Source organism: Cavia porcellus, unplaced genomic scaffold, assembly GCF_034190915.1.
Source record: "Cavia porcellus strain 051 isolate PalLab524CR breed Dunkin Hartley unplaced genomic scaffold, mCavPor4.1 scaffold_16, whole genome shotgun sequence".
Taxonomy (NCBI): Eukaryota; Metazoa; Chordata; class Mammalia; order Rodentia; family Caviidae; genus Cavia; species Cavia porcellus.
The window spans coordinates 14019609-15158934 of record NW_026947499.1 but is presented as its reverse complement, the minus strand read 5'-3'; the positions used below and the strand labels follow the sequence as shown (position 1 = coordinate 15158934).

Genomic DNA, 1139326 nt, shown 5'->3' with positions numbered 1-1139326 from the left:
AACAATCCAAAGAATCAACAAATCAAAGAGTTGGTTCTTTGAAAGAATAAATAAAATCGATAAGCCCCTAGCCAACCTTATTTTAAAAAGGGAAGAAAAAGCTCAAATTCATGCAATAAGAAATGAAAAAGGAGAAATCACTACAGACCCAATAGAAATACAGAAGATCATCAACACCTATTTCGAAAACCTCTACTCTCAAAAGTTTGATAACACAGAAGAAATAGACAGATTCTTAGAAGCATATGAAGTGCCAAAGCTAGATCAAGAGGATATAAAACTGTTGAATAACCCAATCTCTGCTAATGAAATTGAGAATGTAATTGGGTCCTTGCCCACCAAGAAGAGCCCAGGCCCAGATGGATTCACTGCAGAATTCTACAAGAAATACAAAGAAGACCTAATGCCGACACTCCTCAAACTATTCAATGAAATTGAAAGGGAAGCAATCCTTCCTAAGTCATTCCTGGAAGCAAATATTACTCTAGTACCAAAACCTGAGAAAGACCCAACTAAAAAAGAGAACTATAGACCGATCTCCCTAATGAACACAGATGCAAAAATCCTCAATAAAATATTGGCAAATAGGATCCAGCAAATCATCAAGAAGATTATACACCATGACCAAGTGGGATTCATCCCAGGAATGCAAGGATGGTTCAACATACGCAAATCAATAAATGTAATCCACCATATCAATAAAGCCAAAAATAAGAATCACATGATCATTTCTATAGATGCAGAAAAAGCCTTCAATAAGGTCCAACATTTATTCATGATAAAAACTCTACAGAAAATTGGAATAGATGGTCTTTACCTCAATATAATAAAGGCCATTTATGACAAACCAACAGCCAGCATCATACTAAATGGCCAAAAATTGAAAGCCTTTACTTTAAAATCAGGCACAAGACAAGGATGTCCTTTATCACCACTCCTATTTAATATAGTACTGGAAGTACTAGCCAGAGCAATTAGGCAAGAAAGAGAAATAAAAGGGGTAAAGATAGGAAAAGAAGAAGTTAAGTTGTCATTGTTTGCAGACGACATGATACTCTACATAGAAGACCCCCTAAGCTCCATTGAAAGACTCTTAGATACAATAAATAAATTCAGTAATGTGGCTGGATATAAAATCAATACTCAGAAATCAATAGCATTCCTATACTCAAACAACAAAATCACAGAGAGGGAAATAAGAGAAACTGGACTATTCACATTAGCAAGCAAAAAAATGAAATATTTAGGAATTACTCTTACGAAAGAAGTGAAAGACTTATACAGTGAAAACTATAATACACTGAAAAAGGAAATTGAAGATAATCTCAGAAAATGGAAAGACATCCCTTGCTCATGGATAGGAAGAACAAACATTGTGAGGATGGCCATTCTCCCAAAACTCTTATACAGATTCAATGCAATCCCAATAGAAATACCATCAACATACCTTATAGATCTAGAGAAATCACTCCTAAATTTCATCTGGAACCAGAAGAGACCTAGAATCGCAAAGGCAATTCTAAGCAGCAAAGGCAAAGCAGGAGGCATCACAATCCCTGACTTGAAATTATACTACAAAGCAACAGTAGTAAAATCAACATGGTATTGGAATCAAAACAGAGCTGAAGATCAATGGAATAGATTAGAAGATACAACCACAACTACAAACACACTCAACCACCTTATCTTTGATAAAGGAGCCAAGCAGGTTCACTGGAAGAACGACAGTCTCTTTAATAAATGGTGCTGGAAAAACTGGCTCTCCATTTGCCGAAAACTAAAGCTAGACCCATGTCTATCACCATGTACTAAATTAAAATCTAAATGGGTCAAAGATCTGAATATTAAAACAGAAACACTAAATCTATTGGAAGACAAATTGGGTAGAAACCTTGGAGACATAGGAGTAGGTAGAGAATTCATGAACAGGACTCAAACCGCACGGGAAATACTTCCCAGAATCAATAACTGGGACCACTTCTTATTAAAGTTTCTGCATGTCAAAAGAAATCTCCAGCATAGTGAAAAGAAAACACACAAACTGGGAAAAGATTTTAGTGAACTCTCTCTCAGACAAGGGACTCTTGTCTAAAACATATAAAGAATTAAAAAAACTCAGACCTCCAAAATTCAAAGATCCAATCCAAAAATGGGCATCTGAGATGAATACGCAATTCTCAGATGAAGAAATGCAAATGGCAAATAAATACATGAAAAAATGCTCATCATCATTGGTCATTAGAGAAATGCAAATTAAAACCACACTGAGATACCATCTCACTCCTGAAAGAATGGCCAGGATCAAGAAAACCAACAACAACAAATGCTGGAGAGGCTGTGGGGAAAAAGGAACTCTCCTGCACTGTTGGTGGGAGTGTAGACTGGTACAGCCTTTGTGGAGGTCTGTCTGGAGGTTTCTCAAAAAGTTGGGATTGGAAATCCCATTTATTCCAGCTATTCCACACTTCTAGGCATATTCCCAGAAGAACTGAAAGCATCATACCACAATGATTTATGTGCACCTATGTTTATAGCAGCACAATTTGTAATCGCCAGATCTTGGAAACAACCCAAGTGTCCATCAACTGAGGAATGGATAAAAAAGTTGTGGTATTTCTATACAATGGAGTATTATTCAGCTATAAAGAAGGATCACATTGAGATATTTATCAATAAATGGGCACAGCTTGAGACCATACTCATAAGTGAAATAAATCAATCTCGCATGTATGAATACCGAATAGTTTCCCTAATGTAAGTAATGATTCAAATATATGAAAATATGTGGCAATCATGATTCCCCATTATGTGGCCTTGAAGCCTTATAAAATTTTCACTTATTAATTAGAAAGGCTTTATTCTGGGCTTCTTGATATGGAAATATTTGAAGCTATAGTATATGAAGTTTTATCCAAATATTTCAAGGAAAAAGACAGACACTATGGTAACTATTATTCTTTAAAAAAATTATTTAGTTATTTCTTATGTTTATTTTAATTAAGGGAAAAATTAAAAAAATTAGGATATATAATAGTAACTCTTTTCGATTTCCTATTAACTTGTTTTGAAGTCCTGTAATACTCCCACGATCTTGTTTTGACTGATTAGACTCTGTTCCATTTTGTGTGATAGTATCAAGTCTGAGGGTATAGGCAACTACTTTGAAGGCAATAAGATTCACTAAGATGCCCATTCTGGTTTGACTATTGTCTCCTTTGGAAGTCCTGTAATGTTTACAATGTCTAAGTTTTATTGGTCTTGTTCTCTACTGTTTTGTCCAACTTTATAATATCTAATGAGATAGACAAATCTTTTTAAGGAAACAAGAGACAACGTTGATAACCATTGTTAATAACCGTGTACTCTGTTCTACATCATGTGCTATGTCTATCCTTGGTTTTGACTGACAGCTTTGTTCTGCCATATTTGACTTTATTCTCCCCCCCCAAAAAAAAAGTAATAAGAACTAAAGAGTAATAAAATCCAAAATGTGTAAATTTTGTTGTAAAAAGAGAGGAAGGGGAAAAAAAAAGAGCTCTAACGGATATAACAGCAAGTGTGTATAGGGGTGTTGAATAGCTGACTATATTAATGTTTTTGGATCATTGAACACAGCTGTTTGCAGTCTCTCTGTTTGAATGTCTACTTTGTATTCTTTGATACTGTGATTTGAGCAACTATTTCCAAGATGATAATATGTAATCTATTAACAGGTGATTTCTTACTGTTATGTTTTTTTTTGTAGTTTTGTATTATATGTAACCTTACACTGCTTTGTTTTGTTTTGTGTTTTTCTCTTTTTCCTCTTAAATAAAAAAAAAAGAAGAAGAAGAAAAAAAAGAAATTCTAGCTTGGATTAATTTAGATTGGATTAGCAAATTACAACCTATTGGCTAACCCAAATTTAGCCAGCAGACTTTTTTTATAACTAGAATCCTATATTGCTGAATTACAAGGACATACTCTAAAATGTATTGTTAGGACACAAATTGTATGAATGTCACAGAGTTCACACATGACCATAAAGCCTTACTGGAACACAGTCACATTCACTCACTCATTACATATTATCTGTCACTGTTTGCACACTATTAAGGCAGTAATCACAGTATGCATTTATGAGAGCTATAAGCTGCCTATGTCCACCCAAAGTTTGATACATGTTCTCTCTGAAAAAGTTCCTGAAAAGGTCTGCTGATTTCTCATCCAGATCTAGCCTTAGGCATGGGATGAAGACGATAGGTAAATAAACTTCAAATTGTGTTAGGAAAGAGAAGAAAAATTGATGATGAGGAAAAATAAACAATAAACATTTCCAAAACAAAGTCTACTTCTGGAGATCACACCTATCTTTCATAGTTCTTTCAGGGGTGTTCCTGATGAAAATGTACTTCCACATAAAAGACTGTGACCAAGGCTAGGAACTTAGACCCTACACCGTTAAATTGGTGGGAGGTGTGAAATCCCAACCTCCCACCCAAGAATTGAGGTATTTTTCCTCCCCAGTTATCAAATGATCATCAGAGAGTGATGACTGCTGATCCCACAGAGTCTCAGAAGCAGGCAAGGTATTGGATTTACAATATCCAGTCAGGAGGAAATCAAAGAAGTAAATACAGGAGAAATAGAGGCAATTACTCAACAGAGAGGATCATGGGAGGAGTGAGAAGAGGCATCCCCAAAGGGACCAAGAAAAATGGCTGCCAATCCTGTGATGCCCTGGGGTCTTGTAGGATTTTAAAATGTCTGTTCAACAAATCCTTTTCCATAAACAAGTCCAAGTGGGCAACTATTCTTTGGAAAGAAAAATTCCTGAGGAAGATGTGACCCACTAAACCACTGGACACCTTTTTCAAGGGCACTGTAAATATTTGTTGAATGGTTTGACTGGCTCCTTCTCTTTCCTTCAGTCCTAGTCATCCAGGCATTTCTATCCCACTTGGCAATAAACTAGGCAGACTCGATGCCCTGATAGAACATTTCAGATTTAAAACTAAGAAACCTACAGAGCAAAATAGTATCTGACTTCGTATAGTTATTTTAAAAGTTCTTTTTAAAAGCAACTATAAATGGTTACTGAACTTGTCAAAAATTAAGTCAATATCAATGCTTAAAAAGGACTAAGAAAGAAAAAGACTTTTTTAAGTGGAAGAAAATTCATGGCCATTTCTTTTCCACCTGTGATAATGTTACTTTGATCTTCTTGCTCACTCAGTCTGGTTTAAGTTATCAGAAGCCCACTACTAAATGTCTTGCCCCTATTACTTCCCTGTTTGATATTATAATTGAATGAGAATGATTATATCCTGGCCAATATTCCCCATCTTCTGCTTCTTTTTTTTCTTAGAATGCCTGGGGCAATACTCCTCTTCCTGGGACAAAATCTACTTTCTCTGGCTTCTCCTGGATTAGATTCTCTTTCCTGAAGCCAGAGCTATTCACCTCCTAGAGGCAAATCTGTCCTGGAGGTGTCCCTCTGGAGGCCACCATCTGGGCCTCTGAGCTGTCCTTATGGAGGGGAAGATGATTGATGGTGCTGAGTTTGTTTCCAGCCCAGCCTCCTCAGGCTATGGTCTTTGGAAAAGGGGCTCTCTCTATTTGAGCCAGAGCCAAGGCAGGATTGAGCAAATGATGATTCTAAGTTAAATAACTGACTTCTTCCCAGCCCCATTTTGCAGAGTGAAAGCCACTTAAAAAAGCAAGATTACAGAAAAGCCACATACTTCATGTGAATGTATGCGGCAAATATGCTCCTACTGTGTGCCAGGGTCTACAGATAAAGACAGGAAAGGCACAGTCCATAACTCAAAAGAAGCCAGAGTTTTAACACATTTCTACTAACTTGAATCATCAGCAGTACATGTATGTCTGTTCCATTTAACAGCTTGTACACTAGTGGTACAAATGGGCCTAGCTATTTACATAGATGTTTCACTAATAAAATTAATAAAAATCTGCCTCATAGGACAGTCATGCAGAAGTTCAAGAGAGCTGGCAGTGAGACAAACAAATTAGGGCCACATCAGGAACATGTTAAGAAAGGCTGTCCAACAGAAACATTACACAAATATGTACTGTGGCAATTTGAAAGTTTCTAGTAACCACATCAAAATGAGTAAAAGGAAACAGGTCAAAATTATTTTAGTATTTTATCTAACCTAGTAAGGATTGAATGAAGGCTTAGAGCAGTGTCTGGCACATGGTTAGCACCTATGACAAATATGCATTGATGGATTTGTTCTTCCACTCAACATGCACTTCTGGGACACCCCTTCTGTCCCAGGCATCATGCTTACCAGGTACAGAGTAGGCAGAATCCTCAACCAAGAGGTAAGATTCATTTAAAACTGAGCAATGGAGGAAATTTAAAGCAGTGGGCATATCATTGCTCCCCTTTAAAGAGAAAATGATACTAGAAACAATCCAAATATTGATCAACTAATGAGTGAATAAAAATGTGCTACATGAGTATAATAGAGTATTATTAAGCTATAAGAAAGAATGGAAAAGCCAGGTATAATGGCATTTGGGAAGCTAAGTTAGAGGATAACAGAGAGTTTGAGACCAGCCTCACATAGTGAGTTCAATACCAACATGAACTACATTGTTCTCAAAAACAAATTAGGCTACCATTTTGATGAGCATTGAAAACATTATGATAAGTGAAAGAAGCCAATGACAAGAGGTTAATTACTATATAATTCCATTCATATAAAATGTTGATAACAGGAAAATCTATGGCTAAAAAATGTAGATTGGGGATAATATGACTGCTAATAGGTATAGGGTCTCTTTTGGGAGTGATAAAAATGTTCTTGAGTAGATAGATATTGGTGATTGTTGCACAACTTTGTGAATATATAATTTAAAGGGATAAATTTTATGATATGTGAAATATATCTCAATTTTAAAAGAAAAAAGGATAGTGTTCTAGTAAGATAATTTAGTTGTCCCCCAAAATTCAAGGATTTCTAGGACCACTCTGCATAGACATTCATCAGAAGTGATACTACCCTGTTCTGTCTTGATGACAGGAATAAGAGAAACATAGAAGATATGGTTGAAATTTACTGATCCTAGAGAGAGTTTGGGACTTGAAAGTTGAGTACCAGATGAAATTGAGTATTTGAAGTTTTCTTGCCAACTCTGTGATTGAACTGATATAATTTTGCTAGTTAATCAGCAAAGAATGTCTAGTCACTACGTACCCAGCATGGGGTGGGGGCTGGATAAGCTATTTCAGTTAAAATTCCTTTCAAATAATTGGAGAGTCAGCCCAGCCCCTGCACACATTTCAGCCACCATTGGGACTCTCCCATAGGTATCCAGTCAAAGTGGGGAGAACCAGCCAGCCATGCCTTGGACAAGCTGTGAATGTCTGGAGAATCTTACCCTATATACTTCTCCACCTTCTGGGGAACTTGGATTAGGAGAAACCCAGGTGCCTGACCCATCCCTCTACAATGTGTGAGTACCCAGTGAGGGAAATGCCTGGGATCCCACAACCCACTCATCCAGAGGAACCCAGAAAAATGTCAGGAAAAAGGAGCAAAAGGAATTCTCTGGCTTCTAGCCCAAACAGAACAAGTCCAGGAGACAGAGACATGGAAGAAAGTGGAAGTCTCACACCTGAAATTTCTGGGATGATGGCAACTGAAGTAAAGAAACTACTGCATGATGCAGTAAAAGAAATCAGATCAGAAGTAATATCTCAGGTAAAAGAAAAAATGACAGACATAATAAAAGGGTTGCTAAGCATATCTAAAGAAGACATAGATTTAAAAAAAAGAGGAGCATAGAAAAATGATGGAAACCTCTAATGAACAATGTGGAGAAGAATTGGAAAGCATGAAACAGACTCAAAGAGCTATCCAGGAAATTAAAACCTCCATTGAAAGCTGACAAAACTGCTTGAAGGAAATTAAAGATAGAGTTTCAGACTTTGAGGACAAGATGGCAGCTAGCAATCACAAAAGGAAAGATCCCTTAAAATAACAAGGAGCCAAGAAATAACAACTCAATGGCTATAAGACAACACAAAGAAAAATAATATAAGACTGATAGGTGTCAGTGAAAAAGCAAGAATCAACACAAATCACATGAAGAGATTATTTACAGAAGTAATAGTAGAAAAATTTCCAAGCATTGGAAAAGGACCTGACAGACAGATAAGTGAGGACTATGAAACTCCAACTAACCATAATCAAAATAAATCTACACCCAGACATATAATAATCAATATCCCAGGAATTCGCAGAAGAACAGAGTATTAAAGGGTGTTAGAGAAAAGAAACAGATCATCTATAAGGAAAACCCATCAGAATCATGACAGACTTCTCAATACACACCATCAGGTTGAGTTTAGAATGAAATATTTCAAGTCCTGAAAGAAAACAACTTCCAACCCAGATTGATGTACCCTGCAAAACTATCTTTCAAAATTACTGCAGAACGGGGCTGGGGACTTAGCTCAGCGGCATAAGCGCCTGTCTTGTAAGCAGGCAGTCATGAGTTCGATCCCTGGTACCAATAAAAAGGAAAAAGACAAAAAAATTACTGCAGAAATAAGATACTTCTATGACAAAGGACAACTGAAGGAATTCATGACAATCAAATCAACCCTACAAAGAGTACTAAAGGACATTTTAGAATAGAGAGAATAAAATGACCATGGGCCCAGGAATAGCAGCAGAGTGGGATCACCTAGTGGGGCAGACAATTGAATGAAAGGGAAAAGTAGGGAGGCAATAATAGGAAAAAAGCATGACAGACACAAACCAGTGCATGCTGGCTGTAACCATTAATATAGATGGCCTCAATTCACCAATAAAAAGCATGGATCAAGAAACAAGGTCTACTAATATGCTGTATACAAGAAACACATTAATTCAAAAGGAAATTAATAGAATGAAAGTCAAAAGAGAGAAAACAATGCTCTACACAACAGGAGACCAGAAAAAGGGAGGGATAACTTGCCCATCAACTGCAGAATGAATAACAAAGATATGGCATTTTTATACAATGGAAAGCTACTCAGCAATAATGACAGAGAATCATGAGGCTCTTGTAGGTAAATGGATGCAACTTGTGATCATGCTCTTGGGTGAAATGGTTTGGACTCACATAGATGAACATCATGTTGTTTCCCCAATATAAAAAACTGAAGGAGCAAATGTGATCCAAAATGTACAATAGATATTGTGAAGTGAAAGAGGAAAAAATGTCTAAAAAGGGAAGGTAGCTCTTGTCAGTTCCCTATTATTTTGTTCTAAAGTCTTTGTCTTAGTTACTTTTTACTCGTTGCTGAGACAAAATACCTGAAGCCCAAAGTTGGGAAAGGAAAGGTTTATTTCTTACAGTTTTTGGAGGTTTCAGTCCACACTCAGTTGGCTCCAAGGCAGGTGGGCATGGCTGGGCCGCAGTTCATGGTGGCTGCAAACAGCAAACAGGAACCAGCAAAAAGCAAGACACACCTTCTTCCTGCCATTACATCACATCCTGGCTCCACCCCTTTGTGGGTGGAGCACTGACACAATCAATCCAAGCACTAGACAATGAACCAATCACAAATGCACAATGCAAACTCATGAGGCCTGGGCGCCTCAGACATAAACCATGACAGTCCTGTATTATTTTCATTGTTTTGTTTTGATTGGTTTTATTCTGCTCTGTTTGGTTTGATTTTATTATATCTGATGTCATGGGCAGCTATTTCAAAGATAACATGATACATTATGGTAGCCATTGTTGATTTCCTATTATCTTGTTTTGAAGTCCTGTATCACTTTCACTGTTTTGTTTTGATTGGTTTTATTTTGTTTGGTTTTATTCTCTTAAAAATAAAAAATAAAAAAAATTGGATTGGAGGATTATGTTTTGCTCATTTTTGTATTCTATTCTATTGTTAATAGTATGTGATGCCAGGTGCTGTCCCAGGTTCTGAAGATCCCCTACTCACAGGGGCTCATGAACTAGAAGGACAGCGGATACTTAGACAAGTGCTAACAGTGAAGCGTGATATGAATTGCTGTGCAGGAGGAAAAGCAGTGAGAACCTAGTCTACTGAGACTGATGCCTCTCTGACACTGATCTTAAAGAAGTTTGAGTTAACCAGAAAAGGAGAGGGAAAAAAAAGTGATAGGGATAGTATTCCAAGCAGAGGTAAGAGTATGTGCACAGGAAGAACAGTGTATATTAGGAAATGAAAGGACTCCATGTCCATAGGATGGGAATAGAAGGAAGACAAGTGAAGAAACTGCTGATTTGGGCCTTCTAGCCCTAGAAAACAGCAGTAAATTGGGTCAATGGATGACTCATCACAGCTAAACTTGGACAAGGGAGTTCAGAGAGATTACAGACTTTTCCATTCCATTCATACCAGGAATTAGGTTAGGCTCTGTGAACTTCATAGCAATCAAAAATAGCCCTGACACTTGGAGGGTCCTAAGGGTAGAAATATAGTTACAGACTGAATTGTACACCCCCTCCAAAAAAATTCATATAAAGAAACCCAAATCTTCAGTGTGACAGTTATTTGGAAATAGGATCTTTAGGCAGGTAATTGAGGTTGCATTGTGTCATAAGAGTAGGACCCTATAAGGGGTGCCCTAATAGAAGTAGGACCCAATAAGATTGGTGTCCTTATAGAAGATGAAGAAACCCCAGGGACAAGTAGGCATAGAAGAAAGGCTATGTGTGGCCATCTATACACAAAAGGCAGGGTTTCTGAGGAAACCAATTCCATAAGCAACTTTACCTTGGACTGCCAGCCTCCTGAATTGTGAGAATATTAATTTCTGATGCTTGTGCCATTTAGACTGCAGTATTTTGCTTTAGTGACCCAAAAAGATGGTGAAAATATAAGCAGAAGCTCCAGACCCTTCCTAGCCTCCTCCCAGATCCATCAGAAGCTTTGAACATATGTATGGACACCTTTGCTCAAATATCTAAGCTCTCCCTAGCTCAAATACCTAAGCTCCCATACAGCTATCTCTTGGCCTCCAGAAGACCTAGGAAATACAAGTGGTTTTATTCATGGTGGAGACAGGCAAGACAGGAGGTCTGGGCAGGCTTTGGAAATGGACTCTCAACTATTTGTGCCATCTAGTAGTGGTATAATTAGACCGAATATCCAGATATGGTTCCCACAGCTCAGAATTAGAACCTCTTTCTAACATTCCTTGCCCATACTAGGTCCCAAGGAACCCCTCCTCAATCTATACACCTGCCCCATGAGGAGTCTTGCTCCTAGGCAGACAAAAGATTCAAACATATAATATGAAGGCATTCAATTATGGAGCACCTACCAGGTGCCTAGCATTGAGCTAGATCCTGAGGTTTGAGAGAAAGAGACAAGAGTCACATATCCTCAGAGGAGTCACATTTTCCACAAAGCAGCAGGTGGATGCTGGCAGGTGTACTGAAGGTGACTACAGCACTGTGGATGAGACCCACAACAGGGAAGTTGTAGCAACGGAGGCAAAGCCCATGACCCTGGCAGGGTTTGCAGAGAACAGGAAGAGGAGTAGTAAGAACAAACTCTCTGCAGAAAATGGTGCCTGAATTGATTCTTGGAAAATGAGTTAAAAGGCAATAAGTAAAGAGTTCAGTAAGGTATAAGGCCAGAAATAGGCACAGCCAGATCTGCCTCCTGCCCCTCAAAAATACTTGGATACCCAATTATGGAGTTTGACCATTCTCTTAAAGATAATGAAAAAGTGTGCCCCAGATTCCACATCTGAAATGAAGGAAATGCTCACATTTATTTCAAAATATCACTGGGAGATTAAAATGCTCAGCATAATCGTTGATTCATATTAAGTGCTCAATAACTGCTCAATAATTACAACTATTATTGAAAGACTTTTGGTAGGTTAATTCCATGATAATAATAACTGAAAACATGACAACTACCATTAGCTAAACACTTATATATGCCAGCCCTGGTGCTGAGCACTTCATGCCTATCACTGGTTTTCTTCTGAACATTTATCACTACTTGGTATTGCAGCATACATTTATGTGACTGTGTAGTTACCTCCTGCCTATCCCACTGAATGGAAGTCCCCCAAGGGCAAGATGCTATTTGTCTTGTTTGCTGCTGAATCCTACAGCAGAACTGACAGCTGAACTAAAAGTTCAGTGAACAGCTGAGTTGAGTAAATAAGTAATGATCCTATATGCAATAAACCAGAGAAGTAAATTTTATTACCATGATTATTTCAAATGAGGAAGCTGCAGTATGCAAAGATTATTCAGTGTGGGCAAAACATGTGAAATGAGAGGCAAGGAGATCAGTGAGGAGACTGTTACAGACATGAATGAAGGAAACCAGAATGGAGAAAGGTTACTAAATTGGAGAGATTTTAAAAAGTGGATGGACACATGGAGGTATGGATGTGTGGATGTGTGGGTGGGTGGGTGGATGGATGGATACATAGCTGCATATTGAGTGGGTAAGTGAGTGAGTGGATGAGTGAATACATGGGAGGACAGATGGGTGGATGCATGAGTAGATGAGTATATCTTCAGAGGTACCTGGTACCCCTCTACGAAGCATTTTATACAGAGAGTAAATTTTTTATTAACATTAACGAGAACAAACATAAAAATACTGTCCAACTTATAAGAGCAGAGCCTGTAATATCATGAGATTCAGGGAAAATAACAATCCTCTCCAAGATGCTGTTATACCAATTTTTTCCAAAACCCACATGCTCAATTATTCTTCCTTTTACCCTTCCAAGTCAAATAAAGCATAAATCAGCCTTTAGCCTGTCATTCCTTCAGCTGATTTCCAAATCCACAGTGCTGAGGCTTTAAATTATTCTGTGCCTAACTTGGTTAGGCAATACCTGAGTCTAGCTAGAGTAATCTTATTGTCAGGGAAACAGAGTTGGCCTGACCTGCAAAGCTCCTGCTGATGTTGCTGCTATTCTGGAGAGAGTGTTAAAGGCAACTCAGGATGGCTTTGAAAGATGATTCCTGTCTAGTTGAGTTCAGACAGCCACCCAGTCATAAAATTCCCGCTCGGGCCCTTCTTCCTTATTAAAGACAGAACATAGACAGGTCTGGTCTGCTTCCTTTTTCGTCAGTCCCTCTTCCCCCAGTTTTTCTTGAAAACTCTCTCTCTCTCTCTCTCTCTCTCTCTCACATGCACACACACACACACACACACACACACACACACATTCGCTGTCATGTTTAGAGATAGAGTGGGTAAAATATATAAATATAACTTATAGAACCCCCCTTCAAAAAAAGTATCTTCACAATCTTTCCTTGAAATCCCTCCACTGGCAATACATTCCTTTGTGTTAAGCATTGCCCTCTTGTGGCCTGATCATCTCTTCAAATAATAGTCAAGAATTCTACCTGATGGATTAGTAGGAGACAATACATCTCTATAGGAAATTCTCCTAACCTCTAAATTATTCAGATTACCCTGAGGCATTGAGTAGTCCATCAGAGCATCTTATCCAACCTCCACATCCCAGTGGGGTAGCTGCTGGCTGATTCTGATGCTTGACATTCCAGAGAAAGTAGTGTTAACATAGTAGGCCTGGTAAAATAGGCTACTCCACAGTGGCCAGTTTTGGAGCTGACTTCTAGACAAAACCATTGACCCTATTCTAAATAATACTTAGCCCCCTTCCCACATGCTAATCAGGCTGATCACACTACCTGTGTACTCCTTCAATTATTGAATCTCAGACCAGTATTTTCTAGGGCACAATGTGTGGGTGGGTCTAAAGATAACTTTTTATTGCTATAAATAAACATAATGCAAGTTTACCATTTTTAGCATTTTTAGGTACTCACTTCTATGGCACCACCATTCATATAGTTTTTAGCATACCAAACAGAAAGTCTGTACCATTAAGCATAACTCCTTGTCCCACACCATAGTCCTTGGCAACCACCATTCTACCTTCTGTTTCTATGGAGTTTCCTATGCTAGATACCTCCTATAAGCAGGATAACACTGTTATCCTTTGTGGCTGACTTTTCTGCATTCACAATATTTGCTGAGTTCATTGACGGTTCATTATAGCATGTGTCAGAATTTCCTTTTAAAAACTGGACAGTATCTCATTGCATAAATAGACCAGTTCCACTCGTGTGTTGATAGACACTCCACTTGCTTCTACCTTTCAGCTTTGCTGAATGCTGCCATGAATGTTGGTGTACAAGTATCAATTTGAGTCTCTGCTCTCAATTCCAGAAGAAATTTTTACAACTTCTGGTTAAACTTAGGTCATCAAAATTCAGTGCCCTCTTCTCCAATTTGATTATATTTCATGATTTCCAAAGCTCTTCTCGCTACCACTGAGTTTTAGACAGGCTCTCCACACATCCTTCCACTGGGCTCTCTATTTATGTAGAAGACTAGAAATTTGTACACTGATTCTTGTTCTCTGAGGAAGCCTCAAGGAGCCTCAGGTGAATGGTCTCTCTTTCCTTTTACAGGGCTTTGCGCATGAATGCAATTGGGGAGATGACCTTGGTTAAGTCATCTAATTCCAGGAAAATATCCAGACTGCACCCTACATTTGCCCCCAAAAAGAACAAACAAGATTAGCTTCTCTCAGTTAAAAACAAAACTAAAATCCTATACAAGAGAGCTACCAAACAAATATTTATCGAATGGCTAAAGAACAGGACTTTAGTTAATTTTTTTCTTGGAATTAAGCCAACAGCCTAAGTTATAACATCACCTGTACAAAAAAAAGTCTTAAACTGGACCAGTAGAAACTGAATCAGTAGGCATTTGCCTACCTCATAACTCTGGACATCAAAAACAAGGTTCAGGTTTGAGCGGGGTGCAATGAAGATTTTGTGATGAGTATTTGTTGGAGGGCTGTGTTCTCCTACATCCGATCTCAAGGTGAAAGGAGTTTGCCTCCTCACTTCAAATCAAGAGACTCTGAGAGTTCAAAATGTGTCCTGGAGTTTAGTGACCTCAAGAGAAGTCCAACAGAATGAGAAGCATGTAGCTTCCATGCCTGGGAGCAGAGTGAAGAAAGACTTGGTTGGGAACAAGTAGTCTTCATACTGACGGAGGGAATGCGTAAAGGAATGCGTTTTCTGGATCCTAACATGACTCCCACAAAAAGGAGCTGGTTTGTGTCATCTTTAAGGGATTTTCTGCCCATTAACATCTCATGAAAGGACCAAGGTGCAGCCAGGAGGCTAAAAATAGAAGGAACTCAGAGACCCAAGTGAGAGGCTCCCAGGACACCCCCAGAGATGCCCTGTGAGGGTGAGCCAGGAGCCCCCTCCTGCTCAGGGGACAGCAACCCAGGAGGTGACTGCATTTGTTGCACAATAGCTTCCCCACTGCTGTCCCACTGTCTCCCTGCTATCTCCTTCCACCCCGCCTCCTCCCACCCGAAGGGACCAAACTGCTACAAAGGCAGAAGCAAGCTGTAGAACTGGTGAGAGCTCTACCCATGCCCAGCTCTTCTTCTTCAAAGGAAAGAAGAAAATATTTAAGTTAGATAATAGACCAGGTGTTGTAGTTACCAAAAGGGCTTTTCCTTGTATCTGAATTGTTCTCAACACTTTGTGACCTGGCAGAGATTTTTCCAAGAATAAGTAACAGATTCCTTTCCCCTTTGTACCATCAAGGCAAGCCTCTCTGACCAGTTAGTTATGTCGACCACAGGCACTGTGTGAAGCACTGAAGACTCCACACCAAAAAAGACATAAAGTCTCACCTCAAGGAAATCCTTGCGTAATTCTTTATTTATTATTGTAGGATTCTATTTCTCTCAGGAAGGCTCTGTGAAAAAGGAGAGATAATGGTGTTTTCTGCAAGAAGAAAGACCACACACACACAAGGATAACTGAGATTCTAGAAAAGTGAGATAGCCTTGCCGTCCCCGCTGCAGTGCGAAGGGCTCGAAGATGGCCGGTTGGCAGAGCTACGTGGATAACCTGATGTGCGATGGCTGCTGCCAGGAGGCCGCCATTGTCGGCTACTGCGACGCCAAATACGTCTGGGCAGCCACGGCCGGGGGCGTCTTCCAGAGCATTACGCCAATAGAAATAGACATGATTGTAGGAAAAGACCGGGAAGGTTTCTTTACCAACGGTTTGACTCTTGGTGCAAAGAAGTGTTCAGTGATCAGAGATAGTCTATATGTCGATGGTGACTGCACAATGGACATCCGGACAAAGAGTCAAGGTGGGGAGCCAACGTACAATGTTGCTGTCGGGAGAGCTGGTAGAGCATTGGTTATAGTCATGGGAAAGGAAGGTGTCCACGGAGGCACACTTAACAAGAAAGCATATGAACTCGCTTTATACCTGAGGAGGTCTGATGTGTAAGCAGCCTCTCCCCATCTTCCTAGCAACTGTCTTCACCACCATCCTAATTATGGTCACAGTGCTACCAGACTATAGATGGTAGCTAGTTTTCTTTACCTATTTTCTAATGTCACCATTCCTGTTTGCCCAATGGATCATTTGTATGTTAACCATTGTATGTAACCAACCTTTATCTGGCAACATAATTGCAGCACAATAATGATTTGCATGATACCTTGAAATTGGGGGGAGGGGGCATGCCAAGTTGGGCATCACTTTGTCTTAGCAATTAATGGGATATTGATTACTAAATAAGTTAATATTAAGCAAGGTGCCGGTTGTACAATCTCTAATTTGATCAATGTCTTTTCAGCACTTTGAGCATTTACTTGGCTCATTTAGTCTTCCTTTTGTAGCGCATGGTTGGGAGGAAAAAGTGCATGCATCTTCACTCTTTTCTCAACACTTTCTTTGCACATACGGTATTTGGTTTGCTTCTATCCTTTTTTCTTTTTAATGCAGTGCCTGGTTTATTTAACCAATTAATACCCCCTTTGTTGATGAACTATTGAGAGCTGCATAGTTTGCTTTTAGTATTGTGGTTGCACTTAACATTTTTTCATAGTGTCTGTGGGACATAATGAAAAGTGCATCTGCAAAACAAGAGCAAAAGGCACTTCCTCCCATGATCTTATAGTAATGATACTGATTGAATCCCCAAGGACATTCCATCATTGCAATAGCTCAGATTTTTGTTCCTTTTTCTTTGCATACCAGTTCTATTCTTTAGTAAAGTTATAAAGGCTGCCATTATGGACATTAGGTATCCCAACATAACCATCTGGAGTGTGTCCAGTTTGTTCTTCATAGGACCAATTTTTATTTGCAGCTTGAGTTTTTATATGAAGTTGCATTATTGTGGACTTGGCTGTCTTGTGATGAGTTTTTTCATATGTATTCTGTGCCATACTATTGTTAAAATGAACTGTTGCTATTGTGAGATGGATTTTAACTGACCTATTAAGGGTTTCTTTTGAATGGCACTACTTTAGGGACACTGTAGTATTTGCTTCTATTGTTTGGGCCTTGTGGATAATGTACAGATTTAAACAAATCTTGTTGCTGATTTGTCCATTTCTTTCCCTGCACTTTGTTACATCTGGGATACAGTCTAACTCATCTGATTTAATATGCATTTAAAAAAATGCCATAACTATTAAACACCTTGTTTACAGACAGATGAAATAAATTTATTCCAACCAAAAAAAAAAAAAAAAAAAGAAAAGTGAGATAGACAGTAATATGTTTCTAGAATCACCCAAGTCTCCCCATTACATTAGAATAACTACAAGAGTGTCCCAGATGGTATTAGATGCTGTTGGTGTCCTCAGGCTCCCTTTATTAAGCCGATGCATGTATTTCCCACTCTAATGGCTCATTGCTTCTCTTTTGCTGAAGAAATTCTCTCAATTAAATGGGAACTCCTTGTCCAGGACATGACACCTCCAGGGAGCAGTTCATGGCCAATGACATGAAGCCAAAAGGTTGCCCCATTACCAAAGATGGGACAATTCCCCAGCCCATACTGAGACCACCTCTTTGCTCTTCCTCTTTTCCTGCTGTTTCCTGTATCCTTTCTTCATTTTCTTCTGGGAACACTCCCCTACTTGATCACCAGCACAAGAGTCCCCATTGCCAAGAAATCTACTCAAAACAGAGAGAAAAACCAGAAAATCATGGAAGACACCTACAATAAAATTAGGTATCAGGAAACCCCAGGACATAGAACCCATAGGGGTGGAAGTAGGCAGGGGCAAAAAAGCATGGTTTTTAGATTTTTTATTCCCTAAACTTTATGCTAGAAGGCAATGAAGTATCATACTTAGGATTCTCAAAGAAACACAATGAGCTCAAGATTTTTATCCTAAACTGATCTTCAAGCAAAATGAAAACTAAGCCCTAAACTCTCAAAGAAAATAAAATAAGTGAATCTAAATACATATTCAGCTAATTTTGTATTATAACCACATGGGAATGTTTTAACTCTCCTTGAAACATACAATTTAGCTCGGACCTCAAGAATAAAAAAAAAACTGCAAAAAATAATAGCATACTCATAGAGTTGAAAACAAGTATTCAAACAAAATTTGTACGTGAATGTTCATAGTAGCATTATTCACAATTGTCAAAATGTAGAAACAACTTTAAAACTCATACAAGAAAATATGATTCAGTCTTAAAAAGGAATGAGGCACTGATACACACTACAGTATAAAGTTAAAAAACATTATGTTAAGTGAAAGAAGGCAGACATAAAAGACTACATTTAATATGATTGCATTTATATAAAATGTCCAGAATAGGCACATATGTAGAAACAGAAAGAAGTTAATCTGGTTTTCAGAGGTTTAGGAGGAAGACAGAATGGGCAGTAAATGCTTACTGGGCACAGAGTTTGTATTTGGAGGGATGAAAATGTTTTAGAACCAGATAGTGGTGATGGGGGCACAACATTATGGCTGTACTTTAACCACTGAATTGTACACTGTAAATTCATAAAAAGGTGAATTTTATTATAATAATTTTCTCAACAAAAAACTTAAATTGTTTCCATGAATCATATTGATAGTATACACAAAGATGTTATTATTCCTAGGCTGTTGTATATGTATTGCGGTATATTGCAGAATAAATCTATGTGTTTTGGGGTTTTTTTTTAGGGGGGTACTGGAATCAAACCCATTACCTTGCATTTGCCAGGCAGGTGCTGTGCCACTGAGCGATATCCCTGAACAAGAATAAATCTAAAGAATAATCATGTTCATGTATTTAGGAACCAAGATTCTCAGCAAAGGGAAAAGGAAATACAGATGTAAGTGTTCAGCCATGATTTAATTGGAAGTCAGTATGAATTTATTGTATATTCTGTTTCTTTAAGCAAATACTAACTCTGTCTATTGAAAATCCTCAGATATGATCAGTGACTGTGTTCTAGCATTGTATCCAGCATAACTGGGACGTGAAGAAGATTTGTGGAAGAAAAGAGAAAAGGAAGAGTTGGGATTCAGGTTAAGGTTAGGTTTAGAGAAGAGTGGCAAAGTCACCAAACTGATATGAATGCTTGGGTGCATACGTCATGTGTGCTAACACAGAAAATGTTCTGAAAGAATATGTTAAGAGTGCTAACAGAAATTATCTTTAAGAAAAGTGGCTGGATGCCTTTGCTATTTACTTAATACCCTCTAATAAATTTAAAGTATTTTAAGAATATGTAAGGACTTTATAATGAAAACACATTTTAAAATAAAAGACTGCCAGCAAATTAGCAATAAGTATTACAATATGTATTAAAACTATGCTTGAGACAAATTAATAGAGCTGGGTTTATGCATATGGATGTTTATTTCAAATTTATTTATAATATAGGAAACTTCCAAACATCCAGGACACCAAATAATAGGGCATTATTTAAGTTAAATATGCTACATACATATAGTAGAACACTATGAAATCATTAAAACTCGTATTTTCTAAAACCACTTAATGAACAGGAAAATGTCTATGATATATTGTTAAGTGGAAAAAATTCTAGAGGGTATTGTATATAAGATCTAGAATTTTGTTTTAAAAATATGTGTATGTGGGTACATAATATACAACCAATGTACCCCCTGCATTAAAAAAAAAGCCAGGATGGATTTAAACCAAAATATTAAAGGGAGTTACATCTAAGTTATAAAAGTATAAGTAATTTTAATGTTCATTCCTCTGGTAACCTCATAATTATTGTGTATCTATGAAGAATTTTCTGCATATACCTTTTTATAGACACACTTTATTTTTTAATTTTAAAAGAGTAATAAATGTTCATTTTAAAGGAATAAAACAGGATCTAAGAATGGAATGGAATGCCAGCTTCCATCTACTTCCAAGTCAAACTGCTGTTTGCACCTGACCTTAGTACATGGGCATGAGACCTCACCAGTACAAGAGCCTTAAAGGAAACAGGAACAAATAGGGAGCTGAGCATTGCATCTGCCCAGGACTGGAACCATCATCATCAAGCGGGCACTCGCCGTCACTCCACAGGCTACCCTTCACATGCACAAAACCCATTCATTTCTCTCCTGCCTAGTTCTTCTCTTCCCTGAATAACTCTTCAAATTTTCCAAAAATTGTCAGAGTCATGTCCCTTACTAGGCTCTAAATGTTGGACATACACAGTTTTTGCCAGCCTGAATCTATGCACTCTTCAGGCAAAAATATTCTGAACTACCTATTTGCAGCCCATGTGCTTCAGATGGGGCTCCATCTGCAGCCTAGAGTAAGAACATGGGGCACAAGCTGGAGCCAATCAGAACATTCAACTCTTCCGGTCAAAATGATTGGTTCAGAGGTAACTGCATGACCCAATGAGAGTCTATGAGGTGCAAATGTGCGATGAGACTTTTACTGGGAATTCTGAGACAAAAAATATTTTGCTTTTTCTGTTGGATGTAGATCTAAAATAATGTATATTGGGTTCTTCTGGAAGTCATCAAAACCACAAAAACTTGTCTGTGAATGGAATCAACTCATAAAAAAGAACCAAGAAAAAGGGAGAGGGATAGTGGGGAGAGGGAAAGAGGGAGAAAGGGAGGGAGGCAGTAAGGCAGAGATATCTCAATATCTTAGTATCATTTAGGCTCCTAAATCTAGCTATACCAAAAGTCCATCCTGCCTCTGGGACTTTTTAGTTACCAGAGTTCCTCCTTTGGTTAAACCAGTCTGAGTTATGTTTTCCCTGACTTCCAACCTGTGTGCTTCTATCTAGATGTCCCACCAAAGCCTCACACACACATAGCTGGGGCTTTTGGGAGTGACTAGATCGCGGGTGTGCATTACTGGATTAGTCCACTAATTAGTTTAGCAGGTTCTGAGTGTAGGTGTTGGATTCACTGAGGGAAGTCTCACCCTGGGTGTGAGTGGCACCAACCAACAGGCTTCTAACCTGGATGATACAAAAGAGAAAGCAGAAGGAAGGTGGCTGCTCCTGCCTGTCATGCCATGGACTGTTTCTCCTCTGCTACGTCCCTCTATCGTGCCTTGAAACCTTCCAACTGTGGACCAAAATCTCTACAAACCATGAGCTAAAATAAACCTTACCTACTTTAACTTGTGGGTGTTTGGTATTTTGTCTCAACAACGAGAAAGTAACCAATATACAACCAAATGCCAACATTGACACACCTGATTTCTTCTAATTGCCTGAAGTCAAACAGAGGGATGAATTTGGAGAATGTCTTGGATATGAAAACAAAAACCTTGGAAAACCTAGGTTTAAATCTTTGCTCTGCTAAATATTAGCTCTGTGATCTTGAACCATGTGTTTATCTTCCTGATCTTCAGTTTCTTGACCTGTAAAATAAGCATATCAACGCCTGCATAACAGCCTTGTTGTTGGAATTAAATATCAAGAATTTTGATTTGGGGGTAGCAATGTAGCTCAGTGTCAGAGCACTTAACCTAGCATGCCCACAGTTTGGGGCTTGAGTTCTAGAACTGCCAGAAAAATTTTTAAATCTCTATCTTCAAAACAATGGGAAGCCCTGGACAGTGGGTGTGACTGGTGAGAGTTCTTCAGTTTATGACTTTAAAATCATCACTGCTGTGTGGAGAAGAGGTTGTGAGAGACAAAAAGTAAGGCAGAGAGATCTGGAAGGGACGTTAGAGATCCAGGTGATAATGGTGACTTGAATGAGGACGTTTCCCCAATATCAATTATCAAATGACAGTTGCAAAATGACAATTACCAGATTTATCAAACACCACATTCCTATACCATCTCCTACTTTTTTCATTCAGCGAATTTTGTGCTTAAATTCTACTGCATCCTAAGCATCAATTCCATGAAATCTCAGTTTTAATTTATAAGATATATACATATAGATATTGCCAATCCACATTAAAATAAATATATAACTACTAATTTTTATGATTATACACAAATCACTTGTATTCATCTCAGATATTACAAGTAGGAGCCATTTAGCCTGACCACGGGTGGCAGAAGGGACAGACAAATGTATTTCTATTTGTTATCCAGAGAAAAAGTACTAGTTGGCATCAAGGAAGGTGGTTTAAGAAGTCTGGTAGGGAATTTTTTTCACCTGTAGATGGACTTTAAGCAAGAACTCAGTTTTGGAGGGGAAAAAAAAAGACCTCAGCCTAGCAGAAAAATTAGAGGGTGGTTATTTGAATGACATTCTTCCCTTTTACAAAATGGCTCACCACAGAGACCCTTTAAACTGAGAGCTCCCCTACTGAATAAGTGCCTGGTACAATCATTAACTACTTGACAGAGAGCTTGGGGGTAACCAGAGGAAGGAGGAGGAGGTGGAGAGGAATCTTAAAGCCAAGGCTTGGCCTATTTAAGACCAATTTGAAATGAGGATTTCAGAAAGTCTGAAAGTATAATTTAAGTGAATGGGCTAAGTAGGCTTCTATGAATAACTCTTCCACTTAGATAGTGTTCCTGAAGAATATTCCACACTGCAGCCATTTAAAAAGTGTGTTTTAGGAGAATATTTAATGACATTGGAAACATCTCAAAAGCAGGTGGCAAATCAGCATGTACAGCATGATTCCAATTTCAGATTCAAAAAAGAAATTCTATACACAGGTTTAAAAACAGACTAGGAGTCTACATAAAAATGTTAACGACATTTATATTTAGATGGTAGTATTAGGTGGGTGATTTTTAGTTTTGCCCTTATTCTTGCCTGAACCTACCCTTTTCTGGTTCTTTTTAAGCAGAAAATGACAATGAGTACTTCTGCAAAATTAATTAATTAATTAATTGATGGCCTATTACATAGTGCACCAATTACTTAGTGAGTGAAAATATAAAGGGAATCTCATATTAAATGGGTCAAACCTCTTATTTCCTATATGAGGATATAATGATAGTTAACATTTTGCAAGCACTTATTATGTGTCAGATACCATGCTCAGTGGCATATATATAATCATGTCACAACCACTCCATGAGATGAGTATTTTATTACTCTCACCTCTAATTTTCCAAATGAAGAAAATGGAGCTCAGAGCAATGATGCAATCTGTTCAAGGTCACTAGCTGGCAGGTGCCAGAGAATCCAGGTCTCCTGATTTCTAATTCAGGGCTCTTTTTCCTTCATAGCATTGAGTTTCTACAGATGCCCTAGTTTATGGGCTGAAAATATTGCATAATTACCCCATAAATAAACCATCGAACTTATTTATTCCTTGCATTTAACTTATTATTTAGCATTTAAAGGACACATTACACTGAGCAAGAACCATCAATCTTTCACATAACACTCTGGTTAATAACTTGGTAATTACAGTCCACCATCACAAAGATGAACATGCTTGTGTTCCCATGGTCCCGGGTCCCGTTTTAAGGAATAGTACTCATCAATTATCTCTGACCTGCATGCTCTGTGAATTTATACCCTCCCAGACCACTAGCACTTACCCTGGTGGTAGGAAGGTTCAACAGAAATTGCAGAGACCCTAAACCTAAGGATGTGAAAATTGGGTACCTATGCTCCTCTTTAACATTGCATCAGGGTATCACTTAGTCGTTACTACTAAAACAGCTGTTTATAAAGTATTCACTCTTATGTGCTAACACATTAATTGATTGATTTTTTTATAACAGAAACAGTACAATACAGTGCTTATAAGTCCCATCAGATACAGTCTCCCCTTACACCAGCCAGTTTCTGATGTATAACAATCCCCAAATCTAAAAGATTCATGAGCATAAATATTTTAATTATTTTACATATGCACCTGTGCTTGGCTATAGTACTGCTGAGTTTATCTAGGATCCCATATGCTTGACACTCATGGTAGGTCCAGGTTTGTTCCAGGGGTGTCCCCAGACCAGCAGCCCCATAGGCATGTTTTTCTCATACTAAATGGCAAGAGCACAATAGAACTAAAGGAAATGCATAATGTCTCCTGAGAGTAAGTTTGTGGACCCCAAATGTCCATTCTGTGCACATTTCATTGGCTAGGAAAACCTCAATGGCCAAGATCAACATCACCGAGGCAAGGAAATAGTCTGCTCCAGTGGGAGGTACTGCCAAGTCACATGGAAAAGGCTACAGGTGTGTAATTCCATCAAGGAAGGAATGAAGTAGTGGGGAGCGATGGTCCATTTTACCCACTCATTTATAACAAATACACCATCACATGCCTGAATATGCTGCAATGAAATCCAGAGATAATATAACCTACATGCATATAAAATTTCACAAATCAATTTCACATTGAAATGCTGAAAGACACAGTGAGGTGTCTGATGTTACCACCTCAGTGAAAATAGTATTTGTATAACAGCCACAAATGCAAGCTGACAGATACAAGGTGCTGACCCTTCAACTACCATGAACAGCACTATCTCTGGTGACATGAATTTTCGGAAATGATGCAAAACTATGGGTAAAGTCTTTCTTTTAAAGATCTATAATCATTCTTGATGCACATTATAAATTGCAATCCTAGAAAGAGCAAAGTATACTAAAAACACTAAGATCATATGATTATAAATGATTTTCTATCTACATAAATGTTAAGTAGGACATGAAAAAGTTAAGTAAGACACAGGGCATTCATACACAACTGAATGTCTGGCTCACCTGGTCCTTGTCACACCTGTCCTATCATTCTAACTACCAAAATAACCCCCACAAATCTTTGGAAGAACCCCTAAGGGGCATTATTGCCTCTATGAAAACCACAGTGTTGTATTAGAGTGAAGTGTTTGACATTTTGTCTACAGCCTGACTTTGGATACAGGCTCTGCCTCCTATTTACTAGCTGTGTGACTGCAGACAAGTTACCAAACTGCTCTACACTTGCCTTACTCAAATGTTGCTTTAAGAATAATTAGAAGTGGCCAGCACAAGCAAAGAGAACCAGCCAGATCTGCCCCTGCCTGCCAGCTACCACTCTTAGAAGGCTCGCTTCCCAGGGGCAGCCAGCATGAGCAGGGACATGCAGGCAAGTAAGCCCCATGCTCCCACAGGCCACCGTTGGAGACTCTTGCTTTCCTTGGACAGCCATAACTCACAGGGAGAACCAGCACATCCTTGTGTGCCTGCCACCATCAGAGGATGCCCAATGTAGACACACAGGCTGAGGGAAGCACCCACACCAACATGCACCCCTGGCCATCAGAGAAGCCCCAGTGTAGCTGCAGGGGTCTGGAGAAGCCCAACCCATACTCTGCTAGCTCCCTGTGAACCTCGGGTCAAAGGAATCCAGGTGCCTGTCCCATTTCCCTACATATCGGAGGGGCAGCGAACTTGGAAAGTGCCTGGGATCCCACAGTCAGTTTGTTGGGAAGAACCCCTGACAATGTCAAGATGGAGGAGTAAATAGCAATCTCAGACGTGCAGCCCATACAGAACAAGTATGGGAGATCTGGAAGAAAATAGAAGTCACACACTGGAAATATCCAAGAGTGTAGAAACTGAAGTAAAGAAACAACTTCATGAGACTGTAAAAGTAATCAGAAATAATGTCTCAGGTAAAAGAAGAAATCACAAACATGATTAAAGAACTGCTGAGCATATCTAAAGAAGACAGATAAAAAAAGGAGCATAGGAAAATGATAGAAACCTTCAGCAAACCATATAGAAAGGAATTACAATGCACGAAACAGATTCAAAGAGAGATCTAGGAAATTAAAAAGTCAATCAAAAGCTTGCAAGACAGCTTGAAAGACACTGAAGACAGACTTTCAGACCTTGAAGACGGGATTGCAGCAAGCAATTGCGAAAGGCAAGGTTTCTTAAAAGTAACAGGGAACCAGGAAATAACAATTCAGTGGTTGCAAGAGTATGCAAAGAAACATAAGAATTATAGGTATCAGTAAAGAAGCAAGGGTCAACACAAATGAAATAAAAAGGCTATTTACAGATGTAATAGTGGAAAACTTTCCAAACATGGGAAAAGGATCTTCTAGCATGCAGATAAGTGAGGCATATAGAATTCAAACTAGCCATAACTAAAGTAAATCTATACTCAGACATGTAATAATCAAGATCCCAGAAATTCAACACAAGGATGGAATATTAAAAGCTGTTAGAGAAAAGAGACAGATTATAAAGGAAAACCAATCAGAATCACAATAGACTTGTCAAACCATCAAGTCAAGAAGAGTTTGAAGTGTTTCAAGTCCTGAAAGAAAACAACTTCTAACCCAGAATGATGTACCCTACAAAGCTATCTTTCAAAATTCATGGAAAAATAAGATACTTCCACGATAAAGAACAACTGAAGGAATTCATGCCCACCAAACAAACCCCACAGACAGTGCTGAAGGATATTCTAGAGAGAGATAAAAATGACCATGGTTCCAGGAACAGCAGCAGAGGAGGACTGTCAAACAGGACAGGCACCTGCACGAAGGGGAAAAGTGGAGGCTAATAGCAGGAGGATAGCTTGGCAGGGACAGACCAGTATATATTGGTTGTAACTATTAATATACATGGCCTCAATTCACTAATAAAAAGAAACACAGGACAAATGGATCAAGAAACAAGATCCATCAATATACTGCATACAACAAACACACTTAACTCAAAAGGAAATTCATAGACTGAAAATCAAAGGAGAGAAAACAATTGTTCCACATGACTGGAGACCAGATAAAAGCAAGGGTAACTTGCTCATCAACCACAGAATGGATAAGAAAGGTACGATATTTTCATACAACAGAAAGCTACCCAGCTACAAAGTAGGATAATTTCGAGGCTCTTGTAGGTAAATGGATGCCTGGAGATCATGTTCATGGGTGAAACTGTTTGAATTCATATGGATAAACTCTAGCATAAAAAACAGGAGTTAGTGGGATCCAAAAAACATAACAGATATTATGAAAGTGATAGGGGAGGAAATACCTAGCAGGTAAAGGTCATAATCACTGTTAATCCTTATTTTCTTGTCTTGAACTCTTGCATCATTTTCATAATCTTGTTAGATTTGGTTTTGTTCTGTCTTTTTGTTTTTTAGACTTTACTGTGTCTCTGATAGTATGGGCAGCAGTTTTGAAGATAATGGGATGCATTATGGTAATCATTGTTGGTTTCCTATTGTTTTGAAGTCCTATAATGCTTTCATTTTTTGTGTTCAATTGGTTTTATTGTTTTGTTTTGTTTGATTTTATTATGTATGATGGCATGAACAACTATTTTAAAGAAAACAAGACATTATGGTAGCCATTGTTGATTTACTATCATCATGTTTTGAAGTTCTATAATACTTTTATTCTTTTGTTTTTATTAGTTTTAGTCTATTGTTTTATTTGATTTTATATGTGTGAAGGTATAGATAGCTATTTTAAAGAAAACTAGAGACATTATGTTGGTCATTGTTGATTTCCTATTGTCTTGTTTTGAAGTCCTATAATGCTTTCATTGGTTTGTTTTTATTGGCTTTATACTATTTTATTGTTTGAGTTTATTGTGTTTGAAGATATGGACAACTATGTCAAAGAAAACAAGAGACATTATGTATTGGGGACCTGCCCAAGATCCTCAGTCTTCCAAATGAGTGTTCGCCGAAGGCTTAAATAAATTAGACAAATGGTATGATTTTTAGGGCTCTAGGAGGATCAAACCCTCTGCAGAGTTTGAGAGTCTGTGGGCTAAGACAGGGAAGTCTTTGGATGGTCTGTATTTATTTAATATTCAAACAAGGAAGGAGTTGGAATAGAAAACACAGGAAACCTGAGAAGGTCCTTGGGAGGGGTTCAAAGACCCCTCCAAGCAACAAACTATGCTAATTAAGGAGAACTATCCTAAGAGAAAGCCTCCAGGTGAATCCTGCTACAGGCGTGAAATGCCTGCAGCCACAATCTCCACCCTATTAACTGGTGTTGGAGCCAGGTGTCCTCAGCTGTGGCCTTTCTTGCCACAAGCATCTCCATGTTCTCAGTTTAGCCACACGCCCGCCAAGCCACACCCCTGCATGTATGTTTAGTTTTAACCGATCCCAACAATTATGGTAGCCACTGTTGATTTCCTGTCGTTTTGTTTTGAAGTCCTGTTTTGCTTGCATTGTTCCGTTCTGATTTGACTTGTTTTGTTTTGTTTGTTTTATTGTTTTTAAAATAAAAAAAAATTTAAAGAGATAAAAAGAAAATTTAAAAAAGAATAATTAAAAGCATAAGGGTGGCAAAGCATTTAGCAGAGGTGACCCAGGAAAAGTGTACAATGAAAGTCAGAACTTTGTTACACTATTTATTTCACTTGTTTCCATGTCATAGATGGAAACTGAGGCTTGAATGAAATGTCTGAAAGTCTTTCCTCCTTCTCTCTCTACTGATTTATCCAAAGATGAGCAATGATTTGTGCTCTGCGATGGGTTAGCTTCAGAAGAAAGATGAAATTGTAAAGATTATATAATTTGCAAATAAGCCCAGGAACAGAGGAGGGTCTGTATTCAAATTCCAGGATGGGCTATGTAGTGGTTTTATCACAAAGATAGCACCTCTTTTCCCTCCCCATTAGTGTCATCACCTGGCACACTCCAGAGACAGTGCAGACTCACCCAACAGTCACTCAGAGAGTGAGGCTTCCGGAAGTGATGCCAAAAGAGAGTCTGGAAAGGCAGCATGGAAGACAGACCCTGGATCCGGATGCCAGTATTCAAACTCTAGTTCTGTCACTCACATATATATATATGCATATGCACTATATATATGCACTATATATATATATATATATGCACAAGACCTGCACATATCTCAGTTTCCTCCTCTGTTAAAGGAAGTAACAGTATATACCTCACAGAATTGTCATTAAAAGTAAGTGAATTAGTATTTGTAAAACATTTGAAGTTGTATTGGCATATAATAAGCACTACATCATTGTGTGTTACCATCTTTGTAAATGAGGCCAGAACAGGTGGCTTCTGTCCATGTATTCATACAGAGCCTGATGCATAACAGATGATACAAAGAAACCAAATGAAACGGATGAATGAACAGACAATGGCTGGAAATAACTTTGGACTTCGGGAATATGCAATATTTAGCTTCTGAACTGAGCACCTGGCAAATTGTGGTGGGATTAGACCTATCAGCATGCTCTCAACCACTGTACTTACTACATGACCTTTCAAAAACACAAAGCAGTACAACAGTTACCATTTTACATGTATAACACTATCAGCATACCCTTGCACAGATTTAGCATGGCTTGTGAGGGATTTTAGCTCTCCTTAATACTTCAGAGGGGAATTAAAGAGGAATCAGGGTGGGGCCAGGGATTTAGCTCAGCGGTATAAGCACCTGTCTGGCAAGCACGAGGTCCTGAGTTCAATCCCCAGTACAAAAAAAAAAAAAAAAAAAAAAGAGGAATCAGGGTTGAGAAAAAAGTATGGGAACACAAGAGAAACAAAGCAAACAGAATTATAAATAAAAGAGTGTCTAGCACACTACCTACTGCACAGTAGGTCCTTAATCAGTATTTGTTGGATGGATGGATGCCCAATTTCCTATTTTTCCCCTTTTCAAACTACAAATCAGAAGAAAGATGCCAGAGATGAGGTAATCATCTTGGTTCATTCACTTTTTAAAAATGTCAATAGCTTCCTGAGGGAGAAATATGAAAATATCATGTTTTCTGTATTAGGCAAACTATGAATATGTCATATTCTGGTAAAGTCTTTGCCACTTATAACCTCTCCGACCTGAAAATAGTCACTATGATTCTCTGAGTTTCATTTTTCTCATAAGTGGTTCTTAAGAATCTGCACAGAGCAGATGTTACATAATATTATAAATGCTTATTGTACATGAGGGTAGGTTTTTATTTATGCATAATGGCCAGCACCCAATTTGTTACTTGTATCAGTTCCAACCCTTTTATTACCATTATTACACAGCACATTATATGTACGAGTGGCTCCTTACTTTCACACAGAACACAAGAGTTTGTGAAATACCGTAATACCATGACAATAATTCATTGAAGGATTATTAAAAGTGCTGTGCTTTCTCTCATGGGTCTTTGAGTGAGTATTACTAATCTTGTATCAGTGATATCTTCTTCCAAAACTGCTGCATAACAAGCAGCCACAAAAAACTTAGGGCACAGAGTAAGAGAAAATTACATGGATTCTGCTGACTTGGGCTGCGTTCATCTGGTCTTGCTGTCTCACTCTGTTGTCTGTGGTTAACTGTGGGTTACTCAGGCAGCTCTGTTGATCCTGGCTGCACTCACCTACAGTTCAGGGTTGGCTGGCTGTTAGCTGATCTAGGCTGATTTCTGACAAGATGCACCTTGGCTCCAGCACACAGGCCTCCTGCCCTCTGAGTATTTTCACTGGGGAATTGCAGGGGAACAAGAGCAAAAATAGAAATACACAAGAAGATGTTCAAGCTCAGCTTGGGTCATCTCTGTCTTCATAATATCACAGTGGACAAACATAAGGCCAATGAAATTGCAAAAGACAGGGAGTACACTGCACCTTTTATGAGAGAAATTACAGAGACCGCAGAGATTTTATGGGCTGAACTGTGTCCCTCTCAATATTTACATGATGAAATCCTAATCCTTAGAGCCTCAGAACGTGACATTATTTGAGATAAGGTTTTCACAGAGATAACCAAATTGAGTTGAAGTCATCAGAGTGACCCCCCAGTAAGCCAGAATTGCCAGTAAGCCAATCCACTACGACTTGGTGTCCTTATAAGTAAGAGAAAGAGGGACACAGACACATAGAAGAAAGAGGATATGAAAACCCAAAATCAGGATGACCATCTACACTCCCAGAGGAGAACTGATCCTTCTTTTGGGAACCACAGAAAAAAATCAACTTTGTTCTCAGAACTGTAGTCTACGGAATTGGGACACAAACAAGTTCTGGTGTTAAGTTACTGCAGTCTGTGGGTAACAAAAGATAAAGAATCAAATAATGGGGCTGGAGATTTAGCTCAGCGGCATAAGCGCCTGCCTTGCAAGCAGGCAGTCCTGAGTTCGATCTCTGGTACCGATTAAAAAAAAAAAAGAATCAAGTAATGAATGCAATAAGTCCTCAGTGCCCTGGTTTACAGGTGAGGATGCTGAAGCCCAAAGAGTTCAAATTAACATATGGCACAAGAAGACAACTGGAATTGTAAGTGGAACCTGTGTCTCTCTAGAGGACTGCCAGTAAGCCATTTCAATTCACAATCCTTTGTCTTTTCCTAGGTGGCTTCCAGCAGGGAAGCGCTGGCATGTGCAGGACCCTGTTCGTGCTCAACGAGGCAATTCTGCGCATGTTGCCTCAAAGCTTCTGTTTTACAGTCCTTAATGATCTAGTAATTGCATTTATGGCTTTCCAATGAAGTGTGCCGGGCTCTGACGGCCTTCACTGGTTTCTTGAGAACTTTTATTTGATCTGAGACTGTGCAGAGCTTCTGATAAGATAAAAAGGTACGTAAAGTAAAAATTCAGACCAAATCTTGTATTTTCAATGGTTTTCAGCTTATTTCACATGCCTAAACCTTTACCGCCAATTATATACGCAGTGAACACCTTTGATTATTTGGGATGACTGAAGCCATTGGAATGATTTCTTGGACAGAATGAAATGAATGGAAAAGAATGGAGTTAATGGGGCTGGGGTTTAGCTCAGCAGCATAAGTACCTGCCTTGCAAGCAGGCGGTCGTGAGTTCGATCCCCGGTACTGATAAAAATGAAAAAGACAAAAAAAAAAAGAATGGGATTACTAGCTCATGTATTAGATTCCCCAGGGAAACAAAACTACTACCACACATATATGTCTGTATTTCTACAGACAGACAGACAGACAGATAGACAGAAATATATGTAAGTAGGAAGAGATTACAGGCAATGGCTTTTGTGACTATGGAAGCTAAGTAGTCTATAGCCTGTCATGTGCTGGATGGAGATGCACATGGTAATTTAGTTTAAAAGCAGGAGAGCTGAAGAGGTAACAGTGCAGATTCCAGTCTGGGCTGGAAGGCCTAAGAATCAGGAGGACCACAGGCAAGAAAAGATCTATTGTTCCAGGCCAAGCCACCAAGCATAGTTGATTCAATCTTTACTTGTTTGGTCTAAATGGATTTAGACTTCTCCACTCACACTGGAGAGGGCAATGTGCTTTTCTGGCCCCACCAATTCAAAACATCTCACCAGACACACCCAGAAATAATGTCTAAACAGTTTTCTGGATATTCTGTGGCCATCAAGGTAATACATAAAATTAGCCAGTAGAATCCATTATGCAATAATTTATTGAGCACTTCTGTATGCCAAGCACTGTTTTTTGTTCACGTGTTTGTTTTTGTGTCTGTACTGCTGGGAACTGAACCTAGGGTCTTGCACATGCTAGGCAAATGCTCTGCCACTGAGCTACATCCCCAGCCCTGCCAAGGCCTGTTAAAAGCCCTAAGATATAGATATAAGTGAAGCACAAAAAAATGAAAAAAAGATGATCACCCTCTTGGATTCATTCAATGTTCACTCATAAGATAACAACTTTTACATCTACCGAGTGATAGCTGTGGTGCAAGGCTTCTCCTGGCCCCTGTCCTCCTTTGCTACAATGAGTGATCTAACTTGTTCAATTGTCAGCGTGATCCTATGGGGCATTAGCTGAAAGACACTGACATGTAAATGTTTTAACGAGATCTGGAGAATCTAAGTCATTCTCCAGAAGCATTTCTAAATTTCAGGAGGTAAGAAAAAACTGTTTAATGTGTAGTTAATATTTATTATAGCTAATGTATTAGTTTTATGGTAAACTTAAGATGGAACTACATTTTTATGTGGTGTATTTGCACTCTCACAGGACATTGAAAACCTTATTAATGTGTCTAATATTTTTATTTGTAGTTACAGTATTATTTATTTATTTATTTTATAATTTATTATAATTTATTTTCTTAAAACATGATGAGGCTTAGGGTTTTCATACCTCTGATTCTAGCACATCACCAGGTGTTGCTTCTATTCAGAATCCCAAACTGTGTTACTAATTGATCTGGGGGCATCGATAGTGACCACAGGCCTTCAGCACCTTGATCTCATTTGACCAAAATCAGAACTCATTACCCTTTCCTAACAAATCTGGCCACTTGGCAATTTAGAAGAACTTATCAAAATTTTAAATGTGCTTAACCTTTGACCCAGCAATGCTACTCTGAAAACTTTACCGTATAAATTCACTAGCACAAAAATCCAAAAATATTCAAAGTCATTCCTTGCTTTGCCAGAAAAAAAGTAGAGATGTCACAAATTTCTATCAATAGCTGACTGAATAAATCTTAATATATTCAGTATGGAATACTATGTTGCTATTAATACAAAGGCTGTAATATACATGAATTGGTTTGAAAGATGTGTGTAGCATACTGTGAGGGAAAAAAGTGAACAAGAATTAGGGTGTAGCTTAGTGTTAGCGTACTTGCCTGGTATGTACAAGGCCGTGAGTTCAATAACCGCCACTGAGAGAGAAGGGTAAGGAAGGGAAGGGAAAAAGGAATGAAGGGAAGAAAAAAGAAAGAAAGGAATAGAGAATGAGAACAGGAAAGGTGCATGATAATATGATCCAAGGTTAATAAACACTTTTGTGACACAAATAAAGTTTGCTCACTTCTAGAGACCAAGAACTAGAGAACTTTTCTCCAAAATACTAGAACTTTTCAAAAGGCATACTGCATTGTGTACAGTTTTCAAATTACATTTTTAATTTTGCTATATGACTTTCCAGAGTCACCAACCTCTGAATCCCCACCAGAGATCTCATCTTTATTCTTGCTTGCTCTTTTCCCTATCCTTAAGTCCAGTCTCAGTCAAATCTTTCCACTTCTGAAAAGTTTCTCAGACCCTCACCATGTTCTTCCTCCTGGCCAATGTCAGTGTTATCTTGCAGGTCATCCTGTCTCCACTGCATTTCTGTCGCAATGTACATTTTGCACTGTCTCTGAGAACTTTGTTTAACAGACATAATCATAATCTGTCCACTCCTCTCATTGTTCACTATTATTCATGTGAGCTAGACAATTCTTTGTTGTAGGAACTGTTCTGTACATGGTAGGATGTTTGTTGTGGTTTATGTTTGTGTCCCCCAGGCCTCAAGAGTTTGCATTGTTCATTTGTGATGGTTCATTGTATAGTGCTTGGATTGATGGTGTCAGTGCTCCACCCACATAGGGGTGGAGTCAGGATGTGATGTAATGGCAGGAAGAAGGTGTGTCTTTCTCTTTGCTGGTTCGAGCTTGCTGTCGGCGGCTGCCATGAACTGCGATCCAGCCATGCCTACCTTTCTTGGAGCCAACTGAGTGTGGACTGAAACCTCCAAAAACTGTAAGAAATAAACCTTTCCTTTCCCAACTTGGGCATCAGGTACTTTGTCTCAGCGATGCACATAAAGTAACCAAGACAGATGTTTAAGAGCATTCCTGCTAGATGATAGTAGCATCCCCCTTACCCACTTGTAACAGGAAGAGCTCAGCAAATTCCCCACTGGGGACAAAATCATCTCCTTTTGAAAACCCTTAAAAAGTCATTGGTCTCTACCACTCTCCTCTCCACATTTTTCTCCTCCTAAATTGCTCTATAAATCCCCTCCACTGCAAACTTTACCCTTTCTGCTTCCCCATCTATTAAATCTACTTGAGCCTTTGCCTGACATGATACCAACCCTGGCCCTCGTGCACGTTTGTCCTTAAATCTCCAGCATTTAATGTGGTTGGCTTCTATTTCTCCTTATGCATACTTTCAAGAAACAAATATTCTGATTGGCCAAGCTATGATCACGTGTTAACCTCCAACCCAGTGGACTGTGAATAGGAGAGAAGTGGCACCTTCTGGAAGCAATGGGAGCCTCAGCCCCACCCTCTCATCAGAGTCCCTGGGCTGCTTCCAAGGAAGCCATGTAGCCAGGTCGGGCGATCCTAACCTGTTCCTACAGCATCTTTCTCCTCTCTTTTCTTCAGGTAGTCCATAGACATCTCCACTACTATCTCCACCATTGCAGTCAACTTTTGGCTTCAGGCTTGTCACTGGCTTTTTAAATACTGCTTTCAAAGAATAAACAGGCTCCAAATATAGGTCCCCAAAAGTTCCAGACGCTTAATTTACTTCTTCAGAAGTACTTTTTTTAACCCCAGTTGGCTTCTCAAGATTGACTTAAATACCTAACATTGCAAGAATAGCAACGCATTCCTTTGTATATTAATAGGGATCAGAATATACCACTCAAAATAAGGCATTATGGCATGAGGATTTTTTTGGAGCTAGCAGCAATAAGAAGCAACACATTCAGAAATGGCAGTGGCTCTCTCCCTGTCTAAAAGTGGGACACAGATTTCCCTTTGTAAATGTCTTCCCTCGTCCCTCTTCATGCAAGGAGAAAACTGAACATTATTGTTGGAGACATTAAGCAGACAATGCACAGACAAACCTTATGAAAACAACCCCTGTCTCCCATTAGCTTCCCTTACATTTGCCTTCCCTCTGCTTACCAACCCCAAGAGCCCAAACCTCTTCCCTTCATCCCCTCACTGCCCCACACACTTATCACCTCTTGTCACACTGGTACACAATTTCCTAGTCCAGCCATCTCTAAACCTAAGACAGCAGAGGAGAGGTTTTTCCTTCCTGGTCATATTATAAATGCACAATATCAATTACTTTTAGTGTTAGCTTGAAACAAGACCTTTTCAAAGACAACAAGCAACATTTTTACATGGTATACAAGGTCAAGGTGGTGCATGGCCTTCATCCCAAGGCTGTCTCATAAATCTTGGAAGGTTTTTACGCATATATTAATAAAATACATATACAATATAAATTAAACATTCTATAGCCAGTGTTTTAGCAACACACACATTAACTTATTTGAATTTATGAGAAAGAAAAAAATCTACCCTATCATTCTTAATACCAATCATACTAGAATTTGGCCCCAAAGCCTTAGGGAAAGCAAGGTTATAATCAAAATGCAAAGAAAAACAAAATAAGTTATTCATGCCTTTTTGACCTTGTAAAGGGCCAGTGGAATTTAAGGTAATTTTTAAGATTTTTGCTCTAAGCATTAACTTTTCAAACTACCCATTTAATACATTAGCGATATAACCTCACAAAGTTCTCCACAACAATGGTTTTTGATCTCTAGGCCTCCACCCTGCACGGTCATTAAATCAACTTAATGAACCAAAACCTGCATTTTTTTTTCAAATAAAACAGAACTGAATAGACAGTATCAGAGTACTTGATTCATAACATGATTGACTGTAGGCATTGCTCATTTAACAACTGAGTTATGTTCCTGGGACTAGGTTGTTAACTGCATTAATCACTAAATGAGGAATTGTATACAGCATGTACATTACAAGATCTCACAACAATGAATTTCCACTTTACAAACTTTAATTTTGTGACTCGAACAATTATTTCTAAGATGACAATATGTAATCCATTAACTAGTGATTTCCTACTGTTTATTTTTTTTCTGTAAATCTGTATAACTTGTACCCTTTCTCTGCTTTTTTTTTCTCCTTAAATAAAATTTAAAAAAAAAGAAAAAAAAAGATTTCACAACAATGAAATGGCCAAAGGAAACTCCAACTTGATGAGTTTACTTTTATCTTCATAATTTTATGTGCGGTATTGTAATGTGTAACAGAACACAAATCTACAGTGCTATACAGTATAATCAGCAAAAATTATAGTATTGTATAAACATGCATGGTTCCAAAAGAACGGTATTGAGGTGCTGTAAGCAAGATGTACAGAACTGTACCAAAAAAAAAAAAAAAAAAGACAGGTTGTGAGTCTGAGCCACAGGTCATAAATCTGAACAGTTCTTAAACAGGTAGGTTATCAAACAAGGAGTATATGTATTGCTTCATGAAACTTGTGCTTTATAATTATGTGTGTCCATGTGCATGTATGCTGAGCTGTGATTAAATATACATTTCTTACACAAGTCAAAAATATTTGGAAGTCATTGTTCTATATTTTATACTGTCCAATGTAGTACCCAGTAGTTAAAACTGGCCATTGAACACTTGAAATATGGTTGTTGAGATTAAGTATAAAATACATACTGGGTTTCAGTGACAATTCCTGAGGGGAAAAGAATGTAAACTATTGCATTAATACTTTTATATTTGTAACATGTCAAAATACTTCATTTTGGATATACTGAGCTAAGAAGAACATTATTAGAATTAATTTGACTTTTTAATATTTATATTATAACTACTATAAAACTCAAAATTACATATACAGTTGTCATTATGTATCTACTGTATAGTGCTGTTCTGTGTGTTTTAGAAGTATGGCACGGGTACATATGTGTACGTACAATACACTTATAATCTGACTAATATGATGGCATCTTTACATAACTTCTATCACCCTATTATTCCCAAACACTAAGAAAAATTTATTCAACATCAAATGGCTGCCAACATCAATGCCAGCTAAAATGGCTGCCCTTGTGACCTGAAGCCCTTAATTCCAATACAGAATGTTTCTTTGACTCAGCTGGTTGTACTTTGCTGTTTGATCAACTTAGCTTAATGTTGCAGAGCCTGGGTAGAAATTATAAGCCCTTGGGAATGTCATTACCCTTTTTGCCTCATTAGCACAGAAAAGGTTGTGGCTATCTTGCCAATGATTATGCATACCAAATGACTAGACATCTTGAGTTAAGCAGGAAATGGTTCCATATCCACTTCCTGTGTTCCCTATAACGCTTTCCATGTATCAGCTTTACCATTCAGTTTCATTTCCCATATTCTCTCCTTTCTTCTCTTATGTCAGAGAAAGTAGTATTATTTATCAATCACAACCTTGATATTTCTACTGTCCAAGTTATACTACAATGACTTCCCCCATACACATACCTACACCTGCCACTCTTGAGTAGTTGTAGCCTCTTTCAATCCACTCACATTTTCCTCTGGCTTGACTACTTTTGTAACCAACATCTTTAGTCATATTGATGTTGGGAATTATTCCCGTCTTTGTGGTAAGTAAATAAATAAATAATATCTCTTAAACAGCATTTATCTTCTTGACATTATGCTAAGCATTTTGTGTCTCGTGTGAATATTGTAACAGTTTTGTGACAGCGAATGTTTTTCCCATTTTAGATATAGAGACTCTTGGGCTGATGAGGTGACCTACACTGTAAGACTCACAATGTCTTATCCATCATATAAATAACATACACAAAAATAAATATTTGTCAAATAAGTAACTGACACAGAATATACCACTTCCTACTTTTAGATGCATGTATGTGTGATTAAACTTTTTAAGTCAAGATATGAGTTTTCTGAGGTCAGGATTTATCTTTGCATTTCCTTTGCTTGCACAATACTTGTCATAGAGTGGACATTCAAAGACATAGTGAATAAATCAATAAAAAAATAAATGATCCCTAAGCTCGAAAGAATGAATGTCACTTTCCAAAATTCAGAATACAACATTCTGTTGCTAAGAATAGGACAAAAGCCCAAACTATTCTCCATAGTCCACCAGGACCATCTGCCACATGAGCCTCATGTCTTGCATTTGGAGTTCTCACTACACTAAACTTTCAGCTCCTCAAATTTATGGTTAGAGAAAGGGTGGGAATCCCTAGGCACTCCTTAGGTCCTATTATCTGACTTATTTTCAACTGGCCACTGCCCACTGCTACTCCTTTCATTTGGCTAAGTCCTCCTCATCTCCTAGCGAAGCCTTTTCTGGGCCTCTTCTAGGTTAATATTCTTCAAATAGCTCTCTTTGTACTTCTGTAAGTGGTGCTTATAGTAGGGATAAGTCAATAATTGTTTTGTGTTTTTGTGGTATTTATTTCTTCTACCTAACTATAAACTGCATGAGGTGAAAAACAGGACTATCTGTTTTTTCACAATATACCTAGTACCTAGATCATGTGTAAGAAGGAAATCTATGCTCTTCTATCCTACAATGAAATACATATTCCACAAAATTCTGCATTTCTAGCTTATTGTGTTGGGATCTAAAATGTTTCCCAAAGGCTCATGTGTTCAGAGGTGGAGGGTGACTAGCTTATGAGGGCTCTAACTTCATCAGTGGATTAACCCACTGATGGATTCATCATGTGGTGCCATTAGGGGAAGAGGTGAGAACCCCAAGAGGGGAAACCTAGTGGAAGAGAGTGGGTCATGGGGCATACCCTTGGGAATTCTGTCTAACCCCCTGTCCCTTCCCCTCTTCTTCTCTCCTTCCAGGCTGCCAGTAGGTGAGCAGCTTTCTTGTTCTATGCTCTTCTGCATGTTTCTGTTTTGCACGAACAACAGAGCCAAGTGACCATGGACTGAAACCTCTGAAAACCTCTGAAACCACAAGCCAAAACAAATGTTTCCTCCTTTACGTTGATTTTCTCAGGTATTGTATCATAGGCCAGAAAATCAACAACACATGACTTGTCTTGGTGAAAAAAATGAATTAAAATAATACACCTATCCATCAGGGTAGGTGAGCAATGGTAATATCACCATCACAGACCAGAGTCTCACTCCCACCAATATCCCCTTTGGGAAGTTAAGGCCCTGCATCTCATCTCCCTTAGTTCTGTCTGGGACATCAATAGTCTTTGTGACCGAAGGGGATACAATTCAACCAAACCACGCACCATCTCTTAAAGCTCTCACCCAGAAATGACACATAGCCCTTCCATACACATTCTATTGCCCAAAGCAGTCAACAGGATGGGAATCTGTACTCCTACTGTAAAAAGGCCACTGCAGGTGGGAACTGGCATATCTAAAAGCAGGAATACAAATCAAGTCCTGAGAAACAGTTGGCTGGAAGTAAAAAGCAGCTGCTTCCAGCAGTGGAAGTGTTCACTTTCTAATTTGACACACGCCTCTTTTCATATGCATTATTCTTCACATATTACATCAATGCTCTGTAGAAATTTAAGTGTATAATCCCTGCAGTCGAGATTATAGGAACAATGAACAAGAGAGAAAATGAACAAACCCTTCTGTATATTAGGGCACAAATAAAAAGTAGCTCTATGAGACGTATCCATGCTCTGACTGCTCAGTCACTGCCTCACCTGGAAGCCCCTGCCTGGACTCTCTCCACCTTAATGGGCCACTGCATTAGCTGACCAGGGTTAGACGGCACCTCCCAGTAGACTGCAACAATTACAGCCCACATGGAACATACTCTCTCCACCCACCCCACTGTCTGAGCAGCTGCTGCTCATGACAGGGTGGCCAGCATCTATGAAACAGCCAGGAAGCCAGGCGTGATGGCAACTCCAGGCACAGGGACAACTTGAGAAGAACCAAAACCTAAAAAGAGTTTAAACTCTTTAACAAACAAATGAGCCCAGGGCTAGAGATTTAGCTCTGTGGCATAAAAGCACCTGCCTGGCAAGCACAAAGTCATGAGTTCAATCCTCGATACAAAAAAAAGAAAGAAAAAGAAACAAGTAAGTCCCATCTGGTTAGCAGGACATAGGCAGCAGGAGACAGAGTACAAAGCAAGTGAGAAAATAAAGAGGAAAGCAAGGACCTGAGGATGTTGTTTAACCTACCAGTTAGAATTTAGCTCTGGATGAAACAGGAAGCCAACGAAGTTAGATTTTTTGTTTTATTTTGTTTTGGGGGGTTTTTTTGTACTTGGAATCAAATGCAGGACCTCATGCTGGTCCCTTAGAACGGTTTTGACCAAGAAGCCTTTGCATTGTCCCAGCAAAACAGATCAAAACAAGAGGCTGGGGATTTAGCTCAGTGGCATAAGTGCCTGCCTGGCAAGCGCAAGGTCCTGAGTTTGATCTCTGGTATCACAAAAAAAAAAAGATCAAAACAGGTTCCTGAAGGCACCCTGCCCTTCTAAACATTTACTCCTTGTTTATAGGAGGTCTGAGGTATCCAAAGAGAGAGGTAGAGATGCCTGGCAAACAGAAGGATTAGAATAGTAGCTTTTTTATCACTGTATGGTAATAATTTGCCAACATTATATCTAAAAACATATGCATGAAAAATAAAGAAATTACCCATAGCAAAAGTTTTGTAGAATTCAGGATGATAGGATTACTGGATTAGTTCAAAAGAACTTTAATGTTTTAACAACCAGTAGGGCCATCCCCGAGCACAGCAGTTAAATACATGCCCTAATACCTGCACAGAATGAATAAGCCAGGATAATATTTTGAAAGATTAACTAATATTCTTTTCTCTCACCACAAGTATGTCATGTTATCCAGTGACCTTCCTCTGTTTGAATGGTCAGAACACAAGTAACTGAGCATAGAAAAAAGACTCTTTCTAAAGTTTTCCTAAATTGATAAATTCTAGAGCAATTCCATACTCTCCCTCCACTCCGATTCAGTATAGTACTAAAAGTCCAGGCTGCAACAAGTAGACAAGAGAAAAAAACAAAGGTCACCCATAGAGAACAAGAGGAAGTGAGTGACATAGTCCCTGTCTGTTGATGACATGGTCTTAGGAAAAGAAATGCTGGTTGGCCTTGGGAGTGGAGGGGCCAGAGTTCTGTAATCCCAGAACTCTGGGAGGCTGAGGCAGGAGGATTGAAAGTTCAAGCCCAGCTTAGGGAACTTAACAAGAGAAAGAGAGAAAACTTGTCTCAAAAGAAAAATAAAAAGGGGACTGAAAATGTAGCTCAGTGTGAAGGCCCAATATGAAAAAGAAAAGAAAGGAAAGAAAAGAGGAGGGGAGGGGAAAGGAGGGGAGGGAAGGGGAGACAACAAATTCATTCAATCTGAGGAATCGGTGCATACACATGTCACATCTTAATCCTTTTTATTTCACTTCTCTCCCCCCTCCCTCCTCTCTGCCCGATCAAGCTGTTATGTGAAGGGAGTTCCACCTCTCCAAGGCTCATATGATGGGAAACTTTTTAATAATAGGACAAGTGCTCAACACCCAGCAGACCAAAAAAAAAAAAAAAGATAAATGTTACTATATGGTTGTTCCTGTCACAACTATTGGGCCAGGCAGAAGAGAAACATAAGAAGACTAAGATTTGGTCTCTACTCTCAAAAAGCAATTTTGAAAGTACAGTCTATATCATATTCTTCTTTGCTAACCTGTGCTATTTGGCAGAAAGTGAACCCTCAATAAATATTTGCTAAATAAAAATAAATGAACACTCTTCCCTGAACAAATCAAACAAGCCTTTTGCAGGCAGAGGACTGCACAAAATAACTCTCTGGGAACTTCTATCAAAAGGACTCTTGGAATTTATCACCTAGCCTGAGATTGAGGCTGAGACTCACTGAGCTTCCAGAGACTATGAACCAGAAGCTTGAATAAAATTGCACTGATGCACTAACCCTTAACACAACCCAAATATTAAGTTTTGAAAATTGATCCACGTAGAAAGTCAATTCAAATCTAATCTAAATCTAAACACCTTCTAAAACAATGGAACAAGAATGAAATTTGTTCTGAGTCCCCGCTTAAGGTTAAATTTTATCTTTTAAACAGAAAGCCTAATACTATTAGTTTTGGTCACGCGCTGGTCGGTGGTGCCACACTGGGCTACCGTGTCACAGCCGACACAGCAATGATTTTTATAAATGTATTCTCCTCGTCTACCTACCTTTGAGCTCGAATCGATTTCCGGTTACAGTTTACACATTTCATGCCAAAAGGCTGCAGAGGGGGTCCTGAGGGTGAGTGTGAAATCACTTGTTCTGCAGATCTTTAAACATAAGTAAGAATCACCTCTCTTTTCAATGGTTTTGGTGTCAGCTTGAGTAGATGCAAAGTTACCAGATTCTGCTCTGTCTCTGAACTTATCATCCATCCATTCACTCATCAAATTTACATTGGCTGCCTACTCTGAGACAGGACCTGTGCTAAATGCTGGAGATAAACCATTGACCAGAAAAGAAATAGTCCCAGAAATCCATGGTGCTTAAATTAGATGGTTGGACACCTATAAGCAAATATGAAACTACAAAGTGAAATAGATATTGGGAGGATAACACAGGGCGCTCAATTTGAGAATGATAAGAAAAAGTCATTTGGACTGGCTGGGCTGGAGTAAAAGGAAGCCTTCCTGAGGACACTTACCCTGTAATCTAGATGATAAGAAGCATTGGGAACTGAATCGTGAACCTACAAAGTTCACACATTAAAGACCTAATCCTCATAATGTGACTGTATTTGCAGATGGAGTCTTTGAAGAATTGATTAAAATAAGATCATTAAGGTTGGCTCAATACGACCAGTGTCCTCATCAGAGGAAGAAATTTAGACAATGCACAGAGGGAACGATCACGTAAAGCCACAGAGAAAACAGCCACTTGCAAGCCAAGTGGTGAGGCCTCGAAAGAAATAACCCTACTGACACCCCGATCTCACACTTCCATCTTCTGGAACTGTGATAAAATTAATTACTGTTACTTAAGCTCCCTCAGTCTGCGACACTGTGTTAAAACAGCCCTACAAATCTAATATAGGGGTTAACAAAGCGAAGAATCATGTTCAGGAAGAAAGGGCTGGGCAGAGGAAAGAGCAGGCACAGAGACCCAGAGCAGGAAAGCTGACACCCACAGTGTAAGGGAGTAAAGGTTTCATTTTGGCTCATGATTTCAGAGATTTCAATGCAAGGTCGACTGCCTCTAAAGCAGGAACAAGGCAGAAGAGTGTGGTGGATCAAAGTGGCCTACTGCACGCTCCTTTTCACACAGGAAGTTTTCCTGACCGAATCAGACCGTGAAAGGGTCACATGGTCTGGCATGGAAACAGCAAGCTTTTGGATCCTGACTCTGTGTGAGTACGCGCGTGTGTGTGTGTGTGTGTGTGTGTGTGTGTGTGTGTGTGTAGTACTGGGGATACCTAGTGCCTTTGCACTGAGGTACAGTCCCAGCTCTTTATTTTTTATTTTGAGACAGGGTCTCATTGAGTTACTAAATTGCCCAGGATGATCTCAAAAATTCAATCCTCCTGCCTCAGCCTCCCAGAGTACTGGAGTTACAAGCATGCACCATCATGTCAGCTTCAAATCCTGATCCTTAAGGTTTGCTATCTATTTGACCTTAAGCAAACTGCTTCATCTCTGTAAGCTTCCATTTCCTTATCTGCAAAATGGGTTTCACAGAAATTTCTCCAAGTTTCTGTGATGACTGGTACAGGTAATGCAATTCACAGGTCATAAATGGTGCCTGAGGTGGTGTGGTAAACACTTGGCAAATTATACATTTTTGTGTATTTTTTTGAGATAGTGTTTTGGTAAGTTGACAGGTAAGCTTGAACTTGTGATCTTCTTGCCTCGGCCTCCTGAGTAGCTGGGATTAGTAAGTATGAACCGCCATACCCAGCATATTTGTTTGAGAAACTCACATTCAAATAGTTTCCTACTGGCTGTGAAGGTATAATCTGAGTTTATCTATTTTTTCTCCTTAGATGAGGTTATAGGAGGAGAACAGCAATCTCTGTTTGTTCTGTGTCTGGAGTAAATTATCCTTTCTCGGAATCTAATCGCTGTGCTCTTCTAAGCCACCGTCACTGAGTCCCCACTATGTGCCAGACACAGGATGAAAGAAGTCCGGTCTTCACATCATTGCACATGCTGGTTGCAAGCCTGCAGAGGATACGTGGAGGGGCTCACACGGCAGAGCAGAAGGACGGGAAGGAAGGGGAGATGGGTAAAAAAGAGGAGGAGCACATTCAGGCTCATTTTGCCAAAACTGAGTCCACTGAGGCTCGGCATTTTTAAAGATTCAGATTTAACAAGTTGAGATAATAACAAATCCCATTGCTGCTTTCTCTCCTCGCCCCTTGCCCAAATAAAGGTGCTCCTTAAATATCAAGGGCCTCTTACACCTAAAATGACTGTGACTCTTCAAAGAGAAAGACAGGTCAGGTAACAGGCACCACAAAATTAGACTGACATTCTCTAAAACCGCTTCAGGTCCTAATGGACACTATGTTACGCAGCCCCCAGAAAAACAACCATGCCATAGACTCGCTTTGCATACAATTTAAGGGAGACTGTACTTTGTTGAAAGAGATGCATGAACATTCTACTTCAAATCTCTTGCATTCAGGCTTGTTTGCTTTTCTTCACATGGACCCTTGTATGCCAACACACACATCAGTGCACACACACACACACACACACAGAGCATCTTCAATCACTTCATTTACCTCTGTAGCTCCGGAAGCAGAATAAATTAACATTTTCCTGGCAGCAAAGTCAAGACATGTTTTGTCTAGAGATTACACAGATTAAATCATCAAATGCCATAATCCACCCCCCCCATAAGGCAGAAAATAGACAAGAAAATTTGGAGATAACTCTCTCAGTTCCAGCAGGGAACTGGAAAGTCACCTCTTAGGAGCATCCTGGCCACAGAAAAGCCCCTGGGCTCCAGCTTTTCTCCTTGAAAAAGAGCTTCTATGATCTAATTGACAGTGAGATTCCAGGCCTTCAGTTGCTATTGGGTTCTCTGACTCTTCAGCACATAGGTGGCCTCTGTGGATTCTTTTTCTCTTCTGAATCTGTACGTCTACCTAATATACCCCTTTGCATAATTATATATACATAATTTCTATTGATTCTGTGCCACTAGAGAACACTAACTAAAACAGTACATATTCCCAAAATTGAAAGCATGGGCTCAGGCTGGGGAGTTAGCTCAGTGGCATAAGTGCCTGCCCGGCAAGTGCAAGATCATGAGTTCAAGCCCCAGTACAAAAAAAAAAAAATTGAAAGCATGGACTCAGATATTTATACATTAATTCTTACAGAATTATTATTCAGGTGTCTATTGGCGGATGAACGAGTGTTAAAAATGTGGTATATACATTTTTTGTGGAGTATTACTCGTCCTTAAAAAGGAATGAAGTTCTGATATATGCTGCAATAAATGCTAAGTGAAACAAAACAGTCCAAAACAGGACAGCTATTATGATCTTACTGTAGACAGATCCAGAGACAAAGGACAGTAGAAGCTATTGTACTAAGAGAGGGGAGAATTGAGAAATTACTACTTAACTGGGGGATGATAAAACATTTTGGAACTAGATACTGTGATAGTTATACTGCATTGTCAGCATAATTGATGAAACTAAATTATACACTTTAAATAAATAAAATAGCAAACATTTTTGACCACAATACAAAAATTAATGAAAAACCTCCTGTAAATAAAGTAACTTTTGCCTAGTCCTATAGTGTTGGGTGTAACATGTTACCAAGGTGCTACAAAACATGATATTCAGTTAAGAGGAAGGAATAGGCAGGATTTAGGAGCTCTGTTTTCTGGCCATTAAGGTAGGAGTCTGTTACATTCTAAGACTTCAGTGGATTTCAATGGCAGTCAGAGGCCTGAAATCCCACCATAGAGTCACTATGCAAGACTTCACTGCAAGGTCAAAAAACTGGAGACCCATGTTAAAGGCAAGGGCGCTCTTCCAAAGTGAAAACACTTCCTTCTTCTTTCCCTCCTTATTCCATTCAGACTACAAGCCTCGTGGTTGGTGCCACCCACATCCAGGGTGGGTCTTCTCCCTTTGATTTGCTGGCCTCCATGTCAATCACCCACAGACACACCCAGAACTTTACTAACCTGCTAGGCAGTTCTTACCCAAATCAGGCTGATATATCACCATTGCTGATCACATATACCTGGGCACAGAAGAGCCAGATCACATACTAATTCTATGTTCAGCTTTTTGCAGAATATTGCAATGTCTTCCACGGCAGCTGTGCCATTATTACTTTCCCATTAGCAATGCACAAGGGTCTCAGTTCTTGTGCATTTTATATACATATTAGTCAATGTCCTCCAAAGAAACAAAATAGGGTGTCTCTGTCTGTATGTGTGTGTGCATGCCAATGTACAAGGGTAGGAAAAGACTCATGTCCCAGCTCCAACTGAACAGCAGATTTGCCTTTCATGCACCTTTTTGTTCTACCCTGAAATGACAGAATGCTGTCCACTCACACTATGGTGAGTCATCTTCAGAACTCAGTTGTTGACATGAATGTTAATTTTTTCCAGAAATACCCTCATGATAAATCCTCAAAAGAATGCTTTACCAGTTATCTGGGCATCCTGTGGCCCAACAAATATAAAATTAACCATTTTATCTGTTGATAGGCCACTTTCATGATTTAACTGTGTGTCACAAACATGTAAAAAAAAATTAACCTTTACAATAAGATAATTTTGCTAACATAATTGGGTAGAAAGTAATTTTAGCTTAGTGATTCTAACTAGGGACAATTTTGCCCCTCAGAGGACATTTGCAAGTCTGAAGACAGCTTCTGTGTTCAAAGCTGGGAGCAAGGTGCCATGGGCATCTAGTGGGAGGGACCAAGCAGGCTTTGAGTTCCTACCTGCACACAGCAGTCCCTTATAACAATGAACTACAGCCCCAAATATCAATAGAGCCAAGGTTAAAAAACCTTGTTCTAATTAAAAAGTCAGCCAGTATCAGGGATGGCAGACCTTTTAGAACTTCCAATGATAACAAACAGTTCACTGCCACACAAGTAGCACAGGTTTGCCACCAATGACCTAAGGGCTAGTTTTCAAACAAGTTTCTACAGAACCACAGGATCCAGAAGAAAAATGCAAGTAACAGAACCCAAGATGAAGAGGGGACTTAAAAGTTATCTCAAAATTTTTAAAATAGAGCACAGGCTTAGCCAGGTATCATGGTGCACACCTTTAATCCCAGCACTTAGGAGGCTGAGGCAGAAGGATCACTGTGAGTTTAAGGCAAGCCTGTGATACATAGGGAGATACTGTTTCAAAAACAAACAAAAAAAAATCGGCTTAGCCCACCATGGTGGTACATGCCTGTAAGCCTAGTATTCTGGGAGACTGAGGCAGGAGGACCACAAAATTGAGCTTAGCTTGCATAACTTAACAAGCCTCTGTCTCAAAATTTAAAAGGAATGTGGGGCTGGAGACGTAGCTCAGTATGAAGGACCTGGGCTCAAGTTTCCATACAGGGTGGAAACAGCAGGGAGAAGGAGAGAGGAAGGGAGACAGAGGAGACAGAAGAGAAAGAGAGAGACAGAGAGAGAGAAAGAGAGAGAGAGAGAGAGAGAGAGAGAGAGAGAGAGAACACAGATTTTCCATCTAACTTAATGACACATACTTGCACATACTGACTCAATACTCACATTTGTTTCTCATGGTCCCCAGTGATTGCTAAAGATCCAGTCATCACATCCTCACACATCCATGAAGGAAAAAGCAGTTCTCATCTTTATATAAGAGGAAAACCTATCCCAGTATCTAGCGCAGCAAACTTCCTTTTAGATTTTGTCCTTCAGGTTTGCATCACATGCTCATGCCTAAAGAAATCATTGGTAAAGAAAATAAAATCACCACGCTAAGGTGATCAAAACTAATCAACTTTGCTAATCGAAGTTTATTTATCCTGTAAGACTAAAGCAGGACCATCATCTCTGAGCTCGAGAGAATGAACATTCAAACAATACCAAAGGAACTAAAATAATCTGAGATTGTTTCATTCATTGGTGCTCTAAAACTAGTTCGTATGTCACTTGGTTTCAGGTGCACATGATAAAAATCTAGTTGATATTAAAAAGGATATTATCAGCTCGCATAATAGAGAAGCCGAGGTATAGGCACTGGCACACCTGCATGAGGTGGTCAGATGCCATCACTAAACTGTGACCCTGCTTTCTCCAGCTCTCATTTCTTTTCTCTGAATCGGCTTTAATCTCAGGATAGTTTTCCCCTGTTGGTGACAACATGTCCAAAATAAAGTTCCTGAACTAAGTCTCTGACTTTGATCCCTCTGGCTTTATTCACATGTCAGTTCCTGGACAAATCACTATGGCTAGGGGAACAGAGTACCCCGAATTGCTGTAACTGTATCACATTCTTCTTCCCAGCTTAGGGGAGGGATGTACTATAGGCAGGAAAGGTGCTGGATTTGCAAAAACAACACATACTACATAAATACTTGAAAAATTTTGCATGTGTTTGTCTCTAGGTAATCTGGATATTATAAAAGCGCGTCAGTTCATTTCACAAACATTTGCTGAATATTAACTGTGTGCAGACACAGTGGATTGGGGGAGTAAATAAGACACAGTCTCTTCCACAGAGGATGCTAATTCTCTGCCACTGGCATGCTGTGAGACCCTGAATGGGCTCCTTGCCTTCTCAGATTCTTCAACTCAGCATCAGTAACAGGAAATGACCAGCATGCTTGATTCCTGAGCGGCTTATGCTATATTCAATTAATTTTGACTTCTTTCCTGCTAATTGCTTTAAATATTATTTTTCTAGATGTTACCAATCAAATTGGATTCTTGCACGGCTCGTCCCTTACCATGTAGGAACAAATGAGACAGGAGTGAAGTCAACTAGAGGGCCTCCACGATGTCCTGACTGAATATGGGCATCCAGAGTACCTGGTGGGTGACCACTGTCAACAAGCCCAGAGGGAGAAGGGGTCTGTAGCAGGAGCAGGTGGGGAAGGCTGCACTGGGGAGGAAGCTCTGAACTACATGCTTCCTAGCCTCTGGGAGAGCCACTTTCAAGCCAAAATCTTCGGATACCTTTTGCAGATTGCAAGCTAAAATTAGCAGCAGGTATGAAGCTGACTCCTTCAGTCTGATTGCAGAGCCCTAAAGATGCTGCCTTCTCCTGATTACTCATGATGCTGGCTTGGAAGGAAAGAGTGTCAGGTGCTTAAAATGTTTAGTGACCCTTAAAAGACAGAATACTGTAACCAAGTAATAATCCTTTACCTTTTCTCCTAAGTGACAAGCACAGTCAGAGGAAAGAGGCTAATGGTTTCCCACAGGGAGTTGGGCAGCTTGGGCACTGCACATTAGTAGATGGCAGGTGGGTTGCAGTCTAGGTAAGTGGCGCCCTCTAGAGTTAGATGGTGTTCAACCTGTACAACCACGTGCAGCAGAACTTAAGACCAAAACCCTAGGTGACAAGGCAGCTAACGCCAGGAATCCAGAGAACGTTAATCAACCAACACATAATCACTTTGGACAATAGCAGAGACTTCAGGTCCCCTGCTCATATCCCAAAAGGTCAGCTATAGCTTTGAATTTTGAAGATGTTCTCTAATTACAGGGTGGGCCAGAGATACCCAAGACAGAATGCTCCCGAGAATGATTCTCAGTAAATACACTCTTTTTTGTTTTCTCATGAAAACTAGTTTATTTGGGGACATCACATGTGATTTTTTACATTTTATTTTAAAGAGAAAAAACCGTAAAAATCAAAAAGCAAACAAATCAAAACCACCACAAAAGCAAAATAACAACAACAACAAAAGCAATAGCGATATGTTTCAAAACAAGATGACAGCAACAGAAAAAAAAAAAAAAAAAAAAGATGACAGCAATTTAACAATGGTTGTTATATTCTATATTGTTATCTTCAAAATAGTTGCTCAGGTTATTAGATACAGGAATAAAACAATAAAATGGAACAAAACATTGGATTTCAAAAATAAGAGAGAAGGAAATCCCCACAGTTGCTATAATGCATACTGTTCCTCCAAATAGACGCTCAGACTACCAGCTTTAGGCCTGCAAAGTTAAACAAGCAATACAAGTGCTGAGTTTGTTTGTTTTTAATACTTCAGTTGCTGTCATCTCAGCCTGAGTTCCTCCAAATCCGCCAGCTGCTTACTGTGGGTGCTGGGGATTGTTGCTTTTCTCGTCTCTGAGCCTGTGCACCAGCTGGCTCACAGGAAGGCATGGTTTGGCTTCTTGATTCTCTTCCTGTGCCACATGACTGCCTCTGGCTCACAGGAAGGTGTGGTTTGGCTTGTTGATTCCTTCCATTCCCCATGACTGCCACTGGCTCCCTGAGTTATTTCCTACTGTGTCTGTGAGAGCTGTTCAGTCCTACTAGCCACATGGGACTGCTGAGCATTTAAAATGTGGTTAGTCCAAAAGAGGAAGTATGAAATAAAAACCTAACAGAAGACTTGGTATGAAAAGAAAAGAAAAAAAGAATGTAACACTCATGATCACCAGAATTTAAATATGATTCATCACATAACATCATTATTCACTTTGAATACTGCAATATAATGCTTCACCCTAGAATAAACTTTTGGTTATAAAATTTTTTAAAAGAATACATCTCATTTATAATTTTTATACTGATTACACACTGAACGGATACATTTTAGATACCCTGGGGTAAATAAAAGGTATTACTAAAATCAATATTATCTGTTTCTTTTTACCTTTATAATGGGGTTCAAAGAAGGTTTAGATGGCACGCATTGTGCTCTATTGGAGAGGGCAGTCTCTGAGGGTCCCCGGCAGGACTGTGCCCAGTGGCACAGTGCCAGCTCACTCTCCTGCCAGCCCTTTCTGTCCTCCTTCCTTTTGTCTCACTTTCTTCCTCCTTATGTGCAGGTTGTTTCTGAAATAAATTAATTGCCCCCAAACTTTGTCTTAAGGCAATCTTCTGGGGTAACCGAAGCTAAGAAACAGACCTGTGATATACAGGGACTCATCTTAATACCTACTTTTCCTCATACTCAGTTTGGATATGGCTACGTGGGGGCAACACAGACACCAACACTTGCGAGGCACCAGGCACTGTCGGTAAAACCCTGATTTTAATAATGGAACAAGAGATGTGCACAATTAAATTACTTGGCAAGTACGTAGCACAGAGAGTCAAAAAAAATTACATTAATATAAAGCAGTGCGAACCAGGAAGGCGATTTTGGCTCAGACCCACAAGATCTAACTGCTGCCACAGTTTGCAACCAGGGACCAATTGGGAGGTGTGAAGCCCGAGTGAAGCCCTAGACTCAAGGACTGATTTTCATGCATGATGTCAACTGTGCATTTTATTTTGTGGGGAATATGTTTTGAATCACTCTGTGTGTGTGTGTGTGTGTGTGTGTGTGTGTGTGTGTGTGTGTTGAGAGTGAGGGAGGTCACTGCCTTGCAAGCAGGCAGTCGTGAGTTCGATCCCTGGTACCGACAAAAAAAAAAAAAAAAAAAGAAAGAGAGTGAGGGAGATCATCATCAGACTTGATTCTCTTGTTTGATTCATTTTCCTGTGAACAAAGCTAGCGGGGAGAAGCGGGTGCAGGCTATTTCAGAGAACCCAAACAAAATGTGATTTCTACAAAGGGATCAGATGCTCTACCCCTTGCCATTAGTACTGCCCTGTCTGTGGCTGAGATGAGAAACTGTGCCATTGCCACGGGCGCGGTACCCTGGAGCAGCACTGCTGATGCTTGCGAGGTACCAGGCACTGAGGAGACTGCAGTGCAGGAAGCAAAGGAAATGACCCGCAGCGCTCAAGAAAAAGACACAAACCCCGCCACCATCCAGTCCTGGAAAACAAGCAGATAAATCAACCAAGAAAGGCCATAAGAAATAATTTAAAGGTCCTGAAGAATCAACATTTTAGCAGAATTACTCATTCTTCCATTTCCTAGTCTTCTATATATAAGAATGACAATCATTTTTAACATGACTTTTTAAACAAAGGTTAGCTGGATTTAAGAGTACGCCAAATAAAGCACAGTCACGTATCACATCATAATGTTCTGGTCAACAATGGTCCACATACCAACAACAGAAAGGCACATAATACTCACAACTATGTACAGCACACACTATTTAATAATAACAAGCTGTTATGGTACTGGCTTATGTATTTATTATACTATATTTTGTATCATTACTTTACAATGTACTCCTTATCAAAAAATAAGTGAAACATTATGCTGTGTTATGATGGCAATGGCTTCATATATTTCATGTTTACTGTGTCTCTTGACTGCATCAAGAAGCCACGGTGAACGATTGCCCTGCACCATGTAGGTTTATGTTAGTACACACTGTGATATTCACACACAGCAAAATCACCTAACAACACATCTCTCAGAATGTAACTCCACTGTTAAGTGACACATGACTCGAGGTATTTTCCCTGCAGAAAAGCATCATTAAAAAAAAAAAGTGAGTGCTGTCCAAGGTACCAATGGGCTTCTCTTTGGTGCCCAGCTGGGATTTGTACAGAACTCCTCCATAAACATAGAGGTTGCCCCCAATTAATAGGTGGTAATCACTGTCTGTACTGATGTATGTGCATGTTATACACAGCATTTCTTTCATTTATCCTCATTTCAAATGTCCTGTTCTTATTTAAAGGCAAGTCCCTTTACAATGCATAGAATCAGGGAATTAAGGCTTTTTCCTTAATTCAGTTGAAAAGACTGGAAAGTACATTTTATCTCATTGATGCTATTCTTATGCCCAGTTAAAATCTCCCCTGCTTGAATATAGAAGTTCAAATTCAAATGTCTACAAGGACCACAGGGTAAATTAAATGACTAAAATGGGACCCTTTAAGTAGCAGCTGATACCTCCAGTTGAGGCGGGACAGTAGACAGGAGCAGACGAGCTAAAGAGTACTGGAGAGTACTGCTCTAACCAAAGGGAAAGGCTTCCACTGACTCCTGCCAAGGTGCTCAGCAGGTTATTTACTTTCTCAAGAGAAGTCCCAGTCCTGCAAGGTTATCTACTTACCTGAGAGAAACACAAAAATTTCTCAATTTTAAACTTTTCAATTTCTTAAAATTCACAGAATAAGCCAAAGAAAACATCTCTGGGTTGGAATCTACCCACATACTGTCACTTAGAAAACTGTTTGATGCAAATACTCTTCTTTGAGATCTTGCACATCTTGAGGATCATAATATATGAAAGTGGGTATTTCCTTCCCATTATACAGATGGGGAAATGAAGGTGTAAAACAAAAACTAAGATTTCAAATTCACTGGAAAAATTGATGAGAACACAAGTCCAAACATCTGTTACAAAGTACACTACATTAAAGACAAACATTAAATAATTGATGCATGAGCACTTGAAAAGGAAGTTCACTATAGGGAAAAAAAAGTATGAATGATTACATGTAGTTCCTGGTATGTGCTGAGTGTTCTACAAATGAATATTATAGATGCTGCTGAGCAAATGTCAGCTCAGGGATATATAATGGTTGTTCATCATAGAGTGCTTCAGAAAGCACCTTTAATCACATTAACTGTGAACTACATTAACAAGCAGATTACCAGCTGTATGACATTGTCTCCACCTCAGGTTCTTCATCTGCAAAACAGGAATATCTCACCTGACAATTTGTGAGGAAGATATGAGATAATATACTATACCACACACATACATTAAGTATAGGTGCACACACAAACATACACATTATATAAATATATATACATGATACATAGACACAGATATGGATATATGGATATAGAGAAATAATACAGTCCACCCTGCATAGCTCTGCTAGTTTCATGATCAACCAGCTACAAGTTACATATTACGTAGTTAGGGCTCCAGTAGTTGAGGCTACACTGAACATGTACAGACTTCTATTTCTTGTCACTATTCCCTAAGCAATACATTATGAAAACTATTTATATCACTTTTATATTGCATTAGGTATTACCAGGGATGATTTAAAGTACGTCAGAAAAAGCGAACAGGTTATATGCAAATGCTGTGTGTCATTTTATATAAGAGATTTGAGAATTTAGACTTTGCGATCTGAAGGGGGGGTCCTAAAAAAATACCTTGCAAATACTAGAGAACAACCCATACTTATATTTATATAAGGCCTTTTTGATGATTATTTGACAGAATACTATGCTGGTAAGTCAGGAGAATGTAGAAAAAATAAGACAGTTTAAAGAAAAGGACCCAAGTTTGGAATCTATCCAAACTGAGCTGGAACCTAGTTCTGCCATTTACCAGCTCAACTGTCCTGGTAAACTGTTTAATAATAACTGCCCCTTAAGAGAGCTGTTATAAAAATTAAAAATAATTGAGTATTTACCCTATGCCAAGCAACAGGGACTCGCTTATGTGTGCTCACTTAACTTGCTTAATAGTACAATGCTTAACTTGCTTAACAGTACAATGCTTAATACTGTCTGGACTATACATAGCAAGGGCTCAGCAGGTAGCAGAGGGTATGGCAGCAACATCAGAATGGCAGCAGGACACCTACCATGGCTCAGGGGACTCTGAGTATAACATGGAAAAGTAGGCGGGGCAAAAGTTAATTAATTGGGTCAGTAAAACACTTCCGTGTCCAAGGAGGAAATACTAAATAACAGCTGAGACCAAAAGAGGCTTGAATGAGAATGCAGAGCGGAATTGACGAGCTTCTTCTTTAAAAAGCAGGACTGGAAATACTTTCAGCTTTGTGGGCCAGACGTTCTCAGTCACAACTACTCAACTCTTTCAGTGCAAAAGCTGTCACAGTTTAATGCAGCGTTCTATGGGTACAGATTCATTTCAATAAAACTTTAGTTACAAAAACAGGGGACAGGCTCGGTTTGGTCCATATGCTTTGACTGACTTGATTCCCTAGTTTAGAATAAAAAGGTTATAGCATGCAGTAGAATAAACATAAAGTATGCAATTTAGGTCAAGAAAGCAACTGTGCAGGAATTTAAATTCCTGGAATTTAAATCAAAGCTCAGGACAAGCATACCAAAACAGAAACAAAATTACTTAAAGTGATTTTAGGCCACAAAAAACAAAACTCTACCTTAGTCTTTTCTGGATGGACAGGCCTTGGTCAGTTTGGGTTACAGCTGCAACATGTTCAGCTGAGCCTGGTTACAGAAAACCCAATCAACTGCTAGTAGCTGCCAGGAACACAGTGGGAAAGGACCTCATCTGAGCTTAGAGAGAATGAGAGCCATGATTGATTAGCAATGTCTGCCACCGCTGTAGCAAGGAAAACAGTGATGAGTGTGCCACATAATTGCCATCCTTGAAACCATACCCCACCTCCAAAAAAAAAAAAAAATCACATAAAGGTTAGGTGGTAAACAAATGATATTTATTACCCTCAATAAGTTGTATGGCACAAATACAATTATCTTCAAGATAGTAGGACCCACCTACATTTCTTAAATACTAATTTAATCTAAAAACAGACCTGAAATGGTTTTTACTCACAGCACAGCAGGGGGCTGGACTAGGTCACCTCTGGGTAGTCTTCATAGACCTGCATAGGACTCCGATTTTTCAGGATGCTTCATTGTACTCTCACAGCTGTGTTCCAGGTGGCTTAGCCTTTTCAACAGCTTTGCTTTGAAGATGTCATGAATATTTAAATATACTTTCGGCTAAACATTTTTCATGCTTCTCAATTTACCTACAGTCCAGAGCTGGATTTTGTTTGCAAGAAGCCCATTTTTGTGATGTTGTGTACTGAACACATATGCATCTAAACCCACAGGCACTGCATTAGATACACACATTTCGACCTTCAAGGTATGTGTATGTAAATTCCTTCTCATAAATCCTGACACTGGGCTCTGAAGTCAAAGCCTGCAGTTAAAGACCACTGACGTGACTTCAGGTCCAAATCAGCAGCTTTGCGATAAGTAAGGATGACTGATTTATTTGGGAGGACCTACAATGTTCCCACTATAATTAATCATAGGCTATGACCTCAGAATCACCACTGGCTATGAGAAAGCTAATGTCCCCTTCACTGTCCTGATAAGCAAGGAGATGAATGAATCACAAAAGGTCCCAGAGGGGCGGGGGGAGGCATAGCATTAGTATTGAAGTAGTGTTAAATACACATATCTGCTTTCTCTTTTCCATGAAATTCCACTAAAACAAGCATAAAGGTATTTAAAAGGAAAAAAAAGACAAAGTCAACAGAGTGAAGAGAATTGGAAAACAAAGAAATCAAAGAGAAGTCGAGTGTAAATTTCAGTGGAGAAAGCTGAAAATGGTGGATTAGAAGGATCAGGTCCTCTAGTAAAGCCATGCACGGATGGACTAGGGGGGAGAGAACAAGGCCACACCAGCAAACAAGCCACACGCCAGGCCACTGCCAATCTGGGAACAGCCCTTCTGGTGCGGGGGGGAGGGGGGTACGGACTAGCAAGCAAAAAGTACCAATCCGCCCCACCCCACCCCTGCTGTAAGCAACCAGCTTATCCAGAGCACAGGTATGATGATAGCTATAGAGGTGAAAAGCAGCTGGATACCTGTGGCGCTCTGGTGTTTCACTAACATTGCAGGTCTGGGGCCAGTGGTCTGATCATAGCTTTAGAGGACAGTGGTACACAGTGTGGCATCTAGGGGGGGATCACCCTCTGAGGGTTGTAGCCATTGTTGATTCCCTATGGTCTTGTTTTGAGGCCCTATATGGTTTTCACTGTTTTGTTGGGTTAGGTTTTATTCTTTTGTTTTGTTAGATTATGTTAAAACTGATGGCAGGAGCAGCTATTTCAAAGATAGTAATATATATTATAGTAGCAATTTTGGATTTACTATTGGTTTGTTTTGAAATCCTTTATTGCATTCATTGTTTTTTTTATTGTTTCTATTCTATTCTGTTCTGTTTGATTTAAACTATGTTTAAAGTTATCTGAAGCTATTCTGAAGACATCAAAAGGCATTAGGGTAACTATTGTTGATGTCCTAAAGTTTTGAAATCCTCTATCTCTTACACTGATTTATTTTGATTGGCTTTATTCTGTTTTATCCTCTTTAAAATAATTTTTAAAAATTAAAAAAAAAATGCAGGTAAAGGGGACTGGGACTGTACCTCAGTGGTAGGCAATGCACCTAGCATGGACAAGGGTCTGGGTTGGATCCTCAGCAGGGAAGGAAGGAGGCAGGAGACTAAATCATCCATTTCATTAGCTATCTATTTTTACATAACAAATTACTCCACTTACTAGTTCCTAGTAACAAATGCTTATTATCTATCCCATTTCTGAGGGTTGGAAACTTGGAAGCACACAGTTTAGTGGTAATGGCTCAGGGTCTCAATGAGGCTGCACTCAAGCTGTTGGCAGGGGCTCTGTTGTCATCTGAAGGCTTCAGTAAGGCTCAGGATCCACTTCCAAAGTGACTCACTAACACAGCTATTGACAAGAAGCCTCCACTACTAGCTAGAGATTGGCAGGAGGCCTTAGTTCATTGTCATGGAGTCTCTGGTGGGGCTATTTAACACAGTTGTTGACATCCTCCAAAATAAGTGATACAAGAATGAGAGACAGCCAGACAGAACTATAGTATCTCTTACATACTGATATAATAAGAACTATCACTTTTCCTCCACTGGTGGGAATCAAAACCAAGGCCTTGTGTATACTATGCAAGTGCCCTACCACTGTCTATATCCCCAGCCCCACACTATCACATCTACTGAAGATGACCAATCACAAAAACTAAACCTGGTCTAATATGAAAGCAAACTGCACACGGGCTTGACTATTAGGAAGCAGGGGTCATTGGAGACCATCTTGGAGGTTGTCTACTCCATCCCTGAAATACACATCCAGTTTTCTCTCACTATCTTCTGGGGATTGGATCCAGGACATCCCCCCTACACACATACCAGATACCAAAATCTACAGATGCTCAAGACCCTTCTATAGTATTTGTACATTACCTACCCAGACTCTACATTTTAAATCATTTCTTCATTTCTTATAATATCTAACATTATGTAAATAGTTGTTACACTGTGTTGTCTGAGGGAAACCGACATACATTTTTCAATACAAATGCAACCATCATAGGCTTACATTTCAATCTGTGATTGGTTGAATCTATGGTGGCAGAATCTGCAGATACTCTGGGTCAGCAATGGCAAACCTACAGCCATTGCAGCACACATGCCACGGCAGAATGTTAGCTATATTTGCGAACTCTAAAAGATTCACCATCACTGCCCGGGACTGACTGCATCCCCAGAAAGTAAAGGTGCAAGCTTCCAGAAATAAAAAACCTCTACCTGCTTACCACCATAAGCCCACACCAAGGCCCATCATTATGAAATTTCAAATACTGAAGAGCTCGAGTTCCCAGATAAGTTAACAAGTCAGATAATCAGAATAGCTTCAAACTTCTCAAAAGCAGCATTTGAAGCTACGAAGCAATAAACAATGACTTCAACTCTTGAAAGAAAATGATTTGCAAGTTAGAATTAAGCTAACCAGAATAGAAAGCACTGGAGGAGAAACAAGCGGATTTTTGAAGCTGTAAAGTAGATCACACACACGTGCGCACACACACACACCTGATAAGGCTGACAGTGGAGAAAGTAAGGAATAGTGAATTAGCAGCATAAGAAACTTCCAGAAACGGAGGTGAAGGAAGGGAGGTGCTCAGTGAAATATACTTCAAGTACCAAGCCCTTAAAGGGCCCTTTCAGTTCTGGAAATGTACGGTCCTAAACGTACAGCTATAGCAGCCAAACCTTCCGTAAAGTAAGAGAGCTAACCAGGGAGATTTTCAGACATACTTGAGAAGTTAGTAAAAGATGTGCTCTATCAGAATAGGCGGGCAAAGACATATGAAGATAGACAAACAAGAAATGGATGCTTCAAACCAAAATACAGATAAAAGGGAGCTGTGGCATGATGGTAGGACAGGACTCCAGAGGGGGTGGCAGGCCAAAGGGACAACCAGCCCAGAGCAGAACAGACTTGGGTCCCCAAGGAGAAAGCTTTATTGGGGGAGACAAAATTGAAGGAACATTTCAAGCATCACAATGTCTTAGGGGAAATTTAGACACTTGATGATGAGTTTGAGGGTGATCTAGTCTATGTGCATAGAAAACTAAAGTACAAACCATGATTAACTCCTACGGTGAACACTGTCAAGGAAAGCAAAAGCAATCACAGTTTACAATATGGCTCAGCTGTGGCCAGAATTTACATAGTCATAATAATGTAAACACTATTGACCTAATTGAAATTATGCAATAACCATGCTGATAAAGTGGGTTGAGAAACTGAATAGGTAACACTGAGAACAGAAATGTCTAGCTTTAAGTATTTACTTAGCCTTTATTATTAAAGTAGATATTTCTGTTCTGAAGTTATCCGGATTTACTTAAACACTCTTTATTATTAAAGCTAGATATTTCTAAGTGTTACCTATTCAATTTCTCCACCCACTTTCTCGACATAGTTATTTCATAATTTTGACTAAGCCAATAGTCAGTGTTTACATTACTATAACTATGGAAACCCTAGTCACAGCTGAGCCACAATGAAAGGTAAAGAAAGTGCTCAAAAGGAAAGAACAATTGAGAGAGGGGAAAGGAGAAAAGGAAGACGGGAAGAGATTAGATATATATAGGTATACACACATATGTGTGCATGTATAAACATACAAGATAGATAACTATACTACTCATCTCTGTCAGGTCACCAAGAAGTTTGTGCTTTCACTGTTTGATCTTTTTAACGCCTAAATCTTGTCATGTGAACAACTACTTCTAAGATAACAATATGCAATATATTAACTAGTGTTAATTTGCTATTTTTTTAAAATTCTGCACCATTTGTATCCTTTTGTTTTGCTTTTAAAATAAAATAAAGACTACAAATGGATACTAAACACCAAAGTGGTCAACTAAAAGAGGTGAAATGATGTCCTGGAGAAGAAATATGGGATTATAATACCTTGTAGTCAATTTCACGTACCCTTTTGTCTTGCCACTTGTACGTGCATAGGTTGAATTTTAGAAAGGTTAGCACGCAGCTATGAGAAGTGGCAGTATCCAACGTTCATTCATCCAGGAGTGTCTAATGGGCGTCTATACCAGAGTCCCTGGCGACTGGAGAATGAAGAAAAAGGATCCAGGCCCTGCCCTTGCTGGCTCAGAGTCAGGGGTTTCTCAGCCACACAGAGGGCAGCAGTCCAAAGTCTTCCCAACTGAGCGGGTTACAGTCAGACCCCCGGGACACCTGCTGCTCTCCAGGGTTTTAGAAGATGGTGACTGCTGGCTTCTGGTTGCTCTTCCTGGGTGTAGAACCCTCAAGCCTCAAAGCATGATGGGACCTGAGCAGGTGCTGCAAGTCAGCACAGCCCCCGGGATAATAAGGACCACTCCGCATCAGCAATCTGCAGGGTGGGTTCTTTCTTTTTGTGTTCGTTTTTGGTGATACAGGGATCAACTCAAGCGTTTTCACACTGAGCTACACGTTCAGCCCTCTAATACTATTATTATTACTATTATCACTATGTGCAGGACTGGGGCTTGGTCCCAGGGCCTCCCCAGGGAGCTACATTCCTAGCCCTTTCTTTTTCTCATTATCATCACTGTTAAATTGCAGCACTAGAGGACTGAACCTTAGGCCTTCACACTGGGCTACATCCCCAGGGATTTTTATTGCTTTTTGAGACAGGGTCTGGCTAAATCACTAAATTGTCCCCATTGGGTTTAAACTTGCAGTTGCCTTCCAGAGTACTGGGGTTACAATATGCACCACCACACTCAGCTCTAGGTTATATTTTCTAAAACATCTAAATGACCAAAGTCTTGTTTCAAGTATGGCAGAGACTGTGCTGCTTTGCTTGAAAGAACTCATTTAATCCTCACAATGAACCAACACAGCTATTATTCTTCCCACTAAAAGAGAAAAATGGAGCCCAGAGAGGTTTTGTGACTTGCCTAAAATCACCCAGCATCTAAGCAGAACTGAACTTCAAGTCCCCACCCTTGAGTATTCTGTCAAGACTGAGATTTTCCTCCATTTTAATTATTGGCTTGAGAATTACAAGACCAGAGTTCTAACTCCTGCTCAGCAATCAACCAGCTGTGTAAATCAGGCAGGTTCTTTCCTTTGTGGTGTCTATTTCCATGGGTGAAAAATGGAGTTGGCTTCAATGACAACTCAGTGTCCTTTGTGCTTTGGCAGAATATATCAGGATGTGGAGGGAGCCAACAGGAAAAGGCAATGGGTGACATGGTACACAGGGGAACCCTGTTTCCCCCTCCATGCTTCAGTATTAACTGGGAAAAAGGAATCATTAAGACACCCATCACATAGTAACTGATTAACACTAATTACATAAATAGCCCTTGTCTAGGCACACAATGTTCAGTAAATGAAAGGCCTTGTTCACTCCCATTACCAGGGTTTCCAGCATTCCACCGCGCTTAGATTTTCAACCTCTGGTAAGGTCAAAGCACCACGTTTGAGCGAAGAGAAGTGATCAAAGTGGAAGAAAGGAAGTCAAACAAAATGACTGTCTAACAGGGATGTGTGCTGTTGCCCTTTATTGGTTTTACATACAAGTTAGTTTGCGAATACTTTCAGGAGCATGTAAGTGTGAAATTGGAAAGCGTCACTGCGGGACTGCCACGAGCCACTGCACTGGCGATATAAAAGGGGAGGAGGGGCAAGTAGGCAGGGCAGGGACAAAGAGAAGAAAGCAGAGAGGCAGAAAGGAAAAAGAAGGTGAGTCCTGAGGAAGGGCACAAAGGTACTGGCTGGGGAGCTACTGATTCTGAAGTTCAAAGCTCTTCAGCCAGCTGTATTTGGGATACACTATCATCTGACTTCCCCTACGTCACACAGTCACTCGCGCACCTCTGCTTTGGCTCAAACCATTTCGTCTGTGTGGGATCCTACTTCTGGCCACGGACACCATCACATGGCCTAACTTTCTCTAAGTCTCACCCAAGAACCCAGAACATAGCCTAACATGTAGTAGTACTCACTCAGTGTCATTGCAATGTTACACAATGACTAGTGTGCTCTTCAAAGCCATAATTCATTAGTTCAAGTAGAAGGAAAAAAATTCCAAACAATTAATTAGCTCACCTTTCTCTCCCACACTCAAACTTGCCTTTAGAACCTTCTCACATCTGCATTTCAAGCATTCATGATCCATCCATCTGCAGGTGCTGAGGTACAGCATGATCCCTAACGTCTTCATAGCCTGTTGGTGTCAGACTTGCTCCCTGAAACTTCTGCTCTACCCAAAGATAGGAAGTAGCAAATGCCAACACCAAACCGCAATGGCAGGAACGGTCTCCACAGACTCATCAGCCACTGGCTCAATCCTGTGCTACAAACATATCACAGGTATGGAACATGGGGGCATTGGACTCACCATCCTGGTTTGCCATTTACTAGCTGTGTGACTTTGGACAGTTCTTTAACCTGTTTTCCTATTTCCTCAAGTAGAAACTGAGGATAATAGTACCTACCCCCTAGAGTTGTGAGTTAATATGTATAAAATACTTAGCACATAGCAAGTGCTATATTTTTTACTATTATGAGTCCTCAACATCTCTGAGGTAGCTACTAATAGATGAGAAAAACTAAGGCTCAGAGAAATTAAGGTCAAAACAGAAATCCAGATTCAAATCTTGGTTGCAAAGCCTTTCCTCTTAAACACAATGCCACACTGCATTGCAATAAGCAGATATTTGCTAGAAAAACAACGATAAAAATGACTGCAGCCATTAATCCTGATTAATACTAGATTAAGAAATACCAAGGACATTAGTAAAGCACATACCTGGGTGTACCTGGGTGGGTCATGGAGGCATGACCTTGAGAACTATACATGGTCCCTCTCCAATTCCTCTCTAGCTCTGCTCCACTCTTTTGCTTCCCAAGCACCATGAATCGAGTAGCTCTGGCCCCCACACCCTTCCACTGTATGTTCCTACCTTGTAGCCTTCTGACCATGGACTGAATCCCCTGAAACCCTGATCCAACCTCTCCTCCTTTTATTCTAGGTGAAGGGTTTTATATCCAGCAGTGGAAAAGGTAGTACAATGATAGTTGTATTATCTGCAAGGGTTTGCTAACCTGGGGCCACTGCACTTTTCAATTTCCTGTCAGTGTCAGATGCCCAGGACCTGGGGACACTGCTTTGCACTGGCTCTGGAATATGCCTGCATTAACCCATTGGTCCTCGACCTCATTAGCATTTAGAGGGTATATCAACTGATCTGAGCACCACCCCACACAAAAGGAAAAAAAAGCACTGCTGAGTCTCCAGCTTCTGAGAAATGGAAGAGACTCATTAAGATTCTAGTGATTGGTCTTCCCATATCAGTAAAGTGAATTTTGTTATTTTATAGATCTGTATCTTTCAGGTAATCAAGCAAACACAGCTTTGAGAAAATGGGTAAAGGGATTAAGCATCTCACTACCTATGCTATATCTTATCTACTTCTCCCTCCTAGTGAACCTCCTAAAAATACCTATCTTTTTATCTTAAGAACCATTTATTTGGAAAAATACCTATTCTGGTAAACACCAAAGTTCCTAAAGTTGAGGTATTCTTCACCACTATCCAAAGCAGTGAAATGGTGTCCTTATTTCTAGTTTGTTCCATGTAACAGCGGGAAAAGTGCCTGGCCTTACCAAGCACACACTGTGGAGGGATACAGACCAGAAACGGGTTTTGGACCTGCAAACTCTGAGTTTCACTATTAGGCAGGTCACTGACTAGAGCTGAGCAGACATTTTGAAGCAGATGACAGGGAAGTGGTGCATTCTTCCATGTCAGTGCCTCCGCAGGATGATAGGGTGTGAAAAGGTCCTGACATCAAATAGCATCAAGATGTAGGGTTCCAGTTGTCCACCCACATTTTCAGAAACTAGTTCAGGGACTCCTACCTTCTTCCTTTCTTCACAGATCGCTAAGAATGGCAGGGAGGAAGAAAGCAATCTGGAAAACTCTGGATACATGTCCTCCTAAGGCTCTACGTTGATTACTACATAACAAAACTCCCATGAAGACCAGTAACTGCTAGAATTCTAACGGGCTCCCTCCTTATTAGAACTGTCACACTGAATGCTGGAAGCATAAGAAAAGCAACCTCTTAGCTGGTAACTTATCCTGCACGGCCAAAGGAGAAATCCAGAGCTGTCCAGCAGGGCAAAAAATCCTCAGAAAATACTATGTGCCAGGCCTTGGATTTGATCCCCAGCACCACACACCTGTGGAAATGCTAAATTTTATTTATTTACTGGTATCTTTGGATGAGGTCACAGTCACCCAGGCTGACCTCCTAACTCTCAGTCTCAAATTATTCTCCCACGTTGGTGCACTAAGTAGGTCAAAGTACAGGTAGGTATGCACCACCATGGCAAAGCTAATTTGAGTATTTAAACAGAGGTGGAGGAAATAACTATAAAACATGGTACTTATGGGAAACCTGATTTGGAATCTGAAAGTTTCAGGCTCTGGCACCTACTATGTAACCTTGGAGAAGTCACTGAACTTTCTCCTAGGACTAAAGGAGTCAGTCTTTAACATCTCTGAACACTAGGGAACACAGACTGAACACAATCTGTCCTTGCGCTGTTTGGAAGCTGAGGTGAGAGAAGGCAAGCGAAGGGCACAGCACCAGGTCATAAGCTTTCGATACCAGCTTGCCTTTGCACCTCACTTTACCCTAACATTATTTGACAAGTTATAGGGACTTTATCGTATATGAGGCACAGTGCTGAGCTCTGGGTTACAGCCCCAAAGCTTGGCTTAATTATATTAATACGTCAACCTTCAGTTTAAAAGCAACTGTACTCATTCACTGATTAAGTTCAAATGAGAAAATGCCTCCCATGAAGGGCTCAGTACAGTGTCCAGCGTATCAGAGCAGCTCCCTTAGATGTGGTGGATTGTCAACTTGTCACATCCACTGAACTGAGTCAGCGTGGTGCTAGTGTAAAGGCCCACCTGAAGACTGCATAAAGAGAACTCGCGAGGAAGAGGTGGTGCTATTGATTCTCCAGGAAAAGCATGTTGCATTGGTTTTCCCAATATGAACTCAGCTGTTCTCATACTGGAGGAAGTCAGGACCTCTTTGTCGCTGAGGATGGCTGAGGTTCACTTTGGGGGAGCTCTGTCCTTAACTGTGAGCACCACTTCCTGGCTCTGGAGGGGACAATGGCATGCTGCTGATTCTCCTGGAGAAGCTTGTCATGCTGGCTTTCCTAACATGAACTCAACTATTCTTATCATCTGAGGAGCTCATGACCTTGCTGTCACTGATGGATATTATGAAATAATTCTATAAATTACGTGTCCTGTTCCCTTGCAAACCCTGACTCCAACAGAAGGTAAGCTGTTGGGAGCCACAGCCCCGAGCCCAGTCGCCTCACTTGGCGGACGTGAGGCCTGTAGTAAAGAGTAAAGCCTGAGGTAGATTACCCCTCCCATCGAGCACGTTAGTTTCCTGCTTACCGCGTAAGCAACCCGCTCAACAATATAGTCTGCCTGGCAACTGATGATGTTAGCCAATCAGCTTGCCTTGCTCACTTTAACATGATTGGACACTGTATCCGTATATATACTGGTGCCACCCCTGGGGGGGAAGAAGAAGCCCGAAAGTAGAAGCCCAGAAGGAGCCGCGGGGAGCGGACCAAAGGAGGCTTCGGCTGGGAGCGATCCCAGGGCAGGCTGTACGGAGAAGGAAAATAAAAGAAAAGGTTGTCCACTGCCAGACTTTGTCGTGTGTCCTTCCTGCCGGCCGGGAGCGGACATCGACATTTGGAGGCCCGCACGGGGACTGATCACCCCCGAGACGTGACAGCGGACAACGCTCCAGTACAGAGCTGCGAGACAGGTGAGTTGGGGATAAGCCTGGGCTCTGGGTGGCGCGCACCTACAGGGCTTTTAGACTCCCCTCAGGCTCATGCGTAAGTGGCGGATTCCTTGGGCCTCACGCGGTGAGTAACATATTAAAAGATGGGAAACATGCTAGGTAGCAACACTAAGAGCGAGGGTGGTTGTGGAGAAAGCTCTCAAGAGCTTACAAAAGTACGCAGGGTATTTGAGCAGGCCCAGTCGGGGAGCTCCCGAGAGGGGCCCGTCAAGGGGAACAAAGATGCTAAGGAGAAGGACGGGGCTCTAGCCTCGGAGTCGTCTGACTCCGAGGACGAGGGAAAGTTGAATGGCAAGGAGGCCAAAGAGACCAGCTGTCAGGAGCCTAAGTCGCTCGATAAGGAGTCGCAGGGTTCTTTACCTTGGGGGCTGTTCCCGGAAGCGATCCCTCGCCACGAGGCGGCCGCCCGGGAGCTCCCTTCCTCTTCGCCAGAACAGGAAGTGATGCACGGGCCCCCATTTTCCGCCCAATCATGGCCGCCGTCTTATGCTCCGCCGCCGGCGGGTCGGTATTTTTACAGGCGGCTTTGGCAGGGGGGACATTTGTCTCATGAGGTACATCCACCACCTGGGATAGATAGTGGCCCCTACGGGATATTTCCTGTACAAGTAGCTATGGGCCAGGGACGCAATGCATGGGAGCCTTTTGAGATAAAGCAGATTAGAGAACTTAAAAATGCAGTTACAACCTTTGGGCCGACTGCGCCTTACACCATTGCCATGCTGGAGAACCTGTCTTCTGGGCCCCTCATCCCCGCGGACTGGATTCAGCTGGCAAAGGCGTGTCTGCCCTCGGGTAGTTACCTGAATTGGCGAGCCTGGTACACAGAGTTCTCTGCCGAGCAGGCTGAGAAAAACGCCGGTCGAGGAAATGGGGGCTGGGGATTTAGCTCAGCGGCATAAGCACCTGCCTTGCAAGCAGGCAATCGCCAGTTCGATCCCTGGTACCAATAAAAAAAAAAAAAAAAAAAAAAAAAAACGAAAAAGATAAAAATAAAAAATAAAAAATAAAAAACAAAAAGGGGGAGTAAGCCAAGGCCTGCCTCCAAAGGCGCGGTTATCTATGACAGGACAATGGATGGGCCCGGATCCAGTGGTCAGCTGGAACCGAGGCGCGGTTTGTGTTTTCCCACAGGAATCGGGACGAGAACCACTGTGGGTACCGGAGAGACTGACACGGGCGACAAAGCCCTCGACTGAAGATCAGACCTGCCCTACCGGAGATCCATCACAGACCAACCAACAAGATGAATAGAAATAGCGGTAGCCCGAAATGGACAAGAAGATCCTCAGGCATATGCATGGCTCGCTCGCCTAGCCTACGACCGAGTCTAGGGGCGGTGAGCTTCCCACACTCCTCCTCTAAAAAATTATGACATAGCTGGGTAAGAGAGTCAATGACGGGTAAGAGCGTACTCCCCCGGTGCGACTCAACCTAAGCCAGGCCCTACCCCATCCTGCACGTAAGCCGCTGGACTGTTAGATGCTGCCCAGGTCTAAATTTCTCTCCGAGGGGATTTCTTTACGGAGAGGAAATGAGTGCAAGCTTGTGTGCATCCAGGTTCCGTCCAGTTTGTGCCTGGCCCTAGAAAAAGGACGAGGGCCTCAGGGCCTTGGCAGACCATGGGACGGCCGACCAGGGTCTAAGCCAAGGACCTACGGTGGGCCTACGCATAGGGCATAAGCCTCTGCACCCAGTCCAGGAAGGGCTACGATGCGCACATTCATAAAAAATAAAAAAGGGGGAGATGTTGGGAGCCACAGCCCCGAGCCCGGTCGCCTCACTTGGCGGACGTGAGGCCTGTAGTAAAGAGTAAAGCCTGAGGTAGATTACCCCTCCCATCGAGCACGTTAGTTTCCTGCTTACCGCGTAAGCAACCCGCTCAACAATATAGTCTGCCTGGCAACTGATGATGTTAGCCAATCAGCTTGCCTTGCTCACTTTAACATGATTGGACACTGTATCCGTATATATACTGGTGCCACCCCTGGGGGGGAAGAAGAAGCCCGAAAGTAGAAGCCCAGAAGGAGCCGCGGGGAGCGGACCAAAGGAGGCTTCGGCTGGGAGCGATCCCAGGGCAGGCTGTACGGAGAAGGAAAATAAAAGAAAAGGTTGTCCACTGCCAGACTTTGTCGTGTGTCCTTCCTGCCGGCCGGGAGCGGACATCGACAGTAAGCCTCAATTTCTTGGTAAAACAGGAGGCTGAGAGGATTGACCGAAGTCTTTTCCTCTCTCCATTCAGCCATGTCCTTTGCTGCCAGCTCTCTCACCTCTAGGCAGTCCCTGAGTGACATCAAGTACCTGGCTCCACTAAAATTTTGGAAAGCCCCTGTGTTCGTCAGATTTCCCTTACTGTACCAAAACATCTGCGACAATTAACTTCAAAGGAGAAAGGTTCATTTGGGCTAACGGCATTAAATGCAGCTTCAGCACACAATCTGTTCCTGCTGGGCCTGTGGTATAGCAGTAGGTCACAGCAGGAGTTAGGGTAGAGCAAGTTGTTCATCTGGCAGCAACCAGAAAGCAAAGAAAACGAGAAACCAATATCCCACAATCCCCTCCAAAGACATGCCCACAGAAACCTAAGGCTCCATCCCTTGAAATCAACCACTTCCTAGCAAGAGTAAGCCTCTAAAACATGAGGCTCCAGGGGATATTTCACATCCAAACTATGGCAATTATAGAAGCCAAAGAGCGTGAAGGTTGAAGTAACTAGAACAAGAAACTAGTCAGGAAGAAGAGTAACCAGATGGAAGCCTAAGGGGTTCCTGGTACTGTCACCTTTTGATGTGGATGCTAGCAACATGGATATATTCACTCTTGAGGCACTCACATTTCAACACTGCTACAATTAGGTTTGTGTGTTTTTCCATATGAATTACAGCAAAATACAAAAAGCAGGAACGGCCTCTCCACATTACCTAATGCAGAAAGCCGTCCTTCCCAGTATGTGTGCACACAACATCATGAACAGTGGGTCAGTCCCCTGTGGCAGCAAGGGCAGTCTTGAGGGTACATCACAGGGAGCAGTCCAAATACCATCATTGGGTAGCATGGGCAGGCACTGGTCTCGAATACCAAAATAATGATCTCAATCATGTATCTCACGCACAACATCATCCAGGATAAATAAGGATCATCTCCAAAAGGAAAGAGTACATCACAGTTGCAGGTAAATACCCCTCAACTCCTCTCTATACAACTGAGGATTAGCCTTTCTAACATCATCCTCTACCTCACTCTTTCCTGATAGTGCGCAAGTACCTAGTATATCCCTCCCTTTCTCCCAACTTCCTTACCTAGTATCAATGGCAGAAAAACCTAGAACAACATTTCCATCACTTATCAAGCCAGTGGATATAACAACAGGATACAAATTGCTTTTGTTTCTTAAAGTTTATTATTTTTAAAAAAAAAAAAAACCCTATCTTTTTACATTTGTACATTCAGCTCTCAGAATATTTAATGGTAACAATTAATGATGTTTTATAAAAAGTCCACCCTTGCCTGAAACGGCTGCAGATTTGCTATGTTCTGGTATTAAAATGTGTTGCTCTCTGAAAAAATTCAGTATAATACTAAGTACCAAGATTCCAAATTCCCACACAAGAAACAAAAAATTTTAAGTAAGGGGTAAATTATTAGTAAAAATTCAAGACAAAGGAAACGTTAAAAGAAAAACAAAGACAGAAAATACTGTAAAAAAGATTCCCACCCACAGCAGCATTAGGTTATAAATATGCAATCAACCCCACCCCATCCCTGTTTCTGTAAGAAAAGCCACCCAGTCCTGAACACAGGGTCTCCTATACAAATATGTATAGCTTGATTTGCAGATCAGATTCTGGGACCTTAAGCTTGTTATAGTTAGAAGTTTAAAGTAAAAATTAGGCTAGATAATTAGTAGACAACCACAAATACTGAAATTCAAATGAATGGGAACACCTGGGCTTCAGTACGGCTATAGACGTCTACCTAGAAAGTATACAATAGGACGTCAGCTTGGGGAGAAAGGACACAGAGGGGAGGCACAAATGCCCCCATAAGGAGGCAAAATAAATATTGAGATACATTCTAAGAAAATGTTGGATATAACACTTGAGGCAGATGTCTCTAACAAACCACGCACACACAGGTTCTCAGTCAGAACTACCCGGACCAGCACTTGCCAACATGAACATGTGTGCTAGGCCTACGGTGAGCCCAATACCTCGTAAAGTAAGAAGGCCAGTGAGGCTGAAAACCAGCCCCTTTCACTCCAGCGATCTAAGAGTGTGCGTCCCTTCCTGGTTAAGCATCCGTCTACCACAGACGGAGCTCCCTTCATTAACGGAGGACGCCTGTCCCTGGTCACCACAGAGGTCTGTCAGAATAGTTCACTATCACTTTTTCTTCTCTGGGGTGACTAAATAAAAACTAAAGCTGCTATTAGGACTGTAACCTGTTATGCTGTGTTAGTACTGGTATTAGTGTCGGGACTGCTTACATTCCCCCCACTGTGACAAGGTCATGATTGAGTTGTGAAGATGCTGAGAAGGCAGTGGTAGGGTCAAAATCATGTCTAAATAAGGTCTCAGATATCCTCAATCATTACAGAAAATGGAAAGATGCCTGCACCCTGGTCTTCAAATAAATAGTTACTTAACAAAAGTGACACCAAGAAAAAAGGCCACTTGTTTCTGCTTCAGTGCAGAGTTCCCAGTGGCTAGCAACACAATCCTTTCCAATAAAAAGACACTTTGGCATACTTTTGAAGAGGTCAAGGAAGACAATCAGGTTGTTCTTTAGTTTCTTAGATTTTTGATGGCAAATGCATTTTGAATGTATCTAAATAAACTTCTATCATGCACTTGATGATAAACAAGTTATATGCTATGACACACATCAGTAACAATTCAAGCAAGAGAAGTTTCCCTTCAAAGCATAAACCCAGGACAAAGCCAAGGGGAGGCCTCTGCTATTGTGGCCTTGCTTCACTGTGGTGAACCTGTTAACAATGAGGGGATGAAGACTGAAAAAGAAACAGGACACCCAGGGAGCCTGTGATAACCATTATCATTTATCCTGTTTTCTAAGTAAGACGAACACAAATTTCAATAAAGGAAAATGGATATAAATTAAAACAAAAATATACCTGTACAAGTCTTTCCTCTGGGAACCCTTTGGTCTCCATGGAAGTCAGAACTTGGGAGGTGATTTATCATCACAGACTCCCAACTTGCTGTGCGGACGTGTATCAAGAGAAAAGGAATAGGAAAAGATTCCACTGGGCTATGAGCAAGGAACCAGTGGACTTACAAAGATTTCCTAAAACGTGTAAGCTCTACTGACTGTCCAGGGAGATGCTAATAAGTTAGTGCCAAATGCCTGGCGCCTCAAGATGGCAGCCAGAATACAAAAGCCCACCATCCAGTGAGCCAATCACTTCTCCAATCAAGGGGCAGAGAGAAGAAGCAGGGAGTGCAGGCAAGGTTGTTTCATCAGAGCTCATCAGGAAGAGGCAGGTTTGGGGGCAGCCTCGGCACAGCTTTCCTAGTCTCCAACCGGGCCAGATCTCCTATGAGTGCGCAGGGCCTGGTGACAAGCTCTGTGGTGCGGAATAGCCAATGTGCGATAATGGTACCAGCACCGAAAGTGACACTTGCATTATGCAGTGAGTCTACAGATCGCTGATTATTACACTATCAATCTCCCCACCCTGCCTATGAGAGAACCTAGATGATCAGCCTGTGACAGGTGCTTACTTCTATCTATTTAGGAACTAGGGAGGAAAAGGAATTACAAATGAAAACTTCTGCAATTACCACTTCTTGTTCCAGCCTGAGCTAGAATAAGTGTGTCTGACTAAATCACCTGCATTAGATAACATTTAAAATATGGTAACTTCAACACATTATGAATGTGAAATGTCCCCTATCCCAGCTCCATTTACTATAGTGCAGTCTTCTGTCGTTCAGCCAGGGGAATGGGTGGCATGTGCCAGATGTTACACAGGCATTTATTTCTCTGAGATGGCTGCGAGCCAGGAGAATTAATCTCCTTTTGCTGGAACCTCTGCCCCAAGCTGCTGGGAAAACAGTGAATTGGGCTTGACAAGGGAAGCAGCTACGTGATCCACTAATCAGATTCAAAACATGAAATGCACTGCAGCGTATATTCCTTCCTGCTCTTTTTCACAGGAGAAAGACCTAAAGATAATTAATTAAAAGGCCTATCCTTTCAAACTCAAAGGAGGGTTTTTAAAAAGGTGTTAGCAAAAAATAAAGAAATCAAATAAAACAAACTCCCAATACTCCTGAAAGTTAAGAGTCCAGCGCTGACAGGTGTCTAGAAGAAGTCGAGGCGGGAAAGAATGACAGAAAGATGCAAGTGGCCAGCCACAAAGTGCCTTGCAGAATCCACAACAGGGTTCTCCATTTCCAAGGCCAAGTAGTTATTCCCGGTAAGTTAAAAATTTTCTAGTAAGAAGAAAACAAAACAAAAATAAAAACCACTCCAGAAAAAGGGTGAAGGGAAGAGGGACACTGTAGAAAGTCAAGCCGCTGACCGCCGGCGGATCACAAAGAGCCCACGCTGAAGCTGGCCCAGATAGATCCTCATCTTGGTGCTGTCGCTTGTCTTCCTCACCCAGATCTGCGGGGACAGGAGAGGAAGCAAGAGGAGAAGCTGAGAAGCACTCAGGGGCAAATCTCCCAGAGCATTACAGCGTTTGCATGAGATAGGCTGGGGAGAAAACTGACCACCTCCACCTCAGGACGAATGGGCTATCTCAACGCCTGAGGCTTCACAAGCACGCTGTGACCATGGCCACTGTGAAGGTCCACCTACGTCAGCCCTGCACACACTCCTCCCCCAACAGGCCCCATGCCACTGACTAAGAAACCAGCACAGCAAACTTGGGCTCCACTTTCTCCCTGGGTCACAAGGGTACCCCACACACACATACACACACTGGGCCACCCCACTGAGCTATGCCCAATCCCCAACAGCTTTACGTATATACACATGTGTGTGTATACCTATTTAATTTTGAGACAAGCTCTCACTAAATTGCCCAATCTAGGCTCAAATTTGTGATTACGTTGCCTCAGCCTCCCAGAGTGCCAGGACTATAGATGTGTGCTGTCATGTCTGGCTTTGTCATAAGGACTCCGGATTCGGTTTACAATAGGCTTAGCAATATGCAACGAATGTACATTCATGAACATAAACTTCCTGTCAAATTTAAAAATGCTTTCCTTGCCGCGAGGGACTTCTATATCATCTAGCCTTCAATACCGTTTCTTCTGATTAGGGTTAGTTAAGGCTAATAGCTGTGATGGAAACAGGAAAAAGTAACACCATCAATAAAAAGCTGCCCTGAGGGAGCTGGGGCCCAGTAAGGATTCAAAAAAGCTAAAGAGGTTAAGACAGTCTTCCCTCCTCACCACCTCCTTCCCCCACAGAAGGCATCAGACTTGGTTCACTTTGCAGGGCACACATGTGGTGCTGCATCAACTCCTGCCACAGGGGACTGCCAGAGCCAACAACTGCACTCAGCGAGTGGCACCCTGCAGCCAGGGGAGGAGGAAGAGGCACCTGAGCAAGTGAGCAAGGCCTCCTGCCCTCCACACCATGCCCAGACACCGTGCCTATCACACTAAGCTGCTTCAGCCCAGAACAAGCCTGTGGAGTAAGTGGGCCCCATTTTACAGACGAGACAAAGCCTGGAAAGGCTAAGTGACTTGTCCCGACTGACCCCAGAGCCTGACATCAAAGCCTTTTGGCTCTTCTCCGGTAAACCAGCCCAACTCTTCTTTTTACCTAGCTCTCAGTTGACGTGCAATTGAATGGAAGGAACTCAAGTCTGAGTTTTTGAAAGGTCTGCATTTCATCTACACAACTCTAAGTTTGCAGATGTATCCTCCTTCCCCCACTGTTTTCAGGTTTTAAAAAAGCTTGTTCTGGGGCTGGAGGTTTAGCTCAGCGGCATAAGCACCTGCCTTGCAAGCAGGTGGTCGTGAGTTCGATCCCCGGTACCGATAAAAATGAAAAAGACAAAAAAAAAAAAAAAAAAAGCTTGTTCTAAATAAGTAAATACTTTAAAAAAAAAAAAAAAAGCTTGTTCTCAGTTTCACCTAAGTTTCTTTGATGTGATTATTCAGCAACAGACAGACTTTAAAATCAAACACACTGATTTAAAAATGAAACAAGCTAAAGCTCTTACATAAAGCTGAGTCTCTAAAGGAACATGCAGAACCATTTCAAACTGAAAACTGAACCCAAGAGGCTTGAATCAGGGAATCACTAACACACTCAGAGCTGCCCACCAAACCTGCCCAGAGCCGAGTTACATCACAACCAAGCAGCTCCCACATCACTCAGGAGCTGAGCTGAAAGACTTCTAAGAAATAAGAGCTGCTCTCCCCTCACCACAGCTGCAAGCCTGCAAAGCCCAAGGTTTCTTCCTTACCCTCCCAAGCTGCCATGGACCCGCTGCCATGGCATCATTCCCTCATCACATCTCACAAACACTCTTTCATGGCAAGAAGTGTCAACCTCAATGGGAGGGCTGGGTATGAAGCAATCGAACATCCATTTCAATTTTTCCTGAGGTGCCACAGAGGAGTACAAGGCAGCAGTTCTGAAGCTGGGTTTAGGTACCAGGAAGTCACATGTGTTTTTGCCGAGCAGCCCAGGAGGGCAGGAACAATTGCTCCATCATCCAAGTGAGGCACCTCCTCTTCAGCCCCTGGTCCTGGCTCTGGCTGGGCCTGAGGTGACCCAGATCCTAAGCCCAGAGAAGGGTGACATTCACTTATCTAGAAGACTCTTTTGAACTTTTAAGTAAACAAATCATTTTGCAAACTAGTCACATTTGAGGGCATTTTCAGTTCAGGAAGCTGGGAGAATACAAGAGGCTTAAGTTATTTCATAATCCAGTTTCATTAGATTTACTGTGCACTGGCATGAATAAGTTACAGAGGGTAGACACGTAAAAATCAATTTCTTTGCAGACATTTGCAGACTGATAAAAGATCAAGCCAATCCAGGTATTAAAGTTTTAAACCTTCTTTAACAATGCAAGTTAGATATTGCTGGACACCCACCCTCCTAATGAAGGGCCAGGTGGAGAGCTCATAGGGTAGTCACATGATGTTTGGGTACAACTCTTAAAAACAGACCCTGTCAGCAGGAGACCAATGTCCAAGCACATGAGCCTGGCAGCCTGCTATTCAGAAGCACAACAGGACATATCAGGTGGCACAGAGCACAGTCTAGCAGTTATATGCTGACTGAAAGTGCACTCACTCAATGAGCACTTACTGGGTGCTGGACCTTGTGCCAGGTGCCTCATTAAATCCTCATAGCAAGATACAAATCTAAAAACTCTAGGGCAATAACACAACAAAGCTGGAGCATGCTCCACCGACTAACGCCATTCTTAGTAGATAAGCTGCAGCATCAAGGGTGGGAATGTACAGGCCTCACACAGACTTGCCTTCTGCTCTCCCCTACATTGTACCTCATGGCTCCCAGATCAATTACTGCAGAGAGGGCTCACCAATACCACCAGGAATACACAGAGCTGCAAATACTGGACGCAAACCAATATATGGGGTAGATTTTCAAGGGTGACTCCAACTATGCCACAAAGCATTAACGTCTGAATTCAACCCACATATTAGACATGACTCCACTGGAGTTGTTGGTGGAACTTTCATTTCAGGTTTGTCATATTTTCCACTCTTCACAGAGCACATTCTGTTTTCCTCGGGGTGAAGAAATTCAGTCCCTACCTCATTGGCTCCAACTGAGCTGATGACGCAGCTCAGTTTCTGGTTATCCTTTGACTCCAGATAGATGGCTTGGCTCTTATGGTACCTGCAAAAACAGGGCACAAATGTAAAAAATATATATAAAGTGGTCTTAATAACTGGTATTTGAGCAAGAGTTGGAACTTCAGAGGACTTCTGGGTTTTCACCCTCAGAAGAGATTAAACTTCTGAATCCGACAATCCTTGGCCCCTTTGCAAAAGGAAAGTAGCAACTGAAGAAAGAGCTGGAAAACTATGATTTACTCTTTCACTATATCACCTAGTTCAAAAACTAAATTAAACATTTATCAGTAAAATCTGTTTCCACTTTCTGGCCATTCCCCTCAAACACTGAAGATAGCTATGTGAACAAAACACATGGTTAGGCTTGAAGAATTGTTCTGTTACTTATTTTCGGTGCAAGTAAGGTATCCACAGAAAGAAGGCTGAATTCAGTCCTTTATTCATTCACTCAAAAATGACCACCAAGCACTTACTATATACAACTGACTACCCTGGAGGTTGGTATAAAGACCGAACAAGGCCACAGAGCTTCAAGCAGAATGCGGGAACATTTCATAATCACATCTGCAAACGCTAATGAGGTGAGGCTTTGAACGTCATGTCAAGTACCAAAAGGTATCGGACTTGGCATGCGCTGGCCTAGAGAAGCGGGAAAACTGCTTTAAAGGACACAAGACAGATGCTCCTTTGCAGCCCTACTCTTTTGGCCTGCAGTACAGAATCACTTCCAACCTACAGAACTTCATCCTACCAAGGATGAAGGCCAAAGCTCAAATGAGACAACGGGATGAAAGAGCAGCTGCTGGCTTACAAGAGTTAGAAATGTAAGCTAAACTGCTGCTGACAGCGCTGGCCTGAGCCGGCCCCAGTTCAACTGACAACATTACCTTAGGTCAACTCTGGCTATAAAAACCTAGCTACACCCATCTATACACCCATGTAAAGCCTACCGAAACACATCTCCCAGGAAGAATTGCATCTTCTCCTTGGCAGATTATGATCTGCTGATATAATGAAATAATCTAATGCCCAGATACCACCTTTCAGGATACTCTTCTCACCCACAGTGAGCTTTCTCTAATCTAGGTGCCACGCACGCTTTAACCTGCTATTCAGGCACTGAAAACACAGATTTCCAAGTCAGTTTAGCTGATGAAAACATTGTTTTAAAAAAGGGAATTATAAATGCAACAAGAACAGAGAGATTGGTTTAGATCCAACTTTTAAAGCTGTTTTGGCCATGTATTGGCTGGCAAACTGGGTCAGAGGACCTTCACTATTCTAAACAGGTTGCATCACAAGGTCCAAATTGTACAATGCGTACAGCCACACCATTAATATGAACTAATATGAACTAATGTTCACAGCAATAGTCTAACATTTCCCTTGGTTTCCCTCCCACATCTAAGCCAACTACACTATGTAAACCGCAATGTCTTGAGTAATGTTTAGAATTAAAATGGAAAGGAAAACGAATACTCACAGTTAATGTATGGAAACTGTGAGTTACTAAAGAGATACACATAAGCACCTGCCTGGCAAGTGTAAGGTTCCAAGTTCTATTGCCTGTACCAAACAAAAAAAAAAAACACAGACAGAAACACAAAACAAATTGTAGCTAACCTAAAGTCACTGATTCTACTTTCTAAATAATAAAGAAAGGTTATGGGCGTGGTGTGAACATATATTACCTCATGGAAACAAGATCAATATAGAGCCAAGTAGAGCAAACACTGTCTGCTCTACTCCTGGACTTCTAATAAAGCACAACATTTGACTGGTTTCACAGAGGACACCAGGAGTAAAGACTGATCCAGTTCGTCACCTCTAGTCTCTCATTACCAGGTGTGGCCTGATGTCCACCATGGTCCCCAAGTGCTTCACAGGACAGCTGGCCCGCATGCTTCCCAACAGCAAACTTCCAAACCACTGATCCCCAGTTCCCAAGATGGTCAGGGGATTCTCAGGCACCAAATAATGATCTTAGGGAAACACTATCTGGACATCACATCTATTAAATTATCTGAATTCTCTGAAAAGTCCTCAGAATCTACAGTGTTCAGATGGGTTTTTTTTTTTTTAAGATACAGACAAAAAGTATACAATAACCTTTATAACCTCACTTTTCAAATTTTAAAGAAAAATAAAAGGGGAAAGAATTCAAAACATATTTAGAAATAATATGTTTAAAAGCAACATCAATAGAACCAATTTAGTAAAAGTGTCATCTTTTTGCCAATTAAATCCATTTTACAAGCTACAACTCAGCTGCTAAAAAAATTTATTTTTTTAAATGGCCTCAGAGAATAAGTCCTAAATGTCAAATTGACTTTATTGCTAATGGAAATTCTGACCTGGGAATCCCTACAATTAAGCTCTTAAAGCTCTGTGCCTCACTATTAAACCCAATGAACTAGAATTACTCTACTATTTTGGAAGAAAGCAATTTTTTCAAAAGGTAGCTCCAAAAGTAGGGCAAGGGGGTGGGAGGGGAGAAGTGATTGAATTTTCTATCCCGCTGGGAACCCTAATATTAACATTCCGTTTTCCCAAAACTGAGTCCACATTGTAACTGTAGAATCTCAAGGGTCCGGATTCTAGTTGGAAATACTGTTTTAAGAGTCTTTGTATCAACAGAGGGCTGGAGAGTTAATATTACTTGAGTTAAGTGGTGACTTCATTTCTGATTTGTATTAGTAGCTCCAGATTTTGTTTGTTTGGAGATTTTCTGTTTGTTGTTTTTGTCTTTTTTTAAGACAGGGTCTCACTAAGCAGGCCTTTAATTCACTTTGTAGCTCAGGCTGGTCTTGAACTCAAAGCCATTCTCCTGCCACAGCCTCCCAAGTGCTGGGATTATAGGCGTTTGCTACCATGCCAGGCCAGCAGCCCCAGATTTGGGGGGCGGGGCAGGAATCAGTTATTTTAAAATATCAGCTACTTTTACAGTGTTTTCTGAGAGGGTTCATTAGTTCAAATCAAAATGTGAGGGGAAGGGGCTGGGGATTTAGCTCAGCGGCATAAGCGCCTGCCTTGCAAGCAGGCAGTCGTGAGTTCGATCCCTGGTACCGATAAAAACGAAAAAGACAAAAAAAAAAAAAAAATGTGAGGGAAACTTAAGAGTATGACATAAAATGTTTTAAAAGCAGTAAAAGACCAAGGCAAAGGGAAGACACTTATCTTCCAAAATGATATGTAGCTTGATAAATGTTCACACCAACATGGGAGGCCTGGATCACACTTATTTTACTAAAGGCATTGAAAACTCAATGAAACATGTTTCACCACAAACACTGCTGTAAGAAAAAATTCCACGCCATGGAAGGAACACACAGGGATTTGGCTGAACCCTTGACCACAGGCCATGCCTGCTGAAGAAGAAAAATGAGGCCTCCAAAGGGACAGAGATAGAAAAGTCAGGTGAAGGGCCGGGAGAGGAGTGAGCGGCTCACTCTGCTCCAGTGAAAGCTGCCAGCAGGACACCCAGGGAGCCATGAACAGCTACCGGGAAGAGAGGACTCACCTTGCAACTATTCATTACGAGCCCTGACTGCTAGAGCTAGCAAAGAAAACCACACAGAATATAAAGGAAAAACAGCATCCTCAAAATATATTTAGCAACAGAATAAGCAACTCCTAATTCATTGGAAAAGTACAACGCTTCCTGAGGCATTCCTCAGCAAATGCCTTCTGCTGACATGAGAAACACAGCAAGCTCCCTCCTGCCTGCCTCATACATCACTCTGACCACTTGGTTTCCTTTACGAATGTCCATCTTTTGGATCTTTAATAAAGAAAAACAAGAATTTTATTTTACTGCATTTTTTCCAGACACGTCTCATAAAGCCTAGGGACTAAGTCTAGAAAGGGGAAGATCTGAAGCGATGCAATTACAAAATGAGCATCGTTTGAAATATCACAGGGCTGGAAGACTCACAGATCCGTAAAAATGGTAGCGATAAAGCTCATCATTTTAAAGACAGTTGTTATATGTGGGCCTCATCTTTAAAGGTTATTTGGTTTTCGTTATTAGAGACATTTTTCATCTTACTTTGTCCCATAGTGCTGAGCAGCTAGCACCTGCCACCTAGTGGCAATATGTCCAGACTAGGAGCAAAGCTAAGAAAAACACTGACAAGAATGCCGAAGAGCCAGATCTGAGGGGCGGAATTCTCCAAGATCAGGCCTATGGTCAAGGCAAGCCTCCTTCATCCACTTGGATAACTAACGCAGTGGAAATTGTTTAATTCAGGCAAAACTAGCTCCCTAAGTCTTTCTTTATGTTTCGTTTTTTGAGGGGTTGTTTTTCTGTTTTTGTTTTTTTTGTTTTTGAGGCAGGATCTCGGGATGTAGTTCAGGCCGCCCTTGCACTCACTGTGTCATTCAGGCTGCTCGAATCCTCCCGCCTCAGCCTCGAAAATGCTCAGATTACAGCACCACCCCTGGCCTCTCTAAACTTTTTTTGCTTGTTTTGTTTTTTTGAGACAGGGTCTCACTGTAGTTCAGGCTTACTTTGAACTCACAATGTGGCCCAGGCTTGGCCTTGAGTTCATGGCAATCCTCCTGTCTCAGTGTAATAGGCATGTACCACCACATCCAGTTTCTATAAACATTTGTTACAAGAACAGTTAGTCCTCTATAGGTTCACATCAATGGATTCAGCCAACTGTGGGTAAAAAATATTTGGGAAAAAGTTTTCTCTGCACTGAAGATGAACATTTTTTACAATAGCAATTATCAATATTATATTCAATATTTTAAGTAAACTAGGTGTGATTTTAAATATATAGGAGAAAGTAAGGCGTGGTGGTGCACAACTATAATCCCAGCACTTGGGAGGCTGAGGCAAGAGGATTACTGCAAGTTCAAGGCCAGCCTAAGTTACATAGTGAGTTCAGGGCAGCCCAAACTATACAAGACCCTGTCTCAAAAAACCAAAAAAGAAAACAAACAAACAAAAACTCAGAGTCTACCAAAACAACACATACATCAGGAAAAAAAAAAAAAGTGTAGATATTTTAATACTAAATTTGTTGAGACATGAAATTAATACAGGTCACCTTTGGCCTGTACAATTATAAGAGGTGTTCAAAGTGGTGGCCACTAGCATATGGATATTTGTCACTGCAGCGAAGTGTACAGTGTGCATACACTTGATAGTCTGTACGTTTGGAGGCTGCCTTAGGTTACACACAAACATGATGCCATTTATAGAGGGGACATGAGCACCTTCAGATTTGGGTGTCTATGTGGTCCCAGAATCAGTTCCATCTGCACATAGTGGGATGACTGTACTATCTTGTAAGGACTAACATAATGCTCAAAAAAGGCCATGATCACTTACTTTTGGAACCTTTGGCTAAGTAAAGGGTTATTACATAGCCATTAATAATGGTAGTGACCATACAATGACCCAGAGAAAAATGTTCTCAATTTAACTCAGTAAAAAGGTAGCCCATAACCACGTGTCCACCTATGACTCGAAGTAAGAATGTGTCCATATAGAACAACAGAAGGACAGAAATACTGTGTCAGAATGAAGAGCTGTGAAAAGATGGCAGGATCCAGGGTGATTTAATACCTAGCAGAATACCTAATACAAAGGACAATAAATATTTGTTGAAAATAAATAAATGCATTAGCTAGGCTCATGCATGGTGGCTCAGGCCTGTAACCCCAGCACTCTGGAGGCTGAGGTGAGAGGATCCTTGTGAATTCAAGACCAGCCTGGGCTACAAAGTGAGCTCAAGGCCAGCCTAAACTGCATAGTGAGACCCTATCTCAAAAAAGACAAAAATAAATAAATAAATAAATGCCCTTTAAAGTTTTTTCCTATTGTTTTGTTACTTTTCAATAAAAAAACATTTGGCAATCTAAAAATTTCTAGTAGTATTCAATTTAAATGAATCATGTTTTAAGATATAATTCTCCAAGTAGGTTTTCTGGAACACTTTTGCAAGATAAAAGAATAGAGATGTCAAATAAAAAAACACCTAATACCATCTTAGGAATTCACAGGTACGTTATCATATCACAAGACCTAAAGACTGCTATAAGAAGAGAATCCATTTATCTTAATTAACAGGATCATCCCCTAAACTGGTGTGACCACAAAATCCTTTTATCTGTAGAACACCTATTAATTTTAGCATACAGGAACAGAGTTAAGAAGTGGTGCAGGAAATATACCCTGGCACTACTGGGCAGAGGTACCACAAGACATTAGCCTGCAAATTCTAATACAGTACAGTGTCAGTAGGAGGGAGGGCAGTGGAGGCCACCATCCACAGAACCCATCCTGGGAAACAGATTTCAGAAGCCAATTAAAAGTATCTATCAAATGAGGGCTGATGCACAGTACTATATCCACTTTAAAACCTAAGTTAAGCAGCCATACTCTGAAATAACAACTCTAGGAGCCCCAGTCCTCTCCTTCCACTAGTTCTTTTCAGACTCCTAAAAGCAGTCCATCTTTTCTCATAACTTACCATCTTTTATCATAGTACAACTTGCCATCTTCTATCCGAGCCTCTAATCTCTGGGCTGGAGATTCTGCAGGTGTGGCAGGCAAGTGTTCGGGAGAGGACGGGGTTGCTGAAGAAGATAACAGATGTTTCAGTCCAGTAGCCAGCATGCTTTAACTGAGACCCCAGGTGCTAATAATCGTGACTGCTGAGTCCTTACAGTGGGAATGCATGGGAACCTAACAAAACTGCAGGCCAGAATGCGAGTGCAGTGGCTGCTCATACGCAAGATCCCACTACCGAGCAGAGCAGCATGTGCACAATGGGTCTCTTGCTCCTGGGAGGTCGCTACATTGTGCTAAACTTAGTGTCAGACCCCAAATCGGCATAGCATACTATTAAATTCTTGTACATTACTTCTAACTGTACCTTCAAACAATCCTCTGAGGCAGGCAAGGCACAGATTAACGTCACAAACCAGGAGAAACCTGAAGCTCAGGGAGGTTACGGTCAAATGTACAAATGCACAAGGTCACTTAGAATAGGATTAATACCTTAATACCTAGAATAGGATAATACCTTGAAGCTCAAAAGCTCTAAAAAATGAAATCATTCTTAGAACTAAGGTAGGTTCAATGATTTAAATGTACACCCTTATACCCTATCATGCCTCAGCAGCTCAGGACATCTCTGCAGACTATGGCAGCCCACAGGATATTAGCTGGAGAAAGAACAATCTTGTTTTTCTTCCACAAAACTCAGTAAGCACAGGGATACCTGAGTAATTCCAATGCTCAGGACAACAAAAGACATTACCTGTTTGGAATTTTAGCTTGCAAAGAGCACTGCTGCCGAGTGCTACTGGGTGAGGGACCCACTGTGAATACTGAGGCGGCCTTGCTCTCTTCTACAGACTGGAACTCAGAGCAGCCTGTGAAGCCTCACAGGTAGGCCATGAAAAGCCACTAGAACAGTCATGCCTAGCACTTAATTCCAGAAAGTGAGGAAGACTGAAAAATCCTGTGGTTTAATTTTCAAAACTAGATATGTACTTGAACCTTATGCCTGCACAAAAGAAAACCTTCAATAACCAATCAAGTGTTTGTTTCACAATAAATTCTAAGAACAAGACAAAAATAACACAGTGGGGCTTTAAAAAAAAAAAAAAAAGAATAACATACTTAAGGTTCCTTTCAGTTTCCATGACTACTCTTAAGTAAGTGAACATTTTACTTTTAAAAATTTCAGTGATTCCTTGACAGATTTTCACAGGCTTTTCCAACAACATGATAAAAAGATTTCACAAATATCAATAACATTATGTACTTACCTGGTCTCTTGGGTGACTTAAGCTGTAGAAAAAATAACAAAAAAAATCTTAGAGAAAATCATTTCAGATGCAACTTCAGGTGTCAGAAATGCCACAATGACTTAACAAAGTAATGTGGATAAGGTAAAGCAGAAAACCATGACAAGCCTAAGCTGTCAAGTATTTTTTTTAAAATCAAACTGCAAATTCCCATGATGAATCTTATCACTATGTATATCTAAAGTGTACCAATAAAATAAAAAGGAAAAAGAAAAGAAAAAGAATCAAACTGTACCTTATTTAATGTTCTCAGATCCTCCATAATCTGCTCATCAGTTAACAAATAGTTTAGCTGAGGTGTTAAGAGTTAAAGGAATATGTCTGAAAATATGGTTCCCACAGAAACAGAAATCAACAAAATGGTACCAGTATTTTAGAACTGACAAAGCATGACCATGTTAAATGACATTTTTGTATCTCTTAATTCTTAGAAAGTATAACTTGATTCTTAGAAAGTTGAATCTCCTACTAAGTGTCATGGTGACCAGTATATACATTCTCCATCCCACAAACTGCAATGAAGTTCAGAAGGTAGCTACAATACCGTAACAGTGAAAGCACAGAAAACAGTAAAATGACAATTTCACCCCACATTTATAAAGTACGCTTGTTCCAAAATCTGAAGACTTTGGCTGGGGATTTAATAGCTCAGCGGCATAAGCACCTGCCTTGCAAGCACACGGTTGTGAGTTCGATCTCCGGTACTGATTAAAACAAAAAAAAATCTGAAGACTTAATATACACACACACCCACACACATACACACAATGTAAAAGTTAGTCTTCCAAGGCAACTTAAATCCTTAATTTCAAAGTTGAAGGGAAGTGAAGTTACATCTTTTTCTAGTGGTAAACGAACAAATGAACTATTCAAGACAAACAGCTTTCATTACCCTCTAGAGGGCCACTTCTCTCCATGTGTCCCATTCCCATGGCCTGTTTTTATGATTAAAGAGCTTTTTTGTATTAAATAAAATCTCACTTGCTATAAGAACAATTCGCTGTGTTAGAAAAGGAGTGTGTGAAGTATAAAGGCAGACATAATTATCTTTGTCTTACTGTGGAAAGATTAAGGCACCTCAACTTTTCAGCTTTTCCTGAAATTTGTCAAATTTCTGACACAAAGTACTTTCCAAATAACCACTTTCTGTAAGTTTTTCCAGCTAAAAGCAGTGGCAATTGAGGATTCCAAATGGCCAACCTCTGTCCCATGGATAAATATTGACATGTTTTCCCATCCAGTATTACTCTTTTGTAGGACATTCACCGTGAACACTCATCACAGTGGTGGTGAACCACGGCACGCGCGCTGCAGCAGGCTTCTGTCATCATTGAAAGCGCTAAAGGTTCACCACCACCGCCCCATCAGATGTACAATAAAGGACTCAATTCTCTTAAGGGAAAAAAAGTGATGAAAGCATGACATAAATGGATATCAGGAGCAGGTTTTCTCCTCTTGTCTGGGATGGGGACAGGATCATTTGGTCGCCTCCTCAACTTTCTGGTCATGATGGGTTTCACTTCCATAGAATCTGTGGCAAGAATGGAATGGGTAAATCTATCCAGCTCCCACTTGCAGTAAGAATTCCTACAGAGCCTCACAGCCACCCAACCCAAACTGTTTTATTGTGGATGTCTGGTCTATGCAAGTCCAAGTCAGATGCCAAGAACAGACTTGAGCAAGGGTATATGCTTACAGCATTCAAATTATCTACTCTAGTAGGTACACACCCTCCTTGGAAATGCAGCCTTCTACGACTACAGCCGTGGGAGGTGACTAACACTAGTGGCTATTCTATCTTCCCTTCAAATTAAGAAGCCAGGCTTTTGGAACTGAAAAGAACAGCAGGTCATTTCACCGACTAACTTCCACTGTTCCCACGGAGGGCGGGGGCCTAAAGCCCACTGGCACAAAAGGCTCTTTGACAGGCCACTGGCCTCAATGCCAACATTTTTATACTGAGTTTTCATTTACAAACTTGACTCTTTTCTAACCATGAGCAGCTACTTGACTTCACAAATGATAGAATGAAAGCACACAATAAAGCTTCTTGTCACCCTTCCTGCCTTCTCTCTGTAGTCTGACCCTGCCACTGACTCCCCCACAGCTCTCCTCCAACAGTCACCCAAATCTCTGCTGATTTGCCCTTTGGGGTCCTTTTTGGCTGGCCTGCTTCTTCATCCTGGTAATCTCTGGGATCTACTCAGTCCTCAGCCTATACACCACTGAATGTTCATTCCTACTCTCTGCTCTAACAGCCCTCTGGATGGCAATCCACACTCCCTGGGCTCCTGGCAAACTTTTCAGTGACATCACTCCATGCCCATCAAGAGTCTCTCCCTTAACAAACCCATCCCCTCACCACCATTCCCTCAAAGTGATGTCAATTGCTAGGATCCCTAAGACAGATATCAGGTCACCTTTGCATACTGTTCACTTTTCAATAGGTATTTCAAAGGCTTACTAGAATCCACAGAACAAAAGCCAAGCCTCTCTTCTATTCTTCTTCACTTCTTCATTCACACTCAACACTTTTGGCTCTTGTTATCCAAAGACACCACACTTTCAGGTCATCAAGTCTTTGTATACTATTCTCTCTGCCTTGCCTCCTCTCTATTCCCCAGCAAATGCCTACATTACACCCTTTGAAACAATGCTCAATATTCTCTTCCATGGGCAGAGGTTCATCCCACTTCCCCAGGAACGAGGGTATTTGTGCCAACCTTTCCACTAGGCGTTGGATGTGCAATTCCACCACAGTATGAAATGTGTCCTTACCCCAGCACAAGTTTCAAGAACCAGATGAACTCAAGCTGATCACAAGATAAACTTCATTGACAAATATGCACAAGTATCAGCAAAGCACAACTCTACCACAGGAATGTGTAGGATCTTAAGAGCATGTAACAAGTGCATTACACAAACTTAGAAGATGTTTCTGCATGTTGCTCTTAAAACAGACATGAATATTCCTGATTTTTTTCCTATGAGAGGAACAGGGGTAAAATAAGAACCATATACCTAATAAGTATTTATAAAAGTAGACTTGGAAGTGGGGTTAGGAGGATACACATACCCTTGGGAAGAGGGGGAAGCTTTCTCCCTACAAGAAATCTCTTACCCTCTGCTGAGATGCTACCTTGGTCTAGTCACTCGCTGGTGGCACAGCACTATGGTTGAAAATATGAATGTCACACCTACAGGCCTGACTCCCTGCAGCAGCTGCGTGACCAGGCAAGCTATGGAAATGCCCTGTGTCTCAGGCTTCCTCATGTAACACAGGGTGCTCACAGCTGTGAGGGCTACAAAGACAGGACACATGAAGTCTTAGCACAGTCACTAGTCTAGCAAAGCACAACTGAGGCTGGCTTTTATTATCATGATTTCAAGGAGGAAAACATTTTACAAAGATCTTTTTAAAAGGATAAGGTGAAAACAGCTGTGCAGAAGCTGAATATCACCAGGCAGCTGACAGCAACTGTGATACAATGCAGTATGCAGAATTTAGCAACCGAAGTGTGAAAGGAACACACCCACTCCAAGTCAGCACCAGACAAAAGCAGTGTCCTGTGAACCCTGCAGAATGTTCTATTCCGCAAAGAGCAGCTGAGTGTGCCCGCTCCGCAAGCTGCCAACACAGGGACAGGAGAGGTAGGCAGCATGCCACAACCCAACAGAACCAAAACCAGCCAGGCCACTAAACTGAAAAGTCATAACCACATACTTATAAATTAGAATATGTAGTCAAATTCTTCTTAAAAGTAGTGAAAAGTCAATCCATTTTATTAGCCTGGTCACATGAATAACCTGGTGAATTTTATCCAAATGACTGCTTCTGCAGGAGGAAGTGCTCTGAGGAAGCCCCTAAAATGTATCAGCATGTCTCTACTGCCACCTAGGAGACAGCAGGCACCAGGAGCAGGCCTGGCCAGCAGCACACACGGGAGAGGTGATTAAGTGAGAGATCAGCTTAAGTATACAGCCGCAGCACCACCCAGTATGTAGATTACACACTGATCTCACCTTGCTTCAGTTGCAGGCTTGGCTGGCTGGTTTGACAGTAGATTTTTCAGAGAGGGATGGCCTAGTCCAACCATCTGCGTGAGAATCTGCCTGACAGTTCTATGTTCTATTACTCACTGTACTCAACAGCTGGCATGCTGACTTTGTAACATCACTCTCCCATGCATTCAGGCAGTAAGAGTCCCACAGAACTCAATTTGGACATACTCACAAAATCAAACTCCCAGGCTAGGCATGGTGGCACATGCCTGTAATCCCAGCACTCAGGAGGCTGAGGCAGGAGGATCAATGTGAGTCCAAGACCAGCCTGGGCTACAAAGCGAGTTCCAGGACAGTGTGAACTTTTTAAGCAAAACTCTATCTCAAAAAGACTAAAAAACAAACAAAAAAATCAAACTCCCAGAACTGAATCTGAAGCTCAAATCTTAGTGTGACAACCCTAGAGAACGGATCTGAGCAAGGCAGTAAGCCAGGATTCCCCTCGAAATTGTGCACCAACCCTAAACTCCCCTAAAGGGTTTAAATGAAAAAGCATCTCTGACTCTGAGGACTCTTCAAAGATGTTTCAGTGGGGACATTATCTGTAGGATAGCACTGAACATCAAACAGCTATGACAGACTCGGAAGGGTTTATGTGAGAGAACAAACAATGGACAATGTCTAGAACTCGCCTCTCAACCACCTCACATATGAACTTTAGTAGTGCAGCCCCAGGAAACCTGAGACACAGCCTGTCCTCTCAGAAGTAAGAGCATCTAAGTCCAGGAAATGGGAATGCAGCCGAGACAGTGCTAGGCAGTGATTAGAGTCATCCTTCTGGAGAGGGAACCCTGACAATATCAACTGCCTGCAATCAACATGCAATTACCAGTTTACTGACACGCCTTTGCTCTGTACTTTCCGGGGCTTAGTCCTTAACTTAAAACAGCTCACCTGCTTAACAGTGTTCAGCTGCAGTAAAAGTTTCCTTTTTAACATACTTTAAAACAAACTCAGGCATAACCTCAACTCTTAGGTGGGATCTAGAGAAGCTGACCTCACAGACACACAGGATAGGACAGGAGTTCCCAGAGGCTGGAAAGGATAGGGGAGAAGCAAGATACGGAGAGATTAGCCATCACAAAATTCCAGTTAAAACTAAAATGTAAGTCCTGGGATTCTGTTATAGAGCAAGGTGACTATGGCTAACGATATTGTGTTCAGTATTTCAGACAGTTACCAAAATGTAAGATTTTGAATGTAATCACCACAAAGAAATGATAAATACAGAAGTAGATAAATATGCTAATAGTCCAGCCTAATGACTACAAAATGCAGATATGTATCAAAATATCCCTGTACTCTATTAGTATGTGCAATTATGTGTCAATTAAAAACTAAATTTAAAAACAACCTCATAGTTGTTTACCCACTGAGAAAAAGTGAACTGCAGTGATTCCGAGAAACATTCTTTATCATATTTTCCTTTTTCTGACGATACATCCCCAGTCATTTTTTTTGTTTTTTCATTTTGAGGCAGGGCCTAGGCCACTAAACTGCCCAGCAGACTGGCAACTACCCTAAAGCAGAGTCAGTGCAAGACGGACCTGGACCAGAGAACCACAGCAGTGCCCAACACATCCCAGACAAATTCTGGATGTAAGTACTATTTAGCTTATTGGAGTACCTAGGGCAAATGGCTCCACTTCTCTGAATGTGCTTTACCATCTTTAAACTTAGGGTAGCAATATCTAAAACCAGGGGGAGCTGAAGAAGTAACAGGGCTACACTTTCCAAGTCCAGAGTGTTTCCTCCAGGTGCCACTTCCAAGGCACAGTACAGGCACCATATTGTCTCATCTTCAACCAACCCCTACTAGCAGGTTCCATCATCCCCTTGCCAAATAAGGAAATCCCACCCCAGCTGGCTTACGATTGAGCCAAGGTTCTCCTCCAGTCTGTCAGCTTGCAAAGGGGCACTAATATTTCTGAACAAAGTTAGGTGCTCTGGAAACAGACTCCTATTTTGACATTATAATGACTCATGGTGCCAACTCTGAATCTAGTTCTCGAAAGGAAACTCACACGCTTCCACAGGGGCTCTAAGTAAGAAAGAACTTACAACAGAAAACAGAGCAGCCGTTAGTGAGCTGCTGTTATAGGAGAGAAAGGCTGCTCTAGCAACAAGAAAAATGAATGATAAAGCTCCCTACAGCTGAAAGCTCAGTGGACCCTCGCTGATTATTGAGGTTATTCATAATGTTGGCTACAACATCAAAGAAAAATCACACTCAGATAATTCTATCTACAGCCCCACTATGCCAAGTATGATGTGACCAGCAGCCGGCAGGAGGAGATTAGAAACGCCTTCACCCAAAGCCTCTGAAACAGTCTGCCTTTCATCCAGACCCCAGGGGACCCATGTGTGTGTTACAGCTGAAGCAGCTCTGGCCTCACACTCATGCCAGCCTCTTCATACACCGTGCCGCCTGTGCAGCCCAGTTTCCCCAAGTTCTCCGTGAGAGGCGTGACACTGAAGAGTACACCCAGCTAACTCCCAAAGATGCGGTAACTCTGTGTTCAGACAAAGCAGGTCGTTGCTGAGACACTTATTCTAAAGGGTCCTCTGAAGTAAGCTTTTCATCAGCCTCTTATTCTACTTTGATTTTAAAGAGGTCTGCATGTTGAATCAGCAAAGGGCATTTTAAGGAATATCTTTTCTGGGCAGAGCTGGGCAACATCAATATTGGGCATCAATCTGCAAAGGTGAAGTAAGTCACTCAATTAGAGGCATGAAATCAGGCCTTTAATCCAACACCATAGCAGCACCATCTGCAGGAATGCTAATTATCCTTCTAGCTCCAGTGCCTTTTCTTTCCACACTCTATCATTACTTTGGCAGTGCTTTCCATACCAAGGGTGCCAAATGGCTTGAGGAAGGACATCAGAATCGTTAATGCCCATGGCTAACTTCAACACTTTTACAATCTAATTTTTTTCATTATAAATGATTTTGTTGCATTTATTTGTCTTTTCTACCCTGGTAGGCTGTCTGTCTCAAGTCACTGAGGACGTTGCCTGTCCCACTTAGGATTCTGGCTGTAAAATCTACTGACCAAATGTCTACAGCTTGTCAATGATTAAGATGCCAAATCACAGGTAAGGTGATCATATCCTTCCCCACAGATGGAAAGGCAGCAGCTATAAACTGACAGTATTTCCCACTAGCCTAATGAAGGCTCTCAAACATCTGGTGGAACTAGCAGAGAGCGATGAGGCATATGCCAGTCAGAACCAGCATCAAGGTGGCGTGTGGGTCTGAAAATAGGCAGGCACACTAGCACCAGGCACGGTCCCAGTGTTAGCAGTCTAGAAAGCATTTCAACAAGAACAAGACAGTGCTGTCTGGAGATGCCATCTGAGCATCCATTCTCACTAAAATTAAATAATTCCAAGGACATGTCCATGCTGCTTTCAAGGAATTCACTCTTTTTTTGCCAAGTTTTTCAATAAAAAAGTATCAGAGATTTCTTTTTAGGAGTCAGATTCCTCCCCACCAACATGGCTTGCCAGACACAATTACATTCTCCTCTGGATATCCCTGGTCTGGAACTAGATGTTGTGTCGACAAGAGTGCCAAGCTGGTTGTTAGCACAGGCACTGCATAGGCATGTGGGGGCGGAGACTGCAGACCTTGGGTTTTGTTTTGTTTTTTGAGATAGGGTCTTGCTATAGATCAAGCTGGCCTTGAGCTCACCATGTGGCCCAGGCTGGCCTCAAACTCATGACAATCCTCCTGCCTCAGCCTCTCCAGTACTGGATTCCAGGAGTGCCCCACCACACCTGGCTAACATGTAGCTCTTAATTGGTTACTTTTGGTTTCAAAATTAGCTCCAAAGTCTTCCATAAAAACACTACATTTCCTATGGAACTCTCTTAAAATCAGACATGCCAGAGCCCTAGTATCTTCTAAATATTATAATAAAAGTTAATTTTTAGAAATGGTACAGAAGGCATGCCACCTACATATCCAAGTAACAAACTCACTGCTGACTTGCTTTGCAGTATTTGGCAGGCTCTAAAGTTTGCTGTATCCTTCTAGGATTCATCAGTCTATATATGGCAGCAGCAGAGTCAGCCTATGATGCTTCTCCCTGAAACTTGCCTAGAACCTGCTGAGCTCCCATATGCCGAGTACCAAACTCGAGAAGGCTAGGGAGGAATTAGCTGAGTCTCACAGAACTTCACTACCTTTATAGCAGAATATTTAAGGTTAGCTACTGTGCTGGAATCACATCAGCTCTTTTTGAAATGTTCACAGCAACACCTGAGAGAAGAGATCTACTAGCAGATGATCTAGCCAAAGCCACTGTGCTCACAGCTAAGTCAAAAACAATCAAGCATTTTCTGTACTGAAGGCAGACTGACAAAAACAAAGCAGAGAGATTCTCATCACCACAAATGGATCTCAGTATTTCAGGAATGTGACCAAGCAACAAATGGGAACAGACCCAGAATTACATAAAGCATAAGCCCAAGCTCATGATTGCCACATTTACTGAATACCTGTTATGTATAGGCCAGGTTTCTAGGCATTTACATGCCTATGCTCCTGTGAGAATAGGATACGATCAGCCCTACTATACAGAGAAGTTAATAGGGTGACACAGCCAACGTAAAGAGGAACTGGAACTCTGATCTGTGATGTCACCGCCCACTCTATGTTACCATGCTCTGCTCCAGTGCTGAGGACAGCAGCAACAACAGGAGCAGCAGGCCAGAAGCCCGGACTCCCAGGCCCCTGCCCTCCAGGGCCTTCTTACCTCCCGTCAGTTCCATGGTTAGCTTTTCATTTTCAATCATTTTCTTCTTTTCTTCTAGCTCAGCAATCAGATTCTCTTTCAGTTCAACCTTCTTGTCTTCAAATTCTTTCACTGCTGCTTTCTTTTCTTTAATATAATTTCTTTCCACTTGTTCAGTCTGAGCAAAAAAGAAACATAGGCTAGGGGTGTATGACCCGGGCAGCCAGAACTGCAACTCAAAGTCCAGCTCTGTCCTCAAAAGCAGAGAAATATTTTTACTAGAGACAGAAAAGCACCTTTGCTCACACACTTCAGTAAGTGGGCATCTGGGAACAGGTTTCCCAATGAATGTGCCATGTCTGCCACTCAGGTACTCCACTCCCCAGCATCTTAACCCTTTGGCTTTAACAGAACACAGATCTCTCAAAGACAGTAAATAGTACCTTTTAAGGCATAATTTCAAGAGAAAAATAGCATATTCCAGATCAAATATCTATATTCAAAATTAATTACGTGACACTGAGGCCAGACCTCATGGGTTATTACTTTTGATATTTACAATAAGATGAAAAACAACTACAGAAGATCATTTATTAGGTGCCTGAACCCTGGCGTTTTCAACAGCGAAATGAAATTACAAATTATTTTAAATTTCGCAGTGTACTAAGTTATGAACAAGGAGGCTTCAGTTGGGCTGTGGCTGTGGATCACATCCTTTAGGCAGACACTACATGCACTGGACTTCAGTACTTAAATGGTTCCCAGTAGCAGGGCTCTAGACCTGCTATGGTCTAGACTACAGTCTAAACTATGACCTTCTCAAAAAGACCCCACAAATACACACCACCCCAGGAGAAGTACTGGATTTAAGACCCTGGCCCTAATCTCTACACCGCAGAACTGAGCCTGACATGGAAGCAGCATGGAGATATCTATGGAATGGAAAAAAAAAACATTAAAACCTGTCCTTCCACCAGCCCAGAGAGTTTCAGGTATAAAATGGATCTGTTGAGCCAATTCAGAAATTGGACTGCTTCAAGGGCGACTATCAAATTAATAAGTCACTACAAGACAGAATCTTCCAAATGAGAGGCTTAAGGAGTGAGTAACCCCAACCCCTGAGGTAAACAGAAGCTGCTCAACAAGAAGTGAATAGCTCAGTGGTGGCAAACGTATGGCATGCATGCCGGAGTGGACTGTCTGTGTCACTGAAAATTCTGAAAGGTTTAGACTCTGAAAGGAACAGATGGACTGTCTGAAGTAAGACCAACTGTCCTGTAATGAAACAAAAGGGCAATAAAAACTTCCAAAATATTTTGTCAAAGACAGAAAGGCTGTCAGTTTCAGAAAGCCGGATCCTAGTTTCACAAAGAGCCTCCAAACCCAGAAGGTCTGTAGTACTTACTTCCAGTTGGAGGAAGAGTTCTGAAAGAGATAAAAAGTACAATTAGATTCGCTAGGCATGTCGCCTTTCTAAACAGGCATGTTAGCATTTATTTAGAAGCTGTAATTGCTTTCTGAAAGCACATTACACAAAGCAGTAAAGTGCTGACACTCATGCAAGGTAAAGATGCAAGGAGTACTCCTGTCTAGTTACAATTTGCCCCTGAACAGAATCAGCACTGGCAGTTCTGCCTGAGGGGAGAAAAACAAGCAGTAAAACCAAACTATGTTGGCAAAATAAGTCAACTCCTCTTTCACTGAGTCTTCACTCTGCCACAGTTGCAAGGACTGCAGGACAGATCAGGAAGACACACGGCAACTTCCTAAGAGAGTCTGCCTTGATGTTTTGAAAGTACTGCATGGAGGATCCCATGTGATACGGATGGATGCTCCCAGGGAATCCAGGACAGAGGTTCCAGGGTTTCCTTGCAGTTTACTACGACACCAAGCTCAGCCCACACTGAAGCTCCTGCCAACCACACGCTGCCAACCATATACTCGCACTCCAAGCTCCTGGTCTAAGGCAGCCCCCAGCCTGCGATCTTTCTGGGCAGGCCTCTCCCTCATCAAGCTCCTCCTGGACATCCTAAAGTACCCTCCCCGAAGTATTTGGCACCTACCCACTGAGCAACTTTTCCTAGAAGTTCCCTTCCACTACACTGTAAGGCCCTCTACATATCCAATATATCAAACCAAATAAATCTGGGCTCCTAATCTGTTCTGAGTTAGAGGACCTGCTGCAAACGGTCCGCGAAGACTACTGGTAAGCCAGGAACTGTGCGGGTACCCACTACAGTCTACCTTGGTTTTCTTTAGCAATCTAATAAACCCTACAGACTCATTTCCCAAAAAAATGCACATTTACACATGCTCTATCAACTTCTTTGGAATTTTAAGAAGCCCAGATGTCAATGAACAAATTGTTAGATAAGAAAAATTAACTTGAGGAAAGAAACAAAGCACTCATCATTTTCTAGCCTGGGAATCTTTTTCAGTCCTGGAAATCATGCGGCACAGGAGTCCAAATACACCCAGCCCGATATGCTCACTCCCATGCCTACTTCAGAATGTACCATCCAAGAACAAGCTAGACACCTGAAGTCCTATACTGTAGAGAAATCACACCTGCACCAATGAGACAAAATGACAATTAGCACTTAGAGCTGGCAGTTGTTTCAGTTAAAGCAGGCAGACACCAGACACAACCAAAGCAGGTGGGTTATTTCTGCACAGAATGGGCTTTTTAAAGCTCAAGTCATGACTGATTTAGGAGCTCTTCCTCATTTTCACCTGGAGGGAAGAAATGTTTATGAAATAACACACAAGGACAGGATCTGTGTCTGTGAGAAGAATTAAGAAAAACAACAATACTCATCCTACTGCTCTAGTGTAAGAAAAGATGGCACGCATCAATTTCCTTATTTACATCTTAAGCTGATTCCTTGAGAGATCAGCATTCCCCTTACAGATGGGAAACTGAGGATCCACAAATAAATACCCTTATTTAAAGGGACAGATCCAAAGAAATGGAAGTGGGATCTGAACCTCAGGCCATGCCCTTCCACAATGTCCTGACCTTATTGAGGGGAACACCAGCAAGAGGAGTGATGATTTTAATGACATCCCAAGGAGGTACCTTGGAGCTCAGAATGCAGTGAGGGTAGCACCAGGGACAGGGAATGAGGAGGCAGAAGACTAACGGCTGCAGCGCCACTGTCCCAGTGCCCCATACTGCTCAACTGCTTTTCTGTCTGCTGGTGCACACTGGATACACTGGACTTGCTAGGGTTAAAGACGAAAGCTTCCAAGGAGAGGGAGCTAGAGCTGCTGCCTCAGAAGTCAAGACAGGAACATGGCAGTGACACCCACACCTTGTTTTAAAATGTTATTTCTACTATGAGAACAAAACGCAAAGGCACCCCACTGACTGGCACAGTGAACTTTAAAATTTAACACACACAGTTTCCTGTAAGCTCAGGAATTTGTGTTTACAAACTTTAAATAGGTGCCACACCTTCCTTTCCACATGATTCTTCACTCAATTCACAATGTTCCTTAACTTTAGACACACTGGTATCTTTTGTCAATAAAACATGAGTTTCCTACAGTCAAGGACAAACATTATACTGCACACAGTGCTTACATGTAACAGATGCCCAACAAATACGTTGAACAAAAACAGTTACTAGGTATAACACAATAAAAACATGCTCCTTTATTTCTCTCAATGTTTATTATACCACACTTAAGTAAAATAGAGGATACCTCCTCCCTAGAGCACAGAATTTGAGAAGCAATAAATTTAAAAAGTATGAAACAATCTACAGTCTTTTCCCACAGCAGCATTCCTGACTGACCACCAAGCCAGCCATGCAGATGTGACCAATCACAGACAAGACACCTCTTGGACACCAGGAAGGACAACTTGAGGACAAGCAGCCACCACTACCATCACTGGCTGCAGGGACAAAGATCAACCAATTGTATTAACTGCGCCTTTGGACCCTTTCTCCCCCAAAAACCTCCCCTCAACAAAGTATCTGCGATAGACTTTGGGCGACAGCTCTTAGAGGCACGCTGCATGGGCGATATGGTGGGACATTTGAAGATGGTTCTCTTCCACATCACAGAGCCTCACCTGCGTTTCGGATCCTCTCTTTGTACTGCTGATCCAGCTTTTTCATTCTCTTCTGGTATTCCTGCAATGTACCTGATTTTGAGCATTTACAAAATAGAAAGTTATTCTAAAGATCGGTCTGCTCTACACTTTATTTTCTAAAGTCATTTTCAATTGATAGTGACTATTTTATTAGTGCCAGAATAACATAAACTTAGGAAGGCCACATTTGATAGTTACCTGGATTTGGGGTCTCAGCCAGAGCACACAGCAGGTCCCACTTGAGGCCCATGTGAACTCCACCCCACCTCAACACATCAAAACTCTCCACGTATGAGGGAACTAAAGGGGTATAGACACCCCCAAGTGGTCCAGCTGCTTACTACAATGGGCCTCCCTTTCCCAGAAAACTAGCATTCTCTGACAGTAAGGTCTGGTCAAAGCTGGCTGGCACAGCTTTCTACAATGGTAGAAATTTTTTCCACTTGCACTGTCCAGTGGGGTAACCTCTAGCCACAGGTGGGGGCTTCAGTACTTAAACACAACTACTGCAACTCAAGAACTGAGTTACGCATTTTATTCACAAGTGGTCAAACAGCCACATGTGGTCAGTGACAGTACCAGACAGCTCAGGTATAGATTCTGAAATCTCCTTTCACAGTTCTTCTTCGAAGGGTCCGGCTTGTGTGGAAATGCTTCATGTTCACAGAGCTTGCCCACAGGTCACTCCAAGAAAGCAGATCACTCACTAGCTATACAAAGTGTCTCGCACAAAAGCAGTTCCACTGACAAGGCACTCCATACATGGCACTAAAGCGCTAAGGGCAGCAGCTGACCCTCTGCAGGGTCTCATGCTGTGCCCAACCCTGCACTAGATGGCGCTCTGTTTCCTTCCATTTTGAAGATTAAAAAACCAATTAGGTAGGGGTTGGAGAGTTAGCTCAGTGGTTCAAACACTCACTTGGTAAGTGCAAATTCAACCCCCGGTACAAAAAAAAAAAAAAAAAATTAAGCAAGAGAAATTGATATGCTCAGGTCATATACAAAGTGAAAACGAGAGCCCCAGCTCTATCATGGAACTAGAGGGCCTGCATTTTTAAAACTCCGTGCTGTACGCCTTTAGGGACCAATAGCACTTGATAAAAACCATCCATTTATAATCTGCCAAACACAAAATAGCAAACACTGGATAAGCCACAGTCTATTAACATTTGTTTTGGAAAGAAAAATAAGCCAGATGTGCTAGCACACAATCTCAGCATTCTAGGAAGCTGAGGCAGGAGGATCCCAAATTCAAGGCCAGTCTGGGCAACTCAGGGACTTAGCAAAATCCTGTCTCAAAAGAAATTAAGGGGCCAGGTGTGGTGGCACACTCCTGTAATCCCAGCATTCAGGAGGCTGAGTTAGTAGGATTATTGCAAATTCAAGATCAGCCTGGGCTACAAAGTGAGCCCAACACCAGCCTGAACCGCATAGAAAGATCATCTCAAAAAGACAAAAAAAGAAAGAAAGAAATTAAGAAATTAAGGGGTCAGGGATGTAGTTCAGTGATGCAACACCTGCTGGCAAGCATGAAGCCCTGAGTTCAATTCCTCACAAAAAGAACCTAGAAATTTAAGAGGGGCTGGAGATGCAGCTTAGCACAAGACCTTCAATTCAGTCCTCAGTCCATACACAATTTAAAAAGTAAGGTTTTCTTTTTTACTAGTAACATCCCTCCTAAAAATACTTAGCTCCAGAAGGCCTCAAACATGGTTCCACTTAAAGAACTTACTACCTATTGAAAATAAGAGTTTGAAAGTTACCACCTCATTGATCAGACAGTAAAATATGTACTGGATAAAATCAGCTACACTAAATTTTCAGTTGCTCCCACCAAGAAGTAAAATACAAAGCTTCAGGGGGGTTTAGATTAAGAAATACTTAGAAACAAAGGAGTCCATCACAACCAACCTTCCTGCAGTTGTTGCAGCTGCCTCTTGAGAGAAGCCAGTTTGTCCTGATACATCCTATAAAAGAAAAACCACACTGAAGATGAACGCACCAGTCCTCAACTCTAAAATACCCTCATCACAGGGATTACTGGGTCTGCTGCAGGAAGCTCATCCATGTTCTTCAGGAAAGAGAGGTTTACAATGTAGCTAAACAAGGTCAGAAAGGCACAAGGAACCAGGTCCATCCGTGCATGCCTGCAAGTCCAAGCTGGGAGGCCGAGGCACTTAGAATCACTCAGACCTACCAGTTTGAGACTAGCATAGTGAAATCTCATCTCAAAAAAGAGAAAAGAACAAGGGTTGCATAATCTTTAATTATATCCTAATTTCCTAGATTCTTCTGTTACCTCACCTTTAGAGAATCACTCTAAGACATACAAATATGAAGACAACAGATTTTAATAAAAACCAGTAATAAACAAGGTTAAGCAAGAACACACAAAGAAAAATTTAAAGCATGATGTCATTTTCTTCCGGGTTTAAAAGTAAAAGTAACATATTGAACACAACTGTTATTTCAACTCAATTATATTATAAATTCCAAAGGAGCAAGATTATGCCCCCGGCATGTCTTTACACAAAGAGCACAGCTGAATAAGCATTAAGTCAATAAATCTTCATGTCACTCTTAAAAGCATTATTCTTCCAGGATCAGAAAAACAGTAATTCGGAAACAAAAATTAAAATGGAACATTCATTTGCAGCCCTGGCTATATAAAAACATACAAAATAAAAGAACACGGCACATTATTTTTTATTAGGACACATCTGCAGTACATGTTTACATTCATCTTGTGGAGCAAATACAAGTACTTATTATTCCTTAACATATCTTAATGTTATTCCCCTTCCTTCTCCTCCTTTTCCCTTTCTTGCTTTTAGATTCCCTTCCCATTTGCAAAAGATCTCTCCATTTTCTTTTTAATTATTGACACTTTGGTTTTCTCATATAAGAGAAGTTAATGCGATATTTAAGCTTGTGCATCTGATTTATTTCACTGAACATTATGGCCTCAAGATGTACTCATTTTCTTACAGATGACTCAAATATAGCCCTCCTATAACAGGCTAGTACTCCATAAAACCGAAATACCACATTGTGTTTATCTGCTCATCTGTTGATGGATGCACAAATTAGCAGCAATTACACAATGGCAAACCCATTTGAACAGTAGACTCTGTAAGTAGATCACATTTCCACAATACTTTGGGTTCTATCTAAAAACACCCACAATTTCTCAGTGACAAAACGGCCTGTGATCTCAGCACTCTGAGAGACTGAGGCAAAAGGAATACAAGTTTGAGCCCAGCTTGGACAACTTAGCCAGACCTTGTCTCAAAAAACAAACAAAAACAAAGGGCTAGAGATATAGCTCAGTGTGAACACTCTGGGTTCAGTCACCAGTGCCAAAAAGATAGCAGGATTTGCAACCTGAAAGAACACTGTCCAATGTGTGCTAGGTGCAGAGTAATCTAATTGTTCAAATATGGCTGAAGTAGACAGCTGAGCACTCTGCAGCCAGGGGAAGCGCAGCAGAATCTGAAAAGCCCCGGCAGGGCTGCTGCTTTAGGGGAAATCTTGAGCAACCCTCCATGCTCACCTGGAATCACAAAAGGCATTCAATAAAATCCAAATTATTTTCTCATTCAGGGAGTACATTCAATCAAAAGATGATCTCTGAAAATGATGCTGAAATGTATCAAGTACAGGAAACAGTGCAAATGCATGAACGCACATGTCAATATTTGGAACCCCGGATGCTAACTTTCCCACATGGATTTCCAGCCAATTCCTGTGGCTGAGTGTGTCTTTGAAAGGGTGTAAAGACAAACTGAAGAAAGAAACTTCTCAGACTCACTGAGGTCATGCATGGGGAAAAGAACAGGTGTGTGAAAATATATCTTAAATGGATCAAGGTGAATCAATAAAACACTTGCAAAGATAAAAATGAAGCACAGTTTCAGGATAAAACTGAGAAAGATCACATGAATTATTGTAAGCAATCCTTCATCCACCACTAGTCCGACTCACTTGAGTTATCCACTTTGGGTTCCCAAGCTTGAAAAGGATGACAGAATCCACATGCTGGTTACAAATATTTGTAAATAGGACCTCAAAGGGAGAGAATGTAGGTCATCCAGTTTACAAGAATTTAAAAAGTCAAATCAAGATTCTCAAAATGCACTCAATAAATACTTATTAAATATATCTTCTACTGCCTTCTATCTGGGTGTGGGATTAAAAATGCATGGGGGTGGGGCTGGGGATTTAGCTCAGCGGCATGAGCACCTGCCTTGCAAGCAGACAGCCGTGAGTTCGATCCCTGGTACCGATAAAAAGGAAAAAAGGAAAAAAGACAAAAAAAAAAAAAAAAAAAAAAAATCTAAAAATGCATGGGGGCAGCGGTTCGAACTTGCTGTCCCAGCTACAGTAGAGGGGAGGTGGAGGCTGGAGGACAGCTGGAGTTTAATGTCAACCTGAGCAACATAGGAAGATCTAAGTTCAAAAAAAAGAGGGGGGGCTGGGGATTTAGCTCTGCGGCATAAGTGCCTGCCTTGCAAGCAGGCAGTCATGAGTTCGATTTCCGGTACCGGTAAAAAAGGAAAAAGACAAAAAAAAAAAGAGGGGAGGGAAGGGGAGGAGACAGAGACCACAGAGCGGGGGGAAAGAGAAAAGAATGGGGTTGTGTTTCTTTGGTTAGGCTGGCTGTAGCTGTCTGCAGGCCTGTGAGTGTGGACCGCCTGCTCCCCAAGCCTGGAGCTCTCTGAGCCTCTGGCACATAGCGTTCGAAGGAGTCAGCACTCAGTGCATTCACACCTATCTGAGCCTAATCGCTTTAAGGGACTATGTATCCTCTCATACTGGTTTTCACTTCCCAAAATAAAAACCTGGTGAAAGGTTCTCTCCTGCTATATACTCTCTCCTCTGGGATCTTTTTCATCAAAGTTCTTCCTAGCCTACATTCAAGAGATTAAATGAGACTAAAGTTTAGGAAACAGTTAGCCAGGAGTGAAGAGGCCGGCTTGGGCAAATTAGCAGGACCTTGTCTCAAAAACAAAACAAAAACCTAAAAGACTGAGGCTGTAGCTCAGGGCTCCCTAGGTTCAATTCCCCAGCAGCATTTAAAAAAAACAAAAACACACGGTAGAAAGGTGTGAGGTTTGCTCATAGGCACTGGAAGCATTATGATCAAAACACAGTCATTACACACAGTCATTACAAAGACTTTCTTATCAATTCTAAATACCAGAAAATAAAATACAGAAACCATACTCACTGTTCCTTCATTTCTACATAATCTTCATCATGCTTTGCCAGGTCAGTTTCACTAGCATCCTCAGTGTCTGAGTAAAATTAGGGAGAATGGGTAATTAAAATCAAAATTCCTAGACTGGGTATCATCTCACACAGGGTAAATACTTAATAAACTTCTATTCAGTGCAAACCTACATGAAAGTACCAGTGAAAAATATTAAATATAGTTAATAAAGAAAAGAAAACATCATTTCCAACTCATACAGAGTTGGGAATACATATGGGTGGCTAGTCAAGGTATCTAATTATGCAGTAGTCACATTTGCCATTGGGGACACAAGCTTAGTGTGCACTAACATTGGACAGAGCAGGCAATCAAGCTTACTCTGACACACCCCGTGTCTGATACATACAGTGAAAATGAAAAATCTCGCAACAGATTGAATTGTAACACCTGAAATATTTTCAAAGTTACAACAAAAAGCAAGAGAGAAGCAAGATGATGATTAAACAAAAACTCGTTTCAAAACATTTGAAACACTGTTCTTACAAACAGCAAATGGCTGGAGCGAACCAATTTCAACAGTCCTACAGTACAGCAGAAGAAAAAAAATCAATTGTGATTTCAACACGCCTCCATGTGGCCATCAAAGGCAAAGCAAGTGCCTTGTCTTCAAATGCAGTTAAACCAAGCGCAATTAGTTTCAACTTTAAATCCCACATACGCAGCTGCCTTCTGAAAAGCTGCTGCTGATCCAATTCTCCACAAACTCTTCTCCTTCCTGCAAAGGAAGAGAACGTCACTGAAGTCTTACCATGTGTTAGCGAGCCACATTACCTAGAACCTGGGAAACTGGGATAAATAAAACACTAATCATGCCAGACAGCTGGACTAGCTCCAGCTTTATGGCCCTACTCTATGCTACATTACTCTACTCAAAATAATGGACTCTATATCATTTATTCCCCTTTTTACCTTCCTCTTCCTCCGGCCGGCTCCTTGGCCAGAGGAGCTCCAAAATGATGGTCCTCACACTTACCAAAGGGTCCTCACACTTACCAAAGGGTAAAACGCAAGGCTCTGAATTTCAAAAGCAAGAATCTGAGAGACAGTACTGATAATGTAAAGAGCATGAGAGGGGAAAACACATCTGGGCATGAAAACGCTGGTGATGAAAACGCTGAGCACCAGGCCAAATAATTGATGCACATCTCATTCAATCTTCATCCTACCCCAGGAAGTAGGCGCCGCTGCGAGCTCTACTACAGCTGAGTAAATCAACGTCAGAAAGCTTACGTTCTCTAACGCTACAAGGCTAAATGTCATAGCCAAAAACCTATCTTCTTCTTTTAACCAACCTGCTCTATTCTCACAGCATGCACTGTACCACGCGAAGTACAGCAGCCTTACGCCTTTCAGAGAAAGAGACTGGGGAACCAGAAAGCCAAGTTGAGCTTTGCTTTGATTCTCTCAAGGAAAAAAATCAAAACGGGAATATGACCCAATGCACTCAACGACTTTCCCATTCCCACTAAGGAAATCCACAGATGGACGGGGACGCGATGAAGCCTTAAGAGACCTCCGGCTGACTACGGCTAGCCCCCTCGCTCTCCCCATAGAGACGCACCCCAGAGCTTCTGCCCTTTCCGGACCCTGGCCGAGATGCCCCGCTCCTCCAGGCTGCCTCCAAACCCGGAGGCCGCCCCGCCCCCTCCAGCGCGGCCCCACCTCCTCCCTAGGCGTCCCGCTCCCGCCAGGACAGCCCGGCTAGCCGAAGGACTCACCCTCATCGGACTCCCGGCCTCGACAGCTGCGCTCGTCATCCTCGGCGCTCTCCAGCTCCTCGTCCTCCTCCGGGTAGTACTCCGGGGCCGGCGGCGCTCCAGCCGGGGCCGGAGCTGGAGCCAGCAGCCCCGCAGCACTCATGTCGCCTCCGACTGCAGCTGATTCTGTCCCCGGGAAACCGCGGCCACACGCACTGGGGACGTGGCCTCCCCTGAGCTGGGACCCAAGAAGCCCCCGACTCCAGCACCTGGAGCCACGGCGACCCCTTCCCTGTCTGCGCCGAGCTCCGCCCCCCGCGCCCGCGCTCGGCAACGGGGGCCTCACGATGCGGGCGACTTCCGGGTTGCAAGCTGCCCGATGACGGCCTGACCCCGCCATCCTTGAGAAAAGGAGAGAACTCCAGGCTCTCCGTTATCCAGATTTCTAGATCCTTCATCAGCGTCTTAATGTCCTCAGTGGGTTCGGATGGGAAGGTGCGGGGGGGGTGGGGTAGGCGTCCTGGACTCAGGCAAAGCTCTGGATAGCCCAAACCACAGTTAGGACCTCAGACCTCAGAGGACAGTTCTGGAAATGGCCGCCAGGCGGCGCCCAGGGTCAGAACTAAACCAAGGACTTAGGGGGCGAGGCGGGGGGCGGGGCGGATTGGCAGCGCCCTTGACAGGTGGGACTGATCGCTAAGCAAGTGAACGACTTGAACTGTCCGTACAAAAGGTCAGGAAAACCAGACAACCTGAGAGTGCGTGAAGCAGCAGAAAAAAAGGAAGCTTAGCTCCTCCCCTGATTTAACTGGACCTTTGTTAGGAAATAAAAGACTATGATAGACACTGATATTCCATCCTAAAATCAGCAAAACCGTATTTCCCACTCCTTGGGAATCCCTTTGTGTGGGTTTACTGGGTAAGGTGTGCTCAGGATTTTACCGATGACAAAAGACCCTGCCTTTTAAAAAATGGTATGGTACAGTCTCCATGGTTTAGACTTCCAGACGCGGGGTCGTCCACAGCACAATTGCCCCATATTTCTTTGAACATTAATTTTTTTTAAATTTTGCCTAATCCCAAAGCTTGCTAACCAACTCTCAACAAATGAAGCTTCTGCCTATAGTAAGTAATTAGGCATAAACTCAGAAAACAAGAAAGCTGAGCATCTCCATGAATTTGTAATTCCTCCTGAATTACAAATGGGGGGATCACAATGTTGTAAACGTTGCTTAACAAAGAAATTAGGGATACCCCTTTCTATAAAAACAGTGCTGTCGAGTTGCGTGTAGAAAAAAAAATTAAGGAAAAGGGCCCAGAGATGTGTTGCGCTCAAGTTCCCATAGAAGCAGTAAAACAGAACACAGCTGTGGAAGCAAAGGTGAAACCAAGCGTACTGATTCTCAGACCCTTTGTGATCCGATTTATCTTGAAATTGGCCCCTGAGGAGTCTTCTAAAAATGAAAAACCTTACTCTCATCCAACTTGTTTTGACATTTCTTATTTATTACCTTGTTTTAATTAAATTATTGGCTCTCCTTCTAAAAGTACTTTCTTCCCAACAAAACTGCAAGAATTTGCAAAACAGAATGCTACAATGTCTTTCCAGGAGATCCGAGACCTTCTGAAACTCCTTGTAAATAAAAACTCTCAAGGCTCACTGTACATCTGCCATCTGTGTTTAAACTAGGATTTCACAAATGTCTCCTGCCCAAAGTATGAAGTCATTTTCTATTTTTGTGCAGTTGAATCACATCTAAATTATTTGTAATCAACTGAATTGAGCAACTTGAGTTTATCAGTAGCAATGTTCATAAAGCAGAGAAAGAACCAATAAAATTTTAGAAATCAAAGTTCGTTAATAAAATAAATCCAAAAAAGTTTTCATCATTAAGTGGTTTCAAGACATTAAGGTCTTATCTTGCTTATGTTACTTTTTATTGGAAACAGCATCTCTTAATAGTCGTGTATTTTTTATATGTAATACAGACAAAAATAAATTTTACACTTAGGTAGTGAAAATTTACTTCATCTTTTCTATCCAGAGAACTGACAGGATAATCTCTTAGCTAATAAACTGAAAAACCTTTTTAAAAAAATTCACGGCTTTAGTCTTACTTACCTTATAGGTTTTTTTTTTTTTTTTTTTTTTTGGTTTTGTTTTTTGTTTGTTTGTTTTCCTTTTTATTGGTACCGGGGATCAAACTCACAACTGCTTGCTTCCATGGCAGGTGCTTATGCCGCTGAGCTAAATCCCCAGCCCCACCTTATAGTTATTTAACATGATTTGAAACAGCCTTTCTGTGTAACAATCAAATTCCCTAAGTTTTACCAGCTGAAATCTTTCTTCCCAAAACAGTTCTCAGCCACACTGCTAAAGAGACATTTTCAGAAATCAACCTAAACCCAAGTCCTGACCACTCTGTTTTAACGACTTTTTATACCTTCCAGGCATTTCTACATCCCACAGACACTTAAAAATGTTCTTAACTGGAATGGGGAACAGTATTTTTTCTTGATTTATGACTTATACAATTTTTAAGTAGGAGAAATACATACTGTTTAGAACACAAGTTTCATCATCAAGTCTTTTTTAAAAGGGAATGATGTTCGTGAAATGTAATTTCTTCATAAAATGTTTTCAAAGTCCATAAACTTAAGGGTTTAGAGAACAGCAAAGCAGTTTTCAGTTTGCACTGTTGATTTAATAACATAGGCTGTTCACAGATATTCAATAATGGTCCTTAGTAACGTCACATACTTCAATCCTAGCAGAAACCACCTTTCAGTTTGGGTGAAAATGGGTCTCTGGTTATCAGGTTGCACTTGGGTGAAAGCTCAGTGACCTTTGGCCATTAGTTCACACTGAACCATTGAAACCTGTGAGCCAGTTACCGGTTATATTCAAAGTACTTCCTCCAACCTTGTTAAGGCTAACATGGATTCTAGCACAGTTCTTATTTCGCTCTCCTAAAACCCACAAACCGAACACTTAAATTTTGTCCTTGGGCCTGTTAAAATATGCCCTCTCCTTGTTGAACATGTAGTTGTAGAAGATGCACCTACTACGTAATTTTTTTCCCTAAAGTATTAAATTGACGTTTGTTGAACAATTCAAGAAAAGGCACTCCCCTACCAGATCAGGAAATATTTCCAATGCGTAAGCAAATAAATGTTCTATTAATTTATGGCAGGATTACTTTGAAGGTTCAAAATTACTAACGTCAAGCACGAGAGCGGGATCCTTCCCCAAAATCTCTTTCATGGTGGTCTCTAGGAGTCCCCCCAAAAAGGCAGAGGGAGAAGTTCCCTGAACTTTGACCCCAGAGCCACACAAACAAGAAGGACCGCACCCCTAGCTGGGCCGTGAGTAACTAAAGTCTTGAGGTCTTCCGCATCTGAGGAATCCCCGCCCTCAAATCCCGCCCACCATCAACTCCACCAATCCTCGGGCAGCATCGACCTCTCGGCTTCCCAGGTAAGTCCAATCAAATGCCTATATCCGGCTTCGGCCCAGTGCTCAGACATCAGGGAAAATCAGTAGAGAGCCTATTGGAGCAGGGCTGGGGGCGTGGTCATGGGCAGGGGGCGGGCGGATTGAGACGATGGGGCGGAGCACGCTCGGCGCAGTCCGGTGCGATTGGCCACCCCTGGCAGGAGCCGCACCTCGGACAGCAGCGGCGGTGGCCGCGGGAGGGTCGGTGTGGCGCGGGACGCGGGGTCCTGTGTGGAGAGTGAAGCGCGACGAGGAGTCCGCGGGCGGAGGCTGCGTGCAGCCGGATTCGGCACCCGGCGACCCGACGGTCCGTCAGGGAACACCTCACAGGAGCGCGACTCGGGAACAAGTGTGGGAGAGAGGAAGCGGCGGTGCTGGCGGCGGCGGCGGCGCCGGCCCCGCGGTGGTGACAGCGGGTCTGAGGTGAGAGCTGAGGGCGCAGGGTGCTGACAGCGTGCGCCCCGGCGTGGGGACCCTGGGCGTAATGAGGTCGCGGAGGACACGAGGGAGCGGAGTTCCGGGAACGGCTCTGACAGTGTTGGCCGTGGCGGCGAGACCCCGAGAGGGACCAGGACGGCGGGAGGGACGGAGGGGACCTCAAGAGCCGCCGGGACGGCTGGGGGGCGGGGAAGGGACCCCGAGAGGAACCCGGACAGCAGGGTGAGAGCTGGGCCCCCGAGCGAAGAGGACAGCAGAGTGAGAGAGCAGATAGGAGAGGGACTGAGTCCGAGTCAGAGGAACGGGGCCCCAGCGGGTGTAGGGCAGAGGATCGGAGAGCAGGGCACCCCGCGAAGAGCCAGTCAGAAAATGGGAAGAGAATCCCAGGAAGGCTGAGGAAAGCGGGGTGAGAGGAGGGCACTCGGAGGGGAGCCACGACCGCGGGATAAGGGCACAGGACCCCACGAGGGACCAGGGCAGTGGAGTACGGGGAGGGGTCCCTGAGAGGAACGGGCACAGCGGCATAAGGGAGAGGGTTCCCCTAAAGCAAGGCGAGCGGAGGAGACCCGAGAGGGACCCGGACGTCCACGAGACGGCGAGCGACGGGACCTCAGATGGAGCGAGCGGGGTCCCCAGGAGGGGCAGGGACCCCAGGAGGGCAGACTCTATGAGTGCAGGAGGGGGTCCTTTGGAAAAGCGGGGGTAACGCAGGGAACTCTAAGTAGGCTTAAGACCGCTGGAGCCCGTAGCGGGGCTGCGAGAGGGCGGGTCCCCCTCCCTTGTGTAGTGCGGGGCTGGCTGAGAGAGTGGCGAGAGGGAGGCGCCCGCTGAGTTGTGGGACCCGCCCCCCGACCTCCCCCAAGACCCCCGGTACTGCCGCGGCGGGAAAAAGCCAGCAGCACAGGCGAGGGGACACGGGCGCTGCCCCAAGGGCTGGGAATCCGCGATATTCTTGAGAGTAGAGCCCGGGGGTACCCTGCGGAGACGGAATTATGTAAGAAAGCATCTCCGGAGTGGGACGCTGGGGTTGGGGGCTGGTGGAAAGAGCTGGGAAAATCAAGAGTTGTGCTGCCTGACCTCTTCTCCCTCACCCGCTGGTTTCCGATTCAGTTCTTGGAGTTTGATGTGGATGCCTTGAAAGTAGGGGATTCCTGACCTTAATTGAAAAGACTGAGTAAAAAGTTGGAGTTTCTTTAAGCCCACTCCAAGAAGTTGAAAGGGAAATGGATCCTTCCTTCTGGAGACCCACATTTTGGTTTAATTAAGATGTTTATTTCATCTTTGTATTTTCCTAGACTGTTTTGGTTTTCTTTTCTTTTCTTTTTTTTCATTTTAACTCAACAAAGAGTTAAAAAGAAACTTTTTCAGATTTGGCAGCACAACACTATCAGTGTTTGCAAAGCAGATTTGAAGGGACTGTGCTGTATACCAGATCTGAAATTGAGGTTACCTTTGGTGAACTGGCTCTTAGTTGGAAGGTCAAACTAAGTTTTAAAAAAAGAGATATTATTGGAGTCATTAAACTATTAGCACTTTCTGATGAGATCCCCAAAGCTACTAGGACTGAGCTGTAAGCAAACTTCCAGAACAAAATGGGGGCAGGTAAGCCTGCTTATCCCAAACTTTGTATGTCTTGGTGGGAGGCAAGTGTGTGACTATTAAAATGCTGAAATAGCTGGGGAGGGGGAACGACAGTAGGAGGGGCAATTGGGAAATAGCTTCTTCGATCAGTGTGAAAGTTAAACTAATGACTAAGCTATTTGTTCATATTACCTAGAATATGTTAATACCGCCCCAATTAGCCTTCACAGGCTCTCTCAAATGCACACGCTTAGGTATGGTTATAACCAGTTTTATATTTGAATTTTTTAAAGAATTTCTTCTCTATGTGTCTGTTGCTTCTCATTTCTTTTTCACTAGCTGCTTTTTAGAAGCAAACTCAGAAGAGGATGGTTTTAGAAAAAGAATGGAGAATGTAATTACTGTATCATTTCACAGTTATTTAAGTATCTCTTTTGTTTCAGTTTAGAATGTGTCTTATTGGGATTCTTTTGCCTGTGTTTAGTAATGGTAAAAGAGAAAAGAATGCTGTATTGTTTCCCAAAAATGTAATATACAGGCTTAGGTAGATCTAGCCACTTCTTTGGGTGCTGAGAATCGAACCCAGGGCCTCATTATGCTACACAAATGCTCTCCTATGGGCTCTGCCCTCACCCTGTGGATCTGCTAAATTAAATCCAACACAAAAATCACTGAAGTCGTTTTCCATCAGGGTGATAATAAGTAGAGGACGTGCTCTGCTTAGGGACTTGGACTTGACTTGATGTAGAACGGTTCTTATATGTCTTCAAAGAATGAATAACAATGTGATTATGAAAATACCATTAATAGAAGTCTTCCCTGTGAAATAGAAGTTATGCAGGTGAGAGGTGTTCCTCTCTCTAAGTCACTGTAAGAAGTACTGAGTGCAGTTGCTCACATTAAATGTTTTCAGAAGTCTGGGTACAATTCAAGTAAAGTAAGACCAATTAACAAATGAGGTTATTTAGAAGAAGGGTTTACATATTAATGGTGTAGTGCATTGGATGTATGAAATGGTCTATGGAAGAATTACTAGAATTATTGGTACTAGGACCAATAATTCTATAAAGCAGTAGAAATATTTGTAGAAATATTTGAAGGGGTAAAGTCTTTCACTGTCTTGTTAGCTCATGTCTGATGGGAGGAAATGATCATTTTCAAAAAAAAAAAAAAAACACTAAACTTATTTCCTTGTAAGAAAGTGCTCTGATTCTCCCATGAGTGATTACTAAAGCAGTCATTTCAACCACATTGCATTATGATATTGAGCCAAAGATGATGAACAGAGATTCATTAGGATAAGGTTTTTGGTAATGGGAAGGGCCTATATTGTTTGTATTCTTTGGGGCAGAGGGTAGCTAGGAGGGTAGGAATTTTTTTCATTTATTTAAAAAATAAATAAAAATAAAGCTATACTACAACAAAGTATCTGAAATCATTATTTTGTACCTTTGTTCATTAAACTGTTTATTTTCTATTTTAAAGTAATCAAAAGAAAAGATTAAGATGGAATCTTACACTTCTATATGAATGGTTATGGCAGCCACAGAATGAGAGTCCAATTTCTCTTGGACCCTTAAATATTCTCAGTCTTAGTTTAGAAGGTTACAAGGGCTGTCCAATAAATACAATAACCCATTTTACACTTTCTTTGTCAGTTAAATGCTATACAGTCAAGCCATTGTAATGTCAGAGGCTACCTTGGCATCTAAATTGGCTTAATGTTTAAACCAACCTGAAAGCAGTCTTACTGTTTGTCCCTCTTCATATTAACTGGTTTCAGTACAGTAGGGGAATGAATGAAGCAAAAATTATTGAAACTTTTTCTATACAATTGTACCTAAAAAGCCTCTGTTTTGTGCCATAATATTTCCACAATCTTTATTTCCATCTTCCCCTTGAAAAAGAAGACAGAGATAAAAGGAACAGAGAAGGAGAGGAAAAGCAGGAAAGAGTCCCATTAAAGCATTTGGTGACTTTAGGAGATGTCCATGATTTCTTTCAGTTTCTCTTGAATGAGAAATTTCTGTCCATCAGAATAGAGTTCTTGATTTTTTTTTTTTTTTTGAGTCGTGACATACAAAATTACATTTCAGTGTAGGGAATTTAATTTGTTTTTAGTTAGCCTGAACACAATTTAATAGACTGCATTACTATTTGTGAGTTTACTCTTCTTAGACTGAGTTTACTATAAGAAACAACTATAATTATAGATTAGTTATAGTGAAATTATGGCCCAAAATGTGGTCTAACTCAATTCTAAGCTACAGGCACCAAATTTTAAAAAGTTTTTTTTTTAATTTTAAAAAACAAGATTATTTTAAAATTGTATAATAGCTAGAAAGAACTGATATATTTTATTGTTTCAGGTATCTACAAAGCATTATTACCCAAATGCTTTTTTTCTTGATGAGTTTGTATAGGTTAAAGGGCTAATTTCTTGGTAGCAGAATGATTTAGGGGCTAATTTCCTCTTTTAGTGCTGCAGATCAGTCTCCTAACCATTGTCTCACAAATAACACATATTTCATCAAGAGAGACACAGAGAGAGAGAGAGAGAGAGAGAAAGAGAGAGCCAAGTGTGATAGGGCACATCTGAGGCTGAGGCAGGAGCATCTCTGAGTTTGAGGGCAACCTGAATTACATAGCAAGACCCTGTCTCAATAAAATTCAAAAAGAAAAGAGACTTTGGAATAAATGTTATAGCAAAACCTACTTCCATTAAGAAAAAAAATGTGGTCCATGTAGCATTAGCTTATCATAATGGGAATTAACATGTTGGAGTCACACATTTTGGGTCCTTTGATATACCCTCTGGCCTCTGAAATGAAGGGTAGTAAATCAGTCCCCCATTATAGGTTTTATTTTAATATTGAGATCAGTTATCCAAGAACTTAGAAAACCCCAGTTATACTTTCTTACACCCTTTTTGAAGGACATTGCAAGAACCTTTTATTTCCTTTTAGACTTACATAAGCCAGTGTCGGACAGAAAATAAGAAAATAATATATACACAGGTAGTCCCAGTTTGATCTACCTGTGTATATATTATTTTCTTATTTTCTGTCTGACACTGGCTTATGTCCATACCAGTGAAGGATTAGGACAATTCAAATACATCTTATTTGCCCATTACAGTAGTTAGCACTAATCAAATGGATGCTTTCTTAAACTAATAACCTAATTGGTCTTGCCTGAAGCTTTACTAAACCGAATGGTAGTTCATGGCCAGCATGTCAGTTGGTGTTTTACTAGAGAAACAGATATAATATAAGATACACAAATGTATAAGAAATTACAAGATCAGCTTACAATAGTCAGCCCTAGAGCTAGATGAGGAGGCGAGGGGAAGATGTCTGCACACTGGAGCCCGAAGGTTTCAGTCCAAGGTCTGGAGTTACTGGATGTCCATGCAGGTCCCTATCAGGGGGCCTATGGGTCTATGCTGGAAGAATCCAAAGCAGAAGAGTCTGTGCTGGAAGCCAAGAGATGATGTCCAAACTGAAGGTGAAGACAAACCCCTCTAAAGAGCAAAAGCCAGTCTGTCCTTTCTCTTTTTTTCCTTTATACCATTAGACCAATGAGCCACCCTAGGATGTAGAAAAACTACCCCAGGGTGGGTCCTCTACACCCTAGGGTGTGGAATTGCTGAACTGTTTCAGTTAAGGACTTCTCAAGTTGACAGAATCAATCAACCATTACATTCTGCTGTGAATTTAGCCCTTTTTTTTTTTTTTTGAAGAATTTGTACATAAATACACAGATTTTTTTAGAAACACATAAATAAGGTTTTTAGGTGATCTAAACCATGATTTAATAAATATACAGTATCACAGGCTTAACAAAACTTGATGCCTTCGTTGCTGCTTGTTCAAAGTTCTCTTCACTGTCCATCGAATGCCAGCATGCTCACAGTTGTGTCATTTAGTTGTGCTCACTTAGCACATATACATGTTTGTCATTTACTGGCACGTGAATATGCTAACAGACATGGATCTTACCACCCTTTGCATTCCCTGTGTCAGTTACTATACCAAGCACAATGTATGAAGGATGCTCCATAAATGTGAATTGAATGAGTAAATGTATTAATGATTAGCCAATTAATAGACTATATTTCTATGTACACATTTCTCATCCCTATTGAAGACATGTAATTATAACCAGAGATATGTTAAGAGTTTCCTTTGCAATGCCAGAATAAATGTTAATTCATCTGCTAAATAAAAACAGCATGATTTGGTGAAAGGAAAAAGAGCCTTAGACTCAGGAAGACCTCTGCATCCTTTTTTAGTCTTTATTACTCTGTCAGCTGCCTGACCCTGAGTAAGTTACTTAAGGCTTAAACCTCTCAATTCAGTCATCTATAAAATAAGAATACATACCTCTTAGGATTCTTGGAAAGCATGAAATGATTTATATTAAATGCCAGGCACAATGACAAGCACACAGTAATTGCTTGATAAATGGTAGCTACTTATTTTAATCACTGGAAACAATCTTTTATTGCTGTTTTTGCTCTACTCTCAGTATCTAATCATATGCTGAAGCCCATGGCTCATGATTCAAAAATGTAAGTGTTAGACACATAGGTTTTTTGAGAATCAGAGAGGGTAAAAGACTTTCCAGAGTCACATAGAAATGGCAGTGGTAAACTGACCACCATGACCTAGATCTGGGTGTTAGATTGGTGGTACCGGTGATGGAACCCAGGCGCTAGTGCATCTTAGGCAAGTGCTCTACCGCTAACTACATACCAGCCCAAGATCTGGTTTTTCAGCACTGTACATTTTCCATCCTTCATTGTTCAGGGAGGATATAAAGATGATCAGGAAGGACTGTGTCTCCATCTCGCAGTCCCCTTCTTTAGCTTCCTTCTTATTCTTCCTAAACATCTCTGATTCTGTTATTGCCTTTTTCTTTTGCCTAGATGTCTTCTTTACCTCATTTTCCAGAATTGCTTCTAATGCTATCTTTATGAGACTTTCTCTGATCATCTCGTGGCTGTCTCCTTTGACTTACCTAATACATGATTTGCAGTTTTCTTTTTTCTTCTCTTGCAATACTGGAGATCAAACCCAGGACCTTGTCCATGGTAGGCAAGCACACTGCCACTGAACTATACCTGTAGCCCTCTGATTTGTACTTTTCCCAACTGTATAATCTCTTATAATACATTTTAGGATTTGTTTTTGTCTTATCCTTCTAGATGTCCCTGTCCTTGATTTTTTAAAAAATTTTATTTAAGGAGAAAAAAGAAAAAAAAACAGAAAAAGGGTACAAGTTATACAGAATTTCAGAAAAAATAAACAGTAGGAAATCACTAGTTAATTACATATTGTCATCTTAGAAATAGTTGTTGAAGTTCCTGTCCTTGATTTTAAAAGTACCACATCTTACACATGTAACTAAGTAACTTGTAACTAATATCTTAATTGTTGAATTGTATTCAGTTTAAATATTTATTTTAGGTTCAAGGCAATATCAAAAGATATTTGTATAAAATTTAAGTTTTGCTGTCAGCAAAGATAGCAGGCTTAATTCTTAAGGGAAGAATTCACTTCTGACCCGTACAGTAAATTTGTAGCCAGTAGTAGTAACTATATGGAAACTCATATGTTCATTTTTAGCATTCATAATCATCCCTAAAGTGCACTTTGATGCTTTATATTTGAGATATGTTATTTTATTTTCTTAGGCTTTTTTTTTTTTTATTAGATTGGCCTTTGAAACTTTGTATTCTCTTTTCCAGGTATTAGCAACAAATGAAATAAGATTCTCTGTTATTTGCAACAGAATGTGATTGTTCACTTGAATTAGTCTGGGAAAGCTTAATACTTTGGTCTTGAGAAAACAAAATGCCTTACCTTGTGATAGAAGCAATTTACAACTGTGCACAAATAAACTTTTTGTTGTCTCCACATTTTATATTGAATTAATTCTCTGTAGTATATGCCATCTTCTGGCATCCCAAATATTTTGTCCTTTATTTGTCTTAAATACCTATACTAGAAGTGAAGGTCCATGAAGACAGAAGTGGTTGGTTTGTTGTTTTTGCAGCCATATAAATGTAGACTCTGATCTCACATGCTAGGCAAGCAGTCTGGGACTGAGCTACCTCATTACCCCAAGAAGATTTTAGTTTCACTGTTTGTTATAGCCTCAACTCACAAAATAGTAATTCCTTTTATTTGGTGCCCAAAATGATATTGTTATTTTAAACATAAGGAAGTATAACTTAAGGCAGTGTAGTTTAGCTTAGAAGAGTAGAGTCTGCACTTTGGTTTTTAAATTTTTGTTTGAGCCGTCTTAAATTTACCATATTTTTGTTTTGTTGAATACAGATAAAAGCCATTTCCTACCACTATACTATACATCCAACATGTTTGTGTCTCAGTCTAAAACGTTCGAAGACTGTTCATTGTAATAGTTTAACAGAAGCTTGCTAACATTGCCTTAGACATTAGAGACTAAAACCAAAATCATAGTAAAATTCAGTATAGAACTATCCCCTTAAAAACAATTATTTAGTTTTTCTTAAATGCTAATATGGACCCTGAAAATTGACCAAATCAAGCTTCTGATGTTAATTTGGGGTTGTTATCAGTTTTCAACAAGTACAAGTAATTGGGTTTGAAATGTGTTTTAAGCCTGAATTAAAAGGACTTAGTCACTGGTGACTCATGGTGAGAAGCTTTCCTTTTTACTGCTGAAGTGAATGCCATTGCCTCCAAATGTGCTTTTGAAACACTAAAAACATAAAAATCCTTATTTTTGTGCACTAGATTTTGGAAAAGCTCTTTGAGGTTTAGTGACCTTAATTACAGAGCTTTTTAGTAGTGAGCACTGATTACAATTGACTTTGCAGATTTCCACGCAAATTTTTTATTCTCTGCCTCTATGTGAGTTTTCTCATTATATATAAAATCCTCAAAAGTCCACTGGATAGCATATGAATGACACCAGGACTTTGTTTTGTTCAGTATTACATTCTAGTGTCTGTAACAGCGCTTTGCATTGAGAAAGCAATTAATAAGTATTTGTTGAGTGAAGTCACATTCTTAATAATAGTGCATCTCAGGAAAATCATGAAAGCCTGTTGAAATAAATTTTCCCTAGCCCTTTCAAATTAGGTAATCATCACTTCATAATTACCCTGGTTTGGGAGGTTCCCAGCATTAGCCCAAAGTAGTTCTATCCTAAATGTTCCTAACATTGGTTGTGACGGGCTTAATCCTCCTCTCGTGAATCACTTACAAAAAGAATGGTAGGTTGGCACCACCCAGAAGCACTTGCACGTGTGAGAACCAATGGGAGTTGTAACAGGAAATACTTCAGCCTGCAGTACTGATAGTAATGTGCGGCACCCAGATCACTCTTTTTATCTGCAGTTCCTTATTAAGATCATACAAGGTTCCTGAAAACAAATATAAATTATGTGCATATGCATATATATATGAGTGTAAGCTTAAAAGAAAATAAGCTTTAGATTTGAAAATTAAAATGTGAATGGATATTTGCCTTTTCTTCATTGTCAAGGAATTGGTGAGTTGTTTTTCAATTATTTTCCTTTTAGTGCTTTGTCTTCTAGTGCTTGTGAAACTTACTCTAGCATGTGGGGAGGAATGTAGAGGGTGCATAAATGTAAAATGATTAAAACTTAAGCTGATAGCACTACTAGTAATGATACTTTGTTCTAATATTTACAGGCTACCGTCACGGCAATTACTGAAAGACGATCATAGATTTTTATGTAATATTTGTTTAGCTTGAGCAAGTTTTCCTCTTTTGTAAGGACTGGAGGGAAACCTTGGAAAATTTCATAGAAAATCCTTTCCAAAATGTCGAAATGTAAAGCTGTTTAACATGCTGTTGACGTTAACTGTCTGACCAGGAAGTACTCCGCTCAAGCCTCACTTATAAAACTAAGTGTCTGCAATAACTTCCTTTCTTGGGATGAAAGTACTTGATAAGCTGGGTGGTGTTCTTACAACTTGAGTTCAGTTTTATCTTTCCTGTGAGTAAGAGACAGCTTTTTAAAGAAAGCCATCTCTGGAGCAAATTTATTGATTGCTGTCACTAAATAAAAAATTTTTAAAGTCTTTAACATATTTGAATGGAAATATAGGACATGTGTTTGAGGTGATCTACCGCGAGTAAGCTTACTCAGCATTTATTTTATTATAAATATGGCTTCATATTTTATTATAAATACAGTTTATATCTAAACATTGCTAATGAATGGGAGTAATTTAAACTTTGTTGAATTTTGTGTGAATGTTTATGCTTTTGCTCAAAGTCTAGCTGAGAGTATTCAACCTCAAAAGTTGTTGGATTCATATGCTCTATTTATTTTAATTTGTAGTTTGATATTCTACAAATAAGTATTAGGGTTGATTTTTCAAAGCTTAGGCTTGTTTATTTTCCTTTATTCTGGATAAGTAAAGTAAATGTTCAACTGCCAATAAAATATCCAATCTTTGCAGTAGAGTCTCTTAACAACAATATAAAACTTAAATATACTAAAGATCATCTTTATTAGATGCTGTAGCCTATGGTAATGGATGATATTATTACTATAAAACAATATCCCAAAGTTAAGCTGTCCAAAACGGCACACTATTCATCCTGCAGTGCTTTAAAACTATGACACTTCTTCCCACACACAGAAAGAAAACAGGATAGAAAGCAGAAAAATATCTTGAATATAATTTAGAAACAGAAAGATCAGACTATCTGGTCACATTTACTGTGTTTTGTAATTTTTTTGAGTACATGGGATTGGTTACTTATTAAACTATGAAAATAAGACAAATAAGATAACTTACGAGACTGCTCAGTTCATAAAATGAGACTTGAGCTAATAGGCAGGTAGATACTTTTAAATTTGATGTCCCATAGTTTATACATTATAGCTAGTGCAAAACATTTTATTAATTGGAAAAGCTACTTTAATAGTTTTTTTTTAAACCAAGTTCCTTAGGCTGATAGAACATGACTGAAATGAAATATATAGGCTAATATAGAACCTGATATTCAAAACATGTTTTTTGTACAAATTAGTTCTTACATATAGGATGCATTTTTCATTTAAGAAACATTTCTGTGGCTATTATTTATTGCAGGGGAGGATTGTATCCACTACATAAGAAAGAGAAATTTAAACTTTCAAATAATCTTGGAAATGTGATGCCTTGTAGTTTGTGCTTTTGTCCTTAAGATTCATAAATATTAAAGATTTAAATGTACAAATTGTGTGAATTTCAACTTTTGTAAATAAAGAGGATTTTTGTGATGCTCTGAATGTTATACTGGCTGCCCACAAGTATGCAGTCATGGTTTGAATGGGGTAGGACAGAGGAAGTGGGAGGGGCTTCACAGTGACAGATTATTGCAGATTATATGGCTGCTTGCCGAAACACCCCTAGTCAAAGGGAAAAGTGGAAGTTGATAACTACATCCTATTAATTCGTGCATGTTTTTTAACCAGTTCTAACAGTTAGCTGGTTTCATACACAGATGACAAATTTTACCCTCCCAAATGACCAGACTTGTGCCAAACCTTCTATTTTCTGGTTTCTGGGATCATATTCCTTATCTCTAGTCTGCAAAGATCACACTGACCTTTTTGTGGAAAGCCATGCATTAGCAAGAAAAAAGAAGGAAAGGGAGGCAGAATTTAAACCTATGACATAGTATTTCCAGGTTAAAACGTATTACAGAATGCAGATATATGGATGCTGTCCCATCAAATTTAGGCTGTGTAGTAACCTATTAAAATAATTTTAAAAGATCATCTATTGTGAACAAGTGTATACTTATAGATTGTTCTGGTTCAGCTCACAAATTGAGATTCTGTTGCAACATAAAAGGAAGCCTTTGTGGAAGAAATATGACATCTGTGCCCAGATACATAAGGAGGGAATTACAGTGGAGGTTTATTTTTAGAAGTGTCTTATGAATATATGTTTTGTACTAAGAAGTATCATTGAAAGATTAATTTCACTGCTAGAAATTACACAAGTTGTTCAGGTCACTGAATAGTCTAAGAAAATACTTTTTAAAACATTTCATTGTCACCAGTCAGCCTAGTGAAGCCTTAAACTGGCCCATCTAAATAGTAGCACTTTGGTTTTGTTTGTTTGTTTGTTTTCCTGTGACCAAATTCATAAAGATGCTGAGACCCTGTCACTGCCTTCAGACAGTATTGTTATGTCATCCTGAAAGAAAAGATAATAAAAGTCCAATTCATAGCTGTGTCTTCCTGTGCTTTAGGAACAGAATACAATGTTTTCAGTGCAAGGAGTCAAGGAATGTGTCATTTGTGGCACTGACCAGTTCTTAGAACTGATGTTCCTCTCTTGCACAGTGAGTGACATGTGCAGCTTCCTTATATTTACTTTTGGTTTTGGTCACAAATATTTGGGGGTGGCAGTTGAATCTAATGATATTATACGAGGATGCCAGATGAACATGTCTGCCATGTACTAGTTTTACAGCCTTGCACAAATCTCTTTAGTCTCCCTGAAACTAGTTTCTTCAACTGTGAAATAGGAATTAATTATAATCCTTACCTTATATTATTGTTGTGAGGATTAAGTGAGATAATGGATGAAAATCAAAAGGTTGGCCACAGATTGTAAAAGATGAGCTTGGAGGCTAATAATTACGCTCATTTTTGCTATTTTGAGCTAGACTAATTTTCATTAAGAGCGCCGTCAAAAAAATGGTCACAGGAAGAGATATAATAAAACATGAAACCATGTACAGATAATAGAATCCGTTTTATAACAGAATTTTTTTTTAAAAAAACATGAGCACATGAATGAAATCTGTTGACCTTATTTATTATGCTGTGTTTTGTTTTGTTTTTGTTTTTTTGGTGGTACTGGGGATTGAAACCTTGAGCCTTCACATTGAACAACATCTGCAGACACTTTTTTTTTTTTTATTTCTATTTTGAGACAGGGTCTCACTGAGTTTCTAAAGTGCCCAGGCTGAGGTTGAACTTGTGAACCTTGTGTTTCAGCCTTCCAGTTTGGGGATTACAGGCATGGGCTACCATGCCCAAGTTCCTCATACCATATCATATGCTAAGCACTCTAAGGGGATCAGAGGAAATAGGGTGTTGGAGCTGACTAAATTTAATAAGTATTAGTCAAATTGATTATACAGTTGGATAAATTTAGCTTTGGTAACATTTTTTTCTTTGTTTCACTTCAGAGAATTTCCTCCCAATTTGTCAGAACAATTCAGGAAAGCAGCATGGCACAGTGTTGATTTCTAAAATTTGTTTTCTCAATAAGAGCGTGTTTTCAGGAGTGGACTGCTAGCAAGGAGTTAGGACTGTGATTTAAGATTTTAGATTGCCTAAAACACAAGGGTTTTTTGTCTTTTTTGTTTTTTGTTTGTTTGTTGTGCTTTGTTGTTTTCTTTGTAGAACCAGCCAACAGACAACGTATATTTGAGTATAAAAAAATGTCTCTCTGCTCCCACTTCTCGAGATTTCCTTCCTATATTGGATCAGTTAATTTTGTTCTTGAACTGAAAACGTTACAGCTAATTCTTACATAAGCTGTTTTTAGGGGAGATGTTCACAAAGCACTTGTGAAATTTGGGGAGCACCTGCAGTAAACTGAAAAAACAAATTTCAACACTATGTTTGAAAAATACTTAGCATTTGTGAACATGTTTTTAGAATTTAAAATATCTAGGTGTTGATCTGTAGTATTAAATCCTTTGCCTCATAGCCACTCTTAAACCAGTCTATGTCTCTTGCTTGTTTCTGGTAATCCCTAATTTTACATTCTCAACATTGCTGCCAGAGTACATTGTACATCTCTCTGTGCCCCTCTGGCCTCCTTCCTGGATTGCCATATATGCTCCTTCTAGCATGTCACTCCTTGTGGCAGAGAGCATCAGTAGTTCTGTTTTCTACTACATTACTTCTTCCTGACTTTCAACACCCTTTCTAATCTGCCCTCCATTTATCCAGTTTCATTTCCTGTGCTCTTGGGCCCCTTTCAGTTCTTTTGAAGTTTGTCTGTGAAACACCATACTCAATCCAGTCTGTGCCTTTGGAACTTACTATTTTTAGCCAAAAAGCCCCCTTCCAGAGCTTCTCTCTGCTGACCCAAGTCTTACCTTTCCTTCAAAGTGCTGGATCAAGTTTACCTGTGTGTGAAATTTTTCCTTTTTCTTCAAACTTCCAGGTGACTTTTCCCCACCCTAATCCTGGTAATGGAACCCAGGGCCAAGGGCATGCTAGGAAGGGCTCCACCACTGAGCTACATCCCAGCTTTTCAAAAGCAGGATCTCACTAATTTACCAGGCTGGCCTCAAACTCTGGCTCCTCTTGCATCATTCTCCCAAGTGGATGGGATTATAGGAATGTACCACCATATGATTTTTAATTTAGCAAAACAGCAAACAAAAATATCTGTAATGTTGTATATCATTCTTGTCTGTCTTCATCAAACATTTTGCATACAAGGATCCTGTCATTACAGTTAAATCCTTCACAGTTCCTATTGCTGTGATACCTAACTTCAATTTGAAGGAAAAGAAAGTAGCTCTGTTGCATCATGTTTACCTGAAGTCAAAGTCAGTAATTCTAGTAATATTAAAGGGGAGTTTTAGAATATCTATTTACAGTTTTAGAATATTTGCCTAATGCTTTAGGTCTCTATTGATGGTTAAGTATAGATGCAGCCAATTATGCCATATTCTTCGTTCATTTAGTCAGTAAATACTTAGCTTCTACTTATGTCAAGGTTGGTGCTAGTTCTGAGTAGAACCTTAGTTACTTGGCTAAAGCAGTGCTGTAAGGATCTATACAGTGCTAGGAAAATATGTAGAAAAGTCACTGAATTTTTTTGTATTCTAATTCTTTATCCTAATAATACAAACCACCTATTGTTTATTCCTGAGTATTCCTCAGCCAGTAAACTAGGACTAGACATTTAAGCTCATTACCGCAAAGACAGTAATAATAATTGCTGATTATGGAATGCTTGCTATGGAGTGCCATGTATTACAGTATATTCTTTGTGAGTATTTCAACCACTGTGGCTTTTATGTGCCCTTTATGTGGCTCTTCCCTGATGTTCAGAGTTAAGTGTTTGCCCAAGGTCAGTAGCAGAACCTAGACCTAAACTCAGCTCTGTGCCTGTCATGCTGTTCTACCTCTCGTAGTGAACATTAGAATTCAGTAACCCTGGGAAGTTCTGCTCTGTGAGTGCTAAGGTTAAGTCCAAGATCCTATTCACATACGACAAGAAAAGTTGATTAGATAACACACAATGATAAAAAGTTATGGAGTACTCATGAAATTATGAATTAGTCAATGCAGTTTAAGATTTTTTTTATTTTTTTTTTTTTTGTCTTTTTGAGGCAAGGTTTCACTACACCGTGCAGGCTGGCCTTGAACTCACTTTGTAGCCCAGGCTGCTGTCATTTGTGGCAATCATCCGGCCTTAGCCTGCCAAGTTCTGGAGTTACAGGCATACGCCACCACGCTTGGCTTTAGGATTTTAAAAAAATCACTTTAAGTGTACAAAACATAAGTAGTTTTCTCCGCTGAAATAATCATTGCACATTATTCTATATTCCACAGTGACTTTGTGGGATGTAACTGTTCTCACTTTATAGATAAGACTATTTTATGTTGAAATTTGAAATAAAATCCACTACTTTAAAGTATGTAGTTCAGGTTTTTAGTGTATGCATAATGTTGTAGCAATCATGACCATGATCCTAATTTTGCAACATTTCCATTGCTCCTAAAAGTAGCTCCATACTTATTTACAGGCACTCCCAGTTACTCTAGCCCCTTGCAACTAGTCATTTACTATCTCTGTGGATTTTCCTGTTCTGAGCATTTTGAATCAGTGGAATGAAACAATGTGGAGCTTTTGATGTCTGACGTCTCCATTTAGCATATTATTTTCAGGATTCCACCATGTTGTAGTATGTGTCAGTACTTCATTTCTTTTTGTAGCTAAGTAGTATTCCCTGTGTAAGTATACTACTTTTTGTTTATTCTCCAGCTTATGGACATTTGAGTTGTTTCTCCCTTTTGGTGATTATGAATAATACTGTTGTGGATACACATGACAAGTTTTTGTATAGACATGTCTTCAATTCCCTTAGGCACCTGTTTTGGAGTGAAATTACTCACAGTTACTTTTGTAAAATAATTCAGTTGAAAACACTTTTGAATGATTTTTTGAGTCATTTCGTCATCACTTCCTATACACACATATACATAAAATATATACATAAGATATTGTTTAGTTAGCTAGTGTGTTTCCCAGATCTTTTCTTCAGAAATAAAACAAAGGCAAACTTAAGCTCAGAGTCTAGGCAAGTAATCTTGAGTTCCAAATGAATAATGTGAATTTAACATTGCCTGCTACCTTGAAAGGGGCTGTGATAAAAGAAGAAAGAAAAGAAAGGGGCCATGGAGAACCAATAATGAAGATTCGTACTGCTAGTCATCTTCAATTAATGATATTAAGAAATATCCAGCCAGGTGTGTTGGTGCACACCTGTAATCCCAGCACTGCGATGGCTAAGGCAGGAGGATCACTGCAAGTTCCAGGCCAACCTTGGGCTAGTGAAAGCAAGGCATACCTGGGTGTATGGCTCGTGCCTGTATTCCCAGCACTCCGGAGGCTACTGAGGCAGGAAAACCATAAGATCAAGGCCAGTCTGGGCCACACAGCAAGTTCAGGGCCAACCTTGGCTGCATAGTGAGACCCTGTCTCAAAAAAAAAAAACCAAAAATTAAAAAGTAAGTGAAAGTAGTATATACAGGCATCAATTCCATAACAAATTCTCTAGTACTTTCTATACAAGAAGGAGAAAGAGATTTTCTGCAACATGGGATGATGAACTTTGGAGACAGAATTTGAACTAAGTCTTGAATACTGACTAACTTTTCAGTCTGTGTGGTGAGACATAATCAGTGTATTTTTAGCCTAGTTCAGACATCATGAACAAAGTGTTAGATACTTAGGGACAGTGGCAAATCAAAGGCCTTTGAATCACATACCAAGACGTTTGCACTTTGAACAGTAGATAGTGGGGAGCCATTTAAGGTATTTGAATAGAAGAGAACTATGCAATCAGAGCCTTTGAAATACTACTCTGTCCATGGTTTGTACATGACTTAAAGGAAAAAAGACGTTGGAAATGAGAACTTGGACTAGTAGTGAGGTTCTGGAACTAGGACGGCTTTAATAGAAAAGCAGCTTGAGAGATTTATCGCAGGCATTAACAGCTTGGGAGAGGGAGTGCAGGCACTGGAGCGTATCAGAGATGAACAAGAGGAAGTGCGGAGAAGAGGCCCAGCACAGATGTGTGCATGTGAAGAAGTGAGAGAGGGCAAGCCAGCAGGGGTGCTTGGGAAGGAACTCATGGCAGGACAGCGCCACAGAAATGAGGAAGCAAGGGCCTTGCAAGGAGAGGCTGCCCGGCAGTTGTGGAAGGTATGGCCTGAGAAGACTCCTGCTGGCTCTGGAGATGAGCAGGTTGGAGCTAGTGAGCTTATTCGCCCCAAAGCATCTTGCTGTCAGAGAGGTCCTCCCTTCTTCCCTCAGTAAACAATCCCTTCAGCATTCTGCCGGCCGGCCGATGAGGATTATAAAGAGAAGGCAACTAAAGATTTAAGGGGGGCAAAAAAGAAGGACTAAAGGAAATGTGATGGTCATCAGATAAATGATTAAGAGGCTTGCTGTTATTGCTAGATTGAGGAGGTTAACCTGCAAAGACTGAGTGATGGGAACAGAGTATTAGAGAAATTTTGAGGTAGAATGCAGAGAAGTTGAGGAAGCGTATAAAAATGGCTTCAATTTAGAATGTATAATATTACTTAGCAGTACTACAGATAGACAAATCAGAATCAGAAAATACCTGGAATTACCTTAGTAAAGTCTGTCATGCCATCCTAAATACATGGTTTGTTCTTTTAGCTGTGTATTGAACATATCCTTGCTTTCAAATGCATTCACTTTCTAATAGCATAGCTACATGATGTAATTATATAGAGTATTAGTTAGGCCTGTTAAGTCCCCATTTCTTGTAATTACTCATACTGTGTATTTTGAACACTAATAATAATGGAAAATAAAATACATTATTTTGTTTAAAAGTTAGTTCATAATCTTCAGCTTAAAATTTTTATGCAGATACTTTATTCTTCCTAAAAGATGCCCCAAAATAATATTTTGTATTTCCTGTAGGATATTAATCTGTCAGTAATCTGTTCCATAGTATAGCAGATACCATGATAACATTTTAATCTTTACAATTAATAGTTAAAAGTAGTGGTGAACTACTTTTCATTTTGAAATTTAAATTCCCTGTTTTCAGATATTCTAACAAACAGTTCCTTATCAGTTCTAAACTTGAGGTTTCCCAGTAATGAGACTTGGTAAACGCGTAGATACAGCAGCTAAGGTTTCCTTCATTTCCTTTAACTTTTTCCTCTTTCCAGTGAAAAAGTGGGAAATCCCTGACCCAAGCAGTTCTTCTTACATACTTTTTAATAAGTATATAAGCAATATAGTCTTTTTGCCTTAATCAATAGAAAATACATGAGTAATTAGAAAACAAAATATATATTATATTCTCAGATATATTTGGACATACAACTTTCCAGACTTACATTAGATAAAGTACTCCTTAATAGTAATTAAGATACTTATATCACATATATTGTTTTGCAGGCCACCTTTTCTTCTTACTTGGACACCGAGTAACAGATAGTCATCTATCTCGAAAATATACTTCTTCCACCTCACTTTAAAATTGCACCATATGGATATTTAAGCTGGAAGCATTTCCTTCTTGGTATTTATTCTCACAAGTGTTCTGAATAACTTCTTAGTCATCCTCCCTATCTGCAGTACAACTCTAGTTTTCTGTCCAGTCACAAGAAGATTCTACAGCAGATGGGCCCCAAGAACTTGATTCTCTGAGTAGTCTTTTTTTTTTCTCTCTCTCTCTCTTTTGTTAGGGTGGGTGCACTCCATCATTATACTTTGTTGCTTGACGTTGTGTCTCCTCCTTTCTGCATTCACCAGAAACACAAGCACTGAGGTCTCACAGGTCCGTCAAGCAGCAAGGGCTAGAAAGAAAGCATACTCATCTCTTGAAACTCATCTCTGATGCATACTTATTCCTTGGCCTTCATCCACTCCCATCCAGCTCCCACTACACTTAATGCACATTAATTATACAGGATGCCAGGCTTCATTGTGACATTTTTGTACATGCACATAACATACTTTGTTCATATTCATCCTGCCATCTTTTCTTTTCCCTCTCTCCCTCTCTTTCTGATCTTCCTCTTCTCTAATGGTCTTCCTTCTATTTTCATATCACTCCCCCTCCAGGTTCCACATATAAATCATGTGGGACTTGTTTTTCTGAGCCTGGCTTATTTCTCTTCAATGATGTTCTCCAGATCCATCCATTTGCCTTCAAATGACATGATTTTGTTGTTTCTTATTATATATATGTTCCACATTTGCTTTATCCATTCATCTGTTCGTGGGCTTCTAGCCTGCTGCCATATTTTTAGTATTGTGAATTGTGGCGTGACAGGCATAATAAACATGTGTTTGCAGGTCTCTATGGTACACCGACGTTAACTTCTCCAGTACTGTATGTGGCAAGGTGTGGTATAGCTGGGTCATATGGTAATTCTATTTTTACTTTATGGAGGAACCTCCATACTGATTTCCATAGAGGCTGTACTCACTCACATTCCCACCAGTGGTGTAGAAGGGTTCCTTTCCCCAACATCCTTTCCGGCATTTATTATTTTTATGTTCTTGATGATGGCCATTCTGACTGGAATGAAATGGAATCTCAGTGTAGTTTTGATTTGTGTTTCCCTAATAGCTAATTATCGGCTATTTATACTTCTTTTAAGAAGTATAGTATCATTTGTTCTTTTGGTGTTTCTTGAGTTTTTTTATGTATTCTGGATATCAATCCTCTAGCAAAGTTGTTTCCCCATTCTGTAGGCTTTCTTTACTGTGCTGATTCTTCCTTTGCTTTGCAAAAGGTTTTCAATTTGGTGCAATCCTATTTGTCCACTTTTACTATTCTTTCCTGAGCTGTTGGAGTCCTATTCAGGAAGTCTTTGCCTGGGCTTGTGTCTTGAAGTGTTTCCTCTTCCAGCAGTATATTCTTCTAGCAGCTTCAAAGTTTGAGGTCTTATGTTTTAGTCCCTTTCTTCTTACAGTGCTTATTTTGAATTTTTTGTTATTATTGTCACAGTTTTACATCCAGAACTAGAGAAATGTTGGGTTTGTGCAAAGTAACTAATTGCTACAGTCAATGTGTATTTCTTGCCCCCCCCCCCTTTGCCAGTACTGCTGTTGAACCCAGGGTCCTGTGGCTACTAGTCATGTACTCTACTACTGAGCTACATCTCTACCTCTTTTTAAATTTTATTTTGTGTCAGGTCACACTAAGTTGCCTGGCCTTCATCTTGCTATCCTCCTTCCTCAACCTCCCAGGTTGCTGGATTACAAGTGTATATTACTACACCCAACTTGTGCTCATTGTCCAAGGGCTATAGATCAGTGTCCTTTTTTAACCTATTGTTTTAGTTTTTAAGTTTCTGTTCTGATCTTATCCTGAACTATGGATATTTTCATTCTCATATTTAGTAGAAGCTGCTACTGAAAAGTAGATATAGCTCAGTAAAATTAGTTTTTTTAAACATTTAATGACTAGGTGATTGAATATACTAAGCTTACAAAATTTGTTAGAGATCCTTAACTGCCTAACACTTTGGAAAAACATCTTAACACTGTAATTATCCTTGACAAGGTGAAAGGGTGGATGGGGATTAGGAGAATAAGATGAATGAAGACATATGCTGAGTGATTTAACCAAGGACAAAAAAAATGAAGTGTAAATGTAACAGGAGGGCTCCAGACATGAAAAGCAAGAGAAACAATCTTAAGTATGAGAAAGTAAAGTACTATTATTTTGAAAGCCATAATATTATTAACAGTATTAATAGTGTTTATATTCATTGATTATTTATTTTGCAGTTCAGAGGAAACTACCTTTCGGGAAAATTTTTTACACTAGTTTCAAATATGAATTATGACAGAGGGTTGTGAAAATGGTAAAAAGATTCAAAGATTAAAAAGTTCTAACTGCCATGTACCTTTCATGCTATTTTAAAGTGTTAATGCCAATACCATATTTCTTAGCTGGCATTTCTATCGCTGTCATAAAATGAATCAGTATTGTTGATGTGAACACTGCTTCTCCCTCGTGAACCAAGAAAGATGGGGTAGATGTGTTAGAATGTGGTATTCCAGTTTATACCTGTGCTTTTTATATGATAACTGAATAGCCAACTGTGTAATTGCCTTCGTGGAAACTAGTGGATTATATTTACTTTGATACCCGCTTTCCCCTTATTTTAAAAGAATCAAGAGTTTTAATTTTCATATTTTAGAAAATAAGAAAACAACTTGGAGAGTGGACAAGAAAAAGGGCAAAGTAGTACATGACAGGCTCTGGGAAGAAATGAGCAAAATCAATCTAAGCAATAAAAATGAACAGATTGAGCCAGGCATGGGAGTGCCCACCTCTAATCCTAGCACTTGAGAGGCTGAAACAGGAGGGTTGCCACAAGTTTGAGGCCAGCCTGGGCTACGGAGCAAGACTTGGCCTCAAAAAAAAAAAAAAAAAATTGAAACCAAACCACATTGATGTTCTAAATTTGTTAAGTCTGCAGGTTTATGGGGTTTTTTGTTTGTTCGTTGTTTGTTTTTATCTTGTAGATCTTAGAACAAATGCTAATAATTTTTTTTATAAAACTCTCAGCGTTTAAACAATTTTTTATCTTAAATTTCCATCCTTCATTATGGTCTTTAAGAACTTTCTTTAATTATTGTAATGGTTTATTTTGGCATTATTTGGGTACTTTATCCTAGAATATGCAAATGTACCTAATATAGGTCCATACACATTCAATTTTTTTGTGTGTGGTACCGGTAATCGAACTCAGGACCTCACACTTGCCAGGCAGGTGCTTATGCCACTGAGCTAAATCCTCAGCCCTAACCACTCAATTTTTTGTTTGTTTGTTTGTTTGTTTGTTTTTCTTTTTGAGATAGGGTCTCACTATGCAGTTCAGGCTGGCCTTGGGCTCACTTGTAGCCCAGGCTGGTTTCTAACTTGTAACAATCCAGCCTCAGCCTCCTGAGTGCTAGGATTACATGAGTGCGCCACCACACCTGACTCAATTAATATTTTTTCTTTTTCTTTTTGTTTTGTTTGTTTGTTGTTTTTGTTTTTTTGTACCAGCAATCAAACTCATGACCTCGTACTTGCCAGGCACGCACTTACACCACTGAGCTAAATCCCCAGCCCAATATTTTTAAACTGTTTCCTAGGCATTCTAATTTCCAGGTTTAATGTAAATTATCACCTATATGTAATACACTGAGCCTCTTGATTCCCTATAAAAAATGTTTGCTTTTATTTAGTGAATTTACTCCACTGTGAAGTGCTACCTAGAAGGTATCAATAGAGCTGGAAGTAGCCACTATGTAAGTTTTTTGAAACCTAAGGAATTGTATCTGAATTTGTATGAACATTTCAGAAGACTAAGGTCTTGGAACAGAGTAACACCAAATATTGTATGCATCATGTTTTACTTGTTAATAGTGCACAAGTCTAAAATGCTTTATTAAAGGTGTTATCTGAGTACAGAGTCCACTGTTTCTGTGGATGGTAATTTTCTGACTTCTATTATTTCACATTTTGAACTAAATGTACTACTTTACTACTTGTATAAGGAGATCTTTCCAACCTTCCAGAAGGAAATACCAACTTTATCAACTTTTGTGAAAGGATCAGATTCAGCATCATTTTGTTCCATATCGCATTTATATAATAGTATCTGTTAACAAATTAGAACAGAATCTGTAGCTGTCAGTTGATTGCTCCCTCATGTATCTGTTTCCCTGGCGGTGCCAGGATTCCCCTGCTATCAAAGCTGTCTTTTCTCAGTGTTCCCTTCTACCTCTGACCGTCTGTAATTTCAAACTAATTTCAGTTGAAAAAATGAGTATTTGACCAAACCAAAACAGTGAGAATATTAAGCAAGTAAATGAGAGATTGTGGAAGGGCTTTATTAACATGCTTTAGTAGACTCTTTGATAAAAATCATATTAAAGCCTGTGAGTGTGAAAGGAAGAGCTTTGAAAAAATGAAATCAAGTCTTGGTCCCCTCTTTTCCCCTAAGTTGTTTTAGTTTGACCACCACACGTTTCTCGCACACCTGGTCAACACTGCCTTTCTAGGATGACTTTAGCAAGTTAGTCACTCCTTTTGCATTAGGATTCATTAAAACTTCTAACTTCAAATTTTAAGTGTATCAAAATATTTCTGTTAATTAAAACTTGGACAGCTCAACTAATATTTGAGCCTAATTTCAACTCATAGAAGTAAATAAAAATAAAAGAAATATTTATGAGGCAGTCTAGGAAATATATTATTTTTACCTTACATGTGATGACATTAAAGAATTTTTTTTTTTTTTTTTTGCGTTTTCCTTTTTATTACCGGGGTACCGGGAATCGAACTCACGACTGCGTGCTTGTAAGGCAGGCACTTATGCCGCTGAGCTAAATCCCCAGCCCCGACATTAAAGAATTATTGTTAAATGTTTAAGTATACTTAAGGCATGGTTATGTTTTTTTTTAGTTTTTTTATTATTTTACAGAGGATAAAACAGAATAAAACCAATATAAGAGATACAGGACTTCAAAATATTATAAAATCAACAGTAGTTACTATAATGCCTTTTGATATCTTCAAAATAGCTTCAAATAACTTCAGACATAATAAAAATCAAACAGAACAGAATAAAATAGAAATAATAAAAACAAAATAATGAATGCAATAAAGGATTTCAAAATAAGCCAATAGTAAATCCAAAATTGCTACCATATTATACCTTGCTATCTTTGAAATAGCTCCTCTTTGCCTTCGAATTTAACATAATCTAACAAAACAAAAGAGAGTAAAACCTAACCCAAGAAAACAGTGGAAATGATATAGGACCTCAAAGCAGGACCATAGGGAGTCAATAATGGCTACACCCCTCAGAAAGAGACCCCCCCCCCAGATGCCACACTGCATACCGCTATCCTCTGAGGCTATGATCAGACCATTGGCCCTTGACTATAGTGTTAATGAAACACCAGAGCACCACAGGCATCCAAGTGCATTTCACCTTGACAGCTATGGTCACAGCTTGTTTCCCCGGATAAGCTGATCACTTACAGCCAGCAGAAGGGTTTAGTACCCCTTGCTTGCCAGCCCTTGTTCCAGAAGGGGCTGGGGTCCAGCTGTTCCCAGTCCAGCGGTGGCCTGCACATGGCACTGGTTCCCAGACTGGGGTTGTTTGCTGGCATGACCATTGTTCTCTCTCCCCTCAGTTGGCAAATGGCCAATTGTGTTGTTTTGTTTTGTTTTTTTTTAAATAGTTCCAGGGCTGAGGATTTAGCTCAGTGGCATAAGCACCTGCCTTGCAAGCAGGCAATCATGAGTTCGATCCCCAGTACTGATTTTTTTTTTTTTTTTTTTTTTTTTTTTTTTTTTTGTCTTTTTCATTTTTATCGGTACCGGGCACCGAACTCACGACTGCCTGCTTGCAAGGCAGGTGCTTATGCCGCTGAGCTAAATCCCCAGCCCCTTGTAGTATTTTTTTTTTTTTGTCTTTTTCATTTTTATCGATCCCCAGTACTGATAAAAATTTAAAAATTAAAAAAAAATAGTTCCTTATTTTGTGTGTGTGTGTGTGTGCACGCGCACGCCCATGCACACACACTTGTGGCAATGGGGAGACAGTCCAAGGAGGGCCTCGTGCATGTTAGGCAAGTGCTGCAACACTGAGCTATATACTCAGACCCAGTTCATACCTTTTAAATATATTTTCTGAGTATTTATGGATGAAATTATACATGTAGGAATTATTTTAAAATAAATGAGGTGGGTACCCCCCCACTGCTAAATTTGACTGGCTTTGAAATAAATAAATAAATGAGGTGGGAAGTGTGTGGTCCATGAGGTGACGATAGTTAAGAGTAAGCACAGGCAATTCATTCTCCTCTTTTCTTGTGTTTAACATTTCCATAATAAAAAATTTTCAAAAAATAACATTCAGTACCATCTATGAGGTTTGTAAACCATTTAAACGTCTCTTTGTAAAATCAAACAAAAGCATTACCTTCAAATAAGTAACACACAGGTTCCTTTTCATAAAAGAAAATCTTCTTTTCACAAATTTTCTCTTCATAATCCATATTTCTGATTCTCTCTTTGCTGTTGGAAAAGAGCTATTAAAATTGTTACATGGTGTAAAAAGAAAGCAAGGGAAAGAACAAATCACTTTATTGTGCCCAGAATGAATTGTATTTCACTATTTTTACTCTTTTCTCTCCAATCTGGCAGAATTTTTTGGTTTTTTGAGGAGAAGAGACAGGGTGGATACTGCCAACTTATTACTATATTATAGAATTACTACTAGCTCTTTCTCCATTTTATCACAAGCCAGTCTGTGAATATACTCAGAAATGTATGGAAAGTACCTAATGGTTATTTTCCTTTTTCTGTTTATAATTTATTCTCTCTGGAGGTCAGTATACTGAAGTTCCATCTTACTCATTGGTAAAACACTCATTTTGTGTTTTAAGAGAAATAAATGCAATTCTTTCATGTCACAACTAGTATGTGAAAGTGATGATTTTTGATAGTCGAAATATTAATAAATTGACCACTATCATGTAAGATGTGCTTAAGTATGCAGAGTGATTTAGTACTCCAAAATTTAAAATTGTTAAAAATCTGGGAAAGAAAATTTCAGAGTAAAAATTGTGAAGCACTGTATTCCTATTGGAAGAATCTGCAGGAAAATGCACCTAAACATTCAATAAATATCTGTACTTCACAGCCCTATGATATGATTCATTACCCAGATTTAAAGGTAACAGTGTTGCAAACCATCCAGGCTAGGAGTTATGAAGCCTTAACTTCCTCTAATGCAGTACATTTGGGAATGGAGTTTTCTGGCAAATTGAATATTATGGAGAACAGAGAGTTTTCATTCACTTCAGGCTCTTGTCTGGTTCCTCAGCGTCTCTCTCTCTCTCCTCCCTGCTGGGCCTCTTTTCAGTGCCTTCAGAGTTAAGTTTCTAAAAGATGATTCTGATCATCGTTCACTGGCTTCAGAAACTCCAGTGTCACAGCGTGGTTCGTGTGAAAGTCCAAATTGCCTCAGTGTAGCACCTACAGTCAGACTTCCACACTGATCTTCTCCCAGTTGTGAACTATAGCCCGGAGCACTCCAGACTCTTTGCTGATCCCAGGGAATGCTGTGCTTTTCTTCCACCATTGTGGTTTTAAATGCCCTGTTCTTCCTGCTCAGGATGGTGTTTCTCCTTTTTCCTATCTCATCCTGTAAGACCCTGCAGAAAGATCACTTCTTTGAAGCCTTCCCAGTTCCTCCAGACAGGGCTAGTTATTCTTTCCTCTGTTTCACAGACATCTTCATTATTACACTTTTGCACTACATTTAAGCATTTGATGTTATCCCCCTTCTATTCATTCATTCATTCATTTATGAAGTATTACTTGAAAAGTTACAGTATTCCTCTAAAGCAGTGGTGGCAAACCTGTGACATGTATGCCACAGTGGGTTGTTATCAAAAGCTCTAGAAGGTTCACTATCACTGCTATAAACTGTGTGCTTATTACTGGATTTACAGTAATAATTAAAACAGTCATTGTTGGGCCAAGGATTTAGCTTAACTGCTTAAGTGCCTGCCTGGCAAGTGTGAAGTCATGAGTTCAATCCCTGGTACCAAATAAAAGAAAACAAAAACAGTCATTGTCTCTCCCTTTTGTTATGGGAGGTCAGATATGCATATGTTAAATTAAGAATGGCAAGACAAGTGTGGTAGTATATCCCTGTAGTCCCTCCTGAGGTGAGAGGATATAGAGTTTGAGATCAGCCTGGACAACATAGTACAATCCTGTTTCAGAAAAAAAGCAGGGGGCAGGGTAAAAAAAATCTATATAGTTGCCATTGTAGCATGTGCAAAGGTGGGATCCCTACCCAGTACCTTTTGTACGGTACCACCCCATCCCACCAGCACAGAAGCTAATGCCTCACACATAGGAGCAACCCAGTAAGTTATCACCTGAATGATGAACATATAAGCATACCTGAAGCACTTAGATTGTTTTTAAATGAAACTATGTTAAGATAATTGTGTATCCACACACAATTGTTAAGAAATAGTATAGGGATCTCTTGCACCATTTGCCTAACTTTTCCCAACAATAATATCTTATAGTACAATATCACAGTATTCTTAATATTTTGACTTTCAAAAATCACCATTGAATGGATGTTGCTACAGTTTCCCAATCTTGTGTAGATTTCTTTCATCTTGTACTTTCATGTGTGTGTATTTAAGCCCTTGAAATTTTTCTTTGCTGTTGGTGTGCGTCACCATAGTCAGGATTAAAAGACAGTTCTATCACAGGACGGTATTGCCACACCTACTTCTCCCCACCCCGCCTTATGCTCAACTCCAGCAACCTCTAATCTGCTCCCCATATCTAAAGTTTTGTCATTTCAAAGATGTGATACAAATAGGAAAATATGGTTTGTACCCTTTGGGAATTGACATTTTTTTTCACTAGTATAATTTCCTGGAGAATCATCCAAGTTATCATGTGTATTAATAGTTATATATTTGTATTGCTGAGCAATGCTCCATGGTAGGGATATAATACAGTTAATCATTTATCCATTGGAGAACATCTGGGTTGTTTCTTCTTTTTGGCTATTATGAATAAAAGTACTATGAACATTCATGTACAGGTTTTGATGCAAACACAAATTTCTAGTTCTCTGGGGAAAACACCCAGGAATTCAGTTGTTTGATCATATGGCAATTGTGTGTTTAGTTTTATAAGAAATTACTACAGTGATTTCCAGAGTGGCAACACCATCTTAGCTGTAAAAGAATTTCTCTGTATCTTCCTTAGTATTTGGTGTTCTCACTGTTTTATTTTAGGCATTTGATAGATGTATAATGTCTCATTGTGGTTTTAGTTTGTAACTCCCTAATGCTTAATGAGGTTGGACATCTTTTCACATGCTTATTGCCATTTGTGTATCCTCCTCAGTGAAATTTCTGCTTGTCTTTTGCCTATTGTCTTTTTTTTTTTAATGATGTGTGAGAAGAAGCTTTCTCCTCCTTTCACAGACCTCTCCAGTTTTGTTTTTGCTTATAACATTGAAGTGATGTATAGGTAGGGAGCCTGCTTCTGTAGTTCTGGCTGCCAAGGAGGTTGAGGTGAGAGGACAATTGAGTTCCAGGCTTTGAGGCCAGCCTGGACCACATCTGGAGGCTCCAGCTTCTTCCAGTTATCTCGGTGGAAGACCTCTAAACGATACAAGGGAGAGAAACTCCCAACTTGCTAGATTGATCATTTTATCACTGTGTAACTCCAAAATGGCAAGTTCATGTTTTCTAAAATTGAGAAATGAATTTGAGGAGCAATAGGTTAAGAATAGAAAGAATTTTAAGAGAGACAGAAGGGGTTCCCCTTCTACCTATTTTCTAATTGAATTTTTTGCTTTTATTTCCTATTGAGTTTTGTGAGATCTTAATATATTCTGCATACTAGTCCATAATATGGTTTGCAACGGCGGGGCATCATGGTGTACACCTGTAATTCTAGCACTGGGGAGGCTGAGGCAGGAAGAGGGCTGCAAGTTCAAGGCCAGCTTGGGCTTTATGCTGAGTTCAAAACCATGTATATGGCCTTATATATGGCCATGTGTATGGAATATATATGGTTTGAAAATATTTTCTCTTGACTGTAACTTGTCTTTTCATCTTTTTAATGTATTTTCTGTAAAACAAATGTTTTAAACTTTGATTAGGTACAATTTCCCAGTTTCCCCCACCCCCCTCTTCTTAGGATTGCCTATTGGTGCATTCCAAAAATTTTGTCCCATTTTTTTCAAAACATTTTATAGTTTTATGTTGACATTTAAATCTGTACTTTGAGTTAATTTTTATAAGGTATGAGGTTATAAGGTTTGTTTTTGCTTATGAATGTCCCATGCTTCGGCAATATTTCAAAAACATGACCTACTTCCACTTGGTGCACCTCTGTTAAATGTCAATTGGACATATTTGTGTCTCTGTTTTTGTATTCTCTATTCTGTTTTATTGTTCTAGGTGTCTCACCCCTGCAGCACCAAACTATCTCAATTACTTATTGGGTAAAGTAATTCCTGATATTTATTCTTACATCTCAGGACTGCTTAGCCTTTTTTAGTTTTAGGCATTTCCATACAAAATTTCAGTTAAGCTGGCCTTTGTGTACAGAACTTTTTGTGGGGATTTTGATAGGAATTACATAAAAACTATAAATCGATTAGAGGAAAATTGACAACTTTTCTATTGTTAAGCCTTTTCATCTGCCCAACTATTAGTGCCCATGTTTTTGTAGATTCTTTGGAATTTTCTGTGTAGACAGCCATGTTATCTACAAATAGGAATAGTTTTTTGTATTACCTTCCTAACTTTATGTCTGTTCTTCATTGATTTTTTATTTTTCTTTTATGTATTATTTGTTCCTTTGTTTTTTTCCTGGTCACTGTGGCTAGAACTACCAGCACAGTGTTGAAAAGAAAAGCAAGAGCAGGGGCTGGGGATTTAGCTCAGCGGCATAAGCGCCTGCCTTGCAAGCAGGCAGTCGTGAGTTCGATCCCTGGTACCGATAAAAACAAAAAAGACAAAAAAAAAAAAAAAAAAGAAAAGCAAGAGCAGACAGACACCCTTGTCTTTTCCTGCTCTGGGGAAAAGTATCAGTTTTTTACATTAAGTATTATGATTGTAACATTAAGCATATTTTTTGTTGTCATTTTTTTTGTAGATGCTCTTTTCAAGTTGAAATAATTTTTTCTCTTCCACTTACCAAGAGTTTGTGTAGCGATTTTTGTTTTTTAATCAGAAATGGATGTTTGATTTCACTTTTTCTGTGTCCATTGAAAAGATCATATGATCGATGATCTTTAATCTGTTGATGAGGTGGAATACATTGATTGATTTTTCAAATGTTGAATCACCCTTGCATACCCTAAATATATTCTTGATTGTGGTCTGCAATCATTTTTTATACAGCATTTAGGTTTAATTTGCTGGCATTTGGAGGGTTTTATTCTGTTTTATGTTTTGAAGTATTGTACATTGAACTATGACCTCTTATATGCCAAGAACATACTCTAGCATTACGATACGTCTTCAACTCAGCATTTATTGAGGACTTTTGTGAATAAATTCATGAGAGATATTAGCCTATAGTTTTTTGTACTGTTTGTATGGCGATACTGGCCTCATTAAATGTTCCCTCCTCCTCTGTTTATTCAGAGGTTATATAGAACTAGTGTTAATTTTCTTGGTAAATATTTGGTAAAATTTCTCAAAATTTCTCTGCCAGCTGGACATGCAGATTTCTTTTTCAGGAGCTTTTCATTACAAACTCAATTTGATTATATGACTATTCAAAGTATCTATTTCAGGTAGGTAGATTTTTTTTTTACCCGTTTCTTCTAAGTTGTGAAATTTGCGAATTGTCAAATTTGTCAAAGTTGTTCATATGATTCCCGTATTATTTTTTAATGGCTATAAAACCTTTAATGTTATTTCCTGTCTCATCTCTGCTTTTAGTGATTTATATCCTGTTTTATTTTCTTTTGTTATGATAGGAATTCTTTACATAAGACATCTTTTTAACAAATTTTTAAGATTGTGCATTTTTAAAAAAATGTGTACAGTAGATCCTTTAGAGCTTAGTCTTTTTGTTTTGTTTTTTGTCTTTTTGAGACAGAGTTTCCCTCACAGTCAGCACTATTTAATCATGTATGAGTATTTTTACTCATTCTCTCCTAGCTCTGTGTTTTATGGTAACTGGTTTAAAATCTTTGTCAGGCAGCTCCAATAGCTGATTCACCTTAGTATTGGTATCAGTTGAATGTTTTTTCACATTCAAATTGTATTTTTCCTGGTCCTCAGTATGACAAGTGGTTTTATTATTGTTGTTATCTCCTAGACATTGTGAACATTATGTTTGCCACATTGCACCTAGTTAAGTCTTCTACTTTAACAAGAAGTTGCCCTGTTTTATATTTAATATGTAGGCTCTGACTTACTTTTGTGGGTGGTATGCTTAATGACAATTCAGTTTTTGAGTCTTCTTTTCGATGCTATTTCGTTCTTCTTTATTCCTCTGCTCCCCTGGATTCCTGCCAACTGGATGGCACCTTCATGGCCTCCCTGAACCTCCCACTTGAGAATAGGTAAAAGAGTGTGAGATTCTGGTTCTTCTATAAAATGAATAAGCAGCATGGCATGGTGGTGCAAGTCTATAATCTCAACACTTGGGAGGCTGAGACAGGAAGATTACTGTGAGTTTGAGGTCAACTGAAGCCACAAAGTGAGTTCAAGGCCAACCTGAACTATATAGTAAAACCCTATTTCAAAAACAACAAAATAGAGTTTCTGTTTTTGGTTTTGTTTTGTTTTGTTTTTTTTTTTTTTTTTTTTTTTTTTTATTTTCCACAAACAGCATAGAAAATGGTTCACCAAACACATTTTTCTTCCCCTAAGCTTTCCCTAATTTTCATTATAACAAACCTGGGGTTCCTCAAGCCTCTCAATTCTTCAAGTTGAGCAGGAGCAGACTGGCCAGGATTGCAGGTCTCCTGGAAGTCTGAGGTGCTCCAGGCCTCTCCTGATGTGAACTTCTGGGCTCGTTTTTCATGTCTGCCACAGAATTGGAGCTTCAGTTGAATTTGTGATGGTTAAGTAATACAAATCTGTAAATTTGTAATATTGATTCATGTAGTATTTACCTCAGTTTTCTAAAAGTAGAGTTCAGTTTCTTAAAGTCATATTTTAGGGGTTTTTTGACTATATAGAATCATTCAAATGAAAATTTAGTATACTTTTGCATGATTTCAAATGGTTAGTTTAAGTGTAGGAACTGTTTAATATGATTACATGATCTAATTCTACCACCTACCCACACCCATTGTGTAAGAGTCCAGTCCATGTTTATATCCCCCAACACCTGCATTTCTGTTTGTGAAAAATTATATTGTCTACCAGTTAGAGGTGGGCTATTGACCTATGACACAGGGCAGCAATATAGTAGAAAGTTTTGTGCACTTTAAGAAAGAATGCATCCCCCCAAAAAAGTTTATATTCTCTTATTCTGATCTAGCACCAATCTTATACTAAAAAGAAATACATTAAACTTAGGGACCACTGAGATTGTTTTCTGTAGCGGTACTTTAAAAAAAAAGCCCTAGAGATTGATTCCTAGAATGTTTACACTGAACTATTTCCCCAGCTCTCTTTTTTAAAATTTTATATCAAAACAGAATTTCGTTAAGTTGCTCACACTGACCTTTGACTTGTAGTCCTACTGCCTCAACTCCAGAGTGCTGTGACCCTCCGGTATGAACCATAGTGCCAGGCTTTAACTTTTTTAAAAATGAAAAGAGAATTCTACAGAACCAGTTTATTAATGGAATGGAATGGAATAAGAGTATTTGAGAAAAGATAACTTTGTTTATAACCAAAGTATGAAAAAATAAAGCCAGAAAGTGGATAGTGAAGGCCAGATAGTGGGTATGAGTAGATAATAAGAAGAAAAAAAGTATGAAGAAATAACTATCTGTGGTTTGTAAGAAATAAACACTAGTAACTAAAAGTAACTAGAAGTAAACGCGAGAAATGTTTCTCATAGAGTCATAGATTCATAGATTATTCATAGATTCATAGATATTAGAAATAAATTTATTTGTAATGTGATAATCTTGCTTTACCTTCATAGATTTCCAAATGCTTTTTCTTACACATTATCTTTTATAGCTGTTTATAGCCCATTTGTATATGCATTTTTAAAACTGTAGTTCTCAAGATTTCCATAACATTATCAGATAATCTTATCTTCATTTTACAGGAAATGATAAGCCTAAAGTCACAGGGCTGGCACAGCCAAGGGTATATAGTCAGAGCCTAACTCTTGACTTCCTAATTCAGCACGGTGTGATTTTCTGGAATTCTGTGCTATCTACTTCTCACCTTCATTCCCTCTTTACACTAACTCCATAATCAAAGGTTCCACATAATTCTTCATTCTAAGAAAATAGAATTGAATTCCAAATTTCATTCATATGAATACTCTTTTAAAAATATGAATCATATGTCGCATGTTGATCAAGAATCCCCTATGTGCCTCCCCCCAATAAAACTTGATGCCACAAGCCTTTGTAAACCATATGTAGACTGTTGCATTATTTTTGTTTTTCTCTCTGCTGTTTTTGGTAGGTGGCAGTTAAGCATAGATGATATCAATTCCATATTCTTCTTTTTCATACCAAAGGAAACAGATGTCTCACTTTCAAAATGTTTATGGCTGTTTCAGTCTTAAGAACCTCACAGAGAGAAATGGGAACTGTCAACCTGAAGGATCACACAGTTCAACAAGACTGCCTTTTGCACCTTTCACCCCTTTCTACTTTCTTCTTCCCCTTTTACCATCTTGTCTTTTTCTGTTTTCTCCTTCCCTCTTTTCTTTTTTTAAACATTTCTTCCATACTGCCAACCAACCCCATTTAAAGTTTGATTAGTAACAGTCTTCTTTTGTAATTCGAAGGAGCTGCCTTAAGGTCTGCTTCCTCTTTGTGATAGTTTCCTCTTTGCCCAACTGCCCAGTCTGCCTATACTGCACACTTACACCACACCCCCACCATCCAGAGGGTGCTGGGCTCTGAGTGGTGTCAGTCCAGAATCTGCACACCACCTAAAAGGCACCAAACTGCTTTAGCACTTTAAAAAACTTACTATTTGTATTTTTATAGATAAATAAAAACATAAAAATTATATTAATGAGGCACCATGTCCTGGGCATATTTCTAGATTCATTTTAAAGTGAGCCTTTTTTTCTACCACCAACAGACACGTACGTTAACATGTATAGAAAGATGTATAGCTCCTCTTCATAGGCAAAAGGTGATGAAGACTGACTTTTTCAACCTTGCAAAACCCTTTGAAACAATTTTATTCAGAATTGAATATAATCTTTATGTGTCTGATCTGTCATTTTGACTTTTTATGGTAAAGTCATGTTTCTCAACCTCTAGATGAAAATAATTGTGGGAGAAAAAAGAAGACAGGAGCAGGCATGATGCACATAGCTTTAATCCTAGCAGTCTAGAAGGCTGAGGCCTAGGATTACAAATTCAAGACTACCCCTCATTTTAGGGATTCAGCAAAACCCTGTCTCAAAATAAAGAATAAAAAGGGCTGAGGGTGTAGGTTGGTTTGAAGTCCTTAGATTCAATTTCCAGTACAGCTGGGAGAGGGAGAGGCAAGGGGGAGAGGGGAGTTTATTTTATGACTTGTCATTATTTTCTAGAAAGCACACACCATTGAATACCTGCCACATTTTTCTCCTGAAATACAAAAGTTTTCCAAATATTTTTCTTTCTTGTTTGTTGTTGCTGTTTTGAGACAGGGTCTCCCTCTGTAGTTCAGGGAGTTGAACTTATTATATAGCCTTCTGACCTGGAGCTCACAGTGATCCTCTTGCCTCAGCGTCCTGAGTCCTAAGATTACAAGCATGTGCTAAATTGTTGACTCAAGAGCTCTGACTTACTGGCAGTGACTGATAGTATGCTATCATCTTTCTGTCATTATGAGTAATAAAGACAAATAGCTAATGTTCTGCTTTATATTTCTGACCATTTGCATATCTGAGTTCTATTGTTAAGTCATGGCAGAAGCAATACTATGTAAACATTTATGCAAATCTTTTTTATTTCTTTTTATGGCTGAAGATTAAATTGACTAGCCTTGCACATGCTAGTCAATAATTCTATCACTGAGTTAAATTCTCAGCCTTGATACAGATTTTTCCTAAATTTTTGCTAGTGTCACCTCAAAGCACTCATGAATCTGTATATTAAATATAAAAAATTAAGGGAATATTTGTGTTCCCATGTTCATTGTATGCAGTAGTTCATTGTGTGTGTGTGTGTGTGTGTGTGTGTGTGTGTGTGTGTGTGTGTGTGTGAGACAGATCTCACAATGTTGTTCAGGCTGCCCTTAAGCTCACTATGCAGCCCAGCCGGGCTGGCCTCAGACTCATGGTGATCCTCCTGCCGTAGCCTCCTAAATGCTGGGATTACAGGCATGCACTACCACATCTGACTACTTTGCAGTAGTTGAATGTTACTTCTCATTTTAAAGGGCCTACCCTGCTAGAGTAAGCCTAAATCATTGAAAATAGCAAGATTTGTGTGTTTTTTATGTTTGATATATTTATTTTTTGAGATGAGTACTGGCTGTGTTGCCCAAATTGGCTTCAGACTCAGAGTCCTCCTGCCTCAGCCTGCCTACTAGCTGGGATTATAGGTACACACCACTATGCCTAGCTCATATTTTATGTCTTGATACAAAATGTTATTCCTTCATCCCTTATGAATATGGAACATACTGAAAATGACTCATGGTATAGAATATATGTACTCTTTTTGCTCATTATGTTTCTAGCAAATGTTTATCATTATTTCAAACAATTCTTTTTCCCTTTTTTTCTTCCCTTCATTTTATCTCTTAGTTTTATTCCAAAACAATTTTTTTATGTTCTGCTGAATTTTAAATTTGACAATCTATTTAGATTGCTTTGGAATTCAGATCTCAGGACATAGAACCCTGGTGTGTCAGTGTTGATTCTTAGAAAATAATCCAAATTCCATTAAACAAATCACCATTCCCATTAGAAGAGGCACCACGTCATTTTTTTCAGAAAGCATCATGGTATTTAAAGTAAATTTCAAGGTCCAGCTGGGCATGGTGGCCTATGCCTGTAATCCTAGTACTCAAGAGGCTGAAGCAGGAAGATTTCTGTGAGTTCAAGGCTGGCCTGGGCTGCATAGGGAGTTCAGGGCCAGCCTGAACTACATACTGTGACCCTGTCCTCAAAGGAAAAAAAAGAAAGAAAAAGAAAAAAATTCAGGGTCCAGATAGCTATATTCTATTATCTTGTCCCTCATTATGTTTATTGGCTGTAGACTGTGTTTCCAGGCCTTTGCATTCACTGCCTCTTAGCTCAAATACTTTTTGGTTTTCCTGAGACTCTGTTACCTCCTCTCTCCAGAGAGTGGGCTAAACCCTGCCTGTATTTCAGGCCTGCTTTCTCACTAGATAATCTTTTTGAGGACAAATTTTTGAAATTTTTTTTTTTTTTTTGTCTTTTTCATTTTTATCGGTACCAGGGATCGAACTCACGACCGCCTGCTAGCAAGGCAGGTGCTTATGCCACTGAGCTAAATCCCCAGCCCCTTGAGGACAGATTTTAACATGTTCACGATCGTATCTTTGCTACCTGGCATGAAGCCTGGTGCATAATAGATATTAAATAAGTATTTGCAGAAGGAATGGATAAAATTACAGAAAACAGTTACTTAATTTCATATTTATTTCAAATTGAAAAACCATTATAAATCCATTATGCCAAAATATCCACTTGTTATCTTGATTAACACTAAACTTCTTTATACAAGTAGGAGGTTTCAGTTATCTGGTTACGTTTTAAAAGTTTGAGACTGGCAAAATGGATTCTTTAGTAAGAGACTTCCTGTTCCCCTCAGGGAGAAAAACTATACTTCATCTACTTAGAGGAAATAATGAGCATAATATGTTATTAATGTGAATTTCTAAAATAATTGGACATTGTTTACTTTTTTATATATTAAGATACAGAGTTTGCTGTATTGTAACTGTAGAGGCTGACCTGGAGTGAGGGTTAGGCTCCTGTGCCCCATCCCTCTATTAGTGGGGTCAAAACACAACATTAATTACACGTATGTTTCTTCTGTAAAGTAGGGTTTGGCTCCATGATGTTTCTGTTTGCTTCTTGCCACAAACTAGCTATTTTAGGAGCTCAATTAAGTGTATTGATTGAATTCCTGAAAGAAGATATATTATAATAGAAATCTTCCTTCTGCACAAGAACTGAGGGTAGTCAAGTGCATACAGGGCCAGTGTAAGTTACTGTCTAAGCATAACATGTTTTCTGAAAACAAGGAAACAGGTCCTTGAGATTAAGAAAATCACAATTTTGGGATACATTTTATGTAATACTGTTGCTTGTTCCATCAAAATGAATCTAAAATGAATCCACAGAGAGCAAATGGACTTTTCAAATTTTATCTGGCAAAAGGAATTGAGAAAGATAGTGTTGTGGCCTCTAAGTACATTCAGGAAGACATAAAATGGAAAATCTAAATGCCAATAATCCTGAGGCCTATTTGTGAGCATTATGTTTTAGGATTTTTATAGAAATTCCTCTTCTGCCAAAAAGGAAACTTGAGTTGAGAACCAGTCTCCACGGACTTGATATTGAATGTACTTAACTCTGTTCAACATTGATTTCAGTTTTTTTGGCAGAAGATCAAAATAGCTTACACATAGCATTTACATGAATGTTTGAACATTTCTCTTCACTGTTATTATTTCTCAACACATGTAAATGCTTTTCTTTGAAAGTGACACATGGTTACATTATATAAGCAAGTGGTTCAAACTTGTTTAGATTTTAGCTTTCATGCCATGAGTAGAAAGTTAAGAAATTAAACTTTCTCTTGTCTTGGTTCTTAACTTTTTCCAGGCCACAGCTTCTTTATCTGTAAAATTGGGATAAGAGAGCCTACACCCTAGGATTCTAGTGAGAATTAATTGATGGGCTGTACATAAAACCTGCAACACAAAGTAACTATGCTGTAGTGTATCTGATGGGATAGGGTGGAGTCAGCAATGGTTTTTATGATTAAAACCAGATGGAGGGATTGAGTTAGATAGTTTGCTGACTTGCTTATTTTTTATCACTATGATTCCAAATTAGTCCATATATGTCTTTTAAATAAGAAATACAATTAGGAGCTATGGTGGTACTTGCTGGGAATCCCAGCACTTCGAAGGCTTAGGCAGGAAGTTTGCCACCCGTTCAAGGCAGACCTGAAATACATAGTGAGATCCTGTTTTAAAGAACCTAAGAAGAAAAAGAAAGAGAAATACTATTAGAGAATATTTTACAATAATCACATATTTATTTAGACTGATAGGTGAAGATGTATGTCAGCAAGATTCAAATCAGTTTAGTGTCACTTCATATGTGTAATAAAAAGAAGATAGTGATTGTATATATATAGATAGAAATCTTTTAACTAATATACAATAGTTTCTTAGTAGTAATTACCATTGAGGATTGGGAATGGAAAGACCAAATGGAAAGGGAAATTTTTCTACACCTCATTATGCTGCTGGACTATTGCTGAACATGTGTAACTTTTAAAACAAAAAACCGAAGGCCACCGAATGTTTTAGCCACAACTGGTATAAGGAAGATTTTAAGTAGAGCTAGGTAACTGCCTAATATGGTGAGGAAGTCCAAGAATAAAGTTTTTTTAAATCATTACTAACAAGCCTTACATTCATGATTATAAAAATGTATCATTGATAGTTTTTACTTTGGTTTAGAGCCAGCCTTATATCCATGGACTCAAAATCTGTAGATTCAGTTTTGTTTTGTTTTGTTTTGTGCATTGTTGTTTGAGACAAGGCCTCAAGATGCGGTTGAGGCTGCCTTGAACTCACTGGGTAGCTCCTGCTGGTCTCAAACTTGCTCTGATCCTCCTCCTTCAGCCTTCTGAGTACTGGGACTACAGATGTGGGTGACCATACCCAGAAAAATCTAAATTCAATCAGCCATGGATCTAAACATTTCAGATCTTACTGATATGGAAGGCCAACTGTAAGGGGTTTGAATGGCCACAGATACTGGTATCACAGAGAGGTCCTTGAGCCAATCCCTGCAGACACCACAACTTTCTTACTATAGGGACTGCCACAATTTTCTTACTATAAACGATTGAAACAACACAGAAAGTGAAATTCCTCTGGAGTTACATCACCACCAAAGTTTGTTATTGTTAGTGCTTTGGTTTATTTTCTTCGTGAATCTCTCCTTATTGAAATACATAACGCAACATGAATACTTACTCATTTTAACTTGTAAACTCTTGTTCCATAATTTAATTGATCTTTTTGAGAATTAAAGATTCTTTGCATTACCTTGCTAAATTGAACATTCCTATAAACATATTTTATAATAATAATAATAAAAACAGTTTTTCCATGTTTCACAACTCTACTTCCATTCCTTATTCCTCCTGCTTTGTCAGTGGCAATCACTTTTAAATTTTATGGGTATTTTCTTCCCCTCCTCCGTATTTCAAAACAGCATTAAAATCTAATATTTCCATTTTAGGTGAAATGTGAAAATATAGCTTTGTCACATACACATCACACATTTCATTCCCATCTTTCAGTAATAGGTATATCATAATTTTTTATTAGTTTAGCACATAGTGCTTCCATTATTACAATTTGTGGGTTATTCACTGCTGTGATTTTTATTGAACTATAATTAAATTTACCTTTTTTTTTTTTTTTTTGGTCTTTTTGAGACAGGGTCTCACTATGCATTTCAGGCTGGCCTTGAGCTCCCTGTGTAGCCCAGGCTGGTCTCAAATTTGCGAGGATCCTCCTGCCTCAGCCGCCCAAGTGCTGTGATGATAGGCGTGTGACACCACACCCAGCTTTTTGCCTTCATTATGTAGCATTTTGTTTTCCCTGGAGTAAATGATTGCTTTATTTCTTTTATTTATTTGTATAATTCTGATAAAAATTATAAATATTTCTCAGTGTATTCATAGCTGTCAAGTAACCTATCAATTTCGTCTTTTTCTCAGAACCTCCCTATAGGATTCCAGTATCTCCTTACTGCAAACCATAGTGAGATACTATTTCACATACACAAGCCCACATACAATTATGTGCATACCACTTTGTAAATAAAATGGGGTTTTATTATATATGCTGTTCTGCAATTCACTTTTTCCACTTGCTATGCTTTATAAGATCAGTACGTATATACTTATTCTTAGCCACAGAGCTGTTATTCTCTGGGCCTGTGTTGCACAGTTACCCTGATCATTTCCCTTCAACTCAACCTGGAGATTTATATTTTTGTGCAGGAAAATTAATAAATATTTATTTGAGTTTCTGCATTTTGTGTCATGAAATCTGGGATTATAAAAATATTCACCCACATTTGTATGGGTTAAATGGTTTTAATTTTCCATTGTAAAAAACTTAAGTATATTGGTACAAAGAATGAGCTATAGTGGCTTCCTTTTTTTATCTGTACTTTCAATGTGTAGCCACCTGTCCTTATGTCATTTTGTTGAATAAGTAACTCATACTGATTTGAAATATAGTCTATATCATATATTAAATATCCATCTGTATTTGGTTTTGTTTTTAAGCACACCCCCACCATTTTATTTCATTTCTCTTTCTGGTTGTCCCAGCTCCAGATCTCAGTAGTTGATTTTTTTTCCACACTATTTATGGTGTTTGTTCTTCTGTATCAGGGGACAGAAAGCTATAACTTATAGATCAAATCTGTTCTGCTACCTGTTTTATATAATCTAGAAGCTAAAAATGATACTTAACTTTTTAATGGTTGGAGGGAAAATCAGAAAAATAATATTGACATAGAAAAATTATATTAAATTCAAACTTCAGTGGATATATATAAAGCTTTATTGGAATATGTATTTATTTGTATGTGTTATCTATGGCTGCATTAATGCTATAAGACAGCTGAACGATTACATCAGACACTGTAAACCACAAAGCCTAAAATATTACAGAAAAAAATTTGCGGACCTCTCTTCTAGATCAAATTCTAAGCAGTTTAAAAAGAATTCTGGGGGGCTGGGGATTTAGCTCAGCGGCATAAGCACCTGCCTTGCAAGCAGGCGGTTGTGAGTTTGATCCCTGGTACTGATAAAAAAAAAAAAAAAAAAAAAGAAAAAGACAAAAAAAAAAAGAATTCTGTTGGAATTTCATGAATAAGGAAAATCATCTTTTCAATATTGAATCATCTTAGCACAAAATATATCTTTCATTTATTCAAAGTTTTTATATGATAGTAGCATTTTATTTTCTTTCAACTAGTTCCTATACAGTAATTTTATCAGGTTTGTTTCTGGATTTTTTAGGTTGGTTATTGTTAATGCAGTTACTGGATCTTTCTTCTCCCCTATTTTCTTTATATGTAATATATTATTTTTAAAAATAAAGTATGCTCATAAAAATAGTGAAGAAATGCCGTAAAGTAATACATAATGAAATGAACAGCTACTTTGAAGAAAAAGACACACTATGGTACTCAATCCTAATTCCATAGCATCATGCTGTGAAATCCAGCCATAGTATTATTCTTTATTCAGAGTGATTTTAGTCTGTTTTGTATTGTTTAATTTCAACATACATGAAGGTAGGGACAGCTGTTTTGAAGAGAAGGAGAGATATTATGGCAGCCATTGTTGATTTCCCTATTGTCTGGGTTTGAAGGCCTGAAATGCCTTTATCATTCTGTTCTGATCAGTTTAATACTATTTTGTTTTGTATGAATTCATTGTGTGTGAAGATATGGACAGCTATTTAGAAGAAAACAGACAATATGATAGACAGTGAAGATCTCCTATTGTCTTGCTTTGAAATCTGTCTTGTTTTCTTCTGATCTGCTTTGTTCTATTTTGTTATGCTTAGTTTTACCCTCTTTAAAATAAAATTTAAAAAAAGAAATGTCATAAGGGCTGTTATCATCTCAGGTGGGTAAATAAAATAGTAAAGAAAATGGAAATTAAATACTTGGCAAAAATACAAGTAATGGTAGAAAAATTATTTCCTTGGAATCTTAGATTATCATTTTTTAAGATTTATTTTTTGGTTGCTGTGTATACATTTTAATTATAGGCCAAAAGCAAAATGACTAACTTTCTTGTTTAAAATTATTATTTTTTATTCAAAATATATTCACAATAAAATTTTAAACAATATAATAATGCACAGTATGGAAAATATACAACCCCAATCAAATAAAAGTTGTGAATCATATCAACCTATGCTCAACGTATAGTCACTGTAAGCAGTTTAGGCATATTCTAGATTTTTCCTTTATCCTTCCTAACATTGTTCATATTATTAGTGTCATTAAAATGTAATCACATTATGCATATTACTTAGCATATTACATTTTCATGTTACTTAATACTTTATAGGGCATCCTATAGATCTGCTTCTGGTTGTACTAGTTACACAGTAATCAAGTGCGTAATTGTTCTGATTTCTTTTTGATGGACATCTGGGTTGTTTCCAGATGTTTTCTATTACGAACTGTGCTGTAATTACCATTATAAATAGCGGCATGATTCATTTTCAACTCATCTACTTTGACTCTTAACGTATTCCAGTTTAAGGATCTACTTTTTTTCCCAAGCAATGTGAAAACCCCTCTGTTTTGTTTAAATGGCATTGTTTAAGCAGTTGCTGTTATAAAGCAAAATGCTAACCAGAAGTTTTGTCATTGTTGTTTCTTTAGTAATAAAATAACACTGGTCTCAGTGAGCTTACAACCTAGTGTGATAGCCAGGTACACATAATCGATCATAATATTACTGATTATGTTTGTAGAAGGTTGGTCATGCCAATAGCTGTTAATTTTATTTGCCTTCAGCTTCCAACAAATTATAGGGAGATGGACTGATTACCAACCATGTGAAGCAAAGTATGTTTGAAACAGTAATAAAATGCTACTTTATTGGTAGGCTTATACCAATGAAGATCTCTTATTTGCTAGACAAAGAACACATGTTTTAACAACGAGAATAGATGAAAAGATGTAATATCCTAGTAAGTATTTTGGAAATACCAGTACCAGCTTCAAGAAATGACAACGAATCTAGAGATGCAGGTCGATAGTAGAACACTGGCCTAACATCTTGCACAAGACCTTGGATTCAATCCCTCACACCACACCAAAAAAAGCAAAAAGAAAATTAAGTTATATAACCCTATTCTTTTTTTTTTTTTTTTTTTTTTTGTCTTTTTCCTTTTTCTTATCGGTACCAGGGATCGAACTCACGACTGCCTGCATGCAAGGCAGGCGCTTATGCCGCTGAGCTAAATCCCCAGCCCCATAACCCTATTCTTAAAAGATGAATAAGTCACAAATTTTTATAAGATTACTAGATTTCACTACATAATTAAAAGAAATTACACAGAGTTCATCATTAGTAGAAAAATTTATCAATAATGTAAAATGTAAGTTAGCAGTACTGTTCAGTGTCTATTTTACACCTTTTGGCACATCAGTTTCACTTATAGAATTTGTCATAAAGAAACACTCTAGTTATGAATGTATTACCACTGTCCACAGAACTTTCCCATCATCTCAATTAGAATCTCAGTACCCATTAAGAATTAGTACCCCATCCGCTCCTCTTTGCCAAGACTCGACTAATCTCTTACTCTTGTTGTCTATACATTTGCCTATTTTAAAATTTTTATGTGAATAAAGTCATGTAATATTTGTATATTTGTGTCTGAGTTATTCACATAATGTTTTCAAGGTACATCCATATTTATCAATTTAATTCCCTTTTCTTCCATTGCATATGTATTCCTTATTCTGATTTCATTCACATATCTGATGATGGACACAAGTTGTTTTCTTCTTTTAGCTATTGTGAATACTACTGATTTGATCAGTAGCAGATAAGTATGTTTTTTAATCCTTTCTCAGTTCCTTTTGTTTTATAACTGGGAGTAGAATTGCTGGATCATAGGTAGTTTTGTGTTTAACATTTCCAGGAACTGCCAAATTGTTTTGCATAGAGGCGGCACCATTTCACACTCTCAAACGATGCACAGAGTGTCCTGATGTCTCCATGTCCTCCCCAGCACTTCTTATTTTCTGATTTTTTGGTGATAGCCATCTTAATGATTGCGAAGTTTTGAATGCAAAACCTCATTGTGGTTTTGTATTTTCCTAATAATTAATGATACTGGGCATTTTTTCATGTACTTATTAGCCATTTTTACATCATTTTAAAAAAGAAACGTCAATTCAAATCCTTTGTTCAAAAATTGAGTTACTTATCTTTTAGTTGAGTTGGAAAAGTTCTTTTTTTGGTTGCCTGTTTGTTTTTTGGTCTTTTGAGCTAGAGTTGCACTGTGGATTCAGACTGGCCTTGAACTCACTTTTTAGCCCAGGCTGGCCTCAAACTCACAGTGATCCTCTTGCGTCTGCCTCCCAAGTGCTGGGATTCCAGTCTGTACCATCATGCCCAACTGAAAATTCTTTGTATGTATCTGGTAATACCTTTACCAGATATATGAATTAAAATATTTTCTTTTACAGTGTCTTTTGCTGAAGGTAAATTTTTAATGTTAGTAATGTCCAGTTAGTCTTTCCTTTGTTGCTTTTACTCTTGGTGTCATTTTTCATTATTTTTTAATGGGGAGGATAATTTGAAAAGTGAAAATTGTATATATTTTTATATATTATATTTATAGTACACATTATGATCTTTTGATATATGTATACATTACTAGATATTTAAATCAAGCTAAGTAGCATATCTTTCACCTTATTTCAGCTGAAATTTTTTGTCCTTTGATGTATATCACCACTGCCCCAAGCTGTGCCACCATTCTACTCTGCTTCTGAGTTTGATTTTTTTTACATTTTTTTACATTCCATATATAAGTGAGATCACAGTTGTTCTCCATCTGCCTTATTTCACTTGGCATAATGTCCTCTATGTTCCTGTATGTTGTTGCAAATGACAGGATTTCCTTCCCCCCTATCCTAGCCAGATAACATTACAATATATATAATGCCACTTTTTAAAAAGTTCATTGTTGAATACCTTGGTTGAAACTGTACTGATAGAAGTGGAATTGCTAGGTCATATTTGTTCTAATTTTAATTTTTTTTTTGAGGAAATTCCACAGTTTTCCATAAGGAATGTACTAAGTCACTTTTCCACTGTCAAAGTACAGAGTTCCCTTTTTTCACATCCTTACTGTAAATTATCTTTTGTCTTTTTGATAAAAGTTATTTTTACAGAAGTCAAGTAATTTGAGTCAGCACAGTCAAAGATTCCTTGAGGGTATCCACAAAAGAGTAAGGTCTTTTACTTCTGCCTATCAAAATGAAATACTTTGTTTTGAGAAGAGCTCCAGGGCACCGGTGCTCAGAAGAATTGTAGTTTAGAGTGTTGATTCCGTGGGGCTTCAGTTCATTGTCTTCAGCCATCCAGGCACTTAGTACCCATGCAGCCACAATTTAAGGGGGTCTGGCTTCTGCTCAACTTGGTGGCAAACCTTGGCATCATCTACATGATGGTGGATTTATAGGCGTGCAGAATGCAAGTTTTGTCGGGTCAGGGAAGCCTCTACTCAGATTTCAGAAGAAGGCAATTTCTGAAGAAGATTCAGAGGGACCAGGTCTTGTGCCCCTGAGAAGGCAGTGCATATGGCTATGGAAGTGATGCGAAAAATGTAGTGGGGACTCCAGAAATTTGGAGAAGCCAGGTACATGGACTATCTGAGGAAGGTTGCAAGGAATGAGCAAAGCCAGTCAAAGAGAAAACCCATGAGTGCTACAGCCATCAGTAGCAGCACCAGAGGGGTGAGGCCACCCAAGACTTTCGGAATTCATGTCTTATTGTTATGACTTACCTCTGGTGTTGGACATGGAGTTATAGAATTTAATGTTTGCCCTGCTGGATTTCCATCTTGTTTTATTCCATTGGTGTCTATCTCCCTATTCCTCCCTTCTAAAATGGGACTGTTTGTTTACCCTGTGGCATCATATGTCAACAGCAATTATTTTGATTTATAGGGGCTAACAGTTAAAGAGTTTGCCATATGTCTCAGGAGACTTTTAACTTGGTCTGTTCAACAATAGTGAAACTGTTAGCACTTTGGCAACTCTTAGAGATGGACTAATGTGTTTTGCATAAAGGGATGTTCACAAGTTTTTTGGGGCCAAAAATAAAATGTTGTGATTTGTATCTAGATTTGTGATCATAGGTACAACTTTTGGGGAAATGTTTGGATTATAAGGGTAGTATGGCTGAAAGTCTGATGGGAAGAGGCAGGTCACTGGGGGTTTGACCTGGAATGTTTAATCTCCCTTTCTGGTTGTTCCCGTGACCCTTTCCTCTGTGATGCCTTTATGCCACGCCATTTTGCCTTCGAACCAGCTGATTGTGAACTTAGACCTCTACACTACAAACTATGATGATCCAAAATCAACCTCTCCTTTAAGTTACAAGTATTGGGTATTGTGTCGCAACAGTGGAGAAAGCAAGTAGGGCAAGAATATTAATTCTGCTAGTACTTGAACACAGGATGTCTACATATTTTGATAATTTTAGCAATATCATGTGGTTTTCAATTGTATAAGTCTTTTCTTTTTTGGTTGTGTGCTAGGACCTCATACGCTAAGTACATGCTCTTCCACTGAGGTGCATACCCAGGCCACATTGTACAAGTCTTTATACTTCCTTAGTTAAATTTATTCATGAAGATTTTTTGTTGTTGTTGTTGTTGTTTTTTCTTTTTTCTTTTTTTTTTTTTTTTGTTTTTGGTCTTTTTTAAGATGGGGTCTCGCTATGCAGTTCAGGCTGGCCTTGAGCTCTCTTTGTAGCCCAGGCTGATCTTTAACTCGCAAAGATCCTCCCACCTCAGCCTCCCGAATGCTGGGATTACAGGCGTGAGCCACCATACCCGGCAGATTTTATTATTTTTAATGTATTATAAATGTGTTGTTTTCATAATTCCTTTTTAGGGTTGTTCATTGCTAGTATGTACAAATGCAGTTGATTTATGTATTGATTTTATGCCATACAACTTTACTAAATTCACTTATAAGTATGTGTGTATGTTGCTGTTTTATTTTGTTTTGCTTCTTTGGGTACCGGCAATCAAACTCAGGACCTCACGCTTGCCAAGCAGGCACTGTACCACTGAGCTATATCCTTGGCTAGCTATGTGTGTATAAATCCTTTAGGACGGGGCTGGGGATTTAGCTCAGCGGCATAGGCACCTTGCCTTGCAAGTGTGTGGTCATGAGTTCAGTCCCTGGTACGGATAAAAAAGAAAAAGACCAAAATAAATAAATAAATCTTTTAGGACTTTTAGATATAAATACGGTCATCAAGGCAGACTGTTTAATCTCATATCTTTTATAAGTGAGACCAAAGAAAATGATTTCTTCAATATTAGTTCTTTCAATTTGTGTTTTGTTTTTTGTTTTACTTCGATAGGGAATCATTTCTATTTTTTTTTAAAAAGAACACTAGTTAATAAACAGTAAAATTTCTAGTAATTTTTATTTTTATCCCCTTTCACTCCTCACTCTCTTGTTTCACTCAAAACATAATGAAATTCCTAAAGAACAGTAAGTACACAAGTACATTTAACCAGACTCTCATGTGAATACCAGTTGTATTATAATTAAAGGGAACTTAAGAGATAAGGTTTATGTTAACATCTATGATCAGTAAACCTTTTTTTCAGATGCTTGTAGTTGAATATTTAAAAACCTGACACTGCATCTAAATGTATTAGGAAGACAGGTCACCAGTATCATTAGGAATAAACTGAAGATGATCTAAGAAATCAAATAACTAAAAACTCTCTGAGTCACATATTCATGATGTCTGTCCTATTCCTGGTGGGAACCTCTGCTATTTGCCTCATAAGGACCTCTGTTCCTTTTCCCCTCTTAAGAATATCCCAGCATCAAGAACACTGTTTTGGGTCAATACCATCACTCATGGTGACCTTGAGAACTGTCCAGTCCAGAATTCACAATCTTTTTTCTTCTGTTTGTTCGTTTGTTGTTGATACCAGAGATCATCTGGTGACCTTGAACTTGTCGGGCAGGTACTTATTGCCGCTGAGCTAAATCCTCAGCTACAACTTTCTTTCTTAATTAAGTATATCTGCTTTAGTTTGCCTTTGTCATTTATACTTATAAATTGAGTTAATTTTATGCTGAAGTTTTTTTTCTCTTTTTGCTAAGTATTATAATAACCTCAAATTTTGTTGTCTGTTCTCTTTGAGTTATAAATTCTGTTTTGTGAAGTAAATTGATTTCTTTTGAAATATTACAAAATATTTCAAATATGTCTATACCTTATGTTTATGAATTTCTAGAGTTAATTTTTAAAGAAATGCAACATTTATAATTGGAGTCTCTATTGCACTTCTTCTAAGTCTCATTCCTTTCCATTCACCCCTAATCCACTATTCTGCAGGAGACAGTATGTACCCTTCCTTGTATTATGTGTGCCCTTTGCTATGTGTCTGTCTAAAAACAATAGAGTTTCTGAGTTAAAATGTGCATAAATGTTCATATATGCTACATATAATCATTCAACTTGCTTTTTCCTTCATTTTGTTTTGTGGTTTATATTTTTTAATTTAGATTGAGTTCATTGATTTACAGTATGGCTTTATATCACATGATTATACTAAAATTAGCCTTTCCTCTGTGGACAAATTTTGTATTTCTTTGTTAGTTTATAGCAAACTGGAGATTAAAACCAGGGCTTTTACACTTACACGACATCACTGGCCCTTTTATAATTTTGAGATAGTGTCCCACAAAATTTCCCAGGCTCGACTTGAACTTGTAGTCTGCCTGCCTCAACTCCTAGGTTGCTGGGATTATTGCCATCCACCATCACATCCAAGTATGTTACTCTTTTTTTTCAACCTTTACACACAAGGCCTTAATTGATGTGCTTATGTGAAAGTCATATTGTGTATACATTCTCAATTTTATTATTTATTACCAAACTATGCTGATAAAGTAGTTGTGGTAATGTTTCCATTTACTTTATTTCTAAGCAAAACATGGGTCTTCATAATGACTGAATAACAGTGCTAACATGGAAACTTAGGATAGGATTTCAGGTGTAGGACAAATAGGTTAGATAACTTCTGTCAAGTTATTTCATCTATCTGAGACCATTTCTTCATCTCTAAAGTAAGATCAAATTTAATATGATGTCTGAGTTTCTAACTCCAATGTCCTGTGGTTTTATTATTAAATTATAGATATGTCAATCAAAAGATGAACTATAAATTTCTAAATTTTTTAAAAAGATATAACAAAGACCTAATAATACCAGTCCCTCAAATTCTAGATAAAACCAAAGTTCAATTCAGAATATTGTCAAACTCCCATTTACTGTGTTATTTTTATGTACTATATCTTAATTCAGTAAACAATGTAAAATTATTTCTTAAATGTATTCTGATTTGCATTATTGTATTTTATTAATACTTTTTAAAAGATACATTATAATACCGGACCTAAAAATTTAAATTTTATAAGAAATGTTATTTGTGGATAAAAGATATTCAGAGTTACAGATAGGTAACTTGGAAGTGAATATTTGGAATAAACTGTTATATAAGTTGGAGACCTCCTGTAACATTAATTTCAAGTAATCATAGACAAACATGTAGTTTCTGCTCTAGAAAATATATGTGATGTGATGGAAAAGTGTCATTGACAAAAGATTTGCATTTTGTGGCTGGAAGTTCCTTGAACTTCCTTTTAAACTCTTTCTCCACATGTAGGCTAATTCATTTCACTTCTGAAGAAAGGCAGGCAGGATAAGAAAGAAGCATGGCACGGAAGTAGTATTAACAAATGCTTTGCTAAAGTCAAAGATGACTTCAAAAGACAATGATGTTAAATAAACATGTTTGGCTGAGTCACTAAATAAGAGTCATAACTATTTATTCCACTCTGATTTCCTTGTACAAAGTTGTTTAGGTTGTTTGTTAATGAAAAAGATTGGGTTTCACTTCCCTAGATTTTGGCCTCAGGTTATTGTACTATTTAATCACTTACATTATGTAAAAATTTACTACTGAAATATCTGAAACAACCTTGTAATGGAATTATTGGCAGCTTTTTTTTTCTTTTGAGATACTGAGTATTGAACTTGCTAGGCAAGTGCTGTACTTCTGAGCTCCATCCCAGCCCTTTTTAAAAATTTTCTTTTTGAGACAAACTCACCAATTTGCTCAAGGTGGCCTCAAACTTGTGATCCTCCTGCCTCGATGTCCCAGGAAACTAGGATTGCAGGTATTTTCCATCAAGCCCATTTTACAAAAATTTTTAAATACAAAAATGTGCCAGTCTTAAAGTTATGAGTCAACCTTTCTTTCTTTCTTTGCAATGTAACTGAAAGAACCTTTCTCTCATAATGCCTTGCCTGACCTTCCTACTGGGATCCAGTGTTACCCCTAATTCATTGACTCTACATAAGTGAATTTTAAAGTCTCATTTTTCAAAGATTTTATTTTGTTTGATCTTCACTCTTTTTAAATAGTTATTTAGTCTCTTGTCTGCGTTTTTTTTCCCTATTTAGGGCTAAGAAGCGTTTGTCAGTTTCATTTTCACTCTAGATTTTATTACAAGGCTCAGCAGAACAGAGCCTCAGCAGATAGGCACTTTTGATTGATGGAATTTCACATCTGCTGTATTTCCCCAAATGTATATTCTCTTCCGTAGTCTTTTAACACTCTCATTATGATTTTGTTGTGTTAGATCAGGATACTACAGGCCTCTGGTTAAGATAGGTGTTACTCAGTAGCCAAAAATAAAGTCAGAGTGCAAGGCTGTGACAAAAGCTGTTAGAGGCAAAGAAAAAATCTTAGAAGTGATACTTGCCCTTTTCTGTTGATTTATTATGCAACTATAGGCAATTAGTTTCCTTTAACTTTGCTTTCATTTCTTCATTTGTAAAATCAGACTGACATAAGCTCTTATAGGTTTGTGAATAATTCAATTTTACGTTGATTAATTAGATATTAAATAATTACTATTTATGTATTTCACATTTCAGAAGGGCCTATATATAATTCACTACTATCTACTTCCCCAGTCAAAAACAAATAAACAAACATAAGAATCACTGCTTTGCAATTTTGCAAGGCATGACTAGTTGTAGACTTTTAGAATCCTTCTGTGGAACTGTTTCTAATGCCATTAGCATGACTATATATTTTCTTTCTTTTGTTTTTGATCTTACACTGTTGGAGGTTGAACCCATGGACCTTACGCATATGCTAGGCAAGTGCTATACCTCTGAGCTTTATCTCCAGCCCTTATTTCTGTATATTTGCAAAATCACAATTATTAATCTAATTTAGCAATACTACTGCCATAGACTTTATATTGATGCTAACAAATGTTAAGTTATAAATTGAAGTATTAACTGTTTTAAATTTTAACATCCTTAAAAATGGGGATTTCCATAGGTTTTATTCATTCCATCTTTTTTGACTTTTTATAGCTATAATTTTTTTTTTTTTGGTACCGGGAATCGAACTCATGACCTTGCACTTACCAGGCTAGCACTTGAGCCACCAAGCTAAATCCCCAGTCCTGTAGCTCTAAGTTTTATCCGATGTTTCTTGTCAAAAATACACATGGGAAAATAGTTTTGTAATACTAATTTTTTAGCCAGTAATTCAAGCATAAGAATATTGGAATTATGATAGTTTTCAGATTGTAACTATTCTCAGACTAGCCCTTGAGTTTCTTTTGCTTTGATAACATAAAGAATTTTATTTTTAGGCATTGGAATTTAATAACTTAATTAGGATATGTCTCAACATTGATTTTATGATTATTTTCTCTCAGATATTATGGTCTTTTCCATCTATAGCTTCAAGTTCCTTTCTTATTCTTAGAAACTGTTATTAATTATATTTATATATGTATAAAATTGTATTCCCTTTATCTTCATCAAGGATACTATTTGATTGTGTCTGTTTCATATCTGTAATTTTCTATTTTTTTTAACTTTGTCCTCTAGATTATCCTCTTACGTTACTTTTCCCAGCTGTATACCCCATCTCCCTTACTCTGCTTTTTTCACTGGAACCGGTCCTTTGTGCTCTTTCCAGTTCTGTCTTAAATTCTGTAATGATCTTACGTTTCTTTTCCCACATCTCTGTCAATTTCTGCCAAATTATGTTTCATTCCTTGTATGGAGCATGATTACGTCTATTAACCTGTTTCATGTGGCATGTGCTTCATTGCATTGTTTTTTAATTCATGGTGGTATGTTTTGACACAAGTCAGTCTGTTATATAACATTTTCTTTCTGTAAAGATCTCTTTGCCTCTCACTTTCATTTCTTTATGTAGAAATTTTAAAATTCTGTCTTTACATACATCTGATGCTGTTTCCATTTTGTATTTACTCAACTCTGAATGAGATTAATTCTTCTTTGTGTTTAGGGATTCCTATGGGGGAGGATCCAAGGCTGTATCCCCTTCACCTCCCCCCTCATTCTTTCTTATGCATTAATGTTGGAGAAAAAGTTCCACATAAACTATGTTTTGGATACAATTCATTAATTATAATTAAAAAGTTTCTGCATGAATATCTCTGAAACACATTTAAGAAAAACTAGGCTAGAGAAAATCTGTGGACATCTACACAAATTTTGTAAATACCACCAGTAGCTCTTACTTATGGATAAATTGTGGAAATAATGCAGTTATAAAATGTCTTTCTGTTTTTGTTTAGTTTTGTGATACAGTCTTGCTGTGTAGCCCAGGCTGACCTCAGATTCATGGCAATTCTGTCTCAACCTGCCAAGTGCTGGAATTATTATAAAGGTGTGCTACCACGCCCAACTATAAAATGTCTTTTGAATGTGAATAGCTTTTCCATTGCCCTAAAACTCTAAATCTAAAAGTTGTTAGGGGTATTGTAACCCTGTGGTTTATACTGTACTGATTTCTTTCTATCCTGTACTTTAAATCCGTTTTCCATCTTCATAGTATCAGAAACAGGCTACCAACATCACTAAGCAGGTATGGTAAACATTTATATATGACTGTTGGCAGTGTAATGGAGTGGTGGCTATAAACATTTCATAAATGATATCAGATGAATATTATATGTTAAATTGACAGAAATTTGTTCAGACAAAACTTTCTTTGTTTTTTAATTGTGCTTGCACATGTGAGGCAGATAGCCCTAGGTAATTTTTTTTTTTTTTTTTTTTTGTCTTTTTCATTTTTATTGGTACCGGGGATCGAACTCACGGCCGCCTGCTTGCAAGGCAGGTGCTTATGCCGCTGAGCTAAACCTCCAGCCCCAGCCCTGGATAATTTTTATGTTGCCATTTTCTTTTTCCTTTTTCTCATGAATTCTAAGAAAAATGAGATGCCAATTTGGAAGATTGAATATTGCTGTTTTAACTAGTCAAGGATATTTCCCAAGTTCAATAATTTAGCAAAGGCACAGATTTAAATACAATCCTTTGTGAAGCTTCATAGTATGAGAAAAACTTACCTTATTTGTATGTTTGGAGCTGTACGTATTTCATGTTTTAGAAGGGTCTGTACATAACTCACCAAGTGTCAGAAACTGTATTGTTAGATTTCAAATTAGTTTGAGGTGGATGGGAGTTGCCTAGGAAGGAAAGGATAAGATAAGTGTTAGTGAAAAGGAACTGGAAGAGCTCAGGTTTGGAGTCACAAGTAATATGTGTAGATAACCTGCTACTCCACAGCCAGCCAGGAGCAAAAGAAAACCGCCATCTGGAGGCTGCTGTTGAAGGGTGAATGACTAGAGTTGTTTCAGGAAATTGAAAGTAAAGAGATAACAACTTAAACCTCTAAGCTGTTTATACATCTGGAGACTTAGGATGTCCATATTTTTGTCTTTATAAAATCTTCTCTGATGTGTTTTTCTTTTAGCCAGTTTAGTGGAAAAAAAGACAAAAATAGTTTCATGAACCAAACTGGAGCTCTCTATTAAGACCATCCAAATTTCATAAAGAAACAGATTATAGACTTCTAATGTCCATTTTTGGGGGGAGCCATTTTTGGGTACCTCATTTGCAGATTACTGGAAAACTCAACTGGGTATCAGATGCCACTCATAAAACATCAGAGTAATAATCATTGATCTTTCTGTCTTATCAGGATATTAAAGCAATTGAATGTGATGGGATATGTTAAAGCACTTTTTAGAAAAACTCTTGTTTTTAAAATGTTAGAGACCTTACTTGATCCCCACAGTCCATTTTAACCAGCTATTGAAACATGTACCATCAGCTATCACATAGTGCCAAACCCTTTTTTACTAAAACCAATATAAAAAGTAAAGCTTCCCTCACCACCTCTAGGGATTGACCCCAGGGCCTTCACACTGAGCTATATCTCCACTTTAAGGTCTCTCTAGACTCACTAAGTTGCTCAGGCTGGTCTCATATTTTCGATCCTCCTACCCAAGTCTCCCAAAGTGGCTGGAACTGCACTGCAGGCCAGCCTTCTAAAGTGTTGGGACTACACATGTACACTATCATGTCCATCTTACTCAGTGGAGCAGTATGCAGCCTAACATTTTTAGTGTTTGAGTAATAAGATACCTTTTCTTTAGATAGAGTTCAGCATTTAAAACTTTTTTTTTTAAGGAAAAATTCCCTGACTTTCATTAACAGTGTGTGGAGGAAAGGGTTACCTATAGAAAGTGGTAGAACTAGGCTATCAAGTGCCTGGAAATCCTTTTAACAAGAGGAGGTAAGGAGCTGTACTCATAGACCCTGAAAAAATACATATGGATACCCAACCTCATCCTTCCTTTGCTAAGCCTAACTGAATGCTATTAATTCTGTATACAGTCAGTTTCTTTGATCCTTGTTGAGAACAAAGATAGCAGATCACCTACATGAAATTAATATAAGAAGTTGTATGAGATGGGGGGCATAGACAGCAGTACCATCATCCATCCCTTAGAGGTTAGGCCAACAAAAACAATTGAATTCCCTTGGGACCTTCTTGGCGGAGTTAGAGCTCTGCTTTGTGTATTACAAATTATTTCAAAAAGACGTTATGCGGACACCTATGGTGTAGGCAGAGGGGGTGGAGTCTGGAAGGTTGATTCATAAAGTATTAAAAAACACTGCTGAAAATCTCAATTCTTCAAGCACAGTTAGAAAATACATCAGCAGTTCCTGAGGCAGAGATACAACCTATATAGTTTAATTATGAATAAAATTATTATTCAATTTCAATGTAATTACCAAGGATTTTTAAACTATTTAAAACTGTTATGCAACAGGATAGCTGCAACCATACTATTTTGATTTTAATTACTTAAAATTATAAATTCAGTTTCTCTATTACACTGGTTACATTTCAAGTACGTGGTAGTCTTATGTTATAAATAACATATCAGACAGTGCAAATTATAGACAATTTCTGTCATTATGGAACATTTTATTTGCAACATTGATCCTAAAACAAACTGTAAGTAAAATTTTAATGCAAGTATATTCTATTTCACAAATTATTAATTTAATTAAAAATGCAAAATATAAAATAATTTCCTGTTAAAATGGAATGTACATTGTTGTTTGGTTATTTTAGGCATAAATAATGATTTTTAAATGAACAATAGAATCCACTAAATAAAAGTAAAGACAGATTTATGTTGATTTTTAAGTACAAGGACTTGAGGAAAACAAGGATGATGAAAACAATTATGAAAAGTTTCACATCCACTCGTTCCATATAAACATTAAGTCAAGATAAAAAATTAGGCAAGTATTGATATGATGAAAGTCATTAATAAATAAGGAGCAGATTAAGAAACAGGTACAATAATAATGGCAGAGACCACTTTCTAAGTTCTTTATTTTTTATGAAAACATTATGACCTCTTCAATATTTTAAAAATGATTTCTATAGTACAATTCATGCATCATGAAGAAAGACCAACCTAACCCTATGTTAGGTTATTATTATTACTGTATCCAAAGCAGTAGGGAAACAAATTGAATGACAATTGAGCCAACTTTTTTTTTGAAAAGAATACAACCAAATGAGAAAAGAAAAAAAAAATGAGGACATTCAAAACAAAAGGATGGGCATAGTACATAATTTAAGACCACAATACAAGGCCATCTACAATGCTTACCATGATGTCTTGTTATCTTCAATAGAATTGCCCATATCATCAGGTACAATAAAATTAAACATCACAGTATGGAATAAAATCAAGAAAAACAAAACATTGAAGACATTATAGGGCTTCCAAAGACAATAATAGTCACATTAGAATGGGTATCATAGTCAGTCTTACTGTCTTCAGAGTAGTTGCCTATACTTCAGAATTGATACTATCAAACATAACAGATTCAAATAAAATCAGTCAAGACAAGACAGCAAACAAGATAGATTCAAATAAAACAGTCAAAACAAGGCAATGAAAGCAATACAGGATTTCAGATTAAGTTAATAAGAGATTAAAAAGGTTTACCTTAGTACATCCTGCTATCTTTAGATTCGCCGTCTATGCCCTCAAATCTAGTACTAGAAGACAAACTGGAACAGAATATACCCGAACTAAACAGAGCAATGAAAGCAATATGGGTTTCAAATCATGATACAAAATTACCAATGTCCTCTGCCTTCCCTTTTTAGACAGTTCCTCCCCTTTCACTTTCACAGGGTGCATTGTACATTTTGTATCCCACTAACTCTAGTTTTTAGGTTAGGGAGGCAACCTGTTATTTACCTAAGTGGTTCGGAATCTTTTTATCTCTTGAGCTTGGTTTCAAATTGTATACAATTACTTACAAGAGCCTCAAGGTTTTCCTGCCTTATAGTTGAGTAGTTCTCTATTGTGTAAAAGTGTTATGTCTTTCCAACCAATCTGCAGCTGATGGGCAAGCTACCCTGGCTTTTTTCTGGTTCCCTGTCACATAGAACATTATTTTCTCATCTTTGACTTTCAGTCGATAAACCCTCTTTCAGGTTAAATGTATTTCTTATATAGAATATCTTGCTGGATCCTATCTCCTGATCCACTCTGCCTGTGTTTCTTTTTATTAGTATATAGAGGCCATTCATGTTAGTGATTATGACCAACCTTCTCTGCCTCATCTCTGCCATGCTATTTTTCAGCCATTGGTTGTTTACTTTTCCCCTTCATTCCACTGTCTGCTCCATTCAGTGAGCCTCCTCGGGCACTGTTCTTGAAACCTGGTGTTTTTTTCTCTCTCTCTAGAATGTCCTTCAGTAATTTTTGTAGGGTTGGATTGGTGGTCACCAACTCCCCCAGTTCCTCTTTGTCATGGAAGCATCTTGTTTCTCCATTAATTTTGAGAGATAGTTTTTCAGGGTACATCAATCTGGGTTGGAGGTTATTTTCTTTCAGGGCTTGAAATACTTTGCTGCAAGCTCTTCTTGATTTGATGGTTTGTGTCAGGAAGTCTGCCCTTATTCTGATGGGTTTTCCTTTACAGGTGATCTGTTTCTTTTCTCTGACAGCTTTTAATGTTCTGTTCTTACATTGGATTTCTGAGATCTTTATTATTATATCTCTGGGTATAGATCTATTTTGCTTATGGCTGGCTGTAGTTCTGTATGCCTCATATATCTAGATATCATTTCCTTTTCCTATGCTTGGGAATTTTTCTTTAATTATTTCTGTAAATAGCCTTTGTATTTCATTTGTGTTTACCCCTGCTTCTTTACTGACATTTTTTATTCTTAAGTTATAGATCCTCTTGTAGCCTTTGTGTTGGTACTTCCTGGTTCCTTGTTATTTTTAAGAAATCTTTCCTTTCATGATCACACATTGCAAATCTGTCTTCAAGGTTTGATAGTCTATCTTTAGTTTCTTTCAGCAGTTTTGCCAAATTTCAATGAAGTTTTTAATTTCCTGGTAGTCTCTTTGAATGTTTCCTGTATTCTAGATTTTTTTATATCCTTTGTCAAAAGTTTCTCTTCTTTTTCTATGCCCCTCCATCTTCAGTCTGTCTTCTTGAGAGCTACTTAGCATTTCTTTTATTGTTTTTCTTATATCTTTCTTTACTTGTATTAGAATTTCTATTTTTAGTTCTTTTATAATGTCACAAAGATAATTCTCTACGTCAGATGCTGCTTTTTCAGATACCGCAGGTACAACCCCTGATCTCTTCTGTGTTTACCTCTCCTGGGCCAGTATTGTTTGGGTTGGGGGTTGGAGGTTTCCTTTTGTTTCTTCCTCTTGTCATGTTTCTGGTTTCTTCCAGAGGAGTGGATAATGGGGGTCCCCAGAACTTGCTGTAATGGCTTTGATTACTCTGAAGCCTGCTGGCTAAGGATTGCTGCCCTCCCCATTCTGCTGATGACCACTGAAGTATAAACAGTGGTGGGGCATGCTTGGCCCCTCCCTTTTGAGCTGGTCAACCACTGGGAGTCTTCACCACATTAGTGTGTGTCACAGGGATGGGGCTAGTTAGATATAACTTCAGGGAGACCTTGTCCATGGCTATTGGATCTCACACAGGGGTGGGACTCAGTCTAAACAATTTTCACCAATCTGCTCTGTGCAAAAAGTGGCTGACTAAAGTCACTGCAGTTCTGGTTCTGGGTTTATCCTGCCTGACTCCAAAATGTCACCAGGCCAGTCGCCCACTCCCACGGGAGGACCAGCCTCCCTGCCCTCACTGTGAGCTGGTACAGATCTCTGAGCTGAACATGGTTCTCTGTTCTGATGCTCCCCTCTGCCACTGCATCCTCCCAGCGAGGCCCTCAGGCTTGCCAACCTCCAACTTCACCACAACCGCACGTCTTCGTATTCCCACGGCATTTCATACACAACGGGACCAACTCCAGTTAATAGCGTGTCTGGCTATAGTTCGCCATACACACACACACACACACACACACACACACACGCTTTTTCTCTCCTCTTTTCCCTTTTCCCTTAGTTTCTTCCTGGGTCGAGAGGACCTATCCCCTTCCATCTGTTCTTCTCCAGGATGCTTTTTTCCAGCATCTTAGCTGTTTCTCTCAGATAGGCTCTATTTTGCTGCTTACTGATCTGCCATCTTCCCAGCTCCCCTCTGAGCCAAATTTTGACACATAAAAAACCGTGATAAAATGCAGTTACTTTATAACCCTTATATCTGCTCTAAATAGGCTATCATGTAATTATTTCATTTATTAGTAATGGATGAGGATTATTCTTTGTGAACCACCTTGTTAAGCATTTTATTAACCAAACCTTACAATAATCAGTCCTGTGAGTTAGGTATATTTATGCCCTTTTTGCAGATGAGGAATCTAAACATTGGAAAGATTTGAAGCTGGCTCATGGTGAGATGGCTAATTAGTGACAGACCTGAAATTTAAACTTAGTTCTGTCTTAAATAAGACCTATTCTTTTAACCTTTACAAATAAACTCTACAAGCAGTAGGCTAAAGACCATACAATGTTGTTAGAAAGTATTTAAGAAATTTTTTACTATAAACATAAGGTATAATAATTTTTCTAGACTTGGTTATGAAGAAATAATGATCATTGTAAGAAGTATAGAAAGAGGGAGTTAATGATTGAAGAATAAGTGGTAAGCTAGGGATGTAGCTCAGTGGTAGGACACTCTTCTAGCATGTATGAGTCCCTGAAGACTCCAGAAAGACAAGTAAATAAATAAATACCAAATGGTGAAGGCTTCATTTTGGTTAATACATGTTTTAGTCAGCCTCAGTCAAAGAGCTCTCTTCCCAGATCCCTCCAAGGATTCTAGTGCTCAGCAGGAGAAACAGCACCAAGAGTGAAACTTGTGGAGAGCAAAAGTTAAAGGGAACACTATTTCCTTTAGTTTTCTCTGGCAGAATTTCCCTCTAAGTGAATGAAATGTAATTCAGCCAGTTGAGTCACTGAACTGTTTTATTGCATTAGAACTCATAAAAGAATTTCTTCTTAAAATACTGCTTGCCGTGTCAACAGCTTAAAACCATAGTCTATTCAATCACTTCATAACAAAGTTGCATAAATAATGACTTCACTGAAACAGTGCCAGACTCTCTTCTGCAAAATATTGTTGACATGAGACTTTAAAATGTAAGGAAAAGACCAGGAGTGTAAAAAGAAGAGCTGGCTGTACTTTACTTACTGGTCAACATTGAAAATATGGGAAATAAAGAAATAATTAAATGACATGGCTCCTTCAGGAAACTTAATCTAACTGATGATGCATTAATTAGATGGGACTCCTCACTTTGGAGGCTGAGGCAGGAGAATCGCTGCAAGTTTGAGGTCAGCCTGGTCAACAAAATGAGTTCAGGCCAGCCTGAACTACATAGTAAGACCCTGTCTCAAAAAGACAATAATAATAATAATAGAAAAATAAAATTGAGAGAAAACAATTCATATGACATCATATGAAATTTGTGAGGTAATATTAACATGGGAAATTGTACATAGGTAAAAGTCAATGCAAAAGAATGTTTTATGACATTATTTTGTTGTAATGGAGTAGATTGACTTAATCAGTCTTATAGCAGCTATTCTTACACAAGTATTGCCTGCCAAACATTGTTTTTGATGTTGGAGATGTAACAGCATACACAACAGCCCTAAAAATCTCTCCTTATAGAGTTTATCTTGTAGATGGGGGAGACAAGATATGCAAGTTAAAGAAATACATAATATCTTAAATAATGATAAATGTTGTGCTATAAAACACATACAGAAGGATAGGAAATGGGAGATTTGCAGTTTTTAAGAAGGGTAGAGTTTGTAATACATTTTTTATTAAAATTATACTATTGGTTTATGGAAACTAAAGTTGAAAGAGAGCCAAGCCTTCTTGTCAAGTGAAAGGATTCAGTTAAGGAGTGAGAATAAGCCAGGTGGAAGGAAAGAATGTTTATCTGTTTGCTGATCTTAGGTGTGTTCTTTACTTGGGTAGATGTTTAAGAGTATTTGAGCTGGCCCCTGAAATAAAATGGGGTGGTGGTATTAAAGACATTATTTCTGTTGTTGTTTTTTTGTTTTTGTTTTGTTTTTTGTCTTTTTCGTTTTTATCGGTACCAGGGGTCGAACTCACGACTGCCTACTTGCAAGGCAGGTGCTTATGCCGCTGAGCTAAATCCCCAGCCCCAAGACATTATTTCTGATAACACTACAATTCCATACATCTTCCCCTCAGATCTCAACAGACTGCAATTATGTAGAACACTTTTACAGAATGCTATTTGTGATACTGGGATTTTCGCTGGTAGAAAAAATATTACTCTGTACTAAAGTCCTGAAAGGTCTTGCTAAGGAAAATCTGCCTGTTCTCATTTTTCTTTGCAGTACCAAGCTCATCAAGATATTATCATTGCACAGTTATTCTTTTATTTGTCTACTTTATTCATTCATTTGTAAGTGAATAAATTTGTTAAGCATTTCTAAACATTGCTTGCTTTGCCACAGGGTTGTTTTGGTTTTTTTTGTTTTGGTTTTTTTTTAATGACTAAGTGTTAGTTGTCTTTAGCTTCTCTAAGCCTTCCTTTTTTTCGAGTAGGCAAGCTTATGCCAACCCAACTTTTGTCTAGCTAACTGAAACAATTTTCTCAGAGATCACCAGTAGTTTCCATTTTGCCAACTTTAGTCTTCAAGTAGAAGTTGATACCTTTATTTTAATTTGTTCACTTGATTTTTTGGGAAATCTCCAAATTGCATTATATCCCTTATAATAAATGAAAGTATATCACAAGTACCTGATAAAATAAAGTGCCCTGGGGCCGGGGATATAGCTCAGTGGCACAGGGCCTGTCTGGCAAGCTCAAGATCTTGAGTTCAACTTCCGGTACCACAAAAAGAAAAAGAAAGAAAGAGCAAGCCAAACAGGAGCTCAGAGTACAGCTCAGTGGAACAGCACTTGCCTAGCATGCATGAGGCCTTGTATTCCATCCCTAGCCGTGAGAGGAATTTTAAAAAGTACTTAGCTAATGATAACTGAATGTTGCTTTCCACTATTTTGGTTCTGTTCCAGCCCAGTGCTTTACGCATAGTAGATATTCGGCATGCTTTGATTTATTTTATGTGTAAATGAATGAGTAAACCAGTCACTTCTTTCCTTTTGAGACTTCAAATCTGTACTTAAGAATTTACCAGCTTCCAGTAGGGTCTCGAAAAAGGAAAAAAAAAGAAAACCCCTATATACTTGACGCTGAGTTAAAAGTGTTATATTTCTTATATCATTTATTTCTCACAACAACTTGATATAATGGTTGTTCTTTACGTTTTTTGTCTTTTATAGGTGAAGAAAATGAGACATAGAATTCTTAAATGACTTATCACAGTCATATAACTAGCCAGGGAACAGTGAAGCCATCAGTTTACACTGAGATTGTTCCAGAGCACCCAGATACATTAACATGCTAAAGCAGTATGGTAATACATACCTGTAGTTCTGTCTACTCTGAAGACTGAGGCAGGAGATTCATTTGAGCCCAGAGGGTCAGAGCCAGCCCATGGGCAGCATAGTGAGACCTAGACTCTTAAAAAAGGAAAACAAAAAAGTAACATTCTATACCATCTTCCGACTGTCTGCATTGGATTATCCCACCATCATATTGAACTCATTTAAAACAGACTTCCTGAATATTACCACCAATTGTACTGCTTGATTTAGTCAGTGACAAGTGCACTAATCACTTAGACCTGACACCATCTCCTTTCTCTTTTCTATCCTTTTATCTTAACTATCAATCCGCTGATAAGGTATAATTCCCAAGGGACATACAAATACCTGACTAATCCTTCCATGTGCCTACCACAGGTAGAAGAGCCAGAGAAGTGTGTTGTTCCTTCCTTTAATAACTTCCTTGCGGACTGGGGATTTAGCTCAGTGGTGCAAGTGCCTGCCTGGCAAGCATGAGTTTGATCCCTGGTACAAAAAAAAAAAAATTAAATTAAATAATAATTTCCTTATAGTCTCCTGTTATTTTAGAAACACACTGTGACAAAACTAATGAGAACTGTGAAAATTGTATACTTACTTGAAACCTGCAATCTCACACACTGTATGTATAACACATACTGGTACCTTCCCAATTCTTCCTGCAAATAGGGACAATTTCATTTTTTTTTTTTCTGAGTTTCTTATCCATAGGCCTCCAGGTGATGTCTCTTTAGGCTCCATTGCCCACAACTGGGTCACCTGCCCATCCCTAGATTCATCACTGGAGGTGGCAATTAAAAGGTGACCGTTAACTAGCTTAGACCCATTAAACGTCACCCTTCATGGCGGGCAGGAATAAAGGGAGGAGCTGGCAGTTAGGCAAGCACCCAGCAGTCAGGGTGCGCCAGCGCATTCTTTCTCCATTTTGGATTTGTCCAAGCCAAAGCATCTGCACCTTCACAAGCCATCTTTGTGAAAATAAATGTGGTGATTATCTTCTTCATGAATGGGCTATAGCATATAAACTTTTTTATTATAAGAGAGAGCTTAAAAACAGGTACTATTCTCTCTTTTTTAGGAGGAGAGGGCTGAGGAGGGGAGAGAGAAGAAAAACCAAGAGAAAAAACAGCGCACCATTTATAGAGACATCAAAAGATATAAAAAACATAAACTGTCATTTATTGACAATAATAGTTCATAGCTAAAAAAATTAGCAATTGTGATTTTAAGATGTGGCAGTCTTACTTGAAATATCTCATGTAATCCTTACAACAACCTCTAAGAGATGGATATTTATATTATATCTGAGGCTAGGAGAGATGAAATGACTTGACCAGGAACACAATTCAAACCCGAGTAATCTTGCATCTGAGTTAGTTTTTAACTAGCTTGCGAGACCTCCTTCAGTAGTGAGCAAGAGAGTTGAACTTGTGCCAAATCTTCTAGACTCCATTATCATTCATCCTGAGATCTGGGGCTCTTGACCTAATTTTCTCTCTTGCTGGCATTAGAGTGTGGCTTTGATCAGTAAGGTGAGGGTATTGCAGATCACCATGATTTCCTTCCTCAATCTCCCCTGAAAATCATGCTTTGTTTATCTTCCCTCTAGTCACTGAATAGGGTATGCAGTGACCAAAACAACAGCATCAACAATAAAAACACAAGAAAACCTACTAAAACAGTATCAGTAAGCATCTAAATATCTGGAAAGAGAAATTGCAAATTTAAATTTTGTTCAGAAGTAGTGTAATTCTGTGGAAATTAAAGGGAAATAGTCTGAGAAAAAATATGATTGCAGCTGGAATTTAGCCCAGTGGCATAAGTGCATGCCTGGCAAGCACAAGGTCATAAGTTTGATCCCAGTACAAAAAAACAAAACATATATATGTGTGTGTATATATACACACACACACATACATACATACATACATATGACTTTGATACACTCATTTTTATCTTGCTTGGAACTTTGAGTATTCTGCCTACTACTGGTTTGTTTGTTTGTTTTTTACATCTGGTTTTAATAACTGCAGTTTAAATGAGAAAAAAAAAGTGTCTTGTTAAATCCTCATTCATGAATTCTAGCTAATAAACACGTATGCGAACTTCTGTTGTTGAGTTCCCTCTGTACCACGCACTCTGATAATGCTAGGGTTCTCATTTCTGTTTTTCTTTTTTCTTTTTTTTTTTTTAATCCATTAAGCACTACCTAGCTCTGATATTTCTACCACTCGCAGCTTTAAGTGAGCTGTCTGTGACAGTGACTTTTGCAGCTGCCAGCGGCATTATACTACATAGCAGCACTGAAGAAACGTCAGCAGGTGTGTCTGGAGAGGGTAAAACATGTAGGATTAAAACATTAGTATTTGAAGGAGAGCTACATTTAGCTATTTTTGGCTATCTGAGAGAGATGAAAGAGAAAGGAGGAAGGAGGAGAGGGCTGAGGAGGGGAGAGAGAAGAAAAACCAAGAGAAAAGAAACGAGAGATGAATAGAAACCAAAGAAATAATCAGACTACTGATACAAAATTTTTGAGAAGCAGAAAGAATAATAAAATTCAGGAAGAAAAGAGCACTTTACAGACTATCCTTCCTGATATTAAAGTCTTTGTTGTGTTTGTCTTATCTCTGTTTCTGTCTCTGTCTGTCTCTCTCTCTCTCTGTATGTGTTTAGAAAACTTACTCATTTGTACTTAGGGTAGATTTTAGATTTGTAAGTTTTTTTTTCACTACGCCAACTCTGGCCTCTTTGGTACTGAACTCCCAACCTCCCAGACAAACACAGTCTCTCAGAATTATCTCTTTTATCATTTGACATTCAGCTCACATTTACTTTCTCAGACTTTTGGAAGTTACCACTCAGACAGATGCAAATTCAATGCCCTGACTGCCAAAGGACTGAGCAGAAAAGAGACTTCCTTTTACACCTTCCATCTTTGGAACCTTTGGTCCTGCTCTTTCAAGTCTTTGCTAAATAGCAAACGGGCAGGTCCTTGTTAGTAGGAACAGGAATCCATTTGCATTACTGAGCTTGCCGTCTCTAGTTCCAAAAAGATGTTTCACAATTTCCTTATCAGCAAAGGGATTGCCTTGATTTCCTTTGATGATGCATCCCAGCTGACATTCTAGACCTAGCACAAAAGCAATTCATACTGTGGTGAGATGATCTCACCCAATAATTCTGCATACTTGTACATATTAGGCTTAATTAGTTAATGGGATGGATGAAGAAAAAAGTCCAAAATACCCAAAGCCCTCAATTTGGACTCCATCAAAGAAGCTTGACACCCCCAGAGATACTTGCAGGAATACATTTATATTGCACATGGGGGTTTCCATAACCCACCACAATTGTCAGGCACAAAAACATTTAAGGTTTCTTTTAATAACCTCTAGTAATTAAACACATCACAAATAGAACTATAAAGTTCACAAAATTGTGGGAAACCTTAAGTACTTGAGATCTAAAAAATGCGTTTTGTACCCTTTTTGATTTGCCGTCATGAGCTTTTTTTTTTTTTTTTTTTTTTTTTTGTCTTTTTATCGGTACCGGGGATCGAACTTGCCTGCTTGCAAGGCGGGCGCTAATGCCGCTGAGCTAAATCCCCAGCCCCCCATCATGGACTATTATTTATTGATTTTTCAAAGATGGGTATTCTATTCTGAACCCAACGTAGCTACAAGAGGCAAAAAGTTGTTTAAGTCTGTTAAAAGTTTTGTTGTAATTGGGAGATATTTATGGGAAGGGAGAAAAGACTGAAGCAAGTGAATATTCTTCAAAGGTTTTAAAAGATTTAAATGTTATATTTGAGGGAGCCTACTTTTGTTTAACTTTTTTTGGTATAATTATCCTTTCAGTTTAATATGTTTTATGCTACTGTCTGTTGTTTCCTCCCAGTGGGGATGCTTTCTGAGAAATGTCATTAGGCAGCTCTGTCTTTGTATGAACATCATGGACAATGCTCACACAGACCTAGATGGGATAGCATCACATACATCTGGGCTGTTCTGGAGAGCCTGTTGTTCCTAGACTGCAAACCTGTGGGGCATGTCACTGCACTACACACAGCAGGCAGTTGTTACACAACAATAAATACCTGTGTATATCAACATCGCCAAAAACATGAGCAGTACATTCCACCATGACACTGAACTGACTGCACTATTACTACACAATAGGAATTTTGTATCACCACCACAATCTTACAGGACCAACGCTGTTACACAGTCCATTGTTGACTAAAATGTCACTATGTGATGGATGACTATATATACATTTGTTTTGTTTTTGTTTTCTTGAGACGGATCTCACCATGTAGTCCAGGCTGGCCTTGAACACATGTAGCTCATGCTGGCCTTGAATTCACAGTGATCCTCCTGCTTCAGCCTCCCAAGTGCTGGAATTCCAGTCATGCACCACCAAACTTGCTTTCTATGTACCTTTATACATAAAATGAACTCCTACCACCTTCACTGCTATTTCTTTGGTTCAAGCCACCATCATATCTCACCTGTGTTATTCTAGCAACCTCTTGCTATACTTTGTTCAACAGAGAGGGATCCTTTAAAATGTAAGTCAAAATTTCATACTTCTCCTCAAAACCCTGCCTTGGCTTCCTGTCACTGAGTAAAGAACTGGAATCCTGGGCCAGGGGTTTAGCTCAGTGGCATAAGTGCCTGCCTGGCAAGTGCAAGGTTATGAGTCCGACCCCCAGTACCAAAAAAAAACAACCCTAAGCTAAAAAGAACTGGAACCCTTAACCAGGATTGTAGAAAGCGTGTGTGTGACTCCCTCTGCCAGTTCTCACTCTGTCCTTGTCTCCCCTGCTTCACCCCTTACTTGTTCTGCTGCAGCCACCCCTCCTTTTGGGCCTTTGTGCTTACTACTCTCTCTGCTAGAAAACTCTCCTCCCAGATATTAGCATCTCCTTCCGAAATTGAGAAGGGTTAGATTTCACCTTTCTATTGAGCTGTGTCCCACTAGTCCTGCTTAAAGTCTGCCACCATGCATGGCAATCCTCATCCCATCTTGTGCTGCTTTTATTTCTCTTTCTCCAAAACACTCTTTATTCTTTTAATATACTAGTGTACTTTATATTTATTATCTGTTTCTCTCCATTAAAATTTAAGCTCCACAGATTAGAGAGTTTTTGTTTGATTGTTTCTCTAAGTGCTTAGAACTACACACAGTTGGTGTAAAATAAAATCTGTTAAGTGCATTATAGATAATTTGAAACTGTAATTCAAGTCATCCTGTCTAAACTTGTATTGTTTAATTTTATTTTTATTAGTGCATAATGATTACATTCATCATGGAAAGTTGATAGATGTGCATACACATCTTACTTCATTTTACTTTCCCTCCTACCCCCTGTATTTCTCAAAATTATATGACATTGCTATAAAAGTAAACAGAAAGAATCACATATGTATGAAGGAAAAGATGAAAGAAGCTGTTCCAGTTGAGGGAATAAGTGTGTTCACAATCAACTATTAATACAATCCCAGGTAAAGAAAGATGAGATATGTTGTAGTAAGCATACAAATGAAGTTCTCTGGAAACTGAATTCTGATTGTCACAGATAGGGGAAAGAGGAGATTTAACTTGATCTTATTGGAACAGTTGGACTTTGACTGTTTCATTGTTGTTGTTTTATTTGGGGGGTTGCTTTGTTCTGATTTTTAATCAAGGTCCCACTATGTGGCTCAGGCTGGCCTCAAACCTTGTGGTGATACTCCTGCCTCAGCCTCCCATATGCTGGGATCACAGGTATTGCCATACCTGACTAAAGACTTTGACTTTTATGGATATGAAAAACCACTAAGTAATAAGTGAAAGACACATATAGACCAAGAGATCATAGCCAGCATAGTCAAAGAATGAGTAGGAATCTGGTAAACTTGAAATCAAATCATATCTTTGAGCCATGAATACTTTTTTATGAAATTTGGGTGTCTCTATCAAAGACTTTTGGAAAGTTGAGTGATACTATTAGGGCCCTCTCTATTAGAGAGATAACATTTGGGGTAGGTGTGAGAAGTGAGAAGCCGGAAGAGTCAAGACATGATTGAATTTACTATAGGTATCATTATTTGCATACATTGCTCATCTCCTTTCTACATTACCAACATCTTCAGGATAAAATTTTACTAGGCATTTGTTAATTTCTCATCATTCAGGTTACCCAACACCTACAACTTAAAGGAAGAAAGGTTTATTTTTGGCTCACAGTTTATAGAGTTTTCAGTTCACTTGGAGCCCACTGGCTCCAAGGCAATAGGGCATGGCAGAGGAGAAACAGCTCATGGCATGGTGGTGGGAAGCAGAGAGAGAGATATCAAGGGAAGAAGGAAGGAGAAAGGGCCCTGCTGGGCCACACCCCAGTGACCCACCTCCTCCGACCAGGCTTCACCTTCCAAATCAGCCGTAGACTCACTGGTGTTCTAATCCACTTTTGAGAATCACTCTTCTATGTTCCAGTCACCCTCCAGAGGCCCACCTATGAGTGCATAAGGCTTTGGAGAGACACACAAATATAAACCATAACAGCATTGTTAGCATTCTTCTAGATACTATTTTCTGTTCCTTTTATATTTTGTCTAACTCTTCAAGTTCAACTGAGCCATCAGACATATCCCAATCAGTTGTTACAGGACCATTTACTTTTTAAAAACAATTTAATTTTGACTTTTCTGTACTGATTTGAATGTTAGCCAGAACACATACAGCCTCACATATTTCTGAATAAGGCAGTTCCTCCGGTCCCTGTGGGAGACAGCTGCCGAAATGGTGTCAGGTGACTTGGAAAGGAGTAAACTGTTCTGACATGTATCCTGTGTGCACTTATCGGTAGCTGCACTATCTGCCAGTGGCAAGGCAAAATTTAAAAAGACTAAGAATGCTGAATTGTTCTTTCAACGTTAGAAATGAGGCAAGAGTTTCAAATGCTAAAACCTGAAAAGTTTTAAATGCTAACTTTCTAGTGTATAAAAACTTTTCAGTGAACAGAAATAATCAGTGGTTACATTAGAATTTTCTTTTCTCCCTGAGATGGAGGCTTATGATGTGGCCCAGGCTGATCTTGAACTCTCACACTCAAGCAAGTCTCCAGGTTGCAGAGACAACAAATGTGGGCCACTGTACCTGGCTACATTTCCTTTTTTAAAGAACAAAATGAGAAGAAAAGTAGGATGAAAAGGCTTAACTTTCTGGTTTGGTCTTAGGTTAAACAAATGAAAATGATGAAGAAGTTGGTATTTAGGCATTTTGTAGGCTAGATGGAATCCTTTATAATTTAACAAGTCATTAATTTCTGCAATCTTTCACAAAATGATTTTGCCAAAAACTACCACAATGGGTAAAAGACTGGGCTTAGGGAAACCTAGATTTGACTCCTAGCTTCACTGTAAAATGACAGCAGTGATAGTATCCCTTTCGTACTTTTGTATTAAGGATTAAATGAGGTAATGTGTGATGCAGAGTAAGCAGTGAATAAGTATGTGACGATGATGATGATGATGGCACCGATCATAGTAAGGCAGGTGCTGAGGGGGAAGTTACCTTTTAACTTCTGTCCTCAGTCCTGTGACAGTCTAAGGTAATTGCCTGTATATTCTCTCTTTACTGTTCATTACCAAGTTAATTCAAAATTCAAAACCAAGCAACAATGAATGAAAGTTCAAAAAAATCCTCCTAAACGACTGAAAAAAGTCCTACAAATCAGTACACAGTGTTAGCTTTCCATCACAATGACAAAGTACCTGAAAACAACAACTTAAAGGAAAATTTATTTTGGCTCCCAGGTTCAGAGGTGGTAGTCCATGGTAACTGGGTTCTGTGGCTCCAGGTTGATAGTAAAAAGAAACCTCATGTCAGAAGAATATGCAGGAGGAAAGGCACTTACCTCCTGACAACCAGGGACAGGATATCCCTTTCAAAGGCCTGCCCCCAGGACCCCACTTCTCCCAGGAGGCCCTGCCTCCTAACAGCCCACTCTACTACTGAAGATGTCAGTGGATTAATCTACTTGATGAAGTTTAAAATCCTTGTGATCCAGCCACTTCCCAAAAGCCCATCAGCTGGCAGTCAACCTTTCCACACAGTGAGCCTGTGTTGAAGGGGACATTTTGTTGCCCAATCATAGCAGATAGGCTACTGAAAAGTAAGTTGAGGGTACTGATAATTCTGAAATTATTGACATTTGGGATTGGATAATTTGTTAAAATTTCTAAAATTAAGATCCAGTTCATTTTAAGTAAAACTATGGAAATAATGATTCAAAAAAACACATGGAGCAGTGATGGTTATATGCTTTACAACAATATTTACCATAATAGAACTTAACATGGCAAGCACTCTAATTTGTTATATGGGTTAGTAGAGTTCAAGAGTGCTCCCCCTAACCCCACCCTGAGACAAGGTCTTGCTATGTAGTTCAGGCTGGCCTTGAGCTCACTTTGTAGCGCAGTCTGGCTTCAAGCTCATGGTGATCCGCCTGCCTCATCCTCTCAAATGCTGGGATTATACGTATGCACCACCATATCCCACTTTCAGTAGTACTTTTTAACCATATCAAATATATCACCACCCAGTCTGTTAGGTAGTGGCAATATAAAAATAACCCCTAACAGTTTATGATCCTAAAGGGATACTTCCCTAAAATAACATAAATCTTGTATGGGAAATACTTTATATAAAAGAAATATTTGTAGCACCCTTCTGCAGGAACAGAAAAGAAAAAATATACTGTAGCTTGAGGAACAGTCAAAAAGTTGAAGGTAGGAAGTGTTCTTAAGTAGATTCTAGTGAGCTAGGGAGGGATCCTTCTTTCCTTTCTTACCAACAGGCTCTTCTCAGTAGTCCAAAGGACATAGTTTGACATAGCTGGAGTATCCAGTATGAGGCCCCAGAGCTCCCAATGACAAAGTTCAAAAGTAAACAAAAAGCCGATCACAAAGGATTTCACATGCCATCTACAAGGAGCTTAGATTTTATGTCCTGAACACGACTGAGATTAACATGGTTTAAGCTGGAAAGTAGCATGGTCAGGTTTTACTTTCAGGTTGACAGTGTGGACAGAGATATGGAGGGGATAGATTCATAAATGTGTTTAAAGAATATTTAAAATCAGATTTACTGGTTTACACGGGCTGATAGCTTTCACTGTATTTCTAAACATAACACTCAAAGAAACTGCTGTATGGAGCTGAAGAGGACAGTAGTTGTAATCATATCTTGAAGAGCTTGTACATTTTAAGTTCCTACTCAGAGGCAGTGTTTTGAAAGGTCAAATAAATTTAAAGTCAGGAAACAAGTTTTAGGTCAAGATTTTACTCTTGTTCAATTATGTATCCTCTAAGTACATGTACTCTTGTAGTTTTTCCCAGGTGTTAGGCAGAAACTAAATCAATTACAAGCTCTCCCTCAGTTTTGAGGAACAATATTTTTATCCAGTCCTTTGAATTATCAAGATACATTTTGAAAAAAAATGATTATTTAAAAAGTCAGCTTTTCTAACTATCTGAAGAATACATTTTTGACTACTAAATTAGTAACTTTGAAAATTGTTCAGATGGTTCTCCAGCATGCTTTATGTCCTCTACTGCCATAACAAAATACTATAGACTGCGTGGCTTACAATGGAAATGTACTTTGTCACAGTTCTGGAGGCTACAAGCCCAAGATCAGAGTACCTGCAGGTTTGGTTTCTGGTGGAAGCTTTCTTCCTGGATTATAGATAGGCACCTTCTCATCATGTGCTTATCTGGCCCTTCCTTGGACTCTTTCTTCCCCTTCACCTAAGACCATCAACCCTGTGAGACCTCAGGATCTCATTTAACCTTATCTCTTGAAGGCTGCATTTTCAAATATAGTCTCATCAAGTTTTAGTGTTTCAGCACAGAAACTTGGAAGTATAGTAAGTGGAGAACAAAATTCAGTCCATAGGAGAGGCTAGGTCAACCCTTCCCAGAGAAGCAAATACAAATTTCAGTATGTACAATTTGATTCTGAAGTTCTTGAGTCTTTAAAACTGATTATGCTTGAGGAAAATTTTTCAAGGAAACAAAAGAGAAACAGTCCCAGAGAAACAAAAGAACTTGCTAATAGCCATGACATTTTAGAAAAATTGCATGCGAGATAATCTTTCATTAGCTATAAGAAGGTTTATTTTCCAAGCTTTTATTTCTCTGTATTCTCTCAGCTTCAGTGCCTGGCACTATAATCCTATAGCAGGGAGTCAGAAGTTACAAGTATAGAGCTTTCACAGAGCCTTCTGGTGTTTGGTCAGCAGCAGGTAAAATTTGCAGAAGCTAACGTTGTTATGTCTTAAATTTTTCTTTTATTTGTCTTTAGAACAATTAAAGGGAAGATTTCTGGGAAGTTTACTTATAAATTGAACCAATGGCATTTTGGGGTACATGAATCTGAATAAAAGATATTTAAATTGAGCAACACATCAAAATCTTAGAATTGAAAGGGAACTCAGAAATTGTCTCAGCCAAATTCAAGACCAAGAAGCTGAGTCCTCTAAGAAAAATTAAATAACTACATCTATATTGTAGAGTCATTTGGGGACCACTGAAGGACCAGTTTCTAAGACTTATATCTTCCAGTTCAGAGTTCTCCTGTCTATTCCTTTATGCTGCCCAACTGGAAGTGTTCATGGATGAGGGTCAAGCTAAGCTATTGTGGTGTAAGTACCAATTCATTACCCTCAAACTACTTAGAAAGAACAGCGTTCATTCCAAATCTGAAACTCTAGTTATAAAGAGAAGTTGTAAGACATGTAGAATCTTTTAGTACTTAAAAGATCACTTTGTTCCTTTTACTTCTGTACTACCCATAATTTCCTTTTAAAAATATACTTCTGAAAACAGAAAGATGAGATTTTTTAAATGGCAAGCAAATACCAAAATTATAGTTTAAATATATAAGAACCTACATTTTATTTGTTTGCTTATTCATCTCTATTTGTTGGATTTAGGGTAGTCATTTTAACCTTTTGATTATATATTAGATGAATCAGTGCCTTACTATAGAAATATAATGTTGTGCTTAGTATTAATCTGGCATTCACTAGGAATTCAGCTTTGGGATGTTCTCTCAAGGGTTTGTCCTTACTAACTCCTCTCTGTAGTCTTTGCCTAAGAGTCATAGATCTGGCTTGAGTTTCTTGCCTGCCTGTGTAGAAGATTTCCAGGTCTCACCTAGCTCCAGCATTTCCCCAGGACTACACCCTCCATTTCTAGCATTTTAAAGTCAGTCTGGGAAGAAAACATTGTTTATCCTAATTAATTATCTATTTTTGTTCATATGGCCCCAGAAGTAAGTTGCCTCTCCATGCCTTTTCTGGATCATACAGCCATCAGATTGCTGGCATTCATCATGCTACTACCATGTTCTTATATCCAGATTCATGGGCCCATGGTGGAATATCTGCTTGGGCCTTAAATTTTATTGACGACATCCTCCAATAAAATATCTTTGCTGCTCAGTAGCCTTCACCCCACCTCCATGCTCCAGTCTCCTTCTTTTCTTTTCTTTTTTCTTTCCTTTTTTTTTTTTTTCTCTTTCAGTACTGGAACCCAGAGCCTCACACATGATAGTCAGGTACACTACCACTGATTTGTATCTCCAGCCCTCCAATTTAATTTTTTTGTCTTTCTGAGACAGGGTCTCTCTATGAAGTTCATACTGGCCTTGGGCTCACTTTGTAGCTCAGGCTGGTCTTGAACTTGAACGATCCTCCTGCCTCAGCCTCCCAAGTACTGGGATTGTCATGCCTGGCCCCAATTTAGTTTTATAAAATAAGTTTAATTTAGTTTTTGTTGTCATTTTTGCAAAAATGGTGTACACAATGGAAAATATAAATAATACCTACAAATAAAAAAACAGGACATATCCATTTTCCTAACAACCAAAAATAATAACAGTTAACAATTGGGTCTATAAGTTTGCAATTCTTTTTTCTTTACTGTGAGTATATTTTTAAACAAAATATTTCCAGTCCAAAGGGCTATCACCATTCACCTGTAAATGAACTCCACAGCTTTCCAAATACTGTATTCACAAATTCTACAAATCTCTACCCCCAAGAACTTATAAATACATCCACCCCAGACTATAATATGCCTTTCTCTCGAAAACATGCACTCTATTTTCTCTGAGTATACTTTAATTCTGCCTAAAAAAACTTTTCCATTGCCTCTCAAAAAAATTTCCAGCCCAGCCTGTATATTATCATACTTAAAGTTTAAATTTTCATTTAAACTTCAATGAAACTTAAGTTTCATTTAAAATGTTTTATCATGTATAGAAAAATATCTTAATATCCTTTGTGTGATATTGAATCTCTTTGACAATCCAGACCCTGTAGATTCTTCATGCTTTATTTCCAATGAATCCTATCTCAGATCTGCAGAACAACCATTTAAATAAGTGCCATTTACTGGCATCTTCAACTTCCAATCCTTTGTGTATATTTTCTATTAAAAATTCCATCTATTTACAGAGCAACTCAAATGCCATCTCTTCCATAAAACCACGCATCATCTATGGCTCCCCCTACTCTCTAAAGAATAAAAGATTGGAAATCAGTCTCATTCGTATTCCCCCCCCGCTTTCTCTCTGTCTCTCCTCTTTCTCCCCTACTTTGAACTTCCATGGTAGTTTTAATACTAGTTGGTTTAGGGAATTAGTTGTTGGTGAATACATACCTGTGTTATGTCATTCCCCAAACTTAGCATTTTAGTTTAAGCATAGCAAGAACCCAGTAAATTTTTCTTTTCTTTTTTTTTTTTTTTTTTTTTGTACCGGGGATTGAATTCACGAGCATGCAAGGCAGGCACTTACGCCGCTAAGCTAAATCCCCAGCCCCTCCAGTAAATGTTAAATGACTAAATAAATGAACAGATGGATGGATGGTTGAGCACTGCTTCAACGTCACTATCCCTTTTATTAAGAAGTATACTTTGTAGACATAGAAGTTTAAACAAAATGTAGTCAGGCTGTGGAAAATTGTCGGAGACAGAATTAGAAATATGAGCACTCTAAATCCAAATTTGTCACTTACATTTGTATTGTGCTGTAGCACTTACAGTGAGTAGATATTTGCAGTGTGGTTGCCTATTGCTTGAACACTGTTTTGTTTTGGATTAGGTGGACAGCAGTGTTATTCCTTAAGCTACAACTGCAGGAGTACAAGTAGATAGGTTTTCTCTTCCAGTTGCTTGCTGCTAGGCATGAGACATGTGGCTTTGATCAATCAGATGTTTCCACCTAGGACTTTGAATCTTGGGAGCTCAGGAGACAGCAGAGATGATTTGTGGCCATTGTAAAGATGGTAAGAAGAGTCCAGTAGAGCTACCATTATTTCTTACCCGGACTTCTTCATTAGCATCCTTAGGGAGTTTTTTATTTGTTTTATTTTTAACTGATACATAAGAATATTTTAAAATATGCATACTTATGGCCTGTCCTGTGATGTTTTGATACATACAAGCATTATATAAAGCTTAAATCAGGAAAATGTATCTAACTCCTCAAACATTTATCATATCTCAATGGTAAAATTTTTCAAAATCTTTTCTTTTTAATAAATACACAAAATATTATTGATATCTATAGTGTGTACATTCACATACTAGAACTTTTCACTCTAGTCTCACAGTACCTTAGTATCCACTAATCAACCTCTCTCCATCTCTTCCTCTCCTTTATTCTCCCCACCCTCTAATAAGCATCATCATTTTCTCAACTGCTATCACATTAACATTTTTAGATTCCACAGTGAGTGAGATCATGTTTTAACTTGTCTTTCTGGCCTGACTTATTTCACTTAATTCAGCGATCTTTACTTTGATACAATGACATTGTTGCAAATGACATGATTTCATCCTTTTTGTAGCTAAGTAGTATTCTGTATGTATATGTATCACATTGTCTTGAATTGTTTAATTTCCATTTCTTGGTTATTATAAATACTGTTGCAATAAGTGAAGTGCATACAAATGCACTTCAGCATACTGATTTTCTCTCTTATATATAGCCAGAAGTGCTAAATCATATGGAAGATCAATTTTAATTTTGGGGAGGTAGAGTAACCGGTACCAAACTCACTACTTCATGCTTGCTGGGCAGGTGCTATGCTACTGAGCTATATCCCTGGCCTAATTTTAATTTCTTTTTTTTTTTTTTTTTTTTTTTTTGTCTTTTTCATTTTTATCAGTACCGGGGATCGAACTCACGACCGCCTGCTTGTAAGGCAGGCGCTTATGCCGCCGAGCTAAATCCCCAGCCCCTCCTAATTTTAATTTCTATAGACCTTCCACACTGCTTTCCATAATGGCCATGCTAAATTACATCCCTATCAACAGTGTGCAGTGGCCCCCTTTTTGCTATTACATCTTTGTTTGTTCTTGATCTCTTCTGTCTTTTTGATAATAGCCATTCTTCCTGGAATGAGTTAATATCATTGTGAGGTTGAGTATTTTTTCATGTACCTGTTAGCCATTTATATGTTGTCCTAGTTATTTTCCTTGTTGCTGAGACAAAATACCTGACACCCAAAGTTAAAGAAGGAAGGTTTCATTTCACTCCACAATTTGTAGAGCTTTCAGTGCTTGGTCAGCTGGTTCTAAGGCAATGTTCATGTGGTGGCAGACAGAAAAGCAGCAGCAAGCCTGTTCTCTCCCTTTGATCCCATCCAGGCCACAAGCCTTTTGGGTGATGGGCCTTCCCATTATCCACACCCAGAACTATGGGGATTCCAGTCAGTGGACACTCTTACCCCCATATCACATGCCCTGGATCCAGCCAGCTCAAAAAAACCCCACCTATGAGTGCATGAGACTTAAAGGGACACCCGAGTACAAGTCATGATGCATGTCTTCTTTTAAGAAATACCTGTTTGGGTCTATTGCCCATTTTTAATCAATTTTTTTTTTTTTTTTTGCTGTTATGTGTTTTCCTTATATATCCTGGATATTAATCCTTTGTCAGATATTTAGTTTGAAAATATTGTTTTTCATACTACCCAAGTCTCTCTGTCTCTCTCTATGTCTTTGTCTCTCTGCTGGGGATTGAACTCAGGGCTCTGCTCATGATAGGCAATCTCTTTACTACTGAGCTGTATCACAGTGATCCTTTTAAATACTTATCACTTCCCTCTCACATTTTTCAGTGGCTTCCCACTTCACTTATAATAAAACCCAAAGAATCTATATATATTTATGGTGCACAAAGTGGTATTATGATCTATGTATATGATTGAATCAAACAAATAACATATCCATTGCATTAGATACCTGTCATTTACTCCTCTTGTTTAATTGAAACTTTGTACACATTAGCCAGTATACTCTCATGTATCTCATTATTCCATTCTGAAATAAATATATAATTGACCTCAAGTTTCTGGTCTCATATCAAAGTAGCAGACAGAACAAAGATTCTAAATGTTAAAAAAAATTCTTTTTTGTCTTTTTTTTTTTTCCATTGGTACCGAGGATCGAACTCACGACTGCCTGCTTGCAAGGCAGGCACTTATGCCACTGAGGTAAATCCCCAGCCCCCTAAATGTTAAATTTAAATGGCCCAGGGGAGCCTTTCCTTTTCTGTCTCTCATCCTAAACTTTTTTTACAGAATGAAAAAAGTAATATTCTGTAGTAAGTCAAAGCAATTGATAGTTTTACTTTTCAGCATACATAAAGTTTTAAAGAATAATTTGAAAAATCTTCATGGAATTTAATATCAGTTGATACAGAAATAGTCTAAAGATTATCATTATGGTAATCAATAAAACTGGCCACTTCTACATTTACTTACTAAAATTTAGATTATTGTATTCAGCTTTCAAATGCCATGATATATGAGCAAAATGGTGTGATTATGGTGGCATAAAAAACAACTATCATCTAGTTTCATTTTCAAAGTTAGAGTACCATAGCAGCAGGTTTCTTACTCAAAATAATAGTTAAATATTGGCAGCAGACAGGAGCAGCAGCTAACTAAAAAGTTTTGTTACTTTCTTAAAGGTAATTATTTTCAAGTCTGAAAGGGAGGTTGTATATTTGGAAACAGTTGGAAGGGGGTAACAATGGACAGTTCTTACTATGTGACTTTGAAAGAATTACATCACCTTTGTGGACTTCATTTTCACTATTGTAAAACCAAGCTTTTATACCTCCTTCAGGCTGGTTTATTATGAAGTATGTTTTAGGACCCCTAGGTTTGCACCAGCCCCTTCAAATGCACCTATAGCAGTGACAGCAAACCTTTGAGAACTTTCAGTGGTAGGAAGCAGGTGGCTGTGGCACATGTGCCTTAGGTTTGCCACCACTGCCCTTGGTGGGACTGAAGATTAAACCCAGGGCCTTGTGCATACTCATCAAGTTCTGTACTGCTTAGCTACACAGCCAGCCTTTTCCAGTCCTCATAAGAATCGAATCCACCATTGTATGTTTAAGTGGTACAAACAACCTCGGGGAAAATAATGACACAGAAATCCAATCTTACATTATATTAAAATTTTCTTTATCACCCTCCACAACAGCAATTTTTGGTGTTTTGAAGACTGGCTTAGGCAGTGTAATTCAGGGGAAAGTCTTCCAGAGTGGAAAATCACAACTCCTGGGTTTCAGTTATAGGTTACACTGCTATGCAGGTGTGATATAACACTTAACTTTCCTGAAATTTAGAGTAAACACACACAAAAGTAAAAAGAAAGAAATTGAAATAACTGTCTGTAAAATTCTTTTCTACTTGAAACATTCTAATTCATACTCTTTCTCTCAAGGCTGAAGTGTTCACATTAGTTGGCTTCTGGTTTGGTATTCTCGAGGTGAAACATTGAAAGGGAACTAAAATCCCCCATGAATCATCTTTCTCAAACATTTCTTGGAAGAGGGAAACTCTACCAAGTATCCTTTCTTAAGTTATAATGTCTGTAAAATAATTTACTTGATTACTGTGTTGGAAGTTTTCCACTTCTGAGAATAAAGAGTGAAGAACATTATTTCAGTTGCACGTCTCTGATGAAATCTACTTTAAGCTGGCTGGGTTGTTTAGTTGGCCCAAGGGCCCAAGACCTGAAAGACTACATTCTTGGCACAGTTCTAAGTTATCACTATTAATGTAATACTTGAGATTGTAAGAGGTCAAGGAGAGGGGGTAAAATGTTTTTGTGCATATCATTTCAGTTCTTAAAATGGTGTCCTCTTGGAAAAATATCCTTGTTTGGTGGTGGGAGGAGGATGAATTTGAATTATCATTTTCAGTTCTAAGAGTGAAATGGAAAAGAGAAGAGATTTCAACAGATTTTAATGAAGTATGTGCACCATAAAAAGTACTATGGGGCCCAGTGATTCCACTCATAGGAGTATATTCAAAAGAAATGAAAATACATGTCCACACAAAAACTTGTATGCAGATAATTATAGCAGCATTAATCATAACAGTCAAAGGAAGAAAGAGTTCAAATGCCTGTCGGCTGATGAATGGATAAGCAAAACATGTTATATTCATATAGCTAAGCATTATTTGCCAGTAACCAGAAGTGAAACAGTGATTCATGCTGTACACCAGATGAACTTTGAAAACATAATGTAGGTGAAAGAAACCAGTCACCAAAGACCACACAGTCTGTTCTGTTGAAGTATCCAGAATAGGAGATCTGTAGAGACAGTAAGCAGATTATTGTGCTTAGGAATGGAAGAAATAGATCGACGATGGCTAAATGATACAGTTTCTTTTTGTGGTTCTGACAGTATTCTAAAAATAACTATGATGAGTGTTGCATATATCTATGATATAATAAAAACCATTGAGCTGTTCACTTTAAATGAGTAATTATGTATGTAAATTACATCTCAGTAAAGCAGTTTTTTAAAAAGATGACAGAAGACACAAGAATCAGTTAAACACAGACTTAGACATATACCTCACTCTGAAGAAGCACTTCACATCCATTAAGAAATAATACCTGTGTTTTAAAACTGAAGCCAACAGAGAAAATCATAGATTTTTATAGAAAAAGTAACATTTGCTAGACTGTAAGAGTGATTGGGATTTAGATGTTGTAGACAAAGGAAACAACAGAAGCAAAGACAGAGTGTAAAATGAAATGCAAAATATGTATGCACATGTAATAGAGTAGTAATTCTTTTTTAATTGAGTTTTAGAATTTAGGTTAGAGTAGTTGTTTGAAGCTAGCTTTGATTGTTGGGTAAAGTTATGTATACTATAAGAAGGTGAGAAACTTTGAAAGATTTTGAGTTGAGATGTGATATTATCTTAACTGTGCTTTAGAAAGATTATTATGGTAATGGTGTTTTTAAAATGAGTTCTAGGAAAGATAGCAGAATAGCAAAAGAGAGAGAAAAATGAATGTCACAGAAATGGAAAGTGAAAAACATACACAAAGAAATATTTGAAGCAGAATTGGAGATAAAGTAATTGTGAGGGACAGGGAAAGGGAAGAATAGAAGTTGATATGAGATGTATGTGAGCCAAGGAGAGAAGTCAAGTAGACACTTTAAAATACGGCACTGGGGCTCAGAACAGAGATCAGGGCCACATAGTGACATGGTGTTATTTTAAACCATTACATAGACAGCAGTTAAGTTAGCAGCTTGCAGTTACACAGAGGGCTTAGCACATTTTAGAGGAACACTTTCATTTAGGGATTACAGCAGAAATAATTTGGAAAAACAAGAGAAGACAGTTTCGTGGGATAAAGAGACAATTTATGAAGAAAGGCAGCAAACAGTGAAATAGTAGAAAGGAGACGTCCTCTAAATTCAGTAGGTGAATTTCAGGAATGCATTCTGCAGTGGTCAAAGGGACTGATTCCTAGAAGTCTTAGGGAATTCATTTTAGAACATTTGTAGGGATATACAGCAAAAGATGCAGAGAATATACATTTTAAGAAAATGATATAAAAGTGAATAAACATTTGAAAGGAAGATAACAGTAAGCATGCATGAGCTTAGTATGAAGGAACTTTTCTAGAAATCAGCATCTTCCATATTTAAAATTAATCAGGGCATGGATGTTAATAAGTGCCCTATTTAACAATATTTGCTTAGAAATTAGCAGCTAGTATTTAATAAAGAATATTTTAGTTCATTGAAGCTCTAGTGACTACAACAGCAAGGTAGACATTGCAGCTATTGATTGATGAATGCTTGAATAAAATGTGTTGCTAAGTCCATGAAGAATTTAGCTACTGATTAATCTAAAACATTCCACAACCACAGAAAGAATCAGAAGAAATAAAAAATAATGAAAAAGTGCAGTTTGTAATTACAAGCATGAAAGATTTGGGATATCTTCATCAAGAAAAATGTGAAAATACAAGTCAGTAATTTTTTTTCTCGCTTTGTTTTTTACCTGTAAGGCCGCCTTCTCCAAAGTTTGTCAAACAACTAAAATTTATTCAAATATACATAAATTTAAATGACTGTATTCTTTGACCCAGTAGCTCTACTTCTAGAAATCTGTCACAAAGAAAGTACCCAAAACATACATAAGTAATAAATACAAAGGTCTTACAAATATATAATGCAACTATTCAAATCGCAATAAATATAGTCTTAGTTTCCAATTATGAAGAAATTATTGGGGAATGGATTGTGACTCTTCCAACAGCTGGACATCAAGCAGTTATTAAAATAATCTTTGTGAATAGCGTTTGGTGACAAAGGAAAATGCGTGTAATACAGAGTTAGACTTAATACAGATAGATTATAACATTGTGTGTAGATCTTAGCTATATAACTAAAGAAAAATTAGCATGAAGATATAAATATATATGTGGAAAAAGTGTGACAGTTATTAATGTGACTTGTCCTGGATAGGACTATAGATATTTTAATTAACATATATCTCTATGTGTCATTTATTTCTTTAATAGATAATTTGAAAATAGATGTCCCTCTCAAAAAATATGGGAGACTGCTTATAGGAAAGCTTAAAAGAGAGAAGTTATATGAATCAGTGCAAAACATTATGCCTGCTAGAGAAGCGATTGAAAATGTAAGTCTTACTGACAGAATCAGTAGCATTACCACAGCTATCAGATTAGTCCTGTCTACTGGTAGCTTCCATTGAGTTAACCTGGATATTAACAAACTACTGGAAGCCTCAGTATAGATTCTGAAATCAAATGACACATTTGTTTCCTAGTGTTGCTGGTGAAAAAGTAGCCCGTGTCTTACTTATGAAAAATCTAATCTTTTATGTTTGTTATCTATAGATAAAAATAAAATTTTGACTTTGTAATATCACATTTGAAGATATTTAAAACTACTATAATACTAGTTATTACTTCATTTTTTTCTCAGAAGTGGGGTTTTGCTGTGTTGCCCAGGCTGGGCCTCAGTTCCTGTGCTCGAGTGATCCCACCTCAGTCTCCCAAATAGCTAAGACTACAGGTGTGCACCACCACAGCCGTTCTTAGCTAGTGTTTAATTGTACTCCTATCGGGCTGGGGATTTCGCTCAGTGGCATAAGCACCTGCCTTGCAAGCAGGCAGTTGTGAGTTCGATCCCCGATTTTTAAAAAATTGTACTCCTATAATTATACATTTGTCTTTTTTTCTCTATAGGTGCACCATTGGTACAGAGGACTGGAGTTATAAAAAGTGGGGGAAAAAAGATTGCTGCTAAAATGAATCTGACCGATACAGTGTACTTTGTACCACACACGAAAAGGTATTTTCCATTTATTGGTGACTTAGTTTTCTCCTAAAAATGGGAACAAATTGCATGTCATGTTTTTTCCATGTTCAGTTTTTATCATCTTTGCAAGAATTGTAGAAGAGAGCTGAGGGAAGTGGCACATTACTATAACCTAGCACTTGGGAGGTCAAGGCAGGAAATTCACTGTGAGTCTGAGACCAGCCTGGGCTACACAGTGAATTCAAGGCCAGCCTTGAATTTGACACCCTGTCTCAAAACAAAAACAAACAAACAAACAAAAGAATTACAAAAAGGGAAGTTAAAAATACAAATTAAATTGAGATATTCTTTCATTAAAATGCTTATTTCAAATGATTTCCATTTTAATTATTCTCAGTCATAGTTTTTAAAATGCAGAATTACTTGATAAAGAAATGGGCTTATTTTTCTCAAAGCATTGAAATATTTGAAAGAATTCACATGGGAGCAAAGACATGTAATAAATGTCGCTAATCTTTCAATTTTCTAATTATCTTAAAATAGATAAACTAACACTAAAGTGAAACCCTTGGTGGATAATTTAAGATAGCATTTTGTGATTCCTATAACTTCAGAAAACATACAAAAACTCAAAAGGAGAGTATAAATGCAGAATTTCAGTTGTTTTCATTTTTATATGATCTTTTATGGAAACATGGCAAAATGATAATGCATATTGGGTTAAATCTTGTAAATGTACAAAATTCTCAAAAACCTTTAAACATTTCTCATGTCCAAGCATACATAAGTAAATCATGTAAAAATGTTATGTCTATTTCCCTAGAAAGTACACAGATAGAAAATGTATCCTAAAATATAAATAGAAACTCACTGTTAAAGTAGATCTCTGGATTACCTATTTGTAATTTGACTTTTAAGAAAATGTGGTGTGTTGACATAATTGTATATATTATTTCACAATAGTGTGAGAGTATATTACTGGCTTTAATCAAAATAGATCATAAGTTATTTTGCACCATGAGAGATCTATGGGTACATTGATAAATTATTCACTTATATAATAGGCTATGTTTTACAGTATTTTTTTGTTTTCTTTGGTTTTGTTTTTAGTGATATTGAGGTCATCTGATTCCAAAAGTGAACTTTCATTAAGTGTTGTCATTTTTCACTAGCTTCTATTTAAATGTTTTGTGCATACAGTCCATTTTATAAAAGAATTTTGAAACTGGATTGTTTTTACATTTTTAAATTTTTTCTGCATGTTTTATAGGGAGCTTAACTGTTTTCAAAGAACTTATAACTTGGCAAATATGTTGCCATGGTTAGAGAAGGTAACTATGTATTTCCCAACATAATTACAGTTTACATTCAGTAAAAAAAAATAAAGAAAATTTAAAAATAGGCTTAAAGTTTCATGATTCCTGTTACCAAGTAAATTTCCCAGGAAAAAAAATGGCCATTTTTTGTTGTATTTTATAATTAGATATTAAATAATGTAAATGGTTTCTGTGTTACTCAGCTATGACTATAATAAAATTATCAGATAATCAACTTATAAAAAAAAAAGATTTCTTTTGGCTCGTGGTTGTGAAGCCTCCAGCTTTTGATTGCTTGGCTCTGTTGCTTTGGGCCTGTGATGAGGCAGCAGCATGTCATGGCAGGAGCCTGTGGTAGACACAAGACAAGGGGCTGGGTTCCCTTCAAGGACACATGCCCAGGGACCTCCTAACTAGGCCCCACCTCTTAAAGGTTCCATCACCTCCTAACAGCACTACCCTAAGGACCAAGGTTGGATTTTGTTGTTGTTTGTTGTTGTTGTTGTTTTTAATTTCTTACAACAGAGTCTCTCCAAGTCATTAAGTTGCCCTGGCTGGTCTCAAATTTGTAATCCTCCTGCCTCAGCCTCCCAGAGAGCTGGAATTGTAGGAGTGGCCCACCATACTTGGCAGGATCAAGCCTATACTATATGGGCCTTTGAGAGGCATTCCACATACAAACAAACCATAGTGGTTTCATCTCTCTTTTCCTATGATAACAAAAACGAGGAGCCAGGGATTTAACTCAGCAGCTCAAGCACTTGCCTGGTAAGCATAAGGTTGTGAGTTTGATCCCTGGTACCAAAACTAAAAAATAAAGCAAAAGTGATATAATTTTCAAAAAAATTAGAAATTCAGATAAGCAAAAGGAAGGAAATAAAAATTACTGTCTAAGTTACTTTTCTCTTATTGCTGGGACAAAACACTTGACACCCAAAATGAAGGAAGGAAAGGTTTATTTAGCTCACTGTTTGTGGAGGTTTCAGTCCATGATCAGCTGGCGCCAAGGCAGGGTGGCATGGCACAAGGGCAACACTTCAAGGTAGCAGCCAGAGCCAAAAGGGAGAAAACAAACTCTTCTCCTCCCTTATATTATACACAAGCTGCCCTCTCTGCTCCTGTGCAGGTGTAACACTCACAAAATCTCCTTGCCCTCCTTTGCAAAGGATAAGGATATTTACATAGGAAGAACCCTGGCTCCCTGCTGAGTTTCTCGTTTAAATTTCTAAACTGCTCAAGTTGGCACAATGTATGAACCGTAACCATTACCCAAAATTATCTACTCCACATAAAACACAAGCTGCAAATAAGTCCATACTCATGGGTTAAAGAAATTACATTTCCTGTCACTTCTCTCGCAGCTCTTCTGTGATCTACCTGCTTACACCCCCATCTCCTGCACTAAACCAAAAACAAAACAGAAACTATCTGTACCAATTCCCAAAAGAGCATCACTGGGCCAAAGGGCATACCCATTCTATGTCTTCAGCACTGCATAAAAATAAGCATTTCCTTCCTTATTGTTTGTTTGTTTGTTTGTTTTGGCAAAAAGTATCTTTTTTGTGTTATTTGCCCATTTTGTGAATGAAATAAGAGATCTTACTTTAATTTTTAATTCTTTAATTACTAATGAAGTTACATATATTTTATATCATTAATAATTGCAGTTGTATCTTTTTTTTTTTTTTTTTTTTTTTGGCTCCAGGTCTTCAGCTGGAGTTGCAGTTGTATCTTTTTTGAATTTCCTATTTATCTCTTCTGAGTTTGTAAATATGTGTATGTGTTTGTGTAAGAAATTTTTTTTTTAAGTACTGGGAATTGAACCCAGGGATTACTGAGCTATATATACCCTTAGCAACCCCCTTTTTCCTTGAATTTGAGACAAAGTCTCACTAAGTTGCTCAGACTGATTGCAAATTTGTCATCTTTCTTCCCTCAGCTTCCATAGTAGCTGAGATTACAGGCATGTGCCACCATGCCCAGTTCAGAAATACCTTTTAACTGCCCCGGTTACAAGGTAAAAATTAGGCAGAGTTTTTGCTACTTTATTTGCATATATATGATTATCATCATAATGAAGGCAATAAACACATCCATCACTTTACAAAGCTTTCTTATACCCCTTGTAGCCCTTCCCACCTAGCACTTACATTTACTCTGTCCCCAGGCAACCATTGCTGTGTTTTCTAGATGTTCTAGAATTTTATATAAATGAAATCATAAAATATGTGCTCCTTTTTGTCTGACTTCTTTCACTCGGCATAATTATTCCAAGATGCATCCATGTTGTGGCATGTATCACCTGTTCATTTTATTGCTGAATTACATTCCATTGTCTACGTTTACCACAGGTTATTTATACATTCATTTGTTGATGGACATTTGGGTTGTTTCCAGTTTTAGCTATTAAAAATAAACCTGCTATGAACATTGGTTTTCAGGGCTTTTCATTGTGGGGAGATAAGTACTGAGGAAAGAGTTGGCTACACCTTGTGGCAGGTATTTAACTTTTTCAGAATCTACCTATTAGAGTTTTATAACATTTAACATTCTCACATGCAATGTATGAAAAGTCCAGTTGTATCATGTCTTTGCCAGTACCTGGTATGATCAATTTTTTTTGATGTTTACCATTCTCACTGATTTGTAGTAGTAGCTCCTAGGGTTTCAGTTTGTTTGGGTCTTATTTTGGTTTTGGTACTAGCAGTTGAATTCAGGGTCCTTGTGCTGAACTATATCATTAGCACCCCCAGCCTTCTCTTGAGACAGGGTCTTGCCAAATTGTCCAAGTCAAATACTCCTGCCTCATCCTTCCAGAGTGTTGGGATTACAGGTGTGCACCACCACATCCAGCTTCACTGTGGTTTTCATTTGTGTCTCCTTAGTGAGTAGTGAAGTTAAGTATCTTTCTTTTGCCAGTGTTATCTTCCTTGGTGAAGTGCCTATTTATTTTCTAATTATTAAGCTTTGAAGATTTCTTATGTTTTCTGAATACAACTCCATTATAAGGGATATTTTGCAAAGATTTTTCCAGTAGATTGCTTGTTTTTTCATGTTTTTTCAAAAAGATGCTTTAATTTTGTCTAATTTATCGATTTATTTGTTTGTTTGTTTTAGGGATTGTTTGTATATCAGAATAATGTAGACCGAATAGAAAGAGGAAAGAATCTTAGAACCATTTCTCCTTTTTTTTTTTTTAATTCTCTGAAAGAGTTGGTGTTTCTTCCTTAAATGTTCAGTTTAATCACTGGTAAAGCCACCTGAGTCTGGAATTGTCTCAGTGGGAAGATTTTTAATTGCAAATTCAATTACTGTAATAGTCATTCAGATTATTTCTTCTGGAGTTAACTATGATGATTTGTGTCTTTTAAAGTATTTGTTCATTTCATCAAAGTTGTAGAAAATGTCAATTTATTTGTGTAACATTGTTCATAAGTGTCTCTGATTATCCTATCAGCTAAATCTGTGCCAGTGTCACTTCCCTCATTTCTAATACCGGAATTTGTATCTTGTGACTTTTTTTCATCTGATCAGACTAGAAACAGATTCATAAATATGATTTTGCTTTCCTTTCTTCAATTGGTTTCTCCTGTGGGTTTTTTTGGAGGGTATTTATTTCTGCTTTAATCTTTATTTCCTTTTTATGCTCTAAGTTTAATTTGCTATTTTTCTCTAAGTTTTTTTTTTAATAAAGCAAGTGGAAATCACTGATTTTGGACCTTTCTTTTTTTCCAACACAGCATTTTAGTGTGATAGGTTTCTCTGAAAGATCATCATTGTACGTTGTGCTTGTATTTTCATTCAAATCAAAATTGGTCTTAATTTTTCTTTTGATTTGTTTTTTAACAGTGTAAAAAATTGTGTTATTCAGTATATTTGGGATTTTTCTAGTATCTACCTGCTAATTTAAAATCTATCTTGTGGGGCCGGGGATTTTAGTTCAATGGCATAAGCACCTGCCTTGCAAGTGCACAGTCTTGAGTTCAATCCCCAGTACCAAAAAAATAAAAAATAAATAAATAAAATCCGTTTTGTCCCCAGAATATATTTAATATGTTTCAAGCCCCTTTAATTTGACTATCATTTTATGACCCAGAATATTGCATATCTTAGTAAATGTTCTATGTGCAGAATATACATTCTGATGTTAGATAGACCGTTCTTTCATAAATGTCAGCTAATCAAATTAGTTGGTAGTGTTACTTAAGTCTGCTATAGAAGTTCTATCAATTCTTGAGAGCGACACATTAGAATCCCCAACTGTAATTACAGTTTTGTTAATTTCTTCTTGTAGTGAAATCAGTTTGTAACTGTGTATTTTAAAGCCCATTTTTAGGTGCATAACCATTTAGTATTGCTTTGATAAATTGATCCCTTTATCATAAGAAATGACCTTCATTATTAGCAGTAGTATGCTTTGAAATTTACTTTATCTGATATTAATTAATATCAGCTAGCCCCTTTCTTTTAGTTAGGGTTATGTCATTTACTATCCTTTAACCTTATTTGTGTCTTTATATTAGAAGTATGGATGTATATGCCTACATTTATATGTGCATATGTATTCATGTATAACAAATGGTCTGTACTTAAAAGATATATCATTTCACTATAACAACTTTGTGGTAATATATCCCCATTTCACTCCTCCAAAACTGTGTGCTGTCATTTATCTTACTTCTGCATATATTCAAAGCATCACATCATGTTGTTGTTTTTGTTTAAATGATCCATTGTATTTTAAAGAAATTTGAATAATTTAAAAACTGTAGGTATTTAGCCAAATAGTTATTGTTTTTGCTTCTTTAATATTTTTGTTTAGATTTCTATTTCTATCAAGTATAATTTTCCTTCTGTCTAAAGGAATTCTTTTATGATTTTCTGTTATGTAGATAGTGACTTCTGCTAGTGAAGTCATGGTTTAGTTCAGCTTTTGTATGTCCTAAGGTCTTTATCCAGGCTTCAGTTTTCAAAGATATTTTCATTGGGTATAGAATTCTAGTTTGATAGGGACTTGTATTATTTTTTCTCTTTCAGTACTTCAATAATGTTGTTCTATTGTCTTCTCACTTGTAATATTTATACAAAGAATCTGCTGTCATTTTATTCCAATTTTAAACAAATTATTATCAAATGGGTTGGGGTTTTTTTGTTTGTTTGTTTGTTTGTTTGTTTTTGTGGTACTGGGGATCGAACTCACGACCTCATGCTTGCCAGGCAGGTGTTTATGCCACTGAGCTAAATACCTGGTCCCAGTATAATTTTCTTACTGTTTTTCCTGTTTTAGTTTCTTAGGCTTTCATGGATCTTTAGGTTTAGAATTTTCCTAGAAGTTGAAAAGTTTTTCCACAATTATTTCTTCAAATGCTTTTTTCTATCCTAACTTCGCTTTCTTCTACTCTAATTAGACATATGTACTAGGTTTGTTGAAAATGTTCTACAGGTCACTTCTGCTTTGCTTTGTTTTTTCTTTGTTTTGTTACTCCTTTTTCTGTGTATTTTGTTTTGGATTATTTCTGTTGTTAGGTCTTGAAGTTCACTAACTTTTTACACAAAGTCTTATCTGTTATTTATCCCATGCAGTGTTTTTCAGCTCAGATACTGTATTATAGCTTTCAACTTGAAAGATTTAGTTTATGATTTATGTCTTATCTACCTATATGTTCAGTATTTCCTCTCACTTTTGAAATATATGGAATACAGACGTAGCAAATATTGTAATATCCTTGCATTTATTTCAATTCCTTTTTCCTCATTATGAGTCATATTTTTTGTGCTTCTTCAATGTCTTTTCATTGAATATTGGATATTGTGCATTTTATCTTTTTGAATGCCAGATATTTTTTATATTTCTTTAAATATGATTGAAATTTGTTCTGCGCTGTAGTTGAGTTACTTGGAAATAATTTGACCCTTTTAGGTCTTCTTTCTTAAAGTTGTTAGACATGAGAGACCAGCATTTAATCTAAGGTGAATTATTCCCTACTATTAATGCAAAGTCCTACCAAGTACTCTAAAGAATGCCTTATAAATCAGGAAGTTTCCTGTCCTATCTAATGGGAATAATTATTATTCACAGCCTCTTGTGAGCCTAGGTACTTTTTTCTCTTTCTTTGTAGATTTTGTTTTCCTGGACAAAAGTAGTTTTGCACATGTATTTACTAATCAGTACTCAGCTGAAGACTTGAAGGAAATCCTCTGCAGATACCCATATCCTCTTTCCGTGCTGCTCTTTTCTACACAAAACCATGTTCTGAGAACTCAGCCACCCCAGAGTCATTTTTGTCTCTTCAACTCAATGAATCCCCCAGGTTCTAGCAGGATTCCTCCTCAGCACCAAGACCTAGGAACTCACAAGAGATAAGGTTGGGACAGTTGGGGCTCACATTGTTTGCTTCTCTTAATGTCAGGGACCATTGTCCTTCTTTGCCTCATATTCATTATCTTGAAATACCAGCATTGATATTTTATCCAGTGTTTTAGATTCTGGTGGAAGATAATAAGTATAGTCCCTTTTACTCCATGTTGGCTAGAAGCAAAAGTCCCTTCATTATATTTTTTAAATATAATTATTATATATAGTCAGACTTATTGATTTTAGTTTATGGCTTTTGCCTCTGGTATGTTGCTTAGTAATTAAATATTCACTTGAAATTTATTCTAGAAGATTTTGCAGTCTTAAGTTAAAATATTTCTTCAAAAATCATTTTGGTCTATACTATGACACAGTAATCTGTTTTCCCCCAATTGCATATCCACAGTACTTAGCTTTTTTATCTCTCTTTTTTTTTTTTTTAGGATAGTGTTTTGTTTTGTCTTTTTTTTTTTTCCTTTTTTCTTTTTATCGGTACCGGGGATCGAACTCACGACAGCTTGCTTGCAAGGCAGGTGCTTATGCCGCTGAGCTAAATCCCCAGCCCCTACACAGTACTTAGCTTTATTCCTACTACAGCCATAACATTCAGAAGTTTACAGTGCATTTCAGTGATTGAAAATATTTTAATTCTCATAAACTTAATTCTCAGATCATTTTGTGTTTCTTAAAGGTAATCTCATAATTTGCCTTTTATGTACCACCTCCAAAAAAGATGTCTTTTATTTAATCTACTGTTTCTCTTTTCTGTTCTTAGACATAAACAGTGAAGACCACTTTTTGAGCTTTCTCTTTGTATTACCTGACTGACAAAGAGCTAGATTTAAGTTACATCCTCAATAGCACAATACTGATGTGACTTTATGTGCAATCATTTGGTGTCTATAGACTGGCAGGATGGCTGCCCAGGATGACATGTGCTGTGTTGGCAGGAGGATGCTTTTCCTACTTAAAGCTTTCAGTGGCACCCTGCTCCTCTCAGGATAAAGTCCAAATTTCTTAATATGGCTCAAAAAGCCTTTTGTGATTCCCTTTGGCTTTATACCAGCTTCATGTTTCCCCTGTCCATACTGAATGAACTATATTTATTTTCTCTAACAAGGAATGCTTTTCATTTCTAAATCAAAATTGGGCTAGGCCAGGCTGTTATATCCTTATATTAAAAAATATTTGTGTTTCTCTTATAACATCAATTAGGTATGGCTATTTTGTCCTTTGTGTCATTGTAATTTAATGCTTGTCACCTCATTAGATTCTAGGCCCTTTAGGGGTCGGAACACATCTTACTGTGTTTCTAATACCCAACCCAGCACAGAGGTAAATAGTATGCACTCAATCAGTATTTATTGAGTGAAAGAATGAATTGGGTAGGTAGATGGATGGCTAGTTTGGTGATGAGATTTGAATCACAGTACTGAGAATATTAGATTCTGACTATGGGGTAGTTGTTTCATTTTCCAAAGACTTAATTTGTTCTATAAAATTAAGATAGTCATTACATTATGAAATTGTTTGTAAGGTGTTTAGTGTTGCATAACACATAGTAATACTAATAAATACCCACTGCTATTTCACTATTAACTTTACCAAAATGCTTTTTTGTGACATTTATGAAGATATAATTTATAGGCATGCAATTAATCCATTTAAAGTGTACAACTGAATAGTGCTTAGTAGAGTCACAGAGTTATGCAGTCATTACAACAGTCAATTTTGCAACATTTTCATCCCTTTGAAAAGAAAGCCTATACCCTTCAGCTGTTAGTCCCCAAATCCCCTACCTTTAGGAAATCCCTACCTTTAGGAAATCAATTCTGTAAGTTTACCTTCTCTGGAAGTGTGTGGGGAGGTGGGTAACTGAGGAGTGAGCCCAAGAAAGGCCTCAAGCATATGAGACAAGTACTCTACTACTACAGATCTGTATCTTCAGCCCTCTATTCTAAAAATTTTTATTAAACAGAGTCAAACAATATATAGTTTCTTATGACTGGCTTCTTTCCCAGCATGTTCACAAGGTTCATTCATGATGTTGCATATGTCAGTGAATAATGTTGCATTGTATGGATATGTCACATTTATTCATTTACTGTTTAGTGAGGGTTTGGGTTGTTTTTACCTTCTGGCTATTATGAATAATGCTCCTGTTTACATTTGTGCACAAGTGTTTACATGGACACATGTTTTCATTTCTTTTGGATATATACCTGGGGGTGGAATTTCTGGGTCAAATGGTAATTGCATTTTTAAGTTATTGATGAGCTGCCAGGCTGTTTTCTAAAATGACTGTGTCATTTACCTGCCTGCCCACAGTGTTGGAGGGTCTTAATTTCTGCACATCCCACTGAACCTTAATCTTCTAATTATACCCATCTTAGTGAGCATGAAATAATATCTTTTTGTGATTTTAATTTTCATTTCTCTAATCACCAATGATGTGTTAATCCCATTTGTATTTTTTTTTTTTGCAAAAATATTTATTCACATCCTGTGTGCTCATATTTCATTGGGGCTACTCATCTTTTTAATATTAAGTTGTAAGATTGAGATGCCCTTTAGTTTCAGTTTGTATTTATATTGCCACCAAACAAGATGTATTAGAAATAATTTAATGAGAATCTTTATTTTTCTACAGGTACTGAAGATTTAACAAAAAAAAATTTTTTTCATCAATGTGAGATAGAACTGACTAGGATATCAAAAAGCAAACCACTCACAATACTGGTCATCATGCGTAAAGGAGTACCAAAGGACGCAGAATTTATTGATCTGTTCTACAAAGATGATCCTGAAGAGGTTTTTATTGATTTGCATGAAATTGGACATGGAAGTTTTGGGGCAGTTTATTTTGTAAGTAATTTTAAAAGAGTTATTTATGTAGATGAGATTAAGAAAATTTGAACTCTTACAATTCTGTACCCATAGCTCTTACTTGTAAAATTCACCTAATTTTAGTGTTTGTTCTATCAATTACATGATGTCTTCTGTAAAAGCAAATAATCACTTCTAAAGGGCCAGTTCCAGAATCTTAGGCCTTGTTCAAAGCTGTGGTATATATAAATCACAATAAATTTTTTAAGATTGAAGTTGAGTCCCATATGTCTCCTCTTTCCTCCTTATGGCCTGGATGTGCGCTAGTCCCTCTTCTGTAGAGGACTCTGCATGCTGCATCCCTAGCCCTGCCTAACCCTTCTTCATGCTATAGTTTTGATTCAGTTGTTACTTCTACAGTATTGAAATCTCTTGCTAGTAAATTGGGGCTCTTATGATCTCATACCACTTGCTTCATTTATCAGAGCTATAATTAAACAACTTGATTTTTACTCTTACTGTATGTTCCTCCTCCTAAATAACACACACCATGAGGATAGAGGTTATGTCTCTCTTGTTCATTGCTGTAGCTCCAGGATCTAATGTAATGTCTAACAATACAGGACTAGGATTTTGATAAATATTGGATGGACAGATAAGCAGATAAACCGACAGGTATTCAGAGAGATACACTAATATTTTTAGTAACATTAATGTCAAGTTATTACTTTAGGTTAAGGGGTATAAGGCTAGTCAGCTTCAATCCCAAGGATATGTGACTGTCTCCTGATGAAAAAAAGAAATAACTGAAATGTAAGCACATCTCACTTACCTGAAATTAGCTGCATAAAATATAGTTCTTTATTCTAAATGGCCTTAAAAGTTTGCTTCATCAAAGTAATAAATATTTCTTTAAGAGTAGTAGTCTTAGCCGGGTATGGTGGCTCATGCCTGTAATCCCAGCACTCGGGAGGCGGAGGCAGGAGGATCATTGCGAGTTTGAGACCAGCCTGGGCTACAAAGTGAGTTCGAGGCCAGCCTGAACTGCATAGCGAGACCCTGTCTCAGAAAAAAAAAAAAAAGAGTAGTAGTCTTGGAGGGGGAAAGGAAGGAAGGGAGAAAAGTGATAAAAATAGAAGAAAAAGATGAAAACAAAGCTTTTATAAATAAGGAGAGGAAGAAGGTTGAAGGAAAGGTAGGGAAATGGAAAGGAAAGAAAGAACCAAGTTATATCATGTATGAGTACAAATTTCCTATAAAGAATGTGATCAGTAGTTGGGCGTGGTGGCTCATGCCTGTAATCCCAGCACTCAGGAGGCTGAGGCAGGAGGATCATTGCAAGTTCGAGACCAGCCAGGGCTACAAAGTGAGCTCAAGGTCAGCCTGAACTGCATAGCGAGACCCCATCTCAAAAAAGACAAAAAAAAAAAAAGAATGTGATCATTATGTATACCTAAAATGTACCGATAAATTAATGAAGAGTAGTAGTCTATTAAATAGTAAAATACTCATAATTACCTATTTCTTCTCCAAGTCTGTTATCAAATAACTTCTTAAAGTGGGCATGGTGGCACATGCCTATTATCCCAGCATTCTGGGAGACAGAGGCAGGAGAACTGCAAGTTCAAATCCAGCCTGGGCAACTTAGCAAGACCCTGCTTCAGAGTAAGATATGGAAAGGTCTAGGGGTGTAGCTCAAGGCCGAGGCCTACATTCCACCCCAGCACTGCAAAATAAATAAAATAAAATAACCTTCATTATCAAAACATATTTGACTCTTCCTTTCAAGTGATCCTTTAAGTTCTCCCTGGGTAGGACTTGTCCCTGAGATGAAATTTTATTTCTTGCCTCTGTAGCTAGACCTTCATTCGGGATTGCCTCTGAGCGCTCTCTCTCATCCCCAGTATCTGGCTCAGCATCAGTGTTATTTCTCCTCATCCCATCTCATACTCAGCCCCTATTCAATACATTCTGTCGCTAACTGGCTTTCCAGGGCTGAAAAGGAGATAGTTTTCAATTTATCGCTCTTTTCCATGTTACTCTTTGGTCTCAAAATAACTTTGGTAGTCCAAAGTCCTGTCTTCTTCATTCAGAGATCTTTTTTTGTAGATCTTTTTTAAAAAGCATTTTTAATTATAAACATATACATAAATAAATGTGAATAATACACACATATATGTTAATATATAATTGGACTGGATTGTAGAGTTGTTTGTCTGCCATGCCCAAGGCACTGAGTTGGATCCCCAGCACTACAAAAACAAAAACAAAAAATCAAAATATACTTTAAAGAATTACTAAAAGCTAAATCCCTGTGTAAATACTACAGGTCAAGAAATCAAATACTACTGTACTCCAGAACTAGTGTTGTCCTTCTCAGCCACAAGCCTCTCTCTCCGCTGAGAAGTATCCACTATCTTGCTTTTTATGGTGACCAGGTTCTTGTTTGTGTTTGTATTTAACCCAGCTAACTTTGTACCCCTAAACAATGTAATTTGGTTTTTTCTAGTTTTGAAATTTCTTTAAAAATAATGGAAACATTTGTATGTATTCTTTTATTATCTATTTTGCTCACAGATTCATTCTTCAGTCATCTTTTCTTACTTTTCTTTTGTTACTTTATAATTAATTTATTCAAATGAGTCTTTCTTGGTGAGCAGCACAGCACCTGCCTGGAATGCCCAAGGTCATGAGTTCGATTCCCAGTACCAGTAGATAGATAGATAGATAGATAGATAGATAGATAGATAGATAGCAGCCAGACCCTTTTCAGATTTCTAATTTTTAGGAAGACAAGAAGCCAAGCATGCTTTGAAGCATATGAAGACTACCATATGTAACAAGTGCAAAATGAGATCTACCTTTCAGAAGATGTAATGATTGCACTTTGGGCTAGGTACGTCCTATCTATTTACATAAGCCTTGAGTTGCACTGTTGTGACTACCTCGACACCCAACATCCATTCAAAATGTTTACCTTTCATGATCATTTTGAATCTGTGGAAGAACCACAAGTCGCCTGATGCCAGAAGTCTATATTGCCTTCATGCAACAGTAAATAAGCCAGGCCCACATACACCCATAAGAACACACAAATTAAAAAGGGAAGTAGCTGGCACCTTAATATAAGATTTTTTAAAACTTTGACTTTTATCTGTAATGGACAGAGAGGTAATGTTCTAAAACTTGATTTTCACACTTGCCACAATGATACACTCACCTCACTCTTAGTAGATTCTTAGTAGACTCTTAGTAGAGTCTTTCTCTTGTTATTCATGCACCATGCCCTGTAGACCTTATTTTGGTGAACTTGAAAAAATATATGTAAGTCTCATCATGCTCCCATTTTTCAATAAAGCCTTTAGCCTTTTCTAAGGCTAAGACTAAAATTCTTACAATAATCAGCCTACAAGGTTCTTCACAACATGGTCCCTACATACACCTGAACACTGATTCCCTCTCTCATTGCCAAAGCTCTAGTTGCTCTCTTTTATTATCCATCATAGGCTCTTCCATAAACTACTCTCTGTGGAATGTTTCCCATCTATCTTCATCTTCTTCACTCACGTTCGTCTTACAACTGTCAGTTTACACCTTTTTCCTTCCGGAGAGGCTTTCTGGCCTCTGGGTTATAGCCTCCATTTTTGGTTCTCTTAGGACACGTACCCTACTTTGTAGCTGCAGTTTTAAATTTGTTATGATTTTATTTTTCTTACTGTCTCTCTTACTAGAGGGACAATAGGTACTAGGCTTATTTATTTACTTACAATTCTATTCCTAACACTTATTCCAATGTCTGACAATTTGTAAATGATACATATTTGTTAAGTGACTGAATTAGGGAGTCAGCAAACGGGTACTGCTCATTAGTATTTTTCATGAGTCTTAGACATGCTCACAAGCATAAAGACCAGAGTATAGCAACCAGTGTTTCTGTACCTGAATTCTACTACAATTCTGTTAGTATCTTTCTAGTTTTTATTCAAATAAGATCAGGGAGAGGGGCTTAAGTTGAATTGTAAGCATCTAGGGCTTTTATAGCATCAGTCAACTGAGAGCATATATTATATTAGAGAAAATAGAAAGCATTAACTTGAAATATCTATATGCATTTGGATTTCCATAGGTAACTCAGAAATTAGGCATTACTAAATGAGATGGTAAGAAAGTCTATATTAAAGAACAGAGAAGCCTGAGTGTGCTCATTTTTATACTCAAACACTATAAAATTTATAGGCTTCTAGTGCTCCTCTAATTAGTTTAACATATCATCCATAATCCACCTAAAGCACATACCTCGGGTCTGTTCTTCTAGGGTACTGTATTTGTCTTTTGGTTTTAGTTGAGGCGTAATAAGGCAAAACAAAAAACTTCTGTTTTATATCCCTTTATAAAGCAACAAAAGCCATAGTTGGAGAAAAATTAAGAAAATATAGTAAACAATAAGCTCTCACTAAACATTTTTTGAATCAGTGATCTTGCTAACAACGAATGAGACTGTTGAAAACACGTAGCATGAATGTATATATTAAGGATAAAACTGTACATGTTAGAGGTAGTGACAAAATACAGTACAAACCTCTGGAAAGCAGAGACCTCATTGACAGTTTCCTTTCTCTGTTCTAGAACACTGATTTTTTTTTCTTAGCTTCTGTGTAACTTGTTCTGACTCGTAACTAACATAAAACTGCATGTATAGCTTTCTATGTCTATAGAAAAATCCACATGGAAATATTTTTCAAATTGTCCTATAGCAGTAGATAGGTTGTAGAAGCAAATGGATTTGTGAAGTTCTAATTAGTGATAACTCTGAAAATGTAAGAAATATGTTTGTATATAAAGGCTACTATTTTTTCATGTTTGTAGTTCCAAATAGCATCAATTATAAATAACCTTTAAAAATAATTATATAATACTTCCTGGTTCTATTTGTTGGACTTTTAAAATTTTTATAAAGATTAAGATTTTTTTTAAGTGCTAGGGGTTTAGTGCAGTCATAATGTACATGTTTATCATGCATGAGGTTCTGGGTTCAATCCTCAGCACCAAAAACATAAATATAAATGTAAATATAAATATCCTCATCATAGGTTAAAATTCTTCATTCATTATTTTCTAGATCTTCTCCAGGCTCTTTGATGGCACAGTACATAAATGTATGCCCAAAATATCCTTTTGTCAAATATAGTCCCTTTCACCCTATTATAATGCTGAATTTACATCACCTATCCTTTGTTGCTGTCATTTAAGAACAGTCTTAGCATTAAAGTTTAAAAGCTAGAACAATGTGACAGATATTTGTTTGTTCGTTTTCTGTATTGAAAAGGCCTCCAATATGCTAATCAAGCACTCCACACCACTGAGATATATCCTTAGCCCAAGATTTCTATTTTTTAACATAAATCATTCTGTGCTTTCATAATCTGTACACAACCTTTTAAAAAATTCCTTCAAAAAAAAAGTAATAACTGTGGGAGATATAAAACCCAAAATGTGTAATTGTCATTGTACAAAAGAGAGGAATAGAAAGTGGCTCTAAAGGATATAACTGCATATATATTTAAGTGTGTAAGATAGATAACCATATTACTGAGTTTTGTTGGATCATTGAACAAAACTGTTTGCAGTCTCACTGTTTGAAAGTCCACTTTATATGCGTTAATTTTGTAACTTGAACAACTATTTCTAAGATAACAATATGTAATATATTAACTAGTGATTCCCTACTGTTTATTCTTTCTGAAATTCTGTATAACTTGTACCCTTTTTCGGTTTTTTTTTCTTTTTATCCTTAATAAAATTAAAAAATAAAATAAAAAATTCCTTCATGGAGGTTTCTTAATTTTGAAAACTACAGCAGATTTTATATATATATATATTCTTGGCATTCATTTAGAATCTGGGGTTTAAGCCAGGCATTGTGGTGCATGCCTGTAATCTCAGCACTCAGGAGGCTGAGATAGGAGGATTGCTGCAAGTTCAAGAGGCTGCAAACTGCCCCCCCCCCAAAAAAAGAATCTGAGATTAAATTGTTCTTATATCAGTAAATTATTGTTGCTTGCTTCAACTAATTTTTTTGTCATAAGAAACCTTTGTTATGTACCTAAGGAGCTTCTTTAGTTGAAACTTAGGAAAATGATCATGAGTTTTTCTCTAAAATTTTAACCTGATTTTTTTTTTTTTTTTTTTTTTTTTGAGACAGGCTCTCTCTGTGTAATGCAAGCTGGCCTTGAACTCACTTACGTGGCCTAAGCTGGCCTCAACCTCACAGCCATCTTCTTTTTTTTTTTTTTTTGTCTTTTTCGTTTTTATTGGTACCAGGTATCGAACTCACGACTGCCTGCTTGCAAGGCAGGCGCTTATGCAACCTGAGTGCTAGGATTGCAGACATGTGCCATTGACCTGATTTTATCAGCCAGTAAATGTAGTCTTTTACCTCAGAACCATTGCTACAACTTTATTGGTTGTTCCACCATAATAACAAATCATACAGTTTTATTTATGTCAAGAATGTAGCACTCAACCAGAGCCCTATTAAAAGAAAGCCAAAGCTAGATAATATTTTAATGGCTTATATTTATTTTTCTAAAATTAGTTAAGTGTCAAGTAAATGGAAAAGAAAAACTAGTATTTGCATGTGTGCTTTCAATGAACTTATATCTTGGATATGATAAAGGCAAGTAGAGACAATTATGAGACAATGCATAGATGAAAATACACACAAATAATGTACATAAATGTGTGTGTATAGATAACACATTATTATAAAGTACATTATGCTAAAAGTGAAAAAGTGAAAGGATTTTAGGATTACTCTTACCTTCTTGGCATTGTTAAATACAGTAACCATTAGGCATAAATTAAATGTAATTGAATTAAAATTTAAAATCAGTTCCTCATTCACATTAACCACATTTTATATATACCCCGACAGCATAGATAGGATCATTTCCGTCATCCCAGGAAGTTCTTTTGGAAAGCGCTGCCCTAGGCATTAGCATTGATAAGTATCTTGGTATGTGCATTCTTTTATAATTTTTTCTACACATGTGCTACTCACATTATTTTGAAAATATAGGATTATAGTATACAGCTTGTTTCTTGCTGATATTTTTATATCTTTCCATGGCAGCCTGTTACATACCAATTACCTCATTTTTAATGATTATTTCATTATGTAACCACATCCTTTTAATTGGTAGACATTTTTTATTGGTAGACATTCTATACTGTGAAGTTAGTATAGATATTTCAAAAATTGGTCTTTTGTTATTGTCATTTGGTTGCATATATTTTATAAGCCCTAATCCTTTTATTTTTTGTTACAACCTTTACAAGTATACACAGTAATGGATAAAGCAAAGCTTTTCCTTAAAAGTGAGGTGGAAATGTCTGTCCTATCAAAAGTTGGAGCATCTTTGTATGGTGATACTAAAGTATAAGAATACTATTTTAAAAGTCTCTAGTTAAACCAGGTTTGATGGCCCACACCCTGGGAGGCTGAGGCAGATTCTCAAGTATGAGCCCAGTCTGCACAATTTAATGATTTAGAAAGATCCTACCTCTAGCCGGACATGATGATGCATACCTGTAATCCTGGCACTTGGGAAGCTGAAGCAGAAGGACTGCTCTGAGTTCAAGGCCACCTGGGCTACATACTGAATTCAAAACCAGTCTGTGTAGCAAGATCCTGTCTCAAGAAAAAAGCAAAGGAAAGAAAAGGAAGACCCTATCTCAAAATAAAAACTAAAAGATCTGGGGAGGTAACGCAGTGCAAAGGCCCTGGGTTCATCCTCCAGGACCAACAGAAAAGAGTCTCTAGTGAAAGAAATTAAACTAATTGAAACATAATCAATTCTTTTTCTTTTTTTCTTCCCTTTTAACACAGGCCACAAATGCTCACACCAATGAGGTGGTGGCAGTTAAGAAAATGTCATACAGTGGGAAGCAGTCACATGAGGTAAGACAAGACAGTTGTATGCCTCAACTGACATAAGTAAGTTAATATGACAGTGTTCTCACTACAAAACGATAAATGTTTGAGATGACGGCTATGCTAACTAGCTTGTTTGAAAAATTCACCAGATATATCTGTACTGAGACATTACACTGTACCCCAAAATGCATATAGTTATTGTGTGCCAACAAAAGAAAACTTTATCGTAAAAAGACATTCATGATATTTTTAAACACTTCTTTATCACATCTCTTTTTTTCCCCTTCTTTTGGAGTATATAGTAAAAGTTGCCAGTATTTCAGCTCAGTCACCTGTTTTCCACCACAGAATGGAGACACATGTAGTGGTTTTAATATCTAGTGACAAATTTGCATTTAAATATACTCAAAACTAAAAAAACCCACAAGTTTAGATAGTTTCTTCATTGCTATGTACCTCATATCAATTTAAGAAAACAGAAAGTATATATGTACTTGATGATAAAATATTATTTTCACTTTAAATATTAAAATGTTTCTTCTCTGATGTCAATAGAAATGGCATGATATTCTTAAGGAAGTTAAATTTTTACGACAGTTGAAGCACCCTAATACCATTGAGTACAAAGGTTGTTATTTGAAGGAGCACACTGCTTGGGTAAGTCAAAGAACTTCTATTATTTTTTAGTTAAATGTTTTTATATTATTTATTTGAACTATAAAATTATCAGTCACATTTCCTATCCCATTTGACTTTTGTTATAGATATTTGAAAGTTGTTAATGCTTCAGAGCGTGTCACATGATGTACATTTGTAAAGTTAAACATGATGCTTAGCCTATTAGAAATTTAATTCTATACTCAACAAAGAATTGATAAAAACATCATCTTGTAGTGTGCCTTTTTTTTTGTACCAGAGATTGAACTCATGACCTCATGCTTGCCAGGCAAGCACTTATGCCACTGAGCTAAACCTCCGGTCCATAATGAGCTATTTTTAAGAGAAAACGGCAAGGCCTTTTATTCTCATTCTAGAATTTTTATATTTGTCATTTCTCAGGTGGCATTGAGCTGCAGCTGCATCAGTCTTGTGATCACAAGGGTAAATGTCCAATATTATACAGACTATATTAGTACCATAGTACCCATGGGGACGTGTGTTGCTAGACCCCTAGTGGATATCTGAAACAACAGTGCCAAACCCATTATGATTTTTCTCATATGTACATGATGAGGTTTAATTTTTAAAGTAGGGGCAATAAGAGATAAATAGTAATTAATAATAAAGCAATTTTAAAAATATACTTCAAGAAAATTGCCATCATCAGTACTTTTACACTTTGGGATCATTATTAAGTAATATTTGAATTACTTGAACACAAATGCCCTACCACAGTGCTATCATAGTTGACCTAATAGCCAAGACAGCTACTGAGTGAGTAATGAGTGTGTAGTATATACGGGTAGATACTCTGAACAAAGAGAACTGACAGAATAGGACAATGAGAGATTTCCTGATATACAGCATGGCACATAATTTAAAACTTGTAAATTGTTTATTTCTATAGTTCTCCATTTATTATTTTTGGACTACAGTTGACTCCAGGTAACTTAAGCAGCTGAAATGAAACTGTGGATAAAGAGAGACTACTGTTAGCTATGATGTTTAGTACATTAGGTGTATTAATGTATTATTGACAAGATATTTTCAACTCATGGTGGGTTCATCAGGCTATAACCTCAATGTAAATCAAGGAACATCATTTTTCATAATTTGTATGTTCATCTTAAGGAATATGCATATTCGGTTACTCAATTTTGAAAAACCTAGAAAAATACGTAATACAATTTAGAAATGTTTCCATCGACTTGGTTAAAGAAGCCAGGCACAGTGGCATGCTCCTGTAGTCTCTGCTACTCAGAAAACTGAGGCAACATGATCCCAAATTTGAGGCCTTAGCAAGATCCCATCATAAAAAGAAAAATGTTGTTGGTTAAAGAAAAAAGTAGGAGCTAAATATAATAAATATTTACTTATAGGGGATCTCTGTTCTCTCAGTAAGAAAAATAAATGTTTGTCAATCTGTTTTTTGGTGTGTGTCAGTCTAACAATAGTCTTTCCTTATCCACAGTTTCATTTCAGCTGCTTAAGTTATCTGCAGTCTTGTAATATTCTGAATTACTTCATTAATGAAAAGTATTTAATGTGTAAATATGTTTTCACATTAATTTTTTAAAATAAAAGAAGCCAATATGTTGATAATGGCTATATGCAGTTGATTATAGGAAATTTATTTCATAATGAGCCTGTGCTAGTTTTATCATATGTGTGTGTGTGTGTGTGTGTGTGTGTGTGTGTGTGTGTGTAGTACAGGGGTTTGAAGCCAAGACCTTCAGTCAAGGTTATATTCCCAACTCTTTGCAGTCCTTCTGCCTCAGTTTCCCCAGACTATTGAGATTACAGGTACGAGCCACCATACCTGACTCCTGATCTATTTTTTTGAGACAGGGTTTCACTAAGTTGCCCAGGCTAGGCACAAATTCGTGATCCTCCTACCTCAACTTCCCACAGTTCTGGGATTCCAGAAATGCTTCCATGTGCTGATTTTTTATAATAATAATTTGGCCCAGCATAGTGGTACACGCCTGTAATCCCAGCGTTTGGGAGGCTGAACCAGGAGGATCACCTCGAATTTGAGGCAACCTGGACAACATTATGAGTATAATTCAGGCCAGCCTGAATTACATAGCAAAGCCTTGTCTTAAAAAACAAAACACAAAAACAACAAAAATCTGTTCATATACAGTCATGTCATTTTTTGAAACATCATCAAAATTTTTCAAACCCTTAATTCTGGCCTGAATTTCTTGCAACTCCATATTCTGAAGCTCTATTGGCCCCAGTCTCTCATGTCCAGCAGTGACGCTCTCATTACATGGGCACTCTTGTCCAAGTAGCCTGTTTATTACAGCACACTATGTATCGAATTATGAAGATTCATATGAGGCACAACAGTGTCCACTCGTCAAGTGTGCACATTATTCATGTGTTGTGTCTGTACTCTGGTTGGTCATTCAGCAATAAGTCTGGAATTTATCTGTTTACATAGGTGTTCACCTCTAGTCCAGAGATGCCTGCTTAGATATTTACAAATATTTGATTATAATTTATATTATTATTTATGTATTAATGTCAATATTTATATTTACTTATATATTAATATTACCATATAATCAGAATGTCTGGCATTTGTTGCAATGGAAGTACTAAATGTGTCTGGCTGGCTGACAGTCTTAACTGAGATTTATTTGGGGGGTATGGATTATATTTAGACCACCTTGAAAAATCATGCTAAGGCTTATTTTCTGGTTAGGTCTTATTTTCAGAGAAATGCAGCATCTGGATATCCAGGGGAGTAAACTAAGTATTTGCTCATTTTTGGTTTAAGAAAGCCTTCCAAGATTGTACTGGGATTCCAGAAATATCAACAGTATAATAATACTGTACTGTATTATAGAAATGTTTTAGAGGTAAATTAAAATATCTCATGTCTCTCAGGGATTCAAAGTAATATACATAGCAGGTTACATCTTTTGCTGAGTTCCAAACAAGATATGTCCCTTATTTAGAACTTCTATGAAAATAAGGATTTACTACTTACAAGGTTATATTTGTGTTTTGTTTTTTATGGTGCTGAGGATTGAAACAGGATCTCATATGGTTTATTTTATTTAATTAGTATTTTCCGGTGCAGATTTTACTGGATCATGTTTTTTTTTAATATACTTCTAAGTTACAAAATTTAATTTATGATATAACCTAGCTATGTATAACCTAGTCATTTTTTTCTTTCTATGATATTTTATTTGTATGATATAACCTAGTCATTTTTTTCTTTCTTTTTTTTTTTTGGTGGGGGGGATCAGGGATCGAATTCACAACCTCATGCTTGCCAGGCAAGCACTTAAGGCACTGAGATAAATCCCCAGCCCCTTTAAGTCTTTTCTAAAACAAGATAGTGTGGAAAATCATAAATAAAGAACAAAAACTGAGATGTCACAAATTATGAAAATCAATTAGTGTCAGCAACCACAATAATACAAATTCAAGAGGATCAAAATATTTGTACTCTTAGCATTCTTGCTTCCTTGATAGGTTGGCTCCAGCAGCTTTTATTAATATTTATTTTTCTTTAAAAAATCTTTTACAGTTGGTGATGGAATATTGCTTAGGCTCAGCCTCTGATTTGTTAGAAGGTAAGAATGAAAGCACTCTACCCTCTCTCTGTTTTACTTTACTCAGAATGTTTGTCCCTTGCATTACAACGCAGTTTGGGCAGTCTAGTTGGGTGATAACTTGGGCTTAAGGATTGTGCAACTTACCTCTGTGAGTGTTACCAAAAGTATCTGGGAAATGGTAGCAGCTTTCCTACAGTGTAGTTCATGGTCCATCTAGGTCAGATATTGCTTAAACATTTGGCTAATGTGATGTGATATGTGTAGCCAAAAACATCAAATTCATGTGTATGGATGAAAGAGGGGTTAGTGCTATCAAATTATATTATATTCAGCCCTTTCCGATATCATGGCTAACCATGTGTCCTCTGGAAATTCTGTCACAACAGAGGCTATGTTAAAAATTTGTATTAAAGAAAGTCCAAAATCACCCTTGATCTTTGAATGGAAATTGCTTATTAGCCGTTTTTACAAATAAGAAAACCTGTAGTTAGAGAGGGTAATTATAGAGGACTTTTGGCTGAGAATTATGTGACCTAGAATATTGCAGGAATTTAAAATGTCAAAAGGGACTAATAATTTTAAGCCTGGCCAGCTGAAATCACTGTGGTAGTACTGACTTCCACTGATAATTAAAAATTCTTCACTTAGTAACTATTAGACTTATTTTGTTTTGTTTTGAAGTGTTGATTTGTTTTGTTTTTATATACTTGGTTTTCCTGTTACCTAATCATTTATTACTATTCTATAGAAAATACATATCCTATATATTTAGGTGAACATATTACCAAGTTAGCATTTGAGAAACTATAATTTAGTCTGGTATAGCTGTAAAAAATAATAAAAACAGGAATGAAACTGATCATTATTCCTGATCTTCCTCCTCCACCCCCTTCCTCAGTTCATAAGAAACCACTTCAGGAAGTAGAGATTGCTGCTATAACTCATGGTGCCTTACAAGGGCTGGCCTACCTACATTCTCATGCATTGATTCATAGGTAAGATTAGAGACCAGTTTCGTTTTCATTTCAGTTACAAGACTTTCTATTTCAGGAACCTTGGAAATTAGTTCATGCTCCAGTTTTCAGAGTGCCTAAGGATTTATGGGAAGCAAACAGATTGCTGCTGCTCCTGGATATAAAGACTAATATTACCAGAGTTAGGTTGCATCTCCCCCTGGTCTCTACCATGTATCCACAAAAGCACACATCCTCTCCTTCCATAGGTAACTAGCCTCCAGGCTAAGTGTTGCAGGGGAATTTAAAGAAGGACCTAGTGACCTTTTCATCAAGAAGAAAAGAAAATTAACTTTTGTGTATATTTATTTCATAGTTGAATTTCTTTTCCCTTTACTATTCCATGTAACAAGTTACTTCTATACAAATAGATACTGATTTCTTAATTTTCAATCCAATAATCCAGAGCTTTCTTCTACATTATATGTTCTTTTCTCTTTAGGGCTGTGGATGGAACCCAGGGCCTTATGCGTGCTAAGCATGCACTCTAATACCAACCCACATCCCCATTACCCTGTCTTGTATTTCCTGTACAATAACCCACTCTCCTGTTGCTAAATTTCAGCAACATCCAGGAGGAGCAGCAAACTGTTCACTTCTCGTAAATCATCCTTCCCAACTCCCTCAACTAACTTCTCTAAAAAAAGGTATTACCACTCTTTTTTTCTCTCAGTAAAACACTCCTAACAGTGACTTTAAAGTGTGGTGGGAGAAGTGGAATATTAGATAGATATGAAGGACATAAGATGGCTCACAAACAAAAAGAAATACTTGGCCTTTGTTAGGAAGAAGCGAAACTATTAGATCATAATTCTCTCTTTTCCTTCTTTTAATCACCAGTTACTGAGGCTACAAAAGCAGAACTTCCCTAAGACAGGCACACCAAATCCTGCCTGGAGTTCTGCATATTTATAAAGAAGATGAACAATGACAGACTGGGTGTGGGTCAGTGGTAGAGTTCTTGCCTAGCATGTGTGAGATCCAGGGTTTTATTCCTAGCACTGCAAAAAATAAAGAAAAACAAAACAAAAAATTAAAATAAAGAATGAACCCAATAATGTCTAATAAAATTTGATTAAACACATTTACATAATATCTATGGATTTGACATCTTATTTTAAAATGTGTTTCTTTGGTACCAAGATGTTATTACTGAATGCCAGCTTGCTTCTGATGGTTTGCATTTACTATAAGCCACAGTTCAGTTTTTTGTGTCTATTATGTAAATCTACACTTTGACTTACTGTTTTACTCTGCATAAGACATTATCTGCTTTAGTTATAAAATAAATTTTAAAAGTTTTTAAATGTTCTTTAAATTTAAAAATGAATACCATGTCTCAGGTTTTTATTTTGATTTATGAAGTAGTTCAGTCTTCTTATTGAAAATAGAAGAAAAAAGATATTTTCCTATTGTAAAGACAAATAATGTTTTTTTTTTTAATTCTCTCTGCCGATGCCTAATATCATCACAAGGAAGGAAACTGAATTTTCAAGGGAAGTTTTTTAAAAGTTGTTTCAGAAGCATTTGAGCCTGATTCATTTTCAACTTGACATAAGTTTTTCTCATTTTCTCCACCTTATCTTTCCACGGCCCATCAATGTATATAGTCCATGGTTCTTAGTACTCATTACATCTCATGTGCTTTTAAAAAATAATAGAGGCTATATCCACATCTTCTCATTCTAAATTATCATACTGAAGGATGAATTTTTAAAAATTGTATCTTAAGAACTTTTACTGCATAAAACATCTAATATTGTTAGTATTAACCACTTGCAATTCATTGTAGTAATACAATAAAAATGCAATTTTCTAACCCCTAATCCTTGTTTGTTTTGATCTTTCAGGGTCTTCTTTTTACTGTACAGTGTTATTTTTAAAATAACACCTTCTATATAACATGTACCCTCAAATGCCTTAGAGTTGCATTTACAATTAAAGGCAGAGAGAAAGGGTCACAGGCAAGAAAGCAAAGGTATGTGTGTAGCTGAGGATTGTTGGTTAGGTAGTCAATACAGAGCCATCACAGGTTTCTTTAGGTTCCAGAAATGTCATATTAATTTGGAAGAAAAAAAGAAAAAGGAAAAAAAATTGGAAGAGAAAATAAAAGGCAGTTGTAAATGGCACCAGTTTTCTCACCACAAAGAATATTGCTAGTGATTGGATTTAGCACTTACGAACACATTTTTTGTAAGTATAACAGCTGAAGAGGTCCCTTACCTGCCATGTTTGCCTTTTTTCCTCACTTTTTTCCCTCTCTCTGAAGAAAGCTCTACCTTTGAGTAATTAGTATGACCTACTTGTAAGTATACCCAGGAATCTGGGCCCACTTACATCATGCGGTAATTATTAAATCCCCTTCTGGCTATCTGAGCAAAGTTTTCTTTTTAAATAAACTTTTTGTATTATTAATTGCATGCTCTGACCTATTCCAAAATCAGAATTGAAAAGCAATTTTCTAACCCTCTTATTTTTTCCTATAGGGATATTAAAGCAGGAAATATTCTCCTATCTGAGCCAGGTCAGGTGAAACTCGCTGATTTTGGATCTGCCTCAATGGCTTCTCCTGCCAACTCCTTCGTGGGTACACCTTACTGGTATGTAGAATTAGAAAATAGGACACAGGTTTAAAATGTGCCTACATGAACAAGATGGCATTAGTTTCATTTTGTTTTGTTTTTTGACAATGTCTTAGCAGTGTGCCTCAAAATGAGATTTCACTTGAGAAGGTTAGAAAACTCATTAGCAAAATACAGACACTCTGACTTAGTATAAAACTTAACAGTGACTTCAAATTGTTCGATAAGGTTGATGTCACTGTGTGTAAACTGAGCAGGATTATCAACTCACTGACCAAGCTCGGGTTTTAGATTTCATTTGAGGTTTCTTTTGAACTTTTCTCTTGAGGCAAGTCTCTAAGAACAAGGGATCTTCTTTAGCCTTCTTTGGCTGGCCAACTAGCGTAAGTGTTACCTTCCATTGAAGGAAATCCAAGTTCCTGTCTTTGTTCAGTTCATTTAACTTTAAAGTTGTTCCCCGAGCCTATTCCAGAATCCTTTTTTATCTTCCCTGGATACTTTGAATTTTATTACATCTTAGAAAATGACTTACATCACTGGAAAATTACCTACCTACTAAAATAATATCACCTGCTGTTTGAATTTTACCCCCTCATCACCAGATAGATTTACCAAGCAACTGCGTACACGCAATAGTAGAATATAGTTCTGTCCACAGCACATAAACTGATAGGATTCCTGCACTGTAATGAAAATGCATTGTGGACAAACAAGTAAAGTGACATCTGTTACCATATCCTAATTTCTTTTGGTTTTTTTATTGTTGTTTAGTAAGTTATGCACGTATCTTTGAGATAGTTGAGAACTTTGCTTTATGTTGTGCTGTAAAATATTTTTCATGTTGTTTGAAATAATTTGTTTGTATTTCACATATATTAATCCTTGTTAAGTGTATATAAGGTAACCATTACAATTTTTTTGTAATAGTTACAAATAGTTACAAAATAAATTTTAAAAGTTTGACTTGAGTGTACAAATTGATATAAGAAGTATATAAGGGTTCATCAAACTCATGACCTCATGCTTGCCAGGCGAGTAAGTGCTTATGCCACTGAGCTAAATCCCCGGCCCTACAATTTTATTTTATAGATGAAGAAAAGTAATTTATGCAAGATTAAACCAATACTAAAGGGTAAAACCAGAATTTATGGAACATAATGTATCATTTCATAGTGAGTCTTCATTTCACTAAGTACTTTTACACTTTGGTGTTTTCAAAAATGACCTATGTAAGAAAATATCAGATAAACTTTTTGAATATCCTTTAAAATAGCTGTTTAATCACATCACTTTAGAAGTTTTGTTTCTAATTAACAACTTGAGTTTTGCATATTATGTTTGTTAGGATGGCTCCAGAAGTGATCTTAGCCATGGATGAAGGACAATATGATGGGAAAGTTGATATTTGGTCACTTGGGATCACCTGTATTGAAATGGGTGAGTAAAGAGTTATTTTAATTATATTTTTGAGAATCACTCCATATAACCATCAATTAACTCATCTAGCTATTATTTAATGAATGACTGCTATATGTGTATCAGAGAATATGAATTTATAGATCTTTTATGTGTTCTTGTATAACACAGATTACTTTCTCCCTGTTTTGTTTTCATGCTATTAACTTAATTGAAGGAATTTGAGAAGATATAGCAGTTATCAAACATGAAATATAATAAGTATATGCTAATATTTGAAAAATAATTCTTTATACTGTGAGTGGTAATATATATCCTATCTTCATAGTTGTATACATTACCTTAACTTATCCATCAACTCTTGTTAGTTAGTAACAAGAGTAGTAAAACAGTACTAAAAGGCTTATCAAACGTCTAACTCTAAAACTTTATTTGAGGGAGCTGGAGATTTAGCTCAGTGGTGTAAATGCGTTCCTGGCAGGCACAAGATCTTGAGTTCAATTCCCGATACAAAAAAAAATATTTGACCCACAAAGAGTACAGCCTCAGACAATTTCATATGAGAAGATAAATCTATCTTAAAGTTGTTCTCAAAACTTTGTTATCTAAAACTGTCTAAAATGCCACAAAATCTCTTCTCTGATTCAATATATTTTGAACTTTAATATACATTAAAATTGTCAGGGATTTACCTCAGCAGCATAAGCCCCTGCCTGGCAAGCACAACGTCATGAATGTGAGCCCCAGTACCAAATAAATAAATAAATTACACACACACATATCCTCTATCCAGTGGCATATTAGTAAATTTAGCAAACATAGGTCTTGATGGTGGGATTGACCCCTGATTTGCAGCATTTTCAATTTTCAAGGTTTAAATACTTCCTCTGTAACTAATTTCAAACTACCAGTTTGACTTCCTAGTCATGGACTTGAGAGAAGATGTGCATGATTGGCCTTTGAGATCCAGGATGAGCTGGCTCATAACACTGCCATTGTTTACATATTTTGTAAATTTTAAATTAAAAGCATTCAACTTTTAAAAATCATGTTTTAAAATTAGTTTATCTAATTTTTGTTAGTTGCTTTGGTTTGCTTATTGAGACAAAGTCTTATCGTGCAGTTCAGGCTGGCCTTGAACGCACTGTGTAGCCTAGGTTGGCCTCAAACTTACAGTGATTCCCCTGCCTCAGCCTCCCAAGTGCTAGGGTTACAGACATGTACCACCACAGCAACTGATGATCTGGTTTGTAAACTTTAGGTTTAAGTGTTGTTTAATTTATTCTTTTCTGGTTCCAAACTGATCCTGTAAGAATTTCTTAGTTCCAGTTTGATTCTCAAATTATAATTTTCTCTTTATCAAAACATCTGGCCTACAAAGAGAATTGGAATACTTTCTGTTATATTTCCAGTTAATCATTGACCCTTTCCAACAAAGAAAAATATGATAAAGACACATAATTTGTTTGAATATCTTTTTTCCATAAAAAGGTATTAGGGGAAAAAAACAATTGAAGGGAGAAAAATTGAATATTTATTTAATTTCTCTGAATTAGGTAACAGACTCACGTGGGTTGGAATTCAAAAAAAGGCCAAGCACAGTGATGCAGGACTGGAAAGGCTGAGGTGGAAGGATTGTGGCTTCCAAGAGTTCAAGTTCAGCCTAGCAATATGGCCAGACACTCTTATTTTTTTTAAATAAAGAGTGACCTTCCACCATTGGCCCTGTCCACTCAGTTCCTATTCAACCCCATGGACACACACAGAGAACCACTGTTGTTAATGTCTCATGTGCCCTCCCAAAATTTCTTTTTGCATATACAAATATGAATATGTACTTTTTTCTTTTTTGGTACTTCATATTGAACCCAGACCTTACGTATTTTCTGCCTGTATACCAGCCTCATATACTTCTTATATTAATTTGCACACTCAAGTCAGCATATACTTGAAGTTCCATACTTCAGAGGGTCACAAGTCCAAGGGTAGCCCACCCAATTCAGTGAGACTCTGTTTCAAAATAAAAGATGGAAAGGACTGAGGGTGTGGTTCAATAGTAGATCACTTGCCTAGCACACATGAGGCTCCAGGTGCAGTCGCCAACACTAGAAGACAAACCCATAATGACAAATATGATCACTTTTACTATGTAAATTATAAAGTTATATAAAGCATTAAAATTGAAAGACAAACCATAAACTGAGAAAAGATAGTTGCAGGATATCTACCCAACAGTCTCTCAGCATTTATAAAGAAGTCTTAAAATTTTTGTATCAGAAAGAAAAAGCCAAAACAGCCAACAGAAAAGTAGAAAAAGAATATGATACATTTGGTGAACAGGAGACCTAAATAAACAATGAACATCACGAGCTACTCAGCCTTAGTAATTTGAGAAATGCAATTTAAAATTATTTTATATGTTTTATATTGACAAAAGTTTTTAAGTCTAAGGATAGTAAACTTGGAGCAGCAGCTAAGGAAATAATTCATCTTCCATTTATAGGGACATAAACTGATAAAGCCAATCTGAAGTGGAAAGTGGCCACAAGTCGTAAAGCTAGTGAGGAGAAATCCCCATGACCCCCCGTTTCACTTCTAGTAGACCTCAGGGAAATGTTTTTGCATGTACACTGGGAAAAGTGTACAGTATGCAGCCATGTATGTAGTAGTCAGAAGACAACCTAGATTCTTATCCAGAGGAGAGCATGCAAATAAATTGCGGCATATCACGTGGTGTCTTTAGAAGATATGATCTAGAGGGCTGGGGATTTAGCTCAGCAGCATAAGCGCCTGCCTTGTAAAGCAGACAGTCGTGAGTTCGATCCCCAGTACTGATAAAAAGGAAAAAGACAAAAAGAAAAAAAAGAAGATATGATCTAAAATACAGTGAATTCTGCTACTGAGTGCCATCAAACAGCAAGGCAGGCTGGTAAAAACATTATGCTGTGTCCTCATTCACAAGATCTGGCACCATGTGACTTCTGGCTCCTCTCCAAAGTCAAATTGCCCATGAAAAATAAAGCTTTTAATCAATTCAGGACACCAAGGCAGTCACAACAGCACAGTTAATGACACTCACAAAAGAGGACTTCCAGAACTGCTTCAGAAAGTGACAAGAATGAGGGAATAAGTAGTTTTAAACAAAGAATATTTTGAGGGACATTAATGTCTATGTATCTTTTACTGAGATAAACATTTTTAAAATTTAAACATTCACCATATTTTTTGGTTGCAGTTTATCACAGTTTAGAATAAAAATGATCCCCATGTTTCATCATGGATAAATATCAAAATCATAGTGTAAGAGTACTCAATGAACAAACAGATTTGAAAATTACTGTACCTTACCATACAGTATGATGCCAATTGTGAAAGTTTTATAAACACTTTTATGTATTGTTAAGAGTACACAACTGTGTACAAACATACCAAGGAAATAAAAGATATGATTCTAGAGTAGTACACTCTCTAGATAAAGGAAGAGGAATAAATTCATATCTATGTTCTTATTTTTGAGAAGAAAAAAGGGACTGAAACAAATACGGCAAAATAATATAAGTGATAGGTGTCTGTTATAATATTCCTGAGAATTTTAAATTAATCACTGCATGCTTCTTAAAAATAAATGTGCATTTTTTGCATGGGGGAACTGCTCTGAATGTTAGTTAGCAGGATAGAGTCAGTTTTAGAATTAGACACTGTGGATTTGAATGTTGGCTTCACCAACAAGAAGCTGGTAAGATCACCATGTATGGCTTCAACATCATGCCAGCAGACATTCAAGTAATTTTGGATGGAAATAATACCTCTGGGAGCTGTGTGACATGGTAATTCTGGCTCTGTGATCTTGGATCTCTTTTTTTTTTTTTTTTTTTTTGACCATTTTTTTTACTTCTCTAACCCTGAATTTTCTCACTTACTAACTGAAAATAAAAATGCATGGATCATAAGTATTTTCAGGCTTCAATAAGATAATATAGGTAAAGATTTAACATATTTCTTGGCACAGAACATATACTTAATAATAGCTGCTTGTACTCATACATCAAATTACTTGGTTTTTGCAATTTATACCTTAGCAAGTAAAAATGAATGAAAACTTTTTTATGCTGAGACCATCCATACCAGCACCTCCTCAGTTTTGTCTTTTTAAGAGGACATACCAGCTGAGTTGAACCTTACAACTAATTAGTGCCCAGCTTATGCAGTGTAACAAGGATTATACCCTTTCCAACCTTCTTAATGAGACCCAAAAAACCCAGGATGCTTCCTTTTATGATGACTCAAGATCATCATCAAATTAGTTTTTATACCATACTGATGTCATGGTGACTAAAGTTTTACACAACAGTTAAGATGCCAGGAGATATCTTATTACTTCCACTTTTGAGATAGTTCCTGGTATGCACTCATTTCCTAATTTTATCTTCTCATAAAAGTGAAGTGAAGCTGGGCATGGTTGCTCATCCCTATAATCTCAGTGATTTGGGAGGCTGAGGAAGAAGAATTGAGAAAGTTTGAGGTCAGCCTGAGCTACATAGCAAGAGCTGAGATGGAGGGGCATATGTATGTATGTAATAACATTCTGTCTCTCTCAGTATAATTTTGATTGTCTTGTATGAAATTATTTTCTAAATTAAAAGAAAGGTAGCCTTCTACTCCCAGCTATAATTAGTTAAAACTTCAAATTGAAAGGCCATAGATTCAAATCATGATGAAGAGCAGACTCTGAGTCAAACTCGGGTTCTAATTCTAGTTCTGACATTTCTTATTTATATAATTTTGGTCAAGTTTTTTGAAATTTGCATAAGACTGTCTACCTTCTGGAAATTGTACAGATTAAATGAAAGTATGGATTTAAGGTACTTATTGCTGTGTATGGTACACAATGTTTACTCGATACGTATTTGTCTTATCAGCACAATTTTAGGATATATGATTGTATTGATAAACTTTCCAACACTATGACCAAATATCTAACATACATAAGACAAAGGAGGAAAGGCTTTTTTTTAAGGCAGGGTCTCAGTGATCCTCCTGGCTCGGCCTCCAGAGTCCTAAGATTACAGGTGTGTGTATCACACCTGACATTATAGGCTTATTTTAGTTCACAGTTTCAGTGATTTCAGAGCTTGACAAGGATAGTGCCCCATGATATTATCACTCCCCCCCCCCAAATAAAACTCATCTCTAAACATATGAGCCTTTGGGAGAACATCTTTTATCTAAACCATAACAATGGTATTTCATTAAATTTTTTATCTATATTTCAACATCTACTGGAAACATTGGAACTATCATTAATAGTAACGTGTTGTGTACTTCAGTTGCTAAGGGAGTAGATCTTAACTAGTCTCACAAGGACAAAAAAAGAACTATGTGGAGTGACATTTATCAACGTATTGAGCACATTACACATGAATATCAAAACATCGTATTGTGTACCTTAAATGTGTACAATTTCTATTTGTCAGCCAATCAGATACATTTTTTAAACAGTAGTATGTATTTTATAAGTAACAAAATCTTATTATTGGTGACTTTTTTCCAAGTTATAGATAAAATAGAGATGTCTGTTAAATAGTGGTACATCTTACTGTTATGACATCTTAGACTGAGAGAAACATGACAGTACATCTTTAGTAAATATTCACAAATTTGTTCCCAAAAACATTTAAATTCTCAGGAATTATTTTAAAATTATGATATTGGTAATATAATGAGCATAAAAGAATCTCTTTGATAGCTTCATCATACATCTTCATTTTCCTAGCATTGCTTTTGTTATCATGCATGTAAAAGTTTGGTTTTTCTACATGAAAGAAAGTTAAATGGTTCCAGACACACCCTGAGCAATGACGTTTTTTGCATGTTTGAGGTTTAAAGAAATTTCAGATACAAACTATTTATTTCAAATTGTACCTTTAATGTTGAAATTACGTTGAAATTTGTGGATAGTGCCTGAATAGCTTGTTTTCCTCTCTTCTTTATGATATATGTCTTTTCTTTAATAGTGTAAATTTTAAATTACTCTATAAATGAAATTGCTAAGGTCATGACAAATCAGGATGATGGTAATGTTACTGCTCCTGCCCCTTTTCCAAAGATCAAGCTCTATAGATTGTAATTGGTAAAGCCTGTTTTAGAAATTATCTTCTGCTAAATTCGTCTTCCACTGAAAGAACTAGTTAAATGCATGAATCTTGGACACTAAAAAGGCCCAGTCACCAGATAATGTCTTTCAAGATTATTTCTAAGCCGGGTGTGATGGCTCACGCCTGCAATCTCAGCACTTGGGAGGCTGAGGCAGGAGGATTGTTGAGAGTTGGAGACTAGCCTGGGCTACAAAGTGAGCTCAAGGCCAGCCTGAACTGCATAGTGAGACTCTGTCTCAAAAAGACAAAAAAAAAGATTATTTCTAAAGACGTTAATCTGAGTGGTTTTCTCTGTAAACTACAGACACTTAGTTTACCAGCAAAGATCCCAGTGGAAACCAGCAGATGGTCCATGGGTACTGTATGGAATTGACCATGTTGAGAAATGAATTCTCTGAGGCAGATGCAAGGAGGGACATGCATGTCATTTTCTACCCCTGGAGTTAGACACTCATTATTTGTCCAAGAAGTGGATGCTGTGATGGCTTTTGAGAAGGAGAAGTTATATTTTGTTTTTGAAGCTACTGCTTGCTTCCTCTCATTTTGAAATGCTACTACTGTGTACCATAAAGTGCATGGTGTACTATGACCTAAGAAAAAGAACACAGGCTTGGAGTCTTATAGAATCAGGTTGAAATCTCAACTTAGCCTTCTGCTCTGAGATTTGGCTTTGATATTTTTTAGCCTAGCTGAACTGCAGTTTCTTCAGTTGGAAAACTGGAAGAGTAATACCTATTTTGCCAAGCGATTGTGAGAATTGTGAATAACATGTGACATGCCTAAAGCAAGCAGTGCCTGACACAGAGTAGGAACTCAATACATGGTAGTAATTATTCCAAGTTTTAATTATTATGGTCGTCCACCACGCTTTCGTAAGAAACCTTTTGCCATTTATGACGGGATACCCCTTGATCTCCCTTACAAAAATAAAACTTGCTCTAATCACTCTGATTTCGTGTGATTTTTGCTAAGCAGAGCAGTTTGCAGCAACTTCACTGAACTGACCTCTTTGGATCTTGATTGTGTGTAACACAGATGAAGCATCCAAAAGTTTTGATCATTGGCTCTAAGTTCAATAAAAACTACTATTTTTTCAATTGTAGTTAACTTAGCTTTTTTATGTTTGCACCATTTCATTTAAGAAAATATGGATTCCCTATTGCAGGGTAATAGGAGAGAGCACTGCTCGTTCCTTTTCTGCTGCCTATACAGAAAATCTATGTCAACTATTATATATTGTAGTAAGAACCACTGAGCTGTCTATAATGGGCCAGATAATAAGCCTTTTAGACTTTTCAGGCCATCATCACTACTAAGCTTTGTTGTCAGAACATGGAAGCATCCAGGGAAAATATGTTAGTGCACAGATGCGACTGTGTTCCAATAAAACTTTACACATACAGACTGTTTTCCAAATCAGGCTCCTCACCATCCTTTGCCAGCCCTTACTCAATAGTGCGTTGGCGTATTGCTGAGCCCTATCACCATGGCTCAGAGGACGCACACAGTGTACCTAGCAAAGGACTTGAACCTAGACAGGACCTTCTGAAGCCAATAATTAGAGAATGTTTCCCAGACCATGGAGCTCTGCCATTGTTGGAAGACTACTCCCCCTGTGCCTCTCTGCTAGAGCTGTTCTAACAACCTGTGGCTGGCTAACCTTGTCTCATTTAAAGGCAGAGCATTTGTTCCTGATAGACATTCTGGTCCTTCTATACATTTAAACAACTACTGATCTCATTGCATGGAGTTTTGTTCTCTTATTCCTTTCTTTCTAAATTTGTTTTCTTTGTTCTTTCCTTTTCTTTCCTGTGCAACTCAGTGTTGTTCTGAGCAGTTTAGATTCTTTACCTTTTGCCACCAAGAAGATTCACACTCACTTACACGAGCCCCAAGACTTGCTCTCTTCTCAGTCATTGATGGGACTGCTTGCTGCACAATGATTCTTTATTTGTAGACAAAGTTTCTTCTTTGCTTTTATCTGCTTTATCTTTATTCATCTATTTAGTAGGAGTTCAAGGCCCACAGACTAAGCTAAGTCATGTTCTCAGCCCTGGGAATGCAATATGAATACAATAGACATTGTTACTGCCCTTATGGTGTTTAGCAAAGAGGACACACATTCAATAAAAATTGCACAAATAATTGGAGCTGCAATATATGATAGAAAGGAAAAATAGAATTCACAGTGACAGAAATCTAACAGGAGACCGAGCATGAGAAATCAGGAAAGGCTTCCCTGAGGAAGTGATTGTAAGTATGTAAAAGCCCTGAATAAATATTTATTAAACTAATGCAGAAATAAAACTGTATCTGAGATAAAACCTGAAAGATTGTCAAAAAGTAGCAGAACCTGTTGTGGTAGTACATACGTATAGTAGTCCCAGTGAGCGAGGCAGGGGATCGCTTGAGTCTAGGAGTTTAAAACCATCCTGGGCAACATAACAAGAGCCCATCTCAAAAGATATGAAAAGAATTGTTCAGATATAGTTTAGAGAATAAAGGGAGAGAGGAGTCCAGACAGAGAAAAGTCTTTGGGAAGGACGGAGCGTGGTTCCTTCAGTGAGGCCAAAGACAGCATGAGGGAAGGGAAGCATTGCTTCGCAGAACTGGCCCCTGGAGACAGCCAGGGCCTTGTTGCTGGAGTCCAGCAGGCTGTTTCAGGACCTGGACTTTGGCTTAGGATGGATGAGAAGCCATTAGTGGCCTTACGATGAGTTCCTAATTCCACGTGGCTGTAAATACATAAAGTTGCCAAAAGGCCAAGCTCTAGAAACGTGCTAGAGTTGATCTGAAAAATAAAATAAACCTGAATGAGTTGGTTTTCACATCTACATTTGAAACCCTTTGTCCACAGTGCACCTTTTGAGTTTCACTTGACAGCAGTTCAATCACTGTTGTACTGGTGTCTACTTGGGAAGTGTGAATCATATCCTAGTGAGAGGCCAATGAGAAGTATTTGTAGAATGGAAGACATAAGCATTCCAGAGATCTCTACAGAGGTTCTAAGGTTCAGGTTATAAGTTATTGTTCTCTTAGAGCTTATGATTTAAGAGGAAAGGTGTGTATTTCACATAAACGTAGTAAGCAAGCACATACCAAATGAGAAGAATATCAAGAGTTCAATAAAGAGGTCTTTTATACCACCGGCGTGGGAGAATCCCCTAATAAGAAATGACTTAGTAATAGAGGGTGAGCTTAGTATGCCTGAAGCCCTGGGTTTGATCCCTGACCCAGAAAGAAAAAAAGGAAGAGAGAGAGAGAGAGAAGAAAAGGAGGGAATAAGGAAGTGGAAAAAGAGGGAAGGGGAAGATAAGGGAGGGCAAAGAAGAAAAGAGAAAAGGAAAAAGGAACAGGGGGTTGGCGGATACAGCTCAGTAGGCACTTGCTTTCCTAGCACAAAGTTCTGGGTTCAATCTCGAGAACAAAAAATAAATAAGGAAGGAAACAAATAAGATAGGTCAGACCCTTTTTATTATTCATTTATCCCCTTCTTTCTCCTCATGTCCCCCTTCCATCCTGTCCTACCAGTTTTCTGGCCTGGGTGAGCTGCTACACAGTGTCTATTGAAAGAAATTGTTATACATTTTATCTAATTAATGATGTTAAAGATATTCTAGTCCATAATATTTTTTATTCTAGTTTTCTGAATTGTTCAAATGAATATGTATTTTTTGTTCTTTCTTTTTTTTTTTTTTTTTTTTTTTTTGTCTTTTTCATTTTTATCGGTACCGGGGATCAAACTCGCAACCGCCTGCTTACAAGGCAGGTGCTTATGCCGCTGAGCTGAATCCCCAGCCCCTATGAATATGTATTTTTAAAATTAAAAAACCCATATGTCTGAAGAAATTCTTACCTGTTACGGGAAAACAGGCAAAGGCCAATCTTTTGAAAATACATTTACAAAAAAAAAAAAAAAGAAAAATTTTTCTGTCACTGTTTTGAAATGGATTCTCTTAGGAGCTTTGCCAGTGTGCATTAAGTGACCAGCAATTTCCAAATGGCTATCCTAGGCTGACCTTATAGATTGAAATATGTGGGTTACATATGTGATGATGACAGTAATGAGTTATGAATTTAGCGACAAAGCTTTGCTTATAATTCCTTATTTCACCATCTGCCCAATTTCTTTCAAGAACCATCTTAACGTGTTTCTTCCCTCTTCCAGCGGAACGGAAGCCCCCACTTTTCAACATGAATGCCATGAGTGCCTTGTATCACATTGCCCAGAATGACTCCCCGACATTACAGTCCCATGAATGGTAAGACTTTGTAATCATTTCAACTCTAAGAAAATCACCATAGATAATTGATGACCTCGTTAAATTACATTTTCAGTATCTGACCTAGAAAACTTTTCATTCCTTCATTGTATATCAATAGTGATTCCTTACAAGCAACAACTGCCTATTCACGTGCATATGTGCGCGCGCGCGCACACACACACACACACACACAATTATTTCTATCCTCACTATTGCTTATACCTGAAATCAGTAGGGAAGTGGCCCCTGCCTTCCTCACAAATATAGTCTCTTACATCCTAGTAGTCAAGTATAGATCATCTGCATCTCTTATCACTTCCCCCAGAGGTAAACTGCCTTCTCTGATTTCACTATTTTTCCACCTATCCTTTTTTTTTTTATGATGCGTGTATTTAAATGTGTTGGGAAAAAAATACACTATCTATCGAGAAGGTGTATTGCTTCTTGTTGAAAATTATGACATAAACTATTTAGACCACAGGAGATATAGAAAATGGGCCATTTTAAAAAAGAGTAAACAAAACAGAATTTTCATGCTAGAAAGTATTTGTGTTCATAAAACATATTCCTAGGTCCTCTGTCCTAACTTATGCTTCAAGTTTGGCTTGTGGGCGATAGAGATAACAACTGGTAATGATGAATATAGCCTTGATGCTATGAAAGTTGTTATCTTTGGAGAGAAAAAGTATATAAAACTATCATATATAAATACAATATTTATAATATATGTAAATTATCTTGGTTACTTTTCTTTCATTGTTGAGGCAAAGTACCTGATTCCCAAAGTGAAGCAAGGAAAGGTTGTTGCCAAACCTTCAGGTTGTAAAGATGTATGGTAACTATACAAAGCAGACATTTAATAGTATTATGTGATATGTGTCAGTGACCAGAGCATTACACTGACTGCATTCATTTGATTTAAACATCAGAATCTCTTACAGTTTTTGCAGGCTTCAATCCATACATACTTTGCTAGTTCAAAGGCAAGGTGGCATGGCTAAGGAGCAGCCATTCATGGCAGCTGTGAGTGACAAGAGCTAAAGGGCAAAAGAGAAAAACACGTCAGCTACTTACGCCTGGGCCAGTACAGCGCTCACACCACCAATCCCAGCACTAGACAATGGACCAGTCACAAACGCTAGACTCAGCTGCCTCCATGATTGCAGGAGGCTTAGAGGCCATCCAAACACAAATCATAATATAAATATATGTAGTATTTTTTATTTTCTGATATGCTAGTCTTTGACCTGACCTTACTACCTTGTTTTTTCCTTACTTCCTTATATGTAAATATGTATGTTTATGATAACTGATTTAAAGCTATGCCCACACTTATCCAGAGGACTCATTTTAGATACAATAAACTTCAAAACCACTCCGTTCTAGTATTCCAAAATATTAAATTTTTTAAATTTAAAAATCAAGGGGCCAAAGGTTTAGCTCAGTGGCATAAGTGCCACCTTGGCAAATGCAAAGTTGTGAGTTTGATTCCCAGTACCAAAAAATAAAAACTTTTTAAAAAAATTTAAAAATCAAACCTTTACCTTGAATAAAAATTTCTTATGTAACTCGAGTTCCCTACAGCTCCTCACTGTGTTTTCTCTCAATGTGTTTGCACACAGGACAGACTCCTTTAGGAGATTTGTTGATTACTGCTTGCAGAAAATACCTCAGGAAAGACCAACATCAGTGGAACTATTACGGGTAATTTTTCACATTTGTATTTGAGAAGATGGCTTTAAAATCACGTTGGGGAGAACCATACTGAATCAGTACTGTGGCAGCTCACCATGACAAACTGCTTAATCACAGTTCACCTTGTCAACCATCCAGAAGTGGCAGTAGGCTTGAGAATAGTGAAAGTATCCCAGAATCTGTGCTACATAGTCCCTACCTCCTTTTTTTCCTGCCCTATCCTTTTCTGACTTATAATAAACAGTATTTCTTCTCCTTGTTGCATGGTGATGTTCCTGTACATGAACTTTAATGTAGTGCTCTCCAGATAGTCTGCCAGTGGTTCAGATGCCACCTCTGCAATGTTGAGTTAAGTTGCTGCCAAACCTTCAGGCGGTAAACATGTATGGTAACTGTACAAAGCAGACATTTAATAGTATTATGTGATATGTGTCAGTGACCAGAGCATCACATTGACTGCATTCATTTGATTTAAATATCAGAGTCTGAAGCACACTTTTCATTTTATATTTTACTAGAGATTTCATGCACAGGGAATATGGTCTATCAACATCAGTGTAATATGGAGGAATCTTTTACAACATAAGTATCGTTAATTTGGTGCAGAATAATCTATATTTCTAAACTATTTCAACCCTGTTTTGTTTCAAATCTTGATGGGTAGGTTTTGTTACTGAGCAGTTTGCTTGTTGAGTCAGAGGGTATGTTACCTAAGTATGTGAAGCTTAAAAATGTTAGCTGCCTTTCTCATCGAAGAACAGCACCTATCTAAGTCACAAATTTTTGGCTTACATTTTCTTTTGTTTGAAACTCTGTGAACATGATTCTATTATTTTCTGGTCTGAAGGACCAGAGGCAGGTCTGAAACTAACTAGCTTTTCCATCAAAAGGTAATGTGGAACAGGGCCAACGACTCAGCTAATCTCCTTTGTGGCAGAACCACTACATGTTCTAGACACTGCTTTATTTGTGAGCCACAGCTACCTCTTGACATAGCAGAAGACAGTCACTAGAACAAAGCACCAGAAATACAATATGGTATCTTTGAAGAAGGCAAAAATTTTAAAAATGAAAAGGAAAACTCCAATACAGTAATTCAAAGATAAAATCTTACAGAAGTAGACAACAAAAGGATAATAAAAGGAAGTGAGAAAAAAACATAACAGAGGTTAAAATCATAAGCATCAAAGAAACCCAGTGAGCCAACCCATTAGGATGTTTCAATGTTGAATAGAAATAAGGAAATAAAATTAAATGCAAAAGAATTAAAATTCTAGGGGGCTAGGGATTTAGCTCAGCAGCATAAGCGCTTGCCTTGCAAGCCTGTGGTGGTGAGTTCGATCCCTGGTACCAATAAAAATACAAAAAAAAAAAATTAAACTTCTAAACATGATTATAGAGAAAATGATACATACAGAAGGCAAAGAAGGCCTAATAAATATCAACCATTTTTCTTGATAAAATAAAACACAGGGAACAAAAAATACTTAAAGATATATCTGAAGAAAACTCTTCTGATAATAAATGTTTCTTTCAATCTTTCTACAATTAGATTTAGTCTTTAAAGGGGCCCATTACTTATTAAACAAATATTTACTGAGGGTCTGTTTTATGTCAATAATGTTCTAAGCAGTGATCATATAGTAATACACAAGAAAAAGACAGTTCCTGCCTTGAAGAAATTTACATTCTAATGAGGAAATAAGAAAATAAACAGAGCTGAAGTATAGTTCAGTGTAAACCACTTTCCTAACTTGCACAAGTCCCTGGGTTTAATCGTGAGCACTGCCAAAAAAGGGACAGGGGGACTTAAAAGAAATACAGTATAATGCCCTCAATGATTAAGGGAACTGACAGGATTCAAGCCTCCCAAGTTTGGGCAATACAACTTCTCTGAGCTTTTCTTCTCAAAAAATTGCTCAAAAACAAAATTCTGGGGGCTAGAGATTTAGCTCAGCAGCATAAGTGCCTGCCTTGCAAGTGCGCTTCGTGAGTTCAATTCCTGGTACTGATAAAAAAAAAATTCTGCCGATCTAGAGATGAGAGCCAAAAGAGAAGAAGCAGAAACAATTACAAAATCTTGCAAATCTAGAGATAAAACCAAAAAAAATGAAAAAGAAGGAAGGGGAGAGGAAAGAGGGAGAAAAAATAGGAGGGAAGGAGGGTTAAGGACTAGAGAAACTGGTACAAGGCTGGTAGTAAATACAGAATTAAAATACCATCCCTCCAAAGGAATTTTTGTATGTATAAAAAGATTTTAAATTCTTCATTGTCAAAAATGAATACAAGTGCTGGGGATTTAGCTCAGCAGACCTAAGTGCCTGCTTTGCAAGCCTGAGGTCGTGAGTTCAATCCCCAGTACTGGGGGGGGGGGGAAGAATACAAAATTAAAAAGGTAAAGATGTAGTAGAAAGTAGAACATTAGAAAATGAGTTTGCCCACACCAGGGCCATCTCCACAAGTCAGCAGCCACAGTTACCGAGTGTAGTGCATGTCCTCTGGCGGTATTTTATGCATATGGAAGTAAATATTCTTTTTATTTTTGCACAATGGTAGCAAACCATAAAAAGCTATTCTACATTTTTAAGAATTTATAGTGTGTTTAGGATATTGTTCCCTGTTAGTACATGCATAGCTGCCTCATTCTTTTTAAGGGCTCCTCAGTATTCTCAGATGAACCCTAATCTGCTTAACCAACCCATTAGGGTCTTCCCAGTCCTTAACTGTTACAGATTAGGCATCCTTGTGCATATTTCATTTCGTACCTTTATAAGGATATCTAAACACTAAATCCCACAAGTAAACATCCATAAAGAGAATGTGGGTTTTAAATAAATTCTCCTCCAAAAAGACTGGATCAAAGTCAGGTTTTCAAACATACAGTCCACTAACAAAGTATAAGGGTTTTTAAACTATGCTTATCAGGTCAATGAAAAATGTTTCTGACTCTAGTTTTAATTCATATTTCTCATTATGATTTAGATTATGTTTCATATATTGAAAGGCCATTTCTATTTTCTGTGAACTCTTCTTGGTCTTCATTTGTCTATTGAGTTCTTGAGTTTTTTTACTTAAGAGTGTGTGGTAGATCTTGCCATTTTTTCTTGTTTCTATTTTAACATTGTTTATACTAGACCTTTTTGGAGAAGAGGCTTGCTGAGAGGAACCATGCAGAAATTTTTGCAAGAAATGATGTAGGTGCCAGGCATGGCGGCACATACCTGTAATCCCAGCACTTGGGAGGCTGAGACAGAATCACTGTGAGTTCAAGGCCTACGTGGGCTACACAGAGAGTTCAAGGCCAACCTGAACCACATAGCAAGATACTATCTTTTTTTTTTTTTTTTTTTTTTTTTTTTTTTTTGTCTTTTTCGTTTTTATCGGTACCAGGGATCGAACTCACGACTGCCTGCTTGCAAGGCAGGCGCTTATGCCGCTGAGCTAAATCCCCAGCCCCGCAAGATACTATCTTGGAAAAAGGAAACGAAACAAAAGGAAAGGACGAAAGAAAGATCCAGCTCTCTCCCACCCCTACCAGTTGGCTATCTAGTTATTCCAAACTATTTTTCAATAATCCATCTTCATATTTTCTTCCTGAAATTAAAATGTCACTTTTACATTGAGTCCATTTAAATAGAAAACTAAGGGAAAATTACTGAATTGCTTAAAAATACAATGTAAATGTGATAGCTTTGGCAATGTAAAAATATGAATATGACCAGAAAAACTAGGGCTATAAAATTGTAAGGACACTAATTTTTCTTTCAGAGTAGATGACCAATACTGTTTCTCAAATGGAAATGTATCATTTTTTTTAAAAAACCCAAAAGTAACTTCAGTCACTTAAAACTTTTTGTAATCTTTTTTTCCCTTAGATTTAGGAATCTTTTGGGAATAGATAAATACTTTGGTGAAGAAATGTTAACTAAAGTTAAAAAATTATTTTAATTTAGTGTCTCCTGTTAAATTTGAGTATATCTTAAAATTTCATAGATTTCACTTATAATTATTGCATATAATGAGACCATATAAAATTCTTTCTAAATAGCCATTGTTCTGAGAAAAAAACAAAAAAGGACAAATGATATATAGAACAATACTCTATAATTTTACAGTGTTCCTGGATGATGAAATTTGGAATGACATCTTTTTACTTTTCTTTGTGCATTTTTCCAGGTTATTTGAATCTTTAAATATTTTTCAAGAATAATGAAATCAGGGGATGGGGATTTAGCTCAGCAGCATAAACACCTGCCTGGCAAGCAGGTGGTCATGAGTTCGATCCCCGGTACCGATTAAAAAAAAAAAAAAAAAGAATAATGAAATCACTATGTTTAAAACAGCCTGAATATCTTTAACTGTAGGAGATCAGAGATTTAAAAATAGTGAAGAGATGGGATTTTGGGCAAAGCATATGAGCAAAGACATAGAGGTGAAAATTCATGACATGGGGCTAGAACTATCTAAAATATACTATGCATTGGATAGAAGGGAGGAGCAGGAATGACTAGATCTAAATTTAAAACTACGAACAGAAGCCTGCCTATAAAAGACATGACTTTATTTGAGAAACAGTGAGATATTTTATGATGTCAATTATCAGTTTTAAGAGGGCTTATGCGGGCAGGGGTTTAATTATCTCATGAGTCCAAGACACTGGAAAAGGAGCTGTTACATGCAGCCCATAGCTCTCAGCAGATCAGCACTGTCACCATTAATTCACGCTTCTGTCTTCCTACCCCACCATGCTTAGCATGTGGCATTTATGTTCTTTGTCACAGAACAACTGCCGCATCACCAGGGCTCAAGTCTTTATTCCAGGCAGGAAGAAGGGGAAAGGGAAAACTCCCTCTCCTTATGTATCTTACCTTCTTATTCTAGAAAATAAAGCTTTTCTTGGAGATTTCTGCATATGCCTCTTCAGTCACAGCCTATTCTATAACTGCAAAGGACTGAGAGAAGTTATTTGCATCCATCTGGGGGCCCTTCCCCTTGTTTCTGATTGTACAGCTCTTTAGGGGCAAAAAGTTGCCAGAACGTCAGCCTCTGATACAGTGAACAGTGTCAGGTTTTCAAACATACATAATATGGCCCAGGAAATAAAAAAGAAAAAAAAATATATATATATATACACACACTAGTCTGGTTTTCTTAAGGAAGTGTAATCAAAGCAAATTATAAGAAGAGTAGACTCTGCTCTGCACTGCTTTTGCTTATTATGTTGTTTCAGCTTTAAAAGATACAAACATATCTGCTACTGCTTAAAGTTCTAGTAATTTTGACCACTTGGAGGAGAAACTAAACTAAGAGTTTGTTAACTCTTACTGGTTTGGATTTGGTACTGGTGAAGGATTTGGAGAAAGGGTAATTCTAGTACATGGTGGGAATATAGATTGGGGAAGCCATTATGGAAAACAGTAGAGAAGTTCCTCAAAACATTAAAATCCGAACTGCCATGTGACCCAGCAGTCCCTCTTCTGGGTATATACTTGAGGGGAATGAAGTCAGTATCTTATAACGATGTCTGCCCTTTCGTGTTTATGACAGCATGATCTAAGACATGGAAACAACCCAAGTGTACCTCAGTGGGATAAAAGGATAAAGAAACTGTGGTATACAGTACACACACAATGGGATATTTTTCAGCCTTTGCAACAACACAGATAAACCTAGAGGGATCCTGCTAAGTGAAGTAAGCCAGACACAGAAAGAAAAATACTGCATGATCTCATATGTGTGAAATACAAACAGAGAAGGAAAAAAGAAAGAAAAAACAAGCCAAATGTGGTGGGAAATACCTATAAATCTCAGCACTGAAAGGCTGAGGCAGGAGGATGGCAAGTTAGAGCCCATCTGGGTAAATTAATGGAGATACTATCTCAAAGTACAAAAAAAAAATCTGAAGATTGAGCTCAGTGGTGGAGCATCTCCAGGTTCATCACCTACCACCACAAAAAGAAAACACTCAAATATATTGAAACAGAGTAGAGAGGTTCAATACAGGCAGTAGATTTTAGGGACACATACAGAAAAGATAACTGAGAAAACAAATGTGTTAAGTTGCTTCACTGTCTTACTGTATATATGTATATCAAAAAATCATGCCATATACCTTAAAAATATTTATCATTTTGAAAATTCATATATAAATTCTAGGACAATCTGTAAAATAGAGCTTGAAGAAGAAGATAAAAGCATAATTTTTTCACATGCAATATCTGGTGTGAAAATGACGTTTGGTTATTTCTGCAAAATCCATAGAAATGTTTTATGCTTCTCTGCTTACTTTTATACCTACCTCTTGTACCTAACAATATGCTTATTCATTATCAATTTGTTTTCTCTCCTCAATCAGCACGACTTTGTTCGACGGGAACGGCCCCCACGGGTCCTCATTGACCTCATACAGAGGACAAAAGATGCTGTTCGAGAACTAGATAACCTACAGTACCGAAAAATGAAAAAAATCCTGTTCCAAGAGACACGAAATGGACCCTTGAATGAATCACAGGAGGATGAAGAGGTAGGTCCAGTTTATTTCAGCAAGCACTCACATGGTGCCTGCTGTGCAAAACAGGCCTGGACGATGAAAACTATTTTGGAGGATAAAAATGTAATTGATGCTGGACCCCTTAAGAGATATGCAAAATCACAGAAGTGTGCATTAAAGTAACTAATAATTAAGGCACTGTCACCATGCAGGGGTACCCAGTGGGGAGAAACTTGGGCAGCCAGTGGGGATGAATGAAGGCATCACTGTGGACATGATATGGTGGTTTTTGATAAATGGGCACAGGACATCTTAGACTGGATAAATGCTATGGTTTAGCGAGATTATTCTGGCTTAGAAGGCAAATGGATTTGAACAGACTACTAGTAGGCCACGTACAAGGTAACAGGACAGTATCAGTAGGAATGCAGGGAGATGAATGCTTCTGAGAAACACTGTAGAGGTAGATGGCTGATCATGACTTCTCCTCAAAAGTGACAGTGAAAGATGATTTCAAGGGGACTAAGCATTTGAGCCTGGGTGGCCTAACAGTATGTTAATACCAAAAATAAACAGAGCCAAAGAGTAGGTTAAGATTACTTCGTGGTGGGACCTATTGAATATAAGACCCAGTATCATATACTACTGACACAGTACACAGACAGAGGTTTTCAGAGAAGAGTGGACATCCTGATTTCTCATTCACCTGTGAAGAAGTGGTTGAATGCAAAGATGATGATGACTGGGAAACCGACAAGTGATGCCTAGCACAAATCTAGAGGACAAGAAAAGCCTTGAGAGGGGGAGCTGTTCTGAAGCACTAAGATGAAAACGAATTCAAGGTTTGAACGGAGAATGGGAATAGCATCCATGTCTTACATGAGATAAAGGCACAAAAGATGTTAAGAAATTTTATACCATCAGCTGGGCCTGGTGACACACACCTATAATCACAGCCCCCTAGGGGGCTGAGGCAAAAGGATCACAAGTTCAGCCAACTTAATGAATTAGTGAAACCCCTATGTAAAAAAAATTTTAAAAAGCCAGAGATGTAGCTCAGTGGAAAGGTCCTGGGTTCAATTTCTAGTGCTGGAAGGAAAAAAAAAAAGTTCATAGCTTCAAAGCAGGAGCTGCAGTGCTATCAGGTGCCAGAGCGGTCAAATAGGACTAGGACCATCAAAGAAAAAGATGAACTAAGATTTATAATTAGGGAGTCCTTGATGACCTTAGGAAGTTTGATCAAAGAGTATAATCAGTATTCAAATTTGGAAAAAATTATTACAGTGAAAGATACACTGCCATTAATCCCCTCACTTTGAACACTGCTCCATCATTCTTGCCACTCCCTGAAGTGGGTGTGGAAGTCCTCATCATGAATGTCTTTAGTTGCTCCAGAGTCACTGCCTTGGTGTCTAAATTGATTCAGAACATTGGCCTTCCATGATCATTACACTTTGGGGAAGGCCATAAACCACAGTACCAGATCTGGTAAATACGGTGGATAAGGGTGCTCCTGGTTGTTATGAGCACGTCTTTCCTTGGGTGGCACTTGGTAGCAGCATATTTTTGATAATACCTTGTAAAGACACAAAAGAGGACTTGCAGAGCTACTTCAGAAAGTGGCAGGAATGGTGGAATAAGTGTTCAAACCAAGAGAATGTGTTTGGAGTTAATGGCCATATGTTGTCTTTTACTATAATAGAGTTCTCTAATTCCAACACTCACTGTATGTTCTGATCACACCTTGTAGGAAAAGCAGTCTTATAGGACTAGTTGGGCAAATAGATTATGGGGCATTGTGGAATAAATGGGAGATAAGAAAGTACAAAAGGCAAAAGCGAATTATTTTAAGATTCAGAAATTCAAGTGAAGAAAAAGCAAACAAGGGCAACATGTAGAGTTCTGAAATATGGGGTAGACTTCTTCATATTTTTGTCTGGAGGTCATGCTATTGGGACAGAGCAAAGGAAATAAAAGAAAGATATAGTTAAAGCAGCTGAACAGGGTAGGAACCAAATATTATTTCAGGAATTATGTTAAACAAGAGAAAACACTCCAGTGTCTCTAAAACTAAATTTTAAAAAAGGAAGGAGTGAAGGATGGATGTGTTCTAGCTTTTTAAAATGAAATAAAACAAAATTATTTTACCAATAATTATAAAAATGAAACTCAAAACACCAAACTGAACTTTAAAATCTCCTGCTTGTGTATATAAAACTGACCTCCCTTAATTGGGACAATAAATCTATTAAAAATGCAATGTATTAGCTATCATCTATCATTTTGTATTATCTTTATATTGCCGTGGGTAAGTAGCTCTTCATTGAAGAGTGTGTGTGTGTGTGTGTGTGTGTGTGTATAGTATGTATGTATTTATATATGTATACAGCCAGTATATACATACAATATGGTTCTTTGAAAGCAGGTTGTATTTGTAGCTAAGTTGATTTAATTACATTATATAATCTTGTATCAAAAGATATTTCACTCTGAGGAGTAAATTATATGTTCAGATTATTTTACCACTTTTCAAACAGTAGTCTTTGGACCACTATGATGAATACCAGCATTATTTAACAGATATATTTAATAAGATTACAGAGGTAAGCATGATGAAATTGCTTAAGGGAGGCAGAATTTAATTACCTGTCTAGGGCAGTAGAATTAATATCCCAGCTTAAATATGAAGTTACACAATAATGGCTTGCAGAAGAGCATATGGCTTATCACAGCTCTGAAAACTCTTTCCTCTCTAGTTCAGTTTCAAGTGACCTCTGCTCTATTTGCAGATATCCTAGAGGTCACCTGTTCAGTGGCCAGCAGTCTTCTTGGCACTTTGATGTATGCAAAGATCTCTGACAAACCTGGCTGATGCTGCTTCCCAAGTAGCAGTCTGACTATGCTAGTTGTGTATGACGGGAAAACCTGGGGTTAGCAGCATTTGGAACCTTATTACCCATGTCCAGAATGGCCCCGGGGGATGGCAGTGAAGTGAATTTGAGATGTCTGAAAATGGTTTGGGAGTAGTGGAGCTACTCCATAAAAAGTTTATCTTTGCAGATTGGCAGAAAAGCAACTTGGCACTGCAGAACTGAGTGTACTTAATAGCTTAGTCAATGGATTGGCACTTTATCTCCAGTCACTGGATTTTTTTGTTGTTGTTGTTTTGTTTTTAACTCTGATGCTCTATTCTTACAGGACAGTGAACATGGACCGACCCTGACCAGGGAAGTGGACAGCCTGGGCAGCAACCACTCCATCCCGAGCATGTCCGTGAGCACTGGCAGCCAGAGCAGCAGTGTGAATAGCATGCAGGAGGTCATGGACGAGAGCAGCTCTGAACTCGTCATGATGCATGACGATGATGAAGGCACAGTAAATTCCAGCTCCTCTGTTGTGCACAAGAAGGTAGGCTCCACAGTAGTCTTTATAGTTCTCCACTTATTAATCTCAGAGTCAGCAAAAGCCGCTCATACCACTTGGCTTCCAGGCCAACTCGTTCCCTTGTCAACTGAAATGTGGGACTAACCCTAGCACTTGACAGATTTCTTATAGCAGCACAATAACAAAGCACTGTGCAGGCTACACGTGGGCCTATTTTTTCAGCTTCCTTCCTCTCTTATTGGTCTCATGTCCACCATCTTCAGTAAACAGAGATAAATAAATCTCTACATCATCACGTCAGAATCCATTCAGTCTTTCTCTAAACCTAGATCCTTCGTCCTGCAGACACTGTGATTCCCAAGTGTGACCTGTCAGTTGTGTCCTCTTCGAAGTGAGCTCCTTCAGGAGTACACATCTTAATCCACAGTCCCAACGCACTATCGCGGAACTCAGAATTCATCATTAATTGGATCCGAGTTGTGTAACGAGTATCAAAAATGATAAATACTAAACAAATTGTTTTAGCTGGAACTACTGATACCAAGAAGTTCTAGCTTGCATATTGTGTAAAACAAACTATATGTCCCAGGATAAATTTTTTGCACCAAAATGTGTCCAGTACCAAATATGACAAGTTTCAAAGTAGGAGAGTACCATAGTAAGACTGTATTTGTTTTAGAGACAGTTTTTACTCTTCTCTGCTGTTTCTTATATTTATTGCTTATAATTCTATTCCCCCCCGCTTTGTCTAAGACACTGTACAGTCTGACTATGTAGTTCAGGCTGGCCTGGAACTCACTAGTAGCATAGGCTGGCTTTGAACATGCAGAAATTCTCCTGCCTCAGCCTCCCAGCTGCTGGGATTGCAGACATGGACCACCATCCTGGCTTTGTTTATATTTCTGTTAACACAAGCTCTCCACTATTTTAAATATTCTGGCTTTCTGATTTACTTATTTTTATGGTGCCAGGTATCAAATCCAGGACCCTGCATATGGTAGGCAAATGCTATACCACTGAGCTATATCCCAGCCCAATACTCTGGGATGATTGATTCTATTTTTTTTATTAAACATCTTAATTTCATATAAGCCTATCATAAGTTGCAATTCCTTATGAATTCTTAATTTCATATAAGCCTATCTTAAGCTGAAATTCTTTATGAAAAACTTTTTAAAGATGTAAAATGTCTTTCAAGACAATTTCTATAAATTGAGTATTTCATGGGATTGTCAATCAATAACTCTTCATATGAACTCTCCAAAAGAGACTTTAGTAAATAGTACATAAGGTGGACTTACAAGAAAGAATCCTTTATAGTGTTTTCTTCCTGGGAAAAGTGAGGAATGTATATACTTACTATAATGAGTGACAGTGATCTCATTCCAATCCTGTGAAACACCGTTGGAGGAGTTACTTTGACTTATACTTCTGTTGTGCTTTTTGCGAGGAAAGAAAAGAAACTGACTGGGAAAGAAGAAAGGGCAACAGAACAATCCATGGTTGCTTAGTTGTCAGTAGTGAAGGTATATGTGTTTATTTTCTAGGACTGATGAATGCAATCATTTACTCCACCAGAAACAATGGTAGAACCTGTCAATGCAAAAAAATAGAACAGGCATGGCATCTTCATGGAACTCATCCTTTGTGGGAGAGAGTAAACAAATAACCACACAAAAATTTCTATAGTATTCTAATGAAATTTGCTCTGGGTTAATTAAACCTAGTCTAGATAGAAACAGTGGAAACCCTACCTGATAAAATACATTTAAACTAAAATGTCAAAGACAGGTAGAAGCTAGTGAACTTGAAAGACCAGAGTAGATCATAAAGCTATAGGTACAGAGTCCCCGAGACAAAAGCTGTGTCTCTTACTCAAGGAAGGGGAGGAAAGCAGAGAGGCTGGGATCCAAGAAATTACATGCCTGGTCCAAAAGGAGAAGTAGTGGGGCCCACACTATTAGGCTGCTATGGAAGTTGGAGGAAAGAATCAGTATCAGAGAGATGCAGAAATCTAAGGGAAGGGAAGGAAGAGAAACAAGATTTTTGCTTGGGATATGGATCAGTGATAGAGCTCTTGCCTTGCACACACAAGGACCTGGGTCCAATTCCTAATGCCACAAATAAAGAAAAGAAGATGAAAAGGAAGAGAAGAAGGAGAAAAAATATCAGGAAACAGGAATTTTTTTTAAATGGAATCAAAAAGAAATCAAAATAGAGCTTTTTCAAATGAGAAGGGGTTAGGAATCTGAAGAAGTGGGTCAGGAGGGAAACAAAGGCAACAAAACAATCAAGATGCATCACTTAGGGATACAGACTCCCCACAATAAATGTAACCATCACCTACTGCAAACATGGACTAATAAAAATAATAAAACAAAAAAATAGACCTCTGCTAAATCTAGCACTGCCAGCTGGTGTCCATTAAACATGAGCAAGTGGTCATGTATTTGAAGAGAACAGGTTTCGCTGTGTCCTGTTCATAGAGAAAGTTATTATGGGTGCCAAGAGGTCTGGTTCTCCTTTCTGACACCTCTGGAACACCACAGGTATCGGGAGCAAAAGCAAAACAACTGGAGTGGATCTTTTTACTCTCGGATGAGTATTCAGAAGTAGAAAAAAGATACTACTGATATAATCAGCAAGAAAGAAGACCCTGGTCTAGAACTCCCTGGAGATTTTCATCCTCATTTTGGCATGCCATTGCAAAGTTACTTTATGATAAATGGGTCTTCCAATAGTTTTCTCTCCCTGATATAATCCCTTAAGAAGAATAGATATAATTTACATTCTGAGACAGTAGATGGTTATATTTGATCCACAAAACAATGTCAGGATGAATTTAAGTTATAGAAGGAATTTCTACTTTATTATGAAATATAGAGAAGAAATGTAGAAGAGAATCAAAACATATTTTTACAAATAAAATACAGAATAAGCTAACATTGAAACATAACTAGACTAGAAAAAGACTATAAAATACATGAAAACTTAACAGTAAGCGTGCTTTCCCTTCATGACATCCATTAAGTCCCTGTACCAAGGCTTAAAAATATGTTCTCTTTAAAAACAACAGAAATTCAGAGTTGCTCAGAAAGTTTATATGCATAGGTTTACTTAACTTCCTGAAACTTAGAGCATAACTGAAGTAGAATCTTAAACTCTAAATAGAAGATTTTACATGTTAGACTATAGGGTAAGGAAACTAGTTTTTAGTTCCATCTGCCACTATCAATTGTATTTTACTTTGAAAGGTCACAAACCTCTCCCCCATTTCTCCATTTGACCAATTAAGATTTGTTCTGTATGATTTCAAAGCTTCCTTCGAAGTCTGAAATCCAGTGCTTCTGTTCGTTACCCATACCTCCTACAGAACTCTGCTTTTCTCTCTCATATTCACTGTTTGGGATCCACTTCAGATTTCCCCTGAAAAGGAGATTAGAATTTTCTAGAAGTCACTGCTCCAATAGTAGCTTCTCCACACAGGAGGAGGGTGATTGCACCTTGTCACACACAGGTTCTAAAAAACATTTGTGTCACAGGTTGGCTTCTTCAGAAAGCAAAGCTGAGACAACAAGGTGGCTCTGCTGGATTTCTCTTTCATCAGGGTGTTCCCTAGGGAGGAAGCAGGAGGCACAGCGGCAGTGCACAGGGTAGACTCAGAGGCAGGCCCGCCAGAAGCCTCAGCCAGCCCACAGGGAGCACAGAGCTCCAGTGGCCCCTCAGAGCTGTCCACCTGGACAGACATGGCCATGGCTAGAGGCCTCAGCCTTCTTTGTCATTGCATGCAGGTAACCAGGAAGGACATGAACTTGGGCAGGTATGCTCTAGGCAGCTGAATGGTGATCCCAAAGGAGCAGACAGCCCAGATGACTACTAGCAGCTAGAGCAGAAATTCCTTCCTTAACAGGGGATCTGAGCAGTGCTTTTCTGAGGCTGTCGTGATCTGTGATCACAAAAATTATTTTGGAAAAACATTGAGCAATATGGTTTTACAAAATACCAGTTTTGCATGGGTTCATGTCCATGAATTTTTTTCTTTGAGACAGAAACTTGATACATAGTATAGGCTAGCCTTGAGCTCACTGTGTACCTCAACTCAAACTTGTGGCCATCCTCCTGCCTCAGCCGCCTGAGTGCTGGTATTACAAATGTGTACTACCACTCCTGTCATAAACTATATTTTTTATTTTTTTATGTTAGTTTCATGTCCCAGAATTTTAGAATAGCCAATGTACCATTATATTATCATGCAATAAACACAGTCCTAGCCATTATCTCATTATCCTACTTTTTAAATTCTTGGCACTAACATTTTCATATTGTTAATATTTTTATCTGCTATTTCATTAGAATGTAAATTCTGGGCTGGGGATTTAGCTCAACGGCATAAGTGCCTACCTTGCAAGCAGGCAGTCATGAGTTCAATCCCTGGTACCGATAAAAAAGAAAAAGACAAAAAAAAAAAAAAAAAAAAGAATGTAAATTCTGTCAGGTAAAAATTGTACTTGCCTTTTTCAGCACTGTATCCCCAGAACATTGTCTGTCACAGTGCAGACAGTTGGTCAATAACTACAGAACAAATGAGTGAATGAAAAAATTAATTATCATGAGTCAAATGTGGTGTTGCATGCGTGTACTCCCAGTACTTGGGAGGCAGAAACAGGAGGGCTGCTGCAAGTTCAAGGCCAGCCTGAACTACGTAGTGAGACCCTGTCTCAACAACAGTAACAACAAAATTAATTATCAAATACTAAACATCATGCTAATCCAGTTCATGGGGCATAATGGATTAAAAGGGTTAAATAAGTATTGTCTTTATAGCTTGACCAAGTTAATTGATTATTTTTTCCATAAATAATACCCAAGACAATAAGAACATTGATAAATAACAAGATATAAGAATAAGTATAAATCAGGAGTGATAGTGCACACCTGTAATCCTAGCACCCTTAGAGGCTGAGGCAGGAGGATCACAAATTCAAGCACTGTCTAGGTAACTCAGTGACCTAGCAAGATTCTGTCTCAAAACAAATAATAAAAAGAGCTGAGGATGTAGCTCAGTGCAGAGGCCCTGTGTCCAATTCCCAAAACAAGAAACAACGGGAAAGAATGAATGAATTTTTGTCCCTTTAATTGTTATAATCAATACATAACCTAAATGAGTCAAATCATAGATCTGAAACACATTACCATTTGGTTCAAGAAGTACACTCGTCGCTTCTAAGGGCCACATGTAACTCGGGAGCATGTGACTTGCGCCTTCCGTCACAGACAAAGCCCCTAAAATGTAAAGTGAAACACTGAAAATATTCCTTTGGCATCATAAGTAACTTCAGGTTACCTCTTTTCAGTTCTTCTCTCTTTCCTGGCCTTTCCTGGGCCCCTAAAGTCTCCTAATCATTTTCAGCAAGAATGCTCTGATACCTCTAAAAGTGTACTCTGACAAAACCACTCTAAACTCTTTCTCTTCCTATCAACAGTGCAGCCCCTAAATACCCTGTGCTGCCACACAGCACCATGTCTGTCACAGAGTTAGCCCCTGTTACTAAACTACAGGTAGGCTGAGTCACTTTTTTGTCATGGGACACAATGTCAGCACTCACAATCTGAGGAGAGGTTATTTAGGTTCACTGTTCAGTCCATAGCTGAGGATTCCAAGGTGCACCTGACCTGGTGGAAAGGCTTCGGTGGAAATCTCACACTCACCTCCTGGTGGCCAGGAAAAGAGAAGAGAGAGAGGAACCATGAAAGAGACGCACCCTTCCAGGCCGTGCCTCTGACCAGGCCCCACCTAGGAATAGCAAGCCAGCTGTAAGACCCCAAAATCAAAGTCTTCCAAAAATCTTGCCTGTGAGCACATGAGGTCCTTGAAGGACATCAAAACATAAACATGGACTCTTAGTGGACATGACTATTTCTCAAGACTTGATTATTCACAAGTGACTCCAGGGAAAAAATGCTTTTCATTTGCTTTTTTCATTTGGTTATGCAGATTAGATTCATACATACACACAACATACTTTGATCATTTTTACCACCAACCAGCATCATCCCCTTTGCCCTGACAACCACCCACTTTCACACCAAGGGACATTGAATGTGTATAATATATTTTGCTCATGTCCATGGAAGATTTTTAATCCAGTGTAGTTTCTTTGTGGTCATCTGGCTTGCTTCCTCCATCCTACTTCTTAAAACCATTGTACAAGCAGGCTGTGGTGACACACCCTTCTAATCCCAGCCCTCCAGGAGGCTGAGGCAAAAGAATCCAAAGGTTGAGCCCAGCATGGGCAACTTAGTGAGTTAAGAGAAATGTCTCAAAATAAAAAATAAAGCCAAGTGTCATGGCATATACCTGTAATACCACTACTTGGCAATTTTGAGGCCAGCCTGGGCTACCTAGTGAGTTACATAGCAAGACTCTGTCTCAAAAAAACCAAAAAACAGTAAAAATAAAAAAGAGACCTGAAGCTATAGCTGAGTATGAAGACCCCAGGTTCACTCCTGAGTACCACCAAAATGAATAAATAAATAAATAAAATTCAAAAGTCATTGTGTGTATAACTAGTACAAGATCATTGTCCTTCTCAGAAGTATGTTTTTCTAATTTGTCAATTAAAAGTTAGACTTCAGAGACTGGAAGTATAGTTTAGTAGTAGAGTATATATTTAGCTGCATAAGGGTGTTAATCCCTTACAATACAGTGGGGGAAATATGCTTGTGTTTTATTAAAGTCTAGAGTGAATGGAGCTGGCGATTTAGCTCAGCGGCATAAGCGCCTGCCTTGCAAGCAGGCAGTCGTGAGTTTGATCCCTGGTACCGATAAAAACGAAAAAGACCAAAAAAGAAAAAAAGTCTAGAGTGAATTACCTTTGTTTGCTGCTACTTGTAGTACCTCAGTATAGAGCCTAAGATTTTCATATATTAAAAGCACTGTTCTTCAATCAGTGTTATTTTAGGTATGCAGTGTACCAAAAGTCAAATCATAATGTGCTCCTTTTTAGGCATCACTTAGAGAAAAAAATTGGTTTTTGAGAAAATGTTTTTGTAAATCTTTCTATTATAACTCTTAAAGCTCTTTATTCATTACTAACAGGTTCTTCCTGTTAGTATTAGTTCTTTTCAATTTTTTCCTCCTTTTCTTTGGAAAGAAAAAATAACTTTTATCATTTTCGTGGGGAAAAAAAAGAAATGTCCTTGAGGAGCTAGGAAGTTCTGATTTAATTTCCACTGGTTTCATTGGCCACTTCTGTGTTTTAACTGAATAGAGGTGCAGGTACTTTGACTCTAGAACTCACAGTAAAAGCAAAGTAAAAGTTCATTAACAAGGAGCTGGGGATGTAGCTCAGCAGCATAAGCGCCTGCCTTGCAAGCAGGCAGTTGTGCAGGCAGTTGTGGGTTCGATCCCTGGTACCAATTAAAAAAAAAAAAAAGTTCATTAACCTATGAAGATACAGGGATGCTTTCAGCCTCAGCCTGCTTTTAACCCTTCCAGGTTAAAATTCCCTTTTCCATCTTCTCCTCCCCATCCTCCAGCCCCAGGTTTTTGGTAACTACCCCTGCTTCAACACTTAATAATTTATTATTTAATAATCATCAGTTAATAATTTTGACATGAACAAAACAGAGACCATTGCTGATTCCTTCTCCACAATGCAAAAGTGTAAGAGGCTATAGAAAGGCTTCCTGCTATCATGTGAAAGCCGGTCTTAGACACACCCACTCCCACCGCAGCAAGGTGTGCTTTTAAGTGTATTGTCACTATTTTACAACTTCTTTAAGAGTACAGAGAGTGGCAGGTTTTTATGAAAGACAAATTTGAATTCTGTTAAATAATCCAAGAGAAAATGTCATTTTCTCACAGCCTCCCAGGCCTACATTCTTGAGCTTATTTATTCAGCAAACATTTACTGAATGCCTACTAAGTATCAAGCACTATGCCAGGTGCTAGGGAGGGGACTGAGGGTTTTTCATACCACATTTTCTCTGCCTTCAGAAAGCCTTCAGTCTCACACAGACACAGACAAGTAAGTATGATGAGCACTGTGATAAAGGGAGACCCCAGACACATGGGCATGCAGAGAAGTGACTTCCAAGCTCAAGTTCAACTTCCTGTGAACCACAGGCAGGTGACCGCACCCTGAATCTTCTTCTCTGAAGTATGCCCGATGCCCAGAGCAACTTCTAAATAAAAGTAAACCCTCTTGTCCAGGGTATGATAGTAACATTTGTACCTCCTACTTCGTATATTTCACTACCATGCATAAAAGTTTAATTCTTTCCATTAAATATTTTGAGCAAACATTATGACAGCTTTTTTAATCTGCGGAAGTTTATCTTTTATAATGAAAGAATGTCATAAATGTATCGAGCTAACATAGATTTACTTAAAACTGATTCCTAATCCTATTGGAATTTCAAGGAACTATTTTGTTTGTTTCTGGATGATAATGATTCAAAGATAAATTACATCCTAGCCACATATTTGGTCTTGGTAAAGTAGAACATGATATTTGTTCTTCATCTTCTAAAATCATTCTTCAAAGAAAAGGTCTTCCCTGTCATCATCATTGGCAAATAGTCTGCATCTATTGCCTAACCATATCAAATAGCAAATAGACACTTTCCATTATTAATCTTGAAATGTGTGCATTTCCGAAGTTTTGGAGCCAGGGGTAGGAGTCATTTTCAGAGGGACTGCTACTTAAAGAAGCAATATCGCTAACAGCAACAACGTACCCAGTAAAACTGATGCTTTAATTTGTTTGGGCTTACTTCTTAAGTCACATTCCCCTCACCTTTAAATTGCTCCATTAAGTTGTCTTCAGAGTTTGGAACACGTTTTTATGTAGTGGAATTGAGTATTTAAAAATTCGTTTCCTGAGATGGAGGATGTAGCTCAGTGATAAAGCACATCCTTAGCATGTACGAGGCCCTGAGTTCGATACCCAGCATGACCCCCCCAAAAAAAAAATCATTTCCAACCACACTTGAAATGAATTATCTACTATTAAGCCAAAATGTTACCCCATTTTATTGCTCTTTGTATAATATTTTAAGACTTTTAGTGATGGTAATCTTTGTTATAAAACTATCCTTGAAAAACTAAGAATTAGTTTACAAAAGGACAAACAATTTAAGGAAAGCAAAATTATATTTAAAATAGATTAAAATTTTGTGTGTGTCCTTCAGCGTAACTTCTAAAATAGCATTATTTCTTAAAATATTTTACTGGGTTATTATGTACATGTCAGCTAAAATTAATATGATTTTTGAGTTTTAACTCTTCTAATTTATTTAGATTTCTTTACATTTAATGAACTTTTTTTTTTTTTTTTCTGAGACAGGGTCTTGCTATGCGGTTCAGGCTGGCCGTGGGCTCACTTTGTAGCCTCGGCTGATCTTGAACTTGCAACAATCTGCCTGTCTCTGCCTCCCAGGTGCTGAGATTACAGGCATGTGCCACCACGCCTGGCACATTTAATAAATTCAAAAAAATGTAGGATGACTTGTGATGTGATAGGCAGGATCCTAAAATCAAAATACTAACTTTTGGGGCTGAGGATTTAGCTCAGCAGCATAAGCACCTGCCTTGCAAGCAGGCAGTCATGAGTTCGATCCCTGGTACCGATAAAAATGAAAAAGACCAAAAAAAAAAAAATACTAACTTTTATTAGAGATAAAACAAACTGATACAACTATATATACATATAATTGTGCACATTAAGTTCTGTTTTGATCTGCTGTCCCTGGTTATCTTTGTAAATCAGTTTACTATAATTTGAAACTTAGCAACTGCTGCATATTTGAGGTCTATGTCTCAGTGGTATACTTAATAAGCTAGCCAATGAATACTCACCAAAACTATTAAAGCTGCTTATAAAACCAAAGGCCTCTACCTCTGTATATCTTTAGTTGGTCATTTAAAAGCTGCGTGCTTCTCTAGGATTAAGTAAATTCAATTTTAGACATAAATATGATATGTTAATCAATATACAGTGGTAAAATGTAGTAGATCCTCTTTAGTGCCTTACACCTAGCCTGGAGTGTGGCATACACTTCTAACTCCAACACTTGGGAAGTCAAGGCAGGATGATTACCTGGAGTTTGAGGCCAGCCTTGGACATACAGTAAGCTCAAACCCACCTGAACTACATAGTAAGACACTGACTCCAAAAACAGAAAAGAACCTTACGCCTACTGTGTTAATCCTAGTCACATACCAGCTGCTTTTTCACATTAAATAAGTCAGGTTTCCTGGAAATAATGCAGAATAATCTGTTTTTGTTTTTTGAGACAAGGTCTTGCTATGTAGTTCACCCTGGCCTAGAACTCACTATGTCACCTACCCTGGCCTCAAACTCACAGTGCCTCAGTCTCCCAAGTGTTGGGATTACAGCCATTTACCACCACCCCGAGTCATACAGAATAATCTTAACTGATCCTTCAATCATTTTCTTGTTTCAAACCCATAGGTTAAGAGATAACATTTTTGGGGATTTAGCTCAGTGGCACAGGCTCCTGCCTATCATGCTCAAGGTCACAAGTTCAATCCTTGACACCAAGGGAAAAAAAAGAAGGAGAAAAGATAACATTTTTAGGACCAGGGAATAAGCAACTGCATGGTCATGAGTTCAATCTCCAGTACCAAAATAAATAAATAACATTTTTAACCAAAAGTATGGTCTAAAAAAGCCTTCTGCAATGATGGAAACATTCTCTATCTGTGCTATCCATTCTGATAACTATTAATTATAGCCACACAGGGCTTGAAATATAGCTGGTATGACTTAGGAACTGAATTTTACATTTTATCTCTTTTCAATTAAAATATTACGTTCAATGTCAGGCAAGGTGGCATACACCTATAATCCCAGCACTCGGGAAGCTGAGGCAGGAGTATCACTGTGAGTTTAAGGCCAGCCTGGATTACAAAGAGAGACCCTACCTCAAAATAAATAAGTAAGTAAATAAATATTAAAAGATAAAATACTACATTTGAGCCAGGTGTGGTGGCTCATCTATGTAATCTCAGCACCAGAGAGACTGAGGCAGGAGAATCTCAAGTTTGAGGCCAGCCCAGGCAATTTAATGACTTAGTAAGAGCCTGTCTGTAAAAAACACAGGTGTTGTAGATTTGTGACAGCTCTGGGTTTAATTTTCAGATACCCAGTACCACAAAAACAAATAAATGTTGTTTATTTTTAAATATATATTTATTTCATGTGGCTTGTGACTATCTTATTGGACAATAATACCTGTAGAACTTCCCTTAAATTTGGTATCTATACCTACAACGACAAATTTATTAAAGATTTCTTCATTACTTGAACTATAATAACACAGAAATGGGGAGAAGTCTAAACATAGGTGTAATAATAAATACCTTCTCAACATATCAAACCATTTTAAGTGTATAAAAGAAAATCAGTTTAAAGATAAATTTAATCTTAGGTTGTGGCTTTTACATAAAAATCTAGATATAAAATTTAATTTTCCTCAAGGAATCGTATATTAACTTTTCAAAATTTCAGATAATAAAATTCTATATTTTGTAAACCTCTTTAGTTTTTGCTTTCTGTTGATGGAAAGGATAATTATTTTTTTAAAAAATTCAACTAGTCATGGGCAAAATGCAAAACTGACTTCTCTCAAATGATTTCTTCTGGGAGAATAAGGAATTAATTTCTCCTTCCCCATCCTGAACATGTGCCATCTAAAAATCCCCCATGGTTGTACATATTTTAAAACTGAAAATTACTAGAGGGTCTTGTTTTTCTGAAGGGCTAATGCTGCTTTCTGACTGATCACTTCATCTTTTATAGAGAGAAGAGTCTTCCTTTTAAAAGCATTTTCCCCTTTAAAAGTCATTTCAGATGCATTTAAGAAACATCCATTATTATTCTAACAGGGAATGTTATTTTTCACTGGGCGTTAGAATAAAATTAATCATCTTTCCCTATCAAAAAGCATAGGCTTGATTAAATCAATCAAGGGCATTAAATTCCAGCTTTCCCTACTCTGGTGACATACCAATGCTGAGTTGAGGGAGAAATTGTGAAAGTACCGTTGGTTGAAATTGTATGCCTGTCTCTTTAAATCTAAAAAAAAAAAAAAAAATCCTTTCAGAAGCTGTAGAGAGAAGGTGCTAGAACTGTGTACGATCATGACTGGAAAGCAGGATCCCTCAGTGACTGCCGAATCTTCCCAGCACAAGATAGAGAGGCAGTTCAGCACAAGCTTCCACTGACTCTAGGCAGAACGATGATCCTACCGACCAGATCTCAAATAAAATTAAACTGAGAACGCAGATCCTTCAAGGGAATGAGGCGGAGGCTCGCTTTTATGTTAAAAGCCACCAGCATCCTCCTTGCTAGACATGGACATGACATTTTTAAAGGAATTATTTGGTTACAGCGTTTTAAGCAAACTGTTCTAAGGAGTCTGTACATTGCATTGTTTTTTCTATTCTTTTTTTCTTTTGCATATATGTAATTCTGGAGGTAAAGAAAAAGCCTGCCAGGGATTCAGAAGGCATCCCACTAGCGATCAGCTGACATTCCTAACTGAAGGCTGCAATGTGTTGCTTATTCATTTTGTACCGTGGGAGCTGCGGGGACTAGCAGAGAGCTAAACTATGCATTTCAAACAGCAGTGCTTGTGCAGAAAGAGGGGTGAGAGAGAGGCAGCCGGCGAGGAAAGAGCACAGCTGGACTTTCTCCTTGTTTTTATCCATTTCTGCAGGATCATGTATTCATAAGGGATGAGGCGGGCCACGGCGATCCCAGGCCTGAGCCGCGGCCTACCCAGTCAGTTCAGAGCCAGGCCCTCCACTACCGGAACCGAGAGCGCTTTGCCACGATCAAATCAGCATCTTTGGTAAGCAAACACCCCTCTACCCACCTTCCTTTCCTTCCCCTCCTCCCAGTCTGGCAGCCTCTCGCCCTCCCTGAGCCTCTCACGGCTCCATGGATGGAAAAGAAAGGAGTCAAGAATGTTTTCTCCCTCCTAATAATTTTATTCATTTAAAAAAAAAAAAGAATCTGTTGGCATAGCAACCTGATCTCAGATATTTTAGCATTGTCTATGGCATGGGGAAAAAACACCTTTTGTGTGTGTGTGTGTGTGTGTGTGATTGTGTGTGATTGTGATTGTGTCTGTGTATTTGTATATACTGTATATGCAAAATATAAGGCCTTTGAGATGAGTGGCTAGCCTATGCAATTTTTTAAAGCTATCAGTCTTTTCATTGAAATCATTAATGCTAAGAATATTGTTAAAGGTAGTGATGTATATTGTGCAGAGCACTATGCTTTTTTTTTTGTATAGATGCATGTGTGTCTATAATACGCACACACATCAAAAGATAAAAGGTAATTTTTAAGAATATATGGTTGCTGACTGCTATCTGTAATTTAGAAAAGCCAGATCCTTGCTTCCCAGGGATGGATTGCTAGTTCGTTCTGGTTCATTCATTTATTTATTGCAACAATGGTAGGGGCTGCACTTCCCCATTTAACCCCTGAAGAATTTCCTGGCATCAATAAAGCAAGAAAGGTTTTGTAGGAGAGGGTAGGGATGATTGTGGAAGAAAAGAGACTGTAGGATTCTTCAGCATTTTTACTATTGCAAATGTGATTGCTGGATGCCCTTGTAGTAGCAAAAGGGGTGTGTGCTGGAAGAGTTAGTTTTCATGCCTCCTCCCCTTATCCCCCCCCACGCGTGAGCGTGCGCGCACGCATGCGCGTGCACACACACACACACACACACACTCTCTCTCACACACACACACACATTTCATCCTTGCTATTCTAAACTCTCTTTATTCTTTTCCTCCTTGGTCTCACTTCCCAGCCAAAAAAATTCTTGAAATATTAGTTGTTTTGCCAAATTGATGTTAGAGGTCACATGAGCACAAAGAGTTAGTATACTCTGCTTGGCTATTACATTTAGAGCCTATGATGACATCATCCAAGGCCGACCCAGAAATGATCATTTTTTCTTGTCCTATTTTTCAAACTTGATTTCTACTTTTATTTGTCAAGTGTTTTCAAGGCTCTGATTACCTTTGAAATGTGCACTGGGTTGCAGTCTTTAAAAATCCAAATATAAGGAAAATCGAAGTTAAAGCACCTACATATTGCTTATTCCTGCTGCTTTCTAAAAGCAAGCAATTTAATTTAGACTGCTTATAAATAATCCCACTCTTAAGTTCCTTTATATAGAAATTTCATGTAATCTGTTTGATGGGCAATTTTTCATTTGAAAGGAAGGCTGTAGTGTGTAATGGAGATCTTAAAATGTCCACTATGTATTTGCTAATGATTGTTAAGCACCTAAAAATGTGCTTTGGAGTCCAAATAAAGCATCATGGGATTATTAAATAATAATTACCTCCATGCCATGGTATCTGACAAAAGAAGAAATATGGCATTTGAGAGAACCGTTACTACTTACCACAGACTCTTATGAGACTTGTGCCTTTATCCAAACTGCTCACGCTGAAGCTGGAAGAGAGATGGTGAAGAGCCACTGAGCCTTAGCACTATCAGCAGGTTTTGCATGGAAGCAGACATTCTTCCAAGTGGATTTCCCCCCTCTGGGACAGGTTCCCATCTTTTGCCACTTGCCACACCCTCATTTTCCCATCATATATTCATGACTCTTCTCCCTCCCTGTAAGATATTACTACAGCCATGCCAAAATAATCTCACACAGGCATCTGTGAAACCACCCAGGGTTACTCTGTGTGTGTATCAGCCATCACAGTCTTCCTCTCTGTGGCTGATAAAAGCTGCTTCCATACCAGGCCATTCCAGGATATAGGCAAAGTCCTCAGGAGCCCTCTGAATCCCACAGGCTTCATTCATGATGTCCATCCAGGGAACTGCCAGGATCCATCTGTGATGGAATTTGGATTTGCTAAAGGCCTGTGCTCCTATATTAATTTAAAAACAGAGTAGCTGATGGGTTGTTGCTTTGGTCACAAAAAAAAGTTGTTTTTGTGGTATACTGTCTCCAAAGGTCATGCTTTAGAAGACATGTTGGGATCTGTGGAAGTTTATCAGAATTCAGTGATATTTGTATCTCATGATTTTGAGAGGAAGAATAAATTAATGGAAGGGAAAAGTAGTTTGATGTTGCATCATTCCATGTCCCATTTTGGACACTATAGTTACTGGTATGTCTATTTTAATGTGTATTTTCACATACTACAATTTTACTACCCATTATATTAATTTGAAGGCTATTTTCAATAGGATGTTTAAGTCAGGACATTGAAGCATCATAAGGAAGTATTTAATTTTTCAAAATATATTATGAATTCTATTGTTTTTAATGGATCCCAGCTCAAATGAAAAGAACTAAAATGGCATAAATAACATAAAAGAAGTACTAAAAATGACAATGAAGGCCTAATATAATGAATAAACAAGTCATTGTTGACACTGCACCTCACTTCTCATAGTTGGTAGTAACACTATATTGATCGGCTGATCGATTTTGGTTTTATTCTTTCTTTATAATATTCTGGTGGAGGTGCTAACAAGCTGCAGAGAGATCCCAAAGTGAGCAGTAAAAAGAGGAGAAATTTAGAAATTTTCTTCTATAAAATAGTTATGAAATAAATGATGAGAATATATTTTAAGTCAATTTTCACCTAAAAAAATATTACTTTCTCTAAATTTGTTTTTTGAATGTACCTCTGACATAAATCTAAATAAGGCCTAGCTTTATGGTTCTCCCCTTACTATTCCTACATTATGCTTCTGATTAAAGTTACTGACAGGTAGAAAGTCCATGAGCTATGGCTCTCACTGCTAGATGTTCTTATTTTTTGAGCACCTTAAAGCTGAGATTTTTATGTTATTATGTACCATTGTACAATTGCATTTGTAACAAAAGAAAAGGAAGGGCCACCAGCCTTGAAACCAGAAGAAACTTTAGAATGATAATTTTTTAATTATAATCTCAGAGCAGATTGACCTTATTTTGAAGAATTAGGAAGGAGGAATATCTCATAGTATCCTTTTTCTTCTTCTGTAAGCAAGTTCATACTGAGTTCATTTGTTACCTGGAGAACAGAGTTGTTCATGCAGTTGTTCAGAATTACTACTGTGTCTGCTTGGCTCTTTGAGGCATGCCTTACTTGAATTTTTAGTGTTGGTGAATGGAGATCCTAATGTTTTCTTGCATTAGTCACCCATGAGAGTATTCCAACTCTTGCTACATCTGATGTCACTTCTTAAACTTTTGTAATGCTCCAAGTTGCTGGCAGTTTCCATAGTAGATGTTAACATAAAGAGCACTAAGGTCATGTATTTCTACCAGACAGTTCTGCTTGTGGCTCATGAAGGATTCTCAGTGGAATGTAATGGTCTCCAGGACAGATCAATTTATGGCAGGATGCACATTAAGGAGAGGGACGTAAGCAGGCAACTCTTAGTTTGGAGTCCCTAGAAAAGCATGGAGGAAAAAATGGTTACTGTTCTGTTCATGCTAATGTAGATTCTTTAATTTGGTTTTACCAGATTCAATGCACAAACCCATAAAAAGGGGAATCTACATTTCCTTAAAAATGTAGCCCAATTATTCAACTAATTGTGAAATCAGATGCCTTAATGAGTTTGCTATGTAAGAATAAAGATATGAGACCCAGCAGTACTCTTTCACCACCCCGGGCTCATAGGAACTTTCTGTTTCTAAATGCTTGAAAGTGTGTTGTCTTCCTGGATAGTATACCAGAGGATGCTTATCAAAATACTGCCTGTCACCCTCCTTTTTCTTGGCTTTTTAACTGGCTAATACCATTGCCGTGCATTTTTCACTTGGGCTCTCCAGTCAGGATGTCCAACCCACGTGGCCAGTCTCTCTCAGTAAACACACTGAATGAATGAACAAATCAGGTCTCCTCAAGCCCTGCTATGATGTGAGGATTTGGATTTAAAAGTATGCATTTCATTGCTATTCATTAAAATGTTTTCTGTTGTAAGGCAGAATTGCCTAGTAGTCAATCATTACTTTTGGTAAACATTTAAAACACTTTTTCCTTAGGTGTTGTATAGTGTGGAATGTCACATCTCTAATTCCAAAGTGGGACTTGTTGTATTCTTTTTTTTTTTTTTTTTTTGTCTTTTTCATTTCTATCGGTACCAGGGATCGAACTCACGACTGCCTGCTTGCAAGGCAGGTGCTTATGCCACTGAGCTAAATCCCTAGCCCTTCGTTGTATTCTTTTTAAAATTTTGTTATAAATTCCATTTGTGCTAAGTGCTGAAGTGGCCACTTTTATCACTCGCATCATTTTGATTCTTACAAATAATTAATCTTATTATTGGCTTTGATCTCGTTAGAGAGTAACATTATCAGCCACTATGTTCCTGCTTTATGTTCAGTAAATTGCTTACTAGCTTTCTGGTGCAGTGTTTTTATACATGGTAGGCATATTCACACTTAGAGTAAATAGGTCTGTTTTAGAGCCAAATTTTGCTGGAATTAAAGAGAATAGCCCTGAACTTATATAGAAACTTAGTTTAAAAAAAGTTTCAGTCCTCCTTTTGCTTATTATTTTATTACTTACTTATTTATAATTCTTTACATATTCCAAATATATGAAATGGGTAATACTTCAAATTCAGAAATTACACATGGCCAGAGATACAACTCAGTCATTTAGCAGGCACAAGGCTCTGAATTCGAAGTCTAGCACCACAAAAACATAAAAGAAAGAAAAAAATTATAAATAGTTTTTTGGGTATTACTTATTGAACTCGGACCTTGAGCATCCTAAGTACTTGGTTTATGACTGAGCTGCACCACCACTGCAAGCCCCATGTTTATTCTTTTGATGTTGTTGTTTTGCTTTTTCTTTTGGTGGTACTGGGGATTGAACTCAGGGCCTTCATACTGAGCTACATCCTCAGACCTTTCTTTATTTTTTATTTTGAGACAGAGTCTCAGTAAATTGTCCAGGTAGGCTCCAATTTAGAGTCTTCCTGTTGCATTTCAGTCTCCCGGAGTGCTGGGATTACTGGAGTGTCCCGCACGCTCCAGCTCTGTGCTTACCCTAAAATCCACCAGCTGAATACAGGTGGTGCTTTGTTGTTAAACATGCCCTTACTGTTGGACCCAGTTATCCTAATCAATATCCCCATGATCAGAAATGCAAAGCAGAGGGTAAAAAGATACTTCTCAGAGCCTGGAAGGAGAAGAAAGGAAGCCATTGTACACTGAATATTTCTTACATGTCAGACACCTTATGGGCACTCTGACTTTGGTATTACCTCATCCTGTCTCAGAACCTGAGCAACGTAATCATAGTTCCTCTCTACATATAAAGAAACTGAAAGATTTTAAGTTAAATCATTTTCCCAAGGTCAGTTGTATAGGAAGAGACAGAATAAGGATTTTCTCTAAACCACTGGGTGTGGCATGATGACACTGCCCACATTTACTTGTATTTTAAGACTTCCACTGTGAAAAACGATCGGTGCTACATCTCTCTCTTTCCCATCCTCAGAATTACTCTGTTTGTAATTTAGACTTACCATTCTCCAGCTTTAACATTTTTGTGACGATTGAGAGTTCAAGGCAAGCCTGGGAAACATAATGAGACTCTCTCAAAAAAGAAAAAAAATTTATATGTATGTGTGTGTGTGTATATGCATGCACACGTGCACACACGTATACACACATATAAGGTAAATTTTATGTAATAGCACTTTAGGGATCATAAGGCATAATAAAATTATTTATTAAAAAATGTTTATTGACCAAATGCTGTATTCCTCAGATACCCAATATAAACCTGAAACACATAGGCATATGCAATGCAATTAGCATATTTTAATATACTGCATGTTAAACTTCACAAATGAAAAACTTGGTTATACTGTTTTTTTTAAATGTAATTATCTTGAACTCAGAAATATAAAAACATAATATGTTTGGTTTGGTTTGGTTTTCCAGTACTAGGAACTGAATGCAGGGCATTGGCACTAAGCTACATCCCCAGCTCTTTTTTGTTTCTTATTTTCAGACAAGGTCTTCCCCAGGTTGAGCTTGAACTTATGATCCTCCCACCTCAGCCTCCCAAAGTGCTGGGATTACAGGCATGTGCCACCATGCCTAGCAAAAAAATCTAGTATTTCTATATGTATCAAAAAAATACATAGAACTTGGAAGTTTTATTGTGACAAATGGAAGCTGATAATATTCGGAGTTTAAGAATATGTTTTTTCAAATCGTGTGAAGCATTCAAAAGCAAAACACCTACCGTGGATTTAGCAGGATGCCATGAGCGCATATTGAGCTTTGTTGTTTGTCTGTGCCATGCATTGTACCTGTATGTCCTGGTAGGCAGTCTGGAGGGCTGAGACAGGAGGATCATAAATTTGAGCCCAGCCTGGGCAATTTGCCACTGAGTGAGACCCTGCCTATAAATAAAAAGGGCTGGATATGTAACTTAGGGCAAAGGCCCTGGGTGCAGTCCTCAACACAAAAGAAAAAAAGAAAGAAAGAAAGAGAGAGAGAGAGAGAGAGAGAGAGAGAGAGAGAGAGAGAGAGAGAGAAAGAAAGAAAGAAAGAAAGAAAGAAAAAGAAAGGAAGGAAGGAAGGAAGAAAGGAAGGAAGGAAGGGAAAAGCAGTACTGCAATAAGAAAAATAACTATCTGCATAAAAGTATACATCAAACTCATTTCCCTGGAACAGATATTTTCCTGCCCCTACCACATTCTTCTAGAGAAAAATAATAATAAAAATAGTGAATTCAGACAGGACTAAGTGGTATCCTTTCTGTTGACTGAGATTCTTTTTCCTATAAATTAAAAAAGGCATAAGCATAGCTAGACACAGTGGTTCATGAATGTAATCCCAGCACTTGGTAGACTAAGGCAGAAAAATCATGAGTTCAAGGTCAGCCTGAGCTACATAGCGAAATCCTGTCTCAAAAAGCCAAAAAAAAAAAAAAAAAAATATATATATATATATATATATATATATACTATATTTCTAACTACTTCTTTCCTCCCTTTTATCTAGAAAGTAAGTCCATTCTCAGTTCTCTGCTCTCTCTCTTGTTTAAAGACTTTGAACTGAAGGTGTAGCTAAAAGGTACAGCTTGAGTATAGCATGCTTAAGGCCCCAGGTTCAATCCTCAGCACCCTAAATTTAAATAAGTAAATTATATTATTATAATGGTAAAATAGACCACTCACTTTCTTTAGAATATCAGAGCCTTTTTGGTGATGTTGGCCTTTTTTGATCTTGAACTATCTTCTGCTCCTATTTCTTATACTTTAAGGGATGATTGTCCTCCTGAAAAGAGAAATGAGTATGAAACCTCATTGTAGTTTCAGCCAGAAAGGTTTCAAAGTTCAGCTAATGTTCAGTGGTATACTTTGATAATGCTATCCAATTACAGAACAGCACTCTGTTGATAGAGAGGACTCAATCTAGTGTGCAGGGACATCTAAAGAAAGCCGAGAAACAAGCTCTTCTTTGTCTAAAATGCACTCTGACCCATAAACTGAAAATAGTACAGAGCATTAATAGCATGAAATTTTGCAGTAAATTTTATTTATGGATTCAGTTGGGGAGAAGTGGCTTATAGTAGATGAGAATGAATAAATCACTTAGTGAACCAGAACACTAAAATTATAATTCTATAGTTCCAATTTTTTTCTAAAATAGAAAAGTGAGAAAGAAGTGATCAGGGAATCTTACAGGAAAGTAAAGAGGGATGACAAGCTGAAGGAAGGACTGAGAAATCACAAAAGATTCAGGAGAAAGAAACAAGAGGTGCTCCAATTTTTGTTTACACTCTTCAACCTAGATATGCACTTGAGAATGAGTTAAGGAAGTTACCAGCCAAAGTAGTCATCCAAAAATCACAGAAATACTTTCTCCTTTTTAGAAGAAAACTGTTATAATCTGTTAATATCTCTTCTGTGGGAAGGGGGTTACAGAAAAATAGATAATTTAAAAGAAGATACGCACACCAAAAAAAAAAAAAAAAAAAAAAAACCACCACTACATTGTAACAATAGGAACTAAATAAATCCTGGTCACAGTTTCAAAGAATATTCAAAGTCCCTGTAACTGTTAGGGACATAACCCTAACAGCAGCAACAAAATAGTGCAGTGCTTCTTAACTGAGGAGATTCTGCCCCCCTGGGAATGTTTGGCAGTGTCTGAAGACACTTTGGATTGTCAGGATTTGGGCGCTCCTGCTGACTCTCCGTAGATCTGGGGATGATACTAACCATCCCACACCACACAGGACCGCTGTCCCCAACAGCCCTCTGCCAGCAGCATCTATGCTGAACAGTCCTGGTATACTAGAAGTAGTGTAGCTGTGGAATCAGACAGAAATGGCCTGAATCTTAGCCACACTCCTTATTAGCTACATGACCTTGGGTGAAAATATGATGGCATATCAAAAATAGGTAAGCACATTTGGGCTGAATGCTTTACTATACTTCCCTCAAGTCTTGATTTCTTCATCTGTCAGTTAATACCTGCCTCATAAAGTTATAAAATGAATTTGTGAATCAGATAGTTTTGAACATGAGAGAGAGGAAGTACATAAAGAAGACTGAGCAGAGGTAAGCATTGAGCAGAGAAGAGGTGACGATGGGTGAGAATGATAAATAATGTGAGACAGTTCTCCTTTGCCCAGAAGTTGGTGTCTCAGAAACCTAGTGACCTGAGTTCTGTTCCCGGCCCAATTCAGGTTACACGGCAGATCCATGAGCATGAGCAGGAGAACGAGTTGCGGGAACAGATGTCAGGTTATAAGCGGATGCGGCGCCAGCACCAGAAGCAGCTGATCGCCCTGGAGAACAAGCTGAAGGCTGAGATGGACGAGCACCGCCTCAAGCTACAGAAGGAGGTGGAGACGCATGCCAACAACTCGTCCATCGAGCTGGAGAAGCTGGCCAAGAAGCAAGTGGCTATCATAGAAAAGGAGGTCAGTATGTGCACGCATGCCTTCCACAGCAGCCAGGCCCAGCCTGTCTGCTCAGGAGCAGAGTGTCAGCAGGGGCTGGAGGGTAAAAGAGGAACATCATTGCTGGGAGGAGGTGATGCTTAAAATTGTTTAGGCCAGGCATGGGAGTACACACTTATAATCCTAGCGCACTGGGAGGCTGAGACAGGAGGATCACACATTCACACTCAGCCTAAATTCACAATTTAGCATGTCCCTGTCACAAGACCAAAAAAAAAAAAAAAGGTGAATGACTAGAAATACAGGATATAACTTGGTATAGTGGCCCTGCATTCAGTCCCCAGCACTAAATAAATACGTAATTCAGTGATAACAGAAGATCCAGGCCAGGCGTGGTGGTACATGCCTGTAATCTCAGCATGCAGGAGGCTAAGGCAGAAGGATCACTGCAAGTTCAAGGCCCACCTGGGCTACGTAGTGAATTAAAGGCCAGCCTGAACTACAAGGTGAAGTCTTGTCTCAAAAAGACATACGCACACAAAAAATCCATTCAAATATATTCTGAACATCAGTTCCTCGATCATGACCTGAGTACCAGGAAAGGTAAAGGAGACCCAGACTCAGAACAACAGCAAAATAATCTGGCCAGTATGTAGATTTTCTAGGGAACATCTCTCTTTCTCATCCAGATTTTAAATAAATTTTGTTCACTTACTCATTCAGTTATTCATTTTGGTGGTGCTGAGGGTTGAACCCAGGCCCTGTGCATGTTAAATACCGTTCCACCATGGAGCTACACCATCAGCCCCTTTAATTAAAAAAATAAATAAATAAAAGGGTAAGACTGAAACTCAGAATCTCATCTTTATACTGATAATGAGAAGAGATTGTGTCTGTAAAACAGCAGGCCTAGTAATACTAAACTCAACACACCTGTTTACTCAGATGCTGCTAAAACTAAGTCACCTTCCCTGCTGCCTGCCCCATTGGACTCACGCTATGCGGAAAAGCAGAGATGGATGTGGGCCCTGTGAGGCGGGAGTGAGCAGATTCTCAGGGGTTTGCATGATTGAGCTTCTACTCTCCACCTGAAGAAATCATCAGTTCATGGAAGCCGTGTTCCCCCAATAGCCAGCAGGGTGTGAGGCAGCCTGGTGTGAACAGCTCCTCCCAGACAGTGGTGATGGTGACTAAATAAACCACTCATGTTTGAAGGAATACTGATTTATGAAAAGTTATGAAGGAGCCATGAAGCATAATTCTCTATCGCCTAAATCCCTCTTCTTATATATACGCTTCATCTGATGGTTTCCTGCAAGTTAGATTTGGTCATTTCTGTGAGTCCTAAATTTGTTTGTTTATTCTTTTGGGTTTTTTGAGACAGGATCTCACTATGTTCAGGCTGGCCTTGAACTCACTATGTAGCCCAGGCTGGTCTCTTAACTCCCAGGGATGATCCTCCTGTTTCTGCATCCTGAGTGCTAGGATTACAGGTGTGCACCACCATCCCTGGTTCAGAGTTATAATTATTGGCTTGCCTTTTATTTGGTCTGCATTTTCCCCATGGAGGACCCCAAAAATGTCATGATGCCTGACCTTTGTAGATTCTAGCAGGTCTCTAAGGAAACAAAATGTTCTTAGCTTTCTTATCCTTAAGATGATCCCACTAGGAAACCTATAGTTGGAATAATCAGTTGGTTAGAGTTTGATTCTTGGAGTAAAACTAGCCAGGCATGCTTATTTATCCATTTTTATAATTTGACCATTAGGCTGCCCCCAATATGATAAAACCCCTGTATTATAATGTGTAGTCATCCTTTCATCCATAAATTCAGTAAAATGCATTCAGTAAAATGTTTTTCCCACAATGGGAAATGTATTTTTCAATGGTAAACTTTTTCTTTAAGATTCCAGAGTGTGAGAGAAGATGTTTATTTATGTTTTAATATTTGCTCCAAAATAAATCATCCCACACTCTTAGACCATTCTCCTGATTAGAGACTATGTTGGCAGCTTAGTTCTGTGTGAGAAGCAAGTTCATCGCAGATCGTCTTTGGCCTTTTTTTCAGGCAAAGGTAGCTGCAGCAGATGAAAAGAAGTTTCAGCAACAGATCTTGGCCCAGCAGAAGAAAGACTTGACAACTTTCTTGGAAAGTCAGAAGAAGCAGTATAAGATTTGTAAGGAAAAAATTAAAGAGGTAAGGATATCCATATTTGTAGTCACCAGGTGGCAGTTAAAATGGTTGGGACTCAGAATGGGGTCCCCTTACATATGTGATCAGTATTACAATCCAGCAGTTCTCAGAGTTCACATTAGAATCCCTCAAAGTGCTTAATATTAAAACAGACTGCCTGCTTCTAGATTTTGCTGTGCAGTGGGCATAGGGAAGAGTTGAAAATGTGCGTTTCTAATAAGTTCTGCCTGACACAGCTGTGGCTGGTCTGGGGCTGTTATTTCAAGCACCACCTGTCTAACTCTGAACCACTCTTGCTTTCTTCCAACTTGTTTCCACGCTATAACCACAGTGATCTTTCCAAGTTGTAAATCCAGTCAGGCACCCTCTAGTTTTAAAGTCCAGGGGCTTCCCATTGCTCTTAGGACAAATCCAGACCCTAACAGCCCCACATGGCTTGCTATCAGCCTGTCCCTCCAGTGTCGTCTCACACCAGCTTTCCCCTCCCAAGTCCCACCCTCTGCTGCGGCAGCCACAGTGGTCACCTTTCAGTTCCTCAAACGTATCGAGCTCCTTCAGCCCCAAGGTCTTGTACACAGTTTCTTCCACCTGGATGCCATCCCAACCCCTAGTCCTCCCATCCACAATTCTGCTCTGTTAATTCCTCCTCCTCCTTTAGGATTGATTGTTAGGACAAAACTCAAACATCACTTCCCCAGCAAAGCTGTTCCTCACTGCCTTGACCAAAAGAGGTGTCTGTTTTCATAACACTAGAGTTTGTAATTATTTCTTTAATGATTTTTTGAGCTCGTCACCCTATTAGCTGATGAACGTCATAAGAGTAGAGACCAGGCCTTTTTTGCACAAAGCTGTTTCCTTGTGTGCAGTGCAAGTAAATATTTGATAAATGAATAATTCTGGAATTTTCGGTTGAAGACTGCTAGTAGACTTTGAGAGTCCCCCTGAAGAACTACAGTTTCATCTGAAAGCTCAGATTTCTTCAGTTCTCCTTTTACCAGTACTTGAAGCTGAGTTGTCTGCTGTTCCATAGAATTTCCTTCTCCTATGACTTAGGATTTCTTATTTGTAGACTTATCAGGGTATTAAGGTCTAATAAAATTCAGTATGAGGCATTGCTTTGGCAATGTGAAATCATGCACTGTGGAGCTCCCTTTCTGATCGGTAAGTTAGCAATATTGGACTTTCCAGGTTCCTCTCTAGTTTTTTTTTTAATTGGGAAATGAAAGTGAGTGGCTTGGGGTGGGCCTCAGATCTTTCACCCTACACTGGTGAGCCACTAGTAATTGTTGGGCCTTACAGTAATTGCATTTGACTGAATGGAAGACTCTCTAACACTGTAAGATTCTAGAAGACTGGGGTGTAGTGAGAAATAGTCTGAAGAAGAAAATTCATATTCTCTTTATTTTTGTAGTTATTGGCTTGATTCAAATTATTATCTCATAACAGAAGAATATTGCTGGATCACAAAGATTGTCTGGATTTTTCAAAAAGAAACTTAAGTCAGGCATGGTAGCATACACCTGTAATCTGAGGCAAGAGGATTGCTGTGAGTCTGATGCCAGCGTGGGTATGAGTTCAAGACCAGCCTAGACTACACACCAAGACTTTGTCTCAAAAAAAATTTTTTTGAGATTTTTTTCAGCTCTAAATACTATCTTATTTCTAACTGTGTTTACTCGTTCTCTGGAAATCATACCTTTATGACTGACCAGCATTTTGAATTTTTTATAATAATAATATATCTGGATATTGCATGAGATATCTTTAAAATCTTTAAAAGATTGTCCCACAGAACAGTAGATATTCAGTCCTCGGGTTGTGTGAGTGCAGGAGACCACAGGCCTAAACTTTTATCATCGGACATGCTCATGAAGAAAAGCATTTTAAAATAGCCTCAATAGACCTTTCTGTGCTCCCTGTGAAGTAAGTCTTAAGATTACGTAAAAAGGTATGTGTATTTAGATACTTAAAGATATTGTCCTTGGGATGACACTTTCCATTAGAATAGGGCCATGGATAATACAGAATGATGGATGACTCAGGAATAATTTATTCTTGATTTTAGAGTGAATTTTTATAGTTTTGAGTTACTTTTTTTTTGAGACAGGGAATAGCTATGTAATGCGGGCTGATCTTGAACTCGCTACGTAACCCAGGCTGGCCTCAAACTCATGGTATTCCTCCTGCCTCAGCTTCTCAGATACTGGGATTATAGATGTGCAGCACCACACCCAGCTTCTGTTTTATTTGAATTTGGGTATTCAAACCAGTGGTTAGTGCCAAACCTGGCAGTAAAATCATGGCATGAAGAGATGAATGACCAAACCTTTCCCCTGTGACCCCAGCCTCCATGGTGGGAAAGCTCTTTTTCTTGTTGATTCTAAAGTTCCATTTCAGACCTCACAGTAGCAACATAAGTGGAAATTGATATATAAGAACTTCAGGACTAAAGGCAAAAGCAATCCAAATAGTATATGAAGGCCTCTTATGGAACATTAAGTAAAGTAGATTTTAGCAATTAAAAGATTTCAATTATGTGAGTAACCAAATACAGGTCAAACTAGCCAGGACAACAAAGAAAAGTGCATTGTACTGTCTCTAAAAGTAGTCGTCGCTGTCCTCGTCGACGTCGTCATCGTCGTCGTCCTCCTCCTCCTCCTCCTCCTCCTCTTCCTCCTCCTCCTCCTCCTCCTCCTCCTCCTCCTCCTCCTCCTCCTCTTCTTCTTCTTCTTCTTCTTCTTCTTCTTCTTCTTCTTTTCCTCCTCCTCCTTCTTTTCTTCTTCTTCCTCTTCCTTTTTTTCCCTCCCCCTCCTCCTTCTCTTCTTTTTCTTCTCAATTTCTGATGCTGGCGGTTGAGTCGGGGCCTTCACACTAAGCTTTACCCCTAGCCCTTTTTAATTTTTTACTTTGAGATTGGATCTCATTAAATCTCTAAGTTGTCCAGGCTGGGCTCAAACCTGTGATCCTCCTGCCTCAGTCTCCCAGAGTGCTGGGATTAACAGAGATGTACCATTATACCTGACAAAAGTTGCATCTTACTTTGCCATAGATGACTATTTTAACCAGTGTAACTCAGTGTTTCTTCCCTTTGCCCACATAGTCTGAAAAAACAGACGAATATCTTCCTTTTGCAAATATAGGTAGGTTCTTGCCCTCTAATCCTAAATGAAACATTTTTTCCCTGAAATTCAGACTAGTTACATTTGCATAATCACTTATCTTTGAAATATGTCGTCTTCTGTCACCTGCTTTGCCTAAGCTCCTGTCATGTCTCTCATGTGGATCTATTGTAATACACCTCACTACTGACACTCCCAAATATATAAAATATGTTCTTCTTGGGCTGGGGATTTAGCTCAGTGGCATAAGAACCTGCCTTGCAAGCAGCCAGTCGTGAGTTCGATCCCCAGTACCAATTTAAAAAAAAAAAAAAGAATAAAATCTGTTCGTCTCATGCTAAAGGTCAGTTGCCTTTATTTGGCTGATAAGCCTTCAGTCGCCCTGTGTACCTGTGCCCTGGCCACCTTTCTTGATTGCAATGTTATTTCCTCCCCACCCTAAGGGTTTTGCATATGTTCTGTCCTCTCCCCAAAATATACTTCTCTCTCCTTTTACATGAGTTAACTCCTACCAGTTTTCTTCATTTTGAATTGGTTACTGTCAGAGTCAAACATTGTCCATGAGACATTCTTTCAGGACCCAGCACATCCTCTTCGCAGCAGTCTTCATAGCAATTTCAGTGGTTCTTTGGTCAGTTTTTAATTGTAGGCTGTACAGCTCCCCCTGAGGGCAAAAACCATGTTCTTTCTGCTCACCTCTGTCACAGTGCTTCGCAGCAGCGCCTGACACATGATAGGGGCTTAGTTGGTGTGCGTTGGTTGAGCAGACAGTTTCTCAGAGTGAGAAACTAGAGACGGAAACTCACCATCTCTCTCACTTAATATTCAATTAATTGGGAAAAAAGTTGAAAGGGAAGGGAGGGGGGTTTCAACATCAGGATTTTGTATACTTACATTTGCATTTGCTTTCCAGATAAGTTATTTGTAGTTGCAATAAGCTATTACATAGTTTTTGAAACTGGCTTTGTCTTATGAAACCATCGTGGTTTTTTTTGTTTGTTTGTTGTTTAAGGAAATGAATGAGGACCATAGCACACCCAAGAAAGAAAAGCAGGAGCGGATATCCAAGCATAAAGAGAACTTGCAGCACACACAGGCTGAAGAGGAAGCTCACCTTCTCACTCAACAGAGACTGTACTACGACAAAAACTGTCGTTTCTTCAAGCGGAAAACCATGATCAAGCGGCACGAGGTGGAGCAGCAGAACATTCGGGAGGTACTTATTATGTTCACAACTTGTTTTGGGCAAGAGGCTGTGTGAGAGTCCTGACCTTGTCTGTTGGGTCTCTTCGTGCATTCTTGGTCTGTAGTGCCTGACACGGGGCAGCTACGCAAAACAAGTCAGGATGATGTTAAAGCCCATTTGCAGAACCAGGAATCAGCTTTCTCTAAATAAATGTAATAGAACGTTAACAGGCACCTATTCTAGGTAAAGGTTATCACACAATGAAGAACCAAGAGAAGTAGCAACTGTTAAGGACTTGTGGATTTGTGACTCCCAATAACAGTATAATGCACTGTACTTAGTTCATTCAGTCTGTCACCTGGTGTTCACAGAGTACCTCCATTCAACCAGGCACTGTGGGCAATGCCAGGACTACTGAGCAGCCTGCCTCCAAGCACCCTGAGTCTAGTAGGCCAAGTAGACATGCTTCACATTTATTGCCGTCCAATGTATTAGGTACAGCAGTAGACATATAAACTATCCTGGGCATACAGTCATGAGGGGGCTTGGAGGATCCAAGGTATGTGGAATGGAGCTGCAAAACAAGGACAGTTGGAAGCCATTGCTCAAGGCAAGGCATTTTGATTTTTGCCAGAAGGCAGTTCATGGCCATCAGAGGCTTTTAGACAGGGGAGTGAAGAAGGAAGAGAAAAGGCTTTGTTTTGAAGAGTTAGTGTGCCAGTATGAGGCACAGCTGGAGGGATAAGAAGGCAGTAGGGACTTTGACATGAATGACATTTCTGAAGCCAAACTTAGAGTAATTCTGACCTCATGGATGTGGGAATTTCAGAAGAGGGAGGAGTCAAAAGTGACTGCTGGGTTTCTGATTTGGATTCTAACTTGAATGACGTTATTCACCAAGATGAAAATACAGAATGTCAACCATTTGTGAAGACTAGGTTCAACAGCAAGTATATTGGTAAAAGTATCAAAGTTTTGTTAAAAATTCAGTATCTGCCTTCATTAGGGAGACAAACACTTTGGGTACAATTCATGGAAAAGGGAATTAAGAATTAAGGGAAAGTCATATTCAAATAGGAAGAAGAAAGAACAAAACAAACTAAAATTTATTACCACATAATTCTAGGTCAGGCTCAGGTTCTTTTTTTGTTGGGGGGAGGTTACCAGGAATCAAACTCGGAAGCCTGCACTTGCCAGGCAGGCACTGTGCCACTGAGCTATATCCCTCGCCCTCAGGTTCTTTAGGGGCATTATCTCACCTTGAAAGAAGGAAAGACTGCTCACAATGTTTGAGAGGACCAGTAGTTTCGCTAAAATGGGTCCATAGTGATATGAGTCCAGCTCGAAGGCAATACTTGGGTTGGCTAAAGTATCCTTCCCCAAAGGGAACAGTACTGCCCCCTGGGAAAGTCAAAATGGCTTCTTACTGAGGAGGAGATGCCTCAGACACTGTGACAGCACATAGCCTGCTACAGGGCCACAGTACATAGCACATAAGAGCTCTGTGGGATTAACGTTTTAGGGATAAGGATGATTAAGGAGGAAAAATCTAAAAAGCTCCTTACAGGGGTAATAATGAATACAAAAATTTGAGAAATACTGGACGCAAGAGATGAGACTAGAAACAATGAGATGAGATGGTAGAAAGTCCAGTATGGGCAGCCTAGTAAGGGTGTGTGTCACAAAGGAAGTAGATTTAAGATACAGTGTCAGCTATGGAACAAACAAGACTTTGTATCCTACAGGAGTGAGACAAAAGGTTACTTATAGGATTCAAGACTTGGAGAAATAGAGTTTGGGGTAGAAACAGAGAAGCTTAGAGAAAAGATTTGATTTTTAAAAAGTGTTGAGTACTACACATTCTGAGTTTCTCAGAAGTCAAAAAATCAAAATGAAAAAATCCAATAGTCATTTCACAATGAGGTATTTGAGTTTCTTTTTATCTGGCAAGTTTTGTTACTTAAATAACACATGTTGGGAAGAATGCCGAGGCTAAATTAATGTCAGTAAAAGCTACAGAACATAATCACTCCCCCAAAGAATAGAAAGTGTATTTGTGACTTCATTCATATTACATTTTAACCAACTGATCCAACAATATCTACATAAAGATATTTTTCATAAGAGTACAGATTTGGGGCTTGGAGGTTTAGCTCAGCGACATAAGCGCCTTGCAAGCAGGCAGTCGTGAGTTCGATCCCCGGTACGGATAAAAAGGAAAAAGACAAAAAAAAAAAAAAATTAAAAAAAAGAGTACAGATTTTCCTTTGTCTTATTCCAGAGCCACTTTGAAAAATGAAAACATTGAAAGCATTCCGATTTATAAAACTAATAAAAGAATATTGGAAAACTATAGAAAAATATAAAGCAAATTGTAAAAGTTCTTTTTAACAGCTTTATTGAATTGTTGACATATAAAAATTATGTATAGTTTAAAGTAACAATGTTTTGATACATGTATATACATTTTGAAATGATCCTCACATTCAAGCTACTTAGTGTATCAGTTACCTCTAGTTACTGTTTGTGTGCATGTGTGTATATGTATGTGGTAGGAAGAATTAATTTAACACCATCTCTTAGCTATTCCAAGTATGTAATACAGTATCATTAACTATTGTCACTAGTTAGAGCTCCAGAAATTACATCTTGCATAAGCAAATTATTTTACATTTGACCAACATCACTCCATTTCTCCTCTTGAAAATCTCATTTCACTCATTCTCTATTCAGAGGCAGTGAGCCGTTCATCTACTATTTGTTATTCCAGAATCCTTTCCTGTATATTTACTTCGAGTTTATATCTTGTATATGACTGTGGGTTTTTTTGGTACCGGGAACTCATCACCTCTTGCTTGCCAGGCAGGCACTATGCTGCCGAGTTATATCCCCGGCCCTTGTCTGTGACTTTAACTTTAGAAAATGAGATTGCTTTTGTATGACTGGGATTATTTGATTTTGCTTGATCTGGCTGATTTAGTCATGGGAAGGACTTTACCAGGACACCGGGTAGGTAACAGCTGAAGAACAGTATCGGCAACAATGAAGAACCATGCTGGAAAAGCAACTTCCATGGCATTTGGGGTGGAAGAACCAACGGACATTCCTCCTCTAGGCACAGCCATTTGGATGAGTCTCTCCAACCATTTGTTTTTTAATCCTTGTAATCTTTCTGTTCAAGACCCAAATTTCTAGGAGAGAGAACTTGATTGAATAATGTGCCTGTACCTGCTGCTTCCACATAGAGTGGAGTAGTTTCTCAAAGCAAAAAAAGAAAAAAGAAGGCTGTAAACAGAAGGAAAAATAGATGCTGAGCCTGTGAACGTAACAGATGTCCACTATACTGTTGGGTTTTCTCTCCTACTTGTTTTGTAGCACATACAGCCTGATTCTTTTTTTTTTTTTTTTGGTGAGACAGGATCTCAGTTCTCAGTCCAGGCTGGCCTTGAACTCACTATGTAGCCTAGGCTGCTTTGAACTTGTGATAGTCCTCTTCCTCAGCCTCTTGAGTGCTAAGATCACAGGCCACCATTCTCAGTGATTCATTCTTTTAGACCACAGAGTATTTTATTCTGTGATTGTCGGATCATTTGTTTAATGACGGTCAGCTCAGTGCACATTTTGTTGAAATCTTGTAGTATTAGTAACAATGCCACAGAATACAAATCTTTGTACATAAATATTTTTATACATATACCAGTATATTTGTAAGCTGCATTCTCAGAAGTGAGATTTCTGGGTCAGAGTACATACATCTAAAGCTTTAAATAAGTTAGGTGTGGTGGTGCATGCCTGTAATTCTAGCACTTGGGAGGCTGACGCAGGAGGATCATGAGTTCAAGGCCAACGTGAATGCATACAAACTTCAGGGTCAGACAGCCTAGCTTACATAGTGAGACCCTGTCTAAAAATAATAAAAATTTTAAAAGTTTAACATTTTAAATAGATATCACCAAATAGCCCTCTAAAGAGGTTCATGAAAATACCCACCAAGAAAGCGCAAGAGTGACTCTTTCTGTTTTTTTGCCTAAAATAAGCAGTAATGATCCCGTTAACTGATGGAAACCTGTAAAAGGGCCACTGCAGCCTGGGTTGAGCCAGTGCCCCTCTCACCGCCCACAGGGGCTCGTCTTTCTGGCCACTTGCTGAAGCACCTGAAAGTAAGAAGGCGTTGCACATTACGGGCTAACAGTGTCCCCAGTAGAAGTTTGAGCTCCAGTGTTTACTCAGCTTCAGTGGCTAGGAGGGTAAAAATTTGGCATGAGCTCAATCTCCCAAGACTGAAGAAAAACAGAAAACAAGAAATTTGGCATGAATGAAATCAGCTGCTTTTAAGGAAGCCAATAACACTTCCATTGAGACTTACACTAAATAGAATGCATGGGACACAGGGAGAAATGCATCTGGAGCCACATCTTAGCCAGCAGGTAGAGTCACTTAGACTCCTTCATGCAGGGACCATGTGATGTGAAAAATACCTGCATTTCAACCCTGAGCTCATGGACACCTTACTGACACCTTACAAGGTGCACATGTGGCTGAGGGACAGGCAGGTGCCAGTTGTCACCCCACACTCCCTGCAGTACATATAGACATGGAGTAGATTGGTGTGGGCAGAATCATCTGTTAATCAAATTTGATTTTTTAAATTTTTTCTTGGTTCATTTTGTTGACTTTGTATAAGCTAAAAGTGCACATAATGCAGATCTAATGTATATGGTGTCCTTTGCAATACACTGCATCAGATCAAGCTAGACCAAAGTAGTTCTTTAGTAGTTCTTAAAAAAGCAGAAACAGGAAAATATAATATGTTCATTGGAACACCTTTTCATGGAAAATGTTTAAAATCTAAAAATCCAAGTTTTAGCTTGAAGTCTTATTTTATGGAACTGGAGAGCCTTATATTAGTCCCTTAATTCCAAAGTGCTTTGCTATCTCATGAAATCTTTGCAAAGCCACCACCTTGTAGGGTTACAAGTAGGAAAGAATGAGGTATATGAAATACTTTTCTAAATCGAAATCACATTGCATATTATCATATAGACACAGCACTGGACTCAGTAAGTTAAAGAATTTTGTTCATGGTTTAAAACATTGTTGGCCGCTTATCAACTTGTCGATGTCCGCTCCCGGCCGGCAGGAAGGACACACGACAAAGTCTGGTAGTGGACAACCTTTTCTTTTTATTTTCCTTCTCCGTACAGCCTGCCCTGGGATCGCTCCCAGCCGAAGCCTCCTCTGGTCCGCTCCCCGCGGCTCCTTTTGTGCTTCAGTCTGCCCCAAAGCCTCTACCAGTCCGCTCTCCGCGGCTCCTTTTGGGCTTTTACTTCTGGGCTTCTACCTGGCTTCTTCTTCCGCCCAGGGGTGGCACCGGTATATATACGGGTACAGTGTCCAATCATGTTAAAGTAAGCAAGGCAAGCTGATTGGCTAACATCATCAGTTGCCAGGCAGACTATATTGTTGAGCGGGTTGTTTACGCGGTAAGCAGGAAACTAACATATTCGATGGGAGGGGTAATCTACCTCAGGCTTTGCTCTTTACCACAGGCCGCACGTCCGCCGCGCAAGGCGAGCTATCACAGACGCGGCTCCCAACATCAACTTACACCTCAGCAGTCTTTGACTTCATCTTCACAAGCATGGTAGTGCATAGTGGGAACAGATAGGGAGCCTCACCCTAAACCCAAAGCGTGAAAGTATGGTTTAGGAGAGTTGCCCGTAGGCATAGGTAGTCAGCCAGCCCGTGGTCTAAGCTGACTGATACCCTCGGCTTTCACTTTCCCCTTGGTTCCCGGATATCAGCAGACATCACCAAAGTAGCTGGGTAGCTTGTTATAAATCACTTGTAAACCAGGTGATATTGTGTAAGGTAATCCTGTCACAGGTGTTCTTCAGGGCCTGAAATAGCCCACTAAACATGAAGAGAGGCATACAATTTCCTCCAAAAGTGTCTGTTGATTTTTAACCCCCTACACATACACACCCGTGAGTTTCAGGGCCTCGGGCAGCTCACTTTGAACCTCTCAGTTTAAGAAACTGGATGTATAAATGCCAAAAATTAGGACTCTAAGGTAAAAGTGATGCAGGGGACGGAAGAGAAGTAACCCACTAAAAGAGCTTTCCTTGGTTTGGGGGGTATCCCCCCTCCCTACTTGGTCCTGACACTTTAATCTGTGGAAAGGGCTCACTTTCCTTTGGTGCCACCTAGGGGCCGCTACTGATCTTTAAAAGAAGAGATTTGATGGACCAGGTGAGGAAAAAGAAAAAAAAACACAGGCCACAGGAGGTGACACTCAGCTTTTATTTTTTCAAGTGAATTATACTCTGAATGTTTTTTTATTAGAAAATAAGCTCTCTGAGGTGATTTCATTGTTCCTTGCTATCTGCAGTGTCTTACAACAGTGCTCAACACATAGTAGGTGCTCATATTCATTGTTGATTGAATCAATAAATGATATGTGATTGATCTATACTAAGAGGCTGTGCTATTAAAGGACTTTCTCCAAATGGATAGAGGTCTAAGTATGCAAGGTGCTCCTGTTAACTGTAACAACATGCACATGTTACTGACATTTCTATGAAAATAAATGACTTGCATAGTGGTTGCCATCAAAGAGAGATATCCTATTGTTCGAAGCCAAAATGGAGCTCAGAAGCTTTCAGCTGTCTTTGACCTTGTCTAGTAATACCACCACCCTGCTTAGGAAGCTTACAACAAATAACCTTTACTCTTTATTGTATGTATCACCTCCAACTTGTTCTCTTTTAAATTTGCACAGAAAACTTACTTCCCTTGTTAATTTATTTTTGCATATTAATTTATTTAGGCTGCTTTAAACCAAAACTAGAGAAATTAGGAATAGAGGAATAGCTCAGAACTGGAGCAGAGTAATACAGCTGGACTTACAGGTAGGCTTAGAAACCAGTGAGCACAAATATATTCCCTGAACATCTTTCTTTTATTGCATTCTTCTTCCTCCAAAACCCAGGACACTCCAGTCCTCAGACCTCACAGTATCAGATGACCCTCACATCTGTGGTCTTCATATGCTCCTCAGTTCCAGCGCTCCACAGAGATCATAGCTGGGAATCTCAACTCCTAAGTTCCTAGGACAGAAAATAGTTTGGCCCAAGCGGGGCCATCCATCCACCTGTGATGGTCAGGTGTACCACCTGCAAGCTGAGCTGGTACAGCAGTAAGTGTTCTCCAGGTGTGGTGTCCCACACCTGTGATCCCAGCACTCAGGAGCCTGAGGCAGGATGATTGCCACAAGTGGAAAGTGAATCTGGGCTACATAGTGAGCTCAAAGCTGGTCTAAACTACATGGCAAGACCCTATCTCAAAAATTTTAAAACAGGGCCAGAGATTTAGCTCAGTGGCACAGCATTTGCCTGGCAAGCACAAGGTCCTGAGTTCAATTTCCAGTACCTATCCCCCCGAAAAAAGTAAAAAATTAAAAATAAGCAAAAAAAAAGTGTTTATTGCTCTCTCATATTAGGTTGTTAGTATCTTAAGAACAGCAGTTCCAGTTTAGTCAGTGTTCACATGCACCAGAAGCATGTGGCTCAGATCTTTGTGCTCGGTACATCTTGGGATTGGTAAAATTCAAAAACATTAACCTTTTTTCTAGTCTGCCCCCACCCCCAGCCAACAAAGACAGAAGACGTGAAGAAAAGGAAAGGGAGGAGATAGAAAGAGGCAAGTTTGAGAAGACCTGAGAACAGAATGATTAGACCAGAAAACGATGTGACAGACTATGACGGAAAAGATGAAAGAGTAGACATTGCTGCTCTTTGCCCTAAACGCAGATTTTTAAAGATAGATAACTGGTCTACTTCTGATATGTGCAAAACAGGTATTTCCCAGAAAGCTAAGAACACTACAGACATCAGTTTAATTAAGTTTAATTCTCAACGCCAACTGCATGATGGAGTCACCTGGAAGACTTTTAAAAATGGCATGGGGCCCCGCCCCTGACAAGTATATTAGAATTTCTATTTGTAGGGTTTAAGCATTGCTTGTCTGAACAGCTGCTTCTGGTGATTTTAATGGGCAAACAAGGTAGAAAACTGCTAAACTCAACATTTGCCTACACGTAAGTGTAGCACATCATCTGAATTAACATTCATAGAAGCTCTGAGGGGTAGGAGGGAGTGGGTAGAATTGGTCCCATTGTACAGATGGTACAGTTGTTGAGGCTGTGAAGTTGCCGCTTTTGTATATGACAGACCTTGAAACAGAACCTAAACCTCCAGGATTGTGAATCTAATCACATTAAGTCATGCTGCAAACATTTCTCGGTTTAAGAGTCATTTAGCAGTGCAATTGCATGCCCTCCCTCGATTCACTCTGTGCTTCTTCCACTTCCCCTCCAGTCACCTCTCTCCATTTATCTCTTGCTCCTGAATGCAGGAACTAAATAAAAAGAGGACACAGAAGGAGATGGAGCATGCCATGTTAATCAGGCACGATGAGTCCACCCGAGAGCTAGAATATAGGCAGCTGCACACGTTACAGAAGCTACGCATGGATCTGATCCGTTTACAGCACCAGACTGAACTGGAAAACCAGCTGGAGTACAATAAGAGGAGAGAAAGGGAACTGCACAGAAAACATGTCATGGAACTTCGGCAACAGCCAAAAAACTTAAAGGTAAGAGGAAGGAGAGGCGTTTCCGGTGTGCGCTCCAGGGCGGCTGGGCTGGGCTCCTGCACCTAGCTAGCTGGTCATCAGCGTCATTCGGGCAGTTTTTCAGAATCACACATCTGGGCCTCACCTTTACCAGAATGGAATCTCCAAGTATAAAGCTCAGCAGCCTGCATTTCACAAGCCACACAAGCTGTTTTGGAAACCATGTACTATGTGATCTCTCACATTTCCCATTCATTCCATTATGTCATTGCTCTGAGCCCTTCCCGACCTGCCGTCCTCACAATGGGATGGGTAGCAGCCTGTAGTTCCAATCTTGGGAAATGAAAATCTGTATTGGTACCAACCACCATAAGCTCTGCTGTACAAAGCAAGCAGGACTCCAAAGCCACATTCCAACTTAGTAGGAAAGGGTGATTTATGGGTGACCTCTGTCGTGGACATGGAAATCACAATGGACCAGAAGTGTGTGAGGCCTTCATTGCCTCTGTGCTAAGGCTATGAAGAGGAGCTCCTTTGGCCCTCTCTGTCTCTGGCTAATTTTAGGAGACCGCTAATTAATAAGCTTTGTGTATCAAGCCCCTGCTAGATGTCAAGGAGGACACTGTCAGTGTTGGCACAGAGATGAGGCCAGCTTCCATCAGATGGGCCATGCGCCTCCTCGGGCCGAACCCTAAGAGTGGTCTAATTAGTGACCCCTGTCACTGTAAGCCCTCAGAGTGTTTATGGAGCGCAGCCTGATGGGAGGCCTTCCGACCTTCATGACGCACTGCGCTCTCTTCCTGCCAAAGTGCAGATGTGATACTGCCACGTGCAAGCACAACTGCTTAATGGTGGTAAAATCACTGTTCTCTGTCCATTTTGCTGAGACATAGTGGAAGTAGGTTAGGGTGTGAAATGTAATCCAGATGTCCTTCATTGATTTGTCAAGGAAGCACCCACAAGCAGTGAGAGTGTCCACTTTCTCACTTGGAAATGGGGAAGAATGGGGGGCATACATAAATATACTCATGTACACAAAGGAAAAAGCAACAAACAACAGGAAATGCTACAACTCTGACTGGGAAACTTTGAGTCTGACTGCAACATTTTCATAAAATAAGCTCTGTACTATTCCACAATCTGTTTAGAATTTATCCCTTGTTACATACAATTCATTTTTTTCTTTGGAGCCATTTGTAAATTCAAAAGTACTTCTATTACTGTGAAACAAAAAGTATTGGAAAGTTAACTCTTACCTAAATTGCAGGTATTACTTTCGTGATTATCAATCAGTGTCATGGGCCACTACACCACAAGGCAGAGGGTGGTCCCAGACTCGTAGTGTGTCATTATAATGGAAGCTTTCTGTATTGGCTGACGTGTCTATTTCCCCTTTATCACTTTCCTAACAGGCCATGGAAATGCAAATTAAAAAACAGTTTCAGGACACTTGCAAAGTACAGACCAAACAGTATAAAGCACTCAAGAATCACCAGTTGGAAGTTACTCCAAAGAATGAGCACAAAACAATCTTAAAGACACTGAAAGATGAGCAGACGAGAAAACTGGCCATTTTGGCAGAGCAGTATGAACAGAGTATAAATGAAATGATGGCCTCTCAAGCGGTAAGTGGTTAGGTTTGGTGCCACAGCCTCAAGAGTTTTGGGATTCAAGAAAATTCAAGATCCAGCCTTTGTTTCCCAGGATGATTCTTGCACAAATTTAGGATATTGGTGTTTTCCTGCCCAAACAACTGAGGAAACGGGACGACGCTGAATAAAGCCGAGGCCGTGCGGATGCTTACCAACATGTGTCTTATAGGATGGAGCACAAGGAATGACCTGCTTCGGTGGCACATAGGGACTTCAGGGCGAGATGTGATAGATACCGTACATCATATCATATGTTTGCTCATCCAAGAGTTCCTGACCACCACTCCCAACCAGTGTCAGGCACAAGGGAATAAGTCACAGCCCCTGCCTTACGGAGCTCGTGGTCAAGTGAGGAAGACATACACAGTCATGTGCAATCAGGAAACTTGCTAAGTCTGGGTCCAGCTCTGCACTGGGCTCAGAAGTAGAGAGATGAGCTAGACAGACATGGGTCTCTGACCTCACACTTTTGTCAGTCAAGCCAGAAAGTCAGATAATTAAACAATAATCATAAAGCACTGTAAGTGCTGTGAAGTGGGAGGTGCTGGGGAGACCCAGAAGGGTAAGTAGGAGGAATGAATCTGGTCTAGGCAAAGCTTCCTGGAGGGAGCCTGGAGGCTTGAAGGAAACCAGTAAAGTAAGTCGGTTCCATGCAAAGGGACCTGCGCAGGAAAAGGTCCAAACTATGGGAAGTGTGCATCCAGGGACTTAACAGAACTTGGGTGTGAGGCCAAAGTTCAGGGAAGTGGGTAGTGAAAACACCAGGAGGAGAGCTCCTCCCAAGTGAAAAGCCGGGGGTGGGGGGTGTCTAGTGATTCAGTGAAGACTTCCCAGGAGATGCAGTTTAAAGAGCAGTCATTTACCAAACAGGCAGGAGAGGAAAAATTAATCCTAGCAGAGGGCACAGTGTACACAGAAACTCAAAAGGCTGGCGCTTTTGAGAAACAGGGAGCAGTGAAGTGCTCAGTCAAGGAAGGCAGGTGGACAGTCGGGGGTCAGAATCTCAGTGGCAGGACTCTGGTCACTGCAGTAAGCAGTGGAGACCTACTGCAGCCTGATTAAGAAGGGGAGTGGGGCTGGGACATTGCTCAGTGGCAAAGCACTTGCCTAGCATGCGTGAGGTTCTGGGTTTACTCAGTGGTGCTGGGAGAGGAAAAAGTATTGCCAACCATGTAGCAAACATGGGTAAGGAGACCTGTTAGGAGTTACTGGAAGAATACAGAAAAAACGATGGCGGCCTGAAGTAAGACAGAGCATGTTGGGTTGAAGCGAGGTGTGGCTCAGTGGTGGAGTGCATGCTTACATTGGGAAGCCCTTGATTCAATAGAGGCTTGAGGAGGGGCTAATGGAGATAGTGAAGAGGGAAAGGAGTTAAGAAATGTGAAATATTTAAGAGGGAGACTAGATAGCTTTTAAGAGGGAGACCAGTTTGAGAGGTAGATTTGGAAGCAGATTGGAATAGATCATAATTTTATCATGATAGAAACATAGGACAACTGAGTTTGGATGCCTGGGAAGGTAACTGTCTGAGTCCTGGGCATTGTATCTAAGCTACGTGGGTATCCAGGTAGAGAGGTGCAGACATGGAAGTCTAGCTTAGAGGGAAGCCAAAATTAAAGACAAAATGTTGGCATGTGATCCATGTTCCAGCCATGAGGGAAGACTGCAGATTTGAGCCTAGCTTTAGCATCTTAGCAAGATCCTGTGTGTGTGTGTGATACTGGGGATTGAGCCCATTGCCTTTGCACTGAGCTACATCCCCAGTCCTCTTTTCTTTCCTTATTTTTGTTTTGTTTCGTTTGAGACGGAGTCTCACTGAGTTGCAAAGTTAAAGTTACCCCTATGTGCTTCAACATGTCTGGCTTCAACAGCCTGTCTGAAAGTTAAAAAATAAGGGACTGGGGCTGGGGATTTAGCTCAGCAGCATAAATGCACCTGCCTTGCAAGCTGGCAGTCGTGAGTTCGATCCCCGGTACTGATAAAAAAAAAAGAAAAAGACAAAAAAAATAAGGGACTGAGGATATGGCTCAGTGATGGAGCAGCACATGCCTAGCACATGTGGGACCCTGGGTTTCACCCCCAGCACTGGAAAGAAGAAAAAAGACATCATGCCATATGGGGACAGTTGTAGCTGTCAGGAGTACATCTGTACGGGATGGTAAATGGAATGAGAGAGGAAGGGGGCTGTGGACAGAGTCTCATTTGGACACCAACATTTGAAGGCTGCATAGAAGTAGATCAAAGAAGATGACAACTTAGAGACACAGATGGGCTACCAGAACACAGCGTGTCACACAGCCAGAGCAAAGGCTATAACTGAAGATGTCAAGCATATAGAAAGCAGCTAGAGTAGTCAAGTGTGGCTTATACATTGGATCTGGCAGTGATTTGTCCATTACTTGTCATAGACAGTAGAGTGGTGGGAATGGGAAGTACTATGGTATATCAAAAAAAGCAACAGTAAAGTATGGGAGAAATGTGGGAGTGCCTTTCCCAGATCCCCATCAGCGGGGCCAAGACAAAGATTTGTAGGAAGAGGAGACAGAGCTGGGTGGAGCTCTGTGTCAGAGCACTTGCCTAGCATGTGCAGAACCCAGGGTTCCATCCCCAGTGCTAGGGGGAAAAATCAAAAGGAAAATACGGTGAAAGGAAGGCTTCTGTTAATAAACGCCTCCACATGCCCTTGCGCTGAGGACAGGAGCTAGCGCATTCACTCGTTCATCCAGCAGGCGTTCATGAGTACCCACACTGTGCCCAGGGTTACTGTGGTGAACAGGACAGTCATTGATAAAGTTCTCTTGAGTTTATAGAAGAATGGCAGAAACCGACATTGGATAGGCTGGCTGTGTACTCACAGAGCAAATGCATGGTGCCAGCAGAGTGCAAACAGTAGAGCTAGCCTGGCCGGACAGTCGGGAAACACCTCTCTGACAGTCACGTAGGCTGGGGAGCTTCGTGTGCAGGCAGGAAAACAGAGGTACTTTTGAAGAACTCACAGACATCATTCTGGGTGAAATGCGGAGAAGCAGGGGAGGCCAGCATGAAAAAACAGGGGGTGAATGGGTCTGGATTGTGGAGGGGCTTGCTGGCTTTCTCATGCAAGCAGGAGAAAACCATTGGAAAGTGCCAAGCAGGGCCCTGACATCTGATTTTTATTTTTTGAATGTTTCTCTCAGTGACATGTGGACAATGGTCTGGGAGGTGGCAAGAGCAAAGATGTGTAAGCTGCGTTTATCTGGACACACAAGATGTGGTGACTACCGTAGAGCGGCAGTGGGGATGAAGGGGCAGGTGACCAAACTGAAGAGAGAGCTGGGCAGGGTAGGGTCAAGAGCACATAGTGAATTTGGAGAGTCAGGTTTACATATGACTGTGTCTTGGTTTGAGTGAAATGGTAGATTATGGTGCCATTTACCTACATGTGCAGAATGAAGTCAAGCTGCTTGGGGATGCAGGAAGATAAAGCTGGTGAGTTAATTAAAATTGGTTCCTGAATGTAAAAGGCTGGGAAACATCCAGGTGAAGTTGTCTCTCATAGCTTATATGAGCCTCAGAAAGGAAGTCTGAAATCATTAGAGATGTAGAAGTCATTTGTTGAACAGATGGTAATTTGGAGCTTTTGGAGTAGATGAAATTCCTTAGGAAGACTGGTTAGAGGAGGGAAAGGGCCCAGGACAAAGCCCCACGGAGCACTTGCATTGAATAAGTTGCAGTAGCTAGGGACTAGCCACAAAAGGAGAGCGAGAGAGGGGAGGAAAAACCAGCAGGTGTAGATAGTATCTCAGAAGGCAGGAGAAAGGTTTCAAGAAACAAGAGACAGTCAACAATTGTTGATGCTGCTGGTGGGTCAGGTAAGGTAAAAAACCACTTCCCATTGGTCACTGGTGACCAGAATAAGTAAAGGGGTTAGATCAGAATGTGAGGTGAGTGGTGAGGCGTGTGGGGCGCATTGATGAGGATGAAGCAGCTGATAGGACTTTCATTAACCATCGTTTATTAGCATATGTGGCAATGCCTGGCATACAGCAGTGTCCATTGAATGTACGCTATAGTCTAAGACAGGAGAGAACAGGATGTGGAATATAGGTGCATGGTTGCCCTGGAATAAAAGGAGAGGAATACTCTCCTGAGATACAAGGAGATCAGATAGTTGTGATCAGTACAGCTCCCCTTTGCCAACTGCATACCACAGGCCAGCTAGTTTTATATATTTTATAGGCATTTTCCCGTTTCATTTTTGTGAAATCCTTTTGAAGTAATTATTGCACAGCCCTAAATTCACCTGTGACAAAACTGATGTTTTACTGAAGGAAAATCACGTAGGGCTAGCTAGCTCTTCCTTGGAGCAGGAGTTGGCAAGCACTTTGTATAAAGGAGAAGATGAATATTTCAAGTTTTACATAAAGGGACAAATGAATTCAGTTTTGTGAACCACAAGATCTCTGTCACAGCTGACCACCTCTGCTACTGCAGTGCATAAGCAGCCATCGGTAAAATGTAAATAAATGTATCTGTCAAACTACTTATAAAAAAGACAGCAGGCAACATTTGGCCTGTGACCTGTAGCGTACCAACCCCTGGCATATGTGCAATCACATTGCTGGTGGTTGAGCCAGTACATGAATGCTTTGGGGAGGAGGCCTGTAAGCCTATATGTTTAGTCGCTGTATACCAAGCTGCCTCTGGCACATCTTTTTAAGCCCCTTTAAAAAACAGATGTGATATTTACCAATATTGATAACAAATTTTTTTTTTACTGATTTGGGATGTGTAATTTTGAATGGTGGATACCAAATCCTGGAGTGTCTCCTTGTTTTCAGCACGGGGATTTGTACAGTCAGAGTGGCTTTTAGCATATAGTCATTGACAACAATAATAGAACCCTAGAAACAGGAAAATGGAACTGTTTCAGTGATCTAAACCGCCATAGGATGAGCTCTCAGCCACTCGTTCAAGGTCTGTTGCAAATAATGCTAGTGAGAACAGAAAAACAGGCTTCCTGTTTCCTTTCCTGGTAGGGAACCTAGGATGTCAGGAGTGGATCAGTAACAAAACTGTTTGGCGTTAATCTATAAGGCTGCTCCAGATGGACCGTTCACTGTGTCCAGTATCAGGAAAATGGGAAGAGAGAACTCTGCCTTCTGTAGTGGGTTTTCATGAATCTGGTTAGACTTAATCATTAGAAGTCACTTTGGAAATATGATTACATATTTATTTTATGTTCATTTAATAGCCATAACATATTTCTCCCGAAATGCTAAAGAAGACCAGGCATGATAGGTGCACACCTATAATCCCAGTACTCTGGGAGGCTGAGGCAGGAGGATCACAAGTCCAAGTCCAGTCTGGATAGTTTAGTGTCTTACTGAGACTTCCTGTCTAAGTTTTTTAAAGAAAAACTAAAGAGGCCTAGTGCAAAGGCCCTAGGTTTCATTCCCAGGACTGAAACACAGAAAAATACTAAAGAAGATACCATGCAAATAATTTCCTGAAAGTATTCTAACATTTCAGAAAGTCACTTCTCAATGAAGATACCGCAGTATATTGGTAACTGCCACAAGTTGTGGCTAAGGTGGAAAGTAAGTATCTTGGCAAAGTGGTCTGGATGGGACCCTACAGACAAATCCAGGGTAACCCAATTGTCTAACTCAAGGATTCTAATCTCACAGTTCTCAGCCAACTTCAGGGCCTACTGCATTTGGACAAAACCAGACCTGGGGCAGGGGGCCAGAATCCCCTAAGGTACTCCTCTAAGTGACCCAAAGCCTCCTCCTCTGAGTCGAGAGCTTGGCATTTCTGTGGGCTGGCCTGGCCCATTCCCTCCCAAGGTCAGATCAGAGCATACAAAGTTCGGGTGCTATAGGAGACAAGGGCAGTTTGACCAGGTGTCTTCTAACTGAGAGTTCATTTCTGCAGCCTGCATTTTCATTCCTTTCAAGGGTATCAGGGCTGCCCTCTGGGGAAGAGTGTAAACCGCCAGAGTTCTACATTGGCTAGCTGACAAGATGACCCCGTACAACCAACAGTAGCAGCCTACGTGACCTTTATTAGGAGCATAATAATACTTTGGCACATTCCCCAAGCTTTATGGGTATTAGTTAGATTTATTTAGAACATTTCAAATGACTTTATAGTTAAAAATACCCACATATGGAAATGGTCTTGTCAAAACCAAAATAATGGTAGCAGCTACTATTTCGTGAATGTTTAGTATGCAGGGAGAATTGTGCCTGGGATTGTGTGTGAATTCTTTCACTTCCTCCTTCATCCATCTCAGATAACAGGAATTATAAAGTACTGCTTTCTTGAGATGAATGAGCTGTAGAGAATGAGAAACTGGCAAGGGGGCACATCTAAGTGAACAGTGACTCCAGAGCTCTGGCTCAGAAGTCCACTTCAAAGACCATGGGCTGCGTCAGCAGAGTGGGCAGCCTTCCTGACACCTGGTCCCATGGTTTCAGACCACACTGAAAAGCGCGTTTTCAGGCTTGTAGCTCACTGGGCAGACTTTCACTGGTTTTGATCAGAACTCTGAATGTACCCAGGGTATCTGTTTTTCTGAAAAGACCCATTTGAGTCCAGTCAAGGAAACATCTCCCACTAATCCCCAAGAGTGGTGAGAGAGGGCTGCATGACAGTGTGTGTCTTCTGTGCCTGCAGTTACGGCTAGATGAGGCTCAAGAAGCAGAATGCCAGGCGTTGAGGCTACAGCTCCAGCAGGAAATGGAGCTGCTCAATGCCTACCAGAGCAAAATCAAGATGCAAACAGAGGCACAACATGAACGCGAGCTCCAGAAGCTAGAGCAGAGGGTGTCTCTGCGCAGAGCACATCTTGAGCAAAAGGTATGAGAGTTTCTGGGGGTCCTGTGCAGCTGGGATGGGGGAGTTGCAGCCTACACAGCTGCTACTTACAGAGCTCTCCCTAGTTGCAAGGGGTTAAAGTAGGCATGGTTCCTTTGTCTGCCTTATATCCTAGTAACCCTGAGAAGCAGCACAGTCCCTATTCTATAGACTAGAGCGGTTCAGTTACTTGATGAGTCTGATCCCAAAGCCTAACCTTCCTGCTCCTGTGCTAGGAAGGAAACCTTCCACCTCCACAGAGCAGCAAGGGTCTTTAGCAAGAATTAAAATGAAGATAGGCCAGTACTGCTATGCATAGTAGTGTCATCTCAATTGAAATATACACCACTGTTGATAGTCTGGGGACTGGGATAGAGCAGTGTCGTAAAGCACCTCAAAGCTGTAAGCATCTATTGGCTTAACCAGCTGCCCTGTAAAACCAAGTAACAGATGGTTTTCCGGCTCCAAGAACTAAATTTCCAGTGACCCAGGAGGCCTGCAGTCCTCTATGGAAAAGAAGCACCATCTAATTATGCTCAAGTATCTTTGGGCTTCTGCTGAGCCACGTCCAACTGGGACAGGACACTGACCTAGATCAGCCCACTGCGTGATGGCTCAAGTGCTTTTCTTGCCGCAGGTGGGCCCCAGCATTTTCATCCTTGTAGCAAGTTTTAAACATAGTAGATCCAGTCACAGGGCTGGCCAGTCTTCGTAATCTAGGTCACTCGGAGCCGCCGAGGTGCTGGCACCAGGGTAGGTATGATGTGTGTGCCATGGGCGCCCACTGGGAGATCAGCGATTAAGGACCAATCACTGTGCTTCTTTCAGATTGAAGAGGAGCTGGCTGCCCTGCAGAAGGAACGCAGCGAGAGAATCAAGTTCCTATTGGAAAGGCAAGAGCGAGAGATTGAAACTTTTGACATGGAGAGCCTCAGAATGGGATTTGGGAATTTGGTTACATTAGATTTTCCTAAGGAGGACTATAGATGAGATTAAATTTTTTGCCATTTACAAAAAAAAGAAAAAAGAAAACAAAAAAATTCAGACCCTGCAAAACCACATTCCCCATTTTAACGGGCGTTGCTCTCACTCTCTCTCTCTCTTACTCTTACTGACACCGTGTCGGACTAGTGCCTGTTTATTCTTAATCCATCAGGGGCCCTTCCTCCCCCCGTGTCAACTTTCAGTGCTGGCCACACCCTGGCCGTCTCTTCTATCCATAGTACACGTCACAGTATTGATGTGATCCGAAATGTTTCAGTGAAACCTTGGAGACAGTTTTAACAAAACCAATAAACCCACAACAACAAAGTGGATGTATATTGCTTTAAGCAATCACTCATTACCAACAATCTGTGAAAGCAAAGCAAAAAAAAAATTAATAATAATAATAATAATAAATGCCAAGGGGGAGAGAGACACAATATCCGCAGCCTTACACCTTAACTAGCTGCTGCATTATTTTATTTTATTTTATTTTTTTGGTATTTATTCATCAGGAATTAAAAAAAAACAAAGTTTTATTAAAGATTGAAAATTTGATACATTTTACAGAAACTAATTGTGATGTACATATCAGTGGTGACATATTATTACTTTTTTGGGGTTGGGGGGGTGGGTGGGGTGAAGAGATCTTGTGATTTTTAAGAACCTGCTGGCAAGAGTTTAACTTGTCTTCAGCATATTCTGATTGTATCATAATCATTTTCTGCGGTAGCAGAGGATGTGAATACACTTACAGAGCTCACAGAATCCCAGTAGCACAAATTGGGCTTTGGCAAATCGTGTATTTTGTGTATAGAAGGAATTTAAGGAGAGGTATTACTTATTTTCATATTGTATTTTAACTGTTTCTCTGATCAAATTTTTTTACTTCCTCCTCCTGTTCCTCCTCCCACCTCCCTCCTTTTCCAGTTCAGTATTTGGAGTTCTACACTGTCTCTCAATCAGATCATCTTGACCTTTTTCTTTATTTCCCTGCCCCCTTCCTGAGTCCCATCTCTTGGTCATAAATATTGCATTATTCACACTTTCAAACTGTGTATTTTCTTACAATAAAAAATGATGAAAAAAAAAAGGCTTTACTTCTTTTGCATGCACTTTAAAAAAAAAAAACGAAACAAAACATTTTTCAGGTTCCAAGGAAGAGCATGATAACTGTCAGAGCTTTTAATTATATTTGTAAATAAAAGTGTTCATCACATCGCCTTGCTGTGTTATTGTAGCAGGAAGTTTCCCTTCCAGGTTCACGCGGGGAAAGCGCAGAGGGACAGACACCCTCCCTGAAACCCTTCTCCATGCCTCGGCTGTGCCAGGAAGATGCCATTCAAGAGTGCAGGTAAAGCCACGTCTTCCAAATCTCCTTGGCTGAGGATGGGGTCTCACTGTTTGACCTCCTCAAGTGCACCTCCGCCCTTTAGTGATAAAGGCACACGTGTGTAAACATACACACTTACCAGGGGCACACAGGAGCATGCACTGCTGAGGAGTTAAGTTGGATACCCTTAGGGAAAGCAAGCTGTGCAGAAAACATGGTAGCCAAATACTCTGAGTGATCCCTCCCTCTGCTTTCATTAGAATAACTTCATAGGTGTAATCATGAGGTTGCAAAAATTTGTAACTTCGAACCAGGACAGTGTAACATCTCATATTCTTAGATTTGTCAGTCATAGCCATTGAAAATTGCTCTTTTGAGTGACCTAAAGTTTATTCTTGTATCCTACATGAGGATAGCTTATCAACATGAGTAATCACTACCATAAAACCTTTAATAATTACTGCCCAGTTTCCTAAGCAGCTCAATTCACTGACGTTTCTATATTAGGTACTTGTGAAAATAATGTTGGGGGGGGGGTGGAAAGAAGATATGCAGCTGCTGTAGTTTGGGTCTGAAGTGGGCCCCAAAGGCCTATCAGTTGAAGACTTCGTCCCCAACCCGGAGCACTCTGGGAGGTGTTAGAATCTTGAATGTGGGGCCGAGTGGAAGGCATCTTGGGGCATGCTTCAAAGGGAATACTGGGACCCCCATCCCCTTCTCAGCAGATAACGGGGTTCTCCACAGTAAGCCCCTGCCATGATGTAGCAGACCAAGTTACATGGATTGAAACTGAAACAAAACCTTTCCTTCTTTTAAAGTGAGTAGCCAAGGTATTTTGTCAAAAAATGGAAAGCTGACTAATGCAATAATTATCCCAGAAAAAGTTAATCTGTATTGCATGTTTATGTGCAGAATGCTGACAATGCTGTGCACCATTTTAGAAACAATAAGCAGAGACCAGAGTAAAGCAGTGGCATATGGTCTGAATCAGGACCTGTCTGATTCCAGGACTAAACCCAAAAGGAGGTTCAACCTTCAAGTAAGGCAGAAAGTCCCCTTACTGTATTTCATTCATTCATCTGTGGTGAAAAATAGCTAGCTTGCAAAAAGACCTTAAGTCTGTGAGGTGTAGGTGCTGTTTTTACCTACTCTCCCATTCTGCAAGTTTGTCAGTCATGTGTCCCAGAGCAGAATTCCAAGGAGGAGTGTGAGGCTCTGCTCCCAACCCCTGGTATGGCCCAAGTCTCCTGTCCATTTTTGGGCACCTGTGTGTGGGGTGGTAGGGAAGGCAGGGACCAGGATGGCAGCAAAGAACAGGTACTGAAGTGATGTTGGGACAGTGGCAGAGAGCAGTGTCCTGCATCCTCCCAACGTGCACTAAACCCCCTGATGTGAACCACTGTAGGTCTGCCGTGCCTATGGGGGAGGGGTGGCTGCCAACCATCGATTCATAATTACTCCTTCAGTGAATATTTATTGAGCGCCTTGTAGGTGGTGCACACAGGTGCTTGAGATACATCAATGTATTTCCAACTGGCGAAGATCCATTCTTCAAGGCAGCTTGCATAAGAGGTGGGAGAAAGGCAGCAGCAATAGTGATAAATGATTTTAGATGGTAATGAGTGTGACGGATACAAGGAGGAAAGTGGGCAAGGGTTAGGGGGCTCAGAAGTGCCGGGATCAGTACGCGTGTACCCACTTTTGTGCCCAGGGATGTAGCAGTCAAAACAGCTGGCTGTGGTGGCACATTCCTGGGATCCCAGCTCTGGGGGACTGAAACAAGTTCAAACCCAGCCTGGGCAAAAGAGCGATTTAGCAAGGCCCTGTTTCAAAATGTATCAGATTACACAAGTTTAAAAATCCTATGGTTTTTCTTATATGAGAAGCCCAATGTATAAGTAAGTCAAAGAGGAAAATAGACAGGAAGCAGGGAGACAGACCTTCGGCACCTGGAAATGAGACTGAGATGGAGGGGGAGGGGAGAAAGGGATGTAAAAACAGATGTGTCATGTACGTGTGCCGACTACCCACCATGAGTATATGTATTCATTATATACCTCAGATGGGCCAAGAATAAAAACAATTTAAATGTTTAGGGAAGGGAAGACAAGTGAAGACCCTGGGTTAGATCCCCTTACCAAAAAAATAAATCCAAAACCGCTGCTGTGCTCAGGCTCATGGTGTAAATCTCCACTGGAACAGAGGAAAATCAGCACTGGCCTTGCTTCATTCCTAGCAGTGACTTACGTGGCACGACAGTGTGAGAATGCGCACTCCCAGGCACGCAGAGTAGCTGCACAGACGGGGCATCCAGGGTGTCTAACCAGGTAACACACATTTCTTAAATTTGCCACCATCTGTAATTACTTACGTACCTAAGGGAAAAGAGTTACCCTAGACACCTGGAAATAGAACCAGGTAAGGAGCCCCTCTGATTTTAATCCAACAGTGTACATTGTCATGAAAATAGTGTTTTGATTGTTCAAGTTTAGCATAGTAAGTCTCTCTCCTGCTGAATATAAGTAAAACCTAGACAAAAGGTAAAACCAACTACCTGTGCATACTAAAAATGAAAATGGAAGCAACCTAGACAGGAATGAAGATGAAATAAAACCATTCTCAGATGCAGGGAAAGAAGCATTTCCAGCAGGTGGTTCTAAAGGAAATGCCGCGGGAAAAAAAAACAAGGGGCTGGGGATTTAGCTCAGCGGCATAAGCACCTGCCTTGCAAGCAGGCGGTCGTAAGTTCGATCCTCGGTTCCAATAGAAAGGAAAAAGACAAAAAAAAAAAGAAGCCAAGGCAGGAGAATCACTTGAACCTGCAAGTTCAAGAAGCCTGTACAACATAGCAAGATCCTGTCTCAAGGACAAGCAATGGAACCCCCCACCCCTGCTGCCCTGGTCCTGAGCACTGACCTCAGGGTCTTCATACTGAGCTACACCGCAAGTCTTTTTTTGTTTTATTTTGAGACATTGTCTTGCTAAATTGTCTGAACCAGGCTCAAACTTGTATAAATCTCCTGCCTCAGCCTCCCAGAGTGCTAGGATCACAGATGTGCATCACCACGCCCAAAAAGGAAATTCCTTTCATCCTGACATGAAATGATATCAGAAGGAAACTTGAACCTTTAAGAATAACAGCAATTGTAAATAGTCTGGATAAACCCACCTCCCTCCCCATCATTTGTAAATATATAACATTATTGAAAGCAAAACAGAGTACGGGAAGGGTTTTAATGACTGCAAATGTAATCTATACTATAGCTATAAAAGAAAGATTGGGGAGTAAAGAATCTGCGTGGCTGCAGTGTTTTCCATCTCACTCGCAGTGGTAGTTTCTATTTGGAGACTATGAAAAATTATTATAATCATCAACACTACCAAAAAGAAAAATTTTTAAAATCCAACAGATATAATAATCCAAAAAGAATCAAGAAAGGAAGAAGAGAGGAAACATGTTAAAGGATAATAAAAGATGGGCGTCATGGTGCCCACTGATAGTCCCGGCGCTCAAGGGGCTGAGGCTGTCCAGCGTCTGGGGCAGCTGAGCCACACAGCATGGACTGCCTGCCTGGCTCAGAAAAGGAAGGGGGAGGTAAAGGAGAAGAACAAAAGTATCAAAAATGATCAAGGTGTGTTATAGCCATGTGCCAGATTCCCAAAATGAACATCACCATTATGTATTATAAACTTGTACTAATAAAAGTGGATAAACAGAAACATATAGTAAAATAGAAGACCATCAATCCCACCCACACCAATAATCCCATTAAATCAAGTGCTGGAAATTTCCTAACCATTTAGATTTGCCAAGGAAAAGGTACAATGGGGAAAGCGGGCTGGGACTAACAGTCAAGAGAATAAGATGAAAAATGAAAATCTAAAAGATGAAGATCCCTGAGAAGAGGGGACCCCACAGATCCATACATTTGTGGTCATCAAAACCAGGGATTTGCTGAATGGGATGTAGAGTTGTAGGAGAACGGGATTGTACATGAATTCTTGTATACTTTGGGGTATACTTTGGGGGAGGAGAAAAGGAATTTCTTTCCCATGCCAGGACCCTCTACTACTAAGCTACAGCCCTGGCCCTTTTTGAGACAGGATCTTGCTGTCACTAACGTGCCCGAGTTGGCCTTGCAGCCTCCCCTTTCAGACCTCTGGGATTATAGCCATGTGCCAGCGCACCCGGCTAGAAGGGACGTTTATGGCGTGGTAAATGGTTATAAACAAGGCCCTAATCTTCACACCTCCTTTAAAAATCACTCATTCTACCAGTGGTCCTGGAGACTTCAGTATGCGCGGGGCCCTTGTCAGGAGCCAGGCTACGCAATACAATGTTCAGTTCTTGCCCTTGTGAAGGATCCAGTCTAATAAACACTGACTTTAAAATTACACATATAGACATTTTAACATTACAATGCCACAGCAATGGAGTACAGGAAAATGAATTACTGTCTAAGACAGTAGTAGGGAAAGATTCTAGGCAGCACTTGCAAAGGACCAAAACTGGAAAGAAATGGCATGTGCCAGGAACTGAGAGGCAGCAGCAAGTTTGGGGTTGAAACAGTGGCCTCGGAAGTAGAGAGGCAAATGAGGGCAGAGCCCACAAAGCCTGAAAGGCCGTGTGCAGGGTTCAGCCCCCACCCCAGGAGTGCCTGCAGGCTTTGGTGGGTGTTCAGTGGACACGAGGCTGCTTGACAGGGCACTGATCTGAGAACAGATTTGGGTTGTGTCTTGTTGGATTTAAGTACGAGGGAGTCTATCCCTGTGTTCCTCAGAGCTGGTCTCGTCTGCTCAGGAGTGCAATGCAGGACTTCCAGTGATCAGCATGTGCTATGGTTTGGATGGAAAACGTCCCCAGATGGGGCTGGAGGTTTAGCTCAGCAGCATAAGCGCCTGCCTTGAAAGCAGGCAGTTGTGAGTTCGATCCCCGGTACCGATAAAAAAGAAAAAGACAAAAAAAAAAAAAAAAGAAAACGTCCCCAGAAGTCTGATGTCTTAGAAGGTGACTGGATCACCGGAGTGTGACTCATCAGTGGACTCCCCCACTGCAGTTGGTTCAGTAGCTGAATGTGCTATTAGTTGGGACCTGGTTGGAGGTGGATAAGGGGGTGGGACAGGGTGAATTCTTTGCCCTGGCTCTCTCATCTCGTGCTCGGCTTCCCGGCTGCCATGGCTTGAGCACCTTTTCCTTTGCATTCTGTCTGCGAGCCAATCATGGGCTGAAAGCAGGAGCAAAAATAAAGCTCTTTCCTTTAAACTGCAGATGTTGGGTGTTTTGTCCCAGGAAACATCAGCATGCTGGACATCACCATCTATTGATGGGTCACAATAGTGAGTGGTCTCCAAGGTTTAATCACCCTTACAAATCCTGGCTTTGCGCAGGGCTGCTACAGTGGGACCGTGCTAGACGCTGCTGCCCTCATTCCAAACCCTCGTGAGCCCACTCCTGCTAAGCAAGTCGCCAGAACCCAGTTCTAAGGCAAGAGGCTTTGGGACTTCGTCCTGAAGTCAACAGAGTTCAGTTTAACCACTTCCATACTTGCTTTATTCACTTACTCTCAGCAAGAGACTTGTCTTGCTGTTCTCCAACAACCCTGGGAAGTAAATAATGCAGTAAGTGACCTGAGTCCCCTTTTTTTTCAGACAGCAAAGCTGGAATTTGTGCCCCGGTGGGCACCATGGTTATGAGCTGGGTGGGCGCTCACTTCTTAACCAGGTACCCTTGGGTGCGCTCACCTGCTCTCCCAAGCTCCTCATTTCTGAGGGGACTGATAGGCTCTGACACTTTGTCCACATAAATTTCTTTTGCGTACCCCTTCACCTTAGAGGTCACCTTCTCCTGAGTCACTTGTGCCCACATCTGTTTTAGGCAGAGAAGCTGACATTATTTCCTCATTTGTCTTCAGACTATAACTTCAAAAGGACTTCATGATTAGCAAAATAATCTCAGAAGAAACAGCTTAGCAACCTTAAATGTACATAAATATCAAGTTGTCAAAATGCATAAAGCTTGACAAGACGGGAGGGTATGGAAAAGCAGGGACTTTCGTGCTCCACTGTTATCCTTTTGGAGGGCAGTTTGCTGCTATTACAACTGAATGTGTGGGTTGGGGATTTAGTTCAGCGGCATAAGCACCTGCCTTGCAAGCAGGCGATCGTTAGTTCGATCCCCGGTACCCATTAAAAAAAATAAAAAAGAACTGAATGTGTGTGTACTCGCTGATGTAGTTATTTCAAATTCTAGAGCAATTTCCCCTACAAAATTCCTTGCAACAACCCACATATAGGAAAACTGTTTGCTGAAGAACTGATTATAATAGTAAATAACCAGGAATAACCTATACATGATAGTAAAGGACTATGATGTGTCCTCTACCACTACAGGACATCTATAAAATTATTTGTTCAAAATGATGTGAATTATAGTGACTTAACTGAAGATATATTATATGAACTGTATTAGTTTGGAAACAAAAAAGCAGAGATGGGTATAATGCCTGTATAATAGTACTTTAGGAGGCTAAGACAAGATTGCAAGTTTGAGCCTAGCCTTGGCAACTTATTTTTACTAAGACCCTGTCTCAAAACATAAAAAGGGCTGTAGATATAGCTCAGGATGAAGGCTCTGGGTTCAATCTCCATTACAGAAAAAAAGAAAAAGTATGAAACATTTAGAAATGTATATACTAGGACCTTTTTTTCGAGAATATGTGGATATGTGTGTGTAACTATATTTTCTTCTGGAAGAAAAACCAAAAACCAACCAAACAAACAAAAAAAACAAACCAGTAACTGCTACTGAGGAGAAACTGTAGGGAAGGTATTTTTCTTCCTTCCTTTTGCTCCTCCTTCCCTCCCACTAGGAATAAATCCAGGACCTGAAACATATAAAGCATGTATTTTACCACTGAACTACACCCTGTCCAACTGTTTCTTCTAGAACTGGGACCTGAACCCAGGGCCTCATACATGCTAAGTGAGTGCTGTACCGCTGAGCTACATCCCAGCGGCTGAGATGGAGTCTCTTTAAATTGTCCAGCTCCCACCTGGAGATCTTCCTCCCCCAACATCTCAAGTGGCTGGGATTACAGGCGTTCACCACTGTGCTCAACTCTACACTAAGGCCAGTGGAATAGTTACTTGTTTTCTCTGTAACTTATTTTATAAAACCATATTTAAAAATAAATTTTTGTCTTTTTTGTTTTTATTGGTACCAGGGATCGAACTCACGACTGCCTGCTTGTGAGCAGGCGCTTATGCTGCTAAGCTAAATCCCTAGCCCCTTAAAAATAAATCTTAAAATACTCAAGTTTAAAAGTTCTTTTTACCTTATCTTCCCCCAGAGAGTATATTAGGTGACACTTCCAAGTGTTTTGAAGAAAGCACCGCATAGCCAGGCCGTGACACACACCTGTTAATTCCAGTGACACAGGAGGCTGAGGCAGTGAGGTTAAGCCCAGCCTGGCCAATTCAATGACTTCTTGAAATCTTAGCTCAAAACAAAAATTAAAAAGGCGTCAGGGATATTGCTCAGTGCAAAAGCCCTAAGTTCAACCCCCAGAACCCCAGAAGAACACAAAAAGGACAAAACCAAACCAGACCATGAGGGGACACAGGTGATTTCTAAGGCCCACTCATAGTGTCTGCACAACTACCCCTAGGGGTAGAGTTGTCAATTAGCTTTGAATCGTTGTTCTCTGCTGGGGATGACTCAGTGGGAGAGCGTTTATCTAGCATGCCCAAAGCCCTGGGTTCCATCCCTAGCAGTGCAGAAAAAAATAGAACTTTCTTAGCTCAAAATGATCTTGTATCAAGCAAAGGATCTCTCTGAGTCAAATAAACACTGCCTGAAGTCGTACAAGAGTCCTTAAGAACCTCAAATCTGAAGGTTGCTCCTGCCGTAGCTGCCAGCACCTGTGAAGCTGTTCTGGAGAGAGGAGCCCGGGGATCAGATCCAGCCTCTCCTGCGTGCAGGAAAGGCCACTCACCCTCAGGGGCCATCTTCTGACTTTCCCCTTTTATGAAACCCACACTCAAGCAAAACACACGGAGGTCGAGATTGTCCAGAGTTTTCACTTTTATTCAACAATAAGCAAACACCAGAATTAACACAACAGTAAGCAAAGCTAGATCAGCGTTTCTCAGGCCAGTGACAAGTGACCAATTTAGCAGACATTAAATCTAAGGAACCTGCTGATCTGTCCCTCCCACCCCTTACTAATCAGGCCTCAGCAAGAGCAAAGCCATCCCTTCACTGCCGTTTCCAGCTGTGCCCTTTAAAGCACCGCACCAGAGCAGGACTGTGAAACCTTCTAGGCCACTGGAGGAGATGGAACGTCCTGTCCTGATTTACCCAGGATGGGAGCCTCCTGCTGCTCCCACTGTGTACAACACTGGACTCCGACTCTTGAAGGCTATGACAATCAATCTTTTTCTTTCTTTTTCAGCCTCCCTTACACACTCCTTGATAATCTACTGTCTCCCTATATACCCGGTTCTTTTTGCCTGGCTTTTTTTCTTCCTTAAATCTTGGGTTGCTATGCTTTTACCAATATGATCCCAACACAGTACCAAAATATCCCCCAAAATGGGAGTTCAAATTTGACCCAAACATACAAACATAAACTGGGATGTGTGACAAGCTAGAATCCGAAAGGACAAGTGTCAGGAAAAGTCACCCTAAACCACTATGGGACAGCTTAGATCTCACCGCGCAAAGGGAATGGGACAAAGGAGAAATCTACATGCATCGGTGAATGAACTTGGTAACACTGCTTGGGGTTTCCAGGACCACAGGACCTTGTGGAGTCTGCCCTACTTCCCGGACAGCTGCTCATACAGTTTGGGCACATAGTCGTCCCACTCTGCCTGGTAACACGTGCCGGCCACTGGGGGCCCGAGATGGTACTTCTTGCGGAAGGAGGCCACCTTGAACTTGCCTCGGTGGTCTCCAGATCGGTTGCTGAGGATGGGCTCGTCACACTTCAGCGGTTTGTCCTGCTCGTAGACCAGCCACACATATCGGTGGAGGCCTGAGGGGAGAGGCAGAGCGAAGATATACATGCAGGAGGCCCCTGAGGCAGAGCCACCACCTGTTCTCATCAACCACTTCAACAAGATAGTATGCCAGGCCCCACGTCCACTGAACACTGCCAGTGCAAGGCCGCTGCCAGGGATTTGGCTCAAACCCACCACCTCAGCCTCTGATGCCCTGCAGGCTCCAGCCTCTGCCCAGCCTGAACCTCATCTCCACGTCTCTCTGCTCCTCTTGAGGTCCATCCCACCCTTCTGGCCCATCTCAGCCATTCCCACCACAATGCCTCCCTCCCACCTCAGTAACATCAGTAACCAAAGATCTAACTCTGTAACTTAATCCCCCTGCTAGAAGTAAAACTTGCATAAAGCTATGCTATTTGTCCTGTCGAGTCCTATCACTCTAAAATGCCCAGACACAGGAAGCAGTAAATAATACACGAGAAAGGGACAGAGGAAAAGTCAAATCTCAGGGTGGGGGCTATCACACCACTGCCAAGCCAAGGCAGGCTAATGGGGAGTGTTATCTTCCCAGCTCTTCAGCATACTTTTTTGGAAGACTACAGACTTGTTTTGAAATGACCCAAACTCTCTTAATCACAGCAAAGAATTTTTTTTTTTTTTATGAAACAGGGTTTGCTATGTAGTCCAGGCTGGCCTTGAGCTTACAATGTAACATGTACTGGCCTTGAACTCACAGTGATTCTCCTACTTCAGGCTTCCCAAGTGCTGGGATTACAAGTGTGCGCCACCAAAGCCAGCAGCAAAGAATGTTTTAGAAGCAATCAGCAACCACCCTATTAAACTAACTGTGCACCTTATTTTTTTCTTCTTCTGTGTATAGCCCTGGGGATCAAATCTAGGGGCATCCACTAACTGAGCTATATCCCCATCACTTTCGATTCATTTTGAGATAGGGTACCACTAAATTGCCCAGGCTGGCCTGAAACTCTGGATCCTCCTGCCTCAACCTACCAAGTAGCTTGGAGTTAGGCATGTGCTGCCTCACCTGGCTAACTATGCAGCTTCCTCTGAGATCCAATTAAGTACTAGACACAAATGGGCATCAAGAGCTTGTTTCAAAAGTTATTTTTAAGTTACGTATACTTCTGCATATTAATGTTCCTTGCTGTAGTTAAGAGCCAGAAGCAACCCAATGTCCATCAATTAAGGACTGGTTATTAAACAGCATGTGGTATATCCACAAAATGTGGTATATCCACAATGTGGTATTATTCCACCTAAAAAAAAATATTTTGACACACGTGTTGCAACATGGATGAACCCCAAAGATATCATGGTGAGTTACGCAAAGCAGTCAAACTCAGCGAACAGACTGGGGAACAGTGGTTCCAGGAAGGCTGCAGAAGTGGGTTACTGCTATGTAGTGGATACAGCTTCCCGTTGTGAAGATGAAAAAGTTCTGGATAGGGGCTGGGGATTTAGCTCAGCGGCATAAGCGCCTGCCTTGCAAGCAGGCGGTCGTGAGTTCGATCCCTGGTACCAATAAAAAAAAAAAAAGAAAAAGTTCTGGATAAGAGTTTCACAATAACGTGACTATAATTTACACTAACAAACTGTACACTTACAGAGCTAAGTCAGTGAAATTTATGTTTTTACTACAGTTTAAAAATAAGTTACTAAATGTCACTTCACACACACTCGAAATGTCTAAAGTCAAAAAGGACCAACAGCAGAACACACACATGCCTGAAATCCTACCTACCTGGGATGCTGAGGCAGGAGGGTTCCAAGTTGAAGACCAACCTAGGTAAATATGCATGACCCTGTCTCAAGATAAAAATGTTTGAAAAGGCTGGGAGTGTTGCTCAGTGGTAGAACCCTTGCCTGGCAGGCATGAGGCCCTGAGTTGCATCCTAACACCACAAAAAAAGAAAAGAAGGGAAAAAAAAAATCTTATCTTCTTTTTGAGACAGGGTCTTGCTATTATAGTATAGGCTGGCCTTCAGCTACGCAGCCCAGGCTGGCCTCAAACTCACAGCAGGCCGCCTACCTCTGCCTCCCAAGAACTGGGATAACAGGCATGTACCACCATGCTGGGCAAGGCCAACAATATCTAATCTTCGTGTGGAACTACAGGGATTGTCCATGGATCCACTGATATCCTCAGATATGTTGGTTAGAGTATAAAGTTTTCAACCATTTCCCAGAATTCCTGGGAACCTTTTATGATCCACAATTCTGCTGCTAGATATTTACCCAAGTGGTAACACCTGCCCACAGAATGACAGGGATGTGTGCAGTCGCTTTACTCATCAGAGCTGAGTACTGGGAACAATGTCCTTTGGAGGGGCTGCTAAACTAACCATGGTGCACAGGGCAAAACCACCTAGCAATGAAAAAGAACAAGTGACTGACACAAACATTAACTTGGCTGGATGCGGAACGAAAGCCACAAATCACACTGCGTGACACCATCCATCCGACTATCAACAGGGCAAAAATGACCTATCATGACAGGTACAAAAATAATGAGCTTTGGGGGTTTCAAATAAAAAGTCATCACGAACCAAAAAACTTGGGCGATACAAATGACCTCTGTCTTTCTAAAATCCCCACACATGCTGCCTGAAATCTTGTGATCTGTACCTATTTACTATTTGGACAGCAGACCTTACTAGAAGAATCTTAAAAAAAAAAGGGGGGGGGGTGAGTTACCAAGGCTTGTTTTTCAAATGAGAACACAGCTCCTTCTCGAGAGAATTCTTTATGCTCATGTGGATACTCCCCATAATTAAATTGCCTAATTCTGTAACTGCCCTAGAGAACTTAACAGATCCCTAGGAAACCTATCCCTTTGCCTTATTATGAATGCATGAGGGCTCAAAATCATCTGGAAGCTTCTGGGTCTGCAAATAAAACATGAGGCCATGACCAACGGTCCTTGACAGTCCCTTCTTACATTTCTCCGTGAGAGGACAGCCCGTACAAGACCTCTTCTGCCTGCTTCACCCACCATCACCTGCCTGTCCCTGCAAATGGGAACATGCTGCAGTACTCACCCCCTCAACAAGCAATTATGCTGCACCCTCAGGGGACACTCATCTGATGTGGGGTGTCACAAGGTAACTATCACTCATTCACTATGCTTTACGTCAAAGAAGAGTGACCTGGTGTGTAGCATCTCTTCGATATAGTTCTACTAAAGATGTCCAGATCCTTTCAAGATACCAAACTATATTTTGAAGAGAAAGGAGGAGCCATGAAGAGACATACTAGCTAATTTTTGGTAATTAAGGTGAAAACCATGAGACTCTTTACAGGAATTAGAAATTCAAAAATCACATAAGCCAAAGGCTGAATACAGAACAGAGATGCTCAACTGTGCTCAGCCCCAGAAAACCCTCCAACAACACTGTGTCCTCCTCCACTCCTTCCCTGCCTACTGAAGGCTCAGAGCCCAAAGTGCCATCCACCCCACCTCCTGGACGTCTGAATGTACTCGACAGGCAAATGCCCTAAAGGAACCCCAGCAGCCTTCTCCCTCCAGTGCGCTCAAAAGTAAAAAGAATCCTAATGTGTAATCCAGCCTCTCTTCCTGCCTCCCACCCCTGGAATTATCAGCCTTTACCAACCTGTGCCACTGGGAGGTCCGGAGCCCACATAATCGGAGAGCACTGTGCCACTGCTGATGTCGTTGCCCTTCATGTTGACCACCAGAAAATGGTGCCATTCCCTGTGTGCAAGAACACAGCCTGTCAGCACCACAGGTTAGGACAGTCACTGTGCAGATGGCAGGTATGCACCAAGCACAGGTCGTGGGCCAGGACACAGCGATGAGCGAGACACAGGTCCTGCCTTACTGGCAGGTGCAAACCTTGTGTCTGCAAAGACAGCACCCAGACCCTCCCTCACTGAGCTTCTCTGGGGCAGAAGTCAGCAAACTCTCTCTGGAAAGGGCCCCAGGGCAATGTTTCTCAGGTTTGCAGCTTTGTAATCTGTATTATCTGTCTCTATGACTCTCTTGGCCACTGCAGGAGGAAAGCAGCCACAGAGACATACATAAACTATCGTATTTATGTTCTGACTCAACTCTTTATTGGACAATGGAATCTGAATTTTAATTTGGGGCCAAACAGCCTCAGATAGAGATGACTATTGGTGGTAGTTTACCAATCACCACTCAAGGACAAAGAGGCAGGAAATGGATGCTCCAGCTTAAGCAAAGCATCCCAAACCAGGTCTAAATTCTCTCTGTCCAGCAGGGACTTACACCAGGCAGGGGGCTCCCTTTATCTTCCCCCAACTTGCCTGAATTTGGGAGACTGCCTGCTGGGAGCATCTGGGTCTGTCATGACCAAGGTGTAGAGTTTTCCTGAATCCAGACCATCCCAGGAGATGCTGGTGGGTCTGTTCTTAACCTGTGGAGAGGAGCCAGGTCAGAGTTAAAAAGCCGAAACGCTGAAGAGACCAACTATTTCTTTAATCTCAGTCTCCTCCAAGGTAAAACAGTCAATTATTCATAAATGTTACTGGGTTTTGCCTGCATTGGATGCCCGGAGCCCAAGTTTTATATCTGTACATTAATTACATCAGTCTTAACAATACTCTGGGGCAAGAATCCTTGCAGGTGAACAACAAAAAGAGGTTGGGCCAGTATTTGAACCCTGGCCCCAGGGCCTCCTCTCAACCATAACTTACACTCTGTCTGGAACGACAAAGTCTCTAGATTTGAAGACCAGGAAGTTACTTGGTGCCTGCTAGAATGGAATAAATCTGCATTAACTAGACATTTAACAATGCAAAAACTAAAAAAGAGAAAGCGTGGGCAAGAAGCGAGCTGGGCAGCTGGGTAATGAACAGAAAGGCAAAACCTCCAAGCTGTGCACTTCGTATTTAAAACACGTAGAACAATAAACTCCTAAAGAGTGAAAACTAGGGTAATTTATTCACCATTGCCAGCAGCTTCATAACCAGTAACTAGTAACCGTATGGAGAAATCTAAGTTTCTCCACTCTCAGCAGTCCAGGCCGGGCATGAGGGGCCAAAAACAAAAGGGTAAAACAAGGCCAACCAGCTGCAGAGCACATCGCTTTGGCTAGCTGCACGCTCTTGACCGCTAAAACAAAGGAGAAATCGCGGGGAGACGCCGATCGCCGGTTACATAATGCGTCACTGTCGGGTGGGGCACCTGCTCTCCAAACTTAGGCCCAAAATGCTAAGACCTCAGGAGGCCTCCGGGACGTTCGGGAGGGCACAGCTCACTCCACTCCGGGATCAGCAAGACGCCTACTCAGCCCTGCCCCCTGGATCCAGGGTGTTTCTGCGCCTGAGCTTCCCCGTCCCTAGAAATTTCAGGAAAGTGAACCAAGGTCTTCCGTCGGCCGAGCGCTGCCAACACCGCCTCGCTCCCCGGGATCTCGCGGCGGCTCCCCCGCCTGCGGCGTGGACACCACGACCCGACCCCTCTGGACGTTGCGCACGCGGCCTGCAGCGCCTCCCGCCCGCGGTACCTGAGTGGGCGTCAGCACTTTGCCCAGCTCGTCCACCTCTACCCCGCCGTAAGACACCCGCAATGGGTGCTTGGGCTGCTCATCCACCTCCTGCAGGCTCAAGGGCCCAGTCCACTTGCTGACGTCTGCCGGCATAGCGACACAAGCGCGCCGTTAGGAACGAGCTGCAGCGGAGGGCTCGCGCACGCGGAAACCAGGACTCTCGTCCCAACTGCCCAGAGGCTGCAGCAGCGCCGAGGCCACGCTAGCGCACGCTCGAGGCCGCAGCCCCGCCCCGCCCGCACCTCCAATCAGTAACAAGGCCCGGCCCATTCTGCTCTCTGATTGGCTGTGCTCCGGTAACGCGGGGCGTCTCACGTTTCGGATCTAAGCAACTCGCTACGTGCTTGGGAAGTGTAGCGTGGCGCGCTGTGTGGTTGTTTTGAGAAATACAATTGCGCTAGCATTTTTTTGTTGTTGTTTTTAACCTTTTTGCGTGAATTTTCAGTTTTTCCACAGTTTCAGTTCGGAGATGATGAGGACTTGCTTTTCTTTTACATTTTTAAAAACGAATCTGATTTTCGCCGCTTCCTTGTATATTCATTTGATAAATGTCAGGCGAGAATGCCTATGAGAACGAGATTTCCTCTGCTGATATATAAGCTCACGTATTTCATCCTTCCCCAACCACTCGATTCTCACAACATTCATGAGAAATGAGTTTTTAAAACCATGATTATTCCTTTTTTTCCTGACAATGGCTCTCTGCCTTTCCGAAAAGTGCTCTCACTTGTGGCTGCCAGCTGCTTTTTGCTGAAGAAGCGAACTCTTGTAGAGGTCAGCTAATCTAACTCTACAATGACCTTTGGCATGGCTAACTCCCGCTAAAGAATGAAAAGTTGTTTTCATTTATTACAAAATACAATCTTACTGTAAAAAATTTAGAGGAAAAAAATCCTAAGAAGTGAAGTCCTTTAATGCTATTACCTGGATACAAACGTCAGGCACAGTGTTAGGTTTATCTCTTTTTTTTTTTTTTTTTTTTTTTTGTCTTTTTGAGACGGGGGTCTCGCTACGCAGTTCAGGCTGACCTTGAGCTCATTTTGTAGCCCAGGCTGTTCTCGAACTCGCAAGGATCCTCCCACCTCAGCCTCCCGCTGGGATTACAGGAGTGAGCCACCATGGCCCCCCCCCCCCCGCGTTAAGTTTACCTTTCTAGTTAAGGGTTTATGAACTAGATTATTTGCCCAAAAAAAATTGCATTGTATTTTACCGTCTTAGAATAGCTATCAAAAACGATTGTTATTTTAATGGCTTATTTTCACCTAGATGCGCCATAATTTATTCAACAAATCATTGTGGTTCGAGATTTACTGGTTTTTTTTTTTTTTTACAAATATTGAAATAAATCGTCTTTGTGATAATGTGTTTAAATGCCATGTTGTAGGAAAATTTATTGGACAGGGGCTTTTGTTTGTTAGATGAAAGGATGTTACTTTAAACCTAAACTTTACAAGATAATACTTTATGGATGTACATCGTGGCCCGCATATATACCAGCACCCAGAAGGCTGGGACATAAGAATTGGGAAGTTGAGGGCCACATTGTGAGCTCAAGGGCTACACAATAAGTTGTGATCAGCCTGAACTATGTAGCAAGAACTTAACTCAAAAACAAACAAAAAAGGGCATAAGTGCCTTCCTGACAAGCACAAAGTCCTGAGTTCAATTCCCAGAACCAAAAAAAGGTATGCATACTTTAAAGGGGTGAATCACAGCTAGTTAAGACTAAAGCCCAGCCCTCATCTGGGAAGCACTGATAGGACTATTGGTTCTTTTCTTCATTCCATAAATGCATTTTCAGAACCCCATACACCAAAAGGAGAAAGAGCCTCTGCCTCTTGGATCATATGGTCTGGCAGTGGGGAGACGGCAGATGGTGCACAGTAAATTCAGAGGTACAGATTGGTCAGCACCAAGGATGCCCACCTGGGTCAGCCTCAGAGAGCAACTGCCTGGATTCTGCCCAAATGCCCTTTGTGACCTCAGGAACGGCTTAGGAGGAGGAGAGAAGGCTGTGAAAAGTGATGGACACAAAATCCTTTGGGAAAGGTGGGGAAAAAACCTCAGATACTTCTGTTCCTGCTACCATTCTTTTGGTACCGGGGATCAAACTCACAACCACCTGCTTGCAAGGCAGGTGCTTATGCCGCTGAGCTAAATCCCCAGCCCCCTGCTACCATTCTTATCTCTACATTCTTCTAACAGGCCACCTGTTATGGTCACCATGTCCATAAATTCTACCTCCTTAAGGTCCTTCTGATGGGCCTCCCTCTGTCCTCTGCCACTGTCCCTCCCAGGTAAAGGCCCTGGTATCGTTCTTCCTGCCCACGGCCTCCACTCCTCCCCTTTCTAGCCCATCCTCCAGGGCACCTTGAATTTTCCCATTTGGAAATCAGGAGGAATCGCTCACTCCCTGCTCATCCTCCCTTAAAGTATTCTGCGGCTCCCTATTGCCTCAGGATTAAGTCCAGACTTATTAGACTTCTCCTGGTCACTCTCCTGGCATTCTTTTCTCCAAACACCCTGAATGTAGTCTTGTAAGGATGGCTTGGTTAGTTCTAATCCTTGCTTCCTGGAGAGAACAGCCAAGGTTAACAGGGACAGAGAAAGGCAGGGAGAAGGCGGGCTGACCCGAGGCGTGCTGGTCAGTGTGCTCCAGTCCGCTGATCATTCCCCCTACCTGGTGACTGGGGCTGACACTTCGGATTACCATGAAGCCCCGCTCTGGCAGCCATAGGAATGTGCTGCTCAGATCTCTGACTGCCTGGCCCTGCCTGCTGGGCTTTGCTTTTAGGCCAAGGCCCTGCAGTGGCAGCCAGGGACTCAGCTGGGCAGGGAAACTGGATTCAACTGGGCAGGGAGGTAGGCGTGGCCTTGAGGCAGTTTCCCCTGCAGTCCAGACAAGGCTTGCCTGCATTCCCAGGGGCTACCCTGGGGCTGAGGCGCCCCCTTCCCTGCCCCCTGCTCCCCTCCTCAGGTGGCTCTCCCAGCCTCCCCTTCCCCTTCCACTTTCACTCACAGCCATTTTTCCTAACAAATTCCAGCAAGTCTAATCCCATCTTGTCATCAGCATCTCAGAAGGTGACCAAAGGTGACACTCTCAGGGGTGTTGGATACAGATCAGGGAGCAGATGAGTTTCACTGGAATGAGCGTTTCTGTAAGGACCCATGATGATGGAAATAAGGCTGAGCGGGCGGGAAATGGATTCTCCCCTCAGCTCCAGAAGAAACACAGTCTGATGGCCCCCCTACCCCCTGTACCACTGGGACTGAGTCCGGGGAACACTGAACTACAGCCCCAGTGCTTTTGATTTTGAGACAGGGTCAGGCTGGCCTCAAATTTGCAACCCTGAGCAGCTGGGATTACAAAGGATTGTACTTGGCCCTGATGAGACTTTCACTGCAGCCCAGAGACTTCTGTCCTCCTCTTCTTCCTCCTCTTCCTCCTTCTCTCCCCCTCTATTCCCCTCCCTCTTCTCTTCTTGCCCTCCTGCATATTAAATTCAAGGCTTTTCGCATACTGGTAAATGCTCTCCCACTGAGCAATAGCCCCAGTGACCCTTCTTGTTTTGTTTTTATTTCTACTTACACAAAATTTTATTTGCATTCTTTTTACAATATCTGTATATATATATATATGTATATATATATATATATATATATGCGCCAAATAAAGACACACTTAATTCCACATTATCTCATTGAATATTCTGTCTGAACAGTTTCTCATATGTAAATTGTTATGGTTTGGATAAGTGTCCCCCAAAGGGTTATTCATTACATAGGCTGTGGCTAAGAGGAGGTGGCCATGCCCAGGAGGTGAGGCCTAGTGAAAGTCTTAGGTCACAAAGAGGGGTGCACCTTAAAGGGGGTTGCAGTACTGGCGACTCCCTCTTATGCCTTCTGAGCAGGGCACCTGATGGGTTTTCTCCAGCCCATGCTCACTGCCACAACACACCGCCTCTTCATATGCCCAGCACAATGGGGCCAGTGCCTCAGAGACTGGAACCCCAACACTGCGAGCCAAAACAAACCTTTTCTCTGTGTGACACAATTCTGTCTGGTATTTGTTATATTTCAGAAAAAGAATACATACAGTTATTATCTTTCAGCGTTTTTGTGTGTGTGTGTGTGTGGGTGGGTGGGTGTGTGTGTGTGTTTCGTTTTTATGGGTACCAGGGATCGAACTCACAACTGCCTGCTAGCAAGGCAGGCGTTTATGGCCGCTGAGCTAAATCCCCAGCCAGTTATTATCTTTCAAAATGTGTATTTTAAAACAATTGCTGGGGGCTGGGGATTTAGCTCAGCGGCATAAGCACCTGCCTTGCAAGTAGGCAGTCGTGAGTTCGATCCCCGGTACCGATAAAAATGAAAAAGACAAAAAAAAAAATTAGATATATAATACTAGGGGCTGGGGATTTAGCTCAGCGGCATAAGCACCTGCCTTGCAAGCAGGCGGTCGTGAGTTCGATCCCCGGTACCGATAAAAATGAAAAAGACAAAAAAAAAATAAAAATAAAAAAATAAAACAATTGCCAGCCAGGCATACCGGTGGGTACCTGTAATCTCATCACTCCAGAGGCTGAGACAGGAGGATCCCCATGAGTTCAAGGCCAGCCTGAGTTACCTGGTGAGTTCAAGCTCAGCCTGAATTACATAGTGAGACCCTATCTCCAAAAAACAAAAATAAATAAAGCAATTGCCTAATACTAAAATATCACAAAGCATTTAACCATGAATTTTTGAGGCTACTTCTCATTTACCCCCTCATCTGACTGTTCAGGAAGCTGCCCTGAGGCTTTAATCCACCTGAAAAGACACACTATGAGGTCCTCTGTTGGCAGAGAGTGGTTCTCTTTGGAGTCAAGGAGAGGACAGGGCATCCAAAAGCTAGGAGTACCATTTCCTCGTTTGGGCAGAGCAGCCAGATATTCCTATAGATGTCTACAGAAAGTCTAGTCTTTATCCAGAAGCCCAAAGCACCCTGAAACTCCAGCAAAAGTTCCAGCCCTGGGGAAGTTGGAAACCCTTGCTATATGGCACATACTCAAACTTTGCTGACCGATCAGAACACTGTTCATGGATTCTGCTAGTCAGCTTTCTGTTACTGCAACAAATACCTGAGACAATCAACTTAGAAAGAAAAAAGGTTCACTTTGGCTCACAGCTGTAGAGCTTTCTGTCCATGATCAAGCGGCCCTGTTGTGTTAGGGCCTTGTTGCAAGGAGTAGGAGCATGTTACTTTGTGACAGGGAAGTGAAAAGAAAGTGGACAATGCCAGGATCCTACAATCTCCTTCAGGGCCACATCCCAATAACGTAAAGCCCCACCTCTTAAAAGATTCAAACTCTGCATGTAACACCATCCATACTCTGAGGGCCCAAACAGGCAGGCTTTGGGAGACATTCAGAATCCAAACTACAGCGTATATTACAGCAGGCGGGGGAAGCAGCAAAGCAAAGAAAGAAATATCATTGTCTTAACAAGCACTCGGCATTTGTGTGACTTCTGGATTGTTATTTTTCCAGGGTACGACTAGGCTGGGAGCCACAGTAAACACCGCCTTCAAGTAGACTCACATGAATGAAAGAGCCAGTAAAACCACAGTTTGCTTTTGCGTGCTGAATGAGGGCTGGAAATCCACTGATGTGGTTACTGGGAACAGCGGCTTCATTCCAGCTCTCCGCACTGTGTTTCCACCAGGGAAAGTGCTCAGGAAGGGAAGACTAGACCGAAACAAAGCTCCTTTCTGGGGCCAGAGCTTGGGTTCAGAAACTGCCGTCACACTCATACCAATAACTTAGAGCAGAGGCTTCCAGGGGCAGGAGAACTGGCCGCTGGCCAGCCTCTGAACTGAGATATCGTTCTGGAAATTAACCTCTAACTGATCTCTGAGCTTCTATTTCACAGGACTTTTTTTCTATTGAGATTTTTGTCTTTCCTGTTTGAGTATTTCCAAGCCTTTGAAAACATGCTTTCCATTCTCACTGACATTTTCTACATGAAATATTTCTTGAAATGACTTAGCCAGGAAATTAATTTTATTTTTCCAGGAAATTAATTTTAAAGACAAGCATGTTCTAGTTCTGCAAAACATTCAAAACAGAATTACCATATGATCCAGCAATCCTCCTCTGGGTTTGTGTCAACATAGAGAAAAATAGCACAGAGAAAGAGACAGGGAACTGACACACACGCCTGGATCAAGCCAGGCATGAGCATGTCCACACTTTGCATTTTCAGACACACACAAGTCAGCAAATTCCACTTTGGACCTGTGCGTATTTGAGAAAGATTTCTTTACTTTCAGTGAATAAAGTCCTTGGTGATTGCAGGGGACTGCTCATTCGAAAAGAATCCAGGTCTCTCAAATCATGATCAAACTCAGGGACACCTCCTTCTTTCAACCTTTTGTAATACCAAATTATTCCATCCAGAATATTTCTCTGTGAAAAATGCCTTGCCTGTGTCTTAGGCTACAGAGTACCTGCCAGCTTACAGCCCCAAAGGACACCCCAAGATCATTCCCAGAGATGCCTGACATTCAATGCATAGGCTTGTCCAGCCAGCCAGGAGATGGCCAAGCTCCACAGGATGATCTAGACCCCTCGGATTCAACCCCCTGAACCAGCACTGGTGCAGGAGGAGCAGCTGTGCAAAGGAGGTGATGCACAGGGAGCGTGGGGGCCACTCAGACTCTGGTGCAGACAGAAAATCAGAGACAGCAAGCCCATACAGCCAGGAAGGCAAATGCCTGCTGGAGTAGAAAAACAGAGCAGATGCACAGAGAGAAGCTGAGGCACCTGGGGAGATGCATCACCTCTGTCCTCAGGAGCTCACCTGCTCCAGCAGAGTCCAGAGAGGCCACCCACTTCCTTTCAGCAAACACACTGTTCTTACGGTCACCTCGTCTCATCACTATCCCTTGAAACTCAAAGCATCTGACAAAATTATTTTTTGTGGTAACCAGAACTCTTCCAGTTGCAGTTGACTTAGACGCAATGTACACTGGAACTTTTTTTTTTTTTGGTCTTTTTCCTTTTTATCGGTACCGGAGATCGAACTCACAACCACCTGCTTACAAGGCAGGTGCTTATGCCGCTGAGCTAAATCCCCAGCCCCTACACTGGAACTTTTGAAGAAGAAACTCCGTTTCTGTATTGGCACCCCAGGGGATGGTCACATCTGAGAAGCTCTAGAACCACTCTGTGTCTCCATCCTATTTCTGAGCTTTACTTGCTGGTAGAGTAGCTTTGATCTCAAGATGATTCTCCTGCTATGTTGCCATAGACGGTGCATGTCCTTGTATTCACAGCCTGTGTGACCTCTCCCTCAAGTAACCACTCATTCATGAATGATGTGTAAATGGGATGTCACTTGCATCTGGGAAGCCCTCTCTCTATTCCCTTCAGCTGGCCAACTGTCATGGAGCAGGCTGTCAGGTGGCCGAGACTTGTGACACGGCAAGCTGCTAGGAGTGGCTTCTAGCCAAGAGCTATGGAGGATCTGAGCCCCTGGTCCAGCATCCATGAAGACCCAAATCCTGTCAACAACCACCCAGTAAGTTTGGAAGTGGATCTCTCCCTGGTTGAGTCTTCAGATGAGGAGGGAATCCAGATCACAGTGAAAACCCTCTGTGACATTATTCAGGTCTGACCTTGATAAACAGGGAGATTTCACAGAGGTCTCACAGGGGAAGCGCACGGCCAGTGACTCTCAGAAGAGAGTCACAGCGAAGACTCAGCCCCATGGTCAGCTGTGACAGTGAGACCCCAGCCTTGGCTGCCCACTAGCAAGCAGTCTCTTGAGAGATCCTGGGTCAGCAGAGGACCCAGCTACATCGTGCCAAATTCCTGACCCATAGAAATTGAGATAATCAATGGGTGTCATTTAAACCATAAGATTTGTGCCTGTGGTTTTCACAGCAGTACATAAACAATGGGGCTTCTCCGCAGTCTCAGTCCTGCATGCACTGGGGTTGGCAGCCGCACCAGCAAGGTTTCTACTTCCCAGCAGCCCTGGCACATGCAGGGATGGCCTCTGGCTCATGCAGACCTGGTAGGTGGCCTACCCAAACTGACCGACTGTATTTGTGACCACACTGGGACTTTGCCCATCCCTACTATTCTGTCCCTTCTTAGGGTGTGAGGGGAGCAGCTCTCCAAAAGAAATAGATGTGCTGATGGGGTAGGGGATTTGAGACAGGAAAAAAAAAAAAAGCAAAGCAGTGCATGTCCCCAGCAAGGAGCAAATGTCATGTGCAAGCCCCTCACAGGAAGGTTGTTCAAGTTAGCAGAGTAGGCTTGGTGGTGCAGGTCTATAATCCCAGCACTTGGGAGACTGAGGCAGGAGGATAGCCGCCAGTCTGAAGCCATCCTGGACTATATGGTGAGTTCAAGACCAGCCTCACCTACACAGCAAGACCCTGTTTCAAAACACCAAAAATGAGAGAGAACACAAATATCTATAAACATTTAAATACCATATCAGAGCACACATGTGTAAACATATTGTCTCACTAGTGTGAGAAGCTAAAAGAAACAACAAACATATATGTGTATGTATATGTATATATAAAAGTTAATATACTACTGATTTCTCTGAGTTTGCTGGAGAGAAAGATTTGTGCTGGTATTGTTCGGACAGTTGTAAGCAGATGTCTTGTGCTCTGGGTAAATGATTTGGGGATGACAGTGCACAGTGTATGTACCATTGTTGCCCATGACTGACATGTTGTGGAATATTTTTAAATTTTTTTTCTTCTTTTTCTCCTTGAAATAAAATGGATTTGGAAATAAATAAATATATACCATATCAATTTGGAAATAAATACATGCATACCATATCAATAAGCACATTGTGCTGGTTTATAGCAAATTTGCAGCTAATATTAGTTATATGTAATATTGGTAATTTAATTAAAACAGATTCAACCCCTACTTATCCAAATATTATAAGTATAGTCCAAACATTTAAGAAACTGCTGCCTATTAAAACATACCAGCCTAAGATTGATTTTGACTTTGCCCAACTGGTTTGGCTTGGCAAGGCTTTGTTATAATTAATATTTGTCCAGAAGTTCAAGGTAAAAAAAACCAAAGATATTAGATAAAGAGAGCACATCAAGCCAACTTCTTACAGCTGGGTCAAAGTCTTGGACAAATGTTCTGTATACAGAAAATTTTTTTCATGTTAACGTGTTCTGCTATCAGGTGAACCCCCTGCAGGTTAATAGTTGCTTTTGTTTTCTTTTAGTTTTGCAGCATTAAGTATTGAAGTTCCCCTTCTTCCCCCCAAAGTACTGAACCCAGGGCTTCACACATGCTAGCTGGCCAGGTGCTCTACCACTGAGCTACTATCTGTTTTAAACGCCAGAATGGCCAGGCAGTGTGGCCCATGCCTGTAATCCAGCATGAATTTAAGGCCAGCTTCGATCCCCGGTACCGATAAAAAGATATTAAAAAAAAGTTAAAAAAGAATTTAAGGCCAGCCTGGGTCTGTGACTCCTGATTAGGTCACATAACATGATAAATTCAAGGCCAGCCTGAACTACATAGCAGGACTCTGTCTTTAAATTTAAAAATAAAAAGTAAAAGATTTTAAAATAATAAATAAGCAAAAAGATATTGGTGATTTGCTCACTTTATGGCAGGAAAAGGGAATTAGGCAGGGAAATGGAAGACGCTTCCATGAAATATATTATCTTAGCTCTCTTTACAGCCATTATGAGGCAAAACCACAGTCAAGGGGTTGTGTGGAAATTTGCAAATAATAGTGCATTGCATCTTCAGTAATGTTTGAGTTTAATATCCATGCAAGAGACCACAGTATGAGCAATTCCCAAAATACTTAAATTATCTCTTTTCCTCTCTCTTCTCTCTGTCTCTTCCTCCTTTCCAAGGTGAATATAGAAGAATCACATAAGTTACATGTGCAGATGACACATCTCCCTTGTACAGTAAAAAGGATCCAAAGCAGTCTGCAAATGGGGTTGGGGTTAACAGAGGAAATGCTCCTTTATACACAGGCAAGCTTAGAATTCAGGTATTAAAGATTCAGTCTAGGCCAGATACAGTGGCATATCCTTACAATCTCAGCTACTTGGGAGGCTGAAACAGGAGGATCAGAAGTTTAAGGCTAGCCTAGGCAGTTTAGTAAAACCTTGTCTTGAAATAAAAACATTTCAAAGAACTGAACTTCATAGTAACACCCTGTCTCAAAAAGACAAAAAAAAATTAATATCAAATTAAAATGATTATAGGGGAAGTGGCTTTTTTTGGTTTTTGTTGCTTTTTGTTTGTTTGTTTGTCTTTTTGAGACAGAGTCTTACTACACAGTTTAGGCTGGCCTTGAGCTCACTTTGTAGCCCAGGCTAGTCTCCAACTTGCAATGATCCTCCTGCCTCAGCCTAGGAAACGCATTTTGAAGCCCCTTCTTTTAATTGCGTGTGGTAGCACACATCTGTAATCCCAGAATTCCAAGAGGCTGAGGCAGGAAGATCACAATTTCAAGCCCAGCCTGGGCAACTTAAGGACTCAGTGAGACCCTGTCTTGAAAATTGTTTAGTTTTAAAATGCACTGGGGGTGTAGCTCTGTATGAACACCATATACTCAGTCCCTGGTACTGCAATGTGTGAATGAATAAATAAGTTTTTCAAAATCAAGCCTCATATTGTAGCAGAAGATCCTCCCCCAGCCAGTACACTTCCGGTTTTTTAGTTGCCCAGGTAACAGTTCTGGTTACAGTTCCTGTTACTTTTAGAAACAACTGCTCACTGTGATGCAGAACTGGTCACTATGATGCACACTGTAAGAACCAAGCCTCAACTGACAAGCCATTCTGCCTCTGTACTTCCTGACTGCTTATCTCATATAGGCCCTAGACCACCAGAGATGAGGGCCTGATATTTTGAGAATGATCCCAGTCAGTGCCCATCAACATGAAATAAGTCTGCCTCCATATCTTGGGTTTCATCTTGGTATTTCTGCTTCCCATTGCATCAGTGTGGAAGCTGACCATACTAATGTCTTTGATCACTGGTAATGGCCCTTGCAGATGGAGCAAGGACCTCTCCAAGTCTGGATGGGAAGGCATGCCCTCAAGATTTCTTGAGTCCCCTATGAGGTCTGGAGGAGAATCTTGACTCCCTGCTTGAGTGGCTCACATCAGACACCAAAGGGAGGAGGATGCAGTCTGTCTGTCTGCCTGCGTCCCTGATTCTAGTAATACCCCTGGGGGCACCACAGTAAATCTGTCTGTCAGTCCTGCTCAGCTCGAGCAGAGGGGAAGACTGATTAACTCTCCTTAGTCAGACCACCCTCAAGAGAAGGGAGTTGGAAAGTTTAACCTCTGATTTTGCCTGTTGAATGAATATGTAAGTGCCTGGAGTTAAGACTGCAGAAAAATGGCTTTTACAGAGCTAAAAATAAAACCAAACTCTTCCTGTGTCTTCAAAAAAAAAAGGAAAAAAAAAAAAGAGGCCCATTCTTCCTGAGAATTCCACCTCGCTGGCCACCACAGTTACTGCCACGGCTGGTAGCTTCACTCCCCACTCCCGACCCATCTGCTTGCAGCCAGTGGAACTGGTTCCAGCTGGCCATTGCCCACATGCGGCCTCTGTGTGCCTTCTGCTTCTGTCCTGCTCAGAGGGCATCATCTGAACCTACCTGAGAAGACTGTCAGCCAGTCCTCCTGGTTCCACATTTTGACTGAGGAAAAATTGGACTGTCAACCCTGACAAATGAGTTGCCATGGCCTTTCCGAAGCCAGTCTCACCTAGAAACAACCCAGTTGAGCGATTCTCAAAGATGTCAAAAAGGGGAGCAAAAAAGCCCATCAACCACTGTTACCCAGATAAAAGAAAAGCATCTGATGTTCATACGAAAATCCAGTCTGATAGATGACCATACCCTCTGGCTATGAGTTAAGGGCTACAGACACACAAATCTCCATCTAAGAGACATGGAGAAACCTGACTATCCAGGTCCACCTCAACCTGACCCTCTCCTCACTCTGTCAGGCCTGGATGGATAGGACAGATCAAGCTCTATCAGACTGGGTCCCAAGAGCTCACGGTCATTGCAAAGTTGGGGTGGGGCAAACCTATGACTTTCCTGGTGGATGATGGAACAGAACTCTCTGCCTTCAAAAGTTCTCTCTGTCAAAAAGTTACCATCGGGGCTGGGGATTTAGCTCAGCGGCATAAGCGCCTGCCTTGCAAGCAGGCAGTCATGAGTTCGATCCCTGGTACCGATAAAAAAGAAAAAGACCAAAAAAACCCTAAAAAGTTACCATCACCAGGGCCATTGGGACTCCTGTCTCTCGTCCCTTCTGCCAGGCACAAACGCAGCCTTCGAGAACTTCTCATAAAACATGAATTCCTGTATAAGCCAGTCCCCATTCTACTTCTAGGAATAGACCTCCTCTTCAAGTTAGAAGTGCCCTTCTCCCTTGCACCCAGTCAGCAGCCTCCCTTTCATTTAACCCTACAGTTTCAATTTTGACTGTTCCTCAAGAAGAAGACGACCCCTGTATCAGCTGAGAGAGAGGTCATTGTAATTCTGAAGTTCGGAAAACTCCCAGAGATGCAGGCTGAGACTGGCCTCCAGGCCCAGCCATCAAGCATGCCACCTAGCTGCAACCCCGGTTGCTCTCAGACGTCATGAGAAGCACAGACAGGAGGCATCCAGCCACACGTCAGCCTGACAGACTGTTAATCGCCTTAGGCAAGATCTCCACCAACAATTGAGCCATCTGCATGCATTCTATGGTTCCCAACCTGCGCATTCTTGGTGCACTGTTAACTCGGTATCCATAAGGGTTTGGAAACTCTCCCACTATTTTGGGGAGGCCCAAACAACAGATTTGGCTCTAGGACAACTTGCTTCTCTATTCCTTCCAGCTCCCTCAAGATCCCCCAAGAAATTTAAAACATGAGGCTTCAAAACTGTAAAATGTCTACAGACTGTCAAATGCTAAAATACACCTCTCCTCCCTGTAAAGCGGGTCCAAGATCTCCAAGCTGCCTCCATCTATGCGTCTCAGTCTTCTGCCACCCAGCCTGCTAGTATACCTCCCTGGACCTAAAGAATGTCTCCTTCTGTGTCCATTTGGTTCCTGTCAGCCAGTCCCACTTCGCCTTTAAATTGTTTGATCTCAGTTGCAGATTTAAAAGTCAACTGACCAGGACTCAAGCTCCCAGAGGTTCAAAAACTTGTTTATCTTCCCTGGAGAAGCTCCCCTGACTGACCTCACCAGTTTCCCAGCCCAAAATATCACTGTGCTTCTGATTAATGACATCCAAACTGTCTGCGGGAAACACACAAAAGCTCTGCTACAATACCTGGTAGAAACTGGTTACAAGAAAGTGCATTTGTTGGAGCTGCTGCCTTCTATAGAATCTGGATCATTGAGTTCACAAAAACAATAATGTTTACTCAGACTGTCAGCCCCTGGGAGTGCCCAGTGGCCCAGCTGTGCAAATACTTGGATCCAGTCATTTAAGGCTGCCTCTCTGCTTTGTTTTTGCACTCAAAGTCCTGCTCTGGTCACTCTGGATGCTGATCAGTCCACACAGGGCTGAAGCCTGAGGACACTGTTCACAGGACTGCTCTATATCCATTCCCGTTGGTATTTGTGTCTTTTCAGGCTGCTTCCCCCAGCCTTGATTCCCCACACGCTGCTAGCTGTGACTTTTGCCTTAAACTCCATGGCTGGTTTCTCCCCAAAATAGAACAGTCAATCAAACACTTGACCAAGATTTAATGAGCATTCAAAGTGCATTGGATACTCTCCTAGATCAGATTAACTCCCTCAGGACCTTGCCAGAGTAATGTTGCAGAACAGAAAGGCCTACATTATATCTTTTCCTAAAAACAACTTAGGAAAAATCTCTGCAATGAGACAATCTTGGGGAGCTTGGCTAGGGCCCATCCCTAGGATCATTGCCAACTCTAATGTTACTGCTGCTAGTTAGGCCTTGTCTCAAAAGATTACACATAATATGCCCAGCAAAGATTTGCCTGGGGAAAAAAAAATTGGCTGGGACATGAAAAGACAGGGAAAATGTAGCAGAAGATGCACCCACCAACCAGTATATTTCAGTTTGTTAGTTGCCCAGTTCTGGTTATAGTTCCGTTACTTTTTGAAACAGCTGGTCACTGTGATGCATAACTAGTCACTATGATGCACTTTGTATAAACCAATCCCCAAGTGACTAGCCATTCTGCCTCTGTACTTTCTGCTTGCTTATCCCATATAAGCCCCGAACTACCAGAGATCAGGGCCTGATACTCTGGGAATGATCCCAATCAGTAGCTGTCAATGTAAAATAAATCTATCTTCAAATCCTGGCTAGGGATTTAGCTCAGCGGCATAAGTGCCTGCCTGGCAAGCACAAGGTTGTGAGTTTGATCCCTGGTACCAAAAAATAAATAAATACAAACAAATCCTGGGTGCTATTGCAATATCAGAAAGAATAAAAACAAAGATTTTGTAAATAAACAGGGAAGGCAAGGTACAAGGGAGGGGAATGGGGAAAAAAAGAAGAATCAAGATATATCATGTACAGGTACAAACTCCCTATGATGAATGTTATCATTATGCATGTCTAAAAGTAAAAAGTAATAAAGATTATGCTGCATATAAATCTGAGCTCTTCAGCACTGACTGAGGTGTGGGGAGAGCCTCCCCCCACACATAAGAGCAACGAGTGAACCCTTTTAAGGGGCTACTTGGTGGGATCCTGTACCAATTCTGAACGTGTTTGCTTTTTATCCAGTAATACCACTTCTGAGAATTTGTCCTTATGGTATCATGAAATGCATATCTGATCTCTCTTCCATTTCCTGGCAACAACCAAAATCCTTGAAATCTCTCAGTAATGAGTATCTTTGTATTAGTAGTTGCCTGTGTTTGCAATTTATAATGATTACGTTCATTGTGGGGAGTTGTTCTATGTATGTAATACATCTTAATTCTTTCTAATCTCCTTTCCTCTTCTCTCGCTGTCCCATCCCTCTATCTCTTGGTCCCCTTTCCATTTGGAAAATATCTATCTCTCTGTTTCCTGTTATCTTTTATTTTGTTCTTTAAATTATTTCTACTTTGAATTTCTTATGTAAAAAAATCATGTGATATTTAAGAGTATCTGACTTATCTCACTTAACATTATTTTCTCAATTATATCCTTCTCTCTAGTTATCCTTATTTATGGCAGAATAATACTCCAGAGTGTATAAATACTGCATATAAATCCAGTTGTTTTCTTTTGAGGCTGGGGTTTGGTACTGGGAATGAAACTCAGGATCTTGCACTAGCCAGGCAGGTACTTATGTCACTGAGCTATATCCCCAGCCCTTGGTTTTTTTTTTTTTTTTTTTTTTTTTGTGTGTGTGTGTGTGTGTGTGTGTGTTCTTTTTGGGACAGGGTCTTGCTATGTAGTTCAGGCTGACCCTGAGCTCACTATGTAACCCAAGCTGGGCTTGAACTCACAGCAAACCTGCTGCCTCCGCCTCCTAAGTGCTAGGATTAGAGGCATGCACCATCAAGCCTTGCCTGAATCTCTTTTTTTAACGATAACATTTAAAAATGTTTAAATTTTTATTAATACGTGTTTTCAGCATATAATGATGGCATTCATCATGGGGATCTGGCACGTGTACGTAGCACATCGTAATTATTTTCAGCCCCTCCCCCTTCCCTCCATCTCTTTGAGTGTCCCTGAGCTGACTGGTGGCTGGTTGCTCCTGGGTTGCTTAAGGATGCGAACTGGTCACCAGAAAGACCAAAGCAGGACTGCAGGGTGGGGGCATTCATCCCCAGTCCCCAGGGGCAAGACAGGAGCTAAAGATCAAATGGCTCTGTTGTAGCCAGTGACATAACCAGCAGTGTTTACAACGAAGCTTCTATAAAAAAAACCATAAAGGGGGGCTGGGGATTTAGCTCAGTGGCATAAGCACCTGCCTTGCAAGCAGGCGGTCGCGAGTTCGATCCCTGGTACCGATAAAAAGAAAAAAAAAAAAATCCATAGAGGACGGGATGCAGAGAGCTTCAGGACAGCTGATCGCTTTGGGTTTCCCAGAGCATGTGGGAGCCCTGCACCTCTTCCCACATATTTGTCCTGTGAACCTCTCCATCTGGCGTTCATCACTGTTCTTTGTAATATTCTTCGTGAATCAATAAATATAATTGTTTCCCTGAGGTCTCCTAGCTGCTCTAGCAAACTGAGTGGGGAAGGGCTTGTGGGAAGAAACCTGGGTGTAAAATCCCTGGGGTCAGAAGCTCAGGGGAAACAACCTGGTACTTAAGACTGGCATCTGAAAGGAGGCTTTCTTGGGGGCTGAGCCATCCATCTGGGGGACCAGCGGCTTCCTCCATGAGGTTATAAATGCACTGTTCAAAGACACTTGCAAGTGTCCATCAGAAAGTTCATTGCTTGCTTTCCTGGCAAACCCCCACACACCTGGCCACGGACATGATGTGCATTGGTGAAGGACAGTAGGAGAAATGGAGTTTGGTTTTTCTTCTGCACCTTCAGCATCGTCCAGAAAACGCCACGAGCTTCACGAAGCACTGGGATGTTCACTGCTTGGTTGCTTATGAGAACGAAAAAGAGGAAACAATTTCTGTTATTATTTATAGCGCTGGGTTTGGAGGACAGGGCCTTGTGCATGCCCAGCAAGTGCTCTACCACTGAGCTACCACGGCTCAAAGAAACTATTTAAATCCAATTAAGTGGTGGAAGAATTAGATGCTGATGAACCCACACTGCAAGAAAAATGTATTGTCTTGTTTTGTTTTGTTTTGCCAGCTTCATACTTATTTTTACATTTTTATCAAGATAATTATAAACACAGACTCACAGCCAAAAAACATATAAAACACCTAAAACAGTTATGCTAAATCAAGGTATGCTTTTAGATACACTGGCCATGTGGGACGACAAAAACATTTTCTGAACCTTGTCTTTTATTTTGCACTTATGTATTAGTTTTCTAAACCATGCGATATGTAAGCTTGTGTGTCTATTTTGCTTCACTTCACATTAGGTCTCAAGGTACATGTATTTTCCTACAAACGACTCAAGTTTATCCTTCTTTATGGCAAAGTAGCACTTCTTTGTGCATAATAATTACATTTCCTTTATTCGTTCATTTTCTGATGGGCACATACACGCTGTTTCCATGGTTTAGCTTTTATAAAGGTGCTGCTGTAAACGGAGTGTGCATGGGTCACTATAACATGCCGTCTTTAACTCATACAGGAAAATGCCTAGAAGGGGAACAGCTTCAGTGTTGTGAGGAATCTCCATAGTGATCGCCCCAGTTTACGCTCCCACCAACAATGAAGAAGGGTTCCTTTTCCCTTGCAGCCTCTCCAGCATTTGTTATTGTTTGATATTTTTGAAAGAGCCATTCTTTTTGGAGGGAGATAAAATATCTGTGTGGTTTCACTTTGCATTTTTTCTATCTATCTATTTATTTTGAGATAGGGTTTGCTCTGTAGGTCAGGCTGGTCTTGAACTCACTATATAGCACAAGTGTGACCTCAGACTCCTTGCGATTCCCTCACGTCGGCCTCCCAAGTGCTGGGATTACAGACCTGCACCAACACGCCCAGCTAATTTACAATTCTTCAATGGACAGCGATGTTGAACATTTTCTCATGAACCTATTGGCCATTTGTACTTCTTCGTCTGAGAAATGTCTATTCATTTCAGATGCCTACTCCCCTTTTTTTGCTGTGTCTTTGAATTTAAGAAGGTCTAATTTTTTAAGTTATGTTCTAGATATTAGTCCTTTGAAGAATAGCTGGCAAAACTTTTCCCATTTTATAGGTTGTCTCTTCACTCTGCTGATGACTTTCTTTGCTGAGTAGAAGCTTCCCCCCAACCCCTGAGACAGGGATCTTTCTGCGTAGTTTAGGCTGGCCTTGAGTTCACTAGGTAGTGCAGGCTGGCCTCAAACTCACAGTGATCCTCCTGCCTCAGCCTCCAAAGTGCTGGAATTACAGGCGTGCACCACCATGCCCAGCAAAAGTCAATCCTATTGACTCTTGGCATTATTTCTTCTCTAACAGGGTTCTGTTCAGAAAGTCTTTGCTTATTCCTATGTCTTCAAGAATTTTATCCATTTTGTCTTGCAGCAGACTGTTTCTCTTCTAATGTTGACTTATTGGTCCATTCTGATTTTAGTGAGAGATGGACATCTAGGTTCAATCTTCAGCATCTGGAAGCCAGTTTTCCCTTTACCACTTGTTAAAGAGGCTATCTTCACCCAGAGAAAGTATTTGACTCTGTTGTCAAAGATCAGCAAGTTGAGTGTGCCTGGAGCTGTTCCTGCATCCTGTATTTTGTTCTACTAATCCATAAATCTGATTTTCTGTTGTTGTTATTTTGTTCATTAACATTATGCTTTCTTTTTTATTACTGTAGCTCTGTAGTATAACTGAATTCTCAAATAGTGATGCTCCCTATGTTGTCATTTGCCCAGAATTGCTTTTGCTATTCTAGGTCTCTTGTAGCCCCACATGAATTTTAGGATTTATCTTACTTTTCTCACTGCTGAGACCAAACACGTGACATCCAAAGTTAAAGGAGGAAAGGTTTATTTTGGCTCATGGTTTGTAGAGGTTTAAGTCCATACCTGGCTGGCTCCAAGGCAGGATGGCGTGACAGAAGAGCATCACAGAGGAGAAATAGTTCAAGGTGGGCAGACAACAGAAGGCACCAAGCAAGCTATAAGCCACAAGTGATCACCAACGAGTGACAATCGCAGTTCCTTCTTGCTCCATTTATTTGTTTATTTAGAGACAGGGTCCCCTTTATGTAGCGCAGGCTGACCTTGAACTCACTTATGCAGCCTTGGCTTGCCTTAAACTCACAGCGATTCTCCTGCCAGTCTCCCAAGGGTTGGAATTACAGGCGTGAGCCACCATGCCTGGCTGGCTCTTCCCCTTTTATATTCTATCTAGGTTATTCAGTTTAGGGCCAGTGTCAAAACTAATCAGTGGGCTAATTTAGTACCACACATCCTTCATCCCACATCACAAATTCTAGATTCAGCCATCTCTGAAAAAGCTCCACCCATGACTGCATGAGGCTCTGGGGGACAGCTAGACACAAGCCATAACAGGATTACTTTCTATAGTTCTATGAGGAATGTTAGTGGTCTTTTGATTGGGATTGTATTGAATCTGTATAAAACTTTTGGAAGTAAGGACATCTTTACTATATTGGTTCTGCCTGTCCTGGAACAAGGATATCTTTCCGTTTTCTGATGTCCTCTTTGATCTCTTTTCTCTAAGTACTTATAGGTTTCATTGTAGAGTTTTTTCACTCCCTTGTTTATGTTAATTCCTAAGTGTTTCATTGTTCTCAATGCTATTGTGAAAGAGGTAGTTTCAGGCTGGGGATTTAGCTCAGCGGCATAAGCGCCTGCCTTGCAAGCAGGTGGTCATGAGTTCGATCCCTGGTACTGATAAAAAGGAAAAAGACAAAAATAAAAAAGAGGTGGTTTCCCTAATTTCTCTCTCAGGGAGTTTGTTATTGATATACAGGAATGTTATTGATGTTTGAGTGTTGACCTTTTATGCTGCTGCACCACTGATTCGGGGAATTAATTCTACGAGTTTTTTGGCAGAATTTTTAGGGTCTTCTATGTAGAAGATCGTGTCATCTGCAAATAATGATAATTTCACTTCTTCCTTTCCTACCCATATCCATTTTTTTTCTCTTCTTGTCTAATTGCTCTGGCTAGTATTTCCAGAACTATATTGAACAGAGGTGGTGATAGTGTACTTCCTTGTCTTGTTCCTGATTTTTGAGGGAAAGCTGTCAGCCTGTCTCCATTCAATATGATGGTTGCCCATTGGCTTGTCATACATGACTTTTGACACACAGAGATAAAACCTATACCTGTTTTCTTCAGGTTGTTTTAAAATCATGAATGAGTTTTGCATTCAGTCAAATACTTTTTCTTTGTTGAGATGGTCATGTGATTTTTTTCCTTGCTTATGTTTAGTGTTATATGACATTTATGAGTTTGTATATATTGAACTATTCCTGAATCCTCGGGATGAATCCTACTAGGTCATGATGTATGATATTTTGGGGATTTGATGCATTCTGTTTGCCAGTATCTGAGTGAAGGTTCTTGCATCTGTGTTCATTAAGGAGACTAGCCTGTAGTTCTCTTTTTTGGCTGGATCCTACTCTGGTTTTGGTATTAATACAATGCTTGCTTCCAGGAATGATTTTGAGAATATTGCTTCCCTTTGCTTTTATTAAAGAGTCTGAGGAGTAGTGGCATTAGATCATCTCTAAATTCTTGTAAAATGAGGCACTGAGTCTGTCAGGATCTGGGCTTTTATTAGTAGGCAGGTTTTTTAAAATTACTTCTTCAATTTCATTGATTGATATTGGATTATTCAGGATTTTTATATCTTTACAGCGTTGGCAGTTCATGTGTATTTGGAATTTATTCATTTCTTCTGAAGTTTCCATTTTATTAGAGTACAGGTTTTCAAAGTAGTTATTGATGCTCTGGATTTCAGCAGAATCCATTGTGATTTTGCCTTTTTTATTTCTAATTGCATAGATTTGGGTCTTTTCTTTCTTAATTTTAGTAAGATTACCTCAGGATTTGTCTATTTTGTTTAATCTTTCAAAGAGCCAACTCTTCAATTCTTTAGATTTTTTTCTGTCAATTTCATTAATTTCTGCTGTAAATTTTATAATGTCCTTATAGTAACTTTGAGTTTGGATTATTGCTTTTCTAAAATCTCAAGGTATATCATTAGGTTATTCATCTGAGTTCATTCAGTTTTTCTGATGTAGGAATTCATTGCTGTAAAATTTACAGCAGCGAATTTCTGCGCATTAAGAATGCTTTTAGCAATGTTTTCATTGTGTTCTGGAGGATATAGCATATCATACTGGCATTATCATTTCAGTATAGAAACTGCCTAGTTTCTTCTTTAATTTTATCTGCCACCAATTGACTGCTCAAGAGTGAATTATTTTAATTTCCATGTGTTCACATAATTTCTGTGACGTCTTTTGCTGTTGATTTCTAGATTCATTTTGCTATGATCTGATAATATGCATGGGACAATTTTAATTCTTTCACATTTACTTGAGCATGTTTTATGGGCTGGTATGTGGTCTATTTTAGAGAAAGTCCTATGTGCTGTTGAGAAGAATGTGTATTCTGTTGTTTCTGGATGGAATGCTCTGTAGTTATCTGTTAAGTCCATTTGTTCAAATGTTTCATTCAACTCTGATATTTCTTTGTTGATTTGCCTATTTGATCTGTCCACTTGTAACAATAGGATATTGAGTCCTCTCATTACAACTATATTGGCATTTATCTTATTTTTCATGTCTATTAGTGTTTGTTTTATAAAGTGAGCAGGTACTTAGCGCATTTATATTTACAATTGTTATCTATCCCTGTAGAATTGTCCCCTTAATCAATATGTAATGACCTTCTTTGTTTCTTCTGATCAATCTTAGTCTGAAATCCACTTTGTCTGAAATTAGCATAGCTACTCTTGCTTGGTTTTGGTGGGTTCCTGTTGCATAGAATATTGTTTACTACCCTTTGATTTTAATTTATGAGTTTTCTTTTTAATTAAATGTGTTTCTTTTATGCTACATGTCATTGGATTTTGTTTCTTGATTCATTCTGCTAAACTGTGTCTTTCAATTGGGAAATCAAGGCCATTCACATTGAAAGTCATCACTGAGAGGCTTTGGCTTATTCCTGTCACTGAATTGTTTTCCTCTTGCTGATTTCTTTATCTTTTTTTCTTTTGCTTAGCAGCTCATTCTCACCAGGTGTAGACATTCTTTTTGACATCTTGGTATGTTGGCTTCATTGTCTTTTTCTAGGATATCCAGGCGGGAGAGAAATGTTCTAATACTGGCTTGGTGATCATGAATTTCTTGAGGTGCTCTTTGTCACAGAAGTCCTTATTTCTCCATAATATTGAAGGAAATTTTGCAGAATACATGAATTGAGGTCTCTTAAGGCTTGAAACACTTTACTGCAAGCCCTCCTGGCTTTTAAGATTTGTGTCGAGAAATCTGCTATAATTCTAATGGGTTTACCTTTGTGTATGATTCATTACCTTTCTCTAACAGCTTTTAAGATTTTGTTCCTGTGATGGGCTCCAGTATTTTAAATAGAATGTGGTACAGAGAGGTTCTCTTTTGGTTGTGGCTATTTGGGGTTCTATATTCCTTAATTATCAGTGTGTTTATTTCTTCCTTATATTTGGGAAATATACTGTCATATTTGCTGTGAACAGGTTTTTTTAATGCCATTTGTATTATCTTCTATTTTTCCTTATTTCTATTAGTCTTGAGTCATCTAGCAGCTGTTGACTCCATTGTTCATGTTCCCTTGTTCTTGTTTCAGGGATCTTTGAGTAGTTGGCTTTTGAAGACATCACTGTCTTCTAGTTCTGAAATTCTGTTCCCACACTGGCCACTTCTGCTGCCCATACTTTCAATATGATTTTAATTCATCTTCTGTATTGGAAACCCTTTCCATGGTGTCAGGTATCAGGGCCCCCTGAAGCAAGTCCCCAATTTCCCATCAAAAGTTACAGCACACAGTGGGAAAAAAAAAGAAAGAATAAGAGACAAAATAGGGGTGCATCGCAGGGATCTGGGATGACCAGTTGTTCTCAGGGAACAAAAGCCACGAGCCACCCAGAATGTTGGTGCTTATTCATTGAGGAAAATGGTGAGGCGGCTGAGGCTAGATGGAGCAGACAATTGGCGAGGTTAGGAAGGCTCATAACAGAATACAAAACATTTTTGCTGAAGGGCCAAGAGCCAGATTTGGTTACAGTTAACAATGACCTGCTTTGTAGCCAATTCTGGGGAGGAATTTTCCTCTGGAGTCATGCCGGCCTCAGCAGAGATGTTATCTCAATCTTAGCCCCACGGTATCACAGCTCATTTATCTGAGCTCCACTATAGGCACTGATAATACATTATATTAGTACATGATCAGCCAGCTGCGCTTATGAAGATACATACACAGCCTTGGCCAGACTCACTAATTAAACCGACGAAACTATTTCATGGACTCTGGTTGTTGGTGTTTTACATTCTTTTGTTTAGCTTAACCAGCTTTTTACCAGCGTCTTCTGAAAACTCCTGGATCGGTTTGGTTATTATCTCCCCTGTCTGCTTAGCTGTGTCTCCTGTGATCCCGGTGGATCCCACTTTGATCTGTTTCCTAATCTGTGTTCTCCTTTCGAGTAATTCAGAGGGGAGACTTGTTTGTATTGGGAGCCTTGGAGGCATTTTGCTCCCTTGTCTTCTCACGCTTCTGTTGTGTTTGTTTTATGCTGAGGTTTGTGGACGCTTATCGTGGAAAGCCTTTGTTGCCAGCTTAGAGATCTTTTTAATGAGTTGTTTCTCAGTGATGTATCACAGTCCTTTGCCTCCACTACAAGATCTGACTCCCTCAGCTGATTTGGGGAGGGAGGCCACAGTGTAATTGGCATGACACTGATTTGATTTCTCTGGGAATATACTCTGCTATTGTTAATGTTACAAAAGTAATCTGGGTGCTGGCTTACAGAGGAAACCCATTAACAGCAACAATTATGCAACCCTGTTAATAACATCAAGAAAATCAGGCACTGTAGTGTTATCCAAGGCTAATGAGATATTAACATGCCACAAGAACTAATTATGTTTCACCCGTAACCCCAGAATAAATCCGCAATTAGGGTGTTAATGTCAAGACAACCCAGATAGTGACTTATGGTTAATTTGTACTAAATGTGACAACTATATCTCTGCTTATGGTAGAAAAGAAATCAACAGTAATTTTGGAGTTAACTATCAAAAGATTGATACAGCTTTATGGTTAAACTATTAAAGATACAGGGAATTTAGAACAGATACAACATGATAATAAATTATATTATGTATGATAAAACATGATAATAAATTATATTATATATATGAGATACTAACATGCCAGAAGAACTAGTTATGTTTCACCCTTAACCCCAAAACCACATCCATTAGGACCACTGTTCAACAAACATCAACAACAGAAAATAAATATATTGGCAAAGATACAAAGAAATAGGAGGCCTTGTGCACGGCAGGTGGGAATGTAAATAGTGCAACAGATAAAAAGAGAAAAAACTGAAAACCTTAAACTATATGATTCGAGAAGGAAGAGGGAGAGAGAGACAAAAGATTCTATCGGGAGGTAGGAGGGTGTTTATGGGATTAAATTAAGGTAAAACTGAAAAGAAGTAGAATATAAAATAAAAAAAGGAAGTAAAAATACTGGAAAAAAATTGAAGGTAGAAAAAGTTAAAAGGAAGAACAGGGGGGAAAAAAGGGAAAAAAAGAGAGTAAGAAAAGAGTTAAGAAACAAGGAAAAAGGATAAAAGAAAATTTCCAAGCTTCAAGAAACTGGTGAAGAAGAGAAAAAAAAAAAAAAAAAAGAAAAGAAAACAGAAAAAAAACCCCACCCACATTAACGAGAAAGAGAACGAGAAAGTTCACTGTGATTTTAATGTGCAGTTTTCCCCTGAGTGCTACAATGTTGGGCAGTGTCTGGGGTGATGCGTCCCTGCTCATGCTGGTAGAAGGCAATCAGGTCAGCACTGGCTGCAGACACCGCCGTCAGTAAGAGTCGGGCACCAAAGCTCTAACTCTCCAATCTGGACCAATACAGACGCTACAAAATTCACTTCGAAAAATCACTCAACAAGTCCTAAAAGAGAAACAATTAACCCCAGAAGTGTGAGACTCTGATTTCCAGAGTTTCCATAATATTATTACTTACAATGTTTAGTTTTCAACAAAAATTAAGAGGTATGCCAACAAACAAGCAAATATGGCCCATATGCAGGAAAATCTAATCCACAAGAATTGTCTCGAAAGAAGCTCAGATGTTGGACTTACTAGATTTTAAAATCAGCTATGTTAATATGTTCAAAGAATGCAATAAACCAAAACCACAAAAAGATGCTCAACATTGTAAGTTATTAGAGAAATGCGAACCCATAGTGGTAGGTATATAATCTCTAATCTCACCACCCAGGAGCCTGAAGCAGTACGATTACAAATTCGAGGCCCAGGGAGGTTACATAGAGAAACTGTCTCACAAAACCAAAAGCTAACGAGATATTAACATGCCAGAAGAACTAGTTATGTTTCACCCTTAACCCCAAAACCACATCCATTAGGACCGCTGTTCAACAAACATCAACAACAGAAAATAAATATATTGGCAAAGATATAAAGATATAGGAGCCCTTGTGCCCGGCAGGTGGGAATGTAAATAGTGTAACTGCTTTGGAAAAGTGTGGGAATTCCTTATGAAGTGAAAATACAACTACCATATGATCCAGCAATCCTGCTTCTGGGTGTGTATATTCAAAAGAACGGAGGGCAGGGTCTCACCGAGCTATTTATACACACATATTCATGGTAGCACTCACAACCTCCAAGTGGAGGAAATATCCATGGGAGGATGAATAACAAAGCACAGTGCGTACACACAACACAGTATCAGTCTTCAGAAGGCAGGAAATCCTGCCACAGGCCACCACATGGATGGCCCTTGAGGATATTGTTACTAAAGGAAATCAGCCATTCATGAGAAGACAAATAGCGTATGATTCCACTTACATGCAGCACCTAAAGTAATCACATTTGTAGAAACAGAAAGTTAGAGTGGGGGTTTAGCAGGGTAGAAATGTGGAGCTGTTGTTTAGGAGAGTTTCAATTCTGCAAGACAAAAAATTTCTAGCCGGGCTAGAAAATTCTAGTGATGGCTTACCCCTGTAATCCCAGCACTTGGGAGGCTGAGGTGGGAGGATCCTTGCGAGTTCCAGACCAGCCAGGGCTACAAAGTGAGCTCAAGGCCAGCCTGAACTGCATAGCGAGACCCCGTCTCAAAAAAAAAAAAAAAAAAAAAAATCTGGATATCTATTGCATAGTGAAATGAATAGACTTTATTGAACTGTATACTTGAGATGGTAAATTTGGGATTGTATGCTTTATACTACAATTTCCCAAATTTTAAATTTTTAAAAAGTATCCATGCCTACTGCAAACTAGGTGAATCTTAAAAATGCTATGTTGAGGTAAAGAAGCCAGATCCAAAGACCATAAATATATTGTATGATTCTATTGATAAGAAACATCCAGAATAGGCCAGTCTGCAGAGGTAGTGTAAGCCAGTGGCTGCAGGGGTCTGGGGTGAGGGGAAGAATGAGAAGTGGTTTCGACGGGATAAGGAGTTTCTTAGAGCTAATGAAAAATGTTCTGCAGTTATCTGTACCTAGTAAAGGCGGTGGCTACATAATCGCACTACAAAATAAAGCTAAACATTAGAATTTTTTTTCTTGCAGAGCTAAGCAGTTTCTCCAGACTTTCTCCTGCTGAGCGCATAACCAACACTCCCTTCTCTCCTCAACCATGGCTGCTTTCCTAGCCTTTTGTTGGATTCGTGACAAGCACGACTGTAGCAATCTAATCTGGGTGTGTGTCCCATGAGATCAAAGAATGAAGTCAAGGACAAAGGCTGGAGACAAGAGAGATGTTTATTAAGAAGAGAGAGCGCTGCCGATAGCTGGGAAGGGACCCAAAAATGAGTTGCCATGGGAACTCTTTGTCTAGGAGTTTTTATACCAAAAAATGACCAGGGCTCAGACTGCTCTGAGTCAAACTAAGGGATACTTGTTGGACTAACACAAGCTTCCTGAAGCTGGAAATGGGCCTATGAGAAGCAGAGGCATGTAGAAACCTCGTGGCTGCTGTCCTATCTTAGTGGTTTATTAAAAGAGCAAGGAAGCTGGATAAAAGTTTCCACAGGTAGCAGTGGAAGTGGTCATAATGGTCATTCATCACCTTGCTTATTGTGTCACTTGTGACAGTTAACTGTCCACCTGGTTCCTGTTAACTCTTGACCTCAGGCTTCTGCTTGAATGCCCAAGGCCTGGTCATCCCCATTTTACCTTGGGCCCAGGGCCGCTCTACTGGCCTGCTGGCTTCTACTAACGTCCTTGTGTTTAATACAAACAAGACCTTTCGTACCCACTAACCATGCAGCCACTGGGTTAATGCTGATAAGATTATTAGGGTTTAAATTTCTACTCATTTTGGCTAGCAAACTTTGATTCATTGTAAACTGGTTGTTTCCAAATATGTCACAACTTGTTTGCTGAAAATTGATTTTTGTCTCCTGCCACCTCTGTTGCTTAACTAGAAAAATGGAGAGGTTTGACTACAGATGGTTTGTCCTCATGTTTCTCTATTTAAAGAGAATAAAACCAAACAAAACAGAAGAAAGCCAGTCAAAACAAAGTAATGAGAGTGATACAGGACTTCAAAACAGCATAATAGGAAATCAACCACTGTGACCATAATGCTTCTTGTTATCTTCAAAATTGCAGTCTATACCATCAGACATAACAAAATCAAAACAGAATAAAACCAATCAAAACAAAACATTGAATAAACAAAACAGTGAGGACATTATTAAATTTTAAAAACAAGGCTTCTGGGAGAACATGGCAGATAGATAACAGCAGCTACGGAGGCTCTCTGAATTGGCCAGCTTAGAATCCAGGAATGGTGCAGTGCGAGGAGTCCTAAGCAAGGGGAGACATCCCTGCTGACCCAGGAATGAACTAAGCTGAGAGAAACCAACTGGAAATGCAATCCCAGTGCTATAACCTGAACAGATAAAATCTCAGTGTGGAAGCTGGAACCCACACCTCTGGAAGCTGCGATTTGAATTTCCTGCCACCGCTGCTGCATCTGAATCCATACAGCAGGGACAGAGACGCGAAAGCTCCGAGAGCGAGAACCAGCAAACTGAGTTGAGAGCAGGACTGGCGGGGAGTCCTGCATTGACCTGCAATGAGTGAGAGGAATGGGGACCCTTCCATAGACTAGGAGGCTCCAACTGAGGACATTCTGGGACTGGGCAGACCAGCCGGAACAGGACGCTGCAGTGACTTTAGTTGCATATTCCCCTCTCAAGCAGGATTGGTGGGGACTGCTTGGCCTGGGTGATGCCATGGACTAAGACCCAGTAGGCTAGCCCAAACCAGGTCCCAGCACCTGGCGGTGCACCCTAGCAGTAAAGCCTTCAGTAGGTTGACCTGGAGGGGCAGGCCCAGCCAAGGCTTCCCAGGTCTGTGTCTCCCTAGTACACTGCAGTGGGTGGGAATACCTAGCCGGTGGATTCAAACAAACTAACTGACAAAGAAAGTGGGCCTCCTATATTTGCTTGTATCGAAGGAACAAAAAGTATGGGAAGAGGGAGCAACAAGAAAAGGTCCTCGGCCCCCAATCCTGAGAAACATGCAATAACGGACATGGCACCAATAGACATAAAGCGGTATCTCCTGAGCCTCATAGGCGAATTCAAGAAAGAAGTTATTAATGACCTAAAGCAAAATATAAGTGGAATAGTTAGAGAAATGCTAAGCACCGCCCAAGAAAAAACAGATGGTGGAATGGAAGGACAGGAAAAAAGGGGAGAATTGTTTGATGGAGAAAATAGAGAAAACATAGAATATGTGAAGCAGGTTCAAAGAGATTACTAGGAAACTAAAAACTCTATTGAAAACTGGCATAACAGCTTGAAAGAAACTAAGGATAGGTTATCTGAACTGGAGGGCAGATTTGTAATGTGGTAGCATGAAATGAAAAACTTCTTAAAAGTAACAAGGAAATAAGCAGTAACAGTACAAAGGCTTGAAGATGATAAGAGGATCTATAACTTAAGAATTAAGAACGTAAAAGATGAAGTAGGGACACAAACAAATGAACTACAAAGGCTACTCATAGAAATAATCAAGGAGAATTTCCCTAATTTAGCAAAAGGTAAAGATAATCAGATGTATGAGGCATACAGGACCCCAGCCACCTACAACCCAAACAGAGCTACACCCAGGCATATAACAATCAAAATTCCAGAAATCCAATATAAGAACAGAATATTAAAAGCTGTCAGAGACAAGAAAAAGATCACTTACAAGAGAACACCCATCAGAATTACAGCAGACTTCTCAGCACAAACCATCAAATCATGAAGAGCATGGGGGGAAATAATTCAAGCTTTGAAAGATAATCACCTCCAGCCAAGATTGATATATCCTGCACATCTGTCCCTAGAGATTGATGGAAAAACAAGGTGCTTCCAGGATAAAGAGGAACTAGGGGAATTTGTAATCACCAATTCACCTCTACAGAGAATACTGCAGGACATTCTAAAAAAAGAAAAATACCAAGACTCCAGAAACAGTGGTAGAGAGGCCACAATGAATGGAGCAGAAAGCAAAATGAAGAAGACAAACTGACAACTAATGACATAAAAAGAGCTCGACAGAAATGAGGCAGAGAAGGTTGGATGGTACGAACAGCTATTTTGGAGAAAACAAGACATCATAATAGCTAGTGCTGATTTAATATCATCTTGTTTTGAAGTCCCATCAAGCTTTTGTTCTGTTTCCATCAGTCTTAACATGTTGTATATTATTGGATTTTATTATATGTGATAATATAAACAGAAACTTTATAGACAAGGAGATTATACAGAAATCATTGTTCATTTTCTGTTTTGCTTGATAGTACCAAGTTCAAAAGTATAGGCAACAACTGTGAAGACAGTAAGATTCACTATGATGCCCATTCTGGTTTGAGTATTATCTTCTTTTGAAGTCCTGTAATGTCTCCAATGTTTTGGTTTTATTGGTTTTGTTCTTTACTGTTTTGTTCAATTTTATTATAACTGATGTTATAGGCAATTCTTTTTAAGATAGCAAGAGGCATTATGGTAACCATTGTTGATTACCTTGTATTCTGTTTTTACACCGTATACTATGTCCATCCTTTTGATTTGACTAACCCGTTTTGTTATGTCACATTTGGTTTTTTTTTTTTTGTACCAAAGCCCTATTGTTTTGCTTAAGTGTTTATTGAACATTTATTACACGCAAAGTTCTTTGCTGGACCCTGATTCCCAAAAATGAATGAGACGCTTTCCACGCCTTTAAGAAGCTCTGTGCTGGTGGAAAGACAGAGTCAGAAAAATGATTACAGTTAGAATGGCTGGCTATGGTGGTGTTACACCTTTCTGCAAGAACTTAGGAATAGAAAAGCCAGGCATATTTCACTGCTTTGTGTACGGGGGAAAAAGCGACAATCTGAGTTTGAAGTCTTGCTGGGAACTGGCCAGTTGAAGGAAGTTACAGGCATCCCTGGTAATGCAAAGAATCATAGCGTGGATGGGGGTGGACAGTAGGGCAGCTGAGAGCAGACAGCTTGGCAGCATTCGCACCTGGATGAGTGAAGTCCATGAGGGTAGAGACCATGAATGTTTTGCTCCCCATGGTCACCACAATGTCTAGCACAGAGTAAAGATCAGGCCTCTGGGAGGACAGTAGGATTGGAGGGAAGGGGCAGACTCCAAGGCTGGAGTCTGGGAGTGAATGTGTCCAACCCTGAATGAACCTTAGCAATGAACGCATCAACTGAAACATGAAATTTCACATTCTTTGGAACTTTGCATTTTGCGGATGCTCTGGTTTGGGTATGGTTCTCCATATCCTTCGAGAGGTGGGGCCTAGTAGAAAATGACTGTGTCACTGAGCTGCCCTTGGAAGGGATTCATGTAGTCCTCCCAGGAACGTGGTTAGTTCTCCAAAGAGCAAGCAGCGGTACAGTGCTTGCCTAGCGTGCTTAATGCCCTGGACTGCAGGAAAAAAAAAAAGGCAAGTTGTTATAAAAAGAGCAAGCCTGGCTCCCGAGTCCCTCTGATTGCTACTGCTTGAGCTCTCACCAACGACACTGTAACCAGCTACCATTAGGCCCTCACCAGAAGCTGATAAGATAGGACCATTTGTGGACCTGCAGCCTCCAGAGCAGAGCTGAATAAGCCTCTGTCTCTTTCTCTCTTTTAAAGTATCCCATATCAGATATTCTGCTATTTCAACAGAAAACAAACTAATACCGGAGGAGAAAACACACACACATATTTTTATTGCTATTTGCAATGGATTCCATTTGACTTGGAATCCATTCCAATGGTTTTGGTATTTTTATTCCATGGTATTTTTAACCATAGATTCGTAGTAAAAAAGAAAGCAAACTCTAAGACTATTAGACTGAAAAACAACTTTCCTTTTCATCTCTTTTTAAGACAGATTCTCACTACGTAGTCCAGGCTGGCCCTGAACTCACTTTGTAGCCCAGGCTGGCCTCGGACTCCCAGCAGTTCTCCTGCCTCAGCCTCCTGAGTGCTGGGATTACAGGCAGGTGCTACTCTGTCTGGCAACTTACAGCAGACACCTTCTATCCATGGCCATACTCAACTGGCACCCTTACTTCTCAGAACCCAGCTGAGAGCTAGGAACACTGAGCCACAGAATAAACACTGATACATTTGAGTGGACCAAAGTGCTCCAGGTTCTTATATATGACAAGGAAAGGCTTGTCAAGCGTACGCCTTGTAGTATGCAGTTACGTTCACTGGGGCAGCAGCAGGAATAGGCAGAAGACAAAGTGGCCAGAAAAGCCTTGTAGCTCAGGCTTCCAGTGTTTATAAGGTCAGACACCCACTGGTCTTAGGTAGTTCACACTGCATTTCTCTTTTGAAGTCAGCAACCTGGGCGACCTCCCGAGGTGAAGCCTGAGTAACTGGTCTTGTTTGTGGTTGAATGTGGACCAGGGAGGTGGCTCACACAGCTTCCCTGTGTTACCTTTAAGTGTACCATTAACAGCTGAAAGAAAGCAGTGACTCAGCTCTTTTGTTTCCAACTGTATTAAAATTGCCCCATCCAACCAAGAACAGGCACATTTATCACCGGTGCCTATGCATTCTTATTGTACACAGAGCTAACAGGTGTCACTGGTCTGGGTTCAGGACATGCGCAGGAACGGGAAACATCATTCTGTATTCACCAATGCTTGATTCTATCCTTGTCTGCTGGGCACTTGGACTGACTCCCCAGAAACTGAAGCTCTCAGAGAGCTGAGTAACTTTCCTGAGCGCACACAGTCCCTCAAGCCAGCCTGAGAGAGGCGGGTCCACGCCTGAGCCCAGTGGAGGGGTTAGCATGGTGCGGACGAGGCATTTCACAAAGAAACCCAACTAGGGCCATCTGTGTGTGTGGAGAGGAAGGAGCACGCGTCCTTGGAATCTCTCTGCTCCCCACAGACACTGCAGTTTGGACATCAATGTTCATGCACAGAAGCTCATTCCTGGAGTCACCATGAGAAAACACTGCGTTGTGTCCACTGGGCTGGGCTTTGTAACTCCGGGAGCTATGTGATACATTTCAGAACTTTTGGAACTTGGACAAGTCCATGAGTCCTAACTGCCCAGGAGCTGTGACCTTGAGCAGGCTGCCTGACAACTCCGGGCAATCCCCTGCTCAGAAAGGCGATGGCTTTTGGGTGAACCAAGAATCTCTAAAATTCCTTTGAGTTCCAGGAAGGTTGGCCCAATGCTATCTCCTAGATGACTTTGGTAGTGAGACCCAGATTCCGTTCAGGGCTGAGAGCGCCACCTGGTGATTCAAAAGTGTAAGAGAGACTTCAGTTCTAGGCTCAATCAACCCTGTTTACAATTCCAGTGTACCTGTTTATTTTTGAGAAAGGGTCTCGCAAAGTAGTCCAGGCTGGCCTTGAACTCACTTTGTAGCCCACACTGGCTTCAATCCCTCAGCAATCCTCCTGCCTCAGTCTCCCAAGTGCTGGAATTACAGGCGTGCACCACCATGCCTGGCTATAATTCCATTTTAGACCTGCAAAAATTTTTTTACCTTCTTAAAATATCTTTCTTGGGGGGAGGACCTTTTTGAGAGAAGGTTCTACTACACAGTTCAGGCAGGCCTTGAACTCACTTTGTAGTCCAGGCTAGACTTGAACTTGCAGTGATCCTCCTGCTCCAGCCTCTCAAGGGCTGGGATGACAGGTGTGCACCACTGCATCTGTGAATATGTACGGTGCTGTGAATATGTACATTTTCCCAGGAAAAGGTTACACAGCTTTTAGCTTCGTAACCTTCACACCCTCAAGCCAAATCTAAGACTCATTATTGTGTGCGTATAGGCCCAGTTTGAGAGGCTGAAGCAGGAAAATCACTGGGTCCCATGAAGTTGAGTCCAGCCTGGGCAATACAGCCAGACGCTTTCTCAAAACAACACCCCCAAACCTGACTGCTTTAAGGAAACATTAGGCAGGGAGACATTGCTTTTATAAACGTGGACTTGAGGTTAGGATACCCTTTGCAAAGTTATTTAACCTGTCTGGGCCTTAGTTTCCTCTTGTATATAATGCAGATGACAACAATTCTTCCTGCAGAGGTTTACTCAAAAGATGGAAGGGTTTGTGCCATTTTGCCTGGCCAGTGCAGGTGCCACCATATGGTTCAGGTGCTGGGGTTGGATCCCACATGCTGCAAAAATACAAAATATATATACACTGTATTGTCCTTCTCTGCTGTTATAACAGCACACCTGAGAACTGGGGAATCTATAAAGAAGTTTATTTGGCTGATGGTTTGGGGGCGCAGGATGCCCAAGAGCATGGTGGCAGCTTCTGGCTGCATCATAATATGGTAGGAAGGAGGAAGGCACGAGAGTGCAGGTGACAGAGACAAGCACAAGGGTTGGATTTACTTTATAACTACTCGCTGTCAGTGTGGCATGTGGTCACACCTGTCATTCCAGAACTCAGAGAGGCCGAGGCAGGAGGATCCTAAGTTCAGGCCCAACCTAGGGAATTTAGCAACATGTCAACCCTGTCTTAGGATAACTCACCAAAGGCTGGGAATATAGCTTAATGCAAAGGCCCTGGGTTTAATCCCAGTGCCATAAAAGAACAGCTCATTCTCTTGATGACAAAGTCCTGCTAGGATGATGTTAATTGAGGGTGCAGGCTTCGTGGCCCAACCACCTCTCACTGGGCCCTGACTTCTGGCACTGCCACACTTCCTTCCGGGGACAGACAGCAGGTGTTAGGAAACTTTCTCAAAACTCTCCAGGAGATCAGCAATCAGATGGGTGCCGAGCTTCCCAAGACCGGCACTACAGATTAGCAGGACTAAATTGTCCTGGCCTGGGAATGCAAGACTCTTAGGACTGAATTAAGTTTAATGTGTTGGCCATTGAGAAATAACATGGGGCTTTTGCAGAGCGTGGAATAGACATGGATCTGCACTGGGAAAGCCCCAAGGTGGCGGCAGTGGAAGCTAGGAAGTCTGTGCCAGCAGGACGAAGGATCCAGCAGGTTGAGGGTTCTTTGCTGGATCCAAGAAGCGATGCTCCAAATAAGGACCAGGGCTCCCCCGAAAACTGCCACAGCCATCCTCAGTGACGATGAGCTCCCAGGCTCCTCTGATGATGAAAACAGCAGAGTTTGTATCAGGAAGCCAGTGTGGCAAGCTTCTCCTGGAAAACCACCAGCTCCAAACACCACCACCACCATTCAGGAGAACCAACGCTCCTCTTCCTCTCCTGGTCTCTATTAATGCTGGCAACTGTCCGCACTCAGGCGGGCCATCCATGCTCAGCACCACGCTGACTCAGTTCAGCTGGGGTTTAAACTGACCACCACTTACCAGTCCACCACACTTTTTTTTTTGTCTTTTTCCTTTTTATTGGTACCGGGGATCGAACTCACGACTGCCTGCTTGCAAGGCAGGCACTTATGCCGCTGAGCTAAATCCCCAGCCCCAAGTCCACCACACTTTGAAAATGTTATGATATGAAAGAAGCCAGGCTCAAAGTATGTTCCTTGATATCATTTATAGGAAATGTCCAAAAGAGCTAAGAGGACCGAGTAGATTAGTGATGCCAGGGGCTGGAGTGGGGAAGTGAAGAGCCAGGTGATAGCTAAAGGGTAAAGGATTTCTTTGGCGGGGGTGGGAATCTAAAATTGATGGTGATGACTGTTCTACAACTTTGACTACATTACAAGCAACAGAATTATACTCTTCAGTATGAATTATATCTCAATAAGGCTGGTAACAACAACATTCTATTTTGCTTATATATCCAAGCATTTCAATAGATGAATCCTCTATTGTTACCTAAATTTTGAAAACATAAACTGTTGGTGGCTGTATAATATTCCAGTTGGTACATATTAGGTAACCAGTGAAAACTGTATAGTTTCCACATGTCAGTAGCCTGTTGGCCCCTGCAAAAAAATACTGGGACCAGGAAAGGAGAGAAAAATACTTATTTTCAAGTTACATTTTTTACTGTAAAATGGCTTAAATTTTTGGTTTGATTTTATTTTACTGATTCAATTTTTGAATTCACACTGATGAAGCATCTCTGTTGTCTGTCTCCTATATTTATCACTTCATTTCCTGTTTTCTTTTTTCCTATGTACTTCATCATTTCAAAAAATTTTCATGGCAGAAAAAGACACAGTGTCTGAGCTACCATTCCAATCATTTTCAAGCTCTCAGCATACACAGATTCACAGTTGTGCAACCATCGCCACCATCAGTCTCTAGAACTCGTTGTAAAACAGAAACTCTGCATCTATTAAACACTTCATCCTTCTGTCTCTCAAGTGCCTAGCCACCATTCCATTTCCTGTTTCTAGCAACTTGACCGTTCTAGGTACAAAAGTTGCTCAGTCAGTATCCGTGGGGGATGAGTTCCTGGATGCACCATGGGTACCAACATCCAGGGATGCTCCAGTCCCGTGTATAAAACAGCACAGAACCCACCTGTATACAGGTTACATCATCTCAGGTTACTTATGATATGTAATAGAATGTCAGTGTTATGTAAATTGTCATTACTTAGGAATAATGACAAGAAAAGGATCTGTGTATGTCCAGCACAGATACAACTGCTTTTCTGAATAGTTTTTATTCCTGGTTGGTTGAATCAACAAATATGGTATAAGTGGAATCATATGTTATTTGCTTTTTTTCTTTTTCTCTTTCTTTCTTCGTAGCACCGAAGATTGAATCTGGGACTCCCGTGCTGAGCTATATCCCCAGCTTTTTGGTGGTTGTTTTTATTTATTAATATGTTTACATCTTAATTATTTAATTTATTTATTGGTACTGGGAATCAAACTTAGGACCTTGTGCTTGCCAGGCAGGTGCTGTGCCACTGAGCTATGTCCCCAGCCTAGGTATTGTTATGTTAAAACAAGGTCTTACCAAGTTGCTCAACTGCTGAGATGGGCCCTTTGTAACCCTCCTGTCTCAGCTTCCCAAAGTGTTGAGATTTCAAGCATATGCCCCCATCCTAGCTGGTATTTGTCTTTTTTGTCAGCTACAAAGCATCCTCAAAATTCAGCAGTATTTTTTTAACCATGAGGCTTTTTACTTTTTAGTTAAAAAAATAGTTGTCCAAAAACATAATTACAGCATTGTATATGCTTATTAAATTCAAGGAAAATGCAAGAGTCAAAATCATGCATAAATTACCACAGGTTTTTTTTTTTTTTTTTTCTCTTTTTATCAGTACCAGGGATCGAACTCATGACCGCCTGTTTGCAAGGCAGGTGCTTATGCCGCTGAGCTAAATCCCCAGCCCCAAGTTTTACGTATTTAAAAAATCACCTTCAAAAAACTCAACAAAAATAACTGGAAGTTTTAAAAATGGTCATTATTTCTAAGTGTGTCAGCCCAATCCACAACTTGGTGTCTTAGGAAGATGCTGGATAAATTGTGAGTGTGTGTGTCCAGTTTTTGAGATAGGGTCCTGTGATAGGTTGGACCCCGGAATAAAATCCAAGGAAGCAAGAAATTAAAATTTGGGGAGCAAAGGCTTTATTTTAGGCCAGGCCTGGCAAAGAGTCTCTGGGAGCCAATATGGAGACTGTGTGCCTTATAGCTAAAAAGGTTGGGTTTTAAAGCCAAAAACCACAGGAATGTTGTGAACTTTGACCCAGTTTGATAACTTCCTTGTAGTTAAACGTTTCTTAAGGACAGCACATTGTATTGCAGATAGGCAGAAGGGGGTGGGGGATTACAAGAAACTGAAACTTAAAGCTTTCATGGGAAATGGAGACTTAATCTAAGAATGGGGAGAGGAGGGGGATTTACAAGGAGCTGAAACTTAAGTCTTTACTGGAGATGGAATTTTAATCTCTATTGAAATGGTGCATACAGAACAGGAAGGGGGCGCATTGGTTAAAACTAGGTTACAACATTCCAATGTTGTGAGTGAGGCCAAATCCTTGGCCAGTTGGGGGAACGAACTTTATGCCTTGCATTTGTTGTCTGCCATATGCAGTTATTCTATTGAGTATATAAGGACCTACTGTGACCAAAAGCAGTACTTCTAACAGGTTCAAGCAAGGGCAGGAGATAGGGCAGGATTCCATTCTAAAAACAGCATCGCTCCTGCCATACCGCACAGATCCCTCATTGTTCTGCCATTAGGAGGTCTAGTCCTCTTTTGTTTTGGAGAACTACTTTAGTCAAATGAGTCTATTTGGTCTTGAACCTGAATGGTACTACATAGTGCCTGCACATCACTAACGATCTGGTTGGAAAGTTGGACAGAAACCCCTACTCCTGCTGCCCCCATACCTAAGGCTCCTGCTATTTTTAGGCCTACCAATAAAGGAATAAATTGAACTGCCCTCTTTGAGCAGCCTGCAATGTAATCTAAACTAAGAATGGGGACAGGCTCATCCCCGGGTAGGATTTCTGTATCAGGCAACAGGACAGCTGTTACACATATCCCTGTCCAGTTAGTTGGGAGGAAAGTATAGGCCATATTTCCTCCACAAATACTTGTCCTCGGCGGGATAAAGGGAGGTAGGCTGGTTAACTATGGAACTACAATTAGTAATCGCAACAAACCCCACGTCAATGTCGGAGGGATGATTATGAAAGCCTCCTTGGAGATAGGGAGAGTCCTTTGTACTTTAAAAGTTGTACTTGTACAATTTTGTACAGTTGTACTTTAAAAGGGGGGGACCAGCAATACAATTTAAGTAATCTTTTTTTTTTTGTCTTTTTCCTTTTTATCGGTACTAGGGATCGAACTCACAACTGCCTGCTTGCAAGGCAGGCACTTATGCCACTGAGCTAAATCCCCAGCCCCAATTTAAGTAATCTTGTTCCTCCAGCGTGGTCAGAGAAACATTGGTGGAGATCGCAAGGGGAATGGGGGAGCCCTGTGCCATGTGTCAGCCAAAATTGGGTTGGAAGCATTTAAGGCTTTATGAGTGACTTTTAGAATATCATAAGTTTGAGCATCCAGATCAACTCCCCGCGATTTAGGCAGCATCAAGGGGTGGTAATGTATCTGGGGAAACATTATTATTATTTTTTTAAATAACAATTCTGAGGGCATAGCCCTGGCTGGCTGCCTTTGTTTGGTATCACGCAGGCTTTAACTTACACGTCCACATTTGAGTCAAACCCCCTGTAACTGAGGGTATAGCAACAAGGAATGCTAACTTGTCCCCACAATCTGTCCGAAGACTGTATCATATAAGTTATCATTTATGTGGGAAGGACCATGATCCTTTTTCTTTCTATTGTATGTATAATTCCCCCCAGCTGGTGTCTTTACCTTTAGTATAGCCTCCTCCGTAAATCACAGGGGCTCCCATACAAAGATCTCGACAATTGTTCTTTGCTTACAGAGGGACCAAAGCTGCCTTGAAAGGTTGGCGTCAATGTTATTAAAATCCCCAGCAGTAGGATACAAGGAGCAAAAGCAAGCAAGCTAAAGCAGTTCATGCCTGGCATAATCTAACTATGTTTAGTCAATTTTAACTTCAAGGGGTTACCAGTCTGTTGTATAGTTCCCTGAGTATGTCCCTCGTTGTGTGCTGTGGCTTTATGTGAGTGTGGTGAATCCACGCAGTTTTTCCTGCTACCTTGACGGCAGTGGGGGGCACTGAGCACCATGGTAAAGGGTCCTTCCCAACGGGGTTCGAGGGAGTCTCAATGGTGATGCCGCACCAGGACAGAAGTTCCTGGCTCGATGAGTGTTTGGAATGGCGTCTCTGAAGGCGGGTCCAGGTGTTTTTGTCTAAACACCTGGTGGATTGAGGCCAACAGGTTGGAGTATCTGCAGGGACTTAATGAGATCTTGGTTAGTTATTTCAACTAATTTGTCCTCTGACAGTTTCGGGACCAGTGGAGGGGGCCTTCCAAACATAGCCCAAAGGGGGAAATTCCAGAAACATATGGGGTACATCTAGTTCTTAACAGCGCAAAGGGAAGAAGGCTCACCCAATTATCGCCAGTTTCTAAAGACAGCTTAGCTAAAGTGTCCTTGAGAATTCGGTTCATATGTTCTACTTGCCCTGAGCTTTGTGGATGATAGGCACAGTGGAGTTTCCAATTAATCTTTAATGCCTGGGCTAACTTTTGGGTGACTTAGGCTATGAAAGCCAGGCCATTATCGGACCCCATTGATAGTGGGAGGCCAAATTGAGGTATGATCTCATGTAATAGCTTTTTAAAAAATTTTTTGTCTTTTTCCTTTTTATCGGTACCTGGGATCGAACTCACGACTGCCTGCTTGCAAGGCAGACGTTTAGGCCGCTGAGCTAAATCCCCAGCCCCCATGCAATAGCTTTTTAACTACCACTAAGGCTGACTCGGACTTAGCAGGGAAAGCCTCTACCCAGACAGTGAAGGTATCTACTAATACCAACAGATAGCAGTGCCCCTGTAAACCAGGCTATACCATGTCTGTGAAGTCTACTTCGCAATGTTCTCCTGGAACAATTCCTTGATGTTGGGTGGGCTCCAGCGTAGAGCTCTTGGCTGAGTTGACTAACAAGCACTGTGGGCATCTGGAGCTCAAAGAGGTGGTCAGTTTGCAGAGTTTTAGAATAAAAAACCAAGTTCTGAACAATTTGGCAAGTTTAGTTCCCCTTGAATGGGTAGTTTGGTGAGCCTGGTGTAACAGCTCCCACCCTAGTGCCTCCAATAACAGTACTCGTTTATCAGGTAACTGGTACCAGCCCCCTGGCATGGGGGACTTCGCTCCAAGTTGAGATGCTAACTGTAGGTCTTTCTTTGTGTAGACTGGTTCTGACAAGGTCAGAGAGACTAGCATCAGAGCAAGTACTTCCTTGGTTGGCCCCTCTGATGTGGTTGCTATTTTTCAAGCGGCTTGATCTGCCAAATTGTTTCCTAAGGTGACAGGGTCATCTCCTGTCTGGTGAGCCTTGCAATGTATAATAGCAACCCGTTGAGGTAGCCAGACAGCTGCCAGCAAGTCTAGAATCTGTGGAGCATTTTTAATCTTAGTCCTGGCTGAGGTTAAGAGGCCTCGCTCCTGATACATGGTTCCATGTACATGTACAGTAGCAAAAGCATATCTACTGTCAGTATAGAAGTTTACCCTCTTTCCCATGGCTAGTTTTAGGGCCTCAGTCAAAGCAATGAGCTCCGCCTTTTGGGCAGAGGTGCCAGGCTCTAACTGCTTAACCCAGAGTATCTCCTTTTCGGTGGTCACTGTTGCCCCGGCCACTCGTCTGCCATTCTGGATGAAGCTGCTTCCATCAGTGAAATAGTTGTTGGCATTTCCCAAAGGCTGGTCGGTTAGATCAGCCCGTAGGTTCTGCTGCAGTTCGAGGATGTCAGCACACTCATGGAGAGGTGTCCTTTGTTCCTCCAGGTCGTCGTCATGCATAACAGTGGCTGGATTTAAAGCTGAAGAAGTCTTGAAAACTACCGACTCTGGGTCTAGAAGCAGGGCCTGACAGTGTAAAATTCTAGTGTTCGAGAGTCATTTTTCGGGAGGGGTTTTGATAAGAGTCTCTAAACTGTGGGAGGTCACTACAGAAATCTTCCATCCAAAAGTGAGTTTTTTAGCCTCTTTAAGTAACATTGCCACAGCAGCTAGGATTCTTAGACAAGGGGGCCATCCACTTGCCACTGGATCAAGCCTTTCGGAGAGGTAGGCTATAGGCCTCTTCCAAGGGCCAATGTCCTGGGTTAGGACTCCTTTGGCAATGCCCCTGAGTTCATCTATGAACGAAATGAATGGCTTGGTAACATCAGGGAGTCCCAGGACTGGGGCCTCTGTCCAGGTTGAGCCAAACTAGCTGTCACTTTTGGGTACGATTTCCATCCCTCCATGGCTCCTATTACATTAACCGAGTCCTTGGTTAGCTTTCCTAAGGGTCGGGTCAGCACAGAATAGGTGGCTCCCGTATCGACCAGGAAGTCCACTGGTTGCCCCCCGACTTGAAGAGTTATCCGTGGCTCGGGGGGTGGCGATGAGCTCTGATCTCCTTATTGTTGAGACAACAGGGCCTTTGCTTTTTTCTCTAACTTAGCCTTTAACGTTGGGCAATCCTTACGCCAATGTCCCATCTCTTTGCAGTATGCACATTGTTCTTTATCTAGAGGAGGTCGACGACCTTGGGCCTTCCTCTTGTTAGCATTGGCCGATCTCTTAGTTTCTTTTTCACAGATCAGGGAGTCCCAGGACTGGGGCCTCTGTCCAGGTTGAGCCAAACTAGCTGTCACTTTTGGGTACGATTTCCATCCCTCCATGGCTCCTATTACATTAACCGAGTCCTTGGTTAGCTTTCCTAAGGGTCGGGTCAGCACAGAATAGGTGGCTCCCGTATCGACCAGGAAGTCCACTGGTTGCCCCCCGACTTGAAGAGTTATCCGTGGCTCGGGGGGTGGCGATGAGCTCTGATCTCCTTATTGTTGAGACAACAGGGCCTTTGCTTTTTTCTCTAACTTAGCCTTTAACGTTGGGCAATCCTTACGCCAATGTCCCATCTCTTTGCAGTATGCACATTGTTCTTTATCTAGAGGAGGTCGACGACCTTGGGCCTTCCTCTTGTTAGCATTGGCCGATCTCTTAGTTTCTTTTTCACAGAGCAATTCTAACACCTTGGTCATTTTTTTATTTGTGGCTTCCTGCAAGCTCTCTCGGTTTTTAAAGACCTTTTGTGCTATCTCTTTCAACTGGCTGAGGGGCATCCCTTCAAATCCCTCAAGCTTTTGTAACTTTTCCCTAACATCGGGGGCTGACTGTGACACAAAAGCAATATTAATTGCTCGTGCATTTTCAGGTGCCATCGGATTAATTGGTGTATGTAATCTATATGCTTCTAAAAGGCGCTCCAAAAACATAGCAGGAGATTCATCAGCTAATTGTCTTACCTCAGTCACTCGAGATAAATTGGTGGCGGCAGCATGGAGCGCATCTAGAAGCCTCAGGCGATAATCATAGAGAGCCTTCTTACCTTCGTCTGTATTGGGATCCCAATTAGGTTGGGAGGAAGGGAACAGGCGTTCAATTCTCTGCTGATCAGTGGATGCAGATCCGTCTAGTTCTCGGACTGCATTTTGCCCAAGAGTACGAATATGCAGTCTCTCTTCGGCCGTGAAGAAGATGAGCAGGATCTGCTGGCAGTCGCCCCAAGTGGGGCGATGGGTGTAGAATAGAGATTCTAAAAGGTTAATCAAAGTTTCAGGGTCCTTAGAAAACGGAGGAATTAGGGATTTCCAATAATAAAGGTCTGAAAATGAGAAAGGGGTGTACACAAACATTGAGCTCCCACCCAGCCTAGGGACCTCCCGTAATGGACAAAGCGGAGCTGCCTCAGAGCTTTGCTCTGAAGACGCCTCGGGCTGCGGGTGTCGGCAGGTGTGACCGGGACATGGCAGGGATGGAGCAGAGGAGTCAGGTTGAGGGTCAGAGGCGGGGTGCGGGGGAGGCAGCGAGAGTGCCTCCAGTGGGTCAAGGGGGTCTTCTTCAGAGGGCAGGACCGGAGGTGTGGTAGGATCAGAAGGCAGCTTCTTGGGTTTCACTTTTGGTTTGAGGGCCGCAAAGACTCTGTCTTGAGAGGGCTTAATCCAGGAAGGGGCATCACAAATTATGTCTATCCAGATCTGAATATAGACAATTTGGTCCGGGTGAGCAGGGGACCCAAAAACATACTGTCGAGCAGCTTGTGCTGTCTCCATGTTGAAAGACCCGGAGGGGGGCCAGACCCCCTGGGTCCCTAATGGCCATTCCTGTGTAACAAAAGTTGTTAATCTGGCTTTATGAACTCTTTCCCCATACCCCTCAGACCGCCGCTTGAATTCCTTGAAGTGATCAAGCACAAGGCTAAGGGGTGTGCTGAATTTAGATTCGGCTTGCCCCATGGCCAGCAAAGATGTCGGTTTTTTTTTTTTCTTTTGTGGGAGAGTCTAAAAGACAAAAATAACATTAAGAGGAAGGGATAGAACAACAATAAGATGCAAATAATCGTCAAAATCCCTTTGTCCGTTTTGGGCTTGTAGAAGGGGTTCTGTTAGATTTGGGTAACCAAAAGGAGAACAGTTAGAATAAATGGACACACAGACACACAAGACAAGAGAAGCTGCAGCAAAAATGGCCTTTGCTCAAATATTGGCCAAATTTTGGAATTGGTCAAATTTTGGGATCTGGAGGAATTAACAAATTAACAAATTAACCAATGGAGCGGGTCTCCTCCTGGGGCAGAGTCACAAATGGATGAAATTTGTCCCAAAAAACCAACTGACTCTGTCCTCAGGAGGTTATCACTCCCCAGACTGAGGGCGTCCCCTCCCAATGGAGTGGTTGCCCACTCCCCAAATTGTGAGCGTCTTCTCCCAATGTGCCAACTGTCTGTGGTCTAATTAATCCCTCCAGAGTACTTACTTTTAGGTGTTCAGAATTGAGTCAGGGGTCTTGCTCCCAACCCGGACGAGCCCCCAAATGTGTCAGCTCGGACCCTGGAATAAAATCCAAGGACACAAGAAATTAAAATTTGGGGAGCAAAGGCTTTATTTTAGGCCAGGCCTGGCAAAAAGTCTCTGGGAGCCAATATGGAGACTGCATGCCTTACAGCTAAAAAGGTTGGGTTTTAAAGCCAAAAACCACAGGAATGTTGCGAACTTTGACCCAGTTTGATAACTTCATTGTAGTTAAATGTTTCTTAAGGACAGCACATTGTATTGCAGATAGGCTGAAGGGGGTGGGAGTCGGGATTACAAGAAACTGAAACTTAAAGCTTTCATGAGAAATGGAGACTTAATCTAAGAATGGGGAGAGGAGGGGGATTTACAAGGAGCTGAAACTTAAGTCTTTACTGGAGATGGAATTTTAATCTCTATTGAAACGGCCCATACAGAACAGGAAGGGGGTGCATTGGTTAAAACTAGGTTACAACAGGTCCCATTGTGTATCCCAGGCTGGCCTCAAACTCATGGCAACCCTCCTTAGCCTCCAAGTGCTAGAATTTCAGGTGTGAGCCACCTCATCCCATTTCTGTCTTAAAATAAAAAATAAAATTAAAAAAGGGTTAGGGATGTAGCTCAGTTTTGGGGCCCTGGGCTCAATCCCCTGTATAAAATAAACAAGGAAAGAAAGAAAGATTATTTCTCAATGGGTTGCAGTTAAATTTCATTTGTATATTCTGTATTCTCATTTTTTTAAGGAATGAGAATATTATATTTATAATCAGGAAGAAGCCATTACTCTAAGAAATCTGTATCAATGGCAGGAAACTACTGATATAGGGGAATGAAACTCCCAACCTACAGTGTCTGGTATGAGCTTGTGTTCTCTAAAATCGAAGAATGAATTTTAGAAACAATGGAAGCTAAGAGCAGAATATATTCATTGAGAGAAAGAAAGCTTCTGTCTGAAGAGAGACAGAAGGGGTCCCAAGCGGGTTGCCAAGGACTCTGTCTTTTCCAGGGACTTTTATAGAGTAAGCCATGGGTTCAAGGCTTGGGAAGATTGGGAGCTCACCAGGCAGATGGGCATGAGGTGGGACCTAACTATAGTTAGCCAATAAGATCAACAGTTCAGGTAAAATTGATTACATTAGGGACAAATGGGGAAGCAAGTCACGTAGAAAGCATGCATTCTTAAGGAGTTGTGACTCTTTCCTAGGGGGATGGGAACCATTTAGGGTATCAATCCCAGGATATGAGTGTATTTGTGTGCTCTTTTGTCTTGAGGCCTGGCCCACGGCAGGAGGTGTCAGTCTCCCCTGAAGCTGCCAGGTGTCTGCACTGGCTCCAGCCCGGACCTAGCCCTGTCTCGCTGCCTATAGTATTTCTAACTAACTCAGCTGCCTGTAACACTGCTTCTTACCGGTATTCTCAGGATGGCTTGATTCTACTAAGTTCTTTCTGTCTCCACAAATTAGGTACGTGACAGGCCACATATCCCAACCCGAGGTTGGGAAAACAACAGTTGTGTTGGCCAGCAAACACATTCAACAGGCGACCTGGAGGACAATCAGAGTGCTTCCCACCAAGTCCTGTTGGCCCCCTAGCCAGGCTCCTCACCCACAGTCTAGCTTTTAGCTTTGCTTGTCAAAAAGCCTCCCCTTGGAGTTGTCTCCTTGGAGAGCAGATGGCTAAGGCTGGTGACAGTCACAGTGGTAGCTCAAGATGAGCTATCTGGAAATATTTACTCTCAGGAAATTGGCAAACATACAGCTCACCCACCCTAGGAGTCTGTGGTTAAACATTGACCAGGGCCCTGCTGGGCTGCTCGCCCAGTAGGGCCCATGGTTCACCCACTCTTCTCTGTCCCCAGAAGCTCACTGCTCGGGAAGCTAGACAGTCACTTTTCTAATCTGCCATCCAAGTCTCATGGTCTTCAAATGAACCCCACCCTTCCGGTCTCTAGGCCAGAGAGGACAGGCGGGGCTCTGGTTAGAAATCACAGACTTTTTTTGTTTGTTTCTTTTGACCACTCTCCCCTTCCAGCTCATCCTGCTAGCTTTTTGGAACTTTACCCCATTGTAGCAACTTTCTTGTTACACCATCCACACCCAAATCCACGTGCTCTGGGCAAAAGGCAAAGAGGAAGGAGAGGGAAGTGATATTACTGGAAGGTTTAACAGTGATAATGCTAAACACAAAGGTTTAGCAGTGATAGCTAGTGATGTTACTGAAAGGTTTCTTCTCCAAAGAACAAGTCAGGTTGATTTTGTCCTTGCTTTTTGAGATTCCGGCCTGAGATAAGATTCAAGAAATAAAAACTAGGTAACTGGGAAAGAAGAAAATTGAGATTTAAAAATTGTGCCTAACTGCAGCTTAAAGACACAAAACTTACCCAAGCCATTTTCCCTTCCAAGAAACTGACTCAAGAAAAAAAAAAGTCCTACTGAGGATATAGCTCAGGGGCACAAACTTTACATCCGTAGCACAAGCACCTGCCTGGCAAGTGCAAGGTCCTGAATTTGATTCCTGGTATCCCCTGCCCCCAAAATTCCTAAAGGTCTTAAAGACCATAGTGTAGCCTGTAAATCTGGGCTTGAAGCTGGGCAGGGTGGTGTGTGTCTTTAATCTTAGCAATTGGGAAGCTAAGGCAGGAGGATCACTGCAAGTTTGAGGCCAGCCTGGGCTATGTAGTGAGTTCAAGACCAGCCTGACTGCATAATGAGACCCTGTCTATTAAAAAAAAAAAAAATCAGGCTCTGGACCTGGCCTTTTCACCTGTAAATCACTTCTCTTCCATCCCCAAGGAAGCAGCAATATTGGTGGGAACAGATCTCAACTCCCAATACATAGAGATGGCTTGCGCTGGAACCTGACCCGACTATGCAGATACCCACCCTACATCACCCCTCTCAAAGGCATCCTCTTAAATCTGCCCAACTCCAGCTCATAATACGTCTTGTTTCTCAGAGGCCCCGCATTCTGCCCTCAAGAGTGTCCTGTAAGTCTCTAATAAATCCTTCTCTTAAGTTCTGAACATTGTTTTTCTATGACAAGAGTCAGTAAACCTGTGAACTTGTTCTACAGAATAAAGTGTGGGTTAAGTTGCTTAAATCAGTGTCAGGGACCCTCAGGTGCTACCTGGTAACAAGCCAATCCAAGGGAACACAGGTAGGACTTTTGTCACTCACTGGATGGCTGCTCTGAGACACTTGCAACGAGAGGGAGAGGGAGTCGGGGTTCCTGCAGCCTCCTCTTTCCGCAGCCCCCAAGAGGCTATTCCTAAATGGAAGATGAAGTAAATTGTTCTAAGAAACCTTTCAGTATCACCCCGAGGGAGGGACACAGATGAGAGGAGAAGAGGGGTAGAAATAATAGGAACAGACACAGGTTGCTCCAGTGTCCAAAGACCCAGTTGTACAAGTGCTCCCTCTGGAGTCTGGTGGGAGCCCCCAGCCTTCCCTCCTCCCACCTGATGAAAATGAGGCGCTGGGGAGCAGGGCAGCTCAGTGGTGAAGCCCTTGCCTAGCACCATGAGACCCTCTGAGACCCTCCGTTGCATCTCCAGCACCACAACAAGCAAACCAATGGTGCAGCCTCAGACTTGAGACTGAGCCCTGAGCCCATTTATTTGCTTTGTGAAAGGGTTTTGGCCCAGACAGGACACTGTAGCCAGGAAAACCTCAACTGGAAACAGGAAGCCCTATCTCCCCTGCCCCTAGGAAGTTATCTGTGATGCCATCTTCCCGCCCCTGGAAATTTACATATGGCGCCAAGCCTAGGACCAATGGGCTACCTGTGTATCCGCAATGCCCGCCTTAGGTTCCACCCCAAACCGAGGCTATTTACATGCCCCCACGCCACGTGTCCGCCGGAGAGATCGCCGGATCACTGGTCTCCAGTGGTGGGGGTGCAGGTCATCTTTCTCCGTGTTCTCAGAATAAAGGCTGCTTTTTATTTTATATTTCTCATCTTTTGGAAATAATCCTAGCACTTTGTAAAGTAGCCTCTTGGAGATGTCCACAAATGGGAAAGTAATACCTACTTCTCAGGGTGTGAAGGGATGTAAAGTATGTCGCCCAAAGGGAAAATAAACAAAACACAAACAATAGCAGCCAGGACAGAGAGGTGGGGTACCTTAAGTCTGCAAAGACCAGTGCTGACTCCCCTTGGATTCCTCCACTCTCTTTATCCTTACAATGGTCCTGTGAGGGGAACTGGCCAGGGACCCCCATGATGAGCACCCAGGTGATGGGTCACTTCTAGGTAGATGCTTTCTACAAGCCCAGAGCAGCCTGCAGTGTGAGTGGGTAGCGGGGCAGGGTGTTTGCTAACACTGCACCTGGACCGCACCAAGTGGATGGCGTGGCTCACAGCCAAGGCTAGGTCTGTCCGCTGGGGACCCCAGGGCACTCCAACCCAGGGGCGCACAGCCCTGCAGCCTTTGTATCTGTGATGAGATTGGACCGGGGGAAGAAGAAACAAAGAGGCAGAAAGGAGACAAGGAAAATTGGAATTTTACAATTATACTTTAGAAAATAAAATAAATTAAAATTGTGCTTTTAAGAAGCCTGCAGCTTCAGGACACCGGCAAAGGTGTCCTAGGGCTACAGTGTCTTTTCCTATGGAGTCTTCCAGACTCCTCACTCTGCAATGCCTTAAATCTTATTAGTGTCTAGCCGGGCGTGGTGGCTCACGCCTGTAATCCCAGCACTCAGAGGAGGCTGAGGCAGGAGGATCGTTGTGAGTTCGAGACCAGCCTGGGCTACAAAGTGAGCTCAAGTCCAGCCTGAACTGCAGAGTGAGACCCTGTGTCAAAAAAGACAAAAAACAAAACAACAACAACAAAAAGATATAGTGTCTGTAACTTGGCCTATGGTTTTCTTCTAGTACAAGGTACTGGAAATCCATACATTTCAAGAATTTCCATCCTCAAAAGAACAGTACTATTAATTCCCCACCATATCCAACTTTAAACATACACTATTTGCATTTTATGTAATCTACTTGATAAGCCAGTTTTTGCTTTAGTCCACTAATGAGCAACCTGACCTTAAGGAGGCAGACACTAGATAATAATTTTTTTTTTTTGTCTTTTTCCTTTTTATCGGTACCGGGGATTGAACTCATGACTGCCTGCTTGCAAGGCAGGTGCTTATGCCGCTGAGCTAAATCCCCAGCCCCAGATAAGTTTTTAAAAAAGAAAAAAAAAAAAAAAAAGGAAGCAAAGCATCCCAGGTCATGTGTCCTGAAGACACCTAAAACTTTAGAAATTCCCACATGTCATACCATAATGGCTTTCACCCCTCAAGCACCACACTCTCAGTATTTCTTTGATTCTGCTTAATAAATCTCCCTTTGTTTTTCATTGTCCTGTCCTGAAATACTTTGGCCCACTTAGTTTTCAGGTGGGTATAGGGGACTGAGGTCTTCATTTCCTTTTTGGGAGTTTTTTTTTTGGGGGGGGGACTACTGGGGATTGAACTCACAACCTTACAACCTCATGCTTGCCAGGGAGGGAAGCTTACGCAGATGAGCTAAGTGCCCAGCCCCTTTATTTCCTCTTTGAGAGAGACTTTTTCAACTTGGGGAGGGTCTTTTTTTTTTTTTTTTTTTCTTTATCGGTACCGGGGATCGAACTCACGACCACATACTTCCAAGGCAGGCGCTTAAGTCCCTGAGCTAAATTCCCAGCCCCTACTTTTTCAACTTGATAGAACTTTGTTGATCAGGACTTGAGGTCACACAGGGAGGTCAATTCTGGGTGTACCATCAACCAGCTGTGCTGGCCCTGGAATGGAACCTTCCAGAATGCTAGTTTGGCTTCTAACACGGGGGCTGAATGGTGCCCTAGTACAAGGGTTGCAGGGAGGCTCCAGCGAGATTAGAACTTCACCCTGACTCAACAGATAGGTCTCTGTATCTATGCATTTCTCCCTGCTCTGTCTGGAGTGCCACAGAAAATTTCAGATCCTCTGTTGAAAACTTGCCAGCTGATTTTAGTGATAGCTTGTTTACTTAGGTGAGGACATGGGATGTTTGCCAGAAAAGCTCAGGGACTACAACATCAAAACCAGTTTACTGGATGTTAATATATTCATTTATTCAACAAATATACATCAGGTGGCAATTAGCTGTCAGGTCCTGGGAAACTGGTATGCTTAGGATGGAATTTCCCTTCCACTACAAAGGAGAAAAACAAGAACCAAAGCAGGAGGTTAAAAAATCTTGCGGGAGTCAGCTGAAAAGTCAAAATCACAGCGCAGTTAGAAAAAAGGTCTGGTGAGCTCCCGGGCTCGGACTCGGTTCATCAGGTGAAACACACTTTGTGGTTTTGTTTCATTGTTCCAACAGGATTTTCTCATGGAGAAAGTACTTCAGTTAGGAGCTTTAGGGCAACAAAATTAGTGATTTTAATGTCAATTTTTTCTTTTTCCCAATATTTTATAATAAATATTCTCAAACGCGCATGCAGCAAAGCTGAAAGAAGGTGCATATCACATTCTCAGCCTCCTAGAACTTATCGTGAGTATTTCACTGCACGAATTGCATTTCCTAACACAAAGTTTCTCCCAGGGCTGTTTTCAAACACTGATAGGACTTTCCCCAAGGACGCAGCAGCTGCAGCCCCCCCAGGCCTGAAGGGATGGGTGGGTGGGGGGCCCTTGGGGAAGAGGGTGTTGAGCCCAAATGTAGCCGTCTCTGAATCGGCCAGGGCAGGGACCGGGTAAAGAACAAAGGGTTGGGGGTGGTGGTGAGTGGAATGCAAAACCAACTCTCGCCAAACAAGTCTGGCGGACGCCTGGGCCGCCGCACTTACTGTGTGGTCCGAGCCGGCGAATCCGAGAACCCGCGTCTCGGGGCTGCGTCTGGCCCGGAGGTCTGGGGATCCTCTTCCTCCTGCTCCGTCCAGAGAAAGGTTGGGAAAGGCAGGGATGGCGGCCGCCCGCCGCGCGGGAGCCCGAGGGACGGTCCCGGCCCGCCGGGGCGCCCTGCACGCTGCGGCCCGGCCGGGGGCGTGCGTCCAGCGGCGGCCGCGGCGCCCGGTCCCGCCCCGCGGTCTCCGCGCTTCCGGGCGGCCGTCCGGGCGAAGGGGGCTCGGTCGGCCCGGCGTCCGCGCTCGTCCCCGGCGCGGCCTGGCCCGCGGCACCGACTGGCTCGGCACAAAGCCCTCCTCCCGGGCCGCGGCGGAGGAGGTCGGGCTCGCGCCGGCCCGGGAGGCGGGGGGCCCGCGCCTGTTGTTTTCCGCCCGCCGCGGCAGGCGGGCGCAGGGGGCGGGGTGCGCCTCCTCCCCGGCCGGCGCTCCGCAGCGGCGCACGGCTCCCGGCCCGGCCCCGGCGCCCCAAGCATCCTACCTTCCCGGGGGCTGCAGGAAGCGGGGCCGCGCTGCCGAGCCGACTACCCGCGCGGAGCGCTCGACCCTCCGGAGACCGGATCCCGCGGGCGCGCCCCCAGCCCGGCTGGAGCCGGCGTTTCCTGAGCCCGGAGCTGGGGCGAGATGGCCGCGAGCGGCGAGGCGCTCGAGCCCCGCGTCCTCCTCTGCCTCGGGGCGCTCCTGGCGCCCTGGGTCGCGGCAGGTAAGGGGTCTCGATCTGGAGGGAAAAGTTGAGTTTTCCCAGGCAACAAATAGGGCGGTGACAACCTGAGCCCGAAACCCCTGGACTCCGCCCGAAGCCGCCCAGGGAGAATCTCGGGTTCCGGCTCTTTGCGGGAAAGAATTTTCCCGGGGGCTCGGTGAAGGGCGAGGCGCCCCAGCTTCCTAGAGGGGGCGACCGGGCAGCGGAGAGGTGATGAGGAAAAACGAGGCACGTGTAGAGGGGAAAGAGATTTTTTACTCTCTAAGCGTCGGGTGTAAATTCGCGTCCAGGGTTTACCTGCTGCGCTGGTACAGAAACTGCAGGAGTCCACTTATTCCTCTCCTCCCTCTGCCCAAGGTTAACTGGCCTTACACCTGTGACGTGTGGCTTCCCTACACAGCCTTCCAATCCTCTGTGCCCACCAGCGCATTCAAAGCCCTGCTTTCCTTTAAAACAGAACAAAACAAAAAAAGAATAATGGGGGAAAAAACCTTTTTATTTTGAAATGATTTAAAACTTAGCAAAACAAAAAAAAAAATTTCCCTTGCACTGGATACAATTGGCAGGAGGACTTACATGCTTCACTCACACTCTGTTTTGTTGCAATAAAAAATAGTTGCTTGCAAAAATATGTGGCATGTAAAAAGATGAAAAAGTACTTTTGAATGTAATTCACCAGCTACTTCATTTGTATTGTGTGCAGCCCATGTTACCAGCAGGGAGGAGATGGGGTGGAAGGAAGGGAAATGGAGCCAGGAGAAAGTGTAGTTTGCAGAGAAGCAAGTCCTTGCCAAGGTACCAAGTAGAGCCCTGCTTTCTGTGTTGTTCGGTCCAGGCCACCAGCTGGTGTCCTCTTGCAGATTCCTGAAGGAATGTTGTACATTTCACCTGAGCTTCCTGGCAGCAAGTGCCAAAAGTTCCTTCTTGTTAGTTGCTCACAAATGAACATTTTGTTTTTGCTTTCAGCAACCGTATAAGAACAGTTAAATAATAAAAAATCCCCAAACCTAAGTCCAGCAACCCCGGCCTTGCTTGTCCAGCTGAGCAGTAGCTATCCTCTTATCTATGGCATCTCTTGGCCTCATTTGTCTCACCTTTCCCCTGTTATAGTAACATATCCCTGGCCCTCTTCAAACTGGTACCTTAAGTATTGGGCCCTCCAGGGGTCACTTCGCTGGGGAGAGAAATGAGGACAGAAAGGAAAGGTGATTGTCCAGTGGTCTCCTCTCTGAGTTGTTTGTAGTGTTCCTGCACTGTGAACAACAGTGACCCAGGGCCATGAGGAACAACTGGTCCTGAAATTATACTGGCATCAGCAACCTTCCAGGGAGTCTGTGGCTCCCACCATGGGGAACTTACTGCCAGGCCTGTTTATTGTGTGGGCGTTTTGTTGTTGTTGTTGTTTTTGAGACAGGGTCTCACCAAGTAGTTCAGGCTGGCCTTCAACTTGCAGTGATTCTCCTGCCTCAGCCTCCTAAGCACTGGTATTACAGGTGTACAACTCCGCACCTGGCCAGGCCTGCTTTGCCTGTTTGTATGGTGCTAGGGGTTTCCTGGGCATGCCATAATTTTGTTGGCTTTCTAACCAGGAGTTGTCTTGAGAAGGGCGTGTTCTCCTAACCCGCACCTCCAGAGAATGCTGATGCTTCTACTTATCACTTTGGTGGTGTACCTTAGGTCATTAAAAAAAACATAATTCAGTCCTGTGTATTATTCAAAACAGTTTTGAAAATTTTAATATCATTTCAGATTTTTTGTAGTCATTCAGATAATCTCTTTCCAACATTTTATACTCTGGGTCATTTTTTTTTTTTTTAATCGGTACTGGGGATGAACTGTGTCATTTTTGAAAAGTTACTAGGAAAAGATAAACATGCAGATGAATCGCTGTAAATAAATAATACAAGGGGATGATCAAGAGAGTTTGTATTGTTCCCTCCCTCTTTTGTTCCATATTGTGAATTTCAGGTTAGAGAACAATAAGGGATGCCCTGGATACCATGTAGATACCTGTGATTGGAACACTCAAGACCTGTATAACAACCTCACAGTCCCAGACTTGTGTGGGAGCTGAAGTAAATCATTTAAGCTTTTCAAACTTCAGTTTTTTTTGTAGTAAAACCAGAGTGTGGGAGCGTCTCTCTTGAAACTAGTGTATCTGCTAGAACCACCCTTTCAGTGTCTGTGCCAGACATTACTAATCAATGACTGTGCTCTCTACTGAACCAGGGCTTACTCTCAGCCACAGCTCTGGGCTAGATGACCACTAAGCTCACCTTGAGCTTCAGTATTTAGAATAAAATGGAGTGGGCAGACCAAGAAGAGAAGTTCCATGTCTTTAAATGGTTTCTTTTGTGACCACGTCATTCAATTCCTTGGAGAAGAGGATGTTAGCTCAAGTTCCAAGATTAAAGTCACCTAGGCTTTTCCAAGGCATTGTCCCTTTATTCTCATGCCAAGGAGGCAGAGGCAGAGGCAGCTCTGCAGGTCTCAGGGACACGTACTGCATCTGCCGCTCTACAGTTTCTCCTTCCCTACTCAGTGGCGATTGCCACCCGAGAGCTTGGGTTCCCTGCCTAATTGTTTGGAAATAATTTTCTCATGCTTTTTAAAGTGATTGTTCAGGATCATTTCTTGCTATTTGTGAATCTGTGGCATTGGGTGACACTCTGTAGTTTTTGGCATGCAATTTAATTTTGTTTTTTTCCATCCTGCCCTGACTTGAAAGTTTTTGGGGGGCAATGTGGCCAAGATCTTAAGAGAATCAGAACTTCCTGTGGTTCCTGAGTGACAGTGGATCTTTCAAAGGGAGACCCCTTCTAATCACGCAAGAGGCCAAACATATAACTCACTTTTCCTCTTACAAATGAGAAGACTGGGCTGTTGTGGCATGTGCCTATAATCGTAGCACTCAGGAAGCTGAGGCAGGAAGATTCCTATGAGTTCGAGGGCAGCCGGGGCTACATAGTAAGCTGAAGGCCAGCCTGGGCTACATAGCAAGACTGTGTCTCAAAAAGGAAAGAAGATAACCCAGAGGCAGGTGGCAGTGTATCTTTTTCATAACTTTATTATGATATAATTTACATACCATAAAACCTACCCCTTTAAAGTGTACAACTCTGTGGTTTTAGTGTATTCACAAGGTTATGCAACTGTCACCACTAATTAATTCCAGAACACTTTCATCAGCTCACCAGGGCTCTCTCTTTGTGGCCTCCCTTGATAGTAAAAGGGGCTGGGAAGTTGGGATATCCCCCCCCCCAAAAAAAAAACGGGCTGCTTTTGTTTCTACTTACATTCTTTTAGTGGAGGCCAGACAGTTGCTCTTAGCATCTGAGGGGTCTTTTTTCAGCCCTTATGTTGCCCCTGATTCTGATTTAGATGTGTGTGTGTTGTATTGTTAATAGTTTGTATTTTTCTTCCTTTCTTTTTTTTTGGTGGGGGGCTTGAGACAGCATCCTGCTAGAGTCCAGGCAGACCTTTAACTTGCTTATGTACCCCAGGCTGGTCTCGAGCTCATAGTGATCCTCCTGCCTCAACGTCCCGAGTGCTGGGATCACAGGCATGTGCCACCACACCTGGCCTAGTTTGTATTTCTGCTGCTCAGGTCTGAGCTTTTGGTTTCATTTATTTTATTTTATTATTGATTGATTCATTTTTTGTGGTGCTGGGGATGAAACCCAGGACCTCACATGTGTGAGGCAAGAGCTCTGCCACTGGGCCATACTCCCAGCCCCTGGCCTGGGCCTTGGAAAGCACTTTTCTGTCTGTCTGGAAACCACAGCCTCACCTTTACCTGGCCAGCCACTCCTCACCCTTCAGATCTTGGTTTGCTTCCTAAGTCCCAGCCGAGCTCTTATCTCTGTGCTTATCACACTGAGTTCTAACTGTCAGTTTATTATCTGTTTTCCCACTGGCCTGTGATCTCCTGGAAGTTTGTGTCTGGCTCATCATTGGGTCTCCAGTGCTCACCACACTTGTCCCAGAATAGGCACACTGGAGGCACAAAGGACTGTGACAGAGTGAGGACTTGGAACTGTGTTTGAAGTCGACCCCAAGTTCATTAATACCAGTGATGGACCATGAGCCCTAACACAACTGAGACTATAAAACCACATGCTTGATTAAAAAACAAAACAATCCCATTGCAGGGACTGTTCTCAAAGGGAGGCTGCTCAAAGATCAAGAAAGGTAGTAACCTCGTTGAACATGGTGGTGCATGCCTGTGAGTCCATCTCACTAGGAGGCTGAGGCTGGAGGATTGCACATGAGCTCAGCCTGGACAACCTGGCCTCAGAATGAGAAAAAGCAAAAGGGCTGAGCATGTGGCCCAGTGTGAGGGCCTGGACATTCCTCAGTGCCACAAAAGGAAAGACACTAAAAGCTGGCCTTTTCTTACGCAGGACTGGAGGCTGTCATTGTTGGTGAACTTCACGGCAACGTTACTCTGCGCTGTGGCAACATCTCAGGACCCAGGGGCCTGGTGACCTGGTACCGGAATGACCCAGAGCCCATCCTGCTTCTCTCCTCCAACGCCAGCCTCGTGCCAGCTGAGCCTCGCTTCTCTCTAGTGAACGCCAGCGCCCTGCACATCGAGGTGCTGAGCCAGCAGGACGAGGGCAACTACACCTGCCGGGAGATTCGCAATGGGACTCAGTGGTTCCCAGTGTGGCTGCAGGTGGCCAGTAAGTGGGCTGAGGGGATGCCCAGCGCCTAGGACGGGACAGGATGTGGCTACCACAGTGAGGCACATGGGTGGAGGGGTGGATGGCCTGGATTTCAGTCTGGGCTCTGCCACTCTCGAGTGGAGTGAATACTTGCACCTGTGATTCCTCACCTGTAAAATGGGGATAAAAAATTCCTGCCTCGTAGAATTGCTGTGAAGACTGGAAGCGGTGTGTGCAGTGTTTTCAATGGCTATTGTTTTTAGGCTATTGTTAGTATCATCATTTCTATCATTTTATTATATAAGTATTAAACTGCCTAAATTCCAATCCTAAAGCTACCACTTAGTTTTGTGTCACCTTGACCAAGTAGTTTACTATCTCTGAGCTTCTGAGTGCTTTTTTACTACCTGGAGAAATACACTGCACATCTGTTGAATATGGCAAGTACTTTAATGCAGTAGTGGAGTACAGGGCTTGGTAGAAGCCACTGTGACTTACAGCACTTTACTGAGACAGTCTGTCATTCGCTGCGTACGTGCAGGAATTTAGAGTGGGGTTTGTGGACCATAGCCTGTGGGCTGTACCTGGCCAGTCACCAACTGCTCGAAGGTTCTTATATGCCCTGCAAGCTGTGAACATTTTTAAACAGTTGAAAAAAAAATTAATAGAACAATAAATTAAATGCAAATTCAAATTTCAGTGTCTATAAATAATCCAGCCATATCCATTCATGTACGTATTGTCTGCCACTGCCTGTGTTGCCACAGTGGCAGAGGTGAGTGCTGTGACCTGGATCATGTAGTCTCCAAAGCCTGAGATTTTTTTTTTTAAACCTTTTCAAGATACAGGTTCATTAAGCAGTTCAGGCTGGCTGTGGACTTACTTTGTAGCTCACGCTAGCCTCGAACTTGAAGTGTTCCTCCTGCCTCAGCCTCCTGAGTGCTGGTATTGCAGGTGTGAGCCACTGTGCCCAGCAAAGCCTGAGATACTTGCTCTGTGGCCTTATATGCAGAAAGTGTCCTGGTCACTAGTCTGGAGGAGCCTCCTTGCTCTGTACTCAGGATATGTAGTTTAGCAGAGAGAAAATAATTGCTCGTTCCTTTAGTCTGTATCGGTTTATTGGGCACCTAGTGTCAAACACTGTTCTAGGTCCTGGGCTGCAGGAGGGAGCAAAGACAGGAAGGGTCTCTGCCCTTACGGAGCTGGCAGCCTGGTGGAGGGAGATGGATGAGACAAGTGAGCAAGGATGTCAGAGTGGAAAGTGCGGTGCAGGGCACTGAGATGGGGTCACGTGACCCTGCAAAACACTTTAAACTGGGAGGTTAGAAAGGAGCTTTTGGAGGTATAGGTTGGGCGTCCTTCATTTGAAAATCTAGGATCCAAATGTCCCAAATTTTTGTACTAAGATTGTGCAACTGATAAAGTCTGTGCAAATATCTACCTCTCCCCCATCAAAAAAAAAAAAAAATCCGAGATCTGTGACACTTCTGCCCCAGGCATTTTGGCTAAGGGATACTTAGCCAGTGGGGACATCTAATGTGAATCTAGGAGCCTCCCTAGTGCTGGGATCACAGGTGTGAGCCACCAGGCCCAGAAGGAATTTGCGTTTTAAAAAATGTCACTGGGGCTGGGGATTTAGCTCAGCGGCATAAGCGTCTGCCTTGCAAGCAGGCAATCATGAGTTCGATCCCAGGTACTGATAAAATGGAAAAAGACAAAAAAAAAAAAAAAAAAAAAAGTCACTAAATTCAAGTGGTACTTTGCCCTCCTTAAAGGAAGTCTGTGCTGGTCTGAGTTATCGTGGTGTGGTTCATAATGCAGAAGGTCCTGTATTTGGAAATACCGGGGGTCCCTGATGGGTATATTGCTTATCTGTGAAAAGCTAGATGCCTTTTGGGTGGTGTGTAGCCCTCTAGGATCTCCTGTTTTCTTTTCCATAAGAACCGTGGGCAAAATACTAGACCCCTCTGAGCAGCAGGAGCCTCTTTCAGCTTCTCAGAGTGTGGCAGCCAACAAGGGCTTGGCATTGCTCACTGGAACTTGGCTCTCAGTTTTGTATAGCAGATTTGGGAATCTGGCTTAGTTTTGATCCAACTGCCATTTCTGAGCAGCCGAAAGAATCTGCAGTGTAGGTCCTACTGTTTTTTTGTGACCTTGGCAAAGTCCTTGGAGCTTCTCCAACCTCAGATTTATCTTCTGCAAAGGTCAAGGTTACAGTGGGACCAAGTTGCAGATTTGTGGCCCTCATGAACTTGCCCAGCTCCTGGTGCAGCACACACTTGGCTCTTCTCACTGTCGTCTGTTGCTTACGCCAGTGACCAGCTTCCAGTAGAAAAGCGCATCTCAAGTTCCCAGCAATCATTTTCTGTCTGTGGCTTTTAAACAGGACTTGCTTGGGTCAGAGGCTTGTCTTTGTTTTTCTTGTTTCACAGACACAGTTGATAACGTGGTCACATACTGTCTTTTCTCCTGAGGATAAAGGTTTGGAGACATCTAACGTGGCTTTGGAAGCCATGGGAAACAGATTTTGAGAGGGGTCGGGTTTTTATCGGTAGCTGACCTTGAATGCTGGAATGGACCAAAATGCTGCGTGCCACCTGGAGTCAGTGAGCATTGGTGCCTCTGCCTGCTAGAGAGTAGGGTTTCTATTAACTTGCGGGGATTTTACCTTCCTGGAGTGGGCACCCTCAGTGGGCTTTCATCAGTCATCCGTGACGAATCTGTAGTGCTAGGTGTTAATGTAAAGGGGAGAGCCATGCCTTGTGGCACAGGCCTGTAAATTCAGCACTTTGGGAGGCCTAGGCAGGAAGATCTCAGTGTTTGAGCCCAGAATGGGCCATTTAGCAATTTAATGAGACCCTGACTCAAAAACTAAAAAGGGCCAGGGATGTAGCTTAGTGTAGAGGCCCTTGGTTCAGTCCCCAGTACTGCAAATTTTTGAAAAATTAAAAAAATTTGATGTTGGCTCTGCTCCTGAGCATGCGGAAGGTCCCTGGCTCACAGCAGGTCCGGGCTTCTAGGGTTGTGGACCTCATTAATGTAGCCACCCTCTCCTCCTCCACCCTTGGAGCTCTGCTGTGTGTTCACCTGCAGGAAGGGTGGAGCATGGAGAAAATGGCCCAGATCTTAAGAAGCGCGTCCTGGAAGACTCTGTGCTTCTTTATAGTGTTGTTGTTCCGTGTGCATTTGGAGCGAATGATCAAGTCAAAGGTCAACCCAAGAAAGACCCCCATGGTTCGTGGCTCTCCCTATGTCCAAGGGCTCGGAGAACATCCGAGCCAGTAGGCTCTTGGGCAGTGAGGAAACTGGTTTGTGTAAATCCTTCAGATTTAGTTGGTGGAGGGTTCCTGTCTAGCCAGTGAAGCGGCTCTCAGGCCTGACTTCCCAGGAGAGGAGTCTCGGGAAAGATGCAGACTTTCTGACACAGATACCCAGGAACAGCGCACCCTGCTATGTTGGGGCCTTCTGTGCCTTATCAAATCATAGGGCCTGAAGGAAAGGGAGTGTTGGGTGTGTGTATCCTCAGTGTTTTACTAGACAAACGGATATAACACAGGATATATAAATACATGAGAATTTACAAGTTTGGCTTACAGTGGCCACCGCAGAGCTAGATGAGGAAGCGTGCAGAGGTGTCTACACACTGGAGAGGGAGGGAGTCCGCCCAAGGTCTGGAGCTCCTTGCAGTGTCCCCTGCGAGTCTGTGTCAGGAGGTTGAAGAGTCTGCGCTGGAAGCCAGGAGGTGACATTTAAGGTGAGGGTGAAGACTGGGTGGAGCTCCACAGAAGAAAATTCCTGTCTTCATTTCCCTATCATACTGTTCAGGCGGAGCTGCCCTGGGGTGGGTCTGCCACACTCTAGGGTGTGAAATTACTGAGCTGATTTAGTTAAACTCTAAACTTCTCAAGTTGACACGATTACTCAGCAGTCACAGTACCTGTGGGAAATAGGGTGATTCATGTGTACAGATTGATTAATGTGGGTGTGGACCAGAGATGGGTGCTTAGGAAAGCCAAAGACCTCTGGTCTGGGGCTTTTGGGGTGGGACTAGTGGTCACTAGGAGCTGTGAGGCAGTAAGAGTATCATTTTTGCTTATAAAAGTAATCTCAAGATAATCTCTGTAAGTTTTCCCACAGATCTTGTCCCATTGTAGTACTGTAGATCTGAGCTGGGCTTGATGGCCCCCGTCCATAATCCCAGCACTCTGAGAGGCTGAGGCAGGAGGATCACAAGTTCAAGTCTAGCTTAGTCAGCTGAGCAAGCCCCTATCTCAAAATTTAAAAAAGGGCTGGAGACATAGCTCAGGGAAAAGGCTCTAGACTCAATCCCCAACACCGTCAAAAACAATCCTACAGGTCTGTCCACAGACCAGCAGAGACTACCAGGTATGCTCTTAGATCATTTCCAGGTGAAAACGCTAGTGTACGAGTCAATACCTGGAACTTACTGTTAATGAGGAAAGCCAGAGGCTGAGACGGTGACGAACCCTTTGTGACCCTCGACCAGCCAATTGTAGTCACGGTGAGAGAGAGATCACTTCAGATGTCAGGAAGGGCAAAGCCAGAAAGGCAGGAGCCATAGAGGGTTCTGGAAGAGTCCAGCAAATGTTTTTCTGTATAGGGCCGCACAGTGAATATTTTAGGCTTTCTGAGCCTTTCAGCAAAATTGAAGATGTGTGTGTGTGCATGTGTGTGTGTGCACATGTGTGCACACATAATGTATATAAAATATATGAATATATTGAATATGCTGTCACATAATATATTCTAATACATAATTTAATATTTAAGTTTAATAGAATGTATTTTATATATATGACAGCAAGTTTCTACACGTTTTTGGTTGACAAGACTCTATAAAGAGTACCATTTTTGGTAATAATAGGTCTACTAGTGAGAGGGCTAGAATTCTTCTGAGCTGAGATAAGATTTCATTTAATTAATGTTTCAAAGTAGCGTTCTGTCTTGTTAGAACAATTGCAAATCAGTAAAAGCCACCGTTAGGTCTCTGGCCATCAGAAAATGAGGGTGGGTGTTAAGGATTAAAAACTGGTGGTCAGCTAAACACCAGCTGAATTAAATCAGCATGGTGCTGCGTGTAGATGACCCACCTGAGGAAAGTTGCCTGCATAAATAGAGACATGGAGAAGAAGAGCTGGGCGTTGTGGGTTCTCCTAAGTGCTGTTTCAAGCCATTGGTTCTCCTGGAGGAGCTTGTCATGCTGGCTACCCAATGTGAGTTTGGTCATTACCATAAAGATGAGGACCTTGTTGGTAAGAGTGGCTGTGGTTCAGTTTGGGGGAACTTTCTTTGCTCCTTACATTGAGCATCACTTCCTGGCTCTGGAGGGAAAGTGCCATTTAATAATCTCAAGGAGAAGCTTGTCACACTGGCTTTCTGGCATGTACTCAACTGTTCTCATTGTTGGAGGAGCTCAGGACTTCCTTGTTGCTGAGGATGACTGTGGTACTTTTCAGGGCAGCCTTGGGCCTTATTTGAATATGACTTCTCGGCTCTGATGTAGAACTCTCAACCTACTGACAAGTTCAGTCATTCAAGTATTGTAATCCTTTTTCTAGTTGTTCTCACAATCCAAAAGGTTATATTTGTAATCCCATTGAGACATTCCAATAGTCATTGGAATCCTAGCAAGATAATTCCAATCTACCACCACCAATGCAACCCACGGCGAGAATAAAAACACGAAGACATATTCCAAGCTAAGGGCAGCCAAGGGGTCCTAAATCCAATCCCCATGAGGACAGCAGACCAAGGCCTTGATCCTAGGCCTCTCCCAGAATTTATTATCTTGTGAAGAAGCGCGGAGGCTCAGGGATGAGTGACAGTGAGGATGGCGGGGATTAGGTGAGTAACTTGAACTGGCTGGCCAGGTACAAGATTGGCATCTCTCTCTGTAAATGGTAGAGATGCAGGTATGCAGAAGGATGAATTTACATAATCCAGTTAGGGTAGCAGTGGAATTGTTTTGGGGGGCTATTGCTTAGGTTTCTGATATGCAGACTCTTGTGCCCTGGGGAGTCATAGCCTCTTATCTTGAGGCTGTACCTAGTTGACATTCCCGGAAATATTTGCTCTAACATCTCTCAATCCTGTATTGTGGAGAACACTACGGGAGGAAACAGGACTGTCTGGTGACTATAGATTTTGCATATTAGCACCTCAGCTAGCCTTATTTGCAATGCTTAGAGCCAATTGAAGAGAGAATGAAATACCCTAGCCAGCCTTTTACATATCAGTATGAAGAAATGAGTCTCCAAGAAATCAAAGTCACAGCCATTGTTTTGGATTCAAAGGGAGTCACTGGTGGTGTCTCCTCGACCCCTCTGGCATAGACTTTCTAGCTTCCACCCCTGACCTTTGGGCCTTCTTTAAAACAGACTGGTGTGGGTCCTTGTCATGGGCTCTAGACCTCCATTTGGACTTGTGGGAGGCATTGTCATGGGCTGTAGGTCTTCAGCTGGACTCATGCAGGGCGTTGCTGTGGGATCCAGGCCCTTGGCTGGATTTTCTAGGTCTTTAGTGTTATAAAGAGATTTCCTGCACTTTTGTGTTTAACTCTGGGTGACCATCGTAAATAATATTATAAATTCTGTCGCTTGATTGTAATTGTGCTCACAACCCCTGACTACAACAGTGGGCATTTGTCTTCTGACCCTATTCTAGAATCAATCTAGGAGGATCCTACTGATAGCGATATCAGATACTTCCTGAATATTGACCAGGCACTGGATCCTTCAGTAATGCACAGTGAAGGAGCACTTGCTTGAGGCTGTCCCTAGATAATTGGCAGTAGGGTTTTTACTCAGGCCTGTCTGAATTCAGGGTACAGGCTTGTGGTCCCCAGGCAAAGGCAGGGGACCTGTGAGAAATAGTTGAGAAATGACACTGACGATGACCGAGGCCTTAGTGAGGTGCCAGGCCTCTGTAAACACCCCCTCTTGGTTTCCACTCCCATCAGCCTATCTCTCTGAATGAGTGCTGTCATTACTCTATATGCAATAGATACTCTAGCGGTGTCTATGGCGGAATATCAGGGTGGTGAGAAATCTGGGAGGGTGAGAAACTGGTCCAGATTAAGAATCCCACATCTCGGTGCTGGGGATTTAGCTCAGCGGCATAAGTGCCTGCCTTGCAAGCAGGCAGTCGTGAGTTCTATCCCTGGTACCCATAAAAAGGAAAAAGACCAAAAAAAAAAAAAAAAATCCCTCATCTGAAAGTCTGAAATTGAAAATGTTCTGAAACCTCAAACTCTGAGCCCAGCATGACACAAAACCTCAGATTCTCAGGGCAGAGATGCACCGTCACCAGGCAAGTCTATGCAGATGTTTTACAATCTGAAATCTCCCAAATCTCAAACATTTCTGGGCCTAAGCATGCGGGATGAGGAATCAACTCCTCTGTCATAAGCTAAAGTAGAGAAAGAACCCCATGGAATCAGAAATACGGCATCAGCTTCAATCAAGAAATCATCCGGTTGGCATGGCATGCCAACACAGGCAGAATTTCAAGTTTCTCTCTCAAAATAAAAAGCTAAAAGAGCTCGAGGTGTATCTCAGTGGTGGAGTAGCTCACTGCACATGTGTTAGTTCCTTGGTTCAATCTCTGGACCACCAAAAAAGGAAAAAAAAAGAAAGAAAAGAAAGAGGAAAAAAGCAATCAGATTTCACCCAAAGATTTTATAGATAAGCCACAACCCCGAACCCTGGACAATTCAGGGTGCTCTTTTGTTTCTCTCATTTGATTTTTTTTTCTTTATCGTGTTACCTGCTTCTTTGTCATCTACTTTCCAACTTTCTTCCTTTCTGATAATTGTGCTGGCCCTCTCAGATGGCTTCTGAGGTCTGTCCTGTCCATATCAGAGCATTGGTGCTCTCCAGACAACTCAAGACCCAGATTGTTTGATTTGCAGTGCACTAGCTTGGCTGCGCTGGGTGGTGGCCACCAGCACCTCAGAGGGACCCTGCACTTAAGTGGATGCCTGCCAGCTCGGCCACACCCTAGGGCCTGCTGGTCTGCATACCTAACTAGCCAGCAGCAGTGAATAGGTCATTTGAGCATGGCCCAAGCCACAGTGCAACCTTTTCCCCAGACTCTTTGTGGGAGGTGACATGATTTCAGTAGATCCCTGCATCATTAGGAGCAGCTCCAAGTTGACAAGTAAAATGCTGAGAATATTTTCCTTATTCACATTTTTTTTTCAGTAGTGGAATTGAACTCAGGGCCTTTGCACTGAACTGCATGCACTGCTCTTTAATTTTTTTTTTTTGTCTTTTTCTTTTTTATCAGTATCGGGGATCAAGCTCATGACTGCCTGCTTGCAAGGCAGGCGCTTAGGCCACTGAGCTAAGTCCCCAGCCCCGCCTTTTTTAAAATTTTGAGATAGGGGCTTGCTAAATTGCCCAAGCTCAAACTTGAGATCCTCCTGCTTCATCCTCTCAGAGTGCTGGAGTTCGTTCCATCATGCTAGGCTGAAGCCTACAATTTATATAGCCATAGGGTGGTTATAGATTAAAGTACATACTTGTTTTGAGGCCTCTTGTGTGGAAAAGCCTTTTTCCACAAATAACTCTTTTTTTTTTATACTGGCCTATTTCTGTTCAAAGTTCTGCAGCCATGGATTTTTCCCTTTGACAAAGCATTGCCCTCCTCACATTCTTCTTTCTAAAAGAGGAATCTCTGGGGGAGGTAGCACAAGAAATTATTGTAATATGAACAGCTGTTGGATATAGTTTTAATTTTCTTTTTTTCTGAGACAGGGTCTGGCTAGCTGTATAGTCCAGGCTGGTCTTGAACTCACTAAATAGCCCAAACTGAGCCCAAACTCAGGATCCTTCTATCTCTTGAGTGCTGTTATTATAGGTGTGAGCCCCTACGGTTGGCTAAAGATGTGTTTTTAAATTGAGAGATAACCAGATGTATGTATTTGTAGGCTATGCTCTGCGTGTGTGTGTGTGTGTGTGTGTGTGTGTGTGTGTGTGCATGTGTGCTTACATATGCTGGGGATTGAACTGAGATGGGGATTGTGCATGCAGGCATGTGTTCTACTGCTGAGCCACATTCCCAGAGAGGTATATTTTCATCAAAGGGGAGATGGTATCTTGGGTGCTGTGGTACCAACAACGGAGGGTATCTCAGGAGACAAGAAAGAAATTAAGAAATATGAGGAGAAGCCAGTCATGGTAGCACACACCTGTAATCCCAGCACTTGGGAGGCTGAGGCAGGAGGATCGCTGTGAATTCCAGGCCAGCCTGGCCCACACAGTGAGTTCAAGGCCAGTCTGAGCTATGTAGAGAAACCCTGTCTTGAAAAAAGAAAAAACAAAAAAACAAAAAGACAAGTAGATAGGTAGATAGGTAGGTAGAACCCAAGATAAGGCCGAGCAGTTTAGTAAGTGCTTCCAGCATGCCTGGCATTTTTCTGAGTGCTCCACTAGACTTAACTCATTTAATTACCTAACAGCCCACTAAATAGATACTGCTAGCATCCCATTTTATAGGTGAGGAAATGGAGGCTAACAAATGGTAAGTTGCCCAGTGCCACACAGCCAGTAAGTAGATCCCTAAGTTAAACTGAAACCAATATTTCTTATTTTTCAGTATGATATGTAGTATGATAAATAAACAGTGTTTACATTCTTAAAAAAACAAGTGTTACAGTAAAAGACATTGCCATTAGTCCCCCTGAAAACACTCTCCCTGGCTTCAAATACACTTAGCCCGTTGTCCTTGCCACGTTCTGGAGCAGTTCTGGAGGTCTTTTGTGAGTGTCTAATTAAGTTGTGCCACTGTGGCTGCCTTGGTGTCCTGAACGGATAGCAAATATTTACCTTTCATGGTCATTTTGACTTTGAGGAAGAGCCAGAAGCCCTGTGGTGCCACATCTGGGGAATAAGGCTGACTCAGACCCAGCGGTTATAAGAAATGTGAGGAGAAGCCAGTCATGGTAGCACACACCTGTAATCCCAGCACTTGGGAGGCTGAGGCAGGAGGATCGCTGTGAATTCCAGGCCAGCTTGGGCCACACAGTGAGGTCAAGGCCAGTCTGGGCACGCAGCGGCAGCATTCACTGTATTTTTGATCGTACCTCATAAAGACATTCAGGAAAGAGGACTGCTTCAGAAGGCACAGACAGTGGGGAAGTGTGTTTGAAGTGAGGGAGAATATTTTGAGGTGGGTCATTGACAACGTGTCTTTTCTGGTCATTCATTCAAACACACAGTATGTCTGGATCAGCCCATGTGTTATGCTGGGGTCCCCCAGGTTCCGTGATTCTGAAGCAGGACTCATAGACATCAGCATGTGTCATTTATTACAGCAGTAACAAAATCAGCAAGAGGGAAAAGCACGTGAGATGAAGCCTAGCGGAACAAAGCAGGAACTTGCACAAGTCACCTCCTCGTGGGGTTTCACAGGACAGTGTTAGATCCTCCAGCACTGAGTACGATGACACATGGCAGAGACCTGCCAGGGTTCAGAGCCCACGGTCTTCGTTGTTGTTTTATTTTTATTTTTATTTATTTGTTTTTTATTGGGAGCTGGTCTGTCTACTGCATACCAAAATCCCAGATTCACTGGAAGGAATGGAGTTCAGCAGTTAACGAGGGGCAGTGAGCCATTTTTTAATCCGTAATGAGACTGGTGGAAATTTATGTCCCTAAACATCACCAAGGGCTGACCTTGGACACCAGGCTCAGGTTTGCTGTGTTGGTCTTTTCTGCCCAAACATATTTTCTATTATATGATTTTTTTTCCCCTCTTGCAGTATTGGGGATTGAACCCAGGTTTTTTGGTGGTTTTTTTTTTTTTTTTTGCACTGAGATATATCTACAGCCCTTTTTAAAATATTTTATTAGAAGACTAGGTCTCATTGGGTCACTAAGTTATCGAGGGTAGGCTTGCACTTGTGATCCTCCTGCCTCAGCTTCCAAGAAGTGCTGGGCTTGTGGCATGCATCTGTACCCCTGGCTCTGTGTTGTTTTTAAAAAAAACTTTCTGTATTCTATAACGATCTGCTTCCCTGGTTAATCTCACAGGATCCTCTGGGAGCAAATGAGAGAACGTGGCGTCGGGGTCCTTAGCACCCCATTTGTAGCCCAGAGTCTGGTGGGCGCTGCTTTCTGTCCCGGCTGCTCCCTGACCTGTCAGGTGTCTGCTGGAATGGGTTGGTGGCCCAGGTGAATGCACAGGTAATTCATGCCACTCTCTCCTGTCTTTCCCAGGTGGCCCCGACCACATCGAGGTCAACATCTCAGCCACTGGCACGCTGGCCAATGGCACCCTGTACGTGGTCAAGGGCTCCCAGGTGGACTTCAGCTGCCGCAGCAACGCACAGCCCCCGCCTGTGGTTGAGTGGTGGTTCCAAGCCCACTCTAGCCCCGAGTCCTTCGGAAGCAACCTGACGGTCACCTGCTTCACGCTGCTATTGATGTCCCAGAACCTTCAAGGGAACTACACTTGTCTGGCCACCAGCATGCTGAGCGGGAGGCAGCGCAAGGTGATCACCGAGCTCCTGGTCTACTGTGCGTAAGAAGCACTCCCCACCCCCCCTTCCCCTTGCCCCTCCACCTCCCCACTGTGCATCTAAGCCTCTTTTTTTCCTCCTAAGAGGCATCGCCTGCTGCATGGGCTGAGCCATAGAGGGAAACAAACACTGAGCCTCATGCATTCTTTTTTCATTTTAAAAACAGGTGAAACTGAGCATGATGGCACACGCCTGTAATCCCAGCACCCTGGGAGGCTGAGGCAGGAGAATGGCAAGTCTGAGGCCAGCCTGGAAAACTTAGCCAGACTCCCTCTCAAGATAATAAATAAAAGTGGGCTGGGAGGTAGCTCAGGGTGAAGGCCATGGTTCAGTTCCCAGTACTATAAAAAGCAGCAAAGTGAAAGGATGTACAATTTATTGGCATTTAGTACGTTCACAATACTGTGCAACTGCCACCTCTGTGTAGTGTTTAGGTGGCGCATGGTTTTGGAGTTTTCAGTCCGTGACCCAGGGGACCTGTTGCTTTGGGCCTGTGGTGACAACATGTAGTGAGAGTGAGTGGTGAGGGAAGCCCGTTCTGTTCATCTCACCGGCAGGTACAAAACAGGCACAGGACGGGGAAGGGGCTGGACCCCCACAACCCCCTCAAGGGCACAGCCCCATCTCTTAGTTCCTACCTCCTCCTGGTAGCACCGGGCTGGGGACTAACCCTTCCTCTCAGTGGGCCTCTGGGGGACATTCCACATGCAAATTATAGCAGATTTCAAAACGATTTCATTGTCTCAAATGGAAACTCCCAGGTGACAGAGCAGTCACGCCCACCTTGTCTTCTTCTCAGCCCCTGACAGACTCAGATTTGCGCTGCACCTCTGTGGGTGGCTCTCTCCTGGATATTTCCCATGAGTGGATCATAACGATATGTGGCCTTTTGTGTCTGGCTTCTCTTGCTTTGCATAATGTGTGCAAGGGCTGCAGGGGAGTCCCTGTGAGCTGCGTTGTACCGAGTATCAGTACTCTATTTCTCCCCATGGCTGAGTAACGTTCACGGCATGGAGACACCGCCGTCCACTCCTTCATTCATCTGTCTGTATCTGTGTTCTCCAGAAGCCCAGTGACCCTCTCCAGCAGTTTATTTTGGGGGTGGGAAAACACCCACCAATGACTCCTAGATGCAAATATCTTGGCTATGAGCTGCTGCAGAAATGCCAAGTACACTTATAATGCCTGCTAATGAAAGGGAACGCGGGAACCAGGAGTGAGTGGGCAGGATAATGACACATTGCTTAATTTGTATGTTATCCAGAGCCTTTGTAAGCCTCTGTGTTGTTTAACATAAATGACATTTATAGCACATAAAATGACACGTACTTGTAGAAAATGACAGCTGAGCCAAAAGAATAAAAGAATTGTTCTAACCATTATTTTTGGTATTTTTTCCAGTAATTTTTCTTGTCAATGTTACATGTCCATCCATTCATATAAAATTCAATTTTTCTTTTTTTCTTTTTAGTTTTTTTGAGATAGGACCTCTGTGCTCTACCACACCTGGCCCAAATTTATTTCTTGGGCTGGGGACATAGCTCAAGTGGCACAGAACCTGCTGGCTAAGCATGTGGCCCTGAATTCGATTTCTGGTACCAAAAAATAAAGAAAAAAATTGTTTGTTTTTGTTGAGGCAAGGTCTTACTCTAGTTTATGCTGGCCTTGAATTCATTGTGTAGTGCAGGCTGGCCTCAGACTCCTGGTGACACTCCTGCCTCAGTCTCCCAAGTACTGTCAGATTTGTTTCTGTTTCTATGACATGAAGTATACAAACACGTATAGCAAATGTACATATCATACTGCATGTGTGGGAGGTGGGATGCATATCTTCCCGGCTGTGGAATCAGCATAGCCTTCATTTGCCCTTAGCCAGAGGCAACCCCTGCCAGTTTCGAGGACCAGCACTGTGCAGTGGAACCTTCTGTGATACCGGAAGTGTCTTGGTCTGTGGGGCCTAATCCAGCAGCTGACGGATGCCTGGGCACTGAAATGTGGGCCGTGTGATGGATGAACCACATTTGCAATTTTCATGTAAACAGCCACGCCCAGAGGGGGTGAAATGTGAGCTATTCCCTAAAGATTTAACACCCAGCTGAAGAACCCTGACAGTTGTAGGTGCTCGTCTGTGCTAGGTTTGTGCTTGGTGCTGTTTTGAAGTAGACTCCCATGGCAGGTGCCCACTCTTTAACCCTGAGTGCCAGCCCGGCAGCTGCGGATCTCTGAGTCTGCCGTTGAGCCCCTGTTCCCTTCTGGTGTGTTGCAGCCCCCCCTCCGTCACCTCCGCAGTGCTTGGCAGAGACGGCATTGGGATCGTCTGCAGTGCAGCTCACCTGTCGCTGGGATGGGGGTTACCCTGACCCCAACTTCCTGTGGACAGAAGAGCCAGGAGGGGCGATCGTGGGGAAGTCGACGCTGGGGGTGGAAATGGTAAACCAGTCCCAGCTGTGGGATGGCAAGAAGTTCCGATGTGTGGGGAGCCACATCGTGGGGCCAGAGTCGGGAGCCAGCTGCGTGGTACAGATCAGTAAGTCCGCCTCACTTTGTCCTGGGTTGGGGTTCGCCTGTCTTCCTTTCTTCTGAGAGGATCCTTTGAAAGTAGTCCTGGGGAAGAAACTCCAGTGCTTCCAAGTGAGCTGAATTCGTTGCCTTTTTTCCTGCCTTCCAAACATTAAAGATGCCCCACAAGATGCTGGGACTGCTGGGACTACTGTGCCCTGTTAGCCTGGCTTCATTTCTCCCTAAATGTAGCGTTTAGGTCACCTCACAATAAGCTGCCACCTTAGCCGGTGCAGTGTGTGAAGGTCCCAGTCTTCTGTCCTCTTGCAGATCTCCGAGGGACCCTCCCTGTTTTGCAGCCACTTAGTCACCTTTGCCCACAGCAACCCCATAAGCTAAACTCTCTAGTTGCCACGCTGGTCACATATGGGTGACCCAGCTTCTTAGGCGAGAAGTGTCTGTTTGGCAGAAGTATAGTCCTACACATGAGATTTGTTTGGGCCCAGAGGAAGGGCTGCCAGGGGGATTGTTTGAGGATAAGGAGGAGCATTTCTGAGATGTTGGTTTGGGAGCCCCAAAACAGATACACAGGAATGAGGTTTGTTACTGCTGCTGGTCCCAGAGGAAACTGGTGTGAACCCTGGAGAGGGAAAGCGTGATTTGGCAGCGTGCAAGGAACCTGATGGTTGATCCAAGAGGCAGGTGTCCCCTGTGAGTTTCCAAAGAAGACTCATGGTAGCCGGGACAGGTTCTCTTCTGTTGACCAGACAGAGGGGAGAGGAGAGATGGATAACCTATTTCTGTTTCCTCAGCCTGGCTCCTCTACCTCTCTCTTCCTCTTCCCTCTTCCAAGGTGCAGCTATGCAGCCCTAGGTCCTCCTTTGGAACAGCTGCGAAGGGGAATGGGTGTCACTGTCCCAGGCAGGATCCCAGTTTGCCACTGTCTGTCCCTCAGATGCCAGAAGTGTGCATTTTATAAATCCCCCACAGTGAATCTGCTACCCTGCCTGGAGGGGGTGCATTTGGAGACAAGGCTTCTTGTGCACTGAGAACAAATGGCTCACTAGGGCGGTCCTTGTAGCTGCCTGTGCTCTGCTCAGATTGGGCCCTCAGGGCACAGGCATGCCAGGGTCTAAATTGTCCAGGGCAGATTCTCAGAAGTCCATGTGATGACCCCCAGAATCTGTGAATATTACCTTAGGAGGTGCGAGACTTTGTCAGTGAAGTTAAGGATGTTTGTGTTGGGGACATTACCTGGATTGTCCAGGCAAGGAACCTTATCAGAAGGAGACAGGTCTGAGTCATCTGCAGCTGATGCACCACAGAAGCAGAGTTTGGAATGACACTCGGAAGGGGCCAAAAGAGTACAGACAGCCTCTAGGAACCCAAGAGGCAAAGAAACTGATTCCCCCTAGCATATCCAGAAGGAACCGGCTCTGCCAGTGCCTTGATTTTAGCCCAGAATATTCTGACTTCTGACCTCCAGAACGTAGGTGAACATATTTATTGTCTTAAACCACTAAGCTTGTAGTAATTTGTCACATCAGCAATAGGAAACAGAGATAGCTACCCTGCTGTCCCCTGGAACACCTTGCCGGGCCATGTGTCTGTATTTTATGTGATCAGTGTGGTTATTTCCAGTAGCATAGATGTAAGATTGTGGGTTATAAGGCCTGAGTGCTTGGATTCTTGTTTTACCTAGAAAAAACAGTTTATTTTGCTTTGGTCAGAATTTTCCTGCTTTTAGCACTGGGAAAGCCCTACATCTCAGGGTCTGCTGTACAGTGTTGGGTACAGTAGGGCAGTTGTTCACTCTAAATTCCAGTGATGTAGCATGCTTAGTTGTGTGAATTCGAGCAAGTTGCTTAAGTTTCTGTGTGCCTGAGTTTACTTCCTATGGATGAGGACAATAACAGGGTTGTTGTGAGGATAAACTGGGTAATACATGTGAAAGCACCCAGCACATAGTAAATGCTCAATAAATGTTAGCATTTATTCTGTAGGACCTGGTATAGTATAGAAATACCTAGAGTTGCTTCATTAGGAAGGAAATAATATTCTTGACAATCTCAAGCCATGGCTTACATTTCCTAAACATTTGTCTTTTTTTTTTTTTTTAACCTTCTCCTGATCACCAGGGATGCCCTCCCTTTTCTCTGACCCCATGAAAACTTGCTTTGTGGGGGGCAACGTAACATTCACCTGCCAGGTATCTGAAGCCAACCCTCCTGCCACGATCCAGTGGCTGAGGAACCTGACCCAGCCCGAGGTGGTCATCCAGCCTGACAGCCGCTACCTCATCACCCAGGATGGCCAGAGCTCCACCCTCACGATTCGCAATTGCTCCCAGCACCTGGACGAGGGCTACTACGTCTGCCGGGCTGAGAACCCCGTGGGGACAAGGGAGGTGGACATCTGGCTGAGTGTGAAAGGTAAGTGACGGAAAGCAGGAGGGTCGAGAGCTTCGGGGGCCCCAGTGCAGTGTGAGGACAGCATGGTCCCCCACCTGGGCCATTGCCAACTGTATACCTATCTGTGGTTTGATGAGGTGACCACAAAACCTGCTGTCCAATTCTAAAAGCACTAACATTTGCATGGCAGACCAAAAACTTATGCAGTGTGTCCTGTACACTGATGAATGTATATGTAGTATCTGTAAGTTGGGATGTGTGATAGTAAAATGAATACCCAAAAGAATCATGTTAAGATACACTAATGAAGTGACCTGTGGGTAGTGCAACCACGTTTAGAAAATAACAACCAAAAATGCTTCAGTTTGAATTTTAGAAAAACAAAGAATTTTTTAAAAGGATCAATATGTCCCAAATAGTGCATAGAACATACTTATGCTTAAAAATTATTATTCATCTGAAATCCAGATTTCAGCATGCCTCCCATATTTCACCTACAATCCTATATGGAGGCTTCTTCCCAACTCCTCCTGGGAAGAAAGTAACTACTGAAAAACAAAACAAAACAAAACAACAGAAGTTAACTGCTACCCAGAGTTTCCTGTTTTATTTTTTAAAAAAGATTTTATTATGTAAGTGCAACTCTTTTGTTACTGTGACAAATTACCTGAGATATATAAGTTAAAGAAGGAAAGGTTTATTTTGGCTTATGGTTTCAGAGGTTTCAGTCCATAATCACTTGGCCTCTGTTTGAGCCTTTGGTGAACCTCAGTGGCAAGATGGGGCAAAGCTGCTTACGATAATGATGGCCACAAAGCAAAGAGGAGAGGCTGGGTCCCAACAGAACCTTCCCGGGTGCACTCTCTGTGATCTTACTTCCTCCATCTAGGCCTTCCCTCCTAACGTTTTCATGGTCTTCCGGTCACCTGGGAACCGAGTCTTTACGTACTAACTTTCGGGGTGCATTTAAGATCTAAAGCACCATGAGTGCTAAACTCTGATTGGAAAAAGAGAAGATCTAAACTGTAACAGTTCGGATCTCTAAATAGTGTTTATTCTTACTTATTTCCAGTCGTCATGGTTACATATCATATGAAACCATGGACATAGTAGCAAGCTCAGTGGGCTCCAGGGATCAGAGAGGATGAGGTTAAACTGAAGGAGCTCGGGAGATTTTAGGGCAGGGGACCCAACTGTGTGATGTGATGGTGACGGATACCTGCAGTCATTCTCCATCCCTCTGAACCTGAGGATGGAGAACACCACGGTGTTCTGTGAGCTGTGGTGTGCTGGTGTAGCTTCATCAATTGGGACAGATGTACCATGGGATTCTGACCATGAGGGACGGACCATGGGCATGTGTGCGAGGAGACACAGGAACTCTACTTTCTGCTCAGATTTTGTTACGAACCTAAAACTCCTCTAAGTTTTTTTTTCTAAAAAAAATTGTTACCTGCATACCCGGTGTTTTGCGACTCGCCTGTTTCACCCGTGTTTCGTTTCTGGGATTTATTCATGTCAGTGGGTGTCATTATACTTCCATACCTCTTGACCGCTGCGTAATTCTCCACTGTCTCATCTTTCCACAAGTAAGTTATTCATTGTCCTGCCGATGGATGTCTGTGTTATTTCTCATTTTTGCTGCTGCTGTTGTTATGATAACAGTGTTGCTATGGACATCTTTTACCCAGCTACTTATGTATGTGTATACCAGGTACCCAGACAAATCTTCCTCTAGGATATTTATAAGGATTATGAAGGATGCGCATTTTAATCTTTATGAGGTAATACCAAATTATTTTCGTTCCAAGCAGTATGCAAGACTGGCGATTTTCTTCCACATTTTTTTATCAGCCAGTTTTGTAATTGTAGCGTGGTGGTGCATGCCTATAATGCCAGCATGTGGGAGGCTGAGGCAAGAGGATCACCATGAGTTTGAAGCTAGCCTGGGATACATACAGAGTTCAAGGCCAGCCTGAACACATAGCAAGACCCTGTCTCAAAACAAAACAAAAACCAAAGCCTGAAAACTAAAAAATCACTGTGGTTCTAAGTTGAGTTTCTTTGATTACTAACATGGTTTTGAACATCATTTCTTTTTTTTTGAGACAGGGTCTCATTAGTGGTGCAGCCTGGCCTTGAACTCACTTGTGTAACCAGGCTGGCCTCATACTCTTGGTGATCCTCCTGTGTCAGCCTCTCGAGTGCTGGGATTACAAGCATGGGCCACCACAACTGGTTTGGGCATCATTCTTACTTTTGTTTACTGTTTTTTTCCTTCTGAGTAATATGTATTGTTGTCTTGACATTTCTGTTTTCCAATATATGTGCAATTCTTTAGAAATTCCTCATACTAATTCCTTGTTAGTTTTTACATGTTGCAAAAATACTGCCCTCTATTAGTTTATTGTGTTTTCCACTTTGATTTCTTAAAACAAAACTTGCTACTGATTAGCCGGATATCTGTCACATACTTATAATTCCAGCATGTGGGAGGCCAAGGTAGGAGGATCACAAGCTCAGCTCCCACCTGGGCAATTTAGCAAGACCCTGTTTCAAAAAAACAAAACAAAAACCAAAGCAAAATGCCTAGGGATGTACCTCTAACTCAGTACAAAAATCCTGGGTTCAACCCCTAGTACCACAAAAGAAATGCTAATGATGTAAAAAATATTTCAAAAAATCAACTACATGACGATGAGGACATCTACTCAAGGACAGGAGTAGATAAGCTCCCGGCCAGCCTGAACTACCTAGTGAGACCCTGCCTCACACCACACCAACCAACCAAACAAACAACAGCAGTTCTATTCCAGAGTCACAGAGATGTTTTCTTCTATAACTTTTAGCATTTGACTTTCATAGTTGTCTTTTTTGTAAATTGTCATTTTTGTAAATGGCAAGAGGCGGTGTAGATAAGTTTTATTCTTTTTTCCTCCTCCAAATTTTGGTAACTGTTTGTCCCAGGACCATTTCTCAAATGTTGTTTCCTTCCTTCACTAATCTGTCCTACATCATGTCTCTACATGGGCCTGTGTGCATTATATTTGTTCTATTATTGCTCTTTTTACCATGATACTAATAATATATACTTTTACTTGCCTTGACCTTAAAAGCAGTCTTGATAGTTAGGTATGGTAACACATGTCTGTAATCCTTGCACTCTGGGAGGCTGAGGCAGGACAATCCTAAGTTCGAGCCCAGCCTGGGCATTTTAATAAAAAACAAAGCAAAAAAAAAAGAAGCCAAGGCCCTGGATTCAATATCCAGTAAGTCAAGTCAGTCTTGCAGCTGGGTGGAGTGGTGCGTGCCTGTAATCCTAGCACTGGAGGGGATACCGAGGCAAGGTTGATTCCAAGGGTAAGGTCAGCCTGGGGTACAAGGTGAGATCTGGTTCATTTTGAGCTACATGTAAGACCCTGTTTCAAAAACAATGAACAACGAACAAAATAGAAACAACAACAATAACAGAAGCCAGTCTGGAGTGCTGTTCGTGTCGGTGGCAGGGATGGGTCCCTGGGCATCGCAGATCACCCCAGCCCAGTGCAGAAATTTGAGCTTTCCAGGGATCTTTCACTGGGCCCTTCACTGGATCCCCACAGACTTTCTGAAGTGTTTACTTGTGTTATAGAAAGATCTCAGGTTTTGCTTAAGCTCATAAGACAAGAACTGGACGGACTTGGTGAGGGTGGGGCTTTCTCTCCTAGCCGCACATGTGGAAGACTCAATGGTGTAATTTGTCGTTACAGAGCCTGTAAACATCGGCAGCATTGTGGGAATCATCGTCAGCCTCCTGCTGTTGGGACTGTTCATTATCTCAGGGCTTCTGTTGTATTATAGTCCTGTATCCTGCTGGAAAGGTAAGGCCTTCTTGGATCCCTCTGCTTCTCTTTGAAGCTTCTTAAAAACATGTGGGTGGGAGGATGAGGCCACTGTATACTCAGTTCCACCATGCAGTCCCATCCTATAGAACCTTCAGTCAAAACATGGAATAAGAGCTAGGCCTGGTATGCACAGCTGTAATCCTAGTACTCAGGAGGCTGAGACAGGAGGATCACCACAAGTTTGAGGCCCGCCTGGTGAGTTCAAGATCAGCCTAAACTAGAGTGAGATCTTGTCTCAGAAAAAAGAACCCCATTGAATAAGGCACCTAAATATGTTCCTTAATACCCTGTCACTTTTCATGTTGGGTCAGTTTTTCAACAGTTGATCTTTTGTAAACGTCAGTTTGATTAAAAATCTTTGTGAGCTGGGCATGGTGGTATGTGCCTGTAATACCAGACACTTGGGAGGTCTGGAGACAAGGTGAGGCAAGAGGATCTGAAGTTCAAGCCTACCTGGGCAACTTACAGAAACACTGCCTCAAACTCACAAAGATTTAAAAAGGGCTGGGGGTATGGCTCAGTGGAATGCTCCTAGGTTTGATCCCCATTACTGTGTTGGCGGGGGAGGGAAGTGGGATTTTGTGAGATTTTAGTGGAGTTGCTGGCTATTAATTTTTTTTTCCTTTCTTCTTTTAGTAAGAAGCACTTTCAGGTGAGTGTTTTCTAGACTTGAATAAAAGAAAAACCCATTTTTGTAATTTATTTTTACTGCTGTGTTTCCTGCCCTGAGAACAATGATAACCATGCCCATCTAGTACCCACATTGCCTGAGTCTGGTTCAGGAGCTTTTGAGGCATTCTTCTAAACCCTGTGTCACCTCATCAGGGTGGCATTCCTTTTCCTCACAAGGAGATAGGCGCTCAGTGAAGCATTTTTTTTTTTTTTTTTCCAGTATCAGGAATTGAACTCACAGCCTTGCACTTGGCAGGCAAGTACTGTGCTGTTGAGCTATATATCCTTGGCCCAGGGAAGCAATTTTTGCAAGTTCATTCCGGATGTAGATGCAGTATCTGCCTTTTGACCCAGCTCTGATTGAGTCCAAAGTCTGTATTCTTTTATGATGCCAAACCTCAGGGCTGGGCCCACTGTGGGCCTGTTACTGAAACAGGAACACAGTGTGTGCGTATTGAACCCAGTCATTCATACACTTGTTTTATTGAATTTTCTAAAAAAAGAAAAAAAAACAGTCAATGAAGAATAAGTCATAGGCTTATGAATATTTTAGAAGGCTAGTCTGATCATGCCCAGAATTCCCCACCCTCAGAGAGGATCCCAGTAAGGACAGAGTAACCTGATGGAATTTGTGTATTTCTTCTTCTAAGGAGCTTCTCCATGGGAATAAAGAACTCAACTCTTTTCTTCTCTGTGGACAAGTAATTTTTCTTTCCTCATTCCTGGTGATGGGCTATTTTTGTTTTAGGATCATTTTTTACGGGAAATCATCCCTCTGTGTTTGAGTCAGACACCTTGTGGTTGAGCGAAATATGCCATTTCACCAAGGAGATAGTAGTGTATGGTGCTGTGGGAAAAGCCTTTGGAATCTGTGGGAAATTCCTGACCCTTTCTGAGGCTCGTGCCCTTACCTACTTCAGACAGGGATGCTGGCAGGACAAAATGTGATTGTAACTCTCCTAAGACTGTGATTGGGCTATAGAACACATTCTTTCTTCCCTAAGTAAGAAACATACCAGGCTAGGCAGGCAAAGCTAGCAGTAAACTAACTACAAAGCAATTCAGTGCTAAGCCACTGGGCATGGACTCCAAATGCAGTTATAGCTCAAGGCTTTAGGCGGAGGGCTAGCACTTTACCTGGGTCTTGAATAATTAGGAGTGGAACAGAAATAATATTTCAGAAAGAACATACCTTGTTATGATATAGATACAGATTTAGATACAGAGGCGAGGGGAACTGGAATGATGGATGCCTGGGACTGCATGGCCATCTGCCCAAGAATAGGGAAGAATATCATCTCTGACAGTCTGTAGCTGTATGTCTTTTTTTTTTTTTTTTTTTTTGGTACCGGGATTTGAACCCGGGACCTTGTACTTGCCAGGCAGGCACTGTGCCACTGAGCTATGTATCCCTGGTTGTATGCCTTTGTGAGGTTACAGCCATACCATCATCTCATGACTTGATCACAGTGAGTGCAGGAAGAATCTTCCAGAGTATTCAAAGGGCTGCAAAGAATACAGTGGCCTGTTCAGTGAGCGATGATATTGAGGGGGAAGAAGACATCTGCTCTATTACTTTCTCTCCTTTGGAAATTAGGCGACAAGACATGGGTGATGTCATGGTCTTGGTGGACTCAGAAGAGGAAAAGGAAGATGAACAGGAGGATGCTACAGAAGAGGAGGCAGAGGAAGAAGAGACACAGAGAGAGGAGCCGCCAAAAGAAATGAAGAAGCATGGCCACATTCACAGAGTGACTGCACTGGTGAACGGAAACTTAGAGCAGATGGGAAACGGGCTCCAGGACCTGCAAGGTAAGCTCCTTCCCTTCCACTGTGATTCCTGCAGGGAACTTCCTAGCAGAAGTCCAAGAGCTGAGCTGGGATTTTTAAAGGCTGGGGAAGACACTGATCTAAAATTTAGTGTAGAATCTGAAAGCCTAGGGCCAGGGATTTAGCTCAGTGGTATAAGTGCCTGCCTGCGAAGCACAAGGTCGTGAGTTCAATCCCCAGATCTCAGTATTAAAAAAAAAATTGCTGGGGATTTTTCTCAGCGGCATAAGCACCTGCCTTGCAAACAGGTGGTCGAGAGTTCGATCCCTGGTATAGATTCTCAAATCAGAAATCCAAAATGTTCCAAAATGCAAAACCCTTTGACTGCTGATATGATGGTTCACTGTTTACCAACTTTATTTCATGAGTAATATTATAAAATATTGTATAGATTTACCTTTTAGACCCAGGCATGCCTATAATGCATGCCTGTGATGCAAGCCTGTAATCTCAGCACTGAGGCAAGAGGATTACCAGTTTAAGACCAGCTGTCCAGTGAGACCTTGTCTCAAAAAAAAAAAAAAAAAAAAAAAAAAAAAAAAAAGGATAAATAAGTTATCTTCAGACTTATGTGTATAGGGGAATATGTGAAACCTAAGTGGAGCTCATGTTTGGATGAGTGTCATTGTATGTATGAAGTATTCCAACTCTGATATCCCAAACACTGCTGGTCCCAAGAATTTTGGGTTAGGGATACTTGACATATAAACTACCAATACTGGAATGAAACTGACGGTTAAAGTCTGCTCTGGGAAAGGGACAGTATGGTCACTCTTGAATAGAGAAGACCAATTGTGTTGATGTGCAGGGGTACTTTATTCACAAGGGCAGATGGGATTGAGGTAATGGTGTGGGGGAAATTGAGATGGGGTAAGATTTAACTAACTCTTTGAGATGGCAGTACAAGAGTGGTCCCAGGGGCAGTGTGATAAATTGCCTGATGGCTGATATGTTTAAAATTCCAGGGTCTCACTTGGTGTGATGGTGCATGCCTATAATCCCAGCACTCAGGAGGCTGAGGCAGAAGGGTCACCAAGAGTTCAAGGCTAGCCTGGGCTACATAAGTTGTAGGCTGAAATACATAGTGAGACCCTGACTCCAAAAAAAAAAAAATTCTGGGACTTCAAAGAAAGATAAGAAGTGGAAGGAAAGCACTGATCAGGAGCAGCTTGTGGAAGAGGTGGCTCTGAGGTAAATCTGTACAGACAGTTTGCTTCAGCAGAGAGGGGACAGGCTGCCTGTAATCCCAGCACTCAGGAAGCTGAGGTAGGAGGATCGCCATAAATTCAAGGCCTGCCTGGGCTACATGGTGAGTTTAAGACAAGCCTAGATTACTCGTGTCTTCACATTCCAGGGGAGGGCAGGAGCCTGGAGCATGACGGGTAAGCACTGAGCATGTCTGCAGAGTTTTGGTTAAAAGAACAGGCAGATGTATACTCTGTCTCACCTTCTCCTTCTCCATGAAATTACATTCTGTGGCTCACTGGTAAAGAACTAGAATCACTCAGATGACTGAAACAGTTTTATACTAGTAAGATCGGTCAGAAACAGGCGCAGTGGTGCATACCTATAATCCCAGCACCCGGGGAGGCTGAGGCAGGAAGACTGCAAGTTGGAGCCTGACATGAGTAATTAGGTGACTTCGACTTCTCTCTAAAAAATCATTTAAATGGATCTGTTTTTCCCCTGGACAGATGACAGCAATGAGCAGCAAAGTGACAATGTTCAAGAAGAGGACAGGCCAGTGTGAAGAAGACTGCCCACCACTGTCTTGTCTTGAAAGCTTGGAAAGTTCCACTGAAGATGAGCTCTTCATCAGCTTTGTCTGGACTCCCACCGCTGCCCAGGAGCTTGCATTAGGGACAGCTGCAGTCCCTCAGCAAACAAGAAAAACAAACACACATCTTTCCTCCCATTTTAAAAAAAAAGAAACAAACTGGCTTAATTTGCTGTAAGTTTTCTTAACAATGTCCAAAAGCTTCAGGAAGGAGTGGCACATGTGGGAAAGGCCCAGCTGGCACTCGAGGTGCCATTTTGCTGTGGCTGCTGGTGCTGTGCGTGTTTACTTAGCAACAGGCCCTGACATGGACAGAGCACAGCTCAGGGGAAGCGCTTGGTCTCCGTGCCCTTTGCCACTCTTTGAAGATTGGTAACCAGCTTGTCCCAGCACAAAAGGGAATACTGTGTCAGAAGACAGGAACTTCCTTTATCTCCGCCCGCCTGGATGAGTTTGCAATCCAGGAAGCGGGCAGATAGCAGCTCCCTGGGAAAGGGGAGGTGTCAGCTACCAATGCCAGCCGGAGGAAAGTGTCTGGGTCAGGCTTTGGAGTGAGAAACACGATGCTGATTCTGGGCCCTGACCCATCCTCGTCCCGCGGGCTTGGGGCATGTTGTGTTACCTCTTGTGGAGCTCAGTTTGCGCACATGTGAGAGAGGCATCAGTATTCCTGTTGCCAGGATTGTGGTGAGGATGAAATGGGGACATTTTGGATGTAAAAGTGCCTCGGAGGGGCAAGATAGAGCTGAGTTATCTTTGCCTTCTCTAGTGGAGGGAAAAAAAATTGTGCACTGAAAGTTACAGGTGGCCTCCTGCCTGGCTCTTTCATTCCTTATGGGATGGTTTCGGAGAGGACACTGCCAGCTGCTGCTGACCACTCTTCCCGTGGAGATGTAATTCTTTTCAAAAGCAGTAGAGGCTGGTAAGCGGAAATGTCTTTCATTATAACTTCACATTCTTTAGAGCTTCGCTTTATTTATATAAAGCCTCCTAGGTGGTGTGCCTAGGATTTGCTTTTATTTCTCTTGTTGCTTTGTTAAAAAAATAAATAAATAAAAGGGCAGGAGAAACATTTCCTAACAATATCTGCTGATGAGAACCCCTTGGACAAACTAGTCCTTCTGACCTCAGTTTATTGATCTTGGAGATGGGAATAGGAAAACATTTCTTTCTCACTTAAGGGTACACTGAGAACACTAAGGTTCAAATGTAAAAAGCACTTGGTTTTCAGTTGCTAATCTAACAGATCCTTGAGTTTGTAAAAAAATTTTTCCTAATTTCATCCAAATCTCCTAATGTCAGGGAATTTATAAGGGTGCAACTGATGTGTGCTAAGCATGAAAATTTGACTTGAATTTGCACTGTTTAATGCCCCAAGTCCCACTCCAATAGGCAAGACCTAGGGCTTATCGGAGAGCTCGCCTTCTGCAGTATGAGACTGGGAGTCCTAAGAGAAGTTGGTTGTCTGGGGTAACCTGCTGTGGTGGTTGGGAAGGCCTGTTTTCCTGGATGAAGAGACAGCTGAGAAAATCACAAGTGTGCTCTGTCCCCAGCTCAGGACACTGGGGAGTTTTTACCCTCAGGAATAGCTATGAGTTGCAGCTCTGCTACTTGGCGAGGTCTTTTTGCTGCAATAGTATCTTATGTACTGGGTTACTCTAGACAGTCTGTTAGGGTCATTCAGAATGAGCTCCTCAGGTTGCTTCTAAAGTCCTCAGAGACTGAGCTTGTCTCATGGCTAAATTTCCCAATTTTGAGTCCACTCTTGAGAGGCAACTAGATTTTAAAGGAAAGAAGAGAAGAAATGGGAGGGGAAACCACTAGCTGATGATAGAGATTACTTTGCAAAATCACTGTGCTTTCCACACAAAAGAAAACTTCCTTTTCTTTTGCACACATACCTAGTGAGAGGAGATACCAGAGGGTTTTTCTACCAGCAAACTGGGAACTTCAAAGGCTTGGTGCCAAATGCGATCAAGCCAAGATCAAGCGACCTGTGACAGCTACCACATAACCCCAGTGTGCACATTGTATATGGGGTCAGTAGAGAGCCCTGATACGGAAGATCTTCACGTTTTAGGGATTTATAAAGAAATGGACACCTCCCACCTTGCCTTGACATAACCCATACCCAAATCCACAAGAATTTTGACAGTGGGTTACAGCCTTCATATGGCAAAGTCCAAGTTAATGTATTTCACTGTAAGAGAATCTTATCTGCATTGTTAACTCAAAGACCTACTTTTCAGGACCAGAAAGATAAACACCTCAAAGCTATTACAATTATACTGCAGTTCCTCAAAACCTGGTAGACACTGCAGAGGGAGCCCTGAAATCTTTGTGGCTTTGGTATTAGCTCTGTTCCTCACCAGCACACACAGAACCTATAATCACTGCAGGAAAACACATCATGGAAAATTTCTACAACCTGCACACTGAAACCTGGAAAAATCATCCTTGCTGGGTAGAATTTATGATGATGCAATAAGTGCCAACCGATATTCTCACCGTGGGACTGGCTAGAAACTGCTGCAAAGAAAAACAAAGATCACTCTGCATTATTTACATTTTAATATTTGGTGGGGGAAGGTTGGGAGAAATTAGTTCTGAGATTATAGATTTTTTTAAGATTATGAAATAAAGTTATTTTTAAGTAAATGTTTCAGTGATTTTGTTTGACAGTAAAAGGAGAGATTTGGGAAAAGGAGTTTGCTAAGAAAAAATATTTTTAACTTCGTTTCCTAATAATATTATTTCTCTTAACACTTTTTCTTCCATGGCTTGTACACAGTGAGTATATAAAAGTGTAGGTCAGGCAGCTGATGATGTGGCTTCATACTAGAGCACTTACCTAAGGTAAGTGGTCTTTGGTTCGATTTCTGGAATTAAAAAACCCACTAGGACCAGGAAGCACCAGCAGCGGGGGGAATATAGGAGATAAAGAATGGGCAGGAGAAACATTAAAGAACAGAGACATGGAGGAAGTGGGGTGTAAGGGTAAGTGGAGCCAGGTTTAGAAAAAGAGGAAAAGATACTGGAACTTGTATTTCACTTCCGGAGATTTTCGGGGAATGGAGAACTCTTGACCTGTGAACAAGTGGTTCCTCTTTACTCATTCTTGATGGTGAAACAGTTGTGTTTTGGGATTATCTTTTGTGGGAAACCATTATTCTGTTGCCTTGTATTTGAGAGTGATTACCTGTAGACATCCATTGCCAGGCTTATTTCAAGGCACATCGGTGTGGCATTGTGGGAAAAGCCTTTGGAATCAGGGAACTTGGGTTCAAACTACATCTGCACCATTCTTAAAGCAGCCAGAAAATCAGAGATGAAATGAGAATCCAAGTGGAAGAGACTAAAACTGGGGCTGAGTATAAAAGCAGAGACTCAGAGAAAGGGCTAAGCCAGGTCATTCCAAAAGTGTAGCTCAGTGGGAAGGTCCTGCCTTTCAATCCCCAATACTGTTGGGGATGGGGGTGGGGAAAAAACCTGGAGGGAGAGCAGCAGGCGAGGGATATGGACAGGACCCCGTGTGTGCAGCTGGTGACAAGGACACATTACTACAGACTGCAATTAGCCAAGCCCATCGAGAAACTCCAAGGACACCCATAGCTACAGGGGACCACCCAACTACTGAAAGTCTACCCTGGCTCCAACCATCGGACCGAACCGGACAAAGGGAGCCCGAGGGTGGGAAGTATCAACAGGGGACCACGAGCCCCTCGGGCGTCAGGAAAGCGGGGTGACAGTGGGCCTAACGCCCCCGTCTTGGTACTCTTCCCGAGCCGTCCACGCAGCGCCCGCCACCGCGGCTTCCGCGCCCACCACGCGGCCTTCAGGACACCTCCCCCCATCGAGGTCCCGCAGCCCGGCTCCCCAGCGCAGCCGACTTTCACTCGCGCCCTCTTCGCCCGCCGTCACCACACAGCCCACGTCCCTCCAGCTGCTCGCCGCCCCCCTCCTTGGTTTCCTCCCGCTCCCCTCCGCCTCCCGGAGCCCCGCGTCGGCCTCCGGCTTTCAGATCCCGCCGCCGCCATCTTCCGGCTGGCTGCGCTCCCATCCGCCTCACCGGCCGGTGACCCCACCCCCGGCGTCCAGCCCGCCCACCCTCCGCGTTGCCACGCCCCCGCCAGCCCTCCCCCGGCCGCCCCTCCCCCGCTCGGCTCCCCCAGGCCCCGCCCCGGCCGGCTGCAGTCAGCTTCGCGTTCCGAGCGCCCCCTTCTATCGGGTGTTCGTCCCCAGCCCCCACGGTTTTCCCACAGTCCCGACATTGCTTTTACTCGATTCCGGTCCCCGACTCCCCTGTTTTTTTCTCAGCACCTCTCGTTTGCTCCCTCCCGGGTTTCGCCTAAGCACCCCTGGTTCTACCGTCCCCCCCGCCGTTTCCCCTCAGCCCCCCTCCACCGCCCCGCTCCCGCCCCTCCTTCCGCGCCCCGCCCTCCGCGCGTCCCCGCCCGGCCGCCATGTGACGGGAAGCAGCTGATGGCCTCTCCGGGTGGCGGCGAGGCGGGGGCCGGGGCGGGGGCTGGGGCCGGGGCCGGGGCGGGGGCGGGGGCCTGGGCGGGGGCCGGGGCCGGGGCCGGGGCGGGCGAGGCGGGGGCTCGATGAGGGCCGGCGGTCCAGGGGGCTGAGGCGGCCGCCGCCTGCCGCGCCGACCCGCGTCCTCCATGGAGGCCGGAGGTGAGTGGGGCCGGATGCCCGTTCCCCGCCGCGGGCCGCGGTCGCTACCTGGGGCGGGGCTGGGCGGGACGGGGACCCCGGGGCGGCGGGCGCGCGGGCGTTCAGCTTTGTTTCACTTTCGCTGTCAGCGGCCGCCGCCGGGACCGGAGCTCCGACTAGTGGTGGGGCGGGCGGCAGGGGGGACGCGGCGGTGGGGAGGGACAGTCCCTAAGGGCTGGGACGCGCTCGCGGGGTGCGTGCTCCCGGCCAGGCCGTGCACCTTCCCCACGCACCTCCCCGTGGTCTCTGCGAGATGGGTAATAACAGTTCCCGTATCAGTGGGTGGTTCAGAGACCCCCAAACTTGCCAGTTCGCAGGCCTGAGGTCTAGGGTCCCCGTTAAAACTGTATCCCGAGCCGCTCCCTTGGGGACCATAATTCGGTGGGGAGGGGAAGGTTTTCTTGTCCCAGGTGACACGTATCATCAGGCAAGTGAAGGTTACCCTGATGGGTGAGGTCCAGGGCTTGCCCTGCCCTAGTTAACAGCTGTCACCATCAGAAAACAGTGTGCATGTCAGAATAGTGGGTGTACTTCATGGCAGGCCAGAGAACACACACTCTCAGTGGACAAGCTGTGGTTGTAAAGTATAGGCAAGACCTCGGGACATGAACCCTAGGCATGTCGTCTAAAACTCTTGCTCTCGAGTCCCACTTGTGTAGAAATTTGGGGCGGGTTTAGGATTTAGTCCGAGCTGTGAACTGCAAGTGCGCAAGGCTGTTTCCTTAAGTGAACTTCCCCGCGGGGGCCGAGGCCTAGGGCTTAGAATTCCTTACCGAACCTCTTGCAGTGAGGGTCATGCTTCATCTTCCTGTGAAGGGCTCTGAATGTTGATGGCCTGTTGTTGCGGGTGGGTTGGTTGAAATCCGGCCATTCCCTGGGGATGTGTGTCCGTGTTACTTTTTAATTTAGGAAATGACATTTCTTTGTTTGCTTGGGCAGGGCTTTCAGTAAAAGGTGTAGAGGCAGTCCTTTCTTTCCTTTCCTATCTAGATAAGGGCTTTTCTTTTCAGTGAGTGTATTACCCATAGAATTCTTTTTAAATGGTCCGTACTGTTTTCTGGTGGCTCTTACCTGAACCTTTTTCTAACTTCCGCTGTCATTTCCATTGATTCCTTACAGTTAAATCTGAAAACAGTAGCTAGCCTCACTTTTTCAGAGCGATCTGTTTCCAGTTCTGGGTTTTTCCCTGTTATTGACAACTGTGTTTTGGGGCTGTGGGCAGAGCTGTTGTGAGTTGCCAAGCTGCTATTAAAATAAATAAATAAATAAATAAATAAGCAAGCCAGAGAGTGGGCTAGAGTTTTTACATTCTTTTCAAACTGAATAAAGCCTATTGTTAAGGGATTACAATGGACAGTAGTAGAAATTTTCACAGCAGTGGTTGAAATTCATTAATTCATTCAAATATTACTGAGTATTTACTCTGTGCCAGGCACCCTCTAGGTCACTGGTGGCCAATAGAAATGTAACCAGAGCCATACATGTAATATTTAAAAAAGAAACAGGTGAAATTAATTTTAAAACTGTTTCACTCTAGCACATCTAAAATATTATTTCAACTTGATTCATTTATGTAATAAAGTTATTGTTATGCTTTAAAGGTTTTTAAAAAATTGTTAAAGATCTGGCGTGGCTCAGCTCAGTTCAGACCTGCCACATTCAAGTGCTCAGTAACCACTGGTGGCTGGTAATTATTGGTGAGAGTGGTCCAGTAGCCTGATGGGTTGGAAAAGAGATACATAAAAGCAACAAAATACGGAAAAGCAACCAAAGCAGTCAAGCAAATATCTGGAGGACTGTAATTAAATGATTAAAGGAAAGAAAGTGGGTCACTTTAGATGGTGAAGGCCGGAAGGAATCGCTGAAGATGACGTGAGCCTAGTGTCCTGCGAGATGTGTTGAAGCAGCCAAGGGAAAGCTTTCCCGGCTTCTGGAACAGCTAAATGCCAAGGTCAGGAGGCCGGAAAACTCTCCAGGCTTCCTGCCTGCTGAGGTCATAGCTTCCATCTCTGTGTTAAGGCTGCCACGCACAGAAGAGGTCCATAGTAAAGACTTTCCATTCAGCTTGATTGTCCAAACAGGTCCCATTGTTTAATTGGAAAATCCTGAAAGGGGTGAGGAAGGGCACTTGGGGGAGTGTTGTTATACAGGTAGACTAGATTCAAGATATCTGTTGTACATTATGGTGACTGTAGTTAATAAATAACAGTGTATCATCTACTTGAAAATTGCTGAGTGTAGATTTTTAAAAATGTCCTGACCACAAAAATGAGAAGTATAGGAAATAATGGCATGCGTTAATTTGCTTGAGTCATTCCATAGTGAATGCATGTCAAAACATCCTGTGATACACTATATACAGTATTTGTCAATTGAAACATTAAAGAGAAAGAAAACTCTAATCCGTAGGTATTTAAAAACGAAGAAGGGGCATTGCAGGTACAGTTCCAGGTGCAGCTGGATCCTCTCAGCTGTTTTGTTTTTAAGTTCTGCACTAATTATGGTTTTCTTTTACTGTAGCCAAGTTTAGTTTGGACCCAGACTTCAAGAGACAGGAGTCTCTGAGTTCTTTCTTTTAGCTCTTGGATTCCTGAACTGAAAATAGTAAGAGATTAAATGCCTAAATCACAGAAACAGATTGTGAATTCTGGGCAGCACTGGTATTTAAGAAGAATTTCATGTGAAATGTTTGGCAAAAGCATCTTAATAGCTTACAGGGCTTCATTGCATTTATATTTATAAAGGTATAACATGTATTTGTACACGAGGTATATTTACTGGCTCTTTGCTCTCTGCCAGGAATCAGGGGTAAACATACAAGATCCCTGCTGTGGAGTGGACCTCCTAATAGGGAGGAAACATATTAATCATCAGTTCTGCAATGAAAAGACCTTGAGTTGTGAAGGAAGCACCCCCTAAGGAGTTACCATTTGAATCAGACTTAAATGAAGAGAAGTTCCCAGCTCCGGAGAAGCATTCCCATGAAGGGAATAACTGGTGCAAAGGCCCTGAACTAATTGAGCATAGGCAGGAGGTAGAAGGCCAGGCTACCAAAGGCAGGGGTTAGGTAACGCAGAACTTGGAGGGCAGAGCGAGGAGTCTGGGTTTTATTCTAAGAGCAGTTGAACCTCCAGGAGGGCAGGAGAGTGATGGTGAGGGGCAGAACAGAAGCACAGAGAATAGTTGGAAGGCTGCCTACTATGCTAGGTGAGAGATGGGGCTGCGTAGATTAAGACCGTTACTGGAGATGGCTAGAAAGTAGATTTAGCAAGTCTTTTGGAAACGGACTTAATTGAACTTGTTAATGGATTCGATTTGAGAGTGAGAGAGATCAAGGGTGAAGCCTTTTGTACAGGATAGAGCCCCTTAGAGCAAATGGATGGGTAATGTGTACCTTATGAGGAAATTAACCAAGTGTGAAAGTTTTTTGAGACAGCGCCTCACTATATAGTTCAGGCTGGCCTTGAACTTACTATGTTGCTAGCCCAGGCTAGCCTCCTGCTAACTGTGATCCTCCTGCCTCAGCCTCCCAAGTGCTGGGATAACAGGGATGCACTACCAAACCCAGCAGCCAAGTGTGAATATTACCAGGATAGAATGAAGAAATTCTCATCCAAATCAATTATAATGCACCTTTAGATCAGTAATTATCATTTGCTACTTGACTACAACCGTGTTGTCATCCTCAGTACTGTTGACATTTTGGGCCTGGTGGTAGGGGCTATCCTGTGTGTTGTAGGATGGTGAGCTGAAGCCCTCCCCTCTAGGTGTGACACTTCACTTCAGGACAGTCAAAAACAACTGCAAATATTGCCACATAACCTCAGGAGTGAAATTGCCTCCAATTGAGAGCCTGTAGTTTACATGAAGAAGACATTAATAGATCAGTGCTTAGGTCACAGTAGGAAAGTATCTGGGAAAATGAGAATAAAGAATTGCTGGTCAATTCCTGTGTAACACCTAGAGGTCGTTTTGGCTAATATAAAAGGTGACTTACTAGATAAATGTTCACATCCACAGACGTATATTCACTGATGTGATTGTGTAAATGAAAGGACCACACAAACAGATTTCTAGAAGGAATGATCTGCATCTATACAGATGTCAGTTTATTTTGTTATTTTATTTTTTTGCAGTACCTGGTGTTAAACCCAGGGATGCTGTACCACTGAGCTATATCCGTAAATACCCCTCCACCCAACCCTCTTTATTTTGGTTTTTGGAAAAAGGCTCTCACTGTATTCCAGGCTGGCCTTGAACCTGAGTGCTGGGATTATAGGTGAGTGCCACCATACTTGGCCAAGTCCTTATTTATTTATGTTGGAATGATCTTGCTAAATTGCCCCATGACCTTGAATTTGGCAGTTCTGCCTTCAGTCTAGGATACAACTATGTATTTGCCTGTGAAGCATATGCCAGAAAAAAAAATTTTTTTTTGATACTGGGGATCAAACTCATGATCTTGTGCTTGCCCGGCAGATGCTGTGCCACTGAGCCATATTCCTAACCCCAACAGAAAATATTAATACACACATATACATGTGCACCTTTACATGTGTTTCACTGACTGTAAGACACCATGGAGTATGTTAACAGCTTGGGTCACCGAGAAAAGAACACCTATTGAACTGAGAAGTTGTCAATCATAAGATACATCCTGATTTCATGAAAGTCAAATGTAAGAAGAGAGAGAAAATATAAGAAGTATAGGTTGTTTAAATTAGTATCTATCTGGTAACAGCCATGAAAGTGTCCCAGACAGGAATTACTGAGGTGGAACATGCACAGGAGGAAATGACCTCATTCAGGATGGAAGTCAGTTTTTATATTTTTAGTATGTGTCACAATCATAGTGGCCAGACAGTCTGTACTGAGGGCCTTTAACTCACAGATTGACAACCATGGAGAATCTTCTGCCGGGGTAGAGAATTGAACTAGGAACTTTGGTTCAGTTCTCGAGGAAGCAGTGCCTACTCACAAGATGCTGTGAGGGTCTGGGGAACAGACAGGTTAAATCTTTGTAGTGTCTGGAGAGTGCTTGAGTGCTGTTTGCAGCAGCAGACAATGGAATAAACAGGGTAGGACTCATTTTCCCTTTGAGATTTAGGGATGCTTGTCAGTTGTAAATCTAGGTGGGATTCTCATAAACCAAAAGAACTTAGTGTGAACATGAAAGAAAGGGGTGTGCGAACCTGTCAGGGGAGCTGGGTGGCCTGCAGGGCTGGGAGGTGTGATGGCAAAGGCAGGACTGAAGTGCCATGGCCCAGGGATGGCTGAAAGGCCGCAGGCTCTTGGCTTTTAATCCAGCAGGTAGGTGGGAACCTTGGAATGTGTTTGAAAGAAGTGACGCCCTGTTGTGTACTGTTGTGTTTTCAGCATTGAAAAGGTCTTTGGGGGCAGGAAAATGAGTTGGGTGATTCTTGCAGAAAATCTTGAGACCAGGACAGAGTAGAGATGAAAGTGAGCAAAATGGGGGGCTCCACCTATAGGCACCTACCTGCCTGAAAAGGGCAGGTAAAGTTCTTAGCTCCTTGGTGGGGAGGGTGCTGTGAACAATGCAGACTCTTTGAGTTGCAGATTTTCCTACTATTACTATTACGACTTTAGCCATTTGGATTGATTGAGCATATCTAACATATCTTGCGTCTTTGCTGCGGGTCCTCTCCACCTTTTTCCTGCTCTGGCATTCATAGGAAAATGAGGCCTTCGTTCATTAGGTTTACACGTTCAAAGGTTTCTCTGACTCACAGTTAACTGGCTGTAGGGAGGGCTGGAGCTGAATGAAAGGCTGGTGGAATTTGGCTTGTGGCTGCTGTTATTGGCCCTGGTCATTTAAATGACAACTCCCACTGGGAAATCTATAACGTTTTCATAGTCTGGGGTAGACTTTCCTTTCCCTGAGTCTCCTGGTCAGGGTTGAGGTGGTGGTTTTTGAAGCATGCTCTCTCCTGCCCCAGAGGAACCACTGCTGTTGGCTGAACTCAAGCCCGGGCGTCCCCACCAGTTTGATTGGAAGTCAAGCTGTGAAACCTGGAGTGTGGCCTTCTCACCTGATGGCTCCTGGTTTGCTTGGTCTCAAGGACACTGCATTGTCAAGTTGATTCCCTGGCCATTGGAGGAGCAATTGTGAGTATTCTTTGCATCCAAAGGAATGAGGAAGTTTTCATGCTGGGGCACGGGGCACTTTCCAAAATTATTCCCCATTGTTTGGATTCTTCTGTCCAAAATAGGAGAGAGGGAAAAGGGTTGAAGAGTACAAGAATTGGGCAGAGGCGTTTCCAGAGCTGCTCCATGTTTTTGTATATGGGAAGTCAAGTTGTATCAAGATCATGTAAACCCAAGTTGACTTCATAGCTTTATGGAGATAATAATTGATAATCTTGTACAGTTTACATATTTAAAGTACCTAATACAGTCAGTATGTTCACAGAGCTGTACACGCATCATCGTAATCAATTTTAACCATTTCATCATCTCAAAAGGAAACCCTATAGCCCTTTGTGGATATCCTCAGCCCCCATCTTTTTTCTACCACCTGACAATACCTAAGCTGCTTTCTGTTTCTGGATCTGCCAGTTACGGACATTTCATATTAATGAAACTTTATGTGATTTTTTTTTGACAAACCACGCCCAGCATGATGTTCCACAGTTCATCCGTGTTGTAGTCTGTATCACTGTTTCATTTCCATTTATTGCCCTGTAGTTCAGCATTGTTCAGGGATGGTAGATTTTATTCATGTATTTCTCACTGATGGACATTTGGATTTTTTTCACTTTCTGGATATTTTGAAAAATGTTGCTTTGAACATTTACTTACAAGTTTTTGTGCAGGCATTTGATTTCGTTGGTCAGCTGAGGAAGTAGCAGGCTCTTTTCCAAAGTGGTGGTACCAGTTATGTTCTCACCAGCAATGTGCTCTGCTTTCTCATTCTTTACACCCTTAGGGTGTAAAGCCAGCTCTTTCTGTCTGGGTTCCAGTGTGGGTATCCTGATGGGTGTGAACTGCAGTCTCAGTGATTTAGATTTGCATTTCTCTGATGACTACTGCTGATGAACACCATTTCTTGTGAGTTTATTGGCTCTTGTTTACCTTCTTTGGACAAATACCTATTGAGATCTTTTGCCCATTTTTAAATTAGATCTTTTTCTTTTCGTCACTGACCTAGTTAAGTTTTCCTTTCTTCGGGTAGACTGGTGCTGGTGTCTGAATGTTAGGAGCTTCTAGTAGATGGACCAGCATCTATATCTTTCTATAGATATAATAATATAGCAGGAAAAAATCAGGTCTGGCTTAAAATTCAATGATGAAAGGGTAGTTAAAGAAATTGCTGCATTTCCATATGATACTTTTTTTGCCTTTTTTGAGACTAGGTCTTGCTATGAAGTTCAAGCTGGCCTTGAGCTTTCTCTGTAGCCTAGGCTGGTCTCAAATTTGCAAAGATCCTTCTGCCTCAGCCTCCTGAGCGCTAGGATTACAGGCATGTGTGCCACCATGCCCAGTTTTCCCTGTGATACTTTTACAGCCATCAAAGATTGTTGCCCATTTATAATCATTATCTTTAATTCCTTCTGTGGTCAGTCTAATGGTCATACCAAGGTCATGCGTTGTTTGTTTGTTTGTTTTTGGTACCACGGATCGAGCTCATGACCTTGTACTTGCCAGGCACTGTGCTGCTAAGCTGTATCCTCAGCTCATGCATTGTTTCTTGATCCCATTTTAAATAAAAGGAATTCCTTTATGTCTAGCCTTTAAGTCTGATACCAGTTCATTGTCCAAAAAGTTTTTCCTAAAAAATAAAATGGGAAGTGTGTTTTCTCAACAATCACTTATACTCAAATACATATATTACTGTAGGATAAATACATCATTTCAATATTAATTACACAGGGAAAAGTGTTGAATATTAACTTTTTATGTATAACATATAGTTTAGAATGAGAAAAGTATTATTAATATAGTAAATGAAAAGTGTATTGGTTTATTGGAAAATCACATTTTTGAGAATAACCTGGGAAAATATGTACAGTATAAAACTTAATTGGAAAAAAGCTATAAAACTATTTGCACTTATCCAAATTTATTTTTAAAGTCACATATACAGATAGAAATTTTTAATGAAATGTTTGACAAGAATGATACTAGGATTGTGCTTAATTTTTATTTGTTTCATTTCCAGATTCCCCGTGTATGTTTGTTTTTTTTTTCTTTTAGTTTTATTGATGACAGTTACAGTTGTAGCTGGGTAATGTTCCCAAGAGGACAAAATCACCTAATTATGAAGTCGGTTCTTGTTTTCAGAATGTATACCTGTTGTTAAGCAGCATGTAACTATTTCTTTCTAGCAAAACTCACTTCATGATATTAGAATGGGGTAATATGTAAATGTGCCCTTATTCCTTTGGAATGAAGTGGCTGTAGGGTATATCTTCTAATTCAAATACAGAAACCAGAGTTCCATTTAAAAAAAAAAAAAGAAAGTAACTTTGGAGATTCCAAGCTATTCTGAAGTTTTTCCTGCAGTCTGCTTTTAAAGTCCTTCCTGAAGTGGCAAACTCAGGGACTTGTGCCAGGACCCAGCAGGTATGGGTAGTGTGGACAGGAAGAGAGGGGCAGTGTGTGGATTGGACAGGGCCATTCAGAGAGACATTGATTATCACCTTCAGCTTGTTCAGCCCTGGAAAACACATTTTCAGATAACCAATAGTCATTTAGGTTAGGGGCCAGCAAACATTTTCTATAAAGGCCCAAAGTGTAACTGCTTCACACCGTTGGGGCCACATAGTTCATCATGACTGTTCAGTTAAGCCAATGTAGCACCATGTGCACAAGTGACAATGACAGGCTTCCAATAATGCTTCATTTATCAAACCAGATTTTTGTCATTCTCTACAGCATGGATAAACCTGAGGGACATTATGTTAAATGTAGTAAGTTAGGTGTTAAAAAACAAATACCACGTGTTCAATGTGGGATCTGAGAAAGGCAAACTCATAAGAGAGAATAGAATTACGGTAACCAGAGACTGAGGTCAGGGGACTAGGGACTAAGAAATACTGCTCAAAGGCCGCGAAGTGTCAGGCAGTGTTCATGGTGGTTAATGTACAATGAGTGAAAATTGCTAAAGGAGTAGATCATAAATGTTCTCACAACCAAAAATCAGTGAGACATGTTAACTAATTTAACCATTTCATAATGTGAGCATAGATTGACATGTGCATTTTAAGTATGTACAGTTTTATCAACTATACAGTTGACTTTAAAAATTGACAGAAGGATTGTCAAATGAACCAAACAGACAGACTGCTGTCCTGGGCATAGTTTGCTAACCTGATTTACATTAGTGAGCTTACACTTGCCTTAGTTCCTTCCAAATGGTAAAAATTCCTTTGTATATTTTATCATACAGTTGTCAGAAATACGATTTACTTAGAACTTCTCAGCACATGTAGAATAAAGAAGTACAGCTACACAAAATTATGGTCAAACATACCCAGAAAGTGGTATTTATTATTTGTTCCAGTAAAATATAGTACAGCTTTGTGCACTCAGGCCAAACTGCAGAGCTGTCTACTTGCCTGTGCCTTAGGGACTTCTGGGTTCAGAGGTAGGCAGGATAGAGGCCAGTGACTTTGGGACTGAGCCTCATTCATCTGGACCTGTTTCACCAGGAGCGGAGTAGAGGAGGAGAGGGTTAGGTTAAGAGACCTTGCAGGGCAGGTCCCATGTCTGTTGGTAATTCCACACTGAATGGCTTCTGTCTTGAATATACTATCAGGGAAGTGAATAAAAGGGTCTCATTATTGATTGGAACCTAGTAAGTGAAGGCAGAAATCAACATGTACCAAACAAAAACCATATTGGACAGAGGGGTTTGTTTCCTGATTCCTTGAGGATTTCTGAGCTGAACTTAAGGGGTCTTTTTAGGCAAGACAGCAGTAGCTGGCTCTGCAGGCTCTAATTCTGCCTGTCCTGGTTCCAAATGTGTACAGTGTGACTATGCTTTCTCATGGGGAAAACGGAGTGCATGTTTCTTTCCATGCACCCAAACCCAAGAGAACATTCTGAGCGAGTATGGCACTCCCGTTAGCCTCTGTGATCTAGTTACCTCACGAGGCAGGTCACCCAGTTGCAAGGCTGTTGCAGATGGATTTAACCAAGGTTAGTGAGGCCTCTGTTCCATGAATCCCAAAGTAAAAGCAGAAGAAAAGGAATAGCAGAATTAAATGAAAGCCAAAATATTTTCCTAGGACTTCAGAGTTTTCCTGCCACAGAGGACATGTTGGTTGACCTGGTCATAATTTTAGACCCATTAAGAAATCTCTGCCTTCCGCAGCATTCCTAAAGGGTTTGAAGCCAAAAGTCGAAGCAGCAAAAGTGATACAAGAGGTCGAGGGAGCCCAAAGGAGAAGACCCTGGACTGTGGTCAGATTGTTTGGGGTTTGGCCTTCAGCCCTTGGCCCTCTCCACCCAGCCGGAAGCTCTGGGCACGCCACCATCCCCAAGGGCCAGATGTCTCTTGCCTGATCCTTGCCACGGGACTCAATGATGGGCAGATCAAGATTTGGGAAGTGCAGACAGGTAGGTCATTCCTGGCTGACGTGTTCATGATGTGACCTAAGCAGGCTTCATGGGGTCTGCCGGCCCCCAATTGGCTGAGAGGCAGAACAGTGACTGCACTCTGGGTTTCCTGGCTCCTACTGATTGCTTCTGCTTTGCTTTCAGGGCTCCTGCTTTTCAATCTTTCCGGCCACCAAGATGTTGTGAGAGATTTGAGTTTCACACCCAGTGGCAGTTTAATTTTGGTCTCTGCATCCCGGGATAAGACTCTTCGCATCTGGGACTTGAATAAACATGGTAGGGATGTGGTTGGACTACTTGGATACCCTAAAAGTAATGTATTTGCCGGTTTCTCAAATTCCTCAGTGTCGTTTTTATCTAGAATGGTGTTTTCTCAATCTTTCTGCTGGTATTACTTCCTAAGGAACCTTTTTAGATGTTTTCATTCTAATCACCCTCCCTGTCCCAAGGAGACTTTAATACCAAAAATATATCATGCAGTTGTCCTTTTGTATCTGAGGGCAGTTAGTTCCAGGACCCCTGTGGATTTTGATGTGCATTCTTTAAAATGAGAGTGTTTGCATAGAACCAACTCGCATCTTCCTGCATACTTTAAAACCATCTCTAGACTACTATGATCCTTATTACAATGTAAATGTTGTAGAAAAGTTGTTACAGTACATTGTTTGAGGAATAATCCAAGAAAAAGATTACATCTGTACTGATGCACTGGTACTAGTGGTGTGTGGAACTGGGCATTAAGCCAGGGCTTCTTGGATGCTAGGCAAATACCCTACCACTGAGCTATGTCCCCAGATAAAGATAGATAAGATAGATAGACAGACACAAACAAACAAATTTTTTGAGATTAAGATCTTGATCAGTTAGTTGCTCTGGCTGGTCTTGAATTTGCTGTCTTTCTGCCTCAGACTTCTGAGTAGCTAAGATTACAAACCTGCATCAACGTGTCTAGCTTAGATGGAATTAAAAAAAATTTTTTTTGATTCATGTTCAGTTAAATCAATAAATGTTGAACCCATGAGTGTGGAGGACTTCCAGTATATAATGTACGGAAAACAAGTGTATTCTCTGCAAATAAGAAAACAGATTTTTTTGCACACCCAGAGCTAATTTTGCTCCCTTTTCAATGGGGGTGACAGGGCCTCTGGAGCAGGAACACCCCTTTTTAGGGGCTGGGTACTCTGTGTTTTGAGTTAGCCTGTGTGTGCTGGGATGTTGAGTGGCCTCCCTCATCTTTCCTTAGTAGATGCCGTTTGTATCCTCTCTGGTTGTGACATCCAGACGTTGTTTTTGGACACTGCACAGTGCTCCCTGAAGGGAGTAATTCTCTGAGGCTAGAGGTGGTCAGCTTTTATGAAATTCTGCCTTGAGCGAGCTGTGTATCAGTGGTACAGTAAGAATTCTAAACATCTCTGGTGACTTTGACCCTTAACTGATGATGCAGAGAAGTTGATTTGTTGCCACAGGTTCTCCCACAAGTAGCTAGAGATTTGTGGGATTAATCCTAATCATGACACCTTTCCTTCCCCCCAACAGCCTCCTCATGTGAGAATTAGGCCTTTAATATGTGGATTTTGGAGGGCCACAAACATTTGTGGAGTCCATAGCAGTTTGTTAAGAGGGGCACTTCTAGTGACCTCATCTGCAGCATGTGCTCACTAAGGATTCTCCCAGGTGTTTCTGCCCATTCCTGTGGGACTTGTCACCACACCATCAAGGCAAGGAGGTATCTCAAAGGCAGTGACTTCTTACATTTTCTTTGTGTTCGGTAGTGCTGGGATTGAACCTGGAGCCTTCTGCACATGAGGTATGTGCTCTCCCACTGAGTAGCACCCGCTGTCTACAGCGCCCTTATTACTGTGTGTTAAGTGCACAGAGGCAGCTGCTATCTCAGGAAAGTCTGTAGAGTGCCTGAAAACTGTGCTGGCTGGGAGGGTCAGGTGAGTAATGAGAGTGGGTGGAATGGAGCAGACCGTTACTACGGCTTTTCAAGGCAGGGAGGGGAATAAAACTGTGTACCCAAGTACCAGGCAGTGATTCCCCAGCAACCTGGCTTCCCTTAATACATTCAGTTCTGATACCACCTTGGGATGTGACAACTGAAGAAACTGTAACTGGTTTTTTATAAATGCTAATTTTTCTTTTGGCTTGCTTTTTATTTTTTGAGATAAAGCTTTACTAGGTAGTCCAGGTTGGCCTTGAACTTGCTGTATAGCACTAGCTACCCTTGAATTTGTAATATTTCTGCCTTGTCCCCCAGTATTGGGATTATAGTCATGTGTCACCTTGCATGGCTAGGGATGCTAATATTTACTCATAAATACATGTAAACTTCATAAATCCTTATGTAAGACTAAGTACTGACTTAAAAATTGTTTCATTTTTCATGCTTAGATTTTTCCTTTCCCACCCTTTGTTCTTTTTCCCTGGAGTCTGATAATCCTTGTTACGAACTTACTGTGGCTAGGTGCACTGGCATATTCCTGTAATCCTAGCACTCTGGGAGGCTGAAGCAGGAAGATCTAAGTGTGAGTCCTGTCTGAGTAACTTGCAAGACCCTGTCTCAAAAATTTAAAAAATGGCCGGGATATAATAGCTCAGTGTGGAGGCCCTGAGTGTGGGCTCAATCGCTAGTACTGAAAATAAATAAATAAAAATTTAAAAAGGCCTGAAGATGCAGCTCAGTGTACCCCCTGGATTTTATCCCTAGTATCCCCACCCCCACAAGAACCTATAAAGTATACTTTAATAATGTATACTCCAGTCTTACCTATGCTGATACATAACCTGTACACAGTTACACTCGTGAATTTTAGGGTCATTGTATCACAAAAGTGGTATCTTTGTAGTTTATCTACATCTTGTTTTTTGTTTGGTTTGGTTTTTTTAAATTAATACCTCATGGAAAGATCTATGTTATGAACAGGTGGCACATGGCCCCATTCATTCAGCCACTCCCTTATGGATGGGCATTAGATATTTTTGAAGAAGCCAAGATCTGGAGAGATGACCTAAGCACTGAGTAAGCAATGGAGCCAGATTTTCAAAGCCAGGGTGTCTGACTACAGAGCATAAGAAGCCTCTAATTACTCCACACCCTTCGGCAGTCATCCTTGTGACATGGTGAAAGGATTACAGAGGTTAAAGGTGGGAGAATTGAAGATAAACACTCTTAGAATTGGGAAGGGTGCTTCAGAGTACTTCAAGCGACTGGTTATCTAAAAGAATGTTCTCTACAATCAGAGCAGATCTGTATATACCCTTGGTCCTGTTGATCTTGTAGATTTAGGTGAATGATTTCCCTTGGCCATCAGAATGATGTCTTATTAATAGATTAAAGGCATCTATTTTTTCTCTTTTCACTTGCAGTTGTTTAAGTGACAAATCTCACTGTAGCTCTTTCTGTATATTAAAATAGTGGGCCTTTGGATCCAGCTATGAGAGAACTGGATGGATGTGGGTCTTGGATCATTATTAATGGTTCTTCTGTCTCTCTGGTTTCTTGTTCTTATCGTTTGCTCACTGCTTGCTTCTCTTCCCTGCCAGGCAAACAGATACAGGTGTTATCTGGCCACCTGCAGTGGGTTTACTGCTGCTCCATCTCCCCGGACTGCAGCATGCTGTGCTCTGCAGCTGGAGAGAAGTCGGTAAGCCTCAGACCCTGGGCACATTCTTCCTGTGCTTTCGTGCATCGGCACATGGAGGTCTGAAGCAGTGGCTGTTGGGAGGGGGGCACATTGGCAGGCTGTAGCCTCTACCGAGCTCCCTCGCAGCTGGCACTCTGACATGAACTAAGGGAGAGGATTCACACCCATCACTGGAGGCCAATTCTTTACACAAAATGGAAAAAAAAAAAGGTGTTTAAATTTTTTTTTTCTCCTTGGGAGTCCAAAAGTTGCAACCCACATCTCTTTCCTTATCCTTTTGAACTATCTTGATTTGAATATGTCTGATTAGAATTTCCAATTCAAAACATGACATACACAGTTACTTGTTGAACTTTGTTCTGAAATCTTATTTTTAAACATACTAGAAATTCAAGAGCCAACTGTTTGGTACAGTTTCTGTTCAGAGTCCACATTTGTACTGAGCCTTGGCTGTAACTGATGGAGAAATAAGGAATCACCTTTTGGTTCAGCCCAGGTGGTTGATCATTTGAGGTTGGACCCCATGAGACAGTGAGCATTCTCTTAAAGAAACAAAATCCTACTTTAAATCATCCCCAGAAAGATGTGATGAGCTAGGTCAGATGCAGAGCCTGGGAAAGAGCCCTTGGTGCTATAGGCAGGTGTGGGGTGGGTCTAGAACTCACCTTTGCCCTTCATTTTTGGTTTTAAGTGGAAGAGGATAGCATTTGACTTACACCTTGGCACAGCATAGAAGCCTCTGCAGATGTTTCACTGGCAGCCTCCTTAAAGTTAGCCTACTTTATTCTCTCTTAAAACACTTTCAGTAAGTGGCTGGAGAATTCAGACCCAGTGTTTTGCTTCACTCTTTATGGTGGGTTCTAGAAAAGGAAGTGAGAAGAGTTTTACCTGGCGGTGCAGCCTGAAGGAGGGAATTTCAGTATCTTTCACTGCTGTTCGCGCCCTGAGCCCTTTGCTTCTGTCCCTCACCAAGCACCTGATATTCTCTCTCCACAGGTCTTTCTATGGAGCATGCGGTCCTACACATTAATCCGGAAGTTAGAGGGCCATCAAAGTAGTGTTGTGTCTTGTGACTTCTCCCCCGACTCGGCCTTGCTTGTCACAGCGTCTTATGACACCAATGTGATTATGTGGGACCCCTACACTGGTGAAAGGCTGAGGTCACTCCAGTAAGATTGAATTCTTGCTACTACTTCCTGGGAGTCTGGGATGGGAGGGGACAGCCCTGGTCAAAAGGCAGTCATTGTTTTCATGTCACTCCAGCTCTAACTCAAGCCCACGTGTCCTCATGTCTCCTGGTTTAGGTAGCTGTTTGTACCTCTTTGGATTCAGCATTATGAAACCTCAGAGTGACTCTTTGTTTCCACTTAGTAATAACTGTAGTACCGAGTTCAGAACGATCATCTTACCGAAACTGTCGTTTCCAATGTGAATTTTCATGTTCTCACAGAGTTGGTCTACTTTTTTCTTTTGTCTGTGTGGTTTTATGAAGCAAATAATAGGTAGTCCTATAATTATCATGTATCTCAGCCTAAAAAAGACTTTCCGTTTGTACTGTGGCATTAAAATGAGGACTGACCTACTTTGCATAAGGAAATTAGCACAAGGAAGTGCCAGTAACCCTCCAGCCCCCTCAAGACACTTGGAGCCTTCTGAAGGGCACATTTTTTCTCATATTGGGTACCAGCCATGGCATTTTGGGCTCCTGCCTCAGGTGAGGCTGAGTGAGGACTCCAGGCTACTGACCTGTTTCTCCTGCAGCCACACCCAGCTTGACCCCACCATGGACGACAGCGATGTCCACATGAGCTCACTGAGATCCGTGTGCTTCTCTCCTGAAGGCTTGTATCTTGCTACAGTGGCAGATGACAGGTAACCATAGATCTCTTTGGGTGGCCTCGGAGCAGGTGCTCGCAGCATGGCCAGGATTCCCCTGTAGGTCTGGCCCAGGTCAGCTCACATACAGGTGTTTCCTCCTCTCTTGTGCAGGCTCCTCAGGATCTGGGCCCTGGAACTGAAGGCTCCCATTGCATTTGCTCCTATGACCAATGGTCTTTGCTGCACATTTTTTCCACATGGTGGAGTTATTGCTACAGGGTACGTGTCTCTTCGCTGAATAGAACACAGTGGTTTCTGCTGGGTAGTTTCTGTAGTTTTTCAAGAAAAGAAGCGTCTAGAATTTCATTGCCTCTATAAACCCTTAAATGAAATCCCACATTATATAAGATTTAAATATTCTGTTCTGCCAATGTATCACTTACTTTTGATGCTTAACCTAAATGTAATTAAAGACCTATTGTTTGTCACCTACATTAAAGCATAGGTGACACATTAAAGCGTAAATTAAGATGGAGAATTTATATGGGAAACCATTTACTTCCAGCTGAGACCGCCTTACAGGAAACACCTGTAATTCAGTAGGTGGCACTCTGTCTTCCTTCACACTACTACATAGAAAGAGCTGTGCTGACACAGATAGTGCTTGGGAGCAGAGGTCTTGAGGTGAGCTTTTTGAGATGTGGTCTTGCTCTGTTGCCCAGGATGATCTTAACTTCTTGGGTATATATCCATGATTCTCTTGCCTCAGTACCTTGAGTAGCTGGGGGGTACCACAAGGATGTCACATTTTGAGCTTTGTTTTTGTGGTATGGGGATTGAACTCACGTCTTAACACTGTGCTATGTCCCCATTTGTTTAAAATTTTTTAATTTTTTTTTGAGATAGGGTCTAATTTACTCAAGCTTGAATTTGAAATCCTCCTGACTCAGCCACAGAGGACTGGGATTACAGTGTGAGCTACCATGTCTGGCTAACACACTCAGTTCTTATAGTCAGTCAGCATCTTTCATTTACCAGCATACCTTTATTTTATTTTAAGGAGAAAAAAATTTCAAAACTTCAAGGGGCAACAATGGTACATCAATTGTACATTTTCATTCTATTTTATTTTTTTGAAACCAGGGTCTCAATGTCGTTCAGATTATCTTGAACTCATGTAACTCAAGTTGGACACAAACTTGCAACAACCCTCCTGCCTCAGCCTCCCAAGTGCTGAGATTACAGGTGTATGCCACTATATCCAATTATCTGCACACCTTTTAATCTGTTCCCAGTTTGAGTTGCATTTTACCCTGTGGAGTGTTGGCATTTCAGGTCAAATTTTAAAACATCAGTATGCAAGAATAAAAAAAATCATTGTCCATCATAATATGTATGTCCATAAAATGTAAACTTCCAGGGTCAACCTTAATGTGCTGGTTGCTTTTATTTCAGGACAAGAGATGGCCATGTCCAGTTCTGGACTGCCCCCAGAGTTCTGTCCTCATTGAAGCACTTATGCCGGAAAGCCCTTCGAAGTTTCCTGACAACCTACCAAGTCCTAGCACTGCCAATCCCCAAGAAAATGAAAGAGTTCCTCACGTACAGGACTTTTTAAGCAACGCTACACATCTCTCTGTCGCAGAATATGGTCTCCTGGCAAAGGAATAGTCGGAAGAATGAGCCAAAGATCCAGATTGAAGCAGAATCTTTTTGGGATTGTGAATAGTGTAGCAAGCCAGATCCCAGTGAACTCGCCATGGATGTTTTCCCCATGGCACCTGCAAGGCAATTTCAGAAGAGATTCCTCTTCAGCCATGACAGTCTTACCTTAAATCTTTGGGTCCACTTGTACACAGCGGATGTTGAACTTCTAGTTGTTCAAATTTAGAGTGCTGTTGCTGCTGTTTTGATGGAGGCCTCTCTGTAGTGGTGGCAAAGCTCACATTCCTTGCCAGGAAGTGTGACTGCCACATAATACCTATCACACATGTCAGATGCAGTGGTAGCATGATCTAAAGCTCCCTCCCTCCTGCTGTGGTCAGGGAAGCGTGGATGTCAGCAGGGCCCACTTTTGGGCTCCCGTTTGACCAGCAAGACCCAAGTTTTCAAGGAGCCATTCGGTGTAAAGTGTTCACTAAATCACAAATGAAACAGGCTGTGTGTTCCTAACCCATACAAACACTATTATCGGCTGTTTTTGTTAAGCAGTGGTGTGCATGTGCAGGTGACAAGCTCGTATGTCAGATTATATGGGGATTTACTCCTAAACCGCATGACTGTTCAAATGGCTACTGAGTTGTCAGTTGCTGGCCATTTATTAGCATCATATTTATTTGTGTTTTTTCACAGATACTGTATTAAGGTACAATTGTGTTTTTCTCAATGGTATCAAAAGACCAGCATCCTTCAATGGACCAGTTGTAAAGATGTGTCTAAGCTGCGTGAAGAACTGCTGCTGTCATCACCTCGGCTCGTATACTTACATACATCTGTGCTGCTTGGCCTCACTGGACTCATCAGCCAGTCTCAACACACACCTAAACAAAAATAGCTCCTTAAAGTACTGTTCTCCTTCAGTGGCATGTGTATCTCAAGACACCTCATTCGGTCAAAAGTCTGCCTTAGGAAATCTAATATATTTTAAATTATTTTAAAAGAAATGCAACATCTTTATTCTTTGGCTTTTTTAATCAGTGCTTTATGGAGGCAGTGTAACAACTTGCAGAGGGTAGAGCAATCTCCTCTACCTTTTGCTGCTTGATGAAAATGTTTCAAAATGAGGCATTGAAGGAAAAAACCGTGCTTTTGTCCGTTTCATTTTTCTTTTAAGAAAAAAAAAAACCTTTTAAAAAAAGTACAGTGGGAGGCTGGGGACAGTTGGTCAACTTTTTGGTTTTATGTTTATATTTTCAGTTTTACAGTTTTCTTGGCACTAGCATCATGAGAGGCTCTTGGTGGTTTCCCTGAGACTCCACTTAGCCAGTACATTCAAACTTCATTGGTGTCCTTGGTAGTGACTTCTCCATGGATGAAGGAAACCGCCAGCTTCTCTCCTGGTCACTTAGTTATGTGGTGCTGGAAACTCCACCCAGGGCTCACACACACTAGGCAGCGCTCTGAGCCATACTCCCAGCCCTGCTTTTACTTGATGTACTGATGTGCCTCAACTTAGAGTGGGGTAACATCCCAGTTACTCCACTGTAAATTGAAAATACCCAAGCTGAAGATGTGCCCAGTACATCTACTGAGCACCACAGCTTGGCATGCAGTACACTGCAAAGTGTCAGTCATTTTCATTGTAATCGGGTGGCCCACAGGAGCTGTGGTGTAGCTTACTGCTGCTGCCCACTGTTCTTAAGAGTATCATGTTGCATGCTGGAAGCCTAGGGAAGATCAAAATTTGAAGTACAGTTTCTACTAAATACATCATCCTTATGTATAGACTAAGTGAAACTTTCGAAAAGTTGAGGTCTAAGAACTTGACACCTAAGGAAAAAAGAAAAATTGATTGTGTGATATCAGACATTTACTGCATATGCAAAGTGGACAGTCAGCATCTCTTTAAACAGCTAGAGAAGGGAGTCTAATCTGTAGGCAAGCCACTTTATTCTTGGTGTGCAGCAGCTTTTGTAGAGAAATCCCGGCCCTTTCAGCAGTTAAGGTTTAGACTCTGGCTTAATCTCACATGTCATCCATGAACCAACAGATTTATACAACCAGTGGCTCAATGTCACAATTTTATGGCTAACTAAAAATTTTTCTTCATACTGTTGCAATTTGGAACCTGTTCGTAAGTCAAGAGAACTTAAAAGAGCAGTTTTTAAAATAAGAATTCCTCTGGGGATTTAGCTCAGTGTGGAAGTGCCTGCCTGCCAAGGGCAAGGCTGTGAATTTGATCCCTGGTACCATTTACAAACTTTAGCCAGGCATGCTAGCACATGGCCCGTGCCTATAATCCAGCACTGAAGAGGCTGAGGCAAGAGTGAAGTTCAAAGGCATCCTGAAACACAGACCCTTTCATTAGGAAACCAAAAATTAAGACCTCACTGTTAAGCCAGCTGAAACAACACAGACCCTTTCCCAAAAACTCAAAAATTAAGACTTCACTGTTTATAAGAATTATGAGTTGTATCTAGAAATCCACTAGTACCTATTTAGATAAAAAGTATCAAAAATTATAGATTTATAAACTTTGGTGGAGTTGGAAGACAACCGGACATACATAACAGACTTGAAAAATCTCATATTCCAGACCAAAATAGTGCAAACCAGTATCTGTCACCCAAGCAACTGAAAGGTAAAAACCTTAGGTCTGGGAAGAAAAACACATCTTTTTCCTATAAAGATGGTAATAAGCTGGTTAGACAGGTGTATGTTAACATTATTTTGCACACCCTTATTCTGAACAGCAATAGATAAAATATTTTGGAACAGTTTTCCAAGATGGCGGCGACGGGGTGGGATTGGCTTCATCACACTGCCCCAAAGCAGCACTTCACCCCTAACCCGAATCCTCTTTCCTACTCACTGATAGGGGCCTGGGACATCTAGGCCTCTGCCACAATGAGGTCCCTGGTAACCTGAAAAGCAGCAATGAGGGAACTCAGCTGAATCTTCTCACTGGTGCCAACAGAAAGCCTGTACCTGAAAGGAAGCAAGTGAGAGTAAAGACCAGGCCACTGCCTTCTGCTAAGAGGATAGGACAGATCAAAAACTGCCAAAGGTGAAGGGGCACAGGACTGACAAAAATTGATGTAGGACAGTAAGCAGTCTTAGGTATTCCCCTAACCTAAAATTGAGTTGGAAATTGAATTCAAACTGCTGAAGACAAATTCTAGGATCAACAGCAGTGTTCTGAACTTCATTGTAATTCTACAGACTTCTTGTTATTAAGATTTATTTCTTCGGGGCTGGGGATTTAGCTCAGCGGCATAAGCGCCTGCCTTGCAAGAAGGCAGTCATGAGTTCGATCCCTGGTACCGATAAAAAACGAGCAAGACCAAAAAAAAAAAGATTTATTTACTCAGTGCAAAATGCACTCAGTAAATAAAATGGAGAGTCCTATTAAAACACTTCATCAGCAAGTTTATCTGGGGCCTGTGGCTGAGTGAGAGAAGTGGGACAGTGGCAGTTCATCTGGCTCCTTTTTAAGTGCCCAGCCATCAAAAGCAAAATCATATTCACAGTACAGCTATACGAAGTGACCTAATTTGTGCACATGAAAGACAATGACAGTAAATCAGAGCTGGCTTATGCTCATGTCTAGTTGAAACCCAATGCTCTGTCTACTTAAATGATAGCTGCCAGCTTCACTAGGGGCTAATAACAGTGTTTACTGAGCCAGGCAAAGTGGAAAATGTTGTGTTTACTTTTCCCGCAATATGCTTCAGTGTGCCAAAATCCCTCAATAACAGTAGCTGGTCAACCTCAAATGACCTAGATGTCCAAACTGAAGCTGCCTCCCAAATGACAAGAGCACCGGAACCAATGTGGACCCAGCCTTTGAGGCTGGAAGCGAGGCCCTCAGATTAACAGTCTTCTATGCTTACTCCTGTGTTCTGGAAATAAGCAACTTACAGCCTTGGCCACATTCCATTTGATACTAACTCAAACTGGATTATAACACATGGGTACAATATGGATAAAAGGCTGAAACTCAGACAACTCACAATAGGAAAAAAGTTAAAATTGGGAAAATAAATACTTACTCAATGTCTGCCATTTTGGTCAATAAATGAATTCGAACTGAAGATGGAAAGTCAACTGAGGGATAAACAAAATCCAATGAGTGAGATTCATCACTTCCTACTATCAAAAAGACTACAGGGAAAAGCATCAAATAGATAACAGTGAACATCACTTTTTAAATATCAAACAGATAATCGTGAACTTCTGAAGTCTCAGCCTGGTCAAAAGTTACCAGACCTCTAAGTGAAGACAGTCCAAATTTCATATTCTTTTTACCCACTATTTTGATTTTTATAGTGTATTAAAAGTACACAAGTGTATATATCAGATTCCACAGTGATTATGAGGATATAGAATAGCTATTAACAATAGTCTTTTTAGGTAGCTTCACGAGTTAATGTGGAAGCTAAGTTCTTGCCATCCCAATTTTAAAACTAGTTCAACGTAATTGGGTTGGGTATGGTGGTACATGCCTAGAATTCCAGCAGTCTGGGAGGCTGAGGCAGCATCACAAGTTCAAGTCCAACCTAGGTAACTTAGTGACTTAGCAAGATTGTCTCAGAAAACAAAGGGCTGGGCATGTAGTCAGTGCAAAGGCCCACCAAAATAATAAGAAGAAAAGGTCTGCACAGGTAGAACCAATATTGAATGATATAAAGGTCTCCCTTATTTTCAGGTGACTGAATTGAAAAGTTTCTCCAAAAGGCTTTGCAGGGGACCATGAAAAAATGCTGATGCTTGCTGGCCCTGGAAATGGATTTCAGGGTTCTGAGGTGACTCCTAGGTACTGCAGAGGTCGAGGAGTCAGGAGCAGGTGTGGAACTTAAGGTAGTTTCCTTAGGTCTGCTTTGGTTTACATGAAGATGGATCATCTTCCCCTTTCTGTTTTCTTTTTTGGATTTTTGAGACAGGTTCTCACTATATGTGATTTAGGCTGGCCTTGAACTTCTGGCAATTCTCCTGCTTCAGCCTATTATGCCCACACAAAGTTTTAAATAGCAAGACAGGATTACTAAAAAAAATTAAGGGATGAAATTTATACTACTTCATTCTTGCTTCTCTGTTTCAACAATAAAGGTTTGAGTGGAGTGTGGTAATGCATGCTTATAATGTAGTACTCAGGAGGCTGGGGCAGGAGGAAAACTGCAATTCAAGGCCACTTGGAACTACACAGTGAAACCCTGCCTCCAAAAAAGGGGGGTGGGGGGAGGCTCACGTTCACATTCTAACATCCCTTAACCCTAAAGTGTATAAGCTGCTCAGCTAGGGATGGATGCAGGTTACCTCTGTGCACAAACAGGTGAATCTCGGTCAGGATGTCATGTAATGCCAGCCCCTTCAGGGTCTTCAGCTCCATGATATCTAGAGGAGCAGATAAGGCACAGGAACAGGTTCCAGAACAAACAGACCACAGGGCAGTTTTAATCCAAATCCCAGAGCGTGATTTTAAAGTAGGGTCTTTAAGTGCAACACAGCTGTTTCTCTTTCAATGTCAAGTTTCATGCTAGGCTTCAGTTTTTACTTTTTTTTTTTTTTTGTTTGTTTTTTTTTCAGTTTTTACTTTTAAATGTCTTATCTCCAGGAAGGACTTTATAGAAGGTACAGATATTTCTCCTAGTGAAGAACACAGCCAAACGCACTCCTCAAATGGTTTCATGTTGCCATTCCTAGCTTTTAATTTCAGGGCAAAATAATGACTAACACCAACTAGTTTGAACTTACTACATCTCCTCTCTGTGAGTCAAGTTGCTTTAAGCCTTAAAGGCAGTGAGGCTGAACTTCTGGGATGTTAAAAAAACGAGCACTTACTCCCCTCACAGACCCTGATTTCCACAACGAACTGACTGAAGCCACAAACAGCCAGGCACCACTGGCCAGCAGGGTGTAGGTGCTGGCTGCAGCATGAACTCCTGGGGCCACCTGCAGGCCTCAGGTGTTTATCTCAGTGGTGGACTCGGAACAGGATACTTCTGTAGGCTGTGGTGAAGTCCTGATTCAGCATCCAGTCCAGAATGTTAGCGATGTCTGACTTGAGCGGGTGTCCTGTGCAGGTGTAGACAGTCTCCTCAGTCACCTTCCCAAAGGCCATATTGGTGCTCTGTGCAGAGAGAAGGGGACATTCCAGAGGCTGTCAGCAGCTGCCAAGCTGCAGATGGCCAGGGAGAACTTGTCACAGCAGTGACATGACATAGGCCAGGATAGCACACACCGGGTTTTTCACTGGTGAGCAGTTGCCTCATAGAGGATGCAGCTCTTGCTGGCTATGAGAGCTGCAAAATCTTCCCTGCCTTCGCCTTGTTAGTGACAAATGATTTGTTCAATTAATCAAACTATAAAGGCCAGGGATCTGCAACATTAAGAGAGCTGTCCTAGCAGTTCTGGATTTCTGAATTTAATAACAGGCTGACACTTTGTTGGAACACTTTCGAAACAAAAGTTGTTTCAAAACAACCATGATGTGCTTTGAGTTGGACTAACCTGCAAAATGTTCAGAGCCCTTCGCATATCTCCGCTGGAGAGAGTCACAAGTGCTTTCATTCCATCTTCACTTATATCCACTCTGGAAGGAAACAGGCAACGGATTGAGGGCTGTGTCACAAGGGGAATGAGATGGCCTTGATGATTAGGGCTTTAAAAGAATGAATGGAAAAAAGGAGAAAGAGCTAATGATACCCTCCTAATGTATGCCATCTAGAAATCACTCTGGTTCTTAGGGATGTGGGTCTCACGTTAGTAATCCCGGTCCACCTCAAATCTAGGGCGACCCTTCCTCAGAACCAAGAATCCTGACCCTGACTAACTGGCTGCGATTACAGTTTGATTAACTGAACAAATCATTTGTCACTAACAAGGCAAAGGCAGGGAAGATTCTGCAGTTCTCACAGCCAGCAAGAGCTGCATCATATTCCCCAGGGGGAGGCCTGGGGTGATGATCACCACAGGGCCCAAGACACCCCCTTCAGAATAAGCAGCTCCCGGGGGAAGCTACTTGCTTGGCATCTGACGCCTTGGAATACAACGTCTCAGAACCTTCCCTTCTAGTCTAAAGAGGCCGGCAGCATCTGCAGAAGGGACTCGGCAGCATGCAGTTTCCAATGACAAAGAGTAGGAGGAAAGTGGGACAGCTTCCAGGGGAGGAGGAGGGAATCAAGAAAAACCAAATGACTTTTATGAGGAGGAATGTCCGTGAGATACCAGAGAATACGACAGCAGCCAGCAGTCCCCAGCACTCCCCCCGTGCAAGGCGTTCTGCTAAGTCATCGCCAATGTGACCGCTCTCTGCTTTTCTGTCGGCATCAGCTGTCACCCCAGGGTCCTGCCCACGCTCCGCTCATCCCACGGAGCCCTACCTTGCCCGCTTTCCAGTATACTCACTTCTCTTCTTTTACCACGTGTTCCAGGCGGGGGACCATGAGTTCAGGGGTCAGGGGACCGAATCGGAACCTTGTACACCGAGACTGCAAGGCGGGGATGATCTTGGACAGATAGTTACAGATGAGGCAAAATCTGGTATTTTCAGTGAACTTCTCAATCACTGGCAAAGGAAAATAAAAACACCTCTTGTCAAAGTCCATTCCAAATGTTCAAAGGCCCTGCAAACCCTGAACTTTTCTGAACTCACATGAGGGTACAAGATTCAAAATGCAAGAGTGGGGACGCTACCTGAGGTGTATCACAGGTATCCAGGAGGAGACCAGCCACTCTTCTTTCAAAACTAATGAATGTGTCACCCATGTGGGGTTTTAGAAAATGCTGTTTTTCCTTGATGTGCCATGAGTCTGGCACTTGCTACCATACCCCTTAGAATCTGAGTCCCCGTACACAAGAGCCTGTCCTTTTGGTATAAAATGCTATCTGGCAGGTAGGTGATGCTTTGTGCTCTCTGGGCAGGAGGGGGACAGCACTGTGTAGACTTTCCAGGGGCTTTTAGAGGCCTGAGTTCTCAAGAGCAGCAATCTCAGCTGAGAGATGCTGAGGATGCCACTGTCATTCTGCAGGGACCCAGTGTTCTCGCATGAGGATCTGCCCAAACTGACAGTCACTCTGCAGAACAAGATGCTGAAGAAAGGCTGCCAACGCTCCTAGGGCCAGAAGACAAGATAACTGTCCTCCCCCTCCTCCTCCTCAACACTTGCTGCAGTCCACTCCTTCCCTCCTGGGCTCCCAAAGAGCATCTTTCTCTCACAGCTGATTCCCTCAGAATCTTAAGGAGGGAGCACAAGGCTCCTCTAACTGCAACGGCAGCCTGGTGAGGTAGTGCACAACTGTAATCCCCAGCGCTTGAGAGGCCTCGGCAGGACTGCCATGAGCTTGAGGCCTGCTGGGCTACACAGTGAGTTCAAGGCTAACCCCAACTCCATAGTGAGACCCTGTCTTGAAAAAAGAAAAAAAAATAACTGTAATGGACCTTTCCTTCTCTGCCAAATCATTCACTTGGCAATTAGGGAAATAAAATCAGCTCATCAGGTGCCCTATACCCCAGAGATTCTTCTCCTGTCTTCTTTGTATCTAAAGGTACCCACGGCAGAAGGGCCTATCCAATAGTTTGGAAAGGAAAGACTTTCCATGCCCTTCCACTGAACGATGCAAATCCTCAACTTGAAATTGAATCCAGCAGCAAAGGAAGAAAAAATGCCAGTGACCAGGGATATGTGAAAGTCCCAACAGGTGTGGTAGCACATGCCTGTGATCCTAGTACTTAGGGAAGCCGAGTCAGGAAGATTCCAAGTTCAAGTCCTACCTGGGCAACTCAGCAAGATCCTGTCTTAAAAAATGAATAAAGAAAAAACGACAGGGATATAGATGAGTAGTAAAGTACCTCTGGGTTTAAGCCTTAGTACCACACACGAAAAAACAGAAGTCTCAAGAGGGCTGTGTCTGTAAGCTGCTGAAGGGGAAACCACGGCTATACAGACATTGTGGCTGGGCTGTTAACTATGTGGAGAAAGGTTTCGCTGGACCAGAGGAGGAAGAAAAATGGAAAACATGCCATGCCAACATCTCAGCTCCTAATTTTCTTTGAGGTGCACTGTGCAGTCCTTGGCAGCTCTTACCTCTTCTCAGGGCATTCTGGGCGTCTTGGGTCATAGCATCAGCTTCATCCAAGATCACTAGTTTAAACCCTTTCCTGGGAAATCAAGCAGCAAATCTTAACATTTATCTAAATCTCACTTCAACATCTAACCCAAACCTCCCTCTTTGTGTTCATGCCATCAGGCCCTATCCTGAACTGTCCAAGGCTGACATGGCTGGCCACACAGACAGGAAAGGCTCCAAATGCCTCCCACCCTTAGCAAGAAATGAGACTTCATTACATTCTGATGTCTCGTCTTCCCTCTGCACGCTAGCCTGTTACTGTGGACCGCTGTTGTTGGCGGTTTGGATGCTGGGCATGGAATCCAGGGCCTCACACATGCTAAGCGTGGCCTCTACCACTACCCTGCACCCCAACCCTGTTACCTGCTTTTTTCTATCTGCCTGACTCATCCTCAAATCATTTCACCTTTTCCCCTTCTTTTTTAAACCATTATCCTAGTTATCCTTCCTCATCTCAATTTACTTTTAATTCAAACCAGCTCATCCAGTCTTAGATTGAATCAATCCTTATTAAGGGTCAAGCTAATGCTTCCTGAAAGTGCTGTTAATGTAGGTTTACATAATATTTTAGCTTAAATTTTACATTATAACATTTCTTCCCACCATCCCTGTACCTGTATCTCTTTTTCATGGTTGCTTTTGACAGTTGTATTTTTACCTCTAGAAACTGACACTGGGCAGATGAAAAGAAGTAAACTGTATCCTTCCCCTCACCCCCCATCACTCTCTAGGGAGAGAAATCATATGATTAATTCTTACTTAAATATCGTCCTTGTGCTGGCAAAGCTCAGGATTGGTCCCCGAACGATATCGATTCCTCGGTCATCAGAAGCATTCAGCTACATGAACAGAGAAGCCACAAAGAACAACATTGTTCATTATCTGTGAATTCTTAGTTTTAGTCTACTTATCCATCCAACTCAGCAAACTAGGTCTGATGACAGCTACAAGACATTAAAAAAAAAATCACAGTTGTACTCAAAGCTCACTAAATCATTGAAGGGTCTTAGACCCATATCTGAAGGGCAGGTATTTTTCTTGCAATAGATAATATAGATTTTTGTAATATAAGTGTACCTGTTATGAAAATATAAAATTGGCATACTTGAACACAGTAACTTGAAGACGTTTAAAGGAAGCGATAGTTTTAAAAGATGTTGGTTGGGGCCAAGTGTGGTGGTGCATGCGTGTGATCTTAGCACTTGGGAGGCTGAGGCAGGAGGATTGTCTTAAGTTCAAGGCCAGCCTGGACTACATAGCAAGTTCAAGGTCAGCCTCAACTGCACAGTGAGACCCTGTCTCAAAGCAAACAAGTTGGGATATAGAAAACCTGTACATTAACTGTTATCACCCCAAGCCTGCCTGGGTGTGGGGAGGGAGCTAGTGTAAGCACTTGGAGCAGACTGACATGGCTGGCCACACAGACAGGAAACGCTCCTGTGAGATGGGCCCTGCAGGTGCGGCTGCTACCCCACGTTAACACGTTAACCCCCAAAGCAGGTCCGGGCATCATTCTCTTCCTTTCTCTGACCCCTCAGTATCCCTGTTGGCCAAACCCTAGCAGGAGCCTGAGGGCAAGGGAGCTTCTAATCAGTGCATCCAGCTAAGGACACGGTGGTAAACACTGGAGAAAGGATGCAGTGGGATACACAACAGATGGTCAAGAACATAATGACCATAAAGTATGGTTTGGATAAAAGTCAGCAACAGCAAAGAAAAATGTCTTGCCCTTCAACTGCCCTCTAGCTGACAAATGCCAGTATGGACAAAACTGACCATTATTTGAAGTAAAATATCTTAGTTCAACTCTGCTTCTTTCTCAGCTGCCAGTGGGGAACTTAAATAAAACTGGCAGAACAAAAATTAAGAGACTGGAATTCTTATTTACTTGTAGACAGAGGATAATTCTATGCATTCTATTTACCTCCAAGACCATGGAGCCAAATTCTTTATCTTTGTATAGCTGTTTAGCACAGGCAAGAATGGTAGATGTCTTTCCTGTCCCTGGAGGGCCATATAGGAGCAGGTGTGGTAGTCGGTCTTCACTGATAAATTTCTGAACTGATGATCAGGAAGAGACAGAGAGAGAAAGAGAGGCACCATCAGTCTTTGGGAACTGCCTCATTCAATGTAGTGCTTTAACCCAATGCAACGTCCCAACCAGAGGCAGATGCAGGAATGAGAAATCTTAAAGCCATATTCTACAAAGCTTAACAGAGACAATATCACCAAGAAGTGTATAAAGATCTTTCAAGTAGATAACAGCAGTTCACACATGGATGCTTACTGGTACTCAGAATGTCCTGATGAGAAATGAGATCATTCAGTGTCTGTGGCCGATATTTTTCAACCCTGAAATACAAATTATAATGTATTACAACACAGGTAACTGTAAGATTTTTTTCTTTACATGCAAAAAAAAAAAAAAAATCCTTTCACATCCTAATTAAAAGAAGAAAAGAAATCTTTTATGTTTTAATATAGGCCTTTTAATATAGACGAGGAGCCACTTATCCTCCACAGAACATGTAGTGATTTCTGGAAACATTTTAGTTGTTGTAACTAGGCAAAAATATGCAACTGGCATCTTGAGTTGCATATTGGTGCTAGGGATGTTGCTAAACATACTATATCACACAGGACAACTCCCGTCTACTCCCTTGCAGCCTGGCATCAGGTCCCAAATGTCAAGTCATGTGAACCTCCATCAACACCTACAACTCCAAAGTGAAACCGACACTAAACTCACGTCCAAGTATGGATCAACACAAGTGGATGAAGTGTGGGCTATACATGCAATGCAGTATGATTTGGCCATTAAAGGAGTGAAGTACTGATCCATGCTGTGACGTGGAGGAACCTTGAAAAATGCTAAATGTAAGAATCCAGACACAGGGGGCTGGGGATTTAGCTCAGAGGCATAAGCGCCTGCCTTGCAAGTGTGCGGTCCTGAGTTCAATCCCTGGTACCGATAAAAAAGAAAAAGAAAAAAACAAACAAAAAAGAAACCAGATACAGAAGGCCTCATACCGCATGATTATATGAAATATGCAAAATAGGCAAATCCATAGAGTCAGAAAGAAAGTGGTCCAGGAGCAGACAGGAAGGTAGATGAAGTGGCTGCCAATGAGTATGGTGGGGTTTCCATTAAAATTGAAAATTATTGGAACTGGATACTGGGATGGCTGCACAACCTTCTGAGTGTACTCACTTATTATACACTTTGAAATGGTTACAACTGGAAATGTTATGGTTTTTTAACCATAACAAAAACAAATTTGTTATTGGACAAACAACTTGTAGTTTTCTTAAATCAAGCCAAATCCCACTGAAGTCTTGCATCACTAGGAAATAGCAGTTGCACTGCGATGATTGAGTGCAGGTTCTGAATTGAGACCACTTGGATTGAAATCCAAGACTTTTTCTAACCCTTGATCTTAGCAAGTCATTTAACCTAAGATGCAATTTTGGACAACAATAATAATTACCTCTTAGATCTTTTGTAAAAGTCTAAATATCTAGCAGGGTGCTTGCTAATCTAATAGCAAGCCATTCGGTTAAAAAAAAAAAAAACCCTGATTGTTACTATGGTTTTACTTTATTTAGAATTCGACAAATAGTCACATCGAAAATTTTGGCAGAGCGCGTTCTGGCTTGGAGACATAGGATCCAGTTCTTGGGCTGTTACCAGGTGCGAAAGCCATTTCCCATTTTTGGAAAATGGATGGAAGGAACCGATGAGTACCGGCATATTCTAAGTAGCACGCAGGCATCTGAGAAATCGGCGGGGGGACACGTCAAGGCAAAGCTCCGTGGCTCACCCTGGGGAGGGGGGTCGAGGTCCGCTAGCGTCCAGCCACTCGCCCCACCTCCCCTCGACCCCCTTCCCACCGCGACAGCCGAGCCTCCTACCAGGGCAAGTTCCTGATTTTGGCCGCCGCAGGCTGTTGCTGCTGCTTGAGCTCTGAGATCTCCATGGTGGAAAGACTAAAGTGACCAGGGCCTTGGCGGTCAAACACCGGTAAAACCAACCACAAATAGCGATCAGACCTAGAAACGTCGTACTTACAATCCGCGCGCAAACGCAACTCTCGCGAGACTTGGCCTTCTATTTCCGACTTCCTCCCTGAGTTCTGCTCCTTCGCAGTTGCTCAGCACCGGTTGCTGGGTTACCGGAGGCGCCGGCCGCCATCCTCTCTCCGGCTCCGCCCCTCCAGGCTGCTCTGAGCTCTCTCAGTTTCCAGAGAGACAGAGCCAGAGAGATGAGACCACGGCTGCAAGCGCCAGGCATCGTTACAAATGAAGGTCTCAAGGCCACGACTAATTCCAGCTATCACCAAGGTTCGGATACATGCCAAGGAACAGAAAGCTACCAGAGCTTTAAAAAACAAAAACAACATATGGTGCCCTTCTTGAATAGAGATGCTCATACGATAAAAGGCCTGCAATACCTTTCAGTCCCAAAGAGGGGAAGTGAATACTTGGAAGTTGAAAATCCCAAAGGAGACCACTACCTACCTATTCCCCAAATCCATGATCTGCAACCAACAAAATCTAAAGAGTCACTGTCTTTCTCCAATTGAAAACAAATAAAATAAACCCCCAGTTGGATGTGTAAGTGTGAATTGGAAAGGGATAATTAATAAACATAGAAGTCAAGAGTCTCCACGGTCTGAAATACTGAGGGAAACTGAGATCAAAATTTTAGGTAGGGCCTGGTGTAGTGTCGCGTACTTGTATTCCCAGGTACTCAGGAAGCTAAAGCTAGAGGGCTGTAAATTCAAGCCAGTTTGGACAATTTAGTGAGATCTGTTACAAAGTTAAAAAATTAACATAATAAAGCAAGTGTGTGTGTGTGTGTGTGTGTGTGTGTGTGTGTTTTAACATGGTAACAAGACAAAAGTACCAGGAGGGGGGTGAGGCTGCCCCTGGGGTATGATTCCTAGGTGGCTGTGTCTGTTGCATCCAATTACATCACTGTCACTGCTTCAGGAGCAGGGTGGGAAACAGGACAAATATGTGATGGTAGTTATGGCTGCACCCTCGCACCTGCCTGGGGACCCAAAAAAGGGGATTAAATGGAACTTGTGATAGGACAGTGACCTTGTTCTCTGCTTCCTCTCAAGGCTAACTTGACTGCCATTGTTGAGATCATAAGCACACCACTCCCCCTACTTAGCCTTAGCCAGGTTGCTTCTTTCCTCACGCAATTATATCTCCTCAAAAATGACTGTGAGGGCTGGGGATTTAGCTCTGCAGCACAGTGCCTGCCTTGCCGGTCAGGCAAGTAAGTGGTCATGAGTTCAATCCCCAGTACCTAAAACAAAACAAAACAAAACAAAACAAAACAAAACAAAACAAAACAAAAGAATTTGAGGATTAAACACAATAACATATATAAGATATCTGGCCAATTACCACTTACTGTCTCCCTTTTCTTTCTGTTATACTCTCCACACATCATTATTTTTGCTTCATATATTTTCATCTCAAATCCCAGCAGGTTGGCCAGCAGGGCTATCCCATAACCTGAGCTTTACACAACCACCATGGTAAGCCCCTGATTTGCTAAGGACCCTTTGCACTAGGGATGTGGTAGAATTAACTCCTGGAGCTAGAAGAGTCAATCAAGACTGGAACAAAATCTTGTAAAATTCCCTGTGTACCTGCTGTTCAGTTCCCTATGGATACAGCTTGACGTGACCGTAGCCATCTTGAATAATAACTGCCATGATTTCCTCTGAGTAACTAGCTTTTTTTTTTTCATAGTTTCCTGGTGAACCATAAATAGATACAGCTGTTAAAGTAATAGGTGGTGCTTTACAATGGGACCCTGGCTCCAGGCAAATACCTAACTCAAATGTTATCTTAAGACAAACCAGGTTCATTCCAGCCAAGATGAAATAAATATCATTCTTTCTGACCCAAACTGTGGGACTCCAACTTGTCTCGCTGGCACCCAGATGCATGCCTCCATCAGTAAATCCCCCAAGGAATTGCACTCTCTGCAGTCTTAGATCTATGTGCTCTTTCTTCAGTGTCACGGCTCCTTGGTCTGTTTTCATACACTTGCTCTCAGTGGTTCTGGAATAAGTTTGCTTTGAGTGCAGAATCTTTGTGTGAAACGTTATAGTCTGTATTGACAAAGCCATCAATCCTATACCTCCCCAGTTCGCCAAGAGGAGAGACTTTGGCTTACTCACCATATACTCCTGGTGCCTGGAACAGCACCTGATTCAAAGGAAGCACTCAATTAATAACTGTTTGGAGAAGGCATGAATGATAACTGCTGACTAAAATCCATGAGGCCATTATTACACTCCAGACACGTTTTTTCCAGGATCTTTGCACTGAGCTGCATTCTCACCCTCTTTTTAACTTTCTAATTTTGAGACAAGGTCTTACTAAATCACTAGTTGCCTGGACTTGGCTTGGATTTTCAGTCCCTCTGCCTCAGCTTCATAGAGTGCTGGGATTGGAGGTATGTGCCAGTATGCCTGGCTACACATTGTTTTAAAAGCTTTACACTTATTATCCATGTGCTCCCCAATTTACTATCATTCAATTCATGATTTTTTGACTTCACAACAGGTTTATGGGGTGTGATATGCATTTCTTACTTATGCAATATTTTTGACGAGTGATGAGTTTATTGGCACAGCCCATCTCCAGGGAGCAGCTGTGCTCACTCAACTGCTGCATCAGGCTGGACCACTATCTGCCCCACCTTGTAGATTTGTCAAATAATGAACTCAATTTCTCACTTTATTTATAGGGGACAGGAAAAGATTTTACCAAGACTTCTGATTCTACAGTCCAAGCTCTGAGCCACTACAGCAGTAACAGCAGGGACATCCTCTGGGAACTTGTTAGAAATGCTAATTATTCTTCCATCCCAAATCCGTGGAACCTGAAACTCCTCGGGTAGAGCCCTCTGTCTATAGTGTAATCAGGTCTCCGGGGGATCCTGTCCATTTCAGGTTGAGCCCTGTTCCCCACCCCATACTGCTTCTCAATCTTTGAGTTTCCTGGGATCGCACTAAGAAAAATAATGGGATCTGTCACACAACAAAATGTCAACAAATTGAGCAAGGAGGGTGGGTTTCATTCTTAGAAAAGACACAACCAAGGAACAAAAAGCAGATTAGTCATTTCCAAATGACTTTCCTTAGTGGGTGCTATGGTTTTGGATACCATTAGAATGTGACCTCCAAGGTTCCTGGGTGATGGTTTGGTCCTTGGAGAGCATGGCACACTGGGGACCCGTTAAGTGGTGGGTCTTACTTGGTTCAAGGTCACCGGGGCATCAGAAGTACTTTCCTCAAAAAGGGTTGATACCACTCTCACCCAGGCAGTTAGTTGTTCTTGAAAGATCGTTATAAAAGAGCAAGCCTGCCTCCTGAATGTCTCTGGCTTCCTGTCTTGCCATGATGTCATGGTCATTAGTCCCTCCCCAGGGGCTTTTAGCCTCTGAAACTGAGCCAAATAAAATTTTCTTTATACATTATCTAGGTATATCTTAGCAATAGAGCATGGACTAATACAAAGCAAAAGATTTTCTTAGGATGCCCATTTAGGTTGACTGGGCCTTTTTGAATTGGTTATCCTCATTTTTTTTCTTATTTGTTTTGGAAAACCAGTTTATTTTAAAGTTCAGCTTGATTATGCCTCACCTAACATGAGTGAATGCTTTCTGGCTGGTCTGGCTTGTTGGGGGCTTAGTTCAGGAGTTTAGTCCTAAACAATTCTCTTCCTACACATCAACTTTATTTAAAAGTATTCACACACATATTCTAGGAAAACAAAGCTAGTCTATTCCACGTCATTTGTGGGCATAGCTCTAATTATCTTTGTTTTTGTTTTTAATTAAAGACTGTTCCACTGGGCAACTAACTTAACATCTTTGGACCTCACTATTGCCAAGAATAAAATGGGCAGGGGTGAAGACTGGATCAATGATTTTTAGCTCCTGGAGAATTTTTAAAATTCCATGACTGGAAAGTCAGCTTAACCAATGAATCTGGTCTCCAGGAGTGGGAACCCCATATTAATTTTTTAAAAATTTTGATACAAGATCATGCTACATCGTCTAAATTGGACTTGAACTCTTAGCCCGTTGGATGCTGGGATTGTGGACAGGCACATGCCACCACGTCTGGCTTCCACACTGGCATTTTAAGAAGCATCTCAGGTGAGTCTAACATTCACCTGAAGTTGAATCACTCCTCTGGAAAAGCCAGTACCAGAAATTGATATTAAGAGAAAACAAGGGGGGAAGCTTCTGGAAATCTTTTCCCCATTTACTTTGCTGGTCCTTGCACTAGCCAATCTTCAGCTTATCTTCTAAAACCCCCCTTCTATTGGTTTATGTGAGTCATAAAGTCACATAAGTAGCCTATTCATGGAAGGGAGTTGAGTGGAAACTCTGCCCTGCCTCAATGTGACAAAATTTTCAGATATTAGTAGAAAAGAAATTTAGAAATAAGATACGGGATAGCTTGCCCAGTCTCTAGAAAGGCTAGAGGACTCTGTGTGGAAAATGGGACAAGCCATGCAACTTAAATCAAGATCAAAATTATTCTACCAAATCAAGTCGGGAGGCACAAAAACAACTTGCTGCTTCTACAGGCCATTGGATACTTCCGACTTTGCAGCCTCTAGAAACTGGATGTTACTTTCTCCAATTCCACTGTCACAAATAATTCTAATTCTGGCTCCTGTGCTGGGACCTTCCCAAAGTTAGCATCCCATTTATACGCTTGGGAGACGTGCCTAGTGGTCAAGCCTGGGTCCCATGCTAGTGAGTACTTAGTAGCTAGCTCTTGTATTTTTGGGGGGGAAAGTTCCACATCCAGATCCAATCAACCCTCAATGGAAAATGTGTTTTTAAAGTTACTTCTTTCTGTACTGGATATGTATAGACTTTTCCCTCACTTTTATTCCCTGCACAAAACAGTGGAACAACTATTTATATAGTATTTACACTGATGACTTAAAGTATACGGGAGGATGTGTGTAGGTTTTATGCCAGGACTACTCCCTGTTATATAAGGGACATGCACCTTCAGGTATTGGTATCTCCAGGGGTTCTGTAACCAATCCTTGGTGGATACCAAGGATGATTGTGTATAACTCAAATGGAAACTGCTATGGTGTGTATATAGATCTTCCCACAAAGGCTTATGCAGTCATAGGTGGGACTTGGTGGAGGTGGCTGGACCTACTGTATGTCATGGTGGCCTTAAGGATGTAATGTTGGGATTAAGGGCACATGCTGAAATTAAGGGTGCCCCACCCTGGGTGTGCATGGATGGAATATAACAGATAGAAGGCAGGCTGCTGCTTTTGCTGCTGCTTGTGGTATTTTGCCTGCCCTGATTTGCCATGAACTGTTTCTCCTCTGTGATGCCCCTGGACCACACCACCCTACGTTCGAGCCAGCTGACTACGTACTGAAACCTCCACAAACTGTGAGCCAAAATAAACATTTCCTCCCCTAATTTTGGTTGTTGGGATTGTATCTCGGCAACAAAAATGTAACTAAGACAGACAGAGATGACCTCAGTCTTCCACTGAAACTTGTGACCTGGGACATCCCCAAATAGGAGAAGGTTCTGGTGCTGGAAACCTAACCACCAGTACTCATGAGGGACGGTAGCCAGATGTTGCCAGATCTTTTGTTTTTCCAAGAGAAATCAGGATCTGAAGTTTTACATAAAATCATTGGATGTTAAGTGTTGGCAACTACAGCATTTAAAAACAAGCAGGGAAACAAACTCTTGACTGAGTAAAACACTCAAAGGATCACTTTGTGGCTTCAGATTTGTTGAGGGCAGATGGCCAGATGAAGCTGTAGCAATCCCTGTCACCTTCACCTACTGTCTGGATTGTACACCGTCTGCTAGATTAAGGCAGGTCAAATTGGTACCTCCGTGCAAACTGTGACGTCCACACCTACAGCCACCCACTTTTCTTACATGCTTACAGTCAGATTGGGAAATGCTTCAACAAGACTTCAGGTCCAGAGATGTCAGGATCAGAAATTATGTACAAAATCACCAACAGAAGCCATTTGTCTTTCAGTTGGAAGGAGAGAAAGGGGCCCTGCATTTTATTACTCTTAACTTTAGAACGAACTTGGCTTCAGACATACTTACTGCTTTGGATTATTTTTTAAGACTTACTCTTGTGAGAGACTGGGATGTGGGGTTGTCTTTGGTAGATGCTGGCAGAAAATTAAATGGGGTCACCGTCCAGAAAATGCTCATAATGGTAAATAACATTTAAATGAGGAGCAGATTTGGGGGGGGGGGCAAATCTCATAGGGCAATTTGAAGAGTATTTATAAGGGGCAAAGCCCATTGTTTTTTGGTGATAATGGCAAAACTGCACATTGATTGGGACTTTAAATCCTCAGGTTTTTTTTTTTTTTATCAGTACAGGGGATCGAACTCACGATCAAGCGCCTGTTATGCCACTGAGCTAAATCCCCAGTCCCCATCCTCAGGTTCTTGGGTGCCACCCCTTCATCTTTCTCTTGTTAGAAGTCCAAGAATCCCTCACATCAGAACTCAACTACATCATCAATTGTCTCCTACACATTTGTTGACTGAATAATGAACTTGTACTTATTGGTTCTCAGATCTAAATTTGAGACTGAAGGGGCTAACTCATATGAATTCATTCTGTGACACATGGGCTGAAGAAAATTCACATTTCCTTGATTTTTTAAAATTAAATAGATGGGTGGCTCAAGGTACTGTTGTTCCCTTGAACCAAGTTGTTCAAGAAACTTACAAAGTTGTGAAGAATTAGGCCGGAAGGAACTGTGCTCCCCAGTGCTTTAAGTCATATTGGGGAAGATTCTCTTTGTACATTGCTATAGTTCGAACATGGAACATCCCCAAGACCTATTGTTAAAGCTTGCTCTGTAGCTTGGTGCTATGGGAACCTGTAAGGGGCGGGCCCTGTGGGGAGTCTTAGGTCCTGGGGCGTGTCCTCGAAGGGGATGATGGGAATCCAGGCCCTTCCTGACTCTCTTTGATTCCTGGCATGCATAAGATGAGTAGCTTCTTCTGTCACATGCTCTCACCATGAGGTACTGCCTTGTCACATGCCCCAAAAGAGTGGGGCCAACCCTCTAGAGACTGAAACTTCCAAAACTGTGAACCCAGTTATAACCATCCCTCTTTTTAATTTGATTACCCAAGCAAGGCATTTGGTTATAGTAATGCAAAGCTGACAAACAGATACATATGCTGGAATGATCCCTTTGGACAACAGCAGCTCTGCTGCTAATAGTGTCCTTTTTCTCTTTAAATTTAGCCACCCAGAGCTTTTGTCATTGCTCCCAGCGCCACAGTAATTTGGAGCTTAGATTTCTCTGTGTCCTTCCCTTGAAGTTCTTGTATATACCATTCCCCCACAGAGAGAACTTAATAGAGACAGGATGTGAGCTATACTCTAGCTGCTCAAAGTGAGGTCCAGGAGCCAGCATTATCCACATCCCCTACAGACTTGTTAGAAATGTAGTCTTTGGTCCAGAATCTGTATGTAAATGAGGACTCCAGCAATTCATGTGTCTATTTCAGCGGTTAAGCCCTAGATGCCAGCAATGCAGCTCCATCACATTTTCTGCATCAATCTCTATGGTGGAATTCTTCAAGGAACTGGGCCATGCCTCTCTCACCTAGCACTGCCTCCTTTTCCCCTCTAAGGACATGGTATTTTAAGAATTTAACTACAACTCCTGATGTTCCAACTCCTCAAGGGCTCCTGGGCTGGGTAAACCCAATACCTCAGATTCTGAGGTTTAAATTGCTTGGGGGACAAAAGTCTCCGTTTATCCTTCATGATAAGTCTGCAGCAGAAAGCAAGCCTCTTCAGTTTCTGTCACATTATCCTGCCACACTAGTAACGGAAGCTCCAGGTTGGTAAAAATTGAAAAACATTTTTTTTTGTGGAATCTTTCCTGTTCTCCCTTAAGTCAAATATCACTGCCCTGAGCTAGCATCTCTGGGGATCATCGTGATAAAGACAGAAAGGTGTTAACAAGGCTGGCTCTGGCTGACACTGGTCTCACCTCAGCCCACACTGCTTTAGACTTTGTGAAACTCAAAACAGCAGTAAGAACAGCTAGGTGGGCACCTGTCCTCAGTTCTGTTGCCAAAACTCAGGTGACAGCTTGCTCTCCCTCTAACATGGTACCAGGGATTCTAGGAGAGGTAAGGAAGTGAGGAATAGATCTCAGTATTAGCAAGGGCCTGTGGCTTACATTTGAGGATGCATAGTAAGAAGAAAATGCAAATTACTATCATTGTTTATGTTGTAGGACAGAGTTACACAACACTTTATTATACAGTAGATGCTACACAAAAAACTGCTATTTATAGATACTCATCCCATTCCTCTGGTTCCCCCTAAAGTCACTCTTTCAAAGCATTTGGCCCAAGTTCAACAGCAATGTGAGAAAAAAATGTGTATTTTTAAATACATGCAGTTCTGAAAAGTAAAGCAAGAGACTAAGTACAGAAAATTGAGGAGCCAAGGTTGTCCTAAGTCAGTACAGAGGATTTTTAAACTTGAGGATATTTTATGTGTTTTAAATATAGACAATCAAACTCTAGTTTTAAAAATCCTTTCAATTTAAGAAAGTTTTAAAAACTTTTTTAAAAAGGGAAGCACCTTAGAATGAAATACTGTTCCAAACTGTGGAGATAAGATTTACAGAAAAATGAAACTATTTGGCATGTTCATTACTATGAAAATGGGACAATCGTGCTTTTAAAAAGTTCTGAAATTTATTTAAAATACAGATCTTAAGAAAAGCAAATTTATTTTTAAAGGGGTAACTAAAGTTTTCTGAGTTACACGGGAGTAAATGACTTTCTACCCTCTGCTTTAAATTTTTTTTTCTCAAATTAAGGGTAATTAGACAAAAACAACATATTCAATATGTCAAGAGTTTGGCAAATGTCAACCCAAACTGGCTTATTAAATATGGGCTATCTTCAATTTGTGCCAATTAATTAAAAATGTTATTTTAATGCTAAATTCAAATAAGTTCCTGGTTTTGATACGACTTTTAATTTTCTTCGGTTGCTCAGGTGATTTGAAATTCTAATTGAGAATAAATTTCACAAAATTAACACATAAAAGGGCATCACTGAAAACATTTTCCATTGCGTAATTTCAAATGCCATGGGAGTGGTTGGCGTATTCGGATAGTCATGGAACTTAATTCCATACATACATATTTCAAAATTACCCATCTGTTTAACACCAGGAAGGGTTTCACTGTAAGATCTTGGTGTACTCAAATGTGGAGAACTTGGTGTGATAAAATTTGCAAAATCAAAACCACGCTATTTCTCTAAAAACAATTAAGATTTGAAAGTTATTCCAAGTCTGCAATATGGCATTATCAGAAACAAGAAAACAAAGTAATTCGTTCACGTCACTCTAAAGCGGCCACTAGGAAGAAGATACAGAGAGAGGTAATGAATGGAAGGTAATCCACCAGATCCTAAAGACTCGGGGAATTTAAATTTTAATGCTAATTAGGTGAGATTACCTTTCCACCTGAACTTGTAGGTGCTGAAGAGTAACTGCCACTCAAGACCGCTTTACTTGTTTTTAGTTTTTGATTTTATATCAGGGATCAAGCTCACAACCTTGTGCTTGCCAGGTCAAAGCCCACTTTAAACACACTTACATGGAGAAAGTCCCTTGATACCTCTAGAGCACTATCAACCACGCTATTACTATACTGTAGTTAATAAATATCCTTTTTAAAAAAATTTTTTGGTGGGGCTGGGGATTTAGCTCAGTGGCATAAGCACTTGCCTGGTACCGATAGAAAGGAAAAAGACCAAAAAAAAAAAAAAAAAAAAAAAAAAAGATTACAAAAAAAATTTTTTTTTAAAGTTTTTTTTTTGGTACCAGGGATTCAACTCACGACCTCACGCTTGCCAGGCAGGCGCTTATGCCACTGAGCTAAATCCCAGCCCAATAAATACCCTTTTTATTAGCTGCAACTTTACAGACATTAAGGGTGCCAAGGGGAGCAAAGATGGCCGCTGAGACCTCTTCCCATCCGGGTATGAAAGTACACACAGAAGCTCCTCCCCTCAAGAGCTGGGCGGGCCTTTACCTTTGACCAATAGCGCAAAGCCACGAGAGTGAGGCCATTTTGGATGGGCCAGCGCCCCAGGAGTGGCCTCTTGTGGAGCCCAGAACTGGCTCATCCCTTTGGGACTCCAGACCAATGTGTTCAGAAGAAAATAAAACGACTGTTGTTTTAAACCGTTAACATTAAGTGTGGTCTGGCATGCAGCAATAGAGTGACAATTTTCTAAATCCTTAAAATTGGGAATTTACAAACTTTTTGGAGGTTGAGAAGAAAAGGCAGCTGGAGTATTAAACTGAAGATGACAACATAAGGAAGAATTTTTAGAAACTCTTTGTAGCTGTGCTTATAAAATATTTCAGATACAGGAGTTTCTGAGAGTCATTTGTCAGTTGATTTAAGTATAATCATGGTGATACCAATGACAAAAGCTATCACAGTGTTATTTTTTACTTAGTAGCATGTAAATGAGAAATTTCAAGTTTGCTCTGAGTCAAGATGAACAATATTGAAAACTAGACACTACTATGGCACTTTCAGATTGCAGTGTGTGTGCGCGCGTGTGTGCGTGTGTGTGGGAGAGAGAGAGGAACTTGGTGTGTTGCCCAGCTGGCCTTGAAATCCTGAGCTTGAATGATCCTCCTGTCTCAGCCTCCCAAGCCACTGGGATTACAGGCACTATCCTGGCTCTAGACTACAAATATAATCTGTACAAAGTACATTTGATATACTTCTGTATGAGTAGACTTACCTATCCACAAACATTCCTAGATCTAAGACCAGAAAAAATGTGTCCAGGCCTAAAAGGAAATTTTAAGGAACTTACAATTATATTTCATTTATAAATATGATTTGCAGTACTAGTACTGAATTTTCAGAAATTTAGAATACTTGGTGTTACTAAGAATATCAACATTTGACCATGGAACGTGTGGAAATATTGCTAGCAGGTGTATTGATCTCAAGATTTTTCTTTCAGTCTGCAAAATTGGGATACATGGAGGTGGGGAGTAGATTTTTTTGAAAGAAGGAAATTGTCTAAATTTTCAGATGACATGGAAATCAAGTGTGAGATATATTTGATATCCCCTCTAGAAAATTAGATAATATTTTAAAAGAGTAAAATAGAACCATTAGAACCAATAATAAGGGACAAAAAGAATAGTTTATACATGAGAAATTATAAGCATAAGGCATTCGGTTTCATAACATAACTGTTGTAAATGCAAGAGAACAGGAGAAAAGTGATAAATGTACAACAAAGAACAAAAGTGATTTTTTATTTAAAAAAGTCCATTACACACAGAAGAAAGGACAGATTTAAAAATTAGTATATTGAGTTTCTGTGTTGGGCAATTGTTCAGACTACATGGTCTAAAAACTTTCCCACTAATAGTCTTCCAGAAGACTGGATTAAATATAAGAAACATCCTTTTAAATGGTGGAGAACAAAGATAATCCCAAACAGTTAGAAAAAGAGGATGTGACACACAGAGGGTAAGGCTTAGCTAGGCCTGCCAGGAGGAGGAGTTTTAGTTTTAAAGGTCCCCAGGCTGGAGCTGTGACCTCCGTACAAACAGGGCCCTCCAAGAGCTTCATCCTTGGGGAGCGCGGGCAGAGCCAGGACAATTTGTCCAGTGAAGCAGGGAGGGGAAGAGGTAGCTTATCTGTCTCATTCAAGGTCCTAGGTGGGGAAAAATGGCCTGCTCGGAATTTGTCACGGTGAGACTATAGTTTCAGTTATAAGATGAACAAGTTCTAGGGCTCTAATACAGAGTTTGGGTGGCGATGGATGTGTTGATTGGGTTTTGATAGTCATACTATATGGGGTGTGATAAAAAATAAATGAGTGTTTATATTAAAATCTTTTATTGCTGTAAAGGACACATTGCCTTCCCTCTCATTTTGATCACTCTTATCCTATGATTCTCACCCTTTGTTTGATTTTGTTGTTTGTTTTTGTCTTCGTCTTTGAGACAGGGTCTTGCCATGGAGTTCAGGCTGGTCTTGAGCTCACTATGCAGCCTGGGCTGGCTTTGAACCCACAGAAATCCTGCTGTCTTAGGCTCCTGAATGCTGGGATTACTAGTGTGTGCCACGTGCCTGGCTCTTGTCACTTTTTGAAGCAGTTCTGCAACTCCTCATTTGTGGGCGTCTCTGGTGGCTCTGTTGTGGCTGTCTTGATGTATTGAGTCCACTCAAAATGCTTTCCTTTGATGGTCATTTTGACTTTGGGAAAGAGCCAGAAGCCACATGACACCAGATCCAGTACATAAGATGGGTGCAGACACACTGTGATGTTTTTATTTGACAAAAATCGGCATAAATGTTTCGAATCCATTCAGGGCATCAAGGCAAGTGTGAAAACTCATGAAAGAGTCTGCCTCAGAAATTGGCAAGGATGATGGGATAAGTGTGTCCAAAGTGGACAGAAGTATTTTAAGGTGGATTAACGGCAGTGTGTCTTTTCCTGTGATAAACTTTAAATTTCACTGTAGTTTTTCATCACACCTTGATATGTACATAAAATTACCAGTTATACACCTTGCATGCATATGATCTATATTTGTTAATGGAATATTTTAAGATAAAAATAAGACTGTAATCACGTAAGTTTGGGGTCCAAATTTATACTATGGAAGCCTTCCAAGCAAGAAATTAGCTCTGAATAGACAAACTTTTAGTCTACACACGATTCCCACAGAAATCTACTCATTCAAAATAACAAAAACTCACCGAAGTTAAGAAAAAAAAAAAAAAACCAATTGCAAAATTCACAAGGATAAGATCCACCTGAGGAAGGTATAATCGAAACAGATCTGATCCCAACTATTTCAGATAATGGATTATGAAAGACATTTAAATAAATTGGTTTACAAGGATCAAAGATATAGCTAAGTTAATAAGTAAGCATAAGGGGAGGATAACAAAACAGATGAGGTACTTTTGAAAAAGAAACTAGGCCAACTGTGTTTTGACCATCAGTTTGTCTCATATTATTGTCAGCAGAGTCAGATATTCAAGATGAGACTGCACCTATGTGGTTGTGCGTTATCTGGAAATAGTAAAATTTCCCAGTGAGTCATTCAGCAGAAACCTGTGCCATGTGCCAAGTAGGCGCAGAGGTGCATTTACCCGGAGACAGGGCACTTACGGAGCCACACGGCAGGGGGAGTGGGGTGGAGGGGTGGCAGTGTTTGCATGGAGATCTGAAGGCTGAGGAGAGTTGACCCGAGTGATGGAGGCAGAGAGACAGCTAGCTGTCCATCTGGAGAATGGAAACCTTTGTTCAGCGCAGGCTGGTCCATTTGGATGCAGGAGACCAGTAAGGCACGAGGAGGAGAGGCCATCAGGGCTATGCCTGCCTGATGACTGTCACATTGCAGGGCTGAGTCGCTCAGGGCCCAGACTCCGAAAATCCTGCTGCCAGGATTTGCTCTGCAGGCAGTGAGGAGCAGGGCAGGGAAATCATCACACTGTTGTTTGGAAAAGTCACTCAGAGGGTTTAGTAAGAGACCTGTCACTCGTGAAGGTTGCTGTCACTGAGACTGAAGCTATAAAAGGAAATTTCTATTTTGCTGAGGGTTTTTTTAGAAACCACTTGAAAAAAAAATTGTTTTTTGGTGGTACTGGGAATTGAACACAAGGTTACATCTCTATGTGGTATCTGGCCTGAAACTTGACATCCTCCTGCCTCTGCTTCCTGAATAGGAAGGATTACAGGTATGTGCCACTGCACAGAGCATCAGTAAAAGAAAGTAAGCTTGGAATTACATGTACCATGCAGTCCTAAATGGTAAAACAGGCATAAGAATAATATGTAGACTGTGCCTCCATTTTTAAAAACTGGAAACAAATCTGGGCTTGGTGGTATACATCTGTAATCCCAGGACTCTGGGAGGCTGAGGCAGGAGGACTGTAAGTTCAGCGAAGGCTGAGAAATTTCGTGAGACCCTATCTCAAAATAAAATATAAAAGATAAAATACTGGCTAGGGATGTTGACCAATATGAAGGCCCTGGGTTCAATGAACAATATTGTCAAGAAAAAACAAACAAACAAACAAACAAAAAAGGCCTAAACTACTCCTCCATGCTCCTGCATGCATTTGTACATAGCTTTAAAATATATGCATTCCTATGAAAAAGATATGGGCGAGTTCTGGGTCTGCTTGTTCTTTAGTTTCCTTGTAAGGATAGTGAGGGAGCAATAACAACCATGTACTTTGTGTTTCAAATTCATTGCCTATTGTCCGAAGGGATGAAAAACAACAAAAATTAAGAGTAACTCCCAGGTCCTACTGATGACCCCTCGCTGGAGAGTGAGCAAGTAAACAACACATTTTATTCATCTTTGAGTTTCCCTAGCGCCTAACACCAAACGCCCAATAAAAGTTTATTGGCTGGGAGAAAGGGAATCTGGGAACTTGGGAGTGCCTGAGGGTTGTGTGGAAGCTGGCAGGAGGCTACTTTGTTGGGGTTCAGCTCACTCAGTATTTACTGAGCCTTTGCTGAGTGTCATCCTGCACTGGCACCTGGGGTGAACGATGGCTTAACGACATATAAAGACCTCACCTTAGTAACAGGGAAAGGAGGAGTGGAGAGAAATGGCCAGCTGTGCAGTCAGCCTGACAGAGGTTTGAATAAGAAACCTGTCTTTATTTTTGTACCGGGGATCGAACTCATGATCTCGCACTTGCCAGGCAGGCGTTTACACTGCTGAGCTAAATCCCCAGCCCGAGACTCTGCCTATTGGTACCTCTCTGAACAAGGGCAAGTAGCTGAACTTCTGGCTTTGAATTTCTCATCTGCAAAATAAGGCTTGTACACCTAGTACCTGCTGCGGAGACTTGTTGAGAGAAACAAGTGGGATGGGATCCATGTTAAGCTTTTAACATAGCGTTTGGGACAGAGTAAGTGCTCAATACTCAGAAGTAGGATTATAGAGAAAAGCAAAGAAGAAATCCAATGGATCTGTTACTAGATGCTAGAATATCTCCTAACTTTGATGGGAAGAGTAACAGATTCCCAAAGATGTCTATAGACTTTTTGTTCATTTCATTGTGTAGTGGGTGGTGGAACCCAGGGCCTCATGCGTGCTAAGCAAGTGCTGTGCGGCTGAGCTACACCCCAGTCCCTGTGCCTGGTGAGTATGTCACCTTACATGGCACAAGGAACTTTGCAGGTGTCATTAAGGCTCTTGAGAGGCAGAGGCTGTTGTAGATGATAAGACGGTGGGGCCAAGTGATTACGAGGGTCCTTATAAGTAAAAGACAGTGACAAGACACAGCAAAGCTTGCAGTGATATGCTTGCTGGCTGGGGCCACATGCCAAGGGGCAGCTCTAACCACAAAAGCACACATACAAGGTGGAGAAGGCAAAGAAATGGAGTCTCCCTGGGAATCTCTAGAAGGAACTCAGCCCTGCCAACACCTTCATCTTAACCCAGTGAGATGCCTTTGGGTTTCTGACTTCCTGATCAGCATTGTGGGCAAATGTGTGTGTTAAGTCTCTACAATTTGCTATAGCAGCCATCAGAGACTCTAGAGACTCATGTGCTGATAGACATGGAGTGTCGCCATCCAGAGCCCATTCAAGAAGGACAGGCTGTTCAGCTGCTAAGAATATAACCAGGAGACAAGCTTTACTGCCAACTCCTTCAAGGTTGATGGCAAATGTAGAGAGAGCCCCCTCATTCATGGTCACTTCTCTCCTGGGGCTGCTCACACTTAGTGATCCAGGAAAGCAGAGGTAAGGTAGTGGAGGGCTGGATGCAATAGGGGCGTATGAGCCTCTACTTGGCCAACTCAGGCAACCTCATAGGTCAAAGGTTGCTGTAAGACTTCCTGTCTGTTGGTTAAGGCTTTGCTGGGCTTGCATCATAGCTGGATTTTTTCCTTCTGCCCAATTCTGCTTCCTCTTCCTTTCCAAAGATTCCTTTCTACCCCTTGCAAGACCAATCAGTAACAAAAATCCATCTAAAAGGAAAGAAGGATGCCTTCAGAGATTGAAGACAAATATGTAACTATCAGAGTTAAAAAAAAAAACTTTAAAATGCTTTATCCTGCATAGAGAATATCAGTAACTTTTATCAGTATATTCCAGTATTCTTCTGTCTCTTTCTTAAAAATGAAATAGAATAGGGGCTGGGGATTTAGCTCAGCGGCATAAGCACCTGCCTTGCAAGCAGGCAGTAGTGAGTTCGATCCCTGGTACCAATAAAAACGAAAAAAATGAAAAAGACAAAAAAAAAAAAAATGAAATAGAATAAAGGCAAGAAACTGACTTAGAGTTAGGGATCACAGCCCCTTTCTTGAAGCTTTGTCTGAAAATAAGAAAGACAGGTCTAACGGCACTTGGTAATTTTATGTATGCAGGATGCTTTTTACCTTCCTCAGGAATTAGCCATATTGAGCTAAGAATTAAGTATAGGAAAGTAGAAAGGTAAAATGATGGCCTCAGAAGATGTCAAGGAGCAGGGCATGGTGGCACATGCCCGTAATGCCAGCACTCAGGAAGCTGGGGCGGTAGGATTGCCATGAGTGCAAGGCCAGTTTGGGTTACACAGTGAGTTCAAACCAACCTGAACTCCATAGCAAGACCCTGTCTCAAAAACAAAACAAAACAAAACAAAAAACAAAACACAGGACATAGATTCACCCTTGGGCAGGTTTGCATTGTTTATACTCATGGATATTCTATTATTTGAAATGTGATGTGCACACAGGGTTTCTGTCCAAAAAATGTGTCTGGGGGAAGGCTGGTTTCATTCTACCTTCTTGGCCTTGAATAATACTAGGAGAGTAAAGAAGAGATTATTGAGATTATTAAGATTATTATTCACATTATTATTAATTAAAGGAGAGATTATTGAAGATACAATTTCTACATGAGTGATATTGAGCTGATGCATATACAGAGGAAGAGTTAACAGCAATGGACAGCTGCCTTGTTCTAGTTTGCAAAGTTCTAAGTATCTCTGCTTTCAAAAATCTTTGCAAAAGTTGTAGAATACTCTTGTAACAAAATTAGAATAAAAACATTTGCATTTTGGTTAATATACCATTGCGAGGTCACCAATTAAAAACAGTACATTGAGGGCTGGGGATTTAGCTCAGCGGTGCAAGCACCTGCCTGGCAAGTGTGGGGTTGGGAGGTTCAATCCCCGATACCAACAAAAAACAGTAAACAAAACAAAATAAAACAGAAAAACCCTAGTACACTGAGAGATAAATTTATTTTTATTCCCTCCTGAAGTGTGACTAAGAAACAATAACAGGATGAAGAAGTGTTAATTCATAAGGAAAAAAAAAAGACTGGGGGACAGACAACAAGTAGATAAGAGCTTTCAACACATTTTGGGAGATGAACTCTCGGTGGAGAGATTTTCAGTTAAGCATTGCAAACAAAATATCATACATTTATCTTTGCTTCTTCCTGAAACCCACTAGACCATTCTAAAGGAATAGAAGAGATATATGTGAGATACAGTTGTGCCAGACTTAAGACAATGGGCACCAACTTTTCAGCTGGGAAATCGATACCCAGCCAAACTATCCTAAAAAGCAAGATTCAATGATTTCAGGTATCAGAGACTTAAAAAAATTACCTCCCACCTAGCAGTCTTTTGACTGCTACAACAAAATAAACGACCAAAATAGGAAAGAGCAAGATAATACTCAGTGGAAGAGAAGATCCCAAATGGATAAAAGACGAGGAGAGTTTGCAGGGTATTTATGAAAATACGATTCAAAATACCAGTTATATAACACGTCCTAGAAGACCACTTGTTCAGATTAGAGAAAGAAAATAAACTCTGTAAGAGGTCTCTTTTAGGAAAAACATGAAATTGGTTCTTTTAATGTGGAGAAAATATTGATAGGCCAGAAACAGATGTGCTATTGTTTGGAAAAATTACTTAGAAACAATATTTAGAGCTGGATGGAATGGCTCATGCTTGTAATCCCAGCACTTCAGAGGCTGAGGCAGGAGCATCACGATTCTGAGGCTAGTTTGGGCCACCTAGCACGATTCTGCTTCCAGTAAAAACAAACAAACAAACAAGCAAACCAAACAACAACAACAAACAAGAAGTAACAGTACATAGGAAACCAGACAGATAAACAGGCGAGGTAACTATTAACTTCAGGAAAGGCGAAGGCTCTGCAGTAAAGGAGGCAGATTCATGGTGAACCCTTTTGCTCTGAGAGTAGATGATGGTCATCATATAAACGTTTGGTACCGATCCACTCCCGGCTTTCTAGGTAATGACGTTTGGGAGATGCGAGGAAGGTGAAGTCAGGAGTGGTCTTAGTGTGGGAGAAATAAGCCAATCGACATTTATGAATTAATACATTAAGAAACTGTAATATGGGTTTCTTAGAGTCCAAGGATAAGTGCTAAGGGGAAAGGCATAAGGTTTGTAGATAAAAGGTAGGAGAGGAAGGGAGGGTGGGGCGGTCTTTTCAATGACGTGCTTTTTGACCATATTCTGAATATATCACTTAATAGTTTGAAGGTAGCAATATATTCTATAGTTGGCTATCATAATGAATAAATTATGTTCTAAAAATTAAAAAATAATCATAATTTTCTTTGATGCACATTTATGAAGAGTTGGAATCCTCTCCCGAGGTCTAATTTTTGGCAATGGACTCTCAGCATAGGAATCAATTTCATGGGCTTGGGAGTCCAGCGGCTCGCATTTTAGTCTAAACTCTGCCATATCCTGTGTGACTTTGTGAAAGTCACCTAAATTCTCTGAGCTTTGTCTTTTCTAGCTTGTAAAATGGTGGTCATGATACTCAGATTGTTCTGTCAATCTCATAGGAATGTAACAAAATAACAACTAAAGGAATATGCACAGTTTTGTTGAATCTTTGTAAGCTATCAACTTCATGAAGAACATACTTATATCAGTGTCGACTGGCTTTATTATTGATTATTTAATACACGGTGGCAGTTTTTCATTAGTATTTTCTTCTTTCTTTTTTAAAGTATTTCTATGGGAATAAAGATGAACAAGAGAAAAAAATAGGAGAAACAGAGTGAAAGGAGACAAATTCAGTAACATTCTGTTTATCTTGAGACCAGATTTCCACCCCGTTCTGTCCTCCTGTCACACACTGTGTTGAACCTGGAGTAAGAAGAAAAATATTCTCAGAGCATCCAAGTTCTGTTAAAAAATGATGCTCTTTGGCTCAGCGCTGAGTTCTTTTTAAAAATCATGGTAAAATATACTTGCCATCAAAGTTACCATCTAAGACATTTTTAAGTGGACAGGTCAGTGGGATTCAGTGCATTCATAGTGGAGTTTTTGTTGTTGTTGTTGTTTGTCTTTTTGACAAAAGGTCTTGCTTATCTCAGCTCAGGCTGGCCTTGAGCTTCCACTGTAGCCTACACTGGCCTCAAACTTACAGTAAACCGCCTGCTTCAGCCTCCTGAGTGCTGGGATTACAGGTGTGTGCCACCATGCCTGGCTTTACATTCAGAGTTTGGTGGTAACCATCACTACCATTCTCCCCCAGAACTTGTTCATCTTCCCAAACTAAGCTCTCGCCCTCACAAACAGTAATTTCCCTCCCCATCCTACCAGCCCTGGCAACCACCGTTCTCCTTTCTGTGTCTATGATTTGGACGATTTTATGTACCTCATATAAGAAGAATTACGTGATGTTTGTTTTGTGGCTGGCTTATCTCATGTAACATAATGTCCTCAAGGTTCACCCATGTTGCAGCATATTGTAGGATTTCTAGCTTTTTTAGTGAAGGATAATACGTGCACAGAGATGAGACATTCACAAATAATACACATGCACACACATAATATTACCTCTCCTCCATATATCATTTTGTTTATCTACTCATTTGTTACAAATCTTTGGGTTATTTTCAAGTTTTGGCTGTTGTGAATAATGTTTCTGGGAACATAGGTGTACAAATATCTGTTTGAGTCTCTGTTTTCAGTTCTTCTGTGTACATATCCAGAAGTAGAATTGCTGAGCAATATGGTAAATCTAGATTTAATTTCTTTGTGTGGAAACTTCATACTGTTTTCCACAGTGTCTGCACCATTTAAAATTCCCACCAGTAGCCCACTAGCATTTGTTATTTTGCTTGTATTTGCTTGTGTCTGGGTAGAAGAGATTCTGTTACGTAAGATTTTTAAGAAGTGGAATCGATGGGTCAGAGGGTAAATGCATTTAAATTCTGGTACATCTAGCAAATTGCTTTCTGAAAAAGGTTGTATCACTTTACATCGCACCATTAGTGCACAAGGAGACTATTTGCTGTATTTTATTCAACCATCAATAATATTGCACTTTTTGATATTTGTTGTGCTGATGGAAAAGTATCTCGTTACTTTATCAGATCACACAGCATATTCAAGTTGGCGAAACAGAAAGGCACATGTGGGAAGCTGTTTGAGATGGATCCAGTGACAATACAAGACTTTAGAAGCATACCCGGGTCAGCTGGCATATGATGGCTAGGGCATGGTTTGTCCTCCAAGGACCTGTGTGCCAAAGGTTTGGTCTTCCATATGGAAGTATTGAGCTGGTTGACCCTGCTCCTACTGGGCGGTAATTAGATCACCAGTGCCAAAACCCTTGGAAGGGATTCATGGTGGTAAGTTAGTTCTCAAAAGAAGAAGGTGTTATAGGGGCTGGGGATTCAGCTCAGCAGCATAAGCACCTGCCTTGCAAGCAGGCGGTCGTGAGTTCGATCCCTGGTACTGATAAAAATGAAAAAGACAAGAAAAAAAATAATAAAATGTTATAAAACAAATAAGACGTAGCCCTCCCCAGTTTCTGTTTTTCTGTCTGGTTGTGAGATCTCTTTTGCATGTTCCCTATGAAGCCATCTACTATTAGGCCATCACCAGCGGCCATGGACATGGGGCTTCTAACCTTGGATTTTCAGCCTCCAGAACCGTGAGCCAGTAAACTTGCAAACAAATACTTTGCAATAGTTCTTCGTAAAGTGTGAGCCTGGCTCTCTAGGAAATGAGTTTAGAATGGCTTAGGCTGGCATCAGATGGCACTGAGTCACCCAGTGGGGCAGTTATAATTCTGTCCCAATCATTAAGAGGGTCTCCTCATGGTGTTTGAGCCCATAGCACTTGTTGAAGTTTGCTTCTGTTTTTTGTTTTTGTTTAACAAAGATGTTCCCGCAGATTTAGAGTTTTAGTAGATAAGACTACCTAGTTAGAATTTAATAGCATTATTATTTTTTGTGGTACCAGGGATTAAATCCAGAGGCGTATGCGTGTTTAACATATGCTCTACCACTCAGTCACACTCCCAACCATTTAAATGTTTTTAAAATTTGCTGTATAACTGCCATCTGTTCTCCCTCCATATTCAGGGTCTCACTACATAGTTCAGATTGTATCTGAACTCACTATGTAGCCCAGGCCTGTGAACTTGGCAATCTTCCTGCCTCAGCCTCCTGAGTGCTGGGATTACTAATGTGTGCCACCATGCCCTGTTTATAATTACCATCTAAACATGGCAAGATAATTTCAATTTAGAAAATGACATTAATCCTCTTGTAAAAATAAACTTATTTTTGTAAATATATTGAGTCATTTTATGGAAAATTACAAGCACATGCACTTGTAAATACAGTAAAATAATTGGACAAATGGTATTAATAATGGTTATACTCAAATAAAACTTTGGAGACACTGCTTTCGGATTTACATGGAGAGTATTGGTGTTTGCTAACTCTTTGTATTTTTCAAACTTTAGGGTGTATCACAGTCAGATGGGCTGATCGTTAAAAGAGCAAATGCCTGGGTCTTAACCCAGGTAGGAGGTGTCCCAGTCCACTTGGGCTTCTATAACAAAATACTGGGTCTGGGGGTTTAGTTCAGTGGCACAAATGCCTGCCTGGCAAGTGTGAGGTTGTGAGTTTGATTCCTGGTACAAACAAAAACCAACCAACCAAACCAAAAAACCCACCAAAGATGTGGAGTCCCTTTTGTAATCCCAGGCATAAGGGCTCCACCATCCTGACCCACTTAGCTCCCCAAAGCCCTACCTATAATACTATCACCTCAGAAGGGTAGGGTTGGAATATATGGGTTTGGGGGAACACAGTCATTCAGCCCTCGCCACCAGGCAGAGTAAGCTCGTCGTGAAACCCGGGACCTTGCACTTGATGTGCAGTCCTGGTGGTTTGTATGCAAGTGGTGTGACACCTGCAGAAATTCTAGACTTGGTCATCACATTTTAACCCAGTTTAGGTTTTTGTTGTTGTTTTAGTGGTTATTGGTTGGTAAGAATGCTACTTGCCTGGAAATCTGTCTGACTACAAATGCATCTGGGTCTTTGTCTTTCAGAAGTGGGTTTGATATCGGGGGAAGCAGTTGCCTCAGATTTCCAGGTGGTGTTCTAAGCACTTCACACATGTCGAGTCCTCAGGGTGATTCAGTAAGGCTGGAACTATTATTATACTCATTTTGCAGGTGAGAAAGTCGCGATGAAGAAAATGAGATCATACGCCAAAAGTTACAGAGCCAGGAAAAGGTGGCAGAGCTGGAGTTTTGCAATAGCAAGCAGAAACATGGAAATGACACCCAGGATTTGGGGGCAGATTTATTTACATCAATAGGCACTGATTGGGATCATTCCCAGAATATCAGGCCCTGATCTCTGGTGGTCCAGAGCTTATGTGGGACAAGAAGGCAGAACAGCTTGTCATTTGGGGATGGGTTTATACAGTGTGCATCATAGTGGCCAGCTGTTTCTAAGACCACAAGCAACCGGAACTGGAGTAGGATCCGTTACCCGGGCAACCAAAAAACTGAGGTACACTGGCTGTCGGTGGCAGGAGGGGGCGCAGTTTCTGTTGCAGCTTGATCCCAGGCCGTTTGCTTTAAGGCTAACATTCTTATTTGCAGTAATCAACTACCCCGGAACCCCGACTTTATCTGATGATAAAGATTTGTCACCCGCTCTAACTCTCCATCTTCCTATCATCCAATGCTATTCAATGATAGGATTGAAGGCAGACTATTTAGAACTGCAAATCTATCAATGTTAGAGCTTCTACCCAGCCGTCCCCCCAAAGCCTCATGCACTCATAGGTGGGGCTTTCAGGAGAGGCCTGACCATGGGTGTGTGACACTGGATTAGTTCACTGGTTTAGCATAGATCTGGGTGTGGATGGCGGATTTACTGGAGAGGGAAGACCCCTCTGAGTGTGGGTGACACCAACCAAAAGGCTTGTAGGACAGAAGAAGGCAGGCTCACTGCTTCTTGTCCGCCATCCCCTCAGCTCTTTGCTATGACACTCTGCCTTGGAGCCAGATGACTATGGGCTGAAGCCTCCACCAACTTTCCTCCTGTACATTATGGGGCTGAGTGTTTTGTCTCCGTGGTGACAGAGTAACGAAGACACTTAGTGCTTACACTGCATGAAATCAGTACATCAGTGACTCGGTAAATAGCTCAAGACTGAGAACTACAAGCCCTCTGGCTCCGTGGAATCATGCATTAAGTTTGTATGCCTGTTATTCCAGCAGTCTGGGAGGCAGAAACAGGAAGATCACAAGTCGGACCTCAGCCCGGGCAGTTTAGCAACCTGGCCAGGCCCTGTTTCAAAATGACAAAAAGTGAAAGAACAAACGAGTGAAAGAAAGAAAGAATGAGAGAGAGGAAGGAAAGCAGGAAATAGGAAGGAAGGAAGGAAGGAAGGAAGAAAAGAGGCAGGATGTAGCTCAGTGCAAAGGTCCTGGGTTCAGTTCCTGATACCACAAACAGTGACTTCATGACCTTTTGGCTAAGACCAAGTGTCAAAAAGAAAAGCCAACATTTATACTTCTACGAAGAGAGTGTGAAGTACTCTCCACTTACCAAGAAAGCCAACCTGCCGCTTGTTGATCTGGTTCCACGCAGAAACCATAAAATGGAGAAACTTGTGATCTGTCTTACTCAGTCTGTCCTATCCTACTCCAGTTTCTGCAAAGAAAAGTCCCAAACTCAGAGACGAGATAATGAAGGACCTGCAGGTGAGTTTGTGAGACGGGAGGACCCAGAATCTTCAAAAACTTCTGTCTCTGTCCGAAGATGCTTGTACTTGGACAAGCATCTTTGAGGCTCAGTAAAGACAAAGCTTTTCCTCCCTCCCTGTCCTTCCCTTCCACTCCCCTCCCTTCCCCTTCCCTGAATTCTTTCTGCCAAGTCACAGATGGGTCTTGGAGCCCAGTCAAGACCGTGCCACCAGGGTGCTCAGACAGCTGTGGCGGGGTGTGAGGCCGAGGAGGCGCCCGCTGTTTCCGGACCAGACTCAGGCAGCCCTCGTGGGAGCCCAGGCCGATGCTGGCTGCAGGGCACCGCTGATGGCAGCAAGGGAAGAGCGCATCAGGGTCAGAAAGGGCCCTGAGTGTCCAGACTCCGGCGCAGGGTTGCTTTTCCTCCCAGCAGATGGTTTTATGTACTGATGCACAGTCGTGGTGGGAGAAAGCTCCCGAGTTTTCACGTGTCCAGGGTAGCAGCCGTCTCTACTGCCCTTTGGCAAAAGCTGACCGCCCCAAGCCGTGCACACAGATTTCTGCACCAAACCATTTGAATTCCAGCCCAGGTAAGTGCACGTGCTGTGGATCAGATCACTTCCTTGGACTACAGAACAGCATAGACAGGGCCATTCACAGCCATTAAATAAACAGGGAGAGTGTGGAGATTTCATGAGATGCTTTTGATGTTCCTTTTGATAATGAAACAACAGACTTTCTTCCCCAAAAATATCTGAAAATGGATTATTTATTCATGCTTCTCGTATCTGTCAAGATGCCTGGTGGGCAGCTGAAGAGAGAATGTATCTGTCAGTGTATAAGAAACGACACTTTAGGAAAACGTAGAAAGATTTCTAACTTGTATGTACTCTGGGCTGTGCTAGCTGAGGCCAGGGCAGGAAAGTTCTCTAAAGGGACTGTAAAGTAGCAGCTCTGTAAAGTAGCAGCTCTCAACTTCTGGGCACATTAGGATCACCACGTGGAGCTTTTAGACACCCCAATACTCAGCTAGGACCTCAGATGAGATAAATCAGAGTTTACGGGGGCGGGGGTGGGGGGGACGGATGGACACATGAACAGCTTTCAAAGAGCTTCCGAGGTGATTCCCACAGCAGTTAAGACGACACAAGGCTGCTTCAAGGGGAAATTTCCTCATCCTTTGGAAAGTCCTGTGACACGGGAGAGGCCCAGGGTAACCCGCCGCCCTTTCACTTTCAAATGAATGCAAATGGAAGTCGCCATCCCTTCTGCCTCGGTTCTTACCATTGCTGGGTGCAAGTATTGGAAACACTGCATGCTGGGATGGAGCTCGGGCGGCCGTGGCCGACCAGGAGAGGACCCTGCGTGGGCAGTGACGGCAGGGAACCGAAGTTCTGACCCTCGTCTTGGCGCTGCCAACGCAGATGCAGCCCTTGTGGAGCCTGGTTTTTCAAAATAAGTTGGAGTTTTGATGCAAGGCCTCTTGTTTCATACATGTGGGTAATAAATTCAGATTCTTTTAACATCTCTGTGCCACCAAATGAAACTCATCCGCAGGCCAAATTTGGCCCCGTGGGTTGCCTGTTAATCCATCTAGTTTATAAAACATTCGGGAAGCTCAAAGTCATTCTTTTAAAATGACTTTTTATTTTCTGTTATGAAATACACAAAACATAAAATTGATCATTTTAATTATTTTAAAGTGCGCAATGCAGTGCCATTAAGTATATCAGGATATTGTGTAACCACTGACAGTATTTTATTCCTGAAGTTTTCCATTTCTCCATATCCATTAAGAGATGGCTCCCCATTCATCTTTCACCCAGTTCATGGCAACCATGAATGTGCCTTCTGTCTCTATGGATTTACTTAGTCTGAATATTTAATATAAGAAGTTATACACTATATGGTCATCTGTGAATGAATCTTTCACGAAACATTTTTTCAAGTTTCATTTACATTATAGTATGTATCTGCTCTTCCTTTTCATGGCCAAGTAATATTCCATGGAATGGACATACCACATTTGGTTTGTCCACTTATTCATTGATTGACTTTGGGTTATTTTGGCTATTGCTAATAGTTGTTATGAACATTCTGTACAAGCTTTGTTTGAATGCAGAGATGCAGCATAACAACATATTCCCACCCTGCACCTCACACTTGTATCCCAATTCTGTAGGCACTTGTGAGCTGAGCTCTCAATTATTGGGTAACCAAGTTGTTCCAGTTTGCCTTTGACTGTCCTACTGAAGGTCCCACATCCCAGGAACCTTCTCGGTTTTAGGTTAAACCAACATGATCAGCTTACAAGATGCAAGTTCAGGGTTGAGGTCTGACGATGCCACACACTAGCATAGTCCTTTCTGAGGGAAAGTCCAACAGTTTTAGGATTTCTTTCAACCAGCACAACAAGCACCTGCTCCTGGTGGTTGTCTGTGCCAACAATAATTTCAGAGCTTCGTGTCTTAGCACAGCCCAGTTTCTATATGTATGTTATCGGGTAGTTTGTTTAGAAATGGCTCACCAGTGAACGGTATTTCAGGTCCCTTTTGCCTAGAACAAGCAATTGGACAAGACAATCCAGAAATGCTGCCAAAAGCTTATTTGAGAATGGGTATGAGAGAAACCAGCTCTGCAGAGTGAACAAGAGAAAAAGATAAAAGCAAAATCACGAATGCACACTGCATCTGAGAAATGCAGGTGGGCTGTTATAGGGAGTCACAGCGGCAGGAGTCCTGTGTCATCTCATCTTTCTGATGGCTGTCCACACCTCCTAGGAGCCCGTGAGGGATTCCACAGACACGGTCCTGAGAACTGTTTGGTGCTGTCCTGGGATTCTGTAACTGACAGGTCCCACACATTTCCCTAGCCAGCCTTGCCACGGCCCATCTCCTATCCCCTGTATAACTGGAATACTCCCATTTCTTTAAATCTTACCTTCAGAGTCAACATATCGGAGCCTCCCAGGATCCTTTTCCCCTGCCTTCCATGGGGTTACCTTAAAAGATTCCTTTCCTGTATTCCCAGAATGCATTGTAATTACAGGCTTTTTCTTCAGGGGTCTCTCTGTTAAACTGTGGCTCCCTCAAGGATGGAGGGTTCTTGCTGATGTTTTTGTCTACCCAACACCCACCCTCCTTTCCTTCAGGTAATTGCATCCTCTTTTCTTTCGGGGGGTCAGCTCTCCACTGACCTCCGCCATGTGGTCTGGGCAGTGTTGACACCACTCTCCAGGTCTTAGGTGGCTCCAAACCCAGGCCTGGCCATCTGCACGCCCCAGGCCCTTTGCTGATGGCAATGTCTCAGGAGTGTTCAGGTGACCCGAGCTGGTGGGTGCGCAGTTAACCCTGCGACTGATGTGATAACAAATGGGAAAGAGACGCTTTCTGCCAGGGTTGCTGAGATCTCTGTTTGCTTTGCCTCAAGTTGAAGAAAAGTCATCTAAAAATGAAGCCAACGCAGAAGAAAGCCGTGCTGAGGGGCGGGGAGAGAAAAGGAAGTTCCCAAGCCCAAGCAGGAGTAAGACTGAACTGCTTGATGATTTGAGTCACTATTTTTGCTTAAACTGGTTTTAAGTTGTCCTTTGCAACTAAAAGAATATCAATGAATACTCTGTAGTTTATTAATATTTATATCCCGCATATGTGCCATCACATCCGGCAATGTACTTTTCATAAAGATGTCATCTGTGGGTTTTAAAAATCAGTGAAATAATATGAATTGGACTCATGAGGTGAGAATGTGGAGAAATTGGAATCTGCAGGTATTGTTGGCGGGATTGTTAAATGGAGGAGTCACCGTTTGGAAAACAGTCAATGTATCTCATTGACAGAGTACAAAGCCCAGCCTGGCAACTCAAAAAAAAAAAAAAAAAAAAAAAAAAAGCAAACAGATAATCACCATGTGACCCCACAATTCTGCTCCTGTGTATGTACCAAAATAATGAAAGACAAGCCAGGTGTGGTGATGCACACCTTAATCCCAGCAGTCTGGAGGCTGAGGTAGGGGGGGTCTTAAAAGTCAAGCCCAGCCTGGGTAATTTAGTGACTTAGTACTAAGCAGACAAACAAAAATTTAGAAACAAGTATCCAAAGAAAAACTCGTTCCTGAACATTCATAGCAGAGTGGTTGTAAGCAGCTAAAAGATGGAACTAACTCAATGTCCATCCATAGATGAACAGAAAGAGAAATTGTGCTATATCCACACAAAAGAATATTATTCAGCCATGAAAAGGAGCATGGAGATGTGTTACAATATGACTGAATCCTAAGAGCATTGTGCTAAGAGAAGAAAGCCAGTTATCAGGGCCAGCCAGGGATTTAGCTCAGTGGCATAAGCATCTATCTGGCAGGTGTGTGGTTTTTTTTTTTTTTTGTCTTTTTCCTTTTTATCGGTACCAGGGATTGAACTCATGACTGCCTGCTTGCAAGGCAGGTGCTTATGCCGCTGAGCTAAATCCCCAGCCCCAGGTGTGCGGTTTTGAGTTTGATCTTTGGTAAGAAGAAGAAGAAGTGGGGGATGGGGAGAGGGAGGGGAGAGGAGAAGGAGGAGGAGGAGGAGGAGAAGAATAAGAAGCAGAAGCAGAAGCAGAAGCAGCAGCAGCAGCAGCAGCAGCAGCAGCAGAAGAAGAAGAAGAAGAAGAAGAAGAAGAAGAAGAAGAAGAAGAAGAGGAAGAAGAAGAAGAAGAAGAAGAAGAAGAAGAAGAAGAAGAAGAAGAAGAAGAAGAAGCCAGTTATCAAATACAACATAGTATATGATTTCACTCACAAATGTTCAGAGGAAGCAAAGCCATATATAGAGAAAGCAGGTTACTTCTTCCAGAGGCCTGGAGAAGTGGGGGTGGGGTGGAGACTACTTAATGAATATGGGGTTCTTTTGGGGTGATTAAAACTTCTGGAACTAGGTAGCGAGAATCGTTGTACAACAGTGTTACATTTCTCACTACCATTATTGGTAAATTTCACGCTGTACATATTTTACCACAATGAAAACAAAAGAATTCAGGAATTCCATCAGAGCTGCAGGACTAGAGGCCCCAAAGTTATCTCCTGCACAACGTGCCCAGGCTGGGGGACGTCTAGAATCCACACTGTGCTGTGCCCCCGAGGGGAGGTCCTTTTGCAGAGCAGATGCTTCCTGTGATTTGTGCAAGCTCCTGCCAAACTTGAACTTCAGACACAGTCGGCGAGAGGAGCAAGTGAATTCTGTTGTCGGCATTACTTTGCTGCCTTGTCGGTGATCGCCAGGCATCCCTAAGTACTTGGAGAGTGACCTGGTAGCCGCCTCCTCTGTCCTGCGGGTGCTATATTTGAGAATTCACAGTGCATCACTGAGTGCTTAATTTGTAAAACCAGCATAAATCACTGGACTAAACTGTCCATTACTGCGAGCTGGAATTATCTCATCATCCAGAGAATGATCTGGTTGCTTTGCTCACGTCAGAAATTAAGAGACAAAGAAGCAAAAGGCCAAAAAGAAAAAAAAAAAGGAGACAGAGAAAACTCTAGAAAAATCTGATGCTGAAAAACCTTTACAAAGGTTAAAGTTAAGAACATTCTGTTTGCTCTTATTAAAGGTATTTTTAAAATCACTTATATTTTGAGGATCAGTGGGTTTGAACAAAATAATAACCCTGTTGCAGCTTGGAAATTTATTCGTATCTTGGGAACTAGTACTCTGAGATTTCTCTCTCCCCCTGCAAAATCAGTAGGAAGAAAAATAGAACAAAACAAAACAAAAAGCGGAAAAGAAAACCACTCCAGAGGAGCCATAGGCGTTCCTTTTGGAGGGACCAGAATTAGTTTTGTGTGGATACGGGCAGGCAGCCCCTTTGCCTCCTACCCCTCCGGTTTTCAGTCTGCATTCCCAAGCACAGCGCGACCTTAGAAATCTTGGGGCCAGCTTCTGGCTGGCCTCACAGGATGTGTGCAGTGAGGCTTTTGGTTGTCCAGAAACTTTAGCTACAACTTTGGAGGTGAGGGCAGTGGGTGACAATACTTCCTCTTTCGTTAGAGGTGGCCACACTGGTCCTTCGAGCATCGATAACCATTAACCTCCATCCTATATGAGATAAAGTCAAGATATTATCTGCAGGAGGTTTCTTGGACATGTCTGTCCAGGTTCCCACAGGCTGGGTGAATACCTCAGAGCGTGCTTGGGTCTGAGCTTTCCTGAAAAGACTCAGCCAAGAGAGCGGCCTTCTGGCAAAGGAGAAAATGTAGCCTGCTTGCTGGAGTGTGAAGGGGGGGAGGCTATGCAAGAGGTCACCAGTGTATGCAATCCCCACGAGGTACACCGGGGTGTCTCCACAGAGTCCCCAGAGCATCCCACACACCAGCACGGGTTCCTTTTTCCTTCAGCCCCTGGAGGCTCCCAAAAGCAGCTACAGGGTTTGGAGAGAAGGAAGGAAAGGACACATTCACTCTGGAATTCACTGCATATTCCTGAGCCACCCTAAGCCAGATGGGAGGGGCAGGGAAGAAGTATTTAACTCCAGAACGAAGCTTTGATTGGACTTGGGTGGACTGGATAGCTAATACTTGTGGACGGGACTCTTCTTAGGTTGAAACGAATTTAAGACAGAGGACCTATGATAGAGACATTGCCCAAGGGCAGAGGCCAGAGCGGCCGAACAGAACTGAAGCCAATTCCTCACTCAACCCTCTCCCTACCCCCACCAAGTTTGATTCATTCAGTAGCCCACTAAAAAACACTTATTCTCCTGTTGATAAGAGCACTCAAGGCGTGTGTTACTCAGCAGCAGGCAGCACTTTCGGGGTTGAACTACAACACCATCAACAACAAAATTCCCATCAGTCACCTCCAGATGGTCAGGCTGGAGATGGGTGTGGTGCCCGGCAGTCTGAGGTGCGGAACGTCACAGCAGGGACAGCAAATTCAGCTGCCTACAAAGCCCATGCAGAAAACACAAATCACGAGTGAAGAGGACTAGGCGAGACTGACGTGACCTGGACAGCCAGGTCCCTCTGAAAGGGAAGCTTCCTGTCCTCCAGCCCACGCTGCCCAGTATAGACAGACCCCCCCCCCCGAAAGGCCTAGAATCTACACTGCTTGATATCATGCCCTGATGTTGGACATATTGTAAGAGTAATGGCTGTTTATTGCAGGTGCTTCCAGCAGAAGTACTTTAATAGAGTGGAGAATCGTGTCCTTCCCACTCCCAGTCTATATCCTGAAGCCTCAGTGTGTCTGGATATGCATTAGGGGTAACTGGGGTCAGATGGAGTCATAAGCACGTGGCCCTAATCCAACAGGACCGTGGCCTTCTAAGGAGAGAGAGCTCTTGAGATCTTTACCTCTGTCTGCCATTAGACACATCAGGACATTGAAAAGTAAGCAGGGCGGCCATGTGCAAGCCAGAAAGAGAGCCCTCGCCATTGACCCAGCTCTTGGACTGCCAGCTTCCAGAACCGTGAGAAAATAAATTTCTGTGGCTTCAGTCACACGGTACTTTATGATGGTGGCCTGAATCTCCAGGAGAATGAGACAGTCAGCCCGAGGTTGCAGGGCCAGGGAAAACGCCCAGACTGACTGTGGGTCTCCCCTTGAGCCCTGTGCCAGGAAGGACACTATGGCTTACTGAGGGTCGGGTGCAGTCCTGGAAACAGAGTACTGGGGCATTGTTACCGCTGGGTAGAGTCTTCTGCATTAGTTCTTCGTTCCCTGTGATGTGTCTAACGGCAGAGTCCAGATCCCATGAAATGTGAAGAAGCTTCTAGAAAAGTGCTTTGGTCTCCCAATGCGGGGCATGTTCACACATAGGAGGGATATGCCTTCGTGTGTTGCTTATAGCCTGCCATTAATGACCTCTGGCTCCTGATTATTTTCATTGTTTAAACTTTTACTTCCTCTAAGAACAACTAAAAAATCCAGCTGACTCTTCCCCTTCCTTCCCCCTCCTCTACTAAATGTGTTGTGATACCTGTAGAAGTAACCAGGACTGCCAGGGCTGAGATTCTACACACAAGGGAACTGTGGTGAGCGGAGCAGATGTACTGTGGCCACTTTTCCCCTGGCAGTATCTACAAATATGGGTCCGGGGAAAGAAGTCAAGAATCTAAAGTTTTCCTGGGGGAGAGGCCTCCTGTCAGGGCACACAGAGACCAGCAGAATTTTTGGCTGGAGAGACAAAACTTGGGACTTCTGAGGCTGATCTCCGAGGGAGAGAGGAGGAATAGAAAGCCAGGGAGCCTGGGAGTTGGCAGTTTTCTCCTCAAGATATTTAGCAAATTCTGGTACAGGGCAAAAGGCAAAGAATCAAGCAAAAATTCTTGGAAAAACAGTTTCCTGAAATCTTGCTGTGCCATGGCGACAAGGTTAGTGTCCAGGACTAGGGAGGAAAGACCCTAGCAGGTTCTCAGCTGGGAAGGCAAATACTTAGGTGGAAGCCTAAGTTATCAAAAGTGAAACGCAGCCTCCATCCAGGGCAACTCCTGATTGAACTAGGAGAAGCAGGCCTGGAGTGCTGGTGTGTGCCGATAACCCCAGAACTCTGGGAGACTGAGCAATGTAGTGAGTCAGTGAGGTCCCTCGGTAAGTAAAAAATGGCAGGAGATATAGTGTGGAGGGGGAGGGGAGGGGGAGGGGGAAGGGGGGAGGGGAGGGGGAGGGGAGAGGGAGGGGGAGGGGGAGGGGAGGGTGGAGGAATGAAGAAGAGAAGACAGGAGAAGAGGAGAAAAGCAAAGAAAGAAAAAGAAGAGAAAAAAGGAATATTGGTCCCATGTTACTTGACTTCCAGCAAAAGTGTGAGCCCTCTCCCGAACTAGTTAACAGAATTTGAGACTATTTTTTAAAAACCATACACAATAACTGGTATTGAACAAAAATCACAGGTCCTGCCAAGACATAGGACCAAATAATTGAAAACAAAGAGAAAAAATAGTCAATAAAAAGAGATGGGCACGTGAACACAGTATTGGCATTAGACAGGGCTTTAAAATAACCATTATTAATATGTTCAAGAAAAACCTGGGGAAAGTGGGTGAAAAGAGAGATAATTTTACCAGATAATCAGAATCCATTAAATTCATGATCTAAAATATTGGGAGTCCAGAGAATTTACTTGACTGCCTCACTGACAAAGAGATTTTGGGTTTTTCTGTTTTTGTGATGCTGGGGTTGAACTCAGGCCTTGTATGTGTTAGGCAAATGATCCACCACCAACTACATTCCCGGCTCCACAGAGTTTGAAAGTACTGGTTTGGTTGTGTACAAGCTATAAAATCTTATGGCCTATAGTCTTAAAATTTATTTACTTTTTATTTTTATATTTTCGCTGGGCATGGTAGTGCACACCTTTAATCTCAGCACTCGAGGGAGGCTGAGGTATCACAAGTTCAAAGCCAGGCTCGGAGCTTAGTTCCTCACTGAGAACTTGTGTCAAATAACAAGGACAAGGACCACGACAGTGACAAAACCACACACACACACACACACACACACACACACACACACGCGTGTGGACACAAAACTAAAAATATGGAAAAAACCACAAACAAACAAATAAACAAAAGGGCTGGGGATATAGATCATTACAAAGGCCCTGGGTTTAATCCCCAGTACCAAAAATTTAATTTTAATTTTAATTTTTGCCACTCGGTAGGGCTGGGGATATAGCTCAGCAGCACAGCTGCCTGCCCGGCAAGTGCGAGGTCGTGAGTTTGATCCCTAGTACCAAAAACCAAAAACCAAAGAAAACAAAAACCTTATTTTTGCACTCAGCTCGGCTGTCATACTTCTCAAGTGACTTCCTTGGAGAGGTGACTTGAAGGAGTGATATATTATGTCTTGAGTTTCACACCATCCCACAAGCCCATTTCTCGAACATGGGCTCTGTCCACAGGGAGAAAGAGTCTCTCTTTTTCTCTGTCTGTCTGTCTGTCTGTGTATATAGGCTACAGGTAGGTACCAATACCGCCACCCTGGCTGCTAATTCTTCTGTATGCATCCTCTGGGGAACAAACGTGGGGAACATTACAAGGTGGTCAGAGGCCTCTCTGAGATGACTTTAGACTGATTTGGCATTGAGTGATGAGAAGGAGTCGGCCAGGAGAGGATTAGGGTGAAGTGTGGTGGGAAATGGAACAGACTAAGAACACAAAGATTTAATCGGGGTTGGCAACCATTTCTGCAGTGAAGCAGAGTAAACAGTTCAGGTGTGTGAGCCATTAGTCTGTGGCAACTTCCTTACTTCTACCGTTAAAGGGCAAAAGTAACCGCAGACAGGAAACAAATGGTTGGTGACATTCCTATAAAATTTTACAGATACTAACGTGAATTTCATATACTTTTCTCATTCACAATGTATTCTTTTTATTTTTCTTCCAATTGTTTTTAACACGTAAAACCCATGTTAAATTCTGGTACTACAGCGCCCGGTGTGATGACGCATGTTCACATGTGTGTAATTCCAGCATTGAGGAGGCCGAGGCAGGAGGACCCAGGCCAGCCTACACTAAATAAGTGAGTTCAAGGCCAGTCTGCACTACATAGTGAGATCCTGTCTCAAAAACAAACAAGTTTCTGGTGCTACAGTAAAGTATAATGTTGGTTAAGTGAACTGGGATGGACCAAACAGCTCTTTCTAAAGCAACAATCAGAGGAAGACAAGCCTGGGGACTGGTGGCCCACGCCTGTAAGCTCAGCAGTCTGGGAGGTTGAGGCAGGAGGATCCTGAGTTCTGCCCAGGGTAGGGGCGATTTAACTACTTGGGGAGACCCAGTCTCACAATTTAAAAAAAGGGGGCGGGGTCTGGGAGGGGCCAAGGATATAGCTCAGCGCGAAGGCCTTGGGTTCAATCCACAGAACCACAAAAAGCTAAGACAAGAGGACGCCCCTTTTCCGTACTGGAGCAAGCCAGGGCACCAAATCGGGACCTGGCAGCCTCCCTACAGCCCAGGGGAAATCCTCAGGTTTGCGCATCAAAAAAAGAGCAAAAAGGAACCCACAGACAGCGGGCCAGAAGGCGTCCGGAGAGGACGTGCCCAGGTCCACGCGGACGTCTGCGCGGCTCGCGCTCCGGGTTTTAAAGTTGGGCGCACACCTGCTCGCCGCCGGAGCGCACCTGCTGCGCGGTGCAGCGGCCTCGTCTCGCGAGATCGCCGTGGAGTAGTGGCCCCCACCCCCACCCCCACCCGGCCACCGAACCCCTTTCCCCGCCTCCTCGCTCCCGCCGCCCCCCCGCCCCGGAGCAGCCCCGGTCCGGCGCGCGCTGCCCCCCGCCTCCTGCCCGCCCGCCGATCGCACCCTCGCTCGCTCGCACGCACGCGCCCGGGAGTGATTCCACTTTGCCACGCGCGCCCCGCGAGGCCCCGCCCCCGCCCCGCCCCCGCCAGGTGCGCGAGCCGCGCGCTCCCCCTCCTGCCCCCCCGCCCCCCGCGGCCGGCGCGCGCACGGCGCCCTCCGCCAGCCCGCGCCCCTCGTCCCCGCGCCCGCTGTGATTGACAGGCAAGATGTCGGTGTGCGGCCGGGCGGGAGCGGCTGCGGCGGCCGTCACCCCCGGAGCCCGGCAGCGGCGGCGGCGGCGCGGGGAGGAGACAGCAGCAGCCGCAGTGGCCGCCGCAGCCGCGCGAGCCCTGCAGACGGCGTCCTGAGCGCGCTACGCACCGCGCGGCGGACCATGCCGTGTCACTACCACTGGGAGGGGGCAAACTCGCGCTTTTTTGACATAAAAGCCAGCCAGCCAAAAATACACAATTCTGTCCTTCACGGAGCCGGTGTGTAAAGAGTGAGCGCTATTTTCCTTCTCTTCCTCCTCCTCCCTCCTCCTCCTCCGTGCGCCCTCCTCCTCTCTCCCCTTCTCCTCCTCTTTCTCCTCCTCCTCCTCCCTAAGTGTGCAGACGGCATCGCATCACCTGGTTCGCTTCTGAGAGACGGCATCTCTCCTTTTTCAGGGACCAGAGACTCAGAGCGAGAGCGAGAGCGAGACAGACAGAGAAGAGACGTTCTAATGGAGACAGCCTGATACCCCAAAATAAAATAATAAATTTTGGCTCTTGTCTCCTCCCCCCACTCCCCACCCCCTCAGCCCTGTGTGAGATGTTGGGTTTCTTCTGCATGAGACATTGTTGAGAAGTCGCAGTGGTTGGAGAGGCTTAGGGGGCAGACTCCCTCTACCTCCACTCCCTCCCCCTCTATTTTCTCTCTGGGAGGAGGAGGAGGGGAAGGGGGGTTTGCAGAACAAGCGATGGATGAGGAAAACATGACGAAAACCGAGGAGCAGCAACCTCTGAGTTTGCAAAAAGCCTTACAGCAGTGCGAGTTGGTCCAAAACATGATAGACTTGAGCATCTCCAACCTGGAAGGGCTTAGGACCAAATGTGCTACCTCCAACGACCTCACACAAAAAGAAATCCGGACTCTGGAGGTAGGTGTTGCCTGGGGGAGGGGGGAGCAATCCTGCCTTCCCTCCCTTCTCCCCACCACCTTCTTCCCCTCTGGTTGTGTTCGCTGGGGGTCGGGAGGGGGTTGGGTAAGCCAGGTGGGCACGGATCGGTGTTCTGTGATTTATCTTCTTGCAGAGCCTGCTCTGGAAGTCCCTTTACGGTGCGGCTGTTGTCTATGCTCGGCTGGGTGGTGGTAGTAGCGGTAGTAATTGTTATTCTGTATTTATTATTACGGTTGCGGCTGTTACCATTATCATTAGCTTTCTCCTGGAGGAAGGAGTTCTTTTTTTTTCCGCTTGTGGATTTGTTTATGTGCCACAGGGGTTTGTGTGCTGGGTGATACGTTTAGGAGCTGCAGAGAACCCACGTGACCTTGCGCATTCTGCAGGTGGTCAGAGGTGGTTTTTGCTCCCAGGATGGGGCTGACTGTCCATAGAGCCCTCTTCTCGGCCTCCTCCCCAGCTTCCCTTTTGCTCCGTGGACTCTATTCTGTCCCCTCCTCAGTAATACACAGGTTAGGAAGCAAAATGTATGAGAAAATAAATCCCTATTGAGCTATCCATATCCAAAACAGTTATTTTGATGCAATGAGCTGTGGAAGGCCTAACATGTGTAAAAAGAAAAAAAATATGCATGCCTGGATAGGCACGCGCAGGTGGCGTGGGAAAATCCTCTTGGATCGCGGTGGGACTTCGCGGAAAGGGGCGCTGGAGGAGGAGTCAGCTTTGGCACGTTGTAACATTGTTTTCAACTGAACTCCAAGGGGGAGTTTCTAGCAGGATTTTGAGGGGTGGGCTGGCAGTAGGGGGGGATGCAAAGTTACTTAGGAAGATGGCAGAAATTATTCCTTCCAAAGACCGTTTTGGTCAGAGGAAGGTTTTCAGGAGGCTTGGAAAGTGCCTGGCGTCGGGGAAATCATTGGGCATCCAGCTTGTTCGAAAGATCTGGAGGATTCGACTCACTGCTTTTCCTCAAAATGGTCCAGCTGTCCACATGGCTTGATTCAATTTGGGAATTCCCCTTAGCTGGCAGTAGCCCAGGGCGGTGGCAGTAGGGCAGGGTTCCCCCTCCGGTGGAGGAGGCATGTGCCCTGCTGGGAAGTTTAGCCTGACTCTGGCCTGTGGGTTTCCAAGGCCTGAACTCTTCAGTCTTTACTGAGTGTTGTAGCTGTCATGTTCTAGCCTGGGTCTCTCCAATCTGAGGCATTGAGGTCTTGTTTTTCTTCCATAGTTTTAAATTTGGCTGGATGTCAATATGCAGGAGGTCATCCTTTTGATAGTGTGTGTGCGCTCGTGTGTATTTTAATATAATGTTCGCTATCCTAGGATACAGGTCTGTGTGCACCTGTCATCTGGGAACATGATCCTTGGAAAGGAAATAAGATAAATGTCAAAGGGGACTGGGAGGGAGTGGGAAGCGGGTTGGGAGGTGCAGGTATTGCCTTTCTCAGAACTCAGAGACAAGCCACGGCTGACACTTGGCTTCTAGAGGAATTGTGGGCCGTTTTGACCCAGCCCCTGCTTCTGTCTGAACAGTGCCCTAGAGCAGCTTCTGTTCAGAGCCGGGGGCAGTAAATCATAAATAAACGAGTGCCCAAGGCCGTGCGAGGTCTCCTTTGTGCTTTAGGATAGGAATTCCTGAGACTTGTTTGTGCATTGCCTTGTGAGTTTCTCCAGAGTTTTGTTTTCCTTTTCTCCTCAGACACATTCCATCCTCCAGTGATTCCCAGGACAGTGGTAATTGTTGCAGTGGACATGGTTTTGTTGTTTGCTCTCTGCAGAGAGATTTTCCATCCAAACTGGGGGATGGAGGTGTTGGTGTGGTGAGGAGGTGGTGGTGGAGATGAGCAGTTGCAGTTATAGGGAATGGATCTTGTGGAGTCCTCTGGTCCCACCACACCAGAGAGAATGCCGGCTACTTTCTCCATACTACTCAGGGACTCCTCTGGAGCATCTATGCCAATTTAGGCTTCAAAGATCGCTAAGGCCAGGAAGGGGCTGCTAAGGAAGGGCTGGTGACATGAGGTCAAGTCCTGCCTGACCTCATGTTTGTATCCACAGTTTTCTACCCCAGCGGGTCCCAAGTTTTATATATCAAAGCCACACCAAAGTGCAGGTTCAAAATGCAGGTTCTCAGCAGCTAGCCTCAGGGGTTCTAACTCAGTTTGGAGTCGGAGAGAGAGTCCAAGAATCCACACTCTTAAAACAGTCCTCATGTTTCTGGTGTAAGTTTTCATGTGAACACTTGCAGAATCTATTAGGAGACAGATGTCATATTTCATCTCTTTAGTGGTGAAAACTCACTGCTTATAAATGCTCAAGTTAATAATAAATTGAATAGATCATCCCTCAAAACCTTGATAATAAGCAATGTCTGGTAATATAGTTTCTACTCCTTTTTAAGATTTCTTTGCGACAGAGTCTCACTGTGTAGTTCAGGATGTTCTTGGAGTCACTGTGGAGCCCAGGCTGGCCTCACTCTCACAGTGACCCTTCTGCTTCAGCCTCCCAAGTGCTGGAATTACAGGCATCTGCCACCATGTTTGATTTATGTGTCTACTCCCATAGAAATGAAAATATACAACTTGGCTTTCAAGCATAATTCATGGATGAGAGGCAAGGCGAAGAATACCTCTATAAATAATGATAAGATCTAAACAGTTCGCAATATTATACATAGTATATGGGTCCAACAGGAATGTGTTCAGCTGTGTGAAATGAAAAACCCACTAACGGTGGGAAGCAAACAGTGCTGCTTTTTCCTCATGTAATAAGAGGTCTGGAGGTTCTGGTCTGCTTGGGTTGACTCAGTAGGACAATAATACTGGGGCTGATGTCTTTCTCTTATGGTTACAAGATGAGTTCTGCAACTTGAGCTGTTACATTTGTAGAACAGAGGGAAACAGGGAATGTGAAGGGATGAAAGGTTCATATTTTTGGTTTTAGAAAACAAAGATTTCCCCAGGATACCTCTTCCTCCCAAGCCCACCCACGATGTTTAATTATGCATTCTTGGCCTGAACAAGATCAGATGGCTAATCCTAGCTGCAAGGGAGGCGGGGAATGGGAGACGGGAACACCACTGTGGTCTTTAAAGCCTGGAATGATCTACTGCTGCACTGTAATAAGGTTCTACTATCTTGGAAGTTGCATGGGTGAATACTGGGTGAATGGCCAGCAGTAATGGCCACAGGATGCTCTTGGTGGGAAAGAAAGTTCATGAGCTTTGGAATTAGACTATGCAGCTTTGAGTTTTAGATTTTTTTATCTTTTATTTTTTATTTTTTTGAGACAGAATTTCACTAGATAGTTCATTCTGGCCTTGAATTTACTATATATACCGGACTGGCATTGAACTTATAGCAATCCTCCTTCCTCAGCCTCCCAAATGCTGGGATCAGAGGTACATGCAACCATGCCTGACTCTTTTTCACTTTTTAAAAATAAAAATCTTGGGCCAATAATTTAAACATTGACCCATAATTTAACTTTTTGGGCAAAACAGAAATCATAGAATATTACCTGCCACAGGGGGTGGTTGCAAGGATTATAAAAGATAATACTTTTAAGGATCTAGCACTAAGCTGGACACAGTACATGCAGATGCTAAATAAATGACAGCCATGGGCAGGAGATGCTTTGCATGACATGACATGGAAATAGATGATGTGGCAAAGTAGAGGGGGAGAAGGAGGAATGTGAGGGACATTTCCAAAGCATGTTCTGTAGAACCCCGATTCTATGGAGTGTTAGCAGTTTTTACTCTTTTTTCTTTTTAGTGCATGCCAAGTTCAGGCATTGTCCCGGATGCTTGTGGTAAAAAAAGTGTTCTGTGGACCAAACAGGTTCTCTGGTTAATGAGTTTGGGAGGAGTTGAGTGAAGCAAAAGGAAAACAGGTGCTTTTATTTACTGCAGGACTTCTCAGAGCCTTTAATAGGCCATATACGTGTATTGTGCCTCTGAGAAAGGTCTCCTACAGCGTTTTTCTTTTTCCAAGGATGTCCTTCAGCATCTTTGTTCCATAGAATACGCTGGAGAATAATTTGGCAAAGCAGTTAGGGAAGTCCTGTTGATTGGGGACATGGGAATTTGGAGTGGAATGAAAAATGGAAGGTTTAGATGGCAGGAAATGGGGAGAGGTTGCCAGGCCAGAACAGTAAACCAGGTGAAGGTTTTCTCATGCAGCCGCAGTGCAGCTTAGAGTTCAGCTTGCCCAGAAGGAAGGGTTTCTGAGAGTGTGCATAGGAAATGAAGTGAGTCACTAACTCTGGGGTCCAAGTGCAGGGGAGTCAGACTAACCAAGTGTCATCGCTTTAAGGGGGAGATAGAAGTTTTCCAAAGTTTTGGAATGAGTACAATAAAAAATAAAAAAGATGACTAAAGGTTAGTCTAAGGACAGTCTCCAGCAGGGACTGGCAAATTGCTTCTCTAAAGAGCAAATAATAAATACTGTAGGCTTTGTGGCCCATCAGAGCACCTTAACTTTTATGGTAGCTCACAGTAGCAATGGACAATCACATATGGATGGGCACGCAGGATGATTTTCCAATAAATCTTTATTTAGAGGCTGTGAACTTTGAAGTTGGTATAGTTGCCACATGCTGTGAAACATTTTTCTTTTCATTTCTTTGACATTTAAAACTGTAACAATGATCTTTAGTGTATGGACCTTATCAGAGTGGGTCAGATTTGGTCCAGGGCTGTAGTTTGCTGATTCCTGATCTGTCAGATGCATGAGATGGGAAAGAGCCTGGGAAGACAGAGACCACCTGAAAGATGAGCAGATGACACTAGGCCAGGAGGACCCCGGCCAGGTGGAGGTGGTTCTGAGCTGGATTCTCTTTCGGTCAAATTGCAAGAGGAGAAGAATATCTGGGGATGGCGTTAGGGATGGACAAGTATGCAATCTCATCTTGCAAGAGTATTGTCATCCTGCACTTACCAACCCTGGTCTTATGTTCCGTCTCAGGATCTGTTGCTGCGTAATAAACTATCCCGAAACTTAATTACCTGGGGGAAACTTTGGGCTGAAGACAACATTTTGTTGCTATTCTGTAATTGCGTTAGTTGTGGTTCCCTTGCTAGTCTGGGCTCACTCACGAGGCCGGGTCCAGCTAACACATGCTGGCAGACAGCATAGAGGGGCTCTTCCTGCCCATGGTCTCTCAGGCAGCAGCCTGGGTTTCTCCCATGGCCCTCGTGTTCCAGGAGAGGAGAAGCCAAAGCCGCGGGACTTGAGGTTGGGAAGTCACATAATGTGACTTCTGTTGCATCTTGTGAGTTGATGTAAATCGTGGCCAGCGTGGATTATGGGCTGTAGAAATAGGACCCCAGTGTTGGAGAGAGGATACTCAGAGTTAGGCCAGACTGTGAGAAATAGGCCCCTACATGTGCAATGGCGCTGATACAGTGACGTCTTTTTCTTCGTCACAGAATGGTTCATACTGTGTGTCCTTGGCTTGCAGGCCATCTCCCTTGCACCAGGCCCCTTCTGCTCTGTGGCATTGTCCTTATTTGTATCTATCCAGGGGACATAGTGAGGGAAGATAGAGCCTTGTAAAAGCTTCATTTCCCAGAGTTGCCTTCCTCAGATTTGCTTGCATTCCCCAAACTAGAAGTTTTTGTTGTTGTTATTATTATTATTATTGGCTTTATGATAGGCTTTCAGTCAGTTGCCTAGGCTGTCCTTAAACTGGCAATCCTCCTGCGTCAGCCTCCTGTGCAGCTGGAATTACAGATGTATGTGCACAATTGTGCTCAGCTCTGTGAGCTAGAATTTAGTCATAACCCTGAAGGGAACGGAGTTCAGCTGTGTACAGGAAGAAGAGAAAATAGGGTTTGCTGAATAGCTAGTCATCTGTACCACAGCTAATAAGAAAATACTGTATCAGTTATCTATTGCTACTGAGCAATCCTCCCCAAAACTTAGTGGGTTGAAGCAGCAATCCTGTATTTGCTTATGAGCAGGCAGCTCGAGCTGGTTCTAGTGATCTCAGGCAGGTTTCTCATGTGGTTGTGTTCATCTGTTGTCACAGGGTTGGAGGGTCCAAGATGGCCTTGCCCCTTCTACAGCTTCGTCCTCTGCAACTTTCGCTAATGCCCCATTGGCCAGAGTCAGCATGCTGTGGATTCCACAAGGTGTGGCTCCCCGGGAGCCACAGATCAGTCTAATACAACCATGCACCCCAGCATGACACAACACAAAGCAGAAGAGTGCAGAGGCAGAGTGGGGAGCATGAGGTGATCAGCAAAAGCTCCCTCGAGAGGGATCCACTAGCATGAGGAAGGAAGCGAGCCATGAGGTGTCTGGGAAAGAGCGTGCCAGACAGTGGGAAATGGCAGGCACAGGCACAGACTTCCCAGCGTGGACACGTGTGGCAGGGTTTTGGAACGAGGGGATCCCTGGAGCTGGCCTGCAGTGAGCGGTTGGGGAAGGTATGGAGGACCAAACGAGAGACAGAACAGGGCTCTGGGCACGAAGGCTTTGTTAAGACCCTCAGGTTTCACTGTGACTGTGACAGAAGCCCCGTGGGGATGACTGAGGTGTATTTCTAAAGGCTCCTCCAGTTAGTAGGGGAAACAGACTGTAGAGCACTCATGGCGAACCTTTTAGAGTGTTCAGTGGTACAAACAGCTTGCTGTGGCATGCGTGCCATAGGTTTGCCACAACTGCTCTGGAGGGTATGTGTGTGAGCAGGGAGACAGGTTTGGGGACTTTTGTGGAAGTCTAAGCCATCCACGTGCTGTTGACCAGTGCAATGGGTCTGGATTCAGAAGTTCAAGGCTGGGCTGGGGATTTAGCTCAGTGGCATAAGCACCTGCGTTGCAAGCAGGCGGTTGTGCGTTCGATCCCCGGTACCGATTAAAAAAAAAAAGTTCAAGGCTTCCAGAAGTACTCAGGAGTTCACTGTGGAAAGGTAAAGGAAGATGAGGAATAGAAGATTATTCGTAGAATTGAGTGAATGGTGGTACCATTATCTGTAACGTGGGGATGGACTAGGCTGGGCTTGACAGTTGGGTCCTATCTGATATGTGACATCTGTCATGCAGACAGTTGCTGTGCAAGCTAGGAGTCTGGAGAGATGATCACCTAATATACCAGGAATATCTCTTCATGTTGTTAAAGCATGATTTTTAAGGTCCACGTTGGCATGCAATGGTTTTTCCGTAGTGAATTTAACTAGAATTCTATTGTTGGGTGCTTGTGTTTGTAGTTTTTCATTGTAAACAATACCATAGTGGACATCTTTGTGGCTAATCCTTGCCTTCAGTTCCTAGAAGTACACTTGCTAGATCAGAGAATGTGCAAGGTTTCAGGACTTCTGATAGATTTTGCCAGATTCCCTTCATCAGCAGTGTAAGGAGGGGTCTGACTTCCAAGTCCTCAGTAACAGTGTATATTCTGTTTTATGTTTGATCTGTGGTTTGATGTCTCAGGCTAAGAGAGGCAGGTGCGTCAGGTTAGACTGTGAGCTTTCTTGTTTTTGATTGGGTTGTTTCTGATTGGGAAAGGCTTAGGAACCTGGGTGTGTGTGTGTGTGTGTGTGTGTGTGTGTGTTAGACCCAGTGACAAACATTTCTGAGGGATCCATTACCTTCTATGGTTTTTGGAGGGGATTCTGCTTGGGAATTTCTTGTTCTTCTTCCAATGGGCAGAACTTGGAGTCATTCTCCCCATAGAATGTTGGTCATTTTCTGGGCTCGAATTCAACTGGGAAGAGGGGACAGTGTCTGGCTGTCCTCGCACAGTGTGCTGCCGTGTCTGGGAGCAGGGACTGTGTTCAGACGCTGAAGAAAGCCGGGGACCTGGCAGCAACGAGGGAGGAGGGGGAATCCAAGGAATGGAAGGGAAAGGGACAAAAATGGCAGAAACAAGTCCGAGTCTGGAGTGACGTTTTCTGCAGAGTTCCTGTGATGCTTGAAATGTCCCCCTGGGGGGCTGTGACCACAATTGTGGCTGCTCCTGTTTTACAAGCCAGTTTACCGAGGTTTAGAGTCACTGACTTGACCCGAACTGTCATAGGCAGCCACAGACACAGGAACAGACAGAGGTTTACTGCTGTGCTGTGGGTTCCCTGGAGGTGGCGCGGGCCGGAGGAGGAAGTAGAGAGGTGAGAGGTGACGCAGGGCGGAGGGGCTGTTTAGATGATGCGATTTGAGGTGATGGATTAATGGAAATCATAACAAAAGGGCATTATTGGATTAGCATGTTTCTTTGGTGACTATTATAGATAAGTATGATTGAATTGAAATACAGAACTGATAGAAATGATGCCAGGCGTTTACAGGATGGTGGAGGACAAGACCAAGAGAAGGAGGCATTTTATTTTTCAGATTTTATTTGAAAAAATAAAAATGATGATACAGAATTTCAAAACAAGATTAATAAGAGATTAACAATGGTTAACATATTCCATATTGTTATCTTCAAATAGTTGCTCAGATTATGAGATATAGGCATGGAAAATTAATCAGACAAAATAAGCACAAACTGTTCTTTTTAATATATATATTCTTTTCTTTTTTCTTCCATCACAGCTGTTCTTTCCTGTTGAGCAGTGCTTCTCCTGTCACAATTCTATTGTAGCTTTGGATCGACTTACTTTTTCAGCTTTTTACACTAGGGAGACAATATGATGTTTACACATGTGAGTCTGAGTATGGTCGCTAGTTGGATCCACTCATCTATAAAAGCCTTGAGTTTATCCTTCTTTATAGCTGAGTAGTACTCCATTGTATAAAAATCACACATTATTGTTTATCCATTCCGCAGTTGGTGGGTATTTGGGTTCTTTCCAAGATTCAGCTATTACAAATTGTGCTGCTATAAACATGGGTGTACATATATTGCTGTGATACAACATTTTAAATTCTTCTGGGAAAATACCCAGAAGTGGAGTAGCTGATTGAATGGGACTTCCAATTCTTGTTTTTTGAGGAATCTCCACGTTGATTTCCACAGTGGTGGCACCAGTCTATGCTCCTACCAACAGCAGGGTTCGTTTTTCCCACAACCCCTCCAGCATTTGTTACTGGTTGATTTCTTGATAAGAGGTATTCTTTCTGGGGTGAGGTAGAATCTCAGTATTGTTTTAATTTGAATTTCACAAATGACCAGTGATGTTAAACATTTTTTCCTATTTTTATTTGCCACTTGTATTTTTTCATCTGAGCAATGTGTATTGATCTCAGATGCCCATTTTTGGATTGGGTCTTTGATTTGGGGGGGGGCCTGATTTTTTTCAATTCTTTGTATATTTTAGATATAAGTCTTTTGTTGAGGAACAGTTGGCTACAATTTCTTCCCATTCAGTGAGTTTTCTTTTCACTCTGTTGGTGATTTCTTTTGAAATAAGTGCAAAAGCGTATTAATAAGTTGAGATTAGTGTTGATTCTTTGAAGTACTTCCGGTGTAATTTGTGTTTTGTTCATAAACTCTTTGCCTACTCCTGTGTCTTCATGATTTCTACCTACCTTGTCTTCTGATAGATTTAGTGATTCTGTTTCAATATTTAGATCTTTTGATCCAGTTTGACTTTAGTTTAGTGCAAGGTGATAGACATAGGTCTAGTTTTAGTCTTTGACATGAAAGTCAGTTTTTACAGCATCATCTATTAAAGAGGCTTTCTTCCAGTGAACATGTTTGGCCCCTTTGTCAAAGATAATGTGACTTGAGTGTGTTTGTAGTTGTGTCTGCATCTTCTAATCTGTTCCACTGATCCTCAGGTTTGTTTTTTTGTCAGTACCATGCTGATTTTATCTCAGTAGCTTTATAGTATACTTTCAAGTCAGGGATTGTGATGCTTCTTGCCTTGCCTTTGCTGTCCAGATTGCCTTTGCTACTCTAGTTCTCTTTTGTTCCCAAATGAATTTTAGAAATGTTTTCTCTAGATCTGTGAGATATGCTAATGATATTTTGAGCAGGATTTTATTAAATCTGTATAACAGTTTTGGGAGTATGGCCATTTTAACAATGTTGATTCTTTCTATCCATGAGCAAGGGATATCTTTCCATTTTCTGATAGCCTCTTTGATCTCCTTTTGAGGGAGATATTTTAGACCTGAACTGTCCTTATGGTAGCACCTGTCCAATGTGGCTATGATCAACTGAAACAGTGTGTCCCAATTGTTATATGCCACGTACATGCTAGATTCTGAATTCTTAGTATGAGGAAAAGAAGGAAAAATTTTTTGTGAATGATGTTTAATATTTGATATATTATAATACATAGATACATTAAGTTAGATAAAATATAAAGCTAATTTCACCTGTATCTGTTTTATTTTCCTCTCCCAAGGCTACTAGGAAATCTGAAATTATATAGGTTTTTCACCAAATATTTGTATAGGATGGTGCTGAGTTTGACCATCAAAGTGATTTCTCTATTTTTCAGTGATAGAAATCTTGTTCTTGATAAAGACAGAAAATCTGGTCCCTTTAGAGTTATTATGCAGCCATTGATTACGGCAGTGGACAGATTCCAAAGAGGGATGTGTGTTTGCTTTTCCTGAACCAGTAAGGAAATGAGATGAAGAATTAGAAATAAAGACTTGAGCCCCTGTAAAATTGGACAGACTCTTGAAAGGGTATAGCTTGGTGGCTAAGAGAACTGGGGCTCTGTAGTGAGATTGCTTGGGTTCTAGGCTGGTTGAGGGTGTATTACGTAGCTAAGGAATTTTGGGCAAATGACCTCTTCCTCCTGAGTCTTGGTTTCTTTACTTAAAAATAATTTTGCATAGGGTTGCTATTTGCATAAACAAAATCATACATCCAGGAGCCTTGAAGAGTTTTGGATACACAGCATGTTCTTAATTTTTGTTAACTGCAGTATTTTTGATGACCGGCTACTATGTAGATTAATAGGAGGGAGGACAGACTATTTCAGCCCTGTGTGGTGCTCTGTGGTCTGCAGTGCCATGTGGGAAGGTGACATTTTTAAGTGTATCATTAATTTATTCAGTGAATATTAATGATATCCCTCATTGTGTGAGTCACAGAGATCAACATAGCAAAGCCTAGCAAGTGGAAACTCATTTGGGATTTCTTTCTATAGGGTATTGCAACAGCCAGTAGGCTGCAGGTGACCTAAGTGAACAAGACTCTTGATACTAGGTTTAGATCTTTGCACTTGATGAGAGGTTACTTGAATCATCAGCACTGTTTCGAAGACCTGGCCGAGATCCCCAACTGCCTGCATGAGGGGTACGGTGAAAGATAAAATAAGAAACAGAGACACATTTAATAATGAATGATGGAGGGCTGGGAGGCCAATGCCTCAGGAGAGGCAAAAACCCAGCTACTCCAAACCAAGCACCGTGTGTTGGGGGTGTACAATGCAATGTATATGTTCAGTGATAGGAGGGGCTAGTGGAGGATGCAGAGGGTAAGGCTGCAGGCAATGAATAATCCTGGGGTGGCTCAAGAGGCTGCAGATGATTCTATGCTAAGAAAGATCTTGCTCGGAGTGTTCTGTTTCATTTTAGTAGTTTTAGTTTAGTCTTGGTGGGAGAGGATGGCTCATCCCAAGAGTTACTGGGAAGTTTCAAAAGGGTGATACCATAAACCATGCCTCCATTTATCCTTTAGGGAAGTATGCAAAAAAGTATGCATTGTGAATTTGTGGTCCCCAATTGCACTCTGCATGCCTTAGATGTAAAATCATGTGCTCATCACAACTCAGAACTGGGTAACAAAGTGGCACATCCATTGACCCATACGACTCCTGGGCTTGTCATAAGCGTGCCATATGAAAAGTCAGTGGCAGTGATATCTAAGCACCAGGAAACCATCCTGTCAAATTAAAGGATCCTTGGGGCTGGGGATTTAGCTCAGCGGCATAAGCGCCTGCCTTGCAAGCAGGCAGTCGTGAGTTCGATCCCTGGTATCAATAAAAACGAAAAAGACAAAAAAAAAAAAAAAAAATTAAAGGACCCTTAAGAGGTTGTCCAGTTTTTGTTTAGCATCCAGCTTTGTCTGGATCATTTGGATGGAAGACTGCTTTACAGGGGAACCTTTGAAGATCTATTTTTATCGTGCAAAGTATATGTATAAACTCTACCACTTTAACCATTTGTAAGTTTGTAGAGCAGCAGCCTGGGGCACACCAGTCACCACTGTCAAGGCTCAACAGTGTTTTTTTTTTTATCATCTTGAACAGAGATTCTTTTATTTTTAACATTATGGTTTATTATACTTGGTTTTTATTTTAAAATACTCATTTTAGTTTTCTCCTTTGAATTAGTATGTGTTGGTGACACATAATAAACACACTCATCATGGGGAATTTAAAAAATACCTTGATCCTTTTTATTTTCTTCCTCTTCCCTCCCATCTACTCCCCGATTCCCGGACTCCTTCCCCATCTCCACCTTCTTATTTCCCTGCTTCCTATCATCTTTTATTTTGTTCCTCAAATTATTTATACTTTGGGTTTCTCTTTTAAGAGAAACCCTGTGATTTTAGCCATCTGTGTCTGATTCAAACAGAAATTCTGTACCCCTTAAATGTCCTCCTCACCCCAGGGAATGGTGACCTCTATTCCGCTTTTCTGACTCCTTGAACTTGGTTACTCTGGACCGTGAATCTCAGATGAGTGTAATGCTTTTGTTTGTCATTTTGTGTGTGGCTCGGTTCACGGAGCGTCATGTTTCCAAGCTTCCCCATGTTCTGCTGTGCAGCCCGGCTTTCAGGGCTGGGTCTCAGTGACTGCACGGATATACCGTGCCGTGTGTACCCGTGCATTTCTCAGTGAACATTTAGATGGTTTCCACCTGTTGGTTATTGTGAATATTGGGACCCAGTGTGTGTTTACCATGCAGGTTTATGACGCTTGCTCTTTTCAAGTCTTTTAGAAATATGCCTACTGGTAGGAGTGGCATATAATGTTTCTGTTTTCAATTTCTCGAACCATAATATTGCTTTCAGAGTGACCGCACCATTTTACATTCCCAGAAGTAATCCACAATGGTTTCAATTTTCTACATTCTTGACAATAGTTGTTATTTTCTACTTGAGAAAATTACGGCCATCCCAGTAAGTAAGAAGTAATAGCTTATGGCGGATTTGATTTGCATTTGGCTACTGACCCATGGTGTTGAGCATCTTTTCATGGGCCTTTTGGTCATTTGCATGTCTTCTCTGGAGAAGTGTCAATTCAGATTTTTTCACAAGGCACCCTTTTTAAAAATTTAAATTTTAATTTAATTTGTTCCAACTTTACTGAGGTATAAGGGACAAGTAAACTTGTATGTATTTATGGTACCATGTCCTGACTTGGTATTCATATATATCAATTAAATTAGTTAACACAGTTAAGTTGGTTAACACGTTCAATTCATAGTTACCTTCTACTGTGTATTATGAGAACATTGAAAATAAAGTGTCTTAGCGATTTCTGAGTATCCCATGAAGCATTATTAGCTAGAGTCATTATGCTGTGCACAGTGGATCCCCAGAACTTATTCCGGAAGTTTGGAAAGTTTGTACCCTTTGACCAGTGTCTCTATTTCTTCCTCTCTATTTCTTCTTCTCTATTTCTTCCTCTCTATTTCTTCTTCTCTATTTCTTCCTCTCCCAGCCTCTGACAACCAGCCTTCCACTTTGTTTCCTTAAGTTTGACATTTTTAGATTCCAAACAGAAGTGACATGATACAGCATCTGTATGTCCCACACTCGCCCAGAAGCTTGTATGATGGCACAAGAAACACATGCTAAACAATTGTGTCTTCCTCCCAATTTTTACTATGAAGACTTTCAAACACACAACATAGCTGGAGCTACTTTTAAGTGGGTTTCCACCGCTTGGTACCGTTAACATTATGCTAGTCTTACATCTCACGTGCCCATCCATTTATCCGTTCCTCCCTATCCATGAATCTACTGTTTCTTAATGTATCCAGAGTAAATTGTAGACATCACTATACACTTTTCCCTAAGTAATTCTGCCATTATAACACCATTTATTTTTCTGTTTCTAAAACGGACCTATAGTGAAAAGCGGAGCTCTTAGGTGTGTATTCACTGAGTTTTGACAGATATGTGCACCACTTAACCCAAACCTCTGTCCAGATGTAGGACATTTACTGTTGCATAATTTTCACTCCCTGCCCTTAACCAAATTTCATTCCTCTTGATCCCTAACTAGTTTTTTACTATATGCATTTGCTACAGTTTGCTTAACCATTTAATTGTTAAAGGATACTTAGTTTCTTTCCAGTTTTGGGTGATCATAAACAAAGGTGGTATAGCTTTTTTTCTGTGTAATTTTTTGTATGAACATAAATTTTAATTTCTCTAAATACTAGAAGTGGAATGGCCAGATCATATGTTAGGTATAGGTTTAATTTCATAAAAGAACTTCTAAACTTTTCCAGAGTGTTTGCACCATTATCCATCTTTATTTATAATGTATGAGAGATCCAGTAGCTTTATATCCTCACCAGCACTTAGTGTGGTTAGTGTTTTGAATTTAGTCATTTTGATGACTGTATAGTAATTCTAGTTTACATTTCCCTGTGACTGATGTTGAGCGTTTTTTCCTGTGATTACTTCCATGTATCTCTTTGCTAAAGTGCCTGTTCAAACTGTTTGCTCATTTGAAAAAAGTTAAATCATTCATTTCCTTACTGTTGTATTTTGAGAGTTCTTTATATATTTAGTCCTGGTCAGAGATGTAGTTCTCCTATGCTGTGCGTTTTTCTTTGTCTTAATAGTGTCTTTGCAGAGAAAAAAATTTAAAATCCAGTAAAGTCCAAATTATCAATTTTTCTGTATGGATGATAGTTTTGGTGTTATATTTAACCTTAAGTCACAAAGATTTTCTCCTATGTTTTCTCATAAAAGTCATGTATTTTTGTTGTTTGCGTTTAGAGCTATGACACATTTTGAGGAAATCTTGTATATGATGAGGTTTAAATCAATCCTCCCATCCTTTATATTTGAATTTCCTTCTGTTTCAACACCATTTGTTGAGACCACTATGTATTAGTCAGCTTTCTCCATGGTGGACAAAACCTCTGACACTCATAATTTAAAAGAGAAGTAAATTTGGGCCATGAGTTCTGAGGATTTAGTTCATGGTTGGTTGGCTGCAAAGCAGGAGCATCATGGTGGAACCTGCTTAGCTCATGGCTGTCAGGAAGCAGGGCAAGAAACCAGTGCCAGAAAGGAGTGGATGTGGGCCCAGATACAGACACCACGGCCTCCCGGCCCACCCAGACACACCCGGAAGTGTGCTATATTAACCTCCTAGATGGCTCCCCACCAGTCAAGCTGACAGTTAAACCTAATGTCATAGACTGTTTTTTAAGATTATTTTTATTGGGGCTGGGGATTTAGCTCAGCCGCATAAGCGCCTGCCTTGCAAGCAGGCAGTTGTGAGTTCGATCCCTGGTACCGGTAAAAAGGAAAAAGACCAAAAAAAAAAAAAAAAATGTATTTTTATTTCTCAGTTTCCAGTGGTTCCCTACTCACCTCCATGTAGGGCAGTGTAGATGCTGTTCAAATCTAGGCTTATGTAAAAGGAATGAATGCACGGATTTAAAATTTGTGTGGATTTCAACTGTTATATAATTACTCTTACCAAATTCAACTCATTCAACTTTTGGCCTGTGAGAATGTCGTCAGATTGTCTTCTGAGTCCTTTTACGTAAGCCTAGATTTGGAGAGTGTCTACACTACTTGGCAGGAAAGGTATTCCAATTACTTGTGTACCTTGGCCATATTTGTGAGTGTCTATTTCTCTTCCTCTTCCTGTTGTACATAATTATGGGGGAATGTGATTCTTGATGTATGTATCCATATTTCATGACTACTTCATTCGGTTTCATGGAGTTATGTGTCTTTCTTTTTGTCAAAACCATTGTCACGATTACTGTAGTAATCTTCATTGTAATTCTTAAAACTCACTGGTTTATATCTTCCAATTATTTTTTTTTTCTGGTACCGGGGATGGAACTCTTGACCTCGTGCTTGCCAGGCAGGCGCTTATGCCACTGAGCTAAATCTCTGGCCAATTTTATTCTTTTAAAAGATTGTTTAGGCTACTTAGTTTCTTTTAGAAATGGTTTATCTATTTCCATACAAAAAAACCCTGTTGGGATTTTAATTACAATTGAATAAAATCTATAGCTCAATTTCAGGGCAATCGATAGCTGTCAATTGTTCTAATTCATGAACATGTTGTATCTCTCCATTCATTTAAAATATTCTTTGATTTCTTTCATGTTGTGGTTTGATTTCTTGCATGTTGTAGTTTTTAGTATTTAGGTCTCATTCACGTTTTTGGGAGACTTATACCCAGATATTGTTTTATTTTTGCATGTGTTTTAAGTGATTTTACTTAACTATTTTTTGGTTTGTAATTGTTGATTTTTAGTATTAAAAATATGATTCATGTTTGGGTTAACTTTTTTTTTGTCTTGAGACAAGGCCTCACTATGCAGGTCCGGCTGGCCTTGAACTCACTTTGTACTCAGGCTGGTCTTGATTTTGCAAGGATCCTCCTGCCTCAACCTCCCGAGTGCTGGGATTATACGTGGTGCACCACCACGCCCAGCAGGGTTGATTTTGTATTTTGTGTCCTTATTAAACATACTAGGAATTGTTCCCCCCTAGAATCTATGGAGTTTTTCCATAGACAGTTGTGTTGTTTGCAAATAGGGTTAGGGTAGTTACTTTTCAAATTTTAAAAATTTATTATGAGACATACAAGCTTGAATATCGCATGGTTTCTCTTGTATGAGAAATCCAAAGTGTAAACAAGGAACACAATGAAAGATAGGTAATAGGAAACAGGGAGATGGCTGTGTTGCAGATGAGAATGGACCAAGGGATGGGGATAAGGGAGGAGGAAGGAACTGAGGTGTGCTGTGTGCTTTTACCGACTCGCATGGTGAATGTGATCAATACTTATTCTGAACATGTGCCACTAAAATTTTTTTAGATAACATTTAAAAAATTTATTTTTATTTTATTTGCTAAGATGTCCACTTGAATAGAAATAGGAGTAGACATGTTTGCCTTGTTCTTGGTCTCAGGAGGAAAGCATTAATTCTTTTCATAGCATTAAAGATGATGTTAGCTTTGGGTTTTTTTGTTTGTTTTGATAGGTGGCCTTTTCTTTATAGAATTATGAAATTTCTTTCTATTCCTGGTTCTTTTTGAGTTTTTGTGGTGACTGGGTTTTGAATTAGGTTGGGTGCTTTTTCTTGCATCAATTAGTATGGTCATATGGTTTATCTTCTTTAGGCTATTAATATAATAGGTCCCCTTTTTATTTTAAAATTTTGACCACTCTTACATTCTTGGAATAGCCCCACTTGGTTGTAATACATTATTTTAATACATTGCTGGAATTGATTTATTAGGGTATTATTGAGGATTTTTGTTTTGTGTGTGTGTTCATGAAGGACATTTGTCTGTGGGTTTTCTTTATTTCGTACTGTCTTTGTTTAATTTAAGTATCAGGATAGTACCAGGCTTGTATTAAACCTCATCGTGACTTGGGAGGCATTCCCTCTAATTCTGTTTTCCTGAAGAGACTGTGTAGAATTAGCATTATTTCTTCTTTATTATTAAGTTGGTTAGAATTCACCAGTGAAACTGTTTGGGCCTAGAGATTTTTGTGTAAGAAGCTTTTTAAAATTTTTAAACTGAACTCAGGTCCTTTGCACTCAGCTGTATCCTCAACCTTTAAAAAATTAATCAATTAATTTTTATTTTGAGACGAAATGTTTCTAAATTGCCCGGGCTGGGCCTGGTTTCATCCCCCTGCCCAGTCTCCAGAGTGCTGGGCTTACAGTATGCGCTATCACCCCGGCTGGAAGGTTTTAAATTACAAATTAAATTTCTTTAATCATTCAAGGATTACTTCTGTAATGTATCTTTTCTTGGGTCAATATTGGTAGTTTGTGGCTTTGAAGGACTTGGTACATTTTATTTAAGCTGATGAATTTACATGTAGATAGTTGCTTTCTGTATTCGTTTATTATCTTTTGAGTGACAGTGAGATCTCTAGGGATGTTCTCTCTTAAGGTGTGTTTTTTCTCTTCTTCAGTCCGGCTAGAAGTTTATTATTTTAACATGTTGTCATAGAACCAGGGTTTGCCTCATTTATTTTCTCTGTTGCTTTTCTGCCATCGATTTCATTGACTTCTTTATACTGTATTTTCCTTTCTTTTATTTGCTCTGTTTTTTTCTGATCTTCTTTCCTTGGTTCTTGAGGTGGGTGCTTAGATCGTAGATTAGAGGCCTTTCTTCTTTTCTACTCTAAGTATATATTGTCATAAATTTCCTTCTCGAGACTGCTTTGCCTAGATCCCACAAGTGCTAATGCATTGCGTTTTCTTTTCTTCTCCTCCTCCTCCTTCTTCCTCTCATTCTCTGTCTCCTTCTCCTCCTCCTCCATCTTTTTTTTTTTGGAGACAGGGTCTCTCTATGTAGTTCAAGGTAGCCTGGAACTCACCATGTAGCCCAGGCTGGCTTCAAACTCATGGTGGTCCTCCCGCCTCGGTCTGCAGAGTGCGGGGATTATAGGTGTGTGCTACCGTGTCCCGCTGATATATTGCATTTTTATTTTTCTTCAGCTCACAGTGTCTTTTAATTTGTTTCATGATCATGCGTGTGCTCTTTAAAAGTCTGTTGTTAGAAAAAATAAAAGTCTATTGTTTAGTTTATAAATGTTGGGGTAGTTTGTGCTACCTTTTTGTTACTGATGTCTACTTTAATTCAATTAAGAGCACATTTTGGGTAGTTTCATTCCTCTTAAAATGTCTATGGTTGGGGCTGGAGATTTAGCTCAGCGGCATAAGCGCCTGCCTTGCAAGCAGGCGGTCGTGAGTTTGATCCCTGGTACCGCTAAAAAGGAAAAAGACAAAAAAAAAAAAAATGGGTATGGTTTCTTTACTACATTGACTGTGTTCTCTTTTGGAAAATGTGCCTGAAACGATTGTGTGTCCTGCTGCTGATGGAGGCAGTGTTTATGCAGTTAGTGCCCGCCGGTCAGTGGTATTGTTCGGGTCTCCTGGGTCTTGCTGACCTTTCTCTCTGGTTGTCTTATTGATTACAAGAGAGGACTGTTGACGTCCTCTGCTGTGCTACGGATCTGTCTTTGTCCTTTCGGTCCCTTTACGTTTCGCTCCCTGCATTTTTAGTTGTTTCATTAAGTGTGCACACATTCAGAATGGTTATATATTCTGGGTGGATGGACCCGTAATCAATATTGAAAGTTTCTTTTTATCCCTGGTAATGTTCCCTGCACTGAAAACTTCTGTCTAATATAATACAGCCACTTCACATATTATTTTTTTTAAGTTTTAAAAAACTGAGGTAAAAATTTATACAACATAAAATTCAACATGTTAACCATTTAAAATTGTATATTTGAGCGGTTTTTTTTAGTATAGCCTCAGTGTTTTGCAACCCTCATTACTATATAAATTGAGAATGTTTCCATCCCCACACACAAAAGACACCTTGTACCTGTTAGTGGTCAATTCCAATTACCCTGCACTGCATCTCCTGGCAACCACTAATCTATTTTCTGTCACTGTCATTTTACGTGTTCTGGACATTTCATATAAATGCAATCACACAATGGGAGGCTTTTCACATTTGATTTCCTTCATTCAGCGTAATGTCCTCAGAGGTTCGAGCATATATCCGTATCTCATTCATTTTTATGGCTGAATAATATTCCATTGCATAGATAGACTCACTTTGTTTATCCTTTGATCAGCTAATGGACATTTGAGTTGTTTCCACATTATGGCAATTGTGCGTAACGCTGCCCTGGATATTTGCATGGCTAGAAGAATGGGGGAGTTTTAGGATTAAACTGATTTTCCTCTGCCAAAGTCAAAGAATCATCCCTGCTTCATGCTGGCAAGCAGTTAGGAAATCCAGAGCTGAGGTTCTTTTGATATGTTGTGTGATCGTGTGTGGTGGCTTTACATGTATGTGGTTCCTTGAGGTTTTGCAGGGGCTCAGTTGGCTGTTTTGATGACCTAAGCTAGATTGTGGATTGTCCATACTGACTTCAGAAATGCAGAAGATGGTTACTTTTAAGACACTGTTATCATTAAGGCAAAATATGTGTACCATAGAAAAAGAATATGTGTTTAATCAGAAAGAAAAAATTAACGCTTGTATTCCTACTACTGACTTACCAACATCGTAAAACTGCTTTTACACGGGGTGTTCCTCATGCAAACATATATTTTTTTGTGACTTTTAATGACAACTGTATGTATTCTACAGTGTATTCTATTCCTCCACAAATTGCCTTAAGACATGAGTATCTTTCACTACCACGACAAATTTATATAGCATTTGCAATGGCTAGGTAACATTAGCACAAAGAGATAGCGTGAGTTAGCTCACTGCTGAGTTAGATTATTTCTTGTTTTTCATTATTACAAGCACAGCCTTCATGGTTACTTTAGGAACAAAATCTTTGTAACACATTTTTATTTGTCTCCTTATACGTGGAATTACTGTGCGCTTGTAAGGCTTCTTTTTCTCATCTGTGGCTTAGTGATCCTTTAGAAAGGGGTGCATCAACTTATAACCCTCTTGGAATTTAACGGTGGATCTTGTAGCTCTCTGTTCTCAGGTGCACCCCAAGACCATTTCTTTGTGTTCTTTGCCATTTTTCCCCCCTTAAAAACAAAGGAAGTCTGTTTAACTTTTGGTCCTGTATCCATGTACTAGAATGTTTGAAGTTGCTATTGAGTGTGGTTGGTGAAAACTGAGAAAAGGTTTAACATACACCGTGCTAGTGAACGTTGCACGGCTGACCTCAGTCCCTGGGCTTTACAGCGGTGCTCATCTCATTCTTCCAAACGCAGGAGAAAGTGAGGCTGACTGAACCCTGCGCTCATGTGTCCAAATTACAAAATCGCCTGAAAATCCAAGTGATCTGTGTTCCTGTGTGTCCAACATACAGGCAACAGGGACTGGAGATAGTTTGAAAAGAAGTGTGGTGCGGTGGTTTTGAACTAGCAAGGAATTTGCAAAAGTTACTTCAAAACTCAGGCTTGAGCTGTCATGGAAAACATTTCTGTTAGATAGACGTTTGTTTTCCAGGGATTGAATCCAGGGCCTCCTGCATGCTAGGCAAGGCGTGGCCTCCAGTGAGCTGTGTCCCTGGCTCCGAAGTTGTTAGTAATACATATTAGCGTCTTTTCTCCTGGGAGCACCAGGGGTTGAACCAGGGCCTTGTACATGTGAGCAAGCACCCTACTACTGAGCTCTACTGCCAGTAGGTTTTCCAAGGACTGTAGTGGTACCTGTGTGGCATCTTTACCCTGCAGCAATTTTCAATGAGTAGTTGCCGAAGGTCATAGATATTTATGAGCGAACACGTTTGAGTCTTTGTTTCTGGCATGCACTGATAATTCATAGTATCTAAAAAATGAGGCACTGTATCTTTATTAGCTGATCAAAAGCGTCACCAGCCTCCCCATTAATTCACATCTGTGTGTTTATGTTTAAACAGTGTTAGGTGCAGAAGGCGGCACAGATAATCAACAGTACTAAAATAATTTGTGAATACCGCTGGTTTAACGATTACTCTGCCTGAGTTTTTTTTCCAATCCTACCCATCTATGGGTTGAGAAAAAAGTTAATCTTACATTCATTGTTTAGCCTGGAGAAGATGGAGCAACCAACTAACTGTTGGTTTTGCAGTGTCTGCCTAATGGGTAGCTGTCTGTTACCTTCAAGGGTGGCAGAGGAAGAGACGTAACTAGGACCAGAAAAATCACAAATGGGCACACTCACGCATCTCAAGAGAAGCGCACAATGGACTTCCTTTTTTATCTCCACGAGAATCAAATCATGGTCAATCAACCATCCCCTTCCTCCTAAAACTCCATCTGTTATTCTGAAGTAATTCTCCAGCCATTTCATCTTCAATATATTTAAATATGTATTTCTAATAAATAGTTAGTGCTCTATTTTAATATTTTTAGATTACTATTATCACACCAACAACTCTTAATCAGATATTTCCTTAAACAACAAATCAAAATATTGATACACAAAAGAAAATGGTATTTGTCAAAGCGGCCACTGGGGCAGGCATCCGCCTCACCCTCGTTCTGTTAGCATCACTTCGGACATCCTTGAAGCTGGGCAGGGTGGCTCATGCCTGTGACCCCGTTACTTTGGAGGCTGAGGCAGGATGATTATAAGTTGGAGGTCAGACTGGGCAATTTAAGGTGACCTTGTCTCAAATAAAAAGGGCTTGGGGAGGGGGATCAATAGCACTTATCTTGCTAACTGAGGTCCTGGGTTCAAACTCTATCCCCATAAGCACACAAATACTTGACGACCGTCTTCAGGGTCAGGCTAGAAGAAAGTAAACCAATCTATCTATCTATCTATCTATCTATCTATCTATCTATCTTTCTTTCTTTCTTTCTCTCTCTCTCTCTTTCTTTCTTTCTTTCTTTCTCCTCCCTTCTTTTCTCCTTCCCTCCCTTCTGACTTTCCTTCCTATCTCAAATAATCACCTTCACTATGGGTGCTTGACCCATTCCCAATGGCAATGGTGCTGTCCATTTAAGCATAGAAATACCCTCTCTCAAAGAACAAGACATGTCACTACCGAAGACAATGACAGTGTTCTGGGCCTGCATCTCCGAGGCACCTCAGAGAGTCAGAAGTTTAGTGTGGGGGTTACTTCTTCCTCCTGCCATCCCTCCTGCTGTCCCCCTCACTCCCTTCCACTTTGAGTGTACCGGATGTCTCAGGTGACGGGGAGACTGACACAGGTGTGCACAGGTGGCCCTCGCAGGCCGATGATGGACTGCACATTAGGTGTTGTGCTGGGTCCTGAACCTGGGGTGAACGTCCTCACAGACCTGGTGATGAGCGTTCAGGCTGAACCCTCCAGTCTGATGCAGGAGAGGCCTTTCCGGGCAGAGGGAAAAGTGTATGCCAAAGCCCGAGGTGGCAAAGGCTGGGATGTTCAAGGAAGCGGATGGCGTCCGTCCACTACGGTGCAGAGCAGGGACTGTCAGGCCGAGGCAGCTGCCTTTGCGTCTCCTCCCGCCCCATCCCTGCCTTACTGTAGGGAAGTGAGACATCTCATTTGCCGAATTGAATAAAACTCTCCAATGTATGATCTCCAGCTCTTAAATACGACCTGAAAGCATACCACGGATTTATGGGTCCCCTAAGATAGAGACAGGTCCTTCCTGCTGCAGCAGCACACTGGAGCCACCCAATAATAATAATCATCATAGTCATAAAAATAAGTCATAAAAATAAGACGGGAGTGACCGGGCAGGGGGACAGAGGCAGGTGCAAAGAGCAGGCGAAAAGGAAGTACATTTTCAGTCCCTTGCTTTGTGGCTTATTATTAACTGCGGTGCAGAAAATGTCTCTACAGAGTTATGAAAAATTCATTAGCAGCGTACTACAGGTCTGAGAAGCCGGTCGCTGTTGGATCAGATGAACGCTAATGAGAGCCGCCTTCAATTAACTCAGATGAAGAGGAGGACGGGACCTCGGGACTGGCGAAGGTGGAGCGGGGAGGCGGGAGGGAGAGGGCAGCCCAGGTAGCGCCTGCAAGCTCAGGTCTGGAGGAGCCGGCGCTGGGCGTTCTCCGGGCACCTGCTAGTGTTTATCGTGTCTCCCAGACGCTGCCCTTCTGTTGTTTTTTTCGGTAGTCCTGGGAATCAAACCCAGAGCTTTTGCACTGGAAACGCCTCCCCTGCCTTTTTTGGAGATAGGATCTCATTAAGTTGCTAAATAGCCCAGACCAGGCTTGAACTTGCAGTCTTCCTGCCTCAGTTTCCCAGATGCTGGAATTACAGGCATGCGCCACCATGCCTGTTTGCTCTTTGGTTTTGCAGATTTTTTTTTCTTTCTTGTGGATCTGTTTCCTCCCCACGTTGAGCACCTGCGACAGGCCATGCAGGGTTCTGCGTGCTGGGGAATACATCTGTGAGTAAAAAGATAAACAGCCCTGCTTTTGCAGAGTTCCTATTCTTATTGGGGGAGACAGACCATCAACAAACAGGGATAAAGAATGAGGGAGCTGCCATGCATGACAGAAGACACTAAATACTTTACAGGTGCATAAAGCAGGCTTTGAGGAAAAGGTGACATTTATACAGAGGCTGAAAGGAAATGAGGGAGTGACCCATGAGGCTTTCTGGATGAGCCAGTGGCTTGTGCAAAGGCCCTGTGTTCTGAGAGGAATAAGAAGCATGTGTGATCAGAGTGCAGTGTTAGAGGTGAGGCTGAGAAATGAAAGGGATCAGATGATAGGGACTTTTAGACCCAGGAAAAGAGTTTTGCTAAGTGGAAGAGGCACACTGGAGGTTTTGAGCAGAGATGTAACATGAGCTAGCTCGAGCATTAACAGTATGTCTCTAGTTGTTGGTTGAGAATAGACTACAAGGAACATGGGTAGATTCAAGGAGATGAATACAAAGACTGTGGCTCACACCAGGCTGGTAAGCTGGAGTTTGATTTGTGGTATATTTAGCAATTATAGTAAACAGAATTTCCACTTGTTTTTGACTTTGCCTGTTGACTCATGGAAAAACGATAGCTGTATTCTTCCAGACTCTTTGGTTACAGGTGACAGAAACCTATATCTAGTTAAGCAAAAGGAACGAGTTATTTGGCTATGTAACTTGGGAAGTTCTTGGATGGTACCAGCTTAACATAGGCAAGAACCACCCCTCCAATCCCCCTGTCAGCTCTGCTTCTTTCTGTGTTGCTCTCAATCACAAAGTCTTTCCTTATGGTGACAGAGTAGCTGCGGGATGCTCCACACTTGCATTTTATCCCTCTTGCTATGAACAGGAAAAGCATGATTGTTTCCCAGTGGCTCCAGTCAACGTCTGGGGCCTGGAGGACACAGAGTCCTCGTTCGTTAGTTCTGAAGCCAGGGAGTGAGTTCAGCCTTTCCGCTCCGTGTCCACTAAAACCTGGGTGCTGTTCTAAAGGGTGAGGAGTGTGGCAGGAGAAAGCAATAGGTTTTGTTGTTCCAGCAAGGCTAGAAGGGTTCCAGCAAATGTGGAAAGTTCTAAGTAGAGTCTGAAGCTCAAAAGGATAAAGAACCTGGGACTTGGACTGGAGATGTAGCTCAGTGGTAGAGCACTTACCCAGTAAGTATGAAGCCCTGGGTTCAATCTGTAAACAAACAACAAAAAGCCACATTACTCCCAAGAGTCAGAGTGGCTCAGAATCTTCCAGGTCATCATTGACAAAGTCAGTGGAGTTTAAATAAAAGCCCTTCCCTGGCTCACTCTGCAACCCTGGAGGTCACAGGGCTGGCCCTGTTGAGTGGCACTGTGTTTTCCTGGGGACAGAGACTGGGTTGAGAATCTGCCATCACCTTGTTGCTGTGTGATTTGGGCAAGTTACATAGCTCTGTGGAACCCCAGAGGATGCCGGGGTGATCAGAGGAAAGAAGATTTTTAACACACTGGGGAAGCCGTGCCCCACCCAAGCAGATCTGGCTGTCTTGTGCCCTAACACGAGTACTTTATGGTTTTTACTAAGCACAGGGTTGCCAGAAAAAATACCAGATACTCAGTTAAAGCTCAATTTCAGATGAACGGCAAATACTTTTGCAGTCTTAAGTTGCACAAAAAATACGTTAACTAAAAATATTGGCCTCTTGTGGTTATGGCAAATTTATGTAAGTTAATTGGGCTGGTCTAGAAAGATCTGTTTGGCTTTCTAAGTCAACTTCTGAGCTCTTTTTGGAAGTTTTCTGGTGGACTTGTTCAGATGGTTTGGGGTTTCTGCCTAGGCGATGGATCCCAAATGCAGAATGACAGGCTGCTCTCAGCTTTGATTGGAGGGTGCTGTGTGGAGAGAACTCCCAGCAGGGACCTGTGCTGGGTTGGTCCTGGGGTTAGTGGGTGTGATTGTCATGCTTTGACTATGGATTTTGTCCCAAAGCCAAGCCCCCGTTAGCATAGGAGCCTGACTTGAGTCCCAGCCGTGAATACGAACTCCTCTTTGATGCATTTTTCTCCAGGCCCAGTTCCTAACTATTCTGATCTATCCCTCATCTGCAGGCCCCGGATAAATGCCTGGCACAGTTACCAATGAACTCCTGGGACATCAGAAGTCTCTGCCTGGTGTCCAGGAACGGGGTGTAGACAGGATACACCAAGGGGCCCCGTGTCTCACATAAGCTTCTTTTTGCTTGAGATCATTTCACATGGAAAGTGTTCCAGCTTGGTGTTTTTATGCATGTGACACTCGGAGGGAAATGTTTTTAGATGCCTGTGGGAGACACAGCCTCTGAAGTCTCTCTTCTGCACGACTCTCACAGCTTGTGGAGCGTGTGGTGGGGGTTATGAGGCCATGGTGGCGGAGCTAAGCGTGCTTCGTGTTTCCTGAAATGAGCACTTAACAGGCAAAGACAAAGTGGTTTGAAAGGTTCATCTCCGCTTCAGCATTCATTTTGTAATCCGAGCTGGTGTTTGCTAGTACTTACTAGGTGCTCTGTGTTTTTCTGGGCTCTATGTTCTTGGCTCCTGGAAGTGTTCTCTAATGGTCTGGGCCCTGGGCCCCCAGGCGCTAACCAGAGATGCCACACCATGCGCCGGGGGATGCAGCTCAGTGCAAGAACATGCGGTGTGTATATGTGGAGTGCCGGGTTCTCTCCCTGGCACCGCAAACAAAACAAAACAAAACACCCAAACAAACAAAAGAAAGAAATGGCACATCTTGGGACCTAGCCTGGATTCTCACAATTACATTACATTTTAATGCTGTTAGGTGATTTCTGTGCACATGCAAGCTGGGGAAGCACCAGTGGCATCTGTAGAATAATTCCAATATTAACTCCATCAAAAACACATTCTTTTTGTTGTAGTAAAATATACGTAACTTTGCCACTTTATCATTATCGTAAGTATACATCAAGCAGAAGCGCCATATTGTGTAATGATCATGAAATCCTCACCAAACCTTTTTGTAGCATGCCCTATAGCAATTCTATTGTTATTGTAATTACACGGTAACTTCCCACTGTGCCCATCTTGTCCCCTCTGCTTTGTCTTTATGCATTTGCCTAGTCTAGGTACCTCAGATAAGTGCCTGTCTTCTTTTCTTTTTTTTTTTTAATTGGTACCGGGGATCCCTCACGACTGTGCACTTGCAAGGCAGGCGCTTATGCTGCTGAACTAAATCCCCAGCCCTGTGCCTGACTTCTTGCACTTAGGGTACTGTTTTCTGGGTTCTTTCCATGTCTTTAGCGTATTGCAGTGAGCCACTTTTTTTTTATGACTCAGTCACATTCCACATTTTACTACAATTAAAATAATATGGGGGGGGAGAGAGGAGAAATGGCTTTCCAGGTTCTAACTTTCTATGGGTATGTGGTGGTTATTTGCTTTCACAAACCAGTGTATGGTTGGTGTCTGGAAAAGGCTAGGTTTTTATTTTGATAGTATGGTAGTGATAACATCATTTCCTGTCCATGAGCAGTGTTGTTCTTTGGTGCTTCCAGTGAGCCAGAGATTGGGAGAAGCGTTGTTCCTACCTTACCATAGTTTCATTTATACCTAGACTCTGAAAAGGAGAATTTGACATGTGGCAAAACTCAGGCAGAAAGAGATGCAGCGATTGTCTTAAGGACACATTGTAGTCGTCGGTGGAGGCAGGGTCTGAGACCTCGGAATCTGCTGACTGAGGATGCCTGCCGAAAGGCAGTCTGGCGAGAATGCAAGGGTGACCTTAGATTTTTATTTTTCCAGTTCTAGGTTCAAACCTCAGGGACTTGGCACCCTTAGATTTTTAATTGTGCTTATAGATTGCAGGGAGAAGGGCCCATCATTGCTAAGTGCAGGGTCATCTGTGACTTTTCTCCTCTGAATAAGTGCATGCATCTGTTCAGGGAAGCTTCCGGGTGCTGGACCGAGCTCTCGGTAGAGTCCCTCCTGAGACAGACCAACTTTTTCCTTCCTTGAAGCAGCCCTGACATATGCAAATCCTATCTATAATTCACCTCCAAAGCAGCACTTTCCAGATTCCTGAGATGCTAATTAGGACCTGGGGAGCATTTGTCATCCTTAGGGGTGCGTTGCATTTCATGTTCCGAGCTCATAGAATCCTTGTCAACAAGTTATCAGGGTTTCTGTTTTTGTACCAGATAACAGAATGAGCTAGTGGAAACTCTGCTTGATTTGCTAAGAAGGAAACCAAGGCTGGGATGAGGAGACAGCTGATTTTCCCCCCTTTTTCTGTGTTATTTGATTCCAGGTTTACATGAGAAAGATCTATAGGTAGCCATCACTCTGTTTCTCAAAAACTATCCCACACAGTGTCCTGTGTAGACAGCTGCATGGGTGTGTGTGTGCGCACGCCTGGGAACCAGTCCTGGCTGCCAATCTCAGAGTTGCTCCTCTTTGACTATACATCTTTAAGCAACTATATATATCAATTTTATAATATACCGACATAATTTTATAATATACCGACACTATTAAGACTTACTGCTCAGGATTGAGATTTAATGAGATGCCACGTGTAAAATCTTTGCCTTGTGTTAGGCATACAGAAAGTAATAACATGAATAGCTATTGCTAGTGTCGTTATAATTATTATGTGAAATGCTGGCATGTATTAAAACAGCACTGAACAACTTTGTAATTAATTAAGAACTATCAGCAGGTATGGTGGTGTACTCCTATACTCCCAGCACTCAGCAGGCTCAGGTGGGAGGATTGCCACAAGTTTGAGGGCTGCCAGGATTCCACAGTGAGTTCAAGGCGAGCCTGGACTACTTGGCAAAGCCTTATCTCAAAATAAAAAAACAAAACAAAGCAAAACACCCAAACCAACTATCACATTAGCTCTCTTCTTTAAAGTAAGGGCAGTTTAAAAATTAAACTTTAATTTTTAAAGTTTTTTTTGGTATAATAGTGGTATAACAGGCTTCCATGTATTTATACCTGATTCAACAATAATCAACATTTTACCTATTTTATTTTATTTCTGTGCTGTGTGCGTGCGTGTGTGTGTGTGTGTGTGTGTGTGTGTGTGTGTTGGAGTATTTTAAAGCAAATCTTGAAGGTTACAGACTCTTATCTGTAAATATTGAGTATGTATCTCAAATAGGCAAGTCTTTAAAACTAATATATCCACAAAACTATTACCATATGTTATGGATTAAAAACTGCGTAGCTTATAAAATGAACAAGATTAACTGCTTGATGTCATTTAATACCCATGTTCGAGTGTCTCCAGATATTTACAGAATGACTTGTTGCAGTTAATTTATTTGATTCAGGATCCATACAAGGATCTCATGTTGAGTTTAGCTTGTATGTTTATCAGCTTTCTGTCGCTATAATAAGTACTCTGGGTAATTAAATTATTGATTTACTTTGACTTAAGGCTTTAGAGGTTCCAGTTCATTGCTTTTAGGCTTCTGCTGGGAGCGCCAGATGGCAATGGTGTGGGGTTTGCAAAGGAGCAAAGTACTTACCTCATCTCTTCAAGGAGCCTCCTGGTGAGTTGCAGACCTTCTGCTAGGCTCCAGCTCTTAAAGGTTCTATCACTTGCCAGTATTGCTACACTTGGAAACAGTCCTTTGGCACGTGGGCATTTTGGGGATTCTTAGGCTCCAACCATTGCTGTTTACATGTCTCTTAAGTTCTGAATCTTCATGGTTCTGCCTTCCTTTTTTCCTCTTATTTGTTAACGGAGTGGAGTCATTTGTCCTGTTGACTTTTCATGCTTCCTTGGAGTATTGTTTAACTTGTTCCTCTGTCCCCCGTATTTCCCATAAAAGGATACGATGATTTAGATTGCTTGATTTGGTACAGTTCTTGTTTTTCCATTTATTTGAAAGAATACTTTGTATGAGATGCAGTGTACTATGTAATGTTATATCATGAAGCATGCAATATGTGGATATCACACTTTTAGGTTTTCATTTTTTTATTTGGTTGGTTTAGATGTGACAAATAACCAAGCAAGACCAAGTGTTAGTGCCCTGATCTTTCTGCTGTGAGAAGACATCCTAACATTCTTTCCACGACTGTATCTAGATCCTTTATTTCATAAGGGTTGCAATATGGTATCTTTCCTATTATATTGTTCCTACTTCATTATAAACTACAGTTATGTTACAAATGCCATTTGCTTATGCCTTTATGGTTACCCTGCAATGTGGCTGATATAGAAAGTTAGGATCAGTGCTGATTCTGTCCTTTTGTTTACAAGTTTTAAGATAAATTGGTGTCCTGAAGATGGTTGTTGATTTTTAAGAATATTATAAACTCATGCATTAAAAAAAACCCTTTTATTTGATATGCTTCAGTACAAAATAGCAATTACTAGTTTGGGTGCCTAAAAGTGTCCCATCTTTGGCCAGTGGGAGCCATGCTAAGTTGCCTCCAGGAGATTCGGATGTGGACCCAGGTGTCATGAGTGGGTTCCATGCCTCCTTGTACAACCAGCTGTCCCAGGGCCATTTGGTCTCTCACACCTGGAGTCAGCTGTCTTGAAGAAGCCTTGATTCTTTTTAGAAAGATTTGTCACTTAGAAGTCACAGGAAATGCAGGTGCTGATTGCTGCTGGTTTATCATTTCAGTAGACAGAATGAGAGAAATGGTACTTTTTAGAGAGAGAGTAAATTCATGATGATACCTCTAGGTTCAGCGTAAGGTCACATGATTTTATGTAACTTTTTGATCTCTGGTATAGTAGGAATCTTGGTTTCTCACTATATTGACCTGCATATTTATATCTTTCAGAATAAGATTAATTATACTGCTGTTATTTAATAAAATATTGAATATAATTAAGTTTTTTTGCACAGTTCCTTTTGGCCACTAAAATATGTCACATAAAACTTTTTCCTATAATTCCTTGAGACAATAATATCAACTGAAATAAATCAGACACTTGAATTTAAATATCACATGGTTTCTCATATCTTAGAAACCCAGTATATAAATAAAGTACAAAATAAAAGACCAACACTAGAAAAAAAAAGAGAAAGAAAACAAGTTATTGTAATCCAGCATGGACAATGTATCTAAAAGTATTCTCTGATTTAATATAATTATTTTATGTAGTTTTGGTCTGTTAGTCTGACTGTTAATCTGTGCTTTGATAATTAACTTGATAGAGACTTACACAATAAATAAATAAATCTGATGCTGGCAAAAAAAATAGGGAGTAGAGGCGAAGGGGGAAAAAGAATTGAGAAGGGTTATGTGCATGTATTGGTTCCCCACAGTGACTGTAAACATTATGTACTACAAACATGTATAAATAAACTTTTTAAAAAATAAGTTGGGTGTGGTGGTGCACACCTGTGACCCCAGGATTTGGGAGGCTGAGGCTGGAGGATTGCTGTGAGTTTGAGGCCAGCCTGGGCTATGCAGTGAGTTCAAGGCCAGTTTGAGTTACACAGTAAGACCTTGTCTTAAAACATACACACACACACACACACACACACACACACACACACACAATTTTTTCAAAAAGAAATCCTCTCAATTTTTTTCCTGCCGTCATATCACAAAGTTTATATATAAGTCAAATTTATTTCAGTTTTTAAATTTTAAGTTTTAACCTCTATTAAAAGCAAATATATATGTACTTTATGTACCCATGTCATATAACTTATAGAAAAACATGCATTAATTAATGTCACTCCTCTCTTACACAAAAGATAGAATGTAACATACACTGTATATGCTAATGATCTAAAAGCAGGGCACCCTGTTCTGTTTGAGCTTAGTTGTTTCTTCCATTGTATTTATAGATTTTTATTTACAGTCATTTCTTATTATTCACTTCAGTTATCTTCTGTTAAAATGCCATAAACACTGACTTAGCAAATACTGAATGGATAAGGTAGATGCACAGTTAGGTCCTTGCAAAGCTTTTGTTACATTTTCTCCAGCCGACCCATCCTGATTTCATTATATGTGTTTCTGTTTAAAGACACTTTGATATATAATGTCATTCATTTGTTCATTCATTCATCTAGTTTGAACTATCGAATTCATGGCTAATAGCACTATAACTCACGTCTGGACAAAGCTTGTGAAACATACATTTTCTTGGTGAAGCACATCACAGGCTTCTTGCACTTATAAACACTAAATAATAACTAGTGTACTTAGGAGTGCTAGATAATAATAAAAAAAGCATAAAGGTGGGAAACAAGATGGCAAAGTGTTACCTTGTTCGACCTCTCCTGGCAGCGTGCACACTGGAAAACTTAACATTTTCCCTGCATCTTCATGGTCCAGATGACTGTGAAAACATCATGAGTATTGATTTTGAAGTTGCAAATGAATTTAAGTGAGTAGACAAATCTGCAAATAGAATAATCTGCATCTAATGAAGATCAAGTGTGTTCTATTTCCTTTCCTTTGTTTTCTTTCTCTTTTCGCCACTAAATTGTGAGCTTCCTGAGCAAAGAGACCATGCCTGGATGTGGGAGAGGATTAACGAATCCCGTGCAGAAGGGGAACTCTCTACTTTGGGTTTATAGTGCTAAACACTGAGGCTTAAGGTGGCTTAAATGTTTTTCCATTTTGCTGAAATGTAGCTGTCAGTAGAGCTTGCAGCAGACACAGTAGTCATGAGATCTATCAAGTCTCTTGGTTCTGAGTCTTTGGTGACATATGTGAGGCTAGTATAAAATTTCCTGTGTGCTGTATTTGTGAATGTTGTGCCCTACTACGTTATCTATCTCAAATCCCTAAAATAGGGAACATCACTAATTTTATTTTTTAAACAGTCTCTCTTTGAAGTTCAGGCTGGCCTTGAACTCTGTATGTAGCCAAGTCTGGCCTTGAAATCGCAGCTGTCCTTGGGCCTCTACTTCCTGAATGCTGGAATTCAGGCATGCACCATCATGCCTAGGAGGAACACCACTAATTTTTGTAAATTGCTTTCCACTAAAGTTTATTGACATGTACTTTTTCAGCCACGTAGACTTTGGTGGGGAAGTTCACTTTGATAAACTGACAGGTGATAGCTAATCTTGAGCCATGCAGTTTGGCTTGTTAGAGAGACTCCCCTCAGCCCCTGAATTTCTCTGAGAAGTTAAAGCATTTGCATTAGATTGGCTAATGAGATTTTGTAGGATGTTGCTAATTTGGGACTTGCTGGGTTCGCCCTGTCTTCAGACAGGTGGGAACTTTCTGGGTGTGATTAACAGCCTAAATATACTCCTCGACAAGCCTGCAAAGAAACCAAGCTTCCCCAGAGCCTGGGAACGAGCCCCGGCTGCTGTCTGGGGATTGCTTCTATTAGTCTTTGTCATACTCTGTTTACATTTAGTGCATCAAATTCTAGCCAAATAGAAGTATACAGCCTCCATAAATGGGTGTCACATAAACATACATTTGCTAAACTCTTGAGAGACTGGCACTTATATATGTAGGAAGAGCACCTGCTTTCTTTTTTTTTTCTACCAAGGATCGAACTCACGACCTCACGCTTGCCAGGCAGGTGCTTATGCGGCTGAGCTAAATTCCCGCCCCAGGCACCTGCTGTTTACAGATGACTTTTTTTTTTTGAGACAGAGTCTTACTATGTAATTCAGGCTGGTCTTGAACTCACTGTGTAGTCCAGGCTGGCCTCGAACTCATGGCAATTCTCTTGTCTCAGTCTTCCAAGTCCTGGGATTTTAAGTGTGTGCTACCACACTAGGCTCAGATGACTTCTTTTACTAGCTATTAATCCTCTTCTGGATGCATTATGGTATTATGTATGATGGAAAAGGCGGTAGGGTTAGGTGAGCCTAGTGCAAAGAGAGGGCTTGTTAATAGTAATTATTCCTGTTTAGTGAACCTGTATTATGTGCCAGATGTGGTACTAAGAACTTTATACAAATTGCATTTAGTTCTCACAGTAGCTCTGATTGATAGTATTGACTTCTTTCTTTTACGCATGAAAAAACTGAGGCTCAGAGAAGGAAATCAACTACCTAGAATCACACAGCCTATTAACAGCAGATTCTATTTGTACCTGACTCCAAATCCTCTGTGTTAATCACCGTGGTTGGCAGTGTCTCCAAATCTTCTTTATAAGGCCTCACTGTGTGGCCTCAAAGACAGCTTAATTCAGTTTGCTTAACATTTACTGGACATTTATCATATATATTATGATAAATATATAATCTGTACACCTGGCATTTGTGGGAGTAAGGAAAACAGCAGCTGCTAACACTTACATAGTATCTAATGAGCCTGTTCTGAGAACTTTACATATGTTGGCTCATGTAGCAATTATAATAACCCCTTGAGCTCACTATTATTGTCTCCATTGTACAGACAGGGGCATTGAGGCCCAGCGATGTTAAGAGTTAAAATTGCACAGTGAGAAAACAGTAAAACCTAGATTCATTTAAATATGCAGGAGCCCTGAACTACTACCCTGCTATTCTCCTCAAAGACAAAAAGTAATATCGAGAGTAAGAATAGTATACAGCTTGCTGTAATTTAGAGCAGGGGGATTTGGGTGTTTACCTGTAATGAGCCCACAGCTTTTTGAGTTTGCATAGCTCAGCACCTTTGAGTTTGCCATCTGTGGGCCTCAGACCCACTTTGAAGCTGGGTGTTAGATTCAGAACTCTCGTTTCTACCCTGTGCTGTGGGGTGTCACCCCGGGAACCAGGCATCTCCAGCTTCGGTTCCAGCTTACAGAGTTGAAAGCCAGACCTGGTTGCACATGTCTATATTTCAATACTCTGATAGGCAGGGGGTGATAGATTGCAAGCTTGAGCCCAGCCTGGGCAGTTTAGCAGTTTAACAAAGTTTTGTCTCAAAAACAAAACAAAACAAAACACACACACACACATACACACACACACAACAAAACAAAACAAAACAAAAAAAACAAGCAAAATTAAAAAGACTGGGAATGTAGCTCAGTGAGGTTGTCCTGGGTTCAATCCCTTGTTTTGCAAAAAACAAGTTGATATTGGCTTATAGAATGTACTCTGAAAAAAGCAGTTTTATCTCTCTGAGCCAAATTTCTTTGTCTAAAAACTGGAAATTATAGCTGTGTTTCACCACTAGGGTTGTGAAATTTCAAGTTTATACATGGGAAGCACCTGGCATATAATAAATGCTCTTTTTTTTTCCTGACTTCAGGTCAAAGCAACAATCAGAGTCCTACATTATTTTCTTTTCATTTAAATCATAAAAAAATTTGTATCATGCATGAATCGTCTATCTATGGAGCATTAGGGTATAACAAATAAGACTAAAACCCTTGACATACCCTGTAATTCTAGGACCTTTTCTGTGCTCTGCACAGTTACTTAGTATTATCAGTTTGCTGTATTTTCTTCCAAACCATTTCCTGTGTATTTATATACACTTATATGTATATACTTACAGGAAATATATATCATTGCTTTATTCATATATTTGTGTTGTTTACACCTTTACTATACACATCATCCTGTAATTTTTTACATAGTAATATGCTCTATTAATAGTTTCCTCTTTTAAAGTGTTTCTTATCCTTTCTTATTTTGTCTCATTATGCTATCATTTATTGGGAGTGGACTATTTATGTTTCTATGTTACTCTTCAATTGTTTACGTATGTTTTGATTTTGTGTTTTTACTTTATGTATTTTGGGCTGTGTTGTTAGGTGCACATATATTTATAATTGCTAGTCTTGTCTTTTGAAGTGATGCATTGCTTTCTATAGAATATATACCAATAAAAATAGACTAGGACATGCTGTAGAAATAAACAGTCCTCAAATTTCGGTGGTTTTAACACAACATAATTTTACTTTTATGTTACATTTGAAGTACAGGTCAGCAGAGGGCTCTGCTAATTGGAGACTACTAATAAGCAATCATCTAATCAGCCTACACTGATTGGACCATCAATTCCCACAGCTAACACAGAAAAAGGGATTTCAGATTGAGCTCATGACTTTGCATTTGCCAAGCAGGCACTTACACTGCTGAGCTAAACCCGGGCCCCTGGTTCTGCACTAATTTTTGAAAACTTCTACTTAGTGTGACATTGGCCAGGGCAGGTCACATGTCTTGCTTTACTTTGCAAGATATAAGAAAGGTATTTTTTTTTTTTATAAGAAAAGAATTAGGAGTTGGTAAATAATAGCAATGACAACCGTAGAATGGATGTTTCATAGTTTACTGAGCCATTTTTCTATTAAAGGTTGTATAGGATGTTCTAATCATTTGTTGTTTTAAACATCATTGCAACAAATAGCTTGGTACACACCTCCTTGATGATTTATATTCTATCTCATTGTATTCAAAGCTGATGATAGTTTTTCCTTGGAATTTCCTGTTACCCTGTTCAAGGCACTTGACAGATACAAAAAAGATGGAAAGGTCTTGCAAAGCAATCCTGTGCTTAGAGCCACAGTGAGACTCTGGACTGCGTTTTCATTGTTAGGGGTCTGGGCAGCCTAGAAGCTACTTAGAACAATTGTTCAAAACAGGGGAAAGAATATGCTTGCTGTGAAGGCAAGTGCAAATTCTGTGCTCCATTAAAAAAATAACATTTGAAATGAAACTCATTAAAGTTTTGAAAATCTTATGTGGAACTTACAGACCCCCTAGAATTCATCTGAGGACTAAGTTTCATGTATCCCAGGCTGAGGATGTGGATGGTTGTAGCCATAAACTGGTTCGTTGCTCCCCAGGCAAGACGACCAATGGCTTGTGGATAAGTTGTTGGGGGAAAGGAAAAGGATTTCTTCCGAGAACCAGCCAACCAAAGACGGTGAGGCTACCACCGACCAAACGCACCGTGCCTTGGGGATGCAGCACAAGGCTTGCGTGGAGCAATGTGGGCTGGTGTGTCACATAGGTGGGCCGCTGGTACAAACACACTTGCTTATCTGGTGTTTTGGGGTCTGTAAATCCAGCGTTACTGATTAGGAAGTCTCGTGAATCCTATCTTTCGGTTTCTTTTCCTAGGAATAGTTGATTCTACAGTTAATTATTAGGATATAAAAGGTACCTTTTCTCTAGAGAACAAGTGGAAAATTGTGAAAGGCTACTTTCCCTCCAGGGGACCAGGGCAGATTAGTATATGTGCTTCTGAAGCAAGCACAGGACCAGGGGAGATTAGAAAAGTAACTTTCCCCTGCAGGATGTGACATTGGCTGGAGACCGGATTTTAACCTGTTAGATGACTTCCTTCAGAGGTGTCACCTACAGCAGAGCTCCTAGAAGACTAATACATAATGTATGTATTTGTAATACATAATGTATGTGACTTTCAAAATTAGTGATTAAAAAAAGCTCAGTGGAGGGCAAGTAAATTTAGAGAGTTTGTTTAGCAATAATGGCATTAGCATGGGCTCGATTTGAAGAAAAGCATGGATTGGAGGTATAGTGACTGGCTAATTTTTCAATTGGCAGAATGAGAAACTGGCCACGTCTTCAGAGTCTTGACTATGGAGAGCAGATTTTGGTAATTCTGGGGTGAGGGAGGCAGTGTGAGAGCGCTAGTGTACAGGCAGGAGATCCGGAATCTTCCTTGAGTGTTGGAGAAGGCTTCCAGGAGGAGGCGGTATTTGAAGCAAGTCTTGAAAAATGTTTATATATATAGCATATATGTCAAGCCAAAGCTTCTGAAGTTGTCAGGATTCATAGCCATTAAAGAGAGATGGTAGTTTTTCCGGGTTTTATCATGTCTGCTGAACACTCTCTCCCAAGTGTCTTTTATAAGCACAATAAGCTGAGTGTTTGCTGTTATGGGCTGTTATGGTTGGGATCCAAAATGTCCCTCTAAAGGCTCACTGTGCAGAAGATCAAGTTCCAGCTGGAGGGCTTTTGGGAAGTGACTGGTGCACAAAGGCTCTGACTTCATCAAGTGGACGCATTCGTCAGTGAATTCAACCCTGAATGCACTTATTAGGAGACGAAGCCTCTCTGGATCAGGCTGAGCATGGCTTTGAAGGGTGTATTTTGCCTCATCCTTTCCACTCTGGCCTTCCCTCCCTCTCTCTTTTGCTACTGGTCTTCATGAAGTGGGCAGCTTTCTTCCACCACACCCTTCCGCCATGTTGTTTCTGCGTCATGACAGCCTAAGGCAACGAAGCTGGCTGATCACTGACTGAAACCCTTGAAACCATGAGACAAAATAAATCCGTCCTTCTCAAAGTTGATTTATGTCAGTTATTTTGTCATGATGATTGTTACAGATTAAAAACTGGTGGTCAACGTAATGCCAGTGGAGTTAAATCACCATGGTGCTGAGCACAGATTGTTCCACCTGAGGAAAGTTGCCAGCATAAATAGGGATGTGGAGAAGGAAGGTGTTGAGGCACTGTGGGTTTCACTAAGTGTTGCTTTTTGAGCCGTTGGTTCTCCTGGAGGAGCTCTGGTCCTTACATCGAGCATTGCTTCCTGGCCCCAGAGGGGAAGATGTGTGCTGCTTGGTCTCCAGGATGAACTCGTCATGCTGGCTTCCTGGCATGTATTTGACTGTGCTTGTTGTTCGGGGAGCTCAGGGCCTCTGTGTCACTGAGGATGGTTGCGGTGCTTTTCAGAACAGCCTTGGTCTTTATTATGAGTGTGACTTCTTGGCTCCAGTGTAGAATTCTCAACCTGCCAGCACAGCTCCTTCACCCTGCTGGCATAGAGTTTCTAGCTGCCACCGCTGATCTTTGGGCCTTCCCAACATGGACCCATAAAATGGACTAGTGTGAGTCTTTCTTGTGGGCTCTAGATCTCCAGCTGGACTCGTGGGAGGCATTGTCATAGGATCTGGGTTTTCATCTGGACTCATGTAGGACATTGCTCTGGGATTCAGGCCTTGGCTGAATATTCTGTGTCTTTGGTGTTGTGGATAGATTTCCTACACTTTCTTGTGTTAACTCTGTTAACCATCATAAAATCATATTATAAATTCCATATCCTGATTCTAATTGTTCTCTTCCCAATCCCTGACTACAAAGTGATGGAAGGCTGTTGACACACCCCTAAATTACTGTGTTGAAATCTTAACCATTAGCTAATGTGATGGTATCAGAAGATGGGACTTTTGGGAAGTGATTAGGTCATGAATGGGATTAGCACACTCATAGCGGGATCCTAGCTGGCTGGCTCACCCTCTTTCCGCCATGTGAGTATACAACAGGAAGTGGCTTTCTGCAGCCCAGAAGAGGGTCTTCATCAGACCTCTGGCACCCTGACCTTGCACTCTGAGGCTCCAGAACTGTGAGAAATACATTTCTATTATTTATGAGCACTCAGTAAATAGCCCCTTCCAGCAATAAGTGTATGGGCGTTGGTCAATCTTGAATCTTGATTTTTAATGTGAGGGAAAAGGTCTTTGGGACATAAGCTGTTTGCAGGTATAGTGGTGACTTTGGGTGGCTTTGTTCCCTAGCTGAGCCTGGGTGTTGTCGAGCTGCTGTGCCCAGTGGGGCTCCCGGGCTCCCAAATGTGTCCATCGCTGAGCCTGTCTTTCTGAGAAGCTCTGCTGACCTCATACCCTCTTCTCCTCCTTTCTGTGTGTGTGCAGAACTCTTCGCTCGCTGCCTTCATCAAAGGGGTGGTGAGACACCCCCAGGCACCGAGACAGATGTGGGAGTGCACTGGGAAGCGAATCAGAAATCTTACAAGGGCTTCGTGGCAAATAAATGTTAGTTGATTTTGACTTCAAGTCCTGGAGCTTCTGTTTGTATCATCTGTTAGATGGGGACAAACAACTTGTATCTGCAAAAGTTATTGTGAGACTCACAGAAATCACAAAGTGAATGTCATGTGCAAGACACAAGGTGGTAAAAAAAAAATCTTCGCAGTTTATTATTTAGCAACTACTAATTTTTCTGGTTAGTTTCAGGAACTCCCGAATCTTTCTGTTTTCTCTTAGCTCCATTTTCATCCAAGGCTGGGATGAACTTAGGAAGAAGCACCACTAAAAGGGGAGATAAGAGGTGTGGGGTTAAAAAGAGTTATTGAAGATGAGCACAATGGTACATGCCTCCCCCTAAAAACTGGCAAGAAGAATATTCTAGAATATTTTGTTATCCGGAGCTCCAAGGAAGTCACCCATGTGAGGCAGTTCAGGATAGCACCTAGCATTTGGGAGACAGCTGATCGATTTTATCTGTGGTGATCAGTAATTACAGGGGACTGAACCAAGGTCTCATATTAGGCAAGAACTCATTGCTCCATGCTCAGGAGACTGAGACCGAGGATCACAGCCTCAAGTCCAGCCAGGGGAGCGTAGTGAGACACTGACACAGTAAAATAAAAAGGGCAATGGGATAGTTCAGTGGTCGAGTGCTTGCTGATAGGAGCGAGACTATTGGTTCAATAATATAGCTAGAAGGGTTGTATCCGTTCTCAGCCAATCAGTAGTAAGATCCCTGAGGACACTTCTGGAGCCAGGTGCTGCATTTGGAGTGAAGAGAGAAGCAAAGTCTGAGCAGGGCTTGATGTGTGGTCACTGGATTCCAGGCGAGCTGATAGTGAAGCAGTCACAGGCTGACAGAGGTCTCAGTGGAGTCGAGGGAGGCCTGTATGGGGACCTGGGGGGTGTGCTAATCTCCTAGGGCCGCTAAAACAATATCGTGTGAACTCCACGTTTATTCTGTCAGGGTCCCTGGGCCAGAAGTCCCAAAGCAAGCTGCCAGCAGGGCTCTGACCCCTCTCCTTCTGGGAGAGACTCCCTGCCTTGCTCGACAGCTTTGGTGGCTCAGGTGTTTATTGGCTCATGGCGGTGTCACTCTCATCTCTGGCTGTGTCCTCACCTGCCCTTTTTCTCTGTGTCTCTTCCTGGGTGTCCTATTTCTGTCCCTTATAAGGATGCTGTCAGTGAGTTTGGAGCCCACCCTAATCTGGTGTAGTCTCTCAATGCTTGCTTTTGTTACATCTTCAAAAGACCCTATTTCCAAAGAAAGTCACCATCAGAAATTCCAGGGAACGTGGATTTGGGGGAGATGCTAGTCAGTCCACTGCTGTAGGGTTGACAGGGTTCAAGGGGACAAGCTTGATGCATGGGAAGGAGGGGAACCGACAAGGGTGTGTGTCACTGCTGCTCAGGGGACCTAGTGGTGACCTGGGGGGTCACTTTCTAAGCTTACCTCAGTGTACTGACACATGAGCTGTCGGCAACCAAAAGAAACCAGGTCCCCGAGTCCTGGTCTAGAAACTCATTGTTCAAATCCCAGGACATTTTTCCTCCGGGGTCACCTGGGGATTGAGCATTCTGTTTCTGAAGCCAAGTCAGGGAGGGGACAACCACAGATGTCTGCACCTCCCTGCTCGGCCTTGGTAGGCCCTCACCTCCCGGCCTGCTGGAAACTTCTTGTCCAAAGGTTAATTCGGAACAGACTGTTTTTGGAACTGCTGAAAACAGTGCATGCCCTGAGGGGACTGGCTGCCAGGGACTTTTTTTTTAAACTAGGTAAGTTTCCCTGCTTGGCATTTCACTATCTTTATAGGTCCCTGCTTGCGTCTTCCTAAAATACAGCATCCTAGAGCAGCAAGCAGAGAACGTTCTCTCCTCTGAGGTGTTCAGACCCAATCCCTCTTCCTCTGAAATTGTGTTTTCCCTCTATTTTCAATTTTTAAATCTGACTTCTTGTTGACCATTTGGACAGCCTGTAGAAATGTTCGGAGGTACAAAACAGGGTCCCATACTCTCACCACTCAAAAGCATTTACAGGAGTATTTTTGGTATTTTTTAAACCTCTTTATGTATTGTGTTCATTTGTATAGAACGCTTGGCGTCTTGTTTAACCTTACATTTGCAGATGTGATTTCTCTGTCATTTTCAAAACTTGACACAAACTTTGAAACCCCTGTGCACAAGTAGAACTCAGGTTTTCCATCAGGGCAGGCATTATATCACAGTTCTCTTTTAGTGGCGAAGGTTAGTTTAAATCTCCGTAGCTCCAAATGATCTTTAGGACACAGGTATATTTTTTGTGTTTCCCAAAGAATATAACATATTGTCATTTGAGGGACATTAATCCTTGTTTGTATTTATTTTTAATTGACACATTAAAAATAGTGTATATTTATAGGCTACCACATGATGATTTAATACATGTATACACTATATAGTATCCAAATTGGGATTAGCATATCTGTCCCTTCAAACATTTGTCAGTTCTTCAAGGTAAAGACACAAAGTGCTCTGTCTTTTTAAAGTATCAGTGCATTATTGTTCATAGTCACCCTGCTATGCAGTAGAACACCAGGACTTAATGCTTTTGTCTAACCTACTTTTGTTTTAGCAAAGAAGCCAAACTAGAGCGGTGAGCAGGGTCACGGATCTTAATAGCTAAGTACCAGCAAAGCAGGTTTTCTCTGATCTTAGCCGTTTCCAATCACTGCTAAACTTAGTCTTGGGAAACCTTGACTGTCATATTCAGTACATACTGGGTATCAAAAATCTATGACTCTTGCTTATCATGATGTCTCCTGAAGAGTGAGATGGCCTGAGGTCGCCTTCATTCTCTGTTTCCTGGCGTATTGGAAATGAAGAAAAATAAGGAAATGCCCAAACAGAAGTGTCCAAGTTGGTAATATGTGTTAAATGTTACTTGGGAAGGTAACGTATTTAACACACATAATACAGTGGCTGGTTATTCATGTTTTTTGGAAATAGCAGCAGGTTGCAGAATTTGAAGTCCTTTCTGGATTAGAGGCTCAGGATAAATGGTCCCATTGATCCCAAGAGACATAAGCCTTTGCTTCTTGCCTGGTACTTTGTTGGAGTTTAAACGCTGTTAATATTTGCTGCTCGTGCCTGGAAGTTTTCCATCATTGTGTATTGTGATATTTATTCTTTATTAAGCAAATGCCTGCCATAAAAGAAACCAGAGGAGACAATTTTTGTCCTCAAGGAACTAACTGTCTAGTAAGGACATGCACTTGTAAAGAAAAAAATAAGTTAGGACAAGAAACACTTAGAAAGAGATATGTCCAAGTACTGTCATAGCAGAGGAGGGAGGTTTTGTTTGCAGAACGTATTAGTCAGCTTTTGCTACAGTAACAAATAATCCCCAACTTCAATGATCTGTAGCAGCAAATCATTAGTCTCTGTCAGTGAAATTGCTGAGCTCTGGGGTGCAGGTTGAGTTCAAGTCTCATGACCCCATGGGACTCTCATGTTGGACCTAGGTTAAAATTCTAGCAGCTCTGTGGGCATCCTGTTCTCATGAAAAATCACAGGAGTACAAGGACCCAAACTAGGTGAGCCATTTGCGTAGATGTGGCAAATATGTCAACTCACATTCTGTTGGCCAAATCCAGTCTGTGACCAAGCCTACCATTCATAAGGTGGGTAAGATTATTCTCTTTTTGAGGAGCGTTTGTGTGTGTGTGTGTGTGTGTGTGTGTGTGTGTGTGAAGAGAGAGAATTTGTATAGTAGTAATGCAATCTGTCATATCAAGAGTTTAACCGAGATGACGTTTGATGCCTAGAATTCCTCAGGTGTGACCAGCGAATGGAGGTTGTAAGATACACAGTATACCAAAAGCAAGGTGGTACTGGGACCACTTGGTCTAGAGGGCCCCAGAAGCCAACATGGTACGGGTGTCCGGTAGTGATTTTTAAACACGATCCGGAGACACTGGACACTGGTCTTTGTGCATCATCTCCTTCCCTTTGTTAGAGACACAGGAGCTTGGTGAACACACACATGCTTTTTCCCTTTTAGCACACTGGTGCGCTACGTGTCAGATAAATGTCTGTTTCTAAACTGATATGCGGACAAAGAGCTCTCAAAGTCACATTTGCCCCCAGCTCTCTCCAAGGATGCCATGGTGCTAATACCACTTCACAAAAAGAGGGCACAGGTGAGGCTATGGTCTGCGTTTGCCTATGAAGTTGAATTGTCAGAACATTAAAAACACGCTGAAACTGGTTGTCCTTTGAGGGCAGTGTTATTATCCAACCCTGCCTCCCTGAGCCTTATTCAGGAGCAAGAACTCCTGTTAACCATTGTTGACTATTTTTTATCCCAGGCACAGAGTCGCACATCTTTACATCTGGTTTGAGACTCACCATCACCCTGTGAGGCGGGTATTCTTATTTCAAATGAGGAAACAGAGGCTTTCTCTTGGCTGCAAGGATAAGACTAGCCTGGAATGGAACACAATGAAGATGAGGATTTATTAGTACTATGTTTGGTAAAATCTTGATGTAACCTGAGAAGAATTGGAAAAAGGAGTAACTTTTGTGTTGTGGGATTCAAGGTTATTTAATGCCATGTGTATACAGCAGTTAGAATACTCCCTGATATTAACAGGCATGTGCAACCACGCTCTGGCAAATAATGTCTTAGAGAATCATGCTGGAAGATAAAGCCAAGACCTAGGAGGTGGTGGGGAGCAAGGGAAGAATCGGGGAGCAGCGTGAACCTTTGTCTCCCGTCCTGTTCCCCTTTCTCCAATGTCAGACAGTTCAGATACAGAGGAAACCAACTTCAGAGTGATTTTGTTTGAAAGGTGATAATTTTCCTGGAAACATGAGCCCCTTTTCCCAGGGAAGTATTGCTGAGCACTGCAATATGTAGAGTGACTGAGTTGAAGTTATCAAGGGATTAAAGTCCTGTCTGTTAGACTCCTATATGGAACCCTTCAGGATTCCATGGAACCCTTCAGGATTCCACGGAACCCAGTTTGAGAACCACTGATACAAGAATGCAGATATAAGTGTAAGGAGTTGGAACCAAGTTGCTTTTTGGCTATGTATGTCCGTACTACTCCTCTATGTATTAGTTCCCTTTTTAAATTTAGAATTTCTGTTATTACATGTGCATAGTACATACTGATGATATTCCTTGTGTGAATTTGTTAGATGTACATATCTTAATTCCTTTTTTTATTCTCTTGCCCTTCCCGTCTCCCCCAAGTTTCCTTACCTACAAAGTTGGATTGGACGAGAAGGTTCTTTAAGGCTTAGTCTTGGTTTCTGCGTAGTGATAGACCGTGGTGAATTAAATGCTGAAATGGAACAGGTCATCTCACTGCCTAGCTACCTAATTGCCATAACAACTCAAGAGAACCTCCTACAATTTGCTGTGGAAATTCAAGAGTAATTTATTTGAAGTACATAATTTCTCTTTGTATTGTGTTGGAATATTCATTGTTTGTTGCAGTACTAAGGCTTCACATGCTTGTGTCCCATTTCTGTAAAACCCTCAGTTTTGAAGTATCTTTGACCCTAGATTCTCAAAGGCTAAATATTTGTTGAGATCTCAAAGGCTGAATATTTGTCCATGCTTATTTGTGTCATAGCAGTGTATAAAGATGGAAGCTATAGACGTTTTCCAGGTAGTAGAAAAGGCAATTTCATGAATTGTGTTTCTGTTTACAGTTCTGTTCCCAAGGCTGGTTGCTTAGGAATATTTTGTCTTGGTGAAATTCTTACAAGTGACGGTAGGTGTACATGTGCACATTCAGACTGCAGAATCCTCGCTCTCCTCACAAAGCAGCTTTGCTCTCTAAACACTCTGATGAATTCTAAAATGTGATCCAGAGGAAAGCCAAACTCAGTAAATAATTAGTCTTGGAAAAAAATTGCATAGATAGAGCCAGAGTTAATGAGTTTTAAATTAGTTTTTCCCTGATGTTTATTTGGAAATGACTATAAGTAGATATATGGTAAGTTCACATAAATGTGTTTTCTGTTTTGCTTGTCTGCATATGAATAGTTTTCAACATGAAACGTATATTGAAAATTTTCAAAGCATACCTACTGTCTCTTGCAAATATCTACCCCAATTGTTTCCTTTTTAAAAAATTTACATCCTTCTTTCTTAGAAACTAATTATCACTTTTATGCACTTTAATGCAGCCAGAATCTTCTAGCATCTTCCAGATCTAACTAGATTCTTCCAGTTGATTCTTTTCTTTTTAGAAGACAGGCAGAGAAGTTACTTTGAATACCTTTTCAGTAAATTGGCAGCTCCCTAAGAGGGCAGTGAAAGGATTATATAGCTTTATAGGAAGAAAAATAAACAACGGATGTGGCTGCAGTTCCCCCTCCAGATATTTCTGGAAAGCTATCATTAATTGCCTTTCATTTGCATTCACAACTAAACCAGGTAAGGTTAACACATTTTAGCCTTTTCCTCTTACAGCTGGTTGGTTTCCTTGCAGATTTTCCATTCATATTTTCTGATATTCTCTCTCACTCTGTGTTCAGTGCACTTAATCTCTAAACAGGTCAGGGCAGGAGAGTAGTTTCCATCGTGGTTGACGTCAATCAGGCCTGCAGATTAGTTAGCGGAGAGTGTCAGGAGAGGGGTGCAGCTGTTATGTCTTCACCTGGAGACCAGATCTCACCTGAGATACCTGCTGAGTGTTGTCTTGAGCTCCCAGATCAAGCACATTCAGAGTCACAAGATGCAGGACTCATTTCTTTTGAGTCTTATCAGTCCTCACTGAGAGAAATCCCAGATGCTGTGTCTTCGCTGAGTCAGGGCGTTGGGACCTCCCATCCTGAACAGATTTTAGAGCAGTGGCTGATCATACTGGGAGTCAGTGTAGTCAGAAAGAACCAGGTGCAAATCTGTTACTTACTTTGCTGCGCTAATTGCATTGAGTAAGGTAACTCCCAAGCCTCAGTTTACGGCTCTGCCCCCAAAAGGATAAAAGTATCTTTCTCCTAGAATGCTGAAAGGTAAGTGGTTCCCAATGTGGGATCGTGGCCACCTGCAGCAGCATCACCTGGACACTTGTTGGAAATACAGATTTTTGGAACCCACCCCAGGCTGAGGAGCTCAGCCATCTGTGTTTTCTCAACTCCCAGGGGGTCTGATGTATACTAAACTTAGAGACTGCTGCAAGGAGTCAGCAAGAGAATCCTGAGCACATCAAAGTCTGTGACACCTCCCCAGAGGAGAAGCTGTGTGAAGGCCACCAGCTGATTTATGCTTGTAACGTCCAGCATCTGTGTATCCATAGCACCCAGAACAGTGCCACTCATGGAGTTGGTACCCAATAAATGTTCGTGGAATCCATGAATGAGTGTTCACTCGTCAGAGTCCTCCCAATCATCCTTCTTATTACTCATTGTTCTGTCCTTGCTGCCCCTTTTAAAGTCACGAATCAGATCAGAAAAAACAACTTGCTGTCAATTAGTCGAGAGCTTTGCAGAGAGGCAAGCAAGCCCAGTTTCTACCTCGTGGTTATTTTGTTTGCTATTTTCTCGTAACTGTTACCCAGAATCTTGTCTGTTGAGAAACACCCTTGTGCCTGTGATTCAAATCCTTATCACCTGGCTTTGTGGGCATAATAATTTTTTATTTTCTGCTGTGCAGTGCTGTCTTTAAGGGGAAACAGGGACAGGCACAGAAGTTATTAGTTTCTTGGCACTTTTGGTTGCTTATCTGCCACAGCTGTGATATGTGGCTTACATAGTTGAGTAGGTTTTCTCTTCCTGGCTCTGAATTCACGGTTCCCTCCATGGCTGTGTCAGTTTTGGAGTGGAAAGTGACCTGGGGTGTGGTGTGTTGACCACCAGTGGAGCGCAAGACAATTTGGGATTGGGGTGTGTCCCTCAGGCAAAACAGTTTGCATTTTAATAGTTACACATTCGATTTTATTTGCATTAGAAAATATTTAAGCTCCTGTATCAAACTTACAGCTTCCCAGAGATGATTATTTAGGACAAAGCTAAAATGAATAGTGACAGTAGATTCGCATTACCTCAAAAATGCATTTTAAACAAATCGTCACTGCCAGTTTCTTTCTCTAATTTCAACTTCTGCTGTGATGTGTTAATTTATTAGTAAATAATGATTACATTCATCTTGTGGAGTAGGTACACGTACGTAATCTGAATTATGTTACATTTCTTCCCCCCCATCCCCTCCCTTCTTACTTAATTGCTAGTTTTAACTACACAGCAGTGGCTGTGACAAAGGTCACAAAGATGATATTTCAGGTGATGAATCTAGAAAGCATTAGCCCTGCTGCCGACAGCATTGCCTTTAGAGTTAAACAGAGCTGGACTGGAGTTTGGGGTCTGCCTTTTACCAGCTTTGTGATCTTTGGCTAAGTGATTAAATGTTCTTAAGCCACAGTGCCCTAATCCATAAAATGGGAATGACAGTATTTCCTTCCACATAGGCCAGTGGGGATTGCAGAGGAAAAGAAATCAAAACATTTAGCAGAGCGCTGGCACACAGCAGCTCCAATGTATGAAAGGGGTGATTTTTTTTTTTTTTTTAAGGAGACAGCTTTTTTCTCAGGTGCCCTGGCTGTCCTAGAACTCCTGGGCTCAAGAGATCCTGCTGTCACAGTCTCCTGAGCGGTGGGACTACAGGTACACCAACTACATTAGTTGTGAATTTTTAGTTAGTGTAGGATAGGGATTATTATGCCACATGAGTTATTTTTTCTAGTTTCTTACAGACAATCTGAACTTACACAATGTTGATGCGGAAAGCATTAATATGAGTAGGATAGCCAGGAAGTTTGACTTCTTCTGTAATTCCAGCCTCTGTGATTGATTGAGAGCTGGTGGAACGGCCTGCTGGACACTCAGTGAACCATTCATAGAATTGTAGTCTCACTCAATGAGTTTACCTAGTGACTATTCCAGGAGACTTCACGTAAGGTGGGGCTCCCCTGTGAGGCTAGTGTCCTGTGTATTGAACTGCCTGAGTTTGTGGACGGGCCCCAGGGTCCCAGCCCTTTTTCCTTTGTGTAGGTCAGAGGCTGACACCATCCTTGTGAGTGATGCCCCTGACAGGTGACCGTGGTTCCTTCAGTCTAGTGCGTGAATCATAATTGACCAAGCCTTTCAAAGTTGATTTTTTAAAAAAAAGAAGTACATCTCTCAAAAGAAATTTTTGTTCCTTAAGTAGAAAAAATGAAGCAGAATTAACCATTTGTGATCATTATTAGGGTTTGGATTGTACACTTTCTCTTGTGGAGACATATAAGTCACACTGTAGCTAGGATATTGCAGTATTCAAGCCATTTGCTTGTGGGTGAGGTTGCAAGATAAAATAAGGATGCTCAGTTAAATTTAAAGTTTTTATAAACAAAGAAAATTTTAAAAATACTTTTACGACTTCATTGATGCAGAAAAATCATACTGATGGGACCACATGTGATGTTTAAATACACATCCATTGTGTAATGTTGAAATTAGGGTAACCAGACCAAGTCCTCAAACATTTACCATTTCTTTGGGATGAAAACATTCAGTACTGTTTCTTCTAGCTTTTTTGAAATGTACAAGCCATTATCATTACCTGCAGTCACCTTACCGTGTAATGGAATAACAGAACTTACTTCTCCTAACTGTAATTTGGTACCTATTTACCAGCCTTTAACGATGAATTTTTTAAAAATATAAGCATGTCCCATGTAATATTTGTGATGTACATACGCTACAAAGTATTTGTTGTTTATCTCTAATTCGTATTTAACTGGATGTCCTTCATTTTTATTGCATAAGTCTGGCAACTCTGTGGCTCTGCAGTATTTGTGTGATCCACAACCACCTACTGGCCAAACCCTGATTTATAATCTCAGATGGTCATGAAGTGTGCGGGAAACTCTTGTTAATGGTGGGCCTTACTTATGAATTGTAGGCTTTCTTTCCATAATTTCTATGGAAGCTAGAAGCCATGCGGCTGAGAAGCAAATCAAATGCAAATGTCCTGATAAGTATGTAGTAAGTATGGAAAGCAAGCCTTTGCCTGTATACCTCGGTTTATATTTAGCAGGGATGATTATGTGCTATGCCCTGCTCTAAGTACTTTAAATGTATCAGTTCATTGAATCCTTATAGAAATTCTGTCATGCAGAGATGACAACCATCCTCCATTTTTCAGAGGCTCAGAGAGGTTAAGGAAATTGTCCAAGATCACCCAGCTTTTAAAAGATCGTCAGGATTTGAATACAAACAGCCTGACTCCAGAGATTATGTCACTGACCTTCTACATTGTTCAGTTTAGCTGCTGCTTCTGCTTCTTCTTCTTCCTCTTTCTTCTTCTTCTTCTTCTTCTTCTTCTTCTTCTTCTTCTTCTTCTTCTTCTTCCTCTTCTTCTTCTCCTTTTCTCCTTCTCCTCTTCCCTCTTCCTCCTCTTTTTCCTCCTCCTCTTCCTCCTCTTTCTTCTTTTTGAGACAAGACACTGTGTAGTTCAGGCTGATCTCGAATTCTCTATGTAGCCCAGGCTGACCTCGAACTCGCAGTGATCCTCCTGCTTCAGCCTTCTGCATGCTGGGAATACAGGCGTGAATCACCCCATCTGGCATATACAGATAGGTTCGTGAGGAAGCTCTAAATAAAACGTCTCGAACTTTTGGAAGGATTTTTCCATCAGGGCTGCCTTAGCAGAGACTTTTTTGGTGGTACCGGGGATCGAATTCATGCTTGCCGGGCAGGCACTTAGGCCACTGAGCTAAATTCCCAGCCTAACAGAGACTTTTTAAACATAAGTTTATTGACATTTGTATTGAAGATTCCCTTTTTCTTTCCTAGTAATTCACCTTTAGCAAGCACAGGTAACTACAGCAAGAATTTTGAAATTTTCAAATTGGTTTCAAAAGTGTATGTTTATCTGCTCAGAAACTATTTGACTATGTCATTGTTTACACAGATGGAAGCTCGTGCCTGTCTAATGGTGTCCTGAGAAAAAATAGTTTTGACAGTTTTTCTTAGAGCCGAGCCTTATTAGAGCAGAAAGCCAAAAAAAGAATGTGTGTCCCTTTTAGTTTGAGACCAGTGAGACGCTGAAGAAGGCCCCATAATCAAAAGTTATGACTACATGTACTTGGCTGCCGGTCCGGTGTGTTTGCATACCATGGCCAGCCCTGACAAAGCGCTTCTTGGGTCTAAAAACAGTTGGCGAATGGTTAGTGACAGTTCCTATTGCAGAGTAATTTGAGGTCACTGTAATGCAGTGAACCACAGCCTGTCTTTTAAAAATTTCAATATTCATTGTGAATTTTGGCATAGATTTATATTGTAAAGGATTAAAAGTCCTACTTTATTTATATCTTTGCATATTTTTAATACTGCATATCTTGTTTCTGTTATTTCTCTGTGATGCTCTTGAGTTGTGGCACCCTTACATTTTGTACTTGACTTTATCCAAAAGTCTGGGAACGGATGGTACCCCTCACATTTGGCACCCTAAATGGGTGTCTTGCTCGTTTTAAGTCTTCTCCTTCCTCAGCTGGGACCACTTGCACAGTTTCACTCATGAGCAGTGGTGGTCTCATGTTCACTGATGGCAGACTGACATTTATTTGGAAGGGCCGTGATTCTTCTGATTTTTTTGTGGGGGTGCTTTTGGGGACAGAGTCTTGCTATGCAGTTCAGGCTCACTCTGAGCTCACTTTGTACTCTAGGCTGGTCTTGAACTTGTGACAGTTCTCCTGCCTCAGCCTCCCAAGTGCTGGGATTACAGGCATGCGCCACCACCCAGGTCTTCTGAATTTATTAAGGTCACTGGGTTCTTTGTTGGAGAAGAGGAAACCATCTTTCGATCTCTAAATGATTTGACATCTTGCCACACTGTTTTAAGTGTTCTGAAGGGAAAGTTCCCTTTTTGGGGTCTTATTTTATTTTATTTTATTTTATTTTTGTCTTTTTGAGGCAGGGTCTTGCTATACAACTCAGGCTGGCCTTTGGGCTCACTTTGTAGTGCAGGGTGGTCTTGAACTTGCAACGAGCCTCTCGCCTCAGCCTCCCGAGTGCTGGGATTACAAGAGTGCACCACCACGCCTGGTGAGGGCAAGTTCCCTTTGCCAGAATCATGGCTTGACTTGAGGTGAGAGAATTTACTGTCCAAGCGAGCGCCATTGCAATCCAGTTTGTCCACCCTGCATGCTGAGCTTCTCAGAGTTCCTAGCGCAGTCTCCTAGGTGACCCAATACCTTGTCAGGGGTACATTCTTCAGGATGGTTTTGGTCCTGGCATGATATTCTCGTGATGGAGCAGATAATACAGAATGGCCGGTTACAAATTGGAAGTTGAGCTTGCCTGTCTATAACAGCAACTCAGTTCATAAGCAGCTCGTTTGCCTCCTCTGAGGAAGAAACACACATGGAGGCCCTAGCACTGAGTCTGGCACACACTAAACTTTCCGGCCAAGGTCGTCATTGTTGTAAAGTTTTGTGTCTATTTTCCGTTTCCCCTTATTTCCTTGGAACATTTATCAAATATTCTTTGAACACCCACTTTGTGCTCAAGACTCACAGTGGCATACTGTCTTTATAGGAGCCTTCTCCTTGTGCAAGTCTGATCCTGATGGGTGTGTGTTGCTTGTTTTATGTTTGATGTGAGCTGAATTTATGTCTTGTGGAATAGCAGCCTGGGCATTGGATATTGGGTAGGCTTCTAAGTAAGAAGTAGTGAGGGCTCCTGTATTAGTTTTATGTTTTGCATACAAATCATCTTCACAAACTCAGTGGCTTCAAACAATGCACACTGATGATGTCACTGAAGTCTAGGCAGAGCTGAGCTCGGTCCTGTGTCCAGGGTCTCGCCAGCCTGCAGTCAAGCATCTCATTTGCGCTGTGCTCTCATATCTGCAGGCCTGGCTGCGGGGTCTGCTTCTAAACTTTTTCGAGCTCTTGGCAGAATAAATTTCCTTTGTAGTTTTCTGACTAATGGCCCCAGCTTCTTACAGCTGCTGGCTGAAGACCAACCTTGTGTTTTAGAATACTTCCTGATGCCACGTGGCCTTCTTCCTGTTCACAGCACAGCGATTGGCTTCGTCACAACCAATCCAGAAGTTGCTCTCAGTGGGTTGGCTAGGAAGGGTTTTAGGCAGTGAGTCCTAACTATGGGAGTGACAGCCCACTACCTTTGCCACATGCTATTGGTTAAAAGTGAGTCACGTGCTCTGCTTGCAACCTCGAGGAGGGCCTGTGCAAGGAGACACCACCTGGAGGCGGAGGTCACAGGGCTAAGTGAGACTTCTGCCTGCTCTAGCTGCCACAGAGAAGACACTTCAAGGCTAGTGCATGGCTTTGGTAAAAACTGTAACGTCTCACAAGACTTACTGCAGTTTATTTTGTGGTTGTGCCCCAACATGGGATGGGGATGGAGTTTGACTTTGGGATAATTGGAGAGTTTTATGTCTTTATTACATGCTAAGTACCATAGAGGACCCGTCAACCTTACAGCCTTTGAGATTGTCTATATGGAGGATCTATGAGAGGCAGAGGCTGTAAGCCACAGTTAAAGCAGAAGGAAGACCCTGCTGGTGTGTGTGGGGATATCCAGCCCTGCCCTTTCTGCCTCTAAGCAGACATTTGCTTTAGCTAGATCTTATTATCACCCTAACAAAACAAGGAGACAAAGCCCCTAAAACCTCCTACAATCGTCTTAAAGAAAGTGGAAAAAGAAGTGCTTTTCTGATTCTTCTCAAACCAGAGGACTTCTGAAGTGTGATTGTACTTGGCTCTGCACCATCCTACGTGTGTGTGGAGGGTCTCCAATTCTTGTCAAGTGTAATTGAGTCTCCTGACCCCGCAGATGGGAGCCAGCTTTCAAGGGGCAGGAGTCGGCCATAGTTTGGTGTTTGAGGGCATCTCTCGACGTTGAACGTGGCCAGGAAGTCACCCAGGAGTGGCAAGCTGCTGATAGAGCGTAATAAGACTTGTGTGCACACACACACAGTGTGCACAATAGCAGCCCTTTCTTGTGGGTGGCTCTGTTCTCAAGCCAACTGAAATTTCTGCAGGGGTGTCTTCACAGGAAAGGTCACAATAAAAATACTCCCAATAGTTTGGGGGAATAGAGCCTACTATATTTATAGGACATCTGCTTGGTGTTTTCTGTGGTATTCACCATCCAGCGTCCAGGTTTCTCAGCTTTGCAAAGAGCTAACACCCAAGTCACCTACCTCACATTTTAACAAGATAGGGAAAATTACCAGCCCGGCACTTATTTCTGTACCAAAGGGGATTTCCACAGGGGGAAAGTTTTCCTCCCCTCAGAAGGCCATTGCCACCTCAAAGGCTGTGTGCTCAGCCAGGTAATAGGGACAACGTGAAGGCAGGATACACAGTCCCTGGGGCTCGGGGGAGATGCCGGCTAAGCTCTGATTGTATTTTTGGATGCTGCGAAGCTGGTGTGTGGTTTTCTAGTCCGCCTTTCATGCCTCCCGATAATAGAGGCTACTGGCTAGCCTGAGCCCTTGCTTTTTCCCTTAAAAAGAAGCTGAGCGCTCCGCCTTGCTGGGTCAGGAAAGGCAGCCTTCTCACCTTCCAGCACAGCATGCCGGTGCAAAGCTATTCTTGGTGTGCGCGTGTTTCCTTGGCAGTTGGGCCTTGGTAGTTTCTTTTTCCTCTCTCTCTCTTTCTCTTTTTTCCCCTCTCCTTCTGCTGTGTATAAATGTGGCCCGAAACTGGCATGTGCCCCAGCCTGGAAGATAGATGTGAATAAGGCAGCGAGGCCTGGTAACGAAAGTGTCTCTGTTGACCTGGACCAAGGGGAACAGGGAAGGGGTTCCGGGGAAGCTCTTTACCCTGACACCTCCTGCTTGTACAGAGGAAGCATGACTGTGTTATGGAATCCTTAGCGCCGCACCGCCCTGCAGCATTCTCCCAGTAGGAGCACTAGCAGGTCCTTATCCAAAGAGGTGAGCAGCTGGCACCATATCCATTTTACAGAAATGGGCACTGAGTCCCTTCCTCCGTGTTAGAATCACCTGGGAAGTTTATTTTTCTTTTCTTTCTTTTAAATTGAGGCAAAAATCCACATACCGTAAAATGCATCTCTTTAAAATGCATCATCCCGTCATTTTTAAAATGTTTTATAAGTCTTACAAGGCTGTGCAACCTCATCCCTAGTTCCAAAATATTGTCATCCCTCCTACCCATAAGCACTCACCTTTTCCATTCCCACTAACCACTGGGAGCCACAGCTCTGCTGTCTGTTTCTAGGGATTTATTTGCCTGTTTTGGACATGGCTTATCAGTAGGACCATGCCCTTTATCTCTGATTCTCTCACTCAGCAACTGTCTCCAAGGTTTATCTATGTCATGGCATAGGTATCAGAACTTCGTTTCTTTTTCATGGCTGAATAATATTCCATAGTGCAGATACAGGACATTTTTTTTACCCATTCATTCACCAGTGAACATTTGGATTGTTTCCCTGTGTTTGCTATTATGAACACTGCTGCTGTGAATGTTTGTGGATGAGTTTTTGTATAGTATGTGCTTTCCGTGTGCTTAGATGTACACTTAGGAGTGGAATTTCTGGGTCTTACGGTAGCTCCTTGTTTGAGGAGCTATCAAGGAATTGCCGAACTGTCCTCTGCAGTGACTGAACCATTTTGTACCACCACCAGCAACGTTTGAGCTTTCCAACCCACACTGTGGCCGACACTGGTAACCACTGGTGTTTCTTTTTGTTTATGGCTATCCTAGGGTGTGACGTGATCAGAAAGCTTTCTTCAAGATACCAAGTGAGGCTCCCTCTTCTCTTTCTTGTGATTGGTTTTATCATTACTGTGTTTTAATTTCTGTGGTTAAGTCACGTGTATAGCCAAGATCGAGAGCCAGTGGGTTGGAGGACTGTTTCATACAAATGAGGCAAACAGAGTGCAGAGTGGTATCAGACCACAAAGCACAGCTTTCAAGAGAGAGCGCACGGCAGACTCAGTAATATGTAAACATTTGACACAGACTTTAAAGGGGACACAGAATTTAAAATGGGGACATAAAAACTCAGTAATAAATATCATTTTTCATTTGCATATGTAATATTTAAGAGATTAATTCACATTGTAATTTGTATTAAGAGATTAATACATAATTTCTAGAGGTTAATACAAAAGTTCATCACAAAGAAAAGTAACTTTTGTTTGATGGTACTGAGAATTGAAACCAGGGCTTTGTACTGAGCTTCATCACCTTTTTCATTTTGAGACAGAGTCTTAGGTAGAGCTTGGACTTGCAGTCTTCCTGCCTCAGCCTCCTCTGAAATTGTCGGGTTACAGGTGTGCACCGTCACACTTGGCTAACAAATACCACTTTATGCACCAACAGCCTATGAGTCACAATCTGTACAATTCATGCCACTCTCCTCATCCTAATGTTGGCATGATTAGGTCCTGTCTTTATTTAAAATTTTTTTCTTTGTCAGTTTCCTTTGATGTTAATTTTGACTTTTTAAAATACTGCACTAAGGTGTTATTTACCTTGATCGTTGAGTTTTTGTGGCCTCCTTATATTTTGCATCCCAGGTGAATGCCTTGCTGATCTTGCCTCTCTCTTGACCCTGATTTTACTGCCTCCTACAGATTGTGAAAAGTCAGTACCGATTACCTTCTGGACACCCATAGTGCTCTCTGGAATCTTGTTTCTTTGCATCCAATCTCGTCTGACTTCATGTAAAGTAGGTGATGGAGTCCTCAATTTATAGGTTCGGATATGAAGTTCAGAGAGATGATGTAACGCGACCCGAATGACACAGCCTGTGGATGGGGGGTCCGAAGTGGGACCCGGATCTTGTTGCTATGGTGACATGCTTTGTGCCTACTCAGGTATATGACTTTTCACGAACCTCAACCGACCCCGGGAAGTCGGAAGTATACAAAATGTTGGTCCTTTTCTACAGACGAGAAGACTGAGCCTTGGAAATTAGTTCTTTGGTGATTTGACCGCTTCCCTTTTTCCTATTACTGAGACTTGAACTCAGGGAGTGCTGAGCAACATCCCCAGCCCCTTCTCATTTGAAGGATTTTGCTAAGATGTCCAGGCTGGTCTCAAACTTGAGACCCTTCTGGCTCAGTCTCTTAAGTAGCTGGGATTACAGGCTCATACCACGGAATACAGCAGCTTTCTTTGAAAGGCTTTTTTTGGGGGGGTTCGCTTAGGTTTTCATCCCTGTTTTCCCTTAAATTTTTATTAGCAAATAATTATTAAGTCCAGCTGTGTGTCCTTTTTTATGTTGATTGTGGGTTTGGGATAAGACAGGCACAGACCTACCTCTGGAGCAGAGCTGTACTACCATGCATAAAACTGCTTTACAAGCAACTTCTCATAAAATCGGTATTTTGGTACCTAGAGCAGGGGTCAGCACACTTTTCCATAAGGGGCCAGATAGTAAATGTTTTAAACTTTCTAGGTCATTCAGTCTCTGTGGCAACTGTTCCACTCAACCAGCACTTGTAGCATAAAAAGCAGCCACAGACAATGTGTGTTTAATGCTTGTTCCTGGATTCCAATAAAACTTTATTTAGAAAAACAGGCCAAGGGCCAGACATGGCCATCAGCAGTAAGTTTGCTTACCCTTGGTACAGTGTCAGAAGCCAGCATGGGGGAAAAGGTTTGGGAAAGTCTGCATCTGGCCAATGAAAGGATAGAGACAGAAATTAGGTGAGTTTTAAAGGAAGAAGCAAATGAAGTAGAAATATTGCAAGAGCCATGAGAAAGACAAAGATTCGAGTTGCTGCTTCTCATCATTTTCGGTGTAGCTCTAGGACTTTGCTTTTTGCTTATCTTTTGCTCTTCCCCCTCCTTCGAATGACTTAGTTTTCCTTAATTGCGTAGCAGGGCGACCCAGTGGTAGTTCCTGACCCACAAGGGAACCCAGCAGCCCTCGGGGGGTGCAATATTCCACCCTGAGACTCCCTTTTCCCATCTGCTGGAAGCCAGGTCTCCTGACTCCCCGTCCAACCTCATTTCCATTACGTCATTCGAGTGTGATGCAAGCTTTGGGGGAAAGGTGGCCCCTGGTGGATCCAAGTGGGAAGAGAAAATTCAGAGTTCGTGGGTACACGGACAGCTTCAAATGCAATCAGATGGTTCTGAGTACCGGATCCCGACGTGAAGGCAGTCAGACACGGAAACCTGGAAGATGGGTCTTTGGGAAAAGTTTCTAGAACCTGCCAAAGGCTTTCATGCAGTTTAAAAGTGTGGGGCGTTTTGAAAGCACAGTCTTGGGGAGTTCTGAGGTTGCTCCCCTTGTCTGGAACATTAGGCGAGTGCTGATGAGGCTGCAGACTGTTTGGATCTTGTTTGAAGATAAGTGCACCTGCGGCTTGTCACTCACTTGTCTGTGGGTCTTCCGTGACGCATGGTTTTGAACAGCACTTCTCCTGCTTAGCTAATGAGCCTTTACACTCCCTCCCGTAAGATGGGACGAAGAGAGGCCGAGCTTCAAGCATGCTGTGTGGATGAGCAAGGGTGGCGCTTCTTAGAGCCTGCTCCACGGGCCAGTGATGACAGCGTCATCCTGCAGCTTGCCAGAAATGCAAAGCTGGGCTTCTCCCCAGATAGGTTTGCTGAGTCTGTGACCCTGGAGCTAGTGATCTGTGCTTTCACGAGACCCCTGGAAGCTCGTGATGCGTGCTCCAGCTTGACAGCCGCTGGGGTAGGACAGGGTCCTCGGTTTTGCACAGTTAAACACAGCCTGGGTTATTCTCTGTGGAGGGCGCTGCCTCGTGCGTGTGTGGGGGAGGCCGAGCAGCACCCTTGACCTCCACCCACTGGATGCTGGCAGTGTCGTTTACCCCTAAGCTGTGACAACCCTGCATGTTTCCAAACGGTGTCAGACATCCCTGCGAGGACATGGTTGCTCGCAGTTGAGGCCCAGAGACTCAGGAGAGAGCAAGTGCCCGGTGTGTGGCAGCCCTGAAGGGCGTGTGAAGTTTCTGTCCTGTCTCCTGCAGTGCATCCGTTTGAGCTAAAGTGGGGTGGGGAGAGGCAGAGGCAGGGCAAGATGTCCCCCAGGGCACTGACACTGTGGCCCGGCGCCTCGTTAGTTAAAAATAGACACACTGCCTAATCAACTTTCTAACAAAATTTTCCTTTGGGTTAAAGCTAAACATGGAAAATCTCAGCCCTGGGGATCTGTGTTAATTTTCCCCTAAGAGCTCGGTAACTACCAGTGGGGATTTTGGTGGAAAGTTTTGGGCCATTGCCCCATCGCTGTCACTGTCACTGTCACCATAGAGCTTACTGCCCTGAGTGCGGGCCACACGGTTCTTTGGCTGCGCCTTGGCCTCCTGTCCGTAGAGAGCTGCCCAGCGCCTGCCCTCATGCCCAGTGGCCTCGCCTTGCTAACATTTTTCTCCTCGTGCCTGCATTTCCCTTCTGCATGTGTTAGAAGAGACACTGGAGCTGGGGAGGGGGAATGTTTTCAGAGTTGGATGACTTGGGTTCTGATTCTGCCTGCACTACAAACTTACATGGTCGATTCTGGGCAAGCTGTTTAGGTGGGTGATGGAACCTCAGTTTCTGCACTTACAACACGGGCACCGTGAGACCTTTTTATATCATGCTAAAATATGGTACAATGTACATAATATACATAATTGTTTTTCAGCACTGAGGGTTAAACCGGAGCCTTCTCCAGCCCTTTTGTTTTTTATTTATTTAGAGACAGGGTCTTGCTATGCTGCTAAGTGGCCCAGGCCATGCTTGAACTGGGAATCCTCCTGCTTCAGCCACTGATCACAAGCTGGCTAACAGTTACTAATTTCACTGTTTTCAGTGTACGGTGCTGGGGGCAGTAAATACATTTGCATTGTCCTGTGGCCATCTGCACCATCGATTTCAGGGACAGTTTTATAACCCCGCACTGACACTGCGTCCCCACTCAACACTAACAGTGTGGTCCGCCACACGGATCCCACGGGGCAGGAGGCCTTGACAGCAGGAATCTTTCTCATGGACCCGAAGCTGGGGTGTTTGGGATCAGCGAGTCGGGATGGCCTCCTCGTGGTGTGCTGATGTGGTAGAGCTGAGCTCTGGCTTCTTCCTCTTCCTGTAAGGTCACCAATCACATCACGGGGTGCTCATCCGCAGGCATCCCCTGAAGCTTGATGACTTCCTGCTGGCGCCTCCTCCTGAGGTGCTCAGATCGGGAATTAAAGCTTCACCTGTGAATTCTGGGGGACACACGCATCAGTCCGTGGTCTCCCCATCACTCCCACTCCTCAAGCTCTGATCTCCTCCCTGTCTCTGAATGTGACAGTCCTAGGTTCCTCTGTAAGTGGACTCATACAGACCGTGTTCCTTCAGAGAACCATGTTTGTGTGTAGTAGAAGCTTTTATTTGTAGCACTGACCTTCTTTGAATTCACTGGAAAACTTATCCAGCCTCCAGGGAAAAGTTTGGAAGACCTCAGGGGAAAACTAAATGGTGAACATATAAATGAATAGTGGAAAATTCTAGACTTCTACAGTCATACACCTTAGGGCTGAGGACAGGAGTTACTTGGGGCTTGCCGATGGAGCCCCCCTCCCTGCCCCAGTTTGCTCCTGGAGATGAGAATGAGTTTGTTTTTGCTCATCTGAGTGGCAGCACACATCACTCATGACTGGTCTAAGCCAGTGACATTCTCTTTACAATGATTGGGTGGTTGTGGCCTTGTGACCCGTCCTGGGCAGTGTGGTGTGAAGGAATGCCTGCGGAGGACGGCTCCTTCCTTACCCGTGGAAGGAGATACACAGGAGAACATACTTGTCCCCAGTGCAGTTGTTTGCATGGAGCTGCTGCAGCCACTTTGTGCCCAGTAGGAGCTAAACTGTACGAGGTCCCTTGATTTGTAGATGGGCCACTGAATGACCCAACCCTTGGAGCCACTGTGCTTCTGAATTTATGCTTTGTGATGTAAATAAAATTTTCTTGTGTTGAAGTCAGTTGTAGCTTTTTTACTTCCCTAAAACTAGATTAATTGGTCAAGGTTGCTTTTTGCTGTGGTTCCTGAGTGGGCTGGATTTTGATGAAGTTTGACCAAGTTCAAGACTTTGCTTAATCCTCTCCCTCCTTATAAAAAAGCAGTTGACAAACTACCTGTCTTCCCCAGGGGATGACTTTATTTTTTTTAATAAGCCAGGTAATAAGTGCTAAAAAGATAAAATGCACTGAGCAAAAATGAAAGAGACACGCATAACAATTGCATATAAATGTCTTTGTCTGTATGTTGTGCTGCACATAAAGGTGAAGTGTATAATGTCCATGACATAGAAATATATATAAGTTACATAGCTGATTATCTATTTTATGTATAATTGTATATTAATATGTGTGTGCATATGAGCTTTGTTCACAACTAAATTTATGCAATACATGTAATTATCAATGTATTATTTATCTGAAAATATACAATTGTATGCATGTTTTATATGCACGTATTACACACATACTGCTTTCTCCTGAGATACCCCTGGCGTGATAGCATAGTGGGTTAGGAGCCTGAGCTCTGAGCTAGACTTCTTGATTCATTTGCTGGCTGTGCAACCTTGGGTGGACTGCCTAACCTCTCTGTTGTCAGTTTCCTTATCTGTAAAACATGGCAAATAAAATGAGCCCTACTGCATAGGGTTATTGAGTAGATCAAATGAGATGTGCATATTCAATTCCTAGTGTGATTCTCAGTAAGTCTTTTTTGTTTGTTTGTTTGTACCAGGAATCAAACTCATGACCTTGTACTTGCCAGGCAGGCTCTGTGTCGCTGAGCTATGTCTCCGGCTCCTGCCCACTGTGTATTAGGGGCAATAATGACTTGGGTGACCTTCCCTGGAGACGCCTGGATTCCAGGTCCAGCTGTGCCCCTCCTTTCTGTGGAACCTTGATAGGATCTCTGTGGCTCTCCGAGTCTGGGCCTCGCCATCCACCTCTAGCAGGGCATTGTGATTATACCATGGTGGGTCCAGGGACAAATGCCATGATCTGTCGCCCTGTGGCAGTGGCCGCCTTGGCGTTACCTGCCGCAGGTCAGGAAGGAAGACAGGAAAGTGTTCCTTACACGTCGTTTTCCTATGTGGCAAGTGCTCTGGCTGCCTGTACCCTCTTTGTTGCTGGTAGGGCTTAAAGACGAGAGAGGCACGGGGTGGGGGAGGAGATGGTGAAGGCAGAGCTGCTTGGCACGGTCCGGTGCCCCCCCACAGGGCCCGCAGAGGTCTCTGCACTGCTTCTTCCCACTTGGGACCAGTCTAAGCCAATGGCATCCTCTTTGCAGGGATTGGTTGGTCCTGGCCACGTGACCAGCCCCATCCTAGCTAGTGCAGAATTACACAAGGCTGTGTGTGTGATGACTTTTGCTAGATTTCTTTTCTTAATGCTGTAAGGACTTGCACATCCTTGGAAACGTAACATTGTGTCTTCTGGTCTCAAGGCAGTTCTTTTACACCTCTCCTGAGTATCGAGGTTTGGTGGAACCCGAATATCTGGGCTGGCTGGCAGGCCATCAGGATTCCGGGATGGCTTTGGTTTTGTTTTCTATATCTGTTCTCTGCACTGTAGTAATGGACCTTTAGACACTCCCCATGAGAAGGCCGTTTGCAGTGCTAATGATGCTGGCTTGGTTGGGGGTTTTGCCTTTTTGATGTGGGGATGGAAGTGGCCGGGTGAGCTTGAGCCCATCCTGTCTGTGGCCCGCAGAACTCACAAGAAGCCGAGCGTTCTCCTCCTCCTGGGCCTTGAGCCCCCCGCCCCCGCCTTTGGCCTGGGGCTGGGGATTGTGCAGATGTGGTCTGGGCGCGGGGCTCTAATGGCCAGCCTGGGAGTTACAGGTGCGGGTACTGAGGAAATCAAGGAGGCCCCAAATTGCCTGGTGCGTCTGTTTCCTGTGTGGGCAGCGGGCATCCTGATATCAGCCAGGCCCATCTCGCACAAGGTTGCCTTGCTGGACAGGGAGCACTGTTTACCCACTTTATCAGATAATGTCATTCCCTGCTTCAGAAATTTCTGAAGCTCTCCACTGCCTTTGAATCAAATCCAAAGGGTCTCCAGGACTGCAGGGGTGCTGTATGACCCCGTCACCATCTGCTTTTTAAATCTCCTCCTTCTTGCCTTTTTTTTTTTGAGACACTGTCTCACTATGAAGCAGGTTGGTCAGAAACTCATTGTGTAGCCCAGGCTGGCCTCAAACTTGCAGCGATTCTTCTGCCTCAGCCTCTGACTTCTGGGATTACAGGTGTGCGTTGCCATGCCTGGCCTTCTTTCCTTTTTGCCCATGATACTCCAAGGGCTTTCCTGCTTCACTGCCTGAAACATGCCAAGTGCTTTCTCACCCCAGGGCCTTTGCACATACTGCTATGTCTAGCTGTCTGATTCTCTCCCCAGGGAGACTTCCTTTGGCTAGTCCAGGTCATAAACCATCCTTCCCTGTTATGTACTCCCTGTTCGTGGCAGCCACCACGCTCATCAGACAAGTTCCATGAGGGCGGGGCCAAGTCTGCCTTGTTCACTACTTTATCTCAGGGCTTAGTGCACTGGTTGGCTTGAGGAGGAAATCGATTATTTACTGCCAATTATGGCCTGGATGCGACGGAGTACTTTCATGACGTTATCTTACCCGATTCTACCATGTAGCTGGTTTGAACTATTTTTTAAAATTATTAATAGTGTCATTGGGTGTAACAGCTGTGCAGAGCTGGTATCCCTGGTGGGTTGTCATTGGCTTTCAGGATGGGAGTAAATCCCAGCCTCCTGGTGTTTTCATTTGGTGGTGCTGGGGAAGGTGCCAGCAGTGAAATATTGATTGATGGCTGGCTGGCTGGCTATCTGGGTAGCTGGATGGACAGAGAGACAGATGGATAGATGGCTGGCTGGCTGGATAGATGGTTAGATGGGTGATTATGTATGGTTGCATATCTGTATCACTGAGTAGACAGATGGCTGGATTAGGTTGGATGTGTGGATGTTTGGTTGGATGGATGGTCGGATAGAAGAATAGTTACCTCTCAGATCCCTGTAATCCTGGGATTCAAGGGTTAAAGGGAACCTTAAGGGTCATTAAGTTCAACATCTCTATCTAAATGTGACCTGCCTCTGCCAGGTGGAAGTCAGTGTGGATGCCTTTGTATTTTGCAAACAGAAAGTGCCTGGCTTAGATGCCACCCTCTCCTCAGACACTTCCCTCTCCAAAGTCACCTCTGACTTTTGGGCACTCAGCTGTGTCACTGCTAGAATGTCTTGTCATCTGTTGGGGAGCTGTGCGTGTCTCTGTCCACATTACTGATCTTCGGAGCCTGGTGGGGGCAGAGGTCTTTCCTGTTGGCGTGGTCCGGCCCTTTTAGAGCTGTCGGGGTATTTGTCCCTGAGACCTGTTGCCGCCTCTAGGATTGCATAGTGCCCCTCAGAAGCACTCTGAAGAGGAGTGTTGTTCTGCGGTGGAGCTCTGAGTCACTCTTTCCGTTGCTGTTCTTATAAGCTTGAGAAAAATCAATTGGGCACGACACAGAGTACTAACTGGACTGCGTTGGACTTGAATCCACAATGCCATTCCCTGGCTCTCTCTCTGGGAAATCAAGTGGCTTCCAAAGACTGCAGCTGTGAAGCCCAGGAGTCCCGGGATTGGAATTGTATGCAACAAGCCAATGACTTCCTGCCCTTTCCTTACCTGTGAAGTGGGCTCATGCAGCCGCCCTTGCAGGTTCGTGATGAGGCGCTGGTTCTGTATACGTAAAGAGGCTGGAGAAACCACGGGGCCTGGTGCTGTGGCTTACTGGGTGCTGAGGTTGATGGGAGAAAGAGCGGGACCTGCAGAGCACAGGTGGAGGGACAGTACCAAACTAGCGAGGGTGACATGATTAAAGGCATCTCCCCCTTCCCTTTGGGAGACTTGCTTTGTGCTGCTCTCAGCTGTCAACACCTTGTCTCTAGGTTAGTGGCAGATGGCTGGAGCTGACAGTCTGCTGTGTTTGCATCTTCAGTCACCAAACCCGCACCACATCCCACAACAAACCCAGACACATACAACAGCAAGTCCCGTGTGGCCTCAGTCAGGAGCCTGCACCCAGGACTCTTTAGGCAGCAAAGGAGACAAGGACAAAATTCCTGCCCTCAGGAGACGCACTGTCTCCTAGTGGAATTAGGGCGTGACTATCAGTGACCCCGTGCAAGGAGGTGTCCCCCCACTACCCTGCTTGCATTAACTGTGTGTTGATGGAGGTGAGAGGGAGGACTGTACCCCGGAGGGGAGGGAAGCCAGCTCCCGGGGAGGCGGAGAAGTTGCGCTAGACCTTAACTGATGAGCAAGGAGTGGGGAGATCATCTCAGTGGCACCAAAGAGCCCGGAACGAAACCTCTCCAGCCTGGACGCACATCGGAACCTCCGAGTGAAGTCAGCTCTTGGAAAAGCCCAGGGTTTCACATAGCCCAGGTCTACCAGGGCCCGAGCCGATGCCAGTGCCCTCACTTTGACAACCACTGGTGCAATGAAGGAGCGGAGGAGAGAAGTATATGGAATTCATTCTTCTGCAAACTGCACCTCTCATCCAGCCAGGATGTGGGTGAGCACCTGATGTGTGTCAGGTCCTGTGCCAGAGATACTAAGGACAGAATCAAAGGAAGCCCACAGTGAGGAGGTTATGGCTGAGTGGGGAAGGAGGATGCTAAGCAGGGAGATAGCAGGTGAATATGTTTAGAAGCTAGGATAGGTGTCAGGAAGAGAAAGAACATGATGATAGGGAAGACAGTCTTGGGCAGGGGACACATTTGCACAAGTGTGGATGGATGTATGAGTGGAGCTGTGCAGGGGAACAAGACCATCCAGATGTGTGTGAGGAGGGATTCAAGTGGCAGGGCTGGCATATACAAAGGGCCTGGGGTAGTGAGGTTGGCTCATTTGAGGAGTGGAAGAACCTTGATGTGGACTTGGAATGAAGGGTTGTGAGATTCATGGTGGGGAGTCGGCATGGAACCTCACAGGCCAGGGTGAGGCATTTGGGTTGTACCCAGCATGGAGTATGAGATGTACAAATGCAGGTTTGGGAGGCAGGGGGATTGGGGAGAGTTTGAGAGCAGGAAAGGAAGGCTCAGTGGACAGTACCACTCACTCCTCTGAAGCAGCCTCCTCTCAGCAAAGCCGCAGCCCTCTGCCATAGCCCCCTCAGCCTCCATGTGACCTGCAAAGGGGGAGAAGTAGGAGCAGTGTTTACCTTCTCAGGAAGGAAGAAGCACGGAGAGTGGCTCGATGCCCGCGCCGTCCAATATGGTGGCTGCTGTGGTGCATGTTTCATTAGATCTAAGCTAATTAATGTTAAACAGAACTCAGCTCCTCAATCGCTTGCTTTGACTTCTTTTCAAGTGCTCTGTAGCCACATGTCCGTGTTCCAGAAAGTTCTGTTGGATGGTGCTGGCTTCCTTCCACGGTTTGCAGAGGGTGGTGCTGTCAGCTGATCCGTGAGCACCAGGCGGGACCTGAGCTCTGCCTCAGTTTCCCACTGGAGCTCGTCTTGCTCCAACGCCTTGCTTTGTCTGTGGTGGCCACAGGACTGCAGTGTTTGCTGTTGGGGGCAGCTGGCCCCGATGGACACTCTTGCTCCCACCTGCATGGCCGGTGTGTGCTTCTCACCGCAGCACCTGTGACTCAGGGTCTAGGGACCGCATGCAGAGGCATCCAGCTGGCCGTTCTTGCCCAGCAGAGCTGAGACCCGTGTGTAGACTTACGGGGGTGTTTGAGCCTTTCCCCCACCATTATCCCCTCCAGGGTGATCCTGGAGGGTTTGAACTTGAAGTCACTCTTAAGGGATTTTTTTTTTTAACTTTGCTGAGGAGTGAACCAGGTATACTTTACCACTGAGCTATATTCCAGCCTTTCTGTTTTGAGTACTAAGCTGTCCAGGCTAGCCTGAAACTTGCAAACCTTCTGCCTCAGCTTCCAAGTAGCTGAGACTATCTTTTTTTTTTTTTTTTAAATATTGGTTGACTGAATCCAAGGCCTTCACCTTTGCACCATCCCTAGTCTTTTTTATTTTTGATATTGACACAGGGTCTTGCTAACTTGCATGCTCAGGCTGGGTTTTGAACTTGTGAGCCTCCTGTCTCAGCCTCTTAGGAGTACTAGTATTATTTTTTTAATCTCTCTCTTATCAAATAGAAGATGAATTTGTGGGCACTTATGTGGCTTGTTTAAGCCCCAAGGTTTCTTAATTCCAACAGAGAGTTGCAGGCTTGGACCCTGACTTTGATTTTAGCCCTTCCTCAGGGTGTATTTAAACTGCATGGCCATGTGGTATGGGTCACGCGAGCGGGACCGTTTTCTGCCTAACATGAACATTTCTAACTGTATCTTTGGGTCAGAAACACATGGCTTGCATATGAAATATACTGACTTAAAAGCAAAAATAAATTGATGGGCCCTCTCCCGGGCTTCCCGTCCAAAGCTGTTGGTTGAGTTCTGAACGAGGGTCAGAGTGGCAGTAACATGAAGAATCCGGCAAGAATCCACCGAGAAGGAAAATGGAGAGGGTGAGCGGGTGTTGGGGCCTCCGGCTCCGCGCTGCAGCCGCTCCTGGGCACCCAGGCCAGTTCCGCGTCACTGTCCCTGCAGGGTCCGCAGCCCTCTCGCACCAGACTCTGAGGTCCGGACCTCCTCTCCAGAGGAGCCTTTCTTTTCCATTTGGAACAAGGCTGGGAATCACAGAGTCATCTATCTATTTGGAGAAAAGGATTTTGGGGTGTTCGTTTCCTAGGAGATCTGCTAAAAATTGAACCCAAGATTAGAGGCAGTCGTAGCATGTGCAGTGAAAAATGGTCGGTGTGACCAAGGAACCGGAGTCTTAATGTAGTGTAATTATTTTTTCGTTTTGGAAATTAATATTTAATTTTTTTTTCATTTTGACACTGGAGATTGAACCCAGGGCCTTTACATTATGCTACATTCCCAGCCCTTTTGTATTTTTTATTTTGACACAGGTTCTTACTGAGACGCTAAATTGCCCAGGGTGGACTTGAACTTGGAATCCTCTTGCCTCAGCCTCCTGGAGTGCTGGAGTTACAGTTGTGCACCACAGCACCTGGAAGTGTTTTGTTTATTAAGGACAAAAATTTAGTATTTTTCTGTTATGCTTTTAAATTGAGCTTATAGGCAGTATTACTTTATTCATGTAATTGTAGTAAATTTTATCAATCCCATAAGAGTAAAGGGCTTTTGTATGATGTTTGCGTCTAGTTACAAGTTTAATTGGTTAAACATTTTGGGCAATTGAAGCTACAGTTATATTTACTTATTTTGCCTTTTTGTTTTTGCAGTGCTAATTATCAAATCCAAGGCCTTGTGTACGCTAGACAAGTGCTCCACCACTGAGCTATATCCCAGCCCCTAGACTGCATTTATAGATTTGATACATAGAATTTTTTTAAAGAGCAGAATTTATTTATTGAGAGAAAGAAAGTTTCTGTCCCAGAGAGAGACAGAAGGGGTCCCGAGTGGGTTGCCGAGGACCCCACCTTTTCTAGGGATTTTTATAGATTAAAACCACAGGGTGAGGTGGGTCCAGGGTGGGAACTTGCAAGGTGGGTAATATATGAAATTTTAAAAATATTAATTTCTAATTGTTAATAGGTAAGTGTTCTTACCTATTTCTATAACCTACAGAAACTTAAGACCTAAACTTATAAACATCCTGAGCCCAAAGCCATTCCTTCCCCACTGCCCTGTACCAGGGGTCAAACTCACGACCTTGGGCTTGCCAGGCAGGCGCTTAACGCTGCTGAGCTAAATCCCCATCCCCAACCAAAGCCACTTTCTAATCAAATTGAATGTAATTTCAATTTAAATACATGTCTGTGCTAGTTATTCAATTACATGTTTCGTGTTAAGGGTTGGAAAGGTGAAATCTTACGCTCACCACATTACATAACATTAGAAGAATATAAACCAAAATACCCTAATGCAGACTCTAATTCAGATATTAATGGTACAGGTTTAGTCATCTTAAATATATCTGTAATTCAGCCTAGATTTTCCTGCAATTAAAGATGCCATCTTAGTTACTTTTCTTGTTGCTGAGACGGATTTCCCCACCCTCAAAGTTGAGGGAAGAAACGTTTATTTTGGCTCACGGTTTGTAGAGGTTTCAGTGCACAGTCAGCTGGCTCCAAGGCAGGGTGGCCATGGCAGAGGAGAAACGGTTCATGGTAAAGCAGGGCAAGCAGAAGGCAGAAAGCAACAAAGTAGCTTCTTTCTGTCCCTTTATGTTTCATGCACGCTACCAGCCACCCCCCGGCGGGGGGCACCCTGAACTCCAGCATCACACACCCTAATCCAGCCACCCGAGAAACTCCCAACCTAGAGAGACCAAATGAGGCTTTGGGTGTGACATCTAGATGCAAGGCATTACAAATGGTAATTGATTAAGCATGTTACTTTATCTCACGCGAGTTTGTGGGTAAATAATGAAATGTGGTTGGTGAGTTCTGAGTCTGAGGCTGTATAATGAGCAGGTTTCGGTGGGGTGTTAGCCAGATGTGTTATCTACTCACTGTGCATCTGTGAGCCTCGTTCATTACATTGCGTTGACCGTGTGACTAACAAGTTTAAATGGGTCCGTCCATGGCCCTGTATTGTGGTGAGGGGCTACTCTATTGAGCACGCAGCTCTCCAGGGCTCAGGTGTCTTAGGCGAAGTCTGTAGCTGTTCAATCATTGCCCAGATGACAGCCGATGAGTGCGTGTGACTTAGTCTGGATTATTCTGCTCTTACTTTGCCTGGGACCTTAACTCCTTTCCCTGTGGTTCAGACAATGGCTGATAGGCAGCAGACTGCAGAATGAAACTCCCTAGATATTTCTGAAGGCGGTTTGAGTGTAACTTCTGGTCCCTGCGTCTGTCCAGGGACACTGGTCCTCCAGGACGGTAACTGGTCATTGGCTTGTTTTTCCCCCTAAAAACCCTCCACCTCCCTCACTTCCCAGGAAGTCTCATGGCTCAAAGTGTAGGTGCAGAGGGTGTGCTCTCACCTGTAAGAATCTATTTTCTTGTGCAGCTTAGCCCCGGTGAGTGATTCAGAGGGAGGCAGGTACTGTGTACCTAACGGGTGGAGTGGACCATGGGAGGCCATTGTAGAGAGACTAAATTGAAACTGAATTCAATTTAGGTACAATTTAGGCTCAACATTTGAGATGCGATTGAAAACTATGTTGACCACTTAAATAAAAGGAAACTTTTAATGCAGTAAAGGCACAGTGCCGTTAGTCAAATATTTCAAAATACTTCCCCTCGCTTCAGACACACTTTTGGAAGCTGGAGTCCTCTGGAAGTGCCTTGTGTTGCACTGTCATGGTTGCCGTGATGTCTTGAATCAATTCAGAATGACCTTTCATGGTCATTTTGACCGTGGGCAAGAGCCACCTGGTGAGCTAGACCCTGTGGACAAGGTAGGCAAGAGGACATGAAATATTTTTATAAGCCTGCGTGTCTGCAGGATGGACTAGCCAGCAGCGTGCACTGTGGTTTTGACTGCACCTCTTAAAGATGACGGGGGACTTGCAGAACTGCTTCAGCAAACAGCAAGAGCAAAGAAGAAGTTCTCCAAGGGGCAGTATTTTGAGAGGAATTAATGGCAAGATCTTTTACTGTATTAAAATTTTAGAAAATTAAGCATTCACTTTATATTTTGATCAGACCATGATTTATAAGTTTAATGTATTAGATAATTAGCTCCCTCAAAGCCAGTCCTGGACAAACACGTGTGTTATTATTTATTTCCTTTACATGGAAGCACCTCCTGGTTCCTGAAAACTGGGGGTGAGGGGTGGCAGGTGGGATTCACCTGGTCCCTGGTATTCTCATCCCGCCTCCTGCTGCTGCTCCTTCTTTTTGGGGTTGTAGGTTCTGCACACATCACACTCTCCTGAATTTTAGCTCCTCCAAGCTCTCGGCTTTAACCAAATCACCTCACTGTCCCTGCAGCGCTCCCGCTGAGGAAGAGCTGGCCCAGTGCAGCGGTTCTGAACTTCATGTCTGTCTGAACTCTCTGGAGACCCTGTTTAAAAATAAAATGAGAAGCCCCCACAGCGGAGATGTCCGGGGTTTAGGCTGGGCCCCACAGGAGCTCAGCGTGTATGTTTTTAACAAGTTCCCCAGGTGGTGCTGCACATAGCAAGCTCGAGTTTGCAGTGTTGAACAGAAATAAGCGAACAGACAGGCTTGGGTGGAGGGCCCCATCCCTGTTCGTTACCTGTGTGACCTCAGACAAGCCCGCAATCATGCCATGCCTCTGTTTCCTCACATCAAAGATGACGGTAAGGTGGAGCCCGTAAGCTGCGTCTCTGTGGAAGTCAGCTTTCTGTCCTGTGACAGAATATCTGAGGCAGTCAGCTTAAGAGGAGGAACGGCTTATTTTGGCTCAAGGTTTCAGACTTGGGCGGCTCATTATTTTGGGCCAAGGCAGCATGTAGTGGAACAAACCTGCTCACATCGTGGAGGCCAGGAAGTAAGCGTGAGCCCCAGTACACCCTACAGGGCACACCCCCCAGTGACCTATTTCCTCCCGCTAGACTCCGCCTCTGAGGTTTCTGCCTTCCTCCAGTACAGAAGGGCCCGCAGTTGAGAACCAAGCCTTCTGCTTTATGGGGCCATTTAAGGTACAACCCATAACACGATGATGACCAAATAATATGAATATAGCACTTAATCTCCACTTAGTACATGCCAAGCACAATGCCTGGCACATAGTAAATGCTCACTAAAACTTAGCTACGACTACATCTATGAATATATTGTTGTATAATAGTTTATTAATAGCTTTATTAGGGAGACAAGAGTAAAGGGAAGTAAAAAAATATTAAGATACATTTTATGCATGTACTAACATCCCATGATGAATATCATCATTATGTACTGCAAATGTGTATTAATAAACACTAGAAATAAAACAACATTGCTATAATATGTAATACATGCTATATAATTATTGTTATATCTCAAATTACATCACGTATGAAGTATCACCTGACCTGTGCGTACATCCAGGACTCTATGTTGCACAGTATAAGGATGGTGTAAGTGTATTGTGACACACTGTGTTGTTACAGCACGGATACTAAATTTGCACTAATGATTATGTAAGGAAGCTGCTGTTGGCCTGCCATCCAGTAAGTGCTGGTGAACTATCTGAACTCTTTCTGCTGTCGTGTGTCCTGTGCATGAGCAGTCACAGCATGAGGAAAACAAAAGGCCTTCAGCCCACCGAGGCTGCGACAGGGCAGCGGGCAGTGGGCTGTTGAGCGTTCCCGGGCCCTCAGAGCCTCTGTGGAGCTGTCCTGCTCTCCCTGGGTTCTGGGCTATGAGAGGGAGGGCGTTAGTTCTTCCTCTGCAGGGAATTTGCCTGTGGATGCAAATACGCTGATTACTTGAGACCTTCTCAGTCAAATGATTCTCTCCCCTCTCGGCTGGCCCCCAGAGCCGGGGATGTTATGACAGCGGACAGCGGTCTCCCTGGTAACCACGGAAGGCGTTGGGCCACTGGCTGCCGCTGCAGGGATTGCAGTACCCTCGTGCAGGTCCGATAACCCCAGCCAGCCACCCAGTGCTGCTGGTGCTGCTCCGCTTGGAAAAGGAGTTCAGGTTTGTGTCTAGAGGCCTGATGCCCGCTTCCAAGGGTATTCGTTTACTGAAAAACAGAGAGAAACATACTGGGCACTGACTGTATGCCAGGCGTGGCTCTGATCGCTGGGAGAAAGACAGGCCAAGCCCGTGTTGCTCCTGAACTGACAGTCTGATGGGTGTGTGGTGGGAGGGGGAGGTGTAACCATGGAAACCAATAAACAGGATAATTTGTGCGACAGCAAAGTGCTACTGAGAAAAAAAAGCAGGGTGACGTGATGGTGACATTTCGGGGTGCTGGGGAAGAGGAGACTCCGGAGGGTGGGAAAGTGCGTTTGTGCCCACAGCAGGTGCGAGAGGCTCTGGGCACTGAGAGAAACAGGTGCCAGGCCAGGCCCTCTGGTTTCAGGACTGCTGACAACAAGGGAGCAGGGACAAGGTGCTTTGGGGCTCCTGAGGGGACAGAGGCCGTGGAGCCTGCTCGGCAGCACTCCCAAGCCTCAGTTTCTCCATGATGATGAGACCCCATACTTGGCCTGACCCTGTACACCAGAGACCCTCGAGGGGGTCTGGGCTCAGTGTCTCTCACAGCATGGCCCCTGTTCCTTCCAACTTCTAAAAAGAGCACCCCAGGGTGGCAGGTCTGGGCTGTGGCAAACCAAGCCCTGCGGACTTACCCATAGGTCTCTGGGTTTGTCTTGGTTTAGATTCTGAGTGCAAAGTTTCCTGTCTCACATTAGGGATTTCAGACACGATTATTTTTAGCTCTGTCACATGTCTTGAGTTTTTAATTTTTTTTTTGTTTACGCTGCTAAATTTGCCATCATGCTAATACGGAGTACAGTAATAAGGCACGGAGGGTGCTCAGATGGAGCCCAGCCTGCAAAAATTTTCCATCTGCTGTGGAAGGGGCCAGCCTGCCCCCTGGTGTGGAGATGAAGAATTGCACCCCAGGGTTCTGGCTGGATCCCAGTGGGATCACACAGGGGACTGCGAGCTGTGGGTGCTGGGATCCGGCTTCTGGGACCAGGACCGGGTTCCTGACCTGCTTTGATAGCTCTTGGACAATGGCCTGTCCAAGTCGCACACTGCTTTCACTGCGAAATAATCCAGTCCGTGGCTGGGTGTCTGATCCTCCAATCACTGAGCACCTTGGTTGGTTTTACAGACCTTTCCCAGAGTCACTGAATGAGGATTTCTGACAGATGGGCCTGGACGTTCAATTTCTAAACAAACCACTCCCAAGTAATTCCAAAGCCTGGAAATTGGGGAAAGAGAGAAATGATATTAAAATAATCTAATACTTGGGAGAACTATGGCCCTCGGTTTTTTCATCTGTAAAATGGGGCTATTATGATCCTAGGGCTATTGTGAAGATTCAATGAAATTATTGTATGTGAAGTGTTTAGTAGAATGCCTGGCACATATATAAACTATGCTTAAAACCTTAACGAGGTGGCTGGTATTAACGATGACTCAGGTATATCTTTACTGTTAGCCAATGTCTGATTATCATGAGATTTGTAACTAATTATATAGATCAGCAGTGCCCAGCTTTTTTGACACCAGGGACTGGTGTTGTGGAAGACCATTTTTCCACGGACAAGGAGGGAGGAGAATGAGATGATGGCTTTGAGATGATTCAGAGTGCGAATCCTCCATAACCTCAAATATGCGGTTTGCAGTGGGGTCTGTTAGATTCTAGGGCTGCGGCTGACCTGGGAGGAGGCGGCGCTCCAACCACAGGATGATATGAGCTGGGTAGACAGAGGAGGCTTCGCTGGCTCCATCCCTCACTTCCTGCTGTATGGCCTGGGCCCTACAGGCTGTGGGACTCTTAAATAGATAAGTCAGGCCTTTAGAAAAATTAGACACACAAGTCTCCCTTCCAATAATGGAGAGAAACAGTTGCTGATATTTTGGTAGGAGAGTTCCCTTCATGTGGGTGCGCCTGTGTGCAGGTATACATTTTATATTCAGAGGATGGTATTGTACTAGACCTGTTTTGCCTACTGATCATGGTGTTCTTTGTGTGTCAAGAAATGAGTTAATGGGCCAGGGGTGTAGCTGAGGAGCTGAGCACTTGTCTGGTCTGCCTGAGGCCCTGGGCTCCATCCCCAGGACTCCAAAAACAACAAACAAACAAACAAACAAGGGTTTGTTAGACTTCAGTTGTAATCCCAGTCCGGTCACTTAGTAGCTCGATGGGCTTGGACCAGTTATTTGACCTTTCCAGCCAGGTGTTGTGGCACACACTGGCAATCCCAGCACTCAGGAGGCTGAAGCAAGAGGGTTCCTGCAAGTTCAAGGCCAGCCTGGACTACACGGTGAGACCCTGTCTCAAGAAACAAAACAAAATCCACTTGACCTTTCGCGGCCTGACTTTCCTCCTTTGTAAACAAAGGACAGTGGTTATCTCTCAGGGTCGCTGTGAGGAGGAAGTGACGTAAATCAGGTTATGGCAGCTGGCTCGGAATGAGACCCTGTTAACCGGCAGCTGTAACTTCAGGCTTGGGCACCTGGCCAGTCAGCCTCGGATTCCCACGAGCTGTGTGATCCGCCCCCTTTAGCACACACTGTCTGGTTAGGTTCCTGGTTTTCACTGCTCACATAGCCCCAGAGGTGAACCTGGGCCCCTGGGCCTAGGAGGGCAGGCTGGACCCCTGGGCTGCCCTCCCCATCACTTTGCCCCCTTGCAGGCCCCTCAATCCTAATGCCTCGTGCATAGGTGCAGGATCCTAGTCCTGTGTCCCTGGAGACACTTCCCAGAACCCAGTGCTCCTTCAGCACCTGGGACGGGGATGTGTGGGGCAGGAGGGGCTCAGCCCACCTCCTGTGCAGACACCATCACATGTGATGCCTCAGCAGGCCGGTGAGGAAAGGAACGTGGGCCCATGTTTATTTTGTTTTTTGTAGTACTGAGTGAGGGTTGAACTCAGCACCTTTGTACTGAGCAAACTACTCAGTACTTTTAAACTTATATTGTGAGACAGAGTCTTGCTCAGTTGGCTAGGCTGGGCTCAAACTTGCAATCCTCCGGCCTCAGCCTCCCAGAGTGCTGGGATTATAGGCAGGTACCACCATGCCGGGCTGTGTGCCTATTTTATAAATGAGAAATTTGGAGTCTCAGAGAGCTGCAGTGACTTATTCAACCCTCAGAGCTAGAGTTTAGACGCTCACAAAACCCAGAAGACTCCTAAGATCAATAAGCATCGGATCAAGGCCTGACTTCTGGATTTCCGGTTCTGAGAAAAAAGGCCTTGGCCACATCCTGGTGGTGCCCTGCTAACGGGATGGGATGCAGCTTTGAAACTGAGCCCCGCTCCGCCACTTCCATAACTGTGCACCTGAAAGAAGGCTTTAAACTGTGCAAGCCGCAGTTTTCCCGTTCACAGAGTGCGCTCAGAGCGCCAGCCCCTTGGGCCACGTCCAAGGCGGAGGACCCGGCCAGAGGACCCGGCCCTCGGCACCACACGGTGGTAGGCGCTGAGCGAAGGTCTGCGGCTGCTGTGGCGGTGTCGTGAGGACTGAACCCAGGGATACTGAGCTATATCTCCAGCCCTTTTTTATTTTGAGACAGTACCTCACCACATTGCCCAGGCTGGCCTTGCATTTGGCATTCCTTCTGTGGAGCTGAGATTACAGGCATGTGCTTGGTATATGGTTGTCCTTAGTAACGGCACTTTACTTTTTATTATTATGTTGATTTCATTTGCTCTTCCAAATCAGGAAAGGGCTCCTTTCTACTTTAAGGTATCCAATGTCTTTATTATTAATGAATTATAATGCAAGAAAAATTGTGTTCCTCTCTTCAATACGGTATATACCAATATGGTCTCAAGGAAGAATTTATAAGGACTTATGAGACAAAGTGACATTTGAGGCAGCCTTTGGAGAAAAAGCAAGGTTTGCATGGATTGATGGGATAGTGTATCTGTTAGTTATGAGTCCCAGTAATGCTGTGTAACAAGCAAGTACAAAATTCAGTGGCACACTGGGTAGGCATGTAGGGTCAGTGGTAGGTTGGTGGTCCTTCTGATCTTGTCTGTCTGTTATTGCCAGTGTGCTAACTGGAGATACTTGACTCTACCCTGTGCAGTCTTTTGCCTTTCAGCTGGCTGGCTGAGGCACCTTCTCATGCAGATAGCAGATTCAAGAAAGCAAGTAGCAACACACGAGCCTCTTCCTATTGGGTGAATCAAGTCAAGTGTCCAACTCAATGGGTGAGGCTGGGCACAGTACAAAGGCTACGGATACTGGGGGTGTAAAGGAGTCAGTGCATCTTTCCTGTTTATCCCAGCTGTGTATGGAGAGGCTGGAGGAGCCTGAGCAAAGGGACAGACAGGTGACATTCACAGTGATGTGATTAGGCAGTTGCATTGAAATGAACGCAGCGCAGATGGAGAACTGGAGTGGCAGTGAGCCCTGAATAATGGCCTAAAGAGTTTAACACTGTCGGACTGTGTTTCTCAGAGTCATTCCCTGAATGTCACTGCCACCACACTTTTTGATCTATCTGTGTATTTCCTTTAGATCAACCTGACTTTTAAAAATGTGAAAGTTAAACTTTGTACGAGCATGGTAATGGGAAACTTCTTGCTGTAAGATGATCAAGGAAATCAATACAATGCAAACCAAAATATCATGGAACTGGGGCTCCGGGCATCACCTGCCCGAGGCTCTGAGCCTGGCTGCCCTTGGTTCCAGAGGGAGACTGGCAGGTGTTAGGGATGCAGTGGCTCTGAACACAGCCTGTCTCCTTGCGGTCGGCAGGGGGCTGGGGAGAGGTCTGCACAGGGGAGAATGCCAGCTCGTCACTGGCGTGTCTGGTGCCACCTTGTAATCGCCGGCAGCCTGCGGTGGGAAGCGCTGTGCTGGAGAGCTGTGCCGCGCCCCATTGCTTCTGCCGCTCAGCTTCGGAGCTTGGCCTTGTCTGTCAGCCGATGTCACTGGCTTTCAGTGGACAGCGCTTCGTTTTTGTTTTTCTTCAAGCAATGGAAATGGCATTGTTATTGTTATTATTATTTTAAAGAGAGACCAGGTCTTTATTTCCTTTGCAGTATTTAAAATGCAACACAGGCACATATGAGTTTAGAATAACAAATAATGAAACCTTATTTATTCAGAAGACTGAAGAAAACCACTCAGCAAAAAGTCCAGTTTGCAGATGTTGCTCATGAAGTATATGTGCATTATTGTCAGGCAATTTGTCAATTATGTAGATATTAAAGTTAAATCATATGAATCTCAAATTCGGAATTTAAATAATGACTTTGGAAAGCACAGGTTTTAAAAACAATCTAACTGACGTGTCTTCACTTAACAATATGACTTTAATCTGTAGTTTTTCAACTGTGGAAACATGCTAACGACTGACTTTTTAAAAAATTAATTGTATCGGTACATTTTAGATCCACATACTGATAACGTTCATCAGACGGAATTTGTGCCTGAACATGGTGTATCTTGATTCCTGTTTTTTTCCTAGTCTCCTCCCCTCCGTTCAAGCCACTTCCCTTCCTTATTTGTTTCTGTATTTTCCTTTTCTCTTCCTTTCTTTCCACTCTTCCCTCCCTTGTTCCCCTTCCCACTTGAACATTTTCTTCCTATTTCACAAGATCTGTTACACAGTTTGGACCTTTTTTACACTTTCAGTTTCTTACACCAGAGAGACCCCGCGATGTTTGAACAAGCGTATCTGATATATTCCACATAAGAGTGTGGTCTCAAGGTGCATCATTGAACTGCACCTAGACATGTCTCGAGTTTATTATTATTCGTGGCAGAGTAGTGCTCCCTATAAAAGAACCATATCTTCTTTATACATTCATTGGTGGATGGGCATTTGGGGCTGTTTCCAAGATGTAGCTATTACAAACTGTGCTATTATAAAGACGAGTGTGCATAAATCCCTGTGATATGATCCTTTTAATTCTTTTGGGAAGACACCAAGGAGGGGAATAGGTGGGTCAAATGGAACCTCTAGTTTTGTTTGTCGAGGAAGCTCCACATTGATTTCCACAGTGGCTGCACCAGTCTACGCTCCCACCAACAGTTCAGAAGGTTTCCTTTTCCTCCACAGCCCTGCCAGCATTTGTTATTGGTTGGTTTCTTTTTTTTTTTTTTTGTACCAGGGATCGAACTCATGACCTCACACTTGCCAGGCAGGCGCTTCTGCCACTGAGCTAAATCCCCGGCCCATTTTGGTTGATTTCTTGATGAGAGCCATTCTCTCTGGAGTCAGATGAAATTTCGGCATTGTTTTAATTTGCATTTGCATCTCTGGGATGACCAGTGATGTTGAACATTTCTTCATATATTTATTTGCCATTTCTATTTCTTTTCAGATATGATTGACTTTTAACATTTATTGTTTCCTTTAAAACGGATTAGTTTTAATTTTTAAAAAAATGCTTTTTCTGGATACTGGTAGTTGGTTAATTTAAGGACTAACCCACAAGTTAGTTGTTAAAGATGCTTCTGAACTCATGTAACACAAAATCAGTATACTTGCTGGGGTGTTTTCAGAGACTTTTCTGAGGGGCTCTGCACAAATAATCCCCTTCAACCTTCTCTGGTTAGGGAGTAGGTACAATGTAACTCTCATTTCCGGGAGAGAAAACTGAGCTTAGGGCAGTTTGAAGGTTGCTGGAGACTTTCAACTCCTCAGTCACTTAGGGAGACTCCTAGCGCCCAGGCCACCTGCTGTTCGCTGTCAGGCCCACACATTGGCGTAAGATACAAAGTTACAGAGCTGACTTATGTTTCTCTGGGCCTCTGTGCTTGCTCCTTTTTTTTTTTTTTTTCACTTACAAATGAGCCCACCACTTAATCAGTGCAAAGGAAATGGACACGTGTGCTCTAGGCATCTTTACTGCTGTGAAAAACAGCATCACATCAGGAGCTCAAGAGCCTCCTTGGTTTGAGTCTTCTCCATTGAAAGTTATAATCTTTTTTGTGTCTTATGATTTATTAGATTAGATGTAAAGAGTCATCAATATTAGACACAGGTTTCGCATCTCAACCTTTTTCAGACAGGTTTGGCTCTGGTTGTGTGCAATATATCAGAAGATAAACTCTTGAAATTCCCAGAGCCTAAATAATAGCTGGTAATCAGGTGGCACTCTGTCAGTGTCCTTGGAATAAACCAAAGGTTAGGGACGCGCAGTGAGTGGATAGGATACTCAAATTAACCCTTTAATTAAAAAAATTCTAAATAACAACAAAAAAAACAGAACAATGTATGCTTATATGAAAAGTTAAACCAGTACATGTTTATAGTGTACTATATCATTTCCTGTATTCTGTCGGCAAACTGTTAAGGTAAATATGTATTTGCTATCATATTTTTCCATGTGTTTATAAACATTATCGACACATAATTTTTTGAAAACATGAATGCAATCATATCCAGTTGCATTTTCCTGGCAGATAAAAATCTTGGAGACTTTCCCAGATCAGTATGTGTTAATCTGCCTTATTTTAAAAAGTTTTATAACAGTCCATTCTATAGATGTGCTAAGACTTATCGATAGCTTTTCTATGCATACATCCTTTTGGAAAAATTGTTTTCACATTTTAAAAATAACAAACTAGACCGCAACAGCCAGCCAGCATTTTTCCCTGCACACACACGCCTGTAAAATAAGTATTTTGTAGGAAAATTCTTGGAAATGAGATTCCTGGAATCAGAATGCATGGGTATTAAAATGTTGCTAGGAAGTTCTAACCCAGACAAATTCTAGTTCCAGCTTGGGAAAATTTGCAACTTAAAAAAAAAAAATTCTTTCTCCAAATAAAATAAAAAATAAGTAAAAAGGTTCAGGGATCCAGCTCAGGGGAGGCCCTAGACTGAATTCCCAGTACTGGAAAAAAAAGAGTTACCCCTGCTGACTTCCTCAGTGGACCCCACAACTCTCCCTGCAAACGCGGAAGTGTACAGCAGGCTGCACGTTGGCTCCAGGTAAATACTTTGTAGTGTTCTGTAAGGAACGCCAGCAGCCCTGAAGCCTGTATGAGGAGGCTTCTCAAACTGATCCCTTTTCTGGGGTATTGCCGAGCCTATCGGAACCTGGACTTCAGAAATATTCCTACATCTGTCCCCTTCACAGCAGGTAACACAGTCATTGCATTTTAAAATATTGCTATAGAGAAGCAAACAGGAAAAAATAGATCAACCATAATCTCACCCGGGGAGATAACACCTGCTAACATTTTGTTCCAGATCTCGGCAGGTTTTTTTCTAGCCTTCTGTACAGAGGTATAAATCCATGTACCACGTTATTTTGGGTGATACGCTGTCATAAAAACACCTTGTCATGGGTTTATATCATTCTCTAGTAGTGAAGAGTTAGAGCATTGCCAATCTGTTGGGCTCTTACCAACTTAGAGCCGCAGGTTCATGACTAGCCTTCCGTGTGTCTTGGGGATGAAACCCTAGAGCAACAGTGTCCCTCAGGGATGGACAGCCTGTGTGGCCATGTGTGGAGTTTGGAAATTTCTAGTAGCCACTTTGACAAAGAAACGGATGGAAGTGATTTTAACGTTGCATTCCACCCAGGGTACCCCAAATATCATCCCTTAGTCATGCAACCAGTATAAAAATACACATTTTGTTTTGAAGTACTGGGGACTGAACCCAGGGCCTGAGCTACCTTCCTACCCCCTTTTTATTTGTTTTTATACCAGGTATTGCTGAGTGACCAACTTGTCCAGGCTGGGCTTGGACTTTCGGTCCTCCTGCCTCTGCCTCTCAGAATGTGAGGATGACAGATGTGTCTCCATCACTCCGGGTTTTAATGTTGTTTGGCATCCCTGACTTTGAAACTCAACATGTATTTATACTTACACATCTCAATGTAGGCTTATTTTATTTTATTGTGACACCAGGGCTTGAAATCAGCTATACCTTGAGCTACACTCCTGGCCTGGTTTTCCTGTGTGTGTGTGTGTGTGTGTGTGTGTGTGTGTGTGTGTGTTTTGAGATAAGATCTCACATTGTTGCTCAGGCTGACTTAGAAGGAGTGACTCACTTGCCTCAGTGTCCCCTGTGGTTGGGACTGCAGGCATAGGCCACCATACCTAGCTCAATTTAGTATTAGTCTCCCAAAATAATAAAATTAAATTTAATAGAAAAAATTTTACACGGCTTTGGGTTTCCCATTTCATTTAAATTAACTAAAATGAAATAAAGAGGGAGGCCAAGGGATGCAGGAAGGTGGAGGGGAGGAGAAGGGGAAGGATAAAAAGAATTCAGATGTATTATGTACATGGACCAGCTTCCCATGATGCATTGCAAACGTACTAATAAAGAAAAAATAAAATTTAAGAAATGAAATAAAATGAAAAAGTGTGTTTCTTGGTTGCTCTGGCTTCATTCCAAGTGCTCAGTTAGCCATAGGTGGCTGGTGGGCTACTCTGTGGCCAGGTGACCTGAAGAGTAAACAGCTTCACTCTGAGGGGCTCAGCAGTGTGCTGAACCAAAGCAGAATTAAGGAGGAATTCCTGGAGGTGGGGTTTAGGGGTTCACCGGCAAATGCAAGATTAAAAGCCACTGGGGTTGAGAGACCTGAGCCCAGCATTTAGGCCAAAGCAAGGTGGCCCCTATTTCCATAGCTAAAATTTGAGTTTAAACATGTTCTCTAAATCTTTAGGAAAAGTTTTGCAAAATTTTAAAGGACATTTAACCACAGAACTAAAATTTAATAATGGCTTTTATTTATTTATTTTTTTTGAGATGGGATCTCACTATGTAGTTTAAGCTGGCCTTGAAGCCATTGTGTAGCTTGGCCTGGCCTCAAACTCACAGCAAAACTCCTGCCTGAGCCTCCGAGTGCTGGGATTGCAGGCGTGCGCCACCATGCCTAGCTTAATAATGGCTTTTAAGTTAAAATTAATTTTCTGTATCTTCCAAATAAAATAAAAGCTACCATCCATTTTTGATAAACCTGTGTTCATCCCACTGCAATGCAAGTACAATAATCATATGTTGTATTAGTGTATCTGGAATGTTTTTTATTTGAAATCTCAGTTTAGGTTTTAGGGGAAAATATGTTTTTAAAAAAATTCTTCTATTGTAATTTCTTCCTCCTTCCTTTTGTGGTTTGGGAGCTGCAAACAGGGACTTCACATTAAGCTACATCTCTAGTCCCTTCAAAGATTTTTTGCAACAGCTTCTTGCTAAGTCCCTAAGCTGCGGTCTCCTGCTTCAGAGTGAATGAACAATGTCTGGCCTATTGGCACCACAGTGGAGGGCTCTCAGATGCTTACAGAATTCTCCTGCATACCTTTTGGTTTATTTCCCTACCCATTTAAAATATTTTTAAGCATAAGTACAACAATCCACTGAAAATAAATATATTTTGCAGCATCTCCTCATTCCTTGAGCTCATTCTTATTTTCTTAGTACGATTTCCCAAACTTTTACTCTTTTTCCCATCCCAGCCCTGAAATCATTGACATCACTGGGTAGAAATTACATTTAGCAGCCTTGGGGCCCCGCCTGAGCCTCTTCCTTAAGCGTGGCCCCCTTTAGCTGCTAGCTGGAGTTCTTTCCTGTTTTCCTTATTCAATCTAGTCTTGTACTCTTTTCTGTTACTTTCTAATTAGTTTCTAAAGCCTTGTACCATTTTCTCTTACTTTCTAATTTGTTCCTGAGAAAAAAGAAAAAGAAGCAGCCTCCAAGATCTGGGTTCTAGGTATACAGATTTTTCCTATAATGTTGTTGTTTCCAGTCTCTTCTGTGAATAGCACGTATGTATGACGTGTAGATGGTGTGTGTGTGATGCATGCATGTGCACATAGACACCCACACGTACATCAACATTTATTTGTATATGCGTGTGTGTATTTGTATAACCAATACCTTTATTCACAATTCAACATCATGGGGTCAGTGCTAGCCTTTCCCCATCCCATATCTGTATTGCTTTTCCCAGAAAGTGAAAAAAATAATCCTTTATGTATTTATTTGGTCAATCTATGGTGCTTTGCTTATCTCCCATCTCTATAATGGGCTTGCGAGCTTGGATACTCTCTCCTTCATTCCTGAATCTGGCAGGACTGTCTTTCCATCGTGGCTCCATTGTTTACATTGTATAGACTCTACTTAGTTCTGATTTATAAAATTTGTTCTACCTTTTCACCTGTTTATCTTAAGTGAATACAATATCTGTTTTATTTCTGATTCTTTTCTAAGTTCTGATACTTCAATTTTGAGATTTGCTAGCTCTGATTTAAGTTGGTTTTTTTCAGATTATGTATCATTTTCTTAATTTCCTAGAGCTTCGAAAGCATAGGTTAGTGTTGTTCTGTTTTGTGAGCATATTTTTTCTGATGTGCTTGCCTTATCTATAGGAATATTTTGTCACTGTTTCTTTTCATTATTACTTTGAATGGGATTCCATCCTGCATATTTTTTTTATCTCTTGCTGTTTTAACGAATCACCCCAAAACATAGCAACTTAGAACAAACCATTAATTATTTCACATTTCATGTAGGTTTGGGCTTTAGAAGTAGTTTATCTGGATGGCTCTCACGCTGGGTTTATCACCTGTTGCTGTCAAGATGCTGATGAGGGCTGCTGACAACTGAAGGCTTGACTGGGGTTGGAGAATCCCCTTTGGGAATGGTTCCCTGCCATGACTCCCACCCATCTTGATAGGAAGCCTTGGGTCCTCACCGTGGGAATCTCTTCATAGCTGATTGAGCACCCTCATAACATGGCAGTTTAGTTCCCTCAGAGAATGAACAAAGAAGAACCAGCAGTACCTCCTCTGTTTTGGCCTCCAAAGTTGCACATTGTCATTCCTGCCATAGTCTGTTCATCAGTAAGCCAAGCCGACACTTGAGAAAGGAATTAGGAGCCACCTCTTTTTTATTATTATAATTATTAACACGTAGTAAGTGGACAAATTGCTTTGGTATTTTTTTTTTTTTTTTTTTTTTTTTTTATCGGTACCAGGGATCGAACTCACGACTGCCTGCTTACAAGGCAGGCGCTTATGCCGCTGAGCTAAATCCCCAGCCCCTTGTATTTTCATAAATGCATATTAGCCTCCACCTCTTGATGGGAGGAGTCTGACGGCATGTTGTTTGCTTTATGAGATTTTCTACCTCTGTCCCTCTCCTCCAACCCCTTGATGTAGACTTTCTCTTCTTCTGTCCTATTTCCTTTGAATTCTGCTATTGTGTTGGGTAAACCCCTTCTGGTTTAACAGTTATCCTCAAATTGGCTGGTGAAGTTTTCCAGTGAATACCTGGGGGCCCTTTTGGGGTTCTCCTCCATTCCATGAGAGGTCCCTTTTCCCTTCTATGTTCTCCTGTTCAGGAGCAGAGACCATCTAGGTTTTGTAGCCTTCTGTGTTGCAGTTCCTGGAGATAATTTGTCATCTACTTGTATTTAAAGTGCAGTCTGTGCACTTCTGATTTTGCTAGCTTTTTGTTTTCTCTATCTTTATGAGGAAGGGTCAAGAGAGACCCTTTCCACCGCTGACATGTCTCAGAATCCAGTTTGGCTTTTTATTTTAGGTAGAAATATTAGTAAAAAGAATCATTTCCTTTCTTTCCTGCCATTGCCTTAAGGAGGTGGCAGTGCAAGCATATGGATGGATAGCACACTGGGCCTGGCCTCAGGGGCAGTCTGTCTGTCTACCGTGAAGACAGTGGAAAACCGAGAGCCAAGGGTCCAGCAGTGCAAGTTCTCCAACCTGGAATGCGACCCACGTGCCCAGGTCCTCAGACTCTTTGGAAGCAGCCTCAATTTGGGATTTTGCATGAAGTGTTTATATTTTTAAATGTCAGCAGCTAATTCTAATGCATAACAAGTGCTGAGTGTGCCTCAAATATGTCCATGAATGAGATTCTGTCCAGGAGCTGGTTTTGTTCACACGTCCCTCATTGCCTGTGTGACCTTTGATCGTATCCTCTGACCTCGTCAGCCTTGACTGGTTTGCTCACCTTGTTCACTCTTGTGCCTGAGCCTATAAGCTGTGTCCGTACCTGAATATCAAGACTCTAAACATTCTTGCTCCATGGCAGATGTGTTAATCAGTTTTCCCTCACTGTAACAAAACACCGGGATAGTCAGCTTTAAAAAGAGAAAAGGATTATCTGGGCTGATAGTTTCAGAAGTTTCAGTCTGGGGTGGATGACCCTGCAGCTTTGGGCTGGTGGCCAGACAGCACATCATGGCAGAAGTGTGAGGTGGAGGAAGCTGCTCATCTCATAGTGACGGGAAGTGAAAGAGACTGGCATCTCACAGTCCCCTTCAAGGGCGCTGCTCCAGTGACCTCTAACTCCACTACATCCCACCTCTTAAGGGTCCCATCACCTCCAAGGGCATCAAAGCCTTGAACACGCAGGCATTTGGGGGAAATTTAAGATCCAAACCATGGTGGCAGGAGCTCAGGAAAGATTCAGGCAGAATTGAACCACTTCTCAAGACAATGGCAGAGCCATAGTAGGGTGAAGAATGGCCCTGAAGGTGGCATGCCCTAAACCGTGAAAGCTGTGACTATGTGATCTCACAGGGCAAAAGGAACTTTGCAGATGTGATCAAGGATATTGAGATGGGGGATTATCCTGTGGTTATCATCGTAAGAGTCCTGACCGAAGGAGGTGGGGGGGTCAGAATCAGTGTGAGGACCTGTGATGGTGGAGTGATATGAGGAAGGGGACAGGAGCCAAGGAGTGCAGTCATCTCTGCAAGTTGAGAGCAAAGAAACAGATCTTGCCGAGATCTGCAGTGGGGGCACAGCTATGTCGACACCTCAATTTTAGCCCAGTGAGCTTGATTTTGGACTTTTGCACCCTGGAACTGTTGGCTAAAAAATTGGTATTGTTTTAAGCTGCTAAGTTCATAGACATTTATTTTAGTAGCCAAAGGGGAGACTAACAACTTGGATGTCAAGATTCCCTCAAGAAGGGGGACCGGGATGTCCTTTAACCTACCCCCAAGGGAAGAGGCTTTAGTAACAGAAACCCAAATCCAGTTTAAGAAAAAAGGAAAAAAGCAAGAACATTTGTGAGCTGTCTGGTTTCTCTGCTTACTCCAGGGTCTCTGCTGATGGACAGAAATCTGTGGTCATGGAGAGAGGGTGATTCTGTCTCTCCATGCTGATTTCCTCTAGTCCGTCACACCAGCAGCCCTGGGCTTCTCTGACACCCAGCCGCTGTGGGTCCTGCTGCTTGGAAGAGGTCCTGAGTTGCTTTTCAGTGGCTCTGCTGGGTTCCTTGTTACCTTGACCCCAGCATGGCTGTGTGACCGGGGCTGGATCACAGCCTCCCCTCCAGCCAGGTGGGGTGGGCGGGCAGCTCCCCTGAGCTGCACGGCCTCAGAGGCCAGGAAGGGTGTTCTCGGCAGGCAAGCGGCAGTGTTCTTTTCAGGAAAGGGGAGAATGGAGACCAACCAGGAAGAAGCAACTGACACCCAACACCACCATCTCTTGCTCCAAATCCTGGGATCCCAGATTTCCAAAACTTTCTTTCTGATAACTGTTGATTCACAGAGCTTTGAAAAGTCACAAGCGTCTCATCCCTAAGGACTTTAAATTTTGTTTCATTTAACTATCTTTATTACATATGTTTTAGATTACGTAGATAATGTGGTCTAAGTAACCACTGAAACAATGCCAAACACTACAAAGAAACACATACACGTTTTGCTGTGCCCCGTGTATAAAGTCGCCCTGTCCCAAGCTGGAAGCCTGGATTTATTCTTCCTCATCTTGTCCTCTGATTGGGCACGTATGGCCTGCTTTTCTTCTGCTAGTGTTGCTGGTTTTTATGGATCTAGCCGTACAGTCTTCTGTTTCACATTCTTGTCATTTCTCCCCGATCCTGAGTTCAGGTCCATCTCATTTTAAAGAATTTGTCAACCCATGAATACTTGTGTGCTCTTAATGAGTCAAGGGGCATCTGTGCGTTTAAATGAAATATTACTTTTATCTTGTACCTCATCCGCCCTTTCTTTTGCCCTAGAGGATCAGGCATCCTTTGAGAGAGACTCTACCTTTACAAAGATACATAAATGGAAACGTTTTCCATGGGGATGGGCATTGTTTATTTTTATTTATCAATGTGTCTTGGGAACCGTGCTGGATCACTGCTCAGCATGCTTTGTAATTTTATTTTGTAGCTGCCCAGGGTTTCTTTGTGTGACTGTAGCATGGTTTATTTGATGCCTTTCCTACTGATGGACCTCGGAGTGTTTGTAATCTTTTGTCATCACAAACAGGACTGTATGAAAAAGTACCTTGGACACAGGTGTTTCGCCTAGGATGCATATCTGTAGAAAGAGTTTGTAGAGGTAGATTTGTTGGGTCCAGAATATATGGAATGAAAATGTAAGTGCGTACAGCTAAAAAACAAGACAAAACAAAACCCTCCACCAAGATGGTACCGATGCATTCCAGTCCCGTCCCCACCCTATGAAATGTTGGAGTTTGTTTGCTCATTTTCATCAGCATTGTGGGTTTGGGGCTTTCTGTTGCTACAACAAAATATCAGAGGCTGGATACATTATAAAGAAAAGTTTATTTGGCTCATGATTCTGGTGACTAGAAGGTCCAATTAGCATGGTGCTGGCTGATGCTATGATGGAGAAGTGTAAAGGAAACCAGAAGAGACCAAGCCTGTGGGGTTGGCCTAGCGTTTTAACAGCTCATTCTTGAGAGAACTACGCTAATCTCTTCCAAGGTTGGTACCCCAGGACCAGTCACCTCCATCAGGACCACCTCTTAAAGATTCAGCAGCTCTCAGGAGCATTACACTGGGCACCAAGTATCCAGCACATAACCCTTGAGGGGACACACTTAGACTGTATGCAACCCACAGCTGAATCTCCCTGAAGTTGAACCCAAATCTCAAAAACAGAGTTGGCTGGGGTTTGGATGGAAGGCAGCATGGTGGGGTCCTGGGGTTCCTGCCTCTGCTCCTTGTGGCAGTGCTCTGAGCAGGTCTTTGTCCTTCTTTGTCTCTGCAGAGCAAGCTGGTGAAGTACTTCAGCCGTCAGCTGTCCTGCAAAAAGAAGGTGGCCCTGCAGGAACGCAACGCCGAGCTGGATGGCTTCCCCCAGCTCCGGCACTGGTTCCGGATCGTGGATGTGCGCAAGGAAGTCCTGGAGGTGACCAGGGGCAGCCCTGTACCCTTTGACTCTGACCCTGACCTTGACCATGCCTCTGCTGTTCCTCGGATGGCAGACTTTAGCTGTGTCCAGCACAGCTCATGGCACATAGCGGGCCCTCCTCTGGACAGACTGGAGGATGCAGGCGGGGTCTCCGATGTGTCCAGAGTTGTTAAGGCCGTGGTTCTGGGCTCAGTCACAACTTCCTCCAGCCATGCCAGTCTTTAACAGAGTCAGGTTAGCCCAAGCATTTCACCTCCTGGGTCAGCACTGTCCAGTGGAACTGACTGCTATGACAGAAATAGTTTGTATCTGTGCTGTGTGCTGTGGTAGCCACTGGCTATGAGTGGCTGAGGAGCACTTGGACTGTGCTTAGTGAAGGAGGCTGAGGAACTAAAATTTTAATAGGTTTAATGTTAATTAATGTGGCCAGCGGCTGCCATGTTGGATTGCATGATCTTAGAGTGTCGGTCTGCCCAGCTTTTAAATGCAGGTAACGATTGTCAGTAGCTGGCATAATAAAATGAGATGATTTGTATAAGATGGTCGGCTCGCGTCTGGCTCCTCACAGCACTCAGTAAATGTTTCCTTATTAAAAACTTTTGAGGTCCAGTAACAGGTTTTGCAGTGGTAAAGCTTGGCTGGACCACCTGATTCTGTGTGTCCGCCATATTCTTAAGGTCTCAGGAGTTGTAAGGTTTCCTCGCCCTCTTGGATCTCAGGAGCTGGCGCCAAACCACTGCTACTGGTGCCAGTTCGGCTCATAACATCCAGCCTTCAGTGCCAAGGATTATTTAAGGCATTTGCGTAAGGCTCAACAATTGAGATGATTCAGTGATGAGCCTCTCAGTGACCGTCTGAGTGGTTGGGACTAATACCCCATTCTACAGATTGATAATCGAGGCTCAGCGATGAAGTGACCTGTGCAACTGTTGAATAGGCAGGAGAATCCAGCTTAGATGGCTACAGTTAAGTGCCTGGCCTGGGCCACTTTTCAGAAGCTTTGAGGCCCCTTTATCAAGGGCTAATTATGGAGAAAAGAAGGCACAAACGAATCTTCTAGATGAACGGTTGAAGACTGGTGGCTCTCAAACTGTATCTGATCAACAGATAGTTCCTGTTGGTGGATATGATTCTTAAAATTTTATTTTAAACCAATATTTAAAACACTGAACAAGTTCTCCTAAGGAGTTCAAAGCTCAGAGCTGAGGGAGTATCTTGGTGGTAGAGCATGTGCCTAGCATGTGTGAGGCCCTGGGTTCAGGCCTAGTAGTGCAGAGAGAAAACAAACAAACAAACAAACAAAAAAACAAAACAAAGCAAAAGCTCAGATCTTTGGCTGCAAGGTCAGAATTGCTAATGGTGCAGTCTCTGTCCAGTGAATAAGCTGATGACCTGGGTCTCCTGCCCCTTTGGGTCCCCGAGGCTTCCTGCAGTCCACCGATTTGCTCCTTTCCATTCCTGGGGTGCTGGAACCTGACCTTGCGCTCAAGGTCTCTGACCTCTGAGTCCAAAGCTCCCCGCTTGGGAGGGGGCGGAGCTGGTTTTGCTTTCTGCCTGCAGTTCCTGAGTGTGTCCACCAGAGGTCCTCCTTGCAAGGAAGCGGCAGTGTAGGCGCAGCTCCAAGAGGCTCAGCTGGGTTCAAGCTCCACCACCTGCTCCTGTGTAGCCTTGTGCAAATACCCTAACCCCTCTGAGTTTAGTATGTTGGTCTTAAATGAGGAGAAGAGTACCATTGCTATGTGGCTTTTGTAGCATATAAAGAAAATTTATGGAAAGCACTTAAACCAATGCTTCATCCACCTTAGCTGATACTGTTTTATCACATGTATGTGCCGTCTGCTCTCTTGTCCAGGTTTGTAAAGGTTTTCTCCACCTTTACTGCCATAAGAATTAGTTCTCCACTTTTTATGACCTTAAACTTCAGTGTAAATAATTTAAAGTGGAAAAATTAAAATGCACGAGACCTGCAGCCAGCAAAGAGGAGAGAATCCTTTCATGTTGCGCACGATCTCATCTCAATGTGATTCCTCCTGTACCTCAGTCCCGGGGTTAGCGCCTTTGATACAGACCTCACCTGCAACCTGCCCCAGTTTGACAAAGCCCCAAGAGACTCAGTTCCTGTTCTGTTTCTGCCCCTGACCAAGTGCGCTGTCTGGGCTTTGGCTTTTGTCCTCCAGCTTACTTATTTATTTATAAATCTTTTGGTGGAATGTGTGTGTTGTGGTTTTCCTGTTTCTGGTTGAGTTTAATGGTGGGAATCTGAACTTTGTTGTAATACACAGATGTGACCACCAGAGGGCAGAAAGCGCTCACACTATTACCCTGGATAGCACCATCCAAACATTTGAAACCCTTATTTAAATATTTGTGTAAAAACATTGGCTACCATTAAATGCTAAAATGAAGGCGCATAATGTATATGTACTATGTATATATATACGTATATTTATGGACGGGTAAATACAGAAGTTCAAGTTTTGAAGAGTGCTCTTATTCTAGGCAGACACATTAAGCACTGGGAGCCTAGCTCACCATCTCAGAGGCGTCCCTTGCCCGCCCCACACCACTGCCCAGCCTTCCCACGTGGCTTTAAGGTACAAAGCTGCGTGCTATATGGCGCTTATGGCGCTCATGCACAAATCCGGTCCCATTCCCGGCCCTGAGTCACCCGTGGACTTTCAGCGTTTACCCGCTTACAAGCAGATATGCTCGAACCCTCGACCCTGTGACCGGCACAAGAGGGTCCCGGCACAAGTTGGAGGGCAGGCAATAGCAAACCCGAGACTCAAACCCAGAACTGTGTGACCCCACATTACAGACTCACCCCTTACAGTACAGGACATTTGCACAGCGGTGTGTCCGCCTCTGGGCGCCGCTAGGGGGCAGTGTGGAGGCGCTCGCAGCCTGGTTGATGGTTTTCTGTTTCCTGCCCTAGGAAATCTCTCCGGGTCAGCTGAGCCTGGAGGACCTCCTGGAGATGACCGACGAGCAGGTGTGTGAGACGGTGGAGAAGTACGGAGCCAACCAGGAAGAGTGCGCCCGCCTCAACGCCTCCCTCTCCTGCCTCAGGAACGTGCACATGTCAGGTGAGCGGGCAGGGGTGTGCACCCCTGTCCCCAGCATGTCTGCCACCGTCCTGCAGTGTCCTGTGTCCGGTGTCCGCAGCAGAGCAAAGGTGGGCTTGGGTTTAGTGGCCCAAAGACGCTGTTGGATTTGAACTCAGCCCTGGGACAGACTGCTGAATCCCATGGGCGACGAGTCCTGGATAATTATGGTCCTGATCCAGAAATACTGTGTGTGTGTGTGTGTGTGTGTGTGTGTGTAAGATCAGGGTCCTTTAACCTTTGCATTGCGGACCACTGGTTAGCATCTCATTTTCTTGCATAAACATGAAGGTGTGCTCGAAAACGGTGGTGAATGTTTAAACAAAAGAAGTTATCACAGTTAAACACACACAGCTGCTAACCCCCCTCACCATTCTCTACCTGGCTTCAAGCAGGCTCAGCCCACCCGTCTCGCCAGCAGCTCTGAGGTCCCCTCTCCTGCCCGTCTTTAGCGATGCTGTCAGGGCTGACTTGATGTTCTGAATCCGTTCAAATGTTTACCTTTCATGTCGTCTTGACTCTGGGGAGGAGCCAGGAGTCATCTGGTGCCAGGTCTGGTAAATAGTGTGGGTGAGGGCACAGAGCCAGCCTGCCTGCCTGCCTTTCCGTGGGCTGGCACTCGGCCGCAGCATTTGCTATAGTTTTGAAGCCACCTGTTAAAGACCCTCAGGAAAGAGGACTCCAGAACTGCTTCGGAAAGCGGCGAGCGTGATGGGATGAGTATGTTCAAAGGAGGGAGTGTTCTGAAGGGGATTCATGGCAATGTGTCTGTATGTTCCAGTCACCTCTCTACTGTTCATTCGTTACAACATAAATCAGAATATAACTACTCCGGGCCCTACATCCTAAGGGACCTGCTGTTCTCATTTGGTATAATTTTTGGTATAATCCTTCTAGACAAGTGGGTATATATCTACGTCTTTAAAAAAATGGAGTTAGGTTATTTTGACGCTTTTAAAAAAAAAATCTAACAAGATAACCTCTGGGCTCTATCAATTTAGGTTCAAGTGTATTGTCATCTCTCCTGAACCTTTCCAGGAAGTTGCTCAAACCCCTGTCGGTCTTCCTTAGCATAATATCAACCATTGATCCGTTCATGACCCAGTCCCCTCCCAGTAGCCTGATGTCTAACATCGTCACCTCGGGGCTTAGGTTTCTACCTGTGAATTCTGGGAGACGTGACATTCAGACCACAGCAGGGCCCTGGGCTTCACCTGTCCAGTGCTGACCCCTAAATGCCTTTCTCCACTTTCTTCCCTCCCAGCCACGCCCTTCCTCAGTATTGTGACCCCTGTTGCCCTTTCTCCTGTCTGGCTTGACCGCCCTCTAGAGACTCACCTTTCTCCGGCCAAAAACTAGAGGCAGAACCCCGATCGGCTTTCCCGTGGCCCACTGCCCTCCTGTCATCCTCGACCTCTCAGAGCCCCGGTCCTCGGTGACATCAGCAGTCAGGTTGGCTGCTGGAGAGGTGTGCCCGTCCTGTGCTGCCGCCTCCCCTCCAGCCGGGACTGGGGACCTCGGCCCGCGGACAGCAGGCCCCTTCCCCGACCCCGCCGCTGCCCCTCAGCCGCCTTGCCGAGCTGTCTGATCTTTCCTCCTCTTCCGCTCGGTTCCTTCTCCCCGGCTTCTCCTCCTTCTGGCCTTTTGGTCATTTCCAGCCTAGTAACTTGTGGTCCCTTTTGCTTTCCTGAGGACAGACTCCAGCTGGAGATGGTGGGCAGCCCTGCCTTCCTTCCTCCCTTCCCTGCTGCGTCTGCCCTCTGGCCTGTCCCTGTCCCTCTGTCTGTCCTGTGCTCACTGCGAGATCCAGGACTGAGCTGAGACTTGGAGGGGGCAGGCAGGGAAGGAGAACAGGAAACGGGAAGAGGAGGAGGCGGAAGTGCCCTTATGAGGGGGGCGATGGGCAGGAGCAGTGCCGAGGGCAGGCTGGCACTGTTACCTGGTGGGCACCAGAGAGGTGAGGCAGCCCGAACTGACAGGCGGGCGTGCTGGCCCTGGGGCGGTGGGCTCGTGCGGGGCTGACACTGCAGGCAGCCGTGGGGTCCTTGCACAGCTCTGGGACTGACCTCTCTGCAGACTAGCAGGGCACAGAGCGGGGTGCAATGCCGGGTGGTCCTTCGGGAGGCCCGCAGAGCATGCAGGGGCCAGGAGGGCAGGGTGCCGCCTCAGGCAGGGCCCCTGGACCCTGGTGACATCTGGAGCTGGCTTCGCGGGACCCACCCCGGCTGCTTCTCCCGAGACTAAGGGGGGAACTGGCAGGCAGGAGGGAAGCAGGAAGCAAAGCGTCCCGAAATAGGACAGCCTCAGATGCTCCCGCTCCTTCCCAGTTTGGGCTTTGAATGAAGCCCGCCGCCTTCCCTGGTAGAGTCTTCCTTTGAGCGGCACAAAGAGGGAGAGTGCGTCTTGATTGGCCTATTGTTCCAGCTGCTGCTAACTTGGGGAAAGCTGGGGTCCGGAAGAGCAGCCCCTCCCAGAACCAGAACCATGGTATGTGCTAGCATGATGTCCTTCTGTCCCCCGGGGTGTGCGCCGTTCCTCCTGTCCTAGGCGTTTGGAATCCCTTACCAGTCCATAGCACTGCAGGAGGGCACCCTCGAGAGAGAGGGACAGACACAGTCACAGTCACAAGCCTGCTTCTGCACCAGCAGCTCAGCCATGCTGACAAGCTCCACCAGGGAAGCAGAAGCAGCAGGGTAAACATCTGAGGGCGTTGTGGATTGTAAGGAGTTCGCTTCTGCACCTGCTGAGGGGCTGTCTGGGCTGTCTGAGAGCTGCAGAGGGAGGCCTGGAGGGGCTGGGAGTCTTGGGCACACCATGGGTGGAATTTCTTTTGCTCCAGGGAAGCCTCAGCTCTCAGAGGGTGGAATCCATTTACCCAGGTCAGGGGAGATAATCACTGATGATGGACCTTATCACCTCTGCAAAGTCCCCTCACAGCAGTGCCTTGGTAGTGTTTGGCAGAATAGTGGCGGGGGACTGTAACTTAGCCTAGGTGACCCCTAAAACTGACAGTGAGCCTCTCCGGGGAGGTGACATGTAAGTTGGGACTAGAGTGACTGAGACACCAGGCTGGAGATGATCAGGAGCAGCAGCATTCTGAGCCGAGGAAACAGAGCCTCCAGGCCTCCGGAGAGGGGGAGGGAGGCCCCCGTGGTGAACCACAGCCAGTGTGCTAGGGATCCAGAGCTGGGTGACAAGCCACTCCCAAACCAGTGGCTTAAGGCTTTGGTGTCCTGGGAGTCCGTGAGCTGCTAGGCTCAGCTGGACAGTCCTCTGTCCCTTGTGGAGCTGGCTTGGGCTGCTGCAGTCATCCGGGCCTGATGGGCTGGGGCATCCAAGATGGCGCGTGCATACAGATGGCAGTTGACACTGAGGGTGACAGGAGAGGACTGTCTGCTGGGTCGCCATGTGCTGCCATCTTTCCTTGGGCTCGTGGTCACAGTAAGAGTGAGCCTTCCAAGGGGAAGGACATGGAAGCTGCCAGTCCTGAGCCTCGGCTGACATGTGGATGATTGGGTGAGGGTCAGACAGCCACACTTGTGCCCCGGAGGGAGAGGACGGGGAGGAGGGCTGCCGGGACACCCCTCGGAGGTTATTGACTCTTTACGGCTCTTGTCTCCATGAGACCTTCGCGAAGGACCCCCCCCCCCGTCGTGGCCACCCAGGGTGCAGTGTCAGGAAGGGAGGACAGAGGATAAGCCGGTCACCCCTGGTGTTGCTGTTTGTGTTGGGGGTGGACTTCCACCCCTCCCCCTCCTCCTCTGTCCTGCGTCCTTTGAGGCTGGCCTCAGTGTCTCTGTCCACTCCCTTGCTCTCCTCATCTGTAGAGCAGGGATCTCGACAGTGTCTTCCTCCTGGGCTTGACGCAGGGAAAAGTGTGACAATGCCAGCACAGCTTCGAAACGGGCCAACTGGGCGCTCAGTACGCATCGCATCTGGGTGTGTCCAGAGCGGCTGCCTTCCTTGCCTGGCCCGCTGACGGTTTTTGGCAGGTGGTCCTTTGGCCCCTGTCTCTTCCCCACCTGCTGCCTCTGTGGAATCCCCCACGGAGAAGAGAGAAGACCCGGCTTCCTGGCTTCATCACTGATCGGCAGCAGAGTCCCTTCCTCTCTTCATTGCTGGCACTCGGGAGGCACAGAGTGACATAAGTGCGGTGTTCCCCAGGGGCCCAAAAGGCCCCTCAACAGCTCCCTCTCCATGGTGTCTTTTTCCACTGGCTCATTGTATCTGGCTGCTTTGGCCCTCTCTTCCCTTACAAGCCCTGCCCCAGGGCCTTTGAACGGGTCATTCTGCCCCAGTCTCCGCCAGGGCTGCCTCTTTGTCATTTTAGTCTCAGTTCAGATGTCACCTTTTCAGAGTCCCCTCTCATCGCAGACAGCCTCTGTTGTTACTCCTTCTCCTCCTTTTCTTCCTCTTGCTTTTCTGTTGTAGAGCGGGATCTTGCTGTGTTGCCCCCACCTCCTTGCTCAGGTGTCCCTCCCTTTCTGGGCTTGCCACGCTGCCCGACAGCCACTGCTGTCTGATTTCCTTCACGGTCCCTGGCACATCTCAAATGATTTTGTTTCTGATTGCCTGCCTCTTCCCACAAAAGGTTGGTTCTCAAACCTGAATATTCATCAGGCTGTCCCATTCATCAGATCCTGTCCCCCTGACGTCCTGTGTCAGCCAGCCGGTCCAGGAGCTCCAGGGAATATGCATTGTAACAAGGTCCCGGGGACCACACTTTGAGATCCCCTGTGCCGAGCTGGCCCAGAGCCTGGCCCAGAGCGGGAGCAGCAGCCCAGACCGTCTACACTTTCCGGGGTCAGCAACAATGTTGGCGAACCGACCTGTAGCTCTGGCTCAGTTAACCCTCTCAACAGCTGCCTGAGCTGTGTGTGATGATCATTTCTATTTCCAGTAGGAAGACTGAGGCAGAGAGAGAGAGAGAGAGAGAGAGAGAGAGAGAGAGAGAGAGAGTCACTGCCAAGGGTCACAGGGCAATGCCGGAAGCTGACAGGGCAGTGGGGACAGCTTTCCTGTAACTCTGATCAGCTGGTCCCTGTCTTTCCATTTGCTCAGTCCTGGAACCCCCTTTGGAGGTTCGTAAGAAGCGGGCAGCCGCTTCAGAAAGGAGACCAAAAGAAAGCATTCAGAGGCGGCTCCCAGGTAGCGAGTGCAACATCGCACATGTGCAGAGCCTCGCGGTGACCAGATGGGTGGGAAGACCAGGCAGGCCCCTGCTTCCCAGCTGTGGAAGTTCCGGCAGGGTTGAGTCTCTAGAGACGGTCTCTGTCCTTCCTGGCCAAGGTTCTGATGGGGATGCGGAGCTTCCTTGGGTGTAGGAGGGTGTTTAAGAAGTGAGTTTAGCGGGCAGCAGGAGGCCAGTGAGGATGGGGAGGGTGGGGAAAATATTCCTTGGAGCAAAATTACTTTTGCCTTTCTCCTAAATTGTTCAAATATCGTGACAACGGTGTCCTGCCCACTGGGGAGTGTTTCCAGGGCATTGGGGTTGGGATTCTCACTCAGGTGGTCTTTTTCTTTGCTTCGTGGTTTTCCTGATGACTGACTTACAGTCTTTTTTGGAGACATACTCAAGGTGTTTGAGGGAGAAAAAAATGGCACGGTATGGATCAAATTTGCATCCTGTTTTCCTACTCCTCGGTATTTAAAAAATGGATACCTAGAAAAAAGTCCAGGAGAAATATGCTCTGATGGTCAGCAGAGCTGCTCTTGGGTGAGGGGTGATTCTTGTTTCTCTTTTGTCCGCCTGCATTTTCTGTCCTCCCGGGCAACAAACAAGATGTGTGACTTTCAGTGGAGGTTTGAAGGTCAAGATCCTGCTTCAACCCCTTTTAGTTTACTGGTTAAGAATCCTCTCCTCCCTGCTGCTGATGCCTGCTGACCCTGAATGCGTGGATTCCACAGATTTCAGTGGGTTCCTGATTGAGTAAACCCTTTCTTTACACTTGTTGGAGAGGGAACCCCTCTGGGCTGCTGTTTCTCGAAGTAAACCTTTCCTTGCTTAGAGCACTGCTGATTACGCCTTATAATATGGCAATTTAAATGCCACCACGGCCGGGAAGCCTTCCCTGATGGTCTCTGTTCCAGTCCTCTGTGATTCACTGCACTGTCTTGTAGTTGTCATGATATGTAAGCCTTCTGCGTCAGATTGTGATTCAGAGATAGCAGGAACCATCTTTTAGCAGCAAGTCATTGAAAACTTCCTGCGCTACAGGCTGTATCCTAAGCTGATTTTGAGTCATCTCATTTAAACCTTGAATATCCCTGTGAGGCAGGGACCACTGTAGACACCAGTTTTCAGATAGGAGGACCAAGGCACAGAGAGGAAAACCACTTTACCCAAGGGCGCATGGCCAGAAAATTGCTGAGTATCAGAATCTGGACTTGGGCTGAACCCAGGCTGTACATTCTCCAGGGCGCCCTTCCTATGTTCTGCTTAGCTCAGTAGCAAAAGTAGCATTGCATAAAACAGCAAACCAGTGGGCGGCTGCACTTTGGTCATGGGAATTAAGCCCTTGGAAGGGAAGGTTGAAGCGTTAACAGATTTGCCACAGGAGCGAGAAAGCACTTTCTCCCTGTATGTTGGTCATGGGGTTGGGTAGAAGAGACAGCAGGCAGTAATGAGAAATATTCCCCCCAACCCAGAGGCTAGCAAAGTATAACCCACAGGCCAGATTCAGCCTTCTGCTTGCTGTTGTCAATAAAGTTTTATTGGGACACCTACTTGTTTACTTAGCCCTGTACTTGCTGTTGTCAATAAAGTTTTATTGGAACACCTACTTGTTCACTTACAGTCTGTTGTTCTTTTCACATTACAGCAGCAGAATTGTGTGCTTGGAGTGACAGAGACCATGTAGCCCATAAAACCTCAAGTGTTTATTCTCTGGTTCTTTAAAGAAAAAAGTTCACTGACCCTTGTAAAGAAGATCAAGCAGGAGAAAGGAGTTTTAGTTAAAGCAGATACAGCCATGTTCTAAACCAGGAGCGGCTTCAGCATGTTACAAAGAACAGCTTCCTTTGCAGGCATAGGAACAGCCTGGGGCGGCATTGATGGTGAAGAAAGAACCCTCTGATGGGTGAACTATATATAGGGGTGGTGCAGCATTTTTATGGAGCTGCAATTTATTAAGCACATACTACACACAGGGCTCAGGAGAATGCAGGAATTCAGGAAGAAGGGTTACCGCCCAGTTTGGCCTGACCCCCATTTCCATCCCGAGCAGGTGCTTTTATCCACAGTCTTTCCTGTCCTCTTTTCTTGGTGAGTTCCCTCTCTCTGCAGTCCCAGGAGCATGATGCCATGCAGACGGTCTCCCCGAGGGAGTCACCTGCAGCCAGCCCTGCCTCGGGTACTGAGCTGAGGTTACCACGTCATCTGATGTTGTCGTGCTTCAGCGCTTTTGTCTCTCTCTGCTGCCTCTGGTCCTTTGTGGAGGAGAAATGAGGCGAGCAGGCTCGGTAATCAGATACCAGGACGCTCTCGGCGATGGCTGTTGCGGTGACAGATCGCTTTTCAGGCACTGTCTTCTGAAGATCTTCTACCTTCATTATCATGGTGCGTGGGAGAACAGGGTGGCAGGGCTGTATTTTTGCTGTAAGCCTGAACCTCCCGGCTTGAGGAGGGTCACATAGCTGGTTGGCTGTAGACAAGTAGATGAATTTTCTTCCTGGTGTTTTCTTGAATACCATCCCGGCCCACTTCTTGATGGTGCAATGTCAGTTTTGGCCACCAGGGGGCGCTGCCTGATAATCTTCAGACGATTCGGATGCGTGGGAAAGACTCACTAAAGCTAGGTCAAAACAGGAGCTTCAGGCTATCCGTTTCCAGATCAGAAAAATCAGAGTTCCAGACAGGAGGAAGGCTTGTCCAGCTGCAGGAGAGACCTAGCGTGTGCTTAACTCTCAGGCCGAGCCTTCTGGGCAAGCTGAAAACCTGGGGAGCCTGGGGCCTTGTTCCCTGGCTGGCCTTGACCTGCACAGGCTGCAGGCTCCTGAGAGGTTCGGGGTGCCTCCCCACTTTCTCAGGAATTACAGCCACTTGCTTCCCTCTAACGTTCTTATCATTGATGCTTTTGAGTCTTCTCCCCTCAACCGCATGCACTGCAAGACCCATTAAGAGAAGAAAATGAACCGCAAAAAAGGAACCTTGGAAACACAGGCTCGGAATAATAACCAGTGGGGATGCAAGGAGCTCCAAGAAGAAGGCTTCATTGGTGTGGGAAACATCTGGGAAGCGCTTTGTGCTAGATTTGGGGCATCTCCAGCTGTATAGGAGCCCTCTGGGGGCTGTCAATAGAATATCTGGAAAGAGGAGCAGAGAGGGCTGTTCAGTGGAAATCAGCATCTTAGTGCTTGCTATGTGTCTAGCATGTAGGTAAAAACCCATAGATTACACAAGGCAAGGAGCTGGGGCCCTGGCTTTCTGTTCCAGCTTCCCTGGTCAGTTGGTGACCCAGGCAGAAGGCTGAGTGATTCTGAGCCTGGGATGAAGGTCTGGCTGGCCACTGGCCCAGCTGCTTCTCTGGGGGTGGGGGTGGGAGCATAGCCTTTGCCACAGGCACCGTGATCTGCAGGCTGATTGAGACGATGTGGCTCCTCTACCATCTGGGGGGACTTTAATGTGGTTCTTTAGTCTAGAGCAGTTCAGAACCATGCGATCCAAAGAGAGCAGGCCAATCACAGCCTCATCTCCCTCCAGCTGCTTCCAAGAGGGAGATGCCCCACCAGCTGCGCGACCATGAGATCCCGAGTATGTAAAGTCCAGTCTGTGATGGGCACGAACAGCTGAAGGTTATCTGCTGCTCCCTGAAGCTCTTGAGCTTGATGGAGCTATTGCCCGTGGAAGGGGGGCAGTGTTCTGATCTCTTTTAGTGTTTTTGAGCAGAACAAAGCTATCAGTCAATCACTGACAACCTTTTTGCAACATTGGAGAAGTTGAAACAGGTTTCCCATAGCCTTTCGTAGAAGTGTAGGACCATATTAATCCCCCAAAGCCAGAAGCTCCTAGCTCTTCACTGGGTCCTTTGTCACTGCAGACTTCCTGGGCTGTGCGTGTGGCGAGGGGTACCTTGCACAGGCACCGTGATCACTGTCACTGCATCCCTTCTGATGTCAAGAATACCAGATGTCCAGCCTCAGGCAGAGGATTTTCTCGGTGATGTCTTGGTAGAGTTTGGAAACACCTCGTGCATGCTTCCCCAGCCGGCCTCTTCTCCCTGGGGCTGCGTAATTGTTCGTGACAGAGGCTGTGCTGTGCATTGCAGGATGCTGGGCGACATCCCTGGCCCCCATGCACTGGGTCCCAGGGGCAGCCATTCCCCTGCCTTAGCTTTGTCAGTCAGAAATGCCTCCAGGAGCTGGGGTGCAGCTCAGTGGTGCAGCGCTTGCCGAGCGTGCTTGAGGCCCTGGGTTTCTCCTGGGCCAGGGTGGCGGTGGGGGCTCCAAACATGGCATCCCACAGGGAAAAACTGCTGTGGTGGAGCACCACTGCATTGACTGTTCCCAAGTGCTCCAGGAAGGCAGCCAATCCGCTGTGATGAACAGGATGGTGGTGATGGTGATGCAGACAAGGACAATGACAGATTCAGTGCTCCAAGGCCAGGCAGAAGCCAGGTTTTATGGAGACCAAGCTTCTGCAAAAGGCTCAGAAAATCATCACTGAGTTGCAGTGTGGTTTATTGTTCTCAGAGCATGGTTTTCCCAGGGGTCTTTAGTCAAATTAACAGGAAGCAGATGAAAGCTCGGAGCCTTAATGTACTACTACCCACCTTCCCAAGTGCACATACACACATGCACACGCACACATGCATACGTGCACACACATGCACACACACACATACACACACACATGCACACATACATGCACACACATGCACACACACACATGCACACACATGCACACACATTTGCTCTTCTCAGGGAGCTCTTGTTAAAACCTTTATCAGACATACAGTAAATAGCTCCTGATCTCCTATGGAAAGAAGCGATAGCGGGTGGAACCCAGGGCCATATTCTTGGGTTCTGGCTCTGACTTCCCTGGCTGTGGGAACCCCAGCTGGACCAGCCATGTGGCCTTGCTGGGCCGGATGTCCTGGCCTGTGATGTGGCTGGGGCAGCGGCGTGAACCTCTCCATGCCTCTGTGTCTCGTGGTGGATTTTCTGTTCAGCTGGTGAGTAGACATCACTGACCGCCACCCGCCCTTGCAGACAGCTCTGGGGTACACGCCGTGGTCCTCCTCAGGTCTTATTATGTAGATCTCTGCGTCTATTTTGGGACACTTTGTAAAACTCTTTGGACGTGGGAAAATGGATGTCCACCTCTGCACTTGTTTCTTCCGCCTGTAACGCTCTTCCCTGAGACCACGCGGCCAGCCTGACATCCGGGCTGTAACGCTCTTCCCGAGCGAGGACCGGCTTCCCCTTGTGGTTTGGGCCTCACTGCAGTGCTTTAAGAGGAGCCAGGGCACAGTGTTAGTGTGGTTCTCGGCACTGTTCCTGCACCGGGGCAGTGCAGGGCTCGCCGGGCCTGGGGAGGAGGGTCCCTAACTCAGTCCTGTGAGCTCAGAGCCTGCCGTCTGCCCACCCGCTTCCTTTCCGCCTCTCCCTCCTTCCCTTCCCTCCCCTCCCCTCCCCTCCTCCCTTCCTTCCCTCCCTCCCTCTCTTCTTCCCTCTCTCCCTCCGTCCCCCCTTCTTCCATTCTTTCCCTTTTTCTGTTTTCTTGGGTGTGAACCCAGAGTCTTGGCCTTGAACTACATTCCCAGGTCTTTAAGAACTTTTCATCTGAGACAAAGTCTCACTGTGTTGCTGAGTTTCCGGGCTGGCCTGAGCCTGTGATCCTCCACCTCAGCTCTAGGCGGATGTTTCCTGGTGGAGGAGAGCCCTGCATTGAGCCGAGGCTCCCGCTGCACGGTGTCTGAGCTCCTCCGCCCACTTCCTGGGTGCACTGTTTTTGCGTTGCCCACCAAGTGCCAACTGTAAATTTGCTCGGGGTTCTTTTTCTTTTAAATCATCACAGGTAAAAACATTTATTTTCAGCATCACTTCAAACCATTCTGAATTGTAAAGGCGGCCTCTGGACTTTTGGGTAGACTCAGTAACGTACCTGCTTTGGCAGAAGCTACCTATTTTTTGCTCATTTGTGGCTATTTGCTTTGTGAGGAAGATTGCTTTGCAGGGGGAAATGCCAGCCAGCATGTGCCTGCACTCCACCCATTCCCCTTTGACCCTGGCACTGACGCGTGGAGGGTGAAAGAAGGGTTAAAGTAACGTTCCTTCTCACGCTGGAGCCTGGGCTGAGCAGCACAGGTGCCCGCATGAGGCCAGTTCTAACCCAAGCGCCTGGAGCCTGGCGAAGAGGACTTACAGCAGCAGGCTAGCGCCAGGAAGGTGGGATGAAGGCTTCGGGAGGTTTCTTGTCATCCCTCAGTGTACCCTGAATACTTACACATGATTGTGGAACAGGAAGGTTTAAAATGCACCCCTGGCTTTGTGGCTCTCTCTGTGTTGATGCTTATTTTCTGCTATGATGGGCAGGGCACTGGCTCACGTGTGCAGTGTGCTGTACACATTGTGCAAGGCCTGTCTGTGCAAGCCCGATGGGTATCTCTGCAGTGCAGAGGTGAGGTTTCCAGTCTTCTGTAAACGAGAGGAGACACATTAGGAGAGGTGGGTGGGCCTGGCTGAGGCTAGAGAGCCCCGGCGAGTTGTGGAGCCAGCGTTGTGGTTCGAGCTGGATAGAGTGTGGTCCCTGTTTATCCTGTCCCCACTCTGAAAGGGGTAAAGACGGGAAGCGGCCCCTATGGAAGCTGAGCCGACAAGGTTGCCCGGCTGGTCTGGCTCAGTCTTTCTGAAATCCCCTGGGCTTCAGGAGCTTAGACCCCAACTTTAAGGAGGGACCTGCAACCAGTGATTGAAGTGGCAGGTGGCCCAGGTGGCCCTGCCTAGGTGATGCTGGGGGATGGTTTGATGTCCTAGGAGTAGATCAGACCAGAGCCACTGGGCAGGAAAGAGAAGGACAGGAGGCAGAAGGAAGGTGAACGCACTGGGTCTGAAGGGGAGTCCTGTCCTCTGCAGCTTTGTCTGGACCGGCAGTGCCAGTCTTGCACCTGGTTTCCTGGCAGAATCAGGCAGCAGCTGTGAATTTAGCGTTTGCACCGCTGCAGCTCCTGCCTGGTCCTTAAACTGCAGCTGGCATGCAGGGAAGCGATGCATATACAAGCTGGAGACTCAGCACTGATGCATAGAATGTTCTCAACAAACGGCCACCACTGCTTTTGTTGATGGCAGTTGGCCTTGCTGCAGAAGCTCTGTCTAGGGCCCTTAGCAAAGAAGGGGTTTCTCTCATTCCAAATATGAGGTGTGATGCAAATGTGCAGTGGCTGTTTACATTTTCAAAAATGCGTTAGCATAAAAGACACACTGCCGTGAATCTCCCTCAAGATACTCTCCTCGCTGCGAACACACTTGCTTATCCCTTCATGCCTGCCACTGTCTGCAGCAGTTCTGGCTGTCCTCTGTCGTGAGCGTCTGTACAGGGTGTGAGAAAACACAGGGTGAGAGCTGCTGCGAGTGGATCCCATGTGAAGGTAGACTCTGGAAACGTTACAGCGGGTCCTCAAATGCCCTGCTCGCCAGGTCTGGCACCGTGTGACTTCTGAATCTTTCCCAAAGCGAAAGTGACCACGAGAGCTAGACGTTTTGAATCAGTTCATGACACTGAGGCAACCACGGTGGTGACTGAGGAGACTCATGAGAGAGGACCGCGGGAACTGATCCCAGAAGGGGCAGCGTGGTGGGTTAGGCGTGTTTGAAGCAAGCAGAGTGTTCTGAGGGGGAATCGTAGAAATGAGTCTCCTGGTAATACAGCAAAAATGTAAATATCTACCATCATTTTTAGTCACACTGCGTAGATCTCCTGCAGTTCTGATTTCCCCTGCTAGAACTCGTGCGTGCAGGTGACACAAACGTGACAGGAAAAGCCCTCCAGCGTCTTTACTGGTGCATCCTCGGGAACCATCGCTTCCTGATCCGAAAATTCAGCAATCATTGTTCCTCCCTCCTAGCTCAGTGAGATCAGGTGTACAAAGCCCAGGGCCTTGTGTGTGGTCGCAGCGGATGCCTGATGATTGGTACCTTGTTACTGTTCATGGGTGACAGTCGCTGTTGCTTTAGGAGACTTCACCCATCTGACCTTAGTTAGCTTTCCAGCGCTTGCAAGGTTCCGCCCCTCGCTTCCAACCCTACACCCTTTCCTCCTGTATGGATTAAGTGCCTGCTGTTTGCGTCTCCTGGTCAGAGATGGAAGAGCAAGCTGCCAGAGCGACCCAGAGCAGCTCACAGAGGCGAAGAGAAGGGAGGCCGTGACCTGCTGCTCCCCACCTCTGGCAGGGTGATCAGGTCGGAAGCTTCTGCCGTGTTAGCATGCCTCTGAAACTTCTCCTTTAAGGAAAGAGATTGTGCGTCGCTGGTGCAGAGATACCATCAGCTAGGCAGGGGCGGGGAAGAAGTTAAGAAACAACCCAAACTTTCCTTTCAAGTGCATTTATTGGCAAAGGGTACGAAAGTGCAGACGGAAAGAAGTTCTGCCTGGACGGGCTGACTTAAGGCAGAAGGGCGTATTGATAATCGTATCAGAGAGCTTCTGCCCGGGGGAGGAAGCATTCGGATTTCTCATGCTCTGCCAGTTCCCCAGGAGACTGGGGCCATGGAGGAAGTTGGATTTGGGGACATGTCACATCTCTTTTCTGTCCTAGTCAAGAAATCTATTTATTTAATTAAATTTCCTTCGAGTTTGCTTTTCCCCTGGAGCTAATTTTCCCGTCTGTTTTCTTTAGAAAGACATCAGTTAGGGCAGACTTTATCAATAGAAATGACAGTATTAGTAATAACAGTAATAAAAATGGTAATAGCCGAACAGTCCCCTGTCCTCTGTAATCTGAAGTTTGTGGCTGAAGCCAAGTCTGTGTCTTTAGAGGAATCTGTTGCCTACTTAAAGTTTCTCAGCCTTAAGGGCTTGATGTGTGGGAGAGTCTGACGGTATCTTTCCTGTCATACGGAAACGCTTCAGGCTTTGTTTGGAGATGGCTTTCCCAAGAGAGAATTTTTTCTGTTTTTCTCTCTTCCTTTCTCTATTCTAGCAGGGGCCGTTAATTTTACAGGGAAAATAGAGGATACTTTGATCAGATTGAGTTGTTTGCATTATGCTCTTTCAAATGTGTTAAATATTTCAATTCAGATGTCAGTAGATTGTGGGCCCTGGGCCAAGTCTGGCCAGCTGTTCTCTTTTTTACAAGAAGTCCCGTTCCTTTTTCATATTGTACATAGCTGATTTTGCAGTAGGATGGCAGAGCAGAGTAGTTGCAGTAGAGACCTAGCCACAGCGTTGAAATACTTACTGTCTTGTCCATTAAGAGCGTGTTTGCCCACATCTTTGACCCTTTTACTCTCTGTGGCTCTGTGTGTTTCTGTTGTGTATGCTTGTGAACAAGTAGGCATTGTTTGCTTATTCACTCTGCAAGCATTTTTGGAACAGGGTCTAGGGATTTAGAGATGCGTATACATGCCTCTTGTCCTTAAGGAATGACCGTGTTGCAGTGAGATACAGACAGCTGTGTTAACTGCAGCTGTGACACAACAGATGGAATAGGCAGTGTTTCGGGGATTACCCAAAGAGGAGTGGGTATTTGAGGTGGGTATAAAAATGGAAATTTCCAAATGCCCAGAGAAAGAGGTCCTTCCGGGACCAGAAAGACACCTGTGCTGAGGCTGCAGTTGTGATCAAGTGAGACCAGCTCAGGGAGCTGGAGGGCAGCCTATTAGAAGGTTTGGAGGATGGAAGAAGAGAAGATTGGTGCAAGAGGAGAGAAGCTACGGTGTGAGCTGTCCAAGGATGGGGACGTGCCTTTTGCACCTTCCTTTTCCATGGTGGTTTGCTCTAAGCAGCAGCTTCGGGACGGAGTGTGGTTGACTGCATTCACCAGTCCGAGGGAACCCTCAAGGTTACCCCATCGCAGATGACCATGCAGCTGACTGGTCTGAACCCAGCTTGGTGTCCCAGGCCCTATAGAGCTACTTTGTCTTTTTTGGAATCAGTTTCCTTCCCTCCGAGACCAGTGGGAAAGCCTGCACCAGAACTTCCCCCGGCACGGTCAGCCATGTGTAGAGGGCAGTTGAAGGGTGGTGGTGCCTGGGGTCTGGGGCACTCATTCGCTAGATGTCTGGGAAGGATCCAGGTGGTCTGGGTCTCAGGGGCCTCTTGGGAGCCTGAGGCCAGGACTGACAGAACCGGATGAACAAGGTTGGGACGTTAGCTGGAGACGCTGGCTTTCCTTGCGACTCAGGACAGCGTGGCCACAGTCAGGACACACAAGGAGCCTGAGAGCACTGTGCCTCTTCAGCTGTGAAATGGGGATAATTATAGCACTTATGTCTTAGGGTTATTATTATATCTATTAGATAGCCAATGCCTGGTGGATGTAAGTGCTCAAAAATGCCTTAATAATAAAATTGCTATCCAGGGCTGCATTTTCCAAAGGGTCTTGAGGGGTTTTCTTTAAGATTCTAAACTATTTTTTTCCCTGTAAGGCTCGTGGTGCAGTTAAGGCTACAGTGCCGTGGGTTTTGCTCAACACCGAGGTGCACTGGAATTTGGCTACAGCTTCCTGTTTTCACAGAGCGGATGGGGATCAGTGATGTCAGATGTGCTGTTGGGGAGAAGAGTTGATGTTGGAATGGCACCCACTGTGTGCTACGATGTGGTGGGTACCATGCCCGCTCTGGGGACAGACTCAGCACCGAAGAAGCAGCACACAGTCTTGGCCTCATGCAGTTAATACAGGCAGAAGTGAGAACCTTGGGCTCTCGGGCTCTCAGTGTTACAGTCTGTGAAATGGGAACAATGTGAGTCCCTGCTGTGCTGAATCTCATCGGGAGGTTGGGGAGATAATACGAGCAGGCAGCTCTAGCAGGAAGTGACAGAATCAGACTCTGGTATCATGGGAGCTACATGCAAAGGCTCTGAGATCAGTGGGGTTTTGGGAACTAAGTCAGCCACCAGCTGTGTGAGTTGTGCAAGTTAGTTATTAACCTCTCTGAAGGTTACTTAACTTCTCTCTCATAGGGTTTATTTATTTTTGAGGATATAATGAGCTCTAAGACTCTGACATTTATAAAGCACCTCATGAGCATTAAAGGAATACTCAAGGAGAAAAAGTAACTGGCGGCCAGCGGTGAGCAGCTGTTTACTCCCTGCTAGGCCCTTGACGTGGATTGTCGTCTTTACTTTTCACAAGGACTTTACATGACAACTGCTAATACCCTCATTTAACAGATGTGAAGACTGAGGCTTGTAGGTTAGCCTCTGCCAAGGGCACACAGCTAGGAAATAGAGCCGGACAGCCAGACTCTAGCACTTTAGCTTCACTCCTGCCTCCTTCTGGTGCTGATGAGGTTCTTTTTGTGGCAAGATGTGTCTCCCCACAGCTCCCCCACAGATGCAGGTGTTGGAGGGAGCCCAGGGGCTGCAAAGGGAGCTGGTGGTGGCCAGTCCAGCGGGGCGTCCTCACTCCTCAGACTTCTGAGAACAGGTGTATCTTTTCTGTTTTTGCTTTTCAAAAAGACAGACTTGAATCTGCCCCCTCTGCTCTTCAGCCCTTCTGATGCTTTCTGAAGCTAGAAGGAAGGTTCGGAGCTCCTGAGACTAAATCTGTAAGAGGGACAGAGTCCCCCTGCACGAGGGGCTAAGCAAAATCCGGAGAGAGCGAGCCTTCAGCCTTCCCTCTGCGCGGGGTGTCTGTGCCTGGATGTAGTTTCAGAAAGGTCTTGCCAGATGCTAATCCTGCCTCTGCTCCGTGCAAATACCTGCTGTCAGGCAGGGCCTCCAGGAGGCCACCCTTCAGCCATCATGTGTCTTCTGCTTGTCATGTCTGCATATTTTGAGAGGAGGGGCTTGACCCTTCCCTAAGAAGCAGCATAAGCTAAAAGTATTTTTTTGCTGTTGTTTATTTGTTAAGAGTATTTTTCTCCCTCGCCTTTAAAAATCTCCCCTCTCTCCTCCTTCCCTGTGCCTGCAGCATCAGCCATAGCCATGCACCATCCTGTGCCCAAGGTCTGATCATCTAAGGCAGTGTAACCGGACCAATGTCAGACCTTGGGCACAGGATGGTGCACGGCTCTGGCTGATGCTGCAGGGAAAGACTGCCATGGGCTTTGCAAAGACATGTTTAAAGGTTGTTTTTGTTGTTGCTGTTCCTCGGAGGGTATGCACCTTCCCCAGAGGTACTGTAGGCTTCAACAGCCAGGGACAGAGGCAGGGCACGACCATATGAAGGGTTAGTTGTTTTGAGCATGAATCAGAAGAAAGTGAGGGGCCCTCACCTACCCATGCATTCATCCACTCTCCCCTATACTTTTTAGGCATGTGCCCCTGCTGTGCACCCGCCACTCTGCTGAGTGTCAGAGATTTAGAAATGCGGAGCAAGGACCTTGCCCTTATTACTAAACCTAAAGACTAAACCACCTAATGAGGAAGACAGGGAATGCGCCATTTCACAATGCAATGAGATGATCTGAGAATGTGACAAATACCTGAAAGAGGCGGAGAGGGAGCCAGGACACTAGGGTAGTTAGGCTTCTCTAAGGTGGTGATGTTGAGCAGAGTCAGAGGAATGCAGAGGAAGAAGCTGGTGGGAGGAATCCTCCTGACAGAGGGAATGTTTGGATGAAGGGGGAAGTATTTTTCTTGGGAAAATTAACCTGAGCTCTCCGTGGTTAAAGCCACCACGTCCATATATCTATCCATTTATGTGCATAGACATTTAGCAATATATCCATCCATCCATCCATCCATCCATCCATCCATCCATGTGCCCACCCATCCACTCGTGCATCTGCCAATCATCCATGCGCACATGTAGCCATTCAGGGACCTACACAGTTGTGTACCTGTCTATCCACTCGTGGGCCCACTAACCGACCATCTGTGTACCCATCAGTCATCCCTGTGCACACCCAACCATGAAGCCCCATAATTGTGCTCCCATCAGTCTATCCGTGTACCCACCCATTTATTCACGCATCCAACAGATACTCACTGACGACTTGTTACTGGGTATCACTGGAAGTCCGAGACACACATCCCCTCCTTTACTTGACATCACATCAGCATCTGCCATCATGGACCACCTCCTCTTTGGGGAAGCATTCTCTTTTCTTGTTTTCCAAGAAAGGGCACTGCCCTGGCTTTCCTCCAATCTCTGCGTCTACTCATTGGATGGATCGCCTGCATTTTAAACTTTACTTGCCTGAGAAGAAGTTACTCCTTTTCCTCCAAACTTGTTCTTCTCTTCTTGGTGTTTAACCTGGAAACCTGGAAGCCACTCAGATTTATCACAGCCTGACTCTGATTCCTCCCATGTTCTCGGTACCCAGTTCATGTGAATTCTGTTTTCAAAATGCATCTCAAGCCAGCCCCCTTGTCCCAACTACATCCCCAGTCTCTGAGTTATGATGGCAGCAGCCTGCTATCAGGCCTCTTGCTTCTGTGCCTTTTCCCCTCCAGTCCCGATTTGGGACTTTAAGTTTTTTAAAGTCCCTAATCAAATCATAGGGCTTCCCTGCTTTAGACCCTCTAGCCGCCAGCCACAGTCCACTGCTTCCCGTCTTATATTTCCTCTAATAGTCAACCCTCTGCAGTTGCTCTGACCGCTTTTGGCTCCTTAATCTCTTTCCTCACCTCAGGGCCTTTGTGTGTGCTGTACCGTCTGTCCCCTTTTTTTTTTCTGGTTGAACTTGCATTTTCTGGCTCACATGAGCTTTTCTTTGGAAAGTTTTCCTGTCCCCCAACCCCAAATAATCTCACTGTGTTTTCTCTTGGAATACACTGTTCTTTTGCTTTGTAGCACGTGCCCCATAGTTTAAGCTAAATATTTATTTACATGTTTAACGTCTGTCTTGTAATGCCATAGAATTTTTGAGAACAGGGATCATGTCCATTTTGTCCTTGTTACCTCTCCCAAAGCTGGGCTCTCAGGTACAATAAGGTGAAAATGACCTTAAGCAGCGTATATTTTGTATGTCCACATAAAAATATGCTAGGTAGGGAGCCGTAGGAAAATAATTCAGGATAACGGTATGCACCATGGATTAATGTTACTTCTCCTCTCACGACAGCTCAGCGTTGTGTAGTGTTCCTAACCATCTTACAGATGAAGACACACAGGGGCCGCCTCACTGGTCCAGGGCTCACGGGAATTGAGCAGCAGAGGATCTGACCCCACTTAGCTCATTTTCAGGTTCTTGCTCTTAGTCTTGACTCTGAAGGGCTTTGACGTAACAAAACCCCAGTAACACAGTGATGATTTTTCAGTGATCTTGCTGAGAAATCAAATGTTCTTTTGCTTTGGATGGGGAGGTAGACCAGATGATGTCCATGCGAGCTCTGCACACAGGTCCTTTGAAAGGTCGCGAGTGCCTGTAGTACCCGGGTGCACCCTCGCCCTTCCACTAGCTGTAGCCAAGTCGGGCTGTGAATTTGAGGCCCTCCTGAAGCCGAGCCTCCCGGCTGACTGTGGAGGGTGCTCCTTTGCCTTTGGCGCTGGGTGAGAATTTGACCTTGATCTCGGCCTCCAGTCTTCCTATTTCTTCCTGTTGCTCCTTCCCCAGGATCTGTAGCCAGAGCCTGTTTTTCAAATTGGTTGCAAAGATAACCATCTGATTTAGTGATTTATCTGATTAGGCCTAAATGTATTTATTACATGCTTAAACATATTCCAGTGAGCTCTGACAACAAACCGCAGGACTGTCCTGGGCTGAATTTCCGGGACCCACTGAAGCAAGTTCAAGAAGAGCGTAATCTACTTAGAGGAAAGCAGAGCCAGGCCCTAATCCAATCAACCTCTGCCTTGGGCAGGGCCTCCCCCGCTGCCTGTGATAACCTCTGTGCCCCAGACCTTCCTCCGGGCCGGGGGAAGTGTTCGGGATTCTTCCCTGCGAACTGACCCACATGGGGATCCTTAGTTACTTTTTTTTTTTTTCTATTTTAAGTAATATCTATTTCTCTTTGAGATTCTAACATTATTTCTGTTTGTAAGAACCTTGGAAAGTAAAGACAAGAATTAAAAAAAAAAAATGCAAACTGCAAATCACCCATAATTCTGCCTATGTACGTATCTTATGATGGTTCTTTTTTGTGTTTAAAAAATGCTTTAAAAATTACCAAAGTATTATATGATGATATTTTAATTAAAATAATTTCAGATTTATTCCTTCATTTTTGATAAAGGAGGCATAATATAAAATTATGTAGGTTGGTTATATCATTTACTCTTCACTTTATTTTTTGGCCGTGTCATTAATTAGTTTTTTGAAAAAAAATCACATTCAGTAGTCACACCCTAGTTTTTCCTATGAATGTAGTGATTTAGGATAATTGTTGGTTTTGATTCTACTGTGCTGCTTTTTCTGGTGGGTTTTTCTTTTGGGCAGATTAGTTCCTTTTACTGTTAATACTTCCGTAACATCTTTGTATCATCTGATCTGTGTGTGTGTGTGTGTGTGTGTGTGGTACTGGGGACTGAACCTATGGCCTTTGCGCTGAGTTTACATTCTCAACCTTTTTGAGATAGGCTCTTGCTAAATTGACCAAGTAGTGCTCACACTTGTGATCCTCTGGCCTCAGCCTTCCAGAGTGCTGGGATCATAGGTGTGCACCACCAGGTCAGTCTGTATCATCTGGTCTTTGTATCTTCTATTCAAATTGACTCCTTTTAATGATGATACAATTTTTTTAACCACTTGATTGAGATCAAATCAAAATATAACAAACTACGTGGATTTAAAGTATGCAATTTAATACATTTTGACATGGACATATACCTGAGAAACCACTGCCATGAATCCAGAGAGTGAACATATGTGTAATCCTCAAGGGCCCTCCAGGTGCTTTGGCATGTAGAGCCTGGGATGCACCCTGCACATTGGTGTGTAGCAGGCATCTGTGGGATGAGACAGTACCATTCAAACTGCCTGCTGTGAGCTCCTGCCTGCCATGATCCCTGGTGGTGACCGAAAGTTCACTCTAAGTCAGCCCCTTCCCTGGCTGGCTTGATCTGGTGTTCAGTCTGGGTGTGAGCTCCTGCTGGCTTCCGGGCAGCTTTTCCTCTCGGGTTTTAGTCTTTCCTACCAAGTTTCTCAACACGTGTCCCTTCTCTCTCTGTCCTTCCTGACCCTCAGCTCCTTTTCTGATCATCCATTCTGCTGGCTCACTGCTTTTCCCAGAGTGCTGGGCAGGACAGATCCGGCCCCTGACCTCCCAGAGCGCAGGCTTGATGGAGGATGGACACTCAGCAACAGATGATATAAATAATGATGTAGCCCCAGGCAGGGATGCTCCGGAGGAGAATGGTGTGAGGAATAGCTGGAGCTAATAACGGGGAGGGGAGGATTGAAATTGCAGGATGTATGATAAGCAAAGCCCTCCGTAGCATGTGACATTTGCTTATTGGAAGATGCCTTTTATGCTTCTTTTTAGCTTTCTCTTTTCTAAGTTAAACATTTCCAGGTCCTCCAGCTGTTTCCCATTGGGCAGGAGTTTCAGTTCTCAGTCCCCCACCTCTTCTTCTGCAACCCTTGTACCCCAGACCAGGGAACACCAAGATCCCTACCTCAGAGGACAGTCCCCTGATCACACTGCCAGGATTGCCATTCTGTTTTCCTCTACCAGCCACAGAACATTTCCAGCAGGGTCAAAGGCTGGCTTACAAACAACAATCACCACAATAAAAACCACCACCCGTGAACATTTATCAAACGCTTCTCAGGTGGCAGGCTCTGGGCTAAGTGCTTGCCTTGTGCTCTTTCACATAATTCTCCCAACAACGGTATAAACTTGAACTTCAGAGCCCTTCCAGCACGCACTATGTGATGACCATTGTGAATCATTTATGTGTCTCAGTCCTCTTGATTCGCATAGCAACCTGATGAGGTGCATTTTTATTATTCCCAGTTTGCAGAGGAGGAAAGTGGGACAGACAGAGGCTAAGCAACCTGCCCAAGGCCACATGGCCAACATCCGACCCTCGGTGCCATTAGTTGCAGCCACCAATCACATATTTCTTCTGTGTTTTCCAAGCAAGGAACATAAAACTTAGGGGAACAGAAAATCTTCTCAAGGTCAAAGATTAACATTAGGGTTTGGTCCCAGCAGTGTGAGCCTGGTGGTCCCTGCTCTGTCCTGCCTTGCCTTGGAGGGTACACTGAGAAGGCCAGGGGACATCCTGGAGAAAGGTGGAGGGATGGACATGGAGGAGAAAGGATCTCTCTTTATCCATTTTCACAACCTGCAGAGGTCTGCTCTAGGTTTTGTGGGTGGCGTGCTCTTCTTAATCAATGTTGGGGCACAAAGACCAGGGCCATGAATACTGACAGCCATGCTTCAGCCCTGGAAGGGGTGCCCCTCCTTTAAAAAGTGGTGGGGTGTCGGTGTCACTCCCGGCCGGCAGGAAGAACACGCAACAATATCTGGCGGTGGTCAGGCTTTTCTTTATTCTCTCCTTATACAGTCTGTCCCGAAGCCTCTACCGGTCCGCTCTCCGTGGCTCCTTCCGTGCTTCTTCTCTACAGTCTGTCCCGAAGCCTCTACCGGTCCGCTCTCCGCGGCTCCTTCCGTGCTTCTTCTCTACAGTCTGTCCCGAAGCCTCTACCGGTCCGCTCTCCGCGGCTCCTTCCGTGCTTCTTCTCTACAGTCTGTCCCGAAGCCTCTACCGGTCCGCTCTCCGCGGCTCCTTCCGTGCTTCTTCTCTACAGTCTGTCCCGAAGCCTCTACCGGTCCGCTCTCCGCGGCTCCTTCCGTGCTTCTTCTCTCGTGGCGGGAGAGGCACTCACTTTTATAGGGTTACAGTGGCCAATCAGTTCAAAGCGCGCGATGCGGGCTGATTGGCTAACATCAGTTGTTGCTAGGCAGACTATCTTACAGAGCGGGTTGTTTACCAAGCAGGAAGCAGGAGATAAGCGCCATCTTAGCACACTCGATGGGAGGGGTAATCTAGCTCAGGCTTTGCTCCTTCCTACAGGCCTCACGTCCGCCAAGTAAGGCGACCGGGCTCGGCCGCGGCTCCCAACAGTGGGGCTGCCATGGGAAGGTCACTTATGAGCCAAAATGTGTGCCCATGATGCAGTGTCAGGAGCCTCCCAAGCCTGGCCCCCTCCTCTCTATTTACAGAGTCATTAATTAGAGCTGTCTAATTCTCCATGCCATTTCAATTCGGGGATGTGGAAGGTTGACGGAGAGATAAAAAGAAGAGAGAAATCAGATCTTTATCTCCTGTCATACTCAGAGCCTAATGAAGTTTTACTAGAATGGTTTCGAAATTCAGATGCAAATAGTAAATCTTAAGGGACTTCCTTCAGCGAAGTTCCTTTGCATGGAAGAGATTCTTTCATGGCAAGGCTTGGAAGTCCTTACATGATTTAGTGAGACTTTTCCATCAGTGAGAGTTGAACTGGTTTGGAAGCTGACTTCTGGGCTTCCTCTCTGTCCAGCTGCAGCAAACAGAGCGTCTGGCCTCTAATCTTTCTGTCAGCTTCTTTGTGCTGCATTGTGTACTGGTTTGGAGTAACTGTGTAGCCCACCCAACAGGCCTGAAGAAACATTTCTGCTTTCTCTGGCACTTATGAGCTGATGGACCATTGGGCAAATGCACCCTTCTTTCAACCTCATGCCTTATCTACAGGTGGGGGTGGTGATCATCCTATACCACAGAACTGTTTGAATTAACGAAAATCATATCACTGGAGCCCAGTTCAGAGCCTGGCCCCTAAGAAGCACCCAGAGAAGGGAATTGTTACTCCCACTTGGTTCTGTGCTAGGTACCAAGGACCCATGATGACCTTCTCAGTAAGGGAGACACAGTTTGCCAGAGGAGATGGATGTGTAGACTAATAATATGGTAAAGAGTTATACCTGTCAAGGTCTGTGGGTTTCAAAAGGCAGAGCCAGCTCACAGACACTTGTGAAATTAGTTACAATGGTATAAGAAACACTTTGACCCTTTTGGTGTTAAACAGTAGCCTTTGTATGAGGGTCAATATTTAAAATAAAACACGAGCGCCTGGTTTGTCCCCATACCAGGAGGAGGGGCTCATGACTTACGTATCTGAAGGTCACTGCCAGCATCCTTTATCACTTAAAAGAATCAAAGTTCTGTTCATTTCCAAGGACTTCCCCTAACTCTTTGGTGGATAGCCCCCTCTGATACAGTTTGAATAAGCCATACAGGCTTATGAGTTTAGAGGTGAAAATGGCTTTTGGAGAGTGATCAGATCATAGGATACGTTCTTGACCTGGTCCTTTCTTCTCTCTGCCTCTTCCCATGCCCTCGGCCTCCTGACTGCCTGATGTGAGCAGCTTTCCTGTGCTGCTCGCTTTGGTGTCATGAACTGAAACCGTGAGCCAAATTAAGCGTCTTCTGTCAGAGGTTAATCTCAGCAATTAAAACCACTGCCCACCCCAGCACTCTCTAGTCTACTTCCTGCTTTATTTTTTCAAATTATTTATCATTCTTTAGCATAAATACTATTTTCTTAATATTCCCACACAGAGCATAAAAAATAGTAATGATTTTTGTCTGCTTGAAAATTACTGTATCTGGAGCTTTGAGCAAAATGCCTAGCCCATGGCAGGACTCGGTAACATCAATAAGAATGGATGTTATGCATTCTCCAGATTCATACACGTAGTAGCTTGTTGTACACAGCTATTCTGCATGCTTGCTTTTTTCTTAACCCTATATCATAGAGACTATTCATATCAACACACCTAGAGCTGTTTTGTTTTTTTTTCCCCCTGAATCTCCTAGTATTCAACTGTGTGACGATTCATGTTGTAACCGGATGGGCATTGAAGTTGATTGCGATCTTTTGCTGTTACAGACACAGTTTCAGTGAATATCTTTTTTACACATGCCGTTTCACACATAAGTGGAATTGTCATTGCTAGCTCAGAGGGCTTACTGTGTGTTTTACATTTAGATAGTCTTGCCAACCTGACTTCCATGGCTGTGTCTAAGGGGGCTTTTCCTCAAATTCGTAGGAGCCTTTCTGTGATTCTGGGGGAAGTTGATTGTGTTTTCATAAAGGTGAGAGGCCTTGTATTTCTTCTGTGAACCCTATGCCCACAGTCTTTGACCATTGTATTGCTGGGCTGTCTTTTTATTGATTTGTAAGATCTCTTTATTTATTAGGGAATCAACCTTTTGTTTGATATAAGTAGCAAATAGTTTTCCTCATAGATTTTTATTTAGTCTGTTTAGCCCAAAAGTCTATGTTTTAAACAGGTACCTGAATCATCCCAGTGCAGATGGTTTGGGGATCACATTGAGCCCCTCCCTGTGGCTTTTGAATGGAGCTTCTATAGAAGAAAGTAATTCTTCTGGAAAACATGGGGGACATCAGTTCTGTGGGGAGCTTCTTCTTGCATGCGGAGGTCTTTTAGAGATGTCTGGTATGTGTTTTATGTGTTCTCTGCCCTTTGGCTGGGATCTTGGAATTTAGGGAAGGATTGTCCCAGTGAAAATGATAGAGCCCTCTTCCTCCTGTATCTCCATGGAAGGACAGCTGCAAACCCTTCCTCCCTCCTCCCTCTCCACCTCCTCCGGTGCTCTGGGATCCTTTTAGGTATGATAATGGTGATGATGTTGCTGGCAGACGACGAGAGAGTGCAGGGTCACCTGGTGGCTGCAGTTCATTGCGATACGTTCAGAAGGCCTGCAGACTTCCCTTGGGATGATTTAGACTTCAGCCTTCTACACTCAACTGTGTTGATCAACTTTTCAACCTAAGAATAATGCAAGCCATGATGGAGGTTTAAAGTTTTCTGTTAGATACATTAGATAAGTAAACTGGTGACATTCATTTTAACAGTATGTTATAGTTAACCAAATATATCACAGATAGAATAACTGCATCATGTCATCAATATAAAAGTTATTATTATTATTATTATTCTGTAGTGTTGGAGATTGAACCCCTACCATTAACTACTCCTGACGTATTAATGTTCTGTTATATTTTTTAAAACTCATGCTACATTTTTGAACTATATGTGTATTTCATATTTACAGCAGCCTACCTCAATTTAGCTAGCTGAATTTCCAGGGATCAGGAGCTAATGCGGGTGGCGATTGGACTCCCATGTGCTACTGTATTGGACAGTGAAGCTCTAGACCTCCAGAGGTGGCTGTTTTGGCATGTCCTTTCCAAACAGAAGTTCCTTGCTCCAGCTCCCAACGGGACTGTCACTTGGCCTGCTTTCAACTGTCTGCCTTCCCAGCAGGCAGATATAAGAAGAGCCCTCCCAGATATAGGACGCTTGCTCTCTGTAGCTACACAACCATAGTAAGTAGTAGTAACTGGCTGTGGTAACCAGTTTTCTGGTAATTACCACACTAATTCCTCACAATCATTATGTAATGTGAGTACTTTTAGCAGCTTCTTTTACAGAGGGAGAACCTCAGCTGGGTGTATTGGTCCATTTTCTATTACTATGATGAGAAATCCGAGGCTGGGTGACTTATATAGAAAAGAGGTTTACTTATTAGCTTACAGTTTTGAAGGTTGAGAGTCTCACCAGTGTGGCACCAGCCTTGGCTCCATCACACCATGGCATTATGGGGGGAAGGATCACCAAGTGAGAGGAGAAGCCAGGCCCGGACAGGGAGGAGCCAGCCTCCCCTTAAAGGTCCTGCCATCTCTTTATATCGCCATGCTGAGGACTGAGTTCCTAGTGCACGAACCATGTCCAAGCTATAGTTCTGATATTAAAGGAACTCGCTGGGTCTGTCATGGTGGGAAGTAGTGCTTCTCAGACTTGAGCGTGCATTAGTGGCCCAGGATTGCTGGTAAAAATACAAGAGGCCCCATTCTCAGAATCTCTGCCCCGCAGGTCTGGGGCGGGTCAGGGAGCTTGCTTTCCTTTTTTTTTTTTTTTTTTTTTTTTTTTTTTTTTAAATTTTATTTAAGGAGAAAAGAAAAAAAAAAAGCAGGGAAAGGGTACAAGTTATACAGATTTACAGAAAAAAAATGAACAGTAGGAAATCACTAGTTAATGGATTACATATTGTCATCTTAGAAATAATTGTTCAAGTCACAAAATTAAAGCTTGTAAAGTGGACATTCCATCAATGATACTGCAAACAGTTCTGTTCATTGATCCAATAAAACTCTGTGATATCATTTTCTATCTTATACACTTAAATATACATGCAGTTATATAGTTTAGAGCACTTTCTTTTCCTCTCTTTTGTACTATGACTATTACACATTTTGGGTTTCATTGCTCCCACGGTTCTTATTACTTTTTTGGAAGAGAGTAAAACCAAATGTGACATAACAGAACAGAATCGGTCAAGTCAAAAGGGTGGACATAATAGATAATGTAAAAACATAATACAGGTGATCAACAATGGTTACCATAATGTCTCCCGCTATCTCTAATAGAATTGCCTATATCATTAGTTATAATACAATTGAACAAAACAGTAAAGAATAAAACCGACAAAACCAAAACATTGGAGACATTGTAGGTCTTCAAAAGTAGCTAAAAGTCAACAAGAATGGGCGTCATAATGAATCTCATTATCTTCACAGCTGATGCCTAAACTTTCGAACCTGATACTATCCAGCAAAACAGAATAGGGGAACATCAGTTAAAAACCAGATGGTGAGAGTAATACAGGGCTTTAAATCAAGGTAATGAAAAGTCAAAATGGGTTACTATAATATATCCTGCTATTTTTTTCCTTTAATTAAAAGGATAAAGATAAAAAAGTAAATAATGGAGTGGAGATTGAGATAAAAGAGGGCATAACAACGAAACAGCGCAGATCAAAACATAACCATTTAAGCAGAATAGTGTTTCACCACCAGATAATCCTAACCTAAAAGTAGTTACCATATTGTTTCTTTCTTTGAAATCCTTGAGTACAACTTCGTATACTGTAGCATTAAGTATATCAAAACAATGTAAAACCATTCAAGAGAATGACAGCATTACAGAGTATTTAGAATCGACTAACAGAAAATGAACAATGGTTTCTGTATAATCTCCTTGTCTTTAAAAGGTTTTTGCTTATACTATCGTACATAATAAAATCCAATAAGATACAGCCTATTTAGACCATTGGAGACAGAAGGACAAGAGCTAGATGAGACTTCAAAACAAGATGATACTAAATCAGTATTACCTATTAAGATGTCATTTTCTCCAAAATAGCTGTTCCTATCATCCAATCTTCTCTGCCTCATTTCTGTTAAGCTCTTTTTCTGTCAGTAGCTGTCAGTTTGTCTTCTTCATTTTGTTCTCTGCTCCATTTGTTGTGGCCTCCCCGCCACTATTTCTGGGTTCTTTGTATTTTTCTTTTTTTAGAATATCCTGCAATACTTTCTGTAGAGTTGAATTGGTGGTTGCAAATTCCCCCAGTTCCTCTTTATCCTGGAAGCACCTTGTTTTTCCATCAATTTCCAGGGACAGTTGTGCAGGATATCTCAATCTTGGCTGGAGATTATTATCTTTCAATGCTTGAATTATTTCCCCCCACGCTCTTCGTGATTTGATGGTTTGTGCAGAGAAATCTGCTGTAATTCTGATGGGTGTTCCCTTGTAAGTGGTCGGTTTCTTGTCTCTTACAGCTTTTAATATTCTGTTCTTGTATTGAATTTCTGGAATTTTTATTTTTATATGCCTGGGTGTTGCTCTGTTTGGGTTGTAGGTGGCTGGGGTCCTGTATGCCTCATACATCTGAGTATCTTTACCTTTTGCTAAATTAGGAAAATTCTCCTGGATTATTTCTGTGAGTAGCTTTTGTAGTTCATTTGTTTGCATCCCTACTTCTTCTTTTATGTTCTTAATCCTTAAGTTATGGATCCTCTTATCATCTTCTTGTCTTTGTATTATTGCTGTTTGTTTCTTTGTTATTTTTAAGAAGTTTTTCATTTCATTCTCCCATATTATAAGTCTGCCCTCCAGTTCAGATAGTCTGTCCTTAGTTTCTTTCAAGCTGTTATGCCAGTCTTCGATAGACTTCTTAGTATCTTGGTAGTCCCTTTGAACCTGCTTCACGTATTCTATGCTTTCTCTGTTTTCTCCATCAAACAATTCTCCCCTTTTTTTCTGTTCTTCCATTCCACCACCTGTTTTTTCTTGGGTGGTGCTTAGCATTTCTCTAACTATTCTGCATACTTCTAGCTTCAGGTCGTTGATAACTTCATTCCTGAATTGGTCTATGAGGCTCTCTATATGGTGCCTTATGTGTATTGGTGCGGTGTCTGCTATTGCCTGTTTCTCAGAATTGGGGGCCGAGGAGCCTTTCTTGTTGCTGCCTCTTCCCATGCTGCCTCTTCTTCTCTGTTCCTTATATATGCAAGCTTATATAAGAGGCCCAGCTTCTCTCCCAGTCAGCCACAGCCTGATCGAATTGCGCCAGTTAGGTGTTCCCGCTCACCGCTGCGCACCAGGGAGTTGCGGACCAGGCAGCCTACGCATCTCCCCTCCCGGCCACCGTCAGGCTCTGGGATCTGGGTTGGGACAGCCTACCAGGTCCACCGGCAGCGTCACGCAGGCCAGGCACTTTTCACCAATCCCGCCCGAGAGGGGGATGTGTGGCTGGAGTCGCCACCGCGCCCTGCTCCCGCAGGACTGCTCGGGCCCAGAAAGTCCTCTGCTGGAGTCAAACTGTGGTAGAGTGTCAGTTTCTCTCACTCACCTCACCACAAGTCAGTGCACGCCTCCCTGCCGTTCGCAGATTGCCGTTCTCAGAGCTTCTGCACGTCTCTCTCCTTGCCGAGCCGCTGTAGAGGCAGCCAGCCGCTGTGCGGCGGGAAACCCAAATCGCGGCTTACAATGGCGCGGTTCCAGCCTCCACACCGAGTCTTTTCTGTTCCTGTTTTAGCACCAGGACTGCATTCCAAGTTGGCTTCTCTCAGCCCAGTTCGTTCCTGAGTCAGCAGAGCATATCTCCACCTGCTTATGTCTCCTTAGTCCGCACCATTCCTGGCTTCTGAGCCGAGTCTTTCAGAGAGCTGCCGGTAGTTGCTGTTATCTGTCCGCCATGTTCTCCCGGAAGAGTCAAATGGCAACTTAATTGTGTGTACTGAGCAATTGGCTAGATCTTACATCTTTGACATCCTCCATAATATATTAAAAGATCACTGTGTGTCTTTCCGGTCTGCAAGAGTCCTTCCATGAGGCCTGTAGGCCGTAGAAGTCTCAGTAAGCAGTCTAGCCGGAACAGAAATTCTCAGCACTACGTTGTGGTCAGGGCAGCCATGACACCGGAAGTCCGGAGCTTGCTTTCCTGATGAGTCCTCAGATATTGATGCTGCTGCTGTACGGGGGGTGCATTATGATTTGTGTCTAGATGCCTCCCCCTTCCAAAGCCTCATAAAGTCATGGGGGATGGGCTTTTCAGAGGTAGCTGAATGTAGAATTTCTGATTGAGTCATGGTCCCATGGTCCATGGGATTATGGGTGTGAGGGCCACACTTGACCTAGGGCAGGTAACCTGCATACAATATAAGGGACAGAAAGAGTCTTCTCTCGTGCTCCTCTGGTTTTGATCTTGTCGCTTTTGCTCTCTTCTGCCTCCATGACCTGTAGCCCCTCTGCCAAGCCACCCTGTGTAGGAGCCAGCCCATAATGGACTGAAACCTCTGCAAACTGTGAGCTAAATAAACTTTTCCTCCTTTAACTTGGGTGTCGGATATTTTGTCTCAGCAAAGAGGAAGGTGACTAAAGCAGGGGCCACTGTTTGAGAAGATCTATTCCAAAGTTGGCCTTTCTCCCAATGTCCTCCCTTCCAGAATGGTTGAAGGAGCTGGTGATATTCATCCTGAAGAGACAGAGTCACATCCTGTGGTCACATGTGAGAAGGCGTTGAGGCAGCTGCAGAGGTAGCTGTGGTCTGCAGAGGTTGGGGACAGAGCACGGCCAGCAGGGTGGAAGTTAGCAGGGCAGAGCTTGATTTCCACTGAAGGAAGCACTTTCCACCGCTGGCTGCTGCCACCGGGGGATGTGGACGTTCCTGTCACCAAGAGGATTTGATCTGAGATCCTGACACTGGTCAGCAAGCAGGAGAAAAATCTCTCTTCGTTGGTGAAGCCTGTGAGGGTTCGTCAACTTACTGAGATTGATGCTCTTTGAAAAACAAATCAGCACATTTTAATTTTAATTGAACTTAATCTAGTTTTATAACCATCATTCTCATGTATTCATTTATTTTTAGCTTTTTAATAACTCACTAACTTTATGTATTTCTTCATTTCTATTTTCCCGTTTCCAATACGCATATTTGCAGTGCTGGGAGTGAAATCTAAGGCTGTGCTCGGGCTGGGGGAGCTCTCTGTCTTTGAGTTACACCCCTAACCCTTATTTCTCTTTTCTCAAAGCAACTGGAACTGTTAGCCCCAAAGCGAAACAAAGCCTGGCTGACAGTGTGGGGCGGCTGGATGGTTAAGCTGTCTGCCTTTCTGTCTTCTGCTTCTGTGCACCGACCAGGAGTGTGAGGAGAAGGCTGAGAAGTGATCAGTTAATTGCCAGTCAGGCATCGCCTTTAAAACTCGGAGAAGTTTATTTCACCTTCAGCTTGCAGTTGGCAGAAGCACCGTGCAGTGTGCCCGAGCAGCGGTAGCTCTTGAGTTAGTGCAGTTCTGTTATTTGTCTAACTGCAACGAGGCAGAAAAACCCCGGATCGGGTTGTTAGGTCCATGGTCAGCAGGTCACAGCTGGTAACTGTCCTTGAGGGTCAGACGTCTCTGCAGAGCCTCTGCCTGGACTCCGCTTCCTGCCAGTGGGGAGCTGCTGTGGACAGTGTGTGGGTGACCGAGCACAGCCTGCACAGCTAATCTTTACTCTGCTCCCAAAGTCCTCTCTTCTTCCTGAATCATGCAGATAATTGGAGTCACGCCAGGCTGTCTCTCCCCCGAGTTCTAATCTTCCCCTCTCATACCATGTCCCATCGCAGGCATCCAATTCCCCTCTCGTTCATTCAGCAAATATTTATGGAGCCCCTGCCAGGAGCTGGGCTCTGGGCTGGGCATGGATGATAAAGCAGAAAGCAAAATGGATGAGGGCCCTGCTTCTGTGGGATTTAGGTTCCAGCGGCCGAGAGAGGCAGAAAGTAAATAAATCAATTCATCACGCACTTTCAGTGCTGGTAAATTCTGTGAATAACAGACAAGCGGGGTGAAAGACTGGAGAGTGGGGCCCAAGAGGCAAAGGGGTGAGTTTAGATGGGGTGGCCGGGGGAGTTGTAAGGTGGGGACACTTGTGTAGGATAGTGAGTCCCAACCAGGAGTGATTTTGCCCTTCTTCCCCTCCTCCTACAGACATTTGACAGTCTCTGGAGGTGGATTTTGGTTGTCACCACTGGGTGCCTGCCTCTAGACTGCAGCATGTAGAGACTGGAGGCCAGGGATGCAGCTCAGCATCCTGCAGTGCTCAGCATGGCCTGTGCCTCCCTCCTCAGAGGGATCCAGACCAGGGCTGCTGTGGGAAACACTTGGATAGAGGTATAAATTATAGGAAGGAGCTAAAATCTTGGGGAGGAAATTTCCATGGAGGAGAAGTAGCCAACATCCACACCTAAGGGAATGCGTTGTTATGTTTGTGTTGGTTATTGTAGAAGGGAACACTCAGCTGCTGAGTGTGGTAGTTTACTCCAAACTCAGGCTAAATCCAGAATGGATGCTCTTGATTGGGGTGGGGTGAGGACTCTTGAACACATGGTGATTCTGAAGGCAGGACCTGGCTCCAGCACCGTCAGCACGTAGCTTCCGGGGGCGCCCTGGGTACTGACGACTGGGGGACAGACTGGGGCAGGAGGGAGGTGGTGAAAGGTTACACAGGCGATTTTTATGGGGACTTTTAGAAGTGGTCTACCTCATGTCCGTCTAAGGTCCACTGGCTACAATGCTAGTTGGAAAGGAGTCTGGGAAAGGTTGACTAGATGTACCTGAAAGGAAAGAGGAGTGTTTTGTGTTCAGTGAGCCAGGCAGGAAGAAACTGGATTTGCTGGAGACCCAGTAGAGCTGAAGTGGACGAAGAGAAAGGCATAGGAGCTGAGGTTGGAGAGGTGGACAGAGCCCCAGCTTGAGATGCAGTTAGATCCACACGCTGTGTTTTCTTGGTCATATTATTAGCAATCTCTGCTAGAAACACCTATCCAGATTGGAGCCAACTAGGCCTGAGTAAACCTCTTCTGAAGGAAATCTCATCTAATTCTATCAACTCTTTGAAGTTGTCACTATTAGTGTTTCTGTTTTACAGATGAGGAAACCAAGACATAGAGAGGTTAAAGAACTTTCCTACATGCACACTAAAGATTACAGCTGGGACTTGATTCTGGCTTCTCAAAAGCAACAGTGGAGATTGTTGGCCAGAGGATCTCAAATTTGGTCACGTACCAGAATCCCCTGGAAAGCTGGCAGAAACCTGCATTTCTGGGATCTGTCCGTGGTTCTGCTTTGGCAGGTCCAGGAGCTGGAGGACAAGGCCATGTATGCAATGTAGATTCATTATAATCCACCCAGAGGGGCTTCAAGGAGATGCTGCCTTTGGGCCTCACATTCCAGGGGTCAGGATGAAGGAGAAAGGGACTCCTCGACTTCTCTGTGGAACTTGCCAAGACGACTGAAAGAACAGGACATAAAACCTGGACCATTAACAATCTGAGAGACTGTCAAAATTCGGTGTCATTGTTTGGGAACTACTGTAGATGGAGCAGTATTAATTACCTCTGGAATGTGCACAGCATAAGCATTGCAGGAGCTCAAAGAGGGAAACACCATTCCTGACTGGAAGGGCTTGTTGTAAAGAGGTCTTACAAAGTGCAGATTTCAGGTATTGTTATTCTGGTTGCTTTTGTTTGCTTTGTACTGGGGATTGAACCCAAGGCTTTTCACGTGGTCCACCACTGAGCTACATCTACCACTGAGCTGCATTTTAAAATTTTGGGACATGGTCTTGCTAAGTTGCCCAGGCTGACCTTAAAATTGTGATCCTCATCCCTTGGTCATGAGGTGGCTTAAATTATGGGCATGGACCATCATGCCTGGCTGGTGCTGTTATTCTTGAGTCTTTATTAATTATATCATCTATCTCCACCTAACAGAATGTAAGCTTTTTAGGTGCAGGGATTGTAATGATCTTTTGCACTGCTATAACCTCAGCCTCTCCAGTTGAGTCCATCCTAGACACATTATGACACATAGTAGGTCCTTCCTAGACATTTGTGAAACAAAAAATTCAATGTGTGTAGTGATTTTTAAGATGTATTTGCAGATGAGGTTCCCTTTCTCCACACACACAGAGAAATAGCTCCTGGATCAGACCTACTGATTAAAGAGTAGTTTTCTTTCCCGTAGGACTTTTCAGAGCCTGTAATTGGCAAACTTGCTGAGAGAATCTATAAGCGGGAGCTGATACTCAACGACACCGAACCTTTGTAGAACACTGGGTCTGTCTTTCTCGTAACTCTTAGCAGGTCACGGGCTTGCATTATTTGGTGGAACCCAGTTCGGGGTATGCTCTAACATGGCAGTCCAGTTTTTGTCCTTCTTCTCCTCTGTCCCTTTTGTTAGGTCACATGCCAGCCTATGGAGGTTTCTAAAATACACCTGGTTTCCCTGGAGATGCAGAAATTGCCTGCTTCATGGTCTCCCCCTTGTGTTTCTGGAGCAGGTGAGGGGTGAGCACGAGCCCGCCACCCCGCTCAGCCTGTCAGGGCCTTGCCGCTGTCCTGTCACACCACAGATCCCAGCCATGAAAAGGAAGTGTCAGGGCCGCCGCTGCTGAGGCTGAGCTGGGCTGAGTGGAACAGGCAGGTGACTTTATCCCAGTCTCTCTGTAATGCAGCCTGATGGGACGCTGGCTGGGGAGGCTATGACAGGTGTCGAGAGAGCCGCAGCTCTCAAGGCCCTGAGAGGTCGTTAAGCCGACCTGCAGATGCATCTGGGCTTTGATTCGCTGTGTGCCACTGTCTGAATGTGACTTAGAAGAAACGAGGCAGTGATGCGTGTCACGGGGTGGATGAGCTGCGGAGACACTAGGCTAAATGAAAACAGCCAGACACCGAAGGCTTGTGTCACAGGATTCTGTTTCAGTGAAACATCCAGAATAAGCCAATTCATGGAGACAGAAAGCAGATGGGTGCTGCTGGGGCTGGCCGGGGGGATGGGCAGGCAGCAAGTCTTTAAGGATATGGGGGGCTGTTTTGGGGAGACCGGAGTGTTTTGGAACTACTTAGAGGTGTTGGTTGCACAATATCGTGAATGCAAATGCCACCGAAATGTTTGCCGGAAAACGGAGCGGTGTATGTTATGTGACTTTCTTTAAAAAAAAAAAGTTTAAAAACCAAGTTTTTGTTTAAATCCTTAGTCTGACTTTCTCTCCAATACAGAGAAAAGGAAACCAATATAAGATCTGATCTAGACCAGAATAGTGATGCTCACGCCTGGTTGTAATTAGAATCACTTGGGTTACATAAGTTCTACCCCTAGAGTGGATATAATTTGTCTGGGTAGAGCCTCAGGCTTGACTCTTTTTTTTTTAAAAAAAAAAATTTAAAAACTCCAATTACTTGTTTGCAGTTTCAGGGATCGAACCCGGGTCCTTCACACTGAGCTACATCCTCAGTCTGTCTCTTTCCCTTTTCCATTCTTTTTAATTTTGAGACAAGATCTCAGTAAATAACTAAGTTGCTCAGGCTGGGCTCAAACTTGTGATCCTCCTGCCTCAGCCTCCCAGAGTGCTGGGAATATGGGCATTTCCACTATGCCTGACTTAATTTTTAAACACTTGTATTAGCTATAAAAGTTCTAGATATTTATGGGGAACAGCATGGCATTTTAATAGGCAATTGGCATATCGGTCACCCCAGACATATATATCATTTCTTGTTGAGAACATTAAAAATCTTCTCTACTAGCTCTTTTGAAATACACCGTTAATTGTTGTCAGCCTTCATTGCCCATGGTGCTACAGGACATCAGAAGTTATTCTTCCCATCCACGTGTACCTTGTGTCCCTTAACCTCCAGGAAATGCCATACTTCATTTTAAACGGACTCCTTGCACTTTGTATGCACAGGAATCACGTTTAGCAGCCCCAGGACACAGCAGGAGAGTCTGCACTTGTAGCTATGACCCGGGGATGCTAGTGTTGCTGGTCCAGGGGCCATAAATACAAATAAGCCAGCATGGCTCACATTCAGGCTTCGAGATTTTAGTATATGTGCTGTTGGAGTGAACACAGGCTGAGAGATGCTAAAGCACAGCTCCCCCGGGAGTTCTTGGGTGTCAAGCTCCATTGCGGGGCCTCTGTTTGTTTTAACTCACTTAACCCCATCCTAGCCCTATGAGGCAACTGTCCCGATTCCTCATTTACAGATGAAAAAATGGAGGCCCAGAGGCAGGGAGTGATTTGCCCTTGCTTACACCAGCAGGCAGGTGCAGGGCTGAGAACCCGTGCTCTCTACCAGAACACAGCTCAGTCTTCAGGGACATGTTGGTCCAAGTCACATTAGTTCGGGTCACCTTGAGTCTGTGCTGGTCAGTCTTGGTTATGAGCTTGACTGGATGGACAGACTCCTGGAGGGGGGATTGGTTTGTGAGGGCACTAACATCACCAATCGGTCACCCCACTGATGAGTCCATTCCTGAAGCGGTTATTAGGAGGTGGGGCTTTCTTGGAGAAAGCGGGCTATGGGGGCCTTGACCTCAGGGACTCTGTCTGGTCCCTCTTCCTAGCCACCGTGCTCTGCCTTGAGACCAGTCAACCATGGACTGAAACCTCTGAAGCCGTGAGTCAAAATAAACTTCACATTTAAATTGCAGGTGGCAGTTTGAACCCGGGGCCTTTACACTGAGCTACATCCTCCGAGCTATGTCATCAGCTGTTTTTATTTTGAGACAATGTCTCACCAAGTTCCCTGGACAGGGCTCAAAGTTGTAATCCTTTTGCCTCAGCCTCCTAAAGTTCTGGGATTACAGATGTGCACCATCACATCTGGCACATCCTCTGTCTTGTAACTACTCAACTCTGCCACTGTGGCTTGAACTGCAGCACTGTAGCCATAAACAATAGGCAAACGACTGATGTGTCTGTGTTCCAGTAAAAGCCAACCCACACAAAGACAGAGCCACCCCATGGGATGCTGTTGGCCACCCTCTGCTATAGTGACGAGAACTGTCTCTGGGTGTTAGACCTTGCTTCTAGATATAGCTCTGCCACCTTCCAGGCTTGTGACCTCAGACAAATGTCGTCTTAACCTGAGTGTGCTTATCTGTGGAGCAGGCACCATGATGACCCCATCATCTGGTGAGTCTTAAATTCTTGTCTTGAAGAATCTGTAGCTGGTGCCCAGGGCAAGTCAGCTCTTTGGTGTAGGTCCTGGTAGTGGCATCAGGTCTGTAGGAGATGTTCTGGTATCTCCTGCAAAATCCCTTGACCAAAGGTGACCAAATACCCTCTGTGGCCTTGAAAGGGGACTCAGTGTTCTTTTCCCAGGTGCCGCCTAATCAAGGGGAGGCTGATTCCTCTCTCTCTCTCTCTCTCTCTCTCTCTCTCTCTGTCTCTCTGTCTCTCTGTCTCTCTCTCTCTGTCTCTCTCTCTCTCTCTGTCTCTGTCTCTCTCTCTGTCTCTCTCTCTCTCTCTCTGTCTCTGTCTCTGTCTCTCTGTCTCTCTCTCTCTCTGTCTCTCTCTCTCTCTGTCTCTCTCTCTCTCTGTCTCTCTCTCTCTGTTTTCACGCCCAATAAATCACTCTGACAAGGGCTCCTGGTTACTTAACTCCGTGCATTGTTTTGGCAGTCCTGGCAGGAAGGGGAGGGAGAACAGACATCATTTTGCCCGGAATTACTTCACGAATGGAAATATTTTTTGTGTGAATTAATATTCATCAAATAGATCAGGTAAATATCCAGTAATGACAATGCATGGGCAATTTATCAATTTCAGCTTCAGAATGCAATTATCAGTCAAATGGCACTGAGACGTGGTAATGAAGCGTGCCTGCAAAATCCCATTACTCACAGATTGGGGTGGGGCGGGGCGTGAAGATCCATTTTTCACCTTTGTATGAAGAAGGATGCCCTCTTGTCACCGCAGGGGTTGTAAGTCAATATGTAACTCCCTCCTGAGCTGTAAACTTGGACGAAAGGTTTGGCAACCCTGACTCCTAACATGCCAGAGGCCACCTAGGGAGTTTTTGGTAAAGTGTGGGGTTATCAAAGCAGCAGATGGATCCTAACTGGTGTCTTGCTTGCTCTTTTTGAGGTGGCGTGCTAAGGGACGGTTCCATTCCTATTATCGTACCCCACCCCAGAGCCCAGGGTGTCAGGGGCCCCCATTTGACAGATGGGAAAATTGAGGCTCAGAATGGAGAAGGCAGTTCCTTGCTGCGGTGAGCAGAGTAGTGACTGTTCCCATAGTGTTCCTGATTTCACCCCTAGAACTTTACAAATGCGAGTTTGCAAATGCGATTAAATAATCTTGAGATGGAGAGATTCTGTGGATTACCTGGGGTAACCTCTAGCAATCACAAGGGCCTTTTAGGGTAGAAAGGAAGGGAAGAAGAGAAGAGTCAGACTCAAAGATGGTCCGCAAGATGCAGGAAGGCCAGGAGCCAAGGTCTGCAGGTGGTTTGTAGCAGCCGGAAGAGACAGGAGGCTGCCTTCCCAGAGCTCGTGGAAAGAATGCCCCTTGCCAGCACCTGTCAGCCCTGGAGGACTCACGAGCTTTCACTAATCAATGGGTGTGGTACTGAGTCTCTACGTTGGTGGCCGCTTGTCACAGCAGCAGGAGAATCATCCACTTGCCCGTGGTTGGGAACTGCATGAAACTTTCAGGGACACGATACCCACCACCCACAGCTTAAGGGACGAGAGGCTTAAGTTGGCTCATGGTTTTAGGGGATTCAGTCTGTGGTCGTCTGGCTCAAGGCAGGAGCATCATGGCGGAACGTGTTGCACAGCAGAGCTGCTCGGTGCGTGGTGGCTGGGATGCAGAGTAGGGCACAGGGCCAGGAGGAAGGGTCCCGGGGTCAGATGCAGTACCTGGGGTTCCACCTCCGTGACTCACCCCATTCACCGGAAGTGTGCTCCACCACTCCCTTGGGCGGCTCCCAAGGTGACACCGTCGAGCTCGCCTGTCACAGGGTGGCGTGGCTCGCAGTCTCCTGCACGACAGCCCACACTTCTGTTGCCACCTCGGTCCCACTTTCCTCAGGGATCAGTTTCCATAGTGCTAAGCCTTGATCATGTACAGCTCTTCATTCTGGAGTCCTTAGGCACTGCCTGGTGCCCTCGCTCAGGGACTGGCACTCCCTGCCTCTCTGGCTGCCCCAGCCCTGCTGCAGCCTGGTGGAATCTGCTTGTCCTCAACAGAGCGGGTTTGCCTAGGCACCCCCAGCTCCTCCAGGGCTCTTTCTGCAGTGCATGAGCTCCCAGGCCTCCGTGACTCTGGGGGCGCCGTAGTCAGAGTGGTGGGCAAGGAACCCAGTCTCGAGGGTTTGGGTCTGGATGCCCTCTGTCCTCAGCCGTCCTGGCCCCTTGTTCTTGTGACTGACTGCAAAGAAGTTCCCTTGGCTCTTGGAGTTCTGCCTGCCTGACTCTGGCCAGAGGTGAGCTGCAGCCCCCCAAAGCAGTCTCATCCCAGCTGGTGTTTGGGGGCCTCTGAGAGGCGAATGCCCCAGTGATGTCACACTGCAGTCCCCAGATAGAGTCTTGCCATCACCTTGCAGGTGCCTGGTCTGTCTCCTGGGGCTCTGGAGGCTGAGTCCTGGGGGAAGATCACCACGTACAACAAAGCACAGCTCGGGGAGGTGGAACTGAATTTCGGTGTCGCTCTCTTACCCTGCAGTTCTGGGTTCTTAACGACCACCACTGTTCATTCAGCAGGAAGAGCCACGCATTGTGGTCTGTGTCTGTTGTGTTATAACAACCTTCAGCCCCAGGGACTACTGTTGGTTAGAAAGCTGGCTCAGAGAGGTTAAGTGAGTTGTCCAAGATCACACAGTGTGAGAAGTGGCTGCGCTGAAGTTCAGACACGGGTGTGCTTGGCTCCAGGTGCCAGCACCTAAGTCCTCTGTAGTGACCACTTCCCCGTCATCTGTGAACATTTTCTTAGTGACGCTGGGGATGGAACCCAGGACTTCATCCTTGTTAGACAAGCACTCTTCCGTTCAGCTACATTACACAGCACCATTTGTGATATTTTAAGAAAGATATTTTTTTATTATGGTAAAATACATGGAATAGGGACTGGAGATTTAGCTCAGCAGCATAAGCGCCTGCCTTGCAAGCAGGCAGTTGTGAGTTCAATCCCTGGTACCGATAAAAAGGGAAAAAAGACAAAAAAAAAAAAATACATGGAATATAAAATGTGCTATTTCAGCCACTTTTAAGTGCATGGTTCAGGGGGATTTATTGCATTCACAATGTCATGCAGCCACCATCCCTGCCTATTTCCAAAACTTATTCATCACCCCGAAGAGAGACCGTTAAGTAGTTGCTCATTTTTCTCTCCCTTCCCATGCCTGGGAACTGCTTATCTGCTTTCTCTCCCTAAGGGTTGGCCGCGTCTAGATATTCCATGGAAGTGGCCTCTTTCATTTAGGAAGAGGGTTTCCAAAGTTCACCCGGTCATGGTGTGGCTGTCATCCTTCAGATGGCCGTGTAATACTCCACTGCCTGGAGAGACCGTGCTTTGTTGGTCCATCTCATGGACATTTGGGTTGTTTCTGGCTCTGGGTTACTGTAAAGAATATTGCTGTTGTGAATAAACATTGGTGTACAAGGATTTGTGTGCACACCTCACTTTGGCGTGAGTACTTCGGAGCGGAATCGCTGGGTCAGGTGGTCATTCTGTGTGTATGTGGTTGAGGGCCTGTGAGCTTCTCTGTGTGCTGACTACCTCACTATCACACGGTGGACTCCGGGAGGTGGTAGCCTGGATGATTTTCTTTCCATGTGCTCCCAGGTCCCAGTTCCAAGCTCGCCCCATGACAATCGCTTAGCCAGTGAAAGGGAGGAGCAAAAACTTACATGGCCTTTCCGTGTTGCATCTAATGTGACGTAGATGATAGTGACGTCTGGCTTCTTGTTTATTTCAGCGTGTGCCGGCGTGTGATTTCCTTGTGCCATCTCATCGCGTTCTCACTGTAGCCGTTTTGGTGGATGTTAGGCTCCCTGCCTTACAAGGAAGCGAGGCTCCCACACTCCTGGCTCACAATGCCTGAGTGGTATGAGCAGAGCCGTGTCCAAACCCAGCCTCCCACTCCGGCCTCCGGGCTCCCACGCCACACTCTTCTGCCAGCAAGCTGGCCTCCTCTCCTCCCACGTCTTGGGGGCAGCAGTTCCTAGGTGCTGGGGTCTCCTGGGGAGACTCCATATCCCTCCCAGAGCTGCTCCCTGAGCTTCTGTGTTCCCCTGCATTGCCTGTCATAAGCCCCTTGCAGAAAAAGTAGCATGGGTTTCAGGAAGACCAAGTGGGGTCCACCAGGAGGGGCAAAGGGGATGTCTTTGGAAGGTGACCTGTCTGACTTGGCTTCATCTATTTTCTTAAAAATCTAGGTGTTTAAACCTCTGTGTCCAAACCCCTGCAGTGTACCGGGAGAAGTGAATTGTTCTAGGAAAAAAGAGCGAATTTCTTCCCAGGCACTTTGAGCAGCAGGGAGGGTCCCTTATGAGCGGCAGTGATGAACAGTGTTCCTGGTTGGGGGAGCCTGACGACCGTCGCGACCCGTCTGCAGGGCATTTCTCTCTGTGTGACACCAGCTTAGAATCAGGAGCCAACTTGTCTAGGAAGTTACAGGTCAGACTGAAGTCGGTGACTTGGTTGTGGCCTGAAGGCAGCCGTCAGCCTGCAAGGCTCTCTGATCCTGCCTCAAAGCTGCCTTCTCTGTCTCCACCTGGGCTGCTCTGGGCAAGAGCCCGCTAATGAAATGTCACTGTCCTCAGTTTGTAGTGACTAAAAGAGGAAAGACTTTTTTCCTGGTAGTTAAAGCTAGTACGCTTCCCTTGCCTATTTAAAAATGAGTATTCCGTGTGTGTGTGTGTATGTGCACAAGTGCATGTATGTGTGCATGTGTACAAGTACATATGTGCATGAGTGTGCAACAGTGTGCACAAGCATGTGCACAAGTGTATATACGAGCATAGGCACATGGGAGTGTACCCGTGCTTGCATATGAGTACATGTGTGCACACCTGAGTGTGCAAGGGTGCAAGTGTGAGTATAATCAAATGTGCACTTGAGTGTGCATGTGTGGTACACGTTCATAACTATAAGTATAGGTGTGCACATGAGTATGGGTATATATGTGAGTGTAAGAGTGTGTGTATGTATGACAGTGAATGTGTGTGCATGTGTGTGCACACGCACCTTCAGTAGAACCCAGAGTTCACTGTGGTGTCTTCACTTTCAAGATGCTGGGTTAATTTTAGGGATGACGCAGCTCACATCAAAATAACTGGTTATTTTTGAGATTGGGAGCATCAATCACATTGTGGCATAGCTGGCTCTGGAGAAATAGCAGCCAACCGGCAGTGAGGACTGGGGGACTGAGTTGAGTGAGTCAGATGCGGGCACAGAGCCAGAGGGGAAGGGGCGGGGGCTGGGTGAGGCTGGTGACTTGATTTAAGTGCCAGGGACTCCTAAGGATAGCTCCTGTGGTCGAGGGCTTGTTTTGCACCAGCATTGAACCAAACATCAGTTACACAGGATCCCATTTAGTCTCTGCAAGAATCCTCTAGATGGGGGGGGGTCCCATTATCCCATTTTATAGATGTGGACACTGAGGCAGAGGTCCAGTGTTACAGGTCGTGCAGCCAGCTGAGTCTGCTCTGGAGCTCCTGATCCTGGCCACTCTGCTCAGTCTTGCACCTGGAGGGAATGCCAGAGACTCACCTTTTACAAGCTTCTCTGATATATAAAATAGTCACCTACTGTGATCAGAGAAGTGCCCCTTATCTTTGGGGACTGCAGGGTGGAGGGTGAGAGGTGGCACAGAAGTTTCCAGTTCTTAAGTGAACAGCACGTTTGGTTACTGGAATAAGATGTTCCTCTCTGTTGCAGCATAATACACAGGCCCAGCCGTGTGGCAGGGCCAGCTGTGTGGAGTTGTGTGTCTTTCCTGCAGCCTTCCTCAGGCTCCTCTGCATCGTGTCTGTCACCACGTCCTGCCCAAATGTGCCTGGAGTCAGGGTGCATCTCGGTCCGCCTCGTCCCCTGCTGGCCCGGCTGCCCTGCTCTGCCCCGAGCAGCCAGGCGGAAGGCAGGGCAGTGTGTGCAGTGGGCAGTCACCGGGAGCGGCAGGGCCCAGGGGTGGAGGGTGGCCCTGGGGCTGCTCGGACAGAGCGTCTCCTCCACCCGCCCCGCAGTCCAGGCTCGGTGAACATGGAAACCCTCGGCCCTGCCAGGGGCGCTGATCTGAGTGCGGATGGTCTTCTGCGAACTCTGTGATGACAGTGATGACTGCACATCAACTGCTCTGCAGCCAGGAGGGGTGTCCTGTTGGGTCCGTGGGTCCCTGAAAGTCCATAGCTCCTTGTGTGGGCCAGAAGAAAATGATTTCAGGGAGCCACAGTGGAGAGAAGGACTTTCCACTGGCCAGAAAGTGTCATGTGAGAGGAAGACAGCAGGCCGGTTGGCAAACATGAACTGTACAGTAGAAAGAGTTCCGCACATGGACTCCAGTGATCTGAGTTCCAAGCCTGTCTGCTGCTGTCTTCTGGTGACCTTGGCCAGGCGTCTTGCCTCGTTTTCACCATCAGTAAAAGGCAGCCATGCAGTTGTCTTCAGGGGTGCCGTGGTGGCCTGAGGGGCAGGAAGGTCTCTCAGGATGTCTGAGGAGACCCAGGCAGTGCCTGCGTCAGAATCTGAAAGATCTGAACAAGGGCAGGCTGTACGCAACTTCCTCCAGCCACGTCCCGAGCCTTGTCCTGGTCACCTGTAGTGGCAGGAGAGGGCTTTGCAGCGGACGTCTACTTCATGAAGGACCAGGCTCCTCTCCTGCCTTCCCGTTCTACCTCCTATTTTATGGGGTGAGGGGAAGAGGTCGGAGTTCCAGGACTTTGGAGACTGCTCCCAGGGAGATGTGTGAAGTGTGACTTCAGCTTGGTTAGAATACTGAAAGGTAGAATCTCAAAGTCTAGACAAATGCTTTTCAAAATGAGGCCCTGGCGCTGCAGCAGCAGGCTCACCTGGGAACTTGTTGGACATGCAGCATCTCGGACCCCCCCCCAGGCCCAGGCGTGAGGAACTCCAGGGGTGGGGGCCCCAAGTCCGTGTTTCAGAGAGCTCCCTGGGACTTCAAGAGTGTGTTCAAGTTTGAGATGCTCTGGACTGGAGGTCTAGCTATCTAGACTTTAAACACGTAACCTTTAATGGAGAGAGAAAGAGAGGGTGAGAGAGACAGAGAGACAGAGTCATACAGTGTTCAAAAGGAGGTCAGAGACATTTCCTAGTCCAGGTTGGTGAAGTATGTTCTTTCCTACCCAGATTCTACCCTTGTGCAGTGAAATTATGGTGATTTGGGTTCAGCAGTCAGAACACTGGGTGAAACACTTAATTCTCTGAAGGTGAAATCTTGTCCACAAGTTTTATCAGGGCCAGTCCTTCCTGCTAGTGGCTTTGGAGTTCTTCTCTGGCTTTCCTGTTTCTTGTCATGCATTTGTAGGCAAGAAATTTCATTGGACCCTCCAGTGAGTACCTTTTGTGTTTATTTGGGTACATGTATTCATCAGCTTTCCAGCACTGTGACCAAATACTTGAGGGGAGCACCTTAAAAGAGGAAAGGTTGGTTTGGCTCATGGTTTCAGGAGGCTCAGTCCATGGTCAGCTGTCTCCATTGATTTGGGCCTAAGGTGAAGCTAAAACTTTGTGGTGGAAGGGGATGGCAGGGAAAAGCTGCTGTCCTCAGGTGGTCAAGAAGCAGAGAAAGGAGAAGACCTTTCTCCTTCTTTGGCTTTTGTTCCATCCAGGCCTCTACCTGTTAGAAGGTGTCACCCATTTTCAGGGTGGGGCTCCCTGTCACTTGCTGTCCCATTTGTCAGAAATGCTCTCACACAGCATGCTTTTTGTTTTCCTATGCATCTCTGAGACCAATCAAAGTAGCAATCCAGATTAACCATCACAGTGTGTGAGTCTGACTCTGAGTGGGGTTTCCAAGATTGTGGATACCTAGTTTGCCTTGTGTATGTCAGTTGTGGCTGTCACCCATGGGAGAGAGAGATGGGTCACTTCATCGCAGCTAGAACCCGAGCTGAGGTGTACATTTAAGAAATGCTGGTGACACTGTTCCCATTTCACAGATGGGAAAACCGGTGCAGGGAGGTGAGGTCGGGGTCTAAGCTCTTACCTGATCATCATCATCATCATGCTGCTTGATATCTTGCTTAATGCGTCTCATCTCTCCCACACCACTGTGTTTTCCTTGGGCTCGTGGGCTGCCTTCTACTTGTCCTTTAGCCACAAAACGGGGAACTCTTGGGATCTTCCCTGAAGCCCCTGTGTCAGGATTGAATTAGGTAACAGAGGGGTGGCATTTGGAGCAGCGTGTGACTCACGGTAAACTTTCCATGAGAGGTAACTACAGTCATCGTCACTGTTACTTATTTATTTTTTGTATATTGAGCACCAGGCACACAACAACCATCATACGGTAAGGTCAGTAAATATTTATTGAAATCAGTCACTTGTGAAATCATTTTGTCTTCAGACATGATAGATTTAGTTTGTTGTTTCTCTTTCAAAAATCCATTTCCTGGGTCATTATTACTTTTACTTCTGGAATCACTGACTCTGAGCCGAGTGTCCCTGTAGGTAGCCTGGCAGTTCCTGGAGTCCTTTCCCCATCCAGCCTGTCCCAGAGGTTCTGTGAGAATGAAAATGAGGTTGTGAGCGGAGAATACATGGCGTAGCTCGTGGTACCCAGCAGGTGCTCTGACATGTTAGTTTCCTTGTTGAGCCTCCATAATGAGATACCCAGCAGTTCTGATTGCATGGTAAGAAGTTATTCCAGACACAGAAAAAGTCAGAATCCAGCCAGTGCTTCTAGAATCTTATAAATACTTGACGTATTGAGAGCTCGGTAAAGATTTATGGAATGAAAAATGAAGTGTCTTCTTCTGATTTCTGTTGCTATAGCTGAGTGTCCTAGGCTGTATAATTAAATAAGCATAGAAGTTTGGTTCATGATTCTGGAAGCCGAGAAGTCCAGGAGCATGGTGCTGACATCTCCTGAGGGCCTCTTGTAGCATCATAACACGGCAGGGGGCACCCCGTGGTGAGACAGTGACTGTGCCAGATCAGGTCTCTCTTCTTTTAAAGCCACTAATCCCACCACGAGAGCCCCATCCTCATGACCTCATCTAACCCTAATTACCCCATGTTAATCAACTTTTGGTTGCTATAATAAACACCTGATCCAGGCAATTTACAAAAAGAAAGGTTTATTTTGGCTCATAGTTTTAGACGCTCAGTTTGTAATCAGCTGACCCATAGTTGGAGCATGTGGTCCACCCACACTGCTTACCTCACTGCTAGGAAACAAAAGAGAGAGGAAGAGCCTAGGGTTCTACAGGCTGCTTCAAGAGCATACCCCTTATGACCTAAAGTCCTTTCTCTAGGCCCTACCCCTTAAAGGCTCCACCACCTCTGAACAGTAGTAAGCTGGAGACCAACCTTCAACACAGGGGTTTTGGGAAGAGCCACTTTAAGACCCTAACTACAGCATTCCCCAAAGACTCTGCCTCCAGTTACCGTGACCACATTCAGACATAGCAGCAACTGAGTAATTCCAGTTTGGGGCCTTACTTTCTGGCACTAGACAGCCATGTTGGGTTGGTAACCAGAGATAGGACACTAAGATAATCTACCTTGCTAATATCTCGGCATGCATGATTATACCTTGGTCTGTGACTTTTATCAGTTAAAATGTTTAATGATTGTTTAGACCTGCAGGGGTATTTTTAATGATGCATTTGTTTTTATCTGTGGACTCCATAGCATTGTCTTGCAGAAATATCCTTTGGAAGCATGGTTGGATTAATGCTGGAGCTCCACTTGCAGGTTGGGTGCCAGGAAGGGGACGCTGCTGAGGGGGGACTTGTAGGTCTCCCTTGGGTCACGCGAGTAGAATATTTACTAGGGTCGCTCTGTGCTGTGGTGGTACACGGATGTGAGCCTCGGCCTCCAGGAGTTCATGGTCTGATTCTCAGCTTTGACGGGGCCACAGCTCAGATGCAGTGCGTTTGTTACACGAGGCCACGGTCACCGGTGCTGCAGGATTGGAGATGGTTCTGCCTTGGCCTGCAGGTCCTGCTGTCCCACCCTTTGCTCCCTGTCTCTCCTCTAGTGGTCGCACCCTGTAGCTCTGGCTTAGACATTTGTCCCTCTTTCTTTACTGGAATAACTGCCACTCATCATCCAGGTGCCAGCTCAGATGAGCCCCTCCCCACCCATGACACTGCCACTGATCCCTAAGATGGGATTCTGTCCAGTGCCTGCCTCTCCTCCTGGATCTGTGCTGGACAGTGGGCGCCTGAGAGAATGACCATTCAGGCCATGTGTGTAGTTTTAAAAGTCCCAGGAGTCACATTAAAAAGCCCTGGAGAACTAAGTCTGTGGTCCGGTGGCAGGAGATGTAGCCACACTATTGTGATCTCAGCTCATCTGTGGTCTTTGATTTGTTCTGCGTTCTGCTGTGTGAAGGGGCTATCCGTTGTGTGCAAGGTCTGTTTGAATCAGTTCTTTTTATGTTTAGCCTTTTGAGGAAGAATATTAGTTTTTAATGATGCATTTAATGATGTATTTTATTTAACCCAAGGTTTCCAAATGTTACTATTTCAACATGTAGTCATTAGAAAAGTTATGGGTGAGCTTTATTACTTTTTGATGCTAACTTCATACTACAGTGGATAGATGTCTTGAGTTCTGTGAGGATGTAGACACTCACTGGATCAAAGTGTCTGGTATATATGTAGGTGTCTAATCAAAAGCTGGGTGTAGAATTCTGCTGTGCAGATGAGAACAAAATTACTACTAAATAATGATAGCAACAAGATACTTCGTTATCACCAATTATCTAAACAGTTATAAGAAGTGGGTACTTTGATTATTCCTTTATTATATTCAAAATTAGATATTCAGAGAGGTCAAGCAATTAAGCCCAGGTCACACAGCTGATAAGTAGTGGGGCTGGGATTCAGCCCCAGCTCAGTGGCCCTACAGGGTTTTGCGATAAGACATTATCTTGAAAGTGCCTGTTCAGATATCTTAGAGAAGCTCACCGGTGCCTGTGGAGGTGTCTGTCTTAGATGCAAGGAGTTAAAAAGGTTGATAAGGGTTTACCCAACACTTTTCTTCCAGAAATGGCCTCATTTCTCTCTGCCTGTGGGTTGAGACTCTGTGCCTAAGGTGAGCAGATTTACCTCCTGCCCTGCCGGCCTGGAAAGGCTTCACAAACGCTGCTCTATAGGGGGAAACAGAGAGAGAGAGAGAGCCAGGCAAGTGCCAGCCATGGGATCTGTATGGTGAGGGAAAAAGACAAAGCATTTGGAAAACTGCTCCTTAAGGCACTTGTCTGGGCACAAAAATAGAGCACTTACAGCATCTGAGGTCACCTAAAGCCACCTTCAGCTCTGCTGAATTTGCCAACATGAAAGGTGATGAAGCGGACCTAACGCTTGTCAGTCACGGCAGGCAGAGTGAGAGAGGCAGAAGGTTCTGGAACTAGAGGAGCCCCAGAGGCGAGGCTGCTCCAGCAGGGCCTCTCGGCTGACAGCTCTGCCCTGTGGCAGGTGTAGGAGCGGGGCTGCATCTAATGGGGCTCCACAGCGCACGCTTCTTTCTCAGAGGTAGAGCCAGAGGGGGCGGGATCAAGGTGGACATCTTGGTATCACCTTTGGCCACCAGGTGTCGTTTCTCAGCAAGGGTTGTCCTGATATACCCTGGAACTTTAGTCACAGTGAGGCTTAGCCCACCTCGCTTTTTAAACGGATAGTGCATGTGATATTTAACCTTCTGGCTCTGGCTTATGTCACTTCATAGGATAGTTGCTAGTTCCTTGCATTTTCCTTTGAGGATTCCATTCTTTTTTATGGCTGAGTAGTATTTCACTGTACATAAATGCCACATGATTTCCCTTATCCATGCTGCTGTGGACAGGCACACGGGCTGTTTCCACAGCTTGCTGGGGATTGCACTGCTGTAGACCTGGATATACACGGATTACTGTAGAATTCTGTATTTAATTCTTTTGCGAATGTGCTCAAAAGTAGTATAGCTAGCTGGAATGGTATTTCTATGTTTAATTTTTTTGAGGAATCTCCAAACTGATTTCTAATTTTTTTCCATCTTGGCAACTTTGATGTCTTTTTTTAAATTTAAATTTTTATTAGTACGTGAGGCTTACATTCATCATGGGGAGTTGGCACACAAATATGACATCGTGATTCATTTTTTCATCTCCTTCACTCCCTCCCTTCCTCTATCCCTCCACTTCTTGAGCTCCTTTCCTTTTGCAAAAGTCTATCTCCCTGTTTCTTGTTATCTGTCCTTTGCTTTGTTCTTTAAATGACTTATACTTTGGGTTTCTCATATAAGAGAAATCATGCAATATTAAATTTATATGACTGATTATTTCTCATTTTCCTACAAATGAGTCAAGTTTATAACACCACAGTGGTACTCCATTGCATATAAATACCACAACTTCTTTAACTTTTCATCTGTTGATAGACACGTGTAGGCCACTTACAAGATGTAGCTATTATGAGTTGTGTTTCTGTAAACACAGCTCTGCATGTGTCACGGTGATATGAGATCTTTAACTCTTTTAGGACGATACCTGACCGGGAAAAGAGCTGGGTCCAGGGGAGGGGTTGTACTAGTTTACGTTCCCATCTAATACCAGTGTTTACGGTCCATTGTATTATTAACGTTAGCTCTTCTGAGTTGGAATCTCAGTGTAGTTTTATTTTGCATTTCTTCAACGGCTAGAGATGTTGAACATTTTTTCATGTACTGTTTGGTTTTCTGAGCTGCTTTCACATTCTCTTTGGTTATCTATTTGGTTCATTTTACCACTTTTTTATAGGAGATGAGGGAGGGGACGAGTCGGGAGAGTTAACTTGGTTGAAATTGATTAGGATATGTAAAATGCTTCTGTCACCCTGTAATCTTAACACATATTTATGAGATGTAATAATAAAAATGCGGTACAGTTATCACTTCTCATCTATGGTTTTTTTGTTGCTGTGATGCACAGTCAAAAATTTAATGCGAGGCTGGGAATATAGCTCAGTGGTTCATCACCTGCTGGCAAGCATGAGGTCTTGAATTCATTTCCCAGTACTCAAAAAAAGAAAAAAATAAATGGGAAGTTCCAGAAGTAAAACAGTTCATAAGTTTGAAATTACCAACTGTTCAGAGTAGGGTGATGAAACCTCAAGCCATCCTTCACCAGCCTGCCTGGGACATGAATCATCCTTTTACCCAGAGTATCCATATGATATATGCTACCCACGCATTGGGTTACTTAGTTGCCCCCTTGGTTATGTTCATGATTGTTCATGTGTTGTAGTGACTGTGTTCAAGTAACACTTTGTTTTATTTAACAATGGCTACAAACTCAAAAGTAGTGAAGCTGATAATTTGGATATGGATAGAGAAGCTCTAAAATGTTTCTTCTAAGTGAAAAGATGACCTGAAAACGAAAGAAAAGGAGAGAATAGTGGTACATGCCTGTAATCTTGGAACTCTGGGAGGCTGAGACAGGAGGATTGAAAGTTCTGCCTAGACAACTTAGTGTGATCTCCAAAAAAAAAAAAAAAAAAAAAAAAAGATGGACAAGAAGCACAGTACAAAGGCCCTGGATTCAATCCCTACTACTACCTAAAAAAATCAGTATATACCTAAGTATATCTATGTAAATGTGCATTGCCAGGTTCTGTGCCAGGCATGGGATGATGCAGTGGCCAGAAGTTCATTCAGGCTGTGTCTTCTAGAGCTGTAGTCCAGCCAGGAAGGCAGATGGTAAACAAATAAACAAATAAGTAGTCAGTGCTCCTTGTTTATGGAGTCCATATTTGCGAATTCACCTGCTTGCTAAAGTTGATTCATATCCCCCAAATCTAATCCTTGCACGTCAGAGCATACGGCGGTTTATCCTGTGATGGGCCCATTCCCTGCTGGGATGGATCAAGGCAACTCGGCGCCTGCCTGTGTCAGTTCTCGTAGCATGAGCCAAAAAGTGCAGTCTTAAACTGAGCGTCGCATTTCCACAGTGGTTGAGCTCTTTGTTGGTGACTTCACTGTGTCCGGTGGCCACGTATAGCACAGTGCTGAAGTGCTGTCCTGTGTGGCTCACAGCAAGGACGCTGTGACATGCCTTATGGAAAACAGTGAGTGTGTCTTTGTCACTCGGGATGGAGTCACACAGTACTGCGGGCTGTGGGCTCAGTGTTAAGTGAAGCAGTTACATAAGTTAAACGGGGTGTCTTTAAACAGAGACACACATAAAACCAGATGATACATGCATCAGTGGATGAAAACTCGCGACTGGAGGCCCACAGGACTCTAAAGCCAAATTTCTCCAGGAGCACTGTTCAGGTTCGTTAATGTAATGTTTGCAGCACGTTATAGAACAAAATCACCAGGACAAGTGATGTGTAACAGAGGGATCCCACTCGATGCCAAGGGCTGGGAGTCGAGTGAGGAAGGAGGGGACAGAGATTAGCTGGGGTGAGCCGGGGCACAGGAGTCTGCCCTCCAGCACCCTGTCCTTCTGCTCCACCCCAAGTCCATGGTAGGCTGAGGGGGCTGCAGTGTCACAGTCACGGTCATGGGCATGCAGTGCCGTGGTTCCTTGGGGCCCGTGGTAGCCAGTGTCACATCTGATTTCCTCCAGCAGCATGGGCAGGTTTGAATCAGTGTGGACTGTGGGAGTGTAAGCTGGAGTGCAAGCTCCGTGGTTGGCTCAGACCCCTAACTACAGGAGAGGACTCTTCTGCCTGGCAGAATTGTAATACGGGGTGGTGTTTCATGGTAGTACTTCTGACGTGGAATCTAACTGTGGTTAATCAGGAACGGTGACAAATGTCCAGCGGATGGTGGTCTTGGCCCCCTTCATTTCAGAAATGGAGCAGTCCAGCCACGATACTGGTTGAACTTCACAGTTGAAACAGTAGCTTTGTAAGACGGCGTTTGCATGGACTAAGGAAAGAATGTGGAGTTTGAAGTTGGATGCATGGAGCGCTTTTTAGATGAGTGATTTTGGGAACTTTCTTCCTCTTTTCTGGGGCTCTGTTGCTCTATCTGAAATGTGGGTCTCATAATGTACATTGTGGATTCCATGTATCCAGCATTAAACCTATTTCCTTCCTGTGACAGGAACATGCTGGAAATCGGTAGGACATATCTTCCTGGGTGGCTGGGAGGGTGTCTTGGTTACTTTTCTCCCATTGTTGAGACAAAATTCCTGATGCCCAACATGAAGGAAGGAAAGGCTTCTTTCTTACAGTTTGTGGAGGTTTCAGTCCATAATCAGCTGGACCCAAGGCAGGGTGGCGTGGCACTGGGGCGGCACACCAGGCAGCAGCCAGAGCCGAGAGGAGAAGACAAGCCTCTTCTCTTCCCTTACACTGTACACAAGCTACCCCCCACCCCAGCGGGTGTAGCACTCACAAAACTCTGTGAGCTCCTCTTGCACAGGATGAGGATATTTACAAAGTAAGAACCCTGCTCCCTGCTGAGTCTCTCAGTTAAACTTCTAAACGGCTCAAGTCGACACAATGTGTCACCCATAACCCAGGGTGGAATCTTTGGATAGTCACCTAGAGAATGGGGTTTGTCATCAGACCAGAGGGGTGGGAATCTTGGCCTTGGGAAAACGACTCCACTTTTCCAGTCCTGACGTCTCCCACCTCACAAGATGGCCGTGAGACTTAAATAACATAAGATCTGAATATGAGGCTGAGAGCAGATGGGAACAATAGCTGTCCTACTGTAAGCACCCAGGGACGTTATGGCAGTGTTAAAAGTACTTTGTTAAGTACTCACTTGGATAGTGATGATGACCTTGATGATGATGATAAAAAAATTATATAGAAAAAATGGAATCATAACTAGTACAAATGTAAAAGGGTGCAGGTGGTTAAACAGAGTTGCCATGTGAGCCTGCCACAGGTATGTACCCACAGTAACAGATATTCACAGACGTTTGCGTGTTTGTTTTTGTTCTTTGATTCTCTCTCTTATCACCAACACCATCAGCAGCAGTGTTATGCACAGTCAGCAAAAGGTAGAATCAGCTAAATACCTATCGGCTGAGTGATACATACACAAAATATTGCATATACACATCACTCAGCTGTACAAAGGAGGTACTGACAGATGCTATAACACGGGTGACCCTCAACATTATGCAAAGTGAAAAAAACCAGACACAAATGACTATGTATTGTACGATTCCATTTATAGCAGATACCCAGAATAGACAAGTCTATAGGGATATACAGCAGATTAGTGGTTGGCAGGGGCTGGAGAGCCACCGTGAATGGGCTGGGGTTTTCTTCTGTGCATGATGGAAACGTCCTGAGGCTTTACAAAGCGGATGGTTATGCAGCATTTTGAATGTCCTAAAGGCTCCCAAGTTCTACACTTTAAAATGGTGCACGGGACTTGTACCCCACTAGACCATTCTTTTTTAAAGAAGAGCTTTGGTAAAATGGAGAACTACCCTGAAGTTAGTGACGGAAGGTTAAGGTCGCCAGATCTCCTGTGGGTCAGAAATTGCGGATATCCTAGAGAGGGGGAGCGGGGTGGCCTTGCTGAGGTGGAGCCCCCGTCCCCCTGCATGGCCTAGCCCCTTGGAGTCACTGCGTCTCTTTGTTTCCCTGTGGGGAGGTCCTGGGGTGGAGACAGTAGCCAGAGGGACACACTTGTTGACCAGATTCCAAGTCTTACTGATGTCAAATGGCCTTAGTGACTGTGTTTTTCATCTGTCCTTACTTTGATTCTTCTGATTTCCTGAACCGGAAATTCAAAGTCTTTCCTGGGTTTTAGGTTTCAGGCTTTCTGGGGGTGTGGGTTAATGATGTATTTGGACTGGGAGGGTTAGGAGTGGCTCTTGAGGCTGCTGTTGATCTGTGGGGCTGTCTGGCCAGGTCTTAGCATTTCCTGAGAGGACTCAGGGGAACAGCCTTAATGTTGAGGGCTGCAGATCTGAGCTGGAAACCCCAACCTACTGTTTGTTCATTGTGTGACTTACAGAAAGCATGTCATTCTCCCAAAGCATCCTATTTTACCGGACGTCAAATGGAGGCAGCAGTAGCATTTCCTCTCTATGGTTGTGTGAAATTACCATGAAATGATTCACGTAAAATAGCTGGAATAGTATTCGGCACATAGTATTTACTCAGTAAATAGTAACTATTATTTTCTTTAACAGCAAATAACAGTAACAATATCAGTCATTGTCAAAGGTTGAGTATCCCTTATCTGAAATGCCTGAGATCAGAAATGGTTTGGATTTCAGAGTTTCCCCCCAGAGTTTGCAATATTTACATCCACGTAATGAGATATCTTAGAGAACGGGACCCACGTCTAAACACAAAACTCATCCACTCCTTCCACAGGCAGACTGGAAGGCCTTTTATACAGTATTTCTAGCTTGCCTGTGTATTTACTGCGGCCCATCCCAGGAAGTCAGGCGTGGAATTTTCCACTGGTGCCGCAGCAGCGCAGGAGGAGTTTCAGATTTCGGAGCACTTTGGACTGGGGAGGAGGAAGGCTCAATCTGGGTTAGCAATTGCGACTGCCGCAGGTCTGTGCTTTCCCTGGGAGGGCAAACATTTTCAAACAGTCTCCAAAAGTTCTGCTTGCTGCCAGAAAGTTGCGAGGATTCAACTAACAAGTGTGTTGAGATATTCATGAAAGTTCCAAGCAGCATAATCCTGGAAAAGGGGCTCCTGCCACCTGTCCCTCCGAAAAGCTACAGCAAATGCACAGCCTGCTGCACGCTCCGAACTGCAGACAAATTCGAAGCCGCACGTTAGCCTGTTTATACAGTTTTAATGGGAAGGGACAAAGAAGTCAGACACTTGCTTAGACTTTCCGAAATAATTTTTTCCCTGGAGAACGGCTTTTACTTCCTCTACTGCCTTATCAGAAAATGTCAAAAGAAAAACCCCTACACCTTGAAATGCCTTTAATCAATCCCCGGACCTTTCATTTCTGCAAACCTATTCCTTTTTCCCCGCCCATTTCTAGACTTGAAATAAAATGATTTTCCAGAAACGAATGACAAGATAGGAAGGGTGACGATTAATAACCCCCGGAGCCCTTTCTACCACACCTTCTCCATTTAAAATGAAAAATTACCCTTTCCTCCCCTCAGACTTTATTAAAAAGAGGATCAAAAGGGAAAGTGTGGAGTTGATATAATGCAAGTCCATCCACGCGGCACTTCTGAGGCTTCTGCAGAAGGAGGCGACTCCCCATCCATTTACCAGCTGGAAATTTGGGGAATGAAATGAGACTTCTTGCTTCCTCGTCCCACACACTGCTGATTTTCAAATGCAGGGGAGAAGAGGGAGGAAATTTCTGGGGTTGGGAACCAGGGGCTGAACTTCGTCTCCCTTCTTATCTGTCGGACTAAAGCAGCTTTAAGAAAGGCGCTGGAAACACGGCACCGCTTGGTGTCTCGTGGAGCTCAGTGGAATGTCTGCCTGTCTGACTGCCTACCCGCCTGTCTGTCTGTCTTTGGAGGAACTATAGGTTTTGGGGGGCAGTGGGTCCCTGTTTGGCTGCATGCCCTGTGACAAAGGAGGAGAAGATATAGGGTGCTGTCAGCTCTGGGAGTTCACCCAAGGGCTCCATTTATCAGATACTCGCTGCTAAAATACATTAATGAGTCTTCCCTACAGGGAGGCGGAGGAGCTCTGAGCCCCCTAACGGTGAGACTAGGAAGGCCCCCCCCCCCCCATTCTAACTTGGGTGTGAGGACTCCCTGATCAGTGCTCAGCTGAGGCCTGGGTGGTTATGCTACGGCTCAGCTATTTAAGTGCCATTCCGGGGTCTGGAAGTGTGAGATCGAGGTGTCTTTAGGGCCACATTCCCTCCGAAGCCCCTGGGGGAACGTCTGTCCCGGGCTTCTCTGTCCTGGATCCTGGTGGGTGTGGCCATCCTCCTGCCCCTAGATGGGGAGCCCCACCTCTCAGGTCTCTGTCTGTCTTCGCTCCGCCTGCTCTGAGCGTCCCGCCTCTTCCAGTGAGAACCCCAGAACCTGGATTGGGGAGCTCCCTCATCCAGCATGAACTCACCTCGTTTGCACATGGGGGCTGTGGATTATTAGGACTTTAGAGGACACAATTCAACCCACAACATGGGCTCCGCAGTGCTTAATGCCATGAGTTTGCTTTCTGTGGGGGCAGGGAGAATCTAGCAAGATCAAGGGTAAGCACTGACTGGGCTTTGAGCACCAGCTCTGAGGCAGACACCGGTATTTTATTCTCTTATTTCACCTTTGTGACATTACTGAAGAATCTATAGTTGGTTTTACCTGTAGCTTATGTCACTGCCTGTGTGTTAGGGATTAAGCTAAGTGCTCTGCTTGGCACAGAACTATGGGGGGGGGATTCTTTCTCATTCCCATTTTACAGATGAAAACACTGAGTCACAGCAAGGGAAGGTAAGGACAAGTTAACTCCAAAGCGTCATGTGACAGAGGTCGGGGTGTCCTATACATGGGACAAAATAATAAACCCTCCTATTTTCTTGCTTGATATCGATCCTTGTGTTTTCAGTGTGAAAATCAGAGCTTCTGAACACAGAGGCGCCTCATCTCTTGTGAGGGAATCTAAAGACACACCCTCCCTGCCCCGCCTGTAACTCAGGGTCATGCTACGTCTGCTCTGGAGATTCAGGATGAGACAGGAGAGAAGACAGAAAGTGACTGTGATTAAATCATGTCATGTCTTTGTTAAAAAAAAAAAAAAAGGAAAAGAAAATCTAAGATATGAGCCTGACACTGTCTTTTGTAGACTCTGGCAATTTTCAAGTTTAATCATTCATCCTCTTGGACTAGAAAAACTTCGTCCTGGGGCATGATCCCACAGTTTCCGGGGAGCAGAGGAGGGTGAGGGTCGGCCCCGTCCTGGGGTCTCCTGCTAGGCATCTTGCAGGAACCTGGGACGTGGCCTGACTTGGCCGTCTTCCCGGGCTCCCTTCTGCTCCCGTGGTTCCTAATGCTGCGTTCAGAGCTGCGGCCCCCGGGGGAGCACACTAGCAAGGGCACATCAGCCTGGACGTGAGAGTCACGGGTGAGGGTACAGAGCAGAGCCGAGAAAACCACTGTACCTTTCGGCATCTCAGTTTCCTTACTATAAACAGTGCTTCGTGCTTATTCCAGAGGATGCCTGTGTGGTTATATAACCTCTTACATGTAAGGTACTGGGAACAGTACTGCCAGGTACAGTACATAGTCGGCTCCGTGGATGTCGGCTTACACACAGCAGCCTCTCTCCGTTTTTGTGGCCTTATGTGCCCCAGGTCCTTAGCATCTCCTCTCCAGGAGCCCCCAGCAGCTCAGGCTGTGCTCCTGCCACCGTTCCTCAGATATCTCCTCCCCCTCCCGGCTCTCAGTGAGTCCTGCTGAAAACAGGGACGGATGCCCATGCTCCTGTGCACGAGGGGCTCGGGGTGGTTTAATGACTGGAGGACAGCACGTGTGGCAGGAGTCCGGCAACACCCTTTGTCCTTTGCACAGTGGCCTCAGGGGGACCAGTGGTAAACTTCAGGGAGAGGACCCCATTCATTGGGCTGTGTGACTTCTAAGCCGGTTGATCAGGCTCAGGGCTGGTGGTGTATAACAGCAAGGTCACGGGCAGGGCCTTGGCCTGGTTCATCCATGTTACAGCAGGAATGAACACTTTGTCCTTTTTCACAGCTGAATTATAGTCCTCTGTCCAGTCTTCAGTTGATAGACATTTGGGTGGTTTCTACCTTTCTGCGATTGCAAATAGTGTTGCTGTGAAAATTTATGTGCACGTATTTGTGTCCTTGCTTTCAGTTCTTTGGGGTCTCCACCGAGGAATGCGATTGCAGGGAGCATGAGTTGGACTGAAGGTCTTTCCCATTAGACCCTGGAACTCTCCAGGGCCAACAAAAGAGCTTTCCAGCCACAGGGCTTGCGTGGTGTATGCAGGAGGAGTCACAGGCATCTGGGCAGATGTTTCAGTCACCCACAAGTTGTTTGCATTGTTGTCGCGTCTGGGCTCTGTCTGATGATTTGACTCACTTGACTCTGATATTTGCTCAAACGTTCATTATCTGCCCGCGCTGGGTAAAGCAGCCCCTGGAGCTCTTGAATCCTGCTTTTCCCCTCCACAGCACTTGCCACCATTGATGCGACACACGTAGTAGACGATGAATTGTGTGCTGTCTGTTAAGAAAGCGAGCCCATGAGGATGCGGGTTTTGCTTGTTGTGTCCATCGCTGCACTGCAGGAGGGGCCGCGCGTGGAAGGCGCTCACATGTTTGTCAAACAGATGGCTGGATGAATGCACTTGATCCTCACTCAGCTTCTCCACAGTTGTTCTCTTTTTATGAACCCTGAAACTTAGGCTCAGAGAAGTTAAGTAACTCACCCAAGGTTGCAGAGCTGGCTCCTGATGGATCCAGGTTTTTAAGTCAGGCCCCTCTGATGCGCTCTCCTATATAATTCCTGTGTCACTCAGGGAGGGTGACAGCTACAGGGGTGACTCCCAGAGGGGGCTTGTGTGTAGCTGAAGTGTAAGATAGCTTAGAAACACAGATTTTTTTCTTCTGAAACATGTTTTATGCGGGCTGATTTGACAGGGGTTTGTATTCCCTGATCACATGCATCAAACCAGAGTTTTCTGGGTCCTGGAGAAGCTGGAATCACCCAGAGAAGGTGATTCTCTGTCCTGACCCTGGCTCACAGTTATCTAGTCTCTCTGACATCAGCTTCTTGTTGTCCAAAGAGTGATGACGGGACGGCTCTCAGCACCGTGCACACCCACGAGTAGGACATTTTGACGTTCACTGAGGGCTGCAGTCGGACTGCTGATGTGTTCAGCCGTCTACTTTGTGCCAGGGCCTCCAGCAAGCGCATTAGTTGAGTCATTCCCTTTGATCCTTGTGACGGTCAGAAAAATGACGGACTCCAAAAATTAAAAAGGAACCACTTTATTAGCTGAGCTCAGCTGTGACACTGTCCCAGAAAGCAGTTAAGGAAGTGCCCCCGTGAGGGGCTGCAGGGAGTTACAAAGCAGCAAACAGCCAGGGCAGGGGACAGGGTACCATAAAAGGTAATTTGATTTAGTTTTACAGGAACCAGGCGGGCGGAGCAAGCAGTTACAGGGACCTGGGAGGCAGGGAGGGGGTTGCATGGTGGGTGTGTTACAAATGGCAACTTAAATGGCAATTACACAAGTTTTACAGAAAGATAACAAGTTACCAAAGCACCTTAAGTAAAAAGTACAGTACATTCTGAGTTTTCAAGCTTATAACAATTCTCACCTTTGTCTCTGCATGAGATTCTATTATCGCCCCATTTTGTAAGCAAGGAAGTTGAGGTTCAGAGAGGCCAGAGGAGTGCTCAAGGTCACACAGCCAGGAAGAGGGGAAGCACGACACAGAGCCCCAGTCATTTGACTCCAGAGCTGACTCTTATTCGGCTAATGTGTGTGCATACATATTTGAGGGTAGAGCTAATTAATGATGCTGACTTTGGTAGAATGTTCGAGCAAATCTGGGAGAGGACACAAGGACGTTCTCATAAGAAACAAGGCCTTACCTCGGCACATATTCTCTTTGACTGTGGTCTTCGGCACACGTGGGCCTGGCTCTCTGTGGCAGACACCTGTGTGCCCTGGCTGGGGAAGTGGCCGAGGGCCTGGTTCACACCCGGACTGCCAGTTACCGTCTCTGAATGACCTTGTGAAAACTTCATCACTGTACATCAGTTTCCTTAGCTACGAAGTGGAGACAAAAATGGCCCTTTGGGCCCAGAGTCAGAAAAATCAAGTAAGATGTAAAACAGTTGTGATAGAATAAGTGATGAAATGTCAAGTTATCTTACGGCATCTTTCTCCCCTAAAGAAAGATGCGCAGAAAGCCAGCTAGAAAGCCGAACAGTTGGACGTTAACGGGGATGATGAAGAGGCCACAGATCAACATTGCCTTTTTCCTTATCTGAGTTTGCTAATTTCTTCTGTAATGAACACGTAATAACAGACTGAGCTGTTTTAATTTAAAATAGGGTGGTGAGTCAGTATTCATGAAAGCATTTTGAAAACTGGCAAATGGGCCACAAATTAGCTCTTGTTATGGTTGTTACAGTAATTATTATTGTTATTGCCAGTTAGCTCCGAGTTGGAATTTCTTTCTGCCCCAAGTCCCTTCCTTTGCCTGCAGGGCGCCCCTGCAGGGTCATTTCCCCCGGGTCCCTCCGACTCTTCCTCCCTGGACACTGGCTGGCTTCTCTTTTCTTATATATATGTATGTGTGTATTAAAAATGTTTAATTAACTGCATATGTGTGGGCTACAGGTTGTGATTTCAGGAGATGCACATAATGTGTCCCATTAAATCAGTGTAACTGGCATTCCAGCACCTGAAAAATTTACCATTGCTTTGTGCTAGGATCATTCAAAATCTTCTCCACCAGCTATTTTGAATGATTGCAGTTAACCGTTACTGACCACTGTGACCCTCCTGTGCTATCGAACATCAGAAGTGGGCTCTCCTCTCTGCCTGTCCCTGTCAGCCATCCTGTCCGCATCCCTGCGCACCCTTCTCCCCTCTGGTAACCATCACGCTGCTGTCCGCTTTCTGATGACTGCCTTTGCAGCCTTCACGTATGAGGGAGAAGCTTGAGGCATTTGTCTTTCTGTGTCGTCTTCTTTTCATCTCTGTTACCCTCCTAATGTCAGAGCTGGTGTCACCCGTAGGGGCCCCTAGGCCACCCTTTCACTGGACACAACTTCCCATGCAGCAGCCCGTGTGATTTCTGAGAAGCAAACGTTAGCCCCAGCGTCTTCTCTCCCTCCAGACTCGCCGTGGCTCCCACGGAACTTGTGCTCTCCAGCCCTCGGCCTGACAACGCCCTGTTTCCTAGCTGCCCCTGCAGGCGTGTATGAGGACACCCTTCCCTGTGTCACCCCACCTCGGGAACACCCAGGAGAGCAAGTGACTCTCCATCTTAGGTGGTTTTGAAGCCCGAACATCTGGTATTACTTGACCCTTCTGTGTTGACATCTCTTGGTGTGGATGTGGCCCGAGAGTCTTTGTCTTTAGATAGATGGAGTTTGCCGGTGTGCTGTCAATATAGCAAATGAGTAGAAAATGTTAGTACATTATTGAGTCTAATTATTTTTCAATTTAACTTTTATCAAGTCTGAGGACCTAAATTTATATTCATTACAGTGGGATCTTAAAAGAAATTCTCCATTCTTTCTAATAAACTTCTGGGAGACTTAAAATTCAGCAGCAGCAGCAGCAGCAGCAGCAGCAGCCTCCCGCCTCCTCTGGGCCTCCGCACTGTGCCCCGGCCTGGCCTGCCTGGTCCTGGCTGTTGGCCTGACGATTCCCTTCTTGTTCGTGGACAATAGCTTCTGCTCACTTCCCTTAGGAGGCTCTCCCTGAACGCTCTGCTAACGTAACTGCCCCACCCCTGCTCCTGGATTTCATTTTTAATTTCTTAATTAAACTTTCCAAGGCCCTTGTAGACTCACATGCACTTGGAAGAAAAGGCCCAGAGAGATTCTTCATGCATCCGCTGTTTCCCTTGATGGGCACATTTTGCAAAATTCGTATCATGGCCTGGATATTGGTATTGATGCAGTGCACTGACCTTTTGCAGATTTCCCCAGTTTTACTTGTATGTGGTGGTGGGTGTATTTTGTTCTGTGTAATTTCATCAGCTGAGTAGGTTCATGTGTTCACCATCATGGTCAAATGCTGGGCGACATGCATTGTTTGCATTGTTTGCTTGCTTGCTTTTTTCTTTTTTCATAAAGGGACTTATTTAGACAGAAATTTATAAGTATGTACTCAAAGAAATAGAGTGTACACTCAAGGGAAACAGAGAGAGAGAGAGAGAGAGAGAGCGAGAGAGAGAGAGAGAGAGAGAGAGAGACAGCGCTGTATTTTCTCATAGCCGTATCTATTTCCTCCCATGCTTTCCTCCCCCCTCCCTAAGCCTTGGCAACAGCAATCTATCCTGTTTTTCTAAACTGTAGCCATTTGAAACATGCCAAATAAGTGGAATCAGACAGTGTGTGACGTTTGGGTTCAGCCCTTTTCACTTAGCATAATTCTCTGAGGTCCATCCAGGTTTCTGATTGTGGCCGAGCAGTGGTCGGCGATTTGTGTGGACCGGCCTCTGTGGAACCATGCACCGTAGCAGTACTGCTTATCACATCGTCCTGTTTCTTTCCCTCCCGGGGCTGTAACCCCGTGAAATGCTTCAGCGAGCCTGTCGTTGCTCCGTGTCGGCAGAAAGTCAGCCTCAGGGCCAGGGCCTTGTCTGTGTGCTGCTGTTAGCCCTTGGCCAAGCACAGCACGTGGCACAAAGCTGGCATCCTGGAAGTGTTTGTTAGATGAATCCACAATGAGCACTCAGCAGCGTCCACAAGGGCAGAAGCCAACTCAGTGGCCAAGCACGAACTGGACTTCTGGGGACTCTGTAACTCACACGAGACTCAGATAGTAAAATCATCACGGAAGGGACAAATTATTCTTGAGAATACTTGAAGTCACTCAACAATGTGAGAACGGGGACATTTGGAAGCCTGAGAGGAAAGAATTAACTTCTTTGCTTTTCTGAGCATTTGTGTTGTGGGAGATAATGGAAGGCAAGAATGTTGACTGAGGGAGAGTAACCGGGGAATGAAGGAATTTCATTGTTTTTGGAGCGATCCAGAGGGTGCAGCTGGCTTTTGTCAAAGGGCTGGTGATGGAATGTGCAGATGACGTGACATACATATGATAGAATTTACGTACAGTAGAATATGCGGGTGCTGTGACATCCCTATGATGTAAGGGGCGTGTGATGGGAGGCTCCCGTTGTATAACATGCATATGACATAAGGTGCATGTGATGCAGTGTGAGTATTGTGTAACACGTGTGTGGCAGGTACATACAGTACGGAGCATGTTATGTAACCTCATATGACATCAGGTGCGTGTGATGTGCATCTTCATGAGGACGTGGATGTCAGTGTTGCGCATGTGACGTAAGGTGCCTTGCTTCCTCCTGGCTCACCTGTTGTCTCTTTGCTCCTTTGTTCCAACTCAGGGGGCAACCTTTCCAAGCAAGACTGGATCATCCAGTGGCCCACCACGGAGACGGGGAAGGAGAACAGTCCCGTGTGTCCCCCAGAGCCCACGCCGTGGATCCGCACCCACCTCTCCCAGAGCCCCCGAGTCCAGTCCAAGTGCGGGCAGCACTACTGTCACACCAGCCCCACGCCCGGGGCCCCTGTGTACACCCATGTGGACAGACTCACAGTGGAGACCTACCCGGGCTTGTGCCCGCCCCCGCCCCTGGAGTCGGGCCACCGGTCCCTGCCCCCATCACCCCGGCAGCGGCACGCAGTCCGCACCCCACCGCGAACCCCAAATATCGTCACCACAGTGACCCCACCAGGCACACCGCCCACGAGGAGGAAGAACAAACTGAAGCCCCCCGGTACCCCGCCGCCCTCCTCTCGGAAGCTGATCCACTTGATCCCAGGGTTCACCGCCCTGCACCGGAGCAAGTCGCACGAGTTCCAGCTGGGTCACCGCGTGGATGAGGCCCACACGCCCAAGTGAGTGCCATTGGTGGGTACAGGGGCAAGAGAGTGGGGGTGGCCTCTGGCCCCAGGGCCCCCTGGCTCAGGAGTCCAGAGTGGACTCATTTTCCAACTTTGAGTGAGATGTGGTTTTTCTCTAAGGGTTCTGCAAAAAGTGAATAGCACAGAATTTCCCAGAATTGGGGCCCTTTTAAAATGCTATTAATATTCTAGAAATGGTTTGGCAAATGAAGGAGGGGGTGCTAAATGTGACCCGGGACTTGTGTTTGTAAACGAGATGTATCAGCACACACGCAACTTCATTCCTTTATGAATTGTCTGCAGCCAGTTTGTGTGACATTGGAAGAGTTGAGTCAGGCCCACAAAACCCCAAGTGTTCACCACTTGGCCCTTTCCTAATGCCATGGCCGCTTGGCTTGGAGCTGTGTCTCTTGGTTCAGAGGGATATCAAGGCCCTTGGCCTTTGGGCGTCAAAACAAAAAACAAACAAAAAAACCCAAGACAGTTTGGGCTGTAGATCAAGGGAGAATGCTTGCCTAGGATGCATGAGGCCTTGGCGCTATATTAAAAAATTAAAACAGTGATAATGATTCCCTAGAAGTGTGGGCAGTGGGGAGCAGGTAGAAATGAATTCTGACCAGGGAGATAGAGGAAGGATCCATAGAGAAGGCATTCAGTGAGTTGAGTTCTAATTACTGGCTGATGCCAACAGTCAGCATTTACCTTGGTCTAAGCTGGTCCTGGTGCTGCCACAGAGCAGCCTCAGAACCTTGGACTTGGTCTTGCTAAGTCTGAACTTTCTCATCTGTGCATTAGAGGGTTTGGGATATATTTATGGTTTGAAACCTAAGGTTATAACCCATTAGTGCATGGTGATATCATTTTAATGGGCTGCAACCAGCTTTTAAAAAAATGAAATGACCACTGCAGAGTGGAATATATTGGGGTACGTCATTGTTTCTTGAAAGTTGTGTGTGTGTATGTGTATGTATGTCCTCCCTGCTCTGTGATTCTCCCCACTCTGAACAGCTTTGATTCTGGAATGAACCCTATCACAGTGGAGGTGAGAAGATTTGGGAAGCACAGCCCCGCACCCCTCCAGAGCTTCGCGCTGTTTGAGTCCTGTGGTCCTGCGGGCACAGGCTGTTACTTACCCGGTAGCCTGTGACCTCCCTTTATTTCCTCCTCACAGGAGAGGAGGAGTTTCAGAAGTCGCGGGACTTTCTAAACAAGACCAGACTCCTTCAAACGTGTGTTTGTCCCTGTGAGTTTTCAAGCGCACCGTAGTCCAGAAGGTGTCGGCTTGGAGGAAGGCTGGCTTTAGATCTGTGAGCTGTGGCGCGCCTGGGTTTTAGCCGTGGCTCCAGTATTTCAGGATGAGCATGGCAAGAAAAAAAGGAACTATCAGCAGTAGCCCAAGGGTCTCACCAGTTTAGGAAATATGATCAGGGGAAGGGAAAATGGAAAGTTCTGGGAGCGTATATAGAGCGCTCATACTCGAAGGAGCTGACTGACGGTGGAAGAGGAAAAAATTCTCCGAGGAGGCAGGAGAACCTTGGGTTTTATAAGTTTGTGGTCCCCCAAAGAACTGCAGTACACAGACTAGATATAGTATGCTTAATGTGTATCTGTAGTACTAAATTTTCAATATTTTATTTTTATGTATGCATTATTATTGCTTTAATTGTATATATTTATGGGGTACAGTGTGATAATTCAATAGATGCATACATTGTATCATCAAATCAGGATAGTTAGGGTTTCCATTTCTTTAAATACGTAGCAAATTTTTTGATTAACACCTGATAATTGGACTTACTCACAATAGTCAAGAAATGGAATCCACCAAAATACCTTACTAAATGTTTATATACATTTGGAGCTTGGGGTAGAGACTAGGGAGAAAAGTCCTCCTAAATTCTGATCTTTGATTTCCCCCCTGGATTTGTGGTCACGTTATCTGAAAAAATAACACAGATTCCTTCCTGTCCCTTGTTTAGAAGGTTAAGAGGGAGAGGTATTAAAAATTCTGGCCAAATTAACCTTCACCTTAAGGACCCGTAACCACACTGTGGAGGAGGGAACCGCAATATGTACAATGTTTTTCATGTCTTTAGATCCCCCATTTGCCTGTCTGTGATACAGCAACTTGCCCTTTCTTGTCACAGGATATGAATGAGGTAAAATGTAATAAGTGGAATCATTTTAAATGCAGAGAAAAAGAGCTCTATATGAAAAAAGGAATTTTATTGTGATCTTTTGAAAATCTTCTTTAAAGGTAATTTTAAACTACAATTTTAATTACAGAAACAATTTCCAGATTCATCTTTGTGTGAAAACACAAGCAATATAAAATGTAAGCAGTGAAAGGTAAAATTCTGCTTTCCCCTTGCCAGAGAGAGCTACTATAACTGCTACTAATACTTTGCGATTAATCCTTGGGTACACCTGTTTGTGTTTGTGTGTGCATGTGTAACACATCTAGTGCTTGTTCTTCATAATTGGAGTTACACTGTCCCTTTACTAATGTGACTTGCCTTTGGGAGTCCTGCATTAATGTGAATATTCTATTTATGATTGTCTCACAATAGTCTCCTTGCACAAATTGTCCTGTTTTCTCCATTGCTGTGTCTCTGCTTTCCGATCTCCATATTATTTTTTGATGAACCCATTTTTGGCTCCACCCTGCTGGGGCAGTGTGTCAAAACCTTCTGCTGGCCTGGGAGCAGAGAGAACCAGGCTGCAGACGAGCCAGGCTGCAGCTACAACTTGAGCCTCTTTTTGTGCCAGCTAATTCAGACTTCTCGCATGGCCAAGGCTATATCGTTTGTAATTTAGACGAGAATGGGGTTGGCTGAACGATTTATTATGTAAATAAGATTTCAGGAGGGCTTCTTTTGTCTATTTTAGAAAACTAATTATCTGCAGGCACTTAAACACACTGGCACACACCTACAGATCATTGTGCTAATGATTACAAGGAACTCTAATATATTTATAAGGGCAAGAGGAGACTGATTAGTTTATGGATAACAAGTACTCATTAAGACAGAAGGCATCTTCCGCTGTCCTTGACCAGAATTTCCTGTTGGATTCCAATGAGCATTCAGACATGCATGTCATCAGAGTGTCCCAGGAGGACACGGGTGACACCTCTGTCTCTTCTGTGGCTCCCCAGGGGCCATTCTTCTGTGCCCCTCACTTCCAAGTGGCAGCAAGCATAAAGTGATGAGCCCTACATACAGCAGGTATGGGAACCGTGATTCTGGCTCAGAGGAATCAGCTCTTGTAATGACGCATCAGTGTAGCTCCCTGTGTGGAATCAGTCATGTCACTCAAGCACTCCCAGAGCCTTAGGTTCCTCATTAGGGTGTTTCAGGTTCAGACGGAGAATGCCCAGTTCAAATGCAGCCTACCCACCAAATATGTGATGCCACTACAAGGAGTATGACCCTCTGAAGGAGTGACATGTCCTTTCTATCAGGTACTCAGAGCATTAGAAATTCTCATGCAGAAGAGGTGAATATTGTGTTCACCCTTACCTCTGGTTTCACTTTAAACATCTTGGCATGGGGGCTTGTTGCCAGTTCATACTGAATCAGTCTCTCTCTCTCTCTCTCTGTTTGTGCTGAGGCTTGAACCCAGGACCTTGCACATGCTAGCCAAGTGCTCTACCACTAAATTTTTAATTTTGAATAGGTGATGTCTTTGAGAAAGTTTTCTATGATTTGCAGTTATATAATATATATACTTGTTACATATTTGTATAATTATATAATTGTTTCTTATGTATGCTTATGGGATTTTTAAATAAAGCTTTATTTTTGCTTTGCATGAGATAGTTCTTTCTAAGTTCCTTTTTCCTGTTCAGCATTGACCTAGTGCCCCCGTCCTAGATCCCAGGCCCTGAAGTCTAGTTCACGAAAACCACACATATTGATAGGTGGGTCAGAAATGAAAATGATATTTGGAAGAAGCCTACAGATTTGTTTCCGTCTCTCCCAGCTTCTGTCCGAGTGCTGCAGGCAGCACAGCTATGAACGCCCATGTGCCCAGGAATTGTTTTTCCAGGTGCTGGGGATGGAACCCAGGGCGTGGTGCTTGCTAGACCATTGCTCTGACACTGAGTGACACTCCGGTCCCCACCATGTAGCTGGGGATTGCTGCCTCTGTTCCCTTCCTCTGTTTGCTGAGTTAGAAAACCTTTCTGCTCAGTCTTGGACCCTGGTAAGCAAAGTTCTAGATGGAAACCATGGAAAAGCTCATTTTAGGCTTGAACTTGGCCCACCTCTTTCCTTTCCTCCCGTGGAGTGGGTTATATCATGTGGCTGATGAAGTCTTACGTCTGTCGGGGAAAGTCAGTGACCCAGTTACGGTTGTGCTGGGTCCTGTGCCCAGAATGCGTGAATACCTGGGACAAATATTACTGGATGTTCAAAGCGATAGTGAACTGACAATTACTGAATATGCAGAGTGAGTCTGCTACTCCACATACTTGAGGGTAATTGGTTCACACAGTAAACAGGAAAGATAGTTAGTTACATAAGCTGAATATTCCTTATCTGAAATACTTGTGACCTAAAGTGTTTTGGAGTTTTTGGTTTGACTTTGCTTATGCAAAATGAGATACCTTGGGGATAGGACCTAAATATAAACACAAAATTCATTTATGTTTTATATATAGTTTATGTTTCATATACAGCTTATATAGCCTGTGGGTAATTTAATACATTATTTTAAATAATTTTGCATATTAAACAGTTTGGGTACTTTGGCATTGTGCTAGTGCTTTAAAAGTTTTTGATTTTGGAGTATTTCCAAAATCCATGGATGATCAAGTCCCTTATATAACCTGATATAGTGTTTGCATACAAGCTATGCACATCCTCCTGTTATATACTTAAAATCATTTCTAAGTGACTTATAATACATAATGCAATGTAAACATCATGTAAATAATTGTTATAAAGTATTGATTAGGAAATGACAAGGAAAAAAGTCTGCAGATTTCCAGTACAGGTACGGTTTTTTAAAAAAATATTTTAGATCTGTGGTTGCTTGCATTCTTGGATATGGAGCCTGAATTTATACTGAAGGCCTACCATATAGTGCTAGCAGTGTGGTTCATGTCCTGGGAAACCAAGCTGTCACTTTCCCCATTTTGCCCATTAGTTATTTGCTCATTCACACTTTTGGTCTTCCCTTTTCCCCGCTGGGAGCATATTAAGCACTGCTGTGGGGCTGGGGAATCAGGATGCCAAGATTGATCATGGCATTGCCAGTTACAGAAGTGGGGTGATATAAATCTTAGTTGATGGAGACAAGGTCACTTGCTTTCTTACAAGGTCTTAGTTAAAGAGAGCTGAGCTGAGAGCCTAAGTAAACTTTGTTGTTAGTGCAGTGGTGTCTTTACTTTTTTCTAGACCTGTAGTGATTGGCCGATGTGGCTGATATGGTGATTAGCTGATTGGTGATTGGCTGATTACATTGTATGTGCCTTTGGCCTGAGGAAGTGGAAGTCTTGGTCTGTCATGGCATAGTTTTGTGGGAATGACATGAGCAGTCCCTTCCAGTAGTTCACTCAGGTGACTGAATAAACTGTATGGCTCCAGGACAGTGCTCTCTAATTAAACCACACCTTAGAGAGGTGAAGTAGACATTGTTTATCATTGACATCCTGATCACAGCTTTGGGCCAATGACTCAAAGACAGATGGGGTTTTTCATGACATAACTATTCTAGCAGAGAGAGTAGCACTGATTTAAAAGACAAGGACATCTAAGAGTGACCAGTCTTCTATATTATATACTTGCCCAATTTTAAAGATCACAAGGTTGGTTTGAATCTTCAAAAATGTTCAAGATGGAAAAGTGTACAGCCTACATCTCTTCTTTAAAAATGTTGTCAATATTATTTTAAATTTACAAACAATTTGCAAGAATGCTAAAAGAATTCCTTTCTAGTTGCCTTTATCCAGATTCTCAAATGTTAATATTTCATTACATGCTTTGACCCTTTTATCTGTTCATCCATCTCCTTGTTTATCTGTCCTTTCATTGTTCTATTTTTTTCTAAGCCATTTGAGAGTGATTTGTAGACAGGATAACTTCTTTGATGTGTATTTCCTAAAATCAAGGTGTTTCTCTTAAGTAACCAAGTGTAATTCTCAAAATTAGAAAATTAACAGATAAGATACTATTATCTATTTCCCACCTTATTCAAATTTCAACTGTCTCGATAATGCCCTACATAGCAAAAGAAAATTCAAAGCATTTAATGATCACAATTCCTAAGTTTCCTTTCATTTAAAACAGTCCTGAGACTTTGTTTTGTAGACCATCTCTATTTTTGGTTGCTCTGAGTTTTATTTATGACTAGATTCAAATTACACAGTTTTAAGAAGGGTGCCCCATGAATGAAGCGATATTTTCAGTGCACTGTGGAGAAATTCATATTGTCAGTTGGATCCATTACTGGTAATACCAATTAATTTGATGAAGACAGTGTCAGCCAGATTTCTCCACTGTAAAGTTACTGTTTTGCACATCTGAATGTACAAGTGCCTGTGGGGAGATGTTTTGAAGATATATAAATATTGTTGCTTCTCACAATTTAACCAAGAGTTTTAACATCCTTTGATGATTCTTGCCTTAATAGATTATTTTTATAATGGTTTCCTAATGATTTTTAAATTGCATCATTTAGTCCACATTTACTACTCAGTTTTCTACTGAAAGACCAAGCTTTTTTCCCCTCCTTATCTATATCAACACAGATTCATGATTCCTTTTTTTCATGATTCTTACTTTGTTCAATATCCTATAATCTTGTTGAAATTATCTCAGAATTGGCCAGCGGAATCCCCTTCTAGCTGGCTCATCCATACTTTAGACATGTTCCCATCTTTTTTTTTTGCCATATAACTTTGAGCATCAAGTAATTTTTCAGAGCTATGAAGTAAAAAAAATAGTATGATCTGCCTCTCCTCTCTACTTCCTCTGCATTTTAGATGGATGATGAGATTGGGAATTCTCCTGAAGGGTCGCCCACCCCCCCACCCTCCAGACCTGGTGGCCTGCTGGCAGTCTTGGGTGTGTCCGCATCTGGCTGCTATTGATTCCTTCCCAATCCTTATCATTGTCAGTGTTATCATCTGGCTGCAAAGTAAAAATGATTATGCTCAAAATATGTCAGTCTAACCCTGGCTTTAGCATACTCCTTCAGCTCTTCCTCGGGCCTGGCGTTGGCTATGGTTTGGGGCGTCTCTGTAAGTTCCCAGCTTCCTTGTGATTTACCTCATGTCATCTCTGAGCGTGCTTATGGCTGTTTCTAACCTGTTTTGCTCCCTAGAGTGTCCTTGCCACAACACTTTTGCCTGTACAAGGTCTTTGCCTCTCTTGCTTCCCACTGGGTTCTTAATGAGAATGTACCATGTATATTGGACACATGTGTTGAATAGATATTGAAAATGATAATAAAAGCATTCCTCACTGAGCATGGTGCATGCCTTTAACTCCAGGACTTTGGGAGGCTGAGCAGAAGAATTGTAAGTTTGAACCCAATCTGGGCAATTTAGTGACTTAGCAAGACCCTGTTTCAAAATAAAGAATGAAAAAAGGCTGGGGATGTAGCTCAGTGTAAAAGCCCTGGGTTCAGTTCCCAGTACTGCCAAAAGGAATAAGTGCGTTCATGATTTATTGACTCTCAGGCTGGGGAAGCAGCTCAGCAGCACAGCTCCTGCCTGGCAAGCACAAGGTCCTGAGTTTGATTTGTGGTAATCCTCCCTCCAAAAAAACAAAATAAATAAACCAAAGGTTTATTGACTATCAAGTACGTTCCAGTGGTTTACTAATGACTTAAAATGATTGTTATTTGCCCTCCCATTAGTATCCCATATGAAGTGAGTACTTTTATTATGCCCATTTTAGAGATAAGGAAAGGAAGGCTTATCAAGGATGGGCAGATTTCTTAAGGCTACAGCTAATAAGTGGAAATCTGAGTTTAAACAGCTCTATCTGACTCCAAATTCCTTGTTCTTCTGCTTCCGGATGATGTTGAGCTTTACCCAAGGCGACTTGGATTTTGATCTCTATGGCCAGAATCATGTCACAGGGATGGGATGCTACCTTGCAGCTCTGTGCTTCTAGAGCAGTACTGCAGGGCAGTGATTTACTTTGGGTGAGATGACTTTAAGTTGTGCTTTCAGTATTTGAAATTACATTGATATTTTAGTGTGACTGAAAATAAAGTGTGGTAGGCACATCAGATCTAGTATTCACTGGATGCTACTTATAGCTGAAGGTAAGGGTTTTTTTTTTAAAAAGTCAGTTTACAGAAAGTTAGTTATTAGGATGATATTTAGAGATGGCAGGACTTCGGGAGATGGGCAGAGAATGACTCAAGTTGGAGCAGTATCTCCCTAAAGCCAGATTCTCACCCCAAAGTGCTGGATTTAATTTCCCAGTATGGAGGAAACACACTCATAAGGCCCTAGAAGTAGAAGATTGTGTTGGAGCTCTGTGTAGATTTTGGTGTTACTGGAAGATAAGCCTTTTCTCCTGTGGTTTACTATGAGTTCTTCCCTCTAAGATGCATCCAGTCTGAAATAGGTTCATTGGAATTTCCCCTCTGGAAATTTATCCTTAATCCTTATTAGTTTTACCAATTCTTGAATGAGAAACAAAAAAGAGATGGGGTTGTTCAAATGAAGCATGAATTCAGCAAACATTCACTGTGTTCTTAGCATGATCCAAGTCCTGAGGAATGTACTGGTGACCCAGAGGTGAATAGGACCTGGCTTCTTCCAGTGGAGGAGATACCCAGAGAAGCAAATTCTTCCAGCCAGTGTAAAAAATACCCAAGTGAGGGACAACGTACGGTCACTAGATGTGATCACTTCATATTTTTTAACTGACCAGGGAGTGTTTAGCTTCCCTGAGCAGAAGGGAAGGGCACCAAGGAAAGCCAAAAGAAATAAGTGCCATGAGGTGACATTTTGATTGGTGCATTGAGACCATTTACATTAATGGTTATTACTGTTAAATGCTGGTTAATTGTAGGAATGTTATCTCTCTGCTGTTGCATCTTTATCTTTCTGTTCTGTTTAATTATTTGCTTTGCTTAGTGGTTTTTTCCTTTGTGTATCTAAACTGTCTTTCAATATTTTTTGCAGGGTTGGTTTGGTGTTCATGAAGTTCTTCAGCTGTTCTTTGTCATGGAAGTATCGTATTGCACCATCTATTTTGAATGATAGTTTTTCAGGATATATCAGTCTTGGTTGGAAATCATTTTGCTTTAGGATCTGGAATACTTCACTCCATGCTCTTCTTGACTTTATCGTTTGTGCTGAGAAGTCTGCTGTGATTCTGATAGGTTTTCCTTTATAAGTGATCTGTCTTTTCTCTCTGACAGCTTTTAATAATCTATTCTTGTGTTGGATTTCTGGGATGGTGATTATTATATGTCTGGGTGTAGTTTTATTTTGGTTATGACTGTTTGGAGTTCTATATGCTTCACTGATCCTGATGTCAGTTTCTGATCTCATGCTTGGGAAATTTTCAGCTATTACTTCTCTAAATATCCTCCTGACATCCTTCATGTTGTCTCCCTCTCTTTCATTAATCCCTATCATTCTTATGTTATTCTTCTTTGCATCGTCTTGCAGTTGTTGAATTGTTGTTTCCTGATTCCTTGTTATTTTCAAAAGATCTTTCCTTTCCTGTTCACTAGCTGCAATCCTGTCTTCAAGGTCTGAAATTCTATCTTCACTTTCATTAAGGCGGTTTTTACAACTTTCAGTGGAGTTTTTTATTTCCTGTATATCTCTGTGCATCTGCATTATGTATTCTGTTTGTTTCTTATATTGCTCGTCTAGGGATTCTATCTTTTTGTTTAGTTCCTCCAATTTTTTATCTGTGTTTTCTTTAGATATATTTAGAATCTCTTTCATTTCTTTTATCATTTCTTCTTTTATCTGGGAGATTATTTCGAGTTTGAATTTCTTTAAAGCTTCCTGGAGTTGCTTGTCAATTTCAGTGGCTATTGTGTCCGATATATGAGGTGGACGGGATATATTTTCTTCTATATACATCGCTCCTAGGGTTTCTTGAGATGGGCTGGAGGTTTGAGGTTGTAATTTGGTCTTTCGTTTTGTCATTTTCCTATATTTCTGTGTTTCAAGTGTTATTTGAAAGCTTCCTCAGGATCTGTTGAAAATCCCCTTCTATGTTTGGAGCTACTGAGACTCTGGCGCCGCGCTACCCCAAGCCATTGGGCCTACAGAACCAGTGGCCCTCCTCTGCCTGCTCAGAACTCCGCAGTTCCAGACAAGCTGGGCCTCAGGGACACTGTGCACCCACCTGCCCCTTGGAAGCTCCACAGTTCTTCAATCGCAGCCGGGTTAGGGTACTCACCACAGGCCGCAGTGCTTCAGAAACCTGTGGACCCTCCCTGGTTGCAGAGATATCCAGAGTCCTCCAGACACGCAGAGAGGCCAGTGAGGGCACCCCAGATCTGCCCAGCTCCTCCTCTGCAGACCTGTGGCCAGGCGCGGCAGCTAAACAGGCTGGGCTAGGCTGGTAGTGTGGGCCAGCCCACCTATCGGGAGCTCAGCAGGTCTCCAAGTGAAGCCAGAATGGGGAGGCTGATGTGGAAGCCTCAAACCCACCTCTCCCCTTCACTGCACCTGGAAGCCTGGGGGAACTCCAGCAGTCTGGGCGGAGATATCCAGAGTCCTCCAGACACGCAGAGAGGCTGGTGAGGGCACCCCAGATCTGCCCAGCTCCTCCTCTGCAGACCTGGATCCCTTTCTCCTAACTCCATGAGGTGACATTTTAATAGAATCTCATGGGATATAATTGAGCTGGACGGGCATAAACCAGTGGTGGCGAACCTGTGCCTTGTGTGCCGCAGCAGGCTGTTTGTATCATTGAAAGCTCTAAAAGGTTCGCCATCACTAGCATAGAGAATGGGTAGAAATTTCATTACCCATTTTGGCTTGATTGAACCATGGCTGAATGATCAGAGGCACAGCTAACTATCCCTCACCAGAATCCTTCTCAGCACAACCTTGGGGAAAGTCACTATCAATCAATCCAAAATGGCATGTTGAATTAATCTGATACCCATTCCTCCCCAGAGCCTTTCGCTCTATTGATTAGAACAAATGTTTTTTTCTCTTGCTGGATTTGTGACTTAGAATACAAAACACAGGTAGGTAAGAAAAATCTGGGGAGGGGGAGAGTCATCCTTAAGCTGTTAAACATGTTACTCAGCTACTATCAGAGTACCCTAATGGTCTCATAGAAGCTCTTTTCTCCATAATGCAGTTGTAAGTGCTATGGTTTATGCAAACCAGTGATTTCTCAGGCACAGGTAGAATGCTGTGTTTTGCATGGCGCTGGTATTTTGAATGCGTAAGTCTAGTTATTGTTAGCATAATGAGAGGAAGAGCATTAGAATTAGTCTCAGGATTGAGGTTGCTTGGAAGAAGAACTAGATTTGTGTACAAGAAAGTACAGGATTTCCTGGGGGACTTCATTTGCTGAGTAGAATTTATGGCTTTAAAAAAAATCTTTTTGTTGTAATTATGTTGAGTTTTTGCTTCTCCTCCTCTCTCTTTCTGTTCTGCCACTGGCAGGCGCCAGACATCTGGGAATGTCACTTGCTTGTCAAGTTAAATGCCCCAAATCTATTCACTGTAGAGGGCAGTGCCTTTGCTGGCTAAGAGAAAGAGAAAGCCCTGCTTTCTATCTTGATATTTGATATATTTAATAGGGTTTGAAATGAACCTTTTAGTGTGATAAATGGGGGCATATAAAAATTCCTTCCAAGGCCAACTTTTGTGCTGTGCTTAGACTCCAGGATGGCAATGTGAGGCATCCAGGGCAGCTGCCTGGCACTTTGATTTAAGATAATAGGAGCTAGGGTTGGCATATCAGCGTGGGGTGGAACAGTCACATCAAGGTGGGCAAGAAGTGTGGGGACAGCTGTGGCCCCTGAAATGAATCCAGCAACTGGTGGCTATGATGGTGAAGGTATTGATACAAAAATGGTGTGGCCCCAGCATGCCAGACTCATGGTAGCCACAAAACAATCAAGGCCATCCTTAAATAGACCCCTCAGTGTTCTCTCCCTCCTGCGTCAGGAGCCAGCCTTGGGTCTCCCCTAATGTGAAATCAAACCCACTGTCTGCCAGATAGGAAGAGTTGATGGTTGGGATTCATTTCCATTCATGCACACATGCATCACGTATTTCGGTGCCCATATTGCATCAAGACTCAGCAGGAATTATTGGGTGCTCAACCAGCCCCTGCTTCTCAGGAGCTTACCTGCAAGCAGAGAGGAATAAGTCAGTAGAATAAATAGTAATGTGTGATGAGCCGGTGAAGAGGGGTGGGGAGCTGCCTTGGAAGCTACTACCGTAGGACTTGGAATATGGGGCTTACTTGGGAGCAGCCTTGGAGGACCCAGGACCCCAACTGCCAGTGTAGCTTCCCTCCCTTCCCCTTGGGTTTGGTCTGAGAGCGGTTCCCCATGGGGTGTTTTCAGGCTTCTTCCTTCCCTCTCGTCTCTGTATTCCAAGGAAATAATGTTTCTGTGCATCCTCCTGGCAAAGTTTCTGTGGGATATTCAGTGTCTGTATGAGAGTCCTGGGGAACAGAGTTGCAAAACCTGCTTTCTTCCTAAGGAAGATGGGGTGCAGAGGAGCCAGACTTAAAACACCAGTCACAACTCAATGGAGAAAGGGCTGTGTTAGGGAGGAAAATAGGGAGAGGCTGAGTGATCCAACAAGAAGATCATCTAAGACAGTTTTGGATACTGGGACAACAACTTCTTGGAGGAACTGCCTTCTAATATGGAGGTGGAGAAACTTTTCTGTAAGGAGCCAGGGACTAAATATGTCTTTACAGCCTTGTGGTCTCTCCTATGGTCTCTGTGTCCTGAGGTGTGAGCAAAGCAGCTGTACACAGTATGCAATTGATGGGTGTGGCTGTGTTCCAATAAAACTTTATTTACAAAACAAGTGATGGCTCCAATTTGGACTAGGGGCTGGAATCTGCCAATTCTTGGTCTAAGATGAGACCTGAAGAGTTGGTCAGGCAGAGAGGAGGGCACGTCAAGCAGCATCACAGCAGTGCAAAAGTAAAGGCACTGGGGCTGGTTAGGGACCTGAAAACAGTTGTGTGGCTGGCCCATGTCGTGTGTGTGTGTGTGTGTGTGTGTGTGTGTGTGGTGTGGAGTGACATGGGAGGATTAGGCAGGAGCTCTTGGAAGGGCAGGATTCATCATGCATCATTTTATCTGAGGTGTACTTTGGCCTCAGAGCCTCAGTCCAGCTGCTCTGAGCCCTTGACTTCCTCTTTTCCAGTAATTAATTCTTGCAGGTATGAACTTGCCTCTCAGGGCATGGCAGAGTGTGGCCCTGGTGACACAGATGAGCGGAAGTCAATAGAAGGCGCTGCCATCTGTTCCTAGTGGCTGATGGCAGAAAAGGGAGTCCCGGACCCTCTTCTAGCAAGACTCATTTCCTTGTGTGTGTCACCTCCGCTGGCCTTCTGGCCAACAACTCCCTGATGGGCCTTGGTAGGACTCTGTAATTTAAACTGAATGTGGCCAGGGGCTATCTGCTTGCTCAGAAGGAGCCCTCCACCTCCTCCTCCTGTTCCCTTTAGGCTGAGATATTTATTAACTCAAATTAATAGAGGAAGAATAAAAATCTTAACAACCCTCCAGGCCTCCAGCTGGGGCCCTTTCCACTGTAGACAGGCTCCTGGAAGTATCCAGGAGAGCAGGTGAGGTTAATTTTCTACAGCACTGCATAATGATTTTCAGGAAACAGACACCAAAGTGCCCCTTCCAGACCCAGTCCTGTTTTGGGACGTCTTTTGTGCCTTAGGAAGGTGGCCTTTCTGAGTCCATAGTCTGATTCAGGCCCAGGCATAGCAGTTGTCACTTTATTGACCTAGAGTTTAGCTCTCTGCTCAGGATGGGATGTAGCTGAGGGTGGAGATCAGACCATGGTGCCTCATGGGATCAGAGGTTGGCTTGGCTTTCATTTTCTAAGATGTGTGATTTGAAATTTTATTTTCAGTGCAGACAAAGAGTGATAATGAGATGGGCAAAGTGGTGCATGCCTGTAATCAGTGCACCATGGAAGGTGAGGCAGGAGGATTCCAAGTTTGAGCCCAGCTCGGGCTATTTAGCAATTCAGCAAGACCCTGTCTCAAAATAAAAAACAAAAAAGATTTGAGGGTGTGGATTAATGTGAAGGCTCTCGGCTTAATCTTTAGTGCCAGCACCAAAAGAAAAAAAGCGAAGCTAAGGTATATATCCTTTGCCTGGGGAGCGTCAGATCCATTTTCTTTAATCCTTGTCTTACTCAAAGTCTGTGAGAATCTGGAGATTTTACAGTGTTCAGGGGAGCTTCGTGGACAGTAACTTGGCCCTGTAGGGATTCATCCCAATCCTCAGAAGAAATATAGGGAGCCTCTGTATCTTACATCACAGCAAGGTAACCATCCCCTTCTGTGTCTGCCCACATACTCTATGAACATGCTATATATACAACTGATAGTAGTGATAGAAATAGTTAACCTGTGTCTTGCCCATGTGGTGGGCACAGTGATAAGTGTTAAGTCATGGTGGTCTTATAATTATCCCTTTGCTGTGGTGAAGGATGCTGAAGGGGATTCTGTAACTTGGCCAAGATCACATCTGCTCATTCAGACTTGGCCAAAGCCAGCCTGTCACGGGCTTTTGTACATAAAGTTTTATTGCAATGCAGTTATACCTGTGCATTTATGTTATCTATGGCTGTGCTTATGCTACTGGAGCAAAGTTGAATCATCATCGCAGATACTGTGTGGTCCTTGGAGCCTGAGATATGTACTATGTGGTCCCACCAGAATATGCTTGCAGATTCTTGTCCTGGCTGATAAGAGGCAAGTGTGATTCATCAGGAGGTCAGTCTGGCCCCGAGCTGAACTCATGACCATATTCATGCATGCTATACTGTCTCTGTAGTCACCATTTCCTTTCCACCCCTGCCATTTGTTCTGCAGCAGGTTTTAGGTGTCTACTGTTTTGTCTCCTGGTCCATGAGTACGTGAGTAGGGACCCTGTCTTTCTTACTCAACTATTTTATTTGATTGTTCAATCAATTGCTATACTAAGGATTGAATCCAGGGAGCACTGAGCTGGATCCCCAGCCCTACTTATTTTGAGGCAGTATCACTACTGGCTCCAAACTTGAAATCCTTCTAACCTCAGCCTCTCCAGTAATCCCAGTAGCTGGGATCACAAGCATGTTCCACCACACTCAGCTTATTCACCTGTTTTACAATGCATCAGATACATAAGTAAAGGCTCAATAAACGTTTACCAAATGTGTAAGTGAAGGGCTAAATGAATGGTATTCCCAGCCCTCAGCTCTGGAAGCCGACTCTCAGGGCTTCCCTGGTACAGAGTGAGTGTGGGAGACGTTGCCTGATGAGGGACTTCATTGCTCATAGACAGGTTGAAGGTGGGTGATCTTGTGCTGGCCGAAAGCATCTGTTGCCTCCTTTCTGCCTTGATCATGCTGGGCAGGGTAGGGTGGAAGGAAGCATGGGGCTGGAACCAGAGGAAACATTATCATTGCTTCCGAAAAATCTCTTAAAAGAATTGTCCTGCCTACAGCCCAGAGTCTGAATGTTTGATATGTCATCATCATGAGCCTCTAATTGTCACCCCTTTGGTGAGCACAGCTGTGTGTGTGTGAATTCACAAGAGCTCTTCCCTCCACAATCTGCACTTTTAGTGGGAGTTCCAGGGTGAGATAAATGCATAGCCTTGGCCTTGGGTTGCAGACTCCTGACTTGCATTTCTAGCTGGTAAAAAAGTTCCCTGTTAGCAACTTCCTTTCCTGTAGTCCCAGTGATACGGAGGAATGAAACTCCTGACCTACTACATGTCTAGTACGAGTTTGTGTTCTCTAAAATAGGAGAATGAGTTTTAGGAACAACAGAGGTTTTAAGAGCAGAATATATTTATTAAGAGAAAGAAAGCTTCTGTCTGAAAGAGACAGAAGGGGTCCTGAGTGGGTTGCCAGGGACTCTGTTTTTTATAGGGACTTTTATAGAGTTTTTTCTTTTCTTTTCTTTTCTTTTTTTTTTTTTTATCTGTACCAGGGATCAAACTCACAATCGCCTGCTTGCAAGGCAGGCACTTATGCCACTAAGCTGAATCCCCAGCCCCGGGACTTTTATAGAGTAAAATCACCAGGTGAGACAGGTCCAAGGTGAATAAAACCTGGGAACTCACAAGGTGGGCATAAAGTGGGATAGAACTATGGTTAACCAATAAGATTAATTGCTCAGGTAAAATTGACTAAACTGGGGACAAATGGGGAAGTGAGTCACATGTTTAACAGGAGTGACTCTTTCCTTAGTGGGTTGGGAAAGTGATTTCTGGCTCTCTCAGGGTGACAGAGACCTATTTAGAATATCAGTCCTTAGGATGTGGGTGCATTTCTTTGATCTTTTGTCTTGAGGCCTGGCTCACAGCAGGGGGGTCTGTCTTTCCCACAGTTGCAAGGTATCTGGGCTTCTGCACTGGCTCCTTCTAGGGCCTAGCCCTGTCTATCAAATTTCTATCTAACTCAGCTGCCTGTAGCACCACATCTGAGAAACACATTCATGCATGCTGCTAGTCTTGTCCTCCTTAATGGTGTTTTAAAGTCGGTGTCGCTAACTTTGTCTCCCAAAAGAAGATCAGCTTTTATAGGGTACCAGTTCCTTATGTGCCTCCTTCCACATAAGGAGCCGAGGGAAAGAGTGATCTTAACTGTAATGCCCAAGCTAGTGATTTTGACCTGGTCCACATTTGCAGCTGCCATGTGGCAGGGCCTGGTGTGGGCGGGGGCAGCATAGATGGCCTGGGGCTACTCTTTCCCTACTGAGCCCTTGTGTGTCTGCAGCTTGCTCAGCCCGAGAGGCCAAAATCTCTCACTAAGTAAATACTCAGAGCAGACTGGACCGGCCCGGCCATTAGCTGTGCTCGGTGTGGCCCTCGGTACCAGCAGATCTCATGGGGTACACAACCTGGTACCGTGTCCCGAGTTTTTCTCAGCATCCACTTAGGTTTTCAAGATTATTCTTGAAGATGAGGAGGCTGGGGGCTCTCTGGGAGCCTCGGGAGCCTCTCAGAAGTTAATGGTGCATTATGGCTTATAATGGATGGCAGCTGGGATATCTTTCCAGGCCAATTTGCTGGGAGCAGCACCACGGACTTGGCCTCTGGTGAAGAATTTGTGAGTTTGCTTAAGCAAGGTGAACAGAGTATAGCGAAAGGACAGAACCCGCAGGAGGTGGGACAAAGCGGCTGGTGTGTTCCCCAGGGACCTGTTTCTCCTGGGACTTTGGCCTCCTCTTCCTTGTTCCCTATTATGAAAGAGGAACTTGCTTCTCAATTTTCCTTTTTCTTCTCTTAAGCGTCTTCATTTACAGCTTAAAAAATTCAGGTATAATTCTTATTCAGTAAACATTCATTTTGTTTTTGAGGTTCATCCTTGAATGAGGTTATTCTTTTGTATTACTTCATTGCTGCAATAATATCTAATAATTCATTGCATATGAGTTTACTAGGGCTGCCATAACATACTACCGAGAATATGGTGGCTCAGCACAACAGAAATGTGTTGTCTTATAGCTCTGGAGACCAAGAGTCTAAAATCTAGGTGTCAGCAGGACCACACTCTCTGAAGGCTCTAAGCAAGAATCCTTTCTTGTCTGTTTGTAACAATCTTTGATGCTTCTTGACTTATTATTCCAAACTCTGCTTCCAGTCTTTCTGTAGCTTTCTTTCCTTAGCGTGTTCCATTCTTATAAGGATACCAGTCATTAGATTTAGGGCCCTCTCTGAGCCAGTAAGACCCCACCGTAACTTGATTCCACCTGCAAGGACCACGTTTACAGAACGGTGACAGGTACTGGGTTAGGGCTTCAACATCTTTAACCCCCAATATTCATCCAGATGGGTATTTAGAGTATTTCTGGATCAGGTCTATTGGGAATACATCCAAATTTGCTATTCACATTCTTGTATAATTTTCTTTTTTGTATTTTTGTATCTATGTGGGTCCTTTTGTGTGGCTTTCTGTTCTGTCCTGTTGCTCTGTTTGTCTGGCAAGAGTCTGTGGGCTGCAGTCTTCCGGGCTTCTTCATCGATCACTTCTTTGTTTCGTAGCTCATTCTCCTGTTTTTCACTGGGCTTTGGATGAGCTCAGCTAGGAGAGAAAAGCTAAGTTATTTTTGTCTCATCTTACTTTTTGTGTCTCTTACACCCTGTGTCCTTTGCTTGAGTGTGCATGAAAATTGATTAGGCCAGGGCAGAAGGCACTGGAGGATGACAGTGAGCATCTCTGTTCTTCTTTTTCACTAGCACCTTTGTTACTGTGTCTCAAGAACATCCTATCTAGACAGACTGCGTGTTTTCTTCCTCCTGTTGCTTTTGACTCTGTTGACTCCTTGAAGTCCCCCCCACCTCCTTCCTCTAAGTCTTCCTGGAATCAATAGAAAAAGGTCATGTTTCTTCTTTCCTAATGAATGACTCATCAAGTCAGTGCTGAGTGCTAGCAAACAGCCGTCCCTACAGGGACCAAAAATGTGCCTTGTGTCTGTTGATTTCTCCCATTTATTCTTGGCATGTTCTAGTGCATCTAGGCGGATGATCTTAGTCATGTCCTGCCGCTGCAGACTCTCCACACCTTGGCTATTTGACGTAGGTCATGGGGCGTCCGGCAGCCCAGCACTACACAGAGGAAATGGGAGGGTATTTTTTGCTGATGACCCAGAGAGATAATGCTTGTTGAGCAGCTACCAGAAGTAAAGCCACCTGAAGTCTCAGGACACTTGAAGCTTACAGGGGTGTTTGATATTGCCTGTTACTATTTAGTAAAAGTCCAGTTTTTATATTTGCAAGCAGTCCATCAGTTATGTGTACCAACACCTCGCTGACTATTTCCAGGTGGAGTTTAAAAGATTTACATGAAATTCACCCCAAACATATTATATTTATTTTAGTTTGAATCGAAATGAGTGGTAAGGATATGTCTTAAAGACAACTTGAATCTAAAATCCTTACAACATCAGAATTTGGGATTTTCTTGGTATCCGTGTACTCCTTCAATGTGAGACATACACAATAAACACCATTTTACAGAACTTCCAAGACCATATTAATTTCGAGAATTGTATAAATATCCGATGGCTTAAGATTCCCAAGAAACTGACACAAAGGTTCCTTGGCACCCACCACTCACCTTTTCAGACAGCGTCTGACATCACCACACTACCGTCATAGCCAGGACAATGACATCGAAAGAAGACTTCTTTCTCAGATGCAAGTCTTATTTGGATTTCCCTAGGTTTTACATTTTTACATGAATTATTATTTTAGTTTTTTTTAAGTAAAGATTTTATTTTTCAGAAGATGAACAACACTATTAAAAACAACAACAACAACTGGGTTCAAATCCCAGCCTTGCTCTCATATGTGGGATGACATTTGATTGACTAAACCTTTCTGAGCCTCAGTTTCCTTCTCTGTACAGCAGAGATGATACCTCTGCCTCGTGGGGTTGCTGTGAAGCATCACTAACTTAGGAGAGCACCTAAGGCATGGAAGTGGTTGTGACAGTTCCCTGAAAAGTCTAACTTATCAAAGTCTTCACGTGCAAGAAGCCACTTATTTTCCTTTAACTGAGTTATATTGATCACCTCCTTTCCCATTAAGGATGCTCTGGGCAGATTCATTCACCTTATGTTAGTAAGGTTTATCTCCACAGGGCTTCCCTGGTGTGGCTGGGTTTAGTTTGATTCCTCTGTTGAGAGTGTTTCTGTGTAACTGGCTACCATGATATTCTCTGGCCTGTCTTCAGGTTCATGCTGACAGTCCCCTCTGTCACTGGGACCGCCCTTCTCAGGTCGGCTTGTCCCATTAGCTCCACAAATGGAACCTCCTTTGGTCTCTTTTCTGGTAGTCACCTGGACGTTGATAGCTCCCACCGTCCATTGTGCCCCATGCTTTCCCTCTGGAGCCATGAAACCATGGGAAAGTTTCTCCAACTAGCTGAGGAGGAGGGAGAAGTACTTCATCTCCTCCAAGATTCCTTACTCCAGTGTCCCCGCAAGTTCATAAATAGATTATCTAGGATTCTGCTACCTATGCAAATTTGACCTGTGCTGTGCAATATGGTAGCCACCAGGCCATCAATGGCCATTATCCAAGTTTAAGTCAGATCAAATAAAATACAATTAAAGGATAATTCCTCAGTTGCACTGGCCACATTTCATGTACTCAGTAGCTACATGTGGCCAATGGCCACCATATTGGATATCACTGATATAAAACATTTCTACAATCATAGAAAGCTCTTTCAGACATTGTTAATGTAGCCAATACACCTCCCTTCTATTGGTACCCATGGTAATCTCTTCTAAGAACTGTTCATCTTTCTCCAGTTGGATGGTGGTCCTGAGGCCCATGGTTTGGCAGACATCTACTTAGGAAATAGGATGCCATGTGCTCATCTTTGCAGGTCCCTTTGGGGAATAGGAATGTACTCTGTGAATCCTATACCTTGGAAAGTCAAAGACCAAAGCCCAGCCCTCCCCTCTTGTCTTTCTGTGTAGATTGGCAGGAGATGGCCATGGTTTAGGGATGCGGGATGACTCTACCTCCTCTTTGTTACCTTTATAGAGAAGAGTCTGACTTGAACTCCAGGTTATGGAGAACTGTGGAGGTGAAGTTCTGTCTCTTATTTCTAGCTTTGGGTTTGTCTTAGTCACTTTCCTGACACCTAAAAAAAATACCTGCCATCCACAACTTAAAGAAGCAATGATCTCTTTTGGCTCATGGCTTTTAAAGCACGCAGTCCGTATGCATTTGGCTCAAAGGCAGGAAGGGTGTGGTAGAGAGATCTAGAAGAGGAAAGCTGCTCACATCATGGCAGCCAGGAAGCAGAAAGAGAAGGAGCCGGAGAGGGAGAAACACCCATTCCAGGGACCCATCTCCAGCCAGTCACCATGATCCAATCATCTTCCAAAAGTTGCACCTCTGAGTCTTTTGGGGGACTTTCTAGATCTAAATCATAATAGATCTGAACATTTATTATTCTGAAACAGTAGAAGTCCCAGTTGATATTCTTTTAACATTATTACCATCAATAGTAGCATTGAGTAGTTTATCTACAACTATGGAAATAAACTACCTCCTGTTTCTCATCTACATTTCGGTAGAGTGGTTCCTTGTATCATCGTTGTATCAGTATTTTCTGCTCCACCTAAAGTTTCCTTTTTCTAGTGGGCATATACTATTGCACTGCCTTGATGTTCATGGTTCTCTGACTGTTCCTCTTGCAGTTGGAGATTTTCATCACTTCCTGAGATTGGTACTAGGTGGCCTTGCTGTGAGTGTCTTGGTGAACTGTATTCAGTGACTTGTTTCCTTTGGAGAAATTGTCTGAGAAGTGGGAAGTGGGTCTGTAAACCTCCCCTGCCTTCCTACTTGGGGATTCAATGTCAGGATGGACCTGGGCATGTCAGTAGCCACCACGTCTGCCACCTGCGTTACGTACACAAGTCTGTCGTTTCCAGCTTCAACTCTTGCTACTGTACTCTTCCTCCTGCCTCAGGGACTTTGACTATGATCTGGCCTCTGTTTGGTGTGTTCTTTTCCTTCTTTTAATTAATAACTATTTTTTCCCTTTGATCTCAAGTTTAGACTTCCATCTCACTTCCTTCTAAAAGCCTTTTCTCACTCCATCATGTTTAAGTGAGTCAGGCATCATTAGTGGGAACAGGTTCCTAGTCTTCTCTGCTGTAGCATCTACCATGATGTGGGATTAGACATTCATTAAGTAACAAGGGGACAGATGTTTGAGCCCTTGGTTAAGCCTAATGACGTATCTCTTCAGTGCATGCCTGGTAAGTGCCAGGCACACGGGCACTTTGTGCTTGTTGAGTGAGTAAGCATCTATAATATAAAGTAAGGAGAATGTTGATGAGGATGTTGGGGCTGTTTTTCATCTTGCCTCTGTCTCATGTCATTGTAAAAATCTCTTTGGAAGTGAAGTCAGAGGTTTAAAAACTAAAGAAGCTGGATCTTAAATGCCTGAAATTTCAGCACTCTGGGAGGGTGAGGCAGGAAGATCACAAGGTTGGAGGCCAGCCTGGTAATTTAGCAACTTAGTGAGAACATGTCTCAAATTATCAGATTAAAAAAGGACTAGAAATGTAGCTCAGTATGAAGCACCTGGGTTCCATCCCCAATGCCACCAAAAAGATGTGGAGCTAAGTGTGGGGTCACGTACCTGAAGTCCCAGCTACTTGGGAGGCTGAAGCAGGAGGATTGCTGAGTTCAAGGCCAGCCTAGACAATTTAGTGAGACATTGTTAAAATAAAATAGGTTTTTCTCAATGCAAAAATAAAATACAGAGTCTGCAAGTGAGTCTTCAGGTCTGGGAACATTGTGACTTGGTACGTAGAAGTGAAGCATGACCAGGTGTGTCTGTACCTTTTGTGAGATTTTCAAGCATGGTTGTGAACCCTCAGAATGATCCCATCTGTCAGCCTGGGTAGCTGCTGTGACCTGCAGGACATCTCTGAGTTAGCCACCCTTCCCTTACACATGGTCTGTTACCACGAGTCCCTTATGGCACCTAAACAGGCAGAGTTCGCTTAGCAAACCATTCACTGTGGAAATCACACAGGTGTTTTGCCTCCAGTCTGAAGAAGACCAGGGTGGAGAGGGCTACACCTGCCTGCTTCTCTCTCAAAGCTTCCAAACTTCAAGCTGTCACATCACTCTCTGTCTCCATGAAAAGAGGGGCTCAGGATATCAAGGGGGTATAAACGGATGCTGGTGGTTTTCTTGTTACATGGAAAGGGACCTTAGAGGTGAGAAGAAGCACAGCCACCCAACACACTAACCTCAGAAGTCTCTGATGGGTTTGATGATCTTTGCCTGTAGATAATATCATACAAGACCAAGCTAGAAGAATCTTCAGACATCTGTCTTTATTTCACCTCATGGCTTTTTGGAATTTTGCCTAAACAAATGTTATGGTTTAAATGTAAAGTACCCCCCAAAGGCTCATATATCGAGGGCTTGATCCTCAATACATCAGTGATGATCATTGATGAGCTCATAGCTGTGTGTGCTGCTAGGAGGTGGGACCCGGTTGGGGAAGTGGGTTACTAGGGTGTAACTTGGAAGAGTGAATTTTTGTCTGTGGCCCCTTCCTCTCTGACCCTTTCACTTCCTCTTTGCGTCCGTCCTTGCTGCCGTGCAGGGAGGAGCAGCTCTGTTCCTCCATCCCCTTCTAGGATCCTTTGTCTTACCTGAGGCCCACAGCGATGGAGCCAGCTCCCTGTGGACTGAGTCCTCTGAAATCGTGAGCCTAAGTAAAGCTTATCTCTTTTAAGTTTATCTCTCTCAGGTACTGTGCCCCGGTGCAAAAAGGGAACCAGTACCAATTACTGTAGTGTGTACATCTTCATTTGCCAGTACAAAGTCCAGTACCTACGAGGGCCAGCAGACAACTCACATGGCTGGAGAGGGCCTAATTTGTGTGAGATGGTGGCTAACATTTGGGTTCCAGGTCAGTGAGTCTCTGCAGGGAGTGGTGGGGAATGGGACAAACTAGAGTGCAACTTCTCGTCTCTGGCTGATGGTAGCTGTCTAAGGGAAAGCCCTGAATTATTTTATCAAGGGAAGGTAGCAATGTGGGCTTCCTGTGAAATTTCTTGTTTTGGAAAAACTTTGCCAACTAATCCCAAACTGAAGCCTCGAGTGAGCCAGATAGAATTTCCCTGCCATCCAGATGTCACTCTGCAGGGCACCACTTTGCATTTTAAATTAAAAACCCTACAGATCCATTTGATGCATGTGTTCCTTCAAGTTCACCAGCACAAAAGGCCCACCAGGTCTCCCTTGGGCAGCTAGCCAGGAGACCGGAAGTCCTCTCTTTTAGGGACATGGTGACTGTATATTGTCACCCTAAACCTTGTCAGCATCTCCAAGGTTAAGTCCCATATGGCAGAGGGGACAGTTGAAGGTCAGGCTTTGCCAGGGTTGGCATGGCATATGTAGAAGAGACTAAAAATAGGTCTGTTTGGGTGTCTGTTTTGTTATAACCATCTTCAGGGCCTTGACTACAATGCTCTCATTAATCTTCTTGGCAGGGCACTAGACTTGGAGGGCAGAGCTGGACTTCTGAGCTCATAGGCTTTGATTCTGGATGCCCACCTGTACCTCAGTTTCTCCACCTGCCCATGAGTCACTTTCACCTACCTATTGGCTGGCTGAGGTGTTCAAAAGGGTCAAGATTGCAGGATCCGGGTAGAACTCTTCCTGCAGAGTTTTTGTTCAAGGAATAAGGATAAATCCTGGAAACTACATTAATGCAGAGACCCATAGTCCAGGTCTGGGACATTCCAACCAGAGGGACTCGCCTAAAATTTACTGATTGTTTTCCCTCTCGCAGTCAGTGAACAACAGGGTTTTAGTACAGTGGTTCCAAGGAAAGAGCCTTTCTTGTGATCCTCTGTGTGTTCTCTGTGACACTAGAAGATACTATTTTCCTTTAATTTATAATCTTGTTATAAACAGTTTTCAGCAACCCCTCCAAGAACTCTAGATAATACACCATCAATCCAGATGGAGTTACTGTCATATTGGAAGTCACCAAAGTACATTCCTTATAAAATGCACTATTCTTGATCTTTTTCCTGGATTAAATTCAACTTAACCTGGCATCTCCGGCAAACAGTATTTGTTGGCATCTGTGACTTCAAAATTTACAAGGATGGAGGGCTTCCAGAGGTAGTTGGCTCTCGGTGTTTAAGCAGATGTTAAAGGGACCTTGTCCATCTTGGCCTGCTTTTTCTTCAGACTCTGTGTCTCAAGTATTCCTAGGATTATAGCCTCACTGCGAAAGAAACTTGCCTCTCAAAAGTTTCCACCAAAGTCTTGGGATTGGGTCCCACGAAATCACCCTTAAAGCCACCACTGTGTCCACAGCGATGGAATGTGCCGGTTGGGACAGATACAGACACCTGTCTTCTCCATATGAAGCATGTGGGTAGATGCTAGACAGACAAAAACAACAGATGTTGTGTACATCTTAAAAAGAAGTACAACGTTTTGGTGTCCAGCAGCTTAAATCGTAAAGGACTCTCTCAAATGTGCAATTGGCAGTGTGCGTTGTAATACAAGAGGGTGTCGGCTGAAAAACCTAGTGTCCCTTGGCACCATAGTTATTTGAAGTATCACCCCCCAAAGTAGGTTGGCTGGTGGTTGATGACTGACATTCATGTAGGAGGAAATCAGACCCTGAGGGTCTTCCCAAGATGGAGGAAGTTAGGTGATAAATGCAGAGGCCAGTGACAGCGGAACAGAACCAGCGGTGATAAAGAAACAGAGTCAGAGAAGTCCAGTACAGACGGGCTTCATCTGTGTAGCCCCCGCTCCGCTGCACTTTCCTATCCACTGTCTGAGCCGCAGCACAACCTTGTGTAGGTGGCCGGCTTACGTTTGTTTGTTGCCCAAAGAATCTAAGCTCCATTGAGGTTATTTGACTGGGCCAAGGTCAGAAAGCTAACTAATAGGAACTCAGGAAATAGAACTTAGACAATTCTAGATTACCCAACGGACACATAAAAAATTATGTGTAATTTAAAAACGTATAGTAGTCATGTCAGATGAACAAGTGAAACGGCCTTTACGGAACAGGTGAGATTGATTTTTCAGAAATTTTTAATTTCACCTAATAGTTACCAAAATATCATTTTAGCACTGTCTTGGTTACTTTTCTCTTGATGCTGAGACAAAATACCGACACCACAAATTAAGGAAATAATCAGTCTGTAATCAGCAGGCTCCAGGACAGGGTGGCACAGCACAGGAGCAAGGGTTCAAGGGGGCGGAAGACAGCAAAAGCAGCAGGACCAAAGTGGGGAGAGAGCCAGCCCCTTCCCCTCCCGGACATTGTAAGCAAGATACCACCCCTCCCCGGGGCAGGTGCGCACTGACACCACCTCCGTGCCCTCCTCTTGCAGGGGCTCAGGATGGTTACAAAGTAAGGACCCTGGCTCCCTGCTGAGTCCCTTAGTTAAACTTCTGATCTTCTGCAGTTGACACACTGCATCAACCATTACAAACATATAGTGTACTGAAGAACTTGAGACATTTGACATCTTTTTCCTTGGAACCAACTTTATAGGTTTAAATTTAGTAACTCTGTTCAAAAGCTATTTACTAAGCATCTGTTATATGACAGATACAGAGGATATACTTGATCCTTCCTAGCATGGAATTTGTATACTAATAGGCTGACACAAAATAAATTTACAGTGAAATAAATGAAATGATTTCAAAGTGATCCAAGTCTATGAAAGAAGGAATCAGGGTGTGAGATTGAGAATGTTAACAGCAGTCACGAAGGCTTCTTTGTTCATTTGAGACTGAGATCAAAGGATAGCCATATAAAGTAGGAGGTTGTGTGTGAGACAGAGATTGTTTCAGGGAGAGAGGAGATATGTGCAAAGGGTCTCAGGTAGCAAAGCACTTGCATGTTCCAGGAACTTAATGAGAGCCAGTGTAGCTACAACTATTTGAAGAATGTCTCCCAGGAGACACATTTGCATTGATACCCAAAGTGCGTGCTGTGTACTAGGTTGTCAATGAATATTTGTGTAGATGGATGGGCAGGTGGACAGATTGCATGAATAGATGGATAGGTGGATGATGGATGGGTGGATGAGTGGATGGATGAATGGGTGAGTAGAAGGATGGGTAGATGGGTGGATGGATGCATGGGTGGATGGTTGGATGAATGGATGGCCAGGAGGGTGGATGGATGGTTGGTGGAGGGATGAGTGGATGGATACATAGATGTGTATATGCATGGAAGAGTGCATTTATTTATTAAGTATTGCTTATGGCTGATTTATGCTATAGCAGCTGAATTGAATATTGCAGCAGAGACCTTACAGTCCAGAAAGACTCAGATATTTACTATCTGGCTATTTACAGAGAAAGTTTGCTGACTTGTGTCCTGTCAAATGGAAACAACAGGGACTTCTTCAAACTGTTAAAGAGCTTGCACTGGGGGCAGGATGTTCCTTGCCTGCCCCAGTGGCTTGCCCTTGGTGTAGCACTCAGCAGAAGTAAATTTGGTTCCTGTGCTTCGCTCCAGGTCTCTCTTGGGATCTGTGTCCAGTGCTTGTGTTCCTTCCTTGTCCTTTAGGCAGCTGATGTGGATGATGAGTTCCCTCCCTGGGTCTATCCTGATTTTGTTTGCATAGGAGCTGGGCAGAGGAGAGAGTGGTCCATGGCAAACAGATCCTGGGTCCTGGGCTTTGGGAGCTTTGTTGCTGTTAATTACAGCCGTTCTTCACTGCAATAGAGTGCAGGTTCTTACTGCTCTCTGTGGAGAGAAACTTAGACCGTGCCCCGTAATGAGAAAGTTATCTCTCTTGCCATTGTGAAATTATGAGCGTGAGCATGAATTTAGATGAGAATTTATGTATCCAGGGGCAACACAGAAAGGCAAAGTCCCCAAATACCTGCTCTAAGCGTCCCAGGTGGAATCTCCAGATTCCCAAACTGAGAGCCCGAAGCCAGGGTGTGTGGTGGCACCTCTGCAGAGTTTCTCAGCCTGTGCACTGTTGATATTTTGGGCTGGATAATCCTTTGTGGTGGGGTAGAGACAATCCTGTGCATGGCAGGATTTTTGCAGCTTTCTCAGCCTCTACCCACCAGATGCCAGTACCATCCCTTTCCTCAAACTGTGCGAACTAAAAATGTCCTGTCATCTTCCAAGATCTCCCTGAAGGGCAAATTTGTCCCCATTGAGCCACTGGTGTTCGGGGACCATGGACTGTCACTGCCTGTGTTCATCGGGAGGCACTTTCTACAGGGCCTGGGCTGAGAAGCTGTGACTACAGAGTGGACCCGGGTCCCCACACTGCTAGCCGTGTGACTGTGGGCAAGTCACTTAACCTCTCGGAGGGGAGTTCCTGCTTTAGAGGTGGTCAAGGTAAATGAACTGTGGCTGGTTAAGTGCCGGGCACAGAGGAATCTCCTCAGTGCTCCTGTACCTCCTGCCCCCCACCCCTGCCTCCTCTTCAGACCCTAAGAATCCATCCCCCTCTCTGTCTCAGGGACTAACCGCCACGGCTTCTCTGGAGCTCCTGTATTTCCGAGGATCAGCAGAGAAGACACGCATGTTGCAGGGGAGAAAAAGTTGCATTTTATTACTTAAAAGTTCCCTTCAAAGAATGGTACGGTTTTATAATTTGCAGCCGCATGAAAGAGTTCCACCTGGAGCTCCAAAAAGAATAATAGATCAGTAAGATTTGAACCTTAAATCCTCTCATCCCCCTGGACCGGTGACAGGTATTTGAATGAATATTTAAAGAGCTGGGCTTTGATAGCAGAGGGTTGCTGCTTCCCCTCACATCCCACCCCGCAAGCAGGAAAACGAAGGTTTCTTTTTCTTCCCTCTGACCTCTTAGATGAATGAGAAAAGCATAAAATAGAATTAGGGAGACTCATTTGCCCGACTCAGCCCGCAAACATCGCAGGTACTGCTGTGAAGAACTCATTTACCTCCGACTCAGAAGCGGGCTGCTGGCACGAGGAGCCTACAAGGTTGGAATGGAGTCAGGCTGGGAGTAATTTGTGTTTTGCTCCGTCCCCTGAGAGCACGCACAGCCACCTCTCCCTCCGGAAGCCCGGCCCCGACAGAAAGGGCTGACGGAAAGCAGGAGAGAGGAGGGGCCAGGGATGGAGTTCTGGAGACTGGTTGGCTTTTTATTTCTTGTCCTATGTCTTCCCTCCCTCCCTCCCTCCCTCCTTCTTCCCCCCTTTAAGTTTATTTTTTCGCTTTGTCCATTTAAGTGTATCTGCACGGCTGTTTCCATATCGTTATAGACATATCTACTTATTTTTTCCATCAGCATGGGATACTGAACCCAGGCACGCTCTACCACTGAGTTATATCCTCAGTCACTTTTACTTTTTATTTTGAGCCTCTCCGAGTGACCCAGGCTGGTGCCTAATTTTTTTTGTCTTTTTCTTTATCGGTACCGGGAATCGAACTCACGACCGCCTGCTTGCAAGGCAGGTGCTTATGCCGCTGAGCTAAATCCCCAGCACCCGGTGCCTAATTTGTGATCCTCCTGCCTCAGCTTCCCAAGTAGCTGGAAGTATAGGCGTGAACCACTGTCCCTGGCTTCCCCTCCCCACCCACTTCACATTATAAAAGTAATCTCTGCTGGTGTGACAAATACAAGTATACAAACATACATAGAGTAAAAATGAGTTTTCCGTTTCCTCCCGCACCAATTTAGAACCAAATCAATTGCTCTTAACCCTTGGCTGTGATTCTTTGGGAGAATAATCACTAGCTACTGTACCCAAGTCTATACGTATAGTATATTTCTCAGAGTTCTCCAAAGACACAGAACCAATAGGAAGTTATCTACCTATCCATCTGTCTGGCTGTCTCTCCATCCGTCTGTCTAACCCTTGACACTCGGGAGGATTATATCCTAATAAACCCATTGGAAATTGAAAATACCGTCAAAGCTGCATGCATTCTGCTCCTAGATTAACCTGGCCTACTTTAAGTGTGCTCAGAATGCTTGCTTAGCCCCAATTGGGCAGCATCGTGGAACACGAGCCCGTTTAATAATAAAGTGCTGAATTGCTCGGTTATTTATCAGACGCTGTGGAGAAGGTGGAAAAAACAATGGCTGTCTGGGTGTACTTTTGCCTTCTGCCTTACTGTAAAATTTTTAAAAAATTACCAGTTAAATCGTTTTAAGAGAAGAAGAGATTTTAAGGATTTGACTCATGTATTCGTCCAAAGCAGCAGGGCAGGGCAGCTCCGCAGGTGCTGATGCTGAGTCCACAGCTGGTCCTGAGACAGAACTGCGCGCCATGTGCCAGGCTCCGTGTGGAGTTCGTTAAAAGCATTTTATCATCACCTCCTTGTGAGTGCTGTAGAAGGCAGAGACCATGTTCACGGCCCAGTTTTACAGATACAAAGGGTGAGGCCAGTTGAGCAGGTTGGAATGTCATTTGCTGTGCACCAGGATGTTTCTACAGGGCTGAGGCTCTCCCTGCTGGTCCCCTGCCCTGTCTTGGGTGTGGCCCTTGTGGCTGCTCTTGGTGCTCACCTCCCCTGCACCTCTCTGAACGTCTGTCTCCAGACTTTGCCCTTTCTCTGGAGGAGCTGCTGTCGTTCCCTGAAGCCACAGTCTCAGGGGATCCTGCCCCCTTTGAGGGCCCTGGGACATCCCTGTCGGTGCTGACAGGGACTAGGGAATGCTGGTGTGCCTTAGGTTATGCAGCCCTGGGCCCCTCTGCTAAAGAGAATGAGGATAAGAGCCCTGGTCACTGCTGGCCTGGGAATGACACATGCACGAGTCCACCCGCAGCCCTTTCCTGAGCCTTGGAGGTTGGCTTGGGCCATTCAAACCTAGGTCTTGGGTACTTCCCACCTGACGGGCCCTGCACACGGCAGCGCTCATGGGGTGGACAGTTCTGTCTCCGCCATGCAGGGCAGGAGCTGAGAGAGACTGTGGGTCAATTGTGTCTCCTTGGCCCAGCGTACTGGCCAGTGCCTCAGGGGGTGACCCAAACTCAGGGTTCCCAGGCCGCCTTCCTGAACAGGGCGTTGTTAGCTATTCTGCATAACATGGCTCTTTCTGCAGGAGCATGAGGTGATGATGAACGGAGAGGATGGTGGGGAATTTCAGGAAGATCTTGCCAGGAAAAATCAAGGCAAGAGACTGTGATTTTATGATCCAAGAATCTTTCCAACATTCCAAACTTTGTTCTTTACAGGAGAGATAGTGACATGCATAGTGGCAACCTGCAAGGCCTGTCACCCCAGTCACCCAGCCTCCATCTATCCGAGTCCATTCTTTTTGTCACCAATCCCACTGTCCAGTCCAGGCCACTTGCATCTCCATTGCCCGAGCATGATCACCTCCAGACCATGATTACCCTCCTCCACGCCGTTCACTGAGTTCCTGGAGCATGTGAACACTGTGTCTCAGGCTCTGCTCACCCATCTCTCCTCTCATCCCCACTGTGTATATGACTATCCCTGATCTAGTTTTAGATCTCAGAGGCCCTTCCTGGCTGTGCCATTATCTTCAACTTAGCACCCTGCTTCTTTCCTAGTAGGCAACAGACAGCGTGGATTTATTAAAAATCACCAGCACAATGGTACGTACTGTTCGTTCAGCCCTGTTATGTGTCAGGCCCTGAAATAAGGCTTATAATATCCCTTTTATTCCTACGACAATGGATATGATTATTCCTAGGGTACAGATGAAGAAACCGAGTCCCAGAAAATTAAACTACATGTCTAAAACCCCCTCCCTACAGCCCACAGAAGTTAGGCTTGCGCCTGCAACTCCAAAGGCTTCATACACCCCAGGGCACTTGATCTATGCTGTGCTCCCAAATCTGCCTCAGTGTCCAGGACTGCTGGGCACAGGGCGGAGCCAGTCACCCCAAGCTCCCCTGTCACCCAGCCACAGCACTCACTTTGATTCCCCATGGGTTTGAACGTTCCCTTATTGACATTCTCCCCAGTGCTCGGGAACTTTCCTATTTCCTTGTTAAATAAAAGATGAGAAGCAGATAATGAAATCCAGACGCCCTGGAGGCCTTGGATGTCACCTGCCAATTTTTCTGTTGGTCGTTTTTCCTCCCCTTTAAACAAAACAGAAGGGGTGACTTGATCTTTGGGAGCAAGAGGCCATATTGAAATGGCCTCATCATCAGTCAGGCCTTGCTCTGTCTTATTTCTGTCCTTACATTCGGGTCCCCGATCTAATAGTCCAACGTCCTTGCTGATGATCTTTCAAAAGCTCTGCAAGACCAGAGAGTCTGCGCACACTCACTCCCTCGAGGGCTGGGGCTGTCTCACTCTGCACCCTTTGTGTTTCAGGATAAGAGTGGGGTGTGGGTCAAGACTCTTTAGAATCAAATGCATCTGGCCCCTGTCTGTCCCGCAGACCGGTGGTTCTCAAAGCTGGCAGTTTTGTCCCCTGGAAGGGGACGCCGGGTTATGTCTGGAGCTGACTTTGGTCTCCATAGTTTGGGAGGGCTGCTGTTGACAGTGGTTTGGTGAAGACCCGGGATGCTGTACTGTGATTTATCTAGCCCCAATATCCACAATGCCAAGGCTGAGAAAGCCTGATTTAGATCATGATTCCCATGCTGGGAAACACGCTTTGATTATGTCTGTGAGCTCTGGTTGGTTCATTGTGTCGAGTCCTCTGTTTCCTCATCTGCTGTCTGGTTCCAGTCATTATTTACTGGGCTACTGAAGTCCCTAGCTGCTCTTGTGGGCGTGTTGATTTTCCCCTTTTAGTGCTCCTGGTTTTTGCTTCATGAATTTTGATGGTTTTTCATTAGGTGTTACTTACCGCTGCGTCCTCAGCCTGAGCATGGGAGTAGACCAAAAAGAGATTGTCAGGTGTGGGTTGGGCTGCTTGAGAAGCAGCTTCTGAGATGGAGCATTGGAGACCAACAACAACGGGAGAAAAGAATGGAAGCGAGGTAGGGGTGGGGGGAGAAGTGTCTCCCCAGAATTTAGGAAAGTGCCACTTTTGACAGTGCAGGGGCTTTGCTGATGGGAGTATGTTAAGAATCTTATAATGACAAGAGGAGAAGGAGAAGGGTCCTTGGAGGACGGGAGCTGGAGAATCAGAGTCAGGACAAACAAGATATGACATTATTAGTGAAGGGTGGAATGATGCCCTTGGATGACGGAGAAAGAACCAGACCCAGGCATTGCAGGCAGCCTGTGGCAGTGGACATGTGTGAGGTCACGGCATCTCCTCCAGCCTTCAGGAGAAACACAGCTCTGCCCACCTTGGTATGAGCCATCTGAGATCTATTTTAGATTTTCTAGTCCCCAAACTTGAAAGGTTCATGTTGTTTGGAGCCATTTGGATCATGGTCATTTGTTACAGCAGCCGAGGGAAACTCATACAGTTAGGAAGAAGGAAATGTTGGACTGAGATGACACCACAGCAGAGGCCTGAGCTGTGACACTTTCCCCTTATTGGTGCCATAAACTTGGCTCCTGAACTCTGGCTTCTCAAGGCTTCGACCTCTTTGCGTGAGGCCCAGAGAACCTGGCATGGGAATCAGTGAGGCGTGGGACCCAAAGCCCTCAAATTAGTGTCACTGTGCAACTTAGCATCCAGCAGTAGACTTCATGGTACGTGAAATACATACACAAGCTTAAACGTCACATCATTTCTCTTATATGAGAAAGCCAAAGTACAAATAATGTAAAGAGCAAAATAAAAGATCGCAGGAAACAGAAAGATGGATCTTTTGCAAATGCAAAGGGGACCAAGAGATGGAGGAAGAGGGAGAGAGAGAGGAGGGGAAGAGAAAGTAAATGAAATTAAGACGTGTTCCATACATGAACCAACTTCCCCCTAATGAATGCAATCATTATACGTTGCCAACATGGACTAATAAAAATTTAAAGAATTTTAAAAATCTGACAGTCCTTAAGAAAGTGTCAGGTGTTAATTATAAGCCACCGAGGAAGTAAAACTTTTGATGAGTGTGAAAGCACTACTGTGAACATTCGCATGCAAGGTTTCATGCGGACCTGCGTCCGGTGCCCTTTGAATCTCTCGCTCATTACGATGTGTATTTCATCTTCAGAGCTGGTGCATCAACCGGGCCACGGTGCTGAAACATAATTATATTTCTCTATTTACCCAACAGCTTTATTAAGGTATCACTTCTGTACCATAAGAACCACCCATTCCGAGTAGAGCTCAGGGTATTTTGGTAAATTTACAGGACCGAGCAGCCTCCATCATATTGCAGTTTTAGAAGAGGTCTCTCCTGTGTATTTGCAGTGTATCCTACTGGGCTCCTTTCTGTCTCTCTCCTTTGCAATGGGGACACTTTTGGACCTGTCTCACAAGCAGAATTGTTCATACCTATGGAGATACTTTGTTATGGGAATGTGGGTAGAGGACAGGGCATTTGTGCAAGAGACTTTATCTCTTTGAGCCTCAGTTTCTCCATCTGTGAATGGGGGTGGTTTACAAGCTGGGAAATTGGAAGGAGTATAAATAAACTTTAAGAAACTCAGCTCGATATTCTGTAAGAGACAGGAACTCAGGTAACCAGAGAGGCTACGGTCACTACTTTACTCTGTCCCAGGGGTTTGCAAGGTGGGTTACACCAGCTCTGATGACAACATGAAAGCCCAGAATAGAGTGGAGGTGCCAGGAGTACCTTCTAGACTGGCAGACTCAGGAGCCTGGTATCTCCTCGCCTCCTCCCCAACTGCCCAGGATTCCCAGAAAGGATTCTGGAAGAGGAGAGCATGCCTGGTCCGTGCCCAGCAGCACACCCTGACTTGCCTGCCAGCTTCCAAGTGATCAGTTCGTGCTCAGTCTGCACGAACATGTTAGGGCTGAGAGCACAGAGCTGCAAGAGTGGTTCCTAGGAGGTGTTGGTAAAAAAGCAGAGGGAAATCATCACGGTGGCACAAGGCATGGTCCCAGTTGCCACCAGCCAGGCTGTGCTTAGGGGTGGGGCTGTGCGCACTGAAGCTATTGTAGAGGGACTGGGTTAGGGACGGCCCTTGGTGTCCCCTGGGGCTCCGTCAACACCTCTGCCCTGGTGTGTAAGGAATTTAGGAAAGGTGCCCTGAAACGCACTGTCGGTGTACCTGATTCTGAGCACTCACAGGCCCTTGATAAATCAGGTGAGCAAAGGCACAGAGCTGCCATTTTCTTGGGCAGACTGAGAAATGGATTCCTCCTGTAGTCATCCTGGATGAGAGTCAGCTTGAAATCGAATGGCTGTGTCCTTACAGGGGGAGCAGAGGCGGAAGCCCGTGAGACGGTGACATACAAAGGAATGGAAGCCATGTGGGGACAGAGGCAGAGGCTAAATGATGCAGCTACAAGCCAGGGGACATCCGTGGGTCACTAGGGGCCACTAGAAGCTGGACAAGACCAGGAGGAGTCCTTCTTTAAAGCCTTCCTAGGGAAATGGCCCAGTCAATGCCTTGATTTCAGACGTCAGCTCCAGAGCTATGACAGGAGTATTTCTGTCATTTAGTGATAATTGGTTACATCAACCATTGGAAGCAACACAGGTGGTCAGAAATCTGTGTTCCTGAGAAATACGAATGGGTGACATTGGCCGGGAACTTGGAAATCCTTAGGCTTTGCATGTGTCACCTCATGAGATCTCTGTGATGGCATCATGAGATGGATTCTACTATTGTTCCCATCCTATAGATGAGCAGATCAACATCTTGAGAAGCTGTGTAGGATAGTAAAATTAAAGGAAAAAGTAAATCTGGTATTTGGGTGAAGCTACCTGATTTTCCATGCTTCTTCTCACTCTTGGCTCTTGGCCTTCCAGAACCTTCCAGAGCTTTCCAGGATGTTCCAGAGCCTTCTAGGAGTCCTTCTTTCTCCAGAAGTTTGCAAGTGATGGCTTTGTTGTTCAGTTCCCAAAGAGACTAGAGAAGGAAGCTTTGCGTTCAGGGGCCGTTGGAACCCTTGTCTCTGCCCGTCCTGTGCTGGAAACATCTTTCTTCATGTCCCTCCTCGGCAGTGGGTGGGATCCAGTCCTGGAGGCTGCATCTCTTAACTGGAGCTAGTTGATGTGAAAGACTTTTCAGGGCACCTGCAGCTCGGGAGCTGTTCTCTGTCACAGCATGAATATGAATGTCCTGTACCTGAGAATGTGCAGTGAACTCAAGTTCAGCTCATCTTGAAGATTATAGGTCTCCCGCTGGAGGCACTGCTTGCATCCAATAATGCCCCCAAATGAGGCTCGGCTTTCACCCCAAAGCTGCCCAAATACTTTCTGTTTCTGTCACTGCCTCCGGGGTTGAAAGGATGTGTTATTTTGCGCCTTTTCTCTATGGTTTCTTTGTAAAGCAAAAAGTCAGGCTGCTCTAACCTGTTCTTCTCGCACCATTCAGGTGGGGATAATTTCTGTGCTCATGGCGCGTACCCCTTGCAGCTGGAGTTCACAGCCTTCAGAACAGAGGAGCCCACCCCAGCAGAGCAGGACTGGAAGAGACGGATTCGTTTAATTTTCTTGGGCTTCTAATCCTGCTCTTGGGGAAGATTGCTGGGTAGCTGTGTGTGTCTGATAAATTCAGCCTCGCTCAGGAGACCTGAGTGGTTTTCCAGTGGGCGGTGGAACTGGCCTTCAAGAACCCCAAGGCGCAGTTTCTTCGCTGTTTTTTATTGTGATCCACATGGTGGGGGATCAGTGTCATGAAGTTTAGGCAAGGGTGTCCCCATTTAGCTTGTAGACTTCGTGGTCGTGAAATGCACTTCTGTGTGCTTTGTGAGGAGTCCACACCCAGTACCAGCCCCAGGGCCACAGGGAGGCAGACCCTGAGATTGTGATTGATCCCACCCCTGACTTTGGACCCTGTGCCCCGCTCTCCTGACCACAGCTCCGTTCTTCCTTCTTCTGTTCCCCTTCATTTCTGGGGTGTGTGTTTCCTAAGGGGACTGATAAAGTCAGTGCTTGGAAAGAATGGGAAGGAAACAGGTTCAGTGCCGGGAAGCTGCCCTTCCTCACGGATCCCGCCCCTGGCCTCCTGGGCAGCTGCTTTGATTCCCTTCTAAGCAGTTGTCCAGCTGGAAACAGAAGAATTGCCCCAAATGTGCAATAATGTAACTCATTTGGAGCTAAGCGTCCCATTAGCCAGAGAGGAGCCTGAAGGCCAGCTGTGGGGTGTGGGCCCTTGGTCCCAGTTTCACAGTCTTCCAGTCCTGCTCTGCCTTTCTGCAGGTGATGGAGGCTTTTGGCATGCTGTCTGGGGACACTCTGGGTTGGTGGGAGGAGGAGGCCCTGATATGACACGAGGATGGCGCCTGAACAGGGACGTTAGCTCCACCTGCAGTGTAGACGCTGGAAGTCCAGACTCCAGAGGCCCGAATTCAATGCCAACAATAAGCTCTGGAAATTGTTTCTGAAAACTGTGGTGTACGTGGTTTATGGTAAAATAAGTCGGGCTAAATTGCTTTGTTGATCCGGGAAGCTTTTCCCTTTTTGCTTCCCTTTTTAGTTGGATGGATGTATTTGATGTCTGGGTAGAGATCTTAGTTTTGACTTTCATTCAATTGCATCTCCTTTCTATCTGAAGAGTTGAATATAAAATATGTCAGGCCCTGCTGAGCAGCTCTGGGAATAGGAGTGGAGAAATCAGATGCAAACCCACCCTCATGGAACAGTTCTGATGAGTGACACAGGAAGTGGCAGAGGTTCCCAAGCAAGGTGCTTGGTGCTGGGAAGGGGATATCACATTTGGCCAGGGACATCAGAGAGAGTTTCCTGAGAGTAATGATGATTGATCTGAAACCTGAAGGTGGGGAGAAGTGAACAGGGAGCTGACACAGCATGTGCAAAGGCCCTGCACTGAGCAGGGGAGCACATTGCATTTGAGTGGCTGAGAAGTGACAGTATGGCCAAGGAAGGAGAACAGGTGAAGACCCTGGATCACAGAGAGGGTGTGTAAGTTTTTGGGAGCTACTGTAACAGATTATCTCACACTTCATTCTGGAGGCCAGAAGTCTGAACAAGGTGTTAGGTTTGTTCCCTCCACAAGCTCTAGGGAGTTTTGTCACTTGCCTCCTTTGGCTTCTGGTGGCTCTAGATGTTCCTTGGAATGTGCCGGAGCCCCTGAAGTCCTGCCTGCACCTTCACATGTTCTCCCCTCTTCTGTCTGTGTCAGATCTCCCTCCTCCTTTCCTTTATCTAGGTGAGCTCTCTGTCCCCGAGCTCCAGCCCAGCCCAGAAGTTTCTTGTGCTGTTGAGCAGCCCAAAGGTTGGTGATCAGGCAGATGCTGCTGAGAGACAGATGCTGGCAGCTGGGAGGGGGAGATGGCTAAGACAGAGATGAAATCGAGGAAGACTTAGGAGAGAGAATGGGTGTTCCTTTTTCTCAGCTAGAATCATCCACGCACTATTGCCTGGCATCGAGAGCCTGTTAGGAGGCTCCCTCGGCAGTTAGAGTGAGCTGTTCTCCCTTATCTGAGGGATGCCAGCATTTGCTGCCACACTGACGACTTTCCTCATTACGTGGCTTTCTTGTGAGTAAATGTTTTCTTCAGGGCAGTCAATAGTGCCCTCACTGGTTAAGTATACATGGCGGCAGGAAAGCAGTTACAGCACAGGCAGACTGCATATATCTCCAGAGCATCGATAGAGCATCATTATTTTTCAGTGACATTAATTTTTTTTATAACTACCGGGCCTGCTCTGTGCAACAAAAATAAATAAGAAAGGCAATTTGGTACCCTCTGTTGGTTGCATTTAATTTGCATTTCATTAAAAACCTCCCCCTACTGGGATGCTAAGGTCAGATCGTGGCTAGACAGCAAAGTGGTAAGTGCACAGTGGCCAGCCCTGTGTCACGAGAGAGAGGAGAGACAGAGCAGAGGGGATGAGGCAAAGGTGAAGTGTCTGGCCTCCGGGGTCGGAGGTCGTGTGGTCACAACCTGCCATCGTCACCCTGCGGCCCACAAAATGGGGATAATAATGCTACCAACTTTATTAGGCTGTTGGGACGATTAGGTGAGACGACACGTGGATAAGACTCAGTAAAAAGGAAAATAAAAGGAACTGATAAGTATCCCTGACACTGTAGGTAGTGCTGGAACACTGATTCGTTCACGGTGTTTGTTGACTGCCCACCATGTGCTGTCTGTCATGTTACCTGCTGGCTAAAGGCGGGACAGAACATTCAGAGTCCTTGTCCCCAGCGAGGTTGGCCAGGGGCGATAGACAAGTGGATCCATAAATGACTAAATGCAAGTGTCACTTGGAATCCTTTCGGAATGGGTTCCCGGACCCCTGGGGGATTGCAAGAGCCATAAATGCTCTAGTTGCTTATGAAAGAACGTGGTGTTTGCATGTAAACTACCCAAATTTCTCCTGTACGCTTCGATGCAGTGCTGTATACTTCACTTACAATACCTAGTTCTATGTAAATGCTGTGCAAATAGTTGTCAGACAATATTGTTTAGGAAATAACGATATGAAAAATGTCTGTTTGGTACAGATGCAATTTTTGAGAATACTTCTGATCTATAGCTGGTTGAATCCATGATAGAGAACCTGTAGACACAGAGGGCTGACTACATACATAAGGTGTGGTCATAAAGACGCTCAGAAATGCTTCAGACAGTGTGTTGGAAGCAAGAAGGAATCGTCAGAGAGAGAAATTCCTGATAATGTCTCTTTTAACTGTAATAACATTTTTAGTTGAAACAGTCACTGTAAGTTTTAATGACCCCACAGACAGAAAACTGGAGCAAGGCTAGAGGGTAGAGCATGTTGAGGGGAGCTGCTGTTTTATGAGAGCGGGTGTAATGGCCTCTCTGATGAGGGCATATTTAAGCAAAGAAATGGACAAAGCAGTGGAATTAGCTATGCAAATTTCTACAAGAAAACTTTCAGGCCACAGGAACAGTGTGTGCAAAGGTCCTGGGGCAGCTGGGGGGGGGGCGCCTGATAACTCTAGTCAGGATCCAGGGAGAGGGTAAGCAGACAAGAAGGAATATAATGTGTGGGAGGAGAAAAATAAAATGTATGAGGGCCAGAGCATGACTTGGATGACTGCTGGCGGGATGGCAATAGTCTCCCTGGGTATCTTGATATCAAGGCTGTGTACATTCTCTTATTGGAGAGTTGTGCTGGGCTGTCCTTTTTCCCCTTCCAACTTGAGGCTGTGGTTTCAGCTGCCTGTACTGCCCTTAGTTGCAGGCTGAGGTCACAGAGGGGCTCTGGAGGCAGGGATGTGCACAGAGCTGTGGACGCAGAGAGGAGGGGAGGACAGGTGTACTGACTGACCAACAAACCTCTGGGAGACACATTTCCCGTGGGGCCTCTCTGGAGTCCCATCGGGAGAGGAAGACACGGGGGGATGTATGTATGTGCTTGGAGGCTCTAACAAAGTATTGGAGATGTGGTGGCTGAAGCAAGGGATGTTTGTTGTCTTATAGCTCTGGCGGCCAGAAATCCAAAGTGAAGGTGTCAGGAGGACTGGTTGCTTCTGAGAGCTGAAAGAGTCCAGCGTCGTCCTCCTGCTGAGCTTCTAGTGGGTTGCCAGCTGTCTTTGGCCTGTGGGAGCATCAGTCTGGTCTCTGCCTTCATCTTTACTTGGCATTTTCCTTATTTGCCTGTGTGTTTATGTCTAGGTTTTCCCTTTTTATAGGGACAAGCACATTAGAGTGGGAACACACTCTTGCTATATGACTGTCTCTAAATTCAACAATCACATCTCCTGTGGCCTCCCAAAGCAGGTCATGTTCTTTAGGGCTTCAGCGTATTTTAGGAAGACACAATTCAATCCACGGCAAGGGAATTTAACAAAACCTTTTTTACTGGTGTCTACTATGTACAGAATATTATGCACCCATAAACAGAGAACCCCTGGAGTTTTCATCTGCGTAGTGAGTTCCCAGATCAAGAGTCAGAGCAGGGCCAGTCCCCCTGGATGGCCCTCCCTGGGGGAAGTTTTAGTTATTCGATATGTACCTTCCTTTACTGTTTCAGCATTTTAAGATGGTGTTGACTTGCTTATATGGTAAAACCACAATAAACTGAAAACTGAGTATGCCCTGGCATTGAGTTTAGGGGTGACAGAGGAGAAAGAGCTGCCTCCCCCACCAACATGGAGCCCTCCATCTGGAGAGAGGGGAGCAGCTTTGCTGGTTCTCTGTGCTTCATGCTTTTTAAGAAAGCGTCTTGTAAAAATGGTAAAAAGTGCATCAAGATTTTGTTCAGCTCGGTCCCCTGGATGCCTGGGAAGCTGGAGTCCCCTATGTGTTCAGCAGTGCTACAGATTGTGACACTTTCTGTGTGTGCCAGGAAATACAAAAGGCGAAAGAGCTTAGTGTGATATGTACCATCTTAGAAAATGCTCCTGGCAGCGGGGAGTGTGGGAAGGAGGCTAACAGTAACAGTCCCATTTTACAGCTTTGGGAACTGAGGCCCTGGGAGATGACCTCCTGGGTTCAGTGGTTTAGGTGTTTTTTTGATATTGAGGCTTGGCAAGGGGTGTTGCAGATGTCCCTGGGGGCTTGCGGGATCACTCATTAGTTGGTATTATAGCTAATCCTAGGGCACATTGGCTCTCAGAGAGTCCCTCAGGGAGTGGAACTACCTAACCCAGTCCAATCCCTTTACAAGTGAGATTAGGCAGCCCTGCTAAACCTTCTCAGCTTGTCAGCCGCCGAGCTCCGACTTGATCCCCTTCCCAAGTCCACGGCTCACGCTCTGCGGGACTTCAAGAGAGCAGCTCCCACGATGCTAGGATGTAGGTCATCTTTTCTTGCAGAAGAGAAATACAAGGGTTATCTGCCTTCGAATCCAGTTTTTCTTGCTGTCCCCCACGAAACTTAGCTGTCAGGACAGTTTAGGTTATCTTAGGACAATTACGGCTGCAGTTACTTAGGCAAATGTGTCCGATCTGTGCTTCTGAGAAATGAATCCTGCACCCTCTTGGGGTTCACCATCCACTGATTGCTTGTGACCAGGTAGTACATTTGTCTTGCGTGGACTGGAAGCTCTAGGAAGCCTGAGCAGGGCCCCGCGGCCGCCCTGGGGTGGCAGGTGGCAGGTGGCTCACGCCTTATACTTGAGCGGGCCTGAGTTTTATGGCTCCTTGGCTAACGGTCATAAACTTGGCATTTGCTTTTGGTATTTGGGGAGCCCTGAACTCTAATTAAATTGCATCCGAGCAGGTGCAGAATGCGTGGCTGGAGAAGGTATTAACAGCTGCAGGGAAGGTGCTCTTTGGGCTCTGCCTGTCAGCTTTCACTTGCACAAGTTTGGCTCTCTTTGCCCAAGGCCTTAGTGACCCCTCTTTGGCCTTTGAAAGAACAACAGTAACTTCCTGGTGTCCCTTTGTCTCTCTGGTCCCACAGGCTCTTCCTCCCCACTTTAGCTCTCCATATCTAAGGGTGGGTTACCGTTGTTGCCAACATGCTGTGTTTACCTCAATAAAATTGTGGTAAAATAGACATAAAATCAAATTGACACGTTCTTCAGTGCTGGGGACCAAGTGCATGCTAGGCAAGTGCCCTACCACTGATCTACACCTAGACCCCCAACAATTACCATTTAACCATGTTCAAGTATTCAATTTAGGGACCTTAAGTGCTTTATATTCTTCCTATTGTGGTCCCTACAGCTCCTAAAGCAAAAAGTCAGCATGCGCTCAACTATAACATTTCATGCCTCAGTGAGTAATAATATGGAGATCCTGTCATGGGCTTATTTGCCACCCTTTATAGATCTTTTTTGAGGAGAGAAATGTCTCTTCCAGTCTCTCGTCTACTTTTTCACTGTGATCTCTTTTTGCAATCTGTGTTCTTTTGATCAACATTTATAATCTCTCCTTTCCTTGAACCCTGACCATCCTGACTATAGCGGGTGACACTCCATAGAGCAAAAGAGCACAGATGTTCAGCCAGCCAGGTCTGAGTGGGGGGCCACCCCTGTAGGCTCCTGTGCAGGCAGCATCTATTGTCTGTGCCTCAGTTTCCTCATCTTGTAAAATGGGAATGGGGTCCTCTGCGTCCCACATGGGCTGTGAAGTAATCTAGGGGAAATGTGTATTCCAGGACTCACCATGAAGAACACCCCAAGTGACACCAGGCTTCTTACTAGCTTGACTGTGCTCCTGCCCCAGGTTTAAGTTGCAGCTGTGGCATGGTAGGCGCCATTTAACATGAACTAGAGCTCTGTGACATGCTGTCAGTGGGGCTGGAGACAGGCACATAGTGATTGGAAAGTGGAAGGGTTTGGAAGGTCTTGGGACATCTCTAGTGATGGCTCTGGTTGGCTTTGTAGGCAGTCAGCCGTCTGTCTCTGCCAGCTGGCAAAGCTCTCGATACATAATTCACCTCGATGCTGCAGGGACAGGATGCTGAAAACACCCTGAAAGCAGCCAGACCAAAAGTCAAGGAAGTTTGCACAAGCGAGAGGGAAGAGGAGCCTTATTCAGTGTCCAGGTGCAGTAGCTCGGGGCCCGTGGCCACAGCCTCTCCCTGCAGCATTAAGACTTGGGTCATGTCATTTCCCAAGGACTTAAACGTTGCTTTTGACATTGTGCCCGGTTAGCAGTTGACATGTGAATTGCCCTTGATTCCAACACTCCGTGGAACCGAGCTTCCAAAGTGCAGCGATTTTCTTCATACTTTAAAATCCACTCACATGGCTTTTCACCTCTCACAAATGCAGTCCTGACTCCTTGGAAGGTCAGTTTTGCAACCCTGTCCACAGGCGTCAGGTATCTCTCAGAGCCCGGCTCCTGTGCTGAAGCATAAATAGGTTCGCAGGTTCCCTTCTGCGTCTGAATCTGTTTGTCTGTGGTTGGAGAACACTGCGTGGCCTTTTGAGATGCGGTTTCCTTGGAGATGAGGGCCTCTGCCTGCAGATCTGGGAGCCTGCATGACCCTGGGCTAGATTTTGTCCCTGGCAAGAACTTGAAGACAGGTCGCTGGAAACCAAGCCAGAGCCATCAGCCTTGGTCTCTTTTTCTGAGCCAGCAAAATGCTGCAGAGTGAGACCCCTTTGATGTAATAATGGAAATCAAAGTTTTTAAAAAGATCATTGCCATTTAATTAACCTATATTCCAGCACCAATCAGTTCAAGACATTTAAGTGAGTAGCACATAGCTGGATCCTTTTGTAATATTTGTTTCCATCAAGAGCTGAAGATAAAGAGTCAGTTTTCCAGTTGCTAGGGAGAGGCTGGGTTTTGTTCACTAACTCAGCCACTATTTCTTGAGTTCACACTGGGTATCATCGTCTGTTTTGGACATGAAAGATTTAGCCATGGATAAGACTGTCACAATCCTGCCTTTAAAGAGTCAGTATTCTAGAGCAGAGGTTAGAATATCATGGCTCACAGCCTGCTTTTATAAATAAAGTTTTATTGAAACACCAGCTGCCATCTTTTCTTTTCCCTTCCTTCCTCTCTCCCTCTACTTTTTTCCATTCATTCTTCCCTTCTTCCCCTCCTATCTTCCTTCTTCACTTCTGTTTTCTACCCTCCTAATTTCCTTTTCCTTTCTTTGCAAATTACCCATGCCCCACACGTGATATTTGCACTGTAAAAACACACACACACACACACACACACACACACACACAGAGTCAAATTTGCAAGTTTCCCAACCTCCCCTTCCCCCTGTCTTCCTCAGGGTAAACTCATCTAGATTTCCTGTGACCTCAAATATATTATATGAATATAGCATTTTGGCTTTCTGTCACTGTGACAAAATACCTGAGGTAGATCAACTTAAAGAAGGAAAGGTTTACTTGGGCACATGGCTACAGGTTGGAGTCATAGTCCCTTGGTCCTGGTGCTTTTGGTCTGTGGTGCTTCAAGGATGAAGTCTTTAGCACGTGAGCTTTGGGGTGCACATTGAAGAGCCAAATAGAAACAGGATGAATATATTCAAACATGAAATACATGTATCTATACATATTTATAGTTTTTATTTTCATGAATAAAGCTCCTCTGTTTGTTTATAAGGATTCATCAAATCTTAGCCCTGGGACTCAATCTGGTCCACTGCCTGTTTATAAGAAAGTTTTACTGAGACACAGGCATGCCCAGATGATTATATATCACCTGTGACTACTTTGTGCTGTAGGCAGAGTTGAGTAATTGCCATGGAGATCACGTGGCCCTCAAAGCCTATCGTACTTACTATCTGATCCTTCCCAAGCCAAGCTTGGTGTCTTTTTACTGACCATAATATTGGCTGCATCATATTTTATCACTCCTTTATTAAGGCATCTCCTACTGTGCTTTCTTTGCATGCTCCAATGGGGACCCACTAAATGGGACTGTCCCTGAGGGGCCTCAGGTTTGACCTAAACCCTATGGACTTCGTTGATGGGGAGAGTGAAAGAGAGTCTGAGCCTTTAACATTTGCAGTAGCATGGCAATGCCCGTGTGTCCCTGCAACTGTCCCAGAGACTGTCCTTTTGTGATACATTGCTGCTTTTCTTCTGATGTGCTCCAATCTTGGTCTGGACTTTATGGCTTAAACTCTCAGGCCTTGAAGTTCAGTTCTTGGATACCTGATCAGAAGCTAACAAGCATGTGGCAGTCTGTTCTAGAGTGTCATCCTGTGCTGAGTCTGTTGACAGCGGTCCAGGACAGTGTCGTGATGCAGAATTCTATACTGAGCTTCCATCCTGAGCAGTGACAAAGTCAGCGTTAGCAGTCTAAAGAGTGAATGATCCTTCTTTGCAAACAACAGAATCCAACTCTAGAAAATGAACCCATTTAGAGGACATTGGGGTCACTCGCAGGACTGACGGACTCACAAAGGAGCAGGATGCCCCTGTCTTGGAGACTCTAAGTTACAGGAATGACTTAACAGGTTTTTTGGAGGAACTGCCACTAGGAAACCAGTTTGTTCTATCACAGCGTGAAATCACTCGAGTTTGTGTTACCTGGTAAGATTTGGATTGGTCTGATTGACACTCGGTGGTGCGGTGAGGGCAGTGTTGCCTAGTTGACACTTCTGACAAGACCGTGTCAGTGTAGGAGAGACAATTCCCCAAAGAGCAGTGGGCTGAACGATGGATGGTCTCAAAAACAAGTGTCCCCTGCAAAGCAGCTATGCAGATTACCAGCTCAGATATTTAAATACACGAGTCCCGCTGGGCAGGGATAAGTACATGGACGAAGACGCTAAATCACAATTTGCAATGGAGACACCCTCTGGACTGTTTGATCCCAAACGAGTAGATTTTCTATCCTAGCAGGTCTCTGCTGGATGCTAAGTTGAAAGCACACTGAAGGCTTTGCTTTGAGGAGAAAATGAACCGAACTTTTTAAAACACTGATTTCAGCCAACAGTTCTTAAAACTCACAAGAGAAAGAGTTTCGGTCCTCTTTCTTGGAGTCTCTGTAAGACAGCTAGAAGTGACTTATTGGAAATTCCACACTGGTGGGATCATCCTCGCTGAGGTTCACTATGCTCTCTGCTCGGGTCCAGCTGACTCATTCGTGCCCCCCAAAACAGGGCAGACCAAGAGCCGAGAGAGGTTACTCACTGTGTAAATAAGAAGGCTCAGGAAGGCTCTCGGATCCTGACCCGCCCAAGGTCACACCCTCAAGTCTGGAGAAGAGGGAGCTGTCTCGGAGCCACAGTGCTGAGGACCGATGAGCTCTTAAAAGAATCTGCTCAAAACCCCTCAATTTACAAGCCAGGAGCTCAGAGCTCACAGAGGTTAAGCAGTTGGGCCCCAGTTCCCAGCCAGCATCATCTGCACCTCCCGACACCCCAGCCGTCCATGGCTGGGGGATGCTGCTCTGTCTCCCAGGCTCTGTTGGTTGGGTTTAGCACAGATGGCACAGAGCTAGAGGGAAACATACCTGTCTGTGCCTGCCTGGGAGGAAATGCATACTCCGTAGATAACCACACACTCACTTTCCTCGAATAAATATTTCCAGCTGACTTCCGGCCTTTGCAGAGAAAGGTTTTCACTGGCTCACTGTTAACAGTCCATTTGCTTAAGATGCTGACCCTGGGCTCTTTTCTAGGGAGGTGTTGGGATGTTGGGAGTTCAGCGACAGAAACCTTTATGTGGTGTAAGCAGAGTCAGGTCCTGAGAGGCTGTGAAATAGTCTGGTTTAGGAGTCCGACAGAATGTGGTTCAAATCCTACCTCTGACTCTTGTGCTGTGTGTCTTGGGCAAGTTAAGCTGTCTGTCCTTTTGTTTCTTCATCCAGAGATAACATCTCAAAGAATATCACCCTTAGCACAAAGCCGTGCTCTCTGGCTTACAAGGCTAAGGTTGGTTCAGAGCGAGGGTGGAGTGGATGGCAGCGGTGATCCTTAAAACCAAGAGACCTGGGTCAGAAGGGGACAGAGAGACTACATAGCAAATTTCTGTTTTTCTTTTAATGAAGGGGAAACCAGCATCAAAACCCAAGATGGCTTAAGTAATGGTGAGCCAGGTCAGGAATCAGCCTCCTGCTCCCCTGCCCGGGGACTCTATCCCCACGACATGTGGCTGGCCTGCGCCACTCTGTGGTCCCAAGGCGAGCCCAAAGGAGTGGGAAGAGGGCGCCTTGGCACTATCTCTGGTGGAGAGGGCGGAGGAGATCATTTATTGAGTTGACAGAAGCCTGCCCACGTCCCCTGGCCCCAGGGAGACAGGGCGAACAGACCTCTGCACCGATTTATCTTGGAAATTGTCTTTTCTTTGGGCAAAGGGAGGAGGAAGGAAACTTAAAAGAAAACATCCAGCCACATGCCCATGAAATCTCTGCCCAAAATCAGTCATCCTTTTTAATAATGAGAGCTGTCATGAGCCCTGGTTCAGTCGGAAATGATGGCCTGTGTAAATATTTGGTCTGTAACTGATTTATGGGTTGGGGAACAAAAAAATAAGATTAGTCACTAATCACAGAGATGCAGGAAAATCAGCAGGCCTGGATGCCGGCACTGATCAGGCCTGGAGGGCTGAGCCCGGCTCGCTTTCTGGAAGAGCACAAAAGATGGTGAGGGAGACTGAGCAGGCCTCTGCAGAGGGTCTTCGCCCCGAGAGGGGCTGTGGGCTTCTGGATTATGGCATGGGGGCAGAGGCAGCACTAGGTCTGTTGTGTCCAAGACCGGGCTCTAGCAAGATGCCAGATTACAAGGCTAAGGCTGGTTCTTTGCAGCCAACCTTGAAATTGACAGCCCTGTAAACGTCCTGTCTGTCTAGGCATCTTTGTGAAATGAAAATAAATGTGATCATTTCTTACAGTGGAGTTACTAAGGGGATTAGGAACTGGCTTTGAAGTCACACCCGGCTTTTATTTATTTATTTACATTATTTTTCTCATTCTTTTTTTTTAAAATTAATTTAAAAGGAAAAAGAAAAAAGAAAACAAAACAAAGTGGTGTAAGGGTACAAGTAATACAGAACTACAAAAAATAAAAAAATAAGAAATCACCAGTTAATAGATTATACATTATCATCTTAGAGATAGTTGCTCAAGTCACAATATCAAAGCATACAAAGTGGACATTCAAACAGTGAGACTGCAAACAGTTGTGTTCAATGATCCAACCAAAAACATTAATATGGTCATCTATTTAACACCCCTAAACACACTTGCAGTTGTATCCTTTAGAGCACTTTTTTCCCTCTCTTTTTTACAACAAAATTTACACATTTTGGGTTTTATTACTGCTTAGTTCTTATTACTTTTTTTTTGGAAGAGAATAAAGTCAAATATGGCAAAACAAAGCTGTAAGTCAAAACCAAGGATAGACATAGTACATGATGTAAAAACAGAGTACAAGGTTATCAACAATGGTTACCATAATGCCTCTTGCTTCCTTAAAAAGAATTGTCTATCTCTTTAGGTATTATAAAGTTGAACAAAACAGTATAGAATAAGACCAATAAAACCTAAACCTTGTAAACATTACAGGACTTCCAAAGGAGACAATAGTCAAACCAGAATGGGCATCATAGTGAATCTTATTGCCTTCAAAGTAGTTGCCTATACCCTCAAACTTGATACTATCATACAGAACGGAACAGAGTCTAATCAGTCAAAACAAGATAGTGGGAGTATTACAGGACTTCAAATCAAGTTAATAGGAAATCAAAAAAGTTACTATAATATATCCTGCTAATTTTTAAATTTTTTCCCTTAATTAAAAAATCATAAAAATAGCTAAATAATTTTTTTAATGGATAATGGAGAGATTGAGCTAAAAGAGGACATAACAACATAACAATACAGGTCACACCTGGCTTTTATTGATGTCTGTCCTGAGAACATGAACTGCAGAGAACCCAAAGCTACTCTGAGTGCAAAATAGGAGTTGTCATTGTTCCCTGACAATTGTTCCTGCAGTTGTGCCTCAGGCAGACAGATCTCAGTGCGCATTCCTGAGTGCTGGCATTCATCCTGCAGGTGGGCTGCATGGGGTCATGTCTGTTTTCTGCAGGTTAAACACACACTTGCTCTTCACAGCAAATCTCATCCAAGAAACCCAGACACAGGGCTGGTGGGGCTCTGGTCCTCCCATAGCATTGAGGGAGAACTTGTGAGCATCTTTGCAACCTATTTGCATGGGGGGAACTGGGATTCCAGGCGTTTGTTTGACTGAAGTGTCTTTATTGAGCCCCTACCCTGTGCCAGGCATTGTGCTGGGACCTAGAATCCAGAAAAATTCCAATAAACCAGATCCCTGCTCTCCCAGCACTTCTGAAGAGGCTGGAGAGGCTCAGCTCACTGGAAAAAAAAAAAAAAAAAACCAATAACCGTACTTCAAAAAGAGCTCAGAGCTGGGGAAACAGAGCTGCCAATGACCAGCCCGGGCTCTTCTCAGGAAGGGTGGGAGAGGAGGGGACGAAAGACCCTGGCCAGGTCTACGTGGCAGTGGCAGTTCTTGGGGTGAGCAGGGGCAGGGAAGTTGGGTGCAGGAGCCATTTTGGTTTGTTTTGATTTTCTATTTTAGGTAAGTCTAGATCCTATTAAAACAGTGTTAAGCTGTAGTGACAGGTCCAAATTCAGCCCACTGCCCACTTTTGGAGAGCTTTGTTGGGTCACTGTGGCCATTTAGAGACATGTCTGCTACTGCTTTTCTGTGTTATGGCGGAGCTGAGCACTGGCGACGGACAGCAGGTGACTTGCAAAGCTACAGATATTTGTATTTTGGTTGTTTTGTGAAAATACTGAGCAGACTCTGTTCAGCATCTGCTTTCCGTGCCTTGCCTCCCCCGCCCCCCGGGGTGCTTTCTGTGTCTGAAATCCTAAGAAGAGAATATGGATAATCATCAAATCAGTCTTTGGTAGAAGGTTTGTTAGGGTTTTGAGAGCTGATTTGTCACTGAGCGAAGTTTAACCTTTAAAAAGAACAACCACTATGTATCAGTACTTAAGACATCTTTGTATTTTTCAAGCACATATGTTCACATTATAGGTACTATATATATATAATTTATATGTCATATATGTATAAGATATGTTTAATTCCTAGGAATTCAGGAATACCACACTTTTATATTGTCCACTAAATATGAGATAGCAGTCACCCACTGTCTTAGAGCAGCGATTCAAGAATCCAAAATCCATCTCAAAAGTGACCTTCAAGGCTGGGGGTGGTAGTCCCCACCTGTAATCCCAGCACTCGGGAGGCTGAGGCAGGAGGATCACCATGAGTTTGAGGCCAGCCTGGGCCACACAGTGAATTCAAACCCCAGCTTCAAGTATGTAATGAGACCTTGTCTCAAATAACTGAAACTGACCTTCAAGTTGGACCTTCTTGGAAAAAAAAGTTAAAACACTCAATAACAACTGACTGCTTTATTCCATGTGCTCTAAAATATTTTTCTTTGAATAAAATAAAGAAACCTTTGCACGTGTCATTTTAAAGTTATGTTTTCATACTAGAAAAAGCTACCCCTGATTCAAATGGCATAGATGTAGCATAGTATCTACTCCCTAAATCTGCAACCCTCCCCCAGCTTGCCAACTGCTTTTTGTGTACCCTTCCAGAAAATGTTTATACAGATTTCTCCGACTTGTGATGGTTCAACTTAGGAGTTTTTTTTGGTCTCTACAATGGTGTGAAAGTGATACACATTCAGCAGAAACTGCATGTCCCACTTTGAATTTGGATCTTTTCCTGGTCTAGCGGCATGCGCCCAGTCTTCTCAAGATGCCACCCGTTACCAAGGGAACCATCCCATATCCCAGTGTGCCGCGCTGCTAAGCCATGGTGTGCGGTGGGTTAGGGCCACTAAATGCATTTTGACTTATGATATTTTCCTCTTAGGATGGGTCTACCTGGATGTGACCCCATTGTGAGTTGAGGAGTGTTGGCACGTGTGTAAATGCGTGTCTGATATTGTGCATCTGGGTCACACACCAGCTCAGGAAACAGCATGTCTCCCCAGCAGCCCTGTGCCCGCATCCACTCAGCCAGCATATCCTGGAGAGCTGGATCCCCGCTGCCTCCGAACCTTGCCTTCATGGCCCCATGCTGGCTGGGCCAAGCCAACATTGTCTCTTGCTTGGGTAACCCCAACAATCCCTTTCCAGGTCCCCCAGTCCGGTTGCTCTCTCTGCTGCAGCCCACTTAGTGCATCAGACAGACTGGTGTTTTACTTTACTTTTTTCTTCTGAGATGAGTTTTTATTCTGTGGAGCCCAGGCTGGCCTTGAACTTGTGATCCTTTGCTTTAGCCTGCCACGTAGCTGGGATTACAGGCATGCACCGCAATGTCCAGCTCAGTGTGAGATTTGAGACACTGAATCTGATTTTATCCTTTTCCTTCTTAAAACCCCCATGGCCTCCAGACCCCCCCTCATCCGCCCCCTGGGTGACCTGGCCTGGCTTTGCTGTGACCCCCTGCATTGCCCTTGCATTGCCCTTGTCCTCCCTTTATCCAGATCTTGGTAAGTGTGGCTTCTCCTTGACCCTCAGGTCTCAGTGGACATGCCATGCCTGCCTCACGCTGGGTTTCCTGCTCCCTGAGCTCTCATTACTGACTGGTATTTTCCTTGTTATGTTATCTGTTTGCTTGCATTGTCCTACCAGGACGCAAGCTCATGGAGAGTGTGGTACCTCTTGCCTGCCTTTCTCATTGCTGGAGTCTACCTTATTGCCTTAGCAATCCTGATTGGATCCGTTTTAAATTAATATGTATCTTTTAAAGACACAGTAAGGCTGTACCGCCCACATTTTTTAAAACTCTACTTCCTCATCGTAATGAAGGCTTCTGTTCCTCGGTCCTGATTGTTTGCAACACCTCCACAGTTTCCATAATTGAATTGACCAGCCCATGATGATGTGTGGTTTGACTGCTTCCAGTCTTTTGCTAAGCAAAGTTAATTTTACTACTGCAGGGAGATGAGAATCAGACTTGGAGAAGACAGAGGAGAGGGGAAGAGAGAGAGAGAAGTGAGGTGAATGTGCGGTTTAATAGCAGATCAGCGCGCCTTTTCATCCTTCAGGGCCAGGGTCAGAGACGCTTAACACAGCAGTGTGTGAACCAAGTTTCAGACACACTGGAGATGTTTTGTGATCTGCTTTGTCCATGAGTAGCTACTAACCCACGTGACTTTTGAGCACTTAAATTGTGGCTATTGTGACTGATGAACAGACGTTTAATTTTTATCTTAAGGTTAATTTAAATTTTGGTAGCTGCATAGAACAGCATAGAGGTAAGCCAGTGGCTTTATAAACTGACTGCTGAAGAATATTCCCAGGGCCTGGGCATGGGCACTTCAGGTCTGTGGCTGGGTTATGGGCATGGAAGGGAACAGGGAAGGAGAATGTTTGTTATGCTTACAATCAAAAAATCAAGGGAAATTTTCCTCTTGAGGAAAAAAAAATCCCAAGTGGACTCTGGGGATCTTAAGTGTGTTTTTCTTGCCTGACACCTGTGGACAGGTAGTTTAGATAGAACAGATCTGCAGATTTGCTCTGGGAAGGGCCAGATACTAAATATTGTGCATTTGGGGGCCATACAGACTCTTATCATAATAAACTCCTGTTGTGAGGCAAAAGATGTGATAGGTGGAACACAGATATATGGATGTGGCTGTGTTCCAAGAAAATTTTATTGGTAAAGGGGGGTGGGAAGAAACGAACTGAAGGTTGGATGTGGCCCCTGCATGCTCTGTGGTTTACTGACCCTGGATCCAGAGCTGTCAGGTTTAAGCCAGTGGTAGCCTCCTAAGATGGCAAACTGTCCTCGCTGGAACCCAGAATTTCTGAGTTCCACATGCCCAGGTGGAGAAAAGGCATCTTGGGTGGCTTCTATCTTTGAATTCTAATTTCTAATGGGTCACACGGAGTCTGAGGTTACCATTGTGTCCAGGGAGCCACCCAGAGGTATATGCCAAGTGTCAAATAGACCCCTGCTCTCAGGTTTGCGGGCGTGAGAGCTAATATGTGGGGCTGCTGGTCATGGAGGCTGCACCTTGTCCTGGAAGTGCCTAATACATAGGACTGCACTCTGTGTGCGGTTGGCATGTGACACATTTGCAACCATGTGTCATGTAACATCTCTGAGCTTCAGTTTCCCCATCTATAAAGTGGGTATAGCAACTTTCTTCCTTGTAGGGATGCGATGAGGATTACAGAAGTTAATGCACGAGCAGGATTGGCACTTGGTTGATGCTAGCTGCTCAGTGCGTGGTGCTAATGCCTGTGAGTTGCTGTTGATGGCAAGCCAGGTCAGGATGGCTCTAGATTGCATTAAGCCTGTAAGGACACACATAGTTTGGTGAGATGGCATTCTACTACAGTAAAGGCATGCAGGAGCTCAGGTAGAGAACAGGTCCAAGATGGGAAGAGAGGAAACAGTGCAAAGACTGAATGCATGCACCAGGAAGGAGACTTGCTGGAAACACAGACGGACTCAAGAGGAAGATGCCAGATTCTGTCATCTGTGCCACGCACGGACCTTTGCAGACTAAGATCTTGTCTGATCGTCACCATACCTTGGTGAGGTCCCTCTCCAAAAAGGGAAGAGACAAGCTCATCATGAAGTGACCAACCTGCACAGCAGGTACAAGGGGGGGCTGGATCTTTATCCAGAGTCATTTGATTCTCAGCCCCTGCTGAGCACATCATTGTATCCGCTGTCCTTCCCTCCAGGAAGCAGGGACTACAGTTTCTCTGGAAGCTGCTTGAATTTTCTCTGAAAACCCTGGTACCCCTCAACAGATGGGGACCAGATTCTTGCTGAGTCCTGGGGTTGTAAGAGCTCAGATTGATGCAACAGATACAGACAGCACCTTTTCTTTGGGACTTCTGCAGTTCTGCTCTCTACCTGGAGCAAACTTCTCACCTTCTCATAAGAAATCTGTTCCCCAGCCCAAGTCTCTTAGATCATAGCAAAGAGGAAGTCGTATGGGTCTCATCAGAGAACTCTGCTATGGGAAGCTGTCTGTTATGGAAGGCTGTCTGGATCTAGAGCAGAGGGAACCTCCCCACCCTGACACTGGACTGGAGTGGTGTCTCATGTTGTGGGCACCCGGGCTCTGGATTTGGAGAAATTTGGCTCGGATTCCAGTGCTACGTGGATTTAGTGGCTTCATCTGTAAGATGGAGCTGTCGGTGAGGCTGAGGTGGTGAGGCCCATTTATGTACTCTTCCAAAATGGAGTCATATGACATTTCTGCATGTCAGGCAGTTTTCTAGACCTGGGAGACTTCAGTCTTGGTGGAGACTGAGAAGCAAAATAAAAATTTCGGAAAGTGGTCAATTTGCGTGTGGCCTCAAATGTTTACCCCACAAAAAGCAGTGTTTTTATTTCAGTTTTGGTAGCAAAGAATCCCTTGGAGTAAGTATACTGTATGACTCAGCTGGGCAGCTGTAACCAAATACCATAGACTGGGTGACTTCAGTAGAAGACATTTATTTTCTGATGGTTCTCATTGTTTCTCAAAGTCCAAGGTCAGGGTACCCACAGGAATGGTTTCTCCTGATTGGTTTGCAGGAGGTGCCTTCTTAATATGTATTGATGTTTCCTCTTTTTACAGAGACATCAATCATACAAGGCCCCACCCTTATGACCTCATGTAACCTTAACTATCTATAAAAAGACCCTATGTCCAAATACAGTCACATTCCAAAATAATAGGGGTTAGGATCTCAATATATGAATTTGGGGGATGGGAAAAATCCAGCCCCAAACAGGCACTGGTAGTGACACCTTGAGAGTGTCTCAGGAAGATGACCACAGTGTAGGGACAAGGGGTGCTTGGATCAGATACACCTTTCACCCCTTTTCTTTGGTTGCCTTTAGAAATCCTTCTGGAACCGCTTTTTCTAAGGAGAACATTGATACCATCACCCCATCCTAGTGACAGGCAGCCTCTCCCTCTGGTCAGTGTGGTTCTCATGTTTCTCCTGGGCCAAGTAGTCCAGGGTAAAGGGGAATTTTTTGGACTCTTTGTGGATTCTTGTCCCTCTTCTCTTCCAGTTCTTCATGGAAATGGGTTTGCCTTTAAGGAGCTTCTGTCTGTGACCAAAAAGATACCCTGACAAAGAACATAGGGAAGAAGGACATTTGCTAGGTCCCTGCTATGGGCTACATGCCTGGATAGTCAATTGAAGTACATTTACTTCATTAGATCTTTATATCAACCCTGCAAAGTGGAATAATAATAATTTTTGCAGATGAGGCTATTTAAGATTAGTGTATATTAAGCAGCTCTCTCATTGCTGAGGCAAAATGCCCGACACCAGCAACTTAAAGGCATAAAAGCTCGTGTTGGCTCACGGTTTCAGAGGTTTGAGTCCATGGTTTGCTGGCTCCGAGCAGAAGCATCATAATGGAAGCACTTGGCGGGGGAAGCTGTTCAACTCAGGGGATCAGTGAAGCAGAAAGCAGGGAAGATGCAGAGCAAGACAAACCCCTCTCTGTCCCGGGTCCAGTGACCTCCTGCAACCGGGCCCCGCCTCGGATCAGCACATGCAGCTTTGAGCTCATTAGCGGATTAACCTGCAGATGAGTTTAGCACTGTCACCATCCAGTCACATTCCAAAAGCCCCATCTCTGAACACAGAGCCTTTAGGGGAACCTTCCAGCCTGAACTATGAGAGGGTGAGCCACTCAATAAAGGTCACACAGCTAATAATGGGGGAATATATAGTATTATGTGATTGTATTTTTTACACTTATAATGAAGTGCACATGACCTAAAATTGACCATGTTAGCATCTCCATCGTGGTGGTGTTTAGGGCTTTGCAGTGTTGAGCAGTCGTCGCTGCCGTCCATTTCCAGAGCTTCTCCTCCCTCCACACCGTGACCTCCACTCTGGTCACTTCCGCTGCTCTTCCATCCGTCACATCCTGGCGGTCACTCGTCTCCTGTCTTTGTGGATTTGCCTAGTCTGGATATTTCATATAAATGGAGCCATAGAATAGGTGACCCTTTGTATCTGGCTTTCTTCATGTAACAGCATAATACTGTTATTTGGTTCATTCGCATTGTACCATTAATCAGATCTTCATAATAATGACCAGTATTCCCTTGCTTGGACTTACTGCGTTTTGTTTGTTTGTTCATCCACTGATTGACATTGGGCTGTTTGGACAACCATGAACATTTTTGCTTGAACATTTATTTTCAGTCCTTTCAGGTCTACATCTGGAAGTGGAATTTCTGGGACATAGAATGATTCTGTGTTTTATGTTGTGGAGGCCTGTTTCACCGTTTTCCACAGTGGCTGTACCCGTTTAATGTCACCATCAGCAAAGAAGGTCCCAGTTCTCCACATCCTCCCTGACACTTGCTACTTTCTGTCTTTAAAGTAGGGCTGTCCCAGCAGGTCTGAAGCTGTGTCGCCCTGTAATTTTGATTTGCATTTTCCTAGTGATTAGCTCCCTGGAGCATCTTCACATGTGCTGGGTGGCCATTCATAAATCTTCGTGGGAAAAGTGTCTACTCAAGTCATTTGCCCACTTTTTAATTGGATTGTTTGTCTTTTTTTATCATTGTTTGGAGCAAAAAAACTTTTTATAAGCCATACATTTCATGCAGAGGTAAAGTGCACAATTTTTATCTGTTTTGATGACTCTTCGTATACTAGCGCACCCAGATCATTGCCACCCAGCAAGACAAAAGGTATTTTCACCTACCTAGAACCCATTCAGCTCCTCAAAGAAAACCAGCATCTCGCTTCCTCTAGTGGATAGTTTTTACCCATTCTCACTCCTCATATGAATGGAGCTGCCTTAGTTCGGGTTGCTGTAACACAGCACACAGGCTAGGCGGCTTATAGACAGCAGCGATGTGCTTCTCACAGTTCAGGAAGTTAAGGATCAGGATGCCAGCATGGCTGAGTCCTGGGAGGCCCTCTCCTAGCGGGCAGGCTGCGGACTCCTCATGGCATTCTCAGAGTCCAGAGAGCTCTCTGGAGTCTTTTCTAGGGGCACGAATCCTGTTTGCCAGGACTCCACCCCCATGACCTAGTCACCTCCGTGGTCCCCACCTCCTGATTCCATCACATTGGTGGTCAGGATTGTAAATGTCAAACTGGGGAGACTGTCATCCAGTGCGTCCCAGGAAGCATGATGGGATTGCACAGTTGGGGCTCCTTTGCAGCTGGCTTCTCTTGCTCCTCACTATGTCCATGTTGTGTAGCAGAGATTTTCTCCTTTTGTTGCAGAGTCACGGAGTTCTGTGTGTGCTCTCCTTTCTTTATCCATCCTGCTAGCAATGGACACGGGGATGTCCTCAGCGGTCAGTCACAGGTTTAATATGGTCAGGAATGTTGCTGTATGAGCCTTGTACTCCTTTTGGTTGGGTCGCTACTTTGGGAACAAACTACTGGATAGTGCTTACTTTTTTCAGAGATACTGCCTCCTAGTTTTTCAAAAGTGCTTTTTACCAATTTACAACCCTCCCCAGATTTTATGAGAATGCTGGTTGCTTTGGTACTATGTTCAGCCATTGTGCTGAGACGTCTGCTGCAACTTTGCATAGTTTCAGTCAATGTTTACTCCTCCCCTTATTCCTCTTTTTCTTCCTGTTCTTCCTCCTCCTTCTGCTTCTTTATTTCCTCCTTCTTAACATATTGTACATAAATAAAATACTTGTTATCAAAGTAGAAATTTGATATCCAAAAATGACTTTTGAAAATTTAACTATTAAAATGCAAAAAAAAAAGTCATCTGTATCTTATCTAAAAGCATCAGTTTTCCTTTACAAAAACTTGGGAAACGTGATTTCTGTTGTTTTGCTGACTCACGTGTGCCCCATTTTGTGCCAGGTCCTGGCTGATTAATACTGGGCACAGGGAGTGCTACAGCCAGGGATGACAGTGATAGCCCTCGGTCAAGGAACAGAACAGGTCTCAGTAAATATCCTTGCGCTGTGAGCTGTCACAGAGCTTTGTTTCTCCTGATTGCCTCTGGGCAGCTGGGTCAAGGGTCTGCAAGTGCTCCCCAGAACCCCAAACATCTTGGCAATCCTTAATTTTGCAGTCTTGCCTGGAGGTCTCCTCTAGGGTCATCAGATCAGGCCAAGGGCAGAGGATTGAAATGGCCCCACCTGTGAGTTCGGAGAGCTCAGAGACTGCCACCCTGTGTAAGACCAGCGGGCGTCTTGTCCCCTTTGGGGAGGCTGTTGCTGGGCTGGCTCTTGGCTGGGATGGGAGAAAGCGTGCTACTGCCCGTGTCCATGCCGTGGGGAACCTGTCTGTGTCAGCCCTGTCATTTCCTCCTTGCTGGGGCAGACAGTGAAGATTCTGTTAACAAATGTTCCAGAATTTGGCTGAGTGCAGGTGTTTGAGGTCAAGACTCAAACCCACCGTGGGGGGGGGGGGGGACTGAGAGCAAAGGCACCAGGTGAGCTGCAAATGCTGGTTCCTGCAAAGCCCTTCTCTCGTGTGGGAGGAAATGGTGCAAAGACTCAGCATCAGTTTGAGACTTCCGTCAGTGACCTTTGTGTCAAAGGCCGGGAAGTGGTGTTGATCTACAGATTTCTGAGGGCAGAGCCCTTTACTAGACCCAGGCTGGACAGGCAGTGGGAGCAGCCTGGACCAGTATCCTGACTAGGAAGAGAGTTTGTCCTCAAGGACCAGAAAGATGCCCGAGCAGCTAGAATCAGAGAATGACGGGAGTGGTCCTACAGTTGGCGGGGCGGGGTGGGGGGTAGTAGCAGAAGGTCCTGTGAAGCTTTTATAGACCAAGGAAGGGAGAAGAATGGAAAACTTCGGTGATCCGGCCTGCGGATCAATCTATGGGTCTCAACCTGGAGAGGGGATCGGGGATGGGGGCAGGACAAGAGAAAAGAGAGATGGAGACAGGATGAGATTCCAATCGAGTCTCGTTTATTTTCAAAATGGTTACAACTTATATAGGGTGGGGGCGGGCCATAGGCAGGAAGAAGGCTTAATCTGATAGGTCATCATCATATCCGGATATATGATGTAAGCAGGAGAGGATTATGGGTAATGTAGGCAGGCTGAAACAGGAAGTTTGCTTGTCATGTGCATTGCAGGCAAGGGGAGGATCATGGGAAATGTAGGCTGACACACAAAATGCCCTCAGGCAGGAGGGGCAGGGCAGCAGCAGCTATTTAAAACCGCTCCCTACATCTCCTCCCTTATTATTATATATATTTTTTGGAACATGGCAGGCCCTGGGAGGACAGCGCCTGCCTTGGGTCAAGGACTCCTCATATGAACCCAATCGAGCCTTACCCGTCATGGGCCTGCAGGACAGCTGTTGGTCCTGGACCTGTCTTAGGTGGCCGATTGGCATTACATATGTGTCCTAGTTGCCCGTCTCTGACTGCCTGTCCAGTGCCTCAGGGCGTCTGGGCCACAGCATCATGTGGGCCGTCAGTGGGTGAATTTTCCCGATAAGTTTGTTGCTCTGCCATTTCCAACCGATGGTAATATACCTGAATGGGCTTTGCCATAAATGTGTCAACCTTGTTATTAATGTTATTAATGAGTGTCATGATCCTCTGGAAAACACAAGGTCCTACAGTAAGCAGCAACAGCAAGGCAGCTAGGGGTCCCAAGAGGGGGGCAATGTAAGGGGAGAGATCCTCCCACATGGAGGAGAAGGTGGTTGCTCCGATGCACTCCTTTTCTCTCTCTTCGAGGTGCTCTCTCAGTTTACTCATGGACTCTTTGACTACTCCCGAGTGGTCAGCATAAAAACAACACTCTTCCTTGAGGGCTGCACATAAGCCACCCTCCTTCATAAACAGGAGGTCTAGTCCTCTTTTATTTTGCAGGACTACCTCAGATAGAGACGTCAGGGACGCCTGTAGAGCTGTCACAGATGCTTCTATTTCTTTTAAATCCTGATCTACTGCTGCCTGTAATTGAGCTAGATGCTTATCTCCCAACACTAGAGCTGTGGTCCCTGTCCCTATTCCCGTTGCTACTCCTAACCCTAGTAACACAGCTAAGGTGAATGTCACAGGTTCTCTCTTAGATATATAGCCGGTCTGCGATGCCTGGAGGTAGTAGTCTCCTGGGTGGAAGGTTATGCGTGGAAGAACCTGTACAAGAACACAAAAATCTGTAGACTTGTTAAAAACAGCAGTTGCTATACAGGGTGATAGGCCAAAATTGCAGGCCCAAGACGTTCCTGGGGGTGGAATGAGGTAATTATTTGGCTTGAATTTGGAATGAAGCTGGGCACAGAGTTGTGCTGCCAGTGCTGGTGGACGGCTGGAATCCCCAAGACAAGTTTCTCTACCTGAGACATCAGGGAGAGTCAGCTTGTGGTGATTGTTCCAGTCACAGGCAGATGAGCTAGAAGAACTGATAAAGGTTAAATTGAGGGCCTTTCCTTCATAATATGGGGGAGGAGCAGCCAAGCATAACCAACATGATTGGGTGAGATCAGGTTGGGTATGATTTAAAGCCATGTATGCTCCTTTAATCAAACTGAATAGGTTAGAATGTGAATATTGAGGGGCAGGTACATGATCTGTCTGGTGTAGCGGAGCTTGAGAAACTGTTATGGCTGAGGGACTTACTGTAGTTATTTGAACAGTAGTAACAGGATCTGTATTGGGCTGATTGTATTTTGGATTTGGATGTAAGGGAATAGAAAAAAAGCAATCTTTAAGATCAATGACAATTTTAAAAAATCCCAGAGGAATGGCACTGGGTGAAGGGAGTCCTGGCTGCAGATGTCCCATTAAGACCATGGTCTTATTTACTGCCCTAAGGTCTTGTAGCAGCCTCCATTTCCCTGACTTTTTTCGAATAACAAAGATGGGTGTGTTCCAAGGGGAATCACTGGGGACAATGTGGCCTGCATCTAACTGGTCCTGCACTAGCTGCTGTGCGGCTGCAAGCTTTTTAGAGGTAAGGGGCCACTGATCGACCCAAACAGGTTTGTCTGATAACCAAGTAATCTCTTTTGCATGGGCCGCAGGAAGGTCAATGACCCCTATTGAAAATGGCCTAGGCCTGCTTTAGAGGGGTTTGGAGTTGGGGAAATAGGCACTTTAATGCCTGAGCCTCGTTTGCCTAAACCTTGATTAGGAAGGAAGCCCTGAGTGAGCATTTGTTTGGTGACTACAGCATTGGGACTGCCCATCATCATTCCCATTTGAGTTAGCAAATCTCTGCCCCACAAGTTAAGGGGCAGCCCCTCTACAATATAGGGCTGTATGTGCCCCTGATTGTTCTCACTATCTTTCTAGGTAAGTAGACTGGCACTACATTGTGGATTTTTAGATTGTCCAATCCCTTGTAAATGCATCATAGTGGTTTCTAAGGGCCATGTGGGAGGCCAGTCCTCCTTTCTAATGACTGTTACATCAGCACCTGTATCTATGAGCCCTGAGAAACTTTTCCCATTAAGCAATAAAGACATAAGGGGTTTGTCTTTGGAAATGAATTGAGCCCAGTATATATCTGAGGATCCAAGGGAAGAATTTCCCCTGTAGGAAGCCACAGCTGCATTAGAAGTTTGAACTAAAGGCAGCAGCACCAACTGAGCAATACGTTGTCCTTGGCTAATGGAAACTAGGCCAGAGATAGAGGATGCCATGACAACAATTTCGCCAGTATAGTCGTTATCTATGACTCCTGGAACAACTTGTAACCCTTTTAATATTGTGCTGCCGCGTCCAAGAATTAACCCACGAGTGCCCTTGGGAAGAGGGCCATAAATCCCGGTGGGGATGGCTTTGGGCAGCCTCTTCTGCTAATTGTGACCAATCAACTTTCTGGCCACTGGAAAGGTCAGGGTAAATAGGGCGGTATGGAGGAGGGGCCGTGGCGGCGCCATTTTGAGGACCCTCGTGGTCTCCAGACAAAGGGAGTGTCGGCACATCGCCATCTTGAATAGGCTCCGGGATCTCAAGGACAACAGAGCTGGGAGGGCTGGGTGCCTTAGATAAGACTGGTGGTGGCGGAGTACAATTGCAGGAGGCAGCTAACGCAGCCTCACCCTGGGCAAGCGTCTCCGCAAGCTGGGGATCTGCGTGACGTTGTGCCAGCAGCTCAGAGATTAAAGTCCAATATGAAAAAGCAGTTACAGGAACCCTTTTTGGACCAAAAACTTCATAATAGTCCTTAAGAGCATCTCCTACTCTATTCCACCTGTTTAAATTAATCGTACCCTCTAGGGGGAACCATGGACACACTGAATGTATGAACTGAAAATACTTTATTAGTTCTTTTGTCTTAACCTTGATCCCTCTAATCTTGAGAGCCTCCCTGAGGCCAGTCACGAACAATTCGTGCTCACTGAGTGCTTGTCCCATGTTAATGCCGTTCACCTACCGTGATTCAGGCGAGACGTAAGGTGGCCGTCTGCACAGATCACAGGACCAATGTCCTTGAATCAGTCACGCTGGCCAGCGCTTTACTCCTGTGAACGGTCCCGCGTCGTTATCCCTCGTGCCAGGTGAGGTCCCTTCGTGGTCGCCACTTGATCCGGCCTGCGGATCAATCTATGGGTCTCAACCTGGAGAGGGGATCGGGGATGGGGGCAGGACAAGAGAAAAGAGAGATGGAGACAGGATGAGATTCCAATCGAGTCTCGTTTATTTTCAAAATGGTTACAACTTATATAGGGTGGGGGCGGGCCATAGGCAGGAAGAAGGCTTAATCTGATAGGTCATCATCATATCCGGATATATGATGTAAGCAGGAGAGGATTATGGGTAATGTAGGCAGGCTGAAACAGGAAGTTTGCTTGTCATGTGCATTGCAGGCAAGGGGAGGATCATGGGAAATGTAGGCTGACACACAAAATGCCCTCAGGCAGGAGGGGCAGGGCAGCAGCAGCTATTTAAAACCGCTCCCTACACTTCGGGCAGGATTTAAACACAGAATGCAATTATACAACGCATGCTCTTTGGACCTCCCTTTTATTGCTCCCTTTTATTAAAAGTGGGATCCAGTGATCCACGATGAACCTCAGAAATGTGCCAAGGGAAAGAAGGCAGGCACCAAAGTTCACGTATGCGATAATTCCATCTGTGTGAGCAAGTGCGTGAGGACAGAGCAGGCTGGTTGTTGCCAGCGGCTGGAGCGGGGGAGAAATGGGAGAGAGTGATTAATGGGGAACAGGTTTCTTTTGGAGAGACGCACCTGTTTGGAACAAGATGGAAATGATGGTTGCACAACATGCGAATATACTTAGTGCCATAAAATTGTTTGCTTTAAAGTGATTGATGTTATATATGGATGCAACAAAACAAAAAAAAAAAAAAGGGAAGGGAGGAGAAGCAAATGGCAATGAGACCCCAGCTAGGGGCCCCGAGGCTCAGGTGAGGGAGGAAGGGAGGAACGTGACTTGGCCCAAACCGACAGGCCGGGGAGGGAGAGTAAAGCACTGACTGGAATGCACGGGCCGGGATATTTCCTGTAAATTGGGCTCAGGAAAGCAGGGGAGGTTTCTGGATTCCCACCCTTTGACAGTCCTGCTGTACTCAGTGCGAGTGCCTTTCCTAAGCACAGACCTGACCCCTGCGGCCCGCTGAGGGCAGGATAGAGTGGCCCCTCCAGCACCTGTGCCACCATGTTTCATGGCTTTTCCAGCACTGGCTCTGTTTCCGGTTAAGACATCTCCATGATAGATAATCTGGTACTTTGCAAAGATCGTAGGGAGAAGATGTGCTTTTTAATGTCATCCACAGAATATACTGCAAAATATCCACTAAATCTTAGTGCGCAGTCAGTGGACACAGTCCCTGGGTCTGTTTCTCCCCCTCTGAGTGTTCTGGGTAATGAGGGGTTGATGGTCAAGGTGAATTCCACATTGTGTCCTGGAACACTTCCTTGGTCAGGAGGACGTGATAGAGGATTTCCTTCTACTTCACTATGGCCAAGCCATCACTCATCCTCCCTCTTCCTTTCCCTCCTACCTTCTCTTCTTTATCAGTCTTTTCATCCTACAGTTCTCTCTCCTTTCATTCCATCTATCCATCCATTCATCCATCCATCCATCCATCCATCCACTCATCCATGCACCCATCCACTCCTCTATCCACCAATCCATCCATCCATCCATCCATCCATCCATCCATCCATCCATTTGTCCATCCATCCATTCACTCGTCCATCCACCCATCCACTCGTCCATCCACCCATCCACTCGTCCATCCACCCATCCACTCACCCATCCACCAGTCCATCCATCCATCCATCTTCTTTTCTTTATTCCTTTCTTCCCTCCTCTTCTTTCTTTCCCCTCTCCTTCCTTCCATCCAGCATTTCTTTACAGATACCCCTCCCATTTTCCATCTGTGGCCACAACCTGGTAAACACATCACCTCTCTGAAGCCACTGGGCTTTTGCTGGACTTGCACTGGGAAGACTTGGCTCTTGTTGTGAGTCTCCCTGAACTCACCCCCGCTGGCTCAGTGCCTCACAGCCCCCACCAGGGTTTAGGAGAGGCTAATGGCCTCATGAACAGAGGGTCTGATTGTGTCCTCTTCCCTGGCACGGGAGTGGTGGGTTGAGGGACTGGCCAGGTGTTTCAGGTGAAGATCAACTTTGTGTCAGTATTCAGCTCCTTCAAGGCCATTTCCATAGCTACGTGGACACTGATTTAACCTGGTCACAGTGATGTTAATGGAAGCAGTGTGCTAAGCTTGCTGTAGGCCAAATATGTTATCTCCTGGATTCTTAGGAGCGGTGTCAATGTTCTCCCCAATGTCCAGGTAAGGAACCTGAGGCTCAGGGTACGTGAGCACTTACCTAAGGTCACAGAACTGGAACCTTTCTCTCCCTGACCCCCAAGCCTGTTGGCCACTTGAGTACAATGAGAGGCCCCCTCCTACTTCTTTTTTTTTTTAATTTATTTTTTAAATTTTATTTAAGGAGAAAAGAAAAAAAAAGCAGGGAAAGGGTACAAGTTATACAGATTTACAGAAAAAAAATGAACAGTAGGAAATCACTAGTTAATGGATTACATATTGTCATCTTAGAAATAATTGTTCAAGTCACAAAATTAAAGCTTGTAAAGTGGACATTCCATCAATGATACTGCAAACAGTTCTGTTCATTGATCCAATAAAACTCTGTGATATCATTTTCTATCTTATACATTTAAATATACATGCAGTTATATAGTTTGGAGCACTTTCTTTTCCTCTCTTTTGTACCATAACTATTACACATTTTGGGTTTCATTGCTCCCACGGTTCTTATTACTTTTTTGGAAGAGAGTAAAACCAAATGTGACATAACAGAACAGAATCGGTCAAGTCAAAAGGGGGGACATAATAGATAATGTAAAAACATAATACAAGGTGATCAACAATGGCTACCATAATGCCTCCTGCTATCTCTAATAGAATTGCCTATATCGTTAGATATAATACAATTGAACAAAACAGTAAAGAATAAAACTGACAAAACCAAAACATTGGAGACATTGTAGGTCTTCAAAAGTAGATAAAAGTCAACAAGAAATGGGCGTCATAATGAATCTCATTATCTTCATAGCTGATGCCTAAACTTTCGAACCTGATACTATCCAGCAAAACAGAATAGGGGAACATCAGTTAAAAACCAGATGGTGAGAGTAATACAGGGCTTTAAATCAAGGTAATAAAAAGTCAAAGTGGGTTACTATAATATATCCTGCTATTTTTTTCCTTTAATTAAAAGGATAAAGATAAAAAAGTAAATAATGGAGTGGAGATTGAGATATAAGAGGGCATAACAACGAAACAGCGCAGATCAAAACAACCATTTAAGCAGAGTAGTGTTTCACCACCAGATAATCCTAACCTAAAAGTAGTTACCATATTGTCTCTTTCTTTGAAATCCTTGAGTACAACTTCGTATACTGTAGCATTAAGTATATCAAAACAATGTAAAACCATTCAAGAGAATGACAGCATTACAGAGTATTTAGAATCGACTAACAGAAAATGAACAATGGTTTCTGTATAATCTCCTTGTCTTTAAAAGGTTTTTGCTTATACTATCGTACATAATAAAATCCAATAAGATACAGCCTATTTAGACCATTGGAGACAGAAGGACAAGAGCTAGATGAGACTTCAAAACAAGATGATACTAAATCAGTATTACCTATTAAGATGTCATTTTCTCCAAAATAGCTGTTCCTATCATCCAGTCTTCTCTGCCTCATTTCTGTTGAGCTCTTTTTCTGTCAGTAGCTGTCAGTTTGTCTTCTTCATTTTGTTCTCTGCTCCATTCGTTGTGGCCTCTCTGCCATTATTTCTGGATTCTTTGTATTTTTCTTTTTTTAGAATATCCTGCAATACTCTCTGTAGAGTTGAATTGGTGGTTGCAAATTCCCCCAGTTCCTCTTTATCCTGGAAGCACCTTGTTTTTCCATCAATTTCCAGGGACAGTTGTGCAGGATATCTCAAACTTGGCTGGAGATTATTATCTTTCAAAGCTTGAATTATTTCCCCCCACGCTCTTTGTGATTTGATGGTTTGTGCAGAGAAATCTGTTGTAATTCTGATGGGTGTTCCCTTGTAAGTGGTCTGTTTCTTGTCTCTGACAGCTTTTAATATTCTGTTCTTGTATTGAATTTCCGGAATTTTGATTATTATATGCCTGGGTGTAGCTCTGTTAGGGTTGTAGGTAGCTGGGGCCCTGTATGCCTCATACATTTGAGTATCTTTACCTTTTGCTAAATTAGGAAAATTCTCCTGGATTATTTCTGTGAGTAGCTTTTGTAGTTCACTTGTTTGTGTCCCTACTTCTTCTTTTATGTTCTTAATCCTTAAGTTATGGATCCTCTTATCATCTTCTTGTCTTTGTATTATTGCTGTTTGTTTCTTTGTTATTTTTAAGAAGTTTTTCATTTCATTCTCCCATATTACAAGTCTGCCCTCCAGTTCAGATAGTCTGTCCTTAGTTTCTTTCAAGCTGTTATGCCAGTCTTGGATAGACTTCTTAGTATCTTGGTAGTCCCTTTGAACCTGCTTCACGTATTCTATGCTTTCTCTGTTTTCTCCATCAAACAATTCTCCCCTTTTTTTTCTGTTCTTCCATTCCACCACCTGTTTTTTCTTGGGTGGTACTTAGCATTTCTCTAACTATTCTGCATACTTCTAGCTTCAGGTCGTTGATAACTTCATTCCTGAATTGGTCTATGAGGCTCTCTATATGGCGCCTTATGTGTATTGGTGCGGTGTCTGCTATTGCCTGTTTCTCAGAATTGGGGGCCGAGGAGCCTTTCTTGTTGCTGCCTCTTCCCATGCTGCCTCTTCTTCTCTGTTCCTTATATATGCAAGCTTATATAAGAGGCCCAGCTTCTCTCCCAGTCAGCCACAGCCTGATCAAATTGTGCCAGTTAGGTGTTCCCGCTCACCGCTGCGCACCAGGGAGTTATGGACCAGGCAGTCTACGCGTCTCCCCTCCCGGCCACCATCAGGCTCTGGGATCCGGGTTGGGACAGCCTACCAGGTCCTCCGGCAGCATCACGCAGGCCAGGCACTTTTCACCAATCCCGCCTGAGAGGGGGATGTGTGGCTGGAGTCGCCACCGTGCCCTGCTCCCGCAGGACTGCTCGGCCCCAGAAAGTCCTCCGCTGGAGTCAAAATGTGGTAGAAAGTCAGTTTCTCTCACTCACCTCACCACAAGTCAGTGCACGCCTCCCTGCCGTTCGCAGATTGCCATTCTCAGAGCTTCTGCACGTCTCTCTCCTTGCCGAGCCACTGTAGAGGCAGCCAGCCGCCGCGTGGAGGGAAACCCAAATCGCGACTTACAATGGCGCGGGGTCCAGCCTCCACACCGAGGCTTTTCTGTTCCTGTTTTAGCACCAGGACTGCATTCCAAGTTGGTTTCTCTCAGCCCAGTTTGTTCCTGAGTCAGCAGAGCATATCTCCACCTGCTTATGTCTCCTTACTCCGCACCCTTCCTGACTTCTGAGCCGAGTCTTTCAGAGAGCCTCCGGTAGTTGCTGTTATCTGTCCGCCATGTTCTCCCGGAAGTCCCCCTCCTACTTCTGTCTCCTCTCCAACCCTGGGCAGAGAAGAGGCAGCTGCCACTGTGAGCTGCTGTAACAGGGCACCTGTCTGGTCCCTGCCGTGCCCCCCCCAGGGTGATGATAAGCAGGGCCTGCAGCCCCGGCGCTGCGAGGGATCCACTCAGCTGGCCCACGGGGCTCCTGCAAGCAGAGGAGCTGCGGCCTCCTGGAGAGCTTGACTTTTAGGCAGTGTGCGTGGGTGGCTTCTGGGTCTTAAATGAACAGCTTCCTGGGGTTCTTGGTCCAGGACTGACAGTTTGCAAGGAGGCCCTGCTGTGACCACCAGAGGGCGCAGCTCCTGACTCACTGGGTTGGGCTTAACAGGGGAGAAGGCGGAGAAGAAGCTGGACCCGACAGGGGAGGCTTAAAGAGCTAAGATTAGTTTGGGATGCAGTTTTGTTTGCTTCTGTACGTTTTAGTTTTAGTTGTTGTTTTGGTGGGGGTTTTTTGTTTGTTTGTTTTGGTATTGGGGATTGAGCCTAGGGTCTTCACACTGAGCAACATCTCTAGCCTTTAAAAACAAACAAACAATGTTTAGTAATATTGAAACAGGTCACTAAATCACCCAGGCATGGCTCAAACTTGTGATCTTCCTTCCTCAGCCCCACAAAGTGCTGGAATCACAGCCATGCACCACCACGCTGGGCTGTGATCACTCTTGAACTGGCTGCTTGGGAGGGGAGATGTATTTCCACACCAGTTTAAGAAGTGCATTTCATTCAAGTCAAGGCAAGCCAGGGGCTGAGGGATCCAACTGTGGAAGCCGCAGGCTTCCAGCCCTCAGGGCACCTGGTGGAGGAGGGAAGACAGAGTTAGAACGCAGAGGGATCCATGCCAGTGTCTCACCCCACGGTGGCCATTGGAGAAGCATTTAATGGGCACCTAGAAAAATGAATGACAGAGAGACATTGTCCTCAAAGAGCTGCAGTCCACTTCGGAGAGGACACCACAGCTGAGTGATCACAGACAAGTAGGGATTAACCAGGCAAAGAAGGGGAGGGGTCCTCAGTGGTGGAAGATCAAGGTGTTCGAGGGGTGGCGAAATGGATATTGGGTGCCATGTTAAGAAGCTTGGTTCTTTCCCAGAATGCAGTGGAGGAACAGGAACTAAAGAGAATGAGGTAAGGGAGATGATAAATTGACTGGGTGAAGCAGGACAGGAAATCACAAGTGTGCTAACATCTCAGCTGGACCGTGGAGTATGTGTAGGAGTTCTGCAGGCCAAGATGAGAGGCAGTAGAAGCATTCTCCAAGAGGCAGCTTTGCTGCTTGCTTTGTCTCCTTTCTCTATAACATTTTCCTTTTAGTCACTTGAAGCTGAGAAGGCTGAGTGATAGAAAGAGAAGGGCAAATGGAAATATCTTTGTGAGCTTTGGGAGTCGTGTTAGTGAAAGGCCCTAAGATAAAAGGTGGGTGACACTACAGCAAAGATTCCAGGGTCACTTACTGTTCAGGATGAGTGTATCTAAAACCAGCTGGCCTCAGGGTGGCTGGCGGCCTAGGCTGGGACTAATGTGGAGGGTCAGCTGCAGGTGCAGTCAAAAGATGGACTCCAGAGTCATCAGTGGTGAAGGAAATAATCTCTTTCCCAGGTGTTAGTCAGCTTTTTGTTGCTGTGACTAAACACCTAAAAACAACAAAACAAAACTTAAAGGAGGAAAGGTTGACTTTGGCTTTGGCTTCAGAGCCTCAGTCCATGGCGATCTGGCTTCCCTCTTTAGGTCCGAGGTGAAGCAAAGACATCATGGCGGAAGGGCCCGGTGGGGCTTGGGGTGGGGAGGAGCTGCCCCATCGTGGCTGCCAGGAAGCAGAGAAACAGTTGAGGGACTTGATCTGTGCTGAACTCTAAGTAGCAACGACAGTAGCTGTTGCTGGACATGTTACTAATATCGTGATTAGGCCTCACGTTTGGTAAAGCGAGACAGCTTTAAAATGCCCACGTGTCCTGCTTAGGATTCTCGAGCTCGTCTCTCTCGGTTTCAGATCAAAGTTAATCAGCACCTGGCTGGAATTCGTTTTTAGTTTCTTCCTCATCTGCTTCTCAGTGTGAGGAATCCTTTTGGAAATTGAAGAACGGCATCTTCTAATTATCTGTTTGCAAAGGAGATGGTCAGGGAAAAAAATAAATTCAGATGGAATCCTAAAAGCTCTGATATTTTTATTTCGGGGACTGGATTATTTCCGTAGCCACCTTGACCTTGCTTTCCTGAGCTTCTGCAGGGAGCAGGGTGCCACGGGGAGTCTTCCATTTTTGCTTCTGCTCCATTCGGGCTCCGCAGAGGGCTGAGGGCTGAGCCGCACCTCCTTTCCACCTACAGGCTGTGGCTCCTCTCCTGCCTTCCTCCTGGGGGTCTAATGCTGGGTCTCATCGGGGCACACGTGGATATATGTCCTTTTCTCCTGTTTCTGTCTCCCTTTCAGAGCCAAAAAGAAGAGCAAACCCTTGAACCTCAAGATCCACAGCAGCGTGGGCAGCTGCGAGAACATCCCTTCCCAGCAGCGCTCGCCGCTCCTGTCCGAGCGCTCCCTGCGCTCCTTCGTGGGACACGCGCCCTTTCTGCCCTCCACCCCGCCCGTCCACACCCACAGCGAGGCCAACTTCTCCGCAAGTAAGTCGCTGCCTTTGGGCTCCCCATCACCTCCCTAGCACCCCCGCTGCTGGTGCCAGGTGCAAACCCTTGTGTTTATCTTGCTGCTCCTGCAACGCTCACGGAAGGGTACAATCCACCCTCAGGAAGTTGACAGCTGTTGTCATCTGCCCCCAGTGCCTGCTCTTTGGCCCGCAGGTGTGACGGGGATGTCAGAAGCAAGCAAGCTTGCGGGGCACTAAAAGGAAACATCAACCTTTCCTCTCCCTCCTCCCCGTCACCTTCCAGCTGCTCACTGCGGATGAAGTGTCTGTGCTGGAAGTGTTGTATTTTCTTTTCCCTTGGGTCAACACATCTAACCTTTACATCCTGAAGATGTATTTGGGTTCATACCGGCCCGAGCGTGGCCTGGCGTGGTTTATATTCTGCTCTCACGAATTTCTGCCAGAGACAGAGTAGTTATTACAGAGCAGAAGTGGAAGTTTGTGGTGATCCAGGGCTGATGTTTCATTTCAAGGCTTTTAATCTTCTCTGCCCAGAGACCCATTTTGCTGAACGGGCGCAGATGTGGTCAGGGAGATGCCTCCTGCCTAAGTCCATCAGTCCTCCAGCCAAGACAGTGATTTTATTGACTGGCTGCTCAGGAGAAGGAAGGAGGCTGTCGTGTTGTAGAGGAAGCAATCGCTTCCCCTTAATACAGCCACAGGCTGCGCGTGTTGTGCTGCTGATCTGATAAAGGAGAAGAAATACTTACGGAGCACAAATACCTGCTAATCGGCCCAGTGCACAATTGCACTTAGCTCTGGAACCATCCACTGGACCGATGAACCAGTCCCCTTGTACAGATGGAGAGTGAGTAATGCTTGGGGACAGCAGAGAACTTGCCCAAAGTCACATGGTTGCTTAACAAGAAAGTTGACAAGCTTAGCCACCAGGCATGATTTGATGGTCAGAATTTCTCCAGTATCCAGCAGGAATTCTTTTCTTTAACTGGGGGAATTTATTGGTCATTTTGCCTAAGTGTTCTTAAATATTTTTCAGGAAAGCCAATGATCACTTGAGAATGTGACAAAACCTGTGAATTCCCTCCCTAGGAAAAGGCACATGCAACATCCAGCCAGACAGTGAGCCAGACTTGGGTCAGTTCATAGATGTGTCCAGGGTGTGCATGCTGCAGAGGTCAGCTGGGGGTCTGGACCCCAAGGACCCAAGGAGAAGTCAGTGAAAAGATCCAGAGCCTGCCCTGTCCCCATGCATGGGGTACATAGGCCCTGACTCAAGCAAGCTAAAATAGCACTCACGACACACATGTCAACCTCAGAAGGCCAGCTTATTAATTTTTCAAAGGAAATCACTGTCAGAACAGAAGAGAGGCTCCATGAGGTGGACTGGAGCGTGGGTGACTGATCATGACAAACGAAGTGTGATGAGGACAGGTCAAATGCGAGGTGGCAGCCAGGCAGGGTCAGTGTTGGGGTCAGGAGCGTGGGGCAGGAAGAAAGAAGCCTGGGTTCAAATCCCACTCTGCCACTGTTTCCAGCCATGTGTCTTTAACCTCACAGAAGTCCAAAACCTCTCTGAGCCCCAATTTCCTCATCTGTAAGATGGGGATAATTACAGAGTCCTCATTATACCAATCAGCTTTTCCATCATTTTGACCAAATACCTGACATAAACTATTTAAAGGAGGAGAATTTTATTTTCAGCTCAGTTTCAGAAGTTTTTGTGCGTGGACAGCGGGCTCCAATGCAGAAACATCTTGGAAGCATCTGGGCTTGGCGGAGGAAAGCTGCTCACCTCATGGCGTCCAGGAAGCAGAGAGCAGGGAAGGAGGTCACACCCCCTAACCCAGACACACCAGGAATGTGCCTTACAGATTGTTTCTTAGGCACCTCTCAAGCCAGCCACCTTGATGGTCATGATTAATCATCACAACCCATTACACAGCTGTGAGGATCCTGTAAGCTATGCATGTCAGACCCAGTACAGCCTGACACAAGACGTGCTTAATACTTGATAGCTGGATTAATTACCGATTAACTCAGTTTCCCTACTAATATTTACCGGCTCCGGTGCCATGATTAATTTTGGGCTGCTGTGACTCAGTGCCTTGCAGTTCACCCCTAATCCCTGCCACTTCCCTGTGGCCTAAGTGTGCTTGGAATTTACCCTGGCATGATCTGGGCGGCTGCCTCCAGCAGCCATCTGTCCTCAGGCACCAGCGTCCTAGGAGAGAATATCAGCCTGCTCTCCTAGCGGGGTGGATCCTGCTCTGCACTTTAGTTCCAGCCAAAGACCTCTCCTGTCTTCTTTAAACATACAGATATGAGGCTGGTACATGTTGGTCCCCTTCCCAGTCTTTTTGTTTTTTTATTAAGGGGCAGGGATTGCTTCCTCCACAGTACAACTTTTTCTGCCCCTACTCCACGTCCAGCTGAGAACAGCTTGTTTAGTGTTTTAGAGTTTTCAAGGGAATATATTTAATTCAGGACACACAAATTCATAGGATTATTTTATAATATTCACCTGAAAGTCAAAGGTAGCAGTGCAAAAGATCCGTCCACACACTAGAGACCCAAAGAATTCAGCTAAGGGCTTGGATCCCATGACAATGTCCTGCACAAGTCTAGCTGGGAACCTAGAGCACATGGCAGTGACCCCCAGGAGTCTGACTGGAGGCTCGGAGCCCATGACAATGTCTCAAGGAAGTCTGCATCAAGGATCTGCACTGGGAAGGCCCAAAGGTCAGCGGTGGAGGCAAGAAAGTCTGCACCAGGAGGATGAAGGATCTGTGCCAGCAGGCTGAGGTTCTGCACTGGAGCCAGGAAGTGATGTTCAAGGTAAGGACCAGAGCTTCCCTGAAGAGAACCACAGCCATCCTCAGTGACAGCGAGGACCCGAGCTCTTCCAACAGGAGAACAGCTGAGTTTATATCAGGAAAACTAGCATGAACAGCTTCTCCAGGAGAATCACCAGCACACACCCTCCTCCGTTCCAGTTTATATGCTATTGGCAGCAATCCTCAGGTGGGCCTTCCACACCCAGCACCACACTGATTCAGTTCAGCTGGGTGTTACAAGTTGACCATTAGTTAACCCACCACATCTGGTGGCTTGGGGCAGGTGCGAGCACCTTCATCCAAAGCCAGCTTCCAGCACAGAGAAGCCCCACATGCACAATTGTCTCTTGCGGGGAAAGAGATGTCCTCTGACCTCCCAGAAAGGAGCAAGATAGCACTGGGGGCTCCGTGGGAGGATGAGCACTAACCCAAGTATTAGCTGGTACCCCATGGGCCAGACCCATGGAGCGGCAGAAACAGAGGCAGCCTGCTTGTTTTCTCTGTCGTGATTTCAGAGCTGCCAGTGGCCTGTATGGCGTTGGTGTCTGGCAAGTCGGCTGCACTGTCACAGTTCAGACTCACAGCAGTCTGAGGCAGGGTCACTACTCCTATTTTAAAGTTCAGGAAGCCGAGGCTCGGCTGTGTGGTCTTGCCCGTGTGCCGAGCTTTGAGTTCAGATCCACCTGTGTTCCGTCTCAGCAGTGCAGCAGCTTCTTTATCTGGCTCTCACTCCCCACTGTATACAGAAAGAGATTCCATGATCCGTGGCTCATTCATACCCTGTGATTCCAAGGCCCACTCTCTGAACAGGAAAACCTTTGATTCACTTAAGAATGCTGGCTTGGAAAGAACACAGCTGTCAGGCATTGGCTTCTCCTGGATTTCTTAATTCCCAGTTAGTTCTCTGCCACTCTGAAGTTAAGAAAACCCCCTGCTTTGGGGCCACAGTGCCAGCCTCCATTGTACTGTGCCAGCCCAGAAGCCCCTGGGCCTGTGTCCTTACCAGACTGTGTCTGTCTGTCCACTGGTCACAGCAGCTCTGACTGGTCCACACCATGAGAAGCAGTAATGTCACTTTCTTAGCCCCAGTGCTGACGTCAGGAGGCAGCACCAGGTGCATCTGATTGGCCAAGCCGTGGGGAGCCCAGCTACTTCATGTAGCTCAAGAAAGACTTTACCTCCTTGGGACTTACCCCACTCCCTGGTCTCAGGGTGACAAGTAGGGGGAGGGTGGGACGTAACCAGAGCTGCAGCTGGTGGGAAACCATGTCTCTGCAGGGGTCATCACCCTTCATGCTCATGGCCTCACTGGGCTGTGGACAAAACTTATATCAGACTCTTCTGGTCAGCATATAAGAATCACAAATAAACCTGCTCCCCTAGAAATAAGGAGCAGTGAATTTAACTCTTCATCCGTGCTCTGGATGGGGTTATATCCCCCATAAGCCCATCAAAAGTGCAAGATACAACTAAGAATGCATGGAATACACCAAACCTATCGGACATCACGGCTTAGACTCGCCTACCTTAAGCAGGCTTGGAAACTTTGCATTAGCCTATAGCTGGGCAGAGCTTTTTGCTCAATGTCTCTGCCCAGCTATAGGCTAATGCAAATCATGAAATCAGGGACCACCAGAAAGCAGGGACTTTGGAACTGATTCTGGGTTGCTTTGTGCCATTTAGCTAGGGTCTGTTGGATGCCCTCTACCTGGGCATTGCTTCCTCCAACAAGGAACGAACCTGTGGCTCTTTTTATGGTGTCTCTGGCCTCCCCCGACAGAGGTGAAGCTATCTTTAAGAATCCTAAAAAAGCTGCTTCCGAATGAAAAACTGTCACCTAGGTGGAATGATCATTACCTGTCGTCATTCATAACTGGCTGGCGGAAGTGATTCTGGGTCTACAGCAACTAAATGGATGCAGATACAGTGACAAGTGCTGCACTGGGGAGATGGCTTAACCCCCCGAGTCTGTTTGCCACCCGACAAGGATGTGGTACATAAAATGAGGGAGGCGTGCGAATTTCTGGCACGGAGGCTGGAGCTTAGAGCAGCAAGTCTCAATAAAGGGTGCTTTGGGGGCTATTATTGTGTGTTATGTGATGGAGTAGCTCGTAACAATGTTGAAAATGATGATAATAATAGCCATTGGTATTTATTGTGTGTTGACAATGTTTCAGGCATCGTACAAAGCAATTTCCTTTTTATGATTTCATTTACACTTTACAATCCTCTGTCATGTTGGTACGTTCCAGTCCTATTATTATCCCCATTTTACAGATGAGGAGATTGGGGCTGGGAGAGTTGAAGTCAGTGACCCCAAGATCTCAAGGTCAGAAAATCCATTGTCAGATAATGCTGGACTGTGAAATAGCATCACCATCAATGTTTTGCTTGGCTTGATTGTCAAGTAAGGACTTGAACTTGCTTGAGTTTTCGCTGCTGTTTGGGGGACCTTGTTGTGGGTGACAGCCTGGCTTGAAGGACACCTCTTTGTTAACGTGTCCTGCTCTCTTAGTAAGCAGCCCCGACTCTGGCTCACCATTTGTGAACCTGCCTGGGCTCTGTTGTTAATATTCAAGGCAGTCACAGTCCCAGATGGTGCCCATTCCTGTAGGCAGCTACAGAAAATGACCAAAAAGCAAACCACTGGCAACTTTTGCAGCTCACTCATGCTGGACAGGTTGATGAGGAATGTTGATGAGGAACTTTTACCACCTATGACATTCTAGATGCTTCTTTGTTAACTGTGCATGGGGGTTGAGCTCTTCAGGGCTGCAAATACTGTTATGGCTTATGTCTAGATGTCCCCCGAATGCTTCATGAAGTCATAGGTGGGGCTTTTTCAGAGGTGACTGAACCTAGAGTGTGTGATTGATTCACAGTGCAATGCTGGAATTAATGGTGCTAGGCTGAAGGGTGGGTGATTACTAAATCAGTCCAGTGATTGGTTTAGCACCGCTCTAATCCCAGTAGCCTGGATACCATGTAAGGGACAGAAAGAGCCTTGTCATTGCTACATTCTGCTGTCGTGAGCGGTCTCTCCTCTGCAGCGCCTGTCCACCATGCCACTCTGCCTTGTAGTCAGTTGATTATGGACTAAAATCTCTGCAAACTGTGAGTTAATAACCCTTTCCCTAACTTTGGGTGTCGGGTATTTTGTCTCAGCAACAAGAGAAAAGTAACTAAAACAACTACAAAGGAAAACAAGTGACTGAATGGGTTGGAGACTTCCCTGCCTTGATCAAATAGCACCAGACAGAGTAGCATCCAAGGTCCTGGTCTTAGGAAATATTCTTCTTCACAGATGGCATCTCTCATCTTGACCACGCTCACCGGCCCTCTGAGCAACTCCGGTTCCTTATCCTCGAGACCAAGCAGGGAGAGCTGACCCTCTGCTGGGCCCCTGGCCTCATGTGTACCTGAGGCTGAGTCAGAAGCCTGATTTGTTGCTGCAGGCGGCTGCAGGTAGCAATAAAGAGTGATGGAGCTGAACGGTGGCGTGCTCCCAAGGAGACGGCCGCTGGGAGAGCGATAGAAAGCGGCTCCGGATGGGGCTGATTATATAATGGGGTTTAATGAGGCTTGAGGCCAAGGTTCATTACTCCCCAGAAGAGGGGGAGGAGAAGCGCATGTCTTGGCAGAAGTTTGCCACTTCAACCACAGTCTTGTCTCAGAATTGGGAGAGATTTAGAAGAGTTTGAGTTGGACCTGGCTCGGTGGTGGCAGCTCCAAGGGGAAAGCATGGATCCCCCTGGAGTGACTCGAGGGACTTTGGTCCCCAAAGATGAGCAAGCAGGTATCCTGGCATTGATGCTGCTACCTCGTCTTTCTCCTCACACCCAGTAGATGCCATGTTTCCTGGCATCTTTACCCTATTTTAGAAATCCAGTCCCCAGCAGATGTCTACCGTGGACTGACCTGCTGCATTCCAGCAATCCTGGCTGGATACCGGAAACAGAACAGTACAGAGGAGCCCCTCATGGAAGGTGTGGTTCCCAGCACCATCTCCCTCCCCTCCATCCATCTTCTCAGAAGCAGCCACTTTTAACTCTCTGTGTCTCTGGTTGTTTTGATTGACACTTCCACAATTTACACTAGGTTATGCCAGGGATCCTTGGGCCCATGACATCAGCAGCTGTGTCGGTAAGCTTCTTAGAAATGCAAGTTCTTGTGGTCATGCCTGCCACAAAACCTACTGAATCAGGACCTCAGGGAAAAGGTCCAGCAGTCAGAGCCCCATGGGTTCTGCAGACTGGCACCTCAGAATCACTGAGCTATATGGCTGTGACATTTTAGCTTTTTATTTTGAAATATCACCAGTCCTACATATCCCCAGTTTCCACATCTGTGCATTCAGCCTAGGGTAAAAAAAAATCTTAAAAAGTTCATCTGTACTGAACATGCACTGACTTTTTCTTGTCGTTTATTTTTTAAACAATGCAGTGCCACAATTATTTACATAGTGTGTATTCTATATTAGGTATTATGAGTCATCAGTAAACAGGGGACTGTGCGGAGGTTCTGTGCACATACTGTGCTGTTCTTTAGAAAGATCTGGAGCATCTGCAGATTTTGGTATCTGCTGCGATCCTGGAGCCCATCTCTTGTAGATCTTGTGAGGAAACTGGAATTCTGTATTTGTAGGAAAATTGTAAGAATAATCCAAAAGACTCGTGTAACCCCCTTTACCCAGATTCATCAAGAAATAGAAGATCATTTGCTTACATTAGCTGCTTCTCTGTCTGTCTCTTTCCTTCTCCCTGTCTCTCTGGCTCTGTCCCACGTTTTGTGAACCATTGGAGTCTACACTGCATACTCTGTCACATTCTTACACAACCACGTAGGGCTCCAACGTTCAGTAAACTTGCCATTGGCCATGGGACCAGCTCTCCTAGCTAATCACATTCCAGGCTCAGCAGTTGCCCTGATTTATGGCAGCTTTTTTCTTCTGATACAGGACTCCGTCCAGAATCACATGCTTTACCGAGCCGCTGGGTTAAGGAGGAAGTCAGTGAGCCTTTGTTGTTTGTCTCTTTGATGTTGCTGAAGAGTAGGGGGACGATAGATTCCATCTGGACTTCCTCTGAGTCTGGCTCTGTCTGGTGTTTCCCCATGCTGGGACTCGGGCTGTGCAGTATGGGAGGGACTTCTGCATACATGACATTGTGTCCTCTAGACTCCATGATGGAGGAGCAGGTCGCCTGGGACCTCTTTATGTCCTGCTGTCCTACTTGTGGCTATCTAGGTGGCCAGTAGCCTGACCCTGCCCTTCCTGGTGCTTCTCTGTGATGGGAGGGAAGTCATTCCCAGTTTAACTTCCTCTCACAGTGAAAGAACTTAACACAGAAAAGAAAAGTCTGGATGCAAGAGCTTAGCGTTCAGACACATGTGTCATGTGTCGTTTGGTTGGAAATGTGTCTGTTTCCAAAGGAGTTTCAACTTCTCTATTGTGCGCTCATTTCTACCTGTTTAATGAGATATGCAAGGCCTTTCAGGGGAATCGTGGCTCTCCCCATGTCCAGCTGGTGCTCAGTCCCTGTGAATATGCCCTTGTTTGGAAATAAAGTCTCTGCCTAACTTGCAGTCAAGCTAAGATGAGGTCATTGAGGGGCTCTAGCCCAGTGTGACTGGTCCTTACAAGAAGAGACGCTGCCCTGTGAAGATGGAGACAGAGACAAGTGATTGACCACAAGCCCAGGAACACCATGCGTGGCCGCAGCCACTAGAAGCTGAAGGAGAGAGAGAGAGAGAGAGAGAGAGAGAGAGAGAGAGATGGATGGGGGGGCAGGGGACAGATTCTCCCTGGTAACATCCAGAAGGAGCCAACTCTGCTTTAACATCAAGGTCCACCTTGGTTTTGTGGCCTCCGTAACAGTGGACAAATAAACATTTCTTGTTTGAAGCCACACATTTGTGGTCTTTGGTTCTAGCAGGCCTGGGAAACCAATGTGTATGGCCTCGTTTTCTGAACAACAATAAAAAAAAGGTGGCCCTAGGGTTAATCAGAACAGTAATGACATATGCAGAGTTCCAGGTGACCACAAGTACTCTTGGGAACAAGGCTCCTCATGGGGTCTGTAACAGAGCCCAGCAGATGTCAGCATTTGGAGTAGCTGGCTCTGGGCTGCCAGGTGTTTTGATTTTTCACAAGTTGGAGATCTTGACAGAAACTCTTCTAATTTTAAAATCTTAACAACCAACGACGATTGATGATTCCAGGGATGGAACATGTGGAATGCAAGTGCTCTGCCCCTGAGCTACCTCCCTGCCCACCAAGGATAAATCTTTCAATACAGTGTGAGCCAATATTTAAATCCACAGGTTTATCAGTTGTGATTCATCCTGGGTTCCCAATTGTTGATCTCTTCGCTAGAATCATAAGATAGCAGTGCCAGGAGGGATCTTAGGCCAACTCTCGCTTTACAGATGGAGAAACTGAGGCAGAGAAGAACTGGGAGTTGCCCAGGACTATGGGGCTGGGATTTGAACCTGAGGCTTCTGAAGCCCAACACACTGTGCCGAGACGGTTACAGATGGTAGTGTAGGATGACATTCAGGGGCTTAAGAGCAAGGTGGTCGAAGTTCACAGAAGGGGAACACTGCCTTCGTTTTGTAGGTGGCACAGTTTGCGGTATGCAGGGCTGACGATACGCGGGTGTGAGATGCGTCTGTGGGTGCATATGAGGGCCCTTATGTTCTATGCGAGGCCGGTGCCTGGTTATACCCACTTTCTCTTCTCTCAGCCGCCTGTGCATTTTGTAATTCTTGCCTCAGTACAAACAGTTTGGGCTCAGCATGCAACGGACGACCTCAGACCTTTTGTTATGATTGCTCCCACCGGGAACTGTGTGGGCTAAAATTGGTCTGTAAGTGGTTGGCGTTAGGAGCCAGGGGGGTCATTTGAGCCTATTGGAATAAGTGCTGATCCACAGTCAGGTACATGTGGTCGGTGTGGACAATCCCGTTCTTCACTTCCAGGACATGTGTCTGATTGTCACTGCCTTTGTCCCCCACCCCCAGGTGAGGAGTTATCAGACTTCCAGTTATCAAACTTTCCCAACAGGAAAATCTGATACTAGTATAGAACTATCCAGTGTGTACTAGGCTCTCAAACTCCTCATGCATGCCTCTGCAACCCCATTCTGTGGATGAATAAACTGATACCCCCAGAGAGTAGGCCTATGGCTTGAAATTCTAAAATGCATCAGAGCCCGAACTAGAAACCCCAGTGTGCTCCTGCTTGAGCTATATATGTGCACACACAGCTTTGACCCCTTTCTCACGAAACAGTACATTGGAGAGCGGGGTGGATTGCTTCAATCAAAATTGCTCCTCTTCCCCAAAACATCTGCACGGGTTCTCACAGCCCCATCCTGCCCATCTTCCATGTTGAGTGAATAAATGCCCAGGTACGAACATAGACCCTTCCTTTCCATGATGCATTATCTCCAAGTCTGGTTGGATTCATTTTCTATAAAGGGTCAGAGAATAAATATGTTTGGTTTTTGTAGGCCATGAGATCTCCATCACAAACTACTCTACTCCATTTTTTAAACACAAGGTATCTATGGACCATACCAAACAAGTAAGTGTGGCTGCTGTTTATTACCTAACATCTGTAATCCTCAGTTTCTCCACCTTAAAAATGGGCATACAGTAGCTTTCTCATGAGTGGCCATTAGGTTGCAACAAAAGGATACTGACCACTGTGCCTGGTGTTGAGAGGGCATTACCTAAACGTTCCAGTATTATTTGTAGGGAATCTGGGTTCAGGTCAGCTGTGGTCTTCATTGATTTCTTCAGGACATCGTCCTGTCCCCACCACGCATGAATGCAGCAGTCAACCCTGATTGAAACTCTGACACTCAAAAGATGATGCACAGTATCAGGGAGGATATCAAATGCACACTACAGGCCCTGACTAAGAGGATCTGTGGTCTTGTTGGTTAGAAGCCATACTGGACAAAAGCAAACTTGGTCGGGACTCAGGAGGTCTGTGTTTTCCTGCTAGGGCTGCCACCCCAACTCTGTGTGTGTGATCCCCATTTAGAAAGGACAAACTGTTCAGATGGACTAGATGTCATTATCTCTGCACAGCAAAAGAGCAGATGGCAGGGTAGACATTCACCTATTATGCATCAATAGTGCCATCCAGTCTGATTAACTGGGCATGCAGTTTGACTGGTGGGTGTGCATTCTGATTGGTGGGGATGTGTTCTGCTTGTTTGAGTGTGTGATCTGATTGGCTGAACAAGTTTTTCAATTGATTGTATTTGTATTCTAATTGAGTGTATTTCCTGACTGGCTGTGTTGTGATTGGTTGGATGTGTTTCTGATTAGCCAGTGCCCATCCACTAGTGTTATATATTTCCCATAATGACCTTAAATGAAAGCATCTTCCTCTCTAAGCAGTAGAAAATCCCCATACTGCAGTTTTCCAATGGGAATATATACAATATATAACAATACTTTTCTCGTAGGCTTTTGTGGAGATTGTAGCAGATTGAGAATGACTGGATTAAAATCTGTCTTTTCTACCAGATGGTATGTTCTCCAGAGGTGATGTCTATCTTATCCACTGCTGGCCTGGTACATCATAGGTCCCGAATGACAAGGTTTTGAATCAACAAATAAAACCCCAATGCCTCACAATGGGGCCACGGTGGTTACTCAGTACATCCTGACTGAGAATCACAGACAGCATCAGATATAAAGGGCGTACTTAGAGTCAGGGAGGGTGAGGATCATGGACAATTGAAGGGGACATATTCATTCTAAAGAAGGCAGTTACCACTTGGTTCCAGCCAATTGTTGATCTATGGGAAGGAGATGTCACCAGATTATCCAACTTTTCTAAGAGAAACCACATAGCCAGATTTTTGTAGACAACGCCATAATGCTTTAAATATTGGCAATGGATCAAAATGATTTTAAAACCCTCCACATTGAATAATATGGGGTGTCCTTTGCTGAACAGGAAGTTCCTAAAGAACCGAGGCCAGTCATTTTCCCCATCTTTGGAATCACCCCTGTAGCTCATCTGCTGACGTTCACCATCACTAACATGCTTTGGGTGCTACCCTCTGGCCACCTCTGTGCCGCTGGGATATAACTGTGATGATGTCTTTTTCACACTGGGCATTTTTACCTCTTTGCTGTTCATGTTAAGCTGCAAGAGTTTTCCTTCTCCAATAACTGCTTCTTAGACCTCAGGTGGACATAAACCCTGACTTATGGAGGGAGCCACAGGCACTGCATATTGGCTTCAGAAAACATGAGGGAACTTGTTTGTCCATGTGCTGACCAGACAGAACAAGAGCTTCAGCATTCCTGGCTGGATCCAGGAACTCAGCGTCACCAGGACGTGTTCTTTGTCAGGCTCCATCTTGCAGCCTGGTTTTCTTCCTTGTGGGCTTCATCCCCAGTTAGGGTTCTGATTCATGGTGGTCCCTGGATACCCCAACCTTCCATCTTGACACCTCTGAGTGCACCAGAAAAAAATAGCCCCACTATTTGATCTTTTTAGACTGATGGATACACACACACACACACACACACACACACACACATATTTATCTGGGACTACTCACTCTAATTCAAAGGAATAAATTGTGTGGCCCCAGTCATTGGGCTACTCCTAAAGCCTCAAGATGAGTGAACCCCACTGAGCCAATAAGCTGTCGTCAAGGAGGTTGAGTGTCCGAGGGTCACCAGGGATCAAGGGTGATAACCAGGCAACAGTAATTGCCCATCTAAAACACAACTGACCTGAGGGTTGGGCACCCGTGATGCGTGCTCTCATTTCTTTCTGCCCTCATTGAGTAGCCAGAAGGAAACAAGACCGGCTATTAATGCACAAGTGGAGCATAGACCAATTGGATGTCCCCTTTCCTGTTATTTGAGGGTCCACTTCCAGTAGGTGTCTCCCTTCACCTAGGGCTTGAAACAAGAAGGGACAGCTGTCCTGGTGGCTTTGCACCTTAGCTGCACATTTACATTCCTTGGGAAGCTTTCAAAAGCTTCAGCCGTATGATACACTTTTCCAGTGACATCAGTTGCCCTTAGAGAGCAGAGCTAAGGCCTCAGTGCTTTTTAAAGATCCCTAGGTGTACACAATGCACAGCCAAGCTCAAGGCCTCTGAGCCAGCTGGAGTAGTGAGCAGCCTATTCCAAAGCCATCCTGGACAGGTGAACATAAGCTGTTCTGGAATTTTCTGAATCCCTGCAACTTTAGTGGCAATGCTATGCCACTCCTCATCTCACATCTTATCCAAGCCTTAGAAATAAACAGAAGTTAGGTTTTGGATTGCGATTTGATTTACAGGTGCAGAGGCCCTGCTGGGGCCATAATTCACTGGTGACACTTCTGCTTACTAACGCATGGATTACTGTCAGGTTATCTGGTTCCCTGGTTGCACCCAAAGCTGGATAGCAGAGCTGGCATCAAGACACCTGCTCAAATCCCAGGACACTTTGCAGGGTTGGGGGAAGTGGGCGGGCGGGCAGGTGTGAAGTAGACACAACTGTGTCCCTGGGGTGGATGCCAGACAGGTCAGGATATATGGGCAGGATCAAAGAGGGGCCTTTGACAGCTTCACAAAGGGTCTAGAACATCTGTCACTCCCTGCGTGGATCATTCATTCATTCAGCAGATGCTGTGTGGTCACATCAAAGATAAAATCATTGACCTAAGATTTAGAGTGAGAGAAGACCTGGCAATTTCTAACTCCTGGTTTTGGAGGTTAGCTGCACACAGATCTCTTCTATTCCCTGCCTGCTGAACCTGTTCTCTGAGGCTGGGCCTGGAATCATCTATGTAGGAACAAGCTCCCATGCCATGCCATGAGGACAGAGTCTAGTCTGGAGATGAGAGTTAGCACCTGGTGATGTTTGTACCAGCCGCCAGACACCTGAAAAAGTGCAGACACATAGTATGTTAGTGAATTTAATAAAGAACTCTTGTGTTGGTGGTCACGTTCTGCATGCCTTTTGGCATTAAACTTCTTAAAAAGTGAAATGCTGGCAATTGTGAATGGTAATGATTTTTATTTAGAATCTTTTTAATCCTAAGCAGGTCCCTATTTATTCATTGTACTGACTCATGAAAGTTGAGGTCAGGAACTGTCTCAGTCTGTTTTCTGTGGCTATAACACAATAGCCAAAGCTGGATAATTTAATAAAGAAAAGAGTTTTATTCAGTCGCAGTTCTGGAGACCAAAAGTCCAAGAGTGTAGTACCAGCAAGGGCCTTGTGCTGGTTCAAATCAGGACCAAAAGTGGAAGAGCAGGGGGGTGCATTCAAAACAGAGAAACAGGTGCTGAGATCCTCCATCCCCACCAGAAACACATTAGGTGTTCATGAGCCAAACGCTTCCCCCTGAGCCCTTCTCCCACATCACTGCCATAGCCATCAAATTTCAGCATGAGTTTCAGAGGGCGCAAATCATAGCAGCAACCATAGCAAACCATCGCAGGAACCAACTTTCTAAACTAGAGCTTTAAAATTTAGCAATGAAAACTGTTTTCCAAAAGAACCTTTTATAAAACCCCACGATGGGAATAAGTAGATTAAAGTAGAATCATGGGTTACAAGGAAAAAAGGGGGGCCAGTGTCCCATCCTCTGGGGATCCCCTTCTTTCTGTCCCCAACAACAGTGGCTCGTGAGGCATCTCCTTGAAACTTGATTTCAAAACTGATTTCCTCATTTAGTGTTTTTATTAGAAATTTCCTTGGATATTTTGAATGGAAAACCCCAGGCCCTAAGAGGGAAAGTGTCTTCCTCAAACTCCTGGTCCCTAATTGGGTTCAGTCATCACAAGATCAGCATGGCATTGATAAATTAGAAAGATCCAGCCCAACCCCTGATGATTAAGGTGCTGGGGATGTGGCTATCTTTGTAAACTCTGGGAGGAGGCAGAGCTTGATTTTCCCCTTTTGCAAATGAGAACAACATGGTCCTGGCGGTTAATTGGGTTTCTCAAGCTCACCAAGAGAGAGGAAAGATTTAGTATCAAATGGGTTTACCTTGAAGTCTTTTCCAGTTTTCTATATGTTACAGTTCACTGGAGCCTCAGAATTGTCCAGGATCTATAGTTTTCCCTCCATTACAATTTCCAAGTTGTTCTTTTCAAGAGGCATCTCTCCGTCCCTCCATCCAACCAAAAGTATCTTTTGAGCACCTGCTTCCTGTAGTGGGTTCCAGGGATGCTGACATGACCAGATTCTCAAGATGACTAGACACTCCATTCAGAGCGCAGAGCCAGGAGGAGACAAATATCCAGAGGTGACAGTGATCAGAGCTGGATGTTCAGGATGCTATGGAAACATACTGATTTTGAGGAGCACAGGAACGCAAAGTCTAGTCAGGACATCTGGGAATGGGTTCTATTCATTTTGAGACCTGTAGGGATCTCCAGGTATCAATGGGAATGTAGGGATCTGCATTTAAGAAGGGAACTGCCTTACTGAATGATCTTGACAGGTTTCGGGAGCACAGGAGGTCTGTGGATGGAGCAGGGGAGAGAGAGAGAGAGAGAGAGAGAGAGAGAGAGAGAGAGAGAGAGAGAGAGAGAGAGAGACTGGAGGAGCCAGGTTCTAGTTCTGGGCTTTAACTGCATATTTAGGCTCTGGTCTCAGGGATAAGGGGGACTTTCAGGCCTCAGGCTTCAGTGTTAACTCACCTGTGCTGTTTGTACATTTGACTTCAGTGGCAGCTTCTGCCCCTGGGTGGATGGATCTGTTTTGAGCGGTGCCTTCTCCCCAAGATACGTTGAACTGCCATTCCAGAGCCTCCAAGTATGACCCTATTTGGAAATAGGGCTGTTGCACATATGATCAGCAAGTTAAGAAGCTGCCATAGTAGGATGGTGTGCTAAAGGAGAGAGGAATTTGCACTCAGAGAAGTCCAGGGAGAATGGCATGTGACAACACAGGCAGAGGTCGTGCTTACGTTGAGGGACACCTAAGACTGCAAGCCATGCTCAGAAGCTAGAAGAGATGAGGAGGGCTGTGCCTGTGGTCTTAGAGATAGCAGGATCCCTGCTGACCCGTAGAGAATAAAAATGCTTGGTCTCCCACTGTGGGAGGAGGCATTGTTGTTGTTTTCCGATACCCAGTCTGTGGCTTAGTTGGTGCAGCCCCGGGAGGCCTTCACAATGCCTGTACCGGGTTCTTCCCCAGCCCAGAGTTAAGCGCATAATCCATGTTGATGGGCCTGTCTCCTGGTGGCTATATAATCACTTTAGGAGTAAACTGGGTGCTGGGCAGGGGGGTGACATGCGCTCTCTCCAGCTATGAAATTGCTCATCAGGCCATCGCCTGGCAGATGGCCCCCTAGTGACCATGAAGAGTTAAATGTGGCTTCCCAAATTGCCCCATGGCTCTCTGGGCAGCTGCTGTTTGCCATGGAGGAGAGTCTGGGCTCACAGTCCATGGAGCTCTCGGCAGAGGAGGGGGTGGGAGCAATTAGTGACAGCAGCTGCCAGTTATGTGGGGCAACACTGCTTGAGAACAGGATCTTTGGACCGAGCCATTTTCCAAGTTAAAAAGGATTTATCGAAAGCCTTCTACTGTAACCCCATTTTCTAATGAGGTATAAAGGTAGTTAGGTACTCGTTGATTCCCAAAGGGCATCCGTTGGCTGGCCTGTGACACTGAGAGCAAATCCCCAGGCGTGACTGGGCTCTGCCACCTCTTGCTCTGCAATGCTGGGCTGGTAAATGACTTCTCTGAGACTGTTTCCCCATCTGGAAATGGAAATTCTTTGGCTTCCCATACAGTAGAATGACAAAGGTGAAGTTTGAGGAGGCTTTAGGGGAGATCCCTAGTCCAAGCTGCTAGGGGTGCAGCAAAGTCCTTTGGCCCATTTTGGGGGTTAGGAAACATCCATTGATCATACTGGTATTGATTGATCAATCTCACTGGTGTTCCTCTTCTGTGAAATATTTTAAACCTTACATTCCAAATATTGTGTCTACATACACACTTACATATGCATGCACTTAAAAAATATGCTTTAAAAAACCCTTTATTTTTTGTGCTTGAGGCTCGGACTTCACCCCAGGCCTACCCCTGATAAAATGAACAGCTGTTATTAGCCTTGAACTTGAATTTGCGAAGCAGAGCACAGTAAGTTCCTGGAGACCTCTCTCATGCATTTCCTGACTGCCTGGCCTCGTCTTTCCTCCAGGAGATGGCACAGTCCTGAATTTGTTTTTCCATCTTGCATTTTTTATGGGACATTTCATACAAAGAAAGAAGCTACTACACATATTTCTTAGTTTTGCTATTTCTGAACTGTATAAAAACAGACTTGTGCTTCCTATATTGTGCATCTGTATTTCCTGAATATTCTGAGGTTCGTTCGAGTCTATGCAAATAGTTACAGTTCATTCATTTTCGTGCCATAATATGCTGGGTTCCAGGACTCTGAGTTCTGTTTTTGTCTCCACCATTTAGCATCTCTGAAGTTGGGCTGTGAATTGCAACTAAGGGGACCTCACAGCCACCTGTCTGCCTGGTGGGCTGAGCTGTGATGGTCATTACTCCCAGCCAGGGCACATGGACAGGGCTCTTGGCCTTCTTGTCTCTTTTATGCTGGTGTGTACTGTTGCTGTCCCATGAGCCAAGTTAATCGGAGTCTCCAAGAGTCCCAAACTTGGAACATTATGACTTGTGCATAATGCCTGTGTAGAGAGGCACAAGAAGAGCAGCATGATATGGGATGAAATATGCATTAAAAATTAAGAGATATTTAAATAACACTAAAGGGGAAGAAGTTTTAAGTATGCAAAAGAACTGCACTAAATTAATTGACAGGCTCTTAGTGGTTCAAAAGTAATGAGGTACTTCAGTCAATGGTATCTTAAAATCAATGACATGGTAATGATCCAATTTGTATTCCTCTGTTGAAGGATGTTTGGAGCCTGCCTTCTTTTTTTTCATCCTTCCTTCCTCCTTTGTTCCTTCTTTCCTTTCTTTTTTCTTTAATTTTTAGGCCTTTTTGGGACATTCTGACATAGTTGAGCATTTAGAACAGTTTTTCAGTCTTTTCTAGTGGCACCAGTCGCCTAGGACTGAGTCATTTATATATTGATTTCGAGGACAGGGTCTCACTATGTAGCCCAGCCTGGGTAAACTCCCAATCCTCCTGCCTCAGCCTGAGTGCTGTGATTATAGCTGTGCACCACTGTGTATCACTGGCAACGGAGAATTTATTTTAAAATTATTGACTGCTGGATCCTGTTTTGAGCTTCCTGAGTTAGATTTTCCACAGAGAGACCTGGATTTTACCCCTGATACAAGTTGCCTTCTTAATTTTGTCAGGAAAATGTTAGAATGTATATTTAGAAAATATTCCTGGGAGCAGATCAGCTGGGTCTGAGAGCCAGTATGTCATCCCTGGCCTCTACATATTGGATGCTGCCACCTTTGTCTTGCACCTGATGGGCACACTTATTAAGCCAAAATGTCTCCAGACATTGCCAAATGTACCCTAGGAGGGGCACAGTTAGCTTGCCGCAGTTGGGGACAACTGGCCTAAATGACGTATAATTGGCAGCCACACGGGGGTCTATCTTCACCAGAAATATATGGATATCCCTGTGGCACCCCATCTTTAGTCACTTCCCCATAGCCATGCACTGTCACATTTTTGCCAGTCTGGTGTGAATCAAGTAGTATGTAAGGTCAGTTTCCAGCTTGGATTCCCCTGATTGCTAATCAGGTTGAGGGTCTTTTGGCAGATCTATTGTGAAACATACATGTGTTTCATTCTTGGTGAAATGCTCAGATAATTTGCTATCTTTTTCTTGTTGAGTTGTTTTTCTATTTTCATTGATTTTACAAACTAAATTTATTCTGGATTCTAACTCTGTGGCATAGGAATGGCAGATTTTTTCTTCTTTTGTATCATACCTTGTCAGTTTCTCAACCGTCTCTTTTGAAGTATAAGTGTTTTTAACCTTAGCACAGTCAGATGTGTCACTTCTTTCATTTATGGTTTATCAGTAAAATCTTACTGAGTAAATTCTTCCCTGAGGTAATAAATACATTGTCCTATATTATTATGATTTATATCTAAAATGTTCCTCAAAATTCTCACATGAGTGGAAGGTGACTGTATCATGGGGGTGCTGTAATTATCAGTGGGATCGTTTATTGATGAGTTTAGTAGCTGATTGCTGCTAGGAGGTGGACCCTGGCTAGAGGTGGGTCAGCAGGCCCAGGAACCAGGAGGTACATTTTTGTTCCTGGCCCTTCCCATTTCACTCCGCTTCCTGTCCACCAAGACTTGAGCACCTTTTCCACCGCCATGCCTCTTCACCATCTTGTTTCTGCCTGGACCAGCCAACCATGGATGGAAGCCATGAGCCTAATAACCTCTCCTCCTTAAGCTGTGGATATCCGCTATTATGTCCCAGTGATGGGAAAGTGGCTAAGCCAGATCTATCCTTTCCTTTCCCACTTAAATCCTTAACACACTTGGAATTGCTTTTGGTGTGTGATGTAAGGCAAGACAATGTTTATTTCCAAACAAAGAGCTGATTTCCTGATGCATTTGTGGAACAGCCCTCTCACTCTCTGCCTCTTATTTCCTGCACAGCTGTCCCAGAGCCCTTGATTCTGTTCCATTGGTTGTGACAACTTTCTGTACTTCACTCTTCCTCTTTTATACCTATCTGAATACTCCTTTAAATATGTGCTTTTTAAAAAAGTCTTTTCCATGCAGTGTAGGATCCTGGAATACACCTTGGAACAGAAATTAGTGAAATCTACATCAGCCTGTCATTTAATCTTAACGTTGACACTGGTATCTTTATTTGGACAGATGACCCAGGTTATCCAGAGCTCAGCATCGGAGGAAAATGGGGAGAGGGTGCAAGAGTTTCTGCTACTATCATTGTGACTTTGCTGTAAATCTTAAAGTATTCTGTAACAAAAAGTTGATTTAAAATAATCTCTACATTTTAAAAAATTTCATATTTTCTCTTAATTCTGCGCCTTAATCCTTAAACCCATTACTTTTTCCCCCATTTTTTAACTTATCACCTCTTGGGTTTAAACCATTTATCTTCATATTTTATCTCTTTTGCCCTTCATCTTTTAAATTTTGGCTTCATTGGTTGGCAATTTTTTTCTATGTTAAATCTCCTCTGTGTCACTTTTGTAAAAGAAAAGCGGTTAATGTGTTCTGCTCACTGGAATTCTAACCCATTTTTAACTTTTAGGTTGCCTGTCTCTTTTAGCTTGCTTAGTTTAACCACCTCATAATCATCCACCCTCCCACCACTACTAGAAATATGTAACACTTGCTTCCAGGTTGGGATAAATGTCCCTCTTGGCTCCCAGGTTGGCACTGCTGGGGGATAATGGAACCTTCAGGAGTTGGAGCCAAGTGCGAGGTTTTTGGGTCATTGGGGTGCCTCAAAGGGCATTATGGGACTCCGTACTATTTTTTTTAAGTACTGCATCCTGGTCCTAGAGCCTGAACACTAAGCTACATCCCCAGCCTTTTTCATGTTTTATTTTGAGACACGATCTTGCTAAGTTGCTAGTTTTTCCCAGGCTGGACTAGAACTTGTGAAGGTAACACTTGGGCAGAGGCACAAAGGTGTGGGAAGGACCAGGACGGGGAACAGAGAAAATGTCAGGGGCTGGAGGCAGGAAGGAGTATGCTTCAAGTAGAGAAAGGAAACCCGTGTCATGGGAAAAAGTTGAGGGTTGTAATATGTGTCACGCGAAAGGAGGACTTGCTAGAAAAAAATCCTTTGATAAATTCATTATCTTTTGGAAATTCCAGCAATACCCGAAAAAGGGGTAGGTTCTAGTCACTAAAAAATTGTATCTGGATGACTTCGAGGCTCCTAAAGGATTGAGTGAAACTTTCTTATAACTAAAAAAAGAGCGGTAAGTGTTCTCTTTCAACAGATTTTGTGCCTAGCATATAACTAGGCTCAGTACTAGTTAAATGAATTACTGAATAACACGGCTTTATTGCCATGAATGCAGAGTGGTCTTAATAGATTGCCAGCCTCTCCATCTAATGCTAGACTAAGTCAAGTCTAATGCTAGTCTAACTCAAAAATTAGCCATTATTTTGGCAGATGACCCCGTGGTCTCCTGAATGTCAGTTAATAATCTTTCAGATGACACTAATGCACTCCATGGTACAGCCACGTATTTGCCCCTAGTTTATTTCTGTGGGTATACCCAGCAAGCTACAAGTACCTATGCTCACAAATAAATGCTTTATGAGAACGTCAATGCATTTTTAAACTTTGAAATTTAGTTCAATGAGCGATAACAGTGCTCACATCTTGTATAATGCTTTTGGTTTAAAAGCACTTTTTTGCATATTATCTCATTTGATAAATAATGATAATTATCCCTATCCCACCTGCGGGGAACTTGTGGGTGCATGCATGGTAAACACTGGCATTTCGTTTGCACTCTGGTAGCTAATGAACACTTAGCATGCTTGAAAAGGAACCGAATAAAGCTTATCTTGATACATTATCATAATACTTAGCATATTGGAATATAGATGAAGAAAAATAATTAGGCATGACCAATGTAGGTAGATTAAAGTCAAGATTACTTTTTCTGATGAAGAATAAAAGACCTAGTTTGATAATCATCAGAAAGAGGAATCAGAGGGTTGGTTTTGATCATGAAATAAGAGTCTTAAATATTTTTCCAGCACAGAATTATATAAGGTCAGGCCATCATAAAGGATCGTCGTTTTAAAATGATATCTTCCTGACAGGTCTGGATATAGCTGTTCATTTATTCATTCAACCAGTGTTTATCGAGAGTCTTGCTCTATGGCTAGACTTTTGCCAGCCTGGGCAGTTTTCTCCTCTTGTAGAGCCACTGGCCTCGATTGCAAGTGGCCAGGTCTTCGGTGACTCAGTACCAATCAGTGGGAAAAAGTACTGTCCTGTACCTGCAGAGTTCCTGATTTTTAGCAGAAGACTAACCCCAGCCTCCACTCTCTCTCTCCGTGGATCTCACCCATATTGGCAGCTGCCATACTTTTCTTCACGATCCCATGACCACCACTCCCCAAAAACCTTATGTCCCCAGCTCCTGCTGACTTCCATTTACTGCTCTCAAATCACCCTTCCACCCCATGCGTGTTTCCACTGCACGGTCAAAGCCAGCACTGCCACACTACACTCTCCCAACCCCTCCCTCCGCTCTGTCCTCTGCAATCCATCCCCCCACTGCCACCAACAGGATCTTTACAAAAAGCAAATATGATCACTGAGACTCTGCTGATAACTTTTCCATGACTTTCCATTGTTGTTGGAGAATTTAGGCAGCCTCCCCAAAGTCACAAAGCAGCGATTGCAGAGTCTAGTTTTAAGGTCAGCTCTGGCTCTAAAAAGCTTCCCTAAGGACTGTCTTTAAATTCCCTCCTTTGGAGCACTTGCCAATCTCCATGAGGAAGAAGTGTTTGGCTACTTATCTTTCCCCCAGACCTAAGTATCCCAAGAAGACAGTGTTCATAGCTTGTCTCTTAGATTCCTGGCATCCAGCACTGTTTGGAGTACAGAAGAGGATCAGTAAACATTTGTTGAGTGCATATCATCTTGGGCTGGGTTTAGGCAACCATTATCTCTTCTTATCCAAGTAGATAAAGGACATGGGTAAGTAATTCAGAATTCTTGAACATTCTGTTGAACTGAAGTTTTATGATTTAGAGAAGACCTGGAATCTTTCTGCAGATTGCATAAGAACCTCTCCAAGCACTGTGTGCTGGACGTGGTGTTACCTTTGTTTGAGACACTGGTTGAGTGTTTATATGCTCGGTACTGTTTGACCTTGTCTGAAGGGGCAGGGAAAAACATAATCTCCACACTTAAAGTACTTAACACTCAAATAGCACAAATAAGCTCATTGAGAATGTGATGCAGGTTGAATAAAGTAACTGTTGTTGTCTATCGGAGGCTCCCTGAGGTAGAATTTTTTCTTTGTTTTGCAGATGTTTTGGGTGCATCGTCTATGAAAGCTGATTATAAATAACAACAGTGTTTACTGTCTCCGCTCTACACATGTAAAATGCAAATGCTGGCAATGGTTTAACCTGAATGAATCCATCCCAAATCTCCTGGATCCCCAAGAGGGTTAGGATTCTTTCCCCTCCATATGAATGAATATATATCTATGTCTATGTCTGTATCTATAACTGTCTTTATATCATCTATCTCTGAATACACATATACACACAGAGGAGTGGTGACATGCCTAGGGTCACTTTGGGAGTCATTGATGGAAATGATTCGGATTCTCTCATCAATATGGATTTGAACTTGGCAACTGACTGTCTTGTTTGTGAGACCAGTGCAGTTACGTAATTTCCATGTGCTGGGTGAGGTCTTCCCTTAGCTTCTTAAACTGATGGAATATAACATGTACATGCATGTTCAGGATGCCCAGGGAATGCCCATGGTTCCTTTGCCTGCCTTTCTTTGGGTATAAGTGTTTCAGAGCCCAGGCATGAAGACACAGGAGATGGAGGTAGAAGGTGATGGGAGGGAGATTGGCACCATGATTACTATCTGCTTTGGAATTTGTTCTTAAAAGTTTTTGTTGTTGTTCGTTATTATCATTGTTGTTCTGAAATAATTTTAAACTCACAAGACGTCACAAAAATAGTATCAAGTCCCTGTGTACCCCTTACCCAAGTTCTCCCAATGACATCGTGTTGTATAATCATGGTGCATTATTCAAGCATGGAAACGACATTAGTGCAACACCATTAATTACACGTGTACGTTCATACACGGGCACATGGAGGCAGTAGCTGAATTCTCACTCTGTGCCAGCCTCTTTTCATGCTTTCATCATTGAAATTCTTGAACAGAATTTCAATTCTAAGAAACAGATACTATTTGATCCTCATTTAACAGATGAGGAGGCTAAGGATCAGAGAAGCTAAGTCATCTGCTTTGGTGCATCCAGTTGCCAAGTGGTAGACTTGTGATATGAACTCCGAATCGGAGTCCAGAGCCTACGCTTTTAGCTTCTCTTCTAGGCTACCTCTAAATTCAGTAATGAATCTCCTTGGAAGTAGGAACATGGGTTGTGTGTGTTCCACATCGCCTCACAGTGACTTACGGGTGGTAGGGGCTCACTATAAACTTAAGCTTTGCTTACAGGAATGCACTGAATACTTAAGGAGGGTCAGTAGGATGTGACTGGACTGAATACTTCCCCCTCGCTGATTTCTCAGAACTTGCTGCTAAATCCTAATAATGGAAAATAGTAACATCACAGTCTAAAACAAAGAAAAAAGAAATAGAAAAGTAAATTGGAAATATCCAGATTTTGGCTATTTATCATGGCCCTTGAGAAGGTCTTAACCTACATGTTGAGTCAACGTAGGTAAAGAATGAACCCATCCGTCTGGCCTTTCCCAGACTCAGGCAAACCTAATTTATCTCTATCAGGCATAATATTTGCTCATGAGAGTTCATGAGTACACAAATTTTGATTAATCCACAAATCATTTGGGCTGGGTGTTAGGCTGTGATTTTTTTTCCCTTTTCCTTTATTTGTTTTCCTTGGTCACAAATGCATAGTTCCTAAGCAAGTATCAATTAATGCTGGCAATAGGAGGTCACTCACAGCAGTCCGATGGACGGTAACTAGGAATAGGGGTGGGGACCAACATGAAATGAACTTACCGGAGTTCAACAAATAATTCTGTGTATGTGTGGTAGCTAATCTTGATTTTCACCTTGATTGTATGGAGAAACACCTGGGGAATTAGTAAAGCACACTCCTGTGTGTTTGTGAGGGTGTTTCCAAAGGTGATTGTCATGAGGGACAGCAAATCAGAGGGAGAGAACTTTCCTGAATGTGGCTCTATCATCCAATAAGATGAGGCTACAGATAGAAGCAAAAGAAGGAGGGCGCCCACAGCACGTGCTCTCTGATGCTCTCCTCCTGCACCTAGCCATGCCCTTCTACTGTGATGTTTCTGTCTCACTGTAGGCCTAAAGCACTGGAGCCAGCTGTCCGTGCACAGAAGCCTTGGAAAGCATGACCCAAAATGTAAACCTTTCTGCTTTAAGTTCTGGTTGTTGGTATTTTGTCACAGTGACACAGAGCTGACCAACACAGTACCCATGATGGACCAGACACCATGCTTACCACCTGGGATCCAGGCACCAAGAGGACATGGAACTGGCTCTCAGTAAGCTCATACATGCTGGGATTGGAAAGAGGTGGTTTTGTGGAGAAGAAAAGCATTCAGATGTGGGTTCAAACCTTGGTGCCCTTTTCATTGTCCAGCTGATTAACTTGAGACAAATCTCTTGAGCTGTCCAATTCTCAGTTTATTTCATCCGTGAGGTGAGGATAATAATACCCACATTAAAGATCGACTGTGAAAAATGAAACAAGGCGGACATAAACGATCACATACTGGGTGATTTCATTTGTATGAGCTGCCCAGAAAGGACAAATATCTAGGGACAAGATGGTAGCTGAGCAGTTGCCTAGGGCTTGGCTGAGAATGGTGAGTGATCTTGTACAAAGTGTCTTTTGGAGATACTGCAATCTTCTAGAGAGGGATTGTGATGATGATCACACTTCTATAAATGTATTAAAAATCATGAAATTTTAAAATGAGTGAATTTTTATAATATATACCTTAATAATGCTTTTTAAAACGGAGAGTTATTAATGGTGTGGCTCAAGTGAGATGATGAATTGAAGTCACTTGAGACATTCTGACACATTATTAGCGGTTTTTTCAAAACTGGAATTTTGAACAACTGCACACAGAAACTGTGGCTGGGAAGAGCAATTGCACTGGGTTGGGAGCTCGGTAATCTAGCAGACAACCTCCGAGTGATTCTCAATAAGTCCTTGTGAGTTTCTGGAAGGTAGAGGTTGGTCTTACATCTGTGCCTCCCAAAGGTCCTGCAGAAATTTCTGCTTTCAGCAGCGATGATGTAAACCTATCATTCTGCCAAGAATAACTTTAAAAAGTCAGTAAGTACATTTGAAAAAACCCCATTTGAAGGCATCAACAAGCCCCCGAGGTAAGAAGGACTTGAGTAGCAATGACTACATACATAAAGGAGGAGGCATAGAGGGGTGAAATCAAAATTCAGTATTACCTCTGCCCTTAGGTATTTGCTAATTCCAAAATGGTAGCCGAGAAACTTACAAGCTGAGTAGAACATTCTGCACTTCGTGTTGCTTTAGGGAAATAAATTGAATCCCAAGTCTACCAAGCAGAAGGGGGCACTCGTAAATACCAGTGTATCCACTAAGGGTCCTTGGGGGTTATGTCTAGGAGTAGGGTAAACTAGAAATAGACCAGTGTTTATAAAAATGAAGCCCTGTATCAAATCTGCTCCATACCTGATTAGATTAATGTGATCTGCCTCTCTTCTAACTGCCTGCCAGAAGCAAAATTTAAATCCTCTCTGGAGAAAAATAACATCATCCAGAAACTCAAATTATCTCCTCCAATTTTTATGTACAATTTTAGGAATTCAATAAGAAAAAGTTATCCAGACCTATTAAGAGATAAAATCATGTGGCTAAAAACCAAAAGAAAAAAGTGAAAACAGACCCTCAGAAGATCTCGATATTTAACTTATGAAGCATATACTTTATCTTCATTTATTCTATCATAATTAAATTTATTTCTAATTTGTGTGTTCTTGGATTTGCCAGAATTGGTTGCCTCCCTAACCTGTGTAGATTTTAGATTTTTTTTAAAAAAACAAACCTACTGAGGCATAATAAAATGCACCCACTTAAAGAATGTAGTTGGATGAATTTTGACAAGTGAATACGCCTGGGTGAATGTTACAGGGAGATACAGACCTATCAGCCCCAAAAGTTGTCGCTCACTTTGTAGTCAGTCACTCTATACCCCCTGGCTCCAAGAGCCACCATCTTTGCTTCTTTCATTGTAAATTATGACTTTATATCAGTTCATCTGCTATGTATGTTTCTTGTCTGGCTTCTTTTGGTATAGTGTCGAAATGCATGTAAGTTGTATGTATCAGAGCTTTCTTATTTTAATTGCTTGTGTTTTGTCATGAGACATGGACCTTAAATAACTATGATAAAGTGTGTAAGAAATTTAATGACAAGATGGAGAATTTCAGCAGAGACCTGGAACCTGTGAACAAATCAAATGGACTTTCTAGGACTGAAAAGTCTAATAATGAAACCAATAATTTAATACCTAAGTTTAATTTCCGATTAGGCACTCTTAAAGAGACAATTACTGAAATAGAAGTCAGAAGATATTCAGACCGAATCAAAGATAAAGAAACTGAAAAGGATGTGTGAGACATATGTGACCTGTTGAAAAGGTCTAATAATATTTGTAATTGAAAGTCCAGAGGAAGAGCAGAAACATACAGAAGCAGAATTTAAAAGGGTAATGAGTTAGAACCTTTCAAAACGGCAGAAAGCTTCCAAAAGTCCCTTGAGCTACAAACCAGACAAATATGAAGAAAATCACATCCGGGCAGGCAAATTCTAATACACGACTAAACTCAGTGCCCCACAGTTGACTCCGGGTTCATGCAGGGCCCCAACCATTGCTCATTGTGCCCGTGAATGAATGAATCAATCAATGAACAAAACAACGAAAGAAGGAAAGATGGAAGGAAATTAAAACCAGATGATGAATCACAGAGCCTGCCTTCCTTGTCCAGATTTTCCACATATTCCAAGTTGTTTCCTGAGGCAGAACTGAGAAGATTAGCATGCTGGAGTTTCTTAGGGATCGCTGTTGGAATCCTCAACAGTGGGGGAGAAGAGAAAGCAAAACTAGACAGAAGGGGAAGCTGGGCTGTTCCTCTGTCTCGATAACACTTCGCAGGGCGCTGGGGAGCGAGGCTCGCAGGAGAGTTGTTCTGAATCGGGGCAAAGGGCCCCAGTCTCTATGGGACCTCGCTGACCAGTTTTAGTAGTAGAATGCTCCAGGAACTTCAGGCACGACTGTTTCTTTAACGAAATGCAGTTGCTGGGAGGGAAAGATATCTGGGTGGTGCATCATGCCGTTATTCTTTGATAATTTCTCCCATCTCTCATTTTTCACATCTCCATACCAAAAAAAAAAAAAAAAAAAAAGAACAGGCATGGGAACCCAGCACCCCAACTTCAATGCCTTTTGGGTTTATTCCCCATTCTTCAGTAGCTGTTTTCATTTCTGTTCTCTCGATTTTTAAGGTAAAATACCCAACACCGAGAATGAAGGAAGGAAAGGTTTATTTAGCTCACTGTTTGTGGAAGTTTCAGTCTATAATCAGCTGGTGCCAAGGCAGGGTGGCATGACATGGGGCAACACGTAAGGTAGCAGCCAGAGCAAAAGTGGGAAGAGCAAGTCACTTGTCCTCCTTTATATTGTACACAGGCCACCCCTCTCCAGGAAGATGTAGCACTGACAGACTCTCTGTGCCCTCCTCTTTCACAGGAGGAAGATATTTACAAAGTAAGAACCCTGGCTTCCTGCTGAGTCTCTTAGTTAAACTTCTCAAGTTGACGCAGTGTATCAGCCCTCACAGTAACTAAAGGCTTCAACCATATGGTTAAAGAAAATGCAGTTCCTTTGTGGGACAGGGGGCTGGAGATCTCCTTCCCTATTCTGACTTCTGCTAACACTTGCCTTTTTTCCAGATTCATGCATTGATTAATTTATCATTTAAAAATTTTGTAAAATATTTCTCCATCCTAAGCACCAAAATTTCTTTCTCTTTAAAATTCTATATGTATTATCTGCTGCCTAATACATTGTGGTCATGCACTGACCATAGGGTTATGTTTTGAGAATAGGTCCGTGGGAAATTTCATCATTATGCAAACTCTACAGAGTGTACTTACACAAACTCAGATGCTTATGATATCAGTAGGTGGTACAATTTCATGAGAACACTGGTACATACCCAAAATATTATAGGTGACATGTGACAGTATCTCAAAAATTGGTGGCTTAAAGTAGCAGTGAACATTTATTGTCCCACGGTTCTGTGTGTCAAGATTTTGGAGAAGTTTTGCTGGGCAGTTGTGGATAAAGTTCTTTTATCATGGTGCAGTCAAGATGTTGACTTGGGCTGCAGTCTCATCTGAGGGCTTGACTGGGGCTGACAGATGCACTTGTAAGATGGTGTGTGAGTATATGACTGGCCTGTGTGCTGACTTGGCAGGAGGCTGGGCTCCTCTCCACGTTAATCTTTCTCTGGGGCTGCATGTGTGTCTTCATGACATGGCAACCCTGGTTTCATAGGAGGTGGTCACCGTGGCACTGGCTCCCTCCAGCCGGCTTTGTCTCATGGCCAACATAGTAATAAACTGACTGTGACATAGGGACAAGCTTACTGAAGACAAAAGCTTGGGGATGGACAAGAAGTGCAGAGGTGCCCAAAGCAGCAAAGCACTGAGCCTTGGTTGGCAGCAGCTGCTGTTCTTCATTGGGCCCTCGGGTCAGTGGGCAGGATTAAGTCCCTAAATCTGAGCTGATTCACCATTTTTAAACCACTGCAGGTCCTTTTAGAAAAGGGGAATGTCATGTGTGTGCATGTAACTGAGGAGAAGGGATCATATTTCTCAGCACTTTTGTGTCTCAGAGGAGACTGGAGGCTCACTCCGTGGTTACCCTAAGATTCTTGCTCCCATAGCAAGTAACGAGGTGGAGCACACCCCCAAGAACCAAGGGTACCTGTGTACCTCCATTGTGTATGATGGGGTAGGATGAGAAGGCATAGGCCACTAGGTCTCTGGAACATAAGTAGCAGAATACATTTTCCTTTAAGATGAATTTTGTCTAAAATGCAATCCTGAGCGTCAAATTCCAGCCATGTCCTAGCACATCAAAAAAAGATGTCAGGGCACAAGACAGAGAGCAACTCTTTCCACACTCCTTTATTAATAGAGAGGTAACACTCAGAGAATATCAAAGTAAATTTCAGAGGCAATGGTGACATTTCCAGAATAAACATTACTTAAGCACTATGAACAACCATCAAAATTATTTCATGGGTGTAAATTAAAAGCAGCTCCATAATGTTGATTCATTTCCCTCTCACCAAGTTTCCACAGTTGAGTCCCCAGAAGTATGACAGAAAAATATTAAAGGATGCTTCTCCACATGGAGATGTCAACAGTGTTCCTTTTTATCTTCTGTGAGGTTACTTCTCCAGCCAGATCAATCATGTACTCCTAATAGCGATATTAAATTCACATTTTATCAGGTAATGAAGTAGAGTTGTGGCCAGCCCACCCGGGGAGATGTGATCAAAGAATTTGAGAGAATTTCCCATCAAGCCCAAACCAAACCAGTCAGTTCTTAATTATCTGTGCACTTCTATGTGTCTTATCCTTACAACATGTGTTATTGAGATTTTTAAATTACAAAATGTGATTTATGCTGGTGGCAACAAATCTGAAAAGGACACAAGTGGAAAGGAAAAATATCATCACCAGAAGTGCTAGTTGGAAAGTAGTCTCAGTGTGTCCTTCCTGAAGTTTTTTCGATTAATGTGACAGTTAAGCTTGACTATGTCAACTTGATTGGCTTGGAAGCCACCTGGGAGATTTGTGGAGCACAGTCCTGGGTGTCCCTGGGTAGCTCATGAACTTGTGACTTTGAGTACTATATTTGGTCCCTTGTCTCTTTCTGGTGCTGTTCTCCTGTGCTGATTCCTGGCCCCAGGAACTAAGCAGCTTTGCCCCACCATGTCTTTCTACCATGATGTCTTGACCTTGGAGCCAATGAAGCATGGACTGAGACACTAAAACCATGAGCTAAATTGAACATCTCCTCCTTTAAGTTGTGTGCATTGATACGATACCTCAGCAACAGGAAAACTGACAGAGTTCTATTACTCTTAATTTTGTTAAAATGCACATTTTTCTATACTTTGCTTCTTTTCATTTAATATTATAATAAGGACAATATTTTTACATCAGTATACTTTAATGAGCCTTATAATAATGTTTCAGTAAGTAGTGGGCCATATAGACAGGACCATGGTCCCATAAGATTGTATCACCCAGCGATATCATAGCCATCTTAATTTGGGTATTCTCTGTGACACTCTGACATTCACACAATGATGGAATCACCGTGATGCAGTTCTCAAAATGTGTCTTCCTTTTTAAATGACACATATATGTATCTATATATATGCTTATGATATTAATAACATTTCATACTGTGTATGCATAATTATTTAAATACCATATTTATTAAAGTTTTCACTGTGTCATTGCTACAGAGTTTTCTTGTGTGTGTGTATATATGTGGGTGTGGAGAGAGAGAGAGACTTTCTGACTTATAATGGTTTTAATTTGTGATTTTTTTTGGTATAACATTGTGCAAAAATAATGTCTAAGTTCAGTAGAAACCATACTTCGAATTTTGACCTTTCACCAGGATATTAATATGCAATATAATAACACTCTCTCATAATCCTGGGCAAAGTGGTGTGCCAAAGTTCTCAGTCAGCTGCACAGATCATGAGGGTAAAAATCGGTACTCTACAATGGTTAAGCTATGATGTTCAGTAAGTTAGATATATTAAATTAATTTTGTTTTTTGAGACAGGCTTTCACTGTGTAGTTCAGGCTGACTTTGAACTCACTGTGTAGCCCAGGCTGATCTCGAACTCACGCCAGTCCTCCTGCTTCAGGCTCCTGAGTCCTGGGATTATAGGTGTGCCTCACCACACTTGGATGCTAAATGAAGCTTTGATTTATAATAATGTCAATTTAAGATGAGTTTATTAGGGTATAATCCCCATTGTAAGCTGAAGAGCATCTGTAGATCTCTGAATCTAAAGCTAGTTGTTTGAGTCTGTTTAGAACACAGAGCCTGAGGCAAGGATTAGGTGCTAATTCATTACAAGGGAAGGTAACTGCAGGGCACAGAAAATTGGGGATAAGGAAAGTGAGGAGGGGAGAAGGGGAAGCAGTGCCGTGCTGGGCACCGTTGCACTGTGAGTTGAAGGTATAATCAGTCATCTCGCTTAAATGATTGCTGCTTATAGAGGCTGGATCCCATAACCTCTGCCCTGAGTCCAGTGTGGCAGGCATCAGAGACTCCAAATGCCCACTGACCAGCTTCAGATGGCAGAGCCACCAGGGCTGTATGGAGTCAGCCTGGCAGCTGAGGCAGAGAGCAATGAGGCTGGGGAGGTGAATCTGACTCGTATTTCTGAGTCACTAGAGATAGAATTGCTAGATCAAAGGGTCTGTGCACATAGGATTTTAATAGATCCCAACAAATTGTTTTCCAGTGAGGTTACAGCCCCGTAAACAGAATGAGAGTCATTTCCTGTGCCTTTACCAATCCTCGATCTGATCAGTCTTGATCAAGATTTTGCAGCTCAACAGGTAAAGAATGGTTTTGTATTAATTTGGTATAATTTAGTTATTAGTGAGATCAGGCATTTCAGTGTGATACCAGCTGTTGGGTTTTCTCCAGAGAACTGCTCATTTGTGCATCTTAGAATTAGTAAAATTTCCTATTGGCTATCAAGCTTTTGGATAGGATACTTTTTATAGGGAGTACAAAGGCATTCAAATATTTTCTTGAGTAACCCTACAGAAAGGAAAGTATACCATAAAAAAATTGCATTGTGTTCTTGCCAACAGCAAACCAAATGTGATGTTTTTCATTTTTCACTGTGATAAAATATACATAGCATGAAGTTTACCATTTTTAAAGTGTGCAATTTGGTGGCATTAAGTACATTCACATTATCAGCAACGTCCATCTCCAGCTGAAACTCTGTCCCCTTGTTGAACAGCAACTCTTCCCCCCTCCCCATCCCCCTGTCACCTCTGTTCTGCTTTCCTTCTCTGAGTCTGATGACTGTAGGACCCTCACATCAGTGGAATCATTCAGTATCTTTTGTGATCAGCTTATTTCATTTAGCATAACTTCCTCAAAGTTCACCCATGCTGGAGCGTGAGTCCAAATTTCCCTCGTTTTCAAGATGGAACTCAAATGTGATTTTGAGTTATAACCAGTTAAGATGCTCTGTGGTTCTCAAGTAGCAATTGGTGGAAGGGATCTGGGTTGGTACCTGAGGATGGGATTCAGCAGTAATTTCTGCTCAGGACCTGTGCTTGGTTAAGTCATAAAGCTCAGCTCCCAGGTCCATTCACCTTCCCATCACCGTCCTTGTGAATCAAACACTTTTTAGTGTCTGTCCATGCTGTGTGTCACACATTCCTCGTCCACCCTACTGACAGTGGGTAGCCTGCCATGAGTGTGTGTGTGTTTTCCAATATTGACAGATTCTTGTGATGCTTAGATGCTCTCCTTGATTTGGCTGGTTTGGAAACTTTAGCAGAAACCACATGCTAACTCTGGCCTGGCTACACCATGGTGCTACCAGAGCTTGTGTGAGTTAGAACCAGGCTTTATCAGTGTCCCCCAGGATTTCCTGCTTCTCCCAGTGTGATCTCACAGGTCCCAAGACCTCAGTGGACCCGAAGTTAGAAGGAAGGTGAGAAGGAAAGATGGTTACCGCATTCTCTTAAAATTAAAATCAGCAACATTAAGTTGTGTTTTATGCAGTAACAATAATGGTTCGTCACAGGAGTCATCTCACTACTTAGCGAGAATTTGTTTTACTATTTAGAAATGTACATTCTAAGTTACAGGGCAAGAGCAGCATGGGGGGTTGAATCTGGAATGCAATGTAATATGTGGGTATGTTTTCACACTTGGGTCATTTTTAATGGCTGCGTAGTATATAATAATATGCCCTGTGTCTTATTTACCCATTCCCTTATTGATTCCCATTCTGAATTGTTTTCTAATTTGGAGACATTCTAAACAGTTCTATAATCCTAAAAACAATCTGCACAGATCTGTGAGCATCTGTGATTATTTCCTTAGGTGGCATTTTTAGAAGAATAAATTTCTGTGTCACAGTGTGCATATTTATAAAGCTATTGAATTATATTGCCAAATTACCCGATGAAAATTTTATTGATTTATACTCCCAAAAAGTGAAAAATCTTCTTAGGAGGCTAAGTAATACAGTAGAAAGAACACTCAGAAAAAAAAAACCATACAAATAAAACAACCATCCAAGCAGTCCCCCTGCTGCCATGACCCAGCTGGGTTGTGTCCGAGAAAGTCACCCCCCCACCCCACCCCCCCAGTTTCTTCATCTGTGCAAAGAAGTTGGATTCACTCAGAATTTAGCAAGCTTTTTCCATAAGCAGCAGATAACATTTCGGGTTTTGTGGATCATTTAAAATGCCTTTTAACTGGGGTGATTTTCCACTCCCAGAGTCTAGGAACAGTTTTGATTGTCATGGGGGGACAGAATGTATGAATGCCATCTAAGATTGCAGTCATCAAAGGTGCATGGTAGGATATATCGGGGCTGTCATTAGCCAACCTGTGTATTACTAATTGAATTCTCCTTGGAGAGTCCAAGATAATGAAGCGATATTCTTTACCAAGTATTTTTTACATGCCAGGTATTTTGGACATGGATTATGATCTTGTTTAATGCCACATCAATCTGGTGAAAGGCTCTGTCCCCATCATCAGAACGAGAAACTAAGAGAAGCTGAAGTCACTTGTCTGAGATCTCTCAGGTACAAAGCAGCTGTCTGGGATTGAACCAGATGGGATCTGTCTTAGTTGCTTTTTACTCGTTGCTGAGACAAAATACCTGAAGCCCAAAGTTGGGAAAGGAAAGGTTTATTTCTTACAGTTTTTGGAGGTTTCAGTCCTTACTCAGTTGGCTTCAAGGCAGGGTGGCATGGTGGGGCCACAGTTCATGGCGGCTGCAAACAGCAAGCTCGAACCAGCAAAGAGAAAGACACACCTTCTTCCTGCCATTACATCACATCCTGGCTCCACCCCTTTGTGGGTGGAGCACTGACACCATCAATCCAAGCACTAGACAATGAACCAATCACAAATGCACAATGCAAACTCATGAGGCCTGGGGCCAACAGACATAAACCATGACAGGATCCCTTTTGGGGCTAACACACGAAACCAGCCAGGCTTCTGGCTTCAGAATTATGTGCCCTTTCCCAAGCTTGGATGTGTCTGTCTGAGATCAATGTCAGGGAGAGAGGTGGAGCTAGGCGGGGACAGGTAGATGGAGTGGAAGAGTGAACGATGCAGAACTGTGTGTGGAGGGAAGAGGTTGCAGGCTCTGAGAAACCCTAGTCTCTCCTCGGCACTGGAGCGACTGGTCATGTACTCTGCCAGATACTGAAAGCCTTGGATCCTCAAGCATTTCATATAAGATGGCAGAGAATTTGCATACAAACGTCACACATTTCCCTATGCACTGTCAATCATCTCCAGATTATGACCAATACCTAGTGCAACGTAAGTAGTTGTTTTAATGTGTTTAAGAAAGAAAAAGAACAAGTCTCTATGGTACCTTTTTTTTTTATTTAAGAGGAAAAAGAGAAAAACACAAAATAAAACAAAGCGGTGTAAGGGTACACGTAATACAGAACTACAAAAAAAAAAAAAAAAAAAAACGTAACAGTAAGAAATCACCTGTTAATAGATTACATATTATCATCTTGAAAATGTTGCTCAAATCACAGTATCAAAGCATACAAGGTGGACATTCAAACAGGGAGACTGCAAACAGCTGTGTTCAATGATCCAAAAACATTGATATAGTCAGCTATTTAACACCCCTAAATACATTTGCTGTTATATCCGTTAGAGCTCTTTTTATTTTTTTTACAACAAAATTTACACATTTTGGATTTTATTACTCCTTAGTGCTTATTACGTTTTTGGGGGGGAGAGAATACAGTCAAATATGGCAAAACAAAGCTGTCAGTCAAAACTAAGGATAGACATAGCACATGGTGTAGAACAGAGTACAAGGTTATCAACAATGGTTATCAACGTTGTCTCTTGTTTCCTTAAAAAGAATTGTCTATCTCATTAGATATTATAAAGTTGGACAAAACAGTAGAGAACAAGACCAAAAAAACTTAGGCATTGTAAACATTACAGGACTTCCAAAGAAGATAATAGTCAAATCAGAATGGGCATCTTAGTGAATCTTATTGCCTTCAAAGTAGTTGCCTATATCCTCAAACTTGATACTATCATACAGAATGGAACAGAGTCTAATCAGTCAAAACAAGATCGTGGGAGTATTATAGGACTTCAAAACAAGTTAATAGGAAATCAAAAAGAGTTACTATTTATATATCCTAATTTTTAAATTTTTTTCCCTTAAGTAAGACAAACATAAGAAATGACTAAATAATTTTTTTTAAAAGAATAAGGGGGAGATTGAGATAAAACAGGACATAACAATATAACAATAGAGGTCAAAGCATGACTGTTTCAGCAACCTAGTACTTCACCACCATATAACCCGACTTAATGGTAGTTACCATAGTGTCTGTCTTTTTCCTTGAAATATTTGGATAAAACTTCATATACTCTAGCTTCAAATATTTCCATATCAAGAAGCCCAGAATAAAGCCTTTCTAATTAATGAGTGAAAACTTTATAAGGCTTCAAGGCCACCTAATGGGGAATCATGATTACCACATATTTTTATATATTTGAATCATTACTTACATTAGGGAAACTATTCGGTATTCACACATGCGAGATTGATTTATTTCACTTATGAGTATGGTCTCAAGCTGCGCCCATTTATTGATAAATATCTCAATGTGATCCTTCTTTATAGCTGAATAATACTCCATTGTATAGAAATACAACTTTTTTATCCATTCCTCAGTTGATGGACACTTGGGTTGTTTCCAAGATCTGGCAATTACAAATTGTGCTGCTATAAACATAGGTGCACATATATCCCTGTGGTATGATGCTTTCAGTTCTTCTGGGAATATGCCTAGAAGTGGAATAGCTGGAATAAATGGGATTTCCAATCCCAACTTTTTGAGAAATCTCCAGACAGATCTCCACAAAGGCTGTACCAGTCTACACTCCCACCAGCAGTGCAGGAGAGTTCCTTTTTCCCCACAGCCTCTCCAGCATTTGTTGTTGGTTTTCTTGATCCTGGCCATTCTTTCAGGAGTGAGATGGTATCTCAGTGTGGTTTTAATTTGCATTTCTCTAATGACCAATGATGATGAGCATTTTTTCATGTATTTATTTGCCATTTGCATTTCTTCATCTGAGAATTGCGTATTCATCTCAGATGCCCATTTTTGGATTGGATCTTTGAATTTTGGAGGTCTGAGTTTTTTAATTCTTTATATGTTTTAGACAAGAGGCCCTTGTCTGAGAGAGAGTTCACTAAAATCTTTTCCCAGGTTGTGGGTTTTCTTTTCACTATGCTGGAGATTTCTTTTGACATGCAGAAACTTTTTAATAAGAAATGGTCCCAGTTTTTTTTTCATGTATCTTCAGCCTGAGGTTGGTTGGATCCACAGATGCAGAGCCTGCAGATGCAGAGGGCGGCTCTGCTTCCTGCTGACAGAGTGTGGGAAGGACACTTCTTGGCAGAGGGCGACCCCCCGGAGCTCCCCCAGCGCTCCGGATTTGGGCTGTTGCTCCCCAGCGCTCCCCTGTCTCACATTGCTCAGCTGGTAGCCCCGCTCATAGCTCCCTGTCATTTCCTGCGCGTTTCCACCCACGTTTGCCTTCATAGACCACTTCCTCCATTAAAATAAATAAGCAGACATTTAAAATTATACTTTATTACTATGTTGGCAGAAAGATACCTAGTCCATGCTGGATTCATTACCACGTTAGTATTGCATTTATTTTCTCTCCCTATATGTTTTAGGTGCTGGGGATCAAAGCCAGGGCCTCTTGTAATGCTAAGCAAATGCTGTAAAACTGAGTTACACCTCTCACCATTCTTCTGACTTTAAGAGAAATGGAAATGGAAGGGTTTTCCTGGCCTTTGCAAATCCTGTGGGCCCGGGTACTGTGCATCCAGTGGGAAATGGAGAAGCCACCCCGGTGCTGTCTGCCCACAGTTTTAGGGTAAAGGAACAACTGTCTGGCTGAGCTGTTTCTTTTCTTTTCCTTTTGCTTTTTCCGTCCTCGTCCTCCCCCTCCCTCCTCGCCCTCCTCTCCCTCCTCCTCCCTCCCCCTCCTCCCCTCTCCCTTACTCTCCCCTCCCCCTCCCCTTCCTCCTCCTCCTCCTCCTCCTCCTCCTCCTCCTCCTCTTTTGTACTGAGGATTGAACTGAGTGCAGGGACTTTGCACTAAGCTACATCTCCAACGCTTTTTGTTACTTAGTTTGAGACAGGATCTCACTAAGTCATGAAGTTGCCCAGGCTGGGCTGGCTTTGCAGTCTTTATGCCTCAGCCTCCTGGAGTTGCCCTCCATTCCTGGCTCTCTGCTTGTTTATTTAATCCGTCAGCTGACACCTCCTGGTCTTACCCACTGTAAGAATGTTGCTTCCTAATGTGTAATCACATTTTCCAGGGACTTGTGGCCAGGCAAGTTGAAATTAAAATGCCAGCAAACACTGGATAGTTTTAAACACATGTCAGGTGGATTCTCATTCAGTGGCCGTAGAAAGTGGGTGTTAGCTTTGGATCACATCATACAGAAGAGACTGAGGCTCGGAGTAGCCGAATCCTGTTCCCCGTTTGTAAGCAGGAGAGCGTGGACGCAAACCCTGACCCCTTCGCTGATTCCTTGCCAGTTTCCCTGGGGTGTGGAAGCCGCCTGGTGGGCTCCTAGCCTGAGGGGTGCTCCTCTGGTGGAGCTGAGTTGGCCCCATGTGGGCCCGGCCTCACGGGCTCAGCTGCGGTGCTGAGAGGTGGCAGGTGTCCGAGCACAGAGGAGCTGTCGCTCACGCTTCAGTGACCCTGGGACAGCCTAGCCTGCTGTGTGCCCCAGCTCTGCCCTGCTCTCTCCAGCAGGGCACCAGTGGCATCAGAAGCTCTGTAGCTTCCTGTCACACCTGTCTGTCTGCCTCAGATCCGCAGAGCCCTGGGTTAATCTACTGTCAATGAGACAGCCGACGCTGTCACCCGCTGCCCATCAAGCCGCTTGCTCTTCATGAAGATCTGCGTGCACAAGGGCAGTGACAGACTTGCTTGTTTCCCTGCAGTGTCCCCCAAGAATGGGAGACTCACAGCAGCCAGCCAGCCAAATCCCGGGGTCCCCACTCAGGCCTGGGGTGATGGAGGGTGGCCAGATCCAGTGATGCCCAGCCCACTTCTGTTCTGCCTTTGCCTCCCCCAGCTGCACATCTCTTTGGGATCAGTTTCTTCATCCGCCAAAGGGGCCTCTTCCCTACTGCCACGGGGAGGCTAAATGAGGTCAGTGTGTCCAGTGCTGGCATCTAGTGTCTCGTCGCTAATTAATATCAGAGGAATTTCCTCTGTGCATGCTAGCTGTGTCTTCCTGTAATTTAATGCAACTAGATCTTCATTAGCGACCTCCCTGAGCCAGTTGATGCGGAGGTGAAGCAGACACATTCCTTGCCCTTGGGGAACTTGGATGCTGTCAGGAGCAATGAGCCAGTGTACAAATCATGCAGTGTAGGCACGCTGCAGGGTCGGCCTGGCTGCCCAGGGTCCTGTCACCTACAGAGCTGTCCCTGGCCTCCAGGATGGTCAGGGGGCTGAGAAGGCGAGAGAGAGCCCAACAGGGCAGAGAGGATCTTTAGATGCCCTAATCCCAAGAGGAGGACTCTTTCTTCCTTCTGAATCATTCCCGTGTTTATCTTGCTCTTTAAGGAAGAGACTTTGCCTTTTTCTTGCTTCTGTATGCTCAAAGCCAAACCCATGTGTGAGCCAGAGAAAGCAGTCAGCTTATGCTCACTGTATCTGGAGACACGGGATGGAGAGAGTCGGGGGCAAGGAGCAGAGGGATGGAGAGAGAGAAGAGGGAGAGAGGGCAGGCAGGCAAGCATTTCACAAGTCAGCAGGAATCAGTCACCAAAGTCACCGTCTGTTTGCTTGGACATCTTGGGCCTTGTTACTTTATTTAATTTCTCACTACCTAACTTACTTGTCTCAGCTCCCGTGTGCTGGGCTGCAGCCTGAGAGCTCTGCCTGCCCTGTCTAATCACAGCCAGCACCCCGGGAGCACAGATACTGCTGTTCAGACTGCAGACAGTGGCTAGGGAGAGAGGATTGGCCCGGTCGGTCTTGCTAGGGAGAGGCTGAGCTGAGCTTTGTGCTTTTGGGGTTAACCCTGTTAATGGGGAGAGATGGGGGACTTTTCCCACCTTACCGTTCCTCTCAGGGAGCCTCTGGGCCACGTCCTCTCCCGTGGAAGCTGAGAGGGCAGCACCCGGAGAGCAGGTAGTTGTTTGGGAGGGTGCAGGCCACCCCTGGGCTGTTGGCTTCCTGGACTTGGCCCTGTCCACCCTCTGGTGGACCAACAAAGCTACTAGTTCCTTGGTGGATACTAGTTAGGTGGGTGTTAATAGATGCCATGGTGGGGAGATCTGTGTAACACCAAGGTGAATGAAACCTCTTTTACTAAAGGACTTTACAAAATCTTTAATACTCATAACAGCCATGATGACTCATAATGCTTTTTGTGGATTTTTTCCCTTTTCTTTTTCATGGCGTGTCTGTTAGCATGAGTGTGGTATGTAATAAGTTTTGGGCTAAGTTGTATCGTGTAACGCAAAACACTCTGAAATTGTAAGTCAGAGTAGCAGGAAGTTTGGGGCTATGGTTTGGCTGTGGTTTGTGCCCCAACGTTTCCTGTATTGAAGGCTTGGTTCTCAGTGTGGTGGGAACCATTAAGAGATGGAACCTCAGGAGAGGTCCTCGGTGGTCCCCCAGAAGGGATTAGCGTTCTCCTGTGTCCCTGGGTTAGTTCTCTCCATAAAGATTCTTCATATAAGGAGTCTTATAAAAGGAGCAAGCCCAGGACTCTTCTCCTCTGCTTCCTGTCCAGTGATGTGGCCCTGCATGTGTTCCTGTCACTGTAATGACGTGCACCTTAAGGTCTTCACCAGAGACCAGGAGGACATCCTGAAACTTGCCCTTGAATCTCCAGAACCATAAGCTAAATGAACATCTTTCTTTATAAAGTAACTTGCCTCCAGTATTTTGTTACAGTAATGGAAAACTTATTAGTACATATGGTTACCCTTATCATCATTTAGTGAACAAAGAAACTGAACCTCGGAGGAATAAGGAAACTATTCTTACTGCTGTATCTAACTAGTAGCAAAGCATCTTGGACAATCGAGTCTAAATCCAGACCTACGCTCTGACCAGCAGGTCAAGCTTCTGTGCACATCTCCCACAATGTTGTAGAAATGTTTATGAAAAGCTCTTCTTCCTACCATGGATGAATCTTTCTCTCTTTGGCCATTGTTTCTGTGGCTTCTTTGTCTTGTTTCTAGAATTCATCTGAGGCATAAAGTAAACCTTTCATAATCTAGCCCAGTGGATGCTCCCTGCAGGAGCAGGAGCTGGAGCAGAGTGGTGGGAGAGGAGGTTTGCGATCCTCATGGGTAGCATCTGAGCAGCCTTACTGTGCCTTGGAATCTCACTGACTTGAAGAGAATTTCCTTCAAATACAGTCAGGGAGTCTGGCACAGTAGAACTCACCCAAACTCAGGACCCCTGTGTCCCTCTGCCACAGATACTTACAAGAATCTCAGTCCACAGTTTCCCCCAGAGGCCACAATCCACTGGGACCCCATTTGACCCTCTGTAGAAGGAACTGGAGACAATGTTAAGAGAAAACAAAAGAGACCACAAGTCTTGAAATGTGGATTACAAACCTTTTTTGATGGCTCATGCAATTAATGTTTTTATCTTGAATTAGTTCCAACACTTAAAAATAGGAGCATTTTTTATAAAAATAAGGCAATCTGAAAATGTGGTTCCTCTTGAATAAAGTTAGAGAACCCACAATCTCTGGATCCATATTTCTGTTTAGCTATGACAGAGGAGAGCTAATTGCCCATACCAGTGACATTGGTCTCCACCTTGCCACAGTCCTCATCACATGTAACCAGGTAATTCTGCTTTTACATATATACTGCAAAGACTTGGAAGAAGGTTTGATGTAACTACTTGTACATGAATGTTCATAGCAGCATGATCCTAATAACAAAAAGGTGGATATGACTCACATGCTCAGCAACACATGAATGCATACGTGAGTTGTGGTGTTTGAATGTGTATGTGTATAAACACATATTTATGTAATTTTATATAAACATAGGTTTATTTTATATAAACATAACATACATGCACACATACACTGGAATATTATTCAGCCATGAACAGCACTGACATATTATACATACTACTATGGGGATGAATCTCAAAAGCACAATGCTAAGAAAAAGAAATCAGACACAAAAAGCCACATATGCTTGACTCCATTTGAATGAAATATCCACAATAGAAAAACCCAAGCAGAGGGACAGAGGTTTGCTGAGGGCTGGAGGATTGGCGGATGAGGAGAGACTGCTTAGCGGTTCCCATTTCCTTAGAGAGAGTAAATGTTGGGATCTTCGTAGACCCGATGTGTGTGCAACACTGTGATGGCACGAGATGCCACTGGCTCATCCACTTGAAAGAGGTTAATGTTCTGTTCTGTGAATTTCCCTTCCATTAGAAAAAAATCTGAGCCACTGCTTGTTTTTGTACAGCCCGCAAAGCTATTATGTTTTTACATTTTTAAGTGAAAAAACCAAAAGAAGAATAACACTTGATGACAGGTGATCAGAGGTGAGATGAAGGTTTAGCGTCCTAACTGCACGTTTATTGGAGCAGCCGTGCCTGCTCATTTGCATATCGCCCGTGGCTGTTTTCGCGCCCCATCAGCAGAGCCCAACTAGTGGAACACGGACCCCATACACAGCAAACCTGAAGCATTAGCCGTTGCGTATTTTACTGGAAGAGCTTGCTGAAGCCTGCACTCCTTGGCCTCGTGTTGGGAGTCAGGTGGGGAATATCTGAAAGATGGACAGGTCCAGGCTCATGCCTGGACCAGAGGGATGAACAAGCCACCGGTACTTGTAGGAGGCGCATTAGTCTCCGAAGGATGCTGTAATGAAGAACCGTAAGCTGGGTGGCTGAGAGCACCAGACACCGAATTCATTCCTTGTTCTAGAGACTGAAAGCCCAAAGTCAGGATATGGTTAGGACACGCTCCTCCTAAATTCTGGGCCAAGATCCCTCTTGCCTCTCCATGCTTCTGGTGTTTGCCAGCAGTTCTCAGCCTTCTTTGCCTGCAGATCCACATTGCCAGTCTGCACCCTCATCATCTCATCTCTGTGTGTGTATCTTCCCATCCTCTTCCCTCTGTGTGTCTCTGAGTCCGTTTCCCCCTCTTTGAGACAATTGGATTAGGGGGATGTAATCACTCGGAGGGACCACATCATGAGACAGTCACATCTACAAAGAGTCTGTTTCCAAGTAAGGCCGTCCGCAGAGTTTCTGAGCCAACGTGAGTTTCAGGGAGACTTCCCTGAACCCTGTAGGTCAGCTGTTTCCATGATCTTTGTTACTAAAGGTGTGAGCATAGACTGTCTGTGCCTTATCTGTGAGCACTCAGAGGCTGAGTGGAATAAGGAGAAATGGGCAAATAGTAAGTACATTCCAGGCCTGTTCAAAGCTCTCAACTGCAAATGAAGCACAAGAAGCCACCCTGTTTTACAGCTGACAAGTGGCAGAACCAGAATGCCACTCCTGGGCCTTCTTGAACCCAGGAGCCACCTCGCAGAGTAGCTATTTAAATTCCCATGCTGCAGGTGAGAAAGCAGAGCATCTCAGAGAGGGCAGAGCTTTGGCCAGGGGCAAAGCAGAGATCCAAACTTGGGACAGTAACCGTGCTCTTTCCAGAATCCAGGAGGGCCCGCTTCCAACCATCTAGTCCCTTATCGTTACTTCATTGCTGGGCACTGAGAGCATCTTTTGCCTGATGCCGCTGCAGAGTGACTTCTAGAGATGAAAGAAGCTGGCAGAGGCAAGAAAAAAAAAAGTCACCTGGAAGCTTTGAGAAGTGCTCAGAAAACCCTGAGCTGGCTATTACACATTCACCCGTGAAAACCTGTCAGCCTTTAGAGAATCAAGGTCCTATTGACTGAGTGCGAGGACGCTGGCAGCGCTCAGAGGCTGTGCTGTCTGCTGCAAGGTGAAAGGCATAGATCAGGCCCGCAAATGCGTTTCTTCCTGAGTTCATCAATCCTGCCTTTGTTTTATACATAAGCGAGAATGATCACAGGGAACAGATCCATCATTAGCTTGTGGTGCTTTCTGCAAGAATAGGAACGCCAGGTAAAGGGGCTGGAGGGAGTGGTCCGAGGTGCATTCTCAGCCAACTCTGCGGAGAATGGGGGCAGGTGTCGGAGCAAAGAGGCTCTGAAAACTCCTCTGATTGCGTCCGCACCCACCCATCAGGCCCAGATCCCGCCCCTCTTCACCAACTACCATTCATGTGGCTTTTGAAACCGTAGGAAGATTGCACCTTAGGATCTGCTGTGCTGAGTTGGAGAATTGGGAACCTGGGGATTTTTGTGAATTTGTTTTTCTCTTTGAGAGTCGCAATCAGACTGTCTTTGAGCATCAACCCTGAGTTCCTTTGTGGGCTCTGTTCCATGTTTCCCACGATTAGCTGGGGTTGGCCACTTTGTCCTCAGTTCCAGGGCTGAGTCACTACACCTGGGAATGGTGGCTTCTCTGAGAACTTGGAGTTAACTTGAATAAGAAGACAGCCACCTACTGGGCCCATGGGACCTATGGACCGACATCAGAAGCCTGCAGCACCGACAGCTGAGGCCCTGTGGTACCCAGGCCACTTCTAGGCATGCGCAGCGTAAGTGTGGCCGGTGGTGACACTTCATTATTCCCCAGGGCCCTCTAATTGTTTCCCACCCCTATGATCATCATTCAGTGCACACCTCTGATAAACGCTTGGTCAAGAGCCCCAGGTATTTGGAGCCCTAGGCAGTAATTTCCCATCTTCTTGTACATGTTACTGTCTTCAGCCTAGAGCAGTGGTTGTCAATCATTGGTCCTCCCAATGACTTTCTTGGCAATGTTTGGAGACATTTTTGTTTGTCGGGACTAGAGGAGTAGGGCACTGCTGGCCTTTCATGGGTGTAGCCGCTCAGCATCCTACAGTGCCCAGGACAGCTCCCTCTATCCCCAAATGTCATTAGTTCCAGGGTTGAGAAGCTCTGATCTAGACCACTGGGTCTCCAAGTGCCATCCCAAGAACAGCCACATCAGCACCATTTGGAAACTGTTTGGCGAGCTCATCCTGGGACTCTACCATGGCCCTGCTGAGCTGGTTACTCTGGGGAATGTAAAATTGGTTTTTTGTGAGCATGCTAGGGACTCGGATGCATGAAGTTTGAGAACCACTGACCTAGAGCCAAGACTGGTAGATAGGCACAGATCTTCTTAAATGGCAGAGAAGCCACCCTGACTTTAGTTACCATCGCCTCTCTGCCTCACCTGGCCTCGCCTAAAGTTCCAGACCACTAACACTCAGCGCTGAGAGGCCACATGATGTCCTAGGTAAATTAAAACATTGCTCCATGACCGCTCCGGCTGAGAGCTCGCCTCTGCTTCTTCTGCATGGTGCCTTCCTTCACTGCCTTGGCAAATTAAATGGCTGGTTTGTGTGCGGACAGGTGCCTTTGTTTTGATTCTCTCAGAAATTGAATCCTGTTCACAAATGTCACTGCATCAGCCCACTGCTCCAGGCTGTAGGTCATAGACAGGATAATAGACCTTTTTTTTCTATGGGAAATTCCTGATAAAGGCAACGAGAAATTCCCCTACCTGTCCATTACTTGCTGTGTTAAGCAAGTTACTGAACTCGGGTGGCAGTTTTCCCTTCTGTTACAGCATCCTTATCACTTGGGTTACTGCGGGGATCCTGTACCCAGCTGTGGACTGGGAGCTGAGTCGACACCCATGTGTGCATCTTCTTTGGAAGAGTTGGGAGGTTCTTGGGAGATGCAGGTTGAAGAGTCCACCATGGAAATGCTTATGAGCAGAAGTATTTCAGATTTCTTTTCTAAATTTTAGAATATTTAGAGATTTAGAGATTGACTTGGGCATGGGATGCAAGTCTAAACATCAAATTTACTTGCATTTTGTATACTCACATACTTTATGTGTACAGCATAAAGGTAATTTCATACAGTATTTTAAACACGTGCATTTTCACTGAGAATCAACACATAAAGACAGGTATGGAATTTTCTACGTGTGGCATGCTGCTGCTCAAAAAGTTTTAGACTTTGGAGCAGTTTGGATTTCAGGTTTCAAAAGTAGAAATATTCAACCTCTATTGGTTTCCTATTGCTGCTGTAACAAATTACCTTAAATTTAGTGGCTAAAAACAGTACAGACTTATCTTCTTGTTCTAGAGATCAGAAGCCCAGGATGAATTTTGTGAGGGCTAAAATCAAGGTCCTGGTGTTCTGCTTCCTCCTGAGGGTCAATGAAAGGATCCATTCCTGGGTTTTTCCAGCTTTTGGATTCTGCTGTCATATCTCTCCCCTCATGGTCATGTATGACATCTCAGGAACATGATGTGGTGGTCCTCTTTCCCCTGTTGGGGATCATATCATTACCCCCAAAGAAACCCCACACTCCTTAGCTCCCAGTCACTGTTACCTCCTCCTCTAGCCCTGGCAGCCTCTAATCTGCTATTTCTATAGATTTGCCTCCTTTGGACATTTCATATAAATAGAATCAGAGACATAACACGTAGCCTTTTGTGTCTAGTTCCTCTCAGCATCGTGGTTTTAAGATTCATCCTCTTTATAGAATGAAATCAGCACCTCACTCCATACTTTGGGTGGGTCAGGGTTTATTTATCCATTTAACAATTGGTGGGCAGGTGGGTTGTTTCCCCTTTTGGGTTAAATAATACTCTGTCAATACTCAAGTTTGAAAACTATAGGGTTAGGAAATTCATCAGTATTCAGAAATGTGGGTCGTCCTTTGCCAGTTTAGAAACCAGATTCTCCTAGAGTCAGATCCATATTAATTAGGTGTTGCAGACTGATGCATAAGGTGGGAATGTCAGTTTATTGTGTACTATGAGAACTTATCTGTCAGAAACATTGCAGTTGTCAAGAGCCAGGCGATCAGCCCATTTCCTCTTGGCAGGCTGTGCCTCCAGAAAACCAAGGGGGCAAACTGTCCAGGTTTAGCTCTAGTCTTTAGCACTTGCTAGCTGTGTGAATACAGTCAAGATATTCAATCTGTCCAACCTACACTTCCCTTCTATGTAATTTTAAGCTAATAATAAATGCAATGAAGCTATTATGGAATTATTGCTAAGATTGAAGGAGATAACATATCAAAGTACATTAGCACTTGTGCCTAGTGTGTGGCGTGTAGACTGTGGGTACCACCAACCACCTTCATGGTGACTAACCACGGCATAGTCAGGTGGGTTTGCTACGGGACTGAAGGGATTCAGAGTTAGGTGCGCAGTCTTGTCTACAGGACCTTATATGTCAACCTCCTGTCACTTGGAAGTGAAACAACACAAACTGCTTTAAACTTTCAAAAACGTGGGCTCAGTAGTAACTGGAGAAGCTTCAGGGCTGCAGATGATGGGTTGGCCTTGATTTCTCTGCATGTGTCTCAGCATGTGTCCACTGTGCTGGCTTCCTTCTCAGGTCCTGCCTACAGGTGGCACCTGGGCACTCCCGTGTGCAGCTACCAGCAGAGCTGCTCCAGGGCTATCTTAAAAAGGGAGAGAGAGAAAGCCTAAGGCTTTTCATGGGCTCTGATTGGCCCCTCTTGGGTCACGTGCCTATGCCTGAACCAATCATGGTGGTCCTTGTGTTGGGGTACATAATTAGGACTTGCCAAACCTGGCCTGCTGCCCTCCCCCAGGACTGAAACATGGCTCAGACCACTAAGATGGAGACAGAGGTTTCCTAGAAGAAAACTAGGCCGATATTACTGGGAAAACAAAGAGGAATGGGTTTGAATCATGAGCAGTATCCTGAGCCAAAGAGCTCTGCCCCGCTGGACTGGGAGGTCAAGCTGTGCCTCTTTTCATGGCTGGCTGAATCTCTCTCTGTGCCTGCCCACATATTTAACTGATTGTAGCAAGCTCTGTAGATCAAGTTCTCCTCTTGGCTTTTTGGGCAGGGATTTCCAGTCACTTTGACAGGTGAGGCCGGACAGTTCTGTGTTGTGGGAGGCTGTTCTGTTCCTGAGTAGGGCGGTGGTGGTGTTCAGTGATGTTCTTGGTTTCTGACACCAGGCACCAGTATCATCCCTCACTCTGAGGTTGTAACAACCAGAAATATCTTCGCACATTGGCTGATGTGCCATGGGGCTCAACACTGGTTAATGACTGGGGCCATGTCTCTAGAGTTTTGTTTCTAAATCCTCTGATCCTCAGGGGTTGTACTAACCTGACACTTGGAGGACCAATTTCCTGCTTTATTATAAGTTCTTGGTGGTGGTGGGTGCCTGTCCCTCCCAATATTGATGACACTTGTCACCGGTAAACATGGCTTTGTTACAGCATTGGTCTCCTGCCCCGGTGACCTCACTGTAGGACTATGACTGGGTCCTGTCTCAACTCTGTCACATTAGCAGGCTTCCTGTCCCTACTTAGGGCTGATGAAGAAAGACACACTTTGGCAGGTAGACATCCTGCCTTGACCTTGAAAAGGGATCTTTCCCAAGACTGTCCCCACACTGTCTGCAAAGCACAGACTGTGTGACATCTCTTTGGACAGTCTTTGAGTCTCAGAGCACTCAGAAAAGGGAGGAAATCTATTGCCTGAAATTCAGACCTGATGGTGCCTGGTGTCAGGTTGGGGTCTCTTGCAGCCAGTTCATCAGGGTGGTCCCCACAGAGCCCGCTCAGGCAGTAAATTCCCCAGAATGAGTCTGCCTGGGAAACTTCTCCGCAGCCCTTTGTGCCACGGACCATTAACTTCCACCGAACATTGACTACAAGGTGTCTGCATAATTTAAAGACAGTGCATTTCCATGGGGGGAGAATTTCTGCTCAGACAACTCCGACTAGCTCTGATTTAAGATCCATAAACTCAGTTCAAGGCAATAAATATGTAAGTAATTGATGATGTAGTGTGCAAGGAACTTCAGATCCATCCATCACACCCGGGCAGGCAAGGGCTGTGGCCACGCTTGAGAACAAACGGCCCGCAGGACCTAGACAGCGCTCCTTCCTCGTAACTCGATGCCACATCTGCACAGAGTTGTGGCCTCCTTCCCCAAAGAGCTCTTCCCCATTTTTGTCATCTCTGCCCAGGGAGAGAGCCAGATACAGGCACCTGGGTTGCTCTCCTAACTGCGTTTGATTGCACACCTACTATGTGCCAGCCACTTGCTTCATATCTCACTGTCCTTCGGGGCACTCTGTGATATGAATTTCATCCTCCTGTTTCTCAGAGGATGAGACTCATACTGGGGAGGACATAAGATGGCAGGGACTGACCAGGGCCAAGCCAGACTCATAGTCACGGGGCAGCTGCAGATTAAGCCCTTTATTCCTTTCTGCCTCATAGGCGAAGAGGGATTTTGCATCCCTTGGAGCCTCAAATGCAGAACATGCATCATGCAGTTGAGTCTTTTTACCTACTTCAGTGTCCAGATGTCCACCCCAGCTTCCTGACCCTCGCCCGTCAGCACCATGCGGTGTCCACTGGTTTGTTTATTTCAGTGTGAGACCACTGACAATTGAAATCGATGGGGCACAGGCTGGCTGTTTTTCTTCCTTCACAGGGACATTTGTGGTGAAGGCAGCAGGGGGCCTCTGTCTGTCACCTCTTGTTCTGTCCTTATTTATGCCTGAGCCAGGCCCAGACAGGCAAGCTTTTTCCAGCTAGCATTTCCTGCAGGTCAAGCAGGCAGGTCCTGAATCTGTGTGATTATAGGTGACCCTGTCCCAGCAGCTGGGTCCTATACTTCTCTAAGGTTCAAGGCCTCCCCACAGGAAGACGTGCAGACCCCCTCCACAACTCTGCCGTGGCCTCTTTTCCTTCCTGGGTATCTAAGGGAGACCACAGATACAGAGCTCAGGAATGGAGCTCTGCTGTCCAGAAAACCCAGGTTCAAATCAGTGTCAACAGCAGCAGGACATTTTTCTTGGGTGACCTCTGAGCCTCAGTTTCCCCATAAACCATATCGTTAGCACTGGTCACATAGGGTGGATTGTTTATCTATTTGTTCAAGAAATAGATATATAGAAATGCCACTCTGCTCATCCCTGAACTAATGGCCAAGGGCACAGGAGGAAACAGAAGAGTTGTTATGAAGGGTCAATGGAAATTGGTACCCAAAACTTGTCTGCACCTTGAAATTACCTGGAGATAAACACCATTAAGCCAGCAGTCAACCCCATTGGATTAAAGAGCCAGTTATTTGAGGCTTTATGGGCCATGTGGTCTCTGTGTGACTGCTCATCTCGGCAGCCATAGCAAAACAGGCATTGATGTGTCCCAGTGAAAACTCTGTGTGCAGTTTGCCGACCTTGGAATTAATCACCATGAGGGTGGGCTGCCACAGGCACCAGGCGGTTTCCATTGCTGAGAATTTGGGGAACCTTATCTGAGCACGCCTGCTTAGCATGGTCACTTTCCCAGCTGCTGGCAGAACCAGGGAAATATCCCTGATCTTGTTATTTCCATTCTTTTGACCACTCTGCCAAGTCTCAGAGCCTCAGTGTCGTCATCTGTAAAATGGGATCCACACAGACCTCTCCATAGGATTACTGGGGGGACTGAATGCATAAATGGATGTGAGTTATACTGCTCTTGGGAGGGCCTGGGATGGTGAAGCCATTACAGGTGGGATTCAGGAGGGGCCAAGGAGGGGCCGTGAGTCCTGACCTAGGGTGTGGGAAAACTGGGGCCTTGCATGGACAGACAGTGGGTAAAAGGTTTGAGAGAGGAAGGGGCAGGTGGTAGTCTGGAGCAGGGGTTTTGTTTGACCGGACACCCCAGCCCAGACCCCAGCCCAGGGCAGAGCATGAGATCCGGGGCTGGAGCTATGGTGGTGGTCAGGGCAGGGTCCTGGTTTCTTGGAATCTGGCCTCCAAAGGCCTGAAGGACTGAAGCATCCATGTGGAGTTGGGTCCCTGGCCTGTTTTTGCTACCGTTAGCAAGAAAAGCCCTTCATGACTCATCGCTGAGCCAAACTCTGGTTGAGCCACTAAACACATGAAGGTGATGATTGGCCGAGCCTGCGATCCAGAGCTCCCAGTCAAGGGTGGTGGAGGAGAGAACATGCATAAACCCAGGCCCTCCGTGCAGGGGACAAGGACAAGCGACTTGTGAGCACCAGATGCTCTGGGAGGGTCGTGGCAGGGGCAGCGCTCTCTGTATTCAGTACAGGGCTTCCTGGAGGAGGCGAGTCCTGGAGGAGGAGGGGAATGAGCCAGGCTGGGAGAAGGGGGCAGAAGGATGTTCTGGACGAAGCACAGCGTCCTCTGTGTGGGGGCTGTAACACAGCAGGTCCCTGTCATGTGATGTAGCTCAGAGAGGCCCAGGAGGGGCTGGGACCTTGATTTAAGCCTGGCTGTGGCCCTGAGCCCTGTCCTCCTGGCTGATGAGATATAGAGCAGCATTTGTGCCTCCATGGGCTGGGATGGGGGCGTGGTCCTCCATTGCTGGTCACTGGTGGTCACTGTGATGAGGTCTTCGGGACAGTGACTGGATATTCCACTCATAGACCAGCCCTCAGGCACAGAGAGACCGCGTCCCAGTACCACACACCGCTGACACTGGTTCTGTTTCATTCTATTTCATGTCCGTCAGGCACCACATGCCATCTGCTCAGCGCTAATTTATTTCACAGTTCCCCCTTCCGAACACACCAAGGTGGGCCATTAGCCTAACGTTCCTCCCACATTATGTTTGAGTCTCCTTTTTCCCCTCGTCTCCTCCTCCTCTCTCCTCCCCCCTTTTCTCTCTTCCCTCACTTTTCCATTTTCGTTCTTTGGTGGCGCTGAGCCACACCCTGTGCCCTTCTGTTTTCTCCTGAGACAGGGCTTCACAAAGTTGCCTACACTGGGCTCGAAGGTGTCATCCGCCTGCCTCAGCCTTGCAAGTAGCTGAGATTATAGCCACGCACCGCTGCACCTTTTTGAGTGTTTTAATTTGATTTTCTTATTATATAAAATGACTTTGACAGTTCAGGATGTTCCCCTCAAATGATCAGATCATGGCAATAAAATCACAGCAAGGGAAAGGAGAGGGAAGGTTCCGGGCAGGGACAGGAGGAGCGGGGAGAGAGGTAGGCTGATGGACCTCGTCTCTAGCTCTGAGGGCCCACTGGCGATCGGCAGCACTCCCCTCTCCAGTCTCATGGGATGAGATGATTTCATTTTTCCCATCAACCTTCCGCCCCAGCAACCTCCCCTTCCTATGCACCCCTGTCCTGCTGTTAACATCTCAAATCTATCTTCGATCATCTCCATGAGGAGGATAATTGTTTCTGTAGCACCCAGGGCTCCTGCTGTTTGGTGATGAGGTTAAAAATCCCTGATACCCTTTAAAGATGCAGCAGTGAGCACTTCATAAAATGTAATTAAATGCCACCTTCTCCTTTTCTACTGGCAGGGGGATTTGATTGTGGTCATCTGAGGGGCCGAGGTGAATCATGGGTGATGGCTTCAAGATTCACGTTTCCCCTCTGGGAGAGGGAAGGATGCCCTGAGGGTCCATGGATTTGATTCATGGTGGATCAAGGGGATCCCCGGCTGGGCAGTTACCTGCCAGGACCCAGAGGCCAAGTGGTTTTGATCTTTTCAAAGGAGAACAGTGATTCTGCAGGGAGATACTAGGATAAATACGGTCAAGTTCTCCAGTAAATCTTCAATGTGTATCTGATTTAACTGCAACATTTCTTATCTTTTAACCAGGGCTGGGGCCAGGTGGCCAGGTCCGGGGCCAGGTGGAACAGGTGACAGGGAGCTTGACTTACGGCCCCTGAGATGGCTTCCCTCACACCCTCCGCACCTTCCTGCCTCTCCCTCCCACAGAGCCGCTGTCTGTCTGCTCACCGACATTTGTTTAGTGCCTTCACTGCTCACCTGCCTTTTGGAGACCGGCTTCCACCTGGAGATGCCCCGGGGCGGGTAGCGCCTCCACATGCCCGTGACCTTGACTGTCGCTCCCTTCTCTCTGCTTTAAAAAAGGGCCAAATAGAAGATCACATTAATAAACGCAGACAGAAGCAATGAGAGGAGACAGTACCTGATCTTCTCTGCCCGCTGCGTGGCATGGACACCATGGTTGCTTGTTGTCAGAGGCCCTGGCTCCTCGTGGGTGATTATTCCAGGAGGCCGAAGGGCTGAGAAGAACAAAAGACTTGGGTTAGCATCTTGGCTGGGCTTCTTATAGGTCCTCTAGAAGGTGCTAGAAGATCTCTTCAGTAAAATAGAGACCAAAACAACACATCCCATGGGTTATTAAGTTTGAATGAACAGAGGGGCAATGCCACGTGATCAAATATAATTTGGCTTAGAGATTTCAGGCCATTTGTCCGAAGATTCCCACCAGGTAAAGGGCACAAGAGGGTCATGAACCCAGATCTTCTAGCTCCAAGAGGAAAAAAAAAGAAAGAAAAAACTTTGGACAGCACAACAAAAGAAATGAGTTTTACACATGTAAATCAGGGATTGACATACCTTTTCTTTAAATGGCAAGGTAATGATTATTTTAGTCTCTGTGGACCATGTTGTATGTATCACACCTGCTCAACTCTGCTGTTATGGCAAGAAAACAATCATAGACAGTCTATCAATCTTTATTTACAAAACCGGATGATGGGCTGGATTTGACCTGAGGGCCAAGTTTTCCAACCTCGGCTCTAAATCACAGTCTGTGGAAAGCTTTGTTATATTCCAACCAGCATATTAATTCTAGAGGCAGGCTAATGATGACAATGACAAAAACAATAATAACAACAATACATCAGGCCCCCACTGAAGACTGCTCTAATTATATCACTGCTCATAGGCCTTTGGACAATCTGATGAGACATAATGATTCCATTTTTGTAAGAGACCAAACTGAGTAATAAAAGCACCCAAGATTTTAGGTGGTGGGAGTCCATGTTTGTCAGATCTGGAGGATTCAAAGTTCTGTGCTTTCTTTCCTGCACTGCCATGGACAAATTGATGCATGGGAAGTTGTCCCTGTTCAGATATAAGGTATGCTGCTCTGTCCCCAAAGGAGGACAGTGCTCAGTGGCTTATCTCTAGTTTAACCCAATGTGTATGCCAGCTGGTCTGAGCTCCTTTCTGCAGTGCTCCTGTTCCTAGGCAGGTGGCTTTGCCATGGCTCTTTGTTTTGCATCAATGCCAAGGGGAGCCCCAAGAATCTCTCCTGAAGTCCCCCTGTATGTTATCCTCCACCTGGAGCAAGCAGCTGTGCCCTTGCTTGCTGTAGGACCTCTGTCAGGCCCTGTGCCTTACTTCTTCGCCATGGCATGGCTGCAAAGTCCACCCTGGCCTCCATACTCTCCAGTGCCAAGTGTATCTCTGGAAGCCTGCAAAGCCATCAGTGCCCAAGAGGCTGGTGTAGATTGCACTTGTCTCAGGAAGGAAGTTACATCCACATCCAAAGAGAAACTCAGTTCAGCCCTGGAGCATCATGGAGCTATAACCTTTAAAGTCAGGCCGTAATGAAAGTGTTTTTCAATCTGATATGTTTGAGCAAATAAAGTTATTCCCTGTTATGTGAATAATATCATGAGAGGCTTTAGTCAAAGGTTGGTTGGCACCTTGGTTAAATCGGTGGGATTTTGGCTGATGACAGGCCCGTGGCCCAAAAGGAAAATATAATGGTCTACGTTTTATTAGTTTCAGGTGTCTTTTGGCCCAAAACATTTGCCAACTGATTTGAACACAGCTGAGTTTTTGCTCCGACCATCATGTCCCTAGGGTGGAGGTTTAAGGAGAGTTGGGAACTTGCCTTGTTTTTGCAGTATTCCCAAGTAGGAGCTCTGGTCCTTGACAGCCGTAGCTCAGCCTCCAGCTTTGCTGTCTGAGATGAAGTCATGGAGATGAAATGAAATAAGGTATCTGAGTCACATAATCAAGTCCCGCTGTCCATGAGGTGCTGTGTAAATGTTAGTTGTTAATAATGTCACATGCTAAGAGGTCTTAACCTGCCTGGAAACATGAGATTAGGGAACTCTGCATCGATCCAAAAGGCTTTAGAGACTCAAAGATGGCCATCAATGGTGTGTCATGGTCCTTTGTAATGCCTTTTAGAATTATTTTTACATTTGTTTCAACAAGACATACTAGCAAAACGTAGCTGGAAAGAAATTAGCCTTGAAGACTAGAGAGCAAATATTCCAGACTAGAGAGCAAATAATCAGCATATCTTTGACTTACCTGTCCTGTAGAGTAGCCATAATATCAGGTAAGGCTGAGATAGGCTGATTGTTTTCTGGTGAGGTCTTATTTTTAGGGAAAGAGGTGGCAGTGAACAACAGTGTTCAAGTGTATTTGTTTGTTTGTGGTATTAGGGGTTAACTGCATCTCCAGCCCTTTATTGTTCATTTTGAAACAGGGCCTTGTTAAGTCACCACATGGCCCAAGTTGGGCTCCGATTTGTGATCCTCCTGCCTCAGCCTTGCAGAACGTGGAGTTACACATGTGTATGACCATACTCAGCTACCAGGTTTTTTTTTTAATTTATTTAAAAGGAAAAAGAGAAAAAACAAAACAAAGCAGTGTAAGGGTACAATTAATACAGAGCTACAAAAAAAAAAACAGTAAGAAATCACCAGTTAATAGATTACAATTATCATCTTAGAGATAGTTGCTCAAGTCACAGTACCAAAACATACAAAGTGGACATTCAAACAGTGAGATTGCAAACAGTTGTGTTCAATGATCCAACCAAAAACATTAATATGGTCAGCTATTTAATACCCCTAAACACAATTGCTGTTGTATCCTTTAGAGCACTTTTTTCTCTCTCTTTTTTACAACAAAATTTACACATTTTGGGTTTTATTACTCCTTAGTTCTTATTACTTTTTTTTTTGGAAGAGAATAAAGTAAAATGTGGCAAAACAAAGCTGTCAGTCAAAACCAAGGATAGACATAGTACATGATGTAAAAACAGAGTACAAGGTTATCAACAATGGTTACCATAATGCCTCTTGCTTCCTTAAAAAGAATTGTCTATCTCATTAGGTATTATAAAGTTGAACAAAACAGTAGAGAGTAAGACCAATAAAACCTAAACCTTGTAAACACCACAGGACTTCCAAAGAAGATAATAGTCAAACCAGAATGGGCATCGTAGTGAATCTTATTGCCTTCAAAGTAGTTGCCTATACCCTCAAACTTGATACTATCATACAGAACAGAACAGAGTCTAATCAGTCAAAACAAGATAGTGGGAGTATTACAGGTCTTCAAATCAAGTTAATAGGAAATCAAAAAAGTTACTATAATATATCCTGCTAATTTTTTTGATTTTCCCCTTAATTAAAAAAATCATAAAAAATAATATTTGAATATAACTTCATATACTATAGCTTCAAACATATCAAGTCAGTGTAAAACCATTCAAGTGGATGAAAGCATTGTAGGGTTTTTAGAACCAACCAACAGAAAATGAACAATGGCTTCTATATTATCTGTTTGCCTATAACAATTTTTGTTTATGCTATCACATATAATAAAATCCAGCAAGACTCATCATGATAAAACCAGTGGAGACAGAAGAGCCATAGTTTGGTGGGGCTTCAAAACAAGATGATAGTAAATCAGCACTAGCTATTATGATGACTTATTTTCTTCAAAATAGCTGTTCATTTCATCACAGGCAATAATATCAAGCAGTCCAGAATAAAGCCATTCCAATTAATAGGTGAAAACTTTATAAGGCTTCAAGGCCACATAATAGGGAACTAGGTTCAACTCAGAAGCCTACCGAAAGCTAGCTATATGTCTTGGAACAACTGAGTTATCCTCAGTTTTTTTGCTTGTAAACTAGGCGTGCAATTTCCGAAGGGAGCTTGGATTAAAACGAAGTGACTGGGAAGGGCGTAGCTCATGTCGGATGCTGACACCGGGTAAGGCTCAGCTGTGCTGCCCCCCCAGGCAGGAGACTCATCCACTGCATGTGTGTCAGGCAACCCGGTCTTCCAACAGCCCGCAAGACAGGCACTGCTACTCTCCCCTGTTCTTCCCGTGTCAGCTGCCGAGGCTTCCGCTTGCCCTGGGAAGCACAGCAGGTCACGTCTCTGACCTGCTTCCATGTTCTATCTGTAAAATGGAAACAGCATTTATCTTTTTCTTTACCCCACCGCAGTATCTTAGGGATAAATCAGTTCAGATTTGCTTCAAGTTTCAGGCAGAATATTTCTGCGCTCTCCCAAGGCAAGGCCAGGTACATTTCCGCGTAACCAGCGAACTAACAGTTTTGGCCAGGACTTGGTTGTTGGCTGGTTCACGTGTTCACTCATCCATTGAGCACATTTTTTATCCTTTGAGCAGATCCTGAGCGAGACACCGAAGATATAATGACAGATGACACCCAGTTCTGCTTCCATCGCTTCTCTGCCTCGTGATTGTTTCCATAGTTGAAAAATTCCCAAGATTGACTTTTCAGCATCTGCTTTTCCTTTCGTTCTATGGTAACTACTTTATCCTTCCCAGGTTGGTTTCGGGATGTCGATCCCATGATACTTTCTTAAAGAATAATCCTCCTAAAATCAGCCTGGAAAGATATTTCAGCGTTACAAGTTGTTGAGTTTGGGCTCAGACACTGAAGCACACTCTCCTTTACAAGCTGAAGAAGTAAACGTGTCCTGCAGGGGTCTTGAAAATGCCAGCTGTGCAGTCAGCTGCTACTTTCCTTAGCAACACTGAGGGGTCAGGGTGTGGATTTTTTATTGGAGTCTGCAAGTTGGATCATGATGGTCATCTGGAAAAGGTGTCTGGACTGGGAGATGGAGTGACCTTGGAAGGGTCAAGGCTCGATGCATTGGACTGGGGATTCTGAGGATAGGGGGGTGGTGGGGATGTGGGGACCCCCTTCCCCATTTTACATCCCAGCTATGGGCTAGACTTATTAGCCACCAGAGGGCCTCTTAGTAAGACCCAGCCCTGCAACCTGCCTTTGTTCCCATGTGGTGGTCAAGGTTTCTGTTGCCTTAAAACAACCCCCAAAGTTTGTACTGTTTTAGTTTTTTTTAGGACCCTAATTTGTCTACTCATTTACCTTTTGATTTTCCCACTAGCTCTGAGCTCAGGAAACTTTATTACATAGCACTGATCACTAGGTTCCCCGCTTTCTAAAACTATGCCTAGCACAAGACCCCATGTTGTGTGAGTTCTCTACAGTATGAAATCTTAGTGGATTGACTCTATACAATCTTACAGTTTTGGAGGTTGGAATTCCAAAGTGGGTCTCACACAGCTAATATCAAGGTGTGTGTTCCTTCTGAATCTTATTGCCTTTCTCAGCTTCTGGAGGCCAAGTTTAAAAGGGTTAGAAATCATCCTTTCCTGCATTCTTACTAGACAGAAGAGGCACTGACAGTCTAGGATGGATGGAGGAAGATGTAGGACTAGAAACATCCAGCTCATACCTGTCTGTTTTAAATCCCATCTTAGTCATGGATTAGCTAGAGCCAATTGCTTATTGCTTCTAAACCACAGTGTTCCCATCTGTGGAGTGGGAATGAAACTGGCTCTTGTTTATTGAGCCTCAGCTATATCACCTGGGTTTAAAATCTCAGTTATCACCTGTATGCACTTTGGACAGAGTGTAACATCTAGATTTGTTTTTGTTTTGCTTTTGTTTGAGGCAGGGTCTCACTGTGCAGTTCAGGCTGGCCTTGAACTCACTAGGTAGCCCTTGCTGGCCTGACACTTGTGATCCTCCTGTCTCAGCCTCCCAAGTGCTGGGATTATAGGTATGAGCCACTAATACCTGGCTAGATTTCCTTTTGGTGAAATATGGTTAATGGTAATGGCTGGTACACGGCCTGTGGCATACACTGTTGTGTGCAGATTTAATGACAGGGTGTGTCATATACACATTCAGTGGAACTGTGTATAAGGAGCAGGATTTCTAGTAGGGCTTAGCACATGTAGTACTCAACAAAAGGCAGATTGGATATTGTTCTTTTTCTTGTTTCCACTTTTCTTCTTCTGCTCTTCACCCAGCTTTATCTGATGCCCTTGTTACACGCTTATATATTTTTCCCCACGCATAATTCATCTGTTAGCCTGATTTCAGACTCACCAAGTCAGAGCCCTGAGTTTTTATTATAAAATTGGACATAATATAGATGCTTTATTAATATTGGTTTCTTCAACTAGGCTCTCTGATGATGCCCCTGACTACCAGTGTGGGTTCAATGGGGGGCTTCTGGTTTCTCTTCTTTCTTCTGCTTAGAAGTCCCCATCCATCCTCATATTGAGGACCGAGCCCAGGGAGTACTGAGCTAAATACCCAGCCCTTATTTTTGGAGACAGGGTCTCACTAAGCTGTTCAGGCAGCCCTTGGACCTGCAGTGTTTGTGCGGTAGTCTCCCAAGCAGCTAGGATTTCAAATTTGCACCACCAGGTCAGGCCAGAGATATTTCTGAGAGGCTATCAATAGCCAGACCTCTGAGAAGAGAGAAGTTCCTTCCAACTCTCTCTCTTTCCATGCACTAGAAATGAAAATATTCAAGAAGAAATGTCTATTATTCCACCCCTGAGACTGCAGGCAGCAGGAATGTGCAAATTTCTGCCTCCATGTCTGCATGACTTATCAGAAAATTAGAGTAGAAGAGAAGCTTTTGTGCAGCTATGGAGACATCTTAATAGCTGCTTTGATTGTTAAACAGAAGTTTCTGTATCAGTTTAATTGCTGAAAATGTTATTTGCTCCCTCTGTTATGATAAGACCTCCATTCTCATTGATTTCCCCTCTTCCTTTCAACAGCTTTACTCTGCTTTAAGCAAAAGAAACTTTGCACTGGCAAGTTTAATGAAATCCAAACAGAAAAAGTAAAGACAGGGTCTCCAAGTTCAAGTCTGTACACCCACAGAGGAAGCATGCGCTGCTTATTATAGCTGTAGACAACGATGCTCCGGCCGGTTGGTGTAATTGGCAAAATCATCCCTTCAATCAGATACTGGGAAATGAAACCAAACTACCTAACTTAATTATGAGGATATGCATCTAACAGTGAAATGAGCTTATAATAAAGAGCATCTATTCTCTGCTCATTTGCGCCTTAAGAGTTCCAGGTGGGACTTTACATTTTTGAAGGGTCTTTCCCTACGTGGAAGGGGTGGTGATGCGGGCTGGGAAGGAGTCAGCTATAGAATAAGAGAAACATTTACATCAGAATTCTCAACCCTGAAGCTGTTGACATTTGAGGCCAGTTAATTCTTTGCTTTTTGGAGTGCGGGTATATCTGTCCCAAGTCTTACAGGATGTTGAACGGTGTCCTATGGGGTACAAGCTTTGGTGGTTAATAACTGGCTCCTCAAAGACTCTGAAATAATTGCAGTTGCTTCTTGAGATGCTGCAGGTGCCTCATTGTTGGACCCACTGCACCCCTGAGCTCCTTTGTCTCCCATTGCACAACTGGATTACTGATAGCACTCGTCACACAGAGATGTAGCTTCCAGGTTTAAAATGCACAGCCTAATGCCTAGCACATATTGAGTGATCAATAAACTTGACATTTCTATTATAATAGTCTTGGACTCAGCAAACATGTATTAAATACTTATACTGCTTCAGACACATGCTATGGAGCAGTGAAGTGAAGATGGAGGCATGGTGCTTACTTTTACAGAGGTAGCAAATACAGACCTACTGCTTTTCCTTGCTCTGCACTCATGGCAGACATTACTAGTCAATCTCAGTGCTTTTTCCCCCTGAGCCTCAGAGTCCTCGTCAACACAGCACTCCGTCCATCTACTCCTGGCCCGTGTGTTGATCCTGACTTTGCAGATAGATTACTCATGAGGAAGCCACCTCTTTCTCTACAGCACAGTCCACAGGAATTAACAGCCAATGTCTTTCTTCCCACGTGATTTCAGCCCCAAAGGAGGAAGGAATGAGGGGAAAATACTCTTTAACATTTTATCCACTTTCCTTCCTTGTCTTTTTCATTATGGGCTTTGAGCCTGATGACATCCAGATTTTAGTTAAAACAGAGGAAATTCCACAGGCTGTAACTCTCAGCGGCACATCCGCTGTCTCTCCCTTGAGTTTTCTCTGCCCTTTTGGGTTTCAAAAACTATTAGCTTTCCCGGAAGGGATCCCACTTTACAAGAGCAGAATTGGGGAAAACAGCTTTCGGATTGCAGCTGACAGTGTCATTGGACAGACGAGGGGTGAGTGGGCTGGGGTGACTTGCTCCCTGATCAGTCCTGACCTGCCCGACGCCCGCACTAGGCGCCACTCTGTACAGCTGCTGCGGAGAATGCGGCTTGTGTCTGCAGCCCTGGAAGCCCGAGCCGCCTCCCTCCATCTGGCCTGAGCACGAGAGCCAGCGTGCGGGTCAGCCACTTGCTTCCTCTTGCCCTGGCTGATGGGGATGGCGCTGGCAGCACTGGTTAATTTTTGCCTCTCCTGGCCTGCGAGGTCTGCGAGGAGTCGGATGTGGACAGCTGGGCGGTGGAGTGGGGATGGGCTGGTACTCGGGGCCCGCAGACTCAGTCAGCAGGGCGGTGGCAGTGTAAAGTGCTGAGCTTTCACCTAAAGCATGAAAGAGAAGGCCAGATGCGGACAGGCACCTTGGCTGAAGACTGCGTGTCTTATTCTTTCTTCTGTTCCTGTTTATCCATCTATCCATCCACGCACATGTCCATCCATCCACCCACCTAATCCACTCATCTGTCCATCCATACACCCAACCATCCATCCATCCATCCATTTTCATCCATCCACCACTCACCTTCAGTCTGTCCATCCCCCAGCCCACCCACCTCTCCATCTATACATCCACATATTCTTCCATTCACCCACATGCCCTCCACCTATCCATCCATCCAATCCCCGTATCCATCCATCCATCCATCCATCCATCCACCATACATCTACTTATTCTAGCATGATTAGGTGGCATATGGTTGAACATTCTAAAAATATATAATATATGGAAAATGATACGATATAGTGCTCTACAAAGTGGTGGAGATGCCCAACTCTTAACCTTTTCATAGCTGGTTCTTTTTGAAGCCTCTCCTGTTTGCCCTTCCCGGGGGACCTTGCATGAGTTCAGGTGATCACAGAAACAACTGTTCCATTCGGCTTGGCCTAGCAAGCAAAGCAGTTGGTGTCTTTCTCGGGACCTGCAGCCTGCCTTGTCCTTCCAGCCCACCCAGCCGCTGAGCCCCTGGGTAACAAGCTCCTCTTCCGTCTTTTCTCTCTGCAGACACACTGTCAGTGCCACGCTGGTCCCCACAGATCCCTCGCAGAGACCTCGGCAACTCCATCAAGCACAGGTAGGCTGGATCCCTGTGTGTCAGGGTGCCCACGCCCAGCCCCGCTCTATGTCACTGTGAGCCTCTCTCCTCTGCCAGGCCAAACACCAAGTGGCATGTGGGGGACCAAGACAAGACGTCTGCATCTTACAAAACTGCATCTTACAAAACTTGCCTGATCGAATTAGCACAAAGTAGTTAAAAGCCAGGGGTTTGGAGTCAGCCTGATCCATGTTTTCCAGCCCGAGGTTGAAAGCTTAGCAACCTCGAGGAAGTTATTTAATCTCTCCAAGGCACCATTTATCTAGATGGTAGTTATGCAGATTAAGGAAATAATGTAAAGTACTTAGCGTAGAGCCTAACACTTAATAATAAATGGCATCATTGTTAAGGAAAATGCTTTATGATGTAATGTGGGGGCTTCTCACCTGGAAAACAAGATGGCAGGCTAAACCCAATGGTGCTCCTTGTCTGCAGAGCAGAGGATCAGTCCAAAGGCACAGCCGCCCTGGGCAGATAGGAAGATTTCCCCAGAATTATACCTGCCCTTGTTGGGAAGGGGCTTTGTCTCCTCTGGCCATCTCTATGAGAAGCTCTTCACCATTTCACATTCAGCTTCCACACTGTGCGTCTGTATCCTCAGAGTCTCACAAACTCAGTGTGCTTAAGTATGGAAGTATAGCCCTGCGTGTTTGACAGATAAGGAAACCAAGGCTGCGGAAGATTGAGCAGTGGGCCCAGAAGCTAATTTGCCTCCTCTTTTCATGCCCTTTGCCAGCCCTGCAGACCGTAGTCTGTGCCCCAGGCTCCTGTGAACTGGCTGAGGGCTGGTCTGCTCACTCAGGGGTTCTCTCCCCCGGGATTTGCAGGTTTTCTGTGCCAGGGTTGCAGCACTGAGTGAGATGCCAGGCCTGGATCCTGGGGGAGCTGACCAGCTAGGAGAGGGTCCCTTAACACATCATGACAGTACCGATCAGGGCTGTGGGGGAGGAACTCCAGGGGCGGCACAGGCCATAGCCCAGGGCAAGGCAGAAATGAGCACTCTCACGGGTGGGTGGCATCTTGTCAACAGTTTCTGAAAGACGGATGTTGACAGCAGAGCTGTTAAAACTCAAATGAGAAAACGTTGAAGGAAGCAGCAAAGAAATTGCATAGACACACTGATGAGCTGCAGCCAGGAGACTGTCAAAAATGAAGGCCTTTTGAGGGTTTTGTATCCTCCCTACACCCCTGGTTGCTGGGCTCCTGATTTAGCTGTAACCCTGGGTTGGTCATGGCCCTGTGTCAGCTCCTCCTCTGATTGGCCACACCTATGATTCAGCCACACCCCCAGCCTAGATTGGCCACACCCATGTTTGTGCTCCTCCTCTGGATTGGCCACACCCTCGCTTATCTCCATCCCCTAGAATGACCACCTCCCTGGCTCAGCTCTACCCTTGAATTGGCCATGCCCCTGGCTCAGTCACCTACCTGGATTAGTCACAACCCTGTCTTAGTTCTTCCCTTGGATTTACCAAATTCCTGGCTCAGATCTATTGTTGGGTGGCCAGTGCCCTCAGCTCAGCTCTACCCTGTGCATAAACCCCATCCCTAGGCTTTCTCACCCTCACACTGGAAGCTGGTGGTACCTGAGCTTCAGATGCTGGTTCCCAGAGAAGAAAACAGTCTGACCACCTTGCTAGAAGAGCTGGGTCACAGGATAACCTGTTACTCTTCTGTCTTGCCCTCTGTTCCTTTCCGGGCTCAATGCCAGACTCATCCCAGCCTCGGTGAAAAAAATAAAATTAATATCTCATTCCCTGTCCTCAGTCACATCAGTCAGAGCCAGGGAACAAGGAGAGCTGATCCTGGGACTAGGAGGGGGTGGAAAAAGAGGAAAAACTGCCACCAGCGCACCTATCTGCCCTCTACGCCTGCGCTACTGGCTGGTGGGTGAAAGTGTCCCTTTTGCCACCCCCAGAGCTGCCAAATGCTGCAGAATGGACCCTGCTAAACTTGCTGGCCTCACTGAGGGGATCCGGAGGGGATTAAGCAACCCCCAGATCTCAAACCGGAGAGGGAGCTTTTCCTTGGCAACCAGCACCTCTGCTCAGAATATTGCTATTTGCTTAGCTCTGGAGGCTCTGAGCTGCAGCTTATTCTGTTTGGAGAGGGACTGACCCAGATCGGGCAAGATGGCGCAGCAGAGGGCGGGGGGGCAGATTTTCCTTCCAAATGCTCGATCCCCAAGTTATGTAAGCACTTCCGATTCCCTTTTGATACCTCAAAGCAGTGAAGATTAGATACAACTCTGCCAACAGTGACACAAATTGAAAATTAAAATTAACTGTGACCTGGCAACCTTCAATACTTTCGCTGCTGCCTCATGTCTCAGAGGGAAAAAAAATCACCCACCAATAACAGGGAGAGCACCCCGGAGTTAATCTAATGCACCTCCTCTCACGCTGGTGGTGCTATCTGTGGGAGACCCTCAAAGACCTTATATTTGCATCAGGTTGGGGGAAGGAGATGGAGCCGATGGTCAGAGAAGGGTTTCACCGTGGGGGACTTTTCTCTGCTGCTAAAGTTTGGAGTCTCAGCTCTTTGGCAAGGGATAATCCCTTTTGAACCTCCTCAGGTGACCTGTGATGGGTGACCTGCCTAGCAGTGGTGGGGAATGTCTCAGCTGGGAGGCCCCACCTGTCTCTGTGGCTCTCCGATGGCAATGCCAGCCTCATCAATCACTCTGTCCCACACCCAAGCCTGTGACATCATAGGCCACCAAGCTATATATGTCAAATGATCAAGTGGCTGTTAGGAATGTTCAAGGTAGTAATATAGTCATAACCAATTCAGTGAGCATGTACTATGTGCCAGGCATGTGCAAAGCCTTTTGACTTTCAGGACCTCATTTATTTTATTCCCACTTTACAGACAAAGAGACTGAGGTTCTTTGTGGTTTATATGACTTGATTAGGTCATCTATGTTGGAGGAAGCAGGACTAGAACCCAGGACCAATGTATTCCCCTCTAAATGGCACATCCTCCTAGAGATAAGTCACTTTCTATTACCTTAACTGTGAACATTTTCTGTCTCTTTTCGGCAGGTTTTCCACCAAGTACTGGATGTCTCAAACGTGCACAGTGTGTGGGAAAGGGATGCTTTTTGGCCTCAAGTGTAAAAACTGCAAGTAAGTGGCTGCATCTCAGGGTGACTCCTCGCAGGACCTGATGTCAGCTAGCACCATGCGGAAGGGCTCTGCCTTAGCTCAGGGGCATTTACACCTTGACTCCTGGGAGATTTGTTTGCTTTGGATTTTAGAAGCAGGTCTTAAATGAACCTCTGTGTTTGTGTCAGGAGCCAAGAAGAGCAATTCTGAGTAAGAACCGGAGCTGAGGAAGGAGGTGGAAATGCACAGTGCTGGACTCACATTTTCATAGCGTCGAAGGCCAGCGATAGCCCACCTTCTCTTTAATCGGCCAGACAGTAAACACTTTACATTCCACAGGCCCAAAGGTTTCTGTGGCAGCTACTCAACTCTGCCCTTGTAGCTCAAAACCAGGCAAAGACAATACAGAAAAGACCAGTTAATAAAAGCAAGCTCTCTTTGGCTCTGTGGTTTCTGATCCCTGAGTTAAAAGTTTACACACTTTACTCCTCTGTTCTTTCTTTCTTTCTTTTTTGTCTTTTTCTCTTTTATGGGTACCGGGGATCGAATTCACGACCACACACTTGCCAGGCAGGTGCTTATGCCACTGAGTATCCCCAGCCCATCCTCTGTTCTTTCATCTTGTGGTATCTCTGGGGGTATTTTTGGTTTGTTTGTTTGTTTGTTTGTTTGTGGGGGTTTCTTTAGGGTGCTGGGAATAGAACTCAAGACCTTGTGCTTGCCAAGCAGGCCCTGCACTGCTAAGCCATATCCCTGGCCCCTGTGGTGTCTCTCTGGAGGAGTGTTATAATTTGCCCCATTTTACAGATAGTAAAGCTAAGTCTCAACAGAGAAAAGTCCCAGCTAGGAAGTAGCAGTCAGGGCTTGAAGCCAGACCCTGTCTCTCCTGTTGTACTCATTTCCTGATTTCATATTAGTGTTGAGCTCTGTGCCTGGGCCCTGTGTTTCTCAGAAATCTTATCTCCCTCATGTGGCAGAGGACATTCATTAAATCCACACACTGGGTACACACAGCACAGTCAGGACTCAGAGTTCAGTCCTCTGTGAAGCATTTCCGATGCCCTTCTGTCCAGCCTCTCTTTCCCCTTCTGCAAACAGGTATTAAATACCCTCTCGAGTCCAGTTCCTATAAAGGAGCCAACAACATTCAACAGTGGGTAAAAGTGACCACGGGGAAACAGAACGTGCATGTCTGCTCTGTAGAAGCCGTTCAGTTTTGAACATTTGAATATCACGTTTTCTCTCATATGTGGGATTTTAAAACAAAGCAGAGACAGATGAAGGCAAGAGGACAAGGGCACGGAGGGTAACGGGGTGAAACGATTCAAGGGTGTTCCGTGCACATGTGAAACCCATCAATCTGCATAACTAACGTGCATTAATGGAAAAGTTGTCGGACCCACCTTTCCCCTCTAGCCCTGCTCTTCCTGCTCAGCCCTGGCAGCGAGGTCTCATTTGGCCCCCCTCAGCCCTCCCCACATCTCTGCCCTGTGATGGATGTCGGGTAACAGCAGGAGAGACCTCTCCCCCTCTCCACTGTCCCCACCCAGCCCCACAGTCTCACCTGAGTAATGCAGGGAAGGCTGAGCTCTGTCCCTCCCGGAGTGGGTAGGATTAATTAGTTCCAGCCCCTAAGCAGCCTTGAGCTCCACCTTAGTAGGGAAGGTGGGCGCTGATTACCAAGCCTTAGCACTGCGAAGCTGCCATCCCACGGGGTCCACTGTGGACCCCGATTCTCCAGCAGCCCCTGGTTTTCATGACTCCAAAAGACCCGAGGCCAGACCTCAGGCAGGTCTGGCTCACCTGCTGTGTGACTGGCCCTGGACATGAGCTGGGGAGGCCTACCTCATCACACTGTGTGCTGTGGGGGAAACGGCAGCTTTCACATCCTCACACCTGCTGCGTGGAGACTTTGAAGTCAAGTAATTAGGTGACAGGGACGCAGCCGGGAGTCAGCAAGGCTGAACACTTCCCAGGCGGTTTCAATTTGCAGCACGAGAGGCAGAACTCAGAGGCAGCCTTGGCCCTGTGCTCTCTGTTCTAGAAGTAATGAACAAGAGCAGCTGGCCTGGGGGGGGGTGGTGGTCGGGGGGTGCTGCACGGGGCTGGGCTGTCAGGAGCAGGGCTTGGCAACAGCCAGAGCTGGAGTTTGGGTCCCAGCTCCATCAGTGAATTCTCCGTGTGAGACTGAGCTCTTAAGTGGCCTGTTGTCTTGGGCTTAGTTTTCACATCTGCAAAATGGGCAAGATATTAGCCCCCAGCACAGACTGTCCTTACCCCAGATTACAATAGTTTATCCAAAAATATTCCTTTCCTCTGTCTTGTGCAGAAATAGCCCTGGCATCGAGGAGGCATGATTCCAAAGCGAGCCATGGTTGGATTGCACTGGCAACCTCACCAGTTTGCTCAGCCCTTAGAAAAGCTAGCAGAACAGGAAAGGCAGCTGCTGCAGCTGCTGTAAGGTTTCAGCCTGCCTCAGGGTCTTAACATTGTGCTGCTATCAACTACAACAGAATTTGGCGCTATTTCTACTATATAATTACGAGCACGAGCACGAGCTATTGCAAGCAGTTGAAGTTCAAAGCGACTCTCCTGTAAATAAAATCCTGCAATGTTTGCATTGATTAACGCTCGGATAGATGGTGATTTACATGTGTTTGCGAGGACTGACAACATTTTGGATCACTTAGGAGCTGATAGATGGTTTGGATGAGGGACTCAAGTGAGTAACACATGTACTCCATGGTGAAGGAGCTGCGAGGAGGGGACACTCGTAGAGAAATGAATTCCAGAGAAAATAAAGTGTACGCAGAAAGAGCACTTGCAGTGACATTTAAGAGGTGGCGACAACAATGGAGAGACAGTGGGCAGAGCCATGCACTTACGCAACGATACTACAAGCTGGGTGTCTCTCATCTGAAATGCTTCTAACCGGAAGTGTTTCCAAGTTTCAGATTTATTGTGATTTTGAAATATATCTCATACACACGATAAGATATCCTGAAGATGGGACCCAAGTCCTAATGTGCAATCTATTTATGTTTCATGTCCACTTATGCGCATAACCTGAAGGCAGGTAACATCATGCACTGTTTTTAGTGCCCACAAGTTGTGACTGTACCTCATCGTCACCTGAAGTTGGGGTGGGTTTTCTGATAGTAGTATCCAGCTGACACCCAACAAGTTTTGAATTTGGGGCCATTTTGGAGTTCAGATTTTCCGATTAGAGACGCTGAACTGTAAGGTAATAGTATCACACCAGGGACTCTTCTGGGTACTAGGAAAGCACCAGGGAACAAAACAGACAAAATCTCTGGCCTGGTGGAATTTCTGTGCTGGTGAGGGTGGGATGTGGGTAGATGGTAAACAGTAAATTAGTCCGAGTGGATCTTGTGATCAGATGATGCTGCAACTAAGAAGAAAGAACAAAACAGAGAAGGAAACAAAAAAGAGGAGGAGCCTGAGGAGGGGCTGCAGTTTGAATGAAAGGAGGCGGAGAAGGGCTCCAGCTTGAGAGAAAATACAGGAAAAGTAGGATGCATGGTCCAGCTCCTGCCGCAGCAGCCCAGAGGCAGGGCTTTGAGTCTTCCCAGAAGGGAATGACTTTTTAAAAACTGAACAATCCTGGGCTGTGAGTGTCTGAAAGCCCCTGGTGCCAGGGATTGGGTTAGATGGCGGTCCCCAGCCCAGCTGCCTGGTCACCACCGGGCACCGCTGGGCAGGCTCTCAGGCTCCGCCCTGGACTTGCCAAATCCAAACTGGCATTATACCAGGGTCCTGGTCGGCTGGAAGGGTGGGAAGACTTCTCTGCGTGCCCTTCTGTGGCTTTGCTTTTATACTGTGTGCTTCAAGCTCCAACATTGCTAAAACACAGATTCCTGGGCCGCAACCCCAGAACCTCAGCTCCAGCAGCTCTGGGCTGGGTCCCCAGAATGTGCCTTGTAACAGGCCCCCAACCACTACAGAAGAGTAGGAATTTTAAAAACTCTACTGTCCAGCTGGACAATATTTGTGAGGTGTTTCTGTAAGAAAGGACAGGCTTTGCCAATTATTTTCCAGGCTCTGGTGTTCTTACATCCATGGGTCTTGTTCTGTAGATTTGGGTCTTCCTCGTCATCATCTTCTCAGGAAATTCACTGAGCAAATGTTTACGTGATGAGTGAAAAGATAGCATCTGATTAACAACTCAGGTGATTGGGCAGATACGCCCATATTTGAATTCTTGCTATATGATTTCTTCTGAATCTCAATTTCTTCTTCTGTAAAGTGGGGATAATATCTTCTTAGCTAAATTATCAAAAAAAAAAAAAACCTCCAAGTAAGATAATTGTTAAATAAGATGGTCACTCTAATAACTGGCCCATTAGAAGTACTTAATTAATGATTATGGTAACAGTGTTACTAACTCAATGAATTCACTTTGGACGTCCCCTCCACCCAGGAAGCCAGCACTTTCTGAGTTTAATGCCCACTTCCTCCGGAATTATCATCAACTGTCTTGTTGGCATTCTGAATAAAGAGATTAATGAACTAATAGGAAATTAAGACTCAGAAAGCAATTTGCTGTTATCTAAATCAAGACGTTTTCATCGAATAGGTTCATGAGCGCAGGATGGAGTTGAGCTGAGTGTCGGATGTCAGCACAATCCACGTAGTGTCTGATAACTGGATTCAGCCGGCTTTTGCGGTCAGATACTGATGGGTTTCCTTGCCCTCAATCATGTGTTATCTGCATCCTTCCCCTCTCTCCAGGTCCTCACGCAGGTTTCTGCAAGGCTGAGATCTGGGTCCTAGGGTACTTCTCTGCCTTTGCCTTTCTTGCAGAAAAAAAAAAAATGCAAAATAGTGATTTGAGTGGTTTATGCTCTGGAAAAAGAGAATTTAAGTTGAGATGCATTTTTCCCCCCGCATAGGTGAGGGTTTAGAACTGAAGGAAACAGCTTTCTAAACCACCTGTGTCTTCTGCTTGCTGTAATCTCCTTATTCTGTCCTCTCAGAGGTTATGCCGTGGCTCTGGCTAGGTAGCCAGCCCAGCATAAGCATCTGCCATGAGAGAATTCTGCTGCTACGGGAGGGTGAGGGTGGAGAAAACAGACTTGATGTCCTCAAGTTGCTCACAACCACTATCAGTCCTCAAGGTCAGCCCAGCCTCTGCCCCTGTCTCAGGATTGAGGTAGAAGTGAACGGTTGCATCTTCCTGAGTCCCTCCAGATTTCCTGGCCCAGATCCTGGGGATAAGGACCTGAAAATCTGCGGTATAGACAAGTCTCCCTTAGAATTCTTACGTGTACTTAAAAGTGAGCAAGGAACTTGGGTCTAGAGGAAGCAGTACGGCAGGTGGTAGGTAATCCTAGCACTGGGACAGTGCTGTTGGGTACCCCAGAGTGCGGGATCCATTGTGCATGTGGAGGGTGACTGTCCCCCCAAGGTCTTTAAAGCCAAGTCTTGAAGGAAGAGAATTTAGCCATGTGCAGCGGGGAAGGGTGTGAGCACAGGCTTGGACCAGGATATCAGAGGCTTTGAGCAGGTTCTGCAGTCTGCACCAGGCAGGCACCCGCATGGAGGCTGGGCTGGTTCTGTTCTGTGGCTGCAGTCCCGGCCCTGCTCCGCTGGTCAGCTATTGCTGTAATTCAGACTCTGTGACCGGAGGCTCCAGACAGCCCAGCGATGTAGAGCAAAGGGTTGCTCACAGCCCATCCAGCTCCACTCCCGGAAAAGCCATCTTGCACTCTGGAGCCCTCGTCCTTGCCAAGGACAAGGCCGTGGAGAGGAGCGTGCCGGGGCCAGAATCGTCATTCTCCAGGTGACAGAATGGCGAGCAGCAGCCAGCAGCACCGGTGAGAGCAGCTGCTTCCCCAAAGGTGCTGGGACTGAGCCTCTTCCCCTTCCCCCTGGCTCAGAGGCAGCAGTCACCTAGTGACACAGGGTGCCGAGGGCCCAGCCTCCTCACCTGAGATCTACTTCTACAGGGTCAGACCTATGACAGTCAGACAACAGCAGGGACCAGGCGTTGGGGCAGAGAGCTGAGCTTGTTCTGCCTTTGCTGCTTCCTCACTGTGTGATCCAGGGAAGGTTTCTCAACCTCCAGATGCACGGTGAGGTAAGTATATTCATCAGTGTGATTAAGACATATGAGTGCCCCATTTGCGTTAAAGACTTAGAGATTCCTTCAAGTCAGAACCTTTAAATAGGGTGCTAGACATTTATAAAGTGATGTTCTCTTCCTACAAAGTGTAAAAAGAAGCATCCCCACTAAACTACTTCTATGAGTGTAAGCAAGATGGGATTTCTGGAAAATTTGGCGCTTCTGATGGGTTTTATTCCTCATTTTTCTTCGGAGATTTTGCAAAGCACACAGCTTCTTGGAAGAGATGTTAAACAGTGTATTTCGGAGCTTCTCGGTGTAGTACTGTTGGCATCTGGAGGTAGATAATTCTTTGGTGTATGTGTGTGTCTGTGTGAGTGTGTATGTGTGTGAGCGTGTAAGTGTACATGCACTTGCACAGAGCTGGGGGCTGTCTGGTAGGGTGTTTAGCAGCATCCCTGGCCTCCCCACACTAGATTCCAATAGCAGACCTCCACACTGGTTGTGAAAACCAAAAATGTCTGTAGGCATAGCCCTGAGGGACAGGTGCAGAATTGCCCTGGTCGGAAATCACAGGTTTATATAATCATGTGTTCCCGGCTAATGGGCCTGGTGCATTATTCTGTTTCAGACTCTCAACTGTCAATTGCTTGCCCCAGGGATGGACCTGTTACTAAACTATCCAACTTACAGGGGAATTCTAAGTTTCTCATGAGGCTATTGGACGTATTATGGAGTCACCTACCCTATAATTAGAGGGCGACTGTGGCAATTATAATCCCTCTTATAGAGTGACCCCCATCCTAGCTAGCTTGGCACTCAAAGTCCCAAGTACCCAGAAACACACAGGCTGGTTTGTGCTGTCTAAAATCACTTGTGTGCTCTTCTGAGGCCACTGCCCACTTCCGTAGCAGGGAGACTCATGACTGTTTCCCTGCTAAGACAAAGGGCAGTGTTAGGAAGCCTGGGATAAGCGCTGCAAGCTTGGCGGTTTATTCTGCAGCATTTTAATGCTGCTGCTACGAGTTCTATCTCTTGCCTGCAGCAGCTGGCTGGCCTTGCTCATGGTTCTCTCTGTGCGTGCCAGTCGACTTGCGCTTAGTGAACGTGTGCTCCCGGCTTTGCTGTGTTGTGGGGACTTTCCACTTAGCCTTGTTTCCTTCTTCTGTTGCCCTGTGTTTTCCTCCTCTACTTCTTTCACCAAAATACAACATTTTAGCTTAAAATATCCTTTTTTTTTTTTCAAAATGACTCTAGCCAAAAGTCATGTGGGGAAATATAAGTGCAAAGGAAGCATCTGGGATTGAAAGGACCCAGGGCACACTCGTGTGCTCTGATCTTACCAAACTGGAGAGAGGATGACCTCCGACGTTGCAGCTGCCACCAAGATGTTCCTGGAAGCTTCAGGAATTTGGACAGCAGGCAGAATATTTGCAGGATATAATTATGAGCGTGTATTTCAGAGATCACCAGCTTGAAACTTGAACTTTCTTTTCCAATAATAGAAACACTTCAGTTTTTGCAATTATGGACTCAGTGGTCCCTTGTGTACTCTTTTTTTTTTAACCTATTATAAGTAAGAATTTGGGTCCAATTGAGGCTGTGTGTGAGGGAGGATCATAATTGTACCAGAAGCCAAAGTGGGAATTGAATGTGATGATCATGGTGACAATAACAAGGATGATGATGATGATGTTGTGCATCGTGGGGGCGGTCACAGAGTCAGGCATTTTGCTAAACCCTGCATGCATGACCCCGTTTAATCTTTGAGGCAACTTTGAAAGGTAGATAGGATTTATTTATTTATTTATTTATTTATTTATTTATTTATTTTGTCTCTTTCCTTTTTATCGGTACCAGGGATCGAACTCACGACTGCCTGCTCACAAGGCAGGCGCTTATGCCGCTGAGCTAAATCCCCAGTCAGTAGATGGGATTTATTATCATCCCCATTCTACAGGAATGGAGGTAATGGCTGGCCTGAAATCTCCTGGTAGGCTGATGTGTTAAACACAGATACCTCTGATTCAAAGTCACAGACTGTCTTAGTTAGTTTTTACTCATTGTTGAGACAAAATACCTGCCTCCCAAAGTTAGGGAAGAAAAGGTTTATTTCTTACAGGTTGGAAGTTTCAGTCCGTATTCAGCTGGCTGGTAGCAAGCCGGGCTGCCATTCATGGCCAGCTACAAACAACAAGGTGCCAACCAGCGAGAGAGAGAGAGAGAGAGAGAGAGAGAGAGAGAGAGAGAGAGAGAGACCTTCTTCCTGCTGTTACATTATATCCTGGTTCCACCCTGGATGTGTGAAACACACATACCAACAATCCAAGTGCTTGACACAAAACAATCACAAACGCTAGATTTGGTCAAGTCCATAATTGCATGAGGCTCGGGGGCCACTAACATAAACCATGGCCTTGTATCCCTGGCCTCCAAAGACTCGTGCACATCCTTTATACAAAAGACATGACCCTGGACCAAAGCCTTCTCCACATCCCTCTCCAGTCCAGCAACAGTCTCCTGCCTGCCATGTCATCCTTTTTTTTTTGCACTGAACAATGACACATGGATCTTAGTGTTCTAGTGAACACCTCCGGGTCCCGGGAGCTAAGGACACTTTACAGTCACTTACTCTTTTTGAAGGGAAGTTGGGGAAGGAGAGAAGGAAAGCCTCTTCAACAGCTCATACATCTACAGCTTCCCTTCCTCTTCTGGCAAGAACGGTCCTGGTGATTGTTCACATCACTGAGCGCTGAGGTCGGACTGGTAGCTCAGTACCCCTACATGCCCTTTGCTCATTTGTTGAGTTCTTTTCTCTCTCTCTCTTTCTGAGTTGTAGGCTAATGAGTGAAACCCCTGCAAGCTGTCAGTAACAGGGGGAGGAGTGTTTGGGTAGCCCCCTCTGAGAGCACCCAGGGGCATTTCTAGAAACATTGATTCTATTAAGAGGCCACTGGGAGCCAAAACTGAAATGGTTTGTTGGGGTATTTGACAAAATGAGCCCATTTCAAAATAGGGAATTTGGCTTGGCAATTTTGCAAGAAACCTTCAGGAGCACTTGATGCAGTGACTCAAAAACGGAAGGCAGGTTCAGAGAGGAGAAAAAGTGATGAGACGGGAACTCAGCTGCCCTTTCTTTGCAAATGTGTGCTGCCACCGGGGTCTCCCCAGAAGGTTTATCCAGCAATGCTTCCCCATTTTAAATCCTCCACGGGCTCCCGTGCTCTCAGGATAAAACCCAGTCTCGTGATGAACACCTGCACTGTTCCTCGCTTACCTCCACCTCTGCTCCCCTCCTCCCTCTTCCTCTTGCCAGGGCCCCAGATCCACTGAGCCATCTGTCCCCGCCGCAGACTATGTGCCTGCTCATGACACATCTTCACACCCCCTCACTTCGCCTGATCTTTGTTGCACCCCTCTGCTGGGTTCCACTCACCTTCCAACTCAGCTCAGCCCTCACTTCTTCCTCCAGGAAGCCCTCCTTGAGTCCCCCTCAAACCTAAATGTCACCACCACCCTCCCCTGCCTTTCCTTAGAACATGCTGCCTGTCCCCTGACCTGGCTCTACCGAGTTGAGGGTAGAGCCTGGTGTGTTGTTTCATCCAGGACATCACAGGTGCATGGGCCATGCTCTGTGCTCAGTAACCATTTATTTATTGAGTGATCACTAGAGGGAAAGGGGATCTTCGCTGCACGATCCAATAAATGGAGTTCACATCTAAATGAGATCATTTCTATGAGGCAAATTTCAACCAATGGAGTGATTGGAAAGATATTCATACTTGAAGTCAGACATGGATATAGGTCCCTTGACAGTGAGCTCTTTTCCAGGTTGTGAGGCTCTTAGAGGAAGAATCTTGCTCCTCCTGTTATTACACCCCTTGGCCCAGCACAGGAAGTGGCACTGAGGAAAAATGCAGTAATGATTTTTATGTGCTTGAATGAATGGTCTCCACTCTCCTCTTTACTGCCGATATAACTGGATTGCTTCATGGGTCTCAGTCTTCTTGACTTTGAAATGGTGTAATGAGATGTACCCCTTGCTACTCTGTTATTTGGAATACATGGGTTATGTGAAAGTACCAAGCTTGCTGTTGGTGCCTCTAGTATTTCTTCACTTGCATATTAGGGCCAGCCTTTGAAAATGTTTCCAGTTGCACTATGTGGGGAAACGTTGGGCTGTACACAGATGGATTATTGCAAAGTAAGCTGGTATAGGGGCAAAGAGAGTAGGAAAGTGAAGGATTTCAGTTGCCCTGAACAAAATTTCCATTAATTGGCTAGAAATGACCGACGAACCACTTGAAATTGACCTCCCTCTGTCCCAGCAGGGGTGTGCCTGTCCCTGCCCTGGAAAAGCTGGTTCTGACCCCAGCACCATGCTGGGCTCTCAGCTTGTATCCGCCACACAGGGCTGCTTTGGGCTGTGACAGAACTATTAAGAAAACAGTAGAGCTGCTGTAAAGGGAGCCATTTGTCCCCTACAGTTTTGGGGCAAACTCCATGGAGATCCAGTTTGCTTCTGGTCAAACCTCTTAGCCTCATACTGGAGAGAATGAAGGGGATGCAGGGGGAAAGGGACAGCACAGGGAGGGGGAGGAAGGAGAGACAGAGACAGAAAGAGAGAGAGACAGAGAGACAGAGACAGAGAGACAGAGAGACAGAGAGAGACAGAGAGACAGACAGAGAGAGAGCGAGCTGCACTTCACAAACCAAGAGGAGGTAACTGATAAAAACCAGACATCACTTTTTTCAAAAATTTTGCTAGACTTTGCAATGCTGCCAAATCGGTGATGTTTAACAGATTTTCCCATCTGTCTGTCCTTTTCTTATTCCTTTCCTCCACTGTCTCTCCAGCTTTCCAGTATTTATCCAGCACGTGTTAGATGCAGACACAGTTAATGGGGGGCGGGGCAGGCAGCTGCAGTAAGAAGGAAGACCTAGATTTGGGGGCAGGGGAGCTTGCTAGGAACTGAACTCAGGACCTTGCGCTTACCAGGCAGGTGCTGTGCCCCTGAGCCACATCCCCAGTCTAGAAGATCCAGATTTTGCCCTCACCTGTTTAATTTTCTCATGGAAACCATGTGTCATTAGCCCACAATGCCTCTGGGGGAATGAGATGCTCCATACCTGAAGTTTAGTCTGTCAAGCTTCAGAAGGTTAAGAAAAGATTAGCCATTGTCAACAAAAGCGTGAACAAATCCTTTCCAATTTCCAGGCTCTGCGAGGGGAGCTGCTCTCTCTGTGTGCACTCTGTGGGCTCGTGCCGAAATGTTCCTGTTAAGGTGTCTGTGTTTTTCCATTTGATGTCCCCTTGGTCAGACACCTTGGAGGGGCAAAACTGTGCCTCCAGCTCAAGTGTGCTTGATTCCAAAGCCCAAGTTTTCTGGAACCACTGAGGACTGTTCCTGAAGGTTGGGGATTATTGAGAGCTACTGTCCTGAAATACAGAGCGCCTCCAGCCCCGGGTCCCGGCTGGAGATTCACTTTCTTTCCCATGTTGGGGGCAGCCAGCTGTGTCTTCCCCAGCATCACTTTCCTCCTTAAAGAATGAGGGAACCAGAGAACCAGTCTCACTGAGGACTGTGAGCTAAATGAAGTGGGTTCATGAACAATATAGGAATCCAAGCAGCCAAATTGATAAATCTGGGATTTAATTAGCTGAGCTCAGTGAACACTCATGTGGACCCATTTCAGATTTCTCACTAAGTGGCCCTGAACTGGAAAATTGCAAAGCTTTTAAACAGAGAACCACAAAAAGATATCTGTTGGAAACAGTTTAGCTAGAATCTTACATTAATTTTTGGTTGACGCCTGTATCCTGCTTCTTTTGTTGAGCAGGTTAATTTTTCTCTTGTGGGTGCAGCTCATTCTGCTTTTCTCATGGTGCTTATACCCTGAGTGATTTTCCATTTTCCTGGGTCAAATACAGGACACTAGTTAAATGCAGGGATCAAAATGGCATCAGTTATGCCAAGCTACAACAAAAGAAACCCATACAAAGGAACCAGGAAACAAGAGCTTGGCTTTGGTGTGAGAGCCTGGGGCAGGTCTCACTGATGCTCAGCATCGCTTTTAATAATCTTGGTGTCACATTTGGGGTTTCCTGATTCCAAAGACCTGGAGATAAAGAATCCAAGGCAAGTGGTTTGTTTGACAGGTGATCCCCGGAGAATGGCGGAGTTGGGCAGGGAGGGAAAGTGCCGGGGACTCCAAAGAACAGATACCCAGTGGGCGACTGGCATCCAGTGGCACCATGAGCGGCCCCCCGGGTCGCATTCCCCCTCCAAGAGGAAGATGGCTACTCATCAGCCACCTAGTAGCCATGGGTGGCTGTGGGCTCTGGGCTTTCCAGTCCCCCCAGATCTCCCATTAAGTGTTAAAGACTTGCAGTAGAAAGCTGCTGTGCACGCTGGCAATAATCCCACTAACTAGCAGAAAGGACAGTGCCCCCGCGTCTTGCGTACCTACTGTGTGCCATACTGAAATCCGATCTTCTGTCCTTGCTGCAACCTGGTTCCTACTCTGCAGAGGAGGAAACCGAGGATCAGAGTAGGTCTACAACTTTGCCCAGGTTCTCACAGCTGGGAAGTGGTGGTGTCAGGACTTGAACCCAGGTTTATTTGGTTTTCTCTCCTGATCCCATTCCCCCTTGGAGGGAGCGCTGTTTTCTAGATTTGGGCTCCTAGACATCTCCTTTCTAGGAAAAAGAACACAATCCTCTCAGATAGTGATTCTCCCATGCTGCTGAAAATTCCCTTCCCCTGCAGATGCTTCCAGGATGGAAGCCTCGGAGATGAGACTTGTGGATCTGATTTTGCAGCAGGTGGTTAACGGATAGACTCTAGGCCAGCTGCTGCCTTTTCCATAGGCAGTGGAAAGGAAAAGTCTAATTTGCAGGCAATGATAGGCATTTCAGTCAGAAAAATGAGTCTGTAAGTGGGATACGGTGTTGAGTGGCACAGAACCTGGCTGTCGTCCTCCGTGCCCTCCCTCTGTAGGATGGGCCATTCCAGTACCTGGCTGATCCTGCCATCTCCATCAGCAGAACCTAGCTGGGCCCTGGAGCAGCTGTAGCTCTTCACATCTGAACCTCCACGCGAGGTGTAAGTGCCTGGCATTGCAGATATTTCTTGAAGCTTTTCTGCACAAATGAGGCTGTGTTCCTGGGCCCAGTGTTGTCTTCTTAAACCCTAGAGTGGAAGAAAGAGGAGCCCATGTCCCGTATTCTTTAGCAGCTAGAGGTAAAGGAGGACTTTTCCATGACTGCAGCATGTAATCCACCACAGACACTGAAGAGTAAAATGCTGGACAGGAGGCCACAAAATGGGCAGAGGTCGTAGCAGGACTCATGCATCCTGTGCTGGCTTGGCAGTGGTTCAAAGCTGAAATTAAATTGCAGAAACCCTGTTTCAGATGGCTTCGGGGCATGTGCAAGTCAACTTCCAGCTGAGCTTGTTGGGAAAGACCCCTCCCGGTGGGAGTGACGGAATGGAAAATTTTCTTTCTAGAAGCTTCCAGAGCAGAGCCCAGCTATTGCAAGTGCAGACACTGCTTGGCTGACTCCCATTTGTCTTCAGCCGATTCCCGGGCTTCCCAGGCATCACCATGACTGTGTCACCATCCTCAGGGTCCCCATGGCTCCCGGGTGCCTGGAGAATGAAACAGGTTCCTGGTGTGGCTTCAGTCACCCTGGCATCCCGCCCTCTTTAAACTCCACCCTTTGTCCTCATTGACCTTCACCTTCTGAGCCTTGAACCCACCAAGCTTGTTCTGATCCTTGATTCCCTCTCAGAACTTAACTCCTGTCACCTGTGGGAGAGGATCTCCCAGGTGACATCGCTGTGGCTCCCCATCTCATTTCCCTGCATGGCTCTGACATGATCTACGTGCCTCCGATCCTTTGATTTATGCACTTTTGTTTCTGTTTTCCCTCCCATAAACACACAGGGTCACTGGCCTTGTTCGCTGTATGTTCTCGGTACCTGCACATTTGTAGAATGAATGTGCGTGAATGAATGAAGGACTTGTTCCACGGTCGGCAGAGTTCTGTGTGACAGTTTTAATGCAGGCTTGGTTATTGCATGGAACCTGGGGCTTTCCCCACATAGGTCCAAGAGTCTGGAGGCCTTGGGAAAGAAGCCAAAAAAATAAATAAAGCAGGTCACAAGAATTTAGGATTTTTTTTTTACTCTGTTAAAGTCAGGCAACTACTGTGTGGCAAGGTAGGTGATATCTTAGGCTCATCTCAAAGAAAAGTGTTTTGACTCAGGGAGTTAAAATTGCTCAGAATCCTCCTCTTTGCCCAAACCTTACCCCCCCCCCACTTGTAAAACAAGACCCAGGGAAATCCGGGGGGCCTCTACACAGTGATTAAGATCTGCTGCTTACTGGCTGTTTGACCTTGAACAAGTTATCCCGTTTCACCTGGCCTTGATTTCTCCCTCTGAAGGTGAGGATGGCCATCATTGCTATCCCGAGGGCTGTTTCTGAGGGTGACGGGAATTATGTAAAGCTCCCAGGACATCCTCTTACACAAGGTGGGTACCACAGAAGTGTGGGCTCCCGTTCCTTTCAGGGAACCTGTAAACTCTTCACCAACAGTGTGCTCCTCTGGATGCTTCTCGACCATTGTAGACTTTTCAACACCAAGGGTCACCTGCTCGTTTTGAAGATTCCACATTGTCTAAGTGAGCTTTGCCAGTGTAACTCCATCATCTGTTCAACATGGCTACAGTTTCGCATATATACGTGTCAGCCCTATTTTTTTAACATGTTTTTGTTTTCAATGGACGCGTGGTACTTGTACGTATTATAGGCGGGGTATAGTGTGCTATTTCAGTACATGCATAAAGCATGTAATGATCAGATCAGTGTAACTGGCATATCTATTACCCTCATTTGTTTCCTGTTAACAGTTTTTTTTTAAACTTAGATAAATGCACTTGAAGATGAAATCATGACCTATTATCATGAATGGGAAATCAATATCACTTGTCATTTGTATAAGGTAACCTGAGAAAAATAGGTGTTCAGATGGAGGAACACATTGATTGAGTTCCCCTTGGCTGGCATCGTCTGCCCTCAGGTGAGCCTGGGGTGAGCGTGTGTTTGGGGGAGCTGCTCCTGGTACATTTGGGCCCCTGCCCCTGCCACTCTTTGCACTGCCTGTGCTCCTCTTTGGTTCCCCTCTGCATTCTCGGGGTCCTGGGTCTCCCTGTTCAGTATCAGAGAGGAATACAGGGCCATGAAAGACTGAACGCAGGAAAAGTCAGGAAAATACAGACACCCCAAGTGATGGTTTTGATGGGTGGTTCTTTCACCTGAGCACGTGTCAGGCTCCCCTTAACGGCTTGCTAAAATGTAGCCTGCGGATGCTGAGTTGCTTATTCAGCAGTTCTGGGGGTTGGGCCCTAGCATAGTTCCCACAAGGTGCTGAGGTATCAGGGCACACTCATCTGAGAACCATTTAAACCATTCTGTGGAAGAGACCTGCCAACTCCCCAGAGAGGAAGGGGGCAGAAGGCGAACCCAAACTTCCCGTGTCTCTGTGTAGTGTATGTGACTTTCTGCTCTAACGCTAAACCTCTAAGAGGCCCGTGGGCAGCCATCTGGCAGAGGTGTTAGCTCCTGGCAGGAAGGCTAGTCTGCACAAAAACAGGAAGGGAACCCAACGGGTATCTGGGTGGAACGCTTATGGCATCCTCTGTGGTGTGTATCTGTCTGACTGATACGAAACTCAGGAAAAAACACAAAGCCAGCTACAGTAATACGGGATTTTTATTCTGCTTGTGAAGTCAGATAACTGTGAGAGGAAAAGAAGTTGATAATTAGGCATCTCCCAAACACAGGTATTTTGATTCTAAACTCTTCAACTTAATATGTCTTCATATTTGTTAGTAATCTTACCCTAACTGAAGATTCTCATTCAATGTCTCCTGCAGCTTGAGCCTTTATAATAAACAAGAGGCCAACTTTGGGCCCATTGACCCAGGTTTACTGCAAGAACAAATCAGCTAATCTCAGGTTTTCCACCTGGAAAGTGGGAATGATACTAACACCAATTTTTAATGGTATTTTTTTCCATTTCTTAATGTCATGAAGATCACATGGCATAGCATATGTAAAATGCCTGGTACAGGAGCTGGCACATGAGTCCCCATGTAAATGGCAGGTGGGCATTAGGACTGGGGTAAAGTGCTAGTGAACACAGACTGATAGGGAAAAGTACTTTTCAAAGCATGAAGTCCATGCAGGTACTGTTGTAAAACAGTCGTCACCCACTCTGGGCTCCTCTAGAATGGACCTGAGAGTGGGGGTGACAGAAGCTCTCTCGAGAGTTAATTTCCTGGGTTGCCAAGGATATGGCTTTGCAGTAAGTTGCCTCATCTCATCTCACATCTTGGTATCCACAAGCACCCAGAGCTTTTAAGACCACTGTGGCAGCTCATCCAACTACCTGTTCCTCCATCCATCCACCCACCCACCCACGCATCCATCCAAACACTCCCCCATCCATTGAAATGACCCTCTACTCATCTATTTACCCACCCACCAACTCATTTATCCATCTAATAACCTATTCTTCCATTTATCCACAAGCTCTGTCCATCTATCCATCCACCATCCATCCATCCATCCATCCATCCATCCATCCATCCATCCAAGCAGCCATTGAGCCACTTACTCTTTCATATATTCCCCAGCTCTATCCATCTGCCTACTCATCCATCCATCCACCTATCCACTCATCCGCCATGCCTCGCTCTACCTATATCCATCTGTGCACCCATCCATCCATCCATCTACCTGGTCTTCCATCTGTCTACCGCTCCATCCATCGTCCCACTCCTCCATCACACTTCTGCCTACCCGCTCATCCATCGTGCCTGCACCTATCTATATCCATCTAGCCTTCCTTCTACCCATCCATCCTTCTGTCCATCCATCCATTCATCTGCCTGTTCTTCTGTGTATCCATGCACAAAGCCATCTCTCCATTCATGCAGCCATCCATCCATCTTTTTCTCTCCTTCCTTTTATCCCTCAGGTTAAAGTGCCACAACAAATGCACCAAAGAAGCCCCACCCTGCCATCTCCTGATCATCCACCGAGGAGGTAAGTATCTAACACTCGCTCCCTCCGGTGGGTTTGGGGTGGGACTCCTGCTGGCTAGCCAAGACACCCACCCCATCCTGACGGCTCAGACACCTTCCACATACACTTGCACTCGTTTCTTTCACTGTACCTCTTCTTTCTGCCTTCTGCCCTCTTTATCCATCTTGTTTGCCTGTCTCTCAAACCCTTGCCTTTGTACTGGTCCCTAGGATATTTTAGCCCCTAGGTTCATTGCCCTTCAGCCCTTGTCCTCTCATTCTTCTCTCTTCTCTTAATTTCTACTTCCTCTCTCTCCCTCAATGCCATTGCTTTTCCTCCCCATTTAAGAAGAGTGATGGTTGAGTGTTTTTCCATTGTGTGCTCTCCAGACTCAATCAATTGGCTTTCCAGAATTTGGCTTGAGGAAGGCTCTGGCTCATGTCTGTTGCTTTGGGCCATCTGTATTCTACCTTTGGGGACTCTGAGAGTGTCTGGGCTAACCTGACCAGGCAGGGAGTTTATTCTTAGCCTTTCACCATATAAAAACAAGCCCCATTTTTCTGGAAGGCAAGACTTTTTTCTGCCTGCCAAGGACTGAATAGGAAGCAAGTTTATAGTCCAGTTTTGCAAATAATTCCCCTGGTCCTCGCCCTGTGGAGTAGCTACTTCCAGACTGCGTCACGCATTTTGCAGTTCATCCTTGGGGGATGCTCTAGGTCTGTGTTGTCAGTAGCTATTGACTGCATCTGACTGTTTAACTTTAGATTAATTAAGACTAAACAAAAATACAAATTAAAATTACTCAGTCACACTTCAAGGCTCAGCAGCCTCATGTGGCTACCATGGTGTAGTGGACAGTACAGATATAGCATTCTTCACCACTGCAGACTGGACACTTGTCAGCATGTCCAGGCCCTTGCTACTCAAAGCACAGTCCTTAAACCGGCCTCACAGTGATCTCCTAGGAGTACGTTAGAAATGTATGACTCCTGGTCCTGCCCTTGGCCTACAGAATCAGAATCTGCAATTCTAAAAGAGACTAGATTTCCATGTACCATACATAGAGTTGCAGAATTCTGCTTGACAATGAAGTTGCATAGAAACCCAGAGGCCTCCAAGGGCCAGCAAGTATCCTAAGTGAGAACAGCTGGCCAGATGGGGCCCGGCGCTATCTGGAGAGGGTGACCAGTCCAGCGGCAGTGCAGACCTGTGTCCTCAGCTCCTCTCACCTTTCAAACAAAAGTCCAAATACAGTTTCATGTGCTAGATACTTATTTTGTTGGCAACTTATAAAATATTTTAAAGTCTTTCTGGCCACCTACCTGCTACAGGCCACCTATCGGTTGAATTGAGCCTTAAAGCCACCAGAAAGGAGCTTTAAGGATACAGAAACTTGCTAATCCGAGTCCAGCTCTTCCTTCCTTGTCCTCCATCTCCCCTGGCCTTGGCTAGTGCTTGCTCAGGGGAATCACTCAAGTTTAGAATGCATCCAAGGGAAACATAAAGAAAAGCAGTCCCAGAGCCAACAGGCAGTGGGTTTTTGATGACTTTTGCATTGTTGATCACCAGGAAGACAGAAATGCAGGAAAAGTCTTTCAGTTCTTTTCTCCTGCCCCTTCCCACCCCATCCTTAATTAAGAACCATCTGTTCCCAAAGCAACTAGACACACTCGATGAGGCTATTTTGAAACCTGAATTCTCCCTGCATCTGAGCCGTAGCTTTGGGTCAGCTTCCTTGGGGTATTCGCCTCCCACCGAATTCCTCTTCAGTAGGAGCTACCAGAGCCCAGCTACCGTGTGGAGGCAGGACCCAGCCTGCTGGCAGTGACCGGTGCTCAGAGGCTGGTATTTGAAGAAGGGTTTCCTCCTACCTACCTTCAAGGTCATGTTCCTTGTGCTCCAGCCCTGCAGGTACCTGTACAGGCAAAGCAAGCTGAACTTTCCAGAAGTCTGCAGGCTTCTTGCTTTTTCCCCCCACGTTGGTGGAAAGTTGAAAATAGAGTCAGTTTCCATGGAGATGGCAGCTCAGGCTAAGCAGAGAGATTAAATCCCTGGGTCAGCTCAAAGCTTTAACTTCTCAGCCGTCCTGCCTCTCACCCCACAATAAAAAAACAGCTAACCAGAACCAACATCAGACACGGGATTGAACTGGAGTTTCTCACTGTGCCTCTCTGTGTTCTCAGTGAGCAACAGAAACCCCGAGGGGAGAGAGGCTTGATGGTGGGCCTGGGATCAGGGGCTATTTATTTAGCACCGCGATGTCCCCAGCTTCCTTGTGGCTTCTGGGTATGACATCAAGTGAATTTTTCTTTCAGGGACCCATGATTGTTTAGAAACACATTATATCTCAGTGTGCAACAGGTTGAGAAACCCCACAAGGAACAAAAGACGACCCTAACACCACAAAGATCTGAAGAGCAGGGACAGGTGGCCTTCAGGAGCTGGTTCACTAACTGAAGGCCCCAGGAGAGCTGGCCTCTCTAATGTCTTAACTGAGGCTGAGCTCTGAAATGAAAACCAAGATGAACCAGCAGTGGCATTGAAACAAAACAAAACAAAACCCTGGTAGCTTTCGTTCTTTCACTGTGACATTTTATTGACATAAGTCACACATTGGTGGCATCAAATGTTTAGTAACCATGGAGGGCAGCCTGAACCCACCACAGCGGTGCAGTGACGATCACTCTGAGGGTCGGGTACAGGTCCTCAGGGTGGAGTCTGAGCTCTGTACTCCAGGCATGGTCAGAGCCAAACTGATCCTGAAGCTCTCAAATCTCTGTTTTTACCCCTATGGACCCAGCAAGGTTAGTCCGGACAGAGTCGGTCCCATGTGACATCAACAATCCTGTACGGAAGCCACCCCGGTATTCGGACCTGCACATCAGCCAGACGCTCCCCAAAACCAACAAAATCAACAAGGTGAGACTGAGCTTCTGCTGGGTGGGGGCCTGAGGGGCTGGCATGGCCAGGTGCTGGGCAGAGGCAGGAAGGGATAGATGTGCAAGTGTGGTTTGTTTTGTGTAAGCTGGGAGCGGGGCACCTCCCTATCAGTGAGAGGTACGCATGCCAAGCCTCTCTGATTTAACCCGAGAGCACAGAGAAATGAGAATGAACGAGTGTGTGGAGGAGGAGGCTTTAGAGAGGGGTGGAGATGCCAAGGGGAGTTTCCTTGGCGGTCCAGACCCTGCCCGCTCTGCTCTGCGAGATGTTTCCCCATCTGCCTGATCTGCTATGCAGATGGTCCTCGGCTTTCTGAACATCTGTTGAACTAAGGATCGGGGGATCTATTTTGCAGCTCCTGCTGGAGACAGGATGGATGGATATCTTTAGGGACCCGACTCTGGGACATTCCTCATTCCAGCATGATTTACAGATCTTTTGTTTGATCTGTTGATGGGGCTGTAGCAAAACTATCCCCCAGACCCACACAAGGTAACACAGACTGCACCCCGAGGTCTTCATGCATTGTGTTTAAGGTGGATAAAGTATGATCAGCCAAAGATGGGGGAGGTCGCCAGTCTGTGTGCGGATCCCCAGGGTCAGTGTGATGACTGCTGGCTTCTTCTTGGCTTCTCTGCATAGGCTAGACGGGGTTGCTCCCTCCTCAATCTGCTCTCCACAAGGCAGCCAGAGTGAATATTAATGAATTGGAATCCCGTCGCTCCTCTGCTTAAAACCCATCCAGCAGCTTTCTCTTGCTTTCAAAGAACCAGTTGGATCGTTTACCACAGCCCACAGTGCCGTGCATAATTTGGTCCTTCCTTCCCTCTCTGACCTCCCCTTCCAGCCTCCCAACAAAGACCATCTGTTCTTGTGCTATCACAACAGTTTTTGCCACTAGATCTCAGAGCCATTCCTCACCTGGCTCCTTGAGACAACATCCTAGCCGTTGGAAGAGCCTGGCCTCTGGAGCTAGGAAAACCGGCCTTGGCTTCCTCCACTTACTGGCTGTGAAACTTCAGATGAGTAATTTAAATTCTGTGATCCTCAGTTTTCTCAGATATGAGAAGGGATTGTTCTGGTTATCTGCTGCCGTGGAGCAAGCTACCCCAAACTTAGCAGTGTTCAACCACCACTCTTGTCCTTTGCTCAGAGTCTGTGTGTTAGGAATTGGGACAGAGCATAGGAGAGATGGGTTGTCTGATGTCCAGGAATCAACTGGGAAAACACAGGTAGCAGCTAGAGCCGTCCACATGCTTGTGGTTTTTGTTTTATGGTGTGTTTGGGGGGAGGGATGCGGATTGCAATACTTGAGTTGGGACTCAGGCCTCAGACATTCTGGACAAGTGCTCTACCACTGAGCTACACCCCTGGCCTTAGTCAGCTTGAGCCATCTAGAGTCTTCTAGAGTCATCTAGAGTCTTCTAGACTCATCTAGAGGCTTCTAGAACCAAGAATGGTGCATCATAGCCTCCATGCCAAGTTCATCCTACCACTTTTTTTAGTGAATAAAAGTTTATTGACAACCCCGCCCCCCCCATGCTGTGTGCTGGTTTTGTTCTACAACAGCAACAAAGTTGAGTGCTCACAACAGGAACCATACGGCCTGCAAGGCTTAAAACGTTTGCTATCAGGTCATTTACAAGAAGTTTGCTGATCCCCGATCCGGAGGTTTTGTTGTTCACATGCCTGGTGTCCGGGCTGGGTGAGTTTGTGTCTGGGCTCATCTGAAAGGCCAGCCAGCTCACTGCACAGGGCTTGCCTGGTGGGCGAGTTTTGCTCACACTACAACCACTTCCGTGTAGCTCGGCTTGTATGGCAGCTCATGGCTCAAAGATCCATCAAGTTAGCAAACAAGGTGGGACCCCTGCTGGAGTATTTTACTAACAAGAGCATTTACAAGCCTTCTCAGGCTGGAGGAAGGAAGAGACATACACCCCAAGTCCGAAGGGGGCCAGCCCAAGAGGCTACAGATTTGGCTCCACATTCCGTGGCATCCCAGGTGAGCCATAAGGGTGTCAGCCTCAGAGTTGTAAAGGTGAAATTAAATAATCTACATTTAAAAACACTTAGTGCAACTCCTAGCACCTAGGAAACGTCCAGGAAATTCTAACTAGTGTGATTAGCTTCATTCTTGGAGCCTTCGATCAAAATGTCAGGCTGAGTTGCCTTTCCCTTTGCTGTTGACAAAAGATGTTGGTCTCGGGGCTGGAGATGCAGCTCAGTGATAGGAGTGCTTGCGTACCACATAAGAGACCCTCGGTCTCCTCCCCAGCACTGCAAATCAATCAATCAATCAATCAATCAATCAAAAAGGGAAAGATATGGGTGACTGAAAGAGGGCCCTCCCAGAAAGCCTTCCGGCAGGGCTAAGGGTATTCAGGTAATGAGGGGCCTGGGAAGTAACCCTGTGTTCAATAAACCATCTTTTCCTTTGACATCTTGAGGGGCAAGGAGCTCGGGGGAGTCACCTTGAGACCTTCTCCTCTGGCTTTTCATGCACTAGGGCCCCTGGTGTCAGACGGCACAGACACACAGATAGGATGGATCAGTGACCGTGACATTGTTCTGCTTGTCTGCCGGCAGGGGAATTTGATAAGGGAAATAAATTAACCTCTATTTAGAAGGCAGCTTTGACACGAAGGTGGACAGGATTTCTCATCGAGCTGGGTTATTTTTTCCTCTTTCTCTTCTCACTGGCTTCATGCAGATTCTTTTTGTCAGGCAATGATGTGGTTAGTGCAATAGATTTCTGAGCCAATTTGGTCTGAAGATTTCCTTTTCATTACTGCTCGTCTGTTTTCCTGCCTGGCTCCGCACATCCGTGTTCACAGTGGCTGCTTTTTCCGCAGTGGCTGGAATGTAGATTTTGGAGTCAGAAAGCCTGGGCTGGCCACTCAGCTCTCTCGCTGGCTGTGTGACTATGGGAGAGGCATTTCATGCTCTGCCCTCCTTCCTTTCCCCCTCTGTGATATGAATATTGTTGGTTTTGGGGAGAGGATTGGAGGGTAAAAGAGATACACGGGAGCGGAGGAGGGACAGGAAGGTGGAGAAGCAGCTGCGGCAGCGTCTGGCCTCCCCCAGGGACCCGTCTACGACCCTTGACCCTCCGCTGAACAGACATCAGAAATGCCATCTGCAGAAGCAGCTGAGGCTGGAGTCCCCCTGCTGCGGTCATGCTGTTTGAAGTGGCCGCCTGCTGGCCAGCTGGTGTCTGGCTGGCTCTGAGGAACCCCACCTCAGTGGCTTGGCCAAGTGAGTTGTCCACTGTAGGATGGACACGGGGGCAGGCAGGGAAAGGGAGGTCACCATCCAGGAGCTGGGCCTCCTGACACTAGCCATGGAGGTCAGCCTGGAGCCAGCAAACTCCTCGAGCCCTAGGAAGCTCACTGTTTCATCCTCCATCGTGACAATGACTCAGACACTCTTCGGGGTTCTGCCCTGCTCTGTCACAGTTGCCTGGGGTCCTCATCTCTACTCTCATCTTTTCTCTGTGTCCCCACTTCCACTTGCGTGGAGTTCCCACTCCTTACGACCTTCAGCTGATGTGATTCTGCTGGGTTACGAGGCCTTTATTCTCTTTCAACCTCACCTTATTCAGTCTTTGCCCCTAATGCTTTTTTTTTTGCAGTTTTTTACAGTTATTATTGGCCCTAATCAGCATTTCACCCCATATCATAGATTCCCGGCCAGCTGCCACTATAGTCCTGTGCTGGGAAAGGCCGTTAGGCCAGAGGGCATTTCCTCAGGAAATGTCCGTGAGAAAGCAGTTCCCAGCACCGTCATATCCAAATCCAGGGGTCCAGCCTGGGTCCCCCAGTCACATAGGAGTTTCTGATTACTGGGCATAATCTTGGGTTTCTGCCCTGGACTGGACGTGGGGTCCTGGGCTAGTAACTCTAACAAGCCGTTCCACGCCTGAGCGCCCCCACCATAGAACACAGGTAGTGACTTCAGCGGTCTCTAACCTATGTTTCCATTGCTTCTGTCTCTTCAGAAATAGTGATCGTGCCAAAGCCCTTCCAAGCAGAGCTGGTAGAGTTCAAATTTACCTCTGATGGGACCTCTAGCCACCGGTCCCATTGGGACACAGACCTAGTCTGACCTGCAGAAGGTCTGACATCCCTCCTATTGTAACAATTTTGCTGGGCAAGTGAGCACCATGTGTGCTAAGGAGTGTGTTTATCCCCATCACCCCTGAGCCATAGACATGATAGAGATCCCATTCCTGTCCTCAAGAGAGAGAACCAATCCCTTCCTCAGTAAAGGCAATTGATTGACTCATCCATTCATTTATTAACCCTCCCCATGTTTTCGTTTCTGTGCTAAATTCTGCAGATTCTAAGACAGATGACACAGTCCAGTGGAAAGTCCACACCTCCAAAGCTTTCCTTCATGTCATTCTTCTTTCTTTCTCCCAGCACACATTTAACTGAGGGCCCACTGTGCCCCTGGTGCTCGGCTCAGTGCTGGGAATTCAGAGATGCGTATAACCTAGTGCTTGTCCTCCCACGCTAGAGGATGAGGCAGAGGTGAGAGGTGGCCACGTAGAAGCAGCAAGGGGAGCTGGGCATCGTGCACAGATGGCAGCATCTGAGGTGGAGTAGGAAGGTGAGGCCAGCTGCTCAGGGACTGAGATCTGAGCTGCGTTTTGGACAAAGAAGAGACAGAGTAGGACAGGGCTAACAGACCTTCTGCGGAAGGACCTTGTTTGTGCTAGGAGCCCAGGGCCATTGAACATGACTTCAGTAGATCTTTCACGGGAATGGAGGGGGGATGATGAAACAGGGGTAGGCATGTCAGCCCAGCTCCAGCCTAAATCATAGACCAACATTTTAAACATCCATTGTCATTCGAATGAGATCATACACCATGGGAGTCCCTACCCATGGGAGGCCAATTGTTAGCACAAGTCTTTATGGCTTTGTAACTCAGATAATGATAACTGTATAGAGCATCTGCAGAAATTTCTTAAAATCTGCTAGTCTATGAGTGGACTTTCAAAGAGCAGAGGCTTCAGAGCACTTAGAGGACCCACTCTCATGTCCCCTGTTCCCTTGGATGATGCCCTCCCCAGCCCCTTAACTTCCTAAAAAAACCCCATGCCCCACCAGCCTGAGTGAGAGCATCTCTCCACGCCATAGCCTGACCACATAAATCTAGCTCCAGTGGTTACTGACGTGTTATTCCACCAACATATCTGTTGTCATGGAAATGTAATTACCTTCAGATAAATTAGAGTAGAGAGAGAAGCTGGCTTCCTGGTCACCTTCTACTGACACTGGGTCGGAGTTACCTCTGACATGGCCTTGCCTGGCAGGTGGCTGCGATGAACGACAGCATACCCTCGTCTGTGACAGTAAAACTACGGCCAAGTGCTCAGGTGTCCCCTGCCTTCTGTCTCTCCCACACTCAGCCAGCGATCACACCAGGAAGGCCCAGGATTCCAAGGAGGATCCCGTGGCTGGGGAGCCAGCCGTACCTATGCACTTCTGTCTAATCAAACAAGGCCAAGCCTGCATTCCCAGAGTCCTAATTTCTCCCTCCAGGACTAACACCCCTCTTGCAGGTTTGTTGCCTGGATCAAGTGGACTAACAAATTCAAAAGACTTCACTGCTTCTAGGAAGATGAAGTAGATGAGCTTTTCCCATTCTCCTCACTAAGTGCAACTAAAAGCCCTGGACGTTATGTATAAAACAAACGTAAGAGAAAAGACCAGGGAGGGACCCAAGGAACAGCACACTGCTGAGCTCCTGGAGGTTTATTTTGCCTTTATATTTCCCAGACTGGGAACTGAAGAAACTCGCTGTGGATACCAGTGGATAAGAGAGAAGCTCACAACCCCAAAACCCAGCTGAGTAAAACCCGTCCGTGGGTAACACCCAGCTCACCACTCTTACGCAGTTAGCAGCTGGAACTTCTAACCAGTGCGACAAAGCAAAAAGGAAATAGACAATACAGATTGGAAAAAGATAACAAAATCGTCCTTATGAAATCGCCTGCTGTCTATATTTTTGAATGTGGAAATTCCCAAAGAAAAACCACAAAGCAGAATGAAAACCCTCCTACAGCTACTAAGTGAGCAGGATGGGAGGTCACCATACAGAAGCCACTTGTATGTCTATATGCTAGCAGTTAACATATGGAAACCTAAATTTATAATATGCCATTTACAGTGGGTCCAACAGAATGCAAATAGTAACTTTAATAAAATATTTACAGGACTTGTGTATTGAAAACTGTGAAACTCAGGGAAAGGAAACAAACACAAACTATAACAAGTTGAACTGCATCTTCTACAAAAATGTGCAGAAATCCTAATGCCCAGAACCTGCTAATGTGACTCGCTTTGGCAAAAGGGTCTTTATAGATGTAGTCAGATTCAGATGTGGTCATGCTGGAGTAGGATGGCCCCTTAATCCAGTGTGACTTTTAGCCTTATAAGAAGACAGGCAGACACAGGGAAGGCCATGCGACTGCAAAGACCACATAAATCTTAGATTGGATGGTTGCAGCTGCGTGTGGAACGATGCCAAGGATTGCTGGACAGTACTGGAAGCTAGGAAGAGGCAGGAAAGGATTATGCTGAAATTTTCAGGCATTAGCTGTGCTAATACCATGATTTCAGACTTTTGGCCTCCAGCCATAAGGAAATAAATTTCTGTTTTTAAAGGCCACTCAGTGGTATAGAAGTTAATACACATGCTATATTAATGAACCGTACAATTCAAAATCGTTAGAAAGTCAATTCTTATAACTGACAGCTAGGTTTAACACAAATCCAATTTAATCCCAGTCAGATTAATACAAGGTCATTCTAGCTGGGGACAGGTCCAGCTACTCAAGAAGCTGAGGCAGGAGGATCACGAGTTTGAGCCACAGTTTGGGGCTCAAACTAAGAAATAAAATGGGTGAGGATATAGCTCAGTGTCAAGGCCTTGGGTTAATTCCCAATATCACCAATAAAAATAAAAATAACAGCCATGTAAAAAGTTATGTGAGGCTGGGTGTGGGGGCACACTCCTGGAATCCCAGCACGCAGAAGGCCAAGGCAAGAGGATCACCGCAAGTCTGAGACCATCCTGGGCTACAAAGTAATTCAAGGCCAGCCCAAACAGCATATAGAAAGGCAAAAGAATAAGAATAGCCTTGAATACCTTGGGAAAAATGTAAATGAAAGAAAGAATAATGTCTCCCCAAATTTAAGGCACACACAACTATAGTAATCACGATCAGAAAGAATATACAGATGGTTAGTCAACACATGAAAAGATATACAGTGTCATTAGACATTAGAGAAATGCAAATTAAAACCACAGTGAGATATACCATTGTACTTCTCTCAGAGTAAAAACAGGGACAGCGCTAAACACTGGTCAGGATCCAGAGAAGAACCAATCACTGACAGACAGCCAGTGTAAAATGGTACAGCCACCGTGCGGGAAATCTTGCGTTTTCCTTAAAAACTAAATGTGCTATTAACACATTATCCAGAAATGGCATTCTTGGGCATTTATCCCAGAGAAATAAAGTCATACGTTCACATAAAATCTGTACATAAGTGTATAATAGCAGCTTTGTCCACAGTAGCCAAAAACAGGAAGCAGTGTCACGTGCTTGGTGGGTGATTGGTTAGACTGTGGCCCGTCCACGCTGTCAAGGTCAGCAGAGGAGCATTCTGGAGACTCAGAAGGAGGATCTTTTGCCTCTCTCCCATCTTCTGATGACTCCAGCACTCCTTAGCTTGTGGCTCCATCAGTCCAATCTCTACCTTTGCTGCAATGTGATTTGTCTCTCTTTTATAAGGATCTTTGCCATTGGCCCCAGAGCCTGCTCTAAGCCAGGATGATCTCCTCTTCAGCTCTTTACCTTAATTCCATCTGCAAAGATTTCTGTTCCCAATAAGATCGGGTGGCTCAGCTTGTGGGTGACTTGTCTCTGGGAAGGTCGCCCTTCGACCCACCACCATGCTCTTAGCCTGCCCCACCCTGGCCCTTCTGAAGATGCACACATGGTTTGTCTTCATCCCTGCTCCAAAGCTGATCCAGGGGCAGAGAGAGAGAGTGCAGATTCTCACTGAGGCGTGGGCAAAGATATCAAAGGCTCGCGCCCGTCCTCTCTGTCTGTCAGGCTGTTGATTCTTTAATAAACACTCAGGAGGGAAGGTGTCAGGATGGGAAGAGCCCCGTGGGCACCATGCAAAGGGCAGCCCAGCCTCCAGAGACACAGGCAGGTGGCTGTTGACTGCCGGTTTCCTTATGTGGTAACCTTTCAGTCTACAGTGACCGGGAATCTGACTCCAGAAACAGTTCCTTCCACAACTGGTACACCCCAGGGGCTGTGGAAGGGCTGACGGCACAGATGGGACTCTGGAAGGATCTGGGGACTGCAGAATGGGCAGGGGTTACAGAGAAAGCTGGCGAGGAGGGGGGCCTTCCCTGCTCAGCTCACCCGCTGTTGAGCCTCAGATTCAATGGCTGTCCTTGACCCCTGCTTTCTTTTCTTTCTGCAGGACCACATCCCTGTCCCGTACCAGCCAGACTCCAGCAGCAACCCCTCATCCACGACATCCTCCACGCCTTCCTCACCAGCACCCCCGCTCCCGCCCAGTGCCACGCCGCCTTCTCCCCTCCACCCCTCCCCTCAGTGCACCAGGCAGCAGAAGAACTTCAGCCTGCCAGGTACCCTGTGCTTGGGGAGTTGGAGGGGCGGGGTACAGTGTCAGAGGAGGAGAGAGTGGGCGGGGGTCGGGTGTGCACCAGGCCTTGCTGAAAGGTTGGTGATCAGCGGAGGTCAAGGAGGCCTTTGCTCTGGCGAACCAAGGGGCTGCCAAAACCAGATGGTCACTTTAATCTCTTGTTTAGGGCACCAGAGGCTGTGCACAGGAGTTTCTCCAGTATGGGCAAAGAGCATTTGTGAAATGCAGACTTGCTCAGCCTGGGCAGAGTCTCTCCACATTGCATCCAGCTAGATAACAGTGCTCCCCAACTCCACCCAGTAATGCTGGTCACGGGTTGGTCAGTAAGGGACATGTGGGGAAAAACACCCTTGGCCCTCAGCCACGAGTCATACCTCCAAGCTGAGCTGTCCCTAAGTAAATAGTGGAGAGGGAGTGGAGCCTCCATTCTGTACCCAAGCAGCACCCAGATAAAATCCCCCAGCAGAGGACAGCCTGACCATGTCGCCTACCCACAATGTTTTGATTTGGGCTGAGTCCTTAGAGTAGTGGTGTGTTGTGAATTCGTGCAGCTTTTGGATTTGCTGTTGTTGTTGTGAAGGTCAAGTCTCAGTCAGGCCTGTACCTGGCTAGGATGAGGGCCATTCGATCAGCAGCCAGTAAAGAGCACAGTGTGAGTCACCAGCTGAGTCACCTCAGTACGTGCCACCAAGTGGTTTCACAGGTAGCCTGGCATTTCCAGGGACAGAAGGCCCCCACTGTCATCTCCAGCGTCCACGCTCTGGAACAAAAGACCCTTTGCCACCCTTTGACACTATGGTGGGCCTGGAAGCTTTCCTCCAGCCATTCAGTCCCCTTGAGACACTGATGACAGTGCTTCCTCCCTGAAACTGATGGCAATGTGTTCATAGGCCAAGGCTGGGGAAGAACCGTTCTAAGAGAAAACTGCACAGAAGTACCACAGCTCTTCTTGTTCCTAAAAGAAGTTGCTGGCATCTTCAGAAAGGAGCATTGACTGTGTCTCTTAGCTCCTTTCTCCCCTGGGTCAAGGGAGGATCCTTGCTAGTTTGCTGTGCGAGCCTGCCTGTGAATCCCAGCCTATCCCATGACGAGTCATTTCAGAGTCCTGGCACTCACTAGGAACTGGACTAAGCGGTCCTTAGGGGACAGGTACCTTAACACAGAGTTAACACAGGCTCTTATCCAGAGCTGACTGCTTGGATTCAAATTCCAGCCCTACCAACTTCCTGGTATTATATAAAGCATTTACCCCCCTGGACCTCAATTTCCTCATCTGTAAAATGGGGGGAAATAGTGCTTTTCCCTTAAAATCAGCGAAGGACTAAATATCTGGAGCTCAGCAGAGTGATGGTCTCATTAAAGATCTCAACAAATGCTACTTGGCTTATTAGTAGATAAACACAGTAGTAATAAATTACTGTGGCTCCCGCTGTTTCATCGTTGCTGCTGATAAGTAAGATGAGCCTAGACAGAATTGTAGAGAGCAGGGTGAAATGCCCACGGACTTTGGCATTGGGAGTATAAATCAAATTAAACTGAGAGAAGGTAATTAGGCATTGTCTGTTAAAGTTTTAAGTAATACCAACAGTGTCACTTCTAGGAATTTATATATAGTAATACTTTCACCAGGGCACGGGGATCTGAGTGTAAGCATTTAATGTAACAATGAAATTTCAAAATCAACTCAAGTGCCGAGTGGCTGAGTAGACTGTGTTCTATAAACGTTGTTTCTGTGAGCTCTGAGAGATCACAGCGCGCAGTGATTCCCTGACAGGGAAGGTTATCCATAAAGTATTTCCAGTGAAAAAGCAAGCGATTTGAAAATCAACTGCTATAATAACATTCTGTCTCTTATAAAATATTTATACTATATATGTTTTTGAGTATGCGTAAGTGTGTACATACGTGTAAATGCATGAGAAGTCTGCAAGAAATTCACAGTAGCTCTTCTGAGGTGGGGGAGTTTTATCATATGCATTTCTGTAATGTAACTAACAAAGAGCGGACATTAGTTTTAGAGCTGAATAAATAATACAATGCAATGCTGAAAGGGAAAACAAAGTAGGACCCTCTTCCACTGTCAGGCAAAGCGCCCCTAGGGCGACAAGGACCTGGCTCGCTGTCACGCTTGATTCTGAGCCTGTGTTGGTGGGAAACAGAACTTTGGATATGGCTCTCTGCCAGATGCTGAGTTTCCTAAGGGCTGTGTAAGCTAAGACCTAACAGTGTCCTTCGCAGTGATTCATCTGGAATATTCTCGTCCAGAACCGATGGGAGGTTGGCAGGCATTTGCTTCACCTGGTAACCTCAGGAAAGAGCTGTCGGTTAGGAAACCTGCTGGAGTTTGTGATCGTGCCCAGCCTGCTGTGTTGACCTCCGTCCCTGCCCTTCCCCGAGCCTGTGGGGCCATGTGGACATAGCCCAGTGTAGGGTGCAGACGAGCATGAGGTGTGGACAGGTGCACCTTTCCTATCGATGTGGCTTTGAGCAGCAGCAAACCTCTTTAGTCCTGTTTTTCATCTGTAAAATGGGACTAAAGATTCAGAGCTGCTGTGGTGTGCAGCATGGCGAGATGCATGGAGAGGTCAAAGGGGATGTTTGAGGGCTTCTGAGCCTGGAGTATTCATGGATTATCCTCCTCCTCCTCCTCCTCCTCCTCCTCCTCCTCGCCACCAAGTGCCAATCTTGATACACCAGTAAACACACGCTTGTGTACATGCATGCCCACCTCCACATGCCCCTCTACAAAATGACAAATTCTCTTGCCTCCGAGGGAGAAACAGGAGGCAGAATCTGCCTTTGGTGGAGGTGACAGGATTTCCGAGACCTCACCTGGACTCGGCCTCTGGAGTTCAGTGCTTCCTCCCCTCATCACTATCCCGAGTCCCTTGTACATGGATTGTCCATGCGGTGATGGTGTTCACTTACTCACTTGCTTACCGTCTGTCTCCTGCATTTATGTAACAGCTCCACAAGACCAGGAATGTCTGCTTCATTCATGTCATACCGAAAACCAAACACATCATCTGCAACCGACAACCAATGAAATGTTTGTTGAATGAATGACTAATGAATGGATGAATGGTTCCCTAAATGTCATGCACTGTCCAAGGCTGCCATTTTTTTCTCATCACGTTGTTTTCTTGCCTCTTATACTACACTTACGCATTCTCTGCATTTATGAGTATTTATTGAGCATCTATTATGTGCTAGAGACTGTCCAAAGCTCTAGGCATGGATCGGTGAACTAACTGAACGTGGCCCTGTTTTAGCTTCCTATTGACACTGTAGAAGAATGACCACAAACTTAATGACTTAAAATACACACACTTATTATCTTATGTTCTGGAATTCAGAAACCCAAGACACTTTTCCCTGGGATAAAACTCAAAGGCTTATGGAAGTTCTTGGGGAAGATCTGTCTCCTTCACTTTTCCCAGCCTGCAGGGGCTGCCCACATTCCTTTGTTCATGGCCCCACTCCAACCTCTGCCTCCATTATCACATCTGCTGTGAGTGTTTCTCTCCGACTCTCCCTTTCTGACCTCCCTCATGAGGATTTTGGTAATGACATTGGGCTCACACAGATGATCCGGGAAAATGTCCCCATTGCAAGACCCTTAACCGCACCTGTAAAGGCACTTTTGTTATATAGGGTAATGTATTCAATTTCCAGGGACTTGGACATGATGTCTTTGGGGGTGGGATGGGGAGCATAATTCTGTCCACGATGGTCCCTGTTCTCATGGGCTTCATCACTCCCAGAAAGACAAGTGCGAGCTGAGTGAACATACATGTGCAAACGGGGTTACAGATTGTGGGAAGGGCTGTGAACAGAAAGAACAGTGGGATGGAGAAATGCAAGAGGTGACCGACCGTGTGCAGGTTGAGGTCAGCGACAGCTCGTTCTGAAGGTGAGGGGTAGGGCAATGGCCCTCCTGTGGAAGGAGCTGAAGAGGGTCCCTAGAGCCCAAATGCCATAAACAAGGGGAACGAACACCACGTGAGGTTAGAAGGAGCAGAGATTGAGATTGTCTTTAAGACACAGTGAGTCTTAAAGCTTGATCCTTCTTTCCGGGAGACCACTCTGCTCTTTCCGGTGGCCTTTGGGTGTGAGGGAGAAGCAGGAAGGGAGGCTCCTCCAATGTGGCCTGCTTGTCCCCCCTACCCCATCTGCAGCCCCCGCACCCCAGGAGCCATTTAGCTCCCGGAGCTGTTCTCTGAGCTTCTTGGCTGCCCTCAGAGCCACTTGTGGCTGGTGGTTTTTATCCTCGGAGACAATGTCTTTCCTCCTCTTCTGGCCACTTGTCCCCCTTGAGGTCATTAGGACGGAGCTGTTCTGTGGCACACGGAAGGTCATTCTGCCAGATGTCCCTCGTCTGCCTCTTCTCCAGAGCCACTCTTCCTCTCTGCTGCCCAGCCCATCCTCTAAAACAATTCGACCTCCAGCTAACCTTTTCTGCAGACTCGCAAACAGTCCCTCCGCCTCTCCAGATCTGGAGGGAAATCGATCTGCTGAGTTTCTTGAGAATCCTGGGTAGTTTTCCTTTTTTAAATTTTAGTCTCTCGCTGACAAAACAGTTGCATGCATGAGACACCAGCTAAGTTATATAATAGTATAAAAAAAGTCCCCAGAGTTGTGGAATTTGCTTTTCTTTGAGAGCTTAGCCCTGGGACCTTGACTAAGTCATTTCCCACTCCGGACTCGCCACTTTCCAGAGTCCACCTGCAACCGCCTGGATTCCAGCTATCTGAGATCACCTGGAAATGAACTAAGCAAAAATTTCTGCTATTTTGTGATAAACAAGTGATTCATTCAACCAATGTTTGTCACACACCTCCAAGCAGGGAGTTTAGGACCCTGAGATATTGGGCATTTCAGTGTGTCCTGAAGGAGCTTGTGAATAAATGTTGCCCTTTGGGGGAACACTGCATTTGCTTCCCCAAAACAAATGACTTGCTCTACAGGCTGTTGGAGTTTGTCTTAATTATAAATCATCCTTGTCTGTTAGTTAAGAGCGGATACAAAGAGTTAGTTTTTTCATGGCAACTAACTGACATCCCTCAGGACCAAGGGTTCCAGGACCTTCGTGAATACTAAAATCTGTGGATATTTGAGTCTGTTATGTAAAACAGCTCTGTATTTGCATAGAACCTACGTATATGCTACCATACACTTTAAATCATCTGTAGATGATTTATGGCCCTCAATATAGTACAAATGCTATGTAAATAATTCTATACTGTATTGTTCAGGGAAGTGGTGACAAAAGTGTCTGTATATGTCCAGTACAAAGTTTTTCAACTCTTTTTTATTTTTGTATAAATGACAAAATCATATATATACATATCATGCTTTGAAATACATATTATACATTGCAAGTTAATCACTGTATTCCTGCTGCTCCACACATCTATAGAATTCAATTCCTTTTTTTCCCATTCAGTACTGAGGATTGAACCCAATGCCTTTACCCTGAGATGTATCCTCAGGCCTTTTTAAACTTTTTATTTAGAGCAGGGTTTCTCTGAGTCACTCAGTTGGCCAGGCTGAGCTCTGGTTTAACAGGCATGTGCCACCAGTGTTGGAGGGCGTCCAGGCTGAATACACGTGCAGGGCTGAGGCGTGGCCTGGGCGTGGCTGAACTGAGAACGAGGAAACACCTCAGGGGACAAGATGGGCCACAGCTGAGGCCACTGGAGACTTTCTGGATCATTTTCCTTAATTAGCATCGTCTGTTGCTCTGAGGGTCCTTGAACCCCTCCCTGAGTCCTGGGAGTCCCTGAGTCCAGTGGAGGTTTCCTCCATTGTCCACTCAGCTCCGTGCTTGTTCTGGTTAAATACGGGCTGCCCAGCATTAATCGGCCTCCGGCTAGCAGAGTTACAAGCTCTGCTGAGGATTTCACTGCTGCTGCAGCCCTGAAGACCTTGCCCTTGTGTCTCAGTCTTTTGGACCTTCACTGTGCACCCTTTTGGGGGGCTGGGGATCTAGGCACAGACCCCAACACACCAGGCCCCACTTTCTTGTAGCAATTCTTAATTTTGATCCTGGGTTGGTTGAATCTGTGGATGGAAAACCTATGGATGCAGCAAGCTGACTGGACCTGTTACTACACACCCCGTGGTGTGTGTAGTGATGTATGCGTGTGTGTGAGTGAGTGTGTGTGTGTGTGTGTGTGTGTGTGTGTGTGAGTGTGAGGTGAAGATGATCCGAGCCCTGTGTGGAAGGGACTGGGCTTGCCCTGTTTACACATGGGCACTGATACTTGGATAGGTTTGCTTTGAACTTTACAAGAAACCAGGAGGAGTCCACCCTCCAGGGTCAGCTTCTGGACACCAGGCTCAGAACCACTGTGCTAAGATTGCATGAAGCAAGTCCTAGGTATAGCTTATGCCTGAATACAATAGTGCTTTCTGGAAGTGGACTCAGAAACCCAGACTCATATTCCTGCCCATTTCATTTACCAGGGCAGCTGCAGCTCTCTGTGACCTGCCCCCTACTCTAGGCACTGTACCCCAGTAGAGTAAGTGGTCAGTTAGAATCTTTCAATGTGTCCAAGCTCCCTGACTTGGGGCAGGATCAAAATGAATTGTCAGAGAATCAGCAGTGAAGTCAAGGAGATTTCTTTCATATAATTTATTCCCCTAAATATAGAAATTAATTCTTGCATAATAGGCAGAGTAATGCTCCCCCTCCAACAGAGAACAAAATGCACATGTCTTAAAGCCAAATCGCTAAATCTGATACCTTATACGACAGAAGTACCTTTGCAGATGTGATTAAGCCACAGACCTTGAGATGGGCAGATTATCCTGGATTATCATGGTGGCCCTAAATGGAATCACAGCGTTCTTATGAGAGGGAGGCAAGGTCAGAGGCAGTGGCAGGTGATGGAGCAGAAGCAGGGACTGGACTGATGAGGTTACGAGGCAGGAAATGCAGTTGGCTTGAGCAGCTTTGAGGATGAGGGACAGATTCTCCGGGGAACCCAGAAAACAGCAGATGCCTTGATTTTAGGGCCTGAACACTCATTTCAGATGGCTGGCCTTCAAACTGTAAGAGGATGCATTTGTGTTGCTTTAAGCCACTAAGTTTGTAGTAATTTATTAGAGCAGCAAAAACAGAAAGAGAGAAAATAAATACAATCCTCAATGCAGAAAATTTGAAAAGCTCAAGAAAACATAATCACTCAGCCAAAGGGGAAAGAATTAATTTTTGGGTTTGTGGTTTTACAGTGCGCTGTCTCTCTCTCTCTCTCTCTCTCTCTCTCTCTCTCTCTCTCTCTCTTCTTTCTCTCTCTTTCTCTCTCTCTCTGTATAAGAAAGGGGGACAGAACTCAGGGAGTGTACGATATGAAATGGGAGATTTGGCGTGGATGCTCAAAGCTTTGACTCCTTTACACATGCTCTTTAGTGTCTTGGAATCTGGAGAGTCTGCAGAAGTCTGGAACCCGTCAGGGAGGATGGGGAACCACCCCCTGGGGGCCTGGGGACGCGGCGTGGTACCGTGGCACTCACTTGCTCTGATGTTTCTTTCCCTTACCAGCACCCCACTACTACAAATACAAGCAGCAGTTCATCTTCCCAGGTGAGTGGCGTGTGAGCCGGCAGCGGCCCTTCTGCACAAGCCCTGCTGAGGGCCGGGGGTGGCTGGGATGGGTGGAGGGGAACTGTAAAGTTAGGTGGTCCCAAGGGAGCCATGGGGCCCAAGAAGGCCCCCACGCATAGTAGAAAGGCTGAGAGAAAGGATAGATGGGCAGGAGGGCCATAGGGCAGGAGAGAGGTGGCCAGAGGGGCTCGAGTTGGGAACTGAAAAGATGTGAAACCAAGTGGCCTCGTTCATCCCAAGGGAGCTCAGGAGTGAGGAGGTGTCAGACATGACCGGCAGATGATGCCCCAGGCCAGGTGCTTAGGGGTCCTGGCAGCTGCCCATCAGCAGGAAAGCTCTCACCCCTGGGGCCCATGATTGCCACACATCATTCACTGCCGTGTGTCACAGGAATCAGGCACAAATGTAACAGTAGTTGTAGGTTCCATGTTTGGTTTCTGACTGTCCATCTCTGGTCCTCAGATGTGGTGCCGGTGCCAGAGACGCCGACCCGGGCGCCCCAGGTCATCCTGCATCCGGTGACCTCGAATCCAATGTAAGTGAAGCAGAGACCCCTTTACCCTGCCCTGAACTTTTGGCCTTGGGTCTGCTTAGCTCCTCTGCCTGCCTTCTTCCTCTTCGTGGAATGATAGAGGGGTGGGCCGCAGGACGTGGGAGAGAGGAGGAGTCTCACAGCCCAGGCTGCGATCGGTGACCAGAGAGCTGATGGTGACTCCTGGGAACCAGCTCGGCCTTGTGTCTGTGGTCCTGTGCCACCATCATGCCACCCGGGGCCAGACCATTGCCACAGGACCTCGGATCTCCTCCCTGTGATTAGAAGGAAAGCTTTCCCGAGGCTATAGGTGAACCCTAATGAAAAGCCATTTCATCCATATCAAAGTACCTCTTTTAAAAAGTATAATTTAGATTTATAGCAGAGATCAGCAGACTTTTAGCTCATAAGTCAAATCCAACCTGTTGCCTGTTTCTATAAATAAAGTTTTATTGGCACACAGCTGTGCCCGTTCGTTTACAGTGTTACCTATGGCTGCCTTTTCCGTACAGCAGCAGAGCTTAGAGAAACCATACAGCTCACAAAGCTGAAAGTCCTGACTCTGGCCTTTGCAGAAACAGCTTGCTGATTTTGGGGTTTAAACCACTATAGACGTAACCTAAGCTTATTTTGAGAAAATTAGAATATCCTGGAAAACAACCACTGACATTCCCACTGTGGTTGGAATTTATGTGTGCTTTTCCTGTTCCTAACTTACATCACTGTGACCCACAACAAATGCAATCACTGTCCTGCTTTGTTATCTTCAATGCTATGATATCACGCATTTGTATTATTCCAGACTCTTCATAGCCGGTTTTAATGACCATAAATTGTCCTATCAGTATAAAGTAATTTCCCTAACCAGCTCCCTAAGGCTGGATTGTGCATTGCTTCACATTTCACTGTTGCAAACAGCACCACAACAGGCATCCTTGTGTGTTGCATCCCACGGATGCGGACCCTCTCTGCAGATTTCCACGCACAAGCAGTAGAAAATGTGCAACCAAGTGAAATCGCCTTCCTTCACTCACTTGGTTGTGAAGTCAGGGCTCTGCTAGAATTTGACCAGTTAATCAATTCACATCTTTGCCTGCTTGATCTTCCTCCTGGCTCCTTCCTCTGTGACCCGCAGTAGAATTTTATTAAGGACCTAAATGGTGCGTCTCTGAAATGAGGAGCTGCAATTTGCCAGCAGATACTGCATTGACACGTAGCTCTGGATTACTTCTCTGCTGCACATAAACCAGCTCCTGTTCATGCAAGATGAACTCCAGGTTATTAGCCGACAGTCAGGGAGTGCCAGTGAGGCCCAGAGACAGTAGCTACCTGGGATCTGCTTAAACCTCCATGGACTGATGGGAGCTAACCCTCTCCAGGGGAACAACCGAGCAGCCCTGGTGGCTGGAGTGACACCGTGGTGCAGAAGGAAGAGGGTTCCAGTTCTGCCGCTAGGCTTGGGGAGGGACTTCGGCTGCCCCGTCCACCTGGGACATCCTCAAGCGGTTTCACTCTGCCTTCCCAGGCTGTCCCATACATACAGGGTTAACACGCACCTTGGTGACAACTCTTCTTTCCACTTCTGTGAGGTCTTTCACACTCCCTCCTGCCAGGACCCCTCCAGGAAGTGGATTGACTGTCTACGGGATCAGCAGCTTGCTGGGGTTCTAGGGGCAGGTTAGGGGGGCCCCCTCCACATGCAGTGAGGAGGGAAGAGGGAATCTGCTAGGACTGGAGACCTACATTCATCACGATGCCTTTCCCCGCCCCTGCAGCTCTTCTGAGTCCTCAGCAACCCTGCTGCTGTGTCCCTTCTGAGCTACAAACACACACACATCATGAAGTCTGAAAAGATGGCCCCAACGTACACCTCTAGTGCACCCTATGCCAAGTGTCCCCATCATGTAACTATGACTTGACAATCCCCTTGTGCTTGTACCACCGCATGCTAGGGCAGATTTTCTTACTTACACCCAATTCAACCGTCATCGTACAGGATTCCTCAAGACCTGCAGGGGTCCACCCTACTTACATGCACAACACAACCCACGGCGTATCCCATAGCATTCACGCAGTCACACACACACACACACACACCCTTCCAGTCCAGTCTCGTCTCCTTTCCATTCTGCACATCCTGGTGCCTTGAGGTTGGCAAGCTCCCACTCAAGCACCGTGAACTTTCTTTTTTTTTTTTTTTTTTTTTGTCTTTTTTTTGTCTTTTTACCGGTACCAGGGATTGAACTCATGACCGCCTGCTAGCAAGGCAGGTACTTATGCCGCTGAGCTAAATCCCCAGCCCCAAGCACCGTGAACTTTCAAACACACCCAGCAAGTCTGTCCCCTGGAATGCCCACCATGCTCCATTTATTCACTTCATACCTAACTTCTGGCCTGGGACACATTTAGCATCTCTGTGCAGCACGGCGTCTACACCCTTGCTTTAGCTCTTTCGGCAGTGGTGGGATATTCCTTAAAGGCAGGAACCAAGCCAATTTTAACTCTATACTCCTCTAGGGACCTTGTGCTGTTCCTCACACAGAATTCTAGTTGAATGACTGAATGAATGAATGAATGAGCAGTAAAACAAATGGACATTTAAGATCCCTCCAAAAAATCCCCAATCTGAGTGAACTTCAGAAATCGGGCTCCTTATTCCCCAGTGAACACTTAGTCTTCTGAGGAACCTTCCACACATGGCATTGAGGCCACTTTATAAAGAGGTTGCTATCCTCATTGAAACTAAATAGAGAAAAATGAGCCTTGAGCTGGGAGCCTCTGTGTGTGATCGGGTTAAGCACTGCGTTAGACCCGAGTGCTGGAATGAAACTCGAGCTGCAGGCTTGGTGGCAGGGACGTTCCACTTTAGGATTCTTCATATGTGGCTAAACTCAATACGTGGATCTGCCTTTTCACCTAAGGGTCTCATTTCTTTTTCTTTCTTTAAAGCTTGGAAGGAAATCCATTACTTCAAATTGAAGTGGAGCCAACCTCGGAGGTGAGAATTGAAGAACAGAAAGTGAAGCAGCTTTTTCCAGGAGCTGCTGTGGCAAAGCCCACTGGAGTCTGTGATGACGCAGGGGGCTGGGGGAGGGCGTGAGGGGGTGCATGGCCCTCGGATGGATGTTGTAATCCCAGGACAATTAACGCACGGTGCCCCTCCCTGGGCCGAGCCTAATGGACCATTATATTCCGTGAAGGTATCACGGAAAAGCCAGTTGGGCGGAAGTTAGCAAAAGATTTGCATTCATGGTTGAAAAATTAACTCCAGGCAGGGTGACTAGCAAGGGAATATGCCCGGCTGCCTTCAGAAGAATATGTGGGAGGAGGTGGAGACCTCGGGGATATTGGCGTGGTAGGGTATTGGGAGTGCTCTGGGGCTCCTTCCCACCTACCCAAGCTACTGAGTAAATAAGTGAAATGTCCCAGGTGGGAACCGTGGAACCCCAGCCTCTTGGCTCTGCCAACATGCCCTAAAACTGAAAGCAACAGAAGCAGGATTTTTAGGGACACTCATGTCCCTTTGGGGCTAGTGTAATCCCTGGGAAATGATCCTGGGAGAAGCCAGATTGCTTCCTGAGGGTACCATGAAGCTTACCCAGGGAATTTTGGGTCAGAAAGACCTGTGCCCAGTTAAGAGGTCACCTGCTCTTATGAGGTCATCTTATGAGGTCCCAGGGCCTCCGGGAACCGTCCTGGATTGAGCATCCACTGTTTGTGGGGCAGGTGATACCTACATTGTAGTGATGGTCACATCTCAGTGTGTTCGAGTCACACATGGTGGTACTGATGCAGATTCCTGGTCCTGGCTTGCCGATATTTTGACTCAGTGTATCTGGGTGGGAGCCACGACTTAATGGCACCTCAACTGATGTTTGATGCAGGTGCTCAGACAGCTCTCCATTTAATTTAAAACCTTGCACCACCCCCACCGCAGGGCAGATTTTATTATTTCCACTTCATGAGGAGGAAAGGAAGCATCAGAGAGTGGAGAATCTCAAAGTCACAAAGGTCCACTTTGCTCTTGCTCTGTTAAGTGCACTCTGTGAATGGCTCGTTCCCCCGGCTCCTACCTTCCTTCCTGCTGTAAGAGCCCTGGTCTGTAGCTCTCACCTCTCCCAACCTCTGAACCATCAATTCAAAATCCTCTAAAAATACTGCTTATTGCTGGTTGTCACACATGGTACACAGGCCCAATTTTATAGCCTGTCACCCCATCACATGTATGTGAATAGACAAGTCAAAACAGCACGGTGTTTGGCGCTGGGTAGCAGAGTCTAGAGATCTGAACCCAAGTCTTCCCTCTCTCTGCCTGGCTGTATCACCTGCATTTCTCAGGGTGACCAGCACCCCAGCTTTTCTGGGATTAAGGAGCATCCTGAGATGTATCACGCTTGGTGCTAAATCCTGAAAGTCCCAGCAAACTGGTATGCGTAGTCTCCTTAGCATTTCTCATCTCTGAGCCTCAGTTTCCCCCCCTTAGGACAAAAGAGTTGTACTTTCATGATCTCCTTTTCAGACCATTCGTTATAGTGCGATTCTAGACCAAAGCTGTCAGGGGAAACAGCTAAATGTCTGCCCTGGCCATGAAAGCAGCTAGAGGTGCAGAGAGGTGTGCAGAGCCCCAGGAGGACCTGGAGGGAGAGGGCCAGTGGTAGTGGTGGCTCTGACTTCTGCTCCTCTCTGGCCACAGAATGAGGAGGGCCACGACGAAGCCGAGGAGTCAGAGGATGACTTCGAGGAGATGAATCTGTCCCTCCTCTCAGCCCGGAGCTTCCCCCGCAAGGCCAGCCAGACCAGCATCTTCCTTCAGGAGTGGGACATCCCCTTTGAGCAGCTGGAGATTGGCGAACTCATCGGGAAGGGCCGCTTCGGGCAGGTGTACCACGGCCGCTGGCACGGCGAGGTGGCCATCCGGCTGATTGACATCGAGAGGGACAACGAGGACCAGCTGAAGGCCTTCAAGCGGGAGGTGATGGCCTACCGGCAGACGCGACATGAAAATGTCGTGCTCTTCATGGGCGCCTGCATGAGCCCGCCCCACCTGGCCATCATCACCAGGTCAGTCCCACCCAGCTCCGCCCAGCTCTGTGGCTAGTGTGGTTGAGAAACCCAGTCCAGGTTAATCAATCCTTCTGGCTAAAAAGTGTCTCCAGGTCTGCCATTTGCAGGTCACTTGCAATCATTCTTGACCTCAGAAAATGCTTCTAATGCTAAACTCTTTTCAAAACAGCATCCCAGAGAGAACATGAATAGAATCAGAAAAATTGGGTCTCTGTCCTTCTGTGCTCTGTTTTTGTATAAAGACAGCTCTGAAACTCACTTTTCCATACATAAAATGAGTGGATCACAGTAAAACGAGGGTCATAAGTTTTCCGGTGCAGACTGATGATAGACGCTTCAGCTTTGCGGACCAGGTGGCTCCCGCAGCAGCCATTCAGCTCTGCCGCTGTCCCCTGAGAGCAGCCTCAGACAGTACGTGGATGGACCGGAGTGTCTGTGTTTCAGTAACACTTTATTTACAAAAACCAGGTGGCAACCCAGACTTAGTCCATGGGTCGTAATTTGCTGAAACTCAAACCAAGATTCCACTTTGCTGTCACTGTGGCTTTCACTGATATTGCAAAACGCATTTACAGTTTTTACCTTCATGGTTCTGAGCATACAGAATCCATGGTCTCTGGATGCCCAGAAGGGGATAATTAGTAGAGAAGGGAAGGTCTGATGATGGTAAGTTTCCTGGACTTGTTCTTTCTAATCTCACCCAGTGATGTGCAGCAGGCGTGTAAAAGAACAGACCTGGCTTCTTCTGAACAGTTGTGAAACAGTGCTTGGTGTGTGTCTCAACTCCCTTCTTACGTTGGAACAGACCACAACAGTGATGATCTCGGTGTGCCCTGGAATGTCATAGGAGCTCCCCGCTTCCCATATTCACATCAAGCAATAACGATCCCAAATGCGGAGGTCCTACATCTTTAGGAGGTGTCCCAGCAGGAGCTGCAGACCCTGAGAAGAGCTGGGGTCTCTCTGCTCTATCCCCTTGTGAGGCAAAACCTCCTACAGTCCATTTATAAACCTTACTAATCATCATCTGTCACCATCGATTATGCAGATGGCAGGGGTGACCAGAGCCCGTGTGTTGAATGGCAGGTGCTTTTGAAGGACTGGAGATGCAGGTGTAGACCTTCAGCTCTCCTTACACTGGGGGAATAGGGTGGACTTCAATTCTCCCAGGATGGAAGTGACTCCCAAACTATTCATTTAGGGACTGAGATATTCTGATTGGGCAGTGTGAGGCTGGTAAGCTTATGTTCAGTAGTAACAGAATACTCACCCAAATTCAGTGGCTTCCCGATATCTTATGGGCAGTTTTTCTGGGCTGAGCCGTGCTGTCATGGAGGTTGTCACCAGGCGGAAGGTGGAAGGGACCCTGGTCAGTCTTGGATGCCCTTGCTCACCTGTCGCTTGCTTGGTAGACCATCAGCCGGGATGACTTGACCCCGCTTCCCATGGCCTTCATCTCCAAAGACCTAGTTTAGGCTAATCCATGGTGGCTCAAGTTCCCAGGCTCAGTAAGGGGGCGCGGTCTGTCACGCAGGTGTTTCTCTTACCTCCCCTGTGATACACTGGCCAGTGTTCATTGGCTAAAGCAACACACGTGTCCAATAGAGTCAAGGCACGGAGAGGCAGTTCCTACCTATGAGTGGAAGGATCTGTAATGTCCTGTTACAAGACATGGGTGCTGGGAAAGGAATAATCTGGGGTCATTTTTAGCTCCTTTTTCTCTTCTTATCCAGACGAAATCATCTCTGAGCAGGAGAGCCTGAGCCCTTCTCTTGGGACACCCCAGCCTGGTTAGAAGCTGGTCTTTTCCTGATCCCCGGCTCCTCCCCACTCCTCTGCCCCTACCCGGTCACCCCCAGCTCTCTCTTTGGTCAGTCCCGCACCTTCTAGTCCACTAAGCCTACGTGTTTTGTCTCTTCTGCTCCTTGCTCTTTCTAAGGACTTCCTGCCTCTCTCTCCTCCAACTTTTTGAGAGTTACCGTGCCTCCCTTTCCCTGAATCTTCCCCATGGCTGCCTAATTGGGAGTTAGCAGCCACCCTTGAAAATCGAGTGGTCATTATGAAAATTTGTGGCGCATCCCGCACGGCAGCTGCATTCGCAGCCCGCTTCTATTCTGTCCAGACTCTGAGCTCCCTCCCCGTCCGCCATTCCCACCTACGGATTTCATACAGCCCGGCCTCTTCCTGGCACCGGGATAAAGACTCCGAATGCAACTAGGACAGGCAATTGGTCTCTGAAGTGTTGTGGTATTTTGTGTGAGGTACCAGATGCGCCCCAAAGAAGTGGTGTTTATTCCCTGTTATTGTGTTGTCATATATTTATTCTGTGTGGGGGCTCTCGGCACCCCACTCTCCCTTTCAGTGCCGTCCACTTGTTGACCATCCAGATTTCTTATCTGAACATTGGATTTGAATCCAAATATTTGAGTAATTTGATTCATCGCTTGCACTCGCCTGCTTGAATGGCAGAAGTTGACGGTTGGATGCTAGCCAACCAACTGGAACAATTTTTGGACCCTGCGTTTATTTTACAAGGAGCATAAGACCAGATAATTACCTAGCATACTCTGGATCAATTCACAATGGCATATTTGAGCCAATTACTTAGTAATTATCATCGAAGTTAACAAGTATTTCTAAGATTAGCATCCTCATAATGCAATATGTGTGGCTCTCAGGGAATGAGTAATAACCAACTAGTTACCCAATTGCTATATCCACAAATACAATTAGCGCGGGGACGGCTAAATTATTTCACGATTGGGTCATTATGGAATTATTGCGAAGCTATCGACAGTCTGCATAATTGCTCATGTTAAAAACTCCAAACGAAATTTCAAAGCCAGTAACACAAGAGTTGAATCAGTCTCGAGCCCTTCCGCCCAGCTGCTGGATTTCCTGGGCCTCTGTTTCTGCATCTGTAAACTGAGCAGGTGGAAGTGGATGTTTGGCGCAGGATTTTGTTCCAACTCTAACCAAATTCTTGGGTTCTCTGAGAAGAGGCTTCCCAGAGGGTGGTCCCTCTGCCCCTTCTGCACGGGACCACCACGGGGACAAGGCTGTTACAAACAGATTACCCCGACTTGGTGGCTTAAAAAACACGTCTTTATTCTCAGACAGTGCTCAAGTCTGAGTGGATCTCACTCAACCAAAACCAAGCCCTTTTTGGAGTCTGTAGAAGGAGAGACTCCATTCCTTCCCTCTCCCAGAGCCCAGAGCTATGTCCCTTGTTCTCTGAAGCTTCTGGCCCCTTCTCCTATTTCAAGGCCAGCAGGGAAGCATCTTGTTTCCATGGTTACATCACCTTCCTCTTCGGTGGTCAAATGTCCCCCTACCTCTTTCTTGCGAGCAGACTTGTAACCACGGTTAGGGTTCACCTGGATTATCCAGGATAACCCCCCATCTCAAGACATTTAGCTTAGTGCCGTCTGCAGCCCCTTTCTGTGCACTGAGGTAGAACTCAGGGTTTCCAGGAACAGAGCCATTGAGGGGGTCATCCTTCAGCTCCTCACGCCACTGTGGACCCACTGAATCCAGTCCAGCTGCTATAGGTGGAAACCCCACCACCACCCCACTGCTGGGGATTGAACCCGGGGCCTTCCAGCAACTGCGCTATATCCCCAGTCTTTATTATTAATATTTTTGTTTTTGAGACAGAGTCTTCCTGATTTGCCCAGGCTGGGTGTGAATTTACAATCCTCCTGCCTCAGCCTCCTGGTGTGCTAGGATACAGGCATGCACCACTACAGCCAGCTAAAGATGTGGACCCTTTTAGCCAAGTCCAGTCCACCTAGGGAGCAAGAAGCTGCTCATTATTCCCAAAAAGGTTTTTCACGAAGGTCCCAGTGTCCTTGTTAACTTCTGAAAAAGAAGAAGGAAAATCTGGGGTCTGACAATGATTGAATCCTTCGCCTAGTTCCTCTTCTTAAAGCCAGGGGTGACTGGCTGATTCTCTTTGCCAGACTTATTTCCCTGGCCAAAGGGCAGGACAAACACACAACCCTCAAAAGTAAACCAGGTCAGCAGCCAGTTTACCAGCCTTCAGTAAGCAGCTTGTTTTAAGGTGGCCTCAGTGAAATTCTCCTGTTGATCACTGTACCCATTTTACAGGCAGGAATCCTGAGGTCAAAGAGGCCAATGAAACCCTTGCCTTGGTCACAGAACAAATAAGTAGCAGGACCTGGACGTGAGCAAATGTACCAGCAAATGCTAGCCCAGCTTGGCCATTCTTTGTCACAGCTGTGGGAGCCAGGCCAGTGTGTATGGGCTCCACTTGGGAGCAGTTTGGGGTCCCAGGGGTTCTCCAACTCTGGTCATATCACAGTCACCAGGAGGACTTGTTACAATGCGGTGCCCATGCCCCATCCTGCTGCAGTTAGCCTGGGCCTCCTCTTTAGACAGATCCAAAAGAGTTCACACACATCCGCTGGAGAACCACTGGCTTTTTAGAACCTGAGTTTCATTTTTGGAGCTTTGGTGTTCCATAGTCGTGTGCTTCTGCAAATTCCTGTGGCGCCAGGATGGGTGTGTGTGCACACATGCATGTGCACGAACACACACACACACGCACACACGCCTCCTCGAATGACGTGTCCGTTCTTGCTATCTTTCATGCCCATCCTCTTCCCCCACAGTCCTGACCAAGAAACACACTTCTCTCCTCTCTTTGCCCACAAACAATTCATGAATCTTAGCGACTCACAGGATCCTGCACAGAGCTCACAGTTCCTCAGGGCACCCTCAGCCCATTCCTCCATCACCTTCTGCAACTCCAAAATGACCCACCCACGCTTCTCCGTATGGGTCCCTGACCAGCCCTGTGTTGAGGGGGCTTGTTAGACATGCAGGCTCTGCCCCCCAGCCCGGCTTCCAGCACTCCATGGGACCTGCTCCTGCCAGGTAGCACTTAGAGGTGACCCGATGGGTCCAAATGGGAGAGAGGCTGGAGAGGGGCTGCTCATTCCCGCCAGCAGGGGCTGAGGGCCACTGTTAGCCCCAGATGCTAGCAACACGCATTTATCTGCCTCAGGCTGAGTGCCAGGCTGCAGCATAGCTGCTCAGGACAGTATCTATGGCTTATTCCATGACTTCATTCCCAAGATAAGCAAATAAGGTAATGAAAACATTGCGTTATGTACTGTGCGTTATCACAAACAAGCTGATAAACACATCAGAGTGACAGGAGGGATCCTCTGAAGAGGATAGAGGCTACTTAGAGGAAGTAACATCTGAGCAAAGAGCTACCGAGAAGGAAGAGATGGCCATGCCAAGAGTGGAGAAAGGGCTGTCCCAGTGGGGATATGGCAGGTGCAAAGACCCTGAGGTAGGAATGAGATAGATATGTTGAGGACCAGAAGGAAGCAAGTGAATGAGAAAGAGAGGGTGGTGGGGATAGTTATGGGGGCCAGATAATTGCAGGGCCTCAGAAATTCTGGGAAAGAATGTGGAGTTTGTCTAATGCACTGGGAAGCCAGAACAATTTGCTTAATAGGAGCCATCCTCACTACTCAAGAAGTTTCCTGGCAGCCTGGCTGCAGCGGGCTCTTACACTCTGCTGGTTCATTCAGTGTGTCAGACCTTGATGGGTGCGGGGTAGTGACGCTATCAGGTATCAGCAGACCCAGCCCTGATGGCTCGGGCAGAGGAGAGCAGCTCTAGTTATCCTGACACTCATTTTGGTATTTCCACCCGTATGGAGCTCCCAGGAAAGACCTTCCTGCCTCAGCCTTCCAGTGTGCTGGCATTACAGGCACGCACCACTGCTGCCAGCTAGGGAGTCACCCCTCTGCATTTGGGCAGACAGTGGATTTCATCAGGATGCCTCCCAGGATGGGAGCAGGGTATTATGGGCATCCCGTAAACATACTGTGACAGAGGTGCTCGGGCTCTACGCTCCAGGACAAAATGAAGGAAGGAAGGACAGGATTTCCCCAGGCCCACAGGGAGATTTTTTAAATGTCTCTCATAGTGGCACGGGCTACCAGGCCCATCTCTGGGTTCCAGAGTCTGAAGGCGTCTTGTCAGTCCCATGGGGCTGACCTGCCCAGATGTGTGTGACCTCCAACCACTCCCCCTCTCCACCTCCACCCTGCACAAAGCAGTCGTGAAATCCCACTGGACCTCATCTGCACAGCATTTCAAATCCAGTCCCTCTCGGGAGCGGCTTAGTGGACTGTTTATTCCCAGCTCCAAAGCCACCCCTGTTTCCCGTGCTCTCACATATAATAGCACCACGCTGCTATATTTGACAGACAAATGGGGGCCCCTGCCTCGTGCGAATTAACTCTGTGCCTCACTGAGATCTCGACTGGCTTTTTCTGTAACTTGCTACTCGTATCTCTCTGATTTTCCCCCGTTTCGGGCCAGTTTGATTGTCCTAAATATAACATACAAGAGTAGGCAGTGGCGAGGTCTGAGCACATGAAGTTTCCATCCTCTGTCATCTCGTGGAAGCGGCTTCCTTTTATGATCAAAACGGCTGAATTGCTTTCCCTTTATAAAGCACAGCTGAAAAGATTTTTGTCTGAGGCCGCCTTGAATTATGCTGAAATGTAAAGCGCCCTGAGACTTTTGTGAAGAAGGCGCTATAAATGAACCACATCATTACTGTCATATTATTAGTAGTATCTCATGGACATTTTGTATGCCTGTTGGTAAACAGTCATGATCAGCAGAGGCTTGTGCGGCCGAGGTTCCTGCCGCCAGTCACCACCATCTCCGACCCCAAAGATTCTGAGTTAGCGTGCCAGGCATCTGTCATCCCTTAAAAAACATATTAAATGTTTTCCTACCCAAGTGATAACTTGTTTGTTATTGGGCATGCAGATCAGCAAGAGGAAAGAAATGCGATCTACTCATAATGCATTCAGCCAGCGGGAATTACATGAACAATTTGGTGTCTATCCATCCAAGCATTTAGTATACAGACAAATGCATACCTGGTGTTGGTCAGGGTGATGGTTACTGGTGTCACCATGAACCTTAAAGTGAGTTTTGATGCATGGCTCGCAGGTCTGTGACCCACACACGCTGATGAGCAGATCTCCCATTGACAACACTCTACGAGATGCCTGAATTCTTGGAGTTGGGTCCCTTGTAGATCTTCTGCTTTGCCTGAGTTTTTGCGTGTTGAAGATGAAAATGGTGTTTCTTGCAAGAGATCGATGTGAGTGAGGGATCTCATACGGAACAGGCCACAGATCAGTGCTTCAAAAACTTGTACCTACTAGTTACTCTATAGCGATGACGTTAGACTGCAATAATAAATATGATAACTATGATACCAGCAATTAGGGAGAATTAGTGTATTTCCTCTCAGGTGTCAGAACACCGTTGGCACTGCAAACAGCAGGTGTTGGTGTTTATTATAAAATTAAGTGATAAGAGATGGTGGCCAGAGTTTGGCTACTTCAGTTCATCTCTCAGCTCATCTCCTGTTTGTACTTTGGCCAAGGGACTTCACTCTCTAAGCTCCAGGCCACTCTAGAAGATATTGAGTCTTGAGCTGGATTTACTGGTCCCCAGCTGAGCCGAAAGGTTGAGGCTAGAAATAACCAGGCCTGAGTCATCTGCGTGGCCGTGGTGATTGAAGCAGTGGGCTTCGGTTGGAACTGAGGTCGTCCCGGAACGAGATGGGTCACCCGGGGACAAAGGCTGCTGTGCCGGCAGCATCAGGTGGCCTGTCTGAGACGGCTGATCTTGTAAGGAGCCTGAGAGGAGGTGGCTGGGGTGACGAGGCAGCCAGAAAGGTGGGGAGTCGGGAAACCAACCCAAAGTGACTCCACCACGCATCTTGCGGCCTCTCATTCTTTTTAGAGCATCCTTTGGCTTAACTCTCACTAGGGTACTTGTGGGGGTCTGTGCCTGCATCCCCAAACCCCCAAATGGGCGCACAGCAAAGGCCCAGAGGAATGAGACAAGCATGATCTTTAGGGCTCCAAGACTAACATCCTCTGCAGAGCTCCTAACTCTGCTAGTGGGCAGCCGACTGATGCTGGGCAGCCTGTATTTAATCAGAACAAGCACGGAGCTGAGTGGACAGTGGAGGAAACCTGAGAGGGCTCAGGGCAGGGCTCAAGGACCCCCTCAGAGCCACAGATGATGCTAATTAAGGGAAACGATCCAGAAAGTCTCCAGGTGGCCTCAGCTGTGGCCTATCTTGCCCTGAGGTGTCTCCTTCTCAGTTCAGCAATGCCCGGGCCACCCCACAGCCTGCATGTTATTCAGCTTCAGGGGCTCTAACAGGTACTGTACTTCTTTCCAAGTCTCATAATTATCTTGTTCCCCTTGTGTCCTATAACCCGTCCCCCACCCTCAGGACAAAGCCCCAGGAGAGCAAGGGTCCCAGCTATTTGACTCACCTCTGTATCCCCAATCCTCAGAATATCAGTCCTCCACACACTTATTGAATGAATGAGTAATGGTTTCCAAAAATATGTCCCCAGCCTGCTACTGCAGGCAGGCAGAGCAGCAGTAAATGGGGCTGTTTAATTAGAATTACTGAGAGATGAGTGGGATAGGAGGGAGAATAGAGGACAGAAGGGAGGGTGCCCGTGGGGTGTGGGAGCAGTCATGATGCTAAAATGCAGAGAGGTGCCAATTTGGTGATGCCCGTTTAATAATACAATAGCCTGGCTGACTTGGGGTGTTGGCCCCAAACACACACTGCGTGCAAGTTCTGTGCTTCGTGCTGGGAATCCACTGGGTGATTCTCCAGCGGTGTCCTAATGCCTCCAGTAGGATGTAGGAGGCCCTGGGAACCCAGAGCTGGCCCCTTATCCAGCCAAATGATTGCCACATGGAAGGGTCTGAAAGTGGGTGGCAGTGAGACTCTGGAAGAGGGAGAGGCCCAAGCAGGCGTCTAGGATGCACAGCTGGAGATGAGAAAGCTGAGAGGACCCGGAAGGACTTTCCCTCAGGCTAAGGATTTTTATCATCAGTACTGGGGTCTGAACCCAGGGCCTCCCAACCAAACTACATCCCCAGCCCTTTTTTAAAAATTGTTTTTTATTTTGCAGCAGGAGCTTGTTACGTTGCTAAATTTCTCAGGCTGGACTGGGACTTGCAATTTTCTTGTCTCAGCCTCCCACAGTGCTGGGATTACAGGCTTGCATGGATACACCCAGATACCTTTCTAGACAGAGAGGGAAACCTTAAGCGTGACGTGGGTCGGATCAACATTTTAGAAAGACCACTTAGGGGTGTTCCCTCCACTTCAGGGGGACATGCAATAGGATTTTCAATGTGGTCCCCAACCTTCAAGAGTGGTGTGGACAGTTTGTGTGGATGCTAATCAGACTTTAGAGAGCACAAAGGCAGATCTGGGTGCCCTGGGTGCTGGTAGCCGGCTGGCATCACTCCCTAGGGAGCTGCAGCAGCGAGCTGGCCGTCCTTTGGAAAAGGAGGCAGTTTCAACAGCTTTCACTATTTACTGAAGTTAAAAATAGCCACTGCACCCCCATGTTTTGAAGGCAAGTGTGGGCAACATCGGGCCCTTAACATGCATTCCAGACAGCAGAAGGACGGTTTCCTTAGCATTGCTGGCAGGTGGTGGTTAAACAAAGATTGGAGAGCTTTGGGGGAGCTTCGTGTAGAGAAGCAGAATCGTAGTTAACACCCTTGTAATGCTCATCCCATGCACCTCTGTTGCCTTGTCTGTTAACGGGGGAATTGACAGATTCGAGAGACAGAAAACCCAGTATTTGCATCAAGGTTGGTCAGATCGCAAGGAACCAGCTTTTGATTACAGTGTTGCCCAAGGTTATAAGCTAGAAGGGCCAGATGGGAATTTGAGACTGTCTGATTTGGACTCAGGGCTCTATGCCTGCCTGCATCTTCGATTCTTTCTAAAGCCTGCGGGTGCCTTTGGGTCCTTTCCCCCGGGGAGAGCAAAGCCTGACCTCCCACCACTCAAGTTCATTATCAAACCAGCACACCCGCCTACTTTGTGACTTGCTGAGTTGGCCGCGGGTCCAAATCACAATCCCAGAGCTCATCCCTTCCCGGCGGCCTCTCCCTGCGGCAGACTCCGGGTGGCGAGAGTGGGCAGCCAGTGGGAGGTGCAAGCTCAGTGGTTTTCAGGATGAGGAACTCGCTGCTGCCCCGGGGTTCGTTTTGATGTATTCCCCAGCCTCCTCCTGCTGCTTGGTCACTGTTCAACTTTTGCTTTGTCCCCATCTGATCGTGTTTAAGATAATTAAGCCCATAAATCAAATAATAAATAGATATTGACTCTTTGTCATAGAGTATATCAGGATTGATTGGCCACTGGGAATACTGTTTTCCTCAATCAGTGGACAGCCACGGGATAAATAAATCTTGATAATGACTGGCAAGAGGAAAATCAATAGGTATATTAATATATGCACCGGGAGCGGTGTCTTCAAAGGCAAACTAAGAATTTATTTTAGCACCAGAGGGAAAGAGAGATGGAGGGAGGATGGAGAGACAGACAGATTGAAGGATGCAGAGACAGACAGACTGACTCTGGGTTCTCCTGGACATAGACTTGGTGTTCAGTGATTTGGGGGAAACTCAGAAACACAAAGAGAGGTGTCCTTTACAGAGAAACTGTATTTACTGTTAGTTTTTTCCATGTTCTGGGTGTTCGCTGCCCAGAAACCTCTTCTGCCTGTGAGCAACATGGCCCTGTTAATGGTTTTGTTTTGTTTTCCATTTTGTTTCATTTCATTTTGTTTTCTAGTCCTAGGCTGGAACTCAGGACCCTTGCATTGAGATATATCCTTGGCCCTTTTTACTTTCAGACAGGATCTTGCACTCATCAAGTTGCCCAGGCTGGGCTCATACATGCCGTCCTCCTGTCTCAGCCTCCCAGAGTGCAAGGTTAAAAGGTGTACACTGGCACACTTCACAGGTACTGTTAATGTATGGCTCTCCAGTGTCATAGAAAGAAAAGATCATGGACAGCATAGTGCTTGGGGACAGAGGGGAGAGGTTCTGAGGGTGCCGAGGCATCTCTAGTGAGGGAGGACGTGAAGTGAATGTACAGATTCATCTCTGTCTAGTGAAGAGTTTGAGGGTGGTGCCGTGGACCTGGGTCTCCTAGTTGAACGTGGCATCAGGATCCCCTGGAAGGCTCGTGAAAGCTGCCTGTGCACCACGCCCCACCTGTCTGATTTGGTGAAGCTGCAGTGGCACCTGGGAATCTGCATTGTTAAGTTTTCAACAATCATCTCAAGTGAGTGGATGCTGCAGGCCTGGGAACCCCACTTTGAGAACCAGAATCCAGGGCAAAGGTCAAGGTGGGAAGAGAACAGACTGGCCTCGCCAGGAGACTGATAGAGAGGGATCTGAGGGTTGGAGAGCATGAGGTCCTGGGAGGCTGAGGCAGTCAGTTGTCCAGCCAGGCAGTGATCTGCAACTTCGAGGACTGCCGTGGAAAGGACACATGGGCTGCAACAGGACAAGTGTCCCTTCCAGCTCTTGCAGCTTTAACTGTACTGGCCCATGGTATGACAGTTTCCTCTGTCCACCTGCCTGTCTACATTTGATAACTCAACCTGTAACCCCAGGTGTATCCTGGGTCTGTTTCCGGTCAGGTTTGGAGCAGGAATAGAACTCTTCACCCTCCCAACCAGATGGGTGGTGGAACCATTTCTGTCAGCCAAAGGGCTGGACCACAGCTGGGCGACCCATTCCCAGGCACAGATCCCAGGAGAGAGCTGGGACTCATCAGGATGGTCACACAGAGTCCCCAAGGTTGGAAACAAATCCACTCCCTGGAGACATCGTCTCTGGGGACTGAGCAGTATTACTTTAAAAATACATCTTTGATATTCACCCACCACTTGGAAAATGGCTCTCAGGGTATTTATTAAGGGGAACATATTTGTTGAGTAACTACTGCTTACTAAGCGTTGTGCTAAGGACTTAATTAAATTGTCCTCCGAGTTCTGCATGAAGGGCTTAGGGAGGTGAAGCGGCTCCTCCGGACACGTCCAGCTGGAGGAAGCCAAGCCAGGACATAACTTTGACCTCTCTGATTCCAGGATGGGAGCCTTAAACTGCCACACTGTTCCAGCTCACCTTAAAGACTAAGTTAGTTTTTGAACCTTCTTTTTGATCATTCTCCGTATCCCCCAAGACATTCTTTCTGGATCGCTGTCTCTGTCTGCCACCTCTCTTACCCTTGAGTATAGCATAAAATTTATGGGAATGTCCCCCTGGAAATCTTAAGCCTACATAAATAAATAATGCCCTTGCACATCAATGTCAGGCTTCTGTGTGCCCTCAGTGACTGGCCCTGGGGACACACAAGTCAGTGGTCACCAGGTTTGCCCACAGAGAAATACTTGGGTTGCTAGATTTGTCAACATGAGTGTTTCTTTCCTGATGGCAAACATTTAGACGTTAGGGACCTCAGTTTCCTCATCTGCACAGTGGAGATAATACAGTGGTACTTTGTGCTTGTCCTTAATGGGATCCAGGAGATACAAGGACTATCAATAATGACAGTAACCAGTAAAGGTTTTCGGGAAACGGTGATGAGTTACAAGCCAATCCTCACCAGCAAGTTCTCGCTTGTGTATTCCAGTAGCTATAAACAAACTTCACGTCAAAATGCATCGCGAACCAAATTCAATGAGTTTCAAAGCAGTGGAGTATACCAAAGTATGACCGCAATCCCTCTTTCGTGGGATGGATGTGAGTGTTCAGTGAGTTAAAGGACGAGAACCCGTCAAATACTGTGGCAACATCAGCATTTGTTGTGGGTGGTGCAGTTATTACTGCTGCCAAGCCTGCAACGCGGGTCCTTTCGGAGGTGACAGAAATGTGCACTCTCGCTCCCTGCCTCGTGGGAGGACTGTTGGAGGTGGAGTTAGATGCCCTGGATGAACATTCTTTCTAAAAACTCTTTAGAAAGCACCAGGACTAGAGGAATGTGGGGTAAATTTCCAGTCCCATGGTACCAGTATTAGTCTGCTGCTGGTCTAAGCATTTTGACCTTGCCTGACCAGATGAGCTGGGTGCTTTTGTAATGGGGAAGCCGTGGACGCACATCCGCTCTGTGGCGGCCGGTGTCTACGTCAGCATCAACTTGCTAAGAGAACTTTCTGGTCTGCAGGTGGCGATGACCCGAATTTAAAGTTGCAAGTTAGGGGACCGCCCCCCCCTAATTGGTCCCACCTTCTTGGTGCTTTTTTTGTGGCCTCCAGGGAAATGTCCCTGTTGGCTCTGAGACCGAGGGATAAGAAGCAGTCCCCCGTCCCCAGCCTTCCTGTCAGCTTCTCCCTTTGACGACAGCAGAGAGGCACAGGGCTGAGAAGTCTCTCCCACTTTTAATCAAAAGGTTTGTCTCCACGTCCTCTTCAAACGAGGATTTCGTTTCTTCTAGGTGTTCAAAAGACCCAGAGGAATGCAAGAAGGAAAGAGATCAGACCCCTTCAAAGGCAGGGAAGGGGTCTCGGGCATCTGCAGAATTTCCCCAGCTGCGCCCGTCTCTCCAAGGCAGTTATTAGCGCAGCCCTTGGGGACTCGGAGGCCTAGATCAAGGATTCTCGGTGGACTTGTTGGAAAGTGTTTGTAGACTATTGAGGACTGTCACCACATCTTGATCACCCAGGTCTGATTTCTCTCCAAGCAACTCGGGCTGCTTTGACAGGCTCTCAGAACTGTAGGCACTCTGCCGCAGCTCGGGGTTGTTATCTGTCTTGTCAGTAAAGCACAGTTCCTGGCGGCTGGCCTTGCGGCCCAGCCATCTGCTGAACTCTGCTGTCCGGCTCCTTCCTGTCCCGCTTCCAGCCGTGGTGGCCACTGCAGCACTGGTGGAGGGGTGGCCTTGCATCATGTGCTGAGAGGGAAAGGCGTGGGAGGGGAAAGGCCAAGAGGTGAAGTCCTCCCTTTACCACTGTGCGCGTTAGACAAGCCCATCGCCTTCCTGGCTCTCGGTTTCTTTGTTTGTGAAACAACTATAACAGGACCTGCTTCATCTTTAGCTGGGTTGTTTACCTCTTGACGTTGGCCTGTTTGACCTAAGCTGAACCTTTAGGAGTGAAGGCCTGCCACCAATCTACTTTCCTCTCTTCGTTTGTCCATCCTATATCCTCATCCCCATTTACACATCTGCCCTTCAACCATGCGTCCCCCAATTCTCTCATCCATTTATCATCTATCTGAGATCTACTGGCCCACCTATCCATCAACTCATCCATCTGTTCATTAAGTCACCCTGCATCCATTTATCCATCTATCCATCCGTTCTGTCCATTCTCTCATCCAATACCCACCTACCTATCCATCCACTCTTCCATCCATCCACTCATCCATCCATCTACTCATCCATCAATGCAGCCGCCTATCGATCCATTAATCTTATCAATCCATTCATTGATTCTCCCTTGCACCTGTCCATCCAGTCACTGATGTAGCTATCTAGCCATCCAGCAAATAATGTCAAGATCCTCCTTTGTATTAAGTACTACCAGGTGCCAGAAAGGAGAGTCCAGAACTTGCTTCGGGGACACAGTGAAAGCTAATTCCTTGAGGCAAAGTAGTAGAAAGACAGGCAGAGTGGGAGACCATGGTCTGCCTCCCTCTGGTAGCGCTGGTTGAGAGCCAACAATACATAAAGCCAAGGAAGCATCCACAGATGGGAACTTCAGTGCACTGCTCATCTATGGGAACGAACTGTGTATGGGTTGTGTTCCAAGGCAGGAAAAAGATAGACCCCACCCAGGCAAGGCCAGGCAGCAGGGCTCTGTGAGTTTAATCGTCTTCACCTGCACGTTTCCTGCCCTTGGGTTCCGACTTTGTGGCACCCTGTACCGATGAGTGGAAAGGGTGAAGCCTGGGGAAGATGACAAGGGAAAGGTGGCTTTATTCTCAGCCTGGGAGGGGGACAGGGTGGTCAGAGGCTGGCCCAGGGCCATGGGTTAGAGGAGAAGGTGCCAATTTAGTACACCCTGGGGTTGTTTTGCACAATTTCCAAGGGTGGTGGAGGGAGGGGTGTGGGGTGCCGACCAAAACCAGAACTGCTCACGGCCTGATTTACACCCCATTAACTTTCAGCTCATAATAATTTATCACCAGCAGCCTGGAGTTTACTTATTCATTATTTATAGAGAAAATGTTTGCTAAGCAAATCAGTAGTTCAAACAGGATCGCAGCGGGGTAGGTTTAACCCACTCAAGGAAAGCAACCAAAGTAAGAACCCTGGCACTTTTGCTGTCCACGGGCACAGAGGGACGGCCAGCCTTCCTGCTCTGCCTCGTAGCACCAGGAGCTTGCACTTGGTCTCAGCATGGTCCCTCCCTAAGGAACACGCCTCAGCCTCTCTCTTACTCCCCTCTGGTCCAAATTTGACATTTTGCTCTCTTTTGGTGTTTAAGAATCAAGTAAGAGCCTCAGTTCTAGTAAGAGTATCCTTTGGGGGCCAGTGTAAAAGCCTGGTCTGTTGAACTTCTTCCCTTACGGGAACTGCGTGGCCATCATCCTCTTTAAACATCTTAAGGGCGTCTGGTCCTTTTCTTTGCAGGAGGCCTCTGGGCTCGGGGTTGGAGCTCCTGGTGTCTCTTCCTGGTGCTCGATGGTCCTGGGCAGGTCTTTTGGCTCCGTGGTCCTCAGCTTCCTCCTCACCTGGAGAATGGGCATGCTGACCTCTGTCCCTCAAAATTGTTGCAGGTGGCAGATTAAACGATGGAAATGTTTTGTAAACAGAAAGGCAAAGCAGAAGTGAGGGGGCCGACTGTTTTTCATGTGGATGTCAACGCAAATGACAGAAGGCTTTTTTTCTCTGAGTCAAAATGAATGGTTTGAGCAGTTTCTGAGTCAAAATGAATGGTTTTAGCAGTTTTCAACCTTGACTGAACATTAGAACGGGAGCTTTTGAATTCTAACCATGTGCCTTGTACCCCAAACGTTGCTTTGATCTGCATGGGGACTGCTTGTATTTTTTTCTCTTCTCATCTTACTTTTTTTCCTCTTCTTCCTTCTTTTTCTCCTGGTATTTCTGTTACAGGAAACAGTAACAATTCCCAGGATGAGCTGCACCAACCCTAATTTCTCTTTCCTCTGCCATCAGAGTCACACTTGCATAGTGACAGGGATTCTGGGATTCTGCAGAGTTTGGTACATCCACGTCTTTGTCTCTTCTGTTTCGTTCTCCAGATAGGGTAGAGAACTTCCTAGTTATCAGGGCTTCTCAGAAGAGTCTGTGTGATAAGAACACAGGTAGAATGATTTGAGCTTGAGAGCTGCCAGTTCACATCATGGCTGTTTCTTGTTGTGATGGGTTGGCCAATGGAATCCCGGTGCCAGAGGCTTTGGGGGTTCCCTGGGACAAAACTCAGGGGCAGTACTTTCCAAAGAGCAACAGCAGTTGTGGTGGTAGGAGGGGTGGGAATAATGATAGAAACCAGGATCCTTGCTAAAACTTTCTTTGAATGACTTCATGTCATCTTTACAGCAACCCTCCAGAGGCAGGGTTTGATAGGTGGAGGTAAGTGACCTTCTGAGGCATCCATGGAGGAGCCAGTAAGCCTGGGGTTCGAGCCCAGCACCCAGGCTCTGCAGCCTCTGGATGTGCAGATGGAAGGAGGGTGGGACCACTGGTCTTTTCTCAGGACTCCAGAGTTCCAACTTACTGTCTGAATGAGTTCTCTAAACCCAGCTTAAGCATAAAACACTGAGACTCCAAACCATAAAGCCGTGATAGAGCTGGATTCAGACTGAGGCATTTGTCTGACTCCTCTTGAGGATAGCATTCTATTATTCTATTGCAGATGAGGAAACTGAGGCTCAGAGAGGTAAAATAACATGACCCCGTTCCACCTTGTAGTTGAAGAACTCTACCATAGGGTTCTCTCTCACTTCCATCCTTGCAGGAAAAAGATGTCAACTTCCCCACTTTCCTCCTAGAAGACTCCAGAATGGGGTCCCTGCTCCACCAGGTGTATAATCTTTGCAGCCGTGGTAGGAGGCAGTGACCAGCTTGTGAATGGTACCAAGCTCTTCTGAGACCTAAAGCGTGATATTTCTGAATCTCTGAAGCAAGCAGACCCTCACATGCAGGCCCAGGCATGGAGCACCCAACTGATATAAACAGTGCGTGGTTTGCTAACTGGGAAAAGAAGTGATATTTGCTAAGGAGAGAAATGTCATTTTCGGCTGCCAAAAAAGAATGTTAACATATAATATGGGGAACCAATAAAATCCATAGTCCAATTCTACCAGGCTGCCTGGTTGAAATAGTTTATGAAATTGCATCTGAAGGCCCTGACATTTAGCTCCTGATTTTGATAGGAAAGATGTTTGGTTGGGCCCATTGTTGGTATCAAGTATATTAAATTTGAAGATCCCTTCTCAGTTGTAGATGATCAAAACCAGTGTCCCCAATCAAAAGTTTTAGCAACAGCTTTGTTAATAAAGTATTTATTCATTCATCCATCACACCCAAGAGCTAGTAGGTCCTGGAACTACAGTGCTTTGTAAAATACGCCTGTGGCTGGACATGGTGATATGTGCCTGTAATCCTAGCTACCTGAGGAAGAATCACTAGTTCTAGACCAATTTAAGTAACTTAGGGACCTAGCAAGATCCTGCCTCCAAACAAACAAATAAATAAGACTGAGAGTGTAGCTCATGCAGAGGCTCTGGGTTCGATCCCCAGTTTTAAAGGAAAAACAAAGGTGTGCATATTCTCAGCAGCCACGCAACTACTGAAGGTAGACCACGAAATCTAGCGATCATACGCCAGGTAGGAACTTTTAAAACAGGTGTGCACAAGGTGGGAAAGAACTCAGAAGAAGGGGCTTCTGACAAATGAGACGAGCTTTTCTTGAAGAATAAGACATGTTGGAAGAAATAGAGATGACGGGAAGAATATTCTTGGTGGAAGGAACGAAATAGTGTTAAGCAAAATTCCAAATCTACAGATTCAACTAACCACAGACCAAAATTAGTCCAGAGAAGTACTCCAAAAGGTTCCAAAGAGGCTGCCGTCCCCCAGGCAGGACTCTGAGCCCACTCCAAGGCGCGGCACAGGCATACCCTGCAGGAGCCTCCTGCAATCTCTCCGGTGCTCGGCCTTTCTCTAGCACTCCTGGTAGAACATTGTTCATCTTGTGTCTCATTCAAGTACTGTATAGGTTTACTGCTGTGCTTGTGTTTGCACGGGACATACACAGACTTACATGCAAACTTTGCTTTCTTGGCATCATTCCACAACCCATACAGTACAACAGCTATTTTCGTTTCTGCTGCGTTGGGTATTATAAGTCATCTAGAGTTGAGCTAAGGTTTATGAGAAGATGTTTATAGGTTAGATGCAAATACTGTGCATTTTATATAAGGACCTTGAGCATCCACTGAGTTCACTACCTGCAGAAGGGTCCTGGGAACCATTGCCTCTGGGCAGCAGAGGGGCGACTGTAGCTCATTTGTGCTATAACAGTGGTGTCACCTGGAAGTATAGAGTGGACACCAAAGCAGGTGTCTGGATTCTCACGGACAGTAGGATTGGATAGTGTTGAGGCTTACTGTGTGCCAGGCGGTGTGCTGGGCAGGTTACACATACTTTATACTGCTTACTGCTCAGAGCTCCTGAGAGTACATATGAACATGTGTGTCCCTTTTATAGTCAGGCTTCAAGAGCTTTTGTTTCTTGCCCCAGACTCTTTGGGCATGAGTAGCAGAAGCACAAATCAACTTGAGCAGGAGGCTGGGGGATCTGATGAAAACCTCAGGGACAGGGCAACAGAATTCTGGGTTCTCACCTTACAGGAAAGGTGACAGCCACCATAGGCTGGTTAATCCTACACGCCTCCCTTTCTTCCCTGTATAACGTGGAGCCTCACTGTATAATGGGGCCACATACACCCAACTACCTGAAGTTTGCCTGAAATAACATGGCAGGCTCCATACCAGCGGAAGGGACAGTGTGGGAACCAACACGAGGTTGGCACTCATAGAGTGCATGCCCTGGCTGGTCCTGACTCTTGGGTCAATCCTGCTGCAGGCCTGGGCATCTGGTGCTACCAACCTCCACAGAGCATCCAAAAGCACATGTACCTTCTACATGGTGGTGGCTGGACATTCACATAACAGCCCTGCATGTTCACCCTCAGAGCTGTGGTAGATAAAACCTAGAGTAGCTTTGCAATTTAAGAAGGCCTGGGATAGCAAGATTACCCAGGCAAAGAGTGGGAAAGCATTCTTTGAGTGCCCTAAAGTTAAGAGCTTAAGGGAAGAAAGAACCCCAGATAAACTTGAGTGACGATTTTTTTTCTCATCTCTGAGAAATTGGCACAAACTTAGATTTTGTTCTGCACCTTCTAAATTGGGTTTTGGGGAATGACAGGACTTTCAATTGAAACAGATTACCAAGGTGAGGCCTGGTGACTAATGGAAATATTTGTAATAGGATTACATGGAGTTTTCATCTTTTCTCATGAAGATACAACATTGTCACATGACAACCTTCTGGGGCACAGAACCTGTTTTTAATCTCTCTAGACATTTATTTTTCTGTTTCTAAATTAGTGAGAGGTGAGGTCACTTCCCTGGGGGAACTTGCATTCTATCTATGAGAAGCAGGAGAAAGCTATTAACAAAAACATGAAATTGAATCTCACCAAGCATAGATTCCCATTTGCCTGTAGTTCTTTAAAACTACCGTACCACTCAATTATGTGCAAAGGAGATGTCCACAGCCATTTGGAAAAGAAGTATATTTCTTCCACACCAAGGAAAATATAATTCCCATCTCAGAGAATTTGGTTTTTCTAGTAGTATTTGTTGTAGAACTTTCACTCTAACCACCGTAGCTTAAGTTTTATATTTTCACTGTCCTTTTTTCCCGCTCTGTTTTCTTCTCATGGCCTCTTTCTGCTTTGTATTTTGGGGCCCATAGTGAATCATAACCAGTATTCATCAAGCACTTTCAGTGTTCCAACCTCTTTTTGTGTCCTTTGAGTCAGGATAAGATGAGCTTGTGCCGCAGTGACAAGCAAGCCCAGAACCTTGCGGGCTTCCTCAAAAGCTGATTTCTCATTCATGCGAAGTCTGCTGTAGGTTAGGCGATGCTCCAGGGCTGCTCCCTCTAGGCAGCAGCTCAGGGGCCAGGCTATTCCAATCTTGTGACTCTATACGTCGTCATGGAGCCTCCTTGGTCACAGTGGCACATAGAAAGAGTGCCTGCAAGTTGGGTGACCGGTTTATAAGTACCTCGACAAGGAAGTGGGAGGAGTCACTCTTCACTGGCCAGAGCCTGTCACACAGCACTGCATAACTGCAAAAGAACTGGGAATGTAGTTTCCACGTGTGTCTGGTGTCTGGGAAGGAACAGTATGGAGGAGGACTTGGTGAACACTGGTGCTGTCTCTTCCATTCAAGAGATTTCTCACCCACTCCTTCCAGATCTAGGATAAATATTCATTTATTTTAAGCAGCAGCTTTCCCACAGGCTGGTAGCTGAAACGTATCAAGGCTGAGTCTGGTTTTATCTGACTCTGAATTCCAAGCTTCTGACCGCTAGGTGCTACTGCCTCCCCTAATAAGTCTGTCTCCGCTGCACTCTCCTTTCTTTCTCTTTATAAAAAGAATTCCTCCCTTCCCACTCAACTTTTCTTTGTTCCTCTTGGGGCAAGGAAATGGTTCATTTCCTTCCTGATGTCCAGCCCAGTAATCTCACCCACCCAGGCCTCTTTAAACCCTCAGGTCCTCCATCTCGTGCCTAAAATGTTGCAAAAGAAAGATTCCAAATATTCTCTGCTGTAGGGCATGCAGAAGCATATATTTTAGAAAGGGGTGATGAGAAATGCCTTCTCTGCCTGGCAAAACTGTGAGGTCAATCTTTTATGTTTTATTTTCCAGCCCCAGGGTCTTCAGCAAATGCAAGCGGAAGAAGTGAACTGGGATATTTGCAAACCTCCAATATTTTTTTTCTGTTTTAAACAACTTTGTTGATATATAATTTATATACCCTAAAGTTTACTTATTCAAAATATACTTACAGTTCAGTGGGGTTTTTTTTAGTATATTTACAAAACTAAGCAGCTATTCTATTACCAAATTCTAATTTTAGGACATTCTGTCACCCCAAAAAACCTTCTATGCATTAATAGTTTTTCTGTACCCCCATCCCACCCCAAGTTCCCCCAACCCCAAACAACCTGAACTTCCAGTTTTAGCATTGATTTTCTTGTTGGAGCACTTCAAAGTCCAGGAAAAATATAGGCACAGAGCACTCAGTGAGGGATAAAGGACCAGTTCTGCAGCTGGCATGATGTTACCTTCATTCTTCCCCAGCTCCAGTTTCAAAAAAGCATAGCCTACGTAGACATGGAACACATAAACACAGAGACCTCTGCACCCATATACACAGACATGCACCTGCATAAATGTATTAGTCAGCTTTCCATCACTGTAACCAAATGCCCAACACAGGCAGCTGACAAGAAGAGATAAGCTTATTTTGGCTCATGATTCTGTAGTTTCAAGTCTAAGATCAGGCAACACATTGGATTGCGCTTCTGGTAAGGACCAGACATCATGATGGGAGCAAGCAATGGTCACATGTTAAGCAAGGAAAGAGAGAAAATGAGAGAGACTGGGGTCCCTCAATCTCTCTGAAGGGCATGCTCCAGTAACCCGACAACTTTCCACTAGGCACTCCTGATAAAAGTTCCTTCCAGTACTGCTAAGGTGACCAAGCCTTTACATATGAACCTTTTAGGGACCCTTATCCATGCCATAACAATAAATATGTACCCACACAGGTATCTGCATTCATCCATGGGCACAGGTTCTGTCACGTATTTGCAGAGAAGCACAGACATAGCCTTAATCCATAGAAACTAGAGCACACACACACACTTGTGTGCATGGGTGTGGGTTTTTCCTGTGGCTTTTTAATGCAGCTCTAGTGACCCTTTGTGTGGCGGCAGTGGGTCGGATCACCTCCCCACAGCAGCCCTGTCTAACCCAGTGATCTGTAAGGAAAGAGTTCTACAGCAGTATGGGATTTGCCTTGCTTGGATAAGCATTTGTCCGGCTAATTTTGTGCCCAGCAACTGCTCGTAAAAGCTGTGTGTGGGGATGATATTGGATTTAGAGCAGAGTGTGTGGAAAGGAAGACCAAAAATACACAAGTTGTATGACATGGACTTCCACGTTAGGCTTGTCTTTGGCTGGCTGGGGTGTCACTGGGCAGCCACCATTGTAGAACTCAGGCTTGCAAGCAAATTCTTGTATCTGGCTGCACTTGCAGTGACCCAGTTCTGGTTCCCTCCTCACCCCGACTCTAGCCCAAGCAGAACCTTGTTCCTGCATTTGTGACCGTCGCTGGAATTTCCATGTGTGTCGTCTGCCTGCCGTCATAGTTGATGAACCCAGACCTGTTAGAGCACCTGGAGGGTAGGGGCTCTGGGAGCATTAGCCCGGTGCGTGGATGGATGGGTGGGCAAGTGCACAAATGGACAATCCACTTGGCCTACTTAGCCTTGACTATATCCAGTCCCCTTTGCAGAGAAAATGACTCAAAGTGATCTGAATCCTAGTTCTTTTCGCTCAGTCTTTTGGCCCTGCTGCGGCTTCTGAGGGAAGGGACCAAAAGCATATTCTGTAAAGGACCTGAGGGCAAGTACATTGACCTCACCCTGCAGTCTCTGCCACAACCACTCAGCTCTGGTGTTGTAGCAAGCAGCTGTCGACAATTGGCAGATCAACAGTGTCCTAGTAAAAGTTTATTGTGGACACTGAAATTTGATTTCATATAATTTTCCCGTGTCATAAAATATTCTTCTTTTCAATGTTTTTTTTTTAACTGTTTAAAAGAGCAAAAGAGTGTTCCTAGACCATAGACCATGCATGCAAAATAGACCTTGGCCAGTGAGCTGCAGTTTTCGGGTCCCACCGTCGAAGCCTGGCCCTTGCAGGCCTGCGGATGTGTACTCTGCAAAGTCCTGGGCAAACCCGGAGCTGGAGCAGTGTGGGCAGCAGACAGAGGAGGTTGGGCATGAGACTGGGTAAACTGGATCCAGCTCCTACCCCGTGTCCTGGCAGAGAAGGACCTTGGCTAAGGCTGTAGGAATAGGATTTAGCTTCACATAGCCCTGGGTTCCAGCCAGGATGCACCCTGCAAAACATTTCCTTAGGAAATTCCATCCACATCTCCACTCTGGTCTCATCCACGAAGCAGGTGGGCTCAGTGGCCTCTAACCTAGTCTCAGCCTGAATTCTGTACGTAGCTATGTGTGTTCAGTCTGACTTACGTGTTCTTTTACACCGCAGCCAGGTAGATTCTGTGCTTAGATACTTTCTCAGCATCCTCAGGAAGGCAGGACTTTTCTCCTTCTCCTGCTTCTCCTTTTTCTCCTCTTCCTCCCTATCTCCTTTCTCCAAAGGCCTAGCGTGAGCTGAGCCCCAGAGGCAGGAGGAATGCTCCTTGTCCTCCCCCACCGCATCCTTGGCCCTTACCTCCTTTACCTACTCGGGCTCCAGGCCCATGGACAGATGTAGCCATTTTTGAGGTGATGCACACCCCTCACCCGCCGGCCCCTTTCCCTCTAACCAGCTCCACAGTTATTGTTAAAAATTAAATAGTAAACTGCCTTTCTCCGTATTGATTGCACTACAGGGCGGGGAATGTTGTTGGGCTTTCTGAGGAACACTGAGCATTCTCCACATGCCCAGAATATTCAATAAACAGAAGAAGGTGCAGAAATGCTTCCAGCCTGGGAGCCTGGGAGCCGAACACAGCCGAGCTCCTTGTAGTCAGAACTCGGTGCAGACTGAACTTTCTCCATACTTACATTTCAGTTTCTCACCAGTTCAGGACTTTCCAAAGTTGTCTATAGAATAAGCATGGTGAGGGTTCGCTTTTCCTTCAGTCTGACTCAGAGGAACCGGTCTCTCCCTGCACCTTTTTTCATCCTGTTCTCTCAATTTACAAAAGTGACACGTGTTTATTGGAGAAAAATTAGAAAGAAGAGATAAGCAGAAGGAAAAAAAGGTGTAAAGCTCCAAATCCCAGCGCTTGGAGATAGCTCGGCTAACACCCTGGGATCTCTTCTCCACGGATTTTTAATGCATATAAATTAGGTGATGTAGGTATACATTTTTAAAGACAGTAACTCGGTCTACTGTTCAGCTGCAGAATAAAGCTTCTGATATGCCAGTAACAAGAACTCACAATGTCTCGCTATCCAGCCCTGGAGCGCAGCCGGGCCAGTGGTCTGTTTGGCTTGTATTTCCCTTGTGGTAGCTTGAGCGTGAAAGAGGCTAAAAGCATCTTTGCTAATTTGAACTGGGTTTTGTGCATTGTCTGTTTTATATGCTAAGACACTAGGGAAAGACTTACTTTGGTCCGAAACCCAGCCCTGCCCAGCTGTGGTGGGCGTGGGATGCCTATGCCTGGGAGGACAGGTGGCAGGAGCCATTCCCTCCACCGGGGATTCATCTGCCCATTCCAGGAGCAGTTTCTGGCCTTTCTCTCCTTGGCCCGGCGAGGATGGGCAGAGACTTCAGTGTTCGGAGGCACTTCCTGATCCAGCCATCTGCAGCTTGCTTGCTTGACTCTGGCTGGTAGCTAGGCATTCCCAGAGGCAGCAAAGCAATAGTGAGGAATAACACAACCTGAAGGGTTGGAGCCAAGGAGTGGTCTCAGCTGAGCTCAGTGGACAGACGAGGGTTTCCCAGCTCAGACTGAGTTGGGGCTCGGTTCAGTTGCTAATCACCTGCTCACCGTACAGATGTGAAGATTCAGGGTCTGTGTTCAAATCCTGACCTTGTTCCCTCCTCCTGTGAGACCCTGGGGAGACTATTTAACTTTCTGTGCATGAATTTCTTCATTCAAAAATAGTGCCCCTCTCCCGGAGGGAAGGTGGCATAAGAACTTTTCAGTTCTATGCCTTAGAAAGGAAATCTGCATAAATGAAGACCATCACCTTATCCCATTTAACTTCCAAGCCAAGCTGAAAAGTGGGTATTAAATGGACACACAGATCATATACATACCTGTGCCAGAGAAAAAGGAACAGAAATGCTTCCTGCCCTTGAGTGACAGCTACAGAGTTCCACACCGAGGCTGAACTACTTGGAGTATGAATTTGATTTGGACACTCCACGCCCGTATCACAGTGTCCCAAGCTCTGTGACCTTCAGAGACTTCGGGTACCTCGCCCGAGATCACACAGCCTGGATCATGGCAGAATTTTATCTCAGGTGGTTCTGATTCTGAGGTATGTGCTCCTAACTGAGGTGATTGATTGGATCCCCTCTATCCCTGTGGGCATTTTGGTAGCCACCTTAGAGAGTTAAGGGAAGCATTTGAAATGAAATAATATCTGAACATTTGGCCTCTATCCCCGGCTCCCTGGAAGCCCCTCAGAGCTGACTGTCACCCTAGACAGGATGCTGCTGCCCTTTCTTGAAGGAATTTGAGAGAACTTGATTAGAAGTTGTCACAAGTTGGCTCAGAGTCTATGCCCTGGAATGACTTAATCTGGCGGGAAGGGAGCCCTGCTGTCCCTCCTGAAATGCCAACCCTGACTACCCCGTTTAATGAAGGCACCTTGAATTTATTTGTCTGTTGCTCTAATTATAATTTGCAATAATTTTGTTTGCTCATTGCTTGTCTCTGCCACAAGAATATCAGCTCATCTGAGCAAGGAACCAGCCCTTCTGTCTTGTCACCTGTGTACACCATCATGACATTAAGAAGAAAGTCTCTGCAGGGGTAGTTTTAACACCTTCCTAACCCTTACTTGCTGAAAGATTTATTTTCCCTAAAGAAGAGTCCTCAGCTTTACAGACTTGGGCACACCACACCGACAAACTTTGTTTTGTAATGTGGTTGTTTTCATCATATTTATTTTTAAATGTATTTGGGGCTGAGGAGTCCAGCTTTCTAGCTGGTAATAACAAAAGATAATGATAGAAGTTGTTTTTTTTTTTAAATGCTATCCTAGTCCACTTCCCATTGCTACAACTAAATCCCTCAGGCTGGGTAATTTATAAAGAATAGAGATTTAGCTCACGGTTCTGGAGGCCAGGAAGTCCGTGAATATAGCCCTCGCATCTGAAAAGGACCTTGTGCTGTTTTATAACATTGCAGAGAGTCCCAGAATGAGATAGAATATGTATGTGAATCTAGTTCTCTCTCCTTCTTGTTATAAAGCCACTAGTACCATGGCAGGGACCCTGCTCTCATGACCTTGTCCAATCCTAGTTACTCCCGCAGGGTCCACCTCCAAATACTATCCACATACACTGCTGGGGTTTGAGTTCACAACACAGGGACTTTGGATACATGCTTGAATCCATTATATTTTCCAATGCCATGCACTTAAGGAAAATATTAGCAAGGAATAGATTCATGTTGACTATCTGCAAACTTGTGTAAGTACAGGCTGGGGAATCTGGAATGAAATGGGAGGGGTATCGAGTGACATGTGCATTCTGACCCTCAGAGGATGCTGAGATAATAAGGTGCAGTGTCAGGAAAGAGCATGGCCCAAGATATCTTTGGACAGTGTCCTCAGTGGTAACTGACTCAAACTGAGGCAGAGGGACGCAGGGCTAAGACTGGCCCGCCATTCTTCCTGCAGTGAGCCACAGGCTTGCAACTCTCCCATTGGCTGTGTGGCTTTGGAATCCTCCTTCCCCATCCAGCCCAGACCATGGAGGGAGATAGTCACCCAGGTGCCCAGCCCAGAGGCCTAGTCAGTGGTGGCAAGGACAGTGCCTAATGGCCAGAACCACCAACTCAGTCCTTTAAGAGCCAAAGTCAGGCCCAGCCCAGGGAGAAGAACACAGTAGACCAAGAACAGTCTGCTCTTCCGTTTCCTGCCCCATTTTCCTGAGCTTGCAGCACTATGAGAGGGCAGAGGAGGGCAGGGCAGGTGTGCACCCTTGAAGTCTATCCCTGTTCTCTGTGGACACGTAAGTGCTAGCTTTGCCTGTTTTGATGCCCGATGGGCCACTGTCATCTTTCTTGTCTGGCTGGGACATGAGCCTTCCCCAACCGATCTTTTACTTAATAGAACTCTATAACTCTTCATTTCCTGGACGCACCTTGGGTTAAGCAGGTGGTGAACAGCTGGCATTTCTCACTCACTTTCTGGCATTTCTCATTTTTATAAGACGCTAAGCTGGCATTTTTTATTATAAAGCCCCAGAGTCCCAAGGTTTAATATCTTCAGTGTTAGATTCATGAACAACTTGGAAGTTAAAGATTGCCTGGGGCTGGATTTGATGGAGTGCACAGCTTGTCGCTCAGAATATGATTTATTTGCTCAAGGGAGGGGGGGAAGAGCATGGGACAATTAAGTGATATCTGAGTTGTTGAGAAGTAGGGGGAAGGCACAGAGTCCAGTGAGCAGCAGAGGGCCTGTAAATCCTTTCTGACAACTCGACTGTTTTTAAAACAGCAACTGATTTGGAGACCAACTGGCTTGGGAACTCAAATCAGTCAGAGCTCAGGAATGTTTCCATCCAGCTATGTCTTTTAGTTGGAGGGTGAACATTTGAGGAGGGCAGTCTGGGCGATGGTCTTTGGAGTCCAGACATGTGGCCTTTGTTGTGCCGGTCAAGCATGCCATGCTGTCCTACCTCAGGGCTTTTGCACTTGCTGAACCTTTAACTGGAACTGTATCTGTTCCCTCAGATTTTTACCAAACTGTCTTCTTTCTTCATTCAGCTCTTAGCATAAAGATTACCTCTCTAGAATGCTCATTCCTGAGCCATCCTCACTAAAGAAGCCCCAGCCCCTCTGCTTTCAATGCCACCAATCTGTTTGTTCTCTTCACGGCACCTGCACCTCTCTGAACTCTCACTTATTTGTTTATGGCCCTCCTTCTGCAGATCAGGCGGTTCTGTGGAGTTAAGGATGGAGTCTGTCTTGCAGACTATCCATTCTGCACCCGAGGCACTGCCAGGTCCACATTGACATTGGCTGGAATGGATTTTGAATGTTATCTCCAGGCCTCAGTAAAATGAGCAGCCTTGAGCAGTCACTGTGGTTCTCACAGTTGAGTCTGGGCTCCCAGCATCAGAATTACTTGTGAACTTATTAGAAATACTAATGCTCAGGTCCACCCCCAGCGATGGGTAGGGTCAGTCACCTTTGCTTTTACAAGTCATGCCAGGGGTTCTAAAGCAGTCTGTCACCCACAGGCCTGGTTCAATCCCTAGTAACCCCCACACAAAATGGTAACACACCTGCAGAGGTGTGCAGATTATAAAGCCCAGCCCAGTGAAGTTTCACTGTGTACCTACCTGTGTTTCTACCCAGAGCACTGCCTGTGCTGAGCCCCTAAAGCTCCTTCAGCCCCCTCTGCCACACACACACAGGTCATTGCATGCCAGCTTTCAATTCCTAGATCAGTTTTCACCGTACTGACGCCTTGTATAAATGGAATATTTCAGTACTCTTGAGTGTCTGGCATCAGTAGTAACTTTATGAGCCCCATCCCTGCTTTTGGCTATTAGCAATATTTTATTGTTTTTAGAGTGCAGTGTGGACGTATTTTTATATGGCCGTGTCACAGTTAATGCAGTTTTCTATTGGCAAACATTCGGGTTGTTACCAGAACACCAAAGACAAAATGGCTTGTCAACAATGGAAAATTTATTCCTCACTGTTCAGGAAGCAGCAGGAACCTAAGATCAGAGGCAACCTGGTCCAGCCCTGGTGAGGCCACTTTCTTACTGCATCCTCCTTCTTGTCAAGAGAGTCCAAGAGAGAGCTCCCTAAAATACTCTAAGGCCACTAGCCCCATTCATTGGGGTGATCACCCCCTATGCCCCTCACCCCCAATACTGCATTGAGTGTTAAGATTTTGTCATAGGAATTTTGTAGAGGTACTGTTATTCAGTCTATTGAAGTTTGGGGCTATTCGGATGGGTTGTGTAACGTACATTCTAGCAGATATTTTGGGGTGGCTCTGACATGCATGTCTGCTGGGCATGTCCTCAGGGAAGGAACTGGTGGCCATGGGTTATTTGTATGTCTTGTGTTAGCAGATGTGGCAAACCAGTTTATACGCTCACCAGTGGTGCTGGTTTGTCCAGTGGCTCATAGTTAAGGAAGGGAGCCAAGACCTTGTTGCTGGGGAGACTCTGAGTGGTGATGGGAATCTGCAAGCTTTCACTTTCATGAGACACCCCAAGCCAGAGACTCTGGAGTCTGGGAGGCTGGTGTGATTTGCTCTGCCGGCTGCAATGCTAAGAGCTCTGGTCTGTAATGAGTGTGGGTGGCTGTTCAAAGTATCCAGGGGAGGAAATCCACCCCCAGTCTCCCCCATCTCGAATATTTAAATGTCAATTTAGCTTAATTGGCTGCTCGCCCGCCTCCCTTCCCCTCTCCTCCAGCAGTCTGGGCAAACACACTGCCTCAGACAGCAAGGGAGGGACAGCTTTGAGTCACCATGCGCTGCATCCTTCCAACTTACCTGTCAACCGTGGACAGGTGAATCAGGCTCCCAGTGAGTCAGCTGCCCTGGGAGTCTCACCTTGAACAGGTGAAAAGCAATGAGTCTTAGTCAAAGATCACAGGTGGTCACAGGTAGCATTTAGGAGCAAACATTACAGGTATGTGGGTGGACAGACTGAATAAGTAGACATAGACAAGTAATATGTATATGCAATATCACTTTTATATTTGCACAGTGCTGCATGTCTGTCTGCTCACCATTTTGTTGATCATTCACTACCTCCATGATAAACCAGCATTCCATGAGGATTTACATCCACACCTGACCTCAGGTGACTGTCCTGATAGCTGCGAGCCCACCCCCATTTCCCCAATAATGACATCAGGGCTCAGAGAGGCTGACAGACCCGCACAGGGGTGACATAGCCACTACAGGACAGATGAGGACCCTAACCCCTTCGACTCTAGAACCCCACGCTTCCACCTTCCTGCCATGCTTCCCACCTGGTGCCAGGCCCTGTGCCAAGCTGTGTGTCTCACTCAATTCCTACACTAAACCACAAGGTGAGTATCCAAAGTTTCCCTTAATAGATGAGGAAACAAAGGCCCAGAGAAGTTAAGTAACTCATCTCACAATACACAGCAGTGCTGGGATTTAAACTGAGATCCCTCTGAGACGGGTCCTTGCTCAGCTGCATGGAAATGTGAGCTCACCAAGTCTAGTGTATGACGAGGGCTCAATAAATGCGGAGCGAATGAACCCAGTGCCTCCAGTATTTAGCAATAAAGTTATAGGAGTAAGAGAAAACATTCAAGTTGTTATTTTGATGTAGGTGGGAAATTAATTTCCATAACGATATTCTTTCTTCTTTGGGCCAACATTGGCTGCTATGAGCTAGTCCTAGTGCTGGGGCCTGGGGACAGAGATGACCCTAGAATTCATTCATTCACTCGCTGCATATCGAACACCCTCTCTGTGCGCCAGGACGCAGACTCACTGCGGAGGCACAGGATGGCTGAACGTGCGGCAGCTAATGAGAAGGTGTTACTGTCTCTGCTTAATGTGCCTTTTCAACTTGTCATTCATCTGAAGCCACTGGTCCTGGAAATGAACTCAGTGAGGCTGAAAATGGTTTGAAAAACCTTCTATCTCGACAGGTGTCTGGGTGGGGCGGTATTATGGTGTTTACACACCCTCATGTAAAGGGCTGAATGTATCATTTGCAGCGATGCTTAGCACCCATCAGCTGCCTTGCGGGTCTTTCATCACTGTCCCTATGCGTGGGCCACTCCCCATGGGTGCAGGCAGTGGGGATGAATAGCCCACAGAGTGCTGTCTGAGTGGCATCTGAGGACCCACAATTTGTCAGTTTATGCACCTCTCCCCACCTGAGACTCTGGGATCCATGACTTGGCAAATCCAGGCTGCCCTGAGCTAGATTCTGGAGATGTCCTTGCAACTGAGAAGCTGTTGAAGTTCTTAAACTCCCCCAGAATCAGAATCCTCCACCCCAGAATCCTTCATCCCAGGATCCTCCACTACAGAACCCTCCACCCCAAAATTCTCCATCCAAGAATCCTCCATTCTAGAATCTTCCACCCCAGAATCCTCCATCCCAGAATCCTCCATCCCAGAATCCTCCATGCTAGAATCCTCCATCTGGAAATTCTTCATCCCAGAATCAGCTCTGAAAGCCAGTGCTGGGCCTGCTAATTATCTCCATGTCTCATAGACATAGAAATGGCACGTCCATTCCATTATTGGTGATGTCTAATAGTTTAATAACTTCTTCTTGGTGACATTCTTCTTCGTGACTGCCAATCATTTTAATAAATGATCTCGTCTGTTTGCTTTCCAGCCTCTGTAAGGGACGGACACTCTACTCTGTGGTGAGAGACGCCAAGATTGTGTTGGATGTCAACAAAACCAGGCAGATTGCCCAAGAAATTGTGAAGGTACTATAGACTCTGGGACCCTTACCTGAGCTTTTGAAAGACCTGACATTTTCTGAGAGGTTCCCCCAGCAATCCTGAGACTCTTAAGTATGGATTTAGACCACAGTTGGGACTTCAGAGAAATTAGGCCAAAATATCAGATGATGTGCATATAGGAACTCTACCAAGATGGCATCTGTAGGAACGGCTGACCAATGTTTGGCTTTCAGCTGGTCCCTTTTTATCATGAGATGTGGACATATGTAAAGGCCAGTGGACACGTGTAAGTCATTTGGTTCTCCAGGCTGGGATTCATTATCTCTGTCCTTGAATCCCCACAAGTGCAAGCCACGTCTCTCAACAGCTGTGGGGAAATGTCAAACTGTTGGCTGTTGTTTTGGATTACAACAAACAGGAACATCCTGAGTATCCTCACAGGTTTCTTATTAGTCAGTTGTCCTCAGGGTAAAAGCTAGGACTGATTTGTAAAAAGAAAAAAAAGATGTGACTGCTCACAGAAGAAAAAAAGCAATCCCTAGATGTGAGCTCCTGAGCTAGACCTCCAACAGACTCTGCGCTGGGTCCTTGATTGTTGTGACAGGAAATATCTCCTGAGAGCCTGGCTGTGTTCCGTAGGGCCTTGGGCTAAGTGAACAGGAGGAGGGAGCCCCCACCGCCACCAGGAGTTAGCCTTTAAAGGGTGATGGTTCTGCAAGGACCCCACCTCCCTTTTGTGTCCACTCTGCTCTCTAGGGACCTCTTCCTTTGCTTCTTCGGGAAGCAGACAGGCTAAATGGAGATGGCTTGGCAGTGGTCTGAGGGTGGTGGCTGATGGGGGGACCATGGTGATCTTCTCCCACCCAACCTCCATTCCCAGTGGATGGCCCCCAAGCTGCGCTCTGTCAGTGTGGTCTCGTGAAGGGACAAGGAGTATGAGCCCATGTGTGGGTGGCACTGAGCACAGAGGCCCTCTCAGGCCACTCCGTGTGTCCTCGCTTCCTGCAGGGCATGGGCTACCTGCATGCCAAGGGAATACTTCACAAGGACCTCAAGTCAAAGAATGTCTTCTACGACAATGGCAAAGTGGTCATCACAGACTTTGGGCTCTTCAGCATTTCCGGGGTGCTGCAAGCTGGCAGGTGAGTGGTGGCAGAAGGGACCAGAGGTGTGCTTGGCAAATGACCATCAGGGGATAGAATCTTACTCCAAGTGGCTTTAATGATCCAGAGACAGGGCTGGGCCTACGGTCACTCTGCTCAGCGACAAAGCTACCATGCCAATGCCAGGTGTCAAGTAACTCTTTAATCCACCTGGGGCCTTGCTCACCTGCCCTGCTTGGTTCTCCAGGTAGGTCTGCAGGCCAGTGCATGTCACTGGGCACAGAGCATCCTAAATCCTCCAAAGACCTTGCCTTTGAATTTAACCAGAGCACTTTCCTCCTATCCTGAGACTCACTGCAAGTTGGACTCACCCAGGAGTCCTTGCTCAAAGTTGTCTTAGGAACTAATTAACTTTAGTACAGCAAGAGTACAGCCAAGAGCAAGGGGTTTAAAGTGAAACCGCCTGGAGCCCGACGTGGCTCTGCCGTTTACTAACTGTGACTTTAATCAAGGCGCACAACTTCTCAAAACTTGAGTTTGCTTGACTGCAAGGAAACGATGCCTACCACGTAGGGTCCTTGTGAAGAAGTCACAAGACAAGCAGCCTGCACAGCGCCTGGTGCCCATCAAACGCCTAACAGAACAGTAGACTGCTGAGTTGTGGTAATTAGCGTTCATTTGCATATACCTCCTTGTATCACCCAGGAGAAACATTAGCCATAGTTAAGTAATTAGCTCTCAGACTCCACTTTCTTCAAAGCACGCTACATTGGGTTGACCATGGGAAAAGCAGCTTGATGCCAAATAAACAACCTGCGATTCACAAGGTCCGCCCTTGTGGCTGTTAATTTGGAGTCCCCGCACATGCACGCCTGTGCACACTTGTACATACACACACACACACACACACACACACACACACACACACTTTAAACCCTTGTGTGCCCTTCACACTGCACATCTTATGATGAATGTTTCTCCAGGAGGACAGTCTCATGATTTCTTTGCATGGGAGAGAGTCCCGGAAGGGACCAGCAGGCACAGATGGTGCAGGGGGCGCAGGGTCTCTTCCTCCCACTCCCAGCACCACTTGCGGCCTGCTTGGCTGTTGTGGGAACCGGCAGGTTTCAGGTCAGGGCTGGGGAAGCAGTTGAGGACAGCACTGTGACACTAGCTATTTGTCTCCAGACCAAAGGAGCAAGTATTTTCTTTATTTGTCTTGGGTGAGGGCTCTTTTAAAACCCAGATTTCTTCTGTCTGTGCTCTCCAGTTCTCCCCAAGTGGACTCCCCCAGGTGGAGGGCAGGGTGCAGGGTTCCTGCCTTCCTCCCTTAGACTATTGATTGGCCAAAACCTCCCAGAGAAAAGAAGGAAGAAGAGGAAATGGGGTGAATTACGCACCTTCCTTTTAACCTCATTCATGGATATCTACCAGGAAGGAAGTTTGAATTAAGGGCAAAATGGCTTCAGCTTTGTGCAGACAGCACCCGCCTCCACCTCCACCCCAGCCTGGTGGTCAGCTCCAACCCAGTTAGTTCTTGAGAGGCCAGGGCGCCTCCACCACGGCCACAACAGGAAGTTCCCGTTTCCTGGCTGCTTGCAAGTAGCCATCGGGAGCTTCCTGTCTTTTATTCTTGTCCCAATTGTGAGCTATTGTGCAACCACCACCCCAAAACTGGACACCGTAAAATAAGTTATTGTTTGCAGGGTGACGAGGCTCAGCTGCACTCTCGGGGTCATGCTGTCTCGTAGGTGCAATCTGAGGGAACTGAGGCTGGAGTCACCTGAAGCTGCCTTATCCTCACATCTGGAACAGTGGCTTGACTGGGACAGCTGGGGAGCTGATGGGGTTTCCTTCCTCCCGCCTCGTCCTGCCCCCTGTTTTCTCCATGCAGCCCCCCTGCAGGACCACACTGGACTTGCTCACACCATAGTGGTCTTGGGATAACCAGAGCCCTTAGGGCAGCTGGGTACCACCAGATGGAGCATGCACAGGCCCCAGGTGGAAATTTCAGGCTGCTTCCTGTGCTTCAGAAGTCTAGAACATCAGGATGTAGTGATGCACACCGGTAATCTCACCACTTGGGAGGCTGAGGCAGGAGGATTGCTGAGTTCAAGACCAGCCTAGGCTACATAGACCAAGGCCAGCCTCAACTACAGAGGGAGACTCTACCTTGAAAAAAGAATCAAAACAAAAAGAAGTTCTAGAACATTCCTTCTGCCACATCCTATTGCCGGCAGATCACTAAAAGCCAGCAAGATTCACAGGGAAAAGAATTAAACTTCACTTCCCAGTGGGAGGGACAGCAAAGACTACCACATGGGGATCATGGAAGGAAGACGGAACTCTTTGGGTACCCCACAAGTCCCAGGACCTTTCCCATTTAATGGCCAGCATTTACCTGCAGGTGCAGCCTTTGGGCTCCATGGGGTCCCCTTTAGGGGTTCATGTCATGGTTTCCTGCCTCCCATTGGTGAATAGGTCCCTTAGGAACAGAAGTGCCCCTGTTCAGACAAGAAACCCTGGAGAGCAGTGAGAGACCAGGAGATCCCCCTGAGCCCTGGGGTGTCTGCGGGCCCTGACTGGCATCCTGGGAGGGTGGTGAAAGGTGGGAGAGAGGGCAGGAAGCTGGCCAGGCTGCAGGCATTGTGGGGGACAGATGCACCAGTGCTAGGGGCCAGGCCAGGGAGCCCCCCAACTCCTGTCTTTAGATGTGAATACTTGGTGAGTACTGAGGAGTGTATCAGTCTGTTTAGGCTGCTATCACAAAATACTACAGTCTGGTGGCTTAAACAACAAGCACTGACTTTCTCACAGTTCTGGGAGCTTGAAGTTCAAGATCAAGGCATAGCAAATCTGATGAGGGCTTTCTTCTTGGCCAGTAAGCAGCCTTTCCTCACATGGCCTGGAGATCTGATGTCTCTTCCTCTTCTTATAAGGATACCAGTTGTATCAGATGAAGGCCCTGGATTTATGAGCTCCCTGGACCTTAATTACATCCCTCAAAGCCCCTTTATCAATTACAACCACTTTGGAAGTCAGAGCTTCAACATATGAATTTCAAAAGGGAGGACACAATTCACTCCGGGCACCAGGAGATAGATGGCCAAACCTTACTTGAAGGGACTCCCTGAGACTCAGTTTCCCTGTCTGTAAAGAGGAGTATAGCAGACACATTCCTACCTGAGACAAATGCTTTAGAGATGAAACAGGGCAGCAGGGCAGAGACAAAAAGGGGCTCCTTAGTGCTCTGCTCTTTGGGGGTGCTGATTCCCCTGGAACTCTTGGGGACTGCGGTGGGGAGTCCAGGCTCAGGACCCAGGCAGGTCACTGTGGCATTCCAAGCCTCTGTTTCCATGTCTGCAGGTAGAGATGGTATTCCTCTGGGTGTGGGCTTCGGGACATTAACAAGCAGGCACACGGTAGGTTCTTACCAGAGGACACTTGCCTGGCCCAGGGCAGGGATGGAGGTGGCCCAGGGAAGCATGTTCCATGCATCCAGACAGCACCCACTGTACAGCTGTTCTGCCTTCGTCAAGAAAAAATGTCACCCGCAATGCCAACCCTACCGTGCCAGCCACTGGCAGCCTGTTATTAATCATAATAATAACCATAATGAGGATGATTTGGGTTTGTCACAGTGGGCCCATCACCATGGGAACGGGACGCCCTGGGGTGTCTGTGCTGGACCTGGCTCCTGGTTCCCCACCCCCAGTCCTGTGCCCACGCCTGCCCCTGGCTGAGGGTAATTGTGTGGCCACGCTCCTCCTTCCGCCCTGGTGGTCCTGTGGTACTAATCCTGTGCCGGCCCAGCACACCAGGACAGATACCAGGAAGTCATGGGGACAGGGAAGCTGGCTGTTGGGCCACAGCATCCCCCCAACCTTTTTCCACTGGCCTGGCCATGCCAGAAGAATATTGGCTGACCCACTCCAAAGCTGGTTCCTTGAAGAACATTCCAACTTTAAGTTCTTGTTCAGGGCCATCTCTGAGTCCTCAAGATAAAAATGTGTAATATATACACACAGAGTAATTCTGTCCGATAATCCTGTCACTCTGGCAGCTGACATAACCTTGTGCCACACACTGTCTTGCTTTAATCCTCGCAATAACTGAGTGATGTAAAAACCAATGTGCCCATTTTACAGGTGGAAAATGGAGGCTTAGATCTGCTCAGAGTGCCACAGCTAATAAATGACAAACGGGTCCCTAAATCTTTGCAGTTGTCCCTAACTTTGGTAGCACCAATCCCTTCAACTCTGCCACCTCCAGGCTTAGAACAGTAATTCTCAACAGGGGCTGGTTTTCTCCCAGAAAAACTTTAGGACAAATGGGCAGTTTGCCCTGACCACATTGCTCCTGCCATACATGTGCCAGTCTGTTCCTAGCATGAGAACTCAGAAGCTGGGTGCATGTGTGAGAAACAGAGTGGGGACAAAGGCACCTTGGGGACCCACAAATCTCACCCATCCCAGCTCACAAATGCAGCAGCAGTACTGGAACCCCAAATTCCCAGAGTCTCCTTCAGGGTTCATCCCTCTATCTGGGGCTTCTCAAAGTATGGCCAAGTAGGTTTTAGGGAAGGCCCACCCAGACATTTTCCATTTTAATTTTAACGTGTGTTAGAAAAAGGCAAGTTTCTGTTTATGGCCACACTAAAGAGTAACCTATTAAAATAGGAAGGGAGAAACTCATCTTTAGTAAAGAACCCTCCAAGTCTGTCTGGTGCGATTTGTTAGCCAGGAGCTGCCTAAGGCGAAGTAAGTTTCATTTCAGTTAAAATGAAATTAAATGAGGACAGTGGCCCTTCAGTCCCATCGGCCACCTTTCCAGTGTTTGGCAGCTACGGTGGCCAGCAGCTGACAAATTAGCACGGACAGAGAGCAGCGCCATTGTAGAATGTCCTGCAGGACCATGATGCTCTTGAAGAGGATACGACGTGGGTCCTGATCTCTGGAGACAAATGACTCCAGAGGAGGGACCAGTTGCCATGCCTCATATAGCTCAGCATGCACCCCAGAAAAAATGGTGCCGCACAATCTCAATTGTAACCTTCCCCGCCTCCTGCCCCTCCACTTCCCAGGGTCACCCAGCCCTTTCCTAGGAGTCGGCACTCAGTGGTGAGCTTGTGGAAGCTCTGCTTAGACATCAGTATGAATGGGAAGCTCTGAATTGCTAAAGATTTCTGCTGTAGGAAAGGGAGCCAGTCTCCATCCCCTCCTAAGCATTTCTCCTAGTAATCACAGGTGGAGGGAAAGAGAGGTGTTCACAGGGTCTGCCAGAAGATGTTCAGTGCAGCATTGTTTATAACGATGAAGGGAGAAACTGACCAAGGCCCGTGGATAAGGAGCTGGGTGCACAAACTTTGGCACACAGGACGTGTGATGGGTTTCCAGCACACCAGTGGGGCCGGCTCAGACATTTGTCCTTGCTTCCCCTCTGCCTGGATACTCTTTTCCAGGTTCATATGACTGAATCCTCTGTGTCAGGTAGACATTAGCTCACATTTCACCTACAGTAAGTTCCTCCTTATCTTGTGCACATCTTCCTGTCTTGACCTTAATTATTTGCATAATATTTATCGCAAGACAGACAGACAGACAGAGAGAGAGAGAGAGAGAGAGAGAGAGAGAGAGAGAGAGAGAAGGGTTGAACCCGGGGCCTTCCCACTGAGCTACGCTGTCAGCCCTTTTTTGGTTTTTGAGCAAAGGTCTCGCTACATCACTAAGTTGCCACGGCTGGACTCAAACTTTAACCCTCCTGCCTCAGTCTCCCAGGGTGCTGGGATTACAGGCATGTACCAGGGTACCTGGCTTCTATTTGATGCATTTGGCTCCTTCCCCTGCCTGAGTGCCAGGGCAAGGACCTTGTGTGTTGTGTACATGGCTGTGTTCTTGGCGCCAAGAACAGAACCAAGGCATAAGCAGGTGATCAGTAAACACAGTCCAACCTTCCTATTGATGGGCTCCATATCTGCAAACTTGCCTTCTCACTGAAATGTACTTATTATCCACAGATCAATACTCACAGTGTTTTTGCAGTCATTCACAGACATGCAGAGTGGTGACCCAAGTCATACATTCCATGGAAGGTCAAACAAAGGGCTGCTCCACCTTCCTGATTCAGCCTCACACAGAGCTGCCCAGTGAATGAAGCAGAGGGACAGAGTAGGGGGCATAAGAAGTCACAGCCCTGGGGCCACCTGGACAGGTTGAAATCCCAGCTGTGAGCCTGTTAGAGCCATCTCACACTTCCCCTGACCGAGATCGTTGAAGAATCACTAAGTCCAGCCCATTTTCTACTTCGTAAAATAGACAAAATAGAATTTCCTGAGAGTTTTTAGGTCCTCATTGGTGTGTGATTTGGAAGGGTTTGTTATTGGCTAATTCAGTGTTTACCGTGACTTTATGCAAATTATACAGCATGAAAGCAAATACCACACAGAACAAGAATTTGGGGTGTTTGTTGCACAGAGGCCATGGGACCTGGGCCTGGGTTGAGTGGTGGGTGCCTCTCTCCCGGCCACCTCTTGTCCTCTCTTCCTGCGTCTCCACTGGGTTTTGCTCTTCAGTAGGAGGTGGAGGAACCCAGAGGAGGAAGCCAGGAAGGCCAGCCCAGATGATTCTGGGGACTGGGGACCCATCCTTCCTACACTCTGAATCAAAGCTCATTCTGTGCTTTGCCTCTGCAGGAGGGAGGACAAACTGCGCATCCAGAACGGCTGGCTGTGCCACCTGGCACCAGAGATCATCCGCCAGCTGTCCCCCGACACGGAGGAGGACAAGCTACCCTTCTCCAAGCACTCTGATGTCTTTGCCCTTGGGTAGGTGGACTCCATCCTGATCTTCAAGAGCCACAGCCTGGCCACAGGGCAGTTCCCGAGGCTTCCATTGTTTTGGAAGGACCAGGGCACCTGTTCGTGAGGCTGGATTTCTGGGTGAGATTGGGAGGCTCTCAGGGGGGTGACACTAACATTAACACTAACACTAACCCTACCCCAACCCTAACCCTAACCACCTGCACGCTCTTCATCTGACTGGTTGTGTTGCCAACACAAATTTCCTCATTTATTCTCCACAATGGAGAAGTACCGGGCAGGAGACAGAAAGGGAGCTGCTGGATGAAGAGTTGGGGGCAAAGAAGTGAGGCCAGGGTGGTGGCGTGAGAGACTGGAGAGGGAAGTGGGCTCAGTCCCGCAGCTGCTGAGCACAAGTAGCATTTACGGGACGGAAGTACCAGCCCTCGATGATAGGATGAATCTCAGCGGTCCCCAGATATATGCCATAAGCAAGGGAGTAGAGGGTGGCGTTGTGCACCAGGACGCAGACTGTGGGCTGAGGTAGGTCAGGGTGTACCAGGGGGCCAGCAACACAGTGAGTTCGAGGAGCGTTGGAGATAACCATGGAAACCAGCCAGCATGCAGCTGAATCCGCGCTTTCAGAGTTTGGGAAAGAAACATTTTAGGATCTATCAGCAGAGAGATAGTGACGAGAAGCCATAACAGAGGAGATGTCTTTGAAAAAGTAGAAGCATATTAAGAGTCCAAGATGCAGGGCAGAGCACCCCGAGCAGGTACAGCCAGGAAAGCTTCCACCTCCTATGCCTCCAACAACCATGCTGGTCCTTGCCCTGCCTTTCCATGGATGTGTGCGAAGGCTGAGGGGCACAGCATGGGGAGGCTGCCGGGGAAGGTTGCAGGCCCGCAGATGTGTGCAATTAGACTTTACGCCACTGAGACCTGGTGGAGAAACAGCCCCTCCCCCAGCCTCTGTCCTCACCATCAACTTCTGTGGGGGCGTTTGCAGGGAGATCACAGTTCCCAGCATCTGTCGCTTGGGCCCCTTTGGAGGCTGCCAGCTTGCCCTGATTAGTTAAGGCCCAAATGTTTATCTAGTTAGACATCGTTATCTGAAACCAAATTGCAATAATTAAGTTGGTGTCGTTTAGTGTAAATTTAGCAAGAGAGAAAAAAAAATGTCATTAACAAAAGGTACCAAAGTAAGTAATTGGTTTTCCACTGGAAGTTTCATCTTACAGCAGTATATTTTTTTCCTCCTCGAAATGAATTTCTCTTAAAAGTTGGATTTGAAAGGAAGTTTTAATGAGGCTTTTCTTTCTGACACTGCCGAATCGCAAAGGGCCCAGTGCTCTTGGATTCCTGCCAATTAGGAGCATCCTGTTGCTTGGGAACCCCAAGCTCAGGGATGACTTAGAACAGAAATGAACTTTTAAAAGTGCGCTGGGCACCGAGTTAAGCTCTTTAGGGGGGCTGTCTCCTGCAGTCTTTACAAGCACCCTTTAAAGCAGGTATCGTGTCCTTCCCAATTGGAAGCTGGGGAAATTGAGGCTACCAAGACTCCAGAATTTGCTTTATTGCAATGGGTGGTGGAGCAGGGATTCAAACCTGGAATATCCAAACTCCACAGCTGGAGTTTTTCACCATGGAGCCTCCCTGGGCTTGAGAGTTACACCACCACTCACAGCGCGGCTGCTCTGAGTTGTACATCAAAGATAATGAAACCCATGGAGGCATCCTAAGAATCGATCAAGAAAACATCTCTAAGGTGCCAAGCACAAGGAAGAGCTCTGGAAAGGCATCCTCTCTTCCACGCGAGTAGTCCATGCAACCCTAGCTCATTCACCAGCTCCAACCATCAGCTGCAAGGCTGTACCTCAAAACTGTCACTTTCCTGGTGGCAAGGGACTCTGGAATGGGATGGAGTATAAGCTGCCTGGTTCGGCATGCTGGCCCGTGCCACTGCTATGGACTCAGGCCTGGCTCCTGGGTTCCATTGCTGGCTGCCTGTCTTCTTTACTGTGTAATCTTAGCTAAGACAGACTCTTCCTGAGCCTCGGTTTCCTCATCCATGAAGTGGGGGTAACAATAATGCCTCCTGTTTTAAGATATAGGTCTAATTATTATTCAGGTCTCATGAAGCCAACAGATGAAAAGATGGTTTGTCACCCACAGATCTCATAAGGAAGGGACAATACCATACTGTGCAGAGATCCCATGGGGAAGCATTGGTCAGGAGACAGGGAGCAGAAAGATTACACAAGCAAAAACCTTTCTTTGGGTTTCCTCTGGGAGAAGCAGGCGGGGCAGGGTGCGCAGGCTCAGAATGAGCTACTTGGAATAATTGCCATGGGCCCTGGGTGTGAGGGCTGAGGAACACTGGCCCTGGGGCTGAAGTCCTGTTTTTGAGAAGTATTGAGGGCTGGGATCTGGGTAGAAAAATACACTCACCAGTGAGTATTCTCTATCTAAAGGAGTTAGTTACCAAGGCAGGGTCAGACCCTCCAGGTTCAACGAAGGCTCAGGCGGTCAAAACCTCAGAATAAGAGAGCGTGCCTCATATGCTTCCCCTGCAAAGAGTTGAGAACTGATCTAGCTTGGAATAACAAGCATTATTGTTTATAAAGGTCACTGGAATCACACAGCACCTTCTCTGGAGGACTTTCTGGCCATTAACCCAATATGCTGATAGCTAAGCATCATCCCTCCCCCAGCCCAGCAGAGGTGGGGTCAGGAGAGAGACGATGCTGATGGGGAACCTAGGAACAGTTAGTTGCTTTGCACAGCCTCGGAGCAGTGCAGAGAAAAACAGAGGGCTTTGTGCTGTTTCAGAAGCATTTACATAAATTATCTTAGAGTGGAAGGGAAATCATTTCCTAGCATTGTTTCTGATATTTCCTGAGTTGGGAAATCTGGGTCTCAGGGAACTGAGATCTATCCCCATGGTACCAGGCATCCTGTGCTCATCGGTCACTGTCCCCATGCTGTCCAGGCCTCATGGCATCGCTTCTGCACAGCCCAGCCCACTGCCTCATCGGTGGTCGCGTGCTGTTCACTGGCGCCATTGTGGTGATTCATAAAAGATGGTAACACGGGAAATCACTCAGATAATTCCGGCACTGAATTGTTCCCATGTTCAGCATCCCAGATAAACACTGTCCTGTGGCAGTTTTACCACTGTTGTCACTGAACAGCCAAGGGAACCTCCACTTAGGGAAGTGCCCTCACCAGCCCCGTATCCCTAGGAGAGAAGACAGCCAATCTGAGTCCAAGTATTTCTTTGTTTTTCTCTCTGCAGTCCACCATTCCAGTTCACACTTAAGGACACACATATGAAAGAGGAAAGAAACCCTACACTAACTTCCAGAGTTATCTGTTATAATGTTTGAGGTGTTGCACTTTGTTCTCTTGACCATACATATCTGATTTTAAAAGGAGTAAGTTCAGGGGCTGGGGATTTAGCTCAGCGACATAAGCGCCTGCCTTGCAAGCAGGCAGTTGTGAGTTCGATCCCCGGTACTGGAAAAAGTGAAAAAAAAAAAAAGAAAAAAAAAAGAGAGAGAGAAGACTACACAGGAGGTTTCCAGTCAAAGTTTTCCAAAAAAGGAGTAACTTCAGACCTCTCTATATATAGTCTCACATCTGCTTGTTTCATTTAAAAATGATCTATTGACCATCCTTAATGTCAGCCCAATGTCTTTGAAGTGTTTTCATAATACAGTATTCCATTTCATTTTATGAATTTGCTACCATATATACACTCAATTCCTATTATTGAGCAATTATTTGTATTACTGAGCAATTATTTCTGCTCTCTTTCAATATCATATGTACTACTATAGAGAACATCTTTATTAATGAATATCTTTATACCAAATCAATCGCCTAAAGTGATTTCCTAGAATTATGACCACAGAATCAAAGGTTGTAACCACATCTTACTAAAAACTACCCAGAGTCTGTGATTTGATTCATTTTAATCAACCTCCAGAGAAGGTGTCCTGGGACAAGCATGAGTTCTAAGCCATTAAGAGAGCTTCAGGAATGTCCTAGAGGAGGAGAGGGATGTCATTCCTGCAAGGAGGGAGCTGGAGGGGACTGTTGGTGCACCAAGAAGCTGCCTGGCTGGGGTGGGTGTCAGTGACAGGGACTCCAGGGTCCCAAGTGATGTGCGCACCAACCCCTCTGTACACTCTCTGCCAACAGCACAATCTGGTATGAACTCCACGCCAGGGAGTGGCCTTTCAAGACGCAACCAGCGGAGGCGATAATCTGGCAGATGGGCACAGGGATGAAACCCAACCTTAGTCAGATCGGCATGGGAAAAGAAATCTCGGTAAGTCGCAGGAGAGGCCAGGTCTGGGAGGCAAGCGGAGAGCCCGACACAGGCCTGAACTTCCTTTTTAACCATGTGGAGTTGCACATGCTTTCCTAGAAGGTAACCCATTAAAAGCACACCCTCCACCTTGGAACCAAAATTTGGAGTTAGACCAAGACGAAGACCTCTGCACTATGCCTGCAATTTCAGGAGCCTACCACTAGAGGCAGAGTAACCCTCTGTCAGGTTTTTCCCAAGCAATGGCTTGCTAGGTCAGAGCCCTTGTTTTCCTGTTACATTGTCTTTAAAATATTCATTAAAACATCAAAAATGTTTAGGTGTTAATTTTCTTTGCATCTACACAATGATTTGAAGGCATTATCCAACTCAGAGCAAGAGATGCAGAAACAGAAAGGCTTGACTATAAATTAATAATCTTCCTCTTAAACACAGCAGGAAGAATCCTTTCTTTTGATCAGAAGACAGATAAGTCAGGGAAGCAGTAATTACCTGGTATGGTTGTCAGGTTTCCTTTCTTGAGTAAGAAAACTACCCAAAGTAACTGGCCTTGAATGATACTTAGATTATTGGAGTGTGGTTAGAGACTTCAGGATTCCTCCCATCCCTCATTTTTGAGAAAAGTTCCAGGAAGCCTCTTGCAGGGCATTGCTGATTGTGAAGTATCCCGGTCTTCTGGCTTAGAGCTACCTAGTTTGTTGTATGGCTCAGAAGGTGGGTGAGGGGAAGGAGGGTGAGTGATGAAGGAAGGCAGTGCTTTGATAGGGACAGACGCGCGGCAGGTGAGCGGGTGCATGGAGGAGGGGTACAGAGGTGGGAGGAGCCGCAGACTCAGCCACAGAGCCTAGAGGAGTAAGTCACCGTTTACGTTCGCTCGTTGGTTACTTTTAGGATATTCTTCTCTTCTGCTGGGCCTTTGAACAAGAAGAGAGGCCCACCTTCACCAAGCTCATGGACATGCTGGAGAAACTGCCAAAGCGAAACCGGCGCCTGTCTCACCCCGGACATTTCTGGAAGTCTGCAGAGTAGGTTTCTACCCTCCCCGTCTCCCCCCTGGCCCCGAGCCTGTCGATGTCCGCTCCCGGCCGGCAGGAAGGACACACGACAAAGTCTGGCAGTGGACAACCTTTTCTTTTATTTTCCTTCTCCGTACAGCCTGCCCTGGGATCGCTCCCAGCCGAAGCCTCCTTTGGTCCGCTCCCCGCGGCTCCTTTTGGGCTTCTACTTCCGGGCTTCTTCCTGGCTTCTTCTTCCGCCCAGGGGTGGCACCAGTATATATACGGGTACAGTGTCCAATCATGTTAAAGTAAGCAAGGCAAGCTGATTGGCTAACATCATCAGTTGCCAGGCAGACTATATTGTTGAGCGGGTTGTTTACGCGGTAAGCAGGAAACTAACATATTCGATGGGAGGGGTAATCTACCTCAGGCTTTGCTCTTTACCACAGGCCGCACGTCCGCCGCGCAAGGCGAGCTATCACAGACGCGGCTCCCAACATCTCCCCCTATTTTATTTTTTATGAATGTGCGCATCGTAGCCCTTCCTGGACTGGGTGCAGAGGCTTATGCCCTATGTGTAGGTCCACCGTAGGTCCTTGGCTTAGACCCTGGTTGGCCATGCCATGGTCTGCCAAGGCCCTGAGGCCCTCGTCCTTTTTCTAGGGCCAGGCACAAACTGGACGGAACCTGGATGCACACAAGCTTGCACTCATTTCCTCTCCGTAAAGAAATCCCCTCGGAGAGAAATTTAGACCTGGGCAGCATCTAACAGTCCAGCGGCTTACGTGCAGGATGGGGTAGGGCCTGGCTTAGGTTGAGTCGCACCGGGGAGGCACGCTCTTACCCGTCATTGACTCACCTACCCTGCTGTGTATTGTCACCTTATGGAGGAGAATGAGGGATGCCCGCCATATCCAGACTCGGTCGTGGGCCAATTGAGCAAGCCATGCATATGCCTGAGGATCTTCTTGTCCATTTCGGGCTACCGCTATTTCTATTCATCTTATTGGTTGGTCTGTGATGGATCTCCAGTAGGGCAGGTCTGATCTTCAGTCGAGGGCTTTGTTGCCCGTGTCAGTCTCTCCGGTATCCACAGTGGTTCTCGTCCCGGTTCCTGTGGGAAAACACAAACCGCGCCTCGGTTCCAGCTGACCACTGGATCCGGGCCCATCCATTGTCCTGTCAGGACATCTTTCCACTTCACCCACCCTTTATGGTTGGGGGAAGGGTTGCAGTGTTCCACAGCTGGGGAGCGATTATCATTATTTAAATTTAAAAAATTGTGTGTGAATAGTGCCATGGATAATCGTGCCTTTGGGGCCAGGCCTTGGCCTACTCCCCCTTTTTGTTTTTGTAAAATTTCTTTGAGGCTTCTATGAGCCCTCTCAATGATTCCTTGACCTTGGGGATTGTATGGGATACCATGTTTTAATTGAACCTCCATCATTTTGCAGAACTCATTGAAGGCTTTGCCTATATAGGCTGGTCCATTATCAGTTTTTAATATTTTTGGTTTGCCCCATGCGGCCCAAGCTGCCAGGCAATGATTGATCACATTAGACACTTTTTCACCTGTTTCTGCTGTTGCAAATATGACGTGAGAACAGGTGTCTGTGGAAACATGAACATATTTAAGAGTCCCAAACTCCTGTATATGTGTGATGTCCATCTGCCAAACATCACCAGGGATCAAACCTCGAGGGTTTACTCCCATCGGTATGGCAGGTTTGTATGTGGCACAGGAGTCACATAGTCGCACGATATCTCGTGCATCTGCTCTAGAAACATGGAAATGGTTTGCTAGTGTCCTGGCATTAACATGAAATTTATCATGGAAGGCACGGGCTCGCTTGATTGGTGTTAGTAAGGTAAAAATCCATAACGGGCGAGTGGCAGTGTCAGCAGCCGCATTCCCCTGTGCCATGGGCCCTGGCAGGGATGTATGTGCTCTTATGTGGGTGGTGAAGACCTTATGGTGTCTGTTCTGAAGCAATGTCTGGATAGACAGGAACAGTCCAGCCACTGTGGAAGTGGATCTAATTAAACTGGCAGTCTCAAGCACTTGCATAGCATTGACCACATACCTAGAATCGGAGACAATGTTAATGGCTTCTGAGAACCGTTCAAGAATCATTTTAACGATCTGCAGTTCTACCACCTGAGGCTGATCTGGTTTAAATTGTATGGTAACCGGGGGCTTGCCTAGGATCACATAGGCGCCTATCCCCGTCTTGGAGCCATCTGTGTATATTGTGGTTGCTAGGACTAATGGCTCAGAGGCAGTAACCTTTGGAAAAATTATAGGGTGCTGAGTGACAAATGACAAGATAGGGTCTTTAGGGTATTGATTGTTTATATCCCCATGGAAAACACATCTCAGAATGGCCCAGGTATCTATGCAGGCAGCCAGGGTCTTGATCTGGCTGGAGGTATAGGGTACTCGGATGGCTTGTGGTCCTGAGCCAAAATGTTGGACAGCTCTATCATGCGCTTCAAGGGCCAATGAAGCGACTGCCTCCGGGTAATGCTCTATGACTTTTGCAGGTGAGACCTTAGGGTGTATCCACAGTAATGGTCCTTTCTGCCAAATCACCGCTGTGGGCTGTAGACTAGTCTGTAGCAAACAGACATCAAAGGGTCGCCCTGGTTCAATTTTGTGTAAGGTAGCCCCACCTAAGGCTTTTTTTACTCTCTGTAAGGCAGCTCTTGCCTCAGGAGTGAGCCTCCTGTGGGAGGCTATATCTGGGTCTCCCTTCAGAAGGTCGAACAGGGGTTTGAGATCTGAATTTGGTATATGTAAATATGGCCTAATCCAATTAATGTCTCCCAATAGTTTTTGCATGTCATTTAGGGTCCTAACGCCATCCGTCCTAATGGTGACCTTCTGTATAAGTCTGGAGGCGACACTGAGGTCCACACCTGCTGACCCAGGGGTGGCCCTTGTTGAAGGCTGCCATCCTGAGCTGTCCTGTCTCTGGGGCGGGGGCCCGCCTGTGAAGGGGGCCCCCTCTGGCCGTTTTTTGGCTCTCTAGCATCTTGTCCACAAATACGGTTGCCCTGAGCATCAAAGACCGACCTACACTCCTCAGCTTTGTGTGATCCCTTTTTGCATCGCCCACAAACATATGGTTCTTCATTCCTAGGGCGAGGCCTAGCATCTGCATTGTTTGGGCAATGACGTTTAATGTGTCCTGGCTCCCCGCAGGCAAAACACCCTTTAGCCTTACATTCCCCTTCTAACCCGCGAGGTCCCCTCTGCTGTACAGCCGCGGCCAGGAGAGCAGCCACTCCCGAGTTGGAGAGCGGCCCCCCTATCTCTCTGCATATCCTAATCCAGGCGTTGAGGTCCTTGTTCTTATGAGGAGCTATCGCTGCCTTGCACTCCTTTGTACATTGCTCAAAAATCAGCTGTCTTACCAGCGGTTGAGCCACTCCCGGATCAGAAAATATCTTATCGGCAGCATCTTGCATTCGGGCCACAAAGTCAACAAATGGCTCTGTGGTACCCTGAATTACTGGGAAAGAACCCTGCGACTCCTTATCGAGCGACTTAGGCTCCTGACAGCTGGTCTCTTTGGCCTCCTTGCCATTCAACTTTCCCTCGTCCTCGGAGTCAGACGACTCCGAGGCTAGAGCCCCGTCCTTCTCCTTAGCATCTTTGTTCCCCTTGACGGGCCCCTCTCGGGAGCTCCCTGACTGGGCCTGCTCAAATACCCTGCGTACTTTTGTAAGCTCTTGAGAGCTTTCTCCACAACCACCCTCGCTCTTAATGTTACTACCTAGCATGTTTCCCATTTTTTAATATGTTACTCACCGCGTGAGGCCCAAGGAATCCGCCACTTACGCGTGAGCCTGAGGGGAGTCTAAAAGCCCTGTAGGTGCGCGCCACCCAGAGCCCAGGCTTATCCCCAACTCACCTGTCTCGCAGCTCTGTACTGGAGCGTTGTCCGCTGTCACGTCTCGGGGGTGATCAGTCCCCGGGCGGGCCTCCAAATGTCGATGTCCGCTCCCGGCCGGCAGGAAGGACACACGACAAAGTCTGGCAGTGGACAACCTTTTCTTTTTATTTTCCTTCTCCGTACAGCCTGCCCTGGGATCGCTCCCAGCCGAAGCCTCCTTTGGTCCGCTCCCCGCGGCTCCTTTTGGGCTTCTACTTCCGGGCTTCTTCCTGGCTTCTTCTTCCGCCCAGGGGTGGCACCAGTATATATACGGGTACAGTGTCCAATCATGTTAAAGTAAGCAAGGCAAGCTGATTGGCTAACATCATCAGTTGCCAGGCAGACTATATTGTTGAGCGGGTTGTTTACGCGGTAAGCAGGAAACTAACATATTCGATGGGAGGGGTAATCTACCTCAGGCTTTGCTCTTTACCACAGGCCGCACGTCCGCCGCGCAAGGCGAGCTATCACAGACGCGGCTCCCAACACGAGCCTTTGTTAGTTTTCTGCCCCTTCCCCAGCTGTCCCCCTCATCAGCCTCTTTCCTCCACCCTCACCACCTCCAGCGCCACCCGCCACTTTAAGGCTTCAGTTTAGAGTACTGTGGTTAGGGGACTTGAGTCCTGTTGTCAGTCTGGGGCTGTTAGGGTCCCTCACTGCCTCTCTCTTTCTGATGAAGGCCGAGGGCCCTAGAGTCTGAGTATCTTGTGGTCAGGTGGCACCCAGAGCCCACCAGGCCCCATCTGTCCTTTGTCAGGGACCCCCCAGCAGGCCTGCCTTGAAGGAACTCTCCCTGCAGGGCCCATCATGACAGCTTTTGCTAGCCATGATGCTAGCATCCTCTAGCATTTGAGCACAGAGATAAGAAATGTTTGCAGCTCTTCCCTGCCCTGAGTACCTCTGTGTCCTCACTGTGAGGCCACATGTCACCCTGCTTGTTCCTCTGTGCACACTCAGAGCCCTCCCTGTGATCGTGAGCAGGGCATCTTTCCTTGGGACTCTTTTTCAGCCGGCCTCTGTGATGAGCTCTTTAGAGCTGAGAGGGAGGGGTAGGGGGAGCTGGGGGGTGGGCTGATGTGGGGCCCTGATATGTTCTACTATGCCAGGTGCTCCTGGGCACCCTGCATGTCATGTGCTCACACAGACACTCTCAGGTCCACACACATGTGCATATGCACCCACACATACCTGGGCACTCAGATACAGAGACACATAGCTGTACACAAGAACTTTTCATAAAAACACACCTGTGTAACCAGCCTGTACACATAGGCAGCCTTCGCTATGTACACAGTCACATGCAGGACACACACAGACACACATGCACACTCATGCTTGTATGGCCGTACATGCCTATACACAGACACATGTGCTAGGTATGTACTGATGCAAGCCCCTGCCTGCATGCACAGCCACACACAGCTGCTATCCGAGTCTCCCCATGGGACCCCATGAAGACACCCCAAACCCCAGGGCATCAGGAGCCTCTCCTCTAGTCTTCACCCCAACTCTTGAACCTATGGGATGTAGGGTGTGGAATCTCCTCTCCCACTAGGGGCTCAGACTTCCCCTTGGGCTATTGGAAAGAACACAGACTTCCTAGTCAGGCTGGCGTAAATCAGAATTTCCACTCCACTGCTCAATGGCTGTGTGATTTTGGGCACATGACTTGGCTTCTCTGAGCTGCAAGTTCACACTCTGGAAAACAAGGGCACTTAAACCATCTAGCAAGAGAGCTGTGGGGCTCTGAGGGGTCCCACCCTCAGGAACTTGGCACAGCGCAGCCCAGGTAGCAGGACTGACTATACTGTGCAACCACTGTGACCGGGAAGGACAGTGAGCTGCCCTGTCCCAGTGGCCTGGTGGGATTTAGAAACTACTGGGTGTGAAAACTGACAGAAGACGGCTCCACTGAGCAAAACCTCTGCCCTGCAACGGAGTGTAGACGAGTTGGAGAACTGGTGTTGGGGCTCTAGGAGGGACCCTGGTACAAAGCTCAGGGTGCATTGGGACCACCATCCTGTGACCTCTCTTCTCCTGGGGCCAGAAAAAAGAGGGCACGCGTTCAAGTGCAGAGAGAAGCTTAAAGCTTGCTGTCGGAGGGGCAGAGAGTGGTGTTCCTTTCTGTTTCCTTCAGCTGTGGACCAGCGCTGAGAAAACACAGAGGACAAGACGTGTCCAGGGCTCATGCAACTTCGGGTCCAGTGGAATTTTCCGTTCAGTCAGGTTTTTATTATTCAGCCTGTGTATGCTGAACTTCTCTGAGGTGCCAGGCACCATTCCTTGAGTGAGAGAATAGTGGCAAACAGGACAGTTGGGGCCCGTTTGCTCCTGTGAATGGTAGCCCTCAGCTCATAGCAGGATGCTGGTCTCACGCTTTCTCCAGCCTTTACAGAGCCTCCTCCAGCCCACACCATGGATGACCATTCTGGCCCAGTAGGAGAGTTCTAGGTTCAAATCCGGCCCTTATCCCTCCTGGCTATGCACCCTTGGGCAAAACGCTTAACCGCTCTGAGCTTCAGTTATCCTTTGTGGAAAGGGTACTCTGAGCCCATATTGCACACAGTTCTTGGGCTTCAACGGGATAAGATATGTGTGGTGCTGGGCACTGAGCCGGGCACATAGTAGGACCTCAGGTAACAGATGAGAAGACGGGAGCTGCTCATCTGAAAGCACCTGACGCGCTGAGAAGGCGCCAGGACTGCCCTGCCACGTCCACCTCCCTTCTCACCCGGTTCTCTCTTCTCTCCCCACTGCAGGCTGTGACCGTGGGACAGTCGCCTCAGCTCCGAGCCACCTCTCCTTCCCTGCTCTGCCCTCTGCCAGCTCAGGAGGCCAGAGGCTCACCGTCAGAGGGTCCCCACCGGGCCGCTGGGGCCACTGCACACCCGGCGCAGGGGCTGCCCCGCACGCACCCCAGGCTTGCGCCCTTTTTCTCAGGCAAGAGTCAGGAACCCCGAGCTAGGACCGAACTGGATCAGTGAGGACGACACAGGATTGATGAGTGAGGCCCTGGTGGGGGGACAAGAGAAACGCAAGCTGACAGCGGAGCTCCAAGCTGTGCAGATGATGGCAGGAGACCTCTTGGTCAGCCTCGCAGGACCGTTTGTGTGCGCATGCATCACCGTGCTTGGACAAGCAGGGGCCACACTGCCCCGGCCCTCGAGTGTCCCTGCCTGCTTTTGTCTCTGCGGGAAAGAAGCACCAGCTCTGTCGAGGTGGGGAGGAAGGGTTGGCTAAAGCTCATTCCTTTGGAAATGTCTGTTTTCAGCGGCCCCAGCCCGAGGTGACAGCGGTTTGTGGCATTTTGTCTGTAGCTCAGGAAGGCAGCAGAAGAGTTCTGCACGTCTTTTGAGCTCTGAGTCTCAGGGGTACCAGTTCCTGGGTTCACCTTTGCCTGCTGTTCCTCAAAAGTGTCATCCTGTCCTCTCACTGCCCCGCCCTCCTTTTGCCATTTGGAAGGCACGATGGCTTCCCAGCCAAAATGACTTCTGGGGTTCACTACAGCTCCATCATTCATGATCCCCTCCTGAAGTCTGGGCCCCGAGGACCAGGGCTCTGGGGAAGGAGTTGCAGTCCGTCCCTTCCCCTCCCTCTTTGGCCCTGACAGTAGAGTTGGTCCCCATGGTGATGGATATGGGTCCCTGGGATGTGACGTGCTGGGTTACAGGATGGGACCCATAATAACCCTATTTGTGAAGGGCTCCTCCGCCTCTCATCCTTGGTTTTGGGGAAGTAAGGGAGGGTAGGTGTTTGAAGCCCTGCATTCTCCGTGCTAGCCGAGTTCCAAGTCCCCAAGTGGCTTGTTCAGGGTCCCCAGCCCCCTCTCCTCCCCCACCCCACCACCCCTCTCCTGGTTTATCAGCTGGGCTGGTGGCTCCCACTGTCCCGTGTGAAGGCTGCTGTGAGCAGATTGGATGAGGATACTGCGTCCATTTCCCAAATCCCTGACCCCACTGATCAGACCCTGCATAAAAGGAAAATTCATCCCCAAAGAGAGCAATAGCAGAGGCAGCTGAGCAGCTGAAAGGATGCCCATGCCCCCCTGGACTTCCTGGGTGCCACTGGCCTTGTCATCTTAGAGCTGACATCTGATCCAGGCAGCTCCCTCCCAGAGAGAGGAACTGAGACTTCAGAACCCTACTTGTGCTGATTCAGAATTCAACCAGACATACATCTGGGGGTCTGCCCCACTCTGGGTGGCCCCAGACTGGTCCATGCTCTGGGGACCTCGCTGATTGCAAGCCAGGAAAAATGCTGAGGGAAATCATGTTTCCCAAGAGCTGGACCCCAGGGAGACCCTGAAGTCCCTACATTGTTCTTTCCAGTGATCCCACCTGTTTGGGACCTGAGGACTCAAAGCCCCAGTTGGACAGTTCCTAAATGGATATTCTTTTTCTAGGGACATGTATACCCCTGTGGTCCTTGGCTTGGGATTAGGGTAGTTTGGAGAAGGTTGCCCCAACCTTGTGACTTTTTCAGGGGTCCCCACGGCTCTGGTGTTGCTGGAATCAGCTCTTATAGGCCGGGTCTCCCCATTGGATAAGTTCCCCTCTGGACCACGCCTGAGCTGGGCTTGGTCTTTCCTTGACTCTGGCTGCAGCCTGCTGAGTTCCACAGTTCAGTCTTTGAGAGGAAGCAAGAAAGAGAGCGGTGGCCAGTGTTCAGCCACTCTGAAGCCAAATTGCCCACAAAAACCTAAACCGCCTCTCCTCGTTTCCACTCTCTGCACTACAGTGGCCCATCACAGCCTTTAGCAAGGCCCGGTGAGATCTCCAACGGATGACATTTCCATGTGCCCATGGGGCGCATGCTCTTTGGGTTAAGGACAGGGATGGGTGACACAGGGAGAAGCCCCATCCTGACCTCCTCTTCCTGGGGCGTCTCTGCTCTATAGACCAGGGTTCCTGGGGTCTATCCCTGGCTCCTGTGCCACCTCTTCTTGCTCTTTCTTCTGCTTGTATGCTCTGCCCCCATCTGCCAGGATCTCTGCTGCAACCACCGGGCACATCTGGGCATCCTCTCGGACCCCTCTCCCACGCCAGCTGTATCGCCAAAGCTTAGAGTGGCTCCTTTACTTTGTATGCATTTAAGTCCTAGGAAAACCAAACCACTCCTTTCCCTGCTGGCCTCAATCTACTCATTGGGGTGGGGTGGGGGACCTCAAATCATTCATCCTTTGCAAAGAGAAAGACAAAAGAGGGCGCTATACATGTCTCCATCCTACTGCCAACCTGTCTTGCAACTTGAATATCTGTACAGTCCACTGGGTGAAGGTACATGTGTGTGTTAGTGACACGAGTCACCCACTTGACAGAGGGTTGTTCCTGTCTGTGTCCCAAGTTCAGCAAACTCTCCTTTAGACAGGCTCCCCAACAGAGCCGACCCACAGAGTAAGAGTCACCTGAAGGCCTTGACCTCTGAGAGAAACACCTTTTGCTTTCTAAAACATGTGGACTTGCCCCCTGAATTCCACCCATTCCTCTGGCCCACAGGTCTCTCCTCTTGTGGGGATGTCCTCTGGTTTCCCCATCCCCAGAGCCAAACTGTTGTTTTGTTTTTTGATTTTTCCTCTTACTGCTCAAAGAGAAAAGCATCTGATCTTGCCAGAGAGTTCCCTCCTCTTTCCCATCACATCCACCTTGGCCTCTTCAGCCAGTGGAAGCCCTTGATTGACATCAGCAGCCAGATAATGAACCTGGTGAACTTGGTCCTTCTCCTTCCCCACCTCTACCCCATGATCGCACACCACAGCCCCAAACACACGGGAATCCAGACTCTCTTCACGTCCCAAGCCTGGTGCCCACCATCAGAGATGCACAGAAGAAAGGGCCAAACTCAGCCCCAATAATCACTATCTTGAGACATCCAGAGCTGAGATTCTCCTGTTACGTCCTGAGGGCCATGCCCTGCCCACCAAAGGCTTTTTACTTGGATCTCACTGGAGAGGAAAATCAGAAGAAAAAGGTTATCTCATGACTTGGAGAAATTCTGTGAAATTCCAAGTTCATTTCCCTACCCAGAATCGCACAGGGACACACCTGTTCCTTGCATGTCATCCGTGGCCGCTTTGTGTCACAGTGATGGAGCTGTTTGCAGCAGAGACAAGGCCGCTCATGAAGCCTAAAATATTTGCCAGCCTCTGATAGAAAGGACTTATAAGAGAATAACTTCACTAGTGTGTGGCTCCAGAGGAGGGACAGGAGTAAGGGGAGGGCTGTCTCACTCCTAAGGTACGGGGAGCTCCCAGGGAGGCGACGGCTCCCTTCCTGGGCCAGATGTGAGCAGATGTGGCCACATGGCATGTATGATAGGCAGAAATTCAAGCCCTGCAGGCTTTGTGAATGAGTTGGGCTTTAGGACCACATCGCTTTGCTCGGGCTGCTGTGATGATAGAACACACACCGAGTGGTTTAAATAACAGACTTTTCCCTTTTGCAGTTCTTGAGGCTGCAAGTTCAAGGTCAAGGATTTAGGGCTGCCTCCCGGGAGGCCTCTCTCCTGGGCTTGCACACAGCTGCCTCTCCCTGTGACTTTACATCTGTGGTGTCTCGTTTTTTATGAGGATTAAGGCTCCACCTCTTTGACCTGATTCAACTTAACTCTTTAGAGTCTGTCCCCTACTGTGCCATTAGGGATCTGGATGTGTGAACACGGAACTGAACAGGTTTCCATCTCTTAGAACAGCCCTTGGGATTTCTAACTCTAAATTTTTTTTTCACTGCTAGAGATTAAACCCAGGGCCTTTGCATTGAGCCCCATGCCCAGTACTGTTTATTGTTTTGTTTCCTTTTCTTTTTGAGACAGAGTCCAGAGTCCTAAGTTACCCAGGCTAGGCTCAAATCTGCAATACTTGTGCCTCAGCCTCCCAGAGTGCAGGGATGATAGGCGTGCACCATCATGCCTGGTTAAGGATCTGGATTTAAAGAGCCTTTTGGGACAACACTCCCCTCTGTGGTTTGCTTTCCCACACTGGTCTCCACATTGCATCGCCAAATACACCCCCCTTGTCCAAGCATGCCATCAGCACACTCAAGCCCACTCCTCTCTGTATCAGCTTCCTGCAGCTGCTGTAACAAAATCACTGCACATTGCATTGTGTGGCCAGAGTGTATTTTCTCATGGCTTTGGCCAGAAGTCCAAAAGCAAAGTATGAACCGGGCTGTGGCTCTAACCCCTGCAGGGATGGGCATCTTCCCTGCCTCCCCTTCCTTCTGACGGGTGCTGGAAAACTTTGGCACTTTGTGTGGTGCCACCTCACTCTCCTCTCCATCCTTGCCTACCAGCCTCCCTGTGTCTCTGTCTTTACTGGCTGCCATCCTACAAGGATGCCAGTCACGTTGGATTAGAGGCCATCACCCTAACTGTATCCACAGTGACTCTGCAGATCACATTCTGAGGTCCCAATGGTTAGGGTTCAGCACGACTTTTTTTAGAGAGGTGGCTGGGAGAGCAGTCTGCTCTCGGGAGCTTTCTCTGGTGCCCTGCCAGGTCACCTTAGTCCCGTCATGACAGGCCCTTGGTCCCCCAGATCCTGGATTTCCCCAGGACCCATGGGATGCAAGGGTCAGGCCGCCAGTGTCTGCTTCTCAAACCACTCCTGAAAGTACTTAACATCCCAAATCCCAGCAGCTGCAGGTGTCAGCTCCTTGTGGGAAGGTGGGTGGCCTGCATGTGCATAGTTCATCTGCAGAGGGACAGTCACTTGAGGGCATGTCACGGCATAATCTATAGGTGTTGGCGGCATGAGTCTGATTTCATTTATACGCTTGCTCAGGGACAGAGCAGCGACCCTGGCGAGCCTGGCTTTTGTTCCTTCCTTCTTTGACTTTGCCTGGGAACTTTCCTGGTAGTCTCCTGGGGACACACTTCCTGGGATCCAGTGTCGCTTCATCCGTCCCAGCTACCTTCACCTGCACCCAGCAGTAAGGAAACAACCCTATACTCCAAGGGAACAAGAAGCTACGAATATCAGGCTGGGCCACAGAATGTGGAAGCCACCAGAGCCTCTTTCCTCTGATCAGTGCACCTGATTAGGCACAAGTCACTGGCTCCTTCGCAAGCCCTATAACCCCTACCAGTCCTTAGTTACCTGCTAAATGGGGACAGGAAGCTGGTGGAAGACTGCAGTCCCACTGACATCCTGCCTTGTCTTTGTGCCAGCTCCTGGTACAGTGCCTGGCACAGAGTAGGTGTTCAATAGATGTTTCCAGACTGCAGAGAGGTAGAGGTTCTGGGTAGGAGCATAGGCTCAAACTTGAAATTCTGCTGGCTCAGCCTCCTAGTGACCACAGGTGGTCCCAGGACTCTGTTGGCAGGGCTTGGTGACACTGAAGTACCATCTCTGCTGTGCGTGTCATGTCTCCCTTCCAGATGCGTTCATCAGGATTAACAAATGTGACGTGTGGAAGCCCATAGGTCAGGGCTCTGGGAGGTCTGGAAGACAGAATAACTTCCCAGCTCTGAAAGTTGCTGTTCACTGAAGACCTATCATGTGCCAAGTGGAATCCCCAAGCCAGTCCTGGGAGGCAGGTACTTTTGTCCTCATTTTAATAGAACAGCGGTGGAGACATAAACCAACCCATGGAATTGTGGAGCTGACATTTTAAAAACGAGTCCTTAGGCTCTTCCACTCCTAAGAACTCAGCCATGTCAAGTGCTTCATGCCCTGTCACCCGCTGGGGTGTCACGGTCCCTGCCTCTGAGGCTGATTCCCAGCTAGTAACCTGCAGAGAGGGAGGAGAGACAGGAAATCGTGGAAGGGAGGATGTGGGGTGCCTACTTGTGTTCCCAGACAGCCAGGCTGCCAGCAGTTGCTCGGATTTTCAGGAAACATTCATTTGCCAACCCGCGCCCTTCAAGAAGCCCACACTTTCCGCCCCACCCTCCCTTCCCTTCATGCCCTTTAACATTTAACTGTGGTTCTGGGTTTCCAGAAAGCTGACCAGTGAAAGGACTTCTCTCTTGGGTGGGCAAGGTCCTTCCTCCTGTTATCAGTGGGATCATTCAGCCCTTTCCTGATACCCCTTCCCTGACACCCAAAACATGAAGGATTCATCTTGTGGGGTTGAGAGAAGGGTGTCCCTTCACTGAGGACTGAGCTGGAGGAAATGGGCTTTGCCTAGAGTGTGCCTGATCTATGTAAGATCTTGTTTGCCAAATACGCCTCACAGATCAGTACTTCCTTGGGTGACTAGTTGACACTGAGCCACTGAATGGATCCTGGGATGACTGTGCATTAGAAGTGTTTAGAGATAACAAGAGGAAACTTGTTTTTTGATTGCAAGACTTACCAGAGCTTTAAAGACACTATTGTGTGGTTGAATTTCTAAAAGACCAATGGATGCACACTCTTCCAGGCTGGTTTCTTAGTGCCCCAACAAGGACAACCTTGTGACTTCAGCTTAATTCCTCACCTGATACTCAAAGAGCAAGTCTCCATGTTCTGGCTCATAGAGAACAGGAGCTGGCCACTAGCATTTAAAGGCCACCTCCCTAGAGAACAGAAAGGTACTCAGGCCCCATCCTTCCCTGACTCCCCAGAGAGTGGCATGGAGCTGGACTAGAGATGGAGGTGGGGGTCACTGGCCACAGCCGCTCCTGGATTCCCACTCACTGCCAGTAGGAAAAGCAGAGCCCCAGAAGGGAACTAAGGAAGGCAAATATGTAACTTCTGCCCCTGATGCTGCAGCCTGTGCTCTAAGCCGACATTACTAATTGATCACAGCACACCTTCCCACCAATCGCAGACTCAGCCATGGGAAATGAGAGGACACACGTGACCATCTCTGGTCTCACACTCCCTTCCCTGTACAGCAGCAGGGTCTGAAGACCAGACAGGTCCTTTCTAAGGGACAGAGGTTGGTTTAAAATTCAGGCCTCAGAAACTTCTAGAACCCCAGTCCTTCAAACTGTTACTTGTACACAGTCCATCAGAGCCTTATAGACGATTCAGTCAGGGAACTTGGGAAATGCACAAAGATTCTATTCCTAAGCGCCCAAGTCAGATTTTATCTGGTAATCTGCCTGGAGAGAATCATCTATTCTCCAGGATGGCTCCCCACCAGGCCTCAATGCTACCCCCAGCCACATAACAGCTGGGCTGGGAGCCTGACATCCGTGGGCCCCGAGGAAAGATGGTGTCCTGTGCACGGTGGCGGGGGGCACTGTTCTGAGGCAGTTTGTCAGAGTTCTAGAGTTCAGTCGGGGCCTCCGGGCACTCAGATGTGCTGCAGAGAACGTTGAGGGTAAGGAATGTACACTTCGATCTTTTTCTGCCCTGTATGCAAAGTTCAGAATCCAGTTTTCACCCACACAGCTTCTGGGGTCCTGGCGGGCCGGCGGCTCCACTTGGGAGCTCTTGAAATGCTCTTGCCACCAGCTTAGTGGCGGCAAGGAGCGTGGGCTGCCTGTTTCCTTTCTCCCTTCGCCACCCCCACCGGCCACCTCCTGCCTGATACCATCTCCCCCAGGCCAGGGGCCCAGGAGAAAGTCACACAATAGTACAGATGAAAAATAGCTGCCCTGTGTTTAGCTTAAATTAGCTCAGGGGAGCGGCTCCCTCCTGTCACGGAGAGGGCCGCTATTGTTTATGCCAACGTGATGTTTGCATCGTGGCTTCTTAGATTTGAAAGTCTCGAATGATTAAATACAAATCTTAGTTTTTCTTTTCCTCCATTTAAAAAAATAACAATGCCAGCTTGGCTAGTTCTTCTCGTTTAAAAATACCCTGACCTCCTGTGCTACATTCAGGGCTCCAGACACTCTGGAGGGAGGATACTGGGGAGAAAGCGTGGCTCGCAGTGTCTTGGGAGTGGCTGCTGAGGGACTGCTGTGGTGTGAGGGGCTCTGTGTCCTCACATAAACGTCAGTGATTAAGTTGGGTTCTGTGGGTAGATTTCTCCATAGCCATGCAGGCCTTGGGTGACTTACTGAGCACTTACTATATGTTAGACTCTGCACATTGAGTGCTGAGTGATACCCAGCCTCTGAAGCTCAGAGCCCGAGGCAGGAGAGAGATAAGAAACAGCCAACCACAGATCTATAGATTGGCAACATGCATAGATCTGTAAAAAGAAAACTTACAAGGGGCCAGGAAGATGGTGGTGCAGGGTTAGGGCGGGTAGCTACTGGCTTAGTTTTTGTGGAGAGGTGACATTTAAATCAAGATCTAAAGAAAGAGAAGGAGGAAGGGATGATGGTCATTCTGAGCCAGGGGTTTACAACCTCAGCGCTGTTGACACAGGGTCCAGATGTGTCTCTGTGGCAGGGACTGTCTGGGCATTGTGGGATATAGAACAGCAGCCCTGGCCTCCGTCCATCAGATGCTAGTGACATCCCCAGCCCTGTGACATCCAAAACTGTGTGCAGACACTGCCCGATGTCCTTTGGGTTGTCTCTTTGGACACAGTACTAGAATTGAAATGTGGTGACCTGCCACCTGCAGCTTTTGGGAAACAGGAAGACTCAAAGAGGGGGTACCTGGAGCGGGGGGGACACTGAGAGCAGTCGTTTGAGGGCCAAGTTAGCCAGGAGAACGTGGCCTTTGTTTCACCATTGGCCTGCACAGGGCAAGGGCTGGGTCCCCAGGGCGTCACTCCCCCAGCCAGGGGTGTCCTAGGAAGGATTCTTCTTAGTAAACTGAACCCTTGAGACGTGTGTTAGGAAGCCATAGTGCTGCTCTCTGGGGCTTCTCAGGGGAGTCTCCCCAGCACCCTAGGATGGAGGGGTCCCCAGGTAGCTGAGAACATTTTCCACCAGCTTTCCAGTCCCCGGTGAGCTATGGAGGAGACATTCAGGCCAGGCCAGTAGCACTGCCCCTGGTGGAGACAAAGTCACAAAAAAACACCATCTGGATGAGATGTGCCACTCTATCTTGTCCCCCGTGGCTGACCCAGGGGTGACGGCAGGTGGTAGGTATGGGTCATCTCTATAGGCCCTGCTGTGACACCCCTAGAATCAGACCCCAGAGGATCCCCGGAGGCAAAAGATTGGAAGGAGAGGCTGGGTATCCCAAAGGGCTGGGGCTTGGGAAGTTGCTTTGGGAAACGGGGACAGTCAAGCACCTTCTAGGAGGAGGCTGGTCGCCTGGAGCCCTGAGCCCTGTCTCCTGATGGGGCCAACCTCTCCCCCACTCCGCAGCCCGCCCCAGGTGGGGTTCTGGACAATTTCACCTATATGAATCTTGGACAATTAATGCAATGCATTGGTCCTTGAGATCCTAGTCGTTTCCCTCTATTTTTCTACCTGTGTTGCAAATACCACTTTAATAACTTTTTAATGGGTACATATGAACTTGTATAAGTTCAAGTAACTGCTACGTAGCTACAGTGTAGACACCTGGGTACTCTAACGTGCTTGTCCGAGGCCCCCATGCTGGTCCCCTTCCCCCACCCTCAACCAGCCTCCTAGGGAGAGGACGCAGCTAGTGTGGGCTGCCTTGGCCAGGCCTGAGCACGGTTATGCAATGCACGAGTCCCTCCCCCACCTCTCTCCCTCCTCCTGGCATTCGTCTCTCGCCAAGCTGATCATCAGGAATAAATCCTCAAAAAGCCCCCAGCCTCAGCGCCCAGACGCTAGGTGCCCCATTGGTATTTCAGGCCCAGCCTCTCATGGCACTTGTAAGCTGCCACCCAGCTGGCTCTCTGCTGCCTCAGACTTCCCACACCCCAACGGCTGGCCCTTGTCCCATGAGGGATGCCCGTGTTCCCTGACCCCCTAGTCCCACCCCAGCTCCTATATCTGGCCTGTTGGTGCACTGACGGATACTAAGGAACTCTTCCCTGTGTACCAAGAGTGAATGTCGTCAGCCACAGTTACTACATCATCCTCAGAGCCCCACAGCGGGCAACCCTGTCCCTTTGTTCCCCAAGACTTCATTTCATATAGTCAATCAAGTGCCTCCTGTGTGGCCAGAAAAATAAGGAAGGAAAGATCTCTGCCTCAGCTTCCTGGGTCCAGAGTTCCAGTTAAAGGCATCCCAGTGGGGTCGAGAGGCCCCTTGAGGAAGGCTTTTCAGAAGAGGCAACTTCTGGATGTCACCTGAAGTGTGAACAGAATGGAAGAAAGTAGGGAACAGTGCGTAAGAGGAAGGAACAGTCTATGTGCAGACTCGGGCAAGAGTATGATTGACATTTTCTGGTCCCCACTTTCCCCAAGTGGATGCTGGGACCTGGAAGACTCAATCCCTAAGAGGAAAGTGCTCAGGCCTAGACATGAAGCGCTCAGCTTCTCAGCCCGTCATGCTCTGGCTTCCGCTTAGCCTCAGTGCCCGGGGTGGGAGATGCCCAAGGGAGGGTTAGTGTTTGCTAGAGTTCAGGCCATTCCTCCCTACATCTCTCGCTGGTCCTGCTGACCTCTCCCCCTTTGACATGTGCCTGCACCACCATGAGGGAGGCTATGTGACTGCTTCCTGGTCCCCTGTGTCACTTTTGCTGCCCGTGGGCATCCTTGCTAGAGAGGGGTCGGCCACCAGCCCTAACCCTCTTAAGCACTTTCTCCTGTCTCTGCTTTGCATCCCTCTCCCCCTGCAGGCTTCGGCCTCACATCTCCGAGTTCCCTGAGACTAATGCATCTGTCTTGCCACGCTGAAAAGCCCCCCTCCCACCCGTGGGGTCACCAGGGTCCCTTTCCTAGACACTCCATGGCTGTGAATGGTCACTGGAGGGCTGAGGTCAAGGACGTGCACGAACACAGAAATGGTCACACACATTCTAATGGTCTCAGTTAAATGTTGCAGGTGTGCTGGGCAAAATGCTAGTTTGCTATAGAAGCGCCTAAAAAAAGACTCAGGAATCGTCGTGAACCTCAGGCCAAGCCTGCGATGCGGCGTGAAGTGGGGGTCAGATGGTGTCCTCTCTCCGAGGGGAGAGGGCACCTGTTCTCCTATAAATGTGTGGGAGCTTGAAAGGCTGGAAACAGCCGTGGCTGAGCCCCAGACTCTCAGAGCACAATTGGCCTCTGTAAATCAATGGGGATTGTTTACCTGTTCGAAGCTGACTCGGCTCGCAGTGCCCAGGCCTCTCCTCGGTGTGGACAGTGATCTCCCCGACCACACCCCAGCATCCGCAGCGCCTGCAGAGCAGTCCTGGGGTTCTCTTGGTTTTCAAGCACTTAGTGTAATGCTAACCTTCGAGTTTGCTTGGGAGAGTAAATGGCATCATGAATGCCAGAAGTGTCACACAATACCTGGCACACAGTAGGTGCTCAGTAAGTGTGGCTTCTCAATCACCCAACTGATGTTTCCCCCCAAACCTCATCCTGAAATACCAGGGCATTGGAAGAGACAGGTGGTGGGTGTTACCCATGCCCTTCAATGGTCCCGGGCAGGGATGCCAGGTCTCAGAAAGACGACCCCTCCCCAGCTGTGGTAAGGTGAGGCTCAGCCTTAGGGAACTGGGGAGCCCTGGCAAGGCCACCCCTGCCCCCAAGGCCCTCACAGTAGCAGGACTCCCCTCATCCAGGCCCTGAGGTGAGAACTCAGTCTATCAGTGGGGCCGACAGGGCTGGTCCAGCTGGGTGAGTGCCCTTGGTCAGGGCAGGGCCAGGCAGAGATGCTCGGCCACTAGAGCGTCCCTGTGCCCACCTCCTGTCCCTCTCTCCTGATCACTGATCTCGCACCAGGGTCCGCTCTACAGACTTAGCGCATGCTTCATCTGGTTGATTACTCTCCAAGTTACTGACCTTAGGAAAATGCCTCAATTGTAAAAAGGCTTTCTCTGTGTAAATGATGCTGTTACCTTTTTCTATACACAAAGTATATATACCTATAAATATTATACATATATATTATATAAAGACTGATTCTTGTACAGACCTCTAAGGACCGATGGTCCACCCTGTCTCCATGTCTGTCTGTGCCGACCGTCGCAGAGTGAGCTGATGTATGAAATCCATTTCACATTTCCCTTCTGGGGCCGCTTCTTTCCTTTTCCTTTCTAACTCTGTCTGGGTCTTTGTCTCTCTTTCTCTCTCACTTGTTGCCAATGTCTCGCTGCTGAGAAAAGATATTTGAATCAATGCCATCCAGGAAAGGAGAGCCGGATGGAGGGAGGGAGGGTCCACTGTGTATATTTGTACAGAATCATTTATAAAGTTTTCTACACTTCTCAAAAAAGTATTTCTATCTTGGGCTGTTGGACAGTTTGTGAGCCTCTGAGCCGGCAAGCCTATTGTTTCTTGTGTTTAGTGCAATGTTTAGTGAGAATCCAATATCTGAATTATTTATGCCAATAAAGAATTTGAGAATCACTGCATCACACTGCTGCCAAAATAGGTCTGAATTCTGTTGTTATCTGTTGTACAAGAGGAATCCAGAAGTGTGACATTGGTCAGTGTATCAGTCAGTGATTGCCATGCTCATGCTGCATAACAAACATCATAGCTTACAACTAGCATTTAACCTTATACAGCTGGGTCTAAAGTCTAAGTTGGGATTTACAAAGAGGCTCCTGTTTGGAGCCAAAGTCAGCTTCAAGCAGTTCCACGTGTTTCCCTATTACAGATTCCAGGCTGACAGCTAGAACAAAAATTCACAGACACATTCAGCATCCAGACCACATCCACTGACATTCTACTGACCAATGCAAGTCAAATGAGCCAGGCTTTTAAAGAGCGGGGGATGTACAATCCACAAGCCTGGGAAGGACAGCGTGCATGTTAGTTGAACAGTAATTCGATGGGTCACAGCCTGGCCATGCCATGCCTGCCCACATCACCCTCCGGTGTATTTGCCCTAGAGGGATGAATCTGGCACAGACACACACACAGATATGGCCTCGGTACAGAGCCCACGCTCTATGTCCACATTAACCCCATAGCACTCAGTTCCAAGGAAGTTGGGTGCAGGAAGAGAAAGCCACTAGCCCAAGCCAAGGCAAAAGCCCAAAGCTCATGGCTCTGGAGACACTAAGAGCAGGATTTTAAAAACCTTCTCTGCAAAGCACTTTGTGGAACGAGACCTCATGAGGTTTGGAAAAAATCACAGTGGGTTGGTGACAGGTCACCTCCTTCAGCAGCAGGGGGAAAGATTCCACCAGGCAACTCCAGCCAGAACTCCCAGTTCCCTCCCTGGGGATACTGCTGAGAGACAGAAGACTCTTTTCCCTTGTCCTGGTGAGTCCTTCCTGCCGTCCCCTACAGGCTCAGGGCTGCACCAACAGAAGAGGAGACCAATTCCAGCTATCCCACATGCAAGCCTTGGGCAGGTCGTATAGCTTCTCTGAGCGTCTACATCTCATCTGTAAAATGGGTATAATTATTATACTGCTGCTACCTTACTCCCAGTACTGTAAATTCACATAAGTACTTGTAGTTGTGCCTGGTAAGAGCTCTACAGGTGGGAGTCGTGGTGTAGGGATGTGGTACAAGGCCATGCAGATTGCCCCAAGAGGGAGGTCCACCCTGAATGACCTTTTATACCCTAGAATCCCTCATCTCTGCTGAGAAGTGACTCCAGCCCCCTCCCACCCCCAGGTCTCTCTCAGAGAATGGAAGATCACACCCAACACCACCTTGCCAGCTGCTTCTTCCCACTCGCTGTGGTCAGAGGGGCTGCATACTCACATCACCCCATTTCACAGAGAGGAAGTAGAATCCCCTTCAGCAACAGAATTCCTGCTGTGGGCTCTGTCACTTTGACCAACTGTGTGGCCAGCCAGGCAGTGACATCAATTCACACAACCTCAGTTTCTTTAACTGTTAAATGGGTACCCTAATTATACTTGCTTTGGAAAGCGGGTGTCCAGGTGAAAAGCAGGTGGAACAGGCATAATTCTCAGCAAAAACAGCCATGAACCTTAGCTGTGCTCAGCACAGACCTGACATTTAGCTCTGAGATGACAAAGAGGTGGGGCTAAGGGAAGGAAAAGACCAGAAATGCCATCCTCCGGAGAGAAGCCGCTGAGTCTTCCCTGGGGCCTGGACAGACTGATCGTGCCAGGTCTGGCTTGTGGTCCTCTGTGGCCATACAGCCACCATCAATCAGGCGCAGCAAGTGTTGGCCAAGGAGAGGAACCTTGTGAGTCTTCGGAACTGAACAGCTCATTAACCTCCGTGTACCGGCTACACTCACAAGGCCACCTGTCCATGCAGGAGGCAGGGGCAAGGCCTTCAAACCCTGTGACCCCTGGCCTCCTCACTTTTGCCCACCCTGAGATCCTGCCAAGCCCCCCGCATTGCCCACCTCCCATCAGCCTGTTCCCAGGAGCAGCACTGAGCCTATTCCATGTCTCATCTCACTCCCCCTCCCCACAGTCCTAGGAGGCAAATATGCCCCTGAATCCATCACACAAAGTACCTGGGGCTCAGCGAGGTTAAGCGACCTGCCCAGAGTCACACAGTGGCCAGTGTGGAGCCAGGAGTCAAACCGAGACCATCTGAATCCGGAACCCAGGCTCTGAGCTGCCCCGATGGATGGCTTCCAAGGATGACCTTTTATAGGGAATCGATGATTCTCAACCAGGACAGTGCCCCCCACCCTGGGGAACATCTAGCAAGGTCCTACTGGGGTACATTAATGGTATCCAGCAGCTAGAGGCTAGAGATATTGCCCAGCACCCCACAATGAATTGAGCCTCCCCCAAGAGAGGTTGTCCAGCCCCAAGCCTCCATAAGATTGACGTTAAAAAACTGGGGTAAATGCTGCTAAGCACAGGGCTTGAAGGCTCCTGGGGCTGGGGAGCAGGGGCAGTCATCAGGAACTGTCTCCGGAAAAACCACCAAGACTGGGACGCAGTGCACACCGCCATTCCCCGCCGTGAAGTTATGGGAGCTGCGAAGAGACAGACTCAAACTCAAGCCATACATTCGCGTGTGGCAGGCACTGGGCCAGGGATGCCATCACACCTTACAGGTAATAATCGCTCACACGTCCCCTGTTCACTCACAGCGGACCCAGGTGGGGGCAGCCCTTCCTACTTGGAGCCGCAGAGAGACACAACATGGTGCCCAAGCACACACAGCAGGCTACCACTGAAACCTGAACTTGGGTCTCATCATCTGTAGTCAGGTCTTCAGAACAGCAAGCAAAAGGCACTAACACCTGTTTGTCTACCTGTTGGGGTCTGTGCCCCAGTTCCCCAAATGGGTGCGCAGTGAAGGCTCAAAGGAATGAGGCAATTGGCATGGTCTTTAGGGCTGCAGGAGGAGTGAAACCCTCAGCGGAGCTCGAAACTCTGCTAGCCGGCCAGCAGGCTGACGCTGGGCAGCCGTATTTAACCAGAACAAGCAAGGAGCTGAGGGGACAATGGAGGAAACCTGAGCAGAACCTCGGGCAGAGCTCAAGGATCCCTCAGAACAACAGACAATGCTAATTAAGGAAAACTATCCAGAAAGTCTCCAGGTGGCCTCAGCTGTGGCCTATCTTGCTCCCTGAGGCGTCTCCTCATTCTCAGTTGAATCACGCCCGCCTGGGCCACACCACAGCCCTGAACGTGCATTCAACTTCAGTGGCCCCAACATCTGCCTCACCCATGCAGCATGGCCTTGCGAGCCTCTTGTACACCTAGGTAAGTACTGCAGGATTTCCTGTGGGGTCATTTTGTCCTAGCTGTAAACTCCCTAGCATGACATTGCATGAGTCATTTTGCTCTGTGGACGCTGTTTGTTCACCTATAAAATGGAGACCATAATAGCACCTATTTCATTAAAGTGTAGGTAAAATACATGGAGTATTTAGCACAAAATAAGCCCTCTGTGTGTATTTTAGTTCAGGGCTTTCTGGACAGAGCAATTGGGATTGGATAGGAGATATCTGTTAAGGGCAATGAACGTCAGGTTAAGTCTCAAGGCCTCAGCTTGACAGGCAGCTGGAGCCCAGAGCTCAGAGTGAAGTGATTGTCACACAGGGACCAAGGGGCATTTCCCTCTCCTGAAGTGAGCCCAGGGAAATGTCTGCTCTGGCCTCTCTGCATATCTTTGAGAGAGTCTGGGAGGTCACAGGAGGGGTGATACATGCAGCCCAGGCTGCAGATCCAGATAAGGGGGATGTCACAAAAATGGGAGCTGTCGCTGTCTTCTCATAGGCCACCAGAGTCCTTAAGTGGCCCTGTCCTCTGCCATGTCTTACATACTGGGAGCTGACACTCACGTGCCCACACTCGTGCACACACACACATGCTGTGGTCAGTACATGCACAGCCATATCCCTGCTCAGCACCCATACAAACTCACACAACTCGCCCTGCACAGCCCACACCTTCCCTCTCTTCTGCCCTCTCGCCAGGAGGCCTTCATGCACACTGGTGTTTGTGTTTCCAAACAGCCCACAGTAGCTGTTTGTCTCAGCGATCCAGAGTGGGTCGATTGTTCTAGGGCTGTGGCCAGCCTGTGGGGGCTGCCCTGGAACCAGCCTTAGCCAGAGCCCGCACCCTTCCCTCTGAGGGCTCTAAATTATCACAGTGTTTGACAATTGGGTGGTTTCCTCTACACCATTTATAGCCATTTATAACCCAGGAGCTCCCTGGGGCTTGGGCACATGTGAAATACCATCTCTGCCACTACTGAGTCAAACAAAGAGAATCATTCTTAGATCTCCCAAGGACAAAGCCTTCAGTCAGGGACCAGAGTCTTCCTGAAATGCAATCACAGGAAGTGAGTGAATATGGTCAAGGAGCAAAAGAAAACTAGGTAAAATTAAATATGTTTGCTGCAAGTCTCACCTGTGCTTTTAATACTCATGTGTGTTATAATTCTCCCAACACAGCTAGAGTATGGAAGTTTCTCAGCTTCTGTGGCTCTAGGACCCTTCATTCACTGAATCTTAGAAAATCTGCTTCTGGGGGAAGGCAAACTTAGACAAAGACCTCGTGCAGTTCTCTGAGCCTTGATCGCCAAATGGGAATTAGGGTTGCATTCACCGCCTCAGCCACAAGTGAAGACTCCTCAGAGCTGTATGAGCCAGTGAGTGGAGGACACTCAGCATTTGCCTGTGTCTTCAGGGGCCTGCGGCAGCTCTCCAGCCCACAACCCCAAAGGAATAATTGCATAAGGAAAAGCTGCCTATGGAGTCACAGCCCCTCTGTGGCCCCGTGGTCCTTTGTTTATGAGGTATTTTCTAATCCCACTAAAAATTTTTTTTAAAAAGATGTTTTTCAAAATAAAATTAGATCCCACTTTTTAAAGGGTTTAAGGTTCTTTAGGAAACCAGAAGTTACTAGCACTACCTTGAGAAGGGGCACATGGGTAACAGCTGGGCGCTGGGCTGCAGGTAAAGGGATTTGCCCCAACCCCAGACCTGCCCCGCCTAATTATGTAGGAAATTAAGTTTCCACGTGGCTGATTTAGCTTTCACTTGCAACATATTTGAAATGGTGTTTTGCTCCATTGCTGATTTCTCTAGCCTGGAATAAAAACTTAGATCATTCAAAGGACTTAGCATTATTTTCATCATAGCAGGGAACAGCAAACCGTAGACCTCAAACCCTACCAGATGTGCTGCCTATTAGATCAGCATAATTCTTATATTTTTAAATGATCAAAGGGAAGGGAGAGTTGAGGAGGAGTGGGCAGCACAGGGCACGACCTGAGCGGCAACGTAATAGAGGTAACGGCGAGCTTACCGCTGGCCTGGTGTACCGGAAGGGGCCGCCCTTTGTAGGACCTGTACACACGTTTTTGCCATTTGCCCAAAGCTCCCGTGAACCTTGGCTCACCCCAGGAACAAAGGCTAAGACCCTGATTGGAGCAATCAGAGAAAGTTATTTTTAGAAAATCAGCAAGCTAAAGATGCCACGGTGAGAACCGCACCTTGTGCTTCTCCCTGGCCTGCAGCTCCTCTGCTGCGTGGCAGCCCACCCCCCACTCCTCCCGCCTTCTGCAGTCTTCTCAGGAAAACTCCCCCTGTGCGCCACTGTGGGTCTCTGAGCCTCTCACACCGCACAGGGAGAGACTTCCGGTTCTGATTCAGCCTCACTTCATCGCTTGCCTTCCTGCAGGGGTGGAGAAAGCCAGGGAAGAGCAGGGTCTCTTCACGGGAACACCGTGGCCTCCCAGACCGCCACTGTCGCAGCAGAAGAAAACCTGAAGAATAGTCCATGACACAGGAAAATCACATGGAATTTTATAACTGTTTGCTTATGGTAGAAAATGTCTTGCCAGTAGAAGTGCCAGTTCCTGTATTAAACACACCGATCGGCAACAGGTCTCTTCCTGATGGAGGGGGGAAGGACATGAGCCACATTGGTGAGGTCAGAGGTCTTCTCCCACGTGCAAGGTTCCTCTTGTCCTTTCCTTACCTGGCTGCCCACCCTTACTTCTTCAGAGGGGCGTGTCCTCGACGGCAGCCATTTCTGCCCAGCAACACACAGTTCTGCCCATCCTCCACAGATGATTGGTCAAAGGGCACACACCTGACCTAGACTGAGCCAATCAGATGTTTTTCCTGGGAATTTAGAATATCAAATTGGGATTTCGAAGGAAGGATTTTAGGAGCCAATCCAGGAACCAGACTCTGCGTTTCCCAAGCATTGAGTATTGTTTGGATCCTTTAGAGTTCTCCAGATGCTCATTATTCTAATAAATTCACCTCTTTCCTGCCTGCCAGCTCTTCTTTTTTGAAATCTCATTTTGAATTGTTTTTGTCATTTGCGAACCAGCAAACCTGAACGACCCAGTCTCTAGCGCTGATCACGGCTCATCACTTATGTGCAGCAGGTCAGGGCTCTCTGTCATCTCTTCTCACGAAGGGACGTCACAAAACATCCAGAGCCAAGAAGATGAAGACGACAACACCCTGTGTAAATTAGAAGGATTTCAGAGGACAAAAGGCGACTGGGGTTTGATTTTTTAAAATATAAAAAAGATTCAACAGCGCTGGCCATTCACGATATGCAAATTAAAGCAATACTGAGATTTCACCTCACCCCAGAAAGAATGGCTAGTATTAAGAAATCAACCAATAACAAATGCCACTGGGGTTGTGGGCAAAAAGGAAATCTTCTCCATCATTGATGGGAATGCAGACTGGTGCAACCACTGTGGAAATCAGTGTGGAGATTCCTCAAAAAACTAGGATTGGAATTCCCATTAGACCCAGCCACTCCCCTTGTGGGTATCTTCCCAAAAGAATTGAAAATGCACCGCAGTGATATATGTGCACCATGTTTATAGCAGCACAGTTTGTAATAGCCAGATCTTGGAAACAACCTAAATGCCCATCTACTGATGGGTAAAAATGATGTGGTATTTCTATATAATGGAACACTATCCAGCCATAAAGAATGATAAACTGGGCATTTTTATAGGTAAATGGATGTGCCTTGAAAGTATTAGTGAAATAAATATGTCACGCATGCATAATCATCGCATTGTTTCATTAGTATGATAAGGAAAAAAACTTGTATTTTGTCCCAGAGAGAATGGCTTTGGCCAAGCAACAATTTGGGCCAGCTACCTTCACTTTAACCCACTGTGAGCCATTTTGAGCTGACTTTTGGATGTTTTAAGAAATTTTTGATGTCCTGTAAAGTTTTGGTTTTTTTGTATGTGTGTATCCAGTTGTTTCAGGGTATTTATTGAGGATACAATCCTTGCTCCACTTCAGTGATTTTGCATCTTGGCCAGAAATCAAATGTCTGGTATGTGGGTATCTATTTGGGCACTATATATTGGTACTTTGGTGGCTTGTCTATCTTGATCTCAATGCCATTTTGTTGTGATTGGTGTAACTTTGTGATAAGTCATGGGATGGGGGAGGGTTGGAACTCTAATTTTGTTCCTTTGTCAAAGTTGTATAGACTATTATTTGTCTTTTTTACAGAAATGTAAGAATCAAAATGCTAATCTATATAAAAATATACAAAGAAGAGAACAAGTCATTTTCAGAGCCTACTTCTTTAAAAGCATTATTAAGCTACAGGGCACTAGGTAAATTTTGCTTGCAGAACTGGAGTTGAACCCAGGGCCTTATTATGCTACCTTTCCAGCCCCTTATTTTTTTTTTTTTTAATTTTGATACAGGGTCTCACTAAAGCATTGAGCTACCAGGCTGGAATGGAATTTAAGATCCTCCTGCCTCAGCTTCCCAGAATGTTTTGATGGCAGTGCCAGCAGGCCCAGCTCCATTAGAAAGGTTTCTGAACCTATTCACAGCCTAGGTTTTTCATCATAATCAAACAGGGATGTGACATGATCTCATATAATTACTGTCATGGTTAATGCTAAGTTATTAAGGAGCTATAAAAACATAAAAGACATTGCACACAGGACCAGTGTCATCTAGTAGGGCAAAGGGCAAAGATTTCACAACCGGTCAGACTTCCACTGGAAACCCAGCTCTGTTGCTTTCCAGCTTTGTGACCTTGAAAAAGTTGCTTCACCCTATGAGCCTCAGTTTCAACTTTCATATAACAGAGACAACATTGGTCTCTCTGCAGGAGATTATTGTGAGGATTAATTTGCATGCAGTGCCCAGTACAAAGTAAGTGCTCAATAAAAGGGATCTACTGCTAGCTGTTGTAGAACAAGCCACTCAGGAAAAGGTCAGTGCTACTGCAGGGTAGGAGCATCCCTATATCCCCGTTCTTCACATTTTAAACAATTTTGCAGCTTCAAAAGATTCCACCACCACCACTCATGAACCCGCCCACATTTCCCACCTCCCATCAGCCTGCTTTTGGAAATGAGACTGAGCACATTACATGGGTCCCCTCATTTCATTTGTTACGATGAATCAGTCTATTGTCTCAGGTGAACCTGAAGCTCAAAAAGGTTAGGCAATTTGTACACAATAGTCAGGGCAAAGCCAAGTTTCCAAATCCAAAACACTTGAACCCAGAACCCAGCTTCAAACTGCCCTGCCGGACAGACTCCTAGAAGACACATGGGAATCAGTGGTGGTGCCCAGTGAGCTGTGAGAATCCCACTTCCTGTCTTCAGTCTCTTGTCAAGAGTTTTCCAGTTCGGAAAATTTGTCAACTGTGGTTCTCGGTTTGGAACTCGGTATGACCACGTGTGCATGTGGAACCCTTGAGATTCCTGTACCAAGATGCACATGTAAAATATGAAGTGGATTTCAAAGATGTACAAAAATCAAACTGCAAAATACCCTATTGATAATATTTTATACTGGTTACATGATTAGTTTTAAACAACATGAGTTAAAGTAGGCCCTAATTAATTTTACCTGTCTCTTTTTCCCTTCTTAAAATGGCTACTAGAGCATTTGCCATGACGTCTGTAGCTTGCAATGTGTTTCTGCTGATCAGGAATACTCTCCAGGGAAGGCCTACTGTATGCAAGGGGCCTCACATTGGAAGCCAAAGGGAATTTGGGAGGGAACGGGCTGCCCAGGACTCAGTCTCTCGGTCTCTGTAGCCGATCAGGGCTGAATGTCCCAGAGAGAATGGCTTTGGCCAAGCAACAATTTGGGCCAGCTACCTTCACCTAGCCCCTCACAATGAAAGTGTCCTGTAGTATCCAGGCTGAGGACCCCGACGTGTGACAGTGACTGTTACTGTTATCAATATGACAATGACCTACTTAAGAGTGTGACCATGAGAATTGACTTCAGGAAAATGGATTTTTATCGGTCTTAATCAGCTCTGTAATCCTGATACCTAAAAGGCACGTGGTATACAGTAGGTGCTCAAGAAATATCTGTTGTCTAGAGAATGAGCAACCACCGCAGAAGTCACCGTTCCAATCTGTGTGTTTGTTAAAGTGGGACACACTTGCTGAGTGCCTGCTAAGTGTGACTGGATGGAGAAATGAAAGCTCAGGCCTGTGAGGAGACCAGGGAAGTGGTCAGGCAATTCCAGCACATGAGATGTGTCTTGGGGTCCAGCGAGCAAGACACGGGAGCAGAGGGACAGAGCAGGGAGCTCAGGGAAAGCACCTTACGGGGGCAGACAGACCCGGGAAACCTTTCCAGGGGAAGCTTTTCTAAAATTAGACCTGGAGCAGGAGTAGAAACCGACTCGCCTATCTGAACTCTCTCCTAATTTCTAGAAATCTTAGACTGACAGGGAGCTCATTCCTTCCCAAGGCAGCCAGCTCCGTGATTCTTGTTAGAATGTTCCAGCACACTTGCCATTGCCCCCACACTCCCAGGGCCCAGGGTGCAGTCACCTGAGCTCAGAGCCCTGCCCTTGTCATCCTGAAGCCCGGCTCCCGCCCAGGGCACCTGCCCCAGGCCTGGCTCTGGAGGGCCTGTGGCGGGCAGCTGCTGTCACCCTTCTTGCCTGGGCTTGACAAGTCAGACTGGCTGAGTCACAGCTCAGCTTCCCCACGTGGGGACTGGGTCTACGCCAAGGGGATGAGCCACCTGCCAGGGAGCCCGCAAGTCAGACCAAAAGGAGCCCCAGAGCCTCACAGAGGATTAGGCCTCAGGACGTTCTGGAATTCCATTCTCCTCCTTGGAGCTCCCAAGGTGCAGGTCACCAGCACCCAGCAAAGTTGCGAAGTGGCCTGTCCCACCTGAGAACAGTAACACGGTCACCACCATTGCCCGGTGTCATCGTGGCTGATTATGAAAACAGGTCAGTCCCAAGTGACCAGCAGCCTTGTCTGCATGGCTCATAGCTGTGGCCCCAGTCAGCACTTAGTAGGTGCTCAATGCATTCTTTCAACTAATGCTACTTCTGTTTGTCAAGCATAAAGAATGATGCATTATCTGCATGGTTTTGAAATTGCTCCGTCTCCAAGCAGAAAGGCACGACTGAGTCTATTTTGTGCACTATTCTGCCACTGGCACAGGGACCCAGATGCTGCGGGCAGGGGTGGGGGCTGAGTGTCTGCTCATTTATCCTCACACAGCACAGACGGCCCGGGCCAGGCGGTCGTGCTCTCCAGCAGGGTAAGGCGAGAGAGAGCCAGAGAGTGCAGTGCCTCCTGAGGGTCTTGCAGGCTGTGGGCACCGAGCTGGAATCTACGGCGGGGCTGTCGCTGCTTTCCTCTCCACAGCTGAACCCCCATGCTCGAGCTGGGAGGAGCAGGAACAGGGTTGGGGGGCACCATGGTGGAGTTCGGGACACGGCCTTCTGCACACACCAGCTCGATTTTGTTCAGCTCAGTAACTGCAAAGCCCAACGACGTAGAGAAACTTACTCAAGGTCCCACAGCCAGCTCGGCACAGGTCCCCTGACTCCACGTCCAGGGCTGTTTCTCCTACGCTGCAAGCTGTGGCTCAGAACTGCAACCTTAACAGAGCTAGGACACGCGGGTAGGAGAGACGGCCTGTATTGCACAGAGGACTCTACCGTCCCTGGTCATCTGACCCAACACACAGGCAAATCCTAATTCTATACTTGACGGTATGATTTGACAACAGCTTCCTCCCTCTGCGCCTCCATTTTGTTATCTAAAAATGGACATGTTGATAATTTACTTTATAGGCGCTAGTACAAATCACTGATGGCGTCTGAGCTAGGTGTGTAAGTGTGTGTTGGTTTTCTTGGTGAGTGACCTTGGGGAAGAAGGTCACTTCCTGGGTCTTGGTTTCTTCCTTTTCACAGAGGAGTTAACCACCTCACCTGGTGGGGCATATGAGATGTATTTGGTAAATGTGGGCACCAGGCAGGGCTTGGCACATAGTATGTGCTCAGTAAAAGGTAGTTTGTGGGCCGTGCGGCACCATCGTGAGTGGCCCTGCTCGGGATCTGGCAGGGACAGCCTGGACACTGCAGCCATGCCGTGCTCACTCCAGACTGCCCCAGCCAGCTGGGGTAACCTGAGCCACCTCGCCCTGTCCCTGTCCTGGGCAGACACTGCCTCTGCTGCTGCCATTGCCTCAAGAATGAAAGAAAGGTCAGAGCCTAGGGAGGCAGGGCCTGCACGATGGAGGAGGGAGGGCTGCCCGGGGGCTGCGTGACCGCCCTGGCCGCTCTGCTCCCGGGGAGGCCGAACCGGCTGGGCCTCGCTGTGGCCCCCCGTCTGGCCTTGGCCTGCCAGCCTGCCAGAGCCGCCTCCCAGCCTGCCCCTGGGGAGGGGCCACCTGGTGTCAATTAAGCCCCAGTCACTCTGCACACCACGTCAGGCAGCTGATTAGTGCCGCTGGCCTCTCCAGATGGGGAGCACTGGCTGAGAGGGGCGACGCCACCATGGCAGGGTGAGGCCTCGCTGGAGCTGGTGAGTACCTGGCAGGGGGGCACCATGCCCCCAGCGAGAGGCTGGGCATTGAGAGGAGGGGGCTCCTTGGGTGCTTCCTTCTCCTGGGGTGTCTCAGGCCCCAGCATCCCTGACCCCCTTCACCTCGGCCTAACCTGCAGGGGACCCAAAGGGACCACACGCAGGCCAGTGTCCTTCCCCTCAGGTCACGCAGCTGCAGAGGCCCCCTCCGCACAGCGTCTGCAGGGGATGTGACGGTAGCAGAGGGCCCTGCCTGCAGGGGCTGAGGCTTGGGGCCTGCCTCCCCCTCCCCTGCCCCGTGCAGCCTGTGTGGCCATTGGAGGCCACACATGTCCCTTCAGCCTGCCAGCCCCAGAGCTCACGCTGTGGGGTGGCCTTGCTGGAGGCTGGCACAAGACCCCTGTGGGAAGCAGGCATGGAGTGGCTGCAGCATGGGAAGCTGCCACTTGGGGGGAGGCCACATGTCTTAGAATCTGGAGGTGCTTCTGGGGCCACTGGTTCAGCAGCTGACAGGGAAGGCTCTTGGCCACCTCCAGACTCCCAGTAGGGTGTCCATCCCAGGAGGGACCACCAGCTGCCTGTCCGTGGAACAGTCTTGGGGATGGAGTGGGGGTGCTGTCGGGAGAGGGACGGCTTCATGAAGTGAGCTGATTGGTCCGTGGGCTCTTGCTGGCTGTGAACTCAGAACCTTGGCTCCTAGCTGGAGAGGTTGCTTATCCATGACAGTGTGCCCGCACCAGTGCCACCTGGGAGCCTGCAGCCACCACCTACCAGGGGTGGAGCGAGGCATGCTGGGGACAGGTGGAGCGTTGCTCTGTGTGTGTGCACGCATGTGTGGTTGCACTTAGTGGATGATGGCTCTTTGGCAGCCACCCTGGGTCACTGCAGAGTTCTTTTGCCATCTGGGATGAGTGTGTCCCCAGGGCAGCACTCTCTGGCTCCACAGATGCAACTCAGGGAGTAAACTGGCGGACTTGAGTGCTCAGTCCCTGGACTATGAGTCTGTGAGGGTCGGAGGGGGGTTTCAGGGAGGGGACACCCACAGGTGAAGCCCAATTGCTTTATGGGAAATACTGGATTTCATTGCTTCATCCACAAGTATTCATCAAAGTCTCCTCCTGCTTGGCACCAGGGCCCAATGCTGGGGACCTAGTGATCCTAGAATTCATTCATTTGCTGAACGGTATGCGTCAGGAAACACTCACACCACTGGATCATGCACTGGAATTAGGCAGGAGATGTCAAATCCATTCACTCCTCTATTCCTTCATTTACTTCGTGGTATTTATTGATCAGCTACTACAAGCCAAGCCTGAGGCAGCTGCTACGTAGATGCATCAGTGCCCCTGATGCAAAAAATCATCATCTCTTTGGTTTTCCCCACTGGGTGCACATGGCGCCTGTGTCAGTAAGAAGCCAGGAGCTTAAGAAGCAGAAAGCATCCCATCTTGGGTCCCTTTACAGCAAGGGACGAGGACTCCACTTGACAGTTCCACTCAGAATGTCCCCGGTGTCCACATAGAGTTAGTGGCTTTTGCTAAAGCCTGGTGCTTGTGGCCATCATATACCTCCTTAGGCCTCTGGGAAGTATCCCCACCAGGACAAGACATGTCACCTATATCCCTGGTGTAACTTCCTTTTTCCAAAGGAAATTACTGTCATTCTGAGGATTCATCACCAAATGTGTCCACGGCACTCACCTGGATCATTAGTAGACACCAGAAGGGCATGATGTAGGCTTTGCCACGAGCCAGCCACATGCTAAGCACGTGGGAATCACCTGCCCTGACCTCGCCCGCCCTCAGGGGGCAGCCGCAGGCCTCTCCCGCTGTCGGGAAACTGAGAGGAAGGGCTGATCAGGTAACTCGCCCCAAGCTTTGTGATCCAAAGCCCATGCATTTAACCTGTGGAGCTGAGCCCTGCGAGCTCAGCCTGGATGTGACATCGGAAGCTTTCTACACACAGAATTCATATGGGTGACATGTGGGAGGGTGAACCCCCTTCCCGTCCTGGCCCAGATAAGGAAACACAAGACTGCAGAGTGCTTCTTACTGTAGCAGGCACACAGCACTTCAGCCCAAATGAGATTTTAGGAAGATGGATCAGAGCAGAATGTGCCAGGGTGGGCGTCTCACCCCCTCAGTTCGGGTTCCATTTAATCCCTTGCCCTTTGGAGATCCTGGGGAATCCAGGAAACCCACAAAACACTTTGGTATGAAGTAAAGCCCAGCTGCCAGGTGGGCAGGTGAGGATACCTCATAGGAAATGACAGGAATGGCCTTGAAGGTTTAGAGGGGACCTAAATAAGAACCAAGAAAGGCAGACACCCAGTAAAGGGAAGATGAAGTATGAACCCGGACTCCCACTCATCCATTCATTCAACAAACATTCACTAAGCTCTTACTGGGTGTGAGCATTTATCTAGGCACCAGGGCAGGGCATGAATATGGAAGGCAAAGTTCTTTCTGTTCTCTGAGAATGGACGCTCTGCACAGCCTGGCTGAGAAGGTGCCATATGAGCAGATCAGAGCAGAGGTCTCACAGAAGGACTGGAGCCCTCATGCGTCCAGCCAATGAATGGACAGAAGTTCCCACCATGCACCTGCCTGGGAGCTGGGCCACAGTAGTGAGCAGGCTGCCCCTCTGGCTCTGCGGCGTCAGTGTCCTCAGAGGCACAGAGCCTGAGATGTGGAATCTGTGCATTTGGGACCTGGGGAGTGTTTTCAGGAAGAGGATGTGGGGGCTGGAGGCGTCCAGTGGACAGGGCTAAGCAGGCCTGGCCTGCAGAGCTCTGAGAAGTGAGTGTGTCTCAGAAGCTGTCAGGCAGCCGTATGGGTATGGCCGTGTCAGGACATGGATCAAGTCGTCCCTGGTGGGGGGAGCCTTGGAGGAAGACCTAGTCCTAATTTCCCAAGCATGGCAGCAAAGATGCCAGCAGTGGGGCACAGGTGCACTGGCCTAGCAAATGATAGCTGGGTGGGACCTGCATGTCATCCACCATGGAGAATTTCTTGGCACTGTGGTGGAGACTGGCAAAGGCCAGGTGAAGATAACATGCAGGACAGGTGCATTGCCCCAGTGTGGGAAGCCCCGAAGGTCAAGGAAGCCCAGAAGGGGGCGCCAGACCAGGGTAGGAAGTGAGCAAACCTGCCAAGGATAGGTGGGGGCCAGGGTTTAAATCCTAGCCACCGCTTGCTAGCAGTGGACCTTGAACCAGCGGCGTCCACCTGGGAGCCTCTGTTCTCCTGGCCACTCAGACCTCGGCTCTGGAAGGGTGGGTAGGGGTTTGTGTGTAAGTCTCACAGCCCTGGTCCTGGGTGCTGGTGGCGGCAGGCAGTGTGGGTGTACTGCCCACCCATGCAGGGCTGTGTCTCTGAGGAATATCCGGGTCCCTTTCTACCAGACCCCAGGGAACCCCAGCAGGCTCCAGGAGAGCAGCCAGAAATGGCTGCCACTGCAAGGCTTGTACCTGGACAGGTGATCCCAAAGTACGGGGATCAGTGCTGTGGGCACCTCAGGAGGCGGCAAGGGTGTGTGTGGTCAGGGGAGTTGGAAAAAGGACTAGAAACCTGGAATTGGTCCCCAGGGGTCCCCACTGCATCTTCTTCACACATGTTTCCCTCTCTCCCAAATCCCAGAGCCTCAGTCTGAGCAGGACCACCTTCTCCAGATCGCAGGCCCCGTTCATTCACTTGTTCGTTCATTCACCCATGTAGGGAATATTTCTTGAATACGATGTGGGTGTTGGGCTCTGAGCATGCGCACAGGGACAGTGGTCCCTGTGGTGGCACAGCCCAGCTCACCGTGGAGCCAAGGCTGGGGAAGAGGACAGCCGAGGTCAGGGTCAGGGAGGTGCGGCTCTGAGGTGTCAGGTGAGCTTGCTGTGGCCTGAAGGAGCCGAGCCTGGGCATCAGAGGGGCAGCAGCCTGGTGGCAGGGCTCTGAGGACATGGATGTTGGCAGAGAGGGCGCCTGAGGTCCTGCCAGGGTCAGGTTGGTGGGAGAGGAAGTTGGGGAGGACCTGGGGATGATGTGGGACTCAGAAGATAAGATGCAGTGTGACAGGCTGCGTGTGAGGATTTGGGGAGGGTGAAGGAGCGTGTGTGTGTGTGTGTGTGTGTGTGTGTGTGTGTGTGTGTGTAAGGGTATGTCTATGAACACCGGAGGGAAGAGGCATTGAGGTGGCGTGTGTGGGGAGGCGTGTGTGAGGAGCTGGGGTGTGTTATGGGTTGTGCATATTCAGGGGTGTATCTGTGGACATGTATGGGTGAGCATAGATGTGTCAATTTGTGTGTGAGAACGTGGCAGGTGCGTGAGAACACGAGTGTGAGGGCCCCGTGTATGACGGCTGAGAGGCGGCTGCACTTGCATGTGTGAGCTTGTGTGAGCTTCTGTGCCTGGGAGGGTCTGTGTGTGCCACCGTCCTCCGTCACACCGGGCTCGTAGATGAGTCTTGAAGCCCCATTCACTAGCCCCAGCCTTCACCCAAACAGCGTTCCATTCCCAGGCGTCATTCCCTGGGGCCCTCCCAGCAGCCCCAGGAGGAGGCCTTCTGCCCACGGACACGTGTGGAAACTGAGGCCCGTGGGCACGGAGTGATGGCAGGAGGTCCTCCGAGGCACAGAAAGTGGTCCACGGCCAGATCCCAGTTCTTCAAACTCAGGGGCTTGCCCACCTAGTTAGACATCTTTTCAAAGCCTCCAGACATTCATCGTATTATTTCTCTTCTCTTTTGGATTCTGTTACTTCCCCGTGTTCTTTTTTTCTGTTTTAAATGCCATTCCTCCCCCGGGCTCCACCTTCCTTCTACTGCATTAGGAATAAATGAGGCCGTAACTCCAACACATTCCTCCACCCCGCTCCTGCCAAATGCATCTTTAAAAATCACTTTTCAATTAAGAAGAAAACTCTTCTGTAAATGTTTCGATCAAAGTGAGGCTCATTACTGAAGAATATACAGCTAGGGGAAGAAATGGGCTTGTGATGCTTACCGCATCTTCTACAAAACTGTGCATTACAAAGCGATATTTGATGCTTACAAACCAAAACAAAAGATTGCAAATAAAGACCAAGTATTTTCACAGGGTAGACCTCAAAGCGTACAAAAAAAATCAGTTTAAAGAAGCATCATTAGCCAGCAGCTCTCACAGATTCAGGCACAAAATGCATTCTGCTGCCCGCTTTGCTCCTGTGCACTGAACTCTTGCCCCAAAACAGCCTGCGACTTCATCACGGGCACCACTGTACATGGCAGTGGTCCCTCAGGTGCCCATTGGAATACGAGGTCGGTGGTGGCATATTACATTCTGACACTGCCAAGCAAATCTCGCAGGTACTGACTCACTCCCGACAGGGAAGTTAGCTGTGCATGGTCCTGAGCCTTTCAGGATCTAGGAAAAGACGCGGACTTGTGATGCTCACCTTGTCTTCTTCTACAAAATAGTGAATTTCAGAGAGGCATTTGATGTGCAAAATCTATGGCCTTTAGAACATCTAAGAGATTGAGACCATTCCTACCCACTCCAACACACACACATAGATCATCCACTTATCCAGCTATCTATTCAACCATCCATCTATTCATTCATTCACTCTGTTCAGCAGCTCTCCATCCATCCATCCATCCATCCACCCACACTTCCATTGAAGCCTCCAACCATCCCTCCACCCATCCATCCATTGAGTTTCTTATCAGTCAACACTCACGCATCCATTCACCTATCCATTTCACCCACTTAGCAATTTGCATATCCATTCCTTTGGCTCTGATTGGGATGCCCAAGACCACCCCTAAGCGATGATTCTCTACGAGGACTCAGGAGTCAGTCTATAGTTGCACTCAGGATTTATTGAAGTGAAAAGATACAGAGCAAAAAACAGAAAAGGAAGGAAAGCATGAGCCAGCTTCCAAGAATCTTCCCTGAGTGGAGTTACACAGGACACACTCAATTCCTGGTGCACCAAGTTGTGACAACACGTGTGAAATGATTCCTACCTGGAGGCTCACTAGAGACTGTGCAGAGTTTGCATGAGGATGAGGGGGCTGGTACATAGGCGGCCCTGCCAACACACACCAGAGTTCCAGCCGTCCAGATAAAACAGGTGTTCCCCGAATATCATATTGTACAATACAGGCATAGGGAACTACTCGTCAATTTTGGGAGTGTGGAAACCTTCCCCCACTTCAAGTTCCCAGACGCCAGCCAACCTGGACGCAGGCTTTCCTAAGAAGAGCAGCCTCTCTAAATAGTCTCACTGCCTGTCCTTCTCTGTCCAGCTTTTCCTCCCACCGTTCACAGACCCATCTTCCAGGTAGGCATGCACTCACCGCTCTGTCCATCTGTGTCCACGTCCACTGACTCTCTTTCCCTTCCTGCTTCACTGGCTCTGAGACCTCAGAGAGGGGTGAGACCTTCTCTACCTCCACCATCACGTTGCTCTCATTCTGCTGCTTAAAAATAGCTTCTCAATCCGTCTCCTCCATGGGCAGGGAAGGCCCTCTTGGGCAGGAACTGAGACTTACTGGGGATTCAGCTCCCCAGTGAGCCCCGTGTGGCTGACCGAAGCCTAGCCCGGCAGAAGGCACATGCCAGGGAGCCACTATTCTCCCAGGGAGGCCATGCAGGACTTTCCCAGCATCCCCAGCTGGGACCTTGGCCACTGCCAAAGTAGTGCCCCCAGAGTCCATGCACACAGATGGGAGGGAAGTCTCCTGGAGACTGTGTCAGAGTTAGCTCCGGGAGAGGACAGAGTCAAGGTGGCGGAGTCCCTTTCCTCCCTCTTTGCTGGCTCTTTGCATATCTCTCTGACTGTACCTCATCACTGTCACCCTAGCAATGACAACAGCAGGCCCTCGGTTCACAGTTTCTTCAAACTTTGCCACCCATATCTCATGGATCCTGCAGCCAGGAACTAGGAGGGTGGAATGATCTTCTGTCTCCCTAACCTATGAGGAGGCAGAGGATCAGAGAAGCCAGGCAGCTTCTCCACACACACACAGAACTGGCCTCACCCTCAGCCTGTGAATTCTCCAGTCCCTATGTGATTTGGCACATATTCTTGCAGACAGCTCTGTGCTTCAAGTGTGCCATAAAATATCTCCCCCCACCCCAGGACTTGGAATTGAACTCAGCACTGAGCTACATCCCAGCCTTTTTGCAGTTTTTATTTTGGGAGAGAGTCTTCCTAGGCTGCCCAGGCTGGGCTCAAATGAGATCCTCTTGCTTCAGCCTCCCAGACCACTTGGAATTACAGAAATACACTGTAGTGGGCATAAAAATACCTTCATGATAAAGCTGTTTAAATATGTGCCAGCATAAAAGCAAATATAAATTTTTCATTCTTCTATCTCACATGCTGCTCTAAAACCAAAACAAATCCAGGCATTAAATAGAATCACAATTGTGCAACCCAAAGCATTCATATTCAAAGGGTGTCTGTGATGGGCAGCCTGACGATTTGCTGAGACAAAATCGCCACTCACAATGCAAGTGAGGGACATACTGCCCAGAGGATTCTTTCTCTTTCTGAAGTGCTTAATTAGCACCGATTTGTGTTTCTTCCAGAGGGTTCTTTTGACATGCACGCCCCCACACCCGCCTCTGCTGTGCCGGCTTGATTTTCAACCACTTTCTCCTGCTGGCCCTGCTGTAAGTCCTCCATCCACACGGCATGGCGCCTCGTTCCTGGGCCCTCGGCAGGCTTGGAGAGGGCCATTGATTGCATCCCAGCCTCTCCTCATGATTGTGCAGTAATTAGAGTGGAGCCACTCGGGACAATTGCCAGCTTAACACAGGGCCCAACGGGCACCGGAGTCACGTGGGGTCATTGGTGATAAGATGGTTATCAGTTCGTCCACGAGAGGATGACACAACACCCTACAAATTCAAACACATAATTACAGCACAGTCATAATGTCTTACGGGCCCCGGGGATCCCAACTGGAGAAATTCAAATTCAGGTGCTTCGTGCATTATTGGAAAGTACGGATCAGAAGGGGGGGCTCAGATTAGGAATTCTGGGGGCTCTCAGGATTGATGCCAGGAGGACTAGAGAGGCTAAAGGGAGATAAAAGAGCTGAGAAAGAACAGGCAGGATATGAGCTTGGATGGCGGTGCCCAGGCACTTGGCATCAGGTTCCTTGCCCTCCCCAGGCCCCTAGGTACCGTCAAGGACATCAGCAGGCACCTAGGTAGGGGCAGACTTCTGCTGGTTTCTCAAGAGTGCAGGGATCTCTTGATTTGCCTAACCCTTGATTGCTTCACGGCTGCAAAGAGAATGGGAGAGCCGTCATTCCTGGCAGTGTACCTGAGTGAGTCAGAGTATTAGCAGAGGAGCTGACCACCCACAGTCTGAATTCTTGCTGCACAACTGGCCAACGATGAGACCAGAGGCGAGCCCTGGACACATCTGAGGCTGCTGGACCGTAAAAAGGAGAGTGGCATTAGTACCTCCCGATGGCTATTGTCAAAGCGGGACCCAGTAATATTTGCAAAGGGTTCAGGCAGTGCCTGGAGCCTTCCAGGTGCTCAGTAAATAAAAGCTACCACTGCTGCTCTTGCATACAATCATCGCAGGGCCTTCCAGCGCCCTGGCACTCTCCCTCCCTCCCCCCTCCCTCCATTCCTCTGGCTCCCAGCTTCCCCAACATGTGGATCCTGCTTTCTGCCTCTCAGGGACACTGAGATCCCTTAATCTTCCTGCTCTTCTCCTTTCTCTAATAAAGATTCTCAAGCTGATTTATGTCCTGGACCCCTCAGCAGTCTGCTGATGCCTATAGAGACCCCTTCTCAGAATGGTGTTCAATGCACAAAATGTAATACGATTGCAAATGAGGCGATTGTGTTGAAGTATGGTTACCAACAACTTATTTTAAAGAAGCAAATGTGTGATGGTAATACGAGCATTTCTTTAACACACTGCTTAGCAGCAGCTAGCTGTGAACCTAATGCACGCTATCATTTTGAAGTCGGGATGAACATAAATATTTCGAGCCATTTTCAACAACTCTAAGGTGATATGGAGATGTTTATAACTTCTGTGACGTTTTTTCTCTAGTAGTAATGAAAGTAAATGCTAAAAGTTCAGATAGAGGTTAGTGCAAAATAAAGATGTAACTTTTTAAAGTCTGAGTTCATGGTTATCTCTAAATTTCATCCATGAACTTCTTGCTGAATCGAATGGTGATACTTGCCTGCCCCCACACTGGTTTTGCATTGACTCCATTTACCTAAATAATCCATTCCCTCTCTCTCTTTGTTTCTTTCTTTTTTTTTCATCTATAAGCATACACACAATCGAAAAGTTCCTTGAGAGAAAAAGCTTCATACTAGGGACTAGCCCCACCTCAGCCTTTCCCGATTCTGTCCTGTTCCCCAGGACTCCTGGTCTTAAGTTTCTAGCGGCTTCCTCTGTGCCCATCTCTAAGACCATGCTTACACTGTTACTGAGTGATGGCCAGCCCTTAGACCTTTCTTGCCCTGTCCTCCCCATCTAGGTCTGTCACTATTTTTAGTTCTGCAATGGTTACCATGGCAACATTAAGAAATGCATTTACACTTTTATTTCTTATTCTTTCCCACTCTAGGCAATATATCATGACTCCGTGCTATGTCAGAGGAGATGCTGGTACTTAGCTTCCTTTCTTCTCTCCCTTTCTCTGCATCATCAAAGCTGGCAAGTATCTCATCTGATGAGCAGGTCCCATATTCAGGATATAATTTTAAGCCCCTACCTGGTACAGCTTCTCTTGTGTCCCCCAGCACAGTGCCCGGCATGTGTAAGATGTGCCCCGTGGCTATCATTTGCACCCCCTGCCCTGGCTCCTATCTAGAAAACAAGCTCCTCACCACCACTAGGCCCAGGGAAGGGCATGGAACAGTGCAGCCTAAGCCTGTCCCCAAGGTACCGTCACAGTGGTCCTGAACACCCAAAATTATGCACCACAGGAATTCTCTGCTGTGCTCAGGGTCGGAATTTTCCACTAGGGCTCCAGGGGAGCTTCTCCAGGGAGATTATTATCAATCATCCGAGTCTCTAGCTTTCCTCCCACCAGATTGGCTGAATTTTCAACCAGGTGTAAAATGGTCTTGGAAAAGAAGCCAGCAAAGTCAGATTTCAGGAGGTGGAAGCTTATTGGCTGTCATCCCCAAGTTTGATACCTTTCCTCCCAGGTTCTGTTCCTCGTTCAAAGACAGAATCCCATTTCCTAGTTGAAAATCTCAAGTTTTCTCTCTTCAGTCAAGCCACCCCTTTATACCAACCCAGGGATCCCAGCCTCTTAGAACAAAGTCCAAAGTCAAACTCAAGGCAAGGAAGACCCTGTGAGATTGCTTCTTAGATTCTGGCCAACTTTCTGCTTCTCGTCTCACTCCCCAGACCCCTCGTCTCCTGCCCTTGCTTTGTCCATGCCAGTCCTCTGCCTGGAAGCCCTTCGCTCCATTCAGCATCTCCTGCTGGTGCTCGCTGCCTTGCTGGGATCTCACCCCTCCCAGACAGTCCTCTCTGTCCCTCCGAGGTCTGTGTCCTTCCACAGCCTCTTGTCTGAATCCGGACCATAGTGAGTTGAAGATATTTACTGACTTACTTTTCCCCCTCTAGAATATAAATTCCTTGAAGGCGGGATCCATATTTTTCAGCAGGAATCTGTAACAGTGGCTGGAAATAGACAGTGTTCTGATTGTGTACAAGAGGATAGATGGATGACAAGATGGATGGATGGATGGATGGATGGGTGGATGGATGGATGGATGGGAGGATAGATGGATGGGAGGATAGATGGATGGGAGGATGGATGGATGGATGGATGGATGGGAGGATGGTGGATGATGGGTGGATGGATGGATGGATGGATGGGAGGATAGATGGATGGGAGGATGGATGGATGGATGGGAGGATGGATGGATGGATGGGAGGATGGATGGATGGATGGGAGGATGGATGGATGGATGGGAGGATGGATCGATGGATGGATGGATGGGAGGATGGATCGATGGATGGATGGGAGGATGGATGGATGGGAAGATGGTGGATGATGGGTGGATGGATGGATGGATGGATTGGTGGGCGGCTGGATGGATAGATGGATGGATAGATGGATGGGAGGATGATGGATGGATGGATGGATGGGAGGATGGATGGATGGATGGATGGGAGGATGGATGGATAGATGGATAGATGGATGGATGGATGGATGGATGGATGGATGGATGGAAGGATGGATGGGTGGATAGATAGCTGGAAGGATGGGATGGATACATACATGGGTGAAAGTGCTATCAGTTGGGAGGATGAAAATTTATGCTTTTTGGCCCTGATAAGTTGGACATGTGCCACGTGCCAGACTTGATTGACCCTATAGTATTTGTTCCTGAAGTTAAGTTCATGTTCTAATTCTCCACTTCCCCCCACCGCAGTAATCCAAGACAGATCTTTTACTAGAGAATATCTCTGGGGCTGGGGGCGTGGCTTAGTGGTACCTGCCTACAGCTGATCAGCACTCAGCACTGCCCCAAAAAGTCTCTGAATCGTCATAGCATTTACACTTGAAGAGCAGTTTGGGGACTCTGAAATTTCTGGGGAAGCTGGAGTTTCTTTGAATTTATTGTTTAGCAGCGTCTTTCCCAAGGACACATTATGTTTCAGCAATTACCGTAGGTGCTGGGGATATGAAAATTCAGTGCCTCTAGGAGCTCTGAGTGTGGGGTAAGGGGCGGATGTACAATACAAATACAATATACAATACAAATACAATACAGTGAATATTTAAGTTTTAAGAAACGATTGCCATAAAAGACACATTGCCATGACTCCCCCTGAAGACGCTCCCCTTTGCTTAACACATACTTAGCCCACTGTCCCACCCTCCCTCTGGCCATCCTCTTTCCTGAGTGTCTTCACACAGTGTGATCAAATGTACAGTGCATGCTGCTGCCAAATACCACCCAGCGGAAAGATAGGTCCCTAAAACATTACTGTGCGTCCCCATCCACTGTTCACTGGACCTGGCCCCTTGCAACTTCTGGATCTTCCTCAAAGTAAAACTGGCCATGAAAGGTAGACGCTTTGACTGGACAAAGGATGTCACAGCAACCATGAAAGCGTAGTGAAAAACACTCACGAAAGAGGTCTTCCCCAACTGCTTCAGAAAGCGGCAAGAACAACAGGATAGGTGTGGGGATAAGCCTGGGGAGCATCTTGGAAGGGATTAATGGCACCACATCTTTGGCTACAGTATATTTTTTAAAAATATAAGTACCATAGTTTTCTACGAAACCTCATAAATGCGCACTCAGCTAGTTCCACTGTAACAACTGTAGCCATAGACACAGCTGATATTGAGTGGGTTTTACTAATAGGGCAATCAGACTCCGATGAAGAAGAATGAAAAAGTGGCCTTCGTAGGAGACAGAACAAGAGAAAAATGTTATCTCCCATCCTGTGAATTAGGTATGATTAGCTTCATTTTGTAAGTGCAGAAAGTGAACCTCAGAGGGGCTAAGTGAGTAATTCAAGGTCACAGAGCTGATAAGTGGCAGAGACAGGGCTCCCCCTGGCTCCAGGACCCAGGCTTTAGTTACTGCGTGACCCCTAACCCAGCACGTGGCAGACCATGACAGAGGGCCACGGAGAGTGAGCTGATCACTCCAGTCAAGCAAATAAGCGCATCCATGATTTTGTAGTTAACCGTGGAGGGTTTCAAAAGCACCTAAAATCTACTCTTTTAGCAAAGCTCCCCAAAACCACACCATATTATTATCTGGAGCTTTTATCTTGTGCGTTAGAACTCTAGACCACATCCTCCTATTTATCTGTTGTTTTCTGTCCTTTGATTTATATCTCGCTGTTTTTTCCACCCCACCGTAACCACTGTTTGAGTCCCCTATATACACACAGGTCCCCTTTATCTAAGGGGGACAAGTTGCAATGAAACTCCTCATAGGCTATGTTATTTTTTCCTACAAACTATAATAAATCTTAATTTATGAATTAGGCATAGAAGCAATCGGCAGCAACAATACAATAGAACACTTACGACAGTATAGTGTAAGAAAAGTTACTTTAATGTATGCATTGCTTGTCTGTGGGATTCCTCATTCAATACATTTGAACCGCATTGGACCACGAGGAGCTGAAACCATGCGATGCCGAGCCACAGACCAGGGTTATCTTGCTGGATTTGGTTTCCTTAACTTTCCACGTGAAAGTGAAACCGGGTTGTGTTTTTCCTTCTGCATCTGACTTTTTCTATTTAGTCCATATTTAACTATGCTGATATTTTGATCAAAGCATGGAGGAATACCTTTTAACTTTACAGATGAAGCAGATACCAAGGCTCTGAGGTAAAGTTCCTGACACAGACGGGAGCATTCAGGAAGTGACCCAACTGGGACTTGAATCTGGGTCCATTTAATCCTAAAAGCCATGTTTCAAAGTGAGGACATTCCACAGCCAGTGCCACTCACCCCACGAATAAGTGTTGTTAGGATGGTGCCTCTGTAGGGCCAGGCCTGCCGGGGCTGGGTCAGAAGCCCAGTGGATGCAAGCGACTTCATAGTGAGTGCCCAGAATTAGCCACCGTGACTTCTGCTTGGCCCCGCCCTGCCCTCAGCAGACACATGGCGCGGTGGGGACCCGCTAGCTAAACTCTCTGAGTGTGAGTCCATTGTTCCCCAAATCCCCCAAGACTTCCAGGTCAGGATCCTCGAGGTGGGTGATGTGTGAGTGCTTTTTGTCACGGTGACCGAGAACAGTAGGGCGGCCTCGTTAACAACAGCGCACAGGCATCCTGTCATTGGAAGGTCGGACTCATTCCTAGAATTCTGAGACTGTCCACTAATAAAAGAACCACTGGCCATGCAGTCGTCAGTAATTGCTTGTCCGATGCTTTGTCCCTTGGAAGGGACACAATAGAGGGTTTTTCTCTGCTACAACTTTGACAGCAGAGAAGTGCGGGGCTGACAACCTAATGGGGATGTCCTCCCCAGCGCAGAGCCAGAGACCAGCTCAAGTGGGTGACTTGAGCCCAGGGCCTCTCCTGGGGGCCTGGCTGCCATCCATGGGGTTGTTTGCCTGAGCAATCAGCTTGTGTCAATTACAACTTTGCTACAGGACACCTGGTCTCCACTGTCATCTCCACCCACGGGCATGTAGGGAACTCATCAAACATAAAGGGAGGGAAGAGACAGCCCTGCCAAGAATCTGGCTGCTCCTTCCTCAAACCGGCAGTCCTGTGAGACACCAGTCACACTGCTGGCATCTCGGTGCCCCCCCCCCCGACTTCTGAGAGGCGCAGGAATCTATTCCGAGGTGGATGTAAAGCATCCACCATCCTGGATGAGAGACATCTTAATTTCCCAAGGCTGTTGTGTTGGTCAGCTTTCTGTCACCATAACAAAATCCCCGAGGTAATTAATTTATGAAGAGAAAAGGCTTACTGGACTTCCAGTTTGGGATTGCAGTCCAGGGTCAGTAGCCCCACTTCTTTGAGCCCAATCTCTCAGGAGGGAGCGCTTCCCTGGGCTCAAGAGAATCCGTAGGAAAAATCAAGCTACAAGCAGACGGCCTTTTGGAAGCCTCTGGTCGCTGTCCCATGTCTCCCAGAGCTGGCACAGGAAGGAAATGGGAAGTCAGCTAACAAGGATCCAAAACAGTGAGGAACAATGCAAAGAGGCCCCCACGGACACTGCCCTGGGGCTTTTACCTTCTGCACCAAAGGTGGCCAGCAGCCACCTCGCCAGGGTCACAGAGCAAAGGGATGCGCTCAGATCGGCAAGCAGCAGTCACCACCCAGCCTGCCCCTGTGTCAGTGGTCACACTGATGCCGTAGGTCAGCGATGCATACCTTTGACAGGTATGAAGGGGTACTACTGCCCTGATCCCCATCCCGCCCTAAGCCCTGACCCCTGACCCTTGGCCCCTGACCCCAGAACTAGCCAGGGCCTCTCTTCCTCTTCTTATAAAGCCATTAATGCCACCATGGTGGCGGGGTGCCACCTCAGGACCTCATGCAGTCCTAATTACCTCCCCAAGAGCCACCTTCAGATGCCATCAGCCCATGATTTTGGGGATTAAGTTTGCATCGCATGAACTCAGGGGACAAATATTCAAAGCATATCTTAGGTTCTTTGCTAGGGGTTTGGGGTGAGATCACCCTGGCGTTAGGGTTAGACCTAAGTCCCATCGTAAGTGTCTTTATAAAATAACAGAGAGGGAGACTCAGGCTGTGGAAAGGGACATAGATGTGGGAGAGATGCACTTGTAAACCAAGGGACCAGGCGTTGCTGGAGACCCCGAAGCAAGCAGAGAGGCGGGGTGGATTTTCCTTGTCTCCGTGGAGAGCGCTTGTTGTTTTAAGCCAAGCATCTGGCAACTTGGTAACAGCTGTCCTTGGAAAAGTAATTCCAAGGAAATGGACATTAGATGGCCTGGGGAGGCCTGGCACATAATATGTTCTCAGTAAATGTCTGTTGGTTTCGAGGAGTTGCTTCTCATCATCCAGACTTTGAATGAGATTGCCAGGGATGTTAAGGTCAGAACAACGGGCCTTCCTGGAAGTTTTGGGTCTCACAGGAAAATGAGGCCCTGCTGCTCCATCTGAAAGGCACTGGGCTCACGCATACCTTACGCAGTACTTAGATTCCCAGCATCGACATCAGCTGAGACGTAGCTGGAGACGCGGTTTTGGGTCCTGGCCCAGACTTGCTAAATCAGAACCTACATTTTTTGCAAGACCCCAGCTGGTCTGGTGTACACTTCAGTCTGGCAAAACCCCAGTTCACACCCTGACAGAGGAAGAATTTGTTTGCTGAGTGACCTGGGGCAAAATGCTTAAATTCTCTGAGCCTTGGTTTACCCAGTGGGAATCTAGATCTAGAACTCTCTGGCCCCATTGGCTAAGATAAGAATTGTTCCCATGGTGATAATAGGGTGATGTGGAACCCTAAAATCCCCAGTCACGAGGCAAGAGGAAGCAGGAAAATTGTGAGGTCAAGAGGAGAGAGGGGTCCAGTTGGGTCACTAAAAGCATAGGCCTGCAGTCGCCCTCCTAGAAGGAGGGACAGACATGGATGAAGACATTAGGGGACTGAACTGAGCCGCGCCAACTCACTCTGTCTCTGCCTTTCTGACTACAAGCCTTGGCGTTCAACTTTTCACTTAGTCATTCATCAAATATTAACTGAACATCTACTATCTTCCAAGCCCTGTTATGATTAATATCTCAGCCCAGCTTTCCAACAGCCCTCCTCTATGGTGAAATATTGAGGTATAAAGGAATCAGGGCTGTGTTTAAAGTAAGGGTAACACATCCAGCTGGGGGAGACCAGGGAAGCACTTTATAGAGGAGAAATTCTCCTTAAGCTGAGATCTGATGGAAGGAGGAATGGTCCAGGCAGAGGAAAGAGCAGGAGCAAAGCCCCAGGGAGGGTTTAACCACAAAACTGAAGGTCGCTGGGCAAGAGACTAGTTTTGCGTATCAGGTTAGTTCTGGGTTAAAGAAGCCCTGTGGCCACCCTAATGGAAATGGGGAGCCATGGATGGTATCTGAGCCAGGGAAAGGCAGAGCTATATTCAGACTTATGCTTCAGAAAGAGCATCCTGGCTGCTGTGCAGACCCTGGCTGGAAGAACTTGACAGATCTGTTCTGATGCTCTGAGCCTGGGTTCCTTCACTGTAGAAGGGAGCTCACTACCTGACTTTCAGTGGCGATGAGGCCTTGTGTTCACGCAGTGTGGGGTTCACTTGAAGAAAGGAGCCCAGCAGAGGAAGAGCCCAGTGCCGAGGGCCTGTGATCCATCGTACCAAGGCTTGGTTTCAGTGACTGAGGTCTGAGAACCCAGGGATGAAGCATTGTCCCTGTCATCATGGATGTCACAGGCTGGATGGGTGAGCAGACACTTCCACAAGCCGAAGAGAAGACTCAGCCAGTCCTGCGGATCAGGCAGGCCTGGGCAGGGGCTGTGGGGTCTTCTGGGGAAGAGGAAAGAGGCTAGAGAGAGGAGAGGCAGTGAGGTTCCCAGCCCTGCTGCCAGGCAGGATCCAAGCAGAGTTATATGATCGGGCCTGGAAATCCTTGGCATGGAGGGACCAAGGGCTGAGAGAGAGAGAGAGAGACAGAGACAGAGAATTGGGATTAGTAACAGTTACCTAAATAGCTCAGGTCATGGGGCTCATGTTACAGGGCTGGTGACAGCCACAGGGTCACGAGATTCACACAGGAGGCGCCCCCTGAATTAAGAAAGCCATGCAGGGCCTGGGCTGGTCCCGGGCCATCTCGGGAAAGGCCAGGGATGAAAATAATTCCAGACTGTCAGACGAGCTTCAGGAAGACACCTGATGGGCCCTTCTACTCCAAAAACCACGCTGCCCCTGACCTTTCCATGCACAGAGAAAATGCCAGCCCCTAAGCACCTGTCCAGAGAGACACAAATAAATCAGATGTGGCTTCAGTAATCCCAGCTCCTCGGGAAGCTATGACAGGAGAATTGCAAGTTCAAGGCCAGCCTGGGCAACTTAGTGAGTCCCCGTCTCAAAATAAACAGTGAAAGAGTTGGGGTGTAGCTCAGCGATGGAGAGTTGGCCTAGCATGCGTGAGGTCCCCGGTTCCATCTACAGCACTGCGGAATACAAAACAATCCGTGATCTCTATTGTGGATGTAATGATTGAGAGGCTCTCTCTGTGTAAGCAGCCAAACTGTAAAGAGCAAAATAAAAGATAAGAGAGAGAGAGATCTGGGCCGGGGATTTAGCTCAGTGGCATAAATGCCTGCCTGGCAAGTGCGAGGTTGTGAGTTCAGTCCCCAGTACCAAAGAAGAGAGAGAGAAATTTCTCAAATGGGAAGAGGATCAAGAGTTGGACGAAAGGGAAAGGAAAAAAGATAAAAAAAGGAATTAAGAAACGTTGTGTATTGTACTTCCCATGTGCAAAGTATGGAATCTGTGCATACTGCAAACATGTACTAATAGAAAAAAATCTTTCAAAGTGCTCAGTAAAAAGCTACAGCACAGGATAACATGGGTTGCACGCATACACAGTGAGTCTATGCATATTTTATTGACACATTCATAGATGCCAGTTGATGGCAAGTTCGGAAAGACACTTGGGAAACTCAGGGGATCAGTTAACTTCTGGAAGCAGGGCTGTGGGTGGATATTTGACATTCGGGAAGGATCACAACTAAACACCCCCCTCTTCTGAGTGACAAAATTACTTGCGGTAAAAAATGCTATTATAAAAAGTATTCTTTTCGCCATTGTTTTGGTTTTAAGCCAATTTTAAAAGTTAATTTTGATGTTAAAGATACACTCAAATTCAGTCAAACAGATCGCGTAGGAACCAAAAATTGGTCCTGAACAATGACAACAAAAAATGTTAGACCCTGTGAGTCACACTCCACTGCAGCCTTTTAAATTTTAAACACAAATAAATTTTAAACACCACCCTAAGCGTGGGTAAGAATGATGGAAATATTTCTAGTGCGGTGTAATCACTATTTATTTTGCATTGACGGTTTAAGCATAGATAGATATAGTATTCCAGAGACTGAAGACACACTTAAGCCTCCAGTGATCTGGAACAATTCCAAACTGTTATGAGCCTCCGGACTTTGGAAACAAAAGCCCAAATGCATCCACAGCCTCTGGGTAACCGAGGGGCTATCTCAATGTGCTTATTAGAAGCTTATTAGTAAAACTTAATGGTTATACATCTGTAGCTGAGAATTTAGACAAACAAAGAGTTTCTCAGAGAAGAATTTTTGGGGTTTTTTTTTTGGTCTTTTTGAGACAGGGTTTTGCTATGAAGTTCAGGCTGGTCTTGAACTCACTCTGAAGTTCTTGAACTCACAGCAATCCTCCTGCCTCAGCCTCCCAAATTCTGGCATTATAAGGCATGTGCCAGCACGTCTGGCTTCAGAGGGGAATTTCTGACTTCTGACATTATTTAGAACAGCTAGTGCCTAGTGATATGCAAAGCCAGACAAACTTCAGTCAGTTTTATTACTGTTGGAATGTTTTCTAGAAACAGCCCAAGCTGTAATTATCAGCATTCAGGACCAGGTACCCCTCCACCTGGCCCATGACACCCCATTGCTAGATATAAGGGATCAGGTCCAAAGGTGGACGTTATAGCTGTAGCTAGCATATGCTGGCTTTTTTTCCGGCACAGTAGTTAAGAGGCTGATGTCAGACTCACAAGCTCTAATCCTGGCCCTAAGCAAGTGATTTCACTTTTCCAAGCCTCAGTTGTAATAGGGAGCAAATCATACTTGTATGACAGAGAAGTTTTGAAACTCACATGAGATAATGTGTAGAAAACACACGGAGATACCCGCCGGCATACAGTAGGCGCTCAATAACTGCTGGCCATGCTTTTAGAGGGCACATCATGCATTCATGAACAATGTGATCCTTAATGGCGAATGAGTGATATACCTAGGGAAAAAGGCAGGGTACAAACCTGCCAGAATGCTTTTGTTTTTCTTACCTGTTAACACTTTTTAAGCCCTCCAAAACTTCCCTGCTGAGTGAGCCCAGTGTTCTTGGAGCCCAGCCCTAGCATGCTCCGGCTTTAGGTCTGAGCTCCAATTTCTGCTGAGGACAGCTGTGGCCTGGCCTCTGGAACTGTCGGGGCCGCACCAGCAGTGGGCTTTCTCTCTGTGTAACTTACCTTTGCTGGGAGTGGGCAGGGGCAGCACCTGCCAGGAGGAAGGTCAGGGCCCGGGTCAGTGGCCAGAAGGTGCAGAAGCGGCTGCATGGCTCGGAGCCCCTTCGGAGGGAGACGCAGGGCAGGGCCCTGTGCCCAGGTGCCCGGAGCACCTGGTTTTCATCTGTCATTCAGCACCCGGATGTCATCACGCATCTGCTTGATTTGTTGATTTTTAAATAGGTACTGAGTCCTGCCGGATGCCTAGCACTGTGATGAGCCTGGGCATAGCCGTGACCAAGGCAGACACTGTCCCTGCCTCCTGAGGTGGACATTCTGGTGTAGGGACAGAACAAGAGACAAGTAAACAGACAAATGTATCAAGGGTCAGGCCAAGACCATGAGAGAAACAAACAGGAAGTGGTCTGTCCATCTGTCTGCATGCCCATCTGTCTGCCTGTCCATCAGCTGGGACTGCACCCCCATACACATCTTCCACTTCTCAGTGTGTCCTGCTGACTTCTAGGACCAACTCCTAGGGTTCTGCTCCCAAGAGGCCCCTTCCAAAGCTGTCCATCACTGTAGCTCAGCTTGCCTATGATGAGAATCACAGCCGCACTTGTAAATACACAGGCTTCTAGAACCTTCCTGGAGATGCCCATTCAGAGCCTATGACAGGCAAGCGAGCACAGAGGTGGCTGAACCAAGTCCCACCCCCACCTCCGCCCTCCCCTGGGCTGTGGCCCTGAGACCTCGTGTGCAACGCAGGATCACAAGGACAGCTGGTGACAGGGCCCCAGGGACACACCTGGGCTGATTCTCATGGCCTAGAGCCCTGGAGGGAGGGCCCTCCAGGCCAGGAGTCAGGCCTGCTTGGTGCTAGGCTGCCAGGAGGCCGAGGAGGCCGAGGCTCGGGGGGAGCAAGGACAGAGGTATCGTTGGCATTGCCTGGCGCTGGTGTTGGAGGAGGAGGAGGAGGTGAGGAGACAGCAGCGCGAGCCATACGAAGCTCAAGCAGGGGCCAGCACAGCCATTCTGCCCACAGCCTGCCCCTCCCCACTCCTCCGTGAGGCCAGCCCCAGTACCGCCCGCCCTGGAAATCCCAGCCGTGGGATTGCCCACTGTGGGCACTGAAGGACCAGGGTGGCCCCTGGGAAAGCCTGGTAGCCGAGCAGTTCTGGAGGGACAGAGAGACTGAAAAGGTGAGCCTCACAGATCTAGAGAGCCCAGAACGCCCAGTTTCCCAAGGACCCCAGGAAACCTATGGAGAAATTTAAACGCAGGGCTTCAAAATTCACTGCTCTGTTTAACACTTACAACGTACCTGTAAGACTGCGGTGCACTCCGACCCAGAAGGACGCTAGTCACAAAAACCGGGCAGGATTCACTTCAAATGTTAATTCATAGGGCACCACACGTAGTGTCACCAGGACTGGAGCAGAAGTCACGAGTGACTCAGTGCCTGCTTGCTGTCGGGGATTGGTGTCCGTGTGAACGGCCACGCCGGGAGACAGTGTCGGGTGTCTAGGTGAGGACCCACATGTCGTGGCCGTCCTGGTCTCTAACCTCCACCTTTACCTTTGCCGCTCTGAGCCTCAGGGACTTCAGTTCTCAATACGCTGACTTGATTTTTAGAGCCAGCCCCTATCACGAGACCCTGGCTTGCCCTAGGCTTTGATGCCCCAACATGATGCCAGCCAGGTAAGGAAGAAAGGAAACCCTCACCTTACTTGCCAGCCATAGGAAGCTGCTGGTTGCAAGGGAAATGCGGTTCATTCATTTGGTCAATCGATCAGTCAATCGATCAGTCAGTCGATCAGTCAGTGCACTTTTGGTGCATGCCGGCACCTGTGTGGCAGGTGCTACATGGGTTCCTGTCCTCGTGGAGCTAAGTGTACAGAAACTAAAGGCTGTAAAGGGAACTGCAGATTATGACCATGACAATTGTGTTCTGAATTAGGGTTGGTGAGTGCTGGGCTGATCTCGGCCTGGTATAAATCCGGAGAAATTAGCAGTTAGTTTCCCTCCTTCAGAATGAACAAAAGCTGAGCCAGAGAAAAAGGGGCGGACAGCCCTGCAAAGGCACAGAGGTGTGAATGGTGGTGGTGTGTTCGGGGCACAGTGAGAAACTCATCAGGTGCAAAATTGTGATGAAACGCGTTTTGGGGTGACGAGAGGAGAGAGGAGAAGAGGAAAGGGGGCACTGGCTCCTTCAAGGCTGGGTCCTATAACGTAAGGCTTACGGGGGTGACCTCGCCATTTCCACGGCCTTCACCTGTCACTCAGCCCCGTCAGGCAGGAGCCACCGACAGGCTCACGTCCTGTAGACTGCGGTGCTTTGACTTACTGGATTTTCTCTTTCTTTTCTCCCTTCCTTTTTCTTTTTTTTTTCCCCTTTGCAGTAGGGGCAATTAAATCCACAGTCTTTTCACTGAGCCCTGTCTTTTGTCCTTTTTATTTTATTTTATTTTAATTTGGAAACAGTCTCGCCCAGTCTGAACTCAAACTTGCAATTCTCCTGTCTCAGCCTCCGAGAATGGTTTTTGAGATTAGCTGCCAAGATTTCTAAGTCAAAAAGTTCTACTTTTTTAAAAAAAAGCAATCCATGCTCCTAGCTTCTTCTGTAAAGTCAGACAGTCTGGTAACCCCAGATCTGCCACACCCCCCAGTGCCCACCCTGGAGATTCTGGCTCAAAGCTGAGCGGCAGCACTGGGCGGGCATCCCTGTGGACAGGGTAGGGGGCCTCCAGCGCGACCCACCCTCACGCCCTTCCAGGTCCTTTTCCCCTCCTGGTCCTGTGGTTCCTGTCTTCCATGTTTCCTGAGGACAGCGCCCAACAAGTCACAGCTCCTTGATCTCCTGTCTCAGGGTCCCCTTCTGGGGAGCCACCCGGATAGAACCTTCCAGTCTCACTCAGCTGTCCCCTCCTTCTTGCCTGGCTCCTCCTTCCTCCCCCATCTTCCCTCCTGCTCTGCTAGACCCTCCAGGCCAGTTCACTGTCGCCTCCACCATCAACTCGAGCAGATGGCACCCTCTGGCCCCGAGTGCTCCCTTCCTGGTGATTTATGATCCTCGATGGAGCGGTGTTATTTTTAGCTGGCTGTCTCCACCTTCTGCCATCTCAGCTATAGAGGAAATTCTGCCCCATTTCTTGAGCATCAGAGTGACTGCATTGGTGGTTTTCAATCAGAGACAATTTTGTCTCCCAAAGGACATTTGGCAATGTCTGGGCACGTTTTTTGTTATCCCAGTGAAGGTAGAGGGCTCTCCTGGCATCGAGGGTGTAGACACCAGGCATGCACTAAACTGTTCATTGTGCAAAGTCCCAACTTTAGGGGTACATTGGGTGGGTCCCCAGAGGATTGACCAGGAAATAACATTACCAAGGCTATGGCTTCAAGAAGGAGGAAAGTCCTATCTTTATGGATGCTGTGAATCTGACAAATGTCAGTTCAGTGATGGTACCTTGAGACTGTGTCTCCTCATGATGCATCAGTCAGCCTTTGCTGTGTAACATCCATCCCCCAAAATAAATGCCTGTTATTTTAAGCCAAGGAAATTCATACTTCAGCATGTGGGCAGTTTGGATACTTTTGAAAGTACCATCAGATGGCTATACATGCCCCAGGTAGCCTTAAACATATACACATGGTTGGCTTACAGGTTAGCTAAAATTCGCTGATCTAGCAGGTTCTTAGCCAGGATTGTTCACCTTGCTTTACCTCCTCTTCCTGCAGACCACTCTGACTGTGTATATGTGGCAGTTGCAAGACAAGGACTCTTGGTACCACCCTGGGAGCTGGGGAATGTCACTTCTGATGTGTTCTATTGGTCAAAGCAACTGACAAAACCAACCCAGATTCAAGGAGTGGAAAATTGACTTCACCTCTTAGTGAAAAGAGTCACAAAGTATCTGCATCATTTGTGCCATCTGCCACGAGTCGTTTCCCTTCCAGGCTGAGGTCACATATGCACTTAAGTCCTTACGCTTAGTGGTACCATCACCTAATCTGGTTCTAGGAAACCAGATGCAAGCCGGCAGATGGCCTTAGTGGGCTCTTCCTGTATGGAAAGGGAGCAGACCACTGTCCTCCGCACTTACCCCGGGTCCAGTGGACTCTGTCCTTTCTTTCCTGGTGCAAGCATGGCGTAAAGTAATGAGGACTGGTTTGATCTTTATGAACAGGTTTCCCACTGATTATGTTGTCAAGTGCTTAGCTGTGAGGCTTTAGGCACTTACTTAACCTCTCTGGGCTTTAGTTTCTTCATTGATATTATAGGTAAATTATGCCCATCTTGCCTGCTGCACAAATGATCAAAAAAGCTCAAACAGGATAGGAGAAGTGGGTAAGGCTATTATTTTATGAACAGTCCTCAAAAAGGAAGCAGGCCCTAGCACTCCAGCTAAGCAGATGAACCCACTCCCCACCCCCCAGGCTCATGCTCTGCAATTCATCAAAAGCCAAGGTCTGACACTCCCCGTGGATCCTCCATCAATCCTGCTGTCCATTTTCTCAGGAAAAACCCAAGTGGTTTTGCTGGAAACTCAGAGAATCCTTTTCACTCAAGTTCAAACACAAAGCTTCAGCCAAGAGCCCGTCTCATGAACTTGCTATTTGTTCTAAAAGCAAACTTTGTGCTTCCTTGCCCTGAGCCAGGAACCCTTCAGTGAACTCCTTGCCCCAGTGTGGCCCAGGGTCGCTTGTATTCAATAAACGCAGCCCACGAGCTCAGAGCCATCTCACAGGCTGCAGGCTCTAAGGCAGAAGGAAAGAGCTGTGTGCTCTTTATGTGGGACACTGTCTGGGAGGCTCTCATGCCTGCTGACACCCTGGCATCCCTCCTGCAGGGCTCCCTGACATCAACCAGTGAGCATCTCACCAGCCTGGAGAAACTGAGTCACAGTGGATAAAAAGGAACATGATTATTCCAGCCCAGGAGTCTGGGGTGTCTGGGGAAAATGAGAAGGAATGACCATCATTTGGTTGTTCTGACTAAGAGACCCTCACTATGCAAAGCTGACTGTGTGGGTGCCCGCCACAGGGCCGGGGGCCACTCCTGTCCTGCTCAGTGATGGAGCCATCACCCACAGTGGTCTGGTCCATAAGAGATACTGGGTGGTATAGAATGATCCCATTGAATCCTTCAACAACCCGCCCAGCCAGCATTCTTATCATCCCCATTTTACAGATGGGGAGGCTGAGGCCCATAGGGACAAAGGATTTACTTAGATCCCACAGCTAGGGGCAGTGGGCTCAGGACTCAAGCCAGGTCAGTGTGGCTCAGAAGCCCATCCTCTCCCTGGCTTGAAAAAGGGACAGGCCTGCAGGGGACTCCTGGGGGAAATTCTTGCTCCCGAAAGCTTCCTCTTGCTACCAAGTCCCCAGCTAGGGTCTGGCTGCTGTGCCCCTGGGGGCTAGGGGGACAGGGAGGCTTGGAGAACACCTGTCCTTGAAATAAAGGGACAAGCAGAGCACTGTGGGGAAATGTCGTCCTCCTCTGCCTGCAGGAACAATGTTAGGTCCATGTTAGGTCTGTGATGCAACAGATGACTCCTCATCAAAGAGGCCTTTCGGGCCCCCACCCCCAGCATGCCCTGTGCCCCTTTGTCTCTCCACTCTGTCCCAGTTTTCTCCCCATCCCGATGATCTCTGACACAGTAGAATGTCAGCCTCACGAATGCAGAGCTCTGGAGTGTGCATGCTGCATCCCCAAGACTTGGCAGTATCTGGCTCTTGGTAGGTGCTCAGTTAACCTGTGGAGAATGAATGAATGAATGAATAAATGACCCTGTTTTATTAAAATGAACATCCCCATTTTACAGATGAGGACTCTGAGGCTCAGAGAGGTGAGGAAATTCACTCAAGGTTACCTCTACCCCTCATAAGTAGGGTCCACATAAGAAAGAGAGCTTAATTTTAGAGACTGCATAATGTTCCGTCAATCAGTTCTCCATTGTTAGAAATTTAGATGGTTTATTCTCTATGATTCACAACCCCAGGACCCTCCTTTTTTCCTGTAGCTGTTTTCTTAAATTTTTATTTCTTCTTTCCTTTCCCCAGTTTTCCAGTGTCTGTCTCTGTGTTCTGGGGGTTTAGATCTAAGCTGTTAGTGCTAACGATAATTTTATGTAATAAATCTCACTTTAATTGTGTTTACATTGTCAATAACCATGAATCAAAAAAAAGACAATTATCTCTGTCTTCCTAGTTTATTTGCTCAATATCAGTTGTTTAAAAATATGTTCTTCTCATTTCTGGATTATTTATTTTGATTTCTCCTGTAATCATGCTTCATACTGAGTTGAGCTGTGTCCTATTTTGTTTTGTTTGAGGACACCCAAGTGGCAAAAGTTCTAAGTCTTGAAGAATGTATTTGTGGCCCACGAAAGGTGCCAATATGTGGCCTCTTTCCATTGCTGGAGCAACACCCGACCATTGCAGGCCTTTCAGCCGTGGTCAGCAGGCTCCCTGGCTGCAGGCCGGAAGTGAGGAGGAAGCATCATGGCGGAAGTGGGTGGTGGAGGAAAAGCATCCTGGTGGAACGTGGGCAGCAGAAGCAGCCAGGAAGGAGAGTGAGAGTCAGAGCCAGAGCAGAGATGGCCACAGCCTTGGAAAGCAGCCCCCAGGGGCCTCCTTCTCCAGTTTGGACCCCAACAGCACGTTAATCTAGGAACCCATCTGTTGATGAGGGTGCAGCCCTCAGGACCCAATCCCCTTCCAAAATCCCCACCTCTGAACAAGAGTGACTTTGCAGGGGGGACGCTTTAGATCTAAACTATAACAGTGCCATGCAGGTGACAGGGACTCAGGAGGAAAGAGAATTCTTGGAGCACAGTCTGTCTCCCAGCATCGTGTGTGTTGATAGACACTGCCTTGGTGCGTGTGTGTGCACATGTGAGTGTGTACAAAAGTACTTTACTGAGCTATGATAAGCCTAAGGTAAAATGCAGAAACCTTTACAGTACAACTAATAAAATTTTGACAAATTATTTACTTATAAAAATCATCAACTATATCCTGATACAAAATTTTTACACTGCCCCAGGATGTTCCTTGGTGGAATCACACGACATGGGTCCCTGTTCTTGCACCCAACGCTGTGCCTGTAGGATTACTGCATGTATCATGAGGTCACTCCTTTTCAAAACATTTCCCCCCCCTGAAGACTCTCCCACTGAATAACTACATTACAGTTTAACCTGGGCACGGTGATGTACGCCTATAATCTCAGCACTTGGGAGGCAGAGGCAGGAGAATCCCAAGCTCAAGGCCAGCCTGGACTGCACAGTAGGACCTTACTCTAAAGTAAAACAAAACAAAAATGTATGACAGTTTATCCATCTCCCTGGCATTTGAGGAGTATCCAAGCTAGGATTATGGTTAGGTAAATCCTTTTTTCCCGGTACTGGGATTAAGCCCAGAGAGTGCTAAACTATCTCCCCACCACTTTCTTTTCTTCCTTCCTTTCTTTCTTCCTGTCTTTTCTTTCTACTTTCTACACTGTCTCACCAAGCTGTCCAATCCTGTCGCCTCAGCCTCCCAATTAGTTGGGATTTCCGCATGTGTATCACCGGGCTCAGCGAATGTGCCTCCCTGAGTAGGTACGTAGGTGCGAGACTGTTGAATCCTACAGAAAGTGAATGTTACAGAGACTAACCTGTCCCGCAGTTTCCCAGTGTGGTCCCACCATTTCCCCTTCCTCCAGCCGTGGGTGAGAGTGCTGTTGTTCCTCATCAAGATTTGTAATTGTCCGCACTAAAAATTCTCAGCCTTGTGAATGTGAGGAGAGGGCTCACTTTGCTTTTCCCTGGTGACTTCTGACAGCGAATGTATTTCCTTGTGTTTCTTGATCACGTGGGTGTCACGCTTTGTGAAATGCCTGGTCGACTCCACTTTGGCCATTTTATGTCGTTGACTTTTTGTACTGAGATTCAAAATCTGCAGAAAACCCTCCTTATTGTCTTTATAAACACTGCCTGGGGGCTGTTATTACTTATGATTTTTGTTTTAGTCTGTTTTGCTTCATTTTTTGTTTCTTAGTTCTTAAATTGCCTGACAATGATTTTTATTAGATTGATCTGGAAACCACTCAGCTCAACCAAAACCTCAGGATGGTTTATTTTTTAATTGTCCTCTCCTTGCTCTGTTCCCTTTTTGATATATCTTGAGCTGGTCCTGCCAACCCAATGCATCTGACATTGTGTGCATCCTGTTGATGCTCTTAGGTCCAGCAAAAATGAGGTGTAGCAAACTGAGATTTTTGTCGCTGAATGTCTCTGGTATGAGAGTCAAATCCCCTAGGAAAACAAGGTGGGGACCAGTGTCAGAGGTGATGACAGCCTGAGGGAAGCAGGCAGGCTTCCTCCCTGGGCCACATAGCTGCCCCTGGCTAGGATTCACCAAAACACGCCCTAAGTCCCTCTAAGAAGCACCTTTGGGGTTGACACGAATGTGTCTGTTTGAATTGGTGTGTTTCTGGTACGTAATAATGGCGACTTGGTACATACTGCATCTGAATCATCCTGACTTTCCCATCCCCCTCCTCTATCCCAGCTCCCCTTCCCGTCCCCCACAAAGTCTGCCTGGTCTGTCTTTCGGTCGAGTCTCGCCCACACGCTTCGCTGCAGAAACTCCGTGATACAGCTGGAGGGCGGCATGGATGTCAGCCTTCTCTGGCTCCCCCCACAAAAGCTTGCCCTGGGTTTTCTGTTTCTTTGGTAATTCAGAAGGTATCTTACAGAGGGACACAGATAAACCCCGCTGAAAAAAGTCCTCATCCAACCCAGAAGTCCTTTTCCTGTTCCCTGAAGCGGCAGGAAGCTGGCATCTAATTAAATAGAGATCAGATCTCACCTGGTTACATGTTCCTTGTATTTTATTATAAAGTCCGGCAGCCTCTTATTAACTCTAAACGGCACACATAACTAAGTGTATCGTAGATGTTTCATCTGGCCTCGGGCCTGTTTTTCTGCCGGAGCTGAGGCAGCTCTGGGTTTTGACACAAGGGAAGACTGAGGTAGAGTCTCTGTGGCCTTGGAAGGGCCACGTGCGGCCCCGCCTCCTCTGGTTTTCTCCCTGCGTGTAGGGCTGCCAGGGCCCCTTGGTCCTGCTCAGGATCCCCCACAACACAGCCTCCCACTGGCTTCAGAATTTCTGGGACTTCCACCCAGACACCTTGTAGGCTGGCCAGGCTGGATATGTGGGTCCTGGCCTGGAGTTGCTCCTTCCTCTGTCTGTGCCTTTAAATCCTGTCACCTACCACCTGGAGTGCCACCGCCCTTGCTGGGCTTAATAAACACATTTCTCACTCTGTATCTCATAGGAGGCATTAACTCCTCCAGGGCGCTGACGCCCCCCTAAGCGCCCTGGATGTCAGCACAGGACCCCAGTTCCCTAGCACGTGTCACCAGGCGTTGCAAAGGTAGATTCAGGTTCTGCTTCTGCGCTATGAGCTGAGAGAAGGTGAGGGGGTTGATGTTGTCATCTTTGCACCCCCTGAGCTGGCTCAGTTTCGGAATGAACAAAATGATGAGTGACAAGTGGAGGAAGGGTAACAGGAACGGATGGGTGAATGAATGAATGATAAATGGAAAGAGGGATGGATGGATGGGTGGATGGATGGATGGATGGATGTATTGATGGGTAGATGGATGATGGGTGGATGGATGGATGGATGGATAGATGGATGGATGGATGGGTGGATGGAGGTATGGGTGGATGGATTGATGGGTGGATGGATGGGTGGATGGATGGGTGGATGGATGGATGGATGGGTGGATGGAGGTATGGGTGGATGGATTGATGGGTGGATGGATGGATGGGTGGATGGATGGGTGGATGGATGGGTGGATGGATGGATGGATGGGTGGATGGATGGGTGGATGGATGGGTGGATGGATGCATGGATAGATGGATGGATGGATGGATGGATGGATGGATGGATGGATGGGTGGATGGATGGATGGGTGGATGGATGGGTGGATGGATGGATGGATGGATGCATGGATAGATGGATGGATGGATGGATGGATGGATGGATGGATGGATGGGTGGATGGATGGATGGATGGGTGGATGGATGGGTGGATGGATGGGTGGATGGATGGATGGATGGATGCATGGATAGATGGATGGATGGATGGATGGATGGATGGATGGATGGGTGGATGGATGGGTGGATGGATGGATGGATGGGTGGATGGATGGGTGGATGGATGGATGGATGGGTGGATGGATGGGTGGATGGATGGGTGGATGGGTGGATGGATGGGTGGATGGATGGATGGATGGATGGATGGATGGGTGGATGGATGGGTGGATGGATGGATGGATGGATGCATGGATAGATGGATGGATGGATGGATGGATGGATGGATGGATGGGTGGATGGATGGATGGATGCATGGATAGATGGATGGATGGATGGATGGATGCATGGATAGATGGATGGATGGATGGATGGGTGGATGGATGGATGGATGGATGAGTGGTGGAAAGACTGGAGAGAGGAGGAGCATTTGTATGGGAGGAGCTGACCTTAGGCTCAGCCTCCTCTCAGGATGACTCCTTACTCACCTTGCCCTTCAGGGCAGGCTCTACCCATTTCACAGATGTGTGCAGTGGACCTGGAGAGGGGGCCCAGCTCCCAGAATGTTGTCAGACATTGCAGGATACAAAGACAGGCACAGGCCCGCTGCTCACATCGTGTCCTCCAGATTGGGGCTCTCTACCAGGGGCCCTTGGCTGAGCTCTCAGTGCCCATGTACCCCTGAAACTGTAAACAGTTATAGGCACTTAGGAAGCTCCCTGGAGAGAAATGTCACAGCTGTCCTCATACTCCCCTAACCCAGGCAGTGAGGCACGACATGGCCCCTGTGAAGGAGCAAGGGGACTCCACTCTCCCTGAGCCGGCTCAGCTCTGAGTGTCCACCCAGGGGTACTGGGTCCAGCAGGGGCAGCCAGTCCGCCTTGCTCAGCCCCTGCTCTCACCATGCATGTCCTCCTTCAGTGCCCCAGTGGTTCATTCTGCTAACACAGCCTCGGTGAACTCTCCAGTTGGACCATCTAGAAGACTCCTCAAATGCCAGTGTCATCAACTTCCCCACACTGTCTCCTGCCGTCCTCCTTGGCTACGGCCTGGCTCTGGTTCCAGGAGAGCCCCAGGTCACAGCAGACCAGACCAGGCTCTGGGTCCACCCGACAGCTCCATGGCAAAGGCACACTCAGCATCCCATGCCAAGCGAGGGAGGGAAGGGGTTCTGATGGTCCAGCGAGGGCCACACAAGTAGTGTGAATCACAGCCAGGACCTGAACTGATGTCTTAGCTCCATCTTTATTCTCAGAAGAACCCAGTGAGTTGAGTACCATTACTGTCCCTTGATGGTTAAAGAACTGTCACCCAGAGGGAGAAGCCATGCCCAGCTCCACCTGGCTCAGGTGCATGCACCCAGTATGTGGCCCGGGCAAGACGCTGGCGATGTCCAGGTGGCTGGAGACGGAGGAGTGCCCTGAGGCAGAGTTTGGGGAGATGACAGTCCATGATGGCTGGAGCCCACAACGTCGGGAGGAGATGGCTCAGGAAGGAGCAGAGATTGAGAGGCTTCCAAGGAGGAGGGGGACCCAGAAGCGGAGGAGAGAAGCCCAGGGCAGTGCTGTGACACTAAAGGGAAACGGTCTGTCCAAGGTGGGGGTTCCTCAAGGCCCCTGTCCTCCAGATGCTGGAGATCACCACGTTATCCAGAGAGCATGCAAAGTGCACATGCTGGTCCCCAGGTGACAGAAGCAGCAGAGCTGGGGTGAGGCCTGGGGGTTTGCATTTCAGCATTTTCTTGTTCGATGTCCTCGCGGCTGGTCCAGGCATCAGCTCTGAGAGCCGTGGGATAGCCGGGTGCTTCTCTGTAGAGAGAGAAACAAGGGAAGAGCTGAGCTTTGAGATTGCTTCCCCAGGACCCCAAGAGACTTCTCCCTCCTGTCTGCACTCACCCGCCCCTTACACTCCAGCATCTCTTTCTGAACTGAGATTTAATTTACACCCCAGCAAGTGCGCAATCCTTTCCCTTGCCTGTGCAGAGCCGGGGGGAACCCAAGGCCTCAAGCCTGCTAGGCAAGTGCTCTACCACCGAGCTACCGCCCAGCCCCCGAGAGCACTAACCCTCCAGGCAGTGCTGGGTGAGCACCCACAGGCTCCTCCACCTCCCAGATGGGGATGTGGCGTGCTCCCCCACCCCTCTACTCCCTCCCCCACGGCCCTACAGGTAACCCGAATTCTGACTCCCACCAGTGTCCCTCCTCTGGGACTCTGACCAGACCGTGGTCTGTTCTTGTGCACGGCTCTGCCTTGGATAGTTTGCTCTGCTTCACACATACTCTGAGAGCTCAGGGTAGTTGACCACATCCATCTACACTTGGTGTCCTCTGTCCTCCTTCCTCTGTGTTACATGCATCCCTTAAGATCCAGTTGCATCTCACTGCCCTTGGCCAGACAAGGCCCCTGTGTCATTGAATTTAATTCTTGAAACCACCTGTAAGGAAGGTGTTTGTTTTCCTGTTGTATACAGGTTGGGGAACATAGGTTAAGGGGGGTTAAGCCATTTGCCCCTAATTCCACAGTCTATAAGAAGCAGCCTTGGACAAGTGGAACCCAGACTTTGTCTTTGCCTTTCTATCTCTCCCAAGGAGATTTGACCACATGGAAGGGATATACCATCAGTGTTTGTTGATTGACCGAATGAACCCCTTCAACCACCTTGCCTTGCTGGCCTTTGGAAGTACTGCATCAAAGGTGCCTAAAATTAATCCCCAAAGGTGACGCCAGGCCAGGCCAGGCCAGCTTTGTTCACGAGGTGAGTGGTAGGTTCACAGCCTCTGACCATGTAGCCTCAACTGGACTTGTGCTGAGCTGACTGCCTGGGGAACTTGTGTCCTCAGGCCTGGAGAGTTGGTTTAGTGACAAATGCCTGCAGGAGCCCTCAAAGGCTGGCTGTGTAGAGCAGCTCAGATAGCTGTTAAAAGGCATCCTTGAAGCAATGACTTTTGTGCTGACAAAACCAATTTTTTTTTTCAAAAAGAAGCCCCAAAGTACAATTTTTTCCCTTAGTTTTTTGAAGAGAAATAGAGAAAAGAAGAACGGGAAGGGGGGGAAAGTGGCCTCATTATAAATGAAGAACGGCATGAAGTTAATGATGACTCATTTTTTTAAATTGCTGTTTGACAAGAACAAGAAAGAACTGCGATCGGGACAATTAGGGAGTAATAAAGAGTTTAAAAACCAGGGAGGAAGCAGGAACGGGATCATCTGAGAAGGCCAAGGCGCGAAGCCTGCGTGGGCTCGGGGTCAGGCTGGGCGATGTCCCCGGGGGAGGCGCCAAAGGGCTGGAGAGGAGAGAGGCCTCGGGCAGTTTCACCGCACCAGGCCAGCCCGGTGCCTGATCCACCTGGACCCCTGAAGGGACCCTGGCAGCCTCCCTTCGTCCCTGTTCACCCCCTTCCCCAGCAGAATCTGTCTAGACGGGGCACCGTCCTTCCCTTGGTCCACATCCTTCTGTAACTCCCCGGTGCACATCAGAAAAGCATAAATGCCCAACCATGGTTTCTGTCTTGGTTACCTTTCTCTCATTGCAGACACAAAATACCCAACACCCAAAACTAAGGAATTAGCTCACAGTTTGTGGAGGTTTCAGTCTGTAATTGGATGGCCCCAAGGCAGGGTGGCACAGGGCACAGAGGCAACAGCTCAGAGTGATGGAAGACAGAAAAAGCAGCAGGAGCTGCTTCTTCCTTATATTTTAAGCAGGCTACCAACAGCCGCCCACACCAGCACATGCAGCACTACCACACCACCTTTGTGGGCTTCTCCTCCATGGCCTGAGGATCCCCACTCCCTGCTGACTGGCTTAGTTAAACTTCTAAACTTCTCAAATTGACACAATGTATCAACCATAACAACAGCTTGGCAACCAGACACCTTTCTTTTAACAGGTCTTCAGATAGAAAGGCATGCTGCTTCTTCCCATTTCACAACCTGAACATTATAATGCAGTTTTAACAATCCTTAAGAACCAGTATTAAGTCTATAAACACTATATTACATTAGAACCATAACATTTCACCCCTGACCCCTCCCAAAGACTCATGCACAGTCCTCTATTCAAAAGGCATTTAGTCCCTCTGCAAGAGTTGCCAAAGTTTCAGCACTGCTGAAAAGTTCAAGTCCCGAGTCTCCTCCAAGATGTAAGATAAACTCTTTATCTGCAAGCCCATATACAAATGAAAAGAAAGTTAAATAATTCCAACATTCAGTGGTACAAAATGAACATTTTCATTCCAAAAGTTACAAACAGGATACAAAGGATTGGGACCAAAGCAAGTCCAAAATCCAGCAGGGCAAACATGAAGTCATATAGTTCCATGTGCACCATTTGAGGCAATCTGTGGCCAACTGTGAGCTCCACAGGGCTCGAGTGGCTCCATCCTGACTGTGCTTCTGATGGTGATAGCTCCATGGCTTCTCTCTTGGGCTGGCTTCACTCCCTCCCTGCAGGGTGCTTAGATGACCCATTATCCTGGCTCTTCTAAATTTCTGAGGTCTCCCCTGAGTTTCTGGCTTCACAGTCAAATTTTCACACACTGCTCTCTCAGGGGCACACTGCCTGGCCTTCCAGGCCTTCTGATATCAGGGTGGAAGCATTTTTAACCTCACAACTCTTGCATTCTGCATGCACTTAAAACCAGTGCCATGTGGATGATTCCAAGCTGGAGCAGTAGCCAGGCTTTCCTGTCTCTCTTGGCTGTAGGGTTTGAGTGTCTGGATTGCTGAGCACTCTGATCTAATTCTGAGGAACACATTTTCTGTGCCACTGCTGTTCTGGAACATGGTGCTCTGCAGCTTTCTCCTCAAGGTAAAGTCTTTTACTTTTGAAGTTTTGAGGCTGCAAATAGTGGAGACTTGCTGCTTCTGTGATGCCTTCAGGCCATCTTTTCTATTCTCCTTCTCAGCAGTCCAGGTATCCTTACCCTGTACAAGAGGATGGCACAGAGGCGGTGTGAGTGCCACATCCTCCCTGTGGGGTGGGGAGTAGGCTGCTTACAATATAAGGGATGAAAAGAGGCTTATTCTCCCCCCATTTTTCTCTGGCTGCTTTTTCTGTCTTCCGCTGCCTTGAACTGTTGCCCCTCTGTCATGCCACCCTGCTTTGGCGCCAGACAATTACAGACTAAAATCTCCACAAATTGTGAGCTAAATTAACCTTTCCTTTCTTAATTTTGGGTGTTGGGTATTTTGTCTTGGCAAAAAGACAGTTTCCGAGTTCTCATTTGTAGTAGCTATGGTCCACCTGTCCAGCCTCTTCCCAAGCCATATGGGCCCTACTCAGATCAGGTCAGGATTCTTATATTCTCAGAATATACCAAGCATGCTTCTACCTCAGAACCAACTGCAAGTGAAGATGGCACCAAGGGAAGCTGATATGAGAGGGGCCAGGAACCTGATCTCCTAGATCCAGCTCCTCCTGATTGATTGTACTAGATTGATTGTACAGTCCTAGAACCAATCTATCAGGTGGCTGTTCTGTAGCTGAGCAATGTGGCCTTGATTTCCCTGCGTGATGCTTCCTGCTCCTCCTCAACCAATCTCACGGCAGTGAGAGCAGGGGTGGAATTGTTCCCCCAAAGGAGAAGGGGGGATTCTGGATGGTCAGGTGAGCCCTGGAGCCATCCTCTGCTGACTGTGGCAGGGGCAGGCTCAGGAGCAGGATGCAGGGTCTCACTGCTTTACAAATGTGCAGGCATCATGGAAGAGACTCTGGGTAGCAGAGGAGGGTGTGGTCACAGCTGGCCTCATGGCTCACGGCAGGAGTTCTCACCTCTAGTGTGGGTCACTGGCATCAGGATCCACCAGGATGTACCACAGCACCCACACACATGTTCTTGACTCCAGACAGATCACCGCCGATGCTGGGAGGTCCTTATAGGAAATGTCACTTTCAGTAGATGAGGAAGCTTCCTGAGCAGAATGGAAGGGGTTGGAGTCACCATATATGCATGGGGTCACCATCCTAGATTTTACCCAAATTGTGCCAGGTGCCATGCAGCCATCGCAGGTGGGACACAGTTGCTGGGATGGGGACAAACCACTGCTCCACCTACAACTCTGAAAAATGTTTTCTGACCTTCAAATCTAAGACTCAGTTTCCTCATCTACAAAATGGGAGTAGCAAGGATGTCTTCCCCTTAAGATCGATGTATTAGTTCAGTGAGATGCAGAGAAATTGCTAGCTTTGTTGCCACACATCGGAAGGATGGTTAGAATTATCATTATATTATTGTCATCTGGCCAGTACCTGCCTCTCTGGAAGCCCATGTGGAGCATCTTTATTAATGTTACCATGTCTTCAGGATAACGGGGGACATGAAAGTCACCCCAGAAGAGAATCTCCCTTACTCCTTCCGGGAGATGTGCCCCTCCCATGCCCAGGGGTTGGAGGGCAACTGAACCTGCTGGGCAACTGCATGCAGAGGTCTTGGCATCTTGTCCAAGCAGATGGTGTCCCCGAGGACTATCATCAATGACCACAACAGCAGGACCTTGCCACTTCCCATTGTAATGGCCCTGTAATCAGCCACGAAACCCACAATGCGATATTTGGAAACAATTATCCCAGTTCATGGCCTTTGGAGCATCAATTAATGTGGATTGGACCATAAATTATAGGAAAGCAGGGACAGGCACGAGGGATGAAGTCACAGCTGCCAACCTCTGGCTCACACGAGATTCCCCCAGGAAGGGGGCTGACATCGGGGCAGGGGGCCTCACATCTCCAGCCACACAGGTGGAGCCACACGCCACCAGGGGCCTCCAGGGACCCACACTGGAAGCCTGTGACTGGGCCTCTGAGCTCAAATCCAAAAGGTGTGGGGAGGCAAACCAGGACGGCCAAAGATCAGGCAGGCCCCAGTGTCCAATCCCTGACCCCATGCAGGGCTGTCACTGAGGCCGCCTCCTTCTGCAAGAAAGACGCCCAAGGCTGGAAATTTAGCTCAGCGGCATAAGCACCTGCCTGGCAAGCATGAGGTAATGAGTTCAATCACCAGTATCAAAATAAATAAATAAATAATGAAAAGACAGACAGACAGACAGATGCCCACGGATCTCCGACCTCTAAAAACAGCCTCATCTGTGGGTGACCCTTGGAGTGAGGCAGCACTGACCCCTCGTGCAATCCTGCTGCAGGCCAAAGGAGCTCCTGGCTGAGCAAAGAGCCTAACCTGCACCTGATGGGAGGCAGGTGGTTAGAGGCCAGGCCGACCTCTGTTTGCGACCTGGTGTGGCCTCATACAGGTCCTGCATGGGCACAAGTCTCCCCCCATCCAAGCTTTGCTTTGCACTTATGCAACATGGAGGGTTTTTTCCCAAACAGACAAGGGTTATCAGCAGCAATCGGTCAGTAAGGCCTGCGAGCAGGCAGGCGCTGGAACAGCAGATCACAGAGAAACAGCAAACTCAGAGGAGCCCAAAGCTCACAGAACGTTGCCCTCCCCAGCCGAGGAAAGGAAGCAGGCTCTGCGCTCTGCTCCAAGCCCACTCAGGTGCCCCTTGGCAGCCTCAGATCCTCACTGGCCTCAGACGGGAGACCTCAGCTGCTGGCCACATGGCCCTCTGCAGAAGGCCACCACCTGGCCCATGCTGCCCCCAGAGCCAGGGCTCCCAAACAACAAGGGCAAAAGAACACGAGAAGACAGGAGCAATGGTCATTTTGTCCCCTGATCTTGGACGCTCTATCACTTGTGCAGTATCCTCATCATTAGAAACAAGTCAGGCAAAGGAGTCACAGGGGTGCGGCTGAGAATACCTACCTGAGGGCAGCAATCGGGTATCACATGGCCTCTCTCCGTCCACCGGCCCCAAAGTGATGATTAGCACCCTTATCTGGTTAAAGGCTTCCTAAGAATCATTCTATCAACCTACTAGGTCCTTCAAGGTTAAGTATTAATCACCCCTTGATTGGGAAGAGAAGAATATGTGATTACCCAACAGGGAAAGGTGAATTCACTCCTTAAAAAAATAAGGAATGCACAAGACAAACAGGTCCAAAAAAGCTTGTCAGAATATTATTACCTCTGTGTGTGTGTGTGTGTGTGTGTGTGGTAGTAGAGATTGAACCCCGGGCTTTGCGCTGAGCTGTAGCCCCCAACCCTTCTCATTTTATGGGGTCTTATAAAATCACTAAATCTCCCAAGCTGGGCTTAAACTTTCAATCTTCCTGTCTCAGCCTCCAGAAATGCCGTGATTGCTTATTCCTATTTTGTGGGTGGCAGAGTTGAAGCTCAGGCAAGCTGCCTAGAAATCGGGAGGTGTTGCTGGCACTCAAACTGTGTTTTCATCCTGGGTGTCTCCCTCCATGAAGGTCAGGCCGCTGTCTTTGAGATGCAGCCACGGACGGTCAAGGCGGCGCTGGACTTGCAAAGTTGAATGTCTGATTAATGGGGCCAGGAAGCCAGCATCCTGGCTGGTTGGGGAACCTTGCACACAAACCATAATTCAGTAATGCAATTTCCTTGCCCAAGACAGGCTGTGTGTTCTGGGTCAGGCAAGCAAACTTCCTTAGCCTGGGTGGCCTGGTCTCATTGGAAACGCAAAGGAACTTGGTCATTTTAGCTAGCACCGTCCAGGCAGGGTATGATCTTGCAACCAGAGGTGAGTCCACTGGGAGGAAACTGCCTCAAAGTAGCAAAGCCCAGGAGTATTATTGGGAGGCAAAGGCACAGGCCTATGCCCATCTTGACCCTGACAAGCTTACAGTGGGTAGCTTTCTAGTAAACAAGCCCAGAATGGATAAAGACGGGTGTCCCCTCCAAGCCTGGCTTCCTGTCCAACCTCCACTACGATCTGACTGGAGATCCTCAGCCGGTCACAAAGCCCCTCTAAGCTCTGGTCTCCTGATGCACAAAATACAAACATGACCCAATCTCACAAAGCCGCCATGAGGATGACACAATGCTGATTACACAACACCTGACACATTCTAGGGGCTCCTTGGTGTGTAGGGCATGCCATGAGATCTGTCCCCTCTGTGCTTGGGCTGCTCGTGCCTAACTCACACTTGGTCCTGAGTCATTTTATTTAGTGTGTCAGAGACCCAAGGAGGAAAGCAATCTCTGAACAGGGGGAAGTTTGCAGAGATACCGTGTTCAGGATTTCAGCCACTCTCAGATCTGATTTCTAAAGAAAGCTTTGGCCCAAGAAGCCCCTCCCTGGGCAGCAGGGTGGGTTTTAGCCACCTTAAGGGACAGAGGGTCCCCAGGGTCTGAGGTGGGGACGGGAGTAGACGAACCTTGGGTACCTGCCCTTATGTCCCTCTTGGAACCCCTCTGTGTGACCTGCTGACGTTCTCCTTTGGCTGGAGAATCCAGAGAGAATGCATTTGCCATGTGATCCTGGGAGAAAGACTTAGCTTCCCTGAGTTTCAGGAAATGGTGTCCACGTCAGCATCTCACAGAGTTGTGTAAGGACTCAAAGGCGACACGTAGGTCACAGTGCCTGATGCTTGACGTAAAACCTCAGTTAACAAGAGTTCCTGTTGCTAGCAAGATCTGGGCTTCCGTAAGATGAGTCTGTAACTCACAAAGGTCTCCTTGCTCCCAAGGAGTGAGGGCAGGCATGTGTTTCCAGAAGCAAATCCGGGAAGCAGCATTTGCTGGCAGCTCACACATAGCGGAGGGAACAGGACTGACTGTCTAAGGCTTGGGGTAGGACGGGGACAAGTGAAGGTGACCTTCCCTTTGTCCCTCTGCATGTCCCATCTGGATGGATCATGTCTCTGCTCCAAACAATCTTAGTGTTTCCTTTCTTCTTGGCATAAGGGACTAAGGAAGCCCCTTCCTAGTCCCTAGTTTCCTGGGGACAGCACTGAGCAGGAGCAGACATGTGACAGAGAGGCATTATCTCGTGGTCATGGCCACTGTCAGTGACAAGGGTCCATTGGAGCTGCTGGCCCAGCAGGGAGGCCATGTGTGGGCCCGTGTACATGTGTCCCTGGTATGCAAGATGTTCTTTCCTCGTTGGCCTTGTCCTCCTGGACCGGCGACAACCCCAGCACACAGGGCCACCAGCAGAGCTCTCTCATCTCCAGGAGGGCCTGCTGGCTGCAGATGGCCAGATATTAAATTCTGTAGTCTCCCATCTGGCAGCCGCTGTGGCTGGTCAGGGAGAGTCCCCACGGGCTGGCTCTGGGCTCTGGACAAGCCACTGTGCCCGCACCAGACCCTGCAGTGACCCTCCGAGAGGGCTGTGTTCAGCTAATCAGGAAGCTCCACCTCTCCAGACCCCAAGCGGGGAACAGTACCTCCCAGTCTGCTCCCCAGAGCTTGGCATCTGATCAACCAGGTTCACGGCCTCCTCCGCTGGCCATTTGCCTGGGCCTCTCTCTCAGCCTGGGTTCCTAGCTCTGAGATCCCTATGTCTGTCCCCCAGCACAGCTGACATGTGAGCCCAGAGCATTTGCCGTGGCGGGGGTGCCCTGTGGATACTGCATACCATCCCTGGTCCTACCCTCCATCTGCCCCAATAATAATGGCCAAAAGTGTATCCAGGGATCGCACTGCCAACTGACCCCTGAAGGACAGGGACACCCTCCTGACAGCTGCCGTGCAGGCAGGGTATTTGCTGCAGTGCCTGGGATGTGGTCAGGACTTGGTAGATGTAATTTCTATATCAAATAGCAGCTATTTTCTGAGAGTAAGGAATTTATGTGACTGTAGCATGCTCAGGACATGGCTGGGCATGTCGCAGGTACCCAAAGATTGGTTATTCTTGCTGTCTTAACTGTCTTAACTTGCTGTCTTTCTAATCTCCCCTAGACTGGAGGATCCAAGTGAAATTTGTATGAGGTTCAATATTCATTCATCAAACATGTAGAGAGCTACCTAGCAACTAGGGATGGATTGAAAGATGACTCGGTTCCTAGGTAGCGAAGAGAAAGGGGTGAAGTAAGGAAGAACTAATAATTATCACAGTCATCACTTGTTATTTTTCCCGGTGCTGTTACCATCCTCATCATCTGCTATTGGCCACTTCTTGCACTTCAGGGAGTGTGCAGAGGACTTAAAACATAAGAGCTGGGTAACTCCCAAGTTGCCACCTTTTGCTATTTCCGTGGTCCACACAACAAGCCAGGAACCTGCCCCTGGGTCCCAGTCACCTGGTGGAGGAATTGCCCGAGGGCTACTGGAGCTCTGTGCAGGGAAGTGTCAATGCCCCACGAGAGACAGGTTGGTCCAGGCCAAGTGCAGAGCCCGGAGGCCAGGGAGCTCCCCACTGTCACTCCGTAGGGCAGCTGAGCTTTGGGGGGATCTGGATATCTACTAACACTGTCCCCTCAGAGCCCACCAAACAGTATCAGCTGTACTCCAAAGCCCCTCCCGAGTTGCTGGCGCCAGTATCTGCTTGTTCCCTTCTCGGTTTCCCAAAAGTGTTTGGATCATGCTCAGGGAGCATCCACTAGATCCAGGGGTCCCAGGGGTCCCAGGATGTGGAAGCTTCTGTGCAAAATCCAGGAAAGTCCTGGACACTCCGCATCAGGACACAGATGCATCAGCCCTGTGGCCACACTCCCCGCCACACACACACACACACACACACCTGCTTAGGGAGCTGGTACGGGACAAGGTGGTCCAACAGTTCCACAGCTGCCAGCAGAGGCTGCCCGCCTGGGGACTTGGAGGCAGGAGAACCTGAGGACTAGGATGTCCAGAGCAGGGCAAGGACCTTCCCTGCACACCAGGAGGACTGGCAGCAGAGCTGGGACCAGAGGAGTTCAAATTCAAATTTAAAGTGTAGACCAGTGATAATCAGTGAGTGTGCCAAGGGCTTACCACACAGTGGTAATGGACAATGTCCCTGCAACGAGCAGTTCCCTGACTTCCTGTCACCAAATGCCCACTCTGACCCCACAACCTAGTATGTTTATTATCAGGACCATATAGAAGGGGAAACTGAGGCATGAGTGCATTCAACGACCTGCCCTATTTGGAAACAGTAAGTCAGGACTCTAACCTGGGAAGTTAGACACCCCAGTTACAGGACGAAACCACTGCACCACACTGCCTCCTACAGGCTGCCTCCTGGCTTGTCCCTGGTGGCGGCACCGCTGAGTTGGGGATGGTTGCGAGGTGCCATAGTGAGGAATACCCACACCCACACACACATGCACACGTCACGCGCACATGTTTACCCACTGCCTGAGGGTCCCGCCTTGGAAGTGAGCAATGCCTACCTCAGGTGATGACTTTCTGGTGGTGCCATTTGAGGCACTGCAGGAAGCTGGAGCTCTGGCCAACAGGGGTCCCCCCAGAGCGCATGTCCCCCAGCCCAGCGGGGAGCCATTAGCTCTGTGCTGCTCCCCAGATCCTGAGAGCTAGAGGCAGGAGACAGGAAGCAGGCAGGAAAGGAGAGGTGACGGTCACTCATTCACTCAAAGCTCCTCTTCTTTTGGCTTTCTGTCTTTAACCGAGACATAATAGTTGCACATTTTTATGGAGTGCAGTGTGATTTTCAATACATGCACATGTGCGTAATGGTCACATCGGATAACCAGCAGATCTGTCACCCCATGCATTCATCATCTGGTGAGAGCTTCGGGAAGCCTCTCTTCGGGCTGGTTAGAAACACGCAGTGCTTGACGGTAACTGCAGTCACCCTGCTGAGCAATAGAACAATGCCTGTGCCTCCCCTGCCCCACCCCAGCGCGCTGCCCTCCACTGTCCCTGATATTGAGACTGTGGGGTGTTAGAGGGTCAGTGAGGAGCGTACAGAGAGAGAGACAGACAGACACAGACAGACAGGCCACCAAAGAGCCGTGTGAGCTACACTGGGTGGTAAGCTCAGGGACTCTGGAAACACAGCGGGGCGACTTCACACTGAGGAGAGGTGACATGTCCTCTGGCATCTACAGAGGAGTAGGGTCTGGCCAGGTGAGAGCAGGCGGGAAGGTACCTGGGCCTGAAGAGGACCCGTGCAAGGCCAGGGGATAGATGGGAGACTCGCTGGGTGGGCGGTGGGCCTGGAGAGTCCGGAGGGGCCTCGACCAGACAGATATGGGACCGCAGCTGACGGGAGCTCAAAGGCAACGGGTGGCCATTTGGACTTGATGTAAAGCAGGTACCCGACTCAGACTTACATTTCAAGAAAATCATTTGAGTGCTGTGTAGAAAATGGATCGGGTCAATAGGAAGAAGCTAGTGTGGACTTAGGATGGGGTCTTCTTGGGTCCCAAATTACCTTCAGTATTTATCACAGAGGATGGAAGAATGTGAGAAAGGAAGAAAAAGAGGAAGAAAAGAAAGAAGTGAGAGAGAGAGGGAGGGAGGGGGCTGGGGGGGGGGATAAAATCAGTGAACACAAACCCAAGAAGGAAATATCTCAACTGGGAATGTGAAAAAAAATTTTTCTGCAACAATCAAAATTATCAAGACTAGAAAGAAACTCCCTATAAGAGTATGAGTTCTGTGTTTTGGGGGCTAGTGAAGCCCAACCTGGGATGGATTTTCAGGGGTGAACAACAGTGTTAATATTTCACATTCAACAGGACTATGTGTTTCTAAAACAGCTTCTTGTACTTTATCTCATTTCATTGTCATAACAACCCTGTAATTTGAGGATCATCCTAAGTATTACCGCCTTTGCACAGATAAGGAAATTCAAAACCGGAGACATTTAATGACTTTCCCATCTAGTAAGAAACAGAACGGGGGCTGAAAGCCTTTGAGTTCCAAGTTCTCTGTTCTTTCCAGAGAACTCCCGCTGACCTCTGAGGTTCTTCTAAGCCAGAAATGATAGCATCCTCGTTGGAGACGTTCCTTCCTGATAGGAGCTTGCTCTCAGCGGGCAAAATGTTACATAAGCTTCCATCCAGAACCACGTTCCTCGGGCCAGGCAGAGCAACACAGTGGACAGACGCAGTGTTCAATCCATCACCCTGACGTCTTTACTCACAGGCTGTGTGGCCTTTGCCAGTCCATTTCATCTCTCTGCACCTCAATTTCCTTATCTGTGTGGGGTGATATAAAAATATGGTGAGTGTTTAAGTTTTTCCCGTCAAATGCATTACAGTAAAAGACACATTGCCACTAATTCTCTTCATTCTGAATGTATTTTGCTCGTCATCCTTGTCACTTTTAAAAACGGTTCTGAAAGTCCTTTCATGACGAGTGTCTAGTTGTGCGGCCATGGCTGCCCCAGTGTCCCAAACTGATTCAAAATGTTTGCTTACCGTGCTCATGTTGAGTTTGGGAGAGAATCAGAAGTCACTTGGTGTCGGATCTGGTGACACACCACATTGTCACCACCTGCCTTTCCTTTGGGTGGCACTCAGCAGCGCAGGCATCGTATTTTTTATCACACCTTGTAACGACACTTATGAAAGGATTTCCAGAACTGCTTCAGAAAGTGGCAAGGATGCTAGGGTGTGTTTGAAATGAGAGGATTTTGAATGAGATTAATGACAGTGTCTTTTACTGTGATAAAATATGTTAATTTCAATGTTCACCTGATATTGTGATCACACCGCATATAAAATGCAGCATGCTGAAACCAACATCTCACAGCGCTTGAGAGTTTTGTGTCATTCATGATTCTTTTGATTGAAAGTGACAGAAACCCATCTTTGCATGTGCAGAAGAAGGCATGCATTATCTTCCAGGTGTCATCTTTCTCCTGAGCTGGAGACCTCGCTCACTCCTGCAGATGAGCCTCTTCCAAATGGCAAGAACAAAGCCACTTCCAGGATTACCTTAGTAGCCTCAGCAGAAAGACTGCTTCCTTTACCCAGGAACAGTATATCAGTTCCAGGGAAGAGCCCTGATTGGCCCTGCCTGAGTCACATGCTCACCTTTCAAGCCAATCATTTTGCAAGATGGGTACTGAGGTATTCTGATTGGCCAGGCCTTACTTATCTACTGATCATTATGGTCAGGAGAGTAGAACCTACATTCTAATATGATAGGACAGTTGTCTAAAACATCACTAAAATCCATTACAAATTCTAGGACAGAGTCTGAGGTGTAGTAACTGTTTATTAAATAAGAACATGATTGCTGCTGTGATTGTCTGGGATACAATGACAGTTTCATTTTGGTGAAACTGAAAGGCTTGGGAGATTCCATAAGGAGAGAAGAAAGGAAAATAGAACCCCAAGTCAGACACACAATGCTTAGTGCTGCCAAGTTCGTGTTCCTCCATGGGAAGCATTAAACACAGCACCCAGCATCCTACAGGTGTTCACTTCCAGTGACAATTTAGATAGGACTGAATTAAAATGTGGGGTGGGACTTAGGGGCCAGTCTCCCACCCCTAAAACAAGCAAACTGGGCTCTGTGGCGCTTTTCTTTTACTTACTATTTCTGTTCACTCTTCACTGCATTCAACAATATTTTTTGTGGACCTGCCATGTGTAGCTGCCCATCCCTGGATTTCAGCAGTAGACAGAAATCCACTGGCCTCCTCTTCTGTTCTAGATCTTTCTCAATGACAATTTTTTCTTTTTCCCTCCACTTACTGAATAACTTAAAGATTTGCTTACTAAAGGAGAGCTATAAAGAAGCATGGATTGCAATTCACAGTTTTCCTCTTTGGACAAGTCTCTGGGAGGGGGCATCTGTGTACTGCACTGCTCTCAAGGTTTCAAATTGCTTTGAAGGCCAGGCAGTATAGGTATCATGAAGATGTTCTTTGACCCCCAGAACACTTTTTAAAATTCAATTAGTAGTCAGCATTGACAACTCAGGTGTCATGTGAAACCTGAACTGGGGGCTTTGCTTGAAAATCCAGAAGACCCCACACCCCTGGCTTTATACTCCCCCTGGCAATATCACCTGGTGCCATGATGTGGCCACCCCTTTACACATGACTTGTGCTCACCACTTCTCGAAGGCCCTGCTGTGACCCATGTAGAGGTCACTGAGTGATACCGTCAGCTCTGTGAGCGGTCTATGCCTCACTAAACATTTCCCACACCACCTTTGACAGCGATCTTTCCAAAACCCCCTGGAGTACAAACCCTACTGATAGACTAGGGAGGGAGATGAAGGCCCTCACCCCGAGGCAGGCAAAGCCCAGCTTTGCCTTTTTTATACTGATTTCAAACCCAGCCTATTAGGTGAAGCTGCTTGAAGGAATAAAAGGCAGACTTTTGAGTGGTTTTCACTGCGTGGAAGATGAACGACTATTTTACCCAATGTAGCAGGAAGATGGTTGGGCGTGTCGTCAGGATTACCTTCATTCAGCCCGTGAACAGCGTGATTCTCAGGCTGCTCTGAGCTTGGAGAGTCTCTTCAATAGGCAGACGAGTGCAAAACACGGAGTGCATGGTTCTTCAGCTAGCTGCAGGGATGGGGGACTTTTACATCACTCCAGAAAGATTTGTGCCACCCACCTCCAGAGACAGGGCGGAAGTGAGGAAGGTGATTCACCTTCTCACTAAAAGAGTGTTCACTGAATACCTACTGTGCCTTTTGAGTTCTTTTTATTTTGAAGTAAGAGAAAAGTTTTATTTGTGTGTATGTGTGTGTGTGTGTGTGTGTGTGTTACACCACAAGGAGAAACAAGTACATGTTCGTTGGCAGAAAGAGAAGTGGCTGAAAAGTGTACCGAACAAAGTGGAGATGGAGGAGACAGAAAGGGCCTTCAGCTCCATAACCACTCCCCACAGCTCCCGGTTAGGTGCTCCGTGCAGCACAAAGGCATTTTGCCCCATCCTTGATTTATGTTTTCCACTGCTGAGCTTTAGTAAATGAACCTTCCGAGTATAACATTGACAGTGACACTGGACAGAGACCATAGAAAGATGCTTAGAAATAATGGGCTTTATGTTTGTGAAATGGTGCCTGGACTAAAGAACATAATGCATGTGAAATGCTTGAGAGGGACCCTAGTGGAACGTCGATAAACAATAACCACCACCATCATTGTTAAAAAGTCAAGGTTGGAATAGTTATGAGTCGTCAGAGAAATCCCAGAAACATGGACACTTAGAAACAGGCTTTCTGATCTGCAGCTATGTCCAATCGCATGTTTTCTTATGATAATGAAGTTTAAGATCGTTAAATGAAAGCAGAAAGCATTCATTTTGTTGGAAAATGCTGATTAAATATAACTTTCCTTTTATGAAAGCTAACAAACAACTAGAAAGTACAGAAACACATTCTCTCCTTCCATGCTGCTCTCTGCAGCCAACAAGAAAAGGGGGATCCTTCCCCCTTCTTTTGGGATTCACATAGAAAACAAGACTCACAGGCGGCCCTCAGAGCATCAGGACAGTCACCCCAGTAGCTGGGTCCTTTGCCCCCCAAGGACTAGAACTGCACTGAGTTCTGGATTCTTCCATTGTATTCTCTTCCAAATGCAATGATTGAAACTTTTACTTCTTAAGAAAAGAGAGTCAGATGTACCCTTCTTCTGGTTTCCGGCCAAAGGCATTTATTTTCCTCTTTAATAGACACGTAATAATTATGCTTCCCGGGTACAGAGAAGTTATTCTTGGCCCCCTTTTTGCTCACTCACAATAGCAAATTGATCACCAAATCCTGCTAGTCCCTTCGCCCGGCCGACTGACCCAGAGGTTGGGTAAGGTAGTACCGTACTAGCTGCTACAACACATGGACCCATAAATCTCAGAGACTCAACATTCTGAAGTCAAATAAAATCTAATGAAATGTTCAGGTGATGCTACCAGGACCCGGGAAGCTCCCATCTTACGGCTCCATTGCAGTGGTGGCACATGTGCTGCAGTGGGCACACGCACAGCCCTCTCTGTTGGCACACAAGCCTAATGGTCCCAGCAGCAGAGTGGGATATTCAGGTTTAATAGCAGTGTTGCCATTTTGTAATAAATAAGCGGGTTTGGGGTTGCAGTTTGGCACTTGGTTACTAAAAGATTCACCATCGCTGATTTAAGGCCTTTCCTTGGACAAGAGCAAAGAAAGGGCCGATACAATTGCTCATAACTGCTTCAGCCCAGAAGTAATGCCATTTACTGCCCCTTCTTCATTAGTAAGAACCAGTCACGTGACTTCCTCCCAGTGCAAAGGACACTGGGAAATGTAGTCTACAAATGAATGAATGACATGATATGATGGTGTCATGGATTCCCCAGCACAACCTATCATGGTAGGCTCTATTATCATTCCCATTTTACCGATGCAAAGATGAGGTTCAGCGACAAGGTGTTTTCCCCCAAGATCAAGGAAGTGCTGAACCTCAGTCCTCTGGCCTCATTTGAGGGCTCTTTCTAGAAGATCTCTTCTTGGTGCTTCCACTGGGTGACTCCCAGAATTTACTCATTTTCTTTTAGATCTTCTCTCCCACTCCTACTTCCCAGGAGCCTGCTCCCCACTTCCTCTGGATCCTAGGTGGCCACTGATCATGGCAAAGTCCTTCCCTGCTCCCTGCAGGCCCCGTTAGGAAAAGGAAGCGTACTCCAACTATGTCATTGAGGAGAGCTGTGGTCAGGTCAGGAGAAACCACTAAGCCAGTGGTGATGAGCCTGTGGCATGCATGCCACAGCAGGCACAGGAGCCAAGCAGCAGGGCATGAGACATCAGCATTAATTGCAGTGTTGGTACTTTGAATAAATAAGTGGGTTCTGGGCTGCAGTTCGGGGTCTCGGTCTCCAAAATGTTCGCCATCACTGCACTAAGAGCTAGGACCACGGGCTACCTCAGAGCCAGCTGCGGGAAAGGAGAAGGACCAGGAGGAGATGAGGCGGTCTCAGGCCCCTCCTACCCGCCCGCCAATGCCTTCTCTTCACGGAATCCAAAAGAAAGTAGCTCATAGACTGAGTCAGTCTCCACGGGCGCCAAGCAGCCTGCAGAAGCTGGTGAATGTCAGCCCGTGCCCCTTTGAGGCTGAGCAATGACAGAGGTTCCCTGTCCATTAGGGGTTCTTTGGTTGAATCCACATAAATTGATTTTGGCAAAAACACAAATGCACAGGAGTGATTCAGAATAGCTCTAAGATTTTAGATAAGGCCAGACAACTGAGCCTCAGGGGGAGGAGACAGAGCTCCCCAGGCTTCCCAGGAATGTGAAGGGAGGTTCCCCTCCAAAAAATCAGGGTACAGCCGTGAGAAGAAGAAAAGACTGTGAATGCTGGGCCCGTAAAAATGAGAAATGCATTTTCCAGACTCCCTCCTACCAATACGAAAATAAGATGAAGTCAGCTGAGAAGCTAAGGCCTCATCAAACTTCAGCAGGGTCACCCAGTGGCACTTTATCAACATCTGTGAGGTGGAGGAATCAGTGAGCCAAGGAATGCTCCAGAACTCGGGCCTCATTCAGAGGATGCTGGGGACTTTGCTTCGAGCTCAGGAACCAGCCTGGTCAGAGCTGCACTTAGTAGAGAGAAAGGATTGCAGGGGGGCAGGGAGCCTGTTACAGCTGCCCCAGGTGGGGACGATGGTGGCTCAGCCTGGAGAGTGGCTGCAGAGAAGGGATTGCAGTAGAGCAGTCTGTGGCCCAAGGGCACAGCCAGAGTCTTGGGGACTGCAGACATATGACAATCACTAAATATACTGCATACTGTAGCTCAGAGCTTATTGGTGGGCAGGATAAAGGATCACAGCTCTGGGTGAGGAGATGAGGGTTCTGGATGTCATGCCACCATCAGCAGACACTGGGAACCTTGTCAGAGGCCCCCCACAATCCTCTGCAGCTATTGACACCATGGCCCCGGATACCCCAAGGGTCCAAGCCAATCCCCAAGTTGTTGTAAAGTCTACTCTAGCTGCCAGGATGATGGTGGCCCGGTCACTGACCCCAGGGAGCTTCCCTTTTGCAGGCACAGGGGGGACAGACACAAGGCCAACTTTGTCCAGAGGGAAACGGGGGATACCCAGATGTTTATTCTGTAAGCACAGCACTTCCCGGGTAAGAAACATGGCAGCCCAGAACAAAACCATGGCTCCAGAGTGTGGCTTCCATCCAGCCCAGCCATGAGCCATACAAAACTTTACATGATGTCAGTTTCCACCAGCAGCAAAATATAAGCTCTTGGGAGTCTCTGAATGTACAGTCCCTTCCAGGTCTTGGCGTATTACTGAATGAGCTGCCCTCCATCCTCCTGCCTACCGTCTCTGAGTCATTTCCAATTATTCTCCAGCCCCCAGTTCAGGAGTTGCACCCCCATGGGTAGGAATAACCTGTTCCCTGGCTGGGTAGCTATGCCTCCCCTGTGCCCCCATCTCCGTCACCATGCACCAGCATCACCCTGATTGCCCCGAGCAAGGTCATTGCATGACCTTGAGTGATTACTTCATCTTCTTCCAAACTCCATTTCCTCCCATGAAAAATAGGGTTTCACAGGAACCACCTAATGGGGTCACTGGGAGGCTTAATGGCACGGCCTTTAGAAAGTTCTTAGCTTGGTGCCTCGAGCAAATAAGCAGCACAGGAAGTATTAGCTGCTGCTGGCCGCGGCCACTTCTCAGTCCTGGGACTCACTGCATGATCTACTGTGGACCTCGCTTTTGCCCACGACTGTGATTTCCTGTGACCTCAGATGGCCCTCATTGACTGTTGCCACATTTTTACCAGTCTTGATCAAATATCAATACCACCTCCTTCTCGGGATGTTAACTGGCCGAGGACTAAGTGATTTCTGAATCAAGTCATTGGTATCTTTCCCATGGCACCAACTCAGATAAGGGCTGGGGGTTCTTGAAATACTTAGAACAGTCTGTACAGACTTTTCTTTTTATATTAAAGGTGTCTATTTCAGGGCCAGGAATGTAGTTCAGTGATATACCTAGCATGCATGAGGCCCTGACTGGTATTTTTTTAAAACCCACTCAAATATTATCCAGGTGTGGTGGCACATGTCTGTAATTCCAGCACTCTGGGTGGTTTGAGCCGAGCCCAGGCAACGTAGGGACATTTCAAGACTCTTTCAAAATAAAAGTAGAAAAGGGCTAGGCATGTAGCTCAATGGAAAGCCTGGGTTCATCCTCCAGTAGCACCAAAAGGACAAAGAGGAGGCCGAGAGGAAGAAGGGAAAGAGGCAGAGGGAGGGGAAGGAGAAGGCCGAAAGGTCTTACTTCATCTGCTCTATCATTCACCAGGTAGACAAAGATTTTTCTCCCTGCATTTAGCAACCCTTTGCTGAGCACCAGCTGTGCATGCGTCCTCCAGGCCACCTTCCCTGCCCCCTTAGCCCAAACCCAGCCTCTGCCCCTCTCGGCCCCTAACCTACTATTTTGCCCTGGTTTTCATCTCAGTCAGATGTTACACTATTTGTTTACTGCTGGGCATTTTTGTTGCTTACGTCTTACTTGCGTGTGATCTGCCTCCGGACAAGGAGAGCAGCTGCATAAAGGCTGGCGTCTGTCTGTCTGCCCCCACTGTCTCCTCATGGCCAGTCTACAGCAGGCAGAGACCCTTCAGTGAGGACTTACCAGGTGAACGAAGTTCATATTCCTCACTGAGTGACTATAAACCAATGCCCAGGCCTCGGGGTGGGGTGGGAGGGATGCACAAGGGGTGACATTTCTTTAAAATACAGTGCATGTTTAAATTTTTTAAAGTTGATTTTGCAAAAGGCACCTTGCAATCACCCCCCCCCCCAACATGCTCACTTTAGCTTTCTCATCCCATCTTTCTGGCCACTTTCTGAAGCAGTTCTGGAGCCCTCTTTCATGAGTGTCTTGAGTTGTGCCATGACGGCTGTCTCAGTGCCCTCAGTCAATTAAGGACATCTACCGCTCACGGTCATTTTGATTAGGGGGAAGCCAGAAGTTATGCAGTGCCCAGTCTGGTGAATGAGAGCGATGAGGGCCTGCTGCAGGGTCTCTATGAGCCTGCCTGATTTCCAGAACTGCCTCCTAAAAATGTCCAGAATGATGCGATAAACATATTTGAAGCCAGGACTATGTTGAGAGAAATTCACAGCCACGTATTTTTATTGTAGTAAGTTTTTAGCATTCAAACATTCACCATGTATTTTGATCACACTTGGTTCCTGTGATCAGCAAGATGGTTAGTCTGGGGTCAAGACGCTTGTTCACTCAATGGTCAGATCATTGCAGCTCTGGAAAGAACTGGATGCCTTTCAGGCAGGCGGCCCTGTGTTCTCTGGGAGAGCACAAAAGGAGGAAGAGGTGGAGCCCGGGAGCTGCAGCTCACCCTCTGTGGGCTTCCGTGCCGCTGGCCGTATTCTAGGAGTCCTGTTCATCTGGGCACAGGAAGGAGCCCAGCCTTGGTACACAGGAGAAGGTTTTGGGTCGCACCTCTGGAAGCAGAACCAGAGGAACAAGGAATGTCTTTGGGAGGTGATCCTGGAAAATGCAGGAAGGAGAATTGGTGGAGGGGGGGAGACGGGAAAGGGAAGGACTGGTGAAGGTGCGGGTTGCCATGGTGGGCACTGGAGAGCTCAGTCTGGGGGAATCATGGGAAACAGGGACAAATATCTCAGAGTCCTGCTCAAAAGGCAAAGGAGTTGGGGTGTTCAGTCCCTGGTTGGGGGTGCTGTAGGAGTGAAGTCAGTTGCCTGACATTTCCTAACAGGTTATAGGTGCTGTGAAAGGCCTGGTGGACCTGCGTATGTGGCAGTTGTAGGTGCCAAGGTGGTATGGGTGTGGCACCACCAGGCGGCGTTGCAGTAAATGTTGGATGAATGAATGAGTGGATGCACATTGGTTGAGTGGTTTCTACCCACAAGTTGCCTTGTAGCTGTTAGTCAATGTGATTTTCAGAGCTTTAGAAAAGTGGGTAGATCCCGGGGATCAGAGAGTTTAGGTAACTTGCCCAATGTCATACAGCTTGCAAGAGGCGAAGCTGGATTCTGGCCAACCCTTGCTGGCTTTAGGATTTACCCTGTTGGTAGTGCTGACGGGTGAATACAACAGTGAGGTTGGTGCCTTGCACTAGAAAGCTCAGAAAAGGCACCCACTCACCTCCTTTCCTTTTATCCCACATCTTCTCTTTGGCTCCAGACCTGAGTCAGCCCAACCTTGTCCCAAAGTCCAGCTGGTAGACCCCCTTGTCCTGAGATCATTCCAACCTTCCAGAGCCCTATCTCAACCAGACTTGCCCCTTATGTTTGGAGGGCACTGGAGTCCAACAGTCCTCAGTTCCAATTCCGCAGGTGCATGGCTTAGCCACACGTTCTCGAGCAAGTAACTCTGCCTCTCTGTGCCTCAGTTTCCCCAAAAGTTAGGTCAATGATTCACAGAATTCACAAGATAGCTTTGAAGGAGGAAGAGGAACAGGGTGGCCCAGCAGAAGTGCTCAAGCAAGGGTAACCATGGTGATCTTGATGGACAGAAGCTCATCTTGTAGCTACTGCCCCGTTTCTCTGCACTACAAACTGCCCCCAACCACTATCTCCTTGACATCAGCAGCAATCACCCAGTGCTTAAGAGCACAGGCCTGGGACTCGGTCATCTTGGGTGCAGAGCCCGACTCTGCCTCTTATCAGTCTACTAACACGGGTTGAGTATCCTTCATCCGAAATGCTTGAGGCATGAAGGGCTTTGGATTTCAGGGATTTTACATTTTGGAATAAAGGGCTCCTGTTTCTCTAAATGTTTATTATCACAGTGTTTGTTACGGTTATCGTCATCATAATTCATGTTATGTAAAAGTCCTCCTGTGAGTCAGAGAGCCTTTACTAAATAACTGCTGCATACCAAATACCACGTGGAGTGCTGGGGCCTGAGCGGTGGAGAAGAGAGGGTCTGTCCCCAAGGAGAGCTCGGAGCGATGGAGAGGCAGAGCCGGACAGACAGGACAGACAGCAACGCCAGGCACACGGACAGCTCTGAGTCAGAGCGAGGGACCGAAAGTTGTTTTTATGTGCAGTGAAGAGGCCAGAAGGTCCACAGCCCGCCCCGTGGCCCGTCACTCGTGGTCTCCTCAGGCCCTCCTGCCGTCCCCCTGTCCAGACCGCTCACTCTGCCCCTCGGCACAGCCGAGGCTCCCCACAATGGCCCTCTCCTCTCCGTACAAGGCACCCAGAAGGGCTCTACCCCAGGGCAGTTTCTGCAGGTTACTGGATGTGCCTTGATACAGCTGACACTCCACGTAAAAGAGACAGAAGGATGAACGGAGGAAGGCTGAGCACTGTTAGAAACGGGGTAGGCTGGAAGCATCACCCTGGTTGCCAGCTAACCACGTGACCTGCCATAGCTTTACGGATGCCTGCAGAATATACCAGATTCCCAGGTCAGAAACACAGGATCCTATTACTCACAGCCACAGCGGCAGCCAGGCTACCCGCATTTGTGCCCATTCACCAAGCCCACAGGGCAGAATAAAGGGGATTGGGTGACATAGCCTGGATTACAGAAGAATCCCAAACTTAGGGAAACTGAATCTTGTATAATGGGGGGAAAACCCCAGAAGATACCAGTATGTCTATTGGAGAATAAGCCTGCCCTTCTGAGTGGCTGCAGTATTTCTGTTCCCAAACTAGTCTCTGCACAATCATTTTTGAAAATACAGTCTGGAGAACAGGCAATCAATGCTCTTTCTGGTGAGATATGCAAAAACTCAGGGGACACATGGTCTCCAGGCAGATAGAGAGGGATGGATTGGGGGTGAGTGAATGGACAAGTGAAAGCTGGATGGATGGATGGATGGATGGACAGATGGACAGATGAGTGGGTGATAGGTGGATTCTCAGCTGGACAGATGGGTTGCTGGCTTGCTGTCTGGGTAGGTGGCCAAAGAATAGAAGGGTTAAAAATGCAGTGCTTTATAAACTGCATTTCTGAAAATTCAAAATGTTCCAGGGCTTCCTGTGGGGAGCAGGACATGCTCCTCCCTCCTGGTTCCTCCAAGGCCCCCTTTTCACATATTTTACTATTGGTTTCTGTATATAGTTCCAATACTTGGAAATTTAAGTTTGCTTTAAATCCCCTGCCAGCGTAAGGCCATGACTCCCAAGCTTGAAGGTGGGTCAGAATCCCTGAAGGCTTCTGGAAACCCAGATCGCCAGGCTCTGCCCCTGGGGTTGCTGATCCAGGAGGATAGGATGGATCCCTAACATTTGTATTTGTGAGTTCTCAGTTACTGTTGATGTGACCACAGTTTGAGAATCACTGGTATAGAGAAACACCTGATTTCTGCACACAACAGAGCTGAGTTCATAAATGCCAAGGGTAGCTAGAAAACGGCTAGACATATTGGAGACCATCAAGATAGCTTCAGATCTGGCTCTTACCCCTCAAAACAGAAACAAGAACTCCATACAAACTAGCAAATATAATCATAGGTGGAATTACCATTAGTTGAACAGGTACTATGTGCCAAACACTATGCCAGGAGTCTCACATGCATTATCTCATTAAAAGCGGCACAACCCAGCAAGGCAGACTATCATTAACCCCAGCTTTGACAGATGAGAAAGCTGAAGCTCAGAAAGGGTAATTAACTTGCCTGAGGTCACACAGCTAAGAAGTAGCAGAGCCCAGAACTGACAGTTAGGCTTTTAAATCACATCGCATCCTTGTGCCCTCCTCCCTTCCACACAATTAGAGAAGAGTACACGACAGTTTGCTCCAGTGTCCATTTGAATAAATCAAACGTCAGAGTTTATGAAGCTAACAGAACTCAGGGCTGGCAGGTTGGGAGAAAAAAGTATGTTCTCTTGTTAAAGCTTTAAAATGCAGGGTTAGGCAGCAGGATCCAGAATTTCAGGCAGTGTAGGCTGCAGAGTGTCACGGCTTGTCTGACTTCCCCATTATCCTGAGTGCTTCAGGAGCCAGGATGCCACCTGGGGTCTCAGCTGCCCCAGCCCCTGGCACAGTGCCAAGTGTGCACCCCAAGAAAGGAGATGAGTGAATGGTTGAATGAATGAATAACAGCGTCGAACTCTCAGACCAGGAGCTCCCCATGAATGCTAAGTTAGGGAATCAGATACACAGGCTAAAAGCAAGATGGCTCTGAATGGAAGGCAGACTTGGGGCCACACAGCATTTACATGAAGCCCCTGCTCCTCTGAGACACTGCTGCGGAGCCCAAAACAGTCCTGCAACAGAGGAGGAAGATATGTCCTGGTCCCACCCCTGTAGGTGCCTGTGGTATGGTGGGGAAGGGTGGGGTCGGAAGAGACCTCCGTCTTCAAGGGAGACAGGGCTGCTGCTGTTAACGAGAAGCTGCGCCCCTGGACTCCAAGAGTCTGGAGGCCAAGGATGAGGACCCAGACCTGCTCATTAGGGTGACATTACAGACAGAGCAGCAGACTTAGGACCTGCCTCAGTTTCTCCTGGAGAGCTTGCCGGAAATAGAGCCACCCAAACCCTTGGAGGTGGCTTCCGGACACTGGTGTCCCCTTCTCAGGGGATTCTCACGTGAGGGCCACTCCAACAAGACCTCTCCCTGGCCACTCAACAAGACCGGTCCCTGGAACTAAAATCCATTTTCTGGGTCAGGGTTCTCACCTGGGTAGCATTCTTATCCCACCCAAGATAGCCCAGCCTCGAGGGCATCCAGGCTCCATCCCCAAATCTCCATACCTTACCCGGAGCCAGGGACCCACCTGGCAGGTCTCCGCGAGCGCTGCGCCTAAGGTGAAGGTTTAGCCCCATCTGTCGGTCACTTGGGGAACTGCTCGGTACTGAGCAGGATGCACAATGCTAAGCAGGCAATAGACTGCCTCATTTTTGGAAGGTCTGGTTCAGTTACCCTTCAGTTCTACAGGGTATCGGGCCCCTTTAAAAAGTTACAGGCATTAGGGAGCCTCTACCGTAAACACGCACACATGCACGCACACACACACACACACACACACACACACACACACACACAGAGTTGTTCTGGATTTTGCATGCAAATCAGGGAGCTGGCACCCCAAAGATGCCAAGAGGTTTGCCCAAGCTCCTAGAGCACATTAGTGGCACAGCCAGATCTGGAAAACAAGTGTTCCAGCCGCCCCAAAACTAATGGGTTTTTTCCTCCTATCCCTTTAGGCCTTAAAGGGTTCCTTCCTCATCTGCCCAGAGTCTGCAAATGTTTGTGGAAAAGGTGGCATCCCCAGAAACCGTGACCCCCTCTCTCCCCTGGGGACCTGGGTTCTCAGACAAGCATGTTTTCTAATCCTGGGGCCGTCTAGCCTGTCAGCCGCTTACCCCAAGAGCCACTTTTGTGACCGTGCTTCCCTCCCAAGGGCCCCTGGGCTGGGAGCCAGGACAGGGAACTGATCTGCCCGGACCACGCTGCTGCCCTCCTCCTGTGACTCTGAAGCTTCCTGGGCAGCAGCCTCCCACGTACAGTGCCAGAGTTGGAGACGGCTCTCTTCCTTGTTCAAGCTGCAAAACCCCCCGGTGGGCATGATGCTTCCTAATAAGCAAATTCAACGACTTCCCCAGCCAAGCACCAGGCGCAGGCGCAGAAACTAAACTCTCTCCCAGAATCAGAGGCTCAGGGTGGGTGCGGCCTCTTCAGGGAGAAGAAAGGATCTGATTCCCATGGAACAGGTTGGGGGGACAATCAGAGGAGCACCCCTGAGTCTCCAGCACCCCTGTGAGTCTGTACTTTGGAACAGCAAGGCAGATCAAAGGGCATTTCTAGAGGGTACAGTAGATGGTGGGGTATGGTGAGTGGTGCATAAAGGGGGGCTGAAAGGAGCATAATGCATGGGGCTCGGTATACAGCTGGGGCCTAATAACTGCAATGGACCAACTCCTCTCCCTATCTCCCTCCACCCCAGCATAACGCTTGGCTAATTCAAACAAGCATTTGTTTGGCTTGAGGTAGGAAGCCAGATTCTCACACTTGAGTGTGCTACAGAGTTGCCCAGGAAGGTTTTTCAAACAAATGCATGCAGGCCCACCGTGAGTGCTGGGTCATTCAGTCTGGGGTAGGGCTCAGCAGCCAGGTCTGTGGAATGTGGACTTATGCATCTGGGAATGAGACTGTTCTGTCCTTGGGGAGCTCTCCCCAGTATTATACTACCTCTCTTGCCCCAGTATAATACTGGGGAGAGCTCCCCAAGGTGTGTGAAGAGCACCAAGTGTTGTGAGTACAGGAGCCAAGTTCAAGGCAGGGCCTTCTCCAAAGAGGGACTGTTTATGCCAAGGCCTGCAAGCAGGGTGCAAAAACAGGGCTGAAAGCTTTGCAGTCCACTTAGAATGTGCCAGGACCCCAATACCTTTCCACGGCTCATCTAACTGCCAGTTAAAATGCACCAGGCAGAATTAATCCCCATTTTTCAAGTGAGGAAGTTGAGGCTCAGAGAGGCAATGGAGTAGCCAAGAACTCATGGCAGAAAAGCAGCCCAGCTCCTCGGCTCACACACCCCTGCCAGCTGCCACGTGCTCTGCCTCTTCTGCCTGTACCCTGGGCTCCTCCCTAGCCCCCCAACTCCGGTCCTAGGGAAGAATGTTTGCACACAGCTGTGGGCCTGGCTGGCCACTCTAACTCTTCCCTGCCTGAGGCCTTCAAGTGCTTTGACTGCGGGGTGAATTCAACAGATGCCTTTCGATCATAGCCTATTAAATTAGCCCTTCTCTGTAGCCAAAAGAAGATAATTATGTTTTCATTAGCCCAGGATAATGTATTACCCCCTCGGTGGTGGCAGCCACATTGGTGATGAACCTGCTCCCTTCCCTCGAGTCCACCAGAGGGCCCTGCTGGTCCCCTGGTAACCTCCTCAGGCAGGGGCACAGAGGACAACCTGTGTACCTGTCTGCCAGAATGCAGGGATGTGGGCATCATGGGATGAGGCCTTGAGAAGAGACCCGAGAGCAACAGTCATGCCAGTGACCACCTAGAGGTCTGCACTATGCGAATACAGGACACGCCTCAGCCCGAGTCCCAGAGAATCTCAGAGAAGGATGGCATCAGCATTGTCTCCTCCAAACACCAAGGTGTCCTGGAGGAATCCAGTGAGCATAGATGCCCAGAGCAGCCTCAAAGGCACCATGACTGAGGAGCATTTGGGGGACCATCCCGGGGCACCATCCAGGGCCTCCTGCTTTATGACCAAAGTCATGGCCTTTTACCTCCTGTGTTCGGGACCACAAACACTTCCCAGCATTAGTGTGGAGGATCCCCAAGCAACAAGAGCCACTCCCCAAACTTCCCGATCCTCCCCTGCCTCCATAACAAACATTCTGACATTGCTCCTCTCTGTCCCCCAGAAGGCCCAGGTAGGAGCAGAAAGAGCCCTCTTTGGGGTCCCAGGACCCCAGTTTTAGCCTCTGCTTGATCACCAATGAACCGAGCGCCTGGGTGAGTTGCTTTGAGTTCAGAGCTTCTGTAAAATACATCTGGGGAAGGGAGTCATCCATCTCTTGGCACTTTGGTGACAATTCAGTGAGCTATTGCTACAAAGTGTTTTGGCTCAAACCTGTGAGATGAGACGCACTTGGTATAAAACAGTCCAGCTCCGCTACTACAGCTGGTACCGTGGCTGGCTCTCCTTCATCACATGGAGTCGGCAGATGAGGAAGGACACCCTCTCTGTCTCCGTCTCTCTGTCTCTCCCTGTTTCCGTATCTCTGTTTTTCTGTGTCTCTGCCAATTTCTCCAGAAATTTCCACATGCCTCTTTTTCTCCATGCAGGTTTGATTTCCATCTGACCCTCTCTGCCCACAATCCCACTGCACCCGGACACAGACAGAATGGGGCAAAGGGGTTTCCAGCCCCACCCCTCAAACCCAGGCCACCTCTGCCTTCTGGGGGCACAGCCAGCCTTGGCGCTGACCCAGCATCTCAGGCTGGGCTTTGGCTACTGGTCCCTTTGCCATCAATCGCAGAACAGATGAGCCCTCGGGTGGCGGTGCCCTACCTGGTGCCCCTGGTGCCCCTGACTCCCGATACCGGTGGGCACAGCTCCCACTCTGTTTGGAGCAGGTGAACCGCCAGCCCAGTGGAGGAGCAGCTTCCTCCCTCTGGCTTCCTGATTTTCCCCAGTTGCCATGGTAATTGAGAGAGCAGTGTTCTGAGACCAACACCACTGAAACCCAGGGCTCAACTTTGAAACGGTTCAGGCAGGGGAAGCCGTGTCCAGGATGGGCAGGGATGGATCTCCGAGGGCTCAGCTCCAGCCTTCCCTTCCCGGGACACTCGTCCAGCCTTTATGTCCTGTCTTTATTCTCACCATCAGTATCATCTCGGTTACTCTTTTGTGAGCACTTACTATATGCCAGGCATCATGCCAAGATGTGTACCCTCATGTGTACCCCCACATCCACCCCAGGCCCATTTCACTACCCCGGAAACTGACCCGGAATCCTGGGCACAGTCAGGAAGTGGCAGAGCCCCAGAGCTGATGGGATTTTCTCAGGTTTTCCTCCAAGTGAGTTGAAGAGAGCACACACACACACACACACACACACACACACACACACACACAGAGCCATCAGCTTTTTTCCCTCCTCCACCTCCTCATCCCTCGCACCCCTCTTTCTGCCCCTCAAGTCACACCCCCTTCTCCCTTGCTTGATGTGCAAGACACTCTGAAAAGCATCTATTAGTGACAAAGGGGGGTGGTGGTTTTCCTCTTTGCCTCTTCTCCGTGCAACTCGGAGCCTGAGTGGGCTTGGCTGTCTTGCCAAGCCACGGCTGGGGAGGAGAAAGATCAAGCCACTTGGAGCCAGGTGCTGAGCGTGTGTGTCTGCATGCGTATGCGTGTGCATGTGCATGTGTGTGTGTGCGTGTGTGCCTGTGTGTGTGTGAATCTTGCTCTCTTTCCTGGAGTCCCTCCACCCCCTGCTTCCCTAAGAGTGTGTGAGCAACAGAGACAGTGAAATGCAAAATCCTTTGCAATCTGCCCAGGAAAAGACAGCTTTCGAGACGAGTTTATATGGTTACCCATATGTTAGGGCCCCTAAGAAAGGAAGAGAAGCTTGAGTTCTCGGCATCTGCCCCTCCCCCTGCCCAGCTTGCAGGCCTCTCCCCCTGTGCTGGCCTCTCAAGCCACAGGTGGACAAGGTCCCTCCATCCTCACCCCTCCCCAGGCGCTTGGCCTGAGCTCTGCTCCTGAGATACCAACCGGGCAACATTACCAGAACCTGCTGACACTGTCTGCCAGCCTAAGGGCCAAGGCCAGAACCCAGGCCGCTCTCCTTCTCTCTCTCTCTCTGTCTCTCTATCACACACACACACACACACACACACACACACACACACACGTGCGTGCACACAGAGGGCTGCCAGCTCTGCCCAGCATAGACACTGGGCAATCTGCTGTCCCACTAAAGAATATGGTCCCAGCACCGATGTACAGAAATAACCATGGCTCTGCCTCCTGTGAGATGCTCTGTGCCCTCCCCAGAGTGGGTACTACATTCGGCCCCCTCCAGCCTCCCAGAAATTGTCATTGTGTGTGTGTGCGTGTTTCCTGATAGGGAAAAAAATGGAAATTAGGTTATATAAAAGATGTATGCTTTGGAGCCCAGAGCGGCTCTTTTAATGAGGGTTGCGACGTCTCCCTCCCCACACCCATAAACCAGCCGGCTGGGACGTCACCGCTAATCGTTCCAGCGATGATAGGATACAGAAGGCACATTAAGAAATAAATTCCCCCTCACGACCCTCGCCGAGCTCCCGGATCGGTCCCTGCATATTCACGCCGCGATTCCAGCCGCCGGGCGTGGAGCTACTTAGCGCCGCGGCTCCTCCGAGGGGCGGCGGCGGCCGGGCGGACGGGGTGAGCCTGGGGCGCGCGCGGGGATCGGGGCACTGCGCGGGGGAAGCCCGCAGTCCGCGTCCCGAACTTGGGCTCTCCGGGGCGGACGGAAGGAGGGACGGAGGGAGGGGACAAGACAGGGTGGGGGCCGGGCGAGGGGGTGGGGAGCGATCCGAGACGCACAAAGCCGCCAGGCGGGGAGGAGGCGCGCGGCTCCCACCCGGAGGTGAGTGGCTGCGCCGGGCGCCTCCAGCCGCGCGCGGCGGCCGAGCTACCCGGAGGCTTCGGAACCGCGAGCGCGGCGGCGGCGGGCGCCCGGGAGGAGCGGAGCGGAGCGGCGGGAGCAGGAGTCGGAGGCGGGCGGGCGGGCGGGTGCGCGGCGGGCAGAGCAGCCCGGGCGCCGCCGGGCTCGGCCGCAGGTGAGTTTCGGGGCCGGCGTCCCGCGCCCCTTCGGGGTGCCCCTAGTGCTCTCCATTCCCGGAGAGCCCACCCCAGTGCGCGCGGGAGCCGCGGGCTTCGCCGCGCGCTCCAACTTGGTCCCGGTGGCCTCGTTCTCCTCCCGGCCGGCGGCCCCACGCCGTGTCCCGGGTCCTGGGGTCGCCGCGCCAACTTTGCGGGGACCCCGGGGGCTCCCCGGCCGCGCGCCCGGCTCCGCGCTGCGCCCGCGGCCATGGCGGACTGTGGGGCCCCGCGCGCTCCCCGGCCGGCGGCCCCGGCTGGGGACGCAGGTGCCCGGGACCGCGGCACCTGCCCGAGCCTAACTTTCGTCCTCTTCCCCCGGCCCGGCTTCCTCGCGCTCCGCGGTAATGGAGGCCTCGGGCACTGCCAGCTGCCCGCGGCGGGGGGCCGATGGCCCGGGGATCTGCCCGTGGGGACCGCGGCTCCTGGCCGGCTTCTAACTTGGCCACGATCCGCCTGGCGCGCCCGCGGCCCTGGCGCGGTGGCCCGCACCTCTTACTTCTGCCCGGGAGGTGTAAGAGCGCCGACTCCCAGAGCCTGGGAAAGTTGTGTCGCTCCAGCGAAGGAGGCTCGGCGGCTCCCGGCGCGTCCCCAGAGCGGGCGAGGGGCGCGCACCGCGGCGGATCAGGCCCCGCAACGCACCGCGCGCTTTGGGTGTTTGTTTCCAGGTGGCTATCGCGGCTCGGAACGCGGTCCCCGCGAGCTCCAACTTCCGGGGCCCCAAGAGCGTCCTTGGGGAGGAGGGTCCCGAAAGGGCTCTTGGGACTTGGCAGGATTGGGCATAAAACTGTCGCGCCCACCTCCAGGGCACAGTGGCACCAGTGCCGCAGCTCTCAGCGCCCCAGGGGCCGCTCTGTGTGGGGCGAGCACCCCGAGAGGTGAGGTGCGCGCCAGAAGGCAGCATAGAGGGAGCTGGAACCTTTCCAGCGGCTCCCGTGGCTTCCAGTCCTAGAGAGACCTTTTACTTGCTGTGCGATCATAGGTAAGTCCCTTCTCCTAAGTCTTAGAATTCTAAATAAAATGAGGAAACAATACCTTTCTCCTGGGACTATTGTGGGGACCATTAAAACCCTGCAAGTGTAAATAAACCGAGGATGAGCGCTAGACACGTTGGAAACGTGGCGGAGGTTTTATTGTAACCGCCTGGGTTGTCTCTGGGGACTCCCACGTCTCTGGTTTTTAGTGGAATCAGGATTGCACCTGAGGGTAAGAAAGGGCAAGCCCACCTCCTTGCTGACAGGAGCAGCCCCCATCAGGTTCTGTCTGGCAGAGGAGGCCCCCTCCTCTCTCAAGGTGCTGCGCAAACCCCGAGCTCAGTCTCAGGAAGGCGCACTAGCAGCCAGCACCTAACGGGGCTGGCGAAGGATTGAGGGGATGGTCCCAAAGGCGCCCTGCAGTGAGTGGGGGGCTGTGTAGCCAGGCTAATGTGCCCTGGGCACTGCGTGGGGTCCCTGATAGGCTAGGACAGAAAGGAGCTGACCCCTCACGCGTCTCCTCCGTTTCCCTTCTCGCACTGGGCTCAGGAGCAATACATTGGCATCCAGTATGGAAGGGCACCAGAAAACACTGGCGCGGCTCTCTGGGGAATCAGTTTTGTACCGCTGAATTTTTGGTTTTGGTTTTGGTGTTTGTGGTTTTTTTGTTTTGGTTTGATTTGGTTTGGGTTTGGATTTGGTTTTGTTTTAACCTTGAGTCTGTGCCAGAAGCAGGGGTGAGGGGAGCAGGCCCATTTTTTGCCCTCAGGTGTCAGAGCAGACAGGTCTAAAAAGACTTGGTAGGTCTCAGAAGGGAAGCACCCTGCCCCAACTCCCCGGACCCAGCCCCTTTCTCATGGCCCAGATTCTGACTCCTCCAGCCACCTGCCCAGAGTCACCTAGCTGGTAAGTGGCTCTACTGGAGACCTCACCCCTGGTTTTGAACTTGGTAACCCGGAGTATTTTGCACGCATAAGCAGTCTGATGCATGCCTCTGCCTCTTATTCCCTGATGTATCTGTTCAGCCTGAGATCCCCTGACAGTATCTCCAGAAGTTGGGGGGTGGGGGGAGTCCAAGACCATACAGGGAAAGAGCAAGCAGCATGGTGGAAAGACCTGTTAAAGACCTCTGTTTGAGACCAAATTTCATTTCCTCCATGGTGACGTGACCTCTAAGAGGTCCCGTAACCTCCCTGAGCTTCAGTACCATCACCTGTAAAATAAAAAGGGTAACTCTCTCAAGGGAGGATTTTGTAAGAACGTCTGTAAGAGCTCTGAAAACAACAGCTTTGAGCCAAGTCTGATGATTGTCAGGAAGAAAATGTACCCCTGTGGGAAATCCCCAGTGCTGTGGACAAGGCCTCCATACGAGTCTCTTCATGTTCCCAAAATGGCCAAAGTCAGCCCCCAAAGGCTCTGCTTTCCATAGGGAAGGACACTTGTGGTTGCAGAGTGGCTGGGAGGATGTGGGTGGATGCTAGGGTGCCGGGGTCTCTGTGCTGTGAGGTGCTGTCCAAGGTACCATGCAGACTGTTATCCCTGCTGGTGGGCTGCTGATTTCCCAGAATCCTTTAGGAATCACTTCCCCTGGGTATTAGCAGCAAATTTGGTTGTGCTGCCTTCTCAGAGATGTGGTTTGGGGTGTCTTATGACCCGGCTCGGTGCCTTGCCTGTCTGTCACTCAGTTTCTGTAGGTCTGAACAGGGCTGGATGAGTCTTGGAATGTGGTTAAGAGCCACAGGCAACAGCCTGTGCTCATTAGAACTGGGGCTCTTCCTCTTAGAAACTGGAGTGTGCAGGAGTTGAGTTTGGCATTTCAGGGCCAATTATCATCTGGGCTGTTTGCACAGAGGGGCAGGTGTGGTTGCCTGGTTAGCAATCCCGACCTTGTGAAGGCTATAGATGTCATATAGGCAATAGCATTTCGACATCATCTGATCTGGTAAATGACAAGCATCAGCTCAGAAGGTCATCAGCACCAGAATCTACCAAGGTGCTACTTAGAAAGAGAGATGCCCGCACCCCATCCTCCATCTGTAGAATCAGCATCCTCAGGAAGAGACCCAAAGTAGCTGTATTTTCAACAAGACTACTGTAGACTCTTCTAATGCTTCAGTTCTTATCTATCCCCCTCATCCTTCAGATAAGGAAACTGAGGCCCAGAAAAGGCATGGAAGTCTATGAAAGTCATGCAAACAACAGAGGAAGCTGGACTGTATTTTTGATTCTTTGTCTAGGGCTCACTAAGCTCCAGAGATGCAGGACATAAAGGAAATTTGAATTCCATCTTGAACTGTCATTATAAATTGGCAAATGACTACGTTATTCCCCCCACTTCGAACTTGCTAGGTTCAGCCCTGCTTCTCCAGCTAATGTTGAGTATTAGCTTAACTGGTTAATCTTTTAGAGAGAAAACTGCTTTTACAAGTGCCCTGTCAGGTATAACTTCAGAAATCAAGCAATCGCAGGAGCTAAGCACCCTGTTTAACTATCCCTGATTTCACCAGAGCCCTCGGTTGGAGCTCGTTTCTGCAGCCTGCTCAGCCCCTACTCAGCCTTTGCAAGTCCTGCGTATGTAATTGCTCACACTCCCGTTCCTAAGGAAGGAATGTTGTGAGTCGCTTCCTGCCATGCTGGGAAATTGAGCTCACTTGAATCTATTCAACAAAAATGATGTATCAACAGAAAATGTCCCTAAGTCCCCAATATGAGCATCGTTAACAGGGTACAGCAGGCACGGATCTTGGCATAATTGCCTTTAGTAAGAGGATAAGCCCAGGAGGAGCGCGGTGATCACGGGTGGTTCTGCAGCAGATATCAGCACACCTGTCACATGTGGCAGGATGAGTGTTAACCCGCAGGGCCAGGGCCAGGGGCCAGGGTCAGTGAGGCGTGGACCCCACTCTGATGAAGCTGCAGTCTGATTAAGCAGGAGCACCAAAGAGCCCTGGAGCACGCACAAAGTTTCTGCAGAAGAGGAAGAGGTGGCCCCAAGAGCAGCAGGGTGGCTGTGGGGTTCAGGGGAGCTAGTAGCCTGACTTACACCACCCTCTCAGCGCTGAGGTGTCCAGGACCACGCTGCCCATGGCTGCCAGGCTGAAAGGCAGAGCATCACATTAAAATCCAAAGAGGATGTCATTCTGGGAAGCGTCCATGGTCGAGCTTGGGAATCCACGGTCTCCATGAGTCTCAGGATGAGTTCATCTCTCTGACCCTTCGGCGTGTCATCCGAGCAGTGGAGGTTATAACCACTGCGTGGGGCTCTTAGGAGGATTGCCGGGCTAGCGTGCTGGTCACTCTGGCAAAAGGACAACATCCAACCCATACAGTGTTCCCAACGCAAACCAAAACAATGCAATGCAAACAAAAACTTTAATTGTCCAATTGGTATGGACCAAGCCCCTTTCTCTAGCTCAGCCTCACTCTTTTCATCTGGGACATGGGAGGATAGGTCGAGATTCAAAGACATCTCTATTCAGAGGCCCTGTAGGAAGGTTCTATTAGGATGGCACAGACTTTGTTTTATATTAGTTTGGATTTTTCCAGGAGCATGGATAGAGAAGGATTGGGTGTCGTTTGTTTCATGATGACTTGGTTTTTGTGTGTTTTGCTTTGTTTTGACATTTTGTTTTCCACATCTGCACCATGGACTATAGTTTATGTCACCTCCCTGGGGAGGTATTTTAGTTACAACTCCTAGACTACTTTTAAAACCTTTCTGGCTTAAGTATTATATCCTTCACCGGAGGCAAACAGTTGCCCAGTATCAGGTGTCTTCTGAAGAATGGTGTCCCAGCTCAGATGGAGACACAGAAGTTCTTTGCGAGGGGATGAGGACCCATTTCCAGCCTGGAGAATATGTCCTTTCCCATTTATGCATCATGTTCTTAACTGTACCTTTACCTCTTCTCATCTGAGGGCTCCTGGGAACGGTGGTCCTATGGTACTGGCCACCCACGATGCTTCAGCAGTTTGGAACTAGCTAAGATCTAAAAGAGATTTTCCAGGTTTTCAGAGGTGCCCCGGGGGCATCTCAGCTTCTGCCAGGAACATTTGCTTGACATTGTCCAGGATTAAGTAATAGGGACCTCTCCTTTATCTAGAACCTGATGGGCTAAACTGCTACTTTTTCGGGCCTCTCTGGAACCTGTGGGAAGGAAGGAGACCTTGTGAATTCCAAACGCTTTTCACCTTCAGATAGTACCAGTCGTCATTTCTCAGCTAAAGGATTTTGGTCTCTTCTCATAAACAGGAATCAGATCAGCTGCTTATTCATTTAAGGAACAACCCCTGAACTCCCTGCTCTGGTCTGGACCCCAAAGAGTCCGCAGCACAAACAAGGGGGAAGACAGTCCTTTCCTTCCAGTAGCTTCCGGTGACCGTGAAAAGGTATCAACTTCCAGTAACTAGAATGCAGAAAGGCAAATGATGTGGGCTGTCCACCCCACTTGGTCATTAAAACAGCCTTACAGATCACCTGGGGCTGTGTTTCACTCCAGGAATTTTAAGCATAAAAATGAACCTATGAGGATCAAGCAGAACTGTAGTCCACAGCAGCTGACGTATTTTAGGCATCAGTTTTAGAAGCTGTAGCTGAACTCTGGAATATTCAACAAGGGAAACAAAGACCAATTAGGTTCATGTAACAGTATTCAGATAATGAATGGAGTATTCAGTTAATGTAACAGATGTTATGCAGGTAATAAGATTTAAATGCTTGTTCATTAAGTCTTAGCTAGAACCGGACATGTCGGTGCACACCTGTAGTCCTAGCTACCTAGAAGGCTGAGGCAGGAGGATGGTTAACTTCGAAGCCAGCTTGGGCAACTTAGTGAGACTGTCTCAAAATTAAAATTAAAATGAAAATGAAAAAAGGTTAGGAATGTAAGTCAGTGCTAGAGCTTTGACTAGCTTGAGAGTGGTCCTGGGTTCCATCTGTAACCCAGGGAAAGAATGTCCCCTCTGTAAAGCTTCTGGTTGTCACTTCTTTCCTGATACTTTGATGCATGGTATGAATTAATGGGATGGGCTGAGTTTCTTGGCTGTGGGTTTTTATTGGTTTTGGTTCTCTTTTTAACAAACATACAAAACTCCTGCAAAGAGAAATGTTTCTCGTCTGGCTGCCTGCGATGCCCTAGGTGTCTTGGGGTACGTGCCCCCATATTTGCCTTGAAAAGGCTATTTCTTTCTGCACCCTCTTAGGAGGGTGTTGTCTTGTTGACTTTTGAGGGTGCGTTTGGATGTCAAAACAGCAAGAGGTCATCAGAAGTCACTTTGTTCCATTAAAGCAAGTGATAAAATGTGCAGATTTTGTTTCTAAATACAGTTCGGTGTAGGGAGATCGAATCTCTTGTCTGATTCAAAACTGCACTCTAAGTCAAGCATGGTACACTTTGTCTTGAGACCTGCATGACAGGATCCAGGCAAAAATGAAGCCAAACTTCCTGCTCCATGCTCCCTGGCTGTCTGTCACTAGGAGGCAGCTACCTTCTCCTCTCTGGAGCAGCGGGGGTTTGGTTTCCTACTTAGGTTGTCACTGTTTACAGAAACACTCTTCACTCTGAGTACTGAGTGAGATTTAATAAACATAGTTAAAATTCTAAAGCCTGGTAATGGTATTGTGGTGCCTTTGTTCCTAAGATAGCCAGGCTTAAGAATTTTGTGCTAACACATCATGATGCCCTCAATTTATTTTAAAGTGGTGCATTGTAAAGACAGACAATCAGACAGATGGACACACAGATCGATGACACATGAATATATAAATAGATGACAGATACACAAATAGATAAATGATAGGCAGGCAAATATGTAAATGGTAATAGTAGTTGGATCTACTTGAAAGTTTAAGGATTTTTTTTTGTACTATGCTTTTAAATTTTCTGGATTTAAATAAAAATGTTTTTAATTAAAAGTTGGAGGCAGGAGTAGTTTTAGTCAAATTTTCCTCTGGATTCAATTTTCCAGGTTTTTTAGGAGAATAATATTCAGCCAGGCCTACCCCACATATATAAGTACTCATGAGCGCTCTCTCTCTCTCTCTCTCTCTCTCTCTCTCTCTCTCTCTCTCTCTCTCTCTCTCTCCACCCGTTTCCTGGAAAAAACAATCCTGTAGTTTAGCAGAATGTCACTGTTTTCCATGCCAGCCTTTCTTTACATTTTTTCCCTCGGCATTTTAATTAGGACTGTGAGTCACCGTGCTTTATGAAGACTGGTGACAATGTCATTTACGGCTGTTTAGCAGCCCCATCCAGCTCTGGCTGGCGGTGCTCATCACATCAGGGGCACTGAGCAGGGAGCAGGCGACAGTTCGGCTGTCAGCAGCGGAGCAGGCTCGGGGCCTCTTGAGGAATCCAGACAGGAGCGTGAAGTTCCTCCCAGGAACTGCTTCCCAAGCTGCCGTCTCCCAGCCTGGCTGCTGCTGCAGCCTGGGTCACCAATGCCTTCGCGCCTGGCAGACCCGTTCGGGACAGCAGCTCCTGTCCTCAGGGTCAACCAGCTGTCTCCCCAGCCCAGGGCTCTCACTTCTAGCATCCTGTTAGTTCTTGGACACTGTGGATGCCTCTGGATATCCAGTGCTGGACAGCAGGAGAGAGTCAGGAGCTGTCCAGGCTGGCTTCAGATCCGGCCACAGCTATTTATTCATTCTGTAACCTTGAATGAGTGATTCTGTCTCTTTCTAAACCACAACCCCCCCGCTAGGAACAAGGATAATCCCACTCACGGGGCACTCAGTACCATTCTTCGCTTGGTGCACACGGGGTGCTCCTGCGTTTATCGGTAAAGATGAGGGTGGTGATTTAAGATAATCTTAACCATCAGAATTGTCTCTAGATTTCCTTGTCCTCAGACCTAAGGCGCGATAGAAATGAAGATTTGTCAGTCGGGGCCCCAGCAGGAAACAGAGGCTAGGATTTCCAAGAGAAATGAAGAAATTCTTAGTGGCCACTGTTTAAATCATCACCAATGGAGGGTGAAGTCTCCAGGGACAAGGGCACAGTTGCCACAGCCTGGAGGAGGAGAGGGAGGCATGGGGCTACTGTGGACTACGGAGCTGGGGGCAGATTGAGGGGCCCAGCAAAAGCTGCTCAGAGGAGGAATGCAGGCTCGGTGCTGAGACAGGGAGAGGCGGAGAGGAAGCAGCCTGGCCTCTCCGGCCTCTTTCTCATCCGTCTGGTCTCATCTGTATCTGTACCTGCCATCAGGCAAACTCAGTCAGAAGCTAGAGGCAAGGGTCCTATTGCTGGTCCTGTGTGCCGTGGAACCCAAGTGAGTCTGGGGAAGGGTGGAGAGTGCATCTGGGTAGAGGACAGAGACCAGCTGGCAAGGACAGGAGAAAGAAGCCATTGACAGTCAGCCACACGGCCAACCACCATTTATCAGCTCTGTGCTAACAACGCTTTCCTGACCCAGGAGTCCTGCAGTGCCTCTGATTTTCTGCAGGGACCTCAGGAGAGCCTCAAAACAAATCAAGCATTTGTTTTCATTCAAAACACCAACCTACATCCCCAGAGGCCTTGAGGATGTGGGTGTCACAAAATCAAATGATCCCTGACGTCGGCGACATTCTCGCCCACTTGCCCTGGCCAGTGCAGGGCTGCCTAAACATAGGTTTCCAAAATATGACCGAGGTTGTGCTGGTGATACTCACTTTCTTTATTAAGGTAAAATTCACATGATATAAAATTAACCACTTTAAAGTGAGGTTTAGTGCATTCATCCTGCTGTGCAAGCATGGCCTCTATCTAGTTCCAAGGCATGTTGATCTCCCCAACAAGAAACTCTGAACCCACTGATTGCAAACAGGTGTTCAAACAAAAATTTGTGCACAGATGTTCAGAGCAGCACTATTCACAGTAGCCAAAAGGTGGCAATGACCCAAATGACCATTGCTGGCTGAATGGGTAAGCAAAATGTAGTCTGTCCCTATAATGGAATATGACTCAGCCATAAAAAGGAACAGAACATGAATCCATACTACAATGCAGATGAACCTTGGAGAAGCTCTGCCAAGGGAAGAAGACTGACACAGAAGGTCGACTAGTGAACGATTCCATTTATGAGAAATGTCTCAAATAAGTAAACCCAGAGAGAGAGAAAGCAGATGAAAGCTTGCCAAGGACTCAAGAGAGGAGTGGTATTTAACCAGTAGCCGTTTTTAAAACTTTTGTTCATAACCGGTTATGGTGGTGCCTACCTGTAATACCAACCTCTTGGAAGGCAGAGGCAGGAAGATTGTGGGTTCAAGCCAGTCTAGGCAACTTGGTGAGACCATATCCCAAAATAAAATAAAGAAGGGCTGGGAATGAAGCTCATGGTGGCGTGCTTGCCTGTCACATGCAAGGCCCTGGGTTCATTCCCCAGTACCACTAAAACCAAAACAAAAAGAGCAACTTTAATATGAAAGTAATTTTAGACTTATGAAAAATTCATAAAATAGTACAAAAATGTCTTTATACCCTGACCTAGTGCCCCCAATGTTAATACCGTACATAATCATAGTATAATGATCAGGACAAGAATTCAACAAATATAACATTAACTCAGCCACAGACCCCACTTGAGTTGCACCGTTTTCCCCATTGATGTCCTTGTTCTGCTGCAGGAGCCTGTCCAGCACCCCACAGTGATCTGGCCTCTCCTGTGTCCCCTCTGGTGGATGACAGGGTGTCTCTCCTGGGTGTGACACTTATAAAGCTTACTGGTTGGTTATTTTACACAGTGTAACCGTGTTTGAGTTTGTTCAGTAATTTTGCATGATGAGAGCAAAGTAGATGTCTTAGTTACTTTTCTCTCATTGCTAAGACAAAATACCTGACACCCAAATGTAAAGGGAGAAAGATTTATTTAGCTTGCAGCTTGCAGAGGTTTCAGTTCATAATTGGCTGGCTCCACGGCAGGGTTGCTAGGCGGAGAAACATTGCAGAGAACAGTTCATGGTGCCCACAAGGTAGAAAAAGCAACCAGGATTGCAGCATTCCAAAACTGTTTTCACACCAAAAGAAAAGGCCTCAACTGAGATTGTGTGCCTGTAATCCCAGCACTCTGGGAGGCTGAGGCAGGAGGATTGTACATTTGAGTTCCACCTAGGTTAGTTAGCGATTTAGCAAAATGGAGCCAGAGGTGCTGTATTTCTGACCTGCTGTCAGGGGATGCTGGCCCTTGGACTGTACTTTGGGTAGCAAGGCCATATCCAAACACCACAAAGACTGGTCCTGTTCAGCTCTTCTTTTTCTGAATGTAAATTTTGTAACCCACATGTGTAGTGTCTAGATCTTTCCTTCCTGTGTGCATAATGGGTACTGTCATCCCCTCCCTGCAGCTGCGCAGGAGGAATGTCAGCCTCTCCTTCCTTCATGGCCGTTACAGGCTGGAAGTGCCATCTACCTGTGACAAGGGCTTCCCAGTTCTCCGTGGTTCCCACTGCTTCCCCTCATCTCCAACACAGGCTGCTGCATTCAGTACTATAGACCAGGACATGAGGTCCCTGATTTATTGAGCACTTACAATGTGCCAAGCCAAGCCCTGTGCTGTACGCTGAGTACAATGGGAAACTCAAGAAATATGATCTCTCTCTCACTTTCTCTCTCTCTCTCTCTCTCTCTCTCTCTCTCTCTGTCTCTGTCTCTGTCTCTGTCTCTCTCCCACTTTCTCTGTCTCTGTCTCTGTCTCTGATCTCTGTCTTAAGGGGTCATGCCACCTAACAGCTCTCTAGCCTTACCAGATCTTTCCAGACCAAAGTAATTCTCAATAAAATTGAGTAAAATCTAGGTATGGCAGTACATGACTGCAATCCCAGCACTCTAGGAGGTTGAGGCAGGAGGATCACAAGTTTGAGCCCAGCCTGGGCAACTTAGTAACTTAGTAAATTCCTGTCTCAAAATAAAAATTTTCAAAGAGCCTGGGATATAGCTCAATGTGAAGACCTTGGGTTTAATCCCCAGTTCCATAAAAAGCACACTCAGCTTCTTATCCCTTTTGTGAAACTGATCTTTGAACCATTTGTCTTGAGAAGCACGTAGAACCCATTAGCCTTGACCTCTCCCAGTGTCCTGATTTCCTCAGACACTCAGTTCTGGATGGTGGAGAGGCAGGTGATGTTTGGGAGGCTCACCGGGGAGGAAGGTGAGACAGTACTTAACTGCTAGGTTTATTTAGAATAATTAAGAAAATGATGAAGCAGAATGGACATCTACTCTGAGATGTGCAGCTCACATTCTGAGATTAGCACTGCTGTCAAATGTAGGACTCCGAGCAAATTTCCCAATTTCATGGGGAGGCGAGGGAAACGAGCATGAAAGCCGAGTCGGAGGGCCCAGAATTGGGTGTCAGTGATGATTCTAAGATCCTCAGACAAGGCTGTCCCCAGCTATAAACCTCAAGCTCTTCGTGTGCCAACTGTAGGGTTAATCCAGTGATTTCTGCCTTTATTCCTTGTTGGCTCACGGAGTGCTTGGAAATTTATATTCACACTATGGACTTTTTTTTCCTGCATCAGTGCATGTAATGCAGACAATTGCAAAAGTTGTACACATGGTTTCAGGATTCTCAGGGCTTCCTGGACCCTAGAGGAGGTCCCCAAACCCTGTATTATAAATAGAGTAGAAAAGTTCTTGGGATACAAAGTGCCTAGAGTCCCTTTGAACTTTCAGCTACTAAAATTATAGGTCAGCAACTATAATCAGGACAAATGAGTCAGAAAAAGTACAGTGGTATTTGGAAAATGACAAAAGCAAAGACTTCACGTTCAGGTAAACTGGGTTTAAATCCCCTCTGGTGACCGCTAGCTGTGTGAGGTTCAATGATTTCATTAATGTCTTCAAACTTTGTTTTAATATCTAACAAACAAAAATAATGACAGGAATGAATCCTGCATAGAATTTTTGCAAGAATTAAATGAGACCATTTAACACTTGACATAAAAAGGGTCAGACAAAAAGGTCAAGGTTGAACCGTGTATGAAATTGATGAATTTCATTTCCAAAACCACTCATTTCACACATTTTAACCTGCTTAATAATTATTCAGTATATTTCTGGAAATTGGTTGTCATTTACTCCAAAAATATTTATTGTGTGCTCACTAAGTGCTAAAAAGAGATTTTTAAATATTTTTATATTGTTCCAGTGAATGCACATTTGCAGTCTTAAAGCCAACGGCCAGCAAATATTCCTTCATGAACCGTTTTCCCTCCTATTCTCCCACGTCCTCTGTTTTTCTCACGTCCGTGCTAATGTAGAGCAAATGGAAAATCATCTTATCCAATTTGAGAGTCATGTTCTTTTACTTAAACTTGACCCGATTACATTTATTGTTATTGCAACACCTCTGACATATGAGGAGTTACTTCTACCATCGTAGCTTATATTTTCCACTTAGTGTGTTCTCCCTTTGCTGAAATTCATCTGTAACTGATTTGGGCCTATGTGGGTGCTGTGGTGTGTTGACAGAGAATTTTCAAGTTAGGGGACTTGATCTTGTCACAGCTCCTTAAAGCAGCCAGTGTTACCTCTTTTTCATTCATTCCCTGGACACATTTTTCTGCCTTCTGGACTGATCATCCCTAACCCAGGCAGCATCCATGGATGCCAGGATAAGGAAAGAAACTTGGTTAACTATGCCGTAACACTGATCTGCAATTTGAAGGATCCGCTTCCTGATACTCCCTGCCTGCAAATATCAGCACTGCCATGCCAGTTGACATTTGCAGTTTACAGTGCCCCTCTTATGAAACCTTCACAAAATCCTTGGGAGCCTGTTCTCATTCTCTTGCGTTAATTTCTCAAAAGAAAATTGAGAGTCAGATTGTAACATGGCTTACCCAAGATCAAATAGCCAGGCAGTGACACAGCTGGAGGGTGGCCAGATCAAGTGTATTTTTGCTGTAATCACCCTGTGTTCTCAGAATTCTGGAAGCGATGCTCTCGGTAGATGTTATCTCCTGCAGTGCACGAGACCACAATTAAAGTACATATATCACCCTTCAGGAGCAATAATTCTGTCAAAGGGGTTTCATCCATTCTTATCTTTCTTCCTCCCCACGCTTAGCCAGCACCAGCATCTAGCTCGCTCGCTTTCTCTCTCCTCTTGTCTATTCAAAGCCAGCACAGATACCTCCCTCTCCCTCACCCCCAATACCCATCAGTTACCAAACCATCTTGACTCAGCTTCCTAAATCTCTTATCTGTGGCCCATAGCAGCCTCCTCCCTGGGGCTCCCCCGAAGCCAGCCTACTTTTTCCATCCGCTTTCCGTGCCGTTGTGGTGATCTATAAAATCAAAATCCGACCACAGGACTTCTTATCTCAAAGCTTGCTGTCACTCTAAGATTAAAGTCTGAAAGCTTTAACTCATTGCTCGGGAGACCTGGGAGACCCAGCGCCCGATGACTTCTGCAGCTTTTTCGAGATGCCGGCTCCCTTCTCCTACTGCCGAGGACTTTATCCATTTCCTCAACTCCCTGCTGGTCTCTCCCACTCACCTTGATATCCAGCCCCTTCTGTATCCTGACTCTTCCCCCAGGAGCTTTCTCTCACCAGCGCTTCCCAGACGATGCGGTCTCCTGTGCATGCCTTCCCAGGCACCTGAATTTTCTCCTCTCTCCTCAAGATGCTTGTCACTGAGTCTCTCCCAGCCCACCTCCTCCCCAGCTAAGAGCTTGAGAGCAGGGATGCTTTCTGTCCTGCCCCACCCTGAGATGCAGTGTTGATTCTGGTGGAGGCTGCGTAGGAGTTAGCAAACGAATGGATAACATGCATGAAAGAAAAGAAAGGAAGAGAGGAGGAATAGATGGAAAAGAAGGAGAAAAGATGGATTGGAAGGAGAAATAATGGAGCAAAAGATTCACGGGGGGTAAAAATTATGTGCCAGGTATGGTAGTGATTACTTGTAATCCCAGCATTCTGGGAGGCTGAGGCAGGAGGATTGTAAGTTCAGATCCATCCTGGGCAACTTAGTGACTTAGCAGTACCCTGACTCAATATGACAAATATATAAATAACTATTTAAAAGGCTTATAAGTCAGTGCCAAGGTTCTGGTTCAATTCTCAGTACCAAAAAAGAAGCCAGGAGACAGGGAGGGAGGGAGATCTATGTCATCTCTTTTTATTGATTTTTTAAGGAATGTTGCAGCGACAGTGACAGTATGTCTCCTTCCTGTAGCATGGCCATCCTCTTGGCTATGGTGAGGTTTGTGCATCTGACCTGAAATCATTCAATTTTTTTCTTGACTGATGTAATGTAAGTGACTCTGAACTCACAGTTAACCATGCCGTGTGCTTCAGGGGTTAGCCCACTGAATGCTCTCCGCTGCCTAAACATGCCATGTCATGAATTGGTAGATTGCATTTTACAGATAGGAAATCTGAGGCGAGCAGGTGGCAGAGATGGATCATAAACCCTCTGGCTCCAAATCCAAGGCTTAGATGGTCACACAGCGATGAGGCATCCCAGCAAGGGTGAGAGGCCGAGAGACACCCGCAGGGAATTTTTAGTGTGGGATGGAAGGAGGCAAAGACCTTTACCCTTAAACCCTGGAACTTTCCATCAGTCTGGTAGCCCACAGACAGCTGAACTAGCTTGTGTAATTGAGTTTTTGCAAAACAAAGAGGAAATGGAGGCTCTGTGGTTGGCTTCCCAGATCTCTTTCAACAGGAGACGACAGACCTGTGACTCCTCCAGGTGATCGACAGACCATGGCAGGACAGATGGACAGTGGCACCTCCCCCCATGCACACACACACACACCAGTGGTGTCTCACCACTAGTTCTGGGCATGAGAGCTTCTGGCTGTGTCTCTCAGGTTCCATGTCCCAAGGCACCACCCATCCTTCTGCTTCAGTGTCCCCAGGAGGAGCTGGTGGGCAGCACCCACTCTGACCAACTTAATGTCCTCGCTTGCTACCTGGTGCTCCTGGTGCTTTGAGCAAGTGTGTCCATCACATAGATTCCAGAGACACTCAGCAGAGAGATGAACCAGCGTAGTAAGGATTCTTAGTGGTGGTGGTAAACGGATCCATTTATTAGGCACTTACTGTGGTCTACGTGCATTGTGAAAACTCAAAACACGTTATTATCTCTTCCCACCCTCAGAGATGCTTTGAATAAGACTGTTTCCATCTCCATGTTCCAGAAGCCAAGGCTATGACTCAGAGAAGTGAAGTGTTTGTTCACAGAAAGCTAAGTGGAGAAGCTGAGCGTCTAGCTCCAAAGCCTTTGCTCTTTTTTTTAAGGTGATACCAAAAGCACAGTAAAAACAATAATCAAATAAAAATTAACTAAAAAGAATACCAAAAAATTAAGCTTTGTTTGCTCCCAACACCTAGTTCCCATCTCCTTTCTGCAAAGTAACCAGCGTTACTGATAACTCAGGTTGTTTTTCCAAAAATATTCCCTGCATCTGTAAGCTTTCAAGGAGGAAGCATGGATGGACGCATAGATGGATATCCACGTGTATTTCTGTATCAGTGTCCGCCATGCTTTTTAAGTTCTTTTTATATCTAACTCCCATCCCTTATTTAAATGCCTGCCCAGAATTCTACTGGATGGATATACATTGGTTTTCTAGTCATCCTCTATTGACAAATACTTATTTTCCTCAATCTTTTGATGCTCTAGAGCACTCTGCAAGGAAGGTGTGTGTGTGTGTGTGTGTGTGTGCGTGTGTGCGTGTGTGTGTGTGTAAAGACTTTCCTTACAGTCTATCTGCAAAAGAAGTTAATTTCAATTGTCAGGGCAAAGACAACCTGTATTTGACATTTTGGGTAGATATTGTCATCGAAAGAGGTTGTACCGAGCAGCACTGTGAGAGATTTCAGGTCTCCCAGACCCCCTGCAATGGAGCATCCTGTCCAATTTTTAGCAATCATAGTGTTTCTTACTTCTTAGTCCAGGCTGAGCCTGATCCTACCCCTGGGATGTAACCATTAGATCTGGGAATAAGCAGCAGCCATGACACTGGGGGAATTCCATGGAGTGGAGACATTTTGGGACCAGGAGACTCATGCCTTTGGGATCCCCGAAGCACCAGATGCTGACTTACTCCCCTGCCCTGCAGGGGGTTGGCACGTTCTTAGCTATGACTTAACTGGTGTGGGAGAAAGCACTTCAACTTGATTCCTGGGTGGTGCTTCCTCGGGGGAAGGCTGCAAATTAGCTGTTCAAGAGATCTAAAGAAGTTGATTGTTTTGGGTATAGTTTTTTTTTTTTTTTTTTTTTAAGAGGAGCACAGTTGGGTTTACGCTTTCAGGCTTTTGTTTGTGTGGGGGATGGCAGTATTTTATTTTGTTTCTTATAAGACTTGGAGAACTTGGAATTTGTTTTGAAATGAGATTGGAGGGAGATGGGAAGGGGGCCATAACCCCACGAGCAATATTGTAGGTGTACAAACTGCAAACAGCCGAGAGTTCATATGCAGGCTGGGTTTTGTTTTCTTTAATATTGTGCATTTGAAAGGATGCATGTGTGATTTAAAAAATAATTTGCATGATATTCGAGTAGGGAAAAAAGGCATTCAGTGCCAAGTATGGCTCCCTCCTACTTCAGGCACCTTGTAAGATGCAGCCATTCATATCTGCTCCTTTCGGAATAATTGCTGCCTTTACAGGTGAAGAATTTACCCATTTGCACCTTTTTTTCCACCTAATGGTATATCGTGGAGCTGACTCTTTATCTGAGAATAGAGATCCTCACTTATTTAAATGACCCATTGGCTGTTCTCAGGATGGAAGGCAGGATTCTGGCTGCTGGACAATTAGTCTGGGCCACACCCTCCCGTGGCATCACCCCATAGGGTGCCAAGTGAGCATTCTATCATGCACTGCTTCTCAATGGCCAACCTCAAAAATGGCAAGGCAGCTACAAACTTGGTCATTTTTCTGGTTTCCTTAGAATATAAAAGTTTAGGAGGCATTTTGTGCTTGGATAACATATCAGTAGATTCCAACAGGGACTGGAAGGACGGTAGGATAGAATTCAGAGAGCACAGGAGAAGACAGTAGATCAGTAGTCGTGGCTTAGACCCGCAGTGCCCAGTGCCCATGGAGCAAGAGCCATGGGCTCTTACCCACTGTAGAGTAGTCACACTGGAGTGATGCGAGGCGAGGGTTAGGGGTGTGACTCAGTGGTAGACCAGTTGTCTAACATGTGCAAGCCCCTCCCTGTACTACAAAAAAATTTTTTTTTCATAATGGTTTTGTTTACCCCAATGTGTCCATAACAGTATCGTTTCCACATAGGGTCAGCATGTTGCACATTCTCTTCCTTTCTAATCTTTCAAAGCTGAGCTGTGCTTTGCTTCTCCAGTGCCTCTCAACTTCAGCTGAGGTGGTCCAGCCACTGGTAAGGTGGTCGTTGGTCATCTGTAGCGAGCAGCTGCCATGTTGGACCCCATCTCTCTGGATCATACAGCCACCGTTGGTCATACTTCAATTCCCCAGGCCTCTGTTTCTCTTTTTTGAGTGAGGGAATCAGACTGGAGATCTCAAAGATTCCTCTTCAGGTTAGTCTTCATCTGATAGGAATGGGAAGCCATAACAAACCAGGATAAACATGTAGCCTGAGAGCAGCATAGCCACCTCATCTGTAAGATGGGAATTACTATGACCTGGATCCACGTGTGGGTGAAAAGGTGCCAGCTGATCTGCACCTTGGTGGGGGTGGGGGAGTAAAGGAAGGAGAGGCATAGTGTTGTGGGATCATCATTAGGGTTGTGATTGACAATGGAGAAGGTTCAGCATCCACACTGAGCCCCAGGGCTATCTACACCCTCATTGAATGTTTCTTAACCTCCTCCACCTCATCTGCCTGCAAGATAGTGATAAAAATGGCACTGAATTCATACAGCGACTCTAAGAACTAAAAAAGACACCCGTGCAGAGGGCTTGGCACCAGGCTGAGCACACAATCAATCTCTCAGAAACGCTGACATTCGCAGCCCTCCGCTTGCAGAAACGAGGTCCTGGTGGAGAGTAGCGCACCCAAGGTCACAGCAAGGAGGTGGCATCACACCGGCCTCTCTTGGCTCCTTCCTTCTCACTGGCAGCCATCCCCAGTAGTCAGCCACTAATCTCCCCGCAGCAAGGTAAACAAAATAAATATCCCCGAAACCGCTCACGTACTCGAAAGAGGCTCAAGTCCAAGTGTTGTTTCCATGGTATGTACTTTGGCACGCGCGCTCATGTGACTTGCTTCAAATCCCAGCTCCAAAGGGCGGAGGCTGGGTTGGCAGGCTGCTCTGCCAGCTCCCGTCTTCCCGTGGGTGCACCCACCGCCCCGGCCAGGGTGCGGTGCCTCGGTGCGATTTCCAGGGATGGCTCCCTCTCTGGATGGTGCAGAATGACCGCTTGGTGGGGACGCGGCACAGCAGAAAGTGCATTGAATCAAAACCCAGGAAGCCCACATCATGCCGCGTTATGTAACAATAACAGGCAACCGAGTTTCTGAACATTAACTCCGTGACATTCTTAGGTTCTCTGAATTCACCTCTGTGACTGAATCTTTCAGTGCTCAGAGAGATGGTTTTTGACTAATGACCCCATCGTACAGATAAGGAAACTGAGGTTCAGAGCAAACCAGGAATTCACCTAGAAACACAAGGACCTTAAAATCTTCTGGTGGTGGGAGGGTGACCTGAGGAGGCTCATCAAAACTGGGTATCCATAAACTGGGAAAAGTGGCCGTCCCTGCCATGGCTTAATTTATGTATCTGTCACATGGGAAGAGCTGACCCTGACCCTGGTTAGGACAAGGGAAAAATGATGGTGGGTGAGGATGTTGTTTGCAAATGAAAAGAAGAGATGAAATCTCATAGGATCGTTATTAAGATTATGATTGACAGTGAAACGCATTGAGAATCTGTAAGTCAGACTATTTTCTCTCTGTGTGTGTGTGTGTGTGTGTGTGTGTGTGTGTGTGTGTGTGTGTTTTCTTGTCTCCTAAGCAAAATACACCAAAGTCCAGTCTCTGTCCTCTGCTAAGGTCTGGCCCAAACCAGCATCGAGAAGAAAAGAGCTTAGGTCTCTGCATCCCCAAGAGTTCATGTTCAAGTACATTCTTCCATGAAAAATCAGAGCCCAGGTGTCCACACTTGGACACCTGAGAGAGCTCTAGACAGCCCAGCTGTCTCCGGTCCCAAATAAGCAATCAGCAACCTGGGCTCAGTCTGCAGAAGAACAGGGCTCAGGGAAAATTCAACAGGCAAACAGAAGCAGGTTGATTCTCCCCAGTGAGCCAAGGCACAGGAGTCCTGGGGGGTTTCCGTAAACTGCAGAGCCTCAGCAGCAAGATGCTGGAAGACACTCAGCCGGCTGATACTCGGGCCACACACAGCACAGAAAAGACACAGCGTGAGGGTGATGCATGAATACACAGAGAGAAACACACACACAGAGTGACGCCAGATGGAGATCTCAGGCTGGGCCGGGCCCGGGGGTTCATTATTCCCCCACCCACACAGAGGGGCTGATGCAGTTACATAATGCAAGCTGCCAAGATGCTCACCACCCTCCCTTGAGGGGATCTAGCAGGTGGCACCTCCTGTAGCGGGCCCAGAGGGGTCTCAGCATCCACCTCCTGCTCTCAGAGGCAGTAGTAGGAGCCTATCAGCTGCCTCAGCCCTGGGTGACCTCCGGGAAGTCACTCAAAGGGAAATGGAGGAGTGTCCCTTTGTTAGTCCTGACAGGTGGGGACTCCCTCCTTGTGCTGGAGCAGGTGGCGTTGCACACAGGAAGGGGTGTGGGACAGAGATGGACCTGGGAGCTGGAGAGAGGGAAGGGAAAGAGATGAGGGGCCTCTCCGATGTCCCCCACCTCCACTCCCAACCAGTCACAGCTCTCCTGCCCCAGCCAAGTTGTGCCAGATGCTACGGAGCTCCCCAGGTGCTCAGTCCCCCATGCAAATATCTCTACCAGGCCACTGAAGGTTTCCAGCAGTGGGGCCCCTGTTGGCCTGGGGTACCCTGGCCACACCCCCATCCCTGCCTGGGGGATGAATGACTTGAGCATTGACTGCATTTGGGGAAGCAAATTTAGGAATCAAGAAAACAATTAGACTATACAATTTAAATAACTAGTGTATAAGTTTCAAGACTCATGCTCAAGAGTGGAGCTGACTCAATTCCAAGTCTTCCTTCTGGCCTGCTTCTCTGGGTGACCTTGGACAAGGAACTGAATTTTCCCAAACTCTGGTCTCCATGTCTTTTGAGGGGTTATTGCAAAGATCAAAGGAAAGGAAAATATTTAATAAGAGTATAAAGTGCTCAATAACCGTTTACTCTTTGCCATTTTTTATTCTTCAACCAACAACCACCGAGCACCTATTAAGTGCCTGTATTAATCCTACAGGTGCAAAGTTGACTCTTCCTGATGTTTGCCGTCAGGGTCTCAGGTGATTTGGGGGGTACAAATGTCTTCCAAAAGTTTGTAATCTCTCATCTCCTTGGTGTTGTTAATGTTTGTCATGTGGCTAAGTGTATATTGTTGAACCTGATAAAAGCTAGTCATGGTTATGAAGGCAAACTGACATCCCCAGCCATGGACCCCTGAAAGCAGAGATCATTCTTATTCCAGAGGTTTGTTGTGGGAGTCCCGGGGGCTGGAATGGGGAGTTCAAAGATCCACACCAGCTGAGTTCCTGCACTGTGACCAGAAAACGTTTGCGTTAGGCTGTGAGAGAAACTGGTGTAGAGGCTTCAGCAGCGAGGAGGAGCCAGGAAAGGGTGCTAGCATTTGGTTTCTGGGGCTGACGGTCACGGTTTCCCAGAGATCCCTCGCTCTCTGAGGGCTCTGATCATGGGCGTGAAAGCAGGCAATCTGTAGCTAACTGGGAACAATATCCTCTTGAAAAAGGATTGTGGTTCCAGGTTGGCTTCCAAGCTCCAAGTGTCTCCTGGCCCCACTAGTCCGTTTGCTGCATGTTTCATCTCAGTTTTGAAGGCGTTGCTGGATGTACTACCTCAATCTCTCTCTCCCTTTCCCCCTCTGGTCCTCCCTTCCCTTTCCCTTCTTTGCAGCTCCAGAGCCCAGATCTCATCTCTGTCTAACAGGCTGGTGACCAGGATGCTCGGAGAATTGCCCACATCGATCATGCGTCACTTCTAGACGCGTCTACCAGACACTCCTCCTCCTGCTCGGCCTGACCTGTTGCGTAGGGACACGGGACAGTTCTCCTGACATCTGCCTGATCAACCATCGCTTCCTGGAGGACAGAAAGGAGGCAGACGCATGACATCATGCCACCAACGGCCAAATGACAGTGAGAGGTGATGCGGAGCTGACGTCAAACACCGAAGGCTGAAACGCCTGTCTGCAGCTCCCGTCTGCCCTGCTCTCCTCCAGCGCGGCCTGAAGCCCAACTCCTCCTGTGAAATCGTCTTGCCTTGCTACAAGACAGGACCTCTGGACAGCAGACACCATGGAAGATCACGTGTTTGGTGTCCAGCAGATCCAACCCAATGTCATTTCTGTGCGGCTCTTCAAGCGGAAAGTCGGGGGCCTGGGGTTCCTGGTAAAGGAACGGGTCAGCAAGCCACCCGTGATCATCTCTGATCTGATTCGAGGCGGGGCCGCCGAGCAGAGTGGCCTCATCCAGGCCGGGGACATCATTCTTGCCGTCAATGGCCGGCCCTTGGTGGACCTGAGCTACGACAGTGCCCTAGAGGTGCTCAGGGGCATCGCCTCCGAGACCCACGTGGTTCTCATCCTGAGGGGCCCCGAGGGTTTCACGACGCACCTGGAGACCACCTTTACGGGGGATGGGACCCCCAAGACCATCCGAGTGACACAACCCCTGGGAGCCCCCACCAAAGCCGTGGATCTGTCCCACCAACCATTGGCCAGCAAAGAGCAGGCTCCGGCAGTGGATGGGGCCACGGGGCCTGGGAACGGGCCTCAGCATGCCCAGGACAACGGGCAGGAATCCAGCTTGCTCTCCCACACCAACGGCCTGGCTCCCCGCACCCCAAGCAAGGGACCTGCCAAGAAAAGTGCCACAGTCAGTGCCCAGGGGAGCAGGGAGCACAATGAACTGCTCAGAGAGATAGAGCCTGTGCTGAGCCTCCTCACCAGCGGGGGCAACAAAGGGGCACCTGCCAAGGTAGACATGAAAGACACCGGAGTCCAGGTGGACAGGTAAGCCCCCCACCCCAGGTGTGCGCATGCGCGCATGTCCAGGCACAGGCTCGTGCTGAGACCCAGCCACCAGCCGCCGGGCGATCTGGAAGGCAGCCCACAAGTTTATATGCATGCGCACTCACACACCTTTCCCCCATCACGGGACGCAAACAGGCATGACATTTAGGAGGTACTGACTCTTAGCACGATCACAGAGCTAACTGATGGTCATGGAGGGGAGCACTGTGTCTCCATCCTTTGTCCCTCCAGGTCCCCCAGAACGTGTACTGTTTGTGATCCACATTTCACAAGCGATGAGACAGAGAGCTGGGGTAGGGGTGGCGGTGTCCCAAGGTCACCTTGACGATGGGAGACGCAAGTGCCCTCGGGGATGTGGCTCATGCCCAGGCTGTGGGGAGAGGGGAAGAGCTGAGCTCTAGGCCGCACACGCGGGGTCTCCTGGTTCATGGTTGAGGGCAGGGACCGCCCCCAAGGGAGACAGTCAAAGTGCAGGACTGGTCCTGACCCCCGGGGCAGCAGTTTTGTTGGGATGACGTGGGCGCTGAGGCTCGAACCTAAAGAGCTGGGCGCCAGCCCCTCTGTGTTTGCTCCACTGGCACTTTCTGGTTCGGGGCGGGGGGGTGGATTGGCAGCTGGGCCAGGTGGTCGGTGAGGAGTGGGGTCAGGACATGAGAAGGGGAGACCCTCTCTACCCCTTCCACCTTGGCATGGGTCAGGCGGTGACCTCAGCTCCCCATGCTGCCAAGCTGGGGCACAGGTCTGAGACCAACATTTCCCAACCACTTCCCTTGGAATCCTGCACTGTCCCCAGAGCATCGGACAGAGATCTCCAGGACGCCCTTGGGGGCTGGATTCAAGGAGCTGCCCAGACCCTGTGTGGTTCATTCGACAAAAACTTCTGCAGAACCTACCAAGTGCCAGGCCTGTTCAGGTCCCAGAGGGGCAGTGATGCATGAGATAGATAAACTCGCTGACCTTCGGGAGCTTGCACTGCAGTTGAGAAAACAATAAACAAGATAAGTAACATACAGTGTGTTGGGGATACGTGCTACACAGATGAAGTGGGCAAGGGGATCAGAGGCATTAAGGGTAGAATTTTAAATAAGGAAGTTAGGGCTGGTCTCAGTAGGAAGGCCATGTTTGAAGACCTAGAGGGAGGTAGGGAACCTGGCAGTTTTCTGGAGAAAGAACATTCTGTGTATGGACACTATCCAGTGCAAAGGGCCTGGGGTAGGAGCACACCTGGCTTGTTGAAGGAACCCCATGGGATCCTGTTGTTTTCTGTGATGAAGCAAGTCCAGAAGTGCCCTTTGATGGTTCTCAGTTTATCGCAGCCTGCTTCAGTCCACCATTCCATCCTAGAGGTTTTTTTTTTTGGCTTCTCACACGTAGCAAAAATTGAGTCCATTCTAACAAGATCACAGAGCTCCCCAAGGAGGAAGATGGAGGCTGCATCAGGGGCCCCTGGGCAGAGTGGGAACAAGGGTTCCTCACTGCGCTCTGAGCTGCTGCCCCCTACCTTACCCTCTACAAGCTCCTTGGGGACAAGCTGAGTGTCTTGGTACCTTGAGAGTCAGAGGGCATGGTGGGACCCTTTCGATGGGGCAGGTGCTTGGGGCATCTATGGGGCCCTGGATGTCCATAGATCCAGATGGGCAGCCGGGATCAGTCTTCATTGGCAAAACTTAAGAGTCCTCATGCTTCTGTGACCGCCTCAGCCCTCCCAGGCCAGAGCTGCATTGCCAGGGGAGCTGCCTCTTCTTGGGGTTCCTAGGGTAGTGCCCCCAGAAGAAATAGCCTGCTCAAGCCTCGCTTGGCTCCTAACACCCACCAGGCTTCCGGAGTCTCGGCCGGCGGATTTCAGTGCTGGGGTAATGCTGGACCCAGAACTGACTGCCGTGGCCCTGCACCAAGAGGCAATGAGAAACACCCCCAAAGACCGCCCTGGGCATGACTTTGCCTCCCGGCCCGCTTCTGCCCTCCCTGTCGCTCCTCACCACTTGTGCCGAGAAGTTCAGAGGACATGGAATGGGGTGCTGTCGTAGCTGGTGTGAGCGGAGCCCCTCCCCATAGGCACCTGACCTCTGTCTGCACCCCAAAGCCGTAGAGAGACCTGCTTTGGGGAAGGTGAGGTTTGGGAGGAAGTCGCCCAGGGAAGTCCAGGACACTGGGAACCGCCACTCAGGTGGGCGGTTCCAAGAATGAGTGACAGTTTTGATGACAAATAGCACTTATCCCCCTAGCTCAGTGACTTGAACCTGTGTTAGAATTAAAGCCCCTCTCTTGGTTAACACATACTTTTAGATGCCCCATTTACTATGCAGAAGCCAATTTGGGGATAACATAACCTAGTCACACTGGCTATTTTTTCATCCATTTAATGTCCTAACTGTAACTTATAAAAAGCGGGCACACCTAAAGCCTAAGGGGCACCCCTGCTGTTGAACTTTGGCCCTGTGGCCTTGCTCCAGCGGTAGGGTCAGCCGTTTGCACCTAAACACAGAATTGCTGCAGGAGAGAGAGTCACATGCAGAAGGACACAGGTGTGTTATTTTGGCAACTCAAATGCCACCAGCATTGTCGCCTTGGTGACGAGATTTTTCCAAAGTGGTGAATAGCTCCTGATTAAACAATGGGCCCGTCAATCTCCCCTTGGGTTACCTGCTTCTGGATTGGTGGGCCTGGAAGACTCGGTGTATATTAAGGACATAGCTGAGTTCTCCGCCTGGTCTGTTGTCACCATACAGGCTGTTTGGCCCTCAGGACCGTTTTGACTTCTGTGGGCTTGCCCCTGGCTTTACAGCACATCCTCCACCCTATGGTCACCTCTCCCCTCTATGTCAGGATCAATCCTCCCAGCACGGTGACCCCAAGTGCTCCACCAATTGTCAAACTGCCTCCTAAGGGCTGAAATAGAGGCTTAGTTAAAAATCACTGTCCCAAATCACAAATTGGGAACCCAAAGAACCAGTGTCCTTTGAGTAGGTGACTTTTAGGTCAGGCTGGCATGGGAAAGCTTATCTTCCCAGTGACCTCTCCATCCAGGCTCTGTCTGGGGTGGGGGTCAGCTCAGGCTTTCTGGGTGTTGGACAAACAGCCGAGACCCTGGCCAGCGGGGACAGCGAGGCTCCCTAAGCCCAGAGCCCGTGTCGAAGTACCGGCGACAGCCTCATCTCCTGCATGGCACTCCTTGCCTACTGAAAACAGCCTTCCTGTGCTTCGGGGGTGGGGTGCTTGTTTTTGGGAAAAGTGATAACTACCCTAGAAACAGTGCCACCCCTCCGTCCCAGGAGGAAGTGGCCAGCGGATGCAGTTAAAATCCAGGGGCCTCTGGCACCTTCTGCACCCGGAGCTGGCACGTTAAAACACCACGTGTCAGGGCGGAGCGGATCCAGGTGGCTCAGTTTGCTGGCCTGAAGGCGGGTTCTAAGGAGGCCAAGGTCTCCAGTCCAGCCTCCATCTGGACCAGCGGGTCAGCCTCGCCCTGCATTCTAATAATCACTCCACACGTGCACGCACATGCACGTACACACACCCGCCTGCGCGTCTGCACACGCCTGCAGGGCCCTCAGAAACTGCGCCATAAGTAAGACGGGTGGGTTTTTGCCCATTTTCCTAAATGAAGAGACGGTGGCTCGGACAGGTGAAGCTACTTTGTTGGGGTCACAGTTTCTCGCCCCAGAGTGCCATCCTTGTACCTAGAAGCCTCACAAAGCATGTCTAGAGTAAAGGATAAGCAGATGACAGAGTTTGCGTTTCAACCCTAAGCAATCAGCTGGGTCATGGGAGACAGGAAGGGGGCTCCTTCTAGGGGAGCCTGAGTTTTATAATCGTTACTGCGTCAACCTCTGCTCAGCACTCCAGGGAAGCCTGACCCCGTGCTAAAGTATTTATGTCAGTTCAGTAGTTTTCTCTTTACAGTGCTGCACATTGCTGATTCAAAAGCCAAGGCTCAGAGAGGCGCAGTCACTTGTCCCGGGTCACACAGTTAGCAACTAGTCCCTCAGGGCCAGGACTCGACCCCAAGCCTCCGCTCCTGCCCTCACTGACCTGTACTGTTGGCTACAGTGTATGTATCCCCTCTGGACTGGGCTGGAAGCCAGGGCCTTTGCGCTGAGCTATATCCCCAGCCCTCTTCCCTTCTTTATTTTGAGACAGGGTCTTGCCCAGATGAGTGGCCCGGGCTAGGCTCATAATTTGCAATCCTCCTGTCTCTATGTTTCCTTTCCTTTGCATCTCTGAATCCCCAGCATCAAGTTCATAGCTTAGCCAAAGGTCAGCCCTAAGAAGGGAATGAGGCAAGCTGGGATGGAGGAAGGATGGTTCTCCTCTGGTGGGGCAGGAAGCTGGCCAGGGCTGGCCAGGACGCTGCCCGTCACACTGCCCTCAGAAGGACACCAACCACATTAATTCCAGGACTGCAATCCCAAGGGCCTCGTGGCTTGAATCGCTCTGCTGTAGCGGATTTCAGCCATGGAATTGAATCCAATTATCAGCCTCCACCTTGGTGCTCAGGGCAACTTTCCCTTCTCACCTTGGCCGCGCAGACATGAATGGCTTCCCTGTCCACCCCTTCTCGGGGCATCCTTCCAGACTGCACCCTTTCCATCTGTGTCCCTGCAGGTTTGGCAGGTGGGCACCCGCCCCTGCATTCTATGATGGAATCCACAGACTCATCCCAAAAGGCACACTACCAGGTGTGACGGCAAATGCCTCTGATCACAACTACTGGGGAGCTGAGGCAGGAGGACTGCAACCCGGGCAAGTGACTTAGAAGACTCTGGCTCCAAAGAGAATAGCAAAAGGCCTGGGCAGTGTAGCTCAGAGGTAGAGTGCTTGCCTAGCACGCACAGAGCCCTGGGTTTGATCCTGAGTACCAAAAATTTTAAAATGCACAAAATCAGACGGCTGCTCACCATCTTCCTGGGTATCATTCTGCCCCGATGGTGTTCTTGGCCTTCTGGGTTCAGTGATAGACCTCTGCCCTCGTATCAGAGATGAGAAATGAAGAATCACCAGAGGCAGACACTTTCGATCCTGTTAGCAAGTGAGTCATGCTCTGTAGGAAATGCAGCAGTGATGTGAAGAGCTATGGCCCGGGGCTGGGTGGGACTTAGATAAAGGGCTCAGGATGGTCAGAAGGGCCCAGCCTGTCAAATCCAGGGAAGGGATTCTTGGCAAAAGCCCTGAGGAAGGAGCTAGGGTATTCAGAGGACTGGAAGAAGATCTTGGGGGCTGGAGGGACCTGAGTCAGGGTGTGAGGTGGGAGGTGGGTGGGGCCATCAGTCATCTTACCACCGCTGGCATCCTGCCCAGGTTCCCATGGCTGTTGTAGCAAATCGCCCCAAACTCAGTGGCTTCCCACAAGACACTCCAGTGCTCCCATAATTCAGGAAGTCTTGAGTCTGAAGTGGGTCACGTTGGGCTGAACTCAAATCAAGGTACCACAGGGCTGCGTTCCTTTCCGGAGGCTCCAGAAGAGAACCCACTGACCCACTTTGCTCAGCTTCTGGAGCTTTGCTCTTTGCATTTGCTTCTATGGCTACATCACCTTCCATGGTCCAGTCAAAGTCTGCCTCTTATACAGACACATGACTACATTTTACAGCCCACCCTGGTAATCCAAGACAATCTCCCCATCTCAAGATTTTGAACTTCCCATCCCATCTGTGAAGACTAATTTTCCATACAAGGTAACTGCATTAGTCTGTTTTCTGTTACTATAACAAAATACCCAAGCTGAGTACTTTATTAAAAAAAAAAGTTACTTTTGCATTTGGTTCTGGAAGTTCAAGGGTGTGACGTTGGCACTGCCTTAGATCTGTAAAGACCTCACAGCAAATGGCCAGAATGCGTGCAAGAGAAAGGGTCATACAGCAAGACAGGAAGCCAGCAAGAAGGGAGGGGCTGGGCATGCACTTTTAATAACTGTGTTTTGAAAACTGCCTTAACTCTTTCTAAGGCCATGCTCTGTGACTTAAAGACCTCTCACCAGGCCCCGCCTCTTAAAGGGCCCACCACCTCCTAATCTCACAACTCATATGCAAACCATAGCAGTAACATGTTTATGTTAAAGGGATGAGGACCTGATATCTTTGGGGCCATTCTCAGCTCCCCCAGCTACTGAGAAGTTCTGTGGCTGCGGCCTGTGCTGATCCATAGCTGTCCCTGTCCCCATCTCTGTGGCATCTCATTGGATTGAGTGTAGTGACCCTGCTCCTGGCCCTCCCCCCTTTAGCACCAGCTACTACTTCTGGAAAGCCCCTTACCCTCTCCGGGCCCCAGGTTCCCCAACTGTAAAAATGTAGATGTGGATCAGATAAGCCCAGGTTTCCTCCTAGCTGTATAATTCCGGTTCCTGGCAAAGGTCAGATGTGGCCTTTGCAGACCAAGCAACCACCTGGTCCAGCTCCTGCCCAGCCACATCTGGAGTGCATGCTGCCCCAGCTGACCTCTCCACCTGGAACCAGCTCCAGGCATGAACATCCTTTTAGGTCAGAGGTCGCAATCTGGGGGTTGGGAGCACTTGCAAGTCTCCAACTTTGATTTGTCCCACAGAATTTTCTGAAATGATGAATTTGTGATGAAATAGAGAAATCCAGAAATTTTGCATGAAACCTGTTTTCTAGTCTCTGATGAAATAGAGATACGATGGCTTGTATTCACAGGGGATGGGTTCTAGGATCCCACGTACATTTAACTCTGTAAAATGGCATAGTTCCCTGTAGCAGCTACACATACCCCACTGTACACTTTAAACCATCTCTAGAGTGCCTGTCGTACGCAATGCCATGTTAATTAAGGCTGTGGAAATCGTTACACTGTACGGATTAGAGAATGGTGGCGAGAAACAAATCTTCAGATGTTGAGTACATGCGCCATTTTTTTTCCCAAATATTTTCCACCCATGGTTGTCTGAATCCAGCGATGCGGGAGCCAAAGATGCTAAGGGTTCAACCGTCCTGTGTATCAGGGGCACCATTAACACAAGGTCCTCAGCAGGGCACTGGAGCCCATGGCCACTCGGCCAAGCACCCGCTGTGCTGACCAGCCTGCACCTGCGCGTGTGAGCTGGAGGATCTTGTCCAGCTTTGGGACATCAGGCATTAAGGGTTCATGCCTTAGCCCCAGGGCCCTCGGCTTCCCTCTCCGCTGCAATGTTCCCCCTAGAATTCCTGTGCTCAGAAGCGTACTTGCTATTTAGCCAGGTCCTCCTGGGCTCATGGGCTTAAAAAGCTCCACAGAAACCCCAGAGCTGGTCTCCACCACCTGTGAGGGTTTCTGCTTTAACTCAGCCCCTCATCCACAACCAGAAAGGGGCAAAAGCCAAGGCCAGAGCCCTGGAGGGGCAGGAGGAAGAAGGGCCAGAGCCAGCATGGTGTCTGCTGAGAGTGCAGAAGGGGCTTCCGCCAAAGCCCCGCTGCTCCCTGGCAGCCCGTCTGCCTGGCCGGGCCTGAGCAGGCAGAGAACCCCACTGCCTGGGCCTGCACAGAGGCCTGGCCCACCTGCTCCCGCAGGTCCTCAGGGCTGCTCAGTGGTCAGCGCTGGCCCACGGGCAAGCGTTCTGTGCAGTCACACCCAGGAGCCCTGTCCCTCCTGAGCAAGTGTCAGGGCCCCTGGCTCCCACAGCCGCGCTGGGGGCTCTGGCGACGGTTCTGTGAAGCTCTAGCGCTGCTGCTGCCATGCTTGGCCGGGTACGACTGTCCTGCTAGTGAGAAGAAAAGAGGGACTTGGTTTCATTTTTTTCCAGGAAAGATAGAAAGTACTCACCAACCGGGCGGGAGCCACAGCTGCACACCTGGCCTTATGTGGAGACAGACAGGACCCCGAGAGTTGAGGAAGGGGCTGGTAGGAGGGGCTGGGGGCTGCTGCTAGCCAGGAGGGAACGTTGCTGTGTGTTGGTGCTGCAGTCCTGGCCAGAGCGCCCCCAGGGAAACGGGCTTCCCTGTACACCCACAGACCACATATCCCAGGGTCCCCGCCTGGACCTCAACTTCAGGAAGCTGACTCTGTCCACCCCGCCATTGGCTCAGATGCTCCCTGAAGTTGGGAAATCACCCAAGGATCTGTGCAGTGGCTCTGGAGACATTGGTTTCCCCTGTAACACCAAGTCCACGGGAGGGGTGGCTTTTCCAGAACCGTAAGGGCACTTGAAATAAAGGTCGGGTGGGAACCACTAGGTCATGGCAAATTCCTCCATCCCATGTGGGATGAGGGCCAACGAGTGGCAGTCTCATTTATGGAGCAAGAATGGAAGAGAAACTCAGGTCAGGCTGCAGGGCCACGCCCGCACCAGCATGTGTCCCATTTTGCAGCCTTGAGAGACATTTTGGGTTGCTGTCACCTGGGCATGTCGTGTGTAGAGGCCAAGGAGCTGGCTCAGCATGCTACAGTGCCCAGGACAGGATCTGGCACAAGGAATTCTCAGGCCCCAGAGGTCAATGCTGCCCAGGCTGAGGGACTCTGCCCTAGACTGAGGTTCCTCAGGGCAGCTGGAGGGTCCAGGACTCATGAGCAGTGGCAAAGGAGACTCTCCCTGTCCAGTCTCCCCAGAAGTGGAGAGGAGCCCTGTCCGCCTCCTCCTGTGGGCTCCCAGTGTATTAAATAAATGGGAGATAGACCAATTATCAAATCACATTTACCACCTGCGCACGTTCAATACCTAGACCTTGTTTGTTGGAAACATCCAATATTTTAATGGTTCTCTGTGTCACATCCAGCCAAATGGCTCCCCCAGGGCCCACTTCACAGTGATTCTGAGCTAGGACAACAGTGAGCAAGAGATGCCTCATTTTCAAGCTTCTTCTGCTGCCCAGTGGCTGTGTGACCTTCAATAAGTGACCTAATCTCTCTGGGCTCCCACTTCCATAGTTGTAAATGAAGATAGACACCGTTTATGTTGAATTAGTGCCAGCTGCATGCTCGGCATTTTCCATGCATGGCTTTAGTGAGTTCCCAAGACAGGCAAGGTATAAAGTGGGCATTGAAAATGGGCCTTGAAGGATGAGTAGGAGTTGGCTGTCAGAGTAGAGAAGACAAAAGGGAGTCCAAGGAAGGGCAGGATGGTGTCCTTGGGAAGAGAGGCAGTGAGTCGGGGCTGGGAATGATGACAGGTGGGAGAGCAGAAGGGAAGCAGAGAATCTGTGACCTCATGGTCTCCTCGAAGTAGACGGGACAGCTTCAAGAGGGTCTGAGTGGAGACATCACGCCTTTCTCAGCTAGAAACCACACATGCCTTCGTTTCCCACTTTCCAGAGATATCAAGGCTCCGGGCTACGCTGCCCAGTTTGTAAGCGCAAGCCACATATGGCTCTTTAATTTTAAACTGATTAAATGTAAGTAAAATTAAAAATTCACAGCCTGGGTGACAACGGCCACTTTGCCACCTGTGGGTAGTGGCCCCCGTCCAGAACAGGGCAGACATGAAATCTTCATCCTCGCAGAGCTTAGCTGATGCGTGGTCATCGCTGCTCCGTGCAGAGCTAGAAATCCATCTGCTTCCACCGGATCCTCCCAGAGGCAAATTAGTAGTGAGCATAGTGGCACCTGGCTAGGGCCGAGAGCGCTGCCTCGCTGCGCAGCGGCAGAGTGTGCGAAGTGGCACGGCTGACCACGAGCGGGGTTAGGACTGCCCGGTCCCAGCCAAGCCGCAGCCATATCTGTGCTGTCAGACGCCTCAGGCGTGCGCACTGCAAAGAACGCTACGCTCTCCACGCAAAGCCATCAAGCAACCGTCCGGGTCGAGCAGAGAGAGACCACTGCCAGGTCGAGGATCAGGGCCGCTCCCTAAATCCGCTCCTGATTTTGCACCCAGTGGGGGTTGGGAGCAAAACAGCTCGAGGTCGATGTCCCCATGAGCTCATCTTAAAAATATCCTTCTCCCGCTCAGCACGCACAACTCCAAAATAAGTTTGTGTTGTCAAAAACCTCAAATGCGGTTTTTAAGCAAAGGTGTTGTGGCTTTAGGAAAAAAAATGAATGAAGGCAAATCAAGTGTGCAAGTTCACACACTCCAGGGAAGCCGTTTTGTCTGTCTCAGAGCTGCCTGCGTGATTCACCGTGTTGGGTTTCTTGCTGGGTAGTCTCTCACTTGAAATGGGTTTCCTGACTAGTTTTTTCTTTCTGTATCTTTTTTGTTCTCAATAAAGAGGTAGAGCTGACCTCAGCTCTGCTCTGTGCTTGCTCTAGGACCTCTGGAAACTTGCATTCCCTCGCTGGCCCCAGTGTTCTCTGTAGAGTCAGGCTGCTAACGCCTGTGGAGAGTACATGACATAATCCCTGCGCAAGTGTCTGGTTTAGTGACCGGTGCCCAAAACGCATTCACCTCCATTTTCCATGGAGTCCTTAGTTCTGGTCATGCAGTGTCGTCAGATCAGGCGTTTCAGAGCTGAGAGTGACATTTGGGGCAGCCCTTTCTCCAGACGATCCTGTTTAATCACTGTGTAGATAAACCACTGACATGGGAAATGTCTGTAATCACGGGCCACTCTGAGTATGATCTGGTGACATTTAAAGAGTAAAACAGAATGTTCCCTCTGATAAGTGCAAACCTATCCAAGCAGAGGAGCCAGCGTGGCTCTGATGCAGTTGCGGGGACTCTGCAGGCTGGGGACAGAAGTCCTCAGAGCTGAGAACGTGGAACAGAGGCTAGACAAGGGATGGCCTGTGTGCTTGGGACCCAAAGCGTTATGGGCCACAGAGCCAGCTGCACTGGCTGCAGCTGGACACCAGACGTCCCAGAGGAAGGGAAGAAAGGTCACAAGAGAGGCTCAGGAAGCAGGAGGGTGGCACCACAGTGTGCAGGGGCAGAGATGACGCAGAGCTGGTGGGCGGTCTGGGTGTGGACATTGCGTCTTGCTCCATCTCAGAGGACAGCCACCCTGAGGTCGCTTCATCCTGGGCTTGTGAACAGGTCAAGGACGAGGTAAGGGCTAAGAAGTCAGGCTCGAAAGTCAGGGGCAGCGCTGGGTTTGGAGCCACCGTCATAGCCGTGTCTTCAGCTAGGGACTTAGCCTCTCCACAGCTGCTTCCTTGTCCAGTGGCAGCAGTGACCACGGTGGTGGTGGTACTGAAGATTCGATGACGGTCACGTTGGTGAGCAGGATGACCGTGATTGTGACAGTGTCAGGCATTGACATTGATGATGATGATGAAGATTATGTCGTGGTGAGGCTGATGGTGACGATAATGGTGATTTTGATGGTAGTCATGGTAATGATGATCGTTAGGCAATAATGGCTCTGCTCATCAGAAGGAAACGTTGGATGGTGACATTTATGGCAATAAAAATCTCAGTGGTGCCAAAGATGACAACGATGATAACCAGTGAAGTAGGAAAAGCCTGTACTCCTGAACAGATGTCACAACAGGCTGGGACATTGGGCTTCACCACTGATGGTGACCAGGTGCCCTTAGCCTCTCTGTGTCAGCCCTACTAAACCTGGATAGTTGTAATTAATCATCGCTCCTGTCCCGTAGGGCTGTCAGAAAGTTCAAATGAATTAAAGCATATGTAACATGCCTGGCGTGTAGTAAGTGCTTAATAAACACTAGCTATCATTATGAATAGTGTTATTGGCTGGGGATACAGCTCATCAGCACAAAGCCTGCCTGGCAAATGCAAGGTTGTGAATTCAATTCCCAATACCAAGAAAAAGAATAATGTTATTACTATTGTTGCTATGTTGCCTTGAGTTTCAGAATCATTCTGTTTATCGTGAGCCGGTACCGTTCAAAGGAAGCCCAGAGCCTTGGTCAGGATAGAATGACTCATTGCCCACAGGACTTTCCAGCCGTCTACCCGCTAAGTTTTCCACATTCGGTGGGCACCCAGTTATTCAGAAGCTCACGGTGTGTGGAATTCCTCCACGAGCGAGGTGTCCTGTGACCCAGATCCGTGAAATGGGGAAGGGGACAGGGATGTGTAAAATGCATGTCACGGTTGCCTCCAAATGATGTTTGCAAAGATAGGTGTAAGCCAGCCGGCAGGGCCAGCGTGGGGAGCTCACCTGCATGCTTAACAGGGCATGTGAAGGGCCGGGGGTGCAGCTCAGCGGCACCATGCCTGCCTGGCAAGTGTGAGGCTGTGAGTTCGATCCTCAGTACCAAATAATAATAATAATAATAATAATAATGACATGTGTCACTGGGAATCCTTACAAAGTGGCAGGCTGGATGCCCAGAGTGCACTGGCTATGCAGAGAGATGGGTGAGCGAGCTACCAGGTCAGGAGGTGCCACCAGATGCCACCCCTTCCTCACCTGCTCATCTTGCCTTTCAGAGATCTGGACAGCAAATCACACAAAGCCCTGACCCTTGGCGGGGAGAACGACAGAGTGCTCCATGACCTGTGGGGGGACAGCAACGCGCCTGTGGTCCTCAACAACCCGTATTCAGAAAAGGAGCAGGTGAGTGCGGCTGCCCGCCCCCCAGGCGCCCCGCCCCCCAGGCGCCCCGCCCCCCAGGCTCCTCTGCTGTGGGGGAGGGGGAGGAGGGGGCACCAGCCGCCACAGCTGAGGGATGCATGCCCCTGCGCCGTGCCATGTGAACTCCAGCTTGGTTTGGAGGTGCCTCTGCCTTAGATTTGTTTGCGAGTTTGCCCTTTTTCAAATCTGAAGTCTGTTTCTGCCAGAAAAGGCATTCACAGGTTCCAATTTTAAAAGCAATCTAAGATGCCTAGTGATAATTTTTTCTCTCTCCTGTAATCCCAGCCAGCAATATTAATCAGTTTCTTGTGTCCTTTGAGCAGTATCTTCTACAGAGACAGACACATATACACGTGTATATAATTTTCATATTTTCCTGCAAATGAGAACCTATTCTGCATATTGTTTTTGCACCTTGGTTTTTCACTTATCAACATCACTAGTAGATAAGTCCCAGGTAGCAGGTGAGGAGGGGCCTGGGTTTTGCCAGCTGCATAATATTCTGTCGCCTGGTTATGCGGTCATTTATTGAGTGAATCCTCTCTAATGGGCATTTGGCCATTCGCCCTGTTTGGCTGTGACAGTGCCATCATGCATGACACTGTGCGGTAACTCATGTGGCACTCGAGGGACTGATAACAGAAATTCCTAGAAGCTGAATCGCTGAGTCATAGGCCACGTACGTTTATGGTTTGGGCAGAGCTCAGCCAGGCGCACACCACAGAGATTTTACCCGTCCTGCCAGGGAAGCAGGAGACTGTTTCCCCACAGCCTGGCCAGCTCCATCTGCCACTGAAGGTGCCATCTCTGCCAGTCCGCGGAGATATGTGCCGACAGCTGAGCCTGTACCCTTCCCCAGGTGCGACTTGTTTGGCTGGAGATGAGCAGTGTCTTGTCCTCTCTTGTGCAGGCAGCCGGTGGCTGGGCCACAGCGACCTAGGGAGCTTCCGCCCGGCGCCCTGCAGGGCAGCAGAGCAGAGTGCGCTGACCAGTGGGAGGCTAAGAAGCAAGCAGCCCAGCAGGGGGCGCTCCGCGTGCTTTTCCCTCCACCTGATGATGGATGGCCACAGGGATGGCCTCCTAGCCTGGGGGGGAACTGCTTTGCCTTAGCTGTTGGTGGCCGGCTGAGGACGCCGGCCACTGCTCTGTGGGTCAGACCCACAATCCTCACGGTTGGCCCTTCCTCTGGGAGCGCCTGGTAGAAGAGCATAGTTGTAACCATTTATTACACTGGCTTCAAAAATTAAGTCTCGCCTAGTAGGGTGACGCTTGCCCAGAACCCTGGTACTCTGGGAGGCTGAGGCAGAAGGGTCACAAAGATCAAACCTAGCGTGAGTGACTTAGCAGGACCCTGTTCAACATAAAAAGGGGTTGGGGCTGTCGCTCAGTGTGAAAGCTTTGGGTTCAGTCTCCAGTGCTGAAAAGCAAAAGCCAAAAAGCTCAAGGCTACCCTGGGGTGTGGGTGGATCCGGCTGTGCTTAGCATGCTTGAGGCCCTGAATTCGATCCCCGGTCAGTAACAGCCGCAGCTATAATAGCGTCCATACTATGAGCGCCGAGTTATCCGTGGACGACTAGAGGAATTTAACTAGTTTAAAATTCCTTTCTGGTTTCTTGGTTGAACATAAAGGGAGGGGTGTGGCCATACCTGGAACCTTCCCAAGACAAAGAATAACAGAGTCTCCTGGCAGATCCCGGCTATAGATCGGAAGCATCAGGTCTAGACAGTATTTTAATTTATTGCCATGTTTTCAAATGTTTCACATAAAAATATCATGACTTTTCTTTAAAATGTGCACAAACTGCTCACAACAAGTCCGTACTTTTGGGGAAACCAGCCGCCTGGTCAAGCAGGTGGCCTCCCTGCATAAAGATGACTCCCGGGTTTGTTATCTGTGGTCAGTCTGTCATTGACACCAAGTACCCATTGTCATTTATTACATCAGTGCTGTTGATTGGCTTATAATAGGATAGAAATTAAATCTTTTGTCCACGTCTTGATTATAAGCAACAGGTCAAATAGCCCAAGAGATCCCTATGCATCAGGAAAAAATGGAGAAGGTTTCATTTTTTGACAAAATGAAGAATATTCTGATAGGTTTAATAGGAGTGGTTTGTTCGTTTATCTGTTTGATTTTTAGCAGGGGGCAGGTATAGAACCCAGGGCCTTAATCACGTGCAAGGCAAAACCTCTGGGCTTTAAACTCTGGCTCAAAACGCTCTGTTTTGAAACTGTCCTGGCTACTTGGCTGTTTCGCCTCTGTGTCACCTCCTCGTATCAAACCTTGTAATTCCTTGTCTGCAGCAGCCTTTGAATTCTGGGTATGGAATAAAGCAGGGAGACCTTGACCCCACCAGAAAGAAACAGACGTCAACTGCAGAACAGAGGTCACTTCCTTCCCTGCCACTCACTTTGTTTAAAGAGTATCAGTCTGCACCAAGCATGGTGACACACACCTGTAATCCCAGCTACTTGGGAGGCTGAGGCAGGAGGATCCCAAGTTCAAGGGTATCCCGAGCAACTTAGTGAGGACCTGTCTCAAAATAGAAAAACAGAAAGAAAGAAAGGAAGGAAGGAAGAACAGAAGAGGACTGGGAATGAGGTGCTTTCCCACAGGTGTGAAGCTCTGGCTTTGATCCCCAGTACAAGGAGACAGGAGGTTCTTAAAAGCAGTAGTGGGTGGTTTCTGAGTAGTGGGACTCAGTACGGAGGATGCAGCAGAGATGATTCCAGCACAACCACTGGCGTCTTTGCAAACCGGGGAATCATCTTTATGCAGTGAGGGCACCTGCTAGACCAGGTGGATGGTTGCGAGCAGTTTGTGCTTTGGTGATGAAGGCGGGGGGCGGGTTAGGGAGGCCCTGGGGCCTCCTGGAAGATGGAAATCCCATTCACTTGGAGGAAAAATGAACTTCGAGAGTCCTGGGGAAAGAAGGGGAGACTGAGTCTCTCTGCAGGCCCAGTGAGACAGGCAGGGTTTTCAGCCTGAGGCCTTTTGCAGAGACACCAGCTTGGGCTGGGCTTCCAGCTCCCCCATGGAGGCCATGACCCAAAAACCCTCAAAGCCACGGTCCTGCCAGGTCATCCTGGCTCCGTTGTCTGAGCTTTGATTTTCCAAATGCCTCTCAGGACTAAAGCTGAAAGAAGACAGAGAGAAAGCCCTGGGATATATTGGAGGCCTAGCTCCAGAGCTAAGAAATCAGTCCTGTCATCCTGCTAGACATCGCCATGGCCACGGGCCTCAGAACTGCTCCCGGGCTGAGCAAATTAGCAGAAAATACAGTGTTCTTATTCCACCATGAAAAACCACCTCCTATACTTAGCCTCTCCGCTGCCCGCTCAAAGCCACGCTGCCCGGAGCCCTTGGGTTCTGTGGTTGTAACCTACATTTTATAAAGCATCCACAGAGGCTTGGCATTGTTCATCACACGGCAGGGGACCCGGCCCTGCCTGCTTCCCTGGGGGGGGGGGGACAGGCGGTGGCGGTGACAAGCAGCTGGTCTGTACTTTCACCCAAGCCTGGCAAGAGGCACCAGGTGCAGCAAGCAGATGCAGGCTAGACCCAAGAAAGAATCCTGCCTCTGCAGACTGTCAGCTCCCTGAAGGAGCAGTGTCTCATTTCAGCCATTGCCAAACTGCTCCAAAGCTCACCACGTGCATAGCCCTGGGGTAGAATCAGGATGAGCTGGCATTGTCTTTGCTGCCTTTGAGACCCTCACAGTCAAGGGCAAAGAGGCAGATGCATATGTTGGGCAGTTTGTGGAGAGAGAGAGAGGGCCCTGAGGGAGCATAAATACCTTAGCAGGCTGCAGGGAGGGGTTACCAAGAGGTGACATTGGACTGGGTTTTGATGATTAAGTAGGAGTTTGCCTAGCAAAGCATAGAGAAAAGCATTGTAGTAAAAAGAATGTCTAAATACTGCATTTTTTTCTCACTAAGGGTCTTTAGGAAATCTCTGAGATGGTCTTTCTTGCTAATGCCACCCAAAACATCCTTCTAAAGGGCTCTTAAAATAACCATTTGCTAACAAATGCTACCATGGATTCAAAATATGAGAAAATGCTGTTTGTCATCTTCCATGCATGCTTGTGGGGTTTCAGTCAGGCCTTTTGCAGCGTCCCTTCTTATTAAGCCCCATTCCCCTTGCTTTCCTGAGGGAGATGGGGTGGAGCCACGCCCTGCTTGGGAACAGAGCCCTGCTCTCAGATACTGATTAAACGTTGGTCCGGTGTCTCATGGGTACAGCTGGGCAAGGTGGTGTTTCCCCTCGGGGTCCTGCACCCCGCTGCCATCCCGCTCCCCAAGCTCGTGCTAATCAGATGTCAGACAGTGACTTTCCTGTGAAATCCCCCTCCCCGCCTGGCAATTCCTCAGCCCCAGGACCCAGGACCTCCGGGCTGCTTTTGAAATGTCAGAGTCTGCTGAGAAACCTCTCAGTATTTCTGAGTAAGTGTCAGCCTCTGTGCAGCCTCTGGGGCTTCCAAGGGACAGGAATTGGGGACACACACTTGGGCCCCATCTTCAGAGGATCAAAATTTACCAGGGCTCACGTGCCCCTGTCCCCTCCCCTCTCTCCTCTCTCCTCGCCCTGGGAGCCGGTGCAGCCTCTGCTGATCACCGAGAGCACCTAGCCGGGCAGCAAGGCAAACTGCTCCACCTCTCGGCCACCGTCCCTGGAACCGGCAGCAGCCGCATCTGCTCTGACTCATGCGCGCTAATGATGTGGGGATAAAAATAACAGTAAGGTGGTGACAGCACTGCCTTGCAGATGTGCAGCCCCTGTCACCAGGGGTTCACTCGCCCACAGCGTGGGGCCACAGACTCAGGGATGGGGCCAGGTCACCCCTGGAGCTGGTGACCTCCATCAGATGACTAACATCCGCTCTGAGCCCCTTTCCTCACGGTGGCTAACAGGAGCTTCTCGTTCCGGGGCAAAATGCAGTCGTGTGTGTGTGTGTGTGTGTGTGTGTGTGTGTGTGTGTGTGTGTGAAATAACCGTGCAACCATGCCAGGCACCCCTGTAACACCAGCCTTCAGGAGGCTGAGGCAAGAGGGTCACAAGTTGGAGGCCACCCTGGGCTACATAGTGAGACCCTGACTCAAAAATCAAAACAGCAATGCGAGTGTTGGCAAGCACCCCCGAATAGTTAACAATGTACTGAGCAAAGCCGGGTACTGTGCCAAGCACTAGGTCCACGGTCTGTCTCCATCCCCAGCCCAAGCCAGTGAAGTCCAGTTGGCCCTCGGAGCTCCACACCCCTGCTGACAATCAGCCACAGACGGCCAAGATTCAAAAACAGTTACATCTGCACTGAACGTGTAGGCTTTGCTACCCTGTCATTACCTACACATGACAGAGTGACAACTATCTGCATAGCACTGGCTTGAGGCATAAGCCATCTAGAACCGACCTGGGTGGTGCTGGAGGCCATGTGTAGGTTGCAGGCAAATACTACTCCTGCTCATGAAGGGACTTCAGGCGTCCCCAGCGTTTCTTATCTGCAGGGGGCCCTGGAACCAATCTTCCGGAGCTGTTGAGATGTGACTGTACTATGATTCTCCTCATTTTACAGATGAGGAAACCGAGCCACAAAGTGTTTAGGGGCTCGATGAGGGCCACGGAGTAAGTCATAGAGGTGGAATTTGAACCCAGGCCCTGGAGCCTTGGAGTCCAGTTTTAACTCTGTAGCACTTGGCACACAGTCTGTGCTCAAAAAATATTTCTAGTTACTATGTCCTTGTTTGGCCAATCATCTGCTAATGAAGGTGTATTGCCAGCCCCCACCTGGCTAGTGTGAGGGAGAGAGGGTGAAAAGTATGAACCCCATTTTACATACGGGAAAAGACCACTCGATAGGTCATGAAAAGCCTGCACCGCTCTCCTCTGGGATTATACCATCATCCACATCAATGCAGCGTGTACCCAGAGGCCCAGGACCCGGAGCACTGAGAAAGAAATGGACTATGGCCTCAGGTGGAAGGCTAGGAACTTCGACAGCCTACATTCTGAGCCCAGCTCTGCTGCTCATGCCTTACTGATTTCTGTAGGGCCATTTGGCCACTCAGACCCTCTGTTTCCTCATCTGAAGAATGGGTTACCATGAAGATTCAATGGACCAGTGGATATTTGATGATCTAGTGCAGGCCAGACGCCCGACTGATGTTTACTCAAGGCTGTTCCACAGGAAATGAATGCCAGATGTTGTGGCACAGGCCTATAACCTCGGCCCTCTGGAGGCTGAGGCAGGAGGATTACAGGTTTGAGCTTAGCTCAGGCAGCTTAGTGGCTTAGAGAGAACTTATCTCAAAATAAAAATAAATAAACAGAAAGAAGAAGCTGGGGATATAATTCAGTGTGACGGCCTTGGGTTCAAGTCCTACACCACCAAAAACAAGGAGAAATGAAAGTGAGCGTGATCAGTGACCCGAAGCTACGCAATCATCTTTTCAAGTATTTGTTCTAGAAACTTCTGTTCCTAAACAAAGCTGCAAACACAGCCATACACATGGGTGTCACATTGCAATACTTGGGGTTTGCACAGACTGTAGGGCCCACCAGGCCACCGTAGCAGACACCACAGCTCTCTGCCTGGCTGACAGCTCAGGGCATCCTGTGTTAGTTCCCAGCCCAGGCCTCTGTCTAACCTCCTGTATTGAGATGAATTCCTCTACACAGAGGGGGCTGCAGACCCCCACCTCAAAGCTGCCAATCAGCTCATTGTGTCCCCACCTCCCAGGGGTCAGCTGTGCCCGGCCTTGGTCAGGATATTGACCACGGTTGGACTCCCAGGTTGGGTTTCTGCACAGCGTCTTTGGTATCCCCCTTTCTCAGGCTCCTGGGGTGCTCGCTAGCATTGAATGCTCCACACAGATGCTTTCCAGGAATCCCTACTGAACCCGGCCTCTGGGGCTCCCTAGGAGCTACCGAATCCAGCTGGTGCCTCGCTCCCCTCCCCCTTGAGCTGTGTCACTTGCTCAGGGACACCCAGACCTGCCGGGGTCACTTCACCAAGAGGCCAGCCAGCAAGTCCTGCGGCCACCCAGGGGGTCGGAGCCAGGGCCCTGCTGGAATTTCCACGTATTTTGCTAACTGTTTATTTTCATGGTGAATACATTCAAGAGAGACACAACCGACTTTCACTTTTGAGCCTCTCCGGATGCTTTCAATGCTAAGCCCTGCTGCCCTTCCCACATTCGCAGGTAGTGAGCTGAAGGTTTATGGCTTAAACAGCTACCCACAGGCCATTCAGTGTCATGGGGTGGGCCGAAAGACAATTACTAGATTCGTTTGAAAAATTAATTCCTAGTGTACCTATCCATCTTAGTTTGGTAATGGACTAAGTTTAAAGTCATCTAATAACATCCGACTGACAGTCCCATGATCTCACGGTGATTTGTTCAATCTAGTTTAAACACCACTTATTCCCAAGTCCTTGAACCCCCTCTGCTCCCAAAGTTCAACTCTGGAGCTCTGGAGCAGCCCCTATCCAGCCCCCACAGACTGCAGAAGCAGAGGTTAGGAGACAGAATAAATTGCAGGTACTTGTGGGAGTTACTGTAGAGTGGATCACTGTGGCTGGATTTGGTGGTGTACACCTGTGATCCCAACTCTCAGAAAGCTGAGGCAGGAGGATCACAAATTCAAGGTCATCCAAGTCTCACAGTGAATTCAAGCCCAACTGGACTACATAGCCTGTCTCAAAAACAAGAAAGCCAGAATGAATCAGTTTTGATGTAATGCTTTGAGTGCGCCACAAGGAAATTATACTCTGAACTGTGAGACACAACTGGTCAAGTTCTCTAAGTAGCTGTTGTTTAATTGCATGGATGGTGAGTGTCCCCTGCCTTGCAGGTCTGCAGTCCCGGAGCCCAAATGGCCACAGGCTGTGAGCAGGTTACCCGTGATGCCCTGAGAGGTGGTCCCCACAGGTTGGAGTCATGTTCCCTGGGGCTGCGGGAAGGACACAGCATGGGGCGTCTGGCCCAAGCCCAGCGGGGCAGGCTGCCACAGGCTCCTAACCGAAGGGCGGCAGCCTGTGCCAACAGGACAAGAATCAGAGGCTACCAAATTTGCACAAGTCGAAGGCTGAGTGCCTAGATTCATTTGCTAGGGCTGCCTCGACTAAGCACTACCAGCTGGGTGACTTATGCACAGAATCTACTCGCTCATGGCTGTGACTGTCACTAAATTTACTTTTTAAATTTTTTTTTTAGTTCTTGGACTGAACCCAGGACTTCTGCAATGAACCACATCCTTAGCCCATTGGTTGACTGATTGATTGATTTCTAGGTTTTTGTTAAGTTGACCAGGCTGGGCTTGAACTTGCAATCCTCCTGCCTCAGCCTCCTAGAGTATTGGAATTACAAGTTTGTGCCACCATGGCCAGCCCAAATTTCCCTTTTTTCTAGGGATAGCAGCTATACTGGGTCAAACACCACCGTAATATTTTCATCTTAACGTGCATATCTCTATAAAGACCCTATCTCCACACTTGGGTATTTGGGTTGAGGATGCCCGTATGTGAATTAGTGAGGACAGTGCACAGTTTGCCTTACAACATCTCCAGAGAAGCTCTGGGTCTCACAAGCGCCCCCTCCCTGGCCATAGCTCTCGGAGCTGATTTCCCTGAGGCCCACGACAATGACGTGACCCTGACTGCCGGTTATTGGGAAGGGCAGGCACCTGGCCTTTGTTTCTGCATCTCCCTGGTTCTCATGTTGCGTCTGTCCTCCTGCCCCAAACTCCCACTCCCTACTTCCCGCTGTCCCCCAAAACGCTCACCTGTCTTCCTGCATGCAGACCGGAAGTCCCAGGTCCACACTGACCTCGCTTTTCTCCCTCCATCCTCTCTTGATCTGCACCCCAGGCTCTGTCTCCCACTTCCGCCCCATGGCTCTGTTTTTCACCTTGCACCCGCCTCTTCCCAGGGGTCTCTGCTTTCCGCCTGCCCCCCAAGTCACGTATACACAGCTCCCATATGCAATGGTTGGATTTAGGAATTTTCGTCTGGACAGCGGTGTGAAAGCGAGATAGATTCAGTACAAATCATACTTGGAATTTTGAATTTGGATCCTTTCCTGGGCAAGTGTGTGTGGGATGATCCTCTCTCCACGCCGGCTGGGGACAGCAAACCACAGCTCCCGGTCAACCATGCAATCAGCAGGGAAACAACCAACACTCCGCAGTGTGCTGTGTGGCTAAGCTGTTAAGCAGATTAGAAGCATTTCCAACTTATGATATTTTCAGCGTACAGCGCGTCTGGCGGGATGTGGCCCCGTAGCAGGTCAGGGAGCATCTGTATTCCTGGCACACGGCTTTGATGGTGTCACTCGCTCAGCTGGGCAGCGGCAGGGCTTCTCTGTTCTCCACTAAAGCAAGAGCAGACTCGTCTGCTGAGTCTAAGTGACTCTGAAATTCCAAAATTCACTTAGACTTGGTGCTGTGGCATAGACTGGGCGACTAGAACAACAGTTCTGGAACCAGGAAGTCTGAGATCGGGGTGTCAGTGTAGCCCCATTCTGAGGAGGACCCTCTTTCCTCACTTGCAGTTGACCACTTTCCCCCTGAATCGCCAGAAGGAGAGAGGAAGAGGCCACCCATGCTATAGCTGAGGCACCACCCCACTCATATTTGGGAGACAACAGTTATCTCCTAAAAGCTCTGTCGCCTGTGCAGACACACTGTGGCTTACGGCTTTGACCTGTGAACTTGGCACGACACAATTCAGTCTAATTCAGACCTCAAACGTTGGTTGAGCATGCATTGGGGCGCCACTGTTCCAGGGTGGGGACAGAGCAAGCTGAAGGGTGGGCAGTCAGAGCACACGGCCAGCCCTCCGCATCCCAGGCTCGCACACACAGATTCAACCGACTGCAGACAGAAACTGCACAGGAGGAAAAGATCACATCCAAGCTGAATGTGCGGGGACCTGTTTTATCTTGCCACTCCCTAGACACACAATGCAACAACGGTGTACACTGCGTTTACATCGGATCAGATACCATAGGTACTTCAGGGACAATTTAAACCATACAGGAGGCTATGTGCAGGTTTTATGCAAATATTACATGGTTTTATATCAGAGACGTGAACATCCTTGACTTTGGCCCTCAAAGCAATCAGCTGCCTGCCGATACCAAGAGGCGCTTGTGTTATCTAAATATGCAGATATATAAAGATATATAAACACATGCTGTGTACATGTTCTCACACATGCACACACATGTGACATGCGCACACACAGACACATGCACACTTACACACACATGCTCTCACAATGCACATACATGCTCTCCTGTGCACACATGTGCCATCACATGTGCTGTCACATGCATATGCTTTCACACACATACTATCTCAGTTATTGCAAGCAAGGTCAAGTGCTCTGAAGATATCTGAAGCATGGAAAGGGTGGCAGGGAGCATGGGTGACAAGGCCTGGTGCTGTTGTAAGGTTTTGTTCTGTGGTGTTTATTTTGAGGCAGGGTCTCCCTATGTAATTCGGGCTGACCTTGAACTTGTGGCAACCCTCATGCCTCAGCCTCCCAAGCGCTAGGATTACAGGCCTGCACCACCATGCGTGGCAGGGCTGGGCAGTGCTTTAAAGAAAGATCAGGAAAATCTGTAGCAGTGATGTGTGACAATGTTCGGCCAACTGGAATTAGACCTCTTCCCTCCAGCGTCTACAAACTTGTAAAGGGTAAGACAGGAAATAGTGCTGGTGGGTGTGGGTGTCCAGTCTTGGTCCCCATCACACCTACCCCGCTCTGCCACCAGAGTACAAAAGAAGCCACCCATACACAATGCAGGAACAAAGGAGTGTGGCCGAGTTCCAGCAAAACTGTATTTATGGAGCTTGAAATTTGAACCTCATATAAGTTTCATGTGTCACAAAGTATTCTTCTTCTTTGCATTTCTATAGCCAACAGTCTAAAAGTAGAAAAACCATCCTTCACTCAGGGGCTGGACAGGAGCCGGCAGCAGGCCCAGGGCGGCCCCGTGCTGAGTCTGCAGACCCAGCCTGCTTCAGAGCAGGCAGCCATCCGTGCAGGCTCCCCCAGCGGTGGGCTGAGCACCCGTGTGCAGGAGGCCTCAAGCCTCCTGGAGACCTGGGCCAGGCCTCTTCCACAGGGCTTCTCAGGCTCCTCAGCAAGGAGGTGTCAGCAGAGCCTTTGAGACGTCCCGAGCTCACAGCCTGCTTTGCCAAGTTCGAGATCCACCGGAATGGCAAGCCCATCTCCCGACACCTGCAAACCGTCGTTGTCCTGTGGCAGAAGGGAAGCCAGGAAAGGAGGGCGGCGCCCGCAGCCCAGAGCCCCCTCGTGCCCTGTCCCCAGCATCAGCTCCGAAGTGCTGCCAGTCTGCATTTTGATCTGGAGCACTGAGGGCCCCACTAGAAAAAGCATCTGCATCCTGCATACAGGTCCCCCACTGCTGTATTAACCTCCCCACTCGTCCCCTCCAGAGTCCCCCGCGATTGCTGGGGACAATGGGAACATCAAAGCCCAAGCACAGCAGCCCTGCCGGCAGCTTCCAAATGCCCGATTTCACATGGCAGCCCGCGAAGCCCCGGGTGGAAGGTGGCGCGTGCTTGGCTCTTTACCGCACCCCGTGCACATCTGGAACCCCAACAGATGGTCTGTTTTATTAAGCCTCTTAGAGAAGGCTGCCAGCGGCCGCCCCAGCCCCAGGCCACGCCTCCTCATCCTGACGCCCTGCCCACCCACACCAGTGCTGCTGTCCCCACTCTGAGGTCCTGAGACACAGCAGCCCCCAGGGTACTAACAGGGAGAATTGACTACCATAGATACATGGTCTGTACCTGTCACTGAGCACGGCAGACAGAGTAACCGGGAAGAGCAGAGGTTTATTTGGGTCCAGTCCTGGAGGCTGATGATTCCACAAGCATGGAATCTGATGAGGATACCCTGCTGTCCCCAACCTGGCAGAGGGCACTCCTCATTAGGAGGCAGAGGCGAGCCACTTGGGTCTCTCTTCTTCTTCATATAAAGCCATGGTTCCTCAGTTTTCTCATCTGTAAAATGGAAAAATACGGTTATGGCTTGGTACCTGGAAAGTGCTGTGGAATGTTAGTTTTCAATATCTGTCCTCCAGTGTTCTCATTGACTTCCGTCCTGGAATCAGCTCCTTCATTGCACCCCACTGGTCTCCTACCCTGTATGAGTATCACTCAATGCTTTGGCCTCCGTCCCCAGCCAGGACTTCGCAGTGGGTGTGCCTGTGGCCTCTCTTTTCTAGCTGCTGTGTGATGGATGCTTGTCTGACACCTGGGCACCACCACTGAAAACACACAAGGTAGATGTTACCCTTAGGGTGAGATCTCAAACACATGGGGCAATGCTGGTCAGCCTGAGCCTTATCCGCCCCCCAGCCACTGCTGCTGGCTGGTCTGTTTGTTTCCAGAGGTAAAGACAAATGGATGGCTGAAGTCATTTAGGGTGGAGACAACAGTTCATGCAAAGGCCCTGAGGCCTCGAGAACCTGCTTAATGCCCCCCACCTGCCTTCTCTTCTCCAGCCCCCTGCCTCAGGCAGGCAGTCCCCCACCAAGAACGGCAGCCCCTCCAAGTGCCCCCGCTTCATCAAGGTCAAGAACTGGGAGACTGACGTGGTGCTCACAGACACCCTCCACCTTAAGAGCACGCTGGTGAGTAACCCAGCCGGGTCTAGACCGGAGAGGCTCTGTCTCGGCTCCCCGCACTTACAGCCAGCTCTAGCTCGGCTGTGGCAGCTGTCCTGTGCCCAGCACAATGGTTAACATCACCCCTGGCCTGTCCTCCTTGGTTTCACTACCCCAACCCATGTATAACAACAAAAAGGTTTCCAGACATCACCTAAGCGCCCTAGGAAGGAAGTTCATACCCTGCTGATGGTACCCACTCACCTATGCAGATGCTTTTCATCAGTGTACCCTGTACCCTTCAGAATTCAAGGACAGTTGCTGGCTCCAAAAATACTCTTTTTATCTCTGTTTGGCCACTGATGGAGAATTTGATGAGCCTTTCCTAATTTTGCAGTGTGTCCTCTAAATTTCTATACCCTATTTTTCAAAATCAACACATTGCTTTAAATTTTTGTTGGGCATCTTAGAGGAATGCTGTATTAGTTAGCTATTGCTGTATAACAAATGGGTCCAAAAATTTAAGTGGCTGAAAAAACAAAACTATGCATTATCTTTTAAGAGTTTCTGGATTAACACGGTGGTTCTGCTGGTCTGGGCCAGATACAAGTGATCTCAGTGAGGTTAGCAATGAACATGCAGTCATCCAAGGGGGATAGCTCAGGGCAGGCTGGTGTAGGGTGGCCCTGGATGACACAACTGTGTTCCATGCAGACACTCCTCTCCCACCAAGATAGCTTGGGCTGGTCACCTATGCTTGCAAAAGGATGCAAAACCTCTTGAGGCCCAGGCATGGACATAGCCCAGGGACACTTCTGCCATATTCTATGGGCCAAAGCCACCCCAGATCCAAGAAGTGAGAAAGCAGACTCCACCTCTTCATGGAAACTGATGTAAAGTCATGTTACAAAGGGAACACAGGAAAGGAAAGAATTGAGACCAGTTTTGGTAATCAGTTGTTTCTTTTTGATCATTATGGAGTCAAAACTATTCTGTAATTTAGTGCCAGGGATTCTGATTCCTACTCTGCACACCCCCACATCCCTGACACCAAACATTTTGGGGATTTTAAAACATGGTTCCCTGTTCCTTACCATGGCTGATGACCACGTCCAACAATGATTAGAAGGTGGCCCTGAGAAATCCCCTCGGAATTAAGACCCAGATCAGCTTTGCTGTGGATATAAGAGCCAGCGCGGCAGCCACACAGCTGGCAAAGCGGTGGCCTGAGTCTCTCTTGACCCTGCAGGAAACGGGCTGCACCGAGCACATCTGCATCGGCTCCATCATGCTGCCCCCTCAGCACACACGGAGGCCCGAAGATGTCCGCACCAAGGGTCAGCTCTTCCCCCTCGCCAAAGAGTTCCTGGATCAGTACTACTCGTCAATTAAAAGGCAAGTGTGCGTCAACGGTGGGTAACCGGGGTAAGTTACTGAGTGCCGGAAAAAAGGACGTAAGATCCAACTACAGACAGGTGAGCCAAGCCGTGATCATGAGGCCTCCACCCGCCACAGACAGAGTCCAAGACTGGCAGCCAGAGGGTCACAGCCGGTCCCCAGAAGCAAAAGAGCTGCTAAAAATATGAAACTTTTCTAGCTGGGTGTGGCACACACTTGTAATCCCAGCATTCTGGGAGGCTGAGGCAAGAGGATCACAAGTTTGAGTCCAGCCTAAATAACTTAGCAACCTAGTAAGATATGGTCACAAAATAAAAACAATAAATAGGGCTGAGATTTTAGCTCAGTGCAAAAACTCCATACCCCGATCCCCTCAAATTGAAACATTTCAAGCAATTCCACACCTAGAATGCTTATACCTGTTCCTAAGAAATCATGTACACATTATTTATCATAGGAAAAATCACAATCAAAGAAAGTTTATACATGGTATATGCTTCAAATCCCAGTTATTCAAGAGGCTGAGGCAGGAAGATTGTGAGCTCAAGGCCACCCCAGTCTGGGTAACAAGACCACTTCAAAATATTAAAAAGAAATTTAAAAAAAATGTTTTAAACCTCCAGGAAACCACTCAGCTCCATTAATGAGATAAAGGTAAATAAGCTGTGATATTCTAGTGACAAAGTACAGGATTGAATATCCTTTATCTAAAATGCTTAGGACCAGAAGTATTTGAGATTTCAAAGTTTTTCAGACTTTCAAATATGTGCATGGACTATTCCCCTAATCTGAAAAATCTAAAATCTGAGAGGTTAGGGATATGACTCAGTTGCAGAGCATGTATTTATTATAAACAAGGTCCTGGGTTCAACTCCCAACACCCAAATATAAGTAAATAAGGCCAGGAAGGAAGCTCAGTGGTAGAGCCCTTGACTAGCATGTGGAAGGTTCTAGGGTCCAGCCTTAGCACGGCAAAGTAAAAAATAAAAATGAAAAGGTAAAAGTCATGTACAATGACAGGGAATCATTCCCACCAAGCTCTACTAATATTTCTTACCCTGAGCATGTGTCATTCTGTTCTGTATACCTTCTTGTGAGTCTAAAATTGCCCATAATTTTTAACTTTCTCAAACTGAGCATATTGCCAACATTTAAAGCCTAGAAGAGTTCCCTTTAAAAACTGATTCCAATATCCCTTGAATGTGATCGGGCAGCCAGGGTCCCCATTCCTATCAGGCAGATGCTCTGCTGGAGTGGAGTCCTGACTGCCCCCGGGGACCCCGTTTGTGTCTTCATCACAGCCCCCACCGTCGGTTCCTCCTGGGTACACTGCCAGGCCTTTGTGGGCATCTGAGTGCCCATGTCTGCTTCACACTCAAACCATTGTGTGTTGACATCACTTGGTGCTCTCTGTGGCTGTGGCTGTGGCTTCCTGAAATATTCTGTCCCTTCCATCAACCTCTCCTTCAGAAGACAGGGTTGTGTCATCTTTCAGGCAGTGCGTCAAATACCTGAAAGAGTCAATTTATAAAGAGGAAACACTTCGTTTTGGCTTACAGCTTTAGAGGTTTCAGTCTCTGGTTGTCGGGCTGTCTTACCTTTGGGCCCGTAGCAGCATAATACATCATTACAGGAGAATGCAACAGGAGAAGCTGCTCCCCTCATGGCAGCCAATGAGCAAAGAGATAGACAGGAAGGGGATGAATCATCCAATCCTGTTCAAGGACACACCCCCAACAACTTAACTCCCTCTCACTAAGTCCCACCTCTTAAAGGTTCCTCTACCTCCCAACACCACAACGGGATGGCCACTGAGCTTTTCACATATGGACCACTGGAGGACCCTTCCGAACTGCAACAGTGATGTTTCCATGTTCCTTCTGTCCTCACTCCAGATTTGGCTCCAAAGCCCACATGGACAGGCTGGAAGAGGTGAACAAGGAGATTGAAAGCACTAGCACCTACCAGCTCAAGGACACAGAGCTCATCTACGGGGCCAAACATGCCTGGCGGAATGCCGCCCGCTGCGTTGGCAGGATCCAGTGGTCTAAGCTGCAGGTGGGTGGTGAGGCTCCGAGGCCTGGAAGGCCCTATTGTGGGGGAGTGGGGAAAGGGGAGCAGATGGAACTTTCCAGAAGGTCCAATCCTTTTACGTATTGGCCGTAGTGACTTACCACGTCCCAGATGCTCAGATCATGGCTAAAGTCTGACTTCAGCCATGTCTGATTCCGCTGACACTGGTATCTTTTTACCTGTATTCACATCTGTTGGGAGAATTTATGCTCCCCATTTGCAGAAGACCCCGCCATTCCCTTTTGTCTGACGCCTCCTCTCTCGGTTTATTTCTGTTCTTTGCCAACCCCTGAAGAGATTAGTTTGTTTCCTCTGGTGTGATTTCATCCTACGGAACAACTTAATATTCTAAATATGTTAGTTATTAGGATGGGAGGTGTTGATCTCTGTTTGTTCTGCTTGAAACCAGCCCGTTCAAACTCCTGCCCTCACCCATCACCCCGTTTTCCCATTCACGGGCACCCCAGGCCTGCTTTTAGGGGACTTTTCTGATGGACCTTGGTTTCTAGCATAGGCTAAAGAATGTAATGAAACACAGCCTGGACCTCAGGAATGAGATGCTCATGACTCCAGGGGGCCCACGGCTGGGCTGGGCCCAGATCCTTTTAAAATGGGCAGACTGCCTGGGGTGTGGGAGGGAGGAGGAGGAGGCCTTGGACCCCACACACTTCTTCCAGGTGTTCGACGCCCGCGACTGCACCACGGCACACGGGATGTTCAATTACATCTGCAACCACATCAAGTATGCCACCAACAAAGGGAACCTCAGGTGCGCTGACCCGTGGGAGGGAGGGGGGCCGGTGTCCCCACTGCAGAGGGCTGCCTCGCTGGGAGCCTGGGTGGCACTGGGAAGGTGGGCTGGCACTCCTGTCTCACCCCTGCATCTGTTGTCTTCCGGATAAGTGGGTTCCCATGTGACTTGCAAACTACAGACATAAAGTCACATTCATCCCTATCCCCCAGGGAGAGGGTGAGAGGAAATCCTTTAGGTTCTCAGGAAGAGGAGAAGCCCAGCACAGGGGACTAGGAGAGGCTGTTACCGCCTCGTGCTCTGCTGCCTGGAGCTGCCTGCGAATCTCCTTTGGTTTTGAATCTCCTCCTGCCGGTGTGAGGTCACCTCCTTCAGGGTCCAGCAAGCCAAGTCACACCTTGGACACCTTGTGTCAATACAAGGACAAAAATACGCTCTGGGAGACTGAGGCAGGAAGATCACAAATTTGAGCCCAGCCTTGGCAGCTCAGCGACTCAGTGAGGCCCTGACTCTTAAAAATTAAAAAGGCTGAGGACATAATACTAAGTGTGCGTGCGCGCAAACACACACACACACACACACACACACACACAGAGGCGTGGTATGGGCTGTGGCCGTCACGCTGCCTGGCCTTGCAGGAGCAGCTGGGATGCCTTGAACAGCTGGCTGCCCCGTGTCAGCTTTGGTCACTCACTGCTGCCCCTGGGTCTGCTCTCAGCCACAGAGGCCCGGCCCCATCTTTAGAACACACACACCCTCCCCACGTCACTACCTTGAGCTTATCCTGAAGCAGCTTGTGTGCACTAAGATGGGCTCTCCTGGAGAATGTTTGCCAGTTGTCTGATCCACCAGGAGGGATCGTGTTTAGGTCTCTCTCCCAAGCAATCTCAGCTGCAATATCAAAGAACCTTCCCTATATCTGGCCATTCATGGAGGTCCTTGTCACAATGAACCATCGAGGAGATTTTTTTTCCAATCACTGTAATTAAATGCCTGAGAAAATGAATTTAAAGGAGAGGTTTGTTTTGACTCATGGTTTCGGAGGCTTCAGTCCATGGGCAGCGAGTTGCAAGGCAAAAACGGCATGGCACCAGGGCGTGGTGGAGGGAAGCTGCTCACCTCATGGCAGCCGGGAACCAGAGAGCAAGAGGAAAGCCAGAGAGGAAGGGACAGGGACCAGATACAGGACAGTCCCTAAGTCAAGTCTGTCCTCAGGGTCCATTGCCTCTTACCTGCGCACTGGGCTATGAACTCACGGGTGTATTAGCTCGTTGTGAGGTGAGCTTCCCTGTGATCCAGTCACCTCTGTGGGCCCTGCTCTGAAAGATTCTGTGTGAGGCTCAAGCCCACACTGCATGAGTCTTTGGGGGATGCTTCATATTCCAACCTTGGCAGGGCCAGTGGGTTATCCTGGTGATTTTCAGACGGTACTAGGAGATGATACAAAGGTGTCACCTCAAACCTCACAGTGCCTGTCCCCTTTTTTTCAAATATCAACTAGGGAATTTTCATGAGATCTATAACAAAAATCTTCATCTGACCTTTATATTAAAGCTTTAACTTTATGTCTGGAAATGATGAGCATAGAGAACGTATACCAAGTATAAGAGTAGTTTTTGCAGAAGAGAGGAAGGACAGCCAAAGGGAAGAGAGAGAGGATCACATAATGTCAACAGCACAGTGCGCTCCACCTGCCTTCAGGGAGACTGCGCTTTGGGGAGCCGGGAGGCGTGAGACGTGGCACATTCAGGGTCTTCCATTGGCCCTGGTCCCCACATATGGTGTAAGCCTCCCAGCCCACGCACTGTACGTGATTCTGCTGTTCCTAAACACACTTCTAAAATATATGTGCACATTACACAAACAAGCGTTATCTGCTGCTCAACCAAAGACACAGCACTGTGTCTTAAAGCCAGAAAGCAAACCTTTGACTCAGTATGTGTTCACTTTCAACATGGTGCTGTCTTTTGCATTATATATATATATAATAAAATATATAAATGTAAAATATATAATGTATATTTGCATATATAATATAATATATAATATTTGCATATATAATATATCTATTTCTTTGTTTGCAACACTCGGGAGTGAACCCAGTGCTGTCACACTAAACTGCATTCACAGCTCTTTTTATTTTACTTTATTTATTTTTATTTTGACGCAGTGTCTTACTAAATCACCAAATTGCCCTGGCTGGGCACAAATTTGCAATCCTCCCTACCTCAGCCTCCCAGAGTACTGAGATCTTTAAAAATATTTTATTGTATTTTATTTTGGTTTTCTGAGACAAGCTCTCACTATATAGCCCAGGCTGGCCTCCAACTCTTGGCAATTCTCCTGCCTCAGCCTCCCGAGTGCTGGGATTGCATGCATGCACCACTGTGTCGGAATCACTAAGAGATTTTTAAGCACATCTTTGACATTGTGATGTTCACCGTAAGCCCTGGCTCTACACTCACCCGCATGTGTGACACTCCAACCCTGCAGGATTAAATACTGTGTTCTCTTGTATACAAGATAAGACCGTAAAACTGCACTCAGAAAGACAGCCTGGGCCAGGAGTACAGCTCATCAGCACAGCACCTGCCTGGCAAGTGCCAGGTCATGAGTTTGACTCCAGGCACCACCACCAACAACAAAAGGCAGCCGTATGAAATCAGTGAGACGCTGAGGACATGCTGTATGCAGAAAGGGGATTAAATCAAATGTGGTGTTTGACAGCAGGGAAGGGACAGCGAGGGATTCCTGCAGGGATTCCCGTGTGTGGTAGAAGATCTGGGCTGTGGTTAGATTCAAGATGCGCTGAGACAAAAAGCCAGGACGGTGGCTCCCAGAGCCTGCGATTCAGTCCCTGGTGGGACAAAGGACTTCAGGTGGCGGGAGTACCTGGCGTGAGGCAGATGACCTTGCCGCATCTGGTGAAGTTAGTCTCCTTTGTTTCTTTCTTTCTTTTTTTTTTTCAATCTTTACCCAATGCCAAGGAGAAAGGCAAAGGTAAGGGCGCTAAGATATTGTGCACATTCCTAACCCTTGCTACCGTGTCCCTTTCATCAGACACTGAGGGCTTCTGTGGCGAGAATCCCAGCATCTGCACACAGGGATACCTTCAGCCCCTCTTCCTGTGCTGCTTGTATCCTATGAATGCTTTCCCTTGCCAGATTGTTCTGGCTAAACTTTCAGGAAATTCTACAGGAGTGGACAGGAGTGGTGACGGTGGACATCTTAGTCCAGGTTCAGATTTTAAAGGGAACCCTTTCAGGGTTTCCTCATTCAGTGTGATGCTGTCTTGTGCATGTCACGCGTGACTTTTATCGCTTTAAGGTAAAGTCCTTTTATACCTCTTTTCAGTAGGTGGTTGTTTTTGTTTTTTAATCATGAAGAGGTGTTGGATTTTGTCCTGGTGTTGGATTTTGTTGGATTTTGCACTGGGTTCACTCCCGAGTGTTGCAAACAAAGAAATAGATATATTATATATGCAAATATACATTATATATTTTACATTTATATATTTTATTATATATATATAATGCAAAAGACAGCACCATGTTGAAAGTGAACACAGACTGAGTCAAAGGTTTGCTTTCTGGCTTTAAGACACAGTGCTGTGTCTTTGGTTGAGCAGCAGATAACGCTTGTTTGTGTAATGTGCACATATATTTTAGAAGTGTGTTTAGGAACAGCAGAATCACGTACAGTGCGTGGAAAGGCTTTTTCAGCATCTATTGAGATACTCCTGGGATTTTTTTCCTTTGATGTTATGCATGTGGTGTATTGCTTTAAAATACGTAAATTAATAGATTGAGAGTTAAAGAGAGAGGATAGGAAATTGGGAGGCAGACTTCTGGAGATGAGGACAGGTTCCAGCAGGAGGTAATAGGATTGGGAATGATTCACATACGTGAAATGCATGTACTGACTTCCCAAAATAAAGCCCATCATGAAATATTAACATGCAGCAATGAAATTATTAGAGAGGGGGAGAAAAAGAGACCAGGCCAGCTGGGGACTTGCCCTGCAACAAGCTTCAAGCCATTTAACTGAAGAATCAGTTGCACGGTTCCTTCTGTAGGCAGGTGAGGCAAGCGGCTGCCAGCCCACAATTTTCTCCTCGATAAATGTGACTGTGAATGCAAGCTGATTCCTTTTTCATCAGAAGTCTGTAGACTGTGATACGGTACACGGGGTGGGGAGTCAGGTGAGAATGTTACTGAGCCAGGCCCATTTTGCCCACCGTGGAGTATGCTAGTCACCGAACTGAGTTTTGCAAAAGAAAAAGTGTCTATTTGAGAGGCAGCCAGCCTTGGAGACAGGAGAGTAGGTCTCTGGCTCCCCAAGGATAAAGCCTGGGGTGTCACGGACTGAGGCTGGGGAGAGATGGTTGGAGGTTAACTAAGAGCAAGTGGTGCAGGCTGTCTAGAGGATTTGTCCGGAGTGTCAAGTGAATGCAGATAGTGGGAAAAAGACTGGATCTGGGAACACATAGCATGCTGTTAAAAGGACCCATGCCTGGGCGTGGTGGTGCGCATCTATAATCCTAGCACTTCGGAGGCTGAGGCGGGAGTGGTGCCATGAGTTCAAGAAGACCTGAGCTGCATCATGAGACCGTGTCTCACAAAACAAGTAAAGGTGGGGGTTAGGGCAGTGGTCCCCAGGAGTCCACCAGCTGCTAGAGAACTCCCTGGAAGGCTGGCTCCTGTCAATATTGTCACACAGTGCCCGGCCCAGAAGCCCCCTCCTCCTTCTGGTAGGCTGCCACAGGCCCTCTCCACCCTCGAACAGACCAGGGACCCCAGGGCAGGAGCAGCTGTGCACACTCTTGACAGCTGCTCGCTTGGCACAGATGTGCCCCATCCTGAGCCCCACGCAGCCGCTGGCACGGGCAGCACCTCTTCTGGTATTTGTCCTCCAAGTACAAAGTCTCCTGTTGATACCTGGTGTCCCGTGTGTCCCCTGCAGGTCAGCCATCACCATATTTCCCCAGAGGACAGATGGCAAGCACGACTTCCGAGTCTGGAACGCCCAGCTCATCCGCTATGCCGGCTACAAGCAGCCCGACGGCTCCACCCTGGGAGACCCTGCGAATGTGGCGTTCACAGAGGTGCGAGCTTGCGAGTGTCACCCACCCCACCCCACCTGGGCTCTCAGGTTCCCAAGCCCTTTATCTACATACTAGCATGTACCATTACTCTCCCAGGGAGAGCAGCTAGCAGGTAGCAGGCGACCCTTGCCCAGATCTGCACCTCCATTGGGCTGCCCAGTCCCTTCTGGATCTTTTCTCGATGGGCATTTGGTCATTTTCATGCTGGGACCCCGCCCAACCCTCAGGACAGAAACTGTTGTCTCATTTCTTTTTGTTGCCCCATTTTATAGTTGGGTAGACTGAGTCTCACCAATGCCAAGTGAAGTACACACCACTCTTGCTGGTAGCTGTGTCCATTCCTAACAGCCACCAGGAAAGTTTGCACCACCATCCCCCTTCCCATTCCTTCCAGGTGGTCACATCAACAGGTGACACAGGCGAGGCCTGGGACTGTGCCCAAGGGGACACCACAGGCAGACCCCACGCTGGTGCCACCCTTCATCTGTCACTCAACCAAGCTGTTCCTTTTCCTCTCCTCAAACCCCCTCCAACCCACCGTCCCCTCCTCCAGGAAGGGGCTCACAAGGGGCCCAGGGCCCTCCGCCCGGCCCCCTCGCTGCGGACTTCACCTGCGGGTGGTTGTTCTTCCCAGGGAAATGTGATTATCCGGGAGGAGGGGGCTGTAACCAGGGCAACCAGGAGTCGCACCTGTGCAGTGTGAGACTCGGCCAAACTCACTGGCCCACTTGGCAGAGCGCTGACGGTGTACTTGGCCGACCTTGCTTGCGGTAGCAGCACATAAACACCACAGCCTCCTGCATTCGGGACCAGGACACGCTCTCCGGAGGCCAGGACCCAGCACGCTAGCTCTGCACGCACAATCATCCCAACCCTGCCGCGGGATTACACCTCAGAAACCCTGTAATCCTGGCCGTCCAGTGGGCAGCCCCTGCGGTCGGTGACTGCCCAGCAGTTCGAATGTAGCCGGTTCAGCCAGGCGTGCTAGTACGTAATTCTGCCTAATTGTAATTCTGGGAGGCTGAGGCAGGAGGAGTGCAAGTTGGAGCCCAGGCTGGGTGAACCAGCAACTTACCAAGACCTGCCCCTGTCTCAAAATTAGAAGAAAATAAAACATAAAGAGCTGCAAATGTAGCTCGCTGTGAAGTCCTTGAGTTTAACCTCCAGTACCAAAAAAAAAAAAAAAAACGCCAGTTCAAAAAAATATTTTTCTGATGCCAGGGATTGAACTCAGGACCTTGCACTTGCCAGGCAAGTGCTTATGTCGTTGAGCTGAATCCCCGGCCCACTAATTCAAATTTCCATGAAGATACATACTAGCTCGCCAAAACTAACAACAAAAAGACAGTGGAAAGTAGCACATGTTTCAGTCTTGTATCAAAATGATAATACAGCTATAGTAGATCAATATATCAGTCAATTAATATGCTTACCAGACTGATAAGTCAAAACATTAACTATATTATTTGGACATATTCACATTAATAATATATCAGTAATGAATTAATATTAATATTTAGTGATTTTCAAAATGTTATATACTAAACATTTGATATAGACTAAATATTTAATCACCTAATATATGGTTAGAATATATGGATAGTAATACCTCAATACATGAGTAATAAACAAATGCTTACATGGGATATATTGTTGAATTTTAAATTCATTATTCAAAATAAATCGCCGGATGTGGTGGCGCACACCTGTAATGCCAGCACTCTGGAGGCTGAGGCAGGAAGATCGGGAGTTTAAGATCAGCCTGGATACATAGCAAGACCCTAAATCAAAACAAACAACAAGAAAGGAATACGTTAGTAACATTATTTTAATTCATGGCTTTCCCCCCTTTCCCTTAACGTAGCCGCTAGGAATCGTTCCTTCTGTGGCTCTCACTAGTATATTCCGTGGACAGCCGCCCTCCACACTGGGGAGAGTTAGACCCGCCCGGCCTGGTCCTCGGGAATCCCCTCCCCCACCTCACCCCAACGCTGTGGCATTCGGAGGGTCCCGGATGTGACACCTCCGGGGGTCTCTCTGCAGATCTGCATCCAGCAGGGCTGGAAACCCCCGAGGGGCCGCTTCGATGTCCTGCCGCTGCTGCTGCAGGCCAACGGCAACGACCCCGAGCTCTTCCAGATCCCGCCCGAGCTGGTGTTGGAAGTGCCCATCAGGCACCCCAAGTAAGAGGGGCCCTGCGGGGAGGGCCCCCCCAAGCCCTCTCTGTCCAGCGCCCTACCCCTGGCTCTCTCTGCAGCCACACCCAGGCTGCCAGCGGGTATCCTTGGTTTGTAGCCTCCCTGGGAGAGTTGGGGGACAGAGTGGGCTCCTTCTCCTGGCACCCTGGCACCCTGGCACCCTCCTCTTTCTGAATCAGATTCTCCTTCTCCCCCGGAAAGCTATCGATCACCCATGACCGGCCCTTTGCCCAGCCCTGGGGCCTGAAGAGCAGAGCCACCCCCTGTCCCAGGGTGGTGCAAACCTGCAGTAGAGAAATCCACTTAGCACCCTGCTGACCGGGGTGGATGGCGCCAAGGGCATCTGGCTCTGGGCAGGGACTGTGGAGGCAGAGTCCAGCAGCGCAGGCAGCCTTGTCCCTTGGAGCGGAGGAAACCCACAGCCAGGCTCTAGACTCAGGCATGAGGTGGAGAAAATCGCTAAAAACTCAAAAAATAGGATCAACAGTATGTAAACGCGGTGTATTTTTTTAAGTCAATGTTAGTTTTTTTAAGAAATCCGTGGTAAAGAAAGAAATCCGTGTTGAGCTCTCTGGAAACATTATAAACTGCAAAATCCAGCTCACAACTGAGACCAGCAGGAGAGGCCCCAAGTGCATCACCCAGGGAGGGCAGGGCCCGGGCTGTCTATGCTTTTGTTATTTTGTTTATCATATCTGTATCCATGGTATTCATTTGCCTTCTTTTTTTAAATTGCACTAATTCAAAATATTCCATGAATACGCAGTACTTTCGATCTGGATTATGGAGCCTGTCTGGTCTGCCTTAAACTTTGTGCACAGACTGGCATCTCACGTCCCACGCTTTCTCCCGAGCCCTGGATGGGAAGCGGTGACCTGACACCCCTCAGGCCGCCCCGTATCTAGAAGCGCAGCCTGTCTTCTTGTTGAAACTTGACCTTCATACATTCATTCATTTTTTTGGCTCAATCAACAGTTTATCGTCTCCACCCCCTGTGCTAACTTTTGACTTGGTCCTTGGCTATGTGGTTTTCCTGTCTCCAAAAGAAGAAGCTCATATATATACTGTACAGTGGCTCAATAATTAATCCCAGTAAAGCGTTACAGAGGAAATTTCCTGGCGTTTAGAAGCAGAAAGTCACCTGGACCCAGTGACACACCAGGGAGACTTTTCCAGAGTGAGCAGCATTTTAACTAAGAGTTAAGTGTAGATAAGAGATGGAAACACGCAGGGGAAAGGATAAGACCCCAGGAAGGAGGAACTGCCTATGTAAAGGCCCTGGGGCAGAGAGAAATTCTATGGGCTGCAGAGGAGTGAGGTCTGCACACTTTCTCCAGACTCACTCTTGGGTAGGTTTGATAGACCAGCAGCAGCCTTGGGCAGTGGTTCCAAACCCTGGATGTCCACCTGAATCTCAGAGGGACCCTGTGTTGCAAATGCATATTCTCAGGCCCCAGCCTTGCACAGAATCCAGTCCAGACATAGACCCAGTCCGTCCCCCATATCAGCCACCCCAGAGAAAGGATGTCACCTCTTTCCTCATTGGTGCACCTTGCCCCGTGCTGAGCTGGGCTGCCTGACTCCCCCAGGTTTGACTGGTTCAAAGACCTGGGCCTGAAGTGGTACGGCCTCCCCGCCGTGTCCAATATGCTGCTGGAGATCGGCGGCCTGGAGTTCAGCGCCTGTCCCTTCAGTGGCTGGTACATGGGCACAGAGATCGGTGTCCGAGACTACTGTGACAGCTCGCGCTACAACATCCTGGAGGTAAGGTCCCCTGGGGTCCCCACAGAGACACACAGAAGGCAGAGGATGCCGGCTCGCCACCCAGCTTTGCAGTCTGGACACTCCCTAGTACTGCACAAAATAAAATAAAATAAAACAGAATGAAATAAAATCCACAGATGCCCACATCCTTTATATAAAAAGCACCATGTTTGCACATAACCAAAGCACACCCTCTTGTGTATTTTTTTTTCTGCTGTATACTTTAAGTCAAATACAAGGTAAATGCTGTGTACTTAGTAGTCACACTCTACAGGGTAGGGAATGATGCACAGACAGCAAGAAATGTCTGTATGTGGTCAGTACAGATGCAGTTTGTTTTCAAATGTTTTCCACCCAAGATAGTTTGAATCTGTGGGTGTGTAGCCTAAAGAGAGGAGGGGCTGCCGGTTGATACCGTTGTTCGGTGCATGTTTATTTGTTTGTTTATTTTGGCACTGATCTCTTTCATTCAAGATAACATCTGTGCCATTCGCCCAAGTTATAGCTCCTCGGTCATTCAGAGCCCGCATGTCACCTTCTCATTTCATTCTTGATGTAACAGTAATCCCATTTTACAATTGAAGAAACTGAGGCTTTTGGAGGGATCAAGTGACCAGAGCTCAAGGTCATGTGACATTTCTCCCCAGCTAAGCATTCTTGTGTTCTAGAGTTCCAGGACAGAGCTTCCTGAAGCTCAGCTTTGGGGAAAGTATCAGAATTGCTATATTTTGCTTTGATTTAAAGTTTTGGGTTTTGGAGACAGGATCTCACTATGTATCCCAGGCTGACTTTGAATTTGTAATCCTCCTGCCTCAGCCTCCCACGTGCTGTGATTGCAAGAGTGTACCACCAAGCCATGTTTAGGATTGCTTTGTTTTTGCCAGCAAATGTCCACAGCCAGATCTGTTGCTGTTGGCTTTGTTTTAAAAGAGAACACAGAGAAACAGAGAAGTTAAGTGCTGGACCTCTGTCACATAATAATTAAGATGCAGAGACAAGATTAGCACTCAGGACCAAGCATTAGGTTTATGTTATTAAAATCCACCAGTGTTACCCTGGAAGACAGAGAGCAGGGTTCCTCCGCCTTGCCAAACCTTGGGGTTACCTTGGGAGCTTGAGGCTGCCCGGCTTCCACCCTCCAGGATTCAGATGGTATCAGTCTGGGGTGGGGTCTAGCTACCAGCAGTTTTCAAAGCTCCACAGAAGGTTCTGCTGAGCAGCTGCCAACCCACACTAACTTCTGGCGGAACGGAGAAGATAACTAAGCAGTTTCCATTGATGGCACTCAAGTTGCATTTGGGGCTTTTAAGTCATACATTGTTTTCTGCAAAATAATGCTACAGAATAGTGCTAACTGCAAGGCTGGCTGCACACACCTCACTCTCACCCCTGACTCGGGTTCTGTAGGAGCTTACTCGAAGCAGCATCCGAGTGTCACTTCCTGCAAATGCCTCCCGGACGGGGCCAGATCCCGCAGGCGTGGCCTCCCAGGCGACTTAGGCAGTTTCTCTCAGCTGTCTGTGCACGTTCCTGTGCGAAGTCCCTGGCTAACTTCAGTGAGCCTCTCCGAGTCCAGCCTTTGTATACAGACAGTGAGTGACCACGGGGGCCAGAAAGCAGTTTCCCCAAACCTGAGAGAAAGGCTGCATTCCAGCCCTGTAATGAGACCTGGGTCCCCTTGTGCCTAGCACTGGGAAAAGTCAGGCTTTCATGAAGGAAGGTGTTCCTGGGCGACAGATTCTTCACGACATGAGTGGTTTCCCGTTCATTCGTTCTGCCAGAGGTGTCAGCTGGGAAGGAGGCAGCTCTCGGTCTTGGATGGGAGGCACCCCGTGGCTTCCCTTCTAAGGCCCACAGGCTCCAGGAACCTGGGACAAATTCAGGTACCTTGCTGGGCCTTGGTTTCCCCAGTCGTCAAATGGAGTCCAGCAGGTGTTCCTGGGTGAACTCAAAGCCCACGGTTTAAAGCAGTGGTGGTGACCCTGTGGCACGCATGCCACGGCAGGCTGTTTGTATCAACTGAAATCTCTATGAGGCTCGCCATCACTGGTCTAGAGTCTAAGCAATTACAACTCAAGAAGGGAAAACAGAACAAACCCAAGGGAGCTTTTCCTATTGGGAAGCAAACAATGTTACTCTCAGACTTACGTCTCTGCTTAAAACACTTTAAGCACCCTGCACAGGTAATAAAATCCTGCCTCTCTGACACACTCTTTAAGGTCCTACATCATCCAAGCTTTTCTCCTGCCAACATCCAATTGCTCGCCACCTTCCAAGCACACTGACCTTTCTGTTTCTCAAATGGCCCGAGCCAGACCCACCTCAGGGCCTTTGCACTTGCTGTTCTGTCTGCCTCCAATATCTCCCTCCTCACATCTGCAAGTGTCTTACTTCTTCTCATCTTTTCATTTAGGCCTCACCTTGTGTCCGGTCTCCACAGAGAGCTTGCCCTGGCAACTCTTGCTAAAGCTACACAGTCCACCCACCCATGTTCCTCTTCCTCCCATTTCCTTGTCTTCCTTGCCTCCGAGGAGTTAGCACTTCTCTCTCTCTCTCTCTGTCTGTCTCTCTCTCTCTCCCATTAAAAAGTAAACTTAACAATTAAAGAGCCAGCAGCCAAGTTTTAGTTTCCTGCTGCGTGGAGGTTTTCAGTTAAAAAGAATTCTTTTGAGCAAGCTATCGATCCCTTCAGCCCATGAGTGAGCTGATCAGGTAGCTGAGAAATCCCTAATGACACCAGCCCTGTCCCTCTCTAGTGTGCAGCCCCAAGCTGGCCGGCCCACAAGTCTGTTTCCTTCACTTGCAGGAAGTAGCCAAGAAGATGAACTTGGACATGAGGAAGACGTCCTCGCTGTGGAAGGACCAGGCGCTGGTGGAGATCAATATCGCCGTCCTCTACAGCTTCCAGGTAGGTAGCGCCTGAGTGCCCCCCAGGCCCAGACCCAGAGGGGAGCAGGCGTCCTCCAGAGCGCCAGGAGAGCCAGCTACCAGGAACGACCTGCAGGGGGCGTCTGTCCCCCAGCGTGGCTGCTTCCCGCCCACTCGCGCTCCTGTTTTCTGGGCATCATTTAGTGAAAGACAAAAAGGCGATGGGGGATGTGACGTGTTGCTTTTGATTCTTTAGAATTGGGATGACAGGTGTCGTCTGTGTCTTGTCATCTCAGGGATCAAACTCTCAAACTGTCACATAAAGAAATAAGGACGCATCCTCATTATCCGAGCCACAGAGGCCCCTGACAAGTGGCATTATGATGGGCTTGCCAGGAAAATCATCATTGAAGCCCATGACACTTTTGAGAGCACAAGGAGACACCGTTCATGATGCCAGGACAACAGACATCAACCAGGATTCTCTGGTTTTTGCGAAGCAGGGACCTACAGAATAGAGATCGCTGTCATAGATGCTACTCTGTCCTTGGAGTGGCAGTGCCCCGTGCGGGCAGCTAGGACCCACAGGTGTTCTGAGGCACACAGACAGTCGGATAAGCAGGTCCCAAGCAGACCAGGGAGGGGTAGCGGGTGAAACCACAGGAGAAACCCCTTTTCCTCGTCACTGAGGCCAAGGCCTGACTCCTACAACTTAAAGGAGGGTGGGTTTATTTTGATACAGTTTGTAGAGGTTTCAGGCTATAGTTGATTGGCTCCAAGGCAGGACAGCCTGGCAGAGGGATGGCAAACAGGAAGTGGAGATGGAGGGAGGGGCTGGGCCCCCTCCAGGCCACGCCCCAACCGGAAGAGGGCCCCACCTCTCCCACCTGACCCCGCCTCCTAACAAGAAGCTGTAATCCAGTCACCTACCAAAGCCCCACCCAAGGGTGCATGAGAGCTCAGTGGGGCAGCTAGATCTAAACAGGATTGTTCCATATCAGGGAGAGAAGTTGGGAGGCTGAGGCAAGAGGATCACAAGTGTGAGCCTGGGCAGAATAAAGAGGCTGGGGCTGTAATTCAGTATGAAGGTCCTGGTTCAATCTCAGGGCCAAACAAAGAAAGAGGGAAAGAGAGGGAAGGGGATGCATAAGAAGTGGGTAAGGCTTTTGTGGGGAGAGACAACAAGTGAATTCAAACTCTGCCACCCGAGCACACCCCAGACCTTCCATCCACCACTTTGGTGGTTTTTACTGGTTTTCTTTTTAATCAATTCAGCTTTATGCTTTAAAACTTTGCTACAAGGATTTTATGTCACCATTACAAAGGAAGATTCCCTATCTCTGCCCCTAAATAAAAAGTAATTGTAATGCTAAAGAAATATACAAACAAACACAAGGAAAACAGAACCAAGTTGTTTGAGCCAAGCTCATTGGCCTGTGGGTTCCTCCCAGCTATAAAGTGGGGTTCAGGGGAGGAAGGGAGACGGGCAGGACTATGAGAAAGATGTCAGGGACACATTGGCACCCCCAGAGGTCTCTCCGGGGAGAGTCAGGAAGACTGAACGGGAAATGTGAACGGACCCCTGTCCTGCTTAATTCTTCACGGAATCATCACCGGGATTCCGCACCTTTGAGAGAGGAGCCTACTGGGGAAATACCCCGCTTCTCTGACCTCCCCACTCCTCATCCCCTCTCCTCTCACAGAGCGACAAAGTGACCATCGTTGACCATCACTCTGCCACCGAGTCCTTCATCAAGCACATGGAGAACGAATACCGCTGTCGTGGTGGCTGCCCGGCCGACTGGGTGTGGATTGTGCCCCCCATGTCTGGCAGTATCACCCCCGTCTTCCACCAGGAGATGCTCAACTATCGGCTCACGCCCTGCTTTGAGTACCAGGTCTGGCTGCCCCGCCTGTGGCCTACCAGGTCGTCTGCATGCGGTGTGTGTGTGATGCTCAGAGCGCATCTCAGCTCAGGCCAACGCTGTGGACACACAGGTGCCCATTTGCCTGCTGTGACCTGTGGCTCCTGCACTGTGTGGCACAGGTTGAGCTGAAGGAGCCGTGCACACAGAATGAGAGGGCAAGGAGAGACTTTGATGCCCTGACATGGTAGCGCACTCCCAGAGTGTTGTCCCAGCACTCTGGGAGGCTGAGGCAGGAGGATTATATATTTGAGCCCAATCTGGGCAATGTAGAGGCTTGCTGAGACCCTGTCGCAAAATAAAAAAAGGCTGGGGTATAGTTCAGTGCAAAGGCCCTGGGTTCAATCTGCAGTACCACAGGAGGAGGAACAGGGTTCGTTTGGGAGGGATCAAAGGCTGAGCAGAAGGACGGAAGGCTGATGCGAGAAGGTTCCCATGGCTACCGTATCTGAGGCTTGGGCAGCCAGGGAGTCCGGGCGTCTCCGAGAGCAGCCACACCCTTGCAGCAGTGACCAGATCCCGTTCTTCTCTTCCCAGCCCGATCCTTGGAACACCCACGTCTGGAAAGGAACCAATGGGACCCCCACCAAGCGACGAGCCATCGGCTTCAAGAAGCTGGCAGAGTGAGTGTCCTGCAGGGGCTGGGGGTGCCCACAATTCACAGAGCCCCAGAAAAGGGGGCCGGGCAGAGGCTGTGCCCTCTGACCTCTTCACGACAACCCCGTGCACCGTCTTTGCCTGAGCAGGACAAGAATGTTTCTGTAGCTGCTCTCAGGGTTACTTCCGGACCCCAGTCTCCCCCATGCTTGTCCTGAAGGCAACAGTGTGTTGGGGAGCCGGCTCCCCTGGAACAGCCACAGTGACACCTTGCTTTGTAATGTGCACCCATTTCTGTGGTGTAAGCATTCCCACTGAGGCCAATTTCAGCGGGAAGTCATGAGCCCAGAAGTAGAAAGAAACCTGCCCCCCACCCCTGCCCTGCATGGGTGCACACACAAGCGTATGCACACATGCACGCACACACACACACACACACACACTCGGCCTAGGGAGCGCTCAACTCTGATTATACGCACTCACTTGTCTACACCAGCAAATGAGTACCAAGTGTCCTCTCTATGCTGGGCACCATGCTGGGCTCCAAGGGAAACATGGTCTCTGCTCACACAAGCTCACAACCATCCTGCCAAAGACTCACTCAAATACAGTAAACCCCGCAGCTGCAGTGGGTACCTGAGAGCAGCTACACTCTCGAGGTCAGGTAGTCAGGGTGGGCGCCCCTGAGGAGGTGACAGCTGATCTGAAGAACCAGATGATAAGGTTTTGCTGAGCACAGAGAGCCGTGGATGGAGGGGGAAGAGCCCTGGAGACCCTGAAGGGTCTCGCAGGTCCTGGCCCCGTGAACACAGCCCCTGGGCGCTTTCTCCACCCTCCAATCACATTGGCAGCACCATGTCCTAAGCAGGAGATCCCGAACGTTCTGAGCAGAGACAACCTCTGGCTTTCGTTCAGCTCCCCCATCTCCAGGAAAAGGGGAGGATTCATCTAAAGCCTTAATTGCACTATTAGGTTGGGGGTGGGAACAATAGAGTTAATTATAGATGCCGATTTATGCTCGGATCCTGCCAGGAGCCTCCAGGCACCTTTTATCCTGTTCAGTTCCCCCTGGCTGAGCTCTCCCTGCCGCGTGGGTGGTTTGCCTAATTCTCAGAAATGATAAATTTACCACCAAGAAGCCCCAGGTGGGAGATAATTAGCCATTTGTCTACACAGAGATTCCTAGTAAGAATAGGAGGGACTGCCCGGAGTGGAGCCCAGGTATTCCCTGCATCGCTGTCAGCAGAGAACGAAAGGTTTGGGGTTCTCTGCTTAGCTGGCAAGAGGTAACACTTGACGTTTAACCTGCTCAGGGCTTAGATAGTAGTGTCTCTTTAAAAGTCCTAATTTCTTCTGCTAGATTTTAATTTAGTATCTATTAGGTGCCAGATCTGTGGAAGACCTGGGATGTGTGTTGCTCAGTAACATAACTGGGGCCATTCCTCTGAGGTTCTATAAATCTCCAAAATCCCGCTCACTGGATGCCTAGTGAGAGCCTACTGATTTGTGTCTCTGTCTCAGCCGCACACGCACACAAGCACACACACACGCACGCACACACACACACACAGCTTGTCCACAGCTATATTTTCTATGTCCTTTAGGTCCTGAAACACAGTGGATAGACACACAAATATTTTATGAATAAATGCTCACCTTCAAGGCAGTGCTTGGGAAGCCAAGGGCTCAAGCAATCCCATGGCAAACTAACAAAACCAACCAATTAATTTTAACTTGTGCTAAGTACCCTAACCCTAAGTAACCCAACCGATCCAATAGAGAAGCCAGTACAGGACCCAAACTCAGGAGCTCTGAGCGCCTCTAAGGGACCCCTCGAGCCACCAGCAGTCAGGAAAGTAAATTCTGTCTTGTCCAAGTCCACAGGTCTTGGCTCTGACTCAGAAGTCCCAGCCTGATTCTCCTCCTCCTCTTTCCCATTTCTTTCTCTCCATCTCTCCTTCCCAGAGCCGTCAAATTCTCGGCCAAGCTGATGGGGCAGGCCATGGCCAAGAGGGTCAAAGCCACCATCCTGTACGCCACAGAGACGGGCAAATCACAAGCCTATGCCAAGACCTTGTGCGAGATCTTCAAGCACGCCTTCGATGCCAAGGTGGGTGGGGTGGCGCCAGCCTCCCAGGCCTCTGTGGCAAAGGAAGTTGGGAAGGGCCCGGGGAAGCCAACAGACGAGAGCCTGGGACTGCAGGTGACAGCACCCAGAGGACACACACACATTTGGGGAAATTTAGGTAACCGTGATACCCACCCTCAGGAGCCCTCCAGGAGTCCAGGAATCTCAAACAAAGCTCCTCTCTGGAAAGAGAAATGTTAGCAACATTGGACCCCCAGATCATTCTGGGATCAGTTTGGGCAGCTCTACACGAAACCCAGCTCCATGGATTTCATTGCTGTAGGACTTCTCAGAGCCTTTAGTCTAGGAACACGTACTATAATCTCCAGCAGAACCGCAGGAGGCTGATCCTCCTTAGAACCTGGGCTTGGAAACATTGTGCCTTTGATGCTAACACACAAGGCAACAATCTTTCCCCCAGGCAAGTTCTCAGACTTGTCTGGCCCAGCCTGAAGGGATCAAGAACTCAGCAGCAGTGGGCTGTAAGAACCCCCAGGGCACCCTTCAAGATCTCCCTTCTGGAGCCCACCATTGGACAGTGGGCCAAACTCCTACAAATCCCTCAGTCCACAGTGCCCATCAGAAAAAACCCCTGTTACCCAGGAGCTGTAAATTTGACCCACTGGAGCCCCTTCAAATACCTGATTCCCCATTCAATGATGGTGTCGCAAAATGATTCCCCTTTTTCGCTTTCTTTCTCTGCTCTCTTTCCCCCACTATTTTTGCTCCTCCCCTCCCCCACCACCCCACGCCTCTGCCGCGCCCCCTAGGTGATGTCTATGGAGGAATATGACATCGTACACCTGGAGCACGAAGCTCTGGTTCTGGTGGTGACCAGCACCTTCGGCAACGGGGACCCCCCTGAGAATGGGGAGGTGAGAGAACCCTCTCCTGTTCTAGTGCGAGGCTCTGGCAGCAGCAGCGGGGCTCCCCATGGGATCAGCCCCCTCACCCCTCAAAGCCGGTGATTCAGCTTGTTACAAGTTCCGCCACGACTGGACAATTTCCAGTTCTCAGTCTGTTGGTGTCCACTGGCCAAACAGTCCGGAGTAAAAGTCAGTGTGTTTGGAGTGGGTGCTCCAATCATGAGTTGGTCTCCCTGCTCCAGAGATGAAGCCAGTCATTTTATAGAGGCAGTGGTAGAGAGCTTTTGCAGGGTAGGGGGATCCATGCCTCTAGTTCCTTCCACAGCTGGCCTTGTGCCGCACCCGAAACTTAAACATCACTGCCCATCTGCATCTTTGACCATCCCTGACATCCGGCCCTTAGGCAGCAGACTCCTCTTTTACCAGCTGGGTCCCCAGACCTTGCGCCTGACTGGGCTCCAGGTGTTCTAACACACATTTCACGTTGTGCTCATCTGCTTTGACTTCCAGAAATTCGGCTGTGCTTTGATGGAAATGAGGCACCCCAACTCTGTGCAGGAGGAAAGGAAGTAAGTGGATGATCCCCTCAATGCCACATGTAACCCCCCCCCCCCGGGTAACTGATAATTGTCTTTTGGAGCCTGAGGTTCACATTTGAGTTCTGGCTCGCGGTAACGGTGACCCAAAGTCCATCAGAGACCAGAGGGAGGGGTCTGAGGTCCACTGGGGCTGATATTTTGTCTGACTAAAATCACATCCCAGCTCCATGCCTCAGTTTCTTTTTGTGTCAAGAGGAGATTCTAACACCCCGCTTTACATTCTGGTAAGAACCAAATCAAGAAATAGATGGAAGAGCTCGGGGAGAGTTCCGCACCCAGTGTAGGATCAGCGCTTGCTTTGGAGACCCGCATTCAGCGTCAGGGAAAGCTGCCTGGCTCCTGGGGACTTTTCTGTCCAGTGCTCACGGTGGACTTGTGGTTCGTGTGTGATCCAAGCTCAAAGCCCAGCTGAGGTAGCCTTGAGAGACACACAGACCTGCAGATGTTTGCAGAAAAATCACATCTGACCCAGGGCTGGGGAAAGGCAGTTCTCAGCAAGAAAGTGCCTGTCACCAAGCTTACCCTCAAAACGCCCTGGCATCCACCATGACGTGTAGGACACAGGGCCTTGCCCAGGGAACCACTGTTCCCTGAGTCCAAGCTCCTTTGGAGGCTGAGGCAGGAGGATTGAAAGTTTGAGGCCAGCCTGGGCAACTTAGGAAGGCCCCATGTCAAAATAAAATTGACTTAAAAGGCCTGGGGGTGTCACTCAGTGGGCGTGAACCCCTGAGTTCCATCTCCAATATCTACCAAAGAAGGAGGCTAATCCCGGAGCCAGCTGGTGGAGACCATGTCGTGCCAAAAATTGCTCCTGGTTCTCTCTGTGCTGAGCACACATTGCCAAACCTACTATGCTGGAATCTTGGGGGACGTGTCCAGCGTCCCGGGCCTCACCCTCTGCACACTGCCCTTCCCAGCCATCCTGGGTGGCCTCCCACAGGCCCCCCTCACCCCTCCTTCAGGGAGAGAGAGGGCACCAACCGTTCTCCCCTCTAGGTACCCGGAACCCTTGCGTTTCTTTCCCCGTAAAGGGCCTTCCCTCCCCCGGGGTGACACTGAAGTCCACGGTCTGGCTGCAGCCCGTGACAGCCAGCACAGGTAGAGTGTGTGTGTGCACATGTGCATGTGTGTGCAAGTATGTGTGTGCACGTGTATGCGTGCATGCGTGTGTACGTATGTGTGCATGTGTATGCAGGCATGTGTGTGTACATGTGCGTATGTGTGTACATGTGCGTGTGTGTGCACGCACGCACCAGTGTGTATGCATGCCCAAAAGCTGAGCATCCCTGGCTGCATCGGGTCTCAAAGAGACCTGCGTCCTAACCCACTAATCCACTCGATGACCTTGAACACATCTGGACTCTGTGGCCCTCAGTCTTTCCTCTCTGCTCAATGGGGAGAAGTTTTCTCTTCCCTGCCCTCTGCTGGGGGCTGTTGCCAGGAACTGAGGGATAATCACCACGAGGGGGAAGCATTTGGAGAAACCACCAGCTTCATCCAAATACACGTGCTGGTATTTTTACCCCACAACCGTCAACCATGCCTCCCACACTAACAACACAGCCACCCCCTGATATGTGGCATGACTTATTTGGAGAAGTGACTCAATGTGAGACTATTTCAGGGCAGAAAATACACTCACGTATATTTAGAACTTTCCTGATGCCAGAGCAAAACGTTGAAGAACGTCCAGCCGAGATGCCCTGTTGCCAGAATGCATAATTTCTGGAGGTTTTTTTTCTTTTTAAAAATACATTGAGATATGTGTGTGTTGGGTGTTTGTCTTGAATCTGGGGCTTTAGGTTGTTTTTGTTTGTTTATTTGTTGGGTATCGTAGGTTTCACTGTGGGGTTTGTGTGTGTATGCGTGTGTTTCTTTTTCTTTTTTGCTTGTTTTGGTTTGGTTTTGCCTTGTCAGAAAATAAAACGCACCACTTTTAGAGGAAAACTGGAAAACTGGGCCTTTTTTTTTTTTAAATCTCCAAAGGTTTCTGTGACTCTTATACTGCATTTGGGTCCCAGGCTCTCTTCCTTCCCCTTGAAAACAGTTTCATAACATGTGATGTCTTTTCACGCTGGTATCGGTGCTGAACATTTTTTGTGCCCTTGCAATGTGACCAGTGGCCAGCTCTGAGGAGTCTCAGGGCCACCGTCCATGGAGGACAGCACTGACCGGGACAGACCAACACTGTCCACGTGAACATCACACAGCACTGTCACTGCTCGAGATAGCAGCCAGAGCCATCTACGGCCAGTGAGCGCCCAGAGCGCCTGGTGCAGGGAAGAACGGAATTTTTACTGTGTCTCATTCTAATCAGCTTACATGGAAATAGCCAACGTAGCCAGTGGCTGCTGTACTGGAAAGCATGAATCTAGTTCACAACCACTTAAAGTAAATTCTGGGGCCTGGCAAGTTGGTATCTCTTACAAACTGCTTAAAAATGTTGATTTTTAGGCCTTACCTCAGGGCTGCTGAACTGAATCTGCATTTTAGTGAGAGTCCAGGATGATTCTTGTATGATTTGTACTTACGATTTGAGAAGTACTGTCTCATGGCGAGGGGCTGGTGCATTTGATTCCTGACTGATTAGTGATACAACTATTTGTTGCTACGTCCAAAGTTTTCTAAGTCAGGTGTGACCTGACTACCTTTTAAGTAGAGGCAGAGTCAAGTGCAGAGGTGTGTTTATCTCTGCGCTGAATGTGGGGAAGCTGACATATTCTCAAGAGGCCACAGGATGGTGCAAGAAAAGGTTTTAGGATCAGAACCAGTAACTTGAAGATCCAGAGGAGGTGTCGGCCCAGCGGGGAGATCAGGGGCTGCAGAGCTCACAGGTCCCTGTTTATTTTGGTGGGGAGATCAGGGGCTGCAAACCAGAGCTCACAGGCCCCCGTTTATTTTGGCAGGAGCTATAAGGTCCGGTTCAACAGCGTCTCCTCCTACTCTGATTCCCGCAAATCATCTGGTGATGGGCCTGACCTCAGAGACAACTTTGAGAGTGCTGGACCCCTGGCCAATGTGAGGTAAGCAGGAGGGTTCAGGGCACAGGGTAGATCAAGGCTTCTGGGAATAATGGGGTCTAGTTGCCAGGTAGGCTTTGTCATGGGGAATAGGGCCTCCCTTTTCATCCCCATCACCCCACATAAAACCATCCCTGGGTGGTGTCCAGGACCCCTTGCCCATGGAAACACACAGCTCTCCCTATGCATCCTCTCTGAGCGCCCCACCTCCAGGGCTCACCCCAGCATCTGTGCTGAAGGAGATTCACCCCCAGATATTAATCGCCCCAGAGCTGCCCTTCCCAGTGACACCTTGGACACCTGATGTAAATTTCTGGAGATACCCAGCCACGACCCTTGGTCTTCAACCTCGCATGCACATTAGAATCACCTAGGATATTAGCAGTATACCGATGCGGTACCCAAGCCCTGTCTTCAGGGGTTCTGACATAGCTGACCTACAATCTGGCTGAAGCACAGGCCTTTGCCTTTAAATCTCTCTGACTCCAACCTACAGGCAAATTTAAAAATCCTCCCTTAGCTCGAGGTTCCCCCTAAGCACAGTCACCTATCATGAGATAGTTTCAGGGGGCACATGGACAAATCCGTATTTCGTGTTTCAGCAACCACGTATTCCATCTAACAAGCATTTGGAAAGACGTAAGCTGGGATGGCAAACTTTAGTCTCAGGGATATTGGTCAAACTGAGACAAGCCTGGGATATAGCTCAATAGCATAAGCACCTGCCTGGCAAGTGCACAGTCATGAGTTCGATCCCCAGTACCAAAAAAAAAAAAAAAAAAAAAAAAAAGAAAGAAGAAAAAATAAAAAATGAGAGTGATACAGTCAACTCTCTAGGCAGAACATTCCAGCCTCACTGTAAATGTCTCCAGCCTGCACCAGCCCATCCTTCTGCTCAGAGCAATGCTGGGTAGATGACACAGGTCACAGGGTCCCCTAGCTGTTGAAGGATCCTATCCATCAGGCCATTTTTAAAATAGACTTTATTTTTAAAAGTGGTTTTAGGTTGACAGCAAAACTAAGCAGCAAGTACAGGGGGTTCCCTTAGCCCGCTGGCCCCGGCGTCCTGCGCGGACACCCTACACTTGCTAGAATCATTGACCCTTCCCGGTCACATCCTTAGCAGTCAGGGCCCCTGGTGTACCCGAGGAGCCCAGCTTGGGATGGTACATTTTATGAGTTCTGACATCAGCACAGTTTTTAGCTCAACACTGAAACATCACTTCTGGAGTTTTAACAATCAGACCTATTTGTCCCTTATTCAACCTATCACAGCAGGGGTTGGCAAGCTAATAATGCCTGTGAACCAACTCCAGCCTGACCGCTGCATGTTACGGTACAACCCAGGAGCCCAGAATGGATTTTTTTCACAGATGAATTTTTGTAATTTGTATAACGATGGAAAGCTTTACCTAAGAACCCCAGCTAGGCAAGATGTTACCCCCTCAAAAAATAAACCCGTTCTTCTCATTAGTAGACCTGCATTTTAGAAATGGCCCTCAGTTATTATTGTTAATGTTTTTGATATCATCGATTTTTAAAATGGGCCAGAATTTGTTTTCTTTCTTGTTATGTAAGTACCTACATAATGGCTTCAGTTTCACAGTCCTAAAAATATTTGCTGTGTGGCCTCACTTATAAGAAGCTAGTCAGCTGCTGGTTTGGAGATTTAAAATAGGAAGTTTGAAATCATAAGTGAGGATTATGACAGGAACAGAAGTTGACTCCTCGCTGCGGTGCAGGCTGTAGGTCCAACAAAACACAAATTAATGAACCAACCTCTTGGATTGTGTGTTGGCAAACTCAAGAGGTGAATTTCTTAGTCTGTTCCAAAATCTCATAAACTGAGCAGCCGTATACAACATAAATGTCTTAGTCAGGGTTCTGGAGGCCAGGGAACCCAAGATCAAGGCGTTGGCAGGTCCACTGGTGGAAGAGGAGAACTCTGGTCCTTTCAGCCACTTACAAGGCCGCTAATCTCATTTACAAGGGCTTCACCGCCATGACCTAATCACTTCCCAATTCCGTTAGGGTGATGTAGGTTTCAACTGACAATTTTTAGAGGGATACAAACAGTCAGACCGTAACATAAGGGTTATTGGCTAAAAAGTAAAGTGAAGAGGCTGAGAGCCCCTCCCCAGCCTCCGGCTTGTCCCCACCCTCTCCATCTCTGCCACCATCTTGTCCCTGTCGTCCTCAACCAAAGATTCAGGGAGACTGACAGAGCCCGTGTGGAGCGGAGAAAATAGTTCCTCTCCGTGGCAGACCTGGGGTGACTCTAACCTTGAAAGAGGTGTGGAGAGCCCTTGTCCCAGTCAAGGCTTGTTGCTCCATCTCTGGTCCAGAGATTCAGCCAGAGCCAAGTCCCAGAAATGTGGCATTCAGTGGCACCAAGGTGTATCTGTAATCCCAGCCCTCTGAGAGGCTGAGGCAGGAGAATTTCACATTGGAGCCCAACCTGGGCAAGTCAGTGAGAACCTGTTTCAAAGTCTGAAAAAAAGAGACTGGAGATTCAGCTCAATTCAGAGTCCCTGGAGACACACACACACACACACACACACACACACACACACACACACGCCCTAGTGTCTGTAAGACAATACATAAGCAAGAAATTTCCCACACGTCATCCAAAATCGCCCCACCTCAACACGGAGAAAGCCTACATGCAGTTAAGCTCCCTTCTTTCAAACACCAGCGTTTTCCGGAAGGTATCTATCTATGCAGGTAGGCATGGTTATAACCCTCTCATCCCACTGGAAAATCCTGGGTACACACTGACATTCGATGTGTTCCTGACAAGACCTTCTGGTCCCTTTATGAACGCAGGTCACTGGGGTCTCTCCTGTTAGTTTTTGTTAACTTTCTACCTAAAGCTAAGCTAGTTGTGTTGTCGGTAGAACTCAAGCTTTCAAAATGATAAACTTTTCCCCCCATTTATCCAGCTCAGAAAGGGGCATGCAAGAGCCAGCCAGTGGTTCCAGGTCATTACTATCCCCATCTTATCCTCCTAAGAACCTTAGAATTCCAACAGCTTGGATTTTCTCCTAAGGATGATGAGACCCACAGGGCCTAAAAGGAAGGAAGAGGTTCAAAGGCCCTGAGGTGTACAAAAAACATGGCCTTCCACACAGGGGCTTGGGTGGCCTGATCACCATGGGCTAAACACAGTGCTGCTGGAGACACCAGTTATGCCAATCGGCTTGGACTGCCATAGCAAAGTATCCCAGAATGGCGGCTAAAACACCAGATACTTATTTTCTCATAGTTTTGAAAGCTGGAAGTCCAAGATCAAGGTGTCAGCAGGGATGGTTCCTGGTGCGGCCTCTTTTCCTGCCCTGTAACTGGTCATCTTTTGTGGCATTCTGAGAAAAAGTAGGGAAGGGTTCCCTCTTCTTATAGGGACACTGATACTATTGGAGTGGGGCCCCACCCTTATGACCTCATTTAACCTTAATTACCTCCATTAGAGGCCCTGGCGCCACATGTGCAGCTTGATCAAAATATTCGGGAAATGTTTAAACTAAAAAAAAAATCATTACACTGACATTTCCTCTCACTTCCAACACACCTATCCCACCACTCCTGCCACTTTCTGGAGCAGTCCAGACGTCTTCTCTCACGTCTTTAGGAGACGTGGTCAAAAATACAATGAGTCCTGGTGCCCAGTGCATTCAACGGGAAGCAGGCTTGTTGAAATGTTCCAATGGTCCTGATCCAGCTTCCTCACCGAATCTGGTTTTGTGTGGCTATGGCTCTTCCCCAACATCAGGATGATCATGAGAGCTAAATGTTCCAAAACAATTCAGGATGTTGGGGTAGTCACAACAGTGTAACTAAAGACCCTCACGAAAGAGCACGTCCAGAACTACTGCAGAAGGTGGCCAGAACGGGAGAAGTGTGTCCCCAGTGAGACGAGGTGGTTTGAGGGAAATTCGTGACAATGATCTCTTACTGTCATTTTTAAAATATTCACTATATTTTTTAAAACACAGTGCATATACACATTGGAGGTCTAGGGTCCAACTAAGAATTCTGAGAGGACACAATTCAGCCCAGGACACAGACCCTTCTGTGCCCCACTGTGCCCTAGCGATGAGCCTCTGTCGTCTCCTTGGCAGGTTCTCTGTGTTCGGCCTCGGCTCTCGGGCGTACCCGCACTTCTGCGCCTTCGGTCACGCTGTGGACACCCTGCTGGAGGAGCTGGGTGGGGAGAGGATCTTGAAGATGAGAGAGGGGGATGAGCTTTGTGGGCAGGAAGAGGCATTCAGGACCTGGGCCAAGAAGGTGTTCAAGGTAATGTGGGCTCCGAAACTCAGGGGCGGCTGGCCCTGGTGGTGCACGCCTGTGATTCCAGAACTCTGGGAGGCTGAGGCAGGAGACTTACAAGTTGCAACCCAGCCTGAGCGTGTCCTTGTCTCAAAATAAATAAAATTTAGATTCTCTCTACATAGGTACCACTGAAAATTCCACATCTGTTACGATGTTATGAGGTGCACATTGATGTGCTTGGCAGCCCTAGGTGGATAATGGTTTCCATCCTACACACTGCAAACGGTATCCATCATGAGGGGACATCCTGTTGGTTGGCATTGTCCTAATAGGAGGTCCCTAGAGAACAAATGAAACGTGGCCTTGTGTCCGCATGTGGGCGCTGGTTAATCTGGTCACGCTGCGGTCAGGGACTTGAATGGGGATCTCACCTTTCCCTGCTCCTTTCTCTGCCCTAGGATGCGCCCTTATCCACAGCCCCCAGAGAGAGGAGACTGTGCACCCTGCTGTCAGCCAGGGGGTGCTTTTTATCTGGAAAGCAAGGGCAGAAGAGAGCAAAAGGGGAAACAGAGGCTCCTGGGCTGTGAGGGGCCCTGGGGGAGCAGCTGTGTTCAGAAGCCTGTTCCTGTCTTTCAAACCAGATGTGGGGAATTGAGATAACTCGGATTTTTCACACTTGAGATCCCTGTATGGTTAGGGTTTCAGTTAGCCAACCTGTACGGAGCATCCCGGAATTAAGACAGGTTCACACCGCTGTACCCTTTAGCTGTCAAGCTGTTCTCCCATGACACTCTGGGTTCTCGTGATCACAAGTCTAACTTCTGTGTCTATAGATTTCCCTGTTCTGTTTGCTTCAGATGAATGGAACCAGGGGATAGGTGACTGGCTTCTGCCACTCAGTAGAATGTTTTCCGGTTTATTTATGTCATAGCACTTGACCAAGTAATATTCCATAATATGAAGATGCCACATTAAACACTTGAATTGCTTTACAATCAGCACAAGGCCAAACATTGGTAAAACTACCCTAAAAGGGCCAGGGATATAGCTCATAAGCATATCTGCCTGGCAAGCACAAGGTCCTGAGTTCAATTCCCAGTATTGGAAAATAGATTTTTATTAAAAACTAGTTCTGTAGTAACGTGTACCTGTAGTCCTAGCTACTTGGTAGATCACTTGAGCCCAGGAATCCGAAGCTAGCTTAAGAAAAATAGAATCCAACTCAAAAACAATAGCAAAAATAATAATTGAGCAATAATTCTTAGGATTATTAACACCAAAGAATGAGTGAGTTTGATTTTAAAAAAAGAAAAATGCAAATCCAGACATCCAGCATTTTTGTCTTTATATAATTTTTTAAATATTTTAAGGAAGACAAATAGGAAATTCTATGATATTTACTTTCCTCTTTAATGTTAAGCCTCTATGCAAGTTGATTTTAGAAATAAATTTCAGCATAGAGTTATAGGGTAAGTAAAGGTTAAGTCATAAAGTTAATGGTAAACATGATGTGCTCAGTATATTGAGGGTATTTTAAAAATACAGGATAGGTGGACAGATGCGTGGATACATGGCTGGGTGGTAGGGAGGGTGTGGTGGATGGATGGATGGATGAACAGATGGATTGTGAATGGATGGATGGACAAATGGGTGAGTGGGTGGGTGGAGGGATGAAATGATGGATGGATGGATGGATGGAGGGATGGAGGGATGAGTGAGTGTGTGGAGAGGTAAAGGAAGAAGGAGGAGAGGAGACAGGCAGAGTTGGAGGGCAGGAGGAAGGATGCTGAAATACATCCCGTGACCTGGAGCTCCGAGGCAGGAGCCCCTCTCAGCCGAAAGCAGTCACCGGAAGCCTCTCGTGTCACAGGCAGCCTGTGATGTGTTCTGCGTGGGGGATGACGTCAACATCGAGAAGGCGAACAACTCGCTCATCAGCAACGACCGCAGCTGGAAGAGGAACAAGTTCCGCCTCACCTACGTGGCCGAGGCACCGGAACTCACCCAAGGTACCGCGCACCGCGCTCCCGGGGAGGTCCTGGGGCCAGGGGGGGAGGATGGACAGGCCAGGAGGGGGGAGAAAGTGGCTTCGTGGCTCTGGTCTCTGATGCCGTCTTCCCATGATGAACATGCCCTGTGCCCGATGCCAGGGACGTGTGTGCTTGGAAGCCGATGTGCCCCCCACAACCACCCTCACCCCGACTGAGTAGCCAAGCTTGCTTTCTGCCCTGCATTATCCTATCCCCCCGCCAATGCCACCAGCCTCTTCTCTTGCATCTCTTCGCTTGGCTCCAAAAGGCCTGTAAGTGTGAGCAGGGTCTCCAGGAAAAGCTAGAGCACTTTATGGACAGTGGCTTAGCCACATCTCAGGAAGGACGCCCTTTGTTCTATTCACAGGTCTTTCCAATGTCCACAAAAAGCGAGTCTCTGCCGCTCGACTCCTGAGCCGCCAAAACCTGCAAAGCCCTAAATCCAGGTAAGAAGCCTGGGCTTCACTTGGCGCCCCCCACTTTGGTGCCCAGGTGCCACCTGCAGGAAGGGAGGAGGTCGTGCTGACTCCACAGACCAGCTTCCTGTGTCCCAGCAATTGCAGGGGGTCACCGAGCCCCCCACTACTGCTGCCGTTACCTGAGTTTTCCGCTTTCTCTTTACGAAGGTCGCAGTGGGGCTGGGGGTGTAGCTCAGGAGTGGGGCCCGCCCAGCATGCATGAGGCCCTGGTTCCGTGGCCAGCTCTAAAAACAAAAGATGCTCCCAGCACAAAGGAGACGGTGTTGGTCATGAGAAAGGGGGAAGGAGAGAGGTTTTTATGAGCTGCCCTCCACACTGGGCCTCGCCCCGAAGAACTGTTCAGTGCCCACTGGGTCACAGCGCCTCCCTGGAAATCTCTTAAGTCTGCATCTCCTCACTGTGGATAATTACTTTCAGTGGGATATTGCAAAAAAAAAAAAAAAAAAAAAAAATAGTTACCTGGACTCTTCTTAAATTTCTTTTGGATGGGGAGAGGCTCATTCCCTGTCCCAAACAGCCCACGTGCTGTGTCCTGGTCATTAGAAATTATCTTAATATCCAACAAAGCCAAATAGTTCATAGATCTTACAGAACCAAATGCCTTAATATCCTCTTCAGCTAAAATGTGTATTTTTTCATACTTATTTTAAACCCAGTTACCCTTTCCTGTGGCACCCAAGGAAATTCATTTCTTTCATGGAGGTCTGCAAATAATCACAGAGATGGACCCGTTTCCCCAGGGTCCTGACACCTTCCTGTCAGCCTCCCTAACGCCCAGTCCCCCAGGCCTTCGGCTTCAGTAGAAGGACACGCTCTGTCCTGCTGGAAATGTCATTCTCTGTCTGCTGGTCACAGTGCGGTGGAGGTCTTGTGATTGAAGCCGAGTGTGCTGGGGTAATTATTGTCCTCACCGACCCGGACAGGACGTGCTAATGCAGCCTGAGATGCTGGCACGTCCTACCGACAGGCAGCCTTCTCTCCATGAAGCCCGTGTCCTTGCCGCTTCTAGAAGTTTTCTGTCCGCTCGACATAATCAAACCAGCGCTGTCTATCCCTCTGTTTGTATAATATTTTTCAGCACTAATGAATATCTCTGCGCTGATCCCTGTTGCACAGAATCTTTTCTCACTTTGCAGCGACAGCCCAGCAAGGTCTTTTGAAACCTCACTCCCTTGCATAGCGTGGTGTAAAGAGCGGGCTCTGCGGCTGCAGGGCTCTGGGTTCTGACTCTAGCCCTTCCACATGTGGCCCTAACGCGACACTCGGGTGGTCCGAGCCCCTGTCTCCTGGTCTATAAATGGGAACGGCAGCGAGAAAGATGGCTGTCACTTATGGAGCGCTTCCTGGGCTCCGAGCACCACGCACAGCACCTCTTATAATTCATACCAGCTCGGGAAGTGGAGACGGTGCTCGTCCACCTTTTAAATAGGAGAGATAACACTCAGAAAATGCAGCTGACTTTTCTCCAGGTCACACTGACCTGGTTAGCTGACTCCAAAGTCACTGAGCCAAATGACTACACAGATGGTCTCACCAGCATTACAAGGTTGCTGCGAGTGTTAAAAACAAGGGACACGGAGCAGCCGGCTCGTCCTAGGTCCTCGTGTCTCCTCCTCATCCACCCCGGTTTCAAATCAGCTGCACACCTAGCAGGCATGCTCTCTGTGCAGTCCTCCAGCCCCTTGATAATGTAATCGACAGCACAGATCTCTCCTAGATCCTCCGGTGTAAAAAGCGGATCAGGAAATTCAGGGCTGAATAATTAGCTAACTACAATATTTAGCACACAATGCCTCTGACAGAGAATCCATAGATGAAATATGTTCCTTATCTCTCATTTATATCTCACAGAAAGGTATAACTTAAATAGCATTAGAAAAAAAGGGATTGGGAATCCACTGGAAATCTTTTTGAACACAGATTACCAAACTCCAGCTTATAGAGCATACTCCCTGAACCACAGTACATAAACTGCAAGAAAACTTGCAGATGCCTTAATGCTAGGTTGAACCAAGGTCTCCAAATCGAGCCTCGCACCTCTGGGAGGACTATCTGACTCCAAGTTGACGATCTAAACGTAACCAACAATATTCTGAACAAGGTTAGAGACGGGAATGTAGTATTAAAATCAGTTATGATTTAGCACAAAAAAGAACCCAATTGTACCTAAGGCTTATGTTTTTAAGACGCATGCCCTGTAGCACTAAACCATCCCCAATGTTATAAAATTTAGGGGAAAAAAAGATAATTGAGAGGAAGAGCATGGATCTCGCATTTCCTCCTGCTCAAGGAGGAAGCTGGCTCTTCGGCCCAGGAGGCTAAAACCAAGATATTCAAGATATCACAAATCAGCCCTGCTAGCGACCCTTAATTGCCATGCAAGGGCGAGAGAGGAAGTAAACAGCCTTTTGAGGGCGATCCTTGCTGTTCTAAAAGCAAAAGTTACTACAGTTCCTGTCCTGCCTGGAAGTCAATTTTCTAATAAGTGCACAACAATTAGCAAAAGTGCATGAGAGAGACGGTAATGGAGAGCTGACGGGGGGTGGATGGTAAATCCTAGAAGTGAGGGGGAGGAGGGAAAACGCAGGGCTTTGAATGAAGCTTGGATGTCAGAGAGGAGCAGAGGAGGGTGTCGAGGACCAGGAAGGCTGGGGGTGCGGGTCCCTTTGTGGTCCTCTAGAGGAGGACCTGGTGCAAAGGCAAGAAGGGGCCCGAGCGCTACAGCCTTAACATTGGGCTCTAGCCAAAGTCTCCAGCCTCCTCCCTGACCGACCCTAACACACGAAGTATCTCCATGGATTCTCCTGGCCTGTTGTTGGACTACATCTCATGTCCCCAGTGGCCACCTGGAGCCAAGCCATGGCCATCTCCAGTGGCTAACATCACTGCCTAACATGTCTCTTTGTTCCTTGGCTTTTCTCTGCAAGATCTACTTTCCAACAGCTGCTCGGGTCATCGTTTAAAAACATACATGGAAGCACTTAACCCTTCAATATCACAGGCTGGAACAGCTTCTTACTGGACATACTACAGAGTCCTTGGTGTGACAGCTCCTGATGAGGTCTTTGGGGTCTCCACATCCTCCTTTAGGGTCTTCTTACCCTTCCTTGAATGTGCCATCCCTTTTTCTGCCTCAGGGCCTTGGCATGTACTATTCCCTCCTTCCTGAGACATGCTGCCACTGGATCTTTGTTCTTCCTATCATCATTCGAGTCTCTGTTTAGATGTCAGATCACCAGAGAGGCCGTCCTGATCATTGTACCCGACTTAGGCCACGGCTCTCAAACTGTCTCCCAGTGAGCAGGGGGACTCTGCTACCCATACGGTCACTCTCCACAGCCTAAAACAACACCGACACATGGCATAAATGTGTGGAATGAATGAGCCTTGTTAATTAGCTCAGGCAGCTCACTACTGAGAATGTTTACTCTCTTCTGCAAGAGTAAACATTAGCTATTTGTTTTTACCATGTAATGCTAGAGGTTATCAGATCTTTCATCTGTGAACCTGTTACTGAACCCCTGCCAGGTGTATGCGTGCATGCATGTGTTGGTTCTGCACACGGATACAAATGCATGGCATGTAGGGGACCCTGGCGGAACAGGTGGACGGGCCCAGCATTGCCCTTCCCCCCTCCTGCTGAACTTCCAAAGGCCCAAGCATCCCGAGTTTTAGGATCCTCCATTTAGAATCCTGCAGCAGAACTGAGATTGATAGCAGTTGGTATCCAAGCCAGTGCCCCCCCCCAACACGTGAAGAGCAGCTCCCCAACAAAGCATCCAGCCCATCAGTGACCCCCCAAGGTCATTTAACACAGGATCTCAGCAAGCCACTTGCAAAGGTCCTTAGCATAAAATCCTACCTGGCCAGGCTGGGCCACTTTCCAGCTTACCTCTGGCCACATTCCCCTCCTGCCCCTTATCTACCTGTCCTGCACCTTGAGAGGACTTGGGAAAAACGGTTGCACTCGTGAGCCAGCTCAGTAAGTTCAGGTTCTCTGAATTTCTGTTTTGTACAAATCGTGATCCGATGGGAAGAAAGCGGGAGCTGATTTGCCTGCGTTTCAAAGGCTTCCTCACGGTTAGCCCAGGAAGCACCCATACTAGAAGCCGCACAGCGCCCCCTGCTGGCTGGGGGCCTCTGCTCATTCCCTTCCTGTCAAAGGCACCAAGGATGAAGACTGCTCCCAAGACCTAAGGCCTGGTGTGGGCTTGGGAGAGAATCAATCGAGTGAGTCCATATAATTAACAAGCTCAGTGCCCCAGAGAGAGGTGAGATACACCCAGGAATGGAGCACTGTTCAACAATTATGACCACCAATGAATTTCCCACCATACTAAAGACAGAAAATACTTGACACTCCTCCCGCCCCAAACACACGAAAAGTGTGCCAGCTCAACTATTTTTAATAATGGTGGCTATTTGAAGCACAAAAGGGCTCTTGGTTGTGCCAAAACCCTCTAAATAGCGAGTCCCATTGGTCTATTCGAGTGTGATTTACATACCATGGAGAATGTAGACACTTCATGTTGAATATCAAGCATCTCCACCAACAGAAACCAACTGGCAATGAAGAAAGAGCAGATCTGAAAAAGCAAGCCCAGCTCGGAATACAAAGAGCTTGATTTACCGAAGTGTCGTTGATCCCACTGGCAGGGATTGGATAAAATGTTCCACGACCATGCACTAAAACTTTTCTGAGAATTTAGTCTCGAAGCCATTGAACTTGAAACACAAAAATCAATGTGAAGGGGCATGTACAAGTGTATTTCCCACATCTCTCAATGTTGTAATACTGGTGAATTTATGCATAAGAGGAACCCAAGCTTACAGCCAGGGCTTTTTTCCTTTGCCATTGACAATTTGAGGACCATGGCTGCCTGGAGGTCTGGAGCCAGGAATTGTCAGGAAAGACAGAGTTTCACAGGTTGGCCTGTGGGTCCACTGGGGTGCTGGTCCCTGGGAGAACCCTAACTGCCAGCAGCTGGTTTACCCTGGGAGTCTGAGATTCTTTCCTGACAACAAATACTTTTATGAGAACCTGCTATGTGCCAGGCACTGTGATAGGCACAAGGGGGTAGCTGTGGACCAATCAGATCACACACCATAGGAGGAGCCAAGCAGTGCTGTGGGTCAGAGGGTGGAGCTGTGGCGGAGAAAAATACAGCAGAAACCAGAAGGCAGAGGAGCAGGCGTTTCTGAGGATGGGCCCTGGGGTGCTCCTGTGTTCAGGGTTTGGGAAGACACAGTGGAACCAGCAGAAGAGGAACAGGCCGTAGAGCAGACTGGGAGAGCTTAGGTGATGGAGAGCTTAGGAGGTGAGGAGGCGGGAAGCAGTCATACCTGGTGCTACCTCCTGTCCGGCGAGCCTGGGGACTGCCGCTGGATTTTCAGTGAGGACCCCTTGGGTGACTGTGAGAGGAAACAGGGCATCAGCTTTGATGGCACAAGCTCCCGAGAAAGCAGAAGAAGGGAATTACAGCCACCAAGCAGAGAAAAGGGACAGAGGCTGATGACTCCTGTCCTATTGTTCCCCATGTCCCCCACTGCAGCCGATCGACAATCTTTGTGCGTCTGCACACCAACGGGAACCAGGAGCTGCAGTACCAGCCCGGGGACCACCTGGGGGTCTTCCCTGGCAACCACGAAGACCTCGTGAATGCCCTCATCGAGCGGCTGGAGGATGCCCCCCCTGTCAACCAGATGGTCAAGGTGGAACTGCTGGAGGAGCGGAACACGGCTTTGGGTAACACTCTGGGACCCCTCCCTTGCCTTCCCCCGGGAGGCCCAGAGGTGCTGTGGGTTTTGGGAAGGGGACACCCCGTCCTCTTCCCACCCACCAACGCATGGAGGAGAGTGGCTTTCTATTGCCCCTGGCTCAGGAGACTCTCACCCTTTCTCATGGCTGCCAGCAGATGCCATGACAACAGGCAGGCAGGCTCCCCAGGTAAAGAGATTTCTACCGTGATCATCACTAGACACTCACTTTAGCAACGGTCACTCTTTTATTTCTTTATTCCTATGGCCTCTTAAGAATATCTGTAATACTCACTGCCCAGCACGTAAACATCAGCTGAAGTCTGAACCTGATTCTTCCTAAGGATGATCCTGATGCCTCTTAGGGTCTGAGCCTAACTCCAATTGCGTAACCAGCTGAGATCAGAGGCAGACTCCTCTTCAAATCAAAAGGGCCTGCAGGAAGCTTGATGGCCACTGAGAGATGGATCCCCCTTAGATCAAATCTAACATGTTAAGTGAGCATCTGAGGTGTTCATAGTGAAGAGCTGTCAGAGGCAAATGGGGGTCAGTGCTTCACCTCACAGCCACGGTGTGAGGATGTACAGCGCTCTCACACGGCGGCCACGACTGCCGTCTTTACAGAGGAGCTAAGGCGTAAATCAGGGCAGAATTGGGAGAAGTTCGCAGTCAGAGCCCTCCTGAAAATCCCTTCGGAAGGCTCCACTTTGGAGAGATGCGTCTCTCTTAATAAATGCCACCTGGCCACTTCTCCCCTGGTTAAACCCCTGGGACAGAAGAGCTTGGTTTCAGGGACCATGTTGGATGGATCCAGAGGAAGAGCAGTCAGCACTCAGTAGCTAAGGAAACAGGATCCAGGATGCCTGGAAGATAGGAAAACCCACAGATGCCCAAACTCCTTATGTAAAATGGCATGGTATTTATTCCTAGCCCATGCTCATGCCCCCGTGTACCCTACATCATTTCTAGATTACTTCTGGTGCCCAATGCAACATAACTGCTCTGCAGGCAGTTGTTATGCCTTGTGGCTTAGAAAATAATAACACGGAAAAAGGCCTGTACCAGTTGAATACAAAATTTTCCATCTTTGGGAGAATCCACAGAATGCAGAATCCATGAATACAGAGAACTGGCTGGCTGCACAGTGTGATGGTTAGAGCGAGACGTGGTAGCAGGCTCCCTGATTCCAGAGCTGAGGCCTTGGGCAGCTCCGTTACCTCTTCTGAGCTTCCGATTTTTCTCAAACAGGATAATAATAGTGTCCCCCACCTGGGATTGTTCAGAGGGTTAGATTAGTTGATAAAGTACTGGGAGTAGTATTTGGTGTGCGTGAACGCACTGGATGACTGTGAACTATGATTTTTATTTTAAGCATGAGCATCTTTTGCCAAGGGGTGAGAAGCCGACACCATGTGAGGACAGAGGGGACCAGAGAACGCTTATGTCTGTCACCCAGGACTCTCTTCCTGTATTTCCCCTCTTCCACATTTTTGCTTTTATTTGGTTTGGTTTGGTCTTGTAGGGTTAGGGATTGAACCCACGGCTGTCACACTGAGCTACATTCCCAGGGTTTGTTTTGTTTTTTGAGACAGAGCCTCCCTAACTCAATAACTTACCCAGACTCAAACTTGAGATTCTCCTGCCTCACCCTCCCAGAGTTCTGAGATTATAGGCATCACTCAGCTTCACATTTATTCCTTAATGTCGGAGCTAGTTTGACTAAGCGGTTTGGGGTAGGCTCCTTGCACTCACGAGGTGACCACAAGGTCCCCTGATCCCACTGCTCATCCAGTCAGGTCTCCGCGCAGCAGCAGGCCAGGACCATTGTGGACCCAGGTCCTCCCCCAACCTCCCTGTCCTCTTGTGCCTCCCCAGGTGTCATCAGTAACTGGAAGGATGAGCCCCGCCTCCCTCCCTGCACCATCTTCCAGGCCTTCAAGTACTACCTGGACATCACCACACCACCCACACCCCTGCAGCTGCAGCAGTTTGCCTCCCTGGCCACCAATGAGAAGGAGAAGCAGCGTCTGCTGGTCCTCAGCAAAGTGAGTTCCCCGTGTCACCCAGCCCCAATGGGAGCCTTTTGCCTCCTGGTCACTGGCAAACTATGACACGGTTGTTCCAAATCTGTCCAGCAGAGGGCAGTTTCGAGCAATGGGTACCATTGTCCAAACTGCACGTGGCCGCCATATTGGTTTCTCCATTTTGCCAGGTCCTAACCATGTAATGAAGCAGAACAGCCCCCTTGCCACTCAGAGTTCTCTGGCCACCACAGACGTTGCTACTCTATGTCGTTTCCACCTTTGTTACCCTGTGCTCCTATGGGTTCCAACTCAGCCCACTCTTGGAAGGAAAAGAAACAGAATCTCATAGTGCTCTGGTGAAAGGAGCTATCAGTAGATCAGTGAGACATAAGAGGCTTCCAATGGTCAGGAAGCCGAACACAGCTTGTACCACCCTTGCTTAGCAACTATAGACTCACCTGCTCCAAAATGCTGTACAGTAGGAACCCTCCCCAGAATCCCAGCTACTCCAGTTGCTGAGTGCAAAGCCAGGCTGAACAACTGAGCCAGACCCTGCCTCAAGATTTGAAAAGATTTTGAATGGCCAGGGTTGTAGCTCAATAGTAGAATACTTGCCTAGGATGCATGAGGCTGGCAGTGGGGATTGTACAAAGAAGCAGAAGGGAAACGGAAAAGGGAGAAGGCAGACTCGTACCCAGGAACACCTCCCAGTGGGGTCTCCTTGCCAGTAAGCAACGCTCTAGCAAAGGATGCTTTAGCTTCCGCCTGCTGTCCAGGAGAAGGGCCTGAGTGATGGGCAGTGAGGGAGAGGCTAATTAGCAAGTACATATTATTTAGAAAATATGGAAATAAACACCAGAAGAAACAGAGAATTCTAAGTAATTATCTCTGGAAAGCTGAAAACAGATGGCCCCGATAGAACAGGAGATCATTATTTTTAATCAGAAGCTTGGCAGAATTATTTAACTTTTTATGCTATGTGCATATAGAACTTTGATTTTAAACTTACTATTCATGGTAGGGAGGGGCAGTATCAAGAGATCACGCCCTTTGCATAGGATTATATTATGTAGAAATTTGCTTAATCAAATGTATATGACCAATTGTTCTGAACAGCACGAAGTCTCTAAGGTGGGATAAATGAGCAAGGATTTTGTTGATGGAAACATGTATGTTAGAGGACACAGAAAAAAGAGTCAGACCAGGCTGTGAGCATCACCAGATCATAAAACAAGGCTAACTCCAACGGAAACAAAAGGAGGCTGGGTAGAAACCTCTCAGATTGCAACGCAGTTTATAGAGGGGCAAATAAGTCCTTTGAAGAATCCTAGAACCAGAGGCCTGCATCCCAGGAATGAACCTGTCCCTGTCCAGGAATTGTCCCTTCTGTGGTCCATCCTGGACTGTCTTAGTTACTTTATCACTCTGGATAAACAAATACTTGACACCCAGAATGAAAGGAGAAAAGGTTTGTTTTAGCTTACAGTTTGTAGAGGTTTCCAGTTCACAGTGGGCCAGCTCCAAGGCAGGCAACATGACAGAGGAAAACAGCAAAAGAGAAACAGTTCGTGGCACAGCAGGCAAGAAGCAGAGTCTCCCTTTTGCTTCTCGTTTTTATTCCATTCAGCCTGCAAGCCTGTTGGTTGGTGCCGCCCACACCCAGGATGAGTGTTCTCTCCAGTAAATCCATCATCTACACCCAGAACTATGCTAAACCAATCAGTGGACTAACCCAGTGTCACACACCCATGACCCAGCCGCTCTCGAGAGCCCCACCCAGGAGCACATGAGGCTTTGCTGGGGGGGCATCTAGAAATAAGCCACAACACCATGAGAACCGGACCTGACCCCAGCACTGGGGATGGCATCAGCCTCAGGTGGTGGCGGATCCAGGTGGGTGTCCATCTCAGACAGCTTCCGCTGGGGCTCTCAGCCAGATGTGCTCCGGCAGCTGGAGGTCAGTAGCTGCAGGTCCAGGATGTGCATTCTCAAGATGACCATTTCTATTCATGCGGCAAGGCCCAGCCTCTGGGATCATGCTATCTAATGCACCCTGCTATACATCGAACTTGTAATCCACTTCACCTCTGCTCCCGGAAACTGAGCCTCCCCTGCCGGCAATAAGGGACTGCCAGGGTGTCTTCTGAGATATGAGAAAAACAACTCTGAGTCCCAGAGAGTTTCCGTGTTCCTTGGTAACAGCTGGGCTTTGCTGTCCTTACGCCCCCAAACATGGTCCTCCGCACACTCCAACCTGCTTTTCCTTCGCTGTCACTTATATGGCCAAGGATGCTTCTCCTCAGCCACCAGCGGGCTGAAGGTGTGCATTCTGCACCTGCACGTCCTCTTGTGTTCCTGGAGTCACTAATGCATGACTCACATGGGGTCTCCCTTTTGTCCTTTGGGGGGCTGTAAGGGTTAGAAGTAAACATCCTCATTTCAGACCACCCAGCGCAGGGATCAGCAGATTATTTCCTGTACAAGGCCAGGTGATAAACATTTCAGCATGCAGTCGCTGTGGTCTCCGGTCCAACTATCGAACTCCACCATGGTAGTGCCAGCAGCATGGACGACACATAAGTGGGTGTGACCCCGTGTCATCCAAAGTCGTGGTGAGCTTGGAAGTTTGAAGTTCAGTTTCTATTCATGTCTCATAAAATGGGGTTCATCTTTTGACTTTTTTCCCCAATCATTTAAAACGATATTTATCTCATGATCTATATAGAACAGTGGCAAGCCAGGTCTTTCTGGTAGCTGAAGTTTGCCATGCCCCCACTTAGATTCAGATCCCAGCATCACCACCTGGTAGCCGCAAGACCTCTGCGTCCCTCAGTGTCCTCATCCACAAAATGGGCACAACAGTAACACCTGCTATGGTCTGAATGCTTTGCCCCCTCCAAAAAATTCATATGTTGAAACCAACTCCCACAAGATGTTGATATTAAGAGGTGGGGGGAGGGCACTACCAGGCCTGGTGGTACAAGCCTATAATCCTGCTACTTGGAGTCTGTGGCAAGAGGATTGTAAGTTCAAGGCCAGCTTAGGCCACTTAGCAAGACCCTGTCTCAAAATGAAGTGTTAAGAAGGGCTGGGGTGTAACTGGAGTTCAGTGTAGAGCACTCGTGTAGCGTGGCCGAGGCCCTGGGTTCCAGCTCTGACACTGCACAAAAGAAGACGCTGGGCCGTGATTAGGTTAGGAGTACTCTATCCTCCAGAGTGGGGTTAGTATCTTCATAAAAGAGTCCCAAAGGAGCCAGTTCATGCTTTAAAAAAAAAGTGCTGGGGATTTAACCCACGCCTTCACACTGAGCTGTATACCCACCCAGTGCTTTGTTTATTTCTTACTGTGAGACAGAAGCTCCCTAAGTCACAAAACAACCCAGGCTGGGTTCAGACTTGCAATCCTCCCGCCTCAGCCTCCCAAAGTTCTGAATCACAGGCGTGTCCCACCGCACCGCATCTGCTTCCTCGCTTCTGCCATGTGAGGGTGTGTAGTAAGTGCCTTCTATGAAGACTAGCCCTTCCCGGGCAGCAGACCCCCTGGGACCTTGGTTCCCATGGTCTGCGTTTCCATCACCCGAATTAACCTGTCAGAAGTATTTGGGGGCAGCAGCCCAAGGAGCCAAGGCACGATGGGTCCCATCATGTCCTCAGGTGATGGAAACCCAGCACAGCACGGCTCCCCAGAAGTGGCACCCAGCCCCCCTTTTATTCTGCGCCCACCGGAAACAGGAAGTAGCCGGCCTCACGCTCTGCTCCTCCCGGCAGGGGCTGCAGGAGTACGAGGAGTGGAAGTGGGGCAAGAACCCCACCGTGGTGGAGGTGCTGGAGGAGTTTCCGTCCATCCAGATGCCGGCCACCCTGCTGCTCACCCAGCTGTCCCTGCTCCAGCCGCGCTATTACTCCATCAGCTCCTCCCCGGACATGTACCCGGACGAGGTGCACCTCACCGTGGCCATCGTCTCCTATCACACGCGAGGTGGGCAGAGGCGCAGGTCTGCATCCCCGAGGGCCTCTGGAGGTCTCTCCCTGCATTAGTGCCCAAAGACCACATCCCAATCCAAAATCCCTGCGGGACACTGGCATCCAAGGTGTGGAAACCTTGGCACCCAAGGAAATCCTCCAGTACCCCAAGGCAGCGACCAAAGGAAGGTTCACCGGGCCTCCCGTGGGGCAGCTCCCTGTTGCGGGGCCCCAAGCTCTACACGTGTGTTTTACCTCCCTGAAAAGCAATTGAAATGCATGATGGCTGCAGATTCTGCAACCAGGACCCCATCCACCCACCCCCACCTGCACCCACAGAACCCTGGGCTGGTCTGCAACCACCCACCTACCCCAGCTCGACCCTCCCCCCCCCAACCTTCAGAGGACTTCTAAGACCATGAATTCCAAAGCAGAATTGTGGTGTTGGCCTGAGAGCATGTGGGGAGGGGGCACACGGGCCAGCCAGACCACCATGCTTTTCTCTCTGCTAGATGGAGAAGGACCAATTCACCATGGCGTGTGCTCCTCCTGGCTCAACCGGATACAAGCTGATGAGGTGGTCCCCTGTTTTGTGAGAGGGTGAGTAGCATGTTGGAATCCATAGCTAGAGTGGTGGAGATGAGCCTTAAGGGCTGCAGGGAAAGGTCCGGGTTGGAGGGAGTGGAGACCAACATCCCGCATCGTTCCAAGATGTTCGGGAGATGGGATCATGAGATACAGTGGCACGGCAAAGTCTGTATGATAAGTATTCCCCCGGGGCACAGATGGGCCACAAGCTGGGTTACAGGGGGAACCACTCTCCATCTTTGTGGACTTCTAACCAACTTCTACTGATCGTCCTCAATCTGTCCCTAGTGTCATTCAGCTAGCTCCATTCATTGTAAGTTTTCCTCCCCCACTCACTGGGAATAAGCAGACCCAAGTACAGACCCATGACGGGCACCTCTTTGCCAATCAAAAGCATCTTCTCCTGAGCTGTGGCTTGGCTCACCATTGGTTCTCAGCCACTGCGAGTAGACCTGCACAGTACAGTCCACATGCCATGGGCGTCAGAACTTCCAGGGGGTTCCAGAGATAGAGTCCCGTGCCCAGAATTATGCCTCACTGCCTGGTGTGCCTTGGGCTCCGCTGTTGGGGATCAGATCTGAGCTCAGCGAGACTTCTGACTCTCTCTTTCTTGTCCAGCGCACCCAGCTTCCACCTACCCCAAAACCCCAAGGTACCCTGCATCCTGATTGGCCCAGGCACCGGCATCGCCCCCTTCCGAAGCTTCTGGCAGCAACGACAATTCGACATCCAGCACAAAGGTGGGTAGGAGTGGGGTCTCCATTGCTTTCTCGCCTGGCAGGGATGCAGGTGCAGGCCTGACCCGACCCGCAGGAGAAGTTCACGGTGTCTTTCCGGCGGTCCTCTCAATGCCTCCCTGCGGCTTGTTTTAGAGTCCTGCAGTCCCCTTTCTGTGACAGTAAGAGGTGGCCACTGCTAAAACCTATGATCTAGATGGGGCAGGTGTGACTGTCCCTGCCCTTCCTCTCAAGGCACTTCTCCGCTGTGTGGGAGACACAGCCATTGGTCTCCAGGAAGAGGACAGGGAGAGAACCCACAGTGGGAGCACTCATCAAATGAGGATTTAGCACCTTCGCCCAGGCCTGCAACACGTGTCTCACTGCCAAGCAGCTCCCACTGGAATTCGTCCCACCAGTTTAAGCCACCAGTGACACTGCATGACTGTCCCACTGGGCAGCAGAAATAAGTGCATCTTAAATGCACCATCAATGGGGTCCTTTAAGATTTCCACGTTAAACTTTAGAGAACTGATGATTGATAAACCATTCATTTAATGAAATTAAATTTGTTATTATAATCATTTTTAATTGGTATGACTAGTATTAATATTGACACCTGAGTGGTGATTATTCAAATTCAAATAACTAACTGGATTTGGTGCACTTATAGGCTTAGTATTAGTTTTATTAGTAAAAAGATGATTAAAAGTAACTAAATCCATTGGTACCACCAGCGGTACAGTCATGCATGTGTTACCAGTGGTTCAAGCTGGCGGGAATATTTTAAAAGCATCTAAAGAGGGCTGGGGATTGAGCTCAGCAGCGCAAGCGCCTGCCTGCCAAACTCGAGGTTGTGAGTTCAATCCCCAGTACCAAAAAAAAAGGAACTAAAGAGTGCCCACCACTAATGAAGGTGCTGGGACCATAGCAATACCCAAGACAGAAAAACAACTCAAATAAAGAGAAATCATTTCCCATGGAACCGTGGTTCCAGGAGAACACTGGTATTTGTAAAGTGGTCACCATTGCCAGGCCCATTTTTCACATTCCACACTAATTTCTCACCATAACCCCATGAGGCAGGAACTGTCACTGCAGTCAGCCCTCTGGCTCCGTGAGTTTCCAGTCTTCAGAGTCACCCAAATTCTGATTAAATACATTAGAAGAAAAGAATTACGTCTGTACTGAACAGGTGCCACCTTTCATGTGTGTCTGGTTCTGCTGATGGAACACAGGGCCTCCTGGGCGCTAGGCAAGCACTGGGTGACTGAGGCGCATCCTCAGATGGAAACAGTCTCCCTAAGTTGCCCGGGCTGGCCTTGGCCTCCCGAGTAGCTAGGATTACATGCATGTTCCACCATGTGTGGCTCAGATGTTTTTCTGTCATTATCCCCTAAATAATGCAGTATAACAGCTATTTCTACAGCACTCTCATTAGGGAAGGGTCAAAGGATGTGGGAGGGTGCGCATATGTTCTGTGCGAATGTGATATCATTTTATAGAAGGGCCTCGGGCACCTGCAGAATTTGGTATCCAAGAAGGGGTCCTGGTACCTCTCCGCTGCAAATATAAGAGGCAACTCTGTTTCCATGTCTCACTTGGAGAAACTGAGGCATAGAAGGTTAAGTTGTGCACTGTCACACAGAGCTAGAATTGCAACCCAGGAGGTCTGACTGAAGTCTGGGCTCTTAGAGCTACCTGGTGCAAGGGGGCTGCTAAGCAGCATGGCAGGGACAGCAGGAAGGATGGAAACCCAGGGAAGGGAAGTGTGTCAAAAGCTGAACACCAAACCACCTTCCACAGTGTGTGTGTGTGTGTGTGTGTGTGTGTGTGCGTGCGCACACATGTGTGTGTGCACCCACACATCTGCTTGCCCCAGTCTCCTCAGCCTCAGCCTGCATGGCAGCCCCCAAGGTCCACGCTCCCTACCCTGGCACCTCCTTTCACCCTCCCTGAGCGGGCACTAGAGCCCTCAGTGACACACGCCCTTCTGATTGCCAGGACTAAGTCCCTGCCCCATGATCCTGGTCTTCGGGTGCCGGCAGTCCAAGATAGATCACATCTACAGGGAGGAGACCCTGCAGGCCAAGAACAAGGGGGTCTTCAGAGAGCTGTACACGGCCTACTCCCGGGAGCCAGACAAACCAAAGGTGAGCCCCACACGTGCTCATACACCCTCTGGTATACATGTTTTAAGAACTGTCTCAAGAGCCTCCCCCACCTTTGACCTTTCTGATTCTCCCCAGTACTTCAGAAAGCCTGAAAAGGAATCTATTTGTATTAGTTTTCCCTTGGCAGGGGCCAAAATGCCTGACACCCACAACTTTAAAAAAGTTGGCTCATGGTTCCAGAGGGTTCAGTCCCTGGTCTGCTGGCTCCAAGGCAGGAGCATGATGGTGAAAAGCTACGGTGGAGGAAATCTGCCCCCGTCGTGGCAGATGGGAAGCAGAAGGAGGGGTGGAGAGAGAAAGAGCCAAAGAGAAAGGAAGAGCCCGGAACAGGATCTGGCCTTTAACCATGCATCCCCCAGCCCATCCTCCGCGGGGGCTCTGTCCCCTAACAGCCCACCCAGCTAGAAACTCATCAGTGGGTTATTCCAGTCATGACCTGAACATGGCTGTACTGGAGTCAAGCCCTTGATGCACGAGTCTTTAGGGAACTCTTCCCATGTCAACCACAGCACTATTAAAATCAGGTAACAGATTTAATACTCCATGACCTGATTCCAGTCCAGGCAACTCCAAGCAGGTTAGTGGTGGCCAAGAGCCCGTGAAGGGGGAAGATGGGAAAGAGAGCTTCGTGGGTGTCCCTTTCCACCTAGTGACAGAGAAGCTGTGAAACGGAGCCAGCCTGGTGGTACAAGCCTGTCATCCTTGCACTGTAGGAGGCTGAGGGAAGAGGATACAAGTTCAAACCCAGCCTGAGCCCCTTACTAAGGCCCTGTCTCAATTAAAAGAGAGAGAGAGGGAGGGAGGTGGCTCAGCACAGAGGCCCTGGGTTCAATCCCCAGCACCACAAAAAATAAAATAATTTATTTAACAGCCCATAAGAGGCAGGGCCCATCAGAATGGACTTGGGATGTGGGAATGGTAATCATTCTGTTGGATTTGGGGGCAGTTCAAATGATTGGTCGCAGGGAAGGGGCCAGGACACCCGCAGGTGGTGGCACTCCAAGAATCTGGACAGAGTTGACAGCTGGCACCGGTGCATGTCAATATTAACAGCCAGCAAGGTATCCGGGACTTATCAGCCAAGCGTAACAAGGCCTGGGGCCAGGAGATCCGGGGCAAGTTAAAGACAAATTCCCTGGTGGCAGAGGGAGTGGCATCCTTGTGCACCTCTACACACAGTCTGTGTGCGTGCTCTGAGCACCCCCTTACTGCAGCAACCCGGGCTTCTCTAGCACTGCAGCCTGAGGGCCTGCAGGTACCCAGCCACCCCTGGAAGTGTACAGTGTCCACACCCTGTGTGTGACCGTTGGGGAATGACTGGGGAGTACGGTCCTATGTGCTCCCCATGCTTTCAGACAGCACCCCCACCTTCCTTGCTACACACTTCCAGCCCCTCACTTCCTCCTTCCCTGGAGCCTCCCCACAAAATCTCCAGCTTGCCCACAAGCTCTTGCTCCCCCATCCTTTCTGCGGGGGAGTAAGCCACGCCGGGAGCCTCACGCAGCCCATCTCCTGCCCCTGCAGAAATACGTGCAGGACGTCCTACAAGAACAGCTGGCCGAGACTGTGTACCGAGCCCTCAAGGAACAAGGGGGCCACATCTACGTCTGCGGGGACGTCACCATGGCTGCTGATGTCCTCAAAGCCATCCAGCGCATCATGGCTCAGCAGGGGAGACTCTCGGAGGAGGATGCTGGGGTGTTCATCAGCAGGCTGAGGGTGAGTGATGGGCCGGCTGGCTTCTCAGCCCCCCACCCCCGGCACCCAGCTTCCTGTCTCCTCTTCCTCACGCCACCTGTCAACATTAGGGGCACCGTGATGATATCCCTGATCCACATTTTGCACTTACACCTGGGGCAGAGGACATAGGTGGACCAACCTACGGGTAGAGAGAGGGTAGTAAGCAGGCAGGTTAAGTGTAGTAGCTATGGTTGGGAGCTATAATGTGTCAAAATAACAAGGAAAGGGGCCTCTGGGTAACTAGACTGAAACTATCCAGCACATCCTTGCCTGCCCCAGGAACCAACCTGTCCAGTTGCACAAGTTGCACATGATACAAAAACATCTGTCCAAGAGGAACAAGCAGAGGTCTGAAAGCCAACTCACGCTGCATCCTCCAATCCGCGCCCCTCGGAGTGGAGCTGCATCCATTCTTAAGGAAGAGCATTTTTCTAATGCATCTAAAGCCTGGGCAGAGGTGACTGACAGCTCAGCCAGCAAAGTCATAACCATGTGACCAGCTGGCCCAATAGGAGAAAAGCTCCCAAGATGCCCTTCACTTCCCGCTGCTTTTCTAAATGAACAGCATTCAAACAGGGCTGCTGTGTTCAGACACTGATGGCCAGAAGCCCTTCCTCTGATTCTCATGCTAAACCCCCCAACTAGGTAGAACAGGGACTTCCTTAGGGAAGCATCGCGGAGCCAGTATTGTTGTGGGGATGGCTGTGTCTTCAGTGTCTGACCCTGAGACTTCAGAGAATTCGAGATTAAATCTCTCAAAAATCACGAATTTAAAACAAAATCATAGAGAAAGGCAGGTTGCCGTTGGTGCCCCCAGCACACACCCCTCCATTCCAACACACTCACCCCAGCATACTTGCCACTTTCTTCTCGTACACGTTTGTAGACATGCAGCTTACACTCATCTTGGGGAGCAGGTGTGCGTGCCCACCACAGCTTGTGTCCTTTATGGCCTTTCCTCCCTCCTCCTCTAATTCCCCTTCTCCTGTTTTCATTCTTGTCGATAGGATTACTCTTAGCTTGCGTTCATGACATACAGTGCTTACGCTCCCTGAGGTCATTAGGGTCCTGTACAGGGCACAGCAGTATGTAACTCGCTTTCCTCTCCTCTTGGTCTCCTAGATTCCTTCCCATTTGCAAGAGATCCATCCACTTGTCTCCTTCTATCTCTCCTTTATCGTGCTGTTGTTTGTACGTTGCCTTACTCATATGAGAGGTATTATGCAGTATTTAAGCTTATGCGTCTGGTTTATTTCACTCAACATTATATTTCCCAGGTACATCATTTTCCTACAGGTGTCTCAAATTTGTCATTCACTCCAGCTGAGTAGCATTCCATTCTGTATGGATAGCACGTTTCCTTTGTCCAGTTGGCTGTTGATGGGTGTACAGGCTGCTTCCAGGATTTAGCTGTTATGAATTATGCTGTTATAATCACCGGGATGCACGCATTGCCGCAGCATGATATCCTTATCTACCTGGGAAACACACCTAGAAGACAGATACCTGGGTCACTCAGAATTTCTAACTTTAGTTCTTTGAGGACTCTGCATACTGATTTCTACAATGGCTGTACTAGTTTACATTCTCACTAGCAATACAGAAGAGCTTTTTCACCGCAGCCATACCAGCGTTTGTTAGTTTTTGACTTACAGATGATTGCCATTCTCTCTGGGATACGATGCAATCTTAGTGTTGTTTAATTTGCATCTTTCTAATGGTCGGTGTCTTTGTTACTTTCCTCTCATTGCTGACACCAAATATCGGACATCCGAAGTTAAAGGGAGAAAGGTTTATTTAGCTTACAGTTTGTAGAAGTTTCAGTCCATAATTGACTGGCTTCCAGATAAGGTGGCACGTGGCAAAGGTGGCACGTGCCACCCATTCATGGTGGCAAAAGCAGCGAGAGAGGGCAAAACAAACCTCTTCCTGTCTCTTATATTGGATCAGGGTGGTGCCATCCAGTCAGTGGATTGATTTAGCAATCACCCAGTTAATCCCAGCACTGCAGTGCTACAAATCAACCACACATTCTAGATTCAGCCATCTCAAAAAAAAAAAAAAAAAACCCTATGATTGCATGAGCACTTGGGGGCATCTGGATGCAAACCATAACAGCCAGAGATGGTGAACATTTTTCCATACATTTGTTGGCCATTTGTACTTTTCCTCTGTTCATGTCACTTCCCTATTTCTTGATTAGGTCTTTAATTTTAGTGGTATAATTGCTTTTGAGTTCTCTGTGTATTTCAGATATTAGTCCTCTGTCTGATGAATAGCTGGCAAAATTTTCCCCACTCTGTGGGTTGTCTCTTCACTCTGCTAATTGATTCTTTTGCTGTGCAGAAGCTTTTTCATTTGATGTGATCCCCTATGTTTGTTCTTGCTGTTATTTTTGTGCAATTGAGGTTGTTTAAGAAATCCTTTCCTTTACCTATGACTTCAAGTGTTTTGGCTATGTTATCTTCCAGTAGGTTCACTGTGTAGATCTTTGATTCATTTTAATTTTATCTTAGTACATGGTGAGAGATATGGGTCCAGTTTCAATCTTCTATAAACAGATATCCAATTTTCCCAGCACTGCTTATTGAATAAGCTGTCTTTCCTCCAATACGCTGTTGGCCTCTTTGTCAAAGATCAAATAGCCAAATCTGTCTGAGGATATTTCTGTATCTTCTATTCTGTTCCGTTCATCCATAGTTTGTTTTTGTTCCAGTGCATACCATTTTTATCACTATTGCTTTGTCATATAGCTTGAAGTCGGGTGATATAATACCTCCTGCTTTGTTCTGATTGCCCAAGACTTCTTTTGCTATTCTGGATCTCTCCTGTGTTCCATATGAAGTTTAGGATTGTTTTTTCTGGGTCAGTGGAGTATATTGTTGGTATTTTGATTGAGAGTGCATTGAGTCTGTTCCCCAGTTTTAGGAGAATGGTTGTTCTGACAATACTGGTTCTATCTAGGAGCAGGGGACATCCGTCTGTTTTCTGATGTCCACTTGGACATTCTCATTCTGAGCTGCTCGCCACGATCTTCAGCTGTCCTGGGAGTCCACTTTCAGAGTTCTCCCTAGATGAAATGAACCCACTCTCCAGATGGGTAGCTTTCTCCAAAACCTCCAGGACTGAGCGATGCTGGGTCTCAGCACATCCCAGGCCCTGCCTTCTCCTCAGCATGGAGATGCCTTTATCCTCTTTTGACCCCAGAAATGCTGCCCTTTGAGAATATGCTTGACTGCCCGCCCCTCAGTTCTGCCAAGGGAGCTCACATGCTTCTAAAATTCAGAGATTCCAGAGGTCTCCACCGTGCAGCAGTGGGGCTGCCCCCGGTGGAGCACAACCACTTCGCTTTCCTCCCCTCTCTGCCGGTCTCCCCACGCTGTGCTGTGTCCCACTTAAGCCAGCACCGCCCCACTCTGAGCTGGAGTTTTCAGGGATAAACTGGAGGCAGGAGGAGGGAAAGAGTGGCCTCGTTGCTCTTCTAAGCTCAGAATCCACCATTTCCAAGGCCGGTGCCAGTGCACAAACTGCCACAGGGGACAGAGTTTGGCCAACACCAAGTCTTAGAGACCGAGTCACCTTCGCGACCCTGGGCTGGGCCTCCTGACATTAGGAACCATCTTTTCTAGGTCTTTTTCCTTCCAGAGTAGCAAAACATTTGCCCCCTCGCCAAGCCCTGGGCTGGCACTTGACAGCTGTTCTCTGGCTGCTTCTGTCCCCTAGGATGACAACCGGTACCATGAAGATATTTTTGGAGTCACCCTGCGCACGTATGAAGTGACCAACCGCCTTAGATCTGAGTCCATTGCCTTCATTGAAGAGAGCAAAAAGGACACTGATGAGTAAGCTGCCTCTGTCTGTCCACCCAGGGCTGGCCAGGGCCTTCTCCTCCAGTCTGGGGACAGGGACATCTGACTTTCCTGGAGGGGCGTGGCTTCCCCAGACCAGCAAAACTAGGACCCTATAGAAATGCAAATTCCCAGGCTGCCCCAGCCCTGTTGAATCTGAAATTCAGGAGGTAGGGTGCAGCAGTTAACATGTTAACAATCCCTCTCAGCTGGACATGGTGGCACATACATATAATCCCAGCAGTTTTGGAGGCTGAGGCAGGAGGACCCACAAGATCAAACCTAACCTGGGCAAATTTGCAATTTAGCAACTCTGTCTCAAAAAAAAGAGGGCTGGGGATATAACTCTGTGTAGAGCCTGGGTTCAGTCCCCAGTACTGCAATTTATGTAAAGCCTTCATGGATGAGACCCTAGAGTGTCAGCTTGCTTCAGTTGCCAGCATCCTACAACTGAGACGCCCCCTAGTGGAATGATCTCCAACTGCCTCTACTATAGCATTTCCATCAACACCCTTCACAAAACGAAAAATGGGAGGGCTTTCTCACTGGCACAAATTACAATCCGTCTTGTAGAAATCTCTGGAAATATCATGAGGCACAGAGAGACAGAGACAGAGTCTCACTATTTAAATCTCACCTTACCTCTGTGACACCGTGACCTCTGTTGCAGTCCCTGTCCCAGTGCCCTTCCCTGTCCCCTGCCCCATGCCTGTGCCCTTAAAGAGGGTCACAGTCCATCTGCCTCCTTGCCTGTAGCACAAGGGACACACTCATCTTTTCAGACTCAGCACCCTTTTGTTTTCCTCTGGACACGTCCACCTTGACGCACACTTCGTAGCCAGGTGCGGTGGGGCACGCCTGTCATCCCGCACTTCAGGAGGCTGAGGATGGCAGGTTCGAGTCCCGCCTGGGCAACTTAGCGAGACCTTGTCTTAAAACAGAACATAAAAGGGTCCGGGCTGGTGCAGCTCATCGGTAGGAAGCCTGTTTGATCCTCGGTCCCACCGGGCTCACTTAACTGAAGAGCACACCTTCCTGGATGGACAGAAGTTCCATTCCTGTCCAGTTGTGTTGGTGACGATCATTGATTCATTCATTCAGGGCCTCCCCACACATGAGGGCCACAGAACACAGGAGAAGCCTCAAGCCCCAGAATCCAGCCTGAGGCGCTTTCCCCTCTGGTCTCTGGAAGGAAGCAGAGCCCCTGAGTGCTGTGACACTAACTAACTCTGTCCCCTTCTCCTCCAACAGGGTTTTCAGCTCCTAAGTGGACCCTGTTGCCCAGAGGGACGGCAGGCAGCACCCTAAGTGCTCCAGCGGGGTGCCCACGGTTTTCCTAGGCACGGACACACGGCTGAACGTTTCCCCCAGGACCCTCGCAGCCCGCTCCATCTCTTGTCCTGTCGCTGCGTCCTGGTTTCCCTCTTTGGGGTTCTGTCCCGCTCCATGGTGTCCTCGGGCCTCCTGGGTTTGCTCCTCGAGTTCTCCTGCTGCAGTGCGATGCCTTTATGACCCGCAGTGGCTCCTACACAACCGTGTCCTCCCCGCTTTCTGGCTGCCCAAAGCAAATCATGGGTGCATGAAACCATTGGATTATGGCCATCGCTCCTGTTAGGGTTTGTCCTGGGGGTGGCGTGGGGAGCTGGAAGGCTGCAGGTGCTGGACAGAAGCTGAGCCAGCCTCTGTGCCACTCGAGTCCCCCGTCCTCTCTTGGGATGGTGTTTTTGGTCGTGCATGTGCATCTGTGCATGCAGCCAGCCGGGCTGTCTGTGTGTCGTCTGCCCGTGCTCATGTGTCCATCTTAGATCTGAGTCCGATGCCTTGGCCGGCGACCCTCTGTGCCAAGAAATGTGCCACCGACCCATGTTAATTCCTGGTGTGTCCTAAATTCAGGGTCTGTGCCATGTCCCTGAGACACTGGAAAGCCCCCTACCCATCCTGCTAGAAAGGTCGGGGAAGTGGAAGAGGATGTGGAGATTAAGGGACCCATCTCCCCACAAAAGAGAGAATCACAGAATTCGATGCATTTAGGTTTTGAGCAGCTCATGTCCTCGCTGGGAAATGAACTCCCTGCCCAGCCAGGGGCCCCTGACGTGCCCACACTCACAAACTGCCCCCAGCATCCCACCCACAAGGATCATCTCACTGTGCCACCGGGGGACCCGGGATGAGTCCATTGTCCTCAGTTTCCCCTAATCACATTATGAACCTGAAGAATAGGAATGAATTGAACCTTAACATTTTGGTGCCCAGAAGGAATGTCAAGGAGGAAGGCGACTGGGACATTTTTATTCAGCCAGGTGGGGCTTGCTGATTCAGCCTTGGGACAAAGTAACCAAAGCCAGTTAAAAGGATCAGGTGAAAAGCGGGCTGTGGTACCGCATGCCTGTGATCTAGGCACCAGGAGGCTGAGGCAGGAGGATGGCAGGTCCCGAGCCCAGCCTGGGCAATTGACAGCCTCAGAGACGCCCTGGCTCAAAATTTTAAAAAGGGCTGGAGGTGGAGCTCAGTGCAAAAGCCTAGGTTCAATCTCAGTGTCACAAATAAGAGATCAGAGGAACCAAGTTAAGAGAAATAGCTTAACAGGGAACCCCCTCTCCAGGTGGGAAAAATATGGCCCTCAGATTTGCAATCCTCTAACACTGATCTCATTTGTCAACCTGCTAAAATAATTTTAACAGATTCAGCCTACTGTATTTACCCTCTCAGAGTAACTGGAATCAAAAGGTCCCTTCTACATGTAAACCCTAAAAAATCTGTATGAGGCAGCTCCCAGAGAAACCCAAGAAGCCCCTGTGCCCCGGCAGCCTTGGAGGATGGAGTCGGCGTGGGAGCCTTAGTAATGTCATTGCTTTCCATTGTTTTTTGGACAAACTATGTTTCCTTGATGTCCGTGCACAGGTTTTCTTTCCTGATGCTCAGGTTCCTGAGAAGGGAATCACAGCTGGGGACCAATACCCTAAGGGCTCCAGCTCCAAGATTCTTACAGGTCAGACCTTGTTTTTTTCTACCCTCACTGTGCCCACCGGGGTTCCAGCCCTGGCGTGGTGAGTCGGTTCCAGTGAATCATCTCACCTGCTTTCCTTTAATGCCAGTTTTTCCTGCCCAATCCTCCACTGAGAGACTAAGCACTCAGTACCCCAAAGTGTTAACCTCGGCAAGCCGAAGGGAAGCCAACTGTAACCGCCTCCTTCCCTGCAGTACAGTGCCAGCTCCTAGTAACCTTCCTCCCTGGCGCTTGCTTCTCGAATCTTTGAGCCTTTGGGGATGTTTTCTAAGATGTCACGGGTTCCCCAGGACTGCACTGCTATGTCCAACCTCCATCAAAGAGGAATCGATTGGAGCTGCCCTCTGTGAACCAAGCTCTCTGCGAGAAAGACTTCCACTGCTGAATAAGGGCGCTTACTGTAGGCCGGGCAGCTTCTTCCTGAGCATCCCTGACCTTTTCGGAGTGGTGGAAACATGCTCCATTCATCACAGTCCAAAGAGATGGCTCCGTAACCACGATTCTTCTTTCTTCCCCAGCAGACTTTTTTTAAGTAGAACTTTCATCTCCTAACACAAGCTGCTAGAACACAAGAGGTCAATCTGATACATTTCTTTCATTTCCCCGGATTCCTGGTAGCAAAAAGCTGGGCTATCATGAAAGCCCCGACCAAATGCACAGGAGACAGGACGGGTTAGCTCTGCTCCAGGGTGGGTAAATACCGCCCTCTGCTGGTGACTTTTAGTTAGCTCCGTGGCCTTAATGCATGGTTAGCAATGGGGTGCCCTGGGTATCTGGGAGTTACTTGGACAGGGAACAGGAGTCCTTGTGGGTAGTTTGGTCTTAGGGTAGGAGGGGTCAAACTCGCGGGTGATCTACCGGCCTTTTTTATTTTTTATTGGAGACAGGGTCTCACTGAGTTGCCCAGGCTGGTTTCAAACTTGAGCTCTTCCTGCCTTCCGTCTCCGTGGCTGGTGTTACAGGCGTGTGCGGTCACGCTGGGGACTCCTCGGGGTACTTTTTGAAAGGGGAATTAAGGCAGCATAAGTTATGCTTGGGAAAGGAGGTTCTGGCTTTAGCCTGGAGCATGGATGGCTCCTCTGCTGAATCCCTGAGGGGTCACTACCACGCCAAGGTCCCAGCAAGGGAGGAGGTAGTTGGGCCCATAGAGACTCCAGGGCCTGAATCTGAGGACCTGATTCCCTGTCCGGAGGACAGTGGAATCAAAGCCTTGCCTCCCTTTGAGCACAGAGCCTGGTCATGAAGGACAGCCCCAGGGAAGGTAGCTTTGTGGGGTTTGTCCGATGGCCAGCTTCTCCAGAGCTCAGGGTGGCACCTGCCAAGGTCCCACCGAGTCCAGATCCACAGAAAGAAAAGTGCCCCCAGTCCATAGATGATGGCCTGAGATCACGGGGTTTGTCTGCCAAACACTTTGTGTAGCCTGCTTCAGGGTTCCAAGGAGGTCGGGATTCACCCTAAGCTCAAAGCCAAGAGAAGTGTCCTGACCCAGACTTAGGGGCAAACAGACATCTAGGCCCCTTCACCCTTATGGTATCAGCTCAAAGTACAGCCCCCTCTCGTCACTGGAGAACCGTGTGCTTCTGGATTGTGCTCTGATCGGCCGTGTGTGCTTATTTCATCTGACCAGGGGCCTTGTTTTCCAAAGCCTCAGCATAAATGACCCCCACAGACATGGACTTGGCCTTTGGGGTCTGATGCTGGCCTCTCTTTCTACTCACCCCTCCTCGTCCCCAAACCTTGCTGTGCACCCTCTAGCCACCTGCTTTCCATTGAAGGTTGATCATCCCTAATCTCAAAACCCAAAAGTTTCCAAAATGTAAAACGTTTTGAGTGCCAACATGATACCCACAAGTAGAATCATTATGTGCACAAAATGACTTAACTATTGCATCAAATCAACTCCCAGCTCTCGGTATAAGACGCATGAATGAAACTCATCATGGGTCCCCTCACCAAGATATCTGCGTCACCACTGCAAAATGCAAAAGTTGCAAAACCTGAAATACTTCTGATCCCAAGTATTGAACCTGCAGTTGGAAGGGAGGTGGTCAGGGGTCCGCATGCCTTAGCTGTGTCTATGGGTTTGTTTCATCCTCAGGTATCCAAACAGTTCTGGTCAAGCAGGACATTGGGTCCACCCCAGTTGGTCATTAACATGGTGGTCCGGGCAGGCAGAGGCAAATGTGCCTTAATGCAGTCTTTAGGACAGTGACTCTGGAACTCTGAAAGTGCCCAGATTTGGTCCCTAACCTGCAGGTGATTGTAGCCCAGGACCCAGCAACTCTAGCACTGGCATTTGGAGCTGGATCATCCTTCATCGAAAGGGTCATCCGGATATTATAGGCTGTAGGGCCTCCGCCTACTAGATGTCAGTCGAAACCATCAGACAGGTCATCAGACAGTGCCCAGTGTCTCACCTTGGAGGGCAGTAGCTCCACACACACACATTCCTTAGATGAGAACCATTGCTGTGGACTTGAGGGGCAAGAGGATGTCTAGTAGACACCCCAGGACTTCTCATCACAGACCTTCCGGAGGGGGCTCCCACAGCTTTCCTCCGCCCCATGGTAATGCCCTTTGTCCACCGCCACACTGAGGCCTGAGGGAGCTGTAGGGGAGAAAGCATGGCTCCACAAACCGCTTCCAAGCCAGAGATGGGTGCTTCTGTTTGGATAATAAGATGCGGCCTCCTCAATGTTGGTTCTGACGGAGACCCCCTTGGCCAGTGCCCGCTCTCTGGATCTGAGACTCCCTGTGCCCGCACTCTGTTCTTGCTGTTGTGCTGTCACCGTGACTGTCAGACCCACTCCAGGCCCAGCGAGCGAGACTGGGGACTCCTGCAGCTGTCCCTTTGGGTGTCCACTCTGGGGCTGCGGAGGCTTCTGGGGTGCGCGGAGCCAGGGTCCCATCTCGCCACGCACGCGCCATCCGAAACTCAGATGTCCCCTACCTCTGAGCTCTCGATGCTGCTAAGCTCTGCCAAGTGTCCCGTGCGCTCCAGAACCTTCCTCCAAGGACTGACGCCCGCCCCCAGCTCCTCGAGAGTTTGCCCAGGCTCTGTCCGCCGCATGCTCTTCTTCTGTATAGTTCTCATCTTCTAATTTTATGGGATTCAACAAAAGTCTATTTATGCCTGTTTGCATTATGGTTAAAAATATTAAAAAGTGGACTCAAGGTGGCTGGCTGTGGTCTTTGGTTTCGTGTGCTTAGAATTTCTCACCTCTTGATGGGCTGTCACCGTCTGTCAGTCTGTCCTGTCTGGTGCCCTGGAAGCCAGAGTTGGCTGGAGGCTGATAAAGGGGGTGCCCTGGGGTAGGGGGAGAAACTGTCTCAACACTGTCTCAACAGAAGCTCCAACCAGCCATGCAGGGAGTTCTAGAGGTGACCTCAGGTGTTGGGGCACCACTCAGTAGCAGGGTACTTGCTACCCAGGTTTAGATCCCTGGGTTCCATCTCCAGCACTGCAAAATCAGTAATAAATAAATAACAAAGATGACCTGTCCAGTCCTGATTCCAGACTTGAGATTTGTTTTTTGTTTTGTTTTGTTCGCTTGTTTTCCAGTACTGGGAATTGGATCCAGGGCCTTCGTCCTGAGCTATGTTCCTAGCCCTGTTTGTTGGTTTGTTGACTTGTTTTGTTTGTGACACAGGGTCCCCCTAAGACACTACATTGCCCAAGCTAGGCTCAAACTTGTGACCCTCCTGCCTCAGCCTCTGGAGTGGTGGATTTGTAGTTGTATAGCACCATGCTCAGCTAGAAGGCCAGGCTTCCTGCTTCTGTATCAGCTCCTCTTGGGCCAGGCAGCCCTCTCCAGCTGAAGCCACCCTAAGAGGCTGACCACTGAGAACAGCTCTAGCAGCTGGAGGACTAGATCTCGGTTCCTAATGTGCATCTGTGAGGTGCTACCTGGATCCTGTCCACACTACTTTCCCGTCCACGGCTGCCACATGGTGTCTACACCACCTTCCCCCCACCCTGAACCCTTCCTCCTGCACTCCCAGCCCAAGGGTCCTTGGAGCTGGTTCCTAGCTGGTTTCAGAGCCCGTTGCAAAGGAAGGGACTCACTAGCATTGCAAAAGCAGATTAAGAGGTGCAGATCTCAAATACCTGACAGGTGGGTCACAGTTAAGGGACAGGCTAGTTGAGGGGTGATGGGGGAGGCTTCATCTTACCCTTCTGGACATGGCCATTTGCATGCTATGACAATGTGACATTCACACCAGTTTCCTGATTAGAAACCACAAACCACCAGACATTCAGCATTTTTTTCTCCTCAGTACTCAGGTTGAACCCCAGGCTACATTCTTCAAACCAAGCTACGTTCCAATCCCTTTTTATTTTTAGATTTTGAGACCAGGTCTTGTAAAGTTGCCAAACTGTCCAGACTGGACTTCAATTTGCAATCCTCCTCCCTCAGCCTCTTGGAGTGCTAGGCTTACATGCACGTGGGACTGCACCTGGGTGACATTCAGCTTTTTAAAGTACAAGGTGACTTCCCTAGCATCAGCCCCTACACACACACACACATACACACACACATGCACACACACACGCACCATTTCTAACTCATCAGCCCCACCCTGAGTCTTACAATGTCCACCTGCAAAGGTCAGAAACAGAACAAGAATCAAAGAACTCTTCCCAGTGCCATGTTCCTTTTTGTCCTGCAAAACATTTGTCAGCTAATGAAAATGAGGGCTCATGGTGATGAAAAGCCAGTCTTCACATGAGTGCCCCAGCATGCTGTCATCTGCAGTCATCCATCGCTTAGTGACCGATACACCTTCTGAGTTTTCCACTCTGCTTCTGAGCTGTTATTCAGTGCATGACTATACTCTCCCCAAGATAAGGCTTTTGGAACTAAGCGAGGCATCGTGGCTAACTCTGGGAGGCTGAGGCAGGAGGATCATGAGTTCAAATCCAGCCTCGGCAACTTAACAACTTAGTAAAACCCTGTCTCAAAATTGAAAAAAAGCCTGAGGACACAGCTCAGTGCAAAGGTTCTAGGTTAAATCCTGAGCCCACAATGGAGTAAAAAAAAAAAATTAGAACACTGAGGCATAGAGAGATCAGACACCATGTACAGAGCTGGTAGCTAATACACGTGAGAGGCAGAATGTGAAGCTAAGCTGTCCAGACCAAGAACTTGCCTTCTTATCTAGCACTCCATGCTGCTCAGACTCAGACTATCTTGGTCCAAATCCAAGCTCCTCCACTTCCTGACTGTGTAACTTTGGATAAGCTACCCACCTCTCTGTTCTCCCATTTCTTTACCATAACATAGACTATGACTTCTTCGGTTTGCAATGGGATTGAGTATGTCTAATGCACTTGAATAGGACAGGACGGGTAGGGTGGGATGGTGGAGGGGACGGGATGGAACAGGAAAATAAACTGCTTCCTGCCAGTTTCCTCTGTCTTTTTGTCTTCTAGAAGTACAGGGAGCTCCATCTTAAAGCTACTTGACACTTAAGCACCTCTAACCACCTGTGGTCAGTTTAAGGGCTGCTTTTGAAGAGCCAGTTCCTGGGCATCTCCCCACTCGCCTATTAGCACTGCTTCCAGAAGCTCTGGACACCTGTGTCCTCACTATGCGGCCCACGTGATCCCCCCGACACACACACACACACACACACTAGAGTTTTGGCAGGTCCAGCCTCATAGGATGCCGGGGACAATCTAACACTACACGCATCCCAACTGGGTGGCTTTGGTTGCCTGGCAACCAGGTGAAAAAAAAAATTCAAGTTTACACCAAAACAGAATCTTCCCAAGAACAAATCAAAGGATAAAGGAGTGGGAAATGCATATGAGTGGGTGAGTGGGTTGAGAGAAATAAAGGACTTTTTAAGTCTCTGCAGATCCAAATAGCACAGGGGCTTTCTTTCACACAGAAAAATCGTAGGGTTTTTTTTCCTCCCATATCCTCCACAATATCACCAAGAGAACAAACAGGGAAGCCATTTATAATGAGGTGGATCAATACAGTGTTTAACCCACATCGCCCAAAGGAAGTCATTTTGCTGATGGGGGAAAATAAGATTCAATGCATCAAATAGCAGAAGGATTTAGACACTCATAATCAGCAAGGTGAATTTTTAAAAAATTCAAATTCTTTGTATCACCAGGCTTGCTGGCAGGGAGCCCGGGGTTGTAAATATGTGTAATACTATATTGTTTGGAGAATAAAGGACCAGAGACTGCTGGCCATTCCCCATCTGGGTTTTCTCAACTGGAACTCAGGGTTGAAACTGGAAGCCGGGTGGTCTCAACTCTTTCCTAATTTACTACATGCAAGCACCTTAAAATCTTCAAGGGTGACGGGATGTCTCCTCTTTCCTGTCCTTCCTTGTCCCACAGGAATGTAGCCATGCAGGGCAACAGTCAAGAGACAGCCACAGACACACCTAAGACGCAGGGTGCGTGCACTAAACATTGTGCAGTGTGAATCTATTTTGTTTAGAAAGTTTTGAATAGAGTCACTAAGGAAAATGCAGTTTTTAGCAGCAAGTTGCAGGCAAAATCTATGGACAGAGAAACACCACCTGTGCCTTTCTCCTCCCTAGTGGTGGCCTTGACCTCTTTGGAAAACATGCCCTGTGCCCAGATTGTGCTTTGGGAAATATCTCTTTCCCACCAGGATGGTTTGAGTGAAAGGCATTTGGTGCCACCAGGGACCGGAGGGGAGAGAGCCAAACCCTTGGGCCCACATTCACCACATCCACCACACACTCAAGCCACAGCTGCTTCCTCATCTCACTGTTCCTCCTCGGGCCACCCAGACCTTCCCTTCTGGGCTGAAAAGATTCTAAACATGGTTTTTATTTGCTTCCGCCCCCTGCCTGGAACCCCTCTCTTCTCTCTGCTGGTCCCATTTCTACGGCTGAAGATTTGATTCAAACACCTCCTTGTCAGGCGTCCACCTCCATTCTCCATTGGTATATCCTATCTGTACCAGTCACTTGGCATACAGGAGGTCTTACTTTGCAAGCATTGTCTCCATGCACGGACATCAATGTGTTTCATCCGCTCTTGTGTATCAGTTACCTATTCCCATGATAATGCTGAGTAACAAACAGCCACAACAATCTTCCTGACAGGTTGCTTGTTAATGCTCAAGATTAGAAAGAAGTAGCTCTGAGCTCAGGAATGCAGGTGTCCTCCACATGCTGGGAAAAACAAGGAGCAAGTTAACACTGAGTAACTACAAAAGAAACAGCCCTTAGATACACTGAGGATTTTTAATGTTTAGGGCCGTAAAATAATATCTTTGTTGTTTTAAGCCATTTAATTTATATTCATTTTGTTATAGTAGCAACACAAAGCTAATACTGAAACAGTATCAGTTTACCTTTGCTTTTGCTCTGGACAGAACGCATTTTCCAGCTTCTAGAAGTTATATCTGAATTCCTTGGTTTATGGCCCCGCATCACGTCAACCTTTGCTCCTCCTGCCCCTTCATCAGGTCCCCTGCCCTAAGGAATGCAGGATAATCTCTTCTTCCTAATTCTTTGTTTGATCACAGCAGAAAAGCCATCTTTGCCACATAAACACACAGAAGTGTGTGGGAGCCTTATTCAGTCTCCCACATTTCTTTTTTTTTTTTTTTGTCTTTTTGAGACAGGGTCTCGCTATGTAGTTCAGGCTGGCCTTGAGCTCACTTTGTAGCCCAGGCTGGCCTCGAACTCACAACGATCCTCCTGCCTCAGCCTCCCGAGTGCTGGGATTACAGGCGTGAGCCACCACGCTCCAGCTCAGTCTCCCACATTTCACCCCTTGGCGTGAAATGAAGCGTCCCTGGGTTCGATCCCTAGTTCTGAAAAAAAAAATTTCATTCAACTGATCTACTTGCAGAATTCATTCATTCATTCGGAATATGATGGGGACCCAGTGGGTGTCAAGCTTTAAGCATTCACATTACGATGAAAGGAGAGACAGCTCTCTCCTCACAATATGTGAGCTTACACCTGACCCTCCTTTTTAAAAGAAATATGTCAGAGAATGGTAAGTAAGTGATTTTAGTGGAAATTTAAAAAACAAGGAAATAACAACAGAATTTCACTGACAGAGAAAGTGTCAGCAATGAGGTGACAAAGGAACCAAAGAAACTTGTAGAAGGTGGGGAGCAAATCTAAGCCCATAAAAGGGTTAGCTGGCCCAACCAAGTGTCTCAGAGGTGTGTGTGTGTGGTCTTGCACGTGCCTGTGTGTGTTTGGTACTAGGAACTGAGCCTAGGTACCACTAAGCTACATCCTCAGCCGTTTGTACTTTGAGAAGTGGTCTTGCTAAGTAGCTCAAGTGGGCCTCAAAACTGCAGTCCTCCTGCCTTAGCCTCATAAGAGGCTGTGATCACAGGCATGCACCTCCATGCCCCACTCATTCATAGATACTAAGCAACATTGGACAGAGGGCCTCCCTTGCCATCTTGCAGGGAGAGATACATGTGCTGCAGAGCAGGTGAAGCCTACCTGCAGGGCCCTCCCCGGACAGACCCCTGCGAGGCTCCGTGTCTCTCATTCCACACAGTTGCGCTCGGGTTTCCTGATGAACGCCTCTATGCACCTTTCTCTTCCAAAATGGGGCCTCCAGACAGTACAAGCTCCAGGCCATCTGAAACCTGGATCCGCCCTTGTGGTGGGCAAAGACAGCAATCCCTGCATGGGACTGCATGATTTGGGACTGCATGGGATTGCTATGATTTGGGGACACGTGCCGGAAGGAAGGCAGGGGCTCCTAAGGGTGCAGGATGGAAGTTGCTCTGCGGGCAGCAGGTCTGCGTCTCGTGGGTGAGTGGAATGCAAGGCTGAGGAGGAGCAGCCAGGCGAGTCATCAAGGAAAGTGACCTGGCTGGAGGGAAGGTGCTTCAGGAAAGGAAGGACGTGTGCACAGCCATCCCTTGGCACCCAAGGAAGCCCTTGCCATAACAATCTGCAGGTGCTCATGAGAGCTGTAGCTTTGCTTGCTTTTGGTTACTTGCTTTTTGTCGACTTCAGAAATCACTAATTTTGAAGGTCACACAGCTGAGCGATGTATTATTAGTCTCCCAGGAGCTCTGCTGTAGATAACACCTCTGCCGGGTGGATCATGATGATAATGGTTGCCTAGGTTACTTTTCAGGGACCTGAAGGCTGCTTTTGTCCAAATCACCAACTTCGCTTGAAACTGCAGGTGTTCCAAGGGTGACCTTTTGATATCAAGAGGCCCAAAAAGCCACCCTCAGGGTATATTAAGACCCCCACTTTCTGTATCCCACAAAGAATCATGAAGATTGACGATGCAGACACAGACCAGTGATCAGATCCATTCCAATCACCTGCCCCATGCTTTAAATCACCTGGCTTCTTTATCCCCCAGACATCTACAAGCCCCATCCTCTGGGAGGTGGAGTTGAGTCTTGGTTGCCCATCTCTGTGTGTGGTTGTCTTGTGAATAAACTCTTCCTCTTTTGCAAGATTCATTTGGTGTGGTAGACTAAACTGGCCTGGTTTGGAAATCTTTTTTATAAAATACTATAGTATCTGCATATAACCTACTCGCATCCTTCATTTAAATTGTCTTTAGAGTTCTCATAATATCTAATACAAGGCAAATGCTATGTAAATAGCTGTCAGATTATATTGATTTGGGCCTATCAACAAGAAAAGTCTGTACATGTTCAATACAAACATAGCTTTTAAGAAAAGAGTTTTGATCCCTATAAGGACGGTTGCTTGGTTGGCTGGTTGGTTGGTTGATTGTATCCACAAAGGTGGAGCCCACAGACACAGAGCTGTCTGTGTTTACAGTGAGTGTAGGAGACCTCCTTGAGGGTTTTGAGGCAGATTGAAAGGATCTCTCTAACAAATGGCCAAAGATAACCCCAGTCACCCTGCAGTCCAAGCAAACATTCATAGCCTCAGTGATGCTACAAGGCAAAAGGCAAGCCAGGGCAGGGAGGTGGGAGCCCATGGGTCCCCACTGGAGTACTTGAGCTTGTGCTGGGTGCTTTTAAGGGTGAGAACCAGCTCCCAGGACACAACAGGCGAGGAAAAACAGTTCAGCAACACAATATTGTAGGGTTAAAAAAAAAAAAAAAGAAACTTGAGTTTTTTTTTCTGCTTTTTCCTTTTCTGGTCCTTTCCTGCCTTGCGTGTTTCCAGAGATCAAGCCCAGGGCCTTGCACGTGCGAGGCACCACACAGCCCCTGGCTTCTTTTCCTAAGGCATTTCCTTGAAGAAAAAAACAGTTGTGTTTGTAAATACAGCATATCCTCTTTCCCTCTTGTGTGGGTTTACATGCACACTGTGTGTGTGTGTGTGTGTGTGTGTGTGTGTGTGTGTGTGTGTTTCTTGTAGGAAAACAGGCAGAACAGAAACTACTAGTTTAAGTGAACAATGCAATGACACTAAGGACATTCGCCTAGTTGTATAACCATCACCACCATTCCCAGACATGTTCACCCAGAACAGAAACTGTACACCCAGTAAGCAAGTACCAACCACTAATAACCACAAGCCAACACGCTGGCCCTGTGAATTTGCCTCTCCTAGCTGTTTCCTTTAAACGGGACTATCTAGACTGCCTTTTTGTGTCTGGCTTCTGTCACTTAGCGTAAAGCCTCAAGATTTATTCATATCATAGAACCTGCCAGCGTGTTCCTTTCAGCGTTCAAGCAACTTTACATTTATGTCTCGGCTACATTGTGCCAATGTTTTCAAAGGCTAAATAAGCTTCTGGCCAGCACTGGAGCCAGGAATGTTATTCTAAAGGGTCTGGTATCCCTCTCTTTGAAATGTAAATATCAAGCAAGCCGAGGTAAGATCCCTGTCACTGTGAAGGTTTTCACTTTGCTCTTTGTCCCACGCCATAACCACCTGCTCACAAAGATTTGAGAAGTTTTATTATTCCTTGAGGCATAGGCAGTTGGTCAGCACAGTGGGTATTCTCCTTACCAGGCAAGTTGATGAACTAGAAAAGAACGTACAGCAAAAGACAGGGTCAAGCCTCTTACCTGAGAATGAGTTATCACAAATCTTAAACACGTGGATATAATGTAGTTCTTGGATGCATGTGAGATCACCTTTGTGATCTTGTGAGCACATTACATGTTGCAATGTATCTTAATGTTTATTCAATAATAAAGCTCCCCCTTCTAGCCAGCTGTGTCTATAGGTGTCTATAGGCAGACACCTATAATCCCAGCTTTCTGGGAGGCTGAGGCAGGAGGGTTGCAAATTTAAGCCTGGCCCAAGCAATTTAGTAATGTTCTATCCAAAATAAGGGATTTTTTAAAAAAAAGTTTGGAGATACAGCTCAATGTGAAGGCCCTGGGTTCAAGCACCAATATCGTAAAAACAAGAACAAAACCAAGCAAGTTTTTTTAAAGAAAAAAAAACACTTCCCTTGTTTTCTACAGTGATGGAGGGCATTTCTTAGGAAAATGAAAGTTTACTTTTTTCTTATCTTTGATCAGGATACAGGGAGAATAAGGGGTTCCTGCCCAATGTCACTGATAAGAAAGTAACAGAGGCTCACTGATCAGCTCTCCAGCTGTGAGGTCAGTCTTTGAGACTGGTTGGAAACTATTTATCCAGATCCAGGCACCAGCAAGGCTGAGAGTCTGTTTTTAGGGGGGGGAGGGTAACACAAGGTCTCCTCTGCAGCCCAGGCTGGCCTCAAACTCACAGCGATCTTTTTGCCTCGGCCTCCCAAGTGCTGGAATGACAGGCATGCAGCACCATGCCTGGCCCGGCTGAGAGTCACTTTGCTAGTTCTGCTCTCAGGCATCCTGATTCCCTAGTTGGGGAGAGGTTTTGCTGCAGCCTCTGTCTCTCCCTATTTGGAAATTGAGCTCTCATGGAATACAAGCGTCATGGGACAGGGTCCAAGGAGGTCCTGCCCAAGAGGAGATAAGCGCTCAACCCTCCCCACCCATGGGGTCTGCTCTTGATTTGTCAAGGAACAGCATGTCAAAGTGCATGATGAGAGCACAAACAGATTTAGGAGGCAGGAAGGGAGTGTAGGTGTGCAAGACAGAGGTATATGATGGTCTGGAGCTACGGGGGTTATATAGTCTTGGGGGTAGCCTCAACATGATGATCCAGGATGTATATTCCTACTATCAGGTACCCATTTAATCATGCTACGTCCTTGGTGGTGGGAGTCTCCAGAATTTGGGACTCTACAGTATCAGAGAAAAGCAGAGGCTCAATTGACAGGTGAAAAGCACAGGATTAGCTGAGCAGGTTGGGTGCCCACAAGACTAATCTCAGCAGTCTGGGAGGCTGAAGCAGGTGGATCTCAAATCTAAGCCCAGGATACACGGCACAAGGCTTGGCACTGAACTGTACCAGTGCGGTACTGTTGTGATGCACCAAGGATACCCAGCCATTCACTGCTCTCCAGGTTCAAATGCTGGTTGTTGTCGTCATGACTTTGAACCAGTGATTCTGATTCTCATCTTTGGAAACTTTTGTTTTCCTTTTCTGTACACTAGGCTACAATGTACAGGGAAACAGGAAGGATTGCCGTACCGAAGACAGTGCTGAAATGGATACAGGACAGCTGTCCACCTCCCGCTATCTGCCCAAAGTAGGACATAGATATGGGAGGGGATGACTCTCCCCCACTATCACAGAGGGCCAGAGCAAAAGATTCTTCCAAAGTAAGTTGAGTGCTGGGCACAACACTAGCTCAAGATTATTGTCTGCTCTTTTCACAGCACATGGCCAAGAGCACAATTAGGCAGCAGATCTCAGTTAGAATCTGGTTTTCTAACCTTCTGAGCCTCACTTTCCTCATCAGTTATTTGGGGAGGGTGCCAGTTCCTAAAGATTTTGGGAAGACCTGACGAGCTGCTACACAGAGAGCGCTCCCCATGCATGAGAATATGTACAACTTTTGCCAATTAAAAAAATTAATTGATTTGTAAAAGTCGATGTTACGAGCCTGGCTTGGTGGGCATATGCGTGTAAGCCTGCACTGGAATCCTCCCTAGCCCTGTGGGAGGCTGAGGCAGGACTGCAAGACGCTGTCACACACACAGTTACTATTGTTTGGAGCAGAGGCATCGCCCAGAGCCGCCTCGGAAGCCTACAGCATCGTCTTTTCCTACTCCTCTGGACCAGCCGTGGCCACAGTGTTGGGGGTGGGGGGATGGACGCTCTTTGGCTCCGCCCCCAACAACCAGTGGGCGGGGCCAAGCGGGCGCCCCAGTGCGCGCGCGCGCGGCGGCGGCAACGGTGGCGGCGGCCTCAGGTACGCGGACAAGATGGCGGCGGTAGCGGTCGACAGCGCGATGGAGGTGGTGCCGGCGCTGCTGGAGGAGGCCGCGCCCGAGGCGGCGGGCCTCAGCTGCCTCGTCAGCCTGCCGGGCGAGGTGCTGGAGTACATCCTGTGCAGCGGCTCGCTGACGGCCGCCGACATCGGCCGCGTGTCCAGCACCTGCCGGCGGCTGCGCGAGGTGTGCCAGAGCAGCGGGAAGGTGTGGAAGGAGCAGTTCCGGGTGAGGTGAGCCCGCGCCCGCGCCGCGACCCCCGGGCCGCCCGGCCTCGCCGCCCCCGCGCCGCGCCCCTGCGCCGGATGCCGCCCCGAGCTTTCCTCCCTCCGCGCGGCCGGCAGACAAAGGCCTCAGGCCGCCGGCCGGGCCCCGCCGTGCCCGCTCCGGGCCCGATGGCGCTGGGACGGACGCCCTGCCTGCGCGGGGCCGGCGGCGCCCACCGCGCGCGGCGGGTGCGTTTTGCGCGCTTCTTTTGTGCCCGACGCCGCGCTGAGTGTTTACACGGAGCCGACGATGCGGGCGCCCGGCGGGCGCAGCATCCCCGGGCGGCTGCTGTGGGCAGCACAGATTTCGAGGTCCCGCCCCGCATCGGATCTGGCCTGCAGCCTCCCCTGTGATGACCTTGCGGGAGAGGTGGCCGCTTCCCTCTTGGAAGCCTCATTTCGACCTGGAACGCCGCTGACCATTGCACCTACCTTTCTAACGTGGCCGGGAAATGAGATGGTGTCCTAGACACACGCACGACAGGGTCCTGCTTTTAGGAGGCGGCCCGTCAATGTGAACTGTCATTGTCACTGTTATTACTATTATTGTTGCCACCACCACTGTCCTCATTGTGGAGATGAGGGAATGGAGACACAGCCTTCATGTCGGCACGCCAAGGTCACATTATTTGAGTGCGTTCATTGCCCCGTGCAGATTTGAACCAGGTCCATCGCCAGGGCCCCTCTCCCCCCAGACCCATAACGCCGGCTCTGTTTCCCAAGGCCGCCTTTGAGTCTCTGTGAAACTAAGGGGGTGTTTCTCTCCTTGTAGGTGGCCCTCCCTTATGAAACACTACAGCCCCACCGACTACGTCAATTGGTTGGAGGAATATAAAGTTCGGCAGAAAGCTGGGTTAGAAGCCCGCAAGATTGTAGCCTCGTTCTCAAAGAGGTTCTTTTCAGAGCACGTAAGGATTTGTTGATGTCGCTAGAAAACGTTCGCCTGCTGGTGGTGTGTGCTCCCGGGTCTGTAGGCATTAGCTCATCCAGCTCTTGTTGATATCTCCTGTTTGAATGCTCTCACAGGCCCTTACCCACTCTCCTGGCTGCAGGTCATTGTGTCCCTTCCCTCCCATCCCACAACACGAAGCCATTTGTCCCTGCCAGCTTCACTTTTCTAAAGCCAGAGAGAGAATGGGAGTGGAAGGGGTAGGGAGGGACCCAGTACAATGTGGGGGGAATCCAGATCAGCGTTACTCCTCTTCAATCAAGTAGGTTAGATGTGGTTTTGGGTGTTTTGTTTTGTTTTGTTTTGTTTTTTTGCAGCTTTCACATGATTTGGGGGATCAGCAATGATTGAACACTATAAATTTCTCCCAGTTCTTTGCCCACAAGGGTTGACAAAATTAATGTGATTCTTCTCTCTGGCTTTTCAGGTCTACCCAGTAGTGAACTCCATTAATTGTTAAGGTAACAGGATTAAAAAAGCTACCTATAAATCAGAATCATTGCTTCCTCAAATTAAATCGTCATGCATTCATTAGCCCTGAAAAGTTGTTTTGGTTTTGTTTTCCAGTTTCTGAGATGCATGTTTTTTTGGTCCTCCACCCCAAAATGTCTCATGTAAATTTCTGTATCCATCCCAGATTCTTAGCTTTTTGGAACTTTAGAAAATAGTCCACTGGAATCTTAACTGATTAAACTATTAGATTTTTATTTCTGATGGGGCGTCTACAAACAGAGCTGATCATATATTTTTTTTACTACCCTGGATTACTGAAGATTACTTCTGATTTTCTAATTTTAAGTACTCCATGGAGTTTGTACATTTGAAATGTTTTCAGGATATTCCAAGTTCTGAAATGGCAAATTTGAACTTTGAACAAGTTTGAACTTATTCCCCTGTGGAGTATAAAAATCAACATTCCCTAAGCAGAATGCATTGCTCAAGTGTTTCTTAATGTGAGAATAAATAGGATTTGTATGCTGTTTTGGAGAAGGTGTGTCCTGGCGAATTCACAGTGGCAGATAGTGAATCCAGGTTTAAATGTGTTTGCACACCCAGGTATTTTTAGCTCAAGGCCTGTTTGATGCCGTTGGCTATGGGCTACTAGTTTGCAGCCTCTGCTTCTGGTCCAACTGGTTTTATGTGCATTTTTAACAGTCTGTGCATTTGTCTAATAGTGATGAATTGTTGTGCCCCTCACCCCCAGCTGCCTTTCCCTGTACCACTGCTTAATTAGAAGTGTGTCAGGGACTTTGAACACAGCAGGAGCATACTTAAGATTGATCTGTGGGTGGGTGATTGCTTTGACTCAAGCCCATGTGTCCCAGTGTTCTTGGGATGTACACAGGTTAACCTGAAACATCTTGGCTACTTTCAAAAAGAAAAGTGGGTGGAGGCATAGCACTTAAAACTACAAGAGAATCTTAAAGCTGGCTGTGCTGTCACTTCTACTTCGGACAAGCAGACATACCCAGCAGGTTAAAGGAGTGAGTCCCACCCCTTCACGTAGTGGTGCGCAGTGTAAATAAACTATATGAAATGGCTGTTGGGAATTAGGAGGTTTTGTAGTTCTAGCCTTGTTCAAGAGCTGTGTTTCTTCACAGTAGAACACTGAATTAGCAGTTTTAGAAATTCCAGTGCATGAAAAAGTAATTAATTTAAAATCATAACACAAGCTTAACACTCTCTGTCACTCTCTGTCAATGTGAGACAGTGCAGAATAGCTGTTAGCAAGATTTGTGTATGAGTGACAGCTACTTCATACTCAGAGGCCTTCTTTTGTATGTCTCCTTTATAGGTTCCCTGTAATGGCTTCAGTGACATTGAAAACCTTGAGGGACCAGAGATATTTTTTGAGGATGAGCTGGTGTGTATCCTAAACATGGAAGGAAGGTAAGCCATAGTTTTCAGAGGGAATTTTTTGAACAGTGATAAGCCCAGAATACATTGCTGTAATCTGTTTGTGACTGAATCCTGTTTGTGAATGTGTTTCATGTCTTGCCATAGATCATTTAAAAAGTTCTGTGTATGTGAGGTTAATACACCAAGAGAATTGATACCCAGATTGCTGTCTGTATCTGTGGGTTCTGCATCTGGGATTCAACCAATCTTGGATCAAAAATATTTGATCTGTGTAAAAGACCTGTGTATACTGAACATGCGCAGACATTTCTTTCCTGTCATTGTTCTCCAGTGATGTAACGGTTATTTATGTAGCATCTACACCGAAGCTGGTACTATAAGAAGTCCAGAGATGATTTAAATATATGGGAGGATGTGTATAGATCATATGCAAATGTTGTGGTGTTTTCCTTACAGCACTTGAGCATCTGTGAATTTTAGCAATGAGGGGAGGTAGAGCTAATCCCCTCAAGGATACAGTGGATAACTACATAGAGAAATCTTGTAAAAAGCCTTTGAGAAGGAAAGGAATTAATGTTTAGCCATGCAGCAGCTGGAGCACTGTGCTCTGACACTCCACTCTGTTAGGAAAGCCTTCAGTGTTATAAATTTTCCTTGCTTTATAAGCACCTCTCCCCCTACCGCTACCAAATATACTTGTCATGATTGTATCCTTTTGTAAAAAAATAACTTCTTAAACATGTCTTAATGTAATGGATTATTTACTTACTTACAATTCTTCAATTGTAGTAAGAAATAGTTTTATCTTGGTCTTGAACATTGTAGCTATGTGGCCAGGCTTTTCTTTTAGCTCCCAGTTAGTAACTGTGTTGCTAAACTCCTTTCCTGAGTAAAAGAGTCCATAGCAGGTTTAGGAGTGCTCATCTGTAATCCTACCATGCTTTTGTTCTTCTGTTTGCATTGGTTCTATCATATTGTCTTATTGGATTATATTATGTGTGATAGTATAAACAAATTTTCTATGGAAAATGAGATAATATAGTAGCCATTGTTCGTTCGCTGTTATTTGGTTCTAAATGCCCTGTAATACTTTCATTCTCTTGAATGATTTTATACTATTTCGTTATGTTTGATACTGTTGTATATGAAGTTATACTCAACTATTTCAAAGAAAGAGACATTATGGTAGTTCTGTTAATTATGGCTGTCTTCTGGTGAAGTACTGTGTTGCTTACATTGTTCTGATCGGATCTGTTTTGTCATGTTCTCTTTTGTCTTAATCTCTTTAAAATAAAAAGTTAAAAATCCCAGCATTCTGGGAGGCTGTGGCAGTAGGATGAGGGTTTGAGCCTGGCAAGTCCTTATCTCAAAAGAAAAAAAATGTTAAAGGGAGGGCTAGAGATGCAGCTCAGTGTGAAGGGCCTGAATTCAATCACCAGCACAGAAAAAAAAGAAAGAAAGCAGTCCATTATTTCTCTCTTGTTAGATGTTTGCATGTGGGAGTGGGTATTGCTGGGAATTTTTAAAAACTTTTTGAGAGAAGATGTCATTACGTTGCCGCGGCTGAGCTCCAGTTTGTGATCCTTCTGACTCAGGATTTTATGCCTTTATGTTTTCCTTTTTTTTTAATGCATTATATTTTCTGCTGTGAAAGTTAATTTTCAGTTAACCTGAAAGATGACCTGGCTTCCAGCCTAGTTTGCCTGTGGTAAAGATTTTCTGCTCTAAAAGTTTGGAAAACTTCACTAGTGATGGAAGATAAGAATGCTAGTTTAGCATCTTCCTCAAAAGAAATCATTTTGAAATATGACAAATGAAGCATAAAATGTTTTTCTTGCTTGGAGGAGGATTTGAGTGAGGTGAATGCTCCTTAGCAGAACAACTGTGGGAGAGGTAAAATGTGTCTCTATTCCAGGCCTTGGAGAGTTCAGATGTGGGGTCACTTTCCTGTTTCTATTTTGGTTTATCTATAAATGAATTAAGTATGATCTAAGACTATTGCGCAGCCTTAAAAATAAAAGCTGACTTGTGCTTTTTACAGACATACATATATACTTCGAAATACATGGGTGCAAGGCCATCTGTCTCTTACTGGTCGTTTAATGTAGACTTGCTTTTTTTTATTTATGCTGTGGCGCCTTCCTACTGCCTCCTTTCATGCTGGCCTTCCCCGCCACACTCGTACCTTCTGATAATACCGATGTGGTCGTCTTCTGGGATGATACACAGTAATATCTGTGGGGAAGGGAAAAGCAGGATCAATGGGTATTTTTCTTTTTTTTCCCCTCACTCAACTTTACCCTAGGGAAATTCCTAATCAGTTGGTAAAAGACCAGATTCAGAGCCGGAGATATAGGTGAGTGGTAGAGCACTTGCCTGACAATATGTGAGACCCTGTTTCAATCCCCAGCCCCGGGGGGGAAATGGCTTTTGTTAATGGCCACCTATTACAGCGTCCACCACAATTTACTTAACTGTTCTGTGTAGGTGGGCAGCCACTTTCTGTTCCATTTTGTCTCCTGGTGAAGAGTAGTATCTGTAGCAGTTTTATTCCTAAGCCAAAAATTCTTGGGAATGAGTTTCCTAGATCAGACTATAGAATATTGTGGTAAAACATAAAATGAGAGAGATTACTTCCTTGAATGCAAAGTCTTTTATAGCAAAACTGTTAGTTGTCTCCAAATTAATATGTAAATTGTATTCTGATTAAACAGAGCTTTGAGAGGGGCAATTTCTAGTTGGTTGATATTGTCATAAAATAAGTACAGAAGAATAAAGTTCACAAGAAACATCAGGGGGAAGAAACTAAACATTATCATGAGATATTAGAACATATTCTAAAGCTACTTATAATCAAAAGAATGTAATACTTAACTAAATATGGATGAAATGTGACCATGTATGGTAATGTACAGTTCAGAAATAGGCCGAACAGAAAAGATAATGCATTTAAACCGAGGGAGAAAGGTGGATTGTTTAGTAAATGGTACTGCGTGTAACTGAACATCCATGTAGAAAAAAGTAAAACCTACATCACATAAAAAAATAAATTTCAAAAGATTAAGCAGCTGACATTTTTTAAAGTTCGCATTGAAAATCTCTCCAGGAAACAGGAACATGAGGGAGACTTCCATAAACCATTATGACTGGTAATACAGGAGCAAAGCAAGAACACAGACATGATTTTGTGACTAAAAAATTAACTTCTGCGTAATCAAAGAAACCATAACAAAGTCAGTACAGTTCTAGGGATTTCCAAAAAGATATTGTAAACCGTATACAGAGCAGGAGAAAAAGTTACAGAAGACCAAATGGCTGATAATCATGTAATAAAATCTTTTAATTTACTGCTCAAAGAAATATTAAATAAAATACCTGAATTGTTAAATTGTTACCTTTTTAATTATCACAGTGGTGCAAAGACCAAAACTGTATAGCCAGTAGAAACAGATCTTATTCCATGCTTTTTAAAAATCTATATCATTGATATGTTTCCCTCTGGCCCAGCACATAAATTTTGACCCTAAAATAGAGTTATTTTTAAATCAAAGGGAATACTGTACATTTTAAAACATTTTAGGATGCCAGTTTTCAGGGAGGGCCTTGCCTTGTGTTCATGCCTGGCAAATGCTTTATGTTTAGTTATGGAAAGCATAGGAGAGGTGAGGGATAGTTTCTGTAAGTGCTAAAGCACCAGGTCCTGGACATCTGGATAACTTGCATTTATGGCGCTCTATGTAGTCTTTTAAAAGAAGACCTAAATAAAGACTTAAAACAACATTTTAAAAAGCCATATACTTTACCTGAGGAAACTGACCCAGAATGACCAATATTGAAATATATTATAGTGGAATGACTGGATTTTAAAGACAGGAAAGCCCTGTGGGCATCCCAGGTTTAAAAAAAAGTCATTTATAAGGAAAAGTAAATCAGAATGTATCATCAGACTTTTCCCCAGTAGTGCTTTATGCCAAAGGAAGAAAGATACCCAAAGATTCAAACAGAATGTCAGCCAGGGATTTTTATATCCAGCCAAACTGACTTCCAAATATAAAGGCAACAGACAAACTTCTCAGGTTGAAAGAACTTAGAGACTTTTGGGCCCTTCCTGACAACTCTGCTAGGAGAGGAGCTTCAGATTGTCAGAACACCCCGGAGTGCACTGACCCAGCACTGCGGTACTCATTAAGTGCGCATTCCCAGTACCTGCAAAGTCAAGTCCAGATGAGGGCCTTGGGAGGAAAGTATTGCATGTGTAGTGGACATAAACCCTCAATGTGGCTGTTTAAAAACACATTCCTAAGCAGTGACAGTGGGAAAGAACATGTGTGTGTAATATATTTTGCTGTTTTCACTCACGAAACTAGTGAGAATATGGTAATCCTGAGGCTGGGCTATGTGTGTGAGAGGTGCACGGTAAAGCATGTGGAGGCAGCCACGGTGGAACATAACCTGTAATTCTAGCATACGGGAAGCTTGAAGGGCATAGCAGTTTCAAGGCCAGCCTAGAATACCAGTGAGACCGTCTCAAAAACATTTTAAAATAAAATGACTAAATAATTGCACGATATTCCATCATCTCTGAATATCCTAAAGAAGCAAAATTGTATAATAAAGAAAATATAGGGGCTGGAGGTTTAGCTCAGCGGCATAAGCACCTGCCTTGCAAGCAGGTGGTCGTGAGTTCGATCCCCGGTACCGATAAAAATGAAAAAGACCAAAAAAAAAGAAAATATAAATGGGGGTCTAAATCAGAAGTCCCAGTGCGAACTCTTACTGGCATACATGGTGATGTATGTAGATCTGTGTGTACGTACATACCCTGGACTTGCTGGGTTCATTGAAAAAGGTCTAAAAGTAACACAGTAGCATGGTCTTCCTGGGGACCCAGATTGTGATCCTTGGATACCCTTTCTTACGGTAAGAAGCCAGGGTTATTATACCTAATTATATCCCGTTTCTTAATTGATGGCTGCTCATTTTGGAGAAATGGCTGGTTTAGATCCAGTGTGGGAAATGGAAAAGATGGTTCTGAAACTTGGGAACATGACAGCTGCCGGTAGCTCAGGTCAGAGTATTCAAGGCCAGCGGTGGTGGAGCTTTCATTGGCCAGCGCTGGGACCATGTAGGCATCAGTGTAGATCATAATGGAACTGTGTTGAAGCACAGCAGGCTGTGCTTAGCTCCACGGGTTCTTAGCAATACTCAGTTTATCACCTCACTGCAAAATAGTAGTAAAAACAAATCATTGTTTTGAAAAATTAGGACTGAAAGGTATGATGGGAGCATCCTCATCTTTACTACATATTATAGTACTGATGAGAGAAGTTGGGTTTTTGGAGGGGGTTCTTGTCTTTAGTGGAGACACTTCAACTAAGAAGAGATGACCTAGCTAGAGTGTCACCGCTTTGTCATTTCTGAAAGAACCAACACACCCAGCCATGGAAAAGCAGTGGCAGCTGATGTCACAGCAGAGGCAGCAGGCCTTACCGTCTCCTGACCAGAGGCCGTGCGGCCTCCTGGGAAAGTGTCCTGCCAGACGGTCGGGATCAGAATCTGAGCCGGCCTCTGCTTTCAAACATGCTCACGTGGACGTGGCCAGCACATTCCAGACGAGGGAAGCCACAGGTCAAGCAACACGCTTCTGCAACACACGTCCTGCACAGAGACAAAGATGGAGGGCTCCTGCCTGAACAGGCGCATGCACATGTAGCAGGCAGTCATGGTTGTAGAGGAAAGCAGAGCACTGGGGTCTGTAGATGCATGGAATCTGTTGTTGGGGTGCAGGCCACGGGGAGGATCATGGGTGTCAGCAGAGTTGTTCTTCGGCCCAAGTGATGGATACAAGTGTTATGTTTATTTGCCTCACAGTGATTCATTAAATCACTTGTTTGTTCTCTGGGTTTTCTTAAGTGGCAGGTTTTACTACTCAGAGGTTAAAGAGCAGATAACAGCTGTCCTTTAACTGCCCTGAAAATTGGCAAGTTCTTTGTTTTTTTAGGAAGTCAGCCAGATTAGCTAATCACTTTTCTCAGGTTTTTCTAATTCCTGAGAATATTGGGAAATCTGGTAAAGAATTGCATTCCCTTGGCAAGTTTGGTTCTGCTTCTCTGCATGCTCCTCTTACGTGGCAGTGCTAATCGGAGCAGTGCTTACACAGCACAGAGCCACATCGCCAGAGCTCCTGCCTTCATGGAGCCTGTGCCGTGGTGGGTGAGAGAGGCGATACAAAAAGAAGACACATATATTACAGTGGAAGGAAGACAGTGCGGTGGGGTACAGTTAGGGAAGCCAGCAAAGGACACCGGGCATGGGGGGCCCGCCCATGGTCTAGACACTGGTAGACTGAGGCAGGAGGATCACTGCCGGTCTGAGCAAGCCCTACCTGGCAACTTGGTGAGACCCTGTCTCCGAAGAGGGGCTGGTGCTGTACCTCAGTGTGAAGGCCCTGTGTACCATCCCTAGTACTGGGGAGTTGGAGGGTGAATCAAAAGCTAAGAGGAGGGGACCCTGCAGATGGCAGGGAAGGATCTTCCAGGAGAAGGAGCAGAGGGTGCTGAGGTGGTGGAGGAACATCGGGAGTCCGCGTGGCCAGCTGGGTTGGCCTCAGGTACAAAGTGGGAATTGAGGTCAGAGGTAATGGGGTGAGGACTGAAAGGCCTTTTTTCGTTTTTGTTTTTGTTTTCATAAGGAGGGATTGAACCTAGAGCCCTTGCATAGAACTGTAACCCAAACTCATTTTTCAGTTTTTATTTTGAGACAGGATCTCACTAACTTGCCCTGGTTGGGCTTGAGTTTGTAATCCTCCTGCCTCAGCTTCCCAGAGTGCTAGCAGAGTGCTGGAGTTACAGGTGTGTACCAGCAGGTCTGGCGTGAGGGTACCTTCTAGGTTCTCTTTAGGAATCAGTGAGGCTTTTCTGTTGAGCAGGGTGGAAACGAGCTGGAGGGTTTAGGGCAGAGGATTATTTCCTGCTGCAGCCCAGCTGCCATGCTGAGGCTTGGATGGGGTGGGGTGGGGGGCTCAGAGCAGGAAGCCAGAGGCAGAGGTGGCGGCACTTGGTTAAGGTAGAAGTGTTTGCACTGTGGCTGTGTGTTACACACAGAGCAGGCGGCTTTATGGGAGGACGCCGGGTGCCCGTGGCAGCTCGGAGGGCTTGGGAAGCAGAGTTTTGCCCTCCCTGGAACAGTAGAGCTGGTGGGGTGTGCAGTGAGGGTGACTCAGTTGGGAAGAAGGTGTCAGGTGTTCCCCAGCTATCTGAGGAGATGTCGGGGAGCACTGGGGTACGCAGCTCTGGGGGAGACTATTCTAGAAAATAAAGCAAGGGCACCAGCTCGGATAAGACTGGGAAGCACGAAGGCTGGTAAGCTGGCTGCAGCCTGAGTGTAGAAGGAGAAAGCACAGCCCGAGACCTAGGGACACTGAGCAGGTGCCCGGACCAGCTAGGGCTGCAGATGCGTCCTGCCTCCTGGAACTCACGCAGCTCAGCTCACTTCTCAGGGTGCTTTCGTTACCTTTTACCAGAGGTGCAGGCAAGTGAATAAAGCCAGCCGCAGGACTGGCTTCCGCAGACTTCAGCACAAGGAACTTAGTGTTCCTTTACAGGTGCAGAGCCCTAAACTGTGCCGTCTGCCTCTGTGACAATAAGTACTAGACAACCATGAACCGATTGTATTTTTGTAATGTTAAAATGGATGCGTGCTATAATTAGTGTAAAGTGAATCGAGGTAATGGAGGGTTCTAAATTCTTAATTTTTATTGACTTCTTTGTTGTTTTTTTGTTTTTGTTTTCCAGAAAAGCTCTGACCTGGAAATACTATGCAAAAAAAATTCTTTACTACCTACGGCAACAGAAAATTCTGAATAATCTCAAGGCTTTTCTTCAGCAGCCTGATGATTATGAATCCTATCTGGAAGGTGGGTCTTTCCCATACCTGTGAACATTGCCGGTCTTTTGTGTTGTAGTTACGGTCTTTACAAGTGGGGCTCAGGACTCCCCTGAAATGGGCTGTGGAGGTTGGGTTTTGCGGTCTGACCCAGGGAGCGGATATGACCCACTGAAGTTAAGAGCGAGATTTGGTTAAATCTTTAGCTGTCAGCTAGCGCGATAGTGCCTTCAAATAAAGATGCATCAGTGTTGCAGAGGGGGAGAGCGATGTGTTAGTGAGTTGAGTTCCGTGGTGTTCTAACCTTTAAGGAATTGTTTGCAAAGCAGAAATAAATGGATCTGGTTTTATCTGTGTAACCTCAAGCAAATCCTCAACCTTTCTGAGCTTAATGAAGACAGAATGTGCTCATGCCTCAGTTCAGGGTCTGCTGGTCCATGATGAGAAGTGAGGAGCTGGATAGGCAGGCACAGCATGACTTTGTGTTCTTGCAAAGTTGAGCAAGAACAAAATGTGACTTCAGTTTTTTTAAACTGTTTTAATCTCTAGAACATTACACAAACACTCCCCTAAACTGGTTATGAAATGCACAGTCCCTTTCCTTCCTTGCTCCAGTAATCTACCCAATCTTGCTGGGGTTTTCCCCCTGTCCAGCCTTTTTAGCATCGCCTCTCCTCCCACTGCTGCTCTGGTGCAGGCTGCCAGCCCCTCCCAGCGGCAGCTTTCTGAGGGACACTCGCTTTCCTGAGCACCATTCCCGCTGGCCCGAAGCCTGCCTTTTCAGCAGTCCGTGTGAAACCTGCAGCGTGGAAGCTGACTTCCTTTTAAACTCCCTGCTGGCTTTCCCGTGCCCTCACGGTCCAGTTCTCCCCAACTCCAAACCTTTCCCTGTTACTCTGCAGCCCTTGTCCTGACTGGGCTGCGCCTGACTGGGCTTCGTGATATCCCTCTTCCTTATAATCCCTCTTGAAATCCTACTCGTCCTCCAAATTCAGCTCACATCTTGCTTCATCAGGCTGTAGCTGTTTGCAAAGTTTACTGTGAGAACTACTATAGTAGCATTTAGTAGTAACTGTGTCTCTTCCTTTTTGTTCTAAATGTGCATTTTGTTTCTTTAGTCACTAAGTTTCTTTTGAACCAGGTCTTGGTGTTAAGATTGCCCAGTCTAGATGCTTGATGAAATTATCCAGGTGGACATGAAAAATCTGTTTTAGTTGATTAAAATAAAATGTCCTCACTACTTGGAATCTCATCATGTACATACTGGAGTTAGAAGTCATCCTGTTTTCTGTTTATGTCACGGTTAAGAACAACACTGGCTGGGCGTGGTGGCATGTGCCTGCAATCCTAGTACTGGGGGGGCCAGGGTTATATAGCTCAGCGGCACAACAGGCCTGCCTGGCAAGTGCAAGGTCCTGAGTTCAATTTCCGGTACCAAAAGAGGGAGAGCCTAGCACCTGAGAGGCTGAGACAGGAGGACTGCAGTGAGTTCAAGGCTACCTGGGTTCAGTAGTAAGCTCAGCACCCGCCTAAACAACATCGTGAGACCCTGTCTCAAGCCCCCCTAGAAAGAGTAGTACAGCAGATTTTCTTTACTTTATATTTGAAAGCAAATACTTGCTTTCATTTTTCAAATATAAAGTTGTGTTATACCTTTCTCGTAATTCCTCCAAATCAGTAGTGTAGGTCCCCGGAAGGCGGTGAAGGATTTTACAGGGTTGAGAAGGTGGATGTCGGTAGTTTTGATTCTTGGTAACTGAGTAGAGTAACACCAGTGCCATTGAAGAAGCTGAGGAGCCATAGCTTTAGGGTGGGACAGACTTCAGAGAAGGTCAGCATGAGCTTCTCTAGCCCACAGGGAGCTGAGAGCCAGACCCTGGTCAGCAGCAACGCAGAGGGCTGGCGTCCAGCCTCCCGACACCCGCTCGAATGCTTTCAGCCTCTTGGAGTATTGCTAGGGGAGTCCAGATCCTGAGCTGGGCTGAGATCTCTTGAATTTAATCACTGGAGTATTTCCCAAGCAAAAGTGTCCTGTAGCCAAAGAGGGAGGCAGGCCTGCTCCCCCAGGTTAGGGTACCTGAGGTTGTGGAGGAAGGTGTGCTCTGTATGGCTTTGCAGCTGCAGGTTCCCTGAGTATAACCGTTCATCTAATTTGAAGGTAGGGTTATTGCTGAAGTTCATTTACTGGTCACCCCTGAAAAATACTTGTTGCTAATGTCTAGCATTCCACTTTTTTTTGTCTTTTTCATTTTTATCGGTACCAGGGATGGAACTCACAACCGCCTGCTTGCAAGGCAGGCGCTTTTGCCGCTGAGCTAAATGCTCAGCCCCACACTTTTTTTTTAAAATAAAAGAACTGTCTTATGAGTTTCAGAGTTGTTGTATTTTGAATCTATAAGAAAGAGGGAGAAGGGTACCTTAAAAAGCTCTCCTGGCATTTATTTCTCTTTGTAATAGAATGTAGGAATACACCGCCCATCATGGATATTGACTTTGTCCATGACCATTAAGAGAAGTTTGGTTATTTTTTTAAAAGAGGAGTGTGAGCAGCTCTGCTATAAAGATGTCTGTTCTTCTTCCACAGCGTGGTGGTAGTGAGGCCTGGCAGCCACGGGAGAAAGCTTATCTGCTGAGATGGTGTGAAAGCCATGACCCAGGGTAGTCAGGTCAACCAACAAGCTAGTAAGAGTCAGGTAGAAAGGAGAATTGATTCTGTGATTGTTGTTCGTCTGCAGGAGCTGTCTATATTGATCAGTACTGCAACCCTCTCTCTGACATCAGCCTCAAAGACATCCAGGCCCAGATTGACAGCATCGTGGAGCTTGTTTGCAAAACTCTCCGAGGCATGAACAGTCGCCACCCCAGTTTGGCCTTCAAGGCAGGTGTGGAATTGCTTTGGATCCAGCTATATTCACAAAAGAAAACTAGAATTAGAGGAGTTGGTTTATGGGGAATTCAGCAAAGCAAACCTACCATCTGACAAAAGTCGCTAAACGACAAAACACCTCAAGTACATACTCTTCTGGTCGTAGACCGATAGCACTTGGTTATTAAGACCTTGCTAACCTCTGCATGTTACGGGTGTGCCGTGGTACCGGGGCAGAACCTTGTTTGTGCTTGTGTTCCAGAGCAAATCTCTGTTTCAGGTGAATCCTCCATGATAATGGAAATAGAACTGCAGAGTCAGGTGCTGGATGCCATGAACTATGTTCTTTATGAGCAGCTGAAGTTCAAGGGGAATCGGATGGATTACTATAATGCTCTGAATTTATATATGCACCAGGTAAGTATGGATGATAACAGTTAAAAAAAAGTTGGCCTTCCATAACAGTATTGTGCTGCATACACATATTTAGCTGGATCAAAACTTTTTGGAAAAATGAGTAATTGTGTTTGTTTGAATATATATAGGCTTTCCTTGTTATTTACATAGTCTTTATACTGTATAGTGCTAGGTATTATAAGTAATCTAGAAATGATTTAAAGCGTATGGCTTCCTATATCTGTTCCACTGCTGTCTGCTGCTTTCATTTTTACCATCTCACATATGGAATGCCAGACTTTTTCTACAAGGGGCCAACTGGTCAGTTCCCTCAATTCCACAGGCCATGTAGTCCGACTGGCTCCTTAGTGCAGTCCTTTCGGGGGGAGGCACACCAGTGCAGAAGGTGGGCACGGCTGTGTTCTAGCCCAAGTTTGAATGTGGGCATTGGAATTTGGATTTCACGTTACTTTCGTATGTCACAAAATAGTATTTTGGGGGGTTTTTCTCAAACATTAAAAAATTTTAAAAACTTCCTATGCCAGCTGTACAGAAAGTGTGAGTGGACCAGACTTGTCCTTCGCTGTGAATAAAATAGTACTCATGTGGTTAAGCGTGAATCTAGCACCAGGCCCGATGCAGCACAGCTGCCTGATGAGACTCCCTATTGAACACATGAGCACGTGTGGTTTCTCTCTGAACCCAAAGTATTTCTTGTCCTTAAGGTTTTGATCCGCAGAACAGGAATCCCAATCAGTATGTCGCTGCTGTATTTGACGATTGCTCGGCAGCTGGGAGTCCCACTGGAGCCTGTCAACTTCCCGAGTCACTTCTTGCTGAGGTGGTGCCAAGGCGCAGAAGGGTAAGCCGTCTCTGACACCTGGTCCTCAGCGCCAGGAGTGAGTCCCACTGTGGACGGCAGGCGGGCGTCAGTGTTACTTGGGTGTAACTCACAGGGTCAAGGTGGCAAGGAGCTGTGCTGGCCTCTCTTCCCATTGTGATACTGTGTTGCAGCCACACGAGGTGTTGTGCTACCTTCAGGGGAGAGTGACCAAAGATTACTCTGGATCCTTCGGTAGTTTTTGCATCTTCATCTGCATTTGGTTTAAGATTTCAAGGTTCTTGGCTCTCAAGTTTCCTTTGTTCCAAAGTAGATCGTATCAAAGAGTCATTAACAGAGTTGCTTGCTTCCCATCCTGGACGGTCTCCCCTTCCTCACATACATGAGGCAGCCACCAGAGCTGTCGAGAGCAGGTAGACAACCCCCTTTAGGAAGTGTTGGTGACTTGGTGTGAACTTCAGCGTCTGGCTAATGAGTTCTGTTGCGAGCACTTTTAAATCTAGTGTCTTACCAGGTAAAGGCTTCTTTCAGTTATAGTCTAGTTTTTCTAGAAAAAAAAGTTCATTAAATACATAGAATAGAAATATTTTCTCATTAAATCTGCTGTTTATCATACCACCACCACTACCTTTCCCCCTATTCCCCACCCCGTCAAAAAGGGAAAAAAGGTCGTATCCTGTGCTTTGACACTGCTTCCTACTGATGAACTGTGTTATCCTTAGGAGAACCAAGGAACAGTGTAATAGAAAGTACCTGAGCTTAGAAGTCAGAGTGGGTTTGACTGCGGCTTCCTGTAACCCTGGTATGTTCCTTTGTAAGTAGAGTTAGTGTTTTCCATTTAGTAGCTTGGAGGATTACAGATCACCCAGCGCTTCACCCACTTAATGGAGCTTTGCTGTTAGGCAGAGGGGAATGAGAATTGGTCCAGGTGTATGTCTGTCCTCTGGTTTAAGAAGTAAAACACTGTATGCATAGTTGAAGCTTCCTGGCTACTTTCATCCTGTTCTCTCAGCATCTCCACAGAAGTAACCAACGGTTAGTTTGAAAGCATTCATTTTTGTACAGATTTATTTGTTCATTACATGTACTTCTTTTCTTAAATAACCTTGTTTTCCAAATATGTATTCCTTAAAATGTACTGATACTTTCAATTTTTGGATAGTGAGTAATCACTTCCTATTTCTTTTAATGAGAAAAATGAATTTTTTTCCTAAATAAGTCAACCAATCTGCCAGTGTTTCTAAAATATCCTTAAATTATGTGATAATCTATCAAAAATATATGCATAATATAAAGCACTCCCAATACTGATTACCATACATTTACCATACTTGTAGCCTATTGCAGGTAGGACTGTATGTGGTGACAGTATCACTTTTTCCTTCTTGGGCTACAGAAAGATCACTTGAGCCTGGGAGTGTGAGCCCAACCTGGGCAGCACAGCAGGACCCTGTCTTAAAGGTACCTGCTGTGCTACAGTCCTTTGGAATTTCCTTCCACTCCTACCTTTGGTCTCTTTGCTTACCGTACACCAAGACCAAATCATGTCCATTACTGTAACTTTATAATCAGTCCTGCTGTTTGGTAGGATGAGACCCTGGGAGGGCTTTATAATTGCCTTCACTTATCTTAGCTTTTGCACTTCTGTATAGATTGAAAATCTTTTTATCAGGTTCCTTAAAATTCCTGCAAGGATGTTGACTGACAGGCTTCTGGATTAAAAGAGGAAGGAATGCTGAGGTGTTTCACTGTCAAGTGTTTGGTCTCTTGAACTGGTCCTCGCTGTTTATGGAGCTCCTCATAGCCTGCCCGAAAGTCACCTTTGCTCCATCGAGCTACTGTCTCATTTCTTCTTAGGGGCCTTACATTTTTGGTGCTATTGTAAAAGGTCATTTTTAATATCACTTTCCTAAGTATTAATGATACACAGGGATGTGGCTGGTACTTCAAAATAGCTTTAATGTCTTTGCTGAATAAATTGTTCATGTGAACTGTTGTCACCTCCTGGCTTGTCAGTGTTGATAATCATGGTATCTGTGGATAGTGACTGTTTTCTTTTTTCTAGCCTTACTTATGTATTTATTTTTCTTATCTGGACTGACAGCTAGTTGTACAAAGTACAAAGTTGAAACAGTGATAGCAGTCACCTCTGCCTCGGGTATGACTTTTGCACCAATCCAGCGTTTCGGATTCTCAGAACTGTGCTCCAATTCCTAATTTTCTGAGAGCTTTAAGTATAGATTTGGGTATTGGATTTTTTTCAGAATTCTTTTTCTGCTTACTCATATGATTAGATGATTTTTCTCTTGTAGTCTACATGCATAGGAGTAGTTTTGGTTTTGGTTTTGGTTTTGTTTCTTGATGCTGGAGACTGAGTCTGCTAAGCATATGCTCTACCACTGAGCTACACCCAAGCCCCATAAATAGATTTTTAAATGTTCAATTCTCCTGTCTTTCTTGGAGTTCATCTAATTTAAATATGTGCTTAAAAAATATGTTGCTGCATTTGATTCACTCATTTCATTCTAGATTTTTTGCATTTCTGCTCATAAATGATTTCTGCCTATACATTTTTGTATGCTGTTCTTGGGGGAGGGTCTAGCTTCATTAAGAGTTGAAGAATTCTTTATTTCTAGAATATTTATGTAAGTCTTAATGGCTTAATAGCTTTGCATTAAAAGGGACTATAAATAAGTATGACTTGGGGGAGAAATCCAACTGGATTTTGTAGCAGCCAAAGATAAAAATCTGATTTATAGTGGGCATAAGGTAAAGGTGAAACAGTTGCTAAAAAGAAACACAGCGCCTCCTGAGATAGTTACCCACCTCCTGCATGAGCCCTCAGAGAGCGCGCACTTGGCCGTGCAGTGGGAATTTGTGTCCTGTGTAACCACCTCACTGTGAGCTCGCCCCGCTGTACGAAGGTGAGGTTCACAGAAGCCACGTGACCCAATCCAGGAGCACAGTTGGTTCTCTGAGGCCAGGGTGGGTGGCTGGGAAGGCTGAGTATATGACTGTTCTCAGATCCTCCAGACCCCATGGTCCCCTTGTGAGGTGCTACTGATTTAAGAACTCACAGACTGCCTCAGTCATGCCCTCTATCTTCTTCCAACTGAATTTTGTTTAATGCCCCAGCCACGAGTTGCAGATTAATCTTCTGTGTTATGTGGCACACATTGGCGTGCTCTCTTAGGTCCCAGCGTCATGTAGTCTCAACACAGCTGAACTTGTGTAAAGTCTCAGGTATAAACTGGACATGGCCTTGATACTGTCAGGAGAAATGCAGTGTTTGAACCTTTAGCCTCTGATTTGAGCTACTTGTAATAGGAACTTAAAATACCGAATGGTTCTTTTCTGGTATTTGGCTCTTTGGATAGGGCAACTCTGGACATCTTCGACTACATCTACATCGATGCTTTTGGGAAAGGCAAACAGCTGACGGTGAAAGAGTGTGAGTACTTAATCGGCCAGCACGTGACCGCAGCGCTGTACGGGGTGGTCAACGTGAAGAAGGTGTTGCAGCGGATGGTGGGAAACCTGCTAAGCCTAGGGAAGCGGTAAGCGCTTCACAGTGTTCTGCAGAGCGTGCGTCTGACTCCGAATTTATTCAGTGCCCTCCCCTGTGATACAGCAAAGCCTCGTATAGCTTCCCCCGCCATAGGAAAGGACCAGTTCCTGTACACAGCAAGTGACTTTTCTTTGAGATGTTTGCACTGGACGAAGTCTGCTCATAACCCTCGAAGCATTCTTCTGTAACTAGAGTGTCTTAGATGGGCAAAGATCATTTTCAGAGCCAGGATGGTCTTGTGTCCAGGGGCTTTGTAATCTTTTAATTTGTATCTTTCTGTCATTTAGATAAGAAAACAGAAGTTTGAAACTCAACTTCTGAGTTCAAGGAAATTTGTCCTGGGCAAATAGAAAGTTGTAGATTGTATAACCAAGTTTTTTTAAAATAGACTTTATTCTTTAGTGCCCTTTTAAGTTGACAGCAAAATTGAGCAGAGTCAGAGTTCCCAGTACCTCTCTTGCCTCCCACACCAGCCACCACCATCTCCATTATCAACAACTCTCACCAGAGTAGACACTTGTTACAAGAGGTGACCCTACATTGACACATCATTATCATCCTGGTTCATGGTTTACTTTAGAGGTCACACTGTGCCCTCTGTGGGCTTGGACATGCCCAGAAGGCCATGCATCTCTCAGGATAGTTTCATGTAGGATAGCATCGGTGCTCTGTCTACTCAGAATTTACTATTTATTATTACAGTGTTTTTAAGGTAACTATTTAGGAAAAGTACTTAAGTTTTTATTTCAGTATAAGATTTATGTTTTCTGTGTATTTTGTTAAGCCCATTACAACTTTTCTGAACAGAGGGGGAAATGTCAAAATCAAAAAAGTTTGGAATTTGTATCAGTTACTTTTAAAACCTGCACTTGGAAAAGGTGGGGACTTAGCTAAAAAGGAAGCAAAATGAGACACAAGATGATTTTCCCCACTAGGGAAGGCATCGACCAGTCATACCAGCTCCTGAGAGACTCCTTGGATCTGTACCTGGCGATGTACCCGGACCAGGTGCAGCTTCTGCTCCTCCAAGCCAGACTCTACTTCCACCTGGGAATCTGGCCAGAGAAGGTAATTATTTTACTTTGATGATTTTCACTTATTTAGAGAAGAGAGTCCTAGACTGAAGGGCAGTTGTTTTGAGTTTATCCCCATATGGATCACCAGAATGAGCACAGATTTATTCAAAGTCTCCTAATCTTTTTCCTGCCCCCTTATACGTGAGAGACATTGGTTCTACTGTGAGAAATCGCATGTTCTCTCTGTGATCAGTCCCTCAGCATCCAGCATCGCAAAGCCAGCATCCTGCCATGCATGGGATCTGAGCTTTGTCTTCCCTGAGTCACCCTCGCTCTGCAAGGGAAACGAAACGAAATGTTAGCGACTAAGTTGGCCATAGATAAATAGTTTTTGGCACAGAAAAACTAGGTATTAGATGTGTTCGGTTCTTGTCGCTGAACTAGGTCGGGACCAGATGTATCTTTGTAAAGTTGAGTTTCATTACGATTCCTCTTGAATGTTCCTCTTGAATGTGGGCCCCCTTTGGCCCACAGCAGGCCTGGTGAAAAGGTCACAGCGCTGAAGTGGAACTGGCCTTGGGCAAACTGTGTGTGGGTTCGGTGGCTTCCTTGTGCTTGACAGTGCAGAAGGCAGTGGTCAGGCCCATCCCACCCTTGCTGTTCCCTGGAGATACGTTAATAATCTGTCAGTCTAGAACAGCATGCTGGGGAAAGCTCATCCTGAGCTCTCACTGGGATAGCACCATAGTTTATTCTCTGAGTTACTAGAGAGGAGTGAAATCTTCCTAGAGAAAGTAAATACTATAAATGACCCTAAATTGCCTAGACTTACGGTGTCTCATTAGCTGGTGGCCTGGTAATCTAAAGTGGGTCTAGGAAAGGCCGCTTGAGTGGAACCCCAGGCTTCGTCTTGGATGCTGCCTGCGGCCCAGCCTGGCGTTAAAAGACAGCGGTGGAGGGCTGGGGCAGTTGGCTCTTCCAGTTCCTCACACAGCTCACTGATGATTGTCCATCATTAGTTGTCAGTGTTCTTTATTTTACTTATTTACTTCTGATTCCTGGATATACTTAACTAATTCCTGACACTTTTTACTTCAGCTTTAAGTGCAGAGCAAAGAGTCTTTGGATATAAATTCCATAGTCAAATGACAGGTCAGCCTGCGAAGTGGTCTGGTGAGATCCCTTTTCTGAGGGACAAGCCTGTGGGTGCTCTGGTGACCTTACCTTCTGCCACTGGCTCGTTGCAGTGCTTTCACTGTACACCACCACTTGGGAACCCCTTCTTGTCCCTCTGAATGATCCCGTGCACCTTGCTATCAGGCAGGCACCCCAAACCAGCTCCACAGCTGCTCCACGCAGTGTTTCTCCCTTGGGGGTTGTGCTGGGGTGGAGCTGAAGATCGAGCTCACTGGGAGAGAACAGACAACAGCAGCTTGTTCCAGGTGCTCCCAGGACTCCCTCCCCACAGTGACCAGGGAATCCGCAAGGGAAGCGCCCCCTGAGAGAGGGATGGGAACCCGGGGCTCCAAGAGCTGCCCAGTCACTCGAGAAGGCTTCTTACCAGGGAGGGCTTCAAGCTGGGCCTTGAGATGAGGAAGTTTTTCCAGGTGTGGAGTAGGGTGCTAGGGATCAGGAGCAGCCTGTGCACCACCTGCAGGGGTCAGCCGGACAAGGGCTATGTGTGGATTGAGTGTGGATGTACAAATGTGTGTCTGCCGGTGGTGTGAGACGGTTTTGTGGAATGCTTAGGCCTGACTGGGTAACAGGAACACAATCCTGAGCTGGGAACACCAAAAGTTGCCTTGTTTTCTGTTGTATTAAATCAGGAAGAGCTAAGAAGTATTGGCCTCATGGTCACTGCTGCAGTAATGCAGGGTTAGGGTGACTGTGATGGAAATCAGGAGTGCCAGACGGTCACGTTTAAAAAGCCACTGAGGTTTATCTGACACCTTGTGTCTTCCCGGCAGCCCTGTGGGATCAGTGCTGTTTCCATTTTTGCCTTTTTTTTTTTTTTTTTTTTTTTTGTCTTTTTCATTTTTATCGGTACCAGGGATTGAACCCACGACCGCCTGCTTGCAAGGCAGGTACTTATGCCACTGAGCTAAATCCCCAGCCCCCATTTTTGCCATTTTACAGAGAATGAGGTGGACACACAGAAGTTGGGTCACTTTCTGGGGTCTCCCATGCACTTGTGAATGATGCCAAGAACTTGGCCTTGGCAGGTGCCAGTCTCCCTGCTGCCCACCCTCCCTGTCCCCTGGGAGCGCTGCGGCTCAAGCTCTGTTTTGCTGCCAGCATCGCATCTCATTTTGACCCATAGGTATCCTTTCCCTCTTTCTCTGCATTGCAGTAGAAAAGATGCCACTCTCATTTGCCAAGGCAAATCCCTCCCCCTTTGTTTGGAAGAAAGTGAAGAGCATTCTGCTGGCGTTTGCCTGCGGCCGCCACCTCCTTCCCTTACACACTGTCCTGCTGCCTCCACCCCCTTCCCAGAGCACGGGGACCTCCTGCCCTCCACGTGGCTCTGTCCTGCACAAGAAGCCAGGACCCCTTTCTGCTTAAACGGTTCTATTGCTTAATCTAGGAGGTGCGCTTCTCTCCCTAACTTTCTCCATTGTGCAGCTAATGCACCCCCACTGTCCCCTGCGCTCTGTGTCCTCTGGCTCCCAAGCCCTTGCTAGCTCCTTGTCCTTGGTCTTCCCCAGGGTCTCCAGCTTGCTTGTGCTGTGCACCTTTGCACAGCATCACTTCTTGTCCCCTCTGCCTCACATGCCTCCTGTGTGCTGATGGTGTCCACTTTCGGGCTCCAGGACACCTCCCACACACCCGTGCCTGCTGCAGCTCTGGCTCCGGTCCAGAGGGTCAGCCCAGTGGAAACTTGTCTTTCTGTAAATTCATGCTTTGTCTCCTTACGTCTGCTCTGAGATCTTGTAAGCCTGTTTTATATAGGGTAGCCAGAGTCGTCTTAATAAAATGTCATTATGTCCCTTCACTGCTTAACCCCTCTGAGTGACTTCCTAACTGCTTTGGGATGGGGCCGCATGCTGCCTCGTAGTTCACGAGCTCTCAGAGCCCTGGCCCTGCCTGCCTGACCTGCCCAGCACGGGTCCCGTGGTCCCAGGTACCAGCATGTCCTCCGTCTGTCTGTGCCGCCATCCTCTGCGTGTGCTATGGTCCTGCCGGGACAGGGGCCCTGCTGACTCCTCAGCTCTGTCTGTAGCCCTCTTCTTTGACTCTAGCCCACTAGGATCCACTCCAGCCCCAAGGTCAGGGGCTCCTGCCGGGCCTGATCTGGCCCTGCCCGGAACTTGTCCAGGGTCCATGATGTTGCCTCCTATCCTCCTTCCCTGCAGGACCTCGCTTTCTAAGGGTGTCCCCACCCCTGCTCCTCACTCTGGCCATTCTGTGCACACTCAGTGCACTTCTTGGCACATAGTAGGCGCTTCATTTTTTTTAATCATTTAATTTAATCATTTAATCATTTTTTTAATCAATAATTAAGCAATTTTATTGGATAGGAATAAAGATGACTTCAGGAAGATATCCAGATTTTCCAGTAGGGAGACAGTTTGTACCACACTGAGGGGGAGTTGAGAGCAGTGTGTTTCGGGTTGGGAGAAAGTACTGAGTTAGGATGTGTTACGTTTGTTCTGACCAGGGGCTCCCAGCTCATAGGAGCTCCTGGTTGCCAGAGGCCCCATAGCACAGGATCCTACACAAATGGATGTCAAGAAATGCAAGAGCTTGACAGAGCCTCAGGGGAAACCTGGGATCCAGGCCGCTGTGGGGTCAGTAGTGACAGCCAATTTGTAGGGACTTTCCTGAAACCGCTGTGCACTTGCTGTGTGGCTGCAGTAGCTGAGTGTTAACATCCAACAGTCTGCAGAGCCCAGGGCAGGAAGTTTGCTGAACCTTGGGTTAGAGGAAGAGGCGCATTATGAAGAAATGCATCAGGGACATTATGGCGCCCACTCCAAAATCTTTCCCTAAAAGTTGTAAACACTTAGAGTACAGACCAGGGCATTTGGCTGGGGGGCCTGTGGTCAGCACTGTCCTTTGTAAACAGACCAAGCCCCAAAGCACGGCTTCCTCTGCTTTGTCTTCCCCTCTCCCTTACCCACATGTTCAAGGAAAGAGGCTGTGATCCTCCCTGAATCTTGCTTCCATCTCTCAGTCTGAGTTCAGGCTTTCCTTGGTGCTTGGGAGATTCCAGGTTGTGTCATGCTGCAGATCTGTCTGGTGGGGAGGAGCTGCTGGGCAAGGAAGGGACACTGTACACAGAGGAGCAGAGATGAGGTCAGGCAGAGATGGGACACACAGGACAGCCTTGTGTCAGCACAGATGCAGGCCTCTTGATCAGTGGGATGTGGTCAGCCACGAAGAAGACATAGCACTAGTGTCTTTGCACTGAAAGTCCCTTCCTGCAGAGGGAAGTGGATGGGGATTGGTTCTTCCTCGGTTCTTATTGAAACTGGGTTTCATGTACTTGCATTTTACCATTCTGTCCATTTTTATGTATTTGAAGCTCTGTGTAATACATAATTAAAATGCTCCTCCTCTTGTGCCAGTTCGATAGTGGCTGAGACCTTAGGTTGACAGTCAAACCCAGGATCTCTGCCCTACTCAGTGTCTTCATAATCCTGTGACCTCAAGCAGATTGTCTAGGCCAGGTTTGTCTTCTGAAAGTCAGCAATGACTCCTTGGCCCAGCTCCCAGGAGAGTAGAATATTGAAATTCATTTTCGGGAAATTTTGAGATCCTGCAGTTTCTTTCAGTCTGGAAGACAAGATTGCGTTTGGGGATAATAATATCTTAGGTTGCATAAAACTAATTTCCACAACACTTTTACAGGTCATTTGTGTTAGAAAATAGGTAGGGCAGTGCTTAATCATCATTTGAGAAATGAAAAAGAAATTCAAAAGTAAAAACAGCTAGTTTGACAGATTTGGGACTGGAATCCGGGTTGCCTTTCCACCAGCAGGCTGTAATTTAGGACTCGGTAAATCAGGACAGACTTGTCAGAAACCTTGTGCTACAGACATCCCCGGTGCCAGGTAATCCTGTGTGTGTGATTTTAAAACTCTGCTTGAATGTTACGTTCCTGGAGCCACACTGTGTGCAGAAGAGAGACTGCCACAGTGGAGCCACACAGTCGTGCCACTGGTGTGGGCTCTGGACAGTGTGGTACTGGTAATGGGTGAGACTGTCAGGATGCCGGAACCCTGAGGATCTTACTGCCCTCCTTGAGATAACCGCATGACTCAGGAGATTGCCCCTTTAGCACCACTGAGGCCCTTGTCAGAATTCCTTTGCCTTGAGAAGAGCAGTTCAGGGTTCTTCCCCACCCAGTGCCACTCCCCACTTTCCTACCCAGGTAGGGCAGTAGAGCTTCTTAGTCCAGACATGCCCTTGTCAGATTGTGTAGGTAGGCCTAAATCTTGTGCTGCAAAACAGAAAAGGCCTAGCTGAAAATATTATCTCCTAGTCTTTCTGTCTTGTCTTGAAGGTGCTTGACATCCTCCAGCACATCCAAACCCTCGACCCCGGGCAGCACGGGGCGGTGGGCTACTTGGTGCAGCACACGCTCGAGCACATTGAGCGTAAAAAGGAGGAGGTATTCGTGGAGGCTAAGCTGCGCTCTGATGAGAAGCACAGGGATGTCTGCTACTCCATCGGGCTCATAATGAAGCATAAGAGGTGAGTGCCCGGCCCCGTCATCCTCTAGAGCTGCGGACCCGGCTGGAGGACGATGAGACCCGGAACAGCAGCGCCGCTCGGCCCGTTCCCACCCGGGAGCAGCGGAACCTGACTGGACCCTTCCACGCTTGCTGTTCCTGGACGGTGGCTCGTTTTCCCGAGCGACCTCTGGGTGCCTGGCCTGGCTCTGTGAGCAGAGAGCTCTCTCTCCCTGCTTTCGCTAAGTTCTTCCTGCTCTTCTCCTTTAACTTCCGTCCCTTCTGGCAGGGGTCCCGGCTAGGGGGAGCATGTGGTCTGCTCACCGGGCAACTGAGCGCCGTCCTCACTAGCGGGCGTGCACTGTCGTGGTGCTGGGCTGGTGCCTTCTTGGCGGTTTCCATTCACACTTCCCTGCGCTCGCGCAGCTCCAGGCTCTTTTTGTTGTTACCGGCCATCTGAGGCCCCAGAAGTGCTGCCTCAAGTGCTTTACTTACTCCGCTGAGGCACTGGTGTGGACTGATGCGTAGTTGCTTTCGGCCGTGTGTGCTGGTCTCTACGTGAGGATAAGGCCCAGACACCTTCCCAGTTCGGGCTGCTGTTTCTCTTCCTTTCATTGTGTGCCTTTTAACTTCATTATGCAAATTTCTGAACACAAGAAAAGAGAGGCAAATCCACGAGCCAGGTCCTGCTCCTACCGTAACGCCACACAGCCAGTCTGCATTGTCCCCAGCCCGGCCTCCATCGCCCCCCTGAGTAACGGAAGCAAGTGCTAGAGCCACATCGTCTGTGCCTGTTTCAGCGCGTGTCTCTCACGTGGAGGGGCGCATTCTCCCTCGCTCCTCCTTTTTAAACTAGGTCTCACTCTGTAGTTCAGGCTGGTCCTGAGCTCGTATGTAGCCCAGGCTGGCCTCATTTGTGGCCATCCTTCTGTCTCAGCCTTCTGTGTACTGGAGTCACACATGTGCCACCATGCCTGGCTCCTCCTCTTTTTTTTTTCCATATATTTATTGTCCCACTATCAGGTCTAAGAAATAATTCCTTAACCCCAGGCGTCCTATATGTTGCATAGAAGCTGTTTGGATCAAGGTCCTTTATTCTGTTGGCTTTTAATTTTTCATTGCAGTACTGGGGATTGAACCCAGGGCCTGTTGCGTGCCAGGCAAGACCTTTTCACTGAGCTGGCCAGGCCGGGCTTGAACTGTGTTCCATCTGCCGGTGCTCCCTGAGTAGCTGGGAGTTAGGTGTGTGCCACTGTGTCTAGTCTCTTGGTCCTAATGCAGTCAGATTGGTTAGCCTTCCTTTATGGGTTGTATTTTTAGTGTCTTGTTTAAGAAATCTTGTCTTATCCCATGATGAAGATATTTCCTTTTAAAAGTTCTGCATTGTGCATCCAGGTTTTTGTTTGATAAAGAATTTATTGTGGTGCCTTGTGATCAGCTTAACGCTCTGATGATTCCTCCTTCCATTTGGATTACCAGTGCTGTCCTATTGTTCTTTTTGAAGTTCTTTTCCAAGTGAAGTACTATCTTGACTGTAAGTTTATAAAAATGGGCAGGAAAGTCCTAAAAAGAACATGGTTCAACATGGCATACAAGCAGGGCAGTGTACAAGAATGTGAGCTCAGGGGAAGCCTGAGGTCCCTCTGCCCTCAGGCTCCTGCCCCAGGGTCTCAGGAGCTGACCTGCCGTGCTCCTCCCTCCAGGTATGGCTATAACTGTGTGATCTACGGCTGGGACCACACCTGCATGATGGGCCACGAGTGGATCCGGAACATGAACGTGCACAGCCTGCCTCACGGCCACCATCAGCCTTTCTACAATGTGCTGGTGGAGGATGGTTCTTGTAGATACGCAGCCCAAGGTAAGGAGCTACTCCAAATGGGCCTGCAGTGACACCTGGGCGTCACGTGTGCACATTTGGGCTGTCGGGGTAGTCAGGGACACCAGCCATCCTTTGGCTAAGCTCAGAAGAACTGGCACTCAGCTAGATATGGGTAGCCATGTGTTGGTGCAACCGTACCAAGTGCGAAGGGGTCATACACAGACATGCTTGTGTGTGTGTGTGTCTTACACACCTCAGAGAGCCGGGGCCCTATTCTAGTGCTGTTGCCAACCTGTGATCTCTTGATCACTGCTTCTGCCAATCAGAATCTCAACAGTTCTGCCTCCCAGACTCCTCCGGGGCCCTCTGAACCCTTGGAGGAGCCTCCCCATCCCCCGTAGCCTGGGGATTGGCTGCGGCTGCACTGCCGGAGTCGCCCATGTGGCCTTTTATGGGCACTGCAGTCCACAGCACAGGACTCGACTGCCCCAGCCAACAGCTAGCTGCTTGGGAACCTGGTGTGTGGGGCGAGCGCCAGCTCTAAGAGGTGTCAGGCCAGGGCATACTGAGAGGAAAAGATGGGGATCGGTGGACCTGCGGAGACAGGTTGGAGACCAAAAGGCTGTCAGTGTGAGTCTGGAATTTCACCCCTTTTGATAGATTGAATTTGAGTGTATCGTGTGTTGGCCAAGCTATTCACATTAATTGTATTACTAAATAGAGCACAGGTGACGTCATTAGTGTGACCAGCAGCGTTCTAATCTGTGTTAGCTCCCTTCCAGAGCCTTCATCATCATCATCATTTTACACAGGCAGATACTGAAGTACGTGAAAGCTATTAGATGTGACCTCAGACACAGGAGTATGAATTCAAAGCTGGACAGCTTGGCACTGAGCCTCATCTTTAACCACCATGACACACTTCTTTATGTCGGCCAGAGCATGAGGTTTGACCTAACTAAATCCAGTGGCAGAAATGCTGGTATAATGTCAGATACACTGGACAGGGTGGCACATGCCTGAACTCGGGAGGCTGAGGCAGGAGGATTGCTGTAAGTTGGAGGCTGGCCTGAGCTATGTAGTCAGTTCAAGGCCAGCCTGAACCACAGAGCAAGACCTTGTCTCAAAAAGTCAGGCCTTGCCCAGAGGCTGAAAGGGGCTGGGGTGCAGCTCAGTGACAGAGCTTGTCTGACGCCACACTAACGTGTGCATAGACCTGGGAGAAGAAAGGTGGGCGAAGTTTCTGCCCTCAGTGCTAATCCTTCAGGTACTGGGGGAGCAGCCTCTAGCGGCAGTGTCAGCAGGAATCTGTTCCCAAAAGTGCAGGTCCCTTAACCTCTGCCAGGGAGACGGCCGAGGTGTAAGAGGGGATTGATGCGCCCCGTGTCAGGCGGAGGCCCCGATGATGATATACTTGCACTTTTGAGGCTGTGTCCAAAATGTCATGCCAATAATTTCTAAAAATCAAAAAGTGATTTGAAAATATCAAGTGACACTGATGATTGATCACTTGGTACGATCTACCTGTGTGTCACACCAGGTATCACAAGCCCCAGCGGCGTTCTCTTCCAGTCGGCACCAGGGGCCTGTGTCCCCAGCTTCACTGTGGGCAGTCGTCGTCTGTGTGTAAGGTTGGCAGGAAGACTTTCAGTGTTTGGTACTGAGTTTCTAGAAACACTGACACTGACTGAAACATGGGCTTTTGGAACAGATATGTGACTTATTGTATCCTGAGTTTGTCCTGGCAAAGACACAAGGAGGAGGTCACCTCACTGGAGCAAACATGCGGCCTGAGGTTGACAGCAAAGTACTGGCTGCTGACAGCTTCCTGTCCTGTCTGCCTTTCAGTGTCACCATCTCTGAGACTGAGGTTGCACTGAGTGATTCTGGACAGTGCCAGCAGCCTGCCTTGTTAATCCAAGGTTTTGACAGGGGTTGGCCACCCTTAGCACCAAAGCGGTTCCCACACTGCCCTGCGTGGTTCTCCCTTCCCGGGGTCTCTGGCTCCTGGGGACCAAGAAGGGACAGAGTGAAGAGCTGCTTTACAGGCTCCCAGCGCCCCCACGAGTTCCTCAGGTTCTTCTCCCGGGCCAGTCTGTGGCCCTGGGACCCTGTTGACAGCAAGCTGGTGGCCCTGAGGTCCTCCCGAACTCCTTGCCGGCCTCGCAGGCCGCAGCCTCGGGAGGCACTTGCTGTCTCCAGGACGCGTTCCAGCGCTGTTCGCCCTGAGCTGCTGGGGCCTTGTCGGGCGCTTCTGAGCAGTGCAGCCTCTCACTGTGTGACTCCGCTCAGGCTCCGTCGTCCTCGTCACTGCCTTGCCAGTCAGGGCTTATCACACTGCCATGGCTGCTCCATCCTCGCTGTGTGAACGTCTGCCTGTGCCACCGACACCTGCTGAGGTGCTGCCACCAGGCCTTGTGCAGGGCATTTCCTGAGCTGATGCTACGCTCAGCCTCGCCTGGCCCTGTGGGGCTTCCTGCCGTCAGGCAGGCCATTGCGCCCACACAGCCTCCCGTCTGTCCTGCCCTGCGTGCTGCCCAGCCCTCACGCTCTTGTTCCTTAACCAGTCTTGCTCACCTCCAGGTCTCGTGCAGGCAGCCACTCCTGACAGCAGGGCAGGTTTCACGTCCCTTCCTCACGGAGGGAAGCCTTCCCCCCTCCTGCCGGGCACTCCCCGAGCACCTGCCCTTCGGAGCAGTACTTGGGGGCCGCTGTTCCTGTGGAGTCGCAGGGCACAGGGCTGCCTCTCCCGCCCTCAGCTCAGGCCGCAGTGGCTGGGTCTGTGCTGTCAGTTCAGGGTGTCACCCAGCACCTTGGGTGGTTCCAGCCCCCAGGAGATGCTTGTGCTTGACTGGCGAAGGGAGATCCCTGTCCCAAAAAGAGGAAAGAGAACAGAAAGACAGACAGTACTTATAAATAGAAGTGCCAGTGGAATGAGTGACAAAAATGTGATTTTCTCCCAATTTTGGATTCAGAGAATTTTCAAATGGGTATTACATGTTAATATATTGTTACCCCACTGACCCAGCAGTGGGTTCAGTGGATGACACTGGCTTTCATCTGTAGATAGAGATTCCAGCTCTTTAACTTTATCATCTGAAGAACATTGCAGACTGCACGGCCCCGTACCTCACTGTGTCCCCGGTGTGGAAGCAGTCAGCGGCATGCTCACCAGCTAACAGTGTTTCCGAGGGCTGGTGTTCATCAGCTTTCCGGTCTCCCAGGCGTCACAGGAGGCCTTTGAAAGCATGTTTTGTTGTTGGCTTGAAAGTTGGGATGCAGCATTCTTTAAGAACAGTTCCTCATTCTTCACCTCCCCTTCTGTCACGACTGTGACCTTGTGAGGGATCCAGGCCGGTCGTCGAGGACTGTCTGACACTGGGTTTGTCTTGCTGGCTGCGAACCAGGAGTTCGGTCTGCGGCTTGCTCAGGTGAGGGCAGGTGGCCGCCCAGGGGCTCTCAGTGTCAGCACTGCTGCTCCGCGTTGCGCCTCACCCAGTGCCCCCGGCACGTGGTGTCTGTCCTGGGTGATGCTGAGACTGATGAAGTGACTCTGTGACAGTTTTCCTCTGTAATCGGCAGGGAATCCGTGAAGTCCCAGTGTGGCATTTGTGCGTGCCTCTTTCCACAGCGACCTGTGATACATTGGTTTGTTCTAGCATCAGTCAACTGTCCCTGCCTAAACCATTACACAGGAGCCGCAGCTGGGAGTTTCCGCTTCTGCTCTCCGTTGTGTGAACAAGAGCTTTCCTCCCTGTCCTATGTTTCCCCTCAATCTCTTTCCCTGCCTATCTCCTGTCATAGATTCCTGGATTTTTTGTTATTCAGTGTTTTCTCATCATCTGAGAGAGCTTTATACTCCATTAGCCCATGTGTAGCTGAAACCTTGAGAGACTTTTGTGGGGGTGCTGAGGATTGAGTCCAGGGTTTTTTCACTGAGCCACATCCCCAGCCCTTTTTATTTTAAAACACATTCAGATAGTTTTGAATATTTATAGATTATTTTGCGTTAAAGCGTCTCTCAGTCTGAATTTTCAGCCTTTGGCTTCAGTGATCCTATTAAATTGAGATCCTTGATGCTGCTTTTCTAATTACCAGCCCTCCACAGAGAGCTGAAGAATGAATTGAAAGCGCAAGCGTGGATGGCGTTTTATAAACAGTTTCAGTCTGCAGTGTCCGAGAGTTCTTCCCTCCCTGTGCTGTTTGTACTTCCTGTTCCCACCAGGGGGCGCCGTGCACCCGGCCGTGCACCAAGTGGGAAAGTAGCAGGGCCATCCCAGCTTCCATATAGAGCCCATACGAGGAGACAGGTGGAAGACGCTCTGGCTGCAAGTCAGCCGCTCAAAGGAAGCTCAGGAACCGAGCGGCCATGGCCATCTGTGCTCAGGTGTTTTCTAACACAAACTCACCTGCTGGGGTGCCAGACCACAACACATCCTCGCCCAGAGTCAGTTCCCGTTCCGTAACTTACCTGACACCTCTGTACTCAGCAGTGTGTACGTGGCGGCCAGTGTGGTGATGTGCGCGAGGACCCCATCCCCGGGCAGGCCTGACAGCTGTTTCAGGGTTCTTTAGTAGTGTCTTTTAAATTATAAAGACCTTACGTGTTCCTTTCCTGCTAGCCCAGGGGTTGAACCCGCTGTCGCTTGACTAAGCACCCGCTCACGTCTGTGTCCGTGGTCTCGGGGTGGTGGTCCCGCATTAAAAACAGCACCACACTTGTCATTCCTAAGGATGTGCCTGGACAGGGGATCTCTAGGCTGTGGGGTCCTAAGCTGCAATGAAGTAAACCAGTTGCACATAAATGCTTCCGTTACATTTTGTGTAAATAAACACACATAAAACAAATCCTTAGCCGGGTATGGTGGTGCACTCCTATAATCCCAGCACTCAGGAGGCTGAGGCAGGAGAATCCTTGGAAGTTTGAGACCGGTCCAAGCTACAAAGTGAGCCCAGAGCCAGCCTGAACTGCATAGCAAGACCCTGTCTCAAAAAAACAAAAGAAAAAAAGACCCAAACCCTCATTCTTTGTGAATATGTGGAGAGTGTTCACTGAGAAAGACGTGAGCTGCTGGGGGCCCCTTCGGAGCAAGGGATGCCATGAGCTCAAAGGCAGTTTGTCCCCAGTAGGGACTCATATTTTGAAAATTTTAAACAACACACACGTCTCCAAACTTTTCAAAGGCATCCTGAAGGGCCACTCTGAATTTTCCAGAATGTGTAAGTGGTCCCTGGTTCATCTTTTGCTCAGTGAAGCTTGTGCATCTTCATTCCTCCTACAGTAGCCTTTTTGAAAGCCCTCTTACTATAATGAATTGGTGCTTTCCCTTCCAGAGACACAGGTGCCAGCTTCATCGTCAGTCGTGTTTTCTCCCATAAAGAAGCTGGTTTCAAAAGCAAAGCTAGTCTCTTTTTTCCTGTCTTACTGCCTAGCAGGCTCAGAACCCCAGCAGGCAAATGTGGGGAGCCCAGGTTTTGTCCTTCCCAGAGCCAGAGCAGGTGTTGGGCAGTCCACACTCAGGACTGCCTACCTCAATGTCCTTGCCAGGACTTCTCAGAAAGACCTCTGGTCGGGGCCACACTCACAGTCCCATGCCGCAGCACTGTCACGTAGTCCCCACAGATCTGCGACGGTGAGTTCACTCTGCCGTCCTGCCTGTTCCAGCTTGTCCGGCTCGAATGTCACAGCTTCTGCTCGCAGTCTGCAGAGAGAAGGAAGCGGCCTGCGACCATGCTGAGTGCGCCTCTGCCTTTCTTAGAGCAATCAGCCCGAGCACTCGCAGACATTTCGGTCTGGAGAGCCTTGCACTGGGGTGTCCCATGTCCCCCTGACCTACACACCAGTCGCAGCCCCTAAGTCCCACAACCAAAACAGTCTTCAAGCCTGGCCAGGTGTGCCTTTGGGGACAGAACGGTGTTGTGGTCCGGGCACCCTAGCAGGTGAGTTTGTGTTAGAAAACACCTGAGCACAGATGGCCATGGCCGCTCAGTTCCTGAGCTTCCTTTGAGTGGCTGACTTGAAGCCAGAGCTTCTTCCATTCTGTCCCCAAAGGCGCTAGAGTAGAACCAGCACTCTTGACTAACTGACCCCAGAGCAGGAGTTCAAATTACCTGCACCTTTTTATTTAAAATCCTTGTTCTGCTTAGCAGTGACAGGCACCTTGGTTTAGAGTGGCGGGACTTTTAGCTGTGGGTGGTGCCCCAGGTCCTTTGCTACCCGCTAATGTTTCTGCACAGCTTGGTAAGAAAATCCACATGTGGGTCCTCCCAACAATCAGGGAGGGAGGTGGGAGCGCGAGGGGGCATTGTGAGCAGTTGTAGCAGTGGTTTTTATGTTCATGGGTTTTCTTTTTTTTTTTTCCCCCAGTTCCAGCATTTTCAAGTTGTAAAGTATGATAAGACCTCAGTAATCACTAGCGGGCTAACGCTAACTGTGGAAAGGTCAGAGCAAGCAGACAACTCAGGTTCCACTCTGAAAACCTGAGATCCCCAGACCATGGGCTCCTCCTAGTCAGCCACAGCTCTGCTCCCACGGCGGCAGCACCCAGGCACCGGCGGTGGCTGCGCCCGCCCCACCTGCCCTGTTTGGTTCTTCTCACATCAGTGCCGGCCTTGGCTGGGCCAGAGGCCTGGGACCAATGGCTTTCTCTGAGCTGCAGCCCCTCGGCATGGGCAGGACGCTGCTCTGGGGATGCAGCCCGGGGAGGGACTGGCCAGGCTGGGAGCCAGCTGGTGAGAGCCCCCTCCCCACAGAGGGTCTGGGAGCGGGCTGCTCCTCACTCCTCTCGGAGTGGGACCCAGTCGGACCCTCCCACCACGTGGCCACGGGTGCCATCCTAAGCTTGAGTGGCCTCTGTACATTCATCTTGGCACACTGTACGTGAGTTCCTCCTCAGCAGTCTGACTTTATAAATAGATATTTCCCTAACTACCTCCTGAAGAAACAGGCTGAACAGCACTGGAGCATGAAATTTCTTTAGCTCCTGTTCTGTGCTGAGAAGAAAACAGTTTGGAAGTAGAGACCAGGTGACACCACTGTTTTCTCCTCTCCCGGAGACAAATGTGAGGGGAAGCAAGGCTCTGTACAGATGATGCCCATGTGTCCACATGCCCAGGCGATGCCGTGGCGCGGGTGCCGGGCTGTGTGTGTCAGAACATCTGCTTCAGAGGGTGTCTGCCACCCTCCTGGGAGCCTGTCTGGGAGCCTTGCCAGGGACTCACTTGAACCAAGTCACTGTGTGGCTGTCACCTGGCAGGAGGCAGGCGGTCCCGGGCATGCGGGCACGTGAGGGATTCTGCCACCCAGCTCATTTCTGGAGCCATGTCTCGGAGGGTGTAGCTGAGCTTCTTCCAGATTGGGGGTTGCACCCAGTCTGTGTCCAGCAAAGAAAGGTGCACAAGACACTGTGTTCCACTGGGCCCCCAGGAGCCATGTTCCAGATAGAGATGAGGGACAGGGTTGAACTGTGCAGGAGGACTTCAGTCTTTGAGATATCTTCCCTGCAGCGTCATCGTCGTCATCTTTATTTAGAGGTTTATTTTCTCTGATGGCAAAGTAAGGTCAGAGGCGTCGCATCGGGGCTGCTCACGGGGGAGGCGTGTGGATTATGGACTGGGTGGGAAGAGTGACTTGTGTGGCAGGGGCGCCTCTCAGCAGACAGTGGCAGGTCTAGCACATCACCTGTAACCACCTGACAAGGTAGCTTGTGAAGAAGTGGCAGGAATGAGTAGGCGCGGACCATCTTGTCCTGGGCTTCGGCTCCTCACCAGATCAGACCAGGCGGTGCAGTGCGTCTCCAGTCTGGCAGTGCCAGAGCCAACGGGCTGTGCCATGGGAGCCTGCCGTCCCGTCCCGTCCTGTCCTGCTTGGAGGATGGGCAGTGTTCCTGGGAATGTGGAGCCACCAGCCCTCCTGCCGTTAACACCTCTGGTCTTTTCTGCCTTCCACCTGCACAGTGCCGCCTACAAGGGTTCATAGGAGGGAGGTTCTCTGAGAAAAGCTGCCACACACGGTGGAATGTTAACGTGAGTATCTGTGTGCCTCTTTGCCAACAGAAAACTTGGAATATAATGTGGAGCCTCAAGAAATCTCGCACCCGGATGTCGGACGGTATTTCTCAGAGTTTACAGGCACTCACTACATCCCAAATGCTGAGCTAGAAATTCGGTATCCAGAAGATCTGGAGTTTGTCTATGAAACGGTGCAGAATATTTACAGTGCAAAGAAAGAGAACATAGACGAGTAAAGTCTAGTGAGGACATTGTACCTTTGCTGCTGCTGCTATCTTCCAAGAGAACAGGATTCCAGAAGGAGATGTGTCCGCGCTCCCTTTGGATTCACACCACCAGGAAAGTCACCTCACGGTCGCGCTGGTTGCCTCCTCCTCTAAGTTTAAATGACGTGTGCTCTCCTCCAGCTGCAAAGACAATGTTGCTCTCCGCCTACACTAGTGAATTCACTTGAAAGGCACTGTGTTCAGTGGCATGGCTTGTATGCTTGTCCTGTGGTGACAGTTTGTGACATTCTGTCTTCATGAGGTCTCATACTCAATGCTGTGTTCTTTTTACCCACTTCATCCATCCTTACATCTGTCTCCACTTGTCTCAGAACATGTCACTTGCTGGACAGATGGGCTTATCCATTTGCAATAATTCCTCTCTGATTTCTCTATAGGACACGTGCAGTCCTCAATCAGGATTGTTTGTCTTTTTACCCTGAATTTAGTTGTGTATTCAGAGGTAAAGTTGTACACTAACTCAGCAGCATCTTGCGGATGGAGACATTAACAAGCTAATGGTAATTAGAATCTTTAGAATTTATTTTTTTGCTAATACGTGAAACACAGATTTCAAGTGTTTTATCTTTTTTTTATTTAAATTGGGAGAATGGCAGTTTTCCCTTCCATATTCCTCTCTTGGATGTGTGCACATTTCTACAAATCATGAGCTTTCTATTTTACTACATGAGATTCTTTGAGAAAACGCATAATAATGGCCTTTATGAGTGGAATTTCCCACATTTACTATTCCTTTCCTGAAATGACTACTTTTTTTTTTAATTTTAAAAGTCTGCTCCAGTGTCACGAGTAGTTCTAAGTCAGCGATGGCTTCTGTTTTGTAGTTAGACTCCCAAGTCCCATGTTGAAATATTTGCTGTTAGAAATCATGCTTTCTGGTCTCCAAAGGCCAAAAAAATAGGGTTTTGTTTTTCTAATCAAAATAAAAACAGAAGCTAATGAAGAGGTTCCATGCCCTTGTCATTCCCTAGAGTCACCTTCAGACCTTCTGGATGTGGCGGGGTACAGTGAAAGAAGCGTCTTTATTCCAGAGCGCTGGACTCTTGGGCAAGGAGGTTTGCATGTAGCCTGGCTTCTCAAGCCACAGTGCCCTGAAGGCACCAGGACAGCGTGTCTGCGCCCGCGGGGGAGTCTGATGGCCTCCGACCCCTGGCTCCTCCCGTGTCCTCAGCAGTCAGGCGGGAAGCTGCCGGGCCTTTCTGCAGCTCTGGAACTCCCACCACTCCGGCCTGCCAGTCCTCAAGCTGGCTGTCTTGTAATTACCCAGTAGAAGCCAACTTCGGGGTTAGGAACTAGTTACCTTGCAGTCTGCATTTAAAACACTCACTACAGTCGCTCTAGTGAATCAGGCTTCAGGGGACTGCGAGCCAGCCTCCCCTCCCAGCCGCCTGTCATTGCATGCAATATTCCCACGCCACGCTGAATGGCTGCTGCTTCTATCCTTTGGAAACCAAGGATGACCAAGGTTTGAGGAAGTCACCTGAGACCACTTAATAGCAAATGAAGGTCATTAGGCAATTATTAGAGACGGGGATTCGGCAGCCGGCTCCTTCTGGCTCTAATTAGCTCCCATCCAGTGTCCGTGTTGCTTATCATTCAAATCCAAAATCAGGTGACTTGAATTTGCATTTGATAATGTGACCACTCACGACACCTAGCCTGCCTGAGGTTGCGGGGATTTTACACTAATTTAAAGTTAAAAATTAGATAATACGGGATTAACATTGAGATGCATTACTAAGAAACTGTGGAGCATGCTGAGAGTTACAATTGTTGGTTTTCCGGTTTGATTTCCTTTTTTCTTAGAATAACATCAAAGCCAAGAACAATGGTTTTACCTTTACTGACCCAGCTGTAAATATGTATTTAGACTGACTGTTTTTAAATGTGTTTCTTCATGAATGCTTCATTTGGCTCCAGGAAGCCTGTATCACCTGTGTCAGTTGGTATTTGGGCACTTTATATTTTTCTAAAAACGTGTTTTGGATCCTGTACTCTAATAAATCATGTTTCTTTTTAAAAAAAGATTTTTTTCCAAAAGTTTTCTCCATTTTAAAAAGCCCTGTTATAAAAGTAGAACTTTCACAATGTTAAAATATTAAATATTTGGATATAGTAACTTCTTTCTCTTCAAATGAATGCCAAGTTTTTTTTGTACAATGATTAATAAATGGAACTTATCCAGAGAAACCATGCAAACAGCCTGCCCAATTTCGTTTCAGAACAAAAAGCCTCTCCATGCTGAGAGAAAGAGCTCTCATTGCGCTTCTGATCTAACTACAAAAAAATCTGTCCCCCCGAGCTTCTCTCCGTGTTGTGGAGTGAGCGGGCCGGGCACCTTTGTACTATGATGCCCTTGCCAAATAAAGGTTTTACGAGTTTGAATAATCTTACTACCCGGCAGCTGCGGAGGGAGACCGCACCTTTTTATTGGGTGAAAATCCATGCGAGACAAGAGCCACAGGTGCTGAGCAAAGCCAGGTCTAAGGCGGGCTCTGTCATTGTGGCCCTTACAGCTGCGTGGAGCACGGAGTCCCGAGCACCAGCGTTAGGCACACTCGTGCAGTGGTGTCACTGCCTGCCACATGGAGGCAGAGCCGAGGGCCACCTCGGCCGGGGCAAGCTGTTTCCTGGAGCAATGTTTCCACCAAGCTTCCCCGGACTCCGAGCAGTGTGGCCTTGCAAGGGGAGAGCGGCGGGCTGTGGCTTCTTTAGGATGTGTGTTGCGCATACCACCCCGCAGTTTGCAGATCCACTGTGAAAAGCTGTCTGTCCCAGTGAGGCACCACATCCAAGCTGGCCTGCCCCCAAATCCGAGCTGCTGTGCCTGCTGCCGCATTTGTGACTGCCATCCACCTAACCTGACCCTGAGAGGCCTGCTTTCTCTCCACCCGAGACTGCGGTCAGGTCCGTGGTAAGGGCCTTCAAACTCGGGGCCATTTTACAGAGACGTTCTGCAGTACTTCATCTGGTTGTCTGTCTAAAATGATCTGATTGTTCAACCCTCAGGTGAACCCGGCCACCTTCAGCCACCATCAGACACTTTACTGGAAAGGGAATGTGTTTCTGTTTCTTAGTCAAAACTCCAAGTGAGAAACTAGATTGTCAGCAAGTTTTTAGTTTTAAAAGTATCTATGGCCATAATAATGAAAATGTAGCTCACTCTGTGTTTTTATTTTGTCTTGGTTTTTTGGGGGGGAAGAACAAGAAATGCAGGGTTTAGCTGTGTGACCTGTTTTTACGGTCGCTGATACCCAGATCGTGTGTTTTTGTACTATGTACAAACTTTAAGCCAGATGCTCATGGACCCCTTGTAATCCCCCAGCAGCCCAGAGGCAGGAGCAGGCAGTGAAATTTTATCTTTGCAGGATGTATATCACTTCTGTTGCATGTTTTTAGTTTGTATTCTTATCAGTACATGTTTGCAGGACGTAACGCTGTGGGGGTTGGTCCATGTATGTAACACATTTAATTCTTTTTTATATCACCTGGCCCTCATTTGTTGCTAAAGGTATTTTTTAAGAAAAGCATTCTTAGTTCAAGGACTGTACAAAAGCAGGCCGCAGTTGGGCCCAGTGTGTGACCCCGTAGGGCCCCCTGTGCCGATGGGGAACCCCAGATCAGATTGTTTGTGGGCAGGAAAACAGGACGCGGTGCCCCATTGGCCCTGAGGTCCCCCGGAACCGCTGAGCCCTGGACAGTCCCCCTCGGCGTGAGCAGCTGCCTCAGTGCTCTGGCCTTTGCCTGGCGGCAGTGTTACCCCCAAACATTTTAGTTATAAACATTCAGAATCTCAAGGCTCCGGCATTCTTTCAGCGAGGAAAACTCTGTGCAGCTTTAGAGCAAGTGGGTGATGGGCGTGCAGCAGTGTGTCAGGGCCACGCTAGTCTGTAACAGCCCTGGACGCGCTGTGGCTCCAGCACTAGTGCCTTCTTGCTCGGGTAACCCTGGCAGGATGCCCACACACAGCCGTTTAGATCCAGGCCTGCAGGTGGCCTCTGAGGGCACCTAAGGTGGCACGTTCTGCAGCCGCTCATCCCACTCAGGTGGCCCATATAGCCTAGCTACATTCCAGCGCGGAGGAGAGTGACACATGGCTAGCAGACACAGTCTGCTACCACTGTCCACACCGGTGTGTGCCTCCCACATGAGGGACAGCGTGGCTATGCCAGGCTACTCATGCTCACCAGCAGCACCTCCAGCCCAGGCACCCCTGCTTCTCAGGAAGCAGTGAGGTGCCCCTACAGGTCACGATGGTGTGACAGTGAACCTGGCCCTGGCGCAGATGGCTTCAGAAGGGGAGAGGAGGCTCTCGGGGTCTCAGCAGGTTTCTGTCACCACATGCACACTCCAGAGGAGGCTGGGAAACACCTGCCTGGAGGGAGGCGGGACACTCGCAGCATCCTACCAGTGCCTGCCTCCCAGTTCTCCACAGGTGGTGCAGGTGCTCCTCCCTCAACCTGAGGGACCAGTCACCATGAACTGGGAGTCACCAGGGCTCAGCCCACCTGTCACACACAGGCAAAACAGGGACAGGTGGACTAAGCCTTCTGCTTTGAAAAAGAAATCAGATGCAGAGAAGCTGCTGGTCTGCTAAAGGGCTTTGCAAGCCCTGCCCTGGCCAACATCTGGCTACATGGAAGGACTCCCTCGTTCCTCTTTGCCGGCCCCTCCTATCCCACTGGGAGTGGTACTGGGGACCGTTCTGGCAGGAACCATTCCATGCACCTCCTCGCTCTGCAAGTCGGGGCTGCTCCAGGTCCACCCCTGTATTTTCAAAGCTTATAATTCCTCTGACAGCAGAGCCTAGCAGGCTGCTCACTAGCCTCCTGTGCCAGTAAAGGGGCCCAGAGTTCTCTTCTAGAACATACCAACCTGCTGTGCATCCTAGCTCTGCACTCTGACTATTGGGGAGCTCCACTGTTTAACTGAAAACTGTTTCACGGGCCTTTGTCACTTGGTGATTGCATTTTCTTGGCATGTAGGTGCGCAGAAGCAGCTGCCTTTCTCTCCTCTCCCCCACCTTCCCTTCCCTGGGTCTTGCTCAGTTTCCCAGTCAGGTCTCAAGCTTGTGATCCTCCTGCCTCAGCGTCCCAAATAGCAGGGATACAGGCCAGGTTGATGACAGCTCTTACCGCACATCTGCGTGTTCGAGCCATGGGGTTTGGAGGAAGCTGGAGAGCCCTTGAACAGAGTCGTTGCTTCCTGTCACTGGCACTAATGTCTTCCTTGATAATCGTCCATGTGTTGCAGACTGGTTTCCCCGCGTGTGACCACGCAGAGCCCTTGCACTGTACCACCTCCTCCCAGGGCTGCACACTGTTGTCCCCGCTCCACACCCCTCCCCTTTCACCGTCTTCCCTGATCTCTCCATCCCTGCCACCAGAGGACACTCGCGTAATTCAACCATGTTAAAGCTCAGGATCCAGTCCCTGGAGAACACGGTGCTGTGTAAACGCTACCAGCCGCTAGTTCCCTGCTGCATTCCCAGCCCAGCGACGACCGGAAGCCTCTAGGCCCCAGCCACCATCAGTCGGCCTTCCGTCTGTGTCTTCCAGGCCCTTCCCAGAAACCGATTCATAGACTGCGCAGCCTCTGGGGTCTGCCTTTTTCCCTGAAGCATAATGGTTTCAAGGTTCATCTTACAGCATGCTCTGTGCTTTATTCCTCTTTATGGCCAAATACTATTCCATTTATGGATACAGCACAATTCATTTGTCCCTTCGCCCACTGACAGCATCCGGGGTGCTGATTCTACCTTTTAGCTGCAGTGAAATGCTGCTGTGCACAAACCCCCATAAAAGTTTAATCCCACACAGAAACCCTAGATCTATGTGAGTATTGTCCCTTAGCCAGTCATTGTTTCCCAAGGGCATATTGTTGCCCCTTGGGGGTGATGATGTCCCCCCACTGAGAGCCCAGCTCTGCCTGGGCGTGGGGATGGCTGATTGACACCGTGTCTCACCTTTGAGTGCCTTGGGTTACACCCACTTTCTTTTGTGCCAGGAGCCATCACGAGTAGAAGAGAAGTACATTTCTGTCACCTCGAAAGCCAAAATGCATACTTGAAAGACCTTTTTGGAGACATGCCACCTGATCCTCTTTGCTGAGGGTATGGATGTGACCCGCCTCAGATCTCCTGAAGTCTAGTTCTTTTGAGACCAATTAATTGAGAGTCATTTATCGCTTGATAAAAAGCAGGATAAAAGAAAGTACAGTTGTAAGACTTTCTGGGTAATAGCTGCATTTATGTGGAACCATTTCCTAATTATTTTTAGAGAATTGGAAAGCTAAGGGCCCTTAATGACCACCTGCTAAAGCACTGATTCTTGACACGCTCCAAGCAGGACTAAGGAGCCCGCAGGATGATGGGCTTGGCTGCAGGTGTCCGAGCTGGGAACTGAGCCTGGGCTTTGGACCAGAGCACCGTGGTGGTTCTCCTGCCCCCAAAATGATTCCTCTGTGGACTTTCCTGCCCTACGGAGAAAATATCCAGCTGACATCATCCCTTATTACTTGGGACGCACCCTGCCAAGCCAGCCCCAGCCAGGGCCTCAGTTCATTGGTACTGACCCTGCCGAAGATACCAATCCGAAATCCCAGCGTTCTGAGCGGCTGACACGGAAGGATTGTAGGTTTGAGCCCAGCCCACGCAACTTAGTGAGACTCTGTCTCAAAATTTAAAAACAAGTACAAAGGGCTAGGGACATAATTGAGTGTGAAGGCCCCGAGTTCCATCCCAGTACTGAAAAACAGCATCACTCGGTTCTGTCTCCACGCCGGCAGCCACAGGCAGCAGGTGAGTGTGCAGCACCGCGTCCCCGAGGTGGAATCCACTGGATGGTGTTTGGGGCCTTTCTGTTTACTTGGTTGGTTGCTTGGTTGGGTTTTTGTGATGCTGGAGACCAAACCCACAGTTTTGCACATGCTCCGTTAGGTTGAAAGGAGATGGGATGTGGTTTAGTGGGATTCTATGTGCTTAGCAAGTGTCGGCCCTACGGTCCATGCCCAGCTTCAAGACCAAAGAAAACGAAGAGACTCTGACTCTGTCTTAGTGACCCCAGTGCCCTGTGCCAAGCCTGGACACTGGCATGCTGTGTTAGTCTCCCTCAGTTTCCCAAGTCCTGTTCCCTGACTTGTCTTGGATGGCCTGACCCCGAACCCCTGAGCTTCATTTCCTGGGGCTGAGACGCTTCTGACATAGGCATACGAGAGCCCGAGAAACGTGTGTTTTCACGTCATTTTTTCTGTAAAAACTGTGTTGTAGCTATTTGTGGATCTCCAGTCCTCTGCATGGAGATGGGGTGGCTTTTACAAGGTGGCTGGAGACTTCTGGTAGGGAGACTTGGTGAACACGGTCGCTTTCCAGAAGTCAGGAGTTAGGTAGCTGTAGCTCTGAGAGGTGGCATCAGAAGTGGCCTTGGTGAAGTTGCCCGGCGAGGCAGTGCAGCCCCTGGCAGAGGTGAGTCTGTCCTGGTGTCCACCATTGTTAGCAGCTTCTTGGGCACAGGACTGTCACCCAGCGAAGGACGATGTGGAGGTTGCCAGTCTGTCACCTTGGTAGCCCCCACACAGTGACAATGGGGACCTTGACCCAAATGATGGTCCCTTCGGTGGCAGTGGTGACCTTGGAGCACTGAACACTGCGGCCAGCATAGCCAGTATGGCCTTCAGTGGGGACAGACACCGTGAACCTGGGCTGCTGGCCAGCATGCCTCTGCTGCTTCTCCAGTACAAGCGTGACGGTTTTGTCCTGGGAGAAGCCCCTGGGAACAGCAGCGAGCCCACTGCTGGACGGACAGGGCGGGAGCACGGTCTCAAGGATTCCGTCTTCATGGTCTTGACCAGCCTGGACAGCGTGGTGGCAGGGATCTCCTCCTTGTCCTGACACTTGCTGTCATGAGCCCTGAAGCCTCGGGCTCAGCCCCAGCTGCCGCTGTGCCCACTGCCCCGAAGGGCACTGCTCAAGTGTTGGCCAAAGTCACTGTGGCCTCCCATCTGGCCTTCCCACTGCACTGTGGCAGCCACTATTTGGTGTTGTCTCAAAGAAGAATCAGAAAGTGTCCTAAATAGGAAGAAATGGATGTCCAGGATTGACCAGTCGTGTGTGTGTGTGTGTGTGTGTATGTTTTTAAAAAAGGATCTCATTATGTAGCTCAAACTGGCCTTGAATTCACAGTGATCCTCCTGCTTCAGCCTCCTTAGTGCAAGGATTACAGGTGTATGCCTCCACTCCTGGGATGACTAGTTTTAATTACAGTCTTAGCCCACTTCACAGTTTCCTGATCTTTGTAGTGAGTTACATCTGTGCTCTGAATCCAACCTGCCACCCTGGCAGAGAGCAGCGATTTGGGCCTGAGGTGCAGGAACGGCCCATGTGATGTCAGTCAGCGAGCTCTGGTTGAACTCTGTGCACAGCAGGATGGTTCTGGGCAGCCTCACCTGCGGGGCACAGAGCCGCCCTCCTACCAGCGCAAACCAGCCAGCAAGGCCTGGATGCATTCGCCGGCTGGGCTCTGTCTCTCCCTCCAAGTCCCCTGAGCTTGCGCCTCTGTGCCTCAGGCACTCTGGGCCACTCCTTCCTCATCAGAAGCCGGCTTACCATAGGATAGCAGCTAAGAGCCCCTGCCTGCGAGCTGTCCACTCGCCTTCTCCCTCCTTACTCTGAGAAATCCTCCGAGCGCCATTTCCCATTTACTCAAGTGAGCCCTGGAGACGGGCCGGCTGGGGAGTCCCAGCAGCACCCTGCCTAGGGCAGCAGAGACGAAGGTGGTTCCAGAGGAGGCGAGGAAGGCACATGTTTTATAGCTCGATTGTATAGTGATACTCTGCTTACTGTCACTGTCTAGGTGAGGGACATCCAGCATGAGTCACCCGGTGTAGGCCACTCAGCAAGCCCAGGGGAACAGCACCCCTGCCCTTAGGAGCTCGCTAAGCCCCTGGCTCTCCACCACCCTCCAGGGAAGACAGTTGGGCAGGGAGTGCTCCGAAGGCCAGGGGAGCCAGGGCCAGGGAAGGTGGCCAGACTCCGGCTCTGCAGTCCCCTCCATGGATACCTGGCTCCTACCTGAGAATGAGAGGGTCAAAGGCAGCTTTGTGTTTCGCCCCTGGTGACTCAGAAGAAAGCCACGTGTGCTGCTGGCTTACTTGACCATTTTTGTCTCTGCTGGAGGCTGCAGAGGTGGTGGAGACCGCCTACCTGCTGGATGGAAGCCAATGTCCTTTCGCCTGCAAAGCCTGGCCTCTGCTGGGAGCCCACCCCGCGCCTCTCAGGTGCCGTCTCTCGTGGCCCTTTTACTGCAACCAGGATGGGAAGAGCTGGTCCTGCAGTGAGGCCTCTGACCACAGGACGCGCCCAGGCTCTGCAAGAACTCAGCAGGCCGGGGAGAAGCACAGGGCCAGGCTGGGCCTTGAGTAGTCTCTGGGGGTGCTGCATGCAGACCTGACTCTCTCCTCCTCCATAGATGACGCAGAGAAGGAGGAGGAAAAAGTCTCTGTTCCCACCCCCACCAGGACCTTGGAGCTCTCCAGCCGCTGTCAGAGGGCTCCCAGGACAGGCGATCCTGTGCCTCGCAGCGGGCCGGATGATGCCTGGGGAGCTGGGTTCCCGGGTGCAGAGGACCTCCTGCCTTTCCTGTCATGTCCGTCCCCGTCTCATGGGTTGCTCCCTCGCTTGATGTTTCTCTCTGTGTCCAACCTCCAAAGCCCAGCTCGCTGCCCTCGTGTTTTCAGGCTCTGCCCCACTGTGCATTCCAGCCTGTGACGTCCTTGCTCATGAGGGGCGGTCATGCAGCCTGTCCACTCTGTCCAGAACCCTGTCACCCCCCGCGTCACACTGAGAGCGCGAGGCACAGTTCAGCTTCTCTCTGCAGGGGCTGCTGACTCCGAGTTACCCCACGCTCCTCCCTGGCTGCCTTCCGCCTCTGCTCTCCCCTGATGTCCTACGGTAGTCCGGGGGCCTCTGAATTTCCATTTCCTGCTGTGTGCTCCAGAAAGCTCTGAGATCCTTCTAGCAGGCCCAGGGGCCTCCACGTCATCTTCTGCACTAGTATGGTGACGTATTTGCTAACCTGAACCGAGGATGCCTCGTCTCTTCTTTCTCAGGAACAGATCCAGACTTTGTCTAGTTTCAGGAGATGAACTGACTGTGAATGGTTGAAGCCGAGATGGTTAACCCACCCAGCCAGACTGTCCTGGAAAAGAGTGTGACATCATCTGGCCTCCGCTATCTACAGAAAAAGCTTGGTAAGATTTTGCTCCATGATAAAAGAAGAGAATCTTTCATTTCTGCCTCCTCTCCTCCTAATATGAGACCTAGCAAGAGAGGACGTGATTCCTGGTGCTGCTGCAGCCACATTGCGTCCATGAAGGAAAGGTCCAAGGGATTATAAAACACACAGCCCCAAATTTGCTGAGCTTCTATGCTGACCCAGGAAACATCTATGTCCAGCTATTTGAAAAGAGGAATAATAGACATTATGAAATCCCAAATAAGCTAAATAACGTTCCTTTGTTATATTTGTTTATAAACCAGGCCTCAATGGAAAGAGAAGGCAGCTTAGTACCTTGTCTTCCCCTGTGGCTTCCCAACCTTGAACTTTTCACCTTCCAATCAGACCTACACCTGAAGGAGAAAGGCCTGGTGCCAGCGTGGGCTGGGAGCCCAGAGCTGGGAGGGCCCAGCGAGGGGGCACCTGTCTCCTCTCCTCTGGACTAGAGAAGCTGCCCTGGCCCAGGAACCAGCTGAACGAAGCAGGCTTGCAGAACAGGGAGGTGCCGGGCATCCCGGAGAACAGGCGAGCAGCAGCCAGCACCCCTTTAAAGCTGCATCAGGTCCACTGCGCCAGTCATCCAGGCCGACACAGCCTTCCCCTCTGCCCAGGGGTGCCCAGCCCAACAGGGACTCTTGCCCTGGAGAGTGAGGGGCTGCCGTCTGGCATGGCGTTCTCAGTGGCAGGCGGCAGGACACTGGCCGTGCACCCACAGAACTCACGGCAGCCCCACCACCGCCCCGCAGCCTGTCACGGGTGGAGCTCGGGCCGGCTCTGCCGCGTGGGCCTTGGCACTCACTGCGCACGCGCGGTGGGTACTCCCAGCTCTTCCGGCCACAAGTCGCGCACGCGCACCCGGACACCCCGCCCCACGCCCCCACTTCTATGGGCAAGGCGAGCCGTGCAGTTTGCGATGCTATGCGAGTAACGCCAAGAGTCGGAGGAGTTCTATAAAACCCGAGAGCTGCGGGCCCCGGCTAAGCCGCGGCCGATGACCACATGAGCGATGACCATGTGCGGCCCCTGGAGCCAGCGCCGAGGTTCCCTGTCTGGTTCCCTGACTGGTTCCGGGCCAACCTGGGAGCTTGTCCACATGCAGCCTCTTGGGCCCCAGCGCCACACGGGCGGGAGCTCAGGCTGGAGCCGGTGACCGTCTCTACAGGCCCCCCAGGACTGCTGCGCGCTCGCAGGTTTGCAAACCGAGGGTTGAAGCGTTTTCCCTATAAATGCTTTCAACTGCCCAGGCTTTTGTGCCGCTCATTCAGGGACTGACTACCTTGCCGGGTTTGAAAATTAATGTTCTGGACAGGGTGAGGATGGAGCTAGATAGAGCACATGTTTACCAGGCATGCGATCCAGGGTTCGATCCAAAACAAAACAAACCAGCAAAGCCCTTGTATTCGTCATAAACACAAATCCAAACACCCAGCCTCTGTAAGATTGTGTGCTGAATTTATGGCTATTGGTATTCTATTTTTACTTATTTTCAGTTGACTATATTTTTAAAGCACTTAATTAGATTCCATTGAGTATTCTTTAAGTGTATAATAGATTTAATATAGTTGATGTCTTAAGCACTTTTCAGAGCCTTCCCAAATACTTCCTCATGAACTCTTATGCAAATGGAACTTTTAAATATGGCAAAGTTCAAATTCTCTTAAACAGTAACAGTCCTTTTATAAACAGTAAAATTCTCTAAAAACTTTTGAGTTAAAATTTAGCCGAAACAGCTGGACAAGATAAGATGGCAGATGCCTTTAATCCCAGCTACACAGGACGCTGAGGCAGGAGGATCACAAACTAAGGCCAGAGCCTTAGCAGGTGGAGATGCAGCTTGGTGGTAGAGCACTTGCCTAGTGTACACAAGATCCTAGGTTCAATCCCCCCCAAAAAGTTAAAATAGTAAATTTCATGTTTTATGTATTTTACCATAAACTAACAATAAAGACCTGGCCCCAGTGGATTACCCAGTTCATTTAAAATCCAAATCACGAGGCCTTTTGTTTGATGATTTTGTTTGTTTGATAAAGTATTTTAAATATCTAAAGCCCTTAGGAGGGCCAGGGATATAGCACAGCACCTGTCTGCCAAGTGGGAGGTCCTGAGTTCAGTTTCTGGTGCCAAAATCAAACCATTAAGATACAAAATATGCAAGTACCCATAGATTACTTGCCAGCATAATACAAAACCGAAAAGATAAATGGAGCCAGGCCTGGTGACACCAACCTGTGATACCAGCACTGTCAGAGGCTGAGGCTGGAGGAGCGGAAGTTTGAGCCCAGCCCTTAATAATTTAGATAGACCCTGTCTCGAAATAAAAAACAGAAAGGACTGAGGAGGTAGTCAGTGCGAAGCCCTGGGTTCCATCCCCAGTGCCACATTGAAAGCAAAAAGCAAGCAGACTCCCTGCCCCCGGCACAGCGGTGCGCTGGCAGCCAGCTCACCAGACGCACAGTGCTGCAGGCTGCACCTCGGCCAGGAATGAGGGATTGACTTCCCCAGGACCTGGGCTGAACTCCCAAAGCCTGTGCTGCCGGCGGCTCCAGGCCCCCTCCCTACACGTGGGGCGGTGCTCTAAGCCCAGGACCCCCGGGTTGGAGGACAGAAGTCCCAGGTCCGCCGCAGTCAGAACTCGGGGCACCCTGCCCTTCCAGCCTCCGCGGGGCTCCCCATCTGCACCATTTCCTCCCACACCCAGCTCTTCATACCTGCCAGGCCCCCACTGACTCCTGCCCCGGCTTCCTGTGCCTCCTGCTTGGCCTGGGGTGCGCTGGGTGGTAGAGAAGCGTTGTCTCCAAGGGGGAACTGAGCACTGGTCTTTAGGGGAGCACAGGAAGGGCTGGCTCAAGTCACCCATGGACCTGTGCCAAACACAGAGGTCTGGGACATCTGCAGGCCACACCTTGGACCTGAGCCGAAACTGGAGGAGGCTGGTGATGGACCCCACCTGCTGCACCAGGTGGGGAAGGGCCCTTATAAACATGAACCCCCTTTAGTCCTCACATTGCTCTGTTGAATGACTGCTGTTGTTACAAACCCATTTTATAGACAGAGAAACTGAGGCTCAGTGAGAGGGTTGTGAGTTGCTGAAGACTCTAGGGGCAAGAAACAGTAGGGAGAGCCAGCTCTGCCCTGTGGGTGCAATGGGATTGATTTCCTGATCACAGGTTCTGAGGGTGGGGAGCCCCTACTCATGCCCTAGGGGGCTGCAAGAGCTTTATAATTACTGTGAATCTCAGAGGAGGAGACTCGGGTTCAAATCCTGCTTCTGTTGCTAAGCAGGTGGATGCATGTGGCAGGCTGCGTGAACATAAGACTTGGGAGGGCCACAGCCACCACTGTCAGCAGCAGCCAGAGATGCCCGTGCTGTTCTAGGCTCATGTGTCCTGGCCTGGGGTAGTGTCAGCTGTCGCCACTGTTAATGCTCTGGCTTTATAGATGCAGACTTAGGGGCGAAGAGTGGTAGAGTGACTTCCCCAAGGCCGCATAGCCAGGAGGTGGCAGGGCCAGGTCTTGAGCCCAGATCACCCAGCTGCACAGCGGGCCCCAGCAGGCACTTGGGTGGCAGCTGTCTCGGTGCAGCACTGGCTCCCTGGCGGTGATCACTACTGAGCCAGAGTTCCCAGGTGGAAGCCACAGTCACCGAGGCCCGCAGGCGGTCAGGGTGTGGGGCCGCTACCACGGAAACCCTTTGAACATCTCTCATAAACAAGACAAGCGCTTCTCCGGTGGCTCCCGAACACTACAGGATCCTAAGTTATTTATAAAAAGCCTGCCAGAGTTGAGAGACTTGTAACAGGCGGAGGTGTGTCCCGGAGACTAAGAATAGTGGCGGGGGCCTGACAGGAGAGCTTTCTGGTGACATCAGCCGGGAGCAGCCACCGTGTGCATCCTCAGCCTCCTGGAAGGCGGTAGCAGCTTGAAGGAACGTGGGTCTTCTCAGGCTGCGGCTCGCACGGCTCCTCTGAGGCTGCTCACCTGGTCCCTCCCGGGAGGGTGCACAGAGCTCAGCCCTCCCCTGCCCGCTGTGCCTTTGCTGCAGGGCCCTCTGGGGTCCCCAGCGCTCTGACACGGTGGTAGCCCAGGGAAGATGAGCATCAGTCCGCAGCTCACTCCGTGTGTGACAAGTGCCCAGGGACTTTTCTGGAGCTGAGATGAAGTTAAACCACAGCTAAATGTGGTCCCCACCAGAGCTGGGAGCTCTTCCAGGGGTCCGGGAAGGGAAGGAGGCGCTAGGAGGAGGGGCCACTTTAACTCCACTGACTTGAAAAGGGTGTGCAAATTGGTGCAGCCACTGTGGAAAACAGCGTGAGAGACCTCAGAAAATGCAGTGTGACCCACCAGCTACACTTCCCGGTATGTCCCCCGAAAGAAATCAGCACCTCAGAGAGAAGCCTGCCTCCTGTTGTTCACAACAACAGCCAAGAAATGCAAACAGTTCTAAATGTCCATCCACAAAGGAACGCATGAAGATGTGCCCAGACTGGCGCTCTTCCCGTGTGTGTGTCCCGTGTGTGCACACACAGTGTCATTCAGTCTGCCGAGAGGTCCCCGCAGTGCCTATAATCCCAGCACTCTGGGAGGCTGAGGCAGGAGGACGGCAACTATGAACCCAGAATGGGCAGCCTAGCGAGACCTCGACTCAAAATTTAGGAAGTGGAGAGGAGGGGAGCCTGGGAGTGTGGCTCCGCGGTAGGGCTCGGGGTTCAACCCCCAGCACCACACACAAAGCAACACAAACTTCTCAGGTGATTGCCTCCCATGGCATTTGCACATGCACTTCATGCAGATTTCCTGCACACCGCGCGTGTGACATTGCACATGCGTGTTATACAGCTCTCCTGCGCACAGCCGTGCACGTACAGCTGCTTGTAGCACACGGCACGTCACAGTAGGACAGCTTCAAGAGCAGTCTGGGCTGCACAGGACTTTTTTCCTGGCGCCTTAATCTTAGTCTCAGTTTCCCTCTTTCTACAGTGAGGTCTTGCTTCGTGACTCCTGGGAAGCTTGATAAGTCAGAGTTTAAAAATGTATCACCGCTGACTCTGGGAGAGCCCCACATGTGTCCCCCCGGGCCTCATCTGCAAGGAGGACCGAGGCTGACTCATCCTGAATAAACACTGAAGCCACAGAGGTGACTCGGCCAAGGTCACGCTGACATTAGCGCCAAACACCTGACGCCTCCTTCCCCTGGGTTGTCTCCCCGCAAAGTCAGCCACAGTGGGTTTATCAGAGCATCAGAATGTCTGCAGGTGAGGCTCCCAGCGCCAGCAGGAGCAGGGTGCAGGTGCCCCCAGCCCTGTTCCTGCACTCAATGGCGCTGGGCACCATCCTGCACCATTCCGTCCCCCGGGTATGAGGTTAATGAGCTCCGGCTCCAGCCCAGCTGCCAGTGCTACGCACAGCCCCTGGTCAGGTGGCCAGAACTCTCCAGGAAAACAAGAGGGCACCCATCGGGCCTGGCCATCGTAGCTGCAGTCCCACCACCAGGTGGCTGCATCTGTGACATGCCTTCCTCCACCCTGCCTGTACCTCTGAAGGACGCCTCCTCCCCTGGGTCTCAGCCAGCGGAGAGTCCAGTTTCATCTGGCTGGATTACAGTCCCAGGTCGGTCTCATCTGCCCCGATGGGAGGAGATAGTGGTCCTCAGATGGGGGTGATTGGGGGTCGCCTGGGAGATGGACAGTACCCTTACCTACACGGACACCCTTCCTGCCCACTGCAGATTTAATGGGGTGGGTCTGGGAGTGGCCGAGCGAGCAGTGGACCTTCTGCCCAAGTCCCAAAACGCATGCTGGAGGTCACTCTGCACCTGGGCTCTGGGACCCTGGAGGGCAGGGCCACCTCCCAAGTCCTCGGCAGGAGACGTCAGCCCATGCTGCTGCTTGTAAACACATGGGTCCCCGGAGAGAGCTGACTGTTTTGAATATCAAGCAAGTCCGAAAGCAGCCGCCCGTCTGCCCGGTACAATGTCAGAAGCAGACCCGCCTTACACAGCTCCAGGGCCCCTGGCCTCCCAGGCTGTGCGGCAGAGCTGGGCGGATGGACCGACCAGTGCTGTAGCCCTTTGCTTCGTGTTCCCCCTGCCTCCTGGCTCCTGGGTCCTCCCGGGCCTGCCCTCTACCCAGAAATCCACAGGCTTCTCTCTTAGGTCTTGGGCCCCGGTGGGAGCCCCAGGTTTCCCAAAACTTATGGCCCTGTCTCCGTTCCCCCTTTCCATAGAGCTCAGACCTGCTTAGTCACTAAGTCCTTGTCACCTGCAACACCTGCGGGGCACAGCTGCTCTTGGCAAACTCCCACCCAGCCCCCAAGAGCACTGGAGTGCTGGGCTCTGTGTGAGTGATTCCTAAGTAACCAGTGTACCCATTTTGCAGATGGGGACCAGGGATTAATGAGCTCCGGCTCCAGCCCAGCTGCCAGTGCTACCCACAGCTCCTGGTCAGGTGGCCAGAACTCTCCAGGAAAACAAGAGGGCACCCATCCAGCCTGGCCAGCGTAGCTGCATAAATCACTTGCCTGAGGCCAAAGACAGGAGCCTAGATCTGTGGGGAGGGGCACCGTCCACCCTGCCCCCACTTGAGTCTCAGGCCCTGTGTTGTCTCCTTGATGAGTGGCCACACTGAGGCTCTGTTTACGCCTCTATGAATGATCAGGCTTGAACTACGCGATTCTAAGGGGCTCTGGGACCCTGCCTCAACCCCCACTTGGCTCCCACCGGAAATGGGGGAGGAGGGAGGAGACCAGGCTTCTCTCCTGCTCTGCTCCCCCAGGCCCCTCCATCGGTTAAAATGATGACCCCTGCCCAGGATTTTCACCCTTCTTTGCTGGCAGCAGGGACCCCAGAGTCCCTTTCACCCCACCCTCTTGCCATGCGATGTCTCCCCTTCACAACCCTCCCATGTGCAGAGCAGAGCGGCCCGGTCCCCATGTGTGGGGCACAGGGAACCCCGGGAGGTTCCTGAGAGTGGATGCAGGAAGCCGCTCTCCATGTCAGTGGTGGCGGGCCTGGCTCTGCTGATTCAGCGCAACTGTAGGGCTGGGGCCTCGGGCTGTGCAGCGTCTGTCCGGGCTGGCCCTGCAGATGGGAGGTGCCCACTGCCTCTTCCCAGGTAAACCCCAAATTATCCACTGCGCCGAGCCTGAACCCCAGTGTATACTTATCATCCCTGCCCCCAGGCACTCTGCAAGTCTCAAGGGGCCTCGTCCTGGGCCCAGGGCGGGGGGCACAGCTCGTGGCTGGGATGCCCACCTCACTGCCCCTGGGCTAGGGAGGCCCCTGGACGGGGCTGGGGGGTGGAGTTGGCCCTCCTGGCTGCACCACTGTTCGCAGCCTGCAGTGTCACCAGGCAGGGCAGCTCCCGGTGCAGCTGAGTCAGTGCCCGGTGTCACACCAAAAGCAGGGGCTTCCCCTAGTGTCCCTGAAGTCCAGACAGCCAGAGGGACAGTGACAGCAGAGGATGACACACTGGGACCTCGATTCTCCCCACAGAGGTGACCCTGCACCTGACGTTGGATGAGGGTCTCCCTCCCTGCACCTGGACATGGGGTCCCTTGCTGCAGGTGCCTGGGGACACTGAGGTGGTGAGGAGACAGCATCTCAGTCCAAGGGCGCTGTCCTGGCTCCCGCGTGGTCCAGGACACGAGCCCAGCACGTCGGGCGCGCAGGGTCTCAAGCAAGCGCCCTAGACCTCTGTTTTTTGCCCTGGAGCTGTGGGAGCTCAGGCGCCCTTCCTGGGTGGCCTCATGGAGTGGGCATCCGGTCAGCAGCGCCCTTGTTAAACAGGCAGCTCGAGTGGCCTCCTGCAGCCTTGGTCCCACGCAAAGGACTGTGGGGGGAGAAGGCTGCAGAGCTGTGACTCAGGGAGGATCACAGGACGCAGAGGTGCTGAGCTCTTGGGAAAGGGGACCTGGGCTGCCGCTCAGTGAGTCAGCAGACGGAAGGAATGGATTTCCCTTTGCTGCCAGCCGAGTAACCTTGCTCCAGGTGAGAGAGACTTGCAAGACGCAGCCCTGGGTTGAGGGTCAGGGTAGCCCCTCAGGGCGCTGCTACTTTGCAAACTCCATAAGCTTAAGCCTTCAATCTGAGCCCTTGGGCTCAGTTTCTGGCTCTGTCCCTCAAGGGGGATAGATTGCATGCATTCAGTGGTGCCTGTTAAATGAGGCGCACTAAGGAGAGTTCTAATGTAGCTGCCACATGTGCATCCCCCTAGTCTGCCACAGCACCTGCTTTGGAAGCAGAACACATGAAAGAGACGACATCACCCTCACTATGATGTTCTGGTGTCTCAGAATGAGGCCTGCTTGGGGATTCAAGCAGATATTTGTGTGCAAGTCACAGGTCTTTGTTCACAGCAAAAGGATCACAGCAGCCAAAAGTTGGAAACAATTCAGGTGTCCCTCAATGGAAGAACAGGTAAGTCACAGGGTGGAATATTACTCACCCATGGAAAAGACAAAGGCTGAAAACACAGGCTGAGTGGGCAAAAACAGATACAAAAGGTCACCTATTTTGTGATTTCATTTATGCAGCACAAACAGACAGAAAGCAGGCTGGTGGGTCTCCGTTGCTGGGGAGGGTGGGTGTGCTCACAGGGCTGGCTGATGACTAACGGTGATGAGAATCTCTTGGGATGAAGAAATTATTCCAAAAACTGATGATAGTGATGGTTGCACAACTCTGTGCAGGTAAGAGAGACCACTGGACTGCACGCTGCAAGGGAATTGTGTGAATTCTGCCTCAGCAGAACTGTTCCTCTTCCCTAAGATGTCTACATCACAGTCACCTGGAGCTCTTGTTTAACATACATTTCTGGGCCTCCTGAGCTGGCCTATCTGGATCCAGGAGCCAGAATTTAAATAAAGAATCCAGACAACTCAGACTCAAAGAAGCAGCCCTCCAGGCAGCCTGCTCAGCTCTGTCTGTGGCCCTGGGACTTCAAATTGTAAAATAAGTCTGTATTTTTCTGTTTCGTCTGCAACAAATTACTACCAATTAAGTAGCCTAAACACCCCAGATATATTATCCTACAGTTTGGGGTGGGGGTCAGAAACCAGAAATGGGTCTCAGCAGGAAAATCAAGGTGATCATCAGGGCTGGGTTCCCACTAAGGGCTGGGCGTGGACAGTCTGTTTTCTTGTATTTCCTAGGATGCAAAGGCCGCCTGCATTCCTTGGCTTGTGGACTCCTCCTCCATCTCCAAGCCAGCAATGGCTGGCTGGATCTTCTACAGCCCGTCATTCTTGACTCTGCCTCTCCTGCTTCCCCATTTCTTGTCTAGGGTCTCTCATGATGGCCCTGGGTCCCCCTAGAAAATCCAGGCCCAACTCCCCCATCTCCAGAGTGGCCAGTGAGCAGCCTGAGTCCTCCTTCTCGTGCAGTGCATAGGTTCCAGGCACTAAGATGTGCCTTTCCCAGCATGTCTTCCACAAGCTCCCACCTATTGTTGGCTGGTGTAGGATGCTTTCCCTCACATCACAGGTAAGGACGGAATAAAATCTTCCCACCTGGAGCCCTCCCTGAGCTGCCTGGAAGGGCCCCCACCACTCTGCCAAGCCTGCCCCACACCATATAAAGTGATGGCGAAGTTAAAATAGATTTTGGGCCCCTGCCATCGCTTTCTGCTTCGCTGATAAGTTTGTTTCTCAGACAACAATGCAGTTTGAAGCCTTTTCAGGGATCAGCTTCCATTTGCTCCCTGCAAGTTCAAGTACCAGGTCACTATTTATAAATAATAGAAAACCATGCTCAAGTCCCTCTCCCCAAGAGCACCGGGCTCCTATTTTGAGCTGGCCAGCCCCACACCCACCTCTGCAGAGCTGCAGCCCTCTGAGGTCTGGATGGGGCTATGGCCAGGGGTAGAGACAAAGATCTGGTGGCTCAGAGGGGCAGAGGTTGGGTCCCTTGCAGCTGGAGCATCTGGAGTAGACACCAGAGTGGCCATGTCCCAGGAATCAGGAGGACATGACTGTCCAGTTTCAGATTGAATTTAAAGCTCTCAGAAAATGAGAAGGAGCAGCAGTTCTAAAATGTCCCTGCTGAGGTCACCTCCAAGGCCAAGCCTGGTTCAAGCCTTGGCCCTTGCTAGATTGCCCGTGAATTGTGGTACCCATTCTACAGAGCAGACCCTGGGGTCAGAGTGGCAGCACACCCAGCCGGGGCAGACAAGCTGGGCTCCAGCCAGATCCGAAGCCACTTCCCACAGCAGATGAGCCATCAGCGTCCCTCCAGGGAGAAAGGATAAAGATAACCAGAAGGACAAGTGTAATTCAGAGTGCAGACTTCAGATGACACTTCTGGGCTCCAATGAAGCTAAAACCAAGAGGCCGAGACACACGGGCCAGCAGGAGAGCTCAGACGTGCTCTTGACAACAATCAGTCCTTGTTGGAGCCAAAGCCCAGGTGTGGCCACCCCCCGGCTGTCCTGCTCTGGGTGTGTTTGGCAGAGCATCGCTAACTGATGCTTGTTTGATGTGGCTTAGGCTTGTTCTTCTCTAAGTCAGAGGCCAAGCAAGATGCCACCTGGAGTCCGTGTAAATGTCTTGGAATCAGTGGCTAAAGACGGTTTTGTCACTCTCAGCACATGAGCAAGCTGTGGGAGTTTCCCCACGCCCAGCGATTAGAGGGGACGGGGTGGGGTAGAAACACCTGTTCAGAGGACTTCAGTCCGCACCCTGACTCTGGCCCACAGCCCATTCTGAACACCTTGGCTTCGTCATGGATGAAACGGGGATGTGTGTGTGGCGGGGGCTGCCGAGACGGTCTATTCACATCTCTGGCCTTCCAGGTCCTGGGGTCCCTGAGATCAGGGATTCGCTCAATGGTGAACGTGTGACTGACTGAAGCCAGGAAGGGACGGCTGCACGGTGGTTCGCAGGGATCGGCCTATGCTGACCCCCTGGAGTGGACTGTTAGCTGGGCCTGGTGGTGCACACCTGCGTTCCTAGCAGTGTGGGAGCCTGAAGCAGGAGGATGGCAAGATTGAGCCCTGTTTGGGTGACTTACAGAGACCCCGTCTCTATATAAAAATAAAAAAGGGCTGGGGAATTAGCTCTGCTGCAGAGGTTCTGGGGTTCAGTTCCAGCACACCCCCCCCCCGTCCCCCCCTACATAGTTAACTGTTCATCAGGTCTGCGAGTCCACCCTTAAATGACTGGTGGCTTAAAAATCTGCCATATAAGTGTTTACACTACGGAAACTGGCAAATGTCACAGATCAAGACTCCCCCGCCACTTGGGTTTTTTTGTGTTTGTTTGGGGGGGGTCCTGCTGTATAACTCGGAGTTCGGGCTGGCCTTAGCTCACTACGATGACCATGCTGGCTTCCAGCGCATGGCAGTCTTCCCACCGCACCCTCCGGAGTGCTGGGATCACAGGCCTGTGCCACCACGCCCGCTCTGTCTCTTCTCAGAGTCTGTTTACCAGCAAACTGCCACACATGTGGTGCTTTACAGACGCGGATCCTCACTTCACCCCCACTTGCCCCAATCAGGAAGGCATCACTGCTGTTGCCATTTTACAGGTGGGGAAACTGAGGCTCAGGGAAGGTTCAGCACTTGCCGGAGTCTGGTGCTGTGGCCCTCTCTGACTAAAAGGTGGCACAGTGGCACGAAGACCCTCCCTGGCATCCCTGGGACCAGCCAGCCTCTGGCGTCACAGGTACCAGCCATGCATGTGACTCACGTTGATACGGAGACAAACACAGATATTTTTGGCCACAGCTTTTAATCAGCTCCTGGGGTGGGGCGGGGGGGGGGGGGTCTCCTCTGGGAGAAGAAAGACAGTTGCCAGGCGACCAAAGCAGTCCACAGAAGGTCGTCCTGTGAGACAGGACCACAAAGCTCGTCCCCAGGGGTGCTGCTTCTCTCCAAACAGCAAATGCAATCAGCGCCAGACCCCACGCACTGCTCCAGACCTCATGGCGCTCTAGTGACGCCAGCAGGGCCATCAGAAGAACTGATTGAGTGAAGTGACCTTTGGAACCCGGCAGCCACAAGCTTTGTGTGTCGGGAGCCCCGCTGGAGGCAGACGGCGGGCGCTGCTGCAGGGGCCCACGCTGACTCCGAGAGACGGCCATCCGAGAGATGGCCATCCGAGGTGTATTTGGCTACGGTGTGTCCTTTTGGCACCAGTGGCAGGGACAGTCACAAAGTCCGTGCAGCTCAGCTTCAGGGGGATCACAGCAGCTCCCCAGGGGGACTTCTGGCTTGAACATCCCTGATTTCTGTGGGGACCCTGTTCTGTGGGGCTGCTTGCTCTGTCACTGCCTGGGTATACCTGTCTCCAACTCCACCAGGGGTTCCCTGGAGAAAAAAACAGGGTCTCTATTCCTAGCTGGGGCCTGGACATAGTAGGTTCTCAATAAACATACAGTGAATAAACGAATGAATGCAAAAAATCATGCCTTGGTCTATCTTCCTGCTGCACTGATTATTTCTCCTGCAGTTAGGAGTAAGTTCTACACAGGTCGCCCTCTGTCCCAGCTCCCTGCTGGCAGAAGTGGCTTGCCTGACTGAGAAGACCTGAGGCCAAGTTCACACTGCAGTCAGAGGAGGAGGTAGGTGTTCCAGGAGGATTCCAAGAGCTTGTCAGGAGGCGGCAGCAGCCAGCAATCTGCTGCAGAGAGGGTATCCAGTAGGAACTGCTGCTATCTCAGTGAGATCACAAAGTTGTGTACCCCTTAACCCTCCCTGCCCCACTGACACTGTGTCCATTCTGGGAGCCCCTGTTGGGGGAGTGGTCACTTGCGGCCTCCCCCGTAGACACCCATCATTGCCCCTTGAATCGTTTCCAAAAAGCACAATTACACGAACTGACCTTGCACTCTGGCAGTTGTTGGACACTGGGCTGTCTCAGGGGCTCTGACCCCTTTCCTGGGCTCCCACCTCCAGTTCTGCCTGAGTTTTCAGAATTAGTCCCACCTCAAAAGCCGTCGGTGGGCCTGCAGTCCAGCCGGCTCAACCAGCTGATGTCCCATGCCCAGCATTTCCCAGCTGGCCTCGGTCCCAGCATCAAAATGCAGATTCCAGGTCTGCCTGGGACAGAGTACCCGGGGGCTGGCTCTGTAGCCCCAGAAGGTTTCGGGAGCACCCTGGTGGCTCTGAAGGCCTCACTGCTGCTGGAAGGGGCTGTGACACTGAGTGTGGCCCTGTGGATGACAGGAAGGTGCTGCTGAGACCTAGCCTGGAGCCTCATCCCACAGCCTGGCACCCAGGACAGACAGTGAGTGCCTCGTAATCACCGTGTTGCCCAGCACTGGAGAGCCCAACAGCCCAGCCTCAGGCAGGAACTTGGGCCCTGACCCCCTGGCCTTCCTGGGCATTGGTTCCTCCACCATAAGGGAACCCCGACTTCCTCCTGTGCGGCTCTGTCCACCACCTTTATCTACAACCGGCCAGAGGCAAACTCCGGGTGGGCGGAGCTCTCGGCTCCAAAAGTTAGAGACCCGGCTCGGCCCGAGTGGGGGTGGGTGGGGGTTAGGACGGTCACCTGGGTGTGTCCAGACTGTCCGCTCGGGATAGAGGTGGTCCTAGGACAACAGGATGCGAATTCCAGATGGATTATTATTACTGTTGCTGGACCTCCTTCCCCGTCCCCGCGGGGCCGCGCGCCCGGCAGCTGGGAGGACGCGGGGCGAGCCGGGGTGGGCGGGCCGTCGGGGGGCTGCTCGCCGACCCTCCCCGCGAGCCCGCCCACAGCTGCTCCTCCGCACACCGCAGCACGCTGCACGGCGGGGAGTGGGGTCCTCGGGGGCCTCCCGACCGCGCCTGGGTTCCCGGCCGGGGCCGAGCCCGGATCCCCATCCTCTTTCCCGCCCCGCCCCGCCCCCGCCCGGCAGGCCGAACCCGGCGTGCGCTAGGACCGCGCGCGCCGCCGCCGCCGCTATAAGAGGCCGCGCTCGGGCCCCACGCGGGCCCGCGCCCACGACGCCACCGCGCGGACGGGCGGCCGGAGCGGGCTGCGCACCATGGGCGCTGCGCACTCGGCGTCCGAGGAGGTGCGGGAGCTGCAGGGCAAGACCGGCTGTGAGTACCGCGCGGGCCCGCCGCGCCCTGGGCCGCGCCTCAGTCTCCGCCTCCGCGAATGGGCTCCCGCGGCGGCCGGTGCGGTCGGGCGCGCCGCGCGGGCGGAAAGTTTTGAAGTGGCCGGCGCGGGGTGGAGCCGGGCCGCGGTGAGCTCAGGCGGGGGCTCGGCCCTGCGCCCCTCGGCGCCCGCGCACCCCACCGCCGGAGCCGCAGAGCTGCACCCGCACCGCCCGGGCGCCGCGGGCACGGGGCCGAGCTGCCGCAGGGAGCGCGGAGGAAGCCGAGTCCGGGGTCCGGCCGGCCCGGGCACGCGACCTGAGCCTGACCTCGGGCACCCGGTTCCGCGGCGGGCTCTCTGGGGCGGTGGGCCCGGGGGGAGGAAGGCCAGCCCGGCGGTGCTGCTGCTAACCCTCCCGGTCACCCCGCGGGCTGTGTGACCTTGGGCCAGTCGCTGTACCTCTCGGATTCCCAGGGGAGAGAAGTTCTGCTGGTGCCGGTCCGTGCTCCAGACTCGGGGCTGCAGATGGTGCTGGGAAGGAGTTGGCTCCTGGCACCTGCTTGGCAGTTAAGGGCAGAAAGCCGGTATCCAGCTGAAAATGAGCCCCTGTGCGCCCTAGCTAAATGCCCCTTCCTAGGAGAACCGGATGAAAATGCCAGAAAGCCTTTAATAGCTAGTGTGTGTGTGTGTGTGTGCGTTCACACTTCCCTGTATGTGTGCATCTGCGTGTAGTATACAATTATATGCACCTAGAGGGGGGAAAAACTGCCTTGTGCGTGCTGGCTGTAGGAGGGCTCTGTGTTGGAGAAGAGTATGTGTGTGTGACTGCGTTATCTGCGGGAGCTACAGGAGGATGTTTGTGGAGCTTCGCTGTCAGCTTTTCCATTTTGAATTATGCAAACGTTTTACCTAGTCAAAAAGTTGTAAAAAAAAAAAAAAAGTTGTGTAAACCTGACCCCGCTGCCGCTGCCGAAGAGAGAGGAGAAGTGTCGATTCCCCGGCCCGTTCTTTCTCGGGTTTCTCGTCTTTTTATTGTTCCTCCAGCGCCGTCTGGGTGCCTCCTGCCACTTCCTCTGTACTGCTGGGATTCCTGCAGCAGGGGCCCCTCCACCCCGGGGCATTCTGGGGGAATTCCACCTGTGAGGGGGCTTTGACAGATGATGGAGCTCAGAGCATGCTGGGAGTCCCCTCGGTTTCCTGGGTCCCCTGGAGATGACAGATGCTGCGCTCCCGCTGGTGGCTCCTGGATGCAGCTGGTTCTGCCTCCCTCCTGGCTGCCCAGAGCTCACATTTCACACCCCTAGCGGGGAGGGGCAGGAAGAGGACCAGGAAGGAGGCTCTGAGGTCTGATTGCAGGGGAGAAGGAATGCCCCCAGATCTCTGAACTTTAGATGGATGGAAGGGGTCCCCAGGCCTCTGAAGGGCAGTACAGTCTGGACTGGTACAGTCTGGACACTTGTATCCATTTACCAAATATTTAGGGACTGAGTGAGGGCTGGGAATTTAGAGAGGCTGACATTCCCAAGGGAGACACAGTAAACAAACTAGTCTACAGGGTTAAGCTCTGTGAACCAGATATAGCAGATGAGCATGGTGGTGGTGGTGGTGGGTTGTACATTTTTTTGGACTATTATAGAAACTCAAATAAGAAGGAGCCAGCCACACAGCCATTGGCAAGAACATTTTGGGCAGAGGGAACAGCAAATGCAAAGGCCCTGTGGCAGGAACAAGTTGGTAACTGTAACTGAGAACTGTGGGGGATGACACAGCAGTCTTCAGGGCTGGAGCTGTGGCGGGAGCCTGACTTTGAGGAACTGGCCTTGAGTGAGTGCCCTGTGCTGAGTCTACGTTTCATCTACTAGAAAACAGACATGGCAACAGTAGCTTCTGGAGCTGGGGAATGAGTTAACCGGAAGTGTTTGTGTTACAGATCATCGTTACACTCGTTTGTACATCCCGGGCGCTTGGAGCACAGCGAGGAGTTAAGTCCTGGGCTCCCTCCCAGTGACTGTGAGCAGGTGGCTTTGCCTCCCTGAGGCTCCACGGCCCCTCAGACCCCTGGGTAGTCTCGTGAGTGAAGCAGGCTGTGTTCGTGTGTGACGTGTGCTAGTCCGGGCACGGGAGAACGTGTGTTCCCGGGGCTGGCAGGGCGACTCCCATAAGAACCCCTCGAGTGTCCTTCAGAAAGGTGGGGGCTGTTCCTGAGGGCAGCTGTGCCCCTGGGTTGGTGGTGCCCCCAGCACTGTGCACACACGTGCGTGGAATCTGTGTGCAGATCCTCCAGGAAAGCGACACTATGGGGCCAGTTACAGATGAGGAAACTGAGGCTCAGAGAAATAAAGCAGCTTGCCCGCAGCCCCAGAGCTGGCGAAGTGAGGTAGGCGGTGGAAGGATCTCCAAGGCTGCTTCTTCCCACAGCTTTGCTTTCATTGTGTTTAGTCGTCTCTTAGATTTCTAGGAACCCAGAAGGGGTAGGTAAAGCCCACTCCTGTTGTTCCTACCTCCGGACCTTTGCACAAGCTGTCCCCAACCCCCGCAGCACTCTTTCTGTTCTATTATGTGGTTTGCCCACCATCATCTGGGGTAAGATGTCAGACCTTTTCTCTAAAGCCAATCTCCTTACAAAGCTAATGCTCTTTACCACACAGGGCTTGGCTTAGCTGTGGTTCCCTTCCACAAAGCCATCCCTGGCTCCTCTCCACCAGGCCTTTGTGAGCCAGCTCTTGTCTTCATCCTCAGTCTCTCTCGCTGCTGTGCTCCCTCCTGTCACAGCAGGCATCATTCTCTGTCATAATCGTCAGCTCTGTCACCCCTCCAGACTGGCAGCTCCCCGAGAGCACAGAACTCTCTGCTGTGTTCATCTTGGTGCGTGGATCTCTGTTTGCTGGGAGAATGCAGGAGGCCTTAGAGGCAAGGGCGAGGTCGCTGGACACTTCCAAGAGGCCTTGCCACCTTCCCCAGCGGGCCGCCACAGGTCTCTGGTTCCTGCTCCACACACTGAGCACCCAGGCCTCCAGCACTGAGCCAGCCTCGCCAGAAATAGGTCTGAGCAGGCAGCCACCCACGCAGGGCATCTGCGGGTCTGCACGCCCACTCCCTCCTCCAGCCTGCTCTGGCTTTGATTGATTTGCAGCATAAACAAGCAGGCGTGCTTCAGGAGATGGACAGCCTACCTGGATTGCTAAGATCCTCTTGAGCAGCCAAGCCCAGCTGCGCTGGTGGCCTCTGAGTTTTGTGTCTGAGCTCATGTCTCCCACGCAGGGACCCTGTCGGCCCCCAGGATCCTGCATCAGAGCCAGGCCCACCCTGAGCTCTCCTGGAGGCAGCCCCGCTCTGGTCCCCCAGTGCCTGCTCCCTCGTGGGGTCCCTAAGGAAATGTCAGAGGACTCGGAGAATAGCAGGCTCGGCACAGAGCCCGGGTCAGCTCTGGGGCACCGCTGCTGTTACCGGGTACCCGTCACCCGCCTAACGCCAGGCCAAGCAGTTCTGTGGCAGCCAGCGGACCCCGCCCAGGCCCGGGCCATGAAGTGGCTGTCCAAGGCGACAGGCCGACGGGCCGCAGACTTGGGGTCCACTCCGGCTCTCACCCTGGGCAGAGCCGGAGGGCAGGCTGTGAGCCTGAGGCCGGCCGTGGGCACGCGCTGGTCTTCCTACCAGATCCGTACCTGGGACGCACTGTGCCCTGCTGCCGCCCCGTGCCGTGTTCCGGCTTCTTGAGGAGCTGTACCAGGGGGACCAGGGAGAATCACTGCCCTCCAAGAAGCTTGGGGCCACCCAGGACTGCTGCAGACAGAGACGTACTGGGGGACGCAGTGGTGACCAGCACGTTCTGCGCTGTCACTCCCCAGAGCCCCGCTGCTGCCCAGTCCTGGCCATCCCAGCTGCCTCTGTTTTGCTGTTCCCTGTGGTGATGTGTCCTGGTCCCGGCGTCCTCAGGGAATCCGAGACGCAGGGCTGTCCAGTGCCTCTGGGCTCTCCCCAAGTTCCTGAAGCAGTGCTGGCATGTTCCATTGCGTGCAAATTACGCCTGGGAAGAAAATTATTAAAACAATTACAGTTGTAGTTTACAGTCATGAAGCATTATGGCTTCACGGCAAAGAGGACAGACAGGCCGGGGCGGCCGGGGAGGACCGTCCTTCTGCAGGCTGGGCGCTCTGGGTGGGCAGGGGCGGCACAGCTTGGAGTCATCAGCACAGTGCTGAAGACCACGCAGGAACACGCAGGTGACACCAACCTCTTGGTGCCGACTTCCGTGCCCTCCTCCAGGCACCTCAGGGTGGATGCTGTGCGAGCACTGGGGAGCAGGCAGGCAGGCGGAAGGGTTCCGGCCCTGCTCCGGCCCGAGATGGTGGCTGTCACTGTGCAGCTGGATGCGTCATCTCTGCACGGTGACGGCTGCAGAGCGGGGCCCTGGAGGTGGCCTCGAGGTCCCGCTGTGTGACCTGCTGGGCTGTCTCAGCCAGTGGTGCCCTTTCTGAGCTGCCAGTGCTGTCCCTTTGAAAAGGCACCAGGTGACAGCCTTCTGTGGTCTGTCATGGACACCGGCTGTCAGCCACCTGCAGTCTCCTAAGAGCCCCCTGAGGGCTGGGCTGTCGTTGTTGCCAGTTTACAGATGGAGAAACTGAGGCTCAGGCATGTGAAGTGACTGGCTGAGGTCCTGTAGATGCCAGAATCAACTCCCTCACGTGGCCTTCCAGTGGGGTTTTCTAGGTGGGGAGCAAGTGCCTCCCACCTGACAGACACCCACAGGATACAGAGGCTCCAAGTCTGCAAGTCCTGATACCTTGGAGAGGCGATGTCACCCCATGATTGCGTCCCCAGTGATCCCCACCCTTGTCCACTCAGCTGGGCAGTTGTTCCTTGAGGCAGATAGGGGTGATGTGGAAAGTTCTAGAACATGTATGCTCGCTGAGGGGGCCCGTGAGGGGGGTGGGTGGCATGTCTGGGAGGAAGAGGCAGTGGCTTCTGGGGTGGGGGCTCACACCTGTCCTGAGGAGCTCTGTGTGTCCCTGCTGGGAGTCGTGACTGCACCCAGGCTGTGTGGCCTGGGTAACTGGATCCCCTCCCCGTCTCTCTGCCTGCCCCCCAACTCCAGCAGGGTGGCCCGTGCTGAGTTAATGGTCCTCATGCCCTGACAGAAGCTCGGCGCTGGCAGAGCACTTGAGTCCTGGGGGCTTCGGTGGAGGGGATGAGGTGCCTGCTGCTCTGGGAGGAAAAGTCAGGGCTGCCTCTGCCCGGCCAGGTGACAGTGTGAGGTGAGGGCCCGCAGCGGGGAGCCAGGCACCCCAGTCCTGCCAGCCAGCCTGTCACTGGCTTCATTATTAATTCATCCGGCCTGAAGGTCGAATGGGTGACTTCCGCCAGTGACTGTGGTTACCTTAGCACTAGGACAGAGAGGTCCTTTGTTGTCCCTGTGGTGTGACCTTTGCAGATGGGCACACTGTCAGGAGCGGGCCTTCCGCTGCTGGCACAGCTCCCCGGGGGGTGGCAGAACTCAGAGGAGGTCCTGAGTGCTCGGTGTTGGTGGCAGACAGAAAATATGGGCACCAGTGGCAGGACCGAGTCACTGACCGGCCCCGGGAGGGGAAGGGAAAGCGGGTTGTGCCCATGGTGGGCAGAGGTTGGAAGGGGGCTCCTCAGCCAGGGTGCCATGGTCCTGGTGACCAGAGACCCTCAAAGGAGCGCCCAGCACATCACAGGCCTTGCCCGGCCGGGAGTTCTGAGGGTTCCCTTGACCTCAGCCAGGATCCCACGGGGCAGGTGGACGGTGCCCTCCCGTTGCCCTTTGCCAGCAGACTGATGTGGGTTTGAATCCTGACACTGCCCCTTAGATGAGGCACTTGGTGTCTCAGGGCCTCGACATACACATCTGTTTAATGGAAATAGAACTGTGTCATTGTTGAGGATCAAATGGGGATCTGAATGCAGTTCTTGGGATACCCTAAGTGCCCGGTACTTAGCTGTTGGCAAGGACAGGCTGAGCATTCCTGATCTGAAATCCAAAGTGCGCAAATCCAAACTCTGAGGACCAGCGTGAGCCCACAGTGGAAAATTCCACCCTGCCCTGGTGTGACAGTGCAGGACACAGGCACACTGTGAGATCCCTCTTTGGTCACGTGTGTAACACAGACACGGAACATCAGCTAGTGTTCTCTTCAGACGTGGGTCCCATCCCCCGGATAACTTCGTATTTATAGGCGCTGTCCTATTTTCTCTTTATTTAAAAACCCTAAGAATTGGTATTTTAGGGAGACGCTGCTTCTTCCATATGGAGTTTGTTTCTTTGTTATACTTTCCCATAGATTTTTCAGCAAGGCTTTGTGAGTTACAAACCTGGAAAAAAGTTCTGCATCCATGAACAATTGACTGTTTGGCTGGGTATAAAATTTTGGCTCACTAGATATTTTCTCACAGTATGTTGTTTTTGCTCTGTGTTTTTTAAAATTTTATTTTATTTTAAAGATAGTAAAATCCAACAGAACAGAACAAAGCCAATCAAAACAATGCAGCAAAATTGGTACAGAACTTCAAAGCAGGATATTAAAAAAAAACCACAACTACCATAGTGTATCTTGTTTATCTTCACAGTAGTTGTCCATTCCATCAGGAACAGCAAAATCAAACCCAAAGCAAAACAGAATGAAACCAATCAAAACAGAAAACTAAATAAAGCAAAAACAATTTATCAGAACAAAGCAAAACAGAACAATGTTGGATTTCAAAGACAGACAGAAGGAAATCCCCCACATTTGCTGTATTGCACACTGTCATCCTCCCAAGAGATGCTCAGACCACTGGCCCCAGCCTGCAAAATCCACCAACAACACAAGCATTTAGATGCTTTATGTACCTTAGTTGCCGTCAGCTCAGCCTGTGTGTGCTCCGAGCCAGCGGGTTGCTTCGCAGGGTGGGCCGGTGCTTTCGGTCTGTTAATGCTATTGAGAAACCAGCTCTTTGTCTACTCAATATTTGTGCAAATTTATTTTTGCTGATGTTTTGTATATGCTGCGTAAGTGTGAATTTGTTTTTCTTTATTCTTCCTGCAGATGATTTATGTTATTTAATTCTACAGAAGATTCGCATCTTTACATGTTGGATCATCTTTTTCTGTTCTGAATGACTCTTGTTTCCCTTTGAACCCAGGGCCTTGGCACTGAGCTACATCCAGGGGTTTTTTTTGTTTGTTTTTTTTCTCATGTTTTAAAATTTTGAGACACAGTCTAAGCTGCAGAAAGATTGAGCTAGCAATTCTCCCGCCTCGGCTTCCCAGAGTGCTGGAACCCAGATGTGTGCCAGCATGCCTGGCAGGTCATTTCTTTAGCTGTTCTGATTCATTCTTTAGCCATCACAACTTTGCTGCCTTAACCTACTAAGTTTTTTGTTTAATTTACATGACTTTAAAGAAAATGTGCTACATAGCTTTAAAATTCCGTTTTTTTGTAATGATTCCTCCTGTTTGTAGTGACTCGAGGTCTGCTATGTCCTGTCTTGTGCCGTACCTTGAGGGGACCGTCTCTGTAGACTCTTTGGTGTCGGGGTTCGCTGACCTGTGTGATTCCAGCTTCAATCATGAGCTGATCTTTGATGAGCCCCCAGCCTGCCCCGGTCCCCCTCAGGGCTCCCTGGCTCGGGTACTTGGCCTGTGCTGTGCTAAGTCCCCCCGGGTTTCCCGCCTTCTCAGTGTGCTGTGCTGAGTCCCCCCGGGTTCCTGCCCTGTCAGGGTGCTGTGCTAAGTCCCCCCGGGGTTCCCGCCTTCTCAGTGTGCTGTGCTGAGTCGGGTTCCCGCCCTTCAGAAACAGTTCTGCTTCACTTCCTAGTCGAGGTGATGCAGCTCACAGGTAGAGCACATGGCTGACAGGCGCAGGCCCCGGCTTCCACCCAGCACTGCAGACAGACAGACAGACAGACAGACAGATAGAGAAAAACAGCAGCAGCCCTCGTCGGATGGGGTTTCCGTAGCAGTTAGGGTTTCTGCCCGAGGTGCGGCACAGGCCTTGCGATGCCTCAGTGATGCTGCCCTTTGCCCTGCCACCTCCCAGCAGATGCAGCGTCCTTGTCCTCCTCGGGGTCAGGGGACAGCACTGTGACCTTCCTTCCACGGGAGTGGGGAGGGGTGTTGCATCTCAGCTGCCCTAGGGCCTCAGTGCAGGCCGTGAGCTCGCAGCTCACCCGGCTCACAGGGCGGGCTCCGAGTCCCTGCCCAGCGCTCAGGCTGTGCCCGCCTAACCCTGACAGCTCCGCCGCACCTGTCACTTGTCCTCCGGACCTCAGTGCCCCTGGCACCTTGGCCGGCGCTGTCTTCAGACTCTGTGGGGCGTTTCTCTCCTTGGCTCTGGGGTCGGAGTCCGGCAGTGGGGTGAGCCTTAGTCCGCCCAGAGGGGCCCGAGCTCTGTCTAAAAGTCCCGTGCAGCGCGCTCTGCACTCGGCTGAGTGTCCCCACCCGTTGGGCCTCCCATCAGTCCGGAAGGCAGCTCTGGGAGCGCTGGGAAACTGCTTTCTTAGATGTTTGAAAGACACCCACTCGCCAGAGTGCCAGTGATTCACAGTTGCTTTTCCCCTTCTGTTCTTTAGTCTTTTTATTAAAATGGAGACGTCTTTGTCTCCGCACTCATAAGGGATCTGTGCTCCCGGTGTGGACAGTTCTCGATCTGGGCGTGGAACAGAGCCAGTGGTCCTGAGGACGAGTTTCAGCGTCCACTGTTGTGCCAACAGAGCCGCGAGGCCTTGGGCCGGTGTCTCCAGCCCCCCGAGACTCAGGGCCGGGTCTGTACGGTCGGCGTGACAGCCACACGGGAGCTGTGGGCTGTGGAGGGGACAGTGTGTGCTGATGCCTGCCCAGTGCTTGGCTTAGTTCCTGCTTCTGAGTCAGTGCTGCCAGCGGATAGTTGCTGTTACTGCTACGAGGCAAATGGCACAGAGTGAAACGTGGTTGTAGGAAGATGAGCGTGGAAGAGTGGGCAGACTGAGCTTTTCAGAGCCGTGTGCGCCTACTCGGACAGCTTTCTGAGCCGCCTGGTTGCTCATGATCCAGCTACACCACCAGGCCTTTGTTTGGAGACAGTCTCCTGGGCCTTGCACTTGAAATTCTCCTGCCTCGGCTCCCAGGTAGCTGGGATTGCAGGCGTGTACTCAGTTTAAGCAAAGTGTATTCTGAAGGCAAATCAGTTTACTTTGCCCCACCCCCGTGATGCATTCTGTGCAGAAAAAGCCCACAGAGGTCCTAATAAGACCTTTGGTATCTGAGATTATAATAACAGTTGTCTCTGGGCTGCAGTCAGTCCAGGACAGCTCTGACTGGAAATTCTGTGGCTTTCACACTTACAAAGCTGGTTACAGTTTATATGAGAATGGTTACAAGGTACTGCTAAAAGCCAGCAGCCAGGCCTGGTGGCAGAGACCTGTCATCCCAGCTACGCAGGAGGCTGAGGCAGGAGGATGACAGGTGAGGCCTGCCTAACCCTTAAAAACAAAAAGATAGGGCTGGGGTTGTCTCTTAATGGCACAGTGCTTGCCTGTGAGTAAAAGGCAGCAGTCAGTCTTGACGTGCTGGCTCCGTGCTGGGAGCAGAGGCCGAGGCACCCACCGTGCCTTCTGCAGTGGATTCTGCCCGCAGCTCAGCGTGTGTGTGATGTGCACCCTGCAGGCCCTCCGCCCTCCCTGCCTCCCACCCCAGCTTAGTCACTGCTGTGGCTGTAGCTGCAGGTGGCACCTGACAAGTTGCCATTTCCCTCCTGAGAGCAGAGCAGCCAGACAGCATCACGGGGTCATTCAGGGACCTGGTGACTGTCGAGGTGACTCGAGTGCTTCTGCCTCCGCTCACCAGAACCAGGCTTGATTTCTTTTAAATGAGGCCTGAATCCACCTATCACAGCATTGAGCACGCTGAAGCCTCCAGCTCAGGTCAGGTGCAGTCACAGAGGTGCGCAGTGCCCTTGCTCCCGCCCTCCCCGGCCCCTCGCACCCCCAAGTCTGCTGGATCCCCTACGTCCTGTTGTGGAACTCCTGCACGTGGAGGCATGTAACGGTGGCCTTGGGTGACTGGCTCTATCACTGAAACAACCTACCTAGGTGGCTTCCGGAGGGAGGTGCTTCCCAGGGCCTGGAGGACAGGCTCAGCTGGCCCTGGCACGGATGGTGGCCGTGGGCAAAAGCGACAGCCACCGCCCCCCAGTCCCAGGAAGGAGGCGTGGCCGTGGAAGTGGGATATTCAGGCCTGTTCTCTGGCCCAGTCCCTGCTCTCATCCTGCCCTCCCTCTCCCTGTCTCATGCTCTTGACCTAGGTGCCTAGGTGACTGTCCTCGCCCCAGGGTGCCCTTGCTCAGCACAGCGGGGCTCACGCTCACAGTCACACAGCCAGCCAGCGCGCCCAGCTCCATCCCCAGCGCTGCAGGCCTTTTGTCAGTGCTGGTGCTGTTGCCTCCAGATCGCAGCCTCTGCCCTTGGCACTCCTGTTCGAGAGGCTGTGGAGAAGAAAGCTGCGCCGTGCTGCACCTGTTACCCTGCACCACAGCGGTAGCAGTGGCCCCCTGGCATCCTCCAGAGAGGACTGGCAGTGTGCAGCGTGCGCGTAGGCTGCAGGCGAGCACGACACCCTTTATATAACGGGCTGGGCAGCCATGGGCCCTGGGGTGTGGCCGAAGCCAGGCTCCCTAGTTTCTTGGCACCACTGTGCCCTAACTGGCAGGTTTCTGCCTCATTAACAACTGTGAGCATGAGCCTGTGGGGCGGCAGCTGGCCAGAGGGGACCATGACAGCCCTCCTGTGGGCCGAGGCCAGGGGCTCAGGGCAGGGTGCTGCGCCTGCTGGCCCAGCCGTGCCCAGGTGAGACTTTCAAACTGCGCACTAATTCACCCTCACTTTCAGATGTACAGTGCGGTAGCTTTTAGTTCGCATGTTTGCCAGGTTGTGCAGACATCACTGCGGTGAATTCTAGAGCATTTTATGACAACTCCACACCCGCCAGCAGTCACTGCCATGCTCCCCCACCCCGACCCCCAGGTTCAGATTTACTCATCTACTTTCCTCTCTGTGGGTTTGTATGTTTGGGGTATTCCATTTCATTGGAACCATATAATATAGTGGGTTTCTTGTCTTGTTTTGTTTTTGAGATAGAGTCTTACTATGTAGTTCAGGTGTCCGTGAACTCACTATAGCCAGGTTGACCTCGAACTCACAGCCTGATCCTCCGTCTCAGCCTCCCAGATGCTGGAGTTACAGGCATGCTGCATCACGCCCCGCCCATGTGATACGGTCTTTGTGTCTGGCATTTTTCACTTAGCAGAATGTTTTTAGGGTTTGTCAGCGCTAGCCTTTCACAGCTGGAAACTGTTCTGTCGTTTGAATGTGCTCCATTTTTGTCTGTCCACTCAATAGTTGATGGACATCGACTTTGTGTCACCTCTTGGTGCTTACAGTGATATCACTATGGACACTGATTTACCAGGTTTTGGGGGAGTGTATGGTTTTATTTTTTACGAAACGATCAGTGTGTATACAGAACGTAGGTTCCACTTTGCCATGTTTGTGCAGGCGCATAACACAGTCTGATTATTCTCGCTAACCACTCTTCTTCCCTGCCCTTTTCTTTCTAACTTCTGTGTTATCTAATTTCATGTTATCTCACTCTCGTTTTACGTTTTTTCGCTAGATCCCACGTACACGAGAAGATATGCGTTACTTATTTGCCGAGTCTGGCTTATGTTGCTTTCCTGCAGCCTTGTAACTTTGTTTTGACGGCTGATTGATGGTCCCTGGCGTGTGTATGCCTTGCTGTCCTTACCCAGGCATCTCCTGAGGGCGCCTGGGCCAGTCCGCAGCTGGGCTGTGAACTGCACACAGTAAATTTGGGGGTGCAGCTGTCTGTGGACTTTGATTCTTTTAGGGATGTGCTGAGGACCAGAACTGCTGGAACAAATGGTGGCTCTGTACCCGGCACTGCAAAATACAACTTCAAAAGTTAGAAGTCTTTTCTTCTTTGAGACATAAGCAAGGTCTGCAATCTTCCTCCTGCTGAGCCCATAACTAATGCCCCTGCCTGTCTGCAGCCCCACAGAAGCGACACAATGTGCAGATGGCCCAGGAGGCCGGGCCAGAGGGAGCTGAGCCGGGTTTCCCTTCCCTGGGAGGGGCGGGAGAGCGGAGGGTGGCCAGAGGTGACGAGCCAGCGTGGAGACCTGCACTGACTGTGTGTCTGCACCCAGCTCCATGCTGTGAAAGACCCTCGGCCACCTGGACCCGGGGACATGGTGGTTTGCAGCCAGTGGGCCCCTCGGCCTCCCCAGAACTAACTTTGAGGGGCTCCTCCTCTCTTTTACTGGAGCCTCACGCTGATTTCCATAGGGCTGCTCTCACTTCCGTCTGGGCGCCCTCCCGCCTGAGCCTCCTGCCTTCTCGCACACACCCTGGCGTCTCCCAGCTCCCCTCACGTCCCCCCGGGTCATGGACCAGGCCGGGATCCCCACAGCCCGCCCTGCACTTCTCTTTTCTCATTTTGTTTTTCATTACAGTTGTCAAGGTAAAAAAGAAAAACATCTACAAGCAAACCCAGCTGATTGCGGAGGAGAGACACAAGGGGCACCTCACCGTTCCCCCATCTGCGCTGCGTGTGCCCCTGCACGCGTGTGTGTCGGCACGAACCTCCACGTGTAAATCTTAGAGCCATTGAAAATGACACAAGGAACATTTTTCTGTGACCCACAATTTTTGAAAATACTTTTCTAAGGCTGTGTCACGCTCCGAGCTCCGGAGGTCCCAGGCTTTGTTTAACCAATTTGCTGAGGTTTCAGCTTTAAAATTCGTTTTCCAGGTCATTTTTCTTTAGTACTATAGCGCAGGGTGTTTGCATTCCTTGTGGGAACATTTTCTTTTTCGTGTCTGTTCTAATTAGGCAACAGTGCTTACTTTTATCTGTTCATCTCTGGACATTCATCTGAATTCCTCAGGGTGCATTTCTAGGGATCAAGTTCCTCGTGCAAAAGGTTTATATCGACACTAACGCAAATATAGGGGAGGGCAGAGTAACTAAATTTTCTAGTGACTGTGTATATAGATAATTCCAAATTGTCGAGTAGTCATATTTTAAAAAATAGGTGAAATTCATTTTAATACATTTTAGTTAGCCCATTACATATACATCAGTATTTCAACATATAAGCCAGATAAAATGTTACTGAGATATTTATTTTTAATGTTTTGTATGTGCATGTGGTACTGGGGATGGAGCCCGGTGCCTCTGCGACTAAGCGACGGTCTCAGCCCTTTTTAATTTTTTTTATTTTGAGACAGGGTCTCACTAGGTTGCTGAATTGCCTGCTGTGCTGGGATTTGGGATCCTCCTGCCATAGCCACCTTGAGTGCTGGGGTTACAGACGGGAGGGCCACCACGCCTGGTGTCACCGAGACACTTGTGTCCCTTTTTGAACTAAGCCCTTGAGAGCCTGTTCGTATTCATGCTGGACAGCTGTATTTTTTGTGGACGCTGCCAGTGGCCTCCCTCCCCCGGCCCCGCTGAGCCTGCCAGCTACACAGGAGATTGGGCCCTGCCCTTAGGGGATGTCTGAAACCCCAGGGAAGCTCTGAGCCACGCAGACCTGCAGTGCACAGCCGAGGCAGGGCTTCCTGCCCGCCCCGCCCACAGCATCTGGAACGTGGGAGAGCCTGGAGGGGCCAGGGCTGAGGGGACCTGCAAACACTGCACCCCAGATTTCCTGGTGGGGACCACAGATGTGGGTCAGGTGCTTCTTGGCTGACCCTGGGGTCTTAGGTCCTACTAGGGAAGGCGGGAGCCGCTCACTGGGGTTGGCAGGGCTTGGTTGGCCTTAGGTTTTGGGTTGGTTTTTGTGTTTTGTTCCCCTAGGGCTGGAGCCCAGGCTCTGGAGCCCTTGTGCACAGCAGGGTCACTGGGGGTACTGAAAGTCAAGGGGCTGGAGAAACCTCTCTCCAGTTTCCAGAGCGAAGGCGGCTCCCCTGAGCCAGAGGCTGAGCCCTTGGCTGTGAGAATTTGGGTGTCAAAAAGAGGGGACCTGGAGGAAAGCTGTCTTGCTGGTCCTCAGGGTTAGATCACACAGTTCAGGGGGTGGCTGTGAGTGTCTGCCGCCTATAGGAACCCTGGGTGCAGTCAGCTGGAAACTTTTCATTGGTTGAACCAGGCATGGTGGGGCACATCTGTACTTCCAGCAATCAGGAGGCTGAGACAGGAGGATCTCCACAAGTCTGTCACCAGCCTGGGCTACATAGTGAGTTTAACTCCTTCCTGGACTAAACAGTGAGATCCTGTCTCTGCCCTCCACCGCTCAAATAAAACATAAGCCTGGTCTGTAATGATCTGTCCACCTCCCCCTACCAGTGTATTCTCATCTCTAGAAATGGGGTAGCGGGTCACACCCACCGGGGAGGATTGATGAGGGGGCTGTGTGGGCCAAGGTTTAGCAATGGCAGAACCCGGGGCACAGGTAATGTCTGTTCTCCAGATGATGTTGTGCAACTTGTTTATTTATTATTTCTGAGTCATAGCCTTACTGAGTTGCCTTGGCTGGCCTTGAACTCGTGATTCTCCTGCCTCAGCCTCCGGTAGCTGAGATGACAGGTGTGAGCCACTGGGCCTGGCTTTAAATGGCTTTATCGACACACATTTCACCCACATGGGATTCATGCGTTTAAAAAGCAAACAGTAGTTTTGAGTATAATCAAAAGATTGTTCCATCAACAACAGAATCTAATTTTAGAACCCCCTCCCCCGCACCCAGCAGAGCGTGCCCTGTTCCCTCCCACAGCCCCAGGCACCCAGCAGCTCTTTGTCTCCCTGCAGGCCAGCGCCTGGACATTTCCTGCCAACAGGGGCCCATCTGCGTGGTGTTTGTGCCTGGCCTGGCTCATCCATGATCACGTTTGACAGTGGTTGCTTAGGTGCAGGTGTTTGGGGGCAATTTCTGATCGTTTCTCATCGCATTAGTGTTTTTTAAATCGTGGGTCAGGGCCAGAGACTTCCTGTGATCGCACAAAGAGAAGCAGCAAGGGGTGGCCGGAAAGAAAAGCAGACCCAGGACAGAAGCAGGCGTGGCGGCACAGGCGGCACCTCCTGCCCTGGGAGGCTGAGCGAGGAGGGTGCGTGCTGAGCTTGGCCTGTGGCTCACCGTGAAGGCCCTGGTTCAGTGCCCAGCGCTGCAAAGAAAACAAAATAAAGCAAAACAAAACAAAGCTCACATGCATGCAAATTTTTCTTTTAGACTCACTGAGTTCAGTGGATGCAGCTCCTTCTGCGTTAGTAGCTGTGAGGCAGTTTCTGACCCCTTGAGCCCCTTTTGCTCCTCTGTCCAACGGGAAGAGCAGAGTGTGCCCTGCCGAGAGGGCGCCGTAGCCGCCTGGGTGCTTGTGCATGCGCCTGGCCGTGGATGACAGCTTCCTTAATAACGATAGATTTTGAGATTCCTCAGCTGACCCTTATGGCTGAAAAATGTTACCCAACCAGTATGTCCACATTCAAAGAGAAAAACTGGAAATTAGAGATGAATCAACAGGTAAATGAATCCAGGTGCCGCATGCTTGCTTTCCCAGCTATTCAGACGGCTGAGGCAGGAGGACCCCCAGCCGGGGCCAGCCTGGCCTGTCCCACGGTGAAGGGAGCAGAGCTCGGGGTGCAGCTTAGCCGTGTAGCGTTTACCCAGCAGGTGTGTCTGGGGCGCAGTCTCCAGCGCTGGGAGGAAAAAGGTAAAAAAACAGTCTCTAATCCTGATACTTAGATGAGAGTTAATTGCTGCTCTTCAGAGAAAATAAGCATGATTGTGAAATCACTGTATACATTCAGAGTATTTATATATTTTCCCCCAACATAGCATCAAGCTGCCTATGTGGCGAGCTGTTTTCAGACGTTATATTTGGACTCTGCTTCCGAGTCAAACCCATAATTGTCACTTTTTGGGTTTTGAGTCACAGTCTCACTCTTTGCCAGGCTGGGCTTGAACCCCTTGGGGCGCAAGCCATCCTCCTGCCTCAGCCTGCAGGGCAGCTGGCATTTCAGGTGCCACCGCACCTTGCTCCCAACTGTCACTTACACAGGCAGCAGCTTCTTAATAAAACTTGGCTACATATATTATTATAAAGCATTTGACCCCTGTGCTTTGGGTGGCCGCTTAGCTTGAGTAGAATGTTAAGCTGTTACAGGTTGAGCGTCCCTAATACGAAAATTCGAAATGTTCCAAAATCTGAAACTTTTGACTGGGTTCAGTGTAGACTGACTTTGTTTCAGGCATAAATGAAGAGTGTTGAATCAAGCTACTTTGAATTTGTGTATCGTGTTTCTGTTTGGATCCTGTTCCCAAGATAGTTCCTTTATGTAGATGCAAATATTCCAAGATTTACGCTTCGGATCCCAAGCATTTTAGAGAAGGATTCTCAACTTGCAAAGGAGTGCAAAGGAAATCATGTCTGTGGATTCTTTTTGACATCTTCTGAGTTCCTTGTTTTCAGGATAAGTTCCCACCAGGAGGCACACCAGAGTTTTAAGGAGGTTTTCTAATGGTGCTCTAGGGCACGGCAGGAGAGTCCATCACTTCTAAGTGTACAATTCGATGAATTTTCCAAGAACACACCGGTGTCACCTGTGCCCAGCCGGGAAATACGGCACCCCAAGCTCCCCAATGGCTGCCCAGTGGCTTCACAGGACAGCCACTGTCCTGACTTGTAATGTGTGAATTTTTGCCAGGTTTGACCTTTATATAGATGAAACCATTCATGTCTGGCCTCTCTTTTTGTCATAGTTGTTGTTACTTTTCGTTGCTGTGTACTTTTCCAAGGTCTGACTACATCACCTTAGCACATTAACTGTTCTGCCTCTGCGGAGTGTGAGGGCAGGTTCCAGTCCCAAGTGGTTCCTAGCCTCCGTGGGTGAACGTGGCACACATTTCTGTGAGGGACCTACTGGAGTGGGACTGCAGAATTGTTGAGCAGGCCAGTGACCCGACCGGGGGGCCTATGACGTGAAGGGCCGCGTTTTCCTTCAGAATGGTAGACACTGCCCCTGCTGGGTGCCAGCCTTTCCACGCGTCAGCGTCTGCATGCGCCGCACAGGGATGCAGCCCCCTGCCAGGCTGTCGTGAGGAGGATGAGCTAATACGTGGAGTCGTGCCCGGCCCGGCTTGGCAGCCTTCATGTTTCCCAGCAAACGTCAGCTGCTAGGGATGCTTTCGAATCCTGAGCTGTGGATTCTCGAAGAGATCACAGCATGAGCCACGGCCCAAAGAAAAGGCAGGCAGGAAGGTGACCAGTTGGCCTAGAAATCTGCTGCTTCCCAGCAGGAGGAGATGAGGCTGCAGGGGTGGGATTCTGAGGGGGTGGAGGAGCTGGCAGCCCCCAGAACACTTGCTGCTTTGAAAAGCTTTCCCTGAGCTGGGCAGGGCTGGAGCCCCCCTCGCCCCCACCTGCTCGCCCCCTCTCCACTGCCGTTTTCAGATGATAAACCAAGGTGGCAGTATCTCTCCTCCCTATGGGTGAAGGGAGAAATGAGACGCGATGCCACGCGTTTCTTCAGAGGAGCCCACACACGTGGAATCCAGACAGTAACATCCCCCAGGAAGAGACCCAGCGAGAGTGAAAGTGACCACAGCTCCACGGCCAGAGCCCGAGTGTCGGGGCACTCGGCCCTTCCCTTTCTCGGCCAGGACCCCAGCCATTTCCCACACAGCCTTCTCCCCTCCTCACGCATCCCGGCCTCGTCCCAAACCACTGCAGTGGGCTACGGGAGGACGGCGTGGGACTGGCCTGGGTCCTCCCTCCTGGACCAGGCACTGTTGTGGGTGACAGTGGTGCCGAGGGGATGGCGTCCACAGTGGGACGGAGAGCCCTTGGCTTCCTCGTCCAGCGCTCAGGCTCGCAATGGCTAGGCGAGGAGGGCAGGATCGCATCTGCAGGGCCCAGCGTCCAGCGGTCAGTGACGAGTTTCCTGTTTCTTCTTTCCCGTTCCCAGTCTCGTCGGACCAGATCGAGCAGCTGCACCGAAGGTTCAAGCAGCTGAGTGGAGACCAGCCTACCATCCGGTAAGAGGGCGGCCGGGATGGGCCCTCCCTGGCTCTCTTGTGGAGCTCTTTTTCTGAACACCGTGTCGCTCTGGAAGCGTCCCTGCATTGCCCGCAGTTTCTTGGCTCTTTGGATTCCTTCTAAGACACGATGTTCCCCAGTAGGAGGGAACAAGCCACATCTGTTTCTGCTGGGATCGGGAAAAGGGAGTGGGAGCCGAGGGGAGAAAGGGGGTGGGTTGGGGAGCCAGCAGGCCCCCCAGCCTTCCTGGCCTTCCCTGCCTTCCCTGCGGTTGGCAGCCTGGACTCCAGCCTGGAACCCCATGTGGACCCTGAGCACCTGTGCTAGGGGCAGTGTGCTGGCTGCTGGCTGTGGTGCAGCCCAGTTCAGGGGCACCCGTGTTGCCCTAGCCACCAACCTCCCCCCCTTTAAAGGCTAGGTTTATAGGTAGCATCTAAGTTTACCCTTGTGTGGAAGTTTACCTGTGTCAGGGAAGAGCCAGCCCCTACTTAGAAGCAGTTAGCGAGGTGGATTGTAATGGAGCGGGGCAGGCTGCTTGGAGCAGAAATGTAGCCAGTGGAGTATGCTAGGCCAAGAGAACAGATTCTCCTGTAAACTTTCCAACAGACGCAACGTCCTAGAATACGCAGGGTCTCAAGGTGCTGGGCATTGAAACTTGGAAACAAAGCTTTTCCCGGCCCAGGCAGGCTTCCTCTTCCTCAGTAAGCAGACTTTCGTTTCACCCGCCTTTTATGGCAAGGGGCAAGTGGTCAGCCACTTTCGCTTGTCTAACAAAGGCATGTTGTTAATCCAGTGCACCCTAGTCTTGGAGCATCCGTTTCAAGAGCTCAGATTCTGATGGGTTTAAGGCTCTTGTGGCCTCTGGTCTCAATTTATCCAACCAGGACCCACACCTTTAATACCATGCAGCTCATCCACTAAGCCCAGTGGAGGACGGAGAAGGACCTGAGCTGCCTTTACCTGGCTTCCCATTGGTTCTGATGGGGTCCTGTGTCTGAATCTGAGCCAATCACCATGGCTGGGGGCCAGAAATGCAAATTGGCTTTTTACTTTAAGCCAGAAGGGTGTGGGGCCAGGAAGCAGATCTACCCTTGGCTGGAAGGGATTTGGGTTCAAATTCCACCTGCATTTAATTCTTCAGATGTGAGAGATGCAGAGGCTAACCCCCAGCCTTTAAGAACAAACCTGTATTTGAATCCATTAGTTGTGTGGTTTTGTTTCTCTGAGCCTGGGTTCTTGTGTGTAAAGTGAGCTTGACCCTTGTGATCTGGTTGAGGAGCATGAGTGAGCAGATGCATGCAGGATGGCCTGGCTTTGGGCACATGGGCTGGGGCCTTCACCCCACCTGCAAGAGCTAAGTTTTGGGGGGCTGAGTGTGTGGGAAGCAGGCCTGCATATTTGTAATAGGATATGTTAGGGATATACCCCAAGTCTAAACATGAAATTTGTGTGTTCCACATACATCTGAGTGCCTAGGTGAACTTTATTTTATATAACAAAAAACAGATATTTTATTATATTTCAATAGCTGCCTGAAGGGCCGGGAATATAGCTCAGCTGCATAGCACCCGCCTGTCAGGTGCGAGGCCGTGAGTTCGATCTCCGGTACCAAGAAAGCAAAAGGGAAATAAATAGCTGCAGGAAGCAGAGTTACGTAGCGTAGAGTTTTTCACCCCTGTTGTCACATCAGGTCTGGCTGGATTTTGGATTTGGGGTTTTTGGATGAAGGATGCTGAGCCTGAAACACTGCTCTCAGGGATTTAGGAGCCCCGCTAAAGACCACAGCTGGGGTTGGCACCGGCACCTGCCTGCAGGTGGAGGCCACTAGCTTTTGAGCTTGTTTCAGGCGACACACAGCGGGAACGTGTCTCTTCGGTCCTCGAGCTCCACAGGAAGCCATGGTAGGAACGCCTGCTCCTCCCACGTGACGAGTGGAGACCTAAGGCCCAGAGGGGCTGTGTGCAGTCTCAGAGTCACACAGCTTGGAAGTGGAGGAGCCGGGACTTGAACCAGGGGCTGAGCTTCTTGTAAGGAAGCCGTGGCATCACCTAGGCGTCTGCTCAGTCTCCCGGCTCCGTTCAGTGGTGTCTGTGGGATGTGTTCCTGATTCCTGTTCCCGCAGCACTGATCCCCGAGCCCCGGCAGCGGTGAGATTCGTGTCAGCTGCACACAGCAATGGCCTGCACCTGCCTGCAGGAAGGCGACTGACCACAGTGTCCCATGCAGATGGGCCTGGGCTGCTGTCCAGGAGGCCCTGGGCTGCGGCCCCTGCTAGGCAGGGAACGGTTCATTTCCTTGGGGTTTAGAGGAACTTTGTGAAAACCAGCCAGGTTGGGGGTTCACCCCATCAGAAAGGCTGCTGGGCTTCTGGACCCCATCCCAGTGCTGGGGCAGGGGATGCACCAGTGTGTCCTCTTCTCAGCATAGGTGCCCCTGAAGCTTAGTAGGAGCTCACGGGGCTTTGGGTTTCCTCACAGCAGAAGACTCCTTAAACGTAATCACTCAGGCCTGTGGGGATTTCGGGTATGCCAGTAAGGTTTGCAAACTACTTAGGAGCTGACAGAGAAGTGCAGGTGGGGACAGCCCAGTGTGTGCGAGGCCCTGGGTTCAGTCCCTACCACTTCAAAAACGGGGTAGGAGTTTCTAAGTTCTCAACTTGAATAAATAGAAGATAGCTTCTGGTATTTCTACACCGCGGAGTACTACTCTGCTATAAAAAGGATAAGTTTGAGTCCTTTGTAGGAAAATGAATGTACCTCGAGACCGTAACACGGGAAACTAACCAGACACACAGGCTTAAATATGACATGGTCTCTATTTTTATGAGAAACCCAAGTATAAATAATTTAAAGAGCAAATAAAAAGCTGATGACTGGAAACAGAAAGCAGACCTTTTCCAGATGGGAAGGGGACTTACGGGTGGTGGGGGAGGGAAGAGAGAAATGGGGGAGTTGAAAAGGAGTAAGCTTGGGGGCTGGGGATTTAGCTCAGCGGCATAAGTGCCTGCCTTGCAAAGCAGGCGGTCGTGAGTTCGATCCCTGGTACCAATAAAAAGGGAAAAGACAAAAAAAAAGAAAAGGAGTAAGCTCGACAGCTCCGCGAAGTGAATGCACTAATAATGAAAAACCGCCCCTCCCGGGCTGTAATTTAACCCAGTAGTTTTTTTAGCTGTGTTTGGTGTAAGACCCTTCTTTCCAAAACTTGTCTCGGGACATCTGGGCGCCTTCACAGCCCCACTTCCAGACCCCACTTTTGTGTGGGTTCTTTACAAGGCCTGGGATCGGAGTATTCTAAACATCGTGTCTGTTCCCAAATCGTCCATGCTTCGGGAGGCCCTTCAGACCCGAACTCAAGTGAGTCCTGCGAGCTCACCTGTGTGTGTTTCCCCGAGCCCCCGCCCCACGCGGAGCTCCCCGCCCCTCCCGGAAGCGTCCCGGGAGGAGAGGCCCTGACAAGGGGAAGAAACGCAGAAGTGGCTTCCCGCGCGTTTTCCTCCTCTGCGTGGCCTCTGAGCTGTGGCGTCTCCGCAGCTGGGACTTCCTCATTGTCGAATGGTGAGCTTACAGACACGCAGAGCAGACTCTCCGGAACGTGCCAAGTGCAGAGACCAGGGCCCTGAGCCCGCCTGCTAGACAGCAGCTCTCAAAAGATTCTTAGACTCAGGAGACCTTCAGACGTGGAGAGATCCCGGGATGAGTGCAACCGCGAACATGCGTGGGCGGCAGCTGACCGAGTTCATGGTTGGACTCCATCAGAGCACGCAGCCACACGTCCTCCTGGGCCGGACAGGGCCCCTGCTAAACATGCTGTCCCCAGGACCCTTGGGGCTGTCCTTGCTGGGAGCAGCCCCTTCCCTGCTCGTCCCCTGACAGTTGGAGGAGGTGTGGACAGGAACCTGACCTCCAGGAACTGAGTGCTAGCAGGCGCCTGGCCAGGCTTTCCCAAATGGTCAGAGAGGCTCACTCTTCCATCCCCGTTTTGCAGGTGAAGAAACTGAGGCTGGAGAGGTTAAGATCACAAGGCAGGGCAGGGTTCAAACACAACTGCCACCATAGCCAGGTTGTCCGGACTGGCCTTCAATGTGGTAATCTTCCTGCCTCAGCTTCCTGAGTAGTGGGAATTACAGGTGTGGGCCATCATGCGTGCCTGACACGTGACCCTTGGCCTTTACCCTGCCTGCCCAGGACCTGCTGCTCAGGGTTTCCACTGTGAAGCCGGAGGCCCCGAGGCTTCCGTCAAAGCCACAGCCAGGATGTTGCACATTTGCTTGAAAAGAAAAACCTGCAGTGGCTTGTAAATGTGCCCTGAAAAGGAAGCGGGCTGGGAAGGTGTTGAGGGTGGTTGGGGTGCTCTCGTCTGTGTAGGTGGGAGGTTAAGGCAGAGGCGAGAGAGGGCAGGAAGCAGCTTCCCTGTCTGCGGCCGGCTCCGGAGATGCTGTCTGGTTGGGCAGCCAGGCCTGGTGCAGACTTGAGGGAGCTCAGGGCTCGGGGTGAGAAGAGGGGCGCCCCACCTCCTGCCGCCTGGGGCTCCGTTCCGCTGGTAGCGGCCGGCCAAGGGCTGTACTGGGACTGCAGCTCATGGGCCACCAGGGGAGACTTCTGGAGGGACTGATGCTGAGGCAGAAGAGAGAAGAGGGGCGGGGTGGAGGGACAGAGGGTGCTCGGGGCAGAGCTCCGACAGCCCAAGTGGTGGGAGGGGGACCCCAGGGTCACGGAACACCAGTCCCCGTGTGGCTGTCGGCTCCCAGTTGGTGCTGGACCAGACTTGACACCAGTCTCCACGCCCACCCGACCCTGGCTCCGTGCAGCCTCCGGTCCTCAAGGCTGTCACACTGACTGTGTCCCCGAGCAGGCCCCTGGTGCCCCTGGCAGATATGTACCCCCAGAAGCAGCAGCTGGCCTGCAGTCACCCTCGGGGTCCCCTCCCTCTGGTCCACCTGCAAACCCTGCTCTTCCTCCCTTCAGGACTCGGGGGCCCCCTTGTCCCACTGAGCCCCAGCCTCACCCTACCAAACCGCCACTGTTGCCTGCTTTGGTCGCCCCAGCCGCCCTTTCTGCTCCTTCCTCATTTGAGCACTTGCTGGGACAGACACAGACCAGACAGCTTCACTGCCACAGGGCCTCAGTTTCCCCAGTGGGAGAAACAGTGGGTGCTAAGCAGTGAGTGGGGAGGAAGGACGGTGGCCTCCCCGTGGGGCCCCGGCCCAGCGGAGTGCAGGACGCTGGGCACCACCTCGCTGCTGGCCTAGCACGGCCCAGCCAGCAGAGCGCTCAGCAGCGGAGCTGCCTCAAAGGCCCCGGAAGCCAGGCCACACGGGTGCTAAGGAAGGGGCCACCCGCCCAGGGTTTGTTCCACTCCTTCCCTTGTGGCCAGGGGCTGGTCCTGCCCTCTCCCTGGACTCCATGGGGCCTCTGGGCTGGGAGCTAGGTGGGAGCAGCTGCTCTGTGCAGAGCAGAGCCGCCTTGCGCTTTTTCAAGTCAGCACCCGAACCCCAGAGAGGAAGCGCGGGGAGGAAGGGCTTGGTAGCCAAGCCGTGTGGCCCTCGATTAGTCACTTGGCCTCTCTGGGCCAAGCGTGACATCACCTGTAGATGGGGTTGTTACGGCTGCCCCTGGGGGGTGGGTGGGTGGGTGTGACGAACAGGGTGAGCACACTTAGGGGACATTTTAACCCCCCCCCCCAGGGCCTCTGGGTGTGGTGGTGTGCTCCAGGAGGCTGGGCAGGAGGAGTATAAATCCAAGCCCAGCATCGGCAACTTCACGACCCTCTCTCTAAATGAAACATTCAAAAAGGGAAGGTCTGGGTTCCTTTCCCAGTAGCCACCCCAGCAAACAAAACACTTAAACTTCCCTCGTGGCGTGGCAGGTGCGCATCCCTAGAGCCCTGGCAGGCTGACCCCTGGCCCAACAGTCCCTGAGGGGGTGTCGCTGGGCCGCTGGTCACTTGGAGTGACTCCAGCTTCTGCCCATGGGTTCCCACCCAGCTGGCCTAGCCTGGCTCCAGCTTTTTCTCCTTGTTGGAAAGGGGGCTGGCTGGTGTCAGGGTGTCCCTGAGGACCGGGGAGTGAGACCTCAGCTGTCCTTGGGCGGGGGCTTCTGCACTGCACCCTGAGTTCCCCACGTTAACATGGGTACAAACATCTGCCTTCCATGGCGGTGGTCGCTGTGTCAGTGGGCAACACTCGTGGACCAGTGTGTGGCAGGTTAGCTGCTGTCCTGGTCTCTTCCTTTGTCACTGGGACAAAACACCAGGTGCCAGCTCACTTGTGTGGTGCAGGCGAGCGTACACTGCTGTCTGTAAAGCATAGTCTTGGTTTTCCAGGGCCCCCGCTGTCCTCAAGTGTGACCTGACCAGTCCAGCTGAGCGCCCTGGTCTCTCTGTGCCTCTTCTCATGGTCTCTGCACGTGGGGCAGCTCTGCCTCCGAGGTTGGCTGTGTGTGCAGACCGAAGGAACATTCCCAGGCCTGCCCGGTGTCCCCAGCCCCAGGCCCTTTGCTGCCTGTCCTGGTCACCACGCAGGGTTGGTTAACCATTACCCAAGCCTGGCTGCGGCTTCCCATGGCACCTCGAGCTCCCCAGGGCCATGCAGCCGTGGTGCCGGGGGTTGGAAGCTTTATGGAGCAGAACGTGCCCTTCAAAGTCACGGTTGGCTTTAGGACAGCTGGAGATGTGCCTGTTGTCCCTCTGCACCCCTCCCAGGCTTTTCCTTTTCTCTGGGGTCACTCGTTTGGGTGGTTCCTTGGGAATGGCATCTTAAGGTTATGTAGCCTCTGTGGCTGGCTCTTTTACTAGCACGATGGTCTTGGGGTTTGTCTGTGTGATAGCAGGCACCGGGGTTTCATTCCTGTGGGTTCTGTTGTTCTGTATTTTTGGAGATAGCTTCTTGCTGTTAGCCAGGCTGGTCTTGAATCTCTGGTTCTTGCTGTGTTAGCTTGAATCTCTGGGCTAAAGAGATCCTCTTGCCTCAGCCACCCAAGTAGCTGAGACTACATACAGGTGCTTGCCACCATCCCCAGCATGTATGCTTTTATGGCCAAATAATTTCCATGACTTCCTATGGCCTCGTAACATCCCATCACCCGGGCAACTGTCCTGACTCTGCCTCCTTCCTTGCAGCTGGGCTCATGGGAACCTAAAAGAGCACTGGGCACTGACGCTGGCTCCTTGGTTTGGCCTGGTGCCACCAGGCAGATGAGCCCGAGGGAAGGACAGGAAGCTGCTGGAGAGGAGAGAGCAGGAGGGGCCTGGGCGGGGCTGCCTGCTGTGCCCCTTGGGCCTCAGTCTCCTGCCCCACCCGTGCCCAGCCCCCGACAGCAGTCTTCTGCCTTCTGCGCTCTGGCGTGGCCTGGTCTGGACATTTCATTTAGGGGACTCTTCCACTGTGACCTTTGTGACTGGCTTCTGCCACTTAGTGTCGTGGCTTCAGGGTTCCTCCAGTTTGTAGCAGGGCCAATACTTCATTCTTTTTCAGGGCTGAATCATATTCCACTACATGAACTGACCTTGTTAGTTGGCAGGTGTCTGGGCTGTTCCTGCTCCACCCTGCTGTGAGGGATGTCACTTTGAGTTCAAGGACAAGCAGGGTGTGACCGGGTTACAGGATGACTCTGGTTTGGCTCTTGAGGCCCCTCCAGACTGCTGTGCAGAGCTTGAAGCCGAGATTGCTGGTTGGTGCCCAGAGTAGTCTGAGGACTGGTCCCTTGGGCGCAGATCCATGAGTCTGGGTTGTCCGCTCTGTCTCGAGGGTCCTCCAGGGCTGGAGCCCCCAGGTGCTGCCTATCCCTGCCGGGCTGCAGGTGGGAGGAGGGCCCGGGTGAACACCGGGGTGCCAGCTCCATCTTGGGCTGCTCTCGGGAACTGTGAGGGATAAGAGCGCAGTTTGACCCTGGGTGGAGACGCTGCCTGACACGCACTCTCTTTCTTCTTTTCCTGGTCCCTCCTTGACACCCAGCAAAGAGAACTTCAGCAACGTCCCTGACCTGGAGCTCAACCCAATCCGTTCCAAAATTGTCCGTGCCTTCTTCGACAACAGGTGGGCTCTCTCCCGGGCCAGCCCCAGGGCAGGCCAGCTTGTCCTCAGCAGCTTCCCATGGCACCATGTGCTCAATGCAGCCCTGCAAGCAGATGCAGACCCCAGGACCATTGGGTTCAAGGCCAGACCATTCTGGATTCACAACTGGGTGACTTTGGGCAGCAACTCAGCCTGAGTGTCTGTATCAGTTAGCTCTGGCTGTGTAATAAGTGACCCCAATTTCATTGGTTTTTCTTTTGTTTTATGTTTTTGAGGGACAGGGTGCTGGGGATGGAACCAGGTCTCACACATGTTAAGTAAATGTCCTACTACTGAGCTATACCCCAGAGCCGTGCTTAGTATTTATTATCTCGTCGTTGCTGTGGGCCTGGAGCCCGGGTGCACTTAGCATGGTGCCTCCTGAGAACTTAGCCACGACATGTGCTGGGCTGCCGTCTCACTGCTGCCAACGTCATTCTCGTGGCTGGTGGCATCTCTACGCAGGGACCTGGTTTCCTCTGGGGTGAGACCTGATGAAGGGGTGGGAAGGGGCCCCTGATGTCAGAGACACCCCTGATTCTGCTGTGTCTGTATGAGAAGCGAGATGTTAGACCACTGAACACTGGGAGAGGGGACATCTTGGGTACCAGGAGGCCAGGGTTACCGGGGCCATCTTTCCTCATCTGGAAGATGTGGGTTTCCAGGGGTGCTGGGGTGAGGCTGCCGCCACCACCCCCTGGCTCTGGAGGAGCAGGCAAGGGCTTGCTCCCTGAGGCCAGGTCAGAATGAAGGAGCCCAGGGACCCGGAGGGAGACTCGGGCCCTCAGAGGCCTGGGGACCAGCCAGCGTGGGTGTACGCCGCCCCCCACCTTCCCTGTGTGTCCATGGCCACAGTCACTGACAAGCAGGGTAAGCGGACAGAGGAAGCAAAGGGATGTAGGTGTGTCACGCCCACAGGGCTGGGGACTCCCTGCCAGGCCTGAATCCTGCAGCACTGGTTCTGCCAGGCCTTGGACCTCGGGCAAGATGGGAAACCCCAAACCTCACTTGGGCTCTGATTGTTGCTGGCGGGGAGGTTTGGATTACTCCAAAAGATGCAGAGGTCTCTCCACACCATCTGAGGACAGTGACCAGGAGCCAAATTGGCAGAGCAGGGAGTCGGGATGGTCCCACTTGCACAGGCCGCACTTGGAAAGGCCCTGAGGTACTCAGGAAATGGGTGGCAGAGAAGAACCTGGAGCTCAGAGGCCAGGCATGGTGACATGTGGGGCAGGACCTTGCCACAGAGCATCTGCAGCCCGAGTGAGGTCCCCTTAACCAAGAAAGAGCCACAGGGCACTGATGGACTTTAAGTGGGGTGAGCCAGGCTTAGCATCTGTGGAGATCCCTCTGGCTGCCTGTGAGCTATAGGGGTAGGCATGGGGATGGAAGCTGGCAAGGGGCATCTTGAAACCCCCTCAGACTGGGTTGGGATTGCTGGGTAGCAGCTCAAAGTGGGATGATGTACATTCTGAACCCCTGGGAGAAGCAGGAGGCCAGGATGCTGGAGGTGCGATAGAGACCCACAGTCTTCACAGCAAGTCGTCACTGGATTGCAGGTGGGCATCACTGGGCCGGGCTTTATTCTGATGAACATTGTTTTCAACCATTTCAAATCCTAGCACTTTGGAAGGCTGAGGCAGGACAATCATAAGTTCAAGCCCAGTGAGAGCAACTTAGACCACGTCTCAAAATTAAAAATGAAAAAAATAGGTGGCAGGCCTTGGATGGGAGCTTTCAGATTCTTGAGTTAAAGGTTCAGGAGATGGGCCTTCGGTGAGTTATTGGATTGCTCAGTGCCTCAGTTTCTCCACATATGAGTGCCTGTATCTGCACTGTATCTCCCCATATGTCTCGCTATCCCAGCCCTCAACAGCAGGGGTGGGTGGGGCTTCGCACTCTTGTCCCCCCACAAGCAGGTGCCTGGACCCGAGCCCTGTGCCCGGGTGTGCTCAGCGGAGCCGAGTCCTCGAGAGCCGCACTTGTGAAAGGACACGGCCCGGGTTTCAGCTGCTGAGCAGCGTCCCCTCGCTGCTCTCCCAGGAATCTGCGCAAGGGGCCCAGTGGCCTGGCCGACGAGATAGACTTCGAGGACTTCCTGACCATCATGTCCTACTTCCGACCCATCGACACCACTCTGGGCGAGGAGCAGGTGGAGCAGTCTCGGAAGGAGAAGCTGAGATGTGCGTGCCTGCGCCCTCGGGAGCGTGCTGGGCAGGGCGGGGAACTGGGGGTGTCCCCTCCTAGGTTGCTCCTTGCCAGCCTCATTGTGCACAGCCCAGCAGTGTGTGACCTTCTGAGACTGCAGGGTGGGTCACAGGGTGATGTGGTCCCTGGGTTTCAGTTGGCCCCACAGTTCAACAGTGTGTGACTCGAACCTGGACATGGGCTGTGGCCTGTGGTGTGGAGGCCGCACCCACACAGGGCCCCTTGAGCTGGCCTGGTGTTCTCTAAAGCAGTGTCGTGGGCCAGCCTCAGGTCCCTCAGGAGCTGCTGCCGTTCCCGGGCTCCAGAGTGCGATCAGTTAGTTGGTCATTGTCCTGGTTGGCCAGCCACACGGCCCAGCAGTCTCTTTTTTCCCCTGTGACTTTCCCATGACTCGCGATGTTCCTGTCTATACGGCCCAGCCCTGGTCTCACGGTCAGGGAAACATCCACACAGGGCCCAGACCATCTTTAGCTCTGGAATGCGTACATGGGCCTGGTGGGAACTGCAGGCGGGTGTCTGGGCCTCCCGAGTCCTCCTGACCCAGCCAGCACCCTGCGATCCCGTTTCCCTGTGATCTGAGGGGCAGGCGGCAGCCAAGGACCCTGAAGCCCTGTGATGCCGCCCCTGTCCGGTGGCCATGAGCAGGCAGCTTGTGTGGAGCTGGAGGAATGCAGGCGGGGACAAGGCGGTGACAGAGGGGAAAGGGTTGGTGACGCACCCCTTCCTTCTCGTGGGCCCTCCCACAGCCCAGGCCCAGGATGTGGGCAGTTGGCCTGGGACCAGTGTTCACAGATAACAGAGCCCGTTCGCTTTGCTGTCCTTATCATTGGCATTCAGAGTTGCAGGAGATGCCAGGGCCCAGGGCCCAGGCCCCAGCCCCCAGCCCCGTGGGAGACCAATACAGGCCCAGAGAACACGTTGAGTCACTTGCCCGAGACCTAGATCACCCGGCAGGAAGTGGTCAGTTGGCCCCTTGGTTGCATCCTTGTCCCCTAAGATTTGGCAGCCAGGTTTCCTCCTCAGGGTCAGTACTCATTGGTCATGGGTTTCAGAGTGGGGAAGCTGGGGGCAGGGACCCAGCTCCACTCCGTGCAGCTCTGGGCCTCGCCCAGCTGAGGCTCGGTCTCTTGCTGTCCCTAGTTCTGTTCCACATGTATGACTCGGACAGCGACGGCCGCATCACCCTGGAAGAATATCGAAATGTAAAGTATGCTCCTGCGCCCCACCCCGGGCTCCGGGCACCTCCCCTGCCCTCCCACCTTGCCAGGGGCGCAAGGTCACCGTATGTCTCTGCCCCACCTGGCAGGTGGTGGAGGAACTGCTCTCTGGAAACCCCCACATCGAGAAGGAGTCTGCACGCTCCATTGCTGATGGGGCCATGATGGAGGCAGCAAGTGTGTGCGTGGGGCAGATGGTGAGCGCCCCCCAGGGCCGGGAGGGGAGGGCAGGGAGCTCGAGAACTCCCAGTTTGGAGATCCCTTCCGAGTCAGGTCGCCCCAGGCCTCAGTAGGTAGGCGGAGCTGCACAGGCCTGGCTTGGGGCGGAGCTCAGAACCCTCCCAGCTTTTGCTGCCCCAGGAGACCATAGGTTCCAACCTGTGGAGAGTAGAGTCAGGCTTTGGGGTTTGGGAGGTCTCAGTGTGGCCTCAGTTCCCCAGTGAGGGGGGCACAGGGCCAAGTCTGAGCGGTAGACAGGACAGGTCACCTGGATCCATCGTTTTCTTGACAAATGAAATGAGGGACTTGGGATCTGTGGCCTTCAGGCCGGGCTCCCCGGCCTCTCGTTGGCAGAGGGGGCTGCTTGGCTGGGCTGAGACGGGCTGCTGTGCAGACAAGGCAGAAGGGGGTCTCAGCCTGTGTAGCTCACGTGAGTGCTGTCTTACACATTCTTAGCCATGTTTTGTTGGTGGGGAAACTCAGGCTTAGAGAGCACAAGGAATTCTTCAGGGCTTGTCATCTTTCCTGTGCCGGGTGGACCCCTCTGCAGGACCAGCTGTGGCCCACCGGCCACTGAGGACAGCCCAGTGGGGAGGTGCCCCCTGGACAGACACAGTTCCCACTCAGGTTCTCCCCTGCGCCTCGTGGTGAGTGGCTGTGAGTCAGGCATGGCCAGTGGGAGGCCATGCGGTTTGTGCCCAGGCCTGTCACTGCCCCAGGGGGCCTTAGCAGCTGCCTGTGGTTTTATCTGTCTGCTGCTTGGCCCTGGAGGAAGGCCTTTGGCTCTGGCGTAAGCACCCCACTCACCAGATTATCTGTTTTGGGAAAGCAGGGAAGGATTCGTGACCACAGTGGAGAGTGAGCAGGGATCCCCTGCCGGGATGTGGGGCCAAATTCTCATTTGATTTAATTACATTCCCCTTTAAATTGCTCCCTGTCCCCCTCCAGTTGCAGTTGTGACAGTTTTCTTAATTTGAGTTAGTAAAATTGTTGGCAGCTGGCACCTGCTGCTCTGCATCCGACCTGAGCAGCCTCAGCTGCCTGGGTATCCTGGGTATCCTGGGTATCCTGGGTATCCTGGGCATCCTGGGCCTGGCCTCCCGGCTCTGAGTATGGGGGCTCTCAGTCCCAGCAGGGCAAGGCTGGGCGACAGACACCCCACAGGTCTCTTTCGCACACTCTGTGTTTAATTATGTCCTGGTGTAAACCACAGGCCAAGCTGAGGGTACAAGTGGCTGCGGCCACTCAATATCTGGTCCCTGAGGACATTTGACATTTCTCATCCTGCCTCGCCAAAGACAGATGTTCCGAAGTCCTGCTTTAATGGACCTCCACTGCTGGTTATGGACAGGGTGTGGCCTCTGCTTTCTAGTATTTTCTCTAAAGGTGATGCTTTGTGGCTGGCAGCCAGCCTGGGCACTTTCCACGCTAAGCCCTCCATGTGGGCGCTCACTCTCCACCTGGGTCTCTGGGGAGCAAGGCCTGGTCTGTCCTTAACTCCCCTCTGCCAGCTTGGTTGCCCTGAAGAGCAGTGGTCACTTTTTTTTCCTGAGTCCCTGAAAGGAAAGAACAGGGATCCCCACCTCCTATACCCTACGCCAGGACACGGCTGGCCCACGCCAGAGAACTGGAGGTTCTTATAAAACATTTTAAATAATGCAGAAGCCCCAAAGGGTACAAAATCCTCCTCAGCAGAAGCTGTCAAGGGCTTGGTCAGGGCTGTTTTCGCCAGCAGGATGAGGAGCCTGACCTTGATATCAGTCACCTGTACTGTGGGAGCGAGGACAGTTCCTCAGGGTGGGTGGCATGGTCTGCGTTCAGTGTTGTCACCCTGCTGGCTGCAGTGCACAGTTGGTGCCAACTATCACATTCTAGGACTCGTGCAGATTTCAGTGGGTTACAAAGGGACTGAGACCCTCCCCGCCTTTGCCCTGACCACACCAGGCCTCTTCTGCAGGGAACCATGGTGGAGGAGGGAGGGGCTTTCCCTACAGATGCCCATATGCGGCACATGACTGTGTGTGTGTGTGTGCTCGCACGTGCACATGTGTGCAGTCTGGGGGTGGGATCCGAGGTCTTGTGTGCGCTAGGCAAGTGCTGTCCCACTGAACTGCATCCCAGCTCTTTTATGCTGAGACAGGTCCTGCTAAGTTGCCCCAACTGCCCTGAAACTCACAGTTATCCTGACTCAGTTTTCTGAGCAGCAGGGATCACTGGTGTGCGCATCTGTGCCAAGCTTGACCTATTTGTTTTGTTTTTCAACTTTTAATTTGTGGTGCTGGGTAGGACCAGGGCCTCATGCATGCTAAGCACGTGCCCTACCCTTTTTATTGTGGGGCAGAACTAAATTGCCGGGGCGGGCCTTGAACGCTCATGATCCTGCTTCGGCCTCCTGAGTAGCAGGAAGACAGCTGTGCACCACTGCGCCTGGCTTGATTTTCACTTTGGTTTTGGTTTATGGTGCTGAGATTGTGCATTCTAGGCACGAGCGCTCCCATCGAGGTGCACCCCAGCACCCCCTTTGATTTACTTGAACACACCCGACACCTGTTGTGCTGAGGGCTCCACTCTCCCTCGGGCCCCTGTGCGGTGCTGAACACACGGCACCTGCAGTCACTCTTCCACGTTGGGCTTCCAGTCTCTCCCCACTGTGCACCAGGAGAGCTCCCCTTCTTAGTGGCCATGGTGACTCAGAGAGTGAACAACCCAGATTCATCCACCAGCCCACTGGTGATGGGCACCTGGGCCATGGGGCGGGCATCCCATCAGGAGGGTGCTTCTGGGAGCTTTTACAGGTACGGCTTAGCCAGAGGCTAACAGTACCTGCAAAGGGACGGGAGCCCCTACATCACCCTGTGCTCAGACAGGAGACCGCCACTACTGGCGTTCCCTGAGGTGGGAGGCCCTGGGGCCAAGCAGGGCCACCTCACTGCGTCTAGATGTTGTGGTGACTCACAGCATGAGGGTGGGCACAGAAGCCAGCCCTGTGATCCTTGGCCCCTGGCCCCAGTGACCTGTGAGCATTCATTAGCCTTGAATAGTTCTTATCAATGGGGGACCCAGCGGTGACAGGCACCGTCTCTGGGTGGCCAGGATTTGGGGGTGTGTAGGGAAGGGGGGTCTGAGCCTCAGTGCCCTTGTTTCCCCATAAGACCCTCCCTGGGCGTCTTTGGCCCTAGCAGGCAAGCCCCTCCTCAAGCAGGGTGTTCGGGTCCAGGGTGATCGGCCCTGGCCGATGGGTGGCCTGATGTGCCCCCCTCTTTAGTGACTAAACAGCCCCAGCTAGGTGTGCTGGGTGTGGGGAGGGAGGTGGTGGTCATGCAGGAGCCGAGGAGACCGGCTGTTCATGCTGTGCCCTGTGCTCTCTCCAGGAGCCGGATCAGGTGTACGAGGGCATCACCTTCGAGGACTTCCTGAAGGTGGGTGCCGGGAGGAGATGGAGGACCTGGGTGTGAGGGTTCTGGGGTTCCTTAGCACCCCATGGAGCCTGCAGCTTCTGTGTACATACCAGGGTGACCAGCAGGATATTCTTACTATGAAGTCCTTAAAGCAATGTAAACTGCTTTCACTTATTTTTATCAATACGGCAGTATTTGCACACACAGCATCTTCAGCAGTATACAGGGTGGAGACTGAAAAGTCCCTTGTCCCCTGGGGGTCCTACCAGGAACAGGAGCTTCCTGTGCTTGGACACACTTCATTCCGCAGGCGCGCAGGTGGGGAATGCTTAGCCAGGCTTCCTGGTTGTGTCGGAATGTCATTTTTCAGCAGCCGCCCACACACCCGCTCTCCAGCCCACACCTGCTGTCAGGGGTGTCAGGTCTCTAGCCGGCCTTTGGAGTACAGACGTGCTCAGGGCTGGGAATCAGGTCCAGCTCTGGAAAGTCAGGATGTCGGCAGGTGGGGAGGAGGCCCTGAACATTCCCCAGGACAGCGTCTCCATGGCTGTGTGGGGAACCGGGAGGAGGAGGAGGTTGTAGCAGGACCCCCAAGCTCCACCAGGGACTGGGCCAGGAGTGGAGCTGGGCCTGAGGGAGGTCCCCCAAGGAGCCAGAGCCAGAGGGCGACCTCCAAGCCTGCACCTTGGACTTGGTGGTCGCCTGCGGACATGTGGGCCCACAGCAGGGCAGGTGGTGTAGACCCAGCTATGAAGGGAAGCCCAGAAGGGGACAGCTGGGCAAGAGGTCACATTAGCCTTGTTCCATGCAGATGGGAAGGCCAGGCTGTGCTGTGCGAAGGGTCACTGGCTGGTGCTCTCCCAGGAAGGTGACGCCTGAGCAAGACAGCAGGGTCAGAGGCCAGTGGGCAGGGAGGGCAGAGGGGAGGCCCTGCTTTGGGCCATGACATAAGATGAAGTTCCTGTGCTCAGGAGGCAGCTACTTTTCCCTGGAGGCAACTCAGGCCCATCCTTGTACCCATGGCCTCCTCCTCCATGACAAGCCAGCCCCTCCTCTGGGCCCTGGTCCCTTCCAGTGCCCTTAGTAGCTGCGTTGCCTGCCACTCAGTACTCAGTGGAAGCCACCCTGGTGTCCAGGCACTTCTCCCTGAGGCCATCTCATCACCCCACAAAGGTTGGTGCTGCTCAGCTGGAACCAGCTTTTTCTCTGTGACCCCTACAAAACCCGGGGCAGGGGCAGGAGGCTGAGCAGCACCCAGGGGACTAGCCAGTGATGGTGGCAAGGCCACCCTGTCTCAGGATACCCAGGGGACTCTGTCCAAGTGCCTAGCCTGCGGCTGTCCCTGGAGATGCAGAGTGACAGCTTGAGAGCGTGAAGTGCTTACTTGCGTCTCCCCATCTGTGGCTCCCATCCTGGGCTCCACGTTGCCAAGGAGACAGCACAGTCCTGGGAGCAATGGTGCTTTGTGCACCCTTAGCCTAGATGTCTCTTAGGGCCGGGATGGACTGAACAGCAGCACCAGGTAGGCGGCCATGGACTGGATTCTTGGGTACAGATGACCATTCCAGGGCTAGCTTGTCTAGAACACAGGTGATCTCTTATCCTAGGAGGTATCATGAATGAACTGTTCCAGTTCACAGTGGTGACCTAATGAAGCCTCACACTGGCAGAGCCCTAACCAGCTTACAGGCTGCCTTGGTGGGCGCATGAGATGCCATCTGGGCATCCCGTGGTCCCCATACCGTGCTGATGAAAGGGGCCTTCGTGGGGGTGATAGAATCTGCATGAAAATCAGAGCCTGTGATGGTGGATGAGACTGAAAGAACCTGAGCAAAGAGCTCGGATTTGGGACTTAATCATAACTTGCTGTGACAGTCTCAGGAAGAATCCAAATGTCAGAGCCAAATTCATCAGCAGAAAGACAGATGGGAGTTTTACTTCCTCACTTAGCTCATCCTCTCGAAACACAGCCCCCTGGTTTTCACCTGCTTGCAGCGGCTCAGCCGGTGGCAGAGGAGGCCTGTGGGCGGGTGGGGAGAGGGCTGAGGACTGGGCCCGGGCAGGCGGCTGGTGGGAGTGGGGACACCCGTAAAGCTCCTCCGTCTGTTCCAGATCTGGCAGGGGATTGATATCGAGACCAAGATGCACGTCCGCTTCCTCAACATGGAAACCATTGCCCTTTGCCACTGACTCAGTCACCTCCTTGAAAAGTGGCCTTTGTCAGGGGCAGCGTCCATGTGGCCTGGAGTGGCCAAGGCCTTTTGCTGCAGCCTTGTAAATAATCAGTGCTCTTTTGTTCATCTCATGTCCTGCTAGGTATGGTATGTGGGACTTTGCTGTTTTTATTTCTGATAATAAAAGTTTGGTAAAGAACATGGCTCCTGTCAGTTCCTTGCATCCACTACAATGGCCTGGACATCAAGTGCGGCCGCGCCAGATCATTTTCCAGGGCCAGTTTCCATTTGTTTTTCGTGGGCACAGTGCTTGCTGTTTGCCCAGTGTGAGCCCTCCTGCCTTTTTCACCTGGAGGGGCTGGGTCTTGGGCGGTGGGGCTCCCTTGAGGTCAATAGCCAGCCCTCACACAGATGGCACCCGTTCGTGTTAGTTGGTGGGCTGGCTGGTGGGCCACAGTGGGGAGATCTGTGGCACCTGACAATGTGGTTTCATGTAACCCTAAGACTCTGGCCCCTGCAGCAGGGAGGAGGCTGTCACCTTCTGACTCAAGCTTGGCTGTGGAGCAGGGTCATGAGTGGTTATCTCAGGTGACAGTACCCTCCCACCCCCGCAAAGGTCCCTGCCTCCTGGCTCAGAGCGTGTCCCCTCAGTGCACAGCTCGTTCTGTTCTCATGGTGGGTGACTGCACTCTCCATGAGCCTTCCAGAAGGCTCTCTTGGTAAACCGCCACTTGCTCTTACTTGTATGCTGGAGTTTCTCTAACATTGACTGTGCTCATACTTGCTCCGTCCTGACCTTGAGGTTCACAGAAGGGCGGTGTTGTGTCCCCACTGCACCCTATAGCTGTTCTCTCCTATCCACAAGGTGGCTCCTAAGACCTTTGGAGCCTGGGCCCACAGACAGATTTGTGTGTATGCGTCTTTAGGGCCATTTCTCATAAATGGTAAAGCAGATGTCTGCACATTCTTCACGAGAGAAAGGAACCCAGGACATCTTTGCTTTCCTGTCACCCTCAGTGTGACCCTGTTTTAGTTAGGGTTGTTCTTGGGTGCAATTCATCAGTTTAGCCACCCTCACATCATTTTAGGGCCCACTGGCTCATGCTTGACCACAGAATGAAGGGAACTGTGCCTTGGTGTGGAGGTCTGGGGAGCTTCCTCTGGGGCTTTCATGGGTCCCCTAGCTGCCCGACTACAGGTAGCTGTCACAGCTATGCTGTATGAAGCGTGCCCCTCTGCAGGTTCCTTCCATGGTCCTGCCTCGGGCAAGGTGCCTGGGTGACTGTGGGTGGAGCATGAACATGTGTGGTCCTACTGAGGTGTCAGAAAAATCATGACTTCCTGCATACCAGGGGGTTCACAGGGTGTGGAGGAGGCAGAGCTAGCTGTAGCTAGGATTTAAGAGATCAAAGCCCAGGTCAAGATGAGGGCCACAAGAGAACTGCCTGGTGTTGCTGGAAGCAGGGTGGGAGTGGAGTTTGGGGAACGCTCATTGTTTGGTGAATGGCTCAGTAAGCACCTGGGGTTTTCAGTGTCTTGGGTCCCCAGGAATGCTGGGCAGTGGGTGAGCCGTCACTTCCACTCCCTCATGAGCAGTGCAGCTTAGTCCCTCAGGCTTCTGCTTGTACCCTTGTGGCACTGGCTGGCTGGCAGGGACAGACTCCCACAGACTTTGATAAACCAGGCAGCTTGCTGGGAAGCTCCCTCTAGGACCCCTGCCACCCAGCATCTTGGCTTCCTGGATGCCAGCTGGAAAGGCTTCAGGTTCTTGTGACAGCATGGTGGGGATGTATCATCTCAGCGCCCACACAGGTGGCCCGGGAGGCACCACCTGGCCTCCCA

At 45.5% G+C, this 1139326-nt stretch overlaps 13 protein-coding genes and 3 long non-coding RNA genes across 60 annotated transcripts; 8 read left to right on the top strand and 8 right to left on the bottom strand.

Annotated features, from left to right (window-relative positions):
- Window positions 1–15878: 15878 nt before the first annotated feature.
- LOC134470650 (profilin-2-like) lies at window positions 15879–17596 on the top strand. The gene has a single exon (XM_063225742.1). It carries the CDS (start codon window positions 15910–15912, stop codon window positions 16330–16332), a length of 423 nt encoding a protein of 140 aa, XP_063081812.1. The 5' UTR covers window positions 15879–15909; the 3' UTR covers window positions 16333–17596.
- Window positions 17597–70137: 52541 nt separating this feature from the next.
- Suds3 (SDS3 homolog, SIN3A corepressor complex component) lies at window positions 70138–104731 on the bottom strand. 4 transcript variants are annotated; one of them, XM_013141894.3, is made up of 14 exons: window positions 104310–104698; window positions 103250–103306; window positions 102547–102613; window positions 99228–99283; window positions 97296–97367; window positions 94620–94639; window positions 93236–93392; window positions 85847–85942; window positions 84647–84708; window positions 84373–84394; window positions 83067–83172; window positions 76540–76624; window positions 73308–73393; window positions 70138–73218 (listed from the first exon to the last, which is right to left on the bottom strand). In XM_013141894.3, the coding sequence occupies exons 1-14, from the start codon at window positions 104686–104688 to the stop codon at window positions 73194–73196; spliced, it is 1290 nt and encodes a 429-aa protein (XP_012997348.3). In that variant the 5' UTR covers window positions 104689–104698; the 3' UTR covers window positions 70138–73193. The 4 variants fall into 4 exon arrangements, with proteins under 4 accessions (XP_012997348.3, XP_003478334.1, XP_012997347.1 ...); XM_003478286.5 differs by lacking the exon at window positions 103250–103306 and having other exon boundaries at window positions 104310–104657; XM_013141893.2 differs by lacking the exons at window positions 70138–73218; window positions 73308–73393 and adding an exon at window positions 74521–75530 and having other exon boundaries at window positions 104310–104731.
- A 12446-nt stretch (window positions 104732–117177) lies between these two features.
- On the top strand, window positions 117178–288289 carry Taok3 (TAO kinase 3). Of its 3 annotated transcripts, none has more exons than XM_013141872.3 (21): window positions 117178–117348; window positions 190765–190870; window positions 201159–201373; window positions 209223–209294; window positions 209826–209927; window positions 213481–213526; window positions 214407–214503; window positions 217008–217121; window positions 218449–218540; window positions 228843–228936; window positions 230562–230643; window positions 236990–237157; window positions 240323–240532; window positions 253256–253390; window positions 262245–262481; window positions 264530–264658; window positions 268787–268990; window positions 277376–277615; window positions 279007–279219; window positions 285907–286089; window positions 286915–288289. In XM_013141872.3, the coding sequence occupies exons 3-21, from the start codon at window positions 201254–201256 to the stop codon at window positions 287074–287076; spliced, it is 2700 nt and encodes an 899-aa protein (XP_012997326.1). In that variant the 5' UTR covers window positions 117178–117348; window positions 190765–190870; window positions 201159–201253; the 3' UTR covers window positions 287077–288289. The 3 variants fall into 3 exon arrangements, with proteins under 3 accessions (XP_012997326.1, XP_012997327.1, XP_063081811.1); XM_013141873.3 differs by lacking the exon at window positions 117178–117348 and adding an exon at window positions 190084–190193; XM_063225741.1 differs by lacking the exons at window positions 117178–117348; window positions 190765–190870; window positions 201159–201373; ... (8 more) ...; window positions 236990–237157; window positions 240323–240532 and adding an exon at window positions 252649–253014.
- On the bottom strand, window positions 256842–260862 carry LOC134470649 (uncharacterized). The gene is made up of 4 exons (XR_010039668.1): window positions 260728–260862; window positions 259788–259883; window positions 259060–259108; window positions 256842–256968 (listed from the first exon to the last, which is right to left on the bottom strand). It is a non-coding gene; the product is annotated as an uncharacterized LOC134470649 (long non-coding RNA).
- An 8179-nt stretch (window positions 288290–296468) lies between the features above and the next one.
- On the bottom strand, window positions 296469–303171 carry Pebp1 (phosphatidylethanolamine binding protein 1). Its single transcript, XM_003478251.5, has 4 exons — window positions 302917–303171; window positions 301715–301824; window positions 301039–301139; window positions 296469–297441 (listed from the first exon to the last, which is right to left on the bottom strand). The coding sequence occupies exons 1-4, from the start codon at window positions 303049–303051 to the stop codon at window positions 297224–297226; spliced, it is 564 nt and encodes a 187-aa protein (XP_003478299.1). The 5' UTR covers window positions 303052–303171; the 3' UTR covers window positions 296469–297223.
- Window positions 303172–332921: 29750 nt separating this feature from the next.
- LOC106025343 (uncharacterized) lies at window positions 332922–353625 on the bottom strand. Of its 16 annotated transcripts, none has more exons than XR_010039661.1 (6): window positions 353456–353625; window positions 345189–346689; window positions 341751–342043; window positions 336647–337363; window positions 336271–336423; window positions 334770–335533 (listed from the first exon to the last, which is right to left on the bottom strand). XR_010039661.1 is itself a non-coding variant. In XM_063225737.1 (4 exons), the coding sequence occupies exons 2-4, from the start codon at window positions 346093–346095 to the stop codon at window positions 335474–335476; spliced, it is 1170 nt and encodes a 389-aa protein (XP_063081807.1). In that variant the 5' UTR covers window positions 346096–346689; window positions 353456–353625; the 3' UTR covers window positions 332922–335473. The 16 variants fall into 16 exon arrangements, 2 of the variants coding, with proteins under 2 accessions (XP_063081807.1, XP_063081806.1); XR_010039664.1 differs by having other exon boundaries at window positions 341841–342043; XR_010039662.1 differs by lacking the exon at window positions 336647–337363 and having other exon boundaries at window positions 332922–335533.
- Window positions 353626–354071: 446 nt separating this feature from the next.
- Window positions 354072–386152, top strand: Vsig10 (V-set and immunoglobulin domain containing 10). The gene is made up of 9 exons (XM_003478205.4): window positions 354072–354212; window positions 358616–358897; window positions 370120–370419; window positions 372688–372948; window positions 375059–375352; window positions 379081–379191; window positions 379852–379867; window positions 381485–381699; window positions 383412–386152. The coding sequence occupies exons 1-9, from the start codon at window positions 354134–354136 to the stop codon at window positions 383465–383467; spliced, it is 1614 nt and encodes a 537-aa protein (XP_003478253.1). The 5' UTR covers window positions 354072–354133; the 3' UTR covers window positions 383468–386152.
- Window positions 386153–388026: 1874 nt separating this feature from the next.
- Window positions 388027–406922, top strand: Wsb2 (WD repeat and SOCS box containing 2). 2 transcript variants are annotated; one of them, XM_003478178.5, is made up of 9 exons: window positions 388027–388174; window positions 394171–394339; window positions 398550–398794; window positions 398939–399070; window positions 402341–402441; window positions 403438–403610; window positions 404203–404313; window positions 404431–404538; window positions 405715–406922. In XM_003478178.5, the coding sequence occupies exons 1-9, from the start codon at window positions 388162–388164 to the stop codon at window positions 405875–405877; spliced, it is 1215 nt and encodes a 404-aa protein (XP_003478226.1). In that variant the 5' UTR covers window positions 388027–388161; the 3' UTR covers window positions 405878–406922. The 2 variants fall into 2 exon arrangements, with proteins under 2 accessions (XP_003478226.1, XP_063081808.1); XM_063225738.1 differs by lacking the exon at window positions 388027–388174 and having other exon boundaries at window positions 394137–394339.
- A 212-nt stretch (window positions 406923–407134) lies between these two features.
- On the bottom strand, window positions 407135–455109 carry Rfc5 (replication factor C subunit 5). 3 transcript variants are annotated; one of them, XM_063225739.1, is made up of 12 exons: window positions 455050–455109; window positions 417335–417399; window positions 416972–417108; window positions 415807–415886; window positions 415005–415078; window positions 413326–413485; window positions 412429–412510; window positions 411919–412048; window positions 411235–411312; window positions 409971–410025; window positions 408791–408906; window positions 407135–407748 (listed from the first exon to the last, which is right to left on the bottom strand). In XM_063225739.1, the coding sequence occupies exons 3-11, from the start codon at window positions 416981–416983 to the stop codon at window positions 408810–408812; spliced, it is 768 nt and encodes a 255-aa protein (XP_063081809.1). In that variant the 5' UTR covers window positions 416984–417108; window positions 417335–417399; window positions 455050–455109; the 3' UTR covers window positions 407135–407748; window positions 408791–408809. The 3 variants fall into 3 exon arrangements, with proteins under 3 accessions (XP_063081809.1, XP_023416774.1, XP_003478201.1); XM_023561006.2 differs by lacking the exon at window positions 455050–455109 and adding an exon at window positions 419117–419157; XM_003478153.5 differs by lacking the exon at window positions 455050–455109 and adding an exon at window positions 418960–419118.
- A 73-nt stretch (window positions 455110–455182) lies between these two features.
- On the top strand, window positions 455183–852623 carry Ksr2 (kinase suppressor of ras 2). 4 transcript variants are annotated; one of them, XM_063225734.1, is made up of 20 exons: window positions 455183–455561; window positions 543761–543901; window positions 546840–546990; window positions 610379–610892; window positions 681341–681528; window positions 743654–743723; window positions 746789–746872; window positions 763987–764054; window positions 766834–766952; window positions 775487–775655; window positions 783219–783260; window positions 783744–783816; window positions 786763–786811; window positions 788507–788874; window positions 820126–820222; window positions 821207–821340; window positions 827993–828124; window positions 832304–832433; window positions 833325–833458; window positions 840129–852623. In XM_063225734.1, the coding sequence occupies exons 1-20, from the start codon at window positions 455382–455384 to the stop codon at window positions 840133–840135; spliced, it is 2850 nt and encodes a 949-aa protein (XP_063081804.1). In that variant the 5' UTR covers window positions 455183–455381; the 3' UTR covers window positions 840136–852623. The 4 variants fall into 4 exon arrangements, with proteins under 4 accessions (XP_063081804.1, XP_063081802.1, XP_063081803.1 ...); XM_063225732.1 differs by having other exon boundaries at window positions 766828–766952; XM_063225735.1 differs by lacking the exon at window positions 455183–455561 and adding an exon at window positions 520696–520738 and having other exon boundaries at window positions 766828–766952.
- LOC134470648 (uncharacterized) lies at window positions 852096–855659 on the bottom strand. Its single transcript, XR_010039667.1, has 2 exons — window positions 854666–855659; window positions 852096–853607 (listed from the first exon to the last, which is right to left on the bottom strand). It is a non-coding gene; the product is annotated as an uncharacterized LOC134470648 (long non-coding RNA).
- An 8571-nt stretch (window positions 855660–864230) lies between these two features.
- Nos1 (nitric oxide synthase 1) lies at window positions 864231–1032376 on the top strand. Of its 7 annotated transcripts, none has more exons than XM_013141712.3 (30): window positions 864231–864432; window positions 947130–948246; window positions 960530–960656; window positions 973212–973340; window positions 974563–974708; window positions 976607–976769; window positions 977462–977553; window positions 982498–982639; window positions 984683–984822; window positions 986427–986601; window positions 989408–989509; window positions 991173–991367; window positions 991932–992017; window positions 993957–994101; window positions 994890–994994; window positions 995496–995554; window positions 996581–996682; window positions 998491–998607; window positions 1002726–1002900; window positions 1004747–1004885; window positions 1005274–1005352; window positions 1010938–1011131; window positions 1013018–1013187; window positions 1016935–1017145; window positions 1017642–1017729; window positions 1018336–1018457; window positions 1020438–1020586; window positions 1022132–1022326; window positions 1026071–1026189; window positions 1027447–1032376. In XM_013141712.3, the coding sequence occupies exons 2-30, from the start codon at window positions 947531–947533 to the stop codon at window positions 1027460–1027462; spliced, it is 4398 nt and encodes a 1465-aa protein (XP_012997166.2). In that variant the 5' UTR covers window positions 864231–864432; window positions 947130–947530; the 3' UTR covers window positions 1027463–1032376. The 7 variants fall into 7 exon arrangements, with proteins under 7 accessions (XP_012997166.2, XP_063081798.1, XP_003477977.3 ...); XM_063225728.1 differs by lacking the exon at window positions 864231–864432 and adding an exon at window positions 924606–924658; XM_003477929.5 differs by lacking the exon at window positions 864231–864432 and adding an exon at window positions 925460–925710.
- On the bottom strand, window positions 1003944–1043501 carry LOC134470645 (uncharacterized). 2 transcript variants are annotated; one of them, XR_010039651.1, is made up of 5 exons: window positions 1043157–1043501; window positions 1010729–1010797; window positions 1009891–1009948; window positions 1005505–1005609; window positions 1003944–1004826 (listed from the first exon to the last, which is right to left on the bottom strand). It is a non-coding gene; the product is annotated as an uncharacterized LOC134470645 (long non-coding RNA). The 2 variants fall into 2 exon arrangements; XR_010039650.1 differs by having other exon boundaries at window positions 1005505–1009948.
- Window positions 1042408–1080097, top strand: Fbxo21 (F-box protein 21). Of its 2 annotated transcripts, none has more exons than XM_063225731.1 (12): window positions 1042408–1042691; window positions 1043497–1043632; window positions 1045469–1045563; window positions 1053327–1053448; window positions 1056153–1056299; window positions 1056564–1056700; window positions 1057405–1057541; window positions 1060898–1061077; window positions 1062024–1062156; window positions 1067611–1067801; window positions 1069483–1069640; window positions 1077657–1080097. In XM_063225731.1, exons 1-12 carry the CDS (start codon window positions 1042453–1042455, stop codon window positions 1077845–1077847), a joined length of 1866 nt encoding a protein of 621 aa, XP_063081801.1. In that variant the 5' UTR covers window positions 1042408–1042452; the 3' UTR covers window positions 1077848–1080097. The 2 variants fall into 2 exon arrangements, with proteins under 2 accessions (XP_063081801.1, XP_063081800.1); XM_063225730.1 differs by having other exon boundaries at window positions 1067590–1067801.
- A 20170-nt stretch (window positions 1080098–1100267) lies between these two features.
- On the bottom strand, window positions 1100268–1103525 carry LOC134470644 (uncharacterized). 10 transcript variants are annotated; one of them, XR_010039648.1, is made up of 5 exons: window positions 1103145–1103465; window positions 1102648–1102744; window positions 1101655–1101694; window positions 1100983–1101313; window positions 1100268–1100781 (listed from the first exon to the last, which is right to left on the bottom strand). XR_010039648.1 is itself a non-coding variant. In XM_063225724.1 (4 exons), exons 1-4 carry the CDS (start codon window positions 1103307–1103309, stop codon window positions 1101275–1101277), a joined length of 435 nt encoding a protein of 144 aa, XP_063081794.1. In that variant the 5' UTR covers window positions 1103310–1103525; the 3' UTR covers window positions 1100268–1101274. The 10 variants fall into 10 exon arrangements, 6 of the variants coding, with proteins under 6 accessions (XP_063081794.1, XP_063081793.1, XP_063081791.1 ...); XR_010039649.1 differs by having other exon boundaries at window positions 1100268–1100778; XR_010039646.1 differs by having other exon boundaries at window positions 1100983–1101694; window positions 1103140–1103510.
- Window positions 1102029–1137683, top strand: Tesc (tescalcin). Of its 2 annotated transcripts, XM_063225718.1 has the most exons (8): window positions 1102030–1102190; window positions 1120148–1120217; window positions 1128170–1128250; window positions 1130312–1130451; window positions 1131617–1131678; window positions 1131783–1131890; window positions 1135284–1135331; window positions 1137423–1137683. In XM_063225718.1, the coding sequence occupies exons 1-8, from the start codon at window positions 1102133–1102135 to the stop codon at window positions 1137498–1137500; spliced, it is 645 nt and encodes a 214-aa protein (XP_063081788.1). In that variant the 5' UTR covers window positions 1102030–1102132; the 3' UTR covers window positions 1137501–1137683. The 2 variants fall into 2 exon arrangements, with proteins under 2 accessions (XP_063081789.1, XP_063081788.1); XM_063225719.1 differs by lacking the exon at window positions 1135284–1135331 and having other exon boundaries at window positions 1102029–1102190.
- The last annotated feature ends 1643 nt before the right edge of the window (window positions 1137684–1139326 follow it).

What these genes read in the sequence shown, in the direction of transcription:
- LOC134470650 (XM_063225742.1), top strand. Translation starts at nt 15,910, where the DNA reads ATGGCCGGTTGGCAGAGCTACGTGGATAACCTGATGTGCGATGGCTGC.
- Suds3 (XM_013141893.2), bottom strand. Translation starts at nt 104,688, where the DNA reads ATGGCGGGGTCAGGCCGTCATCGGGCAGCTTGCAACCCGGAAGTCGCC. An exon ending in ATCTGAGAACATTAAATAAG is followed by an intron (nt 84,395 to 84,646) that starts GTACAGTTTGAT and finishes TTTTTTCTACAG; the next exon opens with CTTAAGTCACCCAAGAGACC. An exon ending in TTGTACTATGATAAAAGATG is followed by an intron (nt 76,625 to 83,066) that starts GTAAGTTATGAG and finishes CTGTTTTTGCAG; the next exon opens with GTACCATAAGAGCCAAGCCA.
- Taok3 (XM_013141872.3), top strand. Translation starts at nt 201,254, where the DNA reads ATGCGTAAAGGAGTACCAAAGGACGCAGAATTTATTGATCTGTTCTAC. An exon ending in ACATTACAGTCCCATGAATG is followed by an intron (nt 228,937 to 230,561) that starts GTAAGACTTTGT and finishes GTTTGCACACAG; the next exon opens with GACAGACTCCTTTAGGAGAT. An exon ending in AATCACAGGAGGATGAAGAG is followed by an intron (nt 237,158 to 240,322) that starts GTAGGTCCAGTT and finishes CTATTCTTACAG; the next exon opens with GACAGTGAACATGGACCGAC.
- Pebp1 (XM_003478251.5), bottom strand. Translation starts at nt 303,051, where the DNA reads ATGCCGGCAGACGTCAGCAAGTGGACTGGGCCCTTGAGCCTGCAGGAG. An exon ending in AAGTGCTGACGCCCACTCAG is followed by an intron (nt 301,825 to 302,916) that starts GTACCGCGGGCG and finishes TCCTCTCCACAG; the next exon opens with GTTAAGAACAGACCCACCAG. An exon ending in CGGACCTCCCAGTGGCACAG is followed by an intron (nt 297,442 to 301,038) that starts GTTGGTAAAGGC and finishes CTCTCCCCTCAG; the next exon opens with GCCTCCACCGATATGTGTGG.
- LOC106025343 (XM_063225736.1), bottom strand. Translation starts at nt 346,095, where the DNA reads ATGGGGCAAGCCGAATCTAAATTCAGCACACCCCTTAGCCTTGTGCTT.
- Vsig10 (XM_003478205.4), top strand. Translation starts at nt 354,134, where the DNA reads ATGGCCGCGAGCGGCGAGGCGCTCGAGCCCCGCGTCCTCCTCTGCCTC. An exon ending in GGCGCCCTGGGTCGCGGCAG is followed by an intron (nt 354,213 to 358,615) that starts GTAAGGGGTCTC and finishes TTTCTTACGCAG; the next exon opens with GACTGGAGGCTGTCATTGTT. An exon ending in AGTGTGGCTGCAGGTGGCCA is followed by an intron (nt 358,898 to 370,119) that starts GTAAGTGGGCTG and finishes TGTCTTTCCCAG; the next exon opens with GTGGCCCCGACCACATCGAG.
- Wsb2 (XM_063225738.1), top strand. Translation starts at nt 394,152, where the DNA reads ATGCTCTCTCCTGCCCCAGAGGAACCACTGCTGTTGGCTGAACTCAAG. An exon ending in TGGCCATTGGAGGAGCAATT is followed by an intron (nt 394,340 to 398,549) that starts GTGAGTATTCTT and finishes TGCCTTCCGCAG; the next exon opens with CATTCCTAAAGGGTTTGAAG. An exon ending in GAAAGGCTGAGGTCACTCCA is followed by an intron (nt 403,611 to 404,202) that starts GTAAGATTGAAT and finishes TTTCTCCTGCAG; the next exon opens with CCACACCCAGCTTGACCCCA.
- Rfc5 (XM_003478153.5), bottom strand. Translation starts at nt 419,024, where the DNA reads ATGGAGATCTCAGAGCTCAAGCAGCAGCAACAGCCTGCGGCGGCCAAA. An exon ending in CCAGAATGCCCTGAGAAGAG is followed by an intron (nt 413,486 to 415,004) that starts GTAAGAGCTGCC and finishes TTCCTTTGCCAG; the next exon opens with TGATTGAGAAGTTCACTGAA. An exon ending in GGGCTCTGAACATTTTGCAG is followed by an intron (nt 412,049 to 412,428) that starts GTTAGTCCAACT and finishes CTCTCTGCACAG; the next exon opens with AGCACCAATATGGCCTTTGG.
- Ksr2 (XM_063225732.1), top strand. Translation starts at nt 455,382, where the DNA reads ATGGATGAGGAAAACATGACGAAAACCGAGGAGCAGCAACCTCTGAGT. An exon ending in AAGAAATCCGGACTCTGGAG is followed by an intron (nt 455,562 to 543,760) that starts GTAGGTGTTGCC and finishes TTGTCTCTGCAG; the next exon opens with AGCAAGCTGGTGAAGTACTT. An exon ending in GATGAGGCCCACACGCCCAA is followed by an intron (nt 610,893 to 681,340) that starts GTGAGTGCCATT and finishes TCTCCCTTTCAG; the next exon opens with AGCCAAAAAGAAGAGCAAAC.
- Nos1 (XM_013141712.3), top strand. Translation starts at nt 947,531, where the DNA reads ATGGAAGATCACGTGTTTGGTGTCCAGCAGATCCAACCCAATGTCATT. An exon ending in ACCCCCCTGAGAATGGGGAG is followed by an intron (nt 994,995 to 995,495) that starts GTGAGAGAACCC and finishes TTTGACTTCCAG; the next exon opens with AAATTCGGCTGTGCTTTGAT. An exon ending in GGGAGCCAGACAAACCAAAG is followed by an intron (nt 1,020,587 to 1,022,131) that starts GTGAGCCCCACA and finishes CTGCCCCTGCAG; the next exon opens with AAATACGTGCAGGACGTCCT.
- Fbxo21 (XM_063225730.1), top strand. Translation starts at nt 1,042,453, where the DNA reads ATGGCGGCGGTAGCGGTCGACAGCGCGATGGAGGTGGTGCCGGCGCTG. An exon ending in TGGGAATCTGGCCAGAGAAG is followed by an intron (nt 1,062,157 to 1,067,589) that starts GTAATTATTTTA and finishes ATTATCTCCTAG; the next exon opens with TCTTTCTGTCTTGTCTTGAA. An exon ending in CTCATAATGAAGCATAAGAG is followed by an intron (nt 1,067,802 to 1,069,482) that starts GTGAGTGCCCGG and finishes TCCTCCCTCCAG; the next exon opens with GTATGGCTATAACTGTGTGA.
- Tesc (XM_063225718.1), top strand. Translation starts at nt 1,102,133, where the DNA reads ATGGGCGCTGCGCACTCGGCGTCCGAGGAGGTGCGGGAGCTGCAGGGC. An exon ending in GGAGACCAGCCTACCATCCG is followed by an intron (nt 1,120,218 to 1,128,169) that starts GTAAGAGGGCGG and finishes CTTGACACCCAG; the next exon opens with CAAAGAGAACTTCAGCAACG. An exon ending in CCCTGGAAGAATATCGAAAT is followed by an intron (nt 1,131,679 to 1,131,782) that starts GTAAAGTATGCT and finishes CCCACCTGGCAG; the next exon opens with GTGGTGGAGGAACTGCTCTC.
- LOC134470644 (XM_063225720.1), bottom strand. Translation starts at nt 1,103,309, where the DNA reads ATGCCCCGGGGTGGAGGGGCCCCTGCTGCAGGAATCCCAGCAGTACAG. An exon ending in GGCAGCGGCAGCGGGGTCAG is followed by an intron (nt 1,102,745 to 1,103,139) that starts GTTTACACAACT and finishes ACTGCCAAGCAG; the next exon opens with GTGCCAGGAGCCAACTCCTT. An exon ending in CTCCCCTGGGAATCCGAGAG is followed by an intron (nt 1,101,695 to 1,102,647) that starts GTACAGCGACTG and finishes CTGTTGTCCTAG; the next exon opens with GACCACCTCTATCCCGAGCG.